We start from the raw sequence: 1,088,068 nt of genomic DNA, 5'->3' as shown, positions 1-1,088,068 counted from the left end.
TGATCTCAAATGGTAAACAAAAAACTTACTTAATTAAACACGCTAATTATGAAAGTCTCAAAGGACTGAGTAGCTAAAACCTAGAACTACTTGGAAAGAAAGCTACTCACCAATTCATTTCAAGTCTAATATATATAGAACACCAATAGATAACCGGTAAGGGTACAAAATTCCAAGGTTCTCATAGAGAGCCACAAATGGAATCATAACATATTTTAAGATGTATGAAGCTAAAGGAAATTCGTGACCTCTAAGATTATATATATATTGCAACCCCAACCTACAGAAAAGGAAAATAATCTCGAGTGTTCTTGCATGATCCTAAACATTATATATAACATAAACGATTTCATTAGATCTAAAACTTGTGAGAAAAAGTTGTACGAACCGGAACCATGCAACACCAGAAACGTAGATGTGACTCCTCAATTTAAAACGTAGAACAGAGAAAAGGTTCCGACGTATAAAATTCGATTCAGATACACATATATATACTTTTTTTCGATTTTCAATTTTGCTGTAACTCGAATCGGACATTCAGACCCGACCTACGCGATGTGATTTTTAAAATAGTTTGAGTTCGGGATTATTTTTCTTGATTTTTCCGTTTTTCAAAAGTTATTTTTCTCCACACCTAGTTCAGTCAAACTTCAAAAACAATCGGTTTGAACAACGTAATGACGTAATCTCTCTTCAAGTTGATATGTTTTTTTCAATATTTTTTCCCAGAGTAAATAATGTCGAAAGTTTTTTTTTTTTAAATTTGCTCTTGTTAAGAAAATATTATACGTGACATGGTTATAATTTATAATTCTTCGAAAACTCAAATCTCTAAACTTTTACATTATGTAAAGAATGAAATTATAGTTAAATGGGACTGGTTAATTAAACTTCACACCTAAATTAACGTCCCACACACATTCGAAAGAGAGAAGAAAAAAACAAATAATATATATATAACTAAAGTTATAATTCTTAATTTCTTATAAAGTTTTTAAATGCTTTTTAATTCAAGCGATACAAAACACAACAAACGAAACGAAACGAAACATTAAAAGAAACAATAATCATACAAACATCATTACACAACAAACAAACATCATTAAAAAATTTCCACAAACTTTTAAATTAGTTTTCTATCTGACACAGTTCCAATGAAGAATCGCTGGTTTCTTGATGGTCATGCTTCCGACCTGAATTCAAAGTTTCCATCACTGGTGGTAACTCCCTTCCCCGCCGCTCCTTTCCCCCGACCCACCTGACTTTCTTGCCCTCCCCTGTACCCTATCCAACTTTCTCCCTTTGATCACTTCTGGCCCCAAGATTCCAAAAAGTCCCCTCAGCAAATTGCCACTTCTCCTGGGCCTGTTGTGGTTACTTCCTCTTCTTCTTTGGCTCCCTCTTCTTCCCCCTCCTCTACTGATGTGTTGATGCAACCGATTGAAGATCTTACCATTGGTCCGTCCGACTCTAGTCCTCAAAACTCTAAATCTGAAACTACTGTAGCAGGTAACACTACTGGACTGAAAATTTTTACTTTTCTAGTTCCTAAGGCTACTTCCCCACTTAACACAAACAAGGATCTGGCTTGTCCTACCTCCCAAGCTAGTTCCTCCAATTTCGCTGGTACTGAACGGGGTAATACTTCTAAAGAAAACATTATCCGTACTGCCATCCCCTATCCCCAAGTGGTAAATACTAACGGCACCATTGCTGCTGAAGGAATTCCCTCCCCCCAACCTACTCAACCCAAAACCCTTGCTGACAAACTGTGAAAGACTGCTAGCTCTCTCTAAAGCGACTTCCTCTGGTGAGTTACACTGCAGCTGGGAGGCCTACCATTCACATTCCGGACACTGTTTTACAAAGAGGCGTAAAATTACACAAGGATTTCATACTGTTTTTCTTTAATGGTAGAACCCCCCCCCCCCCATTCCACCAAATTTATAGTGTTCTCAATCATATGTGGGGAAAGGGACGTCGCTTAGAGATCCATGTCAATCACCACTCCAACTCTGTACTGGTTAGGATTCCAAATGACTATATTCGCCAGAAGGTAGTAGAAAAATGTATCTGGTACATTGGTGACTCAATGTTCCACACTGCTCCTTGGCCCCCTCACTATTCCACTACAGCTCCCTCCCTCGAGTCCATTCCTATCTGGACCTGTGCACCACTGAGGGTATTAGTCTTATTGCAGGACTTGTTGGTGAACCAAAGAAAACCGATGATTACACAATTAATCTTGTTAGCCTAAAGGTCTCCCATGAAGTTCTTGTTGATCTTACCAAATCTTTACCTGATGTGGTGGAGTATACCCATGACAATGGTCAAGTGGTTGAAGTCAGAGTGGACTATCCTTGGCTCCCTCTTACTTGCTCCCATTGTAAAGAACTTGGGCATATTGCAAAGAATTGTCTTCAGTTGCCTCCCACTGCTCATGTCAGTAACCCTCTTCCCAAAGCATCTATTCTTGTCCTTATGGTAAAACAAGGTTCGAATGCCCATATCAGAAAAGATAAGGAGGTTCACTCCAAACACCATACTTCAAACCAAACAACCCTCCAAACACCATACTTCAAACCAAACAACCTTAGCTTACCGTAAGAAGGATAAAGTCCCTACTGCTTCCCCTGTCACTAAACCCTCTCTTTCTCCTCTAGCCTCCAAATTGGTGTGTGTAACCTCTTCAAACCCGTTTGCCCTTCTTACCTCTTCAAATCCCAAACCAATACCCCCATCCACCCCTGTTCCTACCCCATCCACCCCTATTCCTTCCTCTAAATTGCCCGCCCCATCAGTCTCCACCCTTCCTATTGACCTTCAAATACTCACCCTTTTGATCCCCAGAACTACCTAGCCATCAACATCCCTGAAACTGATCGTGACTTACCTATGATCGTTGGACTCCCTGCTCGGATAATGCCTTCTGGCCAATCTTATCCCTATCCTACCTCATCAGACATTTCAAAGTCTAACCTAAAATGATCCCGCTCTCACCTTTCTCTCCGTAGTCCCCCTTTGACAGCCTATTCTCAGTTTCTCCCTAGCCAGCCTTTGCTTTTGCTCCAACTTGAACCGTCTTCTACTTCCAATTTTTTGTCTAATCCTCCCCCTCCCCTCCCCAGGGTGAGGTCTCCGCTCATCTCTAATGGATACAAAACATTTTTTTGGAATATCCGAGGCCTAAATGACCCGGATAAGTATAAGCCTTTTTGTAGTTGGCTTAGAAGCCATCAGCCGCTTTTTGGAGCTATTTTGGAAACACACATTAAGGAAATTAGTTTGAACCATATTATAGCGCAGGCGTTTCAAGGATGTAATTTTACCTCCAACCACTCAGCAGATCCTGATGGCCGTAACATCATCATTTGGAAGGACCCGACGTCTATCAGAGTGATAAGTCAATCACGTCAAGCGATGACCTGCGAAGTTATCATTGCGAACAAGCTTCAATTCGTCTTCACCACAGTGTATGCATCTAACTTTTGTGAGGAAAAAACTGACCTGTGGGTGGAACTGCTTCAACTCCAGCAGTTCTTAGCTCTTGATACCTGCCCTTGGATAGTTGGTGGTGATTTTAATCAGATTATCCATCATGCAGAGCACTCCTCACTCTTAGTAAACTGTCTTTCCTCCTCAATGACAGAACTCAAAGATTGTCTATCCCAGTTAAACTTGTTTGACCTGTGGTTTCAAGGGCCTCTCTTCAGTTAGAGCAATAACCAGCCGTCTAACCCAATAGCCAAGAAACTCGATTGTGTTCTAGTCAATAATCACTGGCTTTCACTTTTCCCAGACAGCATCAATACACTACTTCCCCCGCTACCCTCTGACCACTCTCCTTGCCTTGTTGACCTAGCCTACCAACTTTCTAAAGCAGGCACCCGACCTTTTAAATTTTTCAACTATCTCAGTAAACATCCAAACTTCCATCAATTGGTGGAAAAAGCTTGGATTCAGGCCGGAAGCTTTGCAGATAACCTCACTGATTTCTGTTGGAAGCAAAAGATCATCAAAAACAGAGAGAATTTCTCAATGATCCAAGAGAGAGTGAGTGAGGCTAACCGTTTGTTATTGGATGTGCAGGTGCAGGCTTTACAAAATCCGTCCCCGACCGCTTTCCAACTTGAGAGAGACCTTCACGTTAAATAGAGTTTCCTGCGGGAGATAGAGGAAAGCTACTTTAGACAAAAATCCCGGATCAATTGGCTGAAGGAAGGCGATCTTAATACCTCTTACTTCCACAAAATTTGTCAGGCGCGTGCAAGCTTCAATACTATCCACTCCTTCCTACTTGACACAGGTGAACTTCTAGTGGATCCGATGGAAATGTGTGATCATGAAATCGCTCACTTCAAGTCTATTTTAGCACCTGACACTTCGTGTTCACCCTTGCTTTGGACTTCCCAAGATTGGCTCCACTCCCTTAACACCTTCCTGTGCACGCAGGAACAAGCTAGTGCAATAAATTTGGTGCCCACAACTGATGAGATTACTAAAGTGATGATGAAATTAAACCCCAATTAGGCCCCTCGGCCAGATGGACTATCCTTAGGGTTTTACAAAGCCTCATGGAGTGTCCTTGGTTTAGAAGTTACAACTGTTATTCGTAACTTTTTCCTCACCTCTTTCTTGTCGTCCTCAACTAACTCCACCATTCTCACTCTCGTGCCAAAACGACAGGAGCTTCAAAAATAGCAGACTATCGCCTAATTTCTTGCCTCAATACCCTCTACAAGGTGATATCCAAGCAGCTTTTCGCTTGTCTCAAGCCTATCCTCCAAACCATGATATTGCCAAACCAAACTGCTTTCGTAAAGGACCGTCTCCTGTTGGAAAACACCATACTAGCTGCTGAGATTGTTAACGGTTACCATAAAGCCGCAGGTCCTAAACGAATAGTGATTAAGGTCGATATTTCCAAGGCATTTGACACCATCTCCTGAGACTTTCTCTTCAACTGCTTAAAAGGAATCTCCATCCTTGAACAATATTTGAGGTGGCCCCAAGCATGTATCTGCCACCCCAACTTTACAGTTGGCTACAATTGTCTGGTCCATGGATACTTCAAGGGTAAACGTGGTCTTCGACAGGGCGACCCCCTCTCTCGTTATCTATTTGTTATTGCCATGAACACCCTATCATTAATGCTGAATAAAGCGGCTGAAGACGGTAAATTCAAGTATCACCATAACTGTGATAAAGCAAAGCTTACTCACCTTTGCTTTGCAGATGATCTTCTTATCTTCCTGGATGGCTCCTTGTCGTCTGTTCAGCAAGTCCTACAAGTCCTTCATGATTTTGAAGAACGGTCTGGTATGGCAATTAGTTTGCCAAAATCATCTTTCTTTGTTGGGGGTCTTACTGATGAAGAAGTTGACTTAATCAAAAGCACTACTGGTCTGACTCATGGCTGTCTACCGTCCGTTATCTGGGTGTCTCTCTCTGTTTCAAGAAGTTGATCATTCAAGACTGCAAACCATTGCTACAACAAGTGAAGGGAAAGATAAATAACTGGTGTGCGAAACACTTATCTTTTGCTGGTCGCCTTTTGCTGATCAATACAGTGATTGCAGGGATATCAAATTTCTGGTGCTCCACTTTTGTGCTCCCGAAAAAGAGTATTGCTAAAATAAACTCGTTATGCAGTGCCTTCTTATAGAAGGGCTCAATGGAGGGACTTCATAGTGCGAGGGTAACTTGGGACACGGTAATAAAAACGAAGGAGCAGGGAGGATTGGATATCCGCGATCTCACATACTCGAATCAAGCTTGTACCATTCGACTCATCTGGCTTCTCTTCTTCATAATAGGTTCAGTATGGGTTGCTTGGTTCAAGCTTCATTTCCTGAGAGGATCTTTAAACAACTTCAGGACAATGAAACTGCGGCAACAATACTCTTTGTTGGCAAATAAGTTACTGAAGATGAGAGGAGAGGTCTTCAGCTGGCTAAATTGCGAGCAGAGAATGGACAATCATGTAGGTTTTGGTCTGACAACTGGTCACCATTTGGGAGGATACTTGACTTCATCTAGTCTGCCTCAGAGACAAGACTCTGAATTCCAACGAATGCTACTCTACATCAACTATATCGTCGAGGGCAATGGTTACTTCCACATGCTAGAACGGACAACCAACTTGATTTACTAACCTATCTCACTACGCTGGACATGACAAATAATGAGGATTACTATGAATGGGAACTTGAGGGACAAACTCATCAACGCTTTTCTACTGGACAAGTATACAAACTTCTCCGTCCTCCTTCTCCACTAGTCTCATGGTGTAAAGCAGTGTGGATCTCTCGAAGTATCCCCAAACATAGCTTCCTCACTTTGCTCTTGGTCCTAAATCGATGTCCTACTCGTGATCGCATTCTTCAATGGGGGCTCCAAACAGATCCATCCTGTCTACTTTGTAACGACTGTTCGGAGGATCACGACCATCTCTTTTTTATTTGTAGCTACTCTTGGTCGATCTAGTTTGCAGTTGCCTTACGATGCCAAATATAACCCTCTCCCTCCTGGGATGGCACTCTAGGTGACATGCAAGCACTCCAAGGCTCCAAAGCGAAGAAACGTCTTACTCTACTTGCTTGGCAGTGCTCTCTATACCTGATCTGGGAAGAAAGGAATCATCGCTTGCATCGCCAAACTTACAGGTCCGTGGATACTATATTATGCTGATTGACGCCACTATCCATCAAGAATCACTAGTTTCAGAGACTCTAACCCTTCTATGGCTTCAGCAATGTTTGATATCTGGTTTCGATCTGCTTGGTGATGACACTATTCCATCGCCTAAGCGCCTACTCGACTTCTACCTACTCGTAGGTTCAACCTAATTTCCACTGAATGTGTGTTTAATGGGCTTTGTCCTTTTCATTTGGGCTTATGGCATTATAAAACTCTAAAGCCGGGCTGGGCTTTTGTATATTTTATTTCTCTTTGCAATTAAATAGAAAGCCTTTTTCAAAAAAAAAAAAAACAAACATCATTAAATTTAAAACATTCCCTCTTCGCCGCTCTTCTTCGTTTACTTGGTCTTACCCACCGAGCCAGTCACCGCCGGCGCTGCATGCTCCGCCCTTATCTTCGCTGCCGCATACTCAAAGGCCTGATTCTTCATCTCGCCCTTATGAGCCTCCTTGTCTTTCTCTGCTTCTAGGTTAAAGAGATAGTTATCGTTCAACACGATAACCTTCTCTAAGAGGGCTTTGGACTTCTCCCTTGCATGAACAACTTCCGTCTCTGTTTCCAAGGCGAGGGAGTCCAGACGAGCCACAGTGGCTTCCCAATCCAACAACGGCTTCTCCTTCTTCGGCTTCAGAATGAGCTGCTCAAGTAGTCTTTGGGCTTCGACGCCTCCTTCTCCGGGCATTGTTACGAAAGGCCCATTGGTTCTCGACTCCAGGGTGTCGTTGTAGGCATCCCTCTTAGCCTTATAGCTCATGTATGCAAGACCTACTGAAACAACCCGACCCTATTTGTTTTTGTAATAAATAAATACAATACATAATTAAGCATCCCATACTACTTAATTAAACCTACCAACAATAGACCAACATCCAATAACATGCACAGCGGAAACATACCAATAATACAAAACCAATACAATAACATTTCTAATCATTCTATCCAGCAACCTAACATAACACTAACCAAGGTTCCAACAACATAACCAATAAAACCAATAACACACAAACGAGACCCTAGATCATCCTCCTTCTCATCGCCATGATTCCACGTCACATACCTGCACACCACAAACAACAATTGAGATGCGTAAGTATTATCATAAGTACTTAGTGAGGCCGTCTTCCCATCTACTAGGTTATACACACAAGCATTTGAGACTCTCATGTTTAAGCAAACAAATAAACACACAACAATACATCAAACCAGGAAAACAAGTCTCGGATAAGAATAGTGTCGACCGATGCTACATTGGTGTCGATCGATGCTTGCACGTCAAGGTGTCGACCGATGCTACACGGTGTCGACCGATGCTACGAGGTGTCGATCGATGCTTCTTCTGCAGACGCGATCTGCACGAACCCGAATGTCGATTCTCCATTTCAAATCACCTCGATATCGTCTCAAACTCACTCAAACACCTCGGGAACCTATGGCAAGCATGAAAACAACGAACCCAAGCAAGCAAACACCACAAGCAACAAAGAAACACCCAAAAAGAAGATATCTCATGCTTAGATCAACCATGGTCAAGCACTCACCTCTTTTACAGGAAGATTGGATTGAGAAACGGTGGAAACAACAGCCTAGGAAGCTTCTCCTTCGTTCCCAGCAGCAGCTCTCCCTTCTCCAGCCACAGATCTCTCCAAAAACGCCAAGAACAGACCCAGAAACTCACAGAACACTCTCCAACCCTTTCTCTCATTTTTCTTTCTTTTTCTCACTCAACGGCGACCAAAACCACAGAAAACCTCGACTTGGGTCGTCCTCTGCCTTAAATACACGGTTTAGGGATTTCTAATTGAACCAAACCGAACCAACCAGCAATTAAAACCAGCACGACCAACCCGGAAAACATGGTGTCGATCGATACACCAAGGGTGTCGATCGACACTCAGACCAAAAATCCGATACTTGGTTCGCGGATATTACACCTACCCCCACACTAGTGGGTAGAGGAACGGTTGTGACTGCATAAATTTTCTTAAAAAAACTCTTAACCTTTAACATCTTGTAATCGAGAGAGAGAAAATGAGAGATACAGAGAGAAAGAGGGAGAAAATAGGAGAGAGAGAACAAGAGAGAAAACGGGACGTAAATGAGAGAGAGACGTCTATATGTAAGCCTTGGCGTTCGGGTAAATAAACTGTAACGAGGCATGAAATATTTTGCGAACACGATGTGTAGATTATGTAACAATTTAAAAAATATTTGTTTACCAAAAAAAAAAAAACTTAGAAACTATTTTCCCTACAAACTACAATTAATGGCTAGTTGGCCCATGCAATAACCATTTTGTCAGTTTATTTTTTACAATGAAGTTCAAAATGTTTGAAGGCTTTAAAGAAACCTCATCTGTGATCCTCGTTTTCATTTTACAACATAAATTCTAACCATCACAGAACACCAAAAATCCTTGTGGGCTTAAATGATGGCAGCCTTTAAGTAGTGAAATTTTCTATTAAATAAAATTGGTACGGTTTTATATGCTGAAAATAAGCTCCATGCTTAAGAATATATGTGGTGTGTATCCTTTATCGAAAATATTTATTGACATCTAATAAGTTTATAACATGCATGTCTGTACTTGAGGGTAAACGATATTTATTTTTTCTAACAATTAATAATAATTTTGTTCATATAGTATATACTCTACCATGTTTTTATTGGTCCTTAACAAATATAGGATTACACATAAGATAATTGGATTTATGATATAGTTAATCGCCATTATAAGAGCATCAGAGAACAGTTCACCGTTGCTCAAAAAAGAAAAGAAATTAATATTTTAATATTAACTAATAAGAAATCGACATGTGTAAAAAAATGTTGAGAAGTACTTTGAGCAACGTTCTCTTACATCTCTCTCCTTTTTATATTTTTTAATTAATTTTTAATAAGAGAATTTGGGGAAGGAACCACCAGTAATGATGGTCTAAGGATTTGAATGGGGAGTGAAGGGAACACATGTAGAAAAGGAGTGGTTCTTCAGCTCAAGTGGTCTCTCCACTCATGTATTCTCATTTATCAACTAAAAAAAAAAAATAAGAGTGAAGGGAACACATGTAGATAAGAAACTCTTGTCTTTTAGTAAAAAAAGTGAATGAACCACTTTTATCCAGATATGGAGGTGTTTGAAGTGGTCCAATAGTGGTTCAAACATATATACATTATATTATGTTATGATGTTTATATTAAATTTATATTATGTTATAATGTTTAATTAAATTAATAATTATGTTGATGTAGTTAGTTTTATTTAGTAAATGAAAAATTTTTAGTTAATTATAATGTTAAATGAAAAGTTTCATACCTTTATGTTTTTGACTAATTAGTTATAATGTTAATTAATCATATTGTTGGGATGTTTTTAGTTATTAATAAAGAAATCAATAGAATTAAATACTTTTATACATGGCTCATAACCTGTAATTTATATATATTTTAAAAGTATTTATATATATGTAAACGTAAATTTAAAATTTTATAATTATCGATATAATTATACAAATAATTATTTGAAAAAATATATGTTAATTTCCCTTACATAAACATACATACATTATAATTATCAAGTATATTGTTTAATTCAACTAATTTAATAGTAATGCTATTGTAATAAGTTTGGATATGCGCTATAGCACAAACATATGTCTTTTAAAATAATTGTGGAGTAATTTAATTTAATTTCAAAATTATTTTAAAAGTGCAATTATATTAATTATTTTTTTTAAAAATATTTTTATATTAGGTTTTCCTAAAATAAAATATTAATTAGAATCTACTTATGAAAATTAAATACTAATTTTAAAATTTAAATATATTATTTTAAATTTGTACAATACTTTGAACCACTTTTACCATTCAAACATAAATTTTAAACCGCTTGATCCACTAGATCCACACTTGTTTCACTAGATCCGCTAGATCTACTTTTTTCCGCTTGATCCTCTAGATCCGCTACGCCTGATACACTATCTCTATTCGGAGCTTAAGATTCATGTATATCAAACAAAACATGCCGTACGTAGTTGGAGAAATACACATACTTTTACTCTTGAAATATTTATTTTTAGTATATTGACGATTATTTTTCGCATATCTATAGGGTGATGAGTCATCATTTATAGCAGTAAATTCTTTCAGAATCATCAAAAGCTAGAAAATAAAAAATATGACAATAAATTTTGACTATGACCATAAACTTTAGTTTCTTTACACTCATTTTAATTTTTCTGTTCATCATGGCTTTCTCCCTGGCACGGATTGTCATGTATTATTAATTCACATATTTCCCCCACTCCATCTCCAAAGTATTAGAAATCTTTGTACGTTGTACGTATTGAGGCTTTGAGTGAAGAGTGGAACAAACCCGATTCAACCGTCAGATGAAACGCTCTGTAATTAACAAGCCATTCACGTGTGTAAGTAAAAAAAGTGGTTCTTCCATTTTTTAAAATATTTTGAACCACTACAGTATATGCAGGAGACATTTAATGAAGAAACATGCATGATCTACCTATACAGTAAAACTACTACTTTTTTACTGTCTTCTGCTATGGCTCCGAATAGAGAAAGCGGATCAAGCGGATCAGGCGAAACAAAAGCGGATCTAGCGGAACAAGTGCGGATCAAATGGATCTAGCGGTTCAAAATGTATGTTTGAATGGTGAAAGCGGATCAAATAATGCAGATCAAATATTTATATTGTAAAAAATAAAAATTGTAAATAAAATATATATAATACATATTAAAATAAAAACTTGTATTTATTTAACATGTTATTTATATTTATGCAAATTGAAATTATTTAAAAATATTTAATGTATACATATTCAATTAATTTTGGCGTTCTATGTCTTGTTAGAATTTATATGTTGTAACATGAAGTAAAAAAAACGAGGATCGCATATAAGGTTTCTTTAGGGACGGGTTGAGACACTAACAATTAATTAAACCCTTTACACACATTTGAACTTTAGTAGATGTGGACTTCATTGTAAAAATTAAACTGACTACAATGGTTATTGCATGTGGCATGTAGGATAAATATTGTAGCCACATGTACTGATTCATTTCTGAGAAGAATGGACTTTTATGGTGATTTTCATTTATAATGCCGCAGATAAAATGTAGAGAAAACCGGCAAGTCAGAGTAACAAAGATATTACGTAGTAAGATCCGGTGCTCTTGATTCATTCCATTATTGGACCCGACCCCTATTCTTCAAAAGAAGTATGGGCACTTAACTAAACCCAATATCCAATTTTGTTAGTTACAATTTTATTTTTGTTGGCGATTCACATTTATTGGTTTAACATGTTATTTTTTATGTATTTATGATAATTAATGTTTTTGATGACGATCCAGCTTGACATTAGCCAAAAATGATTCTGGGTTTTATTCGGTGATCAAAGTTTTAGTAAGAAAATGTTCTATAGGCCAATTAATTACAATTAGTCTTGGTGGAAGAAATAAAGGGGCTTAGAATTAGAAAATTAATAAATGAAAAGTTTGGGAAGTTACGTTGAGAAAAATAAAACGAAAAGAAGTTTGGAAACGTTAGTGAGATTCATCTAAATGGTATCAGTTATTGATCATTGTATATATATACAAAAAACAGACAAATAGAAACTAATTTATAGGACATTAAGTTGAAGACTGGGATCAGATTATTCTCTATGAATGAACAAATTTTTGGAATGATACATATATTATATATAATATAACTATTAAGTTCATAGAGTTTTTTTTTTTTGACTTAAATCCATTTTATGCAAAAGTGATGTTGAGAAACACATATCATGCAGATTACTTACCTCCCATTGACATTTAAAAGTAACTAACATTTTGTGTGTTTACTACAGATTAATTTTATGTTGTTATTGGGTACATAAACATTAATTGCTGTCTTGTATTCAAAACAATTTTACTTGGCTATAAAGTTCAGTATATGGCTTTCCACCAAACAAAAAAAAGTTCAGTAAACACTACAAAAAAAGATGGTATTACATCATTTATATTTTATATTTGTATCATGTTTACATAATGCTAAAATATTTTACATCACTTAACTGAATGATTTACATTTTGTTGATGCAAATTATTTGCATCAATTGAAATAAATATTTGTTTCAATTATTAGAATCGATGTTCATTTACATCACTTCTAAAAATTGTTGCAAGTCTTACACCTGAAACGACCGACCTTTTTTTTTTTAATAAATAAATAATAAATATAATATAGTAAAATAAACTATAACTAGTGGTCCCATACCCACTAGCCTCCTAACCACAACACATTCAACAGCGGAAATAACCATCCAATATCCAATAATAATCTAATAGTAAAATATAACCATAACTCCAACATAAACAATATCCAAACATCAAGAATCAAAGAACCAGCAACCTAACAATGCTCTAATGACCCAACTCTAGCAACCTAGCAATGCCAGACAACATCAAACCGAGTCCCTAGAACATCCTCCTCTTCATTGCCTGGATTCCACGATCACACTTTGCCTTTACCTGCACCACAAACACATATTGCAATGCATGAGTATTTTATAAACACTCAGTAAGGCAATCCTCCCATCTACTGGGCTATACACACAAGCAATAGAGTATCAATAATCATCACACAACAATCAACAACAACGAATAACAAACCAGGACTTAGCATCGACCGACGCCACACATGCATCGACCGATGCCAAATGGGGAAGCATCGATCGACACAGAAGCTGCATCGACCGATGCAAGTGTAACTTGCATCGACCGACGCATGCTCGACGTAACACGAAAACCCTAGAGTTTTACGCGCCGTCCTCGCACTTGCATCGACCGATGCAAGATATGCATCGATCGACGCAACGTCAAGCACCGTGATTTCCTCGAAGCTTCTCGCCGGATCTTCGTTCCTACAACCACAAAACTCAATCCCAAGCCACAAGAAAGCTTCCTAACGTCCCTAGCAACGATCTAACAAGCCTAACATCACACAACAAGCAGATTAAAGAATCCTCTAGCTTAGATAAGCCATGGTCATGCACTTACCTTTGCCACAGAAGAACTAAACCTCAAACAATCAAGAACAAGCCTCTAGGAAGCTCCTACAACGATCCCAGCTACAGATCTCACCAAGAAACGCCTCAAATCTCAAGAAATCACCAAGAACCCTCAAGAACTCTTTCTCCCTTCTCTTTTATCTCAAAAACGGCCACACACGTCTAATGAGACAAAAGACACGACCCTAAGGGTTTTCCCTTTCTCTTCTGACCAAAACGCAGCGTTTGACTTAAGTCAAAACGCAGAGAATTGAACCAGCATCGACCGATGCTACTACTGCATCGATCGATGCACACCCTAAACCGGGATTCCGGTTCACGGGTGTTACAATTCTCCCCCACCAAACTGGATTCGTCCTCGAATCCCGAACAACCATCAGCCAAGGACTCCCGTGCAACCGTCTCCACGGCCCGCACTCCTCCGACTGATCTACAGAAGGTCACCTCTAGGCGATAGACTCACGCTCCAGGCGTCATTTGCTCTCGACTTTCGGACTTTCTTTTACTCATAGGCCTAAACCTTGAGTTTTTATTGGCTCCTCATCGGGCCAAGACCCGCATGCCATAATATATAAGGAGAAGTCCAAACTCGTCTCTCGGGTTGTCACCCTACAGCGCGCCCCCGGATCGTCATCCGAAGTCGATATACCAACCATACTCCCGAGCCACAAAGTCTCTGAACATAGCAGTACTAGGAGAACCTAAGTTCCCCCAAGAGTCGCGAGCAAATAATTCTGAACACGTCTGAGTCCTATCCCTATCCAGGTTTCCTTCCCGTGGCTCGCGTAAAAACATCTCAATGTCCTACCAACCACATATCCCCTCACCGGGATACCCCATGAGCACACAAGGATCATATACACGCCACAAGGGCCGCCACAAAGGCCAACAAAATGTCCTCACGAGGACCACCACCAAGGCCAAACAAATGTCCTAAAAAGGACCGCCACCAAGGCCACTCGTCCCAAAGGACCGTCACAAAGACCATCTGTCCCGAAGGACCGTCACAAAGACCATCTGTCCCGAAGGACCGTCACAAAGACCATCTGCCCCGAAGGACCGTCACAAATACCATCTGTCCCGAAGGACCGTCACAAAGACCATCTGTCCCGAAGGACCGTCACAAAGACACTCTGGCTAAACAGCCCGCCACAAAGGCCAACAAATGGCTAAAAGCCCGCCACAAAGGCCACACAATTGGCTAAAAGCCCGCCACAAAGGCCACACAATGTCTAACAAGACCGCCACACACAGGCACTCTGACTCGAAAGTCCGCCACTAAGGCCACACACAAGCCCCCTTTAAGGTTCTCCACCGCTAAAATGGACAAATTCTAACTCCCATATAACTTTCCATTTTTGGAAACTTTCCACTTTTGGAAACTTCTCCTCCAGGAACTTTCCTTCACAACCCCGCCTCACGGAAACTTTGTACCCCAACACCACCTCATCTTGTTACTGAGTCGCACAACCAACCATCCTAAGCGACCGAGTAACAATAGAGATGGGCTGGAATACTCCATTCCCGCTCCAGCCACGGATTACAGATGGGACCAGGCTAAACAAGCTCAAGTCGCGGCTTGCTTCTCATACCACTTCTTGAACCTTGCCTTCATTTTTGCCTCAGGCTCCCAAGTCTGCTCCTCAACACCATCACAGTCCCACAGGACTCTCATCAAAGGAATCTTCTTCTTCCGAAGTTCCTTGATCCTCCTCTCGAGAACCCTCACTGGTCTCGCCTCCACTGTCATGTTAGGCTGAAGATCCTCAGGAATCTTAGCCAACACCTGCTCACCCTCACGGAGACACTTCCACAACATAGACACATGGAAAACCTTATGGAATGCACGCATCACCTCAGATAACTCCAGTCTATACGCCACTGGTCCAACCCGCTCAATCACTCTGAATGGACCCATATACCTCGGACTCAACTTAGTCTCTGACAATGACCTGTTCGGACCCCGCAACATGGCCATCTGGAGGTACACTCTGTCTCCTACCTGAAACTCAAGATCTCTCCTCCTCCTATCAGCATAACTCCTCTGCCTATCCTGAGCCTCTTTTATGTTCAGCTTGAGAACCCGAATCTTCTCTGAGGTCTCCTGAACAAAACTAGCACCAAACATACTCCTCTCACCCACCTGAGTCCAGCATAATGGTGTACGACATGGCCTCCCATACAAAGCCTCATAAGGAGCCATCTTAATACTCCCCTGATAACTGTTGTTGTAAGCAAACTCTACCATGTTCAGGTGATCTGCCCAATGGCCACCCCAATCCAACACACACATCCTCAACAAATCCTCCAGCGTCTGGATCGTCCTCTCAGACTGTCCATCTGTCTGGGGATGATAAGCTGTACTCATATGCACCTTAGTGCCCATCTCTGCCTGAAATGCCTTCCAGAACACCGAAGTGAACTTAGAATCTCTGTCAGACACAATGCTCGCTGGCACCCCATGCAATCTGACTATCTCTCTCACATACTTCTTAGCCAAGATCGCTGCTCCATCAATCTTCTTAATGGCCAGAAAATGTGCTGACTTAGTCAACCGGTCCACAATGACCCAGATAGCATCAAAGGTCCGTGACACTGGCAATCCTACCACAAAATCCATGGTGATCATATCCCACTTCCACTCAGGAATGGGTAAACTCTTCAGTAACCCGCCAGGAACCTGATGCTCAGCCTTCTCTAGCTGACACACATCACACCTCGAAACCCAACCAGCTACATCCTTCTTCATCCCGACCCAATGATAGTACCTCTTGAGATCACGGTACATCTTAGTCGCTCCTGGATGAATAGACAACTTGCTCGCATGAGCCTCTCTCAGAATCTCCTGTCTCAACTCTTCATCCTTGGGCACACAAACCCGACCGTGCACCAAGATAGTACCATTATCTAAGACCTGATACTCTGAATCCACATCCTTAGAGGCATTCACCAGCCCCAAATCCTTCTCCTGAGCCAACCGCACTCTACTCAGAAGATCTGCTCTATCTACTGCTTCCAAACCCAACGGTTCCTGTGAAACAGCACACAAGCTCAAAGCACTGATCTCCCCTACCAGAGACTCCATCTCCTGCTCCTGAGCCGAAGCTACCCTCTTCCGACTCAGAGCATCTGCAACCGTGTTAGCCTTACCAGGATGATAGGCTATCTCCAAATCATAATCTGCCACAAGCTCCATCCACCGCCTCTGTCTCAAATTCAGCTCAGGCTGAGTGAATATATACTTCAGGCTCTTATGATCTGTAAACACCTGTACCTTTGCACCATAAAGATAAGATCTCCAAATCTTCAGGGCAAAAACTACAGCACCCATCTCCAAATCATGAGTAGGATAGTTGCCTTCATGCACCCGCAACTGCCGCGAAGCATAGGCAATCACCTTCCCATGCTGCATCAGAACACACCCCAAACCAACTCTGGATGCATCTGTATAAACCACATAGGGTTCTCCCTGCTCAGGCAAAGCCAACACTGGCGCAGTAGTCAACATCTCCTTCAGGCTTGCAAAGCCTTCCTCACACTCTTCTGACCAGACAAAAGGAACATCCTTCCCTGTCAACTTAGTCATAGGACGTGCTCTGCTTGCAAACCCCTGCACAAATCTCCTGTAGTATCCTGCCAAACCAAGGAAACTCCTGATCTCTATGGCATTCTGCGGTCTAGGCCAATCCCTGATAGCCTGAATCTTCTCTGGATCTACAGAAACCCTCTCTGCAGAGACAATGTGACCCAGAAAGCCCATCTCACGCTGCCAAAAATTACACTTGCTCAACTTAGCACACAACTTCTGCTCCCGCAGCTTCTCTATAACTGCTCTCAAATACACTGCATGCTCCTCAGGACTCTTAGAATAAACCAGGATATCGTCGATGAAAATGATGACAGACACATCCAGAAACTCCTGAAACACACTGTTCATCAATCTCATAAACGCTGCTGGCGCGTTAGTCAACCCGAAAGGCATAACCACAAACTCATAATGCCCATACCTCGTCCTGAAAGCAGTCTTCCTCACATATGCCTCATCAATCGGTATCTGATGATAACCCGACGCCAGATCTACCTTAGAGAACCAAGTAGCACCCCTCAACTGATCCAACAACTCATCAATCCTCGGGAGGGGGTACTTGTTCTTCACAGTAACCCGGTTCAAACCCCGATAATCAATACATAACCTGAAACTCCCATCCTTCTTCTTCACAAACAACACCGGCGCTCCCCACGGTGATACACTAGGACGGATGAATCCCTTACTCAACAAATCCTCTAGCTGCTTCTTCAGCTCTGCCATCTCTGCTGGAGCCATTCTGTAAGGAGCCTTGGATAACGGTGTCGTCCCCGGTTCCAGTTCAATGGTAAAAGGATCCGACCGAGATGGTGGTAATCCCTGCAAAGACTGAAACACATCCTCAAACTCCTCCACTACCGGAATACCACTAACCGTAGACTTCCCCACTGACTCTGGCATAGATATAGTAACCAAATAAGCCTCACGCCCCTTCTCGATCATCTTCCCAGCCTGAATGGCTGAGATCACGAGACTCCCCGAAATCGGTCTAATACCCTGGAATACCAACTTCCCTCCTGAACGCTCAAACTCCACTCTACCCCGATGGCCATCCAAATGCACCCTATGCCGATGCAACCAATCCATCCCGAGAATAACATCATACAGCTCCACTGGACTGATAAGCAAATCTGCTGGCCATGACTCTCCTGCGATCTGAATATCAATTCCTCGAGCCCGTCCAATCACTCTCAGGAACTCACCTCCCGCAACCCTGACAACTCCTGCACGCTCTCCAGGATCCCCGCTGATCCCCGCACACTCTGCACACTCCGGAGTAATGAAGCTATGAGAAGCTCCAGAATCAAACATAACATGGGACTTAAACCCGCCCACCAACAAGATCCCTACACAAACCTCATGTGTTGAGAACCTAACACTTAATCACAGGAAACATATACAATCTGAACCTACTAAAATTCACAAAGTCAAAGTACCAGAAAATATACCTGTGATCGCCCCAGCACTGGTTCCACCAGTCTCAGCTGTCGCGTAAACCCGTGGCGCCTGCTCAATCCGTGCCACCTGCTGACCTCCAGGCTGCACCTGCTGCAACGCTGCCACTGCTGCCGGCTGCAACTTGGGACAAAAAGGCCTGATGTGCCCTGTCTCTCTACAATGATAACATACCCGAGGTCCTGCCATCGGAACACTCCTCTTGGGACAACTGGCAACCCTGTGATCCCTGCTCCCACAACCGAAGCAACCCGCACCACTCGGCTTCTGCGTAGCCTCCCACTTCCTCTTGGTTCCCTGAGCATGCCTACCGCCCCTGCTAGAACCACCCTGTTGCTGAGCCTTACTAGGCTGAACTGCTGGAGCTACCGCCACTGACTGTGCCCGGATATCCTCCTCAATCTCTGCTGCAGTCTCAACCAGCTCTGCACGCGTAGCATAATACCTCCCTCTATAGTGAACTCTCAAATCATCCCGTAGAGCCCTCATAAACCTCCTGACCTGAGCCTTCTCAGACTCCATAGCCCGACCTCCATAACAAAGAAGTCGACTGAACTCCAAGTCCAGCTCCCGCACTGACCGTGTCCCCTGAGACAACTGAAGGAACTGCACCTCCAAACGATCCAATGCCTCCCTAGGAAAATACTTGCGGTTGAACTCCAAAACGAAGTCAGCCCAAGTCATCTCCCGCTGCACCCTCCTAGCAGCCACAGATCTCCATCACAACTCAGCATCACCACTCAAAAAGTAGACCCCTATGTCCACCCAGAACTCCTCAGGACATCTCAGAGTATGGAAGTTACGTTCCACCCTCGTCCTCCACGCATCCGCAGCGGTAGGATCTACACCTCCCGAAAACTGCTCTGTACGCAACCGACCCATCTCTTTCAACATGCTGAGATAAAGAGCATGGACCCCCGCATCCGCAGCCACTGGCTGCCGCTCCTCCGCCACCACTGGTGGCACTACCTGAGCCTGAGCCGGTACCACTGGTGGTAACCACTCTAACAACTGTGCTAGCAAAGCCGCAACGTCAACACCAGGGACTCCACCCGCTGGGACCCCCACACCCGGGACCCTAGCATCACCGGCCACTGGAGCATCAACACCGCCCCCTCCTGCCACACTCACGGAATCCCCCGGAACACCCTGCGACTCGCCAACACCCTCAGCTGTCACACTCTGGTCCTCGGTCTCACTAACCACTGGGGCTCTGCCCCTACCACGACCACGTCCGCGTCCACGACCTCAACCAGCCACAACATCCTCTCTAACCATCTGCACTACCATGAACAGAAGGCTAAGCAAACAATTTCTATTATAACACAGAAACATAAACTCACCGTGGAATCACACACTCGGCTCGAAGAGGATGTTCTAGGACTCCATGCCACACACAATTGACTAACTCACATAATCAATCAAGCATGCAAATCCCAAACATCTACAACAGAAACCTAGTGAACCCAAACCTAGAACCGTAAGGGCTCTGATACCAAAATGAAACGACCGACCTTTTTTTTTTTTAATAAATAAATAATAAATATAATATAGTAAAATAAACTACAACTAGTGGTCCCATATCCACTAGCCTCCTAACCACAACACATTCAAAAGCGGAAATAACCATCCAATATCCAATAATAATCCAATAGTAAAATATAACCATAACTCCAACATAAACAATATCCAAACATCAAGAATCAAAGAACCATCAACCTAACATTGTTCTAATGACCCAACTCTAGCAACCTAGCAATGCCAGACAACATCAAATCGAGTCCCTAGAACATCCTCCTCTTCATTGCCTGGATTCCACGATCAAACTTTGCCTTTACCTGCACCACAAACACATATTGCAATGCATGAGTATTTTATAAACACTCAGTAAGGCAATCCTCCCATCTACTGGGCTATACACACAAGCAATAGAGTATCAATAATCATCACACAACAATCAACAACAACGAATAACAAACCAGGACTTAGCATCGACCGACGCCACACATGCATCGACCGATGCCAAATGGGGAAGCATCGATCGTCACAGAAGCTGCATCGACCGATGCAAGTGTAACTTGCATCGACCAATACCCAGTCTGCATCGACCGACGCATGCTCGACGTAACACGAAAACCCTAGAGTTTTACGCGCCGTCCTCGCACTTGCATCGACCGATGCAAGATATGCATCGATCGACGCAACATCGAGCACCGTGATTTCCCCGAAGCTTCTCGCCGGATCTTCGTTCCTACAACCACAAAACTCGATCCCAAGCCACAAGAAAGCTTCCTAACGTCCCTAGCAACGATCTAACAAGCCTAACATCACACAACAAGCAGATTAAAGAATCCTCTAGCTTAGATAAGCCATGGTCATGCACTTACCTTTGCCACAGAAGAACTAAGCCTCAAACAATCAAGAACAAGCCTCTAGGAAGCTCCTACAACGATCCCAGCTACAGATCTCACCAAGAAACGCCTCAAATCTCAAGAAATCACCAAGAACCCTCAAGAACTCTTTCTCCCTTCTCTTTTATCTCAAAAACGGCCACACACGTCTAATGAGACAAAAGACACGACCCTTAGGGTTTTCCCTTTCTCTTCTGACCAAAACGCAGCGTTTGACTTAAGTCAAAACGCAGAGAATTGAACCAGCATCGACAGATGCTACTACTGCATCGATCGATGCACACCCTAAACCGGGATTCCGGTTCACGGGTGTTACAATTCTCCCCCACCAAACTGGATTCGTCCTCGAATCCCGAACAACCATCAGCCAAGGACTCCCGTGCAACCGTCTCCACGGCCCGCACTCCTCCGACTGATCTACAGAAGGTCACCTCTAGGCGATAGACTCACGCTCCAGGCGTCATTTGCTCTCGACTTTTAGACTTTCTTTTACTCACAGGCCTAAACCTTGAGTTTTTATTGGCTCCTCATCGGACCAAGACCCGCATGCCATAATTTTACTAGCATCATTTAAAAAATGATGTAAATTTTGGATCATTTTTCTAATTGATGTTTATATAAATTAATAAATACATCAATTATTAAGTGAAGTAAATTTATATATTTTGTGTCAGTATTTTGAAAGTGATGTAAATGATATATATTTGCATCAATGATGTCATATAAATCAATAATAATATCAATTATTGTAACTGATGTAAAATTATGATTTTTATATCAGTTATTGAAAAGTAATTTTGAAATAATATCACTTAGTTTTGTGATACTATTTAAGTGATACAATATGTTTGTTTTTTTGTAGTGATATGGTATATTATTAGTTGTGGAGCATAATATCATAACAAATTTTCCATAGTCAAAATTTATGGTCAAATTTTTTATTTTTCAGCTTTTGATGATTCTGATAGAATTTACTGCATCTGCAATTACAAATTTTACAGCTATATACTCAGCACTCTGAACTATAGGAATGCAGATTATACAGTTTATAATATCATCATCACATACATATTTTTACAGATACTCTCTCTCTATGAACTATAAAATATAAATGATGATTTTACAGATTTTTTTCCTCTTTCTCTTTTTTTTTTGATTTATTTGGTTTTGTTATGCAGATGACATTTGCTGTTTGGGCCTGTGGCATTTTTTTGTTGTTGTTTAAAAAGCATTTTTGTTGTAATAATTTCTTTATATAATTAACGAAATTTTTTTCTCACAAACAACATATATGACATGGTCCCACTACAGAGAGAGAGGTTTTCATGCAGAGAATCAGGCTCCGAATAAAAAAAGCGGATCAGACAGAATAAAAGCGGAACTAGCAGAACAAGTGCAGATTTAGCGGTTTAAAATGTATGTTTGAATGGTAAAAGCAGATCAAATAATGTGGATCAAATATTTATATTTTAAGATATAAAAATTGTAAATAAAACATTTTACATAATATAATACATATTAAAATAAAAACTTGTATTTATATAACATGTTATTTATATTTATGCAAATTAAAATTATAAAAATATTTAATGTATACATATTCAAAAATGCTACAAATATATTTATTGTCATAAATACTAAAACATTAAGCAGAAAAATACTTAAAATACAACACAATAAAAACAACTAATATCAAGTACTTTGATTTTCCCATATCATATCTGCAATATTTTCTCTGATATTTGCCATAAGATTGCCATCAGCTATCTCGTCATCTGAAAAATTTAAAAATCTGATAAAATTATGTAGTCCATTCATAGCTGTTACCACTCTTTTTTGTACATGAATATTATATCTAGAAAATTCACAGAGAATCCTCTATTTCTTCTTCCAAACTCCAAATGTCGTCTCAATAACAGAGCGTAAAGATGCGTGGCATCGATTAAATAATTCTTGTTTATTCCTAGGAGGAGGACCATTTTCGAAATGTGACATATGATACTGAACAATCCTGTTTTGTGAAGATCTATATGGAGCAAGAAACCCTTGTTTATTTGGATAGCCAGAATCAACAACATAATATTTTTCTAGTGGAGGCAAAGGAAATTCAGAATCACTATCTTGTGCCATTGCGAGAACTGCTGTATCGTGACAAGATCCTGATGCTCTATTCCAAACATATGTAAATAACATATTCAAATCACATAAACATATGGTGGTGAAACATATGGTGGTGAAATGTCAGATACTCAAGTTCCAAAGACACAAGAAAACGAAGATGTGTACCATGTTAATATTGACGATGAAACACGTCCTTCCAATGAGTTTGTCCACGAATATACACGTCATAGTTCTCCATCAGTTGATCCAATCCAAATCCTTGTTTCCGGAGTTCAACAGCGAGGACGTGGAAGACGTGGAAGTACTTCACAAAGATCTGGGGTAAACTCACGTGTCACTAATGGAAGTGAGTCACGAGGAAGTCGAAGAAAATAATCTTTTAAGACAACGTTAACAGATACAATGAATGGATTTAGAGAGTTTCAACGCCAAAGTTTACAACAACTATGCCCAAATTCATTTGACCAAAATGATTTTGACGAATGTGAAACGGCTGTGAAGATCTTTGAGGCTATGGAGCTTTCAAATGATACTAAATTTTATTGGGAATGCATAAGGGCATTTAAAGAAGACGAATTTTGGCATAAGTATTTTATTGCAAGAGCTGACAAACTCTTTGAAGATGAGATACAATTTTTACAAGATTTAACTGGATATACACGCGATGATGAACGTGTGGGTAAGCGCTTAAGCTCGGGTCACCATTTTGGGAGTCCAAGTTCAGGTGGTTTCCACTATGGTAGTCCTTCTGCAGGTGGTAATAATTCATGGAGTCAAATTTTTGGTGGCCAATGGGGTCCTAGTTTTCAGCAATGGAGAACACCACCAAATGCTCAACAATGGGGTACACCACCAAATGTGCAACAATGGGGTACACCACCAAATGCGCAACAATGGGGTTCACCATCAAATGCACCACGGTGGGGTTCACCATCAAATGCCCCGCGATGGAATTCTCCAACAAATGCTTTGCAGTGGAGTTCACCACCAAATGCTCTGCAACGGGGAACACCACCAAATGCTCAACAATGGGGTACATCACCTAATATGCTACAATGGGGAACACCTCCAAATGGTCCACAATGGGTCGCATCATCAAATGGCCAAAATTAGAGTGCTTCCCCAAATACGCAACAATGGGGTTCATCATCAAATGAACAACAATGAGGCACATCATCATATGAGCAACAATGGGGCTCATCATCAAATGGTTTACAGTGCGGTTCATCGCATAATTCTTCACAATGGGTCCTTCCGATAAATGTCCATCGTGGATTTTCACTAGAAACTGAAACTTAAAAAACAAAAAAAAACTCAACACAGCGTTTCAGAAGAAACATCAATTCCTACGTCAATAAACGTTCAAAGGGGAGTATCACCGGAATTTGGTTTTACGAATAATTCTTCAGCAGAGCCAAGATCGAAAATGCGTAGACCTGGAGGTTTATTCAATATTTGGGGAATCGAACGAGGACCTAATTTAATTGAAACTCATCAAGGCGATTCAGGAGATGAAAAATAGTTTATTTTTGCATGTGTGTTATTCTGAGCGATTGTCTTATTTTTATTTATGTTTCAATAAAAGTTTATGTATTGTATCATATTATATAATGTCATTTTATTTATTACTGTTCTAATTTTTTTCATTTTTTATCTTTCAAATTTTAGGTGTTTCATATATGCCAGTTGCGATCACGAGGAGTCCAATTTCTAAGTTATGAAGAAAGAATTGAGTTATGGAATTTGGAAAATGAGCAATTTGAAGAGTTAATAATTCAACCAGCACTGAGTTACTACATCCAATATTTTCAAAGAGGACTAGTCCAAAGAGACGGTGGTTTGGGGTGGATAAATATGTGGCATCGTCTACAAGAAGATGATGCTGCTTGTCTACAATTACTACGAATGTCACTTAGTAATTTCATAACATTGTGTGATAAGTTACAAACAAGTTATGGTTTAAGATCAATGATGAATGTAATCATTGAAGAGAGTGTGGCAATGTTTTTACGGATATGTGGTCATAATAAAGTTCAAAGAGATGTTGGACTGCGATTTGGACGAAATCAAGAGACAGTGAAGAGAAAGTTTTTTGAGGTTCTTACAGCGACTGAGTTACTTGTTTGTGATTATATCAAGACTCCAACAAGACAAGAAATATTCCAAATTCCTGAACGACTGCAGATATATCAAAGATATTGGCCATATTTTAGTGGATTTGTTGGAGCAATGGATGGGGTTCATATATGTGTTCATGTGAAGCCTGAATTACAAGGAATGTATTAGAATCGACATGGTACAACATCATTTAACATCATGGCAATATGTGATCTGAATATGTTGTTTACATATGTCTGGAATGGAGCAAAAGGATTTTGTCACGATACAGCAGTTCTCGCAATGGCACAAGACAGTGATTCTGAATTTCCTTTGCTCCACTAGAAAAATATTATGTTGTTGATTCTGGCTATCATATGTCACAATTTGAAAATGGTCCTCCTCCTAGGAATAAACAAGAACTATTTAATCGATGTCACACATCTTTACGCTCTGTTATTGAGAGGAAATTTGGAGTTTGGAAGAAGAAATGGAGGATTCTCTGTGAATTTCCTAGATATAATATTCATGTGCAAAAAAGAGTGGTAACTACTACGATGGAACTACATAATCTTATTAGTATTTCAAATTTTTCAGATGACGATTTTGCAGAAGTAATGAGAGAGACAGAGATTACTAACACAAATTCTAAGTTTGATATAAAGGATATGGAATCTGCAGAGATAGCTGATGGCAATCTTATGGCAAATATCAGAGAAAATATTGGAGATATGTTATGAGAAAATCAAAGTACTCAATATTAGTTTTTTTTTAATTGTGTTTTATTTTAAATATTTTTCTGCTTAATGTTTTAGTATTTATGACAATAAATATATTTGTAGCATTTTTAATTGAATATATATACATTAAATATTTTTAAATAATTTTAATTTGCATAAATATAAGTAACATGTTATATAAATACAAGTTTTTATTTTAATATGTATTATATTATGTAAAATATTTTATTTACAATTTTTATTTTTTTACAGTATAAATATTTGATCCGTATTATTTGATCCGCTTTCACTATTCAGGCTCCGAATGGAGATAGTGTATCAGGCGTAGCGGATCTAGCGGATCTAGCGGATCAAACGGAAAAAGTGGATCTAGCGGATCTAGTGAAACAAGTATGGATCTAGTGGATCAAGCGGTTTAAAATTTATGTTTGAATGGTAAAAGTGGTTCAAAGTACTGTACAAATTTAAAATAATATATTTAAATTTTAAAATTAATATTTAATTTTTCATAAGTAGATTCTAATTAATATTTTATATTAGAAAAACCTAATATAAAAATATTTTTTGAAAAAATAATTAATATAACTGCACTTTTAAAATAATTTTCAAATTAAATTAAATTACTACACTTAATTTTCAAAAGACATATATTTGTGCTACAGCGCAAATCCAAACTTATTATATTAATGAAATTAAAACAAGAATACATAATATAAATGTATTTAAAAGATTCATTCAACAAGCATTTAATATAGAAGATGTTTATTAGCCCATAATGTATCTGCAATTCTTTCTCTGAGATTCGCCATTAAATCACCATCAGCTATATTTGTTGTTCCAGTGACGTTTAAATCACTCTCCGGATCTATATTGTCAATATGTGAATGCCCCATTGTTTCAGCAATTTTGAAATTCTGATAAAATTGTGTAGACCCATTGTCACTATGACGACTCTCTTTTGCACTTCAATATTATATCTAGGAAATTCACAAAGAATTTTTCATTTTTTCTTCCACACTCCAAATGTTCTCTCAATAATAGAACGTAGAGATGCATGCCAACGGTTGAAAAATTCCTGCTTATTCTGAGGAGGCGGAGCATTCTCGAATGATGACATATGGTACCGAACAACCATGTTTCTTGAAGATCTATATGGAGCAAGAAAACCTTGTTTATTTGGATAGCCAAAATCAACTACATAGTACTTATCTTCTGGTGGCAAAGAAAATTCAGGATCACTGTTTTGAGCTATCGTAAGAACTGCTGTATCATGACAATATCCTGGTGCTCCATTCCAAACATATGTGAATAACATATTTAAATCACATATTGCCATGATGTTAAACGATGTTCTATCATGTCGACTCCAATACATTCCTTGTAAATCAGGAGTGACCTTAACACACACATGAACACCATCCATTGCTCCAACAAACCCACTAAAAAATGGCCAATATTTTCCATCCATTAGCCTGTCCGGAATCCTGTGTAGTTTTTGCCTTGTTGGTGTTTTGATATAATCACAAGCAAGTAACTCAGTCGCTCTAAGCACTTCATAAAATTTTCTCTTTACGGTTTCTTGATTTCTTCCAAATCTTAGACCAACATCTCGTTGAACTTCGTTGTGCCCACATATCCGTAAAAACATTGCAACACTCTCTTCAATGCCTACATTCAGTGTTGGTTTTAATCCATAAGTTGTTTCTAGTTGGTGACACAATGTTCTGAAACAATCAAGTGACATCCGTAGTAACTGAAGACAAGCAGCATGATCTTCTTGTAAATCGATGCCAAATATTTCTCCACCCTAATCCACCATCTGTTTGTACTTGTCCTCTTTCAAAATACCGATTGTAGTAACTCAATGCTGGTTGAATTATTAACTCTTCAAATTGTGCATTCTCCAGATTCCATAACTCAGTTCTCTCTTTGTAACTTAAAAATTGAATTCCTTGTGACCGCAATTGACATATACGAAAAGCCTGTATTTGATGAAAACAAAGGATTGATAAGAAAGTGAAAGACATGATTCAATTACACATAATAAGTAAAAGATAATACAAAAACATAAATAAAACAATGTAACATTATTAATAGCAAAGAACTAGAGATATTATGCTTCATCGTCAGAATCATTTTGGTGAGTTTCATTTAAATTTGGCCCCTGATGGGTTCCCCAAATGTTGAATAATCCTCCAGATTTACGTGTTCGTGGTATTGGCCTTGGTGTTGTGGTTTCAGTTTGAGTTTCAGTTTGAGTTTCTAATGAGAATCCATGCTGAAAATTTGTTTGAGGAGGCCATTGTGATATATTTGATGATGATCCCCATTGTTGATCATTTGATGATGAACCCCACTGTGTAGGTGAATTCAATTGTTGTGTATTTTGATACGTTCCCCATTGTGAAACATTTGGTGATGTACCCCACTGGTGGCTTTTTGGTTGTGTTACCCATTGTTGTGCACTTGGTGGTTTACCCCATTGTTGAGGACGTGGTTGTTGACCCCATTGTTGAACACTTGGTGGTGTACCCCATTGCTGAGCACTTGGTGGTGTACCCCATTGCTGAGCACTTGGTGGTGTACCCCATTGTTGAGGACGTGGTTGTTGACCCCATTGGACATTTGAAGTTTGCCCCCATGAATTATTACCACCACAAGATGGACTACCTGAATGAAAACCACTTGCACTTGGACTCCCAAAAGTTCTTCTCGACGTTAACTGCTTTCCCACAAACTCATCATAACGTGTATATCCAGTTAAAGCTTGTAAGAAATTTATCTTTCTTCAAAAGGTTTTTCAGCTCTATCAATGAAATACTTACGATAGAATGGGTCTCCTCCTAATTCGTCAACGCATGCCCAATAAAATTTTGTATCACTTGGAAGCTCCATTGATTCCAATATCTTTGCAGCCTCATCAAAGCCGTCGTAATCATCTTGGTCGAATGAATTTGGGCGTAATTGTTGTAAACTTTGACGTTGGAACTCCCTAAATCCGGTCATTCTATCGGTTAGGGTGGTCTCAAATGACTGCTTATTTTTACTTCCACGTGAACCACTCCCATGTAAGACTCCAGAATTTCTTGCAGATCTTTGTAACGTACTTCCTCGTCTTCCTTGTCCTCGTTGTTGAACTCTAGAACCAGGAATTTGATTCGGATCAACCGTTACAGAATTATGACGCTTATGTGCCTGGATAAACTCATTTGAAGGACGCGTTTCATCGGTAATGTTAACGTGATACACTTCTTCATTTTCTTGTGTCTCTGCATCTTGACTATCAGACATTTCACCACCGTATGTTTCTGGGTACAGCTGATCTTCATTATTAGTTGTGCCTTCATTCATCATTTCTTCTCTTCTTTGGTTGACAGAGTATTGAGCTTGGGATTGAACATTATATAATTTGAAGCAACGTTCCATGATTTTCCACCCTTGTGGCTGCTTTCGTCTAAATGCATTTACAATCTTACATACCTATGAATATTATTATAAAACAAATATTTCAGAATATTTGGTTATGTTAATTAAGTTAATATATTTGAGTTGTGATAAAGATTTTGAAAACTTACTTCACGATCTTTCCACCATGACTCAGATGCATTAATCACGGATGTAATAGGATCAACCATGATACCATCTGATCCCATAAGCTCTCGATACTTCTTGTATTTTTTTTTCATATTATCAAATTTTTCATTGAAAAACTTATAATTTATTTCTAAATCGAACTCCTGGTTAAACTTTTCAACCATAAACTGTTTTGCAAAAGGAGTGGGATCTTTTATACGATAATTATTCATCGCAGCTGCTTGATCATATAACTCAAGTAATCTAAAAAGACTGCTAGGAGTCCATTTGAAATTGGCTCCATTCTACAATATTTTTTTTGAGAACAAATTAATATGTATTCACGTAATTATAAAAAAAAACTATATTTAAATAAATTAAGATAAAATATTTTATCCGTGCTGATGTTTCGGTTGGAAAGTTTTCATCTGCTTGTACGGAAGAATTTGTGTTTCGTCGACGATTAGATGTCATATCTACAGTTGTAAAAAAAAAACCAGTTTACTATAATCAGTATATATTTTAGTTATATATGACAAAAATTTATTATACGATTGTATTATATGAATATTAATTATTTTTACATACTAAATTTGAGTCTTTTATAATTTTATATTACATTAGTGTGTAGACATGAATAATAAATCTTATATAATTGTGTATATATATAATATATGTCGATGGTATAAACATTTATAATATTATACATATACAATTGTAAACCTTAGTCAAAAACATAAAAATATTATACATATACAATTATAACTTTTCCTTACTAAAAGTTTACAAACCTTATTTGCTATTAAATTTTTATTCATAATATTGTCTTATTAACATACTTAGATCTCTATTTTATAAAATAAAAAATTAATTACAAACCTGTTAAATCTCTATGTTATAAAATAAAAACATAATTACAAAACATGATATATATTATTAAAAAATTTACTAGCATTTCTTTCACATAAGTAAAAAAGCATTACTATTAACTTAGTTAAATTAAACAATATACTTGATTATTATAATGTATATATGTTTATGTAAGGGAAATTAACATATATACTTTTCAAATAATTATAAAAATTTAAATTTACGTTTACATATCTAGAGATACTTTTAAAATATATATATAAATTACAAGTTATGAGCCATGTATAAAAGTTTTTAATTCTACTGATTTCCTTATTAATTAATAACTAAAAACATCCCAACATTATGATTAATTAATATTATAACTAACTTAGTCAAAAGCATAAAGGTATGAAACTTTTCATTTACTAAATAAAACTAACTACATCAACATAATTATTAATTTAATTAAACATCATAACATAATATAAATATAATATAAACATCATAACATAATATAATGTATATATTTTTGAAAGAAAAAAAAAATATATACCGTACACTCTTTCAGCTTCAATAGAAGAAGTTTGGAATCTTTTTTTTTTTTTTTTTTTTTTTTCTTGTTGTTGTGATGAAGAAATATGTGAAGTATTAGATTTATAGGAAAAAAAAATTTGCATTCTCTTCGTCATTGTCCAACATGTGAAGGTTGTATTATTATTTCTTTTTACAATAATTTATACTATTGGACCACTTGAATCACTCCCATATCTAGATAAAAGTGGTTCATTCACTTTTCTTACTAGAAGACAAGAATTTCTTATCCATATGTGTTCCTTTCACTTTTTTTGGTTTTTGTTTTTGCAGTTGTTGAATGGGAACACATATGTGGACAGACCACTTGGACTGAAGAACCACTCATTTTCCCACTCCCCATTCAAAGCCTCAAACATACATTTTGAATCGCTAGATCCACTTGATCCGCACATGTTCCGCTAGATCTGCTTTTGTTCCGCCTGATCCGCTTGTTCCACTTGATCCGCTCTGCTTGATCCGCTTTCTCTATTCAGAGTCTGATTCTCTGCAAGAACAATACCGTGAATTCGTCGACTGATTTCTCTTCGAAAAACCCAGCAAAAGCTCAGGACACAGAATCTGACAAAAGAAAGAAGAAGATGTGAGATTCAAAAACCCAGATACAACACGAGAGAGATACCCAGATACAACACGAGAGAGATACACAAGTTTTTTTTTTAACACATTTATCTGACAAACGAAAGAAGAAGATGTGAGCGAAGAAGATGTGACAAACGACAGAGAAAGAAGAGACAACTCAAGCGAGAGAGAATAAAAAATTCGGGCGCTTGCAGCTCTTAATTCCCACCTGCACACGTCATTTCAACTTTATTTCTTGTGTATTTTTGTCATAACATCAATTACCAAATAAAACCATTTTTTACTCTTATCTTATCATTAAATTTGAATCTGTTTTAGGTAAAAACTCAAACCAATTCATAGTAGTGTTGAACCAAAAAAAATCAGTCAAGGTTCATGAATTAGTATTTTTTTAATTTTATGATTTTAAGTATTGTTAGTATTTTAAACATTTTTTTATCGAAGTTTTTTTTTTAAACGCTGAATATTATTACCATCATCAATCCGATGAAAAACAGAATATATTTTCATCGAATTATAGTGTTGTGGGTGTTATAGTGTTGTTTAATCACTTAGAGCTTTAGCTTTATACACCTCAATGCAAGCTTCAAGACTGGCAGCTTGTTTTAACACATTACTATTTCCTTGAATAAAAACTTTTTGTACTGGGCAGCTCTTAGGAAGGTAAATAGTGCAAGTTCCCTGATCCTTGTTTATATCAAATCTCGGAGCTGGTTTGAAGTACCTTTTTCAACCAAAAAAACAAAAAATCAAAACGAAAATTTAATAACTAACTGATGAAGCTGCTAGGTATCAAGACTAACTCATCCGAAGGAAGCCTCGAGCAGTAGAAATATATTAAACCAACACTTGAGCTAAGAGTTACAATTGTGCCCGTCATGTTGACACGGAAGAAATCCTCCGATGAATTATCCAGAAGAGGAGGACAAGGATCAAGAGAATATGTAAAGACTCTTCACGCATTCTTTTCCCACCAGAAATATATTTCGTTAGCCGAGATTGTGTTAACAGATCCCCGCTGCCAGTGACAATGAGTGAGAAAGAAATTAGATTTTGTTAAGCATGGAGCTAATCCATTTGTAGTTTGGACGCAATCCGCACTCAACAAATCCATTTGCAGTTTTATGAAAGATGATCTTGCTCATAAAAAAGTTATTTCGAAGGCCTATTCTCATGAAACTAGGCATGGACATTCGGTTAACCATTCGGTTTTCGGTTTGGATAATTCGGTTATAGGGTTTTCGGGTTTAGAAATATAGAAATCATTCGGGTAATTAAAAAATTCGGTTCGGTTACGGTTCGGGTAGTGTTGGTTAATATCGGTTTTGGGTTCGGTTTCGGTTACCCGAAATACTCATAATTATGTAATTTTTAGTCTAATTTGGTTTGATTATTTTAATTTTACTGAATTCAAATAATCTATCTAATTAATTTAATTATTTTTAACCAAATATACCCACAAATTCCGAATCAACCAAAAAAACTAAAAAAATTGCATAAATTATGTGAACATAACCGATCTCATATCTAAATATATATAGTTAATTTTATGTTTCGTGTAATTCGGATACCTGCTTGGTTTTCGGTTCGGTTCGGGTTCGGTTTCGATTTTTCGGTTTTAGAAAAATGATACCCATTCGTGTATTTTGCCCACCACCCCTACCTGAAACCACAAGACTTTGAATTATTTACTTAGAAAACAAATTCAAATTGATGGCAAATTGATCTGACAAAGCAAGAGATGGTCCTCCGGTTCCGGCATGGTTCTCCGGCATCCATTGCTGTCTTTTCTTCAATCTTAAGTCAACACGTGGCTCCACGTGCCCATCATGCATAAATTGTAATTTCCTTCTATTAGGATTTTAATTATTCTACTTATGGGTTTAATTACTCAAGATTGTAATCATTGTTCCCTCTTGTATCTAGCCTTTTAGGCTTTCTTAATCAATGAATTGCCGAAAAAAAAAAAAAGCAAGGGCGTGTGGCTCAAGGCCTCTCTCTCTCAGTCACTTCCCCTATCTTCCTCTGAAAATATCTTTTTCTCCATTCAAGGAAGCTCTCTGAATCTTTTCCTCCATTAAAAAAAAAAATATCCCCATTTCTCTCTATGGAAGCGAGGTGTTCGCTGGCACTTTCTTTTTTATGATCTAAAAATAAACTAAGTCACTAGTCGAAAGATCCTCAATTTCAGCGAGGTGTTCGCTGGCACTTTCGTTTTTATGATTGTTGATTTGGTCAGATGGAGCCAATTCAATCACATGACATGGAAGGTTGTGTTCTAAGGAACTGAATTGTGCATATCTACATGGAATTAATGGAGAGCCTGAGCTACTTCCGCGAGTTGGAGATCAATACCAGGCAGAGATACCGGTGCTAATACCAGAAAATGATCGTTTGAAGCTCATTAGATGCTCTGAATTGGAGCCTCACATGCAGAATTCGGTTACATTTGGTTTGCGTATACCACTAATGTTGACAAGAAGTGAGAAATTTAGTGGCCATGAATTGGGTCTATTTGTTTCTACCCTTAAGGTGCGTGGTTTCGAAATCATTTCTTTCAATGTTGGTTTTTTAGGACCCTTAGAAAATTCAGAATTGATTAGATTGTGAGTTCTTGATGTTGAGCTTGTAATGCATTGTGATTAGAATATGTTACTGTCTTTTTTATTTGTAGGAGATGGCTCAAAGGCGCCTACGCTCAAGGTCATGTAAGAATTGGTGTCCATTGCCTAGTATACCTGAGGAGGGGCCCATTCACGAATGCTTTTTAAGAAAACAAGTCTCTCCTCTGCTAGGTTTTCATTTCTTTTGTGATCAGATTTTCTCCCACCTCGACATGCTCAAATCGAAGGCTACTCGGCTTAAAACAACCGGACCCATTTTTTTTTAAAGTAAGTAGAATACATAATTAAGCATCTCATACTACTTAATTAAACCACCCAAACCACAATTCCTCATTAAACCGATAACAACCAATATGCACAGCGGAAACATACCAACATACAGAACCAACACATCATCAATGCAATAACATTCCTAAACATTCTATCCATCAACCTAGCATAACTCTATCCAAGGTTCCAACATAAACAATATAACCAAGTCCAACAACACACAACCGAGACCCTAGATCATCCTCCTCCTCATCGCCATGATTCCACACTACACAATACCTGCACCACAAACACAATGAGATGCGTGAGTCTTACCAGAAATACCCAGTGAGACGATCCTCCCATCTACGAGCTATACACACAAGAAAATCAAGAGTACAACCACAAATAAAACATAACAAACCAGACATTGAACAAAACATCCAATAACACATTCATCACACCTACACAACTTCACACAAAACAAGTTATACAATCCAATCGCTTAGATAAGCTCATGGTCACGCACTCACCTTATCAAACTGATTATAACAACGAATATAACCAGCTGAGACTCTCCTAACGTCTGAAACAGCCCAGCAATTCCCTACAACAAGCCACACAACCAAAAACGACTTATAGCGAAACTGGACAGAAACATTAGAAAAGAACAGTCTTAAAGACGAAACCCTAAAATAAAACCCAACCGTTAACTATCAAATCTCTCCGGTGAAAAGCTAGTCCGAGACGTCACGAAGCTTCCCACAAAATCTCGTGCCGATCAGAAACCAAACGAGACCACGATCTCAGTTACAATCCCCGATGGTTCCAACTCGTGTCTGAGAAAACGTGTCTCACGAAACTGCATATAACTCATCGAGTTTAAATCCAAATCCACTTCTGTAAAAAGGAGACTGACGATGAAAGGCTTGAGAATAACATTAACAAATTTCGTTACCTTTGACAACGATTTGATATATCGAAACTGTTTCTTCCCAAACCCTAACGATTCTGCTCCTTCTCCTTTAATCTCCTTCACACCACAATAGGCTCTCTCCCCTCTCTATATCTCTTTCTTCCTCTCAACACAAGTATTGAATAACAGCCACGACCAAATAGAGAGAAGAGGCGTCCATTTCATTATAAATATATCACTTAGGGTTTCCCAAAACCTGCTCTAAACCGGGTGAACTTAAACCAAACCGGGCAATTTCATGATTTCACATAAATTGATCGGTTCTTCCACTTTTCTTTGGGACACAGGCGTTACAATTCTCCCCCTCTAACAAAAGATTCGTCCTCGAATCTGAGAACATTGTCCCTCCACCAAGGACCTCCGTGCAACCGTTACTACGGCCCGCACATTCCCCGACCGGACTGAATACCGTCAGTAAAGGTTTTCCGTGTAACTGTCGCAACAGCCCGCACATCCATATGACCCAACGGTCCACATAACCCTGGCCCCACTAGTCAAGACAACCCAAAATACGAGATCAATCCCGACCTCCGAGGTCTACATCCAGTCACTACGCTCATAACCACGTTCTAGACATTGTTTGCTCTCTCACTCATACATTCTTAGGTCGCAACTTTCGAACTGCACCGCCTGCACTCTCAGACCGTCGTCCTCGAGCCATACCGTCTCACTCTCGAATCGTCACCCTCGAGATCTCGGTACCAGGGGAACTACTCATCCCCTCCGGGGAACTAATCATCCCCTAGGAGAACTAATCATCTCCTCTGGCGCCCTCAGGGTCGCAACCCGTCAAGCCCACGGTGCACCAGGGGAACTAATCATCCCCTCAGGAGAACTAATCATCTCCACAGGAGAACTAATCATCTCCTCTGGAGAACTAATCATCTCCATGTGAGCAAACAAGTCCTAACATCAATAAGCATCTCCCGACGGGAACTACCTCATGTGATTCACGTAAAACATCGCAATGCTCTACCAATCACCATATTCTCTCACCAGAATATCACCACCACCATGACCACTCTTCCGGCCAACTCAAAACATCTCAACCATTTGGGTGTTTGCACACGCCCTTTCCATAAATAGACAAGTTCTAACTATTCATAGAACTTTCTATTTATTTGCAATCGCACTTTCCGTAAATAGACAAGTTTTAACTATTCATAAAACTTCTCATTTTTAGAACCCGCAAATCTCGTAGCACCGTAACACCACCAATCAAAAATCTTTGAGAACCAATCATCTCATCTGTGACCACTCTTCAGGTCAACCTCCGAACATCCCCGCCACTCCAGGCATTCCACACCTCCTTTCCAAAAATAAGCAAGTCCTAACTAATCATAAAACCTTCTATTTATGGAAACTTTCCTTTAATGGATCTTTCTATTTCCATTTCGCCACGACACTTTCCATAATTAGCAAAGCTCTGACCCCATAACACTTTCATATTTAGTAGCTCCCTAAATTTTCCATTTATGGAACTCCCGAGCGATTTTTTTTTTCCACAAGATCCATAAAGCACAAAAACCAAAGAACTCCATTTTATTAAAACCTCAAATGAAATAATCGTTTACAACCCCAAACGAAAAGACATAACTGAAATAAAAAGAAATATAAGCCAAACTAAACTCTGGGATTGGTGCCCCGCCCTTCCTTCGGCTGCACCCCTCCCACTGTCAACTGCTGCAACCTTGGAAATTGAGGCCTGATATGTCCCACCTCCTTGCAGTAGAAGCACACTCGAATGTTCCCTTGCGTGCCGTTCCTCTTGGGACAGCTTGCCAACCTGTGATCTGTGCTCCCGCACCCATAGCATCCCTGACCGCCTTGGTTTGTCACTGACGTGCCCTCCCGCTTCCTCTTAAGCCCTTGCCCTGACCTGTTACCCTTGCTCGGAATGTTCTGCTCACATGTCTCCTCTGTCTGAATAGTTGGAGCTACCGCCACTGACTGTACCCGGATATCCTCCTCAATCTCTGCTGCAGTCTCAACCAGCTCTGCACGCGTAGCATAACTCCGCCCTCTACAGTGAACCCTCAAGTCATCACGTAGAGCCCTCAAAAACCTCCTGATCTGAGCCTCCTCAGACTCCAAAGCCCGACCCCCATAACAAAGAAGTCGACTGAACTCCAAATCCAGCTCCCGCACTGACCGTGTCCCCTGAGACAACTGGAGGAACTGCACCTCCAACCGATCCAATGCCTCTCTAGGAAAATACTTGCGGTTGAACTCCAAGACGAAGTCAGCCCAAGTCATCTCCCGCTACACCCTCCTAGCAGCCACAGATCTCCACCACAACTCAGCATCACCACTCAAAAAGTAGACCCCTATGTCCACCCAAAACTCCTCAGGACATCTCAGAGTATGGAAGTTACGTTCCACTCTCGTCCTCCACGCATCCGCAGCAGTAGGATCTACACCTCCCGAAAACTGCTCAGTACGCAACCTACCCATCTCTGTCAACATGCTGAGATAACGAGCATGGACCCCCGCATCCGCAGCCACTGGCTGCCGCTCCTCCGCCACCACTGGTGGCACTACCTGAGCCTGAGCCGGTACCACTGGTGGTAACCGCGCCAACACCTCTGCTAGCATAGCCGCAAAGTCACTACCAGGGACTCCACCCGCTGGGACTCCCATACCCGGGACCCTAGCATCACCGGCCACTGGAGCATCAACACCGCCCCCTCCTGCCACACTCACAGAATCCCCCGGAACACTCTGCGACTCGCCCGCACCCTCAACTGTCACACTCTGGTCCTCGGTCTCACTAACCTCTGGGACTCTGCCCCTACCACGACCACGTCCGCGACCACGACCACGTCCGCGTCCACGACCACGACCAGCAACAGCACCCTCTCTAACCATCTGCACTACCATGAACAAAAGACTAAGCAAACAATTCAAAACCGCACACAAACTCACAACTTACCGTGGAATCTCATTGAAGGCTCGAAGAGGATGATACTAGGACTCCATACCACAAACAAATTGACTAACTACTCATAATCAATTTCCATCTCGCAACAACATGTATCAAGCAACAGGAAAATATTCACCCAATTAAATTCCTAACCGCTCTAACCATCCACTTAACCATCCTAGAACCGTAAAGGCTCTGATACCAAATTAAAACAACCGGACCCATTTTTTTTAAAGTAAGTACAATACATAATTAAGCATCTCATACTACTTAATTAAACCACCCAAACCACAATTCCTCATTAAACCGATAACAACCAATATGCACAGCGGAAACATACCAACATATAGAACCAACACATCATCAATGCAATAACATTCCTAAGCATTCTATCCATCAACCTAGCATAACTCTATCCAAGGTTCCAACATAAACAATATAACCAAGTCCAACAACACACAACCGAGACCCTAGATCATCCTCCTCCTCATCGTCATGATTCCACACTACACAATACCTGCACCACAAACACAATGAGATGCGTGAGTATTACCAGAAATACCCAGTGAGACGATCCTCCCATCTACGAGCTATACACACAAGAAAATCAAGAGTACAACCACAAATAAAACATAACAAACCAGACATTGAACAAAACATCCAATAACACATTCATCACACCTACACAACTTCACACAAAACAAGTTATACAATCCAATCGCTTAGATAAGCTCATGGTCACGCACTCACCTTATCAAACTGATTATAACAACGAATATAACCAGTTGAGACTCTCCTAACGTCTGAAACAGCCCAGCAATTCCCTACAACAAGCCACACAACCAAAAACGACTTATAGCGAAACTGGACAGAAACATTAGAAAAGAACAGTCTTAAAGACGAAACCCTAAAATAAAAACCAACCGTTAACTATCAAATCTCTCCGGTGAAAAGCTAGTCCGAGACGTCACGAAGCTTCCCACAAAATCTCGTGCCGATCAGAAACCAAACGAGACCACGATCTCAGTTACAATCCCCGATGGTTCCAACTCGTGTCTGAGAAAACGTGTCTCACGAAACTGCATATAACTCATCGAGTTTAAATCCAAATCCACTTCTGTAAAAAGGAGACTGACGATGAAAGGCTTGAGAATAACATTAACAAATTTCGTTATCTTTGACAACGATTTGATATATCGAAACTGTTTCTTCCCAAACCCTAACGATTCTGCTCCTTCTCCTTTAATCTCCTTCACACCACAATAGGCTCTCTCCCCTCTCTATATCTCTTTCTTCCTCTCAACACAAGTATTGAATAACAGCCACGACCAAATAGAGAGAAGAGGCGTCCATTTCATTATAAATATATCACTTAGGGTTTCCCAAAACCTGCTCTAAATCGGGTGAACTTAAACCAAACCGGGCAATTTCATGATTTCACATAAATTGATCGGTTCTTCCACTTTTCTTTGGGACACGGGCGTTACACGGCTTCGGAATTATCTCGCCAGAACTTTCACTCGATCGCTCTCTGGTCATGAGATAACACTCTCAGAGAGTTATACATGTATCACTTTTCACCGGCCCAACCAGAAAACAATTCACCGGATTATGATAGATCTACGAAGAAATTTTCGATTTCGAACCTAAAACTAAAATGAAAACGAATTAATTTATAGATCTCCGATTTTTTTTTATCAAATTAAGGTAAAATCGCGGCGGAACAGCTTATGGAACAGCTCTGTTTACGTTGTCAATTTTCTACTTTTTTTTTATATATCTTTCTTGTTGGATCTAATATAGAATAGATAGAGTAGTAAGAATCTATTCGGTCGTATGTTTTATCACTACCGTATATGGACAAAGAGACTGAAATGGGGTTTTCTGCGTTTAATCGTAAACGATCTATTATGCCATTAAACGACCGTATGTTTAATGGGTGTATAGTCTGTTTACATTAAATGCGCTAAAACGCCTCTAACCGGGGTCTCGTTTAATGGGTTTATTACTCCGTCCTTCTCGAACATGATATACGACGAAACTTAAAAATCATTTTTTTTCATTTTGATATGTTGAATAAGTAGTTTTTCACAAAAAAGGAAAATGTTGAATAAGGAGCGATAAATTCAAGGGAACAAATATATTCTCATCTTCTTCCTCTTTCAATCGACTGCAATCTTAATTTTGGTCCGCCTCCTAACTTTCTTTAAGTTTTTTCTCAGTGATTATTACCAGATTATGATAGATCTACGAAGAAATTTTCGATTTCGAACCTAAAACTAAAACGAAAACGAATTAATTTATAGATCTTCGATTTTTTTATCAAATTAAGGTAAAATCGCGGCGGAACAGCTTATGGAACAGCTCTGTTTACGTTATCAATTTTCTACTTTTTATTTTTTCTTATATCTATCTTTCTTGTTGGATCTAATATAGAATAGATAGAGTAGTAAGAATCTATTCGGTCGTATGTTTTATCACTACCGTATCTGGACAAAGAGACTGAAATGGGTTTTTCTGCGTTTAATCGTAAACGATCTATTATGCCTTTAAACGACCGTATGTTTAATGGGAGTATAGTCTGTTTACAGTAAAAGCGCTGAAACGCCTTTAACCGGGGTCCCGTTTAATGGGTTTATTACTCCGTCCTTCTAGAACATGATATACGACGAAACTTAAAAATCATTTTTTTCATTTTGATATGTTGAATAAGTAGTTTTTCACAAAAAAAAGAAGAAAATGTTGGATACGGAGCGATAAATTCAAGGGAACAAATATATCCTCATCTTCTTCCTCTTTCAATCGACTGCAATCTTAATTTTGGTCCGCCTCCTAACTTTCTTTAAGTTTTTCTCAGTTTTTAATATGCTATTCTTGTGATTATTACCGGATTATGATAGATCTACGAAGAAATTTTCGATTTCAAACCTAAAACTAAAATGAAAACGAATTAATTTATAGATCTCCGATTTTTTTAATCAAATAAAGGTAAAATCGCGGCGAAACAGCTTATGGAACAGCTCTGTTTACGTGTCAATTTTCTACTTTTTTTTTTTTAATATCTATCTTTCTTGTTGGATCTAATATAGAACAGATAGAGTAGTAAGAATCTATTCGGTCGTATGTTTTGTCACTACCGTATCTGGACAAAGAGACTGAAATGGGTTTTTTCTGCGTTTAATCGTAAACGATCTATTATGCCATTAAACGACCGTATGTTTAATGGGTGTATAGTCTGTTTACATTAAACGCGCTAAAACGCCTCTAACCGGGGTCTCATTTAATGGGTTTATTACTCCGTCCTTCTCGAACATGATATACGACGAAACTTAAAAATCATTTTTTCATTTTGATATGTTGAATAAGTAGTTCTTCACAAAAAAAGGAAAATGTTGAATAAGCAGCGATAAATTCAAGGGAACAAATATATCCTCATCTTCTTCCTCTTTCAATCGACTGCAATCTTAATTTTGGTCCGCCTCCTAACTTTGTTTAAGTTTTTCTCAGTTTTTAATATGCTATTCTTGTGATTATTACCGGATTATGATAGATCTACAAAGAAATATTTGATTTCGAACCTAAAACTAAAACGAAAACGAATTAATTTATAGATCTCCGATTTTTTTATCAAGTTAAGGTAAAATCGCGGTGGAACAGCTTATGGAACAGCTCTGTTTACGTTGTCAATTTTCTACTTTTTTTTTAATATCTATCTTTCTTGTTGGATCTAATATAGAATAGATAGAGTAGTAAGAATCTATTCGGTCGTATGTTTTATCACTGCCGTATCTGGACAAAGAGACTGAAATGGGTTTTTCTGTGTTTAATCGTAAACGATCTATTATGCCTTTAAACGACCGTATGTTTAATGGGTGTATAGTCTTTTTACAGTAAAAGCGCTAAAACGCCTTTAACCGGGTTCCCGTTTAATGGGTTTATTACTCCGTCCTTCTAGAACATGATATACGACGAAACTTAAAAATCATTTTTTTCATTTTGATATGTTGAATAAGTAGTTTTTCACAAACAAAAAAAAATGTTGAATAAGGAGCGATAAATTCAAGGGAACAAATATATCCTCATCTTCTTCCTCTTTCAATCGACTGCAATCTTAATTTTGGTCCGCCTCCTAACTTTCTTTAAGTTTTTTCTCAGTTTTTAATATGCTATTATACGATTGTATTATATGAATATTAATTATTTTTACATACTAAATTTGAGTCTTTTATAATTTTATATTACATTAGTGTGTAGACATGAATAATAAATCTTATATAATTGTGTATATATATAATATATGTCGATGGTATAAACATTTATAATATTATACATATACAATTGTAAACCTTAGTCAAAAACATAAAAATATTATACATATACAATTATAACTTTTCCTCACTAAAAGTTTACAAACCTTATTTGCTATTAAATTTTTATTCATAATATTGTCTTATTAACATACTTAGATCTCTATTTTATAAAATAAAAAATTAATTACAAACCTGTTAAATCTCTATGTTATAAAATAAAAACATAATTACAAAACATGATATATATTATTAAAAAATTTACTAGCATTTCTTTCACATAAGTAAAAAAGCATTACTATTAACTTAGTTAAATTAAACAATATACTTGATTATTATAATGTATATATGTTTATGTAAGGGAAATTAACATATATACTTTTCAAATAATTATAAAAATTTAAATTTACGTTTACATATATAGAGATACTTTTAAAATATATATATAAATTACAAGTTATGAGCCATGTATAAAAGTTTTTAATTCTACTGATTTCCTTATTAATTAATAACTAAAAACATCCCAACATTATGATTAACTAAAAACATTGCAACACTCTCTTCAATGCCTACATTCAGTGTTGGTTTTAATCCATAAGTTGTTTCTAGTTGGTGACACAATGTTCTGAAACAATCAAGTGACATCCGTAGTAACTGAAGACAAGCAGCATGATCTTCTTGTAAATCGATGCCAAATATTTCTCCACCCTAATCCACCATCTGTTTGTACTTGTCCTCTTTCAAAATACGGATTGTAGTAACTCAATGCTGGTTGAATTATTAACTCTTCAAATTGTGCATTCTCCAGATTCCATAACTCAGTTCTCTCTTTGTAACTTAAAAATTGAATTCCTTGTGACCGCAATTGACATATACGAAAAGCCTGTATTTGATGAAAACAAAGGATTGATAAGAAAGTGAAAGACATGATTCAATTACACATAATAAGTAAAAGATAATACAAAAACATAAATAAAACAATGTAACATTATTAATAGCAAAGAACTAGAGATATTATGCTTCATCGTCAGAATCATTTTGGTGAGTTTCATTTAAATTTGGCCCCTGATGGGTTCCCCAAATGTTGAATAATCCTCCAGATTTACGTGTTCGTGGTATTGGCCTTGGTGTTGTGGTTTCAGTTTGAGTTTCAGTTTGAGTTTCTAATGAGAATCCATGCTGAAAATTTGTTTGAGGAGGCCATTGTGATATATTTGATGATGATCCCCATTGTTGATCATTTGATGATGAACCCCACTGTGTAGGTGAATTCAATTGTTGTGTATTTTGATACGTTCCCCATTGTGAAACATTTGGTGATGTACCCCACTGGTGGCTTTTTGGTTGTGTTACCCATTGTTGTGCACTTGGTGGTTTACCCCATTGTTGAGGACGTGGTTGTTGACCCCATTGTTGAACACTTGGTGGTGTACCCCATTGCTGAGCACTTGGTGGTGTACCCCATTGCTGAGCACTTGGTGGTGTACCCCATTGTTGAGGACGTGGTTGTTGACCCCATTGGACATTTGAAGTTTGCCCCCATGAATTATTACCACCACAAGATGGACTACCTGAATGAAAACCACTTGCACTTGGACTCCCAAAAGTTCTTCTCGACGTTAACTGCTTTCCCACAAACTCATCATAACGTGTATATCCAGTTAAAGCTTGTAAGAAATTTATCTTTCTTCAAAAGGTTTTTCAGCTCTATCAATGAAATACTTACGATAGAATGGGTCTCCTCCTAATTCGTCAACGCATGCCCAATAAAATTTTGTATCACTTGGAAGCTCCATTGATTCCAATATCTTTGCAGCCTCATCAAAGCCGTCGTAATCATCTTGGTCGAATGAATTTGGGCGTAATTGTTGTAAACTTTGACGTTGGAACTCCCTAAATCCGGTCATTCTATCGGTTAGGGTGGTCTCAAATGACTGCTTATTTTTACTTCCACGTGAACCACTCCCATGTAAGACTCCAGAATTTCTTGCAGATCTTTGTAACGTACTTCCTCGTCTTCCTTGTCCTCGTTGTTGAACTCTAGAACCAGGAATTTGATTCGGATCAACCGTTACAGAATTATGACGCTTATGTGCCTGGATAAACTCATTTGAAGGACGCGTTTCATCGGTAATGTTAACGTGATACACTTCTTCATTTTCTTGTGTCTCTGCATCTTGACTATCAGACATTTCACCACCGTATGTTTCTGGGTACAGCTGATCTTCATTATTAGTTGTGCCTTCATTCATCATTTCTTCTCTTCTTTGGTTGACAGAGTATTGAGCTTGGGATTGAACATTATATAATTTGAAGCAACGTTCCATGATTTTCCACCCTTGTGGCTGCTTTCGTCTAAATGCATTTACAATCTTACATACCTATGAATATTATTATAAAACAAATATTTCAGAATATTTGGTTATGTTAATTAAGTTAATATATTTGAGTTGTGATAAAGATTTTGAAAACTTACTTCACGATCTTTCCACCATGACTCAGATGCATTAATCACGGATGTAATAGGATCAACCATGATACCATCTGATCCCATAAGCTCTCGATACTTCTTGTATTTTTTTTTCATATTATCAAATTTTTCATTGAAAAACTTATAATTTATTTCTAAATCGAACTCCTGGTTAAACTTTTCAACCATAAACTGTTTTGCAAAAGGAGTGGGATCTTTTATACGATAATTATTCATCGCAGCTGCTTGATCATATAACTCAAGTAATCTAAAAAGACTGCTAGGAGTCCATTTGAAATTGGCTCCATTCTACAATATTTTTTTTGAGAACAAATTAATATGTATTCACGTAATTATAAAAAAAAACTATATTTAAATAAATTAAGATAAAATATTTTATCCGTGCTGATGTTTCGGTTGGAAAGTTTTCATCTGCTTGTACGGAAGAATTTGTGTTTCGTCGACGATTAGATGTCATATCTACAGTTGTAAAAAAAAAACCAGTTTACTATAATCAGTATATATTTTAGTTATATATGACAAAAATTTATTATACGATTGTATTATATGAATATTAATTATTTTTACATACTAAATTTGAGTCTTTTATAATTTTATATTACATTAGTGTGTAGACATGAATAATAAATCTTATATAATTGTGTATATATATAATATATGTCGATGGTATAAACATTTATAATATTATACATATACAATTGTAAACCTTAGTCAAAAACATAAAAATATTATACATATACAATTATAACTTTTCCTTACTAAAAGTTTACAAACCTTATTTGCTATTAAATTTTTATTCATAATATTGTCTTATTAACATACTTAGATCTCTATTTTATAAAATAAAAAATTAATTACAAACCTGTTAAATCTCTATGTTATAAAATAAAAACATAATTACAAAACATGATATATATTATTAAAAAATTTACTAGCATTTCTTTCACATAAGTAAAAAAGCATTACTATTAACTTAGTTAAATTAAACAATATACTTGATTATTATAATGTATATATGTTTATGTAAGGGAAATTAACATATATACTTTTCAAATAATTATAAAAATTTAAATTTACGTTTACATATATAGAGATACTTTTAAAATATATATATAAATTACAAGTTATGAGCCATGTATAAAAGTTTTTAATTCTACTGATTTCCTTATTAATTAATAACTAAAAACATCCCAACATTATGATTAATTAATATTATAACTAACTTAGTCAAAAGCATAAAGGTATGAAACTTTTCATTTACTAAATAAAACTAACTACATCAACATAATTATTAATTTAATTAAACATCATAACATAATATAAATATAATATAAACATCATAACATAATATAATGTATATATTTTTGAAAGAAAAAAAAAATATATACCTTACACTCTTTCAGCTTCAATAGAAGAAGTTTGGAATCTTTTTTTTTTTTTTTTTTTTTTTTTCTTGTTGTTGTGATGAAGAAATATGTGAAGTATTAGATTTATAGGAAAAAAAAATTTGCATTCTCTTCGTCATTGTCCAACATGTGAAGGTTGTATTATTATTTCTTTTTACAATAATTTATACTATTGGACCACTTGAATCACTCCCATATCTAGATAAAAGTGGTTCATTCACTTTTCTTACTAGAAGACAAGAATTTCTTATCCATATGTGTTCCTTTCACTTTTTTTGGTTTTTGTTTTTGCAGTTGTTGAATGGGAACACATATGTGGACAGACCACTTGGACTGAAGAACCACTCATTTTCCCACTCCCCATTCAAAGCCTCAAACATACATTTTGAATCGCTAGATCCACTTGATCCGCACATGTTCCGCTAGATCTGCTTTTGTTCCGCCTGATCCGCTTGTTCCACTTGATCCGCTCTGCTTGATCCGCTTTCTCTATTCAGAGTCTGATTCTCTGCAAGAACAATACCGTGAATTCGTCGACTGATTTCTCTTCGAAAAACCCAGCAAAAGCTCAGGACACAGAATCTGACAAAAGAAAGAAGAAGATGTGAGATTCAAAAACCCAGATACAACACGAGAGAGATACCCAGATACAACACGAGAGAGATACACAAGTTTTTTTTTTTAACACATTTATCTGACAAACGAAAGAAGAAGATGTGAGCGAAGAAGATGTGACAAACGACAGAGAAAGAAGAGACAACTCAAGCGAGAGAGAATAAAAAATTCGGGCGCTTGCAGCTCTTAATTCCCACCTGCACACGTCATTTCAATTTTATTTCTTGTGTATTTTTGTCATAACATCAATTACCAAATAAAACCATTTTTTACTCTTATCTTATCATTAAATTTGAATCTGTTTTAGGTAAAAACTCAAACCAATTCATAGTAGTGTTGAACCAAAAAAAATCAGTCAAGGTTCATGAATTAGTATTTTTTTAATTTTATGATTTTAAGTATTGTTAGTATTTTAAACATTTTTTTATCGAAGTTTTTTTTTTTAAACGCTGAATATTATTACCATCATCAATCCGATGAAAAACAGAATATATTTTCATCGAATTATAGTGTTGTGGGTGTTATAGTGTTGTTTAATCACTTAGAGCTTTAGCTTTACACACCTCAATGCAAGCTTCAAGACTGGCAGCTTGTTTTAACACATTACTATTTCCTTGAATAAAAACTTTTTGTACTGGGCAGCTCTTAGGAAGGTAAATAGTGCAAGTTCCCTGATCCTTGTTTATATCAAATCTCGGAGCTGGTTTGAAGTACCTTTTTCAACCAAAAAAACAAAAAATCAAAACGAAAATTTAATAACTAACTGATGAAGCTGCTAGGTATCAAGACTAACTCATCCGAAGGAAGCCTCGAGCAGTAGAAATATATTAAACCAACACTTGAGCTAAGAGTTACAATTGTGCCCGTCATGTTGACACGGAAGAAATCCTCCGATGAATTATCCAGAAGAGGAGGACAAGGATCAAGAGAATATGTAAAGACTCTTCACGCATTCTTTTCCCACCAGAAATATATTTCGTTAGCCGAGATTGTGTTAACAGATCTCCGCTGCCAGTGACAATGAGTGAGAAAGAAATTAGATTTTGTTAAGCATGGAGCTAATCCATTTGTAGTTTGGACGCAATCCGCACTCAACAAATCCATTTGCAGTTTTATGAAAGATGATCTTGCTCATAAAAAAGTTATTTCGAAGGCCTATTCTCATGAAACTAGGCATGAGCATTCGGTTAACCATTCGATTTTCGGTTTGGATAATTCGGTTATAGGGTTTTCGGGTTTAGAAATATAGAAATCATTCGGGTAATTAAAAAATTCGGTTCGGTTACGGTTCGGGTAGTGTTGGTTAATATCGGTTTTGGGTTCGGTTTCGGTTACCCGAAATACTCATAATTATGTAATTTTTAGTCTAATTTGGTTTGATTATTTTAATTTTACTGAATTCAAATAATCTATCTAATTAATTTAATTATTTTTAACCAAATATACCCACAAATTCCGAATCAACCAAAAAAACTAAAAAAATTGCATAAATTATGTGAACATAACCGATCTCATATCTAAATATATATAGTTAATTTTATGTTTCGTGTAATTCGGATACCTGCTTGATTTTCGGTTCGGTTCGGGTTCGGTTTCGATTTTTCGGTTTTAGAAAAATGATACCCATTCGTGTATTTTGCCCACCACCCCTACCTGAAACCACAAGACTTTGAATTATTTACTTAGAAAACAAATTCAAATTGATGGCAAATTGATCTGACAAAGCAAGAGATGGTCCTCCGGTTCCGGCATGGTTCTCCGGCATCCGTTGCTGTCTTTTCTTCAATCTTGAGTCAACACGTGGCTCCACGTGCCCATCATGCATAAATTGTAATTTCCTTCTATTAGGATTTTAATTATTCTAGTTATGGGTTTAATTACTCAAGATTGTAATCATTGTTCCCTCTTGTATCTAGCCTTTTAGGCTTTCTTAATCAATGAATTGCCGAAAAAAAAAAAAGCAAGGGCGTGTGGCTCAAGGCCTCTCTCTCTCAGTCACTTCCCCTATCTTCCTCTGAAAATATATTTTTCTCCATTCAAGGAAGCTCTCTGAATCTTTTCCTCCATTAAAAAAAAAAATATCCCCATTTCTCTCTATGGAAGCGAGGTGTTCGCTGGCACTTTCTTTTTTATGATCTAAAAATAAACTAAGTCACTAGTCGAAAGATCCTCAATTTCAGCGAGGTGTTCGCTGGCACTTTCGTTTTTATGATTGTTGATTTGGTCAGATGGAGCCAATTCAATCACATGACATGGAAGGTTGTGTTCTAAGGAACTGAATTGTGCATATCTACATGGAATTAATGGAGAGCCTGAGCTACTTCCGCGAGTTGGAGATCAATACCAGGCAGAGATACCGGTGCTAATACCAGAAAATGATCGTTTGAAGCTCATTAGATGCTCTGAATTGGAGCCTCACATGCAGAATTCGGTTACATTTGGTTTGCGTATACCACTAATGTTGACAAGAAGTGAGAAATTTAGTGGCCATGAATTGGGTCTATTTGTTTCTACCCTTAAGGTGCGTGGTTTCGAAATCATTTCTTTCAATGTTGGTTTTTTAGGACCCTTAGAAAATTCAGAATTGATTAGATTGTGAGTTCTTGATGTTGAGCTTGTAATGCATTGTGATTAGAATATGTTACTGTCTTTTTTATTTGTAGGAGATGGCTCAAAGGCGCCTACGCTCAAGGTCATGTAAGAATTGGTGTCCATTGCCTAGTATACCTGAGGAGGGGCCCATTCACGAATGCTTTTTAAGAAAACAAGTCTCTCCTCTGCTAGGTTTTCATTTCTTTTGTGATCAGATTTTCTCCCACCTCGACATGCTCAAATCGAAGGCTACTCGGCTTAAAACAACCGGACCCATTTTTTTTTAAAGTAAGTAGAATACATAATTAAGCATCTCATACTACTTAATTAAACCACCCAAACCACAATTCCTCATTAAACCGATAACAACCAATATGCACAGCGGAAACATACCAACATACAGAACCAACACATCATCAATGCAATAACATTCCTAAGCATTCTATCCATCAACCTAGCATAACTCTATCCAAGGTTCCAACATAAACAATATAACCAAGTCCAACAACACACAACCGAGACCCTAGATCATCCTCCTCCTCATCGCCATGATTCCACACTACACAATACCTGCACCACAAACACAATGAGATGCGTGAGTATTACCAGAAATACCCAGTGAGACGATCCTCCCATCTACGAGCTATACACACAAGAAAATCAAGAGTACAACCACAAATAAAACATAACAAACCAGACATTGAACAAAACATCCAATAACACATTCATCACACCTACACAACTTCACACAAAACAAGTTATACAATCCAATCGCTTAGATAAGCTCATGGTCACGCACTCACCTTATCAAACTGATTATAACAACGAATATAACCAGTTGAGACTCTCCTAACGTCTGAAACAGCCCAGCAATTCCCTACAACAAGCCACACAACCAAAAACGACTTATAGCGAAACTGGACAAAAACATTAGAAAAGAACAGTCTTAAAGACGAAACCCTAAAATAAAAACCAACCGTTAACTATCAAATCTCTCCGGTGAAAAGCTAGTCCGAGACGTCACGAAGCTTCCCACAAAATCTCGTGCCGATCAGAAACCAAACGAGACCACGATCTCAGTTACAATCCCCGATGGTTCCAACTCGTGTCTGAGAAAACGTGTCTCACGAAACTGCATATAACTCATCGAGTTTAAATCCAAATCCACTTCTGTAAAAAGGAGACTGACGATGAAAGGCTTGAGAATAACACTAACAAATTTCGTTACCTTTGACAACGATTTGATATATCGAAACTGTTTCTTCCCAAACCCTAACGATTCTGCTCCTTCTCCTTTAATCTCCTTCACACCACAATAGGCTCTCTCCCCTCTCTATATCTCTTTCTTCCTCTCAACACAAGTATTGAATAACAGCCACGACCAAATAGAGAGAAGAGGCGTCCATTTCATTATAAATATATCACTTAGGGTTTCCCAAAACCTGCTCTAAACCGGGTGAACTTAAACCAAACCGGGCAATTTCATGATTTCACATAAATTGATCGGTTCTTCCACTTTTCTTTGGGACACGGGCGTTACAATTCTCCCCCTCTAACAAAAGATTCGTCCTCGAATCTGAGAACATTGTCCCTCCACCAAGGACCTCCGTGCAACCGTTACTACGGCCCGCACATTCCCCGACCGGACTGAATACCGTCAGTAAAGGTTTTCCGTGTAACTGTCGCAACAGCCCGCACATCCATATGACCCAACGGTCCACATAACCCTGGCCCCACTAGTCAAGACAACCCAAAACACGAGATCAATCCCGACCTCCGAGGTCTACATCCAGTCACTACGCTCATAACCACGTTCTAGACATTGTTTGCTCTCTCACTCATACATTCTTAGGTCGCAACTTTCGAACTGCACTGCCTGCACTCTCAGACCGTCGTCCTCGAGCCATACCGTCTCACTCTCGAATCGTCACCCTCGAGATCTCGGTACCAGGGGAACTACTCATCCCCTCCGGGGAACTAATCATCCCCTAGGAGAACTAATCATCTCCTCTGGCGCCCTCAGGGTCGCAACCCGTCAAGCCCGCGGTGCACCAGGGGAACTAATCATCCCCTCAGGAGAACTAATCATCTCCACAGGAGAACTAATCATCTCCTCTGGAGAACTAATCATCTCCATGTGAGCAAACAAGTCCTAACATCAATAAGCATCTCCCGACGGGAACTACCTCATGTGATTCACGTAAAACATCGCAATGCTCTACCAATCACCATATTCTCTCACCAGAATATCACCACCACCATGACCACTCTTCCGGCCAACTCAAAACATCTCAACCATTTGGGTGTTTGCACACGCCCTTTCCATAAATAGACAAGTTCTAACTATTCATAGAACTTTCTATTTATTTGCAATCGCACTTTCCGTAAATAGACAAGTTTTAACTATTCATAAAACTTCTCATTTTTAGAACCCGCAAATCTCGTAGCACCGTAACACCACCAATCAAAAATCTTTGAGAACCAATCATCTCATCTGTGACCACTCTTCAGGTCAACCTCCGAACATCCCCGCCACTCCAGGCATTCCACACCTCCTTTCCAAAAATAAGCAAGTCCTAACTAATCATAAAACCTTCTATTTATGGAAACTTTCCTTTAATGGATCTTTCTATTTCCATTTCGCCACGACACTTTCCATAATTAGCAAAGCTCTGACCCCATAACACTTTCATATTTAGTAGCTCCCTAAATTTTCCATTTATGGAACTCCCGAGCGATTTTTTTTTTTCCACAAGATCCATAAAGCACAAAAACCAAAGAACTCCATTTTATTAAAACCTCAAATGAAATAATCGTTTACAACCCCAAACGAAAAGACATAACTGAAATAAAAAGAAATATAAGCCAAACTAAACTCTGGGATTGGTGCCCCGCCCTTCCTTCGGCTGCACCCCTCCCACTGTCAACTGCTGCAACCTTGGAAATTGAGGCCTGATATGTCCCACCTCCTTGCAGTAGAAGCACACTCGAATGTTCCCTTGCGTGCCGCTCCTCTTGGGACAGCTTGCCAACCTGTGATCTGTGCTCCCGCACCCATAGCATCCCTGACCGCCTTGGTTTGTCACTGACGTGCCCTCCCGCTTCCTCTTAAGCCCTTGCCCTGACCTGTTACCCTTGCTCGGAATGTTCTGCTCACATGTCTCCTCTGTCTGAATAGTTGGAGCTACCGCCACTGACTGTACCCGGATATCCTCCTCAATCTCTGCTGCAGTCTCAACCAGCTCTGCACGCGTAGCATAACTCCGCCCTCTACAGTGAACCCTCAAGTCATCACGTAGAGCCCTCAAAAACCTCCTGATCTGAGCCTCCTCAGACTCCAAAGCCCGACCCCCATAACGAAGAAGTCGACTGAACTCCAAATCCAGCTCCCGCACTGACCGTGTCCCCTGAGACAACTGGAGGAACTGCACCTCCAACCGATCCAATGCCTCTCTAGGAAAATACTTGCGGTTGAACTCCAAGACGAAGTCAGCCCAAGTCATCTCCCGCTACACCCTCCTAGCAGCCACAGATCTCCACCACAACTCAGCATCACCACTCAAAAAGTAGACCCCTATGTCCACCCAAAACTCCTCAGGACATCTCAGAGTATGGAAGTTACGTTCCACTCTCGTCCTCCACGCATCCGCAGCAGTAGGATCTACACCTCCCGAAAAATGCTCAGTACGCAACCTACCCATCTCTGTCAACATGCTGAGATAACGAGCATGGACCCCCGCATCCGCAGCCACTGGCTGCCGCTCCTCCGCCACCACTGGTGGCACTACCTGAGCCTGAGCCGGTACCACTGGTGGTAACCGCGCCAACACCTCTGCTAGCATAGCCGCAAAGTCACTACCAGGGACTCCACCCGCTGGGACTCCCATACCCGGGACCCTAGCATCACCGGCCACTGGAGCATCAACACCGCCCCCTCCTGCCACACTCACAGAATCCCCCGGAACACTCTGCGACTCGCCCGCACCCTCAACTGTCACACTCTGGTCCTCGGTCTCACTAACCTCTGGGACTCTGCCCCTACCACGACCACGTCCGCGACCACGACCACGTCCGCGTCCACGACCACGACCAGCAACATCACCCTCTCTAACCATCTGCACTACCATGAACAAAAGACTAAGCAAACAATTCAAAACCGCACACAAACTCACAACTTACCGTGGAATCTCATTGAAGGCTCGAAGAGGATGATACTAGGACTCCATACCACAAACAAATTGACTAACTACTCATAATCAATTTCCATCTCGCAACAACATGTATCAAGCAACAGGAAAATATTCACCCAATTAAATTCCTAACCGCTCTAACCATCCACTTAACCATCCTAGAACCGTAAAGGCTCTGATACCAAATTAAAACAACCGGACCCATTTTTTTTAAAAGTAAGTACAATACATAATTAAGCATCTCATACTACTTAATTAAACCACCCAAACCACAATTCCTCATTAAACCGATAACAACCAATATGCACAGCGGAAACATACCAACATATAGAACCAACACATCATCAATGCAATAACATTCCTAAGCATTCTATCCATCAACCTAGCATAACTCTATCCAAGGTTCCAACATAAACAATATAACCAAGTCCAACAACACACAACCGAGACCCTAGATCATCCTCCTCCTCATCGCCATGATTCCACACTACACAATACATGCACCACAAACACAATGAGATGCGTGAGTATTACCAGAAATACCCAGTGAGACGATCCTCCCATCTACGAGCTATATACACAAGAAAATCAAGAGTACAACCACAAATAAAACATAACAAACCAGACATTGAACAAAACATCCAATAACACATTCATCACACCTACACAACTTCACACAAAACAAGTTATACAATCCAATCGCTTAGATAAGCTCATGGTCACGCACTCACCTTATCAAACTGATTATAACAACGAATATAACCAGTTGAGACTCTCCTAACGTCTGAAACAGCCCAGCAATTCCCTACAACAAGCCACACAACCAAAAACGACTTATAGCGAAACTGGACAGAAACATTAGAAAAGAACAGTCTTAAAGACGAAACTCTAAAATAAAAACCAACCGTTAACTATCAAATCCCTCCGGTGAAAAGCTAGTCCGAGACGTCACGAAGCTTCCCAAAAAATCTCGTGCCGATCAGAAACCAAACGAGACCACGATCTCAGTTACAATCCCCGATGGTTCCAACTCATGTCTGAGAAACCGTGTCTCACGAAACTGCACATAACTCATCGAGTTTAAATCCAAATCCACTTCTGTAAAAAGGAGACTGACGATGAAAGGCTTGAGAATAACATTAACAAATTTCGTTATCTTTGACAACGATTTGATATATCGAAACTGTTTCTTCCCAAACCCTAACGATTCTGCTCCTTCTCCTTTAATCTCCTTCACACCACAATAGGCTCTCTCCCCTCTCTATATCTCTTTCTTCCTCTCAACACAAGTATTGAATAACAGCCACGACCAAATAGAGAGAAGAGGCGTCCATTTCATTATAAATATATCACTTAGGGTTTCCCAAAACCTGCTCTAAATCGGGTGAACTTAAACCAAACCGGGCAATTTCATGATTTCACATAAATTGATCGGTTCTTCCACTTTTCTTTGGGACACGGGCATTACACGGCTTCGGAATTATCTCGCCAGAACTTTCACTCGATCGCTCTCTGGTCATGAGATAACACTATCAGAGAGTTATACATGTATCACTTTTCACCGGCCCAACCAGAAAACAATTCACCGGATTATGATAGATCTACGAAGAAATTTTCGATTTCGAACCTAAAACTAAAATGAAAACGAATTAATTTATAGATCTCCGATTTTTTTTTATCAAATTAAGGTAAAATCGCGGCGGAACAGCTTATGGAACAGCTCTGTTTACGTTGTCAATTTTCTACTTTTTTTTTTTATATATCTTTCTTGTTGGATCTAATATAGAATAGATAGAGTAGTAAGAATCTATTCGGTCGTATGTTTTATCACTACCGTATATGGACAAAGAGACTGAAATGGGGTTTTCTGCGTTTAATCGTAAACGATCTATTATGCCATTAAACGACCGTATGTTTAATGGGTGTATAGTCTGTTTACATTAAATGCGCTAAAACGCCTCTAACCGGGGTCTCGTTTAATGGGTTTATTACTCCGTCCTTCTCGAACATGATATACGACGAAACTTAAAAATCATTTTTTTCATTTTGATATGTTGAATAAGTAGTTTTTCACAAAAAAGGAAAATGTTGAATAAGGAGCGATAAATTCAAGGGAACAAATATATCCTCATCTTCTTCCTCTTTCAATCGACTGCAATCTTAATTTTGGTCCGCCTCCTAACTTTCTTTAAGTTTTTTCTCAGTGATTATTACCAGATTATGATAAATCTACGAAGAAATTTTCGATTTCGAACCTAAAACTAAAACGAAAACGAATTAATTTATAGATCTTCGATTTTTTTATCAAATTAAGGTAAAATCGCGGCGGAACAGCTTATGGAACAGCTCTGTTTACGTTATCAATTTTCTACTTTTTATTTTTTCTTATATCTATCTTTCTTGTTGGATCTAATATAGAATAGATAGAGTAGTAAGAATCTATTCGGTCGTATGTTTTATCACTACCGTATCTGGACAAAGAGACTGAAATGGGTTTTTCTGCGTTTAATCGTAAACGATCTATTATGCCTTTAAACGACCGTATGTTTAATGGGAGTATAGTCTGTTTACAGTAAAAGCGCTGAAACGCCTTTAACCGGGGTCCCGTTTAATGGGTTTATTACTCCGTCCTTCTAGAACATGATATACGACGAAACTTAAAAATCATTTTTTTCATTTTGATATGTTGAATAAGTAGTTTTTCACAAAAAAAGAAGAAAATGTTGGATACGGAGCGATAAATTCAAGGGAACAAATATATCCTCATCTTCTTCCTCTTTCAATCGACTGCAATCTTAATTTTGGTCCGCCTCCTAACTTTCTTTAAGTTTTTCTCAGTTTTTAATATGCTATTCTTGTGATTATTACCGGATTATGATAGATCTACGAAGAAATTTTCGATTTCAAACCTAAAACTAAAATGAAAACGAATTAATTTATAGATCTCCGATTTTTTTAATCAAATAAAGGTAAAATCGCGGCGAAACAGCTTATGGAACAGCTCTGTTTACGTGTCAATTTTCTACTTTTTTTTTTTTAATATCTATCTTTCTTGTTGGATCTAATATAGAACAGATAGAGTAGTAAGAATCTATTCGGTCGTATGTTTTGTCACTACCGTATCTGGACAAAGAGACTGAAATGGGTTTTTTCTGCGTTTAATCGTAAACGATCTATTATGCCATTAAACGACCGTATGTTTAATGGGTGTATAGTCTGTTTACATTAAACGCGCTAAAACGCCTCTAACCGGGGTCTCATTTAATGGGTTTATTACTCCGTCCTTCTCGAACATGATATACGACGAAACTTAAAAATCATTTTTTCATTTTGATATGTTGAATAAGTAGTTCTTCACAAAAAAAGGAAAATGTTGAATAAGCAGCGATAAATTCAAGGGAACAAATATATCCTCATCTTCTTCCTCTTTCAATCGACTGCAATCTTAATTTTGGTCCGCCTCCTAACTTTGTTTAAGTTTTTCTCAGTTTTTAATATGCTATTCTTGTGATTATTACCGGATTATGATAGATCTACAAAGAAATATTTGATTTCGAACCTAAAACTAAAACGAAAACGAATTAATTTATAGATCTCCGATTTTTTTATCAAGTTAAGGTAAAATCGCGGTGGAACAGCTTATGGAACAGCTCTGTTTACGTTGTCAATTTTCTACTTTTTTTTTAATATCTATCTTTCTTGTTGGATCTAATATAGAATAGATAGAGTAGTAAGAATCTATTCGGTCGTATGTTTTATCACTGCCGTATCTGGACAAAGAGACTGAAATGGGTTTTTCTGTGTTTAATCGTAAACGATCTATTATGCCTTTAAACGACCGTATGTTTAATGGGTGTATAGTCTTTTTACAGTAAAAGCGCTAAAACGCCTTTAACCGGGTTCCCGTTTAATGGGTTTATTACTCCGTCCTTCTAGAACATGATATACGACGAAACTTAAAAATCATTTTTTTCATTTTGATATGTTGAATAAGTAGTTTTTCACAAAAAAAAAAATGTTGAATAAGGAGCGATAAATTCAAGGGAACAAATATATCCTCATCTTCTTCCTCTTTCAATCGACTGCAATCTTAATTTTGGTCCGCCTCCTAACTTTCTTTAAGTTTTTTCTCAGTTTTTAATATGCTATTATACGATTGTATTATATGAATATTAATTATTTTTACATACTAAATTTGAGTCTTTTATAATTTTATATTACATTAGTGTGTAGACATGAATAATAAATCTTATATAATTGTGTATATATATAATATATGTCGATGGTATAATCATTTATAATATTATACATATACAATTGTAAACCTTAGTCAAAAACATAAAAATATTATACATATACAATTATAACTTTTCCTCACTAAAAGTTTACAAACCTTATTTGCTATTAAATTTTTATTCATAATATTGTCTTATTAACATACTTAGATCTCTATTTTATAAAATAAAAAATTAATTACAAACCTGTTAAATCTCTATGTTATAAAATAAAAACATAATTACAAAACATGATATATATTATTAAAAAATTTACTAGCATTTCTTTCACATAAGTAAAAAAGCATTACTATTAACTTAGTTAAATTAAACAATATACTTGATTATTATAATGTATATATGTTTATGTAAGGGAAATTAACATATATACTTTTCAAATAATTATAAAAATTTAAATTTACGTTTACATATATAGAGATACTTTTAAAATATATATATAAATTACAAGTTATGAGCCATGTATAAAAGTTTTTAATTCTACTGATTTCCTTATTAATTAATAACTAAAAACATCCCAACATTATGATTAATTAATATTATAACTAACTTAGTCAAAAGCATAAAGGTATGAAACTTTTCATTTACTAAATAAAACTAACTACATCAACATAATTATTAATTTAATTAAACATCATAACATAATATAAATATAATATAAACATCATAACATAATATAATGTATATATTTTTGAAAGAAAAAAAAAATATATACCGTACACTCTTTCAGCTTCAATAGAAGAAGTTTGGAATCTTTTTTTTTTTTTTTTTTTTTTCTTGTTGTTGTGATGAAGAAATATGTGAAGTATTAGATTTATAGGAAAAAAAAATTTGCATTCTCTTCGTCATTGTCCAACATGTGAAGGTTGTATTATTATTTCTTTTTACAATAATTTATACTATTGGACCACTTGAATCACTCCCATATCTAGATAAAAGTGGTTCATTCACTTTTCTTACTAGAAGACAAGAATTTCTTATCCATATGTGTTCCTTTCACTTTTTTTGGTTTTTGTTTTTGCAGTTGTTGAATGGGAACACATATGTGGACAGACCACTTGGACTGAAGAACCACTCATTTTCCCACTCCCCATTCAAAGCCTCAAACATACATTTTGAATCGCTAGATCCACTTGATCCGCACATGTTCCGCTAGATCTGCTTTTGTTCCGCCTGATCCGCTTGTTCCACTTGATCCGCTCTGCTTGATCCGCTTTCTCTATTCAGAGTCTGATTCTCTGCAAGAACAATACCGTGAATTCGTCGACTGATTTCTCTTCGAAAAACCCAGCAAAAGCTCAGGACACAGAATCTGACAAAAGAAAGAAGAAGATGTGAGATTCAAAAACCCAGATACAACACGAGAGAGATACCCAGATACAACACGAGAGAGATACACAAGTTTTTTTTTTAACACATTTATCTGACAAACGAAAGAAGAAGATGTGAGCGAAGAAGATGTGACAAACGACAGAGAAAGAAGAGACAACTCAAGCGAGAGAGAATAAAAAATTCGGGCGCTTGCAGCTCTTAATTCCCACCTGCACACGTCATTTCAACTTTATTTCTTGTGTATTTTTGTCATAACATCAATTACCAAATAAAACCATTTTTTACTCTTATCTTATCATTAAATTTGAATCTGTTTTAGGTAAAAACTCAAACCAATTCATAGTAGTGTTGAACCAAAAAAAATCAGTCAAGGTTCATGAATTAGTATTTTTTTAATTTTATGATTTTAAGTATTGTTAGTATTTTAAACATTTTTTTATCGAAGTTTTTTTTTTTAAACGCTGAATATTATTACCATCATCAATCCGATGAAAAACAGAATATATTTTCATCGAATTATAGTGTTGTGGGTGTTATAGTGTTGTTTAATCACTTAGAGCTTTAGCTTTATACACCTCAATGCAAGCTTCAAGACTGGCAGCTTGTTTTAACACATTACTATTTCCTTGAATAAAAACTTTTTGTACTGGGCAGCTCTTAGGAAGGTAAATAGTGCAAGTTCCCTGATCCTTGTTTATATCAAATCTCGGAGCTGGTTTGAAGTACCTTTTTCAACCAAAAAAACAAAAAATCAAAACGAAAATTTAATAACTAACTGATGAAGCTGCTAGGTATCAAGACTAACTCATCCGAAGGAAGCCTCGAGCAGTAGAAATATATTAAACCAACACTTGAGCTAAGAGTTACAATTGTGCCCGTCATGTTGACACGGAAGAAATCCTCCGATGAATTATCCAGAAGAGGAGGACAAGGATCAAGAGAATATGTAAAGACTCTTCACGCATTCTTTTCCCACCAGAAATATATTTCGTTAGCCGAGATTGTGTTAACAGATCTCCGCTGCCAGTGACAATGAGTGAGAAAGAAATTAGATTTTGTTAAGCATGGAGCTAATCCATTTGTAGTTTGGACGCAATCCGCACTCAACAAATCCATTTGCAGTTTTATGAAAGATGATCTTGCTCATAAAAAAGTTATTTCGAAGGCCTATTCTCATGAAACTAGGCATGGGCATTCGGTTAACCATTCGGTTTTCGGTTTGGATAATTCGGTTATAGGGTTTTCGGGTTTAGAAATATAGAAATCATTCGGGTAATTAAAAAATTCGGTTCGGTTACGGTTCGGGTAGTGTTGGTTAATATCGGTTTTGGGTTCGGTTTCGGTTACCCGAAATACTCATAATTATGTAATTTTTAGTCTAATTTGGTTTGATTATTTTAATTTTACTGAATTCAAATAATCTATCTAATTAATTTAATTATTTTTAACCAAATATACCCACAAATTCCGAATCAACCAAAAAAACTAAAAAAATTGCATAAATTATGTGAACATAACCGATCTCATATCTAAATATATATAGTTAATTTTATGTTTCGTGTAATTCAGATACCTGCTTGATTTTCGGTTCGGTTCGGATTCGGTTTCGATTTTTCGGTTTTAGAAAAATGATACCCATTCGTGTATTTTGCCCACCACCCCTACCTGAAACCACAAGACTTTGAATTATTTACTTAGAAAACAAATTCAAATTGATGGCAAATTGATCTGACAAAGCAAGAGATGGTCCTCCGGTTCCGACATGGTTCTCCGGCATCCGTTGCTGTCTTTTCTTCAATCTTGAGTCAACACGTGGCTCCACGTGCCCATCATGCATAAATTGTAATTTCCTTCTATTAGGATTTTAATTATTTTAGTTATGGGTTTAATTACTCAAGATTGTAATCATTGTTCCCTCTTGTATCTAGCCTTTTAGGCTTTCTTAATCAATGAATTGCCGAAAAAAAAAAAAGCAAGGGCGTGTGGCTCAAGGCCTCTCTCTCTCAGTCACTTCCCCTATCTTCCTCTGAAAATATCTTTTTCTCCATTCAAGGAAGCTCTCTGAATCTTTTCCTCCATTAAAAAAAAAAAATATCCCCATTTCTCTCTATGGAAGCGAGGTGTTCGCTGGCACTTTCTTTTTTATGATCTAAAAATAAACTAAGTCACTAGTCGAAAGATCCTCAATTTCAGCGAGGTGTTCGCTGGCACTTTCGTTTTTATGATTGTTGATTTGGTCAGATGGAGCCAATTCAATCACATGACATGGAAGGTTGTGTTCTAAGGAACTGAATTGTGCATATCTACATGGAATTAATGGAGAGCCTGAGCTACTTCCGCGAGTTGGAGATCAATACCAGGCAGAGATACCGGTGCTAATACCAGAAAATGATCGTTTGAAGCTCATTAGATGCTCTGAATTGGAGCCTCACATGCAGAATTCGGTTACATTTGGTTTGCGTATACCACTAATGTTGACAAGAAGTGAGAAATTTAGTGGCCATGAATTGGGTCTATTTGTTTCTACCCTTAAGGTGCGTGGTTTCGAAATCATTTCTTTCAATGTTGGTTTTTTAGGACCCTTAGAAAATTCAGAATTGATTAGATTGTGAGTTCTTGATGTTGAGCTTGTAATGCATTGTGATTAGAATATGTTACTGTCTTTTTTATTTGTAGGAGATGGCTCAAAGGCGCCTACGCTCAAGGTCATGTAAGAATTGGTGTCCATTGCCTAGTATACCTGAGGAGGGGCCCATTCACGAATGCTTTTTAAGAAAACAAGTCTCTCCTCTGCTAGTTTTTCATTTCTTTTGTGATCAGATTTTCTCCCACCTCGACATGCTCAAATCGAAGGCTACTCGGCTTAAAACAACCGGACCCATTTTTTTTTAAGTAAGTAGAATACATAATTAAGCATCTCATACTACTTAATTAAACCACCCAAACCACAATTCCTCATTAAACCGATAACAACCAATATGCACAGCGGAAACATACCAACATACAGAACCAACACATCATCAATGCAATAACATTCCTAAGCATTCTATCCATCAACCTAGCATAACTCTATCCAAGGTTCCAACATAAACAATATAACCAAGTCCAACAACACACAACCGAGACCCTAGATCATCCTCCTCCTCATCGCCATGATTCCACACTACACAATACCTGCACCACAAACACAATGAGATGCGTGAGTATTACCAGAAATACCCAGTGAGACGATCCTCCCATCTACGAGCTATACACACAAGAAAATCAAGAGTACAACCACAAATAAAACATAACAAACCAGACATTGAACAAAACATCCAATAACACATTCATCACACCTACACAACTTCACACAAAACAAGTTATACAATCCAATCGCTTAGATAAGCTCATGGTCACGCACTCACCTTATCAAACTGATTATAACAACGAATATAACCAGTTGAGACTCTCCTAACGTCTGAAACAGCCCAGCAATTCCCTACAACAAGCCACACAACCAAAAACGACTTATAGCGAAACTGGACAAAAACATTAGAAAAGAACAGTCTTAAAGACGAAACCCTAAAATAAAAACCAACCGTTAACTATCAAATCTCTCCGGTGAAAAGCTAGTCCGAGACGTCACGAAGCTTCCCACAAAATCTCGTGCCGATCAGAAACCAAACGAGACCACGATCTCAGTTACAATCCCCGATGGTTCCAACTCGTGTCTGAGAAAACGTGTCTCACGAAACTGCATATAACTCATCGAGTTTAAATCCAAATCCACTTCTGTAAAAAGGAGACTGACGATGAAAGGCTTGAGAATAACACTAACAAATTTCGTTACCTTTGACAACGATTTGATATATCGAAACTGTTTCTTCCCAAACCCTAACGATTCTGCTCCTTCTCCTTTAATCTCCTTCACACCACAATAGGCTCTCTCCCCTCTCTATATCTCTTTCTTCCTCTCAACACAAGTATTGAATAACAGCCACGACCAAATAGAGAGAAGAGGCGTCCATTTCATTATAAATATATCACTTAGGGTTTCCCAAAACCTGCTCTAAACCGGGTGAACTTAAACCAAACCGGGCAATTTCATGATTTCACATAAATTGATCGGTTCTTCCACTTTTCTTTGGGACACGGGCGTTACAATTCTCCCCCTCTAACAAAAGATTCGTCCTCGAATCTGAGAACATTGTCCCTCCACCAAGGACCTCCGTGCAACCGTTACTACGGCCCGCACATTCCCCGACCGGACTGAATACCGTCAGTAAAGGTTTTCCGTGTAACTGTCGCAACAGCCCGCACATCCATATGACCCAACGGTCCACATAACCCTGACCCCACTAGTCAAGACAACCCAAAACACGAGATCAATCCCGACCTCCGAGGTCTACATCCAGTCACTACGCTCATAACCACGTTCTAGACATTGTTTGCTCTCTCACTCATACATTCTTAGGTCGCAACTTTCGAACTGCACCGCCTGCACTCTCAGACCGTCGTCCTCGAGCCATACCGTCTCACTCTCGAATCGTCACCCTCGAGATCTCGGTACCAGGGGAACTACTCATCCCCTCCGGGGAACTAATCATCCCCTAGGAGAACTAATCATCTCCTCTGGCGCCCTCAGGGTCGCAACCCGTCAAGCCCGCGGTGCACCAGGGGAACTAATCATCCCCTCAGGAGAACTAATCATCTCCACAGGAGAACTAATCATCTCCTCTGGAGAACTAATCATCTCCATGTGAGCAAACAAGTCCTAACATCAATAAGCATCTCCCGACGGGAACTACCTCATGTGATTCACGTAAAACATCGCAATGCTCTACCAATCACCATATTCTCTCACCAGAATATCACCACCACCATGACCACTCTTCCGGCCAACTCAAAACATCTCAACCATTTGGGTGTTTGCACACGCCCTTTCCATAAATAGACAAGTTCTAACTATTCATAGAACTTTCTATTTATTTGCAATCGCACTTTCCGTAAATAGACAAGTTTTAACTATTCATAAAACTTCTCATTTTTAGAACCCGCAAATCTCGTAGCACCGTAACACCACCAATCAAAAATCTTTGAGAACCAATCATCTCATCTGTGACCACTCTTCAGGTCAACCTCCGAACATCCCCGCCACTCCAGGCATTCCACACCTCCTTTCCAAAAATAAGCAAGTCCTAACTAATCATAAAACCTTCTATTTATGGAAACTTTCCTTTAATGGATCTTTCTATTTCCATTTCGCCACGACACTTTCCATAATTAGCAAAGCTCTGACCCCATAACACTTTCATATTTAGTAGCTCCCTAAATTTTCCATTTATGGAACTCCCGAGCGATTTTTTTTTTCCACAAGATCCATAAAGCACAAAAACCAAAGAACTCCATTTTATTAAAACCTCAAATGAAATAATCGTTTACAACCCCAAACGAAAAGACATAACTGAAATAAAAAGAAATATAAGCCAAACTAAACTCTGGGATTGGTGCCCCGCCCTTCCTTCGGCTGCACCCCTCCCACTGTCAACTGCTGCAACCTTGGAAATTGAGGCCTGATATGTCCCACCTCCTTGCAGTAGAAGCACACTCGAATGTTCCCTTGCGTGCCGCTCCTCTTGGGACAGCTTGCCAACCTGTGATCTGTGCTCCCGCACCCATAGCATCCCTGACCGCCTTGGTTTGTCACTGACGTGCCCTCCCGCTTCCTCTTAAGCCCTTGCCCTGACCTGTTACCCTTGCTCGGAATGTTCTGCTCACATGTCTCCTCTGTCTGAATAGTTGGAGCTACCGCCACTGACTGTACCCGGATATCCTCCTCAATCTCTGCTGCAGTCTCAACCAGCTCTGCACGCGTAGCATAACTCCGCCCTCTACAGTGAACCCTCAAGTCATCACGTAGAGCCCTCAAAAACCTCCTGATCTGAGCCTCCTCAGACTCCAAAGCCCGACCCCCATAACAAAGAAGTCGACTGAACTCCAAATCCAGCTCCCGCACTGACCGTGTCCCCTGAGACAACTGGAGGAACTGCACCTCCAACCGATCCAATGCCTCTCTAGGAAAATACTTGCGGTTGAACTCCAAGACGAAGTCAGCCCAAGTCATCTCCCGCTACACCCTCCTAGCAGCCACAGATCTCCACCACAACTCAGCATCACCACTCAAAAAGTAGACCCCTATGTCCACCCAAAACTCCTCAGGACATCTCAAAGTATGGAAGTTACGTTCCACTCTCGTCCTCCACGCATCCGCAGCAGTAGGATCTACACCTCCCGAAAACTGCTCAGTACGCAACCTACCCATCTCTGTCAACATGCTGAGATAACGAGCATGGACCCCCGCATCCGCAGCCACTGGCTGCCGCTCCTCCGCCACCACTGGTGGCACTACCTGAGCCTGAGCCGGTACCACTGGTGGTAACCGCGCCAACACCTCTGCTAGCATAGCCGCAAAGTCACTACCAGGGACTCCACCCGCTGGGACTCCCATACCCGGGACCCTAGCATCACCGGCCACTGGAGCATCAACACCGCCCCCTCCTGCCACACTCACAGAATCCCCCGGAACACTCTGCGACTCGCCCGCACCCTCAACTGTCACACTCTGGTCCTCGGTCTCACTAACCTCTGGGACTCTGCCCCTACCACGACCACGTCCGCGACCAAGACCACGTCCGCGTCCACGACCACGACCAGCAACAGCACCCTCTCTAACCATCTGCACTACCATGAACAAAAGACTAAGCAAACAATTCAAAACCGCACACAAACTCACAACTTACCGTGGAATCTCATTGAAGGCTTGAAGAGGATGATACTAGGACTCCATACCACAAACAAATTGACTAACTACTCATAATCAATTTCCATCTCGCAACAACATGTATCAAGCAACAGGAAAATATTCACCCAATTAAATTCCTAACCGCTCTAACCATCCACTTAACCATCCTAGAACCATAAAGGCTCTGATACCAAATTAAAACAACCGGACCCATTTTTTTTTAAAGTAAGTACAATACATAATTAAGCATCTCATACTACTTAATTAAACCACCCAAACCACAATTCCTCATTAAACCGATAACAACCAATATGCACAGCGGAAACATACCAACATATAGAACCAACACATCATCAATGCAATAACATTCCTAAGCATTCTATCCATCAACCTAGCATAACTCTATCCAAGGTTCCAACATAAACAATATAACCAAGTCCAACAACACACAACCGAGACCCTAGATCATCCTCCTCCTCATCGCCATGATTCCACACTACACAATACCTGCACCACAAACACAATGAGATGCGTGAGTATTACCAGAAATACCCAGTGAGACGATCCTCCCATCTACGAGCTATACACACAAGAAAATCAAGAGTACAACCACAAATAAAACATAACAAACCAGACATTGAACAAAACATCCAATAACACATTCATCACACCTACACAACTTCACACAAAACAAGTTATACAATCCAATCGCTTAGATAAGCTCATGGTCACGCACTCACCTTATCAAACTGATTATAACAACGAATATAACCAGTTGAGACTCTCCTAACGTCTGAAACAGCCCAGCAATTCCCTACAACAAGCCACACAACCAAAAACGACTTATAGCGAAACTGGACAGAAACATTAGAAAAGAACAGTCTTAAAGACGAAACCCTAAAATAAAAACCAACCGTTAACTATCAAATCCCTCCGGTGAAAAGCTAGTCCGAGACGTCACGAAGCTTCCCAAAAAATCTCGTGCCGATCCGAAACCAAACGAGACCACGATCTCAGTTACAATCCCCGATGGTTCCAACTCATGTCTGAGAAAACGTGTCTCACGAAACTGCACATAACTCATCGAGTTTAAATCCAAATCCACTTCTGTAAAAAGGAGACTGACGATGAAAGGCTTGAGAATAACACTAACAAATTTCGTTACCTTTGACAACGATTTGATATATCGAAACTGTTTCTTCCCAAACCCTAACGATTCTGCTCCTTCTCCTTTAATCTCCTTCACACCACAATAGGCTCTCTCCCCTCTCTATATCTCTTTCTTCCTCTCAACACAAGTATTGAATAACAGCCACGACCAAATAGAGAGAAGAGGCGTCCATTTCATTATAAATATATCACTTAGGGTTTCCCAAAACCTGCTCTAAACCGGGTGAACTTAAACCAAACCGGGCAATTTCATGATTTCACATAAATTGATCGGTTCTTCCACTTTTCTTTGGGACACGGGCGTTACACGGCTTCGGAATTATCTCGCCAGAACTTTCACTCGATCGCTCTCTGGTCATGAGATAACACTCTCAGAGAGTTATACATGTATCACTTTTCACCGGCCCAACCAGAAAACAATTCACCGGATTATGACAGATCTACGAAGAAATTTTCGATTTCGAACCTAAAACTAAAATGAAAACGAATTAATTTATAGATCTCCGATTTTTTTTAATCAAATTAAGGTAAAATCGCGGCGGAACAGCTTATGGAACAGCTCTGTTTACGTTGTCAATTTTCTACTTTTTTTTTTATATATGTTTCTTGTTGGATCTAATATAGAATAGATAGAGTAGTAAGAATCTATTCGGTCGTATGTTTTATCACTACCGTATATGGACAAAGAGACTGAAATGGGGTTTTCTGCGTTTAATCGTAAACGATCTATTATGCCATTAAACGACCGTATGTTTAATGGGTGTATAGTCTGTTTACATTAAATGCGCTAAAACGCCTCTAACCGGGGTCTCGTTTAATGGGTTTATTACTCCGTCCTTCTCGAACATGATATACGACGAAACTTAAAAATCATTTTTTTCATTTTGATATGTTGAATAAGTAGTTTTTCACAAAAAAGGAAAATGTTGAATAAGGAGCGATAAATTCAAGGGAACAAATATATCCTCATCTTCTTCCTCTTTCAATCGACTGCAATCTTAATTTTGGTCCGCCTCCTAACTTTCTTTAAGTTTTTTCTCAGTGATTATTACCAGATTATGATAAATCTACGAAGAAATTTTCGATTTCGAACCTAAAACTAAAACGAAAACGAATTAATTTATAGATCTTCGATTTTTTTATCAAATTAAGGTAAAATCGCGGCGGAACAGCTTATGGAACAGCTCTGTTTACGTTATCAATTTTCTACTTTTTATTTTTTCTTATATCTATCTTTCATGTTGGATCTAATATAGAATAGATAGAGTAGTAAGAATCTATTCGGTCGTATGTTTTATCACTACCGTATCTGGACAAAGAGACTGAAATGGGTTTTTCTGCGTTTAATCGTAAACGATCTATTATGCCTTTAAACGACCGTATGTTTAATGGGAGTATAGTCTGTTTACAGTAAAAGCGCTGAAACGCCTTTAACCGGGGTCCCATTTAATGGGTTTATTACTCCGTCCTTCTAGAACATGATATACGACGAAACTTAAAAATCATTTTTTTCATTTTGATATGTTGAATAAGTAGTTTTTCACAAAAAAAAGAAGAAAATGTTGGATACGGAGCGATAAATTCAAGGGAACAAATATATCCTCATCTTCTTCCTCTTTCAATCGACTGCAATCTTAATTTTGGTCCGCCTCCTAACTTTCTTTAAGTTTTTCTCAGTTTTTAATATGCTATTCTTGTGATTATTACCGGATTATGATAGATCTACGAAGAAATTTTCGATTTCAAACCTAAAACTAAAATAAAAACGAATTAATTTATAGATCTCCGATTTTTTTAATCAAATAAAGGTAAAATCGCGGCGAAACAGCTTATGGAACAGCTCTGTTTACGTGTCAATTTTCTACTTTTTTTTTTAATATCTATCTTTCTTGTTGGATCTAATATAGAACAGATAGAGTAGTAAGAATCTATTCGGTCGTATGTTTTGTCACTACCGTATCTGGACAAAGAGACTGAAATGGGTTTTTTCTGCGTTTAATCGTAAACGATCTATTATGCCATTAAACGACCGTATGTTTAATGGGTGTATAGTCTGTTTACATTAAACGCGCTAAAACGCCTCTAACCGGGGTCTCATTTAATGGGTTTATTACTCCGTCCTTCTCGAACATGATATACGACGAAACTTAAAAATCATTTTTTCATTTTGATATGTTGAATAAGTAGTTTTTCACAAAAAAAAGAAGAAAATGTTGGATACGGAGCGATAAATTCAAGGGAACAAATATATCCTCATCTTCTTCCTCTTTCAATCGACTGCAATCTTAATTTTGGTCCGCCTCCTAACTTTGTTTAAGTTTTTCTCAGTTTTTAATATGCTATTCTTGTGATTATTACCGGATTATGATAGATCTACAAAGAAATATTTGATTTCGAACCTAAAACTAAAACGAAAACGAATTAATTTATAGATCTCCGATTTTTTTATCAAGTTAAGGTAAAATCGCGGTGGAACAGCTTATGGAACAGCTCTGTTTACGTTGTCAATTTTCTACTTTTTTTTTAATATCTATCTTTCTTGTTGGATCTAATATAGAATAGATAGAGTAGTAAGAATCTATTCGGTCGTATGTTTTATCACTGCCGTATCTGGACAAAGAGACTGAAATGGGTTTTTCTGTGTTTAACCGTAAACGATCTATTATGCCTTTAAACGACCGTATGTTTAATGGGTGTATAGTCTTTTTACAGTAAAAGCGCTAAAACGCCTTTAACCGGGTTCCCGTTTAATGGGTTTATTACTCCGTCCTTCTAGAACATGATATACGACGAAACTTAAAAATCATTTTTTTTCATTTTGATATGTTGAATAAGTAGTTTTTCACCAAAAAAAAAATGTTGAATAAGGAGCGATAAATTCAAGGGAACAAATATATCCTCATCTTCTTCCTCTTTCAATCGACTGCAATCTTAATTTTGGTCCGCCTCCTAACTTTCTTTAAGTTTTTTCTCAGTTTTTAATATGCTATTCTTGTGATTATTACCAGATTATGATAGATCTACGAAGAAATTTTCGATTTCGAACCTAAAACTAAAATGAAGACGAATTAATTTATAGAATTCCGATATTTTTATCAAATTAAGGTAAAATCGCGGCGGAACAGCTTATGGAACAGCTCTGTTTACGTTTTCAATTTTCTACTTTTTATTTTTTTATATCTATCATTCGTGTTGGATCTAATATAGAATAGATAGAGTAGTAAGAATCTATTCGGTCATATGTTCTAACATCTCTCTACCATATTTATAGATTTATAATCGATAATCATATACATAAAAGTAAGATTTCATTCTCTCCTTATTGATCCATTTGACATTTAATTTTTTAAAATTTAATATTTATTTTTAATTAAACAATACATTTAATCATATACATTAATGCATACTTCAATACATTTAATCATATATATTAATGAATACTTTAAATTCATTCTTTACTACTAAATTGTGAATTGACTTTTTCTCTTCCATTCATTTTCATTTAAATACACTATTAATTATAATTATAACTCTTCTAATTTAATTATTTTAGAATTGTAACTTGCATCACTTTTTATTCTATAAATATCAGTTCTCACATCCTCCTCCACCATATCCCAAATTCTAAATATTTTCTTTGTTTTTTTATAATGTTCTTCCATAGGTTGAAAACCCAATTAAGAGTTTGATTATATTTTTTGTTTACTATATATTTTACATTGTTTTGAATTTTATTGTTTCTTTGTTTTATGTACTTCTTCTTTTCTTCTTTGTTTTCTTATATTATTTTGATTTAAAATACATATGTATAATACAATTTTAATGACCATAATAATACTTTGGTTATAACCATCTCATAATAAGGGAATCAAGCTAAAGAAATCATCATAATTCTTTATTTTAGATGTTTGATTAGTTCTTACAAATTCATGTATATTTATTTTATTCTTAAAATTTGAAATGTTCTCTTGAAAGAAATTTTTGTAGTATAATTATCAAATCAATTTTTCTTACCTCTCTCTTACCTCCAACAAAATTGTAACAAAAATATTTTAGAATACTCATCATTATATTTAGTTTGTGATTCAACATATAATTATATAAAAATCATTATTTTTAAATTTAATTCAAATATGTACTTTAAGAATTTTGCTATATAAAAAACCAATTTGATATTTATTTTCTTTCTAGCTTTTACTACAAGGATGAAAAATTAAAACTGAGCCTAGCAATATAACTTAAAATTAAGGGGAATATAAAAAAAATTGTAATATAATGAGCAAATCAATTTTTCTTAACTCTCACTTATTTCAAACAAAATATTAATACATTTATTTTAGAATAATAGCCATTATATTCAGTTTGTGATTTAACATATAATTATATAAAAATCACTATTTTTTAATTTAATTCAAATATGTACTTTAAAGATTTTTCTATATTAAAAAATGATTTTTATCTTTCTATATTGCTTTTATTACAAGAATTAAAAATTATAACTAAACCTAGCTATATATCTTAAACTAAGGGGGGAATATAAAAAAAATGTTTTTTTAAAAATATTTATTTAGGTATCGTATTTTAAAACTTTGATTGCACTTCATATGATTTTATAGGAAATTTCTTTTTTTTTTTACTTTCAAAATAGTTTAGTTTTTAATTATTAAATACTTTAGGTTATGTGCTAGTTTATATGAAAACCTTAAATTATATATTTAAATCACATAGTAAATTTGTTTTTATTATTAATAATATCTTATTACCTCAAATGTTCAAAAATATTAATGAAAATTATTATCAACGCTGAGCAATAAAAAACAAATAACTTTAAGAGATATGTATAATATATGTATGATTATATTTAAATAAGTTATATGTTTTGATATTGTATGATTTGAATAAATAAAAGTGTAAAAAATGTTATGACATTTAAATCAATTTGTTAAGTTTTTTTATGATTATCAAATAAATTTAAATTAGTTAATATATTTTATTATATAATAATCTGCGCATTTGCGCGGTATATTACCTAGTACATAACAAAAATATCTTTAATATATCTAACTTGCTCACCAAGATTCTCCTAATTATAACTACTTCTATAAATAACTTATAAATAGCTTTTTTCTAATTCTCATTGGTTATTTTCATTTTTTTGTTCCTTTTTGTAATATTTATAATTCTTAATCTTAAATAATCGTAAATTTTAATTGGTTTTTGAGTCCTTTATAACTATAGTAAGCAACATTTCTATATTAGAACTTTATATAATACTACAAAAATAATTTAAAACCTCCTTTGACAATTTATGTTTAATTCATTTTTTGTCAAAGTGTTTAATTATACCATATAACATATATAATATTTTTAAAATTTGTAAATATAGTTTAAAATTTGTAAATATAGTGTACGAGATGGGGTTATCTAGCGCGACGGGTTTGGATCGATATGAAGATAAATTTAAATTTTCTAAACAATAAATTTATTCGCAGAACTTAAACAGTAGAACTTAAATTATAAATGTTAAACACATATTTCAACCAAAACAAAATATAAACTATTCCAAACTAGAAAAAAATCCATTCAAAATTAAAACTGTATAAATTTTATAGGACATATGAAATACTACCAAAAATAACAAAGAAATACAACATAAATTTTTATTTAATTTTTAGTTACAAAAATATAGTTTCACGGTACACCACGGGTTAAAACCTAGTTATCCTTATAACCAAACACAATTAAAATATTTTAAATATCTACATATATAATGTTCTACAATTAATATAGACTAGGTTCGGACCCGCACATAAGTGCAGAGTTATTTTTGTAAACAAATTTATAAACTATAGAATTAATGATCCAAACTCATATATTTTTTTGAATATTTAGTTTGATTTTCTATTCGGTTTCACCAATATTTTAAATTCTGGAACGACCCAACTATAAGACCATGAACCAATTATTCCAGGATATTTCTGATATAGAACAAATTTTGTTTTTCCAATTGGAAACAAGACCAGATGGAAACAAAATTTTCCGATGTCCCGTTTGAGACAACAGAAATACAATTCATAATAGATTTCTATATTATATGATATAACAAAAATATTACTCCCTCTGTCCAAATATATAAAAAAATTTAATCCTTTGTTAAGTTTCATTTTATAAGATTTTTCAAGTTTATATACACTTTAAAATTAATTTTATAATTTTGATTATTTGAATTTTCAATATTTTTTAATTGGTTGAATTTTGTTAATTTGATAAAATATTTAATATTTTTTAATCTTTGTGATTTTAGCCAAAAATTATTATATAATAGGACAGAAAGTACAAAGTTATGACTTTTTGTGTTTTTTATTTTATAGTGCGAGGTTATAATTGTAAAAATATTTGTTTGGTACTATATTAATAACAAACTAGGGATTGGACCCGCACATACGTGCAGAGTTAAGTTTTAAAAAAACAAATTTACAATTAGGTTTAGACTATTTTACATACATGCGGAGGTACATTTGTAAACGTATTACTTAAAAATATTGATATAAATGCGGGGTTTTAGTAATATTTTGGATCTAGTTTCGGACCCGTATGTACGTGCGGGGTTATAATTGCATAATATTTTTTTGAAATTGGAAATTTTTCATTAAACCTCTACTCAGACCTGCATGATTGCTATTTATAAGAAAAAAGTTAAGATATAATTTAGTAAGCGATATTACATTTATATTATTCTAAACTAATCCAAATATTTCCAACAGTTTGTTTAGGAGTTTTAAGTCAAATTTGGATTCGGTTTATGTTTCATTTATTTTACGTATTTAACCTAGATGTATATATTTGGGACGGGATACTCGTCTTGTCTTGTATACGTAAAAAAAATTCATCTCATAACAATCTCTTTTAAATAATTACATTTTCGACTATATTTATTATTATAGATTTAGATACCCATATTCCCGGTTTATAAATTTTAATTTTATTAAATCAATGGAAATTATTCAGAGAAATAAAATAATTATGTAGAATTCTCCAAATATTTATAAAAAAATACTCAAAAATCTCAAATGGATCCTTATATGTCCTATAGTCAAACTATTATCCAAATTACTGAAAATTTGAGAAAAGGAATATATACCTACCAAAAATTTTAGATTATGTACTGTTATCTCAAAAGTCAAGAACTCTTTGTTTTTTCTTTTAGATTATATGTCGTTAATGTTTTACTTAATATTAATACTAAAAAGTTGAAAAAATAAAATAAAATTCTCTTTTTAAAAATTTAATATAATTTTGATAATTATGTTATATGCGTATATATGTTACAAATTATTTTAAGATTTGAATAATATAAATGTATCTGAACACAAATCTCTGATTATTAGTTATTTACATCATTCTCAGTTATATTCATGTTCCCGTTTCAATAATTACATATTTTGATGGGTATTTGAATGATTATATATTAATATTTTTTTTTCTTTCATCGTATTAAAGATTAATCAATTTAGTATTTCAATACTAAATATTACTCCCTCTAGAGTTTTTTTTCTTGTTTCACATAGACGGTCACTTTACATTTCCAATGTGATTTTAACATCAAATTTTCTAATTTTCTAATCAATTTTTTTTTTGGAAACTTAATTAAAATTTAAATCACAGATTATTCTTTTTAATGCAATATTTTATATTATTATTTAAATATCTTTAAAATATATAAATAGCATCTACAAAAAAAATTGAAGATGTATATTAATAGCATTCCATGAAATGGAACACGATCGATCCACCGAGTTTCCCGTGAATTCTCCATGAATCGATGACTCTTACTATCCTGCGCCATTGTAAAATATAAGATTTGATCAAAATCAAATTGTACATCTTTTGGCTATATGTTTGATCGATGAGCCATGGATGATAGCTCTAAATTGTAATGTTATTGAAGATTAATATTGCTTAAGCTGAAGTGATTAAACCGATGATTTCCTTTGATATCTGTGGAACATAATTTTATTAGAATTTGTGACAAATAAAAAAAACTTATTAGAATTGGTCTACGTAGAATAGTGTGATATATTACTAAAAACCAAACATGAACCATAAAATAGTGTGATATATATACCCTTAGTTCTTGCCATGACCACAATTGCTTGTACAGCTCGTGTCTTGACAACTACAAAGAATAATTACATTAAAGTCAAATCCCAAAATTAAAGTTATAAATCAATGAGAGCAAGAAAATAATTTTATGTACATTCATTGTGTGAAGATGAAATCAAAGTCGATCCTCATTCCTTCCATGTTTTTTTCTTCTATTCAATATGTAGCTAATCGTTAATATTTTTATATATCAATACCAAATCGTTAATATTTTAAATATTAAAAGTATTGTACATTATAATCAATAGATTGGTTCAATGAAATTGGGCTGAAGAGATCATCTTTCATCTGAAAGATCAAAAATCAATTTATAACACTTAAACATATGAGGGAGAGAGTACACATAACGTAACAACTATTATTAGATCATAAGAATCATCGTATAAGAAGAAATAAAAATTCCGACTCGAGACCACGACGATTCAGGTATGCTCTGGTGTCGTCTGTATGACTACACATAAACATTAGTCAACATTAGTCATTATTAACAAATAAATACAAATGAAAAATATAATAATTATACAGAAAAAATGAACAATACAATTATAGAGAAACTTTTTTTTAGAATGCTATAGTAATAGACTAATAGTAAAGAAAATCGTTGAATTGTTTGATGAATAGTGAATATTCATTTGACTACTATATTTATAGTAGAATTTAGATGGTTAGAATTTTTGAGATAATGCATTGCATTCAAATCACAAAATATTTTTGAGATAATGACGAATTTAAAATCCAAAGTTTATTCGCAAAATATGCTATATTTGAAAGTACTAAATATTTTATTTAGATTATATTTGGCAAATATCATAACTATTTGAAATTTTTTGGTAACAATCAACTTTTTTTTTGCTTCAATCTAATACTAACCATAAATTAGTTAGTATGATTTTTTTTTTTTCAAATTCGTATCATTTAGTTATGGAAGTTTTTGAAAATCAAAAATAAATTATGATTTGTTTTAATTTTTTTATTGAATTATAGTATTAAATTGGATTGTTATTTTTGGTAATATCTATCAACTGTTACCATTAGTTTAGGAATTTTTTTTTTTAATTATGTAAGTAAGTGGGTTTGTTTGGCAACATGGATATATATTATGTTTTTGTCTTTTTTTTTATCCCTAAGTGTGCTCCCCAATTAATAGTATAGATAACTATCCGAACTCATAATGGGTCGATTTAGGTTTGGTTTCTAAATTATTAAACTTAAATAATTTTATTATAATAATTTCTCCAGTATTTTGAAGTTCAGACCGATTTGACAGTTAGACTGGGATCAATAGTGAACTGGGTTAGTGGTAGTTTGGATTTACATTAAACTCTTGAGTTATCGAATATATAAACTGCCAAAAACGAATAAAAGTCATAAATCAAATGACCTAGACGAACCCGTTGATTTTAATAATTAAAACTTTTAAACATATTTTAGGAATTACCATATTTTTCTTAACTAAACATAATTTTTTTACAACTATAAAAGTTTAAACTTCTACAGCTTAAATCTACCAAACAAAGTAACTGTTTTTATAATGTTTTTAACTTTTTATAGTTATAAAGTATAATAGTATAATAATATGTGAAGTGACCTTAATGCAGTGGCAGGAGGTAAGTTCATTTGTAGAAGGCACCATTACACCTGAGATCGAGTCCCGCCTCCTATGAATATAGGAGTTTAGCTAATGGCCACGGCCAGTTGTGACCCAATGGTTAACAAAAAAAAAATATTATAATAGTATAAAGTATTTTTTTTTTTAATAAATCCTTCCATATGTCTAACCTTGATGCAAATATTGAGACCATAGTACAAAGCACCAGGTGACTTTTTGGTTTCTTAAGTTTCAAAAATTGCATATTATTATTATTATTATTATTATTATTATTTATAAAATTAACTTAGGAGGATAATCCATCAATTATTCAATTGGCTCATTTAATCATCCAAGTATTCTATCTTAGTTTTGGTTAAAACATATAAACGTAGCGCAAAATAACATAGAACTTTCACTCCTTAAACCGAGAGTTACTTAGCATAAAAATGATACCTAAATTAAAACAACACCAACGCAATAGAGAAGATAAAAAAAAGTAATACAAAACAAAATAAATTGTCAAGAGTATTTAATTATTGATGTATGTATAGTTATGGAGAATTCATTAATTACGTTAAATATTGATTTTTGTATTGGAATATGCTCATATATGAATCCGATTAGAATATATTTGGAATGTTAGTTTTGATTGTGTCTTTGGAATAAACTCATATTAACCCGATTATAATCAATATGGTAGCTATGTAACTATAGGAGATTGCAACCATTAACATCCCATCCCGTAACATTTTTTGAAAATTTAAAAAATGCATTTAATTTTATGAAAAGGTTATTTGGCTATAAGTAAAAAAATTTGGCTAGATATAATAATTAATTATAATATGTTTTATACTATGTAATTTTATTTTAAACAATTATAATTTGAATTAGTTAATTAAAAATAAGGGAAACAACCGTTTATATATAGTTATTCTAAAACTTTATGGAAATATATTAACTATGATTATTTTTATAGTAAATGATATATATAGAATTTAGGAAATAATGAATAAGTTTGTTAATAAATTTAATTTATGTGAAATATTATCTTTACTGTTTTGACTTAGTTGTTTTAGAAAGTACTAAATATATGGGATAAAGATGTTTTTAAAAAAAAAATTATGCAGGCAATTAGGTTTATTTGGCAACATGAATATATGATATAGTTTTTTTTTGTTTATCTCTAACTGTACTCCCCAATTAATAGTATAGATATTTAGAAGATTTAGTACAAATTTAAATTAATTATTCTTCAATCATCTTTTGTATTTTTAATTGTTATAAATCATCTAATATATAAATTTAATAAAAAATTATTTTTCTGCATATATTGTGATTTGATTTTTTTTTTAAACGGACATATATTACTCAATTAATATAAAAAGTATGTGTTAAACATAAATATATAGTCAATTTATCGTATATAGTACATTTTAAAATTTTAAGAAGTTTAAAGTAAATAATTGATATGTTTCAACTTAATAAAAATTTAAATTATGAAAATTTAAAATATTAAAATATTTAAGTAACAGTATGAAAAGACCGACCTTTTTTTTAATAAATATAAAAATATCATATAATAAATAAAGTACAACTAGTGGTCCTATATCCACTACCCACCTAACCACAATCACAACCAACAGCGAAATAACAATACCAATAAATATCCAATAATAACCACATCAACAATATCCAATACTGAAATAACAGGAAACATGAAACCAGCAACCTAACAATGTTTCTAATGACTCAACTCTAGCAACCTAGCAATGCCAAATAACATCCAATCGAGTCCCTAGAACATCCTCCTCTTCATTGCCTTGATTTCACGATCACACTTTGCCTTTACCTGCACCATAAACACATATTGCAATGCATGAGTATTTTATAAATACTCAGTAAGGCAATCCTCCCATCTATTGGGCTATACACACAAGCAATAGAGTCATCTCTAACCATTAACAACAATCCACAACAACAATAAACAAACCAGGACTCTGCATCGACCGATACCAACATGCATCGACCGACACCAAATGGATGTTGCGTCGACCGATGCAAGATCTGCATCGACCGATGCAAGGTTAACTTGCATCAACCGATGCTCCTATTGCATCGACTGACGCATGTTCGACATAACACGAAAACCCTAGAGTTTACGCACCGTCCTCGCATCTGCATCGACCGACGCACAAGGTGCATCGACCGATGCAATGCCGAGCATCGTTTTCCTCCGAAGCTTCTCGCCGGATCTTCGTTCCTACAACCACAAAACTCGATCCCAAGCCACAAGAAAGCTTCCTAACGTCCAGAACAACGATCTAACAAGTCTAACAACACACAACAAGCAAATTAGAGAGTTCTCTAGCTTAGATAAGCCATGGTCCTGCACTTACCTTTGCCAAGACGAATCAGAACCTCAAACAAACACTAGAACACTCCTAGCAAGCTCCTACAATGTTCTAAGCCTCAGATCTCACCAGGAAACGCCACAAATCTCCCAAAATCCTCAAGAACGCTCAAGAACAGTTTTCTCTCTTTTCATTCTCTCAAAATTGGCTACCCACGACTAATGAGACAAAAGAACGATTTCAGGGTTTTCCTTTCCCTTTTGCCCAAAACGCAGCGTTTAACTTAAATCACAACACAGAAACTTGAACCTGCATCGACCGATCCAAAATATGCATCGACCGATGCAACTCCCAAACCGAGATTTCGATTCACAAGTGTTACAATTCTCCCCCACCAATCTAGATTCATCCTCGAATGTCGAACAACCATCAGCCAAGGAATCCCGTGCAACCGTCTCCACGGCCCACACTCCTCTGACCGATCTACAGAAGGTCACCTCTAGGCGATAGAATCACGCTTCAAGCGTCATTTGCTCTCGACTTTTGGACTTTCCTTTACTCATAGGCCTAAACCTTGAGTTTTTATTGGCTCCTCATCATACCTAAGTCTGCATGCCAAAAGTTGGCTCCTCATCGGGCCTAAGCCCGCATGCCATAATATATATAAGGAAAAATCCAAACTCGTCTCTCAGGTTGCCACCCTACAGCGCGCCCCCGGATCGTCATCCGGAGTCGATATACCAACCATACTCCCAAGTCACAAAGTCTCTGAATATGACATTACTAGAAGAACCTAAGTCCTCCAAGAGTCGCGAACAAACCCCGCCTCACGGAAACTTTGTACCCCGAGCAACACCTCATCTTGTTATTGAGTCGCACAACCAACCACCCCAAGCGACCGAGTAAACAAGAGAGATGGGCTGGAATACTCCATCCTCGCTCCAGCCACGAATTACATATGGTACCAAGCTAGACAAGTTCAAGTCGCGGCTTGCTTCTCATACCACTTCTTAAACCTTGCCTTCATTTTCGCCTCAGGCTCCCAAGTCTGCTCCTCAACACCATCACAGTCCCACATGACTCTCATCAAAGGAATCTTCTTCTTCCAAAGTTCCTTGATCCTCCTCTCGAGAACCCTCACTGGTCTCACCTCCAAAGTCATGATAGGCTGAAGATCCTTTGGAATCTTAGCCAACACCCGCTCTCCCTCACGGAAACACTTCCGCAACATAGACACATGGAAAACCTTATGGAACGCACGCATAACCTCAGGTAACTCCAGTCTATATGCCATTGGTCCAACCCGCTCAATCACTCTGAACGGACCCATATACCTCGGACTCAACTTAGTCTCTGACAATGACCTGTTCGGACCCCGCAACATGGCCATCTTGAGGTACACTCTGTCTCCTACCTGAAACTCAAGATCTCTCCTCCTCTTATCAGCATAACTCCTCTGTCTATCCTGAGCCTCCTTCATGTTCGGCTTGATCCAAATCTTCTCTGAGGTCTCCTAAACAAAACTAGCTCCAAATATGCTCCTCTCCCCCACCTGAATCCAGCATAACGGTGTACGACATGGCCTCCCATACAAAGCCTCATAAGGAGCCATCTTAATACTCGCCTGATAACTGTTGTTGTAAGCAAACTCTACCAGGTTCAGGTGATCTGCCCAATGGCCACCCCAATCCGACACACACATCCTTAGTAAATCCTCGAGCGTCTAGATCGTCCTCTCAGACTGTCCATCTGTCTGGGGATGATAAGCTGTACTCATATGCACCTTAGTGCCCATCTCTGCCTGAAATGCCTTCCAATACACCGAAGTGAACTTGGAATCCCTGTCAGACACAATGCTCGCTGGCACCCCATGCAATCTGACTATCCCTCTCACATACTTCTTAGCCAAGACCGCTGCTCCATCAGTCTTCTTAATGGCCATAAAATGTGCTGACTTAGTCAACCGATCCACAATGACCCAGATAGCATCAAACGTCCTGGACAATGGCAAACCCACCACGAAATCCATAGTAATCATATCCCACTTCCACTCAGGAATGGGTAAACTCTTCAGCAAACCACCAGGAACCTGATGCTCAGCCTTCACTAGCTGACACACATTGCACCTCGAGACCCAACTAGCTACATCTTTCTTCATCCCAACCCAGTGATAGTACCTCTTGAGATCACGGTACATCTTAGTCGCTCCTAGATGAATAGAAAACCTGCTCGCATGAGCCTGATCTCCTGTCTCAACTCCTCATACTTGGGCACACAAACCCGACCGTGCACCAAGATAGTACCATTATCTGAGACCTGATACTCTGAATCCACATCCTTTGAGGCATTCACCAGCCCCAAATCCTTCTCCTGAGCCAACCGTACCCTACTCAGAAGATCTGCTCTATATACTGCTTCCAAACCCAACAGTTCCTGTGAAACAGCACACAAACTCCAAGCACTAATCTCTCCTACCAGAGATTCCATCTCCTGCTCCTGAGCCGAAGCTACCCTCTTTTGACTCAGAGCATCTGCAACCATGTTAGCCTTACCAGGGTGATAGGCTATCTCCAAATCATAATCCGCCACAAGCTCCATCCACCACCTCTGTCTCAAGTTTAGCTCAGGCTGAGTGAATATATACTTCATCCTCTTATGATCTGTAAACACCTGTACCTTTGCACCATAAAGATGTGATCTCCAAATCTTCAGGGCAAAAACTACAGCAGCCATCTCGTAATCATGAGTAGGATAGTTTCCCTCATGCTTCCGCAACTGCCACGAAGCATAGGCAATCACCTTCCCATGCTGCATTAGCACACACCCCAAACCAACTCTAGATGCATCAGTATAAACCACATAGGGTTCTCCTTGCTCAGGCAAAGCCAACACTAGCGTAGTAGTCAACATCTCCTTGAGGCTTTCAAAGCCCTCCTCACACTCCTGTGACCAAATAAAAGGAACATCCTTCCCTGTCAACTTAGTCATAGGGCGTGCTCTACTTGCAAAACCCTGCACAAACCTCCTGTAGTAACCTGCCAGACCAAGGAAACTCCTGATCTCTGTGGCATTCTGCAGTCTAGGCCAATCCCTGATAGCCTGAATCTTCTCCGGATCCACAGAAATCCCTTCTGCAGAAACAATGTGATCCAGAAAACCCATCTCACACTGCCAAAAACTACACTTGCTCAACTTGGCAAACAACTTCTCCAGAACTGCCTTCAAATGCACATGCTCTTCAGGACTCTTAGAATATACCAAGATATCGTGGATGAAAATGATGAGAGACACGTCCAGAAATCCTGAAACACGCTGTTCATCAATCTCATAAACGCTGCTAGCGCGTTAGTCAACCCGAAAGGCATCACCATAAACTCATAATGCCCATACCTCGTCTTGAAATCCGTCTTCCTCACATCTGCTTCATCTATCGGTATCTGATGATAACCCGATGCCAGATCTACCTTGGAGAACCAAGTAGCACCCCTCAACTGATCCAACAACTCATCGATCCTAGGAAGAGGGTACTTGTTCTTCACAGTGACCCGGTTCAAACCCCAATAATCAATACATAACCGAAAACTCCCATCTTTCTTCTTCACAAATAACACCGGCGCTTCCCAGGGTGATACACTATGACAGATGAATCCTTTGCTCCATAAATCCTCTAGTTACTTCCTCAGCTCTACTAAACAAATACTCAAGTATGCTGACATCAACTCGCTGCCACCTAAATATTAACCTTCTTATTCGTCCAAGAACCTCTAGTAACTTGCCTCTTAGGGAAACTTCCACAAGATAGCTTAATCCAAAATTAGCTTCCCGCTTAGCAATTCTCCACAGAAAATCATCAATACGAGCGTAATAAAACAAACAAGTACCATATGTTCACATATTCTGATTCGCCGTATCAAATGCTTTGTAGGCCGCCAACTCAACCCACTTGACTTATTCCCTCCAACAAGCTTACCAAAACCCTGAATCTAGCAACCCTGCCCATCTCCAATGAACTTCATCCAACATCGTCGCAACGATAAGTTGTCCTGCCATGAAGGCTTCTCGTGAACCTAGGTAACCGGTAAACATGTCTTTCATGGCTCATACCCGATACAACTCCCCTTCTCGGGACTCCAGCACCACCGGCCGCACAATCCTAGTGCAACATCTACACATTCATAACCGCTTCGGTCATCAAACCCTGACCCACTGGTCAACACATCCAAAACTTGAGATTAAACCACCAGCACTCTCTCGAGTTCTACATTGGTCGTCATGTTTATACTCACGTCCTAGGCATTGCTTGCTCCCAACTCTTCCACCCTTAGGTCCCAACCTTCGAGCCATACCGATCTCACTCTCAGACCATCGTCTTCGAGTAATACCATCTCACTCTTGGACCACAATCCTCAAGATCTCGGTATCAGGGGAACTACTCATCCCCTCAGGGGAACATCATCCCATCTGCCACTCTCGGAGCCCTAAGCCCCTCGAGCTATCGGTATTCAGGGGAATCACCATCCCCTCAGGAGCAACAATCCTTGACGATTATAAACATCTCTCGACAAAAATACCTCCTGTGGTCCGAGTATAACATTGCAATGTTACACCTGCCCACTCAACTTCTAATATCCAACTGGATTAACAGCTAAGCAGCAAAATATCTGCTCCAACTACATATGTCCACCGATCTACCTCTCTAGGCTCGATACCACTCGGGCAAAGAAACTCTCATCTACAACTGCTCCATCCTCCTAACATAAGAAGGAAAGTCCTCAACATCCGCAGCCCTCGGCTGCACCCCGCCACATGCGGTACAACTGGAGCCTACACTAGTACCCCTCACGGTAACCGCTCCAACAGCACGTTAACAGATCCGCAAGCGATCATCTCGACCCTGGGCTTCACCCGCTGCAACCCCACACATGGGTTCCCAGCACATCCTACACGCTCACCGGCTGAAACCTCCTCTGGTCCCTCCTGATACGCTTGCGACCCTTTGACATACCTCCTCGTGGAACTCTGGACCACACACTCGCTGGCCTCGGGAACTCGCCCGACCACGGCCACGACAACGCCCACGTCCACGACCAGCAACACAACCACCTTAACCACTGATCTTCCAAGAACATAGGCTAACAAGCATAGAACAAATCAATACCAAACAAAGAAACATAACAATAACTCACCGTGGAATCTCATTGAAGGCTGGAAGAGGATATTCTAGGACTCCATGCCACACACAATTGACTAACTCACATAATCAATCAAAGCATGCAAATCCCATACATCTACAGCACAAAGCCTAGTGAACCCAAACCTAGAACCGTAAGGGCTCTGATACCAAACTGAAAGGACCGACTTTTTTTTTTTTTAATAAATATAAAAATATAATATAATAAATAAACTACAACTAGTGGTCCCATATCCACTAGCCACCTAACCACAATCACAACCAACAGCAGAATAACAATACCAATAAATATCCAATAATAACCACATCAACAATATCCAATACTCAAATAACAGGAAACATGAATCCAACAACCTAGCAATGTTTCTAATGAATCAACTCTAGCAACCTAGCAATGCCAGAAAACATCCAATCGAGTCCCTAGAACATCCTCTTCTTCATTGCCTTGATATCACGATCACACTTTGCCTTTACCTGCACCACAAACACATATTGCAATGCATGAGTATTTTATAAACACTCAGTAAGGCAATCCTCCCATCTACTGGGCTATACACACAAGCAATAGAGTCATCTCTAACCATCAACAACAATCCACAACAACAATAAACAAACCAGGACTCTGCATCGACCGACACCAACATGCATCGACCGACACCAAATGGAGGTTGCGTCGACCGACGCAAGATCTGCGTCGACCGATTTAAGGTTAACTTGCATCGACTGATACTCCTATTGCCTCGACCGACGCATGCTCGACATAACACGAAAACCCTAGAGTTTACGCACCGTCCTCGCATCTGCATCGACCGATGCAATGCCGAGCATCGTTTTTCTCCGAAGCTTCTTGCCGGATCTTCGTTCCTACAACCATAAAACTCGATCCCAAGACACAAGAAAGCTTCCTAACATCCAGAACAACGATCTAACAAGTCTAACAACACACAACAAGCAAATTAGAGAGTTCTCTAGCTTAGATAAGCCATGGTCCTGCACTTACCTTTGCCAAGACAAATCTGAACCTCAAACAAACACTAGAACACTCCTAGCAAGCTCCTACAACGTTCTATGCCTCAGATCTCACCAGAAAACGCCACAAATCTCCCAAAATCCTCAAGAACGCTCAAGAACAGTTTTCTTTCTTTTCTTTCTCTCAAAATCGGCTACCCACGACTAATGAGACAAAAGAACGATTTCAGGGTTTTTCTTTCCCCTTTGTCCAAAACGCAGCGTTTAACTTAAATCAAAACGCAGAAACTTGAACCTGCATCGACCGATGCAACATCTGCATCGACCAATGCAACTCTCAAACCGGGATTTCGGTTCACGGATGTTACACAGTAGATGAGTTATATTGCATGACCAGTTATATATATATATATATGACGGGAAGATTTTGAATCATAATAATAAAAAAATTAATATATCATTAATCTGATACTTCCATACGGTTTAATTTTCATTTTAATTTTTTTAACAACACAAATGTATGTCAAACTTAGTTAAGATTGTTTTAAACAAATATAGTTCCATGGTAGATTACGAGTTTAATTCAAGGTTTTAAATGAACTGTTTAATTTAACCGTATATTGTAAATTTTAAACTTTTAGGAAGTTTATAATACTATAATTGATATACCTAAACTGATTAAAAATTTTAAAGTTATGCATATTTAAACATATTTAATTTTCAAAATAACACAAACATGTTATATTGCATGACGGTTTATATGACATGACATAGTTGAATTGATATTACCAAAAAATAAAATATCATTAATATGATACTTCAATATAGGTAAAATCCTTAATTTAGTATTTTAACGACACCAACATAAAATATATCGAATCAAACTGATTTAATTACGATTGTATTAAACAAATATTGTTATGCGGTATACCGCGGGTTATATACTAAATCACTAGATTTAACAAAATAGTTAAGAAAATTAGTGAAACGACCACACCCGGATTCCCAATCCTCGCATACGACAAACAGAAAAAAATCTCACAGCAACCCCATAATTCCGACAAAACAACCGGCGTAGAAATTGCTCTTTACAAAGATTTTCACAAGTGGAAGTTATGTCCAACTAAACATACTACACATCCACATAACACAGTCATACAAAACGTACTTCAGCTCCATAAGTACCTTACATTCGTAGAGTCCGATCACTCCGCATAACACTCCTTCGACATCAAACCGGACAAGCCACTTGTCTCCACTTCCACGAACAAGCTTTACTTAATTCACATACCCCAAGTACCACCTCATCTTGTTACTACTTAGTCGCACAACCAATCACCCCTAATCGACCAAGTATCAAGAGAGATGGGCTGGAATAATCTATTCTGCTCCAGCCACGGACTTCACATCACCAACGATCCGCTTCAACCCACACTAACTCCATTTCATAGTCCATTAACCACAACCACGGTTCACCCATTACACTTCAACACAACCACTTAAATATTTTTGACAACTCTTTCCGGAAACCAAGCTAACTGTTGGTGTCGATAGACACTCCACGTGGTGTCGGTTGACACTAACGTCCTCGGGATCATCTATATCGATATTTCCTTGACAAACCCTAACTCCAGCCTTTCTCCAACGACCAAACACATAACAGCATGCTGGTGTCGACCGGCACCACCTTGGTGTCGCTCGACACCCCAATCTTGTAGCGGAACTCTCTATGCCAGACCGCAATACAGACACTTGATTAATTTAGAATCCAACCATTCATTTCAAAAACCCACTGTTGGATACGAAGCTTATACAATCACAAAGCTCTACACCAAATTTTAGCCAAATTTGTTTCATCTTCTATACGTTGTCTCAAAGTAGCCATCCCGGACCAGTCTGTCTGTCAGTGCTGGTGTTGGCCGACATCACCATGGTGTCAAACGACACCAACTCAGAAACCACGACCAGAGTCTTCGTTCAAGCTTTTTTTCGCCACAAAACCATAATCCTTCACAACTATCATTTCTCTAATCAATTAAGCATCAAACAACACGATTTATCTCGATAGAAACCATAAGATAGCCTCCTTGTCTCTCTCAATCCACTACCAATCTCCCATCCTTCTCATTACACATGAAGAGGACGAATCTCCTTTCTGCTCCCTTCCAAACGAGAGCACCATAACTCTTTCTCCTTGTCTCCTCTAGAACCACCAGTCGGCCACCCCCTTTACCAAGGGCGTCGAAATATAACTTATATACTCTGGACCTAGGGTTTCTCAAACCAAACTGAATCAAAACGACGATTAAAACTAAACCGCAAACCCAGAAAATTGTTGGTGTTGACCGACATCCCTTGGTGTCGCTCGAGACCCACCTCCAAAATCCTTTTTTGGTTCACGGGGGTTATAATTCTGCCTCTCTAATAATAAATTCGTCCTCAAATCTGAAAACACATTTATCTTACTCCTTTTTTGGCTCGAGACGCATCCTACCACCGTCGCAACCATTACCACGGTTCTCACTTCTCATGGCCCAACCGGCCATCACAACCCTGGCTTCACTGATCAGCGCCATCTTGACCCTACCGGTCAACACCACCATGACCCCACTACCCAACATAATCCTGAACCCACCGGTCAACATAATCCTGGCCCCACACGACAGTACAGCCAAAACCCGAGATTGAACTACCATCAACCTCTGAGGTCCACATCTAGTCACTATGCTTATACAGACTTCTTAGACATCATTTGCTCTATAATTATCCACTCTCAGGTTGCAACCTTTGAGCCCTACTGATCTCACTCTTAGACCAACGTCTTCGATCCATACCGTCTTACTCTTAGATCGTTACCCTTGAGATCTCGGTACCAGGGGAACCACCATCTCCCAAGGAGAACCACCATCTCCTCTGCCTCTCTCAGGGCGCACCACCTCTCATGCTATCAGTATCCAGGAGAACCATCATCCCTTTAGGAGAACTACCATCTCCTTATGAGTTGTTTAGGACCCACCATCCCTAGAGGAACCAAGTGTTAACATCTATAAGCATTTCACGACCATAATTACCTCCTGTGGTTTGCGTAAAACATCGCAATATCTTACCAACCACTATATTCCCCTCACTGGAATATCAACACATTTATAACCACTCTTAAGGTCAACTTCTAAACATCCCAGCCACTCTAGGTGTTTACCAATGCCTTATCTGAAAAATGAGTTCTAACTATTTATAAAATTTCAAATTTCCAGAACCGCATAATCATTTTACTCCAACACACATCAAGAATCCATAAGAACTAGTCATCTTATTAGATCCTCTCCAACCAGCATCGTAAGAAAATTTTCAATATGGTCATCTCGAGTCTAAGGAACGTGCTACCACACTCACTGCACCCGCTGAACCCTCAGCGACACCGACACCCACACCAGCCACACCATTAGACCCCATTCTGACCCACATGTGAATTCCCAACCAACACATATCACTCCAAGCCACCCCCGATGAAGTAAGTCCCCAGCTTAACTTCTCAAAATTCTATTCTCGGATTACCTTATCCAAACCATTTTTATCTACTTGATCACTTCTTGATCATATATCTCAACAACACTTCTGTACTTTTCTTTAGCCTTCCCGCATCTCAACGACCTAGACAAGCCTGTTTCCATTCAAGAACATGTTCTAAAACCGTATGTGCTCTGATACAAAACTAAATGACCGCACCCGGATTCTCAATCCTCGCATATGCACACAGGAAACAATCTCAACGGAACCCCATAATTCCGACAAGACAACCGGCGTAGAAGTCACTCATTACAAAAACTTCCACAAGTAGAAGCTATGTCCAACTAACCCACACTCCGCATCCACAGATTACAATCCTACGAAATGTACTTTCAGCTCCACAAGTACCTTACATTCATTGTCTCCGATCACTCCGCATCAGACTCCTTCGACATCCGACCGGACAAGCCACTTGTCTCCACTTCCAGGAATAAGCTTTACTTAATTCACATATCCCAGTCACCACCTTATATCTTGGTACTTAGTTGCATAAACAACCACCATCAAGAGAGATGGAATGGAATAATCCATTCCGCTCTAGGCATGGACTTCACATCACCAATAATCCGCTTAGACCAACACTAAATCCATTCCGTAGTCCATCAACCACAACAACGGTTCACCTATTACACTTCCACACAACCACTAAAACATTTTTGACAACTCTTGCCGGAAACCAAGCTAACCAAACCGCTCCGGAAGAGCTAACTATTGGTGTCGATCGACAGCTCCACCTGGTGTCGGTTGACACCGACGTCCTCGGCATCACCTCTGTCGATATTTTCTCGACAAACCCTAACTCCAGCCATTCTCCAACGACCAAATACACAACAATATGCTGGTGTCGACCGACCCCACCTTGGTGTCGCTCGACACCCCAACCTTGTCACGAAACTGTCTATGCCAGACTACAATACAAAGACTTGATTAAATCACAAACCAACCAAAAACTGCTCATTTCACAAACCCACCGTTAGATACGGAGCTTATACCACCACAAAGATCTCTACCAAATTTCAGCCAAATCGGACATTGTTTCATCCTCCAAAAGTTATTCTGAAGTAGTCATCCCAGACTAGTTTTGTCTATCAATGTCGGTGTCGAACGACACTAACCCAGAAACCACGACCAAAGCCTTCTTTCAAGCTCCTTTTCACCACATAACCCTAATCTTTCACAACTATCGATTCCTTAATCAATTAAGCATCAAACAACACGACTTACCTTGATAGTAACCATGAGAGAGCCTCCTTGTATCTTTTTGAAACGACCGACCTTTTTTTTTTAAATAATAAATAATAAATATAATATAATAAAGATAAACTACAACTAGTGGTCCCATACCCACTAGCCACCTAACCACAACACATTCAACAGCGGAAATAACCAACCAATATTCAATAATAATCCAATAATAAAATATAACCATATTCCAACATAATCAATATCCAAAACCACAAGAATCATAGAACCAGCAACCTAGCAATGTTCTAATGACCCAACTCTAGCAACCTAACAATGCCAGACAACATAAAACCGAGCCCCTAGAACATCCTCCTCTTCATTGCCTTGATTCCACGATCACACTTTGCCTTTACCTGCACCACAAACACATATTGCAATGCATGAGTATTTTATAAACACGCAGTAAGGCAATCCTCCCATCTACTGGGCTATACACACAAGCAATAGAGTATCAATAACCAACACACAACAATTAACAAACGACAAATAACAAACCAGGACTCAGCATCGACCGACGCCACACATGCATCGATCGATGCCAAATGGGGAAGCATCGATCGACACAGAAGCTGCATCGACCGATGCAAGTGTAACTTGCATCGACCGATACCCAATCTGCATCGACCGACGCATGCTCGACGTAACACGAAAACTCTAGAGTTTACGCGCCGTCCTCGCACTTGCATCGATCGACGCAAGATATGCATCGATCGACGCAAGATATGCATCGATCGACGCAACGTCGAGCACCGTGAATTCCCCGAAGCTTCTCGCTGGATCTTCGTTCCTACAACCACAAAACTCGATCCCAAGCCACAAGAAAGCTTCCTAACGTCCATAGCAACGAACTAACAAGCCTAACATCACACAACAAGCAGATTAAAGAATCATCTAGCTTAGATAAGCCATGGTCATACACTTACCTTTGCCAAGATGAATCTGAACCTCTAACAAGCAAGAACAAGCCTCTAGGAAGCTCTTACAATGATCCCAACTACAGATCTCACCAAGAAATGCCACAAATCTCCAGAAATCCCCAAGAACACCAAGAACACTTTCTTTCTCTTTCGTTTCTCTCAAAAGCGGCTCCACACGTGAATGAGACAAAAACCACGATCTTAAGGGTTTTTTTTTCCCAAAACGCAGCATTTGACTTAAGTCAAAACGCAGAGAATCAACCTTGCATCGACCGATGCAACTCCCAAACCGGGATTCTGGTTCCCGGATGTTACACTCTTAATCCACCACCAAGCTCCCATCCTTCTCTTTACACATGAAGAGAACCCTTCCATACGAGAGCACCACAACTCTCTTTCCTTGTCTCCTCTAGAACCACCATTGGGCCACCCTCCCCCCCCCCTTCCCCCCCTCTAACAAGAGCGTCAAAATATAACTTATCTACTCAAACCCTAAGATTTCTCAAATCAAACCGCATCAAACCAGCGACTAAAACTAAACCTCTGAACCAGAAAATTGGTGGTGTCGACCAAAACTTCTATGATGTCGCTCGACACCCACTCCAAAATTTCTTTTTGGTTCATGGATGTTAAAATTAGTATAGTACATTAACGAAAATAAAAATTAAAAATTTACACTACGATACACCGCGTGTCATAATGTAATATATATATATATATAAGAGTAGTTATAAATGATTAAGTTAAGGACATTAGGGGAAAAACAAAAAAGTTATGACAAACATTTATATATGAAACCAAACATAGATTGAGAGTACTAATTAACCACACATGAGAGTACTAATTAACCAAACATAGAAATCATAATAAAGTATATAATATTACTTAGTTTTCTCTAGCTCTCTTCAATGAGCTAAAGAGAAAGACGTAAGAGATCTTATGTTATAGAGAATGAAGAAAGTCGATTCAAGATTAATTCTATTATATTATGTTTTAAACAATTAATATATTTCCATAAATATTTAGATATTGGAATTTAATTTTAATAATTTTATGAACCATATATCTTTGCCATTTGAAAAGAAAAAGGTAAACGACATTTTTAGTATTATGAAAATTATTACACCAAATTGAGTTAGTCTGACAATAAAAATAAAAAGTGGTTAGCGTGGCTAATCATTAACAAAAGTGGGTTACCATGGGTAATTCTCCCTATTTTAAAACTTTTTTTTGGGTATGTCCTCAACTCATTCTATCCAAAATTATATGTAGTGGAACAGTAGTTTTATAAAAAAACAAATTTATTATGAAAGAGCCGGGATGTAAGTTTTAAGAAATGCATGATCCTTTTCTAAAACGGTAATAAATGTTGATTAAAGTATCTACTTACTTAATTAGTTAATATTTTTTTTTTTGTTAATTAGTTAATATTGCATGATGAGTTTTTATTATTGTTGAACCTGAACACCAAAACTGTAAACTTAAATTGATTTTATTTGATTTGATGATCAGATGATGTACACGCAAGCAATTACATGATTCCTTAAATGTCATTGATGTAGCCATGTAGGATATATTTTAAGTGGGGTTATTGGTTTGAGATTTTAATAGAGTTTTATAGATTTTAAAAGTTATGTAGAATATGTTGTTATTAGATCAAGATTTTGTTAAACTCTGTTAAAATTTAGTGTTATTAGTTTGTAATTTGTAAAAAATCATTTAAAATCTTCAGGGTTCAAAAACCAAGGTTTTTAGCTACGTGAAGGAGCGTTTGGATGATCGTGTGAATGGTTGGTCTGCTAAGTATTTATCGAAAGGGGGTAAGGAAGTTATGATTAAATCGGTAGCTTTGGCTCTCCCAACCCATGTTATGTCTTGTTACAAATTGCCAGTGGAATTAACATCTAATTTAACAAGTGCCATCTCAAAATTTTGGTGGAAGTCAAACGATAAGGCATGTGGCTTACACTGGGTAGCTTGGGATAAATTGTGTAAGGATAAATGTGACGGCGGTATAGGTTTTCGCGCTCTGGAACAATTCAATGACGCAATGTTAGCTAAACAATTTTGGCGGTTAATTCATTATCCAACATCTCTGATGGCTCGGGTTATGCGAGGTAGATATTTTCGGAATAAGCACCCTCTACAGGCTAAGAAGCCTTATTTCCCTTTGTTTGCTTGGCGAAGTATTTTCTCCACTAAAAGCTTGGTGGAACATGGATCAAGATGGGCAACAGGTTCAGGATGTAATGTTTCAGTGTGGCGAGATCCGTGGATTCCGGATACTCAGCCTAGACCAGCAAATGGCTGTGGTAGGTTGTTACATCCCAATCTAATGGTCAACCATTTGATTAACCCAAATACGAAGGAGTGGCATATGCCAATTCTCGAAGAGTACATGAATCCGGCGGATATCGTTTGGTTAACTTGTTAACAAACTATTCTTGTTCACAAGTTAAACTATTTCAAAGATTAATACATGATTTGGTTAACTTGTTAACAAACTTGGATTATTAGATTCAGACTTTTATAAAGTCATTTAAAGTTTTGTGTTATTCAATTAAAACAAAAGAATCTAGAATTGTTACTCAGTTCAATTATTATGTTATTGGTTCATGATTTTAGACACTTTCTTTACAAAATAAATTCATGGAAAGTATCACATAAATACAGGGATTGTTTGGAGGACTTTACAAGATTTTAGAAAACTAATCAACAAAACTCTTTAGCAATCTTTAACAATCTTTAACTTATTCATTTTTTATGATTTTGTTGAACTCTTCAAAAATCTTCATAAATTAGAATCCAATACCAAGTTTTTCCCATGTGTCACTAAATCAACACTCAACCATAACAAAGATTCATATAAATTAATTGCAAAAGTTATACTATATTACTGTGATAAGTAAGTTACTCTAACCATTTCTTTTTTTATCTTAGTATTTTTCTTCATTTAATATTTTAAGAACAAGGATTTATTATTTGATATAAGTGTATACCCAAATCCAACGGTTAATGTTTTCTCAAAAAAAGGGCCCATTTACTATATTAAATTATAAAAATACTTTCAAAAATTACCTTAAATTAGTGATATGTGTTAAAGTTTTGATTCTTAATGGTAATGAATTTATTTGCAAAACTAAAACATAAAGTAAATATATGTTAGACACCTATTTTAATCTTAAAGAAAAATATAAAACTATTCCAAACTAGAAAAAAGCACATTTAGTCCAAAATAAAAAACATATGAAGTTATATGAATATAACACACTTCTGTCACAATGTTACATACAATTTCTTGTTCACAAGTTAAACTATTTCAAAGATTAATACATGATTTTTTTTTTACTCACAATTTGTATAATACACTAGATTAAGACCCGCATGATGTGCGGGTTTTAAAACTATTAATAAAATTAAAATTTTTAAAAATGTATAAATAACTTTTTGTAAGTGAAATATATTTTTCGAAAATAAAAAGATAGATATTTTTAGTTAGAAAGAAGTTTTACTTTAATACACTAATTTATATTTTTATATTTTTAAAATTATTATTACAATTCTCACAATAACCTAAAGCTAAATTACCGACCATCAAAATGTTTTTCAAATATTAACCATTATGAATATTATTATTTCAAATTTTAAAACGTTCAACAACTTATTCACAAAATGTTTTATATGCAATCAACCCGTCAAAGCGTCATCTTATTAGCATCCATGTACAATTTTACTCGATTTTTATCACTAATAATATGTTCTTACACCCTAAAATAATTTATTGTTAAAATATGCTTTTTATCACCATCTATAAATTGTATCTCGCGAACAAATAAAACAATTTTTTTGTCTCTTTACATTCACTTTGATGTAGTTTCTTTTCACCAATAAAATTTGTAGTGACAGTTTGTCTAACCATTAAAATTGTTTACTCAAAATATATTTTGGATGAAAAACTGAGAAAAAAATATCTACACGATTGCAATGAGTTTATGACCAACCCAATAAATTTTGAGAAATTAAAAGACAGTTAAAAAATAAAAAAAATTATAACCACGATGATATATGAGTCTTAGATAATTTATAGATATAAAATAAAAATTCTAAAAATACTACAACATAAGAAAATTAAAATATTTCTTTTAAAACCTTACCAAAAAAAATATTTATTTTAAAAAGAATAAATATTTAATCTTACATATCTTTGACTGAAAAATAAAAAAGAAACTCAAAATAATATAGAAAATTTTATTTTAAAATACCACGAATATTAATAGTACGTAGATTCGTCTTCCAAAATTTTATAAGACAAATAGAATAAACTTCTTTACCATCGTCTAAGTTGCGAAGTTGTAATTTGGGAACTCTGTATTTTGGTAAACTATGTTAGACAATGAAAATCAATGAAAATTTTAAAATAATCCGATGTCTATTTTTCATAGATGTGAAAATAGTCAGATAGGTGGAAGTAGTCGAAGATATATGTGTAGCAGTATATAAATATTGTACTTACACATTGATTTAGTTTGTCTACCCATATATGAAGCGTAGGTAAATCCAGCTTTATAAGAGGTTCATCTGCAAGTGTCATTTTGATCATAGCAATCTGATCATTACTCATGATACCTCCATTTTCTTTTGTTAGTAAGGTTTTTTGATCGTGCATGGTTTGTATTTGTTTTTTTTGTTGTTCATGATTTTTTAGCATACTTAAGGTTTTGATTTAATATAGAATACCACTTAATATAGATCTTTATATAATAAGTCATATGCTTTATTTCTTGACCGTGATAGGTAATATTTCTTTTTTTGTTTTTGGATTAGTTATTTTTTGTTTGGTAAATATTAGTTAACTAGTACGAAGTCCGGACTACGTCCGGAAAAAAACATAATTCAATATATTTTTAATGTTAATTTGTTTTGAGAACATCAGTGTGCTTAATTAGAAATCAACACATTAGATAAAAAAAATTAGATGAAAAAGCATACTCACCATTTTAAACCGGGAATGAAGTCTTCAAAAAAAACTTGGATTCATTGCTAAAGTTGTTGCATGTTGTGCTTGTGTGGCTTGGTTTTCTTTCAACTGTAATTTTACCAAATCAAATAGTCAAAATCGTTAATATATAGAAAGCACTTGAGTTTACGTTTAAAACTATGACATCAATTGTTAACTGAAAAAAAAAAATGAAGAACTAAATGAGAATTGATAACCTTGGGTAGGTCACAAACGATATAGATATTATCGATTTGATTTGTGTAAGAGTTTTCGTTTCTAAATATGTTTGATGTTTCACACGGAACCTGAAAACAAAGCCATGTCTCTTCCCACAGTTAGTTTCTCAAACACTTTTTCAAGGCCAAATTAATAATGGACAAAATGATGTAATAAGAACGAAATTATAATTATTTACAAAGTATAAATTAAAATGATGTTAAAACGAAACCAAGAGACATGCAATATATGCAAAACCAAAAGACATGCAAATTAAATCTCGGAAATACAAACTTGATACCTTAGTTGGAATCATAAAAGTTCTCTTAGCCATAAATGATCTCTAAGGAGAAGAGAGAGAGATGAATTCTGGTTTTAGAAGAGAAAGCAGACAAAATTAATAATATAAGAATTGTTAATCTGCCATGGCGGCATGGAGTAAAACTGGTGGAAAAAAAAGTAACTGACTAACTCGAAGGTGAGATATTTAGAAGTGGTAATTAAATAAATAGACGGCGAGAAAAAAGGCAAAGGTGGTAATTAAACAAATAAATCTAACTAAGTATACTAACATTTTTTAATTATTTGCTTTCACATTAGTTAGATTTAATTATATTTTTCTAAAAAATGCTAGTATACAGTATCGTTTTTTTTTTTTTATGCCACAATTTCATTTTCTGTTTTGTAATTACTCTCTAAAAATATGTTTTTCTGATTTGTCAAAATTTGATTGGTAATGTGATTTGTGCTTTAAAAATGAAATCAGTTAAAAGTTTTCCCAAATGTTTTATTTTTCCCGATCGTGTGTCTTAGTGGGGGTTATTGGTTTAAGATTTGAATAGAGTTTAAAGATTTTAAATGTTATGTAGAATCTGTTGTTATTAGATCAAGATTTTGTTAAACTCTATTAAAATTTAGTGTTATTAGTTTGTGATTTATAAAAAGTCATTTAAAATCTTAACAAAACTGGATTATTGGATTCAGACTTTTATAAAGTCATTAAAAGTTTTGTGTTATTCAATTAAAACAAAAGAATCTAGGATTCTTAATGAGTTCAATTATTATGTTATTGGTTCATGATTTTAGACACTTTCTTTACAAAATAAAGTCATGGAAAGTATCATAAAAATACAGGGATTGTTTGGAGTACTTTACAAGATTTTAGAAAACTAATCAATAAAACTCTCTAGCAATCTTTAACAATCTTTCACTTTCATTTTTTATGATTTTGCTAAACTCTTCAAAAATCTTCATAAATCTCAAGCCAATACCACCCCCTTATTATTTTTGGTATTAAATTATTTAAAATAAAATTTGCCAAAATATACTGATGTGGCAAGTTTTTATTGGCCAAGTGACTTATGAATTATAAGATAAAAGATTTTTTTAATTCTAGCGATTAACTTAGACATGTGTCAAAATCTAAGATCGTTAATTTGACACATGTCACGATCATGTTGAGCAGTAATCTGGATATTATCTAATCGATATAATTGACATTTGTCATGATCTCGTTAACGAGTAACTTTGACATCAAAGTTTATATAATAAGATATGTAAATAATAATAACAAAACAACACTTGTAAATAATACATGTGATTACTGAGTTCTCTCCAACTAAAGTGGTACATAAGCCAAAATATAACAAAACACTTGCTCATCTCAAGAGGGTTGGAGACATCTAGAAGCAGCCAGCTAGTCTATTTTCTAAGATATAAAAGCACTCTTAGACTCAGACTCGATTCAAAAAGTAGTAGCTAGACTACATAATTTGAGGTGGAATATAGTAAGGGGCCGAGGTTTCGATTTCATTACGACAACTAATGATGTGTGAGGAAGCAGCCAACATGATAGTTGCGATTTCGTCGGCATCCCAGATTTCGATACAGTTAGAGGACGTGGCACCCCCGGGAAAGGAAGTACCCGGGACAGCGAAAGGTTCAGACTGTGAGAGGAAAATGCAGAGATCTCCAATGTCCCTCTTGTAAAACGTGTTTCCTTCTTGGTCGATTTTGAACACCATTGAAGCTTCTGTTTTCAATTTAGCAGCAGCGTCTAATATGGTCCGCTTGTACAACTTAACCAAAAATGTTTCACCGGTGGATTGAGAGTTAACCAAGTGTTCACTCGTGAAGCACGAATGCATAAGCTTTCGTTTCTCTGTCAGCTTGGGAATGTTATGGTTATCAAAACGCAAACTCTGAAGCATGGGTGTTTGCACTTGTGCGTGGAGATCCCATGATCCGATGAGGTGGCCTCCAGATCCAAGCAGGCGAAACATGTTCTCGGAATACACGACACGTGAGTTGAAGAAACAAGGGTTTTCGATTCTGATGTTGGTCCACTCGCAATTGCTTCGAGCCGGTCTACAGAAGCTGATTTGAGGTCCTAAGAACTTGACAGCCACAACACAGTCTTCATCATCATCAGGAGAAGGCGAGGACATTGACACGTTGGTGATGATTTGGGTTTGGCAACGAGGCTGAGTAACAAGAGGAGGCAGGGGAATGCGTTTCGGGTTTACATACGATGCATTTGGGTTTAGATCATCATGGAGACGCATGATTCCATCTTCCTTATTCAATGTAGCTACCCATCCATGAGATGCCCCTATTGTTACAGTTGCATAATTACCAAGATGATTATACACCAACTCCACGGGAACCTTCTTTTCCAAAGTAGTGGAGTCTTTTTCATTAAAATAATGAACGGTGAGTTCTCCACGAGGAGTAGCGCCGATGATGGAACAAGGAGGGGTTTGCACCAGCAAAGAAGTTGAGAAGCTATTAGAGAGAGTAAGAAGAGCTGGTTTACCTAGGCGGAGCCTCGAGAGCCGCCGGCTAAGAAGCAGAGACATGTAACCCTTATGGAAGAATAGGTAAACTTCTCCACTTAAAACCCTATATTAATACAGATGAATGAATGTCCTTGCTCGCCAAGCTTTTGTCTGACACAATTTTTTTTTATTTTGTTTGAATATTCACAAATTTATTTGTGTAGTTGGAATAAGGAAACAAATCTTGCCAAGAAAATTTGACAGCAAAACCGTTCTCGGGACAAGAAACTAGATTGTCAAATCAAATCTACTACTAATGCATGTAAGCACTGATATGCAAACAAAATATAACGTTTAGAATTGGGATCCATCTCAATTATTTTATTTTGGGATCTTCACGTCCTCTTAAGCGAAATAACTTATGAAGAAGAGAAACTAACACTAAAAAGAATGTTGTGAGCTGTACAGAGATTTTTGTTTCTTGCTCTGTTAAGGTTTTGTTGTTTATGAACGAGACAATATAATTAATCAAATTTTTCTCGTGGAGTTTATTTGGGAAGTGGAAACAAATCTTGCTAAAAGAATTTGAGAGCAAAGCGTTTTCGGAATTAAGAAATAGATTTATTTATATTTTAGGTTGTTGTATTCATTGTATTGCTCGATCGATGTCTCACATTTTGTAGTTGTATTGATTTGAATGACTATTGATGGTGATTGAGGACATTAGCAACATCTGAAATATCGCTGTAGATGTTGTCATCATTTGTACAATTGGCCCCTTTCCACATTTCACCTCAAAATATAAACACATTGCGGCAACATTTCTAGGATATTAATTTAAGAGGTTTTAAAACAAACCTAACGAAGAAACTAAAAAAAAAAATTAAGGGGGTTGTTTCGAAACCCCCTTTGTGACTACAATACTCACCTTTTTACTTCTATACAAAAAACCTAGGCTTTGAAATCTTAAGAGTTCGGAAAAGATTGAGAACTCTTCTGAATCCGAAAAAATGGAAAAAAAAAAATTTGAAGACAAAGTTCTGAAGTTGATATCCAAAATAAAAGAATAAAAAGATTTGGGTTTGGTGTCAGATTATGTTATATTGAACTAGTAGGTTCTCACATCCTAAATGAAGTAGGATTCTCACATAAAAATTAGTAATAGTAGGTTGAACAAGATCATTACCCAAGCACACTGATTCTTCTCTTTTGAAGACATTGGGCATGTTCTTTTGTTAGTCGCTAGACTAGCAACAGCGACAGCAAAATAATAAAAGGCCCATTAAAATTCCACGTGCTTTCTCCATTGTAACTGTCAGACGAAGCTTTTTTACAATTTTCAGAGATGCAGCGACAAAAAACCAATCTTTCACAGTCGCTGAAAATTTTAGCATCAGATCTCATAGCGGTACTTGCCGTCAATTTGGTCGCTGGGTATTGGTGGGGTCGTTTTCAGCAATTAAAACAGTGTAATTTTGCTGTCGCTGTCGCCATATCTGTGACTGGAAGAAGAACACGCCTATTGACTAAATAAAAAGTATGTTTTGCAACTTATAGTTCGTTCACGGGCTAAGACATATACTTTTGAGTACCTTTTGAGATTCACTCTTTGTTCATACTTAAAGGCTTTATTTATTCTCATTTCTTTTTGGTAGGAACACTTAATGATTTAAAATATGTGTTGTATTTACCACTGAATGACTAAACTCTATATAAAGTATGTGACTTTTAATTTAATCTATATATACATTTTTTAAGTACATTTTGGGTTTTACTCTTTTAATTTTGCTTATTTAAAATTTTAGTCCCTACAAAATTGCAATAAAAGCAATAAGTAAAATATAGTAAATTGACAAAATCAATTTTTTGTAGAAACTAATTAATTTTACCTAAATTCCTTATTAATAGCAAATTTCTATATATGTGTTCCAAAATAAAATAAAATAAATCAATCATTAAACTGTATACACTGAAAAATAAACAATCAATTAAATTAAATAATTATATATTAAACAAAACAATAATAGTATTATTTTAAATAAATACAAAAAATTATTCTGATTAATTATACATTATACAAACAGTTATATTTCATAATTTTAATGTTTTAACCAGATAAAATTATAATACTTTAAGAATATTTGTATCACCGCTTAAATATTAAAAATACTAAAACTTTAAAATATATAATTTTATTACTAAATTAAATATCATTAAAATCAAACATCATTATAAATAAAATTAAATAATTGTCTCGTGGTGTACCACGGGTTAAATCCTAGTGTGGTTGAAGATAAAATACCACTAAAGTTTTGTATGTTTGTATCTAGAGATTTCTAAAGTTATTTACCTTAGCCATTAATTAGTTCATTTTTGTTAACATTGTTCAACAAACCAAATCTATTTTTACCATTCCAGGTTTTATATATTCTCTAAAATATGTGAAATAATATTTTTTATAAAAATATGGAAAAAACATTAATGGGACTCATGCGGTTAATTAATTAGGAGATAGAAAACTTGGTGGGTAAGCTCAAAACCATCTTGTATACGGTCGTCTTCCATTAGAGTTTTATTGCTTTCCGTTTACAACTTATTCCTAAAAATTCTGCATGGCTCTGCTTCTTGGCTGACGGCTCTCGAGGCTCCGCCTAGGGTCCGTGAGATCTGTTAAGATCGATCAGACGACTTTGTAGAACAGAGGAAAATGAACTGAATAGTTTATTAGACTGAAAGAGATGAGTCTTTAAAGACCTACGTAAACAAGAACTCTGAAACAAATGCAACCAAAACAAACTCTAGAGCTCGTGTCCTACAAATCAGGACAACGACTTATTCAACATTGAAACATTCAAACTAAACTCAAACACGTTTTATTCTTCATTTTTTCCCCTAAACTGGAACATCTCCTTCCAGTTTACTCCTTCTCACTGCACACTCCCATTCTTCTCCATAGTTTCTCGAGCACATCAAGCTTGACAGCCTTAGTCATGGTATTCGACTATTGATCTTGAGTAGAGCAGTTTTCCAACTTTATGACTTCATCATTCACCAATTCACACAAGAAATGAAACCTTGCATGAATGTGTTTGCTCCTTCCATGTAGCACATGATTCTTGGACAATTTGATGGTGGAACTGTTATCACAGAACATAACCATACCTTCTCCTTGGAACGAACCAATTTCTTTAATTATGTTCCTAAGCCACACAGCTTGACACGCCCCATAAGTTGCTGCAACAAACTCAGCTTCAGTAGTCGACAAAGTCACTATCGGCTGTTTCTTTGATGCCCACAAAACAGCTCCTCCTCCAAGCATGAATACAGAACCAGAAGTACTCTTCCGATCATCTACATCTCCTGCATAATCACTGTCCACAAACCCGACAAGCTCCTTCCCTTCTCCTTGCTTGTATCTGATGCTGTATTTAGTGGTTCCTTGGACATACCTCAATATTCTTTTTGCAGCCAGCATATGAGCCTCATTGGGATTTTCCATGTAGCGACTGACCAAATTTACCGAGTATATCAAATCTGGTCTAGTTGCTGACAAATACCTTAGACTCCCAACAAGTTGTTTGAATGTCGTGGGATCAACTGCTTCTCCAGCTCCCACTCTCGACAATTTATGACCAGGCACGATAGGATTTTTAACTGCGTTGCAGTTCTCCATGCCATACTTCATTAGTAACTCCTCTGCATACTTTTGTTGGGTGATGAAGATTCCTTTCTCATCCTGAACAACTTCAACCCCCAAGAAATACTTCATCCTTCCAAGATCGGTCATCGAGAACTCCAACATCATCGACCTTTTGAACTCTTCCAACATTGAGAGCGAACTACCTGTGTAAATCAGATCATCCACATACAGACTAACAATGAGAATGTCGTCTCCGTACTTCTTCACAAACAGTGTGTGCTCACAGTAAGCTTTCTCAAACTTCTCCTTCTGAAAATAGCTTTCAATGCGGCTGTACCAAGCTCATGTGCCTGTTTAAGCCTGTACAAAGTCTTCCTCAGTTTGTAAACCTTGTTGGACTCTTCCTCAACTACGAATCCCTTTGGCTGCTCTACATAGACCTCCTCATCCAACTCTCCATGCAAAAAGGCACTTTTCACATCAAGTTGGAACACCCTCCAATTGTTTTCTGCAGCTAAAGCGAGAATCGATCTGATTGTATCCCATCTGTCAACTGGCGCAAAGACCTCACGATAGTCCACTCCATATTTCTGATGCTATCCTTTTGCCACGAGGCGTGCCTTGAACTTATCCACTTCTCCTCTCTCATTAAACTTGGTTTTATACACCCACTTGACTCCAATCACTTTAGCTCCCAATGGCAACTCTATCAGCTTCCAAGTGTTGTTGTCCTCAATAGCTCTGATCTTAGCTTCCATGGCTTTCGTCCACACATCAAGCTGCACTGCATCCTCAAACCGATCCGGATCTGTTGACGCAATGAACATGGCATAAATGTCATCATCCTCTTTTGAGATCAGAAAAAACCTGCATTTCCTTCGTAGTCTCCAACATAGTAGTCTTTCATCCAGACAGGTGTTTGGCGATTTGTTTTTCCTCCAGGAGCTGCAGGTACTTGATTAGAGCTGATCTGTTGAGTCTCTCCTTCTTCTTCGCCTCCTTCCATATCATGTTCTCGCAAGTTTGGCTCTGCAGCAGCTTCATTTGCGTTATATGTTTTGATATTCTCTTCTCCATCTATTACTGTTACCACTTCCTCAAACGATATCTCTCTAGACTGGAGATCATCATCCCATTTCCAGCCTCTGGTTTCATCGAAGTGGACGTCTCTACTTATCACAATATTTTTCTTTTAAGGATTGTACAGTTGATACGCCTTAGACTCTTTACTCAACCCAAACATTACACATTTGACACTCTTTTCGTCTAGCTTCATTCTTCTCTCGTATGGCACCAAAGCAAATGCTACACACCCAAAGATCTTTAGGTGCTCCACCGATGGTTTATGTTGGCACCACTTCTCTTCGGGTGTGATGTCTCCTAACGCAGCAGATGGACATCTGTTTAGGATATGAACCGCATACTGAACAGCCTCCACCCAAAACCTTCTTGGTACCGACATTTCCAACAACATACACCTTGTCATGTTCATGACACTTCTGTTTTTCCTATCTGCAATACCATTTTGTTGTGGTGTGTATGCAGTAGTGAGCTGGCGCTTGATTCCACTCTCCTTACAGTAGTCTTCAAATGCCTTAGAATTGAACTCTCCTCCTCTGTCTGTTCTTAAGCACACCAGAGCTAGTCTCAATTCTCTTTCAGCTTCTGCTTTAAACTCTTTGAAGGTCTGCAAGGCTTCTGATTATTCTGACAGCAAAAATGTCCAACATTTCCTGCTGTAGTCATCAATGAAGTTGATAATGTACCTCTTCCCACTCTCTGACACCGGAGAAATGGGTCCGCATATGTCATTGTGAACCAACTGCAGTGCTAGTGATGCTCTCCACTCGCTCCTCTTTGGAATGCTATCACGGTTCTGTTTTTCCTTAAGACAGACATCACAGGTAGTCTCTGCTTCCTCTATACTTGCAACTGGCAACCCATTGACCATCTTCTTTTCAGCTAGAGTCTTTAGACCTCTGTAGTTGAGATGACCAAATCTCTTGTTCTGCCTTTTCGATCACTTGCAGACATTTGCTCTCCTCCACTTCTTTTGCTTTTCTCACTACAGCATGAATCACAAACATTCAATTTTTGGTCATGTTTGAGTACATTACCAACATCTTTTGCTCCTTGTGCCAGATTTCACACGCATCATTTTCAATGATAACTCGTAGTCCCTTTTGTTGTAACTGACCTAGACTAAACAAGTTGTTTCTTAGACCATGCACAAAGTAAAGTGATGTGATTACTCGGATGGTGTCATTGATCTCCAAACGCAAGCTTCCCTTTCCCTCCACCATCATTCTTCGATCATCACCAAGTCTGACATTTTGTCGAAAAGTGTCATCAAACTCAACAAACCACTCCTTTATGCCGCACATATGATTGCTGCATCCTGAGTCTAGGAACCAGGTCTAGGAACCAGACATGCTCCTCTTCTCCCTTCTTAATGTCGACATATGACATCAACACCATTTCTTCTTCCATTTCTGCATAGTAGCTTCTCTGTCTCAGTCTAGACACTCGGATTTGTAATGCCCCATCTTGTGACATTTGTAACACTCCACCATCTCCTTCAAGGTGTTTCCACATCCCCTACCTTGGTAAGCACCTTGACCTCGCCCTCGGTTTGGAGAGCTTCCTCTGCCTCTACCATAACTAGGTCTCCATTGACCTTCTACCTTCAAGGCATGCGCCTCTCCTCTGTGTCTGCTTAAGTTCTGCTTGTGCACCATCAATGAGCTTTGCAGTCCATCCACTGACATCATCTTGATGTCATTTGATTCTTTGATAGCACATACAATGTATGTAAACGTCTCCACTAGAGTTCTTAGAATCTTCTCTACCAGCTTTGGCTCCGGTATATCTTCTCCCAGATTTCTCATGTTGTTGGTAACCTCCATCACTCTTGAGAAATAGCCATTGATCGTCTCTCCATACCTCATCTCGAGAATTCCAAATTTTCTGCGCAGCCTTTGCAGTTGCACACTTTGAACCCTATCATTCCCTTGATACTTCCTCTTCATTGACTCCCACAGATCCTTTGACGTCTCCTTCTTCAGAATTGTCTTGAGAATCGTCTTATCTATGGAAGCAAACAGGTAAATTTTCACCTTGTGGACGGTGACAGTCTTCTCCGCCAACTCCGTTCTCTGTGGTCCTGTAAGGATCACATTTCTCTCCTGTCGTGGAATCCCAGACACAATGAGATCCCACCACTCCTTGGATCTGAGCAGATTCTCCATGAGCATCGCCCAGTGCTCTTAGTCTCCATTGAATTTTGGCACAATCTATAACAACCCGTCCCATGGATCCCACTAGCCTCACTGCTAGCCGCCCCAACGGATCCCAAGCTGGCCCTGCAGGGCATCGATCCTAACCCATCACTGTGGATATCCCAATCCACCAGTAGGCTATTGGTGCGCCAGGCGTTCCTTGAACCTCGGTCCTCACCCTTTAACAACCTTCCCACTGGACAAGTTGCCACCAATTAATCTGAATTGTAACGCCCGCAAACCAAACTCGCGTTTTGGGGGTGGGTGTCGGTCGACACCAAGTCACCAAGGGTGGTGTCGGTCGACACCAAGGTAAACCAAGGTTTTCTGGTTCGACCATATTGAGTTTTTAATCGATTTGGTTCGGTTTGGTTTAGGGAAACCATTGAACCGGGATACTTAAGTGGGTTTCGACGCAAGAAGGGTTTTGGGAAGTTATTTTGTCGCCGCTTTGTTGTTTTTGGGAGAAAAGGGAGAAAAGCATTGTTCTTGAGCTTTTGAGAGAGATTGGTGAGATTCTTTGCTGTTTCTTGAGAGATCCAAGGCTAGTAAGGAGTTAGAAGCTTGCTAGGAGGGTTAGATTCGTTGATGTTGGTCAGAATCTTCCTGCAAAGAGGTGAGTGCATGACCATGGCTAATCTAAGCATGTGATTCCTTGTTCTTTCTTGTTTGTTGCTGTGTTTGTGTGTTTTTCTTACTGGGTTTGATTGCTACAGGTTCCTACGGATGTATAAGGCTTGGGTCTCGAGTATTGGACGATTTGGTGGAGTTTGGGAGCGAGATTCACTCTCGTTTTCATCTGAATCGCGGATACAGAGGGAGTGTCGACACCAGTAAAGCAGCATCGATCGACATTATGGGGTAGTGTTGATCGACACCGTTAAACCAGTGTTGGTCGACACTAGGCTGGTGTCGGTCTATCTTCCACATGCCAAACACATATTACTATCTTCCACTTTTTCTATTTTATAAACTCGGTTTTATATGCTGACAATATAAACTCCATGCTTAAGAATATATGTCGTATATATCTCCTTTATCGAAAATACTTAGAGATATAATAATATAACAATTTTTGTGTTGCGCTACCGCTCATAATTTTGGACTGGAGATCAACTAATTAACCTCATATCCAAATTTTTATGAATTCGAATCAAGCGTGAATACAAAAATAAAAGTGGCGTTGAATAATCATTTAGAAGATAAACAAACGATAGCTACATGAAATATTAAATGTTTCCTTCGAAGGGCTTATAAGGCGTTGGATTAATCGTTGACTCATAAACAAATAGGTATATATCCCCTTTATCGAAAATACTTAGAGATATAATAATATAACAATTTTTGTGTTACGCTAACGCTGATAATTTTGGATTGGAGATCCACTAATTAACCTTATATCCAAATTTTCATGAATCCGAATCAAGCATACACGCAAAAATAAGGTGGCCGGCGTTGAATAATCATTTAGAAGATAATCAAACGATAGCTCCATGAAATATTAAATGTTTTTAATTGTATAGACACATGAAGGGCGCTTATAAGGAGGCGTTGATGAATAGTTCGTGGATTAATCGTCACTTGACGACTCACATCAACAAAAAGGTAGAATCATCATGTAGAAGACAATCAAGCGATAACTACATGAGAATATTAGATAGTTCTAATTGTATTTGGTTGGATCATGAGCATTTTTGTTTACCGTCATGTATACTATGCATACTTGTTGTATGTATATTTAAACTTTTCTTTGTCTTAATGAGGTCTACTAATTAAAACTGTACACTACTTCGAAATTGACTAGAAAGAACACAATCGTACAATAAAACGAAGCTTATTGTTCCATCCATCAACGAGTTTCTCCATAAACCATAAACAATAAAACGAAGCTTATTTATGATCAAGAACAGAATTAATTATCATTTAAAAATAAAAAATTTACTGATAATAGATACAAACTTATCATTAAGAAAAGCTTAGAATGTTTATATAAATTAAGCCAAATTATTTCAAGATAAAGGGAATATTTGCAATATTTGTTTTTGCATGCAATAAGATTCCATCTAGCGATCGAGTCTTAAAACTACAGACTTACATCAACTGTGTATTTTTCTTTTGGATATTGCTTAAAAGTTTTGTAACTATACGAACCTAGAATTATTTATTGCTTTCCGATACTTCTTATTTTTTCTTTTTAATCATTATTATAACATAACTAAAATTATTTTTAGGATATATTGGTTTTAGGGCTTATAGTTTGAGTTTGTAGGTTTATATTAAGTTCTAGACATTAATTAAGCAAGAAAAGAAAAAAGGAGATATGACAAACATATATATATATATATATATATATATAGAACTAACATAATCTTAAATTTTTTTAGTTAACTTAACTAGATAACTGATATAGGCCCGGATTGGTAACGACTGTTATTTGTGACTGTAAAGATTTTGATTGTAAAAATTTAGCTATATAAAATTTGGCTGAAGAGACTTTGATTGTAGATACTTTAACTGTTAAAATCTCATTGTTAAAAATAAACTTAAAAAACTGTGACTGTAATTTTATTAATAACAAAATTTTAAGAAAATATATAAGTGATGATAAAAATAATAATTTTGTGAAGATGGATGTCAAAAGAAAAGGAAAAAATGCTGATAATTAATGTATAAAAAAAAATTTGTGCAAAAATATATATAAATTTATATAGAGTTTTAATTATGACGGAGGAAGAAAAAAAAAATTTTTAAAATTTGTTGGTTTTAAAGCGTCATTTTGAAGTTTTTAAAAAAGAAGGGAAATAAAAAAGAAAAAAATTAAAATGACAGTTAAAACTTTTAAAAATAAAAAAATTCATAAAAATCTGATTGACGAATAAAATGCTTTAAAAACTTTTAAATGTTTTTAAAGTCTTAAAAGTCTTCACCAATCAGGCCATAATCTTTTTTTTTAGTTAACTTAACTAAAGCAAATAGATTGAAACTATTACAGCATTAGTCATCTTTATTTGCCGTGAGTGTGGCCAACATCTCATTCACTTTGGTGATTTCCTTCTCATGTTCTTCCTTTTTCTCTATCAACTCGATCATTTTTTCTTGCAAATCGTTTTGAGCCTCAGCGTCAGCTTTATTGATCATCTTCTTCTCGAGTTTAGTGAGCTTCTCAGAAATACCAATATAGCTTTTGGTTAAGTTGTCAATAAGGGTCTTCGCTTTTTCAATCTCTTTCTCCAGTTCTGTTGGCTGTGGAGGGCTCTCGACCGACGGTGGTGGCGGAGGCCATTTACTAGTAGGATGTAAGACTGACAAAAAAAACTTATAATAAAGTATATAATTTAATGAATTTAGTCTAATCGACTTGGTTTGGTTAATTTGAATGGATTGGTTCTGGTTCGATTTATATATTAGATTTTAAAATGATGAAATCAAACGACTTACAACAAATTTGGTTTTGTTCTGGTTAAAGATTTCGATTATGGATTTCCCCCCGCCCTCTCCAATCTTACCAGGATTCGCTCAATCTTCAAAATGGACTTATTGTATCGGTTGATAAAGGCCATCAATTTTTGCAATAAACATTTTTTAAGAAAAAATCGTAAATTTAACCTACAAAGTGGCTAAAGGTAGCAGATTAAACTTTGTCAGTATTACACTAATGCTCTAATCCGCCAAACTAATTATAACTGTTCAAAGTTTGTTCAAAAATCAAAAACCTTTCTGACTAATATGATGTGGTCCCATATATTGATCTATTGACATTTCGATGTTGTTGCTCTACTCATTAATCAATATTTTTGCAGAAAGAACTTCACAAAAAATTAAATTATGTTAAAAATCAAATTAAATGAGACGTCTATATATAAAGCCTTGGCGTTCGGGTTAGTAAACTCTAACGAGGCATGGAATATTTTGCGAACACTATGTGTAGATTATGTAATGGGTTTTAATGTATTTGAAATTTTTTTTTAAATATTTGTTTACCAAAAGAAAAACTTAGAAACTAATTATTAAAAAACTAATAGTATATGACTCGGCAATATGTAGTGAAATAGTAGTTGTTGGGGGTGGATCCACACCCCAAACAAAAGGCCCAGCTCAGGAAAAGCCCATAATAAGCCCCTAAGGGAAAGGAGGGTATTATGGTCTTTTACATAGACGAACCGACACGATTCCCTATAAATACAGACGTACGGCCTGCGTAAAAAGGAGATCGGGGGAAAAAGGAAGAGAAGCAGTACAGTAAGAACGAAAGCCTCAGCTTGTCCAAGCAGAAGTCAACGGTTCTGGAACCAACCACTCGGAGAATCGACGAGAGAACAGCTCGCCTATTATCCTCGCCTACTTTTGTAACTCGTCTAAGTCGTGTTAAAGCCCGTCTTTTGTGTCTCGACTTCAATATAATATAAGAGAACTTCGACCCTCCCTTGACCGAACTAAACATATTAATTGTGACTGATCCCATCATCAACAATTTGGCGCGCCAGGTAAGGGGAGCCAAGTCAAAGTTTTCTAAAAAAAAGATTGAAAAACGGACCTACACCGATTAGACAAGATGACAATAATTGACAAGGAAAAGAGAAAGGAAGGAAGCTCGTCGGGGGGGACGACTACCCCGGCGATGGAACAACCGGACCAGGCAGTCCTCCCCACGCCAGACGCTCCAAGAAAGGTCGTGACGGTAGACAGCCCGGAGACTTTTGTCATAGCTACAAACCTGACGACCCCAGCGACCGTAGAACCAACACAGGTCCCAACGCAGCTTACTTTGCTCAGCAATCAGCCCGTCTCAAGTATTGACGAGCTGTTCCGCGGAATCTTAACACGCCTTGACCAGCAAGAAGAGCGAACCAACAGCCGATTGGATGCACTCACCGCGGCACAATTTAACTCACAAGATGAAATCAACCATCTCAACAACGCTCGGCTCAACCCAATGAACTTCACCTCGGTAAGAACAACGCCAGGATCGTATGTGCAAACCAGCGGATTAGGACGTAATCCTGCCCAGCACCCTATCGAGCGAAATAACGACGTAACTGATCTAACGAAGGACGCCAAGCTAAAAGAAATCAAAGAGCAGATGAAAGAAATGGCCGCAATGATTCAAAAAGCAACGGACAAGGCACCCGAAGTCGGACTTATGCTCGAAGCAACACAGCGAACTCCGTTCTCTCGAAGACTCGCTACAACGACGGTCAGAAGAGCAGTCAAGCCACGGTTGGATCACTATGACGGAACGGTCGACCCGCGAGACTTCTTACTCACCTTTGGCGTAGCCCTCGGTCCTTTACAGTTCAGCCCGTCGGAATACGACGCTGGAGCTTGTCAAGTTTTTGCCGAGCATCTAACAGGAACCGCATTGAGCTGGTTCTCGAGACTCCCACCCGGATCAATCGATAGTATCAGGGAGCTGATAACCGAATTTTTGAAGCAGTTTTCTGTTTTGATCGAGGATAAGAATTCCCATGCCGACTTATATGCCTTAACTCAGCACAAGGGAGAATCGCTTCGGTCCTTTATAGGGCGATTCAAGGAAATCTACATCAACATTTCAATTCCGGACGCTGCCGCAATTGTCGCACTTCGAAATGCGCTCTGGTATGAATCTCGGTTCAAGGAAGAGTTGTCTTTAACGCATGTCGAGACCGTAGCCGAGGCATTACTCCGAGCTGCAAAACACATTGGGCTTGAGGAAGAGAAAGCTATCAATGCTAAGAAGCATTCTTCGGAGGCAAGTACGATACCCAAATAGCCTGTAGCCGCAGCTCCAAAAGTTGATTACGTCGAGCCTCGACAACACTTCATCAAAAACCAAGATCGAACTCGCCGAACCTTTGCGATCGGCAAAAACAAGTATATACGGAAATAGGGAGGTGAAAATAGTGCAACCCCGTACTGCGACTACCATCAGAGTATCACCCACGCAACTGACGAGTGTCATTACCTCCAGAAGGTCTTGATGGAGCGATACAAGAAAGGGGCAATAGTCGTCGAGCCCGACAGAAGCAAGACAGCCCGACCTGGACGAAGCAACGCCAAGCGCGCCGAAAATATCGCTCGAAAATTCGTCAAGAATTCAAAGGTACTAGCCGACCAAAGCGAAGACGAGATGGAAATTCAAAACCTACTCGCCGAACGGCGCGAAGACAACGGTAACGAAAAACGACCGCATACAGACAACAAGCCCGACCAACGTCCTCCGACGATACGACGAATCAACATGATAATAGGCGGGCTAGCCGGATGCAACGATTTGGTCAGAGCGATCAGAGATTATACTAAGAAAGCTGAAATGACGAAATCTTGGCCGTCAAGGTTCGAGGCTGTAGGCATGCCAATCACTTTCGACGGAAAAGATCTAGAAGGTTTGGATTTACCGCATAACGATCCATTGGTCGTCGAACTCTTGATCGGCGAAAGCGAGGTGACGAGAATATTGATCGACACTGGAAGCTCAGTCAACGTCATCTTCAGAGACGTGTTGGCCAAAATGGAAGTCGGCGAACGGGACATTATGCCAGAATGTCACTCTTTAACGGGCTTCGACGGGGATCATCTTATGTCCGTCGGCACCATCACCTTACCAATCTTCGTTGGGGGGATAGCCAGATACTTCCGGTTCGCGATTATCGACAAGCCAACGATCTACAACGTCATCCTTGGAACCCCATGGCTCCACAAGATGAAAGCCGTCCCAACAACATATCATCAGTGCGTTAACTTCCCGACAGGGCGACAACAGCGCATCACCAACAGACAGAAAGCCGACTGCCGTCCAGCAGGGCGTTGCCGCGGTCGAGGAGGTGAACCTCGACGAAAACGACAAGAAACGATGCGTTAAAATCGGTACAGAGATAACAGCCGCCATGCGAAACGAGTTGATACTTTTCCTCAAAACCAATATCTTGACGTTTGCATGGAGCGTGACCGATATGAAGGGGATCGATCCAAGTGTCACAACCCATGAACTCAATGCCGACCCAACGCATAAGCCGGTCAAACAAAAATGGCGCAAGTTAGGTCCCGAACGGTCACAAGCAGTGAACGACGAAATTGACAAACTTCTTGGCGCCGGGTCAATTATAGAAGTGAAATATCCCGAGTGGTTAGCTAACCCGGTGGTCGTCAAGAATAAGAATGGAAAGTGGCGAGTCTGTGTCGATTTTACCGACCTTAACAAAGCCTGTCCAAAAGATAGTTTCCCATTGCCAAGAATTGATCAACTCGTCGAGGCAACCGCCGGCAACGAACTATTAACTTTTATGGACGCCTTCTCTGGTTACAACCAGATTCTAATGCACAAGGACGACCAAGAAAAAACGTCGTTCATCACGGATAGAGGGACCTACTGTTATAAAGTTATGCCCTTTGGCCTGAAAAACGCAGGAGCGACGTACCAACGGCTAGTCAACAAAATGTTCGCCGAGCAACTTGGCCGGACTATGGAGGTTTATATCGACGACATGCTCGTCAAATCTCAACGTTCAAAGGACCATATCACTCATCTCCGACAATGTTTCGACACCCTAAACAAGTATGGGATGAAGTTGAACCCAGCCAAATGCACCTTTGCAGTTAAGTCTGGCGAATTCCTTGGGTACCTGGTAACCAGAAGGGGCATCGAGGCGAACCCAAAGCAAATTAAGGCAATCATCGACTTGCCACTACCAAAGAATGCCAGAGAAGTTCAACGACTAACCGGACGGATCGCCGCCCTAAATCGTTTTATATCCAGATCGACCGACAAGTGTCTACCATTTTACCAGCTTCTCAAAACCAAGGGCAAGTTCGAGTGGACCGAAGCCTGTCACAGCGCGTTCAACGAGCTAAAGAGCTATATCGACCCCACCGATCTTAGCGAAGCCGGAGCTCGGCGAAATCTTATTTCTTTATATTGCGGTCTCAGAGTCGGCTGTCAGTGGTGTACTCGTTAAAGACGATCGAGGAGAGCAACGACCCGTCTTTTACATAAGCAAATCACTCGACGACGCGGAAACTCGCTACCCGACAGTCGAGAAGGTTGCCCTAGCAGTCGTCACGTCCGCAACGAAGCTCCGACCGTATTTTCAGTCACATATTGTCGCTGTCCTGTCCAACCAGCCTTTACGGTCTATACTGCACAGCTCGAACCAATCGGGTCGATTAACGAAATGGGCAATCGAACTTAGTGAGTACGACATCGAGTATCGTACTCGTCCGGCTGTGAAGTCCCAAGTACTCGCCGACTTTTTGATCGAACTTCCGTTTGGGGAAGCCGAACCAACACCCATTGACCCGTCAGACGACCGGTGGACCCTGCATGTGGACGGAGCATCCTCTCATCTTGGATCAGGAGTAGGGATTCGACTAACCTCGCCGACTGGTGAAATTTTGGAGCAATCCTTCCGTCTCCGATTCCAAGCAACCAACAACGTCGCCAAGTATGAAGCACTCATCGCCGGTCTAAAGCTCGCCAACGGAATGCAGATCAAGCGGATAAGAGCCTTCTGCGACTCTCAGCTCGTCGCCAATCAGTTCAGTGGAGAATATGACACCAAAAGCGAACCTATGGCCGCCTACCTTGATGTCGTTAGGATTTTGTCAAAACGCTTCGACGAATTCGAGCTCATCAAAATTCCCAGAGGAGACAATGCCCCGGCCGACACTTTGGCAGCACTCGCTTCAACATCGGATCCCGACCTTTGGCGAATCATCCCGGTAGAAAGCATAGATACGCCGAGCATAAGCGAAACATACCCCGAGACTTGCCTCGCACTCCACCAGCCCAACGAAATTAGGACGACTTATCGAACGATGAGGTCACGCCGAGGATGCGAACCTGCATCAGACAGCGACGTGACAGATTTGCGAGTCGAAATCCGAGCATACTTGGCCGATGGCGACGTGCCAACAGACAAATGGGCTAAACGAAGATTAAAAGCCAAGGCCACCCACTACACCTTAATGAAAGATCATTTGTTGCGATGGACGGTGTCAGGAGCCCTTTTGCTCTGCATACACGGCGACGACACCGAGCGCGTCATGATGGAAATGCACGAAGGAGTTGGAGGAAATCACTCAGGTGGCCGAGCCTTGGCACTGCGAATCAGGAAGCATGGTCATTACTGGCCAACGATGATATCCGAATGCGAAAAGTTGGTCGCCAAGTGTGAAAAATGCCAGCGACACGCCCCCATTATTCATCAGCCGACTGAACTCCTACGAGCCGGAGTAGCTCCTTACCCTTTTATGCGCTGGGCGATGGACATCATTGGCCCGCTACCAACTTCTAGACAAAAGCGATATATACTCGTCCTCACCGATTATTTCACCAAATGGGTCGAGACCGAGTCTTATGCAAATATCAAAGCAAGGGACGTCCAACTCTACGTCTGGAAATATGTAATCTGTCGCCACGGTCTCCCGTACGAGATAATCACTGACAACGGGTCGCAGTTTATCTCCCTGCAATTCGATGGCCTAAAGAAAAGACTAGACGCCAAGAAGGGTGCCTGGGCCGACGAGCTTGACGGAGTACTTTGGTCCTTCCGAACGACCCCAAGGACATCCACTAACCAAACCCCATTCTCCTTAGCCTACGGGATGGAAGCAATGGCACCCGCTGAGGTCGGCAGTTCCAGCCTCCAACGAACAATGCTCGTCCAAAACACAGCACTCAATAGTCAGATGCAGATGGATAGACTCGACGAGTTGGAAGAAGAACGAGACAAAGCACTCCTACGAATCCAAAACTACCAGCTCGCCGCAGCCAAGTACTACAACAAGAAAGTTCACAATAGGCATTTCGACGAAGGGGATCTCGTCCTCCGTAAAGTCTTTGAAAATACTGCCGAACCAGATGCCGGAAAAATGGGAGCCAATTGGGAGGGTCCATATCTAGTATCCAAGGTCGTCCATCCCGGCGTGTACGAACTCTTAAAAATGGGCGGTGAACCAGTACCGAGGTCTTGGAATTCGATGCATCTCAAGCGCTACTATTACTAGAACCATCGAGGAAGCTCGGCTATGTCCAGCTCATCCTTTTTACAATTCGAATAATCATGTAAATGTGAACTACGATCGGCTTGATCCCTCCTGATCGGAGGGTACGTAGGCAGTCCCGTTTTACGAGACACAGCCGCCAAAAATATAAAACTTCTTTTTCATAAGAATGAGTCGTCGTTTGCAAGTTATTATAATCATTATCCTGGCCCGGTAACGACCCGACGTTCCGACATATTATTTTAAGCCGAGTCGCAACTCGCACAAAAGGGTAAGCCGACTATTAACGGTCGCCCCTGGTTATTTTAAGCCGAGTCGCACTCGCACAAAAGGGTAGGCCGACTATTAACGGTCGCTCCTGGTTATGTAAGCCGAGTCCAACTCGCAAAAAAAGATATAAAAAAAGAGAGAGGAAAAAGAGGATAAGCCGACCATCATGAGTCGCACTTTCAAAAAATAATAACATAAAATTTCGCTATATTAAAAAGAAAGGGGGGTGCAACAGTCTGGTGCGGGCGCCGACCCCATTACAACACAAAAAAAAAAGGGAAAAGACATAACGACAGGGATCATAGCGAAGCCGGACCTCGGCGAAACTTTCAAAAAAAAAAAAAAGAAGAGCGTTTAAAACAAGGGGGGATTAAATGAAACTCAATAAATACCCCAAGGACGAGCATAAGTTTTTCAAGGGAGCCGACCCCTAAACACGGCGCATAAAAGTACGTGGGAGCCAACCCTAAAAATACGGCAAACAAAAGATAATACGAGGGAGCCGACCCCTCGAGACGGCGACAATAGAAGAATCACGAAACTAAGCCAACAACCGGCGACTCATGCCCGGGAGTTGACGGACGTGGCAGTCCTTCGGCAGGAAGGTCCGTACCTTGCTCCTCGACTTCATCAGAAGGGTGGTCGTTGGCCTGCACCTCAACTCCATCAAAAGGACGATCGTCAACCTTCTCCTGCTCGTCCAGTTCTTCACCCCCAATCTCCCCACTCTCTGACCCGTCATCTCCCCCCTCGTCATTGCAAACCTCGGTATTCCCGCTGATTGGGGAGGCGATCCAAGTCGGAATTGGGGGAAGAGGCCCGGCAAAGATGTGAGACATGTCGAAGTCAGCCTCGGTAATGTCCGGCAGATCGACCTTTTCAACCTCGCTCTTCAGTTGGCTCATCACGGCCGTAACTTGGTCCATAATCCCCTCATCAAGTAAAGAAATCCGACCCTCGGCAACGAGTGTTTCGAGCATCTGAACGTTCCCAACAGCTTGGTTATACTCGAGGAACTTCTCCCGCGACGCTTCAACCGCTTCGGCGTAACTTTTGTGCTTCGATAAGAGCCTCTGCACGCGACCAGCCACCTCGTGAAAAGCGTTGATTCGCTCGTGGTGCCCATACTCGTCACGCCGATCCCTAAGCCTCCTCGTCTCCGAGTTAAGGGTGAGCTTCAGACCGTTACAAGCAACTTCAGACTCCTCAAGTTTCGTCGAAAGGGAGTCTCGTTCCGTGATCAACCCGCTCCGGTGATGTTCGAGCTTGGCCACAAGGTCGCTGAGTCTCTGGTTAGACCGCACCGCCTCCCCCAGTTGCGCCTCAAGGCGCTCGATCCTCTCACTCGACGCCCCAGAACGCTCCCCTTCCAAGTTCCGAACACGATGCTCGTAGCGAGACGCCATACGATTGATACGCGCAATAAACTATGATAAAGAAAGGAAAAGACAATCATAAGAAAAATGAGTAAAGGAACATTCATAGCAAGTTGGTTTAACTGACAAACCTCAAAAGACGCCTGAGCAACTTCGGTAACCGCATCAACCTCTTTCATCTTCTCAACTGCAGGAAGACGACCTTCACCAAAATGGATTTTCCGAAATAACTCGGCACATGACTGCGAATCATCTGGAAAAGGACGAGCCCCAGAGGAATGCGTAAAATTCCAGCTAAAGTCTACCGACTTAGACTTCTTTGGTGGGGCAGACCGCTCTTGTTCAGGACCATCCTTCCTTTTCTGAGAATCTTTCGGCACCTCGGCGACGCGACCAGGAGTCCCATCCACCTTCTTCCTTGGAAGTGTCTCCTCTGGACCAACGTGAGGATTTGGGGGAAGGGATCTTGGACGCGTTCTCGAAGGGTCGTCCACAACCTGACGAGAGGAAGGAGAAACCCTTTTTGACGAACCAGAGCTTGGAGGATTAGCACCCGGACGAGCATCATGACGAAGAGCGGAACGAGGCAACGGCTCCGGAGCTCGGCGATAACGAGCAGACGCGTTGGGAACACTCAAGTTCATCTTACCCATCGTTCCGGCTACAACACAAAGCGACGAAATTAATTTCAAACTCAAGGAGCAGCAAAAAACGGGTTCAACTATGCTAGGGTGTACCTGTTTTTCTTCGAGGATCAGATGTCTTCCTTGAACGACCTTTTTTCGGCTCGGTACCTGGCCAAACGTAAGGGCAGAAAACCTTGATTGCATCTATCTCGGCCTGAAATGAAGAAGGGTATGGCAGCAAACACCTTGGAACAACAACTAAAAAAAAAAAAAAAAAGAAAGGGGAAAGGTTAGACACAACCAGAGAACAGTGCGAATAAAGATAACTAGGCAAGAAGGGTCGGCTAACGGGTGAAGGGTTCCACCCAGAAAACCAAGGAATCGACGGATCCTCCAAAACCCTCTCACCGACTTCAAGAAAGAAGTACGAGCCCTTCCAATTATATGTTTTGCCCTTGGCACCTTCGACAAGCGTCGTCTTCTTTCCCGACGCTACATAGTAAATTCCAGGAGTTTTGTTTTGGCTCGACGGGTTCAGACATGTCAACTCTTCCAAATGATCACAAGTGAGTTTAACCTCCGCAGCTTCGGCCATAATAGAAAGACCAACAGCGTTTCGAAAGGTCGCCGGGGCAAATTGAGAAATGGCCGCCTCTCGACGAGCAAAGTATGTCATCAGGAAAGACGGCAAAGGGAAGGTAAGCCCGCACTCGGTGAAGTACTTCTCCGAGAGGCAAATAAAGCCGGAAGGAGCATCCCAGGGACGCTGAAACGGTTTTGGGATCAGAATTCTCGGCTTGGTGTTTAATTTCCCAATGCGAACCGCATCAGCCGCCGCGTCCGGTTTCAACGTCGACGGAGGCATGTGAGAGAAAAGGTTCGCAGTCGGCAAAGGAACGTTGTCCAACTCGGGAAAGGATGGATCGTTGATCGAAGGCTCGTCGATCAGGGAAGGAATCCTGCAAGGCACACCCGACGAGCTTGGAACTGTCGACCCGGGAATGAGACGACGTCTCAATTCTTCAAATCGAGCCATGTCTGAACCCGCCGAAGACGAATCAGAGGGACTCCGAGAACGCCCTTCCCGGCAAACAGACCTACTAGAGCCATCAGATTTGGAAGTCGTCGCTCGTCGAAGGTGGCTCTCGGCGGATAGATCGGACGAGTGGGATCGAGGGGAGTTCATAGTAAAAGTATGACACACTAAAAGCAAAATAACGACGAGATAAGAAGAAGGGAGAATACCTGAGCGATGAGCACCGAAAAACAAGAGAAGAAGATAATGAGAGAAATGGAGAAGTGATATTTATAGGAGAAGGACGAAGGATCTGGAAGCGTCATCATTACGACACGCGCCCCATAACGGTACGATTTCTGGATCTCATGCGCGTCGATCACCGCACACAACGATTCGACCTCAAAAGTTGGGAACCGTTCCTTCACGCGCGACTCTTCGCTCCTTCACGGTTGTTCTTCGCCTAAAGACTACGAACTAAAGGCCGGGGGGGGGGGGACTACTGTTGGGGGTGGATCCACACCCCAAACAAAAGGCCCAGCTCAGGAAAAGTTCATAATAAGCCCCCAAGGGAAGGGAGGGTATTATGGTCTTTTACATAGACGAACCGACACGATTCCCTATAAATACAGACGTACGGCCTGCGTAAAAAGGGGATCGGGGGAAAAAGGAAGAGAAGCAGTACAGTAAGAACGAAAGCCTCAGCTCGTCCAAGCAGAAGTCAACGGTTCTGGAACCAACCACTCGGAGAATCGATGAGAGAACAGCTCGCCTATTATCCTCGCCTACTTTTGTAACTCGTCTAAGCCGTGTTAAAGCCCGTCTTTTGTGTCTCGACTTCAATATAATATAAGAAAACTTCGACCCTCCCTTGACCGAACTAAACATATTAATTGTGACTGATCCCATCATCAACAGTAGTTTTATAAAAAACAAATTTATTATGAAAGAGTCGGGATGTGAGTTTTTAGAAATGCATGATCCTATTCTACGACGATAATCAATGAATGTTGATTAAAGTATCTACTTACTTAATTAATATTGCATGATGATTTTTTATTATTGTTGAACTTGAACACCAGAACTGTAAAGTTAAATTGATTTTATTTGATTTGAGATCAGATGATGTACAAGCAAGCAATTAAATGATTCCCTAAATATTATTGATGTAGGTATATCTTAAGTTTTTCAAATCACCCATGGGTCACTAAATCAACACTCAACCATAAGAAAGATTCATATAAATTAATTGCAAAAGTTATGTATTACTGTGATAAGTAAGTTACTCTAACCAACTCGTTTTTTATCTCATTGTTTTTGTTTATTTGATATTTTAAGTGTATACCCAAATCCAACAGTTAATGCTTTCTCAAAAAATGGGCCCCATTTACTATATCAAATTATAAAAATACTTTCAAAAGTGACCTTAAATTAGTGATATGTGTTAAAGTTTTGATTCTTAATGGTAATGAATTTATTTGCAAAACTAAAACATAAAGTATATATATATATATATATATATGTTAGGCACCTATTTTAATCTTAAACAAAATATAAAACTATTCCAAACTAGAAAAAAAAAACACATTTAATCCAAAATTAAAAACATATGAAGTTATATGAATATAACACACTTCTGTCACAATGTTACATACAATTTCTTGTTCACAAGTTAAACTATTTCAAATATTAATACATGATTTTTTTTACTCACGATTTTTATAATACATATGTAAATAATACATGTGATTACTGAGTTCTCTCCAACTAAAGTGTAGTACATAAGCCAAAATATAACAAAACAACACTTCCACACCTCAAGAGGGTTGGAGACATCTAGAAGCAGCCAGCTAGTCTATTTTCTAAGATAGAAAAGCACTCTTAGACTCAGACTCAGACTCGATTCCAAAAACTAGTAGCTAGACTACATATTTTGAGGTGGAATATAGTAAGGGGCCGAGACTTCGAGTTGATTACGAGTAATGATGTGTGAGTAAGCTGCCAACATGATCGTTGCGATTTCGTTGGCTTCGCAGATTAAGATACAGTTAGCGGACTTGGCAGCCCCGGGAAAGGAAGAAACCGGGACAGCGAAAGGTTCAGACTGTGAGAGGAAAATGCAGAGATCTCCAATGTCTCTCGTGTAAAACGTGTTTCCTTCTTGGTCGATTTTGAACACCATTGAAGCTTCTGTTTTCAATTTAGCAACACCCTCTAATAAGGTCCTCTTGTACAACTTAACCAAAAATGTTTCACCAGTGGATTGAGAGTTAACCAAGTGTTCACTCGTGAAGCACGAATCCATAAGCTTCCGTTTCTCTGTCAGCTTGGGAACGTTATGGTTATCAAAACACAAACTCTGAAGCATGGGTGTTTGCACTTGTGCGTGGAGATCCCATGATCCGATGAGGTGGCCTCCAGATCCAAGCAGGCGAAACATGTTCTTGTAATACACGACACGTGAGTTGAAGAAACAAGGGTTTTCGATTCTGATGTTGGTCCACTCGCAGTTGCTTTGAGCCGGTCTACAGAAGCTGATTTGAGGTCCTAAGAACTTGACAGCCACAACACAGTCTTCATCATCATCAGGAGAAGGCGAGGACATTGACACGTTGGTGATGATTTGGGTTTGGCAACGAGGCAGAGTAACAAGAGGAGGCAGGGGAATGCATTTCGGGAATACATACGATGCATTTGGGTTTAGATCATCATGGAGACGCAGGATTCCATCTTTTTTATTCAATGTAGCTACCCAGCCATGAGATGCCCCTATTGTTACTGTTGCATAATCACCAAGATGATTATACACCAACTCCACGGGAACTTTCTTTTCCAAAGTAGTGGAGTCACCTTCATTAAAATATCTAACGGTGAGTTCTCCACGAGGAGTAGCGCCGATGATGGAACAAGGAGGGGTTTGCACCAGCAAAGAAGTTGAGAAGCTATTAGAGAGAGTAAGAAGAGTTGGTTTACCTAGGCGGAGCCTCGAGAGCCGCTGGCTAAGAAGCAGAGACATGTTCTCAGAGAAAACCCTTATGGAAAATTTGGTAATCTTCTCCACTTAAAACCCTATATTAAATACAGATGAATGAATATGGCCTTGCTCGCCAAGCTTTTTTGTCTGACACAATTTTTTAAAAATACTTTGTTTGGATATTCAGAAATTTATTTGTGTAGTTGGAACAAGGAAACAAATCTTGCTAAGAAAATTTGACAGCAAAACGTTTCTTTGGAGTTTATTTGGAAGTGGAAACAAATCTTGCTAAAAGAATTTGAGAGCAAAACGTTATCGGGATAAGAAATATATTTATTTATATTTGGGTTTAGGTTGTTGTATTCATTGTATGGCTCGATCGATGTCTCACATTTTGTAGTTGTATTGATTTGAATGACTATTGGTGGTGATTGAGGACATTAGCTACATCTGAAATCGCTGTAGATGTTGTCATCATTTGTACAATTGGCCCCTTTCCACATTTCACCTCAAAATATAAATACATTGCGGCAACATTTCTGTATGCTTAGGATATAAAGTATGAAATTTAACAAAACAAGTTGCGGAAACATTTTAAGAGGTTTTAAAACAAACCAAACCAAGAAACTAAAAAAAAAATTAAGATCTCTCTAATCGAATGTTGAAAGGTAAGATAGATGTTAAATTAATGGCCTAACTTGTTGATTAATTGTATTGTCTCATTCATAAACAACAAAACCTTAACAGAGCAAAAAACTCTATACAGCTCACAACACTCTTTTCTTTCTTTTTTTAGCGTTAGAAACGAACAGATTTTTTCTTTTAGAAGTTATTTCGCTTGGAAGGTTGTTAGAAAAGAACAGAAAGATGAAGCTTCCTTGCGGGTTGTGATGTCAGAGCTCATGGTTGATATGAATTTATCTTCTTAGAGCTCCATAGTTCCTTGTAACCTGCATTTGAAAATTGTACTATGAAGTGAGCTTTGATCTCAAATGGTAAATAAGAACTTGCTTAAACCGGCCAATGAGCACGAAGCATCAAAACAATGGAAAATAGATGTGAGTAACAAACCCGAGGCTGAGATTTGTTAAGCTTCTTCTCTATGTCTTCATCATCTTCGTCCTCGTCATCATCTTTGCTGAGTAGCCTATGTAGTGAAGAAGAGCTTTCGTTTTTTCGACCACGTTTTGAAGTCCCAGAAACTCTACCTCTGCCTCTCTTAGTAGCAGCTGGTCTTTTACGTCCTTTGCCTTTAGTGTTCTCATCGTCCTCCTTTAATAAATATCAACACAAGAATCATGATGCATATTTACTTATAATAGAGAGATAACAATGCCAAGAGATATATGCTTTTATGTAAACTACACGGGCTTTCTAATTGTAGTGAATAAATAACGGTGTAAGAAATGTCCATACCGAAGTGCTGTCAACTTTGTTAAAATGTTCTGGCTCTGCTTCTTCGCTTGAAGGAGAATCTACATCATCTTCTTCAATGGCGGAAGCACTTTTGAAGGAAGCTGACGCAGCAGCTGAAGCAGATCTACGAAAGACAAATCAGGGACGTAACATTAGCTAGCCAGTGATGACAATCAAAGCATTCCACGTCCTTGAATCCTACCCTAAACTGGTTAAACGTAATTTAAAAGTTACCGTTGAGACTGGCGAAAACCAAGAGAACCATCAAGAGTGGTCTGCTTCATCGCACTTGAGGCCTTACCACGGCCTCTTCCTCTGGTTGGGGCTTTAGCTCTACCACGAGATGTATTAGCAGTCGATGAACCTCTCCGTCCTCTAGTGGCAGGCTCTAAACCCGACATCTGAGTCGTGTCTTCATCATCACTGAACGAAGCATTCGCAATGCCACTGCTTCTTTTCGTCAAATTCTGTACCAATATCAGGTAGAAATAGCATTGCGAGTAAGTAAGAGCAAGATAGAGAGGTGAGTATAAAATCAGAATCTGCAAGGAAATTCTAAGAGTGAAAATTTAAACCTCTGATGTCAGTCCAGTGGATAAGAACTGTGAGGAACCAGTGGGCCGAGTGGACCTATCTTTCAAGCGTTCCTGCACAAACAATAATGCAAGTCAGATTGATGTTCTACTGACTCCCATTGATTTGCGGCAGAAAGTAACCAAACATTAAATCTTTCTTGCCTCTAAGCACTCTCCCACTTTAAGAATCAAGTCATCTTCCTCAATTTTATGGGCATCTGAATCCTTTGCAAGTTTACCCTGTACAAAATGGGAAGAGATTGATCATAAACGATAATAAGGACATGCTAATATATATACATCCTATGCAGGAATTAGTCTCGAATGGTGAATTATAAAAAAAAGTTACACACCCGAGTCTCTTGAAGATTGTACTGAACACATGAGTAGAAAGCTAGTTTATCATCTTTGTTCACAAAATTGTGCAGAGCAACATCCAGATCGTTAACTGGAAGGATCTCCATTTTCTGCACAAGAGGATAGAACGATCATCCCATAGTGTACTCGTGCCCATTAGGTAACTATCCAAGTCTATATCCTTCAGTGGCGAAGTTCTACGAGGTAGACGATAATAACACAATCATAAGAAAAGAGGGTTGCAGGATGTACCAAGTTGTTTTCAGCTACCAAAGCTTCTATATTTTGCTGGTTTAGTTCTTCTGGACGAAGCCTCTCAGAATCATCGATGTTGGCTGTGAAATGGAAGATCAAAATATATAATAACTAGACAAGAACGCACTAAAATGGTCCAACTGTGCTACTACCAGGACATGCATCATTGCCGTATACAATTCACTAGACAACAAATTATAGAAATGCTGCTTCCATTAAGTATCCAATATGCTAACTAGAGATAAACCGTAGGGTTGGCAGAATTCTGATGCTACAGGTTATTCACTGGGAAACATTATAACAAGTATAGTGAAACAGAATTAAAATTAGACTCAATACATCAATATCAAGCTCCACACAGCAAAGGAGGTTATCATAGGCCCATGTTGTTCTCCATTACTATAATTCAGATTCTGTAGCTTGCTAGTTCCTCTTATACCCATCAATAAGCAATTCCAAGCTAGAGTAAAAGCAAACGCAACAATTTAATCCCGAAATAATTTAATACATTGCTAATACACTAATGCCCATACCTTCGCTCCGACCCTTCTTAGAAGCTTTGGAAAATATTAAAATGTCCTGGGGATTTGCAACCTGAAAGTATGTGAGATTTTGTCATAAGTTTGCCCAACATTCTAGAACGCATGGTCATCATCATGTCAGAGTAACTAATTTTTAGGTACCTTTCCCACATATTTCTGTCCAAACCTTTGAGGATTTATCGTCATAAATCCAGAGTAATCTACCTGAAAGATTCAACCAGATCTTAGTCTTTCTTTAGTCATTTAATATTCTCTGCATCAAACTGGCAGAGCCTAGCCTCTAATTGTGTAGGGAAATAAAGGTTGAGTGTTGCTAAAAGTTGCAGCAGAGTGAAGAAAACTTGGAAACAAATTACCTTGATTCGAAGCAATGGAAGTTTGATATCTGATCTGTTAACAGCTTTTTTGCTGGCTTTCTCTATTAGATTTCTGACCTAACAGTTTTGTAGATATAGTAGAGAAATTTAACTAAGGAGGCAGGAGAAAAGAAAATGTCCACATGAACTATGAGAAAGGGGAATAGTTACCACTTTATCCAAGTGTTCGAGAATTGAGTTTTGATCATTGGGATCAATATCACCTTCATCCTTTAAAACAATCTGCACTCTGAATATATGTAAGCAAAGAAGTCTACCACCACCATAACATATATAAGCAAAACAAACTTTACCTCTGTATACTCAAAAGGCCTCACAGATGTCAGAGGTATCTTCGTAGGACGATATTGATTACCCTGTAAGTCATGTTTTCACTCATGCTTCATTAAAAAGGCAAAAAGCTATACATGAAGTATATAGATTAAGCAGTACGAACAAAGTGAATATGAAAATTTTAGATTGTTTGGTGAAGAACCTTGATTTCTAAGAGAAGAACATGCTTTGGCTTTGATTCCCCGTCAATAAGCGACGTTGCCACAGATGATCCTGGTTGTGTGATGTGGAAGCCCATTCCCGATACCTCCTTCAAAAGTTTATCGCTTTTAGCTCAAAGAGGCAATGAACATTGTGCCTCACTCTTATTTAAAAGCAATAACTCCAAAAATCAAAATTTTAATGGACCTGGGGGTCGATAAGGCATTCATGCTCATGTCCCCACACAATGAAGTCGAGGAACCGTGGAAGAAAGTGCTCACTTATTGCATTTTTGGGGTTTGATTTCACCCTGCAAGTCATAGCATATGAGTACAGAATCAAACTTTCATATATAGAAAGGATAAGAAAACGATCTAAACATATTATTGCAATGATATCAACCTATTTTGATGAAGCACAAGAATGTTGAACCAGTCAGATACATCACATCCTTCTTGTACTTCAGGCCTCATCCATTGGACAGCATGTGGGGTCTGTGAAATGATAAATATTAACACAATTAACACCATAAACAATTGTGTTAATTGTATAGAAAAAGGTGAGCATCCTCTGGATTACCTGAAACATTCTATTGAGACGTTCATCCCTGATGTTTCCTAAACCATAGAGAGCCACGGTTGTTGAACCCTGAACATTTATTCGATTAAATGATAGTCCAAGAAGTATGGGGGAGACAGGTGTCTAGGTTAAAAATTCTTTACACCAACCTTCCTCATAAGTATAGGGTAGAGGGAAATCTGGCCAACACCTGAACCACCAAGAACCATCTTTCCAAAATAGTTCACAAGGTTGCATGCGGAAAGAATATCAATTGCAGAAAGGTTGTCCTGTTGCCAGAAGCGAAATAGAACATATATAATTAAATGTGCATTCACTAACTAATGCATTTACATATCTATTCAAATGAGCTGGCATAACAAGAGCATGAAGATGTAAGTTATGTACCACTCCGGCTGGATCATCATGGTTTCCATGAATACTGAACACAGGCAAGCCTACATTGAAGTGTGGATCCTCGTAATTTACATGACCAAACCTGTAGCCAGATAATAATGTTAAGGAATAGAGATTAATCAATATCTTGAAAAGCCATGTGTACAACAAACTATGTATTATACACAAATTTGATTCAATCTGCCAATTAATTAGTTCAGTTGGTAATATTTTCTAACAAAAGAGTAGAGTCTCACGCATTCTGAAAATTTACAGTCTGGTCGCTGACTACTTGAAACTGCACTGGTTTATCATTGAGACAGTGGCGACGAAGAATTTCAATGGCTTTGACAAGTGTAGTTCTAGAGGGTTTATTCTCATGAAAAAGATCACCTCCGAGGAGTAAGAAGTCCACCTGTTTCAAAAGAGTGAAAATAGATGAAATGAAACTTTCTTAGAGTCCTCCCTTGCAGTTTGGTTGAATATTTTGTGTCAGGTAAACTATCATTCACTAGTTATCTAGATGATCCAAACCTGTTTCTCCTCCGCTATAGAACATATCTCTTCAAAAGCCCTAAACGAATCATGCCGCCTGATTTCATCCTTCTCCATGTAGCCCAAGTGGCAATCAGTCGCTACAAGTACTCGCAATGTATCACTAAAATCCTCCCTGTCAAGTTTTACAAGCACACACACTGACACTCGTAATTTTTTTCATGAAAAAACAAAAGTAATAGTTGTAGAGATGGCAACATTCAGCATTGAATCTATACATTCACAATCTCTAAGTTAAGGAATTTGTGAATAGAGAAACGATTTTTATCACAACACTAACGTCCAACAATCATTTTTGTTTATCACTGAACACGGAAAGATAGAGCTTAGATGACACATTTCACATTAATACCACAGCTCGCAGACGCAGACATAGAACAAGACCCAAAAAAAAACCTCTCATCCATTTCTTGAGTCCTAGCATACTTTTCTCATCTTTTGCATATCATCATAGTTAAACATTTATAAGTATCCATGAAAGAGTGAGAAAAAACAAAAACAAAGAAGGCAAAAGCTCACCTAGACATGATCTAATAACAAGTGCTTGCAGCTCAGTAAACCTGAAAAAAAAAATGGACCAAAACGAAAAAATATTACATACAAAATATAACAAATGAGAAACAATCTCAGAAGGTTCTCAGATAAGAATCAAGCCCAACATATCATTGATTGAATCCATTCAGCTAAAACCCTAAAGAATGTGGACTTGATATAACCTTCGATATAATTAAAAATCGCCATTAAGTTCCTAAAAACAAAACTAAAACTCCAAAATTGGCTATAAAATAAAGCTTATTGTTCAATCCAATAACGAGTTTCTCCATTTAACCATTTAAATCATTAGGAACTGATTCCAGAAATTTCCTTTAGTTCTCTCGCACTTCCTCAGTAGCCAGTGTAGATATAGAACCCTAACCTGGTCTTTGTAAGGGATTAAAGTGAAGAGACGGAGCTCCGGTGACCGGAAACAGTGAGAACAACGACGGAGTGAAGCGAGATTGAGAATCGGAGGAGACAGGCGCGGGGAATTTTCAAAGCTCAGAGGCAAAAGAGAGAAGAAGAAGAAGACCCAAATTAGGGAGACGAAAACTTGTACTGAGGTGAATATATTTACATATATAATCCTCCTTATTAGTTTCGTTTTATCTTAATGTTCCCAAACTTTTAAAAGTTTAATTTCTGTCAATTTTAGTTTTCGGTTGGGTTTTGGTTTGCTTGTTAACATGTAAATCAATAATTATTCTCCAGTAAAACCTCTATAAATTAATAATGTTAGAACCAAGACATTTTATTAATTTATAGTAATATTAATTTATCAAATTAATAATTATTATTTTATACTGTAAATTAATAATTATTAATTTATAGAAATATTTTTAATTGTTTAAATTTTTAAAATTATGAATTGAGATAATTTTTGTAAAATAAAATTATACTTTCCGATGTTGTAAATTTTATGGTTTAGGAGTTGAACTTGTAATATTTAGAAAATATTATTGAAAATAATTACAAATACTATAAACAAATTGACTTATACACATGACATACATAAATTCAAATTTATGAATAATAATATTTGTTCTCCTATTTTAATAATCTGTCAAATTATCAAATTACAAATGATGCATTTCTAAAAACTAAAAACTTTAAAATTTAACTATTTTTATGATATGTTATAAAATATTTTAGAGATATTATTATTGTTTGAAAATATAACATTACAATTATTATATCAGTATATATATATATGTGTCAATTTACATGATTATTAATTTGTGATATTACTGGGACCGTATTTTACATGGAGATTTAAAAAAAAATATATTATCTTATTATCTTATCGAATTTTGTTAATTTTTATACTGGCCCAATTTGGGACCGACAAAATTTATTAATTTATAATATTTATTAATTTATAGAGGTTTTACTGTATATAAGTAATTACGATTTTTATATACTGTATAAGATTGACAACAACAAAAAATACATATATAATAAAATATACAGTTTTAATGATTTTTTTGTATGACTGACTGGTGGTCTGGATTTCACATGTGTATAGAGAGGCTAATTGGCTTGCGTATGGGTTAGCTACCTATGTCTTCTTGTTACCTTTAAGTTTACATATGTTTTATTGTTGTTCCAGATGTTGTTGCACTTTTGTTAAAGGATGATCTCTCGGGACTTTCACGCTCTAGAAGAGTCTGTTTGTAGTTTCTTTTTAATAAGTTAATAAAATCTTGGGAGGCCTAGGTCATCCGATGTTCAACCAAAAAAAAATGATTTTTTTGTCTAATCGGTTTGGTTTTGTTAATTTGAAAGAATTGATTTTGGTTGGGTTTATGTGTTGGATTTTAAAATTATGAAATCACACGGTCTAAAACAACAAATTTCGGTTTTGTTCTGGTTAAAGATTTTGGTTGTGGTTCCTTACAAGGCTTCGCTTAATATTTCAAAGTGGAGTTAACTGCCTCGGCCCATAAAGACTTTTTTTTTTTTTTTTTGCTTTTTCATATTATTATCCAAAAAAACAGAAAAAAAACAATAGAGAAAAATCCCCTATTTAATAAAACGGAAGTACACGACTTCAAATTTGTAGACTACATAATTTTAATAGTAGGTTATAAATGGGTTATAAAAAAAATGTATTAATTTGTTACAATATGTTAGGTGTACACGGAAGATTTTAGGAGATAATCTTAATTCTCTTTTACACCAAAATATATCCTCTAAAGATTTGATTGCTACATTATGTTGATTACAAAAACAATAAACAGAATATTCTGAATTAATTCTCCATAGAAAAAACATTTGATAAATATAAAAAAAAAAATCTAAGCAAATAATAACAATTAATACCCATGCTAGAGCACATGTTGAAATTCCTTTTATTTATATTACATGCTATAACATGTAATATTAAAATTAATATTATAGCATGTTTGTTATATGTAATGTTAATATTACATGCTATATTAATTGTAATATGCAAATATTAAATGCTATATCAAATATTAATCAAATGCGGTGTTTGACGACTATTATTCCCGATGAAAATGATCATCGTGTGTATAGCATGATCTAACAATGACTAAAAAACTTGCATATGATTTTTTCATAATATTTTATCCAAAAAATTATTAAAAAATCATAAATTATATTTTATCATAATAATTATAAAAGAAACAAAACGAATTACAACCCGTGCTTTAGCACGGATCTTAATCTAGTTTACAAAAATAATTTAGGAAACAAAGATATGCCCAAAGAGTAGAGCGAGTATAGAGAACAACGGTCTAAAAATAATGTAATAAACAATAATGAAAGAGAGATAAAGAGTTGGAAGATCGAATTTGAGGTGGGGAGACGTTAGAGAGTGATGGTTAGAATTGCCATATGTAAGTTATGTACATATTCTCAAGAAATGACAAATTACTATGTTGGAGTTTAGTGAACAAGGAAGCTCAAAATACTTTTATTACTTAACAACCCAACAAAAATGAACATTTCATGTGACTCATGCCAAACACATATCGTCTATCTTCCACTTTTTCTATTTTATAAATTCGGTTTTATATGCTGAAATATAAACTCCATGCTTAAGAATATGTGGTATCTCCTTTATCGAAAACACTTAGAGATATAATAATATAACAATTTTTGCGTTGCGCTACCGCTCATAATTTTGGATTGGAGATCCACTAATTAACCTCATGTCATATCCAAATTTTCATGAATCCGAATCAAGCATGCATACAAAAATAAAGTGGCCGGCGTTGAATAATCATTTAGAAGATAATCAAACGATATCTCCATGAAATATTAGATGTTTTTAATTGTATAGACACATGAAGGGCTTATAAGGAGGCGTTGGTGAATAGTTAGTGGATTAATCGTCACTTGACGACTCACATCAACATACAGGTAGAATCATCATTTAGAAGACAATCAAGCGATAATAACTACATGAGAGTAGTAGATGGTTCTCGCTAATTGTATTTGAATCATGAGCATTTTTTTGTTTACCGTCATGTATACTATGCATACTTGTATATATGTATATTTAAACTTTTCTTTGTCTTAACGAGGTCTACTAATTAACATTACTAAATTATCACTTTCTTGTTTACTATAGTAATTAGCATATATGTTGTCTCGAAAAATTATATTTGAGCAACAAAAATATATAATGTCCGTTTTTTTTTTGTCTAACAGTGTTATTTCTACTGTCAAAACCGTTACTCTCTCTACTAAAATTAACGTATCGTTGTGTACTATATGCACACCCATGTATAGCTTTATTCTTCAATTATTAACTATTGTGTCATTTCTTATCAGCATGGTACAATTTCAGCTCAATGTTATTTTATTTCAACTTTGTTTTACTAATTTAATAGGATCAATAATGATATCGTATATTATATTGAATCGACAAGGATATATACAGTCACCATGGCCCTGTTCGTTTCCCACGACACTGCGACACCACCGGCGACCCAATTTTTACTCTGTTTCATTAGTTTGGTGTCGCTGAAAAGTGAAAACGAGCGACTCTGATTACTTAAAAAAGAGGGACAGGTGTCGCTAGAATAAACAGCGACGGTTTTAACGGCTTTAAAAAGAGAAGCGACAGTTCCTGCGACACTTGAATAGTAAATACGGCGAAAGGATTACTCTCTGCTGTTTGTATTTTTCGGGTCGCTAACTTCGGTCGCAGAGTGTGGAAAACGAACAGGGCTCATCTAGATGTTTGTTTGCTTCTCTAGTATCTACAAAAGCTATTAAAAATATAAGAAACAAAAAATACATAATCCTTAAGATAAAAAACATCTATGACGATGAAGAAGAAGAACAAAACCTTTTCGACTCTCTCTTGTTGATTTGCTTCGAACGTATCTACGAATGAGACCAAAGAGTCCGAACTCATGATGCTCTTCTTACGTTGTTGTCAAATTACAGGAACACCCTCCACCTCTAGACTCAGCATTATTTTTATTTTATAGATTTTTAACTACAATATAGTCGTGAGATATCTTACTACATATTGGCTTCATGTTGGAGTGATCATTTTTATTAATAATTAAATTTTGGGTTTTATACCATTTAAAATACTACATTGTTCCTTGATATTTATATTTTATATATTTTCTTTCCATTCATAACCTCTTTTGGTCCCTCATGAAAATCTGATATATGAATTGTTACAACTTTTTACATGTTTGTGTGTTACACTTACTACTAGTAGTTGACTAGGTACAAAAGTAAAATAAATTTTCTATAACATTTTAAGCTAGGAATTTACTCTTACTATGTAATCATAATTCATTTTATAACAATAATTATAACATGATTTGGGCATAGGGAAAAAAATTAGAAGGATATAATGGTAAATTGAGTAGCATCTCCAGCTTAGAATATCCTTTTTCTTAGACAATTTGACAACGTTTCTCCTCATCCTCAAAAAAAACTCTTTCCATTGTAGAGAACTTCACAAAAAGAACTATTAATTTTATCATCTCCCTCTCCCTCTCTCTGTTGCATGCGTTAGCTAGTACTCTCAATGGCCACAGAGCAAGAATTCACACGGACGCTACGTTTCTCACGCGACTCACGCGCGTCAAGCAGCGTTGGATACTACTCAGACGAAGACAACACTGAGGAGGAGGAGGACGAAGAAGAAGAAGAGATGGAAGAGATTGAAGAGGAGGAGGAAGAAGAAGAAGAAGAAGATCCACGTGTAGGGCTCACGTGCGGAGGAAGAAGAAACGGGTCAAGCAATAACAACAACAAATGGATGATGTTGGGTCGAATACTTGACCCGAGATCCAAATGGGTTCAAGAATGGAACAGAGTCTTTCTCCTCGTGTGCGCGACGGGTCTGTTCGTAGACCCGCTTTTTCTCTATACCATATCGGTGAACGACCCGTGTATGTGTCTCCTCGTCGACGGCTGGCTCGCTCTCACCGTCACTGCCTTACGCTCCATGACCGATCTTTTGCACTTGTGGAATATTTGGATTCAGTTCAAGATTGCTCGCCGGTGGCCTTATCCCGGCGGAGATAGCGACGGTGATAACAACAAAGGAGGTGTGACTCGTGGCTCTACGAGGGTTGTTCCACCGTACGTTAAGAAGAGAGGGTTCTTCTTCGATCTCTTCGTCATCTTACCATTACCTCAGGTTAGTTAGCCAATATTTTAATTGTCTTATTTTAAGGAATACTGATTTTAATTGTTATTTCTTTCTAAACTACAGAAAAATCCATATATGGAGAAAATTTCAAATTTTACCAAAAAAAAAAACTCATTAGAAATCGTTCAAAACTATGTTATTTAAGTTGTTTTGGACGATCATATCATATAGTTTTAATATGCACTTACTTATTTAAGTTGTTTTGGACGATCATATCACTTATTTAATATGCACACATTTAGTCGCTCCAAGTTTACTTTAGAATATGATCATTTAGATAGTGACAAACATTAATAAATATTTCTACAAATGGAGGAAGATTTCTTGCGAGTTAACAATACAGTTACTAGCATTGTTTAAAGGCACAATCATAGTAATCAAATCTAGTACTGAACTAAAATTTGACTAATCTAGAAAAAAGAATCTTATATCTAAATAATTATATGGTCTGAAAGAACTCTCACTTAGTCTGACCTAATCATGTTCGTGTGTGGACCAAAAATAATACAGTTCATTCGTTTTCAATTATCTATTCGTATTGTACAGTTTTGTTTTCTTGTTACAATTATTTAATTTAAAGTTATAAATAAAAATATTGAGAGCAGGTGGTGTTGTGGGTGGTGATACCTTCTCTTCTAAAGAGAGGCTCTGTGACTTTAGTGGTGTCAGTTTTGCTTGTAACATTCATCTTTCAATATCTACCGAAAATATATCATTCAATCCGCCATCTCCGCCGCAATGCTACTCTCTCCGGTTACATCTTCGGCACCGTCTGGTGGGGAATTGCACTAAACATGATTGCTTATTTCGTCGCGGCTCATGTAAGTTATCTTATCAACTGTTTTTCATTACTTACTATATGTAAATTTATAATTTCACGACGGATTGGGATTTCAATGATTGAGGTATACACATATACAACTTATTTTACGACTAGTTGTGTATTGTGATAGTCCATATAGTTTTGAGCAATTGTCAAGAAGTCTAGTTATATGATTTGAATGTTTTTTTTTTTGAGTGGGTAATTTAATAAAATTACTAATCCATGGAGAAAGTGTTGAATTTTTCAGGTGCCAAATAATTATATTTTATAAGGTTTTAGTTGTAAGATTATTTAAGGTACCTAAATTTTTTTCACATGGACCTTTTCCATTGCTGTGGGAGTTTTCTTTTAAAAGAAAAAATAAATCAGAAAATGCCAAAATGAGAAAAGATTTGTTAGGAGGAAGGTATGATTCTTTCGATCACACAAGTCGCAATCAGATTATTTAATGAAACTAAACAAAACTTGCTTTGGTTTTTACGTATGATTAAATTACGAAAGTCTTAGTTAGAGTAATAAAATATGCAATCATTAGCTTATTGTTTCCAAATACTACTACATATTCAACGGTTCACTTTTTATTTGTCCCTGGATGACTCATCAGGTTACTATTTACAATCATAATCCCCTACTGTCTCATATATATGTTTATGAACTATAGGCAGCAGGAGCATGTTGGTACCTGCTAGGAGTTCAAAGATCAGCGAAATGTCTTAAAGAACAATGTGAAGACACGATAAGATGCGACATAAGGATGTTGTCATGTAAGGAACCGGTGTACTATGGCACGACCGTGATGGTCCTTGATAGAGCTAGACTGGCTTGGGCACAAAACCACCAAGCCCGATCCGTTTGCTTAGATATCAACACTAACTACACATATGGTGCTTATCAGTGGACCATTCAACTTGTGAGCAATGAAAGCCGGTTGGAGAAAATCCTTTTCCCTATCTTTTGGGGTCTCATGACTTTAAGGTATTTCATATCCTAACTGGTTTAATTGTTCAACTTTCAAAACCAGTACGGTGTGAATTTTAGTTAATTCTTCACAGAAGAAACGTCTGACCAAATTGAATCGAATAATTTTTTATCTTTAATTCATTTTTTTATTACATACTTAATCAGCACATTTGGAAATTTGGAAAGCACAACAGAGTGGTCGGAGGTTGTCTTCAATATAATAGTTCTAACAAGTGGTCTTCTTCTCGTTACTATGTTGATCGGTAATATCAAGGTACATATATATATATATATATATGTATAGCTAAACATTTTTTTCTCATAATTTAGTTAATAAAACGATTATTAAGCTAAGGAAGTCTGATATGTTACAAATGTAAAAATAAAGGTCTTTCTGCACGCAACAACTTCAAAGAAGCAAGCAATGCACTTGAAAATGAGGAACGTAGAGTGGTGGATGAAGAAGAGACATTTGCCGTTAGGGTTTAGGCAGCGAGTCCGGAACTATGAGCGGCAGAGATGGGCCGCTATGCGGGGTGTAGACGAGTGTGAGATGGTTCAGAACCTTCCGGAAGGTCTTAGGAGAGACATCAAATACCATCTCTGTTTAGATTTGGTCCGACAGGTTAGATTCATTACAATCAATTATTTATTAAAGAAGAAGAAGCGATTTAATGATAATTGATCAATCAGTAGTTGGATTTTTGTTAGGTTCCATTGTTTCAGCATATGGATGATTTGGTGCTTGAGAATATATGCGACCGTGTCAAGTCTCTTATTTTCACCAAAGGAGAAACAGTAAGTCATCTTCAAAACCAACTTTTGAAATACATTTTTCAATGTCACGAAGCTATCTAGTTTAAAAATTCATATTATAGACTTATAGAGCGGAATAAAAATATTCAAAGACAAAACAAAGAAAACACTTAAACAAATCTGAAAATTTTTGCAAAACTTATTAATTTATTTATTCTTATTTGCTAAAAGGTTTCGTTTTATTGGTCTAGAATTTAATTCATCCACATGTGATTCTTTATCGCAATTGTAGCATGAAACTGATTCATACAAATCGATCAATATTTTGTGAAAGATTGTGCGACAACTTTGTAATTAATTCCACTGAAATTTGTTTGCGACATAATTTATATATATATTTTTTTCTTTTGTTGCATTTAAAGAGATTGTAACGGGTTTCTAAACCATTGTATAACGTGGGATCCAAGAAACCTTTCAACGATAAACACAAAGTAATGTTCTTGTTTTAAATGCAGATTCAGAAAGAAGGAGATGCAGTGCAGAGAATGTTATTCGTAGTGAGAGGTCATCTTCAAAGCAGTCAATTATTAAGAGACGGCGTCAAGAGCTGTTGCATGTTAGGTCCGGGAAATTTTAGTGGCGACGAGCTTCTCTCGTGGTGTCTCCGACGGCCCTTCGTGGAGAGGCTACCGTCGTCTTCTTCAACGCTTGTAACACTCGAGACCACCGAAGCATTTGGACTCGATGCCGAGGACGTTAAGTACGTGACGCAGCATTTTCGTTACACTTTTGTCAATGAGAAAGTTAAACGCAGTGCTCGCTATTATTCTCCTGGTTGGCGGACTTGGGCTGCGGTTGCGGTTCAGCTAGCTTGGCGGAGGTACGTCTCATTTTTTGAGTATATTAACCTCACTCATTGAAATCATTTTTAAAAAATTCTTTAATTTGCATGTTTTTTTAAAAAATGCATTATTATGTTCTATTTTATCTCTCAAATTATAAGTAACCAAAATAGAGTTTAAGAGCTTCTTTTGTTTATCTAAATACAAATTCAAGACATGTTTAATTATGTGAGAATGGAATTACATAGAAAATAAATAGATTTTATTAACGTGACAGGTACAAGCATAGGCTAACGTTGACGTCACTGTCATTCATAAGGCCGAGAAGACCATTATCGAGATGTGCTTCGTTAGGAGAAGACAAATTGAGGCTCTATACAGCAATCTTAACCTCTCCGAAACCTAATCCCGACGATTTCGATGATTATTGATCGACACTATTCTTATTATCTCTACTATTTTTTTTCTCCATAATTCCTTACTACATTATTTCTGTGGTCATCAATTTTATTTATTTTATATATAATTAGTCATAGAATAGCATATGATTAAATTAATAAAGAATATGTATTTCTGTGGTAATCTAATGTTTTTATATATATAAAGAAATGATTGTCTCTTTTGCGACTTTCATAGCATCTTAAAATCATATAAATAATATAATTTTAATTCATGTCAGATGTTCATCTTAAAATACATAATAATTATAGAATATATGATCTTCATGTTGATTAAATTTTCATTTTTAATCTTATTAACATTGTGAAATCATTAGATTTGGGGTGGATGAATCACTTTGCTTTAGTCTTGATCAAATAAATTACATAATAATTATAGAATATATGATGTTCATGTCGATTAAATTTTCATTTTTAATCTTATTAACATTGTGAAATCATTAGATTTGGGGTGGATGAATCACTTTGCTTTAGTCTTGATCAAATAATTTCATGTTTCTTTGGAAGCATTTCATTGAAAAATTTAATTGTATTTTGAACTTTGCACACAAATTACTCAACTGTTTAACTTGAACAATTTAGGTTATAAAATGCATGAAGAAAATTGTCTATCAATGAACCTAGTTTATGGATAATCTGACATCAATACTCGAAGTTGAAAGTAGCTAAACTCAGATTGGCTACTTGAAACAAATGCAATGTATAATTTAACTCAGATTGGCTACTTGAAACTGATGGAAAGTATAATTAACTTAGATTGGCTACTTAAACCAAAACCTCTTACACCTAAAAATGGAGAACCCCAAATCATTTAGAGGCGAGGTGAATCAAACTCGCAAACATGTTTCATTCAAAATAGACTATGTTAGAGCTTTTTTATTAGATTCTGCATCATGAAGGTTGTAGCTAGCCGAGATTTACAACAGGTCAATATTTGGGACCATATCATGTTTGTTGGAAAGTTTTTTTTAATTATTTTGTTAATTTTCATTAATCAAAGGAACAATAACATGGTTTTTTTTAGCTAATAAATGCCAACTAATATATAGTCAAGTGAAGATATCTTGGTATATTGGTAACAAAATAATAAACTTTTGTGTGACATCTATACTAGTATTTTTGCAGCAGTTTTTGCTCAAAAATACTTTTTGGAAAGTTTTTACATTTAATGCATTGACTTTAATATTAGTTACCAAAACTTCAAAATTAATTATAGGTAAGATTTAAAAAAATAAAAAAATATTTCTACCTCATTCAAACCTAAATATATGATTATATTTCATTTTTATTTGAATTTATATTTAAATTATCTTGAATTATTCTATAATACATTTAGTTAATAAAAATTGTGACTTTTTCCTGCATATGATGTAATACAAAATTTTAAAAACAGACATATATTACTCAATTGATGAATAAAAAATACGGGTACAATATCCCACATCGTCTAAAAAATTGGGCAATGGTTTAGAGTCATACTATAAAAAATACCAAAATGATTCTGAATACAAATGAGTAGAAAGATTGATTTATCAGACATTCAAATTTTCAAAATTTGGTTTATTCCGGTTCTTTATTTTAAAATTTTTTAAAAGGTTAAATATGAGAAATATTTAAAACTTTTAAAAAGTTAAATATGAGAAATATTATACCGTAGATACACAATAAATATTCAAAATTAAGATGATATAGTGTGAGTTAAAATATCTCGGGACGGGGTTATATAACGGGACGGGTTTTATCGATATTTATATAAATTAAAAAATATCCTTAATTCGGTGTTACACGGATAAAACATCATTTCATTATTTTATTAACACTGTCGGTATCAGAGAATAGACATATCTAATTAAATTGATTAAATAAATATTATGTAAAAAGTAAATTATATTGTGGTATTATATGGTTTATTTTACAACTATTATATAATTATAACATATTTAGCCAATAAATACAACTTATAATTTAAATATATTAGTTATAAATAATTTTTCTTCGCGGTGTACCGCTGGTCCTAATCTAGTATATATTACAAAAATTGCCATTCAATGTTTTATAGACCAGAAAAAATCACTATTCACACCATAACTATCAATGACAATTCTGCTTTTTTTTTCTTTTAGATTATATACAAATTTTTGGGTTGTTAATAATACGTAACTAGTATAAGTTATTTCTTTGACTCTGTCTTGGTTAAGTTGTACTCTCTCGGTTTCAAAATATTTGTTATTTGAAGCTTCATTTTTTTTGTTTTAATTTAGTTGTCATTTCCGTTTTTCTTTTTGTTTATTTTTTAGTAAAAAAATTATCTTATTTGTTTTCTTACTACATATAAAAAATCTATATATATAAAGTTACTTTTTTCTCTTTTCTGGTGCAGCCACGTCAGCACCCCCACGTGTACTCTCCATACGAATAATGCTCATTTCTTTTTAAAACAAACAAAACCAAATTTGGGCTTAATTCTAACGCAGCCCATTACTGCAAACCAGTATCAGCCTAGCTGCAATGAATTAAATTAAAAAATAGCCAACTTTGACTTTCCCTAAGAATCTGTAGAGCCAATTTCGAAAAGGAAATCTAATTACGATCTGGAAATCGAGAGGGTTGCGACGAGTGAGCTTCTCTTCCTCAGGAGCCATAGACACCACCTGCAACTGCTTCCTTGTCCTGCGGCTCAGAGGGAAGCGTTGAACAGAGATGAAAGGGCTACTGATAGAAGAAGCAGCTCCGTTTAGCGACAGTGAAGATAGTGGCAGAGAGAGAAGTGGCAACGGTGACTAAAGCGATGCCGAGACATGAAGCGGCGCCGTAGCTCCTCAGCCTCTCTGTCTTCTATGATTCTATCGGTTCTGTCAACACTTTCTGATAAGAGAGGATGGATTTGGTCAGAGGAAGAATCTCAACTGCATTACTTTTAATTGCAGGAGCATATGACAGCGACGAAGCAGCAGCACATACTGGGGACCTGACACACCATCTTTTATTTTCTGGTAAACAAAAAAAAACAGTTTGATTGGGTTTGATGATGCATGTAGTTTGGCTTCAATTTCATCTATCTTGACAAGGCTTCAATTAGTTTGATTTAATCAAATCTTGTGATTTTATCCAAGTTAAGAACTTTGGCTTTTGTTTCTTTGAGTATTCATCTTTATGCCTCATGATGCATCGCTTTGTAAATAGCTATGTTTTTAACGTATTTCATTTTGTTAAGTCTACGAATCAAATATGAAACCTTTTTATAGTTACTTGATATGTTTGTTTCGGATTAGTGTTTGTGCAGAAGAACACTCCATCGCTATCAGTGTCACAGTTTGGTGATTGGGACCAAAAAAGAGGAGGAACATTGCCTGACTACTCTCTGGATTTAACTAAGATTGGAGAGATGAGGAAACAAAAAAAAAAGAGACCCTTCTCCAGCCAGTTTAGGCAACGAGGATGATGAGCTCATTAAGCCACCCGACTCAGCTACTTCAACAACTGCTAAATTCACAAAATTGTTTATGTCAAGGTATTCCCCCTCTTTAATATATTTCCTCATATGAATCCTAAAAACTCTAGAAAGTAATTTGCCTTTTGAGTTGTCTTGTAATTGCTGTGTTTTGTTTGGTTTATCTGATGTTTTTCAAAAAATTGAATCGTTATTTGACACTGCCTTTCTAGTCAATAATTTGAAAAAAACTTCGCCTTTCAAAACAAAACATTCTAGGGCCTTACAAAACTGCAGCCCTTCACAGTAATACCAGTCTCAGCCCAGATGGTTTTACTAAGACTTTTTCGTTTCTGCTCACTCTTTCTCTTCCAAACGTTTGCGAAAAGAAAATTGTAACTGTCGAAAGATCTATGTTGCGACCTTTAATTTAACCTAAATTGTGGCATTTACTGTTCTTCCAAAACGGGCTACTCACCATAGGCTACCCATACTCTCTCATCTTCACCATAGACATTAAAAAGTAATTGTCATCCTCCTTAGTACCTTATACCTATAAATACATAATCATTTGCTCACACAAAAACACTCCACCTAATCATTACAAGTGATATGTTCTAAATTATGTTTGGTTCCATCTCTTTCTTGAGTAATCTTTGACTTTGTTTGTTCCGATTGATTGTGATATATCAGTAAGGAAATAAAAGGTGTGGAAGAAGAATGATTCTACTCTGCTCGGTCTGGACAGTAGGGTGAACTACCAACTGTATGTATAACTCTCAACTGGCAGCTCTTTGGACTCCCAAATGAAAAAGAGGCTGTGTATGGAGACTCTTAAAAAAGGGGTAGATTGGGAGGCATATTTTTTCCATTATTGTTGCAGCTAAGTCTTTGCAACTCTTAAGAGAAGCCAATTTCATCGTGTGATTCAAGTATAGTAGTACGACTTCTTATATCCAAGTGTAAGTTTCGCTAAATATGACGTCATGAGTTGATTGGTTTAGTGACAAATATGGGTGGCTAAGTGGATGTTAAGCATATGGCAAAGCGCTACAATGGGAACATACGATACCCTCTTATTGGCATTTGATATGAACGAAAGAGCTAACCAGGCCAAATTTTTATGGAACATTATTCCTGTGACGATATTCCTACAAGTATCTTTTGGAGATTTAACTCGACTTTCGAGTCTTTGTTCTCTTTCTACGGGAATCAAAGTTCATCTAAAAAAGTATATATGTAATAATTGTCAAAAAAAAAAGAAGAAGTATATATGTAATGTATATACATACTAATATTTGAATCGTCTTGTGAAAGAAACTTTATGAAACTACTTGGTCAGGTGAAGTAATGTGCATAATTGTTTTATCTACTGGCTCTAGATATTTATTTTTCTTTGTTATTGCAGGTCCAGGGTGAAAACATGTTTTAACATTGATGAATGGCCTCATGTTGAATGATGTGATATTATAGTTGCCTTCTGGCCTTCTGGCCTTCTGGGTATTATATATGAAATGGTAATGTACGTTTTTTATTTCAAACGTTTGTATGTAAACAAGTGTGTAGGAAAAAGAAGAGGAGCCAAAGAACGATGGTGGAGAAAGAACTGTATATATTCAGAAGAGAGGGAGTTTTCACTATTGATTAAAAGATTAGTTAAAAAAATTCACAACTGTAAAATGTTGGTTCAAGAAAACGTAGAGGTAAAGACGAAAGGAGTCTTCATATGATTTTGTTATATAAAACAACACCAAACTCTAGAGTTCTACTCAAGAAAATAAACAGCTACAGAGATATGAAAGATGCTTATTTTAAGTAAATTAAAGAGTAAGTGAAGTTAAGAAAAAATCATTCCTAATAAATTCCTTAAGATTGATGATTTAACCAGAACATTTAGGTTTAACAAATAATTATGTAATTTCTTTTATACATAAGCCTGTGCATAGCATGGATATTCACCTAGGTTGATAGCTGCAGGTATTTAGGGAAATATCAAAAGAAGTGTAAATATAATTTTTAAAAAGAATTTTAACTTTGCCATACACAGCGGAACGATATTTAAATACCTAAAAAATTTCAATTGCATTTGTTAGTTAGTATTGTTTTTGATGTTCATTATTTAAAAATATATAATAATTTTTTCATTGTCATATTAAAAAATTGACCAATAGTATACCGCAGCCACCATGGGTCGATAATTAAATTTATCTATAATAATATTACATTTATACAGAACTAAATTTTTAATGATTAGAATAAATTAAAATTGTAGGGCTTTTAACAAATAACCTATGAGAAAATTATAATCATAATATTATTTTTAAAAATTTACACTGAGGTTAAATTTATCCCGTAAATTAAGTGTTTTTTAGATACAACCCGTGAAAAAATTATATCCATAAAATTCATAAGATGTATACCACGGATTAAATTTGCCAATAAGTATAATTCAATGGTTATAACAAAAAATGTACTTAAAATGTTAATATAGATAATTCAATTAAATTATATAACTTACAGTTTTATTTACTTCCATTTACATACTTCTTAACTTGGGTAAATAATTTAGAGTTTCTTAGCAAACAAAATAGAATAGTTAAAATAAAAAATGTGGTTAGATTAAGTAATTACAGTCTCACTTTACCAAATAAAAAATATTATGGAAAAAACAAATAAATAAATGATGTTAGAAAAGTTAAATAGTATTTAATTATTTATCTCAATTGTCTTATTAGTTTCTTCAAAAGTTTCCCAAAGATTATTCTGAACCAAATTCACAATACAATTGCTTTAACTAATTATTATTCTATAACTAATATCGCATTTATATCAAATATATTGACTATACAAGTTGTTGATTTAGTTGATTTAGTAGTAGTAGTTGTTGTTGCAACTCATGCATGTGGAACACTTGCGGTAGAAAATAGGTATTTGCTATTGTTATTTATCCGTTTGTCTATAACAAGAATTTGGCATCGTACTACTCCTGCAATATCTACTGCAGAGTATGAAACATTGATTGAGGTGACTGCTATTAAACACATATTATTTTAAAACCTACACAAAACTTCCTATGAACAAACGTCAATATACAAAATGGAAGACCAAAAAATAAACAACATAAACGAAAACAATATATAAAACGACATAAATATGGCTTGACGTAAATACTCTTAAATATAGCAACCAAAATCAAATACAAAAACAAACGTAAATATGGTTTTACGTAACCAAAAAAAATAATACACAACAAAATCTAGAATACACCTTAATCTAACTACCGCGCGTAGCGCGGATCAATTGTTAGTATTAAATATTTTGGAATTTTAGTAGTGTATAATAAAATATAAATTTATTTTCTAAATCTGTGTGAAACAATCTAAAACGACAATTAATTTGATTGGATGGAGTATTAATATATCGGTTAGATCCGAATCAATTGAATGTCCCCATACTAATCTTAAATAAATGATAACAACTTATGTCTTAAGAATGATATGTGACAAAAATCCAATTGGGTTTGTAGAATTGTTGGTTCAATTTTGTACCCGAAATTAAACCAACCGGTTTGATTTATCTATTGAGGTGACTGTTCGTTGAAAGATTTGGTAACCTGTCATGGACTCATATGACGACGTGTCACCCAACACTTTCTTCCTCCCAAAGCAACAACAACAAAACTTCAAACAAATTACAGCTTTTGCCACCAAAGGCCAAAAAAGAGAAGAATAATATTGGCTAAAGACACTTGTTGCCGCCTTTCTCTCATCACCATTAGCCTAAAACTTGTCTCTTCCTCCAATATTTCAATGTTTCTCTGAACATTTTCACCTTTTTTTTTTTGTTGGGGAAACATTTCTGAATATCTTCTGATTTGTTTCTCCCTCCAATGGCGCCTCGTCTTTTCGCATGTTTTGGCGTCAGAGGATCTTCAACTTCCACCACCACCACCGGGAAAGGTGTTTCCGGTCACAACGCGGCTGTTGTAGCTTCAGATGTTCCCGTAGGTGATGGACCTGTTCTTGTTCAGCTTTTCTCATCTCAAGGATGTAAAACTTCCCCGGAGGCAGAGATGCTCGTCTCGCGTCTTGGTCGCGGTGATTTCGATGGAAAGATTCGAAGAGATGGTGGATCTAGTGGTTCTCCGGCGATAGTTTTGGTTTTTCACGTTGATTATTGGGATCATGTTGGATGGAAAGATCCGTATGGATCGAGTCAGTGGACGGTGAGGCAAAAGGCTTATATCGAGGCGTTGAATCAAGATACGATGTTTACTCCACAGTTTGTTGTTCAAGGTCGTGTTCAATTTCTTGGGAATGAAGAAGAGACGTTGCTTAAGTCTATTGTTGAAGCTCCTAGGTTTCCTTCTCCGGCGTTTCGGGTGAGTAATTTCTTACATTGTGTCATGTTGATGCATGGAATCTATATGATTGATTTCTTACTAGTTACTATACACTATGTGTTATTTTACTAACATGAACGTTAATGGTTCAAGACCAATGAGTGTTTGTAGCGTAACACAAGACTTTGTGTCCAAGGCATTACACTCACTAATTTGTATATGTAATGTTGTTGTAACATAAACATGAATTTGGCTATGGTTTATCAACATCTTCATGGTTATATTGTGATATCAAGATCAGTGAAACTGTTATCTTGTTTTTTTTTTTTATTAGGCCACATTCCAAAGACCAACCTCAGAAACCCTTCAAGTAACTCTCACAGGACCTTTGAGGATGAAAGTGGACTCGCACGGGATGGATATAATGGTTGCGCTATACGAGAATGGTTTAGTAAACGATTGTCCTCGAGGAGAGAACTCAGGAAGAGTCTTGTCCAATGACTACGTTGTGAGAAAGCTAGAAAAGTTATGCAACGTCAAAGATTTGACGCCGAAGAAGATTGTATCAGGGACGGCTCATTTCACGGTATGGGATGGATTCAACAGTGCTAAATGTGGAGTCGCTGTTTTTCTACAGAACACATCTCTTCAAATTTTCGGTACGCAGAGATTTCAATTGCCTGATGAGATTTGACAAAAGAAACAAAAATTCTGAATTTATTTGAGAAAATGAAATTTACCCTTTTTGTGTGTTCGTTCATATTTGGTTTATTATTGGAAATTTGTCACTCTCGTTTATAGGCATTTTGCTTTGTTTAAAATCTTTCAGTTCTCTTTCCTTCTAAGTTATGCTTTCCCACTCAACTTTTAGGATATAGTATTGTACTAATTGATTAGTTTTTAGGTGATAGTTGACTAACATCGTTTTTTATTTGGCCGATGTTTCCAACTTCGATGTTGTCAACGGAAAAACAATAATTCTGATGCAAAATTATAAAATATAACCACGACATTATCTTTGTGGTTTGTGGGGTGTTAATCCGCTGCATGTTGACTGTTGGGCATAATTTTAATCATGTAAATTATAATAGATAAATTCTATTATAATTATGATATATTATATGAATAATGAAGAATTATGCATTCTCTAGAATATTCAGTCAATACTGGCCGTAACAGTAAACATTGAGTCAACATGGGCCGTAACTGTAAGCAATGAGTCAATACGAGCCGAAACGGGATATGGCTACCAATATCATTAAGAGGATATTCGAGTCTATCTCTTGAAGAGAATATTCAAAAACGGCCTTATCTCATATAGAGGCGGTGACTCAAGCCCAAATCTCATGAGGATTAGGGTAAAGAGACTTCTCTATAAAAAGGGAGCGATATCAACACAATACGACATAAAATCGAGAGCAGAACAAGAGACCAAAAACACAGCCACACGACTCAATTCCAAAGCATTGCTAGGGTTCCTAAATTGACTCGTTGTGCCTTAAACTTTTGTATTTGAGCTCGATATTTGATCAATAAAAACGACTATTCAACATCTATTTCTCGTTTCCGTAGTCTCTAAACGAATCGATTATTTTTGTCCAAACAATTGGCGCTAGAAGGAGGGGCAGAGTAAACTACGTGAGATGACAGGAAACGGAAGTGATACGACTAATGTCGAAGCGACTGTCGCCGATCAACTGGAAGCTCTGACTGCCAGGATGAACGAGACGGTGCAGAAGCTGACGCAGATGGAGGCCGATAACGCCAGACTACGGGAGGAGAACGCTTCGCTGATGACAGCAGGGAGAGTTTTTACCGAAGCAAGCTCTAGGTTTCGCGGCGTGAATCGGATGCAAGACTTTAACTCAATGCCTAGAACCAATAATCAAACACCCACAACGGATGATGCTCGGCTGGAGACTCCTCGTCAGGATGTGAACAGCGGAGGAAACCTTGACACAAGGCAGGCACGTGAAAGCCTTACCCGAGAAGACAACTTGGATCAACAAGGAGTTGTCAACACACCAGGCATAACAGGAATCGAACATGAGCCATATACCAAGTCATCTGAAGCCGCTTACTTGGAAGCTTTGATCACAAAACGACTGGGTGCAGTAGAAGCTATGATTCAACGACTACCGGGAGTGGCTCCACCGATTCGGAAAAGCAACTTGCACTCTTATGCTGATACACCGTTCTCTGATGAAATCGCACTCATTGAGATGCCGAGAAAATTTATGCTACCAACAATGAAGAAGTATGATGGAACATCCTACCCGGATGACCACATAGCTCAATACAAACAACGAATGTTCACGACGGCTATCCAGAAAGAGTGTAGGGAGGCGACTATGTGCAAGGGTTTTGGCTCAAGTCTCACGGGAGCTGCGCTTCAGTGGTTTACCAACTTGCCAAACGGCTCAATAAATTCGTTTGCATCATTGACAGATGTTTTTGTTGAACAATTCGCAAGCAGCAGGAACCTCGAAAAAATAGCAGATGATCTGTATGAGGTGCGACAGAAGAGAGATGAGTCATTACGTGCCTATGTGGGACGATTGAACAAGGAGAAAGTGTCAATACCGAGTTGCAACATATCTACTGCCATATCGGCGTTCAAAAGAGGTTTACTCCCAGATGGCGACTTATACAAAGAGCTAACCAAATACCAATGTAGGACGATGGAGGATGTACTCTCACGTGCATGGGCTCAGATTAAATGGGAAGAAGACTCGGCTTATCACCAACGACGTTCGCCACGGTCTGATTCCCGCGTTGTGAGAAACAAAAAGTCAAGTAGGGATGACAAGCCTTACCAAAGACCTAAGGACGAGAACGGTAAGAGTGGAAGAAGGAACACGCATCGACTATTGAGCGGAGCAGACGACGTGAAACCAAGGTCATCAACATGGCCAGATATCAGTAACCTTTCAATTTCACATGCACACTTGGTCGGTGTATTGAAGGAGATGGGTGAAAACGTGAGATGGCCTCCAAAGATGAAGGCACCTGACAACAAGCGTAACACCTTAAAGTGGTGTGAATTCCACAATGATCACGGCCACATAACAGAAGATTGCATCTCATTGAGGATGGAAGTGAATGAGCTGTTGAAAAAAGGATACTTGAGAGAATACATGTCTGACAAAACCTGAAATCGATTGGATGGTGAAAGCAACAAACAAGTCGCAATTGCCAACGGTCCGGTTTCACCTCCAAAACATGATCGAGTTATCAATGTTATCTCTGGAGGATCGGAAATAAGTGGGATAACTCATTCAGCTGCAAAAAGAAACACCAGAGCTGTCAAAAACTCTCAAAGCAAAGGGCAAGCTACGCAAGGCGACATGCCAGAGTGCACAATAACTTTTGCAATGAGTGAGAGCAGCGTATCAACCCCGCATCACGATGCGTTAGTCATACAATTGACAGTGGCTAATTGCTTAGTGAAGAGGATATTAATCGACAACGGAAGCTCAACCAACATCATTTATATGCAAGCATATAAAGAGTTGGGTCTCGACGAAAAAGGATTGACACGAAAATCTATCCCATTAGTTGGATTCAGTGGCGAGGTCAAGCAGAGTGTTGGTGAAGTGACACTTCCAGTGTATGCTGAGGGAGTTAACAAACACACGAAGTTTTTAGTAGTGGATTGTGCTTCGGCTTACAATGCCATTATGGGGCGCCTTTGGATTCACGACATGGGTGCTGTCCCATCGACTCTACACCAGATTATCAAATTTCCCACCCCATGGGGAGTGAAAGAGATAGCAGGGGAACAAGAGAGTTCACAATTGTGTTATCAGACTACCTTAAAGGGTAAAGGTCAACAATTATAGCAATTACAGAATCCACCGCTGGCGCCTCATGAGAAAGAACCAGAAGTGGAACCGCAGAAGTCTCCTGTCATGACAGTCGGTGAAACGTCGAATTGGATGAATCCAATCCTCAACTATCTTCGAGATGGCGTGCTGTCAATGCATCGTGCTGAATGCAGAAAGATTAAGCAGCAACCTGCACGATTTATTCTCCACGGGGGACAACTATACTGTAGGTCATTTTCTGGGCCTTACTTAAAGTATATTACGGCGGTTGAAGCTCAAACAGTTTTGGCAGAATTGCACTTAGGAGAATGTGGAAACCACTCAGGCTCTCGAAGTCTTGTGTTAAGAGCCAAAAGAGCTGGATATTACTGGACTACGATGAACGAGGATGCTGTACGACTCGTTCGCCACTGTGACAAATATCAAAGATTTGCTAATATGTCAAAACTACCACCAGAAAACTTGCAAACGATCAGTTCACCATGGCCATTCATGAAGTAGGGCATGGATATAATAGGGAAATTGCCAACGGCACCCGCTCAAAAAGTATTTTTATTGGCAGTGACTGACTACTTCACAAAGTGGATAGAAGCAGATTCGTTTAGCCAAGTCAGAGAGCAAGAAGTCAGCAGTTTTATATGGAAGAATGTTATATGCAAATTCGGGGTGCCCCATGGAATTGTCACTGACAACGGACCCCAATTTACATGTAACAAATTTAAGAACTTCTGCGATGATTGGGGAATAAAACTAAGCTTCGCAACCCCAAGGCATCCGCAATCCAATGGTCAAGCCGAATCTTCAAACAAAATAATTGTGAAGAAACGGTTAGAAAAGGCTAAAGGGAATTGGGTAGAAGAGCTTCCAGGCGTATTGTGGGCTTACCGTACTACTACTAAGTCATCAACTGGTGAAACACCGTTTTCACTTGTGTATGGGATGGAAGCGGTCATTCCGTGTGAAGTAGGCGTGAAAACGGCACGTACCGAGCACCCTAACTTGCAGGAAAATGAAGAATTGATGAGTCTCGAACTCGATCTATTAGACGAGAAACGAGAAGCAGCAAAAATCCAAAACTGGTGTTATCAACAGGAAGTGGCTAGGAGCTACAACAAAAATGTCAGAACACGAACATTCGAGACAGGAGATTGGGTCTTAAGACGTACCTTTCAAAATACGATGGAACAAGGAGCTGGAAAACTCAGTCCCACTTGGGAAGGCCCTTACAGAATTGTCGAAGTGCGTGGCTCAGGAGCATACAAGTTGCAAAATAATGAAGGAAAAACCCTTCCCAACAGCTGGAATGCCTTACATCTGAAGAAATACTACTTTTAGTGAATTTGGTTCTTGGTTTTAAATTATTTATTTTTGGTGTTTTTGAGTTTTCCAAAGGTTAACACTACATGTCTCAAGTTATAGACAATGGTTTTAATAAAACTGAGTTATGGTCTATGTGACCTGCTTTTCAACACATTGCGCATTGAAGTCATTGACACATGAACACATGAACAATAGGCTCTCTGCAGAAACTGGGTAATCACCTGAAACGGGACAGCAAAACTTGACAGCAAAACTGGGTAATCACCTAATGGTCGGGTCAAAACTTAGCAAACTTGACAGCAAAACACTTGCTAACAATAAATGAGCTATGAGACGCTTGAATTGGGGCACGAACCTGGATTATGTCACGAGCACGGCATTAATGATTTGGTTATGACAAAATAGTCAATGTGTAGCCAATTCAAGGAATTGGTTAGGAACCACATTGTCATTTAAAAGCCAATGTAAAGGCAATGTGTAGCCAATTCAAGAAATTGGCTAAGAACCACATTGTCATTTAAAGGCCAATGTTAAGTCAATGTGTAGCCAATTCAAGAAATTGGCTAGGAACCACATTGTCATTTAAAAGCCAATGTAAAGGCAATGTGTAGCCAATTCAAGAAATTGGCTAGGAACCACATTGTCGTTTAAAAGCCAATGTAAAGGCAATGTGTAGCCAATTCAAGAAATTAGCTAGGAACCACATTGTCGTTTAAAAGCCAATGTAAAGGCAATGTCTAGCCAATTAAAGAAATTGGCTAGGAACCACATTGTCGTTTAAAAGCCAATGTAAAGGCAATTTGTAGCCAATTAAAGAAATTGGCTAGGAACTACATTGTTATTTAAAAGCCAATGTAAAGGCAATGTGTAGCCAATTCAAAAAATTGGCTAGGAACCACATTGTCGTTTAAAAGCCAATGTAAAGGCAATGTGTAGCCAATTAAAGAAATTGGCTAGGAACCACATTGTCATTTAAAAGCCAATGTAAAGGTAATGTGTAGCCAATTCAAGAAATTGGCTAGGAACCACATTGTCGTTTAAAAGCCAATGTAAATGCAATGTGTAGCCAATTCAAGAAATTGGCTAGGAACCACATTGTCATTTAAAAGGCAATGTGCAGCCAATTCAAGAAATTGGCTAGGAACCACATTGTCATTTAAAAGCCAATGTAAAGGCAATGTGTAGCCAATTCAAGAAATTGGCTAGGAACCAATTGTCATTTTAAAGCCAATGTAAAGGCAATGTATAGCCAATTCAGAAAATTGGCTAGGAACAACATTATCATTTAAAAGCCAATGTTAAGGCAATGTGTAGCCAATTCAAGAAATTTGCTAGGAACCACATTGTCATTTAAAAGCCAATATAAAGGCAATGTATAGCCAATTCAAGAAATTGGTTAGGAACCACATTGTCTATTTAAAAATCAATGTAAAGGCAATGTGTAGCCAATTAAAGAAATTGGCTAGGAACCACATTGTCGTTTAAAAGCCAATGTAAAGGCAATGTGTAGCCAATTAAAGAAATTGGCTAGGAACCACATTGTCATTTAAAAGCCAATGTAAAGGCAATGTGTAGCCAATTCAAGAAATTGGCTAGGAACCACATTGTCGTTTAAAAGCCAATGTAAAGGCAATGTGTAGCCAATTCAAGAAATTGGCTAGGAACCACATTGTCGTTTAAAAGCCAATGTAAAGGCAATGTGTAGCCAATTAAAGAAATTGGCTAGGAACCATATTGTCATTTTCAAGCCAATGTAAAGGCAATGTATAGCCAATTCGGAAAATTGGCTAGGAACTACATTGTCATTTAAAAGCCAATGTTAAGGCAATGTGTAGCCAATTCAAGAAATTTGCTAGGAACCACATTGTCATTTAAAAGCCAATATAAAAGCAATGTATAGCCAATTCAAGAAATTGGTTAGGAACCACATTGTCTATTTAAAAGTCAATGTGGAGCCAATTCAAAAAATTGGTTAGGGACCACATTGTTTACAGCCAATTCAATAAAGTGGGTTTGGCCAAATGACGGAACAGACCAACACAGAGTCAACCACGCATCCAATTCTAAGGATTGGAGCCAATATGAATTCAAGTTGCAGCCGATTCAAGTAACTTGGTTACAAAAACTTTATCGTTTCAAAGTCGGTGTGAAGCCAATTCACCGGATTGGCTAACACGAAACCGGCAATATCAAACCAATGTGGAACGAATGCATATCCCATTTAATAGATTGGTTATGGCAACATTGCCATGGAAAAACTAGTATAGAACCCGTACGTAGCCATATCAAAGCATCGACTTTGAGGAAAAAAAATGTTATGTCTAATCACTACGGTGTCATTGCTTAACATTACAAATGGCAAAGTCAAGTCGAATTGATACAATGGCAGAACTGCAGCTAAAGGGATTACATAGGCGTCCAACAATGAGATCACTACAACGACCTAAGTAAGACAATGTTCTACTAGAACTAGAAGACAAGAGCTAAATAAGTCATAACGAGGGAAGAAAATAGTTGGTCATGGAGCAATGGGTTCTATGTCAACCTGGCTTTTAACTCCAATCTGAGCAAGGGAATCCCCAAAAGTAGGTGGAGTCATCCCTTTAAACAGTGCCTGACTCCACATCACGGTTTGGTACTGCATATCCACTTCACCTAGATCCCATTTCTTATGCTCCCCCAGCAGGCATTCACGCAATGCCTCCCATCGAGCTATGATGGTTGCCCCATTCAAGTAGAAATACAACTCATACTTTAGGACCTCAATTCGTTTCTTGAGAGAGACAATCTCATCTTGAAGCACTTCCTTCTCACCAAATGATCTCTCATTGTCGGCTTTAAGGTCAGTTATGGCCTGGTCACGTTCAACCAATTTGGCTTCCAAAGTTGCGATGTCACGGTTCTTGAAGGCAATGGTCTCGTGAGCCGAAGCAGTTTTTGATTTCTCATTGCTCAAATCACGCCTCAGACTTGGCTTGATTTGATGCTCAGATGAAAGCTTCTTCTCAGCAAGGTGCAACGATGACATCGTCTACAAAAAATGAGAACACCAAAACGTTAAGAAGAGAAGGAAAGAGAGTCAAAATGTGAGTTCCAATGTCATAATTTGACTAGCTAATAGCTAAAGTACCTTGAGAAGGTCAAAGAAAGCTTCATCAACAGTGGAGGCAATCCCAGCGGTGGCCAACGATTCAAAGTCATGGGCGAGAATCTTGGACTTCAGCTCTTCGGCAACCAATGAAGCATCAGGGTTGATCAATGACCCGTTAGAAGGAGGTACAACCGCAACAACAGAGTTAGTTGGTGCTTGAAGTGAAGAACATAGATTGGCTCCCGCTAATTTCCCTGAAGCTGTCTTGAAACGTGCAAAGGCAGTCGATGTGTGAATTGGCTGGCCATTCGACATGTCAAACCCTGCAAGCATATGAAGAAATCAGAATAAAGTTAGTAGGGAAAAAGATACATCAGCGACTTTCATAACGAAAAGGTGAAACTCAACAATGGATCAAATGGAACAGGCTATCTAACCCCAGATAGTAGTGTTCTCTAAAGCAAACTTGCTAGTGAGGAACTCTACGGTGCGATAAGATGGCTGGCGACTCAACACCTTGAAAGCACCAGCTCTACCTACGGGATCGGGTTTGGTCCTGACGTCTACACACATGCAAGGCAAGCGTAAAATACGAGTTAGTCTCACATGAATTCAGATGGTCACACGACGCATAACCTTTCCCACCTGCAACAAACCAATTGGTTGGAAAACCCGGTTCATGTCCCACTTTCATGAAGACATATCTCTCTCGCCATCTCGTTTCAAGCGTTCTTTTAACACCGGAATCAAGTTCAATAGCTAAGGTACGTAGTTCAATTGGTCATATATGAAACTTTATTAACTATGCCTTGTTAAAATAATACCCTTCGACTACACTACTCTCTAAATTCTTACTAAGAAAATAGAGAGTGGGGGCAAACTGTTGGGCATAATTTTAATCATGTAAATTATAATAGATAAATTCTATTATAATTATGATATATTATATGAATAATGGAGAATTATGCATTCTCTAGAATATTCAGTCAATACTGGCCGTAACGGTAAACGTTGAGTCAACATGGGCCGTAACTGTAAGCAATGAGTCAATACGGGCCGAAACGGGATATGGCTACCAATATCATTAAGAGGATATTCGAGTCTATCTCTTGAAGAGAATATTCAAAACGACCTTATCTCATATAGAGGCGGTGACTCAAGCCCAAATCCCATGAGGATTAGGGTAAAGAGACTTCTCTATAAAAAGGGAGCGATATCAACACAATACGACATGAAATCGAGAGCAGAACAAGAGACCAAAAACACAGCCACACGACTCAATTCCAAAGCATTGCTAGGGTTCTTAAATTAACTCGTTGTGCCTTAAACTCTTGTATTTGAGCTTGATATTTGATCAATAAAAACGACTATTCAACATCTATTTCTTGTTTCCATAGTCTCTAAACGAATCGATTATTTTTGCCCAAAAATTGACAATAGTTAATTTTTAAGTTTTGTAGGGACGATAATAATTGAAACATAGTGAAAGTTATTGGAACGTGTCCTACTCGTACAACATTATCCACGCAGCACAACTGAATTAATTCATAGAAAGAAACATGTCAACGGACCTTTTTCTTCTGTCTCTAAAATATTTGATTACAAAAAAAAAGTTAGGGGAAAAAAAAATTACTAACTTAATGTTAGTTACATTGAACCATTAACTAGAGATACTCGATTAAAACTCTATCCACTATACAAAGAGTTTTTATCTAACTAATCTAAAAATATTATGCATAATTTTTACAAAAGGAAAATCATACATAATTTTATATAAAGCCCATGCGACGAGTCCCCGACGACTACTACAAATGTCTCGCAACTAGATTCAAATTAAAATAATATAAATAACTGTTTCAATATGGATATGGTGTCTCTAGATGCAAATTAAATCATTTATATTTTTTTTTTATTGTAGTTTTTTCTTTAAGTCCGTGGGACGACGTCTTACAACCGTCAAACCGTATATATAATGAAGATGACTGGTTCGACTTGGAAGGCGCTATAGTCCTGTAGCCTTTTTTTTAGCTCAGATTTTCAAATTTATGAGGTTAACAGAAATAATTGTTAATGAAACAAAAGTACAGTGAAAATCAAACTTACCAATTCAGCAGAGTTCTTAAAGGCTACTCCTTAATCATAATTTTTAACAAATCCTAACTTTAGTTAAAGATAATCTAAAAGAATATGATATCTGAATATGAGAAAAATCCAAGAGAGAATTATTTAATTAGTTTTACTTGCTACCACATTTGTACGTGTTCAATGCCTCGTGGATATATTTTACACCATGAAACGTTAGGTCTGGTTTCTTTTTTATTTATTTATTTTGTTTTGCCAAATTTCTAAGTCTTTTTCCTCTCTTTTTCTATTTTTATTTACGTCAGTTTTGTGTGTGTGTGTGTGTGTGTGTTTTTATTAGTTTTTAATAGTATAAAATAAATTGGAAAGATAAATAAGCAAGGTTTTTTCGATCATTAATTTCAATTCATGTCTTTATCTTTTTTCATATTTATATATATATATACTGTATATAAATATTTCATGTATTTATCTTTATGGTCGGCATACATGCGAAAACTAAAAATTAAAAATTAAAATGCATAATAATATTACATAAAATATACACTCGAAGTAGATATGCAACTTTTTGCTACTTAAAGTATAGCAAAATGAGAGGGACTGTTATATATAACATTAACTATTTGAGTAGTTCTTTATTTTTTCAATCAGTACGGTTCGTCCGATCGGATCATATATCAGTTGTAGTGTTTGAGCATATTCTAGAACAAACTTAAATGTCGTTTTGAACATTTATTATTAATAAAATCGAGAAAGAAGGACGAGCAAGCAAATGATGTAACGAAGTTTGAAAATCTTGAACAACAATAGAAATTCATACGAAAGAAGAAGAAGAAACTTTAAACTTATAAAAACTAAAATGAAAGTGGTAGCTGGTTAACGAATTGACATGCGGAAGACTTACATAATTGATAGTTTATGTTATGAAAAGACTTGCATAATTGATAGTTGCAAATTATAAAGGAAAACTAATAAATTTGAAACGACGTACGTCCCAATTGTTGTGTTCGTCAAAATTTTCTATGACAGCGATTATATTTAATGTTCCTAAGAAGACAAATTATTGTGCTAATTAAATTTTAATATTGGGTTGTTGGGATTGTTGTAGATAGAACCAGGCAATAACATAATCTACCAATAATAATTTACAGCATTTCCTTTAATTTAGTACTTGACAATTAAATAATATTTGACCAGATTGTCTGGATTTTTTTTTTGTCGTCTTGGTAATTATCATTATTAATTTGTTTTTGATATCTTACATTTTTTATTGTTACAAATAGGATTATACATCGGAAAAAAAATTATTGATTATAAATCTTATGATAACAGATCAATATAGATTCCAAAAGATCTGAAATAGTAATAATTAAGTTTTACAATATCAAATCAAAATTCCTTAATCGACTTGTCAAATCATCCATTTCGGATTGAAACCGAAGTCTCTTGCAATTCAGTGACACCAGGCGGTATTTTGCACTCACTCACTTACAGACACATGTAAATTATATTTTATTGTTTGATCAATTACACATGTATTTTGACCATTGACATGCCTTGTTCTTTACGTATGTTGCACTGCTACAACGCTTTCTCGTTAATTTACCTAACTTAGTAAAAACAAAATACATGTCTACGGTTATCAGTTATTGACTTATTGTTGTTGTTACTTGTTATGTAATATAGAAACTCTGGTGTGATGCCCAACTCAAACTGAGAGTTTCAAGCACTTCGATCGGATTTCAAAATTCAAGCAGCACAATAATATAGCTTGCTTCTGAAAATTTATAACACTTGGATCCATTTGCATTTATTTAACTTAAGTATTTTACTCTATCAGAGTCATTCTTTACATACTTCATTGATTTTTTTTTCTATTTCTTTTTGGGCAAATCCTTTTCTGTTATCAAAATTTTACAAATAAACATATTCATTGAATGTAAACAGTAACCACGTGTTGGTCAAAAAAATTCTATATGTTTCGTCTGTCTATTTATGTATATGCATGTGTATATCAATTTATACTATTTACATACTAGTATTAAATTAATTGTATAGTGATGACTAATGAGTAAAACACTAAACATACACGCAACATAGCTATCTTGTCATCTTGAAAACAAACTTAGCTATCTTGAAAACTGTTTGATGATTTGAGACAAAAGGACCAAAACAAATGGAACCTTCCTCACAAATCTATATGACATATACGTCTTCATACACCACCCAGATTACGCCACGTGTTCTCATTCCATCGAAATTAATTAGTTTAGGGTTAATAGAGATGGGTTTAGTCTCATGCTCTTTGTTTGTTTAATAAGGACTTTAAAAATAGAAAGCAATTTTTACCAGCTTTTGTTTTGTCAACATAATAAGCTGTCGTTCCTTTTATTTTTTCTACGTATTTCATCAAGAAAAGACACGTATTTAGATAGATGATGGAAGGACGGTACCAAATCATCTTGACTTGACTTTGCATATTCCATATATATTATATATTTCTTTGTAAAAACCATAACTTCTTTGTAATCAAGTTCATAAAGTTATTAGCCTCTCTCTCTTTCTCTCTTTAGCTCTCTCACACATAACATTTGGAAAAAAGATGGGAAAATCTTCAAGCTCGGAGGAAAGTGAAGTGAAGAAAGGGCCATGGACTCCAGAGGAAGACGAGAAGCTCGTCGGCTATATTCAAATGCACGGTCCCGGAAAATGGCGAACCCTTCCCAGGAACGCTGGTAAATTTCTACCCCACCAAGCAAACAATAGCTAAATTTGCGATTTGTATTTACGTTTACGTTTAAAGTTTAAGAACAATGATTAGCATGTTATATCATCTAAATGTCAACATTAGTGTTTAATTACAATTAAAACGTAAAATTTATGGTACTTATCATATATGCATGTGAATCTTGAAAAGGGTTAAGAAGATGCGGGAAGAGTTGTAGATTGCGATGGACGAATTATCTAAGGCCCGATATCAAGAGGGGAGAGTTCTCTCTTCAAGAGGAAGAAACCATTATTCAACTCCATCGTCTTCTTGGAAACAAGTTAGTCTATCTTAATTCAATTTTCCTTTTCTTTTCTTCATTTTAGTGTATAAATGTTAATATGTATGATTAAATTAAGTGAAATGACCTAGTTTTCCACTACTTACACCTACTTCATTTGGACTTCCATGTCTTTACAATTGTGTTATAATATTACTTGCATATACTTATTTAATTGTACTAAAAGACAATATCATAAACACTATATCAAGGTCAACTGTCTAAAGCTAAGCTTGCAATCTTCAACTCTTTACGCAGCTAGTATCTTAGCAAGTCAAAACTAATTATACTTCTCTTTTTGATATCAACTGAAATCTAACTCAGTTTCTTTCTCTTCTATAGATGGTCCGCCATTGCTATTCACTTGCCGGGAAGAACAGATAACGAAATAAAGAACTATTGGAACACACATATAAAAAAGAAACTCTTACGAATGGGGATTGATCCGGTGACTCATTGTCCCCGAATCAATCTTCACCAGCTCTCTTCATTTCTCACCTCATCACTGTTCAAATCTATGTCACAACCGATGAATAATCCATTTGACCTCACTACTTCAAATATTAATCCCGATATCTTGAATCACCTCAACAACGTGCAGACCGAATCATACCAACATCACCAACCAAACCAACAGCTTCAAACCGACCTAAACACTGACCAAACCACTTTCACTGGTTTGCTCAACTCATCAACACCACCGGTTCAATGGCAAAACAATGGAGAATACTTGGGAGACTATCTCAGTTATACCGGTTCAGGTGATCCATCTAGTAACCAAGTCCCTCAAATCGGAAACCACTCAGCGGCCGCATTTGTATCCGACCAAATTAACGACGGTGAGACTTTTAAGGACAGATGGAAGTTTAGTTCATCAATGCTTCTGGGAACTTCGTCGAGCAGCTCGACACCATTGAATTCGTCTTCGACTTTTCATGTCAATGGTGGAAGCGAAGATGATAGAGAGAGTTACGGTAGCGACATGTTGATGTTTCATCAGCATCATGATCATAATAATAATGCCTTGAATCTATCATAGTGTTTTATTTCTTGATCTTATTTGGATTATTTTTATTTTTGTGGGGTTTGTAATTGTGTTACATATACTTTTGTACTTTTAAGAGATTAGTCTATTATTATTGTGATGTTAATTCTTTTTTCCTTCTACTTTTTGAATACGAAGAACTTTCAATTTGTTTACATAAAAGGTCTTTAGAATTAAGGTGGCTGATAAGTCTGTGAAGTGTTTCACGTACTTAATATTTTAGTAGCTAGCCAGTGTACAACTTATTTTGGCTTTGTTTGTGCATTCTACTAGTTGTTTTTCTACAAGTTTCTATTTGTCTACTCTCAAAAATTCATAAGGATTTCGTTGGTTCATAATTTTTTTTTTGTCAACAGCTTTTATAAAAGTAACACTAAACGGTTAGCATGAGATTTTCGTGCCAAAGAATCCCATTGAACATTTGCACTTCAAAGAACTAGAGAAGAAAGAAAACAAAAATCAAACTCCTCTGTATCGCTCGCACTATCATCTAGGTAGATCATTGAGAAAGCCAATCATCCGAAAAGAAAAAACACATCTTCACAAAGTCTGAGCAATCTAGTGACATCAATAATATAGCTCCAATCATTCATCATATAGCCTATAGATTTTTATTAAATCCAATAAATAATAACAATAAATCATTCCACATTAAATTTAAAATGTGTATGGGTAAAACATGTTAATTCAAAATCAGTCATAATTTATTTATAAATTTATATGGGATCTATCAATCAATAAAGAATTAAAACGTAACCCCTAAATATAGAAATTTGTTACATATTATATTATTTTAGAGCTTATTGTGTCATTTATCTTTGCTTTGTTGTGCATTTTCTTATACTATTTTTTTCTCTCAACGTCGAAGACCTTTCCATTTGTTTCGTCTCAAAAGGTCATAAAATGGTTGACAAGTGCGTAAGTGGATTACATACATACTTAAGTGTTGATTGGCTCTCCCGCTACCTCCCACAAACGCTGCGTTTGCGGGTAGTAGCGGTTGCTAGCGATTGGTACCAATCACACAAACTGCTCCCAATCGCTCCCAACCGCTTCAAATCACTGAATTCTAAAAGCTGCTTCCCGCAAGCATTTGTGGTTGCGGGCGTTTGCGTTAGGAATTTTTTTTTTTTTTTTGAAAAAACTTGAAACAAATCAATGATAATGAAATACTTTTTTATATATCTTTTACCTATCTATTTTATTCATTAAAGATAGGAGAAAATGAAGTACGGATACGATTGAGAATATTAAAAAATAAACAATTGGAAGAAAATAAGATTTCAATTAACAATAACCCATAAAACTTGATGTAAATTTAATGGCACATCGCACATAAGTTCAGAAAAATCTAAATAAATATAACATTTCATCAGAAATTTAAGAAAATAAGATTATTTGTGCAAAATATAAAAACAAATCACGAGTGACTCTTCTCAACTCTCGTTTGATCATTACTACCGATGCAAATATTGCCCTACAGAACTTATTGAGTGTGTGAGATTTAAGAAAGAAAATCTATATGTTTAGTCATTTATCAAATTACTTGATTAAAGTTTTGGTAAAAAGCCAAATGCATAAAGTAATAATTATTTCACTATGAAATTTATTTGTTTTTCAAATAATTATTTTAGTATTTTTTAATAAATTTTGATTATAAATCAAGTTTAATAAATTTTTTGATATTTTAAAACATTTATATAATTATAAATCACATTTATTATGTTTCAACCGCTATTGCACCCGCTGGTCAACCAGTCGTAAACCTCCCGCAAACGCACCAATTTTAAACAGCTAAACCAATCGTTCAAAACGCTTAATAACGCTTGAAACCGCAATCGTCTGCTTCCACAATCACCCGCAACCGCAACTGCAGCATTTGAATCAATCAGGCTCTTAGTATTTTAAAAGCTAAGTACTGTACCCTTTATCTTGGCTTTCTTGTGTCTACTTAATTGTTGTTTTAAAATCGAAGAACTTTTAATTAGTTCTAAAAGGTCTTCTTCTTGTACGTACTTCCCTATACTTGTACTATCTTGAATTTTGATGATTAAGAACACATTGGTGGAGTATGACATAATAGTGATTGAATTTAATTGGTCATATAGACTCATAGAAATTTTGTTTTTAATTTCAACATAAAAGAAAAAGCAATCGTCGACTTGTATTCCCTTATGTTTTAGTTTGAAATAAGCAAAAAGCATTGAATAATACGACACCTAAAAGGTAGATTTAAATAATTATTCACTAGAAGAAAAGGTGTATGAGATTCATACACTAACTAGTGGATACATCATACATATATATAGTCAAGGTTGTTCAAGACACCAAACTAAATTTATAAAACTGTTCATACAGTGAGATGAGATATATAGTCAATCTTTGCTTTATTTATTTTTTTTTTTGATCTAATTTTTTTTCCTGAACTAAAAACGCTTTTTCAATTAAAATTAGGATTGTTTGTACAAAAGGAGAGCATCCTTTGCCTATTGATCGGCTTGATGATTCTATAAACAAGGGATGAAATTAAAGGAGCAGAAAAAATTGAGAAGATAGTGAGAGAGAGTCCCATGAAGTTCCTTCTGTTGGAGTTTCTGATTAAGGGCTTGGACCAGCATGAGCGAGTCGGAAGCGAAAGAGATTGAGCATTCTACCATTCTTTGGCTATTACCAAGGCAAGAAGCAAAGTTTCCTCCGCAGGGATCCTTTTTTTGCTGAAAAGGATTGAGCATTCTACCATTCTTTGGCTATTACCAAGGCAAGAAGCAAAGTTTCCTCCGCAGGGATCCTTTTTTTGCTGAAAAGGATTGAGCATTCTACCATTCTTTGGCTATTACCAAGGCAAGAAGCAAAGTTTCCTCCGCAGGGATCCTTTTTTTGCTGAAAAGGATTGAGCATTCTACCATTCTTTGGCTATTACCAAGGCAAGAAGCAAAGTTTCCTCCGCAGGGATCCTTTTTTTGCTGAAAACTAGTTGATTCCGCGAAGTCCAGATCATCTAAAGGAGCCAAGGGGAGATTGGTCCAGCTCCTATATCCGTTGGAGGTAAGCAGATGAGTCTATTTGCCTTTTCGATTCCCTCCTTTGTTGAGGTTATACTGTCCAGTTGTAATGGGGATTTTACTGGGAGAAGGGACCAGATTCGCCGTGCAAAACCACATTATAAGAAAAGGTGGAGGGTCGTTTCCTCTTCATCACAGTGTGGGCATTTAGCTGAGTCACTGATTGTCCGATGTAGGAGGTTTGAACCTACCGGGAGGGCATTCTGTACAACTTTCCATAAGAGCAATTTGGTTTTTGGGGATGACTTAAGGGACCAAATGTTGCTTTGCCAGTTAAACGGATCTACGCTACTATCACAATCTCGGTTAGCCTCTGGAGGGTCGTCATCAGATTTTGTAGACTCAAAGTAGCCAGATTTGGCAGTGTAGATTCCATCTGTGGTAGGTAACCATGCCCAAACATCCTCTGCTCCTCTTTGGCTTGGTTTTAGTAGTAGTATTTCCTTCTCATAAGATGGTAGGATGTGTCTGATAAGATCCAGGTTCCATTCTCTGGTATTTGGTAGGAAGAGATCTGCAACTTTGAGGTGTTGTGACGCTTCAGTTGGGGGTCCTATAGGCGCTAAAGGAGTGGAGGTAGACAGCCAAGGGGTTCTCCATACTGGGATAGAGGCACCCGAACCTACTAGCATTTCCAAGTTGGATTTTAGTAGATCATTACCCATACAGATGCTCCGCCACCCATGGGAGGCTGAGGATGGGATTCTGCACTCCAATAACGGTATGTGTTTGTAATATTTCCCCAGGTGGACTTTAGCTAGGAGGGTATTCGGTTTTGTTAGTAATCTCCAACTAAGCTTAGCCAGTAGAGCCTTGTTAAAATGTTTGATATCTTTGATCCCCAAGCCTCCAAATTTTGTTGGTTTTGTGATTTTTCTCCAAGCGACCCAAGACATTTTTTTCTTTTCAGTCTTTGTATCCCACCAAAACCTTGTTAGAGTTGACTGTATACGTTTGCAGAGTGATCCAGGTAGGTGGAAACACGACATGGTATACGTTGGCATAGACGAAAGCACCGATTTTAGCATTGTAAGCTTATCAGCCGTGGAGAGAAATCTTGACGACCAACTTAGAGCTTTCTGCTTGATACGGTCAACGATAGAGGTAAATAAATCCTTTTTCTTTGTACCAAAATGTTCAGATAGCTTGAGGTATTTACCTTTTCCTCCCTCCTTTTGGATTGCAAGTATCTCTTTAGCTAGTTCTTTCATGGGGACTGGGGTTTTTGCAGAGAAAGTGATAGAGGGTTTTGCCTGGTTAATTTTCTGTCCTGATGCTGCCTCGTACTTATGCAAGATGCTCTTTAGTTTGCTACAACTCCGTTTATCAGCTCGGATGAAAGACATGGTGTCATCCACGAAGAGGAGATGATTGACTCGGGAACTTCCTTTTGCGACCTTAATACCGATAAGGTTGCCTTCTCTGTGCTTTCAGACACAGTCCCGACAGCACTTCACTGCATATGATGAAAAGGTAAGGGGAGAGGGGATCGCCTTGCCGTATCCCTCGTTGCGGGGTTACCAAACCTTTTGCTTGGTCATTAATCAGGTAAGAGTACGAGACCGTGGTTACGCACTGCATAATCCAGCGGATCCAGGTTTGATGGAATCCCAATCTTTCAAGTGTTGACTTTATAAAATCCCATTCAAGCCTATCATAGGCTTTACTCATGTCTGTTTTAACAGCCATAAAGCATCTTTTCTCAGCTCTTGATGTCTTTAAATAGTGAAGAGCTTCATGTGTGATGAGTACATTGACTGACATAGCTCTTTGGGGGACAAATGTAGATTGGTTTTCAGATATACATGCATGTAACACTGGTTGGAGTCTCTTTGCTAGGAGTTTTGCAATGATTTTGTAGTAAATAGAGCAGAGAGCAATAGGTCTGTAGTCAGAGACCTTCTGGGCTGTTGTTGTTTTAGGGATGATTCTGACATGAGTGTGATTTATTTTATGTGGCAGGGTACCTGAGATGAAGAAGGTTTGCACCTCCGCAATGATAGCATCTCCTACCGTGTCCCAGTTTGTTTGGAAGAAGCTGGCTGAGAAACCGTCGGGGCCTGGGGCTTTGTCTGCATGGATTGCAAAGCAAGTTTGCTTGATTTCGGAGGGTGATGGCATAGCTATAAGTATCGAGTTCATCTCTGGTGTAACACATTGTGAGAGTGCTTCCTGGACCACATTATTTCTCTCTCTTTCATGAGTGGTAAAGATATCTTGGTAATAATCAGATATAATATTGATGATCTCATTTTCCTCATACACTTTAATCCCTGAGGGCGATTCTAAGACCGAGATATTATTAATGGCTCTTCGATTTTTTGTTGCAGCATGAAAGTATCTGTGTTTTTGTCTCCAAGGGTAAGCCACAATTGCCTGCTACGTTGTTTCCAAAACTCCTCCTCTTGTTTATAGGCCAAGAGAAGCTGTTGATTCAGATTATCAATGGTGGTTTGACTTACGTCATCATCACACATTGCTTCTTCGAGTTATTCGCTAATAGAAAGGATTTCCTTTTTACTATTTAGCAGTTGTTCCTTACTCCATTTTATGATGGCCACCCGGCAAGAGTGTAGGCGTTGATCAATTGGGGCTACCGGGTTCAGATTCCAGGCCTTTAGGACAAGATTTCCAACCTCTGGGTTATCTCTGAAACGCCTGTCATAACGAAACAAGCTCTTATGGTGTTTTTTGACAGGGTCGAAGGAGGTTACAAGTGGACGGTGATCTGAACCCTCGAAGCGAAGGTATTCACTTCTACCCGAAGGGTAAGCCAGGATCCAGTCACTGTTAGGCATGGATCTGTCGAGTCTTCCTCTAACCACATGTGAGTGTCGTTTTCTCCTCCAGGATAGGAAGTTTCTAGAGTGTTTCAGGTCATAGAGGTCACACGACGACATAAAGGATCTAAGGTCAGTATATGAGCCTTCAGATCTCTCTGGTCCTCCTACCTTTTCATCACTGCATATTATATCATTAAAATTGTCGGTGACAAACCAGGGATCCGACCTTTAGTTCTGATATTTTTTTTTTAGCGGTCTGGCTCTCCATACAGGAAAGTAGCAAGGTAGCATCGACCTTTAGTTCTGATATTTATATCAATGAAGTGTTGGTTCGAAGAGAGTATTTCAACTTCCAGGTTAGATTTCCAGAAAAGGGCGAGTCCACCTCCAGCTGGAGAGTGTGGGGGAACCAAGTGGTGATTTGGGTAATCAAGCCAGTGAAGTGTTTGGTGGACTGATTCATGTGAGTTCTTAGTCTCCATCAAGAAGAGGACATCAGGGAAGATCTTTTTCTTGATCTCCCTCAATCTCTGAACTGTTATGGGGTTCCCCAGCCCACAACAGTTCCAGCTCACCACTCTTAAGGAAGAGGGGTTGGCGGTTTCTCAAAATCCGCCTTTCTTTTCTTGCTTGCAGGGATCAAAGAGATTTTAGGTGCCGGTGGGGTTGTGTCTAGCCGCTGGTACGATTGAGTATCACTTGGTTCCTTGCTTTGGTCTAGGTCCCGATTTGGAGGGAGAATCTCTTGGTCCCGGGGATTAGGGTTCGAGGATGGTTTTGTGCTTTTCCTTTAACAAGGTCTTGAGGGGCCTAACCGTGTTGGTATATTGGAGGTAATTGTCTTCCTTGGGGAGTCTTGTGCGAAGTTACGTTTTTGCGTCTTCGCTCCTAAAAGTTTTTGGGTTGATTTAGCCGTTTGTTATTTTAGGGGAGGGCACCCACGTCCTCGTTGCAAAGAGACACCAGTAGCTTTGCTTGATACAGGAGGATCTTTTGGGGGCAAAGTCCGAAGAGCTTGGTTTCCCGTGTGATAACCCGTCCCGCGGACCCCACTAGCCTCACTGCTAGCCCACTAGCCTCACTGCTAGCCGCCTCAACGGACCCCAAGCTGCCCCTGCAGGGCATCGATCCTAACCAATCACTATGGATATCCTAATCCACCAGTAGGTTATTGGTGCGCCAGGCGTTCCTCGAACCCTGGTTCTCACCCTTTAACAACCTTCCCACAGGACAAGTTGCCACCAATTCCCTGCAGAGCCAGCTTGGGGTCTGTTGGACCAGCTAGTAGGCTAGTGGGGTCCGTGAGACAGGTTGTCACATCCCGGCATCTCTAAATTGACTTGTTTGTGTGTAGAGGAGGAGGCTAGGTTTGATGCAAGAATGGAATTGGCCGTAATCTCCATGAGATTCTCGGAGTCGCTTTGTATCACTCTCAAACGTCGGGCTGTACTCTCTACAGGATTAAGGCAGGAGATCTACTGAATGGTAACCTCCTGTAAGTCACTCATAACTTGTTCTCGAGACGGGAGATAATTTTCCACTGTTTGACATTCCAGGTTTTGTGATACAGGGTTTAGCGCTTGTGCTGGAGGAGGAGCTGGTGTCTGGGGGTCAGGACTTGAGATATTACGCTCCAAGGGAGGTCTCCTTGCTCTCGACGAGACGGATGGTTCACCTGGTACCTCATTTGAGGAGAATGCCTTTTCTCTCCACAGGGTTGTATGGGTTGGGGGTGAGGGTTGTGGTAGCTCCGTTGGTGGTGGTATGAGGAGACTTCTCTGCTATACAAAGATTTTGATCGATCTCTGTCGGAATAACCTGAGTAGCGTGCTCTTGAATTAGACGAGAGGCCTCTCTGATCAGAGTGGAGTCTCGGTCTGTAAGTCATATCTTCGTATGTCCTCTTCCTGGGTTGGAGACATTTGTCAGCTTGGTATCTTCTATCTGCTTGTTGGGAGAGTTCCCGCGGGGGTAGAAAGTTATCTTGAGGAGTGTAGTAGTTTCTTGATGTGGATGGTGGGACTGGTACTAAATTACCGTTATTAGGTTTAGGGGAGGGCTCCTTTCTTTGAGCTGGTAGACCTGGGCACATAGGTTTATCGTGGGTAAGACGGAGGCATTGTGTGCAGTGATTCTTGAGGTTTCTATATTCCAGGGAAATGAGTGCTTCACTGCCATCAGCAAACTCTAAAATGGTTTCCTTTGTAATTGGTTCCAGCCCATTAGTGAGTACTTGGACTTTTACAGAGGAGGAGGAAATTTCCCATTCCAAGATTTCACCTAAGGCTTCACCTATAGACATGACCATTTCTTTCTTCCAAAAATTTTTTGGTAAGCCCTGGATCTCTATCCAAAAGGGGATCTTTGAGGGGAAGGATTGAGAGATGACTAGCTCCCATTTTTGGATAATGACCATCCATTGATCGAAATAGTAAGGTCTGTTTGCTAAGACCCGGTTGATATCCTCTTCTGTTACAAACTTGAACTGAAACACTCATTGACCAAGGTGTGCACTTTCAGCTTTGCCTTGTAGATTCCAGCGGTTGAGTAGGAAAGGAAAGAGAGTCCTCATTCTTTGTCCCGCAGGGTTTGTTAGGCGGCCAAGGAGTGTGAGGGAATTCTCTTGGATTAGGTCAGTTGTATCAAGGTCGGGGGCTTTGATTCTCTTACAGGGAGGCGGGGAGAAACCTCGGATTGGTTCTTTCCCTTTTAGGTGATAAGGGATGCGATTTGCCATAGAGTCAGTGTTGAGCTAGAATAGTCACTTGGTGGCTTGGGTGTAGATAGAGCGGGAAAAGTTGATGAAGCAAAAAATGGTTGTTCTATAACAGTGATTTAAGAACCGTTTTTGGAATGAACAAGAGAGTAGCAATAACTCAAACAATTAAGAGGTCAAAGCCGCGGATTAATGGTCGGAATGAAGGATTGAGGGCTTCGGTTGAGGGAGATCTGGGCTGAGTTCGAAGGTCTGAAACAACAGGTCCATTCGGTCAGAGAATTGATCTACTGAATAATAGGATGCAGGATGTCCCTATTGGTGGAACATGGTAGTTGAGATCTGAATAATAGAAGTCTCCCTGCCTTCTCGATAAACGTGCCGAGAGAAATTTTCAAATTTTCTGCTCTAATTGTCGTTCTTTTGTCAAATTTATTCATGCACACTTTTTTGTGTTATATGTTAATGGCTTAATGCTAATACGATTATGCATTAAATTAGTCAACCTGATCGCTATTATCTTTTGTATAGTACAATATTCATTCTTATTTTAGGTAATAATAATTATCCTTTTATATTAATTATGGTAACTTCAATATTTATCAGTTACAAAAGCTATTACGAAGTCCACCGTTGTAGCAAGATGAAATGACGTAACAAAATTCATTTAATTTCATAACGGTGCTTGTAGCATATTAGAAGAAAAAAACTAAATATGCTACAAGTAGTCAAGCACCCCATGTTGATAGGCTACTGCAAATTTCCTTTTTCTCTTTTTTTTTTTTTGTCAACCATTGAACTACAATTGGCCGGCTTATTAGCCAAATTGCTATATTCGTAGGAGCCGAGACTCGATCTCGGATGTGATGGTACATTCTACAAATGGACGTACCTCCTGCCACTACACTAAAATCACTTTACTTCTTTTTCTTTTAGTCGTGAAAATTAGATAAAAACCAATATAATTGATAGGTACTAGTTAGGTTGGTGTTGAACGTCACATACATATAACATAAACTTAATTAATTAGTAGCTAGATGCTACTTTGAAAATATGTTATTGACTGAATTACACATTTACACTTATGTACATGTACAAATATATACATATCATATTATATAATAAAAATTTGTGGTCTATTATAGTCTCTCTCTTGGATTATTCAAAACAATACATACGCCTAACCATTCATTGAACCTTGCGGCCAAAATATACGATAGAATAATGAAATGATATGAAAGAAAATGAAAATTAATAAATAATACACATTTACTTAAATATTGTATGAAAGGAAATGTTCTATATTATTTTAGCGAGAGTTAATATGTTCACTAAATAATTAATTAGTTTCTATAACAACAATATTGGAAAGAAAAAAGAATTCCATAGGAAACACAAGAATCCCCTTTTGTATTTATTTCTTCATCACACAAGAGAAGAATGAGATGTAATGTAGACAATTTTCTTAGAAAAATATGTAAGGAAGACAAAACTTTTAGTATTTTATCTTGAAAATATCATTTCATTAAATATGTATAATAAAATGTTTAATTAATATATATATAGAATCACAATATTATTACCGTTCAAACTCTAATTAATAATTATTTAGTTATTACAACAACAATATTTGAAAGTAGGGGGAATTCCAAAACCAACACAAGAACCCTCTTTGTATTTCTTATTCACACAAATCGTTTTGCACTCGTTGTTGCCAAGTGTAGGAGTGCAAGGATTGAAGCAGAGTTGGCTCGAAGGCTCCCCTGATGAAAAATTATCCATTAGATAAGCCCAATTCATTATATAAGACACACAAACAAGGAAAACAACTCTTGATATAAACACCACAATTTTCAGTTTTTTGTTTTGTTTTGTTCTTGTTAGTAATTAAAAAGGTATTTTAGTAAATCATGCTGAGTTTGTTAAATTAGATCTTTGAAATACCGGATACTAGATCGGAGGAGACCGCAATGAGAATGGTGAGAGTGAATACAACCAACATTTTCGAGGAAGCCATCTTCATACAATTCAATTTCTTACACAGTTTTGAATAGTTTATGTGTTATAATAATGTTTTTTCTTGCTTATCAATTTGCAGGCATGTAGTACGTGTATTTATAATTACACCAAATGGTTGGTCAATACTTATATACATAACCATAAATTCATTTTTATTTCTCTACCATACATAGTATGACCAATTGACCATTAACTTCTGTAAGAGAATAGCTATATATGCCAAAGATTACTAACAAACAAATGTAGTTAGAAAATATAACCATAATACAGTACAGATAAATTACCATATTGTACGTTACCATATTTCTGTCATAAAGATGCATTACCAATTAATTAGTATGAAAAAGTGTATACTAATAACATTATAGTCAAACCACATGAAATACTTATCAAACTTGCTAGCAAAGAAAATTAATCAATAAATAAAACATGTTTTTATATATACATATATATATATATATATATATTTTAAGTTGCAAACAAAAACATTGGAAAAGAACCTCCCACCTAATTTTGGTCCTCCTCTAATTGTTAAATAAAAAACAATAATGACAATTAATGAAATTGTGTATTATATTATCCTCCCACTAAAAGAATAATCTATATATATAAAGTTAGTTTTTCTCACTCCTGGTGTTGCCACGTCAGCTGCCATGTCAGCCACTTCTTCTTTAATTTTGTGAGCCTTACAGATTTTAATAAGCCCTATAAACAATTATACAAATGACAAACTCATCAACTAAATTTCATCCAAAATCTGTAGGGCCAACACTATTTCAAAGTCTCTAAACCCATCACTATTTTTAAATCCTATGAATTTAATTTTTATTTTAAAATAAATTTAAAATATTCATTTAGTGCATATTTTTTATTAATTCAAAGTTTAAATAAAAAATAATTATGTAAAATAAATTAAATGTTAAAATAAGAAAACAATACAATAATTTTTCATTAGTGGTAATAATATAGTTAAAATTTTCTATTAAACTGATCATAATTTAAAATTTCAAATATCAAAACAAGGCAACCTAAGCAACATTTTCAAAGAATCAAGGAAACACAACTATAAATCAATTAAAATTATTTGGCAGCACTTCACAAATCAATCACCAAAGACAAAGATACAAAGAGATGAACACAAATTTAATAAACTAAAAAGATTCAGATATATGAATGCCACAATCAGATAACTGTATCACAAAATTATATGAAAAAGACAACCGAAAAAACAAAAAAACAACCCGGACTTTATAAAATTACAGCAAGATAAACAAGAAAATTAATTTTCCTCAAAACAAAACTCACATCGAATCGAAAAAATCACTCACAAAACAAACGGGAAAAAAATTACAACCAAGAACACAAAACAACTCACAAATTAATTAGGAAACCTAAAGAACCCAACATATTTTCATATAAACAAATTTGCAACCCAATTGACATTCACCTTTAACAAAATCAACAGGGGGATAACCAAATATCCCCAACATATGCGAAGCGAACAAGGAATCAACCAAATACGCAAACCCCCCCCCCCCCCCAAAAAAAAATTCAAGGGAAAACTATTACGACAGGAATGACTGAAAAAACGATTACGAGCATCAAAGGCATAAGTTCAATCCTCAAACAGACCTCTAGATCGGAAAATTGCTCTTCTCCTATCCGTTCACCAGGACATCGGATTTTGAAAAAGAACAAATCAATTTCAACTCAATATCATACAAATAATAGCCCAATAAACCCAAAAATTATAAGCCTTACAAAGAAATTGGACCCGAATGAAACAAACAAAAATAGCCCAAAAAAGAGGAATGAAAGTTATTGATTTTATTTATTTTTCTTAATAAAATCCACAATTTTTTTCACTCCAAACACTATAACATTGACAAAAAAATACTCCAACAGTTTACAAAATACATATGAAAATATTAAATAACAATCCAACCACAAAATAGAAAATAATAATAAATTAATAACAACTAACAAATACAGCAAAATAACAACTTCAACTAAACAATGTTAACTTCTAATAATAATTTTTTTTAAAGCATTATAAACACATAAGATGATCTCAATTTTACCTTTAAAAACAGCAAACTAAATTATACTTACTGCAAAACATTTTTTATTAAAATATCCAACAAAACAACATAAGCAACCAAAATTAAATACAAAAACAAACGTAAAGATAAATTCACAAAAACAAAAAAAAATATACACAACAAAATTTGGAATACACCTTAATCTAACTACCACGCGTAGCATGGGTCGATTGCTAGTGTTTATATATAATAGTTACAACAACAAGAACGATTAATAAAAAGTTTGTGAGGAAATTCATGTTGTTCAGTACAACTAGCCAAGTGCCACCCGTGAAAGCCATCTCCAAACACCGTTTGTTGCAGTTCTTATTCTCCGTACTCTGGATAGTCCCGTTACAATGGTCAAAGCACGTCTGAGTTTTAGCATTTATTTTCATATCTACAATCATAAGAAAAGGAAAATATATTATTAGGAAAAATTTACGAATAGATACATCAAATATATATCTCAGAGTATAAAGAAACACACCACAAAAAAGATCATAGGAAATGGCCAACATAACGACGAGAGAGATTGCAACTGACAATTTGGAAGAACTCATTCTAAAAAAAAAAATATTTTCAAGATATGGTTTATTTTGATGTAAAAGGAGCACTTTGAGCAATTTATATGAAAATATATGATATTCCTATTATGAATATTATTTTGCCCACAATATTATGGTTTAGAGTAAAGGAGCAAACTTTTTTTCTTACTATAGTTATGGTTTAATAATGTAAATTAAATAGTAGTAATCCCAGTTAATGAAAATAGAAAAGAAAGGATCCATTATTATTAGCTATAATGGTAGTAAATTTCTTCCAAATTCTTCCATTATTAAACAAACAAAGCAAATATTATATAAAGAAAATTTGTCGAAAGAGCAAAGGAAAAGGGTATATTATAACAGTCTTCAAATTATAAATAAGTAAATTAATTAAATTGGTATATTATTATCTTCTTCTAGTTATTAGAAAAGCAAATCAAAGGTTCTATTGTAAAACAAATGGCTTCAACAATAAATAGAGAGTCTATTGTTATTAGATATGATAATAATTATAAATTCATAACCATTACTTCTCCCAAGTTATTTTCTGTTTTAAGTTTGTTTTAACTTACATGGATTATTAACTAATTTTAAATTAAGTTAATAATTCTAGAACATATATAACTCTTGTAGTAATAATAGTACTAGGAGATAGCAATTTTTCTTTATTGGTTTACAAAAAGTTGTCATTTTTCCTTCAAATGTCTTTAGCATGAGTTTATGGACATTTGAACATTTGAACTATGCCTCAGAACATACAATAATTACTTTAACATTTGAACTATGCCTCAGAACATACAAAAATTTTGGTAAAATTTTAATTCAGAACCTTGTAAATTTGGTGTGTGTAAATTTATTAAAAACGAATCTGAATTCAACCAAATTAGACTTTTGATTTTGCTCAGTCTGAAGTAATAAATAAGGTTTTTTTTAAATTTATTTAGTTATATTCCCCAATCAGAATTGAGTTTTTTTTTGTTTTTTTTCGTCGAAGAAAGAAGAAATAAAATTATGAATTAGGGTGTGTTCTTTTAATTAATCAATGCGATTAGTATTTTGAACCAAAACAAATAAAACCAGTTACCAAATTGTAAGCTTCATCTTGTCAGTCAGATAAGTCATATGACCTGAATTATTTAGCCCAATACTGGTTTATTCAAACCAAACTAATTAAATCCATGAGAATAACCCAACATCTACTTCTCATTATGAAGAAAAATATGAAAATTACCATCTTCCCTTTCACTTAATGAAAAATATGCATTTAGTGAATAACCCAACATTTTTCATTTTTCATACGCACAAACCAAATAATAAGGTTCTACAAAAAATGGCCGGAGCTAAATTACAAAAACAAAACTTTGCTCAGAATCCAAAACTATAAACACACATGGTCCATCCAAAGCAAACCAGAAGAAAGCAACAAAGTCCCCTTCACCAAATATCTCTCAAACCTCAAGATGTCCAACTTAAATTTCATCGCAAATTAGAAATTCAACCCTCTCTGGTAACTCTGCTCACCAACCTGCTTCTTCATGCCCCCCATGAATCTCTCTTATTTCTCCAATTAGGAAGAAGAAGACAGATTTTTAGAATCTGTCTGTCTCTCTTCCTTAAAAATAGTGAGCTGGAACTGTTGTGGGCTGGGGAACCCCATGACAGTCCAGAGAATAAGGAAAAAAAAAAAAAACTATTTTCGCTGAATTTTTGTTCTTCACAGAAACGAAAAACAGATCTGAAAATGTTCTTCAATCTCTTCCCTGACTGGATTACACCTCGCATCATCTGGTTACTCCACTCTCTCTAAATTCAGGGGGCCTTAGCTTGCTCTTTTCTGGAAACAGAGTGTGGAAGTAGAAATCATTAGATTTGACATACACTTCATCGATACCAAAATCAAAGCAAAATGATGATATTTCTATGCTACCTTCCTGTATGGTGAATCAGACAAAACGAAACGAGTGGAAGTGTGGAACTCCCTACAAGATCTTACCTCCTCTAGAACTTCGCCTTGGATTATCACCGGTGATTTCAATGACATTATCCACAGCTCTAAAAAGGTAGGAGGCTCACAAGGCCAGAGGGTTCTTTTTCGAATTTGAGATTTTTTTTGTCCACTTGTGATTTGTATGACCTCAAAAATACTGGAAACTAGGTGCTTCCCCACGCAACGCGTGGGTTGTGGTGTAGTTGGCACTTTCTTGTTTTTTTTTGGTCTTTTTCGTTTTCTCTTTTGTATTATTTAGTTTTAATTAGGTATATACGGGCTTTGCCGTCACTTTTATTTATACACTATATATTTATACCATTTCGTTCAGATGTGTATAATTGTGTCGTTTACTTTTTATGAATTATGAAGATGTTGTTTCTTGCTTTTGAGGATCCAATCTTATCATTGATTGATATTGTTTCCAATACATTTATTGTATTATAGATTTTTTAATTAACTGCTTATGTAACCCTTTATACGTTGATGTTGCAATAATAAGTTATTTTTTAAAAATATCTCCCGTGTAAGTGATTATGTTTGTATGCCCATGTTTTGGTCTAATATCAATAAGATCGTTTCTATTTTTCTTTAGTTGGCTTTGAAATCAATATTGAGTTAAGCAAATAATGGGTCGAATTATGGTGTTAATAAGTAATATAAATTCTTATGTATATATATTGTATATATGTGACTATAAATTTAGCTAACTAAAAAATTATGTAATATATAAATACAATCTTGAACATATATATATATTTATTTATTTGTGGGAGAAATGTATGAAATTATTGGATAGAAGTTATTTTTGAGTTAAATGACCTTTAATGTCTTTAAAGTGAGTTAAATATTAATAAATTTTTATATGTGTCTTGACTTTTTTTAAAAGGAATACCAAGTGTTTCCTTCCAAATTTGAAGTGATATAGTATTTTAGTTTTCTTATATGATTTTATGAACTTCAATGTAAAAGTTTTTCAAAGTAATAAGTACACTCACTGATTGAATTATAAAATTTGGAGAAATGTTTATTTCGTTTAATCATCTGCTCTTTTAAATAAATTAAATAAGCATGTTGTTATTACTACAAATAGGACAACATATATTATAGTTTAACCATGGAGTTAAGCAATGGAAATGGAACTTGTGATTGCAAGACAAAATGCTTATATGTTACACATTGATCGTTTAAAAATGAATAGGAACATCTAATTCTCAAATAAAGTTGATTGTTTTGTTAAAACCAACATATGTGAATTTAAATTTAACTATGCAAATTTAAAAAATAAATATGAATAGATTAGAAAGGCAAGAAATATAAAAGAAATATTTTTATATAAATAAAATAAAAATTGAAAACAATGTTAAATATATATAATACTTTCTACATTAAAATATAGAATCAAACTCTTACAAGTTACAACACATATGAGATATAACAACATTTGATATTGGTAGGAGAGGAAGAGAGAATGTTTACTATAAGATGCTAATCCAAATTAGATAATGGAGATGAATCTTTAAAAAATAGAACAATGTAATATCTATATATATATAATACTTTCTAAATTAAAGTATAAAATCAAACTCTTACAACACATATGAGATATAACAACATTTGATATTGGTGGGAGAGGAATAGAGAATGATTACTTATAAGATAATAATCCAAATTAGATAAAGGAGATAAATCTTTTAAAATAAGAACAATGTAAAATATATATCATGTAGTCTCTAAAATTAAAATTTAGCATTAACAATTTACAATGATATTTCATTTTTTTTTTACAACCCATACAACAAAAATAAGAAATCAAAAATAACAAAAAAAAATGAAAAATGATTTGAGGCATTGTAGAAGAGAATGAGAGAATGTGAAAATGAGATAGTAAAAGAATGTCAATATGAGAGAATGATAGATTGAGAGAATGCTTATTTATATGATAAGAAATGATGGAAGTTACATTTAGAACTATGGAGTTACAATAGTAATTTATTGTGTTTGAATAGAATTGAGTGGTAGAATATGATTAATGCATAATTTATTTTATTTTCAGTTATAATTTTATTTTAATGTGTGAGTTAAATGTATTGTGTTTATTGGATCTTAAATATTGTTTAAAGCAATTAAAAAGCAAATAAAAAAATAAAAAAAAATTAGAAAACATTAAATGAAAATCAACCAATAAGGAGAGACCAAAACCCTACTTATATATATATGATATATTGCTTTAAACTTTGAAATGAGAAATATATTATAAACAATAATTTTACATGAGAAATATATTAATTTAGCCAACCAAAATATGAATATAAGTTTAGCCAACCAAAATAAATAAAAAATATTAAAATTTAACCAAAAATAATTTCTCTTGAAAGATAATAAGTTAGTAGGAGGAATGAATTAATGTACAATTATTGGATAGGAGTTACATTTGAGTTAAATGGAGTTACATGTCTTTAATTATAAATAAATATTTTAATTTTTTATAACCTAAAATAAAAGGAATACCAAGTGGTTGAATCAAAATTCACATGATTTGGTTGTTTGTTGATATAAACTCAACACTTACACATAATATTTCAAAATAAAAAATATTACTTTTTAAGTGACAAACTAAATTAGTTTTCTTATAAAATTATATGAATTCTTCAATCTCAATAATTTTTAAAATCCCAAGGATAACTTATATTTTTTTGGTTTTCACTCATCAATTTAATTTATAGTGCTAGATTTTATACTAATGGTTTCATCTTTAGAGAATTTAGTGAAATGATATTTTTAAAATTATATTTTATTTTTATATTTAAGTTCCAGTTGAATATGTTTTGTTTTTTGGATCATTTTTTATTTTGATTAAAGACACAAAAAACCAATTGTTTAATTATGTTCTTTTTGTTTTCAAAAACCTCAAATCATAAAAAAAATATATATATATATATATATATATATATATATATATTTATATATATTATATTGATCTCTGCAGATTTAACAATTGGATCACAAAACAAAATAGTCTTTATAAATGGATAAATGGATAATTATATTGATCTTTAAATATTATATTGATCTTTATAAATTATTTAAAATGATACATGAATATGTGAGATAACCAGAGATATAATAGATAATTACATATGGATCATTTCAACTTTATGATCTTATTGTGTGGTGAATATTGTAAGGAAGTATGAAAATAATGACTTATAAAATGTTAATATAAAATAGAAAATGGAGATAAAGATTTTAAAAGATTAAAATAAATATATATAAGATATACATATCATACAAACTCTAAAACTAAGCTTTTACAATGATATTTGATTTGATTTTTTTATAACTCATACAACAACAATAACAAAAAAAATACAAAACAAAACAAAACAAAACAAAAAAGAGATTTGAGAGTAGTGGAAGAAGATGAGAGAATGAAAGAGTGATAGACTAAGAGAATAAGATAATGAGTATTTATAGGAAGAGAAATGATGAAAAATTACATTTAGAAAAATGAGAGTTACAATTCTAATTTATTGTTTTGTTTTAATACAATTGATTAATACAACTTAGTGGAGAAATAAAGTTAATGCATAATTTATAGGGGGAAGCTATAAAGATTTCAGTTTTATATTATGTGAGTTAAATGTGAAAATTAATTGTTTTAAATTTGTGTTTTAATATAATTTTTTTTTGTTAAAGTTGCATTGCCAAGTGGACTAATAAGGAGAGACTGAAACTCTACTTTTATATATATGATTTCCTATCCTGGAGAGCGATGGAAAATAGTGAGTGGATCCTTGCTTATCCGTCTGGACGTAGTGTATATCTGCGATTTAAAGACTCAGACCACCGACCGTTGGTTACTTCCTTTAGTCCTAAAAAGAAGAAGAAAAAAGGAATCTTTCGTTATGATAGACGACTAAAGGATAATTCAGAGGTTTATAAACTTATCCTCGAGGCATGGAACTTACATGATGACTCTAGTGTAGATCATAGAACTTCATCTTGCAGAGATGCCATTATCACCTTGAGTAAAAAGCAACATCTCAATTGTTGAAAAGAGATTCTTACCCTCAGAGACCAATTAGAGGAAGAAATGGTGGATGACAGTGCACCCTAAGAACTCATTGACCGCTTAAACATTGACCTTCTCTTAGCCTACCAAAAAGAAGAAGCTTTATGGAAACAATGAAGCCGCAATCTCTGGTTAGCTATGGGAGATATGAACACCGGTTTTTTCCATGCCTCTACAGAAGGAAGAAATGCAATCAAGAAAATTTCTATAATCGAATCAAAGTAGGGACATCCATTTTTTGAAGAGAAAGATATCATTGTTGCAAACTCAGACTATTACCAGCACATTTTTACGTCCTAGCCGGATGAAAGAGCTTTAATTATCGCAGGAAATGAATGTCAAGCCCATCCAGATGCCCTTAGATATTGTAGTAATGAATGTGTGTTTCTCTTTACACGCTGATAAAGCCCAAAGTTCAGATGGTTTCTTTGCTAGCTTTCTTTAATCGAACTAGGAAACAGTGGGAGAGTAAATAGTCACTGAAGTCCAAATCTTCTTCATCTGTGAAGTCTTGCCACAAAAAAAAAAAAACCATACTCATGTGAGACTCATCCCAAAAATCAAAAATCTGTAGAAGGTATCATACTACAGACCTATTGACTTATGTTCAGTGTATTACAAGATAATCTCCAAACTTCTACCTAAAATATTATAATCAGTCCTACATACATGTATCTCGGAGAACCAATCAGTCTTTGTCCAGCAACGTGCTATCTTCGATAATGTCTTGATCACCCATGAAACTCTTCACACCTCAAGACCTCTGGAGCAAAAAAGAGATGGTTTATGGCTGTTAAAATTGGTATGAGTAAGACCTATGACAGGCTGGAGTGGGATTTCATCAAAGCGGCTTTTGAAAGAATGGATTTCCACCATCAATGGATCTAGTGGATCATACAATATGTAAGTACAATATCATATCCATACCTCCTTACTCGACAAGCTAAAGGTTCAGTCACCCTAGGACGGGGAATCAGACAAGGCGACACGCTTTCACCCTTCATCTTCATTATTTGCAGTGAAGTACTCTCGGGACTTTGATCTAAAGCTCAGTAGCAAGGTAGTCTGATTAGAAACGCAAATGAAAACCCTCAAGTAAATCATATGCTCTTTGCGGATGATACGATGTTCTTCTGTCGATATGATCCCAGAAACTGTCACAAATTGAGAAACATCCTACAATTATATGAAAGAGCATCAGACCTACAAATAAATCGATCAAAATCAGCTATTACCTCCTCTGCTAAAACCTCAAAAGATACCAAAGAAGAAGCTAAAAAGAATTTTGGGGATTCAAAAGGAAGGAGGACAAGAGAAGTATCTAGAGTTACCTGAGCTGTTTAGAAGGAAAAAGAAATATCTTTCTAGCCATTGTAGGAACCCTTGGATATTATAGTGAAGAATGCTTGTTTTTCTGTACATGCTGATAAAGCCCCAGGTCTATATGGTTTATCTGCAAGCTTTTTCAATCGATCTGGAAAACAGTGGGAGAGTAAATTGTCAATGAAGTCCAAACCTTCTTTATCTCTGGAGTCTTGCTTAAAAATAAACCATACTCATGTGAGACTCATCCAAAAAAAAAACCCCGTAGAAGGTATTAGACTACAGACCTATTGCCTTATGTTCATTATATTACAGGATAATCTCCAAACTTTTAGCTAAAAGATTACAAGCAGTCCTACATACATGTATCTCAGAGAACCAATCAGTCTTTGTCCTGTAACGTGCTATCTCCGATAACATCCTAATCACCAATGAAACTCTCCACTACCTCAAGACCTATGGAGAAAAAAAATATGCTTTATGGCTGTTAAAACTGGTATGAGTCGGTACTTGCAGCCATGCCTACATATACGATAACATGATTTAAGATCCCAAACAATATGTGCAAAAAGATACAGTCAGCGTTGACAAGATTTTGGTGGGATACTAAAACAGAAAAGAAGAAAATATGCTGGATTTCATGGAAAAGGATGACAAAGTCTTTTAAGACTAGAGGCTTGGGGTTTCGAGACCTACAAACCTGCAATAAGATGTTGGCGCATCCTCACATCCTCTACTTGCATGTTAGCCAGAGTCCTCTTAGGCAAATATTGTCGGTCCAGTTTTTTGGATTTTATTGTTCCCAATTCAACCGCTCATGGTTGGTGCAACATCTATATAGGGTGAGATCTTGTAAAATCTTAGGTTGGATACCTTATTGGGGCTGGTAACTTTGTACCTCTCTGGAGAAATCCATGGCTCTCTCTAAGCTCACCAAATAGCGCACTCCAACCCCGACGGAAGAATCCAAAGATTGGATGGTGGCTGACACCCAGTAAGCAGGGTGTTACTTTTCCAAGATGGCATATACTCAACCAAATCTGGCTACTTTGAAGCGATATCAAATGGGGCCACTGCAGTGGATAATGTTACTCAATCTAGTTCATCTTCCTTGATTGAAAATCTCACATTTAGTCTCTGAAGTCATCGCCAAAAACAAAGATGCTACTTTGGAAGGAAGTTCAGAAAGCCGACTCTTTTTCATCGGCAAGCCAATGAGTCAGTCCTCTTCCTGCACTGCGAAGCAAGTGAATCTAAGCTTCACATTTTCTTCTACTACCCCTTTGCGAGACAAATTTGGAAGCAATCCCCGTTTAAGGAGATTTTTGAGCCAGAGTAAATATCTTCAATCAAATCAGGAACTATGGCTATGAATCGTCTAACGTGTCTCCCCCCAACTGGTATCGGTGGAGGACCTATGTTTCCCTGGATTTTCTGGACCATATGTACTTCACCAACCTAGTGTTTAGCAAGAAACATGTCCCTGTAGAAGAAGCCTTAATGTTAGCAGTATTAAAGGCTAAGAAATGGCAATAAGCACAAATTATAAAACCACCAAAGCCAAATCAACCGATGCAAACACTGAGATCCCAAGAACAACATGCAAGTGACCTAATTACCTGGTGCACCAACGCTGCCTGGGTTAAAGATGCGAAAGCTGGTCGGCGCTGGGTCTTCAAAAATCGACAAGCTTAAATCACCCAACAAGGATCAGATCTGGCCACTTTCGTCGAACCCCACTGATGGCCGAAGCTTTAGCAACTCTCATAGCCGTGGAAGTTTCCATTGCATCGGGTTTTTAAAACATTTTGTTCGCCTCCGACTCTCTATTGTTATTCAAGGCCCTCAAATCGAAGCTCCAACTAAAGAAACTTCACGGGATTCACCAAGATATCCTGCTTCTATATAGATCATTTAGCTCTTGTACTTTTACTTTCATCCTCCGAGATCATAATCACCAAGTCGATGAGCTTGCGAAGAATACTCTCTCTCTCTTGTATGGAAACTGTGTTATTGAATTCTAATTTATAAAAAAATTTGAAGACTTCAAAATCATCAAAATGTGAATAAGGGAAAGATTTTAAGGATTGCTAGAGAGTATGCAATAATTTTGTTGATTAGTTTTCTAAAATCTTGTAAAAAGCTCCAAACAATCTATGTATTTTTGTGATACTTTCCATGACTTTATTTTGTGAAGAAAATATATAAAATCATGAATCAATAACATAATAATTGAATTCATTAACAATCTTAGATTCTTTTATTTTAATTGAATAACACAAAACTTTTAATGAATTTATAAAAGTCTGAATCCAATAACCCAAATTTATTATGATTTTAAATGACTTTTTACAAATCACAAACTAATAACACTAAACTTTAGTAGAGTTTAACAAAAATCTTGATATAATAACAACAGATTTTACAAGAATTTAAAGTCTTTAAGACTCTATTCAAATCTCAAACCAAAAACCCCCACTTAAAAGTCGTTTTCAATATAAGAGTTTATTAGTTCAAAAAAAATTATGAAATTTAGATATAATAGTATTTTGAAGATTTTTTGTTTACATTTCTATATAATGATAACTGCTTGTTCTGTTATATGGCAATCATGAAAATCCTAATTAAAATAAATCTAGAATGACAAATACATTTAATAATAAATTAATTGTTTTTATTATATTATAGTTCCATATGTTATTAGAGATGAATTATTTATATATATGTCTTTAAAACAAAATATAGAAATTAAAGGAAATATTGATCAAAGAGAAGAAGGTGGACGAATGATAGGGTTACAACAACAACGAGGAAAATAAGGTCGCTTTTGAGGAGGACCATCAAGAGCAGGGGGAGGATACATGCAGCTACCATCTTTATAAGCCAATCCTACACACATTTTGTTACATTCTGGACTATGAAATGTTGCGTTACAACTTTCGTAGCAAGTCGGAGGCACAGTTCTTGCATTTATTCCTATTCCTACAATCATCATAAAAAGACAAATAAGAAACTGAAATACCAAAAAAAAAAAAAAAAGTAATGAAGGAAGTAAAATATAATAATGGTTTATGTAAAAAGACATACCATCGAAGAGGTCATAGGAAATGGCGATCACAACCACGAGAGTGAATGCAACCAACAATTTGGAAGAACCCATTTTTCAAACTCTCTTCGATTTTCTCAATTATTTTAATTAAACAGGTTTTTTCTTCTTTGAAGATATTGTTCATGAATATATAATTTAGCAGAGAATAAAAAAGTGATCATGACCAAGGCTTATTCAGTTATTTTAATAAGCATCTATGACTACATAAATGTTAAAACCATTTTTAAGGCAAAATAATTATTTTGTCCTACATATTGAATCTAGCTAATATTAATTTTTTTTGCATATTGAATCTAGCTAATATTAATTTTTTTGCATATTGAATCTAATTAATATAATCACAAAGCCCCAAACATATATATAGCCCCATGGCCCTCCTCCGGTAAAGGCATCATTTTCATCCGTCTCAGTTAAATGCTTCATTTGTTGAATTTTCTAAACATTCATCTCCCAACCACAACACTACACAACCAATCCAAATTAATATAGTTAATCAACATAACATTCATCTCCCAAATCGTTAATAATTAATTTATCATAATTTTATATGTATTATAATTAATTAACAATTTTAAATAATTTTGTATAGTAAACCAAAAAATAGAGCCACATACAAATGCTTTACGCAATACGATACTGACTAAATCCATGTGTAAATAACTTCCTTACTTGTAAGCGACTCCATTGATATTGGACATGTCATACGACTCATACCAATCTTTGTTATCTATATAAGCGCAGCCTTTTTTCGGTTAAAGATAACTACTATATCTAATTTTTTCTTTTTTAAAAATTTAACAGATTTATGGAGTCAGTCCTGATAGAAAGATACTGAAATGCTTTAAAATGGATTTTTTCCTGAAAGATTTCATACTGCTGTTCCAAATTTAGAATGCTTTCCGACTAATATAAAAAAAGAGTGAAACTGCCTGCATTTCTGACCACCAGATAAATCAATTGAGCCTTAGGCCAATAAGCTCCAATTGACAAACTTTTTACACAGCTATAATTTTTATTTACAGAGTGAATCAAACATAGGTTAGTTCCTTCTAATTTTTTCCTAATTCTACCTTACCACTAGACCACATCTGTCCAGGCAAATCTAATATTTTAGAATTTTCTTTTATAAAAATCTGCTTTTACTATGGATATGTTTAAATAACTTCCCTGCTTAATGGAGAGACTCATTTGATATATTATACCAAATCCTTGTTATCTGTATATATAAATACATTAAAAAAAAGATGGCTTATCAAATTTAAAGATGAAGATTAGAAAAATCTGCTTTTACTATTGGTTAGCTCTTGTTCACTATATATATGTAAAAAAACTTGTAAACATCGATATCTATTTATACGTGTGTACAGTTGCTAGAAAACAAATACTAGTGTAGAAAAATCTGCTTTTACTATTGTTTAGCTCTTGTTCATTACGAACAACAACAACGATATGTAGAAGTTTTTGGAGGAAGTCCTTCGGATAAAATGCAAACACCACGTTTATAAGTCAAAGCCTACACAATATTTATAGCAGTCTTGAGTCAAGAATTTCTCAGTACAATCTTTTTCGCAAGTAGGAGCCGCAGCTTGCACGCTAATTCTCGTTTCAACTATCAATCATTAAATGAAAAAAAGTAAGAACCCTTTTAAAAATATATATATATATATATATATATATATATAAAATATCAAATATATACATAATAGCTTAATAAATATTTAAAAACAACAAATACCAGAGAAAAAGTTATAGGAGATGGCATATAGAAATCAAGAACAGAACACAGGTGCTTAAAAAGAATAACTCTCTTATTAATTTTAAGGAAAATTGCTCAAAAACTTAAGCCTCTAAATTCACAAGTTGTGCCACAAGTTAGCACATCCTTATATAGAGAAAACTCAAAACACCAAAACTCAATTGAATAACTCTAAACATATATTTTAGATTCTCCTAAAACATATTTGACCTTATCACATATATATTTAGATCCTCCTAAATATACTTGGCCTTATCCTTTTATTATTACAAGCTTACAACAACAATTTCCTCCTTAAGCTTAGAATCATCTTCACTCACATATCATGAACTCCCATAAGAGCTCTCATCTCTTTAAACTTCACTCTTCCAAGGGCCTTAGTCAGGATATCTGCTTTCTGCTTACTGCCAGGAACATGCTCAACACTCACCTGCTCATTCTCAACACACTCTCTTATGAAGTGGAACCGAGTGTGTATGTGTTTGCTACGACCGCGGAACACATGATTCTTGGTGAGCGCAATCATTGACTTGTTGTCGATCCGTGTAACATCCGCGAACCAAAAATTGAGATTTTGGTTAAGATATCGATCGACACCACTGGTTGTGTCGGTTGACACCGTTTGCGGACGGTTTGATCGGATCGATTTTAATCGACCGGTTTGCGTGATTGGTTTAGAGAAATCCCTAGACTCAAGTTTTAAGTCGTGGAACTCGACTTTCCAAGTGTTTTAGCCACTTTTCACATCTCAGAAAGAAGAGAGAAGAGAACAAAAGTCTTTGTGAGAGTTCTTGAGGTTTTGGTGAGTTCTTTGGCTCTGTGGGTTGAGTTTCTTCCTGGAGAGTATGGATCCAAGGCTGTGAACGTGGTGGGAAGCTTGTGGTGGTGTGTTTTTCGTCATTGATTGGTGAGATCTCTCAGTTTGGCAAAGGTGAGTGCATGACCATAGCTTATCTAAGCTGAGATCTCTGTTTCTGTGATTTGTGTGTTATGTGGTTGTTTCTTGTGGTTGTTTGTGAGATTTTTGTGACTCCTGAGGCTTGGATTCGTTCTTGGTATCATGTGCGACGGAAAGGAGAAGCTTGGAGGTGAGTTTCAGAGGATCTGTTTGAAGGAAATTGATGCTCGGCATCGGTGTCGATCGACACCTTCAACGCGATGCTCGACACCTTCAACGCGATGCTCGACATCGGTGTCGATCAACGCGAGGACGGCTCGAGGACTTGACGAGTGTCGGTCGACACCGTTAGGGTTTTGGGCTTGTCGAGCATGTGTCAGTCAACACCAGTTGTGGTGTCGGTCGACACCAGATGACCAGTGTCGGTCAACACCAGATGACCAGTGTCGGTCGACACCCTACTGCAGAATCTGTTTCATGTTGTGTTGCTTGGTGCATGTTCCTGGTTTGTTTTATTGTTATTGTTTGTGGCATGAGAGATCTTACTGCTTGTGTGTATAGCCCAGTAGATGGAAGGATTGCCTCACTAAGTATTTTTGATAATACTTATGCCTCTCTTTTGTGTTGTGGCGCAGGTAAAGGCAAAGTGTGATCGTGGAATCAAGGCTATGAAGAGGAGGATGTTCTAGAGGCTCGGTTGTTTGCTCTGTGTCTGTGTTAGGATGCTAGAGTGGAACATCGTGGTCTAAAACGGTTGTTAGGATTGCTGGTTTATGATTTGTTTATGTTCTGGATTATTGTTGGAATTGATTTCATGTTATTTCTTTAATGGTTATTGGTTATTGGATTTATTATTGTTTTCCGCTGTTGTTATTGATTAGGGTAGGTTGCTAGTGAGTATGGGATCACTAGATAATAGGATATATAAATAAATAAATAAAACGGGTCGGGTTGTTTCAATTCTGGATGATCACTTTCTCGCTTACTTGTTCGGTTACCTCGTCCAGAAGCTCTTGTAGCCATATTGCTTGTTTAGCAGCTTCAGTAGCTGCCATAAACTCTGCCTCGCAAGAAGACGGGCTACAATCTCTTGTTTTTGTGAACACCAAGTAATTGGTGAGTCACCAAAATAGAACATATGCATGTGGTACTCTTGCCATCATCCACGTCTACATTGTAGGAACTATCACTATATCCCACAAGGTGTACCTTACTTGTGCGCTTGTAGAACAGACCAAAGGAACATGTTCCTCGAAGATATCTGAGAACCTTCTTCAAACTTGCACCATGCGATTCCTTAGGTTCTTGCATGTATTTGCTCAAAACACCGACAATATAAGCAAGATCTGGTCGTGTATGAATCAAATATCGGAGGCAACCTATGATTCTGCGATACTTCCTTTCATCAACAGCTTTTTCACTCTGAGACTTGGATAGATTCAGATTCATATCCATCGGTATATGAGTGGGGTTACATTCACTCATTCCAGTCTCTTCTAGTATTCTGAGCGCATACCTCTATTGCTTTAGAACAATGCCCGTTTCGAGTTGTTTAACTTTGATGCCAAGATAATATGTGAGTAATCCAAGATCACTCATATCGAATTTCTCAGACATCTTCTTCTTGAAGTCAAGTATTGATGATCTAACAAAACCAGTAACAAGTAAATCGTCGACATACACTGCTACAATAAGAAGCTCCTCTCTTTTCTTCTTGTAGTAGAAATATGGTTCCTTAGAGCACCTCTGAAAACTCATTCCTCTGAGAGTCATGTTCAGCTTGGCATTCCCTGCTCTAGGTGCTTATTTTAAGCCATAGAGAGCCTTTTGTAGCTTGTAAACCTTACTCTCACTTCCCTTGACTACAAACCCTTCTGGTTGATTAACAAACACTTCCTCCTTAAGATCTCCGTACAAAAAAGCTATCTTCACATCCAGGTGATTTATCTCCCAACCGTATGAAGCAGAGTGACTAATGATGAATCTGATTATTTCCATACGAGCCACAGGTGCAAAGACTTCATCATAGTCAATTCCATATTTTTGAACATACCATTTTGCCACTAACCTTGCCTTGTGCTTGTTTATGCTTCCATCTGAATTTTTCTTTAACTTGAACACTCATTTTAGTCCAATAGGTTTAACTCTAGACGACAGAGCAACCAAATTCCAGGTTTTGTTCTTCTCGATCGAAGCGAGTTCATCATCACAAGCTTTCATCCATACCTCTGAATCAGAAGCTTCGGCGAAATCCCAGGGCTATTCATCAATAGACAGTAGAAGACGATCCAGCTCTTCATCATGTGCAACATAATCGGACAGATAACTTGGTTTGGTCAAAAGTCGTGTAGACCTTCTTACCATCGACTGCTACTGTTAATTGTTACCATTATCACTCGACTCACTACCATCTTCGTCTTTATCAGGATCATGTTCTAACTTGCTTTCTTCTTCATCCTGAACCTCATTACCGTTTTCTTCTTCTCCTTCTGCTTGTTCTAGCAAACGAATTCCTCTGTTCCCAAAAGCACCGATATTGACAAAAAAATATGCAGAACTACCAAGTTCCTCTGTTTCGCCTTTCTTCTAGTTCCATCCTCTGTTCTCATCAAAGCGCACATCGCAACTGACGATGATTCTTTTATTTAAGGGATCAAGTAATCGATAAGCTTTCGAGCCAGGCTTAGTTCCTAGATGCACCAAAACTCTTGATCGTTCATCAAGTTTTTTTCTTCCCACAGCCTCTGTTTTTGCATAAACAATGCAACCGAGCGTCCTTAGGTGATCAAGATTTGGTTTAATTCCCTTCAGCATCTCGTACGGAGTCTTATCAACCAAAGACCTAGTTGCAATCCTGTTGATCAAGTATGTGGAGTGTCTTATGGCTTCACCCCACAAATAGTTTGGCAAGTCCATATGCTTCAGGATGCTTCTCGACATTCCCAAGAGTGTCCTGCTTTTTCTTTCAACAACTCCGTTTTGGTGAGGAGAGTATGGAGCCGTCAACTGTCTCATGATTCCGTTTTTCTCACAAAAAGAATGAAACTCGGCTGAAGTAAACTCCCCACCCCTATTGGTTCTTAAAGTTTTGATTGCACACTTTGTATCTTGTTCAGCAAGTGTCCTAAACTTTTTGAACTTGTCAAGTGCTTCACTCTTCTCTTTCAACAAAACTGTCTACATATAACGAGTAAAATCGTCTATGATTACAAAAACATACCTTTTCTGAGCCGGTGTCGACGGTGTGATAGGTCCACAGAGGTCACCGTGTATCAGTTCTAGAGGCTGCGCAGCTCTGTACATGGTCACTCTTGGAAATGAATCCCTTGTTTGTTTACCAAGAAAGCACGACATACATGTTTGTCTTTCCACTTTGATGTTTGGTATGCTAGTTACCAAATCTCTACTTATCATCAACTTCATTGTGTTTGTATTGATATGACCTAGTCGTGTGTGCCATGTAGTTGACTCGCCTGTAAAGACCAATAGCAAACACTTGACACTTTCGACCTCCATCACCACTTTGTAGAGACGATTTTTGGACCTTTTCGTTCTCATTATCAACTTACAAGAACGGTCAAAGAGCATCAATTTTTGTTCCCTAGCATTCGTACCTCACATCCAGAGTTAGTGGCTTGGCCTAGGCTCAAGATATTACTCTACAAATCTGGTATGTAATAAATGTTATGCAGGGCTTTCTTCTCACCATTCTCAAGCAGAAACCTTATGGATCCCTTTCCTTTAATGTCAACACGCGAGTCATCTCCAAAACGAACCTTTCCCATGAAATCCTCATTAAGTTCATAAAAGAAGTTTCGATTTCCACTCATGTGGTTACTTGCTCCATTGTCTAGATACCATATGTCATCGGTATCCATACTTGACTCGAAGATACTTGGTTTTACTTTGTCTTCCTGAAGGTATACAACTTCGTGCATCATTAACTCATCAGTTGTGTGGGTATCTTCTTCCTTTTTCTCTATAGTCTCTTGAAGTTTAAGTAATCTATCAGGACAGTCAGAGGCATAATGAACTTGCTTATCACATCGTAAACAAGTAATGTGAGACAAATCATGTTCCTTATCCTTCGGTTGAAAGCCAAATCTGCCACGTCCTCTTCCTATGGAAGAGTGACCTCCTCGTCCCCTTCCTCTGTAGCTTCCAAACAGGTTTGCATTGACAAACATGAGTTTGCCTTGATCATCATCCTGATATGCATCCTCTTCTCCAATTTGTTCTTCATATGCTTTCAGACGACCTACAACGTTCTTGAAACTCGTTTTATTCAGATCAAGTACTTGCTCGAGAGAGGCTACTATGTGAATAAACTTCTTTCGAGGAAGACTTGACATGAACTTCTTGACTATCATAGGTTCTGGTAATTCTTTGCCCAAAGCAGCCGATTTAGTTGAGATTGCTGAAAGTTTTTCAACAAACTCATCAATCTTTTCAATGTCTTTCATCCTCAAGCGATCGAATTCTGCCATTAATGTTTGCAATCTTGCCTCCTTAACCATATATGCTCCTCTGTGTCTCGATCTTATGGCTTCCCATATCTCTTTCGCAGTCTCTAGAGCACCAATTTGAAGAGTAAGTGATTATGGGATAGATTGCATTATCAAAGCAATCACTAAGTCGTTCTTTGTTTCATCAATATTTCCCTTCTCAATCACTTCCCATGATTTGTGAACCCTGAGTAATATCTTCATCTTCATAGACCATACTGTGTAATTACTCGAGTTCAACATGGAACACTTGATGGAGGAAGATCCTCCTTCAGCCGATGGTGATGATCCGACATTATCATCTTTTCTTGTCGACAAGATTTTGCCTTCTTCTCCTTCCGTCAAAGCTTTGACGTCTTCTCCTGCCATTGATTCAAGCTCTGATACCACGTGTAGAAATCAAGAACAGAACACAGGTGCTTAATAAGAATAACTCTCTTATTAATCTTAAAGAAAATTGCTCAAAACCTTAAGCCTCCAAACTCATAAGTTGTACCACAAGTTAGCACATCCTTATATAGAGAAAACTCAAAACACCAAAATCCAATTGGATAACTCTAAGCATATATTTTAGATTCTCCTAAAACATTATTTGACCTTATCACATGTATATTAGATCCTCCTAAAAATACTTGGCTTTATCCTTTTATTATTACAAGCTTACAACAACATGGCCAACATAGCAACAAGAATAAATGTAACCATCAGTTTTTTTTTTTTGACAGCTGAATGTAACCATCAGTTTGGAGGAACCCATTTTAACAAACCAATATTGTGTATATAGTTCGATGTACATTAGCTAGGTGTCAAGTGATCTATTTATAATGACATAAAAGGTTCATAATCTTAACTACTGAGAGTCTGTACACGTTATAACTATATCCAAGTTGTTTTCCTCTATATTTTTGTTAATGTATTAAGTGTAGATTTTTACAAATAAAAGCTAATAAATCTTTGACCAAATAAACTAGAAGGTAAAACATTTGTTTGGTCAAAAAAAATATGTGATTTTAAGTAAAAGATCGAGTGATATTCGAACTACGAATTGAAAAGACACATAAACAACATAACCATATTTTTATATAAAAATTGAATTAAAATTTTTATCTTTTCTATTACTTAAGAGCTTTATATTGACAACAAACAAACTAACATTTGAACTTTTCCGTAAGCTGTTTTTAGTGGGCAACCTTTTAACAATATATAAAATAATCTGTTGGTTAATCAAACTGTGCAGTGCGAATAAGTGATAATAATTTATTGGAATTTTTATATCTATTAAAAAAAACTCTTTATTAGACTTGAAGTAGAAAGCATAAGCATGTGTTGATCGTAGATGATAAACTAAGAATTGCATACTGAATCTATTTATAACAACAACAATAATACGTAGGAGGTCCTACTAAGGAGCTTAGAAGGCAAACACCCTTGCCGTTACAATATTGCCCGCATTGTTCATTTTGGAATCGCTCGTTACATTCATGACTTGTATCTCCACAATGTGGATCCGTTGGACCTACCATCATTCCGAAAAGATAAATATATATATTTTATTTCTTAAAGAAGTAAAAGAAAAAATGTATATATGATATTCGAATATATATACAGTATATAAACATAGCACACAAAATATTAGTAGAATTGGTTGTAGCCAGCAATTCTAAAGTGAGAATTGGATCCTTGACTTTTTCTGTAAGAACCTCTAAATTTTAATAAACATAGTTGTTAAATTCACTTATGCTTAAACGAGGTGCCAGGTCTTAACAAAGGAGAAGCATCAGAAGGGGAGATTAATTAGTGTTTTCCAAAGCTGAGAGATGAGTTTTTCTTCGTCGTTTATATAGTTTTAGTTAGTTATTATATGATTTGTGATTCTTTGAAGAATTTTCAGAATCAAGAAATAGGGTTAGCTTCTGAAAGGTCAATGTAATATCAAGGATTGGATCCACTTACAGAGTCACTATCTTGCCACCATGAGTTATAAAATTTAACTTAAGAGTTTTAAAAAAATATAACCAAAATAATGTGAAGAAAAATATTTGAAAGTATATACATACCGAAACGGCAATGGACGGAAGAAACTGCGATGAGAACAATCAGAGTGAAGGCAACCAATATTTTTGAGGGATTCATCTTCTGATTTTTGTTTTTTGTTTTCTTTTTCATATTATGCACAAGGATGTAATAAGTCTATTTATAGTTAGAAACTAGAAGAAAATGGTCGTTGGTCAGACCTCATATTCATAAGTCATAACCATGGATTCCTTTTTAATCTTCATACCATTCCGGGTATGACCGTTGTCTTTGACCAAAAAAAAATTGACTTTCGAGTTTTAATAACGTGGCACATTTTAGAGATATAGCCTCAAAAATGTGTTGTTTACTCAGGCTATGTTGTTTTATAAATCATTATCTTTTCTTTTTTTTTCAGAAAAAATGAATTATATTAATAAATGAAAATAATCGTTATACAACTGATTTGAAAGTCAAGATGGAGGAGCAACACACCCTGAATAGAAAATACTTGAATTACAATCAAACTTTGTTAGATGATGAGCAGTATTATTACAATCTCTAGGAGAAAAAACAAATTGAGAATTTTTGAAATAGGATGACCAGACTTTTATATCTTGAACAATGCCTTCAATGGATATATCAAACTGTTCTTTGTTTAGCATTTTAGTGAGTGTCTCATTATCTCCTTCAAACATAACATTGGTTAAACCTCTTATCCAAAATTGTTGTGTTGCCGCTAATAGTGCCTTTACTTCCGCTTCTAATGGTGATGAATCATAACCTAAGACTAAAGCTCCCCATCCTTGGGAGACACCATTTGGATCTCGAAGTATCCAACCACATTTCGTTTGATTAGTATTGTAGTCAAAAGCAGCATCGTGATTGCATTTGGTGAAAGGGGCCAAAGGCTTTGTCCATGATTTCTTTGTCTTTATATTGTCAGGAGTGGTTCTGTGAGCGGTGTTGCTAAGTAAGTGATTTCATTCTCGAATATTTGATTGAGCACAAAGGATAATAATGTTCGGTTTATCTTGTATCCTTTCAAAAACAAAAGAGTTCCTACTTTTTCAAATATGCCATAATAATTAACCAAAATGGTAGGAATTAATGTTAGATGGAGTTGTGCTAGCAGGATGATAATCAAAGAGAGCTTCAATGAAAGATTCAGCATTTGAATATGTGGTGTACAGCAGATAAGCAGGTATATTAGACATTTGTCAGATTGATTGAGCATATGGGCAAAGAAATAGAATGTGTTCTATGGTTTCGTCCGCTTGAAAACATCTGGGATCAAAGTTCATTCCATGAATGCCTAGTCATGTAAGAGAAGGCATAGATTTTGAAAATACAAGCTAGAGGAAATGTTTTAGCTTTGGTAGAATGTTTAGTTTCCAAATCTTTTTTATAGTACGGTTGAGCCATGAGAAACTGAATGAACCGTGTACTCACCATTTTTGTTGTAATGCCATATGATTCTGTCTTTGAGGTATACGTTGATAATGTGGTCTTGGTCTTCCTCAGTTATGTTTTCCGTGATCGTGTTTATTATATGTTTATTATCTATCATATGTTTATTATATATAATGCAAAGAATTTTTGCAACACATATATAGGGATCTTTCATACACAAACTTTTGGTATTGTAGAATTAATAATAATTTCTAATATTATTTGTTTTTACAATTTAAATATGCAACCTTTTCCATAAACAACACTTCGATCAAAAAAATGAAAAAAACTGTGAAGAAACAAATCTCTGTTGAGAAACCACTATATAATAGTGTATGAGACAAGAGAAAACAAAGAGTAGTAGAAGAGAAGTGTTGTGAACTATGACTACAAAACACTTATAAGTTTTGTGTTTTGTAACACTTTGTAAAGAGAACAAGAACTAACAAAGAGAGAGAGAGGGAGAGAGCAGCCAAGAGAGAGAGAGAGACTTTGAGAGTGTTTTTGATCAAGGAACTTATGTGTGTCATTCTTATTACACAACTCCTATTTATAGTGCATTACAAAAGACATGAGTCACACACTTAGACACTTGGTAATGACAAGTGGAAGTTGGTGTAATATTACAAAGACAAGTGTCCTAACATGTGTCTTGTGATGGATTAATCACAATTCTATTTCATAATACTCCCCCTTAATTATCCATCACCATTGACGAGTTACGTACTACCTCATTAAAAACCTTGTCATGGAAAAACCCATTGGGATAAAAACCATGACAAGGGAAAAAGAGTATAGTAACGTAATCTCCCCCTCGAAAAGATAAGTATAATCTTTCTTCATAAATCTCGTAGATGACACATTCCAATACTGTGAATATGCTTTCTGAATGTGGTAGTCGGAAGCGCCTTTGTGAATAGGTCTGCTGCATTGTCACTTGAGCGGATATGTTGGATATCAACTTCCTTCTTTTGCTCGAGTTCTTGAGTGTAGGAGAAAAATCTGGGAGGTATATGCTTTATTCTATCGCTCTTGATATAACCTTCTTTGATTTGGGCGACACAAGCAGCATTGTCTTCGAATAATGTTGTTGGCTCTTTCTTGGTGATTATTCCACTTGATTCTTGTATGTGGTTAGTCATCGATCTGAGCCATACACATTCTCTTGATGCTTCATGAAGAGCAATTATTTCTGCATGATTTGAGGAAGTGGCGACTAAAGTCTGTTTCTGTGAGCGCCATGAGATTGCAGTTCCTCCAATAGTGAAAACATATCCAGTTTGGGATCGGGATTTATGTGGATCTGATAAATATCCTGCATCTGCAAAACCAACAAGACCAACCGAAGAGTTTCTAGGATAGAATAATCCCAAGTCAATCGTACCTTGAAGATAACGGAGAATATGTTTTATCCCATTCCAATGCCTGCGAGTAGGGGATGAGTTGTATCTTGCAAGTAGATTCGTAGCAAAGGCAATATCCAGTCTAGTGTAATTTGTAAGATACATGAGTCCACCGATAGCACTCATATAAGGTACTTCGGGACCAAGTATTTTCTCGTTATTTTCACAAGGTCTGAATGGATCACTATCGACATTCAGAGATCTATTGACCATTGGAGTACTCAAAGGAGTCGCTTTGTCCATATTAAAGCGCTTTAAAATCTTTTTCGTATAATTTGATTGATGCACAAATATTCCATCTTGGAAATGTTCTATTTGGAGCCCAAGACAAAATTTAGTCTTTCCAAGATCTTTCATTTCAAACTCTTCCTTCATATGAGTTCTTGCATCATCAATCTCCTTTTGAGTTCCAATTATATTTAGATCATCAACATATACAGCAATGATCACAAATCCTGATGGAGATTTCTTTATGAAGACGCATGGGCATATTTCATTATTAACATACCCTTTCTTCAATAGGTATTCGCTTAAGCGATTATACCACATGCGCCCGGATTGTTTTAATCCGTAAAGTGATCGCTGTAATTTGATCGCACAAATTTCATTAGACTTAGAGTCTAATGCCTCAGGAATCTTAAATCCTTCTGGGATTTTCATGTATATATCATTATCCAATGATCCATATAAATATGCTGTCACTACATCCATAAGGTACATTTCTAAATTCTTAGAAGCCGTTAGACTCATTAAGTACCTGAATGTAATTGCATCCATGACTGGAGAATATGTTTCTTCATAATCAACTCCGGGTCTTTGAGAAAAACCTTGTGCAACAAGTCGGGCTTTATATCTTGTGATTTCATCTTTCTCATTTCTTTTTCGCACAAATACCCACTTGCAACCAACAGGTTTTACATCTTTAGATGCAGTGACAAGAGGTCCAAAGACATTTCTTTTATTGAGGGAGAGCAACTCAAGTTGCATAGCCTTTTTCCATTTCTCCCAATCAGGCCTATGTTGGCATTCTGATACGGACCTTGGATCTGGATCATCTTTTTCATGATCGATCTCTTTAGATACAGAAAAAGAGAATATTCCATCATCATCATCGATTTCATCTCTATACCATAACATCCCATTTTGGGCATAGTTAATAGAAACCTCATATTTTTCTGTATCATCCTGAGGACTTTTCTTTTTATTTGGTTCTTCCTGAACCTTTTCATCTCCCATTTTCTTTTTCTTTCGGGGATTTTTATCTTTAGAGCCCATTGGCCTCCCCCTTTTCAATTGAACCTTAGGTTCATTAGCTTTGCTTCCATCAAGTTCCTCTCTAGGAATTTCAACTCTTGATGGTGCATTTGCAGCGGGGATATATGACTTTGTCACCCTTTTTGTATCTGTGAACGCATCTGGTAATTGATTTTCCAAACCTTGTAAATGTACAATTTTCTGAACTTCCAGTTCACGTTGATTTGTAGGGGGATCAATGTATATCAAAGATGGTGTATACCATGTAATATCTTTTGGTACTTGTTTAATTCCTCCCCCTAACGCTGGAAATTCATCTTCATTAAAATGGCAATCGGCAAAACGTGCCGTAAACATATCACCAGTTTGCGGTTCAAGATATCGAATTATACTCGGGGATGCATAACCGACGTATATACCCAATCTCCGTTGTGGCCCCATTTTTGTTCTTTCTGGTGGGGCTATAGGCACATAAACCGCACATCCAAAAATACGGAGATAGGATATGTTTGGCTCTTGGCCAGATGCCAATTGTAAAGGGAATATTTATTATATGCGCTTGGTTGTATTTGGACCAATGCCGCAGCATGCAATATAGCATGACCCCATATAGAAATTGGGAGTTTTGTTCTCAATATTAACGGTCTAGCAATGAGTTGTAGCCGTTTAATCAAAGATTCAGCCATGCCATTTTGTGTATGAACATGAGGAACCGGATGCTCCACATCGATTCCTATTGACATACAATAGTCATTGAAAGCTTGTGAAGTGAATTCACCGGCGTTATCAAGCCTGACTTTCTTTATGGCATAATCAGGGAATTGAACTTTCAACCTGATTATTTGGGCAATGAATTTTGCGAAGGCCGTGTTTCTTGTTGTCAATAGACACACATTTGACCATCTACTAGATGCGTCAATCATTACCATAAAATAACGAAATGGCCCGCATGAAGGGTGGATAGGTCCACATATATCACCATGTATTCTCTCTAAGAACAATGGTGATTCATTCCCAATTTTGGCTGGCGATGGCCGAATTATGAGTTTTCCTTGAGAACATGCATCACATGAAAACTCATCAGATCTAAAAATCTTTTCGTTCTTCAATGGATGACCATTGGAATTTTGCACAATTTTTCGCATCATAACTGAACCAGGATGTCCAAGTCTTTCATGCCATATCTTAAATGTACTAGTAAACTTAGAGTTTACTGTAACATAAGATGCGAAATTATTTATTTTTGTGCAATACAATCCAGAGGATAACATTGGTAATTCTTCCAATATATGTTTCTCCTCAGATGTTATGCAAAGATATTCAATGCCATTCTTATTCAGAGTCTCTATATGATATCCATTTCTTCGGATATCTCTGAAACTAATCAAGTTTCTATGAGACTTGGGGCAATATAATGCATCAATTTCAAATTTTGTTCCCCTTGGCATTGAAAAACTAGCTTTTCTAGAGCCTATAATAATCTTTGCATTACCACATATAGTGCTCACGCTTCTAGTGGAGTCTTTTATTTTGAGAGAGGAGAAATATTTTTTCTCTTTAAGTATTGAATGCGTTGTAGCACTGTCTGCTAGACACATATCTCCATCCTCAATCTCAAAATTTGACATTTTCTGAGATAAAATATTTATAAAATAAACATTAATAAAATAACATAAAGTCTTACAAAAAAAACTTATCATATATTACAATAAAACTATTATCCAAAAAACATTTTATAAACATAAAGTACATATCAAACTATGACAAAGCATATCATGGCATATAGGCCTTATTCACATGATTTTCTGTTTTCATTATCAATGAGAAAATCTGCTATATCAAGATGGGGTTCATCGTTTAGGCCATGGTAAGAAGGTCCAGCTTCATCAGAGATGAGGTTGGTCTCAACATTCCTTTTTTTTGCCTGTTGAGATGCTTGATACAGATCGGCCAAATGTTTTGGAATACGACAGGTCTGGTACCAATGTCCTTTCATGCCGCATCTGTAACAAGTACTTTCATCTTGTTTCTTTATAACGCGACCAACATTATTAATTTGAAGATGCTTGTTGGTTTTTCTTGCGTTGAAGTCATTAGGAGAGAAACCTCTTCCTCTTCCTCGTCCACGACCTTCTCCACGACCTCCTCCACGACCATGACCACGGCCTCGACCGCGTCCGCGTCCACGTCCTCGTCCTTGCCAATTATTATAGCTGGATGTAGCAACATTCACTTCTGAAAGTGGAGCTGATCCAGTTGGACGGGTTTGATGATTTATCATCACGAGCTCATTATTTTGTTCAGCAACATGCAAAACTTGCATTAATTCAGAATATCGAGTATACCCTCTTTCTCGATATTGTTGCTGTAGGAGTACATTTGAAGGATGGAAAGTTTGGAATGTTTTCTCGATCATATCATAATCGGAAACTTCTTCTCTGCAGAGAGCCATCCTTGAAGTGATTCCGAACAAAGCGGAATTGTACTCACTTACACTTTTGTAATCCTGAAACCTCAGGTTTAGCCATTCATGTTTGGCTTTTGGTAAGATCACATACTTTTGGTGATCAAACCTATCCTAATCCTGCGCGATCCAAAGATCTGCAGGATTTTCTCTCGTGATGTATTCATTTTTTAAACCATCGTGGAGATGATGACACAAGAACATCATGGTTCTTGCTTTTTCCTCTTCTAACCCCGTTTCTGACGGATTGATGGTTTTGAGAAGCCCATTCCCTTTCAGATAGAATTTTACATCTAATGCCCATGTCATATAATTTTTTCCAGAGATATCAAGGGCGGCGAATTCAAGCTTTGCCAAGTTTGACATGATTACTATATAAATAATAAAACAATTTGTTAAATATAAAATTTTATGAAATAATTTTGTAAAATCTTGTTTTAGCAAAATTTAAACTATAAAACATAATTATAAATTATATAATATATTTATAAATTGAAACAATCAATTTAGGAGGCATAGCCTTCCATATAATTCAAATCTATAGATCTGAACATATGATCAAGGAGGCAGAGCCTACCATAATGATCAAGAATGTAGATCTAAATGATCAAGGAGGCAGAGCCTACCATTAGATCAAGAAGTATGTATAGATTTTTACTCTATAGATTATACATATAGTAACATGCATGTAAAATAATTAAATTCAAATAATTTGAATAAAACTTAAATCTTACCTCAAACGGATGACGGATCGAGAGTTGATCGTTGATAACGTGTTGAGAAACCACTATATAATAGTGTATGAGACAAGAGAAAACAAAGAGTAGTAGAAGAGAAGTGTTGTGAACTATGACTACAAAACACTTATAAGTTTTGTGTTTTGTAACACTTTGTAAAGAAAACAAGAACTAACAAAGAGAGAGAGAGGGAGAGAGCAGCCGAGAGAGAGAGAGAGACTTTGAGAATGTTTTTGATCAAGGAACTTATGTGTGTCATTCTTATTACACAACTCCTATTTATAGTGCATTACAAAAGACATGAGTCACACACTTAGACACTTGGTAATGACAAGTGGAAATTGGTGTAATATTACAAAGACAAGTGTCCTAACATATGTCTTGTGATGGATTAATCATAATTGTATTTCATAATAATCTCACTTTTTATGGTCAAATACTTAAATTTTTCATTTTATTTATTTATTTATTTATTATAAGTCTTTTAAATTCAATAATTGAATATCCACCCTTCTGGACTTTCTCGAAATAATTGCAGTGGGCATGTCCAACCTGATATTGTGCACAAAGCCCATTAATTTTCAGGTCATACTATTTAGTGATATATATACATACTTTATATATATACATATACACACATTTACTATTATTTAGTGAAAATTTGGTATAATGTAATAGATTAAATTTGGCACAAACTTTATATACAAATGACATTGTAAATAAAACATACAATAATAAATTCTGAAATTAACCATGTGAATCTGGCAGTTGTTTTCAGATGTTTCAGAGGGAACATAATGAAGTGGAAGTTAAAAGAAGTTGGATGGTTTCCATTTCCATTAACAGATTAATACTGTTTCATGGGTCCATTTAACAATAATGTCCTCCTTCTATATAATATCTCTGTAACGTATCAATTTATGTATACATATCTATATCTATATACACATTATGTTATATGGTTTTATTAAAGATAAATTCAAATCCAGATAATCATGAATATCAGAAATTCGAATCTACTATCTAAGTTATACGGTGATTAAAAGTGTGACACTTTCAAGTGTCTAGGCTCTCGAAAAATATGGTACGAGACTATGAGTCCTTCTTTTGTCATTTAAAAGCAAACATATATATCGAATACTAAATACATATCTTAAATTTTTTACTAGTATATATATATATATATATATATATATATTTCAAACAGTTTAGTGATGTCTCTTTGTTCGGCTTTATTTAGTGTAGTATCGACTAAAACATACTAATTATTTTGCCTACCTTATTCAAGAACAGATCACTATAGTCTATATTAATTGAAAAAAAAATTGTTTATCATATACGTTACTTAATGTGTTGGTTTATTTCGAAATGTTTTATGATATGGAACACACATAACACATTTATAAACATTTCAGTCAATAAAGCAATTAATAAAACCTATCCATGCACTAGCTTATATATGACTATTGATTGGGCGTTTTTGGTTTAATATACAATATATGTCAAAAACACTTCCTCTTCATTCAAAAACATAATACTCTGTTTTATTCGGGTTTAAAAATTTGAATGGTGACACAAGACATCATTAACACAAACCACTAATCTATCTATATATATATATATATCATAAAACGTTTTTATCACTTGATAAGAAATTTGTTTTGATTACTCCAGATTCAGTGTATTAGTTCATTGGTATAAAATTGTAAGAGCATTCTTTGTTAAATTTAATTAGTGTGACATGAATCGTAAATTTATTTAATTCATGGTTCAAAGTTTCAAACTATCACTGGATCTACATATAACACTTTATGAATTTGTGATACGGTTAGACGACCGACTTTCAAAACAAATTACATATATTGTTATTGTTTAATGATCACGTTCATTTCAATGAGTAAGAAACTAGTATGTAATGAAAAAAAAAATATATATATATATATATATATGATAAAAATAATAATTAATATTTGCAAATGGCCCATGACAGTAGTTCTGGGTGCTGTTAAGGCCAAAAACTAGATTTTAATTGAAAATAAAATTGAACAATCATCATCAGCACCTCACATAAACATATATCGAATTTTCATATTCAGTGGCTTAGGACAGTAATCGTCTTCATAGGCTTAATTAACTAAACAGCTGTGTTACAAGAATCAACCCATGTGGTATGTCTGTGATTATTATATTGAAACCTGCTCTATACATATACTTCTTACTTCTTGCTATTATTAGTCTGTCGTTAATTACTCATGGCTCTAATTTTCTTCGTTTCCCTTTTAAAATTTTGTGAAACAAAATTGCTATAATTGGATTCTTATTAAGATCTGGTCGTCTTATATATCTCATTTCTCTAATGCCAACTTTGTGTATCGAGACTCTTTTTTTTTTTTTTTTTTGCGTATTATATAACTTAGGATATTATGGTTGAGGAGACAATATATAAATGGAGGATAGTAACATGAAATTAGCTAATTTAATTTCTTTTGAAAGAAGAGAAGAATAAGAAAGGGAGAGGAGTTACATATATTATTATAGTACTAAATTAGTTGGATCACTTGTATTTACATTAGAAAATAATATGTTCTACGTACATATAAACTATATAACCAATTTGTGTAAATGCATTCAAAGTTACGGGTATATATAGCGATAATCTAAGACTCTTTAAGTTTTTTTTGTTTTTTTTCCTATTATCAAGAACTTTTGAGTCTTACGTACGTCTATAAAATATTTTAGATATGATATTAAAAGTCAGTTAATTAATAATTTTTTAGCCGCTTAATATTTTTAAACTCGTAAAGTTGAAGATATTCTCTGTGTTTTGGCTTTTGACGTATGTGTTACATTTGACACAATTAAGGCTTCAAACAGGATGTAACTACGATTATTTGAATCAACGTTTATACAATAACTAGAATAGACCACTTCTATCGATTTTGAACCAAGGTTACTAGTGAGTGCTAACAAATATGCAATCTTACTCAATTTTGAATTTAATGAATGAAACGAATTAAAGAGGTAGAGAGGCACATTTAAGATGGGCGCAGGTCGTTCGCTGCTGGAAAGATGAGTTATAGCTATCTCTTTTCTCGAAGGCTAAGATTCAAAACAAATAAATACGACAGATTAATTTCTCTCGTATATATTTCAATATTTGTATATTCCTATTTTAGTAGAGGTAGAGAGAAAGAAACGATATAACAATAACACAATATTTTCATCATTTTCTCGTACGTGTAAGTCTTTAGTTTACGGTATACGTCTATTTCATCGGTCACGTTTAGCTGTATTACTTAAAATTTTGACGAGTTTTTGATACACTTTAAATATATGCACTGTCATGATTGTTTTCGTTCTTTTTATTCCTTCGATGACAATTTTTTTTTTTTAAAGCTTTGTCCCTATATGCTTTGAACGTGCATTAATAATGTGTGGTGGAATTAAAAACTATTGTTGTATTTGCAGCTGTTTAAATAGATTTCTTTTTTTTTTTTTTTTTTGTGCAACGTTTAAATAGATTTCTAGTTATGACTTTTTAACATAAATTATTAGTATTACAGTATTATTACTACTAAATAACATGCTTATTTTCCAAAAGTATTTCAAGAAGTTACCACAAAATTGTAGAAAATTAAACTTGAAGAAAAGTAACTTTGTTTCTCATAGTAAAAAAGAAGACTAGTTCTGATTTACCTATATTTCGTTTCTTATTTCATGTTCCCAGCCTTACAAAAACATACATAATTTATTGAATAGATATATGCTAAAAACTATTAAACCTAAAATATTATCTATCTAAAATTGCTTGACTAAAAACATACCATCCCATCTTTATCTATTTGAACTGAAAAAAATTTCGTTTTCTTTGTGTCATATTTCTCTGTAATTTTTCAACAAAATAATATATACAATAAAACCAAAGAGTGTTTGTTTTCTAAATTTGAGTCTTTTGTACAGTTTTGTGCCCAGCCTTGGTTTGCTCACTCCTAACTATTTGATAACAAAACAAAAATAATGTTGATTATATATAATGAAAAAGATCAATTGCTTTTTAGACGAAAGAAGCTAAATGATAACGCAAAACATGTTTAGTCTATATTTTTTTTTTTTTGAATTTGAATCATTTCACAACATCATATTAATTGGCATCAGAAGTCATATTGATTTCAATAGTTTATGTCGCAGTTTATTGGTAAAGATTTGATACATATCGTTTTCCTCTTCCCTGCCTGCGTACACCTACATTGAAAGCTATATATAATGCCTCTCTACGTATGAATGAACAAACAATAGCTATATTTATTTATGTCTAATCACAAAAACAAATAAAGCATATTAATACTGTCTGAGTGTCTAGCAGCATGTGCTTATGCTTTCCATTATAGTTTACTAGGCACGATTTCCGCAATAATTTAGACTAATAAAGCATATATTATACAGCAAAGTAACACATCCTAGTTAGATTTATTCCATTAAATTAAAAGCATATTGTCGTCCTTGATACCCTAAAATAAAATCCCTAAAGATATAAGTATCATATATATTTACCCTATTTCTCATTTTAAATTTGAGAAATTTGTAAAAAAGCTTGTTATTTCAATTACTCTAAAATATAAGTATGATCCATTTTATGAGATTTATCACATTAAAGTGTGGTTGTTGTAATAAACGACACAAACTGATGTGCTTGTAGATAAACTAGGTTTTACTTACTATTTTTAAATTTTGATTCGTCACAATGTAAATTAAAAATAACTGCCGAAAATCACCTACAAATCTATTTTATGAAGAATTTTTTTTTTTTTTGGTCTTTGACAAATTATTACAGATAAATGGATTAGTATGTGTCACTGCGTTGATCTCTTTTTGTTTTTGTTGATAAATTTGTTGCATTCATACTTTCATAGTCATCCTAACTACATCAACTTCATTGATTTTAACTCTTTTTACATAGAATTTTGTAACTATTTCGAGTCTTAATTTTCTGCTTTATCGAATTTAAGACAATACAGTAAATATAATTTATCGAATTAAATTGGATTAAATGATGGTTAGATATGTGCGGTAAAAAAAAATGATGGTTAGATTAGATTAGTAACTAACAGAAATAATATGGAATTTTAGCAATTCGTATTTTGTTTATATAAAACAAATCTAAATTACAAAAAAAAAAAAATTAAAATTGAATTACAATCGTTGCGGCCTCTCTCTCTTCTCTCTCCCTCCTACTCTCTCTGAACAATAAACATTAAACACTCTCTCTCTCATAATAATAAAACTTTCTCTCTCTCTCTCTCTCTCTCTCTCTCTCTCTCTCTCTCCCATTAATCCGATCTGACTCTCTCTTACTCCATTGGAGAGCTTTGTTTCGATTCTCGAAAACCCTAATTCCCTCTCTCTCTCTCTCTCTACTCTCATTGAAGCTCTCATAATACACACAGTCAAAAACTTCTCACAACCAACCTTGTTCTTCTGATTCGTCCTCCTCTCTCGAAGACTGTTGTTACCTGCAGAGAGAGAAGGTTAAGAGGCATTGTCATCTCTCTCTCTCTCTTGCTGATGAGAATAACTTTGACTCAGTCTTGAGGTTGAGAAGAGATGATGAAGATGATGATGATGAACAGACGAAGCAACGTCGTCAGATTCGAAACCAAGGTAGAAGAAGACGAAGAAGAAGAAGAAGAAGAAGATGACAATGACGATTGTTTCTACGAATCTCTCGATCGTGTTCTATCTTCTTGCTCTTGTTCTACTTCAAACTCTGATTACGACTCTGATCCCAACATCTCTGATTCGATCCACGATCCGAGTCCCTTCCCTGTTCCTGTGTTCCCTATGGGAACCTCTGGCTTCGAGCTTTGGAAATCTGAGCCTGAATCTGTGTCGGAGAGACGAATCAGGCTTTTGCGTGGTTTGGGGCTTAGTAACGAACCGGATCTACCTCCTCCGGCGAGTCAGCTCCGGTCTAGAAGTCGGAGGAAAGGGATTTGCAATTCCCATTTCTCTAGATCGGTTCCTTCTGATGTTTTGGTTTCTAAACACCAAGGTAAATGCGTGTTGAGATCAGATGCGGCTGGTAGTGACAATGTCGATCTTGGTAAGTCTCGTCACTATACTGGATCTCGGTGTTCTTGTTCTTCTTCTGTAAATATGCTTAACGATGATCATACTGGGAAGTCTCGTATGCGTAATGGTGGTAACAATGGTGTTGATTTTATAAGCAAAGAGCCTACTATGGAAATTAGGGACAATGGTGTTGATTTAGACGAGCAAATGTGTACTATTAGGAATCTAGATACTGGCAAAGAGTTTGTGGTGAATGAAGTCCGAGAAGATGGGATGTTGGAGAAGTTGAAGGAGGTAGGTACAGATCGGCAATTGACTATTGAGGAGTTTGAGATGTTTGTTGGGACATCCCCTATCGTGCTTGAGTTGATGAGGAGGCAAAATGTTGAAGATGTTTGTAAAGACTCTGTTGATATGGACACTAATGTTAGTGGAAGCAGAGTGACTAAGCATAGAAGGAGAGGGAGTTGGTTAAAGAGTATAAAGAATGTTGCTAGTAGTGTGACTGGGTATAAAGAGCGACGAAGCACGGACGATAGGGATTCACCGTCTGAGAGAGGTGGTCAGAGGTTTAGCTCTGCAACTGATGATAGCCGAGATACGTCTTTTCATGACCCTGAGAGAGTTAAGGTTAGGCAGTATGGAAAGTCATGTAAAGAGCTCACAGCACTTTTCAAGAGCCAAGAGATTCAAGCTCATAAAGGGTCGATATGGAGCATTAAGTTCACTTTGGATGGGAGGTATCTTGCTAGTGCTGGTGAGGATTGTGTTATTCAGATTTGGAAAGTTGTTGAGTCAGAAAGAAAAGGAGAACTCTTGTCCGTTGATAAACAAGAAGATGGGAGCATTAATTTGTTTCTTTTAGCAAATGGGTCACCAGAACCAGTTTCAATGTCTCCAAAGAGAAGAGGGAGAACTTCATTTAGCCGAAAATCAGTGAGCTTGGACAATGTTCTCGTTCCAGAGGCAGTCTTTGGTCTCTCAGAGAAACCGGTGTGTTCATTTGTTGGGCATTTGGATGACGTACTTGACCTTTCATGGTCAAAATCTCAGGTTGGTACTAGTCCCGATCATTTCATTTGGCTACAACTATTTTTAAACCATGATGTTGGTTTTCACACTAGAAACGTATATAAAATTCAATCTATTCTATTGTTTGGAGCAAAATTATAACCTTGTTCAACTTACTAGTGCTAATTTTAGGTTTTCTCAATTGTTATGTGAGAATCTGCTTCGATCAGTTTTTTCCCTAGATCGGATAAAACCTTGAATTCTCAAGACTTTGCACTCTCAATGTTTTGTTTTCAGCACCTTCTTTCCTCTTCCATGGACAAGACTGTTCGACTATGGGACTTATCTAGCAAGACCTGTTTGAAAGTCTTCTCACATAGTGACTACGGTGAGTGGATATACCCTCTTATTCCCCATCAATAGCCATGAGTCACTTCTGTTCTTATTATTCTCTACGAAACTAAGCGTACATTGTAAGAAGTATGTTAGTCACGTTAGGTGTCAACTCTGTTCTGGATTCATATGTCAAGCCTCTTCCACATGTAAATAGATCCCTGAAACAGAAGACAAAAAGATAACAATTTTATATGTTAGTTATGTGATATAAGATTTTCTCTCATCTAGTTTTCTGTTTCCTGGACACAGTGACTTGCATCCAGTTTAATCCTGTGGATGACAATTACTTCATCAGCGGATCTTTGGATGCAAAAGTTCGGATATGGAGCATTCCTGATCATCAAGTTGTTGATTGGAACGATCTTCATGAGATGGTCACAGCTGCCTGCTATACACCGGATGGGCAGGTAAGCCATTAAGTCTTTTTTTATGTAATGAAGTGAATTCAGTAATTAATTCATGCAGAACCTTAATGAAGCTCTCTTGGTTTGTAAAGGGTGCATTGGTTGGTTCATACAAAGGAACTTGTTGCTTATACAACACACATGGTATATATAGCTCAGAACTTACTTATCTGAAATCTAAATTGTTTCTCCATCTCGTCTTTTGACATTAATATATTTTCGTTCATTCAGATAACAAACTGCAGCAGAGACGTGAAATCAATCTGAAGAGCAGAAAAAAGAAAACCCATCACAAGAAAATCACTGGTTTTCAGGTAAAGCCTAAATAGCAAGTTACACCTTTAATTTATACTTCCAACTGTAATTTTGTTTTGGGTGCTGTACTGGTTTATCTGACCATTCTCATGAACCAGTTTGTGGCGGGAAGTTCATCGGAAGTGCTCGTCACATCTGCAGATTCACGTACACGGGTTGTTGACGGTGTTGACCTTGTTCACAAATTTAAAGGTAAATCATACTAAGCTAGAAGCTCTCTTCTTCATTCTTAGAACTCGAGGATTAGGTATAACTTTATTGTTCATGGAGGTGAATCTTTCGGTCTTATCATCTTGAAAATATTCTTCCCACATCTCATAAACATGTTGTTCTTAAGCTTTTTTCTACATCTGGCGTTGGAAAATAAGCTCAACCTTATTGCAAGTACTGTGTGTTTTTCTGAGTTTTAGTAAAATTTTCGGGTTTGCAGGATTTCGCAACACGAATAGCCAAATCTCGGCTTCACTTACATCAAACGGGAAATTCTTAGTCTCAGCAAGCGAAGACTCTAATGTGTATGTATGGAACTACGACTCAGACTCGCGAGCTGGGAAAAGCAAACGTGTTACAGTCACAAACTCATACGAACACTTTTACTGTCGAGACGTCTCTGTGGCTGCACCTTGGCCAGGCAAAATCAGCAACAACCAAACCAGCAACAGCCCCGAGCAACCACTCTTCACAGCCAATAACCCTCCAACACCTGTCAACGATCCAACCAACAACAAAACCGTCACTAACGGTATCATTTCAAGCGCCACAAACCGATACTTCTTCGATAGAATCTCAGCGACATGGCCTGAGGAGAAACTCATGGTAGCTGCAAAGAACAGAGCCCGGACTAGCCCTCGTGTGAGCGTGGACATCTCTAACGGACAGGTTAACACAAAACCAAGTGCCTCAGCTTGGTCTATGGTGATTGTGACTGGCGGTTTACGAGGAGAAATCAGAACATTTCAGAATTTTGGATTTCCGGTTCGCCTTTGAGGCAGAGAAGAAAGTTTTACAAAAATCAAAAAGCCCAAGGCGAATTGAATTCAACTTAGTAACAACCATCTCCTCCTGTCAAAAGTGTATAGATTGAGAAAAGGTTTGGTTCGTCCACTGACTTCTTTTATTTCTTTCTTACCACGCTTCTTTTTTATTTATTTTTTTCTTAATTGTTCTCTCTAAAATTCGAAATCTCTAGCAAATATATATAATATATAATGTTATTCTTGTTTAAGAATCAAATTAGGCAGAAAAAACATATATTCATATACCACAATGTAGTTGTGTCTTTGATATTCCAACTCTACAAGGAGAATATATGATTTTGTATACACATTGTATTTTCCATTACAGTCTATCTAAATACATAACAATTCAATTCATTATTTTAATAAACAATTTTATCTCTAGATCAGAGCGTCCATAACGATTCAGAGTATATTGTTGTTTCATAGCTCTCTCTCTCTCTCTCAATCCTCCCCATACCAAAGGAGATGGAAATCTAGTTCTCGAAATCTCATTGGCTGTAAGATTCTGACGTGGAAAAAGCTTTCTCTAAAGGTAAAATCTTATCCACACATATCCTAGGATGGGTGGGAGGGGACCATCTTTCACTTGTCTCAACTCCTATATAAACAACACACAAGCATTGACATTTGCAGAACATCACATTACACTCTTACAAGTCTTTAAACGAAACAATGGCCCTTCAAGCTGCTTCTTTGGTCTCCTCTGCTTTCTCTGTTCGCAAAGATGTATTTTGTTAACTCTTTTTTTACTTTCTATTAATCGTTTCCTTTTTGTTTATTCTCCGAGATTAATTAGATTTTTGTTTTTTTTTGGTTGCAGGGCAAACTAAATGCTTCAGTATCATCATTTAAAGAGTCTAGTTTGTTTGGTGTTTCACTTTCAGAACAAATCAGAGCTGACTTCGTCTCTTCTTCATTGAGATGCAAAGTACGTAACACAATCTTAGTTCTAAGTTTATTTGATACGAGTGTTTTCTTGGAAAATGATGTAGTCGAAAACTAACTACGATTCTTCTACTCCGCCAGAACTTGAGGAATAATAATGCGATTATTCGAGCTCAAGCAATCGCGACTTCAACTCCTTCGGTCACAAAACCTTCCTTAGACCGCAAGAAAACGCTTAGAAAAGGAAACGTTGTTGTCACGGGAGCTTCATCAGGGCTAGGTTTAGCAACGGCCAAGGCATTAGCCGAGACAGGTAAATGGCACGTGATAATGGCGTGCAGAGATTTCCTCAAGGCCGAGAGAGCTGCTAAATCCGCAGGGATGCCTAGGGACAGCTACACGGTGATGCATATGGACTTAGCCTCTTTGGACAGCGTGAGACAGTTCGTTGATAACTTCAGGCGAGCCGAGATGCCTCTTGATGTGTTGGTTTGCACTGACGCGGTTTATCAGCCAACGGCTAATCAACCTACTTTTACTGCCGAAGGGTTTGAGCTTAGCGTTGGGACGAACCATTTAGGCCACTTTCTTCTTTCAAGACTGTTGATTGACGACTTGAAGAACTCTGATTATCCGTCGAAACGTCTCATCATTGTTGGATCCATAACTGGTATATCCTCCTTCCCTTGATGTATTTCCTACTTATTCTTAACTCTAAATCCGAAACCCTAAACGTTATATGTTTCTTGTTGAGCAGGAAACACTAATACATTGGCGGGTATTGTACCTCCGAAGGCGAATCTTGGTGACTTGAGGGGACTAGCAGGGGGACTGAACGGGCTAAACAGCTCGGCGATGATAGATGGAGGAGACTTTAACGGTGCAAAGGCGTATAAAGACAGTAAAGTCTGCAACATGTTGACAATGCAGGAGTTTCATAGGCGTTTCCATGAAGATACCGGCATCACTTTCGCTTCCCTTTACCCTGGTTGTATCGCGACGACAGGTTTATTCAGAGAGCATATTCCTCTCTTCCGTACTCTCTTCCCTCCTTTCCAGAAGTACATCACAAAAGGTTATGTCTCCGAGATAGAGGCTGGGAAAAGGCTTGCTCAGGTAAGAAGATTAACCAAAACCTAATTTTGCTTGAGACGCAAGAATCTTTCTTTTAGTTTCTTATTCTTGCTTTTTACTCAACCTATGTATTTTTTTTGTTGAAGGTTGTGAGTGATCCAAGCTTGACGAAGTCGGGAGTGTATTGGAGCTGGAACAAGAGCTCTGCTTCATTTGAGAATCAGTTGTCTCAAGAAGCTAGCGATATCCAAAAGGCTCGCAGAGTTTGGGAAGTCAGCGAGAAGCTAGTAGGCTTGGCCTAAATATTGATATGAGTCTCCTCCTCTGTGTTTTCACATTTGGTTTGGCTTAAGATGTGAAATAAACAAAAGACTAGGTGAGATATCTGCTTTTAAGTCATTGAATAAAATAACTGTTACATTAAAATGTTAAAAGTCCAAGTAGAAATTTATTTGGATTAACTGTTTAAAAGCCTACAACTTAATGAAGTTACTGATATCAATTTGTAAAAGTGTAACAGTTCCATGGTTTAATCCAAAGTTTTTCATAAGGAATGAGTCAAAGACTATGGCAGTGTAACTCTCGTAATAAATTTATCGTATCCGTTCAGCTTGAGCTATTCTATAAATTGTTTGTTCTTTAGATACCAAACCATCTCAATCAAGCAAATCATTCTCCTCTATAGAATAAAAAAAGAAACAATATTCACCATGGAAGGTAAGATCCAAACTCTTCTCTCTACTATTCTAATTGTAACTTTGTGTGCCACTACTTTAGTGAAGCCGGGGCTAGCTCAACTCCCTATCATTCCTGGCTTTTCTCCTCCTGGCTCCCCAATTGATCTCACAAAATGTTGGTCGTCGCTCCTCAACATTCAAGGTTGTGAAATTGAAATCTTCAAATCTGCTCTAACCGGTAAGTTTGAAAATGTTGGACGGGCTTGCTGCAAGGCGTTTACTGAAATCGATGCAAAGTGTTGGCCAAAAATGTTTCCATTGAATCCTTTCTTCCCTCCTCTTCTCAAGGATGGTTGCTCTCGCATCAACGCAGCTGCTCCCGCACTTGCAACATCTAAACTCTCTATTATTCCTGGATTTTCTCTTCCTGGTTCTCCGGTTGGTATCACAAAATGCTGGTCATCACTCTCTAGCGTGGAAGGTTGTGTGGCTGAGATATTCAAATCAGTATTCACAGGAAAATTTGGTAATGTTGGACCTAAGTGTTGCAAAGCGTTTTCGGATGTAGATTCAAAGTGTTGGCCACATATGTTTCCGCTAAATCCCTTCTTCCCTCCTCTTCTCAAAGATACTTGCTCTCGCATCGAAGCGGCTGCTCCTACACACAAGTAACGAAGTAGCTATGGTCTTTTTATATCAGAATGCATAATTAAATTAGGCTTATAATAGCTTCCAGTTCCAATATTCAAGATGAGTTTCTTTATTATAACCCGTCAGGGAAAATATTGTTCACATCACATTCACATGTATTGGTTATTCTACGTTTTGTTATCTACACAATATTAAGAAATAATTTCTAGTTCGGCCTAATTATGGCATCTTTATAATCTTTCTAATTTTGGACGCCTCGTTTGCTCAGTTCTCAATTAGGTGTATCTTGATCTTGAAGACATCTTCATCAACATTTAACAAAGAATATTATTCTCTAAGCATATTCACCTAAGAAATCCTAATCAACACAAAGTGATATTGGTTTTGAACTTCTAGGTTTGGTAATGGCGTGGAGCAATAAACAAACCATTATACCTCAGACTAAGCTTATAGTTAACCTTTTCCAAGATGATCCTATATGGCGTGGAGCAATAAACAAACCATTATTAATTCTCATCAATTCCAAGTTTGAATTAAACCACGATGGGGTGTTCATTGTAAATCTGTTAACGTTAGAATTTTGTTTCCGCTAACACAAATGAAACAAGAGCAAATGCATCAAAGAAGAGAGGTCCCTTCCAATGCTTCTTCCTTCAATCTGAGAAATTTAAATACAGAAACTACTTTGATTAGTTACACGAAAAATTCATCAGATTAGACTCTCAACTCTCAGGTAAATATTAAGCAAAGAACACTTGCTCAGATGACAGTCTAAATCAGCAAGTGATGGTAACAAAACCATTTAAACTAAAGAATTGATGGAGGGTTTATTTATAAACAACCCCTTTCCAAAAATAGGTGTATACCGCTTAGTGCAGAGAAGACACGGTATTCTTTAGTAAAAGGCGAAAGAATAGTTCGCTTTGTTCTCACTGCACGGCTCCGTGAATCTCTTCAAAGCGATCTCAGTTAGCCTTTATACTACAGTTTACTTTATTATCGTAAGTACTGTTCCGATGTGGGATGCGCTAAATGATTAGTAAGACATTTATAGGTTGATTTCTCAATGTACGGGCTTAATGTCTCATAAAAGCCCATATGTTTTGCCGTGTCGGATAAATTCTAGGCTCTATCCTTGGTAATGTTGTCCATTTCGTGTGTTGTGATTTGTGAAATGAACAGAGCCGTGCTTACCCTTGGGTAAGAAGGGCAAATGCCCCAAGTCACCAAAAAAATACTAAAATTTTAGGCCACATTTTATAGAAAAAGTAAGCTTATATTTAGTTAACTTAATATAATGTGTTTTTAATAATGGAAACTTTTCATTAGAATTTGTATATTTTAAAAAATACTTTAAGTTTTATTGAGATTTTCTTATTTTGAAAATAAAATTCCTTACTAATATATAGCAACATAAGTAAAAAACAGTATTTAAACAAAGAATTATTAAAAGTAGTACATGTGGATAATTACTACAGAACATTGTGATTTAAAAAAAATGATTTTAATTTTAATTTTCATGGTTTTATTATTAACATTTTATTTTTATTTAATATTAAAATAATTTACTAAATATTCAAAATTCAAAAAAAAAATTTGCCTTAGGCCTCCATAAGTGTGAGCACGGCACTGGAAATGAAGTGTCTTCGTTGAAGTCGAAGACATGACTGAGTTTGGCTTCTTTAGACGTAGGCGAGAGAATTTCTCAGGTTAGAAAGTGAAACCTTTGTATCAGTTTCTTGCTATGCAATCAACCTTTGGATTCATATGGTACAAAGATAAACCAACATGAGAAGTTAGACACGCTCAAGTAACAGAGCTTCGTTTCTGGATATTAAAAAGAAAAGGGAACCTGTCAGACCGCCGTGTGACCACCCCGGCAAAGTAGAACCCCGCCGAGTAACGATCCTCTACAGCACCGGATGCGTCCGAAGACAGATCGTAGCCGCTAATCACGCTCTGATCGCACGGTCATGGTTCATCAACCAGGGTAAAGGGCCTGTCTCCTTAGAAATCAAGGAAACAGAGGTACGAGCCTATAGAACAGATCCTGTTCAAGTAAGGTCGTGACTAAGATTGCTCTCTCAACGTTATATATAAAACATGTTTTATTACTAATAGAGCGATGTGGGATATGTACGTGCGGTACCGCTACATTGTAATGTGAATTCGGTTGAGAAAATGGGCTGTACAGGCAACGCCTCACATAAATTTAAATATATAAAGCCCATACTTGCGAGTTTAGCATCCTAATGTGGGATGTAAATATGGAATCGATGTCATGAACAAAAAGTAATCGCGGGTTAAGTGATTTATTTGTTGGTTTGTCTCCAATTTAATTATACTCTATTATAGTATATTTTATCAACCACAATAAACATAAGTGGAAATGTAGTAGTAGGAATCTGATATTTGGGATTCAGTTTTGTCTTCTTTTCTTGCTTAAACAACAACTATTTTCGTGCGTTAGTTATACATTAATGTCGAAAACAAAATAACAAATATAATTTCAAGATTGTTGCGACGTTCATCAGAGAATCAAGATGGGCCATCTTTGACCCAACACAATATATCCTACGAAGTTGGAGACAGAGATCGAGAGCAAAAGACCCATCGCCACATGTTTCACGAGTTGTTTTATTGTTTTTCGATGATGTAATGTAAATTCTTTAATATAATGAATTGATTAACTTAAATAATAACATACTTTATTGAAATTTTTGTAAAAGAAGAAATATGCATTGCCAAATTATAGATTTTATAAATAAAAAGTATTTACATGGAGTAGAAAATAGAATATTACATTTGGAAATGGTTTAAAACTTATAAAATGAAGTTGAGATTGAGTAAAAAGCTTCCGGAGACATGTGTAACCAAATATTACATCAATGAATATATAATGTTTGTAAGAAGCGATAATTAGATACATATGAATATGGTGGGGGGTAGATAGAAAATCCGAAGCACATGACAATATCCATACATGTCGATCATTATTTCGTAAAGAGCCAAGCATGCACTACGAATCATTCAATGATAGTGTCGGTTCGCAGTAAAGAAAGTTACCAAACGTTATGTTCCATTTCAAAGACATTACATAATAAATTACATGCATATACAGTACCTCAATGGAACATAACAGGAAAGTAACTTTTTTTTTTTTTTTAATTCGAATGCGTCAAAGAAAGAAAGTTTTACACAATAGCAGATTTCAATAGTTTCACGTAAGCATTTAGACTCCCATATCAAAATTCTATAGTATTGACAAATATAATGAAGTTACATATTTTTAAGATTAAAATAGTCGAATAAGTAGCAAAAGCACCATTTACGAATTAATTAATATTATGTTAATAAGCCATAAGATTGGTGGGGAAGGTAGATAAGCACAAGCACATGTGCTGACAGTCTCTTGTCTCTACCATATTCATATGCCCATTATATTGCTCTTTAATTTCAAGCAAAATGTTCTTTAGATTTTGCAAAGGAACCAAGCATATTCCGGGATTCAAGAATAGTAAGAAAATGTACTTTTCATTAGGTTTATCATCAAAGTAAATTGACAAGAGTAGCAATCTGAAAGACGCTACTAATCATGCATAAAGCAAAGGAACACAACAATGGAAGTTGCTTTTTATTAGGATACATCATAGAAATTAAGCGCACACACATAATATATGGGGAACTCAAATTTTCAAACCCGAACCTTGAAACTTCTCGTTGATGATCATGTCGATTTTTTCCTCCATTTCACTAGTAAAATGATTCTTCCAGTCATCAACTTCACCTTTGCGGAAGTAGACATTGTGATCCAAGTTGTCCCACGCTTTTCCGGTCTTGTTGACGTCCAAATTGCTCAGATTGTGCAGAGAGCACAACTCCAAGATCTCTTTGACAGCTCCGCTATGTATTTCTTCTTGAGTAATAGGACAACCCAAGAACTCGGCAAGCCTCATGATTTGCTCACGAGGCCGTGCTTTAAGATCCTCGTACGTCATAAAAAGAACATGCTTCGGATCTTCCAAACTTCCTCTCCGATAGCTCAAAACATTGTCCCAAAAAGGTCCATAATAGTTAACTCCCCTACAGTATGACTCGAACATAGACTCGAGTATGCTTCTTCCCGCTTCTTTGTTTTCGATTCTTGAATAAAAATACCAACGTGAAACTAATACATCTTTTACGTTCCTACACACGTACACGATCTTGCAAGGAGAGTCCTTGAGGGGGTCTCGCAGAGTATGTAACGGCATGTGAGTTGAGAACAGCCTCGGAGATGATGAGAGCTTGGTCAGGTCCGGTGTTGAGCTTTTGAGATAAAGATTCAACTCGAAGAAGGGTACAAGACCAATGGCGGACCTACATAGAAAATGGGTTGGTCAACTGACCTGGTTAATATTGAAATATGTAGTTTTGCATGTAAACTCTTGAAGATTCTGTAGCCAAGTTGGTTTTCCCCTCTAAGTGTGACACCCCAAACCCGAGTTCGATTCTCCAATACCACATTAAAAAGTTGATTTTTATCCTTTTCAACTGTTTAAAAAAAATTATTGACCCACCTAAAAAAATTTCCTGGGTCCGCCACTGTACAAGACCGTAAGGGTTATCAGAGGTCAGAGGATGGCTCAGAGGACCATCTTTTGACCTCTCAAGTAAAGCAACTGTGAGGGCCTTAAGCCAAGTAGTGCCGGACTTGGGATATGAAGCCACTATAATGTCGGTGTCAAGCGGCTTAAAGTTTCTCTTGAAATGTAGGACTGCTCGGAGAGTCTTGTACTGATACCAACATCCTTGGTAGTTGTAGAGCTTCTTCCCTTGGAAGTCACTGTCTGAAGGCAGCAACGAGATCATGTTATCATCGTCTCCAAACTTCTTTAGAAGCTCTGTTTGATTCATTTTTGTTTGTTTTCTTAATCAGCTTTTTTTTTTTGTTTCTATTTTCTTGTTTAGCTTCTTATGTGTTTTTGACATTATATAGCACGATCGCAACACATCTGTAAACGTGTTGCTTAAATTCAATGAAAGAAACGTGGCATTATATTGAACGTTCGCTAGACAGTACTATATTCACTAGGCGTACAAGAGTTGTTTCAGTTCACTTTAAGCTCTGTTGAGAAAAAAATACCAACTATGGCTGTAACATATTTTATGACAACTGGATATTTCTGGGAAAACGATTATATATAATAATGGCTAAACTTTGGTGGAAATATGATTAATATTGAATGCGTATTGAGGGGATTCAAAAAAAGAAAAATTAATAAAATGTTTTGAACAAAATTTAATTAAAAATAAAGAAATTCTCGATATTGAATTGGTCTGTGCTTAACTAAAATCTTACAAATTAAATATCAGCTTTCCCCGAAGATCCCCAATACATTTATTTCACATATCAGTATATCACCTTCTTTTCTCTCTTACATAGCTCCTCAAGCAAAGTTTTTAGTCACGTCTTCGAGAAGTCAAGCTGGTCGGGAGCTGAAGATGCAAGAGATGAGGGAAATCTTGGTTGTCTTTGCGGTACTGGAAGCTTCTTTGTAATCCAGCTTACATAATTGTCAAAGATCTTTGCGGTACTGAACCATGTAGTAGTTTTGGTTTTTCTAATATGAATGCACAATAATAACAGCTTTTGTTTTGGTTCATTTTATGAGTGAATTATGGATTTCTTCCATTCAAAACTATAATGCTGAAGAACATGAAGTATACAAACTTTCCTGTGACAAAATAGAATTGTTGAAAACATCTTATTTATTACAATTATGTTAACGGCCAACATTGTAAATTATATATATATATATATATATATATATATAGTGTAATTTTTTTATGTTTTGTTTCAAAAGTTGATGTAACGAACGAATCTCAAAATGTAACTCTTGTAATATATATGAATATACAATATACGTAATGCGTTCACGTTTGAGTTACTCTATAAATTGTTTTTTTTTTTCTTTTTATAACCAAACCATCCCAAGCTAATTTGTTGTATGGGTTCATGTGTATGTACAGAGTTGTCTGGATTACTGTTAGCTCTTGTAAAATGTGTAGCACTTGATTGCGTTTTAGAGATAATGGTTGATTTTCTAGTGTGTATTGATAACACATATTATATATATAGCCTTCTAGTTTACATACTTAAGAGATTATTTGTTCCAATCAGTTATGGAAGATATTAACATGGTATGGCTGGTTATCATCTTCAAATTTCAGGTTTCAATACCAAAATTACAGTCTAGTCTTTCTGGAAACTTATCATAAACTGCTAAACAGAATTGGATGTAGAAGAAAAATATAAAATTAGAATTGACGCGTCGGAAATGACAAAAAGGACCAAATTCAGAAGAAACTAAATGAAGTTAGGGCAACACAAGATGCCAAAAAAAGGAACCTGTCAGACCACCGTGCGACCACCCGGGCATGGTAGAACCGAGCCGAGTAACGATCCTCTACAGCACCGTAGGCGTCCGAAGACGCATTGTGGCCGTCAATCACGCTCTGGACGCACGGTCATGGTTCATCAACCAGGGTTAGAAGTCAAGGAAACAGAGGCACGGCCTATACGATAGATCCTGTTCAAGTAAGGTCGTGACCATTGTTGCTTTGTGGCCATATATAAATAACTCGTTTTTTCATCAGCTTCTCGATGTGGGATCCAAACACTAATCAGAAAAACAATAACGGGCTACTTTAACCAAAGAAATCTAGGCCTATTCAGTTTAAATAAAATCTATTAATGATTTGATTATACCACGCTGGAGAAAAATAGAAAGGATGGATTTTACTTTAAAGTTTTAACATAGATAGGATATACTATCCAATGTTGTTTTTGAAGGTGATAGCGACAGACTAACTAAGATGCTGAATAAATCTCACTATGATGCATCTATAGATGGAGTTTATCAGGACATAATCTACCGGTCACAATTATTTCAACGGATTCAGTATTTTTTCACACCTAGAAGTTGTAACGATGTATAGCTCATCTTTTGGCTAAGTTAGGTTGCTTAACAAACTCTTTTTATTCAGGGTGTTTCTCACCTCAAAGGCTCCAACTTGGCTATCAGCCCAATTGTATAATCATTACTTCATCAATATACTTATTTTTGACGGAAAAAAGGATATATACATCAAATTCTATAATTGAATTCAATAGATTACACACTTGAGTTATTTTGTTTGTTAAATGTGACACTTCCATGAAAGTTCCGAAAAGTTGGCAATTGGCATAACCGAGTATATATGAATGTTACAGCTTTTCATTTGGTTTTTGTATGGGTAGAATTGGGGCTTTTATCCGGTAAACAAATAAGTCCACTTTACTTTGCTGTTAGAAAATAAAAAATAGTCCAAATTCTATCTATGAAAAAACTAATAGAAATATGCGACAGATTTAAGTCATTGAATGAAATAAAAATTAATTTAGTAAAACGTTAAAAGTCCAAATAGAAATTTATTTGGATTAATTCACTTAAGTTACTGATATCAGTTTGTGTAAACAGAGTTCCATGTTTTTATTCAAAGTTTGTAATAATATAACGAACGAGTCAATGAATATGAAAATGTAACTCTTTTAATCAATTAAGCTTGAGTTTCTCTATAAATTGTTTGTTTCTTCGGATCACGATCAGCTAACCATCTCAATCAAGCAAATCATTCTCCTCTACAGAAAATAGAAACATTAGTCACCATGGAAGGTAAGATTCACACTCTTCTCTCCACAATTCTAGTTGTGACTTTGTGTGCCACTACTTTAGTAAAGCCTGGGCTGGCTCAACTCCCTACCATTCCTGGCTTTTCTCTTCCTGGCTCACCAATTGATCTTGCAAAATGTTGTTCATCACTCCTCAACATTCAAGGTTGCGAAACTGAAATATTCAAATCTGCTCTAACCGGTAAGTTTGAAAACATTGGACGGACATGCTGCAAGGCGTTTACCGAAATCGATGCAAAGTGTTGGCCCAAAATGTTTCCATTGAATCCTTTCTTCCCTCCTCTTCTCAAGGATGGTTGCTCTCGCATCAACGCAGCTGCTCCCACACTTGCAACATCTAAACTCTCTATTATTTCTGGATTTTCTCTTCCTGGTTCCCCAGTTGACATCACAAAATGCTGGTCATCACTCTCTAGTGTCGAAGGTTGTGTGGCTGAGATATTCAAATCAGTATTCATAGGAAAGTTTGGTAATGTTGGACATATGTGTTGCAAAGCGTTTTCGGACGTAGATTCAAAGTGTTGGCCGCATATGTTTCCACTAAATCCCTTCTTCCCTCCTCTTCTCAAAGATAGTTGCTCTCGCATCGAAGCGGCTGCGCCTACACACAAGTAATGAAGTAGCAATGGTCTTTTTATATCAGAATGCATAATTAAATTAGGATTATAATAGCTTCTAGTTCCAATATTCAAGAAGAAGACTTCTTTATTCTAACCAGTCAGGGAAAATATCCTTCACATCACATGTAATGGTGTTAATCTACGTTTTGTTATCTACAATAACAACAAATAAATTCAAGTTTGGCCTAATGACATTTTTATTATCTTTTCAATTATGGACGTCTCGTTTGCTCTAATCTCAATGAGGGATAATCTTGATTCTTGAAATAGCTTAGCTTCTGCCCCCTTTGTATGATCTTGAAGACATATTTATCAAAAATTTACAAAGAATATTATTTTCTACACATATCCACCTAAGAAATCAAAGCGATTCCTAATTAACGCAAAGTGATATTTTGGTTCTGAACTTCTAGGTTGATGAGGTTTATTGCTTAACCTTTTCAAAGATGATCATATGGCTTGGAAACAAACCCATAAGTGTGAAAATACCTACGACGGTGGGTGCAAATTTACAGTGAACAATTTAGTACCGCACAAGATAATGTTTAGCCTACCTTTCCAGGTAATCAAAAACTGCGCTTTTTTCTGACCCTTAGTATATAATACAGGATTTAAAGATAATGAATATGTAAATGAAAGATTTGATGAAAGCTATACATCTTTGTTTCAGTTTCTTGGTATGCAATCAACCTATGGGTCCATATGGAACAAAGTTAAAACTATTGGAGAATTGAACATCTCTCACCGACATGTTATATCGAATAGTTTTGTTCACTATTTAGTACCAGAGCTTGCAACGATTTAATGAAGACTGAAGAGGAAGGATTCAAGTGTCAGTGACTACAAAAGAAACTTCGTGAAATGAAAAATTCTCTACCTCTCTTGGTCATTTCGTCGAGCAGCTTATGTTCATTAGAAACGGTGAGGGAACAAAAACAAAAAAAAGGAACCTGTCAGACCGCTGTGCGACCACCCCGGCAAGGTAGAACCGAGCCGAGTAACGATCCTCTACAGGACCGGATGCGTCCAAGGACATATCGTAGCCGTTAATCACGCTCTGATCGCACGGTAATGGTTCATCAACCAGGGTTAAGGGCCTGTCTCCTTAGAAATCAAGGAAACAGAGGTACGAGCCTATAGAACAGATCCTGTTCAAGTAAGGTCGTGACCAAGGTTGCTCTCTCAGCGTTATATATACAACATGTTTTATTACTAATAGAGCGATGTGGGATATGTAATGTGAATTCGGTTGAGAAATTGGGCTGTACAGGCAAAGCCTCACATGTTAAAAATTTAAATATATAAAGCCCATACTTGCGAGTTTAGCATCACTAATGTGGGATGGAATCGATCTCATAAACAAAAAGAAATCGCGGTTTGTCTCCAATTCAATTATACTCTATTTATAAGTATACTTGCAAGACCCAAACCAATACAATTTAAAATGATGTTAAATTGTATATGGTAAAATATAAAATGTTATCAAAATAGTTATTTTAAAAAAAAAATATTTATATAAACCATATATTACATTATTTATTAAGTCTTTAAACTTTTAAAAACTAATTTATCATAAAATAATTTTATTTCAATTTTCCACTTTAATTGAGAAAAAACATAATATCTTGAATTTTTATTATTTTATGAAAACTTATATGACTCCTAACATCAAACCAAATCTTTAGTTTTCACATTAGGAAAACTATTCATAGCCAAATATATAGGAAAAATGTCTCTCTGAGTAGCAAAATAATACCACCTTTATTTCATAAATGTAGGATTCTTTTGCAAAAAAATATTTCACAGAGATAGATGTTTTTAAACAATAAACAAAGGAAGATATTCACATTTATGTAACTAGTGTATGTTGGCTGTTTTAGATATTTGGTAGACATTGTGTTTAAAAAATAAGAACCGAGTGAGTGAGAAAAAAGAAAATAAATAACAGCATCAAATTCATTTTTACTTTACGATCCAAAATTCGAGTCTTCAAAAATTTAGAATTCATGAACATTTTCACAAATTAGTAGTAAATTTTTTACTCAAACTTCAGGAAAATCACATTTACGAAGGTAAGACTCTGAAAAAAAAAAATCTTAATTAGATCGACTGCTAAAACTAAAAGGTTAAGCTCATAATTCATAAACTATGTCATTTCCTACAGTTCTTAAAGCGATATGTTCATAAAGGGTGAACCAAACCAAAATCGAGAATCCGGTCTGGATTTTAAACCGGAAAAAGAAAGAGTTGATTCTTTCAACGGTCAAAATTAAATGTCAATCGTCCAGATTTATATATTGTTTCGTTCCTCTCTGTGTTTTGATTGCTTTCTCTGCATCTCCTCTTCTTCTTCCGAGATCATTTTTTTTTCACAACTTATTAATTTCCTGAGATGGGTATTCTTGCAGTGATGTTTCTTTTAGTACAAATATGTTTCTTCTACTCATCAAACTCTCAGCACCTCACTTGCCACCCACGTGACCTAGACGCCTTGCTTGACTTTATTAATGACCTTGAATTCTTCTGAGAATTGCTGTGAATGGGTGGGGATCACATGTAGATCTTCTTCTTCCCTTCGTTTAGACAATCCGAACAACACCGCGAGAGTCACAAAGCTGGAGCTCGTGAGTATAGGGTATAAGGGTAGTCTGTCTGAATCTCTTGGGAGGCTGGATCAGGTCAGAGTTCTCAACCTCTCCAAAAATTTCATCTTTGGCTCAATCCCTCCATCAGTTCTCAACCTGGTACACTTGGAAACCCTAGATTTGAGTTCGAATGATTTGTATGGACGATTCCCAAAGAGCATAAATCTCCCTTCCTTGAAACATCTCGATCTTTTCTTAAACAAGTTTACTGGTTCTGTTCCAACGCATGCTTGCCATAACTCTACTGACCTTAGGCTTATCAGACTCGAAAGGAACTACTTTTATGGAAAGTTTCCATATGGGTTCGAGAGATGCGTTTTGCTTGAACAACTCTTACTTAGTTGGAACTCTCTCACTGGTAACATACCTAACGATCTGTTTCAGCTTCCAAGGTTTAAACCTTTTGAAGATTCAAGAGAATAGGCTTTCTGGTTCACTTGGTTAAGTAAGAGCACCAATCTACAAGTGTTGGTTCTCTCGTGGAACCGTTTAACTGGACTGGAGCTATCCAAAATTGGATCAGTGGTTTCACCGATCTAATCGTCTTGAATCTCTCGAGAAACTCAATCACAGGAGAGATCCCTGGCTCGCTTTCGGAAATGAAAAGATTAAAGGCACTTGATCTGTCCAATAACCGCATCAATGGATAATGTCCAGAATCTCTGCAGAAACTAACAACTCTGTTCATGTTCAATGTTTCCAACAATAACCTCTCAGGGAAGATCCCATCTCGTGGACCGTTTCAAACGTTTACAGACTCGAGCTTCGATGGTAACAATCTTTGCCGTGACTGTCAAGTAGATACATTAGATGGCAAGCAATCAAAAACTACTGATAGTGATAGTGACTTTGTCTTGGATTTCTCTTGGGTTTGGTTTTTCATTGGTTATTGTTGCTTACTTCACCTGCTCAGAATTTAAGCTTCAAGGTAAATAATATTATGTCATGTTTGAGTCTCAAGCTTAATAAAAAAACACATTGTTCACTCTGTTTCTATGCTTAAATTCGACCGTCATCACAGAGTTTTAACTTTATTGTAATTCACTTCTGCTAAGCAACAAAATCAAATAACAAATAATCTCAAGAACCTCCTCAGAGAAAAGTGTGTTTAAAAAATCTATTTAAAAGAAAAACACAACACTTTTTGTTTCAACCAAAAGCCAAAACCTTTTCAATGACAGATACAGCCAAAACGACACTACGTTTTGCACTTGAAAGTTGCAACTTTTCCAGATAGGTCTTTAAGCTCCTTCACACAGACTACACTGCACAGAATCTTAGCCTTCCTGTGCAGTATTTTTTCTAAATTTTGAAAGCCACAGTGATAATAAATCCAAGTTTCTGGCTTAACTCACAGCTTTCATTTTAGAATTTTAAATCATTATAGCTGGTAACGAACAGTAATAATATAGGATTAAAGATACTAATGCAATTTTTAAACTAAATCAGTTAACATTGGAATTTTGGTTCCGCTTACACAAATGAGGCCGGAAAGAGCAGTACTGCATCAAAGAAGAGAGGTCTCTTCCTTTTCAATCTGAGAAATTCAAATACAGATCCAACATTAATTAGTTACTACACTAAAACTTCATCAGATAATTATTATTACTTACTAATAAAAGGGGTTATTTGAAGCTCCTCAGGCTATCCACATCAGCTTCTCAATCCTTTCTTCTTAAGTTGCCACGTCAGCTTATTCTCAATGTATTTCTATTCGAAGCATCTCTTGAGTCATGAAGGCATAATTTTTAACTTTGATATTAGGCTTCCAACAAAGAAAAAGAGATTCCCAGGAAGTCTAACCGTTTCATTTTCCTATGTACCACTTTAATCATGTGTCACTTCCACTTTAAAAAGGTCTGCACTTTAGCTTCTAATTTTTGTTCTACATATATACATCCAAGGTGCCCCATAGCATACAAAAATAGAGAAAGTGTTCACCGCTTAATCACACCTTCTGTTGAAGTATCGATAAAACAGATCTTACAAAGACGAAGATAAAGTGTGATGATGTTAGGAAGATTAATAGGAACCAAACGAATTCGTTTCAGACCTGATTCTCAGTGTAAGCAGAAAGATAAGTGTGTTTATGTGCTTAACGAACCGAGGAATCAAAACATCAAAGTGGTATTACTTTTTGCCTATAATTATTTTCCGTTTCTGTCATTATAGATTTCACTAATATAATGTATTATGATTGTGTTGATTTTTTACAGTCAAGCGAACTTTTATAGTCAGGATCAAGTTTAGGAAGTGAGTGGTTTGATGTACAAATAGCAGACATGATAGAGACATCATATGATCCACCTGAAAAGCCAAATCTCATATTTGATGTTTTGTTTCTATCTACCTTTTAGAGTTTGTGGTGATAAGGTCCTAAACATCAATTCAAATATTCAGTTTAGCAAATTAAATTACTTAGAAGTATAATCTTACACTATATTATATTCCTCTTTTTCAAACTTCTTGATTGTTATGTTTATGATTTATGTTTTATCTTTTTCAGGGAGCTCTTACATCTTGATGGTGATGGAATGGCCAACATAGTTTTCCAATTTATTGAAGAGAGAATGAATCCAATGGCTTCACTCCCAATTTCAATAAATTCAGAATACATGGAAGAATATGTGGTTGAGTTATATGTACAGTTGATTCATATATTTAAATTGTGTTTCATATAACTTGTGGATTGGTGCTTTCATTGATGGTGATCTGTCAAAGAAGAAGATGGACATGTTCATGTTGAAGATTGAATCTTCGATTAAACCTGCAAAGAATAAGAACAATCATTGTGAGGCAAAGAATGAGAAGAAGAACAATCACAGCAGATTGGAAGTAAAGTGACCATAGAAGAAGAAGATGCAGACATGAGTCAACTACAAGAAAAAACAAGGTCAACCAAGAAGACAAGTGAAACTGTCGTGACTTTAGTTAAGAAGTAATTGGGCTAATTGTTTAGTTAGGCTGAAATGAGTAAATGTGTTGTGTTAGTTACTGTCTAAAGTCTAAGTAAAGTTTTCATGATGTGGTGTAGTCTAAGCATGAGTAGTGTGGCTTGTGTAAGAGCATAGGATCTAGAAGTAAGTACTAGAGTATGGGTGCAAGTAGAAGATGGATGTGTGTGGGTTGTAAGAGACATTCAAGTTAATACAATGTAGTCTTGATGAGTAAAACGTTTTCTTCCTCTCTAGAATAAAAAACTAAAACAGAGTATTGTAACAAAGAGAGGAAGAGAAAAAAAAAAAAGAACCTCGAACTCTAAGAGAGGAACAAAGGCTGAAAGTAGGAATGTTACACACGTAGAGAATTAACACTACACTAAATAATTCTTATATTTGGATATAATCACACATGCCACCATTCAAGAAAAAAAAACAAAAAAGTTCAAATTGTTTACCAGATTGTGCTGTAGCCTTACGTAATCTCCATATGTAATGTGTTATGAGAGTTTCTCTTTATATTATCCGTGTTTTGATGTTTAGTGTTTACACACATCGTCACCTTAGACAATAGTCGTAGTCCATTGGCCATCAACAATAACTCAATTCCAATTTACTCAATTCAAATATCATATATTAGTTCGTATTAAATTCATAATCTTTTCATTAACCTCATATGGGTTAGAAGCCATAAGTGAAATGCAAATACTTAGAAAAATATATAAATGAAATAGTGAATACAACAAAAACTAAGATAACTTGAAAATAATAACGAGATGGATATATATATATATATATATACAATATATATGTAAGTAATAATACTATAATGAAAGATAGCAGTAATATTAAAAAAATGTTACTATTAATTTGTAAATATAAATTACAAAATAAATACTGACAGATAAACCAAATAAAAATTAATAGTACCATACATGCTTGGCTATAATGTCAAATACAAAATCACATAATTTTTTTTATATAATAAAAAAATTCAATTTAGATTAAAAAAAAAAACTAATTCACCTACCAAATACCCAAATGTTTTCCCGGGCATAGCCCGGAGTCCCTCCTAGTACTCTTAAAAGTAATCTAAGCTAAGAACACTTGCTCAGACGAGAGTCTAAACTCTAAAGCAGAAAGTGTTGTTAACAAACCATTTAAACTAAAGAATTGATGGAGGGTTTATTTATAAACAAACCCTTTCCAAAAATAGGCATATGCCGCTTAAATGCAGAGAAGACACGGTATTCTTTAGTAAAAGGCGAAAGAATAGTTCGCTTTGTCCTCACTGCACGGCTCCGTGAATCTCTTCAAAGCAATCTCATTTAGTCTTTATACTAGAGTTTACTTTGTTATCGTGAGTACTGTTCCGATGTGGGATGCGCTAAATGATCAGTAAAAGACATTTATAGGTTGATTTCTCAATATACGGGCTTAATGTTGTCATAAAAGCCCATATCTTTTGCCATGTCGTATAAATTCTAGGCTCAATCATTTGTAATGTTTTCCATTTCGTGTGTTGTGATTTGTGAATTGAAGTGTCTTCGTAACTGACTTTTGTTTATACGAGGCTTCTTTAGACGTACGTAGGCGAGAGACTTTCTCAGGTAAGAAAGTGAAATCTTAATGAAAAGGTTATTTTCCTTACTAGAGACCTTTGTATCAGTTTCTTGCTGTGCAATCAACCTTTGGATTCATATGATACAAAGATAAACCAACATGAAAAATTAGACACGCCCAAGTAACAGAGCTTCCTTTATGGATAGAAAAAAAAAAAGAGAACCTGTCGTGCGACCACCCGGGCAAGGTGGAACCAAGCCGAGTAACGATCCTCTACAGCACCAGATGCGTCCAAGGACATATCGTGGCCGTTAATAATTGGGAAAGCGGTCATTGTCAGAAAGTGCGAAAAGCTTTTGACATTCAAGCCAATACATCTTACGGAAATCACTTGTATTCGTGGAAGCAAAAGTGGAAGCAAGGCAAAAAAAATGCCTAAGAGTCTAAATCCTGATGTTTGGAAAGGGTTTATCACCTATTGGAGTATGGATGAGACACAAGCTGTTTCATCACAAAAGTCGATTAATCGTAGGAGCACACGTGGTGGAAAGGGACCAGCTACCCACAATGGAAGTTCTATAACCTTTAAAAAACATGAGAGAAAAATGGTAAGTTTTCTAATATAATCACTATAACTTTAAAAAAATATATAAGTTGTTTTGATTTAATATGTTATGTTTTTTTTTTAAACGTAGACAATAGAAGCCGGAGGAGTTGCACCTGGTTGGTTAGATGTTATGGAAGCCACCCACACAAACAAGAAAACTGGACAAATTCAAGATATGGTTATCGCAGATCGGATTGAGAAGATTAAGCTCCGGAAGGTGGAACTGTTTACACAACGCTCTGAAGATGGCTCATCATCCGCTGATATATTTCGTCAGGAAATCAACCAAATGTGTCTTGAGGTATATTTGAATATATTTTTTTGTCTTTTTATTTATTTCCAATCATTAATTATTATTTTTTTTTAACTTAGGAAATTCCTTTAACCAAGGGTCGGAGACCCGGTTTAGGAAATCTTGTGTCAAGAGATGAGAATGTCTCTTCGGTTTTTCCTCAGGACAATGAACTTGTTCAACAAATTCAAGATCTTACCCAGATTGTAAAAGAGAAAGACGCGACAGTCGACGAACTGAAACAAGAAAACCTCAAGATTAAGGAACAATTTATCCAGACCCAAACAACACTCTCCCAACTTCAAAGTTCCATTTCCTCTAAATTTTATGGACAATTCCCTGCTCCTAATCCTAGCTACAGTAGAACCTCTATGAATTAATACTCGGTAAATTAATAATCTCTATAAATTAATAAATTTTTCCGGTCCCAAGTTGGGACTAGTGTAATTTTATACACTATTCGATAATATAATAAAATAATAATTTTTTGAAACTCTTTTGTAAATATATTGGTCCCATCAATAATATAAATTAATAATTATATAAAATTATCTAAATATGTGAAGTGACCTTAGTGCAGTGGCCAAAGGTAAGTCCTTAATGCACAAGGCACCATCACACCAGGGATCGAGTCCCGCTCCCTACGAATGTAGGGATTAGGCTAATGGGCCGGCCTGTTGTGACCCAATGGTTGACAAAAAAAAAATTATCTAAATATATGTATATATCTACACATTAATTTTTATTAGAGTTCATTTTTAATATTTTTACTATATAAAAATCTTTGAGTGCTTTCTTCAAAACATGATAATTGTTATTTTCATTGTAATTGATTTTATAAAAATATTAGTTATAAAGATTAAATCTAATTTTTAATATTTTTTACAAAATTATGAAAGTTTCTCTATAAATTAATAATTATTAATTTATCAATAAATTAAAACCTCTATAAATTAATAAAATTTCATGGTCCCGACTTTATTAATTTATAGAGGTTTTACTGTAATTGTTTTCTTTTTCTAAACTGTTTTTATTTTGTGAATATTTTAGCTGGATAATTATTATGTATTGGAGGAATATATATATTTTGTATTAATGTATATATTTATTTTCAGCTTTTTGATATTTTTTGATATAATGATAAAATTATTTATAATTTTATATTTTTATTTATAATTTCGTATATATATGAGCTCTCTCGAAAAGTCCTTGGAAACTCCGTTATCGTCAGAAAGTCCTCGGAATTAATATCCCTTGTAAATCCCTCGGAAAACGTTTCTCTTGGAAATCCTTTGGAAACATGAAGCCTTTGGAATTCTCTCGAAAAGCTTATGTCCTTGGAATTCCGTCGAAAATCAAGCCTCTTTGAAAACCGTCAGAAACGTGGACTCTCGGAAATACGTCGAAAAGGTTTTCCTTGGAATACCGTTGGAAAACAAGTCCCCTTGAAAATTTCTCGGTAATTATGCGTCCTTGGAAATCCCTTGGAAATATTGTTCTCTTGGAAATTCGTCGAAAATTTTAGACGAATTTCAGACGATATCTAATTTCCGACAAGCGCTTTCCAAGGACTTTATGTCCTCGGAAATTCGTCAGAAAAGGCTGTTTCCAAGGGTTTACCGACGATTCTTTCTCTCGAAAACAGGCTGTTTTTTTGTAGTGTCAGTTTACGATAGCAGATTTCAATAGTAGTTTCACGTAAGCATTTAGATTCCACAAGCACATGTGCCGACAGTCTCTACCATATTCATATGCCCTTTGCACTTGATCTGTTTTTGGTTAATTTCAAGCAAATTTTTCTTTATATTTTGCAAAGGAACCAAGCATATTCGGGGATACATCAAGAATAGTAAGAAAATGTACTTAATGTAAATTGACAAGAGTAGCAATCTGAAAGACGCTACTAATCATGCATACAGCAAAGGAACACAACAATGGAAGTTGCTTTTTATTAGGATACATCACAGAAACTAAGCGCACACACACACATAATATATGGGGAACTCAAATTTTCAAACCCGAACCTTGAAACTTCTCGTTGATGATCATGTCGATTATGTTCTCCATTTCACTAGTGAAATGATTCTTCCAGCCATCAACTTCACCTTTGCGGAAGTAGACATTGTGATCCAAGTTATCCCACGCTTTTGCGGTCTTGTTGATGTCCAAATTGCTCAGATTGTGAAGAGAGCACAACTCCAAGATCTCTTTAACCGCTCTGCTATGTATTTCTTCTTGAGTAAAAGGACAACCCAAGAACTCGGCAAGTCTCATGACTTGCTCACAAGGCTGTGATTTGAGATCTCGTACGTCATGAAAAGAACATGCTTCGGATTTTCCAGACTGCCTCTCCAATAGCTCAAAATATTGTCCCAAAAAGGTCCATAATAGTTACTATATTCACTAGGCGTACAAGAGTTGTTTCAGTTTACTTTAAGCTCTGTTGAGAAAAAAATACTACCATCTATGGCTGTAACATGTTATGACAACTGGATATTTCGGGGAAACGATTATATATAATAATGGCTAAACTTTGGTGGAAATGTGATTAATATTAAATGCGTATTAAGGGGAATCAAAAAAAAATTAATAAAATGTTTTGAAAACAAAATTTAATTAAAAATAAATAAATTAAATACTCGATATTGAATTGGTCTGTGCTTAACTAAAATCTTACTATTTAAGTCAGCTTTCCCTAAAGATCCCCAATACGTTTATTTCACATATCAGTATATCACCTTCTTTCTCTCTTACTTAGCTCAAGCAGAGTTTTAAGTCACGTCTTCGAGAAGTCAAGCTGGTCGGGAGCTGAAGATGCAAGAGAAGAGGGACATCTTGGTTGTCTTTGCGGTACTGGAAGCTTGTTTGTAAATGCTAACTTACATAATTGTCAAAGATCTTTGTTTATGTGTAGGGCAGGTGAACCATGCACAATAATTACAGCTTTTCTTTTGGTTCATTTTATGAGTGAATTATGGATTTCTTCCATTCAAAACTATAATGCTGAAGAACATGAAGTATAAAAACTTTCCTGTGACAAAATAGAAATGTTGAAAACATCTTATTTACTACAATTATGTTAACGGCCAACATTGTAAATTATATATATATATATATATATATATAGTGTAACATTTTTATGTTTTGTTTCAAAAGTTAATGTAACGAACGAATCTCAAAATGTAACTCTTGTAATAAATATGAATATACAATATACGTAACTAGGAGAGTTACCCGCACGCTTGTGCAGGCAGGAAATGAATAGAAAAAAAAACTAATTTAATTCTGTAAAATGTTGAATCAAATTTTTATTATATTTTGAAAACCTGTTTAATTTTTTTAAATTTTTATAGTAGTTCGTATATTCAAATATAAATTATTTTTTTAAGTTTTGTATTAAATATTATTTTTTCACTTTTTAAAATAATAAAATGAATAGTTAATAAAATGTTTATAGTATTAATCTACATATGCAAAATATAAATTGAAATTTTAAAGTCCATTTTTAAAGTTTAATTGAAATTTTAAAGTCCATTTTCAAAGTTTAAACCCAAATTTACCGTAACAAAGTGTTAAATGAGCCAAATACATTTGTTACGGTCAATTTTAATTACTTTGATATAATAATTTGGGACAATATAATATGTAATTTCGTTTAGACCATTAAAATAATATTTTAAGTAACCCATAAATGTACTTCTATTTAGACCATTGTATTTGGTACTATATATATTCAAAATTATACTAAAGTTTGCATATACAAAAAGTTCATTAAGCCACTGTATCTTCATTTCTGAGTCCATTCTTTATGACTGAGTCCCTGAACTCTCACTTTGATGCTCCATCACATGGTTTATGTAATAACGTCCAGCAGACTCAGACCTGTAAATATATAAAGTGTATGAAACAAAATTATTTTAACATCATACATAATCATATATAAAGTATATAAAGTTATTTTTACATATTCAAATCTTACATAGCCTGGTGATGCTCTAGTCCTTCGAACTGTGGTTTTATAAAGATCTTCGAATAGGCCAATTTGTTTTCGATACATGGTGCACCTATAAACATTTGCAGTTTGAAGTGAATATATTGGTTACCTTATGAAGATTATATCAGAACTATTTTATGTTACACACCTTCATATTCTCCGACTTTCACAAACCGCATTACACAAAACAAAGGTTCGGATTTGTATATGAGATGACACCCGTTTGATTGCCATTTAGACATGAATTGAGAAGCGTAGTTGTTTTTGACACGACATTTCACAGTTTCATTCCTAAATGTTTATCAAATTAATAAAAAAATTGAACAGAGACAACTTTAAAACGTAACTGTCCTAAAGGTAGAGTAAAATGTCTTTTACCTATCATTCAACAACGTTAGAACATCATTACTATTATTGGCACTCTCAGGTCTTCTTTTATCTCCCACATCTACTATACACTCACATACATCTAATTTGGGAAAAAGACAGAATTTAGCTTTCCAAAGTATTGCAAATCTATATTTGGTAAAATTTTAATTCATACTTTTCTAAGGAAGGGACCAATACACAAAGTTACAACAAATCCTATAAAGATTCTAGATTCCCGAACACAAAGTTACAATTAACTATACTCACATATTGTACCATATCAATATTAAATTAATTAACGAAACACTTACCGAAAGAGATGAGATGATTTATTTTTCAATGATATATATCATCCAAATCCTTGAATCAAAAGTAATTCTTTGGACTCAATTGTTGGGTCAGCGTCATAGTGGTATCGTCCGTGAATTTAATTTGATAAGGATGATAAGTATTCCTCTCATTCAGGGTTGGATTGATTACTTTGAAAGTTCTAATATCATACCATTCACCATCGTCGATATATTTCCGGAGTTTAGCGAGTGTATTTGGTAAAAAATTAGTTTCGATTGTGTTACTCTTTACAGTTTAATAACAATTGTGTAGGAAGTCATATATATAAAAATTGTTAAAAATTGAACTTTAAATAAGAATGATGTTCAATTAACGACACTAACCTCTACTTCCACAAGAAGCAGTACTCTTTTTGTAAAGAACTCGCTGATACTCCAAGAATGTAAGACCTTGGCGTGTATACGCCAGTTAGTTCTTCCGGGAAGAAGATCAATTAGACTTTGACCTTGGCGCTAATCATAATCTCATGATTTTCTCCAATTAGGGTTTTTCCTGTTTCTTCTCTGTTATTGAAACCGAAAAGGGGATTCCAGATTTGTAAGAATACAAACAATTACGATTAAACGTTGCGTCTTAATCGTTTTATTGTCTCACCTTTTGTTTGACTATTAAATATTTTTAATATCTATTATTATATATATAATTACAGATTAAAGGTAAAGTTTGTAGTTAATAGAAATGATGTAAAATTATATATACATTTTATGACACAGCTAACAATTATATGTTTTTAAACAACATTGTTGAAACCAAATAAAATATAATCATGTGAAATTTTTTAATAAAATGTTCTTAGACCATCTACAATGTATTTATCTATTATTTTAAAATATAGAATAAGTCAAAATTAGAAAATGGTTTTTCTCCAATATGAAAGTCTATATCTGACTATTAAATAGAGATAGTGTTAAAGATATTAAAAATCACTTTATTTAAGAGAAAAAATATAATTTAAGTCTAAATATCCAAAACAATTATCCAACTACACACCATAATTATACAGTCTCAAATACCTCTTTGAAAACAACATTAAGTGTTTTATTCTGGCATTTCCCATCTTTATCTGTAATTAATACCTTTAAGCATTTTCTGGATGTGACTCGAGAGAAGGCAACACAAAGCTGTCCCTGTGTGAAAACCGGTTTCGGTAGAAACAATCCAACATGTTCTAGCGTCTGACCTTGACTTTTGTTTATAGTAATTGCAAACGCCACGGTAACAGTAAACTTTCGTCGCCTCATACGAAAGAGAAACTTTGCATCAGGTGGACTAACATACATCCTAGGGATAAGTACTTTATCACCAACCTTTTTCCTCTCACAATTCTTGCTTCGATTACATGATTGGTCATCTGAGTAATAATTAACCTCGAACCGTTACGCAAAGCTCCCTTAGGATCTATATTCCTTAGCAACATGACAGGTGCTCCTATTTTCAACGTTAAAGCATGACTTGGCAATCCAGAAACTTATATACTGTTTAGGAAATCCTGAGTGTAGATCGTATATCATGAGCACTTTTATCTGACGTTTCAATACTATCAGAGTTAAGATATCGTCTCTCCTCACCTGTAAATAAAAAAATAAAGATGGAATTTTAGATATGTGATATCTTGTTTTTTGTTGGGTTTTAAGCCTTGTTTTTGGTTAGTTTTGTTGCATAATCTTAACATTCTAGGTTGTTTTAGGAGCATATGCATCTAGTGTGCTACCTCTCAGGTTCTTGGAGTAAAATCATCACATTTGGAGCATTTGGACTTGTTTCGATGCAAAGAAGCAAAGAAGAGTGAAGTGGAGAAGAGGCACTTGATCACCACCATCAGCGGCCAAGACCACCAGCCAAACGGTGGCCGAGTGAAGCAAGCGGTCAAGACCAGCAGCCAAACACAAGCCGATGGAACAGGAGACGCACTTGATCGCACCATCAGCGGCCACCTCCCGCGGCCAAACCTTTTCCGCGTGAAGCCAGCGGCCACATCCCGCGGCCAAACCATGCCTGCGTGAAGCCATCGGCCACCTCCCACCGGCCAAACGGTGGCCGAGTGAAGCAAGCGGTCAAGACCAGCAGCCAAACACAAGCCGATGGAACAGGAGACACACTTGATCGCCACCATCAGCGGCCACCTCCCGCGGCCAAACCTTTTCCGCGTGAAGCTAGCGGTCACCTCCAGCGGCCAAACCATGCCTTCGTGAAGCCATCGGCCACCTCTCACCGGCCAAACGGTGGCCGAGTGAAGCAAGCGGTCCAGCAGCCAAACACAAGCCGATGGAACAGGAGACGCACTTGATCGCCACCATCAGCGGCCACCTCCCGCGGCCAAACCTTTTTCGCGTGAAGCCAGTGGTCACCTCCCGCGGCCAAACCATGCCTGCGTGAAGCCATCGGCCACCTCCCACCGGCCAAACAGTGGCCGAGTGAAGCAAGCGGTCAAGACCAGCAGCCAAACACAAGCCGATGGAACAGGAGACGCACTTGATCGCCACCATCAGCGGCCACCTCCCGCGGCCAAACCTTTTCCGCGTGAAGATAGCGCCCACCTCCCGCGGCCAAACCATGCCTGCGTGAAGCCATCGGCCACCTCCAATCAGCCAAACCTTGCCCGCGTGAAGCAAGCGGTCAAGACCAGCAGCCAAACACAAGCCGATGGAACATGAGACACACTTGATCACCACCATCAGCGGCCACCTCCCGCGGCCAAACCTTTTCCGCGTGAAGCCAGCGGGTACCTCCCGCGAACCATGCTTGCATGAAGCCATCGGCCACCTCCCACCGGCCAAACGGTGGCCGAGTGAAGCAAGCGGTCAAGACCAGCAGCCAAACACAAGCCGATGGAACAGGAGACGCACTTGATCGCCACCATCAGCGGCCACCTCCCGCGGCCAAACCTTTTTCGCGTGAAGCCAGTGGTCACCTCCCGCGGCCAAACCATGCCTGCGTGAAGCCATCGGCCACCTCCCACAGGCCAAACAGTGGCCGAGTGAAGCAAGCGGTCAAGACCAGCAGCCAAACACAAGCCGATGGAACAGGAGACGCACTTGATCGCCACCATCAGCGGCCACCTCCCGCGGCCAAACCTTTTCCGCGTGAAGATAGCGCCCACCTCCCGCGGCTAAACCATGCCTGCGTGAAGCCATCGGCCACCTCCAATCAGCCAAACCTTGCCCGCGTTAAGCAAGCGGTCAAGACTAGCAGCCAAACACAAGCCGATGGAACATGAGACACACTTGATCACCACCATCAGCGGCCACCTCCCGCGGCCAAACCTTTTCCGCGTGAAGCCAGCGGGTACCTCCCGCGAACCATGCTTGCATGAAGCCATCGGCCACCTCCCACCGGCCAAACGGTGGCCGAGTGAAGCAAGCGGTCAAGACCAGCAGCCAAACACAAGCTGATGGAACAGGAGATGCACTTGATCGCCACCATCAGCGGCCACCTTCCGCGGCCAAACCTTTTCCGCGTGAAGCCAGCGGCCACCTCCCGCAGCCAAACCATGCCTGCATGAAGCCATCGGCCACCTCCCACCGGCCAAACGGTAGCCGAGTTAAGCAAGCGGTCAAGACCAGCAGCCAAACAAAAGCCGATGGAACAGGAGACGCACTTGATCGCCACCATCAGCAGCCACCTCTCGCGGTCAAACCTTTTCCGTGTGAAGACAGCACCCACCTCCCGCGGCCAAACCATGCCTGCGTGAAGCCATCGGCCACCTCCCATTGGCCAAACCTTGCCCGCGTGAAGCAAGCGGTCAAGACCAGTAGCCAAACACAAGCCGATGGAACATGAGACACACTTGATCACCACCATTAGACACCACCTCCCGCGGCCAAACCTTTTCTGCGTGAAGCCAGCGGCCACCTCCCACGGCCAAACCATGCCCGTGTGAAGCCATCGGCCACCTCCTATCGGCCAAACCTTGCCCGCGTGAAGCCATCCGCCACCTCCCATCGGCCAAACCCTGCCCGCGTGGAGCCGCCAGGCTCCTCACTTGTTTTAGTTTTGATCCGGGTTTAAACCGGTTTGAACTGGATTGACCCGGCTCCCTTTTATCCTTTATCTTATATTTTGTTTAGCAGCCACTTAGGGTTCTTAAGCTTATCTACTCCGTGTTTGTTGAATGATTTAGTACTTCTAAGTTTTTAATAGCAATTTCTCCTTTAAATCTCTTAATCTATAATCTCTTATTATAATTTCACAAAGATCAAACTCTTTCCTTTGTGTGATCATGATGATGAGTGAGTAGATCCTTAGAACTTTGGGCTAGGTAGATTAAGGAGATAGATGATTGATCTTTGATGTCTAAGGCTTTATTTATGTGTTAATTATCTAGATTAGTGTTAATAATGCTAGATAGCCTTGATCATGCTTGAATCTAGATATTAGGACTTCCATGCCCATAAGATGTTTGATGAAATTCCCGAACCAAATTAATCAAGAGCTTTGTATTCCTAGCCAATGGAAATTGATGATTAGGGTGCTTAGTGGTATTTAGACTTGTTCTTAATGCATGTTTGCCTTGTGATTGCCTTTGGAAATTGTTGATTATCACTTGATTAGCATAGGAATCTCTATAACGGAAATGAATTGATTTGCATAAGTGTTCTTAGCCATAGGATTGTTCTTGATTGTTGCTTAGACATCTAGGATTGGTTAGCTATCTCCCAAGTCAATTACCTTGCCTAAGGTTCACTTGTTTAATCTTGATTTAAAGTTTGTTGCTAGTTGTGTTTTGTTTCTTTGAGTTTGCATTGTTTGAATTGTCTTGTTTTCTTTCTTTGAATCAGTTTGTTAGTTAAGATTGTTACATAAGAACCTTTTCCTGTTTAAGAACTGATTAAGCATATTTGTGTATTCTTAGTGAGTTGATTAATGCAAATTGTAGATTGATAATTTAATTGATAGAAAAATACTACATCAATATGTATTTAATATTAGTATTTTTAAAAATTATTACTTCAATATCCATATTCCATATCCTATTTAATTTGCATACCATAAATTGATTTATCTTATCAACATCATCATTTCTTGGACTTAGAATAGCTCTTTCCCTATAGAACGTTGGATCAGTTCTACTTGCAAAATTTTCACCTTAGTTTTCTTTAACTATTGCTTGAATAGGATTTCCACTTGTATTCATTAATAAATCATCCGGAATTTCTATCTCCACATCTCCACTTTGTTTTGTTGATTTTGCCATCCCCGATATCAAGAAGCCACTTTGAAAAAGTGGCGAGAGCACCCGCATCCATACTATTATGTGCCTTGCCAAGTCTCAAATTTTCGGTAAGTTTAAGAACCTTACAACTATTCCAAAGAACAGATGAGTTGATAGATGCTAAAACTGTCGCTACTCTTCCTCCTTCTGTAATAACATGTAGAATCTGTCTAAAATCACCTCCTACCACAACAACTTTACCTCCAAAAATCTGGTCACATCTCATGATATCTCGCAAACTCCTATCCAAATTTTCGTAACAAAGCTTGTTCATCATTGGAGCCTCGTCCCATATTATGAGCTTTGCTTCTCTAATTAAGTACCAGCAAGATCAGATTCAGCATCGATCGTACACATAGAATATTCATTAAGATTGATTGGAATACCAAATCTTGAGTAATCCGTTCTACCACCTTTCAAAAGCAAAACAGCTATACCACTTGAAGCAACATTCGGAACAGTATTACCTTTAGACCTTATATCAGCACCAAGAATAGTCCACAATAAAGTTTTCCCAGTACCACCAAATCCATGAATAAAAAACATACCACCTTTGTCGTGATTCACAGAGTGAATGATTTCTTCATAAACATGTCTTTGTTCCTCAGTTAGCATAGGTAACAACTCATTGTACAATTCCTGTTATTTATGAGGCTTATATATTCTCTTATCTGCGATAAGCCTATTTACACCTGTGTTCATCATACTATTATCTGGTTTAGGTATTTTCTCGAAGGTCGTAAGATACGTCCCATTCGATTGCAACATCAGTTCTATTTCAATTAAACATATATTTTCTATCTAAGCCCATGTCAACATTAGACCTACAATAGTAAAGTTAAACACTTATTTATAATTTTGTTTTGCATTCAAAAAAATTAATTCAATTAACAAAATAACAATTTGATGTACCTGGATCGTTCATGCGTTTTCTCAATATTTCTCATGATTTAAATTACCCTTTTCAAACTGTCAAATTTGTTATAGTTATCTCAATATTGCATACAATTCTTTATTAGAACTAAATTAACACCCAAAAAAATCAAAATTATATGTTTAGCTTAATGAATCTGACTTCTACTGTTCTGGCTCAGCATGAATTTATATTTTATAAGAAATATTATTGAAGATTTATGAAGATTATTTTGTTAAGTTTAGATATATTTCAATTTTTATTTTTAGATGTATAGCTTTCTTGTAAGATCCAAATTTGCATGCTTCAGTCACGTAATTGTTCCACACATACATGGAAGTGTCGGCTCTAAGCATGTAATTAGGGTGCAAAGGCATAACATCTACTTTGTTTTTGATAAATTTGTACATAACTTAAGGTACACTTAATAAAACAATTGTTTTTTATATATACTTGTGAAATTAAATTATTTATAGTTTTGTACAGGATAAATAATATTAGTGAGACAAGATTGAATCCTAGTTAAACACCATAAATATATATATGAAAAATTTGAATCTAAATAAATCGAGCTCTGATAAAGATAGCTACTTAGGAGGCACATGAATAGTTTGGGATGGATTGATCATAGAAAAGGAAAAAGATTGAGGGAAGCTTGAGTTGAAGGAGGCGAGATGGAGACAGCGTTGAACTACTGCAACATAGTCCATCACCACATGCAGTTTTCGAGAGGATGTCCAATGTTATTTATCTTCCTTGATGGCCAACTTGAGATATCGTTTTCAGCCCTTTTCTTGCGTTTTCAGCTCTCCCGAGAGGAAGAAGAAGAAAATAAAAGCGACTTTCCCTTCGGCTCTGAAGGTTGTTTCTTGGTTGCAATAAAAAGGTCTTTCAGCTATTTTTTGGCCTTGAGTAGATGGGGCTCTGAACAGGCGGTATTACGGATAGAGTTGTATCTTGTGTCGTATTTATCTCTTTCTGTTGATAAGGACTGTGGTCCTATATTTTCGTGGTCTCGAGTCTATCTATCCGTGTAAAGTCTCTTGTATAAATACTCTATTTTGTACAAGGCGAGACTTGTTGCTCTTGGTAACAATCAGGTTGAGGGGGAGGACTACAAAGAGACATTTGCTCCGGTTGTTCGTATGACGACATTCGTACGCTTCTCCGTCTTGTTGCTGCAAAGAACTGGGAGGTTTTTCAAATGGATGTGCATAATGCATTTCTCCATGGTGATCTTGATGAGGAGGTGTATATGAAACTTCCTCCGGGGTTTCGTCATTCTCATCCTGGCAAGGTTTGGCGTCTTCGCAAGTCTTTGTATGGTTTGAAACAGGCTCCTCGATGTTGGTTCAAGAAGTTGTCCGATTCTCTCTTACGGTTTGGCTTCTTCCAGTCCTATGATGATTATTCTCTCTTCTCATATACCCGGAAGAATATCGAGCTTCATGTTTTGATTTACGTGGATGATCTTAATATTTGTGGGAATGACAGTTATATGCTTCAAAAGTTTAAAGATTATCTCAGTCGTTGTTTCTCCATGAAGGATTTGGGCAAGCTAAAGTATTTTCTTGGTCTTGAGGTTAGTCGTGGACCTGATGGTTTCTTCTTGTCCCAGCATAAGTATGCCCTTGACATTGTTGCTGATCATGGCGACGACCTTCGTACTCGTCCTGCGTACACTCCAGTGGAACAAAATCATCATCTTGCCACTGATGATGGTCCTTTGCTTACGCATCCTCGGTCTTACCGTCGTCTTGTTGGTCGTTTGCTGTATTTGTTGCATACCAGGCCTGAGTTAAGTTATGCTGTTCATGTCCTAGCTCAGTTTATGCAAGCTCCGCGCGAAGCTCATATGGAAGCAGCCTTGCGTGTGGTCAGTTATTTAGGAGGTTCGTCGGGTCATGGCATTTTACTTCACTCCTTGCCGGATTTGACTATTGATGTTTACTGTGATTCGGATTGGAGTTCTTGTCCGATTACACGTCGTTCGCTTAGTGCGTATGTTGTCTTGCTTGGTGGTTCCCCTGTCTCATGGAAAACTAAGAAGCAGAAGACTGTGTCACATTCTTCCGCGGAGGCCAAGTACCGGGCCATGTCGGTTGCTCTTAAAGAAATCCAGTGGCTACGCAAGTTGTTAAAAGAATTAGGCATCGACCAAGCTGCGCCAGCTCGTTTGTTTTGCGATAGTAAGGCCGCTATTCATATTGCTACTAATCCGGTTTTTCATGAGCGTACAAAGCATATTAAGAACGATTTTCATGCTGTTCGTGATGCGGTTCGTGACGATTGTCATGCTGTTCGTACGAATGAGCAGCTTGCCGACATTTTCACCAAAGCTCTTGGATGTGATCAGTTCCATTACATTTTGTCCACGTTGGGCGTTCGTGACCTGCACCCTCCATCGTGAGGGGGAGTATTACGGATAGAGTTGTATTTTGTGTCGTATTTATCTCTTTCTGTTGATAAGGACTATGGTCCTATATTTTTGTGGTCTCGAGTCTATCTATCCGTGTAAAGTCTCTTGTATAAATACTCTGTTTTGTGAATGAATAAAGCAAGTTGGTTTGATATCTAGTTCTTCAGGCGGCCAGGTAGCAGGGGATGTCTTGGTCTACAAAATAAGAGGCGGAGATTAGAGCCAGAAGACAGGATGAGTCATGCCTTGGAGATTTTAGGCCACCTCTATGTGAAGGTCATTCGTTTGCGGCTGAGGAAAAGAGGACACCACTGAGAGATTAATATTTGAGAGAATGTCCAACTGAATTAAGATAAGGGACTTGAAGAACTGACCTTGAGAAGGGCTAAGGAACGATGGAGGGGGTTGGTAAAGTCTGGAGATCGAAGGCAGAGTCACGACGTAAGCATCTTTATTAAAAGTCGATTGATGGAGAGCTTTGGTTTTATCAGATTTGTGACTCTAATTTGGTCTTGTTTATATAAAGTAACGTAAGCAACGGATGTTAACCATTGAAGCTCTCCAAATGCTGCTTACGTCAACCAAAACCGCGTAATCCCATCCTTAACCAATAATAATGATCCAAATGATTAAATATCGCAAGGTGTATGAGATCAAGTGATCAACTATACATATATGTAGACTGCATCTTCATATATATATATATATATATTTTAAAAATATTAGTTCGTAATATACATAAAAAGGTCAATACTTTAACTTTAATCTAATTAATATAATAGATAAGTCACACAATCAATTCATTTTTAGTTTAGACATTAAATACATCTGACATGAGCATTAGATGGCAATTTTTGTTTGTTATTTTTGTAAATAAGTCACACACAAATAAAAAAGAGTTAGCAAAAAAAGAAGAAGCACATCTATACACAAAGGGAATTAAAAAAAAGAGTTGCAACCGTGATAGATAAGTGGTAAATAACATACCTTTTACCTTCACATGTGAGATCACAAACCGGCTAGAAGATGGATTGTTAGGGTTTAGGAAAACCAAATTGAAAAAGAGAAACCTTATTGATAAAAAATTAAAAAATTAGATTATTTTACTTAATCGTCCGAAAGATTCAAACTATCATTCCAATATCAAAACTATTGTCCCATCAACCATGCACCTCAAATACTATAGTACTTGGAAATTTTGAATTCAAATAAAATTCCAAAAAGAAGAAAAAATACAAAAGGAACCAAAAATTAAACCTAACAATACCTTTTTAATATTATTTTTATCTCTTTGTATGTAGATATCTTCTCAAACACATCAAGAACCACGATGATTTGTAGTTCCAAAATCCCACGGTAAACCCTAAAAAAAATTTTAAACAAAATCAAGTCAGTAAGATAATATTGATCTATAATCGAATCAAATGTTTTTGAAAACTAAATCAGAAAATCATTAGCACCTTAATAGAAAGAAAAAACAACAATAATAATCCCGTGATATAAACAAACAACCACTATATAGAGAACTAAAAATTAAAATAAGATGCAATCAAATCAAGGACCAAAATTATAATACAAATATAAATATAAATTTGAGAATATGATAATAGATTAGGGTTTTTTCTTGTTTTGGAGTTATGGAGAATGATTAGAGAATCAAGTATTTATAATAGTAAACCGCTTATGATTTTAGGGTTTTGAGTAAGGAGGTGTATATTACGGGTTTTATTTACAAAAGCCCATTTACATATATTCAGATTATATTGTCGATTATGTTTAGAATCCAATGAAAATCGTCATAATTATCTTTACCTATTTTAACATTTAAAATAATAGAAATTTTCTTTAAACGGATATTCATAATATATTCTAATATTTATCTTCTATTTTTTAAAAGAGAGATATTGCATATAAATATATCAGTTTCCCGTTTTTATTTTTAATTTTCGTTTTTTTTAATTTAAAAAAATTTAAAACTTAAAAAAGGGTAAAAACGTCCAGTTTTGAATCTCATTAATGGCAAATTAGTAATCTTAAGTTTGAGGATGAATGTGGTACGTTTCAGCAACCTAAATAGAGAGAAAAAGCTTCTCCGGAATATTTTTAGGGGTATTTTTCATTAAGAGCAAAGGAGGTCAAATTTTGTGAGATTGGCTGTGAGCCATCTCGACTTCTCATTTAATATATTAGATGCGTTCACGTTTGAATTACTCTATAAATTGTTTTTTTTTTCTTTTTATAACCAAACCATCCCAAGCTAATTTGTTGTATGGGTTCATGTGTATGTACAGAGTTGTCTGGATTACTGTTAGCTCTTGTAAAATGTGTAGCACTTGATTGCGTTTTAGAGATAATGGTTGATTTTCTTGTGTGTATAGATAACACATTAAATTTTAGAGATAATGGAGTTTGAAGACAGTCCCTAAAATTAAATCTTTCTTGTGGAGAATGCTTTCTGGTGCCTTAGCGGTTGCAAATAGACTTGCGTCTAGGGGTATTAATATCGATCAACGATGTGCTGTATGCAGAGCTCCTAAGGAAACCATAGGACACACGTTGTTTGGCTGTCATGTAGCCCGTCAGGCCTTTGCCTTAGCCAATGTACCGTCACCTTTGGGGGGCTTCTCGGAGAGCAGTGTAGAGAATAACTGGGAACATCTCGAGAAGGTAATTCAAGATCCAGCTGCTCCAGAGGAAATCCGAACAGTGATCCCCTGGTTGTTACGGAACATCTGGAAGTACAGAAATACAGTGGTGTTTCAAGGTAAACAGGGCGAGGTGCAAGAAGTTGTGATTAAGGCTTTCCAAGACGCGCTGCAGTGGAACGAAGCACATCGACAGGAGGATCTGCTAGCCCCTAAGAAGTATAGTGGTGGTGAAACAGTTGAGCGTCGATGGAGTAGACCCCCTCATAACACTGTCAAGTGTAATGTGGCTTTATCATGGGTGAACTCCTCGTCTATGTTTGGTGGGGCTTGGATAATTAGAGATCATGGCGGACAGGTGGTTTACCATGCCCGAGAGGCTTTTATGCGTTCTGAATCCATTTGTGAGGCGGGTTTAAGATGTGTGCTGTGGACAGTGACTGCCCTCAGGGATCTACATGTGGCGAGGGTGATCATAGCCATTGATAGTGCCCAGGTAGTTGAAGCAATCATGAACCCTCATGACTGGCCTCGGTTTTGCTTCATGTTGCAGGAAATACAACAGGTCTGTGCGGGTTTTGAGTCGTGGGAATGTAATAATGTGGGATGGTCAGCGAATCAAGTGGTTACGGCTATAGCTAAGAGCGTGACGCGGGAGGGTAGGTTCCAGTCGTACTTGGCTTTAGGAGGCCCCTCGTGGCTACATGACCTAATCTCTGCAGAAGGATAATGTGTTTATTGGGTTGTTTCACTGCAGTTCACAATGGTTGGAGAGCGACTTCGCTTCATCAGCAACCATTTGCAGTGCTTCTATTTTTATCGTTTTTTCTCCCCTTGGGGTCTTTTTATTCCTTGTTATCGTTGTAATATCAGACGACAAAAAAAGAAAAAGATAACACATATTATATATATATATATAGCCTTCTAGTTTACATACTTAAGAGATTCTTTGTTCCAGTCAGTTATAGAAGATATTGACATGGTATGGCTTGTTTTTTTAATTCTAGGTTTTTATCACCTTCAAATTTCAGGTTTAAATACCAAAATTACAAATCACAGTCTAGTCTTACAGGAAACTTGGATCATAAACTGCTGAACAGATTGGATGTAGAAGAAGAATATAAAATTAGAACTGAAACGTCAGAATGACAAAAAGGACCAAATTCAGAAGAAAACAAATGAAGTTAGGGCAGCACAAGAAGCAGAAAAAAGGGACCTGTCAGACCACCGTGCGACCACCCTGGCAAGGTAGAAACGAGCCGAGTAACGATCCTCTACAGCACCAGAGGCGTCCGAAGACAGACCATGGCCGTCAATCACGTTCTGGACGCATTGGTCATGGTTCATCAACCAGTGTTAAGGGCCTGTCTCCTTAGAAAGGAAGGAAACAGAGGTATGGCCTATACGATAGATCCTGTTCAAGTAAGGTCGTGACCAGTCCATTGTTGCTTTGTGGCCATATATAAATAACTCGTTTCTTCATCAGCTTCTCGATGTGGGATACAAACACTAATCAGAAAAACAATAACGGGATACTTTAACCAAAGAAATCTAGGCCTATTCAGTTTAAATAAAGTCCATTAATGATTTGATTATACCACGCTGGAGACTAATAGAAAGGATGGATCTTTTATATAACAAAACAGAAGTACACAACTTTTTTTTGTAGACTATATAATTTTTATAAGTTGGTTACAAAATAGGTTATAGATTAAATATATATTGGTTTCAAAAAAGGTTATAAATTAATTGGTCAATATGTGGGCTATATGAATACAATTAAGAATATCTCAAAGAATCTTCTTAAAGAGAATATTTCAATGATTTATACAATTTCCAAAATAAAATTTTTAGTTATCCATATATTGTTACAAAATATATACTGTTAGACATATAAATATACTGTTAGGCGTAAAAATGAATAAATTATTGGCAATTTATCACACTTAATCATGATTTTTGAGATCTTATTATACAGTTGAAAATAAAATCTTATCTAAGCACAGGTCATATTAAAATACTTTCACCAAATATGTTCAAAAATTAAAATTAAAATAAAAACAAACAACAAACATAACAATTTCTCATACATAAAATTACAAAATTAACAATATAAAACTTACAAAATAGTTACTTTTTTCAGGTCATCATATTTAGTATATGATTTTATTGCATAATGATTTATCCAAAAAATATTTTAAAACAATCATATAAATTTTATTTTATTCTAAAATTATAATATAAATAAAAGAAATTTCAACCCGTACTCTAGCACGGGTCCTAATCTAGTTTTACTTTAAAGGTTTAACATAGATATGATATACTACTACCCAATGTTGTTTTTGAAGGTGATAAGCGACACATTAACTAAGATGCTGAATAAATCTCACTATATATGATGCATACATAGATGGAGTTTATCAGGACATAATCTACCGGTAACAATTATTTCAACGGATTCAGTATTTTTTCACACCTAGAAGTTGTAACGATGTATAGCTCATCTTTTGGCTAAGTTAGGTTGCTTAACAAACTCTTTTTATTCAGGGTGTTTCTCACCTCCAACTTGGCTATCAGCCCTATTGTATAATGATTACATTACTTCATCAAGTATAAATTATATTTTGAGAAAAAAAAGAAGGATTGATACTACAAAGTCTATAATTGAATTCAATAGATTACACACTTGAGTTATTTTGATTGTTAAGTGTAACACTTCCATGAAAGTTTCGAAAGGTTGGCAAATGGAATAACCGAGTATATGTATGTTACAGCTTTTTCATTTGGTTTTTGTATGGGTAGTAGAATTAGGGCTTTTATGTCTCGGCTAATTCTATCTATGAAAAAACAAATACAAATATGCAACAGATTTAAGTCATTGAATCAAATAAAAATTAATTTAGTAAAACGTTAAAAGTCCAAATAGAGATTTCTTTGGATTAATTCACGTGAGTTACTCATATCAGTTTGTGTAAACAGAGTTCCATGTTTTAATTCAAAGTTTGTAATAATATAACGAACGAGTCAATGAATATGAAAATGTAACTCTCGTAATCAATTTAGCTAGAGTTTCTCTATAAATTGTATGTTTCTTCGGATCACCTAACCATCTCAATCAAGCGGTGATTTTCTCATCAAAAATGTTTTACAATCATTCTCCTCTACATAAAATAGAAAACAAAAATAGAAACAATAATCACCATGGAAGGTAAGATTCAAACTCTTCTCTCCACGATTCTAGTTGTGACTTTGTGTGCCACTACGTTAGTAAAGCCTGGGCTGGCTCAACTCCCTACCATTCCTGGCTCACCAATTGATCTTGCAAAATACTGGTCATCGCTTCTCAGCATTCAAGGTTGTGAAATTGAAATATTCAAATCTGCTTTAACTGGTAAGTTTGAAACGTTGGACGGACATGCTGCAAGGGGTTTACCAAAATCGATGCAAAGTGTTGGCCAAAATGTTTCCATTGAATCCGTTCTTCCCTCCTCTTCTTAAGGATGGTTGCTCTCGCATCAACGCAGCTGCTCCCACACTTGCAACATCTAAACTCTCTATTGTTCCTGGATTTTCTCTACCTGGTTCTCCGGTTGATATCATAAAATGCTGGTCATCTCTCTCTAGTGTCGAAGGTTGTGTGGAGATATTCAAATCAGTATTCACAGGAAAGTTTGGAAATGTTGGACATATGTGTTGCAAAGCGTTTTCGGATGTAGATTTAAAGTGTTGGCCTCATATCTTTCCGCTAAATCCCTTCGTCCCTCCTCTTCTCAAAGATAGTTGCTCTCGCATTGTAGCAGCTGCTCCTACACACACAAGTAACGAAGTAACTATGGGTTTATATCAGAATGCACTAAATTAGGCTTATTATAGCTTCTAGTTTCATTTTTCAAGAAGAGTTTCTTTATTCTAATTACCAGCCAGAGGTTATTCTACGTTTCGTTATCTACAATAAATAACAAACAGAATCAAGTTTGGCCTAATGGCATTCTTTATTATTATCATCTTTTCAATTATGGACGTCTCGTTTGCTCTGTTCTCAAAGAGGGATAATCTTGATTCTTGAAATAATTAGGTTGATGAGGTTTATTACTTACCCTTTTTCCAAGATGATCATATGGCTCGGAACAACAAAACAAAACAAACCATAAATGTGAAAATACTTAAGATGGTGGATGCAAATTTACAATGAACAATTAGAATCACACAAGATAGTGTTAGCCTATAACTTTCCTGGTAACTAAAAACTGCGGCTTTTTTCCGAGTAATAAATATAGTATTAAAAATATTGAAATTTGTAAACGTCATGGAAGTTTATTTGTACATAAACCTTGTTAAAGATATTTGTTTCAGTTTACGAAGTTTCTCGCTGTACAATCAACCTAGGGGTTCCATATGGAACAAAGATAAATCCACATGTAAATAAAATTGACATGTCACATGTAATCGAATAGCATCTGTTCGCTATTTAGACACCCCCAAGTAAAAAGGAAAAAGATTTAGGGGATGAAAAAAGCGCCTGTCAGACCGCCGTGCGACCACCCCGGCAAGGTAGAACCGAGCCGAGTAACGATCCTCTACAGCACCGGATGCGTCCGAGGACAGACCGTGGCCGTTAATCACGCTCTGGACGCAGGGTCATGGTTCATCAACCAGGGTGAAGGGCCTGTCTCCTTAGAAATCAAGGAAACAGAGGTACGAGCCTATAGAACAGATCCTGTTCAAGTAAGGTCGTGACCTTCGTTGCTCTCTCAAGGTTATATATACAGAGTTATTCCTAGATGAGCGATGTGGGACTTTTGCGGAGCACATGGCATGGCTTGATTAGGCAATATACGGGCCAAGGCCAACTTATTTAGATTTAAAGCCCAATTCCAACTTAGGAAGGAATAGTTTGCTTTTCAATCGTCTCAACTCGAGTGTTCTTCTTGTGTTTTGTGGCCGACATTTTAATGCCTAATGGACTTTGTTTATAAATATTATGGGAACAAGAGCATCTATATATATGCAAGCTTCTCTTCCAGAAAGATTTTCAGTTTCAATTTTTACCTTGGGCGTCGTATTCAAAAGTCACACTTTACATGCCACTGGTTTCACAGCTTCTGCCAAAGTTGTTTTGCTAGGTTTTCGACGATAACTATAGTGATCAATGAATGGATTACAAGAAGATAAATAGATGACACACAGTAAGCAGAGAAAATACAAGTTGGTATACTCACCTCTGCATTTGCAACAGCCTGAGAGTAGAATCTTATGAAAACAAACAAGTACAATAAAGTTAAACATGAACAATCAAAATCAATGCAGACAAGAATATCTAAATCAAAGTGATTCATTTCAAAACTAAAAGTTGATAAAAAAAGGAAAACACACACAAAAACAGATCAAGATCAAATTAATCGATCTCGGAGAATATCTACAAAGTTGGGACACAATTTCCAGACGATTCTTTAACTATACTTTTTTTTGTTTTATTATTGATATATTTTTTCTCCATCTGATTTTTGTTTTGATAATTTGGAAATATTAAAAATTAATAATAATAATCTATACTAATAAAAAGTATGAGCTATAAGCTCCTAAAGGCGTCCACATAGGATTTTAAACCACCAATAGGAATAAGACATATCACTCATTAACATTTTTTAAAATCTCCAGAATTTTCAATATTAAGAATTATTTTAAACAACTTATAAAGATTTGACATGTCATTCATTAACATTTTTTTAAATTTCCAGAATTTTTAGAAAAAGGAAAATTTCAAATTTATAGAAATAAAAGAACTATGTACAACGTCCCACATCGGCTAGAAATCTTTTAGACATTGGTTCAGAATCAGTATAAATAAAGATTAATATGCTTCCAGCAGTGAATGAGCAGGAAAGCTTGATTTATCAGTCAGGCGTCCAAGTTAAAAAGTTTTATTCGTTTGATCCGATTTTTTATTTGATCAAACTAAAACATTAAAAAGTTTCAAAAAATATTATAATATTTAAAATTTTTAAAATTTTAAATATTATAAATATTGAAACTTTTTAAATAAATTATTATAATATTATAATAATTTTAAAAGTTTATTTAAAAATTCAAATCACAACATATGCAGAAAAAAATTTAAAGTATACAAAAAAATGACAAAAATGTTAAATAATGAAATGTCTGATCCCAATTGGTCGTTCTAAACCCTATGTGGACGCCCATAATTCTTTGATCAAATAATACTTTTTCTAAAGTTTACTTTATAAAATTGAAAAATTTCTCTAAATAATTTGCAGTATATTTTAGGATTTAAAAATGTATATTTTATAAAATAATTTTCTTTTTATTAATAACTTTGTATTAAAAATATTAATTAATAAGATGACAAAAATGTTAAATAATGAAATGTCTGATCCCGATTGGTCGTTCTAAATCCTATGTAGACGCCTTTAGGAGCTTAATAGCTCCTACTTTTATTTAGTGAAAGAATGTGAATAAGTTGACGAGGAAGAAGAAGAAAAAGAGTATAACAAAGAACCAGAAAGTAAAAGTAATGATGACAATTACCACAAAATTTGACAATGAAAATGATAAGAAATAATATGAAGAATAAGAAAACATTGAATAAAAAACACGAAAACATAGGTGGTAACGATAAATTAAATATGAAAATGAGTTAAATTCATGATTATAAAATTGTTTTGTTTTTCTGGTGGTCAAAGAAATGGTTTAGGATATGTGAGATCATCAGTTTGATTTGCCTCGCCTGGACATCGAGTTAAATTCATGATTTTTTAATCTGATTTGATTTTATAACACAGCTGATTTTTATATTTTAAAAAATTATGTATCTGAAATCTATTTTTTTTCCTTAATTTAAATTTTTTATAAGATAATTTTTTTTTGGCAAATCTATACTAATAAAAAATAGGAGCTATAAGCTCCTTAAGGCGTCCACCTAGGATTTAAAACATTCAACTGGAATTCAATATGTCACTAATTAACATTTTTTAAATTTTCCAGAATTTTCTATACTAAGATATTTTTTAAACGACCAATCGCGATCAGACAACTTAATTTTAACATTTTTTATGTTAAATTTCTATATTAAAATACTTATAAATAAGTGTATTTACAACCTTCCACATCGGCTAGAAAATTTTAGACAATGGCTGAAAACCATTATAAATAGGGTTTTGTGCAAAAAACCCTTCAAGTAATTTTATTTTGCAAGAAAACCCTTCAAATCAAATAAATGCAGGTCAATACTATGATCTTAAAAGTCACCCGCAATATAACCCTTCCCTATATCGATGATGTGGCAGTGTAAAAATCATGCTGTTTTGTTGAGCAAAAAATGGCAAGACATTAAAATTGTTTTCTAATTAAAAATTAAGTAAAAATATTTATTTGTTTTCTTCTTTATAGCTTTCGTTCTCTTCTTCTTTAACACTACACTTGTTTTCAATTTCAACTTGTTTCTTGCAATTTTTTGTGACTTGTGAAGGAAAATATTCAGTTTAATCACAATTTTGTTCATTAATGTACATGATCTTGTTTGGCATTTTTCTTGCTGGGTGGATGATGATTATATCAATTATTGCCTATCAACTGTTTGCTTAAATGTATCGATGGGTAATTGGGTGGGCATAGGTCTGGTCGATGGAGCTCACCAGCTATACTCTTCATGTTCTTTTCTAAGTTGTTGCTTCTGATCAATCCCCAATTTCAAAGCGAAACCACCCAATATCTCCAAACTCCTCCGCAAAATCTAAGTCCAAAATTGAGATGATTCTCTTAGTGGTGGAAGCATAATTTACAAAAACTTGAAACTCCAACAACTGACCAATAGCTCCGGAGAATAAACAGAAGACACAACCCAAAGCTTTTGCCTCAATTTGAAGACCATCCGCGAGACCAGACCGCACAACCGACGCCGTAATCACTCTTGACAATGGATAAGGACTCGCCCTCGCCGTCGTAATCAAATAAACCCAACTTTAAATTACTCAATTGGTGATGTATGTGATAAACCCATGATTTTTCATTGATTTGTTTGTATCGTTGCAGAGATGCAAGGAGGAAGAAGACGAACGATTTGTTTTTTACTTAATTTTTAATTAGAAAACGATTTTTACACTGCCACGTCCTCAACACAGGAAAGGATTATATTGCGGGTGACTTTTAAAATCATAGTATTGACCTGTATCTATTTGATTTGAAGGGTTTTCTTGCAAAAAAAAATTATTTGAAAGGTTTTTTTGCACAAAACCCTTATAAATAAGATTAATATGCTTACAACTATGAATGAGCAGGAAGCTTGATTTATCAGGCGTCCAAATTTAAAATTTTAAAAGTTTAAAATATTATAATTATTAAAACTTTTTAAAAGTTCAAATATTATAAATATTTAAACTTTATAGGATGTTTAAAAATATTATAAATACCTCCATAGAAAGTTTAAAATATTATAAATATTTAAACTCTATAAGAAGTTTAAGTATTAATATTTAACTCTCAAAAAATTAAAACATTTTAATGTATGACTTTATAGATGATTTAATATTGTTTCTGTAAAATTATATTTTGGGTCAAAAGAAGAAGGATTGACATCGCAAGATCTTGATTTGATGTTATTTGAGTTAAGTTTTGAGGTCTAAAGAAGAAGGATCGATGACAAGCACACATGTTTTATTAGCTATAAATGTGTTTATATTACTTTCTCTACAAGTAATTTACAATTTTGTAGAATTAAGGATTTTGGTTTGAAAAGTTTCAATACGTGTGGATCTAAAACCGAGTAAGTATACAAGTGAAAGTATCAATAATTGGGTGCATGTAGTGACTAAGCTGGTCCATAAATTGCACAAATTTTACGAGACAAGAGGCAATGATTTTGGTATTAGAATTTGATGGATTAACAAGTTGTGTAGTAGTCTAAAAAAAGGTTTTAAATGATTATTCAGTGGAAAAATGTGAGGAAGCTGTTGAGGAAGAGGAAGAAGAAGAGTATAATGAAGAACCGGACGATAAAAGTAACGTTGACATTTATCATGAAAATTTGACAATAAAAATGATGAGAAAGAATATAAAGAGTAAGAAAAGAGGGAAAAATAAATCATGAAAATATAGATGGTGGTGGTCAATTAAATATGAGAAAACAAGATTAATTCATGATTATAAAAATGTTTTGTTTGTCTGATAGTCAAAAAAACGGTTTAGGATATGTTAGGTCACCAGTTAATTCCATGATTCTTTTGATCATATTTGAATTTTTAACACAAGTGACTTATATATATATATATATATATATATTTTTATAAAATAATGAAAATGTTGAGATTTTCAACACAAATGACTCTTTTTTTTTTGTCAATGTGACTTTTATATATTTTAAAAGTAAAATTTTCACCAATCAATTATAGTTTAAAATTTTATATAAGCTAATATTTTATAACTGTCATCAATCATATATAATTTTTACCAAAATATATCAAATAAACCCACGCGTAGCGTAGGTTCAAAACCTAGTCTATACAAATAAAAAGTAGAAGCTATAAGCTCCTAAATCTGTCCACCTAGGATTTAAAACATCCAATAGGGATTCGACATATCACTTATTAACATTTTATACGATTTCCAAAATTTTATATATTAAGAATTATTTTAAACAACCTATCAGATTTGACATGTCATTTATTAACATTATTTAAATTTCCAGAACTTTTTAGAAAAAGAAAAATTTTAAATTTATGGAAATCAAAGAACTATGCACAATATCGTACATCGGCTAGAAATTTGTTAGACAATGGTTCAGAACCAGTATAAATAAGATTAATATGCTTCCAACAACGAATGAGCAGTAAAGCTTAATTTATCAGGCGTCCAAGTTTAAAAGTTTTATTTGGTTTGATCTGGCTTTTTATTTGATCAAACTAAAACTTTGAAAAGTTTCAAAAAAATATTATAATATTTAAAAATTGTAAAAGTTTCAATATTTATAATATTGAAACTTTTAAAAGATCTTAGCTTTTAAAAAGTTTTTAAATATTATAAGTTTTAAATTTTAAAAGTTTAAAATATTATAAATATTGAAACTTTTTAACAGGTTCAAATTTTATATCTCGAAATCTTTAAAAGTTTAAAATAATATAAATATTAATGTAAAACATAAATTATCATATTTATCTACATTTGTGCTTTTTAATTCTTATGAGTTGTACAACATATTTTTTGTGTATGATTTTTATAGATGAGTTGATATTCTTTCATTAATTTTTTATTTTTGGGTCTAAGGAAGAAGGATTGACATCGCAAGACCCTAATTTGATGTTTGAGTCAAATTTTGAGGTTTAAAGAAGAAAGATGGACGACAAACAAACATGTTTTATTAGATATACATAGGCAGGACCAGGGTTACAGTTGTCACTGTTACGGTTTATTGTCCAAGTTGTGTGGTAGTCTAAAAAAAAGGTTTTTCAATGGAAGAATGTGAAGAAGTTGTTGAGGAAGAAGAAGAAAAAGAGTATAACGAATAACCAAACGGTAAAAGTAACGATGACAATTACCACAAAATTTGACAATGGAAATGACAAGAAAAAATATGAAGAATAAGAAAACATTAAAGAAAAAACACGAAAACATAGGTGGTAGAGATTAATTAAATATGAAAACGAGTTAAATTGATGATTATAAAATTGTTTCGTTCTTCTGGTGGTCAAAGAAATGGTTTAGGATATGTGAGGTCATCAGTTTGATTTATCTCGCCTGGACGTCGAGTTAAAATCATGATTTTTTTATCAGATTTGATTTTAAAACATAACTAATATTTATATTTTAAAAAATTATGTATCTAAAATTTAATTTTTTTCCTTAGTACTAATTTTTTTTTATGAGATAATATTTTATTACCGTCATCAATCATATATAATTTTTATCAAAATATATCAAATAAACCCACGCGTAGTGTGGGTTCAAAACCTAATTATCAATACAATAAAAATACAATGTGTTGCTTTCCTTGCTTGACACATCAGATTCTGTATTGAACCTGGTGTTGACACATCAGTAAAAACAAGTAACCAATCAAATTATAACATTAATACATATCAGCTTTTTTACTCCTTGGTGGACAAAAAAAAAGAGAAACGATTCTCGATATCTTCTTCGTCGTCGTTTCTATGATGGTCGACTGTGCTTGTGCGTTTAATCAATCGATGATCGATTTCTTCTTTTTTCTCGTCGTTTACTCCATGGACTTCGGGATTTAGTGGAATAAGGAGTTTATTCGATTTGATTGATCTGATTATGACTACGGGGCTGCACGATGAAGGATGCATCTTCACATATCGCCTATGAGAAGCATTACGATTCCGAGCAGCAATGGGTTTATTGATTCGATCTAAGTTGCAGCTTGTCTCATCTCTTACAGATCTATCTTTCTCCGTCACCGCTTCCTCCATAAAAATGGTTCGTAAAATTATTTTTAATCTAAGTTTGTTCGATCAAGGGTAAGCAGATAGTTGATTCAAGAAATTTGATTTGTAGAGTTTGATCCTTTGTATGACTGTCTCAAGAACTTGTGGGCCGGTTCGACAAAGATTGTGGAAACAAGTAAGAATCATGCTTGAAAATTGTGGCCAGTGGTTTGATGAGCTTACACTAAATTGCGTCTCCATGCAAATTCTTGGAAAATTCCCTTCTTATCCAAAGGTACAATATAAAAATTTGATTTTTCTAAAAGAGTATAGCAAGAAGAAAGTAGTAAACTTTAAGCTATTTCTTAAACTTATGGTAAAGATCCTTAAACTCCCCGATTCTTTTAGAAGAGTTTGCTATGATGCCTGGCCAGTGGCCATATATTGGTTGTTTATGTCAATATTGTTTCTCAATGTGATAATCATAGGTTGTATTTTTTTTTATGCTCATTGATTTCAAATCAACATGTGAGATAGTGCCTGCAACAAATGATGGCGTGTATATCTTTGGGTTTGTAAAAAATTAGAAAGTTCTCTGTTTGTGTTTCTCTTCGAGCGTATCTTAAGAGGAAATTTTCGAGGTCTGTTTTATTAGCAAGATCTCATCAGCTCAGGCCAAAAGAACCAGCGAAGCTCCCTTTGCTGATCACAGAAGAGACACTCGTGTTCAGATTCGCGAAGTGTTAAAGAAAGAAGAAGATGAAGTGTTAAATCAAACGATGGGCCTTACCAGTTCGCAGTCCAGGCCCATTTCGGATTCACATAAGCCCAACAAAGAGACAAAGCTTTTATCTCCTCAACGGTTATCTTCACCTGCACAAGAAAACAAAACCAGAGTTAAAACAGAGCTGGCATGTACGGAGCCAATCACCCTGAAGAATAGATTTGAGTGTCTAGAAGCATCGGACACATGATAAATTTAATGAGCTGTCAAAACTAAAACCCTAGCAATTTCTAAGCTATATAAAGGGAAAACAATGTAACAAACAAGGTTAAGGAAAAGAAATGAAAGAAATAATTTCTATCTAAAGAGCCGTCGAGCTTACACTTTCATGTTTCATCTCCTAAATTAAATCTGATGTACGTTAACACGACCCCAAAAACTCTTCAATTGCCCTTTTTGTATAATAGTTCATGTTATGTTTGAGTTCCATTTGTATTTTTTAATTTTACAGAACCAGAAGAATTATCCAAGTAGAGTGTGAAATGAGAGTTCTTATTCACATGGTTGTGCTTCTCAAACAATGGCATTCAAGGCGTTTATAAAGGAAAGAAAAGAGTCTCTTTCTAATTTTTAGTAGAGAGCACCAGGTTTTCTATCCCCTCTTGTTAACTTCATCATCTACAAACGGGCATTTGTATTTCGTGGAACTTCATTTTGTGTAAACGGTCTAATGTCATTTCCATATATAGTAGAATGATCTTGGCAAGACTCACGTTGCATCCTTTCCTAACATCAGTGTCAAGATTAAACTTCCACATCTCTTATGTTTCGAAATGAACTGCTTTTTCTTTAATTACTCTACTTGCTTCTTCACAAGTCTGGTGAATTGTAGCCAGGGACAAAGATTACCATCAAAGTCTAAGGACTATTAGGATTCAGGTACATGTTTTCAATCATATCCTTTATTATCCAATTTTCATGTCTTTGGAAATAAAATTCAAAACTAAAAAGCTTAGTTTTCCAGAAATATTTTTACGGTCTATCGAAAAAACTCTCTCTGTATGCTAGTACATCAAGTGTTAGTGATCTCTTGTTTCTCTTCCGAATTGGTGGTGGACCACAAGCTCCATTATCACGTCTGCCAATCATGTCCAACCGGGTTTCTGAAACGACCGACCTTTTTTTTTTTAAATAATAAATAATAAATAATAATAATATAATAAATAAACTACAACTAGTGGTCCCATACCCACTAGCCATCTAACCACAATCTCAACCAACAGCGGAATAGCAATACCAACATCCCATAAATAATAATCCAATAAATATAAATCACCAATATCCATAACATCAGCAACATTCAATAACCAAATAACAGAAATCATAGAACCAGCAACCTAGCAATGTTCTAATGACCCAACTCTAGCAACCTAGCAATGCCAGACAACATAAAACCGAGTCCCTAGAACATCCTCCTCTTCATTGCCTGGATTCCACGATCATACTTTGCCTTTACCTGCACCACAAACACATATTGCAATGCATGAGTATTTTATAAACACTCAGTAAGGCAATCCTCCCATCTACTGGGCTATACACACAAGCAATATAGTATCAATAACCAACACACAATAATCAACAAACGACAATAACAAACCAGGACGTAGCATCGACCGACACCACACATGCATCGACCGATGCCAAATGGGTAAGCATCGATCGACACAGAAGCTGCATCGACCGATGCAAGGGTAACTTGCATCGACCGATACCCAGTCTGCATCGACCGACGCATGCTCGACGTAACACGAAAACCCTAGAGTTTTACGCGCCGTCCTCACACTTGCATCGACCGATGCAAGATATACATCGATCGATGCAACGTCGAGCTCCGTGATTTCCCCGAAGCTTCTCGCCGGATCTTCGTTCCTACAACCACAAAACTCGATCCCAAGCCACAAGAAAGCTTCCTAACGTCCATAGCAACGATCTAACAAGCCTAACATCACACAACAAGCAGATTAAAGAATCCTCTAGCTTAGATAAGCCATGGTCATGCACTTACCTTTGCCACAGAAGAATCTGAACCTCTAACAAGCAAGAACAAGCCTCTAGGAAGCTCCTACAACGATCCCAGCTACAGATCTCTACAGGAACAGCCTCAAATCTCCAGGAATCACCAAGAACACTCAAAAACCTTTTCTCTCTTTCGTTTCCTCTCAAAAACGGCCAAACTCGCCGAATGAGACAAAAAGTCGACTTAAGGGTTTCCCTAACACAAAACGCAGCGTTTGACTCAAGTCAAAACGCGCAGAATTGAACATGCATCGACCGATGCACAATCTGCATCGACCGATGCACAATCTGCATCGACCGATGCACAATCTGCATCGACCGATGCAACTCCCAAACCGGGATTCCGGTTCACGGATGTTACAATTCTCCCCCACCAAACTGGATTCGTCCTCGAATCCCAAACAACCATCAGCCAAGGACTCCCGTGCAACCGTCTCCACGGCCCGCACTCCTTCGACCGATCTACAGAAGGTCACCTCCAGGCGATAGACTCACGCTTCAGGCGTCATTTGCTCTCGACTTTTGGACTTCCTTTTACTCATAGGCCTAAACCTTGAGTTTTATTGGCTCCTCATCAGACCTAAGTCTGCATGCCAAATGTTGGCTCCTCATCGGGCCTAAACTCGCATGCCATAATATATAAGGAAAAATCCAACTCGTCTCTCGGGTTGCCACCCTACAGCGCGCCTCCGGATCGTCATCCGAAGTCGATATACCAACCATACTCCCGAGCCAGAAAGTCTCTGAATATGGCAGTACTAGGAGAACCTAAGTCCCCCAAGAGTCGCGAGCAAACAATTCTGAACACGTCTGAGTCCTATCCCTATCCAGGTTTCCTTCCCGTGGCTCGCGTAAAAACATCTTAATGTCCTACCAACCATATATCCCCTCACCGGGATACCCCATGACCACACAAGGATCATATACACGCCACAAGGGCCGCCACAAAGGCCAACAAGATGTCCTCACGAGGACCGCCACCAAGGCCAAACAAATGTCCTAAAAAGGACCGCCACCAAGGCCACTCGTCCCAAAGGACCGTCACAAAGACCATCTGTCCCGAAGGACCGTCACAAGGACCATCTGTCCCGAAGGACCGTCACAAAGACCATCTGTCCCGAAGGACCGTCACATAGACCATCTGTCCCGAAGGACCGTCACGAAGACACTCTGGCTAAATAGCCCGCCACAAAGGCCAACAAATGGCTAAAAGCCCACCACAAAGGCCACACAATTGGCTAAAATCCCGCCACAAAGGCCACACAACTGGCTAAAAGCCCGCCACAAAGGCCGCACAATGTCTAGAAAGACCGCCACACACAGGCACACTGACTCGAAGGTCCACCACAAAGGCCACAAAAGCCCCTCCAAGGCTTCCCACCGCTAAAATGGACAAATTCTGACTCCCGCAAAACTTTCCATATTTAGCACTTCCCAATTTTGGAAACTTTCCACTTTTGGAAACTTCTCTTTCAGGAAACTTTCCTTCACAACCCTGCTTCACGGAAACTTTGTATCCCAAACACCACCTCATCTTGTTACTGAGTCGCACAACCAACCACCCAAGCGACCGAGTAACAAAAGAGATGGGCTGGAATACTCCATTCCCTCTCCAGCCACGGATTACAGATGGGACCAGGCTAAACAAGCTCAAGTCGCGGCTTGCTTTTCATACCACTTCTTGAACCTTGCCTTCATCTTTGCCTCAGGCTCCCAAGTCTGCTCCTCAATACCATCACAGTCCCACAGGACTCTCATCAAAGGAATCTTCTTCTTCCGAAGTTCCTTGATCCTCCTCTCGAGAACCCTCACTGGTCTCGCCTCCACAGTCATGTTAGGCTGAAGATCCTCAGGAATCTTAGCCAACACCTGCTCACCCTCACGGAGACACTTCCGCAACATAGACACATGGAAAACCTTATGGAATGCACGCATAACCTCAGGTAACTCCAATCTATATGCCACTGGTCCAACCCGCTCAATCACTCTGAATGGACCCATATACCTCGGACTCAACTTAGTCTCTGACAATGACCTGTTCGGACCCTACAACATGGCCATCTTGAGGTACACTCTGTCTCCTACCTGAAACTCAAGATCTCTCATCCTCCTATCAGCATAACTTCTCTGTCTATCCTGAGCCTCTTTCATGTTCAGCTTGAGAACCCGAATCTTCTCTGAGGTCTCCTGAACAAAACTAGCACCAAACATGCTCCTCTCCCCCACCTGAGTCCAGCATAATGGTGTACGACATGGCCTCCCATACAAAGCCTCACAAGGAGCCATCTTAATACTCCCCTGATAACTTTTGTTGTAAGCAAACTCTACCAGGTTCAGGTGATCTGCCCAATGGCCACCCCAATCCAACACACACATCCTCAGCAAATCCTCCAGCGTCTGGATCGTCCTCTCATATTGTCCATCTGTCTGGGCATGATAAGCTGTACTCATATGCACCTTAGTGCCCATCTCTGCCTGAAATGCCTTCCAGAACACCGAAGTGAACTTAGAATCCCTATCAGACACAATGCTCGTTGGCACCCCATGCAACCTGATTATCTCTCTCACATACTTCTTAGCCAAGACCGCTGCTCCATCAGTCTTCTTAATGGCCAGAAAATGTGCTGACTTAGTCAACCGGTCCACAATGACCCAAATAGCATCAAAGGTCCGTGACACTGGCAATCCTACCACAAAATCCATAGTGATCATATCCCACTTCCACTCAGGAATGGATAAACTCTTCAGTAACCCGCCAGGAACCTGATGCTCAGCCTTCACTAGCTGACACACATCACACCTCGAAACCCAACTAGCTACATCCTTCTTCATTCCGACCCAATGATAGTACCTCTTGAGATCACGGTACATCTTAGTCGCTCCTGGATGAATGGACAACTTGCTCGCATGAGCCTCTCTCAGAATCTCCTGTCTCACCTCCTCATCCTTGGGCACACAAACCCGACCGTGCACCAAGATAGTACCATTATCTGAGACCTGATACTCTGAATCCACATCCTTAGAGGCATTCACCAACCCCAAATCCTTCTCCTGAGCCAACCGCACCCTACTCAGAAGATCTGCTCTATCTACTGCTTCCAAACCCAACGGTTCCTGTGAAACAGCACACAAGCTCAACGCACTGATATCCCCTACCAGAGACTCCATCTCCTGCTCCTGAGCCGAAGCTACCCTCTTCCGACTCAGAGCATCTGCAACCGTGTTAGCCTTACCAGGATGATAGGCTATCTCCAAATCATAATCCGCCACAAGCTCCATCCACCGCCTCTGTCTCAAATTCAACTCAGGCTGAGTGAATATATACTTCAGGCTCTTATGATCTGTGAACACCTGTACCTTTGCACCATAAAGATAAGATCTCCAAATCTTCAGGGCAAAAACTACAGCACCCATCTCCAAATCATGAGTAGGATAGTTGCTTTCATGCACCCGCAACTGCCGCGAAGCATAGGCAATCACCTTCCCATGCTGCTTCAGAACACACCCCAAACCAACTCTAGATGCATTTGTATAAACCACATAGGGTTCTCCCTGCTCAGGCAAAGCCAACACTGGCGCAGTAGTCAACATCTCCTTCAGGCTTGCAAAGCCTTCCTCACACTCTTCTGACCAGACAAAAGGAACATCCTTCCCTGTCAACTTAGTCATAGTACGTGCTCTGCTTGCAAACCCCTGCGCAAATCTCCTGTAATAACCTGCCAATCCAAGGAAACTCCTGATCTCTGTGGCATTCTGTGGTCTAGGCCAATCCCTGATAGCCTGAATCTTCTCTGGATCTACAGAAACTCCCTCTGCAGAAACAATGTGACCCAGAAAGCCCATCTCACGCTGCCAAAAACTGCACTTGCTCAACTTGGCAAACAACTTCTGCTCCCGCAGCTTCTCCATAACTGCCCTCAAATGCACTGCATGCTCCTCAGGACTCTTAGAATAGACCAGGATATCGTCGATGAAAATGATGACAGATACATCCAGAAACTCCTGAAACACACTGTTCATCAATCTCATAAACGCTGCTGGTGCGTTAGTCAATCCAAAAGGCATCACCACAAACTCATAATGCCCATACCTAGTCCTGAAAGCAGTCTTCCTCACATCTGCCTCATCTATCGGTATCTGATGATAACCCGATGCCAGAACTACCTTGGAGAACCAAGTAGCACCCCTCAACTGATCCAACAACTCATCGATCCTAGGAAGAGGGTACTTGTTCTTCACAGTGACCCAGTTCAAACCCCGATAATCAATACACAAACTGAAACTTCCATCCTTCTTCTTCACAAACAACACCGGTGCTCCCCACGGTGATACACTAGGACGGATGAAACCCTTACTCAATAAATCCTCCAGCTGCTTCTTCAGCTCTGCCATCTCTGCTGGAGCCATCCTGTAAGGAGCCTTGGATAACGGCATCGTCCCTGGTTCCAGTTCAATGGTAAAAGGATCCGACCGAGATGGTGCTAATCCCTGCAAAGACTGAAATACATCCTCAAACTCCTCCACTACTGGAATACCGCTAACCGTAGACTTCCCCACTGACTCTGGCATAGATATAGTAACCAGATAAGCCTCACGGCCCTTCTCGATCATCTTCCCAGCCTGAATGGCTGAGATCACGAGACTCCCCGAAGTCGGTCTAATACCCTGAAAAACCAACTTCCCTCCTGAACACTCAAACTCCACCCTACCCCGATGGCAATCCAAATGCACCCTATGCCGATGCAACCAATCCATCCCGAGAATAACGTCATACAGCTCCACTGGACTGATAAGCAAATCTGCTGGCCACGACTCTCCCGCGATCTGAATATCAATTCCTCTGGCTCGTCCAATCACTCTCAGGAACTCGCCCTCTTCAACTCTGACAACTCCTGCACGCTCTCCAGGATCCCCGCTGATCCCCGCACACTCTGCACACTCTGGAGTAATGAAGCTATGCGAAGCTCCAGAATCAAACATAACGTGGGACTTAAACCCGCCCACCAACAAGGTCCCTACACAAACCTCATGTGTTGAGAACCTAACACTTTATCACAGGAAACATATGCAATCTGAACCTACTAAAATTCACAAAGTTAAAGTACCAGAAAATATACCTGTGATCGCCCCGGCGCTGGTTCCACCAGTCTCAGCTGTCGTGTAAACCCGTGGCGCCTGCTCAATCTGTGCCACCTGCTGACCTCCAGGCTGCACCTGCTGCAACGCTGCCACTGCTGCCGGCTGCAACTTGGGACAAAAAAGCCTGATGTGCCCTGTCTCCCTACAGTGATAACATACCCGAGGTCCTGTCGACAGAACACTCCTCTTGGGACAACTAGCCACCCTGTGATCCTTGCTCCCACAACCGAAGCAACCCGCACCACTCGGCTTCTGCGTAGCCTCCCACTTCCTCTTGGTTCCCTGAGCATGCCTACCGCCCCTGCTAGAATCACCCTGCTGTTGAGCCTTACTAGGCTGAACTGCTGGAGCTACCACCACTTACTGTGCCCGGATATCCTCCTCAATCTCTGCTGCAGTCTCAACCAGCTCTGCACGCGTAGCATAATACCTCCCTCTACAGTGAACTCTCAAATCATCCCATAGAGCCCTCATAAACCTCCTGACCTGAGCCTCCTCAGACTCCATGGCCCGACCCCCATAACATAGAAGTCGACTGAACTCCAAGTCCAGCTCCCGCACTGACCGCGTCCCCTGAGATATCTGAAGGAACTGCACCTCCAACCGGTCCAATGCCTCTCTAGGAAAATACTTGCGGTTGAACTCCAAGACGAAGTCAGCCCAAGTCATCTCCCTCTGCACCCTCCTAGCAACCACTGATCTCCACCACAACTCAGCATCACCACCCAAAAAGTAGACCCCTATGTCCACCCAAAACTCAACAGGACATCTCATAGTATGGAAGTTACGTTCCACACTCGTCCTCCAAGCATTCGCAGCAGTAGGATCTGTACCACCCATAAACCTCTCAGTGAACAGACCCTTCATCTCCTTGAGCATAGCCAAATAACGTCCATGCTCTCCCACATCCGCAACCACTGACTGCCACTCCTCCGCCACCACTGGTGGCACTACCTGAGCCCGAGCGGGTACCACTGGTGGTAACCGCTCCAATACCTGTGCTAGCATAGCCGCAAAGTGAGCACCAGGGACTCCACCCGCTGGGACTCCCACACCCGGAACCCTAGCATCACTGGCCACTGGAGCGTCAACACCGCCCCCTCCTGCCACACTCACGGAATCCCCCGGAACATCCTGCGACTCGCCAACACCCTCAGCTGTCACACTCTGGTCCTCGGTCTCACTAACCACTGGGACTCTACCCCTACCACGACCACGTCCGCGTCCACGACCATGTCCGCGACCACGACCTCGACCAGCCACAGCATCCTCGCTAACCATCTGCACTACCATGAACAGAAGGCTAAGCAAACAATTTCTATTATAACACAGAAACATAAACTCACCGTGGAATCACACACTCGGCTCGAAGAGGATGTTCTAGAACTCCATGCCACACACAATTGACTAACTCACATAATCAATCAAGACATGCAATCCCAACATCTACAACAGAAACCTAGTGAACCCAAACCTAGAACCGTAAGGGCTCTGATACCAAAATGAAACGACCGACCCCTTTTTTTTTTTTTAAATAATAAATAATAAATAATAATAATATTATAAATAAACTACAAGTAGTGGTCCCATACCCACTAGCCACCTAACCACAATCTCAACCAACAGCGGAATAGCAATACCAACATCCCATAAATAATAATCCAATAAATATAAATCACCAATATCCATAACATGAGCAACATTCAATAACCAAATAACAGAAATCATAGAACCAGCAACCTAGCAATGTTCTAATGACCCAACTCTAGCAACCTAGCAATGTCAGACAACATAAAACCGAGTCCCTAGAACATCCTCCTCTTCATTGCCTGGATTCCACGATCACACTTTGCCTTTACCTGCACCACAAACACATATTGCAATGCATGAGTATTTTATAAACACTCAGTAAGGCAATCCTCCCATCTACTGGGCTATACACACAAGCAATAGAGTATCAATAACCAACACACAATAATCAACAAACGATAATAACAAACCAGGACGTAGCATCGACCGACACCACACATGCATCGACCGATGCCAAATGGGTAAGCATCGATCGACACAGAAGCTGCATCGACCGATGCAAGGGTAACTTGCATCGACCGATACCCAGTCTACCCTTGCATCGACCGACACCCAGTCTGCATCGACCGACGCATGCTCGAGGTAACACGAAAACCCTAGAGTTTTACGCGCCGTCCTCGCACTTGCATCGACCGATGCAAGATATGCATCGATCGACGCAACGTCGAGCACCGTGATTTCCCCGAAGCTTCTCGCCGGATCTTCGTTCCTACAACCACAAAACTCAATCCCAAGCCACAGGAAAGCTTCCTAACGTCCATAGCAACGATCTAACAAGCCTAACATCACACAACAAGCAGATTAAAGAATCCTCTAGCTTAGATAAGCCATGGTCATGCACTTACCTTTGCCACAGAAGAATCTGAACCTCTAACAAGCAAGAACAAGCCTCTAGGAAGCTCCTACAACGATCCTAGCTACAGATCTCTACAGGAACAGCCTCAAATCTCCAGGAATCACCAAGAACACTCAAAAACCTTTTCTCTCTTTCGTTTCCTCTCAAAAACGGCCAAACTCGCCGAATGAGACAAAAAGTCGACTTAAGGGTTTCCCTAACCCAAAACGCAGCGTTTCACTCAAGTCAAAACGCGCAGAATTGAACATGCATCGACCGATGCACCATCTGCATCGACCAATGCAACTCCCAAACCGGGATTCCGGTTCACGGATGTTACAGTTTCCAATCTGTTGAGGGTGACGCCTGTAAATATCGATGATCGGGATCTCCTGCGTTCTGTTATCAATGTCTTATATGTAGAAGAACCAGACTAGATTGGCTCAAGGTAATCTCTGAAATTTCTTCGTGTGTCCAAAATCAAAAGCTTTTGTTTCTTTTGGTCCTCACGTTTCTTTGTTGTTTCTTTCTTTTTTCTTTGTTTTTTTTTTATGATGGACCAATTTTTCTGTGTTTGTGTTATTGTGTATGTGATGGAAGTTGATATACTGAGGAAGAAGATAACGTATTTAGCTAATATTGATATATTTATTTATTTGTATATGTGTGGTCTATTTAGCTGATATAATCATTTTCCGTTAATTTTTATATGTGCCCGTGAATTCAAAAACCATTTTCAAGGTTTTAAGTGACACCAAAATCATTTAGTGGTTTATTGTTGGAGTTGAAAGTTTTGAAGGTTTAAAGTCGAAGTGCCACTTTAAAATTTTTTATTGAGAATTTCTCTTTAGAAAAAGGATTAACAAATTTAGGAATAAAAATGTTTTCTCTACTCACTTTTCTCACTTCTTTCAGTCTGACGTTGCAAAACAAAGACATTTGGATCCAACAAATTAGAATTTAGATATTAGAAATCCTCTAGATTTTTTTTTGGAAGAGAATCATGTTTAATGGAACATGACTTTAAAGTTTAGATTATTATGATTAACTTTTAAAAAAGATTTCAACTATATTTTTCAACAATTCAATATATCTATAAATAGTTATAAAAGTATCCCGCAGCATAGCGCGGGTCTAACCTAGTACTAAATAAAAGTAGAAGCTATGAGCTTCTAAGGCTGTCCACCTAAGCTTTAAAACAACCAATAGGGATTCAACATATCACTAATTAACATTTTTAAAAAATTTCAGAATTTTATATATTAAAAATTATTTTAAACAACCTATCAGGATTTGACATGTCATTCATTAACATTTTCTAAATTTCCAGTATTTTTTAGAAAAAAGGGAAATTTTAAGTTTATGGAAATAAAAAAACTATGTACAACATCCCACATTGGCTACAAATTTTTTAGACAATGGTTCAAACAAGTATAAATAAGATTAATATGCTTCCAACAACGAATGAGCAGGAAAACTTGATTTATCATGCGTCCAAGTTTAAAAGTTTTATTCGGTTTGATCCGTTTTTTTATTTGATCAAACTAAAACTTTAAAAAGTTTCAAAAAAATATTATAATATTTAAATTTTTTAAAATTTTAAAATTGAAAATTTTAAAAGCTCTTAGCTTTTAAAAAGTTTTTTAAATATTATAATTTTTAAAATTTTAATAGTTTAAAATATTATAAATATTGAAACTTCTAAAAGTTTTAGCTTTAAAAAGGTTTCAAAATGTGAAGTGACCTTAGTGCAGTGGCAGGAGGTAAGTCTATTTGTAGAAGACACCATCACACCCGGGATCGAGTCCCGGTTCCTACGAATGTAGGAATTTGGCTAATGGGCCGGCCAGTTATGGCCCAATGGTTGACAAAAAAAAAAAGGTTTCAAAATTTTATAATTTATAAATTTTAAAAATTTCTTAACATTTAAAAGGTTTTTAAAACCTAAGCTTTAAAACAACCAATAGGGATTCAACATGTCACTAATTAACATTTTTAGAAATTTGCAGAATTATATTATATATATTAAGAATTACTTTAAACAACCTATTAGGATTTGACATGTCATTCATTAATATTTTCTAAATTTCCAGAATTTTTTAGAAAAAGGAAAATTTTAAATTTATGGAAATAAAAAAAACTATGTACAATATCTCATATTAGCTAGAAATGTTTTAGATAATGGATCAAACCAGTATAAATAAGATTAATATGTTTCCAACAACGAATGAGCACAAAATCTTGATTTATCAGGCGTCCAAGTCTAAAAGTTTTATTCGGTTTGATCCGGTTTTTTATTTGATCAAACTAAAACTTTAAAACAATTTAAAAAATATTATAATATTTAAATTTTTTAAAATTTTAAATATTATAAATATTGAAAATTTTAAAAGCTCTTAGCTTTTAAAAAGTTTTTAAATATTATAATTGTAAAATTTTAATAGTTTAAAATATTACAAATATTGAAACTCTTTAAAATGTTCAAATATTATATTCGAACCTTTTAAAAGTTTAAAATATTATAAATATTGAAATTTCTAAAAGTTTTAGCTTTAAAAATGTTTCAAAATATTATAATTTTTAAATTTTAAAAATTTCTTAACATTTAAAAGCTTTTTTAAAAATTAAAATTTATAAATTTTAAAAATTTGAAATATTAGAAATATTGAAACTTTTAAAAGGTTCAAATATTAAAATATTTAAACTTTATAGAATGTTTTAAAATATTACAAAAGGTGTACATATAGGATTTTAAAAAACCAATAAGAATTAGATATTTCGCTAAGAAATTTTTTTGAAATATAGTAGTAAACTATATTATTATGATTTTTAAGAAAAAAAAAAAATCTATAGAAATAAAAGAAATATGTACAAAGTCCCACATCGGCTAGAAAATTTTAGACAATAGCTGAGAACCATTATAAATAAAAATAATATGTTTTTAACTATAAATTTATCAGGTTTGCTTGATTTATGCTTATTTATCTGGTTTCCAAATTCAAAAAGTTATTTGATTTATTTTAGCAAATTAAAATTTTTAAAGGTTTAAATATTTATTATATAATGTTTAGAAATATTATAATACCTCCATTAAAATGTCAAAATATTATAACTATTTAAACACTATAAAAAGTAAAAGTGTCAAGAATATTTAACTCTAAAAAAATGTTACAGATAATTAAATTACATCTAAATTTTGAATTATTTTAAATATTTAATATCTTTTACAAATTTAAAAGTTTAAGAATTACAAAATGAAACGACCGATCCTTTTTAAAAAAAAAAATAATAAATGATAAATAATAATAATATAATAAATAAACTAGAACTAGTGGTCCCATACCCACTAGCCACCTAACCACAATCTCAACTAACAGCGGAATAGCAATACCAACATCCAATAATAATAATCCAATAAATATAAATAACCAATATCCATGACATCAGCAACATCCAATAACCAAATAACAGAAATCATAGAACCGGCAACCTAGCAATGTTCTAATGACCCCACTCTAGCAACCTAGCAATGCCAGACAACATAAAACCGAGTCGCTAGAACATCCTCCTCTTCATTGCCTGGATTCCACGATCACACTTTGCCTTTACCTGCACCACAAACACATATTGCAATGCATGAGTATTTTATAAACACTCAGTAAGGCATCCTCCCATCTACTGGGCTATACACACAAGCAATAGAGTATCAATAACCAACACACGACAATCAACAAACGGCAATGACAAACCAGGACTTAGCATCAACCGACACCACACATGCATTGACCGATGCCAAATGGGGAAGCATCGATCGACACAGAAACTGCATCGACCGATGCAAGTGTAACTTACAACGACCGATACCCAGTCTGCATCGACCGACGCATGCTCGACGTAACACGAAAACCCTAGAGTTGCAAGATATGCATCGATCGACGCAACGTCGAGCACCGTGATTTCCCCGAAGCTTCTCGCCGGATCTTCGTTCCTACAACCACAAAACTCGATCCCAAGCCACAAGAAAGATTCCTAACGTCCATAGCAACATCCTAATACGTCTAACAACACACAACAGGAAGATTAATGAGTTCTCTAGTTTAGATAAGCCATGGTCATGCACTTACCTTTGCCACAGAAGAACTAAGCCTCAAACAAACAAGAACAAGCCTCTAGGAAGCTCCTACAACGATCCCAGCTACAGATCTCACCAAGAAACGCCTCAAATCTCAAGAAATCACCAAGAACTTTCAGGAACTCTTTCTCCCTTCTCTTTTCTCTCAAAAACGGCCACACACGTCTAATGAGACAAAAGACACGACCCTAAGGGTTTTCCCTTTCTCTTCTGACCAAAATGCAGCGTTTGACTTAAATCAAAACGCAGAGAATTGAACATGCATCGACCGATGCACCCTATGCATCGACCGATGCAACTCCCAAACTGGGATTCCGGTTCACGGATGTTACACAAAATATTATATATCAAATTTTTTAATATATTGAAAATATCTTACTTATCTCCGTTTGTGCTTTATATCTCTTATGAGCTGTAAAGCATGTTTTTGTGTATGAATTTACAGATGATTTGATACTTTTGCAGTAAAAAAATTTATTTTTAAGGCTAAGAAAGAAGGATTGACGTCGCAAGACCTTGATTTGATGTTTTTTGAGTTTAAAGAAGAAGGATCGACGAAAATCACAAATATTGTTTTTATTATACATGTGTTCATAGATGGATGAAATTATCAATAACTGAGTGCATGTGTTGACTATGCTGTTTTTCATGAATTGCATAATTTTAATGAGAAAAAAATGATTTTGGTCTTGGAGTTTGATGGGTTTACAAGTTGTGTGGTAGTGTAAAAAATGGTTTTTTCAGTGAAAGAATGTGAAAAAGTTGACAAGGAAGAACAAGAAGAAGAGTATAACAAAGAACTCGATGGTAAAGTAACGATGACAATTACCATAAAATTTGACAATGAAAATGACAAGAAAGAATATGAAGAATAAGAAAACATTAAATTAAAAACATGAAAACATAGGTGATAGCGATCAATTAAATATGAAAAAGAGATAAATTCATGATTATAAATTTGTTTCATTTTTCTGGTGGCCAAAGAAATGGTTTAAGATATGTGAGGTCACCAGTTTGATCCGCCTCGCCTGAATGTCAAGTTAGATTCATGATTTTTTTTTATCAGTTTACTAATTTTTATATTTTTAAAAATTGTGTATATGAAATTTATTTTTTTCCTTAATAGTAATTTAAAGTTTTCTGTAAGATAACATTTCATTACCGTCATCAATCATATATAATTTTTATCAAAATATGTCAAATAAACCCACGCGTAGCGTGGGTTCAAAACCTAGTTATACTAATAAAAAGTAAAAGCTATAAGCTTCTAAGGCTGTCCACTTAGGATTTAAAACCTCTAATTGTAATAAGACATGTCACTCATTAACATTTTTTAAAATTTCCAGAATTTTCTATATTAAGAATTATTTTAAAACAAGCTATCAGGATTTGACATGTCATTCATTAACATTTTTTTTAATTTTCAGAATTTTTTAGAAAAAGGAAAATTTTAAAGTTATGGAAATAAAAGAACTATGAACAATATCTCACATCGGCTAGAAAAGTTTTAGACAATGGTTCAGAACCAGTATAAATAAGATTAATATGCTTCCAACAACGAATGAGCAGGAAAGCTTGATTTATCAAGCGTCCAAGTTTAAAAATTATTCGGTTTGATCCGGTTTTTTATTTGATCAAATTAAAACTTTAAAAAGTTTCAAAAGAATATTATAATTTTAAAATTCTTAAAAGTTTTAATATTATAAATATTGAAACTTTTAAAAGTTCTTAGCTTTTAAAAAGTTTTTAAATATTATAATTTTTAAATTTTAAAAGTTTAAAATATTATAAATATTGAAACTTTTTAAAAGGTTCAAATTTTATATTTCGAAACCTTTTAAAAGTTAAAAATACTATAAATATTGATGTAAAACATAAATTATCTTATTTATCTACGTTTGCGCTTTTTATTTCTTATAAGCTACAAAACATATTTTGTGTATGATTTTATAGATGAGTTGGTATTCTTTCATTAATTTTTTATTTTTGGGTCTAAGGAAGAATGATTGACTTCGCAAGACCTTGATTTGATGTTTGAGTCGAGTTTTGGAGTTTAAAGAAGAAAGATGGACAACAACCACACAAGTTTTATTAGCTATACATAGGCATGACCAGAGTTACGGTTGTCACGGTTATGGTTTATTAACCATTGGTTATGGTTAGAAATATTGTTTAACCTTAACTATAACCGTTTAAATATTGTTTAAATATTGTTTAACTATATACGGTTAATGTTAGTTGAGAATATGATACAGTTGATATTATTTGATGATATAACATAATTGATATTATTTATTATAATTAATATGTTCTTATAGTGTACTCATATTTCTATATATCATATGATTCATATTAAATAAATTATTATTAATATATTTTATTATGTTTTTAAAATATTATAAACCAAGTAAGGATTTTGGTTGGAGAAGATTCTAAACGTGTGGATCTAAAACAAAATAAGTATATAGATAAAATTATCAATAATTGGATGCATGTGTTAACTATACTGCTCTTCATGAATTTTACAAATTTTATGAGAAAATAAATAATTTTGTTCTTGGAGTTTGATGGGTTAACAAGTTGTGTGGTAGTCTAAAAAAAAGGTTTTTCAGTAGAAGAATGTGAAGAAGTTGACGAGTAAGAAGAAGGAAAAAAGTATAACGAACAAACCAGACGGTAAAAGTAAAAATGAAAATTACCACAAACTTTGACAATAAAAATGATAATACTAATTTTTTTTTATAAAATAATATTTATTACTGTGATCAATTATATATAATTTTCATCAAAATATATCTAATAAACCCACGCGTAGCGTGGATTCAAAACCTAGTAATAATAGTAAGAGAGACACAGAGAAAAATAAAAAGAAAGAAACAACAAAACAACTAGTATTTTATTATTGGAATTTAAGATATTTCAATTATAATTAGGAAAAAAACAATACTTAACTTAGGCCAAACTTAAATAGAATATGCAATCTAAAGCATTAAATAGAAAAAAAAAAAAAAAACACATTATTAAAAAGTAATAAAGTATATTTAAAATTAAGAACAACGAATTCCTTTTCCAAGTAATCCCAGTAGAGCTTCAGTTGACCCCATTCTTCGAGATCTAACCAATTCTTCATATCACTCCAACCATACCCGAAATAATATTTCCTATTCATCCACTTCAGAACAACCGTATACAAATATTTCTCTTCGCGATCGTGGACTTTCACTAGAAGACCCTCTTCCTCCAGTTTTTCATTGGTAATATATTGATCACTGGTAACATCGACATCGGAATTCATCTTCGCGACGACAGATTTTACTTGTTCTGTCGGTAATGTCACATTATGGGCAACATCATGCTTTGTAAGCACCCTTGAGATGATCAAAACTGGATCTAATGGATTATCATAATTCATCTTAGCTAAATAATTCTTTTTTTTAGCAAAGATGCTTTTATAAGTATTTTGTGTGTTCACGATGCCAACATATATATACATCTACTAGGTAATAACCCGCACATAGTGCGGTATAAAATAATTATTTAATATTTTTACTGTAATTTTTATTTACAAAATCTATTATATTTATGGGTAATTGAAATATTTAAAATTCGATTGTGTAGTATATATCTATAAAAAAAATTGTATAAGAATTAAAATTTAACCCGTGAGAGTTATTATAATATCAATCTTATATTATTATATCATATGAACAAAGGGTTCTTAAAATTCATTTTAAAGATTTTATGAAAATATAATTAAAGGATATAATTAAGTTAGAAAGATAATATAAAATTTTAATTATGGGTGTTAATTGTATTTTTGGAAAAATACAATAGTAAATAAATGTAAATATTTTTAAAAACTGATGACAAATAAAAGAAAGAATGTCATGAGCTATGTAATGCTGACACCTCAGCATTTTTATCAAAGTGTTCCTCTATTAATATATAGGGGATATATATATATCTTATATAATAAAATAAGATTTTTTTTACATGCTCTAAGAAATTGTTATATAATAATGTAAGATTTTCTTTTAATAATTTATAAGAAATTGTCATTTGGCAAATGGCATTCTATTCTGTCGACATGTGTTATTTTCATTTTAATATTTTTAGTGTCTTTTTTTCAATTGACTTTATATAATACTAGATATACGCCCGCGGTACATAGTGTCTTTTTTCAATTGACTTTATATAATACTAGATATACGCCCGCGGTACACCGTGGGGCTATTTTATTTTTTTTAGGAACACATAAAATAAATGAATAATTTATTTGTCTATATATGTAAATAATTAGTTTTATATTTTTTAAGTTTTTAAATTTATAAAGTCTAATATATTGTCTAATTTATATTGTCTATATCGATTTTGTGACCGCGGGTTAATAATTGAAAATATCATTATTGTTCATATAATTCTATTGGATAAATTATTAGTCTATTTTTGTTTCTTTGTATTTGTATTTACAATGTAGTTCAAAATCTAATTTTAATACTATTGTTTTAAATAATTAGATGAGCTTACCATAATTTGACATCCATATATTTGTGTGGGCAATAGTTTTTTTTTGTTGATAGAAATATCTGTTAGATTTTGCAATATTTGTTGAAATTTAAGTTTTTTTCATTCAGTAAAGAAGACTTTGTTCGAAAATAATAATGGACCAGAAAAATTGAATCCAAAAATTTAAAGTTGATGGGTTTTAGTAATGTCCAGGCCCATTGTGAATTTTTTTGCTTCACCAAAACAATTTACGGTGGCCAAAAAGAAAAAGAAAAAAGACAACAACAAAAGAAAAACGTAAAACAAAAAAATGGTTGTCTCGAGAGCAAAAGTCGATCCGACAACATAGATCAGATTCAGTCGACAATGGATCAGACAACCTCTATTTTCGAATTAGAAAACCCAGAGTAAGATCCATCATCAATCTGTCTTAATGGAGTTTCCGATGTCTTCTTCAATTGATAAGTGAGGTAATCTCGTAAATACTGTTTAGATTCCGATCTATTCTTTCTATTTCTGATTATAGCTCAGAAACTGTTAAGATTCCTGCTTGACTTGTTCTTTTATGTCTGATGCCAGCGTTTTAGTAGAGCTTGAAAATCTATAAACGAATATGGGTCTTCTTTCAAAGGTTAGAATCTGAATCTAAATCGGTGTTGAATTTTTTTTTTGTTGTTTACATCTTCTAATGTTTAGATTTATTATGAAGTTTATGTTTGTCATAATTTTGTGATTTTTTAAAAAATCAGGAACTCGAATGACGAACACTTAACCAAAGATAAGTAACGATACCCATTTCTTAATTTGTAAATACATATGACTTATAGATCCAAAAACTCTAATCTTTTATTTTACCTGGTCAGGGTTAAATTACTTTCAATAAGAGGAAGCCTAGAGACAACAATTGGATTGAAGTTTGGCCTAAAACTTACCTATGAGTTTTGGATTTCTTTTTCCTTGCAAGTAGGGAAAAATTTCGTCTACAATGGATCACTATTCACTAAGGTAATATCTATATCTGTTCTTTCTAATTATGTGTGATAGTTATCAAATGATTTATATTAATCATTTATTTGATCTTCGATGTATGATTATAGCTTTTGAGTGGAGCTTGGAGATATATAATCGAATTGAGTCTTCTTTCAAAGGTTTGTAGCTTTCCATCAAAATTGATTTTGAATATTGTTGTTGTTTACATGGATACATGTTTAGATCTTTTTTCAAGTTTAAGGTTTCGTTAATTATTTTCTTTTGTTAAAAGTCAGCAAAAAGAAATGAAGAACACTAAATCAAAGATAAGTAATGAAACCCTCTTATTGATTTGTAGATGCCTCTACTACAATCTTTTAAAACTCTAATGTTTAATTTTACTTGGTCAGGGTACAATTACTTTCAGTAAGACGATAATTGGGGAACAAATGTGTTGAAGGTTGACTTATAAGAAACCGGTAATTTGGATTTCTTTTCCCTTGCAAGTAGTTTTCGAATAAAGATAAGATACTGAATCTTTGTTTAGTTTTATAAAGACTGTATTTTTCATTTAAATCAAGTCTAATGTGAAACTGGTTTTATTTTTGTCAGGGTAATTCCTGTTACAGGATTACATAAGTGAAACTTTGAAAATAGAAGTGGAAGAGTAACGAAGCAATCTATACTATATATATTGGTAAGTTATTCAAATAACACTTATATTCAAATAACAGGCCTGGTATTGAAAATAATCTAGGTTTACTGTTAAATGATCTCAAACTTGTAATATTTAAATGTTTTTATCCTTGTAGGATTTTATCTTCACAAATCTGAGGACACAGGTGATGATGCTTCCATGAGAGTCTTGACAGTATGTAAATACGTGCTCGGCCAAGGAACCCCACAAGGTACATGACATTCTTTCATCTCTATCATATAAAATGACTAAGTTGGATTAGTGATTGCAAATGTTATCCCACATAATAATCATATAGACATATTAGCAGGTAAGAATTATGTTTCGTCCCATAGCTTAAAATTGAGTTTTTTGGTAGGCTTGTTATTGGCTTCGAGGTCCTCCAATTCACCCATACTCACAATTTGACCAATAATCTCTGCAGAATGAAACATATAAATATATATTGAGTGTATATTAAAACAAATGTATATATAGATACTTACCAACAAATATGTGGGGATTAGCTTGACCACTGTGGATGTATTTGAACTCAGTTAAGGTAAGGAAGCTAGCATCAGAAACATGGTCACTGTCCATGACCATAGTTCCATTGGTAAATGACATCTTGTACAGATGCGTGGTTGGTCTAAATTGACCAGTTGCATAGCTAAGAGCAAATGTCTCAATGAAAACCCAGTTACCAATAGGAAGCCTATTCACATATTTGTTTACCAATTCCTTCTTCACTGATGCATGAATCTTTTTACTCTGAAAGAATGAAAGACATAAGATACATTAGTAATAGAAAATAATTGTATCTCGTAAACCTAAACATTAGACCTTACCATCAAGTCTGACAAAACCAACTCAAGTGTTTCACCAGCGTTTTCGGTATTTAGACGCCATGAATGGATGACCTTCACTTGAACCCTCCATGAGGTTTTGTAGGGGCGAACGTCTTTCAAGAAACCAAAAGTATTATTTAGATGTTTATATGTGTTTGCTTGTGTATAATCTTCGTTTTAGTTGAGTATTATTTATAGGGAAACCGATTAGGTCATATAACACATTTGTTAAGATATCAAAAAGATCTGATGAAGCTAGTAATTAGGGAGATAATTATGTGTTCTGTTTTTTTATGGTATCTTTATGGGATATGTTATATTCTAAAATTTAATTCTGTTTAGGTTGATTGATTTAGGACATCCGTAATTGTTGTTAACAAATTTTGGAAATCAAGCAGTTTAAACAGAAATCTCGGAGAAGATCATTGTGGAAGGGAAGAAAAATCTGTCTATTAAATTGTTGAGGATAAACGATTGTTATGAAAATATTTTTGGGTTATGTAATTTTATAAAAAGGATGGGCTTGGGCTAGTCCAAACGATTGTTATGAGAATATTTTTGAATTGTAATCGTAGAGCCCAAATTTACATTTTTACTAATAAAGACAGTGGTAGGGTTGTAAATAAGTTGGAACTTGAGGAAGATTTTCATAAATTTTTCTGAATTTGTATATATATATATACATTATCTTATTTATCTTTATTTTTAGGACAAAATATAATTTGATATTATAATGTTCAATTTATTCTTTCATTTGATTAGCATATTGTCCCATAATGATTTTCTCTTTTATTTCTTTACTTTAATAGATAAAGATGCTATGTAATTATAGTGTACGGGCAGATTGCCTTGCCCGTTCTTCAAGATCTTTACTTTTTGCTACTTCTTTTGTAAACTCTTTTCCTCCGGTTTGGGCTACCAACCTTGGAGTTATCTTCTAATTTAATGTTTGGTTGACAAAAAAAAAGATAAAGATGTAATTACATCTATTAAAACAGAAATAAATGAGACCAAGAAATAAAAGTAAGGATAAACAAGAAATAAATGTATAATATCAAAATATATTTTGTCTTAAATACGAAGATAAATAATATAATATATATCATAAAGTCAATTAAAAATACACTAAAAATACTAAAAGAGAAAATGACACATATCAAAGAAAGAAAAAGGTGTCAAATGGCAATTTCTTACAGCTTGTAAAAAAAGAACCTTACTTTAAAGATTTCTTTTTTCATCAATAAATCAGTTCATATGAGCCAATTAAGTTTTTTACTTACAGAACAAGTTGCGGAGCTGTGCGCGTTTAGCATGCCAAAGAATCTGCACTAACATTTGCAGTTCGAGAAGCATGACCAATCATGCACTGTATGGCCTTCCATTGATTGGTGGTATCCATAGTAGGCGACGGACCACGGAAAGAAGTACACTTCTTGCAATATCATCAGTCGCTTTCCAAGATCTATCGACGAAACACCGATAACTGTATAAACCAGAGATTGTGCTCTCCCTGATCCTAGGAGAAGAACCGATGTGAGCCAAGAGAGAGACAATGCTATATATGTTACATTTTATTCATGGACTAACGCACGCACAAACTAATCCAAGCACGAACATTAATGAATATACAAAAGCTTAGCTTAACTCTATAAATCAAGGCATGTAAAGTATTAATGTTGATGATATCCAAGTGAGAAAATCAAGATGATTCCTAATTACCGCAAAGTGATAGTATTTTGTTGGTTCTCTGGACTTCTAGGTTGATGAGGTTTATTACTTAAACCTTTTTCCAAGATGATCATATGGCTAGGGCCAAGGCCAACTTATTTAGATTTTAAGCCCAATTCCAACTTAAGAAGGAACATATTGCTTTCAATCGTCTCAACTCGAGTGTTCTTCTTGTGTTTTGTGGCCGAGACGATGGCAGCATCCTAGCCATATGATCATTGTGTTTTGTGGCGAGAAAGAGAGAAAGGCTCGGGTATAAATTTTAACTATACTTTTTTTTGTTATATTCTTGATATATTTTTTCAACATCTCATATTTTTTTTGAGAAATATCCTATACTAACACCATTTTACGTTTTTCTTCCAAAACAAGCATATAAGCTTAATTTTTCCAAATGTAGCATTAAGTGATATTTGATATTTAATTTAAATACAGAATTTATTATTTTAAAATTAAACTCACGATTTTGGATTTCTCTAGTGAAGCTTGTCGTGAATCACCACATCTGAGATCTAGCTCATCTTCAGCCACTTCCAGGAGAAACGTCGCCATCGTTGCATCTCTTTCTGGGCTCCGACGTTGACCGGTCAGCTATTTTGTGTAGGCACACGACCAAGAAAATGCGTAAACGATTCCGATCTAAGAAACAGAGTATGGGATCTATCTCGATCTGGCCTTTCAATAATCAAAATGAAGAGTTGGATTTGAACCCTGCTCCAATCTCACCTCGCCCTCTCACATGACTACCTCTGAATTTGAATAATCACTTCCAAGTCAACAAAGATGATGAAGAAAAGGATAAATATGAAAAAGACGATGATGAGAGACCAAGCAAATCGAGAAATTACATATTAAGTATATGGTTTACAGATTTGCTGGAGTTGGTGAAAGACTCTTGTCATCAGGACAAAGAGAAAGATCGTCGAAGAGGAAGAGGAATAACGATGGATATGGTGGTGAGAGGTGGAAGAAAGGAGCGGGATTCAGCTACTTGGATTATGGGAATCTTATGCTACAAGATGATAAAAATAATGGTAAGATTATGTGGGAGAGTTTTAAGTATTCGTATGAATTATGATTCTTTTGAGAAGAAGTGTAAGCTGTTTAGGAGTGATTGAATTCGGTAAAGTATCTAGCTTGCTATGAGTTTTTGAATTGTTTTGCTAATGGCACAGATCAACTTGGTAGTGTTTCTTGGGATTTTAAGGTTAATCAATCTGGTAGTGTTGCAGAATTAGTTTAAATGTGATATATAAGTAACGTGAACTGCTCCCAAAGATTTCTTAATTCGAATTGCTCTCAGGCACTAATATTGAGACACCTCTTCAAGCTTTGTTCTCCGGCACCGGCGAAAGCATGAATCGCCAGCGTCGGGATTCCTCTTTCTCCTTTGCTTCCGTTTTCTTTCTAGCTTCGTCCTTAATCTCCTTTCGGCGTGTACCTCAATATTCTCAAACTTTTACACCCTCCCAATCTTTGCTCAAACCCTCAACCTATTCCGGTCAGTCAGGATCCAATGGATTAAGAAGGAGGATTTGGCTGACATCTCTCTCCCAGATCCAACCTCTGCTCACAATACCAATTCAACTGCAAGTATTCCGAAACTCACCCATGGCGTGCAGATCCAAATTAAGTCGAATCTCTGCTGAAGAACCCTCAAAGACCATGAGTACAGTGGTTCCGTGGAGCTCGTTCTCCCCAATGAGGTTTTTCTCTCCGTTGATTTGCTACCCGCCTTGTCGCAGCCTCCGTGTATCAAAGGGAACCCTAGGTTCTCACCTGGTGGACCTTTCCTCACCTTTGGGCCCTAGAACCAACTCTCGACCCAGTACTAGAAGCTTGTGCACAAACCCAATACGACGATAGTTCAGGTCTGTCGTTATCCTTCTCTTGTCCAAACCTTTTCATATGCTGCTTCGATTATTTGAGTACGGTGGTCAAAGACTCCACCTGAAGAATAATTTGACATCATTGAACTGGTATTGGCAATGTTTTTCTAAAACCCTGTTACCATACCATCTTTTGGCCAAGCTTTGTAAGAGTATACTCTCACTGCACTTGTATCGACGATGTGATTTTGGGCTTAGATTCTCTATGTCTAGATCCGGTCTTCATAACCCTCTTTCTGAGGTTTTCTAGTGTTGAGGTCAGTTGAACGGATTGTACAGGAACGACATTATGACCACACCTCCAAGGAGCATTGGTTACCGTTGCCTCATCATACATCCAGCCCCGTATTCCTTGTGCCCTGAGTCCATCTATGTGAAATCTTTATACTTCTTGAATACAATTCTTACAATGGAAAGGTATCTTATTTCCCTACTGCAGCTCCCTTTTATGATTCTGTTTGGTGAATGGTTTAAATTACTGGACCCCTTTCAATAGTGTAAATCTAGCTGTAGTGATTGTCTACCTAGATCTGTTTATGATAATGTTATTGCAAGCTCAATTTCTCTGGAAATAGTCATCTCTGCTTGGTCAAGTCGAGTTCTCCTCGGAAGCAGAAGGTTCATTGTTTTAGAGTCTTTTGAGAGATATATTTGTCGAGGCCAGTTGAATAGCACTGTGTGGAAGCCTACATTGCTGAATCCTAACTTAGATTCTGATCCAACAGTTTGCTTGAATCCGCTGATAGTACCCTCTGCTCCAATTTGTCAACTACTACCACAAGGTCGAAGACTCGGATCTGATCTCAATTCTCAGGGCCAAGCCGACTACAAGTTTTGTGTGGATTTCCTTAACCTCCATGGCCAATGGCTTCATGTGAGGGAGGACCCACCTGCTCTGTTATGGCTTGTCACCCACCAACTGCGATTCCCGGTTTCACCTCCTTCAAACGCCATAAGCACTTGGCAACCATCTAACCCCTTAGCCTCCTCCATGGAGCACACTTTTAAAAGCTTCTATGCGTCTATCGTACGAGCGAAGCATGACCACTTGTTGGTCAGGGATTTCCTGAAGCTTGTCTTCAAACTTAAATCCTACAAGACATCAAAAGATCTTCTATCCTTTGCAAGCTCCTCAAGGTTGTGCATCTTCTTGGAAGACTCATGTAGTCTCTATCTTTACATTTCTTGTAACCTTTTGCTGTTAAGTTGTAAGAACATCCCTCCTTCGAGGCTTTAAATTTAATGAAAGTTGTTTTGTCCAAAAAAAAAGATATCTCTTGAAGTAATGTTAAAACAAAAATTGAATTCATGGACTGGCCATATTGTTGAATAAGGTTTTCAGCTCTAACTCAAGTGATTGATGATATACATGATAGCAAGTATTTCAAGAACAAAGCTTAGAGTTGATGATGAAGATGAGAAAATGGGCACTTGAGTGGAAGTTTGTGTTGTCATTATGGAAGGTCTTCCTAAATTTCAAGAATGCCTTCATAAATATTAGGATGACCTTCCTAAACGGATGTTATGAAGTATTTTAGTGTTATGTCTATGATGTCTTTGAAATGTTTCTTTACAAGATAGAATTATCTTTTGTCTTGTGTTGTAGAAGCGTGTGATATATTTGATGTGTTTAATTGTAATGTGGGTTTTTTTACATACTGATTTCAGCAAAGAAGAAAGAAACGATGTAAGGAAGTTGAGTATGTTGTTCCAAAAAAGAGTTGATGATGAACAAGATGTTCCATGGCAAAGCGCACAACATGTTTAAACTATCCTGAATTTAAGCAAAAACACTTTAAACATGTGATTTTTTTTAACTACTATCTTTATGAAGACTATCCTGAATTTCAAAAGTCATTCCTAAATATTATTGAACCTGAAACAACCCGACCCCCTTTTTTTTTTTTAACAATTAAATACAATATATAATTAAGCATCCCATACTACTTAATTAACCAACCCAAACCACAACTCAACATTAAACCAGCAATAACATTAAGCACAGCGGAAACATACCAATAATACAAAACCAACAACATCATCAATACAATAACATTCCTAACCATTCTATCCGGCAACCTAACATAACACTAACCAAGGTTCCAACAACATAACCAACAAATCCAATAACACACAAACGAGACCCTAGATCATCCTCCTCCTCATTGCCATGATTCCACGTCACAAACCTGCACACCACAAACAACAATTGAGATGCGTAAGTATTATCACAAATACTTAGTGAGGCAATCCTCCCATCTACTGGACTATACACACAAGCAACTGAGATTCCAATGCTTAACAAATGACAACCAAACACAACAAACCAGGAAAAATCACGAAACAAGCAACTTGGTGTCGACCGACACCAGAGAGGTGTCGATCGACACTGACCAAACATGGTGTCGATCGACACCTAACTGGTGTCGATCGACACTCCCTTCGCAGACGTGAACTGCACGAATCCGAACGACGAACCTCCGTTTCCAATCATCTCCAATCCGTTCCAACCTCACCCAAAACCTTCAGGAACCTATAAGAACCATAACACAACCACCACAAGCAAGAACAACACCACTAACACAACCAATCAAGCAAGAACAACACCACAAAGCACCACCAATCAAGCAAGAACAACAAAGGATTCTCAGGCTTAGATAAGCCATGGTCATGCACTCACCTTATCAACTGATTATAACAACCAATACAACTAGTTGAGACCCTCCTAACGTCTGAAACAGCCCAGAAACGCCCTACAACAAGCCACACAATCAAAAACGACTTATAACAAAACTGGACAGAAACATCAGAAAAGAACAGTCTCAAAGACGTAACTCTAAAATAAAAACCAACCGTTAACTATCAAATCACTCAGGTGAAAAGCTACCCCTAGACGTCACGAAGCTTCCCACAAAATTTCAGCACGATCAGGCACCACACGAGACCACGATCTCAGTTAAAATCTCCGATGGTCCCAACTCGCGTCTGAGAAAACGTGTCTCACGAAACTGCCAATAACTCATCGAGTTTAAATCCAAATCTACTTATGTAAAAAGGCGAATGACGCTGAAAGACTTGGAAATAAACCTACCAAATTTCATTACCTTTGAGAATGATTTGATATGCCGAAACTGTTTCCTCCCAAACCCTAACGATTCTGATCTTTCTCCTTTAATCTCCTTCACACCACAATAGGCTCTCTCCTCTCTCTCTATCTCTGAAAACGGCGACAAGACACCCTAAAAACCTTAATTTGTCGCTTCTCCACTTATAACACGATTTAGGGATTTTCCTTGAACCAAACCGAACCAAACAGCAATTAAAACGAACCGGACCAAACCAGAAAACATGGTGTCGATCGATACACCAAGGGTGTCGATCGACACCCACACCAAAACCTTAAAAATTGGTTCGCGGATGTTACAGAACCCTTCAAAATTTTAAATATATGTGTTTCTAAATATATAATTTTGGTATATTTTGGATCAATGTGTCAAATACTAGTAGATTATTCCATTAGTGATGGGTAATGATTTCATTTTTGTGCATATTCTGATGTTTGGGAATCTAAACTTTTTTTATGAAAGCCATTATGAAGTTCAAGGAAATCCTTCCTAAAGTTCTTAGAATCCTTCCCAAATTTCATACAATCTTTCATGAAGCTCAGTTACAGTTAAAGCAAAGTGCTAACATAAACATGTGAGAATGTTATACATCATACAAGTACCAAAAAAAAATTAAAAGGTTTCTCAATCATCATATATGTCTAAACAACATATATAGTAAAATTGGATAAAAGAACACAGTCTCATCTGCAGATTTCCAAAACATACTTGCATCTTGTATCATCTGCATCATGACATAGCTTAGAGAAATCTTCAACCCCATTCCCTGCAGTAAAAATTGAAATCAGGGAATAAGTATCAGGAAAGTGTTCATGAATTCTCAACAATACTTCCTCAATCTTCAAATGTGACTGTGATGGGAGATGGGATGTGAATGATTTCTAGTCTGAGAGCCATCATTATCAATAAGAAAACACATTGTTGGGAGATGGGATGTGAATGATTCAGACTAAGAAAATGTTATCATTCTAACTAAACCAATCAGCTCACATTCTCTCAAGTTCAGTTATATTGTCAACTTGGGTTTGATTGTACTGAACGAACTCAGATAATAAGAAAGCAAATTCCATCAAGCTCACCTGCAACACAATTTCAATTCCAAAACAATTAAATTTTCAGAAGATACTTGAAAATTAATGATCACACAATAAAGAGATCAAAACCTGAGAGAGATATTTGAATCGAATCCCCATCACAACTATTAGATCTAGATCCAAATCGAAACAAAGTTCTCAATTTCTAGTATGAGAGATATCGTAATGGAGCAAACAAAAAAAAACAAACCTTCGTCACTCCCGTCATGGGATTTATCATGGTTGAAGGTCACAAATCAGAAAACTCTCCATACCAACACCAACTAAATCATTCAAATTAAAATTAGAGATAGAGCTTGGGACCTGCAAAGCTTGGGCTATCTCGTTTTTCTGAACAAGAGCTCGAAGATCTCTCTGGTCTTTAGATTCATGCTTGTGCTCCTTTTCAATGTCGAGAACGCAATTACTGGTTTCACTGACTTCGGATGACTCTCATATCTGATTGGGTTCACCGGTTGAACATCGTCTGCTATTGAATTTGGAATCGGTGGAAAGAGAGAAGTAAGAGAGAACATGATTGTTGCAATCTCACGATTTTGACATTGTTATAATTTTATTAATATTTTATTTATTTTAATGATATATAAATTTTGTGCTAATTTTGGAATTTTTGAACTTGAGTGCTAGTTTTGGACTTAAAACTTAAATTGATGCTATTTTTGAGAATGGCCTTTTTTGATAATTTAGAAATATAAAATAATAAAAATAATAATAAGAGACGACACTGAGGAAAATAAGAAAGAAAGAAACAACAAAACAACTAGTATTTTATTATTGGAATTTAAGAAATTTTAATTATAATTAGAAATACAAAAACCAATAGTTAACTTAAAATAGAATATGAAATCCAAAGCATTAAACAGAAAAAACCGGAAAAAAATACATTATTAAAAAAAGCAATAAAGTATATTTAAAATTAAGAACAACAAATTCCTTTTCCAAGTGATCCCAGTAGAGCTTCAGATGATCCCCTTCTTTGAGATCTAACGAATGCTTCATAACACTCCAACCAGACCCGAGATAATATTTTCTATCATGCAACCTCAGAGTAACTGTATACAATAATTTCTCTTCGCGGTCATGGACTTTCACTGGAAAACCCTCTTTCTTCAGTTTTTCATTGGTAATATATAGATCACTCGTAACATCAACATCGGAATTAATCTTCGCGATGACAAGTTTTACTTGTTCTGTGGGTAATGTCACAGCATTGGCAAGATCATACGCTGTAAGCACCCTTGAGATGATCAAAGTTGGATCTAATGGATTCTCATAATTCATTTTAGCTAAATAATTCTTTTTTTAGCGAAGATGTTTTTATAAAGTGGAGAGTATTTTGTGTAATTTTGTGTGTTTATGATGCTAACATATATATATATATATATATATATTATATGATAAAGTAAAGGTTTTTTTTTACAAGTTCTAAGAAATTGTCATTTGGCACTCTCTTCTTTCGACATGTAGTGATTTTCTCTTTAATACTTTTAGTGCATTTTTCCAATTGACTTTATATGAACATTATCTTATTTATCTTTATTTTTAAGACAAATTATAATTTAGTATTATACATTATAAGATGCTCAATTTATTTCTTAATTTGTGTAGCATATTGTCTCATAATGATTTTCTTTTTTATTTATTTACTTTAATATATATTTCTCTCTAAATATTTATAAATTATATATATTTAAATATACTTTAAATTTTTTTAAGTAGAATGAAATTGCATATCTTATATAATAAAGTAAAATTTTCTTTTAACAAGCTCTAAGAAATTGTCATTTGGCACTCTCTTCTTTCGACATATGTCATTTTCTCTTCAATATTTTTAGTGTATTTTTTCAATTGACTTTATATGATATACATTATCTTATTTATCTTTATATTTAAGAGAAAATATAATTTGATTTTATACATTATAAGATGGTCAATTTATTCTTTAATTTGTGTAGCATATTGTCCCATAATGATTTTCTCTTTTATTTCTTTACTTTAATAGATATAGATGTAATTACATCTATAAAAGAGAGATAAATGAGACCAAGAAATAAAAGTAAAGACATATAAGAAATAAATGTATAATATCAAAATATATTTTGTCTTAAATATGAAGATAAATAAGATAATATATATCATATAAAGTTAATTAAAAATACACTAAAAATACTAAAGAGAAAATGACACATATAGAAAGAAAGAAGAGGATGTCAAATGACAATTTCTGTAAAAAAAAATTTTACTTTAAAAAAGACATTTTTTTTTTATCAATAGATCAGCTCATATAGAAAAGAAGTTGTTTACAAACATAATATGTTGCGGAGCTATCCGCATTTGACGTGCCAAAGAGTCCGCACTAACATTTGTAGTTCGAGAAACATGACCAATCATGCACCGCATGACCCAAATAAAGGCATCTACTTGTACATGCAACAGGGAGAGACTACGCGGTAATTGGTGACACCCATAGTCGGCAACGGACCATTACACATCCATCCTGCACCTGCAAAATCATCTGTCGCTTTCCAAGATTTATTGACAAAACACCGATAACCTGTATAAACCAGTGGAAGAGAGATTTTGCTCTCCCTGATCCTAGGAGAAGAACCGATGTGAGCCGAGAGAGACAATGCTACATATGTTACATTTTATTCATGGACTAACGCACGCACAAACTAATCCAAGCACGAACATTAATGAATATACAAAAGCTTAGCTTAACTCTATAAATCAAGGCATGTAAAGTATTAATGTTGATGATATCCAAGTGAGGAAATTGTGATATAAACTCTCAGTTGTAAGTTCTTAATGAACTTTTGTCACTGAATCATAAACAAATCATTTCGATGTCTTTGGACGCCTTGGAGAATCTTTCAGCTGATACTGTCAAAAGCTTGTTAAGAGACATGTTTTCACCTCTGCTCTTCAACTTTTCTTCATACCGATGCTTGATCCTGCTATCAAGCTTGTACCCAAGAAATGCAGGGAATGCAAGAAGCTCTTCGACTTCACGACCCATGTACTCGATCAAATACTCCAGTTTTTCCTCTAAAGAACTATAATTATACTGCAGGACTTGAGGATGCTTTGTGCTCATAGCTAGAATGTCTTCAAACGAAAGACCGTAGCTCAAGTACAGTCCAATCACCCTCTGCATATTGTCAGAGCTTGTTCTGGTCACAGCTCCCATCGCAAAAGCCAGTTCCTTTGTTCTATGCTTATATCCAATCTTCACCAGAAACCCGAGTTTGTGCGAGAGATTATCTTCAGATAAAGCTAGATACAACGGTGCTTTGCTCAAGAATTTGAACATGCCAGGGGAATCAAAGCCGCATTGCTTCAGAAACTCTATCCTCGGTCGCAGTTTCCTCTCTTTACTAGTGCTGATAACATTAGGGAACACATGAACAATCTTAAACACTTGCTCGGTCGTCAAGCCAGCAAAAGACTTAAGAAACTCAACATGGCTGTTCATATGCTCAACACTATAACTCAATATAGCTGGGAGTCTACGTAGCACGGTTCCAGTGGCGAAATCGTCTTCCCCGCTTAGATCCCTAATGAAATCAACCCTAGGAATCAACTGACTATCCAAGTCACTATTGAGAATCACTGGCCGCCTCGCTATTATACCGATTCCACCAAAAGGTTCCAAGAAACTAATCAATCTCTCAATGTCTTCAACTGATTTCTGATACAGCAGTTTATTTAAGTACACTTTGCTCAATACGTGAGAGATCTTTTCTTTAGGTATACCATGGAGGATAAGCAATCTCACCTTCTGAATGAAACTAAGCAAGATAGATGTTTCTACCACAGCAAGTAAGCGCTCAACTAGTTCAGGCTCAAGCCTTCCTTCGAGTTCATCAACCAAGAAACTAGTAACGGGATCTAATTCTACTGAAGTCAATAAATTAGGGCACTTTGCTATCAACCCCTGAAGCGCAAAGCCATTGATTTTCAGAATTTGAAGAGAAGCAACACGAGCACTGATTTTATCCAAAGATTCCGACTTTATATCTGGGTTCTTCTCTAAAACCATCTCAGTTTCTTCTTCTCTAAACCCAATATCTCGGAATAACGAAAACAGAGACTCTGCAACTGCAAAGAAAAAAAGCAGCTACTGGATCAACGCACACCAAGTGTTTGTGAATATGCTCCAGAGAAAAATGAACACATATAGTTAAAGAGAAGTGTATCAGATATTCAAATTAACTTACCAGTTTGACTTCCGGCGTTAATTGGAGAACTAAGGCAACTACATCGGAAAACAAGAGCAGTTTCCCGACGATCTAAGTAGCGGAAAAGCAATGGCCGTAGCTCAGACCGAAATGTAGAAGAAGTAGGGAAGGCTCCATGGGAACAGAGAGCTGCCGTAACCGGCGGGAGGTGAAGACGGAGATTAGTCGGCGGTGAGAAAACGGAGAAGGAACAAGAGACAAGAGATAAGATCACCATGGCTCCTATATCCAAAAGCCAAAACCGAAGATTTTTGATTTAACGGTCGTATTTGATTTAAGATTGGGTTTAACTTTGAGATGTACCAAAAAACGCTGCTCAATGGTATTGGACTTTTGGGCCTAATGAGAATATTCAATTTTTATTTTTATTTTGCTTTTTTTTTTTGTGACAAACTTTTTTAAAAAAATGCAATAGTGACATAGTTAAATTTGTGATATTTTGGGTTACTAGTAAATAGTTAAATCTGTGAAATAATGAATAGTTAAATTTAATCATTACATATAAATTTACTAGTAAATAGTTAAATTTGTAAATAGTTAAATTTTCCATTGGTAGTAAATAGTTAAGTATATATTTAACTAACATATACCTAAATTTGTGAAATAATGATATTATGGATTATATACTTTACAACCAACACAAATTTTTTCTTTTTTTTTTTTATAATCGCTTACTCAAAAAGTGTTATTAGTTACATCCACAAGACCACAACTAAACCAATATGACACAGAAATCAAAGACCTGGTAAATAGATGATCAAACGTGGAACATGAGATAGATGAGTTAATAATGCTAGTGAAACACAACCCCCATAGTCAAGTCTTCCCAAAATAAAATAAAAAGTCAAAAATTTTATACTATAGTCAATTTTGCTTTCACACACTTATCAAAATAGGACATTAAAAAAACGTTACGGTATATAACTGAAGAAATAAATTAGGGTAAAGAAAAATAAACCCTAAAAGATTTGAAGTCTTCCTCCTCCCCAAAATAAAAATCAACCGTAAATATAGAAATAGTCCTTATTGATGGACGGTGGTAGTCGTCGTTTCACACTCTCCGTCCACCATTTTCATTCTCCGCCTCTAAAAAAAAAAGCATTGTCCTTTCGAAGCTATACATCAATGGCCACTACTACTTATCGTCTACGAAATAACCCTTTTAACCATTAGATTAAAATCTCTCCTCTTCTTCTTCTTCTTCACCACCACTCGTGTCCCTTTCTTTGTCTTCTTCCTTCTCACCGCCTCTCTCTCAATCTTTATCCAACAAAGATTCGATTTTTCTTTTCTTCCAAGTTTCAACATATATAAAGCCATACCCTTTTCTTTATCTTCTGTGTCAAAAAAGTTATGGATTTGCTTGAGAGTATAATCTTAGGGTTAATTACAGGATGGTTCGCCTTTGTTGTTGGATTGATCATAGGATAGGCATGGAAACCCAAATGGGTTTCATCTTCTTCTTCTAATAACGGAGAAGTCAAATTGCGTTGTTCTGCTCCGAGATCTTTTGATTTGTCTTTACCATCTCCTTCTTCAAGCTCTGTTTCTTCTCCGTTAAAGGGTTTTGGATCAGCTCCTTGCTTGAAAGCTCTTGTTTGTGATACATGGACTATGGCTTTGAGACAACAGAGGACAACTGTTTCTCCTGATTCTTCTTCATCTTCTTCGTCTGATTCTGCTGAACAACATGGGGGTTTAGTTTCAAGGTAAGTTACAATTTTTGAGGATTGTGATTTTGAGAAAATGTTTTCTTTTGGTTTTGTTGATTTTGTGTATTTTGGGGTTTTGTAGAGTGAAGAAAACAGAGGAGAGGTTGCCTAATACTGTAACGGAGTTGGATTTGAGGCATCTTGTGCAATTGGTTGAGAGGAAAGATGGTGGTCAAGCTTGGATTCAGATGATGGATCGTTTCACTTCTGGTATGAGATATCAAGCTTGGTTGAGAGAACCTAAGGTAAGTATTATTTGTTCTTGTGTTGTGTGTTTGAAGATAAAGTTTTTGTTTATCTTTGTCTTGAATTTTGAATTGGGTCTTTTTGTGTGTTTGTTTTTTAGAATGGTCCTACTGAGTATAGAAGCAGAACTGTGTTTGAAGATGCAACTCCTCAGATTTTAAGAGACTTTTTCTGGGATGATGAGTTTAGACCAACTTGGGATACAATGCTTTCTAATTCCACTACTGTTGAAGAGTGTCCTAGTTCCGGAACCATGATTGTTAGATGGATACGCAAGGTAAGTATTAGACTCTCTAGTTTGTTTTTGTAACATTTTGATGATTAGTTCCTAGTTTGATCTTTCCTTTTGTGTATGTTCCTGTGTTGCAGTTCCCATTCTTCTGCAGTGATAGAGAATATGTGATCGGTCGCAGGATTTGGAATTGTGGGAACTCTTATTACTGTGTTACAAAGGTATGTTACTAGTAAGTAGTAACAAACATGGAACCGTTTACATATTATGTCATAAAGACTGAAATCGAATTGCTAGCTTGTCTCTAAATCGGTTAGTTTGGGGAAGTTATATCAAAAAGGAACAAGAAGATGAAGATAATATTCGATTTTTGCATTGCAACGAATCAGTTCCAGTAACAACACTCTTAAGATCGTTTCTTGTTCTTGGTTCAGGGAGTGTCGGTTCCTTCTGTACCGCCTAACAACAAACAAAAACGTGTAGACTTGTTCTACTCGAGCTGGTGCATTCGACCAGGTAAAGATCCTTATCCAACACTTTGTCATCTTTCAAGAACCGAATAACTCAAAACATAGTGTAACGTTTTTCCTAATATGGTTTAATTAATGCAGTGGAATCAAGAAGAGACGATGGAGTAACAAGTGCATGCGAAGTGCTTCTGTTTCACCACGAAGACATGGGGATACCGAGAGAAATCGCAAAGCTCGGAGTGAAACGAGGAATGTGGGGAGCAGTGAAGAAGATGGAACCCGGTTTACGTGCTTACCAAACACAAAGACTATCAGAAGGAGGAACCAAGCTTTCTCGGTCTGCTTTCATGGCTCAAATTAACACCAAGATCTCATCAGAACATCTCATTTCACTCAGCAACGGCGCATCACCTGTCACTGAAACTCCCGTTACTCAAAACCAAGGAAACCGAGCTGCGAATATAAAGAAACTGTTGTTCATCGGTGGAGCTATTGCTGTTGTCTGCAGTTTGAGCGGAGGAGCTTTTGTTCCTCCTGCGTTTGTTTTAGGGTTTGGGAAGAGGTTTGGTAACGGTGGAAGAAAACGTCAGCTCGAAGGAACAACAACAACAAGTCAGAGTCATCAGACTACTTCTTCTTCATAGAATCTTGAAACCGAATATAGATATAAAACATACGGATTTAGCAGATTGAGAATAATCCAAAAACGCAGATAGTTCCAGATTAGTTTTGTAGTATTGGAGTAAGCTGTCTGATCAATCTTTATACAAAGCAACATTTTTTTTTTTTACAAGTAATAATAAAATAAAACTTTACATCATGATCATCAAAAAGGAAAAATTGTTTCAAAACAATGAACACCATCGAGCTCTGGAGCTATCCTCATCGGTTGTATCTTCTTCGTCTTCTTATTACTTTTTTCATCGTCAGATGAAGTTTTACCGGAGTTCTTGTGTTGTTCTGTCGCCGCCGACTGATTACCACCGGAGCTCTGTTTCTGATTACCGGAGAACTTCATCTTGAAGCCATTGGATTCAGCGTAAAGAGCTTCAAAGGGGCTAAAGATAGACATCATCTTCTGAATTCAGTTTTATAGTTTTTGGAACTTTTTGTTTCTTGACGAGATTAAGGTTATAGGAGACTATATATTTATAATCGGTAACGAGAGAAGCAAAGGTAGAAGAGTCTAGAAAGAGTAAGAGAAGTTTGAGAAGTTTTGAGTTGATGAAGATTCGTTGAAACTAGTTTGGTCGGTGAAGGAACAGAGTCCACGTGGATGATTGTCTGAATATGAGATTGATTGGTCTAATCGGACTGATTCAATAATAGCTCGTTGTTTTATTTTTCTTATAATTACATAAACAAAAATACAAAGTACGGTATTTTTTATAAGAAGTAGAAAAGCCAACTCTAATCAAACTCTTGATAAACCATTATTAAACACCATAGTTTATAGAGAACAATAATAATAACACGAGTAAAACAAATTAAGGTGGGTGAAGAAGTAGACGTAGACATGAGATCATGTTTACGTATAAATCATCATTAAAAGGACATTTTTGTTTTAGAGCTTCTTGAGCAACTCAATAAGGTTAACACCAAAAGCGTCGCAGACAACTTTGATGCCCTTGAAGCCTGATGCTTTGGCTAAAGCCTCAAACTCTTTCTCAGTTCGTTCTTTGCCTCCGGGATTGTGAGCCAACATAATGCAGTCGACATGGATCACTTGTTTGGATTTGAGGCTTGAGTCTGGTGTCTCTGGAAGTATACACTCTGCTAAAATCACTTTTCCATCCTCTGGTAGCGCCTCGTAGCAGTTCTTCAAGAATTTCACGCAGTGTTCGTCGCTCCAGTCATGGCATATCCACTGTTACAACAATATGATAAAATGTTTCCTTCATGAGTTTACTTCTAATTTCAAGAATTTTACTCCCTCCGTTTCAAAATATAGGATGTTTTAAGCAAAGCACGCAAATTAAAAAGTCTTTACTTTTAACAAGTTCAACCAATCAGAAATAATACTGCATAATATAAAATACTAAACTAATCTAAAAGTTGCATTGAAATTTGAAAGCATCCTATATTATAAAACAACAAACTTCTCCAAAACATCTTATATTTTGAAACGGATGGAGTAGTAATTAGCACTTTAGTCTGAAAAAACTTGATTTTAATGATTACTAACCTTCATGAAAATGGCATCACCTTTAGGGACACTTACAAACATATCTCCTCCAACATGTTCAATTCCTGCATTAATTTATAGATAAGACCACAATCTTTATAAAAAATATATAAAAAATTTGGATATGCCAAATGTGAGGAAAATGTAATATACCGGGATGAGAAGGAGCATCATCGATGACATGTGGGAGATCGAAGTTGATGCCTTTAAGGTTAGGGTACTTGGAGACAATCAATTTGAGGGTAGCACCAATGCCACCACCAACATCAACCAAAGAAGTCAAGCCCTCGAAACCCTTATAGGTCTCAAGTAACTTCTTCATGGTGACTGTGGAATGATTAGACATTCCATTGTTGAAGACCTTGTTGAATCTAGGGTCAGTTCCGTGGTACTCGAACGCACTCATTCCATAAGCCTTGTTGAATGGAATTCCACCATCAAGAACCGCATCCTTCAAATGGTACCTGAAACATGTCTCATTGGTATCAGTTTACGAAAACACACACACACACTCCCCAAACTTAATTTAATCCTTAACTAATTGTTTTTTTTCCATTCAAATTCTAAACCCTTAACTTTTGGTTATCACTCTACTAACAATAGTTTAGATTGGTCTCAGGATTGAACTCTATTTTAGATTAAACTTGATCCACGTCAAGTTGAGAAAGAGCTACCGGTATGCAAAAGAGAACCAGCCGGTTATTAAAGGAGAACCAAAATCAGAAATTTTAATAAGGTAGCTGACAAATATCTTAATTATTTGTAGTCCAATAATCGGAAGACCAATTCTTTTCCTAATGTATACCTATTCTATTTACCTCTTTTGCTACTCAGTAATCGGAAGAAGTTCTATATTTAAATAAAGCCAAGAACATTAGTCAAGAACATAACAAATAAATTTATAAACAAAGAGAGATATAGTCTTGTGTGCAAAAAGCCAAAAAACAAATAATTTGTCTAGAAGGTCGTCTAACCACTAAAAGAATTGTATATTATATGGTTTTCAAGTGGAAGATGGTAAACGTGTCCTTGTGTCTGTATTTGTCTGATTGTCTTTGACACTTTGTGCCTCTCTCTATCACCTTTAACCTTTACCTTTGCACAATTGCACTATAATCACATCAACCAAGAATCATAGCTTATGAACTCAATTTCTAACTTGATTTACCATAAGATCTATTGAAAAATAAGAACTATCATGATAATTTTGAGGAAAGATATCGAAAAAAAGCCTTACCAGCTTTCCATGAGAACTTTGTCTTGGTTCATGAGACAAAGAGCAGCGATCGAGACACCATCCTCGTTCTTGGTCAAGTACTTGCAAACCGGACCAAGCCCGTAAATACGCTCGACGCTGTCGCCGGAAAGTTTACGGTTGGAGCAGGTGAGGACGGAGTAAGATGTAAGAAGACGGAGGATACGGTCGAGCATGACAGGAGCTTCAGGGTTTTTGGTCGGAAGCTGAGAAGCGATCTCGGTCGGAGACATGGGAGAAGCGTTCTTGGCCATGATCTCGAGAAGGTCAAGGTCTAAAGCCGCTTTTAAAGCCATCGGAAGAACCGAGGCACTCGCTAGCTGCATGGCGAAAAGGGCAGCTTCGTCATCGGTTACTTGCACCGGAGTTATCTGTGTCTCCCCCGTTGAACCCATTTTAGTTAGAGATCTCGAGTTTTTTTTTTTTTTCTTTTTCTAAGATTGCTCTGTTTTTTGGGTTTCTCTTGTAATGAGGATTGTGTGATGGGTCAGAAGTGGAAGTTGAGAGAGTTTTATTTATATGAAAAATAATAAAGAAGGTAGACGATTGGCATATTTTAACGCAAAATTCTGATCTGGCAACATGATTTGGTCCAATTGAATATCGAGTCATGTCAGTTTTTTTTTGGTATTTTACCATATGAATAATATATGGCCTAACGTCGAAAATATAATATAAATAATATTACGGGCCTAGTAGGCCAATGTAAATTTACTATTTCTTACACTAATAAGACATCCAAACAAATTATTAAGATCTGTTCTAAAAAAGTAAAATAAATTACAATTCAAGTAGCATTTTAATTTCTTACATATGTTAAACTTTCTACGAAGCTATTAAATTCGATAACAAGTAGCAACTATGCCATTTTAGCGGGATCTAGCTTAGTACTTCCCAATTTAATGTCCTACTCTCTTTTTTTGTCACAGTTTGATTTAATGTACATACTAAAATTAATTTTAAACAGAGTAGGTTATATCTAAATGATGATAAATCGATCATAAATTTGTTTGAGGTTGCGTCAGTGTGCTATACTGCTATGACTATGAAGGTTGTCATATTCTTGTAAAACATACGTCATTTTTAAACAAACTCCGCTTAAAATTTTGCATGTGCGTCGTTAGCTCATAAGTCTACTTATCAAGTCTTTCTAACATGAAAGTTTTTTCTCTAGTTAAGTATATATAAATTTGTCATCCGATTATTTTTTTCTTACATAACAAAACCTATCATATATAATGATATCTTAATCAGAGATTCCAGAGTGTATTATTGATAGTGACCAATCGTTATCAAGAGAAATCACAGAAAAAGGAATCAGTTTGATCTCTCAACCCCCCCCCCCCCCAAAATAAGCCTTTCAACCACTAACCAGTAACCATTACAAACTTTTTACTTTAGATTAATATATAGATATATATATATATATATATACAATTTTTAGTGGAAAATCTAAATTACTTATTAAAATTATAAGTTTTACGTTACTAAAATTTCTAAATAGTTGATATATTCTGAAGGAAAGTTGAAAGTCTTAACTAATCAAGAAAGTGTGGATGGTACGGTTAATTAACATACATGACAATCTGAAGCATTTTATGGGTCATTTTCGTTTTATACAATTTTTCTTTTTTTAACATAAGCTTGAGTTAGTTCTCTCTTAGGCAACCATTATGAAGAATCATAGACAATGGAAATAGTATTTCGGTATATCATTCAATGGTACTTTACATGGCTTTTATAGAATACAATGAGATTTTATAATATCTAATTACAATTAATGTAAGATACGATCACAATCATATCTCAATCACAATCGTATCAATTAACATTGACCAGATCTTTGTTAACTTGTTGTACAAGTTGCGGAGTTGAATCCATAATACCCTCCCTCAAGTTGGAGCATGCTGCTTGCAAATGCCCAACTTGAACTTGATCATGTCCTCATCTTCACATCTCCGTTTCGGTATTCATCAAGGTGTTATACTCCACCGTTGAGTCTCTCGGTTTTTCTTGTCGTAATCTGGTTCATCGATGTCACAACACAAGAGTTGTGTGTGACACAAGGATTCCTTCAAATCATTCAAGTCGTGTTCTTGTTTCTTGGATTCGTCGGGTTCGTCAGGTTCGTCGGGTTTGTCGGATTTGTCGGGTTCATCGGGTTTGTCGGATTCGTCGGGTTCGTCAAGTTCGTCGGTTGCTAACAGAATCGCTAAAACTTCTTCATGTTCATCTTCTTGCTTTCACTATCACATATATCTTTTCATCATCAGATCTAGGCACCGTCTTCATCGTTGTCATCTTCATCACCGTCGTCTTTGACGGTCGTCATAATCGATCCACAAAGATCGACCTGCTGTGATACCATATTAAATTTGGGCTTTATTATGGGCTTCCAACTCAAAACCAATTGGCAATGATTGGAGAAGCCCTAACCCTTTATATATTACTCAAGTCTCTTCACATCTATCAGATGTGGGATCTTTTCTCCACACGCTCCCTCGAGATAATGGCTATTCTAGCTGTTAATCTCGACAGAATCCATTACACCCCTTCGAGATAATGCTCTATTTTTTCAGCTATCTCGATGGAATTGAGCATTTCTTTTGGGCCATCAATTAATGGGGTGATCGGGCCTCTATCCGGGCCAGATTAATTAACGGGCCAGCGTGTGTACGCTCTGATATGTAGAATCGTAGACAGTGGAAATAATATTTCTATATATTATTCAATGGTACTTTACATTGCTTTTATTGAATACAATGGGATCTTATAATATCTAATTACAATTAATGTAAGATACGATCACAATCATATCTCAATTACAATCGTATCAATTAACCTTGACCAGATCTTTGTTAACTTGTTGCACAAGTTGCGGAGTTGAATCCGTAATACATTAAAAAAGTTACCAAGTTTTTACTGCAGTAATCGAACTCAATATTTTTTTTTTGTTAAAGGAATCGAACTCATTATTGAAACCAAATTTAGAGTAGATTAGATAGATCAAATAAACAAGATTAATAAAAAGGAAGAAAAAGGAGACTTGAGACGACGACTGAGCAATGCAAGCGGGACAGACAAGTTTGGTGACTGAGGGGACCGGACACGCCATACTTGTTCTTAACTCATTGTCAGTTTATGCTTAAAATTAAAAATAGTATCATTTTTTTCAATGCTAAATCATTTCTTGACATTTGCTTTCATAGAATGTCAGCTACCTTATTAGAAAAAGTATTGAAAAGTTGTACCTAAAACTGCTTTAATTAGATTAATATATATATATATCTTATTATATTTAAAATTATATTTATGAAATTGTGTTCGGCACAAAATTATTCGTTTTATACATTTACGTAATATTTTAATAATATTGTATAGTGACATAGGTTGACAACAACAACAAAAAATTGTATAGTGACATAGCTTTGTCATTTGTGTAGTAAAGACTAGTGCTGGGCACGGGACGGGTACCCTTGAATTTTCTCCGACTCTTTACTCGTCCCGACCCTAACGGGTAACAGAAAAAATTTACTCATACTCGACCCTTAAATAACGGGTACCCGGAGAAACGGGTACCCGATAAAAAATAATTGACCCTTTACTCGTCCCGACCCTTTATTATTACCCGGAAAACGAGTACCCGATAAAAAAATGTTAATAATCGCAATAATAATTTTATCTTTTGAAATTCAAAAAATGAAAAATTCATAAATTTATGCAATATATAGTTCCTAAATTATAAAATTACGAATTTTGAAAATAAAAATAATATATTAATTCAGTTAGGCTAAGTTGAACTTAGGTTTTAACTCTAAATTTATAAATTAATAATAAATAATAATAATAATAATACAAAATATTAACGGGTATTTACGGGTCGGGTAGCAAAACGGGTAAAAGACCGAGTAACGGAACGGGTATTGAAAACTAAACTAATACCCTATACTCGTCCCTTACTCACGGGTAATATAAATATAATACCCTTTACTCGACCCTAAAGCTGCGGGTACCCTTCTTTTTGGAACGGGTACGAGCCGAGTAACGGGTCGAGTACAGGTAACGGGTATTAGTGCCCAGGCCTAGTAAAGACTACAAGACTGGTGTATTATATTAATCTGTAAGACAACATGCTATGACGAAAACCTAATCTTCACCATCTTTATTTTCTGTATGACTTTAGTGTTCATGTCTTGAATTATGTATCAATATGTATGGAAGAAGATTCAGTGAAGCCCTTTACTATATCACTTTTAATTTTAGGGTAATATTAGTAGTTTATGAAGAAAATAAAGAAAATACCACAACAACATTTTTTTATAGGTAAATACCATAGGGCCTACGTTTTTTTGGAGTAAAAAGACATAATCATCCTTTCTGTTTTATTGTTAGATAGAAAGAGTGAAAGATTTGGTGTGATTTTTAAAAATAGCATGTAATATTTATATTTTACATGTTATATTGAACTAAATAACGTTTAGTTGTAAACCCAAACCGACAAATAGTCTCGTTTTAATTGTAAAATCTAAACCCTAACCATCTAATTTCGTTTTAATTGTAAAATCTAAACCCTAACCATCTCATTTGTGAACCCAAACCAACATATAATTTCGTTATAATTATAAAATCTAAACCCTAACCATCTCATTTATGAACCCAAACCGATATATAGTTTCGTTCTTATTGTAAAATCTAAATCCTAACCATCTTATTTGTGTATCCAAACCGACATATAATTTTGTTTTAATTGTAAAATCTAAACCCTAACCATCTTATTTGTGAACCCAAACCGACATATAATTTCGTTCTAATTGTAAAATCTAAACCCTAACCATCTCATTTGTGAACCCAAACCGACATATAATTTCATTCTAATTGTAAAATTTAAACCCTAATCATTTCATTTGTGAACCCAAACCGATATATAATTTCGTTCAAAAAACAAAAATGACATGATAATTTTAAAAATAACATGTAATATACGTAATGGGTATAAAAATAATTGTATACAAAGAGAGAATGTCCTGTGGACCCTATGGCAGTTTCTTAATTACTTTTGATTTTTTGTGGTATCTAGTACATATTCCCTTAATTTTATTAACGACTCTAAACGTACATGAACAATAAGAGTAGCTACAAATCATGAAAATAAGTAGGTAAAATACCCTTCATTCATGAAGATATATCGCATCTTATAAAGTTAAACTCTACGGTTGCTCAAAAAAGAAAAAAACATAAATAAATAAACTTAAACTCCACTAAATTAATTGCGAAACATACATCGGTTAAACTAATACTGCATGTAGTATACTACTTGTGTTCCCATTAATTACTACATTTGATATTCTTCATCATCATGCATTTATAGATATGGACCCAAAAAAAAAAAAAACATTTATAGATATAAAAAATCACTTAATTATTTTCATTTGTTTTTCACTGTTTCCTAGTTAATATATGGCATGTCAAATATACAAATGAGTTCTTTTGAAAATATATAATCATCAAAGAGCTTTGCAGTGCAAACGAGTAAGGTAATTTTTTTTAATCGTACTGGTAACTAAAAGATTTTCAAAACGAATTTATACTAATCGGAAAAGAAAAAAAAAACATGATCAGTATAAAATGCCATTGCAAGTCATAAGTTGGTACATATTTTTCTTTGAATTCTATATTTCTCACCTACCACCACAACAACCATAGAAATAAAATGACAATAATTTTGATCTTCCTATACTTTTTAATTGAAAAATGAATTATGTTCAAACGAGACACGTGTGATGTTATGATAGGGTAGAGTGTCGTATTGCAAAAAGAGAAGCATCTCACCTACTCCTAATTTGAAAGATGTTCATTGCGAACTCATCTTCTGACTGCCTGAAATTTAAGAAAGCACAAACTTCTCTAGGACCACGAATCAGGTACAAGTATTTACTAATTTTCTACTAATAAGAGTAATCTGTCTGACAACAGTTTCCATTGGATATGACTTTTGTTTTTGTATCGGAAATCTTACAACTAAAAAAATCTAATAAGGTTTATGAAGACCAAAAGTACTATATAAAGGATCATTGATTTGCACACAAAAAAAGGATCACTGAAAAATAAATTATGATTTTGACGAAGTTATCGAAAAACAAACATTCAAAACTCAGAAAAATATCCCTCAGATCAAGATATTTCATGTTTTTGCTGTCGAATTATAAGGTTTTTTTTTTTGCTGGAATAGACACTCTGTATATTGTGAAATTTAAATCATGCAGTCGAATTATTATCCAGTGTTAGTGTACTTAGATCATCGAAGTAACAACACTTGTCAAGTTGGACACTAGGGGTTCTGGGGTTCAGTCTGATGAAGTGATGATTAATCTTCTTAATTTTTTCTTAATCTTCTTAATTATAGTACAAGTGTACAACTTAGATATGTACAATTTTTCCAAAAAAAAATTATGGATAAAGGCTTTGAGTATAGAATTTGTTTATACTTTATAGTAGAGCTTTAATCAAAATAAGGAGTCTATAATATCAATTGAAAGGTTGTCCAAAAATAATAATAATAATAATAATAATATCAATTGAAAAAAAAAAATTGGACGAACTCAATTTTCAAAGTCTTACTAAGAAAATAAAGAATCCCTTTTTTTTTGTTGAGCAAATTCCTACCTACTACCGTGTTAATATGTCATGATCACCGAATGTTCCATATATCACCAATAAAGAATACATAACAATAACATGTTACCTTTTGGCACCCAAATGAATATTAACGTAATATAAATGAAAAAAATGGATAGGAGATGTATCCTTTAGGTGGTTCCTCGACATAAAATTCACAACAAATTATTCGGTACATTTTGATTTTATGCATATGATACATCTACGAACAGGCGTAAATTCTCCAAATATCTTTATATACTTCAATTTCATCATACCAGACTTTATATTATCATATGCAAAAATTAGGACTATCATGATCATGAAGACAACTCTGAGATTCTCCAATCTAGCTTATGCCTTTCATTTAGTTTTGTCGATATGCTTTGATCGATTTGATGCACTATCAACTCTAAATTAGAATCGTATATTACTTATCGATTTGATGCACTATCAACTGCTTTTATCGCATTATTTTAAGTTTATTTGGTAGATATGGCCTTATGGTGATTTGTAAACAAATTATTTCAACCTCTTTAATATGAGATACTTACTTATTTACTTGTATGATTTTCTCAAAGCTCAATCTCCTTCATTTGTTTGTTGATTTTGTAAATGAAATAGAGGCCAAAACTTACAATTAAATATTTTGAATGATAATTTTATTATCAAGTTCGTAGATGTAATCAGAGTTAAAAAATGAAATCTTCCAACGTAAAATATCTTCATCACCATCTATGTAACATTAATTTTTTACTAGTATAATTAATTAACTAACTAAGACCCAAAAAAAAAAAAGAAGAAGTTAAATCCTTGTTCACTCACGGAAAAAAGAAAATGAATGGAGTGGCTGATAATAGTGCATAAATCTTTCATTTTCGAATTATGACCCCGAATATATTTTATACTAGTAAATGAGTTTATTTTTTAAAACGTGTAGAATATCACCGGATGAAATTATATGGTTAGACGGATTCGGATGGAATAATCGACAATGATATAAGTTTTAAATATTTAACATGGTATTACGATACAGGTAAACCATCCCGTCCGATGATATTTATACTTTTTTAGTTTGACAAACATACTATTAAGTATTGCAAAACACTAATATATATGACACTGTACCATCTATATTTTTCTACAAAAACTCAATCTATCTATGATACAAAACCATACAAATTATTCAATAAAAAAATGGTTTTAACCATAGATTAAAAAAAAAAAAGATTTCTAGAAGTTATTCAAATTCAGTTAAAGGAAACAACCAAATCTTAATTATAAAATTTATATAGTTCGAATGTCCCAAAAATTTATTTTATATTCACATATAATAGAATTACTAACAAATGAGTTTTACAATGTAAATGATAGAATCATATTTAATAAATTCATACATCAAGAGTTTTTATTCACATATTATTGTACTGCCTCCTAGTATAGATACTAGCAGTGTTCAAGAAAGCGCTAGGCAGTATTTAGGCGGTGATCCAGCGCCTAGCGCCTAAAACGCCTAATCGGGGTCTAGACGGTTTTTAGGCGGTTTAGGTGTTTACAACATAAAACATTATATATATAAAATTATGTACAAATATATGTTAGAAAAATAAAAAAAATTATAAATTATAAACAAAATTACATTTATTTAAGTTATATTAACAACATATAAACATTTATAATTACGTATACAAATATAAAACTTAATAATTTAAATCTATATAGTTAAAAATCAAAAATAAATATTAAAATTAAATTAATGTAATTTTAAGCGGTTTAGGCGGTCATCTAGGCGTCTACTGAGCGCCTAGCGCCTAGACGGCGCCTAGGCGGCCGCCTAGGCGGCCGCCTAGACCGCTTTCTTGAACACTGGATACTAGATAGCATCCTATACTATCCAATCTAGATCTTTATGGAGATCTTTTGTGCTGTTAGTAAATTTACGTAAGGTTCTTTTTAAATAAATCCCATCTTCTCGGACTCTCCATTCCCACATACGTCCTCTTTTAAATGCTCTAAAATTTACAAATCTAGGCCCTTGTTTTATTGTACACATAAAACGGGTTCTACCAAAAAGGTTACTATGAAAATAATTTACAAATTCCCCTCCGCTTGGTATTACCATTGGGCCCAATACATCTTCTTTAGAAAAACACCTCATCCAAATAGTTTTTTTTTATTTTTGAGTTCGTTGACGATCCTGATTGCGGAACCGGATACATGGCCCAACATACAAAGACAAAACAAAAAAAGGAAAATTGTAAGATTTTTCATTTTTCCTTTTCTTTTTCTTGTAGAGATGTTTATAAAATCTCTTGTTATATGTTTGATTTGTTTTGAAGAGTTTAACTAAACAGTTTTACCATTTAAAGTTTCTTGTTTTTCTATTAATACAAGTTTGCTATTAATAATTGAGGTAACCAATCATCAACCACTATCATTTACGTAAAAATAGGTGGAGTTCCGTGAGTTGCGCAGATTTGTTGGGGTTTGTTAAAAATTATATTTTGTTAAAAGTAATTGGGGTTTGTTAATGGATTTACTGTGTTTTTTTAATGTCTATTTTGAGTTTGTTTTATTTGTATTCACTAACTATTTAGTTTTTTTTTATTGATCAGCTTATCATTTTCTAAATTATGAATAATTTCTTTTGTGTTATTTCTAGGTCTTAGATATTTTGATTGGTTGTTGTTTCCTCTTATGTGGCTTATCTATTTCATAAATCAGATGAGAAGTAAATCACTTAAGCGAGAACAACTGAAACATATAATACTAATAATATGTAACCTATCAATATTTTTGAAGCTGGAAATAGTAGAGTTTGTTGGTTGTAGTTGACCCTTTTTGTTTTTTTTTTTCTGCGCAATTATATTTCGTCTCTCTTCTCTTGCTATATTATTACCAGCCATGGAAGCTAATATAATGTATAGCTTATGAAAAAATGTTTTAAGGTATATATAAAGAATCTTATGAAAAAATCTAAATAAATTCAAACAGGTGTCTGAAGTTAGATCGTAATAGTCCATACTATCACTGGGTGAGTCCGTAGGAAAGTTTGATGTTTTTGGTTCTTTTTTCTCAGGTACTAGAATGCAGTTCCGTTTATCTCTTGCTGTCTTGAGAATCATATTATCTACAAATGTTGAACTTGTAAGAAACTTGTAATAGTCAGAGTTTTATGAAAAAGTAATACTTGAAGTAAATATGATGTAAGAAATAAGAATTCTCTACATAACTGGACGTTTGAAAGTTAAAAGTTTGGGATTCAAGTGAATATGAAATTTAATTAAGTGATACTAACTATGTTTTTGTTCAAAATAACTACTGTTGCATATCACATAAAATCATATATTAATTAAACGAAACCTAAAAAACAAAATAGCAAATATTATAGAGAAAAATTAAACTGATGATAAAAGAGGCTGAGACGTTGGCTCCAACTATTAATCTTCAATGAGAGATGATGTTCATAATGTAGGAAGAATATATATGCAGTACTAATATCCCAAAAAAAAAATTTCAAGAATGAAGACACTTCTTATAACCATAATAGCATATGCTTTATATATATCGAAATAAGCTAAAATAATCTTAGTTGAATACTAAAAATTATTTTTACAAAATTATAAGATTTGAAAATTGGCAGAATTGTAGCTAAGATCATATTATAAATCCATTATTTAATTGAGAATTAATTGTTGCATTAACCTTGATAACAAATCATTTTTTATTGTCATAACAGTTACATAAACTATATAAGAGTTACAAAAATGCAATAATTAAATATTAATATTTTATTATTTATTATTTTAAAAATTATCATTAAATATTTATTGCAATGCTATAAATACTATGGAGGTGACATAAATGTCAACATAAACATAAATAAATAATTGCAATCAATTAAAATTTAGTGCCTTAAAACATAGGTATGATTAGAAATATAAGAGTTACAAAATATTTGATAGAATATGTAAGTTAATAAAATATGTGAGAAAAGTAATAAAAGGAAGAAATTATTGTGAATAAAAACTGATTTTTTGTTATAAATTTAAAAAACATTCAAAGTTACTATAAATATAAATATATGACAGGAAATTCAAGCATCAAATTATAATTTTAAATATACATTTCATTTTTAAAAACAAAATATGATTCAGCTATTTCTTTATATATTTATAAAGTCTATATATTAAAAAATAAGGTAGCTTTTATAATTTGAATAAAATTGTAAAATAATTAAATAATCATATTTTGTGAATTACTATTGAACAATATGATATAACATCTTCAGATAAAATTCAACATTTTATAATTGAAGGTTGTAGTACAAAGATCAGAAGGTTAATGTGGAATTAACTAAGTGATGGAAACGTTCTAATTTGAATAGAAGGTTTCCAGGAAGCTGGTTTAGCTGTGAACCGGTTGGTTCAATTGAGACTGGTTAAGTCTCGGTTATCTATTAAAGCGTCGACACGCTCTTCTCTCATTGGTTACACGCTTGCACGTGTGAGGGTTTGTTAGATCCTTAAAAAGATCTATCGTCTTCTTCCTTTGACTGTATCGATTTCATTGTAGAAAGAGAGAGAGTTATAGAGAGAGAGATCTGAGCGATTGTAACCGACGAAGTATAAGCTCGAGTTTCAGCTGAGTTAGTGGATTCCGGTGTACCCACGCCGGCGAGACGTAGGGCTTCACATCGAAGCCCGAACTCGTTAAATCTTCTTGTGTCGTTTCGTTTTCTCTCTTGTTCTTTTCTCGATTCGAGTTCGTTCTAATCTCAAGCGTGTAAATTAGGTTTCACAAATTGGTATCAGAGCCAAGGCTTCGTCCTAAGTCGAATCAAGATCTACAATGAGTGCGAAGTTGGAAGTCGCGTTGTTCGATGGAACTGGAGATTTCTCCTTATGGAGAACAAGGATGTTCGCACATCTGAGCGTCCTCGGTTTGAAGGATGTGTTATCGGAGCACACACCTCAGGTGCTAACAGAATCCGAAGACTCAGATCCGAGAAAGAAGAAGAAGCTGATCCAGGATGAGGCTACAAGACTCGATCGCTATGACAAGGCAAAGCATGTCATCTTCTTGAATGTTGGGGATAAGGTTTTGAGAAAGATCGAAAAGTGTTATACTGCTGCATAGACGTGGTTAACCTTAGAGCGTCTGTTTATGGTAAAGACTCTTCCAAATAGGGTTTATCTACAACTTAAGGTTTACAATTTCAAGATTCATGAGTCTAAGACTTTAGACGAGAATATTGATGAGTTCTTGAAGTTGATAGCTGATCTTAGTCATCTAGATATAGAGGTTCCAGATGAGGTTCAAGCGGTCTTGTTGCTTAGTTCCCTTCCAGCTAGGTATGAGTTACTCAAGGAGACTTTGAGGTATGGAAGAGAAAGGATCAGGTTTGAGGAAGTTGCGAGTGCTGCTAGATCAAAGGAGATGGAACTTAGGGATAGTAATGGTTTGAAGAATATCTCTGAGGCTCATTTTGTAAGAGGAAGGTCAGAGAACAGAGACCCTCAGCAGAACAACAACAAGAATCAGCAGAGGTCTAAATCAAGAGATGGTGGGAAAAAGATTTGTTGGGTATGTGGAAAGGAGGGCCACTACAAGAAGCAATGTTACAAGTGGCTAGAGAGGAACAAGGGAAAGAATACTCAGTCACAAAACCAAGGCGAGGCAGCAATGGTTAAGGACGATGCTCAGGATTTATTAGGTTTGGTAGCATCAGAGGTTAATTTGGCTACGGAAAACATCAGTCATGACAAGTGGATTTTGGATTCAGCTTGTTCCTTTCACATGACTTCAAAGAGAGACCTGTTCATGGAGATGAACGAGTTGTCAAATGGGAAGGTCAGAATGGCAAACAACACTTACTGTGAAGTGAAAGGAATAAGGTCGATCAGGTTCCAGAACCCGGATGGTACAACGTTTGTTTTGCATGATGTCAGGTTCATGCCTGATATTTCTCGAAATTTGATATCTCTTGGCACTTTGGAGTTGAAAGGATGTGAGTTTAAAAGAGAAAATGGTGTTCTCAAAGTCGTGAAAGGTTGTACAGTGTTCATGAAGGGTACGAGGGGCCAAACACTTTATATTCTAGATGGGTTTGCTAAGTCTGCAGAAGCACACGTTGCAGAGTTGAATGAGCTGGCTGTCTCTGCTCAAGCAGATGAACAAAATCTGTTGTGGCATAGTCGATTAGGACACATTGGTCAGAAAGGTCTTCAGGTTCTTGCTAAGAGAGGTTGCTTCAAGGACAGTAAAGTTTCGGGAGTTGACTTCTGTGAAGATTGTGTCTTCGGTAAGACTCACAAGGTGAGTTTTGGTTCAGCTCAACATGTCACCAAGGAAAAATTGGACTATGTGCATTCTGATTTGTAGGGTTCTCCTAATGTACCTATGAGTTTGGGGAGATGTCAGTATTTCATCTCCTTCACAGATGATTATTCCATAAAAGTTTGGATTTACTTCTTGAGATCCAAGGATGAGGCGTTCAGGAGTTTCGTTGACTGGAAGAAGATGGTGGAGACTCAATCAGAAAGAAAGGTTAAGAAGCTTCGCACAGACAACGGTCTGGAGTTCTGCAATCAACAGTTTGATCGTTTCTACAAAGATGAAGGTGTTGTCAGACACAGGACATGCACCTACACTCCTCAACAAAACGGAGTGGCAGAGAGACTCAACAGAACCATTATGAACAAGGTTCAGAGTATGTTAAGTGAGAGTGATCTCGGTCAGAGGTTTTGGGCAGAAGCTGCATCTACAGCAGTTTATTTGATAAACCGATCTCCCTCTTCAGCCATTGATTTCAAGGTCCCTGAGGAGATGTGGACGTCGGTGATGCCTTCCTTAGATGGTTTAAGGAGGTTTGGTTGCTTAGCATATATTCATTCAAATGAAGGAAAGTTAGAGCCAAGTGCAAAGAAAGGAGTCTTCACTGGTTACCCAGATGGTGTTAAGGGGTTTCGGATATGGGTTCTAGACGACAAGAAGTGTGTTATCAGTAGGAACATGGTCTTCAAGGAGGACGTGATGTTCAAGGACTTTAAGTCTGACTCAGCACAGGTAATGATCAACTTGTTTTGTCTACTGATAAACCTTTAAGTTTTGATTTTGCAGGTGAATACAGGATCTTAGGAGATTCTTCTCAAGGTGGAGTTCTACCGGAACAGGGTGATTCTTCTAAGCAGGTCGTGGTTGATCCTGAGGTTCAGAGTACCGAAGTTGCAAGTCAAAGTGGAAGTCATCAGGACCCAGGTAGCTATCAGTTAGCCAGGGATCGAGTCAGAAGACAGGTTGTGCCGCCAGTGAGGTTCTGGGATTATGATATAGGCACCGAGGAGGATGATATGGAGGCATATGTGTGTTTTTTGTCTGAAGATGGAGGTCTCACTGAGCCGGAAAGCTTTGTTGAGGCTCTCAGGGATCCATATAGTGACATATGGATGGAAGCAGCTACAGAGGAAATCAGTTCTCAGTACAAGAACAACACCTGGGATCTGATAGACAGGCCAAAAGACTGTAAGCCAATAAGCTGCAAGTGGATCTTCAAACGGAAAGCAGGAATGACAGACTCTGATCCACCTAGGTTTAAGGCAAGGCTGCTGGCCAGAGGCTTCTCGCAAAAGGAAGGAGTTGACTATCAGGAGATCTTTGCTCCGGTCGTCAAACATGTCTCTATTCGGTATATGTTAGCAGCAGTGAATCACTATAATATGGAGCTGCATCAGTTGGACGTGAAGACGGCCTTTCTACACGGGTATTTAGATGAGTATATCATCATGGAGCAACCAGAAGGGTTTGTAAGCAAGAAATATCCGGAGAAAGTTTGCTTACTAAAGAAGTCACTGTATGGGTTGAAACAAGCACCTAGACAGTGGAATAAGAGGTTTGATGAGTTCATGACTCAAATTGGTTTCAACCGGAGCAACTATGACAGTTGTGTGTATTACAAGAAGGTTAAAGGTAGAGCTTATGTTTACCTACTTCTTTATGTTGATGATATGCTAATAGCTTCGACGGATGCAGACTTGATCCAGAGCTTGAAGTCTTTGTTGAGTTTGGAGTTTGAAATGAAGGATCTTGGAGAGGCTAAGAAGATCCTAGGGATGGAGATTGTTCGTGATAGATCAACAAACAGGTTGAAGATTTCTCAGGAGAGTTACTTAAAGAAGATTCTTGGAAGTTTAGAATGGATTAAGCAAAGTTTGTTGCGACTCCTCTTGGTGCTCATTTCAAGTTAAAGGCTGCGTCTGAAGAAAAGTCAAGTCGACAGGCATATTACATGAGAAAAATTCCTTATCAAAGTGCAGTGGGAAGTCTCATGTACGGGATGATAGGTACCAGACCTGATTTGGCTCATCCTGTGGGTCTGATCAGCAGGTTTATGAGTCGACCTATCAAAGTTCATTGGCAAGCAGTTAAATGGGTCTTCAGGTATTTGAGGGAATCTATTGATTTGGGTTTAAGCTTCAGGAAGCAGGGAGAATTTGTTGTCACTGGTTACTGTGATTCTGACTATGCGTCAGATGCTACTCAAAGGAGGTCTACTTCCGGTATGGTTTTTACTGCAGGAGGCAATCCTATCAGTTGGAGGTCAACTCTTCAAAAAGTGGTAGCTCAGTCTTCTACCGAGGCTGAGTACATTGCATTGTCTGGAGCTGTTAAGGAAGCAATGTGGCTTAAGGGTTTAGGAGAAGAACTTGAGTTTCCGCAGGATACGGTAAAGGTGCATTGCAATTCGCAGTGTGCGATAGCTTTGTCAAAGAATGCAGTGTTTCATGAAAGGACAAAACACATTGATGTCAAGTATCACTTCATGAGAGATCTCATCAGCAAGGGCGTTATCAGTGTAGTAAAGATTCCCACGGAGAGCAATCCTGCAGATATCTTTACTAAGGTACTACCAGTTTGGAAGTTTCAGGAAGCATTACAGATGCTTCGAGTCTCGAGAAATTAGGGAGTCCAGTTTTGGACGTTAAGCAGGTGTCCGGGTTTGGATACAAGGATTCACCAAGAAAGAGATCTTTGACTAAGGTGGAGATTTGAAGGTTGTAGTACAAAGATCAGAAGGTTAATGTGGAATTAACCAAGTGATGGAAACGTTCTAATTGGAATAGAAGGTTTCCAGGAAGCTGGTTTAGCTGGTGAACCGGTTAGTTCAATTGAGACTGGTTAAGTCTCGGTTATCTGCTAAAGCGTCGACTCGCTCTTCTCTCATTGGTTACACGCTTGCACGTGTGAGGGTTTGTTAGATCCTTAAAAAGATCTATCGTCTTCTTCCTTTGACTGTATCGATTTCATTGTAGAAAGAGAGAGAGAGAGTTGTAGAGAGAAAGATATGAGCGATTGTAACCGACGAAGTATAAGCTCGAGTTTGAGCTGAGTTAGTGGATTCCGGTGTACCGACGCCGGCGAGACGTAGGGCTTCACATCGAAGTCCGAACTCGTTAAATCTTCTTGTGTCGTTTCGTTTTCTATCTTGTTCTTTTCTCGATTCGAGTTCGTTCTAATCTCAAGCGTGTAAATTAGGTTTCACAATAATGTATTACTTTGAATCAAAATTCTTTTCTTTAAAAAGAAACAAAAAATAAAGGAGACATGGCAATAAACAGATGTCATGTGACAGTCTCTGAAAACAAGTTTTTAGTGGTTCTCTACTTTATTATATAAGATACTATTTAATTGGATAAAAAGTATATTGTGAAATTATAGAATATGTATTGTAAGAATTTTGGTAATTGGAATAGTTGAAGTTTGAGTTAAAGAAAGAAACTAGCGATCAACTATGCACATAAGTAAACGGATTAGCGTCTAAGCTTTGAAAGCTACATGTAGCTATAAAAAAATTCACCACTTATTTTCTATTTTCTTCTTCGACTCAGCCATTATTAAATCTGCCGGCTAAGCTACAAAACAAAATATTTTAGTTTTATATAAACATCATATGTCATACTATGCAATTTAAGTATTAAACAAGTAGCAGTCAAAAATTCATGGTTTCAATTTTCATTGATTTTTGCAACAGGATACTCAAATTCTTCTTTTCTAAGGGTCATGAAACATCTGAGATCTTCAGAGGAACTTTGTTTATTTTATTAAATGAACAGAGTTGTAAATTTATGTGCATTGTGGCCACATGTTTACGTGTATATATCTTTTATCCAAAAAAAAACATAATAAAATCTAAGGTATTGTGTTCTTTTTCTTTTCCTTTTTTTGGATCAAAAGGTATTGTGTTTTTCTTTAACAATTAATTTATATCCTTAGATTTTATTTAATTTTTTGGTACACGTGAACATGTGGTCATGTGGGCATAATGCACATAAATTTACAATGATGCAGAGACCAGAATGAAAGACGCAGCAAATACTTAATCTGAAAGTCCAAATCATACGTCCACTTCCTGGGAGATCCTATAAACACAAACAAAAAAAAGTCCAAATCATAAAATTTATTGAACCATAATATATAGGTGAGATACAAGTACAATTTTGACTGACACAATATCAACCACTCAACTAGCCATATTGTAGTATCTTAAACAATACCATTTTCACTACTTCCTCGTCAGTCCATATTTTGGTGCTACTTCGTGTTTTTTATCGACTCGGAATATCTCTATTAATTTGGGACCTTCAAATACCAACTTTTGAAAAATTATGCTCAGCTTAAAAAAAAAAAAAAAACCTTTCAATAAATAAAAAAAAACTGCAATACAGCTCCTAAAAATAATTCTTGTATATTAATTAACGGAATAAAAAAAACTCGAAACATACGATAAAAAATTCAATCCCTAATTATGTTCAAAATTTGACAACTTGATAAACTTGTGATGTTTTGCACTGGAAAAACAACAATATTGTGCCATTTTCGTCAATTATAGAATGACGAGTTAAATGTTTCGTTATCAGTGTACAATGTATTATTTTCCAAGTATGATTTTATTCAGGTTGACTGACACTTTATAGTTTTCGGCCATTAAGTTGGCCCATATTGTTAAAGCATAAAGGCCTTCCTCTCATCTCAATTCTCTTTAATAAGTCAGAGACCACTCTTTTTGTTAGTAAAATATAGAGACCTTACTCTCATTGCAACGTTTGGTCTTCCAGTACTCTTTCATTTAGATCTTTGCGAATTGGTTTTGGATAGAGACAATGGAGAGGAAGGCGAGAACAACGACACCATCTTTGGAAAAAGAAGGGAGTCCTCTCAGAGGCATTTTATGCGTGAAAACCATCCAAGACATGAAGAGATTCGAGGAAACAGAGGACTGCTTCATCCTCGATTTCAATCCTTTTGATTCATTCGACGTTAAAAGACTCAACTTTTCTGGTGATAAAGATCTCGCCATCATCCATGAGACAGGACAGGTTCGAGTTTTTGAAATTAGGGTTTTGATTAATTAGGGTTTAGTTATACGTTTATAATCTTGAAATTGTTATATAAAAGAAAAAACTCTTGAGCAGGTTGCTTGTAGAGATTACCCACATCCAAGACATCTATGCTTGAATTTTCCATTTGGATCAACTTCTAATGCAACTCACTGTGAGATGGTAAGGAAAAAAAAATATAGAAGTATGAAATGGATTAACTTGTTGCCTAATGTTTTTTAAGTCTCCTATGAAACTGTCTGTTTTGTCGATTAAATATGGAAAGTATTTTAATAGTATAGAGTTCAACAATATTATTATGCAGTGTTACTGTTACGTGTGCGATAAGCCTGCTCCTTGTGCACAGTGGAAGTCTTCGCATTGCAATGCTTCAGCGGACTCTATGGAGCGGAAGCTGAAGCTACTGACCATTGAGAGTGGGAACTCTTACTATGACTCCGATTACGATGAATATGACTCCGATTACTAGCTTTGGAAGACTTATGTCTGAACTAATTATCGAGATTGGTAATGTAATCTGAAATGCATTGATAATGTTCGAAATGACAATGCCAAAATATACGCTTCCTGAAGGGTTCCAGTATAATAGTATTTTGCAGTGAATTTATAGAACAGACCAAACCTTGAACTAACAGCTTGTTTGACAAGCAGTAACGTTTCCTAGTCCCAATTTGCGAAACTTCAATATGTATCAGCTTGTAACATATCATTCTATATAGAGTACGGGGCAAGAAGAAAGTGATGTGTTTACATTATTATTCATAACATGCTTAATTATAATTTTATAAAAACCATAGTTTTAATTTTAATAAGTCAAGTCACTAATCTAATTGGGCCCTAATAATATTTAGGCCCATATTATCAAACCACGAAAGGCCTTTATAATTGCTCCATCTAAGACTCTAACCCTGAAAACGTGCGGAAGGAAGAAGGGCAACGTTTTCGAGTCTCTAGTCTTCCGTTTCTACCTCTGCGAGTTATTGTTGTGACTTGTGAGAGAGGAAATGGAGACAAAAGTGGTGAAAGAAGATGACACACCACTCAGAGGCATATTCTGTTTGAAAAGAAGACAAGACATGAAGAGATTCGAAGAAACAGAGGACTGTTTTATCCTCGAGTTCGATCCTTTTGATTCGTTCGACGTTAAAAGACTTACCTTTACCGATGATGATCGTGAGGGTGGTGATAAAGATTTAGCTATCATCCATGAGACAGGCCAGGTTTGAGGGTTTTTTATTTTTTGGAATTAAGGGTTTTTTAATTTTTTGAAATTAGGGTTTGTAATTTTTTTGAAAGTTTGATGAAATCTCATAATATGATTGTAAACAGGTGGCTTGTAGAGATTATCCACATCCAAGACATTTATGCTTGAAATTTCCTTTTGAATCAACTCCTAAATCAAGCGATTGTGATTTGGTAATTTTAAAAACACTTTCATCTTCTTTGTATGTTTTTTTGGTCATTTTTAATAAATTTTGGGTTTGATGTTTTAATCTTACAATGCAGTGTTATTGTTACATCTGCGATAAGCCTGCTCCTTGTGCAGAGTGGATCGTATCGCGTTCGCAGAATTGGCATTGCACTGCTTATGACTCTGCTTTGTGGAATTCGTTAAGGAGAAAGTGAAGTATGGTTGGTTACATTTTAAGGATTAGAGAGCTCTTTCTTATTACTTTATCAGTTAGGTAGCTTCTTTGTCTATGACTTAGAGTAACAGATCGATTTAGTTTCAGGAGAATTATTGCGATGTAACGATATTTCCTCAGTATGAAATGGTTTAATGCATTGAAGTTGTTTTGCAAATTTCGAAACGAAACCAGCGGTGTCTTGATAAGTATGCGATGATATTGCTTCCTATTTGCAAGTTTGCAACCTTTAAAGTATTTCAAAGTATAATGAAACGGCACAGCAAGAAGTTTGCATTATGTGTTTGTTTCTTCACCTTTTATATATCCGAAGATGAGTCTTCTCATGTTCCTTTGTGGGGCATTTGCTTTGTTCTTTCAATTTTAGCTTAGAAATGCAATAATGGCTGGGTTTGTTTCACTAGATTTGACTCAATGATGGCTTACTAACTCTGATTTTTACATATCTTCTGCAACTTCAAGTGATTAGAAACTCAGAGACTTATGTACTAATGTAATGGGCCTGTTATTGTGGCAGTGTGGGACTTGGTTTTTTATATAACATTGACTATTGACCTTTTTAAGTACATTCTACTCCTTATAAATGTTGATGTTCACGGTTTGAAATATTTTGTATCTGAAAATCTAGGTGTACATTTTGTAACTAGGAACACATCCATGAATTGTTCTCCACATAAGCTAGTCGTCCACATGGTTGAGGATTTCAATACGTGCGTGGGCTCGAGTAATCGATTCTCATAAATACTACAGTATATATCTATCACTGGTCAGCATGAAGGTGCCAACGCACCGCGACCTTGTACGCATTAAAACCAACTTTAAAAACTATTTTTATCGATCTTGAATAGTGCCATGTATATGATGTAGGAGCTAGAACTTCAAACATCGTATTCCATATTTCCTCTCTAAGTATATATAGTACTAGTACAAATAGCGAGTGTATATAATCTAACATGTCTAGTAGATCTATACGTTCTATACATTAACTAATAATGCAATTTTTTGTTCCTTTTTGTTAGTTAGGAAGACTAGATTAAACAAACACATGGAATTGGAAATAACTTGAGCTGTAGTTTACTTGCGGTATGTATGTAGTTGTGAAATTATAAGTTATATATATCATAAAAAAAAAAATACATAGTGTGGATATAATACTAATGCATCAAAATTACCTGAATAATATACCTTGCACTCTTTTTGATAAGTTTATGTTTTCTTTCTATCTTATATGATAGAAATGATATGATATGGTACTGCACATTTAGTGGAAAACTTGTCTTCAACAAACAACTGTCAGTGGCTGTATCAATTACAGTTTTTTATGGGTCGTACTAATATTTTAAGGAGTTAGACGTTCAATAAATTTATTTCACAACTCCCGTAGTTTTTATGATATCAATAATGATCGTAACTGGTTGCAAACCACCAATAGAGGGATGAGAAACGATGCAATCGAATTTGATTACGCAATAGTAAAATATACTACTAAAATGGTTTTAAAAATGGTCAAGTCGTCTTATGAAGTCTCGCAAGTTGATATGGGTTGTTGTAAAGATACTGTATTTGTTTTTTTCAGGATGAGCTGTAAAGAAAAATGCTTAGTATATTGTTTTTTTTTTTTTTTTTTTTTTTGTGTGTGTCTTTTTGATAACGAGTGCTTAATAATATTGTTGTAGTTTGTGAAGGAAGGCAGTGGTGGATCTAGGAAAATTGTTTGATGGGTTCAAAATGGATTCAAACTCACAATTGGTTGGTTTCAAACTCATATATATATCTAAAAATTTGGTGTAAGTTAGAACAATTTTTAAATTTTATTGGTGTCAATTGCAGCCATAATAGTCAATGTGCATACTTAAAAGTTAAAACAGTAGTTAAATATGTTATGTTAAGTTTACTAATGAATTCATATTAAGATTTTTGGTGACCCACATGCCGGCCAATGCCAGGACGCGTTTAGCGAACGTAACAAATCTCGACGAAACCATTCCTTTCCTACAGTGTTCATATCTCGCCTTACCGAATCACTATTTTTGTTTCTTGTTCCTGTGTTTTTTCCTCCGTGTTATTTAAAAATTAACTGGAAAATGACTTTGAAGGTTACTTTTTCTTTCAAATAAGATAAATTAACCATAAGATCCAAACTTGTGTAGTTCAAATAAAAAGTCTTCGAGTTTTTGCATTGCTTAAAACTTATATTTTATACGAAGTGTGGAAAGCTTTCATAAAAATATTCAGTATTTGGACTAATTAGTATATATGAAAGCTTAAGACATAAAAATATGCTCCTTTGTTTTAACTTAAGGGTTTCCAAATCGTGAACAGAAGATATATATGAACCGTGGAAAGCTATCAGGACAAGAGATTAAAATCTTAAGACATAAAAATATTCAGTATTTTGTTTTAACTTAAGGGTTTCCAAACCGTGAACAGAAGATATATATGTAATTTAAGATCCAAAACTTTCATACAATTTATTTTGTCTCGCTAACGTCATGCACTTTTTTTTCCCGTAATTTGCTCCTTTTCATCCATTATATATGTAACCAACTTTGTCTCTCTTGCTATCACTTCTCTATATATATATATATATATAGTCCTCATCCATATGTTTATATATAATATTTCGAATTTTCGAATCTAATATAAGTTGCTATATGGTAGTAAGACAAGTTGCATCATGTAGACAAAAATGTACTTTTTTCTTTCAAACATATTACAGACAACAGATATCAACAATGTTCAGCGAATGATTCGGTGCACTTTGTGCATGTGTGCATAGTCTTGGTTACTATTGGATTTACGACTTATCTGGTATGTTTGTTAAAGAACTAAGATCTTGAGTTATGCTATCAATCTGTGAGCTTCGCCAAATTATAATTTTCATATGGTTTTGGATCTTCCTAATTTGAATTTAATAACAACAAGTGATGGTTTGCTACATATATCCATTTTACTCACATGCACCAATGGTTTAAAATTGTTAGTTTCAACTGGTTTGTTTTGAGCGTAAATATTTGCGTGAGATAATGATAAAAAGAAATAGTTTAATAGTATATATACATTGTAAACATAACTAAAAAACATTGATAAACATCACAGACAAGTGATGTCAGTGATGTGCTTTCATTATATTTGCGTTTCGCATTCGAATGTATATAAGAAGACCATTATCTAAAGTTTATAAACTGATACAAATTAAAATGCAGATAAACATCATTTGGTATTTTCTTTTTCGCCTACACATACTCATTCAGTTATCAGCGTATTAAGTCATAAAAACTAGCATATATATGTACTGGCAAAGTGGCAATATATATTTCTTCTTTTTGTTTATCTCAGTTAGAAAAGTGATATACAGTTGTGAAAGAGTAATAATTTACCTTGAAGATTGAAAAAAAAAAATTGAAAATGAAGATACATAAAGATCGCGTTTTGTGAAACAAATTATACAGTATAATTTATACTTACGTTCTTTTGGCTTCATTCGTTTGATTCAATTCAGTAAACGATTTCTCCCACAAATGTATTATTTTCTCTAACAGCTTTGGAAGTGTAGACAGTAACGCACTTGTCTCTTACGACTTTATAAAGATGGCGTACGTTACAAACTCACCATTAAATTAACTAAGTTGAACGTTCAAAGTCTTCAACCGATAAACTATAAATTAATACCACTCCGTGTCTCCGACCATAGTTATCAACTTGGCTACTTCATACTATGTTTTATAATAAGTGGAAAATTAATTACTGAGCAAAATGCCTCTCACTCCTTTTTAACTGACGTGAGCAATGACTTCAAATGTCAAGACTAGGTATCAAAGTTAATCGTATACTAATGTAAGAAAAAGAAAAAAAAGTCAAATAATTAACTCAACACACCGTTTCTTTGTGATTTGTGAAAGCTATTGAATAAAGACTAAATGCTCACAAGATTTCATTAAACAAAATAGAGATCAGTACAGATCAGGATCATAAGCTTTGACGACAATGTTAAAATGCTAAATTACATGGAAACCAAAAAAAAGCTCGAACAAAAATTATTAGTTCTTCAAAAGTTCAAAACCATTAATTATCTCTATATAAAATTAGATACGGATATACAAAGCTCTATGCGGTTCAAGATGACGGCGAGACACTCGGTAAAACTCTCAGTCGGTTAGGTCATAAAGAGAGACGAAGCAAATCTGAAGTCAAAAACTTAGTAATGCGACCAGAAAAAGAAGTAACAAAATCAGAAGTCGACGAGATGAGAAGAGAAATCAGGAATCGTCGACGTGGAAGAAGGTGTTGGAAGAAGAAAACCACCGATCCTTATGGCGTTTCTATCTCCGGTACGCCGTGGAAGAATCCCGGCGGTGAGTTTAGCTAGAGCCGTCGTGTACTCAACTAGTAGCTCAGTTATAATCACTACTGATATCATTCTTGATTTTTCTCTTTGAAACTTATAATATTTTGAAAAGAGAAAAAAAAAACAGATCTAGACAAATGAAAACTTGATGATGAGTAGTGAGAATGTGAGAGACCTCTTTGTCATTTATATAGACCACCATTTACATAATCTATTTTTTTTTTTTTATATTATTTAAAATTTCTTAGATCTCAGTTTTATAATCACCCGCTTCTCACGCTCACTGCACATTACATGTAGAACAAATCAAGTTGGAATTATTAAAGGAAACTAAAATAAAAGGTCCTATAACTGATAATACATATATATCATTGGGACTTCAGTTTTTTGGCGAAAGAATATTTTGGTTTTTCTTTACCAAACAGATGTATATACAGGAGAAGTTAATTGATTAAACGAATATAGCAGCTGGATTCATCAGAATTTGTTGTTTTGCAATCATATAGAAATAGTACGAATACTGAATAACTTTATATATATTTAGTATTTGTGTAGGAGAAAACTTTTGCATAGTACATGCATACCAATAATTCATTTGGATATAACTGGGAATCCATTACATGTAGTTAGTAGTTAGTAGTTACATATATAATAGTACTAGATATATAAGACTATATATATGGATGAAGAGTTACTTTGTATATGCGAAACTTCTCCAATATATTTTTGTTGGATTACTAACCAACAGAATAAAGACTCTCAACAATCGATATGATTGAACTTATACTAATCAACAAGAGTATATTATTTTTTCTTCTTTTCTAGTTGTATAAAGGATATCAAATATTTTGTGTCGACTCTTGTTGAAGGTATACTTGATTAGTAAGTAGTTAATGGCTTATTTAATGGTGTGTATACAATTTAACACGGTCACATGTTGCCCCAATCTTACATCATCACATTTAATGAATATATAGGTGTTTAATCAGCCGAAATTGAGATAAGTTGTCAATGCATTTTTCTAATGTCCCAAGTATTATCGTAGCTAACCAAATTTTATACTAGTTTTTTTTATTTATTTTTTAATTTTGTTTTGCAGAGATTCAAAGAGTGGACTTTGAATAAAGAAATTAGATATCTTTACGGGGGGGGGGGGATTATCAATTAGATCGATATCGAGCGGTTCATGTAAAATTTGATATGATTGCACCTCTTTTTCCACCACCTAATTAGTAATACACTAATCAAGTTTTAAATTTATTTTGTAACTGGAAAACTAAAAGAAAAGCTAATTTTTTGTTTTAATATTAGAGTCTAATACTTATAAAAAGTAATTCTAACTATATAGTAATTTAGTAGATGCTTTTTTCGTTTATTGTAGACATTGAATCAAAATATGAAATGATGCATATATTAAGGAGTGATCAACGTGATATGATTTGATTACAATCTTAGATTAGAATCTCTGTTTATGTTAAGTGTATATTTCTTCATAACTCTCTTAGAATACCCTAGCTCATCGACACTCATGTATATATACCTCTTCTCTGTAAATCAATAATATCATCGAGTCATATAACCTTTAATATGGTATCAGAGCAGATTTAATATCAAAAAAAAAAAAAAAAATTTCCTCTATTCTTCTTCTTCTCCGTTTTCTCTATTTTTTTTTTTTTTTCCTCTATGTCTTCAGCCTCTTCTCCTACGATGACCGATACTATCGTTACCAACAACCAAACTAATCATGAGATATATTACGTCTTATTGCCAAAATCGTGATTCATGCATGAAATACAGATCGATATAATGGTTTTATCACAAATGTGAGAATGTTGGGGAGACTGTTTTTTTCTCTTTTCAATGAATAAATATGTTATACGACTTGGTTGATCTTATGACATATTTAAATGAGATATTTTACGCCATCATCGATTCATTTATACTCGATTATAAAATCCAGTCTATCAGTATTGACAAACTGTACGTTCACATTTTGTGACAAATAAATATTAGAAGTAAAATATATTTTCTATGTTGGAGCTTTGTATGAACTCGAACATATATAATCAATGAAATAAATTTCAAAGTCACATTCCATAAATTTCAAAGTCATACATCAATTTTCACTCTACAGTTTAACAGAGGGTCGTATAATAATAGGTCATATGAGAGTTACAACAATCATTAAACTAAGAATCAACCAATAGTTTTAAAATAATTTACCTAGTAAGGACATAATTGGCTAATCACCAACACCATGTCACCATCAGATAGTCAATTTAACAAGGACGTATATAAACATTCTTTTACTAAATTTACATCGACATGATTGTATAAAAATATTATATATTCCCTCAAGCTTCTAAGTCAGTGTGTCTGTGTGTGTGTATGTGTAAATGCATAGTGTAATGTCACAGAATTCGTTTTGTCCAAATGTTACTTAAAAGTTATAACTATATACATTTTGTCCAAATATGAAACTATACGTACGGATAGAAATATATCGGGAAACAGCAGTATATGTAGATTTATTGTGTTTTTAAGATATACAAATAATAGTAATCTCACTGAGATCAATAATGAGTGAAGAGATTATAAAAGTATACGTGTCTACATGTACTTATACATGTTCTATAGAAATATACGATGTAGATTTTCTCAACCCCTCTCCTAAAGAATAATGTGGACTTCGTTCCAGCTTTGATTAAATTAGGCCATTTTTTCAAGATTTCATTCATATATTGATTTAATTGACACATCCAACGAGAGTCACGTGATCCGAGAGATTATCGAACGACGTGATTGATTTAGCTTGATTTGAAAGGAATCGGGACGACTTTAATTAGGTCGTATTCTTCATGGCTTTCCCCAAGTATGATTAGAGGTTATTACGAGAGTGACGATATATTGGCTTCATATTGTTTAAAAGCCAATAGCATATAAAATATACTATATTTTTTTTTTTGAATAAATAGCATATAAAATATTAATCAACTAGAACCAATATTAGGCCAATGGTTTAAAGTATACAAATTGGATCCAAGTACTCACCCTATTATTTACACCATGTTATAAAATATTGGTAAAATTAGATTTTGGACCATAGAAAAGATTGAGGTCTAGACTCGAACCTCTCGTAATTAACAACAAAAAAAGAAGATATTAATCGTCAGTCAACTAACAACGAACCATACATTATCTATCTACTTGTTTAGGTGGGTTGCACTGAAACAACTTTTATACTTTTCTCTACCTAATCATTCACTATTTTATTAGCCACTCTGTTTTAGCACCTAATTATGGCTTATCGATAGGTTATAGAAGCCAATCATATTCCCCATAAATGCAGAAGGTTTGAAGTGCATGTTGTTGAGCTTGATCGTCGTATTATGCTTTAAAGAAAAAGAAACAAAAACCAACAAGTAGCACGACGAGACAGTATTCTATAAAATGACTTGGATTTAGCCATTTTAGGTACAAATGTGTCATCACTTTTTGTCTTTTGTTTTAGTTGAAATTTTAACTAATCCTCTTATTATCTGCTAAATTGTCTTTTCTTTCTTGAAACTCTTAATTTGATAATCAGCTTTGGATCTTATTATGTGAGTGCCAGCCATGTGACACATTCATCTTTATCTTATCCAAATGTTAGGACAAAGGCAATTTACAATTTATAAAAATACAAAACATAGCTTTTCTATTGCTTAATAGATTTATAAACTAGGTGCTGCCTATGTTTACTTTATTTCTGAATATACAAATTAAAAATTTCTCAAAAAAAAAACTACACAAATGTTTTGTTTTTTTTGGGTCCGGTAATACAAAAACGGCTACGCTCAATGACTCGATCACATGCACCTTAGACCTTACCCATGTGAGAGTGAGACTCATTACTTACAATTTTATTATCACAACTGATTTCTCAAATTAAAGTTACAATATCTAAGAGACTTAGAGATCTAAGCTTCTTTAGTACATTCTTCAATATCCAGACTTAGTTTGATTCTGATGATGCTCTAGTAGATACATCTCGGCTAAGGCAGCAAACACTGCTGATCCAAAAGGAAGAACATTCTCGTCGAGGAAGAAATAAGGGGAATGAACGCTACGTACAGAACCGATTTCTTCGTTTCTGATGCCGATTCCTAGATAGTAACCTGGTATTTCTTGTTGATAGAAGGCAAAATCCTCACCTGCCATTATCTTTTCACCTGGTTTCACCCTCTCGGGTCCAATCAATTTTTTCAAAACCTTTTCAGTGTATTCGTGTAGCTTGTGGTCGTTCACTGTTGCTGGATACATAGGATGGCTATCTTCATGCATGTTTATATCTGCTTTGCATCTATAAACTTCAGCTTCTCCTTCAACCACCTGTCAGCAATAATCACGTTAGCTTACATTTGAACATTCGTGATTCTGTGGATCGTGGAAGAGATGGATATAGCAATGGCTTGTTCCATGAAATTTTTACTAGAACAGAGTAACAAGATACTCAGGAATCAAAATCACTAACTATACTCTTACTGATCACCAGGCAAAAGATTGATTTAAAACTGCGCGTATGTATACGTACCTCTTTCAACCTACGTATCAACAAGTTAATGCCATCGGTTGTAAGACTCCTCAGAGTTCCACCAAATTCTACATACGTTGGAATCTCATCAAACTCAGAAGCGTCGCTTTTCATAAATGTAATAGACAGCACCTAAAAGCAAAAAACATGAACCTTTTAGCGTCAGAAGACTTAGGTTTAGTTTTGCAAATAGTGATATCAATATGCATTAAAGACCATTAGATTTATCGATTGGGAATGTATACAACATACATGGCTTGACAGAGGATCAACTTCTCTAGAGATGATAAGTTGTAATGCTAAGATGGTAGATGATGCAGCCAGCACCGGATCAACACAAGAATGAGTCTCTGCAGAAGACGCAGGTACTGTCCCACTCATTCTTACACTGAATATGCTTGTGGCTGCCATAGTAGGACCCGAGATTGTTTCTACTTCTCCCGTAGGTAAGTCAGTATCTATATGCATACCAAATATTGCTTCTGATTCACCCAAAGCACCATCTTTTATCATGTAAAAAGCACCGGCACCACCTTCTTCTGCTGGTTGAAATAGAAGCCTCACTGTTCCCTTTTGATTAATCATAGAGACATTAAAAGACTAAATCTTTTCTATAAACAAAGCAAACACAGATACAGCTACACCATTGTCCAAATCAAACTAAAACAACAATGCAAGAACACTACAGACAATGGAAAAGTTTCATTCTTTCTGTGGCAAACAACAAACTAATTGTACATACAAACAAGACAAACAAGATTAGTACTTTTTGCGTTTGCTAAGCTAATCTCACAAATTGACAACACATTCACCTAAACTCCTAAACCAAGCTAGAGAACAAAGAAGAGAAAAAGCTTACCTTAAGCTTATTTTTGCGTTTGCTAAGCAATTTAGCAGCACCAAGAAGCATAGTAGTGTGTGAATCATGCCCACAAGCATGCATTTTGCCATCGATTTTACTCTTATGATCCCACTCAACAAGTTCCTAAACCACCATCACCAATTCGAATTCACACAACTTTGAAGAAATCAAAAAACAAACAATAAAAGAGAGATTTAAATCGGAGTTTAATTACTTGCAAAGGGAGAGCATCCATATCAGCTCGGAGAGCAACAACGGGAGGAGAACCAGACCCGATTTGAGCTACAATACCGGTTTTGGCAACCGGGTAAGAATACGAAACCCCTAATTCGTCAAGCTCCCGACGAATCAAAGCACTTGTTTTGTGTAACTCGAAAAGGAGTTCTGGGTTTTCATGGATTTGTCTTCTCACAGAGACTAACCACTCTTTATCACCCAAAGCTTCTGTTAGATATTGACTTGGGTACTCTTGATCTCCATTGACCGAACTAGCGATTACAAGTAGAAGTAGAAGAAGAAGAAGAGGCGTCGAATGTGAAGAACTAACCATTTTCAAAAATTTGGGGGTCAACGGAACCCTAAAAAGCAAGCTCCGATCAGAATTTGATCTGAAAGTTAGACACTTGTTGAATAGTGAAGCACCACCAATCGAAAGCTTCGTTTTTGGCGAGAGATGTCTAAAGCTCGAAACTTGTTCCTTTTTTAAAAATACATTTTTTAATTAATTAATTTCTGCAATTTTGTTTTTTCTTTCTTTGGCGGCAATATAATAATATCTATTCACTACTATTATTCAAGAAAATATTGATCTGTTGTGGTTAGAAAGCTCGAGACACCAATAAATTTATTGTTTTCATTTTTATAATATTTTTTTTCAACATTTCAATTTTAAAATATATTTTAATTATTTTTATAACATATTTAATTATTATAACATTATTATATCTAAAACAATTTCAAAACCCGAATTTCTTCACCTATTAAAAAACGAGAATTCAACCAAAAAACCCCAAACTTTCAAGAATTTGCCAAAAAAAACACCAATTCTTGGTCTAGCCAAATAAACACTCAACTTTTGTTTACTTTCAAATATAATAACAAACTTTTTACTGACTTGCCAAATTAACACACCGTTCATAAAGTTAACAGAAAATTTAAACGTCATTAACAACACGTTTACTGTTGGGGTTAAATCACACGACGTCGTTTTGAATCGTTTTGAATTTCTTAGTTTTTTAAAAAAATGCATTACCAAGGTTTGAACCTGGGTTCTCAGACCGCATAAGGGAGGCTTTTACCACTGAACCAGTGATAACTTTCAAACATTAATGCAATATACTTATTTTTATTATATGAGTACCGGGAATATAAAAAAAAAAGAAAAATCAGTTTTTATCGACATTCTCGTTGTCGAGAGAAAAAGACCGTTAGGTCGATTTTTTTTTTCTTTTCAACCTTCAATTCACTGATTACACAGATATACTCGATTGATTTTTGCCCAACTAAAATAAATTAAACTGCAATTTATATTCACTTACAAAACCAAAATTTAAAATTGTTCAAACCAAACCTGCAATTTAGTTCTAAAATCTGAAAATTAACTAACAAAAACCTGCAACTTGAAATGGACTAAACAACAAAAAATAAAACAGGATTGAGCTTATGCCATCTAGGAAAACCAACTACCCCATTCACTTGCTTGTGAGGCTTGGTATTGTGAACTTTGGTCCCATCTTGAGGAATGTGCGGATTGAGCTTGTGATGACTGAGCTTGGGAGGACTGATCTTGTGGAAAGGAGAATTGTGACGAATCAAATATAAGTCCCTGAGTATATCTGTGTAATCTGTGAATTGAAGGTTGAAAAGAAAAAAAAAAAAAATCGACCTCACGGTCTTCTTCTCTCGACGACGAGAATGTCTGATTTAGGGTAAAGTCGATAAAAACTGATTTTTCTTTTTTTTTTTTATATTCCCGGTTTTCATATAATAAAAACAAGTATATTGCATTAATGTTTGAAAGTTATCACTGGTTCAGTGGTAAAAGCCTCCCTTATGCACTCTGAGAACTCGGGTTCGAACCACTCTGAGAACTCGGGTTCGAACCTTGGTAATGCAATTTTTTTTAAAAACTAAGAAATTCAAAACGACGGCGTATGATTTAACCCCAATAGTAAATGTGTTGTTAATGACGTTTAAATTCAAAAGTTGAGTGTTTATTTGGCTAGACCAAGAATTGGTGCTTTTTTTGGCAAATTCTAGAAAGTTTGGGTTTTTTTTGGTTGAATTCTCATTAAAAAACTGATTATTATTCACATATTTAAAATTTCTAAAATAAATTATCACAAGAATCATTATTATAGGCATATGACTTATTAATACTATTGGTATAATATTTCACGGGTGAAACATATTCTTACATCAAAAAATTTAAACAAAATAAAAAATCTTGCATAGATTGAAGAAAAGGTGGATTATATATTTAGTTGATACATAATAGTTTGATCTAAACATATTTTCAAAGGTTATATATTTTATTTTTAAACAAACAAATTTTAAAAGTAAAAAGCAGGAACAATTGGCTTACTTTAGGCGATCGAAACACCAAATACTTCTACAAAACTACAAAACAGAGGATTGCTCGAAACAGAATTTTGGCAATAGAAGATGATACGGGTTTGGTATATCGAGGGGATAATCAGATTGGAGCAGTTGCAGAGCAGTATTTCAAAAATCTCTTCAAGACAACAAGAAGTTCCTCAACAGACTATTCTGATGTTTTCACAGGATTTCAATCTAAAGTTACAACAGAAATGAATATGGATCTACAGAGGATGGTAACAGAGGAAGAAATGCACGATGCAGTCTTTGATATAGGCCCCGATAAGTCACCAGGTCCAGATGGTATAACAGCGGCTTTCTATCAACAATTCTGGCCTGACATCAAGAACGAAATCATGTCTGAAGTTTCGTGTTTCTTCAGAAATGGGGTCCTCAATGGTCAGACAAATCACACCAATATATGTCTAATCCCAAAGATTGACGTCCCAACTTCGATGAGTGATTTTCGCCCAATAGCATTGTGTAATGTTAGCTACAAAATCATTTCGAAAATACTTGTCAATCGTTTGAAGAAGCATCTGAACTCCATTATTTCCGAGAATCAAGCTGGTTTCATCCCTGGAAGAAACATTATAGATAACGTCATCATTGCTCATGAAATGATCCATTCGCTGAAGAAAAGAAGACGTTGGGCTAACTCGTATATGACGGTCAAAACTGATATCTCAAAAGCTTATGATCGACTAGAATGGAGTTTCATAAGAGAAACAATGCAACACATGGGATTCGACTCAATCTGGATAAATTGGATAATGCAATGCATTGAAACAGTAAGCTTCTCAGTATTGATTAACGGGACACCAAGTGGTCATATACAACCAGAGAGAGGTATCAGACAAGGTGACCCTTTATCCTCTTATCTCTTCATAATGTGTGCAGAAGTATTAAGTCATCTCTTAAGAAAAGCAGAGGAAGAAAACAATCTAAAAGGAATGAAGATTAGTACAACTGGACCTACATTGAATCATCTCTTGTTTGCTGATGATGCTCTCTTCTTCTGCCATGCTCATCCAAAATCCTGTTCTACCATAATGCGAATCCTACAAACCTACGAACGGGTCTCTGGGCAAAAGGTGAACCTCAACAAGTCAGCAATAACATTTGGTTCTCGAGTACAACAGCATGTGGAGACCAGATTAAGGAGGATTTTAGATATACACAACGATGGAGGATGCGGGAAATACCTGGGGCTTCCTGAGTTCATTGGTAGAAAGAAGAAGGAAATGTTCTCATACATAGTTCACAAAGTAAAGCAGCGCACACAAGGTTGGTCGACCAAATCTCTATCAAAGGCAGGGAGGGAGATTTTATTGAAAACAGTAGCTCTAGCTCTCCCAGTCTACACTATGAACTGCTTCAAATTACCAAAAGGAATTTGTGAGGAAATAAATGCTCTCTTAGCAAAGTTTTGGTGGAGCAAAGATGGAGGAGAGAAATCAATGCATTGGGTCTCATGGCAAAAACTAAGTCTACCAAAACGTGAAGGAGGTTTAGGCTTCAGGGATTTAGAGAGTTTTAACTTGGCATTGTTGGCAAAACAAGTTTGCGCATCGTTCAAAATCCAGAAGGTCTCTTGGCTCGTTTTCTAAAGGCAAGGTATTTTCCGGATTCAAACACTTTTAATGCGGGAAAAGGCTACAAACCATCATTTATTTGGAAATCTCTACAAGATGGACGTGATCTCCTTAAAAAAGGAATGAGATTCTTAATAGGCACGGGAACCATCACGAATATATGGCTTGATCCGTGGCTCCCAACTAGTCCCCCTAGACCGCCAACACGATTAGAAGGAGCTACAGCATATCCAACATATGTCAACGAACTGATGCTGGAAAGTCAATCAGGTTGGAATGATGAGTTGCTACGATCAATAATAGTAGAGGAAGATATACAAATCATCAAGAGGATTCGGCTAAGCAAGACAACTGATCCGGATATGTTAGGATGGCACTACAATGATTCAGGGTTCTATACAGTAAAATCAGGATATTGGTTAGCCACTCACAATACGGAGAATAGAGTACAACCACCACCTGGCCTCCAAATTCATAAACAAGCTATCTGGAAACTGCAAATTGCTCCCAAGCTGAAACACTTTTTATGGAGAATGCTTACAAGAGCACTGGCTACCAATTCAGAATTAGCACACCGAGCAGTACATCTGTCTCAGACTTGCAAGCGTTGTAATCAGGACATAGAAACCATTGAACATCTGTTCTTCGACTGTCAGCATGCGAAAGATATATGGAACACATCAACCCTTCATCAGCTCAGTTTTATGCCAACATTCAATGATAAATTCCAAGGTATCCTTGATCAATATAATAATCATCATCTCTCATTCTATGAACGCCAAATGCCCATTTGGATTTTGTGGAGACTCTGGAAAAGCCGCAACCTTCTAGTCTTTCAAGATATAGACAATAGTTGGCAGGAAGATCTAACATATGCAGCGCAAGAAGCACAAGAGTGGATAGATATATGGCCAGAACATCATCGAAGAAATCTCGCACACACTTCTCGATTGGAAGACCAAACTTCAAGATGGACTAAACCAAATGACGATCACATCAAATGCGTATCGCGCACATAACTTAGTCAACTTTAGTCACATAACTGGGAATGAATAAATAAGATCGGAAAGCAAAAAATGAGGGGGGGATACAATTCTATTTATATTGTATCGAATGAATCTTGGGGTAGCAGAATTACAAGGTCTTCTAATTGCAATGCAACAAATGTGGATTCGCGGATTCACTCACGTCATCTTTGAAGGGGATAATCAAATGGTCGGCAAACTAGCAAGGGGAGATACACGCAACTTTACAGTCTACAATTGGGTAAGAGAAATACAACAATGGAAACAACGTTTTACAGAAGCAAGTTTCGTTTGGACACGAAGATGCAACAACAAAGCAGCAGACAGATTGGCCAAAGAACCTATGAATAATCATTTGTTCATGTCTTATTACTATGTCCCTAACTATCTTGTAAACATCCTGCATGAGGATCACAATGTAAACCCCCTCTACGAGGACAACATTTAATCTTCAATAGAAAGCTGTTAAAAAAAACAAACAAATTTTAGATCCTCCAGAATAACTTTATTGATAACATTAATTTTATCTGCATAGATTTATCTCACACATAATGCGAGTTGTTATCTAGTTTCAACATTGAATCAATTGCAAATATAAATACAGAAAAGTAAAACAAAAATTATTAAGGAAAAACAAAAAAAAGTTGCAAAAACTGCTTCTTACTTAAAATCTCTACTACACCAATTTTTATACATAAGCTTCATAAATAGTTTTACATGTTTGTACACCGTATAAGTTTATAGAACCTCTGTCTCCCTTTATCTCTTCTTCCCTCAACGCAAGAACCGCAAAGAGTGAGAGCGGTCAAGTCGAACTAATGGAAGACAGAGCAATTTCTCTATAAGGGGGACAAAACTGAGGTCTCTTTTTAAATGGGAAGAAGCTAAATTTTGTTGTTTGAGTGTTTTTGTCATGAAACCAACTGAGAGCAAGGCATTCTTATGGGAGAGAATACAACGGTTAGCCTCGCGTGGTCTGATAGAGAGTAATTTTCTGGCCATATTCCTTTTTCAACTTCAGGAGGAAACAAAACTGCGTTTTTGACGCTGAATCCGACGGTTTGTTCTCGGTTACCTTTTGCTTCTCCGTCTGCTGCGTCTCTCTGTTCTGACCAAGTTTGGTTCCATATTCTTTGCTGCAGTGAGTTAAGTACATACATAATTGAGCAACATGTGTGATTGAGCAAGATGCTATTGGCATTACCAAATCTCTAAGTTATCTAGATGTTAACGGAATCTCAACTGTTGTAACTCAACTACAACTAGAAACAACTACCTTAAAACGTATCACGAACACGTTTTTGAGAGAGGATTCTAATGATAAAAACATTACCTGAAACTCTTTGTAATCTAGAAGACCATTTCCATCAATGTCAGCTTGAGTCCACAAATCTTTAATCTCTTTTGCCGTAAGTCCATTGCAATGACCTGTTAAATTGAGCTGTATAGAGAAAGAGAAAAACTATGTGAATATCCAGTTGAATGACGCAGTCATAGGAATATGATTTACTCGCATTACAGATTATGCTATATATACCTGCCGAAGCGTTTCACAGAAACCCAAGAATGTAATGTGGTCACCATCATTGTCGGTTTTCAGAAAGGCAAAAGCATCTTCAGCTGTTAGTGAGGCTCTTCTCAGTAGATACTGCAAATCAAAACGCTCTCACGTTACAGGGAGAAAAGCCAGAAAACCATACTGTTTCCAGAAATCATTTGGACAAGAATTGCAAAGCCAGTTTAAAGTTAAACCAGTTTCAGGATCAACAAGTAAATCTTTTTGGATACAGTAAAATGCACTAAGAGATGAACACTTGTGATGAGACATAATTGAGGAGAGTCTCACCCTGAACATGCCAAACACTGCTTCACTCCAACTAGTTTTCAACAGCTTTCTATACCGATTTGGATTTAGAAGCCATATGAAATCAACAGCGCATATGTTACCCCGATGATTCCGGTGGCTTACCCACTGTAAAACCAAAGAAAACAAGTATTTCAGAATCCTATATCCCAAATATATAACATCAAAAAAATCTACAGCATACCCAAAAGTATTCTCCATATGAAGAAAGACAGTGACCTTGTGAGCATCTGAATCAGTATACCGATGAGCAGTGTCGTAAGACGACACAAAACCCTGTGACCTGAGAAACTTGTAGACATGTCCTCGCTTACTTCCATTCCAATCTCTGCCACCAACAGAAACAAGCAGAGGAACTTTTAGTACTCTTCATCATATCTAAACCCAAGAAAAACGTAAAAATCCAGACAAGGTAGTAGTTACCCGCAAAGTATAATAGGCATAGGACTGAGATTAACTTCCTTCTGATAAGACTCTACATACTGAAGAATCTTATAAACCTGCCCAAAACCAAAATCTTGTTTATTTATAAAGATACAAAAATCATCACACAAATGATAACAGAGTTAATAATAACAAATTATTACCTGCTGCAGTCTAACTATAGACAACGTTGAATCATGAGGAAACAGCAAATGAGTATTGACAATCAAAACTTGTTGATGAGCATCGTACTGAGAGTAAGGAGGAACTAATTCTACATGTAGCAACTGCGCAACTCGATCACCACAATCGTTAAAAAGCAAATCCCTCGAGTTCACAACTCTAAAATAATCCTTATGAACAGCCGTAAGCAAACCTATCATCACGAAATCACAAATGAAAACGCCTACATACACATGAAACAACAACAACATCAAAGCCAAGAAGTTTAAATACCATCGCCACGGTTATTAGTACGGCCAAGCTTGTAACTGAGATAACCAGCGTCACCAAGTCTCTTCTCATACATATTAACAAGCTCTTCGTTCCCTACCCAAAACTCCTTTAGAACCAAAACAAAAAAGTCAGAAACAGAGGACTAAAAAAAAAAAAAAGAGGTTCCTTTCATAGAGGCAATTCGTCGAACAACCTGTAAACAAATGATGGAAGACCTTTCATACAATAACCAATCAATGATTCTATGATTCCTTCCAAGCCAATACGTTCGATTATCACTTTCACGAAGACTTTGATCCTACATTTCCAACACACACATAATTCAAAATTCATATCAATCAAAAAAAAAAAAATTGATGAAGAAGGAAAAAAGAAACAAAACCTTGGGAGAGAGACGTTTATAGATGGGAGCAAGGATGTTGAAAGTAGTACAAGAGATACAAGGTTGCTGATGCTGGTCTCTTATGGATGATGAGATTGCATAGCTTCCTATTTTTGATATTCTCCCCTTCATTCTCTCTTTCACCGCCGGCGAATTTACGGTAACGGAAATAAGAAAACAAAAATACAAAAATCTCCGGCGGTAAAAATCAAAAAAGGAGAGATGAAGAAAACAAAAAAAAACACAGAGGAAGAAGATGAAGGATGGAAGAAGGAAGAAGAAGAATTATCGAAGAAACGTCGTGACCGCTCTCTTTTTTTTTTGTTTGATTTTTATGAATTAAAACGGAAAAAAATGAAAATTCAAAACCCCAAAATTAGAAAGTGTTTTTAGCGATTGATTTGAGAATTGTGAGGCTTTAGGCTATTTTAAAAAAGCTTTCGTCTCTCGTTCATGAACGTGCGTGTGCATGTGTGTAGTGTTATGAAGCACTTTGTTATATATTGTATGGTTTCGAATTTATTTATAGAAGGTAATTTAATTACTAATAAATATTTTAATTTCCTTAATTTGTTCTTCGTATATATCTTTTTCTAATGACCAAAGTTTTAATATACAGTATGTAATGAGAAATGAATATATTAGCTTTCGATCGACGCACGTTTCGATGGGCGGGGCGGGGGCCATGTTTTGTTCCTTTCGGCCCTCTCTATACGATTTGTTATTTTTATAGTAAAGTTTTTATGTTAGTTTATAATTATTGTCATCTTTTTATGAAAAGGAGGAAACAATGCATGGACATAAATAATAATGCGTTTGTTAGACGTTCTTGTCGATACTAACTTTTTGTTATAAGGATTTAACAGTTTATATAGTTGAAGTTTTTGATTCTGGATATAATAATATAATAAATAAATAAATAAACAGTTTCTTTGTTATAAGAGAAATGAAATTGCATTGCAATAAAAGAAAAAGAAAAGTTTCTTTGTCGATATCTTTGTTTAAGGATTTTAAAGAATGATGAAATTAAATGCTGAATATGTATATGGTTTACAAATAATGAGAAACTAGGGTACTTTTCTATATATATGATTGTTCAGAATATAATCATTTTATGATGTACTACGTGTTTTCCAAGTCTTAGCTTAATTAGAGAGAATCATGTTAATTAAAAACTTCTGAGCTACAGTTACGTTTCAAGCACGTAATAAATAATAAACACAATTTATTCGCTCGAGATATGATTCAACTGAAATTTGATTAGTAGAATATATATGCTTGGAATAAATATATAATTATATATATTTTTGATACGTGCATTTATATATTATATAGTTAACAGAAGATGTCCTTTGATAAGATAATGAAAAGAATTCGACGTTAAACGAACAAAGAAAAAAAGGGGATAAGACTTGAAGAATATTGTTGTGTACTTACTTGTGTTGGTTGTGCAATTTGGCCGAAAGTTTCATAAAGCGACATGAAAATTAACGGACACCTCTAGTTGTCTTTGTTCCTTCATAATCTCCACGAGTCCATTTCTGCCACCTTTTCTTAATCGAACATTAAATATTCTACTAAAAAAAATATCTAACTTTAGATTATGGTGTTCCTTAATCAGCTCTCTCTACTAATTTAAGTATTATATACTGTATTTGGTAAAGCATTCCAAACTTTATATATAAATTATATACCACGTGAGTCTTAACCAGATTAGTTTCACAACTGAAAAAAGTTACATTAATGCTTCTGGCTGCTATAGCTATTGTAAGTAAGAGAATGGGGTTATAGACTTCAAGAGTTCAGCGTACAAAGACGAAAAATTGGTTAGCGTTACGTGTTTTCAAAGGTTTAAGAACAAGATATTCTTAATTATCCTCTCATTCTCTTTGGCGGCTGTATCTTATTCAGTTATTCCCATGATTTTTAATAGAAAAAATTAGTAAAGTTAGGTTTTATGAAAGACCAGATTAGTCGAAACCGAAGCCGCTTAACTTGAAACGTTAGAGAATGCAATTACGTTTTATAATTGTTCCTTCCAAAATATACTCAGTTAGTCCACTTAAGTTGAGAATGCAATTACGTTTTATAATTCTTTGGGCCAGTAGAGAATATTGTAGTTTCTGAATGCAAGGAGCAAAAGTAGTAACACATCAAACTCAGTGTTGGGTATAACTCTTGTGGTTGTGGTTGTGGTAGGTATTAGTCATTTAGAGAGGTCACACATGTGGACAGTATAATCCGATCAAAAAAAAAAAAAAGAACATTACTAATCAGAAAAAAATAAAATGAAGAAGAAGACCACTTCAAAAATCTTGGTATACAAAAGAATGTAGCAAGAAATTTGGTTGTCGTCTTTACTTTGGTTGCTTCCAGAGGAGCTTTGGTTGGGGGGAGATAAAACGGAATTCGATTACAACCGAAACAAAATTTGATGGGAGAGTAAAAAACTGCCGCAAGCATACAACAAACAGAGACATACAAAGAACCACAAAGTAATCGTCTAAAGATAAATACATAATCGAGGGATAAATTAATTATGTACAGCTGCAGAAGATGAAGAAGAGTTTCTTTTACCTCTGCTATAAGCCTATATAACAAATCCACATTGCTCTCTGCGTTTTAGGACGAAGACTCTATGGCTTCGACTTGTTGTCGAGCAAGGTACTTCTCTCTTCTCTCCTTCTGATATATGACATAAAAACTATGGTGAGTAAAAAATGGGATTCATTTTGAAAAAGAGAGAGTTAAAAAGGAACAAAGCGGGTAGCTTATGATACCCATTCATCTATGACAAGACCCTCCCCAACCACGCGAGGCCCTGTCTCTGGTGGAGGCTTCTTTCTTGCTTCAACTGCAGCTTCAGCTTCATCCAGTTGACGTTTCAGTTTCTCCATTGCCTGATCATTTCATCGTAATCCTCCTTATTATAATGTTCAAACAAAAAAATCTATAGTATATAAGTTTTCTTAACAGCATGAAGATATACTAAAAAGCTTACAGCACTTGAGCCCTCCGCATCAAGAAAAATGACCCGAAGAACCCTCTCCACTGTTACTTGATCCTTTTGCTCATCAAACTGCATGATAAACACCACAAAATGCATCATTTAAAAAACACCCTATAGCAAGATGACTCTGAACATCCTCTGCCTAAAACTCTCAGAGATTGCTTATTCCATGACAACCTATATACCAATTGCATTGCATTTAGCCTATTAAGAGTCATATATGTAACTACCAATATATTCTAAGATTGAACAATAATATCTTTCAACAACGAACTTATGAATAAACTGATTAGAGTTAGAAAGGAGCGACTTAACATACCAACTCAGGTACATACTCTACCCCTGGTTTAACTTTCAGGCTCATGATCTTAAACTTAACCTTGCTCTTCTGGTTCAACTGCTGTTTTTCGTTGTTCTCAGGGTGTTCCACAAACTTGAACACTGCACTTGAACGTTTATAAGAAGCAATCATCAGAGTCTGTATAAACTTAGCCGGTACATAATGTTTCCAAGAATCTCATTTACCAGTAGCAAAAACACTCTCTCCTGGAGCCAAAACACCACCGGGAGGACGCATGTAACAACTTTTCGGTGCCGTCGTTTGAAACTAAAACAAGAGATACAACAAAACCAAGTCAACAACAAGTCAACTTCTCTTCCAAAGGTAGCTAGCTGCTGGACTTGTGAATTTTACACAAAGAGCAAAGCTGATGCTTAATGATACATAGACAACTCCTCCATTACCTTAAATGCAGTATGAGATTTGCTAGTATTCTTAAGCTTGATTGCGCTGCGAACTTGTTTACCAGGTTCATCTGAAACAATCACAAACGCCCAAATCTTAACTTCGTTCTCTAACTACAATCAGAGCTTCTAAAGAATCCTAAATGTTCATAACTTCGGTTTCTCTAACTACAATCATAACTCAAAAACCAAAATCAATCAATTTCAGAGAGTTTCCCAATTCGAAATCAAGCTAAATCGACGGAAGAAGCTAAAGTATAGAGACGTACAAGGGAAATAGAGAAAACTGGAAGGATCTAATCGGAGACGACGGCGAGACGGGAGAAGTGATTTCGCGACGGAAGAAATAGTCGAGGAAGGCTTAGAGACGGGGGAAACATCCGTATTCCGATGTCCATGGCGGCTACGGTAGTTTTGACTTGGGTTTTGTGTAGAAGACGAAGTGTTGCTTCTCCTCTGCCAAAACGGACATAGCTTGAAGAGGTTCTTCTTCTTCTTCTTCTCCACCACACTCGGATTCTGACGGTCACCGATCGTCATCGGAATTTAATCAATTTCACGGTGACCGGAGAACAAACTTCGAAGTTTCTGAAATAAAACTTTTTGTTTCTTAAAAGAGAGAGAGAGACAAATTGGTGTGAATTTCAAAGAAGCAAGGAGAAGAGAAGACTCAAGACAAAAAAAAAATGGCGTTTTCTTTTGGCGTTTACTCGTTCTCTGCGTCTGTGTGAGGGTCACGAGTTTGTTTTTAAATCGGATTTCAGATGTTTTTATTTTTTTAAGTAGTTTATAAGTTTTAGTGAAATCCGTGTTTTAGGTTGGTGTGAAAACGAGTTTTTGACAAATAGAAAAAAGTCTTAAGGGACGTTTTTTTGGGGTTGGCAATTTTATTAAGGAATTTGTAAAAATTAGTGATTCGTTTGGTTGGTTTGGTTAGTTGTGACTTGTGAATTAAATTGTTCATTCATTGTTGTGTTTGCATTTGGTTGGTGTAGCTCTTTTTTTTGTTGCATTTTGGCCTTTTGGGCATCAGCGCATGTATGTGTTATAACATTACTTACGGATTGGCCAAAATAACATAATCCTAATAATGCGATGTTAAAAATACTACTATTAGTTAATCTGGTCTCACAAAAATTCCACTAATCATATTAGGTGGATAAGTAACATCCTCGAATCAGTTTTAAACAAAAATTAAATATATTAAAAAAAGGTGTTGCTAAATCAAAGTTTATGGGCCTTGAACATCTTTTGGACCGACGATACTATTTTATATAGTGTCCATCCAAACTGTACTCTAACATGTGACCTATTGATTTGTTTCTTTTGATAATGTAAATGATTTAAACTTTTAAAACACAGTTTTTTTTTGTGGCTCACACGCCTCCACTCAGATCCACATATTAAAAACAAAAAGAATCATTTTTTGTGCAATCAATCAGACGAGAAGAAGAGGTCAAAAAAAAAAAAAAAAATCAGACGAGAAGAAAAGATTATCATTCATCGCCATGGGACAAGTCTTTAACAAGCTCCGAGGTAAAGAGTGGAGGCATAAGCAGGTACAAGCGATATGTGATCGTGTTTTCGATCGGTTCAAGATTCAAACCGGAAGAGCCAATCTTACGTTCGAAGAGCTATACATCGCCGTGCTTCTCGTTTACAATGACATAAACAAGAGATTGCCTGGTCCTCATTTCGATCCGCCTTCTAAGGACCTTGTCAGAAGCATTATGACGGACTGTGATATCAACTTGGATGGAGAAATTGATAGGGAGGAGTTTGTGAAGTTTTTTGAGCAGCTTACGGCTGAGACATTCAATGTGGTTAGTCAGGGTTTGATCATATCTTTGATTGTGGCTCCTACTGTGGCTATCGCTACCAAGAGGGCCACGGAAGGTATTCCAGGAGTTGGCAAAGTTGTGCACAAGCTGCCTACCTCAATCTATGCTTCTCTTGTGACTCTTGCAGTTGTGTGGGTAAATTCTGATTCAAGTTAAGCTTCTCAGATAGCAAAGCTTGTCACCAAAGAAATGGGTTTATCTTTAAACTAGTATTTATCCCGTCCTACGTACGGGTCAAACACACACTTAAAGACATTATTAAGAATTATACCTTTTGATGATTTTGTTCTGCATATTGTTTCTTTGTTTTCCGAAGATAATTTCTGTTGGTAAACTAAATGGACTGGTTTTATAAAAGAAATGTTTTGAAAAAAATGATTTTGATACACCTAATGTGGTGCAACAAAACTTGTGACATGAAGGAGAGTAAATCGAGTAGCTTTTCATCCATCACACATTCATAACATGATGTTTCAAACATTAAATATGTGCAGTAGATTGAAATTGAATAGTAAAAAACATACTTTAGCTGATGGATTACATCATTAACATAAACACAAAGCAGCAGTCCCTCGTAATACATCTTTTCTGGTGGACTTGCCGTGTTGTCTTGACCCACTTTCATTTGTCCTTGTTGAAGTCCAGAGTAGTACATTTTTTTCCTCGCGGACTTGAGTGGTGTGGCTTCATCCTTATAAGTATTTGTGGGTTTGTCTTCAAGTACCTTAAACTGTACTCAAAGCCGAGATTAAAAAGTCTTATCTTCCCAAATTCAAACTTAACATCTGAAGTATCCAAAAGAGTGTATAGCATAAAGAAAACGAAAAAAGCGTGAAACACAAGATTTGAATAACACTTGTGAAAGGAAGGGAAAAAAAGAAAGCAATAGAGAGATAAAAAAAAATATAGGATACCACAGATATATGAAGATTGAAGAACTATGCTGGTTTCTGTCAATTTTTGTTCTACCGCTGGTCTTGACTACCTACAACCAGTAGACAGCAAGATTATAGTATTAGAACAGAGAAGCAAAAAGAAGTAAGTTCATGTAAATTTTTTTAGTGAAAGAAAATCTAAGAGATACAAATAGCACATATGAGTTTTTAGTTCCAAGAAAAGTAAGTAGATGTGTGTACTTATAACATGGCCTCTCAACTGTACCTATTTGGTAGCATAGGAAGAGAATAGTGGTTGCCAAGTTGGTGCTGCCGCTGGGAGAGAAAAGATGAACTCGAGTAGACGCATGTGAAGTAGCGACCGCAAACGAAAGAGAAGAGATAAAGTAATAAACATTTTATACACCAACAATCAAAGCTTTTTACAGGGAGAAGAAGATAGATTACGTACACAGAAAAAACTCTGGGTTTTGTAGTTTCTACAAAAATTACAGAATTGTGTCGAATAAATACGGAAGAAGATTGGCGAGAAATGTGGAGTTAGTGGAGATCGTGGATAAGTGCAAGATCGAGAAATGTAAAAGTTATGTTTTTTGACAAATTTATTTAAACGATATTGCGGTTATGTTTTTTGTTTGACATCGTGTCTCTAATTTTTTTTTTTGAAAACAAAGCTTACGTGGCTTAATTTTATTGGACAAATAACTTGTAATTTATAGGATAAAAGATGTGTCAACTTATTTTACCACACAAGTATAGAAACAATGTAAGGATTGTTGAACGGTCCAATGATAGTTTTTTTGTGACAAAAAAATAAAAACACGTTTTAGAATTAAAATTTTTAAGGAACGGATTAAAAAAAAAACACGTTAATTCATAAAACAAAAAAAAAAACAAAAAAGGAAAAGAAATTTTTAATGAACGGATTTTTACCGATATAATTTTCTGTCATGTTCGTAATTACGTTAATTTAACATTCCAACTTTCTCTAGATTACCAAAATATTCAAATACATTTCCGAAAATGGAAAGTATAATTCTTTAGTTACCGTAATTATGACAAGATTTAAAGAATTTTATTATATCCTTCTTGTTTTATGATTTTATATTAATCATGAAATTTTAGTATGTTATTTCCAATGTAAGCTCTTAGTAATAAAATTCATAACTTGCCATTTTTTATTATAAAGGAAACACATGTGACAATTCTTATCTTTAAAAATTAACACATGTCGTAATCTTATAATTAGACAACATAATACAGATTTATACATCAAAGTCTTAGGGTTTATAGCCTTTAACAAATTCGTGTTAAGCAAGAATAATAAAAAAAAAAAAGAAAAAAAGAAGCTGAATCTCTCTTTTTGACCCTTCCCCACGTATTTTCATTTTTTTTTACTTGACACTTTTAAACCGCTTCTCCTCCAAGTAATTTTTTTCTTTCTAACTAGTATAAAATAAGTCAACCCGTCAAATTAAAAAGAGCTTGAAGAAAGAAACAAATCAAACAATAAAAAAAAAGATTTAAAGGTTTTTTTTTCTTCTTCTATTTCCCCTTCTCCAAGTTCAAAGTTCAGAGAGAGTTTGTTACACAGCTCATTCAACGATGAGTCAGCTCGCGCTTGCAAGATCCGGTGGTTACACCGCCGCCGTCAAGTTCCTCCCTATGCTTTCCGCTGCTGTTCCCAAGATAATATCCTCCCTCGCCGCCGCCTCCACTACCACCTCCGTCCGTAACTTCAGCTCTACCGGAAGAAGTCCTCTCACCAGGTTCGTTTCAATCTTACGATTTCTTATACATTCTGTGAATACCTGTTCGGATTTTTGTGTTGATTTCGTTTTTTTGATTTTTGTAGTTACCAAATCAAGAAACCGGCACCGTCGCCGATGAAATCCTTTGCCTCCAGGTTTCTTCATCAATCTTCCGGAGCTACTCTGCCGCAACAGTTCTCCGGCGTTCGTAACTTCTCCTCTCCCAGCAGTTCTTACGACAGGTATTTTAAACCTATATACGCTCTTTGGAATTCTGATTTCAGTAGTACAAACCTTTGGGATTTGATTGATTAGGTTAGGTTGATTTAACGGATCTTCGCTGAAATTTTTGTTTGTGTGTGTAGCTACCACATTAATCCGCCGTCGAACTGGGGGATCAGAATCGTGCCGGAGAGGAAAGCTTGTGTGATTGAGAGGTTTGGTAAATACGTCAAGACTTTGCAGTCAGGGATTCACTTCCTTGTTCCGCTTGTGGATCGTATTGCTTATGTTCATTCTCTAAAGGAGGAAGCTATTCCTATTGGTAATCAGACTGCGATTACAAAGGATAACGTTAGCATTCACATCGATGGTGTTCTATACGTTAAGGTGTTTATCTTCGTTTCCAGATCCTCTTGCTATAAATTTTGATATTCTTCCTAAACTGTTTATTGATCTTTGAGTTTCTTTGCAGATTGTGGATCCTAAGTTGGCCTCTTATGGTGTTGAGAATCCAATCTATGCTGTTGTCCAGCTGGCTCAGACTACTATGCGTAGTGAGCTTGGGAAAATCACTCTTGACAAGACTTTTGAGGAACGAGATACTCTAAATGAGAAGATTGTGGTATGTTCTCTTTGCTTCTGGTTCAGTTTTTTTTGGTTGTTTGCTTTTAATGTACTTGATGTTCGTTCAAATTGAAAACTGGGGTCCTTTGATAGTTCATGGTCATTGATGTTAGTTAATGTGCATCTGTAGTGGGTCTTATATTACTACTTAAGATTAAGGTTCAGATTGTTTAACTGTGTTGTTCAGTTCATGATAGCTGGCTAGATGAGTTTGAGTTTACATTTGTAAGATAAGAGTATTGTTGTTGATGTGTTCTGGAATGCATTATGCGTTTGTAGTTTATGTGTTGGATATCAGAAGCATCTGAACAATTTTAAAATGAATTACTCTTGCAGGAAGCCATCAATGTTGCTGCACAAGATTGGGGTCTTCAGTGCCTTCGTTATGAGATCAGTGAGTTATTAATTCTATTGAATCTTTGCTGGATACCCTTTTGGCCTTGTATCTAATACATGTTTTATTCAGGGGATATCATGCCTCCTAATGGAGTGAGAGTTGCTATGGAAATGCAAGCTGAAGCTGAACGTAGAAAGAGAGCCCAGATTCTTGAGTCTGAAGGTAAATTTGCATGGCTTATCCTTGAGAGTTTATGTTCTGGGATTGATCTATGTTTGCAACAGCTCATTTGATTTATTTACAGTTAAGCCTGCTCAATTTGTTTCTCATAATCTACTATCCTAACTTTAACAGGAGAACGACAAGCCCATATCAATAGAGCTGATGGTAAGAAAAGTTCTGTAATCTTGGAATCAGAAGCTGCAAGGATGGATCAAGTCAATCGAGCACAGGGTTAGTATTTAGTAAACATTCTAAGTTTGAAAAACGTGGACTCATATTACTAAGACGTGGAGCCATTTGTCAGTTAAACTCATCACAACTGACTCTGTTTGTTTCATCTTAACGTTTTCTTTATTTGTGCTGTTGCTCTCCAGGTGAAGCCGAAGCAATATTAGCTAGAGCACAAGCAACAGCTGATGGACTGGCCATGGTTTCTCAATCCCTCAAGGCAACTGGTGGAATGGAGGTGAGTTCATTAGATCAAGCAGTGATTTCTAAGCATGATTTCCAGAATTTTGAGATAAATAAACTAACTTGATCACTTAGGTGTTAATACTGTTTTATCAGATTGTTAGTTTTAACTTGATCACTTAGGTGTTTATTGCTACTTAACCCTTCAAATGTGAATGCATTATGTTATCTAACCTGTTCTCCCATAACTGATTCCCCTGACGTTAAGTAGGCTTAATGGACTTGCAAATGCTAACTTTAAGTTTACTTGTTTTGCTTTCCAAATTGATATCTCATATGCTTAAAATCGTGGTGCAATATGCAGGCTGCGAGTTTGAGAACTGCGGAGCAATACATTAGTGCTTTTGGCAACATTGCTAAAAAGGTAAACACAACATTACTTGATCACATCTGCTTTCTAATCTCGTCCTCCTCCCTTGGGATTATCTAATAGAGTTGTATATTTGTTCTTGTTAGGGTAACACATTGCTGCTTCCGAGTGCTGTTGACAATCCTGGTAGCATGATCGCTCAAGCTTTAACAATGTACAAATCCCTTGTCAAGAATGGTGCCAACAGTGGTTTCACGGATAATGCAGCATCAGAATCCTCTACCGATGTCAACAAACTTGAATAGAAGCTATGGTAGCTGAACCTAGGGAACCATAATTCTTTTGACATGTGAAGGCTTATAGCCATTTATCAGCTTCTTTTTTTCTTTTCATATATGAAACAGTTATCTTACCTTATAAAACCATTTTGGAAACTAGAAAACAGATCTAAACTCAACTGTCTAAAAGAGGTTTTGCACCAGATTTTGGTCCTAAGTGTTGGCTTCTTTATTTCAATTTCCCACTCTTGTTATGGTCGAGACTCGAGAGTCTATCTGGCATAAGAAGAGTTTTTGGGCTAAAACCAGAAGGCAAAAACATAAGAGCGGTTGAGAATGAGGTTTATTTTTTTTCTCCTGTAGAATAGGTCGTTGACAGAGTAGAGCCTTAAAGAATCTACGGTGACATGAAATGTTTTTAGTCTTTTTCCTGAAATAGCTTTGTGTTGTTTGTTCCGTATAAACCACTATATATATCTCTTTGTTGTCTTCTGCTACATTCGCTCAGCCTCTAATAAAGAAAATAAGAAAACAGTTTTGGCTTCTTGAAAGGAATCAGAAAAAGGAGTTTCATTTTTTTGTAGCTCCACAGTTCTTCCCATTGTGTAAATTTGTTTGTTTGTTTTTTGTTTCAAACCAATTTATTTTCTTTAAACACCATGGGAGGCTGTGCGAGCAAACCTAAGGAGTCTGATATCCTTGAAACCTCTGCCACCACTGAAAACGTTGTCGTCGAGTCCAAGAATGTTGAAACCGAGACCGTAGCTCAGGTTTGTTGATCAATTTCATTAGAGACAATCGCTTCTTATCCATTTTTGTCTATGGTTTGATGATGGGTGTGATTCTTTTGTCATTTCGTTTTCCCGGTTGATTAACAGGAGAAGGCAGATGAAGTTGTCGCAGAGAAGAAGGATGAGTCTGCTGAAGATGTAGCAGAGACACAGAAGGAAGCTGAGCCAGCCAAGCCTGCAGAGGAAGAACCAGCCAAGCCTGCCGAGGCTGAAACCGCCAAGCCTGCTGAAGCTGAGCCAGCCCCAGAGGTGGTGAAGACCGAAGAAGCTGTCGTCGAAACTGTTAAGGAGACTGAGCCAACAAAACAAGAGGAGGCTACAGCAGCCAATGACACCACCAAAACCAACGAAGAGCCTCTTGTAACTCTTTGATTAAATTCATTTTCAATTCTCAAAACCCCAATACCGTTCTAATATCCCCATATGTTATACCCACCACTGTTGTATTGTTATTGTTAACCACATGTACTTTATGAAACAATAGACCTGTTGTGATTTGTGACTTGTGTGACCTTCTTCTCTTTTCCTCTCAATTCCAAGTTATGGTAAAGTTATTAAATTTAAATTTTTGCAAAACATATATAACATCACAAGTCAAGATAAGGTTTCACAAATATGATGGAAATTGGGAAATTTTGGTTGATTGAAATTGGATTGTTACAATTCTTCTTCTCTGAAAACCTAAGGAGAAAAAAATAAAAATGCAGACTTTATCGGTAGCTTTCTGCAACTGTGGCTTAGTGATAAGAAGAAACTCTTTGGGAAACAGAAACAGTGTTGTTAATCTGAGTTTAATCTCTTCTTCATCATCTCCTCCGACTCTTGTTTGCCGATCAAAACCAAAATCTCAAATCGATAGCTTGAGAGTGTTGGAATGGGACAAGCTCTGCGATGTTGTCGCTTCTTTTGCTCGTACTTCTCTAGGTCGCGAAGCTACAAAGGTTTGATTTTTTTCTTTTGGGGTAGCCGGAGATGATTTCTCTGCTTTGAATTGACATAGATAGTGTTGGGTTTTTTTCAGAAAAAGCTTTGGGCTCTTGACCAGAGTTTCGATGAAAGTTTGAAGCTTTTGGATGAAACAGAAGCCGCCATTAAAATGCTTCAACATGGTTCCTTCTGTCTTGACCTCTCCAGCATTCATATCTCTCTTGTAAATATTTTCATCATCCTCAGTCTCTAAAGTGTTAATCTTTAAATGAATTTGTATAGTTTTGAATTGTTTAATTTGTTATTGTGAAGGTTGAATCGGGAGTTCGTCATGCTCGGAGGAGGCTTTCTTTACGAGCAGAGCAAGCACTTGAAGTGGCTTCTCTTCTTCGTTTCTTCGATAATTTGCAGTTTGATTTGAAAGCTGCTATTAAGCAAGATGGAGATTGGTACAAACGGTTTCTGCCTCTATCTGAATTGGTATTTTTGCAGTTTCTCTCCAATTTTTTGATACTTTTTTTAACTTCAGCATTGTGGTGGCTCCCTCATATGTAGTCTTTGTGTGTTCCTTAACTCTCTTGCAGATAATGCACCCTGTGATAAATAGATCATTTGTCAAGTTGGTTGAACAAGTTATAGATCCTGATGGTAGAATCAAAGATTCCGCGGTTTGTTCTTTTGTCTCACTTTTGACTACATTGTTGCCAAGAAGCATGACCATTATGTTGAACTCGTCTTTTATTGTTTCAGAGTAGTGCCCTGAAACAATCACGTGAACGTGTGCAGACACTTGAAAGAAAGGTCAATTTCGTTTTTCTTTGTAACTGTGAATTGAAGATTGTCAAAACTGTTTTTGAGTATTCTTTGATATCTTAGCTCTTTGAATATATATTGCTTACTATAAACATGTTTTGAGAAAGATGTATTTTAAAGTTATTTTGTCTGAAACCTTCCTGATGTCTCCTTGCAGCTGCAGCAACTGCTTGATGCTATTATAAGGAGCCAGAAGGGTGACGATTCTGTCATGGTAAGTATTCTCTTAAAGTGGCGTAGGTAAAAGACAATTCTTCATTTTCTGACGTTGGCCCTAGTAATCATTTAAAATAATATTTCAGGTAGCGGCTGAAATTGATGGAAGATGGTGTATACAAATGAGCTCAAATCAACTAACTTCTGTTAATGGTCTTCTGCTTTCCAGGTAAAATTGAATTTGTAGATTTCACATTTCAGTTAGCAAAGAAGATTCAGTATTACAGATTATTAAGAAAGAGTTTCATTACCATTGGCCAATTTATTGAGAAGTTATGCTTCTCCTTGAGTGATTTATTTTGAAAATTCTATCTCTTGAAGGTAATATTTGTTACAGTGGTTCAGGTGGAGGGACTGCGGCGGAACCAGTAGCTGCGGTCTCTTTGAATGATGACCTTCAAAGTGCGAGAGCATCAGTTGCAAAGGCTGAGGCTGAAATTCTTTCAATGCTAACTGAAAAGGTAATTGAGTATAAATCTCTTAAAGTTCGAATTCTGTATTTTTCCTTCTTATTGTTTTCTGCTTGTTGACATTTTTTTTCAATTTGATGCAAGCAAAACAGATGCACGTTGATCTTTATAATATCGAGGTGGTGTTGAACTACTCTATTAAGCTCGATGTGGTAAGTGTATTCTTTTATTACCAACCATTTCTCTTTCCATTGAAGCAAAACTCAGCAAAACAAATCCCAGCAACATGACCTTCCAAACATGAGTGCTTTTTTCCTGCTAGATAAACGCTCGAGCAACTTACAGTAGTGCATATGGTGGTGCACATCCTGATATATACTTGCCACCTGAAGATGGGGTTGAATCTTTGTCTGGTGGAGAAAACTCACCGGAGAGTAACTTATCCAGCGAGGAATCGATTTCTAGAAAAGAATGGTTGCTGTATCTACCTAGATGTTATCATCCTCTATTGCTTCACCAACACAAGAAAAGCATAAGAAAGACGCGGGAGACTGTAAAATATCATAAAACAGTAAGTTTCCCATGTTATGATCATTTGAGTAGATTGATGATGCGTTTCAGCTGAATTTGTTAATAAATACATGGTTGATTTTTCAGGCAGACACGGTATTATCAGGAGCTCCGCCAATTCCAGCTGATTTCCAGATCTCTAAAGGCACTAAGGTTTTGGTTATTACCGGTCCAAACACAGGAGGTAAAACCATTTGCTTGAAATCAGTTGGACTCGCTGCGATGATGGCAAAATCAGGTAAGACATATGAAACTTACAATACCTTCTGTGAATTAAAAACTCCACCAAAAGATATAAAGCCCTTGGGAGAGAGTGAGAGATTTGAGAAACTTAACATCATATCAATTAAAAGAGCGTAATGGTTTTTGTAGGTCTTTATGTTCTAGCAACTGAATCTGCACGCATACCTTGGTTTGACAACATTTATGCTGATATTGGTGATGAACAATCTTTGCTGCAGTCACTTTCTACCTTTTCTGGTCATTTGAAGCAAATTAGTGTAAGTCGGATTCTCTGTTGTTGTCACAGCTTTTATTCTTACGAAACTTGAACTCGCTAAGTTTATCAGTTTTGGTAAAACTTCTATCCGGTTTCAAATGATAGTTTAATCAGTTTGGAAGATGTAACTCTCTTGATATGTATACAACTTATGTATCTTCTACTCCGATTGATCGACTTGCAGGAAATTCTTTCACATTCAACAAGCAGATCACTTGTGTTGTTAGATGAAGTAAGTTAAAAGACTGGCCATGATAAATGGCTAGGAGTCTATATCTCTTTTGGACCAAATTACTTGAAAGAATATGCTTTGAACTCTTGCGCTGTTAACAGGTTGGAGCTGGAACAAATCCGCTTGAAGGAGCTGCATTAGGAATGGCAATTCTTGAATCTTTTGCCGAAAGCGGTTCTCTACTCACAATGGCAACTACACATCACGGAGAACTTAAGACGCTTAAATACAGGTTTTAAAACTCACCTGCCTTTTTATTCGGATTACCCAAGGTTTTAAAGAGTATTAACTTCTTTTTCTTTCTGCATCTATTGTAGCAATTCTGCCTTTGAGAATGCTTGCATGGAGTTTGATGACCTGAACTTAAAACCAACTTTCAAAATCTTATGGGGAGTACCAGGTTTAGCTACATGCTCATCTAGACTCTTTAATGATCGATTAATTTGTTTACCCCTAAAATAGAGTCAGAGTTAATATGCTTAACTAACCCACATATGAGTATGATTGTCAGGTCGTTCGAATGCAATAAACATAGCCGAAAGGTTGGGGCTTCCATGTGATATTATCGAGGGTGCTCGTGAACTTTATGGCTCTGCAAGTGCTGAGATCAATGGGGTCATACTTGACATGGAACGGTACAAGCAGGAATATCAGAGATTTTTGAATGAGGCACGTGTTTATATAAGGTACGAATCTATGGTTATTTAAAAGATTAAACTACTGAAGAACTGAAATTAGATTTTTGAGACATGAAAGTCAGGAACTTGAACATATGAGCTTCATGTTTATGTTTTTATTTTTTTCGTTCTAGGCTATCAAAAGAGCTTCATGAGAATCTACTCACAGCACAAAAGAACATTAACGACCATGCCACCAAAGAGAGACGACAAATGAGACAAGAACTAACTCAGGCTGGTTCAATGACTCGTTCTACACTTCGCAGAACATTGCAACAGTTTCGTGCATCTGCTGCTCAATCTTCTCAGTCAAAGGTAGCTACGCAACTCCAAACAAAAGTCGAAAAGACAAATGATGAAGATAGTGGAATTCGTTCATCATCTGTGGTAGAGAGACGACCAATTTCTGGTATTTAAACAAGTTTAAGCCCTTTAAAATATAGCTATTGTCTGGTTATGATCTTTGAATCTGAACCATGTTTCTGTATTAACAGAAGCTGCGGCTCAAAAGGTTCCTGAAGTTGGTAGCTCGGTGTTTGTTTCTTCTCTTGGCAAAAAAGCGACTGTTTTGAAAGTAGAACAGTCGAAGAAAGAGATCTTAGTGCAAGTAGGCATCATGAAGATGAAAGTGAAACTGACTGATGTTGTGGCCTGAATCTAAGAGCCACGATTATGTATTCATTAATATCTAAACGAACACAGTTATGTTAGCTTCAGAGTACATTACGATGTAACTAAAGTGATATGAAGAAACTACCTACTAATTACATATGTTCTTGTTGTATGCTTTCTTATACATGTATATGGTGAAGGTCTGTACAGACTGGGTATTGAAAGTGTGAAGTGTTTTCTTTACACCGAAGCTCGTGGTTCTTTCTCTGTTGGTTCAGCATTCGTCTTGTTTAAGTCTATGCGTGAGAAGTGGGACTTGAGGCCAATCCAACATTGGTAGTAGTCGTGATCGAGGAAAGGAGACTCCAGAGCCCAATGGCAGACTCTAGGAATCAAGGCTGATTCGAACATGAAAGCCATTGTACCTGTGAGTTTAGAAGGCCCCATTGCATTTACTCGAGCAATTGTTGCCTACAAAATAATTATAAAAATGCTTCAGACTTCAATTGTCACATTCAGGGGATCAATATGATCTCGGAGGAAAAAGAATTGATACCTCGTATGTGGTAGTATCTGGACCATGAGGTGTCATACAGCTATGGAGACTTGCACCACCAGGGAGAAATCCATCAGCTTTGGCCTGTGAATTGTGAAGTCAGTTTACAGATTTCAGTAATTAAGCTAATGATTTGCAGAAGCAGGAACTTGATGCGGTTTACCTCGTATGCACCGTAGATTAAACCCATAAATTCACTCATGCAGTTACGATGATAGTAAGGAGGTCGAAAAGTATGCTCAGCAACCAACCATCGAGGAGGGAATATGACAAAATCAAGCAAGGCCACACCAGGTTTATCCGTTGGTGCTGTAAGAACTGAGAGTACAATAATTTCCCCAAAGAGTGAGTGTGATTTACAATACAGAACCAGTAACCTACTCATAACGAAACAGAAATAAGAATAGATTTTGTGCAGAGAACCACCAACCTGTATTTATAGATGGATCTGCATGGTCTAAGAGGACGGTGTTGTATGGACAGAACTTCTGAAGGTCATACTGCAAAGGGAAAATGATATCATCAGATAAAAGTGTGTTGATTTTTCAAAAGCTTATGCTTTCAATAAACATGTATTCACCTTATAAGGCACGTAATTGCCATGCCAGGCGACCACATTGAATGGAGAAAAATCTTGTTTGGCAGTAAAGAGTTCACCACCAAACTTCTGAATAATGGTGTAGTCAGGCCGCAATGCATCTTCAAACCATGCCGTTGGTGCAAGAAAGTCTCTAGGTGCAGCAAGACCATTGGCACCTGTACACATCCAGCGATACAATTCCTTATAAACACAATCCAGGATACTCAGGTTGAATCTAAAAGAACTCAAGAGTACCTATTGGTCCAAGATCAGGAAGCTGAAAATGAGCCCCATAAATTTCAGCAACATAACCTCGCGACTTCCCATCCGGTAAATCTACCGAGAAACGAAATCCTTGTGGTATGACAGCAATTTCACCAGGAGATACCAATAGCCTTCCACACTCAGTATCAATCCATAGCCCTAAACACCCACTCAAAAACATCAGAATCAATCAAGGAAAGATCTTAAATCCGTTGCTTACACATAACTTACTAAACTAAACACATCAACGATTCATCTTAAATTCCATACCAAAGATGTGAACTTTATAAACAATGAACTACTAAACTTACTTCCTACTTGAGGAACTAACAAGAAGTCACCATCAGCGTTGCAAAAGGCAGAGTCTTTCATTCCTTTGTTAGCCACATACCTTCAACAAAAAACGAATCAAAGATCATTAATTTATCAAAAAAAATGAACCAGAGATACCAAAAAGAAAGATTTTTACATGTGAATAGCGAATCCATGGCGAAGAAACGAGCTTCCAGCTCCACAAATAGTATATAACCCATCAACGAAATCAGTAGCCGATTCAGGAATATCCTCAGCTCTCCACCTAAGCTGAGTAGGATTCGTACGACTATTCGATGAATCAAACTCACTCACAAGCTTCTTATGAGCTGGTACACGTGGCTTGAACGGTTCATGTGTAACCGATGGCTTAATCCGATACAACCAGCTGAACAAAGATGGAAAAAGATCAAAACTTTTAACGAAAAATTATCTAAATTTACAAAATAAAAAACACGTAAGAGTAAACGAAAGAACCTTCGTTGGTTGAGCTTGCGTGGTGAAGTGAAAGAAGTACCGGAGATCTGCTCGGCGTAAAGACAATAAGGACAAATAAGAGGACTGTTCTGATCTAACGGCAAAGCTCCGGCGATAGCCTCCGATGAGAAATGGTTGCCGAAGCCTGATTGATACTTCAACTCTTCAAGCTTCTTCTTCTCTTCTTCCATGGCTTCTTCACATACACAGGAGAGTCAAAGAGAGAGAGACGATGATCGATACCAATTTAACATGTGGGAGTGATGCTGACGTGGCGTGTTGATCCAACAACGTCTGATTTTAAAACTCTTTTTTTTTTTTGTTCAAATATAAATTGTTGGGCTTGAATATAAATGGGCTTTGTTTATAATTAGGCCTAGTTTTGGTTACTTTTAACTTGCTGAGTTTTTATCCCACATCGGTGAGTTAGTGAGAATGATTCTTGTTTATATATGAAGAGGAAGTACCAATGGTCACGACCTTACTTGAACAGGATCTGTTCTATAGGCTCGTACCTCTGTTTCCTTGATTTCTAAGGAGACAGGCCCTTAACCCTGGTTAATGAACCATTACCGTGCGATCAGAGCGTGATTAACGGCTACGATATGTCCTTGGACGCATCCGGTCCTGTAGAGGATCGTTACTCGGCTCGGTTCTACCTTGCCGGGGTGGTCGCACGGCGGTCTGACAGGTTCCTTTTTCATCCCCTAAATTTTTTTACATGTGACCCCATCAGAGAGATGTTCAATTGTATTTTCATGTCGCTTTATCTTTGTTCCATATATGAACCCATAGGTTGATTGTATAGCAAGAAACTTAGTCAATCTCGGATCAGTCACCACCTCTAACAAATGGTCCCATAGGTTGATTCATAGCAAAAAAAGAAAAAATTGAAACAAAGATATCTAGCAAGGTTTATGTACAAATAAAACTTCCATCACTCCATCAAGTCTTTTGTTTACAAATTTCATTATCTTTCAATCCTATTTTTTTTTCACTAATGGTCGGAAAAAGCGCAGTTTTAAGTTACCAGGAAAGTTAGGCTTAACATTATTCTTGTGCGATTCTAATTGTTCATTGTAAATTTGCATCCACCGTCTTAAGTAGTTTCACATTGATGGGTTTGTCTTGTTTTGTTGTTCCAAACCATATGATCATCTTGGAAAAAGGTTAAGTAATAAACCTCATCAACCTAGAAGTCCAGAGAACCAACAAAATACTATCACTCTGCGTTAATTAGGAATCGTCTTGATTTCTTTGTTAAATGTTGAAGAAGCTAGCTATTTCAAGACTCAAGATTATCCCTCTTTGAGAACAGAACAAACGAGACGTCCATAATTGAAAAGATAATAATAAGGAATGCCAATTGGCCAAACTTGATTCTGTTTGTTATTTATTGTAGATAACGAAACGTAGAAAAACCCATCATTACAGTAATGCGGAACTATTATTTTTTTATTACTAATATGAACCATTAAAAATAATTATAATTATTTAATATTAAAAATATAAACCTATATAAATGTCAAATTTATTTTATTAAGCATTATATAATTTATCTATTTTTGAACATTTTTTCACAATTACTTTTCTCTTTATTTTCTGATATACACTCCTCATCTCTTACATCTATACTCTTTTCACATGTGATAGAATATAAAATTTAATAAATATGTGAGAAAGTTCATAAATAAATTTATTTATTGTTTTTTAAAATATAAATAGTTACTGTAACTATTAATATATGATACATATAGGAATTTCAACCAAAACAAACATGTCTTTCTTTAAAGTAAGATTCTCTTTTGACAAGTTCTAAGAAATTGTTATTTGACACTCTTTTTTTTCAACATGTGTCATTTTCTCTTTAATATTTTTAGTGAGTTTTTTAAATTGACTTTATATGATATAAATTATCTTATTTATCTTTATATTTAAGACACAATATTAATTGATATTATACATTATAAGATGTTCAATTTATTCTTTAATTTGTGTAGCATATTGTCCCCTAATGATTTTCTCTTTTTTCTTTCTCATTGTTTAATAGATATAATTAACATTATCTGATTATTACATTATTTTGTAATTTTATTCTAACTAAAAAAAACTAAAGTATATTTAAATATATATAATTTATAAATATTTAAAGAGAAATAACTACTAAAGTATATTGAAATTCCTATATGTATCATTATTGGACAATATGCTACATAAATTAAAGAATAAATTAAATGATTTATAATATATAATATTAAATTATATATTAAATTATAATATTAAATTATATATTGTCTTAAATATAAAGATAAATAAGATAATGTATACCATATAAAGTCAACTGAAAAATATACTTAAAAACATAATACTGTATAAGCTTATAAAAGGCCTAAAGTCTGATTTTTTAACAGTGTGCATGATGGTCTAATAGCTACGTCACTTGTGTGTAGGATCGGCTGCATCCGCAAAAGACCCATTCATCTATATATACATTTTTGGAGAAACTTATGAAATAAATCCTGAAGTTCAGTACTATTTACAGAGAATGCCACTGACATTAAATATTTTTAATTTATAATATTAAATAAAAATTTAAAACAAGATTTTTCACAACTGAGATTTCCTAAAATTAAGAGAATTTGAAGATATTAATAATTGTTGATTTTTCTTCTAACTAAACGATTTATAGAAACAAATTAATTTAACAAAACCAATATTTAATACTAACAATAAAGATATCTCCAAATCACAAACTAACATTTAATACTAACAATAAAGATATCTCCAAATCACAAACTAACATTTAATTCAATAATGTATTCGTCCGATTTTTCTGCAAAAAAGGCAAAACAAATACTCCCAATTAAGAAAAACATTGAATGTTTAGGTATAAATGCATTTTTATTTATAAAAATATATTTTCATAACTATCAACCAATAGTAATTCATTAAAATTTAAATTCTCAATCAATGATTCTTGAAAACTACAATTTCTTAGCATTAATTAGTAAAAAATACAGAAAATCAATCTTTGTGATACAAATTTTTTTTCTAGAAAATCATCTATTATGATACAGAGGAAGTATTAGTTATCATATTCTATAGCTTATTTCTAAATTCTAAGTTAACAATTCCAAAATTAAGATAAGCAAAATTACACAAATATCTTAGCAATAAATTAAAATTCAAAAAAAAAAAAAAAAATCTTAATACTCACTCCGAAATTTATGCTTCTCCAACTATATAAAAGCCATTTTCAACGTCTTTCGAGTCATCATCTCCCACATTCGTCCAATTTCTTTTTTTTAACGTTTGTTTTTTTCGCTTTCTTTTAGCTTTTCGTAACTAACATGTATGGTGTATTTGTGTAGGATGAAATAAAACATGAACCGAATACTGAACCGAAAGCACCAAGTGAGGTTTCATCTTGATCTATTCTTCTTCTATTTTATTTTATTTTATTTACTTCATAAATTTTTGAATTTCCAGATTTCTAATTAAATAATTGATCTCATTGTGAGATGTTTCTGTTTTGTTTAGTCTGCAACTAATATATTTGATATTCTTTTGTTTGGCAGTTTAATTAAATTATAAGAGATCATTCATACCAGGTTATCCCTCACTTTTTTCCATCTTTGTTTTTTTTTTTTAGTGTTTTTTTTTAACTTACCATGTATACTATTTGTGTATGATGAAAGAAAGCATTAATCGAATAGCACCAAGTGAGTTTTTACCTAAAATGTTTCTTATTATCTATTAATTTTTATTTTCTATTTATTTCATACATTTTTGAATTTCAAAATTTGTAATTAAATAGTTGTTGATGTTATGAAGCGACCATTCAAATCAATTAAAAGATTGATACATCACAAAATATTCTTTTAATTATACTTCAATTTTAAATTGGGGTTTAGATACATTATAAATGAATAATCTATATTGCCAAGATCACATATACTGTATACATAAGAGGAGAGACTACCTATTGCCCACTATTTTGTCTAAAAGGAAAGAAATCTTTGGAGCATAAGATATTATTGAGTGTTTTTATTATATATAAAAAAAGTTATTATTCAGTGGAAGGAGAGTGTTTTATTTTGTGAATTTTTTGAAACTTCAATTTTCAATCTTCGATTTATGATGTGTATAAAATTAATTAGTGGAAGTTGAGAGCAACATAATATTTTATATAAGTCTTTAATTTGTATATAATGTTATTATTTTTGACGTGATTTTATATAGCAAATATAAATTATTACTTTGTAATAAGATTTATAGATCATCAAATTAATCTATATAAAATTATTATTTTTATGTAAATTATTCTCAGTTATTTCTTATGTAAGTTAACATCTCTTAAAAATTTGAGAAAATGGTAATTTTTAATATCTCTAAATAGAAAAGGATATTTGAAACCGATGTCATTTTTTTTGTTTTAGAATAATTTTTACATTAATTTAAAAATTAAATATTCCTCATATCTTATTAAAAATTTCCAAAAAAAAATATTAATAACGAATTTAAGATAATTTCTATATTTATTATATTCAATAATTTAAATTCAATAACTTTTATAATATAAAATAAAAATAACAAAACATTATATTTCTGGACTGTATACAACTAAAATCAACGGTTTGATATCGTTCTTATATTATAAAAAAGTAAACATTAAACACAGTTATCTATATATTTCTGGACTCTATAAGGGTCATTTAAAAATATTAATAACTTACATATATAGTTAATCTATTGTACAAATTACAATTTGCTTTTTTTTTTTTTAAAATATAGTCCCGCGGTGTACCGCGGGTGAATATCTAGTAGTGTGTTAAAGCAAAATAGACTATATTGTATAAAAATTTGACTTTTTTTTTTTTTTTTTTCAGAAAACTTGACTGTTGGGATTTAAGCGGAAGAGATGAAAAAAGAGAACGGCAAAGAGAATGAGGATAGAATTAAATCCCATAAATTACTCTTACAAAGGTTTACAAAGGATATAAATACCAAGAGAACTAGGGCTACACCCTTTACAATAAATCACATAGGGAATAAAGAAGGAGAATTAGTTCTTCCCAAGATTGAACTCATCCTCTAATTGTTTCCTTAAATGCACCGCCCAAGACTTTATTTTCTCTTCTCCTCTAACGGCTATAAAGAGATTTCGAACCTTCTCATGGACTTACACCAACAAGGCCTCTTTATCCACACAGATAACTCGGCCTTATAGACGAACGGACGTCCACATAGAGATATGGGCAATGTGATCATGGTCAATACTCCCCCTCAAGCTTAGCCAAGGGAGACAGCTAAGCTTGGAACCCGCATAAGATCACCTCATTAAAAACCTCAACATAGAAAACCACATGGGACAAAACTATGTTAAGGAAAAGAGTATGATCTCCACGGGTTAGAGGAGTTCCTCACGGATGAGTTGGATCAACTAGTCCAAGCTTGCTGGAAATGTATTCGTAAATCTGAGGGCTCGTGGCTTTGGTAAAGATGTCCGCCAATTGGTCTTTGCTCGGAGTGTAACACGCCAAGACTACACCTTCTTCAATCTTTTCTCGCACCTTATGATAATCAACCTCAATGTGCTTAGTCCTTTCATGGAAGACCGAGTTGGTTGCTATGTGTATTGCCGCCTTATTGTCACAATGCATGGTGATTGGTTGATCAGACTCCACTCCAAGATCCTTGAGGAGGCCTTTGAGCCATGTTAGCTCGTTGGTTAGCTTCTTCATAGCCTTATATTCCGACTCGGCACTTGATTGAGACACAACTTTCTATTTCTTCGACTTCCAGGTTACTAGGTTCCCTCCAACGAACGTACAATACCCTGTTGTAGATCTCCTATCTGTTGTATCACCAGCGTAGTCTGCATCACAGTAGCCAACGAGCTCCGTGTTGTTGTTCTTTCCCATCCAAATACCTTGCCCCGGACTCCCCTTGAGATAACATAGGATCCGCTCGAGCGTTTGCCAATCAAAGTTCGTTGGAGCTTTCTTGTGTTGACTAACTTGGTTCACCGCATAGCAAATGTCCGGCCTCGTAATCGTGAGATAGATAAGCTTGCCCACCAGTCTTCGATAGCGTCCCACATCTTTGTATGGTTGGTGCGACTTGGGAACCGGAGCACCAGGTGTTGGCTTCTCCCCCTTTCGCTTGACCTGGTAGCCTTCTTCAAGTGGCGTGGACACTGGCTTGGCACCTTTTTCATCCCCTAAATTTTTTTACATGTGACCCCATCAGAGAGATGTTCAATTGTATTTTCATGTCGCTTTATCTTTGTTCCATATATGAACCCATAGGTTGATTGTATAGCAAGAAACTTAGTCAATCTCGGATCAGTCACCACCTCTAACAAATGGTCCCATAGGTTGATTCATAGCAAAAAAAGAAAAAATTGAAACAAAGATATCTAGCAAGGTTTATGTACAAATAAAACTTCCATCACTCCATCAAGTCTTTTGTTTACAAATTTCATTATCTTTCAATCCTATTTTTTTTTCACTAATGGTCGGAAAAAGCGCAGTTTTAAGTTACCAGGAAAGTTAGGCTTAACATTATTCTTGTGCGATTCTAATTGTTCATTGTAAATTTGCATCCACCGTCTTAAGTAGTTTCACATTGATGGGTTTGTCTTGTTTTGTTGTTCCAAACCATATGATCATCTTGGAAAAAGGTTAAGTAATAAACCTCATCAACCTAGAAGTCCAGAGAACCAACAAAATACTATCACTCTGCGTTAATTAGGAATCGTCTTGATTTCTTTGTTAAATGTTGAAGAAGCTAGCTATTTCAAGACTCAAGATTATCCCTCTTTGAGAACAGAACAAACGAGACGTCCATAATTGAAAAGATAATAATAAGGAATGCCAATTGGCCAAACTTGATTCTGTTTGTTATTTATTGTAGATAACGAAACGTAGAAAAACCCATCATTACAGTAATGCGGAACTATTATTTTTTTATTACTAATATGAACCATTAAAAATAATTATAATTATTTAATATTAAAAATATAAACCTATATAAATGTCAAATTTATTTTATTAAGCATTATATAATTTATCTATTTTTGAACATTTTTTCACAATTACTTTTCTCTTTATTTTCTGATATACACTCCTCATCTCTTACATCTATACTCTTTTCACATGTGATAGAATATAAAATTTAATAAATATGTGAGAAAGTTCATAAATAAATTTATTTATTGTTTTTTAAAATATAAATAGTTACTGTAACTATTAATATATGATACATATAGGAATTTCAACCAAAACAAACATGTCTTTCTTTAAAGTAAGATTCTCTTTTGACAAGTTCTAAGAAATTGTTATTTGACACTCTTTTTTTTCAACATGTGTCATTTTCTCTTTAATATTTTTAGTGAGTTTTTTAAATTGACTTTATATGATATAAATTATCTTATTTATCTTTATATTTAAGACACAATATTAATTGATATTATACATTATAAGATGTTCAATTTATTCTTTAATTTGTGTAGCATATTGTCCCCTAATGATTTTCTCTTTTTTCTTTCTCATTGTTTAATAGATATAATTAACATTATCTGATTATTACATTATTTTGTAATTTTATTCTAACTAAAAAAAACTAAAGTATATTTAAATATATATAATTTATAAATATTTAAAGAGAAATAACTACTAAAGTATATTGAAATTCCTATATGTATCATTATTGGACAATATGCTACATAAATTAAAGAATAAATTAAATGATTTATAATATATAATATTAAATTATATATTAAATTATATATTGTCTTAAATATAAAGATAAATAAGATAATGTATACCATATAAAGTCAACTGAAAAATATACTTAAAAACATAATACTGTATAAGCTTATAAAAGGCCTAAAGTCTGATTTTTTAACAGTGTGCATGATGGTCTAATAGCTACGTCACTTGTGTGTAGGATCGGCTGCATCCGCAAAAGACCCATTCATCTATATATACATTTTTGGAGAAACTTATGAAATAAATCCTGAAGTTCAGTACTATTTACAGAGAATGCCACTGACATTAAATATTTTTAATTTATAATATTAAATAAAAATTTAAAACAAGATTTTTCACAACTGAGATTTCCTAAAATTAAGAGAATTTGAAGATATTAATAATTGTTGATTTTTCTTCTAACTAAACGATTTATAGAAACAAATTAATTTAACAAAACCAATATTTAATACTAACAATAAAGATATCTCCAAATCACAAACTAACATTTAATACTAACAATAAAGATATCTCCAAATCACAAACTAACATTTAATTCAATAATGTATTCGTCCGATTTTTCTGCAAAAAAGGCAAAACAAATACTCCCAATTAAGAAAAACATTGAATGTTTAGGTATAAATGCATTTTTATTTATAAAAATATATTTTCATAACTATCAACCAATAGTAATTCATTAAAATTTAAATTCTCAATCAATGATTCTTGAAAACTACAATTTCTTAGCATTAATTAGTAAAAAATACAGAAAATCAATCTTTGTGATACAAATTTTTTTTCTAGAAAATCATCTATTATGATACAGAGGAAGTATTAGTTATCATATTCTATAGCTTATTTCTAAATTCTAAGTTAACAATTCCAAAATTAAGATAAGCAAAATTACACAAATATCTTAGCAATAAATTAAAATTCAAAAAAAAAAAAAAAAATCTTAATACTCACTCCGAAATTTATGCTTCTCCAACTATATAAAAGCCATTTTCAACGTCTTTCGAGTCATCATCTCCCACATTCGTCCAATTTCTTTTTTTTAACGTTTGTTTTTTTCGCTTTCTTTTAGCTTTTCGTAACTAACATGTATGGTGTATTTGTGTAGGATGAAATAAAACATGAACCGAATACTGAACCGAAAGCACCAAGTGAGGTTTCATCTTGATCTATTCTTCTTCTATTTTATTTTATTTTATTTACTTCATAAATTTTTGAATTTCCAGATTTCTAATTAAATAATTGATCTCATTGTGAGATGTTTCTGTTTTGTTTAGTCTGCAACTAATATATTTGATATTCTTTTGTTTGGCAGTTTAATTAAATTATAAGAGATCATTCATACCAGGTTATCCCTCACTTTTTTCCATCTTTGTTTTTTTTTTTTAGTGTTTTTTTTTAACTTACCATGTATACTATTTGTGTATGATGAAAGAAAGCATTAATCGAATAGCACCAAGTGAGTTTTTACCTAAAATGTTTCTTATTATCTATTAATTTTTATTTTCTATTTATTTCATACATTTTTGAATTTCAAAATTTGTAATTAAATAGTTGTTGATGTTATGAAGCGACCATTCAAATCAATTAAAAGATTGATACATCACAAAATATTCTTTTAATTATACTTCAATTTTAAATTGGGGTTTAGATACATTATAAATGAATAATCTATATTGCCAAGATCACATATACTGTATACATAAGAGGAGAGACTACCTATTGCCCACTATTTTGTCTAAAAGGAAAGAAATCTTTGGAGCATAAGATATTATTGAGTGTTTTTATTATATATAAAAAAAGTTATTATTCAGTGGAAGGAGAGTGTTTTTTTTTGTGAATTTTTTGAAACTTCAATTTTCAATCTTCGATTTATGATGTGTATAAAATTAATTAGTGGAAGTTGAGAGCAACATAATATTTTATATAAGTCTTTAATTTGTATATAATGTTATTATTTTTGACGTGATTTTATATAGCAAATATAAATTATTACTTTGTAATAAGATTTATAGATCATCAAATTAATCTATATAAAATTATTATTTTTATGTAAATTATTCTCAGTTATTTCTTATGTAAGTTAACATCTCTTAAAAATTTGAGAAAATGGTAATTTTTAATATCTCTAAATAGAAAAGGATATTTGAAACCGATGTCATTTTTTTTGTTTTAGAATAATTTTTACATTAATTTAAAAATTAAATATTCCTCATATCTTATTAAAAATTTCCAAAAAAAAATATTAATAACGAATTTAAGATAATTTCTATATTTATTATATTCAATAATTTAAATTCAATAACTTTTATAATATAAAATAAAAATAACAAAACATTATATTTCTGGACTGTATACAACTAAAATCAACGGTTTGATATCGTTCTTATATTATAAAAAAGTAAACATTAAACACAGTTATCTATATATTTCTGGACTCTATAAGGGTCATTTAAAAATATTAATAACTTACATATATAGTTAATCTATTGTACAAATTACAATTTGCTTTTTTTTTTTCAGAAAACTTGACTGTTGGGATTTAAGCGGAAGAGATGAAAAAAGAGAACGGCAAAGAGAATGAGGATAGAATTAAATCCCATAAATTACTCTTACAAAGGTTTACAAAGGATATAAATACCAAGAGAACTAGGGCTACACCCTTTACAATAAATCACATAGGGAATAAAGAAGGAGAATTAGTTCTTCCCAAGATTGAACTCATCCTCTAATTGTTTCCTTAAATGCACCGCCCAAGACTTTATTTTCTCTTCTCCTCTAACGGCTATAAAGAGATTTCGAACCTTCTCATGGACTTACACCAACAAGGCCTCTTTATCCACACAGATAACTCGGCCTTATAGACGAACGGACGTCCACATAGAGATATGGGCAATGTGATCATGGTCAATACTCCCCCTCAAGCTTAGCCAAGGGAGACAGCTAAGCTTGGAACCCGCATAAGATCACCTCATTAAAAACCTCAACATAGAAAACCACATGGGACAAAACTATGTTAAGGAAAAGAGTATGATCTCCACGGGTTAGAGGAGTTCCTCACGGATGAGTTGGATCAACTAGTCCAAGCTTGCTGGAAATGTATTCGTAAATCTGAGGGCTCGTGGCTTTGGTAAAGATGTCCGCCAATTGGTCTTTGCTCGGAGTGTAACACGCCAAGACTACACCTTCTTCAATCTTTTCTCGCACCTTATGATAATCAACCTCAATGTGCTTAGTCCTTTCATGGAAGACCGAGTTGGTTGCTATGTGTATTGCCGCCTTATTGTCACAATGCATGGTGATTGGTTGATCAGACTCCACTCCAAGATCCTTGAGGAGGCCTTTGAGCCATGTTAGCTCGTTGGTTAGCTTCTTCATAGCCTTATATTCCGACTCGGCACTTGATTGAGACACAACTTTCTATTTCTTCGACTTCCAGGTTACTAGGTTCCCTCCAACGAACGTACAATACCCTGTTGTAGATCTCCTATCTGTTGTATCACCAGCGTAGTCTGCATCACAGTAGCCAACGAGCTCCGTGTTGTTGTTCTTTCCCATCCAAATACCTTGCCCCGGACTCCCCTTGAGATAACATAGGATCCGCTCGAGCGTTTGCCAATCAAAGTTCGTTGGAGCTTTCTTGTGTTGACTAACTTGGTTCACCGCATAGCAAATGTCCGGCCTCGTAATCGTGAGATAGATAAGCTTGCCCACCAGTCTTCGATAGCGTCCCACATCTTTGTATGGTTGGTGCGACTTGGGAACCGGAGCACCAGGTGTTGGCTTCTCCCCCTTTCGCTTGACCTGGTAGCCTTCTTCAAGTGGCGTGGACACTGGCTTGGCACCTATCTTACCTGTCTCATGTAAAAGGTAAAGAGTATACTTCCTTTGAGAGAGAAACAATCCCTCCGGAGAGCGAGAAATTTCTATCCTACGTTCACCCAAATCCTTAATATCAAAGGTAGAGTTAAGAAGAGCCTTAGTGGCACAAATACCATCCCTATCATCGCCGGTGATAATAATGTCATCGACATAAACAAGAACGACGACACGACCACTGGTAGTGCGGAGGGTGAACATCGTATGATCAGCTTCAGAGCGCTTGAATCCATTCGTCCGTAGTGTAGAACTGAGTTTATGGTACCACGCCCTCGGAGATTGCTTGAGACCGTAGATCGCCTTGTGGAGCCGGAGAACCTTACCCGGAGCAACAATATGTTCTAATCCCGGTGGAGGATGCATGTAGACCTCCTTAGTCAGCTCCCCCTGAACAAATGCGTTCTTGACGTCCATTTGGCAGAGCTCCCAAGAGAGGTTAGTGGCCAAGGATAATACTACTCGAACTGTGTGGAGCTTAGCTACCGGTGCAAAGGTATCCGTATAGTCAAGACCATAGGTTTGAGTAAAGCCGCGTGCCACCAGTCGAGCTTTGTAGCGCTCTATCTCACCAGTGCTAAGATATTTGATAGTGAACACCCACTTTGAGCTGACAGCCTTTTTACCCTTCGGGAGATCGGCCTCATCCCAAGTTCTGTTACGGATCATAGCTGCTGTTTCATCGTCCACCGCATCAAGCCACTCCTTAAATTGCTTAGCTTCCTCGTAGGTTTGAGGGACAAAATGCTCATCCATCTTACCGAGGAAGGCAGCATGAGTAGCGGGAATAAGGTCAAGCGAACATACAGCCTGAATAGGGTGGGAAATGGCCTGATTATTGTAGTAAACCCTCTTGTCTTTCCATGTAGACGGATGAGATCGGATTCGGTTACTGCGCCGTAGCAATGGCTGAGTAATTGGCTGGTCTAGTGGCTCAAGAGTTTCTTCTCTATCTATGCTCCCTGTTTGTTGTTCAACATGATCGGATGCGGTAGGCATTTCCGTAGTTGATGAAGCAATAGGTTCGGCAACTTGGTCCAATGGTGGAATTGCAATAGGAGAACTCGTATTCGGCCTATCTTCGGATTGGTGTGGAGACGACGGTAAAGGATCGATATTGATGTCCTGTTTACCAAGAGATGTCGGTTTAGTGACGCCAAGGTGGTCAAGAAGGAACCGCAAGTTGGCTGCCCGGTCAGTGTTAGATTGAGATAAGTCTTTTAAGCCTTCCCAATCCCTCTTGTCATAGTAGCCTTGTTGTTCGAGAAACTTGACATCGCGTGAGACCATAGTGCGGCCATTGATCGGATCGTAACATTTGTACCCCTTCTGGCTTGTTGAGTAACCGATGAACATACTTCTAGTGCTTTTGGCCTCAAGTTTATTCCTTTGTTCTCCGGGCACTAAAACAAAACAAACACACCCAAACACACGTAAGTGATCAAAAGAAGGTTTAATTTTGTTTAGTACCTCATAGGGTGATAAGTCATTTAAGACTTTTGTTGGTGTCCGATTGATCAAGTAGCACTCCATCATGACTGCATCCCCCCAAAACCGCTTAGGGACATTCGAGTGAAACATCATTGACCGAGCCACCTCCATTAAGTGTCGATTCTTCCTCTCGGCCACTCCATTTTGTTGAGGCGTATATGGATAACTGGTCTGTTGAAGAATTCCATGCTTAGCAAGGTGCTTTTTGAGTTTGTGGATTGTGTATTCACCTCCATTATCCGATCTTAGTACCTTTATTTTTGCATTAAATTGATTAGTAACATGATTCTGAAAATTGACAAAGGCATCATAGACCCTATCTTTAGATGGTAACAAGGTGAGCCAAGTATATTTAGATTTCTCATCAATAAAAGTCACAAAATACTTGTTATTATCTCTAGATAGGCAAGGAGATGTCCACACATCATAATAAACTAAATCAAAGCAATGTTCGTAAATGATACTAGATTTAGGAAAAACAGTTTTGCAATGTTTACCAAGAATACAAGACTCACAAGTGGAGTTATCAAACGAAACATTAGGCAACATTAATTCAAATGCACGAGAATGAGGATGGCCTAGTCTAGCATGCCACACATCACTTAAACTACTACTAAGGTTCGAAGCAAAAGAAAACGAATTAGAAGGACTTGAAGCTTTCTCTAGGACATAGAGATCTGCTCTACCATCTCCCTCTCCAAGGACCTTTCCACTTTCAATATCCTGAAAATGTACACTGTTAGGTCCAAAAATCGCATAACAATTCAAATCTGTAGTAGCTTTCTTTACCGATAAGAGATTCGAGGTAAATGAAGGCATAAAGAAGGCTTTAGAACTTTTATCAAACAACTTTAGTTCTCCTATTCCTTTAACCTGTACTCTATCTCCATTAACAATGATAACATTACCTAGTGCCGGTTTTATGTTGTGTATAAGACTAGGGTTACTAATCATATGGTGAGAAGCACCCGAGTCTACAACAAGAGAGGTACTAGGTTTTGAAGCGAAGAAGGTGGTACCGGATTCCTTTAGTGCAGCAATGGACTTGATGAGAGCCTCAAGGTCCGACTTTCTCACCAGGTCTCCAAGGGAAGCTGCCATGGCAGTGGCTGTTGCATCTCCTTGATTTGCTGCTCCGGTGCCTTGACCGCTTGGTCCTCCTTGCGAAAGATTTGCCTTGAACTTCGCCGGTTTGAGATGTGGGTGAAGGATCCAACATTTGTCTTTCAGATGGCCCCTCTTCTTATAATGGTCGCAAACCATCACTTTTCGGTCCTCATGCTTGTAAACTCCCTTGTTAGCCGTAGCCAAGTCCTCCTTACCGCTAAACAAGCCTAGTGACCCTTGTTCTTTTTGAACTTGTGAACACACATCTTCAAGGGTTGGAAGCTTGTTACCACGAAGGATATGCTTGATAAGATCGTTGAATGCCGGATTCAGAGTTAGGAGAAGACCGAAGACCTTGTCCTGTTCCTTTCTTTCGTTAAGGATGGCCGGATCTATGGTGCTTGGCCGAAGCATCACTAGTTCGGCCCAAAGAGACCTAAACTTGCCGAAGTGCTTTGTGAACTCCAAGTCTTCTTGGTGAAGACTGTTGATAGCTTTCTTTACTTCAAACACCCTGGTCAAATTAGTCACGTTTCCATACACGTTCGCAAGTGTCTCCCACAAATCCTTGGCCATCTCACAGTACAAGTATGCTTCAAGGATTGGTGCATCAAGCGAATTCTAAAGAATGGCAAGCACGGTCTGATTCTCTTGGAACCATTTGACTTCCTTTTCGAGTTCAGCCTCCTTGTCTTCTTCTTTTCTTTCTTTACCGTCGTTCTTGGTGACTTTCTTGGGAAGCTGATTCGTTTCAACGTGAACCCATAGTCCCCGGCCACTCAACGCGGTCTTTGTGGTTCTTTTCCACAACAAATAGTTGGCCCCTTTTAAGACCACCGGTGTAACAAAAGGCTTGGTAGAGTCCATGAGCGAGATGGAAGATTGAGACTAAGAATGTAACAGAGAGTGAAGAACCCAAGTATTCCGAGAATAAGAAAGAGATTGGAGAAAAATAGAAGAGACTTGAGTAACCGAGAATAAGAATAAGATTAAAGAATCAAAGATCGAAGAACTGCTCTGATACCATGTTGGGATTTAAGCGGAAGAGATGAAAAAAGAGAACGGCAAAGAGAATGAGGATAGAATTAAATCCCATAAGTTACTCTTACAAAGGTTTACAAAGGATATAAATACCAAGAGAACTAGGGCTACACCCTTTACAATAAATCACATAGGGAATAAGGAGGGAGAATTAGTTCTTCCCAAGATTGAACTCGTCCTCTAATTGTTTCCTTAAATGCACCGCCCAAGACTTTATTTTCTCTTCTCTTCTAACGGCTATAAAGAGATTTCGAACCTTCTCATGGACTTACACCAACAAGGCCTCTTTATCCACACAGATAACTCGGCCTTATAGACGAACGGACGTCCACATAGAGATATGGGCAATGTGATCATGGTCAATTGACTATGGGGATTGTGTTTCACTACTCACTAGCATTATTAACTCATCTATCTCATGTTCTACGTTTGATCATCTATCTACCGGGTCTTTCATTTTTTGTAAATATGTAAATAACACTTTTTGAGTAAGCAATATAAAAATGTGTTGGTTGTAATGTAATCCAAAAAAACTTATTAATTAAGACCAAATTTAATTTTGATATACTTATATTAATAAGAGGGAATGTTGCAATCTTCAACTTTATTTTTTGTATATATATACCCTGACAGCAAAATTATGTTGTTTGGACTTTGGACCACAAAATTAACAACAGTATCATTGCAAAAACCGAGAATTTTGTCAATGTATATTTTGTGACATAACGAATTATATTAAATTATAAACATAGACTAAAAGATTGTTTATATCTATTAACCATCACAAACTGCCTAATTATCACCTATGTTACCATCACAAACTGCATTATTATCACCTATGTTGCCATCACCACATATTGTTGTAGTCATCACCATTACCATTTATCACCTTTGTTGTTGTCATCACCACGATTTGTAAATTGTGACTATGGACGGTAGTTTGATATCACTGATATGGTGGCTACAAACAGTAGTGATTGTGTAATAGACTAATTTAGTAGTGATAAAATGACAATGATAATTGCGACGAACTTGACGATGGTTGGCAGGTACTACCAACTTGGTAGTGATTTAAATGATATTTTTGATCGTAGTGGTTCTTAATCTACACAATTGAAAGTATATATGAGGAGTTTTAAATATTGGAAAATTGAGCAGCGTTTAGCTTTTAATATTATGTAGCGAACAAACCGTCGGAAGGCGGAAAAACACGATTCCCCATACTTCTTCTATGATATAGTGCTCGGTTTTGTAAGCTCCCTTGGACACCATCCATGATTTGGTGATTAGATCACCATTGATACCTCATACCCGTAAGAGCTTCAAACGCCAATTTTGGTATAAAATCTCTCCGGCTGAGAGGAAAAGATTGTGCATATGGCACTTTCAACCAAATGAGCTAAAAGATAATATGATTTAGCTAGTAGTTTTTTAAAAGTGAGTATAACTCTCCAGATCCTGTATTTGTACGTAGCTACGTAGAAATAAAAACCACAGGTACTTTTGTATTTTACATGTGTTAATTTTTATACACCACAAATAAAGATGATAACTTGAAAGTATCTAAATTTACTTATATCTTCGACATCTCATTTGTTTCCATCTACGTACTTATACCTAGAAGAAAGTAAATATTTGTAGTTTTTGCTTAAATTTTTCTTATATTTTGCTTATATTAGTTTAACAAATTACAATATTTATTATATAAAAGAGACATTGTAGCTTAAAAAGTAAATAGTTAATGTGTACGATATATATTGTAATATTGAATGTGTGGGAAAATATTAGTAACCATATTAAAGAAACATACTATTTGAATTACATGTTGAAGATTGTGACCAGATATTTTGTCATACATGTGTGGAAAAGCAAATCGGTATGATTCAGATAACATATAAAATATAGGCCACGCAATGCTGAGTCAAAAACTAATATTTGTTTTAAGAATATTTTGACTTGTACAAAACTACAATCAAGTAATTAACGCTTTTTCCCTACTTTTTGAGGACAACTCATTGTTAATTGTTATTGTTATACTTTTTTTAAGGACAACTCATTGTCATTGTTGTAATTTTTTAGCATTTTTTTTCCCTCGTTGCATGTATATTAGAAAATCTTTTTTTTTTTTTTTTTTTTTTTTTTTTTTAAATTCTAATTCTAGTTAAACGTTTTTCCAAACCAAAACGAAAATTCGATCAATATAAGCGAGAATAGAAATGGCCAAATCTTATACTTAACATGGTTTTATGTCCAATCGTGGATTTATTCTATATACATGCTTCATTCAAACATTGTTCTGCTACACTGTCTAGGGAAGATTGCCAAAGACGTTTTAAATAAACTGAATGCTGAATGCTGCTACACCGTCTAGGGATTTTGATGGCATGGTGGGACTTGAAGTTCATTTGAGAGAGGTGGAATCTTTGCTAGATTTGGATAATGCTGAAGTTAAGATGGTTGCAATCTCTAGTCCTGCTGGGATTGGTAAGACTACCATTGCCAGAGGTTTTGCATGGTCTACTCTCTTATAGGTTTCAACTTAGCTGTTTTGTGGACAACCTTAGGGGGGGGAACTATCATAGCGGTTTTGATGAGTATGGTTTGAAGCTGCATTTGCAATTGATATGCCCAAATTAAATCCTATAGTTACTCTCTCAAATTAAGAGATTATTGTAGTACTTAGGGGTCGAATTCCACAAAGACTCTAGATTACACAAGAAATTGTAGAGTTTTATAATTAAGCTAAACATGTTAATTCAAATTAAGAAAAGCAATCCAAAATATTAAATAAAAGTTTTGTATTTATTTCGGGTCACCATCTTTCGGGTCCCGACAGGCATGCTCACTCTCGAACCCTTCTCAGAAGATCAAGGTCGGCGGCGGTTGGCCTAGAGAATTTCTCAGAAAATTACAAAATATTAAATCAATCAATAAATTAGGATTCAATCAATTAAAAACAGATCTAAAACTCTAAACTCTTTTGTAAAATAAATCAGTTCTCACTGCAAATATTATCTAAATTTGAAACCAGAAAATCTAAATCTCTTTGTAAAATTCAAGGTTAAAAATCAGCTTTAAAAACAAGTTTAGATTGTTCACAAAATTACTAAATCAAATCTCTTTGCAAGAAGTAATTTTGCTCATCAAAAGGTTTTATTAGGAAAATCAATTATATTCTCATATCAATTTATTTTCCTAAGTTATTAATTCTAGATGGCCAATCAAGGATTAATATAAAGAACAACCTATGATGAAGATCTAGAAAGATAAAGAATTTTAAATAAACAGATCTAATAAATCATCAAATCCCTGTGAAAAACCCTGAACCTAACAAACAAACTACTCAGATATATTCAATGAAGAACAAGACATAATTCTGAATAACATGCAATAGATATCAAAAAGTAAGAAGGGAGTTTAGAAATTCTTCTCTCTACAAAGGAGTTCTGATCTCTCTCCTAAAAGCTCTCAATATCTCTCAAAAAGCTAAAGCTGCTAGAATAAAACTTGCTAGAAAATAACTTTAGGGTTTCTAAAACCTAAAAACACTATATATATATCCTAAAACACGTCAGGAACTTGTGTTGCAATTGTGGAGAACTTTAGGTAATATTGTAAAACTTCCAAACCTTGGCTTCTCTCTTCGGCTAAACAGGGTGTTGATCGACACTAAGGTGGTGTCGATCGACACCATCACTCTGATTCGACTCCAAGTTCGTTTCTTCCGGATTAATGCTCCAAAATTATCCAAATTGCTCCACTTTGCTCCTTCTGTGCCAAAGTCCTAGAAAACCTGTAAAGACTCAAAAACAACCTAGAAAACAAAACAGAAGACTCAAAAAATACACTTATATCATGATTAAAAACCGTAAAATCATGATATACCAGCAACAACAGTTTCTTTCAAAGGTTTTGAACTATAGTGGAATGAGAATATCCCATTTAGGTGCAGTAAAAGAAAATCTAGGCGACCAGAGAGTGCTCATCATTTTTGATGATGTGAACGATCTGAAGCAATTGGAGAGGCTTTGGAAAATGAAACTACATGGTTTGGTCTTGGAAGTAGGATTGTAGTTATCACGGAAAACAAAGAGCTTTCGCAGCAACATGCATAGTATCAACAATACCTACCATGTGGGGTTTCCATCTACGGAAGACGCTCTCAAGATCTTGTGTAGATATGCTTTTAAAAAAACCTCTCCAGGTCATGATGGGTTTGAAGAGCTTGCACAAAGTGTGATATTGCGTTGTGGTAAGCTTCCGTTGGGTCTTTGTGTCATGGGTTCTTCTTTACTAGGGAAGAAGGAAAACGAATGGAAAGATGTTGTGAGCAGGCTGAAAACTACTCTTGATCGAGATATCGAAGACGCACTTAGCGTTGGCTATGAAAGTTTAGATGAGAATGAGCAAACGCTATTTCTCCACATTGCAGTCTTCTTCAACTATAGAATCTTGTGGAAACCATGTGTTCTGATCAGAGTGAATTGGATGTCAAATACGGGTTGCAGATCCTTGAAAACACATCTCTCATAAGATCAGTAGATACTATATATAAGAGTGAACTAGTGATGCACAAATTACTGCAACGAGTGGGTAAAAAAGCCATTCAAAAAGAAGCCTTGGAAACGCCAGATCTTGATAGGTGCTCAAGAGATTTGTGATGTCCTTGAACATGGCATAGTAAGTTCTCTCTCTCTCTTGTATTATTTGTTATATTAATTTTAATCATTTAAACTTAGGGTGCATTTGGTGAAGAAAAGCAAATCCTACGTATTGTGCTAATTTTTTTCTATGTATTTGTTTTAGGGTACAAGAGCTGTGTCCGGTATATCACTTGATATATCTGATATCGATGAAGTTTCTATTAGCGAAAGAGCATTTAAAAGAGAATGCCTAATCTTTGATTCCTCAAAGTCTATAAAAGTAGAGATGATGAGAATGATATAATGCATATACCTGATGGGATGGAGTTTTCCCGTCGTCTAAGGTTACTACATTGGGATACATACCTAAGCAAGAGTCTTCCTCCTTAATTTAATCCATAATATCTTGTCGAATTCATAATGCGAGAAAGCCAGCTTGAAAGGCTATGGGAAGGAACCCATGTTGGTGTTGTTATACAGTAATTTTTATATACATGAACATATATGTTCCTTTCTCTTCAAGATAATTATATGATGGATGCACTTTCTCTCTCTCTCTCTCTCTCTCTCTCTCTCTCTCTCTCTCTCTCTCTCTCTCTCTGATTATTGTGTGGTTTTCTCTCTGATACTAAGATTTTTATGTCTCCTAGTAGGTCTCAATTAACCTTATGTGTTGTAGTACTTAAGGTGTCAATCCAAATGAGATGTTGCTAACAATCAAGATGCAATCAAGCAATCACAAGTCAAGCCAATTCAAGAAGAGTGTTTGTCTTACAATCCTAGAATGGTCAAAATGCAAAACGAAAATGAGTTACAGAACTAGAAACGAGATTGCATGACAAGAAGCGGAAATGAATAGAAACTTAAACGAGTCTAAGCAAGAACCACAAGAAAACGAGGAACGAAATAGTCTCGGGAATGTAATAAAAATCAGAGAGATAAAAGTCCTAAGGATGGGAGTAATTGATGTCGGTGGCGTATCCTAGTCTACAGAGTGTTTAACATACCACAAGCAATCTATCCCTAAACAATGAACATCACAACTTAGCTAATCCAATCTCTTGGTAAAAACTACTCAGACTCAACCACTTCTATACCTAGCTCTCGCTAGAGAAACGTGGTCGAGCAGGCATGACAAACAAGTTCATTCACGTCAACAAACATCCTAGACAACTAATCTCTTAGGCTAGGAACATAAGTCTCTGGCACTAGTTGGTCAGACATTTCATCGAACACCTTTTGGGTGTGGAAATGTCTCGAACCTAGTTCCAATTGATCAGGGAGAAACTAGTAATTCTAACTCTAGTCCAGAAGGAAATCATATAAATCGAGCTTAAATACCCTACATCCTAAGATCCTCCACCTAATCTATCCTATCCTCAAGAACTAACGCACTACTCAGATCCGGAAATCATCGTCAACAATACAAACTCAGAAAACATTGAAACAAGCATTCTTAGATAGGTAAAAATAAGATAAACAAGTTTGTAGAAGAAATCAAATGCAAATACTCAATGTATCAAAAGATATCTGGATACAAAGTCTGAGAACGGTTCTTGGTGGCTAGGGAAACCTTACAAAATAAAAACGAGATAAAAACTAAGATGATCTCCGCCAAGACTTAACAAAACATATTTATAGTAAAAGCATGTAAATCCCTAAAACTTAAAACGACAAGATGAAGTGTCGGTTTGGGAATCTCCTGAAGCGTGTAAGACGGAACGTCTTCCTGACATGTGCGAACGAGTAGTGGCTCGAGTGGGTGATGGTGTTGGCTCGAGTGGAGGAGGATCGAGTCGACGGGCAGCGGCTCGAGCTGGAGGGTCGAGTCGACGGGTGGCGACTCGAGCTGGAGGGTCGAGTCGACGGGTGGCGACTCGAGCTGGAGGGTCGAGTCGACGGGTGGCGACTCGAGCTGGATGTATACGCTTCCACTAAAATGATGATAACTTTTGAAGCACACCTCCGATTGGCTTGAAATAAATGGCATTGGAAAGATGACTCAATTCTCTACAACTTTTATGAAGACGTCGAAAGCTGAATCCCCCGACCGGTGGTTCGAAGGACGACTCGAACGGCGACTCGATCGGCACGACAGCGCGACTCGATCGGCATGACAGCGCAACTCGATCGGATCTTTGACGATGGAATGATGGCGTGACCCAAGCGGATGTGTGATGATGGAATGATGGCGCGACTCGAGACAGCCTGACTCCAAAGTCTCCAAAATACCTGAAATACTCCAAAATACCTGAAATACTCCAAAATGCACGATGTATGCGAAGATAATGCAAGAACTACCTAAATATGAAAAGTGTACAAAAGAGAGTAGAAATTCATGCAAAACAATTAGTTATCCTAACTAGATGCGTGACAAAAACATGCTTAGCAGAGACAAAATATAGACATATCAACTCCCCCAAACTTATTCTTTGCTTGCCCTCAAGCAAACGATCAAGATCAAGGTATGGAGAAGAGGTGTGAAGATGGGGTTTCAGAACCTAAAACATACTGAATAGAGTAGTTAGAATCAAGGTCCTTGTTTTTAGTTCTATGATGCATGGTGAAGGAATTTCATTCGCTTGATCTACACATGCAATCCTATCAATCACCCCCTTTAACATTTATTAACAAAGAACCATGAATCAAGCTATGCAGTGTCATTGAACTCATTTGGCTGGGGTGAAGCGGTAAAGACAAAAATTGGTCTTTTTTGCAAGTGGTTTTAACAATATAAAACAGGGATCTCTCACGAAAATGAGTTGAGCTTAAGAGAAGGCTAAAGGTTGAAACCAACTGATACATACAAGAGCAGCACCCCGTCTACCCAGAGGTCCCAAGGAAACTTAGCTCTAACTTTCTAACCCAGAAGTTGGTCCTATCTCTACCCTTCGTCGATATCTCTTCTAAAACCCATGCTCTCATTCTTTTAACTTAGCCTTAGGAGGAGGTTACTTCATTTCAATCTAGTGGATGGGAAACTTTTTTATCACTATGGTTCTCTTTCTTTTCTTCTTAGAATTCTAGACTTCTTAAGCGTTTTGCTTTCTCTTCCTTGTCTAAACTTTTCTTTTTATGCCTAGAACCAACAATTTTTTTTTATTGCACAACCAACATCATTTACTAGACTTGTAAACCTTGAAAACACATTCCCCCTCCTAAAGACTCTTTACCCATATTTTTTTTTCTTTTCAGAACAAATCCAATCCCAAAACCCAAAATTGAGTTCTCACCTAGTCCTACTAGTCCGGATAGCGCGAACTAGAACTACACAGGATCCTACTCTTGTCGGCTAGAACCTAACACTTTCTAACAAGCTCAGCTCGGAAAAGGCCTCACACTCAAGAATACAATTGGCTTGAAAGAACGGTTGGTTAAGGGTGCGGGAAACTGTTCCAAAGATGGGAATCAGCTACTTGGATTATTAAGGGTGGTAAAACGGAGAAAGAAAATCCAAGTATGTATGTTGTATCCATGAGTTCAACTTCAATGCATAACATGATAATTGCAAGTCAGGATTAGGTTCAGGTAGATAGGGAATGATGTCAATTCAAAACAAGCTTCAATCAAGACTAGAATGCAACTTCGAGAATTCAAAACCTGGTTCAGTCTTACGTTTTAAGTTCAATCAACATGCATCAAAGAACTAATAACAAGGGCCTTGATCCTATCCCATTGAATTCAGCACGTTAACAAGGTTACAATCATCATCAACCCCTATGCTAAATGCAACATTCCTAAATGAACAACACTAGACTCAATCCTATTATGCAAATGCAAACTACATGAGCACTCTGTTTTTGTGGAAATTTTTGAAATTTTTCGAATTTTTTGGCTTTTCTATGCAAATAGATGAATGCAGACTCAAACATGATATGATACAAAAATTTGAAATAAGAATCACAGAAAACGTCATCAGATACATTATCTCAAACCCTCCTCCAAACTTAAATTACACAGTCTCCTCAGTAGTAGAAGAAGGAGTCTGAGCTCGCCCAAGGAGTTGGCGTGTGATACTGGCTCTGTCCTTCACCGTGTTCGGGATCCGCGGGGGTGGTCTCAGCTGGTTGGTCGACTCGTTGCTCAACCGCTTGCATGTTCTGATAAGTGTTCGACTGCTCGTCACACTGCATGTCATCGACTTGGGTTAGTGGTCCGGTCGAGTCGCAACGTCGTGATGATACGCGAGTAGATCTTCGTGCAGGTCGTGTGGAGAGCAGATCGATGTGGAGAGCTTGTCGGTCGAGTGGGATATGGTCGACTCGAGCGGGATACTTCGGAACAGAGGATTGAGTTGTGTCGGTTGAGTCGTGTAACGAGTTGGGATCGCCGGATGGGTAGAGTCGCACGGTGCCGACTCGAGTGGTGGTGAACGGTAGTGATGGAAGTGATACTTGCGTTGAGCTCGTACTCCCTTCTGTAGATTCCTGAACACAATAAAACTAAAAACGAAAATCAAAAACACAAGGATCCTAAAAAATATTTACAGTGATACCTTTGGGACTTCCTCCCAAGTGAGCTTGTTTAAAGTCCCTAGCTTGACTTTGCATACTCCTTATGCTTTGGGAGGGTCATAGAGAGGTGGTGAGCTCCCCTCTGGTATGTCTTGTCTAGCCAGATACTCTTTAACATTCTGCCCAGGTTCAACAACAAATGAACTGCTCTTCTTCATTATCCCAAACCTCCACCTTAATTTCCTTGCAGGAGAACTTCTCATTGTACCTTGGAGCTTCTTGATTTGCCCACTCATCTCCTTCACCATAGATGTTAACTCTCTCACTGACTCCCCTAGAATCTTGGTAGTTTGGAGTTCAGAAAAACTGTCAAGCGCGGGAGGACTTGTCTCTTGCGGTTGGTGAAGTTTAGGAAGCAGGTCATGACGCTTAGGGAGAGCAACAACTGCACTCGAGTTGGAAAACGGTTGAGTGCCCCTTCGAGTTTTTTCTTTGGTTACCCAAACTCTTGTTTCTGCCTCATTGACACCCTCAAAGATGTCAAACCCAGCTTTCTGATCTTTCTCTTCAATCACGAAGGTCTGCCCATCAATAGTTGGCTTCTTCGTAGCATCCTTGATATCAAATTTCATCTTGAAATTCTTACCCAGATTGAGATCAATCATCCCCTTCTTGACATCAATGACTGCTCCAGCTGTAGCTAAGAAAGGCCTTCCCAGGATTAGTGGATCTTTAGGCTCTTCATCCATTCCCAGCACCACAAAGTCAGTAGGAATCTCAGCTTGTCCAATTTTGATGGGCAGGTTCTCTAATAGACCATGAGGCAATCTAGTAGTCCTATCAGCCAATATTAAGCGGAGGTTACATGACTTGTATTCGTTGAATCCTAGCCTCTGAGCTACAGAGAGTGGCATGAGGCTTACTGAAGCACCAAGGTCGCATAGGCACTTTTTGAAGGCCAATGGACCTAGAGAACAAGGCAAGGTGAAGGAACCAGGGTTCTCTAGCTTCTTTGGGATAATCATCTTCTGAATAACAGCCTTGCATTCATGAAAAACCCCACCTATGTCATGCACTGCCCTCTCATCTTCCAGAGCCTTAGCTTGAGCTCCTTTAGCTATCTCCTCCTTTTCTTTGGTCTTTTCGGTTACCAAGTCAGTTAAAAACTTTTGATATTGAGGCACAAGTGCAAATGCATCAAGCAAAGGTATCCTAAGTTCAATCTCCTTGACTTGTTTTTTCGAACAGAGCTTTATATTTCTCAGTAAGCTGCTTCTTAAACCTCACTGGAAATGGTAAAGGTGGCTTGTATGGTGGAGGAATGAATCTCACAGGTTTATCCTTGGGAGCAGCGGGTTCTTTAGTAGCTTGAGGATCAGATTGCTTGGCTGACTCAATTGGATCCTTGAGCACCTTGACGGGATCTATTATCTGAACTTCATCTTGAAGAAAATCCTCCTCATCTAAACTCTCATTGTCCTTAGTGAGCCGTACATCTACAGCTTGGGTGGTGATAGCATGGATAGTAGCATAGTCCTTGGGGTTTTGAACTGCTTTTCCAGGTAGTTGGCCAGGTGTTGGGGTAGAAGCAGTCTTGCCTTCCATGTACTTCAGCTTCGAGTTAAGAGCTTCAAACTTGACATTAAGATCATTGTATGAACACTCCATTCGCTGACTGAGTTCAGCAAACTTCTTAGCAGTATCCAAAGATCCGCTAGCTTGACCCTGAAGAAGTTGTTGCATCATTTGCTTCATTTCTTGATCTGGGGTTGGAGTAGGCTGAACTGGTTGAGGGCGGAATCCTGGTGGTGGTCCTGAGGGAGCTTGGTATCCTTGCTGAAACTGTTGTTTAGGGACGAATCCCTGATTGTAAGGCACAAAAGGTTTTTGTTGACCTTGTTGTTGCTGCTGGGGAGGGTACACCTGATCCTGTGGATTTGCAACGTTGGTGCTCCGGTAAGACAAATTGGGGTTCGTCTGATAGGGGTTGTAACCCTTGTTGTATCGACCTTGATTCTGGATGTAGCTGATCTCCTCAGACTGCTCACCCTCCCCATCGTGGACGTGAAAATGTTCACCCTCAGATACGAAGTGGATGTTCTTTTGTTGGTTGAGCAAGAGACGATCAAGCTTCTCATTGACATTCTTGAGGTCTCTCTTGTACTTCTCCTCAGAGCCAGCATCTCCTCTAACTGTGCGATCATAGTCGTCATGGTAGTTACCATCAGACTGGGCGAGATTTTCGACGAGTTGCCAACCTTCATCTACGTCTTTGTTCAAGAAGTTGCCATTTGAAGCAGTGTCAAGCAGCATGCGTATCTTTGGAAGTACACCACGGTAGAGAGTGCTCAGCAATGACTCGTTACTGAATCCATGGTGGGGGCATTGGCTATGGTAACTCTTGAAACGCTCCCAGGCTTCGCAGAATGATTCTGAGTTCTTCTGAGTGAAACTGGAGATATCATTCCTGAGACGTGCGGTTCTAGAGTTGGAGAAGAACTTGGCCAAGAAAGCTTTCTTGCATTCGTCCCAAGTGGTGATGGTTCCCTTGGGAACGTTTTTCTCCCATTGATGAGCTTTGTCTCCCAGGTAGGGTTGTCAATTGGTCTGACCATAACCAAATGGGCATGTCCATTTGGACACATACCATTTATGGTTATTTATGGGTCAAGGCCCAAATACACCCACACCCAAATCTGTCCAAACCAAATAGGACCATGACCAATTGGTCTGTCCATTGGTTGCAGATTGAAGCAAAATTCATAATCTCATAAACTCATAATTATAGAGTTAGAGGTTTATAAACTCATAATTATAAAGCTAAAGGTTTATAAATTCATAATCTCATAATCTCATAAACTCATAAATTCATAAACTCACAATCATAAACTCATAAAGTCATAAATATGTTCATGAGACTCGAATATGAAGCTAAAGATATGTATAAATATGTATAAAGCTAAAGATAAATCCATTCACAAAACATCAACAAATTCATGAGACTCGAATACAACTATACAAATACAAGCTCATCAATCATCATTATCTACTACAACAATCAAAAACTTGTAAGTAAAACCAAAACAATCAAAAACTCAGAAGTAAAACTCAAAATCTGACTAAAGCAAAGTATCAAAATCAAAATCAAATCTGTACGTTTGTGTTAGAGTAAACCCAGAAAATGAAAAATCAAAATCAAACCCAGTATCGAAACCCAAAAACCCAAAAACCCACAAACCCACTCGAGAAATCAAAATCAAATCTGTACGTTTACAACCCTAGATGACGAGATCGAGATGACGATTTGTTTACCTTATACAAATCGAGATCACGAGATCACGAGAAGCAGAGCCGCAGAGGAGAAATCGAAATGATTTCAAGTAGATCGAGATGATTTCAAGTAGATCGAAATCGAATATCGCCTGAGAGGCTGAAAGAGAAAGAGGAAAAAGAGAGAAAGAGGCGAAATGAAAAAAAAAAAGTTTCCTCCAAATTGTAAAAACCCTAATTTTTTAAGGTTATTGGACGGCCCACGTCCAAACTAGTTTGGACCATATATCACTGGACTAAATTGGTTTTAGGCCCATTTGACCGTTTTAAATTTGGTAATAACCAAAACCAGTCCAAATTAATTTGGACTGGACAGCCCATGGTTTTAGAGCCCAATTGACATCTCTACTCCCAGGGAGAATGGAAAGAGGTGCAACTTGTAACCATCCTCACTCACGCCGTTGATCTTGGTGAGACTGCACAGATGGTCAAACTCGTCCAAGTGGTCGAGTGGATCTTCCATAGGCAACTCGTGAAATTTGTTTCCTTGGATCATGGAGATCAGACCACTTTTGATTTCGAAGTTGTTGTTCTGCACAGCGGGAGGGACGATTCCAGCACGCTGAGTATGAGTGTTCGGTGCATCTCCAGCACCAATGTTTCGCGGTCTCGGATTTGGTCCGTTAGGTTGTTCCATAGTGATTGGTGCGGGATGATCAGTGAGTTGGCGAGCTTGTCGTGGTCTTTGTAACCGATTGATGTCGTCGATAGCAGGGAGGAAATTCTGATGTCCTCTTGATCAGGTGTGCATGCAATGCTGCAATCAACAGGTTCCTGAGATGCAAAACAAACAAGCAAACAACCAAAACAAGTCAGTACTCAGAATGATAAGTGTAACAGAACTTAATCTTGCAAAACTTGAAATCTCAAATGTAGCAAAACGAATCCCAAATGGCAACGGCGCCAAATTGATACTAAGATTTTTATGTCTCCTAGTAGGTCTCAATTAACCTTATGTGTTGTAGTACTTAAGGTGTCAATCCAAATGAGATGTTGCTAACAATCAAGATGCAATCAAGCAATCAAAAGTCAAGCCAATTCAAGAAGAGTGTTTGTCTAACAATCCTAGAATGGTCAAAATGCAAAACGAAAATGAGTTACAGAACTAGAAACGAGATTGCATGACAAGAAGCGGAAATGAATAGAAACTTAAACGAGTCTAAGCAAGAACCACAAGAAATTGAGGAACGAAATAGTCTCGGGAATGTAATAAAAATCAGAGAGATAAAAGTCCTAAGGATGGGAGTAATTGATGTCGGTGGAGTATCCTAGTCTACGGAGTGTTTAACATACCACAAGCAATCTATCCCTAAACAATGAACATCACAACTTAGCTAATCCAATCTCTTGGTAAAAACTACTCAGACTCAACCACTTCCATACCTAGCTCTCGCTAGAGAAACGTGGTCGAGCAGGCATGACAAACAAGTTCATTCACGTCAACAAACATCCTAGACAACTAATCTCTTAGGCTAGGAACGTAAGTCTCTGGCACTAGTTGGTCAGACATTTCATCGAACACCTTTTGGGTGTGGAAATTTCTCGAACCTAGTTCCAATTGATCAGAGAGAAACTAGTAATTCTAACTCTAGTCCAGAAGGGAATCATACAAATCGAGCTTAAACACCCTACATCCTAAGATCCTCCACCTAATCTATCCCATCCTCAAGAACTAACGCACTACTCAGATCCGGAAATCATCATCAACAATACAAACTCAGAAAACATTGAAACAAGCATTCTTAGATAGGTAAAAATAAGATAAACAAGTTTGTAGAAGAAATCAAATGCAAATACTCAATGTATCAAAAGATATCTGGATACAAAGTCTGAGAACGGTTCTTGGTGGCTAGGGAAACCTTACAAAATAAAAACGAGATAAAAACTAAGATGATCTCCGCCAAGACTTAACAAAACGTATTTATAGTAAAAGCATGTAAATCCCTAAAACTTAAAACGACAAGATGAAGTGTCGGTTTGGGAATCTCCTGAAGCGTGTAAGACGGAACGTCTTCCTGACATGTGCGAACGAGTAGTGGCTCGAGTGGGTGATGGTGTTGGCTCGAGTGGAGGAGGATCGAGTCGACGGGCAGCGGCTCGAGCTGGAGGGTCGAGTCGACGGGTGGTGACTCGAGCTGGAGGGTCGAGTCGACGGGTGGCGACTCGAGCTGGATGTATACGCTTCCACTAAAATGATGATAACTTTTGAAGCACACCTCCGATTTGCTTGAAATAAACGGAATTGGAAAGATGACTCAATTCTCTACAACTTTTATGAAGACGTCGAAAGCTGAATCCCCCGACCGGTGGTTCGAAGGACGACTCGAACGGCGACTCGATCGGCACGACAGCGCGACTCGATCGGCATGACAGCGCGACTCGATCGGATGTGTGACGATGGAATGATGGCGTGACCCAAGCGGATGTGTGATGATAGAATGATGGCGCGACTCGAAACAGCCTGACTCCAAAGTCTCCAAAATACCTGAAATACTCCAAAATGCACGATGTATGCGAAGATAATGCAAGAACTACCTAAATATGAAAAGTGTACAAACGAGAGTAGAAATTCATGCAAAACAATTAGTTATCCTAACTAGATGCGTGACAAAAACATGCTTAGTAGAGACAAAATATAGACATATCACTCTCTATTAGTGCCTGAATAATCTCAAGAAGATGGATTTGTATGGGTCTCAAAATTTGAAGGAGCTTCCGGATCTTTCAAGTGCTACAAATTTGGAAAGATTGCGTCTGAGTTATTGCGAGAGTTTCGTAGAGATCCCATTCTCTTTTTCTCATCTTCATAAACTAGAGTGCTTGCAGATGTCTAACTGCAAAAACCTACAAGTCATTCCAGCTGACATGAATTTTGCATCCCTTGATTCGGTCTATATGGGTGAATGCCCAAGATTGAGAAAATTTCCAATTATTTCAACGCACATCACATATCTAGATATCTCTAAAACACGGGGATAGAAGATGTGCCTGCATCAATTGCCTCGTGTTGTTGTCTTGTGCAACTCAACATGCATGCAGCAGAATGAAAAGCTCAAGAGAATAACACATCTCCCCACGAGTTTATATCGTCTAGACCTAAGCTTCTCTGATGTTGAAACGATTCCAGATTGCATCAAAGATCTTCATCACCTGTGTTCACTTAATATAACTGGCTGCACAAGACTTGCATCGTTGCCAGAGCTCCCTGGTTCGATGTGTCATCTATTTGCAGAAGATTGTGAATCACTGGAGACAGTAGTATTTAGCCCTTGCAATCAACGAAGTGCGTTCCTCGATTTCACAACTTGCGTCATATTGGGTGGGGAAGCACTAAGAGCAATTATCCAACAAACGAAACTGACTGGGGAAGCTGTGTTACCAGGAAGAAAAGTGCCAGCATAGTTCGATCACAGAACCAAAGGTAACTCCTTGACCATTCCTCGGGATGCTGCTTCCAATGAATTTGCTGAAGTTATGTTCTGCGTCGTGATTTGCCATAAAAACCAAGAAATCACAATACTTCCTCACTGCCATATTGCATCAACGTCAAGGAACATGGGTTCCTCCTATCCTCAGTTTCCAAATGGGGAAGGGAACATCTATTTATATTTTCTTCTAGTTTGCGAACAAATGTCTCTCAAGCAGGAACAGAGTGTGTGATCGAATTCAGCAACAGATACGACCAAAGCTACGACATTATCGAATGCAGTGTCAAGATCTTGACCCCACAAAAAACCATCGAAAGGAATATCATCATAAACTTAAGGAATTGTCCCCGTTTAATTATTCAAATACATTTTTCTACTGATTGTATCCAACTTGAAAGAGTATTCGAATCTCCCTCTTATCGTGGTGGTATATTCATTATTTTATTAGTCCATAAACTTTTTTACTACTTTTAATCCTTGTTGTCTATGCGAATTAATTATATTTTATTGCTTGAAAGCTAGAGCATGTCGTCTTACTTTCCTGCTTCTAAGTCCCGAACTCCCGATTAGTATTTTTTATTTTTACTATTTTTAATCCTTGTTGTACTAGTAATTATGCCTATGCCAATTTTTTTGCTTCAAGGCAAAAGCACGTCGTCTTAGTTTCCTCCATGCAAGTCCAGAGAATAGTCTTATTAACCTACAACATGACCATGAGGGTTATCAGAGGTCACAGGGTGGCTCAGAGCTTCTAAGGAAGCTTGGAGACGATGATAAATGATCTCGTCGCTGCCTTCAGACAGTGACTTCCAAGGGAAGAAGCTCTACAACTACCAAGGATGTTGGTATCAGTACAAGACTCTCCGGGCCAGTCCTAAATTTACAGAGAAACTTTAAGCCGCTTGACACCGACATTATAGTGGCTTCATATCCCAAAGTCCGGTACTACTTGGCTTAAGGCCCTCACAGTTGCTTTACTTGAGAGGTCAAAAGATGGTCCTCTGAGCCACCCTCTGACCTCTGATAACCCTCATGGTCTTGTACCCTTCTTCGAGTTGAATCTTTATCTCAAAAGCTCAACACCGAACTTGTCCAAGCTCTCATCATCTCCGCTCTGCATCTCTGAGGCTGTTATCAACTCACATGCCGTTACATACTCGGCGACAGCCCCTCAAGGACTCTCCTTGCAAGATCGTGTACGTGTGTAGGAACGTAAAAGATGTATTAGTTTCACGTTGGTATTTTTATTAAGAATCGAAAACAAAGAAGCAGGAAGAAGGCATCCTCGAGTTAACTATTAATTATGGACCTTTTTGGCCTTTTGGGACAATGTTTAGAGCTATCGAAAGATAATCTCTCGCACAAACTCATGTTTCTGGTGAAGATTGAATATAAGCATAGAACAAAGGAACTGGCTTTTGCAATGGGAGCTGTGACCAGAACAAGCGGAAAGAAGCATCCTCGAGTCTATGTTCGATTCATACTGAAGGGGAGTTAACCATTATGGACCTTTTTGGGACAATTTTTTGAGCTATTGGAGAGTCTGGAAGATCCGAAGCATGTTCTTTTCATGACGTACGAGGATCTTAAAGCACAGCCTTGTGGGCAAGTCATGAGACTTGCCGAGTTCTTGGAGTTGTCAAAGAGATCTTGGAGTTGTGCTCTCTGCGCAATCTGAGTAATTTGGACGTCAACAAGACCGGAAGAGCGTGTGACAACTTGGATCCCGAAAAAAGATAAAAAATGAAATGGTAGAGACTGTCGGCACATGTATTGTGCTTGTCTTAACTTACCCACCAATCTAATCACTTATTAACCAATACAATATTATTATTTTTAAAAGGTGCTTGTACTACTTCGACGACATTTTTTAATCTTAAATATGTAACTGCATTATATTTGACAATAATATAATATTTTGATATGGGAATTTAAAAGTTTACGTGAAAGTATTGAAATCTGATTATAAAATCTTATAAAATTTGAAAATAGCACCATAATTTGAAAATCTTATATGTCGTGATGTTATCCACCATAATGCATGATTGACATTTGTATCGAGATGCAGAATTCTTCCACTACGGTGCACTCCTTATATGTGAAATTCAAGATCATGATGAGGAATTTAAAAACCGTAAAAGCGTGGGTGGGACAACTTGGATCACAATGTATATTTCGTTGATAATTGGAAGAATTGTTTTACTGCTAATGTCACGAAAAAAAATTTGACATGATAATCCACGAACAAAATTTCAAGGTTCGGGCTTGCAATTTGAGTTATATATTTAAGTTGTGCGCTTGATTAAAAAAAAAAAACAAATATTTAAGGTGTGCTTTCTTTCTTTGATGCATCCGAATAAAATAGGAGAAATTACTTTCCTGTTACGTATGTTCCATTGAGGTATATATGCATATTTTTCACCATATAATGTCTTTCAAGTGGATATGTTTTTAGAGAATAATATTCTTTGTTAAATGTTGATGAAGATGTCTTCAAGATCATACAATGTTGAAGCTAAGCTAACTCAAGAATCAAGATCATCCGTCATTGAGAACAGAGCAAACGAAGTCCATAATTGAAAAGAGACAATAAAGATGTCATTAGGCCAAACTTGAATTTATTTGTTGTTATTGTAGATAACAAAACGTAGATTAACACCATTACATGTGAAGGCTATCTTTATTGGCTGGTTAGAATAAAGAAACTCTTCTTGAATATTGGAACTAAAAGCTATGATTGTCCTAATTTAATTATGCATTCTGATAGAAAAGACCATAGCTACTTTATTACTTATGTGTAGGAGCAGCTGCTTCGATGCGAGAGCAACTATCTTTGAGAAGAGGAGGGAAAAAGGGATTTAGCAGAAACATATGTGGCCAACACTTTGAATCTACGTCCGAAAACGCTTTGCAACACATATGTCCAACATTTCCGTACCTTCCTGTGAATACTGATTTGAATATCTCAGCCACACAACCTTCGACACTAGAGAGTGATGACCAGCATTTTTGTGATATCATCCGGAGAACCAGGTAAAGACAATCCAGGAATAAGAGAGAGTTTAGATGTTGCAAGTGCGGGAGCAACTCAATTGATGCGAGAGCAACCATCCTTGAGAAGAGGAGGGAAGAAAGGATTCAATGGAAACATTTTTGGCCAACACTTTGCATCGATTTCGGTAAACGCTTTGCAGCATGTTTGTCCAACATTTTCAAACTTACCGGTTAAAGTAGATTTTAAAATTTTGATTTTGCAACCTTCAATGTTAAGGAGTGATGACCAGCATTTGGCGAGATCAACTGGTGAGCCAGGAGGCGAAAAGCCAGAAATGGTAGGGATTTGATCAGTTAGCCCTGGCTTCACTAAAGTAGTGGCACACAAAGTTACAGTTAGAAGAATCGTGGAGAGAAGAGTTTTCATCTTACCTTGCATGATTTTTTTTTTTTTCCTTTTTTGTGGAGAATGATTTGCTTGATTGAGATGGTTTGGTGATCGGAAGACACAAACAATTTATAGAGTAACTCAAGCTAAACTTATACGGTAAATTTATTACGAGAGAGTTAAATTTTCATATTCGTTGACTCGTTTGTTATATATAACAAACTTTAAATTAAAACGTGGAAGTGGAACTGTTTACACTTTCGCAAACTGATATCAGTAACTCAAGTGTAGGTTTTTAAACGATTAATCCAAATAAATTTCTATTTGGATACTGAATCAGTTAATTTATTCATTGACTTAAATCTGTTGCATTTTTTCTTTTTGCTAACAGCAAAGTAAAGTGGACTTATTTGTTTCATCATAGATAGAATAAGCCAAGATACAACTACCAGATAAAAGTCTCAATTCTACCCATACAAAAACTAGATAAAAAGCATTCATATACCAACCATTTTAAACTTATCATGGAAGTGTTAAACCTAACAAATAAAATAACTCAAGTGTTAGTATATAATCCATTCTTTCTATTTTTTCTTTAGTGTGGTTTATATATAACTAGAAAAGGACCGATGTGCAGGTTTATAGTTTTGTAAATAAAATTAAATTTAATAAAAATATATTAAAATTTATTGAACATTATTTATAATTTTTTTGGCTATAATACACTGATTTATATCCATATAATAATCTTTTATGTATGTTACCACTAAAAGTGTATTTTTTACACCTAGGTATATTGTATGTTACAAATTTATTATTTACCATCACCTATAAAATGTCTATATGAACAAAATAAGTCAACTATTATATGTCTCTTTACTTTCACTTTTGCATAGTTTCTTTAATCCCTAAAATTGTTTGCTCAAAAAAATTTTGAATAAAAAATAATATATACCACAATAGTGTATGACTAACCATGGAGAGAACTTCGGTTCTGCCCTCTTCGCTTATGGAGAACCTTGTGTCCAACCTCCTCTACCATGGAGAGAACCTTCGCTCCGCCTTCCTCCCTTGGGGAGATAACCTTGCGTCCAACCTCCCCCACTTTCCTCTCTTGGGGAGATAACCTTGCGTCCAACCCCCTCCACCATAGAGAGAACCTTGACTCTGCCCTCCTCCTGTGTGGAGAGAACATGTTCACGTCTTTTAGCTATCTCAAAGTGGCTTGCTCCATCAACCAATGAACTAAAGACCCTTTTCCAACATCACAAAATCTTTTGATAGTAACTAATGTCAAATTTTCCAATATATTTCATGGAGGTTTTTTTGACACACCATAATGTAGCCTCTGTCTCCAAGCTCCTATGGATCTATCAACAACGATTTATATTTTTCCAATCTATCTATGTTTGTTGTACGCTTGTGTTTGATTAGCCTATTTTATCCAACCATTAGGTTGATAACTTTCTCCTCTTTATCTCCTTTTGAGATTGAACGAATGGTAACAATTATGTTTGCATTAAAAAAGGTCTATGATCAACTAATCAAGGTTGAGAAATTTGAAAAAAAATAATTTGACATAATTAATGAAATAATAGAAAATTATAAGCACGGTAATATATGAAATTGAAATAATTCAAAGATGAAAATATAAATTAAATAAAAAAACTAAAACTACTTTAATAAATTTAAAAATACAGTATTAGTAAAAGAAGATGCATATATTAATCTTCCATTTTTTTTTGGTCAACATATTAATCTTACCTATTCCAAACAGAAAAAGTAGAAGTAGGAGTATATTTTAGTTTAAAAAATAAGGAAAATTTGTCTTCCCATTAAAAATGTTTGACCAATAGAAAAAAGTTGAAAGCAATATTTTTGAATAAATTATTTTGCTAGATGAATAATATGAAACGATCTATGTTTATATAGAAGTGAGTATTTACATTTTTTAGAATTAATAATTTTCTGTATATTTTCCTTAATCCTTTTTCTATTTTATGAGAAAATTTATTCCAATGATCCTATTGTTTTTTAAAAAATTTATTGTTTCCCACTTTCTTGTAAGACGTACTATCGTTCGGTGATAAGAACACTTTCTGTTTAGTTGATCTAGTGTTATATAACGTCTGTTGTTATCTTGCATTTGTGTATTCATCTTTTTTTTTTTTAATGCTACCTATCTTTCAAATTAATAGAAATAATAATAATACCGTGAGAAATTTGTTAATCCCAAAAACCTTAGTTATTATGCATAAGAAACTTTGTTAACACTTCAAAGTCAAAGATTGCGTAGTATGCATTATGAAATTGAGAAAACAAAACAAAATTCAAATAAACGACGATGAAAACACATGGTAATATCTAGGAATCTTTTTCTATAGTTGTTTTGATTAGACAACAAATAAATTGCCTTTGAGACTTGTTCAAGAACGATGATGTGTCAAACAAAAGCTTAATAAAAAACAAAGAAAAAAAATTTACCAAGAAAACAAAGCTAGTCGAAATTATTTTGTTCGGTGAAAAATATGTCATCATCTATTTGCTTATATAGAGGGGTGTATTTACAATCCTTTTCCTTTTAGAATTAATATAATAAGATTACAATTATCTTATGCATCGTTTTACCAAGCTTGAAAATTGTGATTTTTGATCGTTAAAATTGACACTTGTCACAATCTGATGAGTTTCTAACTTTCATATGTGATTTTTGATCGTTAAAATTGACACGTGTTACAATGTGATGAGTTATTAACTTGGATATTTAATCATTAAAACTGATATGTGTCACAATCTGGTAAATTTTTAAGTTTGATCTCTGATCGTTAAAACTAACACATGTGACGATTTGGTGAGTTACTAACTTTGGGAACCGAACTTTATTATATAATAAGATAAAATCATTAATGATGGACTTTATTTTAAATGAATAGGCCTAGGTTTTTTGGGACAAACTAGCCCGTTATTTTTTGTTTCTTATTAGTGTTTGGATCCCACATCGAGAAGCTGATGAAGAAACTGAGTTATTTATATATGGTCACAAAGCAACAATGGACACGATCTTGCTTGAACAAGATCTATCCTATAGGACACGATCTTGCTTGAACAAGATCTATCCTATAAGACGTACCTCTGTTTCCATGATATTCCTAAGGAGGCCGGCCCTAAACCCTGGTTAATGAATCACGACCATGCGGCCCGAGCGTGATTGACGGCCACGATCTGTCTTCCGACGCATCTAATGCTGTAGAGGATCGTTACTCGGCTCGGTTCTACCTTGCCGGGGTGGTCTGACATGTTTCTTTTTTTTCTCTTTATAGCCCGAACTTAATTTAATTTTTGCTTCTACATAAAGACTAGAGTGTGATTTGTGAACTTTTGTATTTAAAACCTTGTAGATCATAAAAACCTAGAATTAACACTATAAAATCAACCATTATTCAAAACGCAATCAAGTGTTAACGGAATAAAGAGCTACACTTTTTACAAGAGCTAACAGTATAATCCAGACAACTCTGTACAAGTCCTTTTATATTTTTTGTTTTACTCGATTCTCCCATTTACATCTACATCAATCTTCTTTCCACCCATTGAACCAACGTCAACAAGTAGGTCCTCTGTGTTAAGCTGACATCTCGTACTCCCACTTTGATTATTGTTCATGGAAATGTCAGACTCATGATCTGGTTGTGTTTTTGCAGCCATGGCCATAATTTCTCTAATTATCAGCTGACTTTCCACATCCACCAAGTTATTTTGAGTTTCTTGATCCTGAAGCAACTTCAACTTCTTCACGAATTCAGTTGCTTCGAGCTCTCTCTGTTGTTTCATTTTCCTCTTCCTCACCAGCCTCTCAACAAATCTTTGATCTTTGGCCAACTTTTCAAAGAAGCTTAGCATATGTCTTTGTTCTGTTTCGACTCCGTGTATCTTCTCTTGCACAGTGACCATTTGATCTTGAGACTCTTCCTGTTGTTGTTTCAACTTCAACACCTCCAATCTTATTGGACAGTTCTGATCCTCCTTCAGTGACTCAGCCTCTGTCTCTGTCTTCTTCAACCCCGTGGTGCTCGCTTCCTTGTTACAATTACTTTTGCTTCTCCTCCTTTTGATGTTCTTAAGCAAATGTTTCTTACCTCCTTGAAACCCTTCGTTAGCAAACTCCCACCTATCTGAATCTACCTTCTTAAACCCCTACAAAACCCTAACTTTAATTTACAAAGCTTGCGACACAAGAAACATAGCTAAAAAGTAAAAACCAAGAAAAACTCGTTTTATCCTTACGTAGGTGTTGAGCTGGCGGACGAAACTTGAGAAGTTCTTGTGCTTGAAGTATCTGGGAAGGAGATTCTCAGAGAACTCGTAAGAATCCCAGATGATGAAGCTTTTACGGGTCGGGTTCCATGATACAACCGGGTCTGTTACTTTGTCATCGACGATCTCAAACGTCTTTCTCAGAAACGGCGTTATTAGACCTATCTCGTGCAATTTTGGAAAACTAACTGACAACGACGAGTCGGTTAAGTTAACGGCCTCAGCCTCTTCTTTGGTTGGTGAAACGACGTCGGCAGACGAGCCTCCTCCGCTTCCGGTCTGGCCACCTTTAACGGTGACGGTCTCCGTTGCCGTCTCTTGACCAAGCGAAGCCGAAGATTCAATATCACCGACGTTTGGAATCGCCGTCATAGCTTCCCAACGCCGTTACTATCTTCGTCTCCTTTTGGAAACTTCTTTGCTGTTTATGGAAATATATAAATAGTGTTTACTTTACGGTCTATCAAAAACGTTACAGAAATTTATATTTTTACACCCACTTTTTTGAATTCAACAAATTAACACTCATATTATAATCCCATCTCTAACCGTTGGATCTTCGTGGTTGGTCAAGATGAATCGGTGGTCTAAAAGTGATTATGGGAAAAAGAACCGACCGCATACAATTGAATTCGATTTCATGCATGAATGACAATTGTTGCGTACTAGAAGCACACATCAGTTAAATATGCTACATTACCACTATAGAAACAAATAAAAGGAAAATAAAAATAAAATAAAAAAGAGTTCAAAGCCAATTTATTAAAACTAGAGTATTATATAGAGCTGTGATCGTATTTATGATAAAATTCATATTGTTGTGAACTATATTATAAACTTGGAGGTAACAAGTACTTTATTATAAGAAAAATCAAAGGAAAAGAGATTTAGAAGATGAGTTTATAGATTTGAGGGAGAAAAACTAGAGAGAAGTTAGAGAAAAAGTTAGAGAGATGGTAAGACTTCGTATTGCCCATTTTTCTTTTTTACATAACTTCTATTTATAAAAGGAGGAGACAAAGACAAGCATAAAGAAGTTGATGACAAATGGTAAGTTAAGTAAACAAGTGTCACATGCATGAGAAGAGACACTTATTGTGATGGTTTGCATGAAGAGGAACACTTGTGGTGATGTATACTCAGGCTAATTTTATAACACATATACTATTATAGATGAAGATGATGATAATACATATATAAATTTGGAATAACCGATATTTTTATGATGAATATAATAAAAAAAAGAAGTTTGTACTGTAACCTTTGTGTTATACGCACTAGAAAAATATCAAGGTTAACCTGTTAAAGGAATAAAGCATTAATGTCGATGAAGAAATCTACAACCTGTTATAGCGGCTGCATTGGTTGTGGCCTCAACTGAGCGTTGAGTGAAGGCGATGGGGTGATGAAAAATGAATTAGAAAAAATGGAAGATCCCGGGAGGTGAAACTCGACTATCTATAGCAATAAGGAAACATGAAGCAGACTCTTGACCACCATTGAACCAGTCGAATACCACCTTCTTGGATCTCCCTAACTTTTTCTTCATATACCACGAATTTGCAAGAATCAACATAATATATCAATAATGGAATGTAGTTAAGGTATGGCCTAGACCTCGGCTAGCTAACTTTTGGATTCCTAGCTTCCATTGCACTTACTGTTTTCTTGTTTTAAGAGTGATTGTTTGATTGTGATGGTTTGGTTATCAAAAGAAACAAACAAATTTATAGAGTAACTCAAGTTAAAGGTATACTAACTCATTATTATTTATTACAAGAGTTACATTTTAAGATTTGTCCTCTACGTAAACTTTTAAAATTACAAAAGACATGGAACGGTTTACATATAGAATTTACTATGTTGATTGTTAACATTGTAGTTATTTAAGGTGTATTCAAGGACTAAATGCTGTAACGTTTATGGGTCTGATTGGTTTCACTCAAACGCTGTGGTTGGAAACAAACCGCTCGAGTAGCTACCAATCACAATATCAATTGAAGCAAACGGTTCATAATAGTGGTTGGGTTTGGTGATTAGAATGAGCGTTTAAAATAGTTTTTGAGTGGTTGGAAGAGTGATTGGAAACTCTCCTCTACATGGAACGTTTGTTTTGGGTGGCTGTACAGCAACCTCTTTTGAAATATTTTATTCTTTGTATTTTGATTATTATATCATTAAATATTTAATTTGTCTATAAAATTCAAATTTAAGTGTGAGTTACAATAGATTTAACTGTAAATTTTTCAAACATAAATACAAATACTTGTAATTTTTACTATTTTTAACATTATAGCTACTTGAATAGTTGTATTTTTATTTTACAAAACACACATTTTAATTTAATCATATACTACATAACAAAAATTCAGTCTCAGTATGCTATGCATTCATAATTTATACTTAAAAATTATGTATATGATTTTCATATTGTAACTATATATTTTTAAGTTTCATTATAATTTATTGGTTATTAATTTTTCATGTTATAAAATATTTTATCTTTCATATTTTTCTTATTTAATTAAATTATTTTTTACTTTTTTATAATTTAATATAATTCGTACTATTCAACCGCTATAATGTTACCAATAAAGCTAAATATTCAACCGCTCTCTTTCACCACACCATCTTTTCTATCCACTATTTTAACCGCCTCTTTTACAACCGTTCATAAATTTTCAACCGCCTCGTTTAAACGTGGTCACCAGTCAGACCCTATATATCACAACAGCAAAGTTAATATATATACTCCATTGACTTCAGCAGTTTAGTTAAATTTAATTAAAAAAAATCCCCATTTGACTCGTATATATAACCAATTTAAAAGCTGCAATGTTGTGTATTAAATAAATTGTGTTTGAGCTTTTAAACCATAATGTGAAACGTTTTAAAAGCATTGATTTCATTATATCAGATGATTATTGCTTTGGTAATTAAGACCCTTCTGGTACAATCATCAATAATTAGAAAGGAAAAACCATCTAAAACCAATAGTACTAGTTAGTAGTAGGAGCAGGATTCCAAACAGCCGAATGAACAAGAGAATTGAAAATTTAGTATCTCTTTGATGAGTTTTATGAAAATGTAGCTCTATGACTTTTGGCAAAGATGCAAGTTTCACATTTCAATGTTTCAATAGACACAATCAATATATGTATCAGATACTGATAGCGATAGGGAAGAAAGTCTTTAAAAACATCCCAAAGCCTAACCTACGATGCAAAAACCAAATTTGTTTTTCTGTACATGGTCCTTCTGCAAAATTTGGCACCACTCGTATGAACATAGTCTAGATAAAACGTTATACATATTGAGTTGGTTTATTTTGTGCTAGTTAAATTTTATTGTAAATACTTTTGATCTATCGGAGCTTTCTCTCAATGCAGATAAGGAATAATTTTTTTTTCCATTTTACACAGATTTGGCATATACAGAAATAATACAGCGAGATGTATATAAAGTAGATTGGTCGAAACTCAAAATATATGAGAATTTAAATGGATATTAAAATTTTCATGTTGCATAATTTCCATAAAGCTTTTTTCTCAAGTTACAAAATGGAAATTATCTAGATCAATAATTTTTATGTACTCTGTTTTACAAAATGAAAAATTTATAAATAAAAAATTGGCACAAAATTTTCTTCCATTTCCATATTAAAGAAATACAAGAGTTCGGCACGTTCACTTGCCGTTCACAATATGTATAACGTTTTGTAAACCTTCCAAACCCCATAATCATATAATAGAAATCACGTAAAACCAGACCACATATGGTTCACTTGCCGTTCACGTGTCCACACATACACACATATACATCTTTATAAATTATGTGATATCGGATTATTATCAAGTTTCAGAACCGCAAAGGCCACCAAGATCTGCCTCATCTCTCATCTTCAGCTCCCGAGCAACTTGACTTCTCGAGGACGTGGTGGCAGAAACTATACTTGAGCTAAGTAAGAGAGAAGAAGAAGGTGAGATGTGAAACGTGGCAGAGGGCATCTTTCGGGGAAGCTGAGGCAATGGTGACTCAAAGTTCAGTACTTGGATCGCTTGTTTTATAGAAGGCCTTGTTGTAAGCTTGCAATAACTTGAGGATAAAGCCAAGTATATTTAGGAGAATCTAAATATACAAAAGATAAGGATTAGTATGTTTTAGGAGGATCTAAAATATATTTGTGGACTTATCCTATTGTGTTTTGGTTTTGGTGTTTTACCCTCTATATAAGGAGGTGCTAGTTTGTAGCACAACTTATGAGTTTTTGAGGCTTAAGGTTTTGAGTAAGTTTCCTTAAGATTAATAAGAGAGCAATTCTTATTAGATACTTGTGTTCTGTTCTTTGAGTTCTGTTTTGATTCTACACGTGGTATCAGAGCTAAACAATGGCAGGAGAAGACGTGAAATCATTGACAGAAGGTGGTGAAGACAAAGTGTTCGTAACAAGAAAGGATGACAATCTTGGTTCGTCTGAAGGAGGAGGATCTTCATCAATCAAGTGTCCCATGCTGACTTCAAGCAATTACACCGTATGGGCCATGAAGATGAAGATCTGTCTCAGGGTTCACAAAGCTTGGGAAGTAATTGAGAAGGGAAACATTGATGAAGCTAAGAATGACCTGGCGATCGCTCTCATCGTCCAATCTATTCCCGACTCTCTTACTCTTCAAATTGGAGCTCAAGAAACAGCAAAGGAGATGTGGGAAGCTATACGAGCGAGACATGTAGGAGCTGATATGGTAAAAGAGGCGAGACTGCAGACTCTAATGGCAGAATTTGATCGCCTAAAGATGAAAGACACGGAGAAGATTGATGATTTCGCTGAAAAACTCTCTGCAATTTCGACGAAATCAGCTGCTTTAGGCAAGGAGTTTGCAGAACCTGTAATTGTTAAGAAGTTTATGTCAAGTCTTCCTCGAAAGAAGTTCATTCAAATTGTTGCTTCTCTTGAGCAAGTACTTGACTTGAACAAAACAAGCTTCGAAAACATTGTAGGACGCCTAAAAGCATATGAAGAAAGAATCGGAGAAGAAGAGGCGGATCAAGATGATGATCAAGGTAGCTCATGTTTGCTAATGCAAACTCTTTTGGAGGATACAGAGGAAGAGGACGAGGAGGTCGTTCTTCCAGAGGTAGAGGCCGTGGCAGGTTCGGATTTCAACAGAAGGACAAGGAACCTGATCTGTCTCATATTACTTGTTTCAGATGTGATAAACAAGGCCATTACGCCTCTGATTGCCCTGACAGATTACTCAAGCTACAAGAGATAGTCGAAAAGAAAGATGAAGATACTCATACGACTGATGAGTTAATGATGAATGAAGTAGTCTATCTCCAGGAAGATAAGGTGAAACCGAGTAATTTTGAGGTTGGTGTGGATACCGACAACATATGGTATCTTGACAATGGAGCAAGCAACCATATGAGTGGAAATAGAAGCTTCTTCTATGAACTAAGTGAGGATGTTTCGGGAAAGGTTCGTTTTGGAGATGATTCTCGGGTTGACATAAAGGGAAAAGGATCTATAAGGTTCTTGCTTGAGAATGGTGAGAAGAAAGCTCTACACAACATCTACTACATACCAGACTTGAAGAGCAACATAGTGAGTCTAGGACAAGCTACTGAGGCAGGTTGTGAGGTACGAGTGCTAGAAGACAAGTTGATGTTGTATGATCGAGCAGGAAGGCTGATTGTGAGAACATCAAGGTCGAAAAATAGACTTTACAAGGTGGTAATGGAAGTCGAGAGGGTCGAATGTCTTCACTTGGTCTCTACAAGCTCACCTTCGAGTACTTGGCATGCACGACTGGGTCACGTCAACACAGACACAATGAGGTTAATGATAAGCAAAGATTTGGTCACAGGCATACCAAATATCAAAGTCGAAAGACAAACCTGCATGTCTTGCTTGCTCGGTAAACAAACAAGGGATCCGTTCCCAAAGGCAACCGTGTTTAGAGCCAAACAGGCATTGGAGCTCATACACGGTGATCTCTGTGGACCAATCACACCGTCAACAATGGCTCAGAAAAGGTATATCTTCGTGATCATAGATGATTTTTCATGCTATATGTGGACAGTTCTGTTAAAGGAGAAGAGTGAAGCCCTTGATAAGTTCAAGAAATTTAAGAGAATCGTTGAACAAGAGACTAAGTGCGAGGTCAAGGCTTTCAGAACCGATAGGGGTGGTGAGTTCAACTCAGCCGAATTCCAATCTTTTTGTGAACAGAACGGAATTGTGCGACAGTTGACAGCTCCGTACTCACCTCAACAAAACGGTGTTGTTGAGAGGAGAAACAGAACGCTTCTAGGAATGTCGAGGAGCATCTTAAAACATATGGACTTACCAAACTACTTGTGGGGAGAAGCGGTGCGACACTCCACATATTTGATCAACAGGATTGCGACAAGGTCCTTGGTCGATAAGACTCCATATGAGATGCTAAAAGGCGTAAAACCGAATCTGAATCATCTGAGAACGTTTGGCTACATTGTGTTTGCGAGAACAGAGTCTGTGGGTAGAAGAAAGCTCGATGACAGATCAAGAATGTTGGTGAACCTTGGAACTGAACCTGGCTCTAAAGCATATCGGTTGCTTGATCCACTGAGCAAAAGAATTATCGTGAGTCGAGACGTACGTTTTGATGAAAGTAGAGGCTGGAACTGGACAAAAGACGAAACAGAGGAATGTAAAGATTCTGCAGATTTCTCTGTTTCGATTGGTGAATTTGGAAATAGAGGAGTTCGTCTAATAAGTCAAGCTGGAGAAGACGATGATGATGTTAATGGTGATCAGACATTCACAGAGCCAGAGTTGGAACAAGACCATGATAGAGAAGAAGATGGTGATGAATCGAGTGATGATGGTAACAGTGATCTGCAAAAGTCAACGGTAAGACGACCTGCGAGAGTTAGAGCACAACCGAGGTATCTTTCTGACTATGTTACACAGGATGAGGAACTTGATCGTCTTCTGCTATCTTTTAACGAAGAACCCTGGAGTTATGCCGAAGCTTCAACCTCGGAGGTTTGGATTAAAGCATGTGAAGATGAGCTTGCGTCAATTGAGAAAAACAACACCTGGAGTCTAGTTGAGCTACCTTCTGGAGTGAAGCCTATTGGTTTAAAATGGGTATTCAAGATCAAGAGAAACTCAGATGGAAGCATAAACAAATACAAAGCAAGGTTAGTGGCGAAAGGATATGTACAGAGACATGGGATTGATTATGACGAAGTCTTTGCACCTGTGGCTCGGATGGAAACAATTAGGTTCATCATTGCTTACTCAGCCTCTAACGGATGGAAGATACATCACTTGGATGTGAAAACAGCGTTTTTGTACGGTGATCTCAAGGAACAAGTGTTTATTCATCAACCAGAGGGTTTTATAGTCAAGGGGAGCGAGAACAAAGTCTACAAGTTGCAGAAAGCTCTCTATGGCTTAAAACAAGCACCTAGAGCTTGGAATGCTAAGCTAAATCAGACTCTGAGAGAGATGAAGTTTCAAAGGTGTTCTAAGGAGCCATCCTTGTATTATAAGAAGATAGGGGAAGATCTTCTTGTTGTCGCTGTGTATGTGGATGACTTACTCGTCACTGGGAACTCTCAAGCTTCCATCTCCGAATTTAAGCAAGCAATGGCTGAGAAATTTGAAATGAGTGACCTTGGACTGCTTACATATTACCTAGGTATTGAAGTAAGGCAACTTGATGAAGGGATTATTCTAAAGCAAGAGAGGTATGCACTTAGAATCTTGGAGGAGACTGGAATGGGAGACTGCAACTCAACACATATACCAATGGATATGAACTTGAAGTTGTCCAAGTCACAAGGAGAAAGTGCCATTGACGGACAGAGATATCGGAGAAGCATAGGATGTCTCCGATACTTGATTCACACACGTCCTGATCTCGCCTATAGTGTTGGTGTCTTGAGCAAGTATATGCAGCATCCTAAGGCGTCACATGGAGCAAGTTTGAAACAAATTCTGAGATATCTTCGAGGAACATGCTCTTTTGGACTATTTTACAAACGCACAAGTGAGGTGAGTCTTGTGGGATACAGTGACAGTTCGTATAATGTTGATGTGGATGACGGCAAAAGCACCACAGGGCATATGTTTTATCTAGGAGAGTCGCCGATAACTTGGTGTTCGCAGAAGCAGGAGATTGTTGCTTTATCTTCATGTGAAGCAGAATTTATGGCAGCCACAGAGGCAGCTAAACAAGCAATCTGGCTTCAAGAACTCCTTGAAGAGGTGACTGGGCGGAAAAGCGAGAGAGTCATCATCCGAGTCGATAACAAATCAACCATTGCTCTCACCAAGAACCCTGTGTTTCACGGCCGCAGCAAACACATACACACTCGCTTCCACTTCATACGTGAGTGTGTCGAAAAGGAGCAGGTAAGCGTGGAGCATGTTCCTGGTAACATACAGAAGGCTGACATTCTAACTAAGGCTCTAGGAAGAATGAAGTTTAAAGAAATGAGGGCTCATATGGGAGTATGTGAAGTGAGTGAAGAAGATTACAAGCTTAGGGGGGAAAATGTTGTAAGCTTGCAATAACTTGAGGATAAAGCCAAGTATATTTAGGAGAATCTAAATGTACAAAAGATAAGGATTAGTATGTTTTAGGAGGATCTAAAATATATTTGTGGACTTATCCTATTGTGTTTTGATTTTGGTGTTTTATCCTCTATATAAGGAGGTGCTAGTTTGTAGCACAACTTATGAGTTTTTGAGGCTTAAGGTTTTGAGTAAATTTCCTTAAGATTAATAAGAGAGCAATTCTTATTAGATACTTGTGTTCTGTTCTTTGAGTTCTGTTTTGATTCTACAGGCCTCGAGTTTCTATCAGGATGGCCATATTAAAGAAATACAAGAGTTCGGCTTCACTTGCCGTTCACAATATGTATAACGTTTTGTAAACCTTCCAAACCCCACAATCATATAATAGAAATCATGTAAAACCAGACCACATGGTTCACTTGCCGTTCACATGTCCACACATACACACATATACAACTATATAAATGATGTGATATCGGATTACAATCAAGTTTCAGAACCGCAAAGGCCACCAAGATCTGCCTCATCTCTCATCTTCAGCTCCCGAGCAACTTGACTTCTCGAGGACGTGGTGGCAGATACTATACTTGAGCTAAGTAAGAGAGAAGAAGAAGGTGAGATGTGAAACGTGGCAGAGGGCATCTTTCGGGGAAGCTGAGGCAATGGTGACTCCAAGTTCAGTACTTGGATCGCTTGTTTTATAGAAGGCCTCGAGTTTCTATCAGGATGGCCACACCATAACCCCACGACCAACAAACATTCGGTTTGTTCCTTATCGAAATCCTCACCAAGTTTCTTATCAATGGCTGACACAAGTTCTTGTCTTCCATATAAATCCCACACTCTCTCCACAAGACTCATCTCACTCTCAGTGCTTTCTTGTGAATGATCAACAGACTTTCTCCCCGTGACAATCTCTAGTATACCAATGCCAAAGCTATAGATATCAGATTCCTTGCTCGCCCTTCCATCCATCACGTACTTTTGAGCCATGTACCCAGATGTTCCTGCTAGCCCTGTTGTATGGGAGCCTAGTTCATGGTCCATCAATCGAGCCAGCCCAAAGTCACCTAATTTTACATTGAAATTGATGTCCAACATGATATTGCTTGCCTTGATGTCCTTATGCAATACACACCTATCTCCCTCCTCATGAAGATAAAGAAGCGCAGAGGCTAAACCGAGAGCTATCTTGTATCTTATGTCCCATGAGAGATGGGGTCTTTTCCCAAAGAGGTGAGTGTCCAAGCTACCATTTGGCATGAACTCATATATCAGCAAATACTCATCTTTTTCATTACACCAACCGATGAGTTGCACCAGGTTCCGATGTCGCAGTTTGCTAATGATCTTAACTTCAGTTACAAACTCTTTTTTCCCCTGCTTGGAACCACCAGAAAATTTCTTCACTGCAACCATCATATCAATTTCGTTCAAGGACATGGAGCTAGCGCTGTTGTTTATCGAGCGATCTATCTCAATTTCGTACTAATGAAGTCGTCGCTATCAAATGTTTGGATCTCGATCGTTGCAATTCCAATCTGGTTCGCTTTTTTTCGATTATATTAGATCAATCTGGAAGAGAGGCCTTACTTGAGCTTTTCATTATTGACGTATTTGTATCATAATTCTGCTTCTTGAGTAATAAGTTTTGAATTTTGAGATCATTGGAAAGTTGCTAAAATTATTGATGCTTCATACATAGTGGCAGCGGTAAATCTTGGAGGGTACTAAAACTAATTGTTTTGTTTTGTAGATTTTTTGATTTATCTTATTAGTCTTTAGATGAGGAACTTAGTATTCAACTATATTCTTAAGCTAGTTTATTTGTGATTTCCCCAGTCTGTATCTGTGATGAGAGCGTGATTAGATCTGTCCTGTAGCGTTTCATGTTTGTAGTTGCATTTCAGTATTGAACTGATGTCGTATCTGTGCTTCATGTTTGTTTTTCTTTTTTTTCTTAGACCTCTTTCTATATGAATTAATCAATGTGTTTTTGGTTGTTTAAGGATGATATTAGGAGGGAATCTCAGAAGATGAGTTTGATAGACCATCCCAACGTTATAAAGTCGTTTTGTTCATTTTCCGTCGACCACAGTCTTTAACAAAATAAACCTCCATCAAATCTTTAGTTCTAACTTTAATTCTCTAGCGCAGTGTGTGTGTCTACTACCCCAGTAACGTTAGATTTATATTACCATGTTCCTCAAAAAGCACCACAGATGAAGTGTATAGTATGAGTAGGAAGTTGAATAATTTGAATTTAAAACACTAATATTTTTTAGTCACTTTTACAATAAACCTACGATTTTAAAATTTAATGTCAGCTTCTTGCGACAATAGAGTGCACAGCAAGTAACTCAAGAAGCTCTCTAGCGTTAAATGCAATCAAAATTAGGGTCTTTTGGTTTGTTTTCTTTTTTAAAAGTATTTTGTTAAACGTCCAAGAAACATATTTAACAACAATTAAAACGTCTAAGAACCATTATTTAGCAAGTCTTGTAAAAACTAAAAAAAAAAAGTCAGTCATGGATTCAACGAAGACATTTTTCATTACCTTGAGTACGAAACATCACCCACGAATAGATAAATGGGATTCAACTATAATGCAATTTATCCCCATCTTAACTATAATGTTTATTCTTTTATTTTTAATAAGATATTAAAAAAATGTTTTCTGTGAAAGAGAATCTCGTTTGCAAATATATATATACCTAAATACCTCACTAGTTTTTTTGTAATTGTACGTATAAGCTTGTTAGAGTTTCGTTTTTTTTTTGGTCGCGACCTTGCTTGACTAGGACCTACAGAATAAGATCATACTCTATTGAGGTTGGCTGGTGGTTTAACCAGGTTCATATCCGGTTTACTAACAAAGTCATATTCGATATAAGTACTACGTATATTTGTGATATGATAAGGATATTATATTGTAACCTGTTGTAGTTCAGATCTCCTCCTAGATTGTAGATTATGGTTGAGACTAAAGCTATATATGTAACAACTTTTCTCATGAATAAACACAGAGTTTCATCGACATTTGTTTCTCTTTATGGTATTAGAGTCTGAAAACTTTTTTTTGATACACTTTTGAAGTTTTTTTTTCGATTTGACGAAAAGCATGTCTGCTACTCGACCCGACTACTGTTGCTCCGGCAACGACGACCACTGTGGAGGTGAGAAGAACCATCTCACCTTATGACCTGACCTCGGTAGACAACCCTGGCGCGGTGATCTCTCACCCTCTCTTGAAAGGAACCAACAATGATAAGTGGGCCTGCAGCATGAAGACGGTTCTGACTTCTTACAAGAAGTTTGGTTTCTTAGATGGAACGATTCCCAAACCCACGGAAGGTTCCTCTGATTTCAAAGACTGGTAGACCATTCAAGCTCTCCTCGTTTCATGGATCAAGATGAGTATTGATCTGTTGCTTAGCTCCACCATGTCCCATCGTGATGTTGCTAAGGATCTCTGGGATTACTTGAAAAAGTGGTTTTCTGTGATGAATGGCTCACGTATTCAGCAAATCAAGTCTGAACTGGCGTGTTGCAAACAAAGAGGTATTGCAATTGAAGCTTACTATGGCAAACTAACTCGCATTTGGGATAGCATTGCAGCCTATTGCCGGATACAAACGTGCTCGTGTGGGTTGTGTACGTGTGACCTTGGTACCGCCCAAGAAGCAGATCGCGAGGAAGACAAGGTACATCAGTTTCTGTGTGGCCTTAATGATCAGTTTCGTGCGCCAGCCTTGTCTCTCGTGTCCCTGTTCAACCTTTGGAAGAGGTTTACAATATTATGCGACAAGAAGAGGATATGCGCTTACATGTTGAGGAGAAGCCTGAAGTTACTTCATTTGTTGTGCATACCAAACCACGATTTCAACTAGAAGAAAAGGAGAAGGAAAAGTTTGCAATCACTCTGGCCACACCGCAGACACTTGCTATGGAGTGATCGGCTATCCTAAATGGTGGGGTGATCGCCCTAAAGGGAGAACACTTCAGGGCAGGGGTCGTGGTGGTGCTCACACAAGCAGAGGTTCTTCCGGTGGACGAGGTCGTGGTCCTCCTACTTATTCGAATCGCGTCTATGTTCCCAATGTTGACAAAGAAGGTCACGAACAGGTCAATCATGTGCTCACAGATCATGATCGCGATTGTGTGAATGGCCTTACTGATCAACAATGGGCGCTCCATCAAATCTATTCTCAATGCGGGAAAAGAGACCACAACCGACAAACCATCAGGTAAGTCTCCTCTTCCTTCATGGATAAAGGACACAGGAGCGTCTCATCATTTGACAGGAAAGTTTGAGTTGTTGTCAAATGTTAGAGATATGGCTACGGTTTTGATTATAATGGCTGATGGGAGAGAGAAGGTCTCTTCCAAAGAAGGCACTATTCGACTTGGTGCTGCACTTGTTTTGAAATCTGTTTACTTTGTGGAAGAATTACAGTCTGATTTGGTTTCCGTTGGTCAGTTAATGGATGAATATAGATGTGTTGTCAAATGGCTGATACTTTCCTCGTGGTTCAGGACCGCAGTATGAGGACAGTGACTGGAGCTGGTAAGCGGGTTGGTGGCACATTCCTTTTCCGGAGTACCGAGTTGGCTGCTTCTGTCATAGTTAAGGAACACAGTGGAGTTGTGGCACGCGAGGATGGGGCATACATTGGCAAAGGTTGTGGGAATGCTGTCGTTTCTTTCTAGTTCTGTTTCTGTAGCAAGTTTGAATAATACTGCGTGTGATCTTTGTATTTACGCTAAACAAACCAGAGATTGTTTTCCCACAAGTTCTAATAAAACAACTGCTATTTTCGAGTTAGTTCATGTCGATATTTGGGGTCCATATGGACACCATCTCATTTCGAAGGTCGTTATTTTCTCACAATCGTTGATGAATATTGACGAGTAGTGTGGCTTCATTTGTTGAACGACAAATCCGAGGCTCCTTCTTGTTTGACAAATTTTTTTCGCTTACGGAGAGACTGTTTAATACTTGTATCAAGTCCATCAGAAGTGACAATGGGTCCGAATTCTTGGCTCTCACTGCTTTCTTCAGAAATATGGTGTCATGCATAAAACATCCTGTGTTGGCACTCCTCAACAAAATGGGAGAGTGGAACAAAAACATAGACACATCCTTAATGTTGCTCGCGCGTTACGGTTTCAAGTAAATTTGCCAATCGAGTTTTGGGGTGAGTGTGTGTTAATGGCATGTTACTTAATCAATAGGACTCCCTCTGAGGAGTTGGGGAACATCACTCCCTTTGAACGTCTGTTTCGCAAACCTCCAGCTTATGAGCATCTTCGTGTTTTCGGTAGCCTATGCCACGCGCACAACCAGTCACGTGGTGGCGACAAGTTTGCTTCCCGGAGTAGACGGTGCGCCTTTGTCGGATATCCTCAGGGTAAAAAGGGCTGGCGAGTGTTTGATCTTGAACGACTGGAGTTCTTTGTTTCACGCGATGTCTTTTTTTCTGAGACGAAATTCCCGTACTTGCCACACACGTCTCTTCCTTTGGTCGATGAAGAAGAAGAAGGCCAACCATTATGGGCTCCAATTTTTGAAGACCTTCTGTTTGATGAAGATCCAAGTTATAATGTTTGGCCCAGTTCGTTACACAATCCCCTTGTTGCTACAAGTTCGTTTAGTGGGCCTGCTGATGATAATTCGGCCCCTTCAGAATTAGGGTCCACTTTGTGTCAAGATATTCCTTTGTCTTCTTCCTCTACTTCTGCGACTGACGACACTGTTGCGGAACAACTTTTAGGAAAAGGTCAACGGAAGAAAACCAAATCGGAAGGAAAAGGTCACCGATTTCGTCGCCAATCGAGGAGGCGGGAACAGTTGCGGTGGTGTATGCAATTACAGATTATGATGGTACTCAGCGACGCATACTGCTTATGTTGCTGTCATTATTTCATAGGTTGAGCCACGGTCCTTCAAGCAAGCAATGCAAGATGAGAAATGGCGTAATGTGGTTGGCAATGAACATGGTGCGGTCGAGGAAAATCAAACCTGGACCAAAAAAGACTTACCTCCGGGGAAGAAGGTCATCGGGTGTCAGTGGGTTTTCAAAGTCAAGTTTCAATCCGATGGCAACATAGAACGATATAAAGCACAATTAGTGGCTCTGGGAAATAAGCAAATAGAGGGCAAAGACTATGGTGAAACATTTTCCCCTGTTGCGAAAATAGGCACTGTTCGATTTTTTTTGGATACGGCGTCAAAGAATAATTGGTTGGTTCATCTGATTGATGTCCACAACGCTTTCCTCCATGGCGATTTGGAGGAGGAGGTCTATATGCGTATGCCTCCGGGGTTTCAGTCTGCTGATCCAAACAAAGTGTGTCGATTTCGAAAGTCTCAGTATGGACTGAAACAGGCACCCCACTGCTGGTTTGCGAAGCTCTCTTCGGCGTTGCTTGCATATGGCTTTGTTCAAGCTACATCTGATTACTCTTTGTTCACCTACAAAAAAGGTACTACTCTTATACACATTCTTGTCTACGTTGACGATTTGATCATCACTGGGAGTTGTGAACGAGCCACACAAGCTTTCAAAGAGTACTTGTCTTCTTGCTTTCATATGAAGGACTTGGGTGAGTTGAAATTTTTTCTAGGCATTGAAGTAGCAAGGAATGCTTCGGGTTTTTATTTGTGTCAACGCAAATATGCTCTTGACATCATCTCCGAGACGGGTTATCTGGCCACAAAACCTGCAGATTTTCCACTCGAACAAACTCATGGTCTGCAACGGTCTACTTCTCCTTTCTTGAAGGACCTAAAACCATATCGTTGTCTATTGGGTCGACTTATTTACTTGGGTGTCAAACGTCCCGACTTGGAATTCTCTGTTCATGTTCTGGCTCAGTTTATGCAGACACCACAAGAAGATCACTGGCAAGCTGCGCTTCGGGTTGTACGGTACTTAAATCTGATCCCAGACAGGGCATCTTGTTGCGATCTGATAATAATTTCGAGCTTACTGGCTGGTGTGATTCGGACTGGTCTGGTTTTCCTCTGAACCGACGCTCGGTGACTGGTTATTTTGTTCAACTAGGGACTTCTCCAATAAGTTGGAAGACTAGGAAGCAGAAAATAGGAACCCGTTCTTCAGCTGAGGCTGAATATCGGGCTATGGCTGATCTAGTTCAGGAATTGTTATGGGTGAAACGGATGTTACACATGTTGGGGGTGCTTCATACGCAGCCAATGACAGTCCGCTGTGACCCGGTGTTTCATGAAAGAACCAAACACATAGAGAATAACTGCCATTTTGTTCGCGATGAGGTCGTAACTCGTAACATTCTTCTGCATCATGTTAACATGAAGTTTCAGCTGGTTGATACTTTAACCAAACTGATTGGGAGAGATGGTTTTTGGCGTTTTCGGTGCAAGCTAGGCATTCATAATCTGTATGCTCCAGCTTGAAGGGGGGTATTGTAACATCCGTGAACCGAAATCCCGGTTTGGGAGTTGCATCGGTCGATGCAAGGTCAAGTTCCTTCGTTTTGACTTAAGTCAAACGCTGCGTTTTGGGTAAAGGAAACCCTTAACATGATTTTGTCTCATTCGTGGTGTTGTGGCCGTTTTTGAGAAATAGAAAGAGAGAAAAAGCTTTGTGAGAGTTCTTGAGCGTTTTTGGAGATTCTTGGAGGTTTGTGGCGTTTCTTGGTGAGATCTATAGCTGAGAATGTTGTAGGAGCTTCCTAGGAACGTTTCTCCTTGTGTTTGGGTCGGATTTCTTCTGTGGCAAAGGTAAGTACATGACCATGGCTTATCTAAGCTAGAGATCTCTCTGATTTGCTTTTTATGTGCTGTTAGGCTTGTTAGATTGTTATTTGGGACGTTAGGAAGCTTTCTTGTGGCTTGGGATCGAGTTTTGTGGTTGTAGGAACGAAGATCCGGCGAGAAGCTTCGGAGGAAAACGATGCACTTTGTGCGTCGGTCGACGCAGATGCGAGGACGGCGCGTAAACTCTAGGGTCTTTGTGCTATGTCGAGCATGCGTCGGTCGATGCAATGGGAGCATCGGTCGATGCAAGTTACCCTTGCATCGGTCGATGCAGATCTTGCGTCGGTCGACGCAACCTCCAACTGGTGTCGGTCGATGCATGTTGGTATCGGTCGATGCGAAGTCCTGGTTTGTTATTGTTGATTGTTGAATGTTGTTTGATGGTTAGAGATGTCTCTATTGCTTGTGTGTATAGCCCAGTAGATGAGAGGATTGCCTTACTGAGTGTTTATAAAATACTCATGCATTGCAATGTGTGTTTGTGGTGCAGGTAAAGGCAAAGTGTGGCAACTTGTCCTGTGTGAAAGTTGTTAAAGGATGAGGACCAGGGTTCGAGGAATGCCTGGCGCACCAATAACCTACTGGTGGATGTGGATTTCTACAGTGATGGGTTAGGATCGATGCCTTGCAGGGCCAGCTTGGGGTCCATTCGGGCGGCTAGCAATCAGGTTAGTGGGCTAGCAGTGAGGCTAGTGGGGTCTACGGGACGGGTTGTTACAGGTATTGAGGTTGTCTGGTAGCTTAACCAGGTTTATATACCCGATTTACTAACAAAGGCATATTCGATATAAGTACTACGCATATTTGTGATATGATAAGGATAGTATATTGTAACTTGTTTTAGTTCAGATCTCCTCCTAGATTGTAGATTATGGTTGAGGCTAAAGCTATATATGTAACATCTTTTCTCATGAATAAACACAGAGTTTCATTGACATTTGTTTCTCTTTATACTCTTTTATCACTGGTTGCCAAGGAAGCATAGCCGTAATATATATAGAGTTTTAAAATTATAGATTAAAGTTGTGAGATTAAGCCAAAAACTTAAATTTGTTATTATTATAGAAAATAAAACTAACAACTAACAACACAACATTTGGAATATGGAAAATTTATGAATTTTAGAAATATCATATATAATATTGTAAGGTTCTCTTTTAACAAGCTCTAAGAAGTTGTTATTTGATGGAAACAAGTTACACTGGAATCATTACTTGCAATTCATTGTATTGAAAATTGAGAACAATGAATTTCTTTTCAATTTGATCCCAGTAGAGCTTCAGAAAATCGTCTTTTGCGAGATCTAACGAATGCTTCATTTCACTCCAACCAGACGCGAAATAATATCTAGGGTTATTAATACCTGTGACTTTTAGAGTAACCGTGTACAAATCGTCTTCCATTACGTCATAGACTTTCACTTGAACACCGCTTAGCAAATCTTCAGTTGTAACATCTCTTTCCACTAGATCACCGTTTTGTAAAACAATTATTTTCATCCTCGTGAGGACAGACTCCACTTTTTCTTTCGGTAATGCGACATTACCAACAACATCGCTCTTTGATAACCTCTTTTCTATGATCATAGCCGGATCTAATAGATCTCTGCTGTAATTCATCTTGATAAATTTTATATAAAAAGTAGAAAATAGCTTGTATATTTTTTGTGTTTTCGATGCAATATATATAATAAGAGAAACCACTCCTAAAATCTCTTCCTTAAAATGTCTTAATTGAATACCCCACTCCTAAATTCCTTAATTGAATAACTCACTCCTAAAAGCTCTTGTATTTCTTTAATATGGTCTTGATTGGAAGAGCATATGAAAAAAAAAATTTTTTTAATTTTATCATCCAATCAACATTTATTAGGAGATGGAAGAAAATGGAAGAAAATTTTGTGCCAATTATTGATTTATAATTTTCCATTTTGTAAAACAGAGATAAAAAGTTTACATGTGTTATAACAAGTGTCCCTCCTCATTCAATCCATCACAACAATAGTCTCCCTAAATAAAATGCATGTAACACTTGTTCAGCACTTGTTAACAACCTCTTTATACTTGTCTTTGTCTCCTTCCACTATAAATAGAAGATATGTACAAGAGAAGCATATAGTGATAAATCATACTATTTCTCTAAGTTTCTCTCTAGTCTTATATAATAAAGTAATATTCTCTTTTGACAAGCTCTAAAAAGTTGTTATTTGGCATTCTCTTCTTGCAACATGTATTATTTCCTCTTTAATATTTTTAGTGTATTTTTTCAATTAACTTTATGTGACATACATTATCTTATTTATATTTATATTTAAGACAAAATATAATTTGATATTTTACATTATAAAATGTTTAATTTTTTTTTTTAATTTGTGTAGTATATTGTCCAAAATATGAATTTTCTTTTTCTATAAGAAGTTGCCATTTGACATGCTCTTCTTGCAACATGTGTCATTTTCTCTTTAATATTTTTAGTATATTTTTTCAATTAACTTTATATGCCATATATTATTTTATTTATATTTGTATTTACAACAAAATATAATTTGATATTATACATTACAAGATGTTCAACTTATTCTTTAATTTGTGTAGCATATTGTCTAAAATAATAATTTTCTCTTTTATTTTTTTTCCTTTATTTCTTTATTATAATAGATATATAATATGTTTTGCTTGAAATTCCTATCAGATATTATTAGTTACATTAACAATTTATATTTGAAAAAAAAATGTAAGTATTTATGAACCTTCTCACATATTTTATTAAATTTCATATTCTATCGCATATTTTGTAACTCTCGTATTAATTTGATTACTTTGAAATTCCCATCATATATTTATAGTTATATTAACTAAAAAATTATACTTAATGTAACTAATAAATGTATTTTTGGTGAACCTTCTCAGATATTTTACTAAATTTCAGATTCTATCACATATGTTGTAACTCTCATATTAATAATCATATACATCTTTAAGGTACTAAATTTCATTTTATTGAAATTATTTACTTATGTTATATGTTGACACTTTTGTATCTTCCATAGTATTATTAATATTGTAATAAATGACAAACAAAAATTAGAAACATAATAAATATTAAAATATATTAATATGTATTTATTACATTTTATAACTCTCATATAGCTTATGTAACTCCTTACAAATATAAATTGATATAAGAATCAGTGCATTAACTACCCAATTAAATAATGAATCTATATAGGCTTCTAACTCCAATTTTTAAGGCACACATCTCAATAACCCTCATATCTCAAACCTCACATAATTTTGTAAATTCTATGGTTCTTTTTATTCAACTAACATTTTCTTAGTGTATTTCATTATTTTTTTTAAATAAAGTAACATTTTCTTAATCTCATACTTTAAAAAACTGACAAGAGGCACTCATTCCTCTCAAATTTTATACATAAAAAAAATATCCAAAAAAAATATCTTGATATTTTAATAATGTTCTTTTTGAAATATCTTGACATTTTAGTAAGGTTTTCTTTTGACAAACTCTAAGAAGTTGTCATTTGGCACTCTTTATTGCAACCAGAACCGGCGCTAGAGATTTGGTGGCCACAAGCCAAAAAACAATTGTTGAAACTGAAAAAGTCTTTAGAGGAATCGAACCCATAACCTCAAGGCAAACATACACTTACCAGTAAAACTAAAGACACTTCTTAAATAATTCCGGCCGTTTAACATTATATAGAGCTGAGCGGCCGCAAGCTGGTGCTTGGCTTGCTTGTAGTCATGGCCGGCTCTGATTGCAACATGTGTGATTTTCTCTTTAATATTTTTAGTGTATTTTTTTAATTAACTTTATATGATATATATTATCTTATTTATATTTATATTTTATAATTTAATATTATATGTAAAGTGATTTTAATGTAGTGGCAGGAGGTAAGTCTATTTGTAGAAGGCATTATCACACCAGGGATCGAGTCCCGCTTCCTACAAATGTAAGAATTTGGCTAATGGGCCGGCCAGTTATAGTCTAATGGTTGACAAAATCTTTTTTAATATTATACGTTATAAGATGTTCAATTTATTTTTTTAATTTGTGTAGTCGTATAATCCAAAATAATATAATGATTTTCTCTTTTATTTTATTCCTATATTTCTTTATTATAATAAATATATAATTTATTGTATATGTATTAATTCTTCAAAATATAACTCCGTTGATGCATGTTACGATACCATCACGTGTTGCACAGTTGCACGTACACGGGAGGTTACACTTGCTCGGTCATTTGGTTCCCCAAATAGCGACACACTATTCACCACGAGCCACACTCACCAATCCATTTAACGGGTTTCTGCCTTTTTATACTTCCAAAAGACACATCTCAGAAATCAAACAAAAGAAGAAAAAAGACTATCAAACAATATTTCCGGTAATTAAAGAATAGTACAAGACAGAACCCAAAGAAGAATATGGGTGATTTTGGATCAAATGGTTCGTCAAGCATGAGCATTGTGATGTATCCATGGCTAGCCTTTGGTCATATGACTCCTTTTCTCCACCTCTCCAACAAGCTCGCAGAGAAAGGTCACAAGATTGTTTTCTTGCTTCCGAAGAAAGCACTAACCCAGCTCGAACCTCTTAATCTGTACCCGAATCTCATCACTTTCCACACCATCTCCATCCCTCAGGTCAAAGGGCTCCCTCCCGGTGCAGAAACCAACTCCGACGTCCCCTACTTCTTGACTTATTTGCTTACAGTTGCAATGAACCAAACCCGGCCAGAGGTCGAGACCATTTTCCATACAATCAAGCCTGACTTGGTTTTCTTCGATACTGCCCATTGGGTGCAAAACCGTTTGCTTCAACATTGTGAGTGCTGCGGCAATCGCGCTGTCTCTTGTCCCTGCCGCTGAGCGTGAAGTCATTGACGGGAAGGAACTGTCAGGGGGCGAGTTAGCTAAGATACCTCTAGGTTACCCATCTTCGAAAGTCGTCTTGCGTCCGCATGAAGCAAAATCCCTAAAATTCATGTGGAGGAAGCGTGAGAGGACTGCTTGTTTCTTTGACGTGAAAGTTACCACGATGAGAAACTGCGACGCGATAGCTATAAGGACTTGTCGTGAGACGGAAGGCAAATTCTGCGATTACATCAGTAGCCAATACAGCAAACCGGTTTACCTGGCCGGACCGGTACTCCCTCTGGATCCAAACCTAATCAGCCCTCTCTAGAGTCTCGGTGGGCAGAGTGGCTAGCGAAATTCAAAACCGGTTCGGTTGTGTTCTGCGCTTTCGGTAGCCAACCCGTTGTAGACAAGAACTCTGTTTAGGGCTAGAATCAACCGGTTTACCGTTTCTGATTGCAATTAAGCCTCCTACGGGTGTATCAACCGTTGAGGAAGCGTTACCGGAAGGATTCGAGGAGAGGGTTCAAGGACGTGGGACGTGGCATTGTGTTCGGAGGTTGGATTCAGCAACCGTTGGTGTTCGACCATCCTTCAGTGGGATGTTTTGTTAGCCACTGCGGGTTTGGGTCGATGTGGGAGTCTTTGATGAGTGATTGTCAGATTGTTTTGGTTCCGCAGCACGGAGAACAGATATTGAACGCGAGGCTGATGACGGAGGAGATGGAGGTGGCGGTTGAGGTGGAGAGGGAAGAGAATGGGTGGTTCTCGCGGGGGAGCTTGGAGAATGCTGTGAAGAGTGTGATGGAGGAAGGTAGTGAGGTCGGTGAGAAAGTGAGAAAGAATCATGACAAGTGGAGATGTGTTTTGGCTGAGTCTGGTTTTGCTGATGGTTATATCGATAAGTTTGAACAGAGTTTGATTGAACTTGTGAAGTCATGAATTGATTTCATTATTTGTATGTTTTGTGAAACGTAAAAAAAAATGAAAAAAAATGGATTTGGTTTGGGTTTGATTGAACTTGTGTCGTTCTATCATTAATAACCCTAATCTGTATGCTTTTCACACAACACATGGTAATTATAGAATTTATAAATATGATAGAGGTCAGCTTTAACTATCTTGAGTGTCACATCTTTGCAATTTTCATAAGATTAGGGAATATATTTAGTTTCCGGAAGCTAAACACTACAAGAAAACAGGCAATGCTGGTAACCTTTTTTTAACTATAACATATATTAGGGAATAATTTCCGTAAATTAAATACGAAAAGGAAACTATATATAGATTATAAACAACTTAAATAGATTATTAATCAAACCTAAAGATAAACATATTCGTAACAAACTTGAATCATTCAATTCATACCAGTACTCTCCTAATTCCTAAACTTCAGATCATCTCTCATCTGTAACAAAATCCTCATAACCAGAAGCACAAGAACCACAAGAACAAGATAAGAAGAAAAAACTAAGGAACGTCAACATAAATGGGGTCAAAGTTTCATGCTTTTATGCTCCCATGGTTCGGGTTTGGTCACATGACTGCATTTTTCCATCTGGCTAACAAATTAGCTGAGACACGGCACAAAATCCCTTTCTTGCTCCCCAAGAAAGCTCTAAAGCAGCTTGAACCTCTCAATCTCAGACTGCATTGTCTTTCACACTCTTACCATCCCATCCGTAGATGGCCTCCCTGCTGGCGCTTAGAAAACCTGGGATATACCGATCTCTTCAGGGAGTTTTCTCGCATCGGCTATGGATCGGACACGGAATCAGGTCGAAGAAGCGGTTTCTATAGGTAAACCGGATCTTCTTCGATTTTGCTCACTGGATTCGGGAAATAGCTAGAGAGTGTGAGCTTTATAACGATGTCCGCAGCATGTGTAGCTATCTCGTTTGTCCCTGGTCGTAGTCCAGATGATTTGGCTGTTCCTCTCGCATCCATTTGGAGGGTCAAATGGAAAGAGTCTCTGGTTAGTACTGGGCTAATGAATGGTTATGTTCAATGGCGAACCTAGGAAATTTTTACTGGGGTCAAAAACATAACTAAATTTTTCTTTTAACATAAATATAAAAAATGAATACGAGATATTACTTTATCAAACAAAATGAACCAGAGATTCCAAAAAAAAGGAGAATATTACACGTGAATAGCGAATCCATAGCGAAGAAACAAGCTTCCAGCTCCACAAATAGTATATAACCCATCAACGAAATCAGTAGCGGATTCAGGAATATCCTCAGCTCTCCACCCAGGCCCGGCTCATACCCATGGCGAGAGGGGCGGTGGCCATGGGACAATTTTTTTTTTTCAAAAAACCTTAAGCAAATGGGGTCCAAAAAAATGGAAAAAAAAAAAAAATTTATGTTGTTAAGAGTCTAAATAAAATTATAGGCCTAAGGACCAAAAAATTGTTGAGACGGGGCTGTCTCCACCTAAGCTGAGTAGGATTCGTACGACTGTTCGATGAATCAAACTCACTCACAAGCTTCTTATGAGCGGGTACACGTGGCTTGAACGGTTCATGTGTAACCGATGGCTTGATCCGATACAACCAGCTGAATAAATATGGAAAAAGATCAGAACTTTAACGAAAATTTATCAAAAATTACAAAATAAAAAACACCGGAGATACGAAAGAGTAAACGAGCCAACCTTCGTTGATTCATTTATATACCGCAAAATTGGGTTGTTTGGACTTTGAACCACAAAATTAACAACAATATCATTGCAAAAACTGGGAATTTTGCCAATGTCCATTTGTGACATAACGAATTATATTCAACCAAATGAGTAATATGATTTGCTAATAATTTTTAAAAGTGAGTATAACTATCTAGATCCTGTATTTGTAGCTACGTAGAAATAAAAGCCACAGGTACTTGTATTTACATGTGTTAATTTTCATAGACCAGAAATGCAGATAATTTCACAGGCTCCTCCTCTTTATGGTAAAAAAAGTAACACAACCCATCTTCCTCTTTGTGGTCCTAACCAATTAATCTTCCTCTTTACAGACTCTTTATTGACAAAATTTGCAATGTAAAAGGGAATTATTTTGCAATGAGAATGTAGACTCTGCAACAAAATTTGCAATGTAATTATCTGACGAGTAGGTAGATTCTACAAAAAATTTGCAACGTAATTATCTGACGAGTAGGTATAGACTCTTTATGATAGGACATTAGTAGATCTAATCTTGCGGAAGCAACATTTTTATTTTATTTTTTGCTCTGTATTATTAATTTTAGCTTCCCACAACAATAAACGCATTTTCTTATATAACTTAACTTGAAAATTTATGCATATGGCACTTTCCACCAAATGAGCAATATGATTAGCTAATAATTTTTAAAAGTGAATATAACTCTCCATATCCTGTATTTGTAGCTACGTAGAAAAAAAACCACAGGTGATTGTATTTACATGTGTTAATTTTCATAGACCAGAAATACAAATAATTTCACAGGCTTCTCCTCTTTGTGGTGAAAAAAGTAACTCAAACCATCATCCTCTTTGTGGTTCCAAAAGTAACTCAACCAATTAATCTTCCTCTTTACAGACTCTTTATTGACAAAATTTGCAATGTAAAAGGGAATTATTTTGTAATGAGAAGGTAGACTTTGCAACAAAATTTGCAATGTAATTATCTGACGAGTAGGTATAGACTCTTTATGATAGGACATTAGTAGATCTAATTTTCCGCGTTTGCGTGATTACGCGGAAGCAACCTTTTTATTTTATTTTTGCTCTGTATTATTAATTTTAGCTTCCCACAAAAATAAACGCATTTTCTTATATAACTTAACTTGAAAAATTATGCGTATGGCACTTTCAACCAAATGAGCAATATGATTAGCTAATAATTTTTAAAAGTGAGTATAACTCTCCAGATCTTGTATTTGTAACTACGTAGAAATAAAAACCACATGTACTTGTATTTACATGTGTTAATTTTCATAGACCAGAAATACAAATAATTTCATAGGCTTCTCCTCTTTGTGGTGAAAAAAGTAACTCAAGCTATCATCCTCTTTGTGGTCCCAAAAATAACTCAACCAATTAATTTTCCTCTTTATTGACAAAATATGCAATGTAAAAGGGAATTATTTTGCAATGAGAAGGTAGACTCTGCAACAAAATTTGCAATATAATTATCTCACGAATAGGTAGACTCTACAACAAAATTTGCAATATAATTATCTGACAAGTAGGTATAGACTCTTTATGATAGGACATTAGTATATCTAATCTTCCATGTTTCCGTGATTACGCGGAAGCAACCTTTTTATTTTATTTTGCTCTGTATTAATTTTAGCTTCCCACAAAAAACAAAAGCATCTTATTATATAAACCTTAGTTTTCAAAGTTATTAATTCATATAATCGCGACATGTATCAAAGTATATCCATAATATTTTGATATCTGTGAAAAGAATTTTTATTTAATAATTATAGGAAAATTAAAAAATTCTAAAAGTAAATGGATTACTATTAATATTTTTGAAAAGTATATAAAACCAAAAGTAATCTATTATATCACTAATTTTAAAAGAAAATTATATATTAAATTACTAATTTCAGTAGGAAAATATATGCAATTAATAAAGAAAATATTTGAAATTTAATTGCATAAATTATTTCTTATAATCATATAGTAAAAAGAAATTTATACAGAAAAGTGATTAAAGTATAAAATGTTTAATGTGTTAAAATTAGTGATTAACATAATATAAGGAAATAAGATAATCAAAATAAAAAATTTATGTAATATTCTTAAGTTTCAATTGGTGAATAATTTGATAGCGTATTCAATATTATGTTATTTTATAAACCTTGGTTTTCAAAGTTAGTAACTCATGTGATCGCGACACGTATCAATTTTTAACAATTAAAGATTTTGTCATGTGTTATACAAAAATTTTGTTTTAACATATTTATAAATTATTAAAAATTAAAAATTTAAACAATTTAATAAACATAAAAAGATAGTTCATATATGTATAAAAAATAATACTAATTCTAATTTTAAATTACTAATTCTATAAAAAAAAGAATTAAGAAAATTATACAATTAATTACTATAATTAAATAAATTATACTGTCAATTATTAACTATTTAGTTGATGGATATAGATATGGGTATTCCTTTTCAGGTAGCCTATTCGAATGGAAACTGCTAAGAGATCAATTGTTCAGCGTTAGATCAATTTGTTCAATAAAAAGAATGGAAACTACTAAGAAGATATACCCTCATTGTTTTTGTTGAACAATTGATCTAACGCTGTCACCTGCCAAATCAAACTAGCGGATGTATATCTTCAAACATGCTTAAATATATACTTTCGAGGAAATTGATCTTTTAAAAGCACACTCCGATTTGACATTTTTCAGTGTCTACTCTTTTGTCGCTTTGCAATTGTTAGAGCAATTACATCGGTTATACAACCATCTGAGTGACAAAAGAATTAAATTTAATGATTTATTTTTTTATTGTTTACTCAGTTTATGACAGTTGTAGATTCAGTATTTTAATAACTCTCGCAGAGACATTTATTTTTCATCTCTTCACCTTTTTCTCATTTTTTTATTTTTTTTTTTCTTCACATTCTCCATCGAGTATGTGCGATGGGAATGTCCTTATATTATATAACAAAACTTGAAAGTATCTAATTTTACTTACCTTGGACATCTGATTTCCATCTATCCCAGCATATCTCTCATGGCTACGCATCTGATGCTGTAGAGGATCGTTACTCGGCTCGGTTCTACCTTGCCGGGGTGGTCACACGGTGGTCTGACAGGTTCCCTTTTTTCCTCTTTATTGTGTTGCCCGAACTTAATTTACTTTTGCTTCTACTACATAAAGACTAGAGTGTGATATGTGAACTTTTCTATTCAAAACCTTGTAGATCATAATAACCTATAAATAAAAGAACCAGCCTACCATGTAAAAAGTTGTAAACTAAAAGGCTATACACACTATAAAATCAACCATTATTCAAAACGCAGTCAAGTGTTAGCGGAATAAAGAGCTACACTTTTTACAAGAGCTAACAGTATAATCCAGACAACTCTGTACAAGTTCTTTTATATTTTTTTTTTTTTGTTTTACTCGATTCTCCAATTTACATCTACATCAATCTTCTTTTCACCCATTGAACCAACGTCAACAAGTATGTCCTCTGTATTAAGCTGGCATCTCGTACTCCCACTTTGATTATTGTTCATGGAAATGTCAGACTCATGATCTGGTTGTGTTGTTGCAGCCATGGCCATAAATTCTCTAATTATCAGCTGACTTTCCACATCCACCAAGTTTTTTTGAGTTTCTTGATCGTGAAGCAACTTCAACTTCTTCACGAATTCAGTTGCTTCGAGCTCTCTCTGTTGTTTCATTTTCCTCTTCCTCACCAGCCTTTCAACAAATCTTTGATCTTTGGCCAACTTTGCAAAGAAGCTTAGCATATGTCTTTGTTCTGTTTCGACTCCGTGTATCTTCTCTTGCACAGTGACCATTTGATCTTGAGACTCTTCCTGTTGTTGTTTCAACTTCAACACCTCCAATCTTATTGGACAGTTCTGATCCTCCTTCAGTAACTCAGCCTCTGTCTCTGTCTTCTTCAACCCCGTGGTGCTCGCTTCCTTGTTACAATTACTTTTGCTTCTCCTCCTCTTGATGTTCTTCAGCAAATGTTTCTTACCTCCTTGAAAACCTTCGTTAGCAAACTCCCACCTATCTGAATCTACCTTCTTAAACCCCTACAAAACCCTAGCTTTAAGTTACAAAGCTTGCGACACAAGAAACATAGCTAAAAAGTAAAAACCAATAAAAACTCGTTTTATCCTTACGTAGGTGTTGAGCTGACGGACGAAACTTGAGAAGTTCTTGTGTTTGAAGTATTTGGGAAGGAGATTCTCAGAGAACTCGTAAGAATCCCAGATGATGAAGCTTTTACGGGTCGGGTTCCATGATACAACCGGGTCTGTTACTTTGTCATCGACGATCTCAAACGTCTTTCTCAGAAACGGCGTTATTACACCTATCTCGTGCAATTTTGAAAAACTAACTGACGACGAGGAGTCGGTTAAGTTAACGGCATCAGCCTCTTCTTTGGTTGGTGAAACGACGTCGTCGTCAGACGAGCCTCCTCCGCTTCCGATCTCGCCACCTTTAACGGTGACAGTCTCCATTGCCGTCTCTTGACCAAGCGAAGCCGAAGATTCAATCGCCGACGTTTGGAATCGCCGTCACAGCTTCCCAACGCCGTTACTATCTTCGTCTCCTTTTGGAAACTTCTTTGCTGTTTATGGAAATATATAAATAGTGTTTACTTTACGGTCTATCAAAAAAGTTAACAAAAAAATATATTTTTACACTCACTTTTCTGAATTCAACAAATCAACACCCATATTATAGTCCCATCTCTAACCGTTGGATCTTCGTGGTTGGTGAAGATGAATCGGTGGTCTAAGTATGGGAAAAAGAACCGACCGTATACAATTGAATTCGATTTCATGCATGAATGACAATTGTTGCGGACTAGAAGCACACAGCAGTTAAATATGCTACTTTACTACTATAGAAACAAATGAAAGAAAATAAAATAAAAGAGAGTTAAAAGCCAGTTTATTAAAGCTAGAGTATTATATAGAGCTGTGATCGTACTTTGATGATAAAGTTCATATACTATTGTAGATGAAGATGATGACAAATTGACAATACATATATAAAATTAGAATAACCGATATTTTTGTGATGGAAATATAATTAAAAAAAAAAGTTTGTATTGTAACCTCTGTATTATACGCACTAGAAAAATATCAACGTTAATCTGTTAAAAGAATAAAGCATTAATGTCGATGAAGAAATCTACAACCTGTTATAGCGTCTGCATTGGTTGTGGCCTCAACTGAGCGTTGAGTAAAGGCGATGGAGTGATGAAAAATTAATTAAGAAGAATGGAAGATCCCGGGAGGTGAAACTCGACTATCTATAGCAATAAGAAAACATGAAGCAGAGTCTTGACCACCATTGAACCAGTCGAATACCACCTTCCTGGATCTCCCTAACTTTTTCTTCATATACCACGATTTTGCAAGAATCAACACAATATACCAAGAATGGAATGTAGTTAAGGTATGGCCTGAATCTAGGCTAGCTAACCTTTGGATTCCTTGCTTTCATTCCACTTACTGTTTTCTTGTTTTAAGAGTGGATTGTTTGATTGTGATGGTTTGGTTATCAAAAGAAACAAACAAATTTATAGAGTAACTCAAGTTAAATGTATACTAACTCATTATTATTTATTACAAGAGTTACACTAAGATTTGTCCGCTATGTCAACTTTTGAAATTACAAAAGACATGGAACGGTTTATATATAGAATTTTACTATATTGACTGTTAACATTGTAGTTATTTAAGGTGTGTATTCAAGGACTATGTAACGTTTATATATCACAACAGCAAAGTTTATATATATACTCCATTGACTTCAGCATTTTAGGTAAATTTCATTAAAAAAAAACCCATTTGACTGGTATATATAACCAATTTAAAAGCTGGAATGTTGTGTATTAAATTGTGTTTGAGCTTTTGAACCATAGTGTGAAACGTTTTAAAAGCACTGATTTAATAATATCAGATGATTATTGTTTCGGTAATTAAGACTCTTTTGGTACAATCTATATTATGAAAGTTGGCCAACTCTCTCCATTCTTTTGCCACATCAGCAATTGAGAGAGTGCCATATGTCCATCCTTCTTTATGTTAGTTGTTGACTGATCCTCTTCGTCTTCCCTTGTTTGATTTTCGTAGTAACTGCTACTTCAACCTTTTCCGTCTTTCCTTGCTTTAATTTTGGTAGTAACTGCTCTTTTATAATATCTCTCACATCCTGCAGTTTTTTTATAGTGAACGAAGATGTGGAAAATGAAAGTCAACTATAGAGAAATGAGAATTTGAAGATCCACGCATGAACGAATTTATATTGATTGTAACTGGTTCTTTTTTGTAGCTTACCTATACTATGTTAATGCATTAGTAATGGTTTATTTCTTTTGCTCAAAATAGATTGTAAGTTAGTTTCTTCATCATGAGAATTGCATGCTATGTTTTGCTTACTGTTTTCTTTAATTATTTCTATATTTCTGGCTTTGGTAAGGTGTAGCAGGTTCGAAAAAAACTAATCTTTACATGGCAGGAGTCGTGAATATATAAAGAAATATGTTTAATTAGTTCTTCTAATTATAGTTTGTAAGTAATTATATACATTCTCATTCGATAACAAACAAGAAAAATCAAAATTACTCTATCTGCAAACGGTGTTGTTTTCCTTCTCTGCAAACCTTTTTTCTGTGACTCTATCTGCTCAACTATACATATGATTGTAAGTTCATTCTCACTATAGTGAACCTTAAGAATTTTGTCTTTGAGTGGTGTTGTTTCTAAATTTTTGTTTTATGTATTTAGGACCGGTATGTGTTTTGTTAAATGTAATCTTACTATAGTATAAGAAGAAACTGGTCATTTTGTGTTTTGATTCTTAATAAGTAGAATAGATTATGAGACTTGGGAATTGGTCAAGTTTACTACAGTTTTTTTCCTGACTGCTACAATGCCAGAGAAAAAGAAAATTCAGTCATGTGTGGTGGCTAATCCAAATTTCAGTCACATGATATGATATTAATCACCATGGTTTGTGCTTTCGTTTTTGACTACTCAATATACGAAATAATATTGACAGTGAAAATGTAATTGTTCGTATCATCAAAAGATAACCAGCGTAATGCGCGGGTACTTATCTAGTCATCAATAATTAGAAAGGAAAAACCATCTAAAACCAATAGTACTAGTTAGTAGTAGGAGCAGGACCCCAAACAGCCGAATGAACAAGAGAATTGAAAATATAGTATTTCTTTGATGGGTTTTGTGAAAATGTAGCTCTATGACTTTTAGCAAAGATTCATGTTTCACATTTCAATGTTTCGATAGATACAAGCAATATATGTATCAGATACTGATAGGGAAGAAAGTCTTTAAAAATATCCAAAAGCCTAACCTACACGATGCAAAAACCAAATTTGTTTTTCTGTACATGGTCCTTCTGCAAAATTTGGCACCACTCGTATGATCTAGATAAAACGTTAATACATATATTGAGTTGGTTTATTTTGTGCTAGTTAAATTTTATGGTAAATACTTTTGACCTATCGGAGCTTTCTCTCAATGCAGATAAGGAATAATTAATTTTTTTCCATTTTACACAGATTTGGCATATACAGAAATAATACAGCGAGATGTATATAAAGTAGAATGGTCGAAACTCAAAATATATGAGAATTTAAATGGAAATTAAAATTTTCATGTTGCATAATTTCCATAAAGCTTTCTTCTCAAGTTACAAAATGGAAATTATCTAGATCAATAATTTGCATGTAAACTTTTTATCTCTGTTTTACAAAAATGGGAAATTTATAAATCAATAATTGGCACAAAATTTTCTTCCATTTCCATATTAAAGAAATACAAGAGTTCGGCTTCACTTGCCGTTCACAATATGTATAACGTTTTGTAAACCTTCCAAACCCCATAATCATATAATAGAAATCATGTAAAACCAGACCACATGGTTCACTTGCCGTTCACATGTCCACACATACACACATATACAACTATATAAATGATGTGATATCGGATTACAATCAAGTTTCAGAACCGCAAAGGCCACCAAGATCTGCCTCATCTCTCATCTTCAGCTCCCGAGCAACTTGACTTCTCGAGGACGTGGTGGCAGATACTATACTTGAGCTAAGTAAGAGAGAAGAAGAAGGTGAGATGTGAAACGTGGCAGAGGGCATCTTTCGGGGAAGCTGAGGCAATGGTGACTCCAAGTTCAGTACTTGGATCGCTTGTTTTATAGAAGGCCTCGAGTTTCTATCAGGATGGCCACACCATAACCCCACGACCAACAAACATTCGGTTTGTTCCTTATCGAAATCCTCACCAAGTTTCTTATCAATGGCTGACACAAGTTCTTGTCTTCCATATAAATCCCACACTCTCTCCACAAGACTCATCTCACTCTCAGTGCTTTCTTGTGAATGATCAACAGACTTTCTCCCCGTGAGAATCTCTAGTATACCAATGCCAAAGCTATATATATCAGATTCCTTGCTCGCCCTTCCATCCATCACGTATTCTGGAGCCATGTACCCAAATGTTCCTGCTAGCCCTGTTGTATGGGAGCCTAGTTCATGGTCCATCAATCGAGCCAGCCCAAAGTCACCTAATTTTACATTGAAATTGATGTCCAACATGATATTGCTTGCCTTGATGTCCTTATGCAATACACACCTATCTCCCTCCTCATGAAGATAAAGAAGCGCAGAGGCTAAACCGAGAGCTATCTTGTATCTTATGTCCCATGAGAGATGGGGTCTTTTCCCAAAGAGGTGAGTGTCCAAGCTACCATTTGGCATGAACTCATATATCAGCAAATACTCATCTTTTTCATTACACCAACCGATGAGTTGCACCAGGTTCCGATGTCGCAGTTTGCTAATGATCTTAACTTCAGTTACAAACTCTTTTTTCCCCTGCTTGGAACCACCAGAAAATTTCTTCACTGCAACCATCATATCAATTTCGTTCAAGGACATGGAGCTAGCGCTGTTGTTTATCGAGCGATCTATCTCAATTTCGTACTAATGAAGTCGTCGCTATCAAATGTTTGGATCTCGATCGTTGCAATTCCAATCTGGTTCGCTTTTTTTCGATTATATTAGATCAATCTGGAAGAGAGGCCTTACTTGAGCTTTTCATTATTGACGTATTTGTATCATAATTCTGCTTCTTGAGTAATAAGTTTTGAATTTTGAGATCATTGGAAAGTTGCTAAAATTATTGATGCTTCATACATAGTGGCAGCGGTAAATCTTGGAGGGTACTAAAACTAATTGTTTTGTTTTGTAGATTTTTTGATTTATCTTATTAGTCTTTAGATGAGGAACTTAGTATTCAACTATATTCTTAAGCTAGTTTATTTGTGATTTCCCCAGTCTGTATCTGTGATGAGAGCGTGATTAGATCTGTCCTGTAGCGTTTCATGTTTGTAGTTGCATTTCAGTATTGAACTGATGTCGTATCTGTGCTTCATGTTTGTTTTTCTTTTTTTTCTTAGACCTCTTTCTATATGAATTAATCAATGTGTTTTTGGTTGTTTAAGGATGATATTAGGAGGGAATCTCAGAAGATGAGTTTGATAGACCATCCCAACGTTATAAAGTCGTTTTGTTCATTTTCCGTCGACCACAGTCTTTAACAAAATAAACCTCCATCAAATCTTTAGTTCTAACTTTAATTCTCTAGCGCAGTGTGTGTGTCTACTACCCCAGTAACGTTAGATTTATATTACCATGTTCCTCAAAAAGCACCACAGATGAAGTGTATAGTATGAGTAGGAAGTTGAATAATTTGAATTTAAAACACTAATATTTTTTAGTCACTTTTACAATAAACCTACGATTTTAAAATTTAATGTCAGCTTCTTGCGACAATAGAGTGCACAGCAAGTAACTCAAGAAGCTCTCTAGCGTTAAATGCAATCAAAATTAGGGTCTTTTGGTTTGTTTTCTTTTTTAAAAGTATTTTGTTAAACGTCCAAGAAACATATTTAACAACAATTAAAACGTCTAAGAACCATTATTTAGCAAGTCTTGTAAAAACTAAAAAAAAAAAGTCAGTCATGGATTCAACGAAGACATTTTTCATTACCTTGAGTACGAAACATCACCCACGAATAGATAAATGGGATTCAACTATAATGCAATTTATCCCCATCTTAACTATAATGTTTATTCTTTTATTTTTAATAAGATATTAAAAAAATGTTTTCTGTGAAAGAGAATCTCGTTTGCAAATATATATATACCTAAATACCTCACTAGTTTTTTTGTAATTGTACGTATAAGCTTGTTAGAGTTTCGTTTTTTTTTTGGTCGCGACCTTGCTTGACTAGGACCTACAGAATAAGATCATACTCTATTGAGGTTGGCTGGTGGTTTAACCAGGTTCATATCCGGTTTACTAACAAAGTCATATTCGATATAAGTACTACGTATATTTGTGATATGATAAGGATATTATATTGTAACCTGTTGTAGTTCAGATCTCCTCCTAGATTGTAGATTATGGTTGAGACTAAAGCTATATATGTAACAACTTTTCTCATGAATAAACACAGAGTTTCATCGACATTTGTTTCTCTTTATGGTATTAGAGTCTGAAAACTTTTTTTTGATACACTTTTGAAGTTTTTTTTTCGATTTGACGAAAAGCATGTCTGCTACTCGACCCGACTACTGTTGCTCCGGCAACGACGACCACTGTGGAGGTGAGAAGAACCATCTCACCTTATGACCTGACCTCGGTAGACAACCCTGGCGCGGTGATCTCTCACCCTCTCTTGAAAGGAACCAACAATGATAAGTGGGCCTGCAGCATGAAGACGGTTCTGACTTCTTACAAGAAGTTTGGTTTCTTAGATGGAACGATTCCCAAACCCACGGAAGGTTCCTCTGATTTCAAAGACTGGTAGACCATTCAAGCTCTCCTCGTTTCATGGATCAAGATGAGTATTGATCTGTTGCTTAGCTCCACCATGTCCCATCGTGATGTTGCTAAGGATCTCTGGGATTACTTGAAAAAGTGGTTTTCTGTGATGAATGGCTCACGTATTCAGCAAATCAAGTCTGAACTGGCGTGTTGCAAACAAAGAGGTATTGCAATTGAAGCTTACTATGGCAAACTAACTCGCATTTGGGATAGCATTGCAGCCTATTGCCGGATACAAACGTGCTCGTGTGGGTTGTGTACGTGTGACCTTGGTACCGCCCAAGAAGCAGATCGCGAGGAAGACAAGGTACATCAGTTTCTGTGTGGCCTTAATGATCAGTTTCGTGCGCCAGCCTTGTCTCTCGTGTCCCTGTTCAACCTTTGGAAGAGGTTTACAATATTATGCGACAAGAAGAGGATATGCGCTTACATGTTGAGGAGAAGCCTGAAGTTACTTCATTTGTTGTGCATACCAAACCACGATTTCAACTAGAAGAAAAGGAGAAGGAAAAGTTTGCAATCACTCTGGCCACACCGCAGACACTTGCTATGGAGTGATCGGCTATCCTAAATGGTGGGGTGATCGCCCTAAAGGGAGAACACTTCAGGGCAGGGGTCGTGGTGGTGCTCACACAAGCAGAGGTTCTTCCGGTGGACGAGGTCGTGGTCCTCCTACTTATTCGAATCGCGTCTATGTTCCCAATGTTGACAAAGAAGGTCACGAACAGGTCAATCATGTGCTCACAGATCATGATCGCGATTGTGTGAATGGCCTTACTGATCACATGGATAAAGGACACAGGAGCGTCTCATCATTTGACAGGAAAGTTTGAGTTGTTGTCAAATGTTAGAGATATGGCTACGGTTTTGATTATAATGGCTGATGGGAGAGAGAAGGTCTCTTCCAAAGAAGGCACTATTCGACTTGGTGCTGCACTTGTTTTGAAATCTGTTTACTTTGTGGAAGAATTACAGTCTGATTTGGTTTCCGTTGGTCAGTTAATGGATGAATATAGATGTGTTGTCAAATGGCTGATACTTTCCTCGTGGTTCAGGACCGCAGTATGAGGACAGTGACTGGAGCTGGTAAGCGGGTTGGTGGCACATTCCTTTTCCGGAGTACCGAGTTGGCTGCTTCTGTCATAGTTAAGGAACACAGTGGAGTTGTGGCACGCGAGGATGGGGCATACATTGGCAAAGGTTGTGGGAATGCTGTCGTTTCTTTCTAGTTCTGTTTCTGTAGCAAGTTTGAATAATACTGCGTGTGATCTTTGTATTTACGCTAAACAAACCAGAGATTGTTTTCCCACAAGTTCTAATAAAACAACTGCTATTTTCGAGTTAGTTCATGTCGATATTTGGGGTCCATATGGACACCATCTCATTTCGAAGGTCGTTATTTTCTCACAATCGTTGATGAATATTGACGAGTAGTGTGGCTTCATTTGTTGAACGACAAATCCGAGGCTCCTTCTTGTTTGACAAATTTTTTTCGCTTACGGAGAGACTGTTTAATACTTGTATCAAGTCCATCAGAAGTGACAATGGGTCCGAATTCTTGGCTCTCACTGCTTTCTTCAGAAATATGGTGTCATGCATAAAACATCCTGTGTTGGCACTCCTCAACAAAATGGGAGAGTGGAACAAAAACATAGACACATCCTTAATGTTGCTCGCGCGTTACGGTTTCAAGTAAATTTGCCAATCGAGTTTTGGGGTGAGTGTGTGTTAATGGCATGTTACTTAATCAATAGGACTCCCTCTGAGGAGTTGGGGAACATCACTCCCTTTGAACGTCTGTTTCGCAAACCTCCAGCTTATGAGCATCTTCGTGTTTTCGGTAGCCTATGCCACGCGCACAACCAGTCACGTGGTGGCGACAAGTTTGCTTCCCGGAGTAGACGGTGCGCCTTTGTCGGATATCCTCAGGGTAAAAAGGGCTGGCGAGTGTTTGATCTTGAACGACTGGAGTTCTTTGTTTCACGCGATGTCTTTTTTTCTGAGACGAAATTCCCGTACTTGCCACACACGTCTCTTCCTTTGGTCGATGAAGAAGAAGAAGGCCAACCATTATGGGCTCCAATTTTTGAAGACCTTCTGTTTGATGAAGATCCAAGTTATAATGTTTGGCCCAGTTCGTTACACAATCCCCTTGTTGCTACAAGTTCGTTTAGTGGGCCTGCTGATGATAATTCGGCCCCTTCAGAATTAGGGTCCACTTTGTGTCAAGATATTCCTTTGTCTTCTTCCTCTACTTCTGCGACTGACGACACTGTTGCGGAACAACTTTTAGGAAAAGGTCAACGGAAGAAAACCAAATCGGAAGGAAAAGGTCACCGATTTCGTCGCCAATCGAGGAGGCGGGAACAGTTGCGGTGGTGTATGCAATTACAGATTATGATGGTACTCAGCGACGCATACTGCTTATGTTGCTGTCATTATTTCATAGGTTGAGCCACGGTCCTTCAAGCAAGCAATGCAAGATGAGAAATGGCGTAATGTGGTTGGCAATGAACATGGTGCGGTCGAGGAAAATCAAACCTGGACCAAAAAAGACTTACCTCCGGGGAAGAAGGTCATCGGGTGTCAGTGGGTTTTCAAAGTCAAGTTTCAATCCGATGGCAACATAGAACGATATAAAGCACAATTAGTGGCTCTGGGAAATAAGCAAATAGAGGGCAAAGACTATGGTGAAACATTTTCCCCTGTTGCGAAAATAGGCACTGTTCGATTTTTTTTGGATACGGCGTCAAAGAATAATTGGTTGGTTCATCTGATTGATGTCCACAACGCTTTCCTCCATGGCGATTTGGAGGAGGAGGTCTATATGCGTATGCCTCCGGGGTTTCAGTCTGCTGATCCAAACAAAGTGTGTCGATTTCGAAAGTCTCAGTATGGACTGAAACAGGCACCCCACTGCTGGTTTGCGAAGCTCTCTTCGGCGTTGCTTGCATATGGCTTTGTTCAAGCTACATCTGATTACTCTTTGTTCACCTACAAAAAAGGTACTACTCTTATACACATTCTTGTCTACGTTGACGATTTGATCATCACTGGGAGTTGTGAACGAGCCACACAAGCTTTCAAAGAGTACTTGTCTTCTTGCTTTCATATGAAGGACTTGGGTGAGTTGAAATTTTTTCTAGGCATTGAAGTAGCAAGGAATGCTTCGGGTTTTTATTTGTGTCAACGCAAATATGCTCTTGACATCATCTCCGAGACGGGTTATCTGGCCACAAAACCTGCAGATTTTCCACTCGAACAAACTCATGGTCTGCAACGGTCTACTTCTCCTTTCTTGAAGGACCTAAAACCATATCGTTGTCTATTGGGTCGACTTATTTACTTGGGTGTCAAACGTCCCGACTTGGAATTCTCTGTTCATGTTCTGGCTCAGTTTATGCAGACACCACAAGAAGATCACTGGCAAGCTGCGCTTCGGGTTGTACGGTACTTAAATCTGATCCCAGACAGGGCATCTTGTTGCGATCTGATAATAATTTCGAGCTTACTGGCTGGTGTGATTCGGACTGGTCTGGTTTTCCTCTGAACCGACGCTCGGTGACTGGTTATTTTGTTCAACTAGGGACTTCTCCAATAAGTTGGAAGACTAGGAAGCAGAAAATAGGAACCCGTTCTTCAGCTGAGGCTGAATATCGGGCTATGGCTGATCTAGTTCAGGAATTGTTATGGGTGAAACGGATGTTACACATGTTGGGGGTGCTTCATACGCAGCCAATGACAGTCCGCTGTGACCCGGTGTTTCATGAAAGAACCAAACACATAGAGAATAACTGCCATTTTGTTCGCGATGAGGTCGTAACTCGTAACATTCTTCTGCATCATGTTAACATGAAGTTTCAGCTGGTTGATACTTTAACCAAACTGATTGGGAGAGATGGTTTTTGGCGTTTTCGGTGCAAGCTAGGCATTCATAATCTGTATGCTCCAGCTTGAAGGGGGGTATTGTAACATCCGTGAACCGAAATCCCGGTTTGGGAGTTGCATCGGTCGATGCAAGGTCAAGTTCCTTCGTTTTGACTTAAGTCAAACGCTGCGTTTTGGGTAAAGGAAACCCTTAACATGATTTTGTCTCATTCGTGGTGTTGTGGCCGTTTTTGAGAAATAGAAAGAGAGAAAAAGCTTTGTGAGAGTTCTTGAGCGTTTTTGGAGATTCTTGGAGGTTTGTGGCGTTTCTTGGTGAGATCTATAGCTGAGAATGTTGTAGGAGCTTCCTAGGAACGTTTCTCCTTGTGTTTGGGTCGGATTTCTTCTGTGGCAAAGGTAAGTACATGACCATGGCTTATCTAAGCTAGAGATCTCTCTGATTTGCTTTTTATGTGCTGTTAGGCTTGTTAGATTGTTATTTGGGACGTTAGGAAGCTTTCTTGTGGCTTGGGATCGAGTTTTGTGGTTGTAGGAACGAAGATCCGGCGAGAAGCTTCGGAGGAAAACGATGCACTTTGTGCGTCGGTCGACGCAGATGCGAGGACGGCGCGTAAACTCTAGGGTCTTTGTGCTATGTCGAGCATGCGTCGGTCGATGCAATGGGAGCATCGGTCGATGCAAGTTACCCTTGCATCGGTCGATGCAGATCTTGCGTCGGTCGACGCAACCTCCAACTGGTGTCGGTCGATGCATGTTGGTATCGGTCGATGCGAAGTCCTGGTTTGTTATTGTTGATTGTTGAATGTTGTTTGATGGTTAGAGATGTCTCTATTGCTTGTGTGTATAGCCCAGTAGATGAGAGGATTGCCTTACTGAGTGTTTATAAAATACTCATGCATTGCAATGTGTGTTTGTGGTGCAGGTAAAGGCAAAGTGTGGCAACTTGTCCTGTGTGAAAGTTGTTAAAGGATGAGGACCAGGGTTCGAGGAATGCCTGGCGCACCAATAACCTACTGGTGGATGTGGATTTCTACAGTGATGGGTTAGGATCGATGCCTTGCAGGGCCAGCTTGGGGTCCATTCGGGCGGCTAGCAATCAGGTTAGTGGGCTAGCAGTGAGGCTAGTGGGGTCTACGGGACGGGTTGTTACAGGTATTGAGGTTGTCTGGTAGCTTAACCAGGTTTATATACCCGATTTACTAACAAAGGCATATTCGATATAAGTACTACGCATATTTGTGATATGATAAGGATAGTATATTGTAACTTGTTTTAGTTCAGATCTCCTCCTAGATTGTAGATTATGGTTGAGGCTAAAGCTATATATGTAACATCTTTTCTCATGAATAAACACAGAGTTTCATTGACATTTGTTTCTCTTTATACTCTTTTATCACTGGTTGCCAAGGAAGCATAGCCGTAATATATATAGAGTTTTAAAATTATAGATTAAAGTTGTGAGATTAAGCCAAAAACTTAAATTTGTTATTATTATAGAAAATAAAACTAACAACTAACAACACAACATTTGGAATATGGAAAATTTATGAATTTTAGAAATATCATATATAATATTGTAAGGTTCTCTTTTAACAAGCTCTAAGAAGTTGTTATTTGATGGAAACAAGTTACACTGGAATCATTACTTGCAATTCATTGTATTGAAAATTGAGAACAATGAATTTCTTTTCAATTTGATCCCAGTAGAGCTTCAGAAAATCGTCTTTTGCGAGATCTAACGAATGCTTCATTTCACTCCAACCAGACGCGAAATAATATCTAGGGTTATTAATACCTGTGACTTTTAGAGTAACCGTGTACAAATCGTCTTCCATTACGTCATAGACTTTCACTTGAACACCGCTTAGCAAATCTTCAGTTGTAACATCTCTTTCCACTAGATCACCGTTTTGTAAAACAATTATTTTCATCCTCGTGAGGACAGACTCCACTTTTTCTTTCGGTAATGCGACATTACCAACAACATCGCTCTTTGATAACCTCTTTTCTATGATCATAGCCGGATCTAATAGATCTCTGCTGTAATTCATCTTGATAAATTTTATATAAAAAGTAGAAAATAGCTTGTATATTTTTTGTGTTTTCGATGCAATATATATAATAAGAGAAACCACTCCTAAAATCTCTTCCTTAAAATGTCTTAATTGAATACCCCACTCCTAAATTCCTTAATTGAATAACTCACTCCTAAAAGCTCTTGTATTTCTTTAATATGGTCTTGATTGGAAGAGCATATGAAAAAAAAAATTTTTTTAATTTTATCATCCAATCAACATTTATTAGGAGATGGAAGAAAATGGAAGAAAATTTTGTGCCAATTATTGATTTATAATTTTCCATTTTGTAAAACAGAGATAAAAAGTTTACATGTGTTATAACAAGTGTCCCTCCTCATTCAATCCATCACAACAATAGTCTCCCTAAATAAAATGCATGTAACACTTGTTCAGCACTTGTTAACAACCTCTTTATACTTGTCTTTGTCTCCTTCCACTATAAATAGAAGATATGTACAAGAGAAGCATATAGTGATAAATCATACTATTTCTCTAAGTTTCTCTCTAGTCTTATATAATAAAGTAATATTCTCTTTTGACAAGCTCTAAAAAGTTGTTATTTGGCATTCTCTTCTTGCAACATGTATTATTTCCTCTTTAATATTTTTAGTGTATTTTTTCAATTAACTTTATGTGACATACATTATCTTATTTATATTTATATTTAAGACAAAATATAATTTGATATTTTACATTATAAAATGTTTAATTTTTTTTTTTAATTTGTGTAGTATATTGTCCAAAATATGAATTTTCTTTTTCTATAAGAAGTTGCCATTTGACATGCTCTTCTTGCAACATGTGTCATTTTCTCTTTAATATTTTTAGTATATTTTTTCAATTAACTTTATATGCCATATATTATTTTATTTATATTTGTATTTACAACAAAATATAATTTGATATTATACATTACAAGATGTTCAACTTATTCTTTAATTTGTGTAGCATATTGTCTAAAATAATAATTTTCTCTTTTATTTTTTTTCCTTTATTTCTTTATTATAATAGATATATAATATGTTTTGCTTGAAATTCCTATCAGATATTATTAGTTACATTAACAATTTATATTTGAAAAAAAAATGTAAGTATTTATGAACCTTCTCACATATTTTATTAAATTTCATATTCTATCGCATATTTTGTAACTCTCGTATTAATTTGATTACTTTGAAATTCCCATCATATATTTATAGTTATATTAACTAAAAAATTATACTTAATGTAACTAATAAATGTATTTTTGGTGAACCTTCTCAGATATTTTACTAAATTTCAGATTCTATCACATATGTTGTAACTCTCATATTAATAATCATATACATCTTTAAGGTACTAAATTTCATTTTATTGAAATTATTTACTTATGTTATATGTTGACACTTTTGTATCTTCCATAGTATTATTAATATTGTAATAAATGACAAACAAAAATTAGAAACATAATAAATATTAAAATATATTAATATGTATTTATTACATTTTATAACTCTCATATAGCTTATGTAACTCCTTACAAATATAAATTGATATAAGAATCAGTGCATTAACTACCCAATTAAATAATGAATCTATATAGGCTTCTAACTCCAATTTTTAAGGCACACATCTCAATAACCCTCATATCTCAAACCTCACATAATTTTGTAAATTCTATGGTTCTTTTTATTCAACTAACATTTTCTTAGTGTATTTCATTATTTTTTTTAAATAAAGTAACATTTTCTTAATCTCATACTTTAAAAAACTGACAAGAGGCACTCATTCCTCTCAAATTTTATACATAAAAAAAATATCCAAAAAAAATATCTTGATATTTTAATAATGTTCTTTTTGAAATATCTTGACATTTTAGTAAGGTTTTCTTTTGACAAACTCTAAGAAGTTGTCATTTGGCACTCTTTATTGCAACCAGAACCGGCGCTAGAGATTTGGTGGCCACAAGCCAAAAAACAATTGTTGAAACTGAAAAAGTCTTTAGAGGAATCGAACCCATAACCTCAAGGCAAACATACACTTACCAGTAAAACTAAAGACACTTCTTAAATAATTCCGGCCGTTTAACATTATATAGAGCTGAGCGGCCGCAAGCTGGTGCTTGGCTTGCTTGTAGTCATGGCCGGCTCTGATTGCAACATGTGTGATTTTCTCTTTAATATTTTTAGTGTATTTTTTTAATTAACTTTATATGATATATATTATCTTATTTATATTTATATTTTATAATTTAATATTATATGTAAAGTGATTTTAATGTAGTGGCAGGAGGTAAGTCTATTTGTAGAAGGCATTATCACACCAGGGATCGAGTCCCGCTTCCTACAAATGTAAGAATTTGGCTAATGGGCCGGCCAGTTATAGTCTAATGGTTGACAAAATCTTTTTTAATATTATACGTTATAAGATGTTCAATTTATTTTTTTAATTTGTGTAGTCGTATAATCCAAAATAATATAATGATTTTCTCTTTTATTTTATTCCTATATTTCTTTATTATAATAAATATATAATTTATTGTATATGTATTAATTCTTCAAAATATAACTCCGTTGATGCATGTTACGATACCATCACGTGTTGCACAGTTGCACGTACACGGGAGGTTACACTTGCTCGGTCATTTGGTTCCCCAAATAGCGACACACTATTCACCACGAGCCACACTCACCAATCCATTTAACGGGTTTCTGCCTTTTTATACTTCCAAAAGACACATCTCAGAAATCAAACAAAAGAAGAAAAAAGACTATCAAACAATATTTCCGGTAATTAAAGAATAGTACAAGACAGAACCCAAAGAAGAATATGGGTGATTTTGGATCAAATGGTTCGTCAAGCATGAGCATTGTGATGTATCCATGGCTAGCCTTTGGTCATATGACTCCTTTTCTCCACCTCTCCAACAAGCTCGCAGAGAAAGGTCACAAGATTGTTTTCTTGCTTCCGAAGAAAGCACTAACCCAGCTCGAACCTCTTAATCTGTACCCGAATCTCATCACTTTCCACACCATCTCCATCCCTCAGGTCAAAGGGCTCCCTCCCGGTGCAGAAACCAACTCCGACGTCCCCTACTTCTTGACTTATTTGCTTACAGTTGCAATGAACCAAACCCGGCCAGAGGTCGAGACCATTTTCCATACAATCAAGCCTGACTTGGTTTTCTTCGATACTGCCCATTGGGTGCAAAACCGTTTGCTTCAACATTGTGAGTGCTGCGGCAATCGCGCTGTCTCTTGTCCCTGCCGCTGAGCGTGAAGTCATTGACGGGAAGGAACTGTCAGGGGGCGAGTTAGCTAAGATACCTCTAGGTTACCCATCTTCGAAAGTCGTCTTGCGTCCGCATGAAGCAAAATCCCTAAAATTCATGTGGAGGAAGCGTGAGAGGACTGCTTGTTTCTTTGACGTGAAAGTTACCACGATGAGAAACTGCGACGCGATAGCTATAAGGACTTGTCGTGAGACGGAAGGCAAATTCTGCGATTACATCAGTAGCCAATACAGCAAACCGGTTTACCTGGCCGGACCGGTACTCCCTCTGGATCCAAACCTAATCAGCCCTCTCTAGAGTCTCGGTGGGCAGAGTGGCTAGCGAAATTCAAAACCGGTTCGGTTGTGTTCTGCGCTTTCGGTAGCCAACCCGTTGTAGACAAGAACTCTGTTTAGGGCTAGAATCAACCGGTTTACCGTTTCTGATTGCAATTAAGCCTCCTACGGGTGTATCAACCGTTGAGGAAGCGTTACCGGAAGGATTCGAGGAGAGGGTTCAAGGACGTGGGACGTGGCATTGTGTTCGGAGGTTGGATTCAGCAACCGTTGGTGTTCGACCATCCTTCAGTGGGATGTTTTGTTAGCCACTGCGGGTTTGGGTCGATGTGGGAGTCTTTGATGAGTGATTGTCAGATTGTTTTGGTTCCGCAGCACGGAGAACAGATATTGAACGCGAGGCTGATGACGGAGGAGATGGAGGTGGCGGTTGAGGTGGAGAGGGAAGAGAATGGGTGGTTCTCGCGGGGGAGCTTGGAGAATGCTGTGAAGAGTGTGATGGAGGAAGGTAGTGAGGTCGGTGAGAAAGTGAGAAAGAATCATGACAAGTGGAGATGTGTTTTGGCTGAGTCTGGTTTTGCTGATGGTTATATCGATAAGTTTGAACAGAGTTTGATTGAACTTGTGAAGTCATGAATTGATTTCATTATTTGTATGTTTTGTGAAACGTAAAAAAAAATGAAAAAAAATGGATTTGGTTTGGGTTTGATTGAACTTGTGTCGTTCTATCATTAATAACCCTAATCTGTATGCTTTTCACACAACACATGGTAATTATAGAATTTATAAATATGATAGAGGTCAGCTTTAACTATCTTGAGTGTCACATCTTTGCAATTTTCATAAGATTAGGGAATATATTTAGTTTCCGGAAGCTAAATAATGGTATTTTAATTTATTTGCTGGTAACCTTTTTTTAACTATAACATATATTAGGGAATAATTTCCGTAAATTAAATACGAAAAGGAAACTATATATAGATTATAAACAACTTAAATAGATTATTAATCAAACCTAAAGATAAACATATTCGTAACAAACTTGAATCATTCAATTCATACCAGTACTCTCCTAATTCCTAAACTTCAGATCATCTCTCATCTGTAACAAAATCCTCATAACCAGAAGCACAAGAACCACAAGAACAAGATAAGAAGAAAAAACTAAGGAACGTCAACATAAATGGGGTCAAAGTTTCATGCTTTTATGCTCCCATGGTTCGGGTTTGGTCACATGACTGCATTTTTCCATCTGGCTAACAAATTAGCTGAGACACGGCACAAAATCCCTTTCTTGCTCCCCAAGAAAGCTCTAAAGCAGCTTGAACCTCTCAATCTCAGACTGCATTGTCTTTCACACTCTTACCATCCCATCCGTAGATGGCCTCCCTGCTGGCGCTTAGAAAACCTGGGATATACCGATCTCTTCAGGGAGTTTTCTCGCATCGGCTATGGATCGGACACGGAATCAGGTCGAAGAAGCGGTTTCTATAGGTAAACCGGATCTTCTTCGATTTTGCTCACTGGATTCGGGAAATAGCTAGAGAGTGTGAGCTTTATAACGATGTCCGCAGCATGTGTAGCTATCTCGTTTGTCCCTGGTCGTAGTCCAGATGATTTGGCTGTTCCTCTCGCATCCATTTGGAGGGTCAAATGGAAAGAGTCTCTGGTTAGTACTGGGCTAATGAATGGTTATGTTCAATGGCGAACCTAGGAAATTTTTACTGGGGTCAAAAACATAACTAAATTTTTCTTTTAACATAAATATAAAAAATGAATACGAGATATTACTTTATCAAACAAAATGAACCAGAGATTCCAAAAAAAAGGAGAATATTACACGTGAATAGCGAATCCATAGCGAAGAAACAAGCTTCCAGCTCCACAAATAGTATATAACCCATCAACGAAATCAGTAGCGGATTCAGGAATATCCTCAGCTCTCCACCCAGGCCCGGCTCATACCCATGGCGAGAGGGGCGGTGGCCATGGGACAATTTTTTTTTTTCAAAAAACCTTAAGCAAATGGGGTCCAAAAAAATGGAAAAAAAAAAAAAATTTATGTTGTTAAGAGTCTAAATAAAATTATAGGCCTAAGGACCAAAAAATTGTTGAGACGGGGCTGTCTCCACCTAAGCTGAGTAGGATTCGTACGACTGTTCGATGAATCAAACTCACTCACAAGCTTCTTATGAGCGGGTACACGTGGCTTGAACGGTTCATGTGTAACCGATGGCTTGATCCGATACAACCAGCTGAATAAATATGGAAAAAGATCAGAACTTTAACGAAAATTTATCAAAAATTACAAAATAAAAAACACCGGAGATACGAAAGAGTAAACGAGCCAACCTTCGTTGATTCATTTATATACCGCAAAATTGGGTTGTTTGGACTTTGAACCACAAAATTAACAACAATATCATTGCAAAAACTGGGAATTTTGCCAATGTCCATTTGTGACATAACGAATTATATTCAACCAAATGAGTAATATGATTTGCTAATAATTTTTAAAAGTGAGTATAACTATCTAGATCCTGTATTTGTAGCTACGTAGAAATAAAAGCCACAGGTACTTGTATTTACATGTGTTAATTTTCATAGACCAGAAATGCAGATAATTTCACAGGCTCCTCCTCTTTATGGTAAAAAAAGTAACACAACCCATCTTCCTCTTTGTGGTCCTAACCAATTAATCTTCCTCTTTACAGACTCTTTATTGACAAAATTTGCAATGTAAAAGGGAATTATTTTGCAATGAGAATGTAGACTCTGCAACAAAATTTGCAATGTAATTATCTGACGAGTAGGTAGATTCTACAAAAAATTTGCAACGTAATTATCTGACGAGTAGGTATAGACTCTTTATGATAGGACATTAGTAGATCTAATCTTGCGGAAGCAACATTTTTATTTTATTTTTTGCTCTGTATTATTAATTTTAGCTTCCCACAACAATAAACGCATTTTCTTATATAACTTAACTTGAAAATTTATGCATATGGCACTTTCCACCAAATGAGCAATATGATTAGCTAATAATTTTTAAAAGTGAATATAACTCTCCATATCCTGTATTTGTAGCTACGTAGAAAAAAAACCACAGGTGATTGTATTTACATGTGTTAATTTTCATAGACCAGAAATACAAATAATTTCACAGGCTTCTCCTCTTTGTGGTGAAAAAAGTAACTCAAACCATCATCCTCTTTGTGGTTCCAAAAGTAACTCAACCAATTAATCTTCCTCTTTACAGACTCTTTATTGACAAAATTTGCAATGTAAAAGGGAATTATTTTGTAATGAGAAGGTAGACTTTGCAACAAAATTTGCAATGTAATTATCTGACGAGTAGGTATAGACTCTTTATGATAGGACATTAGTAGATCTAATTTTCCGCGTTTGCGTGATTACGCGGAAGCAACCTTTTTATTTTATTTTTGCTCTGTATTATTAATTTTAGCTTCCCACAAAAATAAACGCATTTTCTTATATAACTTAACTTGAAAAATTATGCGTATGGCACTTTCAACCAAATGAGCAATATGATTAGCTAATAATTTTTAAAAGTGAGTATAACTCTCCAGATCTTGTATTTGTAACTACGTAGAAATAAAAACCACATGTACTTGTATTTACATGTGTTAATTTTCATAGACCAGAAATACAAATAATTTCATAGGCTTCTCCTCTTTGTGGTGAAAAAAGTAACTCAAGCTATCATCCTCTTTGTGGTCCCAAAAATAACTCAACCAATTAATTTTCCTCTTTATTGACAAAATATGCAATGTAAAAGGGAATTATTTTGCAATGAGAAGGTAGACTCTGCAACAAAATTTGCAATATAATTATCTCACGAATAGGTAGACTCTACAACAAAATTTGCAATATAATTATCTGACAAGTAGGTATAGACTCTTTATGATAGGACATTAGTATATCTAATCTTCCATGTTTCCGTGATTACGCGGAAGCAACCTTTTTATTTTATTTTGCTCTGTATTAATTTTAGCTTCCCACAAAAAACAAAAGCATCTTATTATATAAACCTTAGTTTTCAAAGTTATTAATTCATATAATCGCGACATGTATCAAAGTATATCCATAATATTTTGATATCTGTGAAAAGAATTTTTATTTAATAATTATAGGAAAATTAAAAAATTCTAAAAGTAAATGGATTACTATTAATATTTTTGAAAAGTATATAAAACCAAAAGTAATCTATTATATCACTAATTTTAAAAGAAAATTATATATTAAATTACTAATTTCAGTAGGAAAATATATGCAATTAATAAAGAAAATATTTGAAATTTAATTGCATAAATTATTTCTTATAATCATATAGTAAAAAGAAATTTATACAGAAAAGTGATTAAAGTATAAAATGTTTAATGTGTTAAAATTAGTGATTAACATAATATAAGGAAATAAGATAATCAAAATAAAAAATTTATGTAATATTCTTAAGTTTCAATTGGTGAATAATTTGATAGCGTATTCAATATTATGTTATTTTATAAACCTTGGTTTTCAAAGTTAGTAACTCATGTGATCGCGACACGTATCAATTTTTAACAATTAAAGATTTTGTCATGTGTTATACAAAAATTTTGTTTTAACATATTTATAAATTATTAAAAATTAAAAATTTAAACAATTTAATAAACATAAAAAGATAGTTCATATATGTATAAAAAATAATACTAATTCTAATTTTAAATTACTAATTCTATAAAAAAAAGAATTAAGAAAATTATACAATTAATTACTATAATTAAATAAATTATACTGTCAATTATTAACTATTTAGTTGATGGATATAGATATGGGTATTCCTTTTCAGGTAGCCTATTCGAATGGAAACTGCTAAGAGATCAATTGTTCAGCGTTAGATCAATTTGTTCAATAAAAAGAATGGAAACTACTAAGAAGATATACCCTCATTGTTTTTGTTGAACAATTGATCTAACGCTGTCACCTGCCAAATCAAACTAGCGGATGTATATCTTCAAACATGCTTAAATATATACTTTCGAGGAAATTGATCTTTTAAAAGCACACTCCGATTTGACATTTTTCAGTGTCTACTCTTTTGTCGCTTTGCAATTGTTAGAGCAATTACATCGGTTATACAACCATCTGAGTGACAAAAGAATTAAATTTAATGATTTATTTTTTTATTGTTTACTCAGTTTATGACAGTTGTAGATTCAGTATTTTAATAACTCTCGCAGAGACATTTATTTTTCATCTCTTCACCTTTTTCTCATTTTTTTATTTTTTTTTTTCTTCACATTCTCCATCGAGTATGTGCGATGGGAATGTCCTTATATTATATAACAAAACTTGAAAGTATCTAATTTTACTTACCTTGGACATCTGATTTCCATCTATCCCAGCATATCTCTCATGGCTACGCATCTGATGCTGTAGAGGATCGTTACTCGGCTCGGTTCTACCTTGCCGGGGTGGTCACACGGTGGTCTGACAGGTTCCCTTTTTTCCTCTTTATTGTGTTGCCCGAACTTAATTTACTTTTGCTTCTACTACATAAAGACTAGAGTGTGATATGTGAACTTTTCTATTCAAAACCTTGTAGATCATAATAACCTATAAATAAAAGAACCAGCCTACCATGTAAAAAGTTGTAAACTAAAAGGCTATACACACTATAAAATCAACCATTATTCAAAACGCAGTCAAGTGTTAGCGGAATAAAGAGCTACACTTTTTACAAGAGCTAACAGTATAATCCAGACAACTCTGTACAAGTTCTTTTATATTTTTTTTTTTTTGTTTTACTCGATTCTCCAATTTACATCTACATCAATCTTCTTTTCACCCATTGAACCAACGTCAACAAGTATGTCCTCTGTATTAAGCTGGCATCTCGTACTCCCACTTTGATTATTGTTCATGGAAATGTCAGACTCATGATCTGGTTGTGTTGTTGCAGCCATGGCCATAAATTCTCTAATTATCAGCTGACTTTCCACATCCACCAAGTTTTTTTGAGTTTCTTGATCGTGAAGCAACTTCAACTTCTTCACGAATTCAGTTGCTTCGAGCTCTCTCTGTTGTTTCATTTTCCTCTTCCTCACCAGCCTTTCAACAAATCTTTGATCTTTGGCCAACTTTGCAAAGAAGCTTAGCATATGTCTTTGTTCTGTTTCGACTCCGTGTATCTTCTCTTGCACAGTGACCATTTGATCTTGAGACTCTTCCTGTTGTTGTTTCAACTTCAACACCTCCAATCTTATTGGACAGTTCTGATCCTCCTTCAGTAACTCAGCCTCTGTCTCTGTCTTCTTCAACCCCGTGGTGCTCGCTTCCTTGTTACAATTACTTTTGCTTCTCCTCCTCTTGATGTTCTTCAGCAAATGTTTCTTACCTCCTTGAAAACCTTCGTTAGCAAACTCCCACCTATCTGAATCTACCTTCTTAAACCCCTACAAAACCCTAGCTTTAAGTTACAAAGCTTGCGACACAAGAAACATAGCTAAAAAGTAAAAACCAATAAAAACTCGTTTTATCCTTACGTAGGTGTTGAGCTGACGGACGAAACTTGAGAAGTTCTTGTGTTTGAAGTATTTGGGAAGGAGATTCTCAGAGAACTCGTAAGAATCCCAGATGATGAAGCTTTTACGGGTCGGGTTCCATGATACAACCGGGTCTGTTACTTTGTCATCGACGATCTCAAACGTCTTTCTCAGAAACGGCGTTATTACACCTATCTCGTGCAATTTTGAAAAACTAACTGACGACGAGGAGTCGGTTAAGTTAACGGCATCAGCCTCTTCTTTGGTTGGTGAAACGACGTCGTCGTCAGACGAGCCTCCTCCGCTTCCGATCTCGCCACCTTTAACGGTGACAGTCTCCATTGCCGTCTCTTGACCAAGCGAAGCCGAAGATTCAATCGCCGACGTTTGGAATCGCCGTCACAGCTTCCCAACGCCGTTACTATCTTCGTCTCCTTTTGGAAACTTCTTTGCTGTTTATGGAAATATATAAATAGTGTTTACTTTACGGTCTATCAAAAAAGTTAACAAAAAAATATATTTTTACACTCACTTTTCTGAATTCAACAAATCAACACCCATATTATAGTCCCATCTCTAACCGTTGGATCTTCGTGGTTGGTGAAGATGAATCGGTGGTCTAAGTATGGGAAAAAGAACCGACCGTATACAATTGAATTCGATTTCATGCATGAATGACAATTGTTGCGGACTAGAAGCACACAGCAGTTAAATATGCTACTTTACTACTATAGAAACAAATGAAAGAAAATAAAATAAAAGAGAGTTAAAAGCCAGTTTATTAAAGCTAGAGTATTATATAGAGCTGTGATCGTACTTTGATGATAAAGTTCATATACTATTGTAGATGAAGATGATGACAAATTGACAATACATATATAAAATTAGAATAACCGATATTTTTGTGATGGAAATATAATTAAAAAAAAAAGTTTGTATTGTAACCTCTGTATTATACGCACTAGAAAAATATCAACGTTAATCTGTTAAAAGAATAAAGCATTAATGTCGATGAAGAAATCTACAACCTGTTATAGCGTCTGCATTGGTTGTGGCCTCAACTGAGCGTTGAGTAAAGGCGATGGAGTGATGAAAAATTAATTAAGAAGAATGGAAGATCCCGGGAGGTGAAACTCGACTATCTATAGCAATAAGAAAACATGAAGCAGAGTCTTGACCACCATTGAACCAGTCGAATACCACCTTCCTGGATCTCCCTAACTTTTTCTTCATATACCACGATTTTGCAAGAATCAACACAATATACCAAGAATGGAATGTAGTTAAGGTATGGCCTGAATCTAGGCTAGCTAACCTTTGGATTCCTTGCTTTCATTCCACTTACTGTTTTCTTGTTTTAAGAGTGGATTGTTTGATTGTGATGGTTTGGTTATCAAAAGAAACAAACAAATTTATAGAGTAACTCAAGTTAAATGTATACTAACTCATTATTATTTATTACAAGAGTTACACTAAGATTTGTCCGCTATGTCAACTTTTGAAATTACAAAAGACATGGAACGGTTTATATATAGAATTTTACTATATTGACTGTTAACATTGTAGTTATTTAAGGTGTGTATTCAAGGACTATGTAACGTTTATATATCACAACAGCAAAGTTTATATATATACTCCATTGACTTCAGCATTTTAGGTAAATTTCATTAAAAAAAAACCCATTTGACTGGTATATATAACCAATTTAAAAGCTGGAATGTTGTGTATTAAATTGTGTTTGAGCTTTTGAACCATAGTGTGAAACGTTTTAAAAGCACTGATTTAATAATATCAGATGATTATTGTTTCGGTAATTAAGACTCTTTTGGTACAATCTATATTATGAAAGTTGGCCAACTCTCTCCATTCTTTTGCCACATCAGCAATTGAGAGAGTGCCATATGTCCATCCTTCTTTATGTTAGTTGTTGACTGATCCTCTTCGTCTTCCCTTGTTTGATTTTCGTAGTAACTGCTACTTCAACCTTTTCCGTCTTTCCTTGCTTTAATTTTGGTAGTAACTGCTCTTTTATAATATCTCTCACATCCTGCAGTTTTTTTATAGTGAACGAAGATGTGGAAAATGAAAGTCAACTATAGAGAAATGAGAATTTGAAGATCCACGCATGAACGAATTTATATTGATTGTAACTGGTTCTTTTTTGTAGCTTACCTATACTATGTTAATGCATTAGTAATGGTTTATTTCTTTTGCTCAAAATAGATTGTAAGTTAGTTTCTTCATCATGAGAATTGCATGCTATGTTTTGCTTACTGTTTTCTTTAATTATTTCTATATTTCTGGCTTTGGTAAGGTGTAGCAGGTTCGAAAAAAACTAATCTTTACATGGCAGGAGTCGTGAATATATAAAGAAATATGTTTAATTAGTTCTTCTAATTATAGTTTGTAAGTAATTATATACATTCTCATTCGATAACAAACAAGAAAAATCAAAATTACTCTATCTGCAAACGGTGTTGTTTTCCTTCTCTGCAAACCTTTTTTCTGTGACTCTATCTGCTCAACTATACATATGATTGTAAGTTCATTCTCACTATAGTGAACCTTAAGAATTTTGTCTTTGAGTGGTGTTGTTTCTAAATTTTTGTTTTATGTATTTAGGACCGGTATGTGTTTTGTTAAATGTAATCTTACTATAGTATAAGAAGAAACTGGTCATTTTGTGTTTTGATTCTTAATAAGTAGAATAGATTATGAGACTTGGGAATTGGTCAAGTTTACTACAGTTTTTTTCCTGACTGCTACAATGCCAGAGAAAAAGAAAATTCAGTCATGTGTGGTGGCTAATCCAAATTTCAGTCACATGATATGATATTAATCACCATGGTTTGTGCTTTCGTTTTTGACTACTCAATATACGAAATAATATTGACAGTGAAAATGTAATTGTTCGTATCATCAAAAGATAACCAGCGTAATGCGCGGGTACTTATCTAGTCATCAATAATTAGAAAGGAAAAACCATCTAAAACCAATAGTACTAGTTAGTAGTAGGAGCAGGACCCCAAACAGCCGAATGAACAAGAGAATTGAAAATATAGTATTTCTTTGATGGGTTTTGTGAAAATGTAGCTCTATGACTTTTAGCAAAGATTCATGTTTCACATTTCAATGTTTCGATAGATACAAGCAATATATGTATCAGATACTGATAGGGAAGAAAGTCTTTAAAAATATCCAAAAGCCTAACCTACACGATGCAAAAACCAAATTTGTTTTTCTGTACATGGTCCTTCTGCAAAATTTGGCACCACTCGTATGATCTAGATAAAACGTTAATACATATATTGAGTTGGTTTATTTTGTGCTAGTTAAATTTTATGGTAAATACTTTTGACCTATCGGAGCTTTCTCTCAATGCAGATAAGGAATAATTAATTTTTTTCCATTTTACACAGATTTGGCATATACAGAAATAATACAGCGAGATGTATATAAAGTAGAATGGTCGAAACTCAAAATATATGAGAATTTAAATGGAAATTAAAATTTTCATGTTGCATAATTTCCATAAAGCTTTCTTCTCAAGTTACAAAATGGAAATTATCTAGATCAATAATTTGCATGTAAACTTTTTATCTCTGTTTTACAAAAATGGGAAATTTATAAATCAATAATTGGCACAAAATTTTCTTCCATTTCCATATTAAAGAAATACAAGAGTTCGGCTTCACTTGCCGTTCACAATATGTATAACGTTTTGTAAACCTTCCAAACCCCATAATCATATAATAGAAATCATGTAAAACCAGACCACATGGTTCACTTGCCGTTCACATGTCCACACATACACACATATACAACTATATAAATGATGTGATATCGGATTACAATCAAGTTTCAGAACCGCAAAGGCCACCAAGATCTGCCTCATCTCTCATCTTCAGCTCCCGAGCAACTTGACTTCTCGAGGACGTGGTGGCAGATACTATACTTGAGCTAAGTAAGAGAGAAGAAGAAGGTGAGATGTGAAACGTGGCAGAGGGCATCTTTCGGGGAAGCTGAGGCAATGGTGACTCCAAGTTCAGTACTTGGATCGCTTGTTTTATAGAAGGCCTCGAGTTTCTATCAGGATGGCCACACCATAACCCCACGACCAACAAACATTCGGTTTGTTCCTTATCGAAATCCTCACCAAGTTTCTTATCAATGGCTGACACAAGTTCTTGTCTTCCATATAAATCCCACACTCTCTCCACAAGACTCATCTCACTCTCAGTGCTTTCTTGTGAATGATCAACAGACTTTCTCCCCGTGAGAATCTCTAGTATACCAATGCCAAAGCTATATATATCAGATTCCTTGCTCGCCCTTCCATCCATCACGTATTCTGGAGCCATGTACCCAAATGTTCCTGCTAGCCCTGTTGTATGGGAGCCTAGTTCATGGTCCATCAATCGAGCCAGCCCAAAGTCACCTAATTTTACATTGAAATTGATGTCCAACATGATATTGCTTGCCTTGATGTCCCTATGCAATACACACCTGTCTCCCTCCTCGTGAAGATAAAGAAGCGCAGAGGCTAGACCGAGAGCTATCTTGTATCTTATGTCCCAGGAGAGATGGGGTCTTTTCCCAAAGAGGTGGGTGTCCAAGCTACCATTTGGCATGAACTCATATATCAGCAAATACTCATCTTTTTCATTACACCAACCGATGAGTTGCACCAGGTTCCGATGTCGCAGTTTGCTAATGATCTTAACTTCAGTTACAAACTCTTTTTTCCCCTGCTTGGAGCCACCAGACAATTTCTTCACTGCAACCATCATATCTAATTCGTTCAAGTACCCTCTATAAACTGCTCCAAAGCCTCCTTCACCCAGCTTTCTCTGGGCTGAGAACCTGTTGGTTGCTAAAACAAGATCCTTAAAAACAAACCTCCGTGGTCCTGCATCTCGTTCAAGGTCTTCGTTTAACAATACCAAGTCTTTTACCTCTTTTGCTTTTCTCTTTCTTTGCTTCTGCAACCAAACCACAAGAACAATGACCAAAGAGGTCAAGACAACAAATCCAGAAACCGAAACGCCAGCTATCAGTCCTTTCTTGATAGAGGCTTTCTCAATATCCAAACTTGAGCTAAACTCCCATGATAAAAGTCTATGTCCCTCTGTGTTTGCTCCAGTAGCCGCTGAGAAACCAACCATAACATGTGGTGGCAAAACCTTTGCAAGATCAATGATGTAAGAAATGCCAACACTCTCCCGAGGAACAGAGGTTAATTCATAAGCCCAAGACACACTCAAGTTCTTAGTAACAGAGTCATAAGAGATCTTTGCATGACCAATATCTTGGCTGTGTGAGCTTACATTCCAAGATGTGTAGTTAGACGAAACAAGCGAGTTATTATTGATCCCCACATGAGATCCAACAGTGGTAGGATCCCATTCCTGATTACTGAACGAGTCAAATTCGATATGAACCAGCGGAAACGGAGATGTATAATCATTGATTCGAGTAAAAAGACCTAAGAAACCACCAGCTGAGTTTACACGGAGTTGAGTTCCCACGGGAGCAAGAAAGAAGCAGATCCCATGACCATAACTCGTAAGGTTACGGGTATCAATCCTAAAAGAGAAACTAGTATTAAAATCTGTAGTAGTACCAGTTCTAGGATTCCATAAAGGCACCTTCTCAGCATAAGTAACCCAACCAACACGAGCTATATATTCCACGTCGTTGAAATTTACAGCCCCATCGGGCATTGCATCTCCATGGTATACCACATTCTCAGGATCACCTGGACGAAAACTAGTGAACTTAAAGTAAAGTGAATCAACAACGAAAGGGAGACTCATGACACATGAAAAAAACATGATTGAGTTGGCCATTTAAGGAGAAAGAAAGAAGATTTCTACAAAACAACAAAGAGCAAAACTGACTTGATCAACATATAAATCAATTCAAGAATTTGATACACAACAAGTCGTCAATAGAAAATTAAAACCCTTTATTGAAGCTACGAAGTAAACAAAGAAATAGTCCTATATACCATTTCAAGACACCAAGTCTCCTTTAAAACAAGAAAGCTTCTTTTTTTTATATACCTTTCAGAGGAAAATGCTAAAGAAAAGGTCATATGCGACGAGATCAACTTACATTTTATACGTTTTATTACTTGACCAGTGCTCCAACAAAACTACTCATAGCCATAGAAACATAATTAACAACAATTAAAACGTCTAAGAACCATTATTTAGCAAGTCTTGTAAAAACTAAAAAAAAAAAGTCAGTCATGGATTCAACGAAGACATTTTCATTACCTTGATTACGAAATATCACCCACGAATAGATAAATGGGATTCAACGAGCAATTAATCCCCATCTTAACTATAATGTTTATTATTTTATTTTTAATAAGATGTTAAAAAAATGTTTCCTGTGAAAGAGAATTTTGTTTGCAAATATATACCTAAATACCTCATTAGTTTTTGGTAGTTGTACGTATAAGCTTGGTAGAGTTTCTTTTTTTTTGTTTTGGTCGCGACCTTGCTTGAATAGGATATACAGAATAAGATCGTGCTCTTTTATCATTGGTCGCCAAGGCAACATAGCCGTAATATATATAGAGTTTTAAAATTATAGATTAAAGTTGTGAGATTAAGCCAGAAAACTTAAATTTGTTATTATTATAGAAAATAAAACTAACAACCAACAAGGCAACATTTGGAATAGGGAAAATTTATGAATTTTGGAAATATCTTATATAATATAAAGTTCTCTTTTGACAAGCTCTAAAAAGTTGTCCATGCAAACAAACTACACTCGAATCATTATTTGCAATACATTGTACTGAAAATTGAGAACAATGAATTCCTGTTCAAATTGATCCCAGTAGAGCTTCAGAAAACGGCCTTCTCCGAGATCTAACGAATGCTTCATATCACTCCAACCAGACCTGAAATAATATCTAGGGTTATCAATCTCTGTGACTTTTAGAGTAACCGTGTACAATTTGTATTTCATTAGGTCATGGACTTTCACTTGAACACCGCTTTGCAAATCTTCAGCTGTAATATTTTTTTCCACTAGAACACCGTTATGCAAAACATTTTTTTTCATCCTCGTGAGGACAGACTTCACTTCTGCTTTCGGTAATACCACATTACCAACAGCATCGGTCTTTGATAACTTCTTTGTTATGATCATAGCCGGATCTAATGGATCTCTGCTGTAATTCATCTTGATAAAAATTTTATAATAAGTAGAAGAATAGCTTGTATATTTTTGTGTTTTCGATGCAATATATATAACAAGAGAAACCACTCCTAAACTCTCTTCCTTAAAATGCCTTAATTGAATACCCCACTCCTAAATTCCTTAATTGAATAACCCACTCCTAAAAGCTCTTGTATTTCTCTAATATGAAAATGGAAGAAATTTTTGTGCCAATTATTGATTTATAAATTTTCCATTTTGTAAAACAGAGATAAAAAGTTTACATTTGTTATAAAATTAGCGTGAGTATCCATCACAACAAGTGTCCCTCCTCTTTCAATCCATTACAACAATAGTCCCCCTAAATGAAATGCATGTAACACTTGTTCACCACTTATTACCAATCTCTCTATACTTATCTTTGTCTCCTCCCACTATAAATAGGAGTTATGTACAAGAGAAGCATATAGTGATAAATCTTACTATTTCTCTAAGTTTCTCTCTAGTCTTATATAATAAAGTAATGTTATCTTTTGACAAGCTCTAAGAAGTTGCCATTTGGCATTCTCTTCTTGCAACATGTGTTATTTTCTCTTTAATATTTTTAGTGTATTTTTTCAATTAACTTTATATGACATACATTATCTTATTTATATTTATATTTAAGACAAAATATATTTTGATATTATACATTATAAGATGTTTAATTTATTTTTTTAATTTGTATATTTTCCAAAATAATGAATTTTCTTTTTTTCTTAGAAGTTGCCATTTCACACTCTCTTCTTGTAACATGTGTCATTTTCTCTTTGATATTTTTAGTATATTTTTTTCGGTTAACTTTATATGAAATATATTATTTTATTTATATTTGTATTTACAACAAAATATAATTTGATATTATACATTACAAGATGTTCAACTTATTCTTTAATTTGTGTAGCATATTATCTAAAATAATAATTTTCTCTTTTATTTCCTTTTCCTTTATTTCTTTATTATAATAGATATATAATATGTTTTGCTTGAAATTTCTATCAGATATTATTAGTTACATTAACAATTTATATTTAAAAAAAATAATAATAAATGTAAGTATTTATGAACCTTCGCACATATTTTATTAAATTTCATATTCTATCACATATTTTGTAACTCTCGTGTTAATTTGATTACTTTGAAATTCCTATCATATATTTATAGTTATATTAACTAAAAAAAATTATACTTAATGCAACTAATAAATGTATTTTTGGTGAACCTTCTCACATATTTTACTAAATTTCAAATTCTATCACATATATTGTAACTCTCATATTAATAATCATATACATCTTTAAGGTACTAAATTTCAATTTATTGAAATTATTTACTTATGTTATATGTTGACACTTTTGTATCTTCCATAGTACTATTAATATTGTAATAAATGACAAATAACAATTAGAAACATAATAAATATGAAAATATATTAATATGTATTTATTACATTTTATAACTCTCATATAGCTTATGTAACTCCTTACAAATATAAATTGATATAAGGATTAGTGCATTAACTACCCAATTAAATAATGAATTTATAATAGGCTTCTAACTCCAATTTTCCTTATAAGAAGAAAAATACACATCTCAATAACCCTCATATCTCAAACCTCACATAAATTTGTAAATTCTATAATTCTATATTTTCTTAGTGTATTTCATTATTTTTATATAATAAAGTAAAGTTTTCTTAGTCTCATACTTTTAAGAACTGACAAGAGACACTCATTCCTCTCAAATTATATACATAAAAAAATATCCAAAAAAATATCTTGACATTTTAGCAATATCCTTTCTGAAATATCTTGAGATTTTAGTAATGTCCTTTTTGACATATCTTGATATTTTAGTAAGGTTTGTTTGACAAGCTCTAAAAGGTTGTCATTTGGCACTCTTTTTTTGCAACATGTGTCATTTTTTCTTAAATATTTTAGTGTATTTTTTCAATTAACTTTATATGATATACATGATCTTATTTATATTTAAAGACAAACTATAATTTAATATTATACATTATAAGATGTTCAATTTATTCTTTAATTTGTGTAGCATATTGTCCAAAATAATGATTTTCTCTTTTATTTTTTCTATATTTCTTTATTATAATAGATATATAATTTATTGTATATGTATTAATTATTTAAAATATAATTCCCACAATGTTTGCCAGAAAAAAAAAAACTTATTAATGTAAAAAAGAGGACAATACTATTGGGTCCACCCCTAGGGGTGAACCTCTTTATTCATCCCCTTATAGAATAAGGAAACAAAATTGGTATACATCATTGTAAAATAAAAAAAACCTAAACCGCTCTTTTATAAACTAAACCGATATATAATTTTGTTCTAATTGTAAAATCTAAACCTTAACCACTTCATTTGTAAACCCAAACCGACATATAATTTTGTTCTAATCGTAAAATCTAAACCATAATCATCTTATTTGTAAACTCAAACCGACAAATAATTTTGTTCCAATTGTAAAATCTAAATACTAACCACTTCATTTGTAAACCCCAAACCGACATATAATTTTGTTTTAATTATAAAATCTAAACCCTAATTCTCATTTACAAACTCAAACCGATATATAACCTCGTTTAATTGTAAAATCTAAACCAAGCCAATATTTAACTTTCTTTAAATAAAAGTATATAGAATTTGTTTCCTTAATTTGTTTTGCTTTTTAATTTAATTTTGATTTACTTTTAAAAAGAAATATAGATAGAATATTCTGATTGTTGAGAAGGGAAGGGTGAATAAAAAAAGTTCACCTCTAGAGGTGAACCTAAGTAATTTTCAAAAAAAAAAAAAAAAATAGATAGATAGATAAAAGAGGAGGAAGCTATTGGTGTCTTCTTCCAATGAATGAAAGGTCCTTTATATAGAAGTACAAAGAGAGGGTTTTGCTTGATGACAAAGTAAACCTAGTTTACAAGTAATTCTAGAAACTTTTAGAAGATAGGCCTTATAATGGACATCCATCTATTATTCATAACACTCCCCTTTGGATGTCCATTATAATAATGTAACTCAGAATGCGCCGGAAATGCTGCCTCATTAAAAACCTTACCAGGAAAACCCAATGGGAAAAAACCATGGTTAAGGGAAAAAGAGTGCAGAGCGCAACTACTCCTCTTGATGAGTACACATGTTGAGATTTTTGAGACGACGTAATCCGAGATGATAAACCAACTTCATGAAAGTAGCAGTAGTTAGCGCCTTGGTAAATAAGTCATCTCTAAAACACGTACATCTCCATTTTTCTGCAGGTCGTGTGTATAGAAGAACTTTGGTAGAATATGCTTTGTTCTATCGCCTTTGATGTATCCATCATTAAGTTGTGTGATGCATGCAGCATTGTCTTCATCCATAATTGTCGGAGCATCTTTTCCTGCACATATACCACAATCTTCTCGTATATGATGAATTATGGATCTTAACCATACACACTCGCGACTAGCTTCATGAATGGCTAAAATTTCTGTGTGATTAGAAGAAGTGGTTGTTATAGTTTCCTTCATAGAACGCCAATGGCAGTACCTCCGCATGTGAATACGTATCAAGTTTGCGATCTATCAGTATGGGGATCAGATAAGTATCCTGCATCTGCAAAACTAATTAAATCTTTCTTGGATAAATTGCAAACAAATAAACTCATGTCTTTCGTAACGAAGTATATGTTTAATCACATTCCAGTGCCTTCGAATTGAGCATGAGCTAAACCTTGCTAATAAATTCACCGCAAATGATATATCAGGTCTTGTATGACTAGCAAGATACATTAATGCCCCTGTTTCACTTAAGAATGGTACTTCAGGACCAAGAACTTCTTCATCATTTTCCCGAGGGCGGAATTGATCTTTTTCACATCAAGTGTTCTTACAACCATTAGACTACTTAAGGGGTGTGCTCCATCCATATAGAACCTTTTAAGCACATTTTCCGTGTATGTCTCTTGATGCACCAAAATACCATTTTTAGGTGTTCAATTTGTAGTCCCAAACAAAAAAAAATTCCCGAGATCTTTCATCTCGAATTCTCTCTTCAAATATTCGACTGTGAAAGAAATCTCTACAAGAGTTCCCATGATATTTAAATCATCGACATACACTGCGACTATAACATATCCTTTCTTAAATATTATAACATATCCTTTCTTAAATCTCTTTATAAATATGCATGGACTAACAGGGTCATTCTTGTAGCCTACTTTTAGTAAGTACTCACTAAGGCGATTATACCACATATGCCCTGAATGTTTTAATCCATAAAGAGATCAATTTAATTTTATGCATTATTAATCTCGAGAATCAGGTTTCACTGCTTCAGGCAGTTAAAATCCTTCTCGAGCTTTCATATAAATATCATTTTTCCAATGATCCATATAAATAGGTTGTGACTACATCCATTAATCGTAAATCAAGTCCTTCTTTTATTGCCAGACTAATAAGGAACCTTAAAGTAGTTTCATCTACCACATGAGAGTATGTCTCTTCATAATCAATTCCAGGTCTTTGTGAAAAATCTTGTGCAACTAAACATGCTTTATACCTCACAATTTTACCAATTTCATTCTTCTTTCGTACAAAAACTCATTTATGTCCCACTGATTTTACACCTTTAGGTATACAGACTACTGGTCCACAAACTTCTCTCTTTGCAAGAGATTTTAATTCTGCATCTATTGCTTCATTCCATTTTGGCCAATCACTTCTTTGTGTACACTCTTCAATAGATGTTGGTTCATGATCCTCATCCATAACATCAACTGCTACATCGTATGCAAACATATCATCGACGTCGATTTGCTTTCAGTTCCATTTTATTCCAGACAAGACATAATTAATTGAGATCTCTTCATTATCGGGTACATGAATTTCTTTTTTTTTGTCATATCTAAGGTCTCTTCTAGAGATTTTTCTTTCATAATTATTTCCTCTGTTTCACCATTACTAATTTCTGCTCCTTTTCTTTTTCGATGATTTTTATCTTTGGAACCAACGGGTCTACCACGTTTAAAACGTGTCTTAGACTTATTAGCAGTTTGATTTTGTCCTTCTGTGATATATATTCATATTGGAGCATTTACAGCTGGCATATATGATTTGATTACACTTTTTTGGTCAGTAAACGTGTCTGGCAATTGATTTGCTAAACTCTGTAAATGAATTATCTTTTGGACTTCTAATTCACACTCTTTAGTCTGAGGATCAAGATAAGCCTTTGACAATTGATTCCAATTTATATCTTTTTCCAGCTGTTTATTTTCTCCCCCCTAATTTTGGGAAAATAGATTCATTAAAATGACAGTTCTGCGAATCGAGCCTTGAATAAATCCCATGTGGATGGCTCAAGATACTTTATTATTGATGAAAAATCAAATCCAACATATATTTCCAACCTCTTTTGAGGTCCCATCTTAGTTCGCTGTGGTGGAGCAATTAGAACATATACAACACATCCAAAAATTTTAAGGTGGGAAATATTTGGTTCTTGACCCAGAACTAATTGTGATGGGGAGAACTTATGATGACTTGTTGGTCTGATGCGAATCAGTTCTGCCACATGTAATATAGCATGTCCCCAAGCAGATATAGGGAGTTTTTATTTCATTAGTAATGGTCTAGCAATCAGCTGAAGACGCTTGATTAGTGATTCTGCTAAGGCATTCTATGTGTGAACATGTGGTACAGGATGTTCAACACTTATCCCAATAGACATTCAATAGTCATTAAAAGCTTGAGATGTGAATTCACCAGCATTATCAAGACGGATTGTCTTCAAAGGAAAATTTGGAAAGTGTGCTCGTAGTCTAACCAACTGGGCACGTAATCTTGCAAATGCTAGGTTTCAAGTTGATAACAAGGATACATGTGACCATCGACTAGATGCGTCAATTAAGACCATAAAGTACCTAAAGGTTCCACATGATGGGTAAATCGACCCACATATATCTCCTTGTATGCGTTCCGGAAAATTAATATGTTCTAAATTTATGTTTGCTGGCGAAGGTCGTATAATCAACTTGCCTTTTGAACAAGCAACACATGAAAAATCATTAGGAAGAATCTTTGGGTTCTTCAATGAATGACCACATGAATTCGTTATTATCTTTTGCATCATTGTTGTGCTGGGGTGACCTAACCGGTCATGCCAAACTTTTAAATTTTCTATGGACTTCTGGTTTACTATAGCTTTTGCTTCAATTATATTTATTGTAGTATAGTAAAGCCCTATGGAAAATGCAGGCAGTCTTTCGACAGTATTTTTAGAGCCTTGGGTATTATTTGTGATTTGAAGGTATTCAACGCTACCTTTGCTCATTGTCTCAATATGGTATCCATTTCTGCGGATATCTTTAAAACTTAATAAGTTTCTTTGAGACTTAGGGGAGTATAATGCATCAACAATTTCTAATTGTGTTCCCATAGGCAATGATATATTAGCTCTTCCAGAGCCTTCAATTATCTTTGCACTATCAGTTACGGTACTTACACTTGCTTCTTTCATTGTTAAAGAAGAGAAATAACTCCTATTTTAAAAATGGTATGACTAGTTGCACTGTCGGCCTAGCATAAATCTCCACCATTCATTGTTCTTCAAATAAATAAACAAAAATAAATTAATCTCATATAGGTAGTACTTAATTAAATATAAATAGAAATTCATAAATAAATAAATATCTTAATAAATCAACTTTAACCATGTCTCAAAATACATAAACGCATAGAATATAAAAATAGAATAAAAATAAATCTAAAATCCAAATAACTAAAAGTCAAAGACAATAAAATAAGAGACAAGGTTAAATAAATCTAGCTCAGTTTTTCTCTTCTTCAGGAGGAAAGAAATCGAGAATGTCTAGGTGAGTGAAATCACCAAAGTCAAAATCATCTTCTCCATCTTCAAACACCATATTGTTTCCACTTTCTTTCCCTTTTCCTTCATTGATTGTTGGTAGAGCTCAACAAGATGTTTTGGGGTACAACACATACGAGACCAATGGTCTTTTCCTCCACAACGGTAACATATATTTGGCTATGTTGATTTCTCTTGTTTGTTACCACATTTGTTTTCCCACTTCTGGTGAAAGTGGTTCTTAAACTGAACCCCACGGCCACGGCCTCGACTGTATCCACGTCCACGACCACGACCACGACCACTACCACGGCCACGATCTTGACCATTATTATTGATCTTATCATAGGATGTCACATTTGATTCAGAGAATGGAGCAGAACCAGATGGGCGTAGTCCTTGATTTTTCAACAACAGCTCGTTTTGTTTCTCAGCCACAAGGAGACAAGAAATGAGTTGGGAATACTTCACGAATCCCTTCTCACGGTCCTGTAAGAATCCCTTCTCACGTTCTTGTGTCTGCAGGACAATGTTATTAGCATGAAAAGTGGAGAATGTTTTCTCCAACTTGTCTGCATCTGTGACTTTCTCTCCACATAATTCCAATTTGGAAGTTATTTTGAACAAAGCTGAGTTGTTCTCACTTACAGACTTGAAGTCTTGTAATCTCAGGTGATTCCAATCATAGCGAGCCTTAGGTAAAATCATAGTCTTTTGATGATCATACCTTTCCTTTAGATCATTCCAAAGGATTTGTTGGTCTTTCACACTCAAGTATTCATTCTTGAGATCCTCATGGAGGTGATGACGAAGGAAAATCATAGCTTTGGACTTGTCTTTACATTGAGTTTGATTTCTTTCTTTGATGGTGTCAAGGAGATCCTTTGAATCTAGATGAATTTCAGTATCTAGTGCCCATGCCAAGTAGTGTCTCCACTGATGTCAAGAGCTTCAAATTCAAGGCTCGTAAGTTTTGACATGACTTTTAGCTTTAAATAACATGTTGATAACGTGTTATAGATAGATAAAAGAGGAGGAAGCTAATGGTGTCTTATTCCAATGAATCAAAGATCCTTTATATAGGAGTACAAAGAGAGGGTTTTGCTTGATGACAAAGTAAATCTAGTTTACAAGTAATTCTAGAAATTTCTACAAGAGAGGCCTTTTAATGGGCATCCGTCTATTATTCATAACACACTCATCATTTTAATACACTTTGATGTATTAATTGCAATATAATTTATGTTTTATTGGTGAAATAACACGACCTGTTTTTTTTTTTGTATCAATCAAGCATCCCATACTACTTAATTAAACCAACTACATAAACATTACTAACCAACCATAATACCAATAATAAACCAATATCCAATAACATGCACAACGGAAACATAACTCATAACCAACTCCGATAAAATATCAACACGATATCATTCCTAACCATTCTATCCAACAACCTAGCATACTTCTATATAAGGTTCCAACAATATATAAACATAACAACAACACAATAACCGAGACCCTAGATCATCCTCCTCCTCATCGCCATGATTCCACGTCACATACCTGCACACCACAAATAAGAATTGAGATGCATGAGTATTATTACAAATATTTAGTGAGGCGATCCTCCAATCGACTAGGCTATACACACAAGCGAGAAGACAAACACAACCAATGCATAAAAACAAGCAAACGAGACAATTTTGAACATATGCATAACTTTGCGACCTTGCCTCGACCAATGGACTCTTTGCGTTGACCGATGCAACATCTTTGCATCGAGTGACGCACCCCTTGTGTCGACCGATGCAACCTCCAAATCTCTAGCTGCATCAACCGATGCACTCCTCGTATCGATCGACGCAACCTTGCGTCTCCTCCAATTTCCTAACTGCATCGATCGACGCTTTCTTTACATCGATCGACGTAGTCGCGCAGAGCTTCGCCGAACACGATCTCCTCCGACTCCTCTCGGCTCCATGACACCGGATCCGACCTCAACAGGCCACAACCTCCACGAAAACCACGCACAAACAGGCAAACAAGCAATCAAACACCAAAAACACACACAAAACACACATCCAATCGCTTAGATAAGCCATGGTCAAGCACTCACCTTGATTTAGAAAGAAAATAACAAAGAACATCAAGATCCAAACGTCACTCCACGTTCAGATCTCCCTTCTGGCGCTCTGAACACATCAAAACAAGCCTAGAAACCTTCAGAAAAACGTCCAGGAAATCTCAAGAATCTTTCAGGGACTTTCTCCTTTTCTCTCATATTCTCTCTGGAACGATAAGGAGGCTAAACAAACCCCCAAAGTTGACATTCTCCTTAAATACCACGATTTAGGGCTTTCCCAAATCCCAAACTGTTTCAAACTGGCGATTTAAACTGAACCAACCGAACCAGAAATTGTTGGTCTCGACCAACACACCTATGGTGTTAATCGACATCCACCCCACAACTGTCTATTTGGTTTGCGGGCATTACAATTGGACAGCATATTTTGTAAGTAAATATATTACTTATGAGGTATCATTTATCAATATTGTATATAATTACTATAACACTATAATTTTCAATATTTTCAGTAATTCAAAAATAAAATATTTGTTTTATAATTTTAAAAATAAAGACAATTTTATTCTTATATAATTTCAAGATATGAAACAATAATTCTATTTTGTTTCTCATTAATAATAATAATGATCACAATTTATTTCATATTAATTCTTTAAAATGTAACTCCCATGATGTTTGAAAAAAAAATTAAAAAAACTTTCAACATATTAATATACTTTAATGTATTAATTCCATACAATTTCTACTTTACAAAAAATGAGAAAAAAAAACAAAAAAAAAATGTATGACATATTTATTCTTTGAAATGTAACCATAACTAGCTCCCATGATGTTTGACCAAAAATAAAAACTGAAAACCTCTCATGACACTAATGATATATTGTTGATACCACAAATTTCTCTACAAATAGGAAGACAAATTCTTCATCAAACATCATATTCTACCTCTCACATAAATTTTAAAATTTTGTAATATCAATTTTTATTTAACTAAAATATCTTAATTTTTTTTTCTTTTATGTGACTTTTGTAGGTTTTGAAATGAATAAGTAAAGTCAAAGTTTTAGAGCATATGTGAAAAGACTAGATGAATAAGGTTTAAGGTACATGACATGACACATTCTCACTTTTAGAAGAGACACAAGGTATTTTGTATCTTCTTTACGTTTTAAAATTAGTAAATGTGTGCAAAAGTAAATGTTGTTTAGAATGCTTATTTTGTGTATCAATACTGTACTTTGTTTCTTTTGATATACTTGATAAATTTTAATATAAAAATTTAATTATAGATGATAATTCATAAAATTGTTTCTTTTGTTTACAGTTAATATATTTTATTCATAATATTAATGTTAATTATTATTGAATGTATTTTAAAATAACTAAACATATTTTATTACGTTCATTTTAACCATGCATCACGTGAAACTTTTTCTAATAAACTATATAATGAGCTTAATTTTTTTTTTATTGCGAATGATGGTCCCATAGCTACTTCACTTGTGTGTAGGAGCAGCTGCTTCGATGTGAGAGCAACTATCTTTGAGAAGAGGAGGGAAGAACGGATTTAGCGGAAACATATGTGGCCAACACTTTGAATCTACGTCCGAAAATGCTTTGCAACACATATGTCCAACACTACCAAACTTTCCTGTGAATACTGATTTGAATATCTCAGCTACACAACCTTCGACACTAGAGAGTGATGACCAGCATTTTGTGATATCAACCGGAGGACCAGGAAGAGAAAATCCAGGAACAATTGAGAGTTTATTAGATGTTGCAAGTGTTGGAGCAGCTGCATTGATGCGAGAGCAACCATCTTTAAGAAGAGGAGGGAAGAAAGGATTCAATGGAAACATTTTGGGCCAACACTTTGCATCGATTTCGGTAAACACCTTGCAGCATATCCGTCCAACATTTTCAAATTTACTAGTTAAAGCCGATTTGAAGATTTCGATTTCGCAACCTTGAATGCTAAGGATCGACGACCAACATTTTGTGAGATCAATTGGAGAGCCGGGAGAAGAAGATCCAGGAATAATAGGGAGTTGAGCAAGGCCCGGCCTCACTAAAATAGTGACACACAAAGTCACTACAAGAATCGTGGAGAGAAGAGCTTTGATCTTACCTTCCATGGTAACTATTGTGATATTTTATGTTTATGTTTTTAATAAAAAAAAAGAGTCGATTGTTTAATTGGGATGGTTTGAGTATCATTACAAACAAACTATTTTATATGGAAAGAAAACGTTAAATTTATTCCAAGAGTTACACTCTTAGAATTAATTGTCCGTTTAAAACACCTGAAGTGTTATACTTTGCAAATGTAACTCAAGTTCTGACGTTGACTGTGGGATTAGTAAAGGAAACGAATTTAAATATGATCTATCAATAATTGGTGGCCGATTCATGCAGGCCCATGACTGACCACATGATGTCCGGTTTTGTCTATTACTCTTTTTGTTGATGCATGTTACGATACCATCACGTGTTGCACAGTTGCACTTACGCGGGAGGTTACACTTGCCCGGTCATTTGGTTCCCCAAATAGCGACACACTATTCACCACGAGCCACACTCACCAATCCGTTTAGCGGGTTTGTGCCTTTTTATACTTTGAAAAGACAAATCTCAGAAATCAAACAAAAGAAGGAAAAAGTATATAAAACAATATTTCCGGTAATTGAAGGTACAAGACAGAACCCAAAGAAGAACATGGGTGATTTTGGATCAAATGGTTCGTCAAGCATGAGCATTGTGATGTATCCATGGCTAGCCTTTGGTCACATGACTCCTTTTCTCCACCTCTCCAACAAACTCGCAGAGAAAGGTCACAAGATTGTTTTCTTGCTTCCCAAGAAAGCACTAACCCAGCTCGAACCTCTTAATCTGTACCCGAATCTCATCACTTTCCACACCATCTCCATTCCTCAGGTCAAAGGGCTCCCTCCCGGTGCCGAAACCAACTCCGACGTCCCCTACTTCTTGACTTATTTGCTTAGAGTTGCAATGAACCAAACCCGGCCAGAGGTCGAGACCATTTTCCATACAATCAAGCCTGACTTGGTTTTCTTCGATACTGCCGATTGGATACCGGAAGTTGCTAAATCAGTGGGTGCTAAAACCGTTTGCTTCAACATTGTGAGTGCTGCGGCAATCGCGTTGTCTCTTGTCCCTGCCGCTGAGCGTGAAGTCATTGACGGGAAGGAACTGTCAGGGGAGGAGTTAGCTAAGACACCTCTAGGTTACCCATCTTCGAAAGTCGTCTTGCGTGCGCATGAAGCAAAAGCCTTAAACTTTATGTGGAGGAAGCGTGAGGGGACTGCTTGTTTCTTTGACGTGAAAGTTACCACGATGAGAAACTGCGACGCGATAGCTATAAGGACTTGTCGTGAGACAGAAGGCAAATTCTGCGATTACATCAGTAGCCAATACAGCAAACCGGTTTACCTGACCGGACCAGTACTCCCTGGATCCAAACCTAATCAGCCCTCTCTAGAGTCTCGGTGGGCAGAGTGGCTAGCCAAATTCAAACCCGGTTCGGTTGTGTTCTGCGCTTTCGGTAGCCAACCCGTTGTAGACAAGGTGGATCAGTTTCAAGAACTCTGTTTAGGGCTAGAATCAACCGGTTTACCGTTTCTGGTTGCAATTAAGCCTCCTTCGGGTGTATCAACCGTCGAGGAAGCGTTACCGGAAGGATTCGAGGAGAGGGTTCAAGGGCGTGGCATTGTGTTCGGAGGTTGGATTCAGCAACCGTTGGTGTTAGACCATCCTTCTGTGGGATGTTTTGTTAGCCACTGCGGGTTTGGTTTGATGTGGGAGTCTTTGATGAGTGATTGTCAGATTGTTTTGGTTCCGCAGCATGGGGAACAGATATTGAACGCAAGGCTGATGACGGAGGAGATGGAGATGGCGGTTGAGGTGGAGAGGGAAGAGAATGGGTGGTTCTCGCGGGGGAGCTTGGAGAATGCTGTGAAGAGTGTGATGGAGGAAGGTAGTGAGGTCGGTGAGAAAGTGAGGAAGAATCATGACAAGTGGAGATGTGTTTTGGCTGAGTCTGGTTTTGCTGATGGTTATATCGATAAGTTTGAACAGAGTTTGATTGAACTTGTGAAGAAGTCATGAATTCACTTCATTATTGTCCAAGTGCTATAAATTTTAAGACATTATGAAGTCACGTTTAATGTTGTAATCATATTACATTATTGTCCAAGTGTTATACATATGATTACAGCACACCAACATAATTAAGCCAACTTCATAACGTCATGGATATTTTTGCAATCATATTTAACGTTGTGTTTGTGGACACAGTTGCAAAATTATCCATAAACTTTTTGAAAAAAAAGCGATAGAAAGTTGGGTTTTAGTGATATTTGAAAGTTGGATATTGCCTACTCCTAATGTTTAAAATATGAAAATCAAAAGGCAAACTAGAGTTAGCAAGGGAGATTCATTGCTACGGGAGTATCCACTATCCATATAGATCTACCAAAATGTCAAGAATCTTACGTGAGACAAAATTAACATATTCTGAAGAAGGCGAAGATTTTGGAATCTGAAGTTGTAGGCACATGTTAACCACCACGGTGGCTTAATCGTAACTTGTGTATCATTATTTTACTGTTTTTTTGTTTCACATGTTAACCACCACGGTGCATTAATGCATATCTAAATCCGCCCATGTGTTCTTGTTCTTTTATGATATACTAATAAACCCAAAAGTCAGTAATCTTACATGAATCGTTGGCTGACCATCGGCGGATTACCATTAAATGTTAATAATCTATGCCGAAAGTCCAATAGACTAATGGGAGGAAGAAAAGAAAACCAAACAAATATGTATAAAAACATGTAGTAGAATAATCTTATACTAAATAAAAGTAGAAGCTATAAGCTCCTAAAGCTATTCACCTAGGATTTAAAACATCTAATCGGAATTCAATATATCACTAGTTAATATTTTTTAAATTTTCAGAATTTCTATATTAAGATATTTTTTAAACGACAAATTAGGATTTGACATGTCATTCATTACCATTTTTTAAATTTCCAGAATTTTTCAGAAAAAGTAAAATTTTAAATTTATGAAAATAATAAAAAATTATATACAATATTCCACATCGGGTAGAAAAGTTTTAGATGATGGTTCGGAACCAATATAGCTTGATTTATCATGCTTCCAAGTTTAAAAGTTTTATTCGGTTTGATCCGGTTTTTAGTTGATCAAACTAAAACTTTAAAAACTTTCAAAAAAGTATTATAATATTTTAAATTTTTAAAAGTTTAAATATTATAAATATTAAAACTTTTAAAAGTTCTTAGCTTTTAAAAAGTTTTTAAATATTATAATTTTTAAATTTTAAATGTTTAAAGTATTATAATTATTGAATTTTTTAAAAGGTTCAAATATTATAAATATTTAAACTTTATAGAATTTTTAAAAATATTATAAATATCCCCATAGAAAGTTTAAAATATTATAAATATTTAAACTCTATCAAAAGTTTAAGTATCATTAATATTTAACTCTAAAAATATTTAAACTACTCTAAATTTTTAAACTCTATTAGAAATAAAAATTTAAGTATTATTAAATATTATATATTTGATTTTTTAATAACTTAAAAATATCTTATTTATCTCTCTTTGTGTTTTACATCTCTTATGTTGTAAAACATGTTTTTGTGTATGACTTTATAGGTGATTTGATATTGTTTCAGTAATTTTTTTATTTTTGGATCTAAGGAAGAAGGATTGACCATGTATGACCTTGATTTGATGTTGTATGAGTTAATTTTTGAGGTTTGAAGAAAAAGTATCGATGACAAACACATTTTTATTAGCTATACATATGTTCATATTACTTTCTCTACAAGTAATTTGCAATTTTGTAGTATCAAAGATTTTGGTTCGAGAAATTTCAATACATGTGGATTTAAAACCGAGTAAGTATACGGGTGAAAATATCAATAATTGAGTACATGTAGTAACTATGGTGATCCATGAAATTTACGAGAAAAGAGGCAATGATTTTGGTCTTGGAGTTTGATGGATTAACAAGTTACGTGGTATTCTAAAAAAAAAGATTTTAAATGTTCTACTGTGAGGAAGCTGACGAAAAATATGAAGAAGAAGAGTATAACGACGAACCGGACGGTAAAAGTAATAATGATAATTATCATGAAATTTGACGATGAAAATGAAGAGAAAAAATACGAAGAGTAAGAAAATAGTGGAAAAAAAAACGCAAAGACATAAATGGTGGCTGTCAATTAAATATGAGAAAACGAGATTAATTCATTATTCTAAAAATGTTTCGTTTGTCTGGTGGTCAAAGAAATGATTTAGTATATTCAAGATCACCATTTCGAATGTCTGATCTGCCTCACTTAGATGTCCAGTTAAATTCATGATTATTTTGATCGGATTTGATTTTTTTAGCACAACTAATTTTTATATTTTTAAAAAATTGTATATCTGAAATAAAAGTTTTGACTTAATAGTAATTTAAAGTTTTCTAAAAGATAATTTTTCATAACTGTCATCAATAGTATATAATTTTCACCAAATTATATCAAATAAACTCACGCTAAAGTTGGTTCAAAATCTAGTTACTTTTAAAAGGTTTAACCAATCATAAATAAAACTACACTAGGTAAACAACCCGCACATAGTGCGGATGAATCAATTCAAATAAAATTATTTTGAGTAAAATTATTATTTGAGATCTAAGATTCGTTTGTATAAAACAAAATCTGTAGCTAATTTTTTATTATTATTCAAATTTATGACTATTTTGTGTAAAAATACATTTCACCCGTGAAATATTTGAATGTAGAAAAAATTTTAACGTGGTGGAAAAATATGTATGACTTTATTTTAATAGAATATGAATAATTATCAGTTAAAAAAAATTGTTTTTTTCTAAAGAATAGTAATATAGATTTAAATCAAATGGCTACAAATAGTTTTAATTTATTTAATGAATTTTGATTTAAATATATAGTGGCATAGATGTAATTAGTATAATTAATGAGGGTTATTGACTAAAATATGCTTCGAGCTCTCTGGCGACACACATCATCATTCTTAAAAAAAATGTTTCTCTATTAATATATAAGAAATAATATAAAATATAAAATTAATCTAAAAATTATATAGAAACTTAAAAACATCTAACTTTTTTTTTGTCAACTAAAAACATCTTACCTGTGAAACGAAAATAGTATATCTATATATATAAAGTTACATTTTCTCACTCTTGGTGCTGCCACGTCAGCTGCCACGTCAGCCACTTCTTCTATAATTTTGTGGGCCTTACAGATTTTAATAAGCCCTTTAAACAATCATACAAATGAAAAACTGATCAACTAAATTTCATCCAAAATCTGTAGGTCCAACACTATTTCATTCAATGTCTCTAGACTCATCACTATTTTTAAATCCTATGAATTCAATTTTTTTATTTTAAAATAAATTTTAATATTCATTTAGTGCATATTTATGTTAATTATAATTAATCAAAAGTTTAAATAAAAAATAATTATGTAAAATAAATTAAATGTTAAAATAAGAAAACAATACTATAATTTTTTATTAGTGGTAATAATATAGTTAAAATTTTCTATTAAACTAATCATAATTTAAAATTTCAAATATCAAAACAAGGCAACCCAAGCAACACTTTCAAAGAATCAAGGAAACACAACTAGCTAGAAATCAATTAAAATTATTTGGCAGCACTTCACAAATCCATCACCAAAGACAAAGACGCAAAAAGATGAACACACATTTAATAAACTAAAAAGATTCAAATATATGAATGCCACAATCAGATAACCGTAACACAAAATTCTATGAAAAAGCAACCGAGAAAACAAAAAAACAACCCGGACTTTATAAAATTACAGCAAGATAAGCAAGAAAATTATTTTTTTCCAAAACACAACTCACACCGAATTGAAAAAATCACTCACAGGACAAACGGGGAAAAAATTACAACCAAGAACACAAAACAACTCACAACTTAATTAGAAAACCTAAAGAAGCTAACATATTTTCATATAAACAAATTTGCAACCTAATTGATATTCACCTTTAACAAAATCAACAGGGGATAACCAAATATCCCCAACAGGTGCGAAGCGAGCAAAGAATAAACCAAATACGCAAACCCCAAAAAAAAAATCAAGGGAAAACGATTATGACAGGAATGACTGAAAAAATGATTACGAGCATCAAAGACATAAGTTCAATCCTCAAACAGACCTCTAGATCGGAAAATTGCTCTTCTCCTATCCGTTCACAAGTACATCGGATTTTGAAAAAGAACAAATCAATTTTAACTCAATAACATACAAATAATGGCCTAATAAACCCACAAATTATAAGCCTTACAGAGAAATTGGGCCTGAATGAAACAAACAAAAATAGTCTAGAAAAGATGAATGTAAGTTATTGATTTTATTTATTTTTCTTAATAAAATCCACAATCTATTTCACTCCAAACACTAAACATTGACAAAAAAAATTACTCCAACAGTTTACAAAATACATATGAAAATATTAAATAACAATTCAACCACAAAATGGAAAATAATAATAAATTAATGACAACTAACAACTACAACAAAACAACAACTTCAACTAAACAATGTTAACTTCTAATAATATTTTTTTTTTAAAGTATTATAAACACACAAGATGATCTCAATTTTTCTTTTAAAAACAGCAAACTAAATTATACTTATTGCAAAACATATTTTTATTAAAATATCTAACAAAACAACATAAGCAAGCAAAATTAAATACAAAAATAAACGTAAAGATGAATTTACAAAAACCAAAAAAAATATACACAACAAAATTTAGAATACACTTTAATCTAACTACCGCGCAGCGCAGATCGATTGCTAGTTTTTTTATATAAAACAGATTTGAAGAAGGCGACGGCGACACATTACCACGTTGTCTTTGATTAAATGACTGGAACGTTGTATTATTATTTATTATTTTTATTAGTTGGCTTAGTTATGTTGTTTTTATTTCATTAGCTGGCAGTGTGAGCCGATCGATATGATAACCATTAAACGAGTTCTAAAGAAATCAAGTATACATGAAGAAGAGGAGCTCTCAGAAAAATATTGAAACTCAACTTCTGCTTTCTTTCTTTCCTTTGATTTTTTTTTTTTGTTTTTTCCTTTTGTGAAAAATGTATCCTATGGATTTCGAAATAGTCACCTCTCCGTTTCATGATCATCCTTTATCATGTAGTGCTTCTGGTTTTGCCAATCTTCGGTGCCTCTTTTCTTGCCTCCCTTTATCGCGAAGAGGTTACATCAACTATCATTGCACGTCCACGGAGTGCGGCTTGATGATGCACAAGGAATGCGTCGACCGCTTTCTCAATCAGCCATTTATGTGTAATCACATTCTTAAGATCTTCTCTAGTACTGCTATCCCACCGCTTGACAGTAGTGTAGCTAACGACCGTTGCCATTTTTGTCGATATATGCTTCCGAGTATGTTTGCTCGTTGCACGATATGCAACATTAGCATGGATATAAGTTGTATGGTAAAACCACCACCACTCACAATTTATGTACCAAAGCACCACAAGCATAGGCTCACCCTCTTGTTAAGGCTAGTCACCTTTACTTGTAATGCATGTGGTGTGGAAGACGACCGCAATCCTTATGTATGTCTTGAATGCAATCTGATGGTCCACAAAGATTGTATTGAGAGTCTACCGCGAGTCATAAGCATAAATCGTCATAACCATCGCATCTCTCATACTTTTCATCTTGGTCAAGGAGAAGGAGATAAAGAGTGTGGCGTTTGTCGGAAAAAGATTAATTGGGTCTACGGAGGTTATGAATGCTCTCGTTGTCCTAGTTATGTCGTCCATTCAAAATGTGCAACAAGAAAAGAAGTGTGGGATGAGTTAGAACTCGAAGATGTGCCTGAAGAAGTAGAAGATATCGAAGATCCATTCAATGTAATTAATGAAAAGGGAGATATCGTTCATTTTAGTCATGAAGAACATGTTCTCATCAGGTTGGATGAGAATTATGTTACAGATAATGTTTACATGCGTTGTCGGTGTTGCATTCTTGCCATCAACGGTGATCCATGCTACAAATGCGTGGAATGTGATTTCATCCTTCACGAAACGTGTGCTAATCTTCCTCGAAAGAAGCGACATTTATTGCACAACCATAAACTCTCTCTAGAACTTTCACCGCCACGGATTGATAGAGACGTGGATGATCTTACGTGTCGATCTTGTAAAACCTTAACTGATGGTTTCATGTACGAGTGTCATCATGCAGGTTGCAAACGTCATGTTAGGTATGATGTTCGGTGTAGTTCTGTATCGGAACCGTTTCAACATGATCTGCACGAACATCCCTTATATTTTACCTTGCAAAGTTCGAGACGATGTCAGGCTTGTGACACAGATATAGAAGATAATCCCTTGAATTGTACGGTCTGTGATGAGTACTCATTATGCATGAGATGCGCTACTTTACCAAGAAAGGTAAAACACAGGTGTGACGATCATTTTCTGTCACTATGTCAAGGTTCTTCTGTAAACGATTCCGGTGACTTGTGGTGTGATATTTGTGAGACAAAGACAGATCCGCGTGTGTGTTACTATACTTGTGTTGAGTGTGGACTCAGTCTCCATATTGATTGTGTACTTGGAGATTTATATTATATGAAGCTAGGACACACATTCCCTACTGTTGAAATACTTCCCAACAATGGTGCTACTCGACCTCTTTGCATCAGTTGTGAATTTCGTTGCAAGTTTCCCTTCTTCCTGAGGGTTACAAAAGAAGAATATTCTGTATACTTGTGTTCAATAAAATGCCCAAGTACGCACTAGTTTCTTATTCAAATTCATGTTTTACATTCTCTGTCTAAATTGTAAAACAGTGTGCTTTAAAAGTCTTTCAACATAACTTTCTGTTAAGAATGACAGTATATTTGCATGGTATTTTTTTTAGTGGAGAATATAATGGGGTTTTTAAGAATATTATTAGACGCCGATACTTATTGATTTTCCATGACTGACTTAATTAAAACACATACTGATTAGGAATAAATCTCTTAATCCTACTAATCCTACTATATTAATTGAGAAGTACAATTATGAAACTAACCTTAAAATGTGTAAAACAATTATATTCAATTGCCCTTAGAAAATTTTAATTAAGATTAACTAAATAAATATAATTAATTAAAAATAAAAAATGCCGACATATAAAAAATTAAAAAATTTAGAAAAGTAAAAAAAATCTATTCAAATCAAAACTAATTTACACTTAAAAATTTTAAAAAATAAAAATTAACAGCTAAGATTTTTTTAAAATACAGATAATTATTAGTTTTAAAAAAATTATTTTCTCCCTCTAATAAAATTATGGACGAAAATTACTAAATACCTTTTTAAAAAATAGAAACCAATCAGAATTTCAAAAACTACGATTTTATATCCAAGTAGACAATCAAATTATTTTTAATAACTAGATTTCGAAGATTTTATTAAGATTTCAAATTATGATTTTCCTATCATCTTTTTTTATTTTATTTACAAATTGGTTAGAATTTTCATATAATGCTTATGATTAATAAATATGCAGATTTTTTTCTGCATGTGTTGTGATTTGAATTTTTAAAAACGAAGATATATTACTCTTTTTAATGTAATAGATATATTACTTAATCTATGGAAAAAGAATGTTTGTTTTAATTTCCATATTGGCGGATTGGTAAAACTAAATTTATATAGTTGATAAATTAATAAATTTTATTTGCTCACAATTATAATATTAAAATTACTACTTCATATTTACAAAATATTGATGCATATATAACAAACAAACAATATAAAACTATAATATACATCAAAAAATAAAATACTATAATACTCATAATTAGTATTTAAAAAGACATATAAAAATTTATAGAACAATTAAAAATAAATATTATCTCAAACAAAATAATATTTTAAAAATATATAACAATAATTTTTATTATTATATTATAATTTTTAAAAAATGTTGATCCGTGCTTAAAGCACAGGATATCTTCTAGTTAATATGTAAACGATTGGACGCAACCTCAGATTGCGCATTTGTCATCCTTAGAGTTAGAGTTAATGATGGGATCGGAGCTGAATGTGGTCTTTCTAACAACCTCAGATTGCGCATTTGTCATCTTTAAAAATATATAACAATAATTTTTATTATTATATTATAATTTTTAAAAAATGTTGATCCGTGCTTAAAGCACAGGATATCTTCTAGTTAATATGTAAACGATTGGACGCAACCTCAGATTGCGCATTTGTCATCCTTAGAGTTAGAATCCTTAGAGTTAGAGTTAACGATGGGATCGGAGCTGAATGTGGTCTTTCTACAAGTAAAGATATACTTATCAGTCCTATAATATGTCTCCAGATTCACATATCTGATTAGCTCTTACAAATAAAAGAATTTACGGAAAAAACATATGCAATCATAATTGAATGTCATGCATGATCTTTACAATTTCCCGTAAGTTGGGGAATAGATTCCGGAAGCTAAATAATATAGTATTTTTTACATTTGCTGTTAAATTGTATGATTATACCATAGATGAGGGAGTAATTTCCGAAATTAATTAACAAAAACTCCATACAGATTATAAAAATCTTAAATACAGTAGATATTAATTAAAAACTAAAGATTTATTCGTAACTAAAGATATTAATCATTCAATTCATACCAGTACTCTCCTAAACTTCAGGTCTTCTCTGTAACTGAATTCTCTCACAAAACAGAAACATAAGAACCTTAAGAACAATATTAAAAGAAAACAAAAAATTAAGTAACATAAACTGAAATGATGTCAAAGTTTCATGCTTTTATGTTCCCTTGGTTCGGTTTCGGTCACATGACTGCATTTTTGCATCTGGCTAACAAATTAGCTGAGAAAGGGCACAAGATCACTTTCTTGCTTCCCAAGAAAGCGCTGAAGCAACTTGAACCTCTCAATCTCTTCCCAGACTACATATTCTTTCACACTCTTACCATCCCATCCGTAGATGGCCTCCCTGCTGGCGCCGAGACAACCTCGGATATACAGATATCTTCAGGGAGTTTTCTCGCCTCGGCTATGGATCGGACACGCAATCAGGTCCAAGAAGCGGTTTCTATAGGTAAACCGGATCTTATTTTCTTCGATTTTGCTCACTGGATTCCGGAAATAGCTGGAGAGTATGGAGCCAGGAGTGTGAACTTTATAACCATATCTGCAGCATGTGTAGCTATCTCGTTTGTCCCTGGTCGTAGTCCAGATGATTTGGCTGTTCCTCCACCTGGATATCCTTCGTCTAAGGTTTTGCTTCGGGGACAAGAAACGAACTGCTTCTCCTTCCTCTCACATCCGTTTGGAGATAATACTACGTTTTACGAACGGATCATGATAGGACTTACAAACTGCGATGTCATTTCTATAAGGACTTGCCAAGAGATGGAAGGAAAATTCTGCGATTTCATCGAAAGCCAATTTCAAAGAGAGGTTCTCTTGACAGGTCCAATGCTTCCTGAGCCGGACAATAGTAAACCACTTGAAGATCAATGGAGGCAGTGGTTGAGCCGGTTTGAACCAGGATCAGTTGTATATTGTGCATTGGGCAGCCAAATCATTCTTGAAAAGGATCAATTCCAAGAACTCTGTTTAGGAATGGAGCTGACTGGTTTACCATTTCTTGTAGCGGTAAAGCCACCAAAAGGCTCCTCGACAATCCAAGAAGCCTTACCAAACGGGTTCGAAGAGAGGGTTAAGGGGCGTGGAGTGGTTTGGGGAAGATGGGTACAGCAACCATTGATATTGGCTCATCCATCAATAGGCTGCTTTGTGAGTCATTGCGGTTTTGGTTCAATGTGGGAGGGTCTAGTGAATGACTGTCAAATAGTGTTTATTCCACATTTGGGTGAACAAATATTTAACACTAGATTGATGAGCGAGGAACTCGAGGTCTCGGTAGAGGTGGAAAGAGAGGATACAGGATGGTTTTCAAAGGAGAGCTTGAGCGGTTCGATTAGGTCTGTGATGGATAAAGACAGTGAGCTAGGGAACCTAGTGAGGAGAAACCACGCCAAATGGAAAGACTCTCTGGTTAGTACTGGACTAATGAATGGTTATGTCAATAAGTTTATAGAAGCATTACAGAAACTAGTCTAGAAGAGAAAGAACATGAATAAAACACTTTTTAAAGAAACTTGGTTTGCCAAAATGACGTTATATGCATGGACTTTCGAAGCTCTAATCTCTCAAATTTCAGTTTCTATGCTAATTCTACACTCTATATATTCCGCACACGTAAACCAAATATGTATAATTTTATATGGTCGTTTCTCACATGCATTGTCATGTATAATTCACATCGTCGTTTCTCACTTGCATTGTTGATATTGGTTCGTCTAAACCCACGTAACACGCTAATACCTAATACTAAAGCATGTGCTTGTACCCCGGAAACGTATATGTATTTTATCTTTGATCCACTAAAAATCGGTCTTAATATTGTTTTGGGCTTCTGGCCCCAATATATTGTGGAACGGCTCTGATCATAGTACATATATCAAAGCATAGATGAAGAGATATTTCACTAATGACTAAACATACAAATCTTTCGATGGAATTAGTCCTACCATGAATCAAACTTAACGAAACATTTAATTAAATTTATCTCTACACACTGCGAACAAGGAAGGAGACATTTGATAAAGCTAGAAGTCAGTGAGGCAGAATCTATATTATTAAAAGGGAAGCATTTTTAATAAGTAATATAGACTAAAAAATTATTATATGAAATGCCAAACATATATTAAATGGATTACGGTTAGCCAAAAAATCAGAGCCAAACAGGTATTAATTGATATTTTAGTGTAGATGAACTTAAAGAGAACAAATAAAAATTGTAGCCAAACAATATGATTGCACGATATTAAAGTGTATATTTCCTAAAGTTAAACAAATCTTCCCACAAATCTACCCACGTATTTAGCATGTCAACCTTTAATGTAACATATAACAATTCAAATTATATTGTTACGATTAGGAGATTACAATATTATAATATCTTTCCTTTAAAAAATTATTCCTTTAATAAAATATCATCTTTGACAATTTATACATAAATTTCGGATAATTACCATATTCTAAACGATTTCGAAATATTCTTATTATTAAAATTTTAGCAACTTACCAATTATAATTAGACGATATGATTAAATCTTAAATACTAGAAAATAATTTTTTTAACATGCCCTACAACTATAAATACAGTAGACGTAATGAAGGTGTAACTCATCTCGAATACTGCAAACCATCTAAAATTACAAATTTTTCCAAAACAAAAAAAATGGCTGCAAACAATGATTTGGAATATACAAGTGAAGATTGTACCCAGTTTGAAGCAATATACAACTTTCTTAGAAGAAACCTTGAAGATGATACTCGATGATGATGATGTGAGAATACATCATTTATGTGTAAGAAAACTAAGTTAAAAAAAACAGCATAATAGATGAAACAAATTTTATTTTAAATGTTTTTTGTTTTAATCTTCTATATGTCTGTTCACAACTTCTCAATTTTAGGATGGAGTGAAGAAAAAAATGTCAAAGAATTAGAGAGATTTGTGATTAAACTCGATTGGAAAATAATTGAGAAGAATTATGTTTCTGATTTGCAAGTTTCTCTTTGATTACAGATTTAAGAGGCAATGGCAGATGCATGCTATCATGATCATAGTTGGAACTTGGAAGCTATTTTCAATCAATTCTCTATGTTGAAAAGGATACCATCTACAGTGTACATATAACTATAAGGTTCACAAGGTTTACATGTAGGAGTTATATTTTCAAAAATTACTTTGTCTAAGTTTATTTAGTATTAATTCAAATCTATTCTGATTAGTTTTCAAATGAGAAGTTACGAGGATTAAATTACTAACCTCTTATTTCTATGGAATGGCAGGTGCTTGCATATGCTTCTCTTGCTTAGATCCATATTGCTTAGCTTTTTGTCTAACTTATTAACATGACAAAAAAGAAACTGATTTTGTCTTTCTTTCCAACGTAAGAGAGTATATTTGACGGGAAAAAAGTGTATTAGAAAGGTCATTCAAATCATCTATTATCAGAATAGTTTTAACAAAATCGAGCATCACTTTAATATTATGCCTAGAACCCATAATCGGATTTGCAAGAAAAAATTTATATTTAATTTTAATCATTTACTAGACTTGGTATTCTAGATCAATAATCGTAGAAAATAAGAGTTGTGATGGTGACAATGATATTCTGCGAAAACAATAAAAATCAAGATGTTGAAGTCACTGAGTCATTCAGTTTCTCATAGTTATAGTTTGAGAACAATTTACAGAAAAAAAAATTTTTCTTTTTTTTTGTTGGACAAACAATTTACAGAAAACTAAACAATTAAAAACACACTTCGATTCAAAACTTTAATAACATACACAAAACAAGAGAATAATAAAATTGTAAGAACCTGATCAACCGCATGCGTCTTCACCAATTGCTTTCAGAGAAACTTTCTCTTTCTAATTTTTGGTTCTCGACATTGACGGAAAAAAAAAAGTAAAGTTCTTGACATAATTTTTTTCCTTGGGCCGTTTAAAACCCAACAGTAATTTCAGTAATATAAATTACTGAAATGTTTAGAAGAATTGTTCTTAAGAAAAAAAACTCTAAATTATGCTTTTTTTCTTTTTCCAAACTCATTTTTATATTACCTATTTGGCACAAAATTAATTCAAAGCATGCATACTTACATCACTAATTAAGGTTGGACAACTAAAATTCGAAATAAAATTTTGGGAGAAAGAAAACAGGACAAGATTTATTTAATTTTCCAGTGAACCCACAGCTTTTCAGGTTACTTGCGAGCTTACAATGATAAACCAAATAAGTAAATATAATCTATAAATTTTTAGGTATATATTATCTAATCTATAGTATTAAAATCTTATAATAATTTGTAATAGATATGAAATAATTTGTACCAAATGCCCAACTGATATAAGTTTGGGTTATAAAGGTTATACCAAATCTTTTAGTTATGTTTTAATCTGTTGGAATAAAATATAATATTTTAAATCAGTAAATTATTATTTAAACTATAGTTATGAATGAGAAAACATGATATATATGGGATGAGACGAATCTGAGATCTCGAAATAGACATACCACCTTTCTCTTTTTTTTCTGTCTTTACTTATAACAAAAACGAATTTAATTATTCTGTTTGTATAAACTGAACTAAAAACAAATCTATTGCTAAACAGATACAAGTTTGGATTATGAATGTTGATTCCTAAAAAATATGTTTACAAGTATTACCTCACATGTATATAATATAATGCATACAGGATAGTAAACTTAGTTTTTGAAATCAATTCCGCACGTACGTGCGGATTCGAATCTAGAAGACTTACAACAACCATTAGCTTTGCCAAACGTAATTGTAATATGTATGAAGGACTAAGAAAAACTTTATGTTAAAATTGATCCGAAAATTTATCCCCGGAAGCTATTTTACAACTATGCATACTATTTTTTATTATTTTACAATTATGCATAATATTTGTAATACAATATTTTTACAAAAAAACTCTCAACAAACCCACAAAACAAATTTGTAATTAACAACAACATAACAAATTCTTTTAGAAATAAAAAAAACTTATGAAAATATCCCCGCACGTATGTGCGGGTCCGTATCTAGTGAGATTTTAATAAACTTTGACAACGAATAGACTAAATTATTCTCTAAATTAGACGGGAAAAAATGCCTATTACCATCTCACGGCCGACAAAAAAATAATGGATATTTCTATAAACTGTTATACAGTTTTGTCATATATTATTGCTGTTATTAGTTGTGGCCACGGGAGCTCTACTGTCTATTGAGGCACGTGTCATATTATTGCCTTTGACACTGAAACGTTGAAAAACATACAACGCAACTTCTGACACTCGGAACTACCTTTCATTTTCTCATAAATATTGGTGTTCAGTCTTTAGCCGGCCTCACATATTATATCCCGATAACTAGTAAAGGGACCAACGCTTCATCGCACTAAAATTCAAAGACAATTGAAAAAAAAAAAAAGAAAAAAAAAAAAAAAAATCTTGATCAGACTTTTTTTGATATATATATAGGAGTTATCTCAATCGCATAAACTATATAGCAAGAAAAGAAACAGAAAAACAAAAAAAAAAAGTATATCATTTGAAAGTTCAAACGCAACAAAAATTATTCTGGCTCTTTTTGAAATCTTTCTTTTTTGTTTGTTTTTCGGTGTTCTGCTTGTTTCGAAAATTTAGGAAAGAAAAATGGGTGAAAAGTTTCACGCTTTTATGTTCCCGTGGTTCGCTTTTGGTCATATGATTCCGTTCTTGCATCTAGCCAACAAGTTAGCACAGAATGGTCATAAAGTCACTTTCTTGCTGCCTAAGAAAGCTCAAAAACAATTGGAACATCACAATCTGTTCCCAGACAGCATCGTCTTTCACACTCTTACTATTCCTCATGTTGATGGCCTCCCTGCTGGCGCCGAGACCGCGTCGGATGTCCCACTCTCACTGGAGAAGTTTCTGACCGCAGCCATAAATCTCACACGCGATCAGGCCGAAGCAGCCGTTCGTGCTTTGAGACCAGACCTGATATTTTTCGATTTTTCTCATTGGGTTCCGGAAATGGCGAAAGAACATGGAGTCAAGAGTGTGATGTACTTTGTGGCAGGGGCTGTCTCCATGGCTCATTCACTTGTCCCCGGTGGTGAATTTGGAGTACCTCCACCGGGTTATCCTTCATCGAAAGTGTTGTTCCGTGAGCAAGATGCTCATGCCTTATTGTCCTTTTCCATATACTATGAGAGCCTGTATCACCGGTTAACCACAGGTCTTATGAATTGTGATTTCATCTCACTTAGGACTTGCAAAGAAGTTGAAGGTAAATTCTGTGACTATATTGAGAGTCAATACCAGAGAAAGGTTCTTTTGACAGGTCCAATGCATCCAGAGCCAGACAACAGTAAAACACTTGAAGCTAGATGGAGTCACTGGCTGAGTCGGTTCGAACCGGGATCGGTAATATATTGTGCATTGGGAAGTCAAATCAGTCTTGAGAAGGATCAATTCCAAGAACTCTGTTTAGGAATGGAGCTCACTGGTTTACCATTTCTTGTAGCGGTCAGGCCACCAAAAGGTGCAAAGACAATACAAGAAGCGTTACCGGAAGGGTTCGAGGAAAGAGTGAAGAATCGTGGAGTAGTCTGGGGAGAATGGGTGCAGCAACCATTGATATTGGCTCATCCATCAATAGGCTGCTTTGTGAGTCATTGTGGTTTAGGGTCAATGTGGGAGGCTCTAGTGAGTGATTGCCAAATAGTCTTGCTTCCATACTTGTCTGATCAAGTTCTCAACACGAGGTTGATGTCTGAGGAACTCGAGGTTTCGGTGGAAGTGCAAAGAGAAAAAACAGGATGGTTCTCCAAGGAGAGCTTAAGTGTTGCAATCACCTCGGTCATGGACAAAGATAGTGAGGTGGGGAATCGAGTGAGGAGGAACCACGCCAGAATAAAGGAGATTTTGGTTAGTCCTGGATTACTAATCGGTTACATTGATGAATTTATCGAAACTTTGCAGAATCTAGTCAACGATCCAAATCTCGAATGAACTAATTTCATCATAAAGCAAGTACGTAGCAGGTGTCACAAATAAGGAAATAAGAAACGACGCCATGATGTCGTTGTTAGTGTTTTGTCTTTTTTCTCAAAGTTGTAATAATAGATGATCATTTACCACACAAAAAAAAGTTGTAATATATAAAAGATTTTTCTTTAGTCAAAGTTTGTCTTTTTCTATAGAAAAAGCAAGAATGCGAGTTTACTTTCATGACCAAGATATGCTAGTGCCAAAACATAATTTCTAGTAACAATCCTCTAGTAAATCTTGGAACAAGTTTTTAAAATGAAAAAAATGGATAAGTCTCTATAAATAAACTAAACAGCTTATTTCTATTTTTCCAGTACAAAAGTTCAAACATTATGAACTTATGATACAAGTGCAACTATGGTCCTGTTTGTTTGACCATTTGTGTGATTCATTCAAATGATCCATTCAAAAGCTTCATCCAAATGAGTCATTTGAATGTCAAATGACTCAACAAACAAAAATAAAAAAGGTTCATTTGAATGATGCATTTTAATGGAGATATGTTTGTTTGCTTCATTTACATTCTCATCTAAATGGATTTGATTAGAATAATGACTAAAATACCCATGTTTTGATCTAACAATTTTTTAATCTTAATTTTAACCATATTAATTTTAAATATTGATCTAAAGTATATATTCATATATTTTCATTCAAAACCAAACAAAAATATGATTTTACGTTTTTGGCGGGAAAAGTGATTTTGTGTATTGTTTTTTTTGCGGAAAAAGTGAATTTACGTTATTGCCGGGAAAATGTGAATTTACGTTTTTGGCGGGAAAATGTGATTTTGTGTGTTTGGCGGGAAATTGTGAATTTACGTTTTTGGCGGGAAAAGGTGAATTTACGGTTTTGCCGGGAAAATGTGATTTTACGTTTTTGGCGGGAAAATATGATTTTGCGTCTTTGGCGGGAAATTGTGAATTTACGTTTTTGGCGGGAAAATATGATTTTGCGTTTTTGGCGGGAAATTGTGAATTTACGTTTTTGGCGGGAAAATGAGATTTTACGTTTTTTGGCCGGAAAATGTGATTTTATGTTTTTGACGGGAAAATGTGATATTGTAGGTTTAGCGGAAAAATTAGTTTATGCATTTTTGGCGGGAAAATGTGATTTCAGGTTTTTTGGCGGGAAAATATGATTTTATGTTTTTGGCGGGAAAATGTGATTTTACGTTTTTGGCGAGAAAATGTGATTTTGTGTTTTTTTTTGCGGAAAAGTGAATTTTTTTTTGTTGGCAAATTTTTTTGACTTTATGATTTTGGTGGAAAAACGTGATTTTAGTTTCAGCGGGAAATTTATCATGTGTTTTTGACATTTTGTAAGAATTGTAAAAATATTATTTATAATTTTGTAGATAAATAGATTTTTTGTATAATAAGGATACATTTGTAATTTGTTATTTTTGGATGAAGCATCTCCATCCAAATGGTTCAACTAGAATCATTCAAATGAGTTTCAAATTTTTGCCTAAAATTTTAAAACTCATTCAAATGATCCATGTGAATGATTTTGGATAATGTTATTTTCTTGACACAAACGAACAACATTTGGATGGACCATTAAGATGGTCCATCCAAATGAACAAACGAACAGGGCTTATGTCGATTGTCAATTCCATTTGAACCCCAGTGTCAGAGTGTGTGATATATATCATTCACTAGAAAACCTACTCACTCTCGACAAGGATCAACTTTAAGAACTCTGTATAGGGACGGAGCTTACAGGTTTAACCTCTGTTGTACGATTGTATCGGTAATTACTTAAGGGTTGAAAGAGCAGGTAAAGGTGGATTAGGTCTGCTTTGTGAACCATTGATATGTGCTCATCCATCAATAGGCCTGCTTTGTTAATCGTAGTCATGAACATGTTCAACAGTTATACCAATATGGTGATAAATTGAATTTTAAAATCTTGAACGAAAGTTATCAACTTTCTCATGAACAAGATTGAGAGAGATAAAACAGAATCTCGGAAAAGATAATGTCTTCGTTAAGTGAGATATAAATTTAGATTAAATACAAGTGAAACTAAACCACTATGCTAACCAAACTATACAAGAGATTAAACCAATATAAACCGACTATATACTCTACACTACAAAAAAATATATACATTGATAGCACCTCGTAATAGCACGATTTTTAAAATTGCTATCGAAGTTGAGTTTATAATTTGGTTACCATACGATAGCATTGTATAAACGCTATAATAGCTTTTTTTTAAAACGGGAACTAAAATCACTTATTCCACCAAACACTTAGTAAATTTTGCCAAAAAATAAAAAAAACTAAACACTTTATCGCACTCTCTCTCCTTCACTTTACCCCTTTTCTCTTTTGGTTGCTGAAACCCTAAAATCTCGAGAGGCAATTCCGTTATTAAACTCGCCGTTGCCGCCCTCTGAAGCACCGCCGGACTTAATCTCGGTTGAAGGTTGGTATGTTCGAGTCTCTCTCCTGCACTTCACCCAGTTACCCGTAAATCTCTTACACATACCAATTGGTTCGCCAATCGCCGTCGCCGTCACCGCCCTCTGAAGTACCGCCGGAGTTAAGTTCTGGATTTGAGCTCCACTCGAAGGTTATTTTCTTCCTCATATGATTGTTTTATATAAGTTTTGACTTTTGGACATGCAATAGATTTGTTCAACTGATTCAGAGCACATTATTATCCGATTAGTTATGAAATTGATTCACAGTTATGAAATTGGAACAATGCACAGTTATTTTTCGACATGCAATAGATTTGTTCAATTGTATTAGAGCTCATTAGTATCCGATTAGTTATGTATCCAATTAGTCTCTTCGATTTTGTTTAAGTATCCGATTTTGTTATATATCCAATTGAAACTTATACTCTTTCTCTAATTATGTTTTGCAAGTGTTGCTAAGTGTACATCTTGGAACTGAACAAGCTTTTATTAATCTCCATTCACAGGACAGGTTAGTAGCTTCTTTCTTTCCGTCTCTTATGTGTATTGAACAATCTTGCTAAGTGTATATCTTGTTTTTTTTTTTTTTTTTTTTTCTGTTTGGTTGTTTATAAATATTGTTTTCTGTTTGTGATTGCTATTGATTTAATATATGTGATATAGTTGTCTAAATACTGTTTTTGTGTTTGTGATTACTATTGATTTAATATATGCGATATATGTGTTTGTGATTGTGATTCATGTCTAAGATTCTGTCAATAAATCATATATGTTGTTTATGTAGTAAGGTTAGATCATATAATGGTGGACAAGGATTGGGTGCATCTTTGCAGGTATATCATTACATAAATTATACAGGTTAGGGTAGCTTAAGTAGGGGTTTAGAGAGTTTACCTTTTTTTTTCTCTTCAATTATGCAATGAAGAGCTGATCCAGCTTACGAGAGAGGGGCTTCAAATTTTGTACGAATTGTGGCTGCTGATTTGGGAGATGGTGATATGATTATATGTCCTTGCATTGACTGTCGTAACATTGATCGTCATTCAGCCAGTGTTGTAGTTGACCATCTTGTTACAAGGGGTATGGATGAGGCTTATAAGTGGCGGTCAGATTGGTATCATCATGGAGAGTTAAATTCTGGGATTGAAGGTGACAATAAGGTCAGTCAGTTGAATGATGAGATATATGGGTTATATCAAGCTGCTGAGTTCATGGATGATGACTTTGTTAGAAATGCTGAACTCGGTGAGATTGCAGAGTGTGAGGACAAGAAAGAAGATGAGTTTCTTGCAAAGCTTGCAGATGTTGTAACACCCTTATATCCAAGTTATGTAAATCATAGTAAACTCTTGGCAATTGTGTCCCTATTCAGACTTAAGACACAAAATGGCTGGTCTGACAAGAGTTTCAATGATCTTCTGGAGACATTGCCAAAAATGTTACCAGAGGACAATGTGATACACACATCACTATATGAGGTGAAGAAATTTCTTAAGTCATTTGATATGGGCTACCAGAAGATTCATGCATGTGTTAATGATTGCTGCTTATTCAGAAAGAAGTACAAGAAGCTCGATAATTCTCCTAAATGCAAGGCTTCTAGATGGAAGACGAACATGGTTACTGGTGAAGTAAAGAAAGGTGTTCCACAGAAAGTGTTACGCTACTTTCCCATAGTCCCACGGCTAAAGATAATGTTTAGGTCCAAAGAGATGGCTAAATACTTAAGGTGGCATCAAACTAACAAGAGCAATGATGGTAAACTCCGCCACCCTGTGGATTCAGTAACATGGGATCAGATGAATGCCAAATATCCTTCCTTTGTAGCTGAAGAAAGGAATGTGCGGCTTGGTCTTTCCACAGATGGATTTAATCCATTCAACATGAAGAACAACAACTACAGTTGCTGGCCTGTTTTGCTAGTAAACTACAATTTGCCACCTGACTTATGCATGAAGAAGGAGAACATCATGCTTACATTGTTGGTACCTGGACCACAACAGCCTAGTAATAGCATTGATGTATACTTAGAGCCGCTCATAGAGGATCTTAACCATGTCTGGAACAATGGAGAGACAACATATGATGCATTCAGTAAATCAACTTTTAATCTGAAAGCAATGCTGCTTTGGACGATTAGTGACTTTCCGGCTTATGAGAATCTTGCAGGCTGCAAAGTAAAGGGTTAGATGGCCTGTCCATTATGTCGAAAAAATACAAACAGTTTGTGGTTGAAGTTCAGCTGAAAACATGTCTATATGTGCCATCGAAAGAGACTGCCACCAAAGCATAGTTTCAGATTAAAGAAGTTGTGGTTTGATGGAAAAACTGAACATGGGAGAAAAGGAAGGATATTGTCTGGGCAAGAAATTTCTCAAAACCTGAAAATTTTCAAAAATGACTTCGGAAATTGGAAACGATCTGCGCGCAAGAGGAAAAAGACTGAGTGTACTAGTATGGAGTCTGATAAAGAGGAGTTATCAAGTAAGTCAGAAGAGGATGAAGAAAATGATGTAAATGTAGATGAGGGAGAGTTATCAAGATGGAAGAAAATGTCTATATTTTTCAAGTTACCGTATTGGGAGGTATAATTTTATTTTCAAATTTTATAGTTATTTTTCATTAAACTTTGTGTAACCTTATAGTTATTTATTGTATTTGTTCTGTGTATTTCTTAGGATCTTCCTCTGAGGCATAACTTAGATGTAATGCATGTAGAAAGGAATGTGGCTGCAAGTATTCTCTCTACTTTGTTACATTGTGGGAAATCAAAGGATGGTCTAAATACCCGTAAAGATTTGGAGTATCTTGGTATTAGGAAGGATTTGCACCCTAGGACTCAAGGGAAAAGAACATATCTACCTGCAGCTCCTTGGTCTTTATCGAAGAAAGAGAAAAAAATATTATGTACTCGTCTTGTTGATTTCAAAGGACCATATGGCTACTGTTCAAACATAGCGAGAGGCATATCTTTAGACGACTGCAAAGTAACATGTCTAAAATCACACGACTATCACGTGTTAATGCAGCAACTCCTTCCGATTGCACTTAAAGGTTTGTTGCCAAAAGGTCCTAGGCTAGCAATTGCACGCTTATGTGCATTCTACAACCACTTGTGTCAGCGAGTAATTGATAGAGAGAAGATTTTGGTAATGGAAGCTGAGATTGTTGAAACGATAAGCATGTTTGAAAGTTTTTTTCTGCCAAGTTTCTTCGATATCATGGTGCACTTGACGGTTCATCTAGGAAGGGAAGCTCGGTTAGGTGGACCAGTCCATTTTAGATGGACGTACCCTTTTGAGAGGTATAAATTGTCCCTTTTTTGCTATTGTTAATATTTTCATTTTGTTCATTTCTAACCTATAAGTCTTCAAACATTTCACAGGTACATGAAAGTTCTCAAAGACTTTGTGAGAAATCCTGCGAGACCAGAGGGGTGTATTGCTGAGTGTTATCTAGCCGAAGAATGCATTCAGTTTTGTAGTGAATTCTTAAAAAAGTCTACAAACGTACTGGAAAAGCTAGATAGAAACACTGACTATGATAATAGTTCTATTCTAGAGGGTCGTCCTATATCCGCTGGAACTTCCATAACTCTTTCATAAATGGATAAGAAAATAGCTCATCTTGCTGCAAGGGTAAGTGATTAATAATCCATTATATTGATTTCTTTATAACTATACACTCTGATTTTGTTTTTAATAATCTAAGTTTGCGTAGAGTGTGAACAAAAAATCACAACCAAAGTGTATTTTGATTGACTGGGCTGGTGATGCTGCGAATGTTGTTGAGGGACGTATTATATCGACAGATCCAGATGATGTTTTGAATGGGATTCGATTAGGTCCTTTAGATTATAAAGTATTGGTTGACACTGCCACTGTACCCGAAGCATTCCTTTGGAGACCTGCTAGTGAAATGTTCACGATTGAAGAATCTGTTGGGCACATGATTGCATGGCCTGCCACGAAGTGTGTTAGTCTAGAACAGGGGGACCACGAAGAAGATATGGCACCACTTGTAAAGTTTCTATCTTGTTTATTAATTAATAAGTTTGTACAGATTATAGATCATCTAGAATACTTAAGTGATTTATTAATGTTTTTTACAGGGCACAAGAACCAATTCTACAAACAAATACAAACTACTTGATATGTCTGACGATGATGTAGTTGTTGTTGAAGGCCGTTGGAACACACAAGATAAAAAAGCTTTGGTGAATGGACTTCCACTCGGACCAAAGGGTGTAAAAGTTTTTGTTGATGTGGTACACGAACCCAACACATTTATTTGGAGGCCTACAAAAGATGTGATATACATAGAGGACTGTTTACTATCTTTTGTAGCATGGCCTGTCACCAAAGTTGTCTTTGAAAACAACCTAGATGCAACAGGTCAGTTATCTCCTACTCAAAATTCTGCATCTAAATCGCATAAGACACAAACCTCAGCATCATGCGAGAAATCTCCAAGAACAGTTCCAAAATCTAATGCAATGGAAACTCAAACAGTTGCACAGTCACCTCTTCGAAGATCTCCGGTAACTTATATTTATATGTTCAGGACCGGTCCTAAGATTACCTAGGCCTAAAGCATTTATTATACAAGGTATTTTATAAAATATATTAACAAAAACTGCTGTTTCGAGGCATCGGACCCACGACCTGGGGTATATTTTCGTACAACAGAACCAACTTAGCTAGGAACTTGTTTCATTAATCAACCCAAATTTTTTATATATATTATGCGGCCTAAAGCACATGCTTTGGCTGCTTTAGGGGTGGGCCGGGCCTGTATATGTTCTTAGAAGTTAATTATGGTTATGTCTCATTCTTGTAGTAATTGGTTGATATTGTCAAATTGTCAGCGAAAAATTGGAGCTATCAAGGAAAATCAGAAGTATAAGTTAAAGGATATTAGCGGAAGGAAGCGGGTTGTTTCTGAAGGACGGGTGCATTCAACTGATCCAGAGCAAAAGGTACATTGTTTTCGCTTGGGTCCTAACGTTGTGCGAGTTTGGATAGATATAGTCAAGGTAGATGACGCAGCGGTTTGGAGGCCATCAGATGAGATTGAGTATATGAGAGATGCACTTGGTTCATCTATTGCATGGCCAATTGATCAGTTGGTCATCTATTGACTGTTGTAAACTGATGCTTGTGCTTTTGGTAAGTATTATTTACTGTGATGCTTGTGCTTTTAGTATTTCATGTGCAAAACTGATATAAGACAATGTCCATTATTGCAGTGGATGAAGCAACTTTGGTCCAGCTAGTTTAAGACTAGTCTTATGTATTTTGGATTTGGAATGTTTTATGTTTTGCATTTTGGATTTGGAATTGTGATTCGGAATGTTTTGGAATTGTGTTTGAGATGTTATTCATAATGATTTTGAGATGTTATATAAATGGTTTCTTTCTCTGAAATTACAGATTATATATATTACATATGATAGCAGGTTCTATTTTTAAAGATAGCACTAAGTCATCTATATAATAGCAAGAGAAAAATCTTATATGCAACTATAATAGCAAAAAAAAAAAGACGTTATAATATACATCATAGCGAATAAATTTAGTTATGTAATAAGGTAATACAACACGAAAAAGAGTTATGAAAACATAAATTACGGCAAAAAATATTTGCTATTGTACAGTGATATATCATAGCACCCAATTTGAGTTGTTAGAAAAAATTGAAAATTTTCATAAATTGTTATGAAAAAATAAATAACAGCATTCAAATATTGCTACGAAAAAACTAAATTAAAACATTTAACTAACGCTATCGTATATGAACTTATTATAACTTAGAAAAATAACTCTATCTTAGATGGGATATCTACCATAGCTGCCGATATCATAGTATTTATGAAATCGCTATCTATTACATATGATAGCATATTTTCCGAACTAACAATGTACGTCTTTCTTGTAGTGCTAATAAAAGTTGAATCTAGTGAATGACAGCTAAATAGTGTTTATTCCACATTTGGGTGAAAAAATATTTAACACTAGATTGATGAGCAAGGAACTCGAGGTCTCGGTGGAGGTGAAAAGAGAGGAAACAGGGGATTGTTTTCGAAGGAGAGTTTGAGCGGTTCGATTAGGTCTGTGATAGATAAAGACAGTGAGCTTGGCAACCTAGTGAAGAGAAACCAAGCCAAACGGAAAGAGTCTCTAGTTAGTATTGGGCTAATGAATGGTTATGTCAATAAGTCTTGAAGAGAAAGAACATGAATAAAACACTTTTTAAAGAAACTTGGTTTGCATGGACATTTGAAGCTCTACTCTCTCAATCTCAAATTTCAGTTTCTAAGCTAATTAATTCTACACTCTATATATTTCCGCATACCTAAACCAAATATGTATAATTTCACATGGTCGTTTCTCACTTGCATGGTTATGTATTTCTCACTGGCATTGTTGATATTGGTTATGTATTTCCGCATATCTAAACCCACGTAATACACTAATACCGAAGCATGTGCTTGCGGCCGGGAAACGTATATGTATTTTATCAGCCCTTTAACTACTGTAAATGTCAACAAAAATGTTCCTGACATATCGTGGTCGACCCTTTACACCACCAGTTATATCAAAAAATAAATTCTTTGGTCCACTAAAAGTTGGTCTTAATATTGTTTTGGGCTTCTGGCCCCAATATATATATTGTGGAACGGCTCTGATCACAGAACACATATCAAAGCATAGATTGATGATAACGAAATGTGCTTCTTTGTATAACAGATAGAACCTCCAACTATATGTTTCACTAATGAGTAAACATATAAATCTTTCCACGGAATTAGTTCCACCATTAATCAAACTTAACGAAACAATTGTTAAATTTATCTCTACACACTGCGCACAAGGAAGGATACATTCGATAAAGCTAGAAGTCAGTTATGTAAGTAACTAAACTACGAGGAGATTTTAATAAACCTTGACAACGACTTTTTAGTAAAATGCTAAATGTAGACGGGAAAAATGCATATTTCCATCTCACGGCCGACAAAAAAGAAATAGATATTTCTTTAAACTGTTATACAATTTTCTCATATATTATTGCTGTTATTAGTTGTGGCCACGGGGAGCTCTATTGTCTATTGAGGCACGTTTCACATATTATTGCCTTTGACACTGAAACGTTGAAAAAGATACAACGCTACTTCTGACACTCGGAGCTACCTTTCATTTAATTTTCTCATAAATTTATTGGTGTTTTCTCTTTAGCCTCACACTAAAATTGAAAAAAAAAAAAAAAAAAAAATTTCATTATTGTATCTCTCTCTTTGAAGGCTTAAAATTTTTTGGTTTTCCAATTATCACATTTCGATAACTCGGAAGAGGAAAGGTAGAAAAGAAATAGAAATGGAGCCAAAGTTTCATGCTTTCATGTTCCCTTGGTTCGCATTTGGTCATATGATTCCCTTTCTGCATCTTGCTAACAAACTAGCTGAGAAAGGTCATAGGATTACATTCTTGCTGCCCAAGAAAGCTCAGAAGCAACTTGAACATCTCAATCTGTTCCCAGACAACATCGTCTTTCACCCTCTTACTGTCTCTCCTGTCGATGGTCTCCCTGTTGGTGCTGAGACAACCTCGGATATCCAGACCTCGTTATCAAGTTCATTGGCCTCGGCTATGGATCGGACACGTGATCAGGTCGAAGATGCAGTTCGTGTTGGGAAACCGGATATGATATTTTTCGATTTTGCTCAGTGGGTTACTGAAATTGCTAAAAATAATGGAGCAAAGAGTGTGTATTTCATAGCATTTTCTGCGGCATCTGCATCTACCTTACTTGTCCCTGGTCTTCGACCAGATAACTTAGATGTTCTTCCACCAGGATATCCTTCTTCGAAGGTGTTGCTTCGCGGACAAGAAACTAATGCCATGTCATTCCTCTTTTATCCGTTTGGAGAGGGACATACGATTTACGCACGTAACACAGAGGGACTTACAAACTGCGATGTCATTTTGATAAGGACATGCCTAGAAGTAGAAGAGAAATTTTGCGATTTATTGGGGAGCCAATTTCAGAGAAAAGTTCTCTTGACAGGTCCAATCCTCCCTGAACCGGACAAGATCATAGCACTAGAAGATTGATGGATATTTGGCTGAACAGGTTTGAACCTGGCTCAGTGGTGTTTTGTGCTCTAGGAAGCCAAATCATTTTGGAGAAGGATCAATTTCAAGAACTCTGCTTAGGAATGGAGCTGACAGGTTTACCATTTCTTGTAGCGGTAAAGCCACCAAGAGGATCATCGACAATCCAAGAAGGGCTACCAGAAGGGTTTGAGGAGCGGGTGAAGGGGCGTGGAGTGGTATGGGGAGGATGGGTGCAGCAACCGTTGATATTAGCTCACCCATCGGTAGGCTGCTTTGTGAACCATTGCGGGTTTGGATCAATGTGGGAGTCTCTGGTGAGTGATTGCCAAATAGTATTGCTTCCATATTTGCCTGATCAAATCCTCAACACAAGATTGTTGACTGAGGAACTAGAGCTCTCAGTGGAAGTGGAAAGAGAAGCAGGATTGTTCACAAAAGAAAGCTTGAGCGTTGCGGTCAGATCAGTGATGGACAAAGACAGCAAGCTCGGGAACCGGGTGAGGAAGAACCACGCAAAGTGGAAGGAGACTTTGCTTCGTCATGGACTAATGAGTGGTTATGTCAATAAGTTAGTAGAAGCACTGGAGAAACTAGTCCAAAATATAAATCTTGAATGAAAAACTTTGTAACCAAATAAAAAAAGAGTAGCTATGATCAGTAAGACCGTAAGAACGTAGACCACCAAGTACTTTAATTTGTTCGTTTCTGTCTATGTTCTGCTTAAGTTTCACTTACTATATCAAATATAACTTGATTTTGAACTCATCTTGATACGTTATAATTATTTAATAATAAAGAGATGAAAATTAAGTAGATAGCCTTACGCCCTTACCCTTACAAATAAGAAAAATACTAAACAAACCTTGGGGAGTAATGTTGAGTTTTTGCATAGCCGTACTTAGCTTTGATGGCATCAAAACTTTTTAAACCCTTAAACTCAAATCTTTAAACTCTAATTCGAATACCTAAATTTTCAAACTTCAGAAACTAAACTTTAAACCCAAGCATAGTGTATATTTCTTTTTTTAGAAGCTTTATTTTCTCTTATTTACTTCAAACCTTGTCCAAAACAAAATTCTGGACCAAAAAAAAAAAAGAAGCTAGATAACTATTAGTTTTGCCAATTTTCTCTTGAGATAATGTTAAGATTTACGAAACGGCAATTTTTGTCCTAGTCAACTTTGCCTGCGTATTAAAAATAGTGAAAAGTCAAGAATTCAAGATTGTCTTCGTTTACTATAAAAGTTACTTTGTTTCTCTCCTAAAAGATCATCAAACAAAAAATCCTCCGAAAAATGGAGAAGCCAAAACCCAAAACTGTCCAAGAGGTGGTTGCAGCCGGCGAAAGACTACCGGAAAGATATCTCTACACACCCACCGGCGATGGCGAACGGGATCAACCTTTCAACGGTTCGTCGCAGGAGATGGAAATCACGACCATCGATCTTAGTCTTCTCCTCTCTTCTTATGATGTCGGTCGAGAAGAGTTGAGTAAACTTCACTCGGCGCTAGCTACATGGGGCGTTGTTCAGGTTTTAGTTTTAAACTTCTAACGCTCTTATAGGCCATGATCAGAGCCATCTAATTCTGTAAATGTTTCTAGTGTAATCATGAAAAATTTGATATCTTGTTGAAGCAGGTGATGAATCATGGAATCACAGAAGCGTTACTCGACAAGATTTATGAGCTAACGAAGCAGTTCTTTGCGCTTCCGACAGAAGAAAAACAGAAGTACGCGAGAGAGATTGGTAGTTTTCAAGGATATGGAAACGACATGATACTGTCGGATGATCAAGTTCTTGATTGGGTCGACCGCTTGTACCTCATTACTTACCCTGAAGATCAACGACAGCTTAAGTTCTGGCCTAAAATCCCAATCGGATTCAGGTAAAAATCCATAGGACCAGGGCCGGTCTAGAAGACAAGCGGGTTAAGCATCAGTTGAAGTGTTGAACGACACTAATTTTTTTAAAAAAAGTTTAGAGCCACTTGAGTTATCTTTATTTTATAATAATAAGAATTTGGTGTTTTGAAGATATTTTAATACTGTTTTAAACATTTTAGGAATCAAATAGGAGGACAAAATGTTCTTAAACCGGGTTACCATTTTTATTGGACCGGCCTTGCATAGGACCATAGCTTTCATGCTTTCCTTTAGATTTTGGTGATTTTGACTAGCGTTTCTTCAGGGAAACTTTACAAGAATACACAATGAAGCAACAGCTAGTGGTTGAGCAGTTCTTCAAGGCATTGGCTAGATCTTTGGAGTTGGAAGATAATTGCTTTCTAGAGATGCATGGAGAAAATGCTACTATGGAGACGAGATTCAACGTGTATCCTCCATGTCTGAGGCCGGACAAGGTTCTTGGGCTTAAACCGCATTCTGATGGCTCAGCCTTTACTCTTCTCCTACCCGACAAAAATGTCGAAGGACTTCAGTTCCTCAAAGATGGGAAGTGGTATAAAGCTTCAATACTCCCTCATACAATTATGATCAATGTAGGAGATACTATGGAGGTAATCAAGTAATCAATCAATTAATCATGATTCACTTTTATATGCAAGTATGAAAAGAATAAGAATATATTTAAAAATGCATCTATGATAGTTGAAGATTGTTCGGTGTGTTTGAAAGAATCTCTCATGCATTTTCAGATAATGAGCAATGGAATATACAAGAGCCCGGTTCATAGAGTAGTGCTTAACGGGGAAAAGGAAAGGATATCTGTGGCAACGTTTTGCAATGCTGATGAGGACAAAGAGATTCAACCTGTATATGGGCTAGTGTCTGAGGCAAGACCAAGGTTGTACAAAGCGGTTAAGAAGTCTGAGAAGACCTTCTTCGATTACTATCAACAAGGTCGTAGACCGATCGAAGATGCATTGATCTGAAAAACATTCAGTCTTCTTTTAGCATCAACAAATGCATATGTTTCTTTAGCTACTTGACCTTTGTAAACAAGAATGTTTTCTTTTTTTTGTTGGAACGTGAGATTGCAATAATATCATTAGAGTTTGGAGTTCATCTTCCCAAAACAAATTAAGCCTAAAGATTTTCTAACTTGATATTTTGGGTCTATCGAAAGTGTTGTTATATATACCGTGCTTATAAAGATGATGAATCTACTAGTGACGAAGGTAGTACTCCTGAACAGAAGTCATCAGATCCAAAGAGAATTGGGAAAGATGGAGTGATAAAGATTAAAGAACAACATGACCTTGACTCTAGGGGATTTTTTGGTCTTTGTTTCATGAAGTTCTTTTTAGGCGCTCGAGCTCAAATTAACATATATTTGGGCTTTTACGGACTCGAATCAAAGAGGGCCAAGCTAACCTGGTGCAGACTAATACTCGTAGTCATCAATTACTTTTCGACTTCTTGACATGCAACATTGTATTCTCTCAAGAGGCATTACATGATTTACTTTAAAATAATGTTTAGATATAAACAATAATACAATAATGTTTAGATATACACAATATCTAGATCATACTTTTCTAATAAAGGCAAAGTATATTTTAACACATGTAACAACTAGGGGCACTACTTCACACCAACTAAGCCACCAACCCGCAGTAATAAAAAAACCTAAAACACCATTCACGCTATCACAAGCACATTCTCCAAGCTAAAATATTCGGGTTATCTCAATCGCAGAAATTTTTGAGAAAGAAAACAAGAATAAACAAAGTTGCTTAATTATCATCTGAAACGCTACAAAATTTTCTTCTTTTGGCTCTCTTTGAAATCTTTATTTATTTTTGTCTTCTACTTGTTTCGACAATTTAGGAAAGCAAAATGGGCAAAAAGTTTCACGCTGTTATGTTTCCATGGTTCGCTTTTGGTCATATGACTCCGTACTTGCATCTAGCCAACAAGTTAGCTGAAAATGGTCATAGGGTTACTTTCTTGCTACCTAAGAAAGCTCAGAAACAGTTGGAACATCAAAATATGTTTCCAGACAGCATCGTCTTTCACCCTCTTACTATTCCTCATGTTGATGGCCTTCCTGCTGGCGCCGAGACAGCCTCCGATATCCCCATCTCGTTGGGGAAGTTTCTGACCGCAGCCATGGATCTCACACGCGATCAAGTCGAAGCTGCTGTACGTGATTTGAGACCTGACCTGATCTTTTTCGATTATGCTTATTGGGTTGCGGAAATGGCTAAAGAACATAGAGTCAAGAGTGTGATGTACTTTGTGATATCGGCTAACTCCATAGCTCATGAACATGTCCCAGGTGGTAAATTAGGAGTACCTCCACCTGGTTATCCTTCGTCAAAAGTGTTGTACCGTGAGCACGATGCTCACGCCTTGTTGTCTTATTCCATCTACTACGAGAGGATGTATCACCGGATAACCACAGGTCTTATGAATTGTGATTTCATCTCAATTAGGACTTGCAAAGAAGTTGAAGGTAAATTCTGTGACTATATCGAGAGTCAATACCAGAGGAAGGTTTTCTTGACAGGTCCAATGCTTCCAGATCCAGACAACAGTAAAGAACTTGAAGATAGATGGAGTCATTGGCTGAGTCGGTTCGAAACGGGCTCGGTAATATATTGTGCATTGGGAAGTCAAATATATCTTGAGAAGAATCAGTTCCAAGAACTCTGTTTAGGAATGGAGCTCACTGGTTTACCGTTTCTTGTAGCGGTAAAACCACCAAAAGGCGTAGAGACAATCCAAGAAGCGTTGCCAGAAGGGTTTGAGGAGAGAGTGAAGAACCGTGGAGTGGTTTGGGGAGAATGGGTGCAACAACCATTGATATTGGCTCATCCGTCAGTAGGTTGCTTTGTGAACCATTGTGGGTTTGGATCAATGTGGGAGTCTCTAGTGAGTGATTGCCAAATAGTCTTGCTTCCATATTTGTGTGATCAAGTTCTCAACACGAGATTGATGACTGAGGAACTAGAGGTTTCGGTGGAAGTGCAAAGAGAAGAAACAGGATGGTTCGCGAAGGAGAGCTTAAGTGTCGCGATCACCTCGGTGATGGACAAAGATAGCGAGGTAGGGAATCGAGTGAGGAGGAACCATGCCAAAAAGAAGGAGATTTTGGTTAGTCCTGGATTATTAACTGGTTACACTGATAAGTTTGTTGAAACTTTGCAGAATCTAGCCAACGATCCAAATCTAGAATGAAATAATTCCATTATAAAGAAAGTACGTAACAGCTGTCACAAATAAGGAAATTAGACCATGAAGTCGTGTTGTTAGTGTTTTGTCTCTTTCTCAAAGTTTGTAATAGATTTGTCTTTGTTCACCGTTTGTATTTTTCTATAGAAAAAGCAAGAATGTGATTTCATGAACGAGATATGTTATAGTCTCTATAGTTATTTTACTTTAGTGCCAAGAAATTATTTCTAGTATTAGTAATTTCTAATAATAATGCTCTTGTAAATTTGGAACAAGTTTTTATAACCAAAAAAAAGGAAAAAAAAAAAATAGAGTCTCTATAAATAAACTAAACCACTTATCTCATACCAAATTAAAGGAGCATCTGCTTAGTCCTGAATTATTGACCTGTGAAGTTTGTAAAATCCAGTACATGATACAAAATCTTGAATGAAAAGACTTGATGTGATCAGTAAGGTAATATGAAACTAGACCAAGTAGTTGTTTAACATTGCAGTTCTTGATTACAATTCTCTTTTATATTCTTATAACCATAACAAGAAATGAAGAAAAATCAACTATTTGTATTAGTGAATGTCTCAATGACTTCAATTACAGATTGCAATTCTATATTCAGACCGCATGAAAGCGAACAAAGGAAAAAAAAAAAAAAACAGAAACAAGACTATATATTGGAATCTTGTCTGTGTTGAAACAGAATCAAACCCATGAGGTTGATGAAGATCCATGTCCATTGCTAACAAAACAAGCGTAAAGCTCGTCGAAGACCACCACTTCATCATCATGACGTTCTTCACAAGAACCTAGATTAGAATTACACACAGGAGAATCATGATTTGTGAACAGAGCAAGCTGGTTCCTCGATCTTTTCAGCTCATCTTGGAGAAACTGCACTTGATGCTCTAACTTTGCCTTGTCGGAGAGAGCTGCTTCGAGCTTGGACTGAAGAGCGCAGTGTTGGAGCTCGAGAGACTGAGTCTTGGACCTGGCTCGTTTGTTTTGGAACCAAACTGCGACTTGTCTCTGAGGTAGACCTAGCTTGTTCGACAGTTGAATCTTGAGATCTGGCTCGAGTTTCTTGTTCACAGTGAAGCACTTCTCCAGTTGTCTTAGTTGCTCTTGCGTTAGCCTCTTTTTCTTGTTTCTACTTTGACTCTGAGAATTCTCCATCTTTCTTTATTCTTTGTTGTGCTATGTCCAACGTTGTGGCTACGCATGCATATATATACACACACTCACACATACAGCCACATATGTAAACATTGAAGCGTCCGATGTAAAGATACAAAATTACTAAGATTAGATTGTTGGGTTATAAAGCTTGACATAAACTATAGTATGTATATTAACTTAGCTAGTAGAGATTTTAATCTTAGTTTGACAGCTAAGTTACAAAGACATAACTTATGTTGTCAAAGTTACTATTGCATTGATAGAAAAGAAATTCATGTTAATATGAGAAATCGCTACATGCATTGCATATTTAGAACAAAATTATAGTCACTAGTAAACAAATATTTTTACAAAATGGATAGAAAGAATAAGTATTAACACAAGTCACAACTCACAAGTTGACAAGATATAGTAGTGATATAGGAGTCGGTTTATGTAGAAGGGGGTCATTTGGGAATCAAAGCTATGGGGTACAAAGGCCCATTTCACTGTTCCTTAAGGACCCACTGTACTATTCAAAATAATGAATTGGGACTATGAGAAAATATCTATCCAGATTAATTAATTAAAATGAGTTAGCTGATTAACAAGTGTTCTTCTCAAATACATGCATGTATTCACGTGGGCTGGTCGTATCGTACCTACTTAAATTTAATAGCATTATCATCTAAACAAAATGTTTATTAAATAAAAAGTACGAACACTTTTTTGTTCTCTTTGGGACAATGCATCTTGTTTTAGAGTTCTTTCTTAGCATATCAGAATCGTTAACAGAATCGTTAAGCACTTTATACCCTTTCTGAAATATGCCCTGTTTTGTTAATTTGTATCGTAGACAACGATTTTACGAATTATGACCAAATATGTTGGGATCGTTAAGCACTTTATACCCTTTCTGAAATATGCCCTGTTTTGTTAATTTGTATCGTAGACAACGATTTTACGAATTATGACCAAATATGTTGGGCCTTGTCTGATTCTTTAACTATTCCAATACCAAAGTAACGTAAAAGTATAGAGGACAACAAATCACTCAAACCGCTTGGAAACACGCCAAGCAAACGCTTTTATTCAAACTTATAAAAACTTTCTTTACAAGTTATGAATCTAAACCTACTCTCTTGTCTATCTATCACAACACCCTGTGTAGATCTAAAAGAGTAAAATGAACACACTCACCTTCAAAGCCTTTTTTCGATTGCTTGAAGGTTTACAAAACTCACAAACTTTTCCCCACGAGTGCTAACTTTTTTTGCGGCTAGCCCTCGTCCTTTTATACCTTACACAAATGATTTTTAACCTAGATCTTTGTGAATCCCTAACTAAAAGGAAATATTCCTTATCCTAAGAAATATCCTCCCTTAATCTCTCGATCAAATATACTCTCAATATCCTCGTGTATATTTTGATCTTCTTCTTCCTTCCTTCTCACGTTCTCTGTCACGACATCCCATAAACTTCCTCCACGTCAGCTCATCTGCCACGTCAGCATATCAGCACTCTGAGACACTTCGCAAGCTCCTGTCACCTTCAGAGCTCTGATGCACTTTCAATCTCCCCCTTTTTGACTGAATCTTGCCACACAAGCAACCGCAGCATCAACCCTGAAAAAACACAGACAACACAGCCAAGACAAGACACAACCGTACTAGCAAAAATAAAATTCCAGCAATCAACACAAGACGGTTAACCGATAAGGACTTGTTAAAATAAATTGTTCAAAAACCGAAACATAACTAATAAAAACAAGTCTCAAGTTTTAACGGGGGAGAAACACATTTAAAATCAACAAAAACTGTGAGCAACAAAAACAACTGCTCCCCCATAGCTTAATCTCCCCCTCAGGCCTCTGAATCAGACTCATCTCCCCCTGCTTGTTTGGCACAGTTTAGTCAAAAAAATACCAAGAAACTAAACCAGAAATTTGAGCGAACATCAAAGTGAGAAACTACTTACCAGCTTCCAAGGCATCTTGCAGGATCTTGATTGCCAACCGGATGGCTTTGCGTTCTGCAGAGGACCCTTTTGGAGAAACAGGTTCAACAGGGACGGATGCTGTCTTCTTCCCCTTTGCCTTCTTTGCATCTTTTGATGACAAACTAGGGACAGGTCTCTGAGCAGTCAGCAACTGATAGATGAGACTGGGAAACGGCAACCGGAAGCCAGACTGAGCTTGCAACCCCAGTTGAATGATCTGGTCGTAGATCATCCGTCCAGAATCGAATGAAATCCCATGCATGATCATGTAGATCACCAGAGCGCTATTCGTCGAGATGTACCCCGTATTCACCGTGGGAGACCAGTTGCTACAGCAGATCCGATGCAGATCCTTGATCACTGGGTTCTTGATTGCAGTGGACACCAGCTGCTTACAGGATTTGACCTTTCCATCCGAGAGAAACAGAGCCAGATCCTCCTCTAGAATTGCAGCCGTCTGCAGTCGCTGTTCACGCACATCCACAGACCTCAGACCAAACAGGGCATTGATACGGCTGGGAGAGAACTCATAGACACAATCTCAGATAAGCACGTCGACAGACTCCCCTCAATCTTAACCGTTGGGATATTTGCCCAGAATTCATAGACCACCTCCGAGTCATACGAGCCAATTTGAGTAACAGTTTTAAGCAGCCCCGCCTTATCTATGAACTCCCTGGTCTTGTTTGCACCATCTAGTGGATAACAGACCTCTGGAGTGAGCGTTCGAGAAGCAAAGAACCCGTACCGTCGTACTGCTTCTGAGGAGATGAACCGTTTGGCATCGAAGTCCTTTGACGAAGCTCCTCGAGATGCTGTGGACGTACCCTTATCTCTGTGGAGAGATGGTCGCTTGGAGTCACGACTGTCGAGATCAACAGGCGATTGTCTTTTGCGTAGACGCGACGAGACTCCCTGAGATGGCAAGACAGGTACAGGCACATCACCGGTAAGATCTACCACCAGAAATCGAGAAGTCACCTCTCTCGGTGGAGAAGACGAGGAGTCGCAGGTCTTTTGATTCCCGTGAGAAGGCGAGGGAATCTGATCCACCCGAGTCGGAGATGCAGTGACAGACTCATCGCGAGGCTGGTAAACCACCATGGCAGTTGCGGGATCGATTGGAACTTGTGGAGTTGGCGGAGGTAACGAAGACGGTGGTGTGTGGAGCTCCTCATCTGAGCTGGAGTCATAGTGGAAACCACTAAAGATGGATTTCATGATGATTAGAGAGTTGATTGACAAGAGAAGAGAAAGATTTGAGCAGAAGTTTAATCGACACAGGATTGAAATCGCAGAGGTGATGAGGAAAACGCCAAAACCCTAGCCGCTCCTTTTTATACACATCCGTGAGTCTCAATGGACTGCCCAAACTCGGCCCAAAGCATTAAAGACTTCCTGAAACCACTCAATTAAACATCAGTGTACACCGCATCTATTTCCTCATTTGACAGCATTCAATCGTTAATTCAGTCAATCACAATTAATATCAGTGCATTAATAAATCTCATTCTTTCTCTTTTACAATCCAATGTAACAGATTCATGAATCAAACACAAATATACACACAGCCACTAATGATAGATTCTGGGGGACCCAGATCGAGAATTAAACACACATGAGCATCAATATTTATTATTATTTTTTTTTTTTTAAAAATTAAACAGTGCAGAAATCAGAACACTAACCAGACCTTTGTCGTATCAGCCACTTGTTCAGAACCTTCACTAGAAACTATCACAACCTCTTGAATTTTCTAAGATCAGCGGACTGTTGCATGTGGGTAGTCTTTCACACTGGCATGCCTTTAGCCTTCAGTCCATCCCAACATGTTAAGGCAGCTGGAGTTCATCTCTTTGAAGAGCACACAAATTTTTTTTTTTTTTTTTTTTTCTTTATTTCTCCTAACAGCCTTATGATGACTGCTTCAGCATCTTGAGCTTCAGTGACATCATTTGATTGTGTCAGCCACTGATTCTAACCTCATCATTCCTTAGGTTATTAAACCTTAGAATGACTGTGCATGTCTCTTCACAGCTCTTTGACCTCCTTAAATCATGACAACGTTTAACAGGATGGACAGACGGGCATGACAGGCAGCTATTTCCCACACTCTCTCAGATGTTGATCTTCTATATATTCCAAGATTTCTATGATCTGTTCTAGCTCCAGTTCATGCCTTAGACCAACACAACTCAAAGACATAGTTAGAGTTCACAAACACCAATATACTTCCTCAGATTTATGAATCTATATAAGTCCAAAGGCTTAGTAAACAAATCAGCCAGCTGAAAATCAGTGCTCACATGGTCTATCTCAATCAGTTTCGCCTCAACAAGTTCACGAACAAAGTGGTGTCTAATATCTATGTGTTTTGTTCTAGAATGCTGGACAGGATTCTTAGAGATATTTATTGCACTCAAATTATCACAATGAATTAACAGAGTATCAGAATCCATACCATAGTCGGAGGACATTTGACGCATCCACATAAGTTGTGTACAACAGCTGCCCAAGGCAATGTATTCAGCCTCAGCGGTTGATAGTGAGACACTGTTATGCTTCTTGCTGTGCCATGAAATTAGGTTGTTGCCCATAAAGAAGCATCCCCCACTTGTACTTCGACGATCATCCACAGAACCTGCCCAATCAGTATCGCAGTATCCGCTCAAACTGGTGTTGGTATCCTTGGTGAACGAAATACCAAAGTTCACTATCCCCTTGACGTATTTGATGATCTTCTTGACTGCCAGTAAGTGGGACACCTTGGGCTTGGCCTGGTACCGTGCGCATATCCCCACTGACAGACAAATGTCAGGCCTACTCGCTGTCAATTAGAGCAAACTTCCAATCATACCTCTATATAGTCGTTCATCCACATCCTCTCCTTCCTCATCTTTTGAAAGCTTGTCATTGACTCCCATAGGTACCTTAGCTTCTTTACTCTTTCCCAAACCAAACCGCTGTACCAATTCTTTGGCATAGGTGCTTTGAGATACAAAGATCCCATCAGCTGATTATTCTACTTGCAAACCCAGAAATTATTTCAGCTCTCCCACCATACTCATCTCAAACTCCTGTGACATGTTTTTCACAAACCTTTGCACCAGCGATTGACAGGTAGAACCAAAAATGATGTCGTCCACATAGATCTGAACAAACATCAATGCATTGTTGCTGTTGAGAACAAACAGTGTCTTGTCTACACTTCCACGAACATATCCTTGATCCAGAAGAAACGTAGTTAACCTCTCATACCATGCTCTCAGAGCCTGCTTGAGACCATATAGCGCTTTCTTCAGACGGTACACATGCTCAGGATGTTGTGGATTCTCAAAGCCTTTTGGTTGTTCTACAAACACTTCTTCTTGTAAAATCCCATTCAGGAATGAACTTTTAACATCCATCTGATGTAATGTTAACTTGAGAGCACATGACATACCGAACATGAACCTGATGGATTCTAGCCTTGCTACTGGAGCAAAGGTCTCATCAAAGTCAACTCCTTCGACTTGAGAGTAACCTTGAGCCACAAGCCTCGCTTTGTTTCTCACAATGCATCCACTGGCATCACTCTTGTTCTTGAAGATCCACTTCGTTCCCACTACATTGACATTAGCCGGCCGTTTAGTGAGTTCCCACACATTGCTGCGCTCAAATTGTTCTAGCTCATCTTGCATTGCAGCAACCGAGAACTCATCCCGAATAGCCTCTTTGTGATTCTTTGGTTCCATAGTGGAAACAAAACAGGCAAATTGAGCGATCTCAGAGTCCTGAGAGACAGTGTCTGGGACTACAGACTTCTGTTTCTTTCCAGCCAGTTGAGCAAAGTCAATCTGTTTGCCCCTGGTAACTCTACCCCCTGAATCGCATCGATAACATCGCCTGAGGAGTGATTCGATGAACTTGAGAAGATGGAGGAAGCTCGTCTGTTGACAGTCCAGGGTGGGCATGATCACTAAGACTCCCAGAGGCTTGCTCAGACTTCTCATCATCAGTTACCAGATCCTTGTCAGAGAGAACAGGCACCATATCAACTCGTTGAAACGAGGTATCATCAAAAACAACATTTACCGTTTCCTGAACTGATCTTGTGCGTTTGTTGTACACACGGAAGGCAGTGTTGTGTCCTGAGTAACCAAGAAAGATCCCTTCACTACTCTTTGAGTCAAATTTACCCAACTAATCCTTGTCATTCAGGATGTAGCATAGACAGCCAAACTCATGAAAGTAGCTTACAGTTGGAGACTTTCCTTTCCATAACTGATAGGGAGTCTTGCTGGTCCCTGGTCGGACATACACACGGTTGATAATGTAACAAGCAGTGTTGACAGCTTCATCCCAAAACCGATGTGGCACTTGATTCCCATGCAGCATAGCTCGCGCCATCTCTTGCAGTGTTCTGTTCTTTCGTTCGACAACACCATTCTGCTCTAGGGTTCTTGGAGCAGAGTACTGATGAACAATGCCCTGATGCCCGCAGAATTGATCAAACTTGTCATTCTGAAACTCTCCTCCATGATCACTCCTAATAGCTTGGATGGAACATTTTTCACTTTTAATCTGCAGGGCAAGAATGTGAAAGCATTCAAGGGCATCAGCTTTTTCACGAAGAAATCGCACCCAGATGTAGCGAGTGAAATCGTCCACCATGACAAAGATGAACCGTCGCCCAGAGATGCTCTGAACTTGAAATGGACCCATCATATCCATATGTACCAACTGGAGTGCATGACTAGTGCGAATATCTGTCACTAGCCCATGAGACGTCTTGACTTGCTTGCCTTTGTTGCAAGGACCACATATGAAATGTGGATCACCTTTCAGCTTAGCCATTCCACGCACAACCTCTTGATTAGCCAATTTGGAACTGATAACACTGGGCTTTGTAGTGAATTAGATGTCCATAGTACCAACATCCTCTCCTTCTACTATGCTGAACAGATCTTTGAGCCATCTGCCGAAACCCACTCGAGGCATATGGCGGCCTAGTATTTACCTCAGGAAACACCACCATCCTTGGGTTTCTTGAATTCTGCTTCACAGGAACCTGATCATATATTCTAGTAGTTCGAGGGAACTTCCTCTCCTTCAGCTCGGGCTCAGCCTCCACTTCTTTGACAAATTGAGTGGTTGGGTTGGTGTTTGTTCCTTGATAACCCAGACCCCATTTCAGATTACTGGCTCTTCCAGTGCTAAGCAGTGTATCCAGATCTTTGGTTCCTTTATTCAGCATTCTGATAATCTTCAGCTGTTCTTCTAATTGTTTTTCAAGTCGTAGAGTCTTTGCCTGTTCTTCACTTAACTCTTTAGAGATCATTGCAACATGAAGCTGTAATGTATCTCTCTCAGAAGTTAACTATGTGTTGTCTTGAGTCTTCTGTACCACCGTTTTGATGAGAAGCTCTATCTGATCTTCTACTGACAAATCAGCCTCTTCTCCATCTGAATCAGAATTCACTTTCCCATCTACGTCCTTGGTTTCCAGCACCACATCATCTTCTTCATCTTCCTCAATGACACCCAGCAATGCAAGGAAGCTGTTAAGAACCTCTCCTTTGCTGACTTCTTCATCTGAGTCACTTTCGCTCCAAGTGATGTAGGACTTCTGCTTGTTTTCTCGTAAAGGACAATCAAACTTAGTGTGATCGTAGCCCTTACACCCATAGCACTACAAAGAATTCTTTCGTTTGTTGTTTGGACACTCAGACTTGTAATGCCCAAAACCCTCACATTCAGCACACTGTCGTTCTTGCTTGTCACTCTTCCTGATCTCCTTATCAGTATCAGATTTTAAGAGCGATGATGTTCCCTTCCGTGACCTCCTTCCATCTTGCGAAAGTACTTCTTAACCAACAAACCCACATTTTCTTCATCTGCAACCTCCTGAGACTCAGCAAGCTTCTGGTCTTCTATGGCTTTAAGGGCAAAAGATTTCTCATTCACTTTTTCTTTCTTCTTCAGCTGTATCTCAAATGCCTGCATCATCCCAACCACTTGATTGTACTTGAGCTCATCAGAATCCAGTGAAACATCTATAGCAGACCTGTGTGATTGAAACTTATCTAGCAGACTCCTGAGGAATTTCTTCACCAGCTTCTTATCCTTATAGCGTTTACCCAAAACTACAGCTTCTTGTGCAATACCACTCAGACGACTGCTGTAATCAGCAACTGACTCAGTTTCAGTCATGTGCAAATTCTCAAAATCTGAAGCAAGATTTTCCAGCCTTGTACATTTGACCCTACTTGTGCCTTCAAACGTGACTACCAGAATGTCCCATGCTTCCTTGGCAGCTTCACATCCTTGAACTTGATTGAAAATATCCCTAGGCAGCGACTTGAAGATAACTGACAGAGCCTGTGAGTTATGTTTGGACTCCGCTTTTTCTTCGGCTGTCCATTTCTTCCTGTGCTTAGGCACCATTTCTCCCTTCTCATTCTTTCCGTCAGATGTGACCAACCATCTTCCACCGCAAACCAAGCTTCCATGTCGATGCTTGAGATGGCCTGCTTGATTGACACTTTCCAAAAACCAAAGCACTCAGGATCGAGTTTCAATGGTGATTGAACTGCAACAAAATCCAGTGATTTCTCCATACCCTTGCCGCAAGATATCACCTGTTGAAAAAGGATATCAGAACTTTTTATCAGGTTCTTGCTCTGATACCAATTGTAAAGGTATAGAGGACAGCAAATCACTCAAACCGCTTGGAAACGCGCCAAGCAAATGCTTTTATTCAAACTTATAAAAACTCCCTTTTACAAGTTATGAATCTAAGCCTACTCTCTTGTCTATCTATCACAACATCCTGTGTAGATCTAAAAGAGTAATGAACAGACTCACCTTCAAAGCCTTTTTTCGATTGCTTGAAGGTTTACAAAACTCACAAACTTTTCTCCACGAGTGCTAACTTTTTTTGCGGCTAGCCCTCAGTCCTTTTATACCTTACACAAATGATCTCTAACCTAGATCTTTGTAAATCTCTAACTAAAAGGAAATATTCCTTATCCTAAGAAATATCCTCCCTTAATCTCTCGATCAAATATACTCTCAATATCCTCGTGTATATCTTGATCTTCTTCTTCCTTCCTTCTCACGTTCCCTGTCACGACATCCCATAAACTTCCTCCACGTCAGCTCATCTGCCACGTCAGCATATCAGCACTCTGAGATACTTCGCAAGCTCCTGTCACCTTCAAAGCTCTGATGCACTTTCAAGTAACGCTTTGATGCCCCTTTGATATGTGTTAATAGACTTGAGCATATTGAGGAACAGATATTGGACATATTGTACGAAACTACTATATAGTTTTGATAAATTATTTATTTTCAACAAGCATGTATATATATTTTAAAACTAAGAGTTGATTTTATTACAGTAAAGCTAATTTTATATCAAAATTTATAAATAAATAGAACACTATACTGTGTGTATCTGTGTGTTTTAAAGCACACTTTAATCTTGCATATAGTTCAACTATGAGGTTGGATCTTGAGCCTTGGCATGTCTGAGATAGAAACATTTGATCCTTTTGAAAGCTTCTTCGATCGAAGTTGCATCGGCCGCAAACGTTATCCTCAGCCAGTTCTTCAGCCCCACGGCAGTCCCTGTTCACACACAAGTAAATATATCAAAAAACAAAAAGGACTACTCTTAAAATTTGCAATAAGAGACAAATAATATCTTTACCAGGAAGAAGGATGACTGATTCTTCTCTAGCTAACTTGAAACAGAAGTCGATATCGTCGCTTACATCTTCGAGTAACGAGAGATTCAACTTAACCTGAACCAAGTACACAAATCAAATATTTAAAAGACCATAGATGTGTAACAACAATTTGTGAACATTTTTTTGTCACAGTTTTTGTATATAGATTGCTCACCATCATTGCCATGGATCCTTCTGGTCGATGCGAGGAATCAATGCAAGGAATCTCCTTGATCCAGTCGCAACAAATATCCGAAGAGTTCTTCAACGAGTTCAATGTTTTCTTGAAGAATGTTTCATCCGTCTGTTCTAAAATCGTGGGAACCGCAGCCTGATGCACAACACAATCAAGAACGAAATTAATTACTCAAGATCAGCAACAATAGGGATTGCCTTGGAAATCTAAGAAATATTTCTATGTACCTGAATAAATGTAGCTGGTCCACCAAGAATGTCAAAGTATTTCTTAAACCGCTCGATGATCTGATCCAAAATGAACAATATTTTCAGTAAGTAAACAACTTATTTTGCACTCTCTGCATCATCAATTTTTTTAAAAGATTGACGCCATCTATTACTAACCTTAGGGTCCTTAAAGGAGCCAGAAGGATCAGTGGTCACAAACCACCCGAGCCTCCAACCAGGAACTATCCATCTCTTTGATAAAGAGCCAAGAGTAAGTACTGGAACAGTAGATCCAAACACACCCATTGGCACAAACGGTTTGCTCCCAAAAGCAAGATGACCATAAACTTCATCAGCAATCACAAGAAACCCTAGTCTTTTCGCTGTTTCCGCAATCTACAACACAAAAATAAAATAAACACACAAGTTCGTAAACATCAAATCTCAAACAAGAAACAACAACAATGGTTACAGTAAATCTCAAGCTAACCTTCATCAAATGGTGGTAACTATAGACATTCCCACAAGGATTACCAGGGTTTATAACAACCAAAGCAACCGTGTTTTCGTCTGCAAGAGACTCAACAGCGTCAAGATCAATCTCCCATCCGTTTTCTGGAAGAAGATCTACATAGCGAACCTCAAGGTGTCTAAACTTAGCACAGAGCTCATAGATTGGGAAACCAGGTCTTGGTAGCAAAATATTGGCCCTAGGACGAGCCAACATTGCCAATGCTACATCGATCGCTTGTGTGCAACCCGATGTAATGAACACATCGTCCTGTGACAGTTTGTATGGAAGATCACGTGATAGATACTCTGCTATTGCTCTGTTTTATTACAACAACAACAAAAAATTAAAAATGTTTTAAAACCCAACCGAAGTACCGAACCAATAATATAAAGCAACTTTAAATAATAATAAAAAATAGAAAATTAGTGTAGCAACTATTTTCTAGTAAATTTCATTATTAATTTGATTATTCAGAAACAAAAAAAAAAAATCGATTATTAATTTGATTTGTCATATATTTCATATTATTTTGATTTTTCATAAACAAGAAAAAAAAGCAAAAGTTGGTATTTCTACAAAAACTGTAAGAAATTATCAAATAAAATGAAATAAATACAAAAAGAAATTGTAAATTCATCACATCAGCCAAAATCAAGATTCGGTTCAATTTCTGGTTCAATTAATTATTCGGTTTACAGTTAAACGAACCGAAATTGACATCCCTACCTACTACCCTAATAACATCAGCACCACAAGTATAGGGAAAGACAAAAACAGAGAGAGAGAGATGTTGAAAAGACAAAACTAACCTTCGGGATTGGGGAAGACCGACGGTGGGAGCATAACCATGGAACTTGTTGGAGAGAAGAGAATCAGAAACAGCTTGAAGAGAGACTTGCGTTGTACGAAAACACGAGTACAGAGTTGGGTCTCCCATTCCAAGTGATATAACTTTCTTTCCTTCTTCTTCTGAGATGCTTTCCATTAGCAAACTTAGAATCCCTTTGATTGTGATTGTGCTCGTCGTCGTCGTTGCTCCTCCATTCTCCATCTCTTCTTTGTTCACCCAATTTGGATTATTTGTTCTTTATTTGAGTGTTTCGGTGCAACTCGTAAGAAGAAGAAGAAGAAGAAGAAGAAGAAGAAGAAGAAGAAGGAGGTTTTGATTTGGTGTGTGTGTTTGAGGGTGAGAGATTTTGCCAGATTGGAGAAGAAAGAAAAATAAGAAAAAAAAATATGTGGTTTATCTTTTACAACCAGTTATTTTGTCTCCTTCATATAAAACCATTATCATATAGGACTTGGAGATGGTTGAAATTAGGATTTAACCCAAAGTCTTTGTTTTCATTATCGAATCGCACTTAAAATATTCTGTAAATAATATCCCAATTGAATTAGGATAGGGCTGTAATATTGGTTTAATTATCCAGTTGCACCAAATATTTTTTAAAATTTCTCAAGTACTGTAGTACTTTCTAGTTACCCGGTTAATACAAAAACGATACACATATTAATTACAATATGCGATTTAATATTCAAAAAGAAAAAAAAAAATTTCTTACTGACGATGTCATGTTTTAACTGATTAATTACATAATTGACTGAAGAGTTTTTAGAGAAAAAAAAACTAAAGGTGGCTAGTAGCTATGTTAGTAATGCGATCCATGGTTTAACTGATTAACAAGTAATGAAGGTGATTTTTGAATTTACCCTGTTGTTATGTTTGAATTTACCTGTTATTAATTACTTTGGTAATAGCTATGTTTGAATTTACCTGTTGTTAATTTCTTTGGTAAATTCAAAAAAAAAAAAGAGAGGGTAGAACGAGAACTCGAGAAGGTAGTAATGAAGGTGATTTTTTTTTTTTTTTTAATTTATCTTCCACCTAAATCAGAAATGATAAGCACACACGCTTAATTCGTAACTTCTGTGAGGTTTCTCTTTCGGGTTTCAGATAAATATGCAACAAACAATAACAAACAATATAAATATGCAACAACCAAAATTGTTCATTGTTTCTTGTATATATCAGGCTAATGTTATTCTGAATAACCTACCAAACAAACGACACAAATATCCCATGTTCCTTTTCAAAAAGAAAAAAAAAAAACAAATATCCCATGTTCGAATAACAAAAAAAAAAGAATACATTAAACATGGTCTAATCACCGATTCGAAAAGATTATGGACTTCGGCCTAGAATATTACGGTAATCTAAGAAAAAATATCCCTCTGGCCATTGAGGATCATTTCAAACCAAAAACCTTAAAAGAGAAACGGACCACACCGGACTTTATGGTTGGTAAGATATTATACGATTATTTGAGTTTATTATTGTGGCTTTGACGAACGGAGCGATGAAATGGCCACGTCTGATACGACAAGGCATAAGATAATACCAAAACATATTTTGTGAAGATGAGATTGAATTACCCCATACGTTTCTTCCAAATCTTTACGTGTCGTGCTTTTGGTACGCAAGCTTCCATTTGTCCTCTCTTCTTCCCTCTCCTAAACAGCTAAACTAACTAAACGAAAACAACTTTATGACAAACAAAAAAAACATAGTCCAAAACTACACCTAAAAGAAGAAAACATATGGGTAATATACAAAAATGACAAGAGTAAGAACTCAGTAGATGCTGCTTATACATACATACACGTACAGGAGTTATTCGACAACTAATCAGGTATTTATATTTTAGGGGTAGCAGTAGTGTACTAACTTATATTATATATACATCCAAGTTTTAGCTTTGGCTAAAGTTGGCCTCATAGGTCTTAAATTTTGGCCATCCTTTTAAATTTGTCATAAGCAAGTTTACAACCCTAGATGACTGATCATTTTTTGAGTTTTTAGGTGGTGATAGCGTAAATACCATTGTACCTGTAAGTTTGCCATTGTAAAGATTTTGCAAGAAAAAAAAAACAAAGGGTGATTTTGCAATAACATTTCCTCTTTTTCTCTCTCCTCTTTTTCATTGAATATATATAAACATATCTCTAACTGGACACTCAAACCAGTCAATGGGCTACTGAGTCTGATGATAGGGATAATATGGCCTTTAAAGCCCATTATGTATAAAACCATAGTCATTAAACCATTTCGGTACGTAATATAGAGAAGCTAGATCATTGAGTTTTTTTTTTGGTTTACTGGTTTTTTTCATTGTTAAAACTTTGAAAGAGTTTTTAAACTACCACCTAACGATAAAATGTTACTATCAAAAAAAAAAAAAAACACAAGCGGTTTTGTGATTCTGCAAATTAACGATATTGCTCAACATATTTTTCTAAAATAGATAAACAAACCAGTTTTTTATAATAGAAATGCATGCAATCTTTTAATCATATAAATAAACCAAACGAAAGAAGCACGAACTCAATCAGAGTAACTTCGATCCTGCTACATTACTTCTTGAGATAAAGAGACTTGCAATTCAAGAAAATAAAAGTTAAAGAAAACAAAAGAAAATAATTATACTTACGTAAAACAAATTTATCTTATACAGGTTAAAATGCATATATGGGGTTGTACTATGGTCTTGAAGAGTGAAGACGCGTTGCATCAAGTTGCAAAAGAAAAGGGAAAAAAAAAAAAAAAAAAAAGAGACGTTGCATCAACAGCTAGGTTTTAGGTGTAAGGCTATCAAAGGGGACCAAGAAAAAAAACACACCGAAGAAGTGTATAGTAAGAAACTAGAGGGTAAAAAGAAGTGAAAATTCCAAATATCTCTATACTTTTTGTTTACAAAATAATAAATAAACATGTAAATTTATGGATTTAATTGCGAAATGATAATGAACTTGGGAAATATTTAGGTAAAGAACTAAAAGTAGGCATGTAATTGTTCTTAATATAAACGAAAAGCCTCTCTCACCATTATGATATCATATAAAACTAGCATACGATTTTATCATTCATTTGGCACATTTTTGTGTGTGTTATGTGATAAACCGTGCTATCATTTTTGCGCATGTGAAATGATGTGATTTTTTATATAAAATATTGTGGCGTTTCTTCAAATAATAGTTTATGCCGTAGGATTAAAACAGTAACATCATATATATTCGGAAAACAGCAAGCAAGAGAATGGGAAAAGGGCACTTTATAAACGAATTATTCTCTTCTTTTTTCTTTACTTCTTTTTTTGTTTGTGCCTAAAACTCTAAAAGGCTTGTAAACGTACTATTTCAATGTGATGATTTTTGACCGAACTATATATGATCATGCCAAAAGCTACATAATCTACATATATAGTTGTTTCGTGAGATGACATGAATAAAAATGATTTTGGTTGATCTTTGCATTGATCTAAACGACGTGAATCAATATATTAGTGCGTATAACTCCGCGGCCACATAAAACATCAATTAATGAGTATATTTCTCTACATCGTTGTGTATTTTAACGAGTTTAACAAAGGTCGCTCTATTGGTATAGAAGAAAAAATGTTGTTTGGCGGAGTAAAAGTTAGAAAGAAAAAAAACATAGATTATGGATTATTTGATGAGTTGAGATACTATGTAGTAGGAAAGGGCCGGGAGCCATGATTTCAGTACAAGTGAAGGTGCAAAGTTGTACTGACGATTTTCTCCCCAAATTAACAAAAGAATATATGAACATGCAAAGTAAACGTACGAGTTTAAGTTGTAGACGCGAAAATTAGGCAATATAACAAATTTACGGTATTTGTGAACGTTAGATTGAGTAATATGTGTACTTCTCTATTGAAAAAAAAAACAAAAAAAAAGTGTAATTGAAATAAATTGACCAAATTAAACTAAAAATTAAAGATTTGATGCATGCACTACACACTTTGATGATACTAATCCGAATGAAATTAGGTCTGACAAAGATTTAATTTGTAAATATAAAGGTTAAAGAAGTTATAAATTCATTTGTAATTTGGAGTGGTTCATCAACTGTAACTCGTTAACCAATATAAATACTAACGCATAGATTATGCGGCATACTAGTGTATGTTTACAAATGCTGAATACTTGTTTAGGAGATCAAATTATCTTGCAATGAATACTAAATTGAGACCATCCTTTAGTTACTACTGTGCCATCAGATTTATTTGTTAAAGACGTTCAATTTAACTAGTTGATGCCTGGTACCATTGCCTTCAATCTATTAGAAAATAATATCATATACTAATATTAAATGACATATCATTTATAATTACAGGAAACTGAGTTCGTGTAGCTAGTGATGTAGTTCTATCTCACCTGCTACTTTCCTCACCTACTCTTCGACTGCTTCAAGCTTGACCATCGAGAAAACAGATAATTTGATTATTTTGTTCAGGGAAGACTATCTGAAGTAAGATCCTCTTTCGAAACATTTTTTTTTTTTACAATATGTATTATTATTTTTTAACATGTTGACCTGACGACAACAAATGTTAAAACATAGATTGGGCTATTAGTTTACTCAATTGAGTAGGTCACAAGTGAACTATTTGTTAATACTGTGTTAACCCCCCTGCATTTATTTTGCTATCATTATTTATTATCGGCCTTTGTGTTCATTTGCTTTTGCAGTTATTAACATTTAACATTATCACCATACCCTTAGTGTCACCTCTTTAAAAATCAATAACAGTTTGGTAATAAATGATAGACACAACAAATTTCATGGTAACCAGATCTTTTTCTGTGGAGAAAACCAAATCCATTTTGGTGTTTTGAACACTCGAAAGCAACAAGTGACACCCATTAATCTCAAATTTGGCGCACGATGCATATTTACAACGTCATATATTCAACTTACAATTTGTATACTGTTATTGCTTCTGCTCGTAGGTTTGTAATATTCTATTTCTCCAAATATATATCTGTAGCAATTTACTTACAATAATCTTTAGACAGGAATGGATCTTTTTAATTAGATTTAGTTACTGTCATTTGCTGATATGTCTAAACCACTGGTCTAAACAGACATATAGACCTAGATAGTAATAAATATTAGCAAACAGTAGTGGCAGGTGTAATAGTCTTAGTAGCATGTATCTGATAATCATTTAAATGTACGATTATTACTTTTACACACTTCACAAACTTCTTTTTTTTCTTAAATTAGTTTACACATGATAAACTCTGCGCCCTACTATATGCTGTTTAAATTGCATTTTAGTGTTACTTTTTTGAGTGTGTTTTTCTTTCACTCAAATTAAAGTTCAAATCAAGATTTGAAATTTTTTAGTTTCTTAAATGTCTGATTTATAACAATTAATATTGAAACAATGTATGGGATATAGTATAGTGAAATATTGCGATAAGAAATTTTATGACGATATAAAACCTATCTGTATGATTAGTAACCGTAAAAGAAGATGGTACAATAGTTAACAAAAGTTTACAAATAACTTCTATGAGTAACGTTATAATAATTTGAATAGTAGATTTTCCTTAATCCAAATTACAGTTACCAGAAAAATATACTTAGACATAGAAATATAGTAAACTAACCTTATTTTCTTTTCTAAACGGCTAATGTACCTTCTATATCTATTTGGTTCTATCACTGCTTACAACCTTTCTTTTGTGTTGACGATTGTTTAAATGCACCCGATAAACAGAGAGTAATAAACCTGGATAGTTTACCGCAATGGTAACAAGTTATAACTTATATAACCTTATTAATGTACTAGTATATGTTTACAGCAGAACTTTAATTTAATCACACACTATATTTAATATGCTAACATCCTGGTTAACGACTAGACCTGTCAAGTAGGCCTAAGCCTAACACTTGAAGTTAGATATGTAAGGTAACAGTTGAAGTTCTACTTAAAATAAAAACTTTGTTTAAATTACAGAAATAAAAATGTTTCACAGTAACAGAACTAGAATTTAATAATAGTACATGATATTTACTTGTATTCATGTCTTTTTTGGTAGATTTGTAATAATCAAGAAAATAGGATATTAACAAATAGTAACACAACTTGTTATTTGACGAGCAACTTGCCAGAAAACATAATTTTTGAGATCATCAAGAAAACTGAAAAACCAAGCCGCATCAATATCTTCTCTGGTATATCTTGTAACTTTGTTGATTCAATTATTGTTCAATCTCTCGTTGCGTGAAAAATAATGACAAACAAAATGATTTTTGGAATTCTATTTTATTTGCTGAAGCAATGAAAAGTAATTAAAAATCATCTCAAGGGGTAAAAAAAATGTAAAACCTAAACAAAATTAAAAAGAAAAAAGGAGAGGAGAAGGTGGTGGCGTGTAGTAACGAAGTCTCTGTCAATTTTTTTGATAAATTAATCATGTACTGTGCTGACACTCCAAGATTTGAAACAGCCTTATCGATATAATATCTATTTTTTATTAAAAAAGAAATTGGAACTCTTCACTTTCCAAATAACTAGTGTATATGTCTAATAATGTCTCCTTTACTATATTATTACTATTGTTTCGATTAGTCATTGTATGTACAATAAATAATAATGTACCCCCCAAACACATAATACAAAAAAAAAAAAAATCAAGTGTGTAGAGACATAAAAGAAAGAAGAGTAATTGTAAAATTAAAAGATACAATCTGAATCCTCTCTTTTATTTTCATCTCTGACAGAGAATACCACTGCACTTTTTCTCATGCACGCACGCATACTCAGATAGAAACAAGAGCCCATTCCTCGTTTCTTTAATTATTTATTTTTTAAAAAATATAGAACTTCATGATTAAGTTTGTATATTACCTTCAATAAAAAGAACTCTCGAGTTTATAAAAAAAAATATCGGTAAACTCAAAATATGATGTAATAATCTGCTTTGGCTTTGCTCTCTTTACTACAAGACAAGGCAGAGAAAACCACAGATTTCTATGAAAGAGTAGACGTACCTGTCTTTATTATTATTTCTACGACTTTTTTTTATCTTTCAGATTTATTTACTTCACTACCAAAACCAAAAAAAAAAACCTTCCCTCTATTTCGCCGTTTTTGATTTACCAAATCCCAATGTATAAAAGAGAAATAAAGAAAACTAATTAAACAAAATAAAACGAGATATCCATTCACATTATAACCACGTCCCTTACTCAAGAACCATCCATTTATCCTCTTCTGTAAAAACATTTGAGTCTCCCTTAGGGTTTCTCTCTCTCTCTCAAACAAAAGCTTTAGATCTTTTCTCTCAATGGACATTCCTTCCTACCACTACGACCACGGCGGAGACAGCCAATATCTTCCGCCGGGTTTCAGGTTTCATCCCACGGACGAAGAGCTCATCACTCATTACCTCCTCCGCAAGGTCCTCGACAGTTGCTTCTCAAGCCGTGCCATCGCTGAAGTTGACCTCAACAAGTGCGAGCCTTGGCAACTTCCCGGTAAGAAAGCACAAAAACAAACTTAACTAACTTTCTTTTAGTTTTCTTGATTAATTAAGGTTCTTGAAGTATTTACTTACTCTCAATGTTTTTTAGGGAGAGCTAAGATGGGAGAGAAAGAATGGTACTTCTTTAGCCTCCGTGACCGGAAGTATCCGACGGGACTGAGAACGAACAGAGCTACTGAGGCTGGTTACTGGAAAGCTACCGGAAAAGACAGAGAGATTTACAGTTCCAAGACTTGTGCACTTGTTGGGATGAAGAAGACTCTTGTCTTCTACAAAGGAAGAGCTCCTAAAGGAGAGAAGAGTAATTGGGTTATGCATGAGTATCGTCTTGAAGGCAAATTCTCTTACCATTTCATCTCAAGAAGCTCCAAGGTACTTCAATTAAACCCGTTATTTCTTTATTCTTGTTAGATAAAATAAAAGTAAACCCCTAATTTCTTTGATTAATTTATATAAAAATTTTAATATGTTTTTTTTTACCTTTCAAGAGTGTGACATAGTCGGTGACGTTGATTTTTTTTTTTTTCTGTCTTGCATTTAATATTGATGGCTGAAAACTGAAAAGGCATGGCTATTTACTATGGTTATAGTGAGAGCATCATAGATCATAAAATAGAAAAGATCTGCTGTTTTTATGATGTGTTGGGATTTCAATCATAATGGTGTTTTCCCTAAAGCAAGAAAATATTAGATTGTTCTGATAAAATAAAATATTAATAGAAACCTACTTTTGGAAAGCTCAATGCAAAACCCAGAACCAATGCATATATCTTCAGGATTCTTCTGACCATTTAATTAATTTTACTTAACCAGTAGTTAATTCAACATTCTTCTCTCTTGCAAGCTTTTTTACTCCATGCGGTTTTTTAAAGCTTCACTCTCTTTTATTTCCAAGATCTAATATTGACTTTTTCATGAACATGTTATATAAATATTTTGACTTTCTCAGGATGAGTGGGTGATCTCTAGGGTTTTCCAGAAGACCGGTTTAGCCAGTACCGGACCCGGAGGAGGAGGAGGAGGACCGAGTGTTAGCGTAAGCAGCGGTGGAGGTGCGCCTAAAAAGACGAAAGTGTCCTCAACGATTTCAAGAAACTACCAAGAACAACCAAGTTCTCCTTCCTCGGTCTCACTCCCTCCTCTCCTAGATCCCACCGCAACTCTCGGCTACACCGATAGCAGCTGCTCCTACGACAGCCGTAGCACCAACACAACCGTCACAGCCAGTGCAATAACCGAGCACGTGTCCTGTTTCTCCACTGCCACTACTACTACTACTAAGGCCTTGGGCGTAGATGTTAACTCGTTCAACCATCTTCCACCGCCGCCAGGGTTTGACTTTGACCCTTTTCCTCGTTTTGTCTCTAGAAACGTCTCGGCTCTATCTAACTTTAGGTCCTCGTTCCAAGAAAACTTCAATCACTTTCCTTACTTTGGATCGTCTTCTGCATCGACCATGACCTCCTCCGGTAACCTGCCTTATTCCCATGGCGGAGGTGGCCTCTCCGGGATGAATTACTGGCTACCGACGAATGCGGAAGAGAATGACACTAAGGCCGGTCTGCTTCATGCTGGACTTGACTGTATTTGGAACTGCTGATCACCAAAGAGGCGTTATTAACTAATAATTGTGTTCCCGTAGGGTTTATAATTTATCTCTAGGATGATTATGGTATTATGAAATATGTATCAAGGAGCTTAATGTTGCACCTAGCTTGATGTTCCGTTTTGATTATGTAGGTTTAAGTGTAGCGCCGGTTGTGCGGAAGGAAGATGTTTTATGGACTATGTGTAACGTGCATATGTTATAAGCTATGCTCGTTTTTGTAATGTTTGACATTATGTTAATTTCATGGCTTTTACATATACGATATTTCTCATGATATTTGATAGTGGATACGTTGTGTCCGTGGTTATTACTATCAATTATATATTACCCGACAATATGATTTGATCGGTCGCTTCTACATACGTTAGTTTTCTTCATCAATTGATATGCTCAAATGTAAAACACGCATCTAGTTTTTGTTTATATCCTCATAGCTAATGTTGACTTATAAGTTATAACTGCCAAATATTACTTCTCTCGGTTGACTATCACTTACAAAGTTTCCAAGTTTTATAAACTGAAGTACTTTTGCTTGAGTGGATTATTAGTCTATAAATCTAATCTGAAAATCAGTTTCAATGACAGGTGTATCTTCGTGCTGCAATCGTATTCAGCTGACGTACGTATCTAAACAAAACTACAGTTTGCGTTTGGCTTAATTGATTAAAATACTTTGGTAATTACTGCCAATAGACAATTTTCGATCACCTTCATGCGTTGTTGAACTAAAAAAACATTATATAACGACAAAGAAGTAATTACATTGAGATTAAGGATTTTAAAACGGGGATGATGATGATGATGACTATATATGATGCGCATGCTGACGAACGGACCACTCCCAAATTCAGATCTCGTACAACAGTCCACCTCACTTTCAGAAGGAGGGCTTTCAGATTTCTATTTTTAGTAAGAGACATAATTAATAACACCTCTGTTTATTACTACCATTATATATATGCGTTTTCATTTCACATGTGTATAGTATATATATATACATAATAGTATATTATATGTATGTGTTTAACACCACCATCATTACCATCATCAATTATTGCTATCGTTGCATCAGCAAACCTATACTACCTAGCCATAAGACAAAATTCACAGACTCACATATACGTCTCGCTAAATGGCAAATTTTCATGATGTGTTAGCCAAAGGAATATATGTACAAACATATGTATGCTTATCATTTTGGGATTTCATTGGTTACATTTGCAAAAACAAATTAATTTGTTTAATACGTAGATCAGTCAATTTTTTTTGCTCCAAACAAGAAAAAAACGTAAGGCATATATGACTTTGGCTGGAAAACATTGACCAACATACTGTAAGAAAAAAATCAGCTAATTTACACAAAAATATTAGCTGAGTGATCTGATGATGGAACTGACTAATTTTTATCTATCGTGTATAAAAAGAGCAAAAAAAAACGTTTTCACTTTTAAACCAAAAATTAAACAGTACTTAGAATTTTACTTTGCTTTTTTTTTTTTTCGAAAAAGACGTCTGATTTTTTACGTCATTACGCCCACACCGATTACGCACAACCATTGAGTTATCATGTGATTAAAACAGCTGAAACCTTTTGTAAAGAAAGAGAAAAAAAATTATGCCAACTAACTCTAAAATTCTGTCAAATAAATCAATTACAATCACAATATATGTGCCAACGAAAATTTTGTAATATTAAAGTAACATGATTTGGCGGACATCCACTAGATAACTTAATTATGACCACCATTTTTTATATGCACACATTCAAATGAATATAAAAAAAAATTCATGAGTACATATATCTATTTGCACTGATTAAAGAAGAATTTGCAATGTGCAATGTGTTATATATATGGTATCTGCAAATTTGCAGAAATGCTGCTTTAGCTACATAAAGAGGTAAAAATAAGGGTTGTTTTCTTTGTCGGACTAAAACTAATTTCAAGTATTTGTAATCTTCCCCAGCAAGAATATTCTCTAAATTTCTATTTATATCAAGCAATTATTACAAGAACCCTAAGCATTCATACACAAAGTACATGGCAATATGCATGTTTCGCAGCAAATGACAAAACCTGAAGAGTGAAAAATATATACTATTTAAAAAAACATCATCGAACTCCGACGATGGTGATGATGGTCGTGGTCCCAACTATATTGGAAGCTCCAGATTACGCCAATTGATGGATTCACAACCGTTGATAGACTTGGCCGGCGAAGTAACGGCACGTGATACGAGCATGCATGCAATGTGGTTATACGTACTAATGAGTGGAGAGAGTGGGCTTTAGACCTTCGGTGCATAGAAATGGTAATCCACACGTCGTACGGGGTTGGAACTTTGTCTTGGACGATATATCATTCATGTATTTAACGTTTCTTGGTAAAAAACAGAAGAAACGATAGAAAATTTTAATTTTGGAAAAGAGTAAAATGAAAATTGAAATTAAATTGGGGAGAGGGAAAGAGGAAAAAGCTAGGGCTTGGACGTTTTCAGGAAGAAAGACAGCTGTGTGTGAGTGAGCATAGGGATGTGAGTCGTTTTGATGAATTGAATGTGTGTATCACTTATGGATTAGCTAATGGCATATTATATAGTAGCCTATTGTATTAGATAAAAGTTACTAGACGTCAAGAAAAAGAAAACGATAAGGTTTACACAACCCAACATGATCAGTTTCTTTAAATTTTTATGGTAAGAGATGATTCTTACGGTATACAAATATCATTCACTTCATTCTTGTTTACAAAATTATACATCAACTAGATACGGACCCGCACGTACGTGCGGGGATATTTTCATAAGTTTTTTTTTATTTCTAAAAGAATTTATTATATTGTTGTTAATTACAAATTTGTTTTGTGGGTTTGTTGAGAGTTTTTTTTGTAAAAATATTGTATTACAAATATTATGCATAGTTGTAAAATAAAAAAAAAATAGTATGCATAGTTGTAAAATAGCTTCCGGGGATAAATTTTTGGATCAATTTTAACATAAAGTTTTTCTTAGTCCTTCATACATATTACAATTACGTTTGGCAAAGCTAATGGTTGTTGTAAGTCCTCTAGATTCGGACCCGCACGTACGTGCAGAATTGATTTCAAAAACTAAGTTTACTATTCTGTATGCATTATATTATATACATGTGAGGTAATACTTGTAAACATATTTTTTAGGAATCAACATTCATAATCCAAACTTATACCTGTTTAGTAATAGATTTGTTTTTAGTTCAGTTTATACAAACAGAATAATTAAATTCGTTTTTGTTATAAGTAAACGACAAAAAAAAAAAGAGAAAGGTGGTATGTCTATTTCGAGATCTCAGATTCGTCTCATCCCATATATATCATGTTTTCTCATTCATAACTATAGTTTAAATAATAATTTACTGATTTAAAATATTATATTTTATTCCAACAGATTAAAAAATAACTAAAAAATTTGGTATAACATTTATAACCCGAACGTATATCAGTTGGGCATTTGGTACAAATTATTTCATATCTATTACAAATTATTATAAGATTTTAATACTATAGATTAGATAATATATACCTGAAAATTTATAGATTATATTTACTTATTTGGTTTATCATTGTAACCTCGCAAGTAACCTGAAAAGCTGCGGGTTCACTGGAAAATTAAATAAATCTCGTCCTGTTTTCTTTCTCCCAAAATTTTATTTCGAATTTTAGTTGTCCAACCTTAATTAGTGATGTAAATATGCATGCTTTGAATTAATTTTGTGCCAAATAGGTAATATAAAAATGAGTTTGGAAAAAGAAAAAAAGCATAATTTAGAGTTTTTTTTTAAGAACAATTCTTCTAAACATTTCAGTAATTTATATTACTGAAATTACTGTTGGGTTTTAAACGGCCCAAGGAAAAAAAATTCTGTCAAGAACTTTACTTTTTTTTTCCGTCAAAGACGCATGCGGTTCTTCATCCTTCCTCTATCAGTCAAAGCAAGGCTCATCAGTCATCAACGTTAATCAGGTTCTTACAATTTTATTATTCTCTTGTTTTGTGTATGTTATTAAAGTTTTGAATCGAAGTGTGTTTTTAATTGTTTAGTTTTCTGTAAATTGTTTGTCCAACAAAAAAAAGAAAAAAAAAAGTTTTCTGTAAATTGTTCTCAAACTATAACTATGAGAAACTGAATGACTCAGTGACTTCAACATCTTAATTTTTATTGTTTTCGCAGAATATCATTGTCACCATCACAACTCTTATTTTCTACGATTATTGATCTAGAATACCAAGTCTAGTAAATGATTAAAATTAAATATAAACTTGTTCTTGCAAATCCGATTATGGGTTCTAGGCATAATATTAAAGTGATGCTCGATTTTGTTAAAACTATTCTGATAATAGATGATTTGAATGACCTTTCTAATACACTTTTTTTTGCCGTCAAATATACTCTCTTACATTGGAAAGAAAGACAAAATCAGTTTCTTTTTTGTCATGTTAATAAGTTAGACAAAAAGCTAAGCAATATGGATCTAGGCAAGAGAAGCATATGCAAGCACCTGCCATTCCATAGAAATAAGAGGTTAGTAATTTAATCCTCGTAACTTCTCATTTGAAAACTAATCAGAATAGATTTGAATTAATACTAAATAAACTTAGACAAAGTAAATTTTGAAAATATAACTCCTACATGTAAACCTTGTGAACCTTATAGTTATATGTACACTGTAGATGGTATCCTTTTCAACATAGAGAATTGATTGAAAATAGCTTCCAAGTTCCAACTATGATCATGATAGCATGCATCTGCCATTGCCTCTTAAATCTGTAATCAAAGAGAAACTTGCAAATCAGAAACATAACTCTTCTCAATTATTTTCCAATCGAGTTTAATTAGAAATCTCTCTAATTCTTTGACATTTTTTTCTTCACTCCATCCTAAAATTGAGAAGTTGTGAACAGACATTTAGAAGATTAAAACAAAAAACATTTAAAATAAAATTTGTTTCATCTATTATGCTGTTTTTTTTAACTTAGTTTTCTTACACATAAATGATGTATTCTCACATCATCATCATCGAGTATCATCTTCAAGGTTTCTTCTAAGAAAGTTGTATATTGCCTCAAACTGGGTACAATCTTCACTTGTATATTCCAAATCATTGTTTGCAGCTATTTTTTTTGTTTTTTTTAGAAAAATTTGTAATTTTAGATGGTTTGCAGTATTCGAGATGAGTTACACCTTCATTACGTCTACTGTATTTATAGTTGTAGGGCATGTTTAAAAAATTATTTTCTAGTATTTAAGATTTAATCATATCGTCTATAATTATAATTGGTAAGTTGCTAAAATTTTAATAATAAGAATATTTCGAAATCGTTTAGAATATGGTAATTATCCGAAATTTATGTGTAAATTGTCAAAGATGATATTTTATTAAAGGAATATTTTTTTTTAAGGAAAGATATTATAATATTGTAATCTCCTAATCGTAACAATATAATTTGAATTGTTATATGTTACATTAAATGTTGACATGCTAAATACGTGGGTAGATTTGTGGGAAGATTTGTTTAACTTTAGGAAATATACACTTTAATATCGTGCAATCATATTGTTTGGCTACAATTTTTATTTGTTCTCTTTAAGTTCATCTACATTAAAATATCAATTAATACCTGTTTGGCTCTGATTTTTTGGCTAACCGTAATCCATTTAATATATGTTTGGCATTTCATGTAATAATTTTTTAGTCTATGTTACTTATTAAAAATGCTTCCCTTTTAATAATATAGATAACAAGAAAAGTCTTTGTTGACTTTTTCTTGGGAGACCAGAGTTTTGAGATGGGCCCAAAAAAGGCCCAATGGGTCACTTATGTGGCCTTTTATTAGATTTGTAAATGACTGAGCAAAAAAGGAAAGAAACAGAGAGGAGAGAGAGAGAGAGAGAGAGAGGAAGTGAAGGAAATGGGAAGGATATTCACGGTGGAGCTTGAGGGAAGATCTTACAGATGCAGGTTCTGCAGAACCCATCTCGCTCTTCCTGATGATCTTGTTTCTCGGGTACTTACTTCTACTCTTTAAAAAAAAAACTTGATATAATATTCTCATCTTTCTTCACAATTCTAAATTCATTCTCTCTTGAGTTTGGTTTGTTAGTTCCATTCATATTTTGTAGTGGTTAGCTCCTCGAGTTGTTTTGTTTGGAGAACACTCTATAGGTTGCTTCGTTTAGCAAATTTTCTCCTCATTTCTTCTCAATTATATGAAAATTGAAAATTATGCTGCTGATGTCGAGGCTGCAGGGTAAGTTTTGGGGAATTGATAGCTTTAGTAAAAATTCTCAAGTTTAGTGCTTTACTTATGGGTTTAAGGTATAGAGATTAGAGAATTATGTACCTGATTAAAGGGTTTAAGAGAAACTTATATTTTAAGCTGGATTTATTTATACTCAAAGAGTTACTTCTGCTTTAACTCTTGTGTTATCAGATGAAGGCTTATCAATGAGGAATATAAGAAATTGAGGGGTAGTTTTAGCTTATGGTAACAATGTTTTGTTCTTAATCATTCCATTAAGAGTGTAAACTTTATTCTGACTGATCTTTTTTTCGCAGTCGTTCCATTGCCGCAGAGGAAAAGCTTACCTCTTTAATCGTTCGTAAGTATAAACCTTATAGGCTTGTTCTGTTTCATCAATGTTAAGCTGTAGACAATTTCTCCTTTTCTATATAAAAATGTAGACTCTACTTTTGTATTCAGTTGCTATAAGTTTATATATATATATATATATTATTGGCTAAAAGTGTATGCATTTCAAAAACATATATGCCCTTATAGATGAAACTGCCTTTTAGCTTCTAAATCTTTTGAATCTTGTGCTGACTACTCAAAAACTAGTCTTTGTTTCGGTCTATCTGCATCAATACCCTTTTCTTATCTCTCTAACTCAAAAGTTATTACAATGGGGTTGGATATATGTAGAGCTGATTCCAGTGTTAAAATTTATAGGGTGAACATAAGTATGGGTCCTCTAGAGGAAAGGATGATGCTTTCGGGTATGCACACAGTAGCTGATATTTTCTGCTGTTGTTGTGGACAGAACGTTGGCTGGAAATACGTAAACTCTCACTTAACCCTGTCTCTCTCCCTGCAGTCTCACTTCCTTGTTTCTTGGAAGGGCGTTCTCATCTCTCATTGTTGCTTTCTTGTCTATAGGAATCAGCGCATGAGAAAGCTCAGAAGTATAAAGAAGGGAAATTTGTTCTGGAAAGGTAACTTGTTAACTTCTATAAGTTCTCTGGTCTACGGTTTTGAGCCATAAACTCGGGTTTATTGCAATCCTTTTTACAGAGGAAGGATCGTCGATGAAATCGATTTATCAACTGAGGTTTATTTCGATACTCACGGTAGCACAAGCGACACCGAAGATTCTTGAAATGTTACCTTTTAGATTCTTACCTTGGTGGAATAATGTTTGGTCAAGATCAGAGTTTGTTAGTGTATATTTTATGTACCATGATGTTCATAGAATGTGTATGGAACTTGTTGTGTTGTTGTTTAGTCTCTCGGAGACCCTCTTGAGTTTGAATAAATTGTTCTGATTCAGTTCAACAAATAAATAAAAATTGTATTTGTTCAACAATTGTAACGTGTACATGTGCTAACCAAAAACCAAACTATAGATCACTGATCGATCATCTATTGAATCTGGTTCAAATTGTAGGTTGTCAGAATTGTATCTAGAAACTTACTTAACAGTTAACATTCAGATTCCAGACTATTGATTAGTGGGTTGTAAACTTGTAATTGATTTAAATAAATTACAGTTACTTTTGAAATTAAAGATGTGGATTTTAAAGTAGATAAAAGATTTTGGCCATGATTGGTAACAGACTTTTAAGACTTTAAAATTATTTAAAGCATTGACAGTCATATTTTTGCCACTCAGACTTTTATTGCTTTTAATTTTTTAAAAGTTTTGAAAGTCACTTATATTTTTTCCTTCCTTGTTTTCTCAAAAATTTTAAAGCGTCAAAATCATGCTTTAAAACTAAATAAATTTAAAAACATTCTTTTTTTCTCCCTCATTATATTTAAAAGCTTTCCAAAAGTTTATGTATATTTTTTACATATTATATTTTTTACAAATTAATTATTCTCATTTTTTTCTCTTTCTTTTAAGATCCATTTCAATAATAATTTTTATTTTCATCATCATCATCATTACTAAATTGCTATATGGATTAAATTCTGACATAATTTATATTTATTATAATTATATTATTAATATCTAATGATAGTAATAAAAATAGCTACAGCTTTAAAAGTTGTTGGTAAACAATCAGATTTTAACAGTTAAAGTTTTTAAAGTTTTTACAGTCAAAGCATCTACAGCCAAATTCTCTACATCTAAAATTTTAAAGTCAAAGTCTCTACAGCCAAAAGTAACAGCCGTTACCAATCAGGGCCTTTAACTTTGGATTTGATTTTTTTTTTTTTTTTTTGTATTTTTAACTTTACATTTCTTAAAATTGAAAATATGACTTAAATTTAATTTTCCAAATTTATTTTAAAACTTTGCTAACCAATAAACCTCCTAAAAAATCTGTATTTATTTATTTCCTCTTTTAAATGTGACTTTTTTTTCATTAAAAAAATTTAGTAACATTCCAAATAGAAAAAGGAAACATCATCTTCACTGTTCGGACAGTTTTGGTTAAAAACAATTAGGAAATTTTGAATAATTTAGGGTTTCTCATCCAATTCCAACCAAACCCAAAGTTCCCTTTTTTCTCCCTTTTTATAAATTGCCCATTAGTTCTCAAACCTTTGCTTAACGATTCAATTACTTAATTCTTCTATCTCGATCCCTTTTCTTTGCAGGAACCAACAGATTAGGACGAGAAGATAAAACCGATACCATCGAGAGAGTAACAACAATGGGCAAATCTTCATCTTCCTCAAAGAAACTCAAACATTCTACAGATCCCTCTACTAAGGTAACTCTCTCTTTCTCTCTGTTTCTTATGGCTTTTTTTAAAAGATGAGATTTTTGGATTGAATGGATTGTGTGGCTTACTACCCATTATGTTTTAATGTATTGTGATTAGATCGATGTGGATAAAAATCGAAACTTTTGATTTTGATTTGTGTTAAAGTATTGACCTTTTTGGTTTTGATGTATTGTGCAGTTGCGATCGGTGAAGAAGAAGAGGAAGACGAAGAGGAACAAATCGAAGAGGATTCCTAAGGTTAAAGACTATTCAGATGAGAGTGAATCAAGTTTTTCAGATTCTTCTTTGTATTCTTCTTCTAGTTCAGAAGATGATTACAGGAGGAAGAAGATGAAGCGTCGTCAATCTAAATTGAGTAAGAAGAGGTCACGGAAGAGGTATTCTTCTAGTAGTGAGAGTGATGACGATGACGATGATTCTGGTCTGTTAAAGAAAAGGAAAAGATCTAAGAGGAAGGATGAATCTTTAGGGAAGAAGAAGAAGAAGAAGAGACTTGTTTCAAGAAAGAGACGTAAGAGAGATTTGAGTTCAAGCTCTAGTAGTAGTGAGCAGAGCGATGATGATGACGGTAGTGAGAGTGATGGGAAGAGAAGGTCTAGGGGGAGAGGAAGACTTGGTAAGGTTAAGGATGTGAGGAGAAGAAGTAGAGATGAGTCGAGTGAACCTGATGAATACTTACATGTGGAAGATGAAGTTATACCCGAGAGTAATTCTAGAAGGCTTAAATCTATTATTGTTGTATCATATGGTTATGGCGATGATGAGAGAAAGGAAGAAGATGACAGAGATGTCTATATGTCACGTGGTGACAATAGAGAGTTAGGACTTAGTGATGAATCTGATGAGAGAGATGGTGAAACTAATGTCTCTTATGCTAGAGCTCGTGCTGATGATGACAACGAAGGTAGAACTGTTGGCTATGATGAATTTTTAGAATATAATGAATCTGAAACTAGCAAAGTTTCTCAGAAAGATGATGAATTGGAAGCCATATTAAAGAAAAGAGCTTTGGAGAATCTTAGAAGATTTCGTGGAGTGAACCAAAAGAGTGGAATGACAAGAAAAGAGGTGTCTTCTGTTTTAGAAGGAGAACCTCTGCAAATTGAATCTGAAAAAGTTGATGAGTCACAAGACCATAGTCTCATGGAGCAGAAGCTTTGTGATTCTGGGGTAAGTAAAGATCTTGAGACTTCAGAAAAGATATTACATGTTGTTAATGTTAAGGAGTCGGGAGCAGCATTGGCTAATCCTGCTTCTCAACAAGATCAGCAGCCTGGTGATACTGCCAAGGTTAAAGCTAGTTCTAGTATTAGCTCATGTTCAACTAAACGGAAGTTGATTAGACCGTCATTGGGGAAAGAAAGTTTAAATCTAGCTAGCTGGAAAGAAGCCGCTGGTGGCCAAGATGCTGAAGCAGAGAGCATCAATGGCAGTACCATCGACAAGAATTGTCCAGAAAGTTCTCTAGCTCTGGCACCAGAGAATGGAGGTGAAAACGTAGAACCAACAAAAGTTAGTTCTACCCTTAACCCCCAGTCGTCTTCTCAAGCCGGCAAAGAGACATTAGATGAAACAAAAGAAGGGTCTCAGTCTGAACAGAAAAAAGTTGATGAAACAAAAGATGAGTCTCAGTACGAAAAGAAAACAATGACTGTGATGAGGGGTGGAGAAATGGTTCAGGTAAAGTTCCCGTAATTCTTGAAATATTGATTTCCTTGTAGGTTCCAAGCAAGTTTATATGTGTCCTAACTTTTTTCTTTTGAACTTTTTGTTCAGGTGAGTTACAAGGTCTACATTCCTAAGAAGACCTCTTCTTTGGGTAGAAGAAAACTCAACAGGTGAAGCAACATAATGAAGATAGTTGATGTCGACATAATTTTTTGTTTCTGTAGAACTTAAATACAATGGTTGTTTGAACAATAATTACAACCAGAGTTGGTGACAACACAAACTTTAAATCATAATAGATTTGAATTTTTGAATACATCAATGAAGAGTACATTAAGTTTCATTTCATGTGTAGTTGTAGGCTTGTAGCCTCTTACTCAACTACTAAGGCAGATCTGTTCTTTATGTATGATCATTAGGCACCTTTTGTTCTTCTTGCCTTTGCTTCGCTAGTGCTTTATGTTATTGCCTCTTTTCTGATGTAACACTGAAAAAGTTAACAGTTATCAATAAACTCCCTTTTTTTGGTACCGCTCATGCATTCCCAATCACCTATTGTGGCCACAGAAATGTTCTCCAAGAAGGGAGAGTATCGTTCTATTACATTTGGAAGCTGCAAAAAGAGCATTGAATTACTCAGGTCACGGTCTTATTTTCAGTTCTCATTACTAGCAGGTAGCTTGATTGCTATCATAATGGATGAGTATTATAATGAGAGATGATAATGAGAAGTCTTTATGTACCTGTTCAGATAGGATTCCAGAAATGCCAATGGTTGCCCCAGGTTTTGCAAATGAAACTATATGATCTGCTAGTTCCATAACCGGGTTTAAGAGTATGCTTGCAATGACCACGTCAAACTGTTCTTTTTGCAATGGTGTTTCTCTTCCAGAAGAGCTATTCTCACTTGGTGCAAGGTGCAGCTCCAGTTTCTCCAAAGGAATGTTGTTCAGAGCTGCATTATGACTAGCAGATTTTATTGCCAGGGGATCAATATCAACGCCAACAGATGATGCAGCACCAAACTGCAAATTTTGAAGTGAGCTATATATTACCAGATAATAGATACTTGCTAAGTTCAAACCGAATATTATGCTATGATGTAAGAGTAGTTTACGTAGATCAGTATATGTTTCCAAATACAGGTGCCGTCACAGAGAAAAAAGTGTCCAATTATAGGTAGCATTTTTGTTCCTTGTTACAACTTTGAGCAGGAAGACTTTAATTTACTTCAATAATGTATTTCTTTTTGGTCGACTTCAATATTTGTTTAAGATACAAAACCCAATACTTAAAAAATTATTTGAAATCAAATGCGATTAGATTTTTATCAAATCATATGTCATCCATGATAATACACTTTTTTCGGGTATCTTTACACATTCACAATTTGGTTTTAGTGACAAAATTCTATACCAGAATTCAATATCCACTTCACAACACACAACAATTACAAAATTGGACCACAACTTGATTAGGATGATCTTCCAAACCACGATCTATCATATGTGGAAAGAAGAAATAAAAAACGACGTCAACAAAGTTGGCTCTCGACAGTCGACATCTCACGTATCATTGACAAGACGATTACGAATAAATTTATATGTCTTCGTTACGAAAAAAACTCGTATGTTTAACGGACTATTGCACATATGGTTTGAAGATCGTCTATCATAAACATCAGTCATCACCCTAAACAAATGATTTTCTCGACCCTCTAGGTTTCTCCACTGTGAAATTACTCTGGTTCCAAAGCTTTTTTCTCTTAAGTTTCACCAACTTCAGGTTTTTCCCACATTGTAAATGAGTATTTTCTTTAGAAAAAAATTTAAAAAATTGAGCAACAAATATTAAATTTCAAAAAATGATATTACACCTAATTAAATTCTATCATATATTTAGTAATTTGCGTATTTGTTATTTACTAATTAATCTATTTAAAAAATCTTCTAAATTTAGTATATTTGGGTGGTAAGAAAAAATGATTATTCAAAACTCTAACAGATTAATTAGCCCTGTTAAACCCATGAGACTATTAAGGCTAATCCAAAAAGCTCATCCATTTCAAATGATCTTACAAGGGTCTATCATATCACCAATTTCGACAAACCCTGACGCCTATCGCTGAGGCCTGAGGGTGAGGGTAACACACAACCTCTGTGTTCATCTATAATTACACGTGTGTATGTGACTAATTTTGTGGAGACAGTAGTGCACTGATCCTTGTGAAGCCATGCATCGGACTCGGGACCATTTTCAGTTTTTCACCAAAATGGTCATACTTTAACATTGTACACCAACTAGGTGCTTCCCCACGCAACGCGTGGGTTGTGGTGTAGTTGGCACTTTCTTGTTTTTTTTTGGTCTTTTTCGTTTTCTCTTTTGTATTATTTCGTTTTAATTAGGCATATACGGGCTTTGCCGTCACTTTTATTTATACATTATATGTTTATACCATTTCGTTTAGATGTGTATAATTATGGCGTTTACTTTTTATGAATTATGAAGATATTGTTTCTTACTTTTGAGGATCCAATCTTATCATTGACTGATATTGTTTCCAATACATTTATTGTATTATATATTTTCTAATTAACTGCTTATATAAACCCGTCATACGTTGATGTTGCAATAATAAGTTATTTTTTTAAATATCTTCCGTGTAAGTGATTATGTTTGTATGCCCATGTTTTGGTCTAATATCAATAAGATCGTTTCTGTTTTTCTTTAGTTGGCTTTGAAACCAATATTGAGTTAAGCAAATAATGGGTCGAATTATGGTGTTAATAAGTAATATAAATTCTTATGTATATATATTGTATATATGTGACTATAAATTTAGCTAACTAAAAAATTATGTAATATTTAAATAAAATCTTGAACATATATATATATATATATATTTTTATTTGTGGGAGGAATATATGAAATTATTGGATAGAAGTTATTTTTGAGTTAAATGACCTTTAATGTCTTTAAAGTGAGTTAAATATTAATAAATTTTTATATGTGTCTTGATTTTTTTAAAAAGGAATACCAAGTGTTTCCTTCCAAATTTGAAGTGATATAGTATTTTAGTTTTCTTATATGATTTTATGAACTTCAATGTAAAAGTTTTTCAAAGTAATAAGTACACTCACTGATTGAATTATAAAATTTGGAGAAATGTTTATTTCGTTTAATCATCTGCTCTTTTAAATAAACTAAATAAGTATGTTGTTATTCCTACAAATAGGACAACATATATTATAGTTTAACCATGGAGTTAAGCAATGGAAATGGAACTTGTGATTGCAAGACAAAATGCTTATATGTTACACATTGATCGTTTAAAAATGAATAGGAACATCTAATTCTCAAATAAAGTTGATTGTTTTGTTAAAACCAACATATGTAAATTTAAATTTAACTATGCAATTTTAAAAATAAATATGAATAAATTAGAAAGGCAAGAAATATAAAAGAAATATTTTTTATATAAATAAAATAAAAATTGAAAACAATGTTAAATATATATAATACTTTCTACATTAAAATATAGAATCAAACTCTTACAAGTTACAACACATATGAGATATAACAACATTTGATATTGGTAGGAGAGGAAGAGAGAATGTTTACTATAAGATGGTAATCCAAATTAGATAATGGAGATGAATCTTTTAAAAATAGAACAATGTAATATCTATATATATATATATATATATATATATATAATACTTTCTAAATTAAAATATAGAATCAAACTCTTACAACACATATGAGATATAACAACATTTGATATTGGTGGGAGAGGAAGAGAGAATGATTACTTATAAGATAATAATCCAAATTAGATAAAGGAGATAAATCTTTTAAAATAAGAACAATGTAAAATATATATCATGTAGTCTCTAAAATTAAAATTTAGCATTAACAATTTACAATGATATTTCATTTTTTTTTACAACCCATACAACAAAAATAAGAAATCAAAAATAACAAAAAAAAATGAAAAATGATTTGAGGTATTGTAGAAGAGAATGAGAGAATGCGAAAATGAGATAGTAAAAGAATGTCAATATGAGAGAATGCTTATTTATATGATAAGAAATGATGGAAGTTACATTTAGAACTATGGAGTTACAATAGTAATTTATTGTGTTTGAATAGAATTGAGTGGTAGAATATGATTAATGCATAATTTATTTTATTTTCAGTTATAATTTTATTTTAATGTGTGAGTTAAATGTATTGTGTTTATTGGATCTTAAATATTGTTTGAAGCAATTAGAAAGCAAATAAAAAAATAAAAACAAATTAGAAAACATTAAATGAAAATCAACCAATAAGGAGAGACCAAAATCTTACTTTTATATATATGATATATTGCTTTAAACTTTGAAATGAGAAATATATTATAAACAATAATTTTACATGAGAAATATATTAATTTAGCCAACCAAAATATGAATATAAGTTTAGCCAACCAAAATAAATAAAAAATACTAAAATTTAACCAAAAATAATTTCTCTTGAAAGATAATAAGTTAGTAGGAGGAATGAATTAATGTACAATTATTGGATAGAAGTTACATTTGAGTTAAATGGAGTTACATGTCTTTAATTATAAATAAATATTTTAATTTTTTATAACCTAAAATAAAAGGAATACCAAGTGGCTGAATCAAAATTCACATGATTTGGTTGTTTGTTGATATAAACTCAACACTTACACATAATATTTCAAAATAAAAAATATTACTTTTCAAGTGACAAACTAAATTAGTTTTCTTATAAATTATATGAATTCTTCAATCTCAATAATTTTTAAAATCCCAAGGATAACTTATATTTTTTTGGTTTTCACTCATCAATTTAATTTATAGTGCTAGATTTCATACTAATGGTTTCATCTTTAGAGAATTTAGTGAAATGATATTTTAAAATTATATTTTATTTTTATATTTAAGTTCCAGTTGAATATGTTTTGTTTTTTGGATCATTTTTTATTTTGATTAAAGACACAAAAAACCAATTGTTTAATTATGTTCTTTTTGTTTTCAAAAACCTCAAATCATAAAAAAATATATATATTATATTGATCTCTGCAGATTTAACAATTGGATCATAAAACAAAATAGTCTTCATAAATGGATAAATGGATAATTATATTGATCTTTAAATATTATATTGATCTTTATAAATTATTTAAAATGATACATGAATATGTGAGATAACCAGAGACATAATAGATAATTATATATGGATCATTTCAACTTTATGATCTTATTGTGTGGTGAATATTGTAAGGAAGTATGAAAATAATGACTTATAAGATGTTAATATAAAATAGAAAATGGAGATAAACATTTTAAAAGATTAAAATAAATATATAAGATATACATATCATACAAACTCTAACACTAAGCTTTTACAATGATATTTGATTTGATTTTTTATAACCCATACAACAACAATAACAAAAAAAAAATACAAAACAAAATAAAACAAAACAAAAAAGAGATTTGAGAGTAGTGGAAGAAGATGAGAGAATGAAAGAGTGATAGACTAAGAGAATAAGATAATGAGTATTTATAGGAAGAGAAATGATGAAAAATTACATTTAGAAAAATGAGAGTTACAATTCTAATTTATTGTTTTGTTTTAATACAATTGATTAATACAACTTAGTGGAGAAATAAAGTTAATGCATAATTTATAGGGAGAAGCTATAAAGATTTCAGTTTTATATTATGTGAGTTAAATGTGAAAATTAATTGTTTTAAATTTGTGTTTTAATATAATTTTCTTTTGTTAAAATTGCATTGCCAAGTGGACCAATAAGGAGAGACTGAAACTCTACTTTTATATATATGATTTTATGAACTTCAATGTAAAAGTTTTTCAAAGTAATAAGTACACTCACTGATTGAATTATAAAATTTGGAGAAATGTTTATTTTGATTAATCATCTGCTCTTTTAAATAATTTAAATAAGTATGTTGATATTCCTACAAATAGGACAAAATATATTATAGTTTAACCATGGAGTTAAGCAATGGAAATGGAACTTGTGATTGCAAGACAAAATGCTTATATGTTACACATTGATCGTTTAAAAATAAATAGGAACATCTAATTCTCAAATAAAGTTGATTGTTTTGTTAAAACCAACATATGTGAATTTAAATTTAATTATGCAAATTTAAAAAATAAATATGAATAGATTAGAAAGGCAAGAAATATAAAAGACATATTTTTTATATAAATAAAATAAAAATTGAAAACAATGTTAAATATATATAATACTTTCTACATTAAAATATAGAATCAAACTCTTACAAGTTACAACACATATGAGATATAACAACATTTGATATTGGTAGGAGAGGAGGAGAGAATGTTTACTATAAGATGGTAATCCAAATTAGATAATGGAGATGAATCTTTAAAAAATAGAACAATGTAATATATATATATATATATATATATAATACTTTCTAAATTAAAATATAGAATCAAACTCTTACAACACATATGAGATATAACAACATTTGGTATTGGTGGGAGATGAGGAGAGAATGATTACTTATAAGATAATAATCCAAATTAGATAAAGGAGATAAATCTTTTAAAATAAGAACAATGTAAAATATATATCATGTAGTCTCTAAAATTAAAATTTAGCATTAACAATTTACAATGATATTTCATTTTTTTTTACAACCCATACAACAAAAATAAGAAATCAAAAATAACAAAAAAAAATGAAAAATGATTTGAGGTATTGTAGAAGAGAATGAGAGAATGCGAAAATGAGATAGTAAAAGAATGTCAATATGAGAGAATGATAGATTGAGAGAATGCTTATTTATATTATAAGAAATGATGGAAGTTATATTTAGAACTATGGAGTTACAATAGTAATTTATTGTGTTTGAATAAAATTGAGTGGTAGAATATGATTAATGCATAATTTATTTTATTTTCAGTTATAATTTTATTTTAATGTGTGAGTTAAATGTATTGTGTTTATTGGGTCTTAAATATTGTTTAAAGCAATTAGAAAGCAAAAAAAAAATTAGAAAACATTAAATGAAAATCAACCAATAAGGAGAGACCAAAACCTTACTTTTATATATATGATATATTGCTTTAAACTTTGAAATGGGAAATATATTATAAACAATAATTTTACATGAGAAATATATTAATTTAGCCAACCAAAATATGAATATAATTTAGCCAACCAAAATAAATAAAAAATATTAAAATTTAACCAAAAATAATTTCTCTTGAAAGATAATAAGTTAGTAGGAGGAATGAATTAATGTACAATTATTGGATAGGAGTTACATTTGAGTTAAATGGAGTTACATGTCTTTAATTATAAATAAATATTTTAATTTTTTATAACCTAAAATAAAAGGAATACCAAGTGGCTGAATCAAAATTCACATGATTTGGTTGTTTGTTGATATAAACTCAACACTTACACATAATATTTCAAAATAAAAAATATTACTTTTCAAGTGACAAACTAAATTAGTTTTCTTATAAAATTATATGAATTCTTCAATCTCAATAATTTTTAAAATCCCAAGGATAACTTATATTTTTTTGGTTTTCACTCGTCAATTTAATTTATAGTTCTAGATTTCATACTAATGGTTTCATCTTTAGAGAATTTAGTGAAATGATATTTTTAAAATTAGATTTTATTTTTATATTTAAGTTCCAGTTCAATATGTTTTGTTTTTTGGATCATTTTTTATTTTGATTAAAGACACAAAAAACCAATTGTTTAATTATGTTCTTTTTGTTTTCAAAAACCTCAAATCATAAATATCTATATATATATATATATATATATATTATATTGATCTATGCAGATTTATCAATTGGATCACAAAACAAAATAGTCTTTATAAATGGATAAATGGATAATTATATTGATCTTTAAATATTATATTATTAAAATGATACATGAATATGTGAGATAACCAGAGACATAATAGATAATTACATATGGATCATTTCAACTTTATGATCTTATTGTGTGGTGAATATTGCAAGAAAGTATGAAAATAATGACTTATAAGATGTTAATATAAAATAGAAAATGGAGATAAACATTTTAAAAGATTAAAATAAATATATAAGATATACATATCATACAAACTCTAAAACTAAGCTTTTACAATGATATTTGATTTGATTTTTTATAAGCCATACAACAACAATAACAAAAAAAATACAAAACAAAACAAAACAAAACAAAAAAGAGATTTGAGAGTAGTGGAAGAAGATGAAAAAATGAAAAAGTGATAGACTAAGAGAATAAGATAATAAGTATTTATAGGAAGAGAAATGATGAAAAATTACATTAAGAAAAATGAGAGTTACAATTCTAATTTATTGTTTTGTTTTAATACAATTGATTAATACAACTTAATGGAGAAATAAAGTTAATGCATAATTTATAGGGAGAATTTATATGATTTTAGTTTTATATTATGTGAGTTAAATATGAAAATTAATTGGGTATAATTTTTTTTTGTTAAAATTGTATTGCCAAGTGGACCAATAAGGAAAGGGTGAAACTATACTTTTATATATATGATTATTACGTACTGTACATTTTGACTTCCTGCAGCTGTACAATCATTTATTTATCCTATAGTATGATGGCTTTTTCTATATAGTATTATGATGTACCATGTCAAATAAATTATCATTTTTCAACGGATATATTGTGACGGTCAAGTTTCACATGTAACAAATCTTTTAAACTTGGTGTGGGAGAGAGAGACTAAAAACAAGTAGAAGAGAATAAATTAGGCCCTATATATGGACGAAAAATAAAAGCTTCAAGCCCATATTGTAAAAGGCCTGTCTTCATAGTTTTGTTACAACACATATTTTTTGAGTATTAAAATATTTATGATGCGAAACATTATTATTAATATGCACAAACCCGCTATGGATTTTAGATTTATTTATCAACTTATTTGCATAACGTGATAATAAGTGAGTGCACAGTTTTAGTTAGTAAACCTCCAATCCATGTTACGAAGCTTCCACGGATAAGAAAATATTTTTTTAAAAACAAATCAATCTATATAATTGTGATCTGAAATCATGTAATGTATCAACGTGTGGACTTTTTTAGTTGGTAACTATACGTGGCTAGCGTCTATATTATAATTTGAGATAAGATCAAATTATTTGTATGAAATTAGTTGCAAATCATTTTTAATATTTTCTATAGTTAAATCGCATATATATGATCTTATTCCAAAGAAGTTTGTGTCGATCGAGCATACTAGATTTGGACCCGTGCTACAGCACAGATTGAAATACATTTTATTATTTTTAAAATTTTATATATGTAATTGTATATAATATTATTTGGATGCAACTCATGCAAACAATTTTTGTTGTAAATATTATTCATGGAATGTACGTAAATCTATTATATAAGTCTTATATTATTAATTTTAACCCGTATTAAAGTATATAAAATTATTAATTCGTGCTAGAGTGTGTCCAACAGCTTCCGTGCTAGAGTATATAAAAATTTAACTCGTGTTTGAGTATGTAAGTCTTACAATTATAATATAAAAACAAAATTCAATATGTACTCTAGCATGGTCCTAATTTATATTGAACGTTATAGTTTATCAATAAAATCTGTGGAAAGTAAATTTGTAATATTGTGTTTAAAGATCTTTGGAAAACTTGATATATGACTAAAATCTTCTGAAAATACAGTTTGGAAGATCCATGATTTTATTTATTACCATTAATATATCAATTATCAATTTGGAATATCTCTAATTAAGGTTGCACCCAATATTTAGGTGTGACCATTAATATATGAATTAATCTATAACCTATCTATAACCTATTTGTAATCATTTATAATTTATTAAAAATATAAAGTCTACAACAACTATGTTGTGTATTTCTTTTTATTAAAAAGAAGATCATTTGAAATAATTTTGCGATTATAATTTTAAATTAAATAATATAATTTAATCACTATAATATAAACTATATTGTGTACTTCTCTTTATTTTATATTATAATATAAATAATATAAACTATGTTGTGTACTTTTCTTTTATTAAAAAGGAGATCATTTGAAATAACTATGTTGTGATCTTCGTGATATATTTGCTCCACGATTTATGGATTTATTATTTATTATCTATATATAAAGAGTTATCTTATGAAGAATATATGGTTAATGTATATCCTATATATAACCTATTAGTATGCATTTGTAACCATTTATATTTTTTATAAAGTCTACAAAACTTAAGTTGTGTACTTCCCTTTTATTAAAAGGGGATATCAGTATTACGTTAGATAGCTTGCTCCACGTTTACAAGCAATTGACAATTTTACACAATTAGTGACATCCACACTCATGCTTTCACGTAATATGATAGTAGATATGCTCGATTCGTTTTTTCTTCGAATTTTGTCTTTACGGTTTAGCAAATATAGATAGCTTGATCCAAGTTTGGTAAGGTTCGGTACAGTTTTAGTTTCAATTGAATTTTGAACCAATTTTACATCGAACCCTTTTATATGTTTTTGGTTGGTTTGGTCAAATCCAACTCGAATAGTCATAGTCATAGCATAGATCATGACAGAAAAGTGAAAGAAGATTATAAGAAAAGAAAGGAATCGTTTGTTTGATGAGCTATTGCTTTCCTTAAACGTTAAAAAGAACTTGTTTCCGGATATATTAAGAAACTTAAACTTTTTGTCTATCAAACAAATTTGACATTTAATACCAAATATATCGAGAACGATGCTTCCTCTGCAGCACGCCTAAGATACGCGATTAAATATTTATATCATCAAACCAGCTATCATCTCTAAAGTTTTCAACATAATTCATCTTCTTTGACTCAAAGAGCTTCTTCTCTGATCAAATAAACTTATAGAGATATATCTGAACGATTGATTATGGAGGAAGAAGACAAGAAAGCGATGAGGTGTTTTAGCTTCAAGAGAATCATGAAGAGGAAGAAGAAAGAGGAGGAGGAGAACTTGATAGTGGCTAAAGAATTCGCAAAGAGCTGGAGAGATCTGAGCGGTCTAAACCACTGGAAAGGGACGTTACAGCCGTTGGATCAAGATCTCCGGGAATATATCATACATTACGGCGAGATGGGTCAGGCTGGTTATGATACTTTCAACATCAACACCGAGTCTAAGTTCGCTGGCGCTAGCATCTACTCTAGAAAAGACTTCTTCGCCAAGGTATCATCGAAAATGAAGAGAAAATTTTACATATCTAACGTTTTGATTGGTATAGTTTTAAGAATTGTGAAACGTGAAAAGTTGAAATTGTTTTTCTGTTTCCTTCAATTATTTTCCAAGGTTAATTTGTTATACCCAATACCCATCATACACTTTTGTGGAATTAACCAAATGATGCAATATGCCATATTTCATCTTACGTCAATCAAAAACGGTGTAAATTACCCAAATGATGGAATATGCTTTATTTGTTAGAGTGTACATACTATACGATATATTACATCTTACTCCACATATGTTGTTTTTCATTTTTTCTACTATTCTATAATGTATGTCACCAATCAAAGCAAGAAATATATCTATTTAATAAATAAAGGGGAAAGCCGGAAAGGTACTTTAAGAAGAAATTTCTTCTTATGCAAGAAACAATGATGCAAACCGTTTTTGTTTTCTTAAAACGCAGGTGGGTCTGGAGAAAGCACATCCGTACACAAAGTACAAAGTAACCAAGTTTCTATACGCGACATCACAGGTCCACGTGCCTGAGTCATTCCTATTGTTCCCAGTTTCACGTGAGGGATGGACAAAGGAGTCGAATTGGATGGGTTACGTGGCGGTAACAGATGACCAAGGCACGGCGCTTCTTGGCCGGAGAGATATTGTGGTTGCTTGGAGAGGCTCAGTTCAACCGCTTGAATGGGTTAACGACTTCGAATTCGGTTTAGTGAACGCCAAGAAAATCTTCGGTGAGAAAAATGATCAAGTTCAAATTCATCAAGGTTGGTATTCAATCTACATGTCTCAAGATGAACGATCACCTTTTACTAAGGCCAATGCTCGTGACCAGGTCCGTCTAAATTGTAAATGCAGATTCTGGAACAACTCGCTGTGAGGAACAAGTCGTTGTGCCGAACAGAGCGTTGTGCCAATCAGGAAGCTGCATCAGATCACAGACGCCCGAGTTGCTGACATGGATGTGTGAGCTGACGTGGAAAGACGTGAGTGGATGTGATGATGCGTCAAGGAAGGCTGTTGACGTGGTCTTGAAGATAGAGACAAGATTGTACTTGGAGATATGGAAAATATTCTCTGCGATAAATAAGGAAAGGATAAGCTTGAGGAGCAAGCAGTTTCTGTTTGTCTGGAGATATGAAGAATATTCTCCGCAACAGTTAAGGAAAGGATAAGGATGAGAAACAAGCAGTTTCCTTATCCCGTGATACTTGGAGATTCGCCTTCTAGGGTTTCTCAAATCGTGTATATATATTCTAGGAGTAGGCCACGAGCCAAGTCGAGCACTCTAGAACATTGATACAGTTGTAAACTTCGAAGCCACAAAAATAAGGCTTAGAAGGGGTGTTCCCAGTTCTCTGTGACGTTAATCAGGGTGGTGATTAAGTGCGCAGAGAATTGTTTTTTCTTTCTCTTAGATCTACTCTGGTGAGAGTTTAGATAGAAAAGAGAGAGGGTGAGTTTTAATCTCTCAGCTAAAAAGAGAGAGGGTGAGTTTATTCTCTTAGATCTACACAGGTGTGTGTTTAGATAGAAAAGAGAAGAGGGGTCAGATTCATTCTTAGTCGGGTTCAATCCTATTGGGTAGAATAGGTTGAGTAAGCGCCGAGACAAAATTGTATCCTTGTAAAAGATAAATTTTGTTAATAAGATTGAATAGAAAAGCGTTGGCTTGGCGCGTTCCAAGTGTGAATCAGTGTGTTGTGCTTCTCTATACCCTTACAATTGGTATCAGAGCAGACGCCTGATAAAAGAATTGTGTATCTTTTCAACAGGTGAGATCTTGAGACGAGGTATGGAGAATCCACAACAGTTCGTTGATGAGAACAATCCGCTGAAGCTTGATGTTGAGTATTATGATGATTGGAAAGCACAAATCAGACAGATGATTCAGAGTCGTGATATGGAAGCCTGGTTCGCTGTTAAAGATGGATGGTCACTTCCAACACTTACGAACATGAGAGGAGAAACTGTAGTAAAGCCCTGTAAGCTGTGGACGGCTGAGGAGAAGTTAAAGGGAAAACAGAATGCTGAAGCATTATCTACTATTTTCAGCTGCTTGCCTATGGATCTGTTCGCGATGGTACAAGAGTGTATGTCGGCGAAAGAAGCTTGGGATATTTTGGAAGCCTTCGTTGAGGAAACCAGAAGGGTGAAGAAGGAAAAATCTGATGTCTCACTATCCTGTCATTTCAACAGTCAACTAAGCTCGCCGTGTGAGGAAGGTGTAGTGCTGAAGAAGGTATATAAGGATAAGAGGTTTGTCAAGGAATTTCTCAGGAGCTTATCACATGGATATCTTTCTCACAAATCTGATGGTAAAGGTGCCTTAAGTTCTGATGAACAAAAGGTTGATCAGTGTGTGAAATTAGTTAAGACAGACGAACTGCATATGAGAAAGAATGATCAGAAGGCTGAGAAATCATTCACTCTGAAGACTGTAGAAACTCAGACGTCTGTTCAAGGTAATGAGGAAGTACTGAGCAAGAAGCAGTTCAGAAGGCTGAAGAGTGTACAACGTCATTGTCAATCTTCATCATCCAGATCTGGTGCAGAGAAAGAATCTCAGAGTTCTGACTATCAAGGTTATGGACACTTCCAATCAGAATGTTCTGGACTTGAAGGAAGAAGCATGTTGAAGTTTTACAACCGTTAAGGCTGTGGTCATTCGATATTTTGTCTGACATGGAGTGATCTTGGTTCAGCCCAAGAAGATGATGAGAATCAGGAGTCTGTTTTGAAACCTAAGGATGATGTGGCTGGCTTATCTGTTGAGAAATAAGTCATCGCTCTGTCTAAGGATTTGATTCTGCAAAAGAAGGAGAATTATGGTCTGGTGTCTGAGAAAGAAGAGCTGCTTTGTAGAGTCTCCACTCTTGAGAAATTGTTGTCTGAGGAAAAGTCATTTCGTCTTTGTTGAGACAACGCCTTGAGGATCAGCTAAGGAATAACAAGAAGATGAGTAAAGGAGCAAAAGATCTGCACAGAGGGCTGATTACTCACGAGGGTACTATAATTGCAAAATATGGCATAAGGAACCATAGAGGTGAGGCTGTCAAACGGGTGTCTCAGTTCAACTTGCAGAAGACTAAACAGATGACTGTTATGAACAACCTGAGAGGGAAACTGTGTCATTGTCCAGTAGAAGTTCCACAAGGTTGGAAGAAGAGGACAATATTAGAAGTTAGGGTAAGACTGTGAAGTGTCGAAGATCTGAACAAAAGAACATGTCGCTGTTACTATGCAAGTCAGAGCCTCCACAAAGCTGTCTGCTTTGAGTGTCTGGATTGTACTATACCACTCACGCATCTGAAGGAGTGTCACAAAATGTTCGAAGATACATGCGAGTAAACTTCAAGAAGAGTGACATGAACCATTATGTTTTGCACATTGTTCATGGTCAACAGATTATTGTATTGAAGAACTATGGTTGTTCAGGGTACATGACTGTGAATCACGGAAGGCTATACGACTCTGAAGAAGGCTCAGCTGACAAGGTCACTTTTGGGGATGAAGTTGTAGGTTCAATCAGAGGCAGAGGTGTATCTCGAGGTAAAGACCAGCCCACTATGGAATCTGTCTACCTTGTCGATGGTCTAAAAGTCAATCTGATTAGCATCAGTCAGTTGTGTGACGAAGGTTTAGCTGTTACATTCACCAAGGAAAGATGTCAGGTGGTTGATGAGCGCGACAATATTTGAGTCCAAGGTCAGCGCTCTGATAATAGCTGTTATATTTCGAAGTCGTCCAATCCACAAACAAAAGAGTTCAATCAGCAAAGTTCTATGATGTCTAGAGACATGATCTGAGAAGGAGTGTATTAACTAGCTGTTTGTCAAGTGTAAGTTGTAGCACTCAGAAAACTGTGAGAATCACTTCCATCAAGAAGCTGCTGGAAGGATTCAGGAGGGCAGAGTTGTTGTTTCTGCTGCTATTACACAGAGTTGTTCAGATGCAGTTAGTGGCGTTGCATGTCAGAGCTTTGCCAATGGAGTTAAGTTGAAACATGGGTGAAGCTACAGAGGTTGTACTAGGTCTGTAGATGCGATTGCAGGTCAGTGCTTGGCTGATGAATTCATTGTGCTGAAGGAACTTTGTTGTTTATGGGTGACGATTGTGGAAAACAGAAGTTGGACAAGTTGGAAAAGTTATGGAGCACAAGGCCCGATTGGTCGTACAAAGCTCTTAGGAGAGTTCGCTAGACAAAACACATTCACTTCATCACGAGATGATGAAATATTCATATACTAATGCAAGTATGCCAAAGGTTTGATCAGTGCATATGAGTTACAGAGAAGCGGAGATGAAGCCACATCCATGATCGTAAAGTATCACACATGCGAGCTGCTAAAAGGATTGTCAAGTATTTTAAAGGCACATCCAACATAGGGTTGGTGTTGACGAAAGGAGCTAGCAGAAACCTGAAGAGATCTCGCTCTTTGAGTCATTGTGAAGGATCCTGTGGCTGTTGCCTTCTGAGAACAAATCTGATCTTCTGCTACGTTCAGCAGCTTGTCAAGGTACCTCGTTCAATTTTTAAATATGAGGTTAATGCCTTGGGAACTTGTTTTCATCACCTGATGAAAATCAAACAATTGAGAACAGCGTACGGTACATTCTTAGACCTTGCATCAATGTTGTGTGATAATTGTTTGTTTGTTAATATTGTTGTAGATCATGTGTCACATACTAGAATTACAATTATAGGATCCTGAATATTAGTTTATTCATAGGGTAGTTGTGGAGAAACTGATAAGTAATAGAACATTAGAGTATTGATTTGCGAATTGCTGATTTGTTTACAAAACCCTTGGACTTGGATCAACACATGATTCTGAGAAATGTCATTGGTGTTTGTGGGATCTAATATGTTATGTGAGTTGTGTTGATCAGATACAGGGACATGCATCAGAACAGGCCATGGAATTCCTAGAATGTATAAAAGAGCAACACTCTGTCTAAACGAAGAATCAGTGGAAAACAACTGCCTGTCATGCCAATTCATATGGGGATCTCGTAAAACGTTGTCGTGAAGAATGAGGTCAAAGAGCTGAGGAGTGGCATTATTATGCATTCCATTCTGAAAGAAGTACCAGTTGTTTGTAACTTAAAAAAAAACAGAGTTATGTGGCTGGTACGTCTGTAACAGAGTCCTGAAGAATAATAACAAGGGAATGCACAAATATCCGCGGTTGAGAAGTCAAGTGATATCGCTGATAGAAATCAGGAGATTCAGAAGATCGTTCATATCATCAAACTGTGAAGATCATTCATGCCTGTTGGATCTAAGCTCTAAGGTAGTGTATCATGAAAAGTCAAAAAAAAAAAAAAAAAAAAAAAAAGACTTGATACACTCCTATCAATGCACTCTCCAAAGGAAATTCCAGCTGCCTACTTCACGTTGATGATGAACCATGAGAATCAAAGGCATGCCAGAGCGAAAGACTACCCACTGATCATAGAGCTGTTCTTTGAAGATTCACAAAAGGTTGTGGTAGCTTCTGGTGAAGTCCTAAACAAGTGGTTGGCACACCTCACATAACAGATCTCAAGGTATGAAAGCCGCTTACTTTAAGAAGTAAAATTAATATACAAGTGCTCTTGATGGTCTATTGCTTTTCTGGTTCCCTCACTTCCTGTGATTAACTGTGTTTTGGATGTCTGAGGTTGTGTATAAAAGGCTGAAAAGAAAAAATGTGTTGCAAAATCAATGTTTTGTAGTTAAATTCATATGATTGATTGTTGAAACACGAGGCTGATTGTAAATATTGTTGATAAGAAATGTTTGTATGTTTTCAACAAGTGTGCACTGATGTGTGTGTTAAGTGTTTCAGGTTTAAGCTCATCTGTTTCAGCTTATAGGAATGATCATGACTCTCTAATAAGTAAACTCCAGAGAGCAGCAATGGATCAAGGGTCTAACATCTTGAGTGATGGATTGATCATGGAAGTAAGATCAAAGAGTTGCGTGTTCATCTAATTATTTGGGTGAAAATAAGTGTCCCATGAGTTCTGAAGGGTTGGAAGTAGCTGTTACTGCAACCTGGTTCAAGTTGTGAAAGGGCTTTAGAGGATTGTTGTTGAGTCATCATGCATCTGAGGACGATTCGAAAGACTGATACTCATTTTGTATTGATAAATGAGTATAGTGTCAGTTCCATGATACGAAGGAATGAAGCTACATGTACTGGAGGCTGATGAGTGCTCCTAGACAGAAGATTGTGCTTGCAAGTTGTTATTTCATGTGTGTACAACAGGTGGTTATTCATTAGAGTTCCGTCTTTGATCAATGTATTTGATGCAAGGGACTGTTACCAGAAGATGGATTGTGCTACAAAGCAAGTGTCTATGTCCCACCAGCTGTTTGACGTGTGCATTATCGTCTTGCGGGGCTCCTTCAAAGGGATTTGACTCAAAACGATTCATATCCGTTGATGCTGCTCGAAGGTATGGTTTCTTTGCTTCTCGAACCATTGCTGCTGAGGTTTGCTATTCTCTGGAAGTAGATGATCCAGCTAGGGAGCTGCTTGATCAAGCCGGTCAGCTGAAAACTGTCACTCAAATCGGGTCTTATGATTTTGATGGTGTCTATGAGTTCTGGGCAAATCTTCCAGCAATTAAAATTGAAGAGAACTCAGTTGATGTACTTGTCAGAGATTGGGTGTATGAGTTTTCCCCAAGCCGCATTAATGCATTGTTCAGTCTTCAGGCGGTTGATGTACGCGAACAAAGACTACAGACAGCTGCGATTATGGAGGAGGATCTTGCTCTCTTTCTATCTGGTGGCAAAGTGAAGACCTGCAAGCAGCTGGTGTCAACTGCAATCAAGGACCTGGTGATCAAGGATGTGCATAAGATATGCTGCAGCAACTGGTCTCCCACGGTGAACACAGGGTACATTTCAGCAAACAGAGCCATGGTGATCTACATGATCATGCATTGCACGCCGTTTGATTTTGGGAGAATGATCTATGATCAGATCATACAGCTGGGTCTGCAAGCTAAGTCAGGGCTTCGTCCATCGTTTCCCAGTCGTATTCATCAGCTCTTTGAAGCTTAGCGTCCTGTTCCGAGTCTTCAGCAACAAGACACGAAGAAGACAAAGGGGAAGAAGACTGTGTCACGGCCTGCAGAATCGATCCATCGTAGTGGTACATCTACATAAGTGTGTTGAAACTTCAGTGTCGTGGAGTCAACAAAAGAGGACATGTGATCATCTCCCCTTGATGACCTACAGGTGCATATGATTGTGATGAGACATGTTATCAGCAATGAAGACAGAGGTGTGATACTCTGTTGTTAGAATCGTGATACATCCATTGAAGAACGAACATTTGTGGTTGGGTTCACTGATGATGTATGAAGATGTTTGAAGCTGCTGGGCTTCTGAAAAACTGTGTCCGAGATTAAGCCTTACTTATCTAAAGGTATATGTGTTTTGTGGGGCTAATCTGTCAACTGTCAAGGGTTTGATCAAGATAGTGATTGTTCTTGTAAGGAACTATGCATTTGGAGTCTCACAAGACCGATCAACACTCTATTTGATTATGGTGGAGTAACTGGCTAGACGGGTATTAGACATGTGAGACTGATGATAGTTGAGTTAACAGATGATCATATGTTTGAGTTCCCTACAGATGACGAATTGGAGAAGTGATATGTGCTTAGCTCATCTGATTAGTGAAGCAGAAGTTTGAAAGCATAGATCATGATACACAAGATGCTGTTTTTCCTGCAAAGCTTGTGTATGGTCACATCCACACTGTGATTCGACCAAAGTGCTATCTGTTGTTCGAATTCTCGGCTACCAGTGTCCTATTGCCCAACATCCAGTTGTGGTTGCAAGGATAGTCAACATGCCTACAAACAAGAAGCTGTTTCAATAGGCAACTTGACTGATCATCAAAGTGCTTAAGGATGCGAAGCACTGTTAGCAGGTAAGTGATTCCCATAACTCAGTATATTGTTGTGATATCTTAGTTGATCACTCAAGCTGGGGGAGAATGATTCTGGTTTTGTGTTTTGTTCAACGCCTAATGATAAGGAGTTCTGTACTTATGGGGGAGAATTCTTGAAGCTACTTGGTTTAGCGGGAGAATCATTGTTTATGGGGGAGACTTAATTTATTAATTGGTTGATCTTAGGATGGTGGTGGTTATTGATCTTAGGTTGTTAATGATTGAGAATATGCCAATTGATTAAGTTTGGATTAGAGAATTATTAAGAACATGGTTTCCGCTGGGGTTTCTGATTGTTAGGTTCTTATGCATAATTCTGTTTGAATAAGCTGTTGGTTAATTTTGCTAGATAATGTCTGATGTTTTGTCTATTTGTTGCTTGTTCTGTTTTTGGCTTGTGTTTGTTGGAGTGTCTTTTCAGGTTGAACCAGAAAGATGCTTGAGTATCAAACTCAGTCAAAAAGGGGAGATTGTAAATGCAGATTCTGGAACAACTCGCTGTGAGGAACAAGTCGTTGTGCCGAACAGAGCGTTGTGCCTATCAGGAAGCTGCATCAGATCACAGACGCCCGAGTTGCTGACATGGATGTGTGAGCTGACGTGGAAAGACGTGAGTGGATGTGATGATGCGTCAAGGAAGGCTGTTGACGTGGTCTTGAAGATAGAGACAAGATTGTACTTGGAGATATGGAAAATATTCTCTGCGATAAATAAGGAAAGGATAAGCTTGAGGAGCAAGCAGTTTCCGTTTGTCTGGAGATATGAAGAATATTCTCCGCAACAGTTAAGGAAAAGATAAGGATGAGAAACAAGCAGTTTCCTTATCCCGTGATACTTGGAGATTCGCCTTCTAGGGTTTCTCAAATCGTGTATATATATTCTAGGAGTAGGCCACGAGCCAAGTCGAGCACTCTAGAATATTGATACAGTTGTATACTTCGAAGCCACAAAAATAAGGCTTAGAAGGGGTATTCCCAGTTCTTTGTGACGTTAATCAGGGTGGTGATTAAGTGCGCAGAGAATTGTTTTTTCTATCTCTTAGATCTACTCTGGTGAGAGTTTAGATAGAAAAGAGAGAGGGTGACTTTTAATCTCTCAGCTAAAAAGAGAGAGGGTGAGTTTATTCTCTTAGATCTACACAGGTGTGTGTTTAGATAGAAAAGAGAAGAGGGGTCAGATTCATTCTTAGTCGGGTTCAATCCTATTGGGTAGAATAGGTTGAGTAAGGGCCGAGACAAAATTGTATCCTTGTAAAAGATAAATTTTGTTAATAAGATTGAATAGAAAAATGTTGGCTTGGCGCGTTCCAAGTGTGAATCAGTGTGTTGTGCTTCTCTATACCCTTACATAAATAGTACTTTTTAAATGAAGATTTTTACCATTTTGGTTTTCTTTGCAAAACTATCTAAGAGAGAATAACAAAATAGGTATTACGAGAGGTTGGGAGATTGTTGGATAAGTATAATAAGGATGAAGAAGTTAGTATAACTATCTGTGGTCATAGTCTTGGAGCTGCACTCGCGACGCTTAATGCTGCGGATATTGTGGCTAATGGTTATAACCGACCAAAGAGTCGTCCTGATAAGTCTTTTCCAGTTACGGCCTTCGTCTTTGCTAGTCCTCGTGTTGGGGATTCTGACTTTAAGAAACTCTTCTACGGGTACGTCCATCCTATCTATTTCTATATGTTTTTCACAATATTTACAAATTTGCCAACATAACAAAATATACTACTCTTTTATATGATTTCTGAGGAGCCGAATTGGGTTAAGCCTTAAACGTCATGGATACATGATGAATTAGTGTCTTTAGTACAAATTGATCAAGATTTTAAAAACATATAAATATATGAGCACTTAGTTAACAAATAGTTTTTGTTACCATTTAAAAACAAAGCTATGATCCGTACTTTCGTAGTTATTGTCAAGATATGCATCATGTGTGTTATATAAATACCTAGAAGAAGAAAAAAGTCAGGACGTTCATGTTACAAAGGATTTTATATCTTAATATTATTAGTATTCAAATTTAATTTTGGATTTTAAGATTTCCGTTGAAAAGTTTTATGTTCGTGCAAGCCTCCATACCCTATTCGAATTATTTTTGAGAAATCATTGATAAAAGACATACATATATCAATTTATCATTACGATATGGCGTCAAGTGGAAGTCAGTGATCTATGCCTTAAATGAGGTCTAGTCTTATACAAAACATGAAGAGACCCTTTTTCTTTTGATACCAAGAAAGAATCATCATGAAAAAATTATGATAAAATATTATATTAAATATATTCTACCCATATTTGCATTTACAAATTATATCATCCACGTATTGTGATTAATATTTAATAGTACTATATCAAGTCCTACTATATAAATTTATAAAATAGCCTTGACATCTTACATAATACGTTCTTACAGATGAAACATGTCTTATAATGCAATGGAAAACAGGTTGGAAGATCTCCGAGTGTTACGGACAAGGAATCTACCGAACGTAATTCCAATATATCCCCCGATAGGTTACTCCGAGGTTGGAGACGAGCTTCCAATAGACACACGAAAGTCACAATATATGAAATCTCCAGGAAACCTCGCGACCTTCCACTGCCTAGAGGCTTATGTAAGACCCCGACTCTAAGGTCCCATACATAGCCGTACATGGCTATTAAAAATTTTCTAGGGCCTACTAACTTCCACCTTATTCACTTAACATCATTCGACAGCTAACCATGGCTAATCACAATTCGATCCATCAATCATATGTTCGCACATACTAAGTACACATCTTACCTCAACATGTACCTTATCAATTCGCAGCCTCTGGATCGCACATATCCTTCAACCGCACCGCGGCTCCTTTGATCCAGCTACCGCTCTTGCAAAGTACTTGTCCGTCAATGCTCACCATATTGGACCACCCTTTATTGTTCCTTAGTCACACAGCCAGCCATCCCCAAAGTGACCAAGAGACAATAAAAGATGGGCTGGAATACTTGATTCCATCCAGCCGCGGAAAGACTGCTCCGTCAATCCATTGCGTCAAGTCCCGGTGTACTCCAAGACCTTGCTGTCCATTATCGATCCTTGCCCGTGCCAACCATCGTGTCATCCTCATACCGTGTACCCATCGCTATCGCTAGCGTCCTTCGTGTCGCACCTATCGGTACCATTCCCATCACGGTACCGCTATCGTTCTCGTCTCGGTACCGCATCGCTATTGACTCCGATACTCGTCCTGTATCATTTCCGATACTCGTCCAGTATCGCCTCCGATACTCGGCCAGTATCGCCTCCGATACTCGGCCAGTATCGCCTCCGATACTCGTCCAATACCGTATCGCTATAGAAACTATCCAATCTCCCTATCGGCTCTAGATCGTCCTTCACCGATCATGATCGACCCCTTCTCGATCAATTCGTCGATCAAGTCTCCGATCGACCTCTTTCTCGATCAGTCACTCGATCTCTCCCTTCCATAGACCAGTTTACTGATTGCTCTCTCGGATTCCTTCGGTAAATCTCGATCGTTCTCTCGGATCCCTCTGATAACTCTCTCGGAACCTTCTTCTTCCATTAACTCTTCGGGAATCTCATTGCGGCACTCCTTGAGCGTGTATCCGCTCATAGAAAAACCCTAGAGAACCTTATTCTCTCCTTTTGCGGCGCTAATAGCCGATCCCCCCATCTTGTCTCCCAAGAATCCTATAGATATAGGGTCGAGTAAACCGCCTTATCCTTTCCTTACGCGATAAGTCTTATCACGAGATTTCCTTATTCTTCGGGATCTTCCCCTATCTCTATGTCGGTCTAACCTTCACAAGGTTTCGGCCCGTCTAAGTATAGCCCATTTAACCGATCCAATAAACTCTTTCCATTTCCGCGTCACTTTCCCGATAATTTCCTTTTATTGGTAACGCGCAATACTTTCCTTTTTCGTCGGTAGTCACCCTAGACAAATTTTGTGGATCATGACTGGGCTGATAACTAGCCCATGGACCCTTGTATCACCGACCATCTATACTTAGCCATTCGAGCAACATTCCCAATACCGACACACTTGGTCGAGCAATCCGTACCGACTCTCTATTTCTTCATCCTTTACTGTCGGACCTATCGTCCTTCTCGGATGCACCGATCGTCCTTCTCGGACGTACCGATATCGACACTCTTCGGCACTAAGTATCGTACCGCTGTCGGCACTTCTCGATACTGAGTATCGGCAACTCTTGACACTAGCTATCGGTAACTCTCGACACTAGTTCTCGGTAACTCTCGGTCATTCTCGATACCAATTTCTCGACTTTCTCGACTCGGATTTCTCGACTATCCCGACTCAGATTTCTCGTCTATCTCGACTCGGATTTTTCGACTATCCCGACTCGGATTTCTCGACTATCTCGACTCGGATCTCTCGACTATCTCGACTATCTCGACTCGGATCTCTCGACTATCTCGACTCGGATCTCTCGACTATCTCGACTCGGATTTCTCGACTATCTCCTACCGAGGTTCCGGGTTGTTACACTTACTTGCACGGCGTTGCAGGGACTCAAGGAACGGCTAAAGCTGACGAATTCAGACTCGATGTGAAAAGAGACATCGGATTGGCCAATAAATCAGTGGATGGGTTAAAAGACGAGTGTATGGTCCCAGGAAAATGGAGAGTTCTTAAAAACAAAGGTATGGTCCAACAAGACGATGGCTCTTGGAATTTATTGGACCATGAGATTGATGATAATGAAGATTTTGATTTGTGATTTTTTTTTACCTTTTCTTTTCTTTTAAGTGTTGATATTTGAAAAAGACTGTATTTTTCATATATATTATTTGTATCTTATTCTTGAAATTTACTTATTTAACAAAAAATATCTTATTTTTTAATTTAATATTTTGAATGTAAAAAATCAGAACCTTTATTTCAAAATACTGTGTTAGTTTCATTTAGTACAAAATATTTTTTCCTTTTTTGGCAATTTATTGATGCTTAAAAATAATGTACGTTGCATCTATTTAACGTTGTATTTTACCCTAATACATGTACTATATATATGAACTAGATTCAGACCCGCACGTACGTGCGGGATTGATTTCAAAAATTAAGTTTGCTTTCAAAAATAAGTTTGCTATTAGATTTATAATATATTACATATATGTGGAGTTATGTTTGTAAACATATTTTTTTTAGGAATGTTAACATTCATAATCCGCACTCATACCAGTTAAATATTCAATTTGTTTATAATTTGGTTTAGACTAAAAAAGTGAGCAGTTTTGTCTTTGTTATATGTAAAGATAAACTACATTAAAAAAAAACAGTAAGAGAAAGACAGTATATCTATTTCAGGATATAATATAGTAAAACAAAAGTAGTATGTTTCGTCCTATATATGATTTTCCATCTAATAACCGTGGTTTTAATAATAATCTACACATTTCATATTATATATTTTAGTTTATCAGATAAAGAAATAAGTAAGTGTTTTGGATCCTCACGTATGTGTGGGTTTTGTTTGTAGATATATTTAGTGTATAGAATCTATAACATGAAATTATAACCCTTTCACCATAGAATTTATTAGAATCGTAGCAGTTATGATATTAATCCACTAAAACTATTCTTAAGTGTTAAAAATTGTTTTTTTTTCCACTTATGAACCAAAATCCGCAAAATTTCAACATAGTATATATTTTGAATTAATATTTTGGAAATTGATAATATTTAAATTTTTTGAGATACTAATAAATCTAAAATCCAAAATTTATATAAAGAATATACTACTTTCATACTACTTTTCAATATAGTAAATCGTGGTTAGCTTATATATTACGAATATAATAACTGTTTTCATAATTGAAAAAAAAAATCAATTTTTTTGGTCTTAATCTATTTATTATAATCAAAATTAATTAGTATTATTGATAAACTTTTTTTTAAAATAAAAAATAAATAATGATTTTATAATGGACATATTCAATTAGATAGTCGTTTTTGGAAATAACAAATAATATACCATCAAATTAAAGAAGTTTATATATATAGAATATTGACTTTAATAATCTGATCTGTTAACTTTTAAAAATGATTTTAAAAAATATTGGCCATAAAACTATTGATATTCTAGGAGTCCATTTTTTTTTCCTTCATTCAACAATATTTTTATACACTTGGTAAAATAGAAAACAAAAAAAATGTGAATTTACAATATCTTTGTAAAATATATCAATAAACACTTTATATTTTATACCACACATATATATATATATCTTATACTAAACGTGTGGATGGATGCACAAATCTTATATACAACATGTTGTTTGCTTGTTTAAGTCTAAACACAACAAAATCAATCACAAGTCGATTTGCATTATTTATTCGATTTGCACGTAAGTATATTGTTCACGTCATAATTAAAGTCCCTTGATTTTACTACTCCATGTTTCAACATGCATGCTTTCTTCTTCACATTGCTAATCTCACAAAAAATATGGACATCCTTATGTGTGTTTAGTGACTGCAGCCAAGCTATCATAAAATGGTTTTCATACTTTCTTCTTGTGTGATGCTTGTCTTAGGATGAGTTGGAATTGTACATAATTTTCAGGTTTATTAGTCATTTATTCTCGGTATGAACATAAAACATTTATTAACATAAAACTAAAAAACAATTTCGTTTTGATCAAAAAAGATGACAGTTTCATATACTTCTCAACTAATGTATAAACCCACCCACATTATTAGCTAATTTAAAAATATTTTAAATATTAACAACAATGAGAATCTTAATGTTTATGTATATTACATACATGAGTTTGATTCCCAAGTCCAAATTATTGAACCAAAGTTTGCCATCTACAAAAACAAAACACACAAATTAATAATACACAAAAGTCACCTTAAAACTCAATACTAACCACAAAATTACATCATTATTTAACAAAATAATTACAGCTCGATGAGTTGCTTTGAGGATCCATGTTCTATGAACAACTCTTCATGCTCTTCTCAATATCCTTATAACTTTTTTTGATGATTTAGTAAATCAATTTATAAACTCTTTCAATCAAAGGGTGTGTCATACAAAATAAAGATCAAACTTAACATAATATAAAATTCACCAAGTCAAGAAACTAAGTAAAATTCAAAAATAAATAGATCAAAGTACCATAGTTTTGAAGAGATACTAACACACAAGCTGGGGAAACAACTCTCTCCATGCAACGGAGAAATCAAGAATAAAAAAACCTCAAAATTAGATTATAGTTAAATTAGCAAATAGAACAAAAAATATATGTACTATCGAAATTGAAAAACAAAAAAGAATATTCTAGGCTTTAAACATACATTTTCGTTATATATATAGGAAAATGGTATGACATAAGTTAAATATATGTTTGTGATTTTTCATTTATTGTTAAGATATTTTTTGCCCAAAACATTTTATAAATTTCTTAATTATTGTTAAGATATTTCCTAAATATAATATTTTATTGTTATTATTAGAAACATTACAGCCGATAATTTTGCAAATTTGTTAATTTTACATATTTAGAATTGCCCCTTACCAAAAACATATTTAGAATTGCCTTATTTTGCGTGACTGTGGGGACACAAGTATAGTTTTCTTTTTTCATTATTAATGATATTTGATAATTTTGCAAATTTGTTAATTTTACATATTTAGAAAAGTTTTAATTTTTGCGTGACTATGGGGACATAAAGTATATATTTGTTTTTCCATTTTTATTGCTATTCGAATTTTTTTTAGGAATACAATATCTTAGTAGTTGACGATATTTTAGTTATTATTTCTTATTTAAAAAATTATGTTATGTTTGGAAAGATTGGAGATTTTTGGACTATTATATTTATTAGGACTCTAGATAATGCCGTATTGGATCTCCTTCGTTTGGGCCGGACGTGTTTAACTAACTCAAGGGACTTTGTTTGTTAATGGGAATAATTAATCTGACTCCGAACACAATATACATAATCCGAATTAATGAATCCCGGTTCACATACGGATCCGCACGTTTGGACGTTTTAAATTATTTTAATGTCCTTCTTGTATTGTATACTTTTTAATTTATTCAGGGTCATTTTATGTCATATATTTTGGAATTCATTTTGCCTTATAAATAATGCTTCCCTTTTAATAGTATAGATGTCTGGCCATAGTTGTGTTGTGTCGTACTCGTATATATGTCTTTATTATGTTTTAAGTTTTTAAGCTTTAAAGCATTTATGTTCTTTTGATACAACTTGGATCCCCAGCTGCAAAGCCCGTATTAATAATCCGACTCTGACGCATGCGAATAATCAAGTTTGGCAACTGACAAGAGTGAAGAAGAAAGAATAGACAAGAACGTCGTCGACATAATCTGTAAGAGAAATAAGTTTCAAGGTTAATTTTTATTTAGGGTTACTCACCTTTCATCTTGACCGTGTCGACCAAATTTAGTTGTGTAGACGATCCTAATTGGTCAGACTTAATACCTTGAATTAGCATTATAAAGGTGCTATATTATCTTACATGGTATGTTCAACCAAACGGATTGTGTCTTATAATGCAATAAAAAACAGACTGCTTCATCCCCGAGTGTTACCGACAAAGAATTTCTAGGAGGATTCTGATTAATAACCAAATGATAGGTTACGTCGAGGTTGGAGACGAGCTTCCAATATAGATACAAGAAAGTCACGATAGATGAAATCTCTAGGAACCTCGCAGCCTATAGAGGCTTACTTGCACAGCGTTGCAAGGGCTTAAGGAACGACCAAAACTGACTATTTAGACTGGATGGGAACAGAGACTTGTTCAATAAATGAGTGGATGAGTAATGAGTTAAAAGACAAGTGCATGGTCCCAGATAAATGTAGGGTTCTTCAAAAAAACAAAGGTACAGTCCAACAAAACGATGTGGGTCTTGGTTTCTTGGAAGTTATAGACAATGGCAATGAGATTGATGATATATAACGAAGATCTCGATTTTCTGATTATTTTTTTTTTTGGTTCTTTTTACTTTTTTGGTCAACTAGTTGACATGCATAGATGAATCAATGGTAGGGTTGGTTATTGAGTCATGACTGGTTTTGTTTGGGAAAGAAGTAAGCGTGTTGAGAAACTCTGTCCATTCTTGGACCTCCATCGACATATCTAGACTTGGAAGCCATTCTTTAGAATCTTCCGGTATGTTATCAATAGTAGGCAACGCTTCCCAAGTTCTAGAAACTTCTTCTGGAACATGAACTGGTGATCTTTTATCGGTTTGTTGTAATTTTCTGATGTAATTCGCGCAAACATTCTTTAGGATCTCTCCGTCTGGTTCTTGAATATTGCCAATAGCCATTTTGAAATATCAGAGAGGAGTATGTATTGGTGGTTGGTGTAAGGCCGAGACAAGGGATTTTGGTGTTGGTTAAAGCCATCGAAAAACAAAATTGAGCTCTTTAGAATAAGATTCAAGAATCAAAGCTTAGAAGTGAGTGAGTGTGCGTGGATGCTTGGCGTTAATGTACCGTCGATAAATTAGTATTTTAGGGTTTTAGAAGATTCCGATTAAACAACAACAACACTCAGTTGCACATTTCTATTCTTTTAATATTCCATGTTTACCCTTGTTAACCCATCTAATTACGCTTATAGGTGCTTGAGCTCTTTGTTTTTTTTTTTTTTTAAAACAATATACAAATTGTAGCAATAACACAATAATCATGTGTAGAATTTAGTTTCTTTTCAACAAATATTAATAAATATTTAGACAAGAAAACAAATTTCAAAGAATTGATTCCTACACAAAAACCCTACATATATCTTTCTTTTATATGAAGCTTGTTTTTTTGTGAAGAAATAAAGAATAAACAAATATCTTGACGTAATTATGTAATATATGTACCATGTAATAGTATTAATGTTCCAATGTTTTTCTGTCAAAAGAAGATAATAACGTGTCCAAATAATCACTTCCCAAATCCTCGAACTCAAACAATCCAAACACATCATATAATGTCTCTTCTTCCGTAACCATGATCTTCTTCATTTTAACTTCTTGAAACATAGAATCTTCGTCACTCCTTGGTCTCTTTCTTGAACCTAGCCAAGTTTCTCCACTCCTAAGCAATCCACAAGTTTCCCTATAATCCTTAGTTGAAGGATGGCCAATAGTACAATGGTTTTCAACCATCCCATCATCAACGACCTTAGGATCATAAGCCATGGTCGTTTCCGTTTCTGTTCTCGATCCTATTTTGTGGCCTCTTCTTAACGGTTGGGATGTATTTGAGCTGTGTATCGGGTAGTAGTTTGGGGCGCAATCCATTTCCATAGCTTTAATAACCGTCTCGAGTTTAAAATTTGTGTTAGCTTTTTGAGTCCCTCTTATTCTAACCGCGGCTTTGTCGTAAGCCATAGCTGCTTCTTCTGCAGTTTGGAACGTTCCGAGCCAAACCCTAACACCGTTTCTTGTCGAATCCCTGATTTCAGCTGCAAATTTTCCCCACGGACGCCTTCGCAATCCCCTGTATTTCCTTGTTTTGCTAGAAGCTCGTGAAGATAAAGAACTTGAATCAATGGTAGGGTTGGTTATTGAGTCATGACTTGTTTTGTTTGGGAAAGAAGTAAGCGCGTTGAGAAACTCTGTCCATTCTTGGACCTCCATCGAAATATCTAGGCTTGGAAGCCATTCTTTAGAATCTTGCGGTATGTTATCAATAGTAGGCAACGCTTCCCAAGTTCTAGAAACTTCTTCTGGAACATGAACTGGTGATCTTTCATCGGTTTGTTATGATTTTCTGATGTAATTCACCCAAACATTCTTTAGGATCTCTCCGTCTGGTTCTTGAATATTGCAAATAGCCATTTTTAAATATCAGAGAGGAGTATGTATTGGTGGTTGGTGTAAGGCCGAGACAAGGGATTTTGGTGTTGGTCATCGAAAAACAAAATTGAGCTCTTTAGAATTAGATTCAAAAATCAAAGCTTAGAAGTGAGTGAGTGTGTGTGGATGTTTGGCGTTAATGTACCGTCGATAAATTAGTATTTTAGAGTTTTAGGAGATTCCGATTAAACAACAACAACACTCAGTTGCACATTTCTATTCTTTTAATATTCCATGTTTACCCTTGTTAACCCATGTAATTACGCTTATAGGTGCTTGAGCTCTTTGTTTTTTTTTTTTTTTTTTTTTAAATATAAAAATTGTAGCAATAATACAATAATCATGTGTAGAATTTAGTTTCTTTTCAACAAATATTAATAAATATTTAGACAAGAAAATGAATTTTAAAAAAATTGATTCCTACACAAAAACCCTACACATATCTTTCTTTTATATGAAGCTTGTTTTTTTGTGAAGAAATATAGAATAAACAAATATCTTGACATAATTATGTAATATATGTACCATATAACAGTATTAATGTTCCAATGTTTTTCTGTCAAAAAGAAGATAATAACGTGTCCAAATAATCACTTCCCAAATCCTCAAACTCAAACAATCCAAACACATCACATAATGCCTCTTCTTCCGTAACCATGAACTTCTTCGTTTTAACTTCGTGAAACATAGAATCTTCGTCACTCCTTGTTCTCTCTCTTGAACCTTGCCAAGTTTCTCCACTCCCAAGCAATCCACAAGTTTCCCTATAATCCTTAGTTGAAGGATGGCCAATAGTACAATGGTTTTCAACCATCCCATCATCAACGACCTTATGATCATAAGCCATGGTCGCTTCCGTTTCTGTTCACGATCCTATTTCATGGCCTCTTCTTAACGGTTGGGATGTATTTGAGCTGTGTATCGGGTAGTAGTTTGGGGCGCAATCCATTTCCATAGTTTTAATAACCGTCTCGAGTTGAAAATTTTTGTTAGGTTTTTGAGTCCCTCTTATTCTAACCGCGTCTTTGTCGTAAGCCATAGCTGCTTATTCTGCAGTTTGGAACGTTCCAATCGAAACCCTAACACCATTTCTTGTCGAATCCCTGATTTCAGCTGCAAATTTTCCCTACGGACGCCTTCGCACTCCCCTGTACTTCCTTGTTTTGCAAGAAGCTCGTGAAGATAAAGAACATGAATCAATGGTAGGGTTGGTTATTGAGTCATTACTGGTTTTGTTTGGGAAAGAAGTAAGCGCGTTGAGAAACTCTGTCCATTCTTGGACCTCCATCGATATATCTAGGCTTGGAAGCCATTCTTTAGAATCTTCCGGTATGTTAGCAATAGTAGGCAACGTTTCCCAAGTTCTAGAAACTTCTTCTGGAACATAAACAGGTGATCTTTTATCGGTTTGTTGTAATTTTCTGATGTAATTTGCGCAAACATTCTTTAGGATCTCTCCGTCTGGTTCTTGAATATTGCCAATAGCCATTTTGAAATATCAGAGAGGAGTATGTATTGGTGGTTGTTGTAAGGCCGAGACAAGGGATTTTGGTGTTGGTTAAAGCCATCGAAAAACAAAATTGAGCTCTTTAGAATTAGATTCCAGAATCAAAGCTTAGAAGTGAGTGAGTGTGTGTGGATGCTTGGCGTTAATGTACCGTCTATAAATTAGTATTTTAGGGTTTTAGGAGATTCCGATTAAACAACAACACTCAGTTGCACATTTCTATTCTTTTAATATTCCATGTTTACCCTTGTTAACCCATCTAATTATGCTTATAGGTGCTTGAGCTCTTTGTTTTTTTTTTTTTTTTTTTTTTAAATATATAATTTGTAGCAATAACACAATAATCATGTGTAGAATTTAGTTTATTTTCAACAAATATTAATAAATATTTAGAAAACGAATTTAAAAGAATTGATTCCTACACAAAAACCCTACATATATCTTTCTTTTATATGAAGCTTGTTTTTTTGTGAAGAAATATAGAATAAACAAATATCTTGACATAATTATGTAATATATGTATCATGTAACAGTATTAATGTTCCAATGTTTTTCTATCAAAAAGAAGATAATAACGTGTCCAAATAATCACTTCCCAAATCCTCAAACTCAAACAATCCAAACACATCACATAATGTTTCTTCTTCCGTAACCATGATCTTCTTCATTTTAACTTCTTGAAACGTAGAATCTTCGTCACTCCTTGGTCTCTTTCTTGAACCTAGCCAAGTTTCTCCACTCCCAAACAATCCACAAGTTTCCCTATAATCCTTAGTTGAAGGATGGCCAATAGTACAGTGGTTTTCAACCATCCCATCGTCAACGACCTTATGATCATAAGCCATGGTCGCTTCCGTTTCTGTTCTCGATCCTATTTTGTTGCCTCTTCTTAACGGTTGGGATGTATTTGAGCTGTGTATCGGGTAGTAGTTTGGGGAGCAATCCATTTCCATAGCTTTAATAACCGTCTCGAGTTGAAAATTTGTGTTAGCTTTTTGAGTCCCTCTTATTCTAACCGCGGCTTTGTCGTAAGCCATAGCTGCTTCTTCTGCAGTTTGAAACGTTCCAAGCCAAACCCTGACACCGTTTCTTGTCGAATCCCTGATTTCAGCTGCAAATTTTCCCCACGGACGCCTTCGCACTCCCCTGTATTTCCTTGTTTTGAGTCAAGGCGTCCGTGGGGAAAATTTGCAGCTGAAATCAGGGACTCAACAAGAAACGGTGTTAGGGTTTGGCTCGGAACCTTCCAAACTGCAGAAGAAGCAGCTATGGCTTACGACAAAGCCGCGGTTAGAATAAGAGGGACTCAAAAAGCTAACACAAATTTTCAACTCGAGACGGTTATTAAAGCTATGGAAATGGATTGCGCCCCAAACTACTACCCGATACACAGCTCAAATACATCCCAACCGTTAAGAAGAGGCCACGAAATAGGATCGAGAACAGAAATGGAAGCGACCATGGCTTATGATCATAAGGTCGTTGACGATGGGATGGTTGAAAACCATTGTACTATTGGCCATCCTTCAACTAAGGATTATAGGGAAACTTGTGGATTGCTTGGGAGTGGAGAAACTTTGCTAGGTTCAAGAAAGACACCAAGGAGTGACGAAGATTCTATGTTTCAAGAAGTTAAAATGAAGAAGATCATGGTTACGGAAGAAGAGACATTATGTGATGTGTTTGAATTGTTTGAGTTTGAGGATTTGGGAAGTGATTATTTAGACATGTTATTATCTTATTTTTGACAGAAAAACATTGGAACATTAATATTGTTACATGGTACATATATTACATAATTATGTCAAGAGTTTATTCTATATTTCTTCACAAAAAAACAAGCTTCATATAAAAGAAAGATATATGTAGGGTTTTTGTGTAGGAATCAATTCTTTTAAATTCGTTTTCTTGTCTAAATATTTATTAATATTTGTTGAAAATAAACTAAATTCTACACATGATTATTGTGTTATTGCTACAATTTATATATTAAAAAAAAAAACAAAGAGCTCAAGCACCTATAAGCGTAATTAGATGGGTTAACAAGGGTAAATATGGAATATTAAAAGAATAGAAATGTGCAACTGAGTGTTGTTGTTGTTTAATCGGAATCTCCTAAAACCCTAAAATACTAATTTATCGATTGTACATTAACGGCAAGCATCCACACACACTCACTCACTTCTAAGCTTTGATTTTGGAATCTAATTCTAAAGAGCTCAATTTTGTTTTTCGATGGCTTTAACCAACACCAAAATCCCTTGCCTCGGCCTTACACCAACCACCAGAAGTCTCTTGAACCCATCAAAATCGCTGTGCTTGCCTCCGAGAGTTTCGTTCTCTGTCTCTTCTACTGATTCTCTCAAGCTTATGACTTCAAGAAAGGTAAAGTCTTAATTTTTTTTAATGTGTGTTGCTGAAAAGCTGTGTTTTTGGATGTAATATGATGTTTTCCGAACAAGAATTGGTGATTATATCGATATGCTTTAGGTGATAGCAATGGCTGGTGCTAGTTCCAGAGACTTGGAGATGTCAAACTTAACTGCATTATCGCCTTTGGATGGACGTTATTGGGGGGGAAATTAATGAATTGGCCTCTTCTATGAGAGAGTTTGGGTTGATCTATTTCCGAGTACTTGTCGAGGTATTTGCATTTGAAACTAACGCTTGTTGTTACTCCCAAGTGGAGATTTAGGATTTGATTCATTGTTTAGTTGTGTGTTCTAGTGCACCCACACTACAAGAAACTGGAGCTATTGTGACATAATTTTTTGACAGAAGTTATTAGTCACAAATTTTTGACGATTTAGAGACGATGTTGTGACTAATTTTGTTTGTCTCAAATTTGTAGTTATTTTGTCATTATTAGAGACATAAATCGTGACAGTTTCTTTTTTTCATAAAATTGTGACGATTTGTGACTAATACGTTGTTGCAAATAAAGACGAACTTCAAACAAAAATTTGAGTTAGAGTTTGAGATATTATAGTGACTAAATAGTTGTCAGCAAATGTTACCAATCTGTGGAGTAAAATTCTGTTGTAAATAGTTACATTATTGTGTAATATATTTCTCACTATGTTTAATTAATTAAATAGCAATTAATTATGCCACTAAATAATATTTGTTAATATTTTGAAAGTGATAAATATTATATCTTATTAGATAAACTTTAAAAATATACAGAATTATCTTTTCTTATATTAATAGTGAGATTAGGAGTCTTATCAAATTATATACGTATATATATATGTTGACTTTGTGAAACAAATCATAATTAACATATGAGGTGCAAGTACTCCAGAAAAAAATACATAACAAAATTCGTTAGTGTCATACTAAGCATTGGGGATCTCATACAAGGTATGCTCAAGTTAATTCTTTCTGGTGGTGTTTTAAATATATTTTTTCTTAGTCAAGTAGTTAGTAATGTAAATTTTAAATTCTGCTTGTTACAGACGTAACAACTTTGATTTTAAGAAGAAAACAAAAAAAAGAGGTGCCTCTCCAAAAATTGCTACTCGTAACAAAAAGGTTTAGCATCTTTTTACGTCATCCATAATAGTTAAATGTTTAAACTAAAAATAAGGTGTTTTGATATATAATATAGCCCATGTTCGGATCGAAACATATATATATATAGAGTACATTAAAAAAAATACGATCCAAGTTGAGTTTCTCAATTTGTGTGTTTTTTTTTTACTTTGATTTCAGGTATAATGTCGTCGGACAACAATATTTATGTTACAAGGAGTTGGATGTATGAACGAATCGATCATACTACTAATGAAGTTTCAGAAATTTTTTGCCAAGGGTTAGAAAATTTTATGAAATTTGCGAAGAATCAGCCTTTGTTTCTCGAGAAAGGCAAACTTTTTTGTCCATGTTTCAAATGTGAGAATGGCAGACCTCTATTACCAGAGAATATTGTGCAAATCCTTTATATAACAGAGGATTTATGCCTAACTATTAGGTTTGGATTTCTCATGGAGAAATTTATAATATTGTAGACAATCATTCTACCGAAGGTGCTTTTGTGTCTGAGTCTAACACGGAGTCAGTGGATCCTTATGTGGAAATGATTTCAGATGCATTTGGTAATACAGAATCAGGATTTGATGAAAACATAGGTGAAGAGCCTAATGTTGATGCGGAAAAGTTTTATGATATTTTGGATGCTGCAAAACATCCAATTTATGATGGATGTAAAGCTGGTCATTCACAATTATCTTTCGCAGCTCGACTCATGAGTATAAAGACAGATTATAATCTTCCTCAAAATTGCATGGACGCGATCTCTCAAGCATTACAAGAATATTTGCCAGAAGGTAACAACTCAATGCATTCATATTATGATATAAAGAAGCTAATGCGGTCTTTGGGTTAACCTTATCAAAAAATTGACGTTTGTCAAGATAATTGCATGATATTTTGGAAAGATACTGAAATCGAGGAGAAGTGTCAATTCTATGAAAAAGATAGATTTTATCCGACAGAAAAGCCTGGACAGAAAAAAGTTGTGTATCGTCAGATGTTTTATTTTCCCATATCTGATAGATTGAAGAGGTTATATCAATCTAATAGTACTGCAAAAGATATGAGATGGCATGCACAGCACTCAGTGAAAAGCGGCAAAATGAGTCATCCATCTGATGGAGAAGCATGGAAACATTTTCACGAGGTATTCCCTGTTTTTGCACTTGAATCAAGAAATGTTTACCTTGGATTATGAACAGATGGTTTTAATCCATTTGGTATGTCAGGACATAATTATTCATTGTGGCCTGTAATCTTGACACCGTATAATCTGCCACCTGACATGTACATGAAACAAGAATATATGTTTCTGTCAGTTCTAGTTCCTGGTCCAAATCATCCGAAGATAAGTCTGAATATTTTTCTTCAACCGTTGATATTTACACAAAACAGAACTTTCTCTTAAGAGCTGTACTTATATGGACAATAAGCGATTTTCTAGCTTATGGTATGCTTTTGGGTTGGACAACACATGGTCGGTTAGCATGCCCTTACTGTATGGATCATACATCTGCTTTTCAACTAAAAAATGGTAGAAAAACAAGTTGGTTTGATTGTCACCGCAACTTTTTACCAATAAATCATAGTTATCGGCGGAACAAGAAAAACTATAAAAGTGGAAGGGTTGTGAACGATATTCCACTTCAATTGCTAACAGGTGAAGAACTTTGGAATAGAGTCAATTGTTTGCCAAAAACCATTGATTGTGGAGGGAACCATGGACGACTGCAAGGATATGGTGACAGTCACCACTGGCATAAGCAGAGCATTTTTTGGGAGTTACCTTATTGGAATCTTAAACTTCGACAAAATCTTGACGTGATGCACATCGAAAAAAACTTTTTGGATAATGTCATCAATACTCTACTTAATGTGCAAGGTAGAACTTCCCTTTTTCTATTCTTAGGGTTTGGCTCGGAACGTCCAAACTGCAGAAGAAGCAGCTATGGCTTACGACAAAGCCGCGGTTAGAATATGAGGGACTCAAAAAGCTAACACAAATTTTCAACTCGAGACAGTTATTAAAGCTATGGAAATGGATTGCGCCCCAAACTACTACCCGATACACAGTTTAAATACATCCCGACCGTTAAGAAGAGGGCACAAAATAGGATCGAGAATAGAAACGGAAGCGACCATGGCTTATGATCATAAGGTCGTTGACGATGGGATGGTTGAAAACCATTGTACTATTGGCCATCCTTCAACTAAGGATTATAGGGAAACTTGTGGATTGCTTGCGAGTGGAGAAACTTTGCTAGGTTCAAGAAAGACACCAAGGAGTGACGAAGATTCTATGTTTCAAGAAGTTAAAATGAAGAAGATCATGGTTACGGAAGAAGAGACATTATGTGATGTGTTTGGATTGTTTGAGTTTGAGGATTTGGGAAGTGATTATTTAGACACGTTATTATCTTCTTAAAAACATTGGAACATTAATATTGTTACATGGTACATATATTACATAATTATGTCAAGAGTTTATTCTATATTTCTTCACAAAAAAAACAAGCTTCATATAAAAGAAAGATATATGTAGAGTTTTTGTGTAGGAATCAATTCTTTTAAATTTGTTTTCTTGTCTTAATATTTATTAATATTTGTTGAAAAGAAACTAAATTCTACACATGATTATTGTGTTATTGCTACAATTTATTTATTTAAAAAAAAAAACAAAGAGCTCAAGCACCTATAAGCGTAATTAGATGGGTTAACAAGGGTAAACATGGAATATTAAAAGAATAGAAATGTGCAACTGAGTGTTGTTGTTGTTTAATCGGAATCTCCTAAAACCCTAAAATACTAATTTATCGACGGTACATTAACGCCAAGCATCCACACACACTCACTCACTTCTAAGCTTTTATTCTGGAATCTAATTCTAAAGAGCTTAATTTTGTTTTTCGATGGCTTTAACCAACACCAAAATCCCTTGCCTCGGCCTTACAACAACCACCAGAAGTCTCTTAAACCCATCAAAATCGCTGTGCTTGCTTCCGAGAGTTTTGTTCTCTGTCTCCTCTACTGATTCTCTCAAGCTTATGACTTCAAGAAAGGTAAAGTCTTAATTTATTTTAATGGGTTTTGCTGAAAAGCTGTGTTTTTGGATGTAATATGATGTTTTCCGAATACGAATTGGTGATTATATGGATATGCTTTAGGTGATAGCAATGGCTGGTGCTAGTTCCAGAGACTTGGAGATGTCGAACTTAACTGCATTATCGCCTTTGGATGGACGTTATTGGGGAAAAGTTAATGAATTGGCCTCTTCTATGAGCGAGTTTGGGTTGATCTATTTCCGAGTACTTGTCGAGGTACTTGCATTTGAAACTAACGCTTGTTGTTACTCCCAAGTGGAGATTTAGGATTTGATTCATTGTTTAGTTGTCTGTTCTAGTGCACCCACACAAAAAGAAACTGGAGCTATTGTGACATAATTTTTTGACAGAGGTTATTAGTCACAAATTTTTTGACGATTTAGAGACGATGTTGTCACTAATTTTGTTTGTCTCAAATTTGTAGTTATTTTGTCATTATAAGAGACATAAATTGTGACAGTTTCTTTTGTCATAAAATTGTGACGATTTGTGACTAATACGTGGTTGCAAATAAAGACGAACTTAAGACAAAAATTTGAGTTAGAGTTTGAGATATTATAGTGACTAAATAGTTGTCAGCAAATGTTACCAATCTGTGGCATAAAATTCTGTTGTAAATAGTTACATTATTGTGTAATATATTTGTCACTATGTTTAATTAATTAAATAACAATTAATTATGCCACTAAATAATATTTGTTAATATTTTGAAAGTGATAAATATTATATCTTATTAGATAAACTTTAAAAATATACAGAATTATCTTTTCTTATATTAATAGTGAGATTAGGAGTCTTATCAAATTATATACGTATATATATGTTGACTTGACGTATATATATGTTGACTTTGTGAAAGAAATCATAATTAACATATGAGGTGCAAGTACTCCAGAAAAAAATACAGAACAAAATATGCTAGTGTCATACTAAGCATTGGGGATCTCATACAAGGTATGCTCAAGTTAATTCTTTCTGGTGGTGTTTTAAATATATTTTTTCTTAGTCAAGTAATTAGTAACGTAAATTTTAAATTCTGCTTGTTACAGACGTAACAACTTTGATTTTAAAAAGAAAACAAAAAAAGAGGTGCCTCTCCAAAATTGCTACTCGTAACAAAAAGGTTTAGCATCTTTTTACGTCATCCATAACATGTAAATGTTTAAACTAAAAATAAGGGGTTTTGATATATAATATAGCCCATGTTCGGATTGAAACATATATATATATATATAGTACATTAAAAGAAATATGATCCAAGTTGAGTTTCTCAATTTGTGTGTTTTTTTTTTACTTTAATTTCAGGTATAATGTCGTCGGACAACAATATTTATGTTACAAGGAGTTGGATGTATGAACGAATCGATCATACTACTAATGAAGTTTCAGAAAATTTTTGCCAAGGGTTGGAAAATTTTATGAAATTTGCGAAGAATCAACCTTTGTTTCTCGAGAAAGGCAAACTTTTTTGTCCATGTTTCAAATGTGAGAATGGCAGACCTCTATTACCAGAGAATATTGTGTTAAATCATTTATATAATAGAGGATTTATGCCTAACTATTGGGTTTGGATTTCTCATAGAGAAAATTATAATATTGTAGACAATCATTCTACCGAAGATGCTTTTGTGTCTGAGTCTAACACGGAGTCAGTGGATCCTTATGTGGAAATGGTTTCAGATGCATTTGGTAATACAGAATTAGGATTTGATGAAAACATAGGTGAAGAGCCTAATGCTGATGTGAAAAAGTTTTATGATATTTTGGATGCTGCAAAACATCCAATTTATGATGGATGTAAAGCTGGTCATTCACAATTATCTTTAGCAGCTCGATTCATGAGTATAAAGACAGATTATAATCTTCCTCAAAATTGCATGGACGCGATCTCTCAAGCATTACAAGAATATTTGCCAGAAGGTAACAACTCAATGCATTTATATTATGATATAAAGAAGCTAATGCGGTCTTTGGGTTTACCTTATCAAAAATTTGACGTTTGTCAAGATAATTGCATGATATTTTGGAAAGATACTGAAATCGAGGAGAAGTGTCAATTCTGTGAAAAAGATAGATTTTATCCGACAGAAAAGCCTGGACAGAAAAAAGTTGTGTATCGTCAGATGTTTTATTTGCTCATATCTGATAGATTGAAGAGGTTATATCAATCTAATAGTACTGCAAAAGATATGAGATGGCATGCAGAGCACTTAGTGAAAAGCAGAGAAATGAGTCATCCATCTGATGGAGAAGCATGGAAACATTTTCACGAGGTATTCCCTGATTTTGCATTTGAATCAAGAAATGTTTACCTTGGATTATGCACAGATGGTTTTAATCCATTTGGTATGTCAGGACATAATTATTCATTATGGTCTGTAATCTTGATACCGTATAATCTGCCACCTGACATGTGCATAAAACAAGAATTTATGTTTCTGTCAGTTCTAGTTCCTGGTCCAAATCATCCGAAGAGAAGTCTGGATATTTTTCTTCAACCGTTGATAGACGAATTGAAAGATTTGTGGGTTAACGGCGTACATGCATATGATATTTACACCAAACAGAACTTTCTCTTAAGAGCTGTACTTATATGGATAATAAGCAATTTTCCAGCTTATGGTATGCTTTCGGGTTGGACAACACATGGTCGGTTAGCATGCCCTTACTGTATGGATCATACATCTGCTTTTCAACTAAAAAATGGTAGAAAAACAAGTTGGTTTGATTGTCACCGCAACGTTTTACCAATAAATCATAGCTATCGGCAGAACAAGAAAAACTTTAAAAGAGGAAGGGTTGTGAACGATATTCCACTTCAATTGCTAACAGGTGAAGAACTTTGGAATATAGTCAATTGTTTGCCAAAAACCATTGATTGTGGAGGGAACCATGGACGACTGCAAGGATATGGTGACAGTCACCACTGGCATAAGCAGAGCATTTTTTGGGAGTTACCTTATTGGAAATTTCTTAAACTTCGACACAATCTTGACGTGATGCACATCGAAAAAAACTTTTTGGATAATGTCATCAATACTCTACTTAATGTACAGGGAAAGACAAAAGATAACATCAAATCACGACTTGATTTGGAAGAGTACTGTAATCGAAAAGAATTACATCTAACAGACGATGGAAAGGCACCGGTTCCAATTTTCAGACTACAAGCTGATGCAAAAACAACTTTTCTAGAGTGGCTCAAAAAAGATGTTAAATTTTCTGATGGGTATTCATCTAGTCTATCAAAATGTGTTGATCTAGCTAAGGGAAAATTAACAAGAATGAAAAGTCATGACTGCCATGTTTTAATGCAACGATTACTTCCAGTTGCATTTGCTAAGCTTATGGATAAATCTATACATGATGCACTATCAGGTAAGTTTATTATTTTCTTCTTTTGGTTATACTTTGGTTGAGTTATTTTATAATTTTGTAAGAACATTAAAATAAATAACTAATGAATCTATTTTATTTGATTAGTTTATATATGAGATCGTCACATATAAACGTATTTGATGGGGGGGATTAAACATTATTTTTCTTATACTTATTTCAGTCTAATATTGTTTAGTTAAGTACATGAAAGAAGACGTTGTTTTGTAGGTAGTAATTAATATTTATACAACTATTTTTTTTTCTTTTTTTTGTTGGTGTGAGCTTATTTTTTCGGGATCTTTGTGCAAAAACACTAAATAAAGATAGTGTTGCAACGCTAGAACAGAACATTTTTTGATAAATAGAAAAGAACATTTGTATTGTTCTTTGTAATTTGGAAAAAATATTTCCACCATCTTCATTTGCCACACGAAGCTCGACTTGGAAGACCTGTACAATTTAGATGGATGTATCCTTTTGAACGATACATGGGTCATTTGAAGAGAAAAGTGAGGAATAAAGCAAAAGTAGAAGGTTATATTGTTGAACAATACATCAATGAAGAAATTTCTACTTTTGCTAATTATTAGAAATTTCTACTTTTGCTACTTTCATCAAGGTAAGACGAAAAGACGTAGAACCGGCGATCGACACTACGATGGAGATGATCATTATACTCACCAATCCGATTTAATTCCAGAAATTTTTTCTCAACTAGGGAGGAGTAGTGGTAAATCAAATGAGATTTGGTTTCAAGATAAAGACTATCGGACTGCACACACATATATTCTTATGAACTGCGAAGAATTAAACCCATTTGAAAGGTATGTAAGATATTTACTTTACAATTGCATAATTAAGGTGTTTTATATAATAAAACTCATTAAACTTTTTCTATAGGTTGTTTGATGATAGCATGGCCGTTGCTTATCCTGGGATAACAGGAGATGATCTAACTCACTTAAAGAAAAAGAATTTGCAAGCTGGCTAAAAGAACATGTAAGACAACTTGTTAATTCTATTCTGATTTTTATTGTTGAATATTTTATTATTGTAATAGAAGTTATTTTCTGTATTGACAAAAATCAGGTGGAGAATACTTCCAAAGAGAATTCTTATCCAAAATGGTTGCAAATGCTCGCCCATGGTCCAATGACAAAAGTTACTTCTTGGCCTATTTATTTTTGTCGTGGTTACATATTTCACACATATGATCATGGGAAAGACAAAAAGAATGCCAATTTTGGAGTTTGTGTGAAATGCACATCATCTTCTAGCTCAAATGGAGAACATGATTTCTATGGAGTCTTGAGAGAGATTTTAGAAATTCATTTTCCTGGACCAGTACATCTTAAAGTTGTGGTGTTCAAATGTGATTGGTATGATCCAACCATTGGAGAAGGTGTACGAATAAATAAATCTGGGATAATTGATGTTAACATCACAAAGCGTTATGGGAAATACGACCCTTTCATTTTAGCTTCGCAGTCAGATCAAGTATGCTATGTGCCGTATCCACGGATAACTCAGAAAAAGGGTCAACAATGGAACGCCACCGTTGTGATACAACCAAGAGGAAAAGTCTTGCTTAGTGAGACTTTTGATTTTACTCCAATGCAAAATGAAACTGCTGATCCAATTATTTGTGATGATTCCGTACAAGTCGAGACACTGAGACATGGTCAAGCAGAATATCTTGATGATAATGAAGATGAAATGGAAGTCGGATCAGACAACGAAGATGGAGGTTCAGATATCGATCTAACAGATGAAGAATCTGACTAATTTTATAATAGGAATTTTAAAGTTTGGTTTAGATTTTACGTCTTGCTCGTACGTCTGCAATTATATGGATTTTTAATTGTGTTTTTATTTCTGGTTTTTTTTTTTAACTCTTCCTTGGACTTGCTCGTACGTAATGCGACTTGGATTTTTTTGTTTTGTTTTAGAGTCTCTCTCTATGTGGAAAAAATAGTTATTTATTGTTACTTATATATAGATTTCCTTTGTAGGATAGGTTTAGAACTTTTAATAACACATATATTTAATTTCTTTACGGTAATAGGTAAATTTTTATTTTTTGCTTTTGGATTAGTTTTTTTTGTTTGGTAAATATTTTTTTAATTTTTCTTTTCTAGGGATTAACTTAGAATGATTGATTTTAAAGATCATTAGTTTGACACATATCATAATCATGTTAAGGTGTAATCTGGACACATGTAAAAAATTTAGATATATAATTAACGCGTATCACGATCTTGTTAATGAGTAACTTTGACATCAAGCTTTATATAATAAGTAAATATTTGTTGACAAAAAAAAACTAAATTCTACACATAAACACATGAGTATTGTTTTATTGCTACAATTTCTATTTTATTTTTATTTTGAAAAACCTACAATTTGAAAATTATGTAAGTTTAACAAAATTTGAAGAGCTCAAAGTGCTCAACCAACGTATAAGCGTAATAAGTAGGAATAACAAGGGTAAAAATGGAATCTTGAAAATAATAGAAATGTGCAACTGTGTTTATTGTTTAATCGGAATCTCCCAAAAGCTTAAAATACTAATTTATAGGCGGTACATCAACGCCAAGCATCCACACACATTTACTCACTCACTTCCCATGTTTTTAAAATCGCTAGGCACTAGTCGGACGGTCAAGTTGGGCCTAGCGATTAATTGATTAATCGGAGATTACATGGGAATTAATTGGGGACTAGGATATTATAATATTTTTATAATTAATATCAATATTATATGTTTTAGTGCTTATATATATTTACTTTGCGTGATACTCGAAAGAATATGGCCCAGCTCTAATGGTTATTAACTCGTCTGGAATCGTTCGTGCCACGAGTTCGACGCCCTTAATTGCTGATTTTATCTATTTTCTCCTTTTTCGTCGTTTTACATATCATCTTCTCCTCAAGAGTTTTGCGACGCTGCAACCCTAAAACTTATGGCCTCCACTCACTAAATAACTTGTTTTTCATGATTTCATCTCCAATTCAATTGTTTTTATCTCCAACATCTATAATCCCATTTTAAACAAAAACAATCGATATTTTTCCGTTTTCCGATTTGGGTAATATCCCGGCGGAGCACCGCCGCCGAGCGATTAACCGGCGCTTAGGCGGCCTCCGCGGCCGCGTTTTAGAACAGGGCTCACTTCTAAGCTTTTTTTTTTATTCTGGAATCTAATTCTAAAGAGCCTCTTTTATTTTTCGATGGCTTTAACCAACACCAAAATCCATTGTCTCGGCCTTACACCAACCACCAGAAGTCTCTTAAACCCATCAAAGTCGCTGTGCTTGCCTCCGAGAGTTTCGTTCTCTGTCTCTTCTACTGCTTCTCTGAAACTAACGACTTCAAGAAAGGTAAAGCCTTTTCTATTTCCAAGTCTTAATTTTTGTTAATGGGTTTTGCTTCTTGGATGTAATTTGATGTTTTTGGTTACGAATTGGCGATTAAATGGATATACTTTAGGTGATAGCAATGGCTCTTGCTAGTTCAAGAGACTTGGAGATGTCGAATTTAACTGCGTTATCGCCTTTGGATGGACGTTACTGGGGGAAAGTTAATGAATTGGCTTCTTCTATGAGCGAGTTTGGGTTGATCTATTTCCGAGTACTTGTCGAGGTGAAGATTTATCATTCGATATCCTTTGTGCGAGTAGTTTAGTTGTCTGTTCTAATGCACCCATTTGCAAAAGTTTTGATCTTTTTGTATATATATATATATATATGCGTAGATCAAATGGCTTCTTAAGCTTTCAAATATTCCTGAAGTCACTGAAGTTCCAAGCTTTAGCAAAGAAGCTCAGGAGTACTTGCAAGGCATCATTGATGGATTTAGCGTGGATGATGCATTGGAAGTTAAGAAGATTGAGAGAGTAACAAATCACGATGTGAAAGCAGTGGAGTATTTCCTGAAACAAAAGGTTGAATCACACCCGGAGATTGCTAAGGTTTTTGAAACTTTTCTCTCGCTTCTAAGTTCTTTAGGGTTTGGATGCTTTTGATGCTCTGTAACTAAATTTCTCTTGTCTTTTAATTGATTAGGTTCTTGAGTTTTTCCATTTTGCTTGTACGTCTGAAGACATCAACAATCTTTCCCATGCTTTGATGCTTCGAGAAGCACTTAGTTCGGTTATACTTCCCACCATGGATGAGCTGATTAAGTCAATCTCTCTGATGGCTAAGAGTTTTGCGTATGTCCCAATGCTTTCACATACTCATGGACAGGTAATGTCAAAAGAGTAACCTTTGCATTGTTTCAGTATGTCAGTTCTGTCTCTCTCTATGTTGAAGCACTGGTCATGATTTTGATTCTGTCAATCTCTTTGGATAATGTTGCTTTTTTATGATTTATAATGCAGGCAGCTTCTCCTACAACTTTGGGTAAGGAAATGGCGATTTTTGCTGTGAGGTTGAGCGAAGAAAGGAGATATCTTTCAGAAACAAAGATTAAGGGGAAATTTGCGGGTGCTGTCGGGAACTACAACGCCCATATCTCCGCATATTCTAATATTGACTGGCCTCATGTTGCAGAGGAGTTTGTTACTTCTCTCGGATTAACATTCAACCCATACGTGACTCAGGTAAATATAGTTTCTCTTTTTGCTGGTGGAGCGATTTATATACTTCTTCACTGATTGATTGTTCTCTCGTGGGTTTTGCAGATCGAACCCCATGACTATATGGCTAGACTTTTTAATACTATTAGCCAGTTCAACAATATTTTAATCGACTTTGACAGAGATATATGGAGCTACATCTCTCTAGGGTACTTTAAGCAGGCAAGTATTAACAAATTACTAAAAGCATATATTATTGAATGGGAAGGGAACATCGTCTCATAGTTTGAAATCTTGATGCAGCTAACTAAAGCAGGTGAAATTGGATCGTCGACAATGCCTCACAAAGTGAATCCTATTGACTTTGAGAACAGTGAAGGGAATCTAGGTATAGCAAATGCACAGCTTGCTTTTCTCAGCATGAAGCTTCCCATTTCAAGAATGCAGGTCTGACCATTTTGTTCATATCAAGTGTCTCCTGTATATCTTTTCTAACACTAGTGGACCCTGAAAATGATGTTTACAATCTGCAGCGTGATTTAACGGATTCAACTGTCTTGAGAAACATGGGTGTAGCTTTAGGACACTCTCTTCTCGCTTACAAGAGCGCAATTCAGGGAATCGGGAAGCTTCAGGTATTATTATCACCGTAGCACTAAGATTTGTTCCACTTTTTCATAAACTAAGAATGTTCTTGATATAGGTTAATGAAGCTCGGTTAAAAGAACATTTGGATCATACTTGGGAAGTCCTTGCTGAACCGATACAAACTGTAAATTTCTCGACTTTTCTAGTTTTGAATATCGATCAAGTTATGCCATGTATTGCTGCTAATTCACGGAATTATTATGGTACCATAAAAAAAGGTGATGAGGAGATACGGTGTTCCAGAGCCGTATGAGAAGCTGAAGGAGCTAACAAGAGGAAGAGCTGTTGATGAAGAAAACATTAGAAAGTTTATCAAAGGTTTGGATTTGCCTGAAGAAGCAAAAGACCAACTTTTGGAGCTAACTCCACACAAATATGTTGGTGCTGCTGCTGCACTGGCTCTGGCCGTGGATGAAGCTGTGCACTTGGGACATTGATTAAAGATCAAATCGGTGATAGTTTGTGCTCTTGTATTATGCTATTGTTTTCCAAATCCGATGATAAACAAAGACAATTTATAGATTGATTACGTTTTACAATGTCGAGAAATTTTTTGTCCTATTGTTGTGTTATTATTTCCTCTTTTAGAGTTTTTTTTTTACCATTACCAATGGAATCAGAGCCTCTCTTTGATCTAAAAGAAGTCTTGAATTATGTGTGCTCGATAATTCTCAAACAGGTCATATAATGAAAATAATTACAATAGAGTCAAATAATAAAGAGTTCACAAGTTGAGTGGTTTTTGTTTTTTTATAACCCAAGCCAAGTGTTATTGTATAAAAATGAAAATTCTAGTCAAATAATTTATACCAGAAAACAAATTGTGAAATATTGTTAGTCAATTAAGAGCTAAAGTAATTCTATTTATTTAGAGTTAACATTTACATAGACTCACACATATGTTTTTATGTCTAGAATAAACACCACAAGATCTAGTAATTTCTTAGAAATACAACTAGTTTTCCTTTAGAGTTGGTATGATATATATCTCTACACATTCAATTTTTGTTTAAAAAAAAATAAATTTGGATAAAACATTATGCAATAAAATCATATGCTAAATATGAAGGCTTGAAAAAAACTCATATTTTGTAAGTTTTATATTGTTAATGATTCTAGATAAGTATAGTTAACGTTGTGGTCTATCGATATATTCTGTGGAAAATAAATTTGTAATATTGTGTTTAAAAATCTTTGAAAACAACGTGATATAAGACTAAAATCTTCCAAAAATACATTTTGGCATATCCATAATTTTATTTGTTACCATTAATATATCAATTATCAATTTGGAATATCCCTAATATTTAGGTGTAATCATTAATATTAATATATGGATTAATCAAAAACATATTTATAACCTATTTGTAACCATTTGTAACTATTTATTAAATGTAATAATTAATATTAATATATAGATTAATCTATAACCTATTTGTAACCATTAATTAAAAATATAAAGTCTACAAAAATATGTTGTGTACTTCCCTTTTATTAAAAAGGGGATATAAGAAAAATACTAATGGGGGTGTATTGAAACAATGATTTTGGAGGATTTGATGGGATTTAGTAAATTTGGAATTTCTGTAGATTTTAGGGAAGTTGATATGATTTATAGGAAAATTCTTTCAAATCCCACCTAAAACCATGAGATTTGGATTTCTGTATTTTTAACTAAACAAATCCTCTCAAATCCTCCAGAATCCCTAAAACTTATTAAAATCCAAATCCACAAACTGTTTTGAATAACAGTGGATTTTAAAGTAGATTTTTAAATCATCAGTTCAATAACAGTGGATTTCAGGAGAGTTTTTAAAATCCATGATTGAATAACATAGGATTTGTAACTTTTACACAAATCACTTAAAATATCAAGTTGAATACACCCCCCTAAGTGGAACATATCTCGTGCTTTAGCAAAAATTTGGATGTAATGATAATCAATACTATGCTTATTCAGTTTTCAAGTCATTATGGCTCATTCAAATACTTTGTAATGATTCACCTTAAACCCAATATATTATTATTTGTGGAAAAATAGTTATTTATTGTTACTTATGTATAGATTTCCTTTTTATGATAGGTTTAGAACTTTTAATAACACATATGTTTAATTTCTTTACGGTGATAGGTAAATATTTCTTTTTTGCTTTTGGATAAGTTTTTTTTGTTTGGTAAATATTTTTTAATTTTTCTCTTTTCTAAGGATTAACTTAGAATGATTGATTTTAAAGATCGTTAATTTGACACATATCACAATCATGTTAAGCAGTAATCTGGGCACATGTAAAAAATTTAGATATACAATTAACGTGTGTCACGATCTTGTTAATGGGTAACTTTGACATCAAGCTTTATATAATAAGTGAATATTTGTTGACAAAAAAACTAAATTCTACACATAAACACATGAGTATTGTTTTATCGCTACAATTTCTATTTTATTTTTATTTTAAAAAAACCTACAATTTGAAAATTATGTAAGTTTAACAAAATTTGAAGAGCTCAAAGTGCTCAACCAACGTATAAGCGTAATAAGTAGGGATAACAAGTGTAAAAATGGAATCTTGAAAATAATAGAAATGTGCAACTATGTTTGTTGTTTAATCGGAATCTCCTAAAACCCTAAAATACTAATTTATAGGCGGTACATCAACGCCAAGCATCCACACACACTCACTCACTCACTTCTACTTCTGGAATCTAATTCTAAAGAGCTCATTTTTTTCCGATGGCTTTAACCAACACCAAAATCCTTTGTCTGTAATAGTGTAGCTCGTGCTTTAGCAAAAATTTGGATGTAATGATAATCAATACTATGCTTATTCAGTTTTCAAGCCATTATGGCTCCTTCAAATACTTTGTAATGATTCACCATAAACCCAATATATTATTATTTGTTGAAAAAAATAGTTATTTATTGTTACTTATGTATAGATTTCCTTTTTATGATAGGTTTAGAACTTTTAATAACACATATGTTTAATTTCTTTACGGTGATAGGTAATTTTTTTTTTTTTTGCTTTTGGATTAGTTTTTTTTGTTTGGTAAATATTTTTTAAATTTTTGTTTTCTAGGGATTAACTTAGAATGATTGATTTTAAAGATCGTTAATTTGACACATATCACAATCATGTTAGCAGTAATCATGGCACATGTAAAAAATTTAGATATACAATTAACGCGTGTCACGATCTTGTTAATGAGTAACTTTGATATCAAGCTTTATATAATAAGTGAATATTTTGACAAAAAACTAAATTCTACACATAAACACATGAGTATTGTTTTATTGCTACAATTTCTATTTTATTTTTATTTTAAAAAACCTACAATTTGAAAATTATGTAAGTTTAACCAAATTTGAAGAGATCAAAGTGCCCAACCAACGTATAAGCGTAATAAGTAGGGATAACAAGGGTAAAAATGGATTCTTGAAAATTATAGAAATGTGCAACTTTGTTTGTTGTTTAATCGGAATCTCCTAAAACCCTAAAATACTAATTTATCGGCGGTACATCAACGCCAAGCATCCACACACACTCACTCACTCGATTCTAATTCTGGAATCTAATTCTAAAGAGCTCATTTTTTTCTGATGGCTTTAACCAACACCAAAATCCCTTGTCTGTAATAGTGTAGCTCGTGCTTTAGCAAAAATTTGGATGTAATGATAATCAATACTATGCTTATTCAGTTTTCAAGCCATTATGGCTCCTTCAAATACTTTGTAATGATTCACCTTAAACCCAATATATTATTATTTGTGGAAAAAATTGTAACACCCGCAAACCATTTTTGGTAATTTGGTGAGGGTGTCGATCGACACTGATTGTTTTCTGGTTCGACCAGTTCGATTTAATTATCGTTTTTTGCTTGGTTTGGTTTGAGGAGAACCATTAAACCGTGATATTTAAGTGGGAGAACGACCTAGGTCGTGTTTTGTGGTTGTCTAGCCGCTGAAAACAAAGAGAAATATGAGAAATCATTGTTCTTGAGTTTTTAGGAGTTTTTGTGAGATTTCAGGGCTTTGTGGGTGAGATCTTGCTGTGGGAGTGAGGATTTAAGGCTAGGAACGTGTGGGAGGCTTGCTGGGAGTGTGGATTCGTCCAATGTTGGTCAGAAACTTCCTGCAAAGAGGTGAGTGCATGACCATGGCTAATCTAAGCCTTTGATTTCCTTGTTCTAGCTTGTTTGTTATTGTTTTGTGTGTTTTTCTTGCTGGGATTGGTTGCTACAGGTTCCTATGGACGTATTTGGCTTGGGTTATGAGTATTGGGCGATTTGGAGGAGATTGGTAGCGAGATTTGACTCTCGGCTTCGAGCGGTTCGCGATTGCAGAGGGAGTGTCGATCGACACCACTTGGTGTCGGTCGACACCAGCAAATTGGGCATCTATCGACACTGTGGGGTAGTGTCGGTCGACACCAAGGCCAGTGTTGGTCGAGACTTGGCTGGTGTCGGTCGACACCTCCCTTCCAGCGAGACGATGTTCGATTTCCTGTTTTGTTTGTTGCTTGTTTGGAACATTGGAATCATTGTTGCTTGTGTGTATAGCCCAGTAGATGGGAGGATTGCCTCACTGAGTGTTTATCAAATACTCATGCATCTCAATATGTGTTTGTGGTGCAGGTAAAGGGAAAGTGTGATCCTGGAATCAAGGCAATGAAGAGGAGGATGTTCAAGGGACTCGATTGGATGTTGTTTGGCATTGCTAGGTTGCTAGAGTTGAGTCATTAGAAACATTGCTAGGTTGCTGGTTTCATGTTTCTTGTTGTTTGGTATTTGGATATTACTTATGCTATGATATTGGGTTGTTATTGGATTATTATTGGATTATTATTGGATTATTATTGGATTATTATTGGATATTAGTTTTGTTATTCCGCTGTTGATTGTGAATGTGGTTAGGTGGCTAGTGGCTATGGGACCACTAGTTATAATTTATTTATATTTATATTATTTATTATTTATTAAAAAAAGGTCCGTCCTTTCAAAAATAATTATTTATTGTTATTTATGTATAGATTTCCTTTTAATGATAGGTTTAGAACTTTTAATAACACATATGTTTAATTTCTTTACGGTGATAGGTAAATTTTTCTTTTTTGCTTTTGGATTAGTTTTTTTGTTTGGTAAATATTTTTTAAATTTTTCTTTTCTAGGGATTAACTTAGAATGATTGATTTTAAATAACGTTAATTTGACACATATCACAATCAGGTTAAGCAGTAATCTGGGCACATGTAAAAAATTTAGATATACAATTAACGTGTGTCACGATCTTGTTAATGAGTAACATTGAGATCAAGCTTTATATAATAAATAAAAATTTGTTGACAAAAAAAAACTAAATTCTACACATAAACACATGAGTATTGTTTTATTGCTATAATTTTTATTTTATTTTTATTTTAAAAAACCTACAATTTGGAAATTATGTAAGTTTAACAAAATTTGAAGAGCTCAAAGTGCTCAACCAACGTATAAGCGTAATAAGTAGGGATAACAAGGGTAAAAATGGAATCTTGAAAATAATAGAAATGTGCAACTGTATTTGTTGTTTAATTGGAATCTCCTAAAACCCAAAAATACTAATTTATCGGCGGTACATCAACGCCAAGCATCCACACACTCACTCACTCACTTCTAATTCTGGAATCTAATTCTAATGAGCTCATTTTTTTTTTCCGATTTCTTTAACCAACACCAAAATCCCTTGTCTGTAATAGTGTAGCTCGTGCTTTAGCAAAAATTTGGATGTAATGATAATCAATACTATGCTTATTCAGTTTTCAAGCCATTATGGCTCCTTCAAATACTTTGTAATGATTCACCTTAAACCCAATATATTATTATTTGTGGAAAAAATAGTTATTTATTGTTACTTATGTATAGATTTCCTTTTTATGATAGGTTTAGCACTTTCAATAACACATATGTTTAATAATATATGTAATAGTGTAGCTCGTGCTTTAGCAAAAATTTGGATGTAATGATAATCAATACTATGCTTATTCACTTTTCAAGCCATTATGGCTCCTTGAAATACTTTGTAATGATTCACCTTAAATCCAATATATTATTATTTGTGGAAAAAAATAGTTATTTATTGTTACTTATGTATAGATTTCCTTTTTTATGATAGGTTTAAAACTTTAAATAACACATATGTTTAATTTCTTTACGGTGATAGGTAAATTTTTCTTTTTTGCTTTTGGATTAGTTTTTTTTTGTTTGGTAAATATTTTTTTAATTTTTCTTTTCTAGGGATTAACTTAAAATGATTGATTTTAAAGATCGTTAATTTGACAAATATCACAATCATGTTAAGCAGTAATCTGGACACATGTAAAAAAATTAGATATACAATTAACGCTTATTACGATCTTGTTAATGAGTAACTTTGACATCAAACTTTATATAATAAGTGAATATTTGTTGACAAAAAAAACTAAATTCTACACATAAACACATGAGTATTGTTTCATTGCTACAATTTTTATTTGATTTATTGTAACATCCGCGAACCAAAATCCTGGTTTGGGAGTTGCATCGGTCGATGCAGATGGTGCATCGGTCGATGGAGGTTCAAGTTTCTGCGTTTTGACTTAAGTTAAACGCTGTGTTTTGGACAAAGGGAGAAGGAATCCCTTAAGTCGTGTTTTTGTCTCATTCGACGTTTCTTGGCCGTTTTCGAGAAATAGAAAGAGAGAAAGAGTTTTGTGAGTGTTCTTGGTGATTTCTGGAGATTTGTGGCGTTGCTTGGTGAGATCTGAGGTTTAGAACTTTGAAGGAGCTTGCTAAGAGTGTTTTATTCCTTGTTTGAGGTTCAGATTCGTCTTGGCAAAGGTAAGTGCAGGACCATGGCTTATCTAAGCTAGAGAACTCTTTAATCTTCTTGTTGTGTGATGTTAGACTTGTTAGATTGTTGCTTTGGACGTTAGGAAGCTTTCTTGTGGCTTGGGATCGAGTTTTGTGGTTGTAGGAACGAAGATCCGGCGAGAAGCTTCTGGGAAAACACGATGCTCGGTATTGCGTCGGTCGACGCATATCTTGCATCGGTCGATGCAAGTGCGAGGACGGCGCGTAAAACTCTAGGGTTTTCGTGTTATGTCGAGCATGCGTCGGTTGATGCAGAATAGGTGTCGGTCGATGCAGCTTCTGTGTCGGTCGATGCATCCCCATTTAGTATCGGTCGATGCATGTTGGTGTCGGTCGATGCAGAATCCTGGTTTGTTCTTTGTTGTTTGTTGATTGTTGTATGATGGTTAGAGATACTCTATTGCTTGTGTGTATAGCCCAGTAGATGGGAGGATTGCCTTACTGAGTGTTTATAAAATACTCATGCATTGCAATATGTGTTTGTGGTGCAGGTAAAGGCAAAGTGTGATCGTGGAATCAAGGCAATGAAGAGGAGGATGTTCTAGGAACTCGATTGAATGTTGGCTGGTGTTGAGAATCGCAGACCCCGATTCACCTCTGTAGTGAACCGCAGACCGCAACTCTGCCCCTACTCCTCTTCTACTTCACAGATCAGTTTGCATAACATAAACATAACACAGAGATTTAACGAGTTCCCCTCATGCAGAGGGTACATCTCGTGTGGGAACCTTCTCCCACAAACATCCACTATCAATCAACCAAGGTTTACACATAGTATTACATATACAAACTTAGAGAGCAACTACAAAGAAACCTGAAGAAGAAAACATAGAGTATCTAGCTTTTCTTCTTCCCCTCTCTCTGTCTCTGGTTCATTTATACTCAAAGAGTTACTTCTGCTTACAAGCATCTCAAATCCTGGGATGGCTCATCAGACCAGCACGATTAAAGAGGTAAGCTTTTCAGACCAGCACGCTCTCCTCAAACAGAGACCTTGCAGATACACCTTACAAGCATCTCAAATCCTGGGATGCATTCACGAACTGGCTGGACATGGGATGCATTCACGAACTGGCTGGACATGCCCAATGCGACGTCTACCCAGACACTACGCCGCTTAGCAGCTCAAGCCACCATCTACGGAATCTGGATCGAGAGGAACAATCGCCTGTATAACAATCTCGCAACACCGTCTCACATTCTAATCAAGCAGATTGACAGGCAAATTCGTGATGCCATTCTTGCAAAAACACACCGCAAAAATTTCATGACGCTGCTTGAAGATTGGCTAAGATTCACTTAACGCTCCCTGGAGCAAAGTTTTTTCAGGAGTAGATAACCGTTTGTCTTTTAATTTTTTTTGTGGCAACGGCTATCTTTTGTTCAAAAAGCTATTGTAAACATTACAATTGAGTTTCTTAAATGAAAATTCACAGATTTACAAAAAAAAAAATGAATGTGTATGTCAAAGACTCAAAGTAAGCAAAAAACTTATAGATTAGTTAATGGCATATTATACTATTAGATAAAACTTTATAGACGTTGAGAAAACGAAAACGATAAGGTTTACACAGCCCAACATGATCATTGATCAGTTTGCATTGCAATTAAAAAAAAATATCATTCACTTCATTCTTGTTTATTATTATACTAGATGAGGACCCGCCCGACGTGCGGGTTTAAAATTTTATAAATTAAATTAAATTTAACAAAAATATATTAAAATTTGTTGTACGTATTTATAAATTTTATTTTTGTTATAATACACTGATTTATATCTATTTACAATTTTTTTATGTATGTTACTGTTAAAAGTGTATTTTTTTACATCGAAATATACTTTATGTTACAAATATATTCCTTATCACCACCTAGAAAATGTCTATATGAACACATTAAGCCAACTATTTTACTTTCACTTCTGCATAGTTTTTTAATTACTAAAATTATTGGCTCAAAAACATTTTGAATAAAAAACATATTACATAATATACTAATCAATGATGTATCATCACAATAATGTATGACCACCATGGAGAAACCTCGGCTCCATCCTCATCCCTTATGGAAAGAACCTGAGAGAACCTTGGCTCTACCTTCCTCCCTTGGGGAGATAATCTTGCGTCTAACCTCCTCTACCTTTTTCCCTTAGAGAGATAACCTTGTGTCCAACCTTCTCCACTATAGAGAGAACCTCAGCTCTGTCCTCCTCCTGTGTGGAGAGAACATGTTCACGTTTTTTTGCTATCTTAAAATGGCTTGCTCCAACAACCTATGAAAGTTAAAACCTTTTTCTAACGTCACAAAATCTTATGATAGTAACTAATGTTAATTTTTCCAATGTATTCATGGAAGTGTCTTTGACACACCATGATGTAGCCTCTGTCTCTGTAATGCCTCAACCGCCACCTTGCTTAGTGAGCCCATATCTACTCCCAGTCCATGGGTCCGCCTTCCTAAGTGGGCCCGACATCTATTTCCAGCCCGTGGACCCACTAATATTCGATAATCGCTTTGTTACGTATGAGAGGCTTTAAAAACTTTTTTTTAGACCCTAAAAATCAACAAATAATTTTTTCCTATGTTTTGTAACAATCACTTACAGAAATGTCACCCATCATGAAGTTCTCTTATGACCCTTGACTAAAAAAATAAGGGTATTTTGGTGATATATGTGACCAAATCAATTCTTTTAAACATTTCCGCAAACTAGGGTGTCACAATCTTTGAGCTCCTATGGATCTATCAACAACGATTTATGTTTTTCTAATCTATCTATCTATGTTTGTTGTAAGCTTGTGTTTGATTAGCCTATTTTATCTATCAATTAGGTTGATGAGCTTCTACTCGTTATCTCCCTCTAGGATTGAATGAATAATAGTAACAATTATGTTTTGGAGAATCTGAAAAGATTTCGAGGAGTGACCCAAAAGAGTGGAATGACAAGAAAAGAGGTGTCTTCTGTTTTAGAAGGAGAACATCTACAAATTGAATCTGAAAAAGTTGAGGAGTCACAAGATCATGGTCTCATGGAGCAGAAGTTTTGTGATTCTGCGGTAAGTCAAGATCTTGAGACTTCAGAAAAGATATTACATGTTGTTAATGTTAAGGAATTGGGAACAGCATTGGCTAATTCCGCCTCTCAACAAGATCAGCAGCCTGGTGATACTGCCAAGGTTAAAGCTAGTTCTACTATTAGCTCATGTTCAACTAAACGGAAGTTGAGTAGACCGTCATTGGGGAAAGAAAGTTTAAATCTTTCTAACAGGAAAGAAGCCGCTGGTTGCCAAGATGCTGAAACAGAGAGCATCAATGGCAGTACCATCGACAAGAATTGTCCAGAAAGTTCTCTAGCTCTGGCACCAGAGAATGGAGGTGAAAACATAGAACCAACAAAAGTTAGCTCTACTCTTAACGCCCAGTCGTCTTCTCAAGCCGGCAAAGAGACATTAGATGAAACAAAGGAAGAGTCTCAGTCTGAGCAGAAAAAAATTGATGAAACAAAAGATGAGTCACAGTACGAGAAGAAAACGATGACTGTGATGAGGGGTGGAGAAATGGTTCAGGTAAAGTTCCCACAATTCTTGAAATATTTATTTCTTTGTAGTTTCCAGGCAAGTCTATATGAGTCCTAACTTTGTTCTTTTGAATTTTTTGTTCAGGTGAGTTACAAGGTCTACATTCCTAAGAAGACCTCTTCTTTGGGTAGAAGAAAACTCAACAGGTGAAGCAACATAATGAAGATAGTTGATGTCGACAAAAATTTTTGTTTCTGTAGAACTTAAATACAATGGTTGTTTGAACAATAATTACAACCAGAGTTGGTGACAACACAAACTTTAAATCATAATAGATTTGAATTTTTGAATACATCAATGAAGAGTACATTAAGTTTCATTTCATGTGTAGTTGTAGGCTTGTAGCCTCTTAGTCAACTACTAAGACAGATCTGTTCTTTATGTATCATTAGGCACTTCTGTTCTTCTTGCCTTTGCTTCGCTAGTGCTTTATGTTATTGCCTCTTTTCTGATGTAACACTGAAAAAGTTAACAGTTATCAATAAACTCCCCTTTTTTGGTACCGCTCATGCATACCCAATCACCTATTGTGGCTATAGAAATGTTCTCCAAGAAGGGAGAGTACCGTTCTTTTACATTTGGAAGCTGCAAAAAGAGCATTGAATTAGTCAGTTTACGGTCTTATTTTCAGTTCCCATGACTAGCAGGTAGCTTTATTATGACTCTTATAATGAGAGATGATAGAGAGAAGTCTTAATGTACCTGTTCAGATAGGATTCCAGAAATGCCAATGGTTGCCCCAGGTTTTGCAAATGAAATTATATGATCTGCTAGTTCCATAACAGGGTTTAAGAGTATGTTTGCAATGACCACATCAAACTGTTCTTTTTGCAATGGTGTTTCTCTTCCAGAAGAGCTATTCTCACTTGGTGTAAGGTGCAGTTCCAGTTTCTCCAAAGGAATGTTGTTCAGAGCTGCATTATGACTAGCAGATTTTATTGCCAGGGGATCAATATCAACGCCAACAGATGATGCAGCACCAAACTGCAAATTTTGAAGTGAGCGATACACAAAAGGGATACAGGGAAGATTTGAAACGAGAAGATTATTTTGACTAAGAAAAGGCGTGAGACTTTTTTACCTTGAGGGCTGCAATCGCAAGTATTCCAGAACCGGTACCATAGTCGAGGAATGCTTCTCCGCCTTTGATCAAACTTTGCAGAAGCAATAGACAAAGCTTAGTAGTAGGATGTTCTCCAGTCCCAAACGCAAATCCAGGGTTCAGAATTATGTTTACCGCTTCAGGGACCTTGCAAAGGATAGTGAAAGAGTACTTTAAACCTCACATAACTTCATATAAGCTGACACTGAAAGAAGGAGGTTCAAATTCTGCAAACTCGTTAGATAAAGATCGCTCTTTGTTATGTCAACTAAGGCTAAAGAATAACGAGAAACCAACTGGGTGCCACAGATTTATCAGTAGGATGAAAATGTTAAAAAGAGTATTGAATGATTAATAAATACAGGAGGAGATGTCCACTCAGGTACAATCCAAAGCCTATCTGCGATTTCAACAGGCTGAAACAAATCCTGCAAAATATGATCCAAAAGATATTAGCTTCAAGTGGTGATACTGCAGAGTTTACTTAAACGAAAGCAATTACTCAGATGCTCCCTCCTTCATGTTATTAAACTCAAAACTCACCTGGTTTTTGGTAATCCAGTCTTGTTCATCTCCCATTTCAACTTTGAATTTGGGTATCTCTTTCAAGCCTATGGAATTTGCAGCTTGTGAAATGCACATTTTCACTTCTTCGTGCACTGGAAATATTGATTCTATACAAATCTGCAATAAACCCCCCCAAAGATTAAGACCAAAGAGCACAACCATGATTGATGAGAGACTACAAGAATATAAACATATCAAGTTTTAAGATGCTTCCAGTTCCAGGTACTGAGCAAAATCGTTCCTTTTTATGCCTCTGTTTGTTTAATCACACAAAAGATTGGTGCTTTCTGGAAATGGAGCTGAAGAAAGAAGAATATAAAAGCATTAGAGATTTTTTGTCACACCTCTTTGGAAGCAAGAGAAGACCCAGAAGCCGCATCTTCGTTGTCTTCTTCAATGTCTTCATCTACAGCTACAGAGCTTGCTCCAAAACACAAGAGCGCATCCGAGAATGGATCCTAACAAAAACCCAACAAGAAGAGAGTCAAATATCTCAATCTCGACTTCCTAGGAGGCGTATGAGAGAACATACGAGGACATGTTTTGGACAATTGATACGAACTGAGAGGTAAGGTGCAGCGAAAGACTCATCAGTAAAACACGAAGATGAGGAAGAAGAAGAAGAAGAAGTAGAGAGAGAGGCAGATATTGAAAAGGAGGACTGAGGAGTAGAAGAAGTGAAGAAGATGAGAGGTCTGACACTGTCTCTGAGGATATGGTGGCGGGAGAGATTCTTGCACGGAAAGTGTTTGATAAAATTTCTAGCTAACATTTTTTTTTCCCCGAATTGTCCAAGTTTACACTTTAAAAGCTCTCTCAAAAAACAAAAGAAGAAATATTTGCTCTAAAGAAAAAATCTTTAAATAATATTCAATAACAACTAAGTAAAATAGTAGTTATAGTTTTTGGATTTTGGTTTATGGTTTTTAGTTTTTGTGTTAATTTTTTTTTCCAAAAATAAAAATGAAAACAAAAAAATCAAGTCACGTTAAAAAGTAAAAACTAATGAAACGGAGATCTTAATTTTTCTTTGAAAATTGACAAAAACCATCAAAATCTAAGATTTTCTATTTTTTAGAAATCATTTTTCTCATAATGTTGATTGGCTATAAGATTTTTGGAAAATATAAAACTAAAAACAACTTCAAAGAACGTGTTCGTTTCTTAGTCGCTAGTTTAGCGACAGCGACAAGAAAAATAGAAGGTCAAGATGTTTCTGTTCTCAACCGTAACAGTAAAAGCATGGAAAATAGAGTCGCTGCGACAGAAAAACAGGAGTTCTACGGTCGCTGAAAAATTTAGCGTCTGTTTAATCAACAGTGTTCACCGGTGCGTCAGTTTTAGGTGAGTTGCTGGAATTGTTGTTTCCCGTCGTAACAGTGTATTTTTCTTGTCGCCATCGCTGGTCGCGCGACTGGGAAAAGAACAGGCCCAAAATCTACAACTATTCAAGATCTTAATACATATATTATTAGTTGAGAACCCGTCCGATGTGCGGGTTCTAAAATTTTGTAAATTAAATTATATTTAACAAAAATATATTAAAATTTGTTGTACATTATTTATAATTTTTTTTTGCTATAAGACACTGATTTATGTCAATTTACAAATTTTTGATATATGTTACCATTAAAAGTGTATTTTTTTCACCTAGGAATACTGTATGTTACAAAAATATTCTTTACCACCACCTAAGAAAATATCTATAAAAAATATTAAGCCAACTATTATATGTCTATTTATTTTCACTTTTGCATAGTTTCTTTAATCACTAAAATTGTTGGTTCAAGAAACTTCTCGAATAAAAAATATATTACATAGTAATAGTATACTAATCAATGATGTATCATTACAATAGTGTATGACCAACCATGGAGGGAACCTCAGCTCCGCTCTCCTCTTTTATGGAGAGAACCTTGCGTCCAACCTCCTCCACCATGAAGAGAACCTTGGCTCTGCCTTCCTCCCTTGGGGAGATAACCTTGCATGCATCCAACCTTCTCCACCATAGAGAGAACATTGGCTCTGCCCTCCTCATGTGTGGAGAGAACATGTTCACGTCTTTAAACTATCTCAAAGTGGCATGCTCCAGCAACCAATGAAACTAAAACCCTTTTCCAACGTCACAAAATCTTTTGATAGTAACTAATGTTAAATTTTCCAATGTATTCGTAGAAGTGGCTTTGACACATCATGATGTAGCCTCTGTCTCCGAGCTCCTATGGATCTATCAAAAATGGTTTATGTTTTTCCAATCTATCTATTTATGTTTGTTGTAAGCTTGTGTTTGATTAGCCTATTTTATCCAACCATTAGGTTGATAAGATTCTACTTTTATCTCCCTTTGAGATTGAATGAATGATACAATTATGTTTGCATAAAAAAAAGGTCTATGACCAACCAATCAAGGTTGAGAAATTAGAAGAAATTTAATTTGACATAATTAAAGAAATAATAGAAAATTATAAGCACAGTAATATATAAATCTCAAATCAAAGATGAAAATATAAATTAAAAAAAAAATCTAAAATTACTACAATAAAATCTAAAATACAGTATTAGAAAAAGAAGACGCATATATTAATCTTACATTTTTTTTTGGTCAACATATTAATCTTACCTAATTCAAACTGAAAAAGGAGAAAGTAGGAGAAAGTTTTGATTTAAAAAATAAGGAAAATTTACATTCCTATTAAAACTTTTTTACCAATAGAACAAAGATTAAAACAGTGTTTTTGAATAAATTATTTTGTTAGACGAAAAATATGAGACGATATATGTTTATATAGAACTGAATATTTACATTTTTTAGAATTAATAGTTAACTGTACATTTTCTTTAATCCCTTTTTTATTTTTTTTTGTTGAATTAATAACTTAAAATTGAAAATAAGCAAATAATGTTATAATTTCAAATTTTATGAAATATATAATCTCCTTATAATTATTTTTTTAAAAACTGTTTAATTTTTGTAACTTTTTTATAATTATCTTTTTTACATTATTAATATTATTTAAACAATTTTTTTGTTTTTTTCATAATCTCAAATCTCTCCTATTAAATATTAACTTTTACACATGTTAAAATCTCAAACTAATAATTTGACACGTGTCAAAATATTGTTAATGACTAATAATTAATGAGGCATTTGATAGTTTTTTAATGATCTCAACACCAATAATAACTTCATGAAACCTTACACATAAATAAATGATTTAAATTTAATTCTGAAAACCATGAAAATCTTTATATAAAAAGATGTTTTAAATCAAATTGGATAAGCTTTAAAATATTTTGAATGAACAAAGACAAATATTGAATGGTTATCCTAAATCTTGGTTGCATTAGATGTATATTTACAACACTAAAAATTTAGCTCGTTAATAGTGTTAATGTTGCTTTCTTTTGCTTGTGGACGTAGCCAACATAACGTTTGTGAACTTCTTTGCGCAATTCTATACGTCTTTCTTGTACCCGTAACTCATAAGGCCGTAACAATAGTAATAATAATGGAAACATGAATCTTATCATATAAAAAGCTTGAATTACAAAAACTGTTAAATCTAACACAACAACGACAACGCTAACACAATTACACAAACCACTAAACTATAAGTTTTCGTTAGCGCGCGATAATTGTTTAGTTAGTTCAAATTAAGACTGTATAATGATCTCTATAAAGGCCAAAAATCCATAAGTGTGAATGTGTTTTAGTTAGAAAACTGTATTTCGTAGTTGATGAATCTCCTCATCTTCACGTGCTATCTCGACGCGACACAATGGACAATTATCGCCAAACTTAATCCATTTCATTATACACGTATTGTGAAATTCGTGACCACAAAGTAAAGTAGCAACTTTTCGTCCGTCTTTAAACTCCATTAAACAAATCGTGCACATGTCATCATTATCACTAGACAAGGTCTTTTGTTTTCTCTTATTTCTTGTGCACTGGTTAGAAATTATGCTGGTCTTTCGTTTGCTCTTCTTGTATATCCTCCTGCTCAAGGCCCCGACTCTTAATTTTCTTTCGTGTCTAAACTCGATATTCCTCCTCTCGTCATCTTCTTCGAGGGAGGCTTGAATCACCTCTTCGAGTTGAGAGTCATCGATGACTGATTCGTCGACTAGACAATCATCTAGGAATTCGACTTGATCGTAGTCATCGATGAATGATTCGTCGACTTGAGGGTCATTGATGAATGATTTGTCGAGTTGAGGGTCATCGACGAATGATTCGTCGACTTGAGGGTCATCAAGGACTGGTTCGACTTGAGATTCATCGAGGAGTACTGGTCCTTCAGTACTCGAAGGAGCCGCATGAAGCGTCAACGTCAACGTCAACCTAATTAACAAAGCATATTGTGGGCGGTAATCAAACGATGAAGTTACTTTGCATGCAAGTAGGGTGAGTTCTTGTATTAAATGGAGAGCGTCTCGTGCATCAACTCCTAAATCTTTTAAGAAGTAATAGAGTTTTTCTTTGTGAGGAGAATCTTCGACTTCAGTGAATTCATTGGTAGGTAATGAAATTGAGATGTTCGAATCTTGGTCATCTGGTCTGACAAATTTTGTATTCACTGCGATTGTACCAACATGTTCGGGTCCAGGATTCTTTTCGATTTGGTACTTGCATTCTGGAATAGCTTCCATGATTATGTTTAGGCAGATCAAGAGCACAGAGATTTTGTAATGCGTAAAATTTCAATGGGGACATTCTTATATTTATATGAATCGTCTATTGAATTGAGGCGGTGGAATAATTCTCGTATAACTATAATATGGAAGTTTTATAATACAATTTTTCTTTTTTATAATTGGTTTCCAATTTATTATTTGATTTACAGTATTGTTTTTTCCAATTAAGGATTTTTCTTCTATTCTTTTTTTTTTTGTTTCCGGATTATCCTTTTTGTTTTTAATTTAGAGGAATATTTTATAATCCAACAAAAATAGTGAATAATAATAAATTATGGAAGATATACTTAAATATCACTACTTACTCATATCTTGTTTTAGAAAATATATATATTTTTTTCGTGATATATATATTATCATCATAAATATTTTGATCTAACCCGACACCAACATAATGATCTAGTCGATCATATCTCTAAATGCAAAACATGCGATTGTCCTAAACAATTTCTCGAAACGTAGGCACGTAACTATTAGAGAGTATACTTGTATATAGTAGAGAATATACTTGTGAATAATAGGTTGGTTAAGGATTCTGGAATATCCGGTTTATTAGTCTAATTTAGATTGATTAGGTTGGTTAATACCGGTTAAGATCAATTGTACAGAATAAATATCTTGTAACAAACTCTTTGGATCATTAATGAGAATCTGAATAAATATCTTTGTAACAAACTCCAATGCTTATTATGACATGCTCGTATCTTCATTATCTAAAGAACCAGCTGTGTCTCCTAGAGCTTGGGTAATTGATTCAGGGGCTACTCACCATGTTACACACAATAGAAGCCTTTATGTAGAATTTAAACCCTTAGATAAAACTTTTGTTACTCTTCCTAATGGTTATACTGTTAGAATAGTGGGTATAGGTTTTATTCAATTAACTGATAATATCATTCTGCATAATGTGCTTTATATTCCTGAATTCAAATTTAATTTGATCAGTGTTAGTGTTTTGACTAAAACTTTGAACACTAAAGTGAGTTTCACATCTGATGAATGCTTTATTCAGGATCTTACACGGGAGTTGATGATTGGAAAAGGGATTGAGATTGGGAATTTATATGTTTTGCATTTCAATGAGTCTACTCATACTGTTTCTTTAAAAGGTACTGTCTCACCGTCTGTTATAGTTCCTGTTTGTTCTAGTGTTGTTGTTGATCCTCTTATATGGCATAGACGTCTTGGACATCCTGCTCAGTCTAAGATAGATTTACTTTCTGATGTATTGAGTCTGAAAAATGTGAAAGGAAATAAAGAGAAATCAGTTTGTCATGTTTGTCATTTGTCTAAACAAAAGCATTTACCCTTTCAACTTAGACAAAACTTGTGTAATGCTCCATTTGAATTGGTACATATAGACACTTGGGGTCCTTTTTCGGTTGAAACTAAAGATGGTTATAAATACTTTCTCACTATTGTAGATGATTACAGTAGAGCCACTTGGATTTATTTGATGAAACTGAAATCTGATGTCTTGCATATTTTTCCCACGTTTATTAATATGGTTGAGACTCAATACAAAACAAAACTTAAATCTGTACGTTCTGATAATGCTCATGAATTGAAATTCAATGCATTATTTTCTGAAAAAGGCATCATATCATATCATTCTTATCCAGAAACTCCAGAGCAAAACTCTGTGGTGGAAAGGAAGCATCAGCATATTTTAAATGTTGCTAGGGCTCTTTTATTTCAGTCAAATGTTCCATTAGAATTTTGGGGTGATTGTGTCTTAACAGCTGTTTTCTTGATCAATAGATTACCCACTCCAGTCTTAGGCAATAAGTCTCCTTTTGAGAAGTTAACTAGTAAAGCACCAGAGTATCATTCTTTAAAAAGTTTTGGGTGTTTGTGTTATAGTTCTACATCTCCTAAGCTTAGACATAAGTTTGAACCTAGAGCTAAAGCCTGTGTTTTTCTAGGATATCCTAGTGGTTATAAAGGGTACAAGCTATTAGATTTGGAGACACATGTTGTTTCAATTTCAAGACATGTCATATTTCATGAGGATATTTTCCCTCTTGTCTCATCCACTATCACGGATGTTTCAAGAACTTTCTTTCCTCTATTACATTCTCCTGCTTTCCCCGATGTTTTGCCTCTGAAGCGAACATCTTCTGATGCACACCAACACCAAGCTGTGACATCTTCTGAGATAGTGATTCCTTCTGAATCTCTATCTCGTCGCCAAAGAAAACCCCCAAAACACATGTAGGACTTTCATTGCTATAATTTTACTAGTACTATCCCATATCCTATCTCCAAATATATTTCTTATTCATACTTATCTGAGCCTTTTCGTGCCTACATTAATACCATCACTAACGACATTGTTCCCCAAAGATATTCAGAGGCTAAGGATTATGATGTGTGGTGTGATGCAATGAAGGAGGAGATTGGTGCGATGAAACGGACTAATACTTGGAGTTCGAGCAGTTTGCCACCTAACAAAAAGGCTATTGGTTGTAAATGGGTTTTTACGATCAAGTATTTTGCAGATGGAAGCATAGAACGGTTTAAAGCTAGACTGGTTGCAAAAGGTTATACACAAGAAGAGGGTTTGGATTATGAAGAGACCTTCTCACCTGTTGCTAAGTTAGCTTCTGTTCGTTTGATGTTCATGATGGCAGCTAAGATGAATTGGTCTGTTAGTCAGATAGACATTTCTAATGCTTTCTTAAATGGAGATTTGGATGAGGAGATATACATGAAAGTTCCTCCAGGTTATGCAGATTTAACAGGAGAGGTCATGCCACCTAATGGAGTTTTGCGGTTACATAAATCAATTTACGGTCTGAAGCAAGCTTCTAGGCAGTGGTTTCTCAAGCTATCTGCTACATTGTGCAGAATGGGATTCACAAAATCGGTAGGAGAACATACTCTGTTCATCAAGTATGATTCTGGTGTTATCATAGGAGTGTTAGTTTATGTAGATGACATCCTCATTGTAAGCAACAGTGATGATGCAGTGAGTGATTTCAAGGAAGAATTGAAGTCATTCTTCAAACTGCGTGACTTAGGACCTGCAAAATACTTTCTTGGTATTGAGATTGCAAGGTCAGCTGAAGGTATCACTCTTTGTCAACGAAAGTATATTTTGGAGTTGTTATCCACAACAGGTTTTCTTGGATGCAAACCTAGCTCCACTCCAATGAACCCAGATGTGAAGTTGAACAAAGAAACTGGTGTTTTGTTGCCAGACTCTACTCGGTACAGGAAGTTGGTGGGAAAGCTCATGTATTTGCAGATAACGAGACCTGACATAGCATTTGCAGTTAATAAACTTTGTCAGTATTCTCATGCTCCTCGTGATACTCACATGAGGGCTGTTCATCAAGTTTTGCAGTATTTGAAAGGCACGGTTGGACAAGGCATGTTTTATGCAGCTAATGCAACGTTTGATCTGCGAGGGTTTTCTGATGCAGACTGGGGAACATGCACTGATGATCGAAGGTCTGTCACGGGATACTGTATGTTCGTTGGTGATTCTTTGGTCTCCTGGAAATCAAAGAAGCAGGACACAGTTTCTCAAAGCTCTGCAGAATCTGAGTTTAGAGCGATGGCATTAGCAACAAAGGAACTCATTTGGCTATCTCGTCTTTTGGTTGATTTGAGGGTTCCGTTTAAACCACCTACTTATCTCTACTGTGATAATACTGTAGCCTTACACATCGCCAATAATTCAGTTTTCCATGAGAGAACAAAACATGTGGATTTGGACTGCTACAAGATCAGAGAGGAGATTGACTCTGGTTTTCTCAAGACAATGTATGTCAACACAGGGTGTCAGTTGGCTGATGTTCTCACTAAGCCATTGCATCCAGCTCAATTCATGGAAATAATCTCCAAGATGGGTGTTTACAACATCTTTGCACCTCCATGTTGAGGGGGGCTATTAGAGAGTATACTTGTATATAGTAGAGAATATATTTGTGAATAATAGGTTGGTTAAGGATTCTGGAATATCCGGTTTATTAGTCTAATTTAGATTGATTAGGTTGGTTAATACCGGTTAAGATCAATTGTACAGAATAAATATCTTCTAACAAACTCTTTGGATCATTAATGAGAATCTGAGTTTATTCATCGTTTCTCTCTCAAATATGATTCTCCTGATAGTAACTCATATTTTACTTGCGATTTTTAGTTATGTCTTCTCACAATTATTTTCACGAAAATCAAAGATATACAAATTAGCGATGAAGACGAAAGTAGTAGATATAAACAAACATATAGGATTCGTTCGATGATGATGATGATGTGTAAGCCGGTGACAGAGTTCATCAATTAGAATATGATGCTGGTGACGAAATTATGATTTTACTGTTAATCATAAATTCATAACTTAATCACAATCCAACTCCGTAATTATCTTTTAAAACTTATATATAATAGATTTTCATTTTTATTTTATAATTTAGAAGTTCAGGTCTAAGTTGCCCATTGGCTACACCTAGTTTTGTGACATCACCGTTCCAAAGGAATATAGAGCACAATCTATTATTCATTATCTCATGGAATTATTAGCCTTGAAATTTCCCATTATCTTCTAGTCTGAAGCTTCTCTTGTTTTCTTTTGAGCAACACAATAATTTTTTGTATGCCATGAGACAAGTTCACACTGCAGATTAAACCAAACAGTTATGGAAGTATCAAAGTTAAGGGCACCAAAAACGCCAAATATGAATACATCCTTTATGGTCAATCTATATAACAGTTATGGAAGTATCAAAGTTAAGGGCACCAAAAACGCCAAATATGAATACATCCTTTATGGTCAATCTATATAAACATTAATTCAAACGTCTTATTTATCTGATTGGTAAAGCTAAAACCTCCCGGCCCCAACTTAAGTTACTATGGTCGTAAAGTGTATAACACTTCATTGTAACAACAGACGACTTATAAAGTGTAACACTTCATTGTTTTAATTGAAAGGTTGTAACAACATACGACTTACAAAGTGTAACTCTCCCTAAACTTATTAATATTCAATAATGTTATGCTATAAGTACTGCCTTTCTTCTGATACCACAAAGCCATCTCAAAACAACCTGATCTTCTCTATATAGCAAAAGGAAAAAAAAAATTGTCACCATAATGGAAGGTACGAATCAAGCTTCTTTCTCCATGATTCTAGTTGTGGCTCTGTGTGCCACTACTTTATTGAGGTCGGGGCTAGCCGAGGTGCTCGTGACACCTCGATTTCCTACCATTCCTGGTTCTCCAATTGATCTCACAAAATGTTGGTCATCGCTCTTCAACATTCAAGGTTGCAATATCGAAATCTTAAAATCTGCTTTAACCGGTAAGTTTGAATACGTTGGACCAACATGTTGCAAGGCGTTTACGGAAGTCGATGCAAAGTGTTGGCCAAAAATGTTTCCATTGAATCCATTATTCCCTCCTTTTCTCAAGGATGTTTGCTCTCGCATCAACGCAACTGCGCCAACACACAAGACACCACAATTTCCTGCCATCCCTCGTTCTTCCATCGATCTCACAAAATGTTTGTCATCACTTGTCAACGTTGAGGGTTGCGTAATTGAAATCTACAAATCAGTTTTCACTAGAAAGTTTGGTAATGTTGGACCATTGTGTTGCAAGGCGTTTTCGGATGTGGATGCCAAATGCTGGCCACAAATGTTTCCGCTAAATCCGTTCTTCCCTCCTCTTCTCAAAAATGAATGCTCTCGCATCGAAGCAGCTGCTCCTACGCACAAGTGAAGTACCTCTCGGGACCATTATTCACACTGTTGTAATCAGGCATTAGACCTTTTATAAGCTTATACAAGAATTTACCGTATTCCAAATGTTGGTTTGTTCTTGGTTTTTAAATCTACAATGATATAGAAATTCAAGTTTTTCGACCTAATCTCTAAACTTCCAAGGTATTTAAAACTCTACATCAAAAGGTATTTGTTCAAAACGCAGTAATGTTTTAAGCCATCACATATGCTTTGTTACGCTGGACAAATTAATTAGTAGGCTCGATCCATCTTACGTACGAGGTTTTCTTCTTACCCAAGAAAACGAAATGTCGTCTTCATTGAATCCATGATTAACTTCCTAAGTATTTGTAAGGCTTGTTTTTATGTTTTTTCTACGTTGGCAAAACTATTCCCGACCATTAGTAAAATAATATAGGATTTAAGATTGCAATTTTAAAACTAAAGAACTGATTGAGGTTTATTTGTTAATCTGCTCAGATGAGAACCTAAACTCTAAAGCTGCGAGTTGTTAACAAACCATTTAAACTAAAGAATTGATAGAGGGTTTATTTATAAACAAACCCTTTCCAAAAATAGGCGTATGCCGCTTAAATGCAGAGAAGACACGGTATTCTTTAGTAAAAGGCGAAAGAATAGTTCGCTTTGCCTTCACTGCACGGCTCCGTGAATCTCAGTAGCCAGCTCTTGCTTCTTTATTTATACTCCAGTTCACTTACTGTTCCTGACTCTTGTAACCGATGTGGGATGTCACAGTTCAGTTAAGAAAAGACTTCTTAGGCTTATTTAGCAGATATGGGCCATAACTTGTTTTTTTGTAAGCCCATCATAATTTTATTGCTCAATATTATTGATCTGTTACGTAAGAGAAAGCAACTAAACCAGAGTTTCGATTGATCTAAATCTTAAACCGAATGGTTATCTGGTTCAACTGCCGATTTATAAATTTTCGACTCGGTGCTAATCGTTTCCCATGTGTCATCTGCATTACTAGGGTCGTCCCTTCTCAGAATTCGAGGTTGCGAAACTGAAATCTTCAAATCTGCTTTTACTGGCAAGTTTGAAAATGTTGGACGGACATGCTGCAAGGCGTTTACCGAAATAGATGCAAAGTGTTGGCCAAAATGTTTCCATTGAATTCTTTCTTCCCTCCTCTTCTCAAGGATGATTGTTCTCGCATCAACGCAGCTGCTCCCTCACTTGCAACATCTAAACTCTTTATTGTTCCTGGATTTTCTCTTCCTGGTTCTCTGGTTGATATCACAAAATGCTGGTCATCACTCTCTAGTGTCGAAGGTTGTGTGGCTGAAATATTCAAATCGGTATTCACTAGAAAGTTTAGTGATATTGGACGTAAGTGTTGCAAAGCATTTTCGGATGTAGATTCAAAGTGTTAGCCACATATGTTTCCACTAAATCTTCTTCCTCCTCTTCTCAAAAGTAGTTGCTCTCGCATCGAAGCAGCTGCTCCTACATACAAGTAATGAAGTAGCTATGGTCTTTTATATCAAAAATGCATTTAATTAGGCTTATTATAGCTTTCTACTTCCAATATTCAAGAAGAGTTTCTTTCTTCTAACCAGTCAAGGAAGATATTGTTCACTTGTATTGGTTATTCTACGTTGTGTTATCTACAATATTTACAAATAAATTCAAGTTCGGCCTAATGGCATATTGTTCACTTGTATTGGTCTTTTCGTTTGCACTGATCTCAATGAGGGATAATCTTGAATCTTGCAATAGCTATAGCTTCTGCCCCCTTTTATAATCTTGAAGTCATCTTCAGCAACATTTAACAAAGAATATTATTCTCTAAATATATCCACCTAAGAATTAAGAAAGCAAGGCGATTCCTCATGCAAAGTGATATTGCAACATTTAACAAAGAATATTTCTTCCGACCATTCCTAAATAATAAAAGATTTTAGAGGATTAAAAGATAATGAAAATTGTAAACAAAAGATTTTATGGGATTTTATTTGTAAATAAACCTTGCTAGATATCTTTGTTTCAGTTTCTTGGTATGCAATCAACCTTTGGATTCATTTGTTAGAGGTGGAGGTCGTGACGGATGAGTGATCCGAGAGTGTTTATTATGTTCGTTATTTAGACACGCAGAAAAAGGAACCTGTCAGACCGCCGTGCGACCACCCCGGCAAGGAAGAACCGAGCCGAGTAACGATCCTCTACAGCACCGGATACGTCCAAGGACAGATCGTGGCCGTTAATCACGCTCTGATCGCACGGTCATTGTTCATCAACCAGGGTTAAGGGCCTGTCTCCTTAGAAATCAAGGAAACAGAGGTACGAGCCTATAGAACAGATCCTGTTCAAGTAAGGTCGTGACCATATCTGCTCAGTCTCCGTTATATATACTGAAACTTTGTTCTTCATAATAGCGATGTGGGACAAAATTTAAAGGCTCATATTAATAAAAACTAAAGAGCATGCATGGGTAGTAGTGATAATTGGTTGTAGGCCCACGTAATTATATATGCAAAGCCCATCCCTAACTCAGCATTCAAAAATCAAAATTAGTCAAGAAATTAATGTAATTTGCGATATATTCGTGTTCTTTTAATCTTTGCTTCTGAGCATGAGGTGCGGTAACAAAGCCATATTCACAACCTTATATTGCATACACAACTAGAAAGAGTGAAAACAAAACCTGTAGAACAAGTTAAACAGTCATTCAACTCCCAATCGATCAATGTTTTTTAGTATATATAAAACAGTTATTCCTTCCTTTTCTTGGATGATAAATGATGTAACCTAGAAAGACTAGCCTTATTAGGACGCCTCTCTGATTCAATGGCCGCTCATTATGATGGCTTTCTTCCTTTTCAGGTGGTGCTCAGTGCTCACATATATTAACCTCCAAATTATAGGTTGCTGCTCTATCATGCTAATGGAAATCTACAATTTTTAAGCATTTTCCCTTGCGGATGCAATTTTTAAGATGTTAACCATTGCCTTAGCGTAGTAGCATACTGTTGACCTAACTTTAGAAATCATCTCCTTTCCTTCTAGTTGTTCAACCGCTACATGGTACATACTGGCTAGAAAACAGTTTTAGACTAATGGTTTGATGGAGGTTTATTTTGTTAAATAAACCTTTCCAAAAATAGGCGTATACCGCTTAAATGCAGAGAAGACACGGTATTCTTTAGTAAAAGGCGAAAGAATAGTTCGCTTTGTCTTCACTGCACGGCTCCGTGTGTCTCTGTAACCCAGTTCTTACTTTATTTATACAACAGTTCACTCACTGTTCCTCAGTCTTGCAACCGATGTGGGACGTCACATTTTCAGTTAATAAAATGACATCTTGGGCTAATTTAGCAGATACGGGCCATAACTTGTTTATTTGTATGCCCATCATAAATTTATTGATTTGCTACGTAAGAGAGAGCAACTAAACCGAAGATTCGATTGATCTAAGTCTTAAACCGAATGGTTTTCTTGTTAAACCGCCGATTTATAAATTTTCGACTCGGTGCGAATCGTTTCCTCTGTGTCGCCGATTGATGATCACTTGACAATGGAAACGAAGTTTCAACAGATTCCCCCATGGAATTGGGAGCTTCAAGCTTAAAAAGACCCTTTCTTTACACAAACCCAGGTGATCAAAATCCCTAATTTAATACCCTTTTGAGTTCTTTATCAGTGACTCGTTCGTTAACTCATCATGCTTTTGTGAAACATAACCCAGGTCTATGAGTGTTGTCAATGAAGCAATGGTCAAGTAACAAGACGTGCGAAATGTAAGTTGATCTCGTCCTACATTGACCTTTTCTCTAGTTTTATCTCTGTGGCTTATCATCCCGCAAAGGTCACATTTTTTTAAGATTGTTTTATGGGAATCATTTGACTCACAGATTAAGTAAAGATTAAAATGAAATTTCTTGATAGAAGACTCATTTTTCTTATAATATAACGATGTTCCGTTGAATAGACCTTTAAATTTATCATCGTTTTCGAATATTTATGAGGTTCTTCAACTGTTTATGCATTTGATCTTAGCCATCTTTGGTTCATCTTCTTCAATCAATGGCCAACTCTATCTTGTTTCTTTCCTTGTTCCTTGTACTCCCTTGCTCTGTTGATTCAGTTTACTTCAACTTTACTAGCTTTCGACCAGGTCATCCTGGGAATGTTATTTATCACGGGGATGCAAAGCCCAATGGAGCGATAAACTTGACCAAACCTAACTATACTTCCCGCGTTGGTTGGGTTACTTATGCTGAGAAAGTGCCAATCTGGAATCCTAAAACTGGTAAGCCTACAGATTTTAACACCAGTTTCTCTTTTAGGATCGGTATGCGTATCTCGAACTTGTCAAGTTACGGTCATGGTTTCAGCTTCTTTCTTGCTCCTGTGGGAATCCAACTTCCTCCGAACTCAGGTGGTGGTCTGTTAGGTCTTTTTACTGACATCGATGAACGCGGCTTATCTTCGTTTCCTCTGGTTCATGTCGAATTTGACACATACTTCAACCCAGAATGGGATCCTCTGGGTGTTGGATCTCATGTGGGAATCAATAATAATTCTCTTGTTTCGTCCAACTACACCTCTTGGAATGCAAGCTCACACAACCAAGATATTTGTCATGCACATATCTCCTATGACTCTGTTACTAACAACTTGAGCGTGTCTTGGGCTTATGAACTAACTTCTGATGATCGGGAGAGTTTAGGCCTTTCTTACATCATCGATCTTGCAAAGGTTTTGCCACCACAAGTTACAATCGGGTTCTCAGCCTCTACAGGAGTGGTCGTAGAGGAACATAGACTTTTATCATGGGAGTTCAGCTCAGGTAGTATGGATAGTGTGAACGTCTCTATTAGGAGAGGACTGATAGTTGGTATTTCGGTTTCTGGGTTTGTTTTGCTAATCTCTTTGGTCACAACCCTGGTGGTTTGGTTGCAGAAGCAAAGAAAAAGGAAAGCAAAAGAGATAATGGACTTGATATCAATAAACGAAGACCTCAAACGGGAAACAGCTGGACCAAGGAGGTTTGCTTATAAAGATCTTGTGTCAGCAACCAACAGATTCTCATCGCAAAGAAAGCTTGGTCAAGGAGGCTTTGGAGCAGTTTATAGAGGGTACTTGAACGAAATCGATATGCTTGTTGCGGTGAAGCAATTATCTGCTCGTTCCAAGCAGGGAAAGAAAGAGTTTGTTACCGAAGTTAAGATCATCAGCAAACTGAGACATCGAAACCTGGTCCAACTCATTGGTTGGTGTAATGAAAAAGATGAGTATATGTTGATATATGAGTTCATGCCAAACGGTAGCCTCGACACTCACCTCTTTGGGAAAAGACCACATCTCCCCTGGGACATAAGGTACAAGATAACCCTCGGTCTAGCTTCTGCGCTTCTTTATCTTCACGAGGAGTGGGATCAGTGTGTATTGCACAGGGACATCAAGGCGAGCAATATCATGTTGGACACTAATTACAATGTAAAGCTAGGTGACTTTGGACTGGCTCGATTGATGGACCATGAGCTTGGTTCTCATACAACAGGATTAGCTGGAACTTTTGGCTACATGGCACCCGAATATGTGATGACGGGAAGGGCCAGCAAGGAGTCTGACATATATAGCTTTGGAGTTAGTATACTAGAAATTGTCACGGGAAGGAAGTCAGTCGATCATTCACAAGAATACACAGAGCCTCAGAAGAGTCTTGTGGAGAGAGTGTGGGAACTGTATGGAAGACAACAATTTACGTCAGCTATGGACGAGAAACTAGGTGAAGATTTCAATAGGGAACAAGCTGAGTGTCTTGTTGTTGTGGGGTTATGGTGTAGTCACCCGGATAGAAACTCGAGGCCCTCTATAAGACAAGCAATCCAAGTTCTGAACATGGAATCAACTTGGCCTGAGCTTCCGCAGAAGATGCCAGTCCCTATGTATTACATCTCACCTTCTTCTCTCACACTTAGCTCAAGTACGGTCTCATTAACGGTCTCAAGCTGTGAAGTTGGTCGCTAGATGAAGATGAGATACAAACAAAATGTTGCGCCATTACTATATATGTGGCCTTGGCAATTCTGCATTTTCTTTGTTATCTTTGTCAGAAAAATTGTACGAGTGAGAAGAGAGATCGTTGTGTGTGTGTGTGTGTGTGTGTGTGTTTGGACATGTGTAAGGCAAGTGTACCTTATAATTTAACAAGATATTCTCTTGATAATAACGAAATTTAGCTAACAGGGAATTTGACTTGCACATATATGGTGAAGAAGAGGATATTTTCTAGTGCAGACATCATCCCAATATTTTGAAACATCAACTGATATATTTATATATTTACAAAGAATGAATTCGTAAAAAAAAACATTATAACATTATTTTGTTTTTCCTTTTTTCGAGCTATCCACAAATTTGGAAAAAGTCACCTGTTTGACACAAATTTAAAGGAAAAATAACTAGAATAACTCTTTGTAAAAAGTAAAAGAGTAAAAATACGTGGAGAATGGAAAATTTATAGCTATTTCCAAATTTTTACCTTGTGGGAAAATGGAAATTTATTGGTTTACCCATCAAATTTTACCATTATATATATTTTAAAAAAAACATTCATCGCTCATTCTCTCAAATTACTCTTTTGTGAAGAAGAAGAAGAAGAAGAAGAAGAAGACGACTTGAGAGATTTGTGATTTGCGAAGAAAAAACAAAAAATTACTCAAGAAGACGTGGAGATGAAAGATAATCAAACCCAAACTCAATCCCTAGTCTCTGCTACTACGACTACCTCTACGCTGCAGCGTAAATCTCACATCTTTTTATCCTTCAATCAGTTTCGCTTAATTTCCCAGAATTTTTTTTGATTTCACTGAGATTGCTTCTTCGTTTTTTTTTTCCAGATTTGAAGGAGATTGCTGCTCTGATCGATACCAAGGAAGTCCGTCGTATTGCTCGTGCTGTGCGTCTCACCGTCGGACTACGACGGAAGCTCTCCGGTTCTGTGATCTCTTCTTTCCTTGATTTCGCTTTAGTTCCTGGATCCGAGGCTCACACTCGTCTCTCTTGTTTCGTTCCTAAGGTTCCTCTCTCTACTTTTTTTCTTTTTAATTTCCTGATTCTGAGCTTATTAAGATTCTGTAATTTGCAGCCTATTATTATTAATTAGTATAATTAACCTTAAAATTTTGAATGCTTGAATTAAGAATTTATTTTTTTGGAAGCTTCTTTGTTATTTATTATACATATATACTGATGACTGAATCTTATAATAATAATTGCTTCAGGGTGATGACATGGAAGTTGATACAGCATCATCATCCACATCCCAAGCTCCTCCTCCTCCTCCTCCTCCTACTGAGCTCGAGATTTACTGCTACTTCATTCTTCTTCTTTTTCTCATTGATCAGAAAAAGTACAACGAGGTTACTACTTTTCTTTCTATCTTTCTCTTAGGTTATTCTTCATTTTTACATAAATTAGTCTTATCAAAGGTTTTTTTTAAATCTCTCAGGCCAAAGTTTGCTCTTCAGCTAGCATTGCTCGCCTCAAAAACGTAAACAGGAGAACCGTTGATGTCATTGCTTCTAAATTGTATTTTTACTACTCGTTAAGTTATGAGCTAACAGATGATCTTGCTGCGATACGTAGGTGAGTGAGACTAGTTCACTGTCTGTTTTTTTTTTTTTCTGTCTTTTCATACTAGCTAGTCCAACAACAATACAATTTATCTGATTACTACTTTCTTTTGCTTTGCAGTACTCTTCTTGCTCTACACCATTCGGCAACTCTGCGACATGACGAATTAGGCCAAGTAAGTAAATTTTCAATATTTCCGAAACAATCAATCTTTTGAGAATCTTTTCCTTTGATACTTATAAAAAAAATTCCAACCATTCATATGTTGCAGGAAACACTTTTGAATTTGTTGCTTCGCAACTATCTACACTACAGTCTCTACGACCAAGCTGAGAAGCTTAGGTCAAAGGCACCTCGATTTGAGGCACACTCTAACCAACAGGTAACCTTTCACTTTTGCCTCCCATACACTTGGCTTTCTAGTTTTCTGGTTATTGTGTATATCTGATGCTTACTTATGCCAACTTTTCACTGTCAATTTCTTCTTATTGCATTCACCTATTCATATTTCGCTTACGTATCTGCTGCTATGCAATGCTCATGTTCTTCTATTGTATGTTGCACTATGGTTGTACCTTGTTTCTCTTGTTATATTTCTGAAACTGCTCATTGATCATTTTTCTTTCTTTAATTTACCTTACATGCTCCTTTTCTTCGCTTCATTGAACCTTCTCCTGGTTTCTGAGATCTCATGAATATGATATACAGTTTTGTAGGTACCTGTTTTACTTGGGAAAGATCCAGACGATTCAACTAGAGTACACGGACGCAAAAGAGAGCCTTCTCCAGGCTGCTAGGAAAGCACCTATTGCATCTTTGGGCTTCAGAGTTCAGTGCAATAAGTGGGCTATTATAGTTCGCCTGTTGTTGGGTGAAATACCAGAACGGTCAATCTTCACTCAAAAGGGAATGGAGAAGCCTCTGAGGCCATACTTTGAGCTAACCAGTGTAAGTCCATCGTTGCATATGTGACATCCTCTATAGCTAAGGGTTCTCTTACTAATATTCTTGTTTATATTATTGACAGGCTGTGAGGATTGGTGACTTGGAGCTATTTGGGAACGTCCAAGAGAAGTTTTCAAAAACATTTGCGAAAGACAGAACTCACAACCTCATAGTTAGACTGCGACACAATGTGATCAGAACAGCGCTGCGCAATATCAGCGTCTCTTACTCGAGTATCTCCCTTCAGGATGTGGCACAGAAACTAAGATTGGACTCAGTGGCTGATGCAGAAAGCATTGTGGCTAAAGCCATAAGAGATGGAGCAATCGAGGCAACTATTGACCACAAGAATGGTTTGATGGTCTCCAAGGAAACAGGAGACATCTACTCAACTAAGGAACCACAGACAGCTTTTAACTCCAGAATTGCGTTCTGTTTGAATATGCATAATGAAGCGGTTAGAGCTCTGAGGTACCCACCAAACACACACAAGGAGAAAGAAAACGAAGAGAAAAGGAGAGAGAAGAAGCAGCAAGAAGAGGAACTCGCCAAATACATGGCTGAGGAAGACGACGATTTCTAGATTCACAAATGGTAAATATACCGGTCTTGTTCGGGTGCAATTCTATTGTTAAGCCGTACCTGATTTTTTTTCTTTAAAGAAATGAGGATATTTCAGTTCCGTAGAGTTATCATTTCTATTAACTATTCTCGAAAGATCTAGTTATCTTTTCAAATTCTTATAATTAACCATATAGCCAAATAAACCACTCTGCCAAATCACCATTGATCGAACGATCCTCCTGAATGAATCTGTTCTTACTAACGTACTATAATCATCTCTAGTTCAACTAACATATGTACACAAAGTTAAAGCCGACATGGCATTAGGCAAACTCTCTTCATAAACGTATCCCTTTAGATTGCTTTATAAATAACCGGTGCTTAATTTTTAGAACTATATTTCAATTTTACAGATGATTAATGACACCTACTCAGGTCTATCGATATTGACAAGTGGTAATGTGGTATGCATTCTTAGTATCTGAACTCGATCTAGTCCAGCTTCTAGTTCAAATCTAATCATATATCCTTGTAGTCTATGGAGCTTATAGTTTTTTACACAAATTATTCTGAGAAATTTTTTAAAAATTACTGCTTATGTATTATTGCAGCTTCTTATCTATATTAACATTTTTGAAGTACATTTTGTGTTATGCCCTTTTAGTTTTGCTTATTTAAAAATTTATTTACAACATTAACCCCTAAAATATTTCCAACAATAGCATTACTTCAGATTTTGTTTCCTAAATATTTTACATAACATTCCATCTAAAAAAAATTACAGCAATATCAATATGGAAACATAAACTATGATATATTTAACCACACCTTCTATTGTGTTTTAAAGATATTATATCTCTTAATCATTTGCAAACAAAAAACAACAACAATTTGATTCACATTTTGTTTTCCAGTACGTGTGAGCTTTGATTCTTAACGTAAAAAGAACTTCGATTCACATTTATTTAAATATTATAATTAATAGAAATAAACTTAATAAAATTTTAAAATAATACGAATATGTATAATTAAAAAAAAATAAAATACTATATAATATGGTTATATAGTAGATGAGTTATAAAGAGGACATGTTGGAATTAATAAAATATCATTAAATTTGTGCTAACACGGGCTAAATCCTCATTTTATTATTTTCAACACTATTAATATTAGAATATTAAACATATGAAATCAAGTTGATTTAACTAAGATCGGTAAAATAATTAAATCATTAGGAATAATATGACTTAATCATAGCGTATAAATGATTTATTATGTATTTAAATTCCTTATTTTTTGTTATAACAATTAAAAGTCAAAATAGAATTTCAAATACTAAACAAAACAAACAAATGATCATAAGTATTGCGGGTTAAAAATTAATATAAATATTTAGCCGTACAAACAGCCAAAAAATTTAGTTATTTCTATATTTAAAAAATATCTAATATTTAACAAACAAATACAACATAAAATATAAATAATAATAAAATTATATGCACGCGGTGTACCGCGTGTTAAAATCTAGTTTCTTGTATTCATTAATACTTTTTTTTGGTCCTTGTGTTCCAATGCTATCTTGATACAGACTCAGTAACACTTAAATATGATTTTGCATCTTCTATTTACTTAAGACCATGATTACTTTCCTACCTTTGAAAAAGATTGTAACTACTAATTAATTAGTGTGATTGCAATGTTTTCCAAATCTCTATGTCTTCGTATGATTCATTTAATGAGACCATTAGTAAATAAAGTAATTGTAACACTTTTCTGATTAGGTATATGTCAAAAATGTCTAGATAGTTTGATGAGTTTGGTGCGGTCCGTGTGGATGCATTTAAAACGAATTGTACTTGGATCGGTTGTGGTCTTTGTTTAACGGGTAATAAAACAAAAAGAAGTACGTACGTACGTATAAAGACTAAAGAGAGCAAAGACGAGAGCCTTTTTTTATTATTTTTTTGGGTAAAAGGTTAAGTAACGAGAGCCGTATTTAAGAATCATGTGGTGCTCGTTTCATTTCACAGATGGAAAATAAAGACTTCTTTCACTCCTTTCGTGTAAAAACAGAACTCTTCCTTCCCTTTTGTGAAAATTAAGACTTCTTTCACTCTTCCTTCTATCTTTCTTATGAGATTTCATCAATTGGCATAGAATTTGCAGCATGAACTTCAAACCGGAAGTTCTTTCTCCGTTTCATTTTGCTACAAAAGGAGCTCAAAGTAAGATACGTTTTTAAATCTTTCTGTATATTTTCCTAATATGCACACAGCCACAATAGCACTTTACTCTCTAGGAATCAAGGTAATATATATTAAGCCTATCAAATTTGTATTAGGAGCATCTACTGTGTATATTTTTTGTATGATTGTTGTGTTATGAATTTTAAAGTTTCGGCTGTTTTTATGAGCATCCAAAAAGGGTCATAAGTCTCTTTTTCTTTGGTTTATCAACGAGGTTCATGATTTTAGTCAGAATAATTGATTTGTGTGGTCTTTACTTTGATTATATTTTTTTCGTTCTTCTTTAATTTGATTATCATGGCTGTGTTCATGATCTGAAGTCAACATGCATTATAATTATGAGATAAAATATATGTTTTTTTTTGTGTGCAAAAGGTGATAAAATATGAGTAAATATATTTGGAAAAGGTTGAAGAGAAGGGTATTTAAGTAAATATATTTGTCAGACTAATAAATGGAAAAAAAAAAATTGATAGTGATGGATCGATCACCCGTGTCCTTTTTGTCAGTCAGAAATCGCGTTTCGTGCATGCTGACCAAAACAGTGTTTTTGTGTGTGTGAAGTTGAGTCTTTTTTTGTGAATGGGCTTTAAACCTAACTGGGCTTCTCTCTCCAAACTAAATGGGTATTTTCTTTCAATCAAAAAATTAATGATACAAATAATTGTTTAATAGGTTAAACCAGTTATCTGCTGAGAGAGCCTGAGACAATTAATTGTTTCAAGTAAATTGGCAAAACGAGAAATTACGGATTATTTAGTACCTAATACTGTAAGAAATTAAAATTTTTCTATAAGGCTATAGTAATAATTAAGAAAGAGATAACATTACCGTATGTATGTATTAAACATATTACTATTTGTGAGTGTTTTATTACTTTGAAGGATTTAATTATGTACTTGAATTTGCAAATATTTTGATGATAGTAATGTTTTTTTACTGCAGGCAAAAACAAGTAATGTTAATTTTTTACCGTCAAGTCTTTAAAATTTTCAAAGATATACGGTTGTCAAATCAGTGGATAGCAATCAATATTAAATTATGTATCCACTAATATTAATATTACAAACAGTGGAATTTACTACATATTCTTCATTTGTGTAATAAGTATTTTGTAATATTTAAGTCTAATCTATCAATGTATGTAGAGATTTGATTATAGATGGAATATAATCTTTTAACAAATTAAAGGTTGTTTTTATCTTTTACTTATGAATTTAGAATTTTGGTAGGTTTAATTGAACATGCTGTGCACATTTGCATGCTGTGATAGATTCGAGAGTGTACTTTAATTATTCTTAAGATTTGATCTTGCATTATGTGGGTTAGTAATACCATAAAACTTTCAGCCGTTAATAAATTAATACTTTGATAAATCATTATAATGTTTTGTGTTCAGCCGTTAATATATATATATATATGTTCAGCCGTTAATAAATTAATATATATATATATTCCTTCAGCCGTTAATATATATAAGTAAAATGTCATAATTCTGATATTAATCTATAGAAATTTGAAGTATAAAAATTTCGACATGCATATTGCATACATAAAATATTTCAATAGTCAAATATATAGCGGATTTTTTATGCTTACATATTTTAAGCACTTTGTAAGCCTGTACCATTCTGAAATGCTTCGGCATGATGAGTTGGGTCACCACCTCACATCGTGATCAGAACTGGACTGCGTAACATAAGCATCGCATACTCGAGAATCTCTCTACAGGACGTCGCACAGAAGCTAAGACTGAACTCAGTGAACCCAGTGGCTGATGCAGAAAGCATTGTAGCTAAAGCCATTAGTGATGGAGCGATCGACGCAACCATTGACCACAAGAACGGTTTGATGGTCTCTAAAGAAACAGGGGACATATACTAAACTAACGAACCACAGACGGCGTTTAACTCAAGATTAGCTGTTATTGTGTACATCATTCCCCTTACTTTATCACATAAATTAAAAAAAAAAAAAAAAACTCAGAACTTTTGTTATTTAAGTTCCCTCATATTTGTATTTACAGAAATCATCACATTTTGGTGATAATTCACCGTAGAGGCGGGATACATGAACAATTATGTGCTAATGATACAATAATACCTCTATAAATTAATAATGTTTGGATCATGACATTTGATTAATATATAGTAATGTATTAATAATTATTAATTTATTGATGCATTTTTAATTGTATAACTTCTTAAAAATTATGAGTTGAGATAATTAAAAAATATATCTTAGACTTTTGGATGTTATGATTTTTATGGTTTTAGAATTGAAAATTTAATATTTCGAAAAAAATTATCGATGATAAATAACAAATACTATAGATTAATTTACTTATAATCATGACATACATCAATTTAAATTTATCAACAATAATTAATTGTCGTATTTAATTACCTATAAAACTATCAAAATTTAATAGTATATAGAAATTGAAATCTTAAAAAGATGAAGTTGTTTTTGTTCTGAGTTGGGTTTTCACTAGGTGCTGCGTTTAAGGCTCTCTCTTGGAGGTGAACGAGAGATTAATCAAGCAACCTGAGCTTCTTAATTCGGTAAGAAATATGAGAAGAAAAGTTTGATAATTGTCTAACATATATTCTCAAATTGATGTTAAAATTGACAAATTCACTCATTTATATATACGTCAAACTATTTATATAACAGATTCAAAAAGCTGTGAGGCTAACTTTAAATTAATATGTCAAAATCTCTAATCAATTCTATTTTTTCTTTATAAGCAAGAAAAGAAAAGAGATTAGAGAAGACTCAAAACGATTAGCCTGCAAGACATGGGTCATTACTCCAAAGTACCATAACCTTAAACAACACCGTATCTTCTTCTTCTTATCTCTTTACCACCAAATTTTACATAACACCAGATGGGAGACAAAGAACGACATTAGATCATCCATCATATACGTGATATATAACAAGCGAAAACATTTATAGTTTACCACTTGACATAGTAGTAGCAAAGTCGGCGAGAATGAAGGTTTGAATTATTTCAGAGAGGACTATTATAGGCCAGAAACCATATCTAATGTCCATTATCATCTGCTTTGTAACCTACAAATTATTTAAAAAAACAATCCCTATTATACGTTAGCTAAAAAATTCACACAATGAAAATCCCTATTATACAATTGCATTGCATATAATATATATATATATATATATATATATATATATATATCCTACAAAATCTTACGTCATGAAGACTAAGTGCTTAACATTTATTGTAAAACCCGGTACAGGTGAGTTACATATAATACTAGACTCTGAAGACCAGAACCTTTAACATCGATAGGAAGCTTTGATCAGGAAGCTAGATAGACACATCAAGATTACTTGTGCCAGACGGCATAGCGATGGCCACTTGTTGCAAGAGTCCAGTCCCTACCGAAGGAGACCAAGAGCCGTCTCCGAGTTGCATACACAGTTTCTCACCAACAATGGCTGCGTTTAAGTTAGATTCAGCTTTTAAAATCGCTAGACAGTGTTGCGCAGCCTACGAAGCCACTCGATTATATCTTTTCCTAACAAAATGGTGAGTGTGATTTGGAACTCGTGTTTCGGTTACACTGTTTTAGTGGAAAACTTTCTAGCTGTCAGAACATAATGATACCAATCAATAAAACATGTAATATAATCATCACTCACCAGTCCTCCGGTAAGATTACGTCACGGCCACGGTAAGAAAATTCCATCATAAGTCATACATTCCACCATGTCCTCTCTCGTTGTCCCAACACGATGATTGATAACTATATCAGCCATAGCTCTAACTTTGTAGTGTTTCATCTAAGTAAGGATATCAATAGATGCATAGAGCCATATATATGCTGAGTTTAGTGAATAGATAACATGAAATTACAATAACAGCAACAATAACAACCATCAGTAAGTTAGTGATGGTTATTTGAACAAAAACTCTAATAAACCAAAACTTATTAAGTCTTGGAAATCAATTTATTCTTACCTTCAGGTGCAAGACACTGAGCTGGTGATGGCAACCATGCAGAAGTAAAGACAATTACGTTTTCATGCCGGCACAGGGTTCTGTAAAACCGAAAACAAACGTGTTGGATTTAACAATTACCTGCATCCAGATCGATCGCATTTCAGATCAGATCAAACAATTAAGTGATATGCGTTCTAGAGAGCAGCAAACTAATAACCAAATTTTTCCACCAAGATAACAAAATTAGTGAAGAGTAGTAACATGTGCTTCCGGACGTACGGATAAATGCAACAATAGCAAAAATTCTCCAATTTTACTTACACATGGCTTGATAGTCGTGAAATCAGATTGGTAGATGTAGCAGCTATATTTGTATTCTCAAATCGATGAAACTTTAACAAGAAAAAAAAAAAAAACGATTCTTTAGTACTCACATCCTAACTGCTAAAGAAATTACTCCACGAGGAATTGAAGCGGATAAACAAACGTGTCTATAATTGAAGCGGATAAACTGAAATTACTCCATGAGGAATTGAAAATCCGAGAATGTATCAAAATCAGATAGAGAAAGCATGAAGTGAAGCAGCATTGAGTTCAAAAAAAACTATAATAAGACGAACTCGATGGGTTTAAGCTTCCGACTCTTCAAATTCAAAGAGTTCGGTGTCAATAATGGAAATAACAAATAAGAGTGTAACCGTGTAAAACGAACATTGTTGCAAACTTGCAATGGCCCTACCCATTTCTCTGAAATTTCAATATTTGGTCTTTATTTCTAAAATTTATCCATTACACCCCATTATATTATTTTGTTTTGCTTGGGCCCCATATTTTTCAGGGTCAGCGTGCATTTATTATTTTAAACACCGAACTCTTTGAATTTGTAGTTGTTTCTAAAATATATATTTACTAGATGAGGATCCGCACATCAAAGTTTTATAAATTATATTAAAATTTATTTATAATTTTTTTTAATACACTGATTTATATCTATTTATAAATATTTTATGTATGTTACCATTAAAAGTGTATTTTTTACACCTAAATATATACTCTATGTTACAAATATATTTTTATCACCCACCTAGAAAATATCTATATAAATACATTAAGCCAACTATTTACTTCACTTCTACATAGTTTTTTAATTACTAAAATTATTAGCTCAAAAAATATTTTGAATAAAAATATATTTTGTAATTATGTAATATAAAATAAATTATAGGTATCAATAATGTATCATCACAAGGAAAAACGGCTTTTTCATACCCCGACAATAGCCCTGTGTTGAATTCATATATTTGACTATTGATCTGGCCTAAACATACATTATGTTTATGAATATTTGAATTCCGTACCCCAACTTTGAAATCAATAACCCAAGTATAATTGTTGTGCCATAACATACAAAAACGTGTTTATCGACTAACTCTGTTAAGCTTCTGTTTAACCGTTCTGACGTGGATTCCACGTGTGCGCAGCGATCCAAACGACGTCGTTTTGACTAAACAGAGAAACTAAAATTTTGACCAAAAAGACGTCGTTTTTTATTTCTCTCACAAAATCTCTCTTCCTCTCTCCCGAAACTCTCTCTCGCAGGTAGGAACCCTAGAATTTGGGCATTTTTAATTTTTGAGTCTGATCTGAAGTAGTTTAGGCAGCCCAAAATAAGTGTTTAGGCAGCTCTTTCAAATCGACTCGAAATTGAAAACGCCCAAATTTTAGGGTTCCTCTGCCGTGAGAAAGTTTCGGGATAGAGGAAGAGAGATTTTGTGAGAGAAATTGACCAAAACGACGTCGTTTTGGTCGAAATTTTAGTTTCTTTGTTTAGCCAAAACGACGTCGTTTGAATCGCTGCGCACACGTGGAATCCACGTCAGAACGGTTAAACGGAAGCTTAACAGAGTTAGTCGATAAACACATTTTTGTATGTTATGGCACAACAATTATACTTGGAGTATTGATTTCGAAGTTGGGGTACGGAATTCAAATATTTATAAACATAATGTATGTTTAGGCCAGATCAATAGTCAAATGTATGAATTCAACACAGGACTATTGTCGGGGTATGAAAAAGCCGTTTTTCCTATCATCACAATAATGTATGACTACCAAGGAGAAAACCTCAGCTCCGCCCTTATCCCTTATGGAGGGAACCTTACACCCAACCTCCTCCACCATGGAGAGAACCTTGGCTCTGCCTTCCTCCCTTGGGGAGATAACCTTGTGTCCACCTTCCTTCTTTGGGGAAATAACTTTTTGTCCAACCTTCTCCACCATAGAAAGAACCTCGGTTCTGCCCTCCTCTTGTGTGAAGAGAACATGTTCACGTCTTTTTGCTATCTCAAAATAGCTTGCTCCAACAACCAATGAAAGTAAAACTCTAACGTCACAAAATCTTTTGATAGTAACTAATGTTAAATTTCTCAATGTATTCGTGGAAGTGTCTTTTGACACACCATGATGTATCATCTGTCTCTGTAACGCCTCAACCGCCACCTTGCTTAGTGAGCCCATGTTCACTCTCAGTCTATGGACCCACCTTCCTAAATGGGCCCTACATCTATTCCCGGCCCGTAGACCCATCCATATTCGATGGCCGGTTTGTTATGTCTAGGAGGCTTTAAGAACTTGTTTAGCGATCTTACAAATCAACAAATGATATTTTCATGTGTTTTGTCCTCACTCACACAGTTTTGACAATCACTTCTAGGAAGGTCACCTATCATGAAGTTCTCTCAGGACCATAACTGAAAAAATAAGTGCATTTTGGTGATGTAGCCAAATCAATTATTTTAGACTTTTCTGCAAACCAGGATGTCACAGTCTTTGAGCTCCTATGCATCTATCAAAAACGATTTATGTTTTTCCAATCTATCAATTCATATTTGTTGTAAGCTTGTGTTTGATTAGTATATTTTATCCATCCATTAGGTTGATGCGCTTCTATTCGTTATCTCCCTTTGGGAATGAATGAATAATGGTAACAATTATGTTTGCAAAAAAAAAAAAAAAGGGTTTATGACCAACTAATCAAGGTTAAAAAATTAGAAGAAAATTAATTTGACATAATTAAAGAAACAATAAAAAATTATAAGCACGGTAATATATGAATCCTAAATAATTTTAAGATGAAAATATAAATTAAATAAAACAATCTGAAAATACTACAATAAATTTTAAAATACATTATTTGGAAAAGAAGACGCATATATTAATCTTTTTTGGGGTCAACATATTAATTTTACATATTCCCAACTGAAAAAGGAAAAAGTAGGAGAAAATTTGGTTTTAAAAAATAAGAAAAATTTACCTTCTCATTATAAAAATGTCTCAATTAAACAAAGTTGAAAGCAATGTTTTTTAATAAATTATTTAAATATAAGAAGATTTATGTTTGCATAGAAGTGAGTATTCACAAAATTTAGAATTAATAATTAACTGTATATTTTCCTTAATCCCTTTTTCTATTTTTTTTGTAGAATTAATAACTTAAAATTAAAAATAAGTAAATAATATTATAATTTCGGATTTCATGATATATATATATAATCTTCTTATAATCATTTAAAAAAAACTTTATAATTTTTTATAATTTTTATAATTTTTGATAATTATTTTGTTACATTAATATTTTTTATAACAAAATATTTTATTTTTACATATGTCAAAATCTGAGATTAATAACTTGACACATGTCAGAATACTAACTTTCAAAACTTAACTTTATATAATAAGATATTTATAGTTATATTTTTGATAATTTTATAATCTATATTCGTATGTTGTTTTCTTCTTACCAAAAAAAAAACGAAATATCCACGTTAACTTACTAGTTTTTTTACAAGGCTTCTTTTATCTTTCTTCTTGGCTGAAAGACTTTTTGCAGATGAGTCACTAAAACAACCAAGTACTAAACTACTAATAACATCCAATTTTTAAACTCATGGTTTGATGGAGGGTTTACTTTTGTAAACAAACCCTTTCCAAAAATAGGCGTATGCCGCTTAAATGCAGAGAAGACACGGTATTCTTTAGTAAAAGGCGAAAGAATAGTTCGCTTTGCCTTCACTGCACGGCTCCGTGAATCTCAGTAGCCAGCTCTTGCTTCTTTATTTATACTCCAGTTCACTTACTGTTCCTGACTCTTGTAACCGATGTGGGATGTCACAGTTCAGTTAAGAAAAGACTTCTTAGGCTTATTTAGCAGATATGGGCCATAACTTGTTTTTTTGTAAGCCCATCATAATTTTATTGCTCAATATTATTGATCTGTTACGTAAGAGAAAGCAACTAAACCAGAGTTTCGATTGATCTAAATCTTAAACCGAATGGTTATCTGGTTCAACTGCCGATTTATAAATTTTCGACTCGGTGCTAATCGTTTCCCCTGTGTCATCTGCATTACTAGGGTCGTCCCTTCTCAGAATTCGAGGTTGCGAAACTGAAATCTTCAAATCTGCCTTTACTGGCAAGTTTGAAAATGTTGGACGGACATGCTGCAAGGCGTTTACCGAAATAGATGCAAAGTGTTGGCCAAAATGTTTCCATTGAATTCTTTCTTCCCTCCTCTTCTCAAGGATGATTGTTCTCGCATCAACGCAGCTGCTCCCTCACTTGCAACATCTAAACTCTTTATTGTTCCTGGATTTTCTCTTCCTGGTTCTCTGGTTGATATCACAAAATGCTGGTCATCACTCTCTAGTGTCGAAGGTTGTGTGGCTGAAATATTCAAATCGGTATTCACTAGAAAGTTTAGTGATATTGGACGTAAGTGTTGCAAAGCATTTTCGGCTCCGTGAATCTTAAGCTCAGCTCGTAGGTCATCATTTATACTATCTCACTGTTCCTGAGTTTTGAGACCGATGTGGGATGTGAGACGTCAACTATGTAAGGGAAAAATCTATCATGGGTCTTTTTCAGCAGAATTTGGGCCGCCGCTTGTTTATTTGTAAAGCCCATCAAAACTTTATTGATCTGCCACGTAGGAGAAAGCAACTAAACAAAAGATATAGAAAGGTGATTTCCTTAAACCGGAGATTTCATGTAAGTCTAAACCGGAGAGTTCAACAGATTACGCTATGGAATGAATTGTCAATATGGAGCAATGTTGAAGTAACAAAAGACGTACAATATGTAAGTTGATCTCGTCCCACATAGATTATACTCTTACAGTAATCAATGGTTCTTTATGGTGCGTATTTCTTGCTGACATATTCATCAGCTCTTTAACTTTATTGTTTCTCATAGACCCACGGAACTATTAAGCCTTTGAATGTATGATCTTTCAAGTCTCAAACTTCTCTTGTTCGCTGTAGATTGAACCAATATTTTAGGGAAGCTTTAAAGTTAAAAGTCACCAAAAATACTCTTAACATGATCACATCAATTAAAATGTATGTAAATAAACATTAATTTAAATTACTTATGTATATTTTATTGGTAAAACTTAAACATCCCAACTAAATGTTGTTTGGTTACCATTTACTATTTTGTTTTTTCTCTGCAGATTTTCTTTTCATTCCTTAAAAACTGTTTATTCTGTTCTGCATTGTTCTGTTTATTCCGTTCCGCAATATATTACTAGATCAGTACCCGTACTATTGCTCGGGTTGAACTTTATTTTATACAAAAATTATGTATATTTTTTATATCTTAAATTAGTTTTTGATATTTTTATTAGTTTTTAAACAGCATAATCATATAATCTTCATATTTTATATTTAGCATGTCATCCGTTATAAAGATAATAACTCATTTTATTATATAACTCATTACATCTAACATGTGGTCTGCTATAAATATGTGAAATATATTTATTTAAAAAAAAAACATTAGAGCACTTTCGGTAAAATTTTTTTTATATGTTAAATATTTATCATATTCTATAAAAATATCAAATTAACTTGAAAATTAGAATTTACCAATAAACTATTTTTCTCTGATCAAAATTGAAAGTCAAATTCTCCACCATCTCTAAATACAAATCCACAAATCTTCTCTCATTTGTAAGGAAATAGTGTGTAATAAGTATAATTTAATTAATAATGATTATAAATCCAAATTTTGTTAGAAAATTATAATTATGGTTTACTTATGAAAAATGATTTTAATAACGGTATGTTAAATGGTTTTTTGGAAAAAGATTTAGGGTTCAATCCAATATATCATAAATGTGTTAAGAAAAATTATTTTTCTTATTTGGTTATTTGAATAATTATTACAATTGGTTGTAAATCTGATTAAACATTAATACTTTTAATGAAAATAAAATTAGGTTAATTTGTAATGATATAGACTATATTTAATATTGTGTACTTCCAAATTAATATAGTAAAGATACTTCTTCATAAAACAACAAACTGAATTTGTTCTTTAATTAATCATTTCTTCTGTTTTATTAAAAAAATTCCATAGCAATTTATATTACATAATTGTTAAATATTAATATTAAATAATAAGTTATAGTTATATATAAAATACTAAGAAGTATAAAAATATAATTATTTTTGTATTTTAAAGAATGTATTTTTGGTATTTTAATGTAAAGATATGAGTATTTTTACTTATTAAATTAGACATTAGATTTTATAAGTTATTTTTGAAATATTTATAAAAATATGTTACAAAAAGAGGTGGACGTCATTTAATTTGGAAAATAAGAAATTTTTTTAATTTACTTTTTAATGAAATATATAATGGTGTAATTTGCAAATAATATTAACTAATAAAAACAAATTATTAAAAATGTGTCTCGAGTTCTCTAGCGGTGATACGTCAGCTTTTTCACAAAATGCTTCTCTATTAATAGATAGGGGAAGCTAGGAATTACATATTATTACGCATTTTACTTTGTTTTTTTATTTTGATTTTGTACAGATATTGGAGGGGGAGATCTTTGAGATGGAATTTTGAAATTGAATACCTAGAGTAATTACATGTGAATCGTAATTAGGTTGTTTCTAAAATCAGCTTAGTTAGAGATATTACGGAGAGTAATTACGCAAATATTGGTTGTGATAATTAGTTATTTTGGAAAAAAAAAATTGTATGTAGAGTATTTATTGATTAGTTGTTAGGTTATTTCCAAGAGGGAAGTTAGAGATTTGTGAGAAAGGAATATAGCAAATCTCGGCTGTGAGTTTTGGTTTTGTAATATATATTTTTTTAGTTTTTAATTTTTAATTTTTTAAAGACAATGGCATGCATGTAAATAGTTTAGAACTCCAAAATATTTTTCAAAAATATACTTTAATAATGTATATATAGATGACTTCATTTGGAATCAATATGTATAAATAAAATTATTGCGATTCAGATACTCGACTGTGAATAGATTCTGCCATGGAAGGGTGTTGTTAGACGCATAAAGTGGTCGAGTACCTACCAGTATCTTTAGCACTAGCAGTGGGATGGTTGGAGTTATTGCTTCACTGCCTAGAAAGCAGTTTGCCTTCCTTAAGAAGATGCAGCGTAGAATGAGTGCGAATTGACGGTATTGGCGGTCTGAGCTACAATTTGTGGAGGTCATTCTGCTTTGGGAGAGGAGCGAAAATGTCTTTCACACTACATTCTACTATGGCACAAAGAGGAAAGAGAATGTGATGCATGCTAGTAGTAACATCATTGATGGGAATCTAATTGAGTCGTTCTTGGATCTGAGCCGGGAAAAGAAGGAGGATATTTCCATATACATTGGTGTTCCAATTGAAGAATTGCTTAGAATGGTGGAGGAGCTCACTAGGCTTCATTGAGCCAGCTCCATGTAAAACTCTTGTGGTTATATACCCCTCCCTTCCACATGTACTCAACTCATTTACCATTGCTTGTTTGGCTAAACTGCAACTTAACCTTGAAATCTACGACATGTTATAATCTCCTTGGAGTTAGAATGTCTAGTTTATTTGTCGTAAACAAGATTTACATAATTCTCAACATTTAAATAAATATCTTTCTTTCAAATAAAATAAAAAAAAGTTTAAGGATCTCTGAAAACTAGCATTAAGACTGATAATAAAAATTAAAAATTATGTTTAAAGATCTCTAAAACCTAGTATTAAGATTAAGACTAATAATAATTTTAAAAAATTATATTAAGACTAATATTAATTTAAAGAAAAACAAATGAGATATCTGAAAACTTAGAGCTAACTTTACTACCTGCGAAATGTTGGCTACAAATGTTTCCGCTAAATCCGTTCGTCCCTCCTCTTCTCAAGAATGAATGTAATCGCATCACTGAAGCTGCTAAAAGAAACATCATTAAAATTGTTTTACATTAGGCTTATATATTACAGCTTCTACTTGCAATATTCAAGAGTTTTGCTCTATTCAAATACGTCATGGAAGATATTCATTCACGTGTATGATTTGGTTGTTAGAAGTTTTTATCATTTACAGTAATATTTTTGATTTCAAGTTTCTAGCATAATCTTACAACTTTCATCTATCTTAAAACCATCTTTTTTTTGCAAAAGCTCACAAGTTTGAGTAACTGAAAGGAACATCGAAGCTATAGCAATGAACAAACTATACGTAACAGTTAAATAAAAAAGGGGACCTGTCAGACCGCCGTGAGACCACCCCGACAACTTATGCATGCACCCCAATAAGAAAGGTAACCGAGCCGAGTAACGATCCTCTACAGCACCAGATGCGTCCAAAGACTGTCGTGGCCGTCAATCACGCTCTGGTCGCACGGTCATGGTTCATCAACCAGGTTTTAAGGGCCTGTCTCCTTAGAAATCAAGGAAACAGAACATATACGATAGATCCTGTTCAAGTAAGGTCGTGATCTTCATTGCTTTGTGGCCATATATACATAACTCAGTTTCTTCATCAGCTTCTCGATGTGGGATTCAATACAATAAGAAAAAACAATAAATGGGCTAATTTAACCCAAAAAAATAGGCTTATTCATTTAAAATAAAGTCCATTATGGTTTTGTTACTTAGGTTAATATAACAGACGAATCTTAAATTGAAACTCTTGTAATAATAAGTTGTACAGCGTATACGTTCAGCCTTAGTTACTCTGTAAATTGTTTGTTTCTTTTGATAACAAAACCATCGCAATCAGAGTCTCTCAAGAATTCTAGTCGTTGTTACTCTGTTTGCTACTACGGTACTACACTATTGACATGGAATAAAAAGCCTCAATGTCAATGAAGAAAACTGCAACAAATGTTGTTATTGTGGCTAAACTGTTTATGGTTGTAGCAGCTGAAATAAAGATAGTTATACTGTTTCTTTGATGGGATACATAATGAATTTGTGCCGATGCTTTACTGCATATTTCTTCAGCTTCAAGACTATATTTTAATCTCAATGTTATCACAAGATTTGGTCAAATGCGAACATGTGATATCAGAGCTATAATTAAATTAGGCTTATAATAGCTTCTAGTTCTAATATTCAAGAAAAGTTTGTTTATTCTAACCAAGTCAGGGAAAATATTGTTCACATCACATGTAGTGGTTATTCTACGTTTTGTTATCTACACAATATTAAGAAATAAATTCTAGTTCGCCCTAATGGCATCTTTATTATCTTTTCAGTTTTGGACGTCTCGTTTGCTCTGTATCTTGAAGACATCTTCATTAACATTTAACAAAGAATATTATTCTCTTAAAACATATGACATATCCACCTAAGAAATCAAGACGATTATTCTCTAGGTTGATGAGGTTTGCTGCTTAACCTTTTTCTAGGATGATCATATGGCGTGGAACAAAAAGCAAAACAAACCATGAGTGTTGAAATAAAAAAGGAACCTGTCAGACCGCCGTGCGACCACCTCGGCAAGGTAGAACCAAGCCGAGTAACGATCCTCTACAGCACCGGATGCGTCCGAGGACAGATCGTAGCCGTTAATCACGCTCTGATCGTACGGTCATGGTTCATCAACCAGGGTTAAGGGCCTGTCTCTTTAGAAATAAGGAAACAGAGGTACGAGCCTATAGAACAGATCCTGTTCAAGTAAGGTCGTGACCAACGTTGCTCTCTCAACGTTATATATACAAATAACTGTTTTTCCTAGATGAGCGATGTGGGATGTTTCTACTCTTGTAATGTGAGTTCCCTTGTAATAGTAGGTGATGACCAAGGCCCACTTGTTTATTTGTAAAACCCATTCCCAACTTATTTGCTTCACTAAGCTCTTCTTTTTTCTGTTTTGTTACAAACTTACCAGAACTTCATTCCAACGAGATCATTGGGCGTGGTTTATAGTATCTAGACTATTTTCATACTAGTGGTGCCAATGTTGCAGAAGTACCATGTCCAGAAAAACAAATTTGGTTTTTGCATCGTAGGTTTGGTCATTCATCTTTGGGATCTTTTGAAAGACTATTTTCTTCTCTATCTGATACATATTATTGATTGTATATCTATTGAAACTTTGAAATGTGAAACTTTGCTAAAAGTCATACAGCTATATTTCACAAAACTCATCAAAGAGATGCTAAATTTTAATTCTCTTGTTTATTCGGCTGTTTGGGGTCCTGCTCCTACTACTAGTAGTCTAGTACTATTGGTTTTAGATTGTTTGTCCTTCAGGTGTTTGATGATTGTACCAGAATGGTCTTATTTACGGAAGCAATAATCATCTGATATTATTAATCAATGCTTTTAAAACGTTTAATTATTGATGAATGTTTCAGCTTTTCATTTTCTGTGACAATCAAATAAGTCCACTTTTTTTTTAATGAATGTAAAATTTTATTCATCAAAAAAATCTGTTCTTTACAGCAAGTGTAACATGATTGACTTTAGTAATGTTAAAAACAAGACGACAGCTTTACGTTCTAGTGGAAAACCAGAGAGCTAGGATGTCTTCATAACGGTGGTTACTGGAGTTCAAAAGGAGGAGCAGCTTATTCCGAATGGTCTTATCAATCCAATTTCCAAGTCGAGATGCAGAGGTCGGGTCTTCATTATGCCTGCGGTTGTAAGTCCACTTTACTTTGCTGTTAGAAAAGAAAAAATACAACAGATTTAAGTCACTGAATAAATAACTGATTCAGTAAAACGTTAAAAGTCCAAACAGAAATTTATTTGCCTAAAACATGAATTAGGTATCAGTTTGTGAAAGTGTAAACAGTTCCATCTTTTCAATTCAACGTTTGTCATATATAAGTAACAAACGAGTCAACAAATATGAAAATGTAACTTTCTCGTAATAAATTTACCATATATGAGTTACTCTATAAATTGTTTGTTTCTTAGGATCACCAAACCATCTCAATCAATCAAATTAATCTTTCTCCTCTACAGAAAATAAAAAGGAATCAATAATCACCATGGAAGATAAGATGCAAACTCTTCTCTCCACGATTCTAATTATAACTTTGTGTGCCACTCCTTTAGTAAAGCCGGGGCTGGCTCAACTCCCTACCATTCCTGGCTTTTCTCCTCCTGGCTCCCCAATAGATCTAGCAAAATGCTGGTCATCGCTCCTTAACATTCAAGGTTGCGAAATCGAAATTTTAAAATCTGCTTTAACCGGTAAGTTTGAAAACGTTGGACCAACATGCTGCAAGGCGTTTACCGAAATCGATGCAAAGTGTTGGCCAAAAATGTTTCCACTGAATCCTTTCTTCCCTCCTCTTCTCAAGGATGGTTGCTCTCGCATCAACGCAGCTGCTCCCAGACTTGCTGTTGGAACTACACTTTTGACAACATGGCTTTAGCCAACTTTCCGGTGACTTGTCCGGTGACGTCCGTCATCGGAATGACCGGTTTAAGGACTCTTTGGATTCCTTGTAATGAGCACTATAACATAGTGTAGTTACATGTCAAAAGCGAAGTTATAATGAATGAGAAATTAATCTCCAAAGTGGTTAGCTTGAAAGCTTATAACTAGTATTATGGGATGAGGAAATTACGTTGCATGGACCAGACTTGGTTTAATATTTTGGAGTAAATTTATTTGCAACTTATATTACATTTCATGTTACGTATGTTGCTTATAATATTCAAAATTTTTATTTGCAAAGTCAAATCGAGTTTGTTGTGTTTAAAACAAACAAAGTCGAAGCCTTATCAACTCAAACGGAAGAATAAGTCGCTCCGGAGATCTCGCCAACGTGTGAGACTTCGATCGCATCTCTCCACTCCTCAACTTCCCGAGATATCAGTCCACGAGCCCAGATTTTGTGGAGAGCATCTCATCCTCCTCTCCATATAAATACATAGCTCTCTCGTTTCATTATCTTTACGCTTGCGGAGAAGCAAAACACTCTGAAACAAAAATCCAACTCTCTCTCACTCCTCTTTCTCTCACTACAAAAACGTAAGTGTTATCGTCAAGAGTGTATCGTTTGCGCCAACGTTCGTTTGAGTCCGTAGTCAAGTGTTGTGACACGGTCTCGTCTCGGTTGTATCCTGGGATCCATGTACTCACTAAACCGCCACACTGCGGGAGCTACTTTGGGTTAAGGAAAGAGATCGTATCTCGCCTCCGAGAATCTACTTCTACTCCTTTCTTCTATCTTTTTACATAGGTGTTATAATCGTTATCTCATATTTGGATTTTCGCGGTCCTACAGTCTTAACCCAAAGTAGTGGTGGTACGACACTGGAGCCACTACCCACATCTGCATTCACAGAGACATGTTCAGCACTTATCAGAAATCCAAGTCTGGTGAGAATCTGATGATGGGCAATGTGTCTCACTCCAAGATCGTTGGAACCGAAAAAGTGGTCTTGAAGATGACTTCCGGAATGGCCGTCACGCTCCACAACGTGAAGCATGTTCCAGACATGAGGAAGAATCTAGTCTCTGGGACCCTATTGAGCAAGCATGGCTTTGCTGCTAACCTTGCGTCCGATCAGATGACTCTGAGGAAGAATGGTGTCTTTATTGGCAAAGGTTTTGTTAAGGGAGGACTTGTTAAGCTGTGTGTTGCAACAATCCTTAAGAAAAATGATGTAGCTTCTACTTCTGTTTCAAACAATTCCATGAATAAAAATTCAGTTGCTTATTTGGTTGAGTCTTCTAATTTATGGCATGAACGATTAGGACATGTGAATTATAAATCTATGCAAAGATTAATTAATTTGAACCTAATCCCCAAATGCAAAATAAGCAAAGAAAAATGTGAAGTATGCGTTCAAGCGAAACTCACAAAAACACCATCACCTCGTGTTGAAAGAGCAACCCAACCTCTAGAATTAATACACACAGATTTGTGCGATTTAAAATACGTACAATCTAGAGGCGGTAAAAAGTATTTTGTTACTTTCATAGATGATTGTACAAAATATTGCTACGTTTACTTGTTACGTAGTAAAGACGAGGTCTTGGAGAAATTCAAAGAATATAAAACCGAAGTTGAAAATCAACTCTCAAAAACTATCAAGGTAGTAAGAAGTGATAGAGGAGGCGAGTATGATGGACCTTTTAATGACTTTTGTCAAGAAAATGGTATTATACATCAAACTACTGCTCCCTATTCACCGAAATCTAACGGAGTTGCGGAACAAAAAAACCGAACTCTGAAAGAAATGATGAATGCAATGTTGCAGGAATCGGGGTTACCACAGAATCTGTGGGGGGGAAGCTTTGCTTACCACAAACCTCATTCTGAATAAAATACCGCACAAAACAACCGGCGATAAGCCTTATCAACTTTGGAAAGGAAATGTACCATCGTACAAATACCTAAAAGTGTGGGGGTGCCTCGCTAAAGTCGCAGTGCCACCTCCAAAGAAGGTTACCGTCGGACCTAAAACCGTTGATTGTATTTTTATTGGATATGCACACAGCAGTAGTGCTTATCGGTTTCTGGTTCACAAATCAGATATTCCGAATATTCATGTTAATACAATAATGGAATCAAGAAATGCGTCTTTCTTTGAAAATATTTTCCCGTGTAAGGATACACAAAATCTGAAACGCACTTGGGAAGAGAGAGATGCAATCACCACTACTAATGAGGCCAGTACCTCTGGTACCTCGGTAAAACAAGTAGAAAAAGAACCTAGACGTACCAAACGATCTCGCCAGGGAAAAACTTACGGTGAAGATTTCTTGATGGTTCTTCTTGCAGAGAACGAACCAAGAACATATAATGAAGCCATGACTACACCCAACGCTCCTCTATGGAAGGAAGCCGTTAATAGTGAGATCAACTCCATTATGCAAAATCATACATGGGAGATAGTTGAACTACCTGAAGGGTTTAAACCACTAGGGTGTAAATGGATCTTCAGAACAAAATTAAAAACCGATGGCTCTATTGATAAGTACAAAGCTAGACTTGTGGTGCAAGGATTCCGACAAAAAGAAGGTCTGGATTTTTTTGACACCTATTCTCCTGTAACGAGAATAACATCAATCAGAATGCTAATCGGGATTGCAGCGTTAAGAGACCTGGAAATCCATCAAATGGATGTAAAAACCGCCTTTCTAAATGGTGATTTAGAAGAGGAAATTTATATGAAACAACCCGAAGGGTTTGTTGCTCCAGGACAAGAAAATAAAGTCTGTAGACTGGTGAAGTCGTTGTATGGACTTAAACAAGCTCCAAAACAATGGCATGAAAAATTTGACAATGTAATGATGTCAAATGGTTTCAAGATAAATGAATGTGATAAGTGCATATACATTAAAACTACTCCTAGTGGGTATGTTTTGTTATGTTTGTACGTTGATGACATGCTCATCATTGGTAGCAATAAAAACATAATCCAACAAACCAAAAATATGCTTCATGGTCAATTTGACATGAAAGATATGGGTTTAGCGGATGTCATTCTAGGGATTAAAATCACTAGAACCGCTGACGGAATTATTCTGTCACAGGCACATTATGCTGAAAATATATTTGAGCGGTTTAAAAACTACTCAAAAGGAAAAGCAAAAACTCCTGTAGATCATGAACTTCACTTGACCAAAAACACGGGTGAAGCGGTGTCACAGATAGAGTATGCTAGGGTGATCGGAAGTCTCATGTACTTATCAAATTGTACAAGACCCGATCTCGCGCACGCAGTCAACGTTCTAAGTCGTTACACCAGTAATCCAGGTCATAAACACTGGCAAGCCATAAGAAGAGTATTAAATTACATAAGATACACAAAAACTTATGGGCTGCACTATGGTAAAGAACCAGCAGTTTTAGAAGGGTACAGTGACGCCAATTGGATAGCTGATTCCAAAAACTCAAAATCCACAAGTGGATATGTCTTTACTTTAGGAGGTGCAGCAGTATCATGGAAATCTGCGAAACAGACTCTAACGGCTGGATCAACCATGGAGTCGGAGTTTATAGCTTTAGATAAAGCCGCAGAAGAAGCAGACTGGCTTCGTAATTTTTTGGAAGATATTCCGATGTGGGAAAAACCTGTGCCGGCATTACGTGTACACTGCGATAGCCAATCGGCTATTGCCCGAGCACACAATACTCACTACAATGGCAAGAACCGTCATATTAGAAGACGTCATAAGACCATTAGAAACTTGATCACTACTGGTGTAATTACAGTAGACTACATAAATACAGTTTTTAATCTTGCGGACCCCTTTACTAAAGGGCTAGCTAGAGATCAAGTTGTAAAATCATCAAGAGGAATGGGTCTAAAGCCTACAATCTAAGAGGATGTTTGATGGAAACCCCACCTAAATGACTGGAGATCCCAAGAATTAGGTTCAAAGGGAAAACTAAATCAAACAAAATCAATCTGGAGTACTGTATGACTAATAGTCACAGCCCAGTTCCTAAGATGAAAAACAGTACTTCCTGTGTCTTTAAAGGTTAAGCAATGCTTTTAATGATCAAGTCTATAAGCTTTGATATATCAGTGGAGCATTTCCTAAAGGAAAACTTCTTAAAACAAACGCTAATGGCGAATCACCTAGTGAGTGTGAAATGAGGCCGTTTCTAGGAGAATAAAATGTAAGGCTATATTCTCCAACTTCACTCATGAAATCCAGGCATGTTCATGGCCAAAACGAACACAATAGAGAACTTGGTTCTTCGAGAAAAAGAAGCTGGGTTATACCTGTTGTCTCGGTTTACATAAATATCCGGGTGGTTCAAGACATCATGTTCACCTCCTGGCCAGTAAATCCGACAGATATTAACAATGAGTAGTTCAAGGCTGAAAAATGCTACTATCTCAGACACAGTTATTTTTCGCATACACTCTTGAAAGTCGAGTCTGTCTAGTCAGTCTAGTCTTTTATTTTTTTTTTTTATTGAGTCAGTAAAATCTTCCTATGTTTAGGGTAAATTCTATTCATGTGGGGGATTGTTGGAACTACACTTTTGACAACATGGCTTTAGCCAACTTTCCGGTGACTTGTCCGGTGACGTCCGTCATCGGAATGACCGGTTTAAGGACTCTTTGGATTCCTTGTAATGAGCACTATAACATAGTGTAGTTACATGTCAAAAGCGAAGTTATAATGAATGAGAAATTAATCTCCAAAGTGGTTAGCTTGAAAGCTTATAACTAGTATTATGGGATGAGGAAATTACGTTGCATGGACCGGACTTGGTTTAATATTTTGGAGTAAATTTATTTGCAACTTATATTACATTTCATGTTACGTATGTTGTTTATAATATTCAAAATTTTTATTTGCAAAGTCAAATCGAGTTTGTTGTGTTTAAAACAAACAAAGTCGAAGCCTTATCAACTCAAACGGAAGAATAAGTCGCTCCGGAGATCTCGCCAACGTGTGAGACTTCGATCGCATCTCTCCACTCCTCAACTTCCCGAGATATCAGTCCACGAGCCCAGATTTTGTGGAGAGCATCTCATCCTCCTCTCCATATAAATACATAGCTCTCTCGTTTCATTATCTTTACGCTTGCGGAGAAGCAAAACACTCTGAAACAAAAATCCAACTCTCTCTCACTCCTCTTTCTCTCACTACAAAAACGTAAGTGTTATCGTCAAGAGTGTATCGTTTGCGCCAACGTTCGTTTGAGTCCGTAGTCAAGTGTTGTGACACGGTCTCGTCTCGGTTGTATCCTGGGATCCATGTACTCACTAAACCGCCACACTGCGGGAGCTACTTTGGGTTAAGGAAAGAGATCGTATCTCGCCTCCGAGAATCTACTTCTACTCCTTTCTTCTATCGTTTTACATAGGTGTTATAATCGTTATCTCATATTTGGATTTTCGCGGTCCTACACTTGCAACATCTAAACTCTCTATTGTTCCTGGATTTTCTTTTCCTGGCTCTCCGGTTGATATCACAAAATGCTGGTCATCACTCTCTAGTGTTGAAGGTTGTGTAGCTGAGATATTCAAATCAGTATTCACAGGAAAGTTTGGTGACGTTGGACATATGTGTTGCAAAGCGTTTTCGGCCAAAAAAAAGAGGAACCTGTCAGACCGCCGTGCGACCACCCCGGCAAGGTAGAACCGAGCCGAGTAACGATCCTCTGCAGCACCGGACAAGTCCGAAGACCGATCGTGGCCGTTAATCACGCTCTGATCGCACGGCCATGGTTCATCAACCAGGGTTAAGGGCCTGTCTCCTTAGAAATCAAGGAAACAGAGGTACGAGCCTATAGAACAGATCCTGTTCAAGTAAGGTCGTGACCAAGGTTGCTCCCTCAACGTTATATATACAATAAGTATCTTTCCTACAAGAGCGATGTGGGATAAATAATAGGAACTAGTTATATAAGAAAAGCAAATATGGATTGATACATAGGCCAAGGCCCATTTAATTATATATTTAGCTCACTATCTTATTACCGCATTATATAAGATGTAAACCGAACTTAATCGGTAAGAATTCGAACATTTAAGCTGATTCAGATATGACTATATGAGATATCCACACAGGCTGGGCAATACGAACATTGAATTTAGAAGTAAACTGAAACTTAAAGATTTAAGCAAAAAAAAAAAAATGTGGGATGAAACTACGTAATGGAATTGTAAACGAAATGAATTTATATTCTGAGTTACAGGTTTATTGGATAATGAGAAAGCAAAAAACAAAAGCTGCAAACAAAAAAATAAAAGCAAAGTGGGTAAATGTGTAGAGATTTTCACTTTTTATTTTTGTCTCAAGACAGAAACACAAAGTGGAACTTGGAAGTTGTCTTCGTATGTACTTTTTTATGAGTTTGGTTCCCACAGAGATACTCTATATTGCACGCTCTACACTCTCTTAACCACCGCTAAAAACGGACGTGACAGTGACTCTTCCCATTTTTGCCTATCTCATCCTCTAACTTCCTATAATATATAAGCATACACATACACCAAACGCAATGTGTAACGACATATATGAATATTCATGATAAATTTAAAGGATTAGGATATGGTTTGTTTATTTAGAATCAAAAAAAAAAAAAAAAGTGTTGCTTTTCTATTTAAAATTGTTTGCAAAAAGCTAAAAGAACTCACATCATGCACTTACACCAAAGAAAGCTGCGTTGTTGCCTTGTTGGTAATAAACACAGAGCATCTCTCATACGATGACCATGTCTTTCTTCTTGCTTGTTTACTTATTAAAAACCCCTTATTCAGTCGTTTGCATCTAATTTACACGTCAACCCATTTGTTCCAATATTTGAATACTTTAGTTTATTATTTTTCACCACTTTTACAAAAGAATCTACAAAGCACATAGACGGTGCATTTGGACTATAAACCAAATTTTAAAATATAAATTAAGGAGAAAAAATAAGAATAAAAAGTTCAATCTTTTTTCTTAGAGATATTCATGTTTTGTTAAAAAAATTTCAAACATAATGTTTTACAATTATGTAATAGGTAATACAATAGTAAAAGTTACTTCTTCTAGCTAGTTTCTAATTATGATTTACCGTTGATTAATTGATCCACTAGGTTACCTCTCTAGTTATTTGATTCTTAGTTCTTCCTCGCTTTTCACTTTATTATATATATTCAACCTAAAAAGAAAATACAAATCAAAGTTTGTAATCTAGAGAAAAAAGCATGATTATATAAAAACACTATAATTGAAATCAAAAGTGATGTTTACTATTATTGCGGCTTTATAAAACAATAATTAGGTATTCGTCGATTAGATGCAAATGCAATGGATTAGTTCACAATGGGTCATTTATATATATAGGATTACGAGGGTCTAAGAATTGTTTTTTTACGATCGAGGTCTCTGTCTGACCGTCTGAGAATTAAGACTTTGCTTTCTGAAATTTTGCATAAAACACACACAATAAGATACGACGTAGGACCTACGTTAGATACGGTCGTGGGAGAGGTTAGATCCAGGCCTGAACCGGTCAATGCGGAGCCCTAGTTGATTTGATTCTCCACGTACCAAAAAAAATATACTAATGCTCACATCTGTTGTTTTCAGTGTCCTCTATCATACTCTCGACGTTCTCCACGCGCCAAAGTTCTTTTCTTTTGGTTTTAACGTAGCCACTAGCCACAATCAAACCAACTCTTTGACAATGTTGTCTATGGTCTATGGATCATGGATGATGGTGAAAGCACGAACATTAGAACTTTACACAAATTATATAATTAACATCGACCAGAATGACTACAAGAAATTGAAAGCTTCTTTCTCTTAACCAGCTCGCTTGCATGAACATTAATACATTATAATTAGTTTTAGTCAATAATTTTATTGTTTTACACGTATGAGAGTGAGAAGATAGATGGATGGCGCGTGGCTAATATGACTGAGTTAGTGAGAGAGGGCAGAGGGGACGTGAAGAGTGACACCGGCGGAGAAAGCACAGTCCCGCGATTCGTGCGGTTCGCTTTCCTCACGACTAAGTGACGCACCGACTCACTGATCACGACACGTGCGCACGTGACCCCCCTCTCCTCCCTTCTCCTTATCTTTTCTGAATACTTAATAATAATCTGATTAAATTAGTACATTATGCTATTAATTATTTATCTACTTTATAGACAGATCTCAGTGATTAGGTTTTCTATTATTATTATTCAATTTGATAAAAGTTTATCTCTATACGACTATACCAATATTCTCCGTTGATTATATATAAAAAAAAAAGTAGGACTGTGTAACAATTCATTATAATCAATTATAGTTAGTTTACATTAGTCAAATTGTTCATTATTGCACATACCTTTTAGGCTTTTACTTTGGTTAAAAACTAATATTCTTTTTGTAACAACATTATTGTATTTGTTTAATTTCGATGGAAACGTGCTTATGTTTTCTTCGAACTTATGGATACTAATTAACTAGTTTTATACATAGTCCTTTTTCTATATAAATTTGTATTCTACTATCTTCAATTTGAAATCATGATTAGTTTTAAATTTTGTAGTAATTATATTTAAGAATTTATTGTTTGTTCCCGTTGTTTAGTTACGTTACTCATTTTTTACTTTGTAAACGTAAACTCTAACTGCAATGTAAGGAAATAATAATATGATGCAAAAACATGTCCAATGATTAGACCTAAAAAAGTCTTATTAGAAATGTTGGGAAAAAAAAAAACAAGACATGAGCAAGACACAGTAACTTCCTAACTTCCTTAATCACCTAATTTGAAAAAAACTAAGTCACTTATTACCTGAATTTCGAAATTATTTGGTAAATATGAACAATCTGACATCTGGTTCCAGTTCCACCATCGACCGTGACATTGGCGTGCCTTTCTAGCTCTAGCTTAAAGTCTGTTATATATGCTTTCTCAATTTCTGGTCTTCTCCACTAGATTTTCTTATTTTCCTCAAACATTCTTTTTGATTTTTGTCAACATTCTTCGAACATTTACTTTTTGTAGGTTAATAATAGGTTTACATTACCAAAATGCAAACGCATAGTTTTAAAAATATTATGCTATTTTCAGTTAAACTGTATCACTTAGTTATATTTGTTCATGCGGAATTTATCATTGTTAGGGAAACATTTCATATATTTTCCTTTTGAGTGGTCCGGCCACTAGGTAATAAAGCAAGCATTAGGCGATCAAGTTCAGTTTTAATTGGATGTACATCTTGTCAATAAGAAGGCCAACAAATAACTTATAGTCAAGTCATGTTCTTCACAATAGACATGCATATCATTTCGAATATTTCTAAAGCTTAGGTTATAGCTATGATTGAACGAAAATTGCAAGAGCTAGAGAGACAATACTGAAGTAGTTTTGGACCGGATTCTAACGATCAACCCAATATATATATGTTTATTAACTGAAGAAGCGAGTTTTGGAGTTATTTCAATTTCCTTCTCTCTCTTTTATATTGAAACTTGCGCATGAACCATTTTGTGAGATGGAGATGAAAATGGTCCACACTTGATTTTCCTTGAGGTCGTAATATATGTGGGAGAAGAAGGGTAAAATAATAACAATAAAAAGGAGAGAGAGGGAGAGAGATGGTAGTGACTAGTGAGTGATGAGAGGGGAAAACAAAAAACAGAACCACTTTTGTCATCCCTCAACATTTGTCTTGCTAGCCAGAAAGAAGATAATACTTGTCCCCACCCTCTCCATTTTGCTTTTTTTTTTTTTTTTCTTTTTTTTCATTTGACAAATATGCAATTTCGACAAAGTTCATTCATGTTTTAAATGAAAAAAAATACCATTCTAAATCAAAACTCATTTTAGAATTTATAACATTTCTAATCAATTCTAAGATATAATAATATAGTATTAATTCATACAAGTGTAACTGACTATAATTAAAATAGCATAAAAATATTCGAATCCCAATTTATAAACTATCAAACAACCATGATTTTATTCAAAAAATATTTTAAAAAAAGAAATACTCAGTTGAAGTACTACTAGATTTGTGATAAGAAAAAGGAAAAAAAAACTTAAATGTTAGTAAGAAAAAATAGGTGGACCAAAATAAATATTTATGAATGCAAAATCGATAAGTGGAGATGACATTATGACAATGGTGATAAACCTTAAAAGAAATAATATATATATATATATATATTTATGGATATTCCAACAAATTAAAAATAAATATAATATTATCCCTAAACGGCTAAACCCTAACTTGTCGCCGGGATTTCGATTAACATAATTTCTCTCTGTACACTAAAAAAAAGAAAAGAAGACTCAGAACAAATAAAAAAGAACGAACAGTAGTGAGAGAAACTAAAAGAAAGAGAGAGAGATGATGAGACTCTGTGGTTGACAAACTCTTTTACACAGAGAAAACAAAAGATAACTTATTTTCTTTTTCTTTTCTTTTCTTCTTTTCAGTGGTACTGCTCTCTATACTAGTTTATAATATTTGGCAAAGACAGACTCTGTCTGAAGAAAGCTAAAGACTTGTGATGATTCTTAGCAAAAGAAGCTGTGTCGTCTTTGGAGACTTCTGAAGGGGTTCTTTTTTTTTTCTTAGAAGTGAGAGAGAGAGAGAGAGAGATAAAGAGAGAAAGAGAGAGACATGGTGGGCTCAGGAGTTGGAGGAGGAGATAGAAGCAAAGATGCTGTAGGAATGATGGCACTTCATGAAGCACTTAGAAGCGTCTGTCTTAACTCCGACTGGATTTACTCTGTTTTCTGGACCATTCGTCCCCGACCGTACAATACACATCCCTCTCTCTTTCTCTCTCTATGTTCATCATTTGTTTTCCTACTCTTTCTCTGTTTCTTTACCCCCTTTTTGGTTTCTCTTTTTGATTTCAGGAGGGTCCGTGGTGGTAATGGCTGCAAGATTGGTGATGAAAGTGGCAGCTTGTGAGTCCTCTTGTCTCTTTTTGCTTTTTAAGGACATGAGAGACAGAAACAGAGCAGCTCTGTTTTCAACCCAAGATCTCTTTACTTCTATAACAATTTGTTTTCTTTAATTTAAAAAGGATGTTGATGTGGGAAGATGGTTTCTGCGGAGGAGGAAGAAGTGGAGAAGATCTTTGTGTGGAACCAGACATTGAAGGTGAAGATCTTGTCAGAAAAGCTTTCAGCAAGATGTCCATTCAGTTATATAATTATGGAGAAGGGTGGGTACTGGGTAGGTGTTATATATAAGTAATTATGGACAAAGATAATTAGTTTATATATAAACACACCCTAATAATCACTTTCATAATTAGCTTAAGATATAGTTATTATTATACTATACACACACAAGTTATGATCTTGTTGTTATGTTTATATATCTGCAGATTGATGGGTAAAGTTGCTTCTGATAAATGTCATAAGTGGGTATTCAAAGAACCACCTGAATCTGAACCAAATCTTGCTAATTACTGGCAGAGTTCTTTTGATGCTGTACGTTTCCTCTAATCTTCCACATATCTTTTATTTTTATTTTATGGTTAGATGATGAAATTTATGATTTTGATGGTTACCTTACACTTAAAGTCAAAAAAATTTATTGCAGCTTCCTCCAGAATGGACCGACCAATTCGAATCAGGCATCCAGGTCAATTATCAAACTTCTTCTTTGGTTATTTTTTTTTACTGTTTCTTGATCTTTACCTTAACACTGTTTATATTTGACCAGACAATTGCTGTGATTCAAGCTGGACATGGTCTGTTACAGTTAGGTTCTTGCAAGATTGTGAGTTTTTATTTTCTTTCTCTTATTGTTTCTTACTTTCTTATTAGCTACTTCCTTTTTTAGTTATGTGGTGTGTGATCATGATCAGTCATTGTTTTATTACTTCAGATTCCAGAAGATCTTCATTTTGTGTTAAGGATGAGACAAATGTTTGAATCAATTGGTTACAGATCAGGTTTTTACCTGTCGCAGCTCTTCTCTTCAAACAGAACCGCGACTCCATCTTCTTCCTTGGTTCCAAACCAGTTACCTCAGTCTCAAGCTTTTAACTGGGGATCACACTCTCCATTGTTACCTTCCCCTAGCTTTCAGAACCAACTACCAGCAGCATCAGCTCGATTCGGTTTCCTTCAAGATAGCAATGCACCTCCTCCTCAGATGCTTCCTCCAATGGAAGAACATGAAGACGACATCAAATGGCCTAATGGTTTGTCTCTTTTCAATGCCTTGACTGGCCGTGCAGACGAAGCTAGTAGGCTTTTGTTTAACCAGGAGCAGCAGAACCCGATGAATGTGGAGAACCAGAACGAGTTCTTGAGCCTTGAAGGTCATCATCATCATCCTAACAAGTTTAGAAGAAGCTATACGTTACCAGCAAGAATGGATTCTTCGTCATCATCAACCTCGCTAGATCAGCAACCACCAGTGGAGTTTAGGAACAATAACTCCGGAAGCAACTCAGGTTTGTTCCCTGACGTTATCGAGACGTTCTTGAGATGATTGACAAGTTCAAGATTCAGGGTTAAGGACAGATTAAGAAAAGCTTTGGATGCTAGTTTTTAGCTTATGCTTTTTATATATACATGAACTCTGTTCGTTGTTTCTTCCTTGTTGTTGTTGTTGTTGTTGTTGTTGTTGTTGTTATATGTACCATATTGTCTGATTGTTTTTTCTTTTTATGTCAACAACTCATTAAGCATTTGAAGATACTTTAAAAGCACATTATTGATTTGGCCTTTCTTAAGTCCTAAAATATAGAGTACAGACACATTTTTCAGCTTGAAGATTGATCTTTCCCTTTCACAGTTCCTATCTCACCCACTGTCACATTCTCTTCACTCTCATCTTCGCCGCCTGCAACCGTTGCTGCCTCCTCTGTGGGAGCGTCTCCGCTCTCTTCCTTGGCTAAATCTGTGGCTCGTTTTATCCCTTCTTTTGCAGTATCTGCTGCATAGCTGAGTGAAACATCAGGTGCCTTGGCATCTGTACTTGTCCCCATCGCTTCTTGTCTTGCCTCATTCATACTAGCAGATGAGTCTCCGCCTCCGTTGCTTCCCTGGAGAGAGTGTTCATGCTTTTTCGAGTTAGCTGATTAGATTACAATACAACAATTTCATCAAAAAGAGCAAAAGAGAACACATATTTACGATTCCCTCTCTTACTTGAGCGGTGAAGCAACGAAGAGTGTTGTTATTGTATTGTCTCTGCGAAGCTCTGTAGAAGTTTATCATTCCTCTCTTGCCAATAAACAAAGCCGCCATTTTTTTGTTACAGACATCAGAACACGGCTCTGTTGTTACATTACTTATACTTTACACGGGTACTTCAGGACCAAGTTAGTGTCCAGAGAAGGTACAGGTGGCTTCTCAGGGTGATTGCCTAGTGTCATAATGATTGTGACAAGAGAAAAGTAAGATTCGTGTGTTGAGTCAAAAAAAAAAGTTCATTGCTTTACATGTATACCCCAAGTTTCTTTGGATCAAAACCAGTGATCTACACTATTTCATTACAAAGAAACTAAGAAAGCTCCTTACAAAGGAGTTTTCATTGTTGTTGAACTGACTCCATGGGAAGATCTTCAAGCCAAGCCACAACTTCTTCAATCAACGGTCTTCTTCTAGGTTCATGGTCAATGCATCTGCAAGCAATCTCCAACATCTCCAAAACCGTTTTCTCATTCACATTTTCACGTATTGTTGTATCGATAAGCTCAGCTTCATGCTTTTCGGCCTTCATCTGAAACACCCTAGACACCAAATCTCTGCAGCTTTTCCCTTTACACACTTCCACAGGTCTACGCCCCGTAACAAGCTCCAAAAGCACAACACCAAAACTGTAAACATCTCCTCTACACGTCGCAATCAAAGACTGGCTATACTCAGGTGGAATATAACCCAATGTCCCAACCAAATCAGTCGTCACATGAGTATCGTACGGCCTAAGCAACCTCGCTAGACCGAAATCCGCAAGATGAGCTTCAAACTTCTCATCTAACAGAATGTTACTAGATTTCACGTCCCTGTGTATAACATTAGGTTCACAGACCTTATGCAAGTAAGCAAGCCCACGCGCTGCACCTTGAGCTATCTTCAATCTCACATCCCATTTGAGTGTCATATTCCCATCCACCCGCTCGTGCAACCAATAATCCAAGCTTCCGTTCTCCATAAACGAATAGATAAGCAGCCTATCGTTCCCATGCTTGCAATAGCCTTGAAGAGAGACTAAATTCTTGTGTTCTGCTCGAGACAATGCTTCAACTTCCGCTTGGAACTCACGTTCCATCTGTCCACAGTCACCAGATAGCCTCTTCACCGCTGCTTTCGAGCCATCAGGAAAGTTCGCTTTGTAGACAAGACCAAACCCGCCGCAGCCTATAATGTTAGCCTGACTGAAACTGTTTGTAGATTTCAACAAATCCTCAACACTCAGATCTTTGCATCCGCAGCTATGGAATAGCACAATCTTTGATGGCCCTAGAGCTTTCGGAACACCGCTGATAGTTTCCTCATCAACGTCATTGATTCGATCGTCAGCGTCTTTTCTTGAAATTCTCAGTAGGATAACAGAAAGAAGCAGAGTGATCCCTACGGCAAGACTTATGGTAAGTAAAACAATGCTGCTTCTCCCAAACCTTCTGCCACTGTTATTACTACGTGAAGAACCTTTCGGATTCAACATGTTACTCATCATAACATTGCAAGGAGAATCAATAGTGCGACAAAGTCCTAAGTTTCCTTCAAAGCTCGAGTGTGGGAAGCTGTAGAACTGACCTCCAGATGGAATCGCGCCAGTGAGACGGTTATAAGCAACGCTGAACCTCGACAAGAAAGTGAGACTCTGAAACGACAGAGGAATCGAACCGTAGAGATGATTGTAAGACAAATCAAGAACCTCCAAATTGTCTAGCCGTGAAATGGAGTCAGGTATTGTCCCTGTGAAGTTGTTCCTGCTCAAATCCAGCATGTGAAGCTCTTTCAAACGTCCCAACTCCGGCAAGATCGTCCCGTTGAGGCGGTTATTGTTCAAATAGATAGATGGCGGGAATCTTGAAACTTGGTTATAGGGAAGACCGCTCGAGCTCTTGTTCCGCTTGACATAGAGAGGTATTCCGGAAGAGTCAGTCATCTGAGAAGCCGTGCCGTTTAGATGGATCAGATTCTTGAGCTCGGTTATGGCTACAGGGATTTCTCCGGTTAAAGTGTTGTTTGAGAAGTCTAAGTAGAACAGACTCTCCATCTTACCGATCCAACTAGGGATAGTTCCATAAAACCGATTCCAAGAGAGATCAAGAACTTCGAGCTTCTTGCAATTCAATAGCCAGCTCGGAACCCGGCCCCTAAGACCGCAGTTTCCAAGCGCTAATATAGCGAGGTTGTTGAAACCGGTGACATTGCTTGGTATCTCCTCGCCGATGAAGTTCTTTGAGAGGATAAGAGTGGAGAGATTCCTGCAATGCTGCAACACATTCATTGTCTCAGAGAAATCCACAAAACTGTTGTTGGATAAGGACATGAACAAGAGTGACTTCAGATTCTTGAAGGTGTAGGGGATTTTGCCACTGAACTCGTTTTTCGCCAAACTCAAGATCTTCATCTTGGGACAATGGCCAAGAGAATCTGGAAGAGCTCCGGAGAAATGATTACTGGCGAGATCGAGCACGCAAAGATCGGTAAATACAGTGAAGTTGAGATTGATAGAACCGGATAATGAGTTGTTCCTAAGATCAAGCACTCGCAGTTTTGAGCATTGAGATAAGCTTGGTGGAAACTTGCCTGAGAACTTGTTGGAACTTACGTCGAGGTGTTCCAATCGAGTGAGGTTACCAAAAACATCCGGAATTACACCAGAAAACCGGTTTTCAGAAATCAACAGAGACTTAAGACCAGAGAGATTGCTCAAGTTCTGGCTTAACTCTCCGGATAAGTAGTTTCCAGAGACTGATAGCTGCTCCAACTCCATGATCGAATAAAGAGAGTCTGGAAGTTGGCCAGTCAATCTGTTGCCGTCAACATGGAGCCGCTGAATAGATTTGCTGCAATTGTACAAGCCATCAAGATTCCCCACCAAACGATTCATGGACAAATCAAGAACCTGAATCTCACCAGATGAGCTGCAGAGTTCAGGATGAATCTCACCCTCGAACAAATTGTTGCTTACATTAAGCATCACAAGACCAGGAAACATTCCAACATCCGATAGGTTCCCGCTAAGCGAATTGCAGGAAATGTTCAGCGACTGAATCAGCTTTAAACTGGAAACCGTTCCAGAAACTGACCCTGATAACAGATTATGGCTCAAATCAAGAACTTCAAGCTGCTCTAACTTGGAAATCTCCGAGGGCAACTCGCCTTTGAGCTGATTACGAGAGAGATCAAGTAACCTCAGCGCACTCAACTCTCCTAAAGACCCTGAAATCACACCTTCCAAACGCTTTTCAGAAAGAACCAACTTTGTAACTCGACCAGAAACATCACTCCCCTCACAAAACACACCATCCCATTCACAACAACGTGAATCGTCTAACCAAGATTCAGTAACAGAACCATTCTTCAACGCTCCTGCGAATTCCCGGAGTGCAGATAAGTCACTGGGGTGACATGTCAAGCTCACAGATGAACCAACAAAGAAAGCCAATAGGAGAATGATCACCATGACTAAAAACAAACAGAGAACAAAGAGTCTTCTCTAGTCAACTCAAAAAAGATTACGCCATCTCCAGTAAAATTTTCACCTTTAGACTCAAATAAAGACTACAACTTCCATAAGGTCCACATGCTCATGTCCCAAAAGAATCAAGCTTTCAGAACTTGTAGTTGAAGCAACATTGTGTAAGCAAATTGAAATCAGCAACACGTATCTTCCTGAAATCGAGTCCCAAGAAACAGTATTGAAATCAAAGCAGGAAACTAAAACAGACAACACTCAAAACTTAAAAAGCTCCATAATTAAGTATAAAACTAAAACGCTCACATCCCAAAAACAACCTCGAAAAAAAAATCAAGAATCACATACTACTATTGAAATACTTGTAACTTAAGCAAAACAAAAATAACTCAAGAGGAGTAATAAAGTAATTACCTTTAAAGAAGCAAGCTTAAGCAAACTCACCAATTTTGCCAGCAAAAACCCTTAATTTACCAATTCACAGATAAAGTTAAGAACTTTCGAGTTCACAGCCGCCACTGAAACATCGAGAAGTTTGAATTTTTTTTTCAAGGGGAACGATAATTCCAAAGATTTTGTTTACAAGGGTTTATAATAATGTATTCATTTAGAAGAAAGTGCAGGTCTTTTTCAATCAAGAGACAGAACCAATCTAAAAAAAAGGCAGAGTAGTTGGGATTCAAATTGTCAATGTTTTAACTTTCGAAATCGAATTGATAGAAACAGTGACGAAGACGATAGAGAAGATAGAGAAACTGATGAGAAGAAACGGAAAGAAAAAAAAAAAAAAGTAAAGTTCTTTCGTTTTCTCAAGAACAGTGAGAGAGAGAGACTCAAAAGTCTTGTGCACCTCCTCCTTAACTTAATTTTTATTTTATTTTTGTTCTGTCACATTATTTAATCGTCAATTTAAAATTTTAAAATTTACTAGTGCTATTTAATTTTGTGGACAAATTCCTGCAAAAGTATTAATTGCAGCTCACAAGTTTATATATATTCTAGAAATTATAAAAAACTTAACAGTTTGACCATAATTATTTATTCACATTATATTTAACAAAAAATTAAGAATATGTTTTGTTACAAATGTCTAGATTTATTTATTTATTTGGGGAAAAAATTATTAGTGGGAAACAACAATATTATTTAGTTGAAATAAAGTTGTTAAGTCAAAACTTTTTCCAAAGGCTTTTTATATAGTTTTTTTTTTTTCTTTTTATGTAATTTGTCGCATTAAGAAAACAATGGACAAAGTTTGCTTGTCTTTCTCTATTTTTGTATCACCCACTTCTGTCCTTTTAGCACAAGTGCACAACACACAACATACAAATATATGACATTTAACTAATTTGACAAAGACTAATACTTACTAATTCCGTAAGAATTCGATGATCCAAGTAACTAATATTCATTTTAATCAACAAAAAAAAAATATTGCTAATGGTCATATTGTGTTATCATATATTCATATCCGATATAATCAATGTTCAAGCGTCCGTTTAAGCGTTCGATAGTACTTAAAACTCTATGATTATCAAATTGGTGAAACAAATCGAGTTACAGGTTTTTAAATAATGGAAAATTGACAATTGCACATAGAAGAGAATTAGTGAGTTAGAGATTCATCTATGTGAAACATTTATAAATTTTTAACCGGGGAAAAAAACTCAAAATTGTGAATTTTACTAGTTAAGAAAATTTCCTAAATGCCAAAACATAAAAGTCACCACAAAAACCCACTTTTGTCAAGTAAACATGAATGAGTAGGTAATTTTGTAACCATTAATTTCTATACATTGACCCACAAAATCAATCAATACAAAAACCAACTTTTGTCAAGCAAAACAGAAATGAGTAAATATTTTCTAAACTTATTACATATTTTACCATAAATACATGCATATGCAGACTACACATGTAATTTTGTTTTCACACCATATAGACTTTGATTAATGTCAAGAAAAGAAAAAGAAAAAAAAAGGCATATAGACTTTGATATTTGTATCTCTCGGACCTCTCGTGAAAGTTGTGACGCATCGTGGATACTAGCGGTGCACGTGGCGCGTGGAGAGTGACGTTCCATAGAACCGTGTGGGTTCGGTTTGGACTTTCAGGCGGACGTCACGGGACCGATGCCGTGAAAAATGTGGAACCGTTGAAATCCTCAACAACAACAAAAAAAAGCCAGAACCACGGGTCCCACGTGAAGTTTACATTTTTTCATTAATGGTTTGCTTATTTGTTCTATTTACTGAACTGGATTTGGGGTTAAGCCGGTCCACTAAACCGGGATCAAACCATGGTTATTAGCTGGTTAAGGGAGAGTGAAGAAGTGGGAGCGAGTGTGTGTTCCCATGTGATGTGTGAGCGTTTGTTGAAAAACAATGAATAATGGTTAGGATGAAATCGGAAAGAGACTTTTGACTTTAGTTCCGAATTTGAAGTACGTTACACAAAAGCTTCGTATAAAAAACATGAAGTTACAACAAGTACGGAAATTATGGTAAATACTAAATAGTATTGTGAGTGCGTAATACACGATCGGGTGCACTTGCACAGTTGCACCACAACATTATTAAAAATACTGTTGATTATAGTTTCATTTTCATATGACATATAATATATTAATAATATCAATATGTATTAACTATTAAGTAATGTTTGGGAGCATCGAAGATGGAGTGATGTCTATTGATAATGTATTGTATAGTCAACTGCTCACACACCGCAAATCACGTGAAGTCATCGAATCGTACACCTATCGGCCTCCTACTTTGTTTGGTTTTCAAGTCTTCTCTAAGATCGAACCTCGAATCTATCACACACTTCAATCACTATTTCTTATTAGTCTTTCATTACTAGTGTTATTTAATTGAATCACCTTATTTTGTCGTCCTCTTTATACTATTGTTGCACTTAACTAACCGATCTATCATCTATCTCAAATACCTAAGATAATCTGTTTTTGGCTAGCTTAGTACTAGTACACATAATTTAGGGAGATACAACAATACAATGCATGTTAAATTTTTGTTTGTGAGATTTACGTTATGTTGTAAAAGAAGACAAGGACATATAAGCTATAGACACACATGTGACATACCAAAACCAAAAACAAAAATGACCATTGTGTAGTCTTTTCATTCAACTGACCAAGATATATTGTTGTGTTTAAAATCGGCTGGGTCCTTCTTGGACCATCCAAATTATCCATACCATTGAAGCAACAATACAAAAAACTTTTAAAATGTTGAGTAACCACCATTGAAGCAACAATACAAAAAAACTTTAAAAATGTTAAGTAACCACCATTGATATAACGATCCTTCCACAAACGTTAAAAAACCTAAAGATAAATTTAAAAACTTGAGTTACCAAATGGGGTATATTATTTTGGATCATAAGGATAATTTCTTTGACTTCTTATTTGGATTATTCGGATCAGCGCAGATAAAATCGGATAACCCTACCACGAAAATACTAATCTTGAAAATCTTGAATCTCAGAAAGATAGAGGTGGGAGAATTGGATTTGGTAGCCTGTTATTACATATTATCATATGATAAGATGAATCTGGACATATACTAAGCCCAGCCCATAGAAGTAACCTATAAGGTTATAAGGAAATCCACAATATCTAAAAGGTGTATAAAATGCACTTTTGAGTATAGTATAAGATATTGCAATTATTTAATTCGTGGAATATACTAGAAGTCCCATAAAAGAAAAAAAAATAGATATAAATCAGAGTAGGGCGGCCATCAACTTGGTCTGAAAGTGACAACTTCGTCTGAAAGTGACAACTTCGTCTGAAAGTGACTGAAGTGGAATCCAACTATATGCTATAGTACACAGAGATCCAAAAGTAATATAAGGTGTGATTGGTAACGTATAGAAAGCTGTACAAAAAAGCTTTAAGCTGGAGCTGTAAGCTTTTAGTGAATAGTGCAAAGCTGTAAGAAAAAACTGTATATAAAAGCTGTATGAAAAAGCTGAGAGTAAAGTTTTTGGTAAAGCTTTTGATAAAGTTTTTGTGATTGGTAAATATTAAAACAGTATATTTATAAAGCTTTTAGAAAGTGTTACCAATCACACCCATATAGTCCTTTATCATATTATAAAGATCATATACTAATTTCTCAAAATATTTAATATGCATATTCATAAATATACGAGAAAAAGAACTAACTGTTTTCCCCACATAACATGCATTACATATTGTCATTATGCCACTCATTACCCTCCATTATTCTCTCGTTCCATTATATAAACGATATCGGACTTATTATGTTAGTAGGGAGAGGGATTCACTACAAAGAAAAGTGAATATTGTTATCAATTCAATGGTCATAATATATTAATTTTTGGTCACAAATACTTTATTGTGATGAAAATGAAACGGACTGAAGAAGATCACAATAAAATGGTCACAAATTGGTGTAAGTCACAAAAAAGTCATAAACAGTTGTGACGTTTTTGAAGTAACAATTCGTCACAAGTTGTGACGATAATTGAATAGTCACAAAAAAGTTGCAATTTATGACGGTTAATAGAGTCACAAATATGATACAAAACATGACCAAAAAAATGTCATATATTTGTTACAAATTAGTATTATTTTAAGTCACTACATTGTGACTTTTTGCCACCAAAATACAATCACAAACTAGACACAATTAGTGACTCGATTAGAGACACACAACCGTCACTATTTTTATTTTTATTCTATTTTATTTTTATTTTTTTAATTACCATATTTGTATTTATTTGTGACATTTCACGTTCTTAGATTTTTTTTTAAATATTAAATCAATTCACCATATTTCAACAAATATATAATTTTAGAATAAAACATGAAAACTAAAAATAATATGCAAACAATAATATATAGATAACAAACTAACATCCAAATACAAAGTTGATACATAAACACAACTGAAAGGAAATATAAACCAAGCACAAAGTTAATCCATAAACATAAGAAAATACAAACAAACCATAGTAGTTAGATAAAGGTGGATGGTCTTGGTAGTGGTGTTGGATTTAGACATTTTGACTTGCAAAAGATTCAACAAGTTTCTCCATAGCTTCAAGTCTTTTCTGGATTTGCTGATTTTCTTCAAGGTTTTTTTTCAGATCAGTTTCCATCTCCTGCATCCGATGTGTTATTGTCTCTATTTCTTCACCAGATTGTGGTACACTTGAAGAGGCACCAACAGATGGTAAAAACTCACCAAGTGCTCCAAGTCCAAAGATATGACCATGTTTCGATGATCCAGCAGCCTAGAAATAAAAAATAAATACATAAAGCTATCATACACCAAACCAATACAACACACACAACTCACGACCAAACAATAACATATATGGTGACTAACAAATTTGCTCACGACCAAACACACAACTCACGACCAAACAACTCACGCCCAATACACCACCCAAACCAAACAATAAAACACGACAGTTCCATGGTGACTAACAAATTTGCTCCACCCTAATAACATATATGGCTAAACCTCAATATACTAATCACAAATATATAATCTCAAAAAATCTTAAAGAATATAAGGTTTAGAAATGTTACCTTGATATAAATCTCATTTTTCTCAGCTTTGTCAAGATTTTCAGCTGTCACATTCTCTTCACCAGAAGATTCAAGTTGTTCCAAGCGTTCTTGTACATGCTTTTCATAAGTTTCTGCAACCAATCTTGCTCGTTGATCAACATAGGTTCCGTCAGGCTTTTGATGTGTTTTCTTCATCACAGCAATAAATGAGTAATCTTCATTGTTTGCTTCCTATAAACAAACAATAAAACTAAGTGAACTAATACAAAAATGATCACAAATTTATATGGAAATTGATAGAAAATGTGAACATTACCAAAGCAGCTTGAACTTTGACATACGAACTTGAACCTGCTAGATGAGAATGTGGGCCTAAACCATTGCGATCAGACATTCGGGAAGCACGAGCCTTCTCACTTGTTGCTTCTGCTTTTGCTGTTGCCCAATGTGCCTGCATAATCGTCCAATAATCAGACAAAATCCAATCTGGTTTTTCTCCTCCCTTCTTAGCATGGCTTATCATTCCTTTGAGGCGATATGCAACAAGCTTTTTGAACTCTCGTTCAACTTGATAGTTGATAGAAGCATCCCAGTTAAACTTTTTCTGAGAAAACAGAGTAATCACACATGATGAGTAATACTGTAAATCATTTATGAAATAGCTTAATGAAATATAATAGACAACAGTACTACCATAAACAGTGTAAACCAGGTTCTTTTGTAGAAGGGAGGCACTTTTCTCCAAGAGTACCATGGTCCCTTAAAACAACTTTGAATGACCTTTCGTACACCAGTTGATACTTGGGTGTGGTATTTAAACCTGCTCCATTGAAATACATTACTTTAGTTTGAGTTATAACTATGTGAAAGTAATCAACAGTATGTTGAAATAAATCCATACCATTTAGCTCCATTTAACCGAGATGGATGCAGCACAGGTAAACTTGAACGATCCACAAATGGCTCTTCCATTGTCACACTATAAACACATAAACATTCAAAAGTTATCAACCCCAAATTTTACAAAGTGAAAAATTAAACGACTCTAATCTAAATTAATAGAGATTAACACGTAAGCAAAGACTGTGTAAAACCACAACAACAACGATTACCAAAGATTTGTAAAACTTGGAAGCGAGTAAATATTAGTAATTAAACATCTAGATTAACTTCTAAAAATAAATAAAATTATAGAAATACCTTTCAATGAGATCTGTGAAATGAAAAACAGCCCAATAGGTCTTATAAATGGGAAGTCGCGTAGAGACCTGAGAAGTAGAGGGAGGTGGTTAAATAGTTTTGACGCAGTTTTAGGGGTTTTAAGAGTGGGGGGAATTTCACAAAAAATTAAAGCGCTAATGAAAATTTTAGGTTCTATTAGGAAAAATTAAGGCGCTATTTTGGTATTAAAAACAAAATTTTAAGGATCTAGAAAATTCTAATATGGTTAATTTGTTTTCTCAAGTAACTTGTTAGCATATATCTTTAAGTACAAATATCTAAAAAATTAGAGACAATATTATTCAAACCGGTTAAATTACACCCTAAATAAAACAATCATTAATAAAACAAAAATTAAACATCTGATTCTAATTAATTAATAATAAATTAAAAACGATTACTAAACATACCTTACTCTCTGTAAATTGCTTCTCAAAGATCATTCGCTGTTTTGCATATTCAGGATCGTCCTTGTTTCCTTTCCGGAGATTTCACGTTGCGGGAATTTCGATCTCCTCTTCCTCCACATCAGTCGGACAAACCAACTCCATCGCATCCAGATCTGTCTTTGTCTTCTTCAGCGGCGGAGAAACCAACTCTCTCTGATCTCTAGCCTCGATCAACATACATATTTTTTTTTCCAATTAAGAAGATGAGAAGATTATCTTCTTTTTTTCCCCAGCTATATATATATATATATATATAATCGGATCAAATAATAATGGGTTTGACTAGTGAGGAGGAAGAGGAGATCGATCGCTTCTCTCTCTTTTCTCTGCTCCATAAGCATAAATAAAGAAGAATAAAAGAAGAACAAGACAAGAGAAATAAAAAAAACAACAAGAAGCTGCGTGAAGTAGAACAAGCTCATCTCTTCTCACTTATGCAGCTGCGTGAAGTAGAGGTGTCTCCGTGTCGTCTCTTCTTCTTTTGTGACCTAAACTGTTTCCAACTGGGCCTAAAACAATTCATCTAAAGCCCATTCTGCAACTAGTTTTATTTCGGTCTGCAATTCACTTAAATTGATTTATTCTGTTTTATTCTCTTTGTTTACGAGTCTAAGTGTTCTTTATTAGCATATTATAACACTATAGTTCTTTGTTTGTTTTTTTAATTCTCTTTGTTTACGAGTCTAAGTGTTCTATATTAGCATATTATAACACTGTAGTTCTTTGTTTGTTTTTTTCTTATTATCTTTGTTTACGAGTCTAAGTGTTCTTTATTAGCATATTATAACACTATAGTTCTTTGTGTTTTTTTATCTCTTTGTTTATGAGTCAAGTGGTCTACATCTAAAGCTGTAGGTCCACTAATCTGTTTAATTTTTATGGTTAGAAATTTATTCATCTAACGATCTTTTTTTGTAGGTGCTAGCTTATTTTTTCGAGATATATGCGCAAGAACTATACATGCTGCAAAATAATATTTGTATGGTTCTTTGTAATTTGGAGAAGATATTTCCACCATCCTTTTTCGATGTTATGGAGCATTTGGTGATTCACTTGCCATACGAAGCTAGTCTTGGCGGACCTGTGCAGTTTAGATGGATGTATTGTTTTGAACGATACATGGGCCATCTAAAGAAAAAAGTAAAAAATAAGGCAAAAGTAAAAGGATCGATTGTTGAACAATACATCAACGAAGAAATTTCTATTTTTTGTACTTATTACTTTGAACCACACATAAAGACAAAACATCGAACAGGAGATCGACACTATGATGGAGGTAATCAAGACGATACTCATGAGTTTGATGGAATTCCAGATATATTTTCTCAGGCAGGGAGGGGCAGTGGTAAAGAAATACAGATATGGCTCCAAGATAGAGATTATCATATTGCACGTACATATATTTTGCAGAACTGCGATAAATTAAGATCATTTGAAAGGTACGTAAAAATAATATACACATATGTACTTTAATTTATATATTAGTAGATTGAGTGTCATAAATCATAATTTTTTTTTCATGAATTCATATTTATATAGGTTATTTGATGAGAGCATGATTGCGACTAATCTTGGGATTACTGAAAACAATTTAACCGAGCTTAGAGAAAAAACATATTCAAGCTGGTTACAAAAACATGTAAGTGTTTTTTTAAATAAAATAAAATATGTGCATGTATCTTTGATAAGCTTATATTATACATGATTTTTTTTGTAAGCTTAAAATATGTGCATTTATCGTGGTTGTTGAATATACATCATCTTTTTTTTAAAACAGGTGGAAGATACCTTGAACAATTATTCATATCCAAATTGGTTGCTGAGTCTCGTTCATGGTCCAATGGTTCAAGTTACTAGTTGGCCAATGTATTTTTGTCGTGGATATATGTTTCACACATATGATCATGGGAAAGACAAAAAGAATGCCAATTATGGAGTTTGTGTGAAAGGTGTAACATCTTCCAGCTCAAGTGAAGAAGCTGCTGAGTTTTATGGAGTATTGAAAGAGATTTATGAGCTGCATTATCCAGGACCAGTTGATCTTAAAGTCGTGGTTTTCAAATGTGATTGGTATGATTCAACCATTGGGAAAGGTATACGAAAAAACAAGTCAGGGATCATTGATATTAATGCTAAAAGGCATTATCAAAAGTACAATCCTTTTGTTTTGGCTTCACAAGCAGATCAGGTATGTTATGTTCCATATCCAAGAATGACTCAGCCGAAAAAAGATCAACAATGGGAAGCAGCAATTATGATACAGCCAAGAGGAAAAGTATTGGTCAACCAAAATCTGGATTTCACTGCACTGCAACATGATAAAACTAATTCTGTTGTCCAATCTGATTCATTGCACATTGAGGCACTATTATATCCAGATGGTCAACCAGAAGATCTTGATGATCCAATACTAGAAGAAGAAGTTGGATCAGACGCTGAAGATGGGAATTCTGATATCGAATTAACTACTGACGACGAGTGTGAGTAATAATTTTCAGATTATTTTATGTCATTTGAACTCTTATTGAAAAATTGTATTTTCAGCTCTCTTTTTTCCATTATTAAAACTATTTTATTATTTAATTGGAGTAACAAAAGTGGTAATAACTATGTCACAATTTATGACTAAACACAAAGGTAACTAAAATAGTGACTAATTTTGACTAGGTAGTTACAAAATATTTGTAACTAAAAGTGACGTAAATATAGTCACAAATCCGTAATTATAATTGTGACTAAATATTTTGTAACAAATTCGACACAAATAGTGACAAAAATTAGTTACCTTTAAGTCGGTCACAATATTATAACTAAACAGTGACATATATATGACCGTTTTAAATACGTCACATTTTCGTATCTAAATCGTCATAATATTATGACAGAACAAACAGTCACAATTTTTCCGTCACAATATTCACTTTTTCTTGTAGTGATTAAGCGTAATGAAGAATATGATAGGTTTGAGAAGTTTCTTTACATTTCACTACTCATCATTGTTTAGATGTGTTATACAAAATTGAGTTTATTGATAAACAAACACTTGTGATCTAGTGGTCCACTGGTCCTATATATTAATCTCCCCCAAAACTGAAGTTCGAACTATAACATCGACGATATAGAGTGTGAATACGTGAAAAAACTATTACACAAGTTATTGTTTCGTTGTCTTTATACGTATCAATTGGCCACCGTCAGTACACTGTCATTCCAGCCGAGCTAATAGCTCGTGGTGTCTTTTGTGTATGTGCCGATGTGCGGTTTAAAGAGAAACATGATTGAAATTTTAAAAAATAATTGGTTGGAGAATGACTAAAATTCAATGGAGTGGGACCAAACTGAAAGCATCATTATTAAACGAGAAGAAAAAGACAGGATCGTTAGAGAAATGTCATAAAAAAGCACAGTAATAAGTAAAAAACAAACCCAATCAATTCTCTACTTTCCATTAAAGTTTAGTTTTTAAGTAAGCAATGTGTAATGTGTGAGAGGTTGTGTGTGTGAGAGAGAAAAAGAAGATAAGTGAGAGAGAGAGAAAGAGAGAGAAAGAGAAATGAAGTTCTTGTTCCAGTGTCCATGTTGTTCTTGCTTCTGCTTCATGAAACCAAAGCCGGGCAAACCAAAAGCTGTTGGAGATGTAAAACCAAAGGAAGAGAAGAAGAAAGAGGTGAAGAAAGAGGAGATCAAGAAAGAGGAGAAGAAAGAAGAGAAGAAAGAGGAGAAGAAGGAGACCAAAGTTGAAAAGGCCGAGTGAAAATTCTACATTGAAAAAAATGTAATTAATTATCCCATTTTCATTTTTAATTTCTATGCTATTTGATAATTATGAATGCTCAAGTAATAACATGTAATTCTTATGGTTTAGTAATTTTTGTTTTCTACCTATCATGGTATAGTTCGATCTCTTATATTATATCAATGTGGCTTGTTCGGATCTACTCCTTCTGATCAATATTTTGAAGATTATGTTTACTGTTTCTACGTAATTTACCTACTTAATTTCCATATTGATATTTTGAAGGTTTGCGTTTTATGTGATTTGTATTAGGGTTGTATATGTACCAAATCAAAACGAAATCTAGCTAGTTCATTTTGGTCTTCATTTTTTTTTTTGTCTTTAATAAACAAGAAAATTGACCAAAATATGACTTTAATGGTTTTCTACATCGATAAGTTTTTGGTTTGTTCAATATGGATCGATAAAGTTTTATCATAGCTTAACACGTTAAATACATATGCAACAACTATGGTGTTCGAAAGCGATACATGAATTTGTGTTCCTTTCCTTGTGCAAATACCAAAAGACTCCAATTTTTCTATTTTAGCAGTATAGCAATTACCTTATCACAGACAAGGATGGTCATTCTAGTAGAAGATGTGCTCAATGTGAATCTTTTAGTCCCATCTCAACAAGCTCGACCTTATTGGGCCTCCCCCACCAACTGTGTCTTAAATCTTTCTCTCTCAATCACTGCATACTTTAAGATACATGTTAAAGTAGTGTGTATTTGAACGAAAAGTACGGTAGTGTGTGGTACTGTGGTTACTATTTACCATATATATATTTTCTTTTCATTGGAGTAATATTGATAATAGATTCAAAAAGGGTACAATACACATGAAAACTAAGAGATTAAACTATAAAGAGACACAATGCTCGACCCATAACCCACAACTAGAAAAGAAGAGATTTTTGGATAATACATTGCTAAAACCAAACAAAGCCTTCCAAAATATCGTTGTCTCCCGCACAACAATCTTTGAAGACGGGTTTAAACACTTATGAAAATAACAAGAGAGTGGGACTTGGCTTTATGCATATTTGATGCATCTTTATCTCCGATGAACCGTGAGATAAACGAAAACCGTTTAGACATCTACGTACGTACAGTAATCAAAAGTATCCCTATAGAATAATTTTGCAAACAAGTGAGAAATATTGGAGTAGCTGGGCCTTTGCTATCCAGCTTTACTTGGACTTCAAAGCGAACCGTACATTTTCAAAAGCCTTTGTAATGTAGCTATAGAAGAACAACACCTAGTTGGCTACCTCTATTAGAGAATTCAGAACAAAATTCCGAAATTAGAACCATACTAGACCCAATCACTGCTAAACTAGTAGTCACTAGATTTCATATACATAACTAGAAAAAGTCTGACGTGATGCATGGATAAAATGAACCTAATAAATATTTTTTTAATTATTTTAAAATATATTCAATAATAATTAACATTAATATTGTTATAAAATTTTAAAATTTATATGAGAAGAAAATATGATGTTTGATGAAGAATTTGTCTTGCTTTTTGTAGAGAATTTTGTGGTATCAATATATCATTAGGATTATGGGAGGTTTTCCGATTTTTTTTTTTGTCAAGCATCATGAAAGCTAGTTATGGTTATATTTCAAAGAATAAATATGCCGTAATTTATTTTTCTTTTCTTATCTTTTTGTAAAACATAAATTGTGTCGAATTAATACATTAGAGTGTATTAATATATTGAAAATTTTTATTTTTATTTTTTTCAAACATCATGAGAGTTACATTTTAAAGAATTTATATGCAATAAATAGTGATAATTATTATTATTAAAGAAAAAAATATGATTATTGTTTAATATCTTAAAATTATTTAAGAATAAAACTTTCTTTTGTTTTAAAATTATAAAACAATATTTTATTCTTGAATTACTGAAAATTATTTAAAATTACAATGTTATGGTAATTATATATAATATTGATAAATGATAACAAAAAGTGATATACTTACTTAGAAAATATGATGTTCAATCAAATATAGATTGTATTCCAATTAATACATTAAAGTGTATTAAAATAATGAGTGTTTTTTTTTTCATCAATAATTTTTTGTTTTTCTGGCAAACATTATGGGAGTTACATTTTACAGAATTAATACATATACAATAAATTGTGATTATGATTATAATAAAGGAAAAATAAAATATCATATTGTTTTATATCTTGAAATTATTTTTGATTATGATTCAAACTAAAGGAAAATAAAATATTATATTTTAAAAAATCTTGAAATTATTTAGAAAAATGATTTGATCTTCTGGCACAAAATTGTATACCAAATATTATATTTTTTGTCTATAAATAAATATTATAATATTTTTCTATTTTTATATCTTGAAATTATTTTAAAATAAAACTACCATAACTATAAAATTTCCAAAATCATTATATTAATATTTTATTCTATAATTATTGGCAAATTATTATTTGAAGAATTATAATGTTATGGCAAGTATATAAAATATTGATCAATGAAATATATATATATATATAAAATAATAACTAAAAGGACATTTCTAAAATGTTAAGATTTTTAGAGGATATTTTATTGTGTATATACTTGAGAGGAATGAGTGCCACTTGTGAGCTTTATATATATATATATATTTATTTATTTCTTTAAAAGACATATACTTTAGTTATTTATCTCTACATATTTATAATCAGTGTATATATATATATATTTGAATATACTTTAGTTTTTTTTTTAGTTAGAATCAAATTAAAAGATAATGTAATAATCTTATCATGTTAATTATTTTTATTAAAGTTAAGAAATAAAAGAAAAAATTAATATTTTGGACGATATGCTACACAAAATAAAGAATAAATTGAGTATCTTATAATATATAATATCAAATTATATTTTATCTTAACTATAAATATAAATAATATAATATATGTCATATAAAGTCAATTGAAAAAATACACTAAAAAAATAAAGAAAACCTTAGTTTATTTTATATATATATAAGATGTTTTAAACTGAAACAAAAAAAAAGTAAATGAAATCAAACTAAACATGGAAAAAGAATAAAAAACTATTTTGTCAATATTAATTTTTAACAAATTTGAATATATATTTCAATAAAGAAATAAACTAATTAACAAATTTGAAAATATCCAGCATTCAAATAATTTTTTTTAGCAAGTGAATTAATAGGTGAGTCAATTTCTCACACGTCTTCTCATAAATGCCTTAGATTTTGTTTACAAAAAAACGTTCAAATCCTCTGATTACCTTACCAAAACACATTCTCTTTTATATAAAGAAACAAAGTAACCTGTCACCAATCTCCGTATTCCATTTCTGTAAATTCTCACAGATTTTCTTCGATTCTCCTTAATCTCCTAAACTTATCTATATATATACTCAATACACACCTTTACCTATTCCACAACTCAAACACAAACAGAGACACACATACAAAAAAAAAGCCCTAATTTTTCATCAGATCTCCGAAACCATGTCGGCGATCATGAAAACTCTTTGTTTCTCTTTCATCATCCTCTCTTCTTTTGCAACTCTCTTCTCCATTGCTGATGCAAGGAGGTTCAACGTCGGAGGTAACGGCGTTTGGGACGTGAAGCCTCAAGAAAACTACAATACTTGGGCTGGAAGGAACCGTTTCCAAGTCAATGACACTCTCTGTAAGTTTCTATCCTTTTGCTAGGGTTTTAAAGTTTTGGAGGCCTTTTTTTTTGTGATTGTAACCAATCTTTTTGCAGATTTCAAGTATCCAAAGGGTTTAGATTTGGTTCAAGAAGTGACGAAAGCTGAATATGATGACTGCAACGTCTTTGGCTCTATCAAGAAGTATAAAGATGGTGAAACTGTTGTGACTCTTGATCGTTCTGGTCCTCATTATTTCATAAGTGGTGTTCAGGATCACTGTAAAAAGGGACAGAAGATGGTCGTTGTTGTCCTCGGCATCAGAAACCACCCCAACGTTCCTATTTCTCCGGCGAAACCTCCTTCATCGGCTCAGGCTCCTAAAGCTCATTCCTCTGTTTCACCAGTCGCTCCTGCTCAAGCTCCTAAATCTCATTCCCCTGTTTCTCCCGTTGCTCCTGCGAAACCTCCGTCTATGGTTCAACCTCCGAGATCCTCTGTTTCTCCATCACAACCACCTAAATCTTCTTCCCCTGTTTCTCACTCACCATCGCATGCTCCTAAGTCTCAAACCACCCCATCTCCATCCCCTGTATCTCACTCACCATCGAACGCTCCATCTCACTCCCCGGTGACTCCATCTTCATCCCCTGTATCTCACTCACCATCGAACGCTCCATCTCACTCTCCTGTGACTCCATCTTCAAGCCCTGTCTCTCACTCACCATCGAACGCTCCATCTCACTCCCCAGTGACTCCAACTTCAAGCCCTGTTTCACAATCACCATCGAACGCTCCATCTCACTCCCCTGTGACTCCATCTGCAAGCCCTGTTTCTCAGTCACCATCGAACGCTCCATCTCACTCTGCTGTGACTCCATCTCCAAGCCCTGTTTCTCAGTCACCATCTAACGCTCCGGCGACTCCACCTCCATCACCATCCCCTGTTTCTACCCCATCGCCTGTTCAGTCTCCGGCTTCATCTCCATCTGATCAGTCTACACCTTTGTCGCCTTCACCTTCTGACTCAACATCACCTTCCGCCGATACTATCACCGCCCCGGCGCCAAGTCCAAGGAAAAACTCAGCAAGTGGTGTGGCAGTTACTTCGGTTATGACTACATTATTGACTGCGGCTTTCTCCTTTTTGATGTTCGCTTGAGATTGTGTTTTCGTGTTTTCGCTTTAGATTTTTCTTTTTATTCTATTTCTGAAATTTTATTGTTCTTGTCGCAAACTCTTTCGGTTTTTTTCCTCTTTGTGTCGTATTTTTCACATTATTGGACTATTTTTTTTGGTTATAAATATCATTTCGTTGTTCTAAGCATTATTGGAGTTTGAATGATTTATATGTGCGTTTGACAAAAAAAAAAAAGAATGATTTATATGTGCTTGGTAATTATAATTGACTTGACTTGGAAATTTTAGTACATGACTCATGAGAGAAACACATTAAGTTTTTTTTATAGAAAATTATGGCTGGTCATTTGTAATAAGTTTATCACCCTAATTTGGATGAGAAGAATATTAATTTCTCAATTTGTAATTAGTTTATCACCCTAATTTGGATGAGAAGAATATTAATTTCTCAATTTGTAATTAGTTTATCACCCTAATTTGGATGAGAAGAATATTAATTTCTCAATTTGTAATTAGTTTATCACCCTAATTTGGGTTTACAGCTCATGATTTTGAATGAGAAGAATATTAAGTTCTCATTCAAATATCTTAGATTTAATTGAATATATAGAGTATGTTTTTAATACCATTTTCAATGTTTCACATTCATAACAATCATGGATATATTTGATCTATTGCCTTAATTGCGGGTCAAGATATTAGTTCTTCAATAATATAGAGTATATATTAGTAATGTAAATTATGTTACAATGTCACCTTCAGTCCAGAACAAATGTGTCGTTTCTGCAACGTCCGTCCGTCATTATCTTTTAATTAATTATGGTGACTATAAATAATTTCATAATATCTCGACAACATTATCAACGTTGCATGTCCTTATCGGCTTGTTGCGGGTTTATAAAAAAAATATCACGTTTTAAGGAAAATTCATATCGAATTCAAAGTAACAACGAATATCGAAAAAACACAAATTAGGTCTAACTTTCAATGTTATGTAGCATTCTTATCTTAACGAAGCGAACTTGCGATACTGTGGTCTTGAGGAGGTCTTAAATAGTTCGTCTGTTATCATGATATATCACACTATAGCCACGGATTTGAAGCTTGTTGGAAGGAGTTGATCTATCCATAGAATGATAAGTTTTGAATTTGCTAACTATTAGTTAATGCAGATTCAAACTGCTTATATAATTCAACAGCCTAAATAAATGCTAACTACGCGTATTCTCTCATTTATGGTTTCAAAATAATATACTCGATCGACTATAATGAAAACAAAGTGAAGGATTTGACGGACCATAATGCGAGTTTACACGTACGACTTCTTTGTTGTAATCAAATAAAATACCTACTAAATATTCTTACATGCCGAAAAGCTCCACGTAAAGTGACGGTCAACATCCAATTTCCTTAAAATAAGATAGAAACCAAAAGCTAAAACCTCCCTCTAAACTTCTGATAACAAGAGCTTGATATTAATACTTCTCTATTGAACAAAAAAAAAATATTCCATTTGTCAAAAAAAAAACTAATATGTGTTCTAGTCAGTATAAAAGCCAAACCTCAATTCAAAATAACTTGATATGTTATTTATATTAATATCATAAACCACATGTGACATAGTTCTCTATTTTGGCCTTATTGAGTTGTTATGAACTATGATATATTGATATTGATTAAAATCTGATAATATCTAAACTTTTTTTTTCCACACAAAGACAAAACCAAAAGTTGAATACCATGAATTCATCTCTTTTTTAAAAAATGATTAGAGTAGACAAAACTAGTTTATGTTTTATCCAATAGTGATGTAGATGTATATATAGTTATATAAAAGGGTCCCAAAATAAGTACGATCTTTTAGTAATACCATAACATGTTTAACACGTAACTAGCGAAATGCGACGGAGAGACACGAGGACTTGTATACAGAAAGTGATTGATTGGAGAAAGACGAAAACAAAGTTGAAAGCATGAAAGACACAACGAATCTGCCAAGTGTAAGCAAAAACAATATTTCTCTTTTAAACATTGACAACTGATTTAAGTGTAATTAATAATACACCAAGATTTTTATATCAAAGCATATTTTCAACAAAGAAGCACAAAACTCAATTTATCTAAGATCTGTACCGACACACTGGTCTGGTTAAAAGATCCACCACTTCCTTTGCCGGTTTCCCTGAGTCAAGAAACAGATAAATCAAACTTTAGTCCAAAATGAAGATAGGTTTATGGAGTGGTTTAAACGATTCATAGATCATAACATATGAATTATGACCAGTTATTGAATTTGGTGCATGAAAAAAGTCAACATGTGATCCTAAAGTTATATTTTTTCAGGCAAAGAGCTTCTTGTATGATGATATGATCTTAATTTGGAACCTTATTTAGCGTGTAAGAGAGAATGAAGTTTACTTATTCATGTAACCAATTCAACTGTTACCTTTTGATCTTTCTTCTGTGACTTTAACAAGATAGGTTGCTGAAGAACAGCCGTGTTTGAGTCTTGGACGAAAGGTCTCACTTTCTCCTCCAACATTTCCTCCACCTACAAATCATAGAACATAAAACGGTACACAATTGGAATTCATGAAATGCGATAAGATAACAAATTGTGTCAAAATGGTCCTTGAGTATTAACCTTCTCTTGTCGCCATTTAGCTTCCCACTGTGCATCCAAGATTTTGTCTGCGATCTCTCTTTGAGCATTTAGAAGAACTGTCTTCTCGTACAGTTTTGCGGGGTTTTTGAGATCATCTTCACTCCAAGAGGAAGTATTCAATGGGAGATTCAGTTCCTGCACATGTTCAGTGGTTAGTTCTGATCTATGATGCCTGACCAATAACGAAAACTGTGATGCTAAATCCAAACAGAAGAAGAGAGCTTACACCCCAATTCTGAGGACGCGGAGGTGGACTGAGTTTCGTGACTTCAGCCTCCAGAGATTTCTTAGCCTTGTAATAAGGGACATTTTTCACTATGACGGGGTCTTCCCGAGCACGTACAGGATCAATGGAGACCAAAGCCTGTAAAACCATAAAAACTATATTGTGATTGCTAAACTTCTTCACTTAAAATATCTCAATCTAGTTCCCAGATTTGTGTCAAATCTTTAAACCTCAAAGAACTGATCTTACATCTTGTAAATATTCCCAGCCAGGATTTCGTTTAGCCACCAAGTCCCTAAGTTGATCATATCGCGTAGATTCCTGATTGCAGAAGATAAATAGTCAAACTATCATTGAAGCTTAAATCTTAATTACTAAAAAACTTCAACAGCTGAAGATCTCTCATTGCAGCTTCAAAAACTAACTATCATTTTAGGGTATGCTTGGATTAAGCCTCTAGTAGACCATAACCTTCAAATGAGTGAATGACAGTAAACTCTAAACTAGTAGACTCGTGAATAAGTCATGCCGAAGGAGATCTACGTAAGTAGAAAGAGATATTAACCTCGTATTGCCACCATATTTTCTTCTTGACATCTTCATCATATTCAAATCCACCCACAATCTGAGGCATAGTGATCAACCAGAAATTTGCAATGCTGGGATCTTTCATGCTGTGGACAATGTGCTGGAATAGAAAATAGGACTCATAAGACTGTAAGACATAGTAAACATAGAAAACTATTGGGTCTATAAATCGACTTTGTGATGCTCACCTCGTAGGGATAATCCATTTTCCTCAGCACATTGTAGGCTTTCCATGGAGGTTCCATGATCTGCAAAGTGGATGTCAAATATATTCATCCGTTTCGGTATCTATGAATTAATAGTTCTACGCAAGAACAAGCTGCCTCTCTTTTAAGCTGAGAAGAAGTAATAGTAGACGCAAAACATACATCATCAGCTGAGATCCTGACTTGCAGCTTGTTCTTACACTCAGTACAGCTCATAACACCCTGCAATATCAGTAGATGTTCCGTCAAATCATATATTGATGTAAGTAAAAATGGCCTATTTTGTTCACCTTAACACACATAGAAGCACCTTATCACATTGACATGAAACAAGCAGTACTTGACAATTTGAGAGAAACAAACCAAATCTGTATCAAATATAGCAATGTAAATACATTAACAGTAGCCTAGATCTAGCAGAGGGGACAGAGCTTACTGTTCCATCACAAGTTGGGCAGTCTTTTGAAGGCAATGGTGCACTAATGTGGATGGAGGAGGGAAGATGAACCAACTCAGCTCGATTTTCAACTATGGCATCTGCGACAGAATCAGCTGTTGGTTTCTCTCCACTATAAAAAAGACAGAAAGGAGAAATCTTTTTAAGTTCTTTTATGTATGTTACAATATCACTTGGATAACTAAAGCATTAACATAATGGTTGAAGCGATTATAACTTGGTTTAACAAGAGACAATCCCACCTTCTCAAGTTGTAATCTTTGATTTGGTAATGAACATTCCCTGTTCCTTTGCACATGGTGCACCGTAATGCCTGCCACCCATTACAAGTTTTGCAATCCCTGACCAACATAAAAAAAAATGCTCATTTCACTGGATGAATTTAAACATGTGAACCACAAATTCTCTAACTCATAAGACTAACTTCAAATCTTGAAAGCTGACCTTTGACATATGACTTTTTTTCCCAAATCAAATGCAATGTCATAAGTTCCAAGCGTAGCAACCGCCTGCAATTCATTGGAACTTGAATGATATAAAAGATTCCATATACCACAAAGTAAAACACACATCTTCCAGTTTCCTAAACTGATTCTTATCTAATTCATACTCAAATTAAAGTTCAAAAAACTTTAGCAATCATCCAGAGAGTAATTTTCACGGAAACATCAGATACGAGAAAACCCGGAAAGAAAATGATAAACTCCAAGCTAGAAACTGAGCAAAACCAACAAAAAGTTTCAACCTTTACGACAGCTAAGAACAGAGGAAGCAACTCACGAAAACAGAGAGGTAAGACAGTTTTGAGACGAATTCAGGAATGCCAAAGCCACGAGGTGCAGAGCCAGCGATGTCAAAGGCAAGAGTGAAAGGAGACAAGACAAGCTTGATTGGGAAATCGAGAATGTCTATGACTTGTTGTCCATAAAGAGTAGAGAATTGCTTGAACTGAGCATCAGCGAACTGTACCGCGTTCTGTATTAAACGACCTGGTCCTCTCGACATTGGAGAAGACGAAGAAGAAGATAAGGGAGCTTTTCTCGCTCTCTGGTTTTGGGTTAGACGATCTTAAAGAGGGTTCAAGAGTGGGTTTTTAGTTTTTACACTATTCTTATCTCGAATTGGGATAGACTTATTTGCTACCAAACATGTCCCTTTTTATTAGACTACGCGTCGTTTTTGAGTAAGTAAAACAACAGGGAGTTGAGTATTGTGTACTGTGATGATGCGAGACTGAGAGCAAGAAAAATGCTGTGCTTAAAGATGATAACTTGACGCAAAGTTTGGACCTTTCTAATAAAAAAACGGAATCATATTCTCTGAAGGATAAAAAAGCTGCGTTTCATTCCTCTGGAAAGCTCCAATTTTTTCAATCTCTTGGTTTAATCTGAGAATCAATGGCGGCGGTAGTGGGTAAAGCAGCGGTGATGACAGGGTTTCCACAGGCGTATCTAGAGGGTAAAGAATTGAAGGAGACGAGTTCGTTGGTAACTGAACTCTGTCGTCATTTTTATACTCAAGGTTGGGTATCTGGAACTGGTGGTAGCATAACGATGAAGGTTCATGATGCTTCAATCCCTAAAGCTGAGCAACTCATCGTCATGTCTCCTTCAGGTTCTCTATACATCTCAAAGTCGCTTCCTTTTTGATTTTGATGCGTCTTATTCGTTATTTTGAACTTGTTTATGCGGGTTTGCTCTATTGAGTTGGTGGGTTTGTTCTCTTGGAACCTTCAATTTGTTATGTGAACTATGTGATGATGTACAATTGTTTGTCTTTCAATGTTTAGAAACGTTCTTTTTGTGTATTTGAATCACTGGAGACTTATGAATGAAAAGGGAAATCTCGAAATGCTAACTCTTGATGTGTTTGAAGGTGTTCAAAAGGAGAGGATGCAGCCGGAAGATATGTATATTTTATCTGCAAATGGATCAATCATATCATCACCTTCTCCAAAGCCATACCCAAATAAGCCTCCCAAGTGTACTGATTGTGCTCCTCTATTCATGAAGGTATGGTTTTTGTTGCTTTCAAGGTAGTATAACTTGATTCTCCTTTATAGAATTCTGTTTACTTAGCTTGATTTTCACTTTGCTATTGGTAAATGACACTTTGATATTGGCCTGTGTGGCCTTCTTTATCGTAAGGTATTTGCATTGCTGAATGTGTATTTTGTGGTTTTCGTAAACTTCCTTAGCAATATTGAATTTCCATCAAAGTGTTGGGCAGCACTTAGGGATTTCAAGTTAAAACTGTTTTATGTTAAGAAAGATTTCTTAGAGCACATGGTCATGACCCAAATAGGTTAAGAGCTCGTCGCTCTTTTCTAGTGGTATGTGGTATTTTGTAGTTCCTCCCATTTAGCTGGTGATTGTTTTTCTGGAATGACTGTTGGATTACAATCCTAAAAAAAGTGCAGAACAGGCGGCTTTCTTTGGGAAAACGCTTGCGAAAACTCGGTTACAAGGTAAAACTTGTCTAATTTGAGCAATAATCCCCTCGTTAGATGTGTCAGTGGGTTTCTTCGACCCTCGACTACATTGCACTGGTTGAAATGGATTCAGTCAATTGTTTAAACTTAGAACAAACACAATGGGATTATGAAACTAACTGATATGTAGACTATTGATGTTTACAGAGACACTCTTGAAAATGGAGGTTTTGTTATAACTTCTTTCTACTTATTAAGAATCACCTTAGAAAATCAAAAAGGTCTTTCTTGAAATCAGTGGACCAGTGAGATTTCATGATTATTGCAATCTACATATGATTGTAATGTTTTAAATTTACATATGATTTACATGTATGTTAAGATAGCGCTTTTTCCTTCAGTAAGTTTGTTTCATCAAGTTGAGATGGTCAATTTCAATGCTAATAGCAAATTTTCAAGTATAAACTCGTTTGTTTAACAGACTTGCACAGTTTAGCATCTCAGTTTTCACCCTACCAAATTGACTTGCTCTCTCTGTATGGTTTCCCTTTTCATTTTATAGATGTCAAATCTCTAGTATCAGTGAGATAGTGACGTTTTCAAAAACGTTTCATAGCATTGACTCTGTTATGGTGCAGGCATATGAGATGCGAAATGCCGGAGCTGTTATACACAGTCATGGCATGGAATCTTGTCTTGTGACAATGCTGAATCCGCAAGCCAAAGAATTCCGTGTAAGCCAAATAGTGCTAATTTTTGCAGACAATTCCAGGTTCCCCAATTCAGTTAGGACTTGGCATTCTAATGTTTATTCCTGTTCGACATTTCACAGATAACTCACATGGAGATGATAAAGGGGATTCAAGGCCATGGATACTATGATGAACTTGTTGTCCCAATCATAGAGAACACAGCATATGAGAATGAACTAACAGATTCACTCACCAAAGCTGTATGTCTAATGATTTCGCGGAAGCTTGAATTGTTTATCTGCAACAGATGAAAAAATTCATTTACCTCTTACCTATTTGACTCCCATTTTCAGATAGAAGCCTATCCAAAAGCAACGGCAGTACTGGTACGTAATCACGGCGTTTACATTTGGGGTGATTCTTGGATCCATGCTAAGACACAGGTTTGTGCAAGTTACTTCATTTTTTGGTTGAAAGTTAAAGAACCAACAATAAGTTCTCTAGGTTTGAGTGTTATGTTCATATATTGTTTGCTTCTACTTATAAACTTTTAAATTCTCACCTTCAGGCTGAATGTTACCATTATCTGTTCGATGCTGCCATCAAGCTTCATCAACTGGGTCTAGATGCTGCTACCCCAGACCACGGGCCTATCCAAAGAACCATACATTCACAGAATCAAATTTCCACAAAATTATCTGTGAAATCCGGAGTCAAGGATTCACAAAACCAAACAGATTCGCCTCAGGTAAAATGTCAGTCATGTCTCTTGTTTAAATATCTCTAAAACTCTACTTTTAACTATATTATGTTTGGTTGCAGCAATGCATTGTCCTCGACATTGAAGGAACAACCACGCCCATTACTTTCGTCACTGATGTTCTCTTTCCCTATGCTCGTCAAAACGTTGGAAAGCATCTGAATTTGACATATGACACTGCAGAAACCCAAGAGGATATTAAGTTGTTGCGGTCTCAAGTAATAACAATTAATTTCCTCTACATTCTATTGTATTATTACCTCTTCTCATAAACAAGTGACTAAAGTTCATCTTTGTTGTTTTTTTGTAGGTTGAGGAAGACTTGAAACAGGGTGTAACTGGCGCTGTTCCTATCCCTCATGCTGGTGAAGGAAAAGATAATGTCATTGCCGCTATGGTTTCCAACGTAGAGGCAATGATAAGAGCTGATAGAAAGATCACTGCTTTAAAGGAATTGCAAGTGAGAAAAAAAAAAGTTTCCTCACTATACTCTGTTGGCCTACTCTAGTATTGTTTGATAAAGGCGTCAAGGCGATATGCGTTTATGTATGCAGGGTCACATATGGCGAACGGGGTTTAATTGTAATGAACTGAAGTCTGTTGTTTTCGAGGATGTAGCAGAGGCTTTAGAGAAATGGCATTCTTCAGGAATTAAGGTATGTTCATGCATGCAGCTTTTAGAGCATTGACATTTTTTTTTCACAGGTCTAATATTTTTCTTATGTGAATAGGTTTACATATATTCTAGTGGTAGTCGATTAGCGCAAAGGCTACTCTTTGGGAACACAAACTATGGTGATCTGAGAAAGTATTTATCTGGTTTCTTCGACACTACTATCGGGTAATATAAAAAGATTCTTATCTATCCCTTCCTTTTTCAGTAAAATATGATCCAACTACAAATCTTACATACGCTTTCTTGGCTGCAGAAACAAGAAAGAAAGCCGTAGTTACAAGGAGATTACGGAAACATTGGGAGTGGATGATCCTTCAGAGATTCTTTTTGTAACAGATGTTTATCAAGAAGCCACAGCTGCAAAAGCCGCAGGTAACAAAACTCTCAACTTCAAAACCGATAAGAGAGATTCTGTTTTTTTAAGGAGACTGAGTTTGTATATCAATTCTGGTGAAAGGTCTGGAGGCGATAATATCGATTCGACCTGGAAACGCTCCATTACCGGAGAATCACGGGTTCAAGACTGTCACAACATTCTCCCAAATCTAGAGTTTCCTCTATGTTGTATCTTTTTCTTATGGAGTTGTACCTTGATTTGTGAACACATTTACCAAATAAACAAAAACTTGATAATAAATATAAACGTAGAGCTTGACAAAAGCTCAAATCCGTTTCTTACTACTACTACTGTTAGTGTGAAGTCAGTTAAGTTTGAATTCTGATGTCAAAAAAAAGAGTTAAAGTTTGAATTCTTCAGGGAGCGTTTTGTGTTATGCTCAAAGAAGCCTATCTAGGCCCATGATCAGAAGCCACTTAAAAAAACCCCTTTTGCTGGACTTATTAATAAGGGTCGATGGCATCGGAGAACTCACAGTGATTACGCACCGATCTTTCCCCATGATTTCGACTTTGAGAGCCATCGACAAGGTACGTTCTCCTTCTTCATCTTCTTCGTTTTACCGTTCTCTGTTTACAAATAATCGTGTTACAAACCCTAGCCCTTCATTTAGGAATTTTGAAAATTCTCGTCAATGGAACTTGATTAGGGTTTTTTTGGCTTGCAACACATGTTTTGTCAGTTGTGACGTTTTTTGAACTGTGGTGATGCAGAGAAAAATTTGTGACAAAGGGTTGAGTGAAGGATTGAAGGAAGATAGGATAAGCAAGTTACCTGATCCTTTGATCTGTCACATACTTAGTTTTCTTTCTACCAAGGATGGGATAAGAACAAGTGTTTTGTCCACCAGAGAAATCTTTGGCAACTGGTTCTTGGATTGGACTTAAACGCCCGTGACCTCAAGAATATGGATGAATTTGTGATATTCGTTGACAAGTTTTTTGATTTCCACAGAGATTCATCATTGATACACAAACTCAGGTTAAATTTTAACCTTCTTGGTTCTGTTGACTACGCGTCTGATCTCACCACATGGATTGATGCTGCGGCTACGCGTAGGATTCAACATCTTGGTGTTCATTGCGAACACTTATTCAAGGTTCCATTGCATATACCCTTGAGCCTTTATACCTCTAAGACACTGGTACACTTACTGCTTGTTCGGGTCAACTTGGCTAGTGCTGAGTTTGTTTCTTTACCTTGTCTGAAGACCCTGCTTCTAGAATTCGTTCGTTATACCAGTGAGACCACGTTGGATAAACTGATATCATGCTCTCCAATTCTAGAAGATTTAACCATTGTCAAATCTTCCGGAGACAATTCAAACCCTTTGATACAAGTACGCTCTCAGACACTAAAGAGAGTCGACGTATATCAGTGGGGTTACAAACCACAAGATGGACTTGTGATCGATGCTCCTCTCCTCCAGTTTCTGAGGTTTAATGCTTCCTCAATAAAGAACACTAGATTCATCAATCTAGGTTTCATTGCCAAGGTAGATATTGACGCCTGCTTGCTCAGCACTTCGGATCTAAACGACTTATCCAGCAGCAGAAGCATGATAAGCGATTTCATCACCAGCATTTCAAGGGTCAGGTGTCTAGTCATTAGTTATGCTACTACCAAGGTATATATATAATACATGTGACAACAACAATATGTGAGTTACATAAATCTTCTCTATCTCTTAATTAACGTTATTTCTTACTCTTTGCTACGGCCAGGACATCTTTCATTACTTGAAACTAGAACCTCTGCATCAGTTTTGTTACCTGTCCGGATTGAGTGCTTTTTGTTCTATTTCAAATCTGGAAATGTTGCTAAATCTTCTCAAGAGCTGCCCGAAACTAGAATCTCTCAGCTTGGTAATGAACTGATTTACCCTCTTAATAGTTAAGCATATTTTTTTTCGTGAAGCTTCACTACTAATTCTAATTTGCTTTCTTGTATTTCTTTTTTGTTTTTTTCTCAGAAATTGGTTGACTATAAAAGAAGAAAAAAAGCAGAGGTGATGTCTTCGACAGTGCCACCGTGTTTAGTATCGTCGCTAAAGTTTGTTAAACTGGAAGGTGTGCTCTTAGAATGTGGAACAGAAGTGAAAGTAGCAAGTTACTTCCTAGAGAATTCAACAATTCTAAAGAAATTGACTCTATGGAATGATTATAAGGAGAAAAATGTAGAGCACATTCGCCAAACGCTTCATGCAATACCAATATGCTCTAGTACTTGTGAAGTTGTTATTTTTTATAGTTAAGTTAAGAATTTTGTTGAACAACCAAACATGTGAATTTATTTATTATGTATGCTGCTCCATTACTGGTGAATGACAGGTTTAAGACTGTCACAACATTCTCCCAAATCTTGAGTTTTTTCTATGCATATTTTTCTTTTATAGTTGAGAACTCTTTCACACAATCTCTTACGGTACATGTTGTTTTTTACTGGTGCAGTGAAGTTTGCGGAGGGTTTGAAGAAGCCCATTTAGTCTCTGTAATCAGGCCCATTATTAGTTTTTTTTTTTTTTTAAACCCACTTTAGAAAAAGACTCATTGCTTGACTGGTTAAGAGTCGATGATCATCAGAGAATCTCAGAGTGATCGATCACGCAGAATCAATCCAATTACTGCTCCGATCTGTCTCTATGACACCAAGAGCCATCGGAAACAAGGTGCGTTCTCCTTCTCATTCCTCTTCGTTTACCATTCTTTGTTTACAAGTCAATCGTGGTTAAAAAAACCCTAGCCTTATCTTGATTAGGTTTTTTTCGCTTGCAAGACATGTTTGTTCAGTACGTCAACCGAATTTAAACCAGATGCTTTTGAATATTCAATTTTGATATTTCAAATATGGTGTTGCAGATTACCTTTTGTGAATAGAAATAAATGGCGAAGAAAAAATTTTGTGACAAAGGGTTGATAAGCGAGTTACCTGATCATTGTTTATGCCACGTGCTTAGTTTTCTTTGTACCAAGGATGCTATCAGGACAAGTGTTTTGTCCAAAAGATGGAGGAGTCTTTGGCAACTGGTTCTCGGTTTGGACTTAGACTCCCGTGACCTCGGTCTTGGTTTCTCCTCCAGCCGATACTTGAATATTGATGAGTTTGTGAAACTCGTTGACAAGTTTTTTAATCTCCACAGAGAGTCATGTATACACAAACTCCGGTTACGTATTCGTACTGTTGGTTCTGTTGACTACACCTCTTATCTCACCAAATGGATCGATGTTGCGACTACGCGTAGGATTCAACATATTGATCTTCATTGCGAACTCCTCTTCAAGGTTGCAGTGAAGGTACCTTTGAGCCTTTATACCTCTAAAACACTGGTACACTTAAGACTTGTTCGGGTCAACTTGGTTAGTGCCGAGTTTGTTTCCTTACCTTGTCTGAAGACCTTGTATTTAGACATGGTTAAATATACTGATGAGACAACGTTGGAGAAACTGATTTCATGCTCACCAGTTCTAGAAGATTTAACCATTGTCAAATATACTGAAGATAACGGAAAGGTTATACAAGTACGCTCTCAGACGCTAAAGAGAGTCGACATTGATCAGTGGTATGATCGACAATATGGAATTGTGATCGATGCTCCTCTACTCCAGTTTTTGAGGATTATAGCTTACGAGATAAAGAACATTAAAATCATCAATATAGGTCTCACTGCCAAGGTAGATATTGACGCTAACGTGCTCAGTATTTTGTATCCAAACGACTTAACCAGCAGAAGCATGATACGCGATTTCCTCACCAGTATTTCAAGAATCAGGTGTCTAGTCACTAGTTATGCTGCTACCAAGGTATAAATGTAACTATATATGATTACAAATATCTTCTAGCTATGTAGAAAAGATTTAGTGTTTCTAACATTCTTTTATTACTCTTTGCTACCAGGACATCTTTCGTTACATGAAACTGGAACCTCTGCATCAGTTTTGTAACCTGTCCGAACTGAGTGTTATATGTTCTATTTCTAATCTGGAAATGTTGTTAAATCTTCTCAAGAGCTGCCCAAAACTAGAATCTCTCCGCTTGGTAATGAATTGCTTGACCCTCTTAATAGTAAAGCATATTTTTTCGTGAAGCTTGTCTACTAATTAATAATTTATTGTTTTCTTTTATGTTTCATTTTTCTCAGAAATTGGTTGACTATAAAAGACGTAAAAAAGCAGTGGTGATGTCTTCGACAGTGCCACCGTGTTTGGTATCGTCGCTCAAGTTTGTTAAACTGCTCTTCGGATGTGGATGTGGAACAGAACTAAAAGTAGCAAAGTACTTCCTAGAATATTCAACAATTCTTGAGAAATTGACTCTGAAGAATGATTATAAGGAGGAAAATTTAGAGAACATTTGCCAAACGCTTCATGCAATACCAATATGCTCTAGTACTTGTAAAGTTGTTGTTCTTTAGTTAGTTAGGAATTTTGTTGAACAGCCAAAAATGTTAATTAGTCTTTAATTTCATATGTAGCGGCTAGTTATAGTTTTTTTAGCCACAAGCAATGCATTAGTCTTTCTTATAGTTCTTGATACATGCTTCCATGTATATATATTAGCGGCTAGTTACATAAAATTTTCACATCAACTTGGTCTTGAAATTAAGAAATTAAATAAACAATAGATACGAAAACATTATAAGTTCGGGCGGGGCAGCATATATATCTGAAAATTGTTTTATCCAAAATTTCGGAATTTATAAAAAATGTGAATAGGGAAAGGTGTGTGGCAAATTTCAAAGTGGAAGTTGCTTGTAATGTGAAGCAAATATGATTCGACTTTTGCTTGGTTTTCAACTCTCATCATAACGGACTACTTATTTCGTCTTTTACTTTCTTTTTACACTCTTTCTTCTCCCCACTTTTATTAATTTAATATTCTATATATATTTTTTTTTCCATTCAGAGATTATTTTTTTGTCCTTTCAAGTCAAAAGACAAAGCAACAGAAGAACAGTATTAACGTATAACTAATTTCTTAAGAGACAAAATAAAAAATAAAAGGAAAAAATAAAAAAAGAATGAAGAAGAGGAAGTCCAAAGAAATGTAGTAGTAAAAGACCAAACGTGCCTCCATGATGACTCCATCAAATTCTAAGTCATCATATCGAAATGGTCCATACTACGTGTCTAACCTGGTCAGAAATTTCTTTCACGAGTCTCTCTTTCAAATTGTCTCTTTGAAACTTTCTACTAAAGATATTAAAATGTTCATATTACTAGTCAAACTTCCGATAAATACTTATTGACAATGACTACTCGATCCACTCATGTTTTCCAATCGCAACCATAATTTTTTTTTTATATTTCTATATTCTTTTGAAGTAAGAGGAATTAGTATTATCTTTTTTGATATAAAACATAATTTTAGGAATATAAAGTCTATATCATAAATTCGAGCATATAGACACGGAGTGATTCTCTAATCTCTACATTCGATTTCGATATTGAGTGGCACACGTTGAACTGATAATCATATATATGAGCAAAACTATAAACGATCTTTTAATGAAATAAAAAGAATGATAAGTATTATAAAAATGAGTTTCATCATGAATATATATACTATTATACCTTCCAATTACATAAATTGCAATTAATAGTTGAGATAAAAAAGTGAATAAACCGCACAAAATTTACAGTCACTCCATAACTAAGATCGAACTTTTACGATATCTTAATTTTGGTTAAACAAAATCCGGAAATATTTATAATTCAATATCATATAGATAGAATCACTCATTGGATCGTCGGAATTAAGGGTTTCTCGCCGGAGAAGTAACCGGGAAAAGAGGAAGAAGCAGTGGCTGAGAATCTCTAGGAGTTGAGACTGGGGAAGGATGAAGATAAAAGCCTTTCTCAGCAATGGCTTTTTCTTCTTCAGATGAGTTCCCTAATGATAAAGGCGATGACTTGTTGAAGGGGTCATCGTTGCTTCTAAGTGGCGTCACGGGACTGTTTAGCCCTAACTTCGGGAAATCCAGCATGCTTGGAGACAGAAGAATATTATCTGAGGATGAGCTGTTCCTCGGAGAGAATCTCGGGCTTTGATGATGACTACTGTTTCCTCCTGTGAATATCAATCTCTGAGAGTTTTGAAGCCTTAACGTGTTGATCATTAGATCATTCTTAGCGAACATGTTGTTGTTGTTGTTGTTGTTGTTTTGTCTTCTCTCGTAGAGCTTGAAGCTGTTTGTTTTCTTGATGGGAGGAATCGAGAAACTTGATCCCTTGCTGTTGTTGTTGTTCGCCGGAGAAGGAGCTTCGTGGTGCTTCCCGGTGTTGGTATCGGTGGAGGAGCCGGTGAGCATCTGAACGACTTGTTTGAAAGTGGAAGTGTCTGCTTGAACAAATGTTGTTGGGTAAGGATTTGAGAGATGTTGTTGATGTTGGTCATGATGATGAGGAGATCTTGTCGTATGAGGCTGAAACCTAGGAGATGAGATCATGGTAGGAGGTGAGTTTTGCATTATTTGTTCTGGTTTTGAAGACATGGATGATGTTGAAACTTCCATTAAATGAGATGTCTCCGTGTTGTGTGTATATGAGGGAAAGAGATAGAGATAAAGAGAGAGAGAGAGAGAGAGAATGATTGAAGAAGAAGAAGAAGAAGAGTGGAAGTTGCTGATGTGAATAATGTGTAAATGTTGTTTAGTTTTGTCGTGCGACGACAATTAAAAAGACTATAAAAAGTGAGGTGTCATGGACCCATATATATCTCTCATTCTCTTAAAACTTTAATCTTTTTTTCTTTGGGAATAATTTGTTAGATTCGTGGTCTGAAGACTTATGTACATATATACATCTACGTCCAACGTCATCATCATTTCTCTTATACGAATCAACAAGTGTTTGAAAATATCTGCCAAAGATATTTCTTTTTTTTTCTTCTTCTTCTGGATAATTGGGATGTGTAATAGACAATAACCATGTTAAAAATAAATCTTGGCTTGAAATAATGATTCTTTCGTCACAAGAATGCATGGCTTTTTGTAAACCAAAGTTTTACGTGTCCCATACCAACACTTACCATAGTTTGTGAATTGTTATGAAATTGCATATTTTGGATTCTTTATTATAGAAAGCCACATTTGTATTTGCATGTCTATTTATACATACTTAAGACCAAAACGGTGAATTTATAGTAAGCTATCATCTGTCGTCGTATTCACAAGATTTGAACTTAAAACTTTGATATTGGAGTAGAAGAATACATACATACCTATTTCGGGATATCCATTTAGAATCTTTATATTAAAGAACATCAAATCAGGTTTCTAAAACTATGGTTGATATATATACTGTTTTATTTGGAATTTGATGACGCTCAAATCCATGATCTTAGAATAATTCCTTTAATCGAAGATAATTATTGAGAATTTTCTTTTAGAATCTATACTTCATAGACGCAATGTTAACAATGCGATGTTCTTATATTTTTCTTACATGCTTATTTTGTTCCTTTACATCAAACCATAATTTATACAATTCGTCTAATTCTTCTCACATGTTAGAATATTTACGCAATTTTGTAATCACACGTTAGGAAATTATTACGCTCTACGATAAAAAAAAAAAATAAAAAAAAGGTTTTTTTATTTGTTTGTCTACACTCCACAATAATCGGATAAGATCTAAAATGTCTATAATTTATGACCCCACATGAGATTTTGATATATTTTCTGTCTCAAATATTCATGGGTAGCAAAATGATAACTCAAATACATGAACTTGTAATATTTGGACCTATTTTGACAAACTATTTAAATTATTCGTTAGAAACTTAACATTGTATGTCTAGGAAAAAAAAACAAAAACTAGCTGCCAATTATCAAATTTTTTTTTGTTAAAAACCAATTATCAAATTTAGGTAAGATCATTTTCAGATTACAAAATCTGCAAAACAATCTCCCATACAATTAAACATCCACAATCTAACTTTTGACATAAACACTATTAATGAGAAATGAAATGACGTTATGTTTTTTTTTTCCTTTTTGTGGATGAGAAAACTTGGACCCAATTATATATCTAAAGTTTTTGATAACAAGATTAACCGCGGCACCACTAACATTGTTCTGGTGTTGCTACTGTTGCATTGTTGCCATCAGAAAAAACCAATACTTCTACCGCTAGGTCCGCTACCAATTACCAATGATGGTGACATCAATGAGAATGTGGCAACGGTTGAGGTGGTAAAGGTGGTGGTAACAGTAACAATAGTATAACTTTTTATTTTTTATTGTACTACTCTTTGAATTTAGACTGTGACGCGAGCGATATTAATACAAACATGTAAGTTATATACACTCATCTTTTAGTTGTAAATTATATAGGTACGTGATTATGTTATGTTTCTCCAGATCAAAACTTATTTATAACAATGTTGAAGCCTTGAAGTTTGATTTATAGTTTTCATTATATCAACGGTTCTTTTGCATTTTCCCTTGTATTCGTCTTCAATTATGTTGTACTTCTAAGATTTCAACTTATATGCACTACACCCACTTGTTTTCTTACCTAAAAAGGAATATCAAATATCAATATCAGTTAGTTATATAGCGTGTATGAATAAGCATAAAGAAAATTTTGACAAGACATCGTACTAAATGATTATTATTTTCAAATTTGTATGAAATAAATGTATAGTATAAAGGTCAAAATTTTGAAAAGATGTTGTACTAAAAGTTTTTATAATATCAAGTTATACCAACAGAGAAAATGTAGTATGCTCTAATAGAATTAAAAATAAAAGTAAAACCCTATCTTAGTGCGAATATGTTCTCCTTATTGTGAGTTACAACTTATACAACAACATTTACACAAATCAGTGTGAGCACATGAGGAAACAAGATTTAAAATGGAGATATATAGTATCCAATTCTTCTTTTTCTTTGTTGTTTACATTATTATAGTATTAATGGGAAAACAACAATAATCAAGAAGCCAAAAGAAGAAGAAAAAAAAGAATAAGATAAAAAGTAAATATTGTGGGGACTCCAATTCCAATTGGTGAAAATTGTCGTCCCTCCATGAGGGATCAAATTCTTTCAAACTTCAAATCATTTGTGTCTTCTAGAACCCAAGTGGTTAAAGATTCCCTTTTATTGCATAAAACATGCAAAGCGAGCATATTATATGTCTATCTTATTATATAATTCTTTTTAACGGTGACTAAGTCTTCTCGAATTAACACTTTATACGTACTTAAGTACACGACCTATTATATCGGTAAGATAGTTAAATACATATCAGTATATCACAATGATCATTGATCAAAGTGCACCAGATGATATTCGTACTCCACACTTGCATGTATACACAGTTACACACACATATTGCATACATGTGTAGCATGTATGAAAAACGGAATAATAAAACAAACAAAAAGCTAATTAAACGCAATTGATTTATATAGAAACTTAATTGCTTCGCAACAATGTGTATGTACTATTGTTTTCTGTGAAATGATAGGTTATTAGGTTCCACCATTTCACTATTTGATATATCACGAATAGAAACTATAATCCAACATGTCTAGTCATGGTAACAAAGAGAATAAATTTAGCCGCAATCATTGCTTAACTATAAAATAAAATTTAAGCTATAGTTTCATGTGAACTTATCATATCATTTATTTAATATAGAAATAACTGCATGGCTACAAATTATCAAGAGCCAAAAGAGTTTAAAACCCTTGGATAGATATTTATGGAAAAAAAAAACTTAGAGAAGCAAACATAGTTGCCTAAATGGCTTCAATCGAAATCCATAGTCTTGGATTTAGATAGACATTTCTATCTAATTATTATTATTCGGGTAGTAAAAAAACGAAAAAAACATAAATTATTAGTTCAACGTGCTTCTCAGTTGTTGATGCCGGTCTTGTCCTTAATGGCCTCACTCGCACCTTGTGCCTTCTGCTTCAGCTGCTGTCCTCCCTATATTTTGTTTTCCCACAAATAACCAACATTTATTCACTAATTTTTCTAAATTCTCAAATTATTTTACAAAAGAGGTATTAAAAAGAAAGTAAACCTCTTGAAGAGATTCCTTAGCAGATTGGGCAGCATTGGAGGCCTTGTCCGCCAAGTTGCTTGCCTTCTCCTACAACAATTTTAATTACCTCTAATATTAGTATTAATCTTAACCATGAACTCAAATATAACAATTAATTATATTTAGATTTCTAAAATAGTGGCATGTAGACAAAAACCTGGGTTTGGCCTTTAGCTTGGCCAGCGTTGAAGCTCATGCTCTGACTGTTGTTAGACATTTTCTAATCTTTTCTTCGAAAAAAAACACACTTGATTTGATTCTTAAAGAACTTTTTAGCTTTTGTAATTGTGACTTGTGAGAAAAGAGGATTACGCGTAGATGTTTATATACTTGTGGGGAACCCCCTTGTAGTTAACCTCCACGTAAAAATCGGTGATTGGGTGAATTTAGTATTTCACATGTGTGGCGTTGTTAGCTTTGTACTCTCCGGTCGGATAGGGTGGTTTTGACCACGAGACAAGCGGAACCATTTATAGACTAGTTCCAAAGTAATGTAGTTCTGAAAATTTATTTTGTGTTCTTTTAATTATTTATTTTTTTGTGAATATATTAAAAATACACAATAACTCGAAACATAACTAAACTTTATAAGTCACATTGATAAAATTAAATCGATCTCAAACCGATACCCCACCTTCTAACATGTAAGTAAAACGTTTCTAACTCGGAAGAGATTTAAGTAAACTTAAGAAATACACTTAACAAAAAAAAAAAAAGACCGCGGAAATTGTTTCCATGCTTCATATTCGTTGAAGCTGAAAAATACAAGAAACGAAGGATACTACACCCTTGGGCCTTGTCCGTTATTTGGTAACGTTTTCCGAACGCTTATCCTCAAAACAAAGAAAACAATTACGGCTTTAAAGATTCTAAGCTACAAAAAAACTAGAACACACGAGGTAACTAACTTCTCTCCTAACTTTTTCTGTTGGTTCTCAGTTTTGCACTGCGATCTAAAGAGCATCGTAGTAACCAAGCACGAGAAGCATCAATACCACAAGAATCTCCATACCTAGCTAGGTCGAGATGGCCGAGTCTCCTAGTTTCAATGTTTTAAGTGAAATAGACACCTATCTTTCTAATAACCTACTATGATGTTTCGTTTAATAACGTACTTACCTAATAACGTACTCGCCAACATGGCCACTAACTATAACAACCACAAAAAAAAAATGGTGGACATAATGTTATTGAAAAATAAAAAGCAGGACATAACGTTGGCTGGATTCCGATATCTAACATGGGTCATCTCACCTAACCAGATAATGTTACAGACAGTATGGACACCATAACAACAGTAAAACAATAATAGGCATATCTGTTGAAGAAATGAGATTGACATATCTAATTTTAGGTCACCTAACCAAACATTGATGGTCCTATTCTAGATAGATCCTTGTATAACGTGAAGATGGTCCGGGTTCCTATATCGGATAAGAAGGCGCGAGGTTCAATTTGCATAGCAAGAACCAAACCAACACAACCAGTCAGTTACACAAATGAGACTGACTAAACTTAAGAGTGAGCTAGTCCAATCCCGACCAAGAAAACCATCGGCTTTCCAGTGTGTACCAACGTTGTCCTTAAGTAGATATTGAACTAACGGAGCGAATTTACATATTTCCCCTAGAAAACTACCACTAGGCTACCATACATTAGGCAACAGTATTGATATTTGACTCTATAAAATGGCACAAAGAGTGAAAGCTGAAACCAACTCACATAATATCTTCCCTTCAAACAAGAACAATGCCAAACCATCTTCAAGCTCCCGTAACTATGAACCCTAAACCTAATCCAACCAAAGAAGAACAAGAAGCTGATAAAGAAGAGGCGAGCTTGATAGCGAGGAGGCTCTCGAATGCAGCTTCCTTGCCCATGGTTCTCAAAGCCGCCTTGGAACTCGGCGTGATCGACACAATGGTCACCGTAGGCGACAGCTTGTGGCTCTCACCTTCTGAGATTGCACAAAGACTCCCAACCAAACCGAGTAACCCGGAGGCTCCAGTTTTGCTAGACCGGATGCTGCGATTTCTCGCTAGCTATTCGGTTTTCAAATGCCGTTCCATTGTAGCAGAAGAGAACGGTCAAACCGGAAAAGCCGAGAGGGTGTATGCAGCCGAACCGGTTTGCAGTTTTCTCTTGAACAATAGAGACGTCTCGGGTTCTTTTGCCTCTCTGTTCATGCTTGACCTTAGCGACGTCTTTATCAAGACTTGGTACGTTGTTTATTATACGCATTTAAAAAAAAAACTATAGTTAACTCTTTCAAATACATTAATCTAGCTATCTACGACCATCTCACTAAGCCTTTATGTTTACATTTGTGCACTCAGTGATCAACTAAGGATTTTATTTTGTGTTTTATTTTGTTTCATAGGACACATCTCAAAGACGTGATACTAGAAGGAAAAGATGCATTTAGTTCTGCCCATGGGATGAAACTATTCGAAAAAATCCAAACCGATGAGGCATTTGGTAAAGTGTTCAACCGGGCTATGTTGGAATCTTCAACCATGGTTATGGAGAAGGTTCTAAGGGATTATGAAGGATTCACAGATGTGAAGACTTTGGTGGATGTTGGGGGAGGACTTGGTAGCATACTAGGCCTCATCACTTCCAAGTACCCTCATCTTATTGGAATCAATTACGATTTAGCTCCGGTGTTAGCCAATGCTCCTTCTTATCCCGGTATGAACCATGCATGTGATTATATACATTATTAACATATTATACATATATCAGATTTTTTTTTAATTAGCAGTTGTAGGCAAAATCATCCCTACTAATAGTAATACTAATAACAATCCAATACACGGTTTATTAATATTAATCATTTTATTTTATTATTATGATTAAAGTATTTTTATTTACTTGATTTATAAATAGCAATGCTGAATATTTTTATGTATAAATTATGAGAACGGTGCTAATTGTTAGATATGACTATAATACGTTTCATTATATATACGACGTACGGGTTTTAATTTTACAAAAACTGGTTCAGGTGTAACCCATGTGGCGGGAGATATGTTCACAAAGATTCCAAATGCAGATGCCATTTTCATGAAGGTAAGTTCTGTATTTATATCAACAATTAAAGACATATATTGCTTATCATAAAAATAAAATAATAAAGACATAAATTATGAATATCAAAGCTATATATATATTAAAGCATCATATATAATCTCTCGATAATCATAACAGTGGATACTACATGACTGGACGGACGAACACTGCGTACAAATTCTGAAAAACTGTTGGAAAAGTCTTGAAGAAAATGGGAAAGTGATACTAGTGGAAACGGTTACACCACTAGAAGCAATGAGCAGAGATTTATGCTCTAACATTGTGCTTGGTATGGACATGACAATGCTAACACAATGCTCCGGTGGTAAAGAGAGATCTCTTTCAGAGTACGAAGCTTTAGCGCATGCATCAGGATTTTCCCGTTGCGAAATCGTGTGTCCAGTTTATCCGTTCTCCGTCATCGAAATCTATAAATAGATTTCAACAGTTTGCTATTGGACTACACTATATGCCCCACGTTTGAAAAGAAAATAAGCAAAATTGTTTTCCTTTATATTTGGTATTGTCATATTATGTAATGCTTTGTTTTTCTATTTTACGATTGCGAGTGTCTTTTTATGTACGTTTTTAATAATTATATTCGGTGGGCAATAGTCCACACGAGATTGTGTAATTTGTAAGATGGGACATTTATGTTGAGTCTAATAAAATAATGCTTGGGGTAATTTTGTTTTAATTCCGAGATTTTCAATAATCTTCAATGTATGAACAAGAATTTTATAAAGGTTAATAATATTATTTAATACATTTTTAACCATTTCGAAACTAAAAAAAGAAAAGTGTATTTCTTAAAATGATTAATGAACATTTCACTTGAATAATCGACTGTCTAAAACGATAAACCAAACGCTACGACCGATCCATTAAACCGAATAGTCGAAGTGTCGAACGCTATACCTAGTCATCTAAACCGAATAATAGGATACATAGAACCCCAAACATGTTGACTCTCTATGACCGACTTAGTCAAAATTGGGACCAGCCTATGATAGTCATAAAACAATAATCCAAAGCGAAGAAAACAAAATAGTATCATGCTTAGGGATCTATGAGATAAAAGCTTTAGTGCTTCTTTGATCGTTATGTTACAAAAGTTCGAACCTTGGAACACAATTTAGAGCTGGTAAGAGAAGATAGCCAAAAACTCCACATCACATAGGAACATCTGGATCCAACCTTCTCTGTATAGCTGCTGCTCCCTGCATGTGTTTCAAAAACGTTTACATCAACAATTAGTTTGAAAAATGAAAGTGAGGATTATCCAAAACACTGAAAGAAATTAGGCTTTTTGTATCGAACCTCCATGTCCCCAATCTTGTATAAGTAAACCATTTCTTCCTTTAGCCGAGCTTGCTCTTTCATGGCTTGTGCCTGCCATTGATTTATTATAGTCAATCACATAAGTTTTGTGCAAGTAAGCAGATGAATGGCAAAGGAATCAAAAAAGACACTGACCATTCCGCCTTCCATTGATCGCTTTAGAGCTAAAACTTCTTCTTCCTTCTGCCTTTCGCGTACTTCCTGCATCTCTAGCCTGAAACAAGCACAAAGAGACATGCCTTTTAAGCAACTCACCCCACAGTATACTTTATTGACTGCTCATGTAAAAGTAAGAATCTTTTGTTACCTGCGTTGTTCCTCATCATTGAACACAGTACGTTCACTAATCCCAGCTTTCTTCAAACCCTTTTTCATCTCTTTTTCCAACTTTTGTCTGTAGTACCCATCAATGTCATAGTATCTGCAAAAATATCAGATCTTTGATCAACAACAAATCTCAACCATAAGCATTCGACAAAACTAATACATCTACACAAGAAAGAAGCTTACTTTTTCGAAGTAAATGTACCAGTGTTGTGATCTTCCATAAAACTGTGAAAACAACATCAATCACACACAACATTTATCAGAAACCAAAAGACCTTCATATGAACACAAACTCTGGAGATTAAATCTGAACATAAATCACTATACATACTCTTTGAACATCTTCTTCTCTTCCCAAGGTGGCAAGCTTTCCAAGTTAACCTATTGGAGCCAGACAGACAACCAATATCAATTCAAGGGTGCCCCAAAAACAGAGCTAAGTTAAGACTAATCAATTTGAGCTCCAAACCTAAACAGCATCATACAAGGCTATAAAATTACCTCTTTAACTTCAAGCAACCATGCTGTGAACTCTGGTCGTTTATTCCTACACACATGAGTGATCAACAACTTCAATATCTAACGTATACAATCCAGGCAAGTAATCTCAACAACGTAATACTAAAATCACATCTAAGAGCTCAAAATCTTCTAAAACATGAACACTTAGAGACAGAAGCTTTACCACATATCAGTTTCTCTGATGATTCCATACTTGCCCCATGATTCAGTAACAGCTCCTTTCTTCACTTTATCAGACTTCTTCTTCTTCTTCTTCTTATCCTTGTCCTTCTTCTTCCTATCATCACCATCTTTATCAGACTTCTTCCTCTTCTTCTTATCTTTATCTCTTCTCCTTCTCTTCCTCTCTCTCTCTTCCCTCTCTCTTCTCTTCCTCTTCCTCCTCCTTCTTTCATCTTCACTCTCACTCTCCTCAGAATCAGAATACTCCGACGAATAATCCGACTCCGATTCCGAATCCGATTCACTACTACTCGAATAATCACGCCGTCTTCTCCTAGATTTCCGATCTGATTTCCTCTTCCCTTTATCCTTTCTACTTCTACGTCTCTCTTCCGATTCAGACTCGCTTTCACTCTCCAAACCTGATTCGGAACCGGAATCTTTGCCGTCTTTTCTTCTCCTCTTCGATTCACGGCGGCGACTCACATCTTTCTCTTCCCCTAAATCCTTTCCAGCACCGCTAGGTTTCTCTCTGGATGATTTTATCCTGTAGTCTCTATCATCAACGTCGCGTTTCGTGTTCTCCGGTGGAGAACCGTCGTGGTCTCTTCCCATCTCCGCTAAATCGCCGGCGAGTGCTTAAACTTGGCCCTCCTAGATCGAAGGCCGTGATGAACCGTTTAAGAAATCCCAAAAGCCTGTGCAAATTATAGGACTTAAAAATTGTTTTGGGCCGTAGTTGATGATAAAGCCCATTAAGAAGAATATTGTGTCGTATAAGAGCCCAATCGTATGACGATAAATGAGCTTTACCATCAACTACAGCCCAAATTAATTTTCTCTTCAAGAGTTCTTTTAAGAAGGACACGGACTTCTTACCGTTTTTATCTCTTACTACAAACGCCTTGCCGTTTTTATTTCTTACTACAAACGCCTTACCGTTTTTATCCTCCTTTTGAATTAATAAACAAACAACAATAAAAAAGTTAGACTAAACCGGAAATACACACTTCTATTCAGACACTAATAACTGGTTTAATCCTGGTTTTAAATTTAGTTCCGCTAACATATTCACTGTCTCTTTTTACCAATCAATCATAAGGACGACGACTTCACATTCGGTAGAGCCTTTCTTGGCATTCCTGAGGAGTTGGTACTTTTTTAAAAGACGCTACTTTCTCCAAAACTCTCTACTTTTGAATTGAAAAAAAATGAGTTCAGCTTTAAAAGTCAATCTGCCATGAACAGAACAAAGTTGCATATATATATGTTAGCAAAAACAGAGAGAATCTTTTTATGAATCTTTTTGTTTGATCTGTTAGATAGTGGGCTTCCAACTCAAAACCAATTGGCAATGAGTGGAGAGGAACTTCCAATGTGGGATATTGTATCCCTAATACGCCCCCTCGAGATGATGGCTTCTTTAGGCATCAATCTCGGTATGTTCAGGCATGAATCGGCGGGCCAACTATTGGGCTGGGCCGATTGTGGATTGGGTTGAGTATGTGCATCGGGCTCTGATACCATGTTAGATAGTGGACTTCCAACTCAAAACTAATTGGCAATGAGTGGAGAGGCCCATATCTTATATATACTACTTAAGATCCTACTTAATTTCCAATGTGGGATATTGTATCCCTAATATGATCCCTGCTTGTATTTTTCTACTCGTAACATGAAATAAGATGTTTGAAACAAACAAAATAAGAAACAGGCAAACAGCATTCCTTAGATATTTTGACAAGCCACAAGAGGACAGTTTGGCAACCTTAATAGTCTCTACAGATGAACGAATACTTTTATAGCTGGCTACCCGAAAACAAAGACCAACCGGTTCTAAACAAAAGAAACATACACACACACACACACAAAAAAGCCTTCAACTTGCATTTTTTGTGCTTCATGCTCCCTCTCTAGTCTTTACACACACACATATATATATATATATATATATATATATATATATATATATCAATATATGACGACTTGACATGAGGTAGAGCAGCGTCTTGGGATTTCCAGGAGAGTCTTGACGAGGTGCTTTTCATCCGTACAAAAATAATTCAAACGCAGAGTCAGTTTCTTGAGGATTGTGGAATTCTCTAGGAAGTACCTTATTAGCTTCCGTTCTGCCCCATATCCAGAGATGCAGCTTTTGATATCAACATACTCAAGCGACGATAACAAACACTCTGGCACAGAGCAATCAAATCCACTCAGCTCTTCAAGACGTATATTCTTAGAGTTATTAATCCATACCTGCAGGGAAAAAGAGAGAGCAGGGAAAATAATGAAAAGATAGGCAAAATCAGTTCACAGAGATAAGAAGTAAGGTTAACAAGATCATCACCAAGATGAGGGATTTTAAGTTTGGGCAGCTCCCAAGAAAGGTTGGCAAGTTTTTCAAATCAGATACGCAAAGATTGACATACAAGCGGGACATGTAACCAAACTGAGGCAGTGGTTGTGTTTCCCCGTATTGACAGATGAGCTGAAAACCAAAATAAAAATAAATGTGAGTCAGAAACTGATTTCATGATAGAAACTTGAAAATGTGATATCTCCAAGTACCAGAACAGTCTTATATATATATATATATATATATATATAAATATACCTTGAAAATGTCTTTACAAATTGTCATATCTCTGACCTTGGAAATCCCAGGGAGAAAATTGTGGATACTACTCCTCAATGAAATGCTTGCTTCTTTAATATCTTCCAAATCAAAGGGGAGACATATATCTACCTTGACATCAGAATACCTGTCGTTCCATTTATAACCCTCTGGTTTATCACTGATGCTCAAAAAGCCTAGTCCAGGCGCATCAACAACAAATCCAACACCATAGCCCTTGTTATTATTACGTTGTATCTGTATACAGAGCTTCTTCAATGAGGTAGAGTGCAGCCGAAAGATAATTACATCCCCAAACGGGGATCCGACAATCTTTAACTTTTCCAAGACAGGACAGCGAGAGACAAGTCCCTGAAAAATGGACTCTTTGCCATACAAGATATATTTTAAATGCATAGTCTTCAGGCAAGGCAAGGAAACAAACTCGACACCATCCAAGGTCACGTGATCGAGTTTTAAGGATACTAGCGTCTCACAGGTATAAGATCTTGTGGGCAGCTCATATAAGGAATCGGCAGGACAAGAAACATGCAGATGTTGGATCTTACGCTTAATTGCAGCATCAAACCATGGCGTGAGATAAGAAGGATCATTATGATCAACAACAAATAGTTTGAATTTGTTTATGAATGAAGCCCTATCGGAATGGAAAAACCTGTTACCAAAACTCCTGAAGGCATTGAAATTATCAGAGAAATCTTGGGGAGTCAGTTCCAAACAAGGAACCCAAAGCCAAAGACTTGCCCATCTGGTTGACAAAACGCTTGTCTTAACACTCTCCTTTGTGGGAAGATGAGAAAGTATCTGACAGATCAACAGATCAGGTAGTTGGCTTATCCTATCTTCCTCCAATCTCCGACTCAAGTACCCACTGGAACAAGCCTGTTTCGATTTCCCTCGATCAACCATTGTTGTTGTTCTCTTCTGCATGCACAAAACTTATCAGAATTGAACAACCAAAATCTGCAAACTAAAATTTGAAAAATGCAAGTTTTGTCTTAACACTAACTAATCTGCATCATCATACTAATCAAAATTCTTAAAAACAGTATAAATGTTTATAGAAACAACCTTCGACTGAAATTACAAGATACGGACAGTGATAAAATTAGGTTAGGCTTTTCAATGCTTCTGAAGGAAGAAGAAGAAGAAGAAAGACGCACCTGAGTGGAATTTAGTTAACACCGGCAGATCAAATCTATTCGTCGTCTTCCTTGACAGTCATCGTCTCCCACTGTCAATTTTCTTTTTATTGCATTTTCTTACTTAAGATTTTTGTTACCATAGTGAGCATATTTATACCCAAACAAGGAAGCCAAAGCCAGAGACTTTTCCATCTGGTTGGTAAAACAGATGTCTTAGCAGCTTGCTTTGAGGGAAGATGAGAGAGTATCTGATAGATCAAAGATTCAGGTAACTGGCTTATCCTATCTTTCTTCAATCCCTGATTCAACCATTTGGGACAAGCCAATATGAAGAATAAAATGCAATTGCAAAATTCACAATTCTAGAGTGAGTTTCATGACAACGAACTTAAAAGTATCTCTCGTTATCTTGAGCTTGCTGCAAAGTCAACGCTGTAACTACTGCCGCATGTGATTGGAGATCAGCAACCAAACCACCAAGTATCCTCAAGAAATCAACTAATTTTAAGTACTTAACCTCAGACGAAACGTTCAACAAATCTCAAAAAGACTAATTAAAGAACAAAGACTTCACAAGCGGTAGAGCCTCTTGGCATTGCAACGAGTTCTTTAAGGAAGTCACACATTACCTTTTTCGTGTAGTAAACATTGAGCCTTAGTTTCTCCAGGAATGTTGAATTCTTCAGCAAGTATCTTATCATCTTTATTTTTCCTTCATACCCCGGGATCAAATGTTTTAGTTCCACAAACTTGAGCGATGTTACCAAACACTGAGGCAGTGTTGTTGAAAACATCACATTTGGGTTTCTCTTCAACTCACGACTCTTGGATTTGTCCTTGACCAATTCCTACAAAAAAAAACAGAGGAAAACAGAATTGAGTTTAGGGAGATACATACAAGCTTTTTCATAGACGATTTATGGGTATCTCTAGGAAGTACCTTACTAGATTCAGTTCAGCCAAATGTCCCGAGATGGTGGTTTTGATATCAATAGCCTCAAGCGATGATAACAAACACTCTAGCACTGACTGAAAACTGAATAGAAGCAGCTCCACGGGATTCATCTTCTTAGAGTTAGTATTCCATATCTAAGGCAAAAATAGGAGAAAATGTAATGAATAGATAGGCAACAACCTTTCACAGACTGCATCGTTGTCATCCCTGTTTGTACTGGGGATTGCACAACACTAAATAAATATCGATTTTAGGGGAAAGAGTGAAGTTTGTTCTTTATTAACGATAAGGATACGAGGTCGTCACTAAAACGAGCCAAGATCGTGCTCGTCAGTTCACAGGAGAACTGACAAGTGAGTCACGACGAGCTCGGAAGCTAACAGGAAATTATATAGAAAATAACAACAATGTTTTAGACGCAAAGTATTGCTCTCTGTGTATTGTTCGAGGGTCTGATCCCCTTCTCCAATGAGTACTGTTTCTTTATATAGTGGACTGTAGACCGAGGGTTTTCTAGGGTTCCCATCGTGAATTCCCAAGATTGCCCTTTACGGATTATTAATGTCTTTCATCTGATTTCGTCGGACCAAAATCACAGAACTTATCTTGTTGGGCCGAGTGGCATATTGGGGCGCAGCCCATGTCCAACAATAGTTCCCCCTTAGTCCGGAGAGCGGCAGTTCTTCTGCGATCAACGGGCGTGCTTGAAATTCTGTTAATATGCCTGCTCGGCACAGATCGTCTCGGATTGCTTGTGAGATTGCTGATGATCGGCAATCAGCGAGACTCCACAGTTGGAGATCGGCACGGTGCTGATGATGTGGAATCGGACAGGGGTCACCGCAATGACTTGACTTTGAGCGGGTTCGATCGATCTTGCTGGGCGTCGTTGAGGATCCCTGCACGAGAGAGTGATCTAGGTGAGATCAGCAGATTTAATGATTTTAGGGGGATCGAAGATCGGCCGATTGAGATGGTTTTGAGAGAAAACGAGATGAGTTGAGCGGTGGTAATGAGTTGAGCGGTCGTAATGAGCTCGGCGGTGAGCTCGGAGAGATGAGCGAAGGTAATGAGCTCGGCGGTGAGCTCGGCGAGATGAGCGGAGGTAATGAGCTCGGCGGTGAGCTCGGAGAGATGAGCGAAGGTAATGAGCTCGGCGGTGAGCTCGGCGAGATGAGCGGACGTAATGAGCTCGGCGGTGAGCTCGGAGAGATGAGCGAAGGTAATGAGCTCGGCGGTGAGCTCGGCGAGATGAGCGGAGGTAATGAGCTCGGCGAGATGAGCTCGGCGGTGAGCTCGGCGAGATGAGCTCGGCGGTGAGCTCGGCGAGAGTGAGATTTAGGTCAGCGAGATTGAGATTGAGGTCGCCAACGAGATTGAAGTCGGCGAGTGAATGAGGTCGCCAACGAGAGTGAGTCTGAGGTCGCCATCGAGATTGAGGTCGGCGAGCGAGAGAGTGAGATTGAGGTCGGCGAGTGAGTGAGGTCGCCACCGAGAGTGAGTTTGAGGTCACCACCGAGATTGAGGTCGGCGAGCGAGAGAGTGAGATTGAGGTCGGCGAGCGAGAGAGTGAGATTGAGGTCGACGAGCGAGAGAGTGAGATTGAGGTCGGCGAGTGAGTGAGGTCGCCACCGAGAGTGAGTTTGAGGTCGCCACCGAGAGTGGGATTGAGGTCGGCGAGTGAGTGAGGTTGAGGTCGGCGAGTGAGTGAGGTTGAGGTCGGCGAGTGAGTGAGGTCGCCACCGAGAGTGAGTTTGAGGTCGCCACCGAGAGTGAGATCGGCGAGCGAGAGAGTGAGATTGAGGTCGGCGAGTGAGTGAGGTCGCCACCGAGAGTGAGTTTGAGGTCGCCACCGAGAGTGAGATTGAGGTCGGCGCCAAGCTGGAGACTGGAGATCGGCACCAAACTTGAGAATGCAGGTCAGCACGAGGTAGAAGAGTGGATGTCTCCATCGAGAGTAGGACTCCACCGAGAATGAGAGTGGAGGTTTCCACCGAGAATAAGAGAGTAGGTCTCCACTGAAAACAAGAGTAGAGATCGCCACCATGAATGAGAGTGGCAAACGCAAGGGAGGCAAACACAAGAGCATCGAACGTGAGTGCGACGAGCGTGAAGGAGTCGAGCGTGAGGGTAGCGAGCGCGAGAGCGTGAGTGAGCGGTGAGCATGAGGGTGGCAAGCGCGAGAGAATGAAGGCAGCAAGCTTGAGTGCGGTAAGCGTGAGGTAGGCAAGCGCGAGGACGTCGAATGTGAGGGTAGCGAGCGTGAGAGCGTGAGTGAGCGGCGAGGAGAACGGAATCGACACCGATGAGCTCAGCGTTAGTGAAGTCGGGTTTCCTGCAGCGAGACGTCAGCTCGGCATGTGGAGATTGGCGCCGAGGTCGACGTGTCGAGAGAATCTGAGATCGACTCGAGAGATCCGCGTGCTGGGTTTACAGATGAAGGCGGCGAGCTAAGTCGAGATGGGTTGAGTGGCGAGCTCGGCGGAAAGCGGCATATCTCCTTTCGTGGGAGTGATGAGGTTGTTTATCGGCGGTTTGCAGTTGCCACGGGTTTAAGAGGAGATGAGCTCGGCATAAGGGAAATATAGGTCGATGAGGAAGGACTTGGGGTCGCACTGATGAGCTCGGCGGAGGTGAAGTCGGAGGTCGCCGCGCAGAGTTTGTCAGCTCGAGCTCGGCGAGATCGAAGGTGGCTTCCGGTTCCTCTTGGGGTTTGCTCTGGTATTGCGACTGGCTCTCGGGAGGTCGGTATATGTCGAGTGCGGTTCGTCAGATCGGCAAGATCCGATGGCGTTGACGCCGACCACGGGATTTTCAGCGAGTGAAGACGATGGTGGTTCGGATGATGGCGATGCCGATCTGATGATGGGAGGCCGGTCTAAGGCAATATCCGGGAATGTGGTTGATGAAAGAAACGTCGAGGTTGGCCTTGTAAGGATCGAAGGGTGGTGCGACGAGGTCGGCATTGATGAGCTCGGCAATATAAGTGACGAGCTCGGCAATGGTGATGAGGTTGGCATTGACGAGCCTGGAAATGTTGAGATCGGCAATGGGGAGCTTTGCATAGCGATTGCCAATCTTTTCGGGAGACGGTCGGTGAGCTGCAGTTTGATGTGCCTTCCAATGCCGATCTGGGGATAGAAGATTGATTGTCTGTGCGCGATGCTTGTGCCGAGCGTGGCTTTATGTTATTTTATTTTGAATCTATGCCGAGCATTGCTTACTTTTGTTGGTTTTTATTTTGAACTTGTGCCGAGCATGGCCTTTTGTTGGTTGTTATTTTGAACTTGTGCCGAGCATGGCCTTTTGTTGGTTGTGTTATTTTGAACTTGTTTGCTCTTTGATTATGGAATAAAATTGTGTTCTTCCTATCTTTGGTATCGAGTTGTACTTTACGGTGCAAGACGTCTCTTGGCTTATCCTATTACTTGTGTCGAATACCAAATGTTTAGGGTGGTAATCGAGATGAGCTCGTCATACCTTTTAGGTGCGGCCCTGGTGTCCGGCTTACCCTGTGTGTGCCACGAGGTCGGCAAGAAAGTGCAAGTGAGAACTTGGCTTATACAAACTTAACCGCCTGCTAGCTGAATGCGATCTGGGTCGGCTTATTTTGTGCGGATTATTTCACCGCTGCATCCATGAGGAACGCGTTTTAAATCGTTCCCTTGGCCAGAGGGTCGATGTAAGAGCTGGACATCTCGCTGAGACGGACTCGTTCGAGATAGCTCGTTTTGGTTTTGAAGTGTTCAAACTTTTGTTTTTTTTTTTTTTTTTTGGTATAGCTGTGCCTTTTGATGGGCTGCCTACGTACCCTTAGAAAGGATCAAGCCATTCGTAGTTCATATTGCGAAGGGAGAGCTCGGTATGACGAGCGTTCTTTTTTTTTTTTTTTTTTTTTTTGCCCAAGGCGCCTTGTTATTCTTCGATTTGGCTGAGTTCAACGACCGGTTATCTTGATGGATGGTTTGACCTTGCGTCTTTCTCTTTTTCTACCTCGATGTACTTGTTAGCTCGGTGCAGTGCGTCGTCGAGTGTCAGAGGCTCGTATATGATAATATCGTCCCTGAAGCGAGACCCATATGCCAGAGCATTTCGAAGAGCGGAGATCGCAGTATCGTCTACAATGGCGAGCTTTGAAACAACCTTCTTGAATCGTTCCATGAACTCTCTGAGCGATTCGTCGTACTCTTGGTACATCGTCCAGAGATCAGCGTTAGATGCCCCCTTTATCATAAAGGTCGAGTGGTGTTGCAGGAAAGCAGCGGTGAGCTCGTAGTAGCTATCTATCGAATTGGCTTCAAGACGAGAAAACCAACTTAGTGCGTCAAGGGCTAAGTTTTCCACAAACATCTGACAGCATCCGGCATCGTATTCTTCAGGACTAAAGTGTGCTCGGTTGATTGAAACACTCATCGATGTTAAGAAAGGTTTTGGGTCAGTTAGCGCGTTGTAGGGAATGAACTTGAACTTATTGATGTAACAAACGCGGACGCTAGAGATTCTTGTCGTGAAAGGTGAGCGTTGAGCCTCTTCGAGCACCTTCTCCAAGTTGGGGGCAGCGCTTGTTGCTCGATGTATCTTGGCCGAGATGTCCTTTACGATCCCTTCAAGTCGCTGGATTTTTAAATCCTTTTAATCTTTCAGGTTGTCGCGCGGATGGTGGTTCGACAGTGTTGGAGTCGGCTGGCTCCTACTACGCTTGCTACGACGGTGCGTTTGGTCTTGATCGGCGGGCGCCGCGTCTCTGGTGTGGTCTTCGAAGGATCCTTCGATAATGGACGTCAGTCGGCGTCTGTGACTCTCTGAGCGTTCCTCGACTGGCGGTGACAGGGATGGTAGTGTGTCCAGGTCGGCAGGGTAGCTAGTGTGTCGACGATCGTGCTTTCTTTGCTGGAGTCTGTTAATTTGGTCTTGCAATACTTCTTGTGTTGCAACGAGTGCGTCGAGTTTCTCAGCTGTTCGTGTGTCCCGACTATTGATCTTGTCGAGGATAGTCTGCATCATATCGTCGAAGTTGTTCCTCTGTCCAGCAAGCAAGAGAGCTGGGAGCGCGGCGTTATCAGTGACAGCTGTAGCCACGGTTTGACGATGCTCGTCAAGTGCGGCAGCAAGAGGTGGGATTGGCCCATCGAGTACAGTATGCATTGGGTCATCGAGTCCGCTCCTTTGTGATGTGGGCAAAGCATTTGGAAGGGCAGAATTGGAATGAGCGGCAGCGTTGGTGAGAGCAGCGCTGGGGAGAGCGGCAACGTTGGTGAGAGTGGCGGTGTTAGTTACCCGCTGGTCGGTGGCAGGTGCAGGTCCGGCGTTTGCAGTTGCGAGAGGCTCGAAGGGTGCGTTGGGCGCTGGTGGAGGGATCGTGCTCGGCAAGGAGCGTTCGGTTGAGATCATCGAGGAGGGTAGAGGCGGGACAGTTCGTGTTCTCGTTCGCCCCCATCGCTGCTCCGTTGCTTCGTTGAGATCGTCGCTAGGGTTCGTCATGAATCTTGAAACTTCGAGGAAGTGAGGACCGTCGGTATTTATTCGTCAAAAAGAAGCGCTCTACTCTTGCCCCACGGGGGCGCCAATTGTTTGTACTGGGGATTGCACAACACTAAATAAATATCGATTTTAGGGGAAAGAGTGAAGTTTGTTCTTTATTAACGATAAGGATGCGAGGTCGTCACTAAAACGAGCCAAGATCGTGCTCGTCAGTTTACAGGAGAACTGACAAGTGAGTCACGACGAGCTCGGAAGCTAACAGGAAATTGTATAGAAAATAACAACAATGTTTTAGACGCAAAGTATTGCTCTCTGTGTATTGTTCGAGGGTCTGATCCCCTTCTCCAATGAGTACTGTTTCTTTATATAGTGGACTGTAGACCGAGGGTTTTATAGGGTTCCCATCGTGAATTCCCGAGATTGCCCTTTATGGATTATTAATGTCTTTCATCTGATTTCGTCAGGCCAAAATCACAGAACTTATCTTGTTGGGCCGAGTGGCATATTGGGGCGCAGCCCATGTCCAACAATCCCCAAACTCCATATATGTGGTTGTGACTCCCATGGCTCAGTCTCAGGTGTTAAAGAAGAATGACAACACAGTTCAAAGAGGTAGGCAGAGCTCATATTATATGGCGAAGCAGCAGTGAAAGGTCTGATTTTACAAGTCAAACTACTAAAAGTGAAAGGCATATTAGAGTGAGGCGAAACAATCTCCTATCTTGCTTTCATTTTTTTGTGTATTAATAATCGCCAATGCTCGAAGCTAAAATATACATTCAATTTTAATTTTACTGTTAATACTGATATAGGTTTAAGGATCACAAGAAAAGAGTAAAAACCTCCTCAAGCTTAAGCATAGAGTAAACGACACCTTGATTTCTCACGAAAGTAGCCTAAAACTGTTTCATCTCTATTTACTCTAACGAAACAAACATACAAAAAAAACCTACACATGCATTTCCTGTGTAGCAAGAACATCCTTACATCAAACTGATTAATAACAGACAATCTTCACTAATTTTTACCAATCAGAGTATGATGATTTGACATGTGCTAGAGCGTCTTGGGATTCTGAGGAGTTCCTTGAAGATTTCATCTTTTCTTCGACCATAACATAAACGTAGAGTAAGTTTCTTGAGGATTGCTGAATTCTCTAGGAAGTACTTTACCAGCTTCATTTCTGCAAGATCTCCTGAGAATGTGTTACTGAATTCAACAAACTCGAGCGACGATAGCAAACACTCGGGAACAGATGAAAACCTTATTTGATTCATCTCTTCAGAATACTTAATGTCATTAGCCAACGCCTGAGGAAAGAAAGAGATCATTAAAATGCAATGATAAGATACACGGAAATTTTCATATAGATGAAAAACATCAAATTGATTGAACTGATCATCACCACGTTGATGATTTTTAAGTGCGGGCAGCTCTCAAGAAATGTTGGCAACCAATTCAAAACGGATACACGGAGAGTAACATTCATGCATGACAAGTAGCCAAACTGAGGCAGCGGTTCGAACTTCGCGTATTGATAGATGACCTGGAATAAGACACAAAATATTTTGAGTAAGAAACTTTATTGACGAAGAACTATGTTAAGTAACAAATATATATATATATATATATATATATATATATATATATATAATTTACCATGAAGGTGTCCCAAGATATGATCATTTCCTTGACCACTGAAATCCCGGGGAGAAAATCATGGATCATACTTCGCTTCGACAAAACATCTTCTTCATTGTATTTCCCCAAACCAAAAGCAAGCGAAATATCTAACTTGACTGTGGAATGCATATTCTTGATTATGAAGCTTTCTGACAAGTCATCTCTGATGCTCAAAAAGCGTAGTTGGGGAGCATCAATCACAACTCCTGTACCAAATTCATGCATAATAAAATATAGTTCTATACTGAGCTTCATCAATGAACTAGAGAGCACCCGAAAGACTTTCGCATACATCCGACAATCTTTAACTCCTCCAAGACAGGGCAGGATGAGACAAGTCTCTCGAAAGTGGCCTCATTAGGATAAAGAATATCTTCTAAATGCATAGTCTTAAGACAAGGTAAGGAAATGGTAAAGCTTAGACAAGTCACAGAAGCTCGCTTGAGAGAGATCTAAGTGTATGAGTGTCTTGCAGATATAAAAGATTGGAGGCATCTCAGGAAAGGCATACTCTGTATGACACTCAATATGTAGATGACGCATCTGACGCGTAACTGCAACATCAATCCATGAAGTGATACAGGATGTATCATAAACATCTTCATCCTTTATAATAATAGTTAACTTGAGTTTGTCTAGGCATGAAACCCTACCGGAATCGAAAAACCGGTCACCGACACTCACAAAGGCATTGAAATCTTCGAATTCTACGGAATCCTCCAATTCGAATTTTGGAACCCAAAGCCAGAGAGTCCTCCATCTGGTGGATAAACCGCTTGTCTTAACAGCATCCTTTGCGGTAAGATGAGAAAGAATGTGACAGATCAAAGGATCAGGTAACTGGCTTATCCTATCTTCTTCCTTGGATCTACTACTCGATGACTTCTTGGAACGAGCCTGTTTCGCTTTCCCTCTACCAACCATTTGTTTTCTTTGGCAGACAATCTGAAGATAATGAATACCCAAAGCTAGATTATACACTAATCTATTGTATACAAAAATATTGAAAACCTAAGTTTCAGAGCTAGCGACTCAACAACCTACCTAATCGATATTTTTCAGGAAACTACGGCACAGATAGATTCTCAATACCCCCTAATCGAAATTCTCAAGAAAGAAGCCATACTCGCCGGAATACTCAAAATTTTCAAGTGAACTAACCAATTACATGATAAATAAAATCAAGGTTCCTGAAGATAACTAAAATCAATCAAGCTTACAACTCTGCAGACTAAAATCAATCACACAGTATAAGAAGAAGACGAAGAAGAACATACCGAAATGGAGTTGAATTACCACAGCAGATCTAGCTGATGAACCCTCCTCCTAAGCCTTAACGAGTACCATCGATCCAAATGCCTTAAGACCACTGTGACTGTCTGAGGATAAATGGCGCTTGGATTCTCGCCTTTTCGAGTTTCAACTCCTCTTTTTTTTTTTGACACAATTTCAAGTGCAAACGCCTTGCCGTTTATGCTGTGTGCTGTGTTCCATTGGTTTGATTTTTTTTGTTTTGTTAAACATGTTCGTTCCACTGGATTCTAAAAGCATATAATTAAACTGACTAAAACTACTATAGACAAAGCCTTTTGCTTGGTCATTAAATTTGTATGTTTGCTTAATAACTTTTGCTAGTAAGAGTTTTCTAACACTCTAACTGTGAGTCTGTGATATAAAGAGATCCATGAGGCATGGACAATTTAGTAACCAATGAGCAAAATATACCAAATAATTATGAAACTTTCTCAACATTGTCTCTTTACCCAAAAAATTATCAAAATTAAAAAATCAGTTGTATATCCGATCGGGTTTTATATCTCTACATCCGAAAATCCGAACCCAAATCCGATCTGATACCCAAATGCTCAGGACTAGTTCTTTACATATTTACAGTTACGTTCACTGGCGGATCTACGTTGAAAAGAAGGGGGTCAACTGACCCCTCTTAAATATAGATATTTGATATTTTGGTTAGCATCTCTAATGTATTGTTGGTTGATTTGGTAGAGAACTTTGTTTTTTTGACCCCCCAAATCCTGGATCGAAGCTATCTTTTGTCTCATTTTGTTACATTTTATTACTGTTTTTTTTTCACAACCAGAGCTTACCTAGTTAACATAGTTTATCATCCATTTTTCCTTTTTCTTTTTTTTTTTTTTTTTTTTTTTTTTTTTTTTTTTTTGCCATCAGAATACAAGATTGGCTCAAACGAGCCAATTAGAAGGAAAATTGTTCATAAAGGTGACTGGATGCGACTCCACTCTAGCTCGACGCGCCAGTTTGTCCGCACTACCATTTTGTGATCTGGGAATATGGACTGCAGAAAATGATAGGAATTCATCCTTGTCTTCTTCGATAACGTCCAAATATGTCTTGAAAGCAGGCCACTCGGAAAGCGAAGACACCATCTTCACCAAATCAGAACAGTCTGTGAGAAACACAACTTTCTCATTATCCGCGCCAATCATACAGCGTATTGCCCATATTAGGACTTCCACTTCTGCATGGAGGGGTGACAAGCTACGGCGAAAATTAGATGCACCCATAGTGGGAGATTCTCCCTCAGGAGAAATGCAATGCCATCCTTTTTCTTTTGATATTTACGTATCTTTAAAGAAGGAAATAACGTTATAATCACAAAAGAATTAGAAAAATAGTTACAAAAACAATTAAAATTATTCAGACAAATTTTATTTATATACATATACTTTGTAGAGAAGACTATAATGAAAAAAAAAATTATAGCTAATATAATTGACCCCGATAAAAAAGATTCCTGGATCCGCCACTAGTTACGTTTCGTAACTTTTTTTTTCTTTTTCTTTCCAGTCTTTGTGTAACATTCTTATTATCATAGACTCATTAAGAGACTTTTGTTCGAGAAAAATTGATGTTGGTTTCGTTCCTTTGGAACCGTACTAATAGAGCCATCAAGCAAACAACATTATTTTAATCGGAAAGGTCTTCTGACCCATCTTTCTTATATGCTAGTTGAGTGAAATGATATTAGGCATTTAGTTCATAAGATTATCTAGCTATATGGTTTATGTAACTTGAAAATGAGTAGTAATGGTATTTTAGAACACAAACGTAACACATTATGGGAATCCTACTACAGTACTACCGTACCAGAAAATATTCTTGCATAATTTTTCAATTTATGAAATGGTTGATTAAAACATAAATTTGTATTTGGGCCTGAGAGAGACCCATTTAAGATAAGTGAACAACAAGAAATGACGCTGTAATTTGAGCAACCCTAGGTTGGATCTTCTTCTTCGCCCTCTCTATCTCTCTTAGCGGCAAATAACGAAAGCAACCATGGATCCGAATCCAGCCACGATGTGGAGTTCCATAGTGAAGAAAGATCCTCCTTCAAAGCCTCCGAAAACGTACGGAGCTCCGGTCGGTTTGGTCGGAAACTGTAAATCCACAAAGGGGATATCTATTGCGGTTGTTGACGCCAACGTCATCATCGAAGGACGCCAGAGTTTAACCAACTTGGCCGACAGATTCGTAACCGTACCTGAAGTATTATTCTCCGAGATTCGTGACCCTGAATCTCGCCGTCGTCTGAACTTGACCCCTTTCACTATCGAAACCATGGAACCTTCTCCTGAATCTCTCAATAAAGGTAGCATGTGTTTTTTTTTAATGAGATTTATCTTTGCATCTCTGACACTGAATTGTTTTCTTCTGACTGGTTAGTTATTAAATTTGCTGAGAGCATTGGTGAATTGCGTTCTCTCTCTCTTGTTGATCGCAAATTGATTGCTTTGACATACACACTCGAGGCTCAGTTCCATGGGACGAAACATCTCATCTCAGAGATGCTCCTATGCCGATTCAAACTGTTAGGGTACTAAAGAGATTACCTGACAAGGAGTTACCTGGTTGGGGCTCCAATGTGACTAACTTGGAGGAGTGGGAAGCATTAGAAAACGAGACCGAGGAGGAAAAATCAAACTCCTTGACCTCCAAAATCCTTCCACTTCAAGACCTTGACATGAATATCATTGCAGAGGATGAGCAAGAAGGTGACATAAATCAGAAGCGATACACGCCAAAGAAAACAGAGGTGAACCTTGCGGGTAAGATGGTAGTGGAAGGTATAGATGCGTCACAAGGCGAATACGATGATGAAGATACTACTGGTGACTGGAGACCTGCGGTTAGTAGCAGTACTCATAGAAAGTTCCTTAGGAGAAAGGCCAAGTGGGAACGTTACAATGCCTTGGCCGAACAAGATATTCAGCGAGATCTAGCAGCTGACAAAGCTGAAGAACCTATTGAAAAGTGTGCAAAATATATCCGAAAGAATAATGAGGACACGAATGCTGAAACAACTTTTAGCAATGGTGAGAATGATATTGAAGTCAAAGCTGAGGGGATCGATGTTGTTAGTGAGGCTAGTGATACCTTTGAGGAAGATGATGGTAGCAGCGAGCAGTCGTTGAGATCCTTATCTGAGTCTAGTGTAGCTTGTATAACTGGTGACTATGCCATGCAAAATGTTATTCTTCAAATGGGTTTGCGTTTGCTTGCACCCGGAGGAGTGCAAATTCGCCAATTAAACAGGTACGGCTTTATGAATCAGATCTTCCTTTCAAGTTTCTTTAGCTGTGAAAGATGTCTTTCTTACACTTTATTGCGTTTGGATCTTCAAGGTGGGTCAGGAAATGCCATGTTTGCTACACAGTAACTTCTGAAATGGGAAGACTCTTCTGTCCCAGGTGCGCTAATCTCAGAACTCTATGTAAGGTACCCGTTAACGGTACACGAGAATGGTACCATCATAGCTGGGCCTCTGCCACGGATTAGACTTCAAGGGACCAAAGTACGTTGAACCATCTGGTTTTTTTTTTGTTAAAGACAGAGCATCTATCATTTTTACAGGAGTCATATTGTTACTCTGCTTTTAAACAGAAACCATATATCATCTTCTTCTGTCTTTGTACAGTTTTCGATACCAGACCCTATAGGTGGAAGGGAAGGAATCACCAAGAATCTAGTTCTAAGGGAGGATCAACTGCCTCTCCGTCCCAAGACCAAGAAGAAAGCAAGCAGACCGGTTAATATATTTACAAACTCAAATCGGTAGCTTGAACCGGAAGAAACCATTTTTGACTTTGATTATGTTGTGTTGGTTTTACAGGGAGATGAGCATTTTGTATCAGACGATGTGTTCATGAACCATCACAGTGATAGAAACGCACCATTGCAGCCTCCTTTGAGAAGAACTATGGCGATTTTTAGCCAGACACGGAACCCTAACGACAACCATTACTCTCGTTCTATGCACTGATCTTTTTGTTTCGCCTCCTTTACTTTTTTTTTTGTCGCTAGTTCTATAACTGTTGCACTTAATTTTCAAATTTTGATTGCGAATCCGCAGCCAAATAGTATAACTTTAACAAGTCAAATATATTTTATAATTCCAATTATTATTTATTTGTCGTCTAACAATTCTTTATCATATAAAGCACAAGTCACCTGTACAATAACATCAAGCCACATAAAATATATTTTTTTAAATGAAAATAAATTAACAAAAACTTTAACAACGATTCAGTGTAAAAAAAGAAAAAACTGAACCAATTTAAAATTTTACGAAAATCTAAAACCCACGATCTAGAGTTCTTTGTTTTCCACGATCCTCAAATAAACTTCCCACTTTCACCACTTCTTTTTTTTTTTTTTTTTTTTTTTTTTTTTTTTTTTTTTTAAATATCAATTATATTTATATTATATAGAAAGAGTATCGGTACAATCAGTTGAAATCCTCAGAGTGAGCAGTAGACAAGTACGAGAAGAGTAGTAACTAAGCCAGCCAAAGCCAAAAGAGATAGAAAAAGTGATTATCCCGGTTGGAAGTTTGCAAACCAGAGGTGGAGATATGTGTCTTGAATCACTCTTGATGGTTGAGAAGAGAGGTTTGTCGTATTATCGAGTCCGATGAGTCTCCTTCTTAAAATGAGCTGGATTTCCTTTCGTAACCTGTCCGTAGAGCGAAATGACGATGAGTGTAACCTTGCATTTCTCTCCATCCAGATTGTATAAAGAAGGGTCTGGAACAACAGCTTACAAATTAGATTAAGTTTCCTGTTGGTGGTAGGATTTTTAATCCAATTCAGAAATCCGATGAAAGTTGTTGAAGACGGAGGCGTTAGGTGTGCGAAGAAATCGAGCCAAAGTGCTTTGGAGTAAGAGCAATGGAAGAAAAGATGGTCCCTTGACTCATTTCCTGTAAGACAGAGAAGACAAGAGACTGGAACCTGCAAGTTCCAATGCCTCATGCGATCCCTTGTAGTGAGCCTGTCTAGAACTGTTAGCCAGGCCATGAACGCCATCTTAGGTATCCCCTCCTTGAACCAAATCTGCTTGTGCCATGTCACAGTCTGCCCAGGCGGATGAAGATGATTCCATGTTCTCTTCGACGAGAAGTTACCCTGCGTCTGATCTGGATCAAGGTTCCAGCTGAAAAGATCATTACCTTCTGTAACGGATGGAGGATTGTGGTCCTGCAGGCAGCTTCTAAGAAGTTGAACTCTCGGGTTCCGTCCTCTTGGAAGTATCCACTGACCATTCAAAGCAGCTTCAGATACACTGGATAAGATCCCAATTCCAGTAATTCGCGGGCCACTATCACCAATAATCTCAAGTAATGGACCTAACCCTGTCCAGTTATCATGCCAGAAGAGAGTATCAAGACCGGAGACAATGTTGGAATAGACGAAAGGACGAGCCAATGCTCTCAACTTAACCAGGCGGCGCCATAGCCAGCTTCCTGTTGTTCTGAAATCAGCAGTCTAGAAGCATCGACCACGGATCAGATGAATCTTAACCCATGATACCCAAAGAGATCCAGTTTGAGAGAAGAGGAGCCATATTAACTTGAGCCCAAAAATATTGTTCCAATGGACTAATCTTTTCAATCCAAGTCCACCAGCTGACTTTGGCTGACAAACAATCTCCCAAGAGACCTTAGCACCCCTAGCAGTTTCTGTAACTCCTTTCCACAAAAAGGCACTGCAGAGTCTCTCTAAATGATCAAGACACTTGTTCGGCAGCAAGAAGACTGATGTCCAGAAGTTGATGGTACTATTAATAACCGAGTGAAGAAGCTGCAATCTCCCAGTGAAAGAGAGGTGTCGATGGGTCCAACCAGAAATCCTGCCTTTGATCTTATCAATTAATGGCTGATAATCTGATTCAGAGAGTTTTTGTGTGATAAGAGGCACTCCAAGATATCTGACTGGTAAGGATCCATGAGAGAGGTTGAGTCTGGATGCCAGATCGCTAATAAAATCCCTATTATCACCATCAATAAACAGACAGGATTTCTGCAGGTTAACTCCGAGCCCAGAGACCCTCTTGAAATTAGACAATATCTCTAGTATCTCCAACAAAGAGGATTCTGCTCCATCAAAAAATACTAGAAGATCATCGGCGAAGCTCAAATGAGTGATCAGTGGGTTTTGGCATAAAGGGTGAACCCTGAACCTTCCTTGAGTAGCAGACAAATCCAATTGTTTCGATAATATGTCCATCACCAGCGCAAAGAGGGGTGATGAAATGGAGTCTCCTTGTCTCAATCCCTTCTTGCCAGGGAAATATCCTATAAGCTCTCCATTAAGTGCAACTGAAAAGGATGGAGTGGTAAAACAGGTAACAAGCCAGTTGATGAAGACTTCCGGAAGGTCAAGTGCTCGCAGAATATTGGTCAGAAAACCCCAGTGAACATTGTCGAAAGCCTTGGAGATGTCAATTTGGAGGCAGCCTCTAGTAACTGGACCCTCCTTATTAAAGTCAGACACTAGTTTTGATGCCAAGAGGACATTTTCACAAAGAAGCCTCCCTTTGATGAACGCAGCTTGATTCCTTTGAATAGCCTGATTAGTGAATAATTTCAGTCTCCTTGCGAGGATCCGAGATATTATCTTGTAGATGGTGTTGCAGCAAGAGACTGGACGGAAGTCCCCTAGTCTCTCCGACGTGACTGTCTTAGGAATGAGAGCGATGATAGTGGCGTTCACCTGTTTAAGCAGCTTTCCCTTAACGAAGAACTCGCTGACTGCTGCTATAACACTAGGTCCCACCGTCCCCCAAGAACTGATGAAGAAGTCCGAAGTGAAACCGTCGGGGCCTGGTGCCTTGTTACGAGGGAGGGAGAACACGGCAGACGTGATTTCCTCAGGGTTTGGAATAGCCTGAAGAGTGAGACCTAGCTCATTGCTGCATCTGAAGGTGGTGAGCGTCTGAATTTCTGCGATTGACATAGGCTGCACCGTGGAGTTTGGAGGTCCTTTCACCACTTCTATCAACTGCTTTTTTTTCAAATCACCATATCTGTCACAATTCTCCTCTCAGTTTCACCAAGCCACCACCACTAAATTTGCAAAAAGTGAAACTACATTTACGAACATGACAATTTTCAATTAAATCTTGGAACCATCCCTTTTGCTCGACCGTCGAGCCCAACCAAGAAATATCCCATTTCATCCTCACCGCCCTTGAAGTTTCCCACCGTTATCATCTTCTTCTTTCTTTATTCAGAAGGTGATTCTTTTGCTCACCCACACCTTCTTACGATCATTATAGAATCTGGAATTACTCTTGATTTGTAATTTTAGGTCCTTTTGTCAATATAATTGCAGGTACGATTGTGGTTGTTTGCTACATGAAGCTTGATTTCACGTGGTGCATATATGCTACACATACATTTGAAGTTCTTTTTTGTTTTGGCGTTATTGGTGAGATAACAATGAATAGTAAAAAATGGCATCATATATATTGGTTGTGGATGATAAGTTGGAAAACATAATTCTAATTATTTATGTTTTTCTGCTGTAGATGATTCGGAAGAGAGGAAGTACCAGAGAAAATGGAGAGAAATGTGAAGATGAACAATATATATTATATGATCACAAAACATCAGTGTAAGTAACATTTATATATATATATATATATATTTTTTTTTTGACAATAACATTTATAGTTTTGTTGTTCATATACTTACACCAAGAATAAGCAGTTAAAATATCTATTTTTATTAACATTTTTAATGAGTAAACCAATTTTTTCTTTATTATAGTAGTACTTAAGGATATATGTACTATATTACAAAGTAATAAACTAATAATTAGTTATATATTATTTATAATCAAATTATAATTCCGTGCGTATGCACGGAACATATACTAGTTTTTATAATATAGATTCCAATGATTCTCACCCGACCGAGACCGGCCACTTCATCATCCAAGCGAGTCTATCTCACCATGACTGATGACTCGTCTATCTCTTCATTGCCGGCTCAACAATATTGTGGGTCCTCGTTAACAAATTTCGTATCTCGTTACAGCACATTGATTTTTTTTAAACATCTCTTAGTTCCTTAACCAAATTAGTTTAAAATCCTATCATCATTGGGAGAGAACAGAAGATATACATTTACTTGTGTTTAATATTGCTTAAATCAAAATACGAAGTTGAAAAAAAAAAATCAAAATACAAAAATTAAAAATTATACCGGCATCTTAAGTATATATTTTTTGTGTCGTCTGCGACATCATATAAACGAACACGGCCAAAAATGAGTGTAGAATTAGTCCTGGGCGTTCGGGTATTCGGTTCGGTTCCAGATATATCCATTCGGTTTTGGGTAGTTCGGATATAGAGGTTTAGGATCCATTCGGTTAATTTACTATTTCGGTTTGGGTTTGGTTCGGTTTCGGTTATTTTCGGTTCGGTTCCGGGTATCCAAAACAGTGTAATATATTTTTAAAAAAATATTATTTAAATAAAACTTGATTATAATTTAACAAATATATCTAAAACCTTCCAAATATTTGGTTTATTTAAAATATTTTGGTATTTTGGTCTAAATATATATGATATTGGTGTGGTTTTTTAGTTTCATTTTATTACGTTATATATTTTAACATGTATTAGAATGTCAAAACTTCAACGTGGTGCAGTGGCCACTTTGCACGGTTAAGTTTGCAGGGGACTCAAGTTCGATTCATGGCTAAAACATAATTTTTATATGAGTTCGGTTTGATTCGGATAACCGAATGGATATCGGTTCGGTTCGGTTAATAACCGATATCCATGGGTAATTAAAACACTATCCAATCGGATATCGGTTCGGTTCGGTCCGTTCGATTCCGGTTATTTGCCCAGGACTATGTAGAACTATAAATTTGGTATAACAGTTCTTTATGCTGTTTGTAACAGATCAAAAAAAAAAAATTACCATCAGCTTTGAGCAGATTCTTAAATTTAGTTATCCATTTTAATGTAATTATATCTTTCTTTTCTTCTGGTTAACTTGTTTTTTTTTCATTATATGTATTTTAGGAATTTGTTTTTGTTTTTTTTTTGTCAGAAAATCTGTGTTTATTAATACATAATTTGATTAATTTTATAAGGTTAAGGACGAAGAAAAAAGTAAGAACAAGTCATCATCATCAATCATTATCGTCGTGGTCGTCACTAAACATCAACTTCAATTCTTATCGATTCATCATCATAACATAAGAAGCTTCTCTACTTGATCTCTCTCTCTCTCTCTCTCTCTCCCAGTTTTCTTATCCCTGATATCTCTCTCTCCTTACGCCTTCTCCTTCGCTAGTTTCGTGTTTTTTTTTTTTTTTTGGTAATCGTCGTCTCCGATACGGTACGTTCTCTTCCTGCTAAGTTTGATCAGAATCCTCGGAAATTAAAATTTAGGGTTTTTTATCCTCAGATTATTGGAATTGGATTGGTAGTTTCTTGAATTCCTAATTTGAAGATTTTTTTCAAATACACAAAGATCATATTTTTTTTGCATTGTGATTTTGACTTTGCTGTAGGGTTTTTGATAATTCTGATAGCATTTAGTCAAATCAGATCAATCAATGGCTTTATATATTCATAACATTTTGTTCACATATCAGAGTTTTGTATGCATGAGTGTTTTGGTTCTTGCAAAAGTTGTGTGCTTTATTCTAAATGTAATGACTTTACTCTCTGTTTTACTCTTTGATTTCAGGATCATGGAAGGAGACTTCTTCAGGTTTGATGCGCAACGAGCACACAGTGATCGGTTTGTACTAACACAAAAGCCGAGTCTCATCACGGTTCCAACTGACGAAACTGGGTGTTTCGATTGCAACATCTGTTTAGAAACAGCACATGATCCTGTTGTGACTCTCTGTGGACATCTTTTTTGCTGGCCTTGCATTTACAAATGGTTAGATGTTCAAAAATCATCTTCTCCCTCCATTATCCATCAGCGGCAGAACTGTCCTTGTCCTGTCTGCAAATCTAACATCTCTATCGGTTCTTTGGTTCCTCTTTACGGAAGAGGCATGTCTTCTTCAGAAGAAGAAGATACAGTTATACCTCAAAGACCCGCTTCATCATCATCATCATCCCCTTTGAACAATCTGATCAGTCATCAACATCATCATCTTCAAGCTCAGTCTCCTCGTCATTACGGTAGATTCAATGCGGCGACGGAATCATCAACTGATCTCGCTAATGCAGTCATGATGAGTTTCTTGTACCCGGTTATTGGAATGTTAGGGGACACGAGGATGTTTGGAACGTTTACAAACACTTTGACTCATCCTTACCGGAGCTCTCGACTCGTCAATGGGAACAACAACCAGAGGATGGTGCAGCTAGAGAAGTCTCTACATCGGGTATCAATCTTCTTCCTTTGCTGCATTCTCCTCTGTCTCTTTTTGTTCTGAGTCACTACTTTGTTTATTCTTCTAGCTCTTGTTTTTTTTTTTGGTACAGTCTGTTTGTGATCATGTAAATAGCTGTGCTTGGTCTTGAGCTGTATAAGCCATTGTTTGTCACTGTTGTATATGCCTAAAAACTATATATTCATTCATATTTGTGCATGTATCTCCTCGGCTTGAATTATATGTATGCTCCAGAAACAGATTATGATATATATGAGCATATAAGCCCTTTTTGAAATTGTGTCTTAGGAAATACATGGTAAACATCAAAGTCTCAGTATACATCAAAACATGTGAAAAGACAAATGAAACATGAGGATGATTAGATAAGATTTGGTAAGATATAGAGAGGCCAATTGAGAGACATAGATGAAGTAAACTGGTGAAATTTTTTGGAACCGATGTCGTAAACACTGAGACCATAGCCAATGTAATATATAGAGTTAGGCTTAAGTCCAGGATATTGGCTTGCCTCAACACATAATGTCTCATTGTTGCCAAAGAAAATGCAGAGATCTCCAATGTCTTCAGTGTAATAAGCGGCAATTTCTAAATTATGTGCTTTTGTTCCTAGCTTAAACACCATGAATCTCTTGTTTCTGTTGAATATAATCTCCTTGTCCCCTTGGTCGTATGTCTCTACATACCTGCAAGGGTGTTGTTAGTTAATGTCATAGTTAGTTAGTTAATTTAGTTGTTCTGTTTGATCAACATTCTGCTTAATAACAAAAAGTCTGCCACCGGGGGACTCAACCAAGTACTCTCTCTTGCAACACAAAGCCAACGACTCCCACTCGGACTGTGGCATCTTTGGGATGTTTCTCAAATGCAACATCGTATACCTTTTGTTCATGTTAAGATCAAAGGAAAGCAAGAAACTTGCTGCTGCTATCACGATGAACAACATTTGGTTTCGTTGGGAATAAACGATATCATAGTGGAGTTCGTGCATGTCGTGATTAGCGATTCTAACCCATTGCGAGTGGTCATTAGGCCTACAGTAATATAGTCCGACGCTTAAGAACTTGACGTACACTACATAATCATTGTCTTGGTCTGGCGGATAGGATAAGGAGACATTTATGATGGGAGTGGAAGTATGATCAGGTATTTGGGGCAGAGTTATAACTCTAAGGGACCCGAGATTGAATACGTCGCTTAGATGTACGGTTCCATCATGTTTGCTCATAAAAGCTATCCAGCCACGCGAGCTCCCAATGACTCTTGACTCTTCGTACAACAACTTTGGAAATGACTTGTGGATAACCTCGATGATCTCTTCTTTACTTAGATCGAATAACTTGAAACTCATTATGATGTTTTCAGCTTCTGAAGACTCTCCTACTTTATAACCTTCAAGTATCATATACGGAGTTTGCTTCTCTGGAGATGAGGAGAAGAAACGAGCAGCCTTGTGATGATCACTCTCTTCTTCAACCTGTGATTGTTTAGAAAAATCGTCATAAGGGATTACACAGCACAACACATTTGTATTTTGTTGATAGAGACTAGTTAAAAAAAAGCTTACAGAGAGATTTGCGACTAGATTGAAAAGCAGAGACATTGTTATCCAAGAAACAACCCCCAAACTTTTTACAATTTGATCATATGTTTATGTTTTCACTTTCACATTCACTCACGTCTTATGTACTATTTTAGACGTACTACCCAAGAAAAAAAAAAAGAAAAAACAGAAAAGAAAGTAGTGGACAAAACACAGCATAGATTAATTATCAAATGATTAGTAAAGGAAACTTTTAACAAAACAAAGACAGAAACAAATAAACATTACAAAGTAAATTCTATTTTCTTTTTTAAATAAATAGTATTATAGTTGTGGGAGTTTTGAAGGTGTATGTTATATAAGTTGAAGACCCTAACAACACTACATGTGTTAAAGTTATATTCATGAATTTCTGACACATGTTATATAAACTTTTTGTTAGTGTTAATTTTAGACGTATTGTTCAAGAAAACAAAATTATCTTGTGATCAGCATTAAAATAAATTAACACAAAAGGAAATAAATTTTAAAAAAAAAAGCTACAATTTTTTTTCTATCAATTACTTGACAAAGAAGCATATTTTAATTCACATTATTATATTATATATATAACAAAATTAACTATGTATATGATTTTTAGAAGAGATTAGAAAAACAAAATAAACATTAAAATTAATATTATCTCTTTCTAAATAATTATGAGTAGCTTAGGGAAATTTGAATCAATTTTTACATATGTCACAATTTAATTATACCAACACACATTATATAGGTGAAGTCTAATGATTCAAAATTGCGTCACGTGTCTCAGGAAAACATACCAACTTTAAAATAATGAGAGGTATATAAGACATATACCAACCTATAGATGATTAGGTGTGTGAACATATATACTTGTAGGTAATTTTAAAAACAATATAATGTCTCTGCTCTTCGGTCTTGTTGCAAAACATTATGTAAGTTTTACTTTTATGCTTTCATGTCTTTTGTCTAAGCACATCATCAGTCTTTGTTTTATCTTTTTACCCATTGCAAAATCAATAACCCCCCTAAACATACCCAAATAATCACATGCAGGTTGAAGAAGGTGACACGGCCCGTTTCTGCTCATATCCACGACAAACCCCGTACATGCTTTTCAAAACTAAGTTTGTATGCGACGAAGATGGAAATTATTATACAACTTTCTATTTATTTAATCCAAGGAGTGAAAAAATCATCACGATTACTAACAAATATTATCTAAAAGTTTCACAGTACTTGCGCAAACTCGTCCTCCTTGGAACCTCACGTGGCTGGCAATTTCTTTTGCGTGTGGATGATTCGATTATATATCTCACCAACGTGTATAATCCTTGGTCTTCAGATTCATCCACCAAAACCATTGCTCTGCCTTCATTGTTATATACTGGTGAACTCATTATAGGCTCAGTTTCATTGTCCACTCCTTTTCCCGACCAGGACGGTGATTATATAGTGAGTATCAGCGTTTCTGGATCTAAACTGTATTATTGTATGCCTAATCGAGATTCAGAGTGGACATGTATAGACATCCCATTCTCCTGCGATTTCGACTCACCTCTCGTTTATTCTTGGAAAGACCAAATGTTTTACCTCCTCACTACAGGATATGCCTACATGGCTGCCTTGGATCTCAAAAACAATAAGAAGCCTAGCTTCCTTCAAATACAGTTTGAGAACTTCCCTTTGATACCACAACACGAGTGGGAGATATTGGCTTCATGTACACGGCGTGACAATATTGTTGAGTCGTCGTCTTCTGGCGAACGTTTCATTGTTCAATGGTACGTACGTTAAGCCCACAATTAAATTAGTTAACAATTAATAGTGCAGAAAATCTCATACATAAAGTTAGATGATACATATGAGATTTTTCTTTTGCCAAATGTTATATATATTATTTATTTATTTTATGTATTCTGAAGGTACTTTATTCCGTATCAAGCGGCCTACAATGGGAACATTTATGTACTTTGGAAAACCAAGCGAGTCATGGTGTTCAGGAAAGAAGAGGAAGAGGATGACAAAGTACTCCAAGGAAGCAAAATGATAGCTTATTATAACTACACAGAGAGTATTGGAGATCTTTGCATTTTCATTGGGCGCAATGAGACATTCTGTTTAGAGGCAAGCAAGTATCCTGGACTGAGGCCTAACTCTATATACTATGCTGGCCGTGGCTTTGGTGTTTACGATATCAGTAATAGAAGCGCCCGCGAGTATGACTTAACTGACTTTCCTGATTTTTTTGGCCACCCAATGTGTTTTCTTTCTCCACCTCTCCATTAGAGCTATAGGTTGATATCCTTTTAATGCTTTTCATTCATGTCTCAAGTAAAACTGTCTTCGTCCATGTCAACATCTATCTATTTTCTACTTTATTACTTACTTAAAAAAAAAAAAAAAACTTTGTTCAGTTCACCTTCCTTTCTCTCCCTTAACTGGGCATCGATTGGAACAAACAAACATATTTTTAAAATTACAATATAAACCTAAACTCGAAGCAAGCAACAAACATTGTAATTTTGAGAAGAAGTGCGGACCCAACCAACAATATCGTCAAATGATCATCTCAAAGTCCTTGCAAATGATCACATGTGAAGTTAAGTTGCCTACTCTCGATCGACCTTTTGTGGCTTCTTTTGTCTACGCATCAAACGAGGTATTTGTGAGAACTTCCCTCTGGGAGGAGATAACGGGCTTAGCCCAGAATCCTGCTGTTTTGGGCAAGCCATGGCTAGTCATGGGAGACTTCAACCAAACTCTGCACCCATCTGAACACTCAGCATCTGATGGTTTCACTGTTGACATAGGTATGGCTGACTTCCGAACCTGTCTTTTAAATGCGGATTTATCAGACCTTACCTTCAGGGGATGCACTTTTACATGGTGGAATAAGCGAAAGTCTGATCCGATAGCTAAGAAGCTGGATAGAATCTTGGTGAATGACGAGTGGAGGGGACTCTTCGCTCAGTCTTTTGGTTTCTTTGGGGAGCCTGACTTTTCTGATCATGCTTGTGGCTCAGTTTGTTTTTCTCTTGATTCATCAAAGCAGAAAAGACCATTCAAACTTTATAACTTCCTGTTATCTAATCCGGATTTCATCGCTATGGTGTGCAGCTGTTGGTTCAATTTTAACGTTATTGGCTCAGATATGTTCAGGGTCTCTAAAAAGCTACAGTACCTCAAGAAGATGATCAGAGATTTCAGCAGATCCAACTATTCAGATCTTGAAAAGAGAGTAGAAGAAGCACACGTCAAGCTTTTAGAGGCCCAGCAAATCATGTTAGATACACCCTCCCCTGTGAATGCGCAGTTGGAGGAAGAGGCTCAAAGACTTTGGTTCATCCTTTCGAAAGCAGAGGAGAGTTTCTTCAGGCAAAGATCTCACATTAATTGGCTGCGAGATGGGGACTGTAATTCAAGATATTTCCACCGAATGGTAAACCAAAGGAAAGCTATAAATCATATTCACTACCTCGAGGATGACAATGGAGTCAGGGTCGAGTCTCCTCAAGGAATTCATGATCTATGCACTTCTTATTTTCTCGACCTGCTGGGAAAGGATGTCTCTCCCCCACTTTTTATCCAGGAAGACATTACCTCTCTCCTTGACTTCAGCTGCTCTGATGCCCAATGTCAACGCCTTATAGCTCCTGTCACTACCGAAGAGATCAAGGATGCTTTCTGTTCTCTACCGAGTAACAAGACTAGTGGCCCTGACGGCTATCCTGTGGAATTCTATGTGAGTTGCTGGCGTATTGTTGGTGGGGAGGTCACTGCTGCTATCAAGGAATTCTTCTCTTCTGGAAAACTCCTTAAGCAATGGAACGCCACTACTCTAGTCTTGATCCCAAAGATCTGTAACGCCTCTAAGCCTGCTGAGTTCAGACCCATCTCTTGCCTCAATACCCTCTACAAGGTTATCTTGAAGCTTCTATCTAATAGACTGAAATCTTTGCTTCCTGAAGTGATCTCACCCTCTCAATCAGCGTTCATCCCGGGTAGAATTTTATCCGAAAATGTTTTGCTGGCCACAGAGATTGTACATGGTTATAATAGAAAAAACATTGATCCTAGTGGCATGCTAAAGGTGGATCTGCGGAAAGCTTTTGATTCCCTCAGATGGGACTTCATCATTGCATCCTTGCGTGGTCTTAAAGTTCCAGAGATGTTTATTTCTTGGATCACAGAGTGCATCACCACTCCTACTTTCTTAGTGTCTGTCAACGGGACTGCAGGAGGATTTTTCAAGAGTCAAAGAGGCTTGAGGCAAGGAGATCCTCTTTCCCCATATCTTTTTGTGCTTGCAATGGAGGTTTTCTCAAAACTCCTTCTATCAAGATTCAACTCGGGCTACATATTTTATCATCCTAAAACATCAGGTCTGAATATTACTCACTTGATGTTTGCGGATGATGTCATGATATTTTTTGATGGGGGAAGTTCTTCGCTTCACGGTATTACAGAGACTCTGGAGGATTTCGCGGGCTGGTCGGGTCTTACCATGAACCGTGAAAAGACAGAATTATTTCTCGCTGGGGTCAATGATATAGAATCGCTTGCGATTGCTAACTATGGTTTTCCAAGAGCAACCCTCCCAATTAGATACTTGGGACTCCCCCTTATGTGCAGACAGCTAAAAACAACTGAATATGCCCCACTTATTGAGAAAATCAGGGGACGTTTCTTAAGCTGGGCTGTAAAGTCTCTTTCTTTCGCCGGAAGACTGCAGTTGATTGCATCAGTTATCTCTGGAACAGTAGTGTTCTGGATATCCACTTTCAAGCTCCCAAAAGGCTGTGTCCGGGAGATAGAGTCGGTGTGCTCAAGATTTCTTTGGTCTGGGGGTATTGAAAACCATCACAAAGCAAAAGTGGCATGGTCCAAGGTTTGTCTTCCAAAAGCAGAGGGTGGTTTGGGACTCCGTCGGTTTTCAGAGTGGAACACCACTCTCAGCCTCAAATTCATATGGTTGTTATTCTCTAATAGTGGCTCATTGTGGGTGGCTTGGCATAAACATCACCACCTTCAACGCTCAATTTTTTGGCTCATTCAGGAAAGTGTTAATGATTCTTGGAATTGGAGGAGTTTGTTAAGGTTGAGGCCACTAGCAGAGAGGTTCCTTCGGTGCAATGTGGGAAACGGTTCAGGTGCAAGTTTCTGGGGGGACCCCTGGACCCCGTTTGGACCACTCATCAAGTTTCTGGGATGTGATGGCCCAAGGTCTCTAAGAATCCCAATCTCAGCCTCGGTGGCTAATGCCACGCTTGGATCAGCTTGGAACCTTCCCTCACCAAGATCAGATGAAGCTCTACAACTCCAAATGCACCTTACTACAGTGTCACTACCTCTAAATGCAGAAGCTGAAGATTCTTACGATTGGGTTGTAGATAATGTGCCTTGTAATGGTTTCTCCTCATCGGTCACTTGGCATTCGGTCAGACAAAGAGAAGACCCCAAATCTTGGGCAAATTCGATCTGGTTTAAGGGTTCTACTCCGAAAAATGCTTTTTGTATGTGGGTTTCCCATCTCGATAGGCTACCAACAAGGTCAAGGTTAGTTTCATGGGGAATGCAGGTTTCTCCTCTTTGTGTCCTATGCTCCAGAGAGGTTGAAACCCGTTACCACCTTTTCTTATCTTGTCCTTTTAGTCGTGCTATATGGGACAAGGTGTTTCTGAGGCTCAAGCTTTTCCCTCGCCTGTTTCAGTCCTGGAATGACCTTATCCATTGGATGTCGACCACAAGTACAACCTCACCATCAGTTCTGAGGAAACTAGTGGGACAGGCTACTGTCTACGCGATCTGGAAACAGAGGAACAACATGCTTCACAACTCTCAGGTGATTCCCTCGCAAGAAGTCTTCAAGCAGATTGAACGAGAGATTATCAACTCTATCACTGCCAGAAAGTAGAGGAAAAAATTTAGAACCCTCATGTCCCTTTGGATTATGTAAAAGGTTTCTGTTTATTCGATTATAATCTATAGGTGTATTCTTTTTGTTTCCTTGTTTTTTTTTTTTTGCCAAGGAACCAAATAGCTCGGTCACAAACCAAATCACTTTCATCTAATATGATATTTACTGCTTTAGCAAAAAAAAAAAAAAAAAAAATATCGTCAAATAATGAAGGAGGTGAGAGATATCATGCATGGTGATTAAAAAAAGGAATACCAAACTTGAGACGAAAACGAACATTCAAAGAAGATGTGTGATCTGCTTTCGGATTCTGACGCGCATAGCAAACAAACTTCTCGTGTAAAACTCAAAAAGGCGTGCAAAATATTCAATATAAAGTTCTAGTCCACACTGTCATGAAAATCAGTTACCAACTCAAGCGCATGAAGAACATTCTCGCGTAAGGTTCTCCCTGTAATGAATCCAACTTGGTTCTTTTGAACAGTCTCAAGAGTAATATATTAACTCGATTTTGCTACGCTGTTAAATTCTGTGTAACTTAAGTTATGCTTGATTTCTTAATTAAAAGATTATTCAAGACTAGTATTGTATTCCAGTTTTATGACTTTCCAAAGCAATATATATTTCGCTTAATCTTTGATATTGTTCCTTCTAATTGACTAGTATTTTGATTTTTTTCTTTTTCAGTAAGACTTGAAAAATAAATAGAAGTGAATAATAATGCACCATAAGTAGGTGTAGCAAGACAAATCACAAATTTACACATCAGACACACAGTCCTATTCTTTGGTTTGTTTGGGATTAGGTTCGTTTTTACACTTAACCTTAAGGCAACATATGCGTTGAACCTTTTAATACCATCTACGGTACTAATATCTATATATACATTTTCAGAAACATTTATGAAAAAATTTCTCAGGGCGTGGAAACGAACAGATTATCACCCTCACTACCAAAAAAAAAAAACAGATTATCACCCTAATAATGAGACTGTAACTATAGTACACCTAAACACCTAAAAGTTTTAGACTAAAACACACTGCTTACATAAACACACCTCTATTCTCTGTTCTCTTAGGTTATATAATTTTTAGTTGCTGGTTTCAGTAGACAAACACAACTGTAAGAATTTTGGTTATTATAATTTTAAATTTTCTGTTTCGTTTATTTAAATCTTACTATTCTCTATATTATCATTTTAGGCAATGGAAATATATTGTGAATGGAGATTCATAGAGACTGGACTCTCTCTAACATATGCTTGTGCACAATTTCGTCCCACCTGATCTAAGTCCACACATGTTGATTGGTAAGTAAGTAATATATAAAACTCATATAATTTATTAGTAAATTTCTTTGTTATCGCCACGTTTTGCCTTTTGCTAATCACTTTTATTCTTCTAAAATTTCAAAATGTAAGTTTACTGTTAAACAGATTTATTAATATAATTACCACGGGAAAAACTAACGAATTTTGTTCCTCAGATACACTTGGTGTTTGGTTCAGAATGGGGCTACAATAACACTTTCAATTTAAAAGTATAAGATATGATCGATCAGGTTGAAATAACACACTGCAAGTCAGGTGAGGGTACCTGAAAGCTATTTTCTAGCTTCCTTGACAGCGTCGAGCTCTTCAGGCGTACAAAGACTCGGATCAAACTCCCAAAAGTGTCGTCCGACGTGGTTATTGGTGGGTCGCAGCCATGGACTACCTCCTTCGACGATATTCAGCTTCCACATGATCGCTCCGAAGTCTGAAGAATTCGGTTCAGATAAGATAGAAAGAATTGTGGATTTTTGGTTGAAATCAAGGATTAAATTCATTGCTAAGTTTTTGGTGGGGATAGAGAGAATGAGTGGATGTGTCACCGATCAATATTTTATATTAACTAATAGGCCTGATTTTTCATTAAAAGTACTCATATATTGGATATGTGCTTGAAAAGCAATTTTTGTTTGGGTTAAAATATTTGTTTGTGCTTGAAAAGCAATTTTTGTTTGGGTTAAATATTTGGGTTAAAAGTACTCATATATTATCGTTTTCTATTATTAATATTTTTAGTCTAACTACACAAATCCCATAATAATAATTTTATACATACATCATACCAAAAGAAATTTGGTAACATAATTATAAATATATAATATAATTTAAATTACTATTACCTCTACATTGTAAATGAAAAATAAAATCACAAAAACAGTATATTTGTTGACAAAATTAAATTAAATGAACAATAAGGATATCCTAACTATATAATAAACCACTAAATCTACACAATGGAAATTATACACTACATAATATATTTATGTAAAACTATAGTACATTTAAAAAATATAAAAAATAGTACTTACATATATAGTTAATATAATAAATAAATTAAATTTAATATTTCTAAATAAAAAATATAACCCCGCGATATACCGCGGATGAATATCTAGTATTTTAGCAAAGAAAAAAACAAGTTTTACTTCATGATCTTCTTTGTTTTCAACATAGCTCGTTTATAGTTTTATTTTTGGTCAGATACGGTTTACTCGGATTGAAAAGTTTTAATACTATAATCTACTTTTGTTAAAAGCTTTATGTTATCAGAACTCCATTTAGCAACATACAGTATTGTTTAAGTAGCACTAATAAACCTTCCTCTGTTATTAGAGTTGTAAATTAGGATATTAGCGTAGTAAACTTTCTTGACGACGAATTATATAAATGTATAAATAAATACTTTGAAGGTGTCCGATGTATTAAAACGAGAAATAAAAAATAAACATACTATTATTAAACTAGGAAATAAAAAATAAACATACTATTATTTAATTCCGAACCTTGTATTAGTATTAAATTAAAATAACGAACCTCCATTTGCGACGTTGTTTTAGTTTGCATTGCCTCTACAATATAATTTTATTTTTTACATAATATTTATTTAATCAATTTAATTAGATATGTCTATTTTCTGATACTGACAGTATTAACAAAATAATAAAATAATGTTTTACCCATGTAACACCAAATTAACGATATTTTTAATTTATATAAATATCGATAAAACATGTCCCGCCATATAACTTCGTCCCGAGATATTTTAACTCACACTGTATCATCTTAATTTTTAATATTTATTGTGCATCTACGGTATAATATTTATCATATTTAACTTTTTAAAAGTTTTACATATTTTTCATATTTAACCTTTTAAAAATCTTTAAATTAAAGAACCGGAATAAACCAAATAAAAGTTTTTAAAGTTTGGAATGTCTGATAAATCAAGCTTTCTACTCATTTGCATACGGAATCATTTTGGTCTCTTTTATAGTATGACTCTCAACCATTGCCTAAATTTTTTAGACGATGTGGAATATTATACTCGTATTTTTTATTCATCTATTGAGTAATATATGTCCGGTTTTAAAATTTTGTATTGCATCATATGCAGGAAAAAATCACAATTTTTATTAACTATATATATTATAGAATAATTCAAGATAATTTAAATATAAATTCAAATAAAAATGAAAGAGAATCATATATTTATGTTTGAATGAGATAGAAATATTTCTTTATTATTTTAAATTTTTTTGAAGTTTTGGTAACTAATAGTATTAAAATCTATGCATTAATGTAAAAACTTTCTAAAAAATATTTATTAGCAAAAACTACTGTAAAAAATACTAGTATAAATGTTTTGGTGTGATTGGCAGATCCAGCAAATCTTTTGAAGAGATGCAAAAAAAAAACAAAAGTGTTCTGTTGGGGAATTGAACCCATTACCTCAAATAATAGGTGGTGCATCATTATTGACCACTAGGGTACATCACTAATAAGTCGGATTATATAGATTACTTGTGTGACGTTGGATTATATAGTGACACAAGTGTCTATGTCACATGACGGGCGGATTATATATATGACTACATTTGTAGTGCTTTTTTAATAACAAAATTTGTTACCATAAATTGCAAATTCAAATTCTAACTTGCATATGCATTTTTTTTGGAAAGTCCCATGTTCGATCACACTAGGTTGATGAAATCTCACTTTCAAAAAATTAAATATTCATCAAAACATTCTTTGTTTATTAAACACCTTCCTTCCTGGATAAGTTGCTTAATACACAAGCACACAACACACAACACACGTTCAAAGAAAAAAAAAAAAAAAAAAAAAAAGAGCAAGACAGTTAACACAAAAATAAGCAAAATATAAATAAAACATGATTAAAAATAAGCAAAATATAAGTAAAACATAATTAAAAAATAAGCAAAAGAATAGAAATTATAGCCAAAGTAGAAAAAACTAAGGCCAAAGTAATGTGATTAAACATAGTTGTACCCGTCATTGCCAATAATTTTAAAATCTAAAGAACAAAATAGAAATTAAAGTCTAAATTTTGCAATGATCAAATTGATCCTTTATAAATCTACATATAAATCCAACAAAAAAAAATGAAATTTGAACACCATGTATACCAAACTCTAAATACAGCTGATCAAGCTTTAATTACAATTTGGATCATCACATGCACTATCTTGATGTGCTAAAATACTTCATAATCCCACACATGCATTACCCTCTCGGTCAAACACTAAACTTTGTATAACAGACATTTAACTCTTGAACATGATCATATATATACACCAATCAATACACATATCGTCTATTGAGTCTATCACTGGTCGGTCTCATGAAAGCGTTCGGTCGCTTATTCTCCTTTCAATTTTCAATGATACCGTGCTTCAAAATTATACTTTAATTTTCTAAGCATAGCTTATTAAAGAAACCAGAAAATTAATCAAATTATATCATTAAAACAGACTTTTGTACATATATTTATAAAATCCGAAATAAAAGATAAACAAACCAGACAAATATTTTTAATTTAAAATTGATTACTAAATGTCTAAATTTGTTCCATTACATTCTCTTTTTAAAAAAAAAATTAAAAGCTACTCAAAACTGATGGTAAATTCTTTTAATTTGTTACAAACAGCATAAAGAACTGTTTTACCAAATTATAATTTACACTCATAGTCTCTGTGTGTCCATCCATAATAGAACCTTTCTTTCTGGTTCCAAATTCAACCAAAAAAGTAACATCTCAGTACTTCCATCTGTATCCAACTATGTTCTTCTTCCATCGTCTTTTCTTCTTTGAACTCGTTTCTTCTTCTTCTTCTTCTTCCTCTTCATCTACCTCCTTCTTACTCTTACTCTTCTTCTTCTTCTTTCCAGAAGACTCTTTCGATCTCTTACCAGGAGTCTCTACTATCGGAGTAATGTCCCCGTTTGCAGTACTCCCTCTTGGGAACGAACCTTCTTCATCTTCTTCGAGCTCCCAATTGCAGAAAAGCCCGCCATTGCTTTTTCCATCAGTAGGCAATGGCTCTCCTGCTCCGGGAAGCAAGCTGCTGAAAGTAACGTCTCCATTCTTCCCTCCTTTGCGCTCTGACAGGATCCGATCTGGTCTGATTATTGTGCCGAGGATGCTTCGGTTTGGTCCTAACGCTAGGATCGCTTTTGCGTTTGTCAAAGTAGATAAGGCCATTCCAAAGGCTGACCGAATCTGTATATAAAGAAGCACTCTCTAATGAGTATATAAACATCCATCTTGAAAATAATGTACTAATGTTGATAAACTAGAGAAGTGAATAGAACCTGAAAGTAGTTGAATGAGTTCTTCCCAATGTCATTATCTGGTGTCTGATTATACAACAGTAACAAAAATAGAACCAAGTTAATCTTTTGTTCACATGCATTCTAAGTTCCTCGTTTTTACAAAACCAGAAGAGTTCGAAGCTAACCTGTGGATCCTCGATAGAGATGAGCCCTGGCCGGCCCAAGTTCAGGAAACTGGAGAGACAAAGACGAAAATAAAGAATGTTAACAAACACGAAAAGTAGAGGTAGACGAGATGTAATTAAAACCTCCAATGTCAGTTCGTTTACTTACCCTTTGTTGCTCTTAGAAAAGAAAGATCCTCCCTTTTTGCAAGATACACCAACATCTGCGGTGTTTAACTTACGCCCGTAAAAATCAAAGAATTTTACCTACATTAAGGAAAAAGGATAAATTTTTAGCCAACATATGAAGCCATGCAATTTTAAAGCTTTAAGTCACAATGACAAAAGCATACCAATAGAACTCCCAAGTTATGCTCAGGTGCGCTTCGACCATCCTTGAGGTACTGTTTTCATAGAAGAACAAAGGATAAGGAATGTCCAATTTAGATATGTTAATTCTAAATGAGAAATCCAAGTAACCACTTTTACCTTGAGAAATGAAATGAGCATTGCAAGAAGTGCATATGAGCCAATTCCACCACTGTACACCTGAACAAAAACATTAAAGAGAATTTTTAAATGTTTGGTATGGTGAAGAAGGAAGACATATATTTTTTTTTTTTTAAAAGCAGACTATTATGTCCAGACCTCGTTAAGTTCTCTCTGCTGTAGAAATACTTTCAGAATTAGACATAATGGCCGTAGAGGGGGCAACTTTGATACTGCATCCTACAAAACAATCCGAAACTTGTGTCGTAAGGTTACATAGATCAACATGATAGGCTACTAAAGAGTATTATTCAGCTGAAGAATCCCAAAGTTCATGCGAACTATCTGGGACAACAAAATGTACTATCAGTTTATCACAAACCTGTATAAACTCAGCCGCCTTTGGTCCATTCTCCATATCAAAACTGCAAAGCCAGTGACATACTTAATACTAGCTAAATCATATACTCTATTCACACAAAAAAAAAAGTCATTTTTGTGCATAGACCATAAATCATATATCTGCTGATATTACAAGGCTTTCTAATCAACCAAGGACCGTATAGCTTTTGTTGAAGATACATAGTAGCATAAAGTTCAAAGTTCCTCCATGAATTGCTACGAATTCAACTAGTGTTTTGCTTACAATCTATTTAAGAAAAACGCGGACTGAAACTAAAAGTGAAGCTAGTAGGGGCAAATGGGAAGATAAAAAACCTTAGATCAAATGAAATGTTGCTTTTCTTCTCAACGAACTTGATAATTGGTACACGAGCCTTAGCAATTACCTGAAACAATTAGAGAGCTAATTACACGACATGATTACTCTGAGATACTGCCATATAATAGTAACAATAAAAAGTCAAAATACCATGATATTCTTTGCAATTCCCCTTTGTGACAATGCCCTGGAGAGTGCGCGTAAACCTAGCTGTGGATTTGTGAGACCTGATTCCAAAATCACCACCTATATATACAGCAAAAAGGGATGAAGATTTAGACATGAAGATCTTTTCAAACACTAATCTATACAGTAACTAACGTCTAAGTATCAAAACAGTATTATAATAGCTCCAGATGGATGTGGAGATAAGGTATTCTTGTTAATTATGTACACCACATAGTCAATCAAACAAAAGTGGTGTTTAAACACTTACATCAATATCACTTGTTGGAAGATACAATCCTGTCCTGTATGACCCAAAAACCTCAACCTGCAACAGAGAATAAGCAAAAGATTAGAGATTGCAGTTGTTGAAATCAAACAATGCTCAAAGAGAGATTGAAGTTTCGAAAATTTGTACCTTGCAACTCGGCCAGATATACTTAATAACACTTGACACACTCGCCACTGCCTCATCACGCTCAGCTTTCTCTGCTTGTGTTGGTAACAGAAAATCACAGAAATCTACTATTTCTGCAACAAATCAAGAATCAAAGCTTTCTCAACGAGCTTCTTTGTAACGATGCAACAACACCAAAAAGGAAATCAAACACCAATCAAAGCTTCTCACTTTCAACAAAGCAATCGAACTAACAAGAACCTAAATTTAATAGCCACATTTTAGCAAAAGATCCAAACTTTTGAATGATATTGAGCTTCATTACCTTTATGCAACTGAAGCATTGGGATCTTAGAAAAGCTATTCTCACTAAACCAGTTACTCTCCAATCTAGGTTGCTCTGTTTCTTCATCTTTCTTCCTCTTTTTACTCTTCTTCTTCGACAACGACGCCGCCGCCACCACCACAGGGGTCACAGGCTCGACGTCGTTATCATTACTCCCTGCATCAACGTCCAGTGAGAAGAAATCAATCGTAGCTGAATCAACCGGCGCTGTGTCGTCTTTGAAATCTGAAATCTCTTTGCGGAAAACAGAGTATTGGTGAGATTCGTCATGAACTGGCGGCGGAGGAGATAGATTCGAATTTGAGAAACAGAGAGGTGTAAGAGTATCGTATACGAAAGCTTGAGCTTCCGTCTTAGAAGCAGGAGACTCCTCCATTGGAGATTGACGGGAAGCTAAACTTTTGGGGGTTTTTAGGGTTTCGAAGCCGCCGGGGAGATGATGCTACAAAACCTTAAACTTATGTCGGAATCAAAAGAGTAAATTAATTCATTTAGAAAAATAAAAAATAATTTTCTTATTAAAAAAATATTTTTTTTTTAGAAATGTATAAAATGCTTTCTAAAATTTAAATTAATTTTGGTGTTTTTTAAAAAATTTGTATCAAAATATATGAAGAATATTGTTTTATTTTTATTTTTGTTATCAAAATATGAAGAAATTGCTATTATAGAGTTTTACACTTTCCAAATGTAAATGTTAATATTTTTTTTTTAATTATTACATCTATGTACTACAAGAGTACATGTTCATCGTTGTCTAATGAAATTAATCCTACGAACTTATAATATATCCAACTAAAAATGTAGTATATCATCTCATGACTCTCTTCTCACTGGCAATGAAGACGATCTCGAGAGTGGTGGTTCTATAGGTTCTGATCTCAATTCTGTATTCGTTGGTGAAGAAATGGAGAGCCAAGGTCGAAGAAGAGGTGTTCCAACTCTACTTGAAGTTTCATTAGGTACAACACAATCACTACGTGGTTGGATTGGTTGCATCTCGAGTTCAGTACCTTGTTGTTGTTGTTGTTGTTGTTGTTGTTGTAGAGAAGTTTCAGAAACATCAAGAACTTGATGATCATATTCTTCGATAGATGCAACCGTGCTTGTTTCTGTTCTAACAGTCGAATCATCGCCATATATACCGTGCCTTCTTTTCTTTCTGGTTGCTTTCCCCCAACCTCGAATCGTCTCTCTTATCCTTTGAGGTATCAAAGCTGCTTTATAGTTTGTTCCCATCTGCAAATCAAAAACAATATTTCCCATTATATGTCTAAAGAAGTTTACGGAAGCTTTCAAAAGTCGAAACAACACCAACCTGAGTGACTAGTGCATAAAGTGGTAGTGTGCTGTAACTGCAAAGAAACTGTCCAGCAAACCTACAAATATAGGAAATGAAATAAGATTACACTATAAGGCAGAAATGCACAAACAGTCTTGAGGCTCAATTGGGATAAAAAAAAAAAGAAGGTTTCAATTACCCTAAAAGAAGTCTGAAGTAAACGAGGTAATGATTCTTGAGGAAGCAAGAGCTGTACCCAAACTGCCACTGGAGAGATATCAAGAACAAATGTACTGTAATTATCAAACCAAAATCTAAAGTCTGCAAAAAGTATATATCGAATATGTGGTCAAGTGTTATACCCAGAACCAGAAGAACGAAGCCAGTTCAAAAGAGTTCTGTTGGAAATGGAAAGCAATGTAGCTGTTAGTTTTTACCAAGACCGAGTAATTGGTTCGGTGCAAAGGTAAGTCAGTAAAGGTTTATGCAAACCTGGAACAGAATGAAGTGGATTAGGGACAAGAGTAGCTCTGGTTTATTGAACCAGAAAAGTTCATCACGAGGTCTCAGCTTCACTCCTGAAGGATATTCAGTTAAACCAGCATTCTCCAATGCCAAAGTTGCTATTACGTGTTGCAACTTAGCACCAACCAGAAGAACAAGCTGATAAAATGAACAAAATTTTACTAAACTATAATGTTTACTAACATGATACAAGAAAGCAGAAATGGTGAAAAATGTAGTTCTTACAGTAACAGGAATGGTTGCTATCCAGAAATAGAGATTCGATCCTGCAGTAACAAGAGGCGAAGTTTAAAAGTAAATCTTATGATGTGAAGATTTCTCACAATTGAACTAAAGGAAACAAGAATGATCATCTGTCATCTGTCTTTTGGTTTAGTGATCATACCTTTTATGTTAAAGAGCATGAAAGCAACTACGAACCCCCAAAGCGGCCCACTACAGAAGATCAATGAAGGATAAGTTGTTCAGTCAATGACTAATGCATTCATTCATTCATATTGGATATAGCAAATAATGTTTCTACAGGCTAAGGTTAGCTCACCTTACACCAACAATCTTTTGGAACTCTTCTTCCATAGAACGGATCATATAGCTGTGAAAATCGTACTTTAATGTGAGGTGGTGATTCTGCTCATAAAACAAGAAAAGGAAACAGAACCAATTATAAGTAGTTAAAAAACGAGAGTTTGAAACAGCAAACGTTGATCATGGCATAGAGTATATCACCCACCACAATGAATCCCTTGCGGAGAGTAAGATAGTCAGAACGAACAACAGAACGACCGAATTGTCTGAAGAAACATGTCTGCAAGCACATAACAAAGACATATTAGTATATATTGGAACCAACTATTCATACAATGTCTACTCCATGATTTCCAAAAAGGTAAAAGAAAACTAAAGGAGCTAAAAAAACACTTACCACCCATATAAGCAATCTATTCTTGGCTACAGGAGCTGAGGAATGATACTGGACAAAAGTTGTTTGCCTTCGGAATATTTTCTCCCGTACCACAGCTGCCACAAACACTCAAATACTCAATCCTTTTCCACTTTGAGAGATGGACTTTTATGGAATAATCAAAGTCTTAGACCACATCCATGAGCAGAAAACTCATCATAATGCTAAAGAAACTTGTTACAACATTACAATTATACCACTGTGAATGACTAATAACATCCACTTCATCTGTGCACATGTTCTATTATGGAACATGACTCACCAGTTAAGCAATCGTGTCGATCCATACGAGCTACATCTTCCCAGATCCTCCAACTATGAATCTGGATAGAGAATGCAGGCCAATCAAAACTGTTAATAAGAGAGGTTCTTCCCAATTCAAAACAGAGAAGAAAGCACACTATCAAACACCTAATGCACTGAAATTTCTTATAAAAGTATTTGTGGATAAGATTTGAAAGAGAACTTCAGCTGAAAAAAAACAAGAAACTACCTTGACAATTGCAAGAATCATGGTCAAGCAGCTGTAAGTGACATGTGTAACTGCCATTATAAAGATGAAACGATGCAACTGTTCAAGGCCTTCATATGAAACAAACGGCTCATGCCCCTGCGAGATATGAATTTAGTTAAGTCTCTGACCAAACAGATTCTAATAATGTTAATGGTAAACACATTTCAGTCATTTCAAGTTTGAACCTCGCTGCAAGTAGTCTGTTTAATGACACCCAACCTTCTCCTAAACATGTTGAAAAAGAGGGATTTTGTTAAGAGATTCCGCTTGACAGTTGAACCGCTTTCAAGCTCCTCTTGGATCTCAGATCGTGTACACGGAACAAATCTGTCATTGTAGAAACTTGAAGGAACACAAATGTTGGCTATTGTACTAGAGGTAGCTGTTAGAACAAGTGATATAAACCCAAGCAGCATCAACTCTGTCAATAACAAAAACAAAAACCATTTCAGAACACAGTAAACATTTAGGAAACCAAACAAATGGACCATTTAAGTTTTTGGTATATAACAGCAAAACCTTCTTTCATCTTCTCTAATGCAGCAAACATAGGTTTCCTCTTTGTCTTCCTCAACCACTATGACAAATAAAAAAACACAAGAGTAAGAAAGCTGCTGATAAAAATGACTCAGGAGAAGATCAAAATCACAAAAAAAAAGGACGAGGCTTTAGTTTACTCACAGAGCTGAGACGATAAATGGAGCGCTCAACGATCAAAGAAACAACAACGAAGACAGTCAACACAATAGCAACAGACCAAGTAGGCGACAGTGCCAAAGATCTCTCATTTGAATCTGCTTCGTTACCATTTTCTTCTCCTTCTCCCATTTTCTTATCTGATTCTTTCACACACAAACAAAACAAGTTCCTCTCTCTCTCTCTACCTAAAATTCAACAGGAATTTGCACAAACGCAGAAAATTTTTAAAATTTGAGGGAAACTTCAATAACAAAATCAAACTCTTTGATTGTTACAAGTTTAAAAATCTAACCTTTAAAAACCCATCGAGCTGTTCTTGGTGAAGACTCTACCAATCGGAAAGGCCAGAAACTTTTTTTGTAAAGATTTGGTAGACTCCAAAATATTTGGAAAAAGCTTAGGACTTTAAATCCACCGGAGCCGATCACCGGAGAAACTGGGGTTGAGAGAGAGAGAGAAAATACAAAGTCGTAGTCTTTGAGAAATCAAAGAACTGTAGAAATCTAAAGATTGTTCTTTCTGGTCTCTCACTTTTAGTTCATAACTTCTTCATGTGCAGACATGGTTCTGTGCAAACTGAAATATACTTTTTTCTGATTTTTTTTTTTTGAGCCGACCAAACTAAAAATAATCATTAATGTTTGACAAGAAAAAATGAAAAGGAAAAGGGAAGAGAGAAGGAAGATTCGACAGATGATAAACTTAGGCACATGATCTGATACTCTCTCGCTTTCGTTATTTGTTTTGTACATATAACAATTTTATTTTAACTCGAAACTCGATAGTATCGTTTAAAAAAAAAGTTGATTAACAAAATAATGACACGATTAAATAAAGCTGTCTAGTAGTATCCCAGCTCTTTTAAGATACTTAGCTGGAAGCTTACCTAAATGTAATTAAATGCATTGGGAGTATGAGAGAGGTCTTTGAAACTCCCACTACTACTATTTTGTTAATTCGTTAAAGGGTGTTAATGTTAATGTTAAAGGGTGTTAATGTTAAGAATAGTATTATTAACAAAAAAAAAAGAATGATGTAACCCCTTTTATAGACGACGAACGAGTGAGTGTGTGACCACAACACAACATGCGAATTCTTTTTTTTTTTTTAACGAGAGAAAAAGCGAGAATCCGCAAGAGATTCCGAGGATGGCTCCACATTAGTCTTTACATTTTCAAGATTTAAGCCATACCTGTGCGTGTGCCAGTGTGTGTATGCATCATATCATGCATGCACACAAAACAAGATTATTATAGTTTTCTTTTCCTAATCATCTTGTTGATTTAAGAGCAAACCCAATGCACATACTCAAAGTGTCTATATCTTTTAATAATATTAAAGATAATACAAATTTTTTGACATTTTTTTTTTTAACTTTTGTCCTCCCATTAGTTATTTTTTGGTGTCTAACTTTTTTTATTAAAAAAATATTTAAAGTATATTTTATAATATCATAAATGTTAGTTATATAATTTATGCAATATTAAGAAAATAAAAACTAGTAGTAGAATACATTTATTAAAAAAAAAACAAATATATTACATTAAAAAAACTTTAAAACATATATTACAATCCTAAAAAAACCACAAACTTAAAACTGATTACAATAAAAAAAACATATAATGATAGAAACATATGAAAGCATTATGAATAACATAATTAGCATCGGTCTAATATCGAGTTGTGCCAAATTTTTGCCAGATATGTTCAACCAAATCAGCTTTAAGCCATCGATATTGTTTTGTATCACGAACTTGATTCCAATCGCCCATCACTTCGTCGAGATTGTTAATCCTATCTGTAGAATATGTTAAATCGACATGTGAAGTCCGGCTTCCTTCTCGTTGATGGAATTATGCTGTATTGTACAGGTTGTATCCATCTCGTTCATCTTCTACAATCATATTGTGCAATATGATACATGCTCGCATTATCTTTCCTATTTTTGCCTTATCCAAAAAAAGTGCAGGATTTTTAACAATCGCAAAACGAGCTTGCAAGACTCCAAAAGCATGTTCAACATCTTTTCGGGCAGCTTCTTGACACCTTGCAAATAATGATGCTTTCGGGTCTTGTGGAAGTGAAATTGATTGGATGAATGTTGCCCATCTCGGATATATACCATCAGTGAGGTAGTAAGCCATATTGTAATGTCGTCCGTTGACAAAGTAATCTACTCTCGGAGCTCGACCTTCTTAGATGTCATCAAAAACTGGTGAACGGTCAAGAACATTGATATCATTTAAAGTACCTGGAGGACCAAAAAATGCATGCCAAATCCAGAGATCTTGCGATGCCACAGCCTCTAAAACGATTGTAGGTTTTCTAGATCCACGAGAATACTGTCCTTTCCAAGCTGTTGGACAATTCTTCCATTCCCAATGCATACAATCAATGCTTCCGATCATCCTGGGAAATCCGCGGTCCTCTCCTAAATTGAGTAATCGTTGGAGATCCTCTGATGTAGGTCTTCTTAGGTACATATCTTGAAACAAATATATAATTCCCTCCACAAAATTTTCCAAGCATTGCATTGCGGTGCTATCTGCGAGGCGGAGTTATTCGTCAACCGCATCAGATGCACACCCATATGCCAAAATACGAATGGCTGCAGTACACTTTTGTAATCCAGACAGACCCAACCTTCCCGTAGCATCAACAATACGAATGAACAATGATTTGTTCATTCGAAAACGACGACGGAAACTACCAGCAGAGAATGTAGCATTTTCGCTGAAATAATCATTCCATAATTGAATATGCCCTTCTTCGTGTTGTCTATCAATATAAGCTCTAGGCCGCCTTGAAGTAGTTGGTTGTTGATCATTGCCATAATCATTTAGGCAATCTTGGAATAGATTGCCAAAATGTTCATCAAAAAATTCATCATACTCATCATCTAAATCTGGTGAAGACATGATAATAAGAAATGAGAGATTTTTTAAGAGAGAGTTGGGATGGAGAAAATATTTAAAACTGAATATGAGTTTACAAGATAGTTGGGAAGAGTGAATAAAGCAGACTGAATATGAGTTTACAAGAGAGTTGGGAAGTAGCCGATTATCGTTTAAGAGAGTTACAAGAGACTGAATATGATTCTCGTTTGCTATATATACAAGTTTACTGAACATCAAGTGGGGAAAGAAAAACACAAAAAAGTTCACGGGCGTTGTTCTCTTGTTGTTCACGTGCGTTGTGCCGACTTGAGATCACAAGGAGAAAGTCACGGGAAGATCAGAACCAAGACCAGAGACTTTTGTTCTCTTGTGCCGACGAGATGTTGAAGGTTCACGGCAAGAGCAGAACGACATACCAGAGACTTTTGTTCTCTTGTGCCGACGTGAGATCACAAGGTTCACGGGTATGATTGGAACGTAAACCTGCCGAGGATAAGCAAAAAACACATGAGATAAGAACCTATCAACAAACAAAACTCAAGAAAATAAAACAAGAGCAGAACCACTTAGCATTGCTAAAAGAACATAACCACTTAACAATGATTAAAACGATACAAGAGCAGAACCACTTAACATTGATTAAAACGAAACAAGAGCAGAACCACTTAGCATTGATAAAAGAATAGAACCACTTAACAATGATTAAAACAATACAAGAGCAGAACCACTTAACATTGATTAAAACAAAACAAGAGCAGAACCACTTAGCATTGATAAAAGAACAGAACCACTTAAAATTGATTAAAACGATACAAGAGCAGAACCACTTAGCATTGATAATAGAACAGAACCACTTAACAATGATTAACACGATACAAGAGCAGAACCTCTTAGCATTGATAAAAGAACAGAACCACTTAACAATGATTAAAACGATACATAACACAAGCATTGATTTAGTCGATTCATCAACGATACATAACACAAGACTCAAACTTTAACAAAACACAAGACTCAAACTTTAACAAAACACAAGACTCAAACTTTAACAAAACACAAAACAACTAATAACCAACTATCCTAACATCTCATCAATTAGCTTCTTTCTCAGATTGATTTCAGCCTCGGACAGATCAGTTTTGTTGACTAGACTCGCTAGAAGTCATTGCTTAGAAATTCGTTCTCTCGCAGCTATTTCTCTCTCTCTGATCTCCCACGCCTTCTCTAACTTTTGTAGAGAATTACCCTCAGTTTCTATACCACCACCATTGTTCTTTGCTTTGCTTTTGGATGCCTTAACACCTGGAGGGCGTTCAATAGCTTCTTCCTCAAGACGAGAAGTTGTATTTGAACTGAAGGAATATGTGCCACTCACATCAAGCTTTGTTTGTTTGGTGTTTTCAGGTCCTCTCAAAGCATTCGAAGAACACCACTTCTGCTCATGACGAAGAAGCCTCCAAGCATGCTCTAGAGAGAACTTCATTTTCTGATCATTGACGTACAAATCATTTGCCATTTGGAGAACATCATCTTCTGACTGGCCACTGGTCCTCTGACTCGAAGCTTGGTTGTAACATCCTACAAACTTGTTGACAGTCTCATTTATTTTTTTCCACCTCTGCTTACATTGACTGGCCCCTCTCTTTGGTTTACCCGCTACTGCTTCACTCGTTCCATAGTAGTGTGCAATACGCTCCCAAAAGGAACCACCCTTTTGCCCATTGCTCATGACTGGATCTTTGCTAATGTTTAACCAACCACTGATCAAGACAACATCTTCCTGGGCAGTCCATCGGATTCTAGCTTCCCTAGAGTTTTCAGCTACCTCGTTGACATCACTAAATTGTGTACTAAACTGAGGGATAGGTGATGAGCTTATTTGAATAGGTGAAGATGGAAGAGATTCTGGATTATTCACCCCAACTTGGCTAGTCAAGAGGTCTGTAAAGTTTAGAGAAAAAGAATTCATACCCTAAACTCTATGAAAGATGGAGAGAAGAAGAATTGGTAGTTGGGTTTATTGTAAAGCTTTTGTGGTTATTGAAGGAGACCATAGAAGCGACATAAATAGCAAATTGAAGGAGACCATTTAAGCGTTGAAGGAGAAGGAAGAGTTTGGTAGTTGGGTTTATTGTAAAGTTTTAAGGAAGAGTTTAGTGTTTAAGTGTTACAACTACCAAGCATTTACTAAGTTCTTAACTACCAAGCATTGACAACATACAAAAAATCAAGACCTTTTTATTCTACAAACAAGACTACCTTCTAGTTTAAGTGTTACAACTGTTTTTATTCTACAAGACTACCTTTTTTATTTCTACAAATGTTTTTAGTGTTTAAGTGTTACAACTACCAAACATTTACTAAGTGCTTAACTACCAAGCAAGAAATCAATCGGATTCTACTTTAAAAAACAAGACTACCTTTTTATTCTACAAACAAGACTACCTTTTCAATGTCAACAATCAATCAGATTCTAGTTTAAAAAAGCTTTTTAACCTTACCTTCTTTGAGAAGCAGTGATCGCTGAAGTACTTGCAAAGCTCACCTCTAGCAAGCATACTCAAAAAACAAGTAAACTATGTTCTGCAACAAAAGATAATAGGGAGAAACTATTATTATCACAGAGACAAACATTGTAATGTAAAAAATCAATAGTATCATAAGTTATTCATACCTCAAACACCCATAGAAATCTAGATTCATAAACGGCAATAATGTTAGATAATCAATACAACAAATTCAAAGATAGACACTAAATGGTTAAATCAAGAAAGTCTTTCAAACTTAAATCAATTGAACACGTTACTACTTAAAAAAAAGAATATACATACCAGAGATCATGACTATGTTAAGGAAAAAGTACCTGTGAAGGTAGAAAATCTCTTGTTGAGGAAGTAGAACGATGTCTTTCTACTTGTAGAGAGTTGTGCACTCTAAGATAGCTCATCATCGGTGTCTAGAATAGAGATATTTCTAGTAAACAACACAGTTTACTTCTCTTGATATAATAAATAAACTAAGAGTGGGATAGACACCAAAACCTTACCTCACATGATGTATATTCATTTTCTGTGATGCCATCGGTTTCTATTGTTGCACCATACCATGTAAAAACCTGAAAAGTGAGTAACGTTTTTTGTATCAGTGATATGTGACCATCATATATAAAGCACAGATATATTAAGATGATTCAAAGGTCAAAATTATAAATTTTTATATAACCAACTCAACTCAAGAACCCACTTCAACTGTATAACTTTTTCTATGTAATCAACTTATACCTTCATTCATTAGTCATTACCTAAAGCTTAGATTTTTAATCTAACCCACAAGATGAATTTTGAAGTTGAATATGTAAAAACATACCGCATATATCATGCGAGGAGGAAATGTGAGTCAAACTTCATGTGGAAGCTCATAGCCAAAAATCTCAGCTTCGCCACCTGTGAAGACTCTCTCTCCTTCTTCGAATTGACCAGGAGGAGGAGGAAGAATAAGAAGAGGCAAATCTTCTCCGCCGCAATCGTCCTTTCGTGTCTCTCCGATGGAATCAGTTGTAAGATCCGTCTCGGCGACGGCTTTGTCGTTAGGGCTTCCCATCTAAACTGAAGAAGAGAGTTCTTCTAGAGACTACCATGGCGCCGCTCGATTTTGTTTGATGGTTCGTCCCAAACACAAACGATACAACCCGATCGAGAAACCAAATCACAAACCCAATCGAAGACTTGCATCGAATCGATTTAGAAGACGACGAGGCGAGATCGGTTTAGAAAACGACGACGAGGCGAGATCGAATCGATTGGAAGAAGAAGACGACGATGCGAGAGCTATTGTCGTGATTTTGTGTTTCTCTCGTTTCGATATTGTCGAGAGAAAGAAGAAAACGAAGAAAAGATAAAACTAAATAATAAAAAACAACAAAACAAAACTTAACCAATATAAACAATACACGTGTCGAATCGCCGCAGAAACCTATATCTTTCAAAAATTAGAATTAAAATTTTTTTTCTTTTCTGTTTATATTACTAAAAAAATCAGAGACATCCCAGAAGTTGTGCAATGGGATTGCTCCAACAGATTTTCTAAACGGTGGCGGAGGTACCTCTAGTTGGGTTTGTATCTATGGTGTAAACATGTTATATTTTGGGAAATTAAAAACAAGTTATACAATTTTTTTTTTTTGTGCCTACGTCAGACAACAGAAGAACTTACTCAAGTGAATAGAGATACTGACAGAATGAGAGGGTTTCAAATGATGAGGAATTTGACTATAAATTTAGTATTGAGCTTGCTTAAAGACACTCCCGGCTACACTGGAAGCTTCGGTTAAAATTAAAATTAAATTGTCATTGAACTCACGTGTGCGACATGCGAGTGGAGTCGTTGTTAAGAAACGACTAAATGTATATTGGTAATTTGTTCTCTTTGATTTCGGTTTAAGTGTAACACCAAATACAAAGTTGTCGTTTTAGATTAAGGCTGGAATCCGTCACTATTGTACATTACGAAAAAGGGTTCAATACACATCGTTTGAAACATGAGTCGAAACAACATTGTTTGTTCTCTCTTCCTGTTTTGAATTAACAAACAAATCAAAGACAGCATTTGTTTTTCGGAACTCAAAATAGTTAGTCTTGTGTTTGAATCAACCAACAGTGGTACAAGGACCACATAAAAATTCGTTACTAAAACAAAAGGGGTTTAACTTAAGTACATAATATTTCACTTTGGGATTTTGCTATGCTTCAAAACAAAAAGAATATAGTTATCATGAGGTCTGCAATACAGAAAGCGCGTCCTTGTTGATTCAACTTTTAGGTAACCCAAACATGTCCTAAAATTCATCATACTATAAAAGAAGCCAAAATTGCATATTCGTGATATTTGTTTCCACGACTTCGTATGTCTAAGATTGTGTAAGCATATGACAAGAGAAACAATGTCCTCCAAGCCAAAGTTTCCGAAACATTTTGTATATACATCTTAAGTTGCCGAATCTTTTTTTTTTTTTTTTTGCTCAACATCAACTTTTCATTATCCAACATGATACAACCAAATCAAAAACACATTACATTCACCTCTAAAGATCTGGACCAAAACAAATGCAATGATTGATCAAGTATAACCCTGGAACACTAGCGGATCCAACGCTACCTAACCGAGAATCATTGCATTTTTTAACCACAACGAGATAAATAACACACCACGACTCGATGTGAAATCATCTCTTAAACCCCCTAAATAAACCCTATGACACGAAAACAACTACCAACACAGAAAAAGTCCAAATCCTATACTGAAGAACAGATAAAACCCAAGCTATTAGAACCTTATGATCTGCAAGTAGAGCTTGTTCCAATAGCATCAACACCTAGAGGCGCAATATCAGAAGAACTTGGTTTCTCCGGCTTTCATTGTTCCGGTCCTAAGCCAAAAACGAACATAATGTCCGACTGACCTGACCAAGAGATGCGAAGCAAAACTAGCAAGAACATAGGCTCCTCTGAACTAACCATAACACAACCAGAATGCTAAACATCTAAATATAAGAATTGGAGCACAGATTAGCATAGCTTCACCTCCTGGTGCATTTTTGGATTGACCACATCGTTTGCCTTGTTGCCCCGCTTCTTGGCCGGACTGAATCCAGAGGGTTGACGAAGCTCCCGAGAAACGCCGGCTTTCTCAGGCACCGACGGCTAAGGAAACCTCACCAAACAACCGGTAAAACAAAACCCCGACTCCACCATTAAAGCTCCGGTCAGCTAGATCCTCCGGCAGAAGGTGAGAGAAGCAAGGGGACGAGACCTAAAGCCTAGATCTGAACCTTGAAACTGCAGAGAAGGTCGCCCAGAGTTGCTTCAAAACACCACCATTCTCCCGGAGAGGAAAGCGAGCCGAGATCTCACTTCGTCTTGCCAACCGCCGCATCCTCACGACACAGCCATCGACAAATGACATCTCCTCAAGCTAACCAGAGAGGTAGAGATCGAGATCCCCACTACTACAACTGGAAGGAAAAGAAGAAAAACAGAAAAAAGCAGCGCCCTCTCACACCACCGGCGAAGTCCCGGACGGCGGAGAGGCTAACGAACTTCAGGCGGCGCGGGTTTGAAGAGCTAGGGTTTTTGAGAGAGGAGAGAGTTTTTTTTCTTTTGTATTCATCAACATAGTTGCCGAATCTTTTCGTTTTTCTGTTCCCAGTCTTTTGTCTTTTGACTTACCCCCTCATATTTACGAAGATTGTAGGAATCTAACCATTCCTTCCTATTACACCTACATAACTTATTAGAGTATAGAAGTTAGAAGCGACTTATTTGTATGTTTTTGCTTTCAAATGTCTTTTACAATATAGATATGCAAACACAAAAGAAATCTTTGTGATTTTATTTATATTAGATTAACCATTGTAGGCTTTCCCTGTTAATTAAAAATTTGCCACAAATATACCAACTTCCAAAAGAATTTAATTGAACTTAAGAAAGAAAAAATACTACGGTTAGTCGTCGCAGGAAACATATAATTAAGTTTATGAAAAAGTTGGCATGAATCTAGAAATAATTCACCGTCAATAGTAAACAAAAATTAGTGTTTTTACTATACATTTTTTTTTTTTTTTGGCAAGTGTAAGAAGTAAGAACATTGATCATGCAAACAAAATCCTGAAAATGACATCTTAGAAAAACTATGCATTGTTCCAACACAAAATCATTATATTCGACCTTAATTATTACTTACGCTTAGAAAAGTCAATCAAGCCAACTACTTATGCATCGTTCTCATATTGAACACCAAAGGATTTTTATCGAATATGCCATCATATATATCATATAATTCATCCACATTACCTAGCTAAGTCATGCTTTTCGGTTTGTCTTAACCCTAAGATGCATGCACATCGCCATGTATACATTGCTGTCACAATATGTAAAATCTTCAGACGGCTTTTAATTATTCTAACAACGTTCACTCTTTTTTTTTGTGGCTTTCACACTCACAACGAGACGAAGACACACGAGACACACATTTAAAAACATGTATACCAAACGAAATGGACAGTTTTAATTATAATACCACGTGGTATTTGACCAACAGCGTTATTAGCTGCAAGCTGTACAATTTTATCATTGACTGGCCCAAATCTCAGGGCCATATTTTAAAATTGTGTACTAGATAGTCAAGTGGAGTGTGTGTAATTACATAGAATCAATCTTTCATTTTCTTCCACCAACATCTGCTACTTTTGTTTCAATATGTCACTGTTACAAAGTTTTTGGACACGCTATAACAACAATGGATTTTGAGTAATTCGATTTAGACGTGAGGCTCATCAAGTTATGGTTTCTTGAGGGTTTTAGACGTGAAACCCATAATTGCAGCAAATATACGTGCTCTAACTAAGTAACCTATATTACATTTTTACTGATTCAAACTGTACAACTCTACAACCTAAAATATATACATAATTTAAACACAAGGTCTTGAACTAGTCTAACAAATTTCGGATGTGTTACTTCTTTGTTGTATGTAATCCAATTCATGAAAAACGAACTGAAATGGTCATCATAGGTCTGAAGATCAACAATGTAAAAAACTAAAAATCATAAAAGTATATAAAAACCGAAATTTTTTTACAAGATCTTTTGTCTTATGGCATATTCCACCATAAGAATAATCTTATTTAAAAACAACAATACTTGTTGCTAAGTTTCAGTAATTTCTAACCAAAAAAAAAAATCAAAATAATACTTACGAGTTATCACCATCCAAAAATTCCCTAAAAAGTTTGAAAATATCAACAAAAGTAACCATACCAATCAAACAACCATCTTCATCAACCACCCACACATAACTCACTCTATGAGCAATAGCTTGTATCATCACTGCCATCAACGAACTCTTCCGATTACACACTATCGCCACCGACTTCCTAGCCATCCTCGCCGCGCTACTCACCGACCTCCCATACGACGACGACGTTCTCATTCTCCCCGCCGGAGACGACTCGTCATCCGAAGAAGACCCCGAAAACGACGACAAAGAGTCAATGAGTGAGATCAATCCAACCATCCCTTTATCTTCCAAACGATTCCTAACAACTCCAACAAGACTCTCCGGTGGACCACTACCGTCGATATACGTCATTAAGTCTCCCGCCGAGAGTGTAGCAACCGCTGCCGCTGCGGTTTCATCGCAGCAAGCTAACGTCATAGGCGAAATCTCACCTATCAAAGCCATACGTGAATCTTCTTCTTGATCACAACCTTTATCAACCACTGCAACAGAGACATTGTCCAAGATTGCACGAGAGACGGCGGAGACAGCGGAAGCGGCGGAGGAGTAGTAATCAACGGCGAGGATAGTGTGTTGTGTACTGTTGATAACACCGAGATCGGAGATAGGAAGAGACGGTAACGGAGAGAAGACACTAATGGAATCGAGAAGGAATCGGATTATGTCTTCTTGTGTGATCCAGCAGAATTGTAGGCCGTTCTTGTGCGTTGTTGCGGTTGTGGCGGAGAGTGAAACGACAACGTTTCGGTTAATCAGAAGCTTTTGTTGTTGTCTTCTCTTCGTGATTGATGATCTTGTCTGAATCGGAACAATCAGATTCTGTGCTCCTTGTATGATCAGATCAATAGCTTCGATCAATCTTGAAAACATCAAGAACATAAAAAGATTAAATTTTTAATCTCTACGAATGATAAAAAAACAGAACACAATGTATAGATTTGTCCCCTTACTTGCAAGAAGAATGAACATGGACGACGAGGGAACGAGATTTGGGGATAAGAACAGAGACAGATGCGTCGAAAGCAGAGGAAAGAGACAAAACATTGTTGTCGAATTTTGATAAGTAACAGATTACATCAGCCATACAGATCTTACCCAAACACTCGCACTTGTTTTTACCATCTGTTTTCTCATCATCGTGGTTACAGCTCCAGACGGTGAGGAACGGTTCGTCAGAGGATTTGAGTGCGGCGATGGCGTCAGCTACGGTGGCTGTAGCGACGGAGAGACACCGTAATGGTGGCTTACCGATACAGAGATCAGATACCTCGTGAGACAAAAGAGTTAATGCCATAAAAGAAAAGATTAGGAGATTTGTTTTTGTAGAGAATGTGAAGGAGAAAGATGAAGAGAGAGAGAGAACAGAGGAAGGCGGAGAGTAGTTAGTTATAAAGAAGAAGAGAGATAGGTACGGTGTTAAAAAGTACACATTCACACAAAACTACTTGGTCTTATAGTTGTGTACAGATAGATTCTTTTTTTTTTTACCTTTTTGATTTTTTTTGTCTGTTGTGTTAATTACAGGTAGATTGTGTTTTCAGTTTTACTATAATGTTTCGAATTTAATTTTGATGTACAAATGGTGAGTAAGAACATTTTATTTTTAAAATTGTTATATATTACTATTTTTGCATATTCATTCAATTCAAGATTAGTTCAACAATGAAACCATATCTTATATATATTACTCAACTACTGATATTGCTAGATTTTTAATGTATTTTTCAAAGAAAAAAAAATGTTTTTTTAATACAATGGTGTTAGTTTCTTCTTTTGTTTTTGGTTGTGGCCTTCTCCCATAGGTCATATATCTAAATGGTAAGTTTAAAATGAATTTGAGGAAAAAAAATAAGGTAAGTTTGAAATGAATGAAATCAAAAGATGAATATAAGTTATAATAGAATATATTACATTTTCCATTTACATTATAGCAGATGAATATCTGTTCTTAATGTTTGTTCATTCTGCATTTTTTTCAATAAAACAAATTTCAATGTTTAATATGTACATTTCATTGTACAGAGTCAAATTTCAGAATTTTTTTTTAAAATAACATCATTGTTTAAAATTTTTTAAAGAACATATATATATATATATATATATATATCCTTGGTTATAAAATGAACAAAGGGAAAGGGGTTGGCCAAAGTTCAAAAATATTTAATCTAATAACGACAATACTAATTGATTATATATGAAAAAAAAAAATATATATAGATAGAAGGAAAAGTTGATGCTATATATTGATAATGATATTAACCAAGACTAATTGACGTCGAGTATTTTAACGTACGTAGAAGGATATATTGCACAGTAGCGACGTATATTCGTAACTGCTACTGTTTTCATATTATATATATTTGCTTTATTGTATCTTTAAAGTTTAAACTTGATATATGAATCTACGTGTGCATCATGACATTTGTTTATGTTGGAATGGCCAAAACTTGAGTTCGATCGACCCAGCTAGACTCCAAATCAGAGCTTGACTCATTCATATAAACTCAGGTAATTAAGGGCGGTTCAATGTAAAATCTACAAATCTAAGATGGGAGTTTCGTTTCAGGAGGGATCATGGTCATACACATATGATGCGCTAGTAGCCAGGTGACTCTAGAAAATGCAAAGTTCGAAGAGATAACATATCCTAGGCCTAGAACTCGAAGAGACATTCAATTTTCGTCAAGTCTCCTCCTAACTCTAATTAATATACAACTACTTTATTAATTTAAGTATATTCTCATTTTCACACTCATGTTCATTAAACGAAGATTCGAGCTCTAACTTTTTCATTGACTGATTTATTCCAAATAGTTTCTAGTAAACAAATCTTCACATCGGCAACATTTTAAACATGCATGGATTAGTTAGAAGACAGAACTCTCATGTAGTGATATATGTTTATACGAAACCAGCTCATATAAATTCAGGGAAACCAAGTATGATTCTCATCAACTCATTCTAAATCCGTTGAGGGGCAAAGCTAAATGAATAACGAAGGCATAAGAGATATATATGACCCCAACGTTTCTATTAAAAAAAAAATATAAATGACCTATGGTTTGTTGATAGGTGTGATCCAACAACTTGTAAGAAGATATTAATTTCCATACTCGATAGTTATGTTTACATAGGAGATAATGAATTATATTTACTTTTTGATTGGTACGATAACGAAAGATATCTGTGATAAATCTTATAAGTATATGTTTTCCCTGATCCATCTTATTGGTTGATACCCATGAAATGTATATATAACAGACTTGTGTAATTGTGATATTTGGTTAAAAAATGCAAAAGTGATAAACTTTTGTCGCTTTTAATAATTGATTAATGCCACTTTTGAATTTTAAATTTTACTTTTACTCCAACATGCTGTCACCGTGTTGGACTAATTTGTCTTATGTGCTTCAACGTTTCTCATGCTCTTTCATCAAATGTTCTCAACGTTCACTTTATTTCTTCTCAAGTTTTTGTTAATTACCGAAAATCCTGATAATAAAACAACCAGATTATAAGTTAAAAATGATTAGTCCCAATCTTATCATTGTCAAGCCAAAAAGATGTAAAAACAAAAAGCTTAACTAATTGGCATATAGGACTTCCAAAACAAGTTTGTAGGAATACATTCCATAACTGATACCAACTTTTGTCTCGTCATGTCGTTTGAAGTAAAGGAGAAAGAAAATAAACACATTTTCTTGTTCAAAACCTTAAAACGACGTACGTCATTGAACAAGTTGGCCAAGCTTTGCAACATCTCGTTTTGTGTTGTATTTGCTACTTGCAAGTTATTTAAAATTTGTAGGTCAGTAACAGTATTCCTATTTGTTTTGAGCATGCGTAATTATTCTAACACTAAATGTATGTAATAATTTTTTTCTGTTGCAAATTGCACATAGAACCAAATTTCTATGTCACACTCTGTGTCGTCTAGGCCTTTACTACTAAAACAGACATAATATCGGAATTTTCTTTTAATATGTATTCTCCATCATGAGAAAATCACAGAAAACTAATGAATTGTATAAATTTAAACATTGACTAAAAATTAAATTTCAAAGAAAACAAACAAAATTGACTAAATTTTTTTAATAGATAAAGACTAATATATAATTCTTTTAGCCATCTCTAAGTTGTGATTTTTTGAGAAGCTATATCGTTGAAAAGATAATTAAGTTACATCATGTTAGACTTGTTAGTGATGTTATAATAACAATGGCCTTCCATCAACTGCTATACCGATTACTGCGATTAATATGGAAGATAATTTTGTTCATTCAACAAGAAAAGAATATGTGTAACTGACGAAAGTTCTTAGGCTAACAAAAATGTATTATAGTGAACATAGAAATAACAGAATGCTTTTTTACTCGTAAACACATGATCACAAAATTCACAATCAAAGTCGGTTTAGATGTACCGTCCGGTTTAAAGCAAATAAGTTGGGAATGGGTTTTACAAATAAACAAGTGGGCTTTGGCCCGTATCACCTACTATTACAAGGGAACTCAACTCACATTACAATTTACAAGAGTACAAACATCCCACATCGCTCGCCTAGGAAACATAGCTGTTGTATATATAACGTTGAGAGAGCAACGTTGGTCACGACCTTACTTGAACAGGATCTGTTCTATAGGCTCGTACCTCTGTTTCCTTGATTTCTAAGGAGACAGGCCCTTAACCCTGGTTGATGAACCATGACCGTGCGATCAGAGCGTGATTAACGGCCACGATCTGTCCTTGGACGTATCCGGTGCTGTAGAGGATCGTTACTCGGCTCGGTTCTACCTTGTCGGGGTGGTCGCACGGCGGTCTGACAGGTTCCTTTTTTTTTTTTTTTTTTCCCTCACAGTTTCTAATGAACATAAGCTGCTCGACGAAATGACCAAGAGAGGTAGAGAATTTTTCATATCGCGAAATTTCTTTTGTAGTTCATTCAGTGTTTGATTTTTAGCCACTGACACTTGAAACTGTAATACTTATTTAAAGAATAAATAGTTTGAATATTAGATACCAAAGTTGTAAAGATCATGCTAGCAACTTGAATTTAACGTTACTAACAATGATAACAACCATACTCGTGAATATTTTCCATGACTGATTGGAATTGGACGTAAAAGCTATAATAACCCAAATTATAAGTTTTTTTTAGCGCGCGGTTAATTCTTATAGCTACTTCACTTGTGAGTTGGAGCAGCTCCATTGATGCGAGAACATTCACTTTTAAGATGAGGGAAGAACGGATTTAGCGGAAATATGGTTTGGCCAACATTTCGCATCCATAGCCGAAAACGTCTTCCAGCACATTGGTCCAACATTATCAAACTTTCCTGTGAAAACTGATTTGTAGATTTCTTTTATGCAACCTTCAGTGCTGACGAGCGATGACAAACATTGTGTAAGATCGATCTGTAAACCAGGGATGATTACGATACGAGCATATCGAACATGGGAATGGAATTCATTCCTCTCATTATAGCTCCGGTCGACATGGCTGATACATAAAAAATATTATTGGGTTTAGTCCGAACGGGCTTTAAAGCCCAGATCATCCCATCAAATAACTAGTTGCTTACTAATTTGCTATAGTATCCCACATCGGTCTCAAGACTCGGGAACTGTAAGTAAACTGTAGTATAAATAAAGACGGAAGAGCTGGTTTTAAAGACTCACGGAGCCGTGCAGTGAAGACAAAGCGAACTATTCTTTCGCCTTTTACTAAAGAATACCGTGTCTTCTCTGTGCTAAGCGGCATACGCATATTTTTGGAAAGGGTTTGTTTACAAATAAACCCTCCATCAAATCTTCAGTTTTAAAAATTATACAGTAGTGGTCGGAAAAAAAGCAGAGGTGTTTGTTACCAACACTTGTTGTTTCAGACTCTCATCTGAGACAGTCTTCTGCTATGTGTAAGAAACATAAAAGAAGCCTTATAAGAGTTTTAAATAATAAATGAAAGCTGTGAGATTAAGTCATAAGACTTGAATTTCTATATTATTGTCGAATTGAAAACCTAGAACAAAGCAACCAACCATCATTTTTTTGGAATTGGGAAAATTCTTGAATAGTTAAAACTATAAGCTTATAAAAGGCCTAAAGCCTTATATTGTGAATTATGGTCTCGATAGCTACTTCACTTGTGTGTAGTATCGGCTGTATTGATGCGAGAACATTCATTTTTTGAGAAGAGGAGGGAAGAACGGATTTAGCGGAAAGATTTGTGGCCAACACTTTGAATCTACATCCGAAAGCGGCGCCTTGCAACACAATGGTCCAACATTACCAAACTTTCTTGTGAAAACTGATTTGTAGATTTCAGTTACGCAACCTTCAACGTTGACAAGTGATGACAAGCATTTTGTTAGATCCACCGAAGAGCCAGGGATAACCGGGAATTGTGGTGTCGTGTGAGCGGGTGCTGCTGCGCTGATGCGAAAGCAAACATCCTTGAGAAGAGGAGGGAATACTGGATTAATGGAAACATTTTTGGCCAACATTTTGCATCCACTTCCGTAAACGCCTTGCAGCATGTTGGTCCAACGTTTATAAACTTACCGGTTAAAGCAGATTTTAAGATTTCGATATTGCAACCTTGAATGTTGAAGAGCGATGACCAATATTTTGTGAGATCAATTGGAGAACCAGGAATGGTAGGAAATCGAGGAGTCACGAGTACTTTGGATTACGGTGGCTATGTTCTCTGTTTTTTCTTTTCTCTTGCTTTTTGTTATATAGAGAAAAGAAGATTGTTTGGTGTATCAGAATATAACACTATTTATAGCGTAACATTATTGAATACAATAAGTATAGGAAGAGTTACAGTTTATAAAGTCATCTGTTGTTACAATTTTTTCACAACCTTTCAAATAAAAACATTGAACGAACTGTTACACTTAACGATATAGAAATAACATTAAGTTGGTGATGTTTAAGTTTTAGCAATGAACTCAAATATATTAGTAACTAGATTAAAACCCGTACTTGAGCACGGGTTGAAATTCATTTTATTTATATTATATATTTTATATAAAATATAATTTATGTTATTTTTTTTTTAAAGTTTTTTTTGGATAAAACATTATGCAATAAAATCATATGCTAAATATGAAGGTTTGAAAAAAAACATATATTTTGTAAGTTTTATATTGTTAATGATTCTAGATAAGTACCCGTGCTATAACACTGGTTAAATTTTATTTCGTAATCTATCTTATAACCCACTACTTAACTTGTAACCAATAAATATATCAATTTCGTAATCTATCTTTGGTTAACGTTGTGGTCTATCGATAAAATATGTAGAAAATAAATTTGTAATATTGTGTTTAAAGATCTTTGGAAACAACGTGATATATGACTAAAATCTTCCAAAAATACAGTTTGGAATATCCATGATTTTATTTGTTACCATTAATATATCAATTATCAATTTGGTATATCCCAAATATTTAGGTGTAACTATTAATATTAATATATGGATTAATCTATAACCTATTTATAACCTATTTGTAACTATTTATTAAAAACTACAAAACTATGTTATTTATTTCCCTTTCATTAATATTAATATATGGATTAATCTATATCCTATCTATAACCTATTTGTCACCATTTGTAATCATTTATTATTTCCCTTTTGTTAAAAAGGGGATTTTCAATTAATGTTTATATATTTACATACATTTTAACGGATGTGATCATGTTAAGAGTATTTTTGGTGACTTTTAACTTTAAAGCTCCCCTAAAATAGTTCCGTGGGTCGATGAGAAACAATAAAGTTAAAGAGCTGATGAATATGTCAAAATACGTCAAAACAATAAAGTAAAGAACCATTGATTACTGTTAGCAGAGTATAATCTATGGCTTGTTTTATAAATTAAGGTCAATGTGGTGGGACGAGATCAACTTACATTTTGTACGTCTTTGGTTACTTCAACATTGCTCCATATTGACAATTCATTCCATAGCATAATTTGTTGAACTCTCCGGTTTAGACTTAGATGAAATCTCCGGTTTAAGGAACCCGCCTCTCTATATCTTTTGTTTAGTTGCTTTCTCCTACGTCACAGATCAATAAATTGTTGATGGGCTTTACATATAAACAAGCGACGGCCCATATTCTGCTGAAAAAGACCCATGATAGATGTTTTTACTTACCTAGTGGACATCTCAGATCCCACATCGGTCTTAAAACTCAGAAACAGTGAGATAACTATAGTATAAATAAAGACCTACGAGCTGAATTTATAGATTCACGGAGCCGTGCAGTGAAGACAAAGCGAACTATTCTTTCGCCTTTTACTAAAGAATACCGTGTCTTCTCTGCATTTTAGCGGCATACGCCTATTTTTGGAAAGGTTTATTTAACAAAATAAACCTCCATCAAACCAGTTTAAAATTATTCTAACACTGTTTTCTAGCCAGTGCGTACTATGTAGTAGTCGAACAATTAGAAGAAAATGAGATGATTATTAAAGTTAGGTCAACATTATGCTACTACGGTAGGCAATGGTCAACTCATTTTGAAAAATTGCATCCGGAAGGGTATAAATTGTAGATTTCCATTAGCACCACCTCAGAAGGAAGGAAGCTATCATAATGAGCGGCCATGGAGTCACGGAGAGACGTCCTAATTAGGCTAGTCCTTCTAGGTTTCATCAGTGATCATCCAAGAAAAGGAATAACTGTTTTGAATATAAACATTGATTGGGAGTTGAATGATTGTTTTACTTGTTCTAACAGGTTTTGTTTTCACTCTTTCTGGTTGTGCATGTAATATAAGGTTGTGAAGATGGCTTCGTTTACCGCATGTCATGCTCATAAGCAAATATTAAGAACACGAATATATCGCAAATTATATTAATTTCTTCACTAATTTTGGATGTTAAATTAGGGATGGGCTTTTGACAAAAAAAGATTAAGGATGGGCTTTGCATATATAATTACGTGGGCCTTCAACCAATTATCACTACTATCAGTATCCATGCACGCTCTTTAGCTTTTAATACGATCCTTTAAATTTTGTCCCACATCGCTATTATGAAGAGCAAAGTTTCGGTATATATAACGGAGACTGAGCGTCCGTGGTCACGACCTTACTTGAACAGGATCTGTCTTCGGACGCATCCGGTGCTGTAGAGGATCGTTACTCGGCTCGGTTCTACCTTGCCGGGGTGGTCGCACGGCGGTCTGACAGGTTCCTTTTTTTGCGTGTCTAGATGAACATAATAAACTACACATGTCCGTGAGAGAGATGTTACCATATATATGATCCCATAGGTTAATTGCAAAGCAAGAAACTTCGTCACTCTCGGATCAACTCACCCGTCACGACCTCCACCTCTAACAGATGAATCCAAAGGTTGATTGCATAGCAAGAAAGTGAAACAAAGATATCTAGTAAGATTTAGTTACAAATAAAATCCCATCAAATCTTCCGTTTACAATTTTCATTATCTTTTAATCCTATATTATTTACGAATTGTCGGAACAAATACTCTTTGTTAAATGTTGCTGAAGATGTCTTCAAGATTATAAAGGGGGCAGAAGCTATAGCTATTTCAAGATTCAAGATTATCCCTCATTGAGATCAGTGCAAACGAAAAGTCCAGAATTAAAAAGATAATAAAGATGCCATTAGGCCGAACTTGAATTTATTTGTTAATATTGTAGATAACAAAACGTAGAATAACCAATACTGGTTAGAAGAAAGAAACTCTTCTTGAATATTGGAAGTAGAAAGCTATCATAAGCCTAATTTAATGCATTCTTGATAAAAAAAAAACCATAGCTACTTCATTACTTGTGTGTAGGAGCAGCTGCTTGGATGCGAGAGCAACTACCTTTGAGAAGAGGAGGGAAGAACGGATTTAGAGGAAACATATGTGGCCAACACTTTGAATCTACATCAGAAAACGCTTTGCAACACTTAGGTCTAACATTACCAAACTTTCTTGTGAATACCGATTTGAATATCTCAGCCACACAACCTTCGACACTAGAGAGTGATGACCAGCATTTTGTGATATCAACCGAAGAACCAGGAAGAGAAAATCCAGGAACAATAGAGATTTTGGATGTTGCAAGTGCGGGAGCAGCTGCGCTGATGCGAGAGCAACCATCCTTAAGAAGAGGAGGGAAGAAAGGATTCAATGGAAACATTTTTGGCCAACACTTTGCATCGATTTCGGTAAATGCCTTGCAGCATGTCCGTCCAACATTTTCAAACTTGCCGGTAAAAGCAGATTTGAAGATTTCAACTTCGCAACCTTGAATTTTGAGGAGCGACGACCAACACTTTGTGAGATCAATTGGGGAGCCAGGAGGAATAAAGCCTGAAAGGCTAAGGAGTTGAGCTAGCCCCGGCTTCACTAAAGTAGTGGCACACAAAGTACTCACAACTAGAATCGTGGAGAGAAGAGCTTTGATCTTACCTTCCATGGTGACTATTGTTTCTTTTTTATATTTTCTGTAGAGGAGAATGATTTGCTTGATTGAGATGGTTTGGTGATCCGAAGAAACAAACAATTTATAGAGTAACTCAAGCCAAACTTAATTATACGGTAAATTTATTACGAGAGTTACATTTTCATATTCGTTGACTAGCTCGGTCGTTATATATGACAAACTTTGAATTAAAAACATGGAACTGAATACACACTTTCACAAACTGATATCAGTAACTCAAGTTGTAGGCTTTTAAACAATTAATCCAAAATAAATATATATATATACGTGGATTATTTTTTATTTTCTAACAGCAAAGTAAAGTGGACTTATTTGTTTCGTCATAGATAGAACTATAGAAGTAGCCAAGCAAGACACAACTACCGGATAAAAGTACCAATTCTATTCATACAAAAACGAAAAACCAAATGAAAAGCTGTAAGATTCATATACTCGCGATCGGTTTATGCCAACCATTTGAAACATCAAACATATCATGGAAGTGTTACACAAATAAAATAACTCAAGTGTTACACTTAACACATCCTTTCTATTTTTCTCCAGCGTGGTATGGTATAAATCAAATCATTAATGGACTTTATTTTAATTTAATAGGCCTAGGTTTCTTTGGTTAAATTAGCCCGTTCTTGTTTTTCTTATTATTAGTGTTTGGATCCCACATCGAGAAGCTGACGAAGAAACTGAGTTATTTTTATATGTTCACAAAGCAACAATGGTCACGACTTTACTTGAACAGGATCTATCGTATAGGCCGTACCTCTGTTTCCTTGATTTCTAATGAGACAGGCCCTTAACCCTGGTTGATGAACAATGACTGTGCGACCAGAGCGTGATTGACGGCCATGATCTGTCTTCGGATGCATCTGGTGCTGTAGAGGATCGTTACTCGGCTCGGTTCTACCTTTCCGGGGTGGTCACACGGCGGTCTGATAGGTTCCTTTTTTTTTTTTTTTTGTTAAGATTCCTTTACTAATTTGTTTTTTCTTTGTAGCCGTCATTATATCAATTTAATTCAGTATATGTACGTTTCTATCACCCAGAAGTTTGCATATTTTTTCCAAAAGCCATGTACATAACATAGCCATCGGCCCTAGCTTACTAAGAAATATCATGTGAGTACTTTCGTATTAATATATTCTTGTGATCTTATAATTTGCCTCTAGCTTTTCTTATTTCATGGTCTCATAGACCGATGTATTGGAGATTCCAAGTTGCATTAAAGTTCATTTCACTCCGCAACAAATCCGGTTCACATCATGTTGCCCCATTCGGTTGGCCCGCCAAAAAGACAAATCCAAAAATTTATTACAGTTCATATTGGACCAAATATCAAATATATAGTAAATTAAAAAAAAATTGGACCATTTATATATATATATATATATCAATTTTCACATGCATGTTCTAATTTCTAAACTCTAAAGTTTAAGCTCTTCTGGATGATATATATTTAGGTTGCAAGAGCTAAGTCTCATCAACCATATAGAAATTATAACATTAGTCTCATATATATACTTGGGGTTCTTTTAATATAAACTCACTTTCGTTAAAACACAACACTTTTGAGAAAATTCAACAAAAAGTGACTTTTAAATACCAAAGAAATTATTGAAAAGCATAGTCTCTTTTTCACACTTCATTGTTTGAATAGCTAAACCGTAAAAAGTTAGGTCCAAAGCAAGAACATTACAATGATGGACAATTTTCAGAAAGTATTTCAAAAGAAGTGAAGAACATTATTATAATCGCACACTAGCTACCAAAGTCCATGGGGTCATTTTTTATAAGTAGTTTTTTTTTTATGAACCAAAAAGCATACTGTAATATAACAAATACAATCGATATATAAATTAATAAACTAGTATGTCGCATTGTTTTCATTTCTCCTTTTATCCAACTTCTGAGAGCTAGAGGTCCCTACGCTTTTGAGAATTGAAAATTTTATAACAGAAGAGGCTAAAATTTAAAATGATTTTTAGAGCTATATTCAGAAAGCTTTTTTTTTCATAAAACTTCGAAGGGGTATTTCCAAAGGAAAATCTTAAAATTATAGAGTATGGATCCTCCAAGATGCATGCTAAGATCCATTACTTTTTGAATATACGAATCATATCTCTTCTACTTAGTTTTCCATCTTATTACAATCTCTAGGCTAACAGAGTTATAAAAGAAAACTTTCTTACAAATGTTATTGTGAATTCTAAAGAAATTTGGATGCATACACGAGTTGCTCTATCTTTCCTTAGCGTAAAAGGAACGGCTACATAAAGACACAAAAAGCACACCCCCATGAAATGATTGAGATGCTTCCACGGTTTTTTTTCCTTCTTTTTCTCTCTATTTTTTTAATATTTCCTCCCTATGAAAAAAGCCAATTATAGATTCCTCATGTCTTCCATGACATTAACACATTTTAGACAATATTTCTAGTCTAAATATTTATCCAATTTATTTATATAATATTATCCAATCGTTTTTAAAAATGTGAAAAGCTGCTTTTGTGGAAGGAAAAAATCTAAGCTTTTCATAGGATGAAACCTTTTAAAGCAATTTGGAGGCGTTGATTCTTGTATACTTCGATTAATTTTATAGTATATGGTTTTAATAATACGTGGGGTTGTCTCATGTAAATACTACAAATCGAGCAAAAACTTATAAACGTTCTAGGTTCCGACAAAAGGATCTTCGGACTCATGGTTCATTCACATATACCGTAAGACTCGTTCTCTTTCTTTGTATATTCATGTGAATATACTTTACATAAAACTTCTTGACCAAAATGTTTTGTTAAACTATTTTCTTCTGTATATCATTTTTACCCCATATTAGTATATACATCTAAGTGTAATTTTATTTTAATAATCTAAGTGTTAAATTAAAATATTTAATCCTACAATTGTGCTTTGTTTAAAATATATAGTGATTTAACTAACAAAATTAATTATCGATATCGATTTTAGTCTACACATCTCAGGTCTTAAATTATATGGAATCGGTTTCATCCCATGACATTTTGTCTTCTAACTTCGCATGATCTATCTCACAAAACTTACCATGCACAATCTCACAAAACACTAATCATTTGAAATTAAAGAGAATTAAGCTTTTGCTTTTCTAGTCATTTCAAAGTCTCACGATGTGTTAACTTTATTAATAATTTGGTACGTGTTTGCCCTAACAAATCAAGCATGTACACTAATATAAGTAACTAAAACGTTCACGCAAATATATTCATAAAGAAAGAAAAAAACGACAGCAAGAAAACAAAAGTCCATTTATCAGCTAATCCAACGGTCAATATTTTCACACCTTCGCAAGCAAACAACTAAGTCAAAAAAGCATTACTAAAGACCACCAAGATAATTGCGGTTAAGTAGTGCTTATAGCTTTCTTCTTCCACTCTTTATTAACCCCTTCGCCTTCTCTCCTTCTTCTCTGCCATCATCATCCCTCTTTCTCTCTCTCCAAATGTCTCAAATCTCCGTTACTTCTCCAAAACATTGCGCCAAGAAAGGAGGGCTTAACATCAACAACCGTCACAAGAAACTTTTTTTTACATTCTCAACTTTCTTTAGCGGCCTCCTCCTCATCATCTTACTCGTTTGGCTCATCCTCCACCCCGAGAAACCCGAGTTCTCCCTCACGGAAGCCAATATATACAGCCTCAATCTCTCCTCTTCCTCCACTCATCTCCTCAACTCTTCAATCCAACTCACTCTCTTCTCCAAAAACCCTAACAAAAAAGTCGGGATCTACTACGACAAGCTACTTGTATACGCAGCCTATAGAGGACAACAAATCACCTCAGAGGCTTCTCTACCGCCTTTTTACCAATCCCATGATGAAATCAATCTCTTGACAGCGTTTCTTCAAGGTACTGACCTACCCGTTGCTCAGTCCTTTGGTTATCAAATCGGTCATGATCGCACAACTGGTAGAGTAATCATTGGTTTGAAGATGGACGGGAAGTTACGGTGGAAGATTGGTACATGGGTCTCGGGCGCATACCGGTTTAATGTAAATTGTCTAGCAATTGTGGCTTTTGGACAGAACATGACCACTCCTCCATTAGCTTCACTACAAGGGACTCGTTGCTCAACAACTATATGAAATATATAGATCATAATCAACCATATATATGCACTCTAGCTTCTTTGACTTATGCGTAAAACTATGTATGTTGATGGTGTTTTTTTATTTTATTTGTGTGCTGGTAATTAGTACTTTTTGTAAAGCTACATTGAATTGTCTATATAGAATTATATAGATGTAAAATAACAAAAACAGAGCATATCCTTGGTTCAAAGCAGAGGAGCTTTGAATTTTTCTATAGTTTCACCTGATTATTTTAACCATTTTTACTCTTGAGCTAGACGCATAAAGATTTGAGATTATTGGGGTTATATATATATTGTCTGTGTTTCTTGAAGTCAGATTACTTTTTTTTGGTTCTTACATCTTCACGCTACTTTAGGGAAGTATCAATTAAAAGCCATCTATTTTCCTATTGGAGCTTCTATGTTTTTGAACAGATACGTACGAGGAAGCAGAACAGAAGATTCATTAAGACTCGAATAAAGAATGTCGCAGTTTAGTTGATATAACATATTCTTGCAAGAATAGATTCTTTATGTTCGTTAATTAGTTATTCCTTTTGTTGCGTCAACCTTAACAACAAAACAGTTTATTAAAGTTTTTTCATAAAAAAAAATTCTGAATGAGGTAGAATCTATAAAAAGTAGAGTATTAGATGATATAACTTGTTTCAAACAGAAGCAATGCCATAAAAGTCTACTATAATATCTCACTTAAGCTAATATAAAAGTCAGACGAACTAAACCGTGTTCACTACGAGGATGCATGCCAACAGAACAAGAAGCTCCATGTCTCAGATTAAGATTACGTTTAATACGGATACCAAGGGTAACATACGTAATACCGCTGGTCATACCGGCTGAATTTGGAAAAAATAATAATAATAATTAATTCCATGTTAATCACACACAATTGCTAGAAATTGGTTTAATTGTATTAAAATTTTTTTTCTTTTTTTTCCGCAAATCAAACTTTCATTAAATTCAAAGAAATGTAATTACAAAACATTATACAGAATTATTGTAACACAATTATTACATACACAAATGTATGCGTCATACACTAAGAAAAATACAGCAGAAGGGAGATTGACGATGTTTTCCAAAGAGTAGCCTTACTCGCTAACCGTTCATAAGATCGGTTATTGTCCAACTTCATATTTGATTTTTCTCTGTTATGATTTGCTTGCAGCATCTTGTGGCTGAACTTTATTTTTGCGAACCATAACTGTAAACCCAATACGTCCAAACATAATTCTGGAATATAGACATAATGGCACCAAAGCTTCCGTATCAAAGTCTTTTTGAGATATCTAGATTTTGCAATATTCTTCACAAATAGGTTCAATATAAAAATAATCTCCACCGTACCTTCCTTTGAAGAGATCTTCTTGATAATCTTCAACAAAACTCTAAAACTCAATGGAGACCACAATTCTTTGTTTGACCTCACACTTTGCTCGACACCATCATCAATAACAGCACCCAATAAACGATATATGTGAATAGTCAGAGTCATAATTTTTTGACTTTGCAAATATAAAGGAGATGAAAAAATTATAGATGAAAAAAAAGGAGAAATTAAAATACCAGTACATAAAGACCGGTTGACCTGAGTTTACACAAGAACAAAGATAGTAAATGAATAGCTAATATCATTACTAATAATTACTCGGATTAGAGAGAAAACCAAAAAGAAAAAAAGAGAGAAAACCAAAAAGAAAATAAGAGAAGATTGAGATTAATAACCGTATTGGATTGGTTGGTTATTGGGAACCCTAGCACCATGATGCAATTGTAAATGAGTAGAAGAGGTGAAGGACATTAAGTAATTCTTTTTTTTGGTTATGATTGTCTCTATTTATAAGAACTACTTAAGAATCCTTTCTCGACTCTGATTAGGAGAATACCACTGTTTTATTCAAAAATTTTTTTTATTGATTTCCAAATTCCAATCGCAATAGTTTTAGTTAGATCCCCATTAATCATATATTAGAGATATCCTGTGCTATAAAGTACGAATCAACATTTTTCAAAAATTATAATATAATAATAAAAATTATAGTTGTATTTGTTTTAAAAAATTATTTTGTTTGAGACAATATTTATTTTAAATATTAAAATTGTTTGGTAAATCTACATATTTTTAAAATACTAATTATTTTAATTTGTCTAATGTTATATTGTTTGTTGTATTTGCATTATTATTTTATGAAATATCAAAAGCATTAATTATTATATTCTAATTGTGAGCAAATTTTGAACAAATAAAATTTATTAATTTATCAACCACATAAATTTAGTTTTACCAACTCGTCAATATGAAATATTAAAATACATTTTTTTATAGATTGAGTAATATATCTTCGTTTTTAAAAATTCAAATCACAACATATGCAGAAAAATATACATATTTATTTATCACATGTATTATTTGATAATTCAAAACAATTTGTAAATGAAATAAAATAAATATGATAGGAGAATCATAATTTAAGATGTTAACAAAATTTTCTAAATATAGTTATTATAATAATAATTTAGATACTTAGAAATAAAATATTACTTTTTAAAATTCTGATTGGTTTACAAATTTTTAAAATTAATTAGTAATTTTCGTCTATAATTAATTAGAGAGAAAAAATAGTTTTTTTTAGAAATTAATAATTATTAAAAAAAAATTATTAGTCTAATATTCAAATTGTATTGTTACCCTTATTGAAAATTAAATATTTGCTTTAAGACTAATAACATGCCAATGTAATTTTTTACATTTATAAAATTAGTCTCATAACCAGATGGCTTGTCTAATACTTTTTACAGTTTTTACACTTTTTACACTTATCAATTAATATAGTAGGATAGATTAAGTAGGTTTCATCATGATATACCACAAAGTATTAGACAAGCCATATGGTTATAGATTTTAAAAAGGTCGGTCCAAATACACATTGTGTACACGTGTTAACAATTTCAAGACTTGATCTCTAATTTTCTTTTGTTCATTAAGATACACATTGATCCGAATCTGTTACATTCCCACCTACTTTTTTACTATCCACTCCAATTTAAACACAACCCATGATTTTAATAATTGGAGCACCTTTGTGTTTGTCTATATATAAACAGGTGAAATCTCACAGCTTATTCTAAGGTTATCCAATTACGAACATAGAATAGAAATGAAGAAAAGACTAAGCTTGAAGCAAATTTTGGTGACTCTCTCCAACCTTGGCGTATGTTTCTGCGTAAAACATCTTGATAGTAACAAGATTCAAGTTTCTAACGCAGAGATCAAGAATGGATCTGTATGCCCCGAGGATGATTCAGTGTCTGAAGAGAAGGCTATGGAAGGAACAAGGAGAATCAAAGTGGTGATAACTAGGAAACAACTGGATCGCTTGTTGGCGAAGCAAGTTTCATTGGAGCAGCTGGTTTTGGTGAATCAGAGAACCTCTCTCAGATATTTTGACGAGAGTAAGTGGATCCCAAGGCTTGAATCTGTCAATGAATCACCTGAACTATAAGATTTTGTGTTTTTAGATGTTTTTACATATTTTGCAGCTCATGGTATTGTCATATTTTACTAGAAGATATTTGTACTAGCTTTCTAAAACATAATGTAAGTATCATAAAGTGTTTTTGTAACTTCAGAGTTAATAGACGAACAGAGCAAACACAGGGGAAACAGAACAAGAAGATAAGAGCAAGAACTGGCGAAAACATGTTCTCGGTTTAATCCAATGATCGATGGATGACTTTGTTAGAATTTAATATGATCAAACATAAGAGTAAAACAAAAATATTATGATAGATCTGTTCCCAAAACACAAAGACAACAACTAAAATGCCAAAAACCTTTGTTGCTTCTAATTTCCAAATACTGCCTCTAAAGCATATGGCTTATTCAAATGCCACTCCTGAATCAAATCATAAACATTCATCATAGTGCTTTCTTTTCTTATTACATATGACTTTACCAGCAACAAGATCATGTTCCTTCTTTACACTCATCAACCTCTCCTCTTCTTGCACACAATGAAAGATAAGATCATGAGTCGACCATTCCAGTTGCATACGGCTATAAGTTTTCCTAAGCAGATCATACTCCGAGGGCAGACTATCGAGTATCAAACCTGCCACAACATTATCATGAAGACACAACCCGAGTTTCTTCAACTTAGCTGCAACGCTCATCTTCATCATAATATGCTCTCTAACACTCTCATTCGTTTTTTTCTTTAACAAAAACTCAGCCATCACCATTGTAGACTCTGTCCTCTCGTTTTTAGCATAGCACTTCTCAACCGCAGCCAAAGCTTCTTTAGCGGTTGTAACATCGTCGGGGATAATGCCTCTGAATTTTGGCGGGATCCGGATTTTCACTATCATCATACTAATGCGGTTGGAACGGTCCCAACGCTCGGTTTTGTCAATGTACGTTAAGGCATCTGGACGCTCTTCCCTGAGGGAAATATCAAGATCCATGAGGGCAAGCACAAGTAACAAACGTTCTTTCCATTCCGAAAAGTTTGATCCATTTAGCATTGGGATCGACTCAACATTGGAGAAACAAGATGCAAGTCCCAACACTGAAAATAAGATTGTGTCACAAACCATATCAAATTTGGACTACACTTTGCAAAGAAGAATAGACATAAAATTCTAAATTCCAACCATAGAATATATAGGAGAGAAACTTTCAATAGACAGTGCTGAAAAAAACAACGTTACAAAGAACTTCAACACTACAATTAGGGTTTGAAGAGCCATTGCAGAACCGGAAGGTATTTGTCAAAATTAAAATTGCTTAACTATAAAATTGACAAGCGTTTCTCTAAATCACTACAAATACAGAGGAAGAACAGGATTAAACTGATCAATAAAAGCACGAAGGACGAAAAATACATTAACCTACGTTACAGAGATATCGTAATAAGCAAAAATCGTAGAACCCTAATTACAAAAAGAACGATTACCTTGATTCATGATTGCTAAAAATCGTAAAACCCTAATTACTGCGATTTCGAAGTTTGAGATATCTCCACACTAATGGAAATTTATGATGGGCTACGAAACCTATCATCAAACTGTAACCGTCAATGACGTGTTAATGAGTTTACCCGTTTCGGTTTAATATTGTCACGTTTGGTTAATAATTGTCCCAAAATTTGTATATTTGTATATTACCAATTTGTATATCTAAATCGGATTCGAAGCATATGTTTATTTGATTCTGAATTCTATTTGGATATCAAAATCAAAAAGAAAAAACTCAAGAGGCAAATTAATGAGATACAAAGAGTAACACGGTATATGAGATGCAATAATGGATTATAAAGAAAGAAATTGTTATATAATTCAATTTAGCTATAGTATTAGTCACAAAAACCATATATGGTTTATAGAAGTAACATTGATATATTTAAAGTACTAATAACATGAACCATCATCAAACTACGCAAGTCTAACTTTGCTTGTTTCCACCGGACCCTGAATCACTAGTATTATTATTATATATCGTTTCAGTTGACGAAGACCCTGGTGTGGAAGTCAACCCCGTCTGCTCTGGCGTAGCCGATGAGCTGCTGGATTCTTGGTAAACAGCGTTTGTAGATTGCTGCGTCCCAAAGTAACATTGGTTCGTGTTAACCATAGGGTAAGGTTGGTAATGAGACATCAATGGATCGTATTGAGGATTATATCGCGGATACTGCTGAGGATAATTGTAAAACTGTGAATAGGTGTAACACCACTGTTGAGGATGTTGCGGATAAACTTGGTTCCTAAAACATTGAAAAGTTACCAAGAAACTACATTAAACTAAAGAAACCATGGCTAGAAACTTTTATACTCTAATTTATTCCAAGAAAATTACCAATGAGGAGGTCCAGCGTACGCAGTTACTGGTGGTTGATGAAAATTTGAAGGTTGTTGCAGGTTTTGGCGATAACTTGGGGCACTGAAACAAAGGCCATCATGACGTAAAGGGATCGGGTTTGTCTTGGATTGGTTTTGTTTGACCTTAGCACCAGCAGAAGCAAGGTTGCAATTGGCTACTCGTCCGTAAATTTTCGGATTTGGATCCTTGCAAGCCCTCTTTGCAGATTTAGCATCTTTAAATGTAACCTGAAAAGATCAAAACATATATACAAAATTCATGTTAGGAACATAGTCTCTTGAATATACGAGATAACCTAAACGTGGTATCTTGTTTCTTGGATACTTACAAAGCCAAAACCTTGAGATCGGCCTGTTTCTCGATCGCAAACCACGTTCGCATGGATAATTTCTCCAAAAGGTTCGAAGAAGCTTATCAAGCCTTCCTTTCTTGTTTTCCAAGGCAACCCTCCCACGTATATCTTCGTGTCTGTTGTATCGAACTTTTGGTGTTGATGGAGAAAAAAAAAGTGTTACGAAGGGAATGGGTGGGTTAAAAGTATATATATATATATAGGTAGATGAATCCAACAAAACCATAAATGGATAAGAAATAGGAATAATATGTATACTGCATCTTTTGTTTTCCGATTCTAAATAGGTATTGCAAGAAGATACTAGAACATTTTTTATGTGTGGACACAAAAGATACTGAACATTTGAAGTTACATAAACATATCCAACGTAGATAATCATTGAAATATATATATGTATGATTATGACACAAAACAGAGTCAAACCAGGACTCTCGTAAAATATTTAATAAACCTATTCACAACTAATAAGCAAATTTTTTTTTCTCCATCTGAGTTAATTTCTTTATACTTTTTGCCTATTTGGCTTTATGTTAGATCACTAAGAAACAAAAATTTGTGGATAAGTTTTCAAAAGTTCTTTTTAGTATGGGAAATTCCTTTTAAACAGAGCAATTAAAAGGGACAAAAATTACTTGAATTAAACATTTTTGGCATAATGGAATAGTCAAATATTTACATAAACTCTTCAGAAAACTCAAATTTCGTCTAAACACACACACAATAACAACTAAGAAAACAAACACAGCCACACACAGAATATAATCAAATCTAATTCGATTTATCATTTTATTTTATTATAATTAAAAACTTTAAAAAATCTAATTTCACTAAAATAGCATTGATTGAAAATAATTAACTCCATAATTAATCAAAGTGACTGTTTACAGTTTACAGGCACAAGATTAAAGAAAGGCCAAAAGACACACACACAAAAAAAGTCGTTATTACCAAACTCCATAATCTCTAAATCTGGCTGCTCTCGTCGGAAACTGAACTAGTCATCATCTTCTTCACCACTCTAGACGGCGACGAGCTTGGAGTCGCCGTCAAACTATACGATTCAATATCGCCGGAGATAGCCAAATTCGCACTAGGCCTAAGTATCTCCGCTAATGGTCCTCCAGGCGTGGTAGACATCGGAGCAAGCCAGCTTGACATCTCCTCTAGTGAAGCAGACACACCATAAGGACCATACCCGTGATGATCCTCACGACCCGACCCGATTACCCCTAAACCCATTTGGATCAAGCCCATTTCGTCTTGGCCCATTAAGTTGTTTCCTCCCATTGAAAGATCAAGCGAGTACAGAGAGAGATTGCCATTGGATGAAGAAACAGGTGTAGGTGTTGTAGTTGTTGTACTCTGTTTCTCTGATGATCTTACTCCATCTGACCAGACATCGATGAAATTGAGATACTTGTTCTCTTGTTCTGTTGTCGACGGTACAGGAAACATCTCGCCTCCTCTGTTTTCAATTCAAAACACAAACTAAAGACGATCAAAACAGAGACGACCAAAACCAAAAAAAAGAGTATGGTTCTGAGAAGAAACAAAAAAGAGTTTGATTCTGAGACTAGTTGAAGAGCAGTACCTTGATTCTATGTAGTTTGAGAGGGATGAAGAAACCTCCACTGGCTCAAGTATCTTGTCTTTTACGGAACTACTAGAAAGCTTTTGAGGGAGAGTTTTGAGATCTCTGTTTTTAACAGAACCACCATTGTTGTTAGGGCGAGAATAAGGAGGTTCCACATGCTTTCTTGAACGAGGACGGCCTCTGTGTAAGTGTCTTTCACAGTATTTGTGATTAGAGACGACTTCTTTAGCGCATCTCCATTTCTTCCCGTCTGTTCTCCGGCATCTTCCCGGCTCTAGATCTCCGGCGATGTTTTTGTTATTACAGGGAGAGGATGATGACGAAACAAGGAGATCGAAAGGAACTGGAAGAGATGCGATCATGTACTTGTAGATCATCGCTTGTCTCTCAAGCTCCTTTAGTTGTGCGTTTGTGAAAGGATAATAGTAATAACAACCCAAAACTCCGTTTCCTGAATCTGTTAACAAATCAATGAGAAGAACATTTATTTAGTTATGCTCTCAAAAAAAGAAAGAAAGAGAACAGAGGAGAGAAGTAGTTACAAGGAGTAATGGCATGATGAGGATGAGGATGAGGATGAATCTCCATGTATTGTTGCTGATTCAAACCAAACATAGAATCACTTCTACATGGAACTGTTGTCTTGTCTGAAACTTTGAGAAAGTCCATGAGAGGGTTTGAGATTTAAAAAAGAAACTCTTTTGTAAAGCTTTTGAGATTTGGTTATTTCCCTTTATATCTTCATGAGAAGACACTTAAGAACATGTGACTTCTTTTTTCAAAAGAAAGAAAGTAAAAGATACGTTTTACTGAAGGTTGTGTGGGCTATATAGATTTGGTGTGAAGATAATGAGTAAAACGTTGCTTGCCTTTACTTTCATATCATACTAATAATGTAACATATATATAGTTACATCATAGGGAGAGAGATTGGGGTGGATACAATTGATATAGAGTAGTGATGGGTTGCCGCCAAGATTGTCCTATACTATGCTTCCATGCTTCCGACATTTGGATCAATCCTTAAAAGACAGACCCATCTTGAGATCAATATCATATCAATTAGGGGATGTAACGATCTAACGGTGGGGAACTTTTCTCCGAGTCTAGTTTGTAGATTGGCATAGATATTTTTTTTTGACGGCTGATAGATATGGAGACCAACATGGGCACATGGCAATGTAAACTATGTAGAATAGTAGTTTAATTGAAAACTTTGGCTGTAAACACTCTTGTAGATGGCATGCTAACCACAAAATCATGAAGTCCATCGCGAACATCCTTACCTAATAAGTATCATAGATTACATAAAGTGTAACACACTAATAAACAACTAAACCCGTTTGGAGCAAATTGCATAAAATATCTTTGCTCATTGTTTTGAAGACGGAAATTCTCAAAAGGAATTAATGATACGTTAGATGTAAGGAAAAATGGGTTAGGATTGTGACAAGAGCAAAGAAAGTGAAGTTGTTGGGTAGCCAAGTAACGAACGTCTTTCTATTTGTCTCAAGCTTTAATTCCAACGAGGCAGAAGCCACGAGACAAAATAAAATGGCAAAAGTTGATGTGTACACACTCTTCTTCAGGACCCCATATCCCCACTAATTGTCCTTTTGTTTATTTTTATAAAAAAGATTTCTTCTGACTTCTCAGTCTATTGCCATTTCAATATTGATGCTCCTCTTCTTTCACATCCAATTAAAAGTGACATATGAGTTCATTGGAGTATTCTGACAAAAAAACTATAGAAGTAAATATCCATCAAACCAATTGCTACCTTTGTGACACTAACCTATCTTTGTATGGTAAATAAATATCATCTCGAAAGAAATGTTACGAGTAATAACTAAGTGGTTGGATGCGATCCAACATTTACGTTTTCAAAAATGTTTTTTTGATGTTTTTATAAAAAGAGGAAAATGATGGAACAACAAGATGATCCGTGATTGAGTGTCGTATCTACATAACGAAATGTGTAAAATACAATTATGATATATTAGGTGTATTCCAAATTTGAGGAGGTGTCGGGTGATAGTGAAGCCACCTTACCACCGCCAAGGAGACAAATGCATCACTCTCTCTTCTCATATAATTTGTTTTGTTTCCACTTTTTAAATTTTATTTCTCACATTGGAATTTGTCCCCATACAAACACCATGTGCTCTCGACATGTCTTTCCATTATGATTTCTTCTTTTTTTTCCTTATTTATTGTGTTTCTTTTGATTATGTGAAACTAGATTCGTTTTCTAAAAACGAGATATTGTATAACAGGAATAGGGTAAAATGAAATTATAGTAACAACTGTTGAGAATGTATATTTCTTGTATTGATTCAGTAATGTACATATCAATATTTATACATAAGAAGAAATAGAAACACTAAATTTAGCTAATTACAAAAAATTACTAAAGAGTGTTAATCAAATATTATGACCTCAATGATAATCAATGTCATACTTAAATGTCACAAATTTAGATAAGAGATCTTAATTTTTTTTTTTATCGGATATCTTAACGATTTCCTTTCACATATAATGTTGAAGGAGCCACTTCCTCTAACACAATCCCTCTGATTATGAGTAAACATTTTACAACATTCAAAAAAGTAAAATTTTTAATTCAGTGCCCACTTTGACATGTAAACAATGACAGAAATTATATATTTTTTTAAAAGTAAAGATTTATTTCAAATATATATTTTAAAAATACTAGTATAGACGTGATATTAAAAATGTTAGAATAAACTACTAAATCTTTGTAACGATTTTAAGTGTAATTTATGTACAAAACCATACATTATGCATACAAAACCATAAATTACATACTTATGATTATTGAATATGATCAATCTCCTGTTTATTCATCCTTTTTTTCTTTTCTTCCTTTTCATCCCCTCTTTGTTAATTGGGAAGTACATTTTTGAACTTAGCCTTTGAAAGTGTAAATAATTATATCAAAATTACATTAAAAATATAGGTTTCAAAAAACAAAATGATAATAGTCATTTATTCAATTTAATTATTTTAGAAAAAACGAAAATAAATTATTATTTAAAAAAAAAAATCGAATCAAAATTAACATATAAGATTTGATATCTAATTTACCATATTAATTTCTCATTAAATATTATATTTCACCTCTTATTTTGAGAAATTTTAAAATATCACATTTTTTTTTTCCCAAAAAACCATACTCTTAAGTTTTTTTTTCCAAAAATACCACAAACACAAATAAATTGATTTAAGTTTGTATGTAGAATTTATTTTTGTATTGACAAATTTAGATTTAGGTTATAGTTTTTAGGCGGTAGGGTTTAGTGTTTAGAATTTAGGGTGTAGTTTGAATATAAAATCTTTTTAGTTTAATTTTGTGAAATTTTTGGAAAAAACTCATTTAGTGGTATTTTTGGAAAATAAAACTAAAAGTGGTAATACTGGAAAAAAACTAATTCTAGTGGTATTTATGTGAATTGCTTTCTTATTTTCATATGATTCCATTATTATGAAATAAATAAATCATCATATCATCCCTATAATAATATATTTTTCCTGATATGCTATGATTTGAATTTTTTAAACCAAATAAAAAATTGTTCAATTTATGAAAAAATATTGTAACGAAACAAAAAATTACGACTGAGTAGCTGATCATTCTTTGAATATATATATATATATATATATATATATATATATTCAGTTTCATACATTATTTTTGTTGAAATGCATTATTGAATTATTGAATTATTTTATATAATAAAATTAATTATTGAATAATTTTAAAATAGTTTAAAATGGTTGACATGAATATAATAAATATCTAATATATCAAAAATTTCAAATTAAAATAGTACTCTAATTTGATTTTTAGAAATAAATATATTTAAAATATTTATAGCAAGGTGAGGGTTAAGTATTTTGAGTTATATGATAAAATAAGTTATGATCCTTTAATAGACTATGAATTAAATGTTACAATTATATGATAAAATGGTTTAAAACTAATATAAAATATCAAAATAGTTTAAAAACTAATATAAAATATCAGAAATATAGTTTACAATTATAAAAATATTACAGAAATTTTTTGTATTAACCGTGTTATAGCACGGGTAAAAGATATAAAATGAGGTTACATGTGCTTATGCTCTGAAGCTAGAACTTTGCATATGCTTATTTTAAACAAATATTTCATTTTAGTTGTAAACGCAAGGACTAAATGCAAACGAATAAAATTCCATTATTTTAGATAAGCTATCTAATTGATTTTGTAAGACTCTTTTTCATTCTTTAATGTAAAACCACAAATTTTTTAACCGGTGAGAGTCAGAGAGGCCATATAAAGACACTGGGCTCTTTAGTTCGGCTAATATTTACTCATGAGATACCATAACATCTCATATTGCTCTTGGTCTAATAATCTTGCAGTATCTTCAACATATTTCTGGAGCTTCTGTTCAGAAAACTACCTGTAGATCCCTAGCTTTAAGGATAGTGTAGATAAAAGTTTATGTATCTGAAGAACAAGGGTCTACTAGTTTCAGATTAAAAACAATTGATCGAACACAAATTTTCCATGGTAAGTGTTACAGCAAGTTTCAGTCCATTGTAGACTACCTTAAAACTTCATCGTTTTATAACAGTAGAGTCATACAAGAGAACTTCCAAGTTATTCATAAAAGACGAAAAAGAGCATCTCAACTCAAAACATCAACGCCAAGCAGAGAGTGCCAATGTCGACACAGATCCTATTCAGTTGTCTCAGCAAGCTGAGGAGCTTCACTTTGTCTCAAGCTTTCAAGAACAGAGATCCTTCTATCCAGAGAGTCATGAAAAGACTTTGCCTATAGAAAACAGAGATCATATCTACCGTTAACGACACAAAAAAAAGCTGCTCTGGGATATTAACAAATGATAATGGTTATGTCCCAGATCAACCAATACTCACATTATTACAAATATTTGACAATTTTTCTCATGTTAATACTCTGGCACCTCAACATATAACGAATAGGTAGATTAGAAATCCTATAAAATTAAAGCTACAGAGAAAAATGCTGCTATGGATGTCCACAATGATGACTGTTGTGCTTCAAATCGACCAGTATACAGCACTACCAAATGTTTGAAGCAATTTGGCATCCACACTAAGAACTCATTGTCAACAATGTTTTTGTAATGCAAAATGCAGTATAACGAGTGAGTATCCTATAAACTACACAGAGATAATACAGCTATGGATATTTAACATTTCACAATGATGACCATTTTGCTTCAACTCAACCGATACTCAACATTACCAAATGTTTGAAGATATTCTCATATTAGCAATTTTGGCAACTCAAGATTTCACGAAAACAACAAATGTAGTGCAGCAATACTGAACAGGTAGCTATGAAACTAAAGCATTTCCATGGTCCAAGGACCAAAACCCATCACAATTAGCTAAAATGGCAACACAACCAGAAACCCTAATTTCAAAAATTGAACATCAAAACTGTGTAATTCCTTTCTCTTAAATTAAATTGGTCAAAAACAGGTTGCATACGAACCAGAATCGCAGAGATGAATAGATAACCCTAGAATGCAAAAAAATTCTCAAAACTCTTTGTTCCAACACAGATCAACAACTATGCTAACGAAAATGTATCGATTCATGAATTCGGAAACAACATTCACGGTGAAATAACTTGTCCCCAAGCAACAATCGAAAGAAATGGATATAATCAGAATTTTTTCGAATCGATTGGCTAACCTGCTGAGAAATCGATTCGTGAGCGACCTTGTAATCCTTGTAGAGAACAGAGAGTCCGATAAAAGACGCAGTAGCAGCTCCGGCGAAGAACGAAGCCAATCTTACCCTCAACACGTACCCCATCCTTCTTCTTCCTTCTCTTCTCAAATCTCTCCGATTCTATACGAATCTTTTTTTTTTTTGCTTTAGAGAAGACCAAACCGCTCACAAAACCGACGCCGTTTCTATGAATAGCTTCGGAGATCCAATACAACGTCGTTTCAAAAATTCTCAAATTACAACGTAGATCAGTGCGCTGATCGAAACCACGTCGTTTCGATCACCACCTTAAACGACGTCGTTGTGATACACATTGACCTCTTGGTACCAAAAAATATTACTCGAAGAGCCTGAATCTTTCTCTTTCAACGCTCTTTCTTCTTATATATACCTTTGGTCAGGATGATGTATGTTTTATTTTTAAGTCTTCTTTTTTGATGAAGTTGGTTTGAAATATTTTATTCACTCATACTACTAATTCCTTCGATAAGACTTTGAAAATGCTTGTCTAACTAATCAATTGAATCGCATGTGATATACTCTTTGGGTAATAATGAAAACAGATAATGATTATTAAACTTTACATTTTTTAATATCCGGCATATGTATCACACAAACTAAAAAAAACAAAGAGCTTTTGTCTTGTCCTAATTAAGGAGAGAGCTTTCTACTCCGCAGTATTCTTCTTTTTCTTCTCCATCTTTTCCATCTTTTCCATCTTCTTAGCCTTCTCCATCTTAGCCTTCTTCTTCTTCTTCTTCTCCTCCATCTTCTCCATCTTCGCAAGTACAATCAGGGGCGGACCCACGTTCATTAGAGGGGGTGCAAGTGCACCACATAAAAGTATAAAATGCTTAGTTTATGCATACTAATTAGTGATGTAAGTAGCCTAGTGGTTAATGGTGCATCCCCATGATATTTGAGGTAAAGGGTTCAAATCTCCAATTGAACACTTTTAAGTTTTTTTTGCACCCCCTCAAAAGATTTGTTGAATCCGCCACTGAGTACAATAGCTAATGTAAAGTATAAACAACGAAATTAATGATATTATGCAAGAGTTGCTGGAAACAAAATTATACAAAAAAAAAAGAAAGAAAACCAAGAAGAAAGAGCAAAATTTACGTACATGGATGTTCACAGCCGGTACGCTGTCTTTTAAGGACACTTGGCGGGACAACATGCTCAACTATTATATTCCATCCTTGTGCGTTACGTCCACTACTTAGTTCCAGCGCCTTCTCTACACATCCTTTTCCCATAATAGAAATCCGAGCATCTCTGGAATTAAATTCGATTCTTTAGTTAGAATTTAATAACTTGAGACAGGGAGGGAGGGAGAGCTGGGAAAAATATTCACAAATTTGGGGGGATGGATAAGAAGTAAGAAGGCAAAAACAACCTTGTGGGAACAAAGATTCCGTCGACCAAATCAACAGTGGGAATAACATTAACATAGCTGACCTCTCCACATGAAGAGAAATGTTCATACAACCCGATCTTGAAATCAATATCACGTACCGAAGAAGGTAAACCATCTACCTTAACCATCAGCCTAATTAACAAGGAGAGAATATTATAAATAGCACGCATGATATATCACAAGAACAGATACTAAAAGCATTGCAGGAGATTAAAAAATAATAATAATAATATTAATCAACTTACTTGCTTAATTCTCGATCCAAGGGGTAGTTCCTTAACTCCGCAGGTTCTTCCGGCTGGGTTACAGGCTTAACGACTGCAGTCCATCCTCCCAGGTCACTTCCACTAAGTTTCAATGCCTTGTCTCTCGCACTTTCTCCCCAAAAATAAATGAAGGCAGGACTCTTGAGGATACCCTTTCTGTCTCTGGGAACAAAGATACGCGCGATCTTTCCGCATTTAGCGAAATGCTTTGTCAACGCGAGACTGAGAGGAAACTGATGATGAATCCTAGTTTCATATCCCTCTACGGAAATCGAGCTAATGCTACAATACACACAATTTGATTGCATTGCAAGAGAATAATATTACCAACATGACAAAATCTCGTAGTTTCCCCAAAAAAAAAAAAGACTGAATTTTACCTTTCGCTACTTTTCGTTTCCGGCGATTCCAAATCCTAAGGTACAAAAAAAGATCTAATCAGACATTCTCTACTACCTCAAACTCGTTCTTATGAAGAACTCAAATCATATAATAGAGAAACAGAGAGGAGGTTAAAGCAAAGAGAGAGTAAGAAGTAATCCATAAGGAAAAAATCTAATTTTTTGAGAGAAAAGTCGCGCGCGTGATACTCACTCGCGGCGATTTTTTCTCTCCCAACAACTTTTTCTTCTGATCACAACCACGTGCACCGACGACAGGTCCTCCGTCAATTCCGGTGACGATGAGGACCCTACGGCTCATGGCGCTTCATCCGCGACCCCGCATCATCTCAGCGACACCATGGAAACAAGATCAAGGGGGGCAGTGGAAGGGAGAAGCATCTGCGCGATCTCACTGGTAAGTGCTCTATCGGCGGAATAGCGACGCATAGTGGAAGAAGGAGATTCACGGCAAGGAACGGTGGAGGAAGACAGGTAGATCTGGGGTCGGAGATTCTGGAAGCTTCGCCGGATCGGTCTCGATAGGGGAGGTAGACTCCGATCTGGCGAGGCTAAGCCACCGTCGAAGGTCTCTTTTCTACTCCCTACTGTCTTCTCCTTCACGACCGAGCAAGAACTCTCCTCGACGACGACGAGATCGATGCTCTTCCTCCTCCTCAACGCGGCTCTACGGTGGCGGGATGGACAACAGATCTTGGATCACCATCTCCGTTCGGCTACCGTCGACCAGGCTTACCGGAGGTCCTGATCCGGTAAGCATCCGCAGCTTTGTTGGTCGGCGGCTACAACCATGTTTTACGTGTGTAGATTAGGGTTTTCAGCTTCGGTTTGGTTCGATCTGTAAACCCAGTCGGTTTTGTATTTTCATTGGTTTAGTTTGGTTTGATGTAACGGGTCGGGCCCTTAAAGGATTTTGTATGGGCTTATATCCGGAAATAGCCCATCGGACATATATTTTTAATAGAATACCCTTTAACAAAAAAAAAAAAAAAAGTAATCCATAAGGAGAAAAATAAGATTACTTTACTTTGATGGCGGATTCGTCCATGGTTAAGATTTTTCACAAAGAACGATTGTTAGGGTTTTCGAAAAATAATTTTGTTACCAAGGCATTTATTTATAATTTTCCTTAATTCTTTTTTCTTGTTTGCTTAGGAGACTACAGCTAATGCGCTGTTTTTTAAATTGGGAAAAATGTCATAAAATACATGAACTCACTCATTTAGGCCATTTTAATCATCAACTTCATCACAGGCCATTTTAAACATGAAATTGCATTGACTTTCTGTTTTAAACATGAGCTTGTGTTGACCAGGACCAAAGAGACATGTCGTTAACTTGGCAAACGGAGCAACTAACTGGGGTTAAGATGTCGTTAACTCTCTCTGTTAAGTCTTACACGACATCGTTTGTCGCTAAATGAAATCGAAAAAACAAAAACCCAATCCCCAATTTCCCCAAAAATCCCTAATTCTCAAAACAAAATCCCTAATTCTCGACATTGTTTTCTCTTCTTAAGTTTGATTTTTTCATCTGCATATCGAAAACTCTCATCTCCATATTATCCTACAAACATGAGTTGCAATTCTGGGCAATCGCACGGTGAAAACAGAGGCCGCGGGTGCCATGGGTTCCCCTTGAAGTGTCATTGCGGCTTAGATGTCGTACTTTACATATCGAACACGCAGGCAAACCCAGGAAGACCTTTCTTCCGCTGTCCAAAGAAAGGAGATGTAAGTGGTTGCATTGTTTTGATTTAGTGTTTTTCAAGGTTTGAGTTTTGTTTTTGTGTTTCAGGACCACTTGTTTAAATGGGTTGAAGAAGGTGTATATGAGGAGGTTGTAGATGCTTTACCAAAATTCTCCATCATTGACAAAGAGATTGAAGATTTGAAAGCCCAGATCGAAGAATTAGGGATTTTTGGAGAAATTGGGGATTGAGAATTAGGGATTTTTTGGGGAAATTGGGGATTGGGTTTTTGTTTTCTCGATTTCATTTAGCGACAAACGATGTCGTGTAAGACTTAACAGAGAGAGTTAACGACATCTTAACCCCAGTTAGTTGCTCCGTTTGCCAAGTTAACGACATGTCTCTTTGGTCCTGATCAACACAAGCTCATGTTTAAAACAGAAAGTCAATGCAATTTCATGTTTAAAATGGCCTGTGATGAAGTTGATGATTAAAATGGCCTAAATGAGTGAGTTCATGTATTTTATGACATTTTTCCCTTTTTAAATTCTCTAATTACGTGACTTGTCAAAAAGCCTGAAAATGGGCTGTTAAAACCAAGTTAATGGGCCGTAGATAGCTTGGTTCAATAGGCCCAAAAGAACCAAGAACACGATCTTCTTCACTCGGAGCCCGAGGAGTAGAAAAAAGTAGCGAAATGATTGATTGATTGATTCTGTAAATTCCGAAGTTTCGAGTCGTCGTCGTCTTGAGCTCTTCGTCTCTTCAGCGTCAAACATTACAACCATTTCCGTTCCTTTCTTCATCCTTTCGTTTCGTGAATCTTCTAGGGTTTTTTTTTAAGTTTATTCACCATCTCTGTCTACGCTTCTTTTATCTAGAATCTTTCTAGGGTTTACTCACTTTTCCGATAAACCCTAGTTTTTAGTGAATCTTCGTTTAGTAATGGAGACCGCTTCGAGCGTTGCTTCGACTCGTGGCGGTTCCCTTCAGAATCCACCGCTTACTCCATCAAGGAAAGAGTGGCGCGCCGTTTCTGATTCTCATAACGTTGGAAACTCCACTGACTATGTATATATCATCACTCTGTAACTTTTTAATGTTTGTTTAGAAATTTGAGAAAAGTTTTGATTTTTATTGTTACCCACTTCACATTTTGATTGCCCTTTGTAGGATTTGGAACAGTTGAAGCTAAATCAGACAGATGAGAGAACCATATACGAGGTTAATTACTTCTGTTCTTGCAATTTTACTTGATTTGTGTTGCTTAATTGGAGAGTGGGAAGATGATATTTTTCTTTTGTGGGGGTTTTCTTGTAGTGTAGAATGGTAGAGAGCCGGTTGATTTGGATTACTATTCGATTACTATGGATGGTGAGCTGTTGCAGCAGCAAATTCATAACATTTCGAAGCAGAAAGGGGAACTACAGCAGATGGAGATTGAGCTTCGAGCCCAAATGATTGCAATGGACATCAAGAGGAACTTTGAGTCTCAATCTACAGAGTATGCTAATGCTGCTGCTAGAATGCAGGTTGGCTTATTTTATCCTTGATTGTTTATAATCCATTTCATCCAGCACATTGTGGTTGCGAGGAAGATAAAGGAATGTTTTTTGAACTTTTCAGGAGCAACTTCATGATAAGGAGAGATCCATTCGGGAGATGGAGAGAATGATAGAAGAGAAGGACAGAGAGCTTCATGCGATTAAACTGGATAACGAAGCGGTCTGTTGATTTATATTGTATACCTATTTATTCATAAGATAGAAGTTGCAATAATCTGAATGAGGTATCTAAGTTGTTCTTGTACTTCTGCTAGGCTTGGGCCAAAGAAGGTCTCCTAAGAGAACAAAACAAAGAACTTGCCACTCTCAGGTGCTTCTAATTCTTGAAAATCTTTACTCTTTGTTATGGTCTTGGGTGTTTTCCTTTTACTCTGTTAGGCATCTTTTATTTTTGAATTGGTTCTGCTCTTTTTGTTTGTCTTCTTTTGGGCCTTGGACTTATACTTGTATATGATGTTTCCGGAGTGAGAGATTTTTGGAATACGTAACTGGCCACTTTTTTTTTTGTTTTTTTGATATGCAGAAGAGAGCGTGAGCACTCTGAAGCTGAGAGGTCTCAAAGTATACATAAATTATCTGAACTGCAGGAGCATATTCAAGAGAAAGAGAGCCAGCTCAATGAATTGAAGGAACAAGTTAGTGTTCCCATGTTTTTAATCATTTCATGGTTATGGATCTTTGAGTTAAATCTCATTGTTCTATTAAAACTTTACTACACTAAAACAATCTCGCTATCTTTAATGGCTTGTAGCATAGGATTGCTCAAGAAACTATCTTGTACAAAGATGAGCAACTGAGAGAAGCGCAAGGTTGGATTGCCCGTGCACAAGAGATGGATGCTTTACAATCATCTACAAATCACTCGTTGCAGGCTGAATTGCGAGAACGTACTGAGCAGTATAACCATCTCTGGCATGGTTGTCAAAGACAGGTTTGGTTACCTGAATACCTTCAAATTTCAAATTGTTTTGCTGCTCGAGACTTTCCTACTCTTATCCTTTGTTGCTCCTTTCCATTGGTTTCAGTTTATGGAGATGGAGAGATTGCATTCGCATACAGTGCAAAAGCTTCAGCTTGAGCTTGCCAATGTAAGGGAAGGAGGGCTCTCCAAAACAAGTTCCAATGGTGCCTCCCAGATTATCCAGAACAGTGGGAACCAATTTGAGGCTCATGGAAACAGCTCAGACAGTGCAAATGTTAATACCCATTCAAATGGGAAAAACACAGATAACATATCATCTTTTACTTCAAGTGATGATAGGCCTACCCAGGTACATGTATGTTTTTGTTGATTCTCGTTAGCAATTCGTTTAACTTTTTTCGTCTGTTTAGATGAATGTAAACATTTGCATTCTTCAGTTGGGCTCGTCAGTCGGTAAATTTTAGGTGTTAGATGTTGAAACTTTAATATATCCATGTGCCCAAAAAGTATTATGCTAGAAATCAAGATGGCCCGTACAGAAGTTCGGGGAACTTGTAGTTGGAAATATATGTCTCATCCCTTGTCCACTCAATTTTATGCTGGTTGGTAGGAATTTTAGTTTGTGTCATGTTGCATATCATAGATTATCTGTTTTTGGGTCTTTTAACTAGCGTTTTTGATTGCTTGTGGTCTTGGCAATCAAACAATCTGCAAAGACACCTACAAAGATCCTATTCTAGCTGTAACTGCCTTTTCGTTTGTGATTATGTGTAGAACAACCGTGTAGATGGTGTATCAGCTTCTCATCTTGGGATGCATGGGTATTCTCAAGCGGGTCAAATGAATCCTCTGCACTCTTTTATCATGCATCAACAAGAGATGCCTCAGCTTGTTCAGCCTCAGGGGCCTTCACCTCATGTTGTACAATCAGTGTTGCTGCAGCAAAAGGTATGAGCTTTAGAATGCATCTATTGTTACATTTTGTTACAGTTAGTGAACATTGTCTTTCATACATGATTCACAGATGCCAATGCAGAATCATGTGCACCCATCTCAAGGTGTTCATGGCTTGATAAATTCTGATGCGAAGAGTGATTACCAAGTGCCTGCCAATGGACAGTCCCTTGGTCAAGGGTATGGAGATGTTCAAGAAGCACAATACGGATCTTCTACACCGGCGTCCTCTGTGAATGAACAGGTTGGTGATGTTCTTTTTTCACATGTGGTTATACATCTTCCATATGGTACATTCTAAGTACTCCTTAACAGGCAGTTAAATCTGGCAATGGACCCAATCATTCAGAGAATAGCTTTCAAGACATTTCTTCACAGTTCCGTGATGCCCTAAGGATAGACTCCAATGCCCTAAATCAGAGACCTGAGGTATGCAATGCACGGATTATCTAGCAGATTCTATTGGCTTGTGGAGCCTAGTTAGGTTGGCAATAGGGGGAATGTTCTGAATGTGTCTTTCTCTGTAGGAGGCTAATGGTCAGGTTTCACCTGGTGAAAATAATGGTGCTGGATCCATCATGCCTGAAACTCTAGTCTCATCCGTGAAAGCTGAGAGGAACTTAGAGAGTGCTCTTCTTGATGAAAGGTCGCTTCTGACATGCATCCTCCGTACTATACCAGCTGGTGGGAGAATCAGAATCAGTTCAACGGTAAGAACAAACTAACTGTAACCAGAATGTGATAGAACAATTGAATTTGAAATTGGGCATTTGTATAATGTCTGTTTCTCTTGTTCAATACAGCTTCCAAACCGTTTGGGTAAAATGCTAGCACCTCTGCACTGGCATGATTACCGTAAAAAGTATGGGAAGCTGGACGATTTTGTTGCTAGCCACCTCGAGGTATGTCTCATCCCAGAATTCCCAAACAATTTATGTGTTCTTCTCAAAGCTTTAAAGTTCTAAGCTGGTTTTTGCTGCAGTTATTTGTGATAGAGGACGACTACATCCAAGTTAGAGATGGTGCACAGAAAATGGTAGCAGCTTCAGCAGCAGCAGCCAAAGTGGCAGCAGCAGCTGCAGCGTCGTCAGCTCCAAACTCCATCTATGTGGCTATGACTCCTATGGCTCAGTCTCAAGGGATAAAGAAGAATGACAAAACAGTCCAAAGAGGTAGGCAGAGCTCTGATTACATGGTGAAACAATAAGGGAAAGCTTCAAATTGAAAGAAAGCTCTTGTTATCCTTATCAAGTCAAGCAAGTGATTACTCTGAGAAATATGAAAAGGCATAGAAAAGTGAATTTGCCATTATCTCTCATCTTTTTATTGTTTTCGTTTTTCGGTGTATGCAGTCTCAACAATCATCAAAGCTAAAAAAAAAATCGTTCGATTTTATTTCTTAAGTGTGTCTTGTTAATTCACCATCTAAAATTCTCAATAATGTTGACCTTCTAAAAACACTAAATAAAGAATCTAAAATCTATTCTTGGCAATTGAGACAAAACCACTGCCTTCAGTTCGGTTACATGTCCCATGGCAATAAAGAATCTAAAATCTATTTTTTTATGGTAAATTCAAACTTACACTAATAAGTAGTCCTGGACAATCGGGTACCCAATCGGGTTTCGGTTCTACCCAATCGGGTTTCGGGTAAATCGGTATAAGACCTATAGATCCCATTCGGTAGTTTACAAAAAACTCGGTTCGGTACGGTTAGTAACTGGCCAAGTTCGGAACGGTTTTCTACTCCAATACAAAATCCGAAATAACCTGAAATTTTTCCGGTTATAATCGATTCGGTTATTTTCAGTAACCAAAGTACTCAAACAACCGAGTAAAACCCAAGATAACCAATTGAAATTATAAATACCCATGTAAATAACCAAAATAATTGATTAAATCATAGCCCATTCGGTAATTCTGCTTAACCCGAACCCTACCCAATACCGCTTTTATCGGTTCGGTTTCGGTACGGTTCTTCGGTACAAGATATTTTGCTCAGAACTAGCATTAGTGGGTCAAGGTCTTATTAGGCCTTTAGGTTAAACGGATCTAAAACGGTGGCCCAATATACTTAAGTTACAACCCAAACCCGGACCGAAGTCCATTTTACCAAGGCCTCTTAACCCATTCGGTAATTCTACTTAACCCGGACCCTATCCGATACCGCTTTTATTGGTTCGGTTCCAGTACGGTTCTTCGGTACTGGATATTATGTCCAGGGCTACTAATAAGTTTGAAATAGTGCAAAAATGAAAATTGTTTTGCAAGAAAACGATTGTTTACTGTTTAGAATCGACTGGTCTATGTTTTTAGTTAGCATTATATAAGGGAAAAAAGATACTCAGCTACATGAAGTATCGTTCAATACATGACCACACATCTCAACTTTAAAAATGTATTGCCAACTACACGAAGTATATGTATTGCATGGTCACATATATCAACTATATGATGACATGTGCTCAACATCAGAACCATCTTATTCCGGTACACCGTTCATCAGAATCCGGTGTTAACCAGTATTGACCGGCGTTGACCAATGATGACCAATAAAAATATGCAATTTTTTTTAATATTAGAAACCAAAAAAAAAAATTGTTTACATCTTTAATGTATTCATTCTTATAATTAGTAATTTTAATTTCTAAACTAAACTAATAGTTAAATAAAAATTATTAATAATTATTTTGAATTTATATATATATATTAATTATATATGTTTATATTAATATTTCTACAGTCAAATATATTGTTTTGCAAACTCAATTTTTTGGATCTTCTATATATTAAAAATATATATTGTGTGTTTTTGTTGTTTAAAATCAAATATATTTCTTTTGTTAAATAACAAAAAACATTGTATTTAGATAAATCAAATAATAAGTAGATGTTTTTAATTGTAATAAAAAAAACTAACTATTATAAGACTGGATGAATTAACAGATATATAATATATTTTTATATTGCAAAAATAAATAAAAGTGAAATGAAAAATCATTAATAGTTTTTTCAGATATTAAAATTTTTATTTTACCATGAGTACATAACATTTTTCAATAATTCTAATGATTTTGATATGTATTGGGTTTGGTTCTAAGTATTTTTTTTTGTAGAAATATTTTTTGTGGTTGAAAATATTAAATAATATAAATTTTATATTTAGATATATTAAGTAAGAAGTTGATGTTTTTAAATTAATAAAGTTAAAATAAATAGTTTTCTTATTTGATTTATTATAACAAGATTATCTGGTTTGAATTTAAGTCTTAATATCTTATGAATGATTTTTATTTCAATATTAATTAAGTTTTGAAATTGAAAAAGATAACTATCATAAGACTAAATTAATAGAATTATATACAATATATTTTTATTTTGGATCCATATATGTTTTACATTATAAAACACTATAAATGATTCCTAAATAATTCAACTAATTTTATTTTTTTGGTTTCTAATATTAAAAACAAAAAAAAAATTGTATATTTTTATTGGTCAACATCGGTCAATACTGGTCAACACCGGATTCTGATGAATGGTGTACCGGAATAAGAGGTTGTCATGTTGAGCACATGTCATTAGTGCTGGGCACGGGACGGATAGCCTTGAATTTTCTCAGACCCTTTACTTGTCCCGACCCTAACGGGTAACAGAAAAAATTTACTCATACTCGACCCTTAAATAACAGGTACCCGAAAAAACGGGTACCCGGTAAAAAATAGTTGACCCTTTAAATACCCGACCCTTTATTATTACCCGGAAAACGAGTATCCGATTAAAAAATATCAATAATCGCAATACTAATTTTATATTCTGAAATCCGAAAAAGAAAAATTCATAAATTTATGCAATATATAATTCCAAAAACTATAAAATTACAAATTTTGAAAATAAAAATAATATATTAATTAAGTTAGGCTAAGTTGAACTTAGGTTTTAACTTTAACTCTATAAATTAATAATAAATTATAATAATAATACAAAATATTAACGGATATTTATGGGTCGGGTAGCAAAACGGGTAAAGGACCGAGTAACGGGACGGGTATTGAAAACTAAACTAATACCCTATACTCGTCCCTTACTCACGGGTAATATAATTATAATACCCTTTACTCGACCCTAAAACTGCGGGTACCCTTTTTTTCGGGACGGGTACGAGCCGAGTAACAGGTCACGGGTAACGGGTATTAGTGCCCAGGCCTACATGTCATCATATAGTTGGTATATGTGACCATGCAATACATATATTTCATGTAGTTGACAATACATTTTTAAAATTGGGATGTATGACCATGTATTGAACAATACTTCGTGTAGCTGAGTATTTTTTTTTCTTATATAAGTTTTTAAAATAAATCAATCATAAAATTCTTTTTTGAAGTTAACCGTATGTAATTAAAAATAAAGAATAACCATAAATTAATTATTATTATTATTTTTAATTATTTTTGGTAGTAAAAAGAGTCTTCTTTAAACCTAAAGTGCACTGCGTTAGGTCGAAGCAAAACCCGACGAATTTACCAAATTCCAAATTCATCAAAATCACGATCTACAGCTCCGGCGCAAGCATCTATAGTACTGCAGGTTCTTCTTCCTACTTAACCCTTATTGTTTTCCTATAAATTTTTCATAAGACCTTCAAAAGCCCTAAGTTGTCTCCACGTGGTTCGTTGTCTACTCTACAGAAGAAAAGAAAAGACATGGTTGGGAGAGAGAGAGCGAATAGGGCTTATCGCCGAGGGTTAGGTCAGAGATTGAAGGAAGATAGGATAAACCAATTACCTGATCATTTGATCTGTCACATACTTTCTCATCTTCCTCCACAGGACAGTGTTAAGACAAGCGTTTTAACCAAAAGATGGAGAAGCCTATGGCACCTTGTTCTTAGTTTGGAAGTGGTATGTTGGAACGACCGCGACTTCAATGCCTTAATGAGTTTTGGTGACAGCTTTTTTGATTCCAATAGGATTTCGTACATACACGACCTCAAGTTAACGATTAACAAAAGTCCTATTTGGGTAAATGAAGCCTCGCAACTTACGTCATGGATTGATGCTGCGGTTAAGCGTAAGATGAAACATCTAGATCTTAAATTCGATGGAACGCTCCCCATAAGCCTTTATACATGTGAGACATTGGTATCATTAAAACTCTGTCTGGTGAAATTGCCTAAATCCGAGTTTGTTTCCTTACCTTGTTTGAAGACTATGCATTTGACATCTGTTTGGAACCACAACGACGAAAATATTGAGAGACTTGTCTCATCCTGCCCTGTTCTGGAGGAGTTAGAGATTAAGGGACGTGTTTTGTATGATGCAACAGTCATTCGGGTGCTCTCTAGGGCATTGAAGAAAATCAGTATAGAATCAATGTTTTATCTGTCTGATTCTGGTTCAGGAATTGTGATTGATGCTCCTCAACTACACTTTTTGAACATTGGTGATAACTTGCCAGAAAGCATTATGATAACCAATATGGATTCCAATGCCAAGTTAGTTCTCCGCATTCCTTCATGGTGTGAAGCAAGTAATCTTTCATCACAAAGAAATAGATTACACAGTTTTCTCCCTCAGATTTCAAATGTCAAGGATATGAGTATACATCAAGAAACACTCCAGGTATTTATGTAAATTCCGGTATTGGACATGTACCTTTTCTATAATGAACAATGTTTCTGACCCATATACATTTTTCGTTATGGTTTTAGCTCATCTGTGAATACACAAACTAGAACCGTTGCCTCAGTTTGGTTACATGTCCTGCCTTCACGTAACTCTTGAATCTTCCCATTTGAAATGGTTACCAAGCTTTCTTGAGAGCTTCCCGAACATCCCTCAGCATGGTGATGATCTTCTAAACCCTATATGTTTTTTTCATCTCTATGAAGATTTCGTTTAACTTTTCATCGTGTTTTAATAATCTCTTTTATCTTCAGGTATCTTATGATGATTCTGCGGAGGGGATCATGAATCATTTCAGTTTTTTACCTCAGTGTTTGCTATCGTCTCTCGGGTTTGTTGATTTAAAAGTGCGAATCTGGGGACTTGCTGCAGAAATGGAGCTAGTAAGGCACTTTCTAGAAAATTCGGCAAATCTTAAAAAACTCGCTCTACCTTTGTATTATGATGCGCTTCAGATTCAAGATGACTTCGTCAAGAAACTCCTCAAAATCCCAACACTCTCTACCGAATGTGAAGTCGTCTTTCTTTGATTGTTAAAATAGAGTAGACCAAGGACATGAACTAGATCTGATTCCTAAAATTAAATATTGTTGAACGTTTTTGGTCGTTAACTTAGTTGATTTTATGAGGGATATATTATATTAGGCATTTGAGCCACAAGCAAATACTTCCTCCGTTTCAAAATATAAGATGTTTTAGAAAAGTTTGTTGTTTCATAATATATGATGTTTTCAAATTTCAATGCAACTTTTAGATTAGTTTAGTAGTTTATATTATGCAGTATTGTTTCTGATTGGTTGAACTTATTAAAAGTAAAGTATTCTTAATCTGCGTGTTTTGCTTAAAACATCCTATATTTTGAAACGGAGGGAGTATTTCACAAGAAAAATTAGAAGATACATTTCTTTTTGCTTTGCTTTTTTTTTAATTTTATTTTATGTGTTAGCGGACATACAAATTTAAAACTTTTACTTTTTAGTATAGATGTGTTTCCGGTTTGGTCCGATCGGACTTTTGGTTGTTTCTTGGTCCAAACTGAGATAAAAAACAGCACGGCGTTTGAAGTAAGTGATTAAAAATGGTACGGCGTTTAGAACTTTTACATTCTCTTTTAGTATCTGTGTTTCCGGTTTGGTCCGATCGGACATTTGATTGTTTCTTGGTCCAAACGAAGATAAAAAATAGCACGGCGTTTGTAGTAAGTGATAAAAAATGGTACGGCGTTTGTGTCAAAAGTACACGAATCGTCTTCCCAAGGGGCAAGGGACAGAGAGCCATTATTAATTCACAGTGGTCTTAACTCTTAAGGTACCACCTACTTAGATCGACCGTGCCTACATCTGCTGCTACATGACTCTGGAGGAAGACGAATAGGTAATTAACTCAAAACTGATGTCTTCTTCTTTTCAAACTTTTCCTTGATTTCTAGGTCATCTTCAGAAACCTTGAAAACCCTAAACCTAGAAAACATGTAATTTTAGTTCTTCTCTATCGTAACGATATCTGTTTTGAGTTTCTCCGGCGAATAGTGATATATGTATGGCCTTTTCATGTGGTGCAAGTTGAAATTTTGTAACATTTCTTAACCATTCATTTTTTTTTTTTTGGGTTAAATTTGATTAGGTTGAAGAAATTGAAATGGTGGGTAGAAAGAAAAGGACCCAAAATTGTGACAAAGTGTCCCATGAGGAGTTAGATCGGATAAGCCAGTTACCGGAGTGTTTGATATCTGAAATACTTTATCATCTCTCTACCAAAGATGCTGTCAGAACAAGTGTTTTGTCTACCAAATGGAGATATCTTTGGCAATGGGTTCCTGGATTGGACGTGGAGTTCAACACATTCTCGAATATCGATGCGTTTATGAGTTTCGCTGAAAGGTTTTTCTATTCCAACAGGGGATCATGGATACGCAAACTCCGGTTAAATATCAGTGATCCTTTAGGTAAGTGTGATCTCAACTCATGGATTGATGTTTTCACTACACGTAGGATTCAACATCTTGCTGTTGACTACATTCCCACTAGTGAGATACCCTTGAGCATGTATACCTGCAAGACACTGGTACACTTACAACTTGTTCGGGCCACCTTGGGTGATGCCGAGTTTGTCTCATTTCCTTGTCTAAAGATCATGCATTTAGAAGATGTTATATTTCCCAATGAGACCATGTTGGAGAAGCTTATCTCAGGCTCTCCAGTTCTGGAAGATTTATTGATCAGCAGACCATATCCGCAGTATGACAAGGCAAAGGTTTTACAAGTGCGCTCTCATACACTAAAGAGAATCGATATCGATGGGTCTACTGAAGTTGTGATTGATGCACCTTTACTCCTGTGTTTGAGGACTATGATTTACTTGACAAAGAACTTTGAGATCATTAGTTTGGGTTTCCCTACCAAACTGGATATTGATGTCGTCTTTAGCAATAAGAAGACATACGGTAAAAGCTTGATTGACGATATCCTCACCGATATTACAAGGGTCAGGGACCTAGTTATTAATAATGTTATTTTGAAGGTATACATCTCACCCTTTGAACATATATTAGAAGATTCAAAGTTTCTCACCAAGAAAATTCCTCTTTTTACTTTTGTTACCAGAATATCTTGCTATACTCCAACTTGGGGCAGGTGCTTCAGTTTCGTGACCTATCCCGCTTGAATGCTGGATTTGCGAAATCTGATCTTGAAATGTTACCAACAATTCTTGAGAGCTGCCCAAGACTGGAATCTTTCACATTGGTAACGATTCACGCATAATATATGTGAAAACATGTTATGTATCTCGCCACTAAATGCTTTTCTTTTGTTTTTGCAGGAATTGGTGAAAGACCCATCCATGTGCGGTAAGATGAAGAAAGAACCAAATGTGATGTTCTCAGAAGTGCCTCGATGTTTGGTATCATCGCTCAAGTTTGTAGAATTGAAACGTTCAATCCCAAGGTATGAAGGAGAAATGGAGCTAATAAGATACTTGCTGAAGAATTCAAGAATCCTGGAGAAATTAAGGCTCAATGTTTACTACAGGAAAAAGGAAAAGTGTGACTTCCTTACAGAACTCGTTTCAATGACAAGATGCTCTAGCGCTTGTAAAGTCCTTGTTCTTTAAGTACTTAAAAGATATTGCTGAACACTTCGTTTAAGGTTAATCTTTTGGGATTTGAGAGACATGTAAAATTTGCAGTTAAGTGCTTATCACCAGTGACCAGTTTTTTTTCGAGTTTGATATCAACGTACTACCTATTCAACCACTAATTATCTACATGTTCTTCTTCTCAAACACGTACTAATTAATCATATATTAAAAGTATAGAGAAGCAATGCCATAATTTTGATTCTAATGCGAACTTAGATTATTATTAAAGGTCAGGGAAATGATTATACATCAAGTCGCTTTCAAGGTTTCTATATGTCAATCGTCAATAAACTCACTCTATATGTATTTTGTAACTGAACTGTAAAACAAGATAAAGCCATTCATATCAATATTTTCCGTCTATCTATTTTCATCTCATTCGTTTTAAAGCCATTCATTCATTCATATCTGTAAAACAACTTAAATATTCCATTGTGAAAAACGATGAATATATGAAACTTTCTATGCCTGGGTCATGCCTAGACCAAGTTCAAATACATGAAAATTACTGGTAACAAAACACAACTTCTGTTTTGTCACACACAAGTTCAGTCCTTCACAACCCCAATAAAAAACATTATTGTATACCAAAACACAACATAAAGTAAAAGAGAAACTCAACAGCACCAACAACATCATAATGCAAGAAGTCCCATATGACTCGACCCTTTCAGTGTCTGCTCCTGCAGATCACAAAGTGTAATCACCGTAAGCCTCACTTCCAATAAAGTATATATATTTATATTTATATAAGATACAAGAACACAAAAAATTTACCTGTAACTTAGCAACCAATCTCTTTTTTGCTCCTCATCAACCCGTTTTCTCCTTCTGCGCCTCCTCCTATCTAAATCTATGTCGTCTATATGGCTTCTTCATTAGCTTTTCTATTTCAGCAAGTCTCAACATGTTTTGATCAAATTGACGCTTTTCTAAACTACTCTGTTCTATCCTTTCGCCTCCTGCAATTTTCTTGACTTGGACAAAACTTGGAACATAAGAGCACACACTAATTAGCCAACGGTTTTGGTATGCAGGTACTCCGAGATCCAAATCTTTTGAGTCTCCAGCCTCTCCAATGATCTTAATAAATGTTTCGGACTCAGAGTCAGAGCGATAGTATTTACCAACACACATGAATAATGTCTTCTCCTCGTTAATGAAGAAACAGTTTGGAAAATTTATCCTAAACTCCGGATCAATTCTCAAGAAGTTGCTCCATGTCACCGTTTCGGCCTCGATCTTTGTTGTAATCCATATCTCAAACTCATAATCATAGTGGTGGTGAAATAAAGCTGCAATCTTCTCTTCTTTAACACAAGATAAATTCACATATGCATATTTGCAAGATGGCAGAGGCAGAAGCGGCCCAAATCTCTCTCTTGTAAAATCAAAACAGATTATGGAATCCCTATAACCTTTTGAGCTCCTTTCTTTAGCACACCAGTAACTGTTTCCCTTAAGAGAAACGCTACTGCTTGAACAATATATTCCCCAGTGTGGAGCGACGTCAAGACTTGTCCATAAACCAGAATCAAAGTCGTACATCTCTTACCAAAAAAATTGCTCTTCGGGCTCTATGTAAAAATAATCTACAAACCTCAACAATTTAAGGCGACGACAAGATTCCTTATCCTCGTATCCGAGAGTATAATTGAAATATCCTTTTGGAAGGTGAGTATATCTGAGTTTGATCCACCTTGTTTGGCCCCAATACGGGTTCCAAACCACAATCCTAGTAACGTCTTCCAAGAAGCATAACAATAAACCCTCATAGTGGTCAATTCCGGATATACTAACTTGATTGTTAGGGAAACTAAGTTTACCTTTAAGCTCTATACATGGATCAAAGTCAACCACGCCGCTCATTAAAGAAATACTTGGAGGCTGCACCACGATCATCATTGACTCCTCTTTTCTTGTTAATTTACCAATCTGCATCTTCTTAAAGCTCTCACTTTGTGATAGATTGTTCCAACTTTTGCATGTTAATCTCACAGCTTTCAGAGATTTCATGGGAAGCCTATTAATAATATCCTCCATCAAATCCCTTGGAAGATCGGAGATCATCGTCGTCGTCGTCGTCATCGTTTCAAATGGCAACGTTATCTTTGTTTCCTCTGATTTCTTGCGGCTAAGGTAAAGTTAAAAAAAAAATATGTATACACGACACATGGATTGCAGATACATAAATAACCCTAAATAAAGTTGGGCCTCGCGTGGGCTCATAAATAACCCTAGTATACACGACTCTAGTCAGTCTTTAGATGTTATTATTTTACTTACAAAAAGTTCATTAGAGTCGGTTAAGATAATCAAGTCGGCTTGTATTGTATGATTAGAGTCTTACATGACTCTAGAGGAAGACGAATAGTTTTGAAAAACCCATGTATTAGTCTCTGTTCCTTGGTTTTAGTCGTCTTCACAAAACCCTCGCACGTGATGTTATTTCTTCTCTCTTGGTTAGATTAGCTAGTGTGTCCGTATCTCGTATTTAACTCGAAATTGGTTGGTTGTTTCTGTAACTTTCAATTTTAATCTTTGTTAAATTTGCTGATGCAGATTATAGTTGTGTGCTCTGGGATAGAAAGGAGAAAAACAAATAATGTGACAAAGTGAAACATGATAAAGAAGATAGGCTAAGCCAGTTACCGGAACCTTTGATATCCCAAATACTTTATCATCTTTCTACCAAGGATGCTGTCAGAACAAGCCTTATGTCTACCAAATGGAGAAATCGTTGGCAATCGGTTCCTGGAATGGACTTAGACCTCGACGAAGTCTCACTCTCAAATCGTTTATAAATATTCAATTCCTCCACAAAAATTTTCTCACCATAACCAATTTTTTTAACTTATGTTGTTACCAGGCATTCTGTTTTGGTTCACGCCAGTTTCTTAACCTATCACGCTTGAATGTCAGATTTGATATATCTGATCTTGAAATGCTGCCAACCATTCTTGAAAGCTGCACAAAACTAGAATCTCTCACATTGGTAATGAAATAGCTTTAACCCTCCAATCTACGCTTATTGTTTGTGAAAATATTTTAATTGTGCATCTCTCTAGCTAGTCAATATTTTTTTTTCCTTTCATTTATTTTTATGTTCATGTTTTTGCAGGAAATGATTAAGGACCAATCCAGGCAACTTCATGAGGAGAAGAGAGAACCAAATGTGATTTTTTCAGCAGTGCCTCAGTGTTTGGTATCATCGCTCAAGTTTGTAGCATTGAAACGTTCAATCCCAAGGTATGAAGGCGAAACGGAGCTAATAAGATACTTCCTGAAGAATTCAACAATCCTGGAGAAATTAAGGCTCAACGTTTACTACACCAACGAGGAAAAGTATGACTTCCTTACAGAACTCGTTGCAATGACAAAATGCTCTAGCGCTTGTGAAGTCCTTGTTCTTTAATTACTTAATAGATATTGATGAACACTTCGTTTAAGATTAATCTTTTGGTCGTTTACTTGATTTTAGAAGCCTATTAGTTTTAGGCTTTGAGGGACATGTAAAATTAAGTCTTACTAGATTTTAACCCGCCGTACACCGCGTGCATATAATTTTTATTATTGTTTATATTTTATATTGTATTTATTTGTTAAATATTGGATGTTTTGTAAATAGAAGAATAACCAAATTTTTGGCCGTTTGTGCGGCTAATTTTTTATATTAATTTTTTAACCCGCAATATACTTAATGATCATTTGTTTGTTATATTTAGTTTGTTTTATTTAGTATTTGAGATTCTATTTTTAACTTTTAATTATTATAACAAAAAATAAGGAATCTAAATACATAATAAATCATTTATACGCTATAATTAAGTCACATTTTTCTTAATGATTAAATTATTTTACACAATCTTAGTTAAATCAACTTGATTTTCTATATCAAATATTCTAATATTAATAGTGTTAACAAATAATAAAATGAGGGTTTAACCCATATTAGCATAAATTTAATGATATTTTATTAATTCTAACATGTCCTCTTTATAAATCATCTACTACATAACCATATTATATAGTATTTTAAACTTTTTTAATTTTACATATTCGTAATATTTTAAATTTTTAATAAGTTTTTATATATATATTAATTATAATATTTAAATAAATATGAATCGATGTTCTTCTTACATTAAGAATCAAAGCTCACAGATTTTAGAAAACAAAAAGAGAATCAAATTGTTGTTTTCTTTGTTGCAAAGGATTCGAAGATGGAATATTCTTCAAAACATATAGAAAGTGTTGTTAAATATATCATAGTTTATGTTTCCATATTGATTGCTATAATTTTTTTTTACATCTTCATAATATTTTAAAATTTTAATAAGTTTATATATATATTAATTATAATATTTAAATAAATATGAATCGATGTTCTTCTTACGTTAAGAATCAAAGCTCACAAATTTTGAAAAACAAAAAGAGAATCAAATTGTTGTTTTCTTTGTTGCAAAGGATTCAAAGATGGAATATTCTTCAAAATATATAGAAAGTGTGATTAAATATATCATAGTTTATGTTTCCATATTGATTGCTGTAATTTTTTTTTTTAGTTGGAATGGAATGTTTAGGAAACAAAATCTGGAGTAATGCTATTTTTGGAAATTTTTTAGGGATTAACTTTGTAAATAATTACAAATAAAATGGTAGAACCCAAAATGTACTTAAAAAATGTATATATAGATGTTACCTCTGCTGGTTGCTGCTGCTCATGTAATTATTATCACCAGTGGCCAACTTTATTTCGAATTTGATGGATACTTCAACTTACTCAAGCACTAATTATATACGTGTTGTTTTGCATATAAGCACTAGTTAATCATATATATACTAAAAGTACAGAGAAGCAATGCCAAAATTTGGGTTCTAATGCCTAGTTAGATTATCAAAGTTCAGGGAAATGATCATACATCAAGTCTCTTTCAAGGTTCTGATGTCAATGCAGGTTTCTGTAATCTCGAGATATGTCACAGAAATAAAGCTATAAAGGTAAAATCCGTGAATAATTATCAAGAAACTCACCTTCTTCAGTTCAGGCGATTAAAATTCGTCAATCACAATCTCCGGTTCTGATGCATTTAACAACATAACTAGATTATGACCCGCGGTACACATCGAGTTAAGTTTATTTTTTTTTAAATTTTTTTTTGTTAATGTACTATTTTAATATTAGTTTTGCTAATATACTCTTTTGTTAATTTTAATGATTTAATATATAAACCGTGGTATACCGCACAATAATTTTTATTTACTACAATCTTAATTAAATTAGTTCGATTTGACATATTTTATATTGGTGTTGTTAAAACATTAAAATGAGGATTTAACCCGTATTGAAATATCATATTACTGATAGTTTACTCTTTATTTTATAGTATTATTAATTCAATCATGTAATGTCATATAACCTGTCATGTAAAATAACTCGTTTGTGTAATTTTGAAAATTTAATATGTTTAAATAATTATAATTTTAAACTTTTTATTAAGTTTAGGTATATCATTATAAATTATAAACTTCTTAAAATTTTATAATTTACTATATACAGTAAAATTACTATATATTTATGTTGAACACACATTTTTTATATTAATTGAGTAATATATGTTTGCTTTAAAAAATTCAAATCACAATATCTGAAGGAAAAATACACATTTTTATTAACTTTATGTATTATATGATGATTCACTACATTTAAATTTTAAAATCAAAAAGAGATGATAGGAGAATTTTTTTTAAAAAAATCTGGAATAAATCTTCTAAATATCTTTATTAATTATAGAACATTGGATTAATTACAGAATAAGGCAGTTTTTTTAAGAATCTTATTGAATTAGGAACATCTGTCCGTGATTACAGAAATGAGCATTTATAATTGGATAAAAAGACATCTTTACCCTCTTCAGAAAAGGAAAAGATTTTTTTTTTTGATCTGCGATTTTGTCGATCAATGAACCTCGGCAGTTATCATCATAAACTTGTTTATGATTACATTCACGATAAATTAATCAGATTTGGTGACAATGATGAGATCTGGCGAACGAGATGGTGATGAATTGATGATTGATGAAATAATTTTAAAGATGATCGGAACTTTTGATTTGATAATTGTTTTGTGATTCAATCCATTGGGTTCAGAAGATAATATCCTGTTAGGGTTTAGATTTCTTCACTCAAAACGATATTAAATTAAATCTATTGAATTAATGGGATCTGAGATGATGATGGCGGTGGAAGGAGGCGATGGTTTCTTCGGAGGAAGAGAAAGAAGGTTTTAGTTAATGATGAGATCTGATGATGGTGGTGATCATGATAATGAAATCGGTTGGGAAATTTTAATTTCATAAATCTTTGTGATTGGATCCCTTGGGTTCACTAGATTGTATCCCCTTAGGGTTTAGATTCCTTCCTCCAAAATAAACTAAATTGAATCTATTGAATTTCTTGGATCTGAGATGTTGTTGGTGACAAAGCAGTTTTGTATTTTGGAGGCCAAAGAGCTTGTGTTGGAGATGGTGTTGATGGAGCATGGTGGTGAGACGCCATGGTTGTGGTCGAAAGAAGAAACTCTGGTTTTGATCGGAAAAGGAGAGAGCTTGGCTTGTTGAACGGAAGAGAATAGAAGAGAGCGAGAGGAGAGGAGACAGAGGGCAAAAACGTCAATTCCTTCTCTAAAAAATGCTTAATATCGCAAGTACGGACAATAGTACTTCATTTCAAAGTTTTAACTCGTAAAATGCCTATTTCTATAAATATCCCATAGAACATTATATATATGGATATTTAAAATATTTTAACTGTGTTTGGTTATAAGGATAGTAGAGAAAGTTAACTAAACTTGTTTGAATATGAATATAAGCATTAAATAGTATTCAATGTAAAAATTTTCCAAACAATATTTTTGAGTAAAAACTGCTGCAAAAATACTAGTATAGATACAAGATCAGCTCAAACGAGTCAATAGGAATGAACATTGTTTACATAGGTAACTAAATAAGAAACTGACCGAACATGTCGAGCCAAGTTATCTACTTTACCATTCTGTGAGCGAGAGACTAAGACTAAAAAAAGGAACTGAACTCCGTCCTGTCGTCATGAATTTCGTCCAAATACATCTTGAAAGCTGGTCACTCAGAAGGATCAGAAAAATATGTAAGGTTAACGACATCCTGATACGACATCCTGATTATCCGCCGCCCAAACTAGGGTACTTTTGATTTGGTAAAAACTACACTAGTATTGATATGGTTTTCATTTGCGTATGTTTACTTTCTTATAATCGATTGGTCTTGTTTTGGGTGGCATTATATACCTTAAAAAAAAAAAATTCACCGTAAAATTCTTTTTCAAAGTTAACTATAAATAATTAAAAATAAAGATTAGCCATAAATTAATTAAAAGTTATAATTATTTGTAAATTAAAAAAAATTATTATTATTTACGGTAGAAAAAAAGACTTCTTTAAATCAACAGCTGTTATTAAAATGAAAAAAGCTACGGCGGACTTAGAAATTTGGAACATCCTTCCTATTTGACACATTCATTGATTACAAAGTTATTAAGTGACGCCATTCCTATTAAAATTACAAGTCGGTTTATTAAGTGACGTTGTCCTGTTAACAAATTTAAAGTCGGTTTAATAAGTGACGTTAATAAACCGACGTCTTCCATCTTATTTCTTGTAGTGCAGGTCGAAAGCAAAGCGCAACGAATTTACCCTAAACCCTGAGCGATTCCAAACTTTCAATCAACAGATTTTATTCCGGTCGTCGAAATCATGTATGTTCTTCTTCTGACTTAGCCCTTAATTTCCTATAACATTTTCATAAGACCTTTCAAAAGCCCTAATTTAATTTGTCTCAATGTGGTTCGTCGTCTTTTTTTCTCGGTGTTGATGGGTTTCAGTGTGGATATTATAAAAGTGTCTTCACTGGAACTTGAACACTAATCAATATTGTCATTATTACTTTGTTTGGCTTGCTGTTTCAATTTTTGTAAGCAGATTTGGTTGTTCTGAAAAAAGTGTTATAGAGAAGAAAAGACATGGTTGGGAGAGAGAAAGCAAAACAGGCTTGCTCCAAAGGGTTAGGTCAGAGATTGAAGGAAGATATGATAAACCAGTTACCTGATCCTTTGATTTGTCACATACTTTCTCATCTTCCGATAAAAGAAGCTGTTAAAACAAGTGTTTTATCCCCTAGATGGAGGAGTCTCTGGCTTTGGCTTCCTAGTTTGGAATTGACATGTTGGAAATTTCCTAATTCCAATGCCTTTATGAGTTTCGGTGACAGGTTTCTTGATTCCAACAGGGTTTCATGTATAGACAACCTCAAGGTAACTATTGACAAAGATGCCTCACATCTCACGTCATGGATTGATGCTGCGGTTAAGCGTAAGGTCAAACATATAGAACTTTGTTGGCATCGTCTAAATAAGTGTCCTGAGTTACCCACAAGCACTTATACATGTGAGACACTGGTATCTTTAAAACTTTACCGGGCGGACTTGGCTAATGCCAAATTTGTTTTCCTATCTTGTCTGAAGACTTTACACTTAAGAAGTATTTTGTATCCAAATGAAGCTATTTTTGAGAGACTTGTCTCATCCTGCCCTGTCCTGGAGGAGTTAGTGATGGCCATATCTGTGTATGATAATGCAATACTCTCTCGGGTGTTCTCTAGGTCACTGAAGAAGCTCAAAATAACAATTAATAACTTTGAGCATTCTTCTTGTTCAGGAGTTGTGATTGATGCTCCTCTACTAAGCTTTTTGAGCATCAATGATGACTTATCAGAAAGCTTAGTAGTAATAAACAAAATGCATCCCGACGCCAAGTTAGATATTTCTACTTCCTATTTTATGAGAGTTTTTGATGAAGAAACAATTTCTTTGAAGAGAAATAGCATCCGCGGTTTTCTTTCGCAGATTTCGAAGGTTAAAGATATGAAAATATGTAGAGACACTGTCAAGGTATATATACATACAATGTTAATTTTGGCATTCTACATGTAGTACATTTTTTATTAATAATTATTCTTTCTTGGTTCCAGCTCATCTATCAATACTCGAAATTAGAGTGGTTACCTCAGTTTAGTTACATGTCCTGCCTGAATGCAACTCTCCTCTACTCCGGTTTGAAAGAGTTACCAACCTTTCTTAAAAGCTGTCCAAACTTGAAATCCCTCGTCTTGGTAATGTTCTGCGAAACGCAGTAAGTTTTTTTTTTTTTTCATCTTTAGGAGCAGTGTACCTTTCTAGTGTGTTTAAATCCTCTGTTCTTTCCTTAGGTATGCTATGGTAGTTGTGATGCAATGTCTTTCCAGGAGATTAATCAAATCAGTTTGTCATATAAGCCTGAGTGCTTGCTATCATCTCTCGAGTTCATTGATTTCGAATTCCGATGCCGATGCGGAGATTATGTTCCACTACTGAAGATAGTAAGGTACTTCCTAGAGAAGACGGCAATACTCAAGAAGCTCACTCTACGTTGGGCCAATTGTTCAATACGAGAAAAGTCTATTTTCAAGGAGGAACTCCACAGAATGACACGATGCTCTAGCGAATGTGATGTCGTCGTCCTGGATTTGGTATTTGATTAGAAGTTTTTATGATTTTCTATAGAGACAAACAAAGTGACTATAGCCCTGAAGGGTACTCTGATTTTCAATGTGATTTCATATATGAGTTTGGAAATGATGGAGTTTGCTGTAACTAAAATGATTCCATAATTTTTCGACTAAAATGATTCCATAATTTTTCGACTAAAACGAGATTCTGCTGTAACGTTATTCCACGAAAACAGAGATTTGGTAAATTTTCCCACTAAAACATGTTTCTCGGCAAAAATCGAAACTCAGAATTTTTAATATTAAACACATAATTCTCAGACAAAAATGATACTATTATTTATCGCCATAATGTGGTTCTGCATTTTCCCACCAAAATTGAGATTTCAATGGATTAGTTGAGCCACAAGCCAGTATTCCCGCTCATGTTATCTACACAAATTGTTCAAGCAATAATTAGGTCTACATGCTTACACGAAGTAACGTACGTTAGCCATTGGTGATATTATATTTAACTCTTTGAAAAAGATGTAGATGATGTCCCTCTTATCTCACGCCATGGTCCAACATCGAGATTCTTGGTATTTTTTTTACATGTAGTATTTTTTTCACAGATTCAGTTTGTGGAAAAGTTTTTATACTTAAACTGATTTTATTAATTATAGAAACCAACATAGTCACTGTGTACAACATTGGGAATAAATCTCGGAAGATGATAATGAAAGACATAAGTATTACAAGGCCTTGAATGACTAGAGATTTTGAACCAGTTTTTCGTTTTGATTTTGCAAAAACTAATTAGTTAAAACCATTCATGATCTACTAAAAATAGATTTCCTAAAAAATTGGAAAACCAGATTTTAAGATGCTTATTTGTTCATAGAATCCAAAAAATGAATTTTGTAGGTTTCTTATAAGGTTTACATGAGGAACAAAAACCTAAGGCCAAAACAATAAGTCAGTATCCAAAATTTAAAAAATGATAACTGAAAAACGTTTAAAAAAATATAATTAATTATATATAAAAAACTCAATAAGTTACTATTCAAGATTTTGTAAAAACTAAAATCTACACCAAAAATCAAAAACCAAAAAACTAGAAACTAATTAAAATCTACAAAACATTCATGGTCTATATTTAGTACAAAGCTAAAAAAGTGAAAATAAATAAATACTTCTTAGAACATCCAATGGAGTATCTAATAAAAACAAAAACATGAGAGAGAAAAAGAGAATTGTTTTTAATTTTAACTAGGTTTTAACCCGCGGTACACCGCGGGACTATATTTTTAAAAATAAAATAAAAATGTAATGTTTTTAGTAGATTAACTATATATATGACTAATGTTGTGTAAATTTTAAATATATATCCCTTATATCCATATATTATTTAGTTTTACCGGTTTAAATTGTTAAATTTAGATCAACAAAACAAAGAAAGGACAGGAACAGGCGAGGCTGTCAGGTTGGCTTATGAGGATGGGGAAGAGATTGCCCTGTATGAACTCTTTTTTTTCTCCCTGTTGAAGACAGGATCGTTTGAATATAACTTGTGGTTTACCCAAACCCATCCCGCTAGATATCCAAACATAATTTTTCGTTTTTGCTTAAGTACAACATGCACGTTTTTCAAAATTCAAATAACGAAAAAATGCAAAAAAAAAAAAATTACATTAGTTTTATATACTTTATGATGATTTAAAGCAAGTAAACTAAATAAATCAAACAAAGATGATAGGAAAATTATAATTTTAATTAAAAATATTATTTTATATTTCAAACAAAATCTTTTAATTGTGTTTGGTTATGAGGATAGTATAGAATTTTTATTGTTAGCATTAAATATTGTAATGAATTAAGGAGATATTTTAGGAAATTTACAAAACAAATATTTAATGAAATATTGTAATTAGTTGTTGATTGATTAAGGAGATATTTTAGGAATTTTTGTTCTGCACAAAATCTTGGTTTTAATTTCATTTTAATTTATAAATTTAAAATTTAATGTTAATGGCATTCCTTGTAAATAAGTACCAACTTCAGGATTTATTTGCTAAATGTCTCCAAAAATGTATATATAGATTAATGAATTCTTTATGTTCAAATTAAAAAATTAATATATAAGTCAATTTTGTTAAAATATTAATATTTCAAACATTTAGAGGTGCTCTTACGAAAGTAAAAATATTTCACATGTGAAATTGAATATAAATTTAATTAAAATTAGATAATGTGAATGTTGACGTGGGATCTTTTTAGCTCTGTAAGAGATATTTACTTAGCATTTTATGAGAATAACATAATACATACGAAACTTAAAATATACCACATCGGAAAAGAGGTATTTGTTTCTTATAAATAGTTTCACAAACTATGTTGTGGGTTTCAAATGAAATTCGATAAATGTAAAGTCGAAATCCTTTTAAATCTAGTAAAATTTATAAAATAAATAAGCTATTTAGCAGATTGTGGATTTAAGCGCTTGATTGCTTTTAGGCGGCTGATAAATCAGTCCAGCAATTAGTGCATGGTTTAAGTGTCTAGTTGTTTTTGGCGGCGATCAATCCAATTTGGTTTGCAACGGATAAATTTTACCTAGTGTGTTCTTTTTTTTTTTTTGATAGGAATGTAAATCATATATATAAAAGTAGAGTTTCAGTTTCTCCTTATTGGTCCACTTGGCAATGTAATTTTAACAAAAAAAAAATTATATTAAAACACAAATTTAAAACAATTAATTTTCATATTTAACTCACATAATATAAAACTGAAATCTTTATAGCTTCTCCCTATAAATTATGCATTAACTTTATTTTTCCACTAAGTTGTATTAATCAATTGTATTAAAACAAAACAATAAATTAGAATTGTAACTCTCATTTTTCTAAATGTAATTTTTCATCATTTCTCTTCCTATAAATACTCATTATCTTATTCTCTTAGTCTATCACTCTTTCATTCTCTCATCTTCTTCCACTACTCTCAAATCTCTTTTTTTGTTTTGTTTTGTTTTGTTTTGTATTTTTTTTATTATTGTTGTTGTATGGGTTATAAAAAATCAAATCAAATATCATTGTAAAAGTTTAGTTTTAGAGTTTGTATAATATGTATATCTTATATATTTATTTTAATCTTTTAAAATGTTTATCTCTATTTTCTATTTTATATTAACATTTTATAAGCCATTATTTTCATACTTCCTTACAATATTCACCACACAATAAGATCATAAAGTTGAAATGATCCATATGTGATTATCTATTATGTCTCTGGTTATCTCACATATTTATGTATCATTTTTAATAATTTATAAAGATCAATATAATATTTAATGATCAATATAATTATCCATTTATAAAGACTATTTTGTTTTGTGATCCAATTGTTAAATCTGCAGAGATCAATATAATATATATATATATATATATATATTTATGATTTGAGGTTTTTGAAAACAAAAAGAACATAATTAAACAATTGGTTTTTTGTGTCTTTAATCAAAATAAAAAATGATCCAAAAAACAAAACATATTCAACTGGAACTTAAATATAAAAATAAAATATAATTTTAAAAATATCATTTCACTAAATTCTCTAAAGATGAAACCATTAGTATGAAATCTAGCACTACAAATCAAATTAATGAGTGAAAAAAAAACCAAAAAAATATAAGTTATCCTTGGGATTTTAAAAATTATTGAGATTGAAGAATTCATATAATTTTATAAGAAAACTAATTTAGTTTGTCACTTACAAAGTAATATTTTTTATTTTGAAATATTATGTGTAAGTGTTGAGTTTATATCAACAAACAACCAAATCATGTGAATTTTGATTCAGCCACTTGGTATTCCTTTTATTTTAGGTTATAAAAAAATTAAAATATTTATTTATAATTAAAGACATGTAACTCAAATGTAACTCCTATCCAATAATTGTACATTATTCATTCCTCCTACTAACTTATTATCTTTCAAGAGAAATTATTTTTGGTTAAATTTTAATATTTTTTATTTATTTTGGTTGGCTAAACTTATATTCATATTTTGGTTGGCTAAATTAATATATTTCTCATGTAAAATTATTGTTTATAATATATTTCTCATTTCAAAGTTTAAAGCAATATATCATATATATAAAAGTAAGGTTTTGGTCTCTCCTTATTGGTTGATTTTCATTTAATGTTTTCAAATTTTTTTTTTATTTGCTTTCTAATTGCTTTAAACAATATTTAAGATCCAATAAATACAATACATTTAACTCACACATTAAAATAAAATTATACCTGAAAATAAAATAAATTATGCATTAATCATATTCTACCACTCAATTTTATTCAAACACAATAAATTACTATTGTAACTCCATAGTTCTAAATGTAACTTCCATCATTTCTTATCATATAAATAAGCATTCTCTCAATCTATCATTTTCTCATATTGACATTTTTTTACTATCTCATTTTCACATTCTCTCATTCTCTTCTACAATACCTCAAATCATTTTTCGTTTTTTTTTTTTGTTATTTTTGATTTCTTATTTTGTATGGGTTGTAAAAAAAAAAGAAATATCATTGTAAATTGTTAATGCTAAATTTTAATTTCAGAGACTACATGATATATCTTTTACATTGTTCTTATTTTAAAAGATTTATCTCCTTTATCTAATTTGTATTATTATCTTATAAGTAATCATTCTCTCTTCCTCTCTCACCAATATCAAATGTTGTTATATCTCATATGTGTTGTAAGAGTTTGATTCTATATTTTAATTTAGAAAGTATTATATATCTATAGATATTACATTGTTCTATTTTTTAAAGATTTATCTCCATTATCTAATTTGGATTACCATCTTATAGTAAACATTCTCTCCTCCTCTCCTACCAATATCAAATGTTGTTATATCTCATATTTGTTGTAACTTGTAAGAGTTTGATTCTATATTTTAATGTAGAAAGTATTATATATATTTAACATTGTTTTTAATTTTTATTTTATTTATATAAAAAAATATTTCTTTTATATTTCTTGCCTTTCTAATCTATCCATATTTATTTTTTAAATTTGCATAGTTAAATTTAAATTCACATATGTTGGTTTTAACAAAACAATCAACTTTATTTGAGAATTAGATGTTCCTATTCATTTTTAAACGATTAATGTGTAACATATAAGCATTTTGTCTTGCAATCACAAGTTCCATTTCCATTGCTTAACTCCATGGTTAAACTATAATATATGTTGTCCTATTTGTAGGAATAACAACATACTTATTTAATTGATTTAAAAGAGCAGATGATTAAACGAAATAAACATTTCTCCAAATTTTATAATTCAATCAGTGAGTGTACTTATTACTTTGAAAAACTTTTACATTGAAGTTCATAAAACCATATAAGAAAACTAAAATACTATATCACTTCAAATTTGGAAGGAAACACTTGGTATTTCCTTTTAAAAAAAGTCAAGACACATATAAAAATTTCTTAATATTTAACTCGCTTTAAAGACATTAAAGGTCATTTAACTCAAAAATAACTTCTATCCAATAATTTCATACATTCCTCCCACAAATAAAAATATATGTATATATGTTCAAGATTGTATTTAAATATTACATAATTTTTTAGTTAGCTAAATTTATAGTCACATATATACAATATATATACATAAGAATTTATATTACTTATTAACACCATAATTCGACCCATTATTTGCTTAACTCAATATTGGTTTCAAAGCCAACTAAAGAAAAACAGAAACAATCTTATTGATATTAGACCAAAACATGGGCATACAAACATATTCACTTACACGGAAGATATTTTAAAAAAATAACTTATTATTGCAACATCAACGTATGAAGGGTTTACATACGCAGTTAATTAGAAAATCTATAATACAATAAATGTATTGGAAACAATATCAGTCAATGATAAGATTGGATCCTCAAAAGCAAGAAACGACATCTTCATAATTCATAAAAAATAAACGCCACAATTATACACATATGAACGAAATGGTATAAACATATTGTGTATAAATAAAAGTGACGGCAAAGCCCGTATATGCCTAATTAAAACGAAATAATACAAAAGAAAAAACGAAAAAGACCAAAAAAAAAACAAGAAAGTGCCAACTACACCACAACCCACGCGTTGCGTGGGGAAGCACCTAGTATCATATAAATGAAAGTTTGAGGTTTTACAAAAAGAAGCTTAACCTAAAGATTGTATACTTTGCCCAAAAAAAGAAACAAAGAAAACAGTTGAGTGTAAATTAACCTTAACGGATCTAGAGGATTATTAAGTCCCTGAATTTCTTTCGGGACTCCCTTGCAGTAATAGAGTTTCTCACTTCCCTATCGAGAGATGGCATTATGCAGCAGATTATTTCTCTGCTTCCAGATGTGGTAAACTGCCGCCTGCATAGCCAGCTTCCGAAGCGTTATAGGGGAGGATTCTGATCTAAGCCTGGTCCAGGCAATGAGAGCATTGCACGAGTAAAAGATGCAGGGAGAAAGTCTTAGCCTAACCTGGATCCACTTCCAAACTTGGACACTATATCTGTATCTCAAGAAAAGGTGGTCCCTTGATTCAGCGTAGGTAGAGCAAAGGCAACAATTTGGATTTACATTCATACCCCATGAGACTAAGCTGTCACGAGTTGAAAGCCTGTTAAGGTGAGCGACCCACATTATGAAGGCATTTCTTGGATTCGCACCTTTAAACCAAATAGAAGAGCTCCAGTCTTTAAAACTCGATCGTGGCCTAAGCACATCCCAAGTTTTTGAAGTGGAGAAGAACTAATGACTCTTACCTTCAATTACCCAGTGATAAGAGTCCTCCTCTGACTGATCTAAGGTAAGATGGAGTGATGAGAGGTACGAATGAAGAGCTTCAGTCTCAATGGATCTGGGGGCCACCAAGAGCCATCCTTGATGATTGCAGACAATAGAAACAGAGGCCTGAGATGGAATACAGAGATCTCTAGGTCCATTGACAGCCGAGAATTTGATTCAAGGACCAAAAGGCGACCAGTTGTCAAACCATAAGCTTGCCCTGTGTCCATTTCCCAGGTTGCACCTCACAAAAGGCTCCACTAAATAACGACGACGAAGAATGCATTTCCAGTTCCAAGAGTCTCTCACCGATTCAGTTACAGACCAGAAGCTGTTACCTCTAATGTGATGACGATGATGCCAGGCCACTCATAGAGAACCACTTCCCGCGAATAGGGACCACACCAATTTCAGACAGAGAGTTTGATTCCAGATCCCCATACGCCTCAACCCTAGACAACCTTCTTGTTTTGGGTAACACACGTTGGACCATGCCACTTTCGCTCCATGGTGGGATTCAATAGAGTCAGACCAAAGGAACCTGACACACATTGACTCCATTTTGGCGATGCAAGCTTTAGGCAGGATGAAAGCTGATGACTAGAAATTTATCAAGCCATAAATGACCCATTTGATGAGCTGAAGCCTACCTGCATAGGATAGAGCAGACACAGCTCATGATTTGAATGTCTTGGACATCTTATCTAGCAAGGGTGAGAACTCAGAGATTTTGTGTTTCCTGCTCATTAGCAGCAAACCCAAATAGCGGATAGGCAAGACTCCCATGGCAAATCCAGAGTTGGAGAAGGCAGAGGGCTTAGTCATATCAATCCCTGCGATGAAGAGTTGAGTTTTCTCACAGTTCATTCTAAGGCCAGACCAACTAGCGAACAGATCCAAAGTGTCAGAGATGGAGTCTAGACCAGCTAGGTGTGTTCTTTTTTTTTTTCTTCTTCTATAATGTTATTTAATTTGATTCTTATAGTCATCTTTGTTAGTTATACTTACATGTGGTTATTATATCCGATTTGGTTATCCTAAAGCTAATTATTAATATCATTTTACCTTTGCTTGAGTTTTTAGTCATCTTCAGAAACCATTCATGTGATTGTAGTTTATTTTGATTATACTATATACTAGTCAATATTTTTATTGATGTATGGCTTTCATCTGGCTAGCTCAATTGGAATTTTGAGATTTTTTGAGGATGATGTATGGCATTAATCTGGCTAGCTCAATTGAAATTTTGAGATTTTTTGAGGATTTCATCTGGTCGCATGCAAATTTTATTATAACTACTAAATGTGATGATGCATATTACAGTTAGATGACGAGAGGGGAAGGTATGTGTAAAGAAGAAAACAACAACATGCGACGAACTGTCACATAAAAAAGATAGTATAAGCGACTTACCCAAAAATTTGATATCTTAAATACTTTGTCATCTTTCAACTAAGGAAGTTATAAGGACAAGCCTTTTGTCCATAAGATGGACGAATCATTGGAAAAGGTTCCACGACTGGATTTACAACCCTGCAAATTCTCAGATTTCGATGCCTTCGTGAATTTTGTTGAAAGATTTTTATCTTTCGACAGGAAGTCATGCATACGTAAATTCCGATTAGGTATGCATTCTTCTTATAGTAAGTGTGATCTCATTTCATGGATTGATCTGATTTGATTACTCGAAGGATTCAACATCTTGATGCTGCTCATATTGGTACTTGGAAAACACTAGAACACTTAAGACTCCATGTAGCCACCTTAGGTAATGCCGAGTTTGTTTCCTTACCTCATCTAAAGTTAATCCACTTAGCGAATGTTAGAGAAACTCATCTCAGGCTCCCCTGTTCTGGAAGATTTAATGCTCATCAAATATCTAACATATCTATTAGGGATACAATATATTACGTTGGAAGTTGAGTAGGATTTTTAGTTGGATATATGAGATATGAGTCTCTCCACTAATTGCCAATTGGTTTTAAGTTTGAAGCCCACAATCTAATATGGTATCAGAGCCCGGTCCGCACATACTCAACCCAATCCACAATTGGTCCGGCCCAGTAGTTGCCCTGCCGATTCATGCCCGAACATACCGAGAATGATGCTAGAAGAGTCATCATCTCGAGGGGGTATATTAGGGATACAATATCCCACATTGGAAGTTGAGTAGGATATTAAGTGGTATATATAAGATATGGGCCTCTTTAATTATTACCAATTGGTTTTAAGTTGGAAGCCCACAATCTAATAATATCAAGCGAAGGATTTACAAGAACGTTCTCAGATGCTAAAGAGCTCCACATATTTCATTTCCGAGTTGTGATTGATGCTCCTCTACTCCAATGCTTGAGTACTAAGATTGGCTCAACAAAGACCTTTGAGATCATCAATTTGGGTTTCTCTACAAAACTAGATGTTCATGTCCGCTTTGGTACTTTAGTGTATAATAAAAGATTGATTCATGACATCCTCACCGATATATCAAAGGTTAGGGACCTAGTTATTAGTAACGCTTTTTGGAAGGTATACATCTTTAAGTTTGAGCATATAAAATTATATTTTTTACAGGAGTAAATAGTTTCACATACTCAAATTGAGGACATGATTATAATATCGATTTTTGTTTGGACCGTAAGCCCTTCTTCGGTTAGTTACGATTATCTTTTTTTTTTCTAAACAAAATACTCGAATTGAGAGTGATCAAAGGTCAATTAATAACCTAATGTGTACTCAATCACGATCTAGTGGTATCGTTGTAACACTTAAGGATCGAATCCATATAGGCCAAACAATCGTACTATGAAATTATGAAGATTAAATATAGCTAAGAAAAATAAGAGTTTTTGATGAAAGTGACTAACAAAAATTGTAACTAAAAGAGTGTTTAAACCAATCAATAAAAATCATTGGGCACATGAAATCGTCAAGAAATATGATAAAAATGCAGACAATTAGATAGGGATGCATTAAACTCCGTTCTCGAACTAAAATCACAGTTGGAAAGTTAACTCATTCTCGCAGCGTTAACTATCTAAGCAATGAATTAACTAGGCCCTAAACTTTCATTTGAATCTAGGAAACCAAGCAAGCATTAACAAGTTCAAGTTTGATTTGTTCACAAAGTGCCTTAACTTCATCTCTCGTTGGGTAAGGATCAATTTGCTCACCTATGTTCTTTTCAAGCAACTCAACAACACTTTTGGTGCCTCGATGAATTTAACCTAAGATCTTAATCTAGATGATCAATCTAGGTTAAGGATTAAGAACAACAATAGAATAAGAACAATCCCAAATCTAATAGACCTAACATCAATTAATCATAGAAACCCTTCTGAAACCCTAAACCTAGTTGAGAAACTACTCAGACATGTAGAAACAAAAACAGCAAATCATTGATGAAGAAAGCATAATTGAATTGCAAAAGAAAGGCTTAAAGAGGGTTAATAAATCTTCTTCAAGGTGTCAAGAAGGATTGAAGATATTTTCCCTTAGCTTACAATAGCAAAATAATCTCAGAAAATAAAGCTTATGTCTCTAGAGGTCGAGCCTCTAACTTAAATACCCAAAATAACCCCTAAAAATCGGTTAAAAATGAAAAGGAAAAGTTGCTTTGGATACGGGACAGGTCGATCCCAAGTGAGGACCGGTCAATCCTGGGTGCTTCTTCTGCGTCTGCTCCATCTGCTGATCAGTCTTCACCGTATTTAATTTTTTTTATTTGCTTTCTAATTGCTTAATTGCTTTAAATAATATTTAAGACCTAATTAACACAATACATTTAATTCATACATTAAAATAAAATTATAACTGAAAATAAAATAAATTATGCATTAATCATATTCCACCACTCAATTTTATTCAAACACAATAAATGATATTTGTAACTCCAATAACTCCAATAATTTCATATAAATAAGCATTGCATCATTCTCTCATATTGACATTTTTATTTACTTTATCATTTTCACATTCTCTCATTATCTTCCACTTCTCTCATTCTCTTTCACAATATCTCAAATCATTTTTTTTTTGTTTTCAATTTCTTATTTTTGTTGTATGGGTTACAAAAAACCAAATGAAATATCATTGTAAAATTTTAATGCTAAATTTTAATTTTAGACACTACATGATATATATATATTTTACATTGTTCTTATTTTTAAAGATTCATCTCCATTATCTAATTTGGATTATCATCTTATAAGTAATCATTCTCTCCTCCTCTCTCACCAATATCAAATGTTGTTATATCTAATATATGTGGTAAGAGTTTGATTCTATATTTTAATTTAGAAAGTATTATATATGATTAACATTATTTTCAATTTTTATTTATTTATATAAAAATAAAATATTTCTTTTATATTTCTTGCATTTCTAATATATTCATATTTATTTTTAAAATTTTCATAGCTAAATTTAAATTCACATATGTTGATTTTAACAAAAAATCAAGTTTATTTGAGAATCTGTTTTAAAAGGTTTATCTTCATTATCTATTTTAGATTAGCATCTTATAAGTCATTATTTTTCATACTCTTACAATATTCACCACACAATAAGGTGATGAAGTTGAAAAGATCCATCTCTAATTCTCTATTATGTACTCTGGTTATCTCACATATTCATGTATCATTTTTAATAATTTAGAATAATCAATATAATTATCAATTTATAAAGTTTATTTTATTTTGTAAAGTCTATTTTGTTTTGTGATCCAATAGATAAATATGTAAAGATCAGTATAATATTTATATTATTTAAGATTTGAGGTTTTTGAAAACAAAAATAACTTAATTACAAAAAATTGATTTTCTTGATTTAAGCAAAATGAAAAATGATAACTGGAAGTGAAATATAGAAAATAATATAATTATTAAAATGCCATTTAACTAAATCCTCTAAAGATGAAACCATTAGTATGAAATCTAGCACTATAAATTAAATTGATGAGTGAAAAACAAAAAAAAAAACCAAAAAAAAGGATTGAAGTTATTCTTGCGGTTTTAAAAAATCTTTAGATTGAAGTTTATATAATTTTTTAAGAAAACTAATTTAGTTTGTCACTTCAAAAGTAATATTTTCAATTTGGAATATTATGTGTAAGTGTTGAGTTTATATCAACAAAACAATAAAAAAGTGTAAGTTTAAATTTTGATTGAGCCACTTGGTATTCCTTTTCTTTTAAGTCAAAAATAAATTAAAATATTTATTTATAATTAACCCACTTTTAAAGGCATGTAACTCCATTTAACTCTACATTTAACTCAAATGTAACTCCTACCCAATAATTTTACATTCATTCCTCCAACTAATATATTTATCTTTCAAGAAAAAATGTTTTTAGTTAAATTTTCATATTTTTTAAATTATTTTAATTGCTTTAAACTTTGAAATGAGGAATATTCTATATACAATAATTTTATATGTAGTTACTAATTTTTTTTGATAATTTTATTTGATTCAATTTTACTATACCACAGTCTTATGTTTACAATGTCATTAAGAAAAACTCTTTATATCAATGTTTAACCTCTATAAAACATGATAAACATAGATTCTCTCATATTAGGAAAATGTTTAAATTTCTATATTATTATTTATATCAATATAACTTATCAATTTGTAATAAACTTTTTTTAGTATTTGTTAAATTTTGATTAATAGAAAAGTTTATATATTTTAAATTTTATATAATAAATAATCATACCAAAAAAATATTGACAGGAGTATTATTTTGAGAAATTTCTATAAATTTTTTTGAGATTCATACATTAGTATAATTTCTTTGAGATTCATACATTAGTAAAACAATATTTTAGTTTAAGAAAATTTAAGAAATATAATTAAAACTATTATGCATACAACCACGCATTGCGTGGACTAATTACCTAGTAATCACCAATGACCAACTTCAACAGCGTACTCAAGCACTAATTATATATGTGTGGTTTTACATCAAGCACTAGTTAATCATGTACTAAAAGTACAGAGAAGCAATGCCAGAATTTGGATTCTAATGCCAAGTTAGATTATCAAGGTTTCTATGTCAATGCAGGTTTATGTGTCGCAAAAATGAAGCTATAAAGGTAAAATCGGTCAATAATAATCAAGAAAGTCACCTTCTTCAGTTAAGGTAAAATTCGTCAATCAAAATCTTAGAATAACTAAAAATAAAGATTAGCCATAAATTAATTAAAAAAAATCTAATTATTTATGACTTTAAAAAACAATATAGTTATTATTATTATTATTATTATTATTATTATTATTATTATTATTATTATTATTATTTCTTTTTTTAAACACCAAAAAGAATATTAAAAAGTTCATTTTACGGTAGAAAAAAAGAGTCTTCTTTAAACCTAAGTGCATTTTCAATCAACAGGTCGAAAGCAAAGCGCAACGAATTTACCCTAAACCCTATATTAACAGATTTTATTCCCGTCGGCAAAATCATGTATGTTCTTCTTCTTCTTCTTCTTCTTACTTAACCCTTTATTTCCTATAACATTTTCAGAAGACCTTCAAATTCCCTAAGTTGTCCCATTGTGGTTCGTCGTCTCCCTTTCTCAGTGTTGATGTTATCAATTTATGGGTTTCAATGTGGATATTGAAAATTGTCTTCACTGGAACTTGAACACTGATCAATATTGTCACTAACTCACTATTACCTTGTTACCTTGGTGTTTGACTTGCTGTTCCAATTTTTGTAAGCAAATTTGGTTGTTCTGAAAAAAGCGTTATAGAGAAGAAAAGACATGGTTGAGAGAGAGAAAGAAAAACAGGCTTGCTCCAAAGGGTTAAGTCAGAGATTGAAGGAAGGTCGAATAAGCCAATTACATGATCCTTTGATCTGTCACATACTCTCTCATCTTCCCCTAAAGGAAGCTGTAAAGACTAGCGTTATATCCACCAGATGGAGGAGTCTCTGGCTTTGGCTTCCTCGTTTGGAATTGACATGTTGGAAATTTCCTAATTCCAATGCCTTTATGAGTTTCGGTGATAGGTTTCTTGATTCCAACAGGGTTTCATATATAGACAACCTCAAGGTAACTATTGACAAAGATGCCTCACATCTCACGTCATGGATTGATGCTGCGGTTAAGCGTAAGGTCAAACATATAGATCTGAGTTGTCATCGTCTAAATAGCTGTCCTGAGTTACCCACAAGCACTTATACATGTGAGAGACTGGTATCTTTAAAACTTGATCGGGCGGACTTGGCTAATGCCAAAATCGTTTTCCTACCGTGTCTGAAGACTTTACACTTAGAAAGTATTTCGTATCCCAACGAAGCTATTTTTGAGAGACTTGTCTCATCCTGCCCTGTCCTGGAGGAGTTAGTAATGGTCACATCTGTGTTTGATGATAATGCAATACACTTTCGGGTGTTCTCTAGTTCATTGAAGAAGCTCAAAATAAATATTCGAAAATGTAGGTATTCTTCTTGTTCAGGAGTTGTGATTGATGCTCCTCTACTAAGGATTTTGAGCATCAATGATGACTTATCAGAAAGCTTGGTTGTCATAAAAAAAATGCATCCCGACGCCAAGTTAGATATTTCTAGTTCCTTTGATTTTGGTTTGAATTTTTTTGGACCATTAGCCAAGTTAGATATTTCTACTTTCTTTGATATTTCAAAGAGAAATAGCATCCGCGGTTTTCTGTCGCAGATTTCGAAGGTTAAAGATATGAAAATATGTAGAGACACTGTCAAGGTATATCTATATATATATATTCAATTCTGACATTGGACATGTACTACATTTTTGATTTTTCTATCAATAACTATTCTTTCTTGGTTCCAGCTCATCTATCATTACTCGAAATTAGAGTCGTTGCCTCAGTTTGGTTACCTGTCCTGCCTGAATGCTGCTCTCCTTTACTCCGAGTTGAAAGAGTTACTAACCTTACTTAACAGCTGTCCGAACTTGAAATCCCTCATCTTGGTAATGGTCTCCGAAACGCAATAAGTGTTTTTCATCTTTACTAGCAAGGTACCTTTTTAGTGTGTTTAACTCCTCTGTTCTTTCCTCAGGTATGTTATGGTAGTTGTGATGCAATGCCCTTCGAGGAGATTAAACAAATCAGTTTGTCATATAAGCCTGAGTGTTTGCTATCATCTCTCGAGTTTATTGATTTCGAATTCCGATCCGGAGGTTATGTTCCACTACTGAAGATAGTAAGGTACTTCCTAGAGAATACGGCAATGCTCAAGAAGCTCACTCTACGTTTGGCCAATTGTTCAATACGACAAAAGTCTACTTTCACGGAGGAACTTCACAGAATGACACGATGCTCTAGCGAATGTGACATCGTTGTCACGGATTGGTATTTGATTAGAAGTTTTTAACGATTTTCTATAGAGACAAACAAAGTGACTATAGCCTACTCCGGTTTTTTTTTATTTGTTTTTTTAATTTTATTTTGGTTACTCCGATTTTCAATGTGATTCACTGATTCTTATATATTTGAGTTTGCAAATGATGGAGTTTGGGTGCGTTGTGACAAAAATGATTCCATAATTTTTTGACAAAAATGAGATTCTGCATTTTCTGCTGAAACGCTATACCGTGAAAACAGAGATTTGGTAAATTTTCTAAAGTAAGAGATGTTCACTACACGAAAAAGGAAAAGTGAGACTTCCTTACAGAACTCCTTGCAATAACAAGATGCTCTACCGCTTGTAAAGTCCTTGTTCTTTAAGTACTTAAAAGATATTGCTGAACACTTCGTTTAAGGTTAATCTTTTGGTCGTTGAATTACTTGATTTTAGAAGGCTATTAGGCTTTGAGGGACACGTAAAATTTGCAGTTAATTAAGTCCTTATGTTACCTCTGTTGGTGGCTGCTCATGAAATAAACACCAATGACCAACTTTATTTTGAAATTGATGGATACTTCAACAACTTACTCAAGTCTCAAGCACTAGTTATATAAGTGTTGTTTTACGTAAAACACTAGTTAATGATATACAAAATGTACAGAGAAGCAATGCCATAATTTGGATTCTAATGGCAAGTTAGATTATCAAAGGTCAGGGAAATGATAATACATTAAGTCGCTTTCAAGGTTTCTATGTCAATGCAGGTTTCTGTAATGAGAGTTACTTAATCTCGATCGAGATATGTCGCAGAAATTAAGTTATAAAGGTAAAATCCGTCAGTAATCATCAAGAAACTCACTTCTTTAGTACGTTAAGGTAAAATTCGTCCAATCACAATCTCTGGTTCTGATGCAGAGTAAAACTCATAAGGTACTTTTCATTAGTGTATATTTAGAATCGATTGGTCTTGTTTTGGGTAGCATTATACAACTTAAAAACAAACTAGATTCAGACCCGCACATACGTGCAGAGTTGGTTTCATAAACTAAGTTTGCTATAAAGTTTGAAATATATTATGTATGTGCCAAAAAAAAATATAAAATATGTTTGTATATAGTTTTTATTTTGAAAACGTTAGTTTGTTTTAGTTTGTAAAATGTAATAAAATAATATATTTGAAAGTAATATATGACAAATCAACCTATATATAAAAAAAATTGTAAAAATAGTTTCATACACCATAGTTGATAGTGCTGCTTTTCCATAGGTAACATATAATTAGAGGGTATAACATTTATAACTGAAACTAAGATCGGTTGTTTACAGTAGCGGATCTAGAAATTTTTTTTTAGGGAGTCATACTATATAGTAAATTTTTTTTTGATGAAAACCATATAGTAACATTATGAAGTAACTGAAAATCCACATATAAAAACGTATACAAAAAACTTTTAACTAAAACAATAACAAAAATATATTAAAAAAAAAAGAAGTGGTGGGTGGCCTATATAACATGGGATGATTTTCTAAAATGCCATTTTTGTCTAACCATTTTTCTTAAAATCTTTCATATTTGCCATTTTTTTTTTACTATTTTCACCTTTAAAACTAAAAATTTGGGAATTTTTTTCATAAAATACATACTTAATAACAAAAACTATACCCTAAAAGAAAATGGAACCCAATCAACCCAAACATAATGTGTAAAATTATGTTTTTAAATATAAGAAAATGGCAAATTTGTAATAATTTTAAGAAAATGGCAAAATCTATAAATGCCACTCAAATAACTCCTTATCTCATAATTACTCTATATAACATAAACAAAACAGGAAAAAGAAATAAGAAATATACCATTACTTCAACATAGATTTGAACTCACATTACCGGGGTCAATTACGTGATTGTCAACCAACTCTACCAAAATCAACAAACGAATACATGGTAACATTTTTTATTTTTATATTTATGGGGGGTCATCTGACCCTGTTCATGTGAACATAGGTCCGCCCTTGGTTGTTTATATTTATTTTATGAATGTTAGGTTGAAATAATAGCGGTTTCACGAAGAAATTTGGATTGATGTGATGGTAGATCCGGATCAAATAAGAACCAAATTAGTGATTGATTAGATTAATTGTTATTAAAACCATAAACTATCAAACCGGAAAAAGCGCTAATTTTTTTTAAAAAAGTTTCGAATAACCTAAAGTGTTACCAAGCGCTTGTGAAACCCATCTCGATAGGTTTGTCTGGTAACGAATTTAATATTTTTTGTCCCGTAAAATACTCACTCCAAAAAACTACATGATTAATGTATGCGTTCGCCTTGCTTGAATTTGTAAACCCCTTGGGTAACATGTATTCAATAAATATTTTTTTTTCTAATATGTAAGATATATTTTAAGAGATAGGGTAAGACATTATGACGAAATACTCTATAAAATATTCAAATCTACTCAAATTTTTTGAAACAATCATCGTAAATTAGACATGTACCCGTTCTGAAGTTGACGCATACTCAAATTAGTGAGATTTTGGGAACTGAATATAGCTACCAAAAAAGTTTATACAGTAACTCATTACCCAATTTTTTTACATTATAATGTTTTTTATTTTTTAAATTACATGTTCTTATCTTATGCAACCCGTCCAATCTTCAACACTTTTTTTTGATACATAGAATTAAAATTAAAAAAACTGCTATTTAATTCTTAAATGTGTAAACATCGTCTTGTTTTGTTTTATTTGATTGACAGAATTTAAATAACACACAAATTCAATGAAAATAAAGCAGATAATGTGAATTTACAATTTGTAATTAGTTTTATAACATGTGTTATGAAACATTTTCATTATGGGATATACATGTCTACAGCTAATGATATATGTTGTGTGGATAGACAGAAAAATCTACTATACAATTACATGTTATTCTCTGCTATACCTAAAGACTAAATACCATCAATTTAATCATAAACAATGGTATGACAGTCAGAGACTTAAGCCCAGCCTAAATAATCTTCTCTCTTCATCCGGAAGAGACACCATCATCTCTCCCTATTCCAGAGCAACATATATAACCCCCAAATTTTAGAATGAACAAATCTAAAACTAAAAGTGTCTCTTGTGTTCTCCAATGCCTTGAAACCATATGTTTTTGCTTTATCCCTTGTATTTCTGGTAATCTGTAAAGTTAAAATGGAAAAACACCATTCTCGTATTTGTAAACATCATTGATATTGTATTATAGTTTACATGTTATGAAAATTTTCTCTTAAGACAATATTCTCGGTTTAATTTGTTGGAGTGGCTTCAACTATTCTCTATTTTATTGGGTTAGAAAAGTACCTTTTTATTGACAAATACATAATTCAACTATTGCGCCATAAATTAGGATTCATGGGATGATTCACTCTAGAGAAAAATCTGAAAAATCGTTATATTGAGGCATATGAGAGGAAACAACATGAGATATAATTTAATGGTAATTTCTCCTTCAGTTCTCGCACTTATAGATAATAAAGCTTTGTGCTAGCTTTCTCCCTCGTTTACTTGTATTAGCTAAATAACTGAGGCTCCTTGTGTAACATCTTTATTATATATAAGAAAACCTTTTAACAAAAACAAAAGCGTATCACATTTACTCCGACATATAAATTATATGAAAAGCCAAACTTAATCAAAAATAAATATATTTTTAAAAAATTTAGTGAATGCAAAATTGTTAAATGCTTATACACAAAGGTAATGCTTGTAAATATATATGATATACGATGACTATATAATGTGTGTATAAATGGTCGAAAGAACTCATGTACAAAACATATATGCATAGCTGAAGTCACTTTTTATGCATGTCATCCATTATCTGCAAAAACAAAATTTCTTACTTAAAAGATACAAAAACTAACAAAATTGTGAACCCTACAGTACAATAAAAATAAGACTCACCCCAAATAAAATGATGGAGCTGGTTACATATTCATCATCATCTGTCATTTTCTTTCTAAAACCTTTGAAAACTCATATTCTAAGCTTTGCAGCGTTAATTTTTTCCCAGGCCGATGAAATTATTTTTTATGAAACGATTTATGTAGTGTGTGTAACTTTAAGAAGATATATATAGCTCAAAGATAATTAGGGTTTGAAGGATCAAAATCTCAACAAATAAATTCTTAATTGCATATTACGTTAATTGCTTACGCAAAATAAAAGCTGAATTAACACCATATCTTGATTAAAGATCTTTTGATCAGTAGTTTTAGTGAATCAACAATTCAAAATTTCCTATATTTTCGGGAGTATTTGAACTATCCCAAAAATTAGATCAAATATTCAAGTAATTATTTAATTGTTTCTTACAAATATTTTCTCTTTGCTAATCATTTATAGCATTTTGAAATGAGACTACGATTAGGGTAGGTTTTAAGGTATATTCGTTAATATAATTTAAAATATTGCATAATTAAGTAAGTAATTAAATATTTACAATTTAGTTTTTTTGTTAGAATCATTATAGTATTTAATTAGATTTCCTAATCATAATCTATCAAATCACTAATAATACGGTTTTGTATGATAATTAGAATATTTTCAAAAGATTGAGATCTCTTTATATAAATACTATGCCAACAAATTATATTTTTCTAATTCTTGTTTCCTAAAATCTTGTTATCTCGACTACCACTTTTTGGAAACTTTTTAAATTGAAAAAGTCTATTATATTTATTTCTCTTTTTTTAAAAAGAAATAAATATAGTTTTATTAATTTAATTTTTTGTAATTCTTGTTTCCTAAATTATAGTTTCGGTGGAATACTTTGTTTGGATATAAGATCCGAATAAGGTACTGGTTGGCTCTGATTTTTTGGTTAAATGTAACTCATGTAATATCTGTTTGGATAAATGATTTATACATATCCTTATTCTGTTTTCAGTGGTATTTCATTTTAATAATCTCTAACCCTATGTCTATTTATTAAAAATGCTGTGTAGATATATATATACTAGTATTTGGCCCGTGCATACGCACAAACTTATTATTTGTGATCATATAATATGTAACTAATTATACATTGTTTGCACTATAATCAGTTTAATTTGGCAAAAGTTTTCCGAATCCAATTTTGTTGTAATGGTTTTCGAAGAGTTATTATTTTTCAAAAAAATATTATGTGTTATGTCTTGTCTTCATGACTTCATCTATTTTTTTTTTTATTTTTTTTTTGTAAATTGGTGTCTTTTTTCTTGGTTCGTCTCCTCTTTGTTCCAAAGCATAACATATCTTATGTGAAAAATAAAAATCATTTAATTAATATATTTAAGAGCAATCCATACATTCAGATTAAAAAGCGAATATAAATGATATATACAGCAAGTAAGCTATGTATTTATATTTGGTTAGTGCCTATTATTTTGTTTTTATCTCAAGTAATTTGTCAAACTTGTTATGCTTTTTTTTTTTTTTTTATTGTTCCACCAAAGCATAACAAACCTACAAACAAATATAAAAACCATTTTTAGCATAAATTAAGTTCCAACAATCACACATCAACTTTAGAAGAAAAAACATATGGAAGTAGCATCGAATATTAAGATGGTTGCGAACAAAACTTGGCTTGAGACCAAATTGATAGAGGGTAAGAGAAAAAAAAGAATAATTAATATGAAGAAGAATTCAAGTACAGAAAGACAAATCATACTAATAATTTGATGAAGAGCAACACTTTTATCAATTGTTTCTGCAATAGGTTGATTTCATTTTGACACGTTGAGTTTTGATTCGAGGGCTAATTTCCTATCTCTCTCTTGCTGCAACTGTACTTGTAGTCTTCCCACCTAGAGGAAGGTAAAACACACTTTTAAATAACTAAATTTACACATTCAAAGATATGAATGATTTAGGAAAAAAGTTCATATTACGAATAAAAAATAAAGGCTTATAAAATATGTCTTAGAGAGAAGAATTGAATTTGACTCTGTGAAATAGAAGACTAACCTTGTGGTTGTTGTTGTTCCATTTGGTCTTCTTCATCTCATGCATAACAAAAGACGAAATTAAAGTCCTACCCGTGCTGCAAAATCCCATAAAACAAACAAAGATTTGAGGATGAGTTACTTACTATACATAAATCATTTCATATGCATGAACCCAAAAGTGGTACAACGAAATAGATATTATACGGCCACTCAATTGTTCCTAAAATCTATAAGAAAATGGATTGGTATGTTTTTTTTTTTTTTTTGAATTTTGGATTGGTATGTTAGTAAGGAAAAAATGACAGAGAAGTGAGCCACAAAAACTGAATTGTAAAGGTTTCTATTTGGCACGATTAGTAAAACTAACAATGACATGGATTCGTAACTAAAGATGATAAAACTTTTGATATTGAGATCGATTAAAGAGTTGGATCTCACCGATTGAATGTGCAAAGATCTTTGATTGGAGAAATTTTTTTTGTTTCATGGGCCTCCCATCCATCTTCATGTGTTACCATATCAAAACGAAAACATATATGAGATTAAAGAAGAAAATAAACAGATTAAAGAAAAAAAAATACTCACTGATGATGAATTATCCTTTAGCCGAAAGTTTTTCAAGTTCATTGATGAAAAACATAGATATTTTTATCGATGATGTAGTATCATATCCCTCAAGCTAGTGCTGGAGAAGCAATGTGTTATCAGATCATATTAAGAAGAAAGAGAGAAAGTTGTAAGAAATTTGGAGATAATAGAACAATTGCAGATAAATTTGAGAAAGAAAATTGGATTTCATAGTTGTATAAAAGAATTGTAAAAAGAAAGACATGAGAATATTGAAACCCTGAAATCTGATCAGAATATGGGTTCCTCCATGGTGAGGATCATACCTTTTTGTCAACAGTTTCTTATCCTTCGTTTTCTTTTGACTCAATCTCGTCTCCTTCGCTTTCTCCTTTTTCCATTGATCTAGATTTCGGAATATATGAGTTTTGAATGGAGGATGAAGCAATTAGAGGAAAGTATGAATATGAATTTTTGATTAAATGAGAATTATATTAGTGACGCTTTGTTAAAACTCAGAGATCGTGAAGAAAAAATAGAGATAATGGAGAGAGGCAGTTGTAGAAAATATTTTATTTTCTGTCGTGATAGTAAAATTCAATTGATATTTAAAGAGTAAAAATTTGTTAAATGGAAAAGAATCAGTTTCTCTTTTTTTTTAATTTATTTTTCACACGATTGTTGTACTTTTTTTTTTGATTTTAAAAAGTAGAAAATAAATCTAATATGGCTTAATTTGATTGGACATGTGACTTGTGCTTTATAGGATAAATGATATTAACCATAAAATTCCTAATACTAAAAAAAAAGCTAATTATCTAGGGGAGAAAAAAAAGAGTCAGGTCGATCGAGAGCAAAGCGCATCGAAATTTACCCTAAATACGTGTTGAGCGATTCCAAACTTCAATCAACAGATTTTATTCCCGTCGGCGAAATCGCGATCCTCAGGTCCGGCAAGAATCCCTTTATTTCCTATAACCCTTCAAAAGCCCTAAGTTGTCTTAATGTGGTTCGTCGTCTCTCTTTCTCAGTGTTTATGTTAATATATGGGTTTCAATGTGATGTGGATATTAAAAATTGTCTTCACTGGAACTTGAACACTGATTAATATTGTCACTATTACCTTGTTACCTTCATTTGACTTGCTGTTTCAACTTTTGTAAGCAGATTTGGTTCTTTTGAAAAGAAAAAAAAGTGTTATAGAGAAGAAAAGACATGGTTGAGAGAGAGAAAGAGATACAGGCTACTTCGGAAGGGTTAAGTCAGAGATTGAAGGAAGAAGATCGAATAAGCCAATTACCTGATCCTTTGATATGTCACATTCTCTCTCATCTTGCCCTAAAGGAAGCTGTAAAGACTAGCGTTATATCCACCAGATGGAGAAGTCTATGGCTTTGGCTTCCTAGTTTGGAATTGGCATGGTCGAAATTCCCTAATTCCAATGCCTTTATGAGTTTCGGTGACACGTTTCTTGATTCCAATAGGGTTTCACGTATAGACAACCTCAATGTAACTATTGACAATGATGCCTCACATCTCACGTCATGGATTGATGCTGCGGTTAAGCGTAAGGTCCAACATCTAGACCTTTGTTGTCGTCGTCTAAATAGGTATCCTGAGTTACCCGCAAGCACTTATACCTGTGAGACACTGGTATCTCTAAAACTTGATCGGGCGGACTTGGCTAATGCCAAATTTGTTTTCCTACCATGTCTGAAGACTTTACACTTAGAAAGTATTTCGTATCCCAACGAAGCTATTTTTGAGAGACTTGTCTCATCCTGCCCTGTCCTGGAGGAGTTAGTGATGGTCACATCTGTGTTTGATGATAATGCAATACACTTTCGGGTGTTCTCTAGGTCATTGAAGAAGCTCAAAATAAATATTCGAAAATGTAGGTATTCTTCTTGTTCAGGAGTTGTGATTGATGCTCCTCTACTAAGATTTTTGAGCATCAATGATGATTTATCAGAAAGCTTGGTTGTAATAAACAAAATGCATCCCGACGCCAAGTTAGATATTTCTACTTCCTTTGATTTCACAGTTTTTGATGAAGAAACAATTTCTTTGAAGAGAAATAGCATCCACGGTTTTGTCTCGCAGATTTCGAATGTTAAAGATATGAAGATAAGTAGAGACACTGTCAAGGTATATATGTTAATTATGGCATTGGACATGTACACTTTTCTATCAATAATTATATTTTCTTGGTTCCAGGTCATCTGTCAATACTCGACATTAGGGTCGTTGCCTCAGTTTGGTAATATGTCCCGCCTGAGTGCAGCTATCCGTTACTCCGATTTGAAAGAGTTACTAACCTTTCTTACGAGCTGTCCAAATTTGAAATCCCTCATCTTGGTAATGGTCTGCGCAACGCAATAAGTGTTATTCATCTTTACTAGCAAGGTACCTTTTTTAGTGTGTTGAATCCTCTGATCTCTTTACTCAGGTATGCTTTGGTACTTATGATGAAATGCCTTTCGAGGAGATGAATCAAATCAGTTTGTCATATATGCCTGAGTGTTTGCTATCATCTCTCGAGTTTATTGATTTCAAATTCCCAATCCGAGGATATGATGCACAATTGAAGATTATTAGGTACTTCCTAGAGAATACGACAATACTCAAGGAGCTCACTCTACGTTTGCCCAATTATTCAATACGAGAAAAGTCTACTTTCAAGGAGGAACTCCACAGAATGACACGATGCTCTAGCGAATGTGATGTCGTCGTCCTGGATTTGGTATTTGAGTAGAAGTTTTAAAGATTTTTCTATTGAGACAAAATGACTATATCCCCGAAGGATACTCCGATTTTCAGTGTGATTCATATTTGAGTTTTGGGTTCGATGTGACAAAAATTCCTCCATATTGTTTTTTGCCAAAACATAGATTTTACATTATTTTATTACTCCCATTAGATCAAATAGTATGATATTTCAGAAGCTTATAGATTTGTAAAGAAAATGAAGTTAAAGTAACTTAGTATGTGCAAAATTTGTATAAGGGGAGTTTCGATCCCTGGTTTAGGGGGGTCAGCCTACAGAAAAAATTAATTTCAATATTTAACCGGGGTCAATGACTCACTGGACCATTTATCTGATGTTTTCTTTATCGGTTCAGTTTGTACGAAACCGAATTATTCAAATTTAACTAAAACCGTTTTCACTTTTCATCAACCTTAACGAAGGAGAGATAAACGGCAAGGTGTTTGCACTCTTGAAAATTGCGTCAAAGGAGTCGAAAAGGCGAATATTAAACTCGTTTCTCGGTCCTTCCATCTTCCTCTTCTTCTCATACTACTAGGTAATATGGTTGTATTAGTTAGGTTAATTTTTATATAATAATCTAAAACTATGAGAATTTCTTTCGATCAACATCTCATACTGTTCCTTTTTTTCTTAGTTTGTCCATCACACTGGTCTTCTTCCTCCGTCACTTGAAGCTGTACTGAAGAGCATTTTGATTACCAAATCAGTCTGTAATTTCAAACCTTATAATTTCGTCTCTCTTTTGAGATATATGTCTGAGATTACAAATCTAGGGTTTTATTTTGTTTGATTGAGTTTAGGGTTTTAGTTTTTTTGTTTGACTGGGTTTCCCAATAAATATGTCAATCATAAGCTCTTTTGAAACTAACGTTTTTAATTTTGGCATGCAGGTTGGTAGAGGGATCGAAATCAGGCTTGTTCCAAAGGCTTTGGTGAGAGAGACTGATGGAAGATAGGATAAGCCAGTTACCAGATCCTTTGATCTGTCAGATTCTTTCTCATCTTCCTACAGAGGACATTGTTAAGACAAGCGTATTGTCCACCAGATGGACAACTCTCTGGCTTTGGGTTACTTGTTTGGAACTGAATCCCCGAGAATTCCCAGATTTCGGTTCCTTTGTGAAGTTTGGTGATAGGTTTTTCGATTCCAACAGGGTCTCATCCATAGAAAATCTGAAGCTGTCGTTTTTAATCAATTATAGTGTTGATGATGCCTCTCGTTTCACGTCATGGATTGATGCTGCTGTTAAGCGTAAGGTCCAACATCTACATGTTCATTTTCTTCCAGATGGTGGTCTTTCTATGATCCGCAAAAGCCTTTATATTTGTAAGACACTGGTATCCTTAAAAATTCGTCTGGTGGCTTTGCCTAATGCCGTGTTTGTTTCCCTACCTTGTCTGAAAATCATGCATTTAGGACATATTACATATCCCAATGAGTCCACTTTTGAGAGACTTGTCTCATCCTGCTCTGTCCTGGAGGAGTTAGAGATACAAGGAAGTTTTGATTCTAATGCAAACGTCTTTCGGGTGATCTCTAAGTCATTGAAGAAGCTCAGTATAGAACTAATGTTTTGTCTACGTGCCCCTGGTTCAGGATTTGTTATCGATGCTCCTCGACTACACTCTTTGAGCATTGATGATAACCTTCCAGAAAGCTTTATAATAACCAATATGGATTCCAATGTCAAGGTAGTTCTCTGCTTTCTTTTGGGGGTTTCTGATGAAGCAAGTATTTCATCACAGCAGAGACATAGATTGCGCAGTTTTCTCCCCCTGATTTCAAAAGTGAAAGATATGTTCATACAACTAGAAACTTTCCAGGTTTGTATGTCAATTATGGTATTGGACATGTACAACCTTTTTATCATTAAAGTTTCTGATCCATTTCAATTTTCTCTCCTTTTTCAGCTCCTCTATGAATACTCGAAACTAGAGCTGTTGCCTCGGTTTGGTTACATGTCCCGTCTGGAAATTGATCTCTCTTATTCCCATATGAAATGGTTACCAAGCTTTCTTGAGAGCTTCCCAAAATTGAAATCCCTCAACTTGGTGATGATCTTCTTAACCCAATATGCATCTTTTCATTGTCTATGAGTCATTGCTAAAAGTCCATATGTTTTAATCCTCTATTTCTATCCTCAGGTATGCTATGAAGATGTGTTTGAGGAAATGAGCTCCGAGGAGATGAATCAATTAAGTTTTTCACATGCGCCTCCGTGTTTGCTATCGTCCCTTGAGTATGTTGAATTTCTTGAGCCAGTCTTGGGACATGCTCTAGAAATGAAGCTAGTAAAGTACTTCTTAGAAAATTCGGCTATCCTCAAGAGACTCACTGTACGTTTGCATTGTGATGCAATTCAGAGACAAGATGACTTCGTTCAGAAACTTCTCAAAATTCCAAGACGCTCTACCGAATCTAAAATCGTCTTCCTTTGATTGTTAAAAAAAGAGGAGAGAGACATTGTGAGGTTTTGTTATTTTATGAAAAGACAAAGTGAATATGCGTCCTAGCTACTAGTTTTCGGGTTGTTGGTTTGGATTCGGTTCTTGTATCTTGTTTTTTTCGCTACTTGGTTTCTGAATTTCAATGAAAGGTCATTTGGAAATTTTGAGAATTCGAGTAGAATTTTGGTTAGTGTTTGTTGCGAGTGAGTTATGTGTCCATATTATTTACACAGATTTCGTTGTCTCATAATGAAGTGAGATGGATTCTATGCATAATGAGTTATGTGTTCCAGTGACTTCTGTCAGACATTGATGGATTCCAGTGCCATGGTATGATACTTGTTGAAGAATTCAAAAATCCTGGAAAAATTTAGGCATGATGCTTACTATACCGAAAAGGCTAACTCTGCTTTCCTTCAAGTATTCCTTACAACTTGGGAAATCGTACGTCGAGAAACCATGGTTTGTGAATTAGTAACTTCATCTTCTTCTCTCTCTCTTTTTTTTGTTTTGTTGTGTTTTGTTTTAAACATGCATTTTTGGAGTTATAAAGCTGCGATTAACTTTTGAAGCTTTGTACTTGATTTTTCAAAGTTGGACATATTTTTGAACAAAGTATGTATGATTTAGTTATGTATTTTTGGTTTCGACGAACAAATTATATATGTCTCAAGTCGCTCAACCGAATGAATGTAAAGTCGTCTTCCTATAATTGCTAAAGAGTAGAGAAAACATAGTAAAGACGTAGTGAAAATGTGTTGTTGTAGTTTCATGGGTAATTAGTTTGGCTTCGGTTCTTTCAACTTGTTCTTTTGCTAACTGATTTTTTCAATGAAAGCTCGCTCATCGATTCTTAAATCAGCACGCAAGCAAGGTCAAATCGAGCCACGAAAACCTAACTTCTGGAAGAAAATTTTACTTGAAATTTTAGTTTTGCTAAAATAATAAATCATTACCAAAGACGAGACGAGAGTAAAAAAGTTCAACTCGATTCTATGTAATTTCAAATGAATAAAGAAAAAAATCTCCAATATAATATTACGGAAGTACACAACTTCTTCTTGGTAGACTATATAATAGTTATAGTCTTATAGGTTATAAAGTTACTAGATAAGGACCCGTCCGATGTATGGGTTTAAAGTTTTGTAAATAAATTTAATAAAAATATATTATACTTTATTTGTAAAAATTATTTTGCTATAATACACTGATTTATATCCATATACAAATCTTTTATGTATGTTACCATTAAAAGTGTATTTTTTACATCTACATATATTGTATGTTACAAATATATTATTTCCTATCACCTATAAAATATCTATATGGACAAATTAAGCCAACTATTATAGGTCTCTTTACTTTCACTTTTGCATAGTATCTTTAATAACTAAAACTGTTGACTCAAAAAACATTTTGAATAAAAAAATAAATTACATCACAATAGTGTATGACTAACAATAGAGAAAATCTCGGTTCTGTCCTCCTCCCTTATGGAGAGAACCTTGCGTTCAACCTCCTCCACTATGGAGAGAACCTTCGCTCCTCCTTCCTTCTTTGGGGAGATAACCTTGCGTCCAATTTCTCCCACCTGCCTCCCTTGGGGAGATAACCTTGCGTCCAACCTTCTCCACCATAGAGAGAACCTTGGCTCTGCCCTCCTCCTATGTGGAGAGACATGTTCACGTTTTTTAGCTATCTCAAAATGGCTTGCTCCAACAACCAACGAAACTAAATACCTTTTTCCAACGTCACAAAATCTTTTGATAGTAACTAATGTTAAATTTCCCAATGTATTCATGAAAGTTTATTTGCTACACCATTCTGTAGCCTTTGTCTTCAAGCTCCTATGGATCTATCAACAACGATTTATGTTTTTCCAATATATGTATGTTTGTTGTAGCTTGTGTTTGATTAGCCTATTTTATCCAACCATTAGGTTGATAACCTTCTCTTATTTATCTCCTTTTGAGATTGAACGAATGGTAACAGTTATGTTTGCACACAAAAAATGCTCTATGACCAACCAAGGTTGAGAAATTAGAAGAAAATTAATTTGACATAATTGTGAAATAATAGAAAATTATAAGCACGGTAATATATGAATATCAAATAATTCAAAGATAAAAAAAAATTAAATAAAACAATCTAAAGCTACTACAAGAAATATTAAAATAAAGTATTAGAAAAAGAAGATGCATATATTAATCTTCCTTTTTTTTGGTCAACATATTAATCTTACATATTCTAAACTGAAAAAACAGAAAGTAGGAGTATATTTTGGTTTAAAAAATAAGGAAAATTTGTCTTCCCATTAAAAAAGTTTGATCAATAGAACAAAGTTGAAACCAATATTTTTGAATAAATTATTTTGTTAGATGAATAATATGAGACGATCTATGTTTATATAGAAGTGAGTATTTACATTTTTTAGAATTAATAAGTTTATGTATATTTTCCTTAATCCCTTTTCTAATTAATGAGAAAAATTATTCCAATGAGCTCATTGTTTTTTTTTTTAAATTTCTTGCTTCCCACTTTCTTGTAAGACGTACTCTCGTTCGACGATAAGAACGCTTTCCGTTTAGTTCATCTAGTGTTATATAATCACTATTGTTATCTTGCATTGTGCATTCATCTTTTTTTTTATGCTACCTGTCTTGCAAATTAATATAAACAATAATAACACCATGAAAAAATTGTTAATCACAAAAACCTTAGTTATTATGCATAAGAAACTTTATTAACACTTCAAAGTCAATGATTGCATAGTATGCATTCTGAAATTGAGAAACGAAACAAAATTCAAAGAAACGACGACAAAAACATGTGGCAATATCTAGGAATCTTTTTATACAGTTGATTCGATTAGACAACAAACAAATTGTCTTCGAGACTTGTTCAAGAACAATGATGTGTCAAATAAAAGGTTAATAGAAAACAAAGAAGGAAATTTTACCAAGAAAAACAAAGCTAGTCAAAATTATTTTGTTTGGTGAAAAATATGTCATCAACTATTTGTTTATATAGGGGGATGTATTTACCATCATTTTCCTTTTAATATTAACAAAGTTTTTTTTGATATAATAAGAATACAATTATCTTATGAATCATTTTACCAAGCTTGAAAATTGTGATTTTTGATCGTTAAAATTGACACATGTCATGATCTGATGAGTTAATAACTTTGATATGTGATATCTGATCGTTAAAATCGACACGTGTCACGATATGATGAGTTGGATATCTAATCGTTAATACTGACACATATCACGATCAAGTGAGTTTTTAACTTTTATATATGATCGCTAAAACTAAGACATGTCACGATCTAGTGAGTTACTAACTTTGATAACCAAGCTTTATATAATAAGATAGTTATTATTTGATTCATTAGTTGGTTACAAAATAGTTTATATGGGTTGACTTCCTTAGTTATACCTATATTTAGTATATTCTTAGAAAGAATATTCTATAAAATAAAATAAAATCTCCAAAGAGTATATTTACATAACCATATATAGGCAAAAAAATCTCAAAAATTAATCACGCTTAAGTGTGATTTCCGATTATGCAAACCCAATACGTTTATTATAGTATAGAAAATATCAAATTAAACTATTTAATATTTTGGGATAGTTTAATATCTCGGAAGTACATAACTTTTTTTGGTTGAAAATATAATAGTTATAGGTTATAAAATTATAGTTATTATTTGATACATTAGTTGGTTACAAAATAGGTTTTATGAGTTGGAGAAACAGGTCAAAATTTGAATATTTGAATTCAATTTCATATATTTTTTGTTGAGTTGTATAATTTATATACTATAATAAAAAAATATAAATAATTTAATTTGAAATATTAAAAAATAGTTTAATTTGATATTTTAAGAATATCATAAATATATGATAGATCAAAAATTTAAATTTATAAACACTCTAATTTGATTTGTTATAGCACGGGTCAATAATATGTCACTATAATATGAAAGAATTCTAGAAATATGATTTCTTGCTAGAGCACAGGTTGAAATTTCAAAAAATATGATTTTTCTGATTAAATTAAAGTTTGGAATAACGTTGTTTGGTAGAATTTCTCGGTCAAGATGATTTTGACAAACATACGTTACATATTTGGTCCTAAAATTAATATGCGGTATACAATGGGTTAAGTCATAGAATTAACAATCAAAATAAAATATATAATTTTAAATATTAAACAAATTAAATAAAATTAACAAACAAAAAATTAGTTTTTTTTTTGGTAGGAAACAGGGAGACAAAGCCTCCCCTAAATTATTAAATTAAAACCTCAAACACAAACATGGCGAACAGTAGTAGTGCCGTGAACATCATCCGACAAAAAATGAAACAAGACTATTATGAATAACATCAAAACTATGAAAACCTAACTCCAGCGAGAAAGCATAGTTTGCCAAGCCGTTGGCAAGACGGTTTGCCTTCCTGTACATGTGAAGAATACGGACACACCAGTCCCTAGATATGAAGCCATGGCACAAGCATACCAGGAAGAAGAGAGGATGAGTTTCACTCACCCCTGTCCTGAGAAAACCAACCACCACCTGCGAATCAACCTCCAACTCCAGCCCGGTCACTTGCTTCTCCCAAGCAATGCAAAGTCCATAGTAGACTCTCCATAGCTCAGCCAAAGGAGCTGAACATATCCCTATGCGAAGAGAAAACCATACCTCCACGTTCCTGAACTATCCCGCAACACGCCTCCTGCCGTTGCCATACCAGGGTTGCCTTGAGATGCCCCATCCGTATTCATCTTCATCCAACCATCTGAAGGAGCAGTCCAAGCAATCATTCGGTCCACACGCACCGATGGTGATCGGATGTTCCTCATAGTTCTATTCGCACCACGTCCTAGTGCTTCCAAAGACATTACCACAGCGCCACTTCCAACCTTACCAAACGGCCATACTAAACACCATTGACCATAAACATCCCTCAACCTGATACACAGCATTGATGTTTTCATATAACCACTCAAGTAGAGTAGACTGAAAAAACCGGGGATGCTTCGCAGCGGGTACCATTCGTTGCCAAAGACCCGCCATTGCTCCACAATCCCTCAAAACATGAAGTATCGTCTAAACTCCACTCCTGCAAACCTGACAGTTCGGTGAATCTCCCAAGTGCCTACGAAATCTTTCAGCATTTGTCATGATCACCTGATGACCAACTAGCCATAGTTTTATCACACAACTTAACTGCGGGTCAAAATATAGATCTACTAGAAGATCTTACAAAATAGATGTTATTTTCATAAGTCATATACAGAAGAAAAAAAACTTACAATCCGATTCCGTAAAAAAAACTTTTAAAATAAATAAAATAATCACATATATGATGTTTTGAATAAAAATTACAAAATAAACAAAAAAAATTTCAATCCGTGCTCATATTCTAGTAACATTAATATTTAGATACGTACACAAATATCTATTTCTATATATATATATATATATATATATATATATATATATATTAAACTAACTTCCATATGTAATTTCTTATTAATATCTCTCGTTCTTTTCTCAACCACTTTCTAAGATTAGAATTTTGCTGTAAATTGGTAAAAAGTAGAGGCGATATCAGGGTGTCAAAATAGGTAATAGAACTCGACTCGATCCTAACTATATGGATTCAAGATATGTGGACCGATTTATTCTTAGGTCAAACGGAGAGATAAAAACGGTAAAGGCTTTTGTCTCAAAGGTACACACGAATCCTCTTCGTTCCCAAGGCGATAAATCACTAATTGGTTTTGTTTCTGTTTAAAGAATTTTGATTAGTACGGCTTTCAACTGATTATAATGTTGTTCTTCTCTCTAGTCGATATCTGTTTTGAATCTTCTGGCAAGTATTGGTGTATGTATAGTTTTCATATCTGGTTCATATTTTTTGAGAAGGATGATTAGGTTTTTTTTGTTCCGCAATTCATCTGTCTCTTAGCTTTTTTATTTTAGTTTTTTTTTTCTATCTTTTGATGATGCAGATTAGTTGTGTTAAGAAAAAATGGTGGGTGGAAGGAAGAAAGCCAAAATATGTGACCAAGTGTCACATGAGGAAGAAGATAGGATTAGCCACTTACCCGATCCTTTGATATGTGAAATACTTTATCATCTTTCTACCAAGGATGCTGTTAGAACAAGTGTTTTATCCACCAGATGGAGATATCTTTGGCAATCAGTTCCCGGATTGGACTTAGGCTCCACCTCATTCTTAAAGTTTGATGCCTTTGTGAGTTTTGTTGAAAGGTATTTTATTTCCCACAGGGAGTCATGGATTCGCAAACTCCGCTTAAGTTTTTATAGTCATGGTATGTGTGATCTTGCGTCATGGATTGATGCTGTGACTAGGCGTAAGATTCAGCATCTTGAGGTTGATTATAATGCATATGATAATCATAAGATACCCCTGAGTTTATATACATGCGAGACACTGGTACACTTACGACTTTGCAAGGTCACCTTGCCTAATGCTGAGTTTGTTACCTTACTGATGTAAGAACGGGAGCTGAATTACCAGCTGTAGCAGTGGCTGAAGTACTACATGACAAACTTCTTGAATGTACAACCTGAAGAACTTCCCGATAGACTGCATGAAGTACTTTTTGGAGAGACCAGCTTGTACCAGTTGAGGAGAACTATGATATCCTTCCGATATGTGCAAGAATCATAAACAAACATACTTTGGAACTGACCACTGGAACTAGAAGTGATGCGGACCTTCAACGGGCTGAAAGATCATATCGTTGGAATGGGACCGTTGCACTCTTTTTCCCTTATCTAGGGTTTTTCCCAATGGGTTTACCTAGAAAGGTTTTTAATGAGGCAACCTCCTTCCACATATCTTCCTACACATATTCCAATGTGGAAGATCAAAGAAAGCCACCCTTGTTTCGAACTAGTTCAAGGCATGGTTCCGGGAGCCCTTCCGCAAGTCAATCATCACTCAAAATGGACATTTCCATAAATGGCTCAAACCAAAGCATCCCTTGGCGTCCTGGAGAGCTTCTATATCACTTGGAGACTTCACCACACATCTTAGGATGCACCCCACCTCACTTGATTAGGCGGATCAAGCTAAAGTGCAACTTTCCTTATTTGGATATGTTTGTCTTTATGACACAATGGTCTTTTCCTTATTCAATGGTGCGCCTTTGTGAGACTCTCAAGACCATCCATAAGCTTCCTAGAATGTATCTAGACGTCCCAAGAAACCACAACTCCGGTCCCAAGTTATCAAGACTCAAGGTGCATCACAACTTTCCGAATGTGGCCGATATTCTCATTCAATTCCCAAAGATCAAGATTTTCATTAATTATTGTGATTTCTTTCTTTATTTTAGCATTTAGAAGTTGTACTCGAGCCCCTTTATAAGCTCTATTACTTTGTACTTTGGAAGACACGTTTTTGAATAATAAGAAATTTCAGTTTGCTTCAACACTTTGTGTTTTGAATCAAATCCTTGTTCCTGCAAGTTCTAGGTAGTTTGTGGAATCAAACAACTTAGGTTTCGTGTAGAGTCTCTGATCCTTGCGAGGAATAGCCCTTGGATCATTTTCTCTAGCCCTCGGTGTTGTGGAATCAGCATCAAACCGGTTATTTTCCATCATATCGCTTCCGCCAAACTTCTAAGTCTTTGAATCCATGAGTCTTGTCTTGGTGGATTCCGAGGCTTGTATCATTGGTATCAGAGCTTAAACACTCCTATCTTACTAGGTTATTTCGTTCCTTGTTTTGTTTTTGTTTATATTTTAATTCAGTTTTAAAATTTCATACAAAAACCATAAAAAAAAAAAGTTTGTTTTCGTTTGTTTTATTGCTTGAATTTTATAAAATTGAAAAAAAATCATAAAAACTATTTTCCTTCTGTTTTTAGCTTATATAAAGTCTTAAAAACCCATAAAAAATTTTGTTCTTATTTTTAAAATTCGTTTGCTATTTCTGATTTGAATTCTGTTCTGATTTGTCTCAGTTTTTGCTGTTTAGCTTGCTTAGTTCAGATATCTATTGATCTCTCTTGTTTATCTTTGAATTTTGCAAGGAACTATGGGTGACGAAAATCCTATCACACTAGAGACCATCATGACAACGCTCACTACCATGAACATCAACATGAAAACCATGTCAACACGGCTCACCCAACTGGAGCAAATGAATCAGAATGCACCACCACTCGTCCAAAGAAGGAACCTGCAGCCTGAAGTTCAAGAAGGCAACTATGATCCTCATCAAGAAGAGGAACCACCAGACTTACAACCTCAACAGCAGCACGTGGCCTTTGATCAACCCAATCGAAGAGCTCAAGGAGACCGAAACCGTGTTTGTGAAGATGACAGAAACCTACCACCTGAAGTGAAGCTCACTGCACCTACCTTTGCGGGAAAAATTGATCCTTCAGCTTACTTGGAATGGGAAAAGAGGATGGAGCACCTCTTTGAGTATTATCACTACACAGAGCCAAAGAAGATAGCCCTAGCTGTTGCAAGTCTCACGGATCATGCACTAGCTTGGTGGGATAGAGAAGTAGCTGAGAAGAGGAGACTTAGATACCAACAAATCACACGCTGGCCTGACATGAAGTTTGAGCTTCACAAAAGGTATGTACCACCTCATTACTACCACGATTTACTAAAACAATTTCGTGCTTTGTTTCAGGGATCTAGGAGTGTAGAAGAGTATTATGAGGAATTTGAACTCATAAGAAGCCCTCTCGTTCTTGAGGAGAACGAGGAGCCTCTCATGTCCCAGTTTGTAGATGGCCTCCAAGATCGCATACAACGCAAAGTGGAGACGCAGCCCTACCACTCCCTACAAGAAGTTCTACACCTCGCTATGCAACATGAGCAACAAATCAAAAAAGAAGTTCGCGCAATGCAAGCAAAATCAAAGGTATGCGCTAATACACGGTTTAGTTGCTATGTCGATAAGTCCTATTTTCCTCCAATCACGGATATGACGCACTTGTCTTTGCCAAAAGACCCACTTTCAGATTTTGGAGCTAAAAAGGATCAAATTATAACACCCAATGGTGTATCTATCACGGTGAACCACACGCCTACACTAGAGCTGAATGCTGCAAAAGGAGTCTACCGCTCAATGCTGCTCCAGGATGAACCACCTGATGCACCAATCCGCCATCAAACAAAGCAATACCAAGGTAAGACTTTAGAGTCCCAAAACCTCATGAAAGCTAACTTGCTTTCTCTTGGTGCAGATAAAATAGTTTCAAGGTCGAAACTCATTCAAGGGGGAGGGGATGATGTAAGAACGGGAGCTGAATTACCAGCTGTAGCAGGGGCTGAAGTACTACATGACAGACTTCTTGATGTATAACCTGAAGAACTTCCCGATAGACTGCCTAAAGTACTTTTTGGAGAGAACCAGCTTGTACTAGTTGAGGAGAACTATGATATCCTTTCGATATGTGCAAGAATCAGAAACAAACATACTTTGGAGCTGACCACTGGAACTAGAAATGATGCAGACCTTCAACGGGCTGAAAGATCATATCGTTGGAATGGGACCGTTGCACTATTTTTCCCTTATCTAGGGTTTTTCCCAATGGGTTTACCTAGAAAGGTTTTTAATGAGGCAACCTCCTTCCACATATCTTCCTACATATATTCCAATGTGGAAGATCAAAGAAAGCCACCCTTGTTTCGAACTAGTTCAAGGCTTGGTTCAGGGAGCCCTTCCGCAAGTCAATCATCACTCAAAATGGACCTTTCCATAAATGGCTCAAACCAAAGCATCCCTTGGCGTCCTGGAGAGCTTCTATATCACTTGGAGACTTCACCACACATCTTAGGATGCACCCCACCTCACTTGATTAGGCGGATCAAGCTAAAGTGCAACTTTCCTTATTTGGATATGTTTGTCTTTATGACACAATGGTCTTTTCCTTATTCAATGGTGCGCCTTTGTGAGACTCTCAAGACCATCCAGAAGCTTCCTAGAATGTATCTAGACTTCCCAAGAAACCACAACTCCGGCCCCAAGTTATCAAGACTCAAGGTGCATCACAACTTTCCGAATGTGGCCGATATTCTCATTCAATTCCCAAAGATCAAGATTTTCATTAATTATTGTGATTTCTTTCTTTATTTTAGCATTTAGAAGTTGTACTCGAGCCGCTTAATAAGCTCTATTATTTTGTACTTTGGAAGAAATGTTTTTGAATAATAAGAAATTTCAGTTTGCTTCAACACTTTGTGTTTTGAATCAAATCCTTGTTCCTGTGAGTTCTAGGTAGTTTGTGGAATCAAACAACTTAGGTTTCGTGTAGAGTCTCTGATCCTTGCGAGGAATAGCCCTTGGATAATATTTTCTAGCCCTCGGTGTTGTGGAATCAGCATCAAACCGGTTACTTTCCATCATATCGCTTCCGCCAAGCTTCTAAGTCTTTGAGTCCGTGAGTCTTGTCTTGGTGGATTCCGAGGCTTGTATCACCTACCTTGTCTGAAGATCATCCATTTAAGGAATATTAAGTATCCCAACGAGACCACCTTGCAGAAACTTATCTCAGGCTCTCCTGTTCTGGAAGATTTTACCAGCATCAGATATTCCAAGGTTGATGCGGGACATGTTTTACAATTGCGCTCTCATACGCTAAAGAGAATCGACATATATAATGAGTTCACCCAAGTTGTGATTGATGCACCTCGACTCCAGTGTTTGAGGGCGTCGGTCTCCTCACCAAAGAGCTTTCAGATTGTCAATTTGGGTTCCTCTGCCAAACTAGAAATTAGTTTCCCTTCTCGTGATGTGACATACAGTAGCAACACAATTCATAACGTCCTCACTGATATATCGAGGGTCAGGGAGCTAGTTATTACTAATGGTATTTGGAAGGTATACATCTCAACTTTTAAGCATATATACGAATGAAATTCTCACCATAATACGAATGAAATCTTTCAATATTCGAAACCAGGACCAGTGCTTCAGTTTCATGATCTATCTCGTTTGAATGTTAAATTTTCTAAATCTGATCTTGAAATGTTGCCAACCATTCTTGAGAACTGCCCAAAACTAGAATCTTTAGTAATGGTAAGGAATAGCTATTATTTATGCATATTGTTTGTGAAAATATTTTGTGTATATTTCTCTAGTCAAATTGTTTTCTTCTGTTTTTGTAGGAATTGGTTCAGGACGGATTCATGTTTCTTCGTCCTAAGAAGACCACAGAACCGAAGGTGATGTTTTCAACAGTGCCTATGTGTTTAGTATCATCACTCAAGGTAGTGGAATGGAAACGTTCAATCACAGGATATGAAGAAGAAACAGAGCTAGTAAGATACTTCCTGAAGAATTCAAAAATCATGGAGAAACTAAAGCTCGACGTTTACTATACCGAGAAGGCTAAGTGTGCCTTCCTTCAAGAACTCCTTACAATGCCAAGATGCTCTACCGTTTGTAAAATCCATTGTTCTTTGATTCCTAAAAAAAGTTTGATCTTTTAGGTCGTTAAATTAGTTGATTTTAGGAGGGATATATTAAGCTTTGAGCCACAAGCAAATATTGAAGATTGAAGTCTTTCTTATTACTTGGTGGTTGCTGCTCATGTATTAATCATTACCAACTTTAATTCAAATTTGATTGGTATCTCCACAAATTGTTCAAGCATTGATTGGTCTTCATGGAGGAGGTTCTCATATATCTCGGTGTTTCTTGTCTCTATATGGACTGCATTTAATGGGTTCACATCGATGAGGCCACTTTTGAGAGACTTGTCTTATCCTATCATGTCCTCGAGGAGTTAGTTAAAAGATGGATGTCGGGTTCTCTCTAAGTCATTGAAGAGGCTCATTATGAGGGGTATTAAACTTGAATTTTAAAGGATTTTGTATGATTTAAATATCTTAGAATTTTAAAAAATTTGATTATTTTTAGAAATTTTATATTAAAAAAAATGAAATGTGATTCTGTCATATTTTATTATAAACTTTGGATGAATTTAAAATATTTCACAACATAGAAAGGAGAATTTGATTCCGATCTTTTCAACGACACATAACTTGGAGATGATAATATACTTGAGTTGGGAGGCAAATACCATCCAACTAAAATTGCAGACATTTTGGTTTACAGTTTTAAAGTTACTGTCACTTTCCCAGAATAGATCCGGAATGATGTAACCTGCGAGTAACCAACTTTGAGACTAATTTCCCATCAAACCACAAGGAATCAGTAGCCGATATTTATGTCATTAGAAGATAGTTCTTTCACGTTAATACTGAAAAAGAGTTTAGTTAAGCTTTCAAATACTAAATTCTGCTTTTTGTTTTTTTTTTTTTTTTTTTGTAAAACTGTGAATTTTCATTGATGAAACTCAATTGTAGTGATACAATAAACTTATAAGAAACAAGAGATAGCCTTTGCCACAAAAAAAACTAAAAGACAAAAGGAATCTTCCATCAAGCAAGAGGGCAAAAGCACCCACTGTTAGTATCCGAATCTCAGCCAACCAAAAGGAGACCACCAGTCAAACCAGAAACTTAGAGTTTCTCCATTACCAACCCGAGATCTTATAAATTGGGAAGCAAGTGGGCGAAGATGGAGCAGGGATCTCCACGTCCAAGAGATTTGCTTTTTCGCATCAATATTCCAGAACACATCATCTTTGATTTTGTTGTTACGCATCCACTCTGCCCAAAGTGAGTCAGTTGCGGTTAGTAACCTCCAAATGAGCTTGAGACAGAGAGTTTTGTTCCACTGTGCAAAGCTCCTGAATCCTAAGCCTCCTTCTTCCTTTGGTAAGCACAACAAGTGCCAAGCAACTTTTACATTTGGCTTCTTATTGATATCACCACACCACAAGAATCTCGAACACATACTCTCGATGCTTTTCACACAACCCTTTGGCAGGATGAAGGCTGAAGCCCAGAAATTGACTGTACCGTAGATAGTAGAGGCTATTAGTTCCCTTCTACCTGCGTACGAGAGTGCGCAGACAGACCAAGTCGTGAATTTGTTGGAGATATTGTCAAGCAGGGGTCTGTAGTCACACAGTTTTAGTTTCCTGTGCATTAGCGGTAGGCCAAGATACCTTATGGCCTTTTTGTTTTTTATTGCTTATCTGTGATCACATCATACAAATCTATCAAATCACAACGCACGTCTTTACGAATCAACACAATCGATTTTAGAAATCAAATGAAAAGCTTGACTTAGAATCTTCAGCATCATCTTCGGATGCAATGCAACCTAACATTATGAACAAGGAGGGACATATATATATATATATATATATATATATAACTTATCTTCTGTCTCCCTATTAAATCTTACATTCCATACAGTCTGAAGCGCATTGGCGAGCGAGAGTTTTTATATGAGCTCCAGCTTCGGCTCAAGACTCATTATTTGACCAACGTAGGACATGGACTCCGAATCTACATAATGGCGAGCGATTATTTGAGTTCTTCGGGCTTCGGCTTTGAGTATTGACTCTGACTCGAGCTTCGGCTGCGAATCCAAATTCTAGAGATGTTATTTGAGTAAATGAGTGATTACAGTTCGAAAACAAATTAATTATGAACGTTAGGAACGTTGACAAAAAAAAATGTTTAGAATAGAACTAATAAACAACTCAGTTACGGCCCATATTGAAAACAATTTTAACCAATATTGAGTTGCCATGGTTGAATGTTGGGCTTTTGTGTTATATAAACACTCATTATATATATACAGAAGAACATAATCTCTCGAGTCTCAGATAAATAGGATTTCATAATTCTAGCAACTGTTTCCATTCTCGTTGGTCAAATAACGATCTACAGAGTTCCGCCAAGTGATTTCATTCTGTTTGGCCAATACACCGTAGGTTCTTCTTCTTATTTAACCTTTTGTTGGGTGAAAACTGAAAAGTCATCTTATGAGATTTTGAAAACCCTAACCCTAACCCTAATTTGTCTGAATGTGGTTCGTCGTCTCTCTATCACTGTAGTTACTTTGGGTATGTCACAGTGAATCTTATTCGTATTCTTGCTTTTGTTGATGTTAATTATTTTATAGATTTTGTTATTATTACTTGAACTTGGACCGAAACTGTTGGTTGCAAGCTAGTAAGATACTTGTTGAAGAATTCAAAAATCCTGGAGAAATTAAGGCTCGATATTTACTATACCGAAAAGGCTAAGTGTGCCATCCTTCAAGAACTCCTTACAATGCCAAGATGCTCTACAGATTGTGAAATCCATTGTTCTATGATTCCTAAAAAATAAATATTATTGAACGATCATTTAATTTGAGTCAAAAATAGATATTGTTGAATATTGTTAAAAAATAAAGGTTGATGTTTTGGGTCGTTAAACTAGTTGAATTCTTGTGATTTTATTGTCTGTTCAAATGTTAGAAAACTCTTTGCCTTTAATAATGTTTTTATTTTAATTTATTATATCTCTAAGAGTAATTAACACACTAGTATCCATCGACTAGTTTGTTACTGTATGAATACGCTTTTCTTCGACAAGTTTTTAATAAAAGATTTTGTGATTGATGCTCCTTGATCACAGTACTTTTGGTAATCAACGATATATTGGTTGAGTATAGTAAACGTTACGGATTCCAATGCCAAGGTAAATATCACTCCCCCCTTTGGTTTGGATTTTTTTTATGAACCAAGCATTTCATCAAGGATATTATTAACTCTAAGAAAATGTATTACGAAGAGACGAGAGTCGACTCAAACAAAATTTTGTGCGTTTGATTCAAAATATTAAGCTTTAACAAATCATATTAACTAATGAGAATTTTGCATGATTTTGATTTATGTTTTGATTTAACAATTTTTTACAAAACAAAACCAAAAATATAAATCAAATAGTACAATTCAACAAAACTTAAACTCAAGCTTTAAATAACAAATCATGATTACTGAGATTTTTTAATAACAAAACTCAAATCTTTTGCAAACACCACAACATACATACTTATAGTACTTCTCACTTCTACTATACAGACACTTATTAGACTTAACTAGCTAGTAGACCCTAGAGAGTACTAACTTAATTACAAGAAAACTCTATTCTCTTTAAAAAGTTCGAAACAAACACATCTCTTTACTATTGACATAAAACAGTTTGCTAATATAGAAATAAAAACTTCTTATACTTAAAGATCGAGAATCTTATATGTAGTATGATATAAATTATTATGTAGTATGATATAAATTTTACAAAGCTAAAAAAAGTGAAAATTAATAAAAACTTCTTAGAACACCTCCAATCTTATTATATAAAGTTAGGTTTTGAAAGTTAGCCATTAACAAGATTTTGACATGTGTCAAGTTATCAATCTCAGATTTTGACAAATGTAAAAGTTAATATTTAAAAAGAGAAATTTGATTACAACAAAAATATAAAATATTTTGTTTAAAAAAAATTAATAATGTAAAAAGATAATTATCAAAATTACATAATTTATTAAAAATACAAAGTTTTTTTAAAATAATTATAAGGAGATTATATATATATATATATATATATTTCATAAAATTCGAAATTATAATATTATTTACTTATTTTTAGTTAAGTTATTAATTCTACAAAAAATTGAAAAAGGGATTAAGGAAAATATACCGTTAATTATTAATTTTAAATTTTGTAAATACTCACTTCTATATAAACATAGATCGTCTCATATTTAAATAATTTATTCAAAAACACTGCTTTCAATTTTGTTTAATTGGGAAATGTTTTTTAATGGGAAAGTAAATTTTTCTTATTTTTAAACCAAAATTTTCTCATACTTTTTACTTTTTCAGTTGGGAATAGGTAAGATTAATATGTTGACCCAAAAGAAAAATTAATATATGTGTTTTCTTTTCCTAATACTGTATTTTAAAATTTATTGTAGTATTTTTAGATTGTTTTATTTAATTTATATTTTTATCTTTGAATTATTTGGAATTCATATATTGCAGTGCTTATAATTTTCTATTGTTTCTTTAATTATGTTAAATTAATATTCTTCTAATTTTTCAATGGTTGGTTATAAACCCCTTTTTTTTTTTTTGCAAACATAATTGTTGCCATTATTCATTCATTCAATCCCAATGAGAGATAACGATTAGAAGCTCATCAACCTAATGGATAGATAAAATAGGCTAATCAAACACAAGGTTACAACAAACATAGATAGATAGATTAGAAAAACATAAATCGTTGTTGATAGATCCATATGAGCTCAAAGACTGTGACACCCTGGTTTGCGGAAAGGTTTAAAAGAATTGATTTGGCCACATATGTCACCAAAATGCACTTATTTTTCCAGTCAAGGGTCCTGAGAGAACTTCATGATGGGTGACCTTCGTAGATGTGATTGTCGAAACGGTGCGAGTGAGGACAAAACACAGAAAAATATCATTTGTTGATTTGTAAGGTTTGTAAATAAGTTTTTAAAGCCTTCCAGACGTAACAAACCGGCCATCGAATATGGGTGGGTCCACGGACCGAGAATAGATGTAGGACCCACTTAGGAAGGTAGGCCTATGGACTGGGAGTGGACATGGGCTCACTAAGCAAGGTAGCGGTTGAGGCGTTACAAAGACAGAGGCTACATCATGGTGTGTCAAAGATACTTCTACGAATACATTGGGAAATTTAATATTAGTTACTATCAAAAGATTTTGTGACGTTAGAATTTTTTTTTTACTTTAATTGGTTGTCGGAGCAAGCCATTTTGAGATAGCAAAAAGACGTGAACATGTTCTCTCCACACAGGAAGAAGGCAGAGCTGAGGTTCTCTCTATAGTGGAGAAGGTTGGACGCAAGGTTATTTCTCCAAGGGAGGATGGTGGAGGAGGTTGGACGCAATGTTATCTCCCCAAGGGAGGAAGGCAGAGCCAAGGTTCTCTCCACGGTGGAGGAGGTTGGACGCAAGGTTCTCTCCATAAGGGATAAGGGCGGAGCCGAGGTTTTCTCCATGGTGGTCATACATTATTGTGATGATACATCATTAATTAATATATTATGTAATATATTTTTTATTCAAAATATTTTTTGAGCCGACAATTTTAGTAATTAAAAAACTATGCAGAAGTGAAAGTAAAATAGTTGGCTTAATGTGTTCATATAGACATTTTCTAGGTGGTGATAAAAAATATATTTGTAACATAAAGTATATTTAGGTGTAAAAAATATACTTTTAATAGTAACACACATCAAAGATTTGTAAATGGATATAAATCAGTGTATTATAACAAATGTACTATTTATAAATAACGTACAACAATTTTTAGTATATTTTTATTAAATTTAATTTAATTTATAAAACTTTAAACCCGTACATCGGGCGGGTCCTCATCTAGTAGAATATCTTATTAAGAAGAAAAAAAAGCATGAGAGGGAAGAAGAGAAAGGTTCTTATTTTAATTGATCCATTCTTTATTTTCAAATTAAAATTTAAATATATAACTAAACTATATTAATATTTTGAAGTTGAGACCATCATTTTGGTATGTTATTACAAAACTAAAAATATTCACGTAGCATTTTATGGAAATAAAATAATACTTTCTAAACTAAAAATATCCCACATCGGCAACAAAAGAAATCAACTATTAAAATTGTTTCTTATAAATAGTATCAGAAACTACGTTGTGGGTATCTTATGAAATTAGATTAATTAAAATCGAGTCCTTTTAAATCTAGTAAAATTTATAAAATAAATCCGCCATTTAGCAGATTATAAAGTCCTTTTTCTCTAGGTACTCAAAAAGATTGTTGAATATTTCGTTTGGGCTTTGAGCCACAAGTAAATATTGCAGTTTAAGTCTTGCACAAGTAATAGTTACCAACTTTATTTCGAATTTGATGGATACTTGCACAATTTACTCAAGCACTAATTTATGTGCTGCAGGAAGCTGTTGGAAGTGCATAAAAGCAAATTCAGAAGATTTATAATAAAGAAGATGAGTTTTCAATGCAAATAAATCAAGTCGCGCTTTTAAGGTTTCTTTTTGTCAATGCAGTTTTCTGTAATGAGAGTTATGTCGCAAAAATGAAGCTTGAGTAAGGTAAAATTGGGAAACTCACTTTAGGTTGCTAATTTGAAACTGCATCAACTTCTTCTCTTTTGTCAAATGCAACAAACATCATTTTTTTTTTTTTAATATCTGTCCCCAAATCATCAAAGACATATGTTTTTGAACTGTTATTATTGTAAACAAATTATGGTGTTAATATATGTGCCATAAGTCTAATCTGTTGCTTATGGTTTAGTAAATTGATCTATTAGCGGACATCATAATTTGAAAACAGTTTTTTATAGTATGTGAACAAAAGGAACAATACTTGGGTTCACCCCTAGGGGTGAACCTCTCCATTCACCCCCTTATAAAATAAGGAAATAAAATCTGTATACATTATTATAAAATTTAAAACTTAAACCGTTTTTTAATAAACCCAAACCGACATAAATGAAATCTAAATTCTAACCATCTCATTTGTGAATCCAAACCGACATATAATTTTGTTTTATTTGTAAAATCTAAACTCTAACCATCTCATTTGTGAACCCAAACCGACATATAATTTCGTTCTACTTGTAAAATCTAAATCCTAACATCTCATTTGTGAACCCAAACCGACATATAATTTTGTTTCATTTATAAAATCTAAACCTTAACCTTCTCATTTGTGAACCCAAACCGACATATAATTTCGTTCTAATTGTAAAATCTAAACCCTAACCACCTCATTTGTAAACCCAAACCGACATATAATTTCGTTTTAATTGTAAAATCTAAACCCTAACCACTTCATTTGTAAACCCAAACCGACATATAATTTTACTCTAGTTTTAAAAATCTAAACCAAGCCAAATAATTAATTTTCCTTAATTAAAAATATACAGAATTTGTTTCTTTAATTTGGGTTGCTTTTTAATTTAATTTTGATTTATTTTTTAAATGAAATATTAGATGGAAGATTCTGATTGGAGAGGTTCACCCCAATGGGTGAACCTAAGTATTTTTCGAACAAAAGGGGGAGTTTCCGGTTTGGTCCAACCGTTCTTCGTTCAAACGGAGAGATAAAAACGGCAAAGCGTTTGTGTCAATGGTACATGAATCCCTCCTTCCCAAAAGAATTCGGCAATTAAACAAGTTAGCTTTAATGGGCCAAGTTGGATTATTGGGCTTTTGTGTAACAAACACTATTATTAAACTAGAAGAGTCTTTTGAGAGAAATGTTCAGTAGAGAGAGAGAGAGTGAGAGTCCCGGCGACTAAGTGATTCCGTCGGCGAAATTACGGCTAGTGATTGCATTCCGCCGGCTGAAAAACATTCGGTAGGTTCTTCTTTCTTCTTAGATCTTACTTGACGACTTTTGTTTGGCTGATTTCTAAAGTATAATTGTTTTTAAGAAAACCCTAACCCCGACTAGTATGAACTGAAAATGCAAGTTTTTGATTAGTGTTTAGTTGCAGAGTTATTATGTCTACCAATTCATCCGAATTGTTTCAATGGAAACTATCAATTTCAGATTTTCTATTATTTCATTTCAGATTTTGAGAATACGAAGAAAACAAATGGTTGGTAGAGGGAAAGCGAAACAGGGTCGTTCCAAGAAGTCGTCGAGTAGTAGATCCAAGGAAGAAGATAGGATAAGCCAGTTACCTGATCCTTTGATCTGTCACATACTTTCTCACCTTCCAACAAAAGAATCTGTTTCAACAAGCGTCTTATCCACAAGATGGAAGACTCTCTGGCTTTGGGTTCCTATTCTGGAACTGGATTCACGAGATTTCCATAATAAGTTCAACGCCTTTGTGAGTTTTGGTAACAGGTTTTTCCATTCCGATAGGGTTTCATGCATAAACAAGCTCAAGTTATATCTTTTTGATGACGATGAAAAAGATGACTCTTATATCACGTCATGGATTGAGGCTGCACTTAAGCGTCAGGTCCAACATCTTAATGTTTTTTGTCCTCCAGATCGTAGTTGGTATAAAATCCCCACAAGCCTTTGTATCTGTGAGACACTAGTATCCTTAAAACTCTTTAATGTGGAGTTGGATGGTGTCGAGTTTGTTTCGTTACCATGTCTGAAGACTATGCATTTGAAATATGTTTATTACGGTAAAGTGGCCACTTTTGAGAGACTCATCTCTTGTTGTCCTGTCTTGGAAAAGTTGAAGATTGTTGGATATGAGACTCAAGAAGATGACTATAAGTGCATTCGGGTGCATTCTTTGTCAGTGAAGAGGCTCAATATAGACCTACGCGATGGTATGGGTGATGGAGAGAAATACGGTGTTGTGATTGATGCTCTTCTATTAAGCTCTTTGACTATTGATGATGAACAAGCTGAAAGTTATATAATAAGCAACTTGAGTGCCAATGCCAAGTTAGATATTCATCTCGATTTTGGTTTGCATGATTTTGATGAAGCAAGCGTCTCATCGAGGAGAAGTAGCATCCGCGATTTTCTGCTTGGGATTTCAAAGGTCGGGGAAATGATCGTCTGTGAAAACACTTTAAAGGTATTATGTCTTGTCAATTCCAGTCTTTTTTCATGGAAGTTTATGTGACTCACGTTATTTTTCTTTTTGGTTCCAGATCATCTGTCATTACTCAAAATTAGAAATGTCCCACTCAAAATTAGAACCGCTGCCTCAGTTTGGTTACATGTCCCACCTTTTTGCTTTTATATATGTACCTGATTTGAAATGGTTACTAACTCTTCTTGGGAGCTGCCCAAACCTGAAATCCCTCGTCTTGGTAATGATCTCCTAAACGCTATGTTTATCCCTTCCCTATGAATGTGTTCTGCCTTTCTTCTTCTCATTGCCTTTTTTCTCCTCTGTTTTTAACCTCAGGTATGGGCTTTTTACACTGCACAGCGGCATTCCGAGGAAATGATTCAAATCAGTTTTCCATTTGTTCCCGAGTGTTTGTTATCTTCGCTCATGTCTGTTGAGATCGAAACCAGCATCTCGGGATATGCTTCAGAAATGAAGATTGTAAGGTACTTCCTAGAGAATTCTGTAATCCTCAAGAAACTGACTCTACGTTTGGACTATCGCGCAAATGTAAATGACATCTTCAAGAAGCTCCTGAAGATTCCAAGACGCTCCATCACATGTGAAGTCGTTGTAGAATGAATGATATGGTCTCTTGCCACACAGGAAACCAAGTGTTAGGCTTTTTATTTATGTTTCTTTTGAACTCAATAGAGATGAAATGAAAATTGTTGAACTACGTTTGCAAGAAATCTTTTTGTTGTTCTTCTCCTAGTATATATATTATCTGCAACATCGTTCTGTTCAAATGTCAGAATACATATTTTTAGACTGTTAATTTTCTGGAAAACAAGTTATGGTCTTTGTACACATTTGTAAAATGCTTTCATAAAAAAAATAATAATAAATAATTTACATGGAAAATTACTATTAGTTAACCATTGGGATATTCAATATTGGAATTGTTGTACTTGTTTTGGTCATGTCAATTTTAACTCAGAATTAGTGGGCCTTTTTTGCGTTGGGCTTTCCTTTTTGTATATCAATGATTCAATTTATACACTCACTCTAACTACATACAGAGAGAGAGTCTTGAGACTGAGAGAATCCAATGCAGAGAGCTCCGGCCATTTCCAGCAACTGATTCTTTTACCGCCGGCGAAATCACATTTTACAGTTCCGGCGAGTGATTCTTTTCCGTTCGACCATAAACACTGTTAAGTTCTTCTTCTTACTTTACCCTTTTGTGTAATTTGTTGTAAACTCATCATCTTCTTCGATAAGACTTTGAAAAACCCTAGCCGAGGTTTAGCCCCAATGTAGTTTGGTTTAGTTTCTCCCTCTCGCACACTCTCCTTATGTCTCCTTAAACGGATTTTGGGTTTCTTGAGTTTTGATTCGTCTCTCTTGTTAACATTTAGGGTTTTTGAGTTTTGATCCGTCTCTCTTGCTAACACTAGGTTTTTTAATTGGGGTTCCTTAGAAAATGTTTTTGTAAGTCCTAGGCATTAAAAAATCATCTCTTTTTGAAACTTTCATGTTCAATTTTTGTTATGCAGGTTGAAAAAAGTTTCCTACATAAGAAAAGCAGAATGGTTGATAGCGAGATAAAGACTCAGCTTCTTTGTTCCAAATGGTTGGAAGATAGGATAAGCCAGTTACCTGATCCATTGATATGTCACATTCTCTCTCACCTTCCCCTAAAGGACAGTGTCAAGACAAGCGTATTATCCACCAGATGGAGGAGTCTCTGGCTTTGGCTTCCTCGTTTGGATTTGGCAAGGTCGAAGTTCCCTAATTCCGATGCCTTCATGAGTTTTGGTGACAGGTTTTTCCATTCCAATAGAGTTTCATGCATTCACAAGCTCAACTTAACTATGAGCTATGGAAATGTCAATCCTCACTTCACATCATGGATTGATGCTGCAGTCAAGCGTAACGTCCAGTATCTACAAGTTCGTTATGCTTATGAGATGCCTCTAAGCCTTTACACTTGTGAGACAGTGGTATCCTTAAAGATGTGTTGGGTGGCCTTGCCTAGTGCCGAGTTTGTTTCCTTGCCTTGTCTGAAGATCCTGCATTTAGACTATATGAGGTATCCCAATGAGACCACTTTTGAGAGACTTGTCTCATCCTCCCCTGTCCTTGAAGAGCTAGAGTTGGGACTTGTTAATTCTGGTGCGAAGGTCTTTAGGGTGCTCTCTACGTCATTGAAGAGGCTCACTATAAGCATACGCTTCTCTGTGGGTGATACAGGATTTCTGATTGATGCCCCTCGACTACGCTTTTTGAGCATCCATGATAACTTACCAAAAAGCTTTATAATAACCAGTATGGATTCCAATGTCAAGTTAGATCTTGATCTCAGCCCTGCTTTATTTTCAGAAGAAGCAGATGTTTTATCCAGGAGAAATAGTTTTCACAGTTTTCTCCCCCAGATTTCAAAGATCAGAGATATGTTCATACATCTAGGCACTTTCGAGGTATCATCTATGTCAATTCCATATTCGACATATGTTCCTATAATCTATCATGAATGTTTCTTGACCCACATCAGTTTTTCCTTCTTGTTCTAGCTCCTCTGTGAATACTCGAAACTAGAACCACTGCCTCAGTTTGGTTATATGTCCTGCCTGCAAGTAGAGCTCTATTATTCCCATGTGAAATGGTTACCAACCTTTCTTGGAAGCTTCCCAAACTTGAAGTCTCTCATCTTGGTGATGATCTGCCAAACTCAAATAAGCTTTTCATTCCTTCGAAGATTCTGCATCTTTTGTCTTTTGTGTTTTAATCTTGTCTTCTGTTCTCAGGTATGCTACAATGCAGATCGTGTGGAAATGCCATTTGACGAGATGAATCAAGTCGATCTTTCAACTATGCCTCAGTGTTTGCTGTCATCTCTCGAATTTGTTGATTTCAAAGTGAAAGTCTCGGGACTTGCTGCAGAGATGAAGCTAGTGAGGTACTTCCTAGAAAATGCGGCTGTCCTCAAGAAACTCACTCTACCTTGGCATTATGATGCAATTCAGATTCAAGATGACTTGGTCAAGAAACTTCTCAACATTCCAAGACGCTCTGCCGAATGTGAAGTCATCTTCCTTTGATCGGTAAAGAGTAGAGGAAACATTGCAAGGGTTCGTGATATTATGTAAAACGAAGTTGAATATGCATTGTAGTTTCATGGTTGGTATGGCTTTGCTCCATCTAGGCATAAGCTTTCATATGTTTCTTATCATCTTGGGTCGTAATTATTGAAAAAGGAAACGTACTACTTGGTCGGGAGTCTCAGTTGTTCTTAGAATCAAACTGGTTTTTATTTTGGTACTTTTGTGTAAAGACATTGTCGGATATGGATTTAGTAGTTTCATTATTACTTGGTTTAGTGATTATTATGGTAACGTAATTATTTTGCTCATTCGTTTCTTTTTCATGGATCTTTTATCTCTTCAGATGTTAGAAAACTCTTAGCATGGCCAAATCGAGTTACTAGGTTTTCGACCAAAACTTTTGATAATGAATCGAGTTACTAGCCACACACTAAAATGCAGAGGTTTAGATTTGATTTGGTTTGATTAAGGAAAAAAGATGGCTAGCTACATGAAGTATAGAAGAATGCATGGTCACACATGCCAAGTATAATATTGTATCCTCAACTACACGAAGTATATGTATTGCATGACCACATGCATGAACTATCTGACGTTATGTGCTTAACACCATAGACATACAATCTGGTACACCGGTCGAATGATTCCGGCGAAGACCGACGTTGACTCCGGCGTTGACCAACATTGACCAAAAAAGTTATATTTTAATTTTTTATATTAAACAAAATAATAAATTATTATATTAAATTATTTATGGTTTTTCATGATTAGAAAACATATTCTATTCAATATCCAATTATTTATATAACTCTAATGTATTTTTGCTTATAATTAGTTACTTTTTATTTTTAAAGCTAAAATAATAGTTAAATAAAAATAATTAATAATTATTTTCAAAATATATATAGATTTTATCTTGATTTTAGGATATGTTTGCAAAAGGATATAGAATAAGAGGATTATTTCAAATGCCCTTATATTATATATTGAAAATAATTATGTATCTTTAATTTTATCTGTTAAAAGTAAATAATATTAATTTTTTTGTTATTGTTTACATGTTATTAGGAGTAAGTAATTTTTTTTATACCAAAGAGTATCTAAAATTTTGTATACTCTTTACCATGAAAATTTTAAAGTAAAGAGTCATATACTCAAATCTTTTGCATATTATTTTTTAATGAAAGTAGTTGAATTTGATTTTATTGATTCTTGTAGTATTTAAAATTTAATAATTTGATGATCAGAGATTTATATATATAAAATCATTAATAATTACATATTTTATATATATATATATATATATATTTCTTGAAAATATTGATTAATGATTTTATTTAACTATTATTTTAGCTTTAAAAATAAAAAGTAACTAATTATAAGAATGAATAGATTAGAGATATATAAATAATTAGATATTGAATAGATTATGTTTTCTAATCATGAAAAACCATAAATAATTTAATATAATAATTTATTATTATTTTTTTAATAAAAAAATACTTTTTTGTCAATGTTGGTCAACGCCGGAGTCAACGTCGGTCTTCGCCGGAATCATTCGACCAGTGTACTGGATTTTATGTCTATGGTGTGACCACATAACGTCATATAGTTCATGCATGTGGCCATGCTATACATATACTTCGTGTAGTTGAGGATACAATATTATACTTGGCATGTGTGACCATGCATTCTTCTATACTTCATTCTATACTTCATGTAGCTAACCATCTTTTTTCCTTTGATTAAATTTAAAGTTCACTAATACACTCTGTTTCTTAGTTTTGCACGTCTGTACTCTAATACACACTCTGTTTTGCACATTTGTACTCTAATACACTTAAAAGAAGCTATTTGGAATCTCAATAAGGGCACTTTTGAGAGACTCGTCTCATCATGCCCTGTCCTGGAGGAATTAAAGATTCAGGGACACATTAAACAAGTCTTTCGGGTGCTCTCTAGGTCACTGGAGAGGCTCACTATAAGTATACACTTAAATTGGGCTCATTCTGATTCAGGAATTGTGATTGATTCTCCTCGACTACGCCTTTTCACCATCAAGGATAACTTACCAGAAAGCTTTACAATAACTAATATCGATCCCAATGTTATGTTTTAGTATGGGGAGAGAAGAATGTTTATCACAGATAAGCAGAAATCCCTCATTTTGGTGCCTGCTCAAAGATCTTAACCCAAATAAGTTTTTTCTTTTTCCATCCATATGCAGATTTGACGTTATCTTTTCATTGCTTTTTAATTCTATTTTTCTCAGGAATGCTATGGTGATGCTTGCAAGGAGATGAAGAATTAAATCAGTTTTTCATCTGTTCCAGAGTGTTTGCTATCATCTCTTGAGTTTGTTGATTTCAAAGTGAAAATCTCTGGACTTGATGCAGAGATGAAGCTAGTAAGATACTTTTTAGAGAATTCGACTATCCTCAAGAAACTCCTCAAAATCAAAACATCAGTGCCTGCTCAAGAAGGGGGAGGCTCCACAATTTGTTTTTCTTTTAGAAATGTTTTTCGAGTTAAACATGAATTAAAAGAGTCTATAATTTTTTTTATTACCAAAAATGAACCCATGTAACTTCTAGTTATATATCATCAAAAAGGATCCATAACTTCTAGTTAGGTTTTGTTTTTCTGAAACTTTCGTAACACAACCTAGCTAATCGTCTCTTTTAAAATTTTGTCGAAAAAGAAAGACAATGGTTGATAGAGAGAAATCGAATCAGGCTTGTTCCCAAGGGTTGAGTGAGAGATTGAAGGAAGATAGAATAAGCGAATTACCTGATCCGTTGATATGTCACATACTTTCTCATCTTCCAACAAAAGAAGCTGTTTCCACAAGCGTTTTGTCCACCAGATGGAAGACTCTCTGGCTTTGGGTTCCTAAGTTGAAACTGGATTTCAGAGAAATCCGAGATTTCAATGCCTTCGTGAGTTTTGGTGACCGGTTTTTCGATTCCAGTAGGGTTTCATGGATAGACAAACTCAAGTTAACTATTGGTAAACATGATGATGATGATGGTTTTAAAGATACATCTTATATCACTTCATGGATTGAGGCTGCCGTAAAGCGTAAGGTCCAACATCTACGTGTTGACTTTTATCTAAGGCTTTATTATGAGATGCCCATAAGCCTTCATGTGTTTGAGAAACTGGTATCTTTAAAGCTGTTTTGTGTAAAATTGAATGATGTCGAGTTTGTTTCCTTCCCTTGTCTGAAGACTATGGATTTAGCTTGTGTTTGCCTTTCCAAGCTTTCCAATGATGCTTTTGAGAGACTTGTCTCTTGTTGTCCTGTCTTGGAAGACTTAGAAATTGTCCATTGTTGGAATGTTCCTCAACACCTTCGGGTGCAGTCTCGGTCACTTAAGATGCTCAATATCGGTCACACCTTCGGGTGTAGTCAGATTGAAAATGGTCAGGGAGTTGTCATTGATGCTCCTCTATTATGCTGTTTAAGTATCATTGATGATCGATCAAAAAGCTTCATAGTTAACAATATGGAGTACAATGCCAAGTTAGAAGTTGATGTCACCTTTGGTTTAAAGGTTACTGACGAAGCAAGCATTTCATCGGGGAGAAGTCTCATCCGTAGTTTTCTGTCAGGGATCTCGAAGGTCGGGGATTTGACGATACATCCGCAGACTTTCAAGGTATATATATGTATTGGACATCTACACATTTAATATAATAAAAAGTTTCTAACTCTCTCTCTCTATGCTTTCAGATAATTTATAATTATTCCAAGTCAGAATCGCTGCCTCAGTTTGGTTTTATGTCACGCCTGTGTGTCTCTCTCTACCCATCATCAATAAAAGGGTTATTGGCAACATTTCTTGAGAGCTGCCCCAATCTGAAATCCCTAGTCTTGGAGGTGAATATATGCTAAACCCTATGATAATTTTTCTCATGATCACTATTCAGCTTCTGCCACATTATTTGATTATATATTCTTCTCTCCTTTTTTCCTAATAAGCTACACTATGGTTATTGTCTCGACGGGGAGGAGATGCCTTGGGAGGAGATGCCCGAGTGTTTTCAATCATTGTCTCTGGAGTTTGTTGATTTCAAATTCCCATTTAGGGTATATGTTGACGAAATGAAGTTAGTAAGGTGCTTCTTAGAGAATTGTGTTATCCTCAAGAAACTCACAGTACATTTGTATTCTAATCCAACAAAATATGAAGCCTTGAAGAAGCTATTGGAATTGGAAATCCCAACCAAATGTGAGTTTGTCATTGTTGAAGAGTAGAGGCAAACAAGCATGAGAGTTTTGTATTTGACAGGTCAATCGGAATGAATCTATTTAGCTACTTTGCTGGATTTCCCACTTGATTGTTCTTAAAATCAAGTGAATATGCACAGTAGTTTCATGGTTGGTTTGGCTTTAGTCTCAGTTGTTCTTAAAATCGACTGGTTTATATTTTGGTGTTTTTGTGTAAAGACAATGTTTGAATATGCATATCAGTTTCATTATGGCTTGATTTAGTTTATATTATCACACCGGAATTTTGCTGATTCGTTTCTATTATTTTACATTGATGTTTATATTTGTTTAGGTGTTAGAAAACTCTTAGCAAGGTCAAATCGAGTTACTAGCTCTTGCCACACAAAATGCAAGATTAGGCCTTCTTGATTTGTTTTGGTTTGGTAAAATCTGAAGCTCATTTTTCCCAAGTAAATTTTCGTTGTGTGTCAAGTCATTGTCTTAGTAAAGGTTAGGGAGGACATGTGAAGCTTGTCATCTGATGTCTAAGTTTTGATGCAGGAAGCTCTTACCGCACAAAAAATCTGAGTTGTTTTTTATGGAACTATTTATGTACTTTTGCAGGAAATCGAGTTTGTTACTCTTAAAACCTGCCATAGTCGGTTTGTTACCTTTCTCTGCAACTCTGTTTTCCACCTTTGTAATATAAAACCTGACATAGTTGGTTTATTTGTAATATAATACAGTAAAATTTCTATAAATTAATAATGATCCCAAGTCTGGCTACTGTAAAAAATATCAAATTTGATAATAATATTTTTGAAACCTTCATGTAAAATATAGTCCAAATATTCTAGTAAATTAATAATCATATATATATATATATATATTGATATATGTATGCTTTAAAATTTTGAATTTTCTTCTACAACTCATATCTATAAATAATTGTTATGTTGTCTTTTCAAATTATAATGAAAGAGAATACTCTATAACATGTCATAAAAATAGTTAAGTTTTCAACTTCTACATATGCACCATTTTCATTTTGATAGTTTTATAGAGTATTCGTAATTTATTGTCAATAATGTTTTCTAAATATTACAAATTTTATTCTAAAACTGATAGCATCCTAAAGTCTAATCTTATTTTGCTCAAATTATCTCAATTCATAATTTTTTAATTTTTTAACAATTAAAGTATATATCTATAAATTAATAATTATTAATTTACACTATAAAAAAAATTATCACTATAAATTAATAAAATGTCATTGTCCCAAAATTATTATTTATAGAGGTTTTACAGTATATCACTGAACCAATATGATCATTTATTACTATTCCAAATCAGAATCGCTGCCACGATTTGGTTATATATCACACCTTTCTGTCGTGGCAGAATATATGGAATGGTTTGAACCATTTATCGAGAGCTGCCCGAATCTGAAATTCCTAGTCTTGATGGTAAATATGCTAAACCTTATGATATTTTTCTCATCTCTATGAAGCTTCTGCCATATCAATATTTCACTTTGTTTTCTCCCCTCATTAGCTTGACAGCGTCCTAGTTATAACCTGGAAAAGATGGATCAAGTCAACATTATTTTTTCTGTGCCCTCATCTGTGCCCAAGTGTTTGCAATCCTCTCTCGAGTTTGTAATCCTTAAATTCCCAGTCTCGATAAATGTTGCAGAAATGAAGCTAGTAAGGTACTTCTTAGAGAATTCGGCTGTCCTTAAGAGACTCACTCTACATTTGGATTCTAATTCAACAGAAGATGAAGTCTTGAAGAAACTATTGGAAGTCCCAAGAGTCTCTACCAAATGTAAGGTTGTCATTGTACAAAATAGAGGGAAACATGTGTGAGATTGCATGTATTTGACAGGTTATTATATCGGTTGATGTCTGTAGGCGTAGGCTTGCCTTTCATATGTTCCCTTATCATTTGGGTCTTGTGAGTACAAAGGAATGAAACAACTGCTATTTTTATTTTAGTAATTTTTGTGTAAAGAGACAATGTTGGAAAATATTTGGTCTACTGATATTATAATGGTGTATTTTTTTGCTCATTGGTTACTAAAGTGTCTATGCCTCATGGATGATCTCTTATATCACAGTTCAAATGTTAGAAAACTCTTAGCAATGTCATTAAGCAAACATAAAAATTTAATGACCAAATGGAACACATCACACTGTTTTATGAACATAAACGGCAAGGCGTTTACACTTGAAATTGTGTCAAAAAAAAAAAGAGGACTTGAAAATGGGAGAATCCAAGCGCCATTTATCCTCAGACAGTCACAGTGGTCTTAAGGCATTTGGATCGATGGCACTCCTTGAGGCTTAGGATAGTTCATCAGCTAGATCTTCTGTGGCAATTTATTTCCATTCCAATATGTTCGTCCTCTTCTTCTTCTTCTTCTTTTTATACTCTTGCTTGGTTGATTTCGTTTTTTTGAAGAGATGAATCAAATAAGGTTTTCATCTGTTCCCGAGTGTTTGCTATCGTCGCTCGAGTTTGTTGAATTCAGTAATACATTCTCAGGAGATGTTGCAAAAACGAAGCTGGTAAAGTAATTCCTAGAGAATTCAGCAATCCTCAAGAAAATTACTCTACGTTTTTATTATGGTCAAAGAAAAGATGAAATCTTCAAGGAACTACTCAAAATCCCAAGACGCTCTAGCACACAGTCAAATCATCATACTGTGATTGGTAGATATTAGTGAAGATTGTCTGTTATTAATCACTTTGATGTAAGGATGTTCTTGCTACACAGGAAATGCATGTGTAGGTTTTTTTTGTATGTTTGTTTCGTTAGAGTAAATAGAGATGAAACAATTTAAGGCTACTTTCGTGAGAAATCATGGTGTTGTTTAGGCGATCAAGTTAATTACTCTATGCTTAAGCTTGAGGAGACTTTTACTCTTTTCTTGTGATCCTTAAACCTATATCAGTATAACAGTAAAAATTAAAATAATGTGTATCTCTTAGCTTCGAGCATTGGCGATTTATACACCAAAAAATGGAAGCAAGATAGGAGATTGTTTCACCTCACTCTAATATGTATGCCTTTAAGCTTGACTTGTAAAATCAGACCTTTTACTTTTGCTTTGCCATATAATCAGAGCTCTGCCTACGTCTTTGAACTGTGTTGTTGTTATTCTTATTCAACCCCTGAGACTGAGACATGGGAGTCATAGCCACATATATGGAGTTTGGGGATGACGACGCTGCAGCTGCAGCTGCAACTGCTACCATTTTCCCATGTTCGTTTTGCTTAGGAGATGACCCTAAGCCTTTATACCTTTATGAGATGCTGCTATTAGTTTGCTGATTCATTTCTATAATTTTCCACGGACCTTTATATCTGTTCAGGTGTTAGAAAACTCTTAGCAAGGTCAAATCGAGTTACTATATTTTGATAATGAATCAAGCTTTTCGCCACACAAAAAATGCTGGTTTAGGCCTTCTGGATTTGACTTGGTTTTGTAAAATTGGAAGATCATTTTGTCCAAGCAAATTTTCGTTGTATGCCAAGTCATTGTCATCTGTTTAGTAAAGGTTAGAGAGAACATGTGAAGCTTGTCATCTGATTTATAAGTTTGACGTAGGAAGTTCTTGCCGCACAAGAAATCTGAGTTGTTGTCATGGAACTATTTTATGTACTTTTGCAAGAAATCAAGTTGTTTGTTATGCAAGAAATTGAGTTCATCACTCTTAAAACATGGCATAGTCGGTGTTACATTTTTCTGCAACTCTGTTTTGCACCTTTCTACTCTAATACTCTGTTTATTGGTTTATTTATAAGATGAAGAAAAAATGGAAAAAAAAAAAATCCAACCTGTATATCATTTCACTTAATAAAATTTTAGAATCTAACAATATTAAATAGTAAACAGAAAAGGTATAAAAATTATTATAAGTTGAGCTATTAATTTTACCATTGGACACCTTTTTATCATCTTAGCCACACAATTAAAAAAACACATTCACATAAAATCACACCACTATTAAGGCTCATAATTGAGTTACTTAATTAGACTACCCCAAACATTAAGAAATTTTTTTAAAAAGAGTGATTTTGCTAAAAGAAACTATTAGATGAGTGAAGAACAGAGAAAGTTGTTGACCAACAAAATTAATCATATACTTAATAAGTAAAGAGAAACAATGTCAGAAGTTGGATGCTTATGCCAAGTTGGATATCAAAAGTCACAGGAAATGATCATACACATCAAAGTTACTTTCAACAATTCAAAGTTTATATGTCGAGAGAGTTACTTAGTATCAAGATGTCCCAGAATAGTCGTGTTAAATTCGAAAATCGTCGTAAAAAAAAAAGACTGACGCTAGACTTGTGAATTTGTAATTGTAACATCAAGTCATGTTCGAAAATCTTGCAAAAGGTATGTTTATGCATCATCTCCCAGTAGGAGGACTATGAAAACCGAAGAACAATAAATGCTTAATTAATTAGTGTAATTAATAAATAATTAAATAATTGTTTCGGACTTTCAGACTTTCAGTGATGATCAAATTTTGTCAAGAAAATTGAACAAAAAACTCTTAAATAGAAAAATTAACAAAGACATGGAAATGTCAATTAAACAAGTTAGCTTTGATGGGCCATGTTGGATTATTGGGCTTTTGTATAACTACAACAGTCTTTGAGAGGAATGTTCAGTACAGAGAGAGTGTGTTCCGGCGAGACAGTGATTCCAAATTTCCAAAGCAAAGTGTTTCCGTTCCCGTCGGCGAAATTACGGTCTACAGTTCCGGCTAGTGGTTGCATTCCGCCGTCTAAAAAACGTTCGGTAAGTTCTTACTTGATGACTTTTGTTTCGTTGATTTCAGAAAACGTTAAAAAAAAAAACCCTAACCCTGACTCGTTTGAACTGAGTATAAATCACTCTAGGTTTGTAATTTGTGTTGGGTTCCGAGTTAGTTCATACAAATTGTTTCTATGGAAACTTGCATTTTCAAATTTTGATTATTTCTTTACAGATTGTTGCCAAGTTATGTTCTTCCCGATACCTGTTTTTTTTTTTTATTTTGTCCGGATCTTGTATTTCAATTTCGAAAACCCCTTGCCTGACACTCACACACTCTCTTTATGTCTCCGTAAACGGATTTTGTTAACACTAGGGTTTCTTGAGTTTTGAGGTTTGAACTGAAAATGTTGATTATAAAATCACTCTAGGTTTTGAATTTGTGTTGGTTGCCGAGTTATGTTTCTGTGAACTCCATTGTTCTTTAATTACTATAAATAGATATGGTTGAACATTTCGATTAAGGTAGGTTGATCGTTTTGGTCGTTAAATTAGCTGCGATGATAGGAATAAAATAGATCATCGTCTGTGTTAAAGACTAATTAGTCGAATATATTCTATGTAAGCAATTAAATAGTTTCAGTTAATGTTTTGTAATTTGTTTCGGTTTGATATTTTCTCTAAAGTTTTGAATGTTGATTGTGGATATGATTGAGTTCGATTTTGTTAGTTTTCTGGAAAGGAGTAAGTTTCGTGATAGAATGGTCCCTCTTCAAAGCCAAAGAGATGTGTTATCTCTAACACATGAACAAGTAACCAAAGAGATAGACTCTGTTTTGTCAAATTTCAAGTCTATTCCATTAACGTGACATTGAAGTCTTTAAATACACAAACGAAACAAAACAGACTGATAACCAAGCCCTAAAAACAAGGAACATAATTAATAAAATGGGAATATGGAATCGTGGAGTTGATACCCTAAAACTAAGGAAACCACTAAGCATTTGTTTCTTCTTTTCTCTTCTCTGGTTTGGTTGGTTATGATCTTATCATTTCGGGTTTTAATATTTTTTATTTGGGATTTGGAGTTTAAATGTCGAACAGATTTGATATGGTATTGTCCTTTGAATTTGCTTAGAGGTTTCGTGAGAAGTCACTGATTGGAAACTCTCATTTTTCAAATTTAAAGATTGTTTCTTTTCAGATTTTGCTCTCTGAGAGAATTAAGAAAAACAGACGATAGCTTCTTCCAAAGGCTTCAGCCTGATCCTTTGATCTTACGGTCTACTGTCTACAGTTCCCCGGCTAAAAACACGGTAGGTTCTTTCTTCTTCTTCTTCTAAGTTCTTGCTTAAAGACTTTTTGTTTGGTTGATTTCTATAATCTTTTTCAGAAAACCTTATAAACTCATAACCGTGAATAGTTTGAACTGAAAATGCGGAGTTATGTTTACCAGTTCATTTTCAAATTTTGATTATTTCTTTACAGATTTTGCTCCATGTCTGAGAAACGAATGGCTGGTAGAGGGAAATCGATCGAAACATGTGGCTTCTTCCTCCAAAAGGTTTACTAGTAAGAGCATGAAGCTTGATGGGATAAGCGAGTTACCTGATCCATTGCTATGTGACATTCTTTCTCGTCTTCCCCTAAAGAAAGCTGTTAATATAAGAAGATATCTATAAGATATGTAAATTTATCATAATCATGTGAATGATTTGTAAATATTCTATATGATCTCACTAGTTAGAAAAGTAGGTTAAATGATTATTCCTATATATATGTTTGTATATTGTAACGATATTCTTATGAGAGTCAATATACAATTCTTCCATTCCTAAACTCTCATCAATCTTCAACATGGTATCAGAGCAGGTTTGCTCCCGAGTTTAGATCTAACGATCAAACTCATTTTATTTTTATTTTATGTTATTAAGCAAATTGCTTATACATTCAAGTTCATCATGAACCTCTGAATTTAAGCTATCGAGCTTCTCTAAATCTAAGCCAAGTGCTTATTCTTTCTATCTTTCTTTTCTTTTTTGTTAAAATAAAAAATGTTTTCATCATTCAAGCTTCTTATGAGCCTCTGAATCAAGCCATAGTGCTTCTTTTAAATTATTAAAAAAATAAAAAAATCTTATTTTCCAGTTTTCAAGCCATCTATGCTTCTTCAAAATTTTATTTGTTGTTTTTCAATTAAGTGAAAAAAAAAAAAAAACAGTCAAAAATCAGAAAAAAAAAAACCAGAACAAAAAAAAAAAATCGGAAAAAAAAATCAAACAAAAATCACGTCAGCTTACAGCCATCTATCCAAGATCTGACTTAGTCACCACCAAGATCTGTTCAAGCACGAGCTGTACCGTTCTACTAAGATCAATCTCAAGCCATTAATTTCACATTTGTTTCATTACTACCTTGAGATTGAGGGGGCGTATAAGAAGATATCTAGAAGATATGAAAATTTATCATAATCATGTGAATGATTTGTAAATATTCTATATGATCTCACTAGTTAGAAAAGTAGGTTAAATGATTATTCCTATATATATGTTTGTATATTGTAACGATATTCTTATGAGAATCAATATACAATTCTTCCATTCCTAAACTCTCATCAATCTTCAACAGTTAAGACAAGCATTTTATCCCACAGGAATCTCTGGCTTTGCCTTCCGCGTTTGGAACTGGATATCCGAGATTTCCCTAATAATTTCAATGCCTTTTTGAGTCTTGGTAACCGTTTTTTCCATTCCAATAGGGTTTCAGGCATAAACAAATTCAAGGTATATCTTTTTGATGACAATGGTGCATCCAATGTAGAAGACGTCTCTTATCTCACCTCATGGATTGAGGCTGCAGTTAAGCGTGGGGTCCAACATCTTGATGTTTTTTGTCCTCCGGACATTGGTCGTTATGAAATCCCCACAAGCCTTTGTATCTGTAAGACACTTGTGTCCTTAAAACTCCATGAGGTGGTCATGACTAATGCTGCCGAGTTTGTTTTCTTACCTTGTCTGAAGACTATGCATCTCAAATATTGTTATTACGGCAAAGTGGCCACTTTTGAGAGACTGATCTCTTGTTGTCCTGTCTTGGAAAAGTTGAAGATTGTTGAATGTGAGACTCAAGATTATTATAAGTGCATTCAGGTGCATTCTTTGTCAGTGAAGAAGCTCAATATCAATCTACGCGATTGTATAGGTGGTAGTGAGAAATACGGTGTTGTGATTGATGCTCCCCTATTAGGCTCTTTGACTATTGATGATGACAAAACTGAAAGTTATATAATAAACAACTTGAGTGCCAATGCCAAGTTAGATATCAATCTCGATTTTGGTTTGCAAGATCTTGATGAAGCAAGCGTCTCATCGAGGAGAAGTAGCATCCGCGATTTTCTGCTTGGGATTTCAAAGGTCGAGGAAATGATCGTATATCAAAACATTTTAAAGGTACATATGTCATATCAATATCCGTGTATACAGTCTTGTCTTTATCATGGAAGTCATATGACTCACATTATGTTTCTTTGCGGTTCCAGATCATCTTTCATTACTCGAAATTAGAACCGATGCCTCAGTTTGGTTACATGTCCCGCCTGTATGCTTATATATATGTACCTGATTTGAAATGGTTACTAACTCTTCTTGCGAGCTGCCCAAACCTGAAATCCCTCATCTTGGTAATGATCTCCTAAACGCTATGTTATCTTTATGAATGTGTTCTGCCTATCTTCTCTTCTCATTGCCTTTTTTTTCTCCTCTGTTTTTAACCTCAGGTATGGGATTTTTACGAAGCACAGCAGTTGCATTCCGAAGAAATGAATCATATGAGTTTTCCATTTGTTCCCGAGTGTTTGCTATCTTCGCTCAAGTCTGTTGTGATCAAAACCAGCATCTCGGGACATGCTTCAGAAATGAAGATAGTAAGGTACTTCTTAGAGAATTCTGTAATCCTCAAGAAACTGACTCTACGTCTGAATGATCGCGCAAATGTCAATGGCATCTTGAAGAAGCTCCTGAAAATCCCAAGACGCTCCATCACATGTGAAGTCGTTGTAAAATGATAATGGTAAAACACTAGAAAGAGAGCTCTCTGCCACACATGAAAGCAAGTGTTAGGCTTTTTATTTATGTTTCCTTTGGAGTTAATAAAGATGAAATGAAAACTGTTGAAATACATTTGCAAGAACTCTTTTTGTTGCTCTATCCATGGTTCTAGTCACGATTGTCTACAGTTTAATGATTGTTAAATTAAATTTGCGAAAGCACTTGCAGTTTAATGATTGTTGAATTGAATTTTATGAACTGCAACTAATCTAGAATTTGTTCTTGAAGACTGATCTTCTCATTCATGAATCAGTTTTGTGTCTTTTGTATCATGAATCAGTTTCTGTTCATGAATCGATCGTGATCTGTTTTTGTGTTTTTTAGTTTTGTGTCCTTTGAATCAGTTTGTAAGAACTTTGATTTAACGATTCTTGTCTGCATTGATTTTGGTTCTTGATGTTTAACTTTGATTTATGTGTTGTAACCAAATTTTTTATGTTCATACAGTCAAATGTTCTTTTATGCTCATACACTAAAAATTCATCGTTATCTGTTACTTTGCAAAGCTCCTACGGGATTGAGTCTTTAAGAGTTGTTGTTGTGGTGGATTGTTGAGTTGAGCATTTGCAGGTTCTGTTGCTATTCGTTGTTCTGTGTTAACTAGGAATTTTATGTATTTTGAGTTCTTTCTATACTTCATAATGTGGATTCAGTTGAAGTTTAACCTTAGGCTGATTGTTAAAAACATATGCAAGATACGTGGCTGCTCTAAGGGGAGAGACTCTTTTACCAGGAAGTCTTACCAAAGAATCCAACCAACCAGTGCCAAAGCTAGATGACACGGTGACAACCAAAGCACAGTAAGGATGAATTCTTTGAAGATCCGATTTGCTTTTGCAGGTTAATATTGCTGGTGTCACGGGGAAGAAACAGAGTTGATCCAAGTAATGATTTTTCCCTGTTTCTTACATTTCGTATCCATGTTCTCTTTTTGTCTTTTAACTCTTTATTCGCAAATGAAATAAGGCAGTTTTTTTTTGTTCTGAAACTTATATAAAGGCAGACGTATTCATTTCTTATATGACAAAATGAAAAAAAAAAAAAAAAAAAAAAGCTTCAAACTTCTTCTTTTTTGCCATTTTATAATTTTCAAAATATTTTTTGTAATATTAAGGTTTACTATTGGAGGCATGCAATTTTACTTAATTCTAAAGAAGTTCTTAACTTAGACTTTTCAAAATATATAGTTAAAACTAGATAGTAACCCTTTTGATTCTTCTCCTTCTTAGTTTACCCTTTTCATGGTATCTATACTATAAAGTACGAGTACTCTGTACTCAGATGACAGATGGTGTCTAACTTATGGCCGATGGTGTCTAACCTTGGTAACTCGTACATCTTTTTGTCTCTCTAGAGTATATGAATTCCTAAGTGTTTGCTATATGAGGAAATGCCATTTGAGGAGATGAATCAAGTCGGTTTTTCAACTGTGCCTTTGTTGGTGTTCACTATCGTCTCTCGAGGAATTGATGCAGAAATGGAGCTAGTTAGGTACTTTTTTGAAAATTTGGCAGTCCTCAAGAAACTCGCTCTACCTTTGCATTATGATGCAATTCAGATTCAAGATGACTTGGTCAAGAAACTACTCAAAATTCCAAGACGCTCAACCGAATGAATGTGAAGTCGTCTTGCTTTGATTAGCAAAACGTAGAGAGAACATATGTAAGAAAAACAAAGTGAATATGCATTGTAGTTTCATGGTTGGTATGGCTCTGGTCGATGTAAGGTGTAGGCTTTCGAAAAGAGAAAGGTACTTTCGTTGGATTCTCTCAGTTGAGTTTATAGGATCATGAACAAAATTGGGTATTTCCGGTTAACTCCAAATGGAGGTTTGGTTGTTACTTGGTTGATGATTGGTTATAATCCGAAATCTTTTGCATTGGAGTTGGACCAATTTATTGGTCCAGACCGGAAAAACCAAATTGGTCCAATTAAAATGTACTATTGCCGTTTATCTCATCTCTATGAATTTAAAATCTCACGAACACACAGCACACCGTTTCAATAAACCACAAGGACCCCAACGAAAGAGATAAACGGCAAGGTGTTTCCACTCTTAAAAATAGCGTCAAAGGAAAGGGCGAAATTCAAGCGCCACTAATTCACAACAGTGAGTGGTCTAACCCTAAAGGCATTTGGATCGATGGTACTACTCGCTATTCTTACAGTGTTCTAAAGGCTTTAGGGTTCGGAGAGGGATTGATCTGCCGTGCTAATTAAACTCCATTCCGGTAACGATATTCTTTTCTTATACTGTTGCTTGATTTTAGTCATCATCAAAAAGCTTGAAAAATCTAACCTAACTCAAGCCCTCGCATGTTATTTTTTTGTTTTATCTCGAAAATTTCGAGTAGGGGTTTTAAGAATCTATCTGTGTCCGAATTTTTATTGTATCCAACTTTTGTTTGATGCAAGCCTAGTGTGTCCTTAATCTCGTAACTGATTTGAATATACTACGTCTGTAATGCAGATTACTTGTGTGTGAAGAAAGAAAGAAAAAAGAGAAATGGTGGGTAGAAAGAATAAAACCAAAATATGTGACAAAGCCTCACATGAGGAGGAGGAAGATAGGATAAGCCAGTTACCGGAGTCTTTAATATCTGAAATACTTTATCATCTCTCTACCAAAGATGTTGTCACAACAAGTGTTTTGTCTACCAAATGGAGAAATCTTTGGCAATCTGTTCCTGGATTGGACTTAGACTCCCGTGCGTTCTCGAACTTTGATGATTGCGTGAGTTTCATTGAATGGTTTATTGATTCCGACAGGGAGTCATGGATACGCAAACTCCGGTTAAATTTGCATCGTTCTTCTGGTGCTTTTGATCTCACCTCATGGGTTGATGCTGTGACTAGGCGTAGGATTCAGCATCTTGATGTTACTTGTTACTGCAGTGAACAGATACCCCTGAGAAGATAGACCTGCGAGACACTTGTACACTTGCGAATCTGTTGCGGTTTCTTGCCTAGTCCCGACTTTGTTTCCTTACCTCGTCTAAAGTTCATCCACTTAGAATGTGTTAGATACTCCGATGAGTCCACTTTGGAGAAACTTATCTCAGGCTCCCCGGTTTTGGAAGATTTAACGCTCATCGGAGTTTCTACTCGTACTGAAAAGGTTATACAAGTGCGCTCTCAGTCTCTAAAGAGAATCCACATTCGTCAGCTCCGAGTTGTGATTGATGCTCCTCTACTCCAGTGCTTGAGGATTAAGATTGGCACAACAATAAAGAACTATGAGATAGTCAATTTAGGTTTCTTTACCAAACTAGATATAGATGTTGAATTGATAGGCCATTCGAGTAGTTACTACATTCCTGACATGCTCACCGATATATCAAAGGTCAGGGACCTAGTTATTAGTAATGCTTTCTGGCAGGTAAGTATACTTCTCAACGTTTGAGCATATATAAGTATACTTTTTTCAAGAAAGTTTCTCACCTTAACATTTTTATATTACGTGTTTACTTCTGTTACCAGGATATCTTTCGATACACGAAATCGGGACCGGTGTTAGAGTTTCAAAACCTATCGCGTTTGAATGCTAGACTTTCTAAATCTGATCTTGAATCATTACCACTCATTCTTGAGAGCTGCACAAAACTAGAATCTCTCACATTGGTAATGAAATAATATAGCTCTGATACCCAATTGATATCGTCTATGAGAAAAGCTTTTATGTATCTCTCTACACTCAATTCTGTTTCCTCTGTTTTTTTTTTTGTAGGAATTGGTCAAGGACGAATCCAAGAGTCGTGAGAAGAAGAAAAACCCAAACGTGATGTTTTCAACAGTGCCTCAGTGTTTGGTAACATCGCTCAAGTTTGTGGAATTGAAACGTTCGATCACAGGCTATGAAGGAGAAATAAAGCTGATAAGATACTTGCTGAAGAATTCAACAATACTGGAGAAATTAAGGCTCAATGTTCACTACTCGAAAAAGGCAATGTGTGGATTCCTTAAAGAACTCGTTGCAATGCCAAGAGGCTCTACCGCTTGTGAAGTCCTTGTTCTTTAAATTAGTCTTTTTGACATATGTTGAACATTTCGTCTGAGGTTAAGTTTGTGATCGTTAAATACTTAAAAAAACTAGGTGATTTTCTTGAGGATATTTGTCTTTGAGATACAAGTAAACTGCAGTTAGCTCTTTATGTTATTACTTGGTGGTTTGGTTGCTGATCTCCAATCACATGCGGAAGTAGGTTAAGCCAACTACCTGATCCGTTAATAGGTCATATTCTTTCTCATCTTCCACTTAAGGAAGAAGCTGTTAAGACAAGCGTTTTATCAACTAGATAGAAAAGTCTCTGGCCTTGGCTTCCTTGTTTGGGTTTGGCATGCTGGCACCTCCCAAATTTCAATGCCTTTAAGAGTTTTGGTGACAATTTTTTCGATTCCAATAGGGCTTCATGCATACACAAACTCACCTTAATTGTTGATGATGAAGATGATGAAGATGATGATGCCTCTTATCTCATACTATGGATCGCAAAGAAGCCAATTTTGAGAGACTTGTCTCTTGCTGTCCTGTCTTGGAAAAGTTAAAGGTTTTCGGATCTGTGTATAGGGATGTCAATGCCTTTCGGGTGCTCTCTACCTCATTGAAGAAGCTCTGTATAAAGATGTTGTTATCTTCGCTTGAGTATGTTGATATCAAAACCACCATCTCGGGATATGGGGCTGAATGGAAGCTAATAAGGTACTTCCTAGAGAATTCCACGATCCTCAAGAAACTGACTCTGCGTTTGAATTATTATCGTTCGGATGAAAAGCACATAGTGAAGGATATCCTGGAAATTCCAAGACGCTCTATCACATGTCAAGTCGTCATATATTGATATATATATACGAGTAGTTATCCCATGCTACGCACGGATTTAGTTTACAATATTTTTTGTTTTTTAGTTAGAAAATCTTTGTTTGTTTTGTATTGCTCGGTTTTTTTAGTTTTGTGTTTCTTGAGTTTCCATTGTATACATTATAATAGCCAGTATATAATCTGATGCTGGTTCTTCTTTGATACATTTGTCTTCAGATCCAGATGAGACCATTAATACTTTACTTTCCTTAACCCGTGTGCTGCTAATACCAGCGGAAACAACTTTTTGTTGTATTTCCTATCAGTGTAAAACCGGAAAACTTAGCAAAAGTCTATAACTATTCAGAAACTAACCTTTGTTGTTTTTCTAAAGGTAATACCTTTTGGTGTTTTGTTTTTCCGGCGTCCTGAAAGTCAAATCATCCTCGGCTTTGTTAGACCTACACAATTCATCGTCGGCTTTGAAATAATGAACTTAAACATCAGTGGCACATATAACGGAAAACACTTTACAGTACCTGTTAGAACGGCGCTTCTTGGATGCTCTCCTTCCAAATATAGCAGAGGGCTTGTAACGCCCCGACCGCCACCTCTTAGTGGGTCCCATGTTCAATCCCAGTCCATGGGCCCGCGTTCCTTAATAGGTCTCATGTCCTCTCACTAGGCCCGTGAGCCCATCAATAACCGACGGTCGGTTTGCTACGTCCGGGAGGCTTTAAAGACTTGTTACCGTCCCTACAATTCACCACATGATCTTTCCCTGTGTTTTGTCCTCACTCGCACAGTTCCTGACAGTCACTTCCCGGAAGGGGGAAAAGGGCCATTTTCGACATGTACAATCTCAAAAGTGTCAATTTATACATGTACAAACTCTCGGTGCCAATTTCTACCTATACTCAAATAAAATTCAAATTTCATACCCAATTATAGAAAAACTGCCGATTTCAGAGTCAAAATCAATAAATATTAGTCAAGAGCTGACTCAGATGACACGTATTAGATGAAGTGGCATCGTATAATAAAACGACGTCGTTTTGATGCTGTAATTTCGTTTTACAAAACAAAGAAAGCAAGACCCAGACTCGAACTCGGGTCGATCCAAGTTTTTATCAAAGCTTTAACCATATGATCCAACGGCCCCATTCGGTATACTTGGGAACATTAATAATTATATCCTATCCACCCCCGAGAATCTCCCTCTTCTTCCTCTTCTTCTCTTCCTTGACATCGTTAATGGCATCATAATTTTGCCTTACTCATTCCTTAATTTTTACTGGAAAACAAAAACCCTAGTGATGAATTGATGATGATTGTGATCAAAGAGGAACATAGAATCTTCAAAATTCAAAATTTTAAAAGAATCAAAAAGTTAAAAAATCAAATTTTGGGAAACCATGATAGAAGTAATCAATTAGCAATTGGACCAACAGAAGCGGATCTAGATGGAGAATAAACCACCACGGAGCAGCCATTAACGATGCCAAGAAAGAGAAGAAGAGGAAGAGGAGATAGATTCTCACAGACGGATATGATTATAAACAATAAAGTTTCCTAATATTTTGAATAAAGCTGCTGGATCATATGGTTAAAGCTTCTAATCATTCTTTGATGGACCTGGGTTCGAATCTAGAGTCTTACAATTTTTTTTAAAAACGAAACTACAGCATCAAAACGACGTCGTTTTAATATATGATGCCACTTCATCTAATACGTATCATCTGAGTCAGCGCTTGACTAATATTTATTGATTTTGACTTTGAAATCGGCAACTTTTTTATAATTGGGTATGAAATTTGAATTTTATTTGAGTATAGGTAGAAATTGGCGCCGAGAGTTTGTACAGGTATAAATTGACACTTTTGAGATTGTACTGGTCGTAAATGGCCCTTTTCCCTCCTGGAAGGTCACCGCTTAACTCTGGAGTTCTCTCAGGACCCTTGAACGAAAAGATAAGTGCCCTTTGGTGACATAGGTGGCCAAATCAATTCTTTTAAATCTCTCCGCAAGTCTTTGAAACCGGGGTGTCACAGGGCTCACCGTTGCATTCAAGAGTTGGGATTCCCCCAGTTGTAGATGGCTAAATTAACAGTTACAAACTTACAATAAAAGTAGTGGGGGTCTGAGGGGGATGGATTATTCACATTAATAGGAGGTGTACGTTAATCTGCTAATTACTGCACAAAATAAAGTAATACATCTAAGGGTGAGTCTCCTTGTTCTATTTTGATGGATGTGATGGTGAACGTTTGGTATGTGGCAGTGAAAGTATAGTGAGCCACTTTGATATTGAAATAGAAATTATTTCCTATTAACTCTTTGATAGCATCAGGCACGTCTTTCGCAGACTCGGCAGAGTTCATCTGCAATTGATATTTTTGGAAGTTGTTAGCATTTTAACAGGGCAAAAAAAGGAGGAAGGGTTATTTGGCTTCAATCTAAAAAATGAGTACCTTGTTGTCAGCCAGGTCAGAATTTGTTTTCTTTAATAGTTTTGTCGCCTCTTGATTGAGAATTACAAAGTTTGTTGTGGTTTGGCCATCATCAGTAATCACTTGAATTTGGTACCTAGATGGAAACATGTGAGTGGGCTCTAAAAAGAATAGAGACAATATAGACGAGGGTAAACATACCGAAGTATTCCGACAGCTTGGTCTGGAGGGCAGGTGAGACAGGATATGATGGAGCCACTTGTTTTCATTTTTAGATTGCACCCTGTGCATGAAATATAATTCCAACCATTTCGTAATACAATATCAACCACTCTCACTTTACACCATAAGCGTGTTTCCTACAAAGCAATCAAGAGATTGAGTTAAAGAACCAATCTCTATAATTTGAACCATAATAATGTTTAAAATAGTACCTTTCCCCCTTGTTCTTTGATGTAACTCTCAACATCTAAAATCATGTACCAAGCATTTGGGTCGAAATGACTGCTTTCATCTACAATTGGTGGGACAATCACTACAAGAAAATAATTATATTAAGACGAAATGTTTAGTCACAATAAAAAGAATTTAGTTACAATATAAACATTGTTACGAATTTGTGACGATTTTTGAATGGTTGCAATACAATGGTCACAAATTTTTATTTGTAACAAAAACGTCATAAGAGTTGCAACGAATATATTAGTAACCATTTTGTCATCAATAATTACGACACAAAAAAGTAACAAAACTGTCTCAATTACAGACTAACAAAACGTCTTTAAATCGTCATAATTCGTGTTTAAAATAACGTTTTAATTATGTATCTTATTATTAAGAAACTATAGTCTCAAATGGTCACAAATGATAATTAAAAATTTGTCGCAAAAGTTTAACAAATACTCAAAATCATGATATTTTATGACTATCATAATGTCCAATCTTATCATTAGAAGTTAGTTTCAAATGGTCACAAGTTATTACTAAAAAATTCATTACATTATAAAAATTACAACTAAAAAATTAATCTCAAAACAATATTATTTTTTAAAATTTATAATCATACAAATTTTTTATAATCATAAACATTAGATATACATTATAAGCTATCTTTATTCTTACAAAGAAAATAAATCACAAATTCGACCAGATGCATATATTCGACCATAACTTTCATATTATAATTCCTATGGAAACGATCTCAGGCTCTCTGAAAAGGTAAGACTCAGATATTTCCAACGGTGGGTAGATCAGCTTCTGGTTCAATTTGTAGCAGTGGGAAACGATTTTACAAGATGACTGATGTTAATTTGCGGATCTGCGCAGAATAGGTTTGAGAAAACATGTATAACTTTTTATCTACAAAAAAAGTTACAAATTACTTTGGGGAAAACTTACATCTATGGGTTGGGAAAATGCTCACCAAAATTCGTCCATAAAAGAGTCTGTTTACCCCTTGTTTTCCACCATCTCCTAGGACATGTAAGATCTGTCGTTAATCTTAACTGTGGCTCCTTGTTTTCTTTCTCTCAAATGGTTTACTCTCTCTCTAGGTTTAGGAGGCACGAAATTATAAAGAATAAAACCCTAATCATCTCTTAAATAAGTCTTGTTAAATTAGGGTTAGACACTTGGCTTAATGGGCTTTGTATAAATGATATAACAATTTATACTATTTTATGACTAATATTTATTCATTTTAATGTCACAAACTGTGACTTGTATATATGTTATAAGTTCATAACTAATTTGCAACAACATATTGGTCACAATATAGTCATAAGAGTAACGATTAATATTATCGTAGCCTATTCGTCATTAATTGTGACAAACTTTTGTTACTGTTTTTTTCCATCATAATATAGTGACAAAAATACTATGAATTTGTGACAAATAAATTTAGTCATAATATCGTATTTACAGTGTCACAAATTTGTGACGAAAATTTTTTGTCTCAAAAATACATCTCAATAGAACTATTTTCTTGTAGTGAATACTTTCTTTGCAATGGTTGCTGGCGCCACCAAAAAGAACCTCTTGTTAAGTTATTGCCAGCTGGTGTAAAAGGTGAAATATATTAAAATGAAGAGATGAAAACCTTTGGCAAAACTTTAGGCAGACGGTATTGTCAAGGTTAAGCCAAATCTGGCTTGAGGATGTACATTCAAATACAAGTATCATGATTAGATAGAAAAGACAGTCAATACCCATGTAGAAAACCATAGAAACCAACAAATATCTAACCAAAAAGTGAAAGGTTGATTGTAATTAAGAGGGAGAAGCACTTACGCCCCACTTCCGTGGGTTAACATGGGTTGCATGACCACAACAGTTTCATCTTTTAGGGTTAGAAGTTTGGCATGAGCATCGACTGCAAGTTCACCCCAAAGAGAAATGTATATGTTGTCACCACTACAACCAACACCAGAAATGGAAAACAGCTACACACTTATAAAGAGTGGAACGGAAGTGATTTCAAGGAAAAAATATATTGAAAACAAAAGCAATACCTTTCTAAAATGCAAGTCAGTATTAAATTGAAAGTTGTCTAGGAAAGGTTATTTTGGTCTTTGTTTTCAGATGTTCAAGACGAAGATATTTGGCCAACAACATCTGGTGGGTGGGTAAATGTAAATATGAGTCATATACTGAAGAAGAAAGTGAAGGCTAAAAGACCAGAAAAAACGAAGAATGCAAAATATGTTGTTACCTGGAAGTTATTGCCAGCTGGTGTAAAAGATGAACTATATTAAAATGAAGAGATGAAAACCTTTGGCAAAACTTTAGGCAGACGGTATTGTCAAGGTTAAGCCAAATCTGGCTTGAGGATGTACATTCAAATACAAGTATCCTGATTAGATAGAAAAACAGTCAATACCCATGTAGAAAACCATAGAAACCAACAAATATCTAACCAAAAAGTGAAAGGTTGATTGTAATTAAGAGGGAGAAGCACTTACGCCCAACTTTCCGGGGGTTAACATGGGTTGCATGACCACAACAGTTTCATCTTTTAGGGTTAGAAGTTTGGCATGAGCATCAACCGCAAGTTCACCCCAAAGAGAAATGTATATGTTGTCACCACTACAACCAACACCAGAAATGGAAAACAGCTACACAATTACAAAGAGTGGAACGGAAGTGATTTCAAGGAGAAAACATATTGAAAACAAAAGCAATACCTTTCTAAAATGCAAGTCAGTATTAAATTGAAAGTTGTCTTGGAAAGGTTATTCTGGTCTTTGTTTTCAGATGTTCAAGACGAAGATATTTGGCCAACAACATCTGGTGGGTGGGTAAATGTAAATATGAGTCATATACTGAAGAAGAAAGTGAAGGCTAAAAGACCAGAAAAAACGAAGAATGCAAAATATGTTGTTACCAGGAAGTTATTGCCAGCTGGTGTAAAAGGTGAAATATATTAAAACGAATAGATGAAAACCTTTGGCAAAACTTTAGGCAGACGGTATTGTCAAGGTTAAGCCAAATCTGGCTTGAGGATGTACATTCAAATACAAGTATCATGATTAGATAGAAAAACAGTCAATACCCATGTAGAAAACCATAGAAACCAACAAATATCTAACCAAAAAGTGAAAGGTTGATTGTAATTAAGAGGGAGAAGCACTTACGCCCAACTTTCCGGGGGTTAACATGGGTTGCATGACCACAACAGTTTCATCTTTTAGGGTTAGAAGTTTGGCATGAGCATCGACCGCAAGTTCACCCCAAAGAGAAAATGTATATGTTGTCACCACTACAACCAACACCAGAAATGGAAAACAGCTACACAATTACAAAGAGTGGAACGGAAGTGATTTCAAGGAGAAAACATATTGAAAACAAAAGCAATACCTTTCTAAAATGCAAGTCAGTATTAAATTGAAAGTTGTCTTGGAAAGGTTATTCTGGTCTTTGTTTTCAGATGTTCAAGACGAAGATATTTGGCCAACAACATCTGGTGGGTGGGTAAATGTAAAAATGAGTCTTATACTGAAGAAGAAAGTGAAGGCTAAAAGAGATAAAACGAAGAATGCAAAATATGTTGTTACATGGAAGCTCTCACCCTTGTCTACCATATCAAACAAGTCTAAATAAGTAGAGAATCTAAAATAATCATAACCAATAGAACATTGTCTTTTTTTTTTTAATTTTATGTTAAATTATATTCAAAATAAAAATAACGTTGTTACAACTTGTGCATTAGCTTATAGAAAGCTAGAAGCTATTGCCATACCAAAACAAACGCTTAAAAATTACAATTGCCAGGAGTGTATCCACTTTTGAAACGCCGTATCATACCGCCGATCACCCGAGAGGCCAATGGCGAGTAGTTGATCACGAACTTGTCTCTCTATCCAGTCAATGATGCAGGTGGCAGAGTGTGAAGCCTAGCCGTGACGACGCAGTTACGCTTCCGCCAAATCATATAGATAATAGCTTGGAAGACATACCGTAGGAGGAAATCATCACCCCTGTGGAGCTGTGGGGTAGATATAATGTCGAGCATTGATGACCAATCTGTCGTATAGCGTGCTCCTAGAAGACCCTTAGACAGCGCTAACGACACCTTAGAGCATTGTCTTTTTTGTAATACTATCCAAAGACGTTTTCTCCGTGAAAACAATTCTCCACTTATGGTTGGTGCTTCCATAACGGTTGGAGGATGGAACAACATCGAACTCATTGATGCTGTACAACTGGCCGTTAACCAATTGATCTTGAAACCTAGGCAGAAGATTAGGAAGGAATGAAGCTTGTATAGCACAATCCTGAAACGGAGGACAAATGAATGTGTTAAAATGGAGGTAAATCAGGGGTCAAGAGGAACAAAAATAGAGATAATATACATTTTCATTTAGAAGGAGGCATTCAAGACTTAGTAAGATATTGCTATTTTTTTAAGTCTCGAACTTTCCAAATATGAATGACCCAAACAACAATCCTATTGTTACCAGTCATGTGTGTTTTGATGGAGATTGAACCTAGGGTACAATAGGGAGCTAGTGTTTTTGTTTTGCCCATGGTGTCACAGAGATGGTGAGTGTCGTCAAAGGTAGGTACTTAAAAATAAAACTTAATGGAATATTTGAGGGAGAATAATTAGTGATTGTAATGAAATGGAAATGACCATAAAATGATAGGGGTTTAGTATTATTTTCATGACGTTATAATTGGGTGGAAAACGTAAAAAGGGAAATGAAGGATACACTTTAATGAAATTCTTTAATTACCGTAAAGATTGTAGTAAGTAATAGAGAAACGTAAACATAGTAATGGTTGATATGATTCGGATTTTAAAATTTTATTTCAAACAATTTTAAATTTGATTTAGGACAGGATTAACGTTAACACCAGCGCGGAAAACATAAATAATGGTGAGTTTGAGATTTACCCAATTTGATATCAAAACCAGAGATGAGACCCAATTTGATTTTGCAATTAATATGACTCTGATGGGATGTCAGAGATGTTAACGGAGACCTGTGGCGTATACACCGGGACAAAATCACAAAGGCTAGATGGAGAAAGGAACGTCGGAGGTGAGAAGATGAGAGCAGGTGGGATCAACATCGTTTTTTCCGTATGGTTTTATGGGCCGACAATTTATTTAGGTGGGTCTGTATTTTGACTAATTTGGTTAAGCCCAATATAAGTATGTAATACGTAAAGACAAAGGTTTTAAGAATGAGGTGAGAACAAGTGTCAGATAAATAATAAACAGGTGTCATTTCTTAGAAGAAGTTGAGAAAAACCTTCTCTTATTATATAAAATGTGTGTAAAGACTAGAGAGAGAGAGCATGTGAAGCTGAAGCACAAGAAATGCAAGGTTGTATGTAGGCTTTTTTTTTTGTTTTCGGTTGAGACTGTTAAGGTTGACTCATCAAAATATCTAAGGAACATTGTTTCTTATCAAGTTGATCAATGCTGTTTCTTATTTTGTTTGTTTGTTTTTAAATTATATTTTGTGAACTGGAATTGAGATGTAATATCTCATCATGTTCAAGTAGAGATATTCATTTAACTATGAACATTACATACAGAGAGCCTTGAGATTGAGAGAATAAGTTGCTACGGCCATTTCCAGCAACTGATTCTTTTCCCGCCGGCAAATTTACGATTTACTGTTCCGGCAGGTGATTCCTCTACGTTCGATTCGACCAAAACACTGTTAAGTCTTCTTCTTCTTACTTTACCGTTTTGTGTAATTTGTTTGTAAACTCTTTGGCCTGAATTTAGTCTCAATGTGGTTTAGTTTAGCTTCTCACTCTCACACACTCTCCTTATGTCTCCAGATGGAGAAGTCTCTGGCCTTGGCTTCCTCGTTTGGAACTGGCATGGTCGAAGTTCCCTAATTCTGATGCCTTTATGAGTTTCGGTGACAGATTTTTCCATTCCAGTAGAGTTTCATGCGTTCACAAGCTTAACTTAGCTATGAGCTATGGAAATGTCAATCCTCACTTCACATCATGGATTGATGCTGCGGTTAAGCGTAGCGTCCAACATCTACAAGTTCGTTATGCTTATGAGATGCCCCTAAGCCTTTATACTTGTGAGACTGTGGTATCCTTAAAGATGTGTTGGGTGGCCTTGCCTAGTGCCGAGTTTGTTACCTTGCCTTGTCTGAAGATCCTGCATTTAGACTATATGAGGTATCCCAATGAGACCACTTTTGAGGGACTTGTCTCATCCTCCCCTGTCCTTGAAGAGCTAGAGTTGGGACTTGTTAATTCTGGTGCAAAGGTCTTTAGGGTGCTCTCTACATCATTGAAGAGTCTCTGAATAAAAGGTTCTCTATGAAAGATCTTGGAGCTCCCAGCTACTTCCTTGGTATTGAAATTCAAAAGTGTAAAGAAGGATTCTTTCTCCATCAAACAGCTTATGCTAAAGACATTCTTTATAAAGCTGCTATGTCCGACTGCAATCTGATGCCAACACCACTGCCACAAAATCTGGACAAGATGAATCCTGAACTCTTTTTTGAGCCTACCTACTTTCGAAGTCTTGCGGGAAAGCTTCAATATCTTACAATCACTAGGCCTGACATTCAGTTTGCAGTCAACTTTGTATGTCAAAGAATGCATGAACCTACAATATCTGACTTTGGTCTGCTCAAACGAATCCTGCGATACATTAAAGGTACGTTACATATGGGTTTGTACATAAAGAAGAGTTCCAATCTGTCTCTTTCAGCGTATTGTGATAGTGATCACTCTGGTTGCAAGAAGACTCGTCGTTCCACAACAGGATTCTGCATTTTTCTCGCTCCGAACCTGATCAGTTGGTCTGTTAAGAGGCTAGAAACAGTGTCGCACTCGTCTACTGATGCAGAGTACAGGGCACTTACAGATACAGCTCACGAAATAACTTGGCTCTCATTCCTCCTACGTGATTTGAGGATCTCTCAACAGTTTCCAACCTTGCTCCAATGCAACAATCTCTCTGCAGTGTATCTCAGTGCAAACCCAGCTCTTCACAAACGCTCCAAGCACTTTGACACTGACTTCCATTACATCCGAGAGCAAGTAGCATTGGGACACATTGAGACACAACATATACCAGCTCAATTTCAACTAGCAGATATCTTTACCAAATCCTTGCCCAAGCGTGAGTTCGAGCATCTAAGACACAAACTTGGTGTTGGTGTTTCACCCACCAGAAGTTTGAGGGGAATATAAGTGATATATGTGAGTTGGGCCACAAAACAGTGCAACAAGGAGGAAGCCCAATAAAGAAGGTTGGTCAACACTCTCAAGTCATGACAAAGACTGTACCTGCAACTCCCCTGCTCCATAACCGATTTGGTGCTCTGCAAGATAAGGATGATGACTAACTCATCACAGCTGTCATGAGAGCTGTCACAATAACTCACCTATTTCTAGATTGTTCTCTTTGTTTATATATAAGACATAGTCCTCTAAGAGTGTAAACTTATCTTGAGATTATAATAAAAGAATCATGTTCTTCTCAAAGGTTTCTCTTTATTCTCACGTAGTTTCCTGAAAAATATCGATTAGGAAACTTGCGTTTTCAATATTTGGATGACTCTCTGGCTTTGGGTTCCAAAATTCGAATTGGATTCCAGAGAATTCCGAGATTTCAATGCCTTTGTGAGTGTCGGTGACCGGTTTTTTGATCCCAGTAGGGTTTCATGCCTAGACAAACACAAGTTAACTATTCATAGAAAGGATGAACGTGTTTATGATACATCCTATATCACTTCATGGATTGATGCTGCAGTTACGCGTCAGATCCGAGATTTTAATGCCTTTGTGAGTGTCAGTGACCGGTTTTTTGATCCCAGTAGGGTTTCATGCCTAGACAAACTCAAGTTAACTATTGATAGAAAGGATGAATGTGTTTATGATACATCCTATATCACTTCATGGATTAATGCTGCAGTTACGCGTCAGATCCGTCATCTACATATTGAGTGTCATACAGAGTATGCCTTTCCTGAGATGCCCTTAATCTTTTATATCTGCAAGACACTCATACATTTAGATCTCTTTCAAGCGAGCTTCTGTGACTTGTCTGGGCTTAGCATTTCCTTACCTTGTTTGAAGACTATGCATTTCGAAGATATTCTTTATCCTCATGAGGCCACTTTCGAGAGACTTGTCTTATCCTGCCCTGTCTTGGAGGAGTTAACGATTGTCGGATGTATGGATGATTATGCAAAAGTCTTTCGGGTACTCTCTAGTTCATTGATGAAGCTCAGTATAGAACTAGATTTTATTATGCATGACTTTGGTACAGGAGTTGTGATTTTTGAGCATCAGTGATAACTTGTCAGAAAGCTTCATAATCAAAAATATGCATTCCACAGTCAAGTTAGATATTTCGCTTGGTTTTGGTTTGGGGGAATACAATGAAGTAGATGTTTTGTCAAAGCGAAGTATGATCCATGATTTTCTCCCTAGAATTTCAGAGGTCAAGGAAATGATCATATCTTGGAACACCTTTGATGTGTATGTATTTTAAAGGATTTTAACCATAGTTTTTATACTTGTTTTGAGTCTTTTGTTAGGTCCAAGTGTGCATTTAGAGTCTTTTTAGTCTTTTGTGAGTCTATAAAGGTTCTAGGTTACTTTGGAAGGAAACTGAGTGTTTTGGGGATGAAAACAAGCATCTGGAGCTAAAGTTGGTTGAAGACCGATCGGACTAGTAAGTAGATGGAGTAAACGCAGAAAAGTATCCGAGATCGGCTGATCCACATTTGGGATCGACCAGTCCAGTACCCAAAGCAACTTTTCATTTTATGTTTTAAACCGACTTTTAGGGTTTTATTTTACTATTTAAGCACGAGGCTCGACCTCTAGAAAGACAACTTTTATTCTATGCAGCTTTTGAGTACTTGTAAGCTTTGGGAGAAGATCTCTTATCCTTTCTAACCCTTTCGAGAAGAATTCTGAACCCTTTATTTCTCTTTGCAATTCGATTATGATTTCTTCATCTTTGATTTGCTGTTCTTTTACTTCCATGTCTGAGTAGTTTTACTATTGGGTTTCGGGTTTCAAAGGGGGTTTTATGATTATCTAAACTTAGGTTGTTAAATTTGGGATAGATCTATTTGTTCTTCATCTATTGTTGTTCTTAATGCTTAAGCTAGATTGATCACCTAGATTAAGATCTTAGGTTTAATTCATCGTGGCATCAAAAGTGTTGTTGAGTTGCTTGAAAGAAACATAGGTGAGCAAGGTGGACCTTAGCCAACGGAAGTTGAAGTTGAGGCATCTTGTGAACAAATCAAACTTGAACATTAATGCTTGCTTGTTTATCTAGATTCAAACGGAAGTTTAGGCTCTAGTTATTTCTTTGCAAAGTTAGCTAATGCTGCGGAAGTAGGTTAGCTTTATAATTGTGATTTGAGTTCAAGAATGGTTCTTAATGCATTCAAATCTATCATCTAAATTCGTGGTTGTATCCCCTAACTGATTCCCTACGCCCAATATCTTTCTCTGATTTCAAAACCTTTATTTATTTTCCAATTTTAATTGATTACTTGAAACACAAACTTTCTTTTGCCTTAGCTATATTTGGTCTATATAATTTCATAGTGCATTGCTTGGTCTCTTTGGATTCGATCCTGAAGTGTTACGACGACACCACTAGATCGTAGTTGAGTGCACATTATGTTATAATTGACCTGTTGATCAACCTTCATGGTAACACACATATATATATATATATATATATATATATTTGTTATTTAACATAGTTCTTCGTCAATAAAGTTTCTTATTCAGAATATTTTGTGTCTTATTCCAGGTCATCTACCAATACACGAAGTTCGAACTGCTGCCTCAGTTTGGCTACTTGTCATGCATGAATGTTACTCTCCGTATATCCATTTTGAATTGGTTGCCAACATTTCTTGAGAGCTGTCCGAACTTAAAAATTGAAAGTGTGAGAACTTATGATCTGATCTATGAAACAATGATTTCTTTAAATTCTCTTTGATTAATAGAAAATTTGTTTACAAGTTTGTTCTAAACAATTTTCTAATCTCTCAAAACCCTCTTTAAAGAAACCTCACGCTCTCTCTAAGTTCTTAGCTCTTTTTCCTTCTAAAAGACTACAACTTAGTAGCTAGGTTAACTTTCTCTTGTTTGTGCTCAAGCTTACAATCAGCCTTAGCACCCTATTTATAGAACTAGGCCTATGCCACACAAAGGGCAAACTACCTATTCTAATCCTAATAGGAATTTGACAATTTCCTTTTTTCTTTATGTTTTAGGAAATTTCCATCTTTCTTCATGTTTACATTCCTATTGTAAACATGAAGCTCTTCAATCTTCTAGAAGCTTCTTGGGGCTTCGAATCCTGTGTAAATCTTCTAGCTTAGTAAATGCCGACATAAATAACCTGACACTCTGTTCTTGTACTAATGCTGAGTCCTTCTGAAATAGTTCATCCTCTTGTATAAATGACGCATCTTCAATCTCCCCCTTTTTAACTTTGTGCTTCTCAAGCATAACAATTTAGAAATTGGTTTAGACTTAAAGCACATAACTTTGATCCATAGTCAATCGTTCAAAAACATAAACCAAAATGACCACTGAACCATAGTCAAACATCCAAACACAATAAAACAAAGTGATTGCCGAAAACGAAAACGAAAGTGTTTAATGAAAATACAAAGCTCCCCCAGAATCTCAGACCAGCTAAACTCCCCCAGAATTTCAGACCAGCTTGTTCTCCATCTCCCCCTGCTTGAGAATACAACAGTTAAAAATAACTCAAATCATCTTGGAAAGTGGATGATTCTGTATGAGCCTCTGTACTACTTCCGTAAGTCTCTGAAGAGCTTGTGATGTATCGACCAAAGCTGCATATGAACTCTCCTCATCTGCTTGACCTAACTGTGGTACACGAATGCTACCCAACTGAATTACCTCAGATGCCGAAGACAGTCCCTCATATGTTTGTTCATCCTGAACTGGTATAGGATGTCCATCCTCAGTGAGTAACCCGTGTTTAACCCCATAAGCAAGTCCAGTTCGAACATCTTTAGTGTAGAACTTGGCTGTAACTTCTTCTTCTGCATTTGACCACTCAAGTGGATCATCCTGAATCTTAAGAGTGCCAAAAATTGTCCGGGGAAAAATTACACGCCTCGAAGGATCACTCCACTTCATATCCATAATCTGATCATAGATCAGCTGTCTGAGATCAAAACAAATACCTTTGATCATCTTATACACAACTCGAGCACGTTTGACTGAAGGATGATGCGGATGACCAGATGGAACCCAGTTAAAAGCCGCGAACATCAAAAGAGCTGCAACATCTCCAGGAAGATTCTTAACTTTCAACTTCGACCAAGGTAACTTATCTTTTCCACTTAAAACTACTGCAAGCTCATTCTTACTCAGCTTATCAACTGCATTACTAGCTTTGTTCTCATCTAAAGTCATATATTCTAGATTAAATGCCTCATTGATCATCCTAGGAGAGAATTCATACCACTGCCCTCTAACGAACACCTTAACACCATCTTTGGCCTTTTCGTTTGGTAAATTGGCATAAAACTCACATATCACTTCCTTGACATATAACGATAACCCTTGAACTGATTCTTGTAATCCCAACTCCATGATTTTATCTAAAATCCCAAATTCATCAGGTTGCGAGAAATCTAAATTTCTTTCTTCTATAAACTCCCTAGTTATAAGCTGGGAATACCTGGCTTGAGCAGCTTTTGTCACAAACACATCAGATCTAAACTTTCCCCTTGTCCTCTTGTCACTTGATTCTGCGAATTTTGACCGCTTCGGAGTAGAGGAAGATCCTTGCTTTGTCTTTCTCCGTTTTACTGTTTGACGCTTGAGTGATTCTTCCACACGAATTTCCTCAGTATCAGAATCAATTTCCTCATTACCAATGGTTTCTTCATTGCTAATTTCTTGCGCCGATTCATTCTTTGAAGATTCTTCATCTCCTATCTCAGTTGGGTCCGATTGGTCATTCTTTGAAGACTCTTCACCTTCTATCGAATCGATTTGAGTAACACCACCGGATTTATTGACAAAGTGAGATTGATCTTCATCACTGCTCGATTCATCAACCAACTGAGGTCGACTAAACCTACCATCATCTCGAGTTTCCGTTGATCTCCTTCCTCCTCTCACCAACCCTCGTCGAGTTGCTCTCACCATCTTCTCAAATTGACGATACACCCAAGGACCACCACAATGTGATTTTCTTTTTTTTCGATACAACCAAAGACACAACCAAATAAAAAATCTGATTATTTATCCCTTTTTTTTTTAATCTTCTCCCATCGATACAACCCATGCTTCATAACCAAACAAATCTCGAGCCAAACTTCTTAAAATTTTAACCAAGATTAAACCGGTTTTCTCCGAAAATATAATCAAAATCATATAATCCACTCAAATTAAACCAATTAATTATCCTTAACCTCAATATCTTCTCGATCTTGTTCTTGAACCAGCCCCACAAAGACTCACATCTCACAAACTCCAATTGAATTTCGTAAAATTGAAAAACGATTAAAATCTAAAGCCTTTGTGAATATATCTGCTAACTGATCTTCAGTATCAACATGATCAATCTGAACCTGCTTTCTCTCAACCAGTTCTCTGATAAAATGATGTCTTACATCAATGTGTTTGGTTCTTGAATGTTGTACTGGATTCTTAGAAATATCAATTGCACTTTTGTTATCATAATATACTTGTAGTTCCCCTGAATCCATACCATAATCAGCTGACATCTGCTTCATCCACAATAATTGAGTACAACAACTCCCTATTGTTATATATTCTGATTCAGCTGTAGATAAAGACACTGAGTTTTGCTTCTTACTCAACCAGGCTATTAGATTGTTGCCTAAAAAGAAACAACCTCCACTTGTACTCTTTCGATTTGTTACACTTCCTGCATAATCTGCATCACAGTAACCAACCAATCCTTTGTTCAAACCTTTAGAGTACCAAATCCCAAAATCAACAGTTCCTTTGACATACTTGATAATCCGCTTGACTGCTTCAAGATGAGACTGTTTTGGTTTTGACTGATACCTTGCACATATACCCACACTAAAACTCAAATCTGGTCTACTAGCTGTAAGATATAGTAAGCTCCCAATCATTCCTCTGTATTGCTTGACATCTACATCCTTACCATCAACATCTTTTGACAGTTTCAATGAAGTACTCATAGGTATCACAGCTTCTTTGCACTTATCCATCTGAAATTTCTTAAGAAGTTGTCTAGCATAAGTACTTTGTGAAATGAAAATACCTTGATCTGACTGTGTAATTTGCAACCCAAGAAAATACTTCAATTCTCCAACCAGACTCATCTCAAATTCTTGTGTCATACTACTTACGAATTTATCCACCAACTCTGTTGAAGTACTTCCAAAGATAATGTCATCAACATAAATTTGAACCATCATAATATCACCACCTTGTTCCAAAATAAACAGAGTCTTGTCCACACTTCCCCTGTTATAGTTCTGCTCCATAAGAAAACTAGTCAGCCTTTCATACCAAGCTCTTGGGGCTTGCTTCAAACCATAAAGAGCCTTTTTCAGTTTATAAACATACTCAGGTCTAACTGGATCTTCAAAACCTTTGGGTTGTTCAACATACACTTCCTCTTGCAAAATCCCATTCAAGAAGGCACTCTTAACATCCATTTGAAAAACTTTGAAGTTCAGAATGCAAGCCATTCCAAGAAACAGTCTTATTGACTCAAGTCTTACTACTGGTGCAAAGGTTTCTTCAAAATCTACACCTTCAATCTGCGTATACCCTTGTGCAACTAATCTTGCTTTATTGCGAACGACAACACCATTCTCATCAATCTTGTTTTTGAAGATCCACTTAGTTCCAATAATATTCACATCTATTGGTCTACGAACCAGTTCCCAAACATCTTTACGCTCAAACTGTTCCAGTTCTTCTTCCATGGCTATAATCCAAAAATCATCTTGGACAGCTTCTATATGATTCTTTGGTTCGATCATTGACACAAAACACTCATAGAAAACAGTTTCTAGAGTTGTAAAGTAACTTGTCATCTTCTTAAAATCAATCTGCACTCCTCGAGTCTTCATTTTCTCATTTAAGTCCCCAATAACATCAGATGCAGAATGATTCTTATGAACTTGTTGTACTTCTTCTGGTTTTGTAACTGGAACATCCAACTCAGGAACTTCATTGTGTGCTTTAGTGATGCTTACCTGTTCTGAATCACTGTCTGAATCATCAACTTGTACAGCTATAGACTGATCATCAAAGACTACATTCACTGATCTCATGATTAAACTTGTACGTCTGTTGTAGACTCTGAATGCTGTACTACTTTCGGCATAACCCAAAAGCATGCCTTCATCACTTCTGGAATCAAATTTGCCAAGATAATCTTTGTCATTTAAGATATAGCATTTGCATCCAAACACATGGAAGTAACTCAAATTTGGTGTTTTGCCTCTCCACAACTCATCGGGTGTTTTTGTAGTATCCCTTCGGACATAGACTCTGTTAATAATATAACACGCAGTGTTCAATGCTTCAGCCCAGAATTTCTTAGGAACTTGATTTCCATGTATCATTGCTCTAGCCATTTCCTGAAGAGTTCTATTCTTTCTTTCTACTACTCCATTCTGTTGTAAGTCCTTGGTGCTGAGAATTGATGTGCAATCCCATGTTGTTCACAAAACACCTTCATAACCTCATTTTGAAATTCTCCACCATGATCACTTCGAATTTTCTTGATTCCTCCTTGTTCATTCAGTAGTTGTAAAGCTAAAATCTTGAAGCTGTCTATTGTATCTGACTTCTCACGAATAAAACGAACCCAAGTGTATTTGGAGTAATCATCAACTAAAACAAACACATATTTCTTTCCTGCTATGCTTTCTACTTGCATTGGTCCCATTAAATCCATGTGAACCAGATACAGAGCTGATTTTGACTGAACATTTGGGACCTTTTTGTGCTGAATTTTGACCTGCTTTCCCTGATTACAAGATCCACACACCATATTGTCTTCCCCTTTAAGCTTAGGTACTCCTCGAACTATCTCTTTATTCACAAGAGTAGCAAGATTCCTTGTATTCATATGTCCAAGTCGTTGATGCCATAGATCTATACTTCCTCTAGCACTGTAGCATTTGATTGAATGTCTCTCCCACATGTAACAATTATTCCCAGATCTTACGCCATATAACTTGACATTACCCGACTCATCCAATGCTTTGCAGTCAACCTTTGTGAATAACACTGACAATCCTTCGTCACAGAGTTGACTAATGCTTATTAAATTTGCACGCAGCTCTTGAACTAGATACACATTCACCAGTTGTGGAAGCTCTGTATCACGTGTTGTACCTTTGCCTTGTATAAAACCATGACTTCCATCTCCAAATGTTACTGTACCTCCTTTCAATTTCTTAATATTCTGTAGATTACTCTTTGTTCCAGTCATATGTCTTGAGCAACCGCTGTCAAAGAACCAAGGCTCCGTGTCTTCTTGTTCTTCAGTAATTAAAGCCATATTGCACATTGATTCTGTTTCTTCTTGTTCTTCAGTAATCATGGCCATATTACATCTAAACCGTGATCTTGTGGCTACCATTGATTCTGATTGATATAGGTCAGCTTTCCTCATCCACACTTGTCTTCTAACTCCATTCCAGAAAAATCTTCCTTGTTGCTTTAAGGTACAGACCTTCTGCCAATATTTGTAACAAAAACGTTTGTAGTGACCGATTTTTCCACAGAAGTAACATGTCAAAGATCCATTAGAAACCCCATAAGATGTCTCCTTCTCAGATTGATAGGCTCCAGCAGATACAAATTTGGTTGTCTGTGATTTTAGCTCCCATGTTTTCATTAAATCCTAATCCTCTATGAGTCTTCTCTGTTCTCCCATAGCTCAAAATTTTGTCAAGTTGCTTGGTTCCTGCAAACATATGAATCTTCCTATGTTGTTGGTCTAATTCACATTGTAGTTCTGTAGATTTTTTCTTTTCTCTAAGTAGCTCTTCTTCAAGCTTGTCAGCTTTTGCCGATAAGACCAACTTCTCTTTCATCAGATCTAGCGAATCTTTAGCCAGCTTTTTTTCATCCACCAATTCATTCTGTAACGACATAACAAGTGCTTCTAAACGAAGTTTTTCAGTTATCAAAACTTGATTTTCCTTTCCTAGAGAAATAAGTGTATTTCGCACTTCCTTGTAACTCTGAACAATGTCAAGAACTTCATCTCCTTCTGATTCTGAATCAGTTACTTCTTCCCCATTCTCAAATTCAGTAATACCCACCATAGCTACTAAATTAATGAGTTCCTCTTCGCTACTGCTATCACTATCTGATTCATTCTCAATGCTAATCATAGACTTTTCTTTCTTGACTTTAGAGTAGCTCACACATTCCTCATGTGTGTGTCCAGTCCCTTTACAGATTGTGCACTTGGCATCTCGTAACTTGATTGTTGGACATTCTCGGATAAAGTGGCCATATCCCTTACATTCATGACACTGCATATCAGCCTTTTTGTCTTCACTTGTCTTCTTGAATGAATTACTCTTCTTTTGACCTTGACCTTGTTCTATCCTTCTTAAAGCACGATCAAATCTTCTTACCAACAAGCTCACAGCATCATCTTCTCCTTGATCAGTTACGTCTTTGCTTACTGCTAGAGCTATTCCTTTTGGTTTCTTAATCCCATTAAGTTCCATCTCGTGTGCTTGTAGCATTCCGACCACTTCACCGTAACTGAGATTTTCTAAATCTTGAGAGACCGTTAAGGCTGTTTTGTATCCCATAAACCTAGATGGAAGACACCTTAAAAACTTTTTGACTAACTTCTGATCCTTATACGTCTTCCCAAGCGTTAAGGCTTCTTGTGCTAGAGCACTCAACTTTGAACTAAAGTATGAAACAATGATTTCTTTAAATTCTCTTTGATTAATAGAAAATTTGTTTACAAGTTTGTTCTAAACAATTTTCTAATCTCTCAAAACCCTCTTTAAAGAAACCTCACGCTCTCTCTAAGTTCTTAGCTCTTTTTCCTTCTAAAAGACTACAACTTAGTAGCTAGGTTAACTTTCTCTTGTTTGTGCTCAAGCTTACAATCAGCCTTAGCACCCTATTTATAGAACGAGGCCTATGCCACACAAAGGGCAAACTACCTATTCTAATCCTAATAGGAATTGGACAATTTCCTTTTTTCTTAATGTTTTAGGAAATTTCCCTCTTTCTTCATGTTTACATTCCTATTGTAAACATGAAGGTCTTCAATCTTCTAGAAGCTTCTTGGGCCTTCAAATCTTGTGTAAATCTTCTAACTTAGTAAATGCTGACATAAATAACCTGACACTCTGTTCTTGTACTAATGCTGAGTCCTTCTGAAATAGTTCATCCTCTTGTACAAATGTCGCATCTTCAAAAATCCCCAACGTGGTGATGATCTGTTCAATCCATTTGAGGTTTTTCATCTATATGAAGATTTTCGTGTATCTTATCATTGCATTTTAATGATCTCTCTCTTTCCTCAGGCGTTGGATAATGATATTAAGTATTCTGAAGAGATGAATCAAATAAGCTTTTCATCTGTTCCCGAGTGTTTGCTATCGTCGCTCGACTTTGTTGAATTCAGTAACACATTCTCAGGAGGTGTTGCAGAAATGAAGCTGGTAAAGTACTTCCTAGAGAATTCAGCAATCCTCAAGAAACTTACTCTACGTTTTTATTATGGTCGAAGAAAAGATGAAATCTTCAAGGAACTCCTTAAAATCCCAAGACACTCTAAAACATGTCAAATCATCGTACTGTGATTGGTAAAAAGTAGTGAAGATTTTCTGTTATTAATCAGTTTGATGTAGGATGTTCTTGCTACACAGGAACTGCATGTGTAGGTTTTTTTGTATGTTTGTTTCGTTAGAGTAAATAGAGATGAAACAATTTTAGGCTACTTTCGTGAGAAATTAAGGTGTTGTTTACTCTATGCTTAAGCTTGAGGAGGTTTTTACTCTTTTCTTGTGATCCTTAAACCTATATCAGTATAACAGTAAAATTAAAATAATGTGTATATCTTAGCTTCGAGCATTGGCGATTTACGCCAAAAAATGTAAGCAAGATAGGAGATTGTTTCACCTCACTCTAATATATGCCTTTCACTTTTAAAAGCTTGACTTGTAAAATCAGACCTTTCACTTTTGCTTCGCCATATAATCAGAGCTCTGCCTACCTCTTTGAACTGTGTTGTTGTTATTCTTCTTTAACCTCTAAGACTGAGCCATGTGAGTCATAGCCACATATATGGAGTTTGGGGATGACGACACTGCAGCAGCTGCTGCTACCATTTTATGTGCAGCAGTTTGGGGATGACGACACGTCTCAACCATTTTCCCATGTTCGTTTTGCTTATGAGATGCCCCTAAGCCTTTATACCTTTATGAGATGCTGCTATTATTTTGCTGATTCGTTTCTATAATTTTCCATGATATATGTTCAGGTGTTAGAAAACTCTTAGCAAGGTCAAATCGAGTTACTAGAATTTTGATAATGAATCAAGCTTTTTGCCACACAAAAAATGCTGGTTTAGGCTTCTTGATTTGACTTGGTTTTGTAAAATTGGAAGATCATGTTGTCCAAGCAAATTTTCGTTGTGTGCCAAGCAAAAGTTTTTTTTTTTTAATGGTGTTATAACTAAAACATCATATATTTAGAAACAGAGACTACCATTCTTTGTTAGAGGCCAATTGACTCGTGAAGAGTGAAGACAGCCCACCGTTTTTATCAACCCCAAGGAAAGAGATAAACAGTGCTAGAATCCAAACGTGAGGCTAACGCTATGGAGAGTAGTCGGCTTAAATTGACTTTATCGTTTTCGATTTATTCCTTTTATTTCCAAGTTGAGGATTTTGGAAGTTTTAAGGATTTGGTGTTGATTTATGTTTATCGTCTTTACTTAGGTGGTTTTCTATATATTGAGGAATAAAGAGAGAATAAAAAGATTTCACTATTGAAAACTTTTTGTGTCGTTTGTTCTTTAAGCTTACGACGCGTACTTATCAGCTACCTTAGAGCTCACTCATCTGCTACATGAGACCGTGGAGGAAGACGAATAGATTTGATCTGCGGTGGTAGTTAAAACTCAACTGTGAGTCTGTGGTGCGTTCTTCTTCTTCTACTTCTACTGTTCCTCGAGAAACCTTAAAAACCCTAACGTAAACAAGCCCTCGCATGTGATTTTATATATAGTTCTAACTTTTAGATTTTTTTATCTTTGCTAAATTTGATGATGCAGATTATAGTCCTGTGCTGAGAAACAAAAAATAATGCGTAGAAAGAAGAAAAGCAAAATATGTGACAAAGCCTCACATGAGGAGGAAGATAGGATTGGCCAGCTACCGGAACCTTTGATATCTGAAATACTTTATCATCTTACTACCAAGGATGCTGTAAGAACGAGTGTTTTGTCTACCAAATGGAGAAATCTTTGGCGATGGGTTCCTGGATTGGTCTTGAACTCCCGTGCATTCTCGGATTCTAATGCCTTAGTGAGTTTCCTTGAAACGTTTTTTTATTACAACAGGGAGTCATGGATACGCAAACTACGGTTAAGTGTTGCTTATTGTCATGGTATATGTGGTCCTGGTCCCACGTCATTGATTGATGCTGTGATTACGCGTAGGAGGATTCAGCATCTTGATCTTACTTTTTGGACTGGTAATGGTATACCACTGAGTTTATATACCTGTGAGACACTGGTACACTTACGACTATATATGGTCACCTTGTGTAATGCTGAGTTTGTTTCCTTACCTTGTCTGAAGATCATGCATTTACAATTTAACAAATATCCCAACGAGACCACGTTGCAAAAACTTATCTCGGGCTCTCCAGTTCTGGAAGATTTAACCATCTACAGAGATCCGTCTGATAAGGCTTTTCGAGTGCACTCTTATACACTAAAGAGAATCCACATAAATGCGTCTACTGAAGTTGTGATCGATGCACCTCTACTCCATTGTTTAAGTGCTAAGGTTTACCCAACAAAGAAGAACTTTCAGATCGTCAATTTGGGTTTCTCTACCAGAATAGAGATAGATCTTGTTCCTTACCCCAACTTTAGCCATGTGACGACATGCAGTAGAAGCATGATTCATGACATCCTCACCGACATATCGAGGGTCAGGGACCTAGTTATTATTAATAATGCTCTTTGGAAGGTATATATACATCTCAAGATTGTTCTTCCACGAAAGTTTGTCACTTAAACATTCCTTTTGCACGAAATTTTGTCACTTTAACATTCCATTTTACTTGATTACATGTGTTACCAGGAAATCTTTCAATACTCGAAGTCGGGACCAGTGCTTCAGTTTCCTGACCTATCTCGTTTGAATGTTAAATTTTCTAAATCTGATATTGAAATGTTGCCAACCATTCTTGAGAGCTGCCCAAAACTAGAATCTTTACTAATGGTAGTAAATAAAACTATAACCCTCTTAATTATTTAAGCTTCTTTGTTTGTGATTTTTTTTGTTTATATATATAGTTTCTCTAGTCAACTTGTTTTCTTCTGTTTTTGAAGGAATTGGGTGAGGACAAATTGAAGTGTCGCCGTCCTAATAAGAAGAAAATAGATCCAAAGGTGATTTTTTCAACAGTTCCACGGTGTTTGGTATCATCGCTCAAGTTTGTGGGATGGAAACGTTCGATCCTAGGGTACGAAGGAGAATTGGAGCTAGTAAGATACTTGTTGAAGAATTCAAAAATCCTCGAGAAATTAAGGCTCGAGATTTACTATACGGGCGAAAAGCCTAAGTGTGCTTTCCTTGAAGAACTCGTTACAATGCCAAGATGCTCTAGCGTTTGTGAAATCCATTTTTCTGTGATGATTCCTAAAAAATAAAACATTGTTGAACATTTCGTTTAAAGGGGACTATATTTAGGGCCTTGACTTGAGCCACAAGCAAATATTGCGGTTTAAGTCTTGGAATGGTTATGCATCACTGGATGACTATGAGAACCGAAGAACAATTACAAGCTTCACTAATTAACTGTTTCAGTGATGATAAATTTTTGTCAAGAAAATTGAAAAAAAAAAAAAAAAAAAAATCTTAAATACAATAGAAAATTAACAAGGGCATGGAAACGTCAATTAAACAAGTTAGAGTCGGTTATTGACAAACAAAAAAAAACAAGTTAGAGTCGGCGAAATTACCGACGGGTAGTGATTACATACCGCCGGCTTAAAACACGGTAGGTTCTTCCTTCTTCATCTATTTCTGCTGTCTAAGAGAATTTAAGAAAACAAATGGCTGGTAGAGGGAAGCAAAACAGGCTCGTTCCAAAGCGTTTAGTAGTGATAGATTGAAGGAAGATAGGATAAGCCAATTACCTGATCCGTTGATATGTCACGTTCTTTCTCATCTTTCCATAAAATAAGCTGTTTCCACAAGCGTTTTACCCCCCAGATGGAATTGTTCCTCGTTTGGAATTGGAATTTTGGGAAATCCCGAATTACTATGATTTTAGGAGTTTTGGTGACAAGTTTTTCGATTCCAGTAAGGTTTCATGGATAAACAAGTTCAAGTTAGTTGTTGATGATGTCTCTTATCTCACATTATGGATTGATGCTACAGTTAAGCGTAAGATCCAACATCTAGATCTTTATTGTTCTCCAGAAACTTTGTTTGAGATGCCCCTAAGCTTTTTTACCTGTGAGTCACTAGTCTATTTAAAACTCTCTCATGTAACCTTGTATGATCGTGCCCAGTTTGTTTCCTTCCCCTGTCTGAAGACTATGCGTTTAACATATATCTCCTTTACCAATGAGGCCGCTTTTGAAAGACTTGTCTCTTGCTGTTCTGTCTTGGAAGAGTTATTGGTTGAAGGATATGCGTCTAGTAGTGCAAAAGTCTTTCGGGTGCTCTCTCAGTCGTTGAAGAAGCTCAGTATCAACATAAGCAATGGATATTCCCACCAGGTTTTTGGTTCAGGATTTGTGATTGATGCTCCTCGGCTATGTTTTCTGAGCATCAAGGATATAGTCTCAGAGAGCTTTATGATAAACAATATGGATTCCAATGCCAAGGTGGATATCTCTCTCCCCTTTGGTTTGGATGTTTTTGATGAAGCAAGCATTTCATCGCGGAGAAGTAGTATCGGCAGTTTTCTCCACGGGATTTCGAATATTAGGGACATGACTTTGTGTAGAGACACTTTCAAGGTATATATGACAGTTCCTGTTTATGACGTATTACATTTTTTTTTTTATCATGAAAGCTTCTGACTTGCATTATTTTTACTTTTTGGTTTCAGCTAATCTGTCAATACTCGAGAATAGAACTGCTGTCTCAGTTTAGTTACATGTCCAGCGTGCATGTTACTTTTCATCTATCTGATATTAAACGATGATTACCAACCTTTCTTGAGAGCTGCTCAAACTTGAATCCCTTGTCTTGGTGAGGATCTGCTTAAGCCTAGCTTTTTCTTATTGTCTGTGAAAGGTGTTGCTTATCTTCTCATTACCTTTTCTCTTTCTTTTTTTTCCCCATCAGGTATGGAATACTAACTCTAAGAAGATGTATTATCCTACGAGCTGTTTCGATTCAAATGTTCGTCTGTGCCAGAGTGTTTGTTATCATCGCTTGAGTTTATTGATATCAAAACCACCATCTCGGGACATTTGGCAGAACTGGATCTAGTAAGGTACTTCCTAGAGAATTCAACAATCCTCAAGAAACTGACTCTACGATTGAATCATTTTGGTACAGATGAAAAGTACATGGTCAAGAATTTCTTGAAAACCCCAAGACGCTCTGTCACATGCAAAGTCGTCATATATTGATATGTAAGAACATGTGAAGCTTAAGCTCTTACCTTACAAGAGATGCAGGTGTAGGTTTTTGTTTAGAATCGGTTGGTCTCTTTGTTTTCGCTAGCCAGCTATAAGCCTATAAGTTACTTGTTCATCTGTAGAGACTATTAAGGTTGCCAACATATATCTAAGGAACGTTGTTTATTATCAAGTTAATCGATGCTTTACTCAATTGGTTTGTTTGTTTATTTTTTAAAACAATATTTCATGGTATCTATACTACTATTAAGTAGGAGTACTCATATGGAAGATGGTGTCTAACCTTGGTAACTCGTATATCTTTTGTCTCTCGAGAATATACGAGTGCCTCAGTGTTTGCTATATGAGGAAATGCCAATTGAGGAGATGAATAAGTCGGTTTTTCAACTGTGCCTCAATGTTTGCTATCGTATCTCGGATTTGTTTGTTGATTTCAAAATGAAAGTCTCAGGACTTGATACAAAAATAGAGCTAGTTAGGTACCTTTTCAAGTTTTCATTATGATGCAATTCAGTTTCAAGATGACTTGGTAAAGAAACTACTCAAAATTACAAGACGCTCTACCAAATGAATGTAAAGTAGTCTTTGCTTTGATTAGCAAAAAGTAGAGAGAACATAGTGAGGTTTCAGTGCTTTTATGTAAAAACAAAAGTGAATATGCATTGTAGTTTCATGGTTGGTATGGCATTGGTCGATGTAGGTGTAGGCTTTTCGAAAGGGAAAGGTACTTCGTTGGATTCTCTCAGTTGAGTTTATAGGATCCTGAACAAATTTGGGTATTCGGCTTAAGTCCAAATGGAGGTTTGGTTGTTACTTGGTTGTTACTTGGTTGGTTAGTTATATTCCGAAATGCTTTGCATTGGACCAATTTATTCGTGCTTTATTGGTCCAGACCGGAAAAAACCAAGTTGGTCCAATTTAATTGTACTATTTCTAGTTACAATTATGTTAGAAGCCAAAGTAAACCTCACGAACACAGCACACCGTTTCATCAAACCCAACGAAAGAGATAAACGGCAAGGTGTTTGCTTTATTGAAAATTGTGTCAAAGGAGTCGCAAAGGCGAGATTCAAGCATTTGGATCGGTCTAAAGGCATTTGGATCGATGGTACTCGCTATTCTTACAGCGTTCTAAAAGGCTTTAGGGTTCGGGGAGGGTTTGATCTCATCTGCCGTGCTAATTAAACTCCATTCCGGTACGATATCAGTCTTCTTATACTGTTGCTTGATTCTAGTCATCATCAAAAAGCCCTAACCTAATAAGCCCTCGCATGTCATTTTTAGTTATGAGAATCTATCTGTGTCGGAAAATTTTTATTCGGTATCTCGTAACTGATTCGAATTTTACATGGTTTGGTTGTTTCTGTAATGCAGATTAGTTGCGTGAAGAAAAAAAAGATAAATAATGGGTAGAAAAAAGAAAACCAAAATTTGTGACGAAGCCTCACATAAGGAGGAGGAAGATAGGATAAGCCAGTTACCGGAGTCTTTGATATCTGAAATACTTTATCATCTCTCTACTAAAGATGCGGTCAGAACAAGCCTTTTGTCTACCAAATGGAGAAATCTTTGGCAATCTGTTCCTGGATTCGACTTAGACTCTGCTAGATTCTCGAAATTTGATGACTGCGTGAGTTTCGTTGAGAGGTTTTTTGATTCCCACAGGGAGTCATGGATACGCAAACTCCGCTTAAGTATGCATGATCCTTATGGTACTTCTGATCTCACCTCATTGGTACACTTACGAATCTGTTGCGCTTTCTTGCCTTATCCCAACTTCGTTTCCTTACCTTGTCTAAAGATCATCCATCTAGAATATGTTAGATATTCCAGGGAGTCCACTTTGGAGAAACTTATCTCAGGCTCCCCAGTTCTCGAAGATTTAACGTTCAGTAGATTTTCAACATATAATGCAGAGGTGCTACAAGTGCGCTCTCAGACGCTAAAGAGAATCTCGACACAGATCATTTTGGAGTGGTGATTGATGCTCCTCTACTCCAGTCGTTTAAGACGACGATGTGGTCAACAAAGAACTTTGAGATCATCAATTTGGGCTTCTTTACCAAATTAGATATTCATGTTCTCTCTTTAACCCATGTGAGTAGTAGCTTCATTCATGACATCCTCACCGATATATCCAGGGTCAAGGATCTAGTTATTAGTGATGTTTTCTGGAAGGTATACTTATCTCAACTTTTGAGCATATATATATAAGAATATTTGTTTCAAGAAAATCTAGTGCGCTCACCATAACTGTTTTTACGTGTTTACTTCTATTGCCAGGATATTTTTCTATACTCGAAACCGGGACCGTTGCTTCAGTTTCGAGACCTATCCCGCTTGAATGCTAGATTTTCTAACTCTGATATTGAATTTTTGCCACTCATTCTTGAGAGCTGCCCTAAACTAGAATCTCTCACATTGGTAATGATATATAAAGCTCTGATGTACGCTACCCTTATAGTCTCTGAAAGCTTTTTTTTTTTTGTATCACTCTACTCAATTTCGTTTCCTCTGTTTCTGTAGGAATTGGTCAAGGACCTATCCATAGATCCTAAGGTGATGTTTTCAACAACAGTGCCTCAGTGTTTGGTAACATCGCTCAAGTTTGTGGAACTGAAACGTTCGATCCTAGGTTATGAGGGAGAAATAGAGCTAATAAGATACTTGCTGAAGAATTCAACAATCCTGGAGAAATTAAGGCTCAATGTTTACTACTCGAAAAAGGCAATGTGTGACTTCCTTAAAGAAATCGTTGCAATGCCAAGGGGATCTACCGCTTGTGAAGTCCTTGTTCTTTAAATTAGTAAATGAGATTGTTGAACATTTCGTTTGAGGTTAAGTTTGTGATCATTAAAATGTTGATTTCTTGAGGATATTTGGCTTTGAGCCACAAGTAAATTGCAGTTAGCTCATCATGTTATTACTTGGTGGTTTCTGATCCCCAATCACAGGTACAGAGCCTTGCGAGCTAAGCTACTAAAACAGAGCATTGGTTACTTGGTGGTTTCGGATCTTCTTCTTCTTCTTCCTTCACTGAAACAGAGCATTGATTAGCTTCAATCTTTTTTGCATTTTCCAAATTTTTTTATTGTTTCTTTACAGATTTGGTTGTGGGAACAAGAAAACAGATGGCTTGTTCCAAAGGATTGAACAGGGATTGAAGAAAGATAGGATATCCTGGTAACAGAAGTAAACACGTAATACCAAACGCTTGTCTTAACCAGATGGGTACCTGTGATACACTAGTGTACTTAGAACTCAGTGGGATTAACTTGGATGGTGTCGAGGTCTCATACTAAGGAATGGTTGGATGGTCAGTCACTCATGAATTCGTCCCTAACGAACGATCGGCTCATGTTTGAGCATGATGAATCACTTCATGCGTTTCCAATTTTGAGAGACTTGTCTCTTGCTGTCCTGTCCTGTCTTGGAAAAGTTAAAGATTTACGGATGTGTGTCTAGTAATGCAAAATTATTTCGGGTGATCTCTCGGTCACTGAAGAAGGCTCAAGATAAAAAATAGGCAAAGATATTGGTTCTCCTAGGCTATGTCTATGTTTTGATCATCAAAGGATAGATTATCAGAGAGCTTTGTGATAAACAATATGGATTCCAATGCCAAAGTGATATCTCTCGCTCCTTTAATTTGGATGTTTTTGATGAAGCAAGCATTTCATGCTTTGTGATAAACAAACTTACTAGATATTAAACGAACTTAATTACGAACTTGTAATTAAGTACTTTTGGATTACGAAATCAGTCTCTGCAGTTTCAAACTTTTTGGATTAGTAAGCATTAGTTCTCATTACGAAATCAGTCTCTGCGTTGTAAGAAGAAGAAAGATCCAAAGGTCCTGTTTTCAACAGTGCCTCGATGTTTGGTATCATCGCTCATGTGGTGTGGAAATGAAACGGTCGATCTCAGGGTATAAAGGTGAGATAGAGCTAGTAAGATACTTGCTGAATAATTCACCAACCATGGAGAAGTTAAGGCTTGATATAATACTATACGAGAAAGGCAAAGAGTGCCTTCCTTGATGATAGGAGGCTGTATTAGGCGTTGAGGGACATGTAAAATTTGCAGTTAAAGTCCTCATGTTACTTGGTGGTTTCTGCTCATGATCACCAATGACCAACTTTATATTCGAATATGATGGACTTCAACAACTTACTCAAGCACTAATTGGTAGAAACAGTGCCAGAAGTTGGATTCTATTGCCAAGTTAGATATCATCAGAGGCAGGTAAGGGAAATGATCATACAGAAAAAAATTGAATCCAAACTGAAAAAAAGGGACTATAACATTGAAAATAAGATTTAAAGTTGTAAAAACTAAAGCTTCACTCATATTACAACATAATAAAATAACATATATCATTTTCAAAATTAGATATATAGTTTTTGGACAGTTGTTATTTTGGAAAACGAATTATGATATTAATATACAAGTACAGTAACCTCTATAAATTAATACTCTTTAAATTAATACTCGCTATAAATTAATAAATTTTTCTGGTCCCGAGTTGGACCGGTGTAAAAAATGACACATTTCGATAAATTAATAAGATAATATTTTTTTTTGGAAATCCTATGTAAAAATATAGTCCCATCAATATCATAAATTAATAATCTGATAATATTAAAAATATATATATATATATATATATATATATCTAAAAAAATCTAGTGAAATACTGAAATATAACTCTATTGTTGTGTGTATATTCATGAATTTGCATTCTTATTGGAATTCATCTCTAATATCTTTCATTGTCGTCTTCTCAAATTGCATCCAAAAATTATGAAGAGTTCTAAATGCGATAATTGCTTCTTTATATGTAATTGGTTCTAAAATTACCGCAATATCTTATTCGACTTCATCATTACTATGAATGATACTAGTAGAAATTTCTTCTAAACTCTACACTTCTAACATCTATCATTTTCACCTAAACTCTAAACTTAGCAATTACAATAGACAAGATTATAGATTAAGAAAATTCTTTAAAAATAAGAATGATAACAAAAGTATCTTATTTCGTAATACATAATTTTCAAAATTATGAAAATTAAAAATATCTACATAAATTAATATTTTATTAATTTATCGATAAATTAAAATCTCTTTAAATTAATAAAATTTCATGGTCCCGACCTTATTAATTTATAGAGGTTCTACTGTACTACGTAAATGTCGATAATAAAAACTGAAAAACACTGTTAGATAATAGATAGAAGAAAATTCAAAATTAACAAAACCATGGAATGGGCCAAGTTGGATTATTGGGCTTTCGTGTAACAAACACTAATATTAAAACTAGAAGAGTCTTTTTTTTTTTAGAGTATGTTCAGTAGAGAGAGTGAGAGTTCCGGCGAGTCGAGTGAGTGATTCCAAATTTCCCAAGCAAAGTGTTTCCGTCGGCGAAATTACGGTCTACAGTTTCGGCTAGTGATTGCATTCCGCCGGCTCAAAAAAATATTCGGTAGGTTCTTTCTTCTTCTTCTTCTTTTTTTCTTTTTTTTGTTTTTGTTTTTGTTTTGTAGAATAATTTTCATAAGACCTTAAAAACCCTAGGTTTGAACTCTTGAAATGTGTTGGTTGCCGAGTTATGTTTCTGTGAACTCCATTTTTCTTTAATTACTAAAAATAGATATGGTTGAACATTTCCATTAAGGTAGGTTGATCGTTTTGGTCGTTAAATTAGCTGCGATGATAGGAATAAAATAGATCATCGTCTGTGTTAAAGACTAATTAGTCGAATATATTATATGAAATCAATTATATATTTTCAGTTAATGTTTTGTAATTTGTTTCGGCGGTTTGATATATTTTTTAAAAGGTTTGAATGCTGATTGATTGTAGAGATGATTGTACACTTCACAACTTTGAGGAAAAAAGATTGTAGAGATGAATTGAGTCCGATTTTGTTAGTTTTTGGAGTTTAAATGTCGAGAATAGATTTGGTATGGTATTGTCCTTTGAATTTGCTTACAGGTTTCGTGAGAGAAGTCACTGATTGGAAACTCTCATTTTTTTTTTTTTCAAATTTAAAGATTATTTCTTTTCAGATTGTGCTGTCTGAGAGAATTAAGAAAAACAGACGATAGCTTCTTCCAAAGGGTTCAGCCTGATCCTTTGATCTGTAGTGATTGCATTCTGCCGGCTAAATACACTCGGTAGGTTCTTCCTTCTTCTTCTTAGTTGAACTTACAAACCCTAACCCTGGCTGGTCTCAATGTAATTTTCATCCGAATTGTTTCACTGAAGCTTGCATTTTTTTTCATTTTCTGAATTGCAGATTTTGGTTTTTCTAATAAGTTTTCTGCAGAAGAGAACAAGAACATGGCCGATCAGAGATTGGAGGAGGATAGGTTAAGCCAACTACCTGATCCATTGATCTGCCAGATACTTTCTCATCTTCCCACAAAGGACAGTGTTACGACAAGCGTTTTATCCACTAGATGGAGGACTCTCTGGCTTTGGGTTCCTTGTCTGGATTTGGCATATTGGGAGATCTTGGATTTCAATCACTTTAGGAGTTTTGGTGACAGGTTTTTCGATTCCAGTAGGGCTTCGTTCATAAACAAAGTCAAACTGAGAATTGAGGATTGTTACGATGTAAAGGTTGATACTTGTTATCTCAAGTCATGGATTGATGCTGCAGTTAAGCGTAAGATCCAACATCTTCATGTTTGTTGTCCTCCTGATACTTCGTATGAGATGCCCCCAAGTCTTTATACCTGTGAGACACTAGTATCGTTAAAACTCTATGAGGTGGTGATGTTGGATGATGTCGAGTCTTTTTTCTTACCTTCCCTGAAGACTTTGCACTTGAAGTTTATCTGGTATGGCAAAGAGTCCATTTTTGAGAGTCTTGTCTCTCGCTGTCCTATCTTGGAGAAGTTGAAGATTGTCGGATCCGAGTATGGGAATGTAAATGTCTTTCAGGTGCTCTCTACCTCATTGAAGAAGCTCTGTATAAAGATTGAAATTGATGACCCGAATTTTGGTTTAGGATTTGTGATTGGTGCTCCTAGACTACGCTTTTTGAGCATCACTGATAAATTCGAGACTTGCATATTGAACGAGCTTAGCTCCGGTGGCAAGGTAGATATCTCTCTCCCCTTTGTCTTGGAAGATCTTAATGAAGCAAGCATTTCATTGAGGAGAAGTGGTGTCATCAACAGTTTTCTCCCTGGGATCTCCAAGGTCAGAGATATGACAATATGTAAAGACATTTTCAAGGTATGTATATAAGACAGTTCTGCTACTTGGACATATCACATTTTCAAGGTTCTATCATGAAATCAGTTTCTGACTAACATTTTTTTTGGTTACAGCTCATCTGTCAATACTCGAAAAAAGAACTGCTGCCTCAGTTTGGTTACATGTCCCGCCTGCATTTAACTCTTCGTGTATCTGATTTATATATGTTGCCAACCTTTCTCGAGAGCTGCCCAAACTTGAAATCCCTCATCTTGGTGATGATCTGCGCTTATCCGTCCGTATATGTCTATCTCTTTGAACTGATTTTGCTTATCTTTTCATTTATTTTCTCTCCTCTCCTTCCTTTTTTTTTTCCTTCAGGTATGGAATAGCAACTCTAAGAAAATGCGTCAGGAAGAGCTGAGTGGATTCGATTCCTCTGTGCCAGAGTGTTTGTTATCATCGCTTGAGTATGTTGATATCAAAACCACCATCTCGGGACGTGATGCAGAATGGAAGCTAATAATGTACTTCCTAGAGAATTCCACGATCCTCAAGAAACTGACTCTGCGTTTGAATTATTTTTGTACGGATGAAAAGTTCCTCGTCAAGAATATCCTGGAAATCCCAAGACGCTCTACCACATGTCAAGTCGTCATATATTGATACATATGTGTGTAAAAGACTAGAGAAAGAACTTGTGAAGCTGAAGCAGAAGAAATGCAGGTTGAAGGCTTTTATGTTTTATGTTTCTTTCTTTTGTTTAGAATCCGGTTGGTCTCTTTTGTTTTCGGTAGCCACAGCTATAAGTTAGTTACTCGTTCATCTTTAGAGACTACTACTATTAAGGTTGCCAAACTGCCCTCCCAATTTAAGCAATGCTGTTTCTTATTTTGTTTGTTTGTTTTAAAATCGTATTTCATGTACAAGTAGGCAAATATAATCAGGGGTCAAACGAAAAGATTCATTAGAACTATCCCCAACTTTGTTCTGTTCATAGCAGATTAACTTTTAAAGCTGAGTTTTGGGACGAAGTATGGTCTTAATTTTTTGTTTCGACGAACAAAGTAACTCATCAGCCTTCAGGACTGCCAAGAGGCTCTAGCGAATATGAATGGTCTCAAACTGGTTTGTCAAATTGAGACCTTAGCCTCAGCGGACATGAAAGGTGTTGATGATGATCTGTCAGTTACCTGATCCGTTGATCTGTCAGATTCTTTCTCATCTTCCCACAAAAGAATCTGTTTCCACAAGCGTTCTATCCACCAGATGGAGGACTCTCTGGCTCACTATAAGCATACGCTTCTCTGTGGGTGATACTGTATCACTGATACAGGAATTCTGATTGATGCCCCTCGCCTAAGCTTTTTGAGCATCTCTGATAACTTATCAAAAAGCTTCAAAATAACCAGTATGGATTCCAATGTCAAGTTACTCGTTCATCTTTAGAGACTACTACTATTACGGTTGCCAAACTGCCCATCTTTTTGCATTCATCAAAATATCTTAGGAACATTGTTAATCAATGCTTTACTTATTTGGTTTTGTTTGTTTTAAAAATCGTATTTCATGTACAAGTAGGCAAAATACAATCAGGGATCAAACGAAAAGATTCATTAGAACTATCCCCAATGTAAGCTGTGTTTTTCCTAACATTGTATATGCAACTTTGTTCTGTTCATGGCAGATTAACTTTTAAAACTGAACTCAGTTTTTCAAAATTAGACCTAAGAGTTCTGGGACAAAAAGTATGGTCTTAATTTTTTGTTTTGACGAACAAATTATGGTCTAAAAAAAAGAACAACTCATCAGCCATTCAGCCCTCAGGACTTCCAAGAGGCTCTACCGCTTGTGAAGTCATTGTTCTTTAATTAGTCTTTTTGAGATTTTTGAACATTTCGTCTGAGGTTAAGTTTGTGATCGTTAAATACTTAAAATTAGTTGATTTCTTGAGGATACTTGGTGGTTTGGTTGCTGATCTCCAATCACATGCGGCAGTAGTTACGGTCACATGCGGCAGTAGTTACGGCGTTGACTTTGCAGCAAGCTAAGCTAACCCGCTTGCTCAAGATAACGAGAGACACTTTTAAGTTCGTTGTCATGAAACTCACTCTAGAATTGTGAATTTCGCAATTGCATTTCTCGTATTGGCTTGTTCCAAATGGTTGAATCAGGGATTGAAGAAAGATAGGATAAGCCAGTTTACCTGAATTTTTGATCTGTCAGATAGAGCTCTATTATTCCTGCAAGTAGAGCTCTATTATTCCCATCTGAAATGGTTACCAACGTTTCTTGGAAGCTTCCCAAACTTGAAGTCTCTCATCTTGGTGATGATCTGCCAAACTCAAATAAGCTTTTCATTCCTTGGAAGATTCTGCATCTTTTGTCTTTTGTGTTTTAATCTTGTCTTCTGTTCTCAGGTATGCTACAATGCAGATCGTGTGGAAATGCCATTTGACGAGATGAATCAAGTCGATCTTTCAACTGTGCCTCAGTGTTTGCTATCGTCTCTCGAAGTTGTTGATTTCAAAGTGAAAGTCTCGGGACTTGCTGCAGAGATGAAGCTAGTGCGGCTGTCCTCAAGAAACTCACTCTACCTTGGCATTATGATGCAATACAGATTCAAGATGACTTGGTCAAGAAACTCCTCAACATTCCAAGACGCTCTATCGAATGTGAAGTCGTCTTTCTTTGATCGGTAAAGAGTATAGAGGGAACATTGCAAGGTTTCGTGTTTTTATGTAAAACGAAGTGAAGATGCATTGTAGCTTCATGGTTGGTATGGCTTTGGTCCATGTAGGCATAGGCTTTCATATGTTTCTTATCATCTTAACGTACTACTTGGTCGGAAATCTCAATTGTTCTTAGAATCAAACTGGTTTGTTATTTTGGTGATTTTGTGTAACGACAATGTTGGATATGGTCCATATCATATGGATAAGCTGAAGTACAAGAAATGCAGGTTGAAGGCTTTTTGTGTTTATGTTTCTTTTGTTTAGAATTGGTTGGTCTTTGTCTTTGTTTATTAAGGTTGCCAAACCGTCCTCCCAAGTTAAGCGATGCTGTTGCTTATTTTGTTTGTTTGTTTTGAAAATCATATTTAATTAAACTCTCACCCTACAAGAAATGCAGGTGTAGGGCGCTTTTGTTTGTGCTTTTTTGTTTAGAATGTGTTGGTCTCTTTGTTTTCGGTAGGTTTATCTGTAGAGACCATTAAGGTTTGCCAAATTGCCCTCTTGTGGCTTGTCAAAAATCCAAGGAATGTTGTTTATCAACAAGTTAAGGCAATGCTGTTTCTTATCTTGTTTGATTGTTTTAAAAATCGTATTTCATGTACAAGTAGGATCAAACGAAAAGATTCATTAGAACTATCCCAAATGTAAGCTGTGTTTTTCCTAATATATATATATGCATAGTGTTCATGGCAGATTAACTTTTAAAGCTGAACTCATTTTCAAAATTAGACATAAGAGTTTTGTGACAAAGTATGGTTTCAATTTTTTTGTTTCGACTAACAAATTAGGGTCTAAAAAAAAAGTACAACTCCTCAGCCCTCATGACTGCCAAGAGGCTCTATCGAATATGAAGTCGTCGTCCCTTTTGATTGGTAAAAAGAGACAAAGCGAATATGAATGGTCTCAAACTGGTTTGTCAAATTGAGACCTTAGCGGACATGAAAAATTAAGGGATATTAGGCATTTTAGTACGTTTTCAAAACTTAATTATCAAACTAGTACAGTCACTATTTATAATTGGCAAAATAGGTGAGAGAGTGTTTGTGTGTGAGTGTGTGTGAGATAGGAGAGTTATGTAGGACCCATTTGTGAGATTGAAAAATTAGGATAATTATTTAAATAGTTGTTAATATAATCTTTTTTTGGAAAACTTTTCAGATACAAAAAAATATATATTTTTTTCTTTATAATTTGATATGCATTTTGTTTAATAATTTTTAAATCTATTCTATACATCTTTTTTACCCGTACACTTAATAAAGTGTACGGATGTCTGTACACATTAGTAAGTGTACGGTCTGTACACATTATTACATCTATACACTTAATAATGTATAGAGACATCTGTACACTGAATAAGATATGCAGATACCCATACATTTAATAAGGTGTATAGACATCCGTACACTTAATCAGTGTACAGTCCGTACACTTAATAATGTGTACAGACATCCGTACACTTAATAAAGTGTACGGGTAAAAAAGATGTATAGAATATATTTAAAAATTATTAAACAAAATGCATATCAAATTATAAAGAAAAAAATATAGATTTTTTTTTGTATCTGAAAAGTTTTCCAAAAAAAGATTATATTAACAACTATTTAAATAATTATCCTAATTTAAATATCTCACAAATGGGTCCTACACAACTCTCATATCTCACACACACTCACACACACTCACACACAAACACTCTCTCACCTATTTTGCCAATTATAAATAGTGATTGTACTAGTTTGATAATTAAGTTTTGAAAACGTACTAAAATGCCAACATACCCAAAAATTAAAACAAGGATTAAACCAGGTTTTTAGTATCTGAACAAAACTTGGTATTTTCCGGTTTGGTCAAATTAGACTATTGGTTGTTTCTTGTAAAACGGAGAGATAAAAACGGCAAGGCGTTTGTAGAAAGAGGTAAAAAACGGTAAGGCGTTCATGCACTTTTTCCAAAGGCACTGCAGTAGTAAAAGTAAGAAAGGGCCACTAGGAAACTGGAAAGTCATCATCAATTGACAGTGGGAGTAAGAAAGGCGATAAAGAAGTCTCTTCGACACGAGGAAGACGAATAGGTTTGATCTGCCTGTGTTCGTTAAATTCCACTCCGGTGCGTCTTCTTCTTCTTGATGTCTAGTCATCTTCAGAAACATTGAAAAGCCTAACCTAATTTGTTCAGTCCCTTGCATGTGTTTTCTTGTAAACACTTACACTAGTCGATATCTGTTTTTTTTTTTTTTTGAGAATTTTGATTTGTATGATGCGGATTAGTTCTTCAATTTTTAATTACCTTTTTTTTTCCTTAAATTTTGATGATGCAGATTAGTTAGTGGTAAGATAGAGAGCAATGGTGGATAGAAAGAAGAAAACCAAAATATGTCACAAAAAAGCGTCACATAAGGAAGAAGATAGGTTAAGCCAGTTACCGGAACCTTTGATATGTGAAATACTTTATCATCTCTCTACCAAGGATGCTGTCAGAACAAGCGTTTTGTCCACAAGATCGAGATATCTTTGGCAATCTGTTCCTGGATTGGACTTAGGCTTCATCTCATTCTCAAAGTTTGATGACTTTGTGAGTTTTGTTGAAAGGTTTTTTATTTTCCACAGGGAGTCATGGATACGCAAACTCCGCTTAAGTTTTTATCGTCATTGTATGTATGATCTTGCGTCATGGATTGATGCTGTGACTACGCGTAGGATTCAGCATCTTGATATTTATGGAGATGATAAGATTCCCCTGAGTTTATATACCTGTGAGACGCTGGTACACTTACGACTCTTTGAGGTTACCTTGCCTAATGCTGAGTTTGTTTCCTTACCTTGCCTGAAGATCATGCATCTACTACATAATACCTATCCCAATGAGACCACGTTGCAGAAACTTATCTCAGGCTCTCCTGTTCTGGAAGATTTAACCATCTTCAGAGATTCCAAGAAGGTTGACAAGCCAAATGTTTTACAATTGCGCTCTCTTACGCTAAAGAGAATCTGCATATATGATCAGTTCACCCAAGTTGTGATTGATGCTCCTCTACTCCAGTGTTTGAGGACTTCAGTCTCCTCACCAAAGAACTTTCAGATCGTCAATTTGGGTTCCTCTTCCAGACTAGATATTGATTTCCCCTTTAGCTATGAGACATATAGTAGCAGCATGATTCATGACATACTCACCGACATATCAAGGGTCAGGGACCTAGTTATTAGTAATGGTATTTGGAAGGTATACATCTTTTCTCTTTAAGCATATATACGAAGTTTCTCATCTCACCATAACATTCATCCTTTACTTGTTTACTTGTGTTACTAGGGAATCTTTCAATACTCGAAATCGGGACCACTGCTTCAGTTTCGTGACCTATCCCGCTTGAATGTTGAATTTTCTAAATTTGATCTTGAAACGTTGCCAACCCTTCTTGAGAGCTGCCCAAAACTGGAATCTTTAGTAATGGTAATGAAATAACTATAACCCTCTGATTTATGCTTATTGTTTATGAAAATATTTTGTGTATCTAGTCAATTTGTTTCCTTCTGTTTTTGCAGAAATTGGTTAGGGACGAATCCATGCGTGGTAAGAAGAAGACAGAACCAAAGCTGATGTTTTCAACAACAGTGCCTCAGTGTTTGGTATCATCGCTCAAGTTTGTGGAATGGAAACGTTCGATCGCAGGGTATGAAGGAGAACTGGAGCTAGTAAGATATTTCTTGAAGAATTCAAAAATCCTGGAGAAATTAAGGCTCGATGTTTACTATGCCGAAAAGGCTAAGTGTGCCTTCCTTCAAGAACTCCTTACAATGCCAAGATGCTCTAGCGTCTGTCAACTCCATTGTTCACTCATTCGTAAGATCGGTAATACCTGGTATGATCTTTTTGGGTCGTTAAATTAGTTGATTTTGAGGAGGATGTATTTAGGCGTTTTTGCCAAAAAGCAAATATTGCAGTTTAAAGTCTTTCTTATGTTACTTGATGGTTGCTGCTGCTCATGTAATAGTCACCAGTTACCAACTTTCTTTCCCATTTGATGGTTATCTCCACAAATTGTTCAAACACTAATTAGGTCTTTTAAAAAAATGTATAAAGCTCTTTTGACAGCTGTTGGCTTGTTAAAGAATTGTCAAATTGCAGGAATATGTTCGAACTTGGATTGTAATCCCAAGCTAAATATTTATATCAAAGGCAAGGTAATAATAATCATACATCTAGACGCTTTCAAGGTTTCTATCTAGGTCAGTACAGTTCTATATTCACAGGAATCGTCAAGAGACTCAGTTTGACAGTTTGTATCCAAGTAATCGAAAATGTTTGAGAGTCAAAAGGTGTATTTGTGCTTCCCTCAGTATATATATTGGGCCACGTTGGGCTTTTTGTGTAACGTATACTCGCTATTTTTACTACTATTATTATTAACTTACACCTATAGTCACAGATTCACAGTCTCACAGAAGTGTACTCTCTCTCTCTCTCGTCGGCGTAATTATCCGATATATAGTTCCGGCAAGTGATTGCTTGGATTCAGTCCGGTCAAAACACTGCAGGTTCTTCTTTTTTTCTGACTTTTTCCCTTATTTTGCTGTTGTAGAAATCATTTTCGCAAGACTTGTAAAAACCCTAACCTGACTAGGGTAAATGGTAATTAGCCTCCGTCACTTGAAGTTGAACTAAAGGAGAGTTTTTGGCGGCAATTTCATCCAATATGGTTTCTCTGAAACTTGCATTTACAATTTTTTTTTGATTATTTGTTTACAGATTTCGTTGTTTCTGAAAACAAATGGCTTGTTCCGAAAGGTTGAAGGAAGAAGATAGGATAAGCCAGTTACCTGATCCTTTGATATGTCAGATACTTTCTCATCTTCCCGCAAAGGAAACTGTTAAGACAAGCGTTTTGTCAACCAGGTGGAAAAGTCTCTGGCTTTTTGTTCCTAGTTTATATTTGGCATGTTGGCACCTCCCAAATTTCAATGCCTTTAGGAGTTTTGGTGACAAGTTTTTCCATTCCAATAGGGTTTCATGCTTACACCAAGTCAAGTTATTTATTGTTAGAATCAGATTTAAGAAAAGTGTAGATGATGCTCCCTCTTATCTCACGCCATGGTTTGATGCTATAATTAAGCGTAAGATCCAACATCTAGATGTTTGGTTTCCACCAGGTCCTACTTATGAGATGCCCCTGAGGCTTTACACCTGTGAGACACTGGTCTCCTTGAAACTCTTTCATGTAACATTGGGTGATGTCGAGGTTTTTTCCTTACCTTGTCTGAAGACTATGCATTTGAAATATATTTGGTATGGCAAAGAGGCCAATTTTGAGAGACTTGTCTCTTCCTGTCCTGTCTTGGAAGAGTTGAAGATTTCCGGATCTGTGAATGATGATGTCAAACTCTTTTGGATGGTTTCTAGGTCATTGAAGAAGCTCAGAATAAAAACAGACGAAACGATGATCCAAAAGTCTTTTTGTTCATGATTTGTGATTAATGCTCCTCGACTATGCCTTTTGAGCATCAGTGATAAATTGTCAGAGAGTTTTATAATAAACGATGTGGATTCCAATGCCAAGGTAGATCTCTCTCTGTCCTTTGGTTTGGATGTTTTGGATGAAGCAAGCATTTCATCGCGGAGAAGTAGTATCCGCACTTTTCTCCACGGGATTTCAAAGTTCAGGGACATGACTTTATGTAGAGACACTTTCAAGGTATGTATTGGCAATTTCGGTTGACTATAAGATATACATTTTCTATCATGAAAGCTTCTTAACTACATTTATGTTTCATTTTGGTTCCAGCTCATCTGTCAATACACGAGAATAGAACCGTTGCCTCAGTTTGGTGACATCTCCAGCCTGCGTGTTACTTTTCGTTTATCTGATTTGATATGGTTACCAACCTTTATAAAGAACTTCTCAAACTTGAAGTCACTTATCTTGGTGATCATCTACTTAACCTTATTTCTCATATGATCTGCGAAAGGTGTTGCCTATCTTTGCATTACCTTTTCTCATCTCTTTTTCTTGGTCAGATATGGAATACTAACTCTAAGAAGATGAACTCCAAAGAGCTGCTTCGATTCAATTATTCCGCTGTGCAAGAGTGTTTGTTGCCGTCGCTTGAGTATGTTGATATCAAAACCAGCTTCTCAGGACATCCTGCAGAACTGATGCTAGTAATGCACTTACTACAGAATTCAGCAAATCTCAAGAAACTGACCGTACGTTTGAATTATTATTGTACAAATGAAAAGTACCTTGTCAAGACTCTCCTGGAACTCCCAAGACGCTCTATCACATGCAAAGTCGTCATATATTCATATGTAACGACTAGAGAGAGAAGATGTGAAGCTTAAGCTCTTACCGTACAAGAAATGCAGGTGTAGGGGCTTTTGTTTGTGCTTCTTTTGTTTAGAATCGGTTGGTCTCTTTGTTTTTGTTTTCGGTAGCCAACCATAAGTCCCTCGTTCATCTGTAGAGACAAATCTATTAAGGTTGCAACATATCTAAGAAGTTAAGTAAATGACTAAATGCTTTACTTATTTGTTTGTTTGTTTGTTTTAGAAATCATATTTCATGAAATGGTATTGAGATATAACTAGGCATCAGGTACAAGCAGGGATCAAAACGAAAAGATTCATAAGAATAAAGAACTAATCACCATGGTAGGCTCTCTCTCTGTTTTTCCTAAAATATATGCAACTTTGTTCTGTTCATGGCAGATGGAGACGGTGTCTAAGTCTAACTTTCGTAACTCGTATCTTTTGTCTAAGTCTTAACTCGTAAGTCGCAACTTGCAACACAATCTTCATAGAAAATTACTCTTCATCAAATCTTCATACAAATTATATTAGATCCTATCTTCGATTTTGCTATGCAGATTAACATTTTCTACATAACGATGGTTGATAGAGAGAAATCGAAAGAGGCTTGTTCCAGTGGGTACTTGAGTCGGAGATTGAAAGAAGATAGGATAAGCCAGTTACCTGATCCGTTGATCTGTCAGATTCTTTCTCATCTTCCCACAAAAGAATCTGTTTCCACAAGCGTTCTATCCACCAGATGGAGGACGCTCTGGCTCACTATAAGCATACGCTTCTCTGTGGGTGATACTGTATCACTGATACAGGAATTCTGATTGATGCCCCTCGCCTAAGCTTTTTGAGCATCTCTGATAACTTATCAAAAAGCTTCAAAATAACCAGTATGGATTCCAATGTCAAGTTAGATCTTAATCTCGGCTCTGGTTTATTTTCAGATGAAGCAGATGTTTTATCCAGGAGAAATAGTTTTCACAGTTTTCTAGGCATTTTCGAGGTATCATCTATGTCAGTTCCCATATTCGACATATGTTCCCATAATCTATCATGAATGTTTCTTGACCCACATCAGTTTTTCCTTCTTGTTCTAGCTCCTCTGTGAATACTCGAAACTAGAACCACTGCCTCAGTTTGGTTACATGTCCTGCCTGCAAGTAGAGCTCTATTATTCCCATTTGAAATGGTTACCAACCTTTCTTGAAAGCTTCCCAAACTTGAAGTCTCTCATCTTGGTGATGATCTGCCAAACCCAATAACTTTTTCATTCCTTCGAAGATTCTGCATATTTTATCTTTTTCATTATTACTTGATTTAGGTTATAATATGACTGTGTAATAACACATTGATCTTTATATCTGTTCGGGTTTTAGAAAACTCTTAGCAAAGTCAAATCGAGTTACTAGCTATTGATAATGAATTGCAGGTTTAGGCCTGCTCGATTTTAATTTGGTTTAGCAAATATTTGTTGTGTGTCCAGCAAGTCATTGTCATCTAAACTGTTGTTGTTATTTTATATACTTTTGCAAGAGATCGAGTTGTGTGTTATGCAAGAAATCGAGTTTGTTACTCTTAAAACATGGCAGAGTCGGTTGTTTAGGAAAGATGCAGATGAGGCTCCCTCTTATCTCACGCCATGGTTTGATGCTATAATTAAGCGTAAGATCCAACATCTAGATGCTTGGTTTCCTCCCGGTCCTACGTATGTGATGCCCCTGAGCCTTTACACCTGTGAGACGCTGGTCTCCTTGAAACTCTTTCATGTAACATTGGGTGATGTCGAGGTTGTTTCCTTACCTTGTCTGAAGACTATGCGTTTGAAAAATATTTGGTATGGCAAAGAGGCCAATTTTGAGAGACTTGTCTCTTCCTGTCCTGTCTTGGAAGAGTTGATGATTTCCGGATGTGTGAATGATGATGTCAAACTCTTTCGGGTGGTCTCTAAGTCACTGAAGCAGCTCAGAATAATAACAGACATAACGATGATGCCAAAGTTTTTTGGTTCAAGATTTGTTATTAATGCTCCTCGACTATGCCTTTTGAGCATAAATTGTCAGAGAGTTTTATAATAAACGATGTGGGTTCCAATTCCAAGGTATATCTCTCTCTGTCCTTTGGTTTGGATGTTTTGGATGAAGCAAGCATTTCATCGCGGACAAGTAGTATCCGCAGTTTTCTCCACGGGGTTTCAAAGTTCAGGGACATGACTTTGTGTAGAGACACTTTCAAGGTATGTATGACAATTCCGGTTGTATATGAGATATATACATTTTCTATCATGAATGCTTCTGAACTACATTATTTTTATTTTTGGTTCCAGTTCATCTGTGAATACTCGAGAATAGAACCGTTGCCTCAGTTTGGTGACATCTCCAGCCTGCGTGTTACTTTTCGTGTATCTGATATTAAATGGTTACCAACCTTTCTAAAAAACTTCCCAAAGTTGAAGTCACTTATCTTGGTGATGATCTGCCTTAACCCTATTTCTCATTTATGTGAAAGGTGTTACCTACCTATGTTTTCATTACCTTTTCTCATCTCTTTTTCTTGGTCAGATATGGAATACTAACTCTAAGAAGATGAATTCCAAAGAGCTGCTTCGATTCAATTATTCCGCTGTGCAAGAGTGTTTGTTGCCGTCGCTTGAGTATGTTGATCTCAAAACCAGCTTCTCAGGACATGATGCAGAACTGAAGCTAGTAATGCACTTACTAACGAATTCAACAAATCTCAAGAAACTGACCGTACGTTTGAATTACTATTGTACAAATGAAAAGTACCTCGTCAAGACTCTCCTGAAAATCCCAAGACGCTCTACCTCATGCAAAGTCGTCATATATTGATATATGTAGAGAGTATTAGAGAGAGAACATGTAAAGCTTAAGCTCTTACCGTACAAGAAATGCAGGTGTAAGCTTTTGTTCGTGCTTCTTTTGTTTAGAATCTTTTGGTCTTATTGTTTTCGGTAGCCAGTTTTTAGTTACTCGTCCGTCTCCAGAGACTATAAAGGTTGCCAAACTGCCCTCCCAAGTTAAGCAATGCTGTTGCTTATTTTGTTTGTTTGTTTTAAACATAGTAGAAAAATACAATCAGGGATCAAACGAAAAGATTCATAAGAAGTATCCCCTAAGGTAGGCTCTTTGTTTTTCCTAACATTGTATATGCAACTTTGTTCTGTTCATGGCGGATGGAGATGGTGTCTAACTTTGCAATATGTTGCAACACTTCTCTAAACCATCTATTTAGAAAATTTACTCTTTTACTTAGGTGTTGATTGGTTCTCCCGCTAGCTCCCGCAAACGCTGCGTTTGCGTTTGCGTTTGCTAGCGGTTGGGACCAATCACACAAAGCATTCTGTATAGCTTCCAACTGCCTCCAACCGTTCCCAACAGCTGAATTCCAAAAGCTGTCTCTCGCAAACGCTTGCGAGCGATTGCGATTGTGATTGCGGTTAAAAATAGTGAAGTGACCTTAGTGTAGTGGCATGAGGTAAGTCCATTTGTAGAAGGCACCATCCACTCGGGATCGAGTCCTGGTTCCTACGAATGTAGGAATTTGGCTAATGGGCCGGCCAGTTGTGGCCCAATGATTACCAAAAAAAAATAAACAAATTAAAAATACTAAAATATTTTTTCTTATATCTTCAACCTAACCATAGTACCCATTAAGGATGAGAAAAAATGAAGTACAAATACGATTGAAGAGATTAGAAAATAAACAATTACAATAAAATAAGATTCCAATTAACAAAAACCCGAAAAACATGATATAAAACTATTGGCACACTGCACATAAGTTCAAAAAAATTTAAATAAATATGATATTACATCAGAAGTTTGGAAAAATAATATTATTTGTGAAAATATTAAAACAAATCACCAATGACTCTTCTCAACTCTTACATAATTAATTTATCTTGGCCTTGTAATTCAATGTGAGAAATTTATTGAGTTTGTGAGATTTAACAAAGAACATCTATAATCTAAAGCATATGTTTTATCATTTATCACATTACTTGATTAAATTTTGGATGAAAAGCTAAATGCATAAAGTAATAAGTGGTTCAAAATGAAATTTATTTGCTTTTTGAATAATTATTTTAGTATTTTTAATGATTTTTAATTATAAATCAAGTTTAATAAATTTTTGGTGTTTTAAAACATTTCTGTAATTATATATTAAATTTATTATGTTTTAACCGCTATTGTAACCGCTGGTCAACCAGTCGTAAAACTCCTGCAAACGCAAACGCATCCATTTTAAAACGCTAAACCAGTCATTCAAAATCTTAATAACATTTGAAACCGCAATCACCCGCTTCCGCAATCTTCCGCAACCGCAACCGCAACCGCAAACGCTGCGTTTAAACCGGTCCGCCCTTAATACAAATTGAAATCCGACCGTAGATAGATCCTATATTTTATTGAGTAATGGATTGACAAAAGTTCAGTCCGCCCTTAATACAAATTGAAATCCGACAGTAGATAGATCCTATATTTTATTGAGTAATGGATTGACAAAAGTTCAGCAGTAATGGATCCTATATTTTGGGCCCAATAGGCCCAAAATGACTAGAAACGGAGAAATAAACCCAATCTTTTTCTTCACTCCCACGAGTTGCAACAAAGTTACCAAATCAGCAGTAAAGTAGTCTCCGAAATTTCAAACTGTACGGACTCGTCTCTCTCGCTCGCACTGAGGTTCGTCTCTCGTTCTTCAAGCATTTTCGTTCCTTTGTACATTTATCTCTTCAGCGCTTCTCTTTGTTATTTTGTTGTGTCTCTGCTGCGTTTGAGCTAGATTTGATTTTGAGATATATATATATATATATATATATATATATATATGTCTGCTGCTGAGATTACAACAATTCTAGGTTTTTTTTTTGTATATTAGACTGGGTTTCCCGATAGAAATGTTTGGTTAGGGTTTGATCGTAACTTGCAATTTGTGTGTCTCCGTAAGTCCAATTCGTCTCTCTGAAACTTTCGTTTTTTTTTCAATTTTGCTATGCAGATTAACATTTTCTACATAACGATGGTTGATAGAGAGAAATCGAAACAGTCTTGTTCCAGTGGGTACTTGAGTCGGAGATTGAAGGAAGAAGATAGGATAAGCCAGTTACCTGATCCCTTGATCTGTCACATTCTTTCTCATCTTCCCACAAAGGACAGTGTTAAGACTAGCGTTTTATCCACCAGATGGAGGACTCTCTGGCTTTGGCTTCCTATTTTGGAACTGGATTCCACAAAACTCCCAGATTTGAGTGCCTTTATGAGTCTTGGTGACAGATTTTTCGATTCCAACAGGGTCTCATACATACGCAAACTCAAGTTAACTATTACCCATACTAGTTTTGTAGATGGAGTAGATGATAACGGCTCTGTTTTCACATCATGGATTGATGCTGCTGTTAAGCGTAAGGTCCAACGTCTACATGTTCATTTTCCTTGTCTTGATGTGATGATGCCCCTTAGCCTTTCTACCTGTGAGACATTGGTTTCCTTGAAACTTCATATGGTGGCCTTGCCTTATACCGAGTCTGTTTCCTTACCTTGTTTGAAGACTATGCGCTTGACTTCTGTTTGGTTTCCCGATGAGGCCACTTTTGAGAGACTTGTCTCATCCTGCCTTGTCCTCGAGGAGTTAGAGATTGAGGGAGAGATTAGTTCTAAGATGGATGTCTTTCGGGTGTTCTCTAAGTCGTTGAAGAAGCTCACCACAAGGATGTACTTTTCTCTGCGTCGTTCTGGTTCAGGAATTGTGATTGATGCTCCTCGACTTAGCTTTTTCAGCATCTATGATTACTTATCAGAAAAAGTTTTGATAACCAATATGGATTCCAACGTCACGTTAGATATTCATCTCGGCTATGGTTTGCTTTTTAATGAAAGAGAAGCTTTATCAGAGAGAAACCGATTGCGCAGTTTTCTCCCCAAGATTTCAAAGGTCAGGGATATGATCATACATCGAGACACTTTCAAGGTATTGTCAATTTCGGTATTTGATGACATTTACATTTTCTATCATGAAAGTTTCTGACCCACATGATTTTTTTCTTCTTCTGGTTCCAGCTCCTCTTTAAATGCTCAAAACTAGAACCATTGCCTCAGTTTGGTTACATGTCCCGCCTGCATGTAGCCTTCTATTATTCTTTGTGGAAGTGGTTACCAACTTTGCTTGAGAGCTTCCCAAACTTGAAATCCCTCACCATGGTGATGATTTTCTAAACCCCATAAGTTTTTGTCATTATCTATGAATATGCTATGTATCTTTTCATTGCGTTTTAATCCTCTCTTCTATCCTCAGGTATGCTATGATGATAATGGGATAATGCATTTTGAGGAGATGAATCATATCAGTTTTTCACATGCGCCTCGTTGTTTGCTGTCGTCTCTTGAGTTTGTTGATTTCATAGTGCGAACCTCGGAACATGTTGCAGAAATCAAGCTAGTAAGGTACTTCTTAGAGAATTCGGCTATCCTGAAGAAACTCACTCTACATTTGGATTCTAATTCAACAACAGAGGATGAAATCTCGAAGAAAATCTTGGAAATCCCAAGAGCCTCTATAAAATGTGAGGTTGTCATTGTTAAAAAGTAGAGGGAAACATGTTGTGAGATTGTATTTGACAGGTTAAATCGGTTAATGTAGGTATAGTCTTTTCATGAGTTCCTTATTCATCGGATCATTCTCAAGATTTCAATTTATGGGGATTCCTTGTTTCTTTATCTCCGGAAGGAAAAACGAATGATTGGTATCTGATTCAGATACGGGAGAGATCGATATCGAGGGTCATACAGTGGTTCTTTGATATGGTTTCGCGGGATTTGATTTCTTCGCTTCAAGCGTTTAATGGGAGATTCCGGGATACGCGGTTTCGGGTGATACGTTCCTTTATGATTCCCTTTGGTACGACGATACGGACCATATCTCCATGTTTCGAGTATAAAAGGGCTTCTATTGCTGGGATAACATATCCCCTCACATCATTTGTGTTTCTTGTTCTCGATTTGCTTCATTTGTTCTGTGTTAGTGCTATCTTACGCGCTACAACACGTTTTGAGATGTCTCAGAGTTCGATTATGGGTAACAACTCCAGTGTGGCTAGCATTTCCTCGGCGGTAAAACGTAAGGTGAAAATCCCGTTTTTTGACAACAAGGCGCTCATCGAAGGCTATTCAAAGACGGTGGTGGGTCGGTGCTTGAACCCGAGGGCTCAAGACATGAAGTCACTTCTTGTGATGTTTCCCCGTTTCTGGAATTTGGAGGGTAAAGTGGTCGGTGCTGATCTCGGGATGGGCAAGTTTCAATTCGACTTTGATGATGAAGTTGATATCGATGGAGTTATGAAGCTGGTGCCCTTTCATTTTGATCAATGGATGGTGTCCATGGTTCGCTGGAGTCCGACGGTTGATCCTTTGTATCCCTCCGCTCTGACTTTTTGGGTTCGCGTCATGGGGGTGCCCGTTCAATTTTGGGCTGTACCAACTTTCACCAGCATTGGAGAAGCGCTGGGAACTGTGGTGGAGGTGGACCTCGATGGCGGTCGTGTTCAGGTGATGGTGAATGGGCTCAAACCTTTATGTTTCGAGACCGAGGTTGAATTCTTTACCGGAGAGGAAACTACTGTCTCACTCCGCTACGAACGTTTGTATGGGGTTTGCTCGAAGTGTTCTAGTCTGTGTCATGATGACAAGCATTGTCCGCCTTTGGAGGAGCCTACTCTGCCTCCGATGGTGTTACCACGGGATGATGCTGATCGCCGCCTCCAGAGCTACAAGGGAGCTGTCAAAGCGGATAGACAGCCTGGGACAAGTCATGATAGTCACAACGGTGGTTCCCGCAGGGGTCCTAGAGGCCCGCTTGGTCGTGAGGGGTCGCAACTGGATGGCAAACGACCCTTTGAAGGGAAGTTTGGTAGGGGTCCTAAGCCTCGGTCTGATACTGTAGCGGGCGAACCGCTGGCCAAACAACGCTGCTTCAAGTCGTATGTGCAATACAATGAGTATAGGCATAGTAGGGCGAGTGCTAAGGCATCTGGTTCTCAAATGGACAATCGTACGGTGTCTGATGGGTCTGTCGCCCAGATAGAAGAGGGAGAGGTTAAGACTGTTCCAGTGGCGCGGAGGGCTTTGTTTCAGGAGGGTGAGGATGGTGGAGCGGTGGGATTGGTGGCATCACAGCCTTCTACTGGTCCAGCAGCGGAAGGAACTTTGTCCTCTGTTGAGGCTCCTCTTTTGGGGATTTTGCCTGAGGAGCCGGTGGACTTACTGGGTAAGAAGGAGGTCGATACAGCTGCAATTGCTTTGGTTGCGGATAAGGATGTCGACGAGGATGCAGGGGGCGACAGTTTGTCACCCGCAATTGAGGGGCTTGTTTTGGGTGGTACTGCAGTTACGGTCTCGGCTCATGATCCTCCTGTTCCTGTTGGTCCTGCGGTTGTAGTTCCTGCGATCTCTGCTGGCGTGTCTGAGGAGTTTTCTGTTGATGGGAATGGGCTAGCGGACCCGATGAAGGTTGATGTTTTGATTGAATGTTGTTCTGATGAAGAGGTCTCTATGGAGGAGGTTGGAGGGGATCCGGAGGAGTCTCCTTTGAAGCCCGATGATGCTCAGGAGGATATTGAGGTTACAGGGATGGATGCGGCTCAGCAGGATTCGAACATTGTTGCGTCTTCGTCCTCGGTGGTGGAAAAACTTTGCAAGGGAAAGGGTCTACTTGGGTCCAAGAAATTGAATGTTTACGTTCGAACCCCTCGCAAGCGTCCGGTCCCAAAGGTTTCTACAGCCTTTGGTCAGTCGCTTCCCCCTAAGCCACAAGAGATGGACAAGGGGGCAAATGGTGGTCCTAAACCACCACTTCCAAGAGTTGCTAAATGAAGGTGTTAAGATGGAATTGTCAAGGACTTGGTAACAAGGCAACTATAGGGTACCTCCGGGATCTTTGGGAAAGCATTGGCCAGATTTTTTGTTTCTTTCAGAAACTAGACAACCTTTTTCTTGTTTGCATTCTTATGTTGGGCATTTTGGTTATTCGCATTTCAAAACAGTTGAACCTGTTGGTTGTAGTGGTGGTCTTGCACTTTTTTATAATGATAATAATAATGATATTTCTATTTTACATGAATCCAATAGACTTATTGATGTGGAAGTGGTTTACAAAGGCCAATTAATTTACTTTTCTTTTGTTTATGGTGATCCTGTTCCAAAGAACCGTAATTTGGTTTGGGAGCGTTTAACCAGGATTGGTCTGAATAGAGATGCTCCTTGGTTTTTAATTGGTGATTTTAATGAACTAAAAGGGAACCACGAAAAGAGAGGTGGCAAACTTCGCCATGCCTCTTCCTTTGTGCCTTTTAATACAATGATACGCCATTGTGGCTTACTGGAATTCCCAGCTCTTGGGGATAGCCTTTCGTGGCGAGGATGGAAGGATAAGAAGCCGATACGGTGTCGGTTGGATAGGGCGTTAGCCAATGAGGCGTGGCATGATTTGTTCAAAGATTCCTTCACGGAATATTTATCAATGATTGCTTCGGATCATAAACCCCTGGTTGCGGTTATTGAGGATAGATCCCGACGTTTCGATTCGATAGACGGTGGCTCGATAAGGAAGGTTTTCTTGATGTGGTGGCTGAGGGGTGGGATCGTCCGGCGGATTCCACATCCGATCCCAACCTGGTCGATAAAATTACGGCTTGCCGTCGTACTATCTCTCGATGGAGGAAAGCGCAAGTGCCTTATGGGCGGGAAACTATTGAGGACTTAAAGTCTAAACTTGCGGTCGCACAGGAAGATGATGGTACTCCAGTGGATGTACTTACGGATCTAACTTGGCGTTTAAGGGAGGCCTATAGGGATGAAGAGGTGTATTGGTACCAGAAAAGCAGGAGTCGCTGGATGCGTTTTGGTGATCATAACACAAGTTATTTTCATGCACAAACAAAACAGCGACGTGCTCGAAATCGCATTGTGGGACTTTATGACCAGCATGATATCTGGGTGACGGAGGACCATGCCGTCCAAAATATTGCGGTTTCTTATTTTCAACATTTATTTGTTTCTTCTGATCCATCGGAACTGGAGAAATGTTGAGTGAAGTTCCTACCTCTATTTCGCCAGAGACAAACACTGCTTTAACTCGTGCGGTTACTGAACAGGAGATTAAAACTGCTTTATTTATGATGCATCCTGATAAGGCCCCTGGCCCGGATGGGATGACTGCTCTGTTCTACCAGAAGGCGTGGAACACGGTTAAAGCGGATCTAGTGCTGCTGGTTAACTCCTTCTTTCAGGAAGGGGTATTTGATCACAGACTAAATATGACTAATCTTTGTCTCATTCCGAAAGTTGACAAACCAACTCGGATGACTGAGTTACGTCCTATCAGTCTTTGTAACGTGGGGTATAAAATTATTTCAAAAGTTCTTTGTCAACGGTTGCGTACTGTGCTTCCTTCGCTTGTCTCGGAGACACAGTCGGCTTTCGTGGAAGGGCGTTTAATTTCGGATAATATTTTGATTGCTCAGGAGATGTTCCATGGGCTCCGCACTAATCCTTCTTGTAAGGGGAAGTTTATGGCAATCAAGACGGATATGAGTAAGGCTTACGATCGGGTGGAATGGTCTTTTGTCAAATTACTGCTACGTCAGCTTGGTTTTTGCGAACAATGGATTTCCTGGATAATGTGGTGTGTCACGTCGGTCCAGTATAAAGTACTGATAAATGGCCAAGCATATGGGTCCATCCTTCCTGGTAGGGGACTGCGACAGGGAGATCCCTTGTCCCCTTATCTTTTTATTCTCTGCACGGAGGTGCTTATTGCACATTTCCGTAAAGCGGAACAGAGGAAACTTATTACGGGTATCAAGGTATCGACAGCGAGTCCTGCCATATCTCATCTCCTGTTCGCGGATGATAGTCTTTTTTTCTGTCAGGCAACCAGGGAGCGGTGCGAGGTGGTTCTAGGGATCCTTCGGAAGTATGATCGCGCTTTCGGGCAACAAATCAACTTCCAGAAGTCTTCTGTCCAGTTTGGTCATACGGTGGATTTAGCCCTTCGGGAAGAGTTAAAGGATGTATTAGGGATTTCGAATTTGGGGGGCATGGGTTCATATCTGGGCATTCCGGAGAGCTTAGGTGGGGCAAAGACGAAAATTTTTTCCTTTGTTCAAGATAGGTTGCAGACCCAGGTGGGTGGGTGGCCCACTAAACTTTTATCGAAAGGAGGCAAGGAGGTTATGGTAAAATCTGTTGCTACGGCCGTCCCAACTTTTGTGATGTCGTGTTTTCGGATACCGAAAACAGTCACGAGGAAGTTGATGAGTGCAATCTCTAATTTTTGGTGGAGCTTTTCTGGCTTATCTAGTGGGTTACATTGGATGGCATGGGACAAACTCTGCCGTACAAAGGACGCCGGAGGTTTGGGTTTTCGCGGTTTGGATGATTTTAATACAGCCTTACTAGCGAAACAACTCTGGCGTTTGGTTACTGTTCCGGATTCTTTATTTGCGCGTGTGTTTAAAGGCCGTTATTACCGGCACTCGGATCCCCTGGATCCCATAAAATCATATTCCCCATCTTATGGGTGGAGGAGTATAGTTTCTGCTCGCTCTCTGGTTAATAAAGGACTTATTAAACGGGTAGGATCTGGTGCTTCCATCTCCGTCTGGAATGACCCTTGGATCCCTGCCCAATCCCCGAGACCAGCAATTGGCATAGGGTTCCCTTCTGACCCCTTGCTTCGAGTTAAAAACCTTATTGACAGGAATTCTAATTCCTGGAATTTAGCCCAACTTACGTCCACTTTTATACCAGAAGATGTGGCTATAATTTCTGCCTTACCGTTGAGACAACCGGATAAACCGGATTAGTTGGGTTGGCATTTTACCAAGTGTGGTAAATATACGGTTAAATCAGGGTATAATTTACTTCGGTCCAGTTCCTCGGAGCCAGTGCCGATTCCGGTCTTTGGACCCGATTGTGTCCCTTTGCAGAAGCAAGTGTGGCAGATCCGGTGTCCCCCGAAACTACTATGTGGCAGGTCCTTTCGGGATGTGTTGCGGTTACTGCTAGTTTACGCAGACGGGGTTTAAGCTGTGATGCTACGTGTAGACTTTGCGGTCTTCAAGAAGAGACGATTAATCATACTCTTTTTGAATGCCCCCCAGCCAGGCAGGTATGGGCTTTATCTCACTTTCCGACGGCCATCGGTTTTTTTCCGACAGCATCGGTATTCACAAATATGGATTATCTTTTCTGGCGTTTCACCACTGTTCCTTCCCAGGAGATTTTCCCATGGATTCTATGGTATATTTGGAAGGCCCGGAATGATAAACTTTTTAACAATTTGGATTTGAATCCCCTTGCGCTTTTGCGTATAGCGGAGGACGAGGCCAAAGCCTGGTTTTTGGCTCAAGAGGAGGATCGAAGGCCTGAACTGGCTCTTTACCCTGCGCTTGCTCATGAGGGACGAATTCGGACTCTTACTTCTGGTGCTCGTGATAGTTACCTTTGTTATGTTGATGGTTCATGGAAATCGACGGATCAATATGCTGGTCGAGGATGGTTCTGCATTTCACCTTCAGGAGAAGCCCCTACCATGGGAGCAGCAAATCTTCGTCGCAGTTTATCTCCTCTTCATGCAGAGTTTTGAAGCCCTTATTTGGGCAATGCGCTGCATGATTGGGGCAGATAATCATTCAGTCGTTTTTCTTACCGATTGCTCTGTTTTGGTGGAGATAGTGTCTTCGCCTGCTGAGTGGCCAGCTTTCACGCCTTATTTGGAGGACATACAGGCGGATCAAGAAGAGTTTGTTTCTTTTACATTGCTCCATGTCCCTCGCTCCCAGAATGCTAAAGCGGACAACTTAGTGCGCCGCGTTCGCACAGTTCCGCACTTAGTTACCTATGTTAATGATCTACCTTCACATTAACTTGTTTGAGTCAATCTTGTATGCTGTTGTTAAAAAAAAAAAAAAAAAAAAGGTAATTTAAATTACCTCACGGGAAGAGCCGACAACTTCACTACACAATGATAGTACCAATTCGAACCACTGAGGCACGTATTAAATTGGTGACATAAGCTCTAAATTAATTATACTTAAACGCTAAATACAATGGTCTGGTATAGACCGGTTCCGAATACGTCCGGACGAGTTGCAACAAGATTTCACCACTTAAGCCCAATAGGCCCAATTTAACTGTAAACAACACAACCAATCTTAGCATCTTCTTCACTAATTCTCACGAACTCGCACAAGTAGCAACACAGATTTCACCAAATCAGTCTCAAGTTTCAAAAACCTTACGGATTCATCATAATTTCTCTCTCGCACTTAGGTAAATTGTCTGAGATCACTATTCTAGGGTTTCCTGATTGAAATGTTTCCTTAATTACTACGCCGTTTTTGTTCCATAAGAAGAAAAACAAAAATGGTTGGTAGAAGGAAATCGAAACAGGCTCGTTTTAAAGGATCAAATCGTAGTAGAAGATTGAAGGAAGAAGATCGAATAAGCCAACTACCTGATCCTTTAATATGTCACATACTTTCTCATCTTCCAACAAAAGAAGCTGTTTCAACAAGCGTCTTATCCACAAGATGGAAGACTCTCTGGCTTTGGGTTCCTAGTTTGGAACTGAACTCAAGAAAACTCCCAGATTTGAGTGCCTTCTCGTGTTACGGTAACAGGTTCTTCGATTCCAGTAGAGTCTCACACATAAACGAACTCAAGTTAATCATAGCTGATATTAGATTTATAAACGGTGATGATTACGATTCCTCTTGTTTCACATCATGGATTGATGCTGCTATCAAACGTAAGGTTCAACATCTATACGTTCGTTTCCCTCTAAACAGTTGTCTTGATGTGATGCCGTTAAGCGTTTGTAACTCTGAGTCATCGGTGTCATTAAAACTTCATCTGGTGGCATTGCCTAATGGGGACTTTGTTTCTTTGCCTTGCTTGAAGACTTTGCATTTGAATACTGTTTGTTATCCGGATGAGACCACTTTTGAGAGACTTGTCTCGTCCTGCCCTGTCTTGGAAGAGTTGGAGGTTAAGGGAAGTGTTAGTTGTAAAGCTAAAGTATTTCGGGTGTTGTCTAAGTCGTTGAAGAGGGTTGTTATAAGTTTACGTTTTTCTCTGTTTCATCTTGGATCAGAAGTTGAGGTTGATACTCCTCGGCTACGGTTTTTGAGGATTGATGAAAACTTGTCGGAAAGGTTTGTAATAACCGATATGGATTCCAATGTTAAGTTAGATCTTCGTCTCCGGTCTGGTATGGTTTTTGACAAAGCATATCTATCTAAGAAGAAAAGATTGCGTAACTTTCTCCCACAGATTTCGAAGGTCAGGGATATGTTCATACATCTAGACACTTTCAAGGTATATATATATATATATAGTCAAATTCTGATATTGGGACATTACATTTTTCTATAATGAGAGTTTCTGACACACATTTGTTTTTCTTTCTTGTTCAAAGCTCCTCTATGAATACTCGAAACTAGAATCACTGCCTCAGTTTGGTTGCATGTCCCGCCTGCAAGTAGCTCTCTATTATAACCATTCGAAATGGTTACCGACCTTTCTTGAGAGCTTCCCAAACTTGAAATTTCTCATCTTGGTTAGGATGTTTTAAACCGAATAAGTTTTTTTTAATCTCTATGAAGATTTTGTGTATCTATCTTTTCATTCCGTTTTAATCCATCTCTCTTATCCTCAGGTATGCTATGATGATGATTCTGAGGAAACGTGCTCCGAGGAGATGAATCATTTTAGTTTTTCACATGTGCCTCAGTGTTTGCTATCGTCTCTCGAGTCTGTTGATTTCAAAGTGCCAATCAGGGGACTTGGTGTACAAATGGAGCTAGTAAGGTACTTTCTAAAGAATTCTGCTGTCCTCAAGAAACTCACTCTGCCTTTGCCTTATGATGCAATTCAGATTCAAGATGACTTTGTCAAGAAGCTCCTCAAAATCAAAAGACGCTCTACAGAATGTGAAGTCGTCTTTCTCTGATTGGTTAAAAAGAGTGTAGAAAGAACACTGTTGAGGTTTTGTGTTATGAAAAGACAAAGTGAACATGGGTGGTTTCGCTTCCGTTCTTCCTTGTTTTTTCGCTACTTGTTTCTGAATTCATTGACAGCCCATGGATCTTATATCAGTTCTAATTTAAACTAAACATGTAAACCACACTAGTCAAAAAACAGAGGTTCAGACTCCAGTTAACATAGAAGTGTTCAAATCAACAAAAGGAAAAGAGAGACTCTGGTCAAAACAGAGTCTTTGCTCTGCAACTTGACAAAGGGTCTTTGCTCTGCAACTTGACGAAGCCACCACAAAGCTACCTCCTCTGCAATCGACACAATCACGTGCACAGATCTCCACTGCACAACCGTTCTGCCTTGCTAAATGATGAATAGATTTGTAGCGTGACAATTGCTAAGAGGTTTTGATTCGTCTATATACATGTGAAAGGATGTAATCAGATGAGTTAAGAAATGAGTCATCTTTTTGCTGTTTTGATGAGTTAAGAAAGGAGGCAAAAATTTCAAATGTAAATTTCTAAATGATGGTAGGCGTTGAGTTTTGCTGGTTCTTTACTGAATTTTAGTGGCCGACTCTAAGCATGTAAATTTAACATTGTTGATTTTGGCCACGGATACTATTCAAAGGGCAGAACCGCAGAAGTAAAATTGAATGTATATCTTAGCTTCGAGCATTAGCCATTAACACACCGAAGAATGAAAGCAAGATAGGAGATTGTTTCGCCTCACTCTATGCCTTTCACTTTAAAGCTTGACTTGTAAAATCAGACCTTGCGTTGTTGCTTCGCCATATAATCAGAGCTCTGCCTACCTCTTTGAACTGTGTTGTCATTCTTCTTTAACCCCTGAGACTGAGCCATAGGAGTCATAGCCACATACATGGAGTTTGGGGATGACGACGCTGCAGCTGCTGCTGCCACTTTGGCTGCTGCTGCTGATGCTGCTACAATTTTCTGTGCTCCTTCTCTAACTTGAATGTAGTCATCCTCTATCACAAATAACTGCAGCCAAAACCAGTTTAGCATTTTGAAGTTTTAAGAAGAACACATGAGTTGTTTAGTCATTGGTATGAGACACACAGACCTCAAGATGGCTAGCAACAAAATCATCCAGCTTCCCGTACTTTTTCCTGTAATCATGCCAGTGCAGAGGGGCTAGCATTTTGCCCAAACGGTTTGGAAGCTGTATATCACACATAAAACAGACATTATATGAAAGCACTTTCTCAAAGTAATTAAATTGTTCAGACTCATTGTGGTTACAATTAATTTGCTCACCGTTGAACTAATTCGGATTCTTCCACCAGCTGGTATAGTTCGGAGTATGCATGTCAAAAGTGACCTTTCATCAAGCAGAGTACTCTCTGAGTTCCTCTCAGGTTTCCCAGATGAGAATAGGGCACCATTGTGTTCATCAGGTGAAACCTGGCCATTAACTTCCTGGGGAGAGAAATTGAAGACACATTCAGAAAATATTTCCCTGTAGCTAACCTAACTAGGCTCTACAAGCCAAAAGAAAAATTGCTAGGTAATATGAGCATTGCATACCTCGGGTTTCTGATTATGGGTATGGGAATCAAGCCTTAGCGCATCACGGAACTGTGAAGAAATGTCTTGAAAGTTATTCTCTAAGTGATTAGATCCATTATAATCTCCATTGCCAGATTCCACTGCCTGTTAACGAGTACTTTCTAAGATGGTATCGACATATCGTATTGAACATGTATAACTCCACAACGTAATAAGAACATTCCCTACCTGTTCATTCACAGTGGACGATGGTGTATTTCCGTATTGTGCTCCTTGGCTAGTTTGAACATCTCCATACCCTTGACCAAAGGACTGTCCGTTGGCAGGCACTTGATATTCACTCTTCAGATCAGAACTTACCAAGCCATGAACACCTTCAGATGGATGCACATGATTCTGTGTAGGCATCTGGGAATTAACTGGTACAGCCTACAAATAAAAGCAGGAAAGACAATGGTCATTAACTATAAAAAAAAATGAAAAGATATGCATTCTTAAGCTCACACACGTTTTGCTGCAGCAACACTGATTGCGCAAAATGAGGTGAAGGGACCTGAGGCTGAACAAGCTGAGAAATCTCTTGTTGATGCATGAAAATAGAATGCAGAGGGGTCATCTGACCCGCTTGATGGTACCCATACGTTCCAAGATTAGAAGATGACACCCCATCAACACGATTGTTCTACAAATAATTACAAGAGAAAAGGCAGTTACAGTTATAAGCCATCACAAGTATTTTACCAAGGATTATTTAATCGCCAAGAATACAAGCCATCGGACTGAATAGCAAATAAGATGTGGAGCATGACAAATATAGAATCTTGAAGAATCAGAGCATTAAATTGAATAGACAAGTAATGAAACAAATACTTCAAAATACAAGATCACAGAACTTCTATGCTGTCCTTATTGATTTCCAACACTGTACTTTTTGGCTGCTGGGGATATCCGATTATTTTATATTCGCTTAACAGTTTTAACATCTAATGTTTAACAACTAATAGGCTGACGAGACCCAACTGAATAAGCAAATGTACAGATTCATCTCAACACATGCTAACATTGTATTGTGGATAAGATATCATCTTGTAAATCCAACACAAAACGCCAAACAGAGAGAAATTATTCAAGAGAATTAACAGAAACAGAGATGTACCTGAGTAGCCTTATCATCAGTTGAAGTAAAAGATGAGATGTTATCTGAGCTTTTTCCATTTGAACGGACACTAATGTTTGCACTTTCTGAGCTGTTTCCATGAGCATCAAATTGGTTCCCGCTGTTCTGAATAGTCTGTGAGGCACCACTGGAACCACCTGCTTCCTTTACATTGGCTAGCTCAAGCTGAAGCTGTTTCACTGTATGCACATGCAATCTCTCCATCTCCGCAAACTGAAGTCAATTACGAGGAACAACATAAGTTTAGAGTAGACTCATTTCAAGGAAAACCAATTAGGAATTGAAAGATATCCTGGAAACTGACCTGTCTCTGACAACCATGCCAGAGCTGGTTATACTGCTCCGTACGTTCTCGCAATTCAGCCTGCAACGAATGATTTGTAGATGATTGTAAAGCATCTATCTCTTGGGCACGGGCAATCCAACCTTGCGCTTCTCTTAGTTGCTCATCCTTGTACAAGATAGTTTCTTGAGCATTCCTATTCTACAAAGCCATTAAGCATAAGGTGTTAGTGTATTAGAATAGAATTTCAAAAATGACAATGATATATAACTGAAAGATTTGATTGTGTCACAAAAAGAAGGGAAAACTAACTTGTTCCTGCAATTCACTGAGCTGGCTCTCTTTTTCTTGAATATGCTCCTGAAGTTCAGATATTTTATGTATATTTTGGGACCTCTCAGCTTCAGAATGATCACGCTCTCTCCTGCATATTAAGAAAGGAAAAAAGTAGTGTGTTAACTTACCAAACCCTCATGCCTAAAACGTCTAATACAAGAAGAAATCGAAGGTCGGATACTATAATTTTAAAACAAAAGTAGCAGAATCCTATATAAGATACAAGACTAACAGATCAGTATAATAGGAAACCTCATATGAACTTAACAAAGAGAAAACGAGTTAAGGAATTAACAGCACCTGAATGTGGCAAGTTCTTTATTCTGTTCTCTTAGGATACCCTCTTTGGCCCATGCCTAGCATCAGAACAAAAAGAACTTAGAAACAAGTCATTCAGATTTACATCAGAAAATAATCTAGTAATCATATATAAACCAACAGACCGCTTCATTATCCAGCTTAATCGCATGTAGCTCTCTGTCTTTCTCTTCTAACTGCCTCTCTGCCTCCCGAATAGATCGCTCCTTCTCATGAAGTTGCTCCTAAAAAATATCAACAACATTCCTTTAACTTCCATGCAACACAATGCTCGATGATATAAAAACCATGCTATTATATCAGGGGACTGGACTGAAACCCTAACCTGCATTCTAGCAGCAGCATTAGCATACTCTGTGAATTGAGATTCATAGTTGCTCTGGATCTCCATGATCTCATGTCTCGCAAACATCTGAGCTCGAAGCTCAATCTCTAACTGCTGAAGTTCTCCTTTCTTCCTAGAAACATTAAGAATCTGTTGCTGCAACATCTCACTATCTGAGAAACCATCCTGCTCTCTTCCATTCTGCTCAACAAGAAACCCCCATAAAAATCTCGTTTCCACTCTCCAATAAGTACACAGAAAAAAAACTAAGTAACATCACAAGCCAGAAATAATTAACCTCATAAATCGTTCTCTCATCCGTCCGGTTCAGCTTCAACTGTTCCAAATCCTGCAACAAATTTTGACAACGACAATCAAAATATGAACAAGGAAACAACCAAAAGCAAATCACTTTACTCTCAGCATAAACATTGGAACATAACAGATAAAATAGTATATACAAAAAAAAATCAAAACTTTCAGATTCAGTCTACTCAGTCCTCTAAACATAAACATAACCCAGAAGCTAAAACCTTACCACATAATCTGAACCGTCTCCAACGTTTTGTGAATCCGAAACGGCACGCCATTCTTTCCTCGATGGAGTCGTCGGCGACGGATTCTGAAGGGAACCGCCACGAGTTGCAGCTGCGCTCGAAGCGGTATCCATTACTAAGAAAATCACCGAAGAGACTCCAATTCCACTACTACTGATCGCACTGGAAGAAAAAAACTAGGGTTTATTGGAAATGTGACTCAAGAAAAAAACCCTAGAGTGTTGTAACCCAGAAATTTTATAAAGATTGGTGAATAAAAACCCACGATTGACGAAGTTAGGAGCTGAAGAAAGGTTGAAGAAACGAAAATGGTGGAAATGTTTGACGAAGAAGAGACGAACAACGGTGAGAGAGAGAGACGAGACGACTCGGAAAGTTCTGAAATTTACAGAATCAATCATTTGGCAAATTCTTACTCGTGAGAGTGAAGATGACGTTTCAGGTCCTTTTGGGCCTATTAGGCCGAGTTATCTTTGGCCCATTAATAGCCCAATGAGCATGTTTACTCATAGCGTCATTGATGTCTTTTGAGAATTGGGATGGGAATAAGATCGATATATGACGAAAGTGACTGTCGATGATTAAACCATATCATATATTTCATTAAGTAGTGATTTATTGAAGGAAAAGATTGCTTTTGTTTATTTTATTTTTTTGATTTAAAGATAGTAGTATTGTTATTATATTATCATATTCTAAAATATATGTCATATTCTAAAATATATGTATAGTATAATTCTCCCCTATAACACATTGACCCCCCCTAATTTTTAATCCTGGGTCCGCCACTGATGATTAAAACATGAATTGATGAGCCAAATTTGTGAGATTACAATGAATCAACAATAGCAACCACCAAGAAACATAAGAAATATTTTGATCGCTACAAATGCAATCAATGTTTAACGACAAAAAATAACCACAAAAAAAAAGAAGCAATGTTTTAGTTACTATAGTTAAACAACAAGTAGTTGACAAGCGCTAGAGGATCTTGGCATTGCAAGGAGTTCTTTCAAGATGGCATCCGTGCCTTTTACCCTTTTCTTCCTTTGATAATTAGAAACTGTTACACTCATTTTCTCCAGGATTGTTGAATTCTTCAGGAAGTATCTTACTAGCTCCATTTCTCCTTCATACCCTAAGATTGGACTTTTAAATTCCACAAACTTGAGCGATGATACCACACACGGGATCACTATCGTGTGAAACGTGAACTTTGGTTCATTATTCTTCGTACCACGTATATAAAGGCGGTTGGTAGACAATCTCTACGGAAACAAAGACAATAACATAAGAAAACAAGTTGAGTAGAAATGCATAAAAGCTTTCACAGACTAATAAGATAGAACTTTTCATCACCAAGATAAGAGATTCTAGTTTTGGGCAGCTCTTAAGAAGATTTGGCAACATCCCCAGATCGGCGTCACAAAATGTAGCGGTCAATCTGGACAAGTAAGAAAAACTTGGAAAGATGTCCTGGTAACAAAGTAAACCAAAACAAAACAAAAAAAGAATAACGCTGGTTAAAAATTTATGTTGTGGAAGAATACATTTTATATGTTCAAACGTTGACAAGTTTACCTTCCAAAAATATAAATTTATAACTAGCTCCCTGACCCTTGAAATATCAGTGAGGATATCACCTATCACTTTTCTCTTGGATAGGCCATTTGGATCCAACATATTATACTCACTACCAAAGTCGATATCTACTTTTGCTGGGAACCCCGAATTGATGAACGTGATGTTCTTTGTCATATGGAGGGTTGTCTTTAGACACTGGAGAAGAGGAGCATCAATGACAACATAGACAAACTCATTTACGTGGATGCTCTTTAGCGTCTTAGAACGCACTTGTAACACCTTTGCGTTCTCAGTCGGACATCTGATGATGATAAAATCTTCTAGAACTGGGGAACCTGAGATAAGTTTCTCCAAAATGGCCTCGTTAGGATAGTGATTATTCTTTAAATGGAGGATCTTCACACAAGGTAAGGAAACAAAGTCGACGTTAACCATGGTGACTCGATACAGTTGTAAGTGTACTAGTGTATCACAAGTATACAAGCTCAGGGGTATGTCACCGAAGTCATGATAACAGCTAACAACATTGATATGAAGATGTTGAATCCTACGCCTAGTCACAACATCTATCCATGAGGGGAGATAAGACTTATCAGCAAGATAATGAGTAGTTAAACGTAGTTTTTGTATGCATGATGAGTCTTTGTGGAAATCAAAGAACCTGCCAGCAAAACTCACAAACTCGCTAAACGACCGGAAGTCACTTCGGGAGTCTAAATCCAGTATAGGAACCAATTGCCAAAGATTTCTCCATCTAGTGGATAAAGCACTTGTTCTTACAGCATCCTTAGTAGAAAGACGAGTAAGTATTTCAGATATCAAGTGATCAGGTAAGTGGCTTATCCTATCTTCGACTGATCGTGGTTTTTTCTTTCTACCCACCATCTGTTCCTCTTCCCACAACTAATCTGCATTATCAAATTTAAGAAAGTTTTTGTTTTTAAAATATTGAAATTTAGAGAAACACCAAACCAATTTGTCATAAATAAATTAAAAACTAAACACGGACACCGATAAATTGCGACAAATTAACCCTATGAGAAGAACACATACGAGTATACGAGACTTGTTAGGTTAGGGTTTTCAAGGTTTCTGAAGATGACTAAAATCAAGAAACAGTAGAGGAAGAGGAGGAGGAAGAAGACGAACTCACGAACGCACCGGAATGAAGTTTAGTCACCACCGCTGATCAAACCTCTTCGTCTTCCTCCACGGTTCATGTATATCGAGCAGTATTTTAGGGTACCGATAAAAAAACAATTGGAATGGTAACGTTTTATTAAAAGACCAGTTTACCTATATTTTTTTTTTTTGACCTCAACCAGTTTACCTATATATTACAAGGGTATGCGGTCATTTTATTTACATTTTTTAAGTACATTTGTGTTTTACCTTTTTAGTTATGGTTATTTAAAATTTTATTTACAATTTTAGTTCTTACAAAATTGCACTAAAAGCAATAAGTGACATATGGTAAATATACATCTTATATACATTTTTAAGTATATTTTGTGTTTTACCCTTTTAGTTATTATTATTTAAAATTTTATTTACAATTTTAGTTCCTACAAAATTGCACTAAAAGCAATAAGTGACATATGGTAAATTTACAAAATCAATTTTTTTTAATAAAAACTAATTAATTTTACCTAACTCCTTAGTAATAGCAAATTTGTATTCTATATATGTGTCGAAAAATAAAAATAAATTAAAAAATCAATTATTAAACTGTATACCTTTAATATTATATGTCTCACTTAAATATTAACAATCAATTAAATTAAATAATTATACATTATACAAACAATAATAGTATTGTTTTTAATAGATACAAAATACTATTCTGATTAATTATACATTATACAAATAGTAATATTTCATAGTGTTTTCTCCTGATAAAATTATAATATTTTAAGAATAATTGTGTCAGAGTTTAAAATATATAAAAAGCTAAAATTTTAAAATGTGTAATTTTATTATAAAATATTTTTTTCCGGAGATATACCACGGCTTAAATCCTAGTATATTATTGAAAAGCCAAAACCAGCCATGAAACTAGTATTCTCATATTCGCTTTGTTACACAAAAATCATAAAACCTCTACTCATATTACCAATCAGAGGAAGACAACTTCACATTCGGTTGAGCCTCTCGGCATTTTGAGGAGTTTCTTGATAGTAAAGTTTTCTTTTATTGAATAAGGCAAACCAAGGGTAAGCTTCTTGAGTATTGCCGAATTCTCTAGGAAGTAACTAACAAACTTTCTAAGATTTCTTAGGTTACCCATCTTGTTGATTTCTAAAAACTCGAGAGATGATAACAAACACTTGGGCACAACATATGAATAACCCATTTGATTCATATCCTGTGAGCGATACATTGCAACCTGAAACTGAGGAAAATAGAGGAGAAAACATAATGAAATGATATGACAGCAACTTTCATAGAGATTGAGAAAACCATCGTAGGGGTCAGTAAAGGTAATTATTGGCATAAAGATATACGTACATTGGTATATTCTCTCCGCAACAGACGCTTGTATAGTTATAACAACTTTGATATCCCAAAATATAGTTTTCAGTTCATAGTAGGTTCTATATATGTAATCTCTACGACATTTTGATCAATAGACAGAATTTCTTTGATATCGTATCTCTTTATGGTATCAGAGGCTGAACCTTCGAAAAATCTCTAGTTTTTTTTTACGAACCCGATCACAAGACAAACGATGACTACGAATCGTATCTCTTTAGTAATCACCAAGTCTAGGGATTTCAGATTCACGCAGCTCACGGGAAAAGTCAGCAACGATTTCAAATCTGGTACATATAGTTTAACATGCAAGCATGACATGTAATCAAATTGAGGAAGCCGTTCGAATTTGGAATAGGGATGAATGACCTGAAACCAGCAAATATTGTGGGTTAGAAACTTTTTCATTATACTAAATTTGCATGTTAATATATATAAATATATACCATGAGAGCGTTCGAACATATTGTCATATTTCTGACCCTCGAGATCTTGGGCAGAAAACTGTCAATGTGACTTCTCCCCGATGAAATGCTTGCTTCGGAAGAACCGTCCGACAAACCGACGTGAGAAATAACTGACTTGGAAATGGAGTCCAGATTGTTTAGTATAGTAATTTTTGATACGTTTTCAGTGATACTCAAATCGCATAATAGAGGAGCATCAATGACAACTCCCGTAATTGAATCAATGCTACGAAAATGCCGTGTGAAACTGAGCGTCCTTAGTGACCGAGAGTGCACCCTGTAGACATTTGGATCATCCTTGACTACGACAATATTTAATTCTTCCAAGACAGGACAACATGATACAAGTGTCGTGAAAGTGTCTTCATTATTAAACATATTGTACAGTAAATGCATAGTCTTCAAACAAGGTAAGGAAACAAACTCCGCACTAGCCCAGAACACATGAACATTAAGTTTTAAGGATACCAGTGTCTCACAGGAATATAGACTTAGGGGCATCTCACCAAAACAGGTCCTTTCGAATCTAAATACATTTAGATGTTGTATCTTACGCTTAACTGCAGCATCAACCCATGACTTGAGATAAGAGTAAGTTTGTGATCTAGAATCAGTAATAGTTAACTTCAGCTTGCGTATGCATGAAACCCTATCGGAACGGAAAAACCTATCACCAAAACTCACAAAGGCATTGTATCAATATTGGGAGTTCAATAATCAATATCAAACACGGAACCAAAAGCCAGAGAGTTTTCCATCTAGTGGATAAAACGCTTGTCTTAACAACTTCATTTGTGGGAAGATGAGAAATAATCTAACATATCAAATCATCAGGTAATTCGCTTATCCCATCTTTCTTCAATCCCTGGCTTAACCCTTTGGAACAATCCTCTATACCAACCATGTGTTCTTCTGTAGACAAAATTACTCCAATACAAAAAAAAAAAAATGGTTTTGGAGGCGTGGGTATTACGGTACGCATGTATAGCTCGTTATAAACCTAATTTATCATTTGACAAAAAAAAAAATCTAATCTATCCCGAAATTTTTAGGGGCATTCTCAAAAATACCCCATTTTCCATGTCCCTTTTTAAAAATACTCCTGTATGTTGACCATTTTTAAAACTACCCCTCTTTATGTACAAAATGACCAAATTAACCTTTTCTTGAATGACAACAAAAATGTACAGTCACCAAAATCAAAAAAATTTCTCGCCAAAAAATTAAAAAAATTTCCCGCCAAATTTTTTTTTTTCCTGCCAAAATCGAAAAGTTTCCCGTCAAAACTTTTTTTCCCACCAAAAAAAAAATTTTCTGCCAAAAAAAAAATTTCCCGCCAAAATCTAACAAAATTTCTGCCAAAAAATTTGAAATTTATACCTTATAAAAACATTGTAAACGCTTTTAAAAACATTGTAAAAGTGTTTACAAGGTGTTTAAAAACTTTTTAAAAACTTTGTAAAAATGTTTACAAGGTGTTTAAAAACCTTGTAAAAGCGTTTACAAGGTGTTTAAACACCTTTTAAAAACCTTGTAAATTTTTTTAAAAACCTTGTAAAAGCGTTTACAAGGTGTTTAAAAGTCTTTTAAAAATCTTTTGCAAACCTTTTAAAAACCTTATAAAAACCTTGTAAAAGCGTTTACAAGGTGTTTAAAAACCTTTTAAACGCTTTTAAAAAGCGTTTACAAGGTTTTTATAAACCTTTTGAAAACCTTTTAAAACTCTTCTAAAAATGGGCTATATTAATCTATATACCTGGTTGACCAAACAATTAAATTTATAGCCATGATAATATTTTAATTAAGTAAGTAGGAAAGAGAAACAAAACACAAACCAAAATACTCCTTCCTCTTTTAATTAATTACACAATTACCATTGATTGAAATTTTGTTATTTTTATTATCATGACCACTATTTATTTTAATACCAGAGACACTATTCATCACCGGATACTATTCATCAACCATCTATTAACACTGCTATCAGAACGATGACACAATTTATCACCATATAGACATATAGTGTGTTTTTTTTTTCTTGTGATTTGTATGTATAAGTATTTTATTTACGTGTTAAATGATATAGTATCATGATAAGTTCACATAACATATGTTATATGTATAGTTATCGTGCTAAACAAGTTATTATATTATACAAAATAACTTATAAAAATACATAAATATATTGCTACTGATAACGATAATGTTAACACACTACACATATTTGTAACATCTTAAGATACAAAATACATCAAATAATATTTATATTAACCAGTTAAAATCATATATATAAAAGTAAGGTTTCAGTCTCTTCTTATTGGTCCATTTAGCATTTAAGTTTTTTAAAATTAATAATTCTTTTAAATTAAATAAAAATGTAATAATGTACATTAGTCTATACTTTAAATCCACATTTACTTCTAAATTGTAACTGAAATTACATAAATTATGAATTGACTTATTTGACCATTCATTTCATTCCAACACACTATAAATTATAATTGTAACTCCTCTAATGAAATTATATTAGAAATGTAACTTTCAACCCTTGGAATCCCATAAATAATCATTCTCACATCATCATCCACCATATCTAGAATCCTAAATATTTTCTTTGTTTTGTTTATGTTCTTGCATGGGTTCAAAACTCATAGTAAGAATATGATTATATAATTTGTACAATTTTATTTCTTTGTTTTTATGTATTTCTTCCTTCCTTCTTTGTATTCTTATTATTTTTAATTTTCAATTACATATGTATAATAAATTATTTTAGAAATGTAACTTCCATCCCTTAAAATCTTATAAATAATCATTCTCACATCATCATCCACCATATCTCATATGCTAAATATTATTTGTTTTGTTTATGTTCTTGCATGGATTCAAAACTCATGGTAAGAATGTGATTATATACTTTTTTTAGATTTCTCTTATATTTTGTTCAAATTTATTTATTTGTTTTTAGGTATTTCTTCCTTCTTTATCTGTCTTCTTATATTTTTAATTTTCAATTACATATGTATTATAAATTTTTGGTGACTGTAAAAAACAATTATTCACTCTCTCCTTGGTCCATTTAGCATTTAATTTCTAAGAAATAATATTTATTTTTAATTAAGTAAAAATATAATTATGTATATTAATCTATACTTTAAATCCACACTTTACTACTAAATTGTAACTGAAATTACATAAATATGAATTGACTATTTTTCCATTCATTTTCATTCAAACACACTATAAATTATAACTGTAACTCCTCTAATTAAATTATTTTAGAAATGTAACTTTCATCCCTTGAAATCTTATAAATAACCATTCCCACATCATCATCCACCATATCTCAAATTCTAAATATTTTCTTTGTTTTGTTTCTGTTCTTGCATGGGTTCAAAACTCATGGTAAGAGTGTGATTATATATTTTGTTAGATTTATATTATATTTTGTTCATTTTTTTAAATATATTTATTCCTTCCTTCTCTGTCTTCTTATTATTTAATTTTCAATACATATGTGTAATAAATTATTTTAAAAATGTAACTCCCATTCTTTGAAATCCTATAAATAACCATTCTCACATCATCATCAATTATATCTCAAATTGTAAATATATATATATATATATATATATATATATTTTTTATGTTCTTGCTTGGGTTCAAAACTCATGGTAAGAGTGTGATTATGTATTTTATTAGATTTATCTTATTTTGTTCAAAAATTATTTCTTTATTTTTATGTATTTCTTCCTTCCTTCTTTTTCTTTCTTATTATTTTTAATTTTCAATTACATATGTATAATAAATTATTTTAGAAATGTAAATGATTTATGCTTTATATTTACTTATGTATGTATTTAATTTTTCCTTTCTTGTATTTTTTATTTCGTATGTAATATATATATATATATATATGTTATTGTTGGATATTAAATATATTAACATAATTAATATTATTATTTATAAGTTTAAGTATGAAATAATAATAAATATAGAATAATATGCCATGTGAGATGAACTTTAGCTGAATTTTGTTCAAACAAAATAAATTATAAATATAACTCCCATAATTCTAAATGTGATGTAATTGCCATCAATTCTTATCATCTAAATAATCATTCTCTCATATTGGTATTTTATCACTCTTTCGTTCTCACATTCTCTCATATCTTCACTATTCCTCAAATTTTTTTTTTGTATATTTTTTTATTTTGTTGTTGTTGTTGTTGTTGTATGGGTTACAAAACCAGATGAAATATCATTGTAATAATTTAACACTGGTATTTAAAAAAAAAGATTCATCTCCATTATCTAATTTGGGTTATCATCATATAAGTAATCATTCTTTTCTCCTCTCCCACCATATCTCAAATCTCAATTTTTTAAAAACTTTTTCTAAATGTTGTTATATGGCTTACATATAAATAAAAAAATATTGTAAGAGTTTGATCTATCATCATATATATAAATGTTAGGTTTTGGTCTCTCCTTATTGGTTTCATTTAATGTTTTCTAATTTTTTTATTTTTTATTTACTTTCTAATTGTTTTAAACAATATTTAAGATCCCATAAAACAATACATTTAACTCACACATTAAAATAAAATTATAACTGAAAATAAAATAAATTATGCATTAATCATATTTCACCACTCAATTTTATTCAAACAAAATAAATTACTATTGTAGCTCCATAATTCTAAATGTAACTTCCATCATTTCTTATCATATAAATAAGCATTCTCTCAATCTCTCATTCTCTCATATTGACATTCTTTTACTATCTCATTCTCACATTCTCTCATTCTCTTCTACAATACCTCAAATCATTTTGGTTTTTTTCTTTTATTTTTTTTCTTATTTTTGTTGTATGGGTTGTAAAAAATAAATGAAATATCATTGTAAATTTTTAATGCTAAATTTTAATTTTAGAGACTACATGATATATATTTTACATTGTTCTTATTTTAAAAGATTCATCTCCATTATCTAATTTGGATCATTATCTTATAAGTAATCATTCTCTCCTCCTTTCCCGCCAATATCAAATGTTGTTATATCTCATATGTGTTGTAAGACTTTGATTCTATATTTTAATTCAGAAATTATTATATATATATTTTACATTGTTCTATTTTTTAAAGATTTATCTCTATTATCTAATTTGGATTATCATCTTATAGTAATCATTCTCTCCTCCTCCCACCAATATCAAATGTTGTTATATCTCATATGTGTTGTAACTTGTAAAATTTTGATTCTATATTTTAATTTAGAAAGTATTATATATATTTAACATTGTTTTCAATTTATATTTTATTTATATAAAAATAAAATATTTCTTTTATATTTCTTGCCTTTCTAATATATTCATATTAATTTTTTAAATTTGCATAGTTAAATTTAAATTCACATATGTTGGTTTTAACAAAAAAATCAACTTTATTTGAGAATTAGATGTTTCTATTCATTTTTAAACGATCAATGTGTAACATAATATATATAAGCATTTTGTCTTGCAATCACAAGTTCCATTTCCATTGCTTAACTATATGGTTAAACTATAATATATGTTGTCCTATTTGTAGGAACAACAACATACTTATTTAATATATTTAAAAAAGTAGATGATTAATCGAAATAAATATTTTTCCAAATTTTATAATTCTATCACTTTGAGTGTACTTATTACTTTGACAAACCTTGACATTGAAGTTCATAAAATCATATAAGAAAACTAAAATACTATGTCACTTCAAATTTGGAAGGAAACACTTGGTATTCATTTTTTAAAAAGTCAAGACACATATAAATTTATTAATATTTAACTCAACTTAAAGGCATAAAATGTCATTTAACTCAAAAATAACTTCTATCCAATAATTCCATACATTCCTCCCACAAATAATATATATATATATATGTTCAAGATTATATTTAAATATTACAGAATTTTTTAGTTAGCTAAACTTATAGTCACATATATATACAATATATATACATAAGAATTTATATTACTTATTAACACCATAATTCGGCCCAGTATTTGCTTAACTCAAAATTGGTTTCAAAGCCAACTAAAAAAAAAAACAGAAACGATCTTAGTGATATTAAACCAAAACATGGGCATACAAACATAATCACCTACACGGAAGATAATTATTTTTAAAAAATAATTTATTATTGCAACATCAACGTAGGAAGAGTTTACATAAGCAGTTAATTAGAATATCTAAAATACAATAGATGTACTGGAAACAATATCAGTCAATGATAAGAATGGATCCTTAACACCAAAAAACATCCTCATAATTCATAAAAAAATAAACGCCACAATTGTACATATCTAAACAAAATAGTATAAAGATATAGTGTATAAATACAAGTGACTGTAAAGCTCATATATACCTTATTAAAACAAAATAATACAAAAGAGAAAAGGAAAAAGATCAAAAACAAAACAAGAAAGTGCCAACAACACCACAACCCATGCGTTGCGTGGGGAAACACCTAGTATTAAATAATATTTCACATCGATAAATTAGGATGTCGAGGAGGTACATAATAAATGAATATATTGTATGTTAGATGCTAATTTATTTATTTAACATGATAAGAAAAATTGTATGTCGATAAGTTAACTGTTAGCACAATACAAAATTTATAACACATGCTATATAAAGTATTAACAGGAATATGCTATTATTATTTTTTGTGAATTGTGTGTATAAATATTTTATTTACGTGTTAAATGATATAGTATCATGATAAGTTCACATAACATTTGTTACGTGGATAGTTATCATGTTAAACGAGTTATTATATTATACAAAATATATTATTACCGATAACAATAATGGTAAAACACACTATACATATTTGTAGCATGTTAAGATACAAAATACATCAAATAATATTTATATTAACCAGTTCAGATATTAAATAATATTACACATCAGTAAACTAGGATGCCGACGAGGTACATAACAAATGAATATGTTGTATGTTAGATGATTATTTATTTATTTAACATGATAAGATAAATTGTAAGTCGATAAGTTAACTGTCAGCACAATACAAAATTTATAAACATGCTATATAAAATATTAACAGGGTAAAAAATTATATAAAAAGATAAATGGTCTTGTAGCAAACTACGTACCTTTGTAACATGTTAAAATATTGCCAAATTATACCAAATTTCCCAAAAAATTCCGATCATCTATTTCCGATGATGACCATTGACGGCTTGCCGGTTCCGAGTTGGCTTATTTTACTTGCCTCTCCACCTCGCTTCTCACCACGACACCTCCGTTGATCTCCGCTCCGACTCTCTTGCTCGTCGATCCTCCTACGTTGCTCTTCTCACCGCTTGTCATGTTTCCCCATCAACTGAAACAGATCACAGTTGATTCAACCCCAGGTAGGATTAAAAACCACCACAGCGACACATGATCGAACGGAAGAGAAGAGAGGAGAGAGATAAAAAAATAAAAAAAAGTAAAAAAACCAAATAGATACAAGGGTAATGATGTAACTTTTATGACATTTGTACTGTGTAAATAGTGACGTTTTGTGTCAGTTAATTTTTCATTCTGATGGCACAGATTGCAATTACCCTTTAAAAATCTTGTAAAACACCTTTTACAAGATGTTTATAAGTATAAACCTTATAAAAACTTTTTTAAAACCTTGAAAATGTTGGTACAGATTGCAATTACCTTCAAAAAATCTTGTAAAACACCTTTTACAAATGTTTATAAGTATAAACCTTATAAAAACTTTTTAAAAACCTTGTAAATGTTTTTTGGCGGGAAATTTTTTTGTCGAAATTTTGTATCAAATTTTTTTTGACAAAATTCATTTTGGCGGGAAATTTTTTTGGCGGGAAAATATGTTGGAAATTTTTTTGGCGGGAAAATTTTGTTTTTCTTTTTATTGATTAAAATATTTTTTTTTATCTAAGGGTAAAATGGTCATTAAAAATTAAAGGAGTGCAAAAATAAAAATGACCAAAAAAGGATATTTTTGAAAATGGATATATTAAAAGGGGTATTTTTAATAAATTCTCAAACTTTTATAGCTCGTACGGGGAAAGGGGATATAGATTAAGGAAAACAAAAATTATCTTATTATATAAACCTTGGTTCTCAAAGTTAGTAACTCACCAGATCGTGACACGTGTTAATTTTAACGATCAGAGATCAAAGTTAAAAACTCACAAGATCATGACACGTGTCAATTTTAACGATCAGAGATCAAAGTTAAAAACTCACAAGATCATGACACGTGTCAATTTTAACAATCAGAGATCAAAGTTAGTAACTCTTCAGATCGTGACACATGTCAATTTAAAAAAGTTAGTAACTCACCAGATCGTGACACGTGTTAATTTTAACGATCAGAGATCAAAGTTAAATAATCACCAGATTATGACACGTGTCAATTTTAATGATTAGAGATCAAAGTTAGTAACTCATCAGATCGTGACATATGTCAATTTTAACGATCAAAAATCACAATTTTCAAGCTTGGTAAAATAAAGTATAATATAATTGTAATCTTATTATATTAAAAACAAAACAACTAAAATAAATATAATATGTGCCATCCATATCAAAGTTATACTACGTGTAAAAAAATTATGTCTCTATGGTTAACCAATTTCGGACATTGAGTATTGCAACAAGATTTGTGAAGGCACATGCGAAGAAAACGAAGATAATGGAGAGCCAATTGGCATTCTTAGGAAAAAAGCTTGAACTAATCTTTTAATTATGTTAAAAATCTTATTATATAAAGTTGGGTTTTCAAATTAATCACATGTCAAGTATACTGATGAAATGTTGACATGTGTCAAAAATTATTATTTTTCAAAACAGCTAATTAAAAAAATAACATTAAATCTAAATAAAATTTACATGTTTATCTAAAAAAAATTCTAAATCAAAAAGGAAAATTAACAAAACTAATATATTTTCCATTGTAAGCTACTTATGTTATACGTGTTTTCTCAATAAGATTTTGACATGTATAAACAAAAAAAGTAATTCACTAAGCATGTATATTATTATTAATAAATTATGTCAAAAGAATAAGTTGAGAATAAGTTGAGAATAATTAATAAATTATCCCCCTCTCTAGGATATCGTCGCCCTACTTTTGATTCGGGAAAAATAAGTTGAGAATTTATGATTCGAGAATATTTGAGACGAGATCATAACTTTAAGTTGTTTTTGTACAATTGGATACTTCTGAAGAGTAAATAGGTCGTTGATCCTTAGCGTGATTATGACATATATCATGTTTTGGATTGTATATAAAGTTTCTATTTTGTATATCTGAATTATCTAAGACTTATATGTACCATCATGATTATAATTTTCAAATTTTTATTTTTGTTATATTATATTAAATTTCTTTCAATTTCTCAATTTTTATTGGGTTATAAAATTATTGTAATTGAGTAATAATTTTCACCAGTTGTTCATCCAATATATTTGGAGAAAAAAACTTCATGGTTAAAGAAATTATGTCACAAAACAATTTTAGTAATTATAAGAACTATAATTATGCCAAAATGAAAGTAAAACAACATAAAGTTTGTTTAATCTGTTTAAAAGACATTTTATAGGTGGTGATAAAGAGTATACTTTAACAATAAAATAATTTTGGGTGTAAGAACATATTTTTAATGGTAAAACATAGAGTAAAATTTTATGTGGTTACTTATTAGATGTTGCTTTGATGAATTTGTTGCATGTAAAATATTTTGTGAATAAGTTGTGAAACATTTTTGAAATTTGACAATAATAATATTTGTAATGATGAACATTTGGTAAAAGTTTTAGTGGGATATAATTTAGCTTTAAATTATTATAATAATTGTTATAATATATTAAAAATATAGAAGTATAAATAAATGTATGAAGGTAAATATAAATATTCTCTAACTTAAATTATTTATATATTTACTTTAGAAAAAAAATTTCTTTATATATTTTTGAAAAATTGTTTTAGATTTAGGATTTATATTTTTTAACAATTTTTAAACCCGTACATCATGCGAGCCCTTATCTAGTAATTAACTAAGGGAATAGCTGAACTAGATTTTAAATTACAAAGTACAAACTGATTTGGTAAAATAATATTGCACTCGTGACGATTTGGGCAATATAGGGCTGATGTCAGCCAATCAGATTTGCAATTAATCGAGATTTTCCTATAAATCAATTTCTAGTGAAAAGAATATGTGAATTTTCCATTACCATTTACAACTGGGCTATAATGTATATATATATATATATATATATATATATATATACATATAAAGTTAGTTTTTTTCTCTTTTCCTTTTTTCTTTGAATTTTCCAAAATCACAACCTTCACATTATTAAACAGAAACAAAAGAAAAAAATTAGGACTAATGAATATATGTCAAAATTTTAATATGTTAAGTAAAACATTTGACCTTGCTTAGAGTTCACTAATATCTGAACTGATTGAAGATTATGAGCTGCCATGGAACTTCAGAAATTCAAAGAGCAAAAGAAGAACGCTAATAGCATCATTACAAAGAACCGAAGCCAAACCAACCAAAAACCTTTGTCATGAACTTGTACGCAAACTCACATTGTCTTTACGTGATAAAACCATAAAACCCTATTCTAGCGATTTGTTTATAAGGTTAACTGTTCAACATAAACAACTCCATACATATTACGAAAATGGAATAAAACCTCACATGTTTCCGGCTCGTCTCGTTACTAAATCATAGGATGACAACTTCACATTTGGTAGATACTCTTGGGATTTTGAAGTCTTCTATATAGATTTCATCTTTTGTTAAATGAGAATTTAAACGTAGTGACAGTTTATTTAAACGTAGTGACAGTTTCTTGAGGATTGCGGAATTCTCAAGGAAGTACCTTACTAGCTTTGCTTCTATAGCAAGTCCGAAGATTGGGGATTTGATGTCAACAAACTCGAGGGACGACAGTAACCACTGAGGCACCGATGAAAAATTAACACGTTTCATCTTCTTGGAACTCAGCTGACTGAAAACACCGATCCTTCCCTGAGGAAAAGTTAGAAAACACAATGAATATGAAAAAAAAAAAAAACTTATTATATAGACAAGAAAATCATAGGGGTTATAGCAAATCATCACCAAAATGAGAGATTTCAGATTCGGGCAGCTCTCAAGAAAGATTGGAAACCATTTCAGATTGAATGCATCGAGAGTAACACATAGACGGGTCATATAACCAAATTGAGGTAGCCGTCCAAATTTTGAGTATTGATATATGTGCTGGAACCAAACCAGAGAAAAGATTATGGATTAGAAACTTTCATATTATAGAAAATGTGCATGTCCAAAACCTACATTAATTTGATATATATATATATACCTTCAAAGTGGTTGCACGTATAGTCATATACTTGACCCTCGAAATCCAAGTGAGAAAACTGTAGATGATATTTCTCTTCGCTTCATCAACATCCTCATCAACCGTAAGGAAGAGAGAAAGATCTAACTTGGCGTTAAACTCCATATTTTTTACCATAAATCTTTTAGATATGTCATCACTGATTGTCAAACAACATAGTAAAGGAGCATCAATCACAATTCCGGAAACAGAATGCAATGAACCACCTCGTACTAAACTGAGCGTTTTCAGTGACGGAGAGTGCACCCGTAAGACTTTTGCACCATTCCCATAAGTGTTAATTTTCAATTCCTCCAAGACAGGACAGCCTGAGATAAGTGTCTCGAGAGTGGCCTCATTGGGATACAATATTTTTATTAACTGCATAGTCTTCAGACAAGGGAAGGAGAAAAGCGTGACATCAGCTAAGGTTACCTGATGGAGTTTCAAAGATACTAGTGTCTCACATCTATAAAGCCTTTGAGGCTGCCAATTAACATGTAGATAGATATTGGATCTTACACTTAAGTGCAGCATCAAGCAATGATGTGAGACACGTCTATATTGGATCTTACACTTAACTGCAGCATCGTCTATATTGTGTCTACTACACCCAACATCAATAGTTAACTTCAGATTTTCTATAAATGAAACCCTATTAGAATAAATAAAAACTTGTGATCACCAAAACTCATCAAGACACTCCAATCTCGGAAACGGTAGTCATCCAGTTCCAATTTAGGAACCCAAAGCCAAAGACTCTTCCATCTGCTGGACAAAACACTTGTCTTAACAGCTTCGTTTATGGGAAGATGAGAAAGAATGTGACATATCAACGGATCAGGTAATTCGCTTATCCCATCTTCCTTCAACCTCTTACTTAACCCTTTGGAAGGAGCTTGTTTAGATTTCTTTCTATCAACCATGTCTTTATTTCTTTTTGTAAAAAAACTTTAAACAAACTTACAAAGAATACGATTAACCAAGGGAAGGGTCGAAGAAATATTGAAGGAACGAACCTGAAAGCACGAGCAGATGAGACAAATCTGTTAGGTCTGAAAATTACAGCTGGCTAAATGATATGGGACTCGTGAAAGGTTTTCTAGTAATTTTGGGCATATTGGGCTGAGTTTATATAGTCAGCACATTTACGATATCGGTTAAGGATTACTAATACCCGGATTGAGGATCTTCAAGTTCTTTGTTAAGTAAGGTTTTATAAACTGATGTGATCTGAAGAGAAGAGGAGTTTACTAATCAATATTGTTCATTGCATGATTAAAAAGTATCTGATCGTGTTTACGTAATAACCATACATAACAAAAAAATCAATGAACTTGAGAGACGATAACAAACATTCGGAAGGAGATGAAAAAACTGATTTGATCCATCTCCTTTGAATGTAGCCTTTGGTGATAATAATCAATACTTGAGTTTTTCAACGTCTTATAAAAACGTTATAGAAAAAAGGTTCAAGTAAGTAAGAAGAAGAAGAAGAAGAACAACCTAGTGATGTTCTTAGTTAATTTATGGTTAATTGTAAAACTTTTTTTCCACATGCCAAAGAAAAAACAGAGTCGCAACCAATCGATTCTAAACTCAGTAAACAACATGAGTTGTTACAAGACAATTTTTATCCCCTGTTTAATCCTAGGAAACATACACAAACTATACTCATGGTGTCTCTCTAGTTGTTACCAAATTAAACAGAGCCAGTTTCTTTAGGAATATACCTATTGATTTTCATGGCTTCATCAGAACTGGAGATAGGGAATCTGATAACTGCAAACTAGAGAGCGATGATAACAATTACTTAATAAGGCACAAATGAAATGCACAATTTGGACTTCTTTGTCATTCTTCTATAACCCCTGAGACTGAGCCATATGAGCCTTAGCTAAAGAAGATGCAGTTACAACAAATTCACAAATCTAGTGGGAGTTTCTTGACGATTCCTATATTTTATCTTATTAGCTTCATTTTTGCGAATTCTGTTTACCGAAATTTGCATTGAAAAAGAAACTGACTTGATGTATGATCATTTCCCTGACCTTTGATATTTAATAATCTAACTTTGGCATTAGAATACGCATTCTGGCATTGCTTCTCTGTATATCTAGTATGACTAATAAGTACTTGAGTAGAAGAACATGTATATAATTAGTGCTTGAGTAGCAGGACATATGTATATAATTAATGCTTGATCGAGTAAGTTGTGGAAGTATCCATCAAATTCGAAATAAAGTTGGTCACTGGTGATTATTACATGTGCAGCAACCACCAAGTAACATAAGAATGACTTAAACAGGAAAAGTTGCTTTTGGCTCAAGGCCTAAAATATATCCTTCCTAACATCAACTAATCTAACGACCCAACGAAATATTCAATACTTTTTTTTTTAGGAATGAAAGAATAATGGATTTCACAAATGCTAGAGCATCTTGGCATTGCAAGGAGTTCTTGAAGGAAGGCACACTTAGCTTTTTCGGTATAATAAGCATCCAGCCTAAATTTCTCCAGAATTGTTGAATTCTTCAGGAAGTATCTTATTAGCTCCATTTCTCCTTCATACAATGAGATCGCACGTTTCCATTCCACAAACTTTAGCGATGATACCAAACACTGAGGCACTGTTGATAACATCACCTTTGGATCTTTCGATCTCTCATGAAACATGTATTTGTACTTGAAACAAATATAGAAGAAAATAAATTGGAGTAGAGAAATAAACGCAATAGATATGCATAAATCAGAGGGTTAAAGTTATTCATTACCAATACGAAAGATTCTAATTTTGGGCAGCTCTCAAGAAGGATTGGCAACATTTCAAGATCAGATTTAGAAAATTTAACATTCAAGCGGGATAGGTTACGAAACTGAAGCACTGGTCCTGATTTAAAGTATTGAATTATTCCCTGGTAGCAGAAATAAACAGGTAAAAACAAATGTTATGGTGAGAAAGTCTTGTGGAGGAAGGTTTTTAAACAATAATGCTCAAAAGTTGAGAAGTATACCTTCCAAATAACATTACTTATAACTAGATCCCTGACCCTCCAAGTATCGGTGGTATCGGCGAGGATATCGCAAATCATGCTTTCACTATATACCTTTACGGAATCAATATCTAGTTTACCAGAGAAACCAGAATTGATGATCTCAAAGTTCTTTGTCAAGTAAACCTTAGTCCTCAGACACTGGAGTAAGAGGTGCATCAATCACAACTTGTGTGTACTCATCGATATGGATTCTCTTCAGTGTATGAGAGCGAACTTGTATTGCATTATGATTCGAACTTCGGAAGAGTTTTAAATCTTCGAGAACTGGAGAGCCTGAGATAAGTTTCTCCAACGTGGCCTCATTGGGATAGTAAAATCGTTCTAAATGCATGATCTTCAGACAAGGTAAGGAAACAAACTCGGCATTTGGAAAGAAAGCCCAACAGAGTCGTAAGTGTACTAGTGTCTCACAAGTATATATGCTCGGGGGTATCTGAAGAGTCTGAAAACAACAAACATCAAGATGCTGAATCTTACTCGTAATCACAACATCAATCCATTGGGTGGGAAAAAACATGTCATTACGACAGAAATTGACCCGGAATTTGCGTATACAAGACCAGGATTATAAAGGGTATTGTAATTTGAGAATGGCTCTAAGTCCAATCCAGGAACCAACAGCCAAAGATATCTCCATTGGGTAGACAAAACACTGGTTCTTACAGCATCCTTGGTAGAAAGATGATAAAGTATTTCACATATCAAATGTTCCGGTAATTGGCTTATCCTATCTGCTTCCCTATGTGACACTTTGTCACATATTTTGGTTTTCTTCTTTCGACCCATTATTTTTGTTTCTCAGCACACACCTATAATCTGCATCATCAAATTTAACAAAAGAAGAAAAAAAAAACTGAAAGTTACATAAACAGCCAACTAATTTTGAATATAATGCGTAGCTTGTATCATACTAATCTAGATGCGTACAAAGCTCGGAGAAAGATGAATGGCGACACAAACCCTAGTCAAAATTTCTCAAATGAACTAGAAATCAAGGAAAATAAGTATAAGAAGAAGAAGAAGAAGAAGAACACACCGGAATGGAGTTTAATTACCACGGCAGATCAAACTATTCGCCCTCCTTGACGTTGACGGTCTCATGTCGAGAATGATTTCTTGCCCTAGACCACTGTTGTGAATTTGCCCTAGACCACTCATGTGAATTAATAATGGCCTTACCGTTTTATCTCTTCCTTATAAACGCCTTACCGTTTTATCTCTCCCGTATAAACGTCTTGCTGTTTTTATCTCTCCATCTATACTAGTATTTTTGCAGCAGTTTTTGCTCAAAAATACTAATAAGGAAAGTTTTAGCAATTAATGCTACTAATGCAATTAATTCTGTCGACCTCTAGCAATTTTATATAGACCTCTTAGTATTTTATGGGCCTCTTGATAATTCATAATTTAAAGGTCTCCATTTATTTAGGTTGTAGACAAAATGATGTCTAAAATTTCATAGGACCCGCGAAAATATAATCTTTTGCTAATAATCTAGACAAAATTTCCGGAAAATGAATTTGTAAAATTCTGGAAAATTACATTGCAATAACTACGACATTAATGATATTCTCAATTAACTAAATGATTCTGAATACAAATGAATAAACTCGTGATTTATCAGACATTCAAACTTTTATTTGGTTTATTTAAAACATTAAAGATTTTAAAACTTTTATTCTTTATTTTAAAGATTTTTAAAAGGTTAAATATAAAAAATATTTAAAACTTTTAAAAAGTTAAATATGATAAATATTATACCGTAGATACACAATAAATATTAAAAGTTAAGATGATATAGTGTGAGTTAAAATATCTCGGGACGGGGTTGTATAGCAGGACGGGTTTTATTGATATTTATATAAATTAAAAAATATCAGTAATTCGGTGTTACACGGGTAAAAAATCATTTCATTATTTTGTTAACACTGTCAGTATCAGAGAATAGACATATCTAATTAAATTTAAATAAATATTATATAAAAAATAAATTATATTGTGGTATTAGTTTATTTAACAATTATTATATAATTATAACATATTTAACCAACAAATACAATTTATAATTTTAATATTTTAATTATAAATAATTTTGCCCCGCGGTGTACCGCGGGTCCTAATCTAGTTGAGTTTAATAACTTTTGAAACCATATTTTATATAAATAAGATTTGAATAATTTTTTATATTTTAAAATTTTGATATGTTCTATTAGTTTTTAATCATCTCATCACGTAATGCTGCATTACTTGCGTTGTTAGTTTGTTACCAAGAGTTAACGTGAGTTTGTGTATGTATGGAACCACACTGGAATCGAAAAACCTGTGTCACCAAAATGCAGAAAGGCATCAAACAGAACCAGTGACAAACCAACATGTCGGGGATGCGCAGGTCCGACCAAATTCCTGCATGATCGTATCCTTTTCTTACCAATCAACATCACAAAGTGCAAAGTAACATAAGGAATGAAATAGAATGACTAAAAACCTCATCAAATAAATTAGAAACAGAAAGCAAGAAAGTAATAAACTTCAATGCGACAACAACAATAACACAATTTCTTGCAGAAGTAGCTTCAAACAATTTCATCCATATCTTACTCCAAAGAAAATCTTCACTACTCTCCACCAGTCACAGTATGATGACTTGACAAGTGCTAGAGCGTCTTGGGATTTTGAGGAGTTCCTTCAATACGTCATCCTTTCTTCGACAATAATATAAACGCAGAGTGAGTTTCTTGAGAATTGCTGAATTCTCTAGGAAGTACTTTACCAGCTTCATTTCTGCTGAGAATGTGCAACTGAATTCAACAAACTCGAGCGACGATAGCAAACACCCGGGAACAGATGGAAAACTTATTTGATTTCTCTCCTCAGAATGCATCTGGTCAAAGTCATCCAATGACTGAGTAAAAAGAGAGAGGATTTAATCACAGTGAGAAGATACAGATAAGCTTCATAAAGATTCAAGAAAAAGAAAAAAAAAAAAAACTCATTGGGTTGAGCAGATCATTACCAAAATAAGGGATTTCAAGTTTGGGCAGCTCTCAAGAAAGGTTGGTAACCATTTCACAATGGATACACATAGACTAACAACGTACAGACGGGACATGTAACCAAATTGAGGTAGAGGTTCTAATTTCGAGGAATGGTAGATGAGCTGTAACCAAACAGAAAATATTGTGGGTTAGAAATTTCCACTGTAGAAAAATATAATATTAGCGCATCTCCAACACATATGTACCTTGAAAGCTTCCGCAGATATCGTCATATCCACCATGACCCTTGAGATCCCAGCCGGAAAACTTATTTGATCTCCTCATAATGCAGATATGCAAGTATATTATCTAAGTCCTGAGGAAAAAAGAGAGGGAGAGGATTAAACATGATGAAAAAATACCTGAAGTCTTTATAAAGCTGAAAAAAAAAAAAAAACTCATTGATCATTACCAGGATGAGGGATTTTAGATTCGGGCATCTCTCAATAAAAGTTTGCAACCCTTTCAAATCGGATATATCGAGTTTAACATGCAGGTGGGACAGATAATCAAACTGAGGCAGCGGTTCTACTTTGGAATACTGATGAATGATCTGAAACCAGACAAGGTTAGTTACTTTTCATTATAGAAAAATTAATGGGAGTGTCCAATACAAAATATTTATACCTTGAAAGTGTATATACATATCGTCATATCCATGACCGTCAAGATCCCGGACATAAACTTCCGGATGCTACTGATCCTTGATGAGACGCTTGCTTCGTCAAGATCCCCCAACCCAAAGTGGAGAGATATATCTAACTTGGCATTGGACTGCACATTGTTTACTATAACGCTTTCTGAATCGAGATCATCGATTCTCAAACAGATAGTAGAGGAGCATCAACTACAACTCCAGGAGCAGAATCAAACTGGAAAGAAGAACTCCGTTGTAAACGGAGCCTCTTCAGTGAGCGGGAGTGCACCCGATAGACTTTTCCATCAGTCCATACTACGTTAATCTTTAAATCTTCAAGGACAGGGGAGGATGAGACAAGTCTCTCAAAAGTAGCCTCATTGGGATACACAATATCTTTTAAACGCAGGATCTTTAGACATGGCAAGGAAACAAACTCGGCATTAACCAAGGTCAGCTCATAGAGTTTTAGAGATACAAGTGTCTCACTAACATAAATGCTTGAGGGCATCTCATGAAAACAATTGCCTCGACTACGGCGAACATAGAGACATTGTATCTTACGCTTAACCAAGGCCTCTATCCATGATGTGAGATAAGATGCATCGTTTTCATCAATAGTTAACTTTAGCTTGTTTATGCATGAAGCCCTGTCCGAATCGAAAAACCTATCACCAAAACTCTTAAAGGCATTGGAATTTGGGAGGTGCCAACATGCCAATTCCAAACTAGGAACAAAAAGCCAGAGACTTGTCCATGTGGTTGACAAAACGCTTGTCTTAACACTGTCTTTTGGAGGAAGATAAGAAAGAATCTGACATATCAACGGATCGGGTAATTGGCTTATCCTATCTTCCTTCAATATCTCACTCAACCCTTTGGAACGAGCTTGTTCCGTTTCCCCTCTTCCAAACATTTGTATGAATACTTCAGTAGCTTCCAAATCCGAAAAAAAAAAAACAAAAAACAAGATATGACGGCGTAAGTATTGAGAACACATAGATAGCTTCTTTCCTAATCAACCTAAGTAATTACTAAAACCAAAAAAAAAACCTAAGTAATTGCATCAAACACAGAGACCAAAATAGTAGTCTCATTCTAGCTCTACTCACGAAATCAGAAAGACAAATGAAGAAACAAAATTCGATTAACAAGAGAGACGAACCTAAACGCGAGTGAGAGAGGCGAATCCGTACGGTTTGAAATTACAGGGTCACCTCTGTTTGCACTTGCGACGAGGGATGGTGGAGTGTGAAGAACTGAAGATGGTGCTTCCCCGTTAATTTGGGCCTACTGCTACTGGGAGGCGGTGATGAACAATGATGTTGTTCGAGAGATTAGGGACTTGTACAACAATGGTATACGACAAGGTATAGGAACAATTTTACCAATGGTTTCATTAAATTTTATTTTAAAAATAATATTTTTTTTTCAAAAATAAAAACTCCAATAAGAGTTTTACCATTGGAGAGGATTAATTTTAATTCTTATTTTTGAAAAGTACACACTTTTAATCTTAAAAAAAATTATAAGAATCTCAAAACAATAACATTCCATTGGACATGTCACTAAAATATAGGATCCGTCGGTTCGATAAATCTCGGATTTTGGGTACTTTATGTTTCTTCTTATACCCATAACAAACAAAACCAAACTCAATTTTCGTTTTTTGTTTTTTTTATTTAGTGTAAAAAAAATGAGAATATTGGTTCTCTTAGAAGAATGAGCCTAGTGTTACTGCTGCTATGTCAATTCAAGACAAAGAAAAAAAAAGATAATCAGAAAGCAAGGAAAAAAAAAATAACAACGCTAAACCAATGGTAAACTACTACAAATATTAAACTTTGCCCATCCACACAAAATAATCAGAGAAAACATATATACTGTTTGTCCGCTAATTAAGTTTTGATATCAACATACTCGAGTGATGATAGGCTTGATAGCAAACACTTGGGGACAAATGAAGAACAAATTTGCTTCATCTCCTCGGCGCTTAGCTCCTGGTTCCGACCAATCTGATATTGAGGAAAACGGAGAGGAGGGAAACACAATGAAATGATATTGGGAAAAAAAAACTTCATAGACTTAAGAAAAATATCATAGGGTTTAGTTAGCAGATTACTCACCAAGACTAGGGATTTCAGATTCGGGCAGCTCTCAAGAAATGTTGGCAACAAAGTCAAATTGGGTGTGAAGAAAGTAACACTAAGGCGGGACAAGTAACCAAATTGAGGAAGCGGTTCTAATTTGGAATATTGATGAATATCCTGATATAACAGACATAAAGTATTGTGGGTTAGTATAACTTTTCACTAGATGTGCAAGTCCCATACATACATATCTTATATAATAAGAGAAGGTTTTTTCTAACTTTTACTCACACTGCAACATTTGGCATTCTCTTTTACCGACATCTGTCATCCTTTATTTCTATTTTATTATTTAACAAATTTATATCATTTTCAATTCCAAATAGTCATAGTTCTCTTCCTAATGTTAGTACAATTGACATATATTTTTAAATCCACTTTTATATCTTAAATTTTATTGTCAAACAAAATCAAATTATTTTATAATAAAATCTCATATTATGTATATGATAAGAAATGTAATATTCTATAACATTTACTAATAAATAACTGATATTTGATACATCTATTTTAAACATTTTTCTTACATTTTATTTAATTTGTCCTTCATCCTTAAAGTAAAAAAATACACTATTTTATAATAAAAGAAAATATCATAATAAAAATCATATCTTGGATGAGAAATGAAATAGTTTAAATACATGATTATGATTAAGCCTTAATGTAATTTTATAAACCTTAATTTTCACACGTTTTAAAATCATATAATATTTTCTTTCATTGAGTAGACAATAAAGTTAGTCAGTTCCATACTTCCTCTCAAATCCTATTAAATTATGATAAATTACACAACAATAGCTTCTTCTTTTATATCAATACACATATCAACTTTAAAAAAAAAAAGATTTGTTCTCATGTTGACAAAAAAAAAATCAATCTTGTCAAGAGCATTTCAGAATTGTTCTCATGTTCAAATCATATATATAAGAAGATTTTCATATATGTTGACTTTCTTGATTTTCTATCTATTTATTTCATTAGAAAACTGTAAGTGACATATTTAAAATAGTATTAATTAAATAATTAAGTTTGATTATTCCTTATATGGAAAATATATTAAAATTTAATATTTAATATCATGTAGTGGGTTACAAATTGCTTTTACCATGCATTAAAGAGAGTAACTGTTAATAAAATATTTACAAATATTAAAACACAAATTGTATTACAGTTAATACATTAAAGTGTATTCATATGATGAAAGATTTGTTTTAAAAAATTTTCAAATATCATTGGAGTTACATTTTAAAGAATTAATATGCAATAAATTGTATTAATGATTACTATTAAAGAAAGATAAAATATCATGTTGTTTTATATCTTTAAATTATATTAGGATAAATTGATTTGATCTTTTGACACAAAAATGTGAAGCAAATATTCTAATTTTTTTGTCAACAAATAATTATTATAATATTATAATATTATTATAGCTTGAAATTAGTAAAGAGTTTAATAACCATCACATTATATTTTTCTGAAATTATGATACTAATATTAAATCATTAATAATTGGAAATTTATTTTGTCCAAAATTATAATATTAATAATTCTTTTTTATTTGCAAAATTTTAATGTTATGGTAATTATATAAGATATTGATAAATGATATCTATATATAATGACTAAAAGGATAATACATATATAAATGTCAATATATTTTTAGGACAGAAATATCATTTAAATATAGTGAATATGAAAAATAATGTATATAGTTTTGAGAAAAATAAATTAATAATTGAGAAGTGAGGACATGTGTCAAAAATATACGCTGCCAAATGTCGCTGTCTTATGTAAAGTTAGGAAAATATAACTGTTATGACACCAAATACCCTAATTTCCAAATTTGTAACTGTTAATAAAATATTTTGAACCTAAGAGTAACATCTATCAGACATTTACTTGAATACTTAGACTCAAATTTACTCTCAAATTTACTCTCAAATATTAAAACTATATTACATAGAAGCCATGGAATGGAATCAATGGATATTAAAGGTTCAGCTAAAGTCTTGTCAAGATACAAGAAAGTAGATTCTTAAAAAAAATGATTAATTAAATTTTAATCTAAATTCCTTTATTTACTTTTTAATAAAAATTTACCCTTGGTTTTTATATATGTAGACATTATTTTAACTTTCCTGAGAATTAGTTAAACGTCTTTATTTTAGGTTTATGTGTTTGTTTTAACATCTTATCGAGATTGGAGCCAGACCAGTTCTGGAGGACAAGCAGACTAAACAACCTTAGACCACAAATTTATATTATGTTTTAAAGCCATCAAATAATATGTATATTATAATAGTCACAATATATTTTCCTCACTAAAATCTACTCCATCCATTTCTTATTAATCCATTTTCTAGAGAAAAACAAATGTTGCACAAAAAAACAATTTTTAGGTTTTCTAGATATTTTTAATAAGTAATTAATGACAAATTGTAAATTTCAAAAAAAAAGAACTGAATGTTATTGGTTGAAATTCATTAATCACAAAAAATAATGTAAGTATGTTTTTTTTTTAATATGTTTGAAAATCCTAAAATATGGATTAACTTGGAACAAAGGGAGTATTGTCTAATATAACCATTTAATATAGTCCCATATATTTTTAAACATTTTAAATGATGGGAAGTGTTTTTAGTCAAGTGCTTACAGTACCACCTCTGCGACCGATCCCACAGGAGCTCGATTCCACTAAGTCGTGTTATCTCTCTTAGTAGGGACTGAGTATGAATCAGGCCTTGTCGATTATATATTGACAAAATAAAGTCCAATGGAAAGAAGGCTGGAATATGATTTGTGGCAACATTTTCATTTTGTTGGATGAAAAGGATTTTGTTTCATATTACAATATTGGCCAGATTGTGGAGAATCACTATCCATGAAGATGGAGGCATATCAAAGGGACTTCAAACGTTTGGACCGAGCAAAATAAAAGTTTATTATACAGAGGTAAAGTGAATTGTAAAAAAAGCAAGCAATGGAAAAAATGGTACATCAATACTCCATAGTATAAAATCTACAAAAGTTAAATGTTTTATTTATGAAATCATTCACAAAACATAAAAAGTTGAGACAAATTAATTCAAGAATGATTGAGAGATAATGTTTAGTATGTTTAGTATTTGGAGTTTAGGGTTTAAAATTTTTTGTTAAATATTACTTTTAGATTATGAAAGTAAAATTAATATATAGAACAACATTAGATTATCTATCAAAGTAATTATATAGTAAGGTTTTACAATTTTATTTTTAGACTACTTATCAGTTTCTTCAAAAAAAAAAGTGTAAATAAATATAATTTATCTTAATTACTTAACGAAAATACCAAATTAAATTGATTTTGCGGTAACTAAAACAATGGTCATATTCTTATAGTAACAAATTGTTTAAATATTTTCAACAATATTGTGTGTACTTTAACTTTTTTTCTCTATCAAAATGATTCTTTTATGAAGCATTATATAACAAATATCTATAAAAATATTGTAGTTAAACCATAATATTATAAAAATTAATTTTCAATATATAGTAACAATTACATGTACATTTCATATAGAATTGAATAGAAACTTCATCTTTTATTTCAAATTAATAATGCATACATAACCTACTTTCTAGTATGACATATATATACCTTGATAGTAGCAGAAGATATAGCCATATCCCTGACCCTTGAGATCTTGGACAGTAAACTGCTGACGCGACTTCTCCCCCAAGAAATATCTAACTTGACAAGGGACTCCAAACTGTTTACTATATTGAAATTTGATGCGCTATCAATGATTCTCAAACTGCATAGTAGAGGAGCATCAATGATAACTTCAGAAGCATTATCAACCTGAAAACATGAAGCTCGCATAAAAGTGAGCATCTTCAGTGACGAAGAGTGCACTCGATAGACATTTCTATCATTCTGAGTTACCCTAATCTTTAACTTCTCTAAGACAGGACAACATGATACAAGTCTCTCGAAAGTGGCTTCATTAGAAAACATGTTGCAGCCTAAATACATAGTCTTCAAACACGGTAAGGAAACAAACTCGGCCCTAAACCATTCCACTTGGCTAAGTTTCAAAGATACCAGTGTGTCACAACTATAAAGGCTTATGGGGATCATATAAAAATACATAGATCTCCGATACAGAACATCTAGATGTTGAATCTTACGCTTTACTGCAACATCAATCAATGAGGTGGGATAAGAGGTCTCATGATCATCAATAGTTAACTTGAGTTTGTGTATGAAAGAAACCCTACTGGGATCGAAAAACCTCTCAACAAAATTCGCAAATGATCTTAAATCTTGGATCCGTTTTGTGAAATCAAATTCGAAACGAGTAACCCAAAGCTAGAGAGTCTTCCATCTGGTGGATAAGACGCTTGTCGAAACAGCTTCTTTTGTTGGAAGATGAGAAAGTATGTGACAGATTAAAGGATCAGGTAATTCGGTTATCCTATCTTTCTCTAATTTCTCACTCAACCCTTTCATTCTATCTGCATAAAGAAAAAAGAAAAAACGAAAGATTCAGAGATAACAATTTGGATTTATAATTCATAGAAGTTCGACTTGACCTAACCTAACCCTAAACAAAACTATCCATCAAGTACAGAGAATTCTCAAATAAGCTTACATCAAACGGATTACGGATCAAATGCTTAATTAGGGTTTTGATAAGATTTGGAACTGAGACGTTTTTAATAGGGGGTGAGATGAAAGTAGAAAGACCAACTTGCCTTGCAAATGGTTGCACGGTTGAAGAGATTGAACAGGTTGAAAAAAATTATTCAACCAATTTTCACCATTTGCATTGTAAAGGTTGAAGATGTTGGAAAAAACTATTCAGCCCGTTCAACCCAAAAAGTTGAAAAAATAAACTAATCCTACAGCAAAAAATCTTCAACTTGTTCAACCACTATTTTGAAAATGAATGAATTGAATATTATTCAACCCAATTTTGTTCAATCTATTTTTTCAATTTTGTTCAATTTTGTGCATCCATTTGCAGCCTTGGTTTCTTCTAACCCGATCGGACCATTAATGGTTTAATCCAAAACATTTCAAATATCCTGTATTTTGTTTAGATTCTAAAAACTGATTAATAAATGAGTATATCTATATATATATTTTTGGATACATTTAGCAAATAAATCCTGGAGTTGGAACCTATTTACAAGCATACCATTAACATTAATTATTAATTTATTTTTTATTTAATTTATTAATATTAAATTTCAAATTTTGGGAACAAAATTTCTCATCCTTTAAAATTTCCAAAACAATGGGAACCACTTCCTTTAACATTAAATATTAAGTTTATAATAAATTTATTTAATATTAAGTTTTCAATTTTACAAAACAATATTTTCTCCATAGAAACATTTTCTAAACAAATTATATACATACATCTTGCGTCCATTTTTTTTTTTTTTTTTGAATAAAATGTAAAATTTATTCGAAAAAGTATTGTTTACATCTAGTGCAACTTGGTTTTAAGTCTTTGTCGAAAGAAATCTAGATTACATCTTGAGAAAGAATGAACTTATTTTTGGGTGATTAGCGGGAATCCAACCACCTCTCCATACATCTTGCTAGTTTGCCATTTGCAGGGACTGAGAGCAACCTGTTCCGTATCTGTTGGTCAAGTTGTTTGATGAGCTGAGCAGGGACCAGTGGTGGTTCCCCATGACGACGTCTGTTGCGCTCGTGCCAGAGTGTGTAAATCGCTGCCTGGAAGGCATAGCGTAGTAGAAACAGAGTAGCAGGTCCCAAGGAAGCGTCCGTTAAGAGAGCCAGGTTTCTGTCCCAGTCGGTGGTAAACTGTTGTGGAAGTAACTTAGAGATCAACCCCGTCCAAACTTCTGCTGAGATAGAGCATGTGAAGAATAGGTGGTTGCGGTTTTCAAGCGGTGAAAGACAGAGTGAGCAGGAGTGATCGACCCGTGAATTCCAATGCCGCATACGATCTCCAGTTGTCAGGCGGTTTAGTGTGGCTAACCAGGCTATAAATGAGTACTTGGGAGTAGCTTGTGAGAACCAGATACCCTCAGCCCATGGCTGCTTTTGACGAGGTATCCGGATATGCTCCCAAGTTTCCTTTGTACAAAATTTTGCCTTGAACTGATCTCCTTTACCTTTCCAAAGAACAACATCCTCTGTTTCCAGTAGTCCTCTGTTACGAATGGTTGCAAGAGCTGTCTCCAGCTGATTCAGGTGTTCCACTCTATGGTGTCGTTGGCGATGCGTGAGTGCCTCCGCAACAGTGGCGTGGAGACCAATTCCCAGCTCAATGGTTCCTCTTGGTCCGGTGATGCTAAATAAACAACCCAGTGGCGACCAGTTATCATGCCAGAAGAAGGTGTGAGCTCCATTCTTAACCTCATACCGTACAAAATCAGTTGCCAAGGCACGATACTTAAGCAATTTTCTCCACATCCACGAGCCTGCCGTAGAATTCTCCTTGATAGACCAGAAAGAACCCTTTTTGAGGAGATAAGTCTGAAGCCAGTTCACCCATAATGAGTTCATAGCCAACATCCTCCATATAAGCTTCAAACAACTCACTTGATTTGCTTCTTTCAGAGATCGCAACCCCAAACCACCCTCTTCTTTCGGGAGACAAACATCAATCCAAGAAACTTTTGCTTTTTTTGTACTGAGTGAAGGTCCAGACCACAAAAATGCAGCACACAGACTGTCTATCTCTTTGATACAGGCCGCTGGTAATATGAACGCTGACATCCAAAAGTTTGTCAGGCTGTGAATGACAAAGTTTATGAGTTGAAGACGCCCTGCAAACGATAAATATCTCCCTGTCCAGTTGCTAAATTTTTCTCGAATACGTTCGAGCAATGGTGAATAGTCCGATGTGGTCATTCTCTTTGTGAGAAGAGGTAAACCTAGGTAACGGACTGGGAGAGTTCCTGATGCAAAAGGGAAAGAATTGAGGATCGTCTCTCTATCACTTACTGCAACACCGGCCATATAGAGTGTAGATTTTTCGAGACTAATATTTAGTCCAGAGAAACCCGCAGAATCATGGAAAACCTGAAGACTGCCCTCTATTGACGTTTTTGTCCTATCTGTAAACACCAAGAGATCATCAGCAAAACACAAATGTGTGAGTCTAATGTTCTTGCATCTCCGATGGTAACCAATTTGCCTCTCCATTGCTGTCTTATCTAGCATTGCCGATAACACTTGCATACATATGACAAAGAGATATGGGGACAAGGAACAGCCCTGTCGTAGTCCTCGCGCACTACGAAAGAGTCTGGATAGCTCACCATTGACCTGAACCGAGAACGAGGCAGTGGTGACACAGAGCTCAACCCACTGAACAAACTGTGACGGAAAGTTCAGTGTGCGAAGGATACTAAGTAGAAACGTCCATTGTACAGAATCAAAAGCCTTTGAAATATCAATTTTGACCGCACTTCTTGGAGACACAGTATCTTTGTGATAATCAGCTACAATCTCTGAAGCCAAGAGGACATTCTCCATGAGGAGACGGTCCTTAACAAAAGCAGACTGATTTGGGGAGATGAAAGCAGGGAGGAGCCGTTTAAGCCGATTTGCAAGAATCTTAGATATCACCTTATATATCACATTACAGCAGGAGATTGGCCTGTAGTCCTTCATTTCTTTAACCTCTTTCTTCTTTGGTATGAGGGCAAGAATAGTGGGTCCATTTTAATAACCAAAGGTTATTAAAAGAAAAACAATGTGGAATTCATGTCAATCTCAACAAATAACTGTTAACAACTTTTATTTGTATTTCACAACAAAACTACATATACTAAAGTTAACTGATTTTTTTTTTTTTTTGACAACAAAGTTAACTGATTCTTTATATATATAAAACATACAAAACTACAATACAAAATTATCCTGTACATATATCTAAACAATTTAAAATAATAAAAATACTACTATCTGTAAATTAAAAAAAACACACAATATATTCCTTCTATAAATCACTACTTATTTAATTGTATGTTATACACTTATACAATAATATAAAACAATAAATCTCAAACAAAACACTTTTTAATTTCTATACTAACTAATATATCTATATTTGTAAAGTTGTACATCTTAAAAAATACAATTAAACATTAGTTATATATAGTTAATCAATAAAACAAATTATATCTTTTTATGAAAAAATAATCCCCCGGTGTACCGCAGATGAATATCTAGTTAGTCAAACTTGATTTTAGAGAAGCAGCATCAATGACAATATCATCAGCAGAAAAGCTGCATGTAGAAGATGGATTAATTTGAGGGCTAACCTATATATGTTTGTAACGCCCGTGTCCCGAGAAAATATGAAATATGGAAGTTTATATCGAGAATTGGAATGAAGTCAGTTTAATTTGCGGTTGGTTTACTAAGCTATTCAATTTATTAATTAAATCAAAGGATGGTTTAATTAATTCTAGTTTAAATAAATCTTGGTTTAATCTAATTAAATCATGGTTTATTATAATTAAACCAAAAACCCTTTTTGTTAATAAGAGGACGCCTCCTTCCTGTTATTGTCGTGAATGAATGAAAGAAAACAAAGAGAAGAAGTGTTCATTCACGTGTGAGAAGAGGAGAAGGGAGAGTAAACTTGATTTTTGGTGTTTAAAGCAAAAGGGGGCAGAATCGTTAGGGTTTGGGAGGAAACAGTTTTGACATATCAAATCGTTGTCAAAGGTAATGAAATTTGGTAGGTTTATTCCCAAGTCTTTCATCGTCATTCTACTTTTTATAGAAGTAGATTTGGATTTAAACTCGATGAGTTATTGGCAGTTTCGTGAGACACGTTTTCTCAGACGCGAGTTGGAACCATCAGAGATTGTAACTGAGATCGTGGTCTCGCTGGTTCCTGATCGGCACGATATTTTGTGGGAAGCTTCGTGAAGTCTAGGGCTAGCTGTTCACCGGAGGGATTTAATAGTTAACGGACGTTTCTGGACTGTTTCAGGCGCATGGAAAGTCTCTCCTGGTTATATTTGTTGTTAGAATCACTTGTTAAGGTGAGTGCGTGACCATGAGCTTATCTAAGCGATTGGGTTGTATAACTTGTTTTGTGTTAAGTTGTGTAGGTGTGATGAATGTGTTATTGGATGTTCTGTTCAATGGCTGGTTTGTTATGTTTATTTGTGGTTGTACTCTTGATTTGCTTGTGTGTATAGCTCGTAGATGGGATGATCGTCTCACTGGGTATTTCTGGTAATACTCACGCATCTCATTGTGTTTGTGGTGCAGGTAATGTGTAGCGCGGAATCATGTCAATGAGGAGGAGGATGATCTAGGGTCTCATTTGTGTGATGTTGGTTATATTATTTATGTTGGAACCTTGGTTAGAGTTATGTTAGGTTGTTGGATAGATTGGATAGGAATGTTATTGTATTGATGATATGATAGTTTTGTATTATTGTTGTTTTTCCGCTGTGCTTAATGGTTGTTATTGGCTCAATGATGATTTGTGGTTTGGGTTGGTTTAATTAAGTAGTATAGGATACTTAATTATATATTATATCTATTATTATTTTATAAAAAACGGATCGGGTCGTTTCAGTTTGGTATCAGAACCTTTACGGTTCTCTTATGGTTTAAAGTGGTTTAAGGAAATTTAATTGGTTGAATTATTTTCCTATTGATGGATGCAGATGTTGTGTGATGAAATTGATTATGAGTAGTTAGTCAATTTGCATGTGGTATGGAGTCCTAGTATCATCCTCTTCGAGCCTTCAATGAGATTCCACGGTAAGTTATTAGTTGTGTAGTGTTTTTAACTTCTGTACGGGAGGTGCAGTTGGCTATTGACAAGTTGTTGTAAATTGATGGATCATGCTGGTATCGGGAAATATCGTTGGCGGTGATTTATGAAAGTGGATGTGTTGGAAAAGGATTTCCGAGAAGTTAAGTTGGACACTAACTTTGTCCAGGGTGGCTGAAGTGCCACTGTTTAACAAGATGAGGTGGTGTTCGGAGTACGGAATTTCCGTGAAGCGGTGGTGTTGGGGGAAGTTTCTTGAAATAGAAGTTTCTATAAGTGGAAAGTTTCCATAAATAGATGGTTTCTAAAAATGGAAAGTTTTTCGGGAAGTAGAACTTGTCCATTTTTGGAAAGGGTGCGGGGGAACATCCAAAGTGGTTGAGATGATTGGAGTGAGGCCTGGGGATGGCCATGACAGTGATGATATTCTGGGAGAGATTATGGTGTTGGTAGGACATTGAGATGTTCTACGCGGATCACGGGGGGTGCTTCCGTTTGGAGAAATGCTTATAGACGTTATGACCGTTTGCTAAAGGGACGGGGGGTCCTGAACAACTCATGAGGAGATGGAGGTTCTCCTGAGGGAATGGGGGGGGGGGGGGGTTCCCTAGATACCGATAGCTCGAAGGACTACGGTCATGAGGGTGGCAGAGGAGATGGGGGTTCTCCTGGTACAGAGATCCCGAGGGTGAGACGGTACTGCTCGAAGATGGAGGGTCTGAGAGTGAGATCGGTATGGCTTGAAGGTTGCGACCTAAGAGCAGATGAGTTGGGGGCAAAAGGGTCAAGGACGTGGGGATAAGCATTGTAATTGAATGTGGATTAAGGAGATTGATGGGGGTTTAATCTCAGATTTCCTATTGTAACTAGATGTGGATTTAGGAGATTGATGGGGGTTCAATCTCAGGTTTTTGGTTGAGACCGGACACAGATCTCAGGGTTGATGGGGGTTCAATCTCGGGGAAGGAGTTTATGTGTGTTGACTGGGAGGGTCAGGTTTATGTTGGTCAGGTAGGGGTCTGAGGGTGTGGCCGGTGTGCTTACTGGTGTTGCTGGAGGTCCAGCGGGTGCTGCGAGTGTGACAACAAGTTTTGCTCAGACCGAGATGACCGTATTACGGATTTACTGACAATGTTGTTGGAGAGGATTTAATAAGATGATTAGTTCTTATTGATTCTTGATGTGAAATGGATTAAAGGATGATGCAATTTTGGAAATAGAAAATTTCTAAAAATAGGAAGTTACTAAATATGGAAAGTGTTTCAGGAGTTAGAGCTTTACTATTTATGGAAAGTGTCGTTGCAAAGGTAAATAGAAAGTTCCAGAAAAGGAAAGTTTCCTTAAATAAAAAGTTCTAGTAAAGGAAACTTTCCATAAATAGAAGGTTCTATGAATAGTTAGGACTTATCTATTTTTGGAAAGGGGATATGAAATGTCTGGACTGGCGGGAATGTTCAGAGGTTGACCTGAAGAATGGTCACAGATGAGATGATCAGTTCTCATGGATTTTTGATTGGTGGTGTCACGGTGCTACGAGATATGCGGGTTCTAAAAATGGTAAGTTTTATGAATAGTTAAAGCTTGCCTATTTATGGAAAGTGCGGTTGCAAATAAATAGGAAGTTCTATGAATAGTTAGAACTTGTCTATTTGGAAAGGGCGTGTGTAAACACCCAAATGGTTGAGATGTTTTAGAGTTGGCCTGAAGAATGGTCATGGTGGGGGGATATTCTGGTGAGGAAATATGGTGGTTGGTAGGACATTGCGGTGTTTTACGCGAACCACAAGAGGTAGTTCCAGTTGGGAGATGCTTATAGACGTTAGGACTTGTTTGCTCATGAGGAAATGATTAGTTCTCCGGAGGAGATGTTTAGTTCTCCTGCGGAGATGATTAGTTCTCCTGAGGGGATGATTAGTTCCCCTAGTGCACGGCGGGCTTGACGGGTTGCGACCCTGAGAGCGGCAGAGGAGATTATTAGTTCTCCTAGGGGATGATTAGTTCCCCGGAGGGGATGAGTAGTTCCCCTGGTACTGAGATCTCGAGGGTGACGATCCGAGAGTGAGACGATATGGCTCGAGGACGACGGTCTGAGAGTGCAGGCGATGTAGTTCGAAGGTTGCGACCTGAGAACGTGTGAGTGTGAGAGCAAACAATGTCTAGAACGTGGGTATTGAGCATAGTGACTGGATGTAGACCTTGGAGGTCGGGACTGACCTCGTGTTTTGTGTTGTGCTGACAAGTGGAGTCAGGGTTGTGTGGATTGTTGAGTCACGTGGATGTGCGGGCTGTTGCGACAGTTGCACAGAAAACTTTGGCTGACAGTGTTCAGTCCTATCGGAGGATGTGCGGGCCGTGGTGATGGTTGCACGGAGGTCCTTGGCGGATGGACAGTGTTGTGGGATTCGAGGACGAATCCTTGTTGGTGGGGGAGAATTGTAACGCCTGTGTCCCGAAAAATATGAAATATGGAAGTTTATATCGAGAATTGGAGTGAAGTCGGTTTAATTTGCGGTTGGTTTACTAAGCTGGTCAATTTATTAATTAAATCAAAGGATGGTTTAATTAATTCTAGTTTAAATAAATCTTGGTTTAATCTAAGTAAATCATGGTTTATTATAATTAAACCAAAAACCCTTTTTGTTAATAAGAGGACGCCTCCTTCCTGTTATTGTCGTGAATGAATGAAAGAAAACAAAGAGAAGAAGTGTTCATTCACGTGTGAGAAGAGGAGAAGGGAGAGTAAACTTGATTTTTGGTGTTCAAAGCAAAAGGGGGAAGAATCGTTAGGGTTTGGGAGGAAACAGTTTTGACATATCAAATCGTTGTCAAAGGTAATGAAATTTGGTAGGTTTATTCCCAAGTCTTTCATCGTCATTCTACTTTTTACAGAACTAGATTTGGACGCGTTTTCTCAAACGCGAGTTGGAACCATCGGAGATTGTAATTGAGATCGTAGTCTCGTCTGGATCCTGATTGGCACGATATTTTGTGGGAAGCTTCGCGACGTCTAGGGCTAGCTGTTCACCGGAGGGATTTAATAGTTAACGGACATTTCTAGACTGTTTCAGGTGCGTGGAGAGTCTCTCCTAGTTATATTTGTTGTTAGAATCACTTGTTAAGGTGAGTGTGTGACCATGAACTTATCTAAGCGGTTGGGTTGTATAACTTGTTTTGTGTGAAGTTGTGTAGGTGTAATAAATGTGTTATTGGATGTTCTGTTCAATGGCTGGTTTGTTATGTTTATTTGTGGTTGTACTCTTGATTTGCTTGTGTGTATAGCTCGTAGTTGGGAGGATCGTCTCACTGGGAATTTCTGGTAATACTCACGCATCTCATTGTGTTTGTGGTGCAGGTAATGTGTAGCGTGGAATCATGGTGATGAGGAGGAGGATGATTTAGGGTCTCGTTTGTGTGATATTGGTTATATTATTTATGGTTGAACCTTGGTTAGAGTTATGTTAGGTTGCTGGATAGATTGGATAGGAATGTTATTGTATTGATGATATGATAGTTTTGTATTATTGTTGTGTTTCCGCTGTGCTTAATGGTTGTTATTGGCTCATTAATGAGTTGTGGTTTGGGTTGGTTTAATTAAGTAGTATAGGATGCTTAATTATATATTATATCTATTATTATTTAAAAAAAAAACGGATCAGGTCGTTTCAATGTTCATGGCGAATTAAAGACATGATGTGCCGAGAACTACATATGTGTTGGTTTCGGTGTGTGAGGTTCCTTCGAAATTTTCCCATCTCTTCCATATCACCTCGTTCTTCGTCTGTTAGTTTAGTCTCACGATTGTTTTACGAGTAGATAGTAGTTTTGTGTTGTTCATTTTTTTCTTTCAAATTAGCTCGTTTAAACTTATTTTTGGTCAAAAGTTAATGGGATTGAAAAATTTTAAGGGAAATTTGATTTAAAATGACGTTTTTTCTTGATTTTGTCCGACTATGCCCTTTTTTTTTTAAGTTTGGTATATTGGGTTTTACAATACAAAAATACTCGATTATACCCCTAATTACAATACTATAGGGAAATAAATTTAATTTCCTTAATTTAAATTAAGAAACTATAAAATATTTTCAAAATTAAATCCCACAGCTCTTTCTTTCTCTCTCTCTCTCTCTCTCTATCTTGGAACACAAGATTTTAGGGATTTTTTCCCCAAATTTATTTCCCATTTTTTTCCCCAACTCTCTCTCTCTCTCTCTCGAAGCTGCCGATAACAGATCTACCGTTCACTCACCGGCGACTGTATACCCATATTGCAAAATGAACTCTTGAATGAAAGAACATAAAATTTTGGGTTGACAAGCATAGAAAAGTAACGAAAAGAATGAAAAAATCTCCCTTAAACCTAAGGTAATCGATTAATAATGTTTTCAGAACACGTTTTCTAAACGTGTTAGAACGTAATCTTAAGAATATTTATGATTTGCATAATTTCGGCATTACGTAAATATTTTGTTTCCTTTAATTTAGGATTCAGTTTCCTTGTTTAACATAGTTGTAGAATATACTTTCTAAATTATGAAGAACATAGAGTAAAGTGTAGAATTAGTGTTCTAATTTTCGTAGGACAAATGATAAAATGTAGATTTCATATTCTGACTTCGGTAGAATATGTATAATGTGAAGAAAACAAATTCTAAAATTTGTAGAATATAGAGTTATGTGTATAATATATATTCTAGTTTCTGTAGAACACATACAAAATCCGACTTCTAAAAGTTTTAGAAGAGATATTTATTCTAAAGTTTTCAGAACAAGTAGAGTGCGTAGAATTTTTAATCTGCATTATTTAGAACATGTATAGTATGTAGAATTTATAATCTAATATCTTCAGAATATATACAATTAGTAGAAAATGTATTCTAAATGTTACAGAATCATTGTTTTTCAATGTTAAAACACCATATTGTCATCAAAACACCTTATGTCAACCTCTTTCTTATTTCTAGAATTTGTTTTTAGGAAATTGAAATTTCAAAATTGCTTAAAAGTTAGTTTTATTTTTTTAAAGAATAGTTTAGGCATAATAGTAAATTTAGCGTAGAAAGCTAGACAAAATCAAGAAAAAACATCCTTTCAAATCAAATTTCCCAAGTTTTAATATACAATCCGATGTTGTCAAAAGTTTATATTTATCTGATAAGGCAGAAGGTTTGTACTATCTAATCCAAAAATCACATTTATTTATATTTCCTCATATAGTATCATCATGCATACAGTATCGAAATAATTCAATTAATATAATCAAGAAATCCGATTGTTTGTTTCAAGAAAAGAGATCTCTCTTGGGGGAAAAAAGTCAAGTACTGTACTTGTGTTTGTGGAAAAAAAAAATTGAATACGGTAAAACATGTGTATAAAAATTTAATTTTTGCATGCGATCACAAATCTTCCTCTCTCTCACTCGATCTAGGCGTTTCTTTCATGTCGTTCTGCTATTCTTTTCTTCAACCACCACTTATATCTTATGATCATCTCCTCTTTATCTACTTCTCATGGCCCTTCCTTTGTCAGATTTTTTTTTGGAAACTATCGTAAGTTAAGTTTTCTGGGAGATAATCTGGGCAAGCTCTTTCAAACTCGAATCCACCAAGTATTTAGACAACATGTCTTACGTTACATCTAAAAGGGATAAAATGATTAGTTAAATTTGATATATAATGATGATTTGTGTGGATATATTCATAAATTCGTGATTCAATTGGAAGTTTATTTTGACAATAGAATTTGTATCCACGCACGTGCAAGATTTTAAATTAAAATATTTTATATTAATATAAATTCTTGAGATTAAATATAATCATTCAGACTTTTGAGTATAAATCTATATAAACACTAAACTTACTTTACTAACTTATATGCAACATATCTATTGTAGAAGATAATATATATTTGTTATATGAATTTGTGCGGTATTTTTGTTTAAATTTTTTATCAATAAAAATTATTGAATATATATATATATATATATATATAATTATTTGAAGTTTAAAAGATAAGTCTATATTAACGCCATACTTATTTTACTAATCTATCTATACCATATATTTTTTAGTGTCGCAATAATGTTTTTTTGGCAAATCAACAATATATCACATGGTAACAAAAAATGACTGAAGAAACTTGCTGGAAGAGTTGTCAATCTTCTGACCTTTTATCCCTAGAAAGGTTCATTCCATATTCATATCTCATGAAAACATAATTTTAAAGGTTCTAATGTCGAATGTCCATCGTTGGCCTAACTGTAACACCCGCGAACCGAATTGTGCATTTTGGGCGTGGGTGTCGATCGACACCAAGGGGGTGTCGGTCGACACCACTGTGTTTCTGGTTTGACCGGTTCGATTATATTATCGATTTGGACCGATTTGGTTTAGGGAAAACCACTAAACCGTGATATTTAAGTGTTTTGTCGACCAGAAGGGTTTTGGGAAGTTCTATTATCGCCGTTTAACGCTTTTGAGAGAAAAAGAGGAGAAAAGTGTGTTCTTGAGGTTTTTGGTGATTTTGGTGAGATTCTTGACTGTTCTTGAGAGATTGGAAGCTAGGAAGGATCTAGAAGCTTGCTAGGAGGGTTGGATTCGTTGCTTTTGGTCTGAATCTTCCTGCAAAGAGGTGAGTGCATGACCATGGCTTATCTAAGCTAAGATCTCTAGATTTTATGTGATTTGGTGCTTATGTGGTTGTTTCTTTGAGTTCTCTATGGTATTTCGTCGCTGCTTTGGCTGGGTTTGGCTTCTGGGAGTGCATGGAGCGGATTGGAGGCGAGATTCGGAGTTATTGATCGAAGGAAATCGCTGTTCGGTATCGGTGTCGGTCGACACCAGTTGGGGTGTCGGTCGACACCAACGCGAGGGCGGTTCGAGACTTTGGTGAGTGTTGACTGATGCCTTGTGGAGGTGTCGGTCGACACAAACTAGGGTTTTCGGGAGTGTCGAGCAGGGTGTCGGTCGACACCAGTATGGTGTCGGTCGACACCCTTCTTTCAGCTACGACGGATGTTGCATGCTTTGTGTATTGCCTGGTTCGTTTTATTGATTGTTGATTGTGGCATGTAGAGATCTTATTGCTTGTGTGTATAGCCCAGTAGATGGGAGGATTTCCTCACTGAGTGTTTATCAAATACTCATGCATCTCAATATGTGTTTGTGGTACAGGTAAAGGCAAAGTGTGATCGTGGAATCAAGGCGATGAAGAGGAGGATGTTCCAGGGACTCGATTGGATGTTGTCTGGCATTGTTAGGTTGCTAGAGTCGAGTTGTTAGAAACATTGTTAGGTTGCTGATTTAATGTTTTCTGATGATTGGTTATTGGATATTGTTTATGCTATAGTGTTGGTTTTATTATTGGATATTGTTAATGGTATTGTGATTCCGCTGTTGATTGTGATTGTGGTTAGGTGGCTAGTGGATATGGGACCACTAGTTGTAGTTTATTTATATTTATTATTATTTACTATTTATTTTCTTAAAAAAAAAAGGTCGGTCCTTTCATTTTGGCATCAGAGCCCTTACGGTTCTAGGTTTGGGTTCACTAGGTTTCTGTTGTGATGTTTGGGATTGCATGTATTGATTGATTATGTGAGTTAGTCAATTGTGTGTAACATGGAGTCTTAGAACATCCTCTTCGAGCCGACAGTGTGATTCCACGGTGAGTTTGTGTTTTTGTGATATGTTAAGATTGCTTGTTAGCCTCTGTTCTTGGAAGTGCAGTGGTTAAAGGTGTTTGAGTTGTTGGTCGTGGACGGGAACGTGGTCGTGGTCATGTTCGGGCGGGTCCCGAGGCCAGCGAGTGTGGGGTCCAGAGTTCTATGAGGAGGTATGTCAGAGGGTCGCAAGCGTATCAGGAGGGACCAGAGGGGGTTAGCCGGTGAGCGTGCCGGGGGTGCTGGGAACCCAGAGGTGGGGTTGCAGCAGGTGGAGCCCAGGGTCGAGTTGATCGCTTGGCGGAGCTATTGGCGTGCTGTTGGAGCTGTTATTGAGATGGGTACCAGTGTAGGCTCCAGTTGTACCGCATGTGGCGGGGTGCAGCCGAGGGCTGCAGATGTTGAGGAGTTTCTATCTTATGTTAAGAGGATGAGTAATTATAGATGACCGGTATGAGATTATTCTCAAGAGGTATCAAGCCTAGAGAGGCGGATAGGTGGGTATCTGCAGTTGGAGCAGATATTTTTGTAGCTTGGTGGTTAATCCAATTGGATATTAGAAGTTGAGTGGGCAGGCATAACATTGCAATGTTATACTTGGACCACATGAGGTACTTTTGGTCGGGAGATGTTTATAGTGGTTAAGGATTGTTGCTCCTGAGGGGATGGGGATTCTTCTGAATACCGATAGCTCCAGGGGCTGGGGGCTCCGAGAGTGGCAGAGGGGATTATGTTCTCCTGAGGGGATGAGTAGCTCTCCTGATACCGAGATCTTGAGGATTGTGTTCCAAGAGTGAGACGGTATAACTCGAAGACGCTAGTCTGAGAGCGAGATCGGTATGGCTTGAAGGTTGCGACCTAAGGGTGGTGGATTTGGGAGCAAGCAATACCTAGGACGTGAGTATAAACAACCCGATTGAATGTAGACCTCGAGAGATTGACGGTGGTTTAATCTCGGGTTTTAGATGTGTTGACCAACGGGTCAGGGTTTTATAAACCAGAGCGGTTATGAATGTGTGGCTGTTTCGCCAGGATTGTGAGGCCGGTGGTGCTGGAGTCCCGGGAAGGGGAGTTACAGCATGTCTAAGCCGGGAAAGGCATGTTTGCCAGATACAAAAGTTCACGAGAAGCCTTCATGGCAGGATAATCTAATCTTTGCGACGATGTTGGATTACGTTCATTGGAGATGGACAGGGTTGCAAGATTCAAGGTTTTGGTAAGCTTGCTGAGGGAGACAAGGCAAGAGGTTTGAGTTGGCGGCTTGCAAAGCATTTGACGCGGTGAATCAGAATGTGCGAACGTATGGTACTTGTTTGTTTTATTACGTTCGTATTGATGATTTGCTGTGGAGAATTGCTAAGCGAAAAGCTAACTTTCTAATAAGCTATCTTGTGGAAGTTTCCCTAAGAAACAAGTTACTAGAGGTTCTTCGATGGACAAGATATGTTGATATCCGAGTGGTGGTGAGTTGTTGTGGGCATACTTGATTATTTGTCTAGTAGAGTTGGAGACGCAAATAGAGGATTGGTTGAGCAGGGGACTCTTTTGGCTTAACACTTCACTGTGGGGAGCGTCGGTGTTCGTCAAGAAGAAAGACGAGGTATGGGTTTATGAGTTTGGGGCGATGTCGTTCGGGTTGACTAACGCGCCAGCAGCATTTATGAGATTGATGAACAGCGTGTTTCAGGAGTTTCTGGACGTGTCTGTCATCATTATCATCGACGCTATCCTGGTATTATCTAAGAGTCCTGAAGAGCATGCAGTGCATTTGAGAGCAGTTCTGGAGAAGCTGCGGGAGCAGAAGTTATTTGCTAAGTTGAGCAAGTGCAGTTTTTGGCAGCGTGAGATGGGTTTCTGGGTCACATTGTTTCTGCAGGGGGAATTTCTGTAGATCCGGAGAAGATTCAGGCTATCAGAGATTGGCCTAGACCGTAAAATGCCACAGAGATCAAAAGTTTCCTGGGGTTGGCAGGTTACTACAGGAGAGTTTTGCAGGGTTTTGTAAGCATGGCATGTCCGATGACTAAGTTGATATGGAAGGATGTTCCTTTTGTTTGGTCACAGGAGTGAGTGGAGGGTTTTGAAAACCTGAAGGAGATGTTGACTACTACGCCAGTGTTGGCTTTGCCTGAGCAGGAGATGGAGTCTCTGGCAGGAGAGATCAGTGCGTTGGGGTTGTGTGCTGTTTCACAGGAACCGTTGGGTTTGGAAGCAGTTGATAGAGCAGATCTTCTAAATAGGGTGCGGTTGGCTTAGGAGAAGGATTTGGGGCTGGTGAATGCCTCTAAGGATGTGGATTCAGAGTATCAGGTCTCAGATAATGGAACTATCTTGGTGCATGGTCATGTTTGTGTGCCCAAGGATGAGGAGTTGAGGCAGGAGATCCTGAGAGAGGCTAATACGAGCAGGTTTTCTATTCATCCAGGAGCATCTAAGATGTACCGTGATCTCAAGAGGTACTATCACTGGGTCGGGATGAAGAAGGATGTAGTTAGTTGGGTTTCGAGGTGCGATGTGTATCAGCTAGTGAAGGCTGAGCATCAGGTTCCTGGCGGGTTGCTGAAGAGTTTACCCATTCCTGAGTGGAAGTGGGATATGATTACTTTGGATTTCGTGGTAGGTTTGCCAGTGTCCAGGACGTTTGATGCTATCTGGGTCATTGTGGACCAGTTGAATAAGTCAGCACATTTTCTGGCCATTAAGAAGACTGATGGAGCAGCGGTCTTGGCTAAGAAGTATGTAAGGGAGATAGTTAGGTTGCATGGGGTGCCAGCGAGTATTGTGTCTGATAGGGATTCTAAGTTCACTTCGGTGTTCTGTAAAGCATTTCAGGCAGAGATGGGAACTAAGGTGCATATGAGTACAACTTATCATCCCCAGACAGATGGACAGTCAGAGAGGACGATCCAGACGTTGGAGGATTTGCTGAGGATGTGTGTTTTGGATTGGGGTGGCCATTGGGCAGATCACCTGAACCTGGTAGAGTTTGCATACAACAACAGTTATCAGGCGAGTATTGGGATGGCTCCTTATGAGGCTTTGTATGGGAGGCCATGTCGTACACCGTTATGCTGGACTCAGGTGGGAGAGAGGAGCATGTTTGGTGCTAGTTTTGTTCAGGAGACCTCAGAGAAGATTCGGGTTCTCAAGATGAACATGAAGGAGGCTCGGGATAGGCAGAGGAGTTATGCTGATAGGAGGAGGAGAGATCTTGAGTTTCAGGTAGGAGACAGAGTGTACCTCAAGATGGCCATGTTGCGGGGTCTGAACAGGTCATTTTCAGAGACTAAGTTGAGTCCGAGGTATATGGGTCCGTTCAGAGTGATTGAGCGGGTTGGACCAGTGGCATATAGACTGGAGTTACCTGAGGTAATGCGTGCATTCCATAAGGTTTTCCATGTGTCTATGTTGCCGAAGTGTCTCCGTGATGGGGAGCAGGTGTTGGCTAAGATTCCTGAGGATCTTCAGCCTAACATGACATTGGAGGCGAGTTCAGTGAGGGTTCTCGAGAGGAGGATCAAGGAACTTTGGCAGAAGAAGATTCCTTTGATGAGAGTCCTGTGGGACTGTGATGGTGTTGAGGAGCAGACTTGGGAGCCTGAGGCGAAGATGAAGGCAAGGTTTAACAAGTGGTAAAAGCAAGCCGCGACTTGAGCTTGTTTAGCCTGGTCCCATCTGTAATCCGTGGCTGGAGCGGGAATGGAGTATTCCAGCCCATCTATCTTGTTTACTCGGTCGCTTGGGGTGGTTGGTTGTGCGACTCAGTAACAAGATGAGGTGGTGCTCGGGGTACAAAGTTTCTGTGAGGCGGGGTTTGGAGGAAGTTTCCTGAAATAGAAGTTTCCAAAAGTGGAAGTTTCCAAAAATGGAATGTGCTAAATATGGAAAGTTTTACGGGAGTTAGAATTTGTCCATTTTAGCGGTGGAGAGCCTTAGAGGGGCTTGTGTGGCCTTAGTGACGGACTTTCGAGTCAGTGTGCCCGTGTGTGGCGGTCTTTTTAGACATTGTGTGGCCTTTGTGGCGGGCTGTTTAGCCGTGTGTGGTCTTTGTGGCTGGCTGTTTAGCCGTGTGTGGCCTTTGTGGCGGGCTGTTTAGCCATTGTGTGGCCTTTGTGGCGGGCTGTTTAGCCAATTGCATGGCCTTTGTGGCAGGCTGTTTAGCCAGAGTGTCTTTGTAACGGTTTTGGGACAGATGGTCTTTGTGACGGTCCGTCGGGACGAGTGGCCTTGGTGGCGGTCCTCTTTAGGACATTTTGTTTGGCCTTGGTGGCGGTCCTCTTTAGGACATTTTGTTTGGCCTTGGTGGCGGTCCTCTTTAGGACATTTTGTTTGGCCTTGGTGGCGGTCCTCTTTAGGACATTTTGTTTGGCCTTTGTGGCGGCCCTTGTGGCATGTATATGATCCTTGTGTGGTCATGTGGTATTCCAGTGAGGGGATATGTGGTTGGTAAGACATTGAGATGTTTTACGTGAGCCACGGGAAGGAAACCTGGATAGGGATAGGACTCAGACGTGTTCAGAATCGTTTGCTCGCGACTCTTGGAGGACTTAGGTTCTCCTAGTACTACCATATTCAGAGACTTTGTGGCTTGGGAATATGGTTGGTATATCGACTTCGGATGACGATCCGGGGGCGCGTTGTAGGGTGGCAACCCGAGAGACGAGTTTGGATTTTCCTTATATATTATGGCATGCGGGTTTAGGCCCGATGAGGAGCCAACATTATGGCATGCAGACTTAGGTCTGATGAGGAGCCAATAAAAACTTAAGGTTTAGGCCTATGAGTAAAGGAAAGTCCAAAAGTCGAGAGCAAATGACGCCTGGAGTGTGAGTCTATCGCCTAGAGGTGACCTTCTTTAGATCGGTCGGAGGAGTGCTGGCCGTGGAGACGGTTGCACGGGATCCTTGGCTGATGGTTGTTTGAGATTCAAGGACGAATCTAGATTGGTGGGGGAGAATTGTAATACCCGCGAACCGAATTGTGCGTTTTGGGCGTGGGTGTCGATCGACACCACTGTGTTTCTGGTTTGACCGGTTCGATTTTATTATCGATTTGGACCAGTTTGGTTTAGGGGAAACCACTAAACCATGATATTTAAGTGTTTTGTCGACCAGAAGGGTTTTGGGAAGTTCTATTATCGCCGTTTAACGCTTTTGAGAGAAAAAGAGGAGAAAAGTGTGTTCTTGAGGTTTTTGGTGAATTTGGTGAGATTCTTGGCTGTTCTTGAGAGATTGGAAGCTAGGAAGGATCTAGAAGCTTGCTAGGAGGATTGGATTCGTTGCTTTTGGTAGGAATCTTCCTGCAAAGAGGTGAGTGCATGACCATGGCTTATCTAAGCTAAGATCTCTAGATTTTATGTGATTTGGTGCTTATGTGGTTGTTTCTTTGAGTTCTCTATGGTATTTCGTCGCTGCTTTGGCTGGGTTTGGCTTCTGGGAGTGCATGGAGCGGATTAGAGGCGAGATTTGGAGTTTTTGATCGAAGGAAATCGCTGTTCGGCATCGGTGTCGGTCGACACCAGTTGGGGGTGTCGGTCGACACCAACGCGAGGACGGTTCGAGACTTTGGTGAGTGTCGATCGATGCCATGTGGAGGTGTCGGTCGACACAAACGTTGGATTCAAAGCTGGTGTTAAAGAGTATAAATTGACTTATTATACTCCTGAATATGAAACCAAGGATACTGATATCTTGGCAGCATTCCGAGTAACTCCTCAACCCGGAGTTCCACCTGAAGAAGCAGGGGCTGCGGTAGGGTTTTCAGGAGTGTCAGACAGGGTGTCGGTCGACACCAGGTTGTCAGTGTCGATCGACACCATCTGGTAGAGTACTTTAAAAATGACATGTCAAAAGGAAGAGTGTCTCAACTTCTTAGAGCATCCACATTGGTGTGGGACTTTTTTTGGTCCCCCACATTTAATACTAATATTTTGAGGGTTTCTTATTTTTAGTATGAGCATTGGTGTCTATTTGTATTTGGTCCCCCAAATAAAATAATAATATTTTAAAAGTTACAAAAATTAACATTAACATTGTTATAACATTAACATACAAATTAACATAAAATTAACATTAACATTGTTATAACATTAACATTGAAAACATTAAAAAATTACAAAATTACAAAAAGTTGGAAAATAAAAACATACAAATAAGACATTAAAAACAGATTGGGAGCACCAACTAGTTCTATGAGAAAGACGAGCACCAACTAGTTCTCCAACCAGGGCAGTCAGATTGGGAGCAACAATGTTCATTCTGCTCTTCAGGTAATCGTATAGCTGAGCTCTGTACTCAGACAGAGAAAGAACCTGGTCACAGAGTTCCCGGATGTGCAGCAAGTCAAGGTCACTGACTTCTGATCCCATGGATATAACTTTGGTTAATGGAGTTCTATTTACACAGTATACAATATGAAACTTACCTCAGAGAAGTCAAGCTTAGCAGCATTAATCCGGTTGCCCATCAATTTAACAGATTTGGCATATAGGATATTGTCTGAGATGATTTTAACAATTTAACAGCAGAGAGAATGCTAGCATCAACCCGTCGAATCTCACCCTGAATCTTTTGCATAAGTGGCTCAACGCCAGATAGTGATGCCTCTGTAAAATAAAACACACACATTTGAAACTCATGGTAAAAGCAGTATTCAATCTTATGACACATAGATAGATCATACATATCTTTTGTAGAGAATAGCAAACAGCATCAAGACATCAAGACATTTCTTCTTTTGTTGAACATGATGAAACTAACAAAACTGCAGAGAATAGCAAACAACATCAAGACATTTCTTCTTTTGTATCTTTCCCCTGCTCAAGAATCTAAAACTACACTTAATTGACTGAGTTCTCAACACAAAACCTTTTGCCTAGACCATCAAATGTACGAATGTTACAAGCAGAACAGTCAACTGTAACAAACATTGATTGTATCACATTCAACAGTGAACCAAGTCAACATTCTCAATGATTACCAAAACACTAAACCAAATTATTACTAAACCCACAGTAATCAAAGAAAACAAAGAAGCAAAAAAGATAATTACCGTCGTACTGAGCTGACCACCACAAGTCCCAGTCTTAGGTATGGTTCCACGAGATTGACCACCACTGTCTGCTTGTTTAATCCATCCAAGATTGTTGAGTTAGTCACTGTGTCAAAACCACTTTCTCCTTCAGCTCTAAAATCAAGTGCAGAAGAATCCTCCCCTGTCTGTTGTTGGTTAGCCATCTGCATAGTGGTGTCTGCACCTGATTCAGTATTTGTATCTTTGGATCCTTCTTGAATTAATCCATCAACCTGGTATGTGATTAGAGAGGGTTCTTTACTTTATTATGTGATTAGAGAGGGTTCTTTACTTTATTATAAAAAAATATTATCAATAGGACATGTGTAGTTTGATAAGAACCCTTTCATTTACATTATAATATGCAATTATTTTAAAATATTTTAGTTTGATCTTTAGTTATTAAAATAAATGATAAACATAAATAAAATGATGGGATAATATAATTCATATACATTTTTAATATAAATATATAGTTAAATCTATAAAGAAAATCTGTTACAAATACCATTTTTGAGATACCCCTTTTCAAAAATACCCTTTTTTAACATTTTCATTTTTGCCCTCTTTTACTCAATTACAATATGTTAAATTAATTTTTAGAATTTTTTTTATAGGTTTGGATTCTCTATTTTACATTTAGGGTATATTTTTGATAGGATAGGATTTAGTATTTGAAGTTTAGGGTATATAATTTAGTCATTTTATACATTGAAAAGGGGTATTTTTGAAAATGGACAAAATGAAACTGTATTTTTTTAAATGACATAGGTAAAGGGTTATTTTTGAAAATGTCCCCCATCTATAAAAGATGCACAATAGTGTATTTAGGTTTGATTCTTTTGAATTTAACTGAAATTAAATAAAAATAATAATTATAAGATTTAAGTTTAAAAGATGACACATGTCAAAACTCAAAATAAAGAGTGTCTATGTGTCAACTTCTTAAAACATATGATTAAGAGAATTCTCCACTTAGTTATATAATTAAGATATATGTGAGCGCTAAGAACATTGAAACTTCTGAAGATTTAATTTAATACAACCATTACATTAATTTTATCTTAGGGATGCAAACATAATTTATAAGTTTTATGAAAGGTTCCTTTATTATTAGTGTTCAAGAAAGCGCTAGACGGTATGTAGGCGGTGATCCAACGCCTAGCATTTAGAATGTCTAATCAGAGTTTAGGCGTTTTAAGGCGGTTTAGGTGTTTACAGCATAAAACATAATATATATGATATTTTATATAAATCATGTAAAAATATATGTTAGAAAAATAATAAATCATAAATCATAAATAAAAATTAGAAAAATGTATTTATTTAATTTAGTTTAGTAACATATGAACGCTTATAAATATGTATATGAATATAGAACTTAAATATTTAAATATAAGTATTACAAATATATAGTAAAATAATATTATGTGAGTTTAGGCGGTCCATACGGTCGTCTAGGCGTCTGCTGAGCGCATAGCGCCCCGGCCACCTAGAATTATTATTAAACTCAATGGATACACGTGCCCTGACTTGGGTCGGAATAAATAAGGTAGCCGGAATGGTTAAAGTCACAAGCACTAAAAGTGCGACCATGACTCTGGTAGTAAATATCCATGACAAATGACGCATGGTCTAGTAAAGTATTAGGGTAATAACAATATCCACCGTATTGGATCGGGGAACAATCGACTTTCTCGCAAGCAAATTTAATGTTTGCTTCTAACTGCTCTGGTGTGGTTGCAGGCAACGCCACACACCATGGTTCAATACAAGTCACAACGGGGATGTGGTAGATCACAGCCGCAGATAGGATGAAGAGGAGCGTCAAAAGTTGGGAAGACATTACAAATTATTTCCAGTTAGATAGTAATCAAGATATGTTTTTTTTTTGTGTGTGTGTATTTTCTTGTCAAAGTACATGTATATATATTCATATACTAGAAGATTTCTCTAAGCAAGGCTGGGACACCAGTTCTCATAACTTTATGTGATTTATTTGTTTTGGGAAAGAGATCAAAAGAGAGGAATTATAAGATAAGTAATGAATCAATAAATCATTCCATTAAATAAATTATATATTTCTCATTTTATATTAGCTGATATATATATATATATGGTCTTATCTAGTAGCTTTAAAATTTTTGTAAGATCTTTTGATATGTCATACTAACTTGCTATATTATAAAGATAACATCTTATTATATAAAGTTGGGTTTTGGAAGTTGGTCATTAACAGGATTTTGACACGTGTCAAGTTATTAATCTGAGATTTTGACATGTGTAAAATTTTATTTGAATTTGAGATTTTGACATGTGTAAAATTTTATTTGAATTTGAGATTTTGACATGTGTAAAATTTTATTTGAATTTGAGATTTTGACATGTGTAAATTTTATTTGAATTTGAGATTTTGACATGTGTAAAATTTTATTTGAATTTGAGATTTTGACATGTGTAAAATTTTAAAGTTATTAAACTGAGATTTTGACATATGTAAAATTTTATCAAATTATTTATAGGTGGTAATTTATAGGTGGTAAGTTACAGATTTTATTTGAATTAAAAAAATATATAAAATATCAAAAATATCAAATTATTTATAGGTGGTAAGTTACAGATTTCGGGTGGATACTTTAATATTAAAAATATATTTAGCTGTTGGTGTATTTATCTACATAAGAAAATTATTTAAAATATTTAGCTGTTGGTGTATTTATCTACGTACGAATATTCTATTCCAGAAACAAAAAGGAATACCCAATGCAGCAAGGAAAGTGGATCACTATAAATATGTATATTACGGTTTACAAAGTATTCAGAAAAAAACCAAAAGTTAATTACGGACGATGAACGATGAGAAACAAAATCCAGAATATGAGAAACCTGAAAAACTTCCCAGCAAAAGAAAACGAGGTATTATGAACGATGAGCAAATAGCTATGATAGAGAAGACAATGACAGATGAACCTCATATACAGTTGGATTTAACTACGCTTCAGACATGGATAGACAAACTAAATCAATGTGTAAGTAAATTTTTAAATAATGCTTTACATATATCTCCCACTACTTTAACGTCATATTTATCTTTAATCTTTCATTGTTTAACATAAATTTACAAAATATAGGGTCCTCAAGTTACAACTATGCAACTTAAAAATTGGTAAGAACTTTTATGATATTATATTACAAAAATTTGCAACACTTTCATCTAATAAAAAAATATATATTGCAGGATTTATAACAGAAGATCAAGATCAAAGGCAGCTCGAACTAGCAAGCAGTCAAAACCATCAAATTTAACTATTGATAAGAATGAAGATAATCATGTTATAGACCAAAAAAGAAGATCTCTAAGAGCAAAAACGACAAACAATCATGGTAAATATTCTATTGTTTGGTAAAAAAATTTAAATCACGTTTAAATAATATTGGCTGTACAAAAGTACATATAATTTAGTGATACGTTAATTACAATTATTGACCATAATTACGATGCAAAATCTTATTATATAAAACTGTATTTTTTAAATTCAGGAAAGGACAATGATTTGGTGACATGTAATTATTGCGAGGCTTTGGTGTGGAAATCTGAAAGTCTAAAACAGAGTGGAAAAGAATTTAAATTTTCGATTTGTTGTCAACAAGGACGAGTTGTGCTGCAACAATCTAGACAACCTCCATCTTACTTAGATGATTTATTGTCACGGTCAACATCGTTTCGGAACAATATACGAGCATATAATTCAATGCTTGCTTTTACATCAATGGGAGGAAAAATTGATTACGATATCAATTCAGGAAATGGTCCTTTCACTTTTCGTATGCATGGTCAGAACTACCACAAAATTGGATCTTTACTACCAGTCGAAGGAGATATACCATGTTTTGCGCAGCTATACGTATATGATACCGCTCATGAACTTCAAAACCGTCTCAATGCACTAGCAAAAGGAAAAAATAATGAGTTGAATGAAAGTATTCTTAGCGGATTGATTGACATGCTTGACGAATACAATGAGTTAGCTAAAGTGTTTAGAATAGCTAGAGATAGATACGAAGCCGGAGCAATAGAAGAATACTCAATTAGATTAATCAAAAATAAAGAGCGTGGCAGACAGTTTGACCTTCCACAAGGAGAAGAGATTGCTGGACTTATTGTGGGTGACATGTCTATTCCAAATTATGAGAGAGATATAATAGTGCATCCTAAAATGGAAAAACCACAATACATCAGCTTTTTACATCCATCGTACATGTCTCTACAATATCCTTTATTGTTTCCATATGGTGAACAAGGTTATATGGAAAAAACCATTCCATATCGAGAAGGACATACTACGAAAAGGTCATACGTTACAATGCGAGAGTATTATGCATACCAAATACATACTAGGTTGACATCTCCAGGAACAATAGGACGTTCAGGCCGTCTTTTTCATCAATATGTGGTTGACGCATATACTGCTATCGAACAAGAACGTATGAACTTTTATTTGTATAACCAGAAAAAACTTAGAGCAGATCTATACAATAATGTATGTGATGCAGTTGAACAAGGGGATGCAGATTCGAGAAAGCTAGGCCAAAAAATAATTTTACCATCTTCGTTCACAGGCGGCCCGCGATACATGGTAGAAAATTATCGAGATGCAATGGCAATATGTAGACGGTATGGAAATCCGGACCTTTTCATTACTATAACAGCAAATCCAAAATGGGAAGAAGTGACTGAACATATTAAAAAGACAGGAAATGAGAATGCAAATGAGAGACCTGATATTGAATGTCGTGTATTTAAAATGAAATTGGAAGAACTTCTTAAAGACCTACAAGATGGTGTCTTTTTCGGCCCTATTACCGCAGGTACTAATATAATTTATTATCAAATATTATTAATATAAAATTTTATTTACAAAAACAATTTATACAAGTGTTTTTTTTTTTGGCTAAACAGTTGTTCACACAATCGAGTTTCAAAAACGTGGACTTCCTCATGCACACATTCTTTTATGGTTACAAGAGTCGAAACAAAATCCAAGTCCAGAAGATATTGATAGTTTTATTAGCTCTGAATTACCAGATAAGGAGAATGATCCAAAAGGTTTCTTATTGGTTGAACAATTTATGATGCATGGACCATGTGGGCCCAAATGTATGGATGATAACAAATGCACCAAAAAGTTTCCAAGACCGTACAACAATACCACAAATATTGGTGAAACTGGCTACATTACTTATCGAAGGAGATCTGACGAAAGTAAATTTGTCATGAAGGGAAATACAAAGCTTGATAACAACTATGTTGTGCCTCACAATCTCGCACTCCTGAAAAAATATAAAGCTCACGTTAATGTAGAATGGTGTAATAGGTCATCTGCCATAAAGTATTTATTCAAATATATCACAAAAGGAGTGGACATGGCTACAATGAAGATCGAGAGAAAACAAGCAGTGGATCAAAATAGAGAAGAGACTGAATCACAAGAAGAGATCAATGAGATAAAAAAACTATCTAGAATGTCGTTACCTCTCTGCATGTGAAGCTACTTGGCGAATTTTTGCATTCGATATACATGAACGAAAACCTGCAGTAACAAGACTATCGTTACACCTACCAAACCAACAAAGAATTGTATACCCTGAAGGGGTTATACTAGAATACATTCTGTCAAAAGATGGAATCGAGAAAACAATGCTTACTGAATGGTTTGAGATGAACAAACGGTGTCCTGAAGCAAGAAAACTTACATATATCCAATTCCCTTCATATTACGTGTGGGATGCAGATGCGAAAACATGGTCAAAAAGAAAGCAAGGATTCAGCATAGGAAGAATAGTAAACATTCATCCGACAGCAGGAGACTTATATTACTTGAGAATGCTGCTGAATACAGAAAAAGGGCCAACAAGCTTTGATGATTTACTAACCGTTGATAATGTTAAATATAAGACATTCAAGGCGGCATGTTATGCTAGAGGGATGTTGAATGGTGATTCTGAATGGAAGGAGGCTATGGACGAAGCAGCACAATATGCATATCCTTTTCAGCTTCGTCATCTCTTTGTGACATTGTTACTTTACTGCGAATTAAGTAGCCCTCTTAGTTTATGGGAGCATTGTTGGCGTCAACTAGCTGACGACATACCTAATAATCAAAGAAAAACATTCAGATTCAATGATCAAAAGTTCTCTGATGAGGAGCTACAGAGTTATACACTTATAGAAATCGAAAGAATTCTAGCCCAAAATGATAGATCATTGACTGATTTTGAAGATATGCCAAAACCAGACAAGGAGTTGTTGAAGAAAATAAAAAATTCAATGCTTCAAGATGAAATGAGTTACAATATTCATAAACAAGAAGAAGAATACCGCAGGTTGATACAAACATTAAATGACGAGCAGAAGAAAGTGTATGATGCTGTAATAGACTCAATTGACCATCGGAAAGGGAAGTTGTTTTTCCTCAGTGGACTAGGTGGAACGGGAAAGACATATGTGTATAAGACTATCATATCAAGATTAAGATCTCAGGGAAAAATTGTATTACCAGTAGCTTCATCCGGGATTGCAGCTACACTTTTACCTAACGGTAGAACTGCACATTCGCGTTTCAAGATTCCGGTAGATCTTCATCAAGACAGTATTTGTAACATAAGTCGTGGTTCCATGCTTGCAGAATTACTGGAAAAAACAGATCTCATCATTTGGGATGAAGCACCCATGTGCCATCGATTTGCATTTGAAGCTGTTGATAAGAGTTTGCCAGATGTACTCTCAGTGGCAGATCCAGATGCAGCAAACAAACCCTTTGGTGGAAAAACAGTGCTTCTTGGTGGTGATTTTAGACAAATTCTGCCAGTTATACCACAAGGAACCAGACAAGAAACTGTTATGGTAACAATCAACCGTTCATATTTATGGAACTATAGCTCTATATTCACTCTTGAGAAAAATATGAGGTTGCACCAAGCGGAGAAAGATTTTGCAAAATGGCTAATAGGCATCGGTGATGGAACAATATCTAAACCAGAAAAATATAGAACCATAGATGAGGATATAGGAATAGTAAAAATCGACACCAATATGCTCTTGCAAAACAACGGTGATTCAATTGGATGCATTGCAAACTCTACATATCCCGACTTCGAGTTTAAATTCAAAGATAAGGATTATCTGATTGAGAGAGCAATTCTTACTCCAAGGAATGAGACGGTGGACGAAGTGAATAACTATATGTTAACATGCTTAAAGGGAGAACTAAAAGAGTATTTGAGCTCTGATACAATCGGTGAAGACAAAGAAGAAGTGGCAAATCAACAAATTCTTTACCCTACTGATTTTTTAAATACATTGAAATTTTCAGGTATTCCTAATCATAAACTAGATCTGAAGATAGATGCACCAATCATGCTACTAAGGAATATTAATCAACGCGAGGGACTTTGCAATGGTACAAGACTAATAATAACTCGCCTAGGCAACAGGATTATTGAAGCAGAAATACTCACTGGAACTCATGTGGGTAAACGGGTTCTTATTCCTAGAATAAGTCTAACACCAACAGATGCAAAATGGCCTTTTAAATTAAAAAGACGTCAATTTCCCGTAAGAGTTTGCTATGGAATGACTATCAACAAGAGCCAAGGTCAAAGCTTAAACAAGGTTGGTTTATATTTGCCAAGTCCAGTCTTTTCTCACGGACAATTATACGTAGCCCTCTCAAGAGTTACTACAACTACAGGCCTTCAGATTCTTAAAGGAGATACAAAACACTACGACAATAATGTTCTACAAAATATTGTCTACCAAGAAGTTTTCAACAACATATTTTCAGAGAAATATTAAAACTAGAGTTTCTCCCACTATACCTAGAAGTTTTATAAATTTTGGTGATTTTTTTAAAGATTTCAGGTTTATAGTTCTAATTATACTATTTTCCAGTCATTTTTTACTATATTTTCGATACATATTTTATTGAACTGATATACACCCATATAAATTACAATAATTCATAATTTTAACGCTATACATATGCATTTAAGTTAACATATAATAAGTAAATTTATCGTGATATTATATTATTTAGTGTGTTAACTAAATAGTTAAATACTAAAATTACAAAATGTTTTTACCATATAATTAATGAACAGTATTGATATTGCTGGATCTGGTAAATGACATTCTTGTAATTAATGCTGGAAAAAAATATAATTATGGCTTAAAAGAGAAGGATGAGAGAGAACTAATAAACTAATAACTAAGGGTAAATACTTATTGGTTAGTTAACTGGGTATATTAATTAATATAGCCTTTAAAATAAATGATAAGAAGGAAAAAATAAAATGCTGAAATTATATAATTCACTATATCAGGACCCGCAGTACATCACGGGACAAATTTTTTTTTTTTTACTAAATATAATCTTTATACTATTAAAGTATAATTATTATCTAAGTTTGTTGTCTAATTATATAAAAAATGTAATATAAGTATTATAACCATGGTGGTGTCGGTTGACACCAATTCTGTCTGGTTCGACCAGATGGTTTTCATTGGCGATTTTGGTCGGTTTGGTTTAAGGAAAAGTATAGAACCGGATGATCAAGTAAGAAAACGACATAGGTCGTGTTTTTGGTGTTGTCTCGCCGTTTTTGAGAAAAGAAAAGAGAAAAAAGTGTTCTTGAGGTTCTAGAGAGAGATTGGGAGATTTCAAGGCTCTCTGGGTGAGATCTTGCTGTGGGGTGAGAATCCAAGGCTAGGAACGTGTGAGAAGCTTGCTGGGAGTGTGGGATTTGTCATTGGTTGTCAGAATCTTCCTGCAGAGAGATGAGTGCATGACCATGGCTGATCTAAGCCTGTGATTCCTTGTTCTTGCTTGTTTGTTGCTGTTTTTGTGTGTTTTTCTTGCTGGGATTGATTGCTACAGGTTCCTACGGATGTATATGGCTTGGGTTTTGAGTATTGGACGATTTGGTGGAGTCTGGGAGCGAGATTTGACTCTCGGCTTCGTACGGATCACGGTTGTAGAGGTAGTGTTGATCGACACCATTGAAGCGGCATTGATCGACACTGTGGGGTAGTGTCGGTCGACATCAAGAGCCAGTGTCGTCGATACTTGGCTGGTGTCGGTCGACACCTTCCTTCCAGCGAGATAATGTTTGTTTTCCTGGTTTGTATGCTTTGTTTGTTAATTGTTTGGAACATTGGAATTACAGTTGCTTGTGTGTATAGCCCAGTAGATGGGAGGATTGTCTTAATGAGTGTTTATATAATACTCATGCATCTCAATTTGTGTTTGTGGTGTAGGTAAAGGCAAAGGGTGATCGTGGAATCAAGGCAATGAAGAGGAGGATATTCTAGGGACTCGATTGGTTGTTGTCTGGCATTGCTAGGTTGCTAGAGTTGGGTCATTAGAAACATTGCTAGGTTGCTGGTTCTATGATTTCTGTTGGTTGAATTTTGGATATTGTTATGTTATAATTATTGGATATTTATTGGATATTGGTATTGGTTATTTCCGCTGTTGATTGTGATTGTGGTTAGGTGGCTAATGGGTATGAGACTACTAGTTGTAGTTTAATTGTTATTATTATTTATTATTTTATTAATAAAAAAACGGGTTGGGTCGATTCAAGTATACGTACATAAAAAATGTTATATGAGTATACATATAAAATGGTTTATTTATCGTGTACATATAAATAATATGTGTATAAGTGACTAGTATTATGTTATTTTATGTATATATTAATCTAATAATATACACAATTTTGTGCCCAATTTCTGTCCATCTAGTAATCACTTTTTACTCATAAACATAAGAATAATTATTAAGTTTAAAAATATTTATATTTTTTAGTCCCATAAAAAGGATTAAAAACATAAGTATATTGAAATAACAACCTTTTAAGTTGATCTATCAATTGTTGGAAGGAAATTTGTTAGAAATACCCTTTTTGATATACCCCTTTTCAAAAATACCCTCTTTTTTGGTTATTTTCATTTTTGCCCTCCCTTATATTTTAATGACCATTTTACCTTTACATGAATATTAATTTAATCAATAAAATGAAAAACAAAATTTTTCGACATATTTTCCCGCCAAAAAAAATTTTCCCGCCAATTTTTTTTGGTCAAACAAAGTTTGACAAAAATTTCGAAACAAAACTTTTCCCGCCAAAAAAAATTTACAAGGCTTTTATAAGGTTTTGAAAAGGTTTACAACCTTGTAATTTACAAGGTTTTTAAAAGCATTAACAAGGTTATTAAACTGTTTTTCAAAGCGTTTACGAGGTTTTTAAAAGGTTACTAAAATGTTTTTAAAAGCGTTTACAACGTTTTAAAAGAAAATATCTCTTAAAAACATTTTAAAAACCTTTTAAAAGCCTTTTAAAATCCTTGTAAACGCTTTAAAAACCTTTTAAAAATCTTGTAAATGCTTTTAAAAACTTTTTAAAAACCTTATAAACGCTTTAAAAAAGTTTTTAAAAGCGTTTACAAGGTTTTTAAAAAAGATTTTAAAAGCGTTTACAAGGTCTTTAAAAGATAAAGAAAAATCAAAATTTTTGCGGGAAAATCCAATTTTGTCGAGAATTTTTCCATTTTTTGGCGGGAAAAATTTTCGATTTTTGCTGAAAACTTTTTTTTTGCGGGAGATTTTTTTAATTTTTTTGGTGGAAATTTTTTTTATTTTTTAGCGCAAAATTTTTTCGATTTTGATGATTTTACATTCTTGTTGTCACTCAAAGAAAGGGTAATTTGGTTATTTTGTACATAAAAATGGGTAGTTTTAAAAATGGTCAACATAGAGGGGTATTTTTAAAAAGAAGCATGGAAAAATGGGCATTTTTGAGAATACCCCTTGTTGGAATGACTTTTTTTGGGCCATTGATTTTTGGGATTGGATAAAATATTAAATCCGGGACTTAGGCTTGCAAAATTTTAAGCAAAAAAAAAGGAAATATAGAGAAAGACAAAAAACCGGACATTATTGATTCATTCTAGTGTTTCTTCGTTTCATATTCCACACGAAAATACATTCAAACTCATCTCCAATCGATTCGATGTCTCCAATTTCACATTTTGACATACGTGTGAGGTGAGATGATATCAAGTAGAATTATTTATACTGGTGTGTAGAGTTTTGTGATAAAGAGTAGTAGTTAATGTAATCCTTGATGACCAAGTAGAAGATCGATGTCTAAGTAGAAGATCGATGTCTGATACAATTTAGCCAATTTTAGAATCGATGATTTTAGAAACAATAAACAATAAACAATAAACAATAAAACTTTTAAAAGCGTTTACAAGGTGTTCAAAAACCTTTTAAAAGCGTTTACAATGTGTTTAAAAACCTTATAAAAGCATTTACAAAGTGTTTAAAAACCTTTTTAAAAACATTTTGAAAACCTTTTAAAAACCTTGTAAAAACGTTTACAAGATGTTTAAAAAACCTTTTAAAACTTTTTTAAAAATCTTGTAAAAGCGTTTAAAAGGTGTTTATAAGGTTTTTAAAAGGTTTCTTCTACCTTATAAAACATTTTAAAATCCTTGTAAACTTTTTTTGGCGGGAAATTTTTTTGTCGAAAATTTTTATCAAAATTTTTTGGTGGAAAAATATGTCGGAAATTTTTTTGGCGGGAAAATTTTGTTTTTTTTTTTTTATTGAATACAATTTTTTTCATCTAAAGATAAAATGGTCATTAAAAATTAAAGGAGGGCAAAAATAAAAATGGCAAGAAAAGAGGGTATTTTTGAAAAGAAGTATATCAAAAGGGGTATTTTTAACAAATTCTCCATAAAAATAAGAACATCGATTATTATCAAATAGAGGCCCATAAAAATGAGTAAGGATCAATTTAACTCAATTGCATTTAATGCTCAGACTTTCCAAATCAGATCTAAATGGCAAAAACTGCTGCAAAAGTATTAGTATAGATATAGATTTTAAATATAAATTTATAATTATATCTATAAAAGATGGATAATAGTGTATTTGGGTTTGATTTTTTTGAATATAACTGAAATTAACAAAATAAATAATTATAAGATTTAAATTTAAAAAAATGACACATGTCATAAACAGAAGTGTCTATGTGTAAATTTCTTAGAACATATGATTAGAGAGGGTTCTCCACTTTATTTAACTGAAATTAACAAAAATGAATAATTATAAGATTTAAGTTTAAGAAATGACATATGTCAAAAGGAAGAGTGCAAATGTCTCAAGATTAGAGAGGGTTCTTTCCTTTATTATAAAAAGGATTATTAAGAGGACATGTGTAGTTTGATAAGAACCTTTTCATTTACATTAAAATATACAATTATATTAAAATATTTTAGTTTGACCTTTAGTTATTAAGATAAATGATAAAAATAAATTAAATGATGGGATAATATAGTTCATATACATTTTTAATATAAATATATAGTTAAATCTATAAAGAGAATTAGTTAAAAATTCCCTTTTTGAGATACCCCTTTCCAAACATATCCATTTTTTGAACATTTTCATTTTTGCTCTCTTTTACACAATTACAATATGTTAAATTAATTTTTAGAATTTTTTTTAGGTTTGGGTTCTCTTACATTTAGGGTATAGTTTTGATAGGATAGGGTTTAGTATTTGAAGTTTAGGGTTTATAAGTTAGTCATTTTATACATAGAAAAGGGGTATTTTTGAAAATAAACAAAATGAAAATGTATTTTTTATAAAATAACATAGGATAAGGGGTATTTTTGAAAATGTCTCATCTATAAAAGATGCACAATAGTGTATTTGGGTTTTTTTTTTGAATTTAACTGAAATTAACAAAAATAAATAATTATAAGATTTAAGTTTAAAAGATGACACATGTCAAAACTCAAAAGGAAGAGTGCCTATGTGTCAACTTCTTAAAACATGATTAAGAGGATTCTCCACTTAATTATATAAGATATATGTGATTGCTAAGAACATTGAAACTTCTGAAGACTTAAATTAATACAAAATTACATTAATTTTATCTTAGGGATGCAAACATAATTTATAAGTTTTATGAAAAGTTTCTTTATTATTAAATTCAATGGATACATGTGCCCTGACTTGGGTCGGAATAAATAAGGTAGCCGGAATGATTAAAGTCACAAGCATTAAAAGTGCGACCATGGCTCTGGTAGTAAATATCCATGACAAACGACGCATGGTCTAGTAAAGTATTAGGGTAATAACAATATCCACCGTATTGGATCGGTGAACAATCGACTATGTCGCAAGCAAATTTAATGTTTGCTTCTAACTGCTCTGGTGTGGTTCCAGGCAACGCCACACACCATGGTTCAATACAAGTCACAACGGGGATGTGGTAGATCACAGCCGCAGATAGGATGAAGAGGAGCGTCAAAAGTTGGGAAGACATTACAAATTATTTTCAGTTAGATAGTAATCAAGATATGTTTTTTTTTTTTTGTGTATTTTCTTGTCAAAGTACATGTATATATAATCATATACTAGAAGATTTCTCTAAGCAAGGCTGGGACACCAGTTCTCATAACTTTATGTGATTTTATTTGTTTTGGGAAAGAGATCAAAAAAGAGGAATTATAAGATAAGTAATGAATCAACAAAACATTCCTTTAAATAAATTATATATGATATATTTCTCATTTTATATTAGCTAATATATAAATGATCTTATCTAGTAGCTTTAAAATTTTTGTAAGATCTTTTGATATATCATACTAACTTGCTATATTATAAAGATAACATATCTATATAAAGCTTAGTTTTCAAAGTTAGTAATTCATATAATCACGACATGTATCAAAGTATATCGATAACTCGTTCGGGTTCGAATATTATCCAATCGGTTTCGGGTAAATGGGTTTAGAAAAATAGAACCCATTAAGTATTTTTTGATATATGGGTTTGGTTCGGTTTAGGTACTATCGGGTTCGAATCGGTTTGGGTTACAAATTTTAGAACCCGATTAGTACTCAAACTACTGGGTACCCGAAAAAAATCTTTAAAATTAATTAATTTAAATAAATTTAGCTAAATCTTGACTCACATAACAAATTATGTAACAAATATATATATATATATATATATAATAGTAAACCCACAAGTGTCAAACATGAGATATATCTAAATTTATTAATATATATCCAAAATTATATTAAAGGAAGCATCTACTCATCATCCATTCACATGATTGTTGTTATCAGTGAATTCGAAAATTGATTCTACATTGGGTTACAAATTTGAAATAGCGTATACATCTCTCACACATTGTTCAAAAAACATTTAGTACGTACAAGTTGAGTTCTTCATCTTTTATTCTACCACATTGATGGAACGTATACTTGTATATATATGTATGTATATATGATATATGTAATATAAATAATTAAATATTATATTAAATCTTTACTTATATTCCCTTTGTTCCTTAAAGGTGGATGTTTTCAGATTTTTTCATTTTCCACAAAGATTGATTTTTTACCATTTTTAGTTAATTACTATTAATATTTTGTAAACTTCAAAAAATAATCATTATAAATATTTGAATTTCTAAATTATTATAATATTATAATTACATAATATTTTTTAGTGAAAGAAAATAATATATGTAAAATTAGTAATCATTGTTTCTTAATTTTTGTAAAAACCTTCAAACATCAATCTTTTAGGAACAATATTGGATTTCTACATTATTTCCTTCTAATTGATTAGTATTTTGATTTTTTTTTTCAAAAAGACTTCGAAAAATGAATAGAAGTGAATAACAATGCACCATAAGTAGGTGTCACAAACAAGACAAATAAAATATTAACGACAAACAGTCCGGACTAATTTGTCACAACTGTGTAGCAACTTTAGAAATTTGCAACGATGCTATAGTTACTAAATTTATTTGTAACAAAACTGTAACAAATATTCTTTTTGCTACAAAATATTCGTTATACCTACAAAATATATAGTAACTATACATGTCAACATTTGTAGGGGATCCTATTCTATGGTTTGTTTGGGATTAGGTCCGTTTTTACACTTAACCTTAAGGCAACAGGCAACATAGTTGCGTTGAACCTTTTAATACCATCTTTAGCAAAAATATATTACTTCATGATCTTCTTTGTTTTCAGCATAGGTCCTTTATAGTTTTATTTTTGGTCAGATACGGTTTACTCGGATTGAAAAGTTTTAATAGTATAATCTACTTTTGTTAAAAGCTCATGTTATAAGAACTCCATTCAGCAACATAGAGTATTGTTTAAGTAGCACTAATAAATCTTCCTCTGTTATTAGAGTTGTAAATTAGGATATTAGCGTAGTAAACTTTCTTGACGACGAATTATATATAAACGTATTAAAATACTTTGAAGGTGTCTTTAACAAAAAATAAATAAATAAATAAATAAAATAAATAAATAAATACTTTGAAGGTGTCCGAAGTTATGATCATTTCCTTGACCCCTCATGCTGGAACCATGGATCATACTTCTCTTCAATAAAACAGAATTGGAAACATGTTAATATCCTAATAGTTATGATCATTTCCTTGACCCCTCATGCTACAAAACATTTCATTGGATACCCGAAAACAAAAGGCGAGCTAAGTACTAAAATAGTTTCATTCCTTTGTATACCCATATGATAAGGAACATATGATCAATAGAATAAGACTACATCAACCGATTTACCTATCAAATGTTTCCCTCTATGCTTTAACAATGACAACCTCACATTTGGACCTGGTAGAGGCTTTTGGGATTATCAAGAGTTTCTTCAAGATATCTTCTGTATAATCCGAATCTAAATGTAGAGTCAGTTTCCTGAGGGCAGCAGAATTCTCTAAGAAGTATCTTGCTAGCTTCAATTTCGCACCAAGTCCCGAGAATGTGATTTGGCAATCAACAAAATCAAGAGACCATAGCAAACTCATGGGCACATATGAAAAATTAATGTGATTGCTCTCCATGTGATATAGCTCCTGGTAGTTGAGGGAAAATGAGAGGATAGTTAATCACAGTGAAAATGATATGTCAGAAGCCTGGTTCAACCCTGGTTCGCTGCTAGACTCAACTGAGACTATTGGTTTGACACCAGTGTTTCTGTGTTTCTTTGTATTTCTTTTTAAAACGTAACACACAAGGTATGTCAAACGTTTTTTTTCTTTTACTCATTTGAATATATTTAACATTTATTCAAAAAAAAAAAAATGTCAGAAGCTCCATATAGAGATGAGGAAAAGTTGCCAACCATTCAAAATTGGATGCACGGAGAGTAACACACAGGCGGGACATGTAACCAAATTGAGGCAGCAATTCTGATTTCAGTATAAATTGAGGAAGCATCAGCTAATTGGCTTAACCTATCTTCCTCAAACCGCAAACTCAACCCTTTTTGGAATAAGCCTGTTCCGATTTCTCTCTATCAATCATTTTTTTTTTTTTTTTGTGTACGAAACTTTACCTAGCAAAATTGAAAACGAAAGTTTAAGAGAGATGATTTGGAGGCGTATGAATTACGGAAACATAGCTTACGATCAAACCCCCAAACAAAACAAAAAACCTAGATTAGTAATCTTAGACATATATATCCAACAAAAATAAAATTAAAACACCCGTACGGTATGGAGAATAATACTTGAAGAACAAGAGACGAACGTAAGTGCGAGCGAGAAAGATATACGAATCCTTTGGTAACCTTTGTTTGTTGCATTGCGCTCGTGATAGTGAAGATGGTGCTTCCCCTCATTTTGGGCCTATTGGTTTCAGATCAACTATCTAAGGTTTGATACTAAATAAATTTATCTTGTTGTCCAAGTTCAACTAAAATGAATTTAATTCAATACGATTATAATTTATAACCTGCTTACTGATAAAAGTTTTGTTTATAAACCAGCTTACTGAAGACGCCGTACTAAAATGGATTTAATTCAGTACGATTATAATTTATAACCAGCTTACTGAAAAAGGCTTTGTTTTGAACTTTTGATCAACGTTTTACATACTTAAATAAACTACCAAAATTTGTTTCAGTTTCATATGAATTCAATAAATCTTTACACAGTAATTGTTAATTTAATGATCACTCTACTTTACTCGTTTTTAAAATAAAATTTGTGATTGTTTTGGTAAAACACGGTTCAATGGAATACTGTAATTGTTAATATTATCTCCCTCTGCTATGATGAGTTCAATATCATTTGAGCAGATCATATAAGATCTAGCTGCCATGTGAATTCCTTTAAGCAAGGAGTAAATATAACAACGCTAATAGTAATAAACATCATTAAGTATCAAACCAAGCATGAAATTACGACTCTCATAGTCGCTTTGTATAGATCATAAAATCATAAAACCTCTACTCTTTTACCAGTCAAGGACGACTTCACATTCGGTAGAGCCTCTTGGCATTTTAAGGAGTTCCTTGAAAGCAGACTTTTGTAATCTTGAATGACTAGTCAATAGAGTGAGATTCTTGAGTATTGCCGAATTCTCTAGGAAGTACCTTCCTAGCCTCATAGCTACAAGACGTTCCCAGGTTTTGATTCTGAAATCAACAAATTCCAGAGAAGATAGCAAACACTCAGGCACAGGTGAAAATATGATTTGATTCGTCTCATCAGGAGCCGATCTTTTGTCATAATCGAATACCTGAGTTACAAAAAAAAAAAAAAACAGTGGATGAAAACACGCAATGAATCTTTGTCTAGAGATTAAAAAAACTAATTGGGTTTAAGCATATTGTATTACCAAGCTCAGGGATTTCAAGTTTGGGAAGCTCTCAAGAAAGGTTAGTAAACATTCCAAAGGGGAACAGCATAGAGTTACATGCAGACGGGTCATGTAACCAAACCGAGGCAATGGTTTTGTCTTCAAGTATTCACAGATGAGCTGGAAACAAAAAGAAATTTTCATGATAGAAAAAGTGAATGTTCAATACCAGAATTGACATAAATATATATACCTTGAAAGCGGCTAAATCTATGATCATATCCCTGACTTTAGAAATCCCGGGGAGAAAACTATGGAATCTATTTATAATCTGTGATGCAAGACTTGCTTCATCAAAACTAATCGATCGAAAGACAAGAACTAACTTGCAATTGGCATCCATATTGGTTATTACAAGGCTTTCTGATAAGTCATCATCGATGCTCAAATAGCCTAGTTGAGGAGCATCAATCAAAATTCCCGTAGTAGGATCGAAAGAAAAACGACGTACTAAAGTGAGTCTCTTCAGTGACTGAGAGTGCACCCGTAAGATATTTGCTTCACCCCCAAAAGTGAAAATATCTAGGTCCTCCAAGACAGGGCAGGATGAGACAAGTCTCTCAAGAGTGGCCTCCTTATGATACCGAACAGAATTCAAGTACATAGTTTTCAGACAAGGTAAGAAAACAAACTCCGCACTGACAAAGGTGACCCATTGGAGTCGCAAGTGTACAAGTGTCTCACAGACGTAAAGGCTTAGTGGCATCTTATGATAAAAACCCCTCTCAACAGATAGACGTTGGATTTTGCGTTTAGTTAAGGCGTCGATCCATGATGCGAGATAAGATGCATCATTTCTATCAAGAGATAACTCCACATTTTGTATGCATGTAGCCCTATCGGAATGGAAAAACCTGTCGCCAAAACTCATAAAGGAGATGAAATCTGGGAATTTCCAACGTGCCAATTCTAAGCTAGGAACCGAAAGCCATAGACTTCTCCATCTGGAAGACAAAACGCTTGTCCTAACAACTTCATGAGTCCGAAGATGATTGAGTATGTGACAGATCAAAAGATCAGGTAACTGGCTTATCCTATCTTCCTTCAATCTCTCACTCAACCCTTTGGAATAAGCCATTTGCGCAAGTTTTATACTCATCTTCTAATGTATATGCCATCCAGTTTTATACTCATCTTCTAATAGTTTATTTTAGCAAAAAAAAAAAAAAATCAATTTTTCTAAAAAAAATTTGTTAAAGCTTAGGCAATCTAATTAAGTAACCCAATTATGAGCTTTAATAGTGGTGTGATTTTATGTGAATGTGTCTTTTTAATTATGTAGCTAAGATGATAAAGAAGTGTCCAACGATAAATTAATATATCAAGTGATAATCTTATTATATAAAATTGGATTTTGAAAGTTAGCCATTAACAGGACTTTGACATGTGTCACGTTATCAATATGAAATTTTGACATGTGTAAAAGTTAATATTTAATAGGAAGAATTTGTGATTAGGACAATAAACAAAAAAAAAATTGTTTTAAAAAATATTTATAATGTAAAAAGATAATTATCAAAAATTTAAATTTATCAATATGATACATGTATAAAAGTTAATATTTAATAGGAGGGATTTGAGATTACGACAAAAATAAACAAAAAAAAATATGTTTTAAACAATATTAATAATGTAAAAACATAATTATCAAAAAATTAAAAAAAAAATAAACAATTTTCTAAAAAAATAATTATAAGGATATTATATATATATTTCATAAAATTCGAAATTATAACATTAATTACTTATTTTTAATTTGAAGTTATTAATTCTACCAAAAAAAAATCAAAAAGGGATTAAGGAAAATATACAGTTAATTATTAATTCTAGAAAAATGTTAATACTCACTTCTATATAAACATAGATTGTCTCATATTTTTCATCTAACAAAATAATTTTTTAAAAGACACTGCTTTCAACTTTGTTCTATTGGTAAAACTTTTTTAATGGGAAGATAGACTTTCCTTATTTTTGTAAAAAAAAAAATTCTCCTATTTTCTCTTTTTTTTCAGTTTGGAATAGGTAAAATTAATATGTTGACCCAAAAAAATGTAAGACTAATATATGCGTCTTTTTTCTAATACTTTATTGTAGTATTTTAAGATTATTTTATTTAATTTATAATTTCGTCTTTGAATTATTTGAGATTCATATATTACCATGCTTATAATTTTCTATTATTTTTTAACTATGTCAAATTAATTTTCTTCTAACTTCTCAATCTTGATTGGTTGTTCATTGAACTTTTTTGTGCAAACATAATTGTTATCATTCATTCAATCCCAAAGGGAGATAAAGAATAGAAGTTCATCAACCTAATGGTTGGATAAAATAGGCTAATCAAACATAAGCTTACAATAAACATAGATAGATAGACTGAGAAAACATAAATCGTTGTTGATAGATCCATAGGAGCTCGGAGACAGAAGCTACATAATGGTGTGTTAAAGACACTTCACGAATACATTGTGAAATTTAACATTAGTTACTATCAAAAGATTTTGTGACTTTAAAAAAAGGTCTTAGTTTCATTGGTTGCTGGAGCAAGCCACTTTGAGATAACTAACAGACGTGAACATGTTCTCTCCACACTGGAGGAGGGTAGAACCAAGATTCTCTTCATGGTGTAGGAGGTTGGGCGCAAGGTTATCTCTCTCCAAGAGAGAAAGGTGGAGCCAAAGTTTTCTGTATGGTGGAGGAGGTTGGACGCAAGGTCCTCTGTAATGACCCGTACCAGAAGTACGTATCGGATGGAGAAGACGTGACCCAAGGACGTGCAATATCCTTGGAAGATGAGGAAACGAAAACCACAAAGATTGAACGAGTGACTTGCAAGAGAAGTTACAAGTCCAAGAAATGGTCCGAGAAGGAAATGACCGTGGAGAAACGGACGTCAAATGACCATAGGACCAGAGTGGTCGGAGTCACGGACGAGAGTTCCGGAGATAGACGCAAAAGTCCGAGGTTACGGACAAGAGGTCCGGACATGGACAAAGAAGACCGAGGTCACGGACGAGAAGAGTCAGAGTTACGGACGAGAAGTCCGGGAATGGACGAGAAAAACGGAAGTCACGTTCGGGAGGACCGGGGAGTGACTCGAAATTACTCCGCATATGCACAGTTTTTGATTTTTGCGGTCAAGCGCGGGAGCTTGGGACGCAAGAGAGACGCAGATGGACGAGGAAGTGAAAAGGTCTCTCTGCATGCAATAGAAACGCCACGTGTAGCGCGATTAAGTGTGCTCCGACAGAGAGTGAGATACACGCGCGCGTGAAAGAGAGTATGCATCAGCGACATGCATAATTTTGGACATTTGTCACTTGATTTTTGCCACCTGCCCAGCCAAGAGAACGAGAGAGAGGGCTATATATACCCCCTCACTCTCTTATTTTCGACCAAAACTCTCTCTAGACAAACAAACTTTACCAAATTTTTCTCTCAAACTTTTGAAGAGAAAATCTCTTGATTTTCAACCAAGAAGGAGGAAGAAAGAAGAGATGAAGGTGAAGCTTAAGAGCTAGTGGAGGTGCTGTCAGATCGGCATGGTGTGGTAAAGCTCAATCGGCCAAGATCTACAAGCTAAGGTGAGTTGAGACTTTGGTTGTAGATTTGTTGTGATTTTGTGAAGAGCAAGTTAGAGATCTTGCTCAAGGAGGTGTATTAGCTCTCTAGCTCTTGCATCGGCCTTGTTGAGTGGTTGTTTTTCCTTGTTGCATGTAGATCTAGATGATTGCATGTAGACATTGGTGATTTGTGGGGTTTTTATGCATTCTTGGGGAAGAATTGCATTTTTAAAATTTAGCTGCAAGTGTGAAATGCCTTGCATGTTAGTTTTGTGGGGTTTTTATGCATTATTGGGGAAGAATTGCATTTTTAAAAATTAGCTGCAAGTGTGAAATGCCTTGCATGCTTAATTTTTGGGGTTTAATAGATTTTAAAATTGGAGAATTAATTTTAAAAATTAGCTGCAAGTGTGAAATGCCTTGCATGTCTAGTTGGAGAAATTAGAGAAGTGTCAAGCATAATTAAATTATTTATTTTATTTTTTGGCTTGAGTGGTTGTGGTGGTTATCCCTCGTAGACTGTGTGAGAGATCGACTCATGAGAGGAGAAATTTTGGTTTGGCCATGTGAGAATCTCCTGGGAGGAAAGAGCTGCATGTAAGCCCTAAAATTGAGTTAATTCCTCATGAGTGTGGATGTGAGACCAGTCTACGGTATGGGCTGTTTTGGTGAGGCCATGCGAGAATCTTTTGCGAGGAAAGAACCGCATGAGGGCCCCAAAACCTGAGAAAAATATTCACATGGTCTTGATGTGAGATCGGACATGGTGTATCATTTTTGTGAAGGCATGTGAGAATCTCCTGGGAGGAGAGAGCCGCATGCATGTGTGAATTTGAGAGAAGTGTTGAAAATTAATTGAGGAAAATTATCTAAAATCAAACTTGGGGTGAGGTGCATGATAGGTTGCATGCATGGGTAGTAACTTAAGTTGCATGCGTTTTTTTTTTACCTTGCATCTTAAGCTTTGGGTGATTTGTGTGATTGACTGCTTGTTTGTTTACTTGCTTGTATGCTTGTTTCTTGCTTGCTTGTGTGATTGTGTGCTTAAATTTAGTGTGGTAGACATAGAGTTAAGTGTGTGTTCTAGCTAGAGTCTGAGTCGGAGTCTCAGGTCGTAGCTAGAAGTCGATCTCTGTTCCCATCATGAGTTGAGAGGTGAATTGTCCGGTGAGCTAATCCAGAGGGATCTCATGTCGGGACAATATTTCGGTGTCTAGCTAGCTACTAGCCCGAACCGCATGACGATGCGGCTTGTGTGAGTCCTGTTGGTTACATGTGTGGTTTCAACGCGGAAGTTGTGAACCTACGGTTGGTTAACTGTGTGGTTTCAACGTGGAGGATTTTGTTGTCTGGTTGGTTACCTTTGTGGTTTCAACGCGGAGTGTGTGGGATGGGACAGAGGATCGAGGGGCCCCAGGATGTGTTGTTGTTCCTAGGAAGTGAGTTCCTTAGGAAGTGAGTTCCTTAGGAAGTGAGTTGCATGCTAGATATCAAGCGTTGATGGGATCCGCTTGATTGATGCATTGCATGTTGAATCTCAAGCGTTGATGGGATCCGCTTGATTGATTTGTTTTGGTAGGACTCACGCGTTGATGGGATCCGCTTGATGGTCCTATTTCATGAGAAGTCTAGGGTGGTCAAGTGAGTTGACGCACCGCTAGCAGTTCCACCTTGCAGTGAGTGCGGGTGAAGTGGCGTGAAGGCCAAGTTAGAGGAGAGACTAGAAGAGTCAAGTATCTTGATTATTCTAGGTTGCTTGTTTGATTGCTTGCTTGTTTGATTGCTTGCTTGTTTGATTGCTTGCTTGTTACGCTTCCGCATTGCGTGCTTTGTTGGGGTTGTTTGGGGTAGTGGGATGAGTTGAGATAGCATGTTAGTGGAGTAGCATGTAGTTAGTTGCCCAACTCACTGAGTAATCCTAGTTTACTCACTCCTCTCCTCATTGTTTTTTCTTGCAGGGAAAGTAAGTGGGTAGAGTTGGATTAGGAAACCGGATAGGTTGTTTTCGTGCTGTGTTGCAAATCCGTGTTTCATAAACTTGATGTTTTATTCGATTGGATCTGACTGTTTTCTTGAATGGCTTTATTGATTGAGAACCTTGCAAGTATATATGTATTAAATCGTGATATTTTGATATATAATCGGATAAGTGGTATGGTACGGTCTAGTCCGGACCAGCATAACACCGTGCGCGTTCTATAGGGTTGCAAAGCCTGAGGGGCGTGCGTAGCGGATGGGCGGCTGCCGGCGGTCCGGCTGGGGATCCTAATTCGTTGGTGGAACCTCGGCTGGGTTGTGGGCGGTTGACCTACGTGACACTCACCCGGGCTGTGTCCCGGTTTGTCCGGCCGAGTGACAGGGTGCGGTTTGGGGGTGTTACATCCTCTCCACAAAGAAGAAAAGCAGAGCCGAGGTTCTCTTCATACACTATTGTGATGATACATCATTGATTAGTATATACTATATAATATATATTTTTAATTTGAAATATTTTTTGAGCCAACAATTTTAGTGATTAAAAAAACTATTCAAAAGTGAAAGTAAAGAGACATATAATAGTTAGCTTATTGTGTTCAGATATACATTTTCTAGATGGTGGTAAAAAATATATTTGTAACATACAATATACTTAGGTATAAAAAAAATATTTTTAACCGTAACATATATAAAAGATTTAGATAGATAGAAATCAGTGTATTATAGAAAAAAAAAAAGAAAATTTATAAATAACTTACAACAAATTTTAATATATTTTTGTTAAATTTAATTTTATTCACAAAACTCTAAACTCGCACATCGAGCGGGTCATTATCTAGTCTAGTAATTTATATACTTTTTCTATTTACTATTTAACATTGTTAGACTCTAGAGTTTTATTATATGGGTTCAATGATATAGGTTGGATTTTTATTTATTTCCATTTTTTTCTTCATCTTATAAATAAACCAAGAAACAGAGAAACCGAGAAACAGAGTATTAGAGTACAAAGGTGCAAAACAAAGTTACAGATAAAGGTAAAACCTGACTATTCCAGGTCTTAAGAGTAACAAACTCGATTTCTTGCATAACAAACAACTCGATTTAATTCTTGCAAAAATACATAAAATAGTTCCATAACAACAACTCAGATTTCTTGTGAACATCAAATACTTATAAATCAGATGACAAGCTTCACATGTTCTCTTTAATTTTTACTAATCAGATGACAATGACTTGGCACACAACCAAAATATGCTTGGACAAAATGAGGTTCCAATTTTACCAAACCAAATCAAATCAAGAGGCCTAAACCTGCATTTTGTATGGCAAGAGCGATTTGACATTGCTAAGAGTTTTCTAACACCTGAAACAGATATAAAGATCAATGTAAAATTATAGAAACGCAAAATTCCATGGTTTTATTAAGATGCATACATATGTTTAGGGCTGGGCAAAATAACCGATAACCAAATAACCGACCGAAACCGAACCGAAAAAAACCAAACCGAACCGAACCGAAATTCTTCAAATACCCGAATGGTTAGTAAAAATCTATATCCAAACTAACTGAAACCGAACCGAACCGAACCGACAATTAAATGGTTAACCGAAATATCCGAAAACCTAGAAGATATCAAATATTATATACTTAATATTATGCAAAACTATAAAATAAACTTAAAATATAAATTATTTCTAGATTCAAAACAATTAAATATTTTAAATAATCAATATATGTAAATGTTATTATTTTGAATTTACAAAGTTAAATACTATTTTGTAAAATTGAATCCATATTTTTCCCTTTTATGTATTTTTGTTATTGTATATTTGGTTAATTTTGGTTATATTCGGTTAGTTTTGGTTATATTTGGTTTATTTGGTTAATGTTAATATAATTTATGTTAGTTATGGTTATTTATTTAAATAACCAAACCGAAACCGAACCGAAAGAAACCGAACCGAACCGAACCGAAATTTCAAAAATATCCAAATGGTTACTATATTACTATATCCAAAATAACCGAAACCGAATACAACCGAACCGAAACCGAATGGTTAACCGAATGCCCAGGCCTACATATGTTAGTCTTTATTCGTAAACATTTTGACACATATTAAGACCATCATTTGTTCGTCGAAACAATAAAATGAAGACCATACAGTAATTTGTTTACAAATGTAACAGTTCAAAAATATATATCTTTTCATAAATATAGCATTTGCAAGACTCTGAAACATCTTCAATGGCTTGGGGACAAATTAAAAAAAAAAAAAATGATTGCCCAAGTTTCTTGAGAATTACCCAAGTTTACCTTACTAGTTCATTTCAGCGACGTAACTCTCGTTATTGAAAACTGCATTGACATAGAAACCTTGAAAGCAACTTGATGTATGATCATTAATATCTAACTAGAAATTGGAATCCATCTTCTTTATTATAAAACTTCTGGCTTTGCTTCTCTGTACTTCAAACAGCTTCCTGCTTGATTAAATAATGAAAGTATCAATCACATATTCACATTCGAAATAGGGCTGGTAATTAATTGGTGATTATTACATGAGCAGCAACCACCTAAAATCATTTTTTTCTTTTCGCACATAGCCTCCTAAAATCAGAATTTGCTTGCAGTTTTAGTACATACCTAAAGAACAAGGACTTGACAAGCGCTAGAGCATGATCTTTTCATTGCAACGAGTTCTGTAAGGTAGTCACACTTTGACTTTTCCCTACGGCAAACATTGAGCCTTAGTTTCTCCAGGATTGTTGAATTCTTCAGGAAGTATCTTGCTAGCTCCATTTCTCCTTCATCTTTTATGAATGAAAGTTTCAGTTCGACAAACTTAAGCGATGATACCAAACACCGAGGCACTGCTTCAAACACCACATTTGGTTCTCTCTTCTCCTTATCACGTATGGATGAGTACCTGAATAGATCCTGCAAAAACAGGAACAAACCAATAAATAAAAAGTAAGAAACCTGAGTAGAGAGATACATGAGGATTAAAGCTATTAATTAAATTACCAGTATGAGAGATTCTAGTTTTGTGCAGCTCTCAAGAAGGGCTGGAAGCATTTCAAGATCACATACAGTAAATCTAGCATTCAAGCGGGATAGGTTACGAAACTGACGCACTGTTCTCGATTTTGAGTATAGAAAGAATTCCTGGCAAAACAAGTTATGGTGAGAAGTTATCGGAGGATTAAAGCAATTTTTAAAAATAAATATGCTCAAATGTTAAGATATGTAAACCTTCAAAATGTCACTAGTAATAACTAGATCCCTGACCCTCCGAATATCGGTGAGGATATCGCGAACCACTTTTTTAGGAGGTCTCACAAAGTGGCCGTGGCGCATCGGTTGCAAATCAATATCTAGTTTGGTAGGGAAATCCGAACTGATGATCTGAAAGTCTTTTGTTGAGGCTATCTTAGTGCTCAGACACTGGAGTAGAGGTGCATCGATAACAAATCCACTAGACTCATCCATATCCATGTTGATTCTCTTTAGCGTATGAGAGCGAACTTGTATTGCATTATCATTCGAACATCCGAAGATTTTCAAATCTTCCAGAACTGGAGAGCCTGAGATAAGTTTCTCAAGTGTGGTATCACTAGTAAATCTAATACGCTCTAAATGCATGATCTTCAGACAAGGTAAGGAAACATACTCGGCATTAGGCAAGCCAGCCCATTTGAGTCGTAACTGTACTAGTGTCTCACAGGTATATATGCTCACCGGTATCTCATCACTTGAGTAATAATTAACATCAAGATGCTGAATCTTACGCCTAGTCACAGCATTAATCCATGACTTAAGATCACATATACGATGACGATAACCCAAAAATAACCGAAGTTTGCGTATCCATGACTCCCTATGGGAATCAAAAAACCTTTCAACAAAATTCAAAAAGGCATCGATATTTGAGAAGTTATTATGTAAGAAGTCGTAGAGGCTTAAGTCCAATCCAGGAACCGATTGCCAAAGATATCTCCAACTTTTGGACAAAAGACTTGTTCTAACAGCATCCTTGGTAGAAAGAAGAAGAAGTATTTCAGATATCAAAGGTTCGTGTAAGTTGCTTATCAAATCTTCCTCCTTTAACTCTTTTTCACATACTTTGGTTTTCTTCTTTCTACCCACCATTTTGTTTTTCTTCACAAAACTCCATTATATAATCTGCATCATCAAATTTAACAATATATTAAAACTGAAAGTTACAGAGCAACCAACTAATTAATTTCGAATGTAATTTACGAGATACAAGAGTAACCAAGAGAGAAGAACTAACATTACATGCGAGGGATTGTTAGGTTTAGGGTTTTCAACCTAGAAACTAAAGGATGAGTACAAATCGAATAACTTTGACACAAACGCCTTACCGTTTTGTAGCTCTTACTCGAAACGCCTTGCTGTTTTATATTTAAACCAAGAAACAACCAAAAGTCCGATTGGACCAAACCGGAAATACCCACTTTTGTGCAGATATTATATCCTGGTTTCAAATTTTGATGTCCGAGCTTCATGGAAGAAAACGTACATGTTCAATACTGGAATTAACATTATATATTTACCTTGAAAGTGTCACGTCTCAATATTGTCAATTTGTCATATCCCTGACCTTTGAAATCCCGAGGAGAAAACTTTGGAATTTACTTCCTTCATCAATTAACTGCAAACTAAAGCCGAGAGCTATTATCTAAATTGACGTTGGAATCTCAATTGGTTATCATAAAGCTTTCTGATATGTTACCATCAATGCTCAAAAAACATAGTTGAGAAGCATCACTCACAGTTTTTGAACCAACATTACGTGGACAATAGCCTACATTTATACGTACTGAGCTTCTTCGACGACCTAGAGAGCACCCGAAAGACTTTTGCATTATCAACTACACATGTGGAAATATGTGAGATGAGATTCAACCGGATCATTGCTGCTAAGTTCCTCCTTGTCGTTGTTGGATGCTCCATGTGAAGCTCATCCAACTTAACTTTTTGATCCGGCGTAAGAACACTCTCATCGAACGGTGGCTCCACATAATGCTCATCTAGGATGTCTTCATCAAATGTGGTCTCCTCTTCCTGCTGCCAGTCATCGTAATCCATGGTCCCAAAAACAGTTTTCATTTTTTTTTATCTACAAAAAGAGAAAATAATAATAATTAGTAAAAACAAAAAGAAATCTTAGACTATACTCAATTCTAAAATCTCAACGGCAATCGTTTTGGTCCCCGGCAACGGCGCCAAATTGATCAACAAGTCAATTAAAACCTAATGTGTACTCCACCACGATCTAGTGGTATCGTTGTAACACTTCAGGATCGAATCCACAGGGACCAAACAATGCACTATGAAATTGTATAGATCAAATATAGCTAAGGCAATGAGAAAGATTGTGTTTTAAGTAACCGAATAAAAACAGGAAAGTAAATAAGTTGCTTTAAATCAAAAAGGAAATATTGAAATATTGGGCGCAGGGAATCTTTAGGGATTATGATCACGAAATTAGATGGTTAGATGGGATGCATTAGACACCGTTCTAGAACTCAAATCACGGTTGTAAAGCTAACCTACTTTCGCAGCGTTAACTATCTATGCAAGGAATTGATAAAACTCTAAACCGTCGTTTGAATCTAAACAATCCTAGCAAGCAATAAGTTCAAGTTTGATTATGTTCACAAGGTGCCTCAACTTCAACTCTCGTTGGCTAAGGATCACCTTGCTCACCTATGTTCTTTTCAAGCAATTCAACAACACTTTTGATGCCTAGATGAATTAAACCTAAGATCTTAATCTAGGTGATCAATCTAGCTTAAGCATTAAGAACAACTATAGATGAAGAACAATAAGATCAATCCCTAATCTAACAAATCTAGCATCAATTAATCATAGAAACCCTTTCTGAAACCCTAAACCCAACAGTGAAACTACTCAGCCATAGAGAAGCAGAAACAACAAATCAAAGATGAAGAAAACATAATTGAATTGCAAAAGAATAGAAAATAGGGTTTAGAAATCTTCTCCAAAGTGTCAAGAAGGATTAGAGATCTTCTCCCTTTGCTCTCAATACAAAATAGTCTCAGAAAAATAAAGCTTATGTCTCTGGAAGCCGTGCCTCGAACTTAAATATCAAAATAAAACCCTAAAAGTCGGTTTAAAACAAAAAAAGGAAAACTTGCGTCGGGGACTGGATTGGTCGATCTCGAAAGGATCAGTCGATCCGGAACGTATTTCTGCTCTCATTCCATCTGCCTTCTAGCTCGATCAGTCTTCAACCAATTTAGCTCCAGATGCATATTTTCACCCCCAAAACACTCATTTTCCTTCCAAAGTCACCTAGAACCTGTAAAGACTCACAAAAGACTAAAAGGACTCTAAAAGCACACTTGGACCTAGGAAAAGACTCAAAACAAATCTAAAAACTATAGTTAAAATCCTATAAAATGCAGACACATCAACACATTAATATATCATTGAACCAATATAATAAAATTCTAGAATTAAAAGACCAATATAAATTCTATACTTTTTCTATTTATTATATTGGTTCAATGATATAAGTTTGATTTTTATGTATTTCCATTTTTTTTTTCATCTTATAAGTAAACCAAGAAACAGAGTATTAGAATACAAATTGTGCAAAACAGAATTGCAGATAATGGTAAAACCAGACTATGCCAGATTTTAAGAGTAATAACTCGATTTCTTGCATAACAAACAACTCAGATTTCTTGCAAAGGTACATAAAATAGTTTCATAACAACAACTCAGATGACAAGCTTCACATGTTCTCTCTAATTATTACTAATCAGATGACAGTGACGTGACTTACAACGAAAATTGGCTTGGACAAAAATGAGCTTCCAATTTTACTAAACCAAATCAAATCGAGAAGAAGATATCCAGCAAAGTAGCTAAATAGATTCATTCCTTTTTACTCATAGCTACGACTACATCAACCGATTGACCAGTCAAATACAAACCTCACATGTTTGTTTCCTTCTACTCTTTAACATTGACAACCTCACATTTGGTTGGGGTTTCTAAGAGTTTCTTCAAGATTTCATATTTTGTTGGATAAGAATGCAAATGTAGTGTGAGCTTTTTGAGAATAACACAATTCTCTAAGAAGCACCTTACTAACTTCATTTCTTCAACATCTCTCCAGAATGCAAATTTGAAATCAACAAACTCCAGAGACGATGATTGCAAACACTTGGGACAATACATGTAGCTCCTCCCCGTAGCGACAATAACCACAGTGTAGCTTAGGAAAAAGGAAAGGAGAAAATACAGTTAAAATAAAGTGGCAGAAGCTGAATAGAGATGAGAAAATTATCATAGGGTTTAGCAGATTCACCTCCAAGACTAGGAACTTCAGATTGGGGCAGCTCTCAACACGCGTGACATAAAACCAAATTGAGGCAGCGATTCTGACTTGGAATAGTTATAAATGATAAGAGAGCAGAGAGAGAGCAGAGAGAGAGAGAGAGAGAGTATAGTGAGTTAGAAACTTTTCATTATATTAAATGTGAAGATGTCCAATACATATATATACCTTGAAAGTCTGCGGATGTATCGTCAAATCCCCGACCTTCGAGATCCCTGACAGAAAACTACGGATGAGACTTCTCCCCGATGAAATGCTTGCTTCGTCAGCAACCTTTAAACCAAAGGTGACATCAACTTCTAACTTGGCATTGTACTCCATATTGTTTACTATGAAGCTTTTTGATTTCTTATCTTTGATTGCCAAATCACATAATAGAGGCTCCTCCATCTCTGGTAGATAAAACACTTGTCCTAACAGCTTTCTCCGTCTGAAGATGAGAAAGAATTTTTTGACAGATCAACAGATCAAGTAACTGGCTTATTCTATCTCCTCTCAAGCTCTCAATCAACGTTTTGGAACAAGCCATTTATATTCTTTTTCAGAGAACTAAATCTGTATATAAAAAAATAAAAAAAAAACATAAAAACTGGAAATTAAAATAGGCAGCCATAGATTGCATTCAACAAATCTAGATGCATGCATAAGAAAGCTAAGAGACAGATGAATTGCGGGAAAAAACCCCTTAAAACAACCAAAAGTCAGATTAGACCAAACCGGAAACACCCACTTTTGTTCAGATACTTTTTGATGTCCAGGTCAATTTGCCAACACATTCAGAAAGCAAAGCAAAAAGAAACCTCGACTATATTACTCAAGTACTCATATTCGCTTTGTCTCTCCACAAATAAAATCATAAAACCTCGACTCTTTACTCTTTACCAATCAAAAGACAATGACTTCACATTCGGTAGAGCCTCTTGGCATTCAGGAGTTGTTGGAACTGGGAATCACTTGCCTCAGCTCACTACATTTCGCTCTCAAGACTCTAGTTCATGGTCATGATCGATGTCTAACTTGTGTTATAAAATGGCCACGATAACATTTTCATGGTTTTATTAATTTACATGTTAGTCTTTTTTCGTAAACATTTTGACACATATATTAAGACTATAGTTTGTACGTCGATGGTTTTATTAATTTACATGCTCTTAAGAAGCTTTAGCAAGATTTCTTAGATTGTAAACTTCTAAAAAAGCTAGCTCTCTGAAACAGGACATGTAACAAAAACTGAGGCAGAGACAGGGGAATGACATGTAACAATCATGATTCCTAACAAAAAAATTACTTAAAAAACAGTTTCATCATTCTCTATCACTCAAAAGAAAAAAAACTGCTTTACGTGTGTGGAAAGATATCAACTGACTAAACCGATGTCAAAAGATTATTAGCTTCACATGTTTTGTTTGACTGTTTAGAAGGATTTTCTCGAAGACGTTCCTTGCATTAAAATATCCACTACCACTCAAATGTAGCACCAGCTGCTTAAGCATTGCTGAGCACTCTATAAAGTAACTGGCTAGCTTCATTATTTCTGCAGGATATTCACTGTATGAACTTTTGATATGAACAAACTCGAGCGAGGACAATAAACATTGGGGCACATCTCGTGGAAAACAGATTTGATTTATCATCCACTTACACTTATTAAGATGATTATCCAATACCTGTGGGGAAATAAATTAGACAGGAGAAAAATAAACACACAATGAGTAAAAAAACAAATATGCGAAATCTTCTTAGAGATATGTACGAAAAAAAAAGTAATAGGGTTTATAAAATACCATCACCACCAATACGAGGGATTTCAGATTCGGGCAGTGCTCAAGAAAAGTTGGCAACCATATTAAATCGGATACGCAGAGTGTAAGACACAGATGAGTCATGTAAACAAATTTAGGCAGTGGTTCTACTTTGGCATAGTGACGAATGACCTGAAACCAAACCAGACATCATAAAGTATTGTGTTAGTATTGTGTCTAAGAAGAGACTTACATCAAAGAAAAAATTGCATGCATTAATAAACATACCTTGAAAGTGTCTCGATATATGATCATGTTCTTGACCGTTGAAACCTGATGTGAATTGGAAAACAAGTCACCAAAACTCACAAGGGGAATCCGGGGATTCAGATCCAAACAAGGAACCGAAAGCCAGAGACTTCTCCATCTGGTGGATAAAACGCTTGTCGTAACAATGTCCTTAACGGGGAGATAAGAAAGTATGTGACTTATCAAATGATCAGGTAATTGGTTTATTATATCTTCCTTCAATCTACGACGACACAACCCGTTGACACGAGCTTGTTTAGATTTCCCTCTACAATCCATGTGTTGTCTCCTGTACGTAGAAACTATATATTTCTGCAAAACAACAAGAAAAACGTAAAGTTTAAGATAGCTTCAACAATACTATCGATTCTTATGTTCTAGTGAAAATAGTTTATTTTCAAAATTAATCTATATAATAATAACAATCTGAAAAAATGCGTCCAACAGTTACGATTTTTGGTTGTATCTTTTCGTAATATATATATATATATATATATAATATATATATTTTCTTTGACAGAAAATTTCAACGATTACATCTCTCTAAAAAGTTGCGTCTGTTTAATGTAGAGTTGTGTCTCTTATAAACAATTGTGTCTATTCGAATGTTCACATCTTTATAAATTTATATTTTTTTTTTGAATTTAATGTTAAATTATATTCAAAGAAAAATAAGCGTTTTACATCTGTGATACTAAGCTCAGCTTAAATACTGTTTTAGCTAAAAAGAAAAAACAACCCTGACAATTTAGTAAAATCTTGTTGCAAACCAAGCCTCAATGAGATTGCCATCAACATCAGTCATTGTACTTAGTCTGTTACGGACATTTTTATCAATCAACTTCACCAGCTTCTCCACCGGGGATGGTGGTTCTCCATGGCGCCTGTCGTTTCTCTCCCTCCAAATGGAGTGGAGAGCATTCTGGAAAGTATAGTTCAGTAGAAACCATTGGGTCTTGTCCAAATCTTTTCCCATGAGTAAATGTATCACTTGCATCCAGTCCGTGGTGTACTTGTGCTGAAGAAGCTTGTTTACTAGCGACTCCCAAATCTGCTGTATGGACAGTCAAAGAACAAATGCTCCCTTGTCTCTAGTGGATTATTGCAGAAAATGCAACCTGTATTTGCAGTGGTGTTCCATTTTACCATTCTTTCTCCTGTTGCGAGTCTGTTCTTCACCACTAGCCATGTGAGGAACGCATATCGTGGGGTTGCTTGAGGGAACCAGGTCACTCTAGATTCGGCCATTATTGGGTGCACACTATGGATTTGGAACCATGTATTTATAAATTTATATATAAGTGACTTCTCATCATTGTATTCAAATTTTCTTTATTTTATATTTTTGACAGAAATTTTTTACAGTTGCGTCTCTCTAAAAAGTTGCATCTATTGAATATAAAGTTGTGTCTTTTACTAACAGTTGTGTCTATTCAAATATTTTCATCTTTATAAATCTATATATAAATAACTTCTCATCATTGTATTCAAATATAATAATAACAATCTAAAAAAATGCCAACAACAGTTGCGATTTTTTGTAGTACCTTTTCATAATATATATATATATATATATATATATATATATATATATATATATATTGACATAAAATTTCAACGGTTGCATCTTTTTAAAAAGTTGCGTCTGTTAATTGTAGAGTTGTGTCTCTTACAAACAGTTGTATCTATTCAAATGTTCATATCTTTATAAATTTATATATAAGTGACTTTTCATCATTGTATTCAAATTTTCTTTATTTTATATTTTTGACAGAAAATTTTTACAGTTGCGTCTCTCTAAAAAGTTGCGTCTGTTGAATATAAAGTTGTGTCTTTTACAAACAGTTGTGTCTATTAAAATGTTTACATCATTAGAAATCTATATATAAATAACTTCTCATCATTGTATTCAAATTTTCTTTATATTTGTATTAGTTAAAAAAGAATTTGTTAGAAATGACGTCTCATCACTGTGAGAAATTTATTCCAGTTTGATATATTTTTTTAATCGTTGTAATATTTAATTATATTCAGTCTCTAGGTATACAATTTATTACAGTTTTATTACAGTTTGATATATTCATCGAGGGTTAACATTCTATTGGTATGAATCCAAACCAAAATTTTTGTTTTTAGCTGTTAAAAATATGGTTCAAATAGGTTTTTCAGAAAATGAGAGCATATTGGCTCGTATATGTTTGTTTATTTATTTTTGTCACAAGTATATATATATATATTTGTCTACTCTATGCTTTTTTTATTAGAAAACTAATTGTATTATAGAAAACAATATAGATTTCTATATTTCTATTTAAAAAATATATATATATATATATATCTGATTATGAAATATCAAGATAAAAATAAAAATAAAATATCACAGTTCGTTCTATTATATTTTCTACAGTTGGGAATATTCAGTTTATTAGGAGATGAAAAACCGGTGATCAACAGAAAGATTGACGGTTGAGATGATTGTCCAATAAACTATCTTGACGACAAAGACTTATCTATAACTTCGTATAGGTTAAGAGAATTTTTATATTTAGTTCGAGTAATATTAATATCAACATTGGAAAGAAGACGAAGAAGACTCTTCGTGATTCGTGACATATGCAGAAGTAATTACAGTGAGTCGTGAGAGAGAGAGAGAGAGACGAAGAACCACGTTAAGGCAAGTTAGGGTTTTCAAGGTCTTAATTTTGAAGATGATTTTACAACAAGAAAAAGTAAAAATAAGAACAACATACCGTGTTTTTAGCCGGCGGAACAAAATCACTTGCCGAAACTTTAGGTCGTGTATACGCCGCGAGGGGAATAGAATCACTTGCTAGAATTTTGAATTCACTTACCCGAAGTCTATGGAGTTCTTTGAATCCTGGAGTCTATAGTTTAATTTCTTCTGTATATATATAATGAATGTTTTCTAACTAGATTTTAACCCGCGGTACACCGCGTGCATATAATTTTTATTATTAATTATATTTTATATTGTATTTGTTTGTTAAATATTGGATGTTTTGTAAATAGAAGAATAACTAAATTTCCTGACCATTTGTACGGCTAAATGTTTATATTATTTTTTAACCCACAGTATATTGTATGACCATTTGTTTGTTATATTTAGTTCGTTTTGTTTAGTGTTTGCGATTCTATTTTGATTTTTAGTTATTATAACAAAAAATAAGGGATCTAAATACATAGTAATTCATTTATACGCTATGATTAAATCATATTTTTCCTAATAATTTAATTATTTTACACAATCTTAGTTAAATCAACTTAATTTTTATATGTCAAATATATTAATATTAATAGTGTTGACAAGTAATAAAATAAATATTTAACCCGTGTTAGCACAAATTTAATGATATTTTTAATTCCAACATGTCCTCTTTATAACTCATCTACTATATAGTATTTTTTTTAAAAAAAATTAATTTTACATATTCATAATATTTTAAAATTTTATTAAGTTTACATATATTAATTATAATATTTAAATAAATGGGAATCGAATTTTTTCTTACGTTAAAAATCAAAACTCACAGGTTTTGGAAAAAAAAATAGGAATAAAATTGTTGATTTCTTTGTTTGCAAAGGATTCAAAAATAGAATATCATCAATACAAAATAGAAGATGTGGTTAAATATATCATAATTTATGTTTCCATATTGATTTTTTGCTGTATTTTTTTAGTTGGAATTGTATGTAAAATATTTAGGAAACAATCTGAAGTAATGCTATATTTGAACATTTTTTAGGGATTAACTTTGTAAATAAGTTTTTAAATAAGTATAAATAAAAGGGTAGAACCCAAAATGTACTTTTATATATATATATATAGATTAACACAAAAGCCCAACATAATCCAACATTTTAACATGGCATTGGGTTAAAATTGTTTCCTATATGGGCCGTAATTGACATGTTTATTAATTGTTCTAAACATTTTTTTTTGCCAATTTTTTTCTTTTTTTTTTTGATAATCGATCAGAATTTGTTGTTTTCATGGACATCGCCTAATATTAACCACGTTAAATACACCAATGGACATGGCCTAATAATAATTCCTTTATTAAGTGTGAACATATTTTTAGTTTCTAATATTATAGATAAATTAATATATAGGAAATTTCCGTATAATTATAGGGTGGAATGTAGATAACATTCGTATACTATAAATCAAATATTTTGTTAAAATCAGTTTAGAACTTTAGATACGATTTTTATGTTAGTATCTAAACCGATTAATCTTATGTTAATTTTAATGGTCAATAATCAACATACTGTATTTAATTTAATTGACCATGTTTATTGCAGTAAGTAATTAGTTGGCAAAGACTAAAAAGTTGCCGTAATTGAGGTAAGATATCAATGTAATTTACTAATTTGGTAGCAATCTCAATCAAAGTCAAATATATATTTGCTTATTTGGTAATCCTAAGATATGCTCGATTTTAAATTTTTGAAAGAAAAAAAGAATTAACATATTCGAGACACTTGGCGTGAATGGTAGTAATCCTAACGAGAAAAAAGCAAAAATAATAACATGGTCCATGGCCCAAATATGACGCGTTTATATCAAATAAAGAAAGAAAGAAAAGAAATATTCACATTCCTTTCAATAAAATAAAAATCAAATAATACGATTATTCCCTTATTCCTCACGATTACATTCTTTAATAGAAAAAAAAAGCATTCACATTTGAATTACTCTTTGTTTTTTCATCATTATCATCTTCATCATCATCAAACTAAACTTAAAAAAAAAAAAAGAGAGATTAAGCAAACTAAAAAAAAAAATCTCAAAAAAAGAGATCTGTCAAACCAAACCAAACCAATCAAACCCAAAACCAATTACATGTCAAACCAAACCAAACCAACGAAATCGAATTAAACTTCAGAAACATCGGAGATGGTTGTTGTGGTGGGTATGGTTGTGGCCGTAACCACCATGACTATGACGACGGCGATGAGTCTCCTCGTCGATGATTTCTTGAACATGCTTAAACTCATCAACACGGCAAGGGATCGTAATAGGACCAGCGTGCTTGAACCCATACTCCTTTTCAGCTTCTTTCAAGAGGTCCAAGAACAGAGGATGACTCAAGAACACCAAAGGAACAACGAATCTGTGTAGACCTTCCTCATCGTCTTCGTGTCCCACCAAGATCGCAACACAGCCTTTAGGAACATCATGATGGTTATGGTGGTGATGGTGGAGTATGTGGAGATGAGGGACATGAAAGTGAAAGTTGAACACCATCTGCTTCGGACTCTGTTTTGGACTCTGTTTTTGATTAGATTCTTCAAAACCCATCAAAGAGAAGGAACCTTTTGCACGTAACCAAACAAGAAAACACAACGAAGGAGTAAAAAGATCGACGAGGAGGTAAAGAAGACGGTGTTGGAGCGGTGGTTGATGCTAGAATACGGTGATAGAAAAAGGCCAAGGATCAACAGCAGAAGAGATTATAAGAAGAAATAGAGAAAGATCTGAGTCGGTGAGAGATCTGGGGATGTTGCTCATGATAGGCTAAGCATGAAGAGATTATATATTTTTTGGTTTTGGTTTTTTTTTTTTGTATGAGGAAGTTGAGAAGAATTTGGAATTAGGGAAATATATTGTTGCAAGTATATATATACAGATTGGGTCGGGTGTAGGGTTTTTGCTTAACGCGTACATTTCCAAAGGGCCAAAGGCTTTTTCTCCTATTTGTATTTTATTTTAACTTTTTTTTTTTGTATAACAAAAACAAATAGTTGATGATGTGGAAATTGACGTGGTAAAAATTGGAGCGTGTTAGGAGTACTTAGGGTAGGGTTTTACCGACTTTAATTAGGAGGTTTGTTACATCATCATATATATATATTTTTTGTTTTATAATTTCTATACCACAAAACCACAACAAAAGATAAGATTCCAGTAGTTTTGAACAGTCAAATTTGTTTAATATTAAAAAAAATAATGAAGGATAATTCTTAGACAAAACATAGTATTTTCTGAGAAAATACAAAATTATATTATTTAACGTTTATATGTATATATATACTTATCTAATTAACATATTTATATTTAGTGCTTATTGTATATTGAAATATAATTATTCAGCAAATAATAATAATAATAATAATAGGTGCAAAATTGGATTCTAGTACAATTATTCTTTTGTACCTCTTGTCAACTAAATATATTTGTAAGCCCCTGCAAAGATTGAGAAATGGTTAAAAAAAAATTGTTTTTTTTTTCAACCAAACATTAAATTTTAGTTATAATTCTTCTTCTTTTTTGTGTTTGCTGCATTAATATCATGATGTTTTTATTTATGATGCTACAGCCTATAGCTTAATATACTCATATGTATGTGTGTAATATAAATAATTAACTACCTAAGTACCTAACTATCAAAGGTTTCTCGTAAGATAGACAACCAATTGTCCAACCTCAAAGAAAAATGATCGTTGTGGGTTGTGGCATTCACATCTACGGTAGGGGGTATCGATTTACATTGTTACCTTATAAGCTAAGATAAAAACGTACTAATCAAATTGGTTGATGTGTTTTACTTTGATCAGCTGGCACAAGGCCCCTTAGCAGTTCAAAAAGCCAACGACTCGGTAAATTATATGAATAAAAAAAACTTATATCAAAAAGTATATTTATTTGTGGGACTCTCTTGAAAACATTATAATAAACAAACCGGAGGTTTCCAAAAAAAAATCGAGAAATGAAAGAAAAAATAAATAAATTGGAATAGAGATGGAGGTAATGTGTGTTTCACTAGTCCATTGTGTGATCACCGTGACCGTGACTTAAGGTAAATGGATAAACACTTACGACTAATTAATGGTAAATGGATAAACACGATTAAAAAGGTCAAACCTAACAAGCTATTCGTTTCGGATAGTTACAATGTATTTAAATTCGTTCTCGTGATTCCAAGAGGTGCATGCGAAATTACATCCCCCGTATTCAAATAATACTATTATATTTCTATCAATTAGTACGTATTCGGGTTGGTAAGTTTTTCTATAATATATTTGACTTTGTATATACCAATTTAAGAAAGTCATATGGTATTTAAGAAAGTATAAAACATCAAATACGACATATATTTCTATAACGTGTTCGATACTTATATAGGATCCATTCGAGAATATGCTTATTCACATAATCACATTAGTCTAAAATCATTCAATAGACAAACTTAAATATTTCCAACATTTTGAATTTTGGTGGCTTGCTTTTAACCAGAAAAAATAAAAATTGTGGCTTGAGGTTTGAGATTGCTATAGGTGGAAAGAAGGCATTATTCATTAGGATCATGCTCGTGGAAAAAAAAAAAATCAAATTCCATATTGATCGAAAAAATTTCTAAAGCGAGTGGTTAAAGACTCCGCCATATCATCCAAACGTAGGCCCAAGAACAACCTATATACATGAAAATGTTGTCAAACACGTCATAGCGTAACGTAACGTAACCCTTACCTGGGATGAGAGTAGCGCGTCAAGCGCATGATGACTAAAATGTCCTTTGCCGAGTAAAGCGCATGTCGCGGCTCCTCAGGTGCCTATAACGCCGCCGATCAAACTCACGAGTTCAATTACTATATGACGCGTGTTGCTTGCTTGGTTTATTTGCGCTCTCACTTTGGTTTTGCTTCTTATCCGGTTCATCTTGATACAATGCTTGATAAGGTTTGGTTCAGTTACGAATTTGGTTTGGAAAGTGTAAGGCTGTAAGCACAATCTCAATCCGAATGAAGCTTTACTAGGCCAAAAATGAGACCAGCTCGGTTTAGTTTGGTTTTATTTCATTAGGTTAATTAAGAATAAGAAGGTTCCAAAGTTTGCGGACCATCATGTCGGCACGATATGACAAAAGACCTTACGGATGGAGTAATAACCGTTGGATTACCAAGAAAGTTGGAATCATGTGCTCTATGTTATAAACTTTGATCTTGAGTTTTTTTTCTTTTCTCTTGATATAAAAGCGAACGACGACTTTTTGTCAAAGAGTCCATACACGCCACCAAAGAAGGCAGAAGGATTAAACGCATTATAAAAACCAAGTGTCGTTAAGTAATAAGATTTATATAATGATTAGTTTACTCTTAATTACGAACTGACGTTTGAATAGAATCTAAATCAAAGATCAAACACAACCAAGTAATCCTATACAATATGAACCAAACATTTATTTTATTAGTACATTGTTATGATTTCAACCAAAAACATTACAAAGAAGCAAACCATATCAAATTAACCAAGGTAATGTTACTTCAAATTTTATCAAAACTATTTCTAAGTTCTGACCCAAACCTAATAAGCAAATACCTGACCCATAGTGCTTTTGTTATCATAACAAATTAATATGAATAGGAGAAAAGAAACTTTTTTTTTATAACAAAAGTCGAATCATATTCTATGAATATGACCCAAGCATATATCATCGAAGTTTATGGGCCACATCCCACATGTCAAAAGGAATTGTATTTCGAGTGGCTCCTCAAACTCTCAGCCAAACATTTGAAATATGTTTTTCTAAAGCTATTTGACTTAATAATCTATGTAAATTAATTATTATAATTGCATGTGTCTGTTTGAATATAGAGGTTCTCCACCCACGCAATCTAAAAGTTTTCATGTTTCAACTACCACAAGAAGAAAAACGAACAAACATTTTTCTATTTCTCTACATCCGCTACTCGCCAACAACAACAAAAGAATTTAAAATCTCTCTTTTTATATATCAAGTGAAAGTGAAACCTAAATTTAAATTAAAAAGAGAGGTGTCGTTTTTTACGTGGATGTGATTAGAGCTACTTATCAAGACACGAATTAGCTCGTCATGTAAAACTTACAAACTAATTTTAAATTGTGTTCATGTTTTGACTTGTGCGTTAAAGTCTACCGTCGAACTATAATAAACTATGTATAGTAAAAGCAAATGACACGTCGTGAAATTGATGCCAAAAATATATATTTACGTCGTCGAATGAAATATTTATCTATTCGAATACGTTTTGGTCTTGATATAGAATCATGTCATAATTCAATTTATGTGCATTCGGATATTCGGATTTTTGCCAATTGATGTAAACAGGAATAAGCCTTTGGTTGCCACAAAATTGTTTTTTCTTTCTACATCGTTGTGTTTGCATTCTCTTTCCGACATATAATCAAAATCTTCACAAAGTCAATAAATCTTTACAAGCCAGCAAGCTCTTAGAAATTGTAGACTTGAAGTTGCTATGTACAATAATCAGATTATTTTAAGCCTTTCGTTTGGAGGAAAAAAGGGTTTTACATACCCCAACTAATATCATATGTTAAATTCATACATGATCTATCGCACTGTGCCAAATCATACTTTTATTATACAAAAAATAAAATTCACTACATTAACTTATGATTTTGTGCGAAACCATACCTGAGACATAACAATGTTAAATCACCGTTAAAGCGTGATGACATGGCTGCCACGTTTCAGAGCAAAATTCAGAATCAAAATCTTCATCCAAAGCAATGTCTTTACTAGAGTTGAGATGACATCATTTTATAATAAATCAAATCTAACATCGTTCCATTCTTCTTCTTCTTCAAACTCTCGACGAAGAAACACAACTTTTCAATAGTTAGTGAAATCCAGGATTCCTGTAAGCAATGATTTCAGATTTGTTATCTCAATGTCTTCATAAGCTATTTAAGATAAATAATTTTGTATGTTCTTTAATTATGCCACTCATCAATTTCACCCATTCACCACTACATCCACATCTGATTAATCAATTCCTTGTCGGTTCTCTAAGCAATTTTACAACAAATCGATCAAAACTCAAAATCTCTAAAGTTGATATGGCTTTGTTAGCTATCATCATATTTCCGGCGTTTAACCGCCATGAAACGCTCCAACGTTGGACTGGACGTAGTGTCCAGACATCGAGATTAGTTAGATTGATTGTGTTTGTGTTTCTCTTAATCTCAAGAATTTTCTTATTCAATCACTTTTCAGATTCTTCTCTCATTCATCTCTTTTCGTTTTGCTACTCACATAAGCTATTCAAACGGGAAGTTACGGTGGTGCTACCATCTCCTCCACCGTCTCCGCATCTTAAGATTTCTCCTTCTAACTTCTAAGCTTCCACCGAGAGTGAACGGGAATCGAATCGTCGACGGAATGGTGCTATGCCGATATTGGATTTGTTTGAAATCGGTGAATTTGATCCAAAATTCGATTTGGATTCTGCATACGAGCTTAGGTCAGCAAAAGTTCGTTGGGTGAAGAGAATAATCGTCGAAAGATAATTCATAAGCAGATTTCTTCTCTTCTCTACTATCAGACACACATCAGAATCGATACTCATTACTAATTGAATCAATTGAAATACGGATGTAGAGAAGAGAAGAAATCCCTAAATCGAGAACTGAACAAAGAAGTCGGGAAAGAAGGAGGAAGAACTCAAAAAAGAAATAAGAAAAGTAACAAGAAACGACGTCGTCTTAACAAAAAATGTTTTTTCTTTTCTTTTTCAAAACAATGTGGTTTCATACGTGGCGTCCACATAAGCAGTCGTTAACTGTTTCTCAACACCGTTACAGATTATGTATGTATTTACCAAATTTTATGAGTTGGGGCTGTTAATTTAAAATTTATTTAACATAATGTATAGATTTGCACAGTATTAAACATGGTGTAGGAATTGAACATACCCCCTAAGTTGGGGTATGAAATTACCGATTTTCCTTCGTTTGGACACTATTCTTTTTCTTTTCCTTTTCAGCAGAAAATTATTTTGCCTTCTTTCTACTTTTTTTTTTTTTTTGGTTATGAAACTTGATCATGTATATTTTATATAAATTTTGTTATAATTTTGTTATAATTTTTTGGATAAAATCATAAAAGTTATATTTTCTTATATGGGCTTTCACGAAATTCTATTACGAGAATGAGACTGGACCTGGCCAGTGGTCATGGATAGAAAGCAAAAAAGGGTTAAATCTTCTGACCTGACCCAAAAAAAGAAATGAATCTATTTTTTTTTTCTTTTCCAAATTTTTAATTTCTTTGATAAATAGTAAATTTATGCTTTTGTTTTTTGGTTAATTGTAAATTTAAGCTTTTTGTGAAAACTTAACATAGCTTGCACACCAAAAAAAAAAAATCAATTAACATAAAAACCTTCGATAATATAATTGCAAATTTCCAATATTAAATAATTAAAAAATCATAAACAGTTATATCTCCTTCCTGCCACACACTGAGAAACAGCAGGAGAGGTTCTGAAGCCTTTCTTCTTCTCCAACTCGAGACCCTTTTCAATGGCTTTCACATTGTCCACCACAAAGACCTTCACTAACATAAACTGCTCAAACACTCCTTCAAACATAACCACCTTTAAGCCCCTCAAGCTTCCTCTTTTCTGGCCATGGCAAAAGGTAACAACACGCCAATACATATATCAAAATGCTTCTCTTTTCGTATGTAATTGGGTGAATGAATCGATGGTTTTAGGTAAAAATGGGTCCTTTGAGTGTTTCACCGATGGGTTTTGGGACATGGGCTTGGGGGAATCAGCTTCTTTGGGGTTACCAGACTTCAATGGATGATCAGCTTCAGCAAGCTTTCGAATTGGCTTTGCAAAACGGAATCAATTTGTTTGATACTGCTGATTCTTATGGCACTGGTAGGCTTAATGGTCAAAGTGAGAGACTTTTGGGGAAATTCATCAAAGACTCTCAAGGTCTGTTCCCTCCTATATCATAAGGTCTTATTGATTCATCAGGATAAATTTGCCTTTAGTTGGTTCTGAAGTACATCCTTGAGCTGTTTTGCTTGATATGTTGTTACTGTGGTGGGTTTGTGTGTTGATGCTTAAGCTGATGATTGATGTGGTTTTCAATTTTCAGTCTTAAAAGGGAAACAAAATGAAGTAGTGGTAGCTACAAAGTTTGCAGCTTATCCATGGCGTTTAACTTCTGGACAGTTTGTGAATGCTTGCAGGTCTCTCTCTAGGCTTGATTTTGTCTCTGTCTCTTGTTTTACTTTTTGGTTTTGATGATAGTTGATAGATTGAATGTTCTATTCTTGTGTTAGAGCTTCTTTAGACCGGCTTCAGATAGACCAGCTCGGGATTGGACAGCTTCACTGGTCAACAGCAAACTATGCGCCTCTACAAGAGCTTGTTCTCTGGGATGGTCTAGTGGCAATGTACGAAAAGGTTGCTTAAATACTGACATATGAAGTCTCCTTTTACAATGATCATTAAGCACTTAGGAAGTGGATGATAAAAGGGTTTCATCTTTCTCAGGGACTAGTTCGAGCTGTTGGAGTAAGTAACTATGGACCTCAACAGCTTGTGAAGATTCATGATTACCTCAAAACCAGAGGGGTTCCTTTATGCTCTGCTCAACTGCAATTATCATTGCTAAGCATGGGGAAAGAGCAACTAGAGATCAAGAGTATATGCGATGAGCTAGGGATTCGCTTAATCTCTTATAGTCCTCTTGGTCTAGGAATGCTAACTGGGAAATACTCTTCTTCAAAACTTCCAACTGGTCCACGGTAAAAGTACTTACAGATTGTGATAAAAACAAAGAGGTTGTTTCTTGTTAGTAACTATGCTTGAACACTTTTTAAAACAGATCATTGCTGTTTCGACAAATTCTTCCTGGATTAGAGCCTTTGCTTTTAGCACAGAGAGAGATTGCTGAGAAACGAGGAAAGACTATGCCTCAGGTACTTCAACTTTCATAAGGTTCTTGGGGAGAAGAAATGTGAAACTTTAAAGAATGAGTTCATTATCTGGTTTTGTAGGTTGCAATAAACTGGTGTATATGCAAAGGGACAGTGCCAATACCGGGTATCAAGTCGGTTAGAAATGTTGAAGATAATTTGGGTGCGCTGGGATGGAAACTTACAAATGATGAACAGCTTCAGTTAGAATATGCAGCTAAAGAATCACCAAAGTCTATGATTCAGAACATTTTTCAGACAAGATGATAGGATAAGAGAAGTATGCTTAAACATCTAGACCACAAATGAGAACAATGTAAAAAGTAGTTTGAGAGTGAAAATGTCATTACATTGGCGTATGGAAATAATGATACCAACATATTTTAAAAGCTTTAAATTTGGACATAATGTTCACATTTCATGCCGGTAGACATGATATGAGCAACTTAGCATCGTTGTGAGGGACACATAAACAAAGTTATCGATAGTTGTGTTATTTGCTCTTTTAAGCTCTCTATCCATCCATACTAAGTGACCAAACTTATCATTGCAATTTCTGCATTTTACATAGACAACTTAACTTATCTTTCAAGCAACCAAAATGTTTTATCCCTAGAAACATAATAATGTTATTTTATACCTACAACTTGGCTACTAGTCTTTTGTTGTCTTCTCCCATCCAACGAACTTTAATTTTTCCTCATTCAAAAAAATTCTCTTCTTTGTTAATCGGAATATCATTTAAAAATTAAAACAATTATAGTTCCAAGAACATGCAAAGTATATTTCATAACCATTTAAATAAAATTCTTATTTGTACCTTATTATTAGAATAATCCTTGTCCATATGCTTTTTTAGTTTAATACCAACTATATTCCAGATTTGGTTAGTGACATACGCGGCTACTACATTCAATTTAATAACATATCTTTGGCTTTATGCCAGTCAAAAAAAAAAAAAAAGGTATAGTTATTTTTTTCTTTATTCCGTTACACTTTAACTAGTAACTACTAACAAAACAAGTCGCAACAAAATGAACAATAAACATATCATATTAATCAAATTCTTTTTTCAGTCTTTGTTTATAAGTTGTAACTGTGCTAAAAAAACAAAACAAAAAAAAGCTTCTGCAGTTTTTGGTTTGATTTGACTAGGTCTTTAGATATTAATAACAATTGGTTTTGTTCTCTTTTGTTAATTGTATTTGTATTCATCGAATATTTGAGACTCGTTTTTGCCTAAGCTTAACCTGAGTTATCTAAAATATTACATGAATCAAACCGAATTTTAACATAACTTATCTTGTCATGGTTATTATTATTAATCTTTTATAAAAGTAAAGTTACATAATACATTGATATAAAATAAAATAAAGACTAAACCTAATTTTGTAAAAGAAAAGTAAATATCCTAAATTAAATATTAACAAATCTCTATTATTTCTATATCATCTTTTCATAATCGATTTCGATATGGTTTAGGTCAATCTCAAGTTTCTAATAATTACTTTTGTTATATTATCCATATAAATCAAATCAGGAAAATAATCCTAATTTAGATAAACGTTTGACTATATGCTAGTATGCTATTGAAAAATTTAATATAATTCCATGATCCTACCAAACAAAAACTATTCTAGAATAGTAAACAACCCATTCATTAGCCATGAATGAATGATGTTAATCCAATCTTAATATTACCATAGAGGCATAGAGTATAAGGTGTAGTAAGTAGGTCCATTAGGTCAACATTCTTATGATTAGATTTGTTCTTTAGTGCACACTAAACACATAGTACACATTTATTTACTCGAAAATCCACAAAACTAATCATGATTATGTTCCTTAAAAGCCTCGGTAAAGTGGGAACGTAATTGAAATCTTTCACCTTTTGACTTTCTAAAGTTTTAATTTTAACTATAGGCCTTGGATAATAAGCAGCTAAACCAAAACGATATAGTATATTAGTATTAATTTTATGTTCAATTCGGATATGGTAAATTCAAGTAATCAGACCCAATTACTGCACACGTGTCATTCCCTCTGTGGATCATCCACGATATCGCGTGTAAAAAATCTAAAACGAAACGACACCGTCATGAAAAAATTTAACATTCATCACCTACCAAATCGCGTAAAGAGTTAAAGCGCGTGTTCGGTAAAAAGTTAAAACGCGCGATCACACGCGCCTGAAAATATAAAAGACAAGAGCTGAAAAAGAAATAAGCAAAGTGGTTAAAGAGGGGTTTCAGTTGTTGGATGCTTTTGCTTTTTTTTTTTTCTCTCTTCTTCAATCTCTATCTCTCTCTCTCTCTTCTTCTTCTTCGTCTTCAGTGTCGGCGTGCTGAAGAAGACGCTTGAGAAGTAATAATCACAGTGACAGATTTGATTTGACCCTCAAATCTCTCATGCTTGACTCCTGCTGTTTTTACCCTAAGACGGAGGAGGAGGCTTTAGTTTGCAATCACCGGCGAAGTTACGGCGGTGATTCGTCGTGTAAGAGAATGGGTTTGTTTGTTTAAAAAGTGAAGATTTTTCTTAGATCTTCGATGAGAAAGCACGAGGCTTTGTGATTTTTGATCTTTTTTTTTGGGTGTTTTTGGGGTTTTGATTTAAGATTCCTCCGATGAAGGCGTTACGGAGAAGTTATACTTCAACGTCTTCCGCTAATAATAATAACTCTTCTACGTCTTCGTCTTCGTCTTCGTTACCATCTTCTTCTTCGTCTTCACCTCCTTCTAATTCTAATTCTAATTCATCTTCTTCGAGTTCTTCTTCTTCTTCTTCTTCTTCTGCTTCTTCGTCTTCTTCGTGGATCCATCTACGGTCTGTTCTCTTTGTGGCTAATCCTTCCTCTCCATCTTCAGTTACTTCTTCCGATCGGTGAGTTGCTTAAAGGTTTTAGATTTCGAATATTTAGATGAGATCTTAAAAGATTCTGTTTTTTTTTTTTTTTTGTTGATCCAATCCAATAATAAAGCTCTTCTGATCAATACAAAGTTTCTATCTTTGTTCAGATTGTTTCATTGTGTTGTTGTTAGAATGATGATTTTGAGCTTGTAGGGAGTTCTAATTTTTGACTTGTTGTGTAGCAGCCGGCGTAAATCACCGTGGTCTCGCCGGAAAAGAAAATATGCATTGACCCCGCATCAATGGAGGAGTTTATTTACACCGGAGGGTAAACTCCGTGATGGTGGTGTTGGGTTTCTGAAGAAAGTTAGAAGCAGAGTGAGTTCCTTTTTTGAACATAGACCATATGTATGTCTTGATTCTTAGTTTGTCTCTTTTTACTGGTTCCTGGTTCCTGATTGCTTATGGTTCTGTAGGGTGTTGATCCAAGTATTCGTGCAGAAGTGTGGCTGTTCTTACTTGGAGTGTGAGTGTTTTGTTTGTTGTCTTGTCTTTTGTGTTGTTGGTATTTTTATCCACTCTGTTGAGGTTCTCAACTTGTTTTTTCTTATTGGCAGCTATGAATTGAATAGTACTAGTGAAGAAAGAGAAGCAGTGAAAACTCAAAAAAGGTTAGAAAAAGGTTGATCTAGTCAATGTTTGTATGTCGATACAGAGAAGGTGGAGAACTAATTAAATTGTTGGGATCTGTGAGTGTAGGAAGGAGTATGAGAAACTACAGAGACGGTGCCAGATGCTTCTCAAGTGCGGCACTGAAAGTACTGATAATCTTGAGGAGCTTCCTTCTGAGGATGTAAACGGTCAATGTGTTCGATTTGTGGATGATTATAAGATTACGGGACCAATGACAAATCAAGATGTGGTCTCTGCTCTGAACACTGATTCTTCTGATACAGACTCTTGTGAAGACAATGAAGATGTTTTACTACTCCCATCTTTTGTATACAGCGATGCGAAAAAACCGAAGGAGGATAGTAGTAATCACAATTCTGAGGAGAGTAGTTCTCCTCTTGTAGCTACTCCTGATGAGATCCAAGTAGAAGTCGCTGTACATGAAGACTTCTCTACGTGGCAACGTATCATCCGGCTTGATGCTTTACGTGCTGATTCTGAGTGGGCAACTTATTCTCCATATTCAACTGCAGTCACTGAAAGCAAAGCTCGTGGTTTAGCTGAGTCTGTAGGGTTAAAAGACTATGATCACTTAGAAAGCTGTAGACTTTACCACGCTGCACGGTTAGTTGCAATTCTTGAAGCATACGCTATGTATGATCCTGAGATAGGATACTGTCAAGGAATGAGCGATCTGTTATCTCCCATCCTCGCCGTGATCTCAGAGGATCACGAGGCTTTCTGGTGCTTTGTGGGTTTTATGAAGAAAGCTCGGCATAATTTCAGGCTTGATGAAGCAGGGATTCAAAGGCAGCTGAGTATTGTATCGAAGATTATAAAAAACAAAGACTCTCAGCTTTACAAACACTTGGAGAATCTTCAAGCTGAGGATTGTAGTTTCGTTTACAGGATGGTGCTTGTGATGTTTAGGAGGGAGTTGAGTTTTGAACAGACGCTATGTCTTTGGGAAGTGATGTGGGCTGATCAAGCTGCCATTAGAGCTGGAGTTGGGAAATCGCCGTGGAGCAGAATCAGACAACTAGCACCACCAACTGATGATCTTTTGCTCTATGCAATCGCGGCGTTAGTACTACGTAGGAAGCTTATCATACAGAAGTACAGTAGTATGGATGAGATTGTGGAAGAGTGTAACAGCATGGCTGGTCAGCTTAATGTCTGGAAGCTTTTAGATGATGCGCATCATCTTGTTGTGACACTCCACGACAAGATTGAAACTCTTTCTTCTCAATCTCAGAGCATTTGATGAAGTCTCTCTTAAAGCCAGGAATGAAGTGTTTCCACTACACAAAGGCCCTTGCACTCGTCTGGCTGTGTTTTGTCAAGGTCTAAGGTTTGTCGCGGTTTGGTTCGGTTCTTACTGTTTTTACTCCTCTCTCTTCTTTCTTTTTTTTTTTGTTTCCTCATCACACAGAGAACACAACACTATCCTTATCACTTTTATTGTAGTACTAATGAAAAAAGACAAGACAAAAATTCCTGTTAAAATGTAACGGATGAGTCTGAAACTTATTTGTATGAATCTTATTTGCTCAATTGTAGAATTCCATATTCTCAGATTTTGTTGGAACTTCCTCAACAATAGGAACCCTATGATTCACCTCAACATCCTCTGTAGACCCTTCAGAGATTCTCTACATTAAACCATACTACAAATCAAGCAAAACCCAAAAAAGTGGAAACTAAAGCCAGGGAGGTGAGGTGAATCATTGAAATGGTGTAAGTTATTAATTTTATAATAATGAATGCAGACTTTATTTCGTTATTTTATAAGAGGATGAATGAAGAGGTTCACCTCTAGTATTATTATAGAAGTGAACCCAAATATTGTTCTAAGGTATATATCAAAATAGTGATGATAAACACTTATTAGATAAGTTCTTTGAAGATTTAACATTTGAATTTTGTTTATTTGGCTAATTATATAACGATTATTTATGGTTGATATCTTTGAATTTGACCATCCTTTTGGTAACCTATTTATGTTTCACCAGATTTTTGTTATTCCTAATTTGTATATACCTATAGCATTTTCTCTGAAAACAAAAACTCAACAAAAAAAAAAAAACTATCATTACCAAGAAGAGTGCTACAGAAACAATAATGGCAGCACAAAGTTTCAACTTGCTTTTGTGCTCTTATGTATATTTCTTCTTGTTTCTCAATCAATTGCTCAACCAGGTTCTGGTAATATTTTCTTCCTAAACTTCTTCATATCAAAAGAATAATGGTACACGAAATCAGTTATACTTGATTAGTTTTTTTTATAATATTATTTCAGCTAGGTGTCGTTACAAAGGCCCTTGTAAAATTGATCCTGATTGCAAGAATATATGCACTGCCCCGGATGAAGATCACAAGACTTTTTTCTGCTTTGGAAATGACCCACCGCATGGAGTATGTTGTTGTATAATACACCACTGATCATGATATATTTATATATTTCTATGTAATTTAGTATTTAAACCAACTCAATACTAAAAAAAAGTCGATTTAACTTACGTTTAAACGTGGTTGGAAAGATTTAACTTACTCTTTAATTTGTTTTATTTTTATTTTTCTAATTACATACTAGTATATTGTTCTATTTTCATTAGATAAATTAATAGAAGATGAATAATAACTGAATCCAAAATATTTTTTTCAGTGTTCAAGAGTGTAGAGTGTAGAGCACATCTTTAGATGTTTTTTTGTTGGATTTCTCGTGGAACAATGATTTACTGCAGTCAGTTTCTTCAAGTTAAACGTGTTGTCAGATTTTTCTAAGAAATCTGAGCATATGATGGCTCAAAGAAGGAAGTTAAACATGTGGATCTCACTGTTGAAGAAGAATCGTGAAAGTTAAGTGAGAAGGAAAGACAAAGAGATCAAAAGGGTCAAGCAAGGGATTGGATGACAAAAGAAGAGGTGTTGTCGGAATTGGGAAGAAGCTTGGAATTTTGATAAAAGTACTCAAGTACAAGATGCAGGATCTCTAGAGATTCAGAGATTATACACAAGCTAAGTATGGGTTTGAGAGGAGGCTAACTCGAAGTTCTCAGTGGATTCTTTAACAAGAGACTGAGAATAGGAAATGAGAGAAACAGTTGCAAGTGATGCAGTGGACTGTTTAAAGTTAATCAGTTCAAGAAGAATGAAGTTGTTGTCCTTAAAGCAGAATGAAGAAGTTGTCTCAAACGCTGGTGTATGCAACAAAAGATTGATTCTACATGGATGAAAATGCAGGGGAGAACATACTGCATTTAGAGACTAAAAGAATTCCAGATTGTTGCGTCTGGTTGCATCGAAAAAGACCAATTCTGATTTGTTTTCACAAAGAATCACTTGCAGGAAATTTGTTGCAAGAGACTGATGAATAAGGAGAAGTTCAGTTTCATGGTTTAAAGAACAGTTACAATGAAGGTCTCTAAGGCACTGTCACAAGCAAGGTTGATGGTTAAAGGGAGATTCCGGTCAGGTCTGAAACTGGTAGTTATTTTTCTGCAGAGCAAGTTCAAGTTTTGCAGGCTATTTTTGTGTGGAAGTGGCTGCAAAAGAAGTGTCTCATGATTGAAAGTATCAAAGATTGCGAGTAGTAGGTCAATACTACTGGAGAAAGGCTGTTTAACAGGAAAATTGAACAGGTGGTTGTGTCGAAAGTCTTCCTAATATTGAGTGTTAGGCAGCGTGTCTTGTTAATTGATAACAACGGTACAAGCTGATGTTCAAGAGGATATGTTTAAACAGGGTTATGAAAAGGGAAATCTCAGGTTTTCTAGTGGTTGGATTTGCTTCTTAAGTCTGTTAATTTATTTGGTGAGTGGTTATCTCAAGGATTCAGGTTATGAAGTCATCAAAATTTCATAAATATGAATCGAGTTCTACACAAGTTTATGTGAAGGCAAGTCTACAACTCAAGTGAGGATAAGAGTGTTGTTAGCTCAGAAATGCAGTGTGGTGTTCACATATGGAGCTCAACAAAACTCTCATAAATCATATACATGCCATATTTTCAAATACTGATTTTTATTACTTTCAATTATTGGCAATGATATAACTATAGAAATATATCATGATCAGTGGTGTATTATACAACAACATACTCCATGTGGTGGGTCATTTCCAAAGCACATTAAAAACTTGTGATCTTCATCGGCGGCAGTGCATATATTCTTGCAATCAGCATCGATTTTACAAGGGCCTTTGTAACGACACCTAGCTGAAATAATATTATAAAAAACTAATCAAGTATAACAGGAAATCATGTACCATTATTCTTTTGACATGAAGAAGTTTAGGAAGAAAATATTACCATCACCTGGTTGAGCAATTGATTGAGAAATCTATACTAGTATTTTTGCAGCAGTTTTGCTCAAAAAATATTAATAAGGAAAGTTTTAGCAATTAATGCTACTAATGCAATTAATTCTGTCGACCTCTAGCAATTTTATATAGACTTTTTAATATTTTATGGGCCTCTTGATAATTCATAATTTAAGGACCTCCATTTATTTAGGTTGTAGACAAAACAATGTCCAAAATTTCATAGGACCCGCGAAAATATACTCTTTTGCTAATAATCTAGACAAAATTTCTGGAAAATGAATTTGTAGACAAAATTTCCGGAAAATTACATTGCAATAACTACGACATTGATGATATTCTTAATTGCCAAAATGATTCTGAATACAAATGAGTAGATTTTTGATTTATCAGGCACTCAAACTTTAAAAACTTTTATTTGGTTTATTTAAAACTTTAAAGATTTTAAAGATTTTAAAACTTTTATTCTTTATTTTAAAGATTTTTAAAAAGTTAAATATGAAAAATATTTAAAACTTTTAAAAAGTTAAATATGATAAATATTATACCGTAGATACACAATAAATATTAAATATTAAGATGATACAGTGTGAATTAAAATATCTCGGGACGGGGTTATATAGCGGGATGTGTTTTATCGATATTTATATAAATTAAAAAATATCAGTAATTCGGTGTTACACGAGTAAAACATCATTTCATTATTTTGTTAACACTGTCATTATCAGAGAATAGACATATCTAATTAAATTTAAATAAATATTATATAAAAATAAATTATATTGCGGTATTATATGGTTTATTTAACAATTATTAAATAATTATAACATATTTGACCAACAAATACAATTTATAATTTTAATATTTTAATTATAAATAATTTTACCCCCCGGTGTACCGCGGATCCTAATCTAGTAAACAAGAGCAAAAAAGTAAATTGAAACTTTTGTGCTGCCATTAATGTTTCCGTAGCACAATAGTTTTTTTTTGTATTTTATTTTAAGTTTTTGTTTTCAGAGTAAATGGTCATCTCCCGTTATAAAATATTATATATATACAATTTAGGAAAATTAAAATCCGGTCAAACATAACAAGTTACCAAAAGGATGGTCAAAGTCAAAGAATAATCGTTATATAACCCAAATAAACAAAAATCAAATGTTATCTAATAAGTGTTTATCATCACTATTTTGATATATACCTTATACATTAATAGAAAAACGTTTTCATAAAAAAAAATTATGTGTCGTCGCTAGAGAGTTTGACAGACTATTTCTTAATTTGTTTCTAATTTTTAACAATATTAACATTTACATACTATATATTTTTCAAAAAATTCAATAACACCCAAAATTGAATTTATATTTCTAACTTAATTATATCATTTTCTTATATTTTTATTTAGTTCATATAGTGTGATAATATAAAATTGATATTATGATAATTTATACGGATTAAATCTGAATTATTATACAAAATGTTTACATATTCAAATAAAACTAAAAACATATATTACAGAAACAAATATTACATTCTAAATAATTTTTTTTATCAATAGATTTTATAAATATAAATTTCAGTAAAAAAATTTACTCTGCACATTGTTACCTAGTATATATACATTAGTGATGTTTTGACACTAGCCCAGGGCATATTAACAGGACCCAAAACCCGAGGCCAGCCCAAAATAGGCAGTTCGGTTTGGGGAGTATGTAATACTTGATCGGGTCTAGTATCTTTGAGATTCGGATATCTGATCGGGTTACTCGGATTCAAAATAACCCGAATTAAATATAAAAATATATCTAAGGGGATTTGAACCTAATATCTTAAGCATTTATAGGTGCATGTTAGACCAATTTGCCATCTTAGTTTTTATGTCCTAATTTTTGTTCAAAAAAAAACAAAAAATTCTTATGTCCTTATATGAAACATTATATATATATATATATATATATATATATATATATATATATATATAACTTGTGTTCTAAAATTACTAGAAAGATAAAAAATAATATCCGAGTAAGTAATATCTGAATCCGATCCGATAGTATAAAAAACCAAACGGTTCTATATGTCTAAATCTGGAAAGCCAAACTCGATCGGGTTCGCGAACCTGAATGCCCAGTGCTATTTGACACTATTGTAGGTGGGAAAAAAATAAACTTAAATTTTAATTAATTTTAAAGTTTTACTTAAGCTGAAGTTAACAAAGGGATATTGGTTTTATTTTTACTAGTATTTTTGCAGCAACTTTAGTAAATAAATCCTCATTTTCAAAAGAATTACAAATTTTTTTTTATATTAGTACCAAAATTTTAAAACCAATTATAAGTAAGATTTTAAAAGATAAGAAAATATTTTTACCTAATTTAAACATAAATATATGATTCTACTTCACTTTTATTCGAATTTATATTTAAAATTTTCACATCATTTCATTATTTTGTTAACACTATCTTTTTTTTTTTTTTGTCAACAAATGAATCAGCTCAAGTGAGCCAATTTGGCGGAAAGTTGTTTACAAACAAAACATGAAACAGAGATAGGCGCGCTTGACGTGCCAAAGAGTCCGCTTTAACATTAGCATTACGAGAAATATAAGATAAAGAGAAAGAAGAAAACTCCTCTCGATCCAACTTAATATCCTTCAAGTAGGTTGCAAAGGCCAGCCAGTCATGTGGGGAAGACACCATCTTCACCAAGTCCGAACTGTCTGTAAAGAAAGCCACGTCACGGAAGTCATGGCCAATCATACACCGCATCGCCCAGATGAAAGCTTCAATCTCGGCATGTAACGGAGATAGACTACGCCGGTAGTTAGTAGCGCCTAGAATAGGTGACAATCCCTGCAAAGAAGTACAAATGCATCCTGCTCCTGCATAAACATCTGTCTTTTTCCAAGAACCATCAACAAAACATGTGATCTCTCCTCCGATACCGTTAAGTTAAATCTCAACGGTATTTGTATAAAGCCGAAAGTAACAATAATAATCCTCTAAACTTCTTCCATATTTGTTATCATATATATATATATATATTAACGTTAACCACTTTCTTCTACTACCTCTTCTTCTACTTAACCCATTGATCTCTTCCATGTGACCAATGATTTCAGAAACTCCATTACCTGATAGATTTAGATAACAAACAAATCAAACTCATATAGATTAAAAAAAACGTAGCTCGAGTACTCAGTAGAGTGATGTTTTAGTTTACCTCAGACGGGTCACGAAGCGAGTAAAAGGCATTGCTGTCTTTGGGTACAGCAGAGACTAATACACTACAAGAAAAAGTGAATATTGTGACGGGAAAATTGTGACCGTTTGTTCTGTCATAATATTATGATGATTTAGACACGAAAATGTGACGTATTTAAAACGGTCATATATATGTCACTGTTTAGTTATAATATTGTGACCGACTTAAAGGTAACTAATTGTGGTCACTATTTGTGTCGAATTTGTTACAAAATATTTAGTCACAATTATAACCCGGGTAAACTCCCAGGAGGGAAGCAGGACGTCCGCGCACCCGAATAGACGGGACTATCGGGTGGGAGGGAACCTCCTCAACCTCGTCGTCCACCTGTGCCTGTAGCCAGGAGGTCGCTTCTCCTTGCGCGAGTTGCACAATGTCATCAGGTTGGTCCATTTGATTCTCAAAAACCCGAGCATTCCGAGCTTTCCTGATATACCACATGAGCCAAGGAAAAATCTGGACCTGTGAACCCGGATTCGTAGAACCCAAAAAATGGTCTACATTAGCATAGACTGAATCTGTCGGAAAATGGAGAGGCCCGACAGGAACATGAGCCAAAGCCCAGACCTGACGAGTTGGTGGACACCTAAAAATAGCATGATTAATGGTTTCCACTTCCGCCCCACATCGCGTACAACCAACCTCACAACTTATGCCCCGCCTACTCAAATTAGAAGAAACGGAGACACATCCCGACAAAACTTGCCACATGAAATGCTTTATTTTTGGGGGACAGTGAACCTGCCAAACCTTAGCAAGAAGTGGGGTAATCTCAGGACCACAACCCAATGCTTGAAAAGTATTTGGCACTCCCAAACGTGCCGTTTCATACCCTGATTTAACTGAATATTTACCAGATTTGGTGAAATGCCACCCTAAGGAATCTCTCAAAGGGATGCTAGAGAAAGGAATAGCCTCAATCAGAGCAACATCCCCCGGATCAAAGTGCTCAACGAGCCGATCCCTACGCCAAGAATTCGACTGAAAATCCATAAACTGTGTCAAACGGATAGTTGGGTCCTTAAAAGGACCGTTACTTAAAGCTGGTCTTGGGAATTGAGCTGGAACCCAGGGATCAGTCCATACAGAGATGGTGTCACCCGAGCCAACCCGTTTAATAAGCCCTTTATTTACCAAAGATCGAGCAGATACGATACTTCTCCACCCATATGAAGGGGAGTAGGACCGTATTGGATCCAAAGGATCAGAGTTTCTATAGTATCTACTTTTGAAAACCCTGGCAAACAGCGGGTCCGGAAACTCAATCAGTCGCCATAATTGTTTGGCCAAGAGGGCCATGTTAAAATCATCAACATTCCTGAATCCCAAACCGCCCATCTGCTTGCTACAGCAGAGCTTTTCCCAAGCGATCCAGTGCATACCCCCGGACTGACCATTAGAGCTCCACCAAAACTTTGCCACGACACTGGTAAGCTTTGAAGTAATTGTTTTAGGCAAACGATAACAAGACATCACAAAAGTGGGGACGGCCGTCGCAACGGACTTGATCATCACCTCCTTGCCCCCTTTGGACAACAATTTCCCCGTCCAACCCGTTGTCCTATTTTGAAGACGGTCTCTGACATAAGAAAAAACCTTCGTTTTGGACCCTCCCAAGCTCTAAGGAATCCCTAAATACGAGCCCATACCACCCAAGTTCGAGATCCCAAGGACCCCATGAAGCTCCGACTGGACACGGTCATCTACAGTATGACCGAACTGGACCGAAGATTTTGCAAAATTGATCTGTTGCCCCGATACAGCCTCATATTGTTTGAGTATATCCAGAACCACACCACATTTCTCCTTATCCGCTTTGCAAAAAAACAGACTATCATCCGCAAACAGCAGATGTGTTATTTGCGGGCATTTATTTGCCACCTTAATACCCGTGTTCTGCTTATCAGCCTCCGCCTTTCGAATATTTGCAATCTAAACCTCCGTACATAAGATAAACAAGTAAGGGGAGAGCGGGTCACCCTGCCGTAAACTCCGTGCCGGAACAATCTGACCATTTGGTTGCCCGTTAATAAGAACCTTGTACTCCACCGATGAGACACAAAACATAATCCATGAAATCCAAATCTCCGCGAACCCCATCTTCCGTAGTAGTGCCGCCACAAAATCCCACTCAACCCTATCATACGCCTTACTCATATCTGTCTTGATTGCCATAAACTTCCCCTTGCATGAATTATTGGTTCGCAGACCGTGGAACATCTCTTGAGCTATCAGGATGTTGTCTGAGATCAAACGTCCAGGGACGAACGCTGATTGTGTTTCCGAGATTAAACCGGGTAAGATCGACTTGAGCCGATTACATAAGACCTTTGACAAGATCTTGTATCCCACATTGCACAAGCTGATAGGGCACAGCTCCGTCATCCGGGTCGGTTTTGCCACCTTCGGGATGAGACAGATATGCGTTTGGTTCAAGCTTTTATCAAACTCACCTTCCTCAAAAAACTGATTAACCAAAGCCACCAGATCATCCTTGACAACTGTCCATGCCTTTTGAAAAAATAAGGCTGTCATTCCATCCGGCCCCGGAGCTTTTTCCGGATGCATCATAAATAAAGCATGTTTTACCTCCGCTTCCGTAGCAGGGCCGTCAATCGGGCATTTTCTGCCTCGGTAATAACCGTGTCAATTTCCCGTAGAGATTCCTCAAAATTGGTCGGACATATCGAGGAGAATAACTCCTCGAAATATGAAACCGCCGTGTCACAAATTGCACCGTCCTCCGTCGACCAGACATTATGTTCATCAAAAATTCCTACAATCCTGTTGCGGGCCCGTCTCTGCTTGGTCTGAGCTTGAAAATACTTAGTATTTTTATCCCCCACCCGCATCCACCGGTTCCGACTTTTTAAATACCAGTGGATCTCTTCATCCCGGTAAGCCTCCCGTAGGCGGCCATTAAGGTCCGAGATCATCTCCGGGGTTGATGAATCATTGGCCTAAGCCATCTCCAACTGCCGCTTAAGGTCCTCAATTAATTCCCGTCCAAACGGAGCCTGTGACTTACCCCATCGAGAGATTTCTCGTCTACAGTTAATAATTTTCCCGGAAAAATCCTGATCCGGTTTGTCTGACCAACCGGAGGAGATCACATCCATTAAACCTGGTTTACCCACCCAACGGCGATCAAACATGAAGCTCCTACGCCCCCGCGGCCTCTTCGCCCCAATGCTAACCACAAGAGGCTTATGATCAGAAGCAATCATAGGTAAATACTCTGTAACCGTGTCTGGAAATAAATCATGCCAATCCTCATTTCCTAAAGCCCTGTCTAACCGACACAGAATTGGTTTCTTATCACGCCATCCCCGCAAGGACAGACAATCCCCCAAATAGGGAAAATCCAAGAAACCACAGTCCCTAATCATCCCATTGAAAGCGAGAACCGAGGAGGCATGCCTAAGCTTCCCTCCTCGTTTCTCATGATTTCCAGTTAATTCATTTAGATTCCCAACCATAAACCAAGGATTTGACCGAGTTAAACTAATCCGTAATAACCTTTCCCAGACCAAATCCCGGTTCTTAGGAACAAGATCACCATAAACAAATGTTAAATAAATGACACGTCCCTTGAAAACCGCTTCAACATAAATCATTCGATTAGACTTCAATAAAATTGAAACATTGAAAAAGTTTTTATTATAAAATAAAGCCAAACAACCGCTACATCCCACGGGTTCCACAGTTATTAAATCACTATAGCCAAAATAGCCTACAAATTTTTCCAAATGAGAAAATGATTGTTTTGTTTCCATAAGAAATAAAAAATCTGGCCTATGTTTATTCCAGAGATCCCTAAGGTTCCCTATGGTGGCCTTATTTCCAAGCCCTTGGCAATTCCAACTTAGTACATTCATTTAACAGGCTTTGGTTTTGGTGGCTTTCCCCCACCTGGGCCTCCTTTCACCCCTTCCTGGGCCTTGGAGTCTTGACCGGTTTCACCTAAAGATGGCCCGTGAGGAGGACGCCTCCGTGGAGAGAGAAGCATTTGCGCATTCCTCTTTTTGGTAGAGATCCCTCGCAACACCGAACCCATTCCTCGTCGACCCCTTACACCTGAACCTCGCGTGGTAGAACCTTGAAGGCGACCCTCAACCTCATCTCCATCCTCGCAACCCAAGTCCTCCTCCGAGAGAGCACCCTCTTCCTTATCACCAACCAGTTCCCCACTTGCAACCTCATTACAGACCTCTCGATCAACCTCCTCTCCGACCTCCATCTGGTCAATAACCCCAGTCAAGCCATCCTCCACAACCATACCCGTAGGCAAGCTCCCGGGAAGAACCAAAAGTGCGACACCCTGTGGGAAACAAACCCCCTGCTGCACAACATTCGGGCGTTGCTCCTGTGAACTCGATACCAACGCATGACCTGTCACCAAGGTATGATCCACCGTAGCCGTGACTGAGGTGGATGAAGCAATCCGTGAGATCTCTTGATCTCCTAACAGAATCTAGTGCCTTTGCGAAACCGTTGGAGCCCCTTGTCTGCCACGAGGTGGTTGAGAAGTCCCGGAACCAGAGCTCCCCTTGTTACGGGAGGCCTGTTCCGGTCTAGACTTGGGACCTCCAGAAGATTGTCCCCAGTGCCCACCTTTACTAGAACCAGCTCCCCGCCTTGCAGCAGCAAGCACTGCACCTTTGTAACTCAGCATCTCCCCATGATCCTTATCAGCCTCAGGGCTAATTTGACCTTCAGTAGCCGAAACTGTCTTCGCTAGTGGGCATACCGTTTCGTCGTGACACAAGCGAGAGCAAAGCTTGCACCAGCCAAAAACCTTCTCATACTTAAGTTTGACAATCGTGACCTGTCCATTGTAGAACTTGACATCCGTTTCGAAACAGAGCGGCTGAAGACCATCAATGGAGACCCGAATTCTCCCTCGATCAATATCCACATCCTCCACTGTGCCTAGAGCGGATCCAATATCGCGAAAAGTGGGTTCTGCCCAGAATTGAATGGGCACATCGATCACCCGGATCCAGACCTTTAGGGACGATGGATAGTTAGGATACACCACAGGTGTCCATCGGACCATCGACACCATCAGAGAATCAAAATGGAAAGGTTCCATATTCATAACTCTCATGATGTCAGCCTCTTCATCAAAATCAAACTGGAATTTTCCCAAACCCAAATCAGCTGCCGCAACACGCCCCTCAACCTGCAAGAACCGTGGCATCATGACCAGCAACGATTTCATATCCTGCCTGGAAGGATTGAAACAGCGCCCCAAAACTGTCTTGGAGTACCCAGCAATGAGATCAGAATTATCAAAATATGAGATTTTGATTTTCCTCCGTGGCTTGGAGACAATCTCCGACTGACCACCCAAACCGTTCCCCACGAGAGAGCCTTGAGACATAGCGAAAAAACCCAAAGACAGAAGTGAAACAAGTGAAAAACAGGACCGGAGCGAGCAAAATAAGAAATGATAGCTGCTCGAGAGATCCCACAACACTATAAAGACCAGTCGCGACCTAAGATAGCACCAAATCGGGAAGGCAATACCAATCAGAGAGATTCCGATCCACCGCAATAGAAAATCCGCCTATAATCTCACCAAAAATGGTAATCGAATCCCCCCGTAACCCAGATCCTTCGCACCCATCTGATACTGAACTTTCCAAAAAACCCAAATACCATCAGAGCACCCAATTAAACCAGATCCCAGAGATTCCACACCTTCCGTCACCGAGAATCCAAAATTGGAAATTAGATATCCGATGCCAACCCAATAAACCATGAAAACCTTAACATCTCCATCATTAAATGAAATCCGATCCGCCTGCGAAAAAAACAGACCCACACGGAGATCTCGAGAATCCCTCGACTTGAGGGCCACAGATTCCCCAACCAAAGAACCAACAAAACCTTGAAAACCCTTCTTCCCCCGCAACACCAGGGAGGAAAGGACCAGAGGAACCCATAAAATTCTCCTGAGATCCACCCGACAACCTCTATGGAGCATGTGGCGATCGTTGTCCTAAAACCCTAAAAGCGCCGTCGCTTGTTATAAGAGTAATAAAATATCTAATTAAGTTGATTAAGTTAATATTATAAAAAACTATTCTACTGCATACCATAGATTAAATCATAAAGTTAACAATCAAAATATACTTATAACACTAAGAGTACTCAAGTACAAGATGCAGGATCTCTAGAGATTCAGAGATTATACACAAGCTAAGTATGGGTTTGAGAGGAGGCTAACTCGAAGTTCTCAGTGGATTCTTTAACAAGAGACTGAGAATAGGAAATGAGAGAAACAGTTGCAAGTGATGCAGTGGACTGTTTAAAGTTAATCAGTTCAAGAAGAATGAAGTTGTTGTCCTTAAAGCAGAATGAAGAAGTTGTCTCAAACGCTGGTGTATGCAACAAAAGATTGATTCTACATGGATGAAAATGCAGGGGAGAACATACTGCATTTAGAGACTAAAAGAATTCCAGATTGTTGCGTCTGGTTGCATCGAAAAAGACCAATTCTGATTTGTTTTCACAAAGAATCACTTGCAGGAAATTTGTTGCAAGAGACTGATGAATAAGGAGAAGTTCAGTTTCATGGTTTAAAGAACAGTTACAATGAAGGTCTCTAAGGCACTGTCACAAGCAAGGTTGATGGTTAAAGGGAGATTCCGGTCAGGTCTGAAACTGGTAGTTATTTTTCTGCAGAGCAAGTTCAAGTTTTGCAGGCTATTTTTGTGTGGAAGTGGCTGCAAAAGAAGTGTCTCATGATTGAAAGTATCAAAGATTGCGAGTAGTAGGTCAATACTACTGGAGAAAGGCTGTTTAACAGGAAAATTGAACAGGTGGTTGTGTCGAAAGTCTTCCTAATATTGAGTGTTAGGCAGCGTGTCTTGTTAATTGATAACAACGGTACAAGCTGATGTTCAAGAGGATATGTTTAAACAGGGTTATGAAAAGGGAAATCTCAGGTTTTCTAGTGGTTGGATTTGCTTCTTAAGTCTGTTAATTTATTTGGTGAGTGGTTATCTCAAGGATTCAGGTTATGAAGTCATCAAAATTTCATAAATATGAATCGAGTTCTACACAAGTTTATGTGAAGGCAAGTCTACAACTCAAGTGAGGATAAGAGTGTTGTTAGCTCAGAAATGCAGTGTGGTGTTCACATATGGAGCTCAACAAAACTCTCATAAATCATATACATGCCATATTTTCAAATACTGATTTTTATTACTTTCAATTATTGGCAATGATATAACTATAGAAATATATCATGATCAGTGGTGTATTATACAACAACATACTCCATGTGGTGGGTCATTTCCAAAGCACATTAAAAACTTGTGATCTTCATCGGCGGCAGTGCATATATTCTTGCAATCAGCATCGATTTTACAAGGGCCTTTGTAACGACACCTAGCTGAAATAATATTATAAAAAACTAATCAAGTATAACAGGAAATCATGTACCATTATTCTTTTGACATGAAGAAGTTTAGGAAGAAAATATTACCATCACCTGGTTGAGCAATTGATTGAGAAATCTATACTAGTATTTTTGCAGCAGTTTTGCTCAAAAAATATTAATAAGGAAAGTTTTAGCAATTAATGCTACTAATGCAATTAATTCTGTCGACCTCTAGCAATTTTATATAGACTTTTTAATATTTTATGGGCCTCTTGATAATTCATAATTTAAGGACCTCCATTTATTTAGGTTGTAGACAAAACAATGTCCAAAATTTCATAGGACCCGCGAAAATATACTCTTTTGCTAATAATCTAGACAAAATTTCTGGAAAATGAATTTGTAGACAAAATTTCCGGAAAATTACATTGCAATAACTACGACATTGATGATATTCTTAATTGCCAAAATGATTCTGAATACAAATGAGTAGATTTTTGATTTATCAGGCACTCAAACTTTAAAAACTTTTATTTGGTTTATTTAAAACTTTAAAGATTTTAAAGATTTTAAAACTTTTATTCTTTATTTTAAAGATTTTTAAAAAGTTAAATATGAAAAATATTTAAAACTTTTAAAAAGTTAAATATGATAAATATTATACCGTAGATACACAATAAATATTAAATATTAAGATGATACAGTGTGAATTAAAATATCTCGGGACGGGGTTATATAGCGGGATGTGTTTTATCGATATTTATATAAATTAAAAAATATCAGTAATTCGGTGTTACACGAGTAAAACATCATTTCATTATTTTGTTAACACTGTCAGTATCAGAGAATAGACATATCTAATTAAATTTAAATAAATATTATATAAAAATAAATTATATTGCGGTATTATATGGTTTATTTAACAATTATTAAATAATTATAACATATTTGACCAACAAATACAATTTATAATTTTAATATTTTAATTATAAATAATTTTACCCCCCGGTGTACCGCGGATCCTAATCTAGTAAACAAGAGCAAAAAAGTAAATTGAAACTTTTGTGCTGCCATTAATGTTTCCGTAGCACAATAGTTTTTTTTTGTATTTTATTTTAAGTTTTTGTTTTCAGAGTAAATGGTCATCTCCCGTTATAAAATATTATATATATACAATTTAGGAAAATTAAAATCCGGTCAAACATAACAAGTTACCAAAAGGATGGTCAAAGTCAAAGAATAATCGTTATATAACCCAAATAAACAAAAATCAAATGTTATCTAATAAGTGTTTATCATCACTATTTTGATATATACCTTATACATTAATAGAAAAACGTTTTCATAAAAAAAAATTATGTGTCGTCGCTAGAGAGTTTGACAGACTATTTCTTAATTTGTTTCTAATTTTTAACAATATTAACATTTACATACTATATATTTTTCAAAAAATTCAATAACACCCAAAATTGAATTTATATTTCTAACTTAATTATATCATTTTCTTATATTTTTATTTAGTTCATATAGTGTGATAATATAAAATTGATATTATGATAATTTATACGGATTAAATCTGAATTATTATACAAAATGTTTACATATTCAAATAAAACTAAAAACATATATTACAGAAACAAATATTACATTCTAAATAATTTTTTTTATCAATAGATTTTATAAATATAAATTTCAGTAAAAAAATTTACTCTGCACATTGTTACCTAGTATATATACATTAGTGATGTTTTGACACTAGCCCAGGGCATATTAACAGGACCCAAAACCCGAGGCCAGCCCAAAATAGGCAGTTCGGTTTGGGGAGTATGTAATACTTGATCGGGTCTAGTATCTTTGAGATTCAGATATCTGATCGGGTTACTCGGATTCAAAATAACCCGAATTAAATATAAAAATATATCTAAGGGGATTTGAACCTAATATCTTAAGCATTTATAGGTGCATGTTAGACCAATTTGCCATCTTAGTTTTTATGTCCTAATTTTTGTTCAAAAAAAAACAAAAAAATTCTTATGTCCTTATATGAAACATTATATATATATATATATATATATATATATATATATATATATATATATATATATATATATATATAACTTGTGTTCTAAAATTACTAGAAAGATAAAAAATAATATCCGAGTAAGTAATATCTGAATCCGATCCGATAGTATAAAAAACCAAACGGTTCTATATGTCTAAATCTGGAAAGCCAAACTCGATCGGGTTCGCGAACCTAAATGCCCAGTGCTATTTGACACTATTGTAGGTGGGAAAAAAATAAACTTAAATTTTAATTAATTTTAAAGTTTTACTTAAGCTGAAGTTAACAAAGGGATATTGGTTTTATTTTTACTAGTATTTTTGCAGCAACTTTAGTAAATAAATCCTCATTTTCAAAAGAATTACAAATTTTTTTTTATATTAGTACCAAAATTTTAAAACCAATTATAAGTAAGATTTTAAAAGATAAGAAAATATTTTTACCTAATTTAAACATAAATATATGATTCTACTTCACTTTTATTCGAATTTATATTTAAAATTTTCACATCATTTCATTATTTTGTTAACACTATCTTTTTTTTTTTTTTGTCAACAAATGAATCAGCTCAAGTGAGCCAATTTGGCGGAAAGTTGTTTACAAACAAAACATGAAACAGAGATAGGCGCGCTTGACGTGCCAAAGAGTCCGCTTTAACATTAGCATTACGAGAAATATAAGATAAAGAGAAAGAAGAAAACTCCTCTCGATCCAACTTAATATCCTTCAAGTAGGTTGCAAAGGCCAGCCAGTCATGTGGGGAAGACACCATCTTCACCAAGTCCGAACTGTCTGTAAAGAAAGCCACGTCACGGAAGTCATGGCCAATCATACACCGCATCGCCCAGATGAAAGCTTCAATCTCGGCATGTAACGGAGATAGACTACGCCGGTAGTTAGTAGCGCCTAGAATAGGTGACAATCCCTGCAAAGAAGTACAAATGCATCCTGCTCCTGCATAAACATCTGTCTTTTTCCAAGAACCATCAACAAAACATGTGATCTCTCCTCCGATACCGTTAAGTTAAATCTCAACGGTATTTGTATAAAGCCGAAAGTAACAATAATAATCCTCTAAACTTCTTCCATATTTGTTATCATATATATATATATATATATATATATATTAACGTTAACCACTTTCTTCTACTACCTCTTCTTCTACTTAACCCATTGATCTCTTCCATGTGACCAATGATTTCATAAACTCCATTACCTGATAGATTTAGATAACAAACAAATCAAACTCATATAGATTAAAAAAAACGTAGCTCGAGTACTCAGTAGAGTGATGTTTTAGTTTACCTCAGACGGGTCACGAAGCGAGTAAAAGGCATTGCTGTCTTTGGGTACAGCAGAGACTAATACACTACAAGAAAAAGTGAATATTGTGACGGGAAAATTGTGACCGTTTGTTCTGTCATAATATTATGATGATTTAGACACGAAAATGTGACGTATTTAAAACGGTCATATATATGTCACTGTTTAGTTATAATATTGTGACCGACTTAAAGGTAACTAATTGTGGTCACTATTTGTGTCGAATTTGTTACAAAATATTTAGTCACAATTATAACCCGGGTAAACTCCCGGGAGGGAAGCAGGACGTCCGCGCACCCGAATAGACGGGACTATCGGGTGGGAGGGAACCTCCTCAACCTCGTCGTCCACCTGTGCCTGTAGCCAGGAGGTCGCTTCTCCTTGCGCGAGTTGCACAATGTCATCAGGTTGGTCCATTTGATTCTCAAAAACCCGAGCATTCCGAGCTTTCCTGATATACCACATGAGCCAAGGAAAAATCTGGACCTGTGAACCCGGATTCGTAGAACCCAAAAAATGGTCTACATTAGCATAGACTGAATCTGTCGGAAAATGGAGAGGCCCGACAGGAACATGAGCCAAAGCCCAGACCTGACGAGTTGGTGGACACCTAAAAATAGCATGATTAATGGTTTCCACTTCCGCCCCACATCGCGTACAACCAACCTCACAACTTATGCCCCGCCTACTCAAATTAGAAGAAACGGAGACACATCCCGACAAAACTTGCCACATGAAATGCTTTATTTTTGGGGGACAGTGAACCTGCCAAACCTTAGCAAGAAGTGGGGTAATCTCAGGACCACAACCCAATGCTTGAAAAGTATTTGGCACTCCCAAACGTGCCGTTTCATACCCTGATTTAACTGAATATTTACCAGATTTGGTGAAATGCCACCCTAAGGAATCTCTCAAAGGGATGCTAGAGAAAGGAATAGCCTCAATCAGAGCAACATCCCCCGGATCAAAGTGCTCAACGAGCCGATCCCTACGCCAAGAATTCGACTGAAAATCCATAAACTGTGTCAAACGGATAGTTGGGTCCTTAAAAGGACCGTTACTTAAAGCTGGTCTTGGGAATTGAGCTGGAACCCAGGGATCAGTCCATACAGAGATGGTGTCACCCGAGCCAACCCGTTTAATAAGCCCTTTATTTACCAAAGATCGAGCAGATACGATACTTCTCCACCCATATGAAGGGGAGTAGGACCGTATTGGATCCAAAGGATCAGAGTTTCTATAGTATCTACTTTTGAAAACCCTGGCAAACAGCGGGTCCGGAAACTCAATCAGTCGCCATAATTGTTTGGCCAAGAGGGCCATGTTAAAATCATCAACATTCCTGAATCCCAAACCGCCCATCTGCTTGCTACAGCAGAGCTTTTCCCAAGCGATCCAGTGCATACCCCCGGACTGACCATTAGAGCTCCACCAAAACTTTGCCACGACACTGGTAAGCTTTGAAGTAATTGTTTTAGGCAAACGATAACAAGACATCACAAAAGTGGGGACGGCCGTCGCAACGGACTTGATCATCACCTCCTTGCCCCCTTTGGACAACAATTTCCCCGTCCAACCCGTTGTCCTATTTTGAAGACGGTCTCTGACATAAGAAAAAACCTTCGTTTTGGACCCTCCCAAGCTCTAAGGAATCCCTAAATACGAGCCCATACCACCCAAGTTCGAGATCCCAAGGACCCCATGAAGCTCCGACTGGACACGGTCATCTACAGTATGACCGAACTGGACCGAAGATTTTGCAAAATTGATCTGTTGCCCCGATACAGCCTCATATTGTTTGAGTATATCCAGAACCACACCACATTTCTCCTTATCCGCTTTGCAAAAAAACAGACTATCATCCGCAAACAGCAGATGTGTTATTTGCGGGCATTTATTTGCCACCTTAATACCCGTGTTCTGCTTATCAGCCTCCGCCTTTCGAATATTTGCAATCTAAACCTCCGTACATAAGATAAACAAGTAAGGGGAGAGCGGGTCACCCTGCCGTAAACTCGTGCCGGAACAATCTGACCATTTGGTTGCCCGTTAATAAGAACCTTGTACTCCACCGATGAGACACAAAACATAATCCATGAAATCCAAATCTCCGCGAACCCCATCTTCCGTAGTAGTGCCGCCACAAAATCCCACTCAACCCTATCATACGCCTTACTCATATCTGTCTTGATTGCCATAAACTTCCCCTTGCATGAATTATTGGTTCGCAGACCGTGGAACATCTCTTGAGCTATCAGGATGTTGTCTGAGATCAAACGTCCAGGGACGAACGCTGATTGTGTTTCCGAGATTAAACCGGGTAAGATCGACTTGAGCCGATTACATAAGACCTTTGACAAGATCTTGTATCCCACATTGCACAAGCTGATAGGGCACAGCTCCGTCATCCGGGTCGGTTTTGCCACCTTCGGGATGAGACAGATATGCGTTTGGTTCAAGCTTTTATCAAACTCACCTTCCTCAAAAAACTGATTAACCAAAGCCACCAGATCATCCTTGACAACTGTCCATGCCTTTTGAAAAAATAAGGCTGTCATTCCATCCGGCCCCGGAGCTTTTTCCGGATGCATCATAAATAAAGCATGTTTTACCTCCGCTTCCGTAGCAGGGCCGTCAATCGGGCATTTTCTGCCTCGGTAATAACCGTGTCAATTTCCCGTAGAGATTCCTCAAAATTGGTCGGACATATCGAGGAGAATAACTCCTCGAAATATGAAACCGCCGTGTCACAAATTGCACCGTCCTCCGTCGACCAGACATTATGTTCATCAAAAATTCCTACAATCCTGTTGCGGGCCCGTCTCTGCTTGGTCTGAGCTTGAAAATACTTAGTATTTTTATCCCCCACCCGCATCCACCGGTTCCGACTTTTTAAATACCAGTGGATCTCTTCATCCCGGTAAGCCTCCCGTAGGCGGCCATTAAGGTCCGAGATCATCTCCGGGGTTGATGAATCATTGGCCTAAGCCATCTCCAACTGCCGCTTAAGGTCCTCAATTAATTCCCGTCCAAACGGAGCCTGTGACTTACCCCATCGAGAGATTTCTCGTCTACAGTTAATAATTTTCCCGGAAAAATCCTGATCCGGTTTGTCTGACCAACCGGAGGAGATCACATCCATTAAACCTGGTTTACCCACCCAACGGCGATCAAACATGAAGCTCCTACGCCCCCGCGGCCTCTTCGCCCCAATGCTAACCACAAGAGGCTTATGATCAGAAGCAATCATAGGTAAATACTCTGTAACCGTGTCTGGAAATAAATCATGCCAATCCTCATTTCCTAAAGCCCTGTCTAACCGACACAGAATTGGTTTCTTATCACGCCATCCCCGCAAGGACAGACAATCCCCCAAATAGGGAAAATCCAAGAAACCACAGTCCCTAATCATCCCATTGAAAGCGAGAAACGAGGAGGCAGGCCTAAGCTTCCCTCCTCGTTTCTCATGATTTCCAGTTAATTCATTTAGATTCCCAACCATAAACCAAGGATTTGACCGAGTTAAACTAATCCGTAATAACCTTTCCCAGACCAAATCCCGGTTCTTAGGAACAAGATCACCATAAACAAATGTTAAATAAATGACACGTCCCTTGAAAACCGCTTCAACATAAATCATTCGATTAGACTTCAATAAAATTGAAACATTGAAAAAGTTTTTATTATAAAATAAAGCCAAACAACCGCTACATCCCACGGGTTCCACAGTTATTAAATCACTATAGCCAAAATAGCCTACAAATTTTTCCAAATGAGAAAATGATTGTTTTGTTTCCATAAGAAATAAAAAATCTGGCCTATGTTTATTCCAGAGATCCCTAAGGTTCCCTATGGTGGCCTTATTTCCAAGCCCTTGGCAATTCCAACTTAGTACATTCATTTAACAGGCTTTGGTTTTGGTGGCTTTCCCCCACCTGGGCCTCCTTTCACCCCTTCCTGGGCCTTGGAGTCTTGACCGGTTTCACCTAAAGATGGCCCGTGAGGAGGACGCCTCCGTGGAGAGAGAAGCATTTGCGCATTCCTCTTTTTGGTAGAGATCCCTCGCAACACCGAACCCATTCCTCGTCGACCCCTTACACCTGAACCTCGCGTGGTAGAACCTTGAAGGCGACCCTCAACCTCATCTCCATCCTCGCAACCCAAGTCCTCCTCCGAGAGAGCACCCTCTTCCTTATCACCAACCAGTTCCCCACTTGCAACCTCATTACAGACCTCTCGATCAACCTCCTCTCCGACCTCCATCTGGTCAATAACCCCAGTCAAGCCATCCTCCACAACCATACCCGTAGGCAAGCTCCCGGGAAGAACCAAAAGTGCGACACCCTGTGGGAAACAAACCCCCTGCTGCACAACATTCGGGCGTTGCTCCTGTGAACTCGATACCAACGCATGACCTGTCACCAAGGTATGATCCACCGTAGCCGTGACTGAGGTGGATGAAGCAATCCGTGAGATCTCTTGATCTCCTAACAGAATCTAGTGCCTTTGCGAAACCGTTGGAGCCCCTTGTCTGCCACGAGGTGGTTGAGAAGTCCCGGAACCAGAGCTCCCCTTGTTACGGGAGGCCTGTTCCGGTCTAGACTTGGGACCTCCAGAAGATTGTCCCCAGTGCCCACCTTTACTAGAACCAGCTCCCCGCCTTGCAGCAGCAAGCACTGCACCTTTGTAACTCAGCATCTCCCCATGATCCTTATCAGCCTCAGGGCTAATTTGACCTTCAGTAGCCGAAACTGTCTTCGCTAGTGGGCATACCGTTTCGTCGTGACACAAGCGAGAGCAAAGCTTGCACCAGCCAAAAACCTTCTCATACTTAAGTTTGACAATCGTGACCTGTCCATTGTAGAACTTGACATCCGTTTCGAAACAGAGCGGCTGAAGACCATCAATGGAGACCCGAATTCTCCCTCGATCAATATCCACATCCTCCACTGTGCCTAGAGCGGATCCAATATCGCGAAAAGTGGGTTCTGCCCAGAATTGAATGGGCACATCGATCACCCGGATCCAGACCTTTAGGGACGATGGATAGTTAGGATACACCACAGGTGTCCATCGGACCATCGACACCATCAGAGAATCAAAATGGAAAGGTTCCATATTCATAACTCTCATGATGTCAGCCTCTTCATCAAAATCAAACTGGAATTTTCCCAAACCCAAATCAGCTGCCGCAACACGCCCCTCAACCTGCAAGAACCGTGGCATCATGACCAGCAACGATTTCATATCCTGCCTGGAAGGATTGAAACAGCGCCCCAAAACTGTCTTGGAGTACCCAGCAATGAGATCAGAATTATCAAAATATGAGATTTTGATTTTCCTCCGTGGCTTGGAGACAATCTCCGACTGACCACCCAAACCGTTCCCCACGAGAGAGCCTTGAGACATAGCGAAAAAACCCAAAGACAGAAGTGAAACAAGTGAAAAACAGGACCGGAGCGAGCAAAATAAGAAATGATAGCTGCTCGAGAGATCCCACAACACTATAAAGACCAGTCGCGACCTAAGATAGCACCAAATCGGGAAGGCAATACCAATCAGAGAGATTCCGATCCACCGCAATAGAAAATCCGCCCATAATCTCACCAAAAATGGTAATCGAATCCCCCCGTAACCCAGATCCTTCGCACCCATCTGATACTGAACTTTCCAAAAAACCCAAATACCATCAGAGCACCCAATTAAACCAGATCCCAGAGATTCCACACCTTCCGTCACCGAGAATCCAAAATTGGAAATTAGATATCCGATGCCAACCCAATAAACCATGAAAACCTTAACATCTCCATCATTAAATGAAATCCGATCCGCCTGCGAAAAAAACAGACCCACACGGAGATCTCGAGAATCCCTCGACTTGAGGGCCACAGATTCCCCAACCAAAAAACCAACAAAACCTTGAAAACCCTTCTTCCCCCGCAACACCAGGGAGGAAAGGACCAGAGGAACCCATAAAATTCTCCTGAGATCCACCCGACAACCTCTATGGAGCATGTGGCGATCGTTGTCCTAAAACCCTAAAAGCGCCGTCGCTTGTTATAAGAGTAATAAAATATCTAATTAAGTTGATTAAGTTAATATTATAAAAAACTATTCTACTGCATACCATAGATTAAATCATAAAGTTAACAATCAAAATATACTTATAACACTAAGAGTACTCAAGTACAAGATGCAGGATCTCTAGAGATTCAGAGATTATACACAAGCTAAGTATGGGTTTGAGAGGAGGCTAACTCGAAGTTCTCAGTGGATTCTTTAACAAGAGACTGAGAATAGGAAATGAGAGAAACAGTTGCAAGTGATGCAGTGGACTGTTTAAAGTTAATCAGTTCAAGAAGAATGAAGTTGTTGTCCTTAAAGCAGAATGAAGAAGTTGTCTCAAACGCTGGTGTATGCAACAAAAGATTGATTCTACATGGATGAAAATGCAGGGGAGAACATACTGCATTTAGAGACTAAAAGAATTCCAGATTGTTGCGTCTGGTTGCATCGAAAAAGACCAATTCTGATTTGTTTTCACAAAGAATCACTTGCAGGAAATTTGTTGCAAGAGACTGATGAATAAGGAGAAGTTCAGTTTCATGGTTTAAAGAACAGTTACAATGAAGGTCTCTAAGGCACTGTCACAAGCAAGGTTGATGGTTAAAGGGAGATTCCGGTCAGGTCTGAAACTGGTAGTTATTTTTCTGCAGAGCAAGTTCAAGTTTTGCAGGCTATTTTTGTGTGGAAGTGGCTGCAAAAGAAGTGTCTCATGATTGAAAGTATCAAAGATTGCGAGTAGTAGGTCAATACTACTGGAGAAAGGCTGTTTAACAGGAAAATTGAACAGGTGGTTGTGTCGAAAGTCTTCCTAATATTGAGTGTTAGGCAGCGTGTCTTGTTAATTGATAACAACGGTACAAGCTGATGTTCAAGAGGATATGTTTAAACAGGGTTATGAAAAGGGAAATCTCAGGTTTTCTAGTGGTTGGATTTGCTTCTTAAGTCTGTTAATTTATTTGGTGAGTGGTTATCTCAAGGATTCAGGTTATGAAGTCATCAAAATTTCATAAATATGAATCGAGTTCTACACAAGTTTATGTGAAGGCAAGTCTACAACTCAAGTGAGGATAAGAGTGTTGTTAGCTCAGAAATGCAGTGTGGTGTTCACATATGGAGCTCAACAAAACTCTCATAAATCATATACATGCCATATTTTCAAATACTGATTTTTATTACTTTCAATTATTGGCAATGATATAACTATAGAAATATATCATGATCAGTGGTGTATTATACAACAACATACTCCATGTGGTGGGTCATTTCCAAAGCACATTAAAAACTTGTGATCTTCATCGGCGGCAGTGCATATATTCTTGCAATCAGCATCGATTTTACAAGGGCCTTTGTAACGACACCTAGCTGAAATAATATTATAAAAAACTAATCAAGTATAACTGGAAATCATGTACCATTATTCTTTTGACATGAAGAAGTTTAGGAAGAAAATATTACCATCACCTGGTTGAGCAATTGATTGAGAAATCTATACTAGTATTTTTGCAGCAGTTTTGCTCAAAAATACTAATAAGGAAAGTTTTAGCAATTAATGCTACTAATGCAATTAATTCTGTCGACCTCTAGCAATTTTATATAGACTTTTTAATATTTTATGGGCCTCTTGATAATTCATAATTTAAGGACCTCCATTTATTTAGGTTGTAGACAAAACAATGTCCAAAATTTCATAGGACCCGCGAAAATATACTCTTTTGCTAATAATCTAGACAAAATTTCTGGAAAATGAATTTGTAGACAAAATTTCCGGAAAATTACATTGCAATAACTACGACATTGATGATATTCTTAATTGCCAAAATGATTCTGAATACAAATGAGTAGATTTTTGATTTATCAGGCACTCAAACTTTAAAAACTTTTATTTGGTTTATTTAAAACTTTAAAGATTTTAAAGATTTTAAAACTTTTATTCTTTATTTTAAAGATTTTTAAAAAGTTAAATATGAAAAATATTTAAAACTTTTAAAAAGTTAAATATGATAAATATTATACCGTAGATACACAATAAATATTAAATATTAAGATGATACAGTGTGAATTAAAATATCTCGGGACGGGGTTATATAGCGGGATGTGTTTTATCGATATTTATATAAATTAAAAAATATCAGTAATTCGGTGTTACACGAGTAAAACATCATTTCATTATTTTGTTAACACTGTCAGTATCAGAGAATAAACATATCTAATTAAATTTAAATAAATATTATATAAAAATAAATTATATTGCGGTATTATATGGTTTATTTAACAATTATTAAATAATTATAACATATTTGACCAACAAATACAATTTATAATTTTAATATTTTAATTATAAATAATTTTACCCTCCGGTGTACCGCGGATCCTAATCTAGTAAACAAGAGCAAAAAAGTAAATTGAAACTTTTGTGCTGCCATTAATGTTTCCGTAGCACAATAGTTTTTTTTTGTATTTTATTTTAAGTTTTTGTTTTCAGAGTAAATGGTCATCTCCCGTTATAAAATATTATATATATACAATTTAGGAAAATTAAAATCCGGTCAAACATAACAAGTTACCAAAAGGATGGTCAAAGTCAAAGAATAATCGTTATATAACCCAAATAAACAAAAATCAAATGTTATCTAATAAGTGTTTATCATCACTATTTTGATATATACCTTATACATTAATAGAAAAACGTTTTCATAAAAAAAAATTATGTGTCGTCGCTAGAGAGTTTGACACACTATTTCTTAATTTGTTTCTAATTTTTAACAATATTAACATTTACATACTATATATTTTTCAAAAAATTCAATAACACCCAAAATTGAATTTATATTTCTAACTTAATTATATCATTTTCTTATATTTTTATTTAGTTCATATAGTGTGATAATATAAAATTGATATTATGATAATTTATACGGATTAAATCTGAATTATTATACAAAATGTTTACATATTCAAATAAAACTAAAAACATATATTACAGAAACAAATATTACATTCTAAATAATTTTTTTTATCAATAGATTTTATAAATATAAATTTCAGTAAAAAAATTTACTCTGCACATTGTTACCTAGTATATATACATTAGTGATGTTTTGACACTAGCCCAGGGCATATTAACAGGACCCAAAACCCGAGGCCAGCCCAAAATAGGCAGTTCGGTTTGGGGAGTATGTAATACTTGATCGGGTCTAGTATCTTTGAGATTCGGATATCTGATCGGGTTACTCGGATTCAAAATAACCCGAATTAAATATAAAAATATATCTAAGGGGATTTGAACCTAATATCTTAAGCATTTATAGGTGCATGTTAGACCAATTTGCCATCTTAGTTTTTATGTCCTAATTTTTGTTCAAAAAAAAACAAAAAAATTCTTATGTCCTTATATGAAACATTAAATATATATATATATATATATATATATATAACTTGTGTTCTAAAATTACTAGAAAGATAAAAAATAATATCCGAGTAAGTAATATCTGAATCCGATCCGATAGTATAAAAAACCAAATGGTTCTATATGTCTAAATCTGGAAAGCCAAACTCGATCGGGTTCGCGAACCTGAATGCCCAGTGCTATTTGACACTATTGTAGGTGGGAAAAAAATAAACTTAAATTTTAATTAATTTTAAAGTTTTACTTAAGCTGAAGTTAACAAAGGGATATTGGTTTTATTTTTACTAGTATTTTTGCAGCAACTTTAGTAAATAAATCCTCATTTTCAAAAGAATTACAAATTTTTTTTTATATTAGTACCAAAATTTTAAAACCAATTATAAGTAAGATTTTAAAAGATAAGAAAATATTTTTACCTAATTTAAACATAAATATATGATTCTACTTCACTTTTATTCGAATTTATATTTAAAATTTTCACATCATTTCATTATTTTGTTAACACTATCTTTTTTTTTTTTTGTCAAAAAATGAATCAGCTCAAGTGAGCCAATTTGGCGGAAAGTTGTTTACAAACAAAACATGAAACAGAGATAGGCGCGCTTGACGTGCCAAAGAGTCCGCTTTAACATTAGCATTACGAGAAATATAAGATAAAGAGAAAGAAGAAAACTCCTCTCGATCCAACTTAATATCCTTCAAGTAGGTTGCAAAGGCCGGCCAGTCATGTGGGGAAGACACCATCTTCACCAAGTCCGAACTGTCTGTAAAGAAAGCCACGTCACGGAAGTCATGGCCAATCATACACCGCATCGCCCAGATGAAAGCTTCAATCTCGGCATGTAACGGAGATAGACTACGCCGGTAGTTAGTAGCGCCTAGAATAGGTGACAATCCCTGCAAAGAAGTACAAATGCATCCTGCTCCTGCATAAACATCTGTCTTTTTCCAAGAACCATCAACAAAACATGTGATCTCTCCTCCGATACCGTTAAGTTAAATCTCAACGGTATTTGTATAAAGCCGAAAGTAACAATAATAATCCTCTAAACTTCTTCCATATTTGTTATCATATATATATATATATTAACGTTAACCACTTTCTTCTACTACCTCTTCTTCTACTTAACCCATTGATCTCTTCCATGTGACCAATGATTTCAGAAACTCCATTACCTGATAGATTTAGATAACAAACAAATCAAACTCATATAGATTAAAAAAACGTAGCTCGAGTACTCAGTAGAGTGATGTTTTAGTTTACCTCAGACGGGTCACGAAGCGAGTAAAAGGCATTGCTGTCTTTGGGTACAGCAGAGACTAATACACTACAAGAAAAAGTGAATATTGTGACGGGAAAATTGTGACCGTTTGTTCTGTCATAATATTATGACGATTTAGACACGAAAATGTGACGTATTTAAAACGGTCATATATATGTCACTGTTTAGTTATAATATTGTGACCGACTTAAAGGTAACTAATTTTGGTCACTATTTGTGTCGAATTTGTTACAAAATATTTAGTCACAATTATAACCCGGGTAAACTCCCGGGAGGGAAGCAGGACGTCCGCGCACCCGAATAGACGGGACTATCGGGTGGGAGGGAACCTCCTCAACCTCGTCGTCCACCTGTGCCTGTAGCCAGGAGGTCGCTTCTCCTTGCGCGAGTTGCACAATGTCATCAGGTTGGTCCATTTGATTCTCAAAAACCCGAGCATTCCGAGCTTTCCTGATATACCACATGAGCCAAGGAAAAATCTGGACCTGTGAACCCGGATTCGTAGAACCCAAAAAATGGTCTACATTAGCATAGACTGAATCTGTCGGAAAATGGAGAGGCCCGACAGGAACATGAGCCAAAGCCCAGACCTGACGAGTTGGTGGACACCTAAAAATAGCATGATTAATGGTTTCCACTTCCGCCCCACATCGCGTACAACCAACCTCACAACTTATGCCCCGCCTACTCAAATTAGAAGAAACGGAGACACATCCCGACAAAACTTGCCACATGAAATGCTTTATTTTTGGGGGACAGTGAACCTGCCAAACCTTAGCAAGAAGTGGGGTAATCTCAGGACCACAACCCAATGCTTGAAAAGTATTTGGCACTCCCAAACGTGCCGTTTCATACCCTGATTTAACTGAATATTTACCAGATTTGGTGAAATGCCACCCTAAGGAATCTCTCAAAGGGATGCTAGAGAAAGGAATAGCCTCAATCAGAGCAACATCCCCCGGATCAAAGTGCTCAACGAGCCGATCCCTACGCCAAGAATTCGACTGAAAATCCATAAACTATATCAAACGGATAGTTGGGTCCTTAAAAGGACCGTTACTTAAAGCTGGTCTTGGGAATTGAGCTGGAACCCAGGGATCAGTCCATACAGAGATGGTGTCACCCGAGCCAACCCGTTTAATAAGCCCTTTATTTACCAAAGATCGAGCAGATACGATACTTCTCCACCCATATGAAGGGGAGTAGGACCGTATTGGATCCAAAGGATCAGAGTTTCTATAGTATCTACTTTTGAAAACCCTGGCAAACAGCGGGTCCGGAAACTCAATCAGTCGCCATAATTGTTTGGCCAAGAGGGCCATGTTAAAATCATCAACATTCCTGAATCCCAAACCGCCCATCTGCTTGCTACAGCAGAGCTTTTCCCAAGCGATCCAGTGCATACCCCCGGACTGACCATTAGAGCTCCACCAAAACTTTGCCACGACACTGGTAAGCTTTGAAGTAATTGTTTTAGGCAAACGATAACAAGACATCACAAAAGTGGGGACGGCCGTCGCAACGGACTTGATCATCACCTCCTTGCCCCCTTTGGACAACAATTTCCCCGTCCAACCCGTTGTCCTATTTTGAAGACGGTCTCTGACATAAGAAAAAACCTTCGTTTTGGACCCTCCCAAGCTCTAAGGAATCCCTAAATACGAGCCCATACCACCCAAGTTCGAGATCCCAAGGACCCCATGAAGCTCCGACTGGACACGGTCATCTACAGTATGACCGAACTGGACCGAAGATTTTGCAAAATTGATCTGTTGCCCCGATACAGCCTCGTATTGTTTGAGTATATCCAGAACCACACCACATTTCTCCTTATCCGCTTTGCAAAAAAACAGACTATCATCCGCAAATAGCAGATGTGTTATTTGCGGGCATTTATTTGCCACCTTAATACCCGTGTTCTGCTTATCAGCCTCCGCCTTTCGAATATTTGCAATCTAAACCTCCGTACATAAGATAAACAAGTAAGGGGAGAGCGGGTCACCCTGCCGTAAACTCCGTGCCGGAACAATCTGACCATTTGGTTGCCCGTTAATAAGAACCTTGTACTCCACCGATGAGACACAAAACATAATCCATGAAATCCAAATCTCCGCGAACCCCATCTTCCGTAGTAGTGCCGCCACAAAATCCCACTCAACCCTATCATACGCCTTACTCATATCTGTCTTGATTGCCATAAACTTCCCCTTGCATGAATTATTGGTTCGCAGACCGTGGAACATCTCTTGAGCTATCAGGATGTTGTCTGAGATCAAACGTCCAGGGACGAACGCTGATTATGTTTCCGAGATTAAACCGGGTAAGATCGACTTGAGCCGATTACATAAGACCTTTGACAAGATCTTGTATCCCACATTGCACAAGCTGATAGGGCACAGCTCCGTCATCCGGGTCGGTTTTGCCACCTTCGGGATGAGACAGATATGCGTTTGGTTCAAGCTTTTATCAAACTCACCTTCCTCAAAAAACTGATTAACCAAAGCCACCAGATCATCCTTGACAACTGTCCATGCCTTTTGAAAAAATAAGGCTGTCATTCCATCCGGCCCCGGAGCTTTTTCCGGATGCATCATAAATAAAGCATGTTTTACCTCCGCTTCCGTAGCAGGGCCGTCAATCGGGCATTTTCTGCCTCGGTAATAACCGTGTCAATTTCCCGTAGAGATTCCTCAAAATTGGTCGGACATATCGAGGAAAATAACTCCTCGAAATATGAAACCGCCGTGTCACAAATTGCACCGTCCTCCGTCGACCAGACATTATGTTCATCAAAAATTCCTACAATCCTGTTGCGGGCCCGTCTCTGCTTGGTCTGAGCTTGAAAATACTTAGTATTTTTATCCCCCACCCGCATCCACCGGTTCCGACTTTTTAAATACCAGTGGATCTCTTCATCCCGGTAAGCCTCCCGTAGGCGGCCATTAAGGTCCGAGATCATCTCCGGGGTTGATGAATCATTGGCCTAAGCCATCTCCAACTGCCGCTTAAGGTCCTCAATTAATTCCCGTCCAAACGGAGCCTGTGACTTACCCCATCGAGAGATTTCTCGTCTACAGTTAATAATTTTCCCGGAAAAATCCTGATCCGGTTTGTCTGACCAACCGGAGGAGATCACATCCATTAAACCTGGTTTACCCACCCAACGGCGATCAAACATGAAGCTCCTACGCCCCCGCGGCCTCTTCGCCCCAATGCTAACCACAAGAGGCTTATGATCAGAAGCAATCATAGGTAAATACTCTGTAACCGTGTCTGGAAATAAATCATGCCAATCCTCATTTCCTAAAGCCCTGTCTAACCGACACAGAATTGGTTTCTTATCACGCCATCCCCGCAAGGACAGACAATCCCCCAAATAGGGAAAATCCAAGAAACCACAGTCCCTAATCATCCCATTGAAAGCGAGAAACGAGGAGGCAGGCCTAAGCTTCCCTCCTCGTTTCTCATGATTTCCAGTTAATTCATTTAGATTCCCAACCATAAACCAAGGATTTGACCGAGTTAAACTAATCCGTAATAACCTTTCCCAGACCAAATCCCGGTTCTTAGGAACAAGATCACCATAAACAAATGTTAAATAAATGACACGTCCCTTGAAAACCGCTTCAACATAAATCATTCGATTAGACTTCAATAAAATTGAAACATTGAAAAAGTTTTTATTATAAAATAAAGCCAAACAACCGCTACATCCCACGGGTTCCACAGTTATTAAATCACTATAGCCAAAATAGCCTACAAATTTTTCCAAATGAGAAAATGATTGTTTTGTTTCCATAAGAAATAAAAAATCTGGCCTATGTTTATTCCAGAGATCCCTAAGGTTCCCTATGGTGGCCTTATTTCCAAGCCCTTGGCAATTCCAACTTAGTACATTCATTTAACAGGCTTTGGTTTTGGTGGCTTTCCCCCACCTGGGCCTCCTTTCACCCCTTCCTGGGCCTTGGAGTCTTGACCGGTTTCACCTAAAGATGGCCCGTGAGGAGGACGCCTCCGTGGAGAGAGAAGCATTTGCGCATTCCTCTTTTTGGTAGAGATCCCTCGCAACACCGAACCCATTCCTCGTCGACCCCTTACACCTGAACCTCGCGTGGTAGAACCTTGAAGGCGACCCTCAACCTCATCTCCATCCTCGCAACCCAAGTCCTCCTCCGAGAGAGCACCCTCTTCCTTATCACCAACCAGTTCCCCACTTGCAACCTCATTACAGACCTCTCGATCAACCTCCTCTCCGACCTCCATCTGGTCAATAACCCCAGTCAAGCCATCCTCCACAACCATACCCGTAGGCAAGCTCCCGGGAAGAACCAAAAGTGCGACACCCTGTGGGAAACAAACCCCCTGCTGCACAACATTCGGGCGTTGCTCCTGTGAACTCGATACCAACGCATGACCTGTCACCAAGGTATGATCCACCGTAGCCGTGACTGAGGTGGACGAAGCAATCCGTGAGATCTCTTGATCTCCTAACAGAATCTAGTGCCTTTGCGAAACCGTTGGAGCCCCTTGTCTGCCACGAGGTGGTTGAGAAGTCCCGGAACCAGAGCTCCCCTTGTTACGGGAGGCCTGTTCCGGTCTAGACTTGGGACCTCCAGAAGATTGTCCCCAGTGCCCACCTTTACTAGAACCAGCTCCCCGCCTTGCAGCAGCAAGCACTGCACCTTTGTAACTCAGCATCTCCCCATGATCCTTATCAGCCTCAGGGCTAATTTGACCTTCAGTAGCCGAAACTGTCTTCGCTAGTGGGCATACCGTTTCGTCGTGACACAAGCGAGAGCAAAGCTTGCACCAGCCAAAAACCTTCTCATACTTAAGTTTGACAATCGTGACCTGTCCATTGTAGAACTTGACATCCGTTTCGAAACAGAGCGGCTGAAGACCATCAATGGAGACCCGAATTCTCCCTCGATCAATATCCACATCCTCCACTGTGCCTAGAGCGGATCCAATATCGCGAAAAGTGGGTTCTGCCCAGAATTGAATGGGCACATCGATCACCCGGATCCAGACCTTTAGGGACGATGGATAGTTAGGATACACCACAGGTGTCCATCGGACCATCGACACCATCAGAGAATCAAAATGGAAAGGTTCCATATTCATAACTCTCATGATGTCAGCCTCTTCATCAAAATCAAACTGGAATTTTCCCAAACCCAAATCAGCTGCCGCAACACGCCCCTCAACCTGCAAGAACCGTGGCATCATGACCAGCAACGATTTCATATCCTGCCTGGAAGGATTGAAACAGCGCCCCAAAACTGTCTTGGAGTACCCAGCAATGAGATCAGAATTATCAAAATATGAGATTTTGATTTTCCTCCGTGGCTTGGAGACAATCTCCGACTGACCACCCAAACCGTTCCCCACGAGAGAGCCTTGAGACATAGCGAAAAAACCCAAAGACAGAAGTGAAACAAGTGAAAAACAGGACCGGAGCGAGCAAAATAAGAAATGATAGCTGCTCGAGAGATCCCACAACACTATAAAGACCAGTCGCGACCTAAGATAGCACCAAATCGGGAAGGCAATACCAATCAGAGAGATTCCGATCCACCGCAATAGAAAATCCGCCCATAATCTCACCAAAAATGGTAATCGAATCCCCCCGTAACCCAGATCCTTCGCACCCATCTGATACTGAACTTTCCAAAAAACCCAAATACCATCAGAGCACCCAATTAAACCAGATCCCAGAGATTCCACACCTTCCGTCACCGAGAATCCAAAATTGGAAATTAGATATCCGATGCCAACCCAATAAACCATGAAAACCTTAACATCTCCATCATTAAATGAAATCCGATCCGCCTGCGAAAAAAACAGACCCACACGGAGATCTCGAGAATCCCTCGACTTGAGGGCCACAGATTCCCCAACCAAAAAACCAACAAAACCTTGAAAACCCTTCTTCCCCCGCAACACCAGGGAGGAAAGGACCAGAGGAACCCATAAAATTCTCCTGAGATCCACCCGACAACCTCTATGGAGCATGTGGCGATCGTTGTCCTAAAACCCTAAAAGCGCCGTCGCTTGTTATAAGAGTAATAAAATATCTAATTAAGTTGATTAAGTTAATATTATAAAAAACTATTCTACTGCATACCATAGATTAAATCATAAAGTTAACAATCAAAATATACTTATAACACTAAGAGTACTCAAGTACAAGATGCAGGATCTCTAGAGATTCAGAGATTATACACAAGCTAAGTATGGGTTTGAGAGGAGGCTAACTCGAAGTTCTCAGTGGATTCTTTAACAAGAGACTGAGAATAGGAAATGAGAGAAACAGTTGCAAGTGATGCAGTGGACTGTTTAAAGTTAATCAGTTCAAGAAGAATGAAGTTGTTGTCCTTAAAGCAGAATGAAGAAGTTGTCTCAAACGCTGGTGTATGCAACAAAAGATTGATTCTACATGGATGAAAATGCAGGGGAGAACATACTGCATTTAGAGACTAAAAGAATTCCAGATTGTTGCGTCTGGTTGCATCGAAAAAGACCAATTCTGATTTGTTTTCACAAAGAATCACTTGCAGGAAATTTGTTGCAAGAGACTGATGAATAAGGAGAAGTTCAGTTTCATGGTTTAAAGAACAGTTACAATGAAGGTCTCTAAGGCACTGTCACAAGCAAGGTTGATGGTTAAAGGGAGATTCCGGTCAGGTCTGAAACTGGTAGTTATTTTTCTGCAGAGCAAGTTCAAGTTTTGCAGGCTATTTTTGTGTGGAAGTGGCTGCAAAAGAAGTGTCTCATGATTGAAAGTATCAAAGATTGCGAGTAGTAGGTCAATACTACTGGAGAAAGGCTGTTTAACAGGAAAATTGAACAGGTGGTTGTGTCGAAAGTCTTCCTAATATTGAGTGTTAGGCAGCGTGTCTTGTTAATTGATAACAACGGTACAAGCTGATGTTCAAGAGGATATGTTTAAACAGGGTTATGAAAAGGGAAATCTCAGGTTTTCTAGTGGTTGGATTTGGTTCTTAATGTAGAGAATTGGGAAAAGATGATCTTGTATTATTGACATGACCAACACATTTATACAAGAAGTTGTTGTTATCACTAATGTACAATGATAAGATGAGATCTTTTATAAGATAAAGACTAAACAGATTGATGCATATCATGTCTATACTAATACGCCCCCGCAAGATGGACGTCGGTTGCAGAGTCCAATCTTGTGACATAGAGTGTCAAAGCGCTGACGAGGCAAAGGCTTTGTTAATGCATCCGCGAGGTTGTCTGCAGAACTAATGTGAGCAACGCGCAGTTGCTTGGCTTGAACTTGCTCACGTACGAAATGATAATCAAGAGCCAAATGCTTCATGCGAGAATGAAACACGGGATTCGCAGAGAGGTAAGTGGCACCAATGTTGTCACAAAACAGAACCGGTGTAGCAGGTGACTGAATGCCAAGTTCGGACATGAGATAGGTGACCCACTTGACCTCTGATGCAGCAGCAGTAAGAGCCCGATACTCCGCTTCAGTAGAAGAACGAGCAACACCACTCTGCTTTTTCGACGACCAAGACACAGGCTGACGACCAAGGTAGACAAGATAACCGCCAGTAGATAAGTAGTCATCGCGACAGCCAGCCCAGTCAGCATCAGAGTACGCGTGAAGTGTGGTAGGAGTGGAAGCAGAGAAGAAAATTCCCTTTTTTTCAGTCCCAACCAAGTAGCGCAACACTCGCTTCACAGCCTCCCAATGCACTGTAGTTGGTTTGTGCATAAATTGAGATAAACGATTGACAGCAAAAGCAATGTCAGGCCGAGTCAACAAGAGATACTGCAGGCTGCCAACAGTAGCACGATATTGAGTTCCATCAGACAAGGGAACACCAGACGAGAGAGTAAGAACCTGCGAGGACACCATTGGGGTTGGAACAGGCTTAGCTTCGGCCATGAGAGTCTTGCGAAGCAAGTCAGTAATGTATTTGGTCTGTGTTAGATGGAGACCAGCGGCTGTGCGATAAGCCTCCATACCAAGGAAGTAGGAGAGTTAACCGAGGTCCTTGAGGGAGAACTTAACACCAAGAAAATCAGTGACACGGCGTAACTCAGAGAAGGAAGAACCAGTGATGATTATATCATCAACATAGACGAGGATGTAGATATAAGAGGCACCAGTGCGAAGCACAAAGAGAGAAGCATCAGCATGTGAGTTCTTGAAGCCAAGACTAACTAGAAAGTCCTTGAGAGCATTATACCAAGCACGCGGCGCCTGCTTCAAGCCATAAACAGCCTTTTTGAGGCGACAAACATGATGAGGGTTGTCCTTATCAACGAGTCCTGGAGGCTGGAGCATGTATACTTCTTCAGTTAGTGGCCCTTGGAGGAAGGCGTTGTTGACGTCAAGCTGTAGGAGGGGCCAATTGCGACCAACAGCAGTACCAAGAACAACACGAATGGTGGCATGCTTAACAACCGGACTAAATGTGTCGTGATAATCAAGTCCAGGGCGTTGGTGATAACCTTTTACGATGAGGCGGGCTTTGTATTTGTCTACTGAGCCGTCTGGTTTGCGCTTGATGCGAAAGACCCATTTGGAGCCAACTATGTTCTTAGCAAGTGAGCGATCAACCAAGTCAAGCGTATCATTCCTCTTAAAAGCATCAGCCTCCGCATGAATAGCCTTTGTCCACTTCTCATCGTTAAGAGCTTGCACGTGACTTACCGGTTTGATCTCTTTGAGAACAGCAGTGAGACCATATCGAGGATTCGGCTTGCGAATGTTGTCCTTTGCGCGAGTCTGCATTTGATGAGTGTTTTGAGGAGGCGGAGGTGCCGGTGGAGAGCTAGTAGAGGCCGAAACAGAGTCATTAGCCAATGACGACGTAGAGGACGAAGCAGCAGAGGAGAGAGCAGGAGAGGACTCAAGTGTTGTCGTAGTGGTGCCAACAGGTGAGGAATCTAACGACGGGGCTTCAAGAAGAGTGAGTGACCGATCGAATGTAGGAGCAACAGAGGCTGAGAATGAATCAGAGGTTTGTGTTTCGGGAGAGGAATGAGAAGAAGAGGCTGTTTGCAGAGGAAAGGGAAAGACCGACTCGACGAACTAAACATGGCAAGAGACGTAAATATGAGAGGTATAGACATCTAAGCAAAGATAGGCACTTTGAGTGAGAGAGTAACCTAGAAAAACGCAGGGTGAGGATTTTGAACTGAACTTGTTTTGACCGTAAGGTCGAATCCATGGATAGCATAAACAGCCAAAGGTTCGAAGCTTAGTGTAATTGGGTTCAGTCTGAAAGAGTAAGTGATAAGGAGAATACTGAGAGAGGTTTGGGGTTGTTTGACGGTTTATAAGGTAGACAGCAGTGGCAAAAGAGTAGGTCCAGTAAGTGTGTGGTATGGATGCATGAGTGAGAAGAGAGAGACCTGTTTCAACAATATGGCGATGATTTCTTTCAGCTATGCCATTGTGCTCAGGAGTATGGGGAGGAGACGTGAAATGCGAGATTCCGTTTGTTGCCAAAAATTGCTTGAGAGCAAGGAACTCCCCCCCATTATCCAAAAAAGCATGGTGATCTTTGTGTTGAAACGGTTCTCAACAAGGGCTTTGAAGATGGGAAAAATTTGAGCAACTTGTGATTTTTGTTTGAGAGGATACAACCAAGTATATCTTGTGTAATGGTCCACAAGATAACATAATACTTGTACCCATCAATAGAGACAACAGGGGATATCCAAACATCAGAGAAAAGGATGTCAAGGGGAGCTTTTGATTGTAAAGAGGAGATAAAGAAAGGTAATTTATGGCTTTTATTACTAGAACAAGAGTTGCAAAATAAATGAGAAGATAAAGATGCAAAAATAGGTAAAGAAAACTTAGAAATCATATGATGTAAAGTCTGGGAATTTGGATGTCCTAATCTAGAGTGCCATGAAGAGGGTGACACTTTGGAGCAACTGAAGGCTGAAACAGAAGACGGAACAGTGTTTGGGACGGTGATCGGCCACTCATACACGCCCTCATTGGCCTTGCCGCTGAGAAGTGTTGTCCCCGTGCGTAGATCCTTCACCTGAAAAGTAAAAGGACACAATTGAATCATTACATTGTTGGTTTGACAAAGTTTGTTGGCAGAGATCAAGTTTTTCTTCATTGCAGGAACACAGAGAACATTAGTGAGCCTAAGGTTCCGAGATTGAGAGGGGAGAGAGATGAAACCAGAGTGAGTTATGGGCAGATTGGATCCATTTCCAACCATGATATTTTCTCCACCGGTGTAAGGAGCATGGAGGGAGAGATTGGAGAGGTCACTTGCAATGTGGTGTGAGGCGGCGCTGTCAAGGAGCCAGGGAGAGAGATCAGGATGCGGAGAGCTTGTTGTGTGATGAGCATGTGGTTGTTGTGGCCATTGAGGCGTTGGAAGCGGCAAGTGAGGTGCAGACCAAGGATCAGGACCACGATATGGAGCAGAGTATTGTGGTGAGTAGGAAGGAGCTGGAGAAGTTGGAGAAGGGGCTCTGTATTGGGGACATCGGCGAGCACCATGTCCTTGAACACCACATATCTGACACTTGCCGAGGTATGGTCTAGATGGACGAAACCCTCCACGCGAAGGGTTGTAACCACCACGGGAAGAAGAGTGAGACTGTCGAGGTGTAAACTGGGTTGCATTCGCAGTAACCGGAACAGAGTAGTCGGACTTGCCAGAAGACTTGAGGGCATTCTCGCGGTTGATGAGTTTTTCATGGAGTTCTGGGATCAAGATTGGTGTGTCACGACCTTGAACCATCTCGGTAACAGCTCTGTAGTCTTCTCCAAGGCTAGAGGTAATGTAGTCAAGAAGATCCTCATGAGGAAGAGGAGCATCAAGCAGAGCAAGTTTGTCAGACTTGTCAATGATGTCACGCATATAGTCGTGAATCGACTTGTTTCCTTTGGAGATATCTTTGAGCTGATCCTTGATCTGACGGATGTGACCACGAGATGCGTTGCATAGGTGCGAGAGAGAGTCTGCCAGAGATCTCGTGTTGTTGCAGTGCGAGCGACAATCGGTTGAACAGTGAGGGAGAGAGAGCCAAGGATAGCGCTGAAGAGGAGCTTGTCCTGACGTTTCCAGGTGGAGAAGTTTGGATTTGGTTGATTTGTAGCGGTAGCAGTGTTGACTGTTTCACTAGGTGTGTTGTCATCATCGGTGATGAAGACATGGAGATCGTGAGCCTCAAGCAAGGAACGGATCTGCAGACGCCAAGTGATGAAGTTGTTTGGCGTGAGTTTGGTGATGTTGGCCATGTTGAGAGAGATTAGGGTTTTGTGAGGCTCCGAGATGTTGAAAACAGGGGAGGATTCAACAGAGGTAGAAGAAACTTCAGATGTCATGATCGGTAAGAAGAAAAAAAGATGCAGAAAAAAAGAAACGAGAGAAGATTAACGAGAGAAAGAAGATTGAGAAGAGAAAAATTCTTTGGATCAGTGCTCTGCTACCATATAGAGAATTGGGAAAAGATGATCCTGTATTATTCACATGACCAACACATTTATACAAGAGGTTGTTGTTGATATATCATGGTTTTTGTGGTTTTTAACCATGATATAAGGAGTCTTTTAGTGTCTTTTCATTTGTTTCTAGATTGTTTTTGAGTCTTTACAAGTTTTTAGCATGGAAGGAGCAAAGTGGAGCAATTTGGATCAGTTTGGAGCAATAATCCGCAAGAAATCAACTTGGAATCGATCAGAGGAGATGGTGTCGATCGACACCCAGTCCAAACCGACGAGAGAGCCAAATTTGGAAGTTTTACAAAATTGCCCGAAGTTTTCCATATTTGCAAGACTAGTCCCTGACGTGTTTTAGGACATATATATATAATTTTTAGGTTTTCCAAACCCTTAAGTTGTATTCTATCAAGTTTTATTTTTCCTGCAACCCTGTGAGATTTTGAGAGCTTTTGAGAGAGAGAGATCTGCTTTGAGAGAATAATTTCTTAAACTCCCTTTTACTCTTTTAATCTCTATTGCTTATTATTCAGAATCATGTCTTGTTCTTTATTGATTATGTCTGAGTAGTTTGCTTGTTAGGTTTAGGGTTTTTCACAGGGAAAATTATTAGATCTGTTTATTTAGGATTCTTTATCTATCTAGATCTTCATCTTAGGTTGTTCTTCATATTAATCCTTGATTGGCCATCTAGAATTAATACTTTAGGAAAATAATTTGATATGAGAATATAATTGTTTTCCTGATAAAACCTTTTGATGAGCAAAATTATTTTCTGCAAAGAGATTTGATTTAATAATTTTGTGAACAATCTAAACCTGATTTTATTGCTGATTTTTAACCTAGAATTTTACAAAGAGATTTGGATTTTCTGGTTTTAAATTTAGATATTATTTGCAGTGAGAACTGATTTAATTTACAAAAGGTATTTAGAGTTCTAGATCTGTTCTTAATTGTTTGAATCCTAATTTATTGATTTATTTAATATTTCATAATTTCCTGAGAAATTCCCTAGGCCTAGCTTTTTGATCTCCTGAATTTACAACAGTCTTTAATATTAATATTTTGCATTGCTTTTGTTTTAATTCAATTTAATCTGTTTAGCATAATTATAAAACTCTATAATTTATTGTGTAGTCTTGAGTCCTTGTGGAATTCGACCCCTAAGTACTGCATTGATCTCTTAATTTGAGAGAGTAGCTCTAGGGTTAATTTGAGCATATCAAATTTTGGCGCCGTTGCCGGGGATCGAACCCGGGTCACCCGCGTGACAGGCGGGAATACTTACCACTATTCTACAACGACTCAAACTTTATGGTTTTGACTGACACAACTGAAACTCAAAAACAGAAAACATAGTTAGTAACTAACCTCCCCCATACTTAAACAACACTGTCCCCTAAGTACTGCATTGATCTCTTAATTTGAGAGAGTAGCTCTAGGGTTAATTTGAGCATATCAGTTGTTATCACTAATGTACAATGATAAGATGAGATCTTTTATAAGATAAAGACTAAACAGATTGAGGCATATCATGTCTATACTAATACTTAAGTCTGTTAATTTTTTGGTGAGTGGTTATCTCAAGGATTCAGGTTATGAAGTCATCAAAATTTCATAAATATGAATCGATTTCTACACAAGTTTATGTGAAGGCAAGTGTACAACTCAAGTGAGGATAAAAGTGTTGTTGGCTCAGAAATGCAGTGTGGTGTTCACATATGGAGCTCAACAAAACTCTCATAAATCATATACATGCCATATTTTCAAATACTGATTTTTATTACTTTCAATTATTGGCAATTATATAACCATAGAAATATATAAATATATCATGATCAATGGTGTATTATACAACAACATTGTCTGACATTATCAAAGCACAAAAACTTTTTGTGATCTTCATCTGGGGCAGTGCATACATTCTTGCAATCAGCATCGGATTTACAATTAGAGCTTTTGTAACGACAGCTAGCTGAAATAATATTATAAAAAACTAATCAAGTATAACTGATTTCGTGTACCATTAATATTCTTTTGAAATGAAGACGTTTAGGAAGAAAATATTACCAGAACCTGGTTGAGCAATTGATTGAGAAACAAGAAGAAAAATAAATAAGATCATAAAAGCAAGTTGAAACTTTTGTGCTGCCATTATTGTTTCTGTAGCACTCTTCTTGGTAATGATAGTTTTTTTTTTTTTAAGTTATTGTTTTCGGAGTAAATGTCATCTCCCTTTATAAAATATTGTATATATACAATTTAGGAAAAATAAAAATCTGGTCAAACATAAAAAGTTACCAAAAAGATAGTCAAAGTCAAAGATATCAACCATCAATAATCCCTACTATTAAAAGAAAAACGTTGCCTGAAAAAAAAACCTTAGTTTTGTAAGAATTTACAATACAATACCATTGCAATTATGACCAAATAATCGATTTTTTAAAAGGGTAAAATGGTCGTTTAATTGTCACCCAGTCGGATAAACGCGCGGATCCATTTTCGGGTCGGATCTTATTAACTTTTCTGTTATAATCTCAGCCATCAAGTGTTTTTTTTGAGCAAAAATCCTAGCCGTTCATTTACATACATTTTACTAAACCTAAAAAAAGCTTTCTCTTTCGGCCTCTGCTTTGGAGTCTGGATCTTCGTCTCTCTTAATTCGTTTTGATTTTAGGAGATGTAACAGCTATTTAATAGGAGTCGGATCATTCCCAAACCCTAGAAAAGGCCAAATTACCAGCTACTTCTTTGTGTTCCTCTCTCTCAAACCTCTTTCAATTTTTATTAGTCTATTTTCAAAACTCTCGATGCATTGAACGCCTACAGATATAGAAATCTAAAGAACAGTTTTGAAGAAGGTTGCTAGAATGGATTTATCGGCGACAACAAGGTAATTCGATTTCCACCTAAAACCAAATTGTTCTCAGTCTGCTCTATGTATTACTTTGATTTTTGATATTTGGGGGTTTTCAACTTTTTTTTTTCATGGTTTTTCAAGAATAGAAATGAATTCTTCGTCTTTGTGTGTCGCTGGAATCAACAATTGAATCAGAATTCCAATAACTTAAGTGACTTTCTTTTTTGTCTCTATAGGATCAGAGAGGTGATGATTGTAAAGAAAGAGAGGCGAAGATGGTATGAGTAGAAAAGAGATCTGAGATGATTCGGTGATCAATTTGAAGAAGAAGAAGCACCAGATCGACTCTGAACATGAGTCCAACCCTTAGCCTAATTACGCTTTTGTAAATCTCTCTCTCTCTCTCTTCTAGGTCAGTCCCTTTGACTACTCATCATTCATTTTCTACGACGATTTTGGAATATCAATTAAAAGTCGAAATGTATAGAGGGAAATGATCATCTACCAGCATAAGTTCAATTCATATTGTTCATATATACAGCTTTATTCTACCACAATAGCCCATGGAACTGTGGTAAATGATTAAACCACAGTAGCATATTGTCGACGATTTCTGTTTTTTCATAAATGATTAAACCAACTCTCATGAAGCTAAAAATGATGTAACTTTTTTATAATGGAATAATAGACATTAGCTCATTCATATTGTTCATCCATCGATTAAGCACACTCTTATGGTGTTACCTCTTTGCCAAAATCCCTTTTTATTTGCAGTGATTAGTGATTTGTGGATTGATGTATCTTTTGGACTTATGAACTAACCACAAATGACTATATTACAATATAAAAAAAAAAAAAAGAGGAGAGATTCACTTTTGTTCTTTCAATCAATCTGAAACTGTTGGCTTTGCTGCGCAGGTGAAGCAACGGGTTCTGGAGAGTGAACTAGACCTATCGTATTCACCGGGGCAGAATATTTTGATGTGAGTGACGTGTTGGGAACAAAAAGCCATCTTCTCACAACTCTCTGTTTTATATGTTATACTAAAAGCAGAGCTTCTTATGTTTTTGTGGGCGACTATATCTACGTATGGTTTCCAATTTTTCAGAATAGGTTTAATATAATAACAAAAACAATTTGCAAGAGTTCAGAGGCTCCAATGATAGTGACACGTTTGAAGCAAAGAACAAGATGAATGAGCAAGGTTAGTCAAATTTCAGAAAATTATCTGCACAAGTATATATGAAATGTTTTATGTGTTCAGTTTTTTTAAGAGTTTCAATTGTTTTTGTTGTTTCGGTTCTTAAACCATTTTTTATTATGTTGTATAGTTTTTTTTAGGTTTTTTGTTGTCTAAGCTGTAGGGTTTTGATTAATTAATTTGCAGATTTTTATTGTCTAAGTTGTAGGTTTGGTTTGTCTAAGCTATAAACTACAGATTTTAGTGAATTAATTTGCATAATTTGATTGTCTAAGTTACAGGTTTTTGTCTAAATTATGGGCTCAAGTATATGAACACATATGACTACTCTAGATGCTAAATTATGTTAATCTCTATTGAGAGTCAATGGATATGTTTGCTATCGGCCAAATATAAACAATTTCATGGGAGAGTGAGAGGTTGATTTTGTGATTTTTAACGATTTATAGTGTTTTTAGGGTTGTTGAGTTTATAGAATGTATGGTTTCTTAGATATCCTGCCAGGGTAAGAACTGACTCCTTTAACATAAAGCTGTAATTTATATCTCAGGTTAAGATTTCCATCCTCCATTAACACCATTTTGTCTCAGGCCATCTTAATTTACTCTCAAGCCCTTGAAAAATTTGTTCCGCATATTCAACAGGTATGAGAACTGGGTTTCCCTTTTGTCTTCTTAATCTTGGCTCTCTCATATATACTTTTAAAAAAAAAAAATTGCTGGGATATTAACAGAACAATTGTTTTATCTCAGGTTAGTGTGGAGAGACTTTGTTCAAAAAAAAAAAAGGGTTAGTATGGAGAGTAGTGGAAAGGGAGTCTCAAGTGATGGTCTGCCTCTCCCGTATGAGAGTAGTGATGAGGTTGATTTTTGTCATGCTGTAGTAGAATGCTTGGCCTTTATTATGAATCTATGCGTGGGCGCATCGGTGTTGATTACTTTGGTCGATAGGTGTTTATTAAGATTCTTCCTGTTGGCATCCATATGGGCAGGCTGGAATCACTTTTGAATCTTCCGTTGGCTGCAACGAAGATGAAAGCTAGCCACAATTTACAATTAACATCTGCCAAGTGCCAACGTTTAAGCCGTCAAACTCTTATGAGTTTAATACCAGTAGAAAACATGACATTGAGTTCAAGCTTACAGGTATAGAGTAATTCAAAAAGGTGAAAAGCATTACGAGACTGCTTTGGATTTTATATTACAGGAAATTGTATCTAATGAGAAGGAAGATAAGAGGGATGAATAAGTTTTCGCAGGACTTCACTTTGTAAAATAATCAAAGGTTTTGCATTTATAATTGGTTTTGTAATTTAAAAGAGAATGTCTTTTAATTATGGAAATGATTTTTTTAATTTGAAATTGTATTATTCTTTTTGTGGGTGTTTTAACTAGGTTTTAAAACTATATCCAAACTATTATTCAGGATAGCTAAAGTAGCTCCTTATGACACAATTGTAGATTGATTTAGTCTGAATCGGTTTAAATTTTTAGATTTCAACAACTCCTTACTATTGTGTGTTTTTAAAAAAATTTAACAACATTTGTTAAAAAAAATTAGCACGGGTCATTATAAACATTTTGAAGTATGAAGTGAATAATAAAAGTATACTATTTGGCCAAAAAATTCCTAACAATATTTTTTGTTTGCAAACTCATTATGTATTCGGATTTAGTTTTAATTGATTATTTTAAAGCTATATTGTAGTATTTATATTTATATATTTATAAATATAAATAATTTTAGCTCATGACGTCAAAAACAATTTTAGCTTCTGATTTTATAAAAGAAAAACTCCGAACATTATATCATATTTATACTATTTTCTGAATATATATTTACATTCATAATAGTTACATGTATTAATTTGGCCTGGGTAAAGTCAAAACTCATTTATCTTTTCAAAATAAACAAACAATATTAATTTGTACTACAACTTCATAACAAAACAAAACTTCTAATTTATGTTACAAAATCATTCTAAATCACTTTAAGTGTAGAAAATCGATATTTACAGGTAATTGATCCAAAAATGGGTTAGGTAATGGGACGGGTATTAAATAAATGAATATTCGATTCTCTACCTTTACCCACAAGTAATATAATTATAATACTCTTTATCTGATCCTAAAATCACAAATACATTTTTTCAAGACAGGATGTATACGGATAACGGGTATTAGAGTCTATCCTTATACAACAAAAAATTATAACAATCAATTTAAGAACTTTAAGGATATCAATGGTGATAGCGGTCAAGGCAGACAAATCAGTCAACAGTTTAGTCAGCCCTGAAAATAACAACATATAGTTCCCAAAATATATGCAACATATAGTTTCCAAAATATAAAATTACAAACTTCAAAACTATTGGAAAGTTATTCTTTATTTATAATACAATGGTAATATAATAAACATTTAAAAACGGATATTTACGGATCAAGTAATGAATCTAACTAGATTTTAACCCGCTGTACACCGCAGACATATAATTTATATTTATGTTTATCTATTTGTTAAATATTGGATGTTTTGTAATTAGAGAAATAACTAAATTTTCCGATTGTTGTGCAGATAAATGTTAATATTATTTTTTTAACCCGCAATACACCTCATGACCATTTGTTTGTTATATTTACTTTGTTTTGTTTAGAGTTTGAAATTCTATTTTGATTTTTAGTTATTATAACAAAAAATAAGGGATCTAAATACATAATAAGTAATTTATATGTTGTGATTAAGTCACATTTTTCCTAATGATTTAATTATTTTACACAATCTTAGTTAAATTTACTTGATTTTATGTCAAATATTATAATATTAGTAGTGTTGATAAATAATTAAATGAGGATTTAATCCATGTTAACACAAATTTAATATTATTTTATTAATTCCAATATGTCCTCTTTATAACTCATCTACTATATAACCACATTATATATTATTTTAAATTTTTTAAATTTTACATAATCGTAATAACTAAAAATTTTATTAAGTTTATATATGTTAATTATAATATTTAAATAAATGTCAATCGAGGTTATTCTTACGTTAAGAATCAAAGCTCACAGGTTTTGAAAAACAAAATGAGAATCAAATTGTTGTTTTTTTTGTTTGCGAAGGATTCAGATATAGAATATTTTCAAAACACAACAGAATGGGGTATATATATGAGAACAATACTTGGGTTCACCCCTACGGGTGAACCTATTCATTCACCCCCTTATTAAATAAGGAAATAAAATCTGTATACATTATTATAAAATTAAAAACTTAAACCACTTTTTAATATACTCAAACCGACATATAATTTGGTTCTACTTGTAAAATCTAAACCCTAACCATTTCATTTGTGAACCCAAACCGACATATAATTTCGTTCTACTTGTAAAATCTAAACCCTAACCATCTCATTTGTGAACCCAAACCGACATATAATTTCGTTCTAATTGTAAAATCTAAACCCTAACATCTCATTTGTGAACCCAAACCGACATATAATTTCGTTATACTTGTAAAATCTAAACCCTAATCATCTCATTTGTGAACCCAAACCGACATATATAATTTCATTCTAATTGTAAAATTTAAACTCTAACCACCTCATTTGTCAACCCAAACTGACATATAATTTCGTTTTAATTGTAAAATCTAAACCCTAACCATTTCATTTGTAAACCCAAACCGACATATAATTTTGTTCTAATTTTAAAAATCTTAACCAAACCAATATTTAACTTTCCTTAATTAAAAGTATACAGAATTTGTTTCCTTAATTTATTTTGCTTTTTAATTTAATTTCGATTTATTTTTTAAATAAAATATTAGATGGAATATTCTGATTGGCTGAGAGAATAGGGGGTGAACAAAAAGGTTCACCCCTAGGGGTGAACCTAAGTATTTTTCTATATATGATAATTTATATTTCCATATTGATTGCTGTTATTTATTTAGTTGGAATGAAATGTAAAATATTTAGGAAACAAAGTAATGTTAGTTTTGGAAATCTTTTATGGGTTAATGTTGTAAATAAATTTTTAAATAAACAAAACTAAAAGGGCATAACATAAAATGTACTTAAAAATGTTAATATAGATAAAGGATCAGATAATATGATAAATATTAGAAAATAAATACTTTATATTTGACATTTACCTACAGGTAATAGAATTATAATTTTTTTTACTCGATCCTAAGATTGAGGGTACTTTTTTTTTTTGAGAGATGGGATGAATACGGGTAACGAGTATTAGTGGATATCTTTATACAACTAAAACTTATAACCCTAAATCAATTTATGAACTTGATGAATAAACTTAAATATTATTATAAACTATTATTTTCATAATTTTTTATCCTAATTTTGTTAATATCAAGGATTTAATAGTTACTTGGTTTACAATTTTTGTTGAGCTTGGTTTTATTCCAACTCTTATGAGTTATTAAATAATTGTTTCCAGAATATTTGGATCCTACTTTTTGATAATGCAGCTATTCTCAATGTTAATTTATCTGTTACTCAATGTTATCGATTGTCAAATAAATTATCTGTTACTCAATGTCACCATTCCCTATATAAACAACACAATTATCAATTGTTAAATAAATTATAAACTATACACCAAAATATTTGAGTATTTTTAAAAATATTTTGAGATATTTTGAGAATCATAATTTTTACTAACTAAATGTAAATTAAATATTCAAATGGAGAATTCAAAATTTTAAAGCCTCTCGGACGTAGCAAATCGGCCATCAGATATGCATGGGCCCATTGGCCAGAAATGGATGTTGGTCCACTAAGCGAAGTGGAACCATAGACTGGGAGTGGATATGGGTGAGTCCACTAAGTAAGGTGATGATTGGAGCGTTACAATAAGACTGAAAAATTCTGATGGATATGAGACGAGAGGAGATGGAACGGGACATGATAAAACAGGACAAAGACGTATTTTCCGTTCTAATGTAGATACTTCTAGGTTATATACGTGTAATAATCCAAAGTAAAACAAAATTTAAATTCTATATTTAAAATAAAACAATTATATAAAAATATTATGCCCGTGCTATAGCACGGGTTACTACCTAGTCGTTATATAATTACCCAAATAATAAAATTCAAATGTTATCTAATACGCATTTATCATCACTATTTTGATATATACCTTATACATTAATAGAAAAACATTTTCATAAAAAATATTGATCTGTCCTCGCTAGAGAGCTTGACACACTATTTCTTAATTTGAGTTTTTAACAATATTAACATTTACATACTATTATATATTTCAAAAAGTTCAATAATACCCAAAATTAAATTTTTATATTATATTTCTAACTTAATTATATCCTTTTATTATATTTTTATATAGTTCATATAGTGTGATAATATAAAATTGATATTATGATAATTCATACGTTTTAAATTTGAAATATTATACAAAATATTTACATATTCAAATAAAACTAAAAAAACATATATTACAGAAACAAATATTACATTCCAAATAATTTTTTTTTATCACTAAGTATAACAGATTTTAAAAATATAAATTTCAGTTAAAAATTTTACTCTGCACATTGTTACCTAGTATATATACATTAGTGATGTTTTGACATTAGCCCAGGGCATATGAACCGGACCCGAAATCCGAGCCCGGTCCAAAATAGGCAGTTTGGTTCGGGGAGTATGTAATACATGATCAGGTCTAGTATCTCTGAGGTTCGGATATCCGATCGGGTTACTCATGTTGAAAATAACCCGAATTAAATGTAAAAATATATCTAAGGAGATTTGAACCCAATATCTAAGGAGCTTCCTAAGGTGTTGGATTCGTCATCCTTTGGTCAGAATCTTCCTGCAGAAGAGGTGAGTGCATGACCATGGCTTATCTAAGTCTGTGAATCCTTTGTTTGCTTGATTAGTTGTGTTTTGTGGTGTTGTATTTGCTTGTGGTGATTGTGTTATGGTTATTATAGGTTCATGAGGCTTTTGGGAGAGTTTTGGACAGATTGGAGGCAGATTGAAACGGAGGTTCGTCGTTTGGATTCGTGCAGTTCGCGTCTGCGAAGGGAGTGTCGATCGACACCAGTTAGGTGTCGGTCGACACCATGTTTGGCCAGTGTCGATCGACACCTCACTGGTGTCGGTCGACACCAAGTTGCTTGTTTCATGATTTTTCCTGGTTTGTTTGTGTTTGGTTGTTATTTGTTAAGCATTGGTTTCTGATATATCTATATTTTGTCTCTTCTTAGCCTATTTTTAACATGCATTTAGCTAGGATAACTCATTGGTTTGCATCATTTTCTAGTTCTTTCTATACACTTTGCACGTCTAGGTAGCTCTTGCATCATCCTTGCATACATTGTGCATTTTAGAGTATTTCAGGTATTTAGGAGACGTTGGAAGCCATTCTCGTCCGAGCTATGGTCACCATCTCCGTTTCGTCCGAGCCATGGTCACCATCTCCGTTTCGTCCGAGCCATGGTCACCATCTCCGTTTCGTCCGAGCCATTGTCACCATCTCCGTTTCGTCCGAGCCATTGTCACCATCTCCGTTTTGTCTGAGCCATGGTCACCATCTCCGTTTTATCCGAGCCATTGTCACCATCTCCGTTCCGTCCGAGCTATCCGTCCACGCCATGCTCCTCAGCCTTCTATCCGAGCTATGATGACATTGCATTCCATTCGACGCACACGGACTCGATCGCACATGTCGGAAAGAAGGACATTTGGTTTCACACGCTTCAGGAGATTACCGAACCGACGCTTTACCTTGTCGTTTTAAGTTTTAGGGCTTTCCATGTTGAACTACTATATATACATTTTGTTAAGTCTTTGCAGAGACATCTTATCTTTTATCTCGTTTTTGTTCCCAGAAGGTTTCTGAACCTAGCCTCCAAAAAACGTTCTCAGACTTGTATTCCGATATCTTTGAGATTATTGAGATTTTGTATTCGATTCTTTCTACAAAGTTGTTCACCTTATTTTTATCTACCTAATAATGCTTGTTTCAATGATTTCTGTTTTTGCATCCTTGACTATGATTTTCGGATTTGAGTAGTGTGTTAGTTCTTGAGGATGGGATAGATTAGGTGGAGGATCTTAGGATGTAGAGTGTTTAAGCTTTGATTGTATGATTCCCTTCTGGACTAGAGTTAGAATTACTAGTTTCTCTCTGATCAATTGGAACTAGGTTCGAGACATTTCCACACCCAAAAGGTGTTTGATGAAATGTCTGACCAACTAGTGCCAGAGACTTACGTTCCTAGCCTAAGAGATTAGTTGTCTAGCATGTTTGTTGACGTGAATGAACTTGTTTGTCATACCTGCTCGACCACGTTTCTCTAGCGAGAGCTAGGTATGGAAGTGGTAGAGTCTGAGTAGCTTTTGCCAAGAGATTGGATTAGCTAAGTTGTGATGTTCATTGTTTAGGGATACCTTGCTTGTGGTATGTTAAACACTCCTTAGACTAGGATACTCCACCGACATCAATTACCCCAGTGTCAGGATTTCTTTCTTTCTGATTTTTATTACATTCCTGGAACTGTTTCGTTTGTTCATGCTTAGAATCGTTTGCGTTTTTATTCACTTTCGCTTCTTGTCATGCATTCTTGTTTCTAGTTCTGTGACTCACTTCCGTTTCGCATTTTGATCATTCTAGGACTGTTAGATAAAAACACTCTTTGAATTGGCTTAACTTGTGACATCTTGATTGCATCTTGAGTGATAGTAAAATTTCCCAACTGGATTGACACCTTAAGTATTACAACGCATAAGGTTAATTGAACCTACTAGGAGACATAAAAATCTTAGTATCAATTTGGCGCCGTTGCCGGGGACCTTAGACTAGGATACTTCACCATGCATCATAGAACTAAAAACAAGGACCTTGACTCTAACTATTTTATTTAGCATGTTTTAGGTTCTGAAACCCCATCTTCACACCTCTTCTCCATACTCTATTCTTGATTGATTGCTTGAGGGCAAGCAAAGAGTAAGTTTGGGGGAGTTGATATGTCTATATTTTGTCTCTTCTTAGCCTATTTTTATCATGCATTTAGCTAGGATAACTCATTGGTTTGCATCATTTTCTAGTTCTTTCTATACACTTTGCACGTCTAGGTAGCTCTTGCATCATCCTTGCATACATTGTGCATTTTGGAGTATTTCAGGTATTTAGGAGACGTTGGAAGCCATTCTCGTCCGAGCCATGGTCACCATCTCCGTTTCGTCCGAGCCATGGTCACCATCTCCGTTTCGTCCGAGCCATTGTCACCATCTCCGTCTCATCCGAGCCATGGTCGCCATCTCCATTTCGTCCGAGCCATGGTCACCATCTCCGTTTCGTCCGAGCCATTGTCACCATCTCCGTTTCGACCGAGCCATGGTCACCATCTCCGTTTCGTCCAAGCCATTGTCACCATCTCCGTTTCATCCGAGCCATTGTCACCATCTCCGTTTCGTCCGAGCCATGGTCACCATCTCCGTTTTGTCCGAGCCATTGTCACCATCTCCGTTCCGTCCGAGCTATCCGTCCACGCCATGCTCCTCAGTCTTCCATCCGAGCTATGATGACATTGCATTCCATTCGACGCACACGGACTCGATCGCACATGTCAGGAAGAAGGACGTTTGGTTTCACACGCTTCAGTAGATTACCGAACCGACGCTTTACCTTGTCGTTTTAAGTTTTAGGGCTTTACATGTTGGACTACTATATATACATTTTGTTAAGTCTTTGCAGAGACATCTTATCTTTTAATCTCGTTTTCGTTCCCAGAAGATTTCTGAACCTAGCCACCAATACGTTCTGAGACTTGTATTCCGATATTTTTGAGATTTATTCAGATTTTGCATTTGATTCCTTCTACAAAGTTGTTCATCTTATTTTTATCTATCTTATTATGCTTGATTCAATGATTTCTGTTTTTGCATCCTTGACTATGATTTTCGGATCCGAGTAGTGTGTTAGTTCTTGAGGATGGGATAGATTAGGTGGAGGATCTTAGGATGTAGAGTGTTTAAGCTTTGATTGTATGATTACCTTCTAGACTAGAGTTAGAATTACTAGTTTCTCTCTGATCAATTGGAACTAGGTTCGAGACATTTCCGCACCCAAAAAGTGTTTGATGAAATGTTTGACCAACTAGTGCCATAGACTTACGTTCCTAGCCTAAGAGATTAGTTGTCTAGGATGTTTGTTGACGTGAATGAACTTGTTTGTCATACCTGCTCGACCATGTTTCTCTAGCGAGAGCTAGGTATGGAAGTGGTAGAGTCTGAGTAGCTTTTGCCAAGAGATTGGATTAGCTAAGTTGTGATGTTCATTGTTTAGGGATACCTTGCTTGTGGTATGTTAAACACTCCTTAGACTAGGATACTCCACCGACATCAATTACCCCATTCTCAGGACTTCTTTCTTTCTGATTTTTATTACATTCCTGGAACTGTTTCGTTTGTTCATACTTAGAATCGTTTGCGTTTTTATTCACTTTTGCTTCTTGTCATGCATTCTTGTTTCTAGTTCTGTGACTCACTTCCGTTTCGCATTTTGATCATTCTAGGACTGTTAGACAAAAACACTCTTTGAATTGGCTTAACTTGTGACATCTTGATTGCATCTTGAGTGATAGTAAAATTTCCCAACTGGATTGACACCTTAAGTATTACAACGCATAAGGTTAATTGAACCTACTAGGAGACATAAAAATCTTAGTATCAGTTTCTCAGTTGCTTGTGTCTATAGCCTAGTAGATGGGAGGATTGCCTCACTAAGTATTTGTGATAATACTTACGTATCTCAATTGTTGTTTGTGGTGTGCAGGTTTGTGATGTGGAATCATGGCGATGAGGAGGAGGATGATCTAGGGTCTCATTTGTGTGTTATTCGATTGTTGGATATGTTGTTGGAACCTTGGATAGAGATATGCTAGGTTGATGGATAGAATGCTTAGGATTGTTATTGTATTGATGTTGTAATGGTTTCTTATGGTTGGTATGTTTCCGCTGTGTGTACTGGTTGTTATTGGTTTAATGAGGAGTTGTGGTTTGGGTTGGTTTAATTAAGTAGTATAGACTGCATAATTGTTTATATTGTATTTAATTATTAAAAAAAAAAGGGTCGGGTTGTTTCATTTTGGTATCAGAGCCCATACGGTTCTAGGATGGTTAAGTGAATGGTTTTGAACGGTTTAGGAATTTAATTGGTTGAATTGTTTTCTTGTTGCTGGATGCATGATGTTGTGTGATGAAATTGAATATGTGTAGTTAGACAATTTGTTTGTAGTATGGAGTCCTAGTATCATCCTCTTCGAGCCTTCAATGAGATTCCACGGTAAGATGTGTACTTTATGTGCGGTTTTGAATTGTGTGCTTAGCCTTCTGTTATGGGTAGTGCAGATGGCTAGAGAGGGTGCTGTTGGTCGCGGTCGTGGTCGTGGTCGTGGGCGTGGTCGTGGTCGTGGTCGGGGACGAGGTCAGGTTCCTGAGGCCAGTGAGAGTGTGACCCAGAGCATGGCCAGGGAAGAGGTAGCGGAGTCACAGGTTCATCCTAGTGTGTCTGGAGACCAGGCTGGTTTGGGTGACGGCAGGGCGGATGGGCCCGGTGTCGGTCACGGTGTTGCCCTGGGTGTGAGGGTTGCAGCAGAGGGTGCTCCGGGCAGGGAGGATGTCTTGATGGACTTGCTAGCTCAGGTTTTGCAGCGACTTCCAACAATGGTGCCGCCAGTGGTTGGTGGGCAGGTTCCAGTAGTGCCGCCAGTGGTTGGTGGGCAGGTTCCAGCGGTGCAGCCTGTGGCGGGTTTGCAGGCAGGTGTGCAGCCGGGGGCCGAGGTAGTGGATGCTCAGTATGTGCAGATGATGGAGCAGCTGCGGCGAGTGGGAGCGGGGTATTTCTCGGGAGGTATGGATCCAAGTGTAGCTGATGAGTGGAGGGAGCGGATGGAGGATATTTTCCAGTCGCTTCGGTGTCCTGACCGGCATAGAGTGGATCTGGCAGTGTATTACTTGTCAGGAGATGCATGTGTGTGGTGGAGGTCAGTGACAGCACGGAGGGTGCAGCGGGGTATGTCTTGGGGAGATTTTGTGAGGGAGTTTAACTCCAAGTATTTTCCACAGGAGGCTCTTGATCGCATGGAGGCACGGTTCTTATGGTTGACTCAGGGGGACCGCACAGTGTGGGAGCTGGATGCAGAGTTCAGTCGGCTGGTGGGGTAAGCAGGTCGGGCATGGGAGCCAGAGTCGGCTCAGGTGCGGAGGTTCTTGTTGGCTTTGCGGGATGATCTGAGGACTCGGTGTAGAGTGAGGAGCTATGCCACGAGGGCGGAGCTGGTTGAGGTTGCAGCTGGGATAGATGATGACTTGAGGTCATAGTTAGTGGTGGTCAGTCCAGCGGCTCGATCAGAGGAGACATTGGAGCAGGGCATTCCAAGCAAGGATAGGCAGTTGGAGCAAAGGCGTAAAAGGAAGCGGGAAGAGACGACAGTGGCAAACCAAGGTGGCCAGGGAGGCTATGGGCGCGGGAGCATGGATCACGTGTCGGCAAGCGGGCCCAGGGGAGGTGATTCGCAGAAGTACCATCGAGTGTGTTATCATTGCGGGGAGGAAGGGCATATCAGGCCTTTCTGTCCTAAGAGGAGGCAGATGATGGAGGTTGCAGCGCAGCCGAAGGGAGGACCGGGTGTCCATTCCGGCGCTTAGTTTTAGCTTTTTTGTTTCTTTCTTTCATTATTTATTTTTATTTGGAGTTGTAAACGATTATTGCATTTGAGATTCTAATAAAAGTGGAGTTCTTTGGTTTTGGGAATTTTGAAACCAGTGGAAAAGAAATAGCTCGGGAATTCTATAAATGGAAAGTTTCCATAAATAGAAGGTTGCTATAAAAGGAAAGTTTCTATAAATAGAATGTCATTATAAAAGGAAAGTTTCTAAAAAATGGGAAGTTTTATGAATAGTTAAAGCTTGCCTATTAATGGAAAGAGTTGAGGTAGATCTAGTCGGGGGATACTCGATGACATCAGACTTGTTTGCTCAAGATTGTGTGGGCCCAACTCATGTGATACCGATAGCTCGATGGACTTTGTGGCCAGAGAGTGGGAGTGGTATGTTTGCTTCGGATGATGATCCGAGAGCGCGCTTTAGGATGACGACCCAAGAGCGGGATTATGAGACTCCCTGAATACTGTAGCTGTGAGCCGCGGCTCGGCAGTGAGCCGGTATGTCTCGAGGGTTGCGACCCGAGAGTGGGGGGAGTGGGCGTGTGAGACTCCCTGGATACCGTAGCTGTAGGGTATGGCCTGGCAGTGAGCCGGTATGACTCGAAGGTTGTAACCTGAGAGCGGGGGGAGTGTGAGTGACTTCCTGGATGCTGTAGCTTAAGGTGGTTAGCCTGATAGCGAGTCGGCATGATTCGTTGGTTGCGACCATGGACGGGCGAAGCACTGAGTTGTGAGCAAATAATGTCTAGGATGTGAGTATATTGACTAGACGGAGACCTCGTGGTTCAGTCGGAGGTGTGCGGGCTGTTGCGACAGTTGCACGGGAAACCTTGGCTGACGGTGTTTAGTCCGGTCGGAGGACATGCGGGCTGTGTTGACGGTGGCACAGAGGTCCTTGACGGATGGATGGTGTTGCGGGATTCGAGGATGAATCCTTAATTGTGGAGGAGAATTGTAACATCCGCGAACCAAAATAGGGGATTTTGGGGATGGGTGTCGATCGACACCAGTGTAGTGTCGATCGACACCAGTAATTTCTGGTTCGACCAGGTTGCTTTAATTAACGACTTGGACCGGTTTGGTTTAAAGAAAACCATAGAACCGGATTATTTAAGTGAGAAAACGACCTAGGTCGTGTTTTGTTGTTTTGTCGCCATTGAAACAAGGGAAAAGGAGAGAAAACTTTGTTCTTGAGTTTTGGGGGATATTGGTGAGATTTCTTGGTGTTCTTGGGAGATCTGGAGCTGAGGAAGTGTTAGAAGCTTCCTAAGGTGTTGGATTCGTCATCCTTTGGTCAGAATCTTCCTACAGAAGAGGTGAGTGCATGACCATGGCTTATCTAAGTCTGAGAATCCTTTGTTTGCTTGATTAGTTGTGTTTTGTGGTGTTGTATTTGCTTGTGGTGGTTGTGTTATGGTTATTATAGGTTCCTGAGGCTTTTGGGAGAGTTTGGGACAGATTGGAGGCGGATTGAAATGGAGGTTCGTCGTTCGGATTCGTGCAGTTCGCGTATGTGAAGGGAGTGTCGATCGACACCAGTTAGGTGTCGGTAGACACCATGTTTGGCCAGTGTCGATCGACACCTCTCTGGTGTCGGTCGACACCAAGTTGCTTGTTTCGTGATTTTTCCTGGTTTGTTTGTGTTTGGTTGTTATTTGTTAAGCATTGGTTTCTCAGTTGCTTGTGTGTATAGCCCAGTAGATGGGAGGATTGCCTCACTAAGTATTTGTGATAATACTTACGCATCTCAATTGTTGTTTGTGGTGTGCAGGTTTGTGATGTGGAATCATGGCGATGAGGAGGAGGATGATCTAGGGTCTCGTTTGTGTGTTATTGGATTGTTGGATATGTTGTTGGAACCTTGGATAGAGATATGCTAGGTTGATGGATAGAATGCTTAGGATTGTTATTGTATTGATATTGTAATGGTTTCTTATGGTTGGTATGTTTCCGTTGTGTGTACGGGTTGTTATTGGTTTAATGAGGAGTTGTGGTTTGGATTGGTTTAATTAAATAGTATAGACTGCATAATTGTTTATATTGTATTTAATTATTAAAAAAAAAAAAAAAGGGTCGGGTTGTTTCAGCTACCCAATCGGGTACCCGTAAAACCTGAAAATATAGAAATATCTATAATATTAATAATATTTAGTGTTGATCTAATTCAATTATCCAAAATTATAATTATGATTTTGAATATATCCATTAATTTTCTATCTAATTACCTAAAATAATTTAAATATCTAAAAATATTTGTTATATATGTCAAAATTTTAGAACATGTAAATATTTAAATATTTAAAAATATTTGTTATCCGGATAACAACATGTAAAAAATATCTTGATTTGTAAAATAAAAATATCAAAGTTAGAAACATACAAACTATTAATTTTTAATATAACAAATAAATATTAATTCCTACATACATATAACTTTAAAAATTAACAATCATAAAATAACGATTTGAGTTTATATCACTGGTATAATGTGAACTACATATCTTTTCTTCATCTTCTACTCTAGCGACATCCTCTGCAAAACTCTCTATTTTAATAAGATTCTTGAATTTTTAATGTATTTCATCAAAATGTGCGGTAGATTGAAATTTTGAACAGAGAGATATAAAAAGAAAATCATTTGCGCAATTACCATTTCAAGAACAAAACAATGCTTTAACCTTTTTTGACCAAAGAGAATGTAAATGGACTGGATTAGAAAACATTTCAAGAACAAGACAATGTTTCATTCGTTTATGATCGAATACTGCTTTTTTCAAAAAATGCAAAGAGTTTAGCCTTCAGCTACCAAATCCTTGGGGCGGTGATTACCGGAGATTCCTCAACCTAAACAGCTTTGTTGCTACCCTCTGATCCACTGTCCCTCTTGTGCTTTGTCCCGGCAAACTATGAGGTATATGTCAGCTTATCAACGTCACATGAATCAGTTTTGAAGGTGACCCAGTCTAAATCTCCCCGAATTTATCGCGGAAGTGTCTGTGACACACCATGAGATGGCTTGTGGCTTGTGGCTCTTTTGCTTCGGTCTCCCATCCTCTATGGACTATCAAACCTTCGCTATTGCTTTTGTATGCCTTCTTAAGCTTTTTGTAACCCTTTTAAAGTTTCTTGTATCCCTTGTTATGCTTGAAGAGCTTGTAAACTCTGCCCTACAAGTTTTATTTGAATGAAAAATGAGGCTGTTTGACCCGAGGGTACAGTACATTGTGTCTGAGTATGTGCATCCGTTTGAAGAGTAGTTATCTGCTCAAGTCACAGGGTTAAACGATTTGTAAACATAAAAACCGAGTAGGTGTCAAATAATACAATAAAAAAATCATTTTGTTTGGTTTTATGTTTTTACTTAACAGTATCTTATTATATAAACCTTAGTTTTCAAAGTTAGTAATTCATATAATCGCGACATGTGTCAAGTATATCGATAATATTTTGATATCTGTGAAAATAATTTTTATTTAATAATTATAAAAAAATTAAAAATTCTAAAACTAATAGGATTATAATTAATATTTTGGAAAAGTATATAAAACTAAAAGTAATCTATTATATAGGAAAGTTATCTACTAAATTATTAATATCAATAGGAAAATATGTGCAATTAATAAGGAAAATATGTGCAATTAATAAGGAAAATATTTGCAATTTAATTGCATTTATTATTTATTATAATCATATAGTAAAAAGAAATTTATACAGAAAAGTGATTAAAGTATAAAAAGGTTTAATGTGTTAAAATTAGTGATTAACATAATATAAGAAACAAAATAAGAAATTAATGTAATTTTCTTAAGTTTTTTAATCGGTGAATGATTTGATAGCGTATTTAATATTATGTTATTATATAAACATTGGTTCTCAAAGTTAAAAACTCATGTGATCGCGACACGTGTCAATTTTAACAATTAAAAATTTTGTGATGTGTTATATACAAGAAACATTGTTTTAACATATTTGTAAATTATAAAAAAAAAATTAAACAATTTAATAAATATAAAAGATAATTCATATATGTATTAATATAATAACATCTTTGAATTATTGATTAATAAATATAAAAAATAATACTAATTCTAATTTTAAATTATTAATTCTATAAGAAAAAAGAATTGAGAAAATTACACAATATATTAATATAATACCATAATTAAATAAATAATACTATCAGTTATTAATCCTAAAAGAAAAAGGATTGTAGATACTAACCTTTACATAAACAAAGAACTTTTCTCATAATAACATCTTTGAATTATTGATTAATTTATGATAATGTTAATATAGTTTTATTTAAAATTAGTTGGACAAGTAGTAAAACTATTACGTATGAAACAAATATTTTTGAGATATTGTTACTTTTTCCAATATGAGATAAAATTAGTTTTCGGTTTTTTCTTTGAGAATTAAGTTTTCTTAATTTTAATTTTTTAAAAAAATATTAAGTAAGATAAAAATTTGATACAATACACATTTTTTTGATATGAAAATTATAAATTTTACTCATTGGGATTGAGTGCATATAATTAAAATCTAATTTTATTATCATGTAATATACAAAGAAATTTTATTGCAAGATGGAGTGTGTGAACTCTAAATTCGTTTTTAAAAAAAATCAAATAAATATTTTGAATACAACTTAAAATTTCACATATTTTTTTATATCCGCGTTAATATGCAGGCCTAATCAAGTTTGAAAATATTATCTTACACATATTAATTCTTTCATGCTTATAGTTTTCCAACATATTAGAATATTCTTTTACAAATCAAAGATTTTTTTATGTTGTTATCCATTATTTTTATTTTATGTTAACAAAAATATCAAAGTTAGAAACATACAAACTCTTAATTTTTAATATAACAATCAAAATATTAATTACTGTATATCATCTTACACATTAATTCCTACATACATATAACTTTAAAAATTAACAATCATAAATTAACGATTTGAGTTTATATCACTGGTATAATTTGAACTATATATATATCTTTTCTTCATCTTCTACTCTAACGGCATCCTCTGCAACACTCTCTCTTTATTTTTATTTTATTTTTTGTCAAGCATGCAAAACTCTCTTTATTTCAATAAGATTCTTGATTTTTAGAAATTTCATCAAAATGTGCGGTAGATTGAAAATTTGAACAGAGAGATATAAAAAGAAAATCATTTGCGCAATTACCATTTCAAGAACTAAACAATGCTTTAACCTTTTTTGACCAAAGAGAATGAAAATGGACTGGATTAGAAACTACTTGTTTCATTGGTTTATGATCGAATACTACTTTTTTTTTCTCTGGAATTTTTTCAATCCGACCTAACAGACCCTTAAGCTACCAAATCCTTGCCGAAATCTTCTTGTAGTGCCAATTCCCACTCAATCTCCTCTCGCATTTGATCTACACTAATTGACAATCTCTCTTCACTCTCAATGAAGTGCCATATAGTCAGGTATTATTTTGTATATATCGTTTTAAGGATATATCTTTGTGTTTTAAGAAGAGCCTTATGGCATTGATAATGCAACAAGAAAACCTAATTGAACCGGTTTGACAGATTATTTTTGTTCTGATTGGTAATAAGTAATTAATGATAGTTCATAGTTGTGTTAGTACTTGATATCCTAATCCTTGTTTTTGTTTCAGGATTTTCTTCTGGCTCTGTTTGTTGCTACTGGTGAAAGGGGAGTTGAGTTTAGGGAGCAACAGAGATACTCTTCTCTCTATACTCAGAGAATTTGGTTTGCCGCGGGATTATGCAGAGAGTTGGAAATCGGATGATACTTGTAATTGGTATGGAATACTCTGCTTAGACGGACAGATCAAGGCAATTCGCTTCACATACATGAACCTGACGGGTACAATCTCTCCCAAGTTTGCGGATATCACATCACTCACTCTGCTTGATCTTTCGCACAACAGTCTTACCGGAACTATTCCCTGGGAGCTCACCAAGCTGAACCTGTTGTCAATTCTAGATCTTTCATACAATCAGCTTCACGGGAAAGTTCCTCAATTCAAGACGATAGCTCCACACGTTGAAGGGAATCCGGGGATTATTAACACGACCAACATTTTTGTTCCTTCACATACAGGTAACAAGAAAAGATCAGTCAGTTTGGGTCTTCTGATTGGCATTTTAGCTGTTGGTTTGCTAATTATCGGAGGAGGATTTGTTGCCCTCTATCTTCTTATGAGATCGAAGCGAGCGGATAGGCAATCAGAACCGAATGAAGCCTTGGAACTCACGCAACAGTCTTTTGAGCAGCAGGTCTTCGAACTCGAGAACAGGGCATTCCCGTTGCAGGTTCTCAAGAACGCTACGGATGACTTCAGCCATAGAAACATAGTTGGGAGAGGCGGTTTCGGAGTAGTGTATAAAGGCATACTCCAGGATGGGTTAGAGGTTGCTATAAAGAGGATGGAACAGCCTGTCATAGGTGGGATAGGCGCTGATGATTTCAGATCCGAGGTTAGACTTCTAACCAAGGTACATCACCGTAACCTTGTGACTCTTCATGGTTACTGCCTCGACGGAAACGACAGCATGTTTGTTTACGAGTACATGCCGCAGGGGACGCTAAGCCGACATCTGTTTGACTGGAAGGACCAGGGATTGAGACAACTCGACTGGACTAGACGCCTCCTTATTGCGTTGGATGTCGCTAGAGGAGTAGAGTATCTCCATACCCTGGCGCGTCAGAGTCAGAGCTACATCCACAGGGACCTGAAACCCTCCAACATTCTTCTGGGAGAAGATTTGCGCGCGAAAGTTTCTGATTTCGGTTTACTCCGGTCTATAGAAGAAGGCAGAGAATCGATTCGAACCAAGTATGTTGGAACATTCGGTTATATCGCACCGGAATATACATGTACGGTTTTCTCATTTACTCTTTTTCTAATGTGTTTGATTTGTAACTAATAACATCTGAAAACTCTGTGATTGCAGCGACGGGAAGGCTCACTAGAAAGGTTGATGTGTACAGCTATGGAGTCATTCTAATGGAGCTTTTAACCGGCCAAAATGCCATAGATGAGGCTCGATCTGATACTCACATAGCGACTTGGTTCAGGAAGATGGTGTTTGAGAAAGATTCATTAGCAAAGGCAATTGACAACATCATTGAGGTCGACGAAGAGACTCGAAGAAGCATCCAGGAAGTAGCTGAACTTGCATGTCACTGCTGCAGCATGGAACCAGAGGAGAGGCCAGAGATGAGTCATGTTGTCTCTGTTCTTGCGTCTGTTGTTGAGCAATGGGAACCCAACAGTGAGGTCAAAGTCGAAAAGGAAAAAGATATAAACAAGACATATCAACAGGAACTTGCAAGGAGATGGCAGACGGATTTGGAGGCAAGTAGCAGTTGTTTGAGTTGAGAGTTGGGTCTATTGTTGAGTAGTTTCTTATAGAGTTTGTATTGTATATAACGCAACGTATTATAAGGTATATAGTTTGTTTGAGTAGTTTTGCGTATAAAGATATGAGTTTTGCTGATTCAACCTGCAATGTCTCTCTTAAGTGTCTGCTTCTTTTTTGCACTCTTAAAGTAGGCAAATGTGACTGGAAGTTCGTATCCCTGAGAAAATGTGACAATGTGACAATGTCACACAATCAGACTGGAAGTTCGTATCCCTGTATCACACAATCAGACTGGAAGTTCGTATCCCTGAGAAAATGTGACAAGACGTGTTTAAACATCACACAATCAGACTGGAAGTTCGTATCCCTAGGAAAATGTGACAATACATGTTTAAACATCACACAATCAAACTGGAAGTTCGTATCCCTGAGAAAATGTGACAAGACATGTTTAAACATCACAATCAAAATAGTACTGTCGTTTCCACAATCGTATGAATCTTATTTGCTCAATTTTAGAATTCCAGTTTCCCACTGCAACACATGTGGCAAAAGAAGCACTCTTTTATTATATCATCAAAACATGTTATCATAAACTCAAAACAGCAACACTAGCAACACATTGATTATTGGTCTATAAATTTCAACAAGAATCAGTAAGGGACACAATCTAAGACCAAGACCAAACAACAGTAACAGTATTTTATCGCAAGAAAGAAAATACAGAGATAATTCCATGACAAGCAAAAGCAAAAGCAAAAGCCTTTGGCCTCTCTTCTAGTCTTTCTTGGTATAGTGACGAACGACAAGAGCCAGTCCCAAGATCAAGATCGGAACAAGGAACTGAAGAATCTTGATAATGAATTCTGGTGTCTTGTCTTGGTTATAAGCTGGTTGCTGTGGTGCAACATACGTCCTTGTTGCAGGAACACTAGACGAATCGATCTCGCCAATGTGATATTTCGCCATCATGTCCCTGGCAGTGTCGCTGTGACCAACGTCTTCAAAATCATTTGTAGCATCTTTCCCTGAAACACACACCACAACAGAACATAGTCATCATTATCAAACAGCCCCTAACCCGAATTGGATCAGCGAGTTATATAATCACTAAGACTTTTGTGCCACACCTGTTGAGGACAACAAGACTTCATCACCTCCAGGATGATCTTCCATGAATGGGGTCACATCATACACCTGAACTCACAGTTCAAGAACCAACCATCAACCCACTAATAAACTAATAGTTTCAACCTCAAGAACGCAACAATCACGGATCATACTCAAGTAGAAACCACTAACTAACTATGTTTATATCAACACACCAAAATCAATCTCCCAATGTAAAGTAAAACCGTAAAACGACATTAAGGGCCAACAAAGATTGTGAATTTAAACAGTGAGCAGCTCGAGTAAAAGCTTCTAAAAGTAAAAATCAAGCTCTTCAACTTAAAAATCAAAGCTTTAACACAAATCAATGAGGGGAGAGATTTAACTATGTTCGTGAAATTCAAAACTCAAAACAAAGAGACAAGAGATCTAACCTTGCCGGAAATAATAAGCCAACAATCCTTAGTTTTGTTGTGCTGTGAAACTTCTTCGAAAGTTAAAACCTTGCGATCTGAAGCCATATCTCCTTAAACTGCCAAAAATCAAGAACACATCAGAGATCAAAATCAAATCTTTTTGATATATAATAATCAAGATTAGTAGAAGAAGAACAAAAAAAATAAAAAATAAACAGATGATTCAAATCGAAATAATCAAAAGGGTGATAAATTACAAATTTGTCGACTTTCAGATTCAGAAGTTCGATAGCTACAAAGCTCAAATCAGCAGGCAAAAAGGACGGGTTAAGTAAATGGAGTTCCTCTCACCTACTCATAATTTGTTGTGCTCAACTTCTGATTAAAAGACGACATTACCCTTAATAATTTTGCCTAGGGTTTGGTTTGTCAAGCGATGACCAGGGGTAGTTTTGGTCAATTGAGCTTTGACTTTCAACCAATCTAATTGGGCTTTCTGCAAAATCACATTGTGAAAAAAGTTTTCTACATTTCTGGTCCACGTGTATCTACAAAATGCAAATATGACGTGTGGTCTCAGTGTGCTGTTTTTGACCCCAAGACAAAACAAACACAACGTATGATGATCTCGAATGCTGTCAAAGAAAGGAAAAGAATCTTAGGCTTTGAATGGACAAAACTGACTAATCTACGATCAGTTTATAGTCTAGGCTTTGAATGGACAAAACGGACTAATCTTGGAGCGGTTTAGTCCATTTTTATTTTGGATCATGTAAAAGTGGTTTGTAAGTGGTTTATACAACTATGGATTATAATTTGTGGTTGCTAAATAAAAACCGCTCAAATCTACAAACTAATTTGTCCATTGCCACAACCATTCGATCCCTTAATTATTTTTATCAGCATATTTTATAGTAGTAATTTAACTGTATATCACTATTTTTGCAAAAAGGTAAATATCTTTTAGAAAAACTTTAATTCAGTTTTACCTTAATTCTAAAATATTTGATTTATTCATGGAATTTAAGAAGGTTACTGGGACATGGATTCAAAAAGCGTTTATTGATTTTAAAAGTGGACAAATAGTATTATTAAAAAAATCAATTGACTTATGGTTTAGTTTACTTATAACAATCTTTGAGAAATCTAATAACCCTGTTATACTCATTTTTATTACAACATTTTTATCTTTCTTTTTTTTGTATATACTATACAATTTTATATAACTATTTAACCTCTTTTTTTTTAATTTCGAAAATCCCTAGACATTTCTTTAGCTAATTTGACGATACACACACACACAAAAAAAAGTAAAAGTCACAAAAGCTAAGTTTTACTCGGCATGAAGCTCATACAGATCGGAGGCCTCACTCCGGCCAAAGCAAGAACCGACGACGGTAAAATCCAAAGACCATCTCCACATATCAAACCGGAAGCAACCGCTGGTATCATTAAACCGGCTTTAACCCGATCTCTCATATTCCAAGCAAACACAATCAAACTACCAACACACATATCAATGGCAAAGTACCCTCCTACAAGAAACGGAACCGCCATTGCCATAGGTAACGGAACCCACTTCCCAAACTTTTCCGGCGACAAATCCCTAACAAGATTCGCTGCCACCGCGAATGAGAAAAACCCGTAACAAAGCTGTAGACAATGTTGAGGCAAAGCAGAGAAACCTTCTACTCCAAGAATCGCCATGTTTCTGTAAACCAAAGCGTAAGGAGCTTTATACTCTCCTTCAGGGTTTCCAACATCGAAAGCTTTGTAAAACAGAAAGAAAGTGAGAGGAGCCACGACGCAACCTATCGCTGTACCAATAGCTTGACTCACAAGCATTGACCTAGGCGAAGTCAGAGTCAAATGCCCTGTCTTGAAATCGTGCATTAGGTCAGAAGATATCGATACGATCGATTTTATCAACCCGCATCCGACAAGTCCGGCGACTACACCGTTTTGTTTCCCGGCCATAGCAGCTAAGATGAACAGAGCGACTTTACCATAGTTATAAGCCATGTTCATGTCAGTAAGCCCTGCTCCATAAGCGTTGCTGAAACCTAGTGATGGAGCTAACATGTAAGCTACAACTATGAAGTACCATTTGAGCTCGGGGAACATTAGAGGTATCGCGATTATAGAGACAACAGAGAACGCTGCGTATCCAACTGCTGCCACCCATAATGGAATGCTGTCTCTTACAAAGATCTCATCTCTTTTAAGATCTGCAATAGATTGTTTGTCTTTCTCCGAATCTGCGATTTACGTTTTCAATATCAGATACATTATAAAAATGACGATTTCGATATTTTTTTGGTGTATATATACTTACTAGATTTCCCAGAGTGGTGATCCTTTAACTTGGAGTACATGTTTCTTGCTGTGATAAGAAGTATCTTGATGAAATGGTAAAGCCCGTCTCCGAGGATCAATGAGATTGATATAAACACCTGCGGAGTTATGAACAGATTAAGAACGAAATTGCACGGAAGAGAGAGCGAGTATTATTGTAAGAGTATTAGTCTTTTTGTTTTGTTTTGTATGGAACCTTGTAACCATTGAGACTCTTCATGCTGCTTTCAGGAAGAGTTGATGAGAACCAATCTCCTTTAAGACCTTTAATGAGTGGCCACATGATTCCCCAAGACAAAATCGCACCGAAAAGTAAAGATATATTGACAATGTGGGAACAGATCATTCCTGCTCCAATGTATGTCATGCTAAAGTCGAAGTAGAATCTGTCAAAAGTTTTTCAAGATTCATCAAAATTCTGTTATTTTGTATCAGTTGAAATGTATATGATAATTCGATTCGAAAGAATACTACTACTCACGTGTTTTTCCAAGCTTCTAATCCAAAAGTAGGAAACTGAATGAATCCGCAATCTGCACCACCAGAGAAGAACCATTGAAAGAAAGCCCAAATAAAGCTAAACGAGAAGTACTTCACAAAGCCAGACACTTGCTTCCTGCATACAAAAAAAGGTTTTAAATTTTAATCAGAAACTCAAGAAGTTGTGGCGAAAGAGATCTAAAGAGACTACGGAAAAAAACAAGAGTTAATACTTGGCCATTTTATTGCCTTTAGGAGTGTGGAATCCGTTGATTAAAACCGCGGTAGCTGTTCCGCTTGGATATGTCAACTTGTAGTCTATGATCATGATCTGGTTGACAAAACAAAGCATACTGAAAGCTTAGCAATCTAGACCCAAGCCAGTTACATCTTGAGATGTTGCGATAGACCAAACCAGCCAAATAGTCCAAACTTGGCCTATATTAATCCCGGTACTAAGTTGGCTCTAGTGGGTTTGGTTCGGCCCATATGACCCGCAAAGTTTGGCCTACCACAACATCTCTAGTAACAATATAATGAAACATGAAGTTAAAGTCTACCTTTCTTAGAGGAACCAATGCTAAAAGACCAACAAAGCAAGTAAAGAACAAGAAAGCGGTCATCCAACCAATTCCAGGCTCTTTGGTGCTTCCCAGATAATTCCCATCAGTGTGAGTTCCTCCTGACTGCTCATAAGTATTCTTGTTCAAACCAAGAAGGTATGAACCAAACCCACCTGCAAATCACAAAAACCGCAAAGCTCAAAAAAATCTATCCAACACCAAGAAATAAAAAAAAGATCAATTGGTCAGAATTCCCCAAACCTCCAACTGCAATGCTGTAACAAGCGACAGCACATGTTTGGACCACAGTGTTTTCTTGTTTAGTGAAAGGTTTAGTCACAAACCCGGCTTTGGTCAGTAGCTTGGTCCAGCTTCTAAGGAAGACAAAGGCTAAAAGTGCTGCAGAGACATTTAGGTTTGGTACCAAACCTGTAGTTAAGTTTAGTTTCATCACAATCACACTGTAGATAACACCAATGATCAAACTTGCAACAATTCCTCTAACAGTGATCTGACTCCTCCATGGAGGTATTGACTTGAAATCATCTGCTTCGTTTTGCGTCTCTTCCAAGTCATCTATCTCTTCTCTTTCTATCTCATTCCTTCCCTCTCTCTCCAACATCAAGCTCCTCATTTTTACTCTGTTTTTTCTTCCTCTTCTTGATTTTTTTTTTGGTGCTAATACTGGAAAAACAAGAACCCAAAAGACAGATTCTTGTAATAATTAACATCAATTAATAAAAGCTTATTTTTTAGAGATAGTGACGAGAGGAAAAAAAAAGGTACCTCTTTTTGGATCAATCCGATTCTGGGAATTTTATATAAAGTTTAGAACTTTTGGACCAAGCTTAATTATCTGAAGAATAGGAAGAAACAGTTACTTAGCAAAAAGAAAAAAAAAAAAAAAGTAAAGCTAGAGATTATTTTAATCTATTGCATAATCTTTCAGCTATAGAATCAAATTAAATGACGCAAATTATCTCTTTTGCTCAGAGAGATCTATATAATAAAATAACATTGGATTATAGTACTCAAGAATCAAGAACAGTAACAAGATGAGTTTTTTTTTCTGAAATCAAGAGAAGAAGAGAATGAAACGTAACTGATAAAATGAAACAGACAGTCAGACACACACGAAGACCACACTCCACACTTCCCAAAGAGATAAAAAAACAAGATTAAAAGCAGACCAAAACATTAAATGCTTACAGGAAACGAAGACTCAAGGGAATAGCCAGAAGTGGTAGTAGTAGATTAAAAGAAAAATGGAGTTTGGTGACTTGTTTAAAAGTTTATATATAGAGGAAGCAGAGATGAAGAAGAAAGCTTAAAAACGAAGAAGAAAAGGGATCTTGGGTTCTTGTGTACCGCACGTTGACATCAGTAGTACTACACTAAAGAAGAAAGGAAAAAGAAAAAAAAAAAGTTTCTTTTGGGGTTATGTAGTACAAATAATCATTATTAAGGGGCTAATCATCAAAAGGAGGAGTAATAATTAATTATATCTAATCCCATATGTAACCTTCATATATGTCATTAAAGAAACTTCATAAATTTTTCTTACTTCATGATTAATCCTTTCACCAAATTTGTTTTTCTACTTATAAGAGATTTTTTCACATATTAAGTTAACCAGTCACAGATTACAAAATCTGAAGTCTTTTTAAAAATCATAATTAACCTTTTTTGTAATAATAGAAAAGTACATGTTTTTTTTTTTACCTCAAAAAAAGTACATGTTTAACTCAATGAATCTGGTGACATTCATGTGAAACTCAAAAGATGTTATGACATTTATCCTTTAATTGACTGATAAAGCTGGATTTATTTGGTAAAACCAAGATTCCGGTTCATGTGACTGTCTTTTTAATCAAACACGATGATGACATTATGAGCAATTTTATGCCATAACTATCTTTTTTTTTTTCTTGACCACATGATTAATACTCCCTCCGTTTCATAATATAGGATGTTTAGAGAAGTTTTTTGTTTCATAATATAGGATGTTTTCAAGTTTCTATGTAACTTTTATATTAGTTTAGTACTTTATATTATACACTCTGGTTTATGATTGGTTAACTTTTTTAAAGTGATCATTTTTTAATCTGCGTGTTTTACTCAAAACATCTTATATTTTGAAATGGAGGGAGTACTAAAATACTACAAAATATGGAAACATAACTCTCCACAATGTGAACAATATTTTTATACTATAAGATTTGTTTAAAAAAATTTCTTAGGTAGTCAGGCAAGAAATTGGTAAATGTCAACTCCATACCATGTGGTCACAAACATACCAAAACCCAAGAGAAAATGAAAGTCGAATAAATTATTCAACATGTTCGACTTTTGATTCTTTACGTCTACACGTCAAACTCTCTATAAGTAGAATTGGAGTATTAATATTCGGACGTTTCTTGGCTGAATTGGTACGTCGATGTAAAGACTAATCCTGCGTAATCGGATAAGATCATATAAAAAGTTCAATCCAATTATACCATTCTTCTGCAACAACATATGATTGATTGAATCTGCGCAAGACTTGTTTTAGATTGAAATTTATAAGGCAGGTCCCAATTAAACTGATTTAATTCGTCATAAACAATTTAATGTACGATTGTTTAATAGCCGCTGGTAATTAAGTTTATGTTCACATTATTGTATTTAAATATTGTGTAGACTCTAGTTGGCTAGTTAATGCTCAACTGTTAGTTATTTATTTTTCAATTATTTTATTTTACATAGTGGTATAAAAACTGTAGTAATATGATTAGACAGATCACAGAAGTGATTATTGTAATAGTTATTTCTTAGTCCTACCAGTAAATAATATACTATTAGCATTAGATCTCTATATAAAGGAAAGGGTGCTAACTTAAAACTTAAAAGTAGGGTATCGAAGATGGTCCAGCCACCAACTAATCTTTGGAAAATTACTTCCACTTAGTTACAAAATAATCCCTCTGTTTCATAGTAGTTATCATGCTAA

General features: G+C 35.6%; 118 protein-coding genes, 29 long non-coding RNA genes, 20 other non-coding genes and 54 pseudogenes across 240 annotated transcripts; 113 read left to right on the top strand and 108 right to left on the bottom strand.

Annotated features, from left to right (window-relative positions):
- Positions 1-3,420: 3,420 nt before the first annotated feature.
- LOC147949117 (uncharacterized) lies at positions 3,421-6,848 on the top strand. Its single transcript, XM_087470067.1, has 7 exons — positions 3,421-3,712; positions 3,800-4,089; positions 4,261-4,503; positions 4,743-4,928; positions 5,076-5,403; positions 5,817-6,110; positions 6,607-6,848. Exons 1-7 carry the CDS (start codon positions 3,421-3,423, stop codon positions 6,846-6,848), a joined length of 1,875 nt encoding a protein of 624 aa, XP_087326193.1.
- A 16,600-nt stretch (positions 6,849-23,448) lies between these two features.
- On the top strand, positions 23,449-26,203 carry LOC147949115 (uncharacterized; annotated as a pseudogene).
- On the top strand, positions 23,745-24,864 carry LOC147949116 (uncharacterized; annotated as a pseudogene).
- Positions 26,204-26,925: 722 nt separating the features above from the next.
- On the bottom strand, positions 26,926-27,923 carry LOC104754039 (uncharacterized; annotated as a pseudogene).
- Positions 27,924-28,214: 291 nt separating this feature from the next.
- Positions 28,215-30,226, bottom strand: LOC147949114 (uncharacterized; annotated as a pseudogene).
- A 981-nt stretch (positions 30,227-31,207) lies between these two features.
- On the top strand, positions 31,208-32,062 carry LOC147949113 (uncharacterized). The gene is made up of 2 exons (XR_015582128.1): positions 31,208-31,309; positions 31,469-32,062. It is a non-coding gene; the product is annotated as an uncharacterized LOC147949113 (long non-coding RNA).
- On the bottom strand, positions 31,622-33,853 carry LOC147949112 (uncharacterized). Its single transcript, XR_015582123.1, has 4 exons — positions 33,349-33,853; positions 32,581-32,795; positions 32,351-32,501; positions 31,622-31,756 (listed from the first exon to the last, which is right to left on the bottom strand). It is a non-coding gene; the product is annotated as an uncharacterized LOC147949112 (long non-coding RNA).
- A 9,939-nt stretch (positions 33,854-43,792) lies between these two features.
- Positions 43,793-45,804, bottom strand: LOC104729482 (uncharacterized; annotated as a pseudogene).
- Positions 45,805-46,788: 984 nt separating this feature from the next.
- LOC147949111 (uncharacterized) lies at positions 46,789-47,741 on the top strand. The gene is made up of 2 exons (XR_015582118.1): positions 46,789-46,888; positions 47,048-47,741. It is a non-coding gene; the product is annotated as an uncharacterized LOC147949111 (long non-coding RNA).
- LOC147949110 (endoribonuclease Dicer homolog 2-like) lies at positions 46,872-49,466 on the bottom strand. The gene is made up of 4 exons (XM_087488106.1): positions 48,930-49,466; positions 48,162-48,376; positions 47,932-48,082; positions 46,872-47,335 (listed from the first exon to the last, which is right to left on the bottom strand). The coding sequence occupies exons 2-4, from the start codon at positions 48,236-48,238 to the stop codon at positions 47,243-47,245; spliced, it is 321 nt and encodes a 106-aa protein (XP_087344232.1). The 5' UTR covers positions 48,239-48,376; positions 48,930-49,466; the 3' UTR covers positions 46,872-47,242.
- On the top strand, positions 49,373-50,243 carry LOC147949109 (uncharacterized). Its single transcript, XR_015582112.1, has 2 exons — positions 49,373-49,889; positions 50,032-50,243. It is a non-coding gene; the product is annotated as an uncharacterized LOC147949109 (long non-coding RNA).
- Positions 50,194-51,347, bottom strand: LOC147949108 (uncharacterized). The gene is made up of 4 exons (XR_015582110.1): positions 51,189-51,347; positions 50,938-51,092; positions 50,764-50,837; positions 50,194-50,530 (listed from the first exon to the last, which is right to left on the bottom strand). It is a non-coding gene; the product is annotated as an uncharacterized LOC147949108 (long non-coding RNA).
- Positions 51,348-59,125: 7,778 nt separating this feature from the next.
- On the top strand, positions 59,126-60,184 carry LOC147949107 (uncharacterized). Its single transcript, XR_015582109.1, has 2 exons — positions 59,126-59,307; positions 59,467-60,184. It is a non-coding gene; the product is annotated as an uncharacterized LOC147949107 (long non-coding RNA).
- LOC104729476 (uncharacterized) lies at positions 59,294-61,824 on the bottom strand. The gene is made up of 5 exons (XR_758278.3): positions 61,537-61,824; positions 61,348-61,439; positions 60,580-60,794; positions 60,350-60,500; positions 59,294-59,754 (listed from the first exon to the last, which is right to left on the bottom strand). It is a non-coding gene; the product is annotated as an uncharacterized LOC104729476 (long non-coding RNA).
- LOC147949106 (uncharacterized) lies at positions 61,723-62,646 on the top strand. The gene is made up of 2 exons (XR_015582106.1): positions 61,723-62,308; positions 62,451-62,646. It is a non-coding gene; the product is annotated as an uncharacterized LOC147949106 (long non-coding RNA).
- On the bottom strand, positions 62,641-63,745 carry LOC147949105 (uncharacterized). The gene is made up of 4 exons (XR_015582105.1): positions 63,607-63,745; positions 63,356-63,510; positions 63,182-63,255; positions 62,641-62,948 (listed from the first exon to the last, which is right to left on the bottom strand). It is a non-coding gene; the product is annotated as an uncharacterized LOC147949105 (long non-coding RNA).
- Positions 63,746-66,910: 3,165 nt separating this feature from the next.
- Positions 66,911-67,607, bottom strand: LOC147949104 (uncharacterized). Its single transcript, XR_015582108.1, has 3 exons — positions 67,473-67,607; positions 67,299-67,372; positions 66,911-67,065 (listed from the first exon to the last, which is right to left on the bottom strand). It is a non-coding gene; the product is annotated as an uncharacterized LOC147949104 (long non-coding RNA).
- A 28,265-nt stretch (positions 67,608-95,872) lies between these two features.
- On the bottom strand, positions 95,873-97,417 carry LOC147949103 (uncharacterized). Its single transcript, XR_015574081.1, has 5 exons — positions 97,239-97,417; positions 96,937-97,026; positions 96,716-96,808; positions 96,236-96,300; positions 95,873-96,088 (listed from the first exon to the last, which is right to left on the bottom strand). It is a non-coding gene; the product is annotated as an uncharacterized LOC147949103 (long non-coding RNA).
- A 1,283-nt stretch (positions 97,418-98,700) lies between these two features.
- On the bottom strand, positions 98,701-99,795 carry LOC147949102 (uncharacterized). Its single transcript, XM_087470053.1, has one exon. The coding sequence runs from the start codon at positions 99,793-99,795 to the stop codon at positions 98,701-98,703; it is 1,095 nt and encodes a 364-aa protein (XP_087326179.1).
- A 6,072-nt stretch (positions 99,796-105,867) lies between these two features.
- LOC147949101 (uncharacterized) lies at positions 105,868-106,608 on the bottom strand. Its single transcript, XM_087470038.1, has one exon. It carries the CDS (start codon positions 106,606-106,608, stop codon positions 105,868-105,870), a length of 741 nt encoding a protein of 246 aa, XP_087326164.1.
- A 4,576-nt stretch (positions 106,609-111,184) lies between these two features.
- Positions 111,185-113,473, top strand: LOC109126939 (uncharacterized). Its single transcript, XM_087470032.1, has 2 exons — positions 111,185-112,363; positions 112,502-113,473. Exons 1-2 carry the CDS (start codon positions 111,185-111,187, stop codon positions 113,471-113,473), a joined length of 2,151 nt encoding a protein of 716 aa, XP_087326158.1.
- Positions 113,474-117,416: 3,943 nt separating this feature from the next.
- LOC147949100 (uncharacterized) lies at positions 117,417-120,071 on the bottom strand. The gene is made up of 3 exons (XM_087470023.1): positions 118,997-120,071; positions 118,391-118,920; positions 117,417-118,310 (listed from the first exon to the last, which is right to left on the bottom strand). The coding sequence occupies exons 1-3, from the start codon at positions 120,069-120,071 to the stop codon at positions 117,417-117,419; spliced, it is 2,499 nt and encodes an 832-aa protein (XP_087326149.1).
- A 1,753-nt stretch (positions 120,072-121,824) lies between these two features.
- On the bottom strand, positions 121,825-122,916 carry LOC147949099 (uncharacterized). Its single transcript, XM_087477854.1, has one exon. It carries the CDS (start codon positions 122,914-122,916, stop codon positions 121,825-121,827), a length of 1,092 nt encoding a protein of 363 aa, XP_087333980.1.
- A 617-nt stretch (positions 122,917-123,533) lies between these two features.
- LOC104729468 (double-strand break repair protein MRE11) lies at positions 123,534-129,576 on the bottom strand. The gene is made up of 23 exons (XM_087488082.1): positions 129,296-129,576; positions 128,899-128,939; positions 128,359-128,494; positions 128,082-128,239; positions 127,837-127,927; positions 127,599-127,718; positions 127,450-127,518; positions 127,273-127,364; positions 127,078-127,180; positions 126,872-126,979; positions 126,690-126,752; positions 126,547-126,618; positions 126,376-126,453; positions 126,161-126,223; positions 126,011-126,071; positions 125,475-125,557; positions 125,219-125,332; positions 125,028-125,105; positions 124,866-124,937; positions 124,525-124,757; positions 124,291-124,414; positions 123,946-124,146; positions 123,534-123,824 (listed from the first exon to the last, which is right to left on the bottom strand). Exons 2-23 carry the CDS (start codon positions 128,904-128,906, stop codon positions 123,792-123,794), a joined length of 2,160 nt encoding a protein of 719 aa, XP_087344208.1. The 5' UTR covers positions 128,907-128,939; positions 129,296-129,576; the 3' UTR covers positions 123,534-123,791.
- A 3,640-nt stretch (positions 129,577-133,216) lies between these two features.
- CNGC4 (cyclic nucleotide-gated cation channel 4) lies at positions 133,217-138,569 on the top strand. The gene is made up of 8 exons (XM_010448398.3): positions 133,217-134,557; positions 135,175-135,390; positions 136,054-136,367; positions 136,518-136,626; positions 136,741-136,977; positions 137,064-137,150; positions 137,624-137,988; positions 138,228-138,569. Exons 1-8 carry the CDS (start codon positions 133,940-133,942, stop codon positions 138,379-138,381), a joined length of 2,100 nt encoding a protein of 699 aa, XP_010446700.1. The 5' UTR covers positions 133,217-133,939; the 3' UTR covers positions 138,382-138,569.
- A 2,386-nt stretch (positions 138,570-140,955) lies between these two features.
- LOC104729450 (uncharacterized) lies at positions 140,956-143,168 on the top strand. Of its 3 annotated transcripts, none has more exons than XR_015582087.1 (4): positions 140,956-141,219; positions 141,336-141,401; positions 141,681-141,919; positions 142,532-143,168. It is a non-coding gene; the product is annotated as an uncharacterized LOC104729450 (long non-coding RNA). The 3 variants fall into 3 exon arrangements; XR_015582086.1 differs by having other exon boundaries at positions 140,956-141,257; XR_758277.3 differs by lacking the exon at positions 140,956-141,219 and having other exon boundaries at positions 141,261-141,401.
- A 2,354-nt stretch (positions 143,169-145,522) lies between these two features.
- On the top strand, positions 145,523-147,001 carry LOC104729440 (membrane lipoprotein lipid attachment site-like protein, putative (DUF1223)). Its single transcript, XM_010448381.3, has 2 exons — positions 145,523-146,219; positions 146,515-147,001. The coding sequence occupies exons 1-2, from the start codon at positions 145,728-145,730 to the stop codon at positions 146,872-146,874; spliced, it is 852 nt and encodes a 283-aa protein (XP_010446683.1). The 5' UTR covers positions 145,523-145,727; the 3' UTR covers positions 146,875-147,001.
- Positions 147,002-147,691: 690 nt separating this feature from the next.
- On the top strand, positions 147,692-149,446 carry LOC104753990 (uncharacterized). Its single transcript, XM_087488069.1, has one exon. The coding sequence runs from the start codon at positions 147,824-147,826 to the stop codon at positions 149,333-149,335; it is 1,512 nt and encodes a 503-aa protein (XP_087344195.1). The 5' UTR covers positions 147,692-147,823; the 3' UTR covers positions 149,336-149,446.
- An 81-nt stretch (positions 149,447-149,527) lies between these two features.
- LOC147949098 (uncharacterized) lies at positions 149,528-150,022 on the top strand. The gene has a single exon (XM_087470017.1). The coding sequence runs from the start codon at positions 149,528-149,530 to the stop codon at positions 150,020-150,022; it is 495 nt and encodes a 164-aa protein (XP_087326143.1).
- Positions 150,023-150,091: 69 nt separating this feature from the next.
- LOC147949097 (uncharacterized) lies at positions 150,092-150,508 on the top strand. Its single transcript, XM_087470012.1, has one exon. The coding sequence runs from the start codon at positions 150,092-150,094 to the stop codon at positions 150,506-150,508; it is 417 nt and encodes a 138-aa protein (XP_087326138.1).
- Positions 150,509-154,448: 3,940 nt separating this feature from the next.
- LOC147949096 (uncharacterized) lies at positions 154,449-155,099 on the bottom strand. The gene is made up of 3 exons (XM_087470007.1): positions 155,075-155,099; positions 154,856-154,981; positions 154,449-154,741 (listed from the first exon to the last, which is right to left on the bottom strand). The coding sequence occupies exons 1-3, from the start codon at positions 155,097-155,099 to the stop codon at positions 154,449-154,451; spliced, it is 444 nt and encodes a 147-aa protein (XP_087326133.1).
- Positions 155,100-159,020: 3,921 nt separating this feature from the next.
- On the top strand, positions 159,021-160,754 carry LOC104729431 (transcription factor MYB41-like). Its single transcript, XM_010448370.2, has 3 exons — positions 159,021-159,235; positions 159,418-159,547; positions 159,890-160,754. Exons 1-3 carry the CDS (start codon positions 159,103-159,105, stop codon positions 160,584-160,586), a joined length of 960 nt encoding a protein of 319 aa, XP_010446672.2. The 5' UTR covers positions 159,021-159,102; the 3' UTR covers positions 160,587-160,754.
- A 2,998-nt stretch (positions 160,755-163,752) lies between these two features.
- On the bottom strand, positions 163,753-168,745 carry LOC147949095 (uncharacterized; annotated as a pseudogene).
- Positions 168,746-170,654: 1,909 nt separating this feature from the next.
- LCR83 (low-molecular-weight cysteine-rich 83) lies at positions 170,655-171,251 on the bottom strand. Its single transcript, XM_087488047.1, has 2 exons — positions 171,098-171,251; positions 170,655-170,916 (listed from the first exon to the last, which is right to left on the bottom strand). The coding sequence occupies exons 1-2, from the start codon at positions 171,174-171,176 to the stop codon at positions 170,762-170,764; spliced, it is 234 nt and encodes a 77-aa protein (XP_087344173.1). The 5' UTR covers positions 171,177-171,251; the 3' UTR covers positions 170,655-170,761.
- Positions 171,252-173,280: 2,029 nt separating this feature from the next.
- Positions 173,281-173,998, bottom strand: LOC147949094 (uncharacterized). Its single transcript, XR_015582028.1, has 2 exons — positions 173,744-173,998; positions 173,281-173,653 (listed from the first exon to the last, which is right to left on the bottom strand). It is a non-coding gene; the product is annotated as an uncharacterized LOC147949094 (long non-coding RNA).
- Positions 173,999-179,274: 5,276 nt separating this feature from the next.
- Positions 179,275-181,083, bottom strand: LOC147949093 (uncharacterized). Its single transcript, XR_015582039.1, has 5 exons — positions 180,791-181,083; positions 180,533-180,626; positions 180,143-180,373; positions 179,760-180,035; positions 179,275-179,663 (listed from the first exon to the last, which is right to left on the bottom strand). It is a non-coding gene; the product is annotated as an uncharacterized LOC147949093 (long non-coding RNA).
- Positions 181,084-183,838: 2,755 nt separating this feature from the next.
- Positions 183,839-184,432, bottom strand: LOC147949092 (defensin-like protein 69). Its single transcript, XM_087488045.1, has 2 exons — positions 184,274-184,432; positions 183,839-184,168 (listed from the first exon to the last, which is right to left on the bottom strand). Exons 1-2 carry the CDS (start codon positions 184,344-184,346, stop codon positions 183,951-183,953), a joined length of 291 nt encoding a protein of 96 aa, XP_087344171.1. The 5' UTR covers positions 184,347-184,432; the 3' UTR covers positions 183,839-183,950.
- An 8,288-nt stretch (positions 184,433-192,720) lies between these two features.
- On the bottom strand, positions 192,721-193,623 carry LOC147949091 (uncharacterized). The gene is made up of 2 exons (XR_015582035.1): positions 193,512-193,623; positions 192,721-192,970 (listed from the first exon to the last, which is right to left on the bottom strand). It is a non-coding gene; the product is annotated as an uncharacterized LOC147949091 (long non-coding RNA).
- A 5,742-nt stretch (positions 193,624-199,365) lies between these two features.
- On the bottom strand, positions 199,366-200,028 carry LOC147949090 (uncharacterized). The gene has a single exon (XM_087469997.1). It carries the CDS (start codon positions 200,026-200,028, stop codon positions 199,366-199,368), a length of 663 nt encoding a protein of 220 aa, XP_087326123.1.
- Positions 200,029-205,952: 5,924 nt separating this feature from the next.
- LOC104729423 (uncharacterized) lies at positions 205,953-210,296 on the top strand. The gene is made up of 7 exons (XM_010448361.3): positions 205,953-207,899; positions 208,155-208,245; positions 208,503-208,660; positions 208,750-208,801; positions 208,889-208,971; positions 209,071-209,164; positions 209,403-210,296. The coding sequence occupies exons 1-7, from the start codon at positions 206,379-206,381 to the stop codon at positions 209,957-209,959; spliced, it is 2,556 nt and encodes an 851-aa protein (XP_010446663.2). The 5' UTR covers positions 205,953-206,378; the 3' UTR covers positions 209,960-210,296.
- Positions 210,297-210,517: 221 nt separating this feature from the next.
- Positions 210,518-212,500, top strand: LOC104729412 (protochlorophyllide reductase A, chloroplastic-like). The gene is made up of 5 exons (XM_019236086.2): positions 210,518-210,717; positions 210,812-210,919; positions 211,018-211,546; positions 211,634-211,992; positions 212,097-212,500. Exons 1-5 carry the CDS (start codon positions 210,664-210,666, stop codon positions 212,250-212,252), a joined length of 1,206 nt encoding a protein of 401 aa, XP_019091631.1. The 5' UTR covers positions 210,518-210,663; the 3' UTR covers positions 212,253-212,500.
- Positions 212,501-212,609: 109 nt separating this feature from the next.
- LOC104729404 (uncharacterized) lies at positions 212,610-213,516 on the top strand. The gene has a single exon (XM_010448344.2). The coding sequence runs from the start codon at positions 212,661-212,663 to the stop codon at positions 213,297-213,299; it is 639 nt and encodes a 212-aa protein (XP_010446646.2). The 5' UTR covers positions 212,610-212,660; the 3' UTR covers positions 213,300-213,516.
- A 584-nt stretch (positions 213,517-214,100) lies between these two features.
- On the bottom strand, positions 214,101-214,220 carry LOC147949089 (U5 spliceosomal RNA). The gene has a single exon (XR_015586503.1). It is a non-coding gene; the product is annotated as a U5 spliceosomal RNA (small nuclear RNA).
- Positions 214,221-215,127: 907 nt separating this feature from the next.
- LOC147949088 (small nucleolar RNA U3) lies at positions 215,128-215,346 on the bottom strand. The gene has a single exon (XR_015585826.1). It is a non-coding gene; the product is annotated as a small nucleolar RNA U3 (small nucleolar RNA).
- Positions 215,347-216,821: 1,475 nt separating this feature from the next.
- On the bottom strand, positions 216,822-218,201 carry LOC104753971 (cytosolic sulfotransferase 1-like). Its single transcript, XM_019236092.2, has 2 exons — positions 217,864-218,201; positions 216,822-217,637 (listed from the first exon to the last, which is right to left on the bottom strand). The coding sequence occupies exons 1-2, from the start codon at positions 218,172-218,174 to the stop codon at positions 216,965-216,967; spliced, it is 984 nt and encodes a 327-aa protein (XP_019091637.1). The 5' UTR covers positions 218,175-218,201; the 3' UTR covers positions 216,822-216,964.
- Positions 218,202-219,666: 1,465 nt separating this feature from the next.
- LOC147949087 (small nucleolar RNA U3) lies at positions 219,667-219,868 on the bottom strand (annotated as a pseudogene).
- A 1,100-nt stretch (positions 219,869-220,968) lies between these two features.
- LOC104729393 (uncharacterized) lies at positions 220,969-221,785 on the top strand. The gene has a single exon (XM_010448333.2). It carries the CDS (start codon positions 220,969-220,971, stop codon positions 221,605-221,607), a length of 639 nt encoding a protein of 212 aa, XP_010446635.1. The 3' UTR covers positions 221,608-221,785.
- A 774-nt stretch (positions 221,786-222,559) lies between these two features.
- On the bottom strand, positions 222,560-222,778 carry LOC147949086 (small nucleolar RNA U3). Its single transcript, XR_015585835.1, has one exon. It is a non-coding gene; the product is annotated as a small nucleolar RNA U3 (small nucleolar RNA).
- Positions 222,779-228,377: 5,599 nt separating this feature from the next.
- Positions 228,378-228,498, bottom strand: LOC147949085 (U5 spliceosomal RNA). The gene has a single exon (XR_015586506.1). It is a non-coding gene; the product is annotated as a U5 spliceosomal RNA (small nuclear RNA).
- Positions 228,499-245,364: 16,866 nt separating this feature from the next.
- Positions 245,365-246,291, top strand: LOC147949084 (uncharacterized). Its single transcript, XM_087469988.1, has one exon. It carries the CDS (start codon positions 245,365-245,367, stop codon positions 246,289-246,291), a length of 927 nt encoding a protein of 308 aa, XP_087326114.1.
- A 483-nt stretch (positions 246,292-246,774) lies between these two features.
- LOC147949083 (small nucleolar RNA U3) lies at positions 246,775-246,993 on the bottom strand. Its single transcript, XR_015585843.1, has one exon. It is a non-coding gene; the product is annotated as a small nucleolar RNA U3 (small nucleolar RNA).
- Positions 246,994-248,762: 1,769 nt separating this feature from the next.
- LOC104753960 (uncharacterized) lies at positions 248,763-249,423 on the top strand (annotated as a pseudogene).
- A 654-nt stretch (positions 249,424-250,077) lies between these two features.
- On the bottom strand, positions 250,078-250,296 carry LOC147949082 (small nucleolar RNA U3). Its single transcript, XR_015585838.1, has one exon. It is a non-coding gene; the product is annotated as a small nucleolar RNA U3 (small nucleolar RNA).
- Positions 250,297-257,966: 7,670 nt separating this feature from the next.
- Positions 257,967-258,447, top strand: LOC104729385 (uncharacterized). The gene is made up of 2 exons (XR_758266.2): positions 257,967-258,097; positions 258,193-258,447. It is a non-coding gene; the product is annotated as an uncharacterized LOC104729385 (long non-coding RNA).
- Positions 258,448-276,219: 17,772 nt separating this feature from the next.
- On the top strand, positions 276,220-280,151 carry LOC104729324 (uncharacterized). Of its 16 annotated transcripts, none has more exons than XR_015582021.1 (9): positions 276,220-276,429; positions 276,539-276,590; positions 276,709-276,964; positions 277,057-277,107; positions 277,221-277,258; positions 277,339-277,407; positions 277,541-277,625; positions 277,741-277,836; positions 279,735-280,151. It is a non-coding gene; the product is annotated as an uncharacterized LOC104729324 (long non-coding RNA). The 16 variants fall into 16 exon arrangements; XR_015582002.1 differs by lacking the exon at positions 279,735-280,151 and adding an exon at positions 278,851-279,078 and having other exon boundaries at positions 277,225-277,258; XR_015582020.1 differs by lacking the exon at positions 279,735-280,151 and adding an exon at positions 278,809-279,078 and having other exon boundaries at positions 277,225-277,258.
- Positions 280,152-288,918: 8,767 nt separating this feature from the next.
- On the bottom strand, positions 288,919-290,919 carry LOC104729313 (transcription termination factor MTERF8, chloroplastic). The gene is made up of 2 exons (XM_010448254.3): positions 290,509-290,919; positions 288,919-290,389 (listed from the first exon to the last, which is right to left on the bottom strand). Exons 1-2 carry the CDS (start codon positions 290,744-290,746, stop codon positions 289,116-289,118), a joined length of 1,512 nt encoding a protein of 503 aa, XP_010446556.2. The 5' UTR covers positions 290,747-290,919; the 3' UTR covers positions 288,919-289,115.
- Positions 290,920-291,463: 544 nt separating this feature from the next.
- Positions 291,464-294,009, top strand: LOC104729303 (uncharacterized). Its single transcript, XM_019236061.2, has 6 exons — positions 291,464-292,238; positions 292,324-292,486; positions 292,588-292,764; positions 292,857-292,940; positions 293,154-293,235; positions 293,331-294,009. Exons 1-6 carry the CDS (start codon positions 292,144-292,146, stop codon positions 293,831-293,833), a joined length of 1,104 nt encoding a protein of 367 aa, XP_019091606.1. The 5' UTR covers positions 291,464-292,143; the 3' UTR covers positions 293,834-294,009.
- LOC109128880 (uncharacterized) lies at positions 293,903-294,328 on the bottom strand. The gene has a single exon (XM_019236067.2). The coding sequence runs from the start codon at positions 294,262-294,264 to the stop codon at positions 294,016-294,018; it is 249 nt and encodes an 82-aa protein (XP_019091612.1). The 5' UTR covers positions 294,265-294,328; the 3' UTR covers positions 293,903-294,015.
- Positions 294,329-294,507: 179 nt separating this feature from the next.
- LOC104729294 (flavone 3'-O-methyltransferase 1-like) lies at positions 294,508-297,277 on the bottom strand. The gene is made up of 4 exons (XM_087487992.1): positions 296,612-297,277; positions 295,528-295,838; positions 295,375-295,439; positions 294,508-295,056 (listed from the first exon to the last, which is right to left on the bottom strand). The coding sequence occupies exons 1-4, from the start codon at positions 297,022-297,024 to the stop codon at positions 294,754-294,756; spliced, it is 1,092 nt and encodes a 363-aa protein (XP_087344118.1). The 5' UTR covers positions 297,025-297,277; the 3' UTR covers positions 294,508-294,753.
- Positions 297,278-304,881: 7,604 nt separating this feature from the next.
- On the bottom strand, positions 304,882-305,603 carry LOC104729285 (S-protein homolog 32 pseudogene; annotated as a pseudogene).
- Positions 305,604-314,442: 8,839 nt separating this feature from the next.
- Positions 314,443-315,148, top strand: LOC104753933 (RPM1 interacting protein 13-like). The gene is made up of 3 exons (XM_010476115.1): positions 314,443-314,658; positions 314,755-314,841; positions 314,984-315,148. The coding sequence occupies exons 1-3, from the start codon at positions 314,443-314,445 to the stop codon at positions 315,146-315,148; spliced, it is 468 nt and encodes a 155-aa protein (XP_010474417.1).
- Positions 315,149-315,587: 439 nt separating this feature from the next.
- On the top strand, positions 315,588-316,495 carry LOC104729276 (RPM1 interacting protein 13-like). The gene is made up of 3 exons (XM_010448212.3): positions 315,588-315,899; positions 316,009-316,095; positions 316,186-316,495. The coding sequence occupies exons 1-3, from the start codon at positions 315,684-315,686 to the stop codon at positions 316,303-316,305; spliced, it is 423 nt and encodes a 140-aa protein (XP_010446514.1). The 5' UTR covers positions 315,588-315,683; the 3' UTR covers positions 316,306-316,495.
- A 3,740-nt stretch (positions 316,496-320,235) lies between these two features.
- On the bottom strand, positions 320,236-320,847 carry LOC109127445 (uncharacterized). The gene has a single exon (XM_019232118.2). It carries the CDS (start codon positions 320,743-320,745, stop codon positions 320,557-320,559), a length of 189 nt encoding a protein of 62 aa, XP_019087663.1. The 5' UTR covers positions 320,746-320,847; the 3' UTR covers positions 320,236-320,556.
- Positions 320,848-324,414: 3,567 nt separating this feature from the next.
- Positions 324,415-326,850, bottom strand: LOC104729266 (IAA-amino acid hydrolase ILR1-like 3). Its single transcript, XM_010448201.2, has 5 exons — positions 326,323-326,850; positions 326,106-326,231; positions 325,499-325,816; positions 325,247-325,378; positions 324,415-325,044 (listed from the first exon to the last, which is right to left on the bottom strand). Exons 1-5 carry the CDS (start codon positions 326,656-326,658, stop codon positions 324,655-324,657), a joined length of 1,302 nt encoding a protein of 433 aa, XP_010446503.2. The 5' UTR covers positions 326,659-326,850; the 3' UTR covers positions 324,415-324,654.
- A 5,120-nt stretch (positions 326,851-331,970) lies between these two features.
- Positions 331,971-336,209, bottom strand: LOC104729252 (putative calcium-binding protein At1g02270). Of its 3 annotated transcripts, none has more exons than XR_015581958.1 (10): positions 334,452-335,036; positions 334,263-334,367; positions 334,070-334,175; positions 333,778-333,989; positions 333,614-333,690; positions 333,375-333,518; positions 333,173-333,298; positions 332,864-332,974; positions 332,660-332,767; positions 331,971-332,462 (listed from the first exon to the last, which is right to left on the bottom strand). XR_015581958.1 is itself a non-coding variant. In XM_010448180.3 (10 exons), the coding sequence occupies exons 1-10, from the start codon at positions 334,581-334,583 to the stop codon at positions 332,238-332,240; spliced, it is 1,311 nt and encodes a 436-aa protein (XP_010446482.1). In that variant the 5' UTR covers positions 334,584-336,209; the 3' UTR covers positions 331,971-332,237. The 3 variants fall into 3 exon arrangements, 2 of the variants coding, with proteins under 2 accessions (XP_010446482.1, XP_010446492.1); XM_010448180.3 differs by having other exon boundaries at positions 333,410-333,518; positions 334,452-336,209; XM_010448190.3 differs by lacking the exon at positions 331,971-332,462 and having other exon boundaries at positions 332,666-332,754; positions 333,410-333,518; positions 334,452-334,949.
- A 478-nt stretch (positions 336,210-336,687) lies between these two features.
- Positions 336,688-339,141, top strand: LOC147949081 (uncharacterized). Its single transcript, XR_015581991.1, has 2 exons — positions 336,688-338,125; positions 338,414-339,141. It is a non-coding gene; the product is annotated as an uncharacterized LOC147949081 (long non-coding RNA).
- On the bottom strand, positions 336,785-339,025 carry LOC104729242 (vesicle-associated protein 4-1). Its single transcript, XM_010448169.3, has 7 exons — positions 338,475-339,025; positions 338,206-338,276; positions 337,987-338,068; positions 337,781-337,902; positions 337,453-337,530; positions 337,232-337,351; positions 336,785-337,136 (listed from the first exon to the last, which is right to left on the bottom strand). The coding sequence occupies exons 1-7, from the start codon at positions 338,743-338,745 to the stop codon at positions 337,074-337,076; spliced, it is 807 nt and encodes a 268-aa protein (XP_010446471.1). The 5' UTR covers positions 338,746-339,025; the 3' UTR covers positions 336,785-337,073.
- Positions 339,142-339,509: 368 nt separating the features above from the next.
- Positions 339,510-340,928, top strand: LOC104729226 (uncharacterized). Its single transcript, XM_010448153.3, has one exon. The coding sequence runs from the start codon at positions 339,714-339,716 to the stop codon at positions 340,200-340,202; it is 489 nt and encodes a 162-aa protein (XP_010446455.1). The 5' UTR covers positions 339,510-339,713; the 3' UTR covers positions 340,203-340,928.
- A 1,485-nt stretch (positions 340,929-342,413) lies between these two features.
- LOC104729218 (uncharacterized) lies at positions 342,414-345,374 on the top strand. Of its 2 annotated transcripts, XM_087487976.1 has the most exons (10): positions 342,414-342,711; positions 342,798-342,935; positions 343,059-343,302; positions 343,388-343,537; positions 343,876-343,933; positions 344,006-344,098; positions 344,231-344,329; positions 344,473-344,564; positions 344,874-344,933; positions 345,026-345,374. In XM_087487976.1, exons 1-10 carry the CDS (start codon positions 342,548-342,550, stop codon positions 345,182-345,184), a joined length of 1,257 nt encoding a protein of 418 aa, XP_087344102.1. In that variant the 5' UTR covers positions 342,414-342,547; the 3' UTR covers positions 345,185-345,374. The 2 variants fall into 2 exon arrangements, with proteins under 2 accessions (XP_087344102.1, XP_087344105.1); XM_087487979.1 differs by lacking the exon at positions 344,874-344,933 and having other exon boundaries at positions 342,419-342,711; positions 344,473-344,585; positions 345,003-345,374.
- A 127-nt stretch (positions 345,375-345,501) lies between these two features.
- On the top strand, positions 345,502-346,450 carry LOC104729193 (uncharacterized). The gene is made up of 2 exons (XM_010448107.2): positions 345,502-345,927; positions 346,036-346,450. The coding sequence occupies exons 1-2, from the start codon at positions 345,817-345,819 to the stop codon at positions 346,318-346,320; spliced, it is 396 nt and encodes a 131-aa protein (XP_010446409.2). The 5' UTR covers positions 345,502-345,816; the 3' UTR covers positions 346,321-346,450.
- Positions 346,451-346,453: 3 nt separating this feature from the next.
- LOC104729200 (uncharacterized) lies at positions 346,454-351,063 on the top strand. 4 transcript variants are annotated; one of them, XM_087487944.1, is made up of 18 exons: positions 346,454-346,889; positions 346,970-347,098; positions 347,188-347,355; positions 347,460-347,543; positions 347,626-347,676; positions 347,846-347,902; positions 347,991-348,073; positions 348,250-348,365; positions 348,459-348,526; positions 348,637-348,885; positions 348,972-349,122; positions 349,257-349,384; positions 349,568-349,615; positions 349,717-349,847; positions 349,933-350,015; positions 350,127-350,301; positions 350,427-350,701; positions 350,787-351,063. In XM_087487944.1, exons 9-18 carry the CDS (start codon positions 348,467-348,469, stop codon positions 350,945-350,947), a joined length of 1,461 nt encoding a protein of 486 aa, XP_087344070.1. In that variant the 5' UTR covers positions 346,454-346,889; positions 346,970-347,098; positions 347,188-347,355; positions 347,460-347,543; positions 347,626-347,676; positions 347,846-347,902; positions 347,991-348,073; positions 348,250-348,365; positions 348,459-348,466; the 3' UTR covers positions 350,948-351,063. The 4 variants fall into 4 exon arrangements, with proteins under 4 accessions (XP_087344070.1, XP_010446422.2, XP_087344047.1 ...); XM_010448120.3 differs by having other exon boundaries at positions 346,533-346,889; positions 348,242-348,365; positions 348,467-348,526; XM_087487921.1 differs by having other exon boundaries at positions 346,535-346,889; positions 348,467-348,526.
- LOC104729209 (homogentisate 1,2-dioxygenase) lies at positions 350,928-353,385 on the bottom strand. Its single transcript, XM_010448131.3, has 9 exons — positions 353,094-353,385; positions 352,774-353,004; positions 352,616-352,695; positions 352,296-352,463; positions 352,041-352,216; positions 351,891-351,960; positions 351,624-351,778; positions 351,461-351,544; positions 350,928-351,375 (listed from the first exon to the last, which is right to left on the bottom strand). Exons 1-9 carry the CDS (start codon positions 353,282-353,284, stop codon positions 351,145-351,147), a joined length of 1,386 nt encoding a protein of 461 aa, XP_010446433.1. The 5' UTR covers positions 353,285-353,385; the 3' UTR covers positions 350,928-351,144.
- Positions 353,386-353,568: 183 nt separating this feature from the next.
- Positions 353,569-353,787, top strand: LOC147949080 (small nucleolar RNA U3). Its single transcript, XR_015585827.1, has one exon. It is a non-coding gene; the product is annotated as a small nucleolar RNA U3 (small nucleolar RNA).
- Positions 353,788-370,649: 16,862 nt separating this feature from the next.
- Positions 370,650-385,907, top strand: LOC104753887 (disease resistance protein RML1B-like; annotated as a pseudogene).
- On the top strand, positions 379,840-379,946 carry LOC147949079 (small nucleolar RNA R71). Its single transcript, XR_015586030.1, has one exon. It is a non-coding gene; the product is annotated as a small nucleolar RNA R71 (small nucleolar RNA).
- A 1,009-nt stretch (positions 385,908-386,916) lies between the features above and the next one.
- LOC104729182 (uncharacterized) lies at positions 386,917-387,688 on the bottom strand (annotated as a pseudogene).
- A 3,014-nt stretch (positions 387,689-390,702) lies between these two features.
- LOC147949078 (small nucleolar RNA U3) lies at positions 390,703-390,911 on the top strand. The gene has a single exon (XR_015585851.1). It is a non-coding gene; the product is annotated as a small nucleolar RNA U3 (small nucleolar RNA).
- A 115-nt stretch (positions 390,912-391,026) lies between these two features.
- Positions 391,027-393,623, bottom strand: LOC104729163 (heat stress transcription factor A-9-like). Of its 3 annotated transcripts, none has more exons than XM_087487887.1 (3): positions 392,781-393,623; positions 391,896-392,424; positions 391,027-391,805 (listed from the first exon to the last, which is right to left on the bottom strand). In XM_087487887.1, exons 2-3 carry the CDS (start codon positions 392,295-392,297, stop codon positions 391,155-391,157), a joined length of 1,053 nt encoding a protein of 350 aa, XP_087344013.1. In that variant the 5' UTR covers positions 392,298-392,424; positions 392,781-393,623; the 3' UTR covers positions 391,027-391,154. The 3 variants fall into 3 exon arrangements, with proteins under 3 accessions (XP_087344013.1, XP_010446377.2, XP_087344021.1); XM_010448075.3 differs by having other exon boundaries at positions 391,896-392,346; positions 392,426-392,904; XM_087487895.1 differs by having other exon boundaries at positions 391,896-392,346; positions 392,475-392,901.
- A 7,360-nt stretch (positions 393,624-400,983) lies between these two features.
- LOC147949077 (L-type lectin-domain containing receptor kinase IX.1 pseudogene) lies at positions 400,984-401,940 on the bottom strand (annotated as a pseudogene).
- A 7,389-nt stretch (positions 401,941-409,329) lies between these two features.
- LOC147949076 (B3 domain-containing protein At5g54067 pseudogene) lies at positions 409,330-410,013 on the bottom strand (annotated as a pseudogene). Its single transcript, XR_015574058.1, has one exon. The product of XR_015574058.1 is annotated as a B3 domain-containing protein At5g54067 pseudogene (transcript).
- A 2,702-nt stretch (positions 410,014-412,715) lies between these two features.
- LOC104753867 (anthocyanidin 3-O-glucoside 2'''-O-xylosyltransferase pseudogene) lies at positions 412,716-414,188 on the top strand (annotated as a pseudogene).
- A 4,981-nt stretch (positions 414,189-419,169) lies between these two features.
- LOC104753860 (heat stress transcription factor A-9-like) lies at positions 419,170-421,439 on the bottom strand. Its single transcript, XM_019235968.2, has 2 exons — positions 420,039-421,439; positions 419,170-419,948 (listed from the first exon to the last, which is right to left on the bottom strand). Exons 1-2 carry the CDS (start codon positions 420,378-420,380, stop codon positions 419,298-419,300), a joined length of 993 nt encoding a protein of 330 aa, XP_019091513.1. The 5' UTR covers positions 420,381-421,439; the 3' UTR covers positions 419,170-419,297.
- A 2,453-nt stretch (positions 421,440-423,892) lies between these two features.
- On the bottom strand, positions 423,893-424,849 carry LOC147949075 (L-type lectin-domain containing receptor kinase IX.1 pseudogene; annotated as a pseudogene).
- Positions 424,850-432,154: 7,305 nt separating this feature from the next.
- Positions 432,155-432,838, bottom strand: LOC147949074 (B3 domain-containing protein At5g54067 pseudogene; annotated as a pseudogene). The gene has a single exon (XR_015574051.1). The product of XR_015574051.1 is annotated as a B3 domain-containing protein At5g54067 pseudogene (transcript).
- A 2,702-nt stretch (positions 432,839-435,540) lies between these two features.
- LOC147949073 (anthocyanidin 3-O-glucoside 2'''-O-xylosyltransferase pseudogene) lies at positions 435,541-437,013 on the top strand (annotated as a pseudogene).
- A 4,981-nt stretch (positions 437,014-441,994) lies between these two features.
- On the bottom strand, positions 441,995-444,264 carry LOC147949072 (heat stress transcription factor A-9-like). Its single transcript, XM_087487867.1, has 2 exons — positions 442,864-444,264; positions 441,995-442,773 (listed from the first exon to the last, which is right to left on the bottom strand). Exons 1-2 carry the CDS (start codon positions 443,203-443,205, stop codon positions 442,123-442,125), a joined length of 993 nt encoding a protein of 330 aa, XP_087343993.1. The 5' UTR covers positions 443,206-444,264; the 3' UTR covers positions 441,995-442,122.
- Positions 444,265-446,717: 2,453 nt separating this feature from the next.
- On the bottom strand, positions 446,718-448,601 carry LOC104753852 (L-type lectin-domain containing receptor kinase IX.2 pseudogene; annotated as a pseudogene).
- Positions 448,602-449,640: 1,039 nt separating this feature from the next.
- LOC104753841 (B3 domain-containing protein At5g54067 pseudogene) lies at positions 449,641-450,063 on the bottom strand (annotated as a pseudogene).
- A 6,844-nt stretch (positions 450,064-456,907) lies between these two features.
- Positions 456,908-457,925, bottom strand: LOC147949071 (uncharacterized; annotated as a pseudogene).
- Positions 457,926-460,366: 2,441 nt separating this feature from the next.
- On the bottom strand, positions 460,367-461,218 carry LOC104729153 (uncharacterized). The gene has a single exon (XM_010448055.2). It carries the CDS (start codon positions 461,170-461,172, stop codon positions 460,531-460,533), a length of 642 nt encoding a protein of 213 aa, XP_010446357.1. The 5' UTR covers positions 461,173-461,218; the 3' UTR covers positions 460,367-460,530.
- Positions 461,219-461,683: 465 nt separating this feature from the next.
- LOC104753830 (anthocyanidin 3-O-glucoside 2'''-O-xylosyltransferase) lies at positions 461,684-463,326 on the top strand. The gene has a single exon (XM_010476026.3). It carries the CDS (start codon positions 461,753-461,755, stop codon positions 463,160-463,162), a length of 1,410 nt encoding a protein of 469 aa, XP_010474328.3. The 5' UTR covers positions 461,684-461,752; the 3' UTR covers positions 463,163-463,326.
- Positions 463,327-468,228: 4,902 nt separating this feature from the next.
- On the top strand, positions 468,229-469,623 carry LOC147949070 (uncharacterized; annotated as a pseudogene).
- Positions 469,624-471,931: 2,308 nt separating this feature from the next.
- Positions 471,932-473,275, top strand: LOC104729139 (UDP-glycosyltransferase 79B6-like). Of its 2 annotated transcripts, none has more exons than XM_087477821.1 (2): positions 471,932-472,247; positions 472,347-473,275. In XM_087477821.1, exons 1-2 carry the CDS (start codon positions 471,932-471,934, stop codon positions 473,273-473,275), a joined length of 1,245 nt encoding a protein of 414 aa, XP_087333947.1. The 2 variants fall into 2 exon arrangements, with proteins under 2 accessions (XP_087333947.1, XP_087333944.1); XM_087477818.1 differs by having other exon boundaries at positions 471,932-472,566; positions 472,642-473,275.
- Positions 473,276-477,188: 3,913 nt separating this feature from the next.
- On the top strand, positions 477,189-478,996 carry LOC104729132 (UDP-glycosyltransferase 79B9-like). Of its 2 annotated transcripts, XM_087487861.1 has the most exons (2): positions 477,189-478,156; positions 478,194-478,996. In XM_087487861.1, exons 1-2 carry the CDS (start codon positions 477,457-477,459, stop codon positions 478,214-478,216), a joined length of 723 nt encoding a protein of 240 aa, XP_087343987.1. In that variant the 5' UTR covers positions 477,189-477,456; the 3' UTR covers positions 478,217-478,996. The 2 variants fall into 2 exon arrangements, with proteins under 2 accessions (XP_087343987.1, XP_010446327.1); XM_010448025.3 differs by having other exon boundaries at positions 477,195-478,996.
- Positions 478,997-482,065: 3,069 nt separating this feature from the next.
- Positions 482,066-484,878, top strand: LOC104753810 (uncharacterized; annotated as a pseudogene).
- Positions 484,879-484,999: 121 nt separating this feature from the next.
- LOC147949069 (uncharacterized) lies at positions 485,000-486,413 on the top strand. The gene is made up of 3 exons (XM_087477815.1): positions 485,000-485,293; positions 485,385-485,813; positions 486,141-486,413. Exons 1-3 carry the CDS (start codon positions 485,192-485,194, stop codon positions 486,411-486,413), a joined length of 804 nt encoding a protein of 267 aa, XP_087333941.1. The 5' UTR covers positions 485,000-485,191.
- A 2,128-nt stretch (positions 486,414-488,541) lies between these two features.
- On the top strand, positions 488,542-490,152 carry LOC104729126 (UDP-glycosyltransferase 79B6 pseudogene; annotated as a pseudogene).
- Positions 490,153-490,525: 373 nt separating this feature from the next.
- LOC104729125 (codeine O-demethylase) lies at positions 490,526-492,412 on the top strand. The gene is made up of 4 exons (XM_010448017.3): positions 490,526-490,919; positions 491,027-491,274; positions 491,577-491,904; positions 492,043-492,412. The coding sequence occupies exons 1-4, from the start codon at positions 490,683-490,685 to the stop codon at positions 492,277-492,279; spliced, it is 1,050 nt and encodes a 349-aa protein (XP_010446319.1). The 5' UTR covers positions 490,526-490,682; the 3' UTR covers positions 492,280-492,412.
- Positions 492,413-493,024: 612 nt separating this feature from the next.
- On the top strand, positions 493,025-494,563 carry LOC104725920 (UDP-glycosyltransferase 79B9 pseudogene; annotated as a pseudogene).
- A 418-nt stretch (positions 494,564-494,981) lies between these two features.
- LOC104729123 (homeobox-leucine zipper protein ATHB-52) lies at positions 494,982-495,795 on the bottom strand. The gene has a single exon (XM_010448014.3). The coding sequence runs from the start codon at positions 495,692-495,694 to the stop codon at positions 495,224-495,226; it is 471 nt and encodes a 156-aa protein (XP_010446316.1). The 5' UTR covers positions 495,695-495,795; the 3' UTR covers positions 494,982-495,223.
- A 9,204-nt stretch (positions 495,796-504,999) lies between these two features.
- On the bottom strand, positions 505,000-508,664 carry LOC104729122 (putative aminotransferase TAT2). The gene is made up of 7 exons (XM_010448013.2): positions 507,115-508,664; positions 506,282-506,621; positions 505,969-506,187; positions 505,810-505,869; positions 505,562-505,717; positions 505,368-505,461; positions 505,000-505,285 (listed from the first exon to the last, which is right to left on the bottom strand). The coding sequence occupies exons 1-7, from the start codon at positions 507,354-507,356 to the stop codon at positions 505,155-505,157; spliced, it is 1,242 nt and encodes a 413-aa protein (XP_010446315.1). The 5' UTR covers positions 507,357-508,664; the 3' UTR covers positions 505,000-505,154.
- A 162-nt stretch (positions 508,665-508,826) lies between these two features.
- On the top strand, positions 508,827-510,198 carry LOC147949068 (uncharacterized). The gene is made up of 2 exons (XR_015574025.1): positions 508,827-508,995; positions 509,818-510,198. It is a non-coding gene; the product is annotated as an uncharacterized LOC147949068 (long non-coding RNA).
- Positions 510,199-514,299: 4,101 nt separating this feature from the next.
- Positions 514,300-516,546, top strand: LOC104729120 (protein CUP-SHAPED COTYLEDON 2-like). The gene is made up of 3 exons (XM_010448012.2): positions 514,300-514,655; positions 514,752-515,035; positions 515,613-516,546. The coding sequence occupies exons 1-3, from the start codon at positions 514,466-514,468 to the stop codon at positions 516,261-516,263; spliced, it is 1,125 nt and encodes a 374-aa protein (XP_010446314.2). The 5' UTR covers positions 514,300-514,465; the 3' UTR covers positions 516,264-516,546.
- Positions 516,547-522,159: 5,613 nt separating this feature from the next.
- On the top strand, positions 522,160-523,894 carry LOC104729119 (protein yippee-like At5g53940). Its single transcript, XM_010448011.3, has 5 exons — positions 522,160-522,315; positions 522,867-522,910; positions 523,261-523,369; positions 523,468-523,523; positions 523,603-523,894. The coding sequence occupies exons 1-5, from the start codon at positions 522,220-522,222 to the stop codon at positions 523,685-523,687; spliced, it is 390 nt and encodes a 129-aa protein (XP_010446313.2). The 5' UTR covers positions 522,160-522,219; the 3' UTR covers positions 523,688-523,894.
- Positions 523,895-524,938: 1,044 nt separating this feature from the next.
- Positions 524,939-527,277, top strand: LOC104729118 (uncharacterized). The gene is made up of 3 exons (XM_010448010.3): positions 524,939-525,251; positions 525,444-526,946; positions 527,043-527,277. The coding sequence occupies exons 1-3, from the start codon at positions 525,192-525,194 to the stop codon at positions 527,106-527,108; spliced, it is 1,629 nt and encodes a 542-aa protein (XP_010446312.2). The 5' UTR covers positions 524,939-525,191; the 3' UTR covers positions 527,109-527,277.
- Positions 527,106-527,953, bottom strand: LOC109128878 (uncharacterized). Its single transcript, XR_002035160.2, has 2 exons — positions 527,678-527,953; positions 527,106-527,547 (listed from the first exon to the last, which is right to left on the bottom strand). It is a non-coding gene; the product is annotated as an uncharacterized LOC109128878 (long non-coding RNA).
- Positions 527,954-537,686: 9,733 nt separating this feature from the next.
- LOC104729108 (phospholipase A1-IIgamma-like) lies at positions 537,687-539,901 on the top strand. 2 transcript variants are annotated; one of them, XM_087487709.1, is made up of 3 exons: positions 537,687-538,196; positions 538,660-538,975; positions 539,044-539,901. In XM_087487709.1, the coding sequence occupies exons 1-3, from the start codon at positions 537,900-537,902 to the stop codon at positions 539,058-539,060; spliced, it is 630 nt and encodes a 209-aa protein (XP_087343835.1). In that variant the 5' UTR covers positions 537,687-537,899; the 3' UTR covers positions 539,061-539,901. The 2 variants fall into 2 exon arrangements, with proteins under 2 accessions (XP_087343835.1, XP_087343831.1); XM_087487705.1 differs by having other exon boundaries at positions 537,703-538,196; positions 539,067-539,901.
- A 3,444-nt stretch (positions 539,902-543,345) lies between these two features.
- Positions 543,346-547,499, top strand: LOC147949067 (uncharacterized). The gene is made up of 2 exons (XM_087487712.1): positions 543,346-546,145; positions 546,588-547,499. The coding sequence occupies exon 1, from the start codon at positions 544,498-544,500 to the stop codon at positions 545,266-545,268; it is 771 nt and encodes a 256-aa protein (XP_087343838.1). The 5' UTR covers positions 543,346-544,497; the 3' UTR covers positions 545,269-546,145; positions 546,588-547,499.
- An 8,576-nt stretch (positions 547,500-556,075) lies between these two features.
- Positions 556,076-557,026, bottom strand: LOC104753801 (ethylene-responsive transcription factor ERF091 pseudogene; annotated as a pseudogene).
- A 577-nt stretch (positions 557,027-557,603) lies between these two features.
- On the bottom strand, positions 557,604-558,533 carry LOC104729091 (ethylene-responsive transcription factor ERF091 pseudogene; annotated as a pseudogene).
- Positions 558,534-559,108: 575 nt separating this feature from the next.
- On the bottom strand, positions 559,109-559,708 carry LOC104729066 (ethylene-responsive transcription factor ERF091 pseudogene; annotated as a pseudogene).
- A 3-nt stretch (positions 559,709-559,711) lies between these two features.
- Positions 559,712-560,299, top strand: LOC104753793 (ethylene-responsive transcription factor ERF091 pseudogene; annotated as a pseudogene).
- A 7,115-nt stretch (positions 560,300-567,414) lies between these two features.
- Positions 567,415-649,769, top strand: LOC147949055 (uncharacterized). The gene is made up of 5 exons (XM_087469857.1): positions 567,415-568,568; positions 568,847-568,890; positions 648,234-648,720; positions 648,821-648,920; positions 649,059-649,769. Exons 1-5 carry the CDS (start codon positions 567,415-567,417, stop codon positions 649,767-649,769), a joined length of 2,496 nt encoding a protein of 831 aa, XP_087325983.1.
- On the top strand, positions 571,369-574,353 carry LOC104729055 (uncharacterized). The gene is made up of 10 exons (XM_087487783.1): positions 571,369-571,945; positions 572,055-572,207; positions 572,320-572,535; positions 572,630-572,812; positions 572,947-573,168; positions 573,250-573,366; positions 573,448-573,591; positions 573,678-573,779; positions 573,848-573,916; positions 574,011-574,353. Exons 1-10 carry the CDS (start codon positions 571,796-571,798, stop codon positions 574,227-574,229), a joined length of 1,575 nt encoding a protein of 524 aa, XP_087343909.1. The 5' UTR covers positions 571,369-571,795; the 3' UTR covers positions 574,230-574,353.
- LOC104729026 (uncharacterized) lies at positions 583,570-584,757 on the top strand. Its single transcript, XM_010447931.2, has 2 exons — positions 583,570-584,243; positions 584,340-584,757. Exons 1-2 carry the CDS (start codon positions 583,617-583,619, stop codon positions 584,403-584,405), a joined length of 693 nt encoding a protein of 230 aa, XP_010446233.2. The 5' UTR covers positions 583,570-583,616; the 3' UTR covers positions 584,406-584,757.
- Positions 584,429-586,791, bottom strand: LOC104729037 (uncharacterized). Of its 3 annotated transcripts, none has more exons than XM_010447943.3 (7): positions 586,487-586,791; positions 586,269-586,382; positions 585,901-586,041; positions 585,720-585,785; positions 585,337-585,504; positions 584,958-585,239; positions 584,429-584,840 (listed from the first exon to the last, which is right to left on the bottom strand). In XM_010447943.3, the coding sequence occupies exons 1-7, from the start codon at positions 586,694-586,696 to the stop codon at positions 584,724-584,726; spliced, it is 1,098 nt and encodes a 365-aa protein (XP_010446245.2). In that variant the 5' UTR covers positions 586,697-586,791; the 3' UTR covers positions 584,429-584,723. The 3 variants fall into 3 exon arrangements, with proteins under 3 accessions (XP_010446245.2, XP_010446241.2, XP_010446250.2); XM_010447939.3 differs by having other exon boundaries at positions 586,457-586,743; XM_010447948.3 differs by having other exon boundaries at positions 586,625-586,743.
- On the top strand, positions 595,691-596,489 carry LOC147949066 (uncharacterized). Its single transcript, XM_087477798.1, has one exon. The coding sequence runs from the start codon at positions 595,726-595,728 to the stop codon at positions 596,350-596,352; it is 627 nt and encodes a 208-aa protein (XP_087333924.1). The 5' UTR covers positions 595,691-595,725; the 3' UTR covers positions 596,353-596,489.
- LOC147949065 (U5 spliceosomal RNA) lies at positions 596,899-597,018 on the bottom strand. Its single transcript, XR_015586507.1, has one exon. It is a non-coding gene; the product is annotated as a U5 spliceosomal RNA (small nuclear RNA).
- LOC147949064 (uncharacterized) lies at positions 597,479-597,838 on the top strand (annotated as a pseudogene).
- LOC147949063 (small nucleolar RNA U3) lies at positions 598,480-598,698 on the bottom strand. Its single transcript, XR_015585811.1, has one exon. It is a non-coding gene; the product is annotated as a small nucleolar RNA U3 (small nucleolar RNA).
- Positions 599,451-599,567, bottom strand: LOC147949062 (U5 spliceosomal RNA). Its single transcript, XR_015586500.1, has one exon. It is a non-coding gene; the product is annotated as a U5 spliceosomal RNA (small nuclear RNA).
- Positions 599,748-602,550, top strand: LOC104729001 (L-type lectin-domain containing receptor kinase IX.2-like). Of its 7 annotated transcripts, none has more exons than XM_087487757.1 (5): positions 599,850-599,973; positions 600,064-600,115; positions 600,493-600,627; positions 600,713-601,167; positions 601,281-602,550. In XM_087487757.1, the coding sequence occupies exon 5, from the start codon at positions 601,311-601,313 to the stop codon at positions 602,349-602,351; it is 1,041 nt and encodes a 346-aa protein (XP_087343883.1). In that variant the 5' UTR covers positions 599,850-599,973; positions 600,064-600,115; positions 600,493-600,627; positions 600,713-601,167; positions 601,281-601,310; the 3' UTR covers positions 602,352-602,550. The 7 variants fall into 7 exon arrangements, with proteins under 7 accessions (XP_010446208.2, XP_010446215.2, XP_087343883.1 ...); XM_087487759.1 differs by having other exon boundaries at positions 599,864-599,973; positions 600,482-600,627; XM_087487774.1 differs by having other exon boundaries at positions 599,866-599,973; positions 600,757-601,167.
- LOC104728992 (26S proteasome non-ATPase regulatory subunit 3 homolog B-like) lies at positions 602,732-605,621 on the top strand. Its single transcript, XM_010447898.3, has 8 exons — positions 602,732-603,125; positions 603,224-603,402; positions 603,608-603,745; positions 603,835-603,971; positions 604,080-604,134; positions 604,231-604,341; positions 604,668-604,907; positions 604,987-605,621. The coding sequence occupies exons 1-8, from the start codon at positions 603,059-603,061 to the stop codon at positions 605,485-605,487; spliced, it is 1,428 nt and encodes a 475-aa protein (XP_010446200.2). The 5' UTR covers positions 602,732-603,058; the 3' UTR covers positions 605,488-605,621.
- Positions 607,410-609,844, top strand: LOC147949061 (uncharacterized). Of its 2 annotated transcripts, none has more exons than XR_015581810.1 (2): positions 607,410-607,693; positions 609,446-609,844. It is a non-coding gene; the product is annotated as an uncharacterized LOC147949061 (long non-coding RNA). The 2 variants fall into 2 exon arrangements; XR_015581809.1 differs by lacking the exon at positions 609,446-609,844 and adding an exon at positions 608,660-608,899.
- LOC147949059 (uncharacterized) lies at positions 611,095-619,969 on the top strand (annotated as a pseudogene).
- Positions 615,653-615,768, bottom strand: LOC147949060 (U5 spliceosomal RNA). The gene has a single exon (XR_015585771.1). It is a non-coding gene; the product is annotated as a U5 spliceosomal RNA (small nuclear RNA).
- Positions 620,245-620,479, bottom strand: LOC147949058 (small nucleolar RNA U3; annotated as a pseudogene).
- LOC147949057 (small nucleolar RNA U3) lies at positions 621,457-621,674 on the bottom strand. Its single transcript, XR_015585829.1, has one exon. It is a non-coding gene; the product is annotated as a small nucleolar RNA U3 (small nucleolar RNA).
- LOC147949056 (small nucleolar RNA U3) lies at positions 629,025-629,243 on the bottom strand. The gene has a single exon (XR_015585816.1). It is a non-coding gene; the product is annotated as a small nucleolar RNA U3 (small nucleolar RNA).
- Positions 633,570-636,103, top strand: LOC104728970 (protein RICE SALT SENSITIVE 3). Of its 3 annotated transcripts, none has more exons than XM_010447884.3 (7): positions 633,570-634,179; positions 634,285-634,335; positions 634,455-634,606; positions 634,761-634,866; positions 634,979-635,020; positions 635,102-635,158; positions 635,267-636,103. In XM_010447884.3, the coding sequence occupies exons 4-7, from the start codon at positions 634,765-634,767 to the stop codon at positions 635,876-635,878; spliced, it is 813 nt and encodes a 270-aa protein (XP_010446186.1). In that variant the 5' UTR covers positions 633,570-634,179; positions 634,285-634,335; positions 634,455-634,606; positions 634,761-634,764; the 3' UTR covers positions 635,879-636,103. The 3 variants fall into 3 exon arrangements, with proteins under 3 accessions (XP_010446186.1, XP_010446192.1, XP_010446180.1); XM_010447890.3 differs by having other exon boundaries at positions 633,586-634,179; positions 634,455-634,531; XM_010447878.2 differs by having other exon boundaries at positions 633,600-634,179; positions 634,455-634,595.
- On the bottom strand, positions 636,084-636,669 carry LOC104728946 (uncharacterized). Its single transcript, XM_010447857.3, has 2 exons — positions 636,541-636,669; positions 636,084-636,434 (listed from the first exon to the last, which is right to left on the bottom strand). The coding sequence occupies exons 1-2, from the start codon at positions 636,637-636,639 to the stop codon at positions 636,153-636,155; spliced, it is 381 nt and encodes a 126-aa protein (XP_010446159.1). The 5' UTR covers positions 636,640-636,669; the 3' UTR covers positions 636,084-636,152.
- Positions 636,582-640,598, bottom strand: LOC104728956 (phytosulfokine receptor 2 pseudogene; annotated as a pseudogene). 2 transcript variants are annotated; one of them, XR_015581890.1, is made up of 2 exons: positions 636,913-640,183; positions 636,582-636,757 (listed from the first exon to the last, which is right to left on the bottom strand). The product of XR_015581890.1 is annotated as a phytosulfokine receptor 2 pseudogene, transcript variant X2 (transcript). The 2 variants fall into 2 exon arrangements; XR_015581888.1 differs by lacking the exon at positions 636,582-636,757 and adding an exon at positions 640,460-640,598 and having other exon boundaries at positions 636,803-640,242.
- Positions 644,913-647,820, bottom strand: LOC104728930 (putative transposase-like protein At4g04430). 2 transcript variants are annotated; one of them, XM_010447845.3, is made up of 7 exons: positions 647,243-647,820; positions 646,812-646,879; positions 646,513-646,590; positions 646,305-646,431; positions 645,928-646,215; positions 645,630-645,842; positions 644,913-645,328 (listed from the first exon to the last, which is right to left on the bottom strand). In XM_010447845.3, the coding sequence occupies exons 1-7, from the start codon at positions 647,273-647,275 to the stop codon at positions 645,089-645,091; spliced, it is 1,047 nt and encodes a 348-aa protein (XP_010446147.2). In that variant the 5' UTR covers positions 647,276-647,820; the 3' UTR covers positions 644,913-645,088. The 2 variants fall into 2 exon arrangements, with proteins under 2 accessions (XP_010446147.2, XP_010446152.2); XM_010447850.3 differs by lacking the exon at positions 646,812-646,879 and having other exon boundaries at positions 647,243-647,704.
- Positions 649,770-650,745: 976 nt separating the features above from the next.
- LOC104728922 (uncharacterized) lies at positions 650,746-651,219 on the top strand. Its single transcript, XM_010447836.3, has one exon. It carries the CDS (start codon positions 650,835-650,837, stop codon positions 651,033-651,035), a length of 201 nt encoding a protein of 66 aa, XP_010446138.1. The 5' UTR covers positions 650,746-650,834; the 3' UTR covers positions 651,036-651,219.
- Positions 651,220-654,337: 3,118 nt separating this feature from the next.
- LOC104728913 (uncharacterized) lies at positions 654,338-656,042 on the top strand. The gene is made up of 2 exons (XM_010447831.2): positions 654,338-654,753; positions 654,832-656,042. The coding sequence occupies exons 1-2, from the start codon at positions 654,570-654,572 to the stop codon at positions 655,875-655,877; spliced, it is 1,230 nt and encodes a 409-aa protein (XP_010446133.2). The 5' UTR covers positions 654,338-654,569; the 3' UTR covers positions 655,878-656,042.
- Positions 656,043-657,854: 1,812 nt separating this feature from the next.
- LOC109124576 (uncharacterized) lies at positions 657,855-661,103 on the bottom strand. Its single transcript, XM_010447824.3, has 12 exons — positions 660,778-661,103; positions 660,442-660,506; positions 660,240-660,338; positions 659,977-660,109; positions 659,703-659,762; positions 659,523-659,582; positions 659,312-659,434; positions 658,996-659,067; positions 658,747-658,884; positions 658,500-658,655; positions 658,302-658,406; positions 657,855-658,037 (listed from the first exon to the last, which is right to left on the bottom strand). The coding sequence occupies exons 1-12, from the start codon at positions 661,000-661,002 to the stop codon at positions 658,005-658,007; spliced, it is 1,269 nt and encodes a 422-aa protein (XP_010446126.2). The 5' UTR covers positions 661,003-661,103; the 3' UTR covers positions 657,855-658,004.
- Positions 661,104-661,186: 83 nt separating this feature from the next.
- LOC104728891 (putative bifunctional methylthioribulose-1-phosphate dehydratase/enolase-phosphatase E1) lies at positions 661,187-665,237 on the top strand. 2 transcript variants are annotated; one of them, XM_010447815.2, is made up of 13 exons: positions 661,195-661,611; positions 661,873-662,009; positions 662,417-662,464; positions 663,067-663,162; positions 663,261-663,380; positions 663,474-663,563; positions 663,689-663,868; positions 663,943-664,098; positions 664,191-664,340; positions 664,435-664,536; positions 664,612-664,721; positions 664,810-664,928; positions 665,014-665,237. In XM_010447815.2, exons 1-13 carry the CDS (start codon positions 661,395-661,397, stop codon positions 665,103-665,105), a joined length of 1,617 nt encoding a protein of 538 aa, XP_010446117.1. In that variant the 5' UTR covers positions 661,195-661,394; the 3' UTR covers positions 665,106-665,237. The 2 variants fall into 2 exon arrangements, with proteins under 2 accessions (XP_010446120.1, XP_010446117.1); XM_010447818.2 differs by lacking the exon at positions 662,417-662,464 and having other exon boundaries at positions 661,187-661,611.
- Positions 665,236-667,309, top strand: LOC104728881 (F-box/FBD/LRR-repeat protein At5g53840-like; annotated as a pseudogene). Its single transcript, XR_015581886.1, has 4 exons — positions 665,236-665,483; positions 665,667-666,580; positions 666,678-666,818; positions 666,926-667,309. The product of XR_015581886.1 is annotated as an F-box/FBD/LRR-repeat protein At5g53840-like (transcript).
- A 203-nt stretch (positions 667,310-667,512) lies between these two features.
- LOC104753744 (F-box/FBD/LRR-repeat protein At5g53840) lies at positions 667,513-669,575 on the top strand. The gene is made up of 4 exons (XM_010475951.2): positions 667,513-667,621; positions 667,812-668,753; positions 668,848-668,988; positions 669,092-669,575. The coding sequence occupies exons 2-4, from the start codon at positions 667,836-667,838 to the stop codon at positions 669,362-669,364; spliced, it is 1,332 nt and encodes a 443-aa protein (XP_010474253.1). The 5' UTR covers positions 667,513-667,621; positions 667,812-667,835; the 3' UTR covers positions 669,365-669,575.
- Positions 669,576-670,479: 904 nt separating this feature from the next.
- Positions 670,480-671,711, bottom strand: LOC104728874 (VQ motif-containing protein 33). The gene has a single exon (XM_010447801.3). The coding sequence runs from the start codon at positions 671,462-671,464 to the stop codon at positions 670,706-670,708; it is 759 nt and encodes a 252-aa protein (XP_010446103.2). The 5' UTR covers positions 671,465-671,711; the 3' UTR covers positions 670,480-670,705.
- A 2,848-nt stretch (positions 671,712-674,559) lies between these two features.
- Positions 674,560-675,449, bottom strand: LOC109128877 (uncharacterized). The gene is made up of 3 exons (XM_019236050.2): positions 675,166-675,449; positions 674,988-675,056; positions 674,560-674,890 (listed from the first exon to the last, which is right to left on the bottom strand). The coding sequence occupies exons 1-3, from the start codon at positions 675,223-675,225 to the stop codon at positions 674,816-674,818; spliced, it is 204 nt and encodes a 67-aa protein (XP_019091595.1). The 5' UTR covers positions 675,226-675,449; the 3' UTR covers positions 674,560-674,815.
- An 882-nt stretch (positions 675,450-676,331) lies between these two features.
- Positions 676,332-678,766, top strand: LOC104728864 (indole glucosinolate O-methyltransferase 1). The gene is made up of 4 exons (XM_010447794.2): positions 676,332-677,227; positions 677,389-677,699; positions 678,016-678,080; positions 678,219-678,766. Exons 1-4 carry the CDS (start codon positions 676,758-676,760, stop codon positions 678,516-678,518), a joined length of 1,146 nt encoding a protein of 381 aa, XP_010446096.2. The 5' UTR covers positions 676,332-676,757; the 3' UTR covers positions 678,519-678,766.
- A 297-nt stretch (positions 678,767-679,063) lies between these two features.
- Positions 679,064-681,130, bottom strand: LOC104728849 (uncharacterized). The gene is made up of 8 exons (XM_087487720.1): positions 680,434-681,130; positions 680,250-680,295; positions 680,080-680,129; positions 679,932-679,973; positions 679,729-679,842; positions 679,557-679,635; positions 679,401-679,472; positions 679,064-679,300 (listed from the first exon to the last, which is right to left on the bottom strand). The coding sequence occupies exons 1-8, from the start codon at positions 681,045-681,047 to the stop codon at positions 679,253-679,255; spliced, it is 1,065 nt and encodes a 354-aa protein (XP_087343846.1). The 5' UTR covers positions 681,048-681,130; the 3' UTR covers positions 679,064-679,252.
- A 1,273-nt stretch (positions 681,131-682,403) lies between these two features.
- On the bottom strand, positions 682,404-683,979 carry LOC109126925 (putative FBD-associated F-box protein At5g53635). Its single transcript, XM_019230870.2, has 3 exons — positions 683,050-683,979; positions 682,783-682,923; positions 682,404-682,691 (listed from the first exon to the last, which is right to left on the bottom strand). The coding sequence occupies exons 1-3, from the start codon at positions 683,977-683,979 to the stop codon at positions 682,404-682,406; spliced, it is 1,359 nt and encodes a 452-aa protein (XP_019086415.2).
- A 7,504-nt stretch (positions 683,980-691,483) lies between these two features.
- On the bottom strand, positions 691,484-693,779 carry LOC104728828 (putative FBD-associated F-box protein At5g53635 pseudogene; annotated as a pseudogene). Its single transcript, XR_015581782.1, has 4 exons — positions 693,612-693,779; positions 692,311-693,279; positions 692,057-692,197; positions 691,484-691,961 (listed from the first exon to the last, which is right to left on the bottom strand). The product of XR_015581782.1 is annotated as a putative FBD-associated F-box protein At5g53635 pseudogene (transcript).
- Positions 693,780-694,538: 759 nt separating this feature from the next.
- On the bottom strand, positions 694,539-694,880 carry LOC147949054 (uncharacterized). Its single transcript, XM_087469852.1, has one exon. The coding sequence runs from the start codon at positions 694,878-694,880 to the stop codon at positions 694,539-694,541; it is 342 nt and encodes a 113-aa protein (XP_087325978.1).
- A 723-nt stretch (positions 694,881-695,603) lies between these two features.
- On the top strand, positions 695,604-697,769 carry LOC104753729 (RNA-binding NOB1-like protein; annotated as a pseudogene). Its single transcript, XR_015574002.1, has 5 exons — positions 695,604-695,968; positions 696,043-696,912; positions 697,002-697,171; positions 697,295-697,405; positions 697,490-697,769. The product of XR_015574002.1 is annotated as an RNA-binding NOB1-like protein (transcript).
- A 4,797-nt stretch (positions 697,770-702,566) lies between these two features.
- LOC104728820 (E3 ubiquitin-protein ligase RMA3 pseudogene) lies at positions 702,567-704,310 on the top strand (annotated as a pseudogene). 2 transcript variants are annotated; one of them, XR_015581780.1, is made up of 4 exons: positions 702,567-702,636; positions 702,768-703,015; positions 703,370-703,570; positions 703,685-704,310. The product of XR_015581780.1 is annotated as an E3 ubiquitin-protein ligase RMA3 pseudogene, transcript variant X2 (transcript). The 2 variants fall into 2 exon arrangements; XR_015581777.1 differs by lacking the exon at positions 702,567-702,636 and having other exon boundaries at positions 703,370-704,310.
- A 1-nt stretch (position 704,311) lies between these two features.
- LOC109126921 (uncharacterized) lies at positions 704,312-705,636 on the bottom strand. Its single transcript, XM_019230863.2, is given in 1 exon segment — positions 704,312-705,636. A coding segment is annotated over 1 exon segment (1,242 nt). The 3' UTR covers positions 704,312-704,394.
- Positions 705,637-706,460: 824 nt separating this feature from the next.
- Positions 706,461-708,004, top strand: LOC104728807 (uncharacterized). Its single transcript, XM_087487673.1, has 3 exons — positions 706,461-706,532; positions 706,654-707,381; positions 707,523-708,004. The coding sequence occupies exons 1-3, from the start codon at positions 706,497-706,499 to the stop codon at positions 707,884-707,886; spliced, it is 1,128 nt and encodes a 375-aa protein (XP_087343799.1). The 5' UTR covers positions 706,461-706,496; the 3' UTR covers positions 707,887-708,004.
- An 8,391-nt stretch (positions 708,005-716,395) lies between these two features.
- Positions 716,396-719,917, bottom strand: LOC104728800 (uncharacterized). The gene is made up of 13 exons (XM_010447733.3): positions 719,402-719,917; positions 719,098-719,210; positions 718,951-719,007; positions 718,665-718,760; positions 718,511-718,581; positions 718,176-718,218; positions 717,953-718,033; positions 717,794-717,853; positions 717,658-717,708; positions 717,474-717,571; positions 717,326-717,374; positions 717,180-717,224; positions 716,396-717,087 (listed from the first exon to the last, which is right to left on the bottom strand). Exons 1-13 carry the CDS (start codon positions 719,796-719,798, stop codon positions 716,623-716,625), a joined length of 1,626 nt encoding a protein of 541 aa, XP_010446035.2. The 5' UTR covers positions 719,799-719,917; the 3' UTR covers positions 716,396-716,622.
- A 128-nt stretch (positions 719,918-720,045) lies between these two features.
- On the bottom strand, positions 720,046-724,626 carry LOC104728790 (MLO-like protein 11). Its single transcript, XM_019235855.2, has 16 exons — positions 723,696-724,626; positions 723,386-723,588; positions 723,224-723,281; positions 722,890-723,125; positions 722,684-722,800; positions 722,453-722,513; positions 722,152-722,246; positions 721,960-722,034; positions 721,771-721,856; positions 721,615-721,664; positions 721,455-721,495; positions 721,197-721,367; positions 721,067-721,102; positions 720,904-720,971; positions 720,741-720,801; positions 720,046-720,661 (listed from the first exon to the last, which is right to left on the bottom strand). The coding sequence occupies exons 2-16, from the start codon at positions 723,530-723,532 to the stop codon at positions 720,239-720,241; spliced, it is 1,725 nt and encodes a 574-aa protein (XP_019091400.2). The 5' UTR covers positions 723,533-723,588; positions 723,696-724,626; the 3' UTR covers positions 720,046-720,238.
- Positions 724,627-733,887: 9,261 nt separating this feature from the next.
- Positions 733,888-735,518, bottom strand: LOC104728769 (CBS domain-containing protein CBSX5). The gene is made up of 2 exons (XM_010447708.2): positions 735,045-735,518; positions 733,888-734,953 (listed from the first exon to the last, which is right to left on the bottom strand). Exons 1-2 carry the CDS (start codon positions 735,386-735,388, stop codon positions 734,050-734,052), a joined length of 1,248 nt encoding a protein of 415 aa, XP_010446010.2. The 5' UTR covers positions 735,389-735,518; the 3' UTR covers positions 733,888-734,049.
- Positions 735,519-738,704: 3,186 nt separating this feature from the next.
- LOC147949053 (small nucleolar RNA U3) lies at positions 738,705-738,923 on the top strand. The gene has a single exon (XR_015585822.1). It is a non-coding gene; the product is annotated as a small nucleolar RNA U3 (small nucleolar RNA).
- Positions 738,924-739,775: 852 nt separating this feature from the next.
- On the top strand, positions 739,776-739,894 carry LOC147949052 (U5 spliceosomal RNA). The gene has a single exon (XR_015586491.1). It is a non-coding gene; the product is annotated as a U5 spliceosomal RNA (small nuclear RNA).
- A 173-nt stretch (positions 739,895-740,067) lies between these two features.
- LOC109126919 (uncharacterized) lies at positions 740,068-740,927 on the bottom strand (annotated as a pseudogene).
- A 1,431-nt stretch (positions 740,928-742,358) lies between these two features.
- Positions 742,359-742,475, top strand: LOC147949051 (U5 spliceosomal RNA). The gene has a single exon (XR_015586502.1). It is a non-coding gene; the product is annotated as a U5 spliceosomal RNA (small nuclear RNA).
- A 1,245-nt stretch (positions 742,476-743,720) lies between these two features.
- On the bottom strand, positions 743,721-744,594 carry LOC104728760 (uncharacterized). Its single transcript, XM_010447702.2, has one exon. The coding sequence runs from the start codon at positions 744,538-744,540 to the stop codon at positions 743,899-743,901; it is 642 nt and encodes a 213-aa protein (XP_010446004.1). The 5' UTR covers positions 744,541-744,594; the 3' UTR covers positions 743,721-743,898.
- Positions 744,595-745,285: 691 nt separating this feature from the next.
- Positions 745,286-745,503, top strand: LOC147949050 (small nucleolar RNA U3). The gene has a single exon (XR_015585842.1). It is a non-coding gene; the product is annotated as a small nucleolar RNA U3 (small nucleolar RNA).
- Positions 745,504-747,934: 2,431 nt separating this feature from the next.
- LOC104728753 (NDR1/HIN1-like protein 26) lies at positions 747,935-748,899 on the top strand. The gene has a single exon (XM_010447697.3). The coding sequence runs from the start codon at positions 748,036-748,038 to the stop codon at positions 748,675-748,677; it is 642 nt and encodes a 213-aa protein (XP_010445999.1). The 5' UTR covers positions 747,935-748,035; the 3' UTR covers positions 748,678-748,899.
- Positions 748,900-751,805: 2,906 nt separating this feature from the next.
- LOC104728743 (uncharacterized) lies at positions 751,806-752,309 on the top strand. The gene has a single exon (XM_019236043.2). The coding sequence runs from the start codon at positions 751,844-751,846 to the stop codon at positions 752,186-752,188; it is 345 nt and encodes a 114-aa protein (XP_019091588.1). The 5' UTR covers positions 751,806-751,843; the 3' UTR covers positions 752,189-752,309.
- Positions 752,310-752,489: 180 nt separating this feature from the next.
- On the bottom strand, positions 752,490-753,680 carry LOC109126255 (uncharacterized). Its single transcript, XM_019229476.2, has 2 exons — positions 753,641-753,680; positions 752,490-753,253 (listed from the first exon to the last, which is right to left on the bottom strand). Exons 1-2 carry the CDS (start codon positions 753,648-753,650, stop codon positions 752,592-752,594), a joined length of 672 nt encoding a protein of 223 aa, XP_019085021.2. The 5' UTR covers positions 753,651-753,680; the 3' UTR covers positions 752,490-752,591.
- Positions 753,681-755,740: 2,060 nt separating this feature from the next.
- Positions 755,741-757,391, bottom strand: LOC104728736 (growth-regulating factor 7-like). The gene is made up of 3 exons (XM_010447680.3): positions 757,055-757,391; positions 756,510-756,969; positions 755,741-756,383 (listed from the first exon to the last, which is right to left on the bottom strand). Exons 1-3 carry the CDS (start codon positions 757,179-757,181, stop codon positions 755,882-755,884), a joined length of 1,089 nt encoding a protein of 362 aa, XP_010445982.1. The 5' UTR covers positions 757,182-757,391; the 3' UTR covers positions 755,741-755,881.
- A 3,659-nt stretch (positions 757,392-761,050) lies between these two features.
- Positions 761,051-762,462, bottom strand: LOC104728731 (uncharacterized). Its single transcript, XM_019236049.2, has 2 exons — positions 762,268-762,462; positions 761,051-761,356 (listed from the first exon to the last, which is right to left on the bottom strand). The coding sequence occupies exons 1-2, from the start codon at positions 762,388-762,390 to the stop codon at positions 761,261-761,263; spliced, it is 219 nt and encodes a 72-aa protein (XP_019091594.1). The 5' UTR covers positions 762,391-762,462; the 3' UTR covers positions 761,051-761,260.
- A 962-nt stretch (positions 762,463-763,424) lies between these two features.
- On the bottom strand, positions 763,425-765,441 carry LOC147949049 (uncharacterized; annotated as a pseudogene).
- A 526-nt stretch (positions 765,442-765,967) lies between these two features.
- Positions 765,968-766,334, top strand: LOC147949048 (uncharacterized protein At1g43920, Chloroplastic pseudogene; annotated as a pseudogene).
- A 379-nt stretch (positions 766,335-766,713) lies between these two features.
- LOC104728716 (uncharacterized) lies at positions 766,714-770,919 on the top strand. Of its 2 annotated transcripts, none has more exons than XM_010447669.3 (14): positions 766,714-767,154; positions 767,257-767,307; positions 767,409-767,615; positions 767,710-767,808; positions 767,903-767,958; positions 768,172-768,283; positions 768,400-768,579; positions 768,674-768,919; positions 769,345-769,518; positions 769,595-769,768; positions 769,840-769,953; positions 770,052-770,234; positions 770,328-770,426; positions 770,507-770,919. In XM_010447669.3, exons 1-14 carry the CDS (start codon positions 767,029-767,031, stop codon positions 770,729-770,731), a joined length of 2,046 nt encoding a protein of 681 aa, XP_010445971.1. In that variant the 5' UTR covers positions 766,714-767,028; the 3' UTR covers positions 770,732-770,919. The 2 variants fall into 2 exon arrangements, with proteins under 2 accessions (XP_010445971.1, XP_010445966.1); XM_010447664.3 differs by having other exon boundaries at positions 766,747-767,154; positions 768,674-768,925.
- A 3,092-nt stretch (positions 770,920-774,011) lies between these two features.
- On the top strand, positions 774,012-775,953 carry LOC104753718 (putative FBD-associated F-box protein At5g53635). The gene is made up of 4 exons (XM_087477775.1): positions 774,012-774,114; positions 774,216-775,148; positions 775,238-775,372; positions 775,466-775,953. Exons 2-3 carry the CDS (start codon positions 774,231-774,233, stop codon positions 775,259-775,261), a joined length of 942 nt encoding a protein of 313 aa, XP_087333901.1. The 5' UTR covers positions 774,012-774,114; positions 774,216-774,230; the 3' UTR covers positions 775,262-775,372; positions 775,466-775,953.
- A 400-nt stretch (positions 775,954-776,353) lies between these two features.
- On the top strand, positions 776,354-778,469 carry LOC104728701 (F-box/FBD/LRR-repeat protein At1g51370-like). The gene is made up of 4 exons (XM_010447652.3): positions 776,354-776,585; positions 776,835-777,731; positions 777,815-777,955; positions 778,032-778,469. Exons 2-4 carry the CDS (start codon positions 776,850-776,852, stop codon positions 778,320-778,322), a joined length of 1,314 nt encoding a protein of 437 aa, XP_010445954.1. The 5' UTR covers positions 776,354-776,585; positions 776,835-776,849; the 3' UTR covers positions 778,323-778,469.
- A 663-nt stretch (positions 778,470-779,132) lies between these two features.
- LOC104753709 (putative F-box protein At5g41500 pseudogene) lies at positions 779,133-780,463 on the bottom strand (annotated as a pseudogene).
- A 5,604-nt stretch (positions 780,464-786,067) lies between these two features.
- On the top strand, positions 786,068-788,069 carry LOC104753699 (putative FBD-associated F-box protein At5g53635). The gene is made up of 2 exons (XM_087477767.1): positions 786,068-787,331; positions 787,412-788,069. Exons 1-2 carry the CDS (start codon positions 786,405-786,407, stop codon positions 787,574-787,576), a joined length of 1,092 nt encoding a protein of 363 aa, XP_087333893.1. The 5' UTR covers positions 786,068-786,404; the 3' UTR covers positions 787,577-788,069.
- A 13,334-nt stretch (positions 788,070-801,403) lies between these two features.
- Positions 801,404-803,242, top strand: LOC147949047 (putative FBD-associated F-box protein At5g53635). The gene is made up of 3 exons (XM_087477760.1): positions 801,404-802,494; positions 802,585-802,725; positions 802,815-803,242. Exons 1-3 carry the CDS (start codon positions 801,535-801,537, stop codon positions 803,127-803,129), a joined length of 1,416 nt encoding a protein of 471 aa, XP_087333886.1. The 5' UTR covers positions 801,404-801,534; the 3' UTR covers positions 803,130-803,242.
- Positions 803,243-808,608: 5,366 nt separating this feature from the next.
- On the bottom strand, positions 808,609-810,230 carry LOC147949046 (uncharacterized). 2 transcript variants are annotated; one of them, XR_015573985.1, is made up of 5 exons: positions 809,976-810,230; positions 809,668-809,767; positions 809,521-809,584; positions 809,102-809,177; positions 808,609-808,941 (listed from the first exon to the last, which is right to left on the bottom strand). It is a non-coding gene; the product is annotated as an uncharacterized LOC147949046 (long non-coding RNA). The 2 variants fall into 2 exon arrangements; XR_015573986.1 differs by lacking the exon at positions 809,668-809,767 and having other exon boundaries at positions 809,976-810,115.
- Positions 810,231-810,454: 224 nt separating this feature from the next.
- Positions 810,455-812,509, top strand: LOC104753684 (putative FBD-associated F-box protein At5g53635). The gene is made up of 4 exons (XM_010475904.2): positions 810,455-810,658; positions 810,817-811,797; positions 811,867-812,007; positions 812,099-812,509. Exons 2-4 carry the CDS (start codon positions 810,865-810,867, stop codon positions 812,402-812,404), a joined length of 1,380 nt encoding a protein of 459 aa, XP_010474206.1. The 5' UTR covers positions 810,455-810,658; positions 810,817-810,864; the 3' UTR covers positions 812,405-812,509.
- A 313-nt stretch (positions 812,510-812,822) lies between these two features.
- Positions 812,823-815,034, top strand: LOC104753680 (putative FBD-associated F-box protein At5g53635). The gene is made up of 5 exons (XM_087477748.1): positions 812,823-812,954; positions 813,054-813,125; positions 813,310-814,243; positions 814,331-814,471; positions 814,565-815,034. The coding sequence occupies exons 3-5, from the start codon at positions 813,365-813,367 to the stop codon at positions 814,856-814,858; spliced, it is 1,314 nt and encodes a 437-aa protein (XP_087333874.1). The 5' UTR covers positions 812,823-812,954; positions 813,054-813,125; positions 813,310-813,364; the 3' UTR covers positions 814,859-815,034.
- Positions 815,035-820,649: 5,615 nt separating this feature from the next.
- Positions 820,650-826,370, top strand: LOC109126915 (F-box/FBD/LRR-repeat protein At1g51370 pseudogene; annotated as a pseudogene).
- Positions 826,371-834,038: 7,668 nt separating this feature from the next.
- LOC104728688 (putative FBD-associated F-box protein At5g53635) lies at positions 834,039-836,126 on the top strand. Its single transcript, XM_010447641.3, has 4 exons — positions 834,039-834,200; positions 834,418-835,395; positions 835,472-835,633; positions 835,732-836,126. Exons 2-4 carry the CDS (start codon positions 834,442-834,444, stop codon positions 836,014-836,016), a joined length of 1,401 nt encoding a protein of 466 aa, XP_010445943.1. The 5' UTR covers positions 834,039-834,200; positions 834,418-834,441; the 3' UTR covers positions 836,017-836,126.
- Positions 836,127-836,421: 295 nt separating this feature from the next.
- Positions 836,422-838,789, top strand: LOC104728682 (putative FBD-associated F-box protein At5g53635). The gene is made up of 4 exons (XM_010447637.2): positions 836,422-836,590; positions 836,934-837,857; positions 837,951-838,091; positions 838,185-838,789. Exons 2-4 carry the CDS (start codon positions 836,967-836,969, stop codon positions 838,476-838,478), a joined length of 1,326 nt encoding a protein of 441 aa, XP_010445939.1. The 5' UTR covers positions 836,422-836,590; positions 836,934-836,966; the 3' UTR covers positions 838,479-838,789.
- A 2,348-nt stretch (positions 838,790-841,137) lies between these two features.
- Positions 841,138-844,565, top strand: LOC104753674 (putative FBD-associated F-box protein At5g53635 pseudogene; annotated as a pseudogene). Its single transcript, XR_015568864.1, has 3 exons — positions 841,138-842,143; positions 842,218-842,364; positions 844,260-844,565. The product of XR_015568864.1 is annotated as a putative FBD-associated F-box protein At5g53635 pseudogene (transcript).
- Positions 844,566-846,879: 2,314 nt separating this feature from the next.
- Positions 846,880-849,308, top strand: LOC147949045 (uncharacterized). The gene is made up of 3 exons (XR_015581728.1): positions 846,880-847,514; positions 848,674-848,785; positions 848,958-849,308. It is a non-coding gene; the product is annotated as an uncharacterized LOC147949045 (long non-coding RNA).
- Positions 849,309-849,940: 632 nt separating this feature from the next.
- On the top strand, positions 849,941-851,639 carry LOC147949044 (putative FBD-associated F-box protein At5g53635). Its single transcript, XM_087487607.1, has 3 exons — positions 849,941-850,918; positions 851,008-851,148; positions 851,245-851,639. Exons 1-3 carry the CDS (start codon positions 850,448-850,450, stop codon positions 851,530-851,532), a joined length of 900 nt encoding a protein of 299 aa, XP_087343733.1. The 5' UTR covers positions 849,941-850,447; the 3' UTR covers positions 851,533-851,639.
- A 2,442-nt stretch (positions 851,640-854,081) lies between these two features.
- LOC147949043 (F-box/FBD/LRR-repeat protein At1g51370-like) lies at positions 854,082-855,593 on the top strand (annotated as a pseudogene).
- A 17-nt stretch (positions 855,594-855,610) lies between these two features.
- Positions 855,611-865,607, top strand: LOC147949042 (putative FBD-associated F-box protein At5g53635 pseudogene; annotated as a pseudogene).
- Positions 865,608-866,866: 1,259 nt separating this feature from the next.
- Positions 866,867-867,610, top strand: LOC147949041 (putative FBD-associated F-box protein At5g53635). Its single transcript, XM_087469805.1, has one exon. It carries the CDS (start codon positions 866,867-866,869, stop codon positions 867,608-867,610), a length of 744 nt encoding a protein of 247 aa, XP_087325931.1.
- An 11,021-nt stretch (positions 867,611-878,631) lies between these two features.
- Positions 878,632-880,229, top strand: LOC104773470 (F-box/FBD/LRR-repeat protein At1g51370-like). The gene is made up of 3 exons (XM_087477741.1): positions 878,632-879,543; positions 879,658-879,798; positions 879,909-880,229. The coding sequence occupies exons 1-3, from the start codon at positions 878,650-878,652 to the stop codon at positions 880,227-880,229; spliced, it is 1,356 nt and encodes a 451-aa protein (XP_087333867.1). The 5' UTR covers positions 878,632-878,649.
- A 236-nt stretch (positions 880,230-880,465) lies between these two features.
- Positions 880,466-882,232, top strand: LOC109131570 (putative FBD-associated F-box protein At5g53635; annotated as a pseudogene).
- A 937-nt stretch (positions 882,233-883,169) lies between these two features.
- LOC104773461 (F-box/FBD/LRR-repeat protein At1g51370-like) lies at positions 883,170-885,094 on the top strand (annotated as a pseudogene). Its single transcript, XR_015581723.1, has 4 exons — positions 883,170-883,375; positions 883,554-884,357; positions 884,463-884,603; positions 884,706-885,094. The product of XR_015581723.1 is annotated as an F-box/FBD/LRR-repeat protein At1g51370-like (transcript).
- Positions 885,095-887,520: 2,426 nt separating this feature from the next.
- LOC104773460 (putative FBD-associated F-box protein At5g53635) lies at positions 887,521-890,279 on the top strand. 3 transcript variants are annotated; one of them, XM_010498076.3, is made up of 5 exons: positions 887,521-887,664; positions 888,251-888,358; positions 888,481-889,427; positions 889,523-889,663; positions 889,770-890,279. In XM_010498076.3, exons 3-5 carry the CDS (start codon positions 888,525-888,527, stop codon positions 890,052-890,054), a joined length of 1,329 nt encoding a protein of 442 aa, XP_010496378.1. In that variant the 5' UTR covers positions 887,521-887,664; positions 888,251-888,358; positions 888,481-888,524; the 3' UTR covers positions 890,055-890,279. The 3 variants fall into 3 exon arrangements, with proteins under 3 accessions (XP_010496378.1, XP_010496377.1, XP_087343716.1); XM_010498075.3 differs by having other exon boundaries at positions 888,236-888,358; XM_087487590.1 differs by lacking the exon at positions 889,770-890,279 and having other exon boundaries at positions 888,236-888,358; positions 888,481-889,289; positions 889,370-889,427; positions 889,523-889,661.
- A 1,190-nt stretch (positions 890,280-891,469) lies between these two features.
- On the top strand, positions 891,470-892,369 carry LOC147949040 (uncharacterized). Its single transcript, XR_015581722.1, has 2 exons — positions 891,470-891,715; positions 891,809-892,369. It is a non-coding gene; the product is annotated as an uncharacterized LOC147949040 (long non-coding RNA).
- Positions 892,370-894,128: 1,759 nt separating this feature from the next.
- Positions 894,129-896,214, top strand: LOC104773469 (F-box/FBD/LRR-repeat protein At1g51370-like). Its single transcript, XM_019242668.2, has 4 exons — positions 894,129-894,232; positions 894,444-895,345; positions 895,433-895,573; positions 895,666-896,214. The coding sequence occupies exons 2-4, from the start codon at positions 894,470-894,472 to the stop codon at positions 896,008-896,010; spliced, it is 1,362 nt and encodes a 453-aa protein (XP_019098213.1). The 5' UTR covers positions 894,129-894,232; positions 894,444-894,469; the 3' UTR covers positions 896,011-896,214.
- A 333-nt stretch (positions 896,215-896,547) lies between these two features.
- LOC147949039 (putative FBD-associated F-box protein At5g53635 pseudogene) lies at positions 896,548-898,652 on the top strand (annotated as a pseudogene). Its single transcript, XR_015573966.1, has 4 exons — positions 896,548-896,658; positions 896,870-897,812; positions 897,903-898,043; positions 898,136-898,652. The product of XR_015573966.1 is annotated as a putative FBD-associated F-box protein At5g53635 pseudogene (transcript).
- LOC104773466 (putative FBD-associated F-box protein At5g53635) lies at positions 897,786-901,263 on the top strand (annotated as a pseudogene).
- Positions 901,264-903,039: 1,776 nt separating this feature from the next.
- LOC104773458 (putative FBD-associated F-box protein At5g53635) lies at positions 903,040-907,545 on the top strand. Of its 2 annotated transcripts, XM_087487586.1 has the most exons (5): positions 903,040-903,120; positions 903,437-904,405; positions 904,495-904,635; positions 904,730-904,997; positions 905,075-907,545. In XM_087487586.1, the coding sequence occupies exons 2-5, from the start codon at positions 903,458-903,460 to the stop codon at positions 905,089-905,091; spliced, it is 1,374 nt and encodes a 457-aa protein (XP_087343712.1). In that variant the 5' UTR covers positions 903,040-903,120; positions 903,437-903,457; the 3' UTR covers positions 905,092-907,545. The 2 variants fall into 2 exon arrangements, with proteins under 2 accessions (XP_087343712.1, XP_087343709.1); XM_087487583.1 differs by having other exon boundaries at positions 904,730-905,126.
- Positions 905,236-907,545, top strand: LOC147949038 (uncharacterized). Its single transcript, XM_087487576.1, has one exon. It carries the CDS (start codon positions 905,236-905,238, stop codon positions 907,300-907,302), a length of 2,067 nt encoding a protein of 688 aa, XP_087343702.1. The 3' UTR covers positions 907,303-907,545.
- A 3,121-nt stretch (positions 907,546-910,666) lies between these two features.
- Positions 910,667-911,077, top strand: LOC147949037 (uncharacterized). The gene has a single exon (XM_087469763.1). The coding sequence runs from the start codon at positions 910,667-910,669 to the stop codon at positions 911,075-911,077; it is 411 nt and encodes a 136-aa protein (XP_087325889.1).
- A 551-nt stretch (positions 911,078-911,628) lies between these two features.
- On the top strand, positions 911,629-913,615 carry LOC104773457 (putative FBD-associated F-box protein At5g53635). Its single transcript, XM_010498072.3, has 3 exons — positions 911,629-912,810; positions 912,911-913,051; positions 913,151-913,615. The coding sequence occupies exons 1-3, from the start codon at positions 911,857-911,859 to the stop codon at positions 913,442-913,444; spliced, it is 1,389 nt and encodes a 462-aa protein (XP_010496374.1). The 5' UTR covers positions 911,629-911,856; the 3' UTR covers positions 913,445-913,615.
- A 349-nt stretch (positions 913,616-913,964) lies between these two features.
- Positions 913,965-918,453, bottom strand: LOC104773456 (uncharacterized). 2 transcript variants are annotated; one of them, XM_087487556.1, is made up of 15 exons: positions 918,264-918,404; positions 917,980-918,160; positions 917,740-917,790; positions 917,442-917,642; positions 917,242-917,340; positions 917,099-917,154; positions 916,775-916,886; positions 916,484-916,663; positions 916,159-916,392; positions 915,511-915,684; positions 915,231-915,431; positions 915,021-915,146; positions 914,751-914,912; positions 914,557-914,655; positions 913,965-914,474 (listed from the first exon to the last, which is right to left on the bottom strand). In XM_087487556.1, the coding sequence occupies exons 2-15, from the start codon at positions 918,109-918,111 to the stop codon at positions 914,238-914,240; spliced, it is 2,064 nt and encodes a 687-aa protein (XP_087343682.1). In that variant the 5' UTR covers positions 918,112-918,160; positions 918,264-918,404; the 3' UTR covers positions 913,965-914,237. The 2 variants fall into 2 exon arrangements, with proteins under 2 accessions (XP_087343682.1, XP_010496372.2); XM_010498070.2 differs by having other exon boundaries at positions 917,980-918,453.
- A 415-nt stretch (positions 918,454-918,868) lies between these two features.
- Positions 918,869-920,467, bottom strand: LOC104773465 (F-box/FBD/LRR-repeat protein At5g53840-like). The gene is made up of 3 exons (XM_010498081.2): positions 919,580-920,467; positions 919,358-919,474; positions 918,869-919,266 (listed from the first exon to the last, which is right to left on the bottom strand). The coding sequence occupies exons 1-3, from the start codon at positions 920,465-920,467 to the stop codon at positions 918,955-918,957; spliced, it is 1,317 nt and encodes a 438-aa protein (XP_010496383.1). The 3' UTR covers positions 918,869-918,954.
- Positions 920,468-921,698: 1,231 nt separating this feature from the next.
- LOC147949036 (putative FBD-associated F-box protein At5g53640) lies at positions 921,699-923,485 on the bottom strand (annotated as a pseudogene).
- Positions 923,486-933,355: 9,870 nt separating this feature from the next.
- On the bottom strand, positions 933,356-934,939 carry LOC104773464 (putative F-box/FBD/LRR-repeat protein At2g05300). The gene is made up of 4 exons (XM_087469748.1): positions 934,689-934,939; positions 933,996-934,620; positions 933,755-933,895; positions 933,356-933,637 (listed from the first exon to the last, which is right to left on the bottom strand). The coding sequence occupies exons 1-4, from the start codon at positions 934,937-934,939 to the stop codon at positions 933,356-933,358; spliced, it is 1,299 nt and encodes a 432-aa protein (XP_087325874.1).
- A 1,432-nt stretch (positions 934,940-936,371) lies between these two features.
- LOC109131569 (F-box/FBD/LRR-repeat protein At1g51370 pseudogene) lies at positions 936,372-937,880 on the bottom strand (annotated as a pseudogene).
- A 1,673-nt stretch (positions 937,881-939,553) lies between these two features.
- LOC104773463 (putative F-box/FBD/LRR-repeat protein At2g05300) lies at positions 939,554-941,681 on the bottom strand (annotated as a pseudogene). Its single transcript, XR_015573962.1, has 4 exons — positions 940,732-941,681; positions 940,597-940,657; positions 940,083-940,192; positions 939,554-939,971 (listed from the first exon to the last, which is right to left on the bottom strand). The product of XR_015573962.1 is annotated as a putative F-box/FBD/LRR-repeat protein At2g05300 (transcript).
- A 594-nt stretch (positions 941,682-942,275) lies between these two features.
- LOC147949035 (uncharacterized) lies at positions 942,276-943,846 on the bottom strand. The gene is made up of 3 exons (XR_015573960.1): positions 943,123-943,846; positions 942,868-943,008; positions 942,276-942,756 (listed from the first exon to the last, which is right to left on the bottom strand). It is a non-coding gene; the product is annotated as an uncharacterized LOC147949035 (long non-coding RNA).
- A 6,127-nt stretch (positions 943,847-949,973) lies between these two features.
- LOC147949034 (secreted RxLR effector protein 78-like) lies at positions 949,974-950,536 on the bottom strand. Its single transcript, XM_087469727.1, has 2 exons — positions 950,058-950,536; positions 949,974-949,977 (listed from the first exon to the last, which is right to left on the bottom strand). Exons 1-2 carry the CDS (start codon positions 950,534-950,536, stop codon positions 949,974-949,976), a joined length of 483 nt encoding a protein of 160 aa, XP_087325853.1.
- Positions 950,537-966,325: 15,789 nt separating this feature from the next.
- LOC104773455 (uncharacterized) lies at positions 966,326-967,631 on the bottom strand. 2 transcript variants are annotated; one of them, XR_015581708.1, is made up of 3 exons: positions 967,375-967,631; positions 966,748-966,928; positions 966,326-966,634 (listed from the first exon to the last, which is right to left on the bottom strand). It is a non-coding gene; the product is annotated as an uncharacterized LOC104773455 (long non-coding RNA). The 2 variants fall into 2 exon arrangements; XR_015581710.1 differs by having other exon boundaries at positions 966,326-966,611.
- Positions 967,632-968,703: 1,072 nt separating this feature from the next.
- Positions 968,704-969,325, bottom strand: LOC104773454 (major pollen allergen Ole e 10 pseudogene; annotated as a pseudogene).
- Positions 969,326-971,399: 2,074 nt separating this feature from the next.
- On the top strand, positions 971,400-972,302 carry LOC147949033 (uncharacterized). Its single transcript, XM_087469723.1, has one exon. It carries the CDS (start codon positions 971,400-971,402, stop codon positions 972,300-972,302), a length of 903 nt encoding a protein of 300 aa, XP_087325849.1.
- Positions 972,303-972,482: 180 nt separating this feature from the next.
- Positions 972,483-973,547, bottom strand: LOC147949032 (uncharacterized). Of its 2 annotated transcripts, XR_015581707.1 has the most exons (4): positions 973,330-973,547; positions 973,102-973,163; positions 972,929-972,986; positions 972,483-972,726 (listed from the first exon to the last, which is right to left on the bottom strand). It is a non-coding gene; the product is annotated as an uncharacterized LOC147949032 (long non-coding RNA). The 2 variants fall into 2 exon arrangements; XR_015581706.1 differs by lacking the exon at positions 973,330-973,547 and having other exon boundaries at positions 973,102-973,241.
- Positions 973,548-980,358: 6,811 nt separating this feature from the next.
- Positions 980,359-980,861, bottom strand: LOC104773636 (glucan endo-1,3-beta-glucosidase pseudogene; annotated as a pseudogene).
- Positions 980,862-984,536: 3,675 nt separating this feature from the next.
- On the bottom strand, positions 984,537-986,288 carry LOC104773640 (putative F-box/FBD/LRR-repeat protein At2g05300). The gene is made up of 3 exons (XM_010498288.2): positions 985,362-986,288; positions 985,148-985,288; positions 984,537-985,048 (listed from the first exon to the last, which is right to left on the bottom strand). The coding sequence occupies exons 1-3, from the start codon at positions 986,265-986,267 to the stop codon at positions 984,764-984,766; spliced, it is 1,332 nt and encodes a 443-aa protein (XP_010496590.2). The 5' UTR covers positions 986,268-986,288; the 3' UTR covers positions 984,537-984,763.
- A 7,662-nt stretch (positions 986,289-993,950) lies between these two features.
- Positions 993,951-994,889, bottom strand: LOC104773635 (F-box/FBD/LRR-repeat protein At1g51370 pseudogene; annotated as a pseudogene).
- A 9,893-nt stretch (positions 994,890-1,004,782) lies between these two features.
- LOC104773634 (auxin-responsive protein SAUR32) lies at positions 1,004,783-1,005,788 on the bottom strand. The gene has a single exon (XM_010498283.3). The coding sequence runs from the start codon at positions 1,005,481-1,005,483 to the stop codon at positions 1,005,064-1,005,066; it is 420 nt and encodes a 139-aa protein (XP_010496585.1). The 5' UTR covers positions 1,005,484-1,005,788; the 3' UTR covers positions 1,004,783-1,005,063.
- A 5,405-nt stretch (positions 1,005,789-1,011,193) lies between these two features.
- Positions 1,011,194-1,013,297, top strand: LOC104773633 (pyridoxal reductase, chloroplastic). The gene is made up of 7 exons (XM_010498282.2): positions 1,011,194-1,011,603; positions 1,011,680-1,011,908; positions 1,012,075-1,012,168; positions 1,012,262-1,012,385; positions 1,012,476-1,012,729; positions 1,012,810-1,012,903; positions 1,012,982-1,013,297. Exons 1-7 carry the CDS (start codon positions 1,011,487-1,011,489, stop codon positions 1,013,165-1,013,167), a joined length of 1,098 nt encoding a protein of 365 aa, XP_010496584.2. The 5' UTR covers positions 1,011,194-1,011,486; the 3' UTR covers positions 1,013,168-1,013,297.
- A 1,827-nt stretch (positions 1,013,298-1,015,124) lies between these two features.
- On the top strand, positions 1,015,125-1,017,999 carry LOC104773632 (rab GTPase-activating protein 22). Of its 2 annotated transcripts, none has more exons than XM_010498281.2 (5): positions 1,015,125-1,015,783; positions 1,015,996-1,016,128; positions 1,016,227-1,016,276; positions 1,016,368-1,016,421; positions 1,016,510-1,017,999. In XM_010498281.2, the coding sequence occupies exons 1-5, from the start codon at positions 1,015,527-1,015,529 to the stop codon at positions 1,017,684-1,017,686; spliced, it is 1,671 nt and encodes a 556-aa protein (XP_010496583.1). In that variant the 5' UTR covers positions 1,015,125-1,015,526; the 3' UTR covers positions 1,017,687-1,017,999. The 2 variants fall into 2 exon arrangements, with proteins under 2 accessions (XP_010496583.1, XP_010496582.1); XM_010498280.2 differs by having other exon boundaries at positions 1,015,993-1,016,128.
- An 8,967-nt stretch (positions 1,018,000-1,026,966) lies between these two features.
- LOC147949031 (uncharacterized) lies at positions 1,026,967-1,027,623 on the bottom strand. The gene has a single exon (XM_087469711.1). It carries the CDS (start codon positions 1,027,621-1,027,623, stop codon positions 1,026,967-1,026,969), a length of 657 nt encoding a protein of 218 aa, XP_087325837.1.
- Positions 1,027,624-1,031,201: 3,578 nt separating this feature from the next.
- Positions 1,031,202-1,059,232, bottom strand: LOC147949029 (uncharacterized). Of its 3 annotated transcripts, none has more exons than XR_015581694.1 (3): positions 1,059,074-1,059,228; positions 1,058,816-1,058,978; positions 1,031,202-1,031,249 (listed from the first exon to the last, which is right to left on the bottom strand). It is a non-coding gene; the product is annotated as an uncharacterized LOC147949029 (long non-coding RNA). The 3 variants fall into 3 exon arrangements; XR_015581696.1 differs by lacking the exon at positions 1,031,202-1,031,249 and adding an exon at positions 1,042,003-1,042,050 and having other exon boundaries at positions 1,059,074-1,059,217; XR_015581693.1 differs by lacking the exon at positions 1,031,202-1,031,249 and having other exon boundaries at positions 1,058,767-1,058,978; positions 1,059,074-1,059,232.
- On the bottom strand, positions 1,058,237-1,058,308 carry TRNAD-GUC (transfer RNA aspartic acid (anticodon GUC)). Its single transcript has one exon. It is a non-coding gene; the product is annotated as a tRNA-Asp (tRNA).
- A 361-nt stretch (positions 1,059,233-1,059,593) lies between the features above and the next one.
- On the top strand, positions 1,059,594-1,062,439 carry LOC104773631 (uncharacterized). Of its 6 annotated transcripts, none has more exons than XR_015581685.1 (7): positions 1,059,594-1,059,896; positions 1,060,100-1,060,275; positions 1,060,782-1,060,846; positions 1,060,973-1,061,068; positions 1,061,656-1,061,709; positions 1,061,818-1,061,926; positions 1,062,057-1,062,439. It is a non-coding gene; the product is annotated as an uncharacterized LOC104773631 (long non-coding RNA). The 6 variants fall into 6 exon arrangements; XR_015581692.1 differs by having other exon boundaries at positions 1,059,627-1,059,896; positions 1,060,100-1,060,248; XR_015581688.1 differs by having other exon boundaries at positions 1,059,627-1,059,896; positions 1,061,616-1,061,709.
- A 15,640-nt stretch (positions 1,062,440-1,078,079) lies between these two features.
- LOC104753636 (receptor-like kinase TMK2) lies at positions 1,078,080-1,080,381 on the top strand. The gene is made up of 3 exons (XM_087477702.1): positions 1,078,080-1,078,247; positions 1,078,442-1,079,667; positions 1,079,745-1,080,381. The coding sequence occupies exons 1-3, from the start codon at positions 1,078,228-1,078,230 to the stop codon at positions 1,080,170-1,080,172; spliced, it is 1,674 nt and encodes a 557-aa protein (XP_087333828.1). The 5' UTR covers positions 1,078,080-1,078,227; the 3' UTR covers positions 1,080,173-1,080,381.
- Positions 1,080,382-1,080,701: 320 nt separating this feature from the next.
- Positions 1,080,702-1,082,077, bottom strand: LOC104728672 (cytochrome b5). The gene is made up of 4 exons (XM_010447629.3): positions 1,081,939-1,082,077; positions 1,081,700-1,081,797; positions 1,081,286-1,081,352; positions 1,080,702-1,081,183 (listed from the first exon to the last, which is right to left on the bottom strand). Exons 2-4 carry the CDS (start codon positions 1,081,784-1,081,786, stop codon positions 1,080,933-1,080,935), a joined length of 405 nt encoding a protein of 134 aa, XP_010445931.1. The 5' UTR covers positions 1,081,787-1,081,797; positions 1,081,939-1,082,077; the 3' UTR covers positions 1,080,702-1,080,932.
- Positions 1,082,078-1,082,817: 740 nt separating this feature from the next.
- LOC104728648 (metal-nicotianamine transporter YSL3) lies at positions 1,082,818-1,086,652 on the bottom strand. 4 transcript variants are annotated; one of them, XM_010447606.3, is made up of 9 exons: positions 1,086,289-1,086,652; positions 1,085,866-1,085,935; positions 1,085,341-1,085,793; positions 1,085,077-1,085,252; positions 1,084,750-1,084,847; positions 1,084,518-1,084,652; positions 1,084,233-1,084,422; positions 1,084,017-1,084,134; positions 1,082,818-1,083,939 (listed from the first exon to the last, which is right to left on the bottom strand). In XM_010447606.3, the coding sequence occupies exons 3-9, from the start codon at positions 1,085,711-1,085,713 to the stop codon at positions 1,083,008-1,083,010; spliced, it is 2,022 nt and encodes a 673-aa protein (XP_010445908.2). In that variant the 5' UTR covers positions 1,085,714-1,085,793; positions 1,085,866-1,085,935; positions 1,086,289-1,086,652; the 3' UTR covers positions 1,082,818-1,083,007. The 4 variants fall into 4 exon arrangements, with proteins under 4 accessions (XP_010445908.2, XP_010445905.2, XP_010445915.2 ...); XM_010447603.3 differs by having other exon boundaries at positions 1,085,341-1,085,763; XM_010447613.3 differs by having other exon boundaries at positions 1,085,341-1,085,763; positions 1,086,183-1,086,506.
- Between the last annotated feature and the right edge of the window lie 1,416 nt (positions 1,086,653-1,088,068).

Source organism: Camelina sativa, chromosome 2, assembly GCF_030686135.1.
Source record: "Camelina sativa cultivar CO46 ecotype springtype chromosome 2, ASM3068613v1".
Lineage (NCBI taxonomy): Eukaryota > Viridiplantae > Streptophyta > Magnoliopsida > Brassicales > Brassicaceae > Camelina > Camelina sativa.
Note: the sequence above shows the minus strand (reverse complement) of the source record. Positions and strands in the feature narration are given on the sequence as shown.

Bases quoted from the DNA above. Each gene is read 5' to 3' on its own strand.
- LOC147949037 (XM_087469763.1), top strand. From the start codon at position 910,667: ATGGATTATCTTTTCTGGCGTTTCACCACTGTTCCTTCCCAGGAGATT.
- LOC104729218 (XM_087487976.1), top strand. From the start codon at position 342,548: ATGAGTCAGCTCGCGCTTGCAAGATCCGGTGGTTACACCGCCGCCGTC. The intron at 342,712-342,797 runs GTTCGTTTCAAT...TGATTTTTGTAG, and splicing joins GGAAGAAGTCCTCTCACCAG to TTACCAAATCAAGAAACCGG. The intron at 344,330-344,472 runs GTTAGTATTTAG...GTTGCTCTCCAG, and splicing joins TCAAGTCAATCGAGCACAGG to GTGAAGCCGAAGCAATATTA.
- LOC104729120 (XM_010448012.2), top strand. From the start codon at position 514,466: ATGGACATTCCTTCCTACCACTACGACCACGGCGGAGACAGCCAATAT. The intron at 514,656-514,751 runs GTAAGAAAGCAC...AATGTTTTTTAG, and splicing joins CGAGCCTTGGCAACTTCCCG to GGAGAGCTAAGATGGGAGAG. The intron at 515,036-515,612 runs GTACTTCAATTA...TGACTTTCTCAG, and splicing joins TCATCTCAAGAAGCTCCAAG to GATGAGTGGGTGATCTCTAG.
- LOC147949099 (XM_087477854.1), bottom strand. From the start codon at position 122,916: ATGTCTCTGCTTCTTAGCCAGCGGCTCTCGAGGCTCCGCCTAGGTAAA.
- LOC104728760 (XM_010447702.2), bottom strand. From the start codon at position 744,540: ATGGAAGGTAAGATCAAAGCTCTTCTCTCCACGATTCTAGTTGTGAGT.
- LOC104753860 (XM_019235968.2), bottom strand. From the start codon at position 420,380: ATGGAGACTGTCACCGTTAAAGGTGGCGAGATCGGAAGCGGAGGAGGC. The intron at 419,949-420,038 runs GTAAGGATAAAA...AGGGTTTTGTAG, and splicing joins TCCGTCAGCTCAACACCTAC to GGGTTTAAGAAGGTAGATTC.
- LOC147949041 (XM_087469805.1), top strand. From the start codon at position 866,867: ATGACTCTCTGGCTTTGGGTTCCAAAATTCGAATTGGATTCCAGAGAA.
- LOC104729026 (XM_010447931.2), top strand. From the start codon at position 583,617: ATGACAAGAAAAGAGGTGTCTTCTGTTTTAGAAGGAGAACATCTACAA. The intron at 584,244-584,339 runs GTAAAGTTCCCA...TTTTTTGTTCAG, and splicing joins GGGGTGGAGAAATGGTTCAG to GTGAGTTACAAGGTCTACAT.
- LOC147949072 (XM_087487867.1), bottom strand. From the start codon at position 443,205: ATGGAGACTGTCACCGTTAAAGGTGGCGAGATCGGAAGCGGAGGAGGC. The intron at 442,774-442,863 runs GTAAGGATAAAA...AGGGTTTTGTAG, and splicing joins TCCGTCAGCTCAACACCTAC to GGGTTTAAGAAGGTAGATTC.
- LOC104729132 (XM_010448025.3), top strand. From the start codon at position 477,457: ATGGGTGAAAAGTTTCACGCTTTTATGTTCCCGTGGTTCGCTTTTGGT.
- LOC104773457 (XM_010498072.3), top strand. From the start codon at position 911,857: ATGGTTGGTAGAAGGAAATCGAAACAGGCTCGTTTTAAAGGATCAAAT. The intron at 912,811-912,910 runs GTATATATATAT...TCTTGTTCAAAG, and splicing joins TACATCTAGACACTTTCAAG to CTCCTCTATGAATACTCGAA. The intron at 913,052-913,150 runs GTTAGGATGTTT...TCTTATCCTCAG, and splicing joins ACTTGAAATTTCTCATCTTG to GTATGCTATGATGATGATTC.
- LOC104728849 (XM_087487720.1), bottom strand. From the start codon at position 681,047: ATGGGAAGAGACCACGACGGTTCTCCACCGGAGAACACGAAACGCGAC. The intron at 680,296-680,433 runs GTAAAGCTTCTG...TCATGTGTGTAG, and splicing joins ATCAGAGAAACTGATATGTG to GAATAAACGACCAGAGTTCA. The intron at 679,974-680,079 runs GTATGTATAGTG...TTGTTTTCACAG, and splicing joins GAGAAGAAGATGTTCAAAGA to TTTTATGGAAGATCACAACA.
- LOC104728731 (XM_019236049.2), bottom strand. From the start codon at position 762,390: ATGGGGTACGTGTTGAGGGTAAGATTGGCTTCGTTCTTCGCCGGAGCT. The intron at 761,357-762,267 runs GTTAGCCAATCG...TGTTTTCTATAG, and splicing joins ACGAATCGATTTCTCAGCAG to GCAAAGTCTTTTCATGACTC.
- LOC147949110 (XM_087488106.1), bottom strand. From the start codon at position 48,238: ATGACGGGCACAATTGTAACTCTTAGCTCAAGTGTTGGTTTAATATAT. The intron at 48,083-48,161 runs GTTAGTCTTGAT...TGGTTGAAAAAG, and splicing joins TCGAGGCTTCCTTCGGATGA to GTACTTCAAACCAGCTCCGA. The intron at 47,336-47,931 runs GTGTGTAAAGCT...TTCTTTTGTCAG, and splicing joins GTCTTGAAGCTTGCATTGAG to ATTCTGTGTCCTGAGCTTTT.
- LOC104728648 (XM_010447606.3), bottom strand. From the start codon at position 1,085,713: ATGAGGAGCTTGATGTTGGAGAGAGAGGGAAGGAATGAGATAGAAAGA. The intron at 1,084,653-1,084,749 runs GTATTAACTCTT...TTTTGTATGCAG, and splicing joins AAAGGCAATAAAATGGCCAA to GAAGCAAGTGTCTGGCTTTG. The intron at 1,084,423-1,084,517 runs GTGAGTAGTAGT...AACTTTTGACAG, and splicing joins TTAGAAGCTTGGAAAAACAC to ATTCTACTTCGACTTTAGCA.
- LOC104729119 (XM_010448011.3), top strand. From the start codon at position 522,220: ATGGGAAGGATATTCACGGTGGAGCTTGAGGGAAGATCTTACAGATGC. The intron at 522,316-522,866 runs GTACTTACTTCT...TTTTTTTCGCAG, and splicing joins CTGATGATCTTGTTTCTCGG to TCGTTCCATTGCCGCAGAGG. The intron at 523,524-523,602 runs GTAACTTGTTAA...TCCTTTTTACAG, and splicing joins GGGAAATTTGTTCTGGAAAG to AGGAAGGATCGTCGATGAAA.
- LOC104729431 (XM_010448370.2), top strand. From the start codon at position 159,103: ATGGGAAAATCTTCAAGCTCGGAGGAAAGTGAAGTGAAGAAAGGGCCA. The intron at 159,236-159,417 runs GTAAATTTCTAC...AATCTTGAAAAG, and splicing joins AACCCTTCCCAGGAACGCTG to GGTTAAGAAGATGCGGGAAG. The intron at 159,548-159,889 runs GTTAGTCTATCT...TCTCTTCTATAG, and splicing joins CATCGTCTTCTTGGAAACAA to ATGGTCCGCCATTGCTATTC.
- LOC104753636 (XM_087477702.1), top strand. From the start codon at position 1,078,228: ATGAAGTGCCATATAGTCAG. The intron at 1,078,248-1,078,441 runs GTATTATTTTGT...TTTTTGTTTCAG, and splicing joins ATGAAGTGCCATATAGTCAG to GATTTTCTTCTGGCTCTGTT. The intron at 1,079,668-1,079,744 runs GTACGGTTTTCT...CTGTGATTGCAG, and splicing joins TATCGCACCGGAATATACAT to CGACGGGAAGGCTCACTAGA.
- LOC147949066 (XM_087477798.1), top strand. From the start codon at position 595,726: ATGGAAGGTACGAATCAAGCTTCTTTCTCCATGATTCTAGTTGTGGCT.
- LOC109126925 (XM_019230870.2), bottom strand. From the start codon at position 683,979: ATGGTTGATCGAGGGAAATCGAAACAGGCTTGTTCCAGTGGGTACTTG. The intron at 682,924-683,049 runs GTATATTTATAT...TTTGGTTTTCAG, and splicing joins TTTGTAAAGACATTTTCAAG to CTCATCTGTCAATACGGGGA. The intron at 682,692-682,782 runs GTGATGATCTTG...TTTTCCCTGCAG, and splicing joins ACTTAAAATCCCTCATCTTG to GTATGGATTAATAACTCTAA.
- LOC104728930 (XM_010447845.3), bottom strand. From the start codon at position 647,275: ATGATCTTTGAGAAGCAATTTACAGAGAGTAAG. The intron at 646,591-646,811 runs GTATTTCTATAA...ATGTGTTTATAG, and splicing joins TTCACAGATCTCATTGAAAG to TGTGACAATGGAAGAGCCAT. The intron at 646,216-646,304 runs GTAGTACTGTTG...CTGTTTTCTCAG, and splicing joins CCTGGTTTACACTGTTTATG to AAAAAGTTTAACTGGGATGC.
- LOC147949098 (XM_087470017.1), top strand. From the start codon at position 149,528: ATGCCAGAGTGCACAATAACTTTTGCAATGAGTGAGAGCAGCGTATCA.
- LOC104753744 (XM_010475951.2), top strand. From the start codon at position 667,836: ATGGCGAAGAAAAAATTTTGTGACAAAGGGTTGATAAGCGAGTTACCT. The intron at 668,754-668,847 runs GTATAAATGTAA...CTTTGCTACCAG, and splicing joins CTAGTTATGCTGCTACCAAG to GACATCTTTCGTTACATGAA. The intron at 668,989-669,091 runs GTAATGAATTGC...CATTTTTCTCAG, and splicing joins AACTAGAATCTCTCCGCTTG to AAATTGGTTGACTATAAAAG.
- LOC104728946 (XM_010447857.3), bottom strand. From the start codon at position 636,639: ATGGCGGCTTTGTTTATTGGCAAGAGAGGAATGATAAACTTCTACAGA. The intron at 636,435-636,540 runs GTAAGAGAGGGA...CACTCTCTCCAG, and splicing joins TTCGTTGCTTCACCGCTCAA to GGAAGCAACGGAGGCGGAGA.
- LOC104753684 (XM_010475904.2), top strand. From the start codon at position 810,865: ATGGTTGAGAGAGAGAAAGAGATACAGGCTACTTCGGAAGGGTTAAGT. The intron at 811,798-811,866 runs GTATATATGTTA...TCTTGGTTCCAG, and splicing joins TAAGTAGAGACACTGTCAAG to GTCATCTGTCAATACTCGAC. The intron at 812,008-812,098 runs GTAATGGTCTGC...CTCTTTACTCAG, and splicing joins ATTTGAAATCCCTCATCTTG to GTATGCTTTGGTACTTATGA.
- LOC104729294 (XM_087487992.1), bottom strand. From the start codon at position 297,024: ATGGGTTCAACGGGGGAGACACAGATAACTCCGGTGCAAGTAACCGAT. The intron at 295,839-296,611 runs GTAAGGCTTTTT...GACATGTTTCAG, and splicing joins AAAGTTCTCATGGAAAGCTG to GTACCATTTGAAGGATGCGG. The intron at 295,057-295,374 runs GTTAGTAATCAT...TTGTTGTAACAG, and splicing joins GTGATGCCATTTTCATGAAG to TGGATATGCCATGACTGGAG.
- LOC104773464 (XM_087469748.1), bottom strand. From the start codon at position 934,939: ATGGTTGATAGAAAGAAATCTAAACAAGCTCCTTCCAAAGGGTTAAGT. The intron at 934,621-934,688 runs GTTTTTATTTAT...TGTTGGGTGTAG, and splicing joins ATGAGTTTTGGTGATCACAA to TAGACACAATATAGACGATG. The intron at 933,638-933,754 runs GTGATGATTTGC...GTTTTCAGTCAG, and splicing joins ATCTGAAATCTCTCATTTTG to CTGAGTTCCAAGAAGATGAA.
- LOC104729153 (XM_010448055.2), bottom strand. From the start codon at position 461,172: ATGGAAGGTAAGATCAAAGCTCTTCTCTCCACGATTCTTGTAGTGACT.
- LOC104728769 (XM_010447708.2), bottom strand. From the start codon at position 735,388: ATGGCATTAACTCTTTTGTCTCACGAGGTATCTGATCTCTGTATCGGT. The intron at 734,954-735,044 runs GTAAGGGGACAA...GATGTTTTCAAG, and splicing joins CATGTTCATTCTTCTTGCAA to ATTGATCGAAGCTATTGATC.
- LOC104753933 (XM_010476115.1), top strand. From the start codon at position 314,443: ATGGAGAGGAAGGCGAGAACAACGACACCATCTTTGGAAAAAGAAGGG. The intron at 314,659-314,754 runs GTTCGAGTTTTT...ACTCTTGAGCAG, and splicing joins TCATCCATGAGACAGGACAG to GTTGCTTGTAGAGATTACCC. The intron at 314,842-314,983 runs GTAAGGAAAAAA...ATTATTATGCAG, and splicing joins ATGCAACTCACTGTGAGATG to TGTTACTGTTACGTGTGCGA.
- LOC104729139 (XM_087477818.1), top strand. From the start codon at position 471,932: ATGATGTCAAAGTTTCATGCTTTTATGTTCCCTTGGTTCGGTTTCGGT. The intron at 472,567-472,641 runs AGGAAAATTCTG...GCTTCCTGAGCC, and splicing joins AGGACTTGCCAAGAGATGGA to GGACAATAGTAAACCACTTG.
- LOC104729276 (XM_010448212.3), top strand. From the start codon at position 315,684: ATGGAGACAAAAGTGGTGAAAGAAGATGACACACCACTCAGAGGCATA. The intron at 315,900-316,008 runs GTTTGAGGGTTT...GATTGTAAACAG, and splicing joins TCATCCATGAGACAGGCCAG to GTGGCTTGTAGAGATTATCC. The intron at 316,096-316,185 runs GTAATTTTAAAA...CTTACAATGCAG, and splicing joins AATCAAGCGATTGTGATTTG to TGTTATTGTTACATCTGCGA.
- LOC104728922 (XM_010447836.3), top strand. From the start codon at position 650,835: ATGAAGTTCTTGTTCCAGTGTCCATGTTGTTCTTGCTTCTGCTTCATG.
- LOC147949117 (XM_087470067.1), top strand. From the start codon at position 3,421: ATGACCTGCGAAGTTATCATTGCGAACAAGCTTCAATTCGTCTTCACC. The intron at 3,713-3,799 runs GTTAGAGCAATA...CACTTTTCCCAG, and splicing joins GTTTCAAGGGCCTCTCTTCA to ACAGCATCAATACACTACTT. The intron at 4,929-5,075 runs GCATTTGACACC...GGATACTTCAAG, and splicing joins TTAAGGTCGATATTTCCAAG to GGTAAACGTGGTCTTCGACA.
- LOC104729242 (XM_010448169.3), bottom strand. From the start codon at position 338,745: ATGACGATCGGTGACCGTCAGAATCCGAGTGTGGTGGAGAAGAAGAAG. The intron at 338,069-338,205 runs GTAATGGAGGAG...CTCTTGTTTTAG, and splicing joins AATCTCATACTGCATTTAAG to TTTCAAACGACGGCACCGAA. The intron at 337,903-337,986 runs GTAAATGAGATT...GTTCAAGTGCAG, and splicing joins AGAGAGTGTTTTTGCTACTG to TGTTCAAGTTTGTGGAACAC.
- LOC147949031 (XM_087469711.1), bottom strand. From the start codon at position 1,027,623: ATGATTTATGTTGAAGCGGTTTTCAAGGGACGTGTCATTTATTTAACA.
- LOC147949090 (XM_087469997.1), bottom strand. From the start codon at position 200,028: ATGGCTCTCTGCAGAGAAGAAGTTTCCGATTATGATATGATCGAGAAA.
- LOC104773469 (XM_019242668.2), top strand. From the start codon at position 894,470: ATGGTGGATAGAAAGAAGAAAACCAAAATATGTCACAAAAAAGCGTCA. The intron at 895,346-895,432 runs GTATACATCTTT...TTGTGTTACTAG, and splicing joins TTAGTAATGGTATTTGGAAG to GGAATCTTTCAATACTCGAA. The intron at 895,574-895,665 runs GTAATGAAATAA...CTGTTTTTGCAG, and splicing joins AACTGGAATCTTTAGTAATG to AAATTGGTTAGGGACGAATC.
- LOC109128877 (XM_019236050.2), bottom strand. From the start codon at position 675,225: ATGTCTAACAACAGTCAGAGCATGAGCTTCAACGCTGGCCAAGCTAAA. The intron at 675,057-675,165 runs GTTTTTGTCTAC...AAATTGTTGTAG, and splicing joins AAGCTAAAGGCCAAACCCAG to GAGAAGGCAAGCAACTTGGC. The intron at 674,891-674,987 runs GTTTACTTTCTT...AACAAAATATAG, and splicing joins CTAAGGAATCTCTTCAAGAG to GGAGGACAGCAGCTGAAGCA.
- LOC104729200 (XM_010448120.3), top strand. From the start codon at position 346,650: ATGCAGACTTTATCGGTAGCTTTCTGCAACTGTGGCTTAGTGATAAGA. The intron at 347,544-347,625 runs GTTTGTTCTTTT...TTATTGTTTCAG, and splicing joins GTAGAATCAAAGATTCCGCG to AGTAGTGCCCTGAAACAATC. The intron at 349,385-349,567 runs GTAAGTCGGATT...ATCGACTTGCAG, and splicing joins GTCATTTGAAGCAAATTAGT to GAAATTCTTTCACATTCAAC.
- LOC104728672 (XM_010447629.3), bottom strand. From the start codon at position 1,081,786: ATGGCTTCAGATCGCAAGGTTTTAACTTTCGAAGAAGTTTCACAGCAC. The intron at 1,081,353-1,081,699 runs GTTAGATCTCTT...CTGTGAGTTCAG, and splicing joins GGCTTATTATTTCCGGCAAG to GTGTATGATGTGACCCCATT. The intron at 1,081,184-1,081,285 runs GTGTGGCACAAA...TGTGTGTTTCAG, and splicing joins AGTCTTGTTGTCCTCAACAG to GGAAAGATGCTACAAATGAT.
- LOC104729412 (XM_019236086.2), top strand. From the start codon at position 210,664: ATGGCCCTTCAAGCTGCTTCTTTGGTCTCCTCTGCTTTCTCTGTTCGC. The intron at 211,547-211,633 runs GTATATCCTCCT...CTTGTTGAGCAG, and splicing joins CATTGTTGGATCCATAACTG to GAAACACTAATACATTGGCG. The intron at 211,993-212,096 runs GTAAGAAGATTA...TTTTTGTTGAAG, and splicing joins CTGGGAAAAGGCTTGCTCAG to GTTGTGAGTGATCCAAGCTT.
- LOC104773634 (XM_010498283.3), bottom strand. From the start codon at position 1,005,483: ATGGGTTTTGAAGAATCTAATCAAAAACAGAGTCCAAAACAGAGTCCG.
- LOC147949069 (XM_087477815.1), top strand. From the start codon at position 485,192: ATGTTCACGATTGAAGAATCTGTTGGGCACATGATTGCATGGCCTGCC. The intron at 485,294-485,384 runs GTAAAGTTTCTA...TGTTTTTTACAG, and splicing joins AAGAAGATATGGCACCACTT to GGCACAAGAACCAATTCTAC. The intron at 485,814-486,140 runs GTAACTTATATT...TCAAATTGTCAG, and splicing joins CACCTCTTCGAAGATCTCCG to CGAAAAATTGGAGCTATCAA.
- LOC104728743 (XM_019236043.2), top strand. From the start codon at position 751,844: ATGAAGAAAAGACTAAGCTTGAAGCAAATTTTGGTGACTCTCTCCAAC.
- LOC147949034 (XM_087469727.1), bottom strand. From the start codon at position 950,536: ATGAAGGACTACAGGCCAATCTCCTGCTGTAATGTGATATATAAGGTG.
- LOC147949038 (XM_087487576.1), top strand. From the start codon at position 905,236: ATGGTTTCGCGGGATTTGATTTCTTCGCTTCAAGCGTTTAATGGGAGA.
- LOC147949084 (XM_087469988.1), top strand. From the start codon at position 245,365: ATGCTTTCTGGTGCCTTAGCGGTTGCAAATAGACTTGCGTCTAGGGGT.
- LOC104728800 (XM_010447733.3), bottom strand. From the start codon at position 719,798: ATGGAGGAGTCTCCTGCTTCTAAGACGGAAGCTCAAGCTTTCGTATAC. The intron at 717,375-717,473 runs GTAAGTAAACGA...TTGTCTCTCCAG, and splicing joins TTTTCTAAGAGCAACAAAGG to TTTCCTGAACTTGGGCCGGC. The intron at 717,225-717,325 runs GTTAGCTTCGAA...TTGTATAATCAG, and splicing joins TCTCTATCGAGGATCCACAG to ACACCAGATAATGACATTGG.
- LOC104729122 (XM_010448013.2), bottom strand. From the start codon at position 507,356: ATGGAGAATGGAGGAGCAACGACGACGACGAGCACAATCACAATCAAA. The intron at 506,622-507,114 runs GTTAGTTTTGTC...GTAATAAAACAG, and splicing joins GGTCTTCCCCAATCCCGAAG to AGCAATAGCAGAGTATCTAT. The intron at 505,870-505,968 runs GTTAGTAATAGA...ATTTTGGATCAG, and splicing joins GCTCCTTTAAGGACCCTAAG to ATCATCGAGCGGTTTAAGAA.
- LOC104773465 (XM_010498081.2), bottom strand. From the start codon at position 920,467: ATGGTGGGTAGAAAGAAAAAACCACGATCAGTCGAAGATAGGATAAGC. The intron at 919,475-919,579 runs GTAAACTTGTCA...CTTTGTTACCAG, and splicing joins TAAATTTATATTTTTGGAAG to GACATCTTTCCAAGTTTTTC. The intron at 919,267-919,357 runs GTGATGAAAAGT...TTGTTTCCGTAG, and splicing joins AACTAGAATCTCTTATCTTG to AGATTGTCTACCAACCGCCT.
- LOC104729226 (XM_010448153.3), top strand. From the start codon at position 339,714: ATGGGACAAGTCTTTAACAAGCTCCGAGGTAAAGAGTGGAGGCATAAG.
- LOC104773460 (XM_010498076.3), top strand. From the start codon at position 888,525: ATGGCCGATCAGAGATTGGAGGAGGATAGGTTAAGCCAACTACCTGAT. The intron at 889,428-889,522 runs GTATGTATATAA...TTTTGGTTACAG, and splicing joins TATGTAAAGACATTTTCAAG to CTCATCTGTCAATACTCGAA. The intron at 889,664-889,769 runs GTGATGATCTGC...TTTTTCCTTCAG, and splicing joins ACTTGAAATCCCTCATCTTG to GTATGGAATAGCAACTCTAA.
- LOC104773632 (XM_010498280.2), top strand. From the start codon at position 1,015,527: ATGAAGGCGTTACGGAGAAGTTATACTTCAACGTCTTCCGCTAATAAT. The intron at 1,015,784-1,015,992 runs GTGAGTTGCTTA...CTTGTTGTGTAG, and splicing joins TCAGTTACTTCTTCCGATCG to CAGCCGGCGTAAATCACCGT. The intron at 1,016,277-1,016,367 runs GTGAGTGTTTTG...TCTTATTGGCAG, and splicing joins TGGCTGTTCTTACTTGGAGT to CTATGAATTGAATAGTACTA.
- LOC104728682 (XM_010447637.2), top strand. From the start codon at position 836,967: ATGGTTGATAGCGAGATAAAGACTCAGCTTCTTTGTTCCAAATGGTTG. The intron at 837,858-837,950 runs GTATCATCTATG...TTCTTGTTCTAG, and splicing joins TACATCTAGGCACTTTCGAG to CTCCTCTGTGAATACTCGAA. The intron at 838,092-838,184 runs GTGATGATCTGC...TTCTGTTCTCAG, and splicing joins ACTTGAAGTCTCTCATCTTG to GTATGCTACAATGCAGATCG.
- LOC104729252 (XM_010448180.3), bottom strand. From the start codon at position 334,583: ATGAAGGGGAGAATATCAAAAATAGGAAGCTATGCAATCTCATCATCC. The intron at 333,990-334,069 runs GTATTTAAACTT...TCGTGATGATAG, and splicing joins TACTAATAACCGTGGCGATG to GTTTGCTTACGGCTGTTCAT. The intron at 332,975-333,172 runs GTGAGACTCTCC...TTTGATTTGCAG, and splicing joins CAGTGTTTGGCATGTTCAGG to TATCTACTGAGAAGAGCCTC.
- LOC104728688 (XM_010447641.3), top strand. From the start codon at position 834,442: ATGGTTGGTAGAGGGAAAGCGAAACAGGGTCGTTCCAAGAAGTCGTCG. The intron at 835,396-835,471 runs GTATTATGTCTT...TTTTGGTTCCAG, and splicing joins TCTGTGAAAACACTTTAAAG to ATCATCTGTCATTACTCAAA. The intron at 835,634-835,731 runs GTAATGATCTCC...TTTTAACCTCAG, and splicing joins ACCTGAAATCCCTCGTCTTG to GTATGGGCTTTTTACACTGC.
- LOC104728913 (XM_010447831.2), top strand. From the start codon at position 654,570: ATGTCGGCGATCATGAAAACTCTTTGTTTCTCTTTCATCATCCTCTCT. The intron at 654,754-654,831 runs GTAAGTTTCTAT...ATCTTTTTGCAG, and splicing joins CCAAGTCAATGACACTCTCT to ATTTCAAGTATCCAAAGGGT.
- LOC104729393 (XM_010448333.2), top strand. From the start codon at position 220,969: ATGGAAGGTAAGATTCACACTCTTCTCTCCACAATTCTAGTTGTGACT.
- LOC104773640 (XM_010498288.2), bottom strand. From the start codon at position 986,267: ATGAGTATAAAACTTGCGCAAATGGCTTATTCCAAAGGGTTGAGTGAG. The intron at 985,289-985,361 runs GTATATATATTT...TTTTGTTTCCAG, and splicing joins TAGATTTAGCCGCTTTCAAG to CTCATCTGTGAATACTTGAA. The intron at 985,049-985,147 runs GTAATACAATAT...TTTGTAACTCAG, and splicing joins ACTTGAAATCCCTGAGCTTG to GTATTCGATTATGACAAAAG.
- LOC104729266 (XM_010448201.2), bottom strand. From the start codon at position 326,658: ATGGTTAGTTCTTCACATTCGACGCCTCTTCTTCTTCTTCTACTTCTA. The intron at 326,232-326,322 runs GTAATTAAACTC...ATGGTGGTTTAG, and splicing joins TGGATGCTCTCCCTTTGCAA to GAACTTGTTGAGTGGGATCA. The intron at 325,045-325,246 runs GTACGTATACAT...TATTGCTGACAG, and splicing joins TGATACGTAGGTTGAAAGAG to GTGGTTGAAGGAGAAGCTGA.
- LOC104753830 (XM_010476026.3), top strand. From the start codon at position 461,753: ATGGGTGATTTTGGATCAAATGGTTCGTCAAGCATGAGCATTGTGATG.
- LOC109128880 (XM_019236067.2), bottom strand. From the start codon at position 294,264: ATGATGTCTATCTTTAGCCCCTTTGAAGCTCTTTACGCTGAATCCAAT.
- LOC147949047 (XM_087477760.1), top strand. From the start codon at position 801,535: ATGGTTGAGAGAGAGAAAGAAAAACAGGCTTGCTCCAAAGGGTTAAGT. The intron at 802,495-802,584 runs GTATATCTATAT...TCTTGGTTCCAG, and splicing joins TATGTAGAGACACTGTCAAG to CTCATCTATCATTACTCGAA. The intron at 802,726-802,814 runs GTAATGGTCTCC...TTCTTTCCTCAG, and splicing joins ACTTGAAATCCCTCATCTTG to GTATGTTATGGTAGTTGTGA.
- LOC147949101 (XM_087470038.1), bottom strand. From the start codon at position 106,608: ATGCTCATGGAGAATCTGCTCAGATCCAAGGAGTGGTGGGATCTCATT.
- LOC104728891 (XM_010447815.2), top strand. From the start codon at position 661,395: ATGGCGGCGGTAGTGGGTAAAGCAGCGGTGATGACAGGGTTTCCACAG. The intron at 664,099-664,190 runs GTAATAACAATT...GTTTTTTTGTAG, and splicing joins TTAAGTTGTTGCGGTCTCAA to GTTGAGGAAGACTTGAAACA. The intron at 664,929-665,013 runs GTAACAAAACTC...TTCTGGTGAAAG, and splicing joins CACAGCTGCAAAAGCCGCAG to GTCTGGAGGCGATAATATCG.
- LOC109124576 (XM_010447824.3), bottom strand. From the start codon at position 661,002: ATGTCGAGAGGACCAGGTCGTTTAATACAGAACGCGGTACAGTTCGCT. The intron at 658,656-658,746 runs GTAAGCTCTCTT...GAACATGTGCAG, and splicing joins CGCGTCCTCAGAATTGGGGT to GAACTGAATCTCCCATTGAA. The intron at 658,038-658,301 runs GTAACAGTTGAA...TTCTTGACTCAG, and splicing joins CACAGAAGAAAGATCAAAAG to GGAAACCGGCAAAGGAAGTG.
- LOC104728992 (XM_010447898.3), top strand. From the start codon at position 603,059: ATGAAAGATAATCAAACCCAAACTCAATCCCTAGTCTCTGCTACTACG. The intron at 603,126-603,223 runs GTAAATCTCACA...TTTTTTTTCCAG, and splicing joins GACTACCTCTACGCTGCAGC to ATTTGAAGGAGATTGCTGCT. The intron at 604,908-604,986 runs GTAAGTCCATCG...TATTATTGACAG, and splicing joins CATACTTTGAGCTAACCAGT to GCTGTGAGGATTGGTGACTT.
- LOC104729108 (XM_087487705.1), top strand. From the start codon at position 537,900: ATGGAGGAAGAAGACAAGAAAGCGATGAGGTGTTTTAGCTTCAAGAGA. The intron at 538,197-538,659 runs GTATCATCGAAA...CTTAAAACGCAG, and splicing joins GAAAAGACTTCTTCGCCAAG to GTGGGTCTGGAGAAAGCACA. The intron at 538,976-539,066 runs GTTGGTATTCAA...TTGTAAATGCAG, and splicing joins TCAAGTTCAAATTCATCAAG to ATTCTGGAACAACTCGCTGT.
- LOC104729404 (XM_010448344.2), top strand. From the start codon at position 212,661: ATGGAAGGTAAGATCCAAACTCTTCTCTCTACTATTCTAATTGTAACT.
- LOC104729468 (XM_087488082.1), bottom strand. The intron at 124,758-124,865 runs GTTTAAATTTTC...ATATTGGTACAG, and splicing joins CCACTGGACTGACATCAGAG to AATTTGACGAAAAGAAGCAG. The intron at 124,415-124,524 runs GTAACTTTTAAA...TGTCTTTCGTAG, and splicing joins GGTTTTCGCCAGTCTCAACG to ATCTGCTTCAGCTGCTGCGT.
- LOC104753990 (XM_087488069.1), top strand. From the start codon at position 147,824: ATGACAGGAAACGGAAGTGATACGACTAATGTCGAAGCGACTGTCGCC.
- LOC104773633 (XM_010498282.2), top strand. From the start codon at position 1,011,487: ATGGCTTTCACATTGTCCACCACAAAGACCTTCACTAACATAAACTGC. The intron at 1,011,604-1,011,679 runs GTAACAACACGC...CGATGGTTTTAG, and splicing joins TTTTCTGGCCATGGCAAAAG to GTAAAAATGGGTCCTTTGAG. The intron at 1,012,169-1,012,261 runs GTCTCTCTCTAG...TTCTTGTGTTAG, and splicing joins CAGTTTGTGAATGCTTGCAG to AGCTTCTTTAGACCGGCTTC.
- LOC147949092 (XM_087488045.1), bottom strand. From the start codon at position 184,346: ATGGGTTCTTCCAAATTGTTGGTTGCATTCACTCTCGTGGTTGTGATC. The intron at 184,169-184,273 runs GTATGTCTTTTT...TGATGATTGTAG, and splicing joins TTCCTATGACCTCTTCGATG to GAATAGGAATAAATGCAAGA.
- LOC104728736 (XM_010447680.3), bottom strand. From the start codon at position 757,181: ATGGACTTTCTCAAAGTTTCAGACAAGACAACAGTTCCATGTAGAAGT. The intron at 756,970-757,054 runs GTAACTACTTCT...ATTTGTTAACAG, and splicing joins TCATCATGCCATTACTCCTT to ATTCAGGAAACGGAGTTTTG. The intron at 756,384-756,509 runs GTACTGCTCTTC...AATTGAAAACAG, and splicing joins TCAAACTACATAGAATCAAG to AGGAGGCGAGATGTTTCCTG.
- LOC104728874 (XM_010447801.3), bottom strand. From the start codon at position 671,464: ATGGAAGTTTCAACATCATCCATGTCTTCAAAACCAGAACAAATAATG.
- LOC104729163 (XM_087487887.1), bottom strand. From the start codon at position 392,297: ATGACGGCGATTCCAAACGTCGGTGATATTGAATCTTCGGCTTCGCTT. The intron at 391,806-391,895 runs GTAAGGATAAAA...AGGGTTTTGTAG, and splicing joins TCCGCCAGCTCAACACCTAC to GGGTTTAAGAAGGTAGATTC.
- LOC109127445 (XM_019232118.2), bottom strand. From the start codon at position 320,745: ATGATATCAGTAGTGATTATAACTGAGCTACTAGTTGAGTACACGACG.
- LOC147949100 (XM_087470023.1), bottom strand. From the start codon at position 120,071: ATGAACTCCCCTCGATCCCACTCGTCCGATCTATCCGCCGAGAGCCAC. The intron at 118,921-118,996 runs GTACACCCTAGC...TTTGTGTTGTAG, and splicing joins TGATCCTCGAAGAAAAACAG to CCGGAACGATGGGTAAGATG. The intron at 118,311-118,390 runs GTTTGTCAGTTA...TCTTTATCATAG, and splicing joins TTGCTCAGGCGTCTTTTGAG to TTTATTGCGCGTATCAATCG.
- LOC104728790 (XM_019235855.2), bottom strand. From the start codon at position 723,532: ATGGGAGAAGGAGAAGAAAATGGTAACGAAGCAGATTCAAATGAGAGA. The intron at 723,126-723,223 runs GTTTTGCTGTTA...TGTTATTGACAG, and splicing joins ATTAGAGAAGATGAAAGAAG to AGTTGATGCTGCTTGGGTTT. The intron at 720,972-721,066 runs GTATAACACTTG...ATATCTCTCCAG, and splicing joins CTTCGTTCTTCTGGTTCTGG to TGGCAGTTTGGGTACAGCTC.
- LOC104728970 (XM_010447878.2), top strand. From the start codon at position 634,043: ATGGTGGGCTCAGGAGTTGGAGGAGGAGATAGAAGCAAAGATGCTGTA. The intron at 634,596-634,760 runs GTGGGTACTGGG...ATATATCTGCAG, and splicing joins TTATATAATTATGGAGAAGG to ATTGATGGGTAAAGTTGCTT. The intron at 635,021-635,101 runs GTCAATTATCAA...ATATTTGACCAG, and splicing joins AATTCGAATCAGGCATCCAG to ACAATTGCTGTGATTCAAGC.
- LOC104728716 (XM_010447664.3), top strand. From the start codon at position 767,029: ATGGAGACCGCTTCGAGCGTTGCTTCGACTCGTGGCGGTTCCCTTCAG. The intron at 767,809-767,902 runs GTCTGTTGATTT...TACTTCTGCTAG, and splicing joins TTAAACTGGATAACGAAGCG to GCTTGGGCCAAAGAAGGTCT. The intron at 768,926-769,344 runs GTATGTTTTTGT...GATTATGTGTAG, and splicing joins ATAGGCCTACCCAGGTACAT to AACAACCGTGTAGATGGTGT.
- LOC104729118 (XM_010448010.3), top strand. From the start codon at position 525,192: ATGGGCAAATCTTCATCTTCCTCAAAGAAACTCAAACATTCTACAGAT. The intron at 525,252-525,443 runs GTAACTCTCTCT...TGTATTGTGCAG, and splicing joins CTACAGATCCCTCTACTAAG to TTGCGATCGGTGAAGAAGAA. The intron at 526,947-527,042 runs GTAAAGTTCCCG...CTTTTTGTTCAG, and splicing joins GGGGTGGAGAAATGGTTCAG to GTGAGTTACAAGGTCTACAT.
- LOC104773456 (XM_010498070.2), bottom strand. From the start codon at position 918,111: ATGGATACCGCTTCGAGCGCAGCTGCAACTCGTGGCGGTTCCCTTCAG. The intron at 917,341-917,441 runs GTTAGGGTTTCA...GATATTTTTTAG, and splicing joins ATGCTGCTGCTAGAATGCAG to GAGCAACTTCATGAGAAGGA. The intron at 915,147-915,230 runs GTAGGGAATGTT...ACTCGTTAACAG, and splicing joins CGTCCACTGTGAATGAACAG to GCAGTGGAATCTGGCAATGG.
- LOC147949033 (XM_087469723.1), top strand. From the start codon at position 971,400: ATGCTTGACGAATACAATGAGTTAGCTAAAGTGTTTAGAATAGCTAGA.
- LOC147949054 (XM_087469852.1), bottom strand. From the start codon at position 694,880: ATGGGTGCATCTAATTTTCGCCGTAGCTTGTCACCCCTCCATGCAGAA.
- LOC104753699 (XM_087477767.1), top strand. From the start codon at position 786,405: ATGGTTGGGAGAGAGAAAGCAAAACAGGCTTGCTCCAAAGGGTTAGGT. The intron at 787,332-787,411 runs GTATATATACAT...TCTTGGTTCCAG, and splicing joins TATGTAGAGACACTGTCAAG to CTCATCTATCAATACTCGAA.
- LOC104729037 (XM_010447939.3), bottom strand. From the start codon at position 586,696: ATGTTAGCTAGAAATTTTATCAAACACTTTCCGTGCAAGAATCTCTCC. The intron at 586,383-586,456 runs GTATGTTCTCTC...GGTTTTTGTTAG, and splicing joins ATTGTCCAAAACATGTCCTC to GATCCATTCTCGGATGCGCT. The intron at 585,505-585,719 runs GTATTTATTAAT...ATCCTTTGCAAG, and splicing joins CTGAGTGGACATCTCCTCCT to GTCCCTGAAGCGGTAAACAT.
- LOC104728753 (XM_010447697.3), top strand. From the start codon at position 748,036: ATGTCTCAAATCTCCGTTACTTCTCCAAAACATTGCGCCAAGAAAGGA.
- LOC147949102 (XM_087470053.1), bottom strand. From the start codon at position 99,795: ATGTCTCTGCTTCTTAGCCGGCGGCTCTCGAGGCTCCGCCTAGGTAAA.
- LOC104773458 (XM_087487583.1), top strand. From the start codon at position 903,458: ATGGTTGATAGAGAGAAATCGAAACAGTCTTGTTCCAGTGGGTACTTG. The intron at 904,406-904,494 runs GTATTGTCAATT...TTCTGGTTCCAG, and splicing joins TACATCGAGACACTTTCAAG to CTCCTCTTTAAATGCTCAAA. The intron at 904,636-904,729 runs GTGATGATTTTC...TTCTATCCTCAG, and splicing joins ACTTGAAATCCCTCACCATG to GTATGCTATGATGATAATGG.
- LOC147949044 (XM_087487607.1), top strand. From the start codon at position 850,448: ATGACTAATGCTGCCGAGTTTGTTTTCTTACCTTGTCTGAAGACTATG. The intron at 850,919-851,007 runs GTACATATGTCA...TTGCGGTTCCAG, and splicing joins TATATCAAAACATTTTAAAG to ATCATCTTTCATTACTCGAA. The intron at 851,149-851,244 runs GTAATGATCTCC...TTTTAACCTCAG, and splicing joins ACCTGAAATCCCTCATCTTG to GTATGGGATTTTTACGAAGC.
- LOC104729303 (XM_019236061.2), top strand. From the start codon at position 292,144: ATGGCTTTGAGACAACAGAGGACAACTGTTTCTCCTGATTCTTCTTCA. The intron at 292,239-292,323 runs GTAAGTTACAAT...GGGGTTTTGTAG, and splicing joins CATGGGGGTTTAGTTTCAAG to AGTGAAGAAAACAGAGGAGA. The intron at 292,765-292,856 runs GTAAGTATTAGA...CCTGTGTTGCAG, and splicing joins TTGTTAGATGGATACGCAAG to TTCCCATTCTTCTGCAGTGA.
- CNGC4 (XM_010448398.3), top strand. From the start codon at position 133,940: ATGGCCACAGAGCAAGAATTCACACGGACGCTACGTTTCTCACGCGAC. The intron at 136,627-136,740 runs GTACATATATAT...GTAAAAATAAAG, and splicing joins TGTTGATCGGTAATATCAAG to GTCTTTCTGCACGCAACAAC. The intron at 137,989-138,227 runs GTACGTCTCATT...TTAACGTGACAG, and splicing joins GTTCAGCTAGCTTGGCGGAG to GTACAAGCATAGGCTAACGT.
- LOC104729209 (XM_010448131.3), bottom strand. From the start codon at position 353,284: ATGGAAGAAGAGAAGAAGAAGCTTGAAGAGTTGAAGTATCAATCAGGC. The intron at 352,696-352,773 runs GTAAAAATCTTT...TTTTTGTTGAAG, and splicing joins CATGGATTCGCTATTCACAT to GTATGTGGCTAACAAAGGAA. The intron at 351,779-351,890 runs GTTGGTGGTTCT...TTGTACTCTCAG, and splicing joins AGATCCATCTATAAATACAG to TTCTTACAGCACCAACGGAT.
- LOC104729440 (XM_010448381.3), top strand. From the start codon at position 145,728: ATGGCGCCTCGTCTTTTCGCATGTTTTGGCGTCAGAGGATCTTCAACT. The intron at 146,220-146,514 runs GTGAGTAATTTC...TTTTTTTATTAG, and splicing joins TTCCTTCTCCGGCGTTTCGG to GCCACATTCCAAAGACCAAC.
- LOC104729001 (XM_010447906.3), top strand. From the start codon at position 600,081: ATGAAGCAATGGTCAAGTAACAAGACGTGCGAAAT. The intron at 600,116-600,481 runs GTAAGTTGATCT...CAACTTTACTAG, and splicing joins AGTAACAAGACGTGCGAAAT to CTTTCGACCAGGTCATCCTG.
- LOC104729125 (XM_010448017.3), top strand. From the start codon at position 490,683: ATGGAGAAGCCAAAACCCAAAACTGTCCAAGAGGTGGTTGCAGCCGGC. The intron at 490,920-491,026 runs GTTTTAGTTTTA...TTGTTGAAGCAG, and splicing joins CTACATGGGGCGTTGTTCAG to GTGATGAATCATGGAATCAC. The intron at 491,905-492,042 runs GTAATCAAGTAA...ATGCATTTTCAG, and splicing joins ATGTAGGAGATACTATGGAG to ATAATGAGCAATGGAATATA.
- LOC104729193 (XM_010448107.2), top strand. From the start codon at position 345,817: ATGGGAGGCTGTGCGAGCAAACCTAAGGAGTCTGATATCCTTGAAACC. The intron at 345,928-346,035 runs GTTTGTTGATCA...GTTGATTAACAG, and splicing joins AAACCGAGACCGTAGCTCAG to GAGAAGGCAGATGAAGTTGT.
- LOC104729123 (XM_010448014.3), bottom strand. From the start codon at position 495,694: ATGGAGAATTCTCAGAGTCAAAGTAGAAACAAGAAAAAGAGGCTAACG.
- LOC104753971 (XM_019236092.2), bottom strand. From the start codon at position 218,174: ATGAATCAAACAGAGCTTCTAAAGAAGTTTGGAGACGATGATAACATG. The intron at 217,638-217,863 runs GTGGCGGACCCA...TTTTCTATGTAG, and splicing joins AACCCTTACGGTCTTGTACA to GTCCGCCATTGGTCTTGTAC.
- LOC104728701 (XM_010447652.3), top strand. From the start codon at position 776,850: ATGGTGGGTAGAAAGAAAAGGACCCAAAATTGTGACAAAGTGTCCCAT. The intron at 777,732-777,814 runs GTATACATCTCA...TTTTGTTACCAG, and splicing joins TTAATAATGTTATTTTGAAG to AATATCTTGCTATACTCCAA. The intron at 777,956-778,031 runs GTAACGATTCAC...TTGTTTTTGCAG, and splicing joins GACTGGAATCTTTCACATTG to GAATTGGTGAAAGACCCATC.
- LOC147949096 (XM_087470007.1), bottom strand. From the start codon at position 155,099: ATGAACCGGGTTTTCCAACCAATTG. The intron at 154,982-155,074 runs GTTTGTTGCAGG...GCATGTGTGTAG, and splicing joins CCGGGTTTTCCAACCAATTG to ACGTCAGGACCAAACCCGAT. The intron at 154,742-154,855 runs GTTAGATAGCCT...ATATGCTTGCAG, and splicing joins AGAGAACACTACTATCTGGG to GGTTTGACATGTCGAATGGC.
- LOC104728864 (XM_010447794.2), top strand. From the start codon at position 676,758: ATGCCAAACCATCTTCAAGCTCCCGTAACTATGAACCCTAAACCTAAT. The intron at 677,700-678,015 runs GTATGAACCATG...AAACTGGTTCAG, and splicing joins CAATGCTCCTTCTTATCCCG to GTGTAACCCATGTGGCGGGA. The intron at 678,081-678,218 runs GTAAGTTCTGTA...TAATCATAACAG, and splicing joins CAGATGCCATTTTCATGAAG to TGGATACTACATGACTGGAC.
- LCR83 (XM_087488047.1), bottom strand. From the start codon at position 171,176: ATGAAGATGGCTTCCTCGAAAATGTTGGTTGTATTCACTCTCACCATT. The intron at 170,917-171,097 runs GTATTTCAAAGA...ATTTTTCATCAG, and splicing joins CTCCTCCGATCTAGTATCCG to GGGAGCCTTCGAGCCAACTC.
- LOC104728807 (XM_087487673.1), top strand. From the start codon at position 706,497: ATGTCTCTGCTCTTCGGTCTTGTTGCAAAACATTAT. The intron at 706,533-706,653 runs GTAAGTTTTACT...AATCACATGCAG, and splicing joins GTCTTGTTGCAAAACATTAT to GTTGAAGAAGGTGACACGGC. The intron at 707,382-707,522 runs GTACGTACGTTA...TGTATTCTGAAG, and splicing joins GAACGTTTCATTGTTCAATG to GTACTTTATTCCGTATCAAG.
- LOC147949097 (XM_087470012.1), top strand. From the start codon at position 150,092: ATGACAGTCGGTGAAACGTCGAATTGGATGAATCCAATCCTCAACTAT.
- LOC147949067 (XM_087487712.1), top strand. From the start codon at position 544,498: ATGTATTTGATGCAAGGGACTGTTACCAGAAGATGGATTGTGCTACAA.
- LOC104773470 (XM_087477741.1), top strand. From the start codon at position 878,650: ATGCGTAGAAAGAAGAAAAGCAAAATATGTGACAAAGCCTCACATGAG. The intron at 879,544-879,657 runs GTATATATACAT...ATGTGTTACCAG, and splicing joins TTAATAATGCTCTTTGGAAG to GAAATCTTTCAATACTCGAA. The intron at 879,799-879,908 runs GTAGTAAATAAA...CTGTTTTTGAAG, and splicing joins AACTAGAATCTTTACTAATG to GAATTGGGTGAGGACAAATT.
- LOC104729423 (XM_010448361.3), top strand. From the start codon at position 206,379: ATGATGAAGATGATGATGATGAACAGACGAAGCAACGTCGTCAGATTC. The intron at 208,246-208,502 runs GTGAGTGGATAT...TCCTGGACACAG, and splicing joins CTTCTCACATAGTGACTACG to TGACTTGCATCCAGTTTAAT. The intron at 208,972-209,070 runs GTAAAGCCTAAA...CTCATGAACCAG, and splicing joins AGAAAATCACTGGTTTTCAG to TTTGTGGCGGGAAGTTCATC.
- LOC104753718 (XM_087477775.1), top strand. From the start codon at position 774,231: ATGGTTGGGAGAGAGAGAGCGAATAGGGCTTATCGCCGAGGGTTAGGT. The intron at 775,149-775,237 runs GTATTTATGTAA...TTATGGTTTTAG, and splicing joins TACATCAAGAAACACTCCAG to CTCATCTGTGAATACACAAA.
- LOC104729055 (XM_087487783.1), top strand. From the start codon at position 571,796: ATGGCTTTAACCAACACCAAAATCCATTGTCTCGGCCTTACACCAACC. The intron at 571,946-572,054 runs GTAAAGCCTTTT...GATATACTTTAG, and splicing joins AACTAACGACTTCAAGAAAG to GTGATAGCAATGGCTCTTGC. The intron at 573,592-573,677 runs GTCTGACCATTT...TACAATCTGCAG, and splicing joins TTCCCATTTCAAGAATGCAG to CGTGATTTAACGGATTCAAC.
- LOC147949055 (XM_087469857.1), top strand. From the start codon at position 567,415: ATGAGTCATCCATCTGATGGAGAAGCATGGAAACATTTTCACGAGGTA. The intron at 568,569-568,846 runs GTTTATTATTTT...TGTTGGTGTGAG, and splicing joins CATGATGCACTATCAGGTAA to CTTATTTTTTCGGGATCTTT. The intron at 648,921-649,058 runs GTAAGTGTTTTT...TTTTTAAAACAG, and splicing joins CAAGCTGGTTACAAAAACAT to GTGGAAGATACCTTGAACAA.
- LOC104729313 (XM_010448254.3), bottom strand. From the start codon at position 290,746: ATGGTGATCTTATCTCTTGTCTCTTGTTCCTTCTCCGTTTTCTCACCG. The intron at 290,390-290,508 runs GTAAGTTAATTT...TTTTCTTTGCAG, and splicing joins TAACGCCGGAAGTCAAACTG to TTGCAGAGTCTCTGTTTTCG.
- LOC104753680 (XM_087477748.1), top strand. From the start codon at position 813,365: ATGGAAGATAGGATAAGCCAGTTACCAGATCCTTTGATCTGTCAGATT. The intron at 814,244-814,330 runs GTTTGTATGTCA...CTCCTTTTTCAG, and splicing joins TACAACTAGAAACTTTCCAG to CTCCTCTATGAATACTCGAA. The intron at 814,472-814,564 runs GTGATGATCTTC...TTCTATCCTCAG, and splicing joins AATTGAAATCCCTCAACTTG to GTATGCTATGAAGATGTGTT.
- LOC109126939 (XM_087470032.1), top strand. From the start codon at position 111,185: ATGACAATAATTGACAAGGAAAAGAGAAAGGAAGGAAGCTCGTCGGGG. The intron at 112,364-112,501 runs GCAAGTACGATA...ATACGGAAATAG, and splicing joins CTAAGAAGCATTCTTCGGAG to GGAGGTGAAAATAGTGCAAC.